This window comes from Canis lupus, chromosome 11, assembly GCF_048164855.1.
Source record: "Canis lupus baileyi chromosome 11, mCanLup2.hap1, whole genome shotgun sequence".
NCBI lineage: Eukaryota > Metazoa > Chordata > Mammalia > Carnivora > Canidae > Canis > Canis lupus.
Genome location: NC_132848.1, coordinates 49,172,512 through 50,272,634, shown reverse-complemented (window position 1 = coordinate 50,272,634; position 1,100,123 = coordinate 49,172,512). Strand labels below are relative to the sequence as shown.

Sequence of the window (1,100,123 nt, the reverse complement as noted above, 5' to 3'; positions counted from 1 at the left end):
GTTTTCTCCCATTAAATGGAGTTGGGTCTAATGCTTGTTAGAAGACATGTTCCAAGCATATTTCTTGCATTAGAAGACACAGCATTTAATCTGGTGCTGAACTGCCAACAGGTTCTGTGGCCATTTCTATGCCATGAAGATTCCAATATATTTTTCATGATTTCCACGAAGGCACATAGAGTGTGTACATTACACATAGCAGTATTATTGAACTGAACTGGCCTGGTACAGCACTTTTGCTGACTCAGCACATGGTTTCTCTTTTCCAGATCACTAAAACAACTTTCCTCTGGGGTAAAGGCTTCACAGAAAGCAAAGGGGGACTAGAAATACAGAGGGGCCTTATTTTCACCCTTAATTATACCAAGTCCAAAGGCAAATGCAAAATCCGACTCAACTTTCCTAGGTTTATAGCATTAAAAAGCTTCCTCCCCTTGCCTCTCTCTCCCTCTCAGCACCATAAGGAATCTCATAAGGTTGGAAGCAAGCTTGCTGTTCGCCCCTGAATCTGCACCAGGCTTCCTCCCCTTGGGGTTGGGCTCAGATGCAAGGCTGCCCTCGCCTTTTCTTAGGCTTCGTGTAAGGTGTTGGAAGCAAGGCAGGTCAATCTCGGTTTTATGGACTTGTATCAGCAAACACTTCTTAAAAGTCGTGCACCAGACATCACAAGGACACTTGTAGGGCCCCGGGTGAACCCGGGGTCACAGCGCGGGTCCACCTTCTCTGCCGGATTTAGCTCTGGGGCCTCCAGGGATTTCGGGTCGTGTGTGTGTGTGTGTGTGTGTGTGTGTGTGTGTGTGCGCGCGCGCGCGCGCCGGCGGACCACAATGTGCGCGCTAAAAGGCAAGGGCAGGTCGCTCTACGTGTCCAACCTTCCTGAAGTTCAGCGCCCGGTCCTGTGAACACTCAGCAGTCCGGTGCGGTGGGAATCGCTGGGCGGCAGGGAAGCTCGTGGAACCGGGTCAGGGGGAATATTGTGAACCTACGGTCCCCCCCAAAGCCCCCCCCCCAGCTCCCGCGCCTTTGGCCTCCCCCAGGACCGGCTCACTAATCAATGCAAATGTCGTAGGAGGCCGGGTCCGCAATTGGCATTCCAGAGATCTCGGACCACCAGCCGAGCTTTAAATAAGTGCAGATGTGACAGGCGGGAGACCCTGGGAGGGCCGCCTCCCCGCCCCGCACCTCCCTCCCCGCGCAGGCCGCGCCACACCGCCCCGGCCCCGGCCCCGGCCCCGCGCGCACGGTGCCTGCGGCGGCCTCCAGGAGCGCGCCCGGGGGAACGCGGGGCGCACGCGGTACCCGCCGGGGCTACGGAGGCCCCGGGCTGCAAGTGGCTGGGGCGGCCCCGGCCTCCGAGGGCCCGACTGCCGGGCCTGCTCGGGAACTTCTGGGCCGGGGAGGGCCCGGGGGGCCGGGAGGCTCCGCTGCACCGCAGGGCCCGAGCGCGCAGGCTGCGCTCCGCGCCGACCCGCCGGCCACGCCGGGGCCCTGGATCTTCTCCCCGGCTGCCCCCCCCGCCCCCGGAAGGCACCCTTCCCGCCCCGACCCCAGCCTGGACGCGGGGCGCCCGGACCCGAGAGCCAAGTCGGAGACGGCCGGGCCTGCGGGCCGCGGAGAACGCGGTCCTGGGAGCGCGGCCGGGGCGGAGGGGGCGGGCGAGGTCAAGCCCGGGTCAGGCCCAAGCCCCGGGGCGGGGGGCGGGGAGCGGCGGGGCAGCGCCCCCCCCCCCCCGCACTCTGCCTGCGGCAGCCGCGACCCGCCGGCTTTGGGGGCTTGGGGGAGAGGGGGAAAGGCGGGAGATACAGAAACTCGGAGCCAAGCGCATTCCGAGCTTGGTCAGCCCCGAGCCCGACTCCCAGTCTAGCCGCAACCACCGCCGCACTCTGCAGCCCCGGGGTGGCTCCCAACCCCGTCGGCCCGGGCTGCGCGGCCACCCCGCCTGGGTTCGTCCTCCGACCGGGCCCTCCGCGTGGGCGCGGACCTCTCGGGCGGCTCCAGCCCGCTCCGCGGGGGCGGCCCCGGGCCTCGGCCGGGTGGCGGGGGCGCCGCTGCGGACCGCTCGGCCGGGACCCCCGCGCCAGCCCCGCGCGCCGCCGCCGCGAGAGCGGATCCCCGGGAAGCCCCCACCCGAGCTGCCCCGCCGCCCCCCGGCGGCCCCGGGCCTTCCCCTCCGCCGCCCACGCCCGGGGTCCCCCGTCCGGGCGCCTCCGCGCAGCGCCTCGGCCCGGGACACGCTCGGCGGGACCGCGCGCCCCCGCGCCAGCCGCCCCGGGCGCCCCCGCCTCGCTCCCCGCCTCGCTCCCCGCCTCGCTCCCCGCCTCGCTCCCCGCCTCGCTCCCCGCGCCCGGCCCGCAGGCGGCGGGGCCCCGGGAGACGCGCCGAGCGCCACGTGCGCCGCCCCCGCCGCCCCCGCCGCCCCCGCCGCCCCCGCCGCCGGCACCTGCGCCCTCGCGCCCGCTTGCCTTTCGGTCCGCGGGGACCAACGCTACGACCTTCGACCGACCGACGTGCTCTCGGAGTCGGGCGCGGAAGCCGCGGGGCCGTGCGGGCCGGTGGGAGCGCGCCTGGCCCAGAGCGAGCGGCCGGGCGCTCCGGGGTGGCGCGCGGGGTCCGGAGCCCCGACAGGCGACAGCCCCGCGGCCGGAGAGCGCGGCTCTTCCCCGGGGACGGCGGTGATAGAGCGCTTCAAATTCTACCGGAAAACTACCCAGACCCTTAATTGTTTCCTGTGGACCTGTCCCGGCTGAAACGCCGACTGTGAGCAAAAGCAAAAACTCGAATCTAGCGATGCGAGTCGTGTCCGAAGAGGCCGACAGGCGTCCGGGACACGCGGCGACTGCACTGCTGGGCGCTGGGACCCCTATATCCTGCTCTGTGGAGGCGTCCTAATGAACGCCTCTATTTTTAAAGTGCAAAATGTAGCCGAACAACTTCCCCTAGAGCTAACAGTCCCAGAGAATGTGGTTGCTTTCCTGATGTAAAATGTCTTGCTGGTGCATCACCTAAAACAGTTATTCGCAAGGTTTCCAGGTGTGTGACATAAACAGCAGAACAAAACCAGGCTAAAGAACCGTTAGGTCCCTTTATGTAAGTGCCCGATGCCATCATTCAAAAATAGTTGTTAGTTTGTATAGCAAATCCTAGTCACAGGGCCAAGCTTAGCTGCCCTCTCATGAATAATATCATTAACTTTCCTCGGATCCCAAAGAAGACAAACTGCGATGTCAGTATTTTGTTCTTCAGAGAGAATAAATTGTCCTTTTCAGCCGCCTGAGGTGCTCAGGAATGAGATGTGCGAGGCATTCATATGAGGATATTTTGGAAGATGGTGCAGGTGTGGGCTGACTTAAATTACTTGCTTTTGTGTTTTTTTTTTTAAAGGTCAAATGTAGGGTCTGGTTTTAGGGAAGGCGGAGAATAAGATTTCCTGCCATGAGTTAAAATGCCCCTGTGCCCAGTCTCAGATGGAGAAGATAACACAAACCTGATAAGGCATTTAGCTGATGCATCCTGAAAAATGATGTGCCTATCAGCATGCATGTCATCAATCAAAAATTATTTAGTATTTGCATTCAATTAGCCAAATGGCCCCACCATTTTGAGAATTTTCACAAATAAGCAATTAGCAAAATGATCAGTAAGCTCTTCCACACGCGTTTAATGGTAAATTATTGAGCAGTACTTTAAGTCGTCGGAATATTTAATAGTTTGGGAACTTGTGGTGTGGTTAAAAATGGGGTACAAGACTTTCACAGTTAAATTTTTTGAACTGGTAGAAAATACTAACAGGATTACTTAGGTTGCTTTCTTTTTTAAAAATCTATTTGGAACAAAGACTAAGTTTGGGAAACAAATCAGAACGGCCCTAACATCTGAATATATAAATGAGTTGAGTATATGGTTTCTTAAGTGATTTTGTATATGAAATAGCTTAGTGGCCTTTGAGAAAAATCTCTTGCTTAATTAAACACACAACACGAGGAATATTAAGGTATGTTTTTGTCTTATGTAACTAGGATTCCTTACATACCAACATAAGAAACTAACAGCTATGTTGGCTACCTTCCTCAAGTATCCGTAATTTAAATTCCCTGAATCTAACTGACCTCAGTAAGTTGAATCATAGAACATAAAAAGCTACTTCATAAGAACTCTTTACATATAATTATGCAAATCATAGTAGTTTTTAAGTCACTATTAACTAGACATATAAATTTTCTGGGTTGAAGGAGAGACAGTAAATCTATCATATAATTTTCTAGCCATCTTTTAATATAAGATAAATTATGGCATATAAACATCCTTGGGATCTATTTTATTATAAGAAAATAATTTTCTTTGCTGTCAGAGATGCCCATGAGGGCACATTTTTAAGATATATTTGAGAGCTGTTACACTTGATGATTAAACACATAGTTTCAAGCCATTTCTCAGCAAAGTTCTCAGACTACTCAGAGTATTTTACTTCTGAGTAATGTATTTAAAATACAAAATGCATGGCATTTATATTGAATTTTCATAACTGAGAATGGACCTAAAACCAGGAAATATGTGCAAATAAAAACTAAAGACCTAGGTCCAGATGGAAAAGGAAATTCAAAATTACACTTCACAGAAAAAAGATCTATTTTACCAACAATTCTTGCAATATTTTCTCTCTCCATGTCTGCCCTTTACAGACAAATGACAAAACTGTTCATGGATCTGCTCACCAACCTCACACAATTGCAGCTGTGTATGTGTGTGCGTGTGCGTGTGTGTGTGTGTGTGTGTTTCGATCTCCATTTGCCTTTGCAGGGCACAGAAATAAAGGAAAGATGAAAACCTTGAGCTGCTCTGACACACATAAGGACTTATAGTTTATTAATCAGAGAATTTAGCTTATCCCCTCTGCTATTCATCTGAAATTAATTAAGTGTGTAGAATTACAAGGTGGGTGTATCCGAGACAGCAGGCCCTGCTCGGACTAATCAAAAGGGCACATGTTGAATGAGTACAATTTAGTTAAGGTTAATCCAGTGAAGATGATACCTCCCTGGTCTTAATTACTCTAGGTGATAGATTGTGGAATGGGAGAGTAGGAAGGAAGGGAAATTCAGTCCTACTGAATACCAGGATTTTCTAATTTAATTTAGCTCCCTGTTTTCACAGAGGCAAACAGTTTCCATTCGGAGAGTAGGACCACACGCTCTGGATTCCTGTTTAAGGCGGGCAAAAGAAAAAGAATAATTGCACGTGCATTTTTAAAGAAAAAATAATGGAAAACAAATATGAAGTTTCCCAAGGTGTTGGTGATAATGTGCCTTTTATTACAGACATGTCAGTTCGGGATTTTATCACAGCTCGGTGGGTTCTTTGTGATTTCTGCTGGGGGCTGGTTACTTTTTTGAACTTCTTCTGAGTGCTGAGACTGGGCAATGTGCTGAATTAAACAAGAGGTTGTTTCTGTACCTACAAGACTTCATTAATGAAACGACTGCGTCTGTATCATTAAAAAACAATACAGTTTAAAATAATTAACAAATACACAACTAACCACGGTGGATGAATTGCACAAACACAACGTAGAGCATTAGAAGCAGATGCCAAGAATACATACTCTCCGATTCCATATTTTTAAAGCTTGAAAACAGACAACACAAAGCTATATGTTACAAGTCAGAATAGTGATTACCCTTGGGCAAGCACAAAACAAGAAGAATTTCTGATAATGTTGTTTCTCAAGCTGGGTGCCGGTTACACAGGTGGGCCCCCTTCATGAAAATTCATTCAGCTTATGAATTTGTGAACGTGTGATTTGTGCACTTTTCTGTCTCTATGTCTCGTTTCAATAAAGCATTTACTTTACTAAATGAAAATGAGTAAGAGAAATGCGAAGAAGGGAATGGGATTATAGAATGATATATTCCTATAAGACAGAGGTGTGAGGGCTGAGTTCTTAATGTGTTCACTTTGCCATCTTTCAATCTGCTCACGCACAAACGTTTAAGATTACGCCTCTGTATCCAGACTTCAGTAAATATTTGAATCTTTCTTGTTTCTGTTGCTTGTGTGAAAGTCGCAGTCTGATTAAGGTGTTTTAGAATCTTATTCTGTGTTGCTATTAAAAGTGCAGCCCCCCCCACACACAAAAAAAGCTTATTTTCTCCTTGTGCACGCATTAAAAAATCATCAGATGATTTCCTTGTTTTCAGTTTTGTGATATATTTTCGGCTCAAGAGGGGGTATCTGTTTCTGATTTATTAGCATTTGATCCCCTAGTTTCCTGCCATTGATCAAGCCTAATACTTAGCTCAGCTGATGAGTTTTATATGAAAACTGATATTTCAGGAAGACGGAAGATTGGACCCATTTTTTAATATTTTTTTTCCCCTTCATCTCTTTCAGAGTTTGATGTACACGGGAGACACCTAGCAAAGCGAGGAACTATATTTCTTTTTCACTATGTCTCCCTGGTATAAAACTTTTTGGAAGCAAAACATGTATTTATTAATAGATGTTTGTCCCGTGTCATCCACATCCTGCCAACCCTATATACATTTACACCCTCTTGCCAAAACAGGCCTTCGCCGCACCGCTAACCGGCTGTCTGCCATTCAATCTCCAGTGAAGTCACGGTGAATAAGGTCAGCTCCTTGGAAACATCTGTATTTGATCAGTTTGCACAAAACGGGGGCCTCCCTAACGCTGGACTTCCCCGAAGTCCCCTATGACAATAGTTGATTCACCACCACTGCCCGAGTCTCCCGCAGGAAACCTTGCCCCCCTCTGAACTATGCATTGGCCAGACTCGATTCTGCTCTGACGACCAAGGGGCATTTCTGGTCCCACGCCTTCCAAGCTGGCAGCACACGGTGGGAGAGTGTCCCTCCTCCAACCGGGAAGGTGTTCTAGTTATTGCTAAAGCCAGAACCACTGGTGATCCTTGACTCATGTCAGTACCGGGGAAGAGGAGCAAATGGAATCTGGTCAGAAAGTTATCGGCATGGTGACGGTACTTGACCATTCTAGACTCCGACGGGGTCAGTTCTGTGCTCCCAGGGGCACATCAGTGGAGGATTAGCGTGAGCTGCTCTGTGTGTGTATATGTGTATCCGTGTTCTCTTTTCTCTTTTCTTTCCTGTCCCTCTCCTTCCCCTCACCCCCGTTTTCTGCATTGCATTGTCAATGTTATTCCAACTAAAAAATCTAAAGGACAACTCTAGAGCCTCTTTTTCTTTAAAGCAAAGAATAAATTTTATGACAGTCTGATAGTCCCAGATGGTATTTTGATAGGCAGGATATACATTTTATTCATGACAGTTTAGCAGAAATGTTGATGAAAACTCTGGTTTAGACTTTTACATTAAACATCAACCTGAAGATAATGTGAAAGAGGTTTTAGAGCATTTGGGGCCTCATTGAATTCATTCTACCTGTAGAGCCTCTAGAAAAATGCCTCATCGAGTGTTTAAGAATTTTGTTTACCACATTTTTAAAATCTACAAGTCTGACTGTCCTTTGTTTACAAAGAGGGTGGGGCAACAGGCTGAAAAAAACTAATCAATGAGTTACGTTTTCACGGAAGGGCCTCTGAGCCTGACAGGTACCAAGCAGGAGGCAAGACTCCCGGGACAGTGTCCTCTGGGGCTGTCAGAGCAGTTGAGAGGACAAGACAAAAATACATAAAAATGTAAATAGCAGGGCACCCGGGTGGCTCAGTGGGTTAAGCGTCTGCCATCAGCTCAGGTCACGATCTCGGGGTCCTGAGATCGAGCCCCACATTGGGCTCTCTGCTCAGAGGGGAGCCTGCTTCTCCCTCTGCCTTTTCCTACCATTCTGCATGCTGTGCTCTCGCTCTTTTTCTTTCTCTCTCCCTCTTGATAAATAAATAAAATCTTTTTAAAAAAATGTAAATAGCAGCAAGAAGTGTCAGGAAGTCAGCAAGTGCAGATCATCCACCTTTCCTCCTGCTAAGGACATGAGCACTGAGCACTGACTCCTGGTCTAAGCCTGAAGCCTGAAGTTCGTGGTCCTATCTGTTGCTCCTCCATCACCCTGAGATCAGCGGTGCAAGGAGTGAGGGGGCAGCAGACAGACCCACATTAGGATACCTGTGCTTCTGGAACCTAGGGCAAGTTCCTGAACTTCTCTGTGCCTTAGCTTCCTCGCCTGTAAATAATAGCACTACCTCGTGCTCGGGCTGGCAGAGCCGAGGGTGCTTGCAAGGTGCTTAAAGCAACCCTGAGCACGGACACCCTGCTTGGCCCCAGCAGCTATGGCTGGTATTCGTCTTTCTGTCCTTCCCCACCCCTCCCACATCAGCCAGCCGTGTTGGCTTTAGTGTCTAATGATTTCATTCAGATAAAAAAGGAGATTGTTTTGAAATACTTTAGAAAGCTGCTTTTTTCATGCGCACCGCTTCCAAGTCTACTGGCTCTCCCAGCACAACCCAATTCATCAGGGATGGAAATTTAGGGTGATTCACATCACTGTCTTTTCCCCTAAGTGCAAAGTTACATACTGTACAAATAAAGGAACAGCTTTTTCCACCACAAAAGGATACATTTAAAGGTCTCGTAATGGGTGTAGAAATCCTTGGCACCTAAGGCCGATGTTCGGTCCCAAATGTCAATATTCTGGAAAACCTGACCTTTCTGCATAGATTTCACTGGCTTTATGCAAGTGACTCAAATGCTTTTCCTCACCTCAGGCTAGTCCCACATGTCGGGCAGTTTTCCTACTCATCTCTGCTTCTGAATCCCCTGATGGTCAAAGGGCCCCATCGCCGCCGCCTTACCCGGGAGATCTCCCTTGTCAGCAGGGCCTCCTCCTGGGGCTCTTCCATCCCCATGTCTTCTGGGTCTGCCTCTGCTTCTTGAAGACATTGTGTGTCTCCAGCACCACCTCTGGCCACTTGGCCCTCGGCAGCTCTCCTCTTCAATGAGCCCTAGCTACTCCTCTTTTCTTCCCTCTTGGCCATCCAACCCTTTCTCCCACATTGGTCTCAACTCTCTGCTGTCTTTGGAATAAACCCTTGGCTGTCACCTTTAATGCTGTAAGCATTAGCCCTCCTGAGAGCTCTTCTTTCAAAACCAGACTTTCCCAAGCTTCTGCCTTTGTTTTGCTCCCCAGAGCAAGCTCACTCTACCCTTGACCTTTGCTCTGTCTCCCTCCTGTGGCTGTCCTTGTGCTGATACTTATCTGTCCTTGAGTGAAGGGGTGGGGCTGCAGGAGGTAAAGAGGAAGAGACTGGAGCCTTGACTCTTGGCCTCCTTTGCCTGGTCATGTCTTCCCCCTTCTACTGACCCATAAAGATGGTGTTGGAGCCAACCATCACCTCCTCCTTCAGAACCACTTTTGGGAATTCTGCTGAACTCCACCTGCCTACCCGCCAGCACCAGCCAAAGGCACAGTACATTCCCAACGAGTGTATTGACTCTGTCCCTTCTCTGGGTCTGGAAACCACTTTGCTTTTGTGTCATGTCCGCAGGGATGCTTCTTAACAAGAGCTGTCCCTAATTCAGTTCTTTATAGAACTGGGAATGTTGCTGTCATTGAATTAAAAGTCCCATTCGATTCTGCTAAATCCAATTAATTTAAAGTGTAAAGACAATTCAGGGCTGCTCTGACTGGTGCAAGAGAAAGAAGAGAGGGTGCCAGCTCTCTACCCCCGTGATGGAAAATGAACACACGTGAAAGAAATGGAGAGCAGGGCAGGATCTGTGTGGTGGCGAGAGGGGCTGGGTGAGTGGCCTGGAGGCAGAAGCTCCCCTGGGAGAAGTCAAGGTTTGTCTGTGCCCAAGGGGCTTTGAGGGATGAAAAGAAGTGTTCCCTTCTTTCAATCACATAAATGATTCATACTTAGTTCAGTATCTAATTTATTAATTTTAAAGCAATTAACATTTTGAAAATACACACTATTGAATAGCTAATAAGTCAAGAATATCAACTTAACTAATTAGATTCCTCCTAACAAGTAAACATTTTTGCACACTTAAGCAATTAAAGTCTTTACAATTCTAATATATCAGATTCCCCTAATTGCTTAGGCACCTTAAAAAATAAATTGGCGATAATCTCATGATACCAAAATCATCAGTTTGCTTTACACTAAAATCTGTTACAAAACAGCTAACACCACACACTCACTTGTAATTCTTCTTTTTGTTTTTATTCCCAATGTTAACCTTTTAGTTCCATCTTCTTTGCCTTGGGTATGATTTTACTCCACCTCCCTAATGAGTCAGAGTTACTTTGTAAGCCAGGTTAGGGCTGCAAATACAGGTGGATGGTCTCAATTCAGGACAGGGAGCGGTGACTTGGGTTTGCTTTCCAAGGTCAGCGTCTGGCCAGCCAGGCACTTTACTATTCAGAGACTTGATTCATGACATCAGAACTGTACATATGATAGGTTCTGACCAAACAGATACATTTTTATTGTTTTCATCTTAATCTTTGCCCCCAAATGATGCTTGTTCTGAGCATCTTCTCTTATCAATAGTGCAGTCTTATAGAATTCAACTCTGTAGCTGCCTGGCCAGAGCATCTTCTCTTCATTTTACAGCAGGCATAAGCCTCTTTTGCAATTGCTGGCTCTAGTTGTGAGGCAGTGAGTCCTGGTCTAGTTCCATTTTAACTCGGATGTTTATTAAATTTGGGTTACCAAAACTATAGAGCCGGACTATTAATGTTCTATGCCCCGTTAACTGTGAGAGCTGGGGCGAGTCACTTTCCTGGACTCCACCTCTGAAGCCCAGTCCGCTGTAACCATCTGCGGTGCTTGGATTCTTTTTATTTTTTTAAGATTTTTTTAAAAAGATTTTATTTATTTATTCATGTGAGACACACGCACACACACACACACACGCACACACACACACACACAGAGGCAGAGACTCAGGCAGAGGGAGAAGCAGGCTCCGTGCAGGAAGCCTGATGTGGAACTCGATCCCGGGGCTCCAGGATCACACCCTGGGCCGAAGGCAGGCATTCAACCGATGAGCCACTCAGGCGTCCCAATGATGCTTGATTCTAAATGGCAAAATGTATGTGATGCGCAGCCCGTGCTGTGGACCTTCACAGGAGGGTGTGACCGGTGCAGGCGGGAGTTGGGGAGGTCCTGCAGCAGAGTGGATGGGCTGAGCGGGATCTTGAAGGATGGGAGGATTTGACTGAAAGAGAAGAGAAAGGGCAGCTAGAGAGGGAGAAAGACAGGGGCAAAGGCCTGGCCACAGGAACGAGGTGGTCCCAACAGAAGTGGAATGCAAGATAAAAATATTCAAGAGAAACCACAGTCGTGGCTCTGCCACCAGGAGAGCTATGAACATTTGTTAGTGGTGAACTTTCCAGCAGCTCTGTTATCTGTTACCTAAATGTTTTTCCTACTTGACAATTGTTTACGGGATATCCTTTGAGGATGTAAGTTCAAAACCAGACACCTTAGCAAAAGTGTATGTGATCTCTCCATCTGCTCTCTGCGCAGAGGCTGGAGGGGAAGCGTGCCATTTACCAGACACGAGCTGTATGTGTGCAGGGGCTCTGAGACCCCTCTCTTGCCCAGCCCCTGTCCTCCTGTTTTACTTTTCTATTATTGTGAAACCAACCCCTGCAAAACACAATGGCTTTAGACAACAAGTTGTTATGTCTCATGACTCTGACTTAGCTGGGTTCAGCCAGACAGCTCCAATCCTTGTGACATTGGCTGGGTCACTCCCAGGGCTGCATCTGGCTGCTAGGTCAAGAAAGGCTTTGTGCATACCTCTGGGGCCTCAGTCCCTCACCCTGTGGCCATTCCTCCTGTTGGGCCTTCTTCCAGCACAGTGGTCTCCCGATGGCCAAACTTCTCCCATGGCTGCTGGCTTCCAAGACGGAGAAGCAGAGCCTCTGCCTTAAGAAAGCCTACATTTGGGATTTCCACCACCACGTCATCTCCCCAACATGCTATTGTTTTGAGCAGGTGCAAGGCCAGCCCGGATGAACTAGACCTCCTGCCATCCAGAGGATGTTCATGCATGTGCAGAAGAGGGCTCGGTGGTGGCTGTGTCCGAGGACAGTCGGCTCTACCTGCCCCCACCGCATGGCATTCCTGCAGCTGCTGGAGGGCTGAGAACAGCAGCAGTGGGCAAACAGACCTGGGGCCAATGCAAGTCCCCAGGCCAGCTGTTAGAATTTTCCATCTGTGAACAACTGCAATAAATGCTGGCGGCTCTGCTCATTTTGACTCTTCATCACATACCTTTGGTTACTGCTGTGTTTCTCAAGCGTGAGTCTTTTTTTCCCCCTAATTAGACCAAAAGCTCCCAGGGGCAGGGATCACCTGTTCTTCTCTCAGATGCCTAACTGTACCTTGAGTCAGGCTAGTAACTTCTGAAGGAATTTGAATTTGTGCAAGATTCCAGGCATTCATATTTCTTGAACACTCACTGGAGGTCTAGAGTTAAAGCAGTGAACAGAGTCCCCGTATTCTGAGCTTCCCTCCTTCCTGAATACCAGTAACGATGGCGACAATCGTACCTACTATGTATTGAGTCCCCATTCTCTTTGTACCTGTTGCTTTATTCCACTGTGTCCTTGATCCCCCCAGCTACTCTATGAAGGGAAGTTGGTATTGTCCCCTTTTTCACCGGAAGAAACAGAGGCTTTAAAGAGATTATGTCATTTTTCCCCAGGCCAGAGTGTCTGAGTGACAGAGCCAGGATCCAAGTAGGAGACTATGTGGTGCACAGGTGAGGCCATCACCTCCCTTCCGTTGCCAGCCAGGCATGCAGAATGCCAATTCTCAATGCAGTTTGCAGTTATCCCCAGAACATCACGACCTGACCAAACTGAGATCCTGAACCAGCATGTGTGAGCACGTGTGTGTGTGTGTGCGCATGCGCATGTACCTGTGTAAGAGAAGACAGTTGACACTGGGAAATGTAGCACATCCAATATCATAAAGCAGTGGTTCTCAGGGGGGCCCTCGAGTCAAAACCACTTTCCAAACCACACTAAGGCATCAATTGCCTTTTTCAATCTTATGCAGTTGCACGTGAACACCAGTGTCTTCCACCCGTGATATGACATGTTCTAGCACAACAGACTGGATGCAGAAGCATAGAAAGAATCCAAACGACTTCTAATAAATCAGACATTAAAAAGGTTTTCAAAAAATGGCAAACAAGGCCAGGCTTCCCACTAGGCTTTTTCTTGTTGTTGTTTCTGAATGTGTAGTTACTTTTCATGGAAGTGTTATTTACATGAATATGTAATGGGTTTATTATTTTTTAAAATGAATTAATAAATGAGTATTTTGAACTTGGCACAGTTTTAATTGCTAATATGGAAATCTGTGATGAGTGTGATTCATATGAAGAGAGGCTGATTGGAGTCCTCAGTAATTTTTGAGAGTGCGGAAGGGAGTCCTGGGAACTGCTGGTGGGTGCTGCAGTGAAGGGGGGTTGGAAGCCTCCAGCTCAGCAGGAGAAGCTAAAGCTACAGGTCCTTTGCATGGATGGTGGTGAGCATTGTCCAAGACCCGATCATGGTGAAATGAGATGCTCTCACAGGCTGAGAGGAGAAAGCCCCTGGGAACCATGAAGAACTTCCTAAAAATGAGAGCCAAGCAGGATTTTCTCTCCCCACCCCTGCAGTCTAGAAGCCCCAGAAGAAGCTCAAAGAGTCCAGCACGATTTCTTCACTGCAGACCACAGCAGTAGGCATTTGCTACAGAGACCAGAATTATCCTTTGTACTGGAGGGCCAATGCTTTAGAAAGCACTGCCCAGGTGGGCGAGTGCATGGCTCTGATGTCCAAGTCCATCGGGTCAGGGCTGGTGTCCAGATACCCAACATCAATACACAAATTTGATTCAGAAAAAGAAAACCAGGCAAAGCAATACCTGCCCATCAGCCTGGTTCTTCAGGAGGGGCTGACACACTCCCCCACATCCTCCGACCTGGCCCAGATCTCCAAATGAGGACTGGGAGCACAGAGGCTTATGAGCTGGGTGCTGTGAAGGAGAAAACGCATCCATCTCTGCCGGACTCCCTGTCTTTGTCTCCAGCATCCTGCAGCCAGGGTAGACAGTCCTACAGAACAACTTGGGTGTGACACCCAATTCACACTTTTCTTGAACTTGGTGATGGTTGTGAAGATGCCAAGTAAAGCCTGAACAAAACATCTACCCAACAGGCCCACCATCTGACCCTGAATTAGACTACAGGATCACATGACCCAAAGCCAGCCCCAGGCTAACCAGTGAGGTTTGCTATGGGGACTGGCAAGTGATGAAGCAGCTCATCCCCTACACTGGGATTCTGGGCCCTGGGACAAGCAACAATAAGGTGAATCTGGGGGAAAGGATTAGAGCCTTAGCTCGGGAGGGCAGAACATTGCTTCCTATAGGAAACCATTGCTTCCTGACCCCACCATGAGCACCTCCTTGACCTGTCTCCTCTCCTATTCTTCACTTGTCTCCCACTCCTGCTTTCCAACACCAGTTCTTCCACATGTACCCTCCCTCTCCTTCTAGTTTCTGAACCTGGGATCCATGGATGTGACTTTGCCCTGCTGAAGATCCCAAAGAGCAGGAGGTGCCTTTGAACCCATGTCTTAATATAGAAGACAGCAGAGGGGGGCATGGGGAGAGGCAGGGGAGGCAGAACCAGAGTCAGCAAAGTGTCTTCAGTTTCAGAAAATAAGAAGCATGTGAATCTCATCTTGTGTAGATTTCCTTTAATTTGATTAGGATAATGGTGCTATCTTTATGCAACTCCAATCATAGAAATGAATGTATCTGAAAATTTAGTGTCATACCAACCACATATTGAGTTGTTGACAATGCTTGTCTAAAAGGCTCTCAAAACTACGAAGTAATGCATCTCTAATGGTGGAATTCCAGGCACAGAGACAGACCAGTGTGAGTGATACTCAGGACAGGAGAGCTATTCCAGCTGCTCTCCAGTTACACCAAATGGGCAACCATCTAGTCCAATTATGTAATAGGCAGCCTGCGTCAATTTTCATTGGAATGCATTTGCTTGTAAACTAAAATGACTTCTAATGAGTTACCCTCTCCAACCAAGAGCTATAGGGGCCTCAAGGTTTACACTGGTAATCCATTTTTTTAAAATTATTCATTGCTGGGGGTATCTGGGTGACTCAGTCAAACATCTGACCCTTGGCTTTGACTTAGGTCATGTTCTCAGGGTTCTGGGATCCAGCCCCACATTGGTCTGCTTAAAGATTCTCTGCCTCTTTCCCTCCCCCCACTCACACACACACACATACTCTCTCTCTCTACATAAAAAATAAATAAATCTTTTTTAAAAATTGTGCATTACTTCAGCAAAAGGTAACCTCTTAAGCCTCTCAGGGTCCATCTATGAGAATGAATTGTCTGGATGAGTGGTTCAATGAGCACACAGGTAGAGTAGCATGCATGCAACAAGTATTTAATAAAAGAGGGAAGGAAAAAAGGCACGGAGCAAAGAGGAAACAGGGCTTTCCGGGGGACTGGGGTAGGGGTGCTATCAGCTTCATAGTGAGGGCTGAGCCTCCTAGCCATATTTGAAAGAGGACTCTCTGCCTCAGGGCAAAGAACCCCCAGAAAAGAGAAGAAGAAAAGGAGGAGGGGAGTCTGTGGACTCCACAGTGTCAGCTTATCACTCAGAATGGACCCCCACAACATCTCTCTTCCTTGGCTTTGCCTTCTAGAATTAGGCAGCAAAGAGCCCTCAGTAGCTCTTTGCATGAGTACAACTCATTTCTCTCTTGAGCAGGTCAAGTGGGAGCTGCCTGTGCTGAGGTCTGCTTGGAAGAGAGTCAGAACGGCTCTCCCAGGCTCTCCCACCAGCCTCTCTCAGAAGCCAGCTTACTCTTCTGATGTGAGTGCCCGACCCTAAAATACAAACCTCGCTGCGGTGTCAGATTAAGTCTTGAGCAGCCATTAACCCCCAGTAGGGCAGGGCTGAGAAAGCAGCCACTGTAAAGGAAAGGGTGTCAGATATTTGGGAGGAGGAGACTTGGATTCAAATCCTACCTTCTTAGTGCGTGATCCCTTAACCTGTTTGAGAAACATAGTTATTTCCTTCATCCCTGGTGAAACAGAGAATCACAGGCTGATGCGACAGTTAAGAGAGCGTTTGCCGAATACGTTTTTTTGGATATAGAACCCAATAATATCCATCTTATTATTCAATTTTATCGATCTTTTTGGAAGTGACAGCTAGCTGGGAGGAAGTATAACAAGAGGCCTCAGAGGAGGGATGGGGAGGGGAGAGAGAGAGCTCCCCCAGAGTACGGTCTAAGGCAGACTGGCCTGGGAGGGGTGCTGGGCACCTGCAAGGTACAAGAAAGTCATAGGGAAATAAGGGAGGGGCCTTGAGGGGAGAAGAGGATGTGGTGAAAAAGCAAGAAAGATGCCCAAACTAGGCAGCCAGTTGGGTGATTTGTCTAAGACTCAGACTCAGCTTCCCTTGCAAAAACACAGACTGTGGAAGATCCCTAAGAAGTTATCTGTAGAGGCCTGAGGCCCGTCTCCAGGGCAAGGGACAGTTTAGCAAGGGGAGAGAGAAGTGAAGAAAAACTCAGGGTTTCCTCACTGCCATTCTCCAGGCCATGATGAGAGTCTCTTCCTGTGCCATGCCATGGGCTGGGGAACAACCCAGGCCCTGCTTTGGGGCCAGTGGGCAGTGGACAAGAGGGGCTCAGCCTAAGATCTTTGGAACAGATGCTTTGCCCACACACTAGAAACCTACAGACCAGAGTGAGGTGGGTCACAGGACCTTCACTTAGCCCCCAACTGATTAAGAAACCACCTCTGATAGAGACAGATCTTCTGATTTGACTATCTTGGACTTCCTAGCCTATTTGGACCCCTGAGGCATTCAAGGTTTTACCCAGGGAAACACATCCCGGTGGCGTGGGGAGGAGGAAGGACTCATGAAAATCACTTTAAATGAACTTTCCAATGCTTCTTGTAGCAGGAGAGCTCTGTGGGCCCCAGCCATGCTAATGCAGCCTTGAGGTTTGAAGGGCAAATCCGCACCCCCCCGCCCCCAACGCCAGCAAGGCTGCAGTAACTTGCTCCTGGGCCGTGAGGCTCTTACCACATTGTAAACTATACATTTGCAAATCTCACAGCTAATCCGCAGTACAGCCTGCGTGCAATCTAATATGAGTGTGAGAGCCCCGGAGGCAGCCTCGTGGCATAGGCAGACCCTGTCTTAAGCCTCACACTGAAAAGCACGACTGGTTAGCCAGACTGCAAAATATGTAACTCGAAGTCCCCTTGCCATGAGAACCAGTCTCTGGAATTTCCTGGCTTCGGGAGGGGTGGCGTTCGATTTCTAACCTTTGCTTTATGTTGGTCGAGCTCTTGCATTTTATTCCTGGGGTCACTGGTGTATTTGGTAAGGGGGTGAGGGGGCAGGGAGAAGAGAATAAAAGAACTTCAAGGGGACAGCGAGGAGCCTGAGGCTGCCAGGAGCGCACCGTGGAGCCCACGCGGGCCTGGCACGGTGGGTGCAGGACAAAGCCACGTGGGCCAAGTGCACCTTCTGCCCCCTTCCCACACACGCACTGCTGCAGGGCTTGCCACGGCCCCATAATCGAGGCGGAGTGAGCTGTCATGTCAAGCCAGGACCCTGGACTTGGGGCCAGAATTGCTCATTTCCAGCCTCGCTTTTGACACTTGCTCACTCAGGGACCTTTGGCAAAACTCCCCACCTCTCCGAGTTTCAGCTTCCTCCCTTGTCAATGGGGCAACGGCACCTCATAGAGAATTGTAAGGATTGAAGTAAAGGTGGGGAGGGGGCGCAGAGGGCACCCAGAAGACTGTCTAGGCAGCTCTTTGGAATATCCGGGTCCAGAAACGTCTCCTCTGCAGCTTAGCACAGGAACAAATAAAATACTCAGGTGAGCAGCTACTGGGTGGCAGCTCCCTTGGCCGGCCATCAAGGCAGGGTGAGGAAGAAACACCACCGTGGACATGCAGTCAAGCACTGGGGATGAGCCCTCAAGGGATGACCAACACGATGGGGCATCTGTGACAAAGAATCAGTAAATGTTGAAAAGAGCTCAGAGGAGAGAAGAATGAGCAGCAAATAATGGACCACAGAGTCTTTTGGACACAGGAGGGGCTTGAGACTAGTTCATCCTGTTCTCTTTGGCATCCTAGGAATATTTCTTGTCCCCAAGAAAGTGAGGCCAAATGTGTCCCAAGTTCAAAGAGTCACAGCATCCTTCATCTAGCTCCGCCTAAGCAATGTGAGTAAACATTTCTAGATTAAATTGGCTTCAGGGAAAGCTGGCATCTTTTGCCTGACCATTTTGTCTCTTAGGCCCCAACCAATTTTAGAGGCCCAGACACCATGTGGAGTGAGGGCAAGGTACCGCCTAAGGATGCAGAAAATGTTGTAGTTCTGGATGTGCTTCTTTAAAAAAAAAAAAAAAAAAAGAAAGAAAAAAATATATATATATACATCTTGGGATGCCTGGGTGGCTCAGCCGTTGAGCATCTGCCTTTGGCTCAGGGCATGATCCCGGGGTCCTGGGATCAAGTCCTGCATCGGGCTCCCTGCAAGGAGCCTGCTTCTCTCTCTACCTATGTCTCTGCCTCTCTCTCTCTCTCTCTCTGTCTCTCATGAATAAATAAATAAAATCTTAAAAAAATTATCATATGTCATCATATGATTCCATTTCTTGGCTCCTGCCTTAAAAAGCCTGAGACCGCCTCCCAGGGAATTTCTTGTTGATAGCTGAGGCCCTCAGACTGGAATCAAGCCACACGCCCGTCTCCCCTGCAGCCCTAGGGTTCAAGCTGCAGCCACCGGGGAGGACTTGAATTACAGCTTAAAGAGCGCAGATGACATTTAAAAAATATCCGAGCATTACTGTCATTGCCTGAAAAACTTCTCTGGGCATTTCCCTGCGTGCATATTACCCGACAAGGAAGGCCCCACCCTGCAGAGTGACTTCCAATCTCAGGCCTTTCAGAAGGTCGCACTAGGTCCGGCCGTTCAGAGGATGCTGCGTGAAAGGTGAGGGAGGTTCGTGTGTCTACAGGCTGTGAGTGGCGTGTCCGTGGAGTCAGGTTATTCCCTAGTAAAGCGAAACCAGGATAAAGATGGAGAGAAATGGACCAACAGAGGCAAAAGCCTGTAAGAAACTACAGCAGCGTATTTGCAGTGGCTGTCTCTGTGAAAATGGCATAATGGATGATGTCTATTTTTTCTTTTCCAGATGTCTCTGTAGTAAAAATGGATAATTAGGGGGGAAATGATAATTAGGAATTGGTCATTAGAAAATTGCCCAATAATTATTAATTTAAAAATAAAACAAAACTATGAATGTTCTTTTTGAATCTAAACCACTTGGGAGCCAGATCTTGGGCAAGTGACTTAACTTTAATTTCAGTGTTATCATCTATAAGTTGAAGACAGCAGTGGGGTCTTTTGTTTCCAAACAGGCAGAGCCAAAGCATGCTGATATGAGAAATATCTTCCCACCACGTGCGAGTACGCTGTAGTGTCTTTGAACATTTCAAGTGTTGCCTTGCTTAAGTGGGTTTCCTTTCTCTAGTAAGAAAAACAGCCATGTCTTCCTAACAGGGGGGTTGAAGGGGAAGTGGAAGATTCGTGGTGACCCTAATAAGAGCAGAGCACAATCCACCCATTTGGGATGTATGTGGCAGAGCCAAAGAAAGCCTCTGTGAGTATCTGGCCAAGTTTTGCAAAGGAATGAGAACTGCCTGCCCTTGCTGGAGGGAGGGAATGCTGTCGAAAGGAGAAGGGAGGCAGCTGACTCAGAAACTGCAAGAAGATTGCAGCAGAGACTGCTTGGTGGGCTGCAGTATCCATCTTTTCTTCTTGCTTTACCACCAGATCTCTGAATTTTAACGGGGCATATGGGTGCCCAGAATAAAGACACAATTCCCAGCTTCCCTAGGGTAGCCATGGGACTAGGGTTTGGCCAACTGGTTGTGTGCAACTTCTGTGTCATGATCCTGGAAGGAAGGAGCATGGCCTCTTCTTCTCCCTTGATTCCCCTTCCCACTGGCTAGGCTGTAGACATGATGGCTAAGAGCTGGAGTGGCTTCTAGATCACCAAAGGAAAGCCGTGTGTTGGGGACAGCAGGGCAACACAACAGGAGTCAGTTTCACACACTGTAAAACCATCATAACAGCCAGGAACTATTCACACTCAGAGAAAAATAAACTCCTACCTTGTTTAAGCTGCTGTTATTTTGGTTTTTATTACAGGAGCCAGAGCTGCATTCTACTTAATGCAGGGAACAAAAAGAATAAAAGCCAAGAAACTGGGTGTGGAAGAGAAAGGTCGGGAGGGCAAGAATGTCTGTGGAAGACCTTCCTTCAAAAGCCTAAGCCTAGAAGGGGCCTTGGTTCAGCATAAGGAGCTGATTGAACCACCGGAGAGTCAACCTCTGTCCCTCCCCTACCTTGTATTACTCCCCCCAAAAGCTTCCCAACCTCAGGGAAGAACACGTATGCCCGGGTGTTTGGTCTGCTGGGATTTTGTAGGACAGGTTGGCCTATGGAAGTAGAAGCCTTTTAAATAAAGTGGTACTCCCCAAAGTTTGGGCCACAAATAGACTGGTTCTTTACCAAAGACAGTTTGAGAAGATGGAAGGAAGACTAAAAATGCATTGAGAAGGTAGTCCAGGTGTAAGAATTTTTAATGACTCCCATAAGTTACTGAGGTATGACAGCTGAAGGAGAAAACGAGAGCCCTGCCACTCTTCCTGCCACCTGCTAGGCTCAGCACTCTACCATCACCAGTGGACAGAATTCATTCTTAAACTCCTGAGCTAGCCTAGTCCACCGAGTCTCTGCTAAACCATAATTTTCTAAGAGGTAAAATCATGATCTTCATATAAATACCAAACGAACACACATCGAGTGTTTTATTTAACTCATTAAATGAGACAGCCAGCATGATGTCAAAACTCATTCAAAGGAGAATTTAAAGAATGGGCACACGTGTATATAGGCAATCTGATATCAGACATGAATTTACTAATTATTTAAAGAAAAACAGTTAATATCTGGCAACACGGGGGTGCCTGAGTGGCTCAGTCGGTTAAGAATCCAACTCTTAGTTATGGCTCAGATCTCAGGGTCATGAGCTCGAGCCCAGCATCGGGCTTCAAGCCAGGCATTTTCTCTCTCTTGGGACACCTGGGTGGCTCAGCGGTTGAACCTCTGCCTTTCACTCAGGACGTGATCCCAGGGTCCTGGGATCGAGTCACTCATTGTGCTCCCCACTAGGAGCCTGTTTCTCCCTCTGCCTATGTCTCTGCCTCTCTCTGTGTCTCTCATGAATAAATAAATAAAATCTTTTTAAAACAGATATTCTTTCTCCCTTTCCCTCTGTCCCCCCACCACCCTACTCTTGCCCACTCTTTAAAAAAAAAAATGTATACACACACACACACATACACATATATATATTTCCTATAATACAACAAAATGCAATGTTTGGGATGTTTTTTCAACAGAGTTGAAATAACTGTATCTCTACTGGACAAAATGTATTTGATCCCTAGAGATGAAAATCATTTGCATCTGTATATTTTCTACCACACAACTTCTACTCCTACAGAGCTGCTAATTAGCCTAGCTAATAGACGATCAAAGATGCATTCACTTTTGGGTGAGCCAACCCCTCAGGAGTCCGCTAGATAACACAAATTGCTCCACTGAAAGTACACCACTAAAGCACCAACAACCCGGGGATCCCTGGGTGGCTCAGGGGTTTAGCGCCTGCCTTCCGCCCAGGGTGTGATCCTGGAGTCCCGGGATCGAGTCCCATGTTGGGCTCCCTGTGAAGAGCCTGCTTCTCCCTCTGCCTGTGTATCTGCCTCTCTCTCTCTCTCTCTCTCTCTCTGTCTCTCATGAATAAATAAATAAAATATTTTAAAAAATAAAGCACCAAAACCCTTCTGCTTTAGGTTGAGCTTTCATTCTGAGTCTGTAGTAGGGTGGGAATGGATGAACCCCCTCTGCCAATTCAACCTGCCTCCCATCTCTTCAATAGATCACTGAGGATCCACCGAAGATCAGCAGGTCCTTTGATCGTGGCTCTTGGGGGTGCTACCTCTTTCATGAGGAAATCAAATGATTACCATGAATTCTCTTCACTTTAACCCTTTGTCCTCTAATTCACGGGTCTTACAGCCTCTCCCCAGCCTCTGATAAATGTTACCTGCCTTTCTTTTATTTTCATCTCCTTCCATTCTGAGTGGGCTGGATTCTTTAGCTCTGAGAGGCGGAACATCTGCAAGACCATCCAAGCACTGTTTTTGCAGGAAGCTCTAATTATCAAACTCCTTGAATTGCTTTACCAAATACCCCTTTCACAATGTGTACCGGGTCTCAATCTGGGGATGCATGGAAACAGTGTACGGAGAATCCACCACGGCACAATATTTGCCTATCACCTAGGAGCATTTAGCACTCTGGGAGCTAAAATTCTATTTATTCTCTCTCCAGGCAAGCAAAGCTGTGTGGGTGGGAGATGCTGAAGCTGATGCAATTCGGCAGGGTAAAAGACAGGGAAGAGCTAGATGCGGCTAGATCTGATGGAGGAAACCAGGCTTCGCCACTTTTGACTTGTGTAGTTTCTTGCAAGTCACTTAAAACTTCTTAGGACCTCAGTTTCCTCAAATCACCCACCTGCAAGGGGTGTTGCAATGATGAGCAAGACTAAGTGTCAATTCTCCAGCACACCCTCCCTGCTCAATACATGGAAACTACTATTATTATAAGAAGAGAGAGTTCACTGAGGACTGGACAGTCCTGGAAGAGATAGGGCTTAAACCAGGCAGAGAGGAGGGATGGAGAAGGAAAATGGGAGGGGGGAGGGCATTCCAGCAGTGGGCACTCCATGAGCAAGGGCAGGGACGTGGAAATGAACATGCCCACTTCAGAGGACTGCTCTAAAGAGAGGAAACTGATGAGTGTGGGAGACAAGTGGGACCAAAGGTAGGGCAGAGGGCCTAGAAAGCTGAGACGAAGAGCTTGCACTTGAGGCAGCACGGAAGGGATCTGTGGAAGGTTCTAGATGTCATCCTGGTTTGTGTTCTATAGTTGTGTTTCTCTACCATAGCACAACAGAAATACCAGCATCCATAAATCCTGCCTTGTTATTCTCACTTTCTCCTCAACAGGATAGGGGTCCTCTCAAGTCCTGAGGCACTCTGGGATAGGGCTGTTCTCCAGCTGCTGGACCCCCCTGCAACTTTTCTGGAATTCAGATCATAGTTTTATTTATGGGATTTCCAGGGAAACATGCAAAGGCCAGCCAACCGGTTTCCAAATGAGGCTTCATTCACCAAACCTTGAAAGGTTGAGTCAGAGCTGCCACCATAATTACTGCCGAGTGACACAGACCTACAAGGACACTCCGTTAGCATCTTCAGAACATGCCTAATGGAAGCGACCTCCAGGAAGACTGAAAGGCACACAATTATTATTTTTGACTATCAAGTTGGCATTTGCACTAACATTGATTAATTGCTTAGCCACAGATAGGACTTAAAAAAAAACCCATAAAACTACCTATGATTTACTCTCTAGATGTCAGATTAACCTGACAGTAATAAATTCTTAAAGAGGCAAATTGCTTGCATATTCCAAATCAATCATAAGCAGCAGAGAATGCGTTCCACAGGCTTTATAGATGAGTTCCTATTTCTGAGAAATATTGTATGTCCCAGAATATCCCAAAACAACCCCAGGGTATGTGGCTTTCAAAGAGAGCAATGCTGACTTCTAAGGAGAGTTGTAAAAAAAAAAAAAAGGAGTCATGTTTTATATTCCATTTTTCTTTGGTTCTCTCCTAATGGTGTGAAAATGTCTTATTGAAAACTGATAATCTAAGCAAATCTTGCAGAAATTTTTGCAATCTGCATTTAGCTTATGTCATAGTACTCTGCACACGAACACAAGATGCTGGGCAGAAATGTGTACTTATAGGTATATTTTATTTCTGTCAACTAGCTTACACTTTCGCCAAAGGAAATAAAGACATTTTCTGTTTCTTTTGGATTTCGCACTAATACCTGATCCAGGATTCCTCATCTATTATATGCGTTGTTAATGAGTAAATGTTATTATTATTTGGGACAGATGCTCTCAGCAGCTCATAACAGAAACTAGATGCAGCTTAAACAACGAGGCATTCACTAGATTGCACAGCAAGAAATTGAGAGGTAGGGCACAAAGCAGGATTGCTCAATGCAGAGACTCAGCCATGACGGGAAGACCCAGGCTTTTTCCATTTTTCTGCTCCATCAACTTCCGCATGTGGATTTTCTTTTTTTTTTATAATAAATTTATTTTTTATTGGTGTTCAATTTACCAACATACAGAATAACACCCAGTGCTCATCCCGTCAAGTGCCCCCCTCAGTGCCCGCCACCCAGTCACCCCCACCCCCCGCCCTCCTCCCCTTCCACCACTCCTAGTTCGTTTCCCAGAGTTATGAGTCTTTATGTTCTGTCTCCCTTTCTGATATTTCCTACCCATTTCTTCTCCCTTCCCTTATATTCCCTTTCACTATTATTTATATTCCCCAAATGAATGAGAACATACAATGTTTGTCCTTCTCCGATTGACTCACTTCACTCAGCATAATACCTTCCAGTTCCATCCACGTCGAAGCAAATGGTGGGTATTTGTCGTTTCTAATGGCTGAGTAATATTCCATTGTATACATAAACCACATCTTCTTTATCCATTCATCTTTCGATGGACACCGAGGCTCCTTCCACAGTTTGGCTATTGTGGACATTGCTGCCGCATGTGGATTTTCTTACTCACCACACTCCACATCTAAATGCAAGAATTGCCATTTCTCCTTTTTCTTCTCTTTAGGAGAAAAAAATCTTTCCCAGAAGCCTCAGGCCAATGTCTCCTCAGGTCCCATTGATCAGGACTGGGTCACTTGACCATGGCCCTCATGGTCATTTTTAATTTCTATGGCGGAGGATGGCTACTGTTAACCAGGAAGCAATGGAAGGTTGACATTTGAGAGGCCTCCATGAATCTGTCACTATATCTGCTTGTAAATGAGGTCTCTATGCTGAAGTAAAACGTTAACAGGGAGGAAAAAGTTTTGGAAGTTGTGTGGTAGGGAGAGGGGTAAGGTGGGAATCATGGATACCATGCCTAGTCTTAAAAAAATTTCCCAATTCTTCCAGGCCTGAAAACTTGTACGTAAAGTCACTACAAAGCAAAGCAGTAGAGCATCATGTTGGCCCTGTAGCAAGTTCTGTTTACTCCTCAGTTCTGTAAATCGGTTGAGACAATTGGAAAAGACCCTCATGGTCGCCCTTGAGATACTGGCTGCTGTACATATGTGCTCCATTACCCGCCCAACTTCATAAAAGCTTGATGTAGCTTGCGGCCAATCTTGCTTGCAAATAAAATGTGTATTAGTAGATTATTTGCAAAGATACGGAGCAAATGATGATTTGTTGATATATGGTGTGGTGTGATTATATCACATTATAAAAGGTAGAACGGCTAGTGGTCTGATGAAGCCACTGACTGAACTAGCCTCTCTCTTCAATGCATGCATGTGATGACATCAAGTATCTAGATCAATGAGGACAGAAGGATCTAGGCATTTGGAAGACTGAAAAAACGAATCCTAAATTAACTTTAAGTAACAGAAACCAACAGAATATACAATATACCTGTATAATATATAATTGCATAGTATAAAATATACAACACTAACTTGTGATGTATAACATGTATAACTTTATAATATATATAACACAAACATACATAGTAAACAGAATATATTTTAATTTATAAAAAGTTACTTTCCTCTTATTTCTCTTTTATAATATATATACCAGCTCACATTACTAAGATAAAAGATAAACCCTTTGCAATCTTTTTAAAAATGTAAGGTTGATAGGTTTGACATATAGAAATCATGCCGGAGGAAATGTATTGCCACCAGTGTAAAGAGAGCAGAAGAAGTATCTGCTTGAAGCAAAAGGATGATACATTTGCTAGGCTCCTGCAGACAGAAGGCTCATCTCCCTGGTATTATCTGGCTTTTCTGGAACGTCACTCTCAAAAGCAGAGTTTTCTTAGGTGTTACACACTCACGACAGGCTAAATCCTTAGGAAAACCTTGGTGCCTCTGTGGGGAACTTCACAAAGCTGTTAAGTGTTCATTGCTCTTAAAGTATTTGCCAAAAGTCAACACTTGAATCACAGTCTGCTCTTCTGCCTTCAAGAGCTGGGGATGAGATGGCTCTCAGGAAACCCCTCCATCCCGCGCCACCCCTAGCGGGACTCATGACGCCCAACACGCTCAGCATGTGAGAAAGCCTGCCCAGCTGCCCTCCCAGCCACCTCCTTCCATTCTGTAAACAGCACTTACATACAGGGAGGCAAGCAGGAAGCGGGCAGAGATGAAAGAGAAGGTATGGCCACTGGTCTCATCCGAAGAGCTCAGAGAAAATGAAAAAATAGGAGCTAAATGGTGGAGGGCAAAGTGAACTGAGTGTGCCTAGCCTCTTCCACTCCTTATCCTTGGCCTTAGTAAAAGGTGGAAGGTCATGAGTCTCCCTGGGTTTTTTCCCACAGGTGACTTGCAACCTGCTCTTGAATACTCTCAGTGGGCAAAAGACGTTGCTCACAAGGGTGGAGTTCTAGGAAAAAAATCACCACCATTCTCTGAATTTAGAGCTCCCCCAGGCAACAGAGAAGTAAATATTGTCAGAGGGAGGCTATGTCCCTCCCCAGCATGGCCAGTGTAGAATTGCAGGCAAGCCTTAGTCATGCTACATGACAACGGGTGAGATAAACACAGAGACTCTGTGTTTAACATTTCCGTCCATAGGGCTGCTGGGGCCTCTTCTGAGGGCACAATGTGCTAGTCTTGCCAGCAGTCTTGTTTCCCCATCCCTGCTCTGAGCCAGGAGTGTCTCGCTCCTTCCTCCCTTACTCCTAAACCCAGAGCCCACTGAGTTTAGAGGTGGTGAGTTAATGTTCCATGCCCAAGCTGGGCAGAGCTCCTGGATTTGCTGCAGGGCCAGCTTTGTGGGCACGAGACCTGAGCAGTACAGGGTCCCACCCTTCGATGGGCCCACACTTGGTTTACTGCTCTGCTGCCATGGTCTTAAAATTCACGAGAATTTTCTAACAAAGAGCCTCACATTTTTATTTTGCACCAGGCCTTGCAAATTGTGCAGCCAGTCCCATCTGCCATATGGTCCTTAAAGGGATTGGGCCCTTCCCTCTCACTGTGTCCAGAGAGTGCAAGGCCCCCACTTACAATGTTGTTTTTTTTTTCATAGAACCCTTAAGTCACCCAAGACACACTCCCAGCAGGCCCCGCGGGAGGCAGTGAACTCTGTCCTGACTGTCAGTTATGGAGATAAAAATGAGATGGATGTGTACAGCCCTCACCTTCCCCACCACACCATTCCCAGCCCAACAGCTTCCATCCTGTGCCCCCGAGAGGTCCGTCATCTCAGTCACTCAACGTGTACTCACTACTCACAGCTACCCAGAGCTCCCTGAGTGGGAGCGGTGAGACTGGAAAGGATGGCACTTTGCCCTCCTGAGATGGAACATCTACCCGGATGGACAACAGGTGGTAGAGTTGTGGTACATGCTGAGTGCCGAAGAGGACTGGTGGCAATAAAGAGATGGGAGAAGGAGAGCTCAGCGGGGGCCTAGGTGGTCAGAAGGTAATGGATGAGGTCATGCTCTTACCTTATCTCCTTCTCTTCCCACAGACCAACCCTTAACCCTAGCCAGCCCTCTCACAAAAACATGCCACTGATAAGAAGAAGGGGGCGAGCAGGGCTGGTAAAGGATCTGAATGCCCCCACCCCTAGAAAATTAAACAATTGCCACTGAGGTCCCTGTGGTGAAGATAGATGAAGGGGAGCTCCTTCTTATTATAAATAATTAACTCAATAGCATCTCATTCAGAGGATACCAATTAGTTCTGTCAAAGGAGGCCGTGACAGCCCATGAGATGATGAGTGGCACTGAAGTTTCTCCTGAACCACAGAGGCCTGCTTACCAGTAATTAGTTTGACGTGCACTTCTTTCTTTATACCAGCAACACAAATTCTCTGTACCACACAACTGAGGATAGAATTAAGTTATTTGGATAATGCTAAAAACTTGATGCTCTGGAACTTTCTGTATAAATGTAAATCTTCTGGTGTTTTTTTTTTTTTCTTTTAACTAATTGTTTTCCAATAAAACAAATATTTATAGGGTAGTAACTAGATGCCAGAGACTATGCAAAGAGCTCAGTACAGATAATCACTTAGTGGACTTCACATCTGTATGAGTAGATCCTGTTTGTTATGGGCTGAATGTTTGTGCCCTTCAAATTCAAATGCTGAAGCCTAACCCACAGTGTGATGCTATTTGGAGGTGGGGTCTTTGGGAGGTGATTGGGTCACAAGGGTGGAGGCCCGTTGATGGGATTAGTGCCCTCGTAAAACAGCTCCCAGAGAGGCCCCTCACTCTTTTCTGCCCTGTGAGGACACAGCAAGAAAACGGCTGTGAGCTGGGAAGTGGGCACCTCTCATCCCTGGATCTGGGACTTCTCAGCTTCCAGAACTGGGAGAAATAAATATTTGTTGTTTAAACCCCTTAGTCTATGGTATTTTTGTTACAGCAGCCTGAACTAAGACACTAGTATTATCTTTAACTTACAAATGAGGAAACTGAGCCATGGAGAAGGTAAGTAACTTGCCCAACTTCCTCAGATCCAAGGTTTGAACCCTGGCAGTCCCACACAGAGCTTGTCTTCTAAATTATCCTCAACCCCTGCCTCTCCACCCCTCATTTCTCCATTTTTCTTGGAGCTGAGCGTAAAATAAGTGCTTTGGAATGATTGGTTCACTGGAGAAACAAGAGACAGCTGGAAATTCCGAACCAGCCTGCACTCTGGGCCTTTTACCCACCGCTACAGACCTCTTCTCTTGACAAATGGGTGAGGGCAAAGTCATACTCAGGATCTTGAGCCCACCCAGATGCTTCAACTCTCCTAATGTCAGTTAGATTCAATGCAGAATTTGAAGATTCCACCAAATACTGAGCATCTTAAAAGTAACTTGGAAGATGCTAGGAAGCTTTTGCCAATCTTTTTTTTTTTTTTAAGATTTTATTTATTTATTCATGAGAGACACAGAGAGACAGAGAAGCAGAGACACAGGCAGAGGGAGAAGCAGGCTCCATGCAGGGAGTCCGATGTGGGACTCGATCCCGGGACTCCAGGATCACGCCCTGGGCTGAAGGCAGGCGCTAAACCGCTGGGCCACCCAGGGATCCTTGCCAATCTTTATTAAGCATGCTGCCTGTGGCTGCAGATCAGTCATTTGCTTATTCCACTTAGAAAGTTCTCTCAGTAAGGCTTGCCAGCTCAGGACCCTTCCACCTCTTAGTTATTATAACTTCTTCTTTTCCCAGAATTTCCTCAACCAGTATTTCTATCTGCAGAGTGAGTAGAAAGGGTGGAAGAGTCAGAGCACCTTGCTCCACCAGACTCCCCAGCCAATATAATACCAAGGGCAGCCACCGTCAATCAGCATTTATCTTTACATGGAGGTTGTCCTCACTTTGCATGATAGTGCCCACTGTCAAGGGGATGATGGAAGCTGAAAACCTGCAAGGTGTTTTGTTTTGTTTTTTAAGATTTCATTTATTTATTTATTTATTTATTTATTTATTTATTTATTTATTTATTTAAATTTTTATTTATTTATGATAGTCACACAGAGAGAGAGAGGCAGAGACATAGGCAGAGGGAGAAGCAGGCTCCATGCACCGGGAGCCCGACGTGGGATTCGATTCCGGGTCTCCAGGATCGCGCCCTGGGCCAAAGGCAGGCGCTAAACCGCTGCGCCACCCAGGGATCCCCATTTATTTATTTTAGAGAGAGAGTGCACACAAGGGTGAGCAGGGAGAGGAAGAGAGGAAGAGGGAGACGGAAGGGAAGGAATCTCCAGCAGACTCCACACTGAGCGCAGAGTCCCATGCGGAGCTTGATCTCACGGCCCTAAGATCATGACTGGAGCCAAAACCAAGAGTCGGACACTTAACATACTGAGCCACCCAGATGCCCCTCGCAGCGATCTTAATAGTCACCAGAGCAATTATCATTGTTCTGTGATCCTTAACATTTTTCACAAAACTTTGAGCACTCTCTTACTGTTGGTTACAAATGTTTATTGAAGTGGAATAAATACTAAAACCAATATTTACTTAGTACATCGTCATTTCAAACATTAGAAACTTCAAGGGCACCTGGGTGACAGTCAGTTGAGCAGCCAACCCTTGGTTTCAGCTCAGGTTGTGATCTCATGGGTCTTGAGATCAAGCCCCCAGTTGGGCTCCATCTCAGTGGGGAGTCTTTTTTTTTTATTATTATTGGTGTTCAATTTGCCAACATATAGAATAATACCTAGTGCTCATCCCATCAAGTGCCCCCACTCAGTGCCCGTACCCAGTCACCCCCACCCCCCGCCCACCTCCCTTTCTACCACCCCTTGTTCGTTTCCCAGAGTTAGGAGTCTCTCATGTTCTGTCTCCCTTTCTGATATTTCCCACTCATTTTTTCTCCTTTCCCCTTTATTTCCTTTCACTATTTTTTATATTCCCCAAATGAATGAGACCATATAATGTTTGTCCTTCTCCGATTGACTTATTTCACTCAGCATAATACCCTCCAGGTCCATCCACGTTGAAGCAAATGGTGGGTATTTGTCGTTTGTAATGGCTGAGGAATATTCCATTGCATACATAGACCACATCTTCTTTATCCATTCATCTTTCGATGGACACCGAGGCTCCTTCCACAGTTTGGCTATTGTGGACATTTCAGCAGGGAGTCTGCTTGAGATGCTCTCTCCCTCTCCCTCTGCTCCTCCCAGCACTGTGCAGGTACTTTCTCTCTCAAATAAATGAATAAATGTTTTTTTAAAAAAACATTATAAACTTGAAGAATTCACATATTTTATTTTATTTAAAAAACCTATTAATTGAGAGAAGTTTGAATAGCATTGGCCTTCTCATCATAAAATGGAAGCTAGAGAGTCAGTGTCTCTGCTAAGCCTCACCGCATTGTCATTCTTTCCAAATTTGGGTCGGCTTCCAATGCTGTTTTTTTATGCTTTCCATGCTGGGAAGTGTCTCTGAGAAGAGCTTTAATGTGAAGTGTTTTGCCGGTGTCACGGCCTCTGGGACATCTTCATCTTTTTTGTTGTCACTGCTCTCCTCACTTAAGTCACTGAGTTTGCCTTCACTAAGATTCTCAGCTGCATACCTTGAGAGTTCAGAAGAGCTGCATTGCCCCAATTCTCATGACCAGCCATTTTGCTGTAACTCCACTTATGCTGGGTTTGAATTTCACTTCCACCATCGTCATTTTTGTTTCTTTGCTGCACTTTCATCTGTGTTGGTCCACTCCCCTTTAGATTATCACATGGGTTTCTCACAGAGGGACAGGAAATGTCACAGGTACATGCTTTGCTGTCTGTGCATGAACCGAGGAACAGGTGTGCAGCGAGCAGTCACGGGCACTCTTTGAAAGAAATGAGACAGTTGGTTACCAAGCATGACGTGTCTCTGCTGTGGACTGAAGAGCTGGCAGAGAAGTTTGTGCTTCCCTCACAGTTAATGTGCATGGTGACTGAGATTCAAACCCCGCTGTTGGGGACTATTGTTATCAAATTCAGGGGTGACAACTGAAATTCATGCATATTTGAACTCTGCAAAGTAAGGATTATCTCCACGTTATGTCATTCAGTTCTCACAGTAGCTTTATGAAGAATGCAGGTAATGTCACTATGGTACCCACTTATAGAGGAAGAGGCGGGGGGAGACCACCTAATTCACACTCATGAGCCCAGGACAAGGTGGTGGAGGAGCAGGGTTTGGGAAGCCTGTGCTCCCCACCACCATGCACAGGGCCTTGATTTGGAAGGAGGGAGGTAGTTGTGCCTTTTCCTGGAGGGCACCTCATCACAGAAAAGGCTTCTGTCCCACCACACTTCTTGCGTTTGGTCTACAGGGGATCTTTGACCCGAGTCTAATTTACACTTCCCCAGTGGTTCCTACACTGTGGACAGATGGCTTGGCTTATCACCCACTGAGGCAGGTAAGAGAAGGATTATCATACCCATAGGAAGAAATGGAGTCCCAGAGAAAGGACAAGCTTAGTCCACACAGCACAGCAGGCTGCCAGGGCACCTTTTGCAGTGCCACACCATCTGGTGGATACAGCTAGAGCCCAAGCAAGGGCTGGCCCTGAAACGGGGGTGACCGGGGCTGAGCAGATGGCTACTACCCTGCCCCACACCCTCCCCACACCGCACTGGCCACACTGCTGGGGATCCCCCACCCTGCCCCAACAGCAGGAAAGCCTGTTCTAACTCACTTGGCCCAGCCCAGATAGGAAGGATGTTTCTCATTAATAGGATCAGAAAAGGCATCTCTCTAAGAATGAAAGAAAACGTGGCTTTATTTGCCAAGGTCGCTCCCCTAGAAAGCCCTCCAGAAAGCATACAAAATTGTTAAATTATCAAAACATTAATTAGATTGTTAAATAAGACCTACGCTAATCCTCAAAGCATGTGGGGCAGGCCCTTTGGTGGATATGGCCTAATGGCTTTCGGATCTGGCTGGCACTTCCGTTCCAGAAAGTCTCAGTCTTAGCAAGAACAGCTAAAAAAAATTTAAAAAAATAGTTGATTGTGTAGAGATACCACCTGCCCCAGCAGAATCAGACTGGCAGGATAGGCTGGGGGTTCCTCTGACCCCGACAGCCACCAAAGAGGCCTCCCTGCCTCCTGCTTCCCTTGTTCCCAGTGTCTCTATCTGCTGTCCTGACATTTGAAATGCTTGATTGTATCTTGTGACTTCACAGATAAAATTCACGGATTCATGGGTTTGAATCTGATCCTTTTAAATATGTTGCAAGCTTCTTGAAGGCAGGAGCCAGCTGTTAACTTAAAATTGAATTAAAAAGAAATATTTTAGGGATGCCTGGGTGGCTCCGTGGTTGAGTATCTGCCTTCTCCTCAGGTCGTGATCGCCTGGATCCTGGGATTGAGTTCCATATCGGGCACCCTACGAGGATCCTGCTTCTCCCTCTATGTCTCTGCCTCTCTCTGTGTCTCTCATGAATAAATAAATAAAATCTTAAAAAAAAAAAAGAAATCTTTTATGTTCACACTATTTTCTCTCCACTCTCGTCCACCGCAGCCGATGGAAAAGAAAGTGTGCCCTGAAATCTATCTCACCTGCCTGTCCCAATCTTGGGATACCATTCCCTGATTGGGCCCCAGAACCAAATACATGACCTGCTGCGAGAGATTTCTATATTGCAGACACAGATGAGGGGCTCTAAGTCAGGCTGTGCAGCAGTGATCCAAGTGACATGGAGGAAATTAATCCTTCTGCTTTCCAGCTCCCCACATTTCTTCTTCTTCTTTTTTTTTTTTTTTTTGGATTAAAATTCCAGATATTGTTTGGACCTGTTTGAATAAGGCTGATGAAAAACAAAACAAAACAAAACAAAACCACAACACCTCAAAGAACAAATTTGAATTAATTAATTTTTAAAAATCGTCCACTGGATGGATGCCTTCTCAGCCATTGTGATGGGTGTCTTAAATCTGAAGAACAATCTCCATTCGGTAAAGGACAAAGCAGGTTCAGAGAGGTTATGTAGCTTCTCATGTTTAACTAGTAAGAGCAAGGAGGACTGTATCCGTTCTATCTGATTCACCCCAAGGTCTGTAGCCCCTTTGCCTGGCACGCGTGTTCAGTGTGTCCAGGCCCTTTTCTCCTCCATGCTGTAATTCAGACTCAGTTCAACCCCTCCACCCCCCCATTCGATCTACCTCCCTCATCTCACTCCCCTCTGGTACCCTCTGCTTACTTCTGTGACCACACATAAACATTGGCTTCTGACCCGGGGGCTTCCCTTGTCTGCCTCCTCTTCTAGTCTATAAACTCCTTGCACTTGAGAACTAGCTCTTATTCATCTCATTCCCTCAGGCCTTGATGTCAGACCTGGCCCTTTAGCAGGGCCAGGTTAGGAAAGATAAGATAGCCTTTTCCTCCCATCTCCCACCCTCCCACCCCCCTATCTCGCTTCTCAACACTTGCCTTAGACCCAGCCATTGCACCGTGAGGAAACTCAGGCCACTGTGGAGAGGTTCTGGCCACAGTCCCAGCTGAGGTCCCAAAGGAGGCTACTAGAATCAATCAGGTGAAGGATAATGGGGCCTTGGGCCTTGGTGGCAGTAGTAGTAGAAATTATTTAAAGTGGCTGGTTTCTAGATCAGTTCTGAAGGGAGAGCTGCCAGGCTTTGCTAGTAATCACGGTGGAGAGAGAGACAGAGGTCTAGGAAGGCTCTAAGACTTTTGGCCCAGGCACTGGAAAGGTGGGGTTGCCATGCACTGAAATGAAGCCTGGAAGGTGTGCATGTTGGAGTGGATGGTGGAACCTGGAACTCTGGCAGGCCCCATATCCAAGCACAGATACTTAACTGTGTTTGCAGCTAGACATGTGAGCCTGGAGTTCAGGGGGCCAAAGATAGAAATTTGAGAGTAGTCAGCAAGTAAATGATAATTAAAGCCACAAGAGAGGATGAGATCACCAAGAGAGTGAGTGTAGAGAAGACACAAGGCCTGTGTGGGGCTGTGTCAGTGCTCAGAGTTTGAGGAATTGAGAAAGAACCAGCTTAAAGCTGGAGGAAACAGAGGAGAAGGTGCTCACAAAGGAGTTTGAAAGGGAGACGCCAATCCACAAAGGGAGACACAACAGAAGCCAAGAAAAGAGTTTTAAGAATAATAGGGTGCTCGTCTATGTCATCAGCTGCCATAGGTCAAGTAGGTGAAAGAATTCACCAATGGATTTAGCAACATGGTGGCCACCGGTAATGTTGACCAGGAGGTTTCAGGGGAATGGTGAGGGCCAAAGCCTGACTGGAGTGCATTCAAGAAGGAAGGAGGAACAGGCAGCAGGTTAACCCCTTCTTGAGAAAAGATATGCTGTGGGCAGCAGACAAATGGTGGAGCAGCTGGAGGACGTTGTAGAGTCAAGAGACAGTTGTGTTTTTTTTTTAATAAAAGGTAAAAGATGGGGCATCTGGGTGGCCCAACTGGTTACGCTTCTGACTCTTGATTTCGGCTCAGGTCATAATCTCAGGGTCCTGGGATTGAGCTCCGTGTCGGGCTCTGTGCTCAGTGGGGAGTCTGCTTAGAATTCTCTCTCCCTCTCCCTCTCCCCCTCCTGCTTGTGCTCTTTCTCTAAAATGAATAAACAAATCTTTAAAAACTAAAAAGTAAATAAAATATAAAAGATGTCACAACATGTTGATATGCTGATATAGGTGATCAGTAGAGGGTGAGAAGAGGTGATGGTGCAGGAGCAAGATACTACAGAAGCCCGTGTCAAGGTGAAAGGGATGGTATCTGAGGTCCCAGTGGAGGGGGTTGGCTTCGGAGAAGAGTAGGGACAGTTGTGCACAGTATGAGAGGGAAAGCAGAGCACGGGAGACACATGCCAACAAATGAGTGAATATGGTGGTGGGAACACGCGGGAGTTCCCTTCTGCTATGTTCTTGCAGAGAAACAAGGAGCAGGGCCTGGTGGGGTATAGACAACAGATTGACACCCTGGGAGATGGGGGAGCACTGGGCACAAAGAGGGGTTCACCTGACGTCAGTGCTCACAAATGTGAATATGAACCGTGTATGTTTTACTCCAGCCATATGGGCTGCATGGTGCGGGCATGAGGGGTTCATTTTGAAAAAGATTGAGATTTTGCTGGGGATACAATGAAAGAGGCCAGGGGCCAGAGAGTTGATAGGAGGGAATATTGTCATAGAGCATAGACTCTGTGGGAGGAAAGGAGGAAAGGGCATGAGGAGCATTGAAAAAGCAGTGAAAGCAATGCATTATGGGTCCTAGTGGGGCTATATCAGAGCTGGCACTAGTCCCTGGAGCATCTTCAGTGAACTAGTTAAACCCTTCCCCTCCAGGTGATACAACAACAATTGTGCAATAAAAAAGTTGCTTCTTCCTTTGGATAAAGAAAGCCATGAGCCAGAATACACAGTGTCATTCCTGGAGTGTGGGCTGGATTTCGGGGCTCACTTGGCCAAGGACTTCTGTGCAATACACAAAATGCACAACTGTAGGTGGCAGCCCTGGGTCAAAAGACTGTGGGGACCGAGTACTAGAAGGGTGGGTACAGGTCAGAAGGTGGTGATCCCAGAGTGGGAGGATGAAATTGAGATTGTGAAAAAGTTGCAGCCATGGGCAGTGGGGAGGTTATAAGGTGTGAGTGTCTATGACAGGGTCGAGGACAAGGTATTAGAGAGGAGGTTGTCAAGGAACTCAGAAGTCTAGACATTGGAAGGATTATCTTCATGGATATTGAAATCACCAAAAATGATACCTGGAGCCTCTGGGAAACCCTGCAGTGAGCCGGGGCTCTGTAGGTGACTGTCCCAGGAGACTATGACAAGCTCTCTAGGCTGATGATAGGCTTTTTATTTATTATTTATTTATTTTAAAAGATTTTATTTATTTATTCATGAGAGATACAGAGAGAGAGGCAGAGACACAGGCAGAGGGAGAAGCAGGCTCCCTGAGGGGGAGGACCCCGGGATCACACCCTGAGCCGAAGGCAGCCGCTCAACCGCTGAGGTACCCAGGTGTCCCTAAAGCAGACTTTTTAGAGAAGAGGCAGGAACAGTGGTGCCCAAGCCGTAGGGAGGATCACGGCGTGACCCAGCGGCATGAGGGATGGAGGAGAGGAAGCCAACTTCACTCGCAGGGTGGGTGGGAAGCCAGCATCTGGTAGGAGCAAGAGGATGAAGAGCACGTTCAGAGGAAGCGGAGGACAGAAGGGATTTTGCTCACGCTGGACCACAAGGCCCAGAGACTTGGGGAACTGGGGAGTGAGAGATAGGCTGAGACTGGGGGCTTCACGGAGCTGTCTGGAGGAAAGAATTAGGGTGAAGCATATGATGTGGGAGTCCCAGCCTTCCCGGGGTGACTGCTACAAACAGGAATCGAGGCATGACAGAATAAGGCCCGAGGGTCTGGGAGGCCAACTGCGGTCATGAGGCTGTGAGTGTTGGGGGGCATGCATCTTAGAAGAACACACTAAGCCCTGGGACCCTTCTTTGGAGGGGTGAGGTGACCAGGGGGAGAGACTGTACCACACTGGGTCTGTATCCAATCACCTGATCAGAAAAATAAAGCCTTCCGATTAGTCCCATGTTGGTGTCCCTTCACCTGCCGGGTGTCTCTTTGGTAATGACCAGTGTAGTTCACTCTCTGGGACGGGACGTAACAGGCCTGTGGTGGCCCAGAGGGCCAGGCCTCCACGGGCCTAGACTGCAGGCATCCGCACCCACGCAGCTGCTCCCAACCCAGAGTCCCAAGTGGAATGTCCAGGCCGCAGGCCCTTCGAGGGCCCTCGTCCTCGCCGCCTCCTAATGCACTGGCCAGAGCTGTTCTGTAAACTGTTGAGGCCATCTTCAGCTCACTCTAAACCGGAAGGACTAGATGTGTATCAGGGGAAACCAAAACACTGTTTGATTAATCGCCACCTTGCTAGCTCGAGAGTGATGGCTGGGCACAAGATGTGGCCGTTATCTAAATGGAGTGCCGGTCTGTCCCTGGGATCCTGAACAAATGGACTGCCCTCTATTTATAAACAACCCTGAGGGATGAGCAGCTCGGTTTACGTTGAGAAGGGGCCATCGTTCATTTTTATCCATCATACTTGCTTTTAGCGATATTACACACACACCCCGCTTGGGCTAGAATCTCAACAACCCAAGAGGTTTATGTGCTTTTAACACCAATTTTGAGGGTTTCTGTGTACATTTCATCATCGGGGGGTAGCGGTGGGCCTGAAGCGCGGAGTGAGAGCGGACTCCTTCCTCGGGGCTTCACGCAGGGTTTATGATGACGATGAAGTCGGGGAGACCAAGACTGGCCCAAAGGCTGTGTTTGTGACTCCAGGTATTACAGAGGTGACAGGCACGAGACAACCAGGATTCTCCTGGCAGCAAACGGGATGGAGCGCGGCCAGGTAAGCAAGATCCTCTGTGACGTCCAGGTGAGCCTTATGCAACCCGGGCCTGAAGCAGGCTTTCCGCATTTAGTATTTGCTAAACGGGTAGGAGAGAAGGAAGGGCTGGAAAGAGATTTCCTCCGCTTGGTGAATACAAATGATCTAATGTCAGAATCACATTTCCATTGTTTCCAGCTTTCCGCAGATAGTAATTCTTATGTTTCAAGTGGCCCTGGGAGGGGAGGACACTGAGCATTATTCTCACTTTATAGATGAGGAATCCTAAGCCCAGAGCAGTGAGGTGGCTTGTTTCCAGTCACCCCCTGGTCACTGGATGGCAGGGCAAAGTCCTAGCTTTCACACTCCCTGTTCCCCTCCATCCTTAGTGCATCCCTGTTGTCTGCTAGGCCCTGCAGAGAATGCCCAAGCCTCTTCCTTCCAGTTCCACCCCATGAAGGAAGAAAGGAAGCTGGTTGCGTGAACCAATCAGAGACCAGGCCGAGATGCTGTCCAGTCGGGGTGTAGACAAAACCGGCTATAGGAGCTGAGAGAGGAGATCGGGGTGTCCCTGAGGGTGTAGGGCTGGCACCCTTACAACAACTCCATTCTGCAATAATATAACATGACCCGCATGTGTCATCTCACATGTTTTAGTAGCCACACTCCCGAAAAGTAAAAAGAAGCAGGTGAAATTAAATTGAGCAATGTAGGTAATACAAAATATCTGAAACCTTCTCGGCATGTGTTCAACTTGTAATCAATATAACAAATTGTTAACACGGTGCTTTTAAATTAGTTTGTTTTGCATTAAAGTTTTGAGATCCCACATGGATTTGATTCTTATTTTTTAACAGCTTCTTTGAGGTATAACTGAGATATGAAAGACCACACGGATCTCAGGTACGCATTTCAGTGAGTCTGGACACATGCGCACACCCACGAAACCCTCACCACCCATGTACACTTCAAAGCCCTACTCAAACCCTAAATTTTCATCGCTAACACTTGATCTGTATCTAGAGTTCAGAAAATACTCCATTGAAAAAGTAGATTCACATACGTTGGCTGTTCCAAAGAGACTTAAAATTTTCTAACAACTTAGGTGTCCGTATTTTTATTATAATCTAAATGAATTAAAATGAAATATGTTTCAAATGCAATTCTTCAGTCATGCTAGCCACACTGTAAGAGCTCAGCAGCCACACATGGCTCATGGCTACTTTATCGGATGGCTCAGCCACAGAGAAATCATGAAAACCACGTTGGCAGAAGCTTGGCTCTTTTGAGTCTCAGAGTCTGGGAAGTGGGCCAGGCTTTTGCTTTTGCCCATCATGTACCTGTCTGGCATCTTCTTTCCATTAGTTATCCTGTTCAGCAGGACTGCTAACAGAGAGGACAAGACTTCAGCTACAGCCCACCCTTTAAGGCATGAACAATTTGAGGAGGTGGTGAGCATGGATGGATTAGGCATTCCACAGCCTGTCCACTCGGACAAGGAATCCAGGGAGGTGCCAGATAGCACAAGCACACCAGTGCCTGCTGAGCCCCAGTGGGGGATGGATTGTGATCCTTCTCCACAGCCATCAACACACACACACACACACACACACACACACACACACACACACAGATCTGTTCTTCCAGGGTCTGTGACATAGAGTGAGGAGCAGGAGTTGTCTATGCTACCTTGATGCCCCTCAGAAATTAATATCTGAATGGAAGGGCTTAAGCACTGAACTAGCAGTTAGGACACCTATGATCTATTCCTGGTTCTGCAGCCACTGACCCATGGGTAACCTTGACCAAGTGCAGTTCTCTCTAAAATGAGAGGTGAGGCCCTTCCCAGCCTGACATTCTAGTCCAAGGGTTGGCAAACTACCTACCGCCCATGGCTCAAATCTGATCACTCGTATTCATTTACGTATTGTCTGTGGCTGCTTTCACCTACCACTGCAGAATTGAAGGCTTGGGCCAGAGACCCACAAGGCTGAAAGTATTAACTCTCCAGGCTTTTATGGAAAACCTTTGCTGACACTGTTCTCATCTGTGGTTCCAGCTCATTTTAATCCTCTCTACTCATTGACTTTGTTCCTTATTCATTCACCTTATTCATTGGCCAGCATTATTGTGCAAAGTATGAAAATCCCAGAAATACAATGGTGGCCAATATAGTTAGAGACTTTGCCCTTGGCAATTTTAACAGTCTTGCTCAGGGTAGAGGTGGCTGATCCCCAGTGTGACAGAGACTGCTATTGTCTCCCAGTGGCCATCTCTGCTTCTTCCATACTATGATGGGTAACTTATGCCTCCAGTTGGCTGGGCTGTGGAGTGCCAGACATTTGATCAAGCACGATTCTGGGTGTTTCTGCGAGGGTGTTTTTAGATCAGATTAACCTTTAAGTCAGCCTACTTTGAGTAGAATGGATTGTCGTCATAATGTGGGTGGGCCTCATCCAATCAGTTGAAGGCCTGAGTAGAAATAAAAGACTGGTGGCTAAGAATTTTCCAGCCTGCCAGCCTTCAAACTGGAACTGCAGCACCAGGTTTCTTGGGTGTCCAGCCTGCCAGCCACCCTGCAGATTTTGGACTTGCCAGCCTCGTTATCACATGAACCAATTCCTTATAACAAATCTCTTTATATACATAAACACATCCTGTTGGTTCCATTTCTCTGGAGAACCCGAACTAATACACCTAACACATGTTTGAATTTTATCTGCTACATGGCCAACTGGAATAGATACTGCAGTTCCCAGCCTCTCCTGCAGCTAGGTGTGGCCATGTGGCCAACAGAACATAAGCAGAAGCTCACGTGGCAGATTCTAAGGACCTTCTTCAAGAGATAGCTGGTGTCTGCCCTTTGCTACATCCTTCCCTCGTCCTCCTACTCACTGCCTATAAGAAAGATGTGGAAGCAGAAATCAGTGGCATTTCTATACACTAACAATGCAACTGAAGAAAGAGAAATTAAGGAGTCAATCCCATTTACAATTGTACCCAGAAGCATAAGATACCTAGGAATAAACCTAACCAAAGAGGTAAAGGATCTATATCCTAAAAACTACAGAACACTACTGAAAGAAATTGAGGAAGAGACAAAGAGATGGAAAAATATTCCATGCTCATGGATTGGAAGAATTATTATTGTGAAAATGTCAATGCTACCCGGGGCAATTTACACATTCTAGCAAAATACCATAGACTTTCTTCAGAGAGTTGAAACAAATAATCTTAAGATTTGTGTGGAATCAGAAAAGACCCCAAATAGGGGATCCCTGGGTGGCTCAGCGGTTTGGCGCCTGCCTTCGGCCCAGGGCATGATCCTGGAGTCCCAGGATCAAGTCCCACATTGGGCTTCCTGCATGAAGCTGCTACTCCCTCTGCCTGTGTCTCTGCCTCTCTCTATATCTGTGTCTCTCATGAATAAATAAATAAAATCTTAAAAAAAAAAACCAGCATACACAAATTTAAAAAAAGAAAAAGAAAAGAAAAGACCCCAAATAGCCAGGGGAATATTGAAAAAGAAAACCAGAGCTGAGGGCATCACAATGCCGGATTTCAGGTTGTATACAAAGCTCTGATCCTCAAGACAGTGTGGTACTGGCACAAAAACAGACACATAGATCAATGGAACAGAATAGAGAACCCTGAAATGGGCCCTCGACTCCATGGTCAACTAATATTCAACAAAGCAGGAAAGACTATCCGCTGGAAAAAGGACAGTCTCTTCAATAAATGGTGCTGGGAACATTGGACAGCCACGTGCAGAAGAATGAAACTAGACCACTGTCTTGCACCATACACAAAGGTAAACCCAAAATGGATGAAAGATCTAAATATGAGAAAAGAATCCATCAAAATCCTAGAGGAGAACACAGACAACATCCTTTTTGAACTTGGCCACAGCAACTTCTTGCAAGATAGATCCATGAAGGCAAGAGAAACAAAAGCAAAAATGAACTATTGGGACTTAATCAAGATAAAAGCTTCTGCACAGCAAAAGAAATAGTCAACAAAACTAAAAGACAACCTACAGAATGGGAGAAGATATTTGCAAATGACATATCAGGTAAAGGGCTAGTATCCAAGATCTATAAAGAACTTATTAAACTCAACAGCAAAGAAACAAACAATCCAATCATGAAATGGGCAAAAGACATGAACAGAAATTCCACCAAAGAAGACACAGACATGGCCAACAAGCACATGAGAAAATGCTCCGCATCACTGGCCATCAGGGAAATACAAATCAAAACCACAATGAGATACCACCTCACCCCAGTGAGAATGGGGAAAATTAACATGACGGGAAACAACAAATGTTGGAGAGGATGCGGAGAAAGGGGAACCCTCTTGCACTGTTGGTGGGAATGTGAACTGGTGCATCCACTCTGGAAAACTGTGTGGAGGTTCCTCAAAGAGTTAAAGATAGAGCTACCCTACGACCCAGCAATTGCACTGCTGAGTTGCACCCAAAGATACAGATGCAGTGAAATGGCAGGACACCTGCACCTCTATGTTTGTAGCAGCAATGTCCACAATAGCCAAACTGTGGAAGAAGCCTCTGTGTCCATCGAAAGATGGATAAAGAAGATGTGGTCTCTGTATACAATGGAATATTCCTCAGCCATTAGAAACAACGAATACCCACCATTTGCTTCAACGTGGATGGAACTGGAGGGTATTATGCTGAGTGAAATAAGTCAATCGGAGAAGGACAAACATGAGACATATGGTCTCATTCATTTGGGGAATATAAAAAATAGTGAAAGGAAATAAAGGGGAAAGGAGAAAAAAATGAGTGGAAAATATCAGAAAGGGAGACAGAACATGAGAGACTCCTAACTCTGGGAAACAAACAAGGGGTAGTGGAAGGGGAGGTGGGTGAGGGATGGGGTCACTGGGTGACAGGCACTGAGGGGGACACTTGACGGGATGAGCACTGGGTGCTATTCTATATGTTGGCAAATTGAACTCCAATAAAAAAAAATACAAAAAAAGAAAGAAAGAAAGAAAGAAAGAAAGAAAGAAAGAAAGAAGAAAGAAAGAAAGAAAGAAAGAAAGAAAGAAAGAAAGAAAGAAAGAAAGAAAGAAAGAAAGAAAAGATGTGGCAGGAGGTGCTCCCTCCTGGCTCTAGGAGGAGGAGAATTGGGGATCTCCAGAACTCGTGAGAACCCAGAAGGAACCTGGGTTCCTAAGGATTTTGCGGAGCAAAACCACTATGCTATTCTGAACTTTTACTTGAAAGAAAAATGAACGTTTTTGTCTGATCCACTGCTATTTTGGATGTCTGTTACCAAGCAAAACTTAGTTCTAAACAACATACTCAACGCTCTGTCTACTGTAACGGAGGGTCTGCCAGAGTCCAGAGTATGCTGAATGTGCTCGTGCAGGTCGTGGCTGCATTTATTCACCCCAAGGGATGCTTGGGACAAAGGAGCGTTGTCTTCCCGTGAAGCTAAGTTTCAAAAGAAATGGGAATTATAACCTAAACATTGCAATTCTTCCTATCTCCCTCAGATAGATGAAATTTTGATTAAAAACCAATTTTCAGAAATTTCATAAAATAGTCAGCTGAGCAGTTTTTCTCTTTCTCTCTTTTGAGAAGGATTTTATTTATTTGTTTGAGAGAGAGAGAGAGAGAGAGCACACATGCGCCTGAGAGAGCAGGAGCAGCGGGGAGGGGCAGAGGGAGAAGCAGACTCCCTGCTGAGCAGGGAACCCGATGCGGGGCTCTATTCCAGCACCCCGAGATCATGACCTGAGCTGAAGGCAGACACTTAACCAACTGAGCCACTGAGGTACCCCCTGAGCGGTTTTTCTTTGTTTCTGATGGGACATGTTTTTTTCTTTCCAACATGACACTAAAGAGTTGAAGTGAGCTATTTCTGTTCTTTAACAGATTACTTGGCTGTTATTGGATACGAATATACCTGTGTGTCTGAGACTGTATCACAGTCCTATGGTATTCCTAGCCAGGCTTTCTTCTTTCTATGAAGATATTTTTTTTACATATAAAACAAATGTTAGCTAGACTGATAAAACTTGGCCTGTAGTCCCTGCCACAGTCTTACCCACCAGGGCTATTCAAAATGATTATTGTATTAGAGATGACAATCATTGCCTGCTTTGTCACCACCCCAACTCATAATGTCTGCTTCTAAGTGGCACATCACCCACCTCTCAGCTGACTGAGTTCTGGGTGGGCATCTAGCACAAGGGCAGCCACGCCACTGAATGCCCAAGGCACTAGGCCCTGCCTCTCAAAAATGATTGAGACCAGTTGGGCCAGTTATATTTCTCTTAAGACACAGAGAAACAGCCAGTTAGCGCTGTGGACAGAAGCCAGAAGTCATATAGAGAAGTGCCACAAATGAAAGGGGCTGGCAGTCACGTTGGGCTGTATGCAAAGTGAGGTAACAGAAACTATGAGTCAGCAGAAGGGAGAATGAGAGACAGGCAGACAGAACAAGAAATGTTGAGAGAAAGGGCTGGTCTCCACAGTTGCCTTGGTTCCTTCCAGAATTCCTGTTCCCGATCCATTTCCAGGTCCCTGCAGCAAACCTATAGTGTGCCTCTTCTCCATGGTCTATCCTTTGCCCCTTTGCACTTTGGAGCTCAGGTCTGGTGGAGCCAGGTAATGCATGACACGGCACAGCAAGACTGGCAAATACCACTCTTTGCTGAGGGATTTTTCACTCAAGTATTCCTAAGAATGTCAAAGAGAAGAAGAAAAAGGGCAACTTTCTGGAAGGGCAGATATAAAACGAAAAGAAATAAAATCTGCCATTTTGCTGCTTGGAGAAGTTTCTTCAGGAGGAATCTGCTATGCTCTGGGCTTCTTCTGAGGTAGGGGGCTATCTCTGATAGGAGCCCCAGAAAGAGTCAAAGATGGAAAGGAAGACTGAGTGCTTTGGTTGACTGAGTCGATTGAGTGTCTGGTATTGATCTCAGCTTACGTCTTGATCTCAAGGTCATGAGTTCCGGCCTCACACTGGAGCCTACTAAGAAAGAGAGAAAGAAAGAAAGAAAGAAAGAAAGAAAGAAAGAAAGAAAGAAAGAAAGAAAGAAAGAAAGAAAGAAAGAAAGGAGGGAAGGAGGGAAGGAGGGAAGGAAGGAAGGAAGGAAGGAAGGAAGGAAGGAAGGAAGGAAGGAAGGAAGGAAGGAAGGTCGAGATGATACTTCCAACACCCCAGCTTCTTTTGTCTTCCTTTGACTGAATAAGACCAAACCTATTGGTTGGTCAGAGCCAAACAAGGCAAACCCCTGCTGCCCCAAGGACTGAAAGACCCATAAATGTAGGTCTGTGTGTGGAAACTAGTTTTGGGTCTCTCCCTGAAACCCAACCCCCAGCCCAGCCACACAGCATGAGCTCATTCCACCCCAACCGGGAGAATGAGAAAATGGTCTGTGAATTTCGCTTCCACTCTGTCAAAATAAGAACAGAAAAAATACACCTCTGCAAAAGTGTTTTCTTTCAGCTTTTATTTGCACACATTCTGTATAATTATGGTCAGCAAGAGGGCATTTTCCATAGCCACACTGGCAGTATTTTCCACACAAAGGTTTATGCTGGCGGGCAGCCTGCCCTTGAGCTATTTACTTGTGTGGTGGATAGAAAACCATCGGACCTATGGCCAGTTAGACCCCAGCAAAATGTTTTCATTTGGACTTCTCCTGTAATAAGGCATATTATTTTAATTTCCCTCTACCCCTCGTCCTCTTCCCTAGGTAAAGCGATTCAGTATGAGACAACCACCTTCTCAGAACCAACTCTATGGCATACCTTTTACCTAACCACCAATGTTCACATTTTAAAACGCTTCTTCCTAGCATCCAGATCTTAGAAGTTTCTCATCCATAGTTATTCTGTGTGATTCCATCTCATGCCCTCTCTATCCGGTTAAGCCTTTTGCTTCACTGGCCCTTTACACGTCAAGCCTATTTCCTTCTTCAGATCATTCTTATGCTATGCCTCACCATCCCATCCCAAATGCCTGTGACCTTCCTTCAGCTTCTCTGAATCCTGTCCACCTTCACTTCTTAGTGAAGTCTTCACTGACACCAATTTCTTGTTCCTTCCATGGATGGGCTGGTCACTAGCTGCCCATTTTGGAATTAACAAGTCACTAGATAAATTGATCAACATGTTGACATTGGTTTGTGCGAAGATCCATAGCATAAAACAAATAATTCAGTTAGCAAGTATTACCTACCTTACGTTCAGCCATACGGGGAATATTCTATGTCAGAAAATGTGTGGGTATTCCTAAGACCTGTTTCTGTTTTTGAGCAATTTGCAGAGACCTTTGAGAAAACTAGCCATACACATGAAGGAACAATCCCAGAACTGTAGGCCAAAGTATGATGGTCCTTCAAGGCAACATGAAGTAGACAAGAAGAGAAGAAGAAGCCGAAATGATCCACTAGAGTGGGGCAGGGATTCAGAGGCAGTTTCAGTTGACTGCGAAGTCAAGTTTCTACTGTTTGTTGGATGGATGGATGGGTGGATGGATGGATGGATGGATGAAAGTATAGATGAACCAGCAGCTGGATAGTCCAGAAGGCATCCAACCAACCATCCATTGATTCAAAAAATATTTTTTGAATATTTACTAGTCATAGGAGGTACTTAGATGGATACAATAGCCTTCAGTGAGATTGTAATCTTCTGGCATAGCCCTGCAGTCATAAGTCAGCCAACAGTCACTGAGACTGAGAGGTAATGATAGTTACCATTTTGTAAGTACCTGTAATACGTTAGGTGCTTTTCAAACGTTATTGCCTTGGTTCCCACTCTGGGGCACTGTGAGTTGTTTTAAATTTTGAGGGAAGTGTAATGATACTCAATGTCTGCTAGACACTGAGCAAACTACAAGCTCAAGGTAGTTCACAGTTTTAACATGAGATCATGCAGCATTCCTTTTGATGATGTCATATCTTGTAGAGCTGGGTCTTTGGTGGCAGCTGCAATATATAAACAGGAACCAAATGAAAGTTGACATGGAACAGGAGATGAAGGCAGTGGGATCCAATCAGATTCCAAGGTTTGAAAAGTGGCACAGTGCCCAAGAGGAGCACACATCACATTAATAAGTATTTGCTGTTACTTAAGAATGGAAAAAAAAAAAAAACTGTTACTTTTTTCTTTCAATGTGTATGTATTACTTTTTCAGGACATAAATACTTGCTAACTCTTTTGGTCCCAACCTCTTAATAAATGGGACTTTTCGATGCTTCTTAAAGCCTAGAGACACTATGAAAAAATTCAATTCAACCTAATTCAATTATCCTTATCAGAATGACTCTGAACTTAACAAAGCAGATAATGAGGTTTGAACTCATTAGTACATGAACCAAGAAAGCTCAAGAACCTCTGTGTTTTCACCAATCTTCCCAGATTATTAATTTGCCAAGGATCACATGGGTGGTAAATTCCAGAGTAGCCATTTGAACTGGACTCTCTTCTAGTGGTCTCTAGAACACATCACTTTTGCTTATCATACCGTTGGGCCCTCCATGGGCTCATGAAGAGATGGAGAGGTAGGCTGGCTTATAGGGGCAGAAGGTGAGGAAGTGGGATGGGACCAAAAGACCATGGAACGGAGCCTTGAGGACTCACTGCACAGCCACTCAGCCCTTTGTCTCCCTCTGTGCTGAGTTTCCACAAGACCTGGTCTGGTGGGAGGAAGGACAAGCCCTGTGATTTTCTCAGTGTGGTCAAAAGAGACGGAGGAAGTAGGGGAGTAGAGACCACAGAGAAGTGTGAGAAACAGGGGGCTGAGTCTGCATATATCTGGGGGGGCAATCAGAGAAAATTTTTTGAAGCCTGCTGATTTTTGAAACCTGGAATGGCTGCTGTCATAGCAATATCCCCAAACGACTGGACTTTGTCATTTTAGGTGGGCCTAGTCCTGCCAAGGATGTGGGGACAGTGGGGGCAAGTTCCCCTGAAAAAGAAACCTTCTGGAGTGGGAAAAATTTAGGTCAGCCTCATGTGAACCTTGACCTCCTGCCCTTTTGTCCTCTGACAGACATTTCCTTGGCCTCCAGAAATTCCTCTCCCTCAAGGGAAGATTCCCCTGCCCCCCAGATGCCTCCGAAGGGGGCTGGGAACAGAGTCAGGGCAGGACCCCAGGGAAGCATGGAGGGCCTTGGGAGGGTGGACAGTGTGGAGAGACGGCTCTGCCAAGATCTTCAAAGGTAAAGCCCAAGGCGCTGTGCACCCCAGGAGAGCACGCACCATGACCAGAGCCTGAAGCCGAGGAGGCCCGGCCAGAGAGACCCCCTACTGTGGCAGCAAGCCTGCTTCTAGGAGCCCTGAGAAGCCTAATTCAATTACCCTTATCAGAATGCCTCTGAACTTAACAAAGCAGATAATCAGTTCCAGAGACAGATACTGTGTGGGGGGCCAAAATTATTTTGCTTCCCAAAATTGTAGGCTGAAATCAGAGATGTTTGGGTAATGGAAAACATAATCCTGTCCCTGAGCCCAAGCTCCCTCTCAGTACCCACACCTGAGACACCCCTACCATTTACTCCGAGGAGGCCAGTATTCAACATCCACACTCATCTTCTTAAGGCACCTGGCTGTGAACTTGACCTCTTTCCCCGCACCCTCTTTGTGCCATATCCAGAAAGAAGCTGAGTGGAAGCTGGAAGCAGGAGGGGAGGGGATTAACATTGATTGAGCCCCCTTAGATGTGTCATACACATTATTTAATTTAAATCACCCAACTCACCTTTTGAAGAAAAATGTTAGTTACCACTGCATTATAGAAGGCAATGGAGATTTGGAAAAGTGAAATCACTGCCTTAGGACCCACTGCCTGACTCACTGTGCCACACAGGCTCTCTGCTCACCATCAGAAAGTAAATAAAACTCACTTATTCAAGGATGCATAGCAACCCTCCAAGATACAGTGGTCTCCTTTATGGGTAAGGAAAGAGACTCAGAGAGACTAAGTAACTTTCCCAATGTCACACAGGTGCTGAGTGTCTCAGTTGGGATTTGAGGCCAATGAGATTGGAGGCAGAGCCAGGGCTCTGAATGCTATCTCACAACTGCAGCCCCAATTATTTTCTAGAATCTTCCATAGAGCCCTAAGCGCAGAGAGCATTCCTTTTCCTCTTCCCTGTTGGACCTAATGCAAGGCACAGCCTGGATAGAATAAGCATAGGCTAACTTTTTCCTAACCTGTGTGCTGGGTTGCCAGGATTAATACTGAGTGTTCAGATGCTTTCCACAGGAGAGCTTGCAGCTACAGCATACAAGGTTAGCACGGAAACTCTCATATTGGTGGATCACACCCTTTATTTATTTGTTTAAACTTGCTTTTTAAAAATTAAGTAACATTTGACATGTACAGAATAATAAATATGTAAATTATAAAACACTGTAGTCATAGCACCCAGGAACCCACCATGCCACCTTACAACCAGGTGGCTCCAATGCTTGCCCCTCCCTTCCTTTTCTCCCACCTCCCCCACAGAAATACCCACTATCCAGAATCTTGTGTTTATCGTTCTCTTGATTATTTTTATAGTTCTTCCAGTTAGTTACATTTTGTGATAGGTTGCATTATTGTTCCAGATTCTCTAGACACCCTTTGATAGATGACTTTATGATTCCTCCCGTTAGCGGTGACATAAATTGCCCTGCCCAATGATGTTAGATTTGCCAGTACAATGTTGCAAGCAGTGATGGATGCCAGTTCTGAGCCTAATCCTTAAGGGGCATCACATTTCCATTTTCCCCTCTTGTATTTCTTCCTCTGCCATGAAAAGAAAGTGCTCCAGGTCACCTGCCAGTCTCAGGAGGATGAGAGAAGATGTGTGAAGCAGAGCCGGACCCCATCTGAACTTGGAGCCATGCCCCACTGGGCCCAGACCAGACCTGCCAGCCCCCAGCCAGTCCGCAGACACCTGAGTAAAGATATGTGAAGGTGTATGAGCCACTGAGTTTGTCAGGCAAGAGTATTGTGGCAGTGGCTGCTAATAGCCAGGACATCTCTCAACAGAGTATTTTATTTTTGCTTATTTTAAAACTTTGAAAAATGATAAAGTGGAAAGTCATTACCTACTACTTACTTTTCTTTTCTACTCAACATTACATTTCTGCGATTGATCCCATGGAAGAGATGCAATGGAAGAACTAGAACAATGGAGAGAGAAACGGTGAAAGGCCCTCAGAGCTCAGGGAGGGCTGAGCTGGTGGGAAGCCTGTGCCTCATTCCCTCAGCAAATATTTACTGAACATAAGCAGAGCACTTTCCTCAGTGCTGGGAACATAGAGGCGAACTGGACGCATCAGATGCTTGCCCTTGAGGGCCCTGTGTTATAGAAAGAAGCACACACATCTGTGCCTCCTATCATGTCACTGAGAGGGTTCCTTATTGCCTCCGCCCTGCCAGCCATTCCCCTCATTCCCAGGGCCAACTGCTGTCCCCAGAGGCGCAGAGGGTAATTAAGGCAGTATGTGAGGCAGGCGGGCAGGAACTACGGAGTGGATGCATCTCCTTGGGAGAACTGCTGGCAGGCGAGTTCCAAGTGAAAGGGCCAAAGTGTGTGAGACACTTGGGCCGAGGACTGATCCCTTTGGGGAAGCAGGTTTGCATTTCTGCAGGTGACACATCTGTAGGGAGCAGACGATTGTCTGGTCAGAGCAAGCCCCGCCATGAGCTCAGCGGCCCCACAGACTGGGCTCCCGGGCGAGCCATCAGCAGAACACATCTGGTAGACAAAGGGCGAGAGCGGGGCCTCCCCGTCGAGGGCCTTGCAGTCACACAAGGGAAGCGGGGTCCACCATAAATGCCAGGCCGCGGAGCCCTCCGACACACATGGGGTCACGCGTGTGACCAGAGCTGAGCGGATACACACGGATCGACGTGGGTGCGGGGATGCCCAGAGCAGCTGAAACGACCGGGACACGCTGTCATTGCGAAGACAGGTGTCTTCTGTTTCTCTGCAACATTTGGGCAGTTCCCCTGGGAGTCGCCCTTTATTCCTGCTTTGGAAAAACACTGTGCGAATCGCTTCACATAAAAACGAGATGGAACACGGCGCATACTCCCTCAGCTATTCAGAAAGCATTCCAGGGTGCTTCGGGGGCCCCGGGGACATCGTTGGGACAATCAGTTTCCGGACAGGAGCAGCAGCAATAGCATCCTAATGATAGGAGGTTTCGCGGCGATCGGGTCCTGATAAAGAAGCCCTCCCCAGTAATGAGGGTTTCAGGGCTGCTGCCAGATGGGGAAGGGGCAAAGCCGGGGAGAGCCCTGGGCTGCTCCCAGCACCAGCGCTCAGCTCGGGGAGCCTGCGGGCTACTCCTCCCTGGGAGCTGCTCCTCCCACCCTGAGCTCCCACCACCTGCCCCGAAGCCCAGGAAGGGACAGCCTGAGAGCTGCAGCTGCCCTGGCCGCCCTGCTCTGCTCATCCTCCCCAGCCCTGGGCCAGAGCTGGCCATCTCTGTCAACTCTCTCCCGAGCCTCAGTTGTCCACTCTCTTCTGGCCAGGGATTGCTCAGAGAGCAGCCACAACTCTGGGGTGATCTCTCCTTGAGCCAAGGAAGGAGAGTCAGGAAGCTCTAAGGCCAGACAGCAGTGGCCCCTGCTTGAGGAGGGGACCACTGGTTTACCTGTCTCTCCATCCAGCCGCCACTTGAAAATTCCCATTTCTCTGGTTTACTGTTTTGGATTTTTTTTTTCCCCTCCCAAATTAATGTTTTCAAAGACAGTGTTTTCTGTCCCTGTGGTTATGGGTGAAGACTCCCCCAGGGAAGGAAAGCAAGGCATGGCCTGCAATGAAGTGGCTGAGGAGCCAGGACCAGATCTTACACGTTATAAATGACTGCCAGCTCAGAAGGCAGCAGAGCGGATTGGAAAGAACTGGAAGGCCTGAGGTCAAGGCCCAGCCCCACCACTTCCAAAACACGTAACCTGCAGCACAAGGCTCCTCGCCTCCTCGGTACCTGGTTGTCCCATCTGTAAACAGGATTTGAGAGGACAGTGGCTTCTAATGACAGATATTTTCCACCTTCAAGAAACTATGGGAAAACCGAATGCTTCCAGAGAGGTTGGCAAAAAGAGGGGAAGAAGATGACCAAATTTATTTGGGCCAAAGTTGACAAAATACTAAGTGACTCTTACCCTCTATTTCACAAAATGTGGCATATTTTCTTTCCATGATGTATTTATTCCTGTTATACATGTGTGTGTTTTTATTTCCCCCAATCAGATTACATGTTTCTTAGGAGCGAGAAAAAGTTTCACGGAACTTGCTCAATTCCAAGACAAATTTTATTATTTTTTAACGATTGTAAAATTAGAAATTATGTTAATCTCTATTTATTATGTTAGAAGAAATACGTCTCAGTTAACTATACGTCCTCATCGGTGATCTCATTTATTTCTCTTATCAACATTCTTAGATGGGTTGTTTCTGCTCCCACTTTACAGATAAGAAAACTGAGGACAAGAGAGGTTAGAGGTTTATGCGGACTTAGTAAATCCACACAAACGGTAAATGGCAAACATTTACTGTTTCAAGTAAACGTAAGTAAACGGGCACTTGAACCAAAGTCCTTCAACTTAAACCCCTAGGCTCTTCAGAAGTCACTTGGAGCTCTTCTTTACCTCATGTGGCACTGCTCACAGTACAGGTCTGTAGCAGGCGATCAATACCTAGTTGTGGGTGCACAGATACCACAGAATTATCAGTTGCCTGGCTTAAAGGCTGGGGTGGATTCACAGGGCCTCGCGTGATTTTTTTCTCGCTCCGGAATACCCTCGGGCCCCTTCGAGGGCCCCATGCTCCAGGAGCCAGGGCTCGGAGGGACCGCCGGACCTGTTGGCACGCACTTCCAGTCATGTGGCTGGCCAGGCGCCTGCGGTTCCCTTTTCTCATATGAGAAGCCGACAGGCCCAGGCCAGGCCTGGAAGCCCCCTTTACAAACACATTCCAGTCCGCACTCACTCCCGGCCAACAGACGGGGCCCTATAAACCGCCCGGCGAAAGCAGCCAGGAAAAAGCCCTCAGTTCTGGCCACAGGAACTTCACCAACGCGTCAGCCCGAGCCTGAGGCGCCAGCTCTGCCCACAGGACACCCGAAGGCAGTAACCCTGGCCGGGCCAGGTCGCATGGACTCACTGAGCTTAATGTGCCCGTCAGGGGACTGAGCAAAACCGAAAAGCAGACACCTGGTGCAGTTGAGTTGGTCATCCTCACCACAGATGAGCCTGGACGTGTGTCCACCAGAGCTGACCTGACAGCTCTGTTCGGAGACCTTTGCATGCTGCTCACTCAGGCCCAGGCGTGGGTTCTTGTGGGGACGTCAGCTCTGGACTGGGTCACCCTGCCAGCTTCGCCTGTGCCACTGACGGTGCACAAGGGCTCCCTTCCTCCCCCCACCTCCCCGTGGGTCATCGTCCTGACAGGAGGCCTTGTCTGGCTCCTCCTCCGCTAGCCTGGATCTCAGCTGCGGTGGGGGTGCCCCTCGGTCCACCCGCATGGTCCTGCCAGGTCCAGCTTCTCAGGTACTGCTTTCAAGCAGCCTCCTCTGTTCACATACCTTCAGAGACTCCCCAGTTCTCACTCTAACAGACTGGGACCTGGAGTCTCCTCTGGCTCCTGTAAAGGCCTCCTCCAGGCCCTACCGGCCACCCCCCCTTTCTCCCCACACATACTCCCTCTGTCTTCCTAGACTGGTCTCCCTGTTGTCCTGACACACCGTATATTCAGTGGGACCTCGTGGCCTTTCTTCACGCAGCTCTCTTTACTGGGAAGGCCCTGACCTATGTCCGGTCTTCTCCTGATCTTCCATCTCTCAGGGTCCGCTTCTGGAGGAAGTCTTCCCCACTGGCAGAGATCTCTCCTCTCTGAGACTCCGCCCCATTTAGCCAGGTCCTTTCTTGAATGGTTACTAGATTGTTTCACAACAATCGCTATATGAACAAATATGCTATACAGTAAGAGGCCTATCAGCTGGGGCCCCTGTGCCTTAGAAGGCCCAGCTTGGGGCCCCTCCAGCCCACTCTTCCCTATGGAGTGATGGTTCTATGGGATCAAGTGAACACACCCATCTTTTTCCACTCCCTACATCACTCTTGCATTGGCCTGCATCCTTTCCACTCCCACTTTTAGACCTTGCTCCTGACAGCCAGGAGTCCAGAATTCTAGGCCCAAACAGCCCTGAATCTATTCCCAATACCCACAAAGACCTCTTCCCCAGATCAGTGGCCAAAAGGTTGCCAAGGGGAGGCTGTTTGCCAGGAGGTGGGTTTGTGGTTGGAGCTTGGACCCGTGGGCTGGGGTGCCCACAATGCATATGCACAGACCCTTTGGTGGGAAAAGAAGGGGGTGGACCTCTGTACACTCGAGTTCCCTGGTTGCCCGTTAGTCCACCTGCTGGAGAATGAGGCCAAGATAGAGGGAAGTGGGGTAAGGTTTGAGTAGAGAAAGATCAAGCACAGACAACATCATGGAACCTCAATCCAGTGTGTGCCTGGAATTTTCAATTAACTAAATTCAACTATTTTCCTTCTTGGCTTAAATTCATTGGATGTGGGCTTCTATTCCTTGCAACTAAGACCAATGAGTATGTTCATGATGAGGATGAGGGTGGTGCTGGTGCTGGCGTGGGTAGAAGTGGCGGCTAACGGTGATTTGTCTACCTGAGTGTTCTAGGCACTCCGATTTACCTATGTTAGCTCATTTATTCCTCCCCTTACCTCTTGAGGGGGCTGCTATTATTATCCTAGTTTTCCAGGTAAGGTAACGGAAATTTAGAAAAGCTGAGTACCTTGCCCATGGTCACACAGAATTCAGACCCAAGTCTCTCTGACCTCTTACCTGCTAAGGTCGTTTCTACTGGTCACCACTACTGCAAGCTGGATCACATACAAGAGTGTGTAGTTAGCCACAGTGGGACAACCAAGGCTCTGAAAGAGGAGGCAAGGGCAAAGGTCAAGGTCAGGATGCACAGGATACAACATGCTCAACCAGACGCCCAGCAATCCTTGTTGATGGAGGAGGAAAAAACAATCCTTCTCCAAAATGCATTCCTCTAAGCCTCTCCGCCTCGTCTCAGGCCTCCCCAGCAAAGCTTTGGGAAGAAGGACAAAACTAAGAGTCTGGTGGCATGCCTTTTAATGTCTCTGCAGGGCTCCACAGGTTATGCCTTTCAGCAAATACACAGAGTAGCTTACATTGCCCTTGGGTTAAATTCTGATAATGAGCAGAGGCACGTTACAGCCCAGATGGTTGAGGGTGGCCAAGTCCAAGTGTTTGTCACCCCACAATACCGAGTACATATAGGATATTCCAGACGTAGCCCGGGCAGGAGCCTAGCAGGCACCCTGTGAGTGGCTGGGATCATGTAACTCTGGCCGCTGCAAGGGGAAGAGGGAAACTGCAAAGTTCAAGAGGGCTCTGGCTCCTTTCAGGACCACATACATGGTTGTGACATCAGTCTCCCATTGTGTCCCTCTTTTAGGGAGAACAGAACGAGACCAAAATTAGCACAAGAAGGTATATGTGGTGTGCAAGATAGCAGGGCCGTCATAAAAGGTTTATTGCCGCAAGCGTCAGGGCGCTGCACGAGGGAGCCTCTGCTCTGCCACATGTGAGAAATGCTCTCATCCATATTGTCACTGCCATAAAATCTTTATAGAAGAGAGTGCAGACCTCCCCACTGCCAAGTACTCACTGTCACTCACCAAACACTCATGAGGCATGAAGGGCCTTCCCATTTGCAGGTGTGGGTTTTCAAAATCTTCCAGAAAGGTCAACAATCAAGGCAGAATAATCTCCGTGGTGCCTCTTGGAAGGTACGCTCGCTCGAGATCAGGCTCCAAGTCTAAATGCTTTTTCTCCCCATCTTTCTGCAGTAGGAAATGTGTATCGTGAGCCAGGGTATTTTCTACCGAGAGCCACTCTTTCCAAAAGTAACACCCACATGTCAGTGAGCCAGAAACCTATCTTACCACGTGGCACTCTTAAAACAGTTCCTTCATTTACTTGTATATTCATCAATATTTTCGAGCAAAGGGAGAGGTGACTAGAACAGACTATCACAGAAATCACATTGGAGGATGGGAAATGGGGACATGAAACAAAGTCCATGCGTTTATGTTTTTTCTTAAGATTTTATTTATTTTATTCGTAAGAGACAGAGAGAGAGGCAGAGACAGAGGCGGAGGGAGAAGCAGGCTCCCTGTGGGGAGCCCGATGAGGGACTGGATCCCAGGACCCGGGGATCACAACCTGACAGGAGGGCAGATGCTCAACCACTCAGTCACCCAGGTGTCCCGATGCCCATGCATTTAATTACATTCCAGTTAATACAATTACACTTATTTTAGCCCCATTTCAACCAACTCAATTATGATAAGTCACATAGGACACTTGTCTGCCTACGAGAGCATATAAAGGGAGAGACAGACTCACTCAGGGCTAATGGTTAGGGATTAGGGAAGTCTCTCCAAGGGAATTCCATTTTGATAGAGACTCAATAGAGGAGTTGAAGGTAAGCAGATAAAGTGGGGAAGGGGCACCTGGGTGGCTCAGTGGGTTGAGTATCCAATTCTTGATTTCAGCTCAGGTCATGAGCTCAGGGTCATAGGATTGAGCCCCACAACAGGCTCAGTGCTCAGTCTGCTTATCCCTCTCCCTCTACTCTCGCTCTCTCTCTCTCTCTCTCAAATAAATAAATAAAATCTTTAAAAAAAAGAAGTCGGAAAGAACATTCCAACAGAAAACAATGTGTGCAAAGGTGTCAAGGAGGATTGGTACAGAACTCCCTCTCTCTGGAACCCTCAATTCTGTTAACCCCACGACACCAGAGTTGCTTAACCCTACACCTGGTGGCTACTCAGTCTTCTCCAGTGGCTTGTTTCCCTTTACACAGCCTTTAAAAGTGTTTGGCCTCAAGCCTTAGCCCTGAATCCTATTCTTTCTCTATGTTCTCCCCACGCAATCTCTTCTGCTCTTGTGGCTCCATTGTGTTTGAGGTACCCATGAACCCCAAAGTTTATATCCCTTACCCAAATCCCTCCTCTGGATTCTGGTCCACCAAAAGTGCCTCCTTGCCTGTTCCTCTTTGCACTTTCCGCAGAGGTAGGGCCCTGCAGTAATTGGTTCTGCTTATGAGTGTTCAGTCTGCGGGCATCTGGGATTCAGTGTTGGGAAATCACCCGACGCTATGCAATTAAACCACATTTTCTAGTATTGACTCTTTTGGCCATAAAGCTGACACTAAAATCTTCATTCATAACGATCCGGCATCATGGAATACCAGCTGGAGCAGAGGAAAAAGACTGGCATCCACCAGTCCTCTTCAATGCCAGCGAGGCATTATGGAAAAGCAAGTGTCATTTCTGTTTCGAGCCCAGGGGGTGTGGGTGGGTGCCCTGTGCTGAATGGGTAACGAGGAAGGAAGACCAGGCTTTGGTGGTGAAGGGAAATGCGAAACTTGAGCCTCCGTCATGGTGAATTAGAGATGCTTTTGAAACTTCCAAGTGGGCAATACAGAGGAATGCACAGGAGGGGTTCATGGCAGAAATAGACACTTGGGGTTGACAGGTTCCTCAACTGTAGTTATAGCCAGAGCTGTTGAATAGAGAAAAGAACAGGATTTAGGACCAAGGCTGGAAGCTCATCAGCTGTTTTTTCTAATACTTAAGAGCTTTAGGGGCACCTGGGTGGCTTAGTCAGTTAAACATCTGACTTGTTAAAAAAAAAAAAAAAAAAAAGCATCCGACTCTTGATTTCAGCTCAGGTCACCATCTCAGGGTTGTGGGATCGAGCCCCGCATCAAGCTGCTTGTCCCTTTCTCTCCTGCTCCTCCCCCTGCTCTCTCTCTCTCTCTCTCTCTCTCCCTCTAATAAATAAAATCTTAAAAAAAAAAGACGCTGGGGAGCCTGGGTGGCTCTGTCAGTGGACCTGCCTTTGGCTCAGGTCATGATCCCAGGGTCCTAGGACTGAGTTTTGCATCAGGCTGTTCAGTAGGGAGCCTGCTTCTCCCTTTCCCTCTGCTGCTCCCCCTGCTTGTACTCCTTGTACTCTCTCTCTCTGTGTCAAATAAATAAATAAATAAAATCTTTTTTTTAAAGAGCTTTTTTGAGACATAATTAACATACCTAAAATTCAACCTTTTAAAACGTGTTTATAGTTCATTATTTTAATATATTCACAGAGTTGTAGCACTATCATTCCTATGTAATTCCAGAACACTTTTGTCACCTCAACAAGAAATCCTGTCCCTATTAGCAGTCACTTTCCATTTTTACCCCGTCCCCGGGAGCAGACAGCCATCAGTTTACTTTGTGTTTTTATGGATATGCCTACTCTGAGCATTTCATTTGTGTCTGGCTTCCCTCATTTAGGATAATGATCTTGAAGTTATTCCGTGCTATAGCATGTATATGTACTTTATTCCTTTTATGGTTGTGTAATATTCCATTGTTTGGATACACCACATTTTGTTTATCCATTCATCAATTAATGGACATGTGGGATGTTTCCATTTTTTGGCTACTATGAGTAAGAATAAGACTGCTATGAGCAAGTTTGTATATGAACATGTTTTCAATTCTCTTATAGTGTATAACACCTAGAAATTGTGTGAAATTACTGGGTCATATGGTAACTCTTCATTTAACTTTTTGAGGAAGTGTCAAAAGGTTTTTATGAAAAAAAAAAAGAAGCAGCTACATCATTTTACATTTCCACCAGCAATGTATGAAAGCTAATTTCTCCACATCCTCAACAACACTAGTGATTTTCTGTCTTTTTTATTGTAACCGTCCTAGAAGTGTGAAGTGACATCTCATTATTGATGTGTGTTTCTCTGATGAGGTTATACATTCTTTCATGTTCTTATTTACTATTGTAGATCTTTGGGGAAATGTCTATTCAAATGTTTTGCCTACTTTTAAATTAGGTTGTCTTTTTTTATTCAGTTATGCAAGTTTTTTGTATAATGGATACAAGTCCCTCATCAGACATATGATGTACAAACACTGTGTGGATTGCCTTTTCAGTTTATCAATGAATTTTTAAAAAATTTTGATGAAGCTCGACTTACCTATGTGTTATTTTATAATTTGTGGTTTGGGTGTCATATCTAAGAAACTGTTGCCGTGTAGATCTCTGATCCATTTTAGTAATCTTTTATATATGTTTTGAAGGTAGAGGTCCAAATTCATTCCTTCATATGGGAATATCCAGTTGTCTCAACACTATATTGAAAAGACTATATTGAAAAGACTATATTGAAAAGTCTATATTGCCTATTGAATTATCTTGATACCCTTGTCAAAAATCAATTGACCCAAAACATAAAGGCTTATTTATAGATTTTCTTTTTTTAAGGTTTTATTTATTTATTCATGAGAGACACAGAGAGAGAGAGAGGCAGAGACATAGGCAGAGGGAGAAGCAGGCTCCCCATGGGGAGCCAGATGTAGGACTCGATCCTAGGACCCAGGATCACACCCTGACCCAAAGGCAGATGCTCAAACACTGAGCCACCAAGGCGTCCTTATAGATTTTCATTTCTATTCCTTCAACCTATGCATCTATCTTTATGCCAATACTACACAGCCATGATTAGTGTAGCTTTGTAGTAAGTTTTGAAATCAGAATGTGCGAGCCCTCCAACTTTGTTCTTTTTCAAGATGGCTTTCCTGGATCCCTTGATTTTTAAAAAATATTTTACTTATTTATTCATGAGAGGCACAGAGAAAGAGAGAGAGAGAGAGAGAGAGAGAGAGAGAGAGGCAGGGACCCCAGGATCACTCCCTGGGCTGAAGACAGGCACAAAACAGCTGAACCACCCAGGGATCCCCTCTCGTGGCTTTTCAGATAAACTCATTAATTTCTGCAAAGAAGCACCTTGGATTTTGGTAGGGATTTCACTGGCTTTGTAGATGAGTTTAAGGAATATCGTCATCTTAACACTATTAATTCCTGCAATCCATGAGAATAGGATGGCTTTCCATTTATGTAAGTCTTCTCAAACTGTTTTTAGCAATGTTTTGTAGTTTTCAGTGAACATTTTGCACTTTTTTTGTTAAATTTGTTTCTAATTATTCTTTGTGATGCTGTTATAAATGGAATTGTGGAAAGCACAACATAGGGAATATAGTCAATGATATTATAATAATTTTGTATGGTGACAGATGGTAACTATACCCACCATGATGAGCACTGGGCAATGTATAGAATTGTGTAATCACTATGTTGTACACCTGAGACTAATAAAACATCATATGTCAACTACATTTCAATAAAAAAATAAATAAATAAATAAATAAATAAATAAATAAATAAAAAATAAATGGAATTTTTTCTTAATTTTATTTTCTGATGGCTCATTGCCAGTGGTACAGAAATATAATAGACTTGTGCATATTGATCTTGCCCTGCAATCATGTTGAACCACTTATTTGTTCTAATAGTTTTTTTCATGGATTCCTTAGGATTTTTCTATATATAAGATCATTTCAGTTGTGAATAAATCTAATTTTACTTTTTCCATTCCAGTCTTGATGCCTTTTATTTCTTTTTCCTGCCTAGTTGTCCCAGCTAGAACCTCCAGTACAATGTTGAGTAGAAGTGGCATGAATAAATATCCTTGCCTTGTTCTTGATATTAAGGAGAAAGCATTCAGTCTTTCATCATTAGGTTGATGTTAGCTGTGGGCCTTTTGTAGTTGGCTGTATTTGTTTTATATGGCTGCTATAACTAATTATGACAAACTTGATGACTTAAAACAACACAAATTCATTATCTGTCAGTTTTGTACTTTAGGAGTCCAATACAGGCTTCACTGGGCTAAAACAAAGGTGACAGAAAGATTTTGGAGATTCTAGAGGAGTTTTTCTTGCCTTTTCCAGCTTCTAAAACCACCCACATTTCTTGGCTCATGGCCCACTTCCTCTATTTTCAAAGCCAGCAACATGGTGTCTCTCACCTTTCTTCCATAGTCATTCTCTTCCCCTGGCTAAACAACAGCAAAGGTTCTCAACTTTGAAGATTCAGGTGATTATACTGGTCCCATCTAAAGGTCCTTAACCTTAGTCACTTTACCACAGAAGGCACCGTATTCACATAGTCCATGGATTAGGATGTGGATATCTTTAGGAGGCCATTATTCTGCCCACCACATTCTATGATCTGGCCTCCAAGTATTCATGTCTGTTCCATGTGCATAATACACTCATCCCATCCTAAGACCCCCTGAATTCTCAGCTCCTAATAGCATCAACAAGTTCAAAACCTCCCCTATATCCCTTCAGTTCAAAAGTTCCAAATGTCATCATCTAAATCATCAGTGTGAGTGCGACTTTGTATAACCTATTCTGGAGCACAGTTCCTCTCCATGTGGACCAGTGAAACCAAAGAAACAAGTTACGTGCTCCCCAAATATAAAGGTAAGGCAGACATAGATGCTCTGATTCGAAAAGAGAGAAAAGGGTAAGGAAAAGAGCCACTGGTCCCCCAAATGTAGAGATCTAGCCAGGCAAACTCCATTGGGTTTCAAGGTCTGGAAATCATCTTCTGGGGTCCTCAGTTCCAATCTCTGGGTCATGGCTCCACTCTCTGGGCCTGAGACTCCATCTTCTGAGCCACCCTTTCTTTCTCATGAAAAGTGACATGTGGGGATGCCTGGGTGGCTCAGCAGTTCAGCATTTGCCTTCGGTTCAGCATGTGATCCTGGAGTTTCAGGATCGAGTCCCACATTGGGCTCCCTGCATGGAGCCTGCTTCTCCCTCTGCCTGTGTCTCTGCCTCTCTCTCTCTATCTGTCTGTCATGAATAAATAAAAATAAAAATATTTTTTTAAAAAGTGGTATATGTTTGCAGCATAATGGTTTGCTTACTCAGACTGTTTCCTGCCCGCAAAATTTGTTTGTGTGTATGTGTGTGTTGGGGGGGGGGGCATCCTACAGTTTTCTTGCATTTTATTTTCTCTCTGTCCCTTTGGTCCAAGCTGGCAGTGTTTGTGCTGGTGTAAAATTATCAAGAATCTATCATTCTCCCATTAAACAAGAGGTCTCACCACAGATTCTTCCTAAATAACCCCATCTCTATTATTGGCTTCTGCTGGGATGGTTGGCGGGTGGGGGGCAGGATCTATGTGTCATACATGTAACCATTAAGAACTTTTTGTATGACTGAATGCTCTATTTCCCAAGATATTCATTTTCCCCCTATAATACACTTCCATGGTGGTGAATCTCTTGATTTTAGAGTCTTTTGCAATCTGGACAAGCAGAGAATTTCCCAAGTCATCAAGTCCTAGATCCTTTCTCAAAAAACCTGTTCTTCCTTCAAATCACCTCTTTTCTCTTGCATTGTATTATAAACAGCAAGAAAAAACTAGGTCACACCTTCAACACTTAGCTTGGACATTTCAGCCAAGTGTTGAATTTCCTCATTCACCAGCTCTGCCCTCTGCATGTCTGCAGGACGCGTCCCGCTGAGCTTTCTGTACTCTCTAGCCAGAATCGCTTGCCTCCCATTTGCAATGACACGTTCCTCATTTCCTTCTGAGCGTTCAACAGTGAATCCTTTAGCATCCGTATATTTGTTCATTATGATTTAGGCATCCTCTGAAGCAATTTGTTGTCTCTGCTGCTTCTCATTTTCTCATTTTCCGAGTCCTCGTTAGCAGCACTATCAACATCTTTATTCCTACTACCTGTCTGTTCTAGGCAATCTAGGCTGCTTCTATCACGCCCCTCAACATCCTCCCAGCCTCTGCCCATCATCCGATTCCAAAGCCACTTCCTCATTTCAGGTGTCTGCCACAGCAGCTCCCCACTTCCAGGTACCAAAATCTGTGTTCCTTTTCTGTTAGTATTTTATCGCAGTAGGGACGTTCCCTTCTATTCCTAGTTTGTTGAGGGTTTTTCACACGAGAGGGAGTTGGATTTTGTCAAATGCTTCCTCTGCGCCCCCTGAGATGTTTACGTGGGTTTGGGTCTGCCAACTGTAAAAGACCACGCAGAGGGAAAGAAACCTGCAAAGGAGACAGAAATAGCCAGCCATTGAAGGGAAACCAAGTGATTGTGGCGTGACTAGAGCCAACAGCAGAGAAGGTTTCGAGAAGGGAGGGGCCAAGACTTTCAGTACTGTTGAGAGCAGTGATCAGAGGGGAACTGAAAAATGCTCAAGGTGATTGGTTTTGCAGAGGTTGTTTCTGAGCTTGGCGACAGCTGTTGCAGTAGGATGAAAAGAGGCACAAGATGGTTCAGAGCAGGATGTCCTTCCCTAGATTTCAGGGACTCTAGGGAAAGCTAGAGGGCAGTGATTACATTCAAGCATTCAGTGAGCATCTGGGGAACTTGCTCAGCTTTTATACTGCTAATTTTGGACACATTTTGGCTGAAGCAGGGAGGGCTTAAAGTGTGTCCACAGTCTCAGTGTCTGAGATTCTGGAACAAGATTCTCAGATTTTTTCAGAGTCAAGAACAGACATTTCCAGACCTCAGCTTGGGAAACATGCTCCTGCCCTTTGCGAAGGCACAGTGAACCAGCACCTGCCTCAACCCCTTGGGGGAAACCAGCTGCGCTGTGAGCAGCTGTCCCATCTTGGGAACACACCCAGGCTTGGCCCTCACAGCGGAAGATGGCATGAAACCCACATTTGGTATCTAGTTTTTTGACGACTCTTTAAAATGGGAAGCTCTTTTTTTGTGGGAAGGGATGGATTCATGGCCTCGGGGAGAGACATTGCCAGTCAGCAGCAGCATATCTTCCACGCGGAGAAGAAGCCATCTCCAGCCGGTCCTCTGGGCTCAGGCTTACCACATTCTTGGATGGGACTCCCACTTGACACAGCCCAGGAGACCCCAACACTCTGCTCCAATGCTCATTTCCCTCTACCTGGCAACCTTGTTTGATTGAACGTTTCCCTGGGATATTTATGTGGAAACCAAAGAAAATACTCCAGGGTCGGTTTTAATAAGTGCCAATCCCTCCTAGCTATCTGCAGCCATAAACATTTACGTCTAATATCCCAAAGAAAATGTTGATGCAGTCTGATGTGGGGGTGACAGCACACAGATTAGTCTAAACAAAAACATGAGGGTGACAGTTAGCTTTTTCCTGCATGAAGCTGCATTCACTCATTTTTGACATAAAAGTGCAATTTGCATATTCTTTCAAGTCTGTTTAGCTGCAAACACATGTGTGTTTGGGGCACAGAAATTTAAAATTTGTAAATTATTCAGAAACTACTGCCAAATTGTAATCAAGTGGTAGGAAAAACATTCTCCATGAATAGTTGTATATTCAGAGGGGAGCCTTTCTCAGGCTCGGGGAACAGTTTTAAATATACTGGTGCTTAATCAACTCAGAAAAAAAAACAGGGGGAGAAATGTTTACTTTGTTAGTAACAATTTAATATAGATGTTGGGGTTTTTTGCTGTTTATTGAACATTGCAGAATGGAATGATTTTCGTATTGTGACATTAAATAAATAAGGTGCCTTCCGAGAGAAAACTAAACATAGTGATTAAGCTCAAGTAGGAATTTCTAATGCCTCTCTAAAAAACATGTTAAGCCCAGAACCATAATCACTAGAAAGCAATCCAAAGTAATTTAATGTACGTACACTGTACCTTGCAGATTATAACATTCAGTATGTATTAGCTGCATCTCCATGTCTACTCCATCCTCCTTTCCTCCTTTGTTTTGTGCTTCTAGCAGATACCGTTCTGAAGGTCCACTTTCTGCAAAACACTTAGGGTCTAAGGAAGTTGTACACAGAGAGGACATGTACATGAGTCAGTGAATAGGTTAATTTGGGGAAAGGTGAAGGGCTGGTAGATGCTGCCAGGAGCCTTGAGTGTGGACCGAAGGGTGGATGCACTTGCCCAAAGATGGATGGAGAAGAGGAGTAGCTTTCACTTCCCTGCCAATGCTGCCAGCTGGTGGGTTGCAGCTCATCAAAGCTGGGCGACACTGAGGACATTTCTTCCATCACCCATAACTATACAGTGTGTACACACAGATTGGTGCAACCAAATTCAGCTTTTAAAAAAAGTCAAATTCAGTCCAACATCCACGTCACCTGTTTTACTGTTAGCGGTGGCAACGTCTCAGAGGTGAGATTGAATTGTGGCAGGGAGAGATTGTCATGACCATCTTTGAAAATAATCGACTGTGGATGGAATATTCCTTCAGCGGACCCAAGTTGTAAGTGGAAAGCCAGATTATTTCAACATCAAACAAAATAGCAACTAAATTCAAAGTGCCACAGGAGGCATTGTCAAAGATCACTGAAGATGGGAGCTGACTTTTCTCATCCATAGTTCCACCCATTCAGTCTTCTTTCTTTTTTTTAAAATTTAAGTTCAAATTAGCCAACATACAGTACATATGTAAGTTGCAGACATAGTGTTCATTAATCACTCTTTTATTTACTCATCCCTTCACTCATTCAAGGAACATCTGTGGAATACCTAAGTGACAAAGTACAGAGTAGGAACAAAAGATAGAAATCCTGCCCTTATCTTGTGTGTCCTTTTGTGGATAAATACAGAGAAAATGGCTTTCCGAAAAATCCCAAAAGATCAACAGGTCAAGTTTGATATAAGCAAAAGTTTATTTTGAGACCTCTGTATTCAAACTCTTGAACATTTTGTGGTGATTTAACAAAAGTGTGCCTGCAGGCAAGATTTTCTTGAATTTTCTATGAATATTTCACCATGTCGCTGCTGATGTGCATATTTATTGTGCATGGGTGTTGTACATTTTTGTGCATGTAAACATTTTATATCAATGGGAAGTCTGTGAGAAATAACATTCACATCATTGTTTCAATTAAATTAGCCAATATTCTTTCTAACTAAGTCTTCCTTGTCCTGACACTTATTATGGCTCATTTTACATATGACTTGAATTAAGACCATCAGTCTATAGAAGTCTTTTTGAAAGGAAAAACAAATAAAAGTCCATAAAAAGTGGAAAGAAAGAAGTAAAACTCTTCATTTGCAGCTGTCATAATTGTCTATGTAGAAATTCCAAAGGAACCTACAACAAACCATAGAAGTAATGAATTAACACAAAGTCAACTTATACAATTGTGTTTTCTGTTTAAAAAAAAAGCCACAAAAAAATTGGAAAATTAAAATGTAAAAACCCTATAGCATTACAATAGCATTAAAATATGAAATATTTAGCAACAAATTTAACAAAATCTGTGCAAGACTTATACACTGAAAACACACAACAGTTTGCTGGAAGAAATTTAAAATGGTCTAAATAAATGACACACACACAGATTGAATGAGTCAAAATTATCAAGGAATTAATTCTCCCTGAAATAATACATAAATTCAATGAAATCTCATTCAAAATCTCCAAAAATTACTAATTGTTGAAACTGACAGTTTGATTCTATATTTTGCAAGGAAATGCAAGAAATCTAGAATAGGTAAGATGACCTTGAAGAACAAAATTGGAGAATTTACACTACAGATTTCAAGTCTTAGAAAAATGGAAAACCATAATATTTAAGACAGAGTAGCACTGGTGACAGGATAGATAAAACAGACAATGTTACAAAATTAAGTGCAGAAATAGACCCTCTTCTAGGCTCACCTGATTCACAAGGAAAGCACCAATGCTTTGCTGGAGGAAAGCATGATCTTCTCAACATGTGTTGGTGAAACTTTGGATAACCATAATAGGGAAAAAAATTAAATCTGACACCCTCACCTCACACATGGCACAGAAATTATTTTAAAATGGAACACGGATTTAAATATGAAAGGTAAAACACTAAAGTTCTAGAAGCAAACACAGGAGAATATATTCATGATCTTGGGGGTAAACAAGTATTTCTTAGAACACAAGGCAGTAGTCCACACAGGTGAAAAATAATTGATAAATTGAACTTCACTGAAATTGAAGATTTCTGTTCATCAAAAAAAATCATTAACAGAATAAGAAGGCAAGCCTCAGACAAATATCTTTGAACAGACAGGACAAAGGACTCATCTCTGGAATATATGAAAAACTACAAATCAATAAGAAAATTCAAACAACCCAAATTAAAAATGTATAAAATTATTGAACTGGTACTTTAAGAAAGAGAATATCCAAATGGACATAAACATATTTAAACATGCCGAACACTTTTCTTTATCAAAGAAATGCAAATTAAAACCATAATGAGATACCACTACACAATCACCAGAATGACTACAATTTAGAAGAGTTACGATACCAAATGTTAGTGCTCATATGAAGCAACTGGACCTCTTAATTATTGGTGATAAGAATGGAAAATGGCATAACCACTTTTGAATAGTGTTTGATAGAGTCTATTGAAGTAAACAAGTATATACCCTATGACTCCGAAAATCCACATCCAGATGAACACCTAACAGAAAGGTGGTACCTATGTTCACAAAATGACAGGTACAAGAATGTTCATGATAGCTTTATGCATAATAGCCAAAAACTAAAAACAACCCAAAGACCCATCAACAGTAGAATAAACAAACTGTGGTATATACATGTGTATACGTAAATACTTGTGCATATGTGTATACACACATATAGATATATACATACACACATATACTGTGGGATACTCCAAAGCAATAAAAAAGTACAGACTGCTGATGAATACAACAAAGTGATAAACCTCAAGATAATTATATTGAGTGAAAGAGCCCAGACACTAAATAAAGTGCCTACTGCATGTTTTCATTTATATTAAGTTTGCAAGCAGGCTAAGCTATTCCTTGTTAATAGAAACATAAACAGTTGTTACTTCAGGGGTTTTGTAGATGGAGAAGGAACATGAGGGAATCTTTTGGGGGCACTGGAAAGATTCTATATTTTGACCTGGGTATATGTGTACACCTATAAAAATTCATCAAGGCTTAAGGTGAGTACACTTACATACTTTACTGAACGCATGTTATAAATACATCAATAAAAAGTTGAAAGAAAAGAAGAAAAGAAAGAAAGGAAGAAAGAAAAAAGGGAAAAAAAGAGAAAAAGAATTTAAATACAGTACCACATGAGTGAGCTTTTTAAAAGAAAAACTTCTAATACTTTATTTCATTAAACACAGCGCAGGACCAAAAAAATGTAAATGTATATAAATATATATGATACAAAGATCTCATCCTACAGCAAAACAAGTTATTAAATGTAAATGGAGGAATATCCTTATGACAAAATGTACAGAATCCATACAGAGAAAATTCTAAAACTTTACCTAGAGATATTAATGTCTTGAATAAATGAGAAAATGTGTCATGTTTCTGGATGGGAAAATCTAAAAGCATTTCAGTAACGGTTCTTCTCTCAAATTGTGCTACATCTTTAACGTTATCCCAAATAAGATCCAAACAAAATATTTAAACTTGACAAAATTATCCTACAGGTCCTATTAACAGAACAGTTAAGGTGTTTTAAAACAAAGGTAACGATAGGGGTGCCCGAGTGGTTTAGTCAGTAAAGTGTCCAACTCTTGATTTCAGCTCAGGGTGATTGAGATAGAGCCGACCTTGGGCTTGAGATTCTCTTTCCCTCTGCCCCTCCCCCTGCTCATGCTCTCTAAATAAATAAGTAAGTAAGTAAGTAAATAAATAAATAAATAAATAAATAAAATCTTTAAAAAAACAAAATAAAATAAAGGTGATGATAGCAGGCTTCACCTACCAGACACCACAACTGAAACAATATAAAGCAGAAATTATTTTGAGACTGTACTACCAGAACGGAAACAGACAACATGGTACCAGAACAGAAATTCAGCGACGTCCCCAAATGTATAAAAATAATTTAAACTGTGATCAAGGTACTTCTCACACCAATGGAGGAAAGCTGGATTATTTAACAAATAAAGGCAATGGATTAATAATAAATTTTAAACTGAAGTTAGAAACCAACCTGATAACTTAAAATAAGTTCAGGCTGGAGTAATTCTTTAAATTTTAAAAAAACAGCGCTGCCCACACGGAGGACTGAACCGCTGCCTGAAGCCCCCAGGTTCCCTACCTTACTTTCAAACACGTGGAATTCCTGAGTTAAATATAATTCATACCTGGCCTATCTCAAAAATAAGAAAAGGAAACCCACAAGCACCAGAAAAGGGACAAAGAAAGTTAAAATCAGAGCAGTAAAAGGGAGTAAGAAACCAAATGGCCCACAGTGTTATTAGAACCAGATACATGCCCAAGGCACTCAGGTTTTAATTGAGGTGCTCAGCCTATTTGCATTTAGGGAGTTATTGATAAATAACTGTCTTAGATTAGATTACCTCGACCACCTTGCTGTTTGTTTCTCTTTGTCCCATTTGCGTTCCCTTTCCCCTCATTTCCTGACTTTTTAAAACGGACGTTTCAGTGTTCCATTTTCTCTCCCTCGGTGGATTTTTAGCTATACCTTTGTTTTATATTTAGTTCTTACTCTAGGGATTGCCATCTGCAACTTGAACTTTTTACAGACTACAATTTATTAATATCATGCTACTTCACGTGTAGTAAAAAACCGTGCAACATACTCCCGTTTAGCTCCCTCTGAGCTTTGTACTATTACAGTCATATATTTTACTTTTACGTACCTTAAAAAGCCCCATGATATATTGTTGTTATTATTGTTGCTATAAACTGCCAATTGAACTCCAAAGAAATTAAAGAAAGAGAAAAGAAACTTTTTTTCATTTACCCACATGCTTGTCATCTCTGGAGCTCTTTATTTCCTCCTGTTCGTTTGTGTTCCTCTCTGGCACTGGTTCCCTTCTGTATAAGCAGCTCTCTTTAGCAGCCTCTTATAATGAGGGGCTGCCAACCATAAATTCAGCTTCTGCTCATCTGGAAATGTCTTTATTTCACCTTAAGTTTTGAAGAATACATCATTTCACTAGCTCTAGGACTTAAGGTTGAAGGGTTTTGTTTTTTCTTTTTCCTTTCAGCACTAAAAAGATGTTCCGCTTTCTTCTGGCTTGCATTATTTCTAATTAAAAAAAAACATAAATCATAGTCCTGTTACCTTGTGTGTAATCCTTTTTTTTTTTTTTTTTTTTGCTCTGCCTTTAAATTTTTTTTTTTCATTTATTTTATTTATTTTTTTGAGAGAGAGAGAGCGTGCACACACGCATGGGAGCAGGGGGAAGGGCAGAGAGAGAATCCCAAGCAGGCTCCATGCTCAGTGCAGAGCCCAGTGCGGGGCTTGATCCCATGACTCTGAGATCATGACCTGAGCAAAAATCAAAGAGTCAGTGGCTTAACTGACTGAGCCACCCAGGCATCCCTTCTTTTAATATCTCTGAGCAATTTGACCACGATGTGCCTAGGTATCAATATTTATCCCATCTGAGGTTTGTTAAGTCTCTTGGGTCTGTGTATTGATATTTTTCATCAAATTTGAGATATTTTGGCCATTGTTTCCTTAAAACTTTTCTGTCATAGACTCTCTTCTATGACTCCAATACATATATGTCAGACTATTATTCCATATGGCACTGATGATCTGTTTTATTTGCTTTTAGAAATTTTTTTTCTCACTCTGCTTTGGTTTGATAATTGATATTGTCCCAACTGCAAGTTGATGGCTCCTTCAGCCTACAATACCCTGATGTCCTATCTGCTTGCAATCCTATCCAATGAAATGGTTTCAGATCATTTATTTTTCAGTTCTAGAATTTTTATTGGATTCTATATTAGAGTTCCCATTTCTTTTCTGAAATACCCCTATATAACTCTTGACTCATCATATCCATCTTTTCCTAAAAAGTCTGTAACATATTTTTAATAGCTATTCCTCATCTGATCCCAGATTACGGGGTATCTTACAGATTGATGTATAGGACTCTTCAAAGGTGTCAAGATCATGAAAAAAAAAATTGAAGAGCTGTGCCAGAATGGAGAAGACTAAGGTGACAGGACAACTAAACACAATATGTGATCTTGAACCCTTTGTAGTATGCCCACAGCCTCAGCCAGGAATATGCTTGCCCAGCCCCACAAGCTCAGGTTAGTGGAGCCAAGGGCCTTCCAGCTTATCTACCACTGATAGAGTCACTTCCACCTACAATGTCACCGAGGGTAGCTTCACCTACTGCCCCAAATCCAGTGAAGTTCCTGATCTACCCTGGCCAGTGATCTCACTTAGATGGAGCTGAAGGAGGGGAGCAGCCCCAGGCTAAAACACCACAGATTTCCCTTGTCCTTACCCTAAATCCAGCAGGTTCTCCAGCATAATAGCTTCTCAGATTGTTACCTTTGCTCACTTTCCAGGGGACCAAAAATGGTTATTTTGGTCAATTTTGTCTGGCTTTGTAGGTTTTTTGGGGGGAGGAGAATTTGCCAATCTCCCGATTAGTCCATAGCCAGAAGTCCTGTCTTAATGTTTTTTATTTTTTATTTTTATTTTTTTTAATTTTTTATTTATTTATTTATGATAGTCACACACAGAGAGAGACACAGAGACACAGGCAGAGGGAGAAGCAGGCTCCATGCACAGGGAGCCTGATGTGGGATTTGATCCCGGGTCTCGAGGATCGCGCCCTGGGCCAAAGGCAGGCGCCAAACCGCTGCGCCACCCAGGGATCCCGTCTTAATGTTTTTTAAAGACTAACTGGAGAGATAGTTTTAAAGATAAATATATTAGCAATATTATCATGGATGCATGGAAGACAGGTCATTTTTTTTTAAAGATTTATTTATTTATTTATGAGAAACACAGAGAGAGAGAGGCAGAGACACAGGCAGAGAGAGAAGCAGGCTCCATGCAGGGAGCCCGATGTGGGACTCGATCCCGGGTCTCCAGGATCACACCGTGGGCTGCAGGCGGTGCTAAACCGCTGCGCCACGGGGCTGCCCAAAGACAGGACATTTTTAAAGATAAATATATTAGCAATATTTTAAATATATTAGCAATATTATCATGGAAGAATGGAAGAGAAGTCATTTGGGATTAATGTATTTTAAGATCCTAATCTTGCTTGGTAGATAAACTTTGTTAAGTTAAATAAGCATATTAAAAGTTCAAGAACATCTCTTAAAAATGGGACATATAACTTCAAACTAACCAAGGAAACCAAAAGAAGAATAAGTAAAATTCAATTGATCCAGTAGAGGAAGGAAAAGAGGGGAAGGGAAAGAAGGAAAGGAAAGCATAGTAAGTAAAAAATGTGAAGTAATATGTCAGGGAGAATGAGTATGATCACTATGTTAGTAATCATAATAAATCAAGTTTTCTTATTATGAGTGGCTCAGCAGTTGAGCGTCTGCCCCCAGCTCAGGGCGTGATCCTGGGATCCAGGATTGAGTCCCACCGCATCAGGGTCCCCACAGGGAGCCTGCTTCTCCCTCTGCCTATGTCTCTCTTTCTCTGTGTTTCTCATGAATAAATAAATAAAATCTTTTTTTAAAAAAACTTTTCGTATTATGGTACAGAGTATACTGGAATGAATTAAAAGCCAAAATCGAGATATACAGTTTACAAGAGGCATACCTAAAATAAAGTCACAGGAAGATTAAAATTAAGGAATTGAAAAAATATATACTATACAAATACTAACCAAAAGAAAACTGGTTCAGCCATATTAATAAGAATTACTTAGTGATAAATCCACTGGGAAAACATAGCTATCGTAACTTTCAGGGATTGTAAATCACTACAAAGTCTCTGGAAAATAATTTGTCAATATGTATCAAAAGCCTTTAAAAGGAATTTTTAAATTGTGAAGTTCCATTTCTTGGACTTTTTTTATCCTAAAGAAATAGTGGTGCGGATGAGCAAAGACACATATGAAAGCGATGTGCATGCAGAGCAGTTGTTGGAACTAGAGGCATGGAATCCAGGTGCAAGCCATGTTTATACCTTGGTTTTCTGGACTGGAATATTGGGATAAAACCTACTTAGTACCTGCTTCACAGGGGTGTCATAAATATTAAATAAGGAAATACACTTGACATGCTTCCAAAAGGTGACACACAAGTGATTAAAGCTAATGCTGGCATGGTATTTAATATGTTCTAAGTGAGCTAGACTTTTTAACTCACTTATTTCTATGGAATCTCTTCTGGGATAGACCTTATGGTTGCCCTCATTTTTTTTTAAATCTACTTACTTTTGTCTTGTTCACTTCAGAGATGAGGAAACTAAGGCCCAGATTGGCCAGGTAACCTGCCAAGACTCTACATTTAGCAAATCCTGGAGCCAGGACTGGAGCCTGGATAATTTAGCTCTTCAGTCGATACTCTTAACTATGGTGCTATTATCACTAAGCGGTAGCACTGGAAACAATCCAACTGGAGGTTTGGGTAAATAATTTATTCTTAAAATGCAATATTGTCCATCTGTTTTAAATGCCAATATGATAGATGATAAAGATAGCTAAATTTTATTAGGTGCTTTACTATGTAAACGATACTACTAGAAGCATTTCATATAGATGATGTCAATTAACCCCCATAAAAATGTAGGAAGGTACTAGTATTATTTCCTTCCTGATGAGGAAATGGAGGCACAGCAAAGAGGAAACCCAGTGACCCTTAGCTGATTTGGCAGAGACAGAACTAGATCCTGGATGCTACCCTTAACCCTACACATAACCCTACACATACACTCCATCCAGCCTGGTTCACTGTCTCTTCTTGCAAGACGACCTCTTGTACCTCACTATTGTTCACAGCCCATAATACTTCCCAGCTGAAAACGTGGGAATCCTCTGAAAATCTTCCTCTTTCTCTTGTCTCCCACATTCGATCCATAATCGTGTCTTATTAAGTCAACCTCTAAACTGTATTTTAAATCTGCGTGCACTTGCCCACCCTCCTCCCACCGCTCACGTCTTCCTGCGGGGACGGACAGATTGCCATCCTGTTTCATTCAGCACCTGTGCTCCAAGCCACTCACACAGCTGCCAGACAGATCCTTCAAAACATAAGGAGATTCTTTAAAAACCACTTTATTCGCCTGCTTAGAATCACCGAGAGCTTTTGCACTGCCAGTTTGCACACACCCCACGGCCCTTACCACATCCAACAAGGTCCTCCACGACTGGCTTCTGCCCTCCTTTGTCACCTCTTGTGCCACCTCCACCCAAGGCTTTCTTCTGTGCTCACTTCCCCGAAAATACTCTTCCACTCCCTCAGCCTGAACGTCTTCTCCCCCTACAGCTCACAGATCCTCAAAGATGAGGAGAAATGTCAGCTCCGAGAAACTGTCCCTGACCCCCAGGCCAGCTCAGTAACTGCCAGCACAAATGCTCTCCCCTCATCATCCCTCCTGTCCTGTTCTCCGTAAGACTTTGTTCTTTCAGTCAACAAGTATTTACTGAGCACCTACTATGTGTCAGGCGCTCGTCTAGGCAATATGAGGGAACAAGGCAAGGCTTGCCACAGCTTGTACAGCTTCCTGTCCCCAGGAAGGAAAATGTGATTCCCCTTCCCCAGTTCTCAAAGCAGTTAAAGCTCTGTGGCCCATGTCTCAGCCCCTCCTCCCAGGTACTGGGATCACATCTCCTAGGTACTGGTGGGTTTCTGAGGAGGGAGGTAGCTCTGGCCTGGTGTTTTGAAAACAAGGCAGAGGGGGTTGCACCAGGAAACTGAGTAAACCCCCAGGGGCGGGATGCAGTAGGGCCAAGGATTTCCTCTGGGGCTGGAAAGCCAGTGCCTCAACTCTGAAGCAACCAGGGCTGGTGGGAACCCATACAAGGGTTGCTGGGAACGGCACTGGGAGCCAACCGAACAGGATACCCACAGGAACTGGGACGGTGGGCCGGGCGTTCGAGAGCCGCCTCCGATTTTCTGGCCACAAAAACCCCAGGATTTTGGTACAATTCATGGGAAAGGAAATGACCCCAACATCTAATGTTGAACTTAGTACAGACCTTGGCATGGGTAGAGCTGAGCGCCAGACTTGATGGGATTTGGGGGGAATCTTTCTTTCACACCCAAGTGTCAGGGAGCAATTCATACCAGTTGCTTGGCCCACATGTGTGCACACCCACCCCCCACCCCGTCTCCACTCTCTAAATGGGTTTTGTTCACTATTGTATATTCAGTGCCTAACAAAACACTCAGCCCCTAGGGGCTCAGTAAATGCTTGTTCAATGAGCGACTCTGGAAAATTATACATAAAAATGTTAGCATGACTAACACTGGAGAAGGGATTATAGGTGATTTTAAACTCAAAGTTTAATCCATCAAAGTTACAAATGCCCATATCTTTCGACCTTAAACTTCTATTTCTAGGAATTTATCCTATGGGTATGTGAGCATATGTGAGAAATTATGCATATACAAGGCACTCTTTTTTGGCCTTTTTGTAATGGCAACAGATTGGAAGCAATGCAACTATCTCTCCATAGGGGACTTACTGAATAAATTGGGATGAAATACTATACAGCTGAAAAAAGAACGAGGAAAATCTTTCTATAATGAAAAGGAATGATCTTCAGGATATATTGCTAAAATGAAAAAACAATAGAGAGAACAGAATGTGAGTATGGTACATTAAAAAAGGAAAAAATGATAGGCGGGGGTGTGTTTGTTTATGAGTAACATAGCTCTGGAAAGGGTAACACACACAAAAAAAAGATGATTAATGCTGGGCTGCCTTTAGGAAGGGGAACAGGGTGTCTGGAATGGGGTGGGAAGGAGGGGTTTTTGCTAATTATCTTTCATTCCTTTAAAATTTTTAATCATATTGATGTGTTTCCTATGTTTCGCGATAGTTAAGTATACCCATAAAATCATCGTTTACCTTTTTGCTTCTTTGTTTTTATTGTCCCATAAATGGAAAGAGACTACTTGCATTATTTTTTTAATTTTTAAAAAGGAAGAAAAAGGTAACAGGGGAGCCTCACTGACAGAAAGTAGGGTCTAATTGAAAAGGAAAAAAATCTACATCGTTTTTCATCTGGAAATGTGTTTTGAGGTGCCCCTTTGTATTAAGGATGTTAAACCAAATGTGGTTGAGCCTTTTCATCAATGGAGCTAGTAATAGGAATCATGTAGGGGGCTATATTTTTTAAAACATGTCCTGTAAATTCCTCTAAGTAGAAGTGATTTAAAAATCCACTTATATTGCAGTCTTCTCTTCAGACTTTATTGTCATCAACATCTGTTTTTTAAAAGAAAACAGCTTTCATCCCGGGAATACCACTGAGCTCTGTCAAAGCTACTTATAGGAACCAAAAGTGTCTGCAATCTGGGGGAGCGAAGTACAGCCCACGTGTACACCAGAGGCCGGGCAGGGCTGGTGCGGGAGCCCGGTGAGGGGCCAGGCCTCAGAGTCCAGAGAAATAAATCCAGAGTGTTGGCAGTGGGGTGGGGGGGGGGGGAAGCAGCTTCAGGAACTCGGTGCTTTTCAGATGTCATCGTTAGAATACCAGCTAAATGGACACCCAGATGGGCTGTAACAGCCCAAACACCCTCAAAATCCTTCTAGTGCTTTTTTTTTTAATTTTTTTTTTTTATTTATTTATGATAGTCACACACAGAGAGAGAAGCAGAGACACAGGCAGAAGGAGGAGCTCCATGCACCGGGAGCCCGACGTGGGACTCGATCCCGCGTCTCCAGGATCACGCCCTGGGCCAAAGGCATGCGCCAAACCGCTGGGCCACCCAGGGATCCCCTTTCTAGTGCTTTTAAAAGCACCTGCCCTACTGAGCTTTCCAGTCTTCAGAGACACTTCCGAATTGTACCCACCATTGTTGGGTTACACAGTGTATTTTATATTGCCCTCATTTGATAGTGGACAGGTGATACCTTCTTGAATTATACCCCTACCCTAGGCAGTTGGAGCTGGAAGGGACCTTAGGGGTCCATCCCCATTTTCTCCATTTTGCAAATAAAGACACAGAGCCCTAGGGAGTTGCAGGTTGCTTATAGGGTGTCTAAGGTCACTGGTCAAGTGAGTTTACAGAGTGCTCTTAATCAGCACCTCCTCCCATTGTTTGTTGTCATTGCTGTTGCATAGACTGCATCTTTAAGAGGCGGAGGAACAAGTGGACTCCTGTGTCATTACTGATTAGCTTGGGACCCCGGACAAGTTCCTGAAGCTCTGAGTCTCAGCGTTCTCATCCAAAAACGAAAATGAAGAAACTCAACATCCCAGTTGGATGAAATGACCTAAAGAATACCCGGAATATAGAATATGTTCAGCAAATGTGAGTCTCTCACCCTGCCCTTGGGCTCTCTCACAGAAGGACCTGGTCTTTATTTGCAAAGTGGAGAAGGTAGAGATGCTCCCTGAGGTCCCTCCCAGCTCAGATATGCTGTGAAAGGCCTTTGCACATAGAAGGTGCTGGAAAATGTTTAGTGCTTTTATTCACGGATTGAATACTTAGTACTATTTACCGGAATCAGTTTCCAGGCTTTCAGTTTCTGTGGCTCTCCTCTGTCTGTTGTCATCATCCCGCCTATGCCTGAGGGGCACAAGGACAGTCCTCGTCATTACTCCCAAGGGTTTCCAGCCCAGGGTAAGCACTGCTACCCTGCTTAGCAAGAGTGGATTCGTGTGAGCCTTTAGGTCCTTCCCCCGGAGAAAGAATGTCACCTGCCTTATAGAATGGTTTCCTATGGTTTAGAAGAGGCTCAACCAATTTAGTCCCCCCGTGGATGTCCTTTCTTGTACCTTTGGGCCTTTGCATATGCTTTTTTCTCTGCCTGGAATGTAATTTTGAGCCCACTTTCTAACTATTCAATAAATACTTGCTAAGCACCTACTGTATATCGGGCACTGTGTGAGATCTGGCATAGAGTGGTGAACAAAACAAATAAATCCTGTTTTCATCAAGTTTACAGCCGTTTTAGGTGAAGTTTCCATTCTAGGACTTTCCTGACCTCTCAAGTGGTGTTGAGGCTCCTCCTCTGCAGGCCCTGAGATCCTGTCCATCCCCACCAGGGCAGCGGACTTTCCTTCTGATAAAATATCTCATGGGTGGATCTACTGGGGAGGCTCTCTCGTACACAGAATGGACTGTTCTCTTCACATAATAGCCCGGCAGGCAGCTCTTCCCAGGCCCCTCCCTGCCCAAGAGATAAATTTATTTCGCAGAATTATTTGGAAGATGAAATGAGGTAATTGTTTGCCAATTGGCCAGAATAGAGCCTGGGACAAGGAAGATGAATGTGTTTGTAATCATTGTAGCGTAGTGATTGCAAGCAAAGATTAGGAAGCCAGACAAGGTTCCAATCTTAATGTATCACAAACTCTGTGACTCGGAGCAAGCTACCTTGGTACTCTGCGATTCAGTTTCCCCACCTATAAAATGGACACTAATGATAATAACAGCTAAAATATCTTCAAAACATAGAAGGTGGGCTTCTAAGCATTTTGCATACACCATCTCTCCTATGCTGGCAAGAATCCTGTGACACAGGTACATCAGTCACCCCCATTTTATAGCTAGTTCATAAACCTGCCAAAAACCACGCAGCTGGCAACAGTGAACCAGGCCGCCCATTACCAAAGCAAGGGTACTTGAGCCCTCCACCACCCCAGGCTTCCCAAGGATGTCAAGCTCACTGGGTTGTTGTAACAATGAAATGTAAGGATATACGTGAAACATTTGGCACAATGTCCGGCACGCGGTAAGTGATCCACAAATGTTAGTGATACTCACCATTATTAGGACATTATCACTCATTTTCTCGATAACGAAATCATTCCATAGGTGAATAAAGACTTGTAAGGCCTTACGTTTTGTCCAATCAGCTCTGCAGAAAGAGCAGGCCAGTATGAGGGAACTCAGCTGAGGCTGCATCCAGGGCGATTAATTCTCCCACAAACATGTCAGTGGAGGCCTGTGTTACGTAAGACCTAAGTGTGGGCACGGCTGACCCTGGGGGGATACATTATCGCCTGGGCAGAATGGGCTCCCAAGCTTTATAACAGAGGCTGAACTCCCGGCCCGATAGCATCAGCCCGTTAGCAGGTATTTCCTGCCCACCTCCTATGTGCCCAGGTGCTGGAGGGAGACTGCGAGGGAAGGGCGAAATGGGAGCTGTGTAGGACTCAGAAGCATGGCAGATGGACGGTCCGGCTCTCGGGGGCACCGTGAGACAAAGCATGACCATGAGATGTAAGGACTGCTCCCTGCCAGGCCGGCAGCCCCAGGCCAACCACCAACCTTGGTTACAGACCGTGACAGCTATGACTGTAGGGAAACGAGATCCCATGGGCTGGAAGGCTGCTTGGAGAAGGAGCACCTCGGCAGGTAGGATCTAGGCAGGTGTTGAGCGATACAGATAGGAAGGTCATTCCAGGAAGGGGAAATGAAATCGGCAAAGATCTGGAGCCAAATACATCATTAAGCTTATGCTGAGGATAGTGAAAAGCTGGATGGAGCGGAAGGTGGGGAGATGGAGAGGGGACAGGTGAGAGCTAGTGGTGCACTGGGCTGGGGTGGGGGTACCAGAGGGTCCCCACACAGCCAGGGGCAGTAGGGAGCTGGAAGTCCCAATCAACCAAGCAGTGCTGGTCACCACCCCCACCCTCGCCAAAATACTGCATCCTGTGCATTAAAGTGTCTCGCCCACAGCAGAAGCTCCTCCGTCATGTTATCAAAATGGAGCTTCAGTTAGATCACTGAGCCAGGCTGAGTGGTTGGGGGTGGGAGACAGTGGGCACAGCCTGGGGAGGGGACATTTCAGTCCCCTGCCCTCCCCCCGCCCCCAGAAGTTAAAAGCAGCTAAGGACACGAAGATGGTAGAGATTTTACCCTCATTCCCTCTACTTAACCCCACCCAGTGACCCCTCCAAATAGGGTGGGGGTGGGTGGTGGGGGTGGGTGGGGAAGGTATTCAGGGTAGTACTAACTCCCATGTCTTCGGGAGAATTGGCCGGTGTTTCTGGACTGTTCTCCATAAAGTCTATCGAAGAAGGAGCTTTGTCTAACTGGGCAGCTAGTCTTTGCCACTCTCCAGCATCCTCCCAGAGGTGGACAGAGCCAATAGGCAGGGCCAGACAGAGACCTGGAGTGTCCTGGGAGGGCCCAGCGTTGGGCACCATTGAGAATGGGTGCCTTTAAACATTCATTAACCACATGGAGGAGACAGCAAGAGCAGTGGGAGAAGAGCAGAGGAAGGCAGCCCAGCCTTGCCCCCCGGTCACAAAGCAAAGGTTCTGCGGGGACCCCCCTTGCTGCCCACTGCTCTCCTCTTCTGTCTCCCACAGGAGCACCTTCTGTGGCTTAGCAAAGTATGACTCAGCTTCCAAATATCGCCTTGGAGCACTTCCTCCATTCCACAAGTATATATTGAGTGTCTCCCAGAGGCTGGAGATACTGCGTGAATCAAATTGTCCGTAGTCCTTTAGAGAAACTGTGTTTATGTGACAAACATATTATATAACAGGAACCATTCTAAGTGCTTTGCCAGACTCACTTATTTTTCCCTATTAACGGCCTTCAAGGTAGGTACTGTTATTATTCCATTTTATAGAGGGATGTGCTGAGAAACAAAATTAACTACTTTTATAATTTAAGTGGCGAAGCAGGATTTAGACCTGGGCCATCTGGCTCCTTAATCTACATGCTTAACTCCCAAAGACAGAGGTGGGTTCCGTGGGTCCAGCCTATCTGTTGCTTCCTGTGGATTGGTACCTCTTAACCCAGAGTGTCCTCAGGGCAGGGCTGAGCTCTTAGTTTTCCTTCAAAGGAGCAGACAAAAGGGATGGAGTCCCCTGCCCCGCCTCCTCGCAGATGGTCGAACAAACACGAAGCAGGGCTTCACTTCAAACCCTGTGGTCTCAGTTCTCTCTGGGGATAACTTTGAACTGGGGACTAGCAAGAGGCAGCCTCTGAAACTCTGGGCACGCACTTGAGATATGTTCCATTCCTACAACTCTAACATGACTAGGTCCCCACTCCACCCTGGCGGACTCCAGCCCTTAGTGGCAGAGGACCCTGAGAGGAAGAGGCTTCCCTCTACCAGGTCTTCCCCTCACCTCAGCCTCTCCTTCTAGGTTACCTTCTAGCTCCTTCTGGTACTTTGGGCCTGAGTGAGCTAGTCGGGCTGGGTATGGAAGCCCTCAGGGTTTGAATCTCTGCTCCATCTCCTGGGACTGCTCGGAGACATCTCCCAGAGACTCACTCCACATGTGTCCATGCTGTGGCTTGACTCTAGCCTTACTCTTGCTGTCACGCTGACCTTGACCCCCCAAAATAGACTGTCCTGGTCTGCTGTAATATCCCTTTACACATGCTAAACACTTCTCATATGTCCTCCTTCCAGAACCCTCTGTTCCTGCACAGAATATGTCTGGCTGGATTCCCCAAACTCCAACTTTGGTTTATTCTATGAAATGTGTCATTCTTTATCCTCCTCCTCCTCTTTTTCTATTTCTTCTTCTTCTTCTTCTTCTTCTTCTTCTTCTTCTTCTTCTTCTTCTTCTTCTTCTATAAAAAAAAAATCCCTCAAGAGCATCCAACAAAATAACAGAGATGGTTTAACTCATTAAGAAAATATTAAACCAATACCACAAGTAACACATTTTCCTACTTCAAAAGAGTCTGACAGAACAGGTACATGTTTATTAATAAAATATTAAAATAATATCTCACTGTGCTGGCATAAGACATTCTTCCACTTTTTGTGGTGTCTTCTTGCATATCTCATTCAACCCTCACAACAGCCCTGTGAGGTGCTGTCACCTCAGCATGCCCTTTTGATAGATAAATAAGCAGAGGCCCAGAGAGGCAGGCTGACTTGGTCACACAAGATATTTGGGATCCAAAAAGCTATGAACCCAGGTCTCCCAACTCCCCACCTTGTTCTGTGTTCACTGAGTCAGCTCACAGCCCTGAGGCCTCTTCTCAAATGAACTCCCAGGCCACAGAGATGGAAGGATGCCTTTCTTGTCTACACTTAGTTAGGAGGAAAGACCAGGCCTAAAGTCAGTGGAGAAACTGGAGCCAAACATCTCCAAAGCAAAGGGACAGTGGTCTTGGAGACCCCATCTGGCCAGTGGGATGTGTGGAGAGTCCAGTTATAGCAACCCCTGGGCAGTTGGAGCATTGAATGATTTGCTTGGGACTGTATACAGAGAAGCTGGGGTCCTTGTGGACACTGTACCCCCTCCACTCATTTATTCCACAAATAAGTTGTCATGCACCATACTGATGAGGCCAGGCTTACCATCTCTGGCTCAGAGGGCAGCACCTGGTAGATGGCGGGTACTGGTTCTCGAAGGAATAAACAGAATTCCCAGGACACCCCGGTCCTCACACCACCCCACTGCCTCCACTTCCATCACCAGGAATGAGCTCAGGATGTTGCAGGGTCTCTGTTCCTGTCCAGTTCCTCATGCCTGAGTTGCGTCCAGCCAGTACCAACTACGTCTACAGTGTTGTAGCCTCCTGAGCACTTGAAATGTGACGTGAAAATTTGAATATTTTACTATTTTATTACAATTTAACAACCGATACTGGATTCAGCCATTGGAAAGTGCATCAAGTTGTTTGGAACAATGCGGGCATGTGGAGCTACTTTTTCAGCTGTCAGCTGATGGAAATCTTAGGATGATCAAGTATTCTAGATGGCAATCTAGTACCTGAACTGAGACACGCTGTGAATGTAAAATACACACTAGATTTGCAAAACTAGTATCCAAAAAGAGGTAAGGTAACTCTTTCCCAATTTTTTTTATTGATCATATGTTGAAAAGATAATGTTTTAGATGAATTGGATTAAATGAAATATGTCAGTAAAATTAATTTAACCTGATTTTTTATGCGTTTGCTTCTCAGTGTGGCTTCCAGAAATTTTTAAATTTCAAATGCATCTCGCATTATATTTTTATTGGAGAGTAGTGGCCTAGACCCTCCTTTCCCTCAAAAAAAAAAATTAAATAAATAAATAAAAATAAAAGGAGGGGGAAGGATTTTGGAGAGCAGCAGAAGGAACTCTAGAAGAAGAATCTCGACTCTGGGCTGCGGAAGGACATAATGTTGACTTTTATTCAATCATAACCAAAGCTAGTACATACATGGGGCGGGCACTGTTGCAGGAACTCACTCATCACAGCAATCCCATGGAGGAAGTACATTTTCTCCACTTCACAGATGAGGAAGCTGAGACACAGAGAGGTTAAGTAACTTGCCCAAGGTCACTCAGCTGGTAAGTGGCAGATTCAGTTTTAAATCCAGTTTGTCTCTAGAGCCAGAGCTCTGAACTCTCATGACAGACTGCTTCTAATTTTAGATTTTGCTATCAATCCAATCCTCCTGTGTATCAGTGTCAGGTTGAATTCCACTCTCCCCCTCGACTAAATATTCATGGCTTCACTTCCCTCTTGCCACGGCTCCTGTGCGTCTCACATTCCTCACCTCAGGGCCGACTGGCTCCCCAGGTTCTGCTGCCAGCCTAGCCACCCCCATCTGCCTGGCTCTGGCTGAGTGCTCACAACATCCGGCGAAGACCCTTCTGAAGAGAGGCACTGGGACTTTTCTGAGTGCTTCAAAATAAAATGTGGCTGAAAAAGAAAGGTCTAGCCGTGGCAAGTAACATTTTGGTTAGACAAGGCAATGGGCAAGGGGAGATAACAGGAAGAGGGAAGAGATGTTCTTTACCCCTTGCAAAGCCTTACAGACTCAGGGATTATGAGCTCTTCCATTTAACACATGAAGCAGAGGCAGGGACAAGTGACAGAGGAACAGGTGACAGAGGAGTGTTTTGTGAGCCCTGTGCTATGGCACAGGGCATTCCAGATGGGAGATTTGGGATGGAGTCTATAATCTAGTGAAATGGAGGCGAGGCTGGGGACATAACTCATTCAGGCTTGTCCCTTGCCAGGAGAGGCAGTCACCTGTCTCTGCTCACCCAAATACCTGTTCCTGGGCATCTGGATGCCTGCCACTCCCTTCTCACCGAGGCCCCATACCCAAGTTTTGCCACCTGTGTCTTCAGAGAACAAAACAGGCACACATGATATCCCCTTCTGCAGGAGAGTCAGATAAGGCCAAGGGCTTGCTCTCCAGCGGGGAGTTTGTGAAAACATCTAATTGGATGGGCGAGAGGCTGGCTGAGGCCCATTCTCACTCAGGTTCTCCTTCCCCTGCCAAGGGCAGAGGGAGGGCACTGCCTGGCAGGTGCACCCCAGCATGGCCGAGTTACCATCAGAAAGGGGCTAGACAGACCTCTAAACAGCCTGGTTGGGACCAGCTTGTGCCTTCAACAGGGAAGATTTTAGTTTGGAGAAACTTCTACAGAAACTTGAGCTCCAGCTTCTTGTCATGAGAGTGGCCTAGAAACAATCTAAGCAGTTACTGGTTGCTTTCCCAGAAGCATTCCTAGGTGTTTGCTGAACCACAAAGCCCTGAATGAAGCCTTTGGTGATCTGGGGACAGCTAGCAGGGACCATCAGGGGGGCAACAGATATGGTGGCCAGATGAATTTCCCAGTTGGTGGTCAGTGGAGCCAGAGATCAAGGAGTAAGTTTGGAAGATGAAGTTCAATCCAATAGGGGATCCCTGGGTGACTCAGCGGTTTAGTGTCTGCCTTGGGCTCAGAGCATGATCCTGGAGCTCAAGGATCGAGTCCCGCATCGGGCTCCCTGTACGGAGTCTGCTTCTCCCTCTGCCTGTGTCTCTGCCTCTCTCTCTCTGTGTGTGTCTCTTGTGAATAAATAAAATCTTAAAAAAAAAAAAAAAGAAATTCAAGTGAACAAACATCGATCGAACACATACTATGCACTAAGCTTTCTGACCAGCAGCAAGATGTCCCAAAATGCAAGGCAGAGCCTGGGACCCACTCTTCTGAAAGGCATAACATGAAGGAGGGAACACCTGTCACCAAGGACCAAGGATGCCCATGTACTGGGATGGCACTTGAACCGGGTCTTGGGATAGTTTCAACAGAGAGGGTGGTTTCAACAGATGGAGTTGAAGGAAGGAACAGCAAAACAATGGCAGAAAATGGGAAAATTAGGGAAAACATTCAGGGAACAAGAGGCATCAAGGATTTACAGGCAGGGGACTGTATAAGCTGGTGTCCAGGGACCATGTAAAGAAAGGTGGGTGGGAAGCAGGGGGAGAAAGAAAGAAAGAAGGGAATGATGTCCCCACCAACCTTCGTACTCGTTCTATCTCACTCAATAGCATTAAGTTCTGGAATTTTTTTTTTTTTTTTTTTTTTTTTTTTTTTAGCTCTGGATTTTTAAATGGCAAATTTCGTTCTTTCGTATTCCCTGGCTGCCCTCTCCCTGGTTCAGGATATCAGGGAGCTGGAGCACTTGGGGGGTTTCGGGGCTCTCATGGGAAAGCTAGGATGGACTCATCTACAAGCAGGACCCAACTATCCTGCCAGGCGGGTGGCAGCAGGTGACCATTAGCACTAACACTCATACCCGCTGCTTCTCCATCTGCAGCATTAAATTCCCCCAAAGTCCCACACTGCCTGCCCCTGCCAGTTCTTTTTTTCTTCTTCTTCTTAAAATTTTATTTATTTTTTCATGAGAGACACGCAGAGAGAGGCAGAGACATAGGCAGAGGGAGAAGCAGGCTCCCCGCAGAGAGCCCAGTGTGGGACTCGATCCTAGGACCCTGGGATCACACTCAACCACAGAGGCCCCCCCAGGAGCCCCTGCCTCTGCCAGTTCTGACAGCAAAGTTTTGCTGTGTGAAGCCAAATATGACCTATATCAAATGAAGAAGGAAGACAGCATGATCAGAGAATAAACAGGTAATGTGGGGTATTCAGCTGGCTTCATAATACTCTAATAATAGGCATAAACATACTTTCTAAAAAAGAAATCAAAAGATGTCATGATCTGGGGGCACCTGGGTTGCTCGGTCGGTTGGGTGATGGATTCTTGATTCCAGCTGCAGTCATGATCTCAGGGTCATGGGATAGAGCCCCGCTTTGGGCTCCATATCCAGCGTAGTCTGCTGGAGATTCTCTCTCTGTCCCCACACCACCACCACCACCCCACAAATGGATAAATAAATCTTTAAAAAAAAAAAAAGATTTCATGGTTTTATTTCAGGTTCTTTATTCATATATTTATTTTAGGAAACCAAAGGTGAGGTAAATGCTGTCTTCACTCATCCACTTCAGGAATACTTGAGAACGCCTAGATTCTTTGGGAGGGGAACATAATTCTGCAGTTCAGCGGAGTTAAAACTCCCCTCAAATGGGCCATTTTCTTCCTCAGTGCAAGCTCCGAGCCCGGTGGCAGGCCCGGGAGGGGACCGTGAAGCATTTGGGCATCTTCTCTTCCCCACGGGCAGTCAGGGTCCCCCGCACCCCCCTTTCGGTTCCGTTCACCGTGAATGGCAGATTCCTCTGTCCGGGTCGGGTTTCCAATCACCATAGAAACAAACTCGAGGCAGTTTCATTAATCATTTAGAGCACGAGAGTCTAGGTCAGTCTGATTGCAGCATATAGAGTATCATCTCCGGGCCACATGGGACTCAGTCGATTTGAATTAAAAAAGATTAAGCTGCCCTGGGCTGCCTGGCCCCATCAGTTTAAGTTCTCATGTAACCGTGGTCTCTGGAGCCATATGGATTAGTGAGTGAAGCTATGCATTTATGTGGCAGGGTTCAGTGAAACATTAGATGCTTGCAGGTGTCTGAGGGGAAGAGGACAGGATCACATACAGGTTTTTTTGTTTTTTTTTTTATACTTGTTGCTGTTCTTTTGAAACTGGAAACAATAACTCAGTTTTATTTCTCCAGTGACAGTTACCACTCTTGCTGACCATGAAATGGTACATTTGTTACTGGGGTTTATGGTTCAGGACGAGATGGTCTGGGAGGACCCGGGAACGGCCGCGTCCCAGGCCTGCTCTGGGGTGGCGGGTGAGAATGCTGACATGTTTTTCTTTTCCTTCCTTTCCTACGGAGTGGTAAGAAATGCATCAAGTAAATAGTGAGGACATTTTCGTTTTGCCCGAATCAAGATTTATGAACCCCAGGAAATTGACTTAGAGGCAGCTACAAATCAATGTGGCTCTGAAAGAGTTGTATAGGGATCCCTCAAAATGAATGCCCCCTTCCAAAGTACCTACCTTATTTATGAGCCTCTCCAGGACTTCAAAGAAGTTCAGTAACTTAGGCCAGACTGTTTTATTGCTTCATGGAGCTAAGATGTTTCAGGGGGAAGATGCAGGTTACAGCATATTAGGAAGCCTCTCCCGGGCAGTGGGCAAGAACTTTCTGCGCGTTGAATCGTTGATCTAAAGCTTATTACACTCTGGCTTCCTACAGCATTGCTCCTAAATCTTCTCAGTCTGCTTGGCATTGTCTGCAGTCCCAGGTGTTACGCCCAAAATAGAAAGAACTTTTGTACTCTCTTTCCCCACCACCCCACCTCGCTTTGGGGGCAGCCGCCTTGGACCAGCGAGGAGGCAGCTAGGCCCTGTGGAAATCAGCTATAGAGTTCCGCCGAGTGTTTCCACGTGCCTGCTGTTTGTTCCCTATCTGATGTTTTGTTTCTTTCTTTGTGGTGACAGAGACAGCCCTGATTGCATTGCTGAGAGTGTCAGAAGGCTGGGTCCAGTCAGAAGTCCGGGAGATGGTGCTGCCCGGCACTGGGTCACATCAAATGCCTCAGAGGAGCCTTTAGAATCAGCCCCCATCCTGCAGGAACATTCCAGACAGGTCCTACTCACATCTGGGGGCAAGAGCTCAGTGAGAAAGAGAAGAGCAAACGAGGTCAGGCCCCAAAGCCTCACTCTGCTTTCAGCACAGCCTGGGTAGACAGCCCAGAGTACACACTGGCATTCTGGATTCTTCCCACAGAGCCCCGTAGTAAATCACCAGAGAAGTCCAGCAGAGAAGGTCAGGTATCTGGGGAGGATGGGGCACGAAAAAACAGAGAATAAGTCAGACGTCAGGCCACTTGCCCACCTGGCCAGATGTGCCGGGGTCACTGAGAAAGACTAAGTGTTCTGGGGGCTTGGACGATGGTTTTTATTGCCACCCATTCTACGGAAAGTTACCAAGAGTGAGGCTGGGCAAACACTGACTCGCCTTCCCCTGCAAATCATCCCTCCTCCTCCTCACCTGTCCCTTACACTCCCTACCCCTGCCCATAGCACCCACATCCACCCAAGGCCATCCCTGACTCCTCCTCTCCCTGAGACCCTGTGCTCCATCGCCTTAAGCCCTCCCCTCAGGAAGAAAAACAATGTTGTTTATGGACCAGGATAAGGGAAGTGTCTTCCCCATAGGTTGAAATGGGGAGGAGTGGGGAGACAAAAGCAGAAAAGGGGGGTGGGGAAGGAGACTCAGCTGGAGGAGGGGCCGGATGCCTAGGGCTCAGCTTGCTTGGGATTCTCAGAGCCAACCCTTACACATCTGAGAGCACTCAAAGACCTCTTTTAAGGCAATAGAGTAAAAGTATATTTCACTAAGTACAGACGTCATCGTCCCAGCAGACAAGCAGCTCGTGTCCCTCTTGCCTCCTGGCTGAGCAGTGTCCAAACTGCTGGCTTTACCCTGAACGGATCCCCCCTGGGTCTGTCTTCCTACCAGAGCAAGGCCATGCCTTCTCTTCATGTCTCACACACGTCCACGTGTGCCCACACATGCCTGCATGGCATGAGGCTGGATACATGATTATCAGGCAATAAAGAGTTGATTGATTGATTAGCAATCACCATGACCCACACCAATGGGCACTCTGAAATAATGGGGCGATGTCAGCTCGAATTTCCCATCCTGGTGTCATTGCCAAAGGTCAGGACACCACCTGGAGAACTAAGTGAACTCTTAAGATCTCAGTCAGGGGATCCCTGGGTGGCGCAGTGGTTTGGCGCCTGCCTTTGGCCCAGGGCGCGATCCTGAAGACCCGGGATCGAATCCCACGTCGGGCTCCCGGTGCAGGGAGCCTGCTTCTCCCTCTGCCTGTGTCTCTGCCTCTCTCTCTCTGTGTGTGACTATCATAAATAAATAAAAAATTTAAAAAAATAAAATAAAAGGAGGAAAGTGCTTGCTTGCATTACACTGCAATGGAATTTAAAAAAAAAAAAAGATCTCAGTCAGGTGACACATCCCCACGCCCAGCCCACACCACACACATCTCAATGTCACAGGCCCAAGTAGGCCAGATTCATACAATAGCTCAGGAGGCCACAGAAAGCAAGAAGAGACAGAGTCTCCCCATGCTGGACAACACTATTACTGAGTTAGCAGTTGCTTTCTCCAGAACGTTCCATTTCACCCCCAAGCTCACCCTGGTACCCCATGTGGGACGTGTTGGAAAACTTGATCTCGGGCTCCAGGGCTTTTAACACATGGAGCACAAGCATGCTTCAGTGACAGAGCGAGGAGGAGAGGCCATGGTCTGTACTCTCTTAGGGAAATCTGCAGGAGTGCCTGGACAGGGGGGACTTCTCCGAGTGGGGGCCTGGGGCAGCTCCAGCTGCTGTGACCAAGTGCCACAGACCAGGTGGTGTAAGCAACAGTAATTTACTTCTCATGGTTCTGGAGGCCTGAGATCCAAGATGATGGTACCGGCGTGGTGGGGTTCTCGGAGAGAGCTCTCTTCTGGAATGCAGGCAGCTGTTTTCTTGTCCCCTCCTAAAGCAGAGCAAGTGAGGGAAGAAGCAAGCTCTCTCATGACCCCTAAAAGGACACCAGTCCCACCATGAGGGCCTCACCCTTAGGGCCCTGGAGAGCCCTAATTCGCTCCCAAAGGCTTCATCCCCTGATGCCACCCCATCTGGTGGGGAGGTTTTCAACATATGAACGTGAAGGGATGCATTGGGTCCATAATCAGGGCAAAAGGGCAGCTCCCAAGCCCCTGGATTCTCTGCTCAGTCACCTGGCCAGGGAAAGCCCTGGACTCCATGCCATGGGCTGTAAGGATCCAAGGTTGTCGGAGGTCACCCCAGTGTGAAGCCCCCTCTCCAGTCCAAGGAAGCTGCTTCCCACCTCGTGCCTGATCACTTCCCAGGACACGGGCTTCCTCCCCGCCAAGCAGCTCTTAGAAAGCCCTTCTTCCTCCCAGGCAGCCACGGTCCACCTCCCTGTCCCCATCTCCCCTCTTCTGGGGACGCCCCCCCCCCCCCCACAGCTTCTCTCCCTAGCGTGGTTGCAGCTATCAGGGAATCACCGTCATTCCTCCGTGTCCAGGGCCTGCCAGGGAGCCAAAGAGATCCTAAGCTCTAACGGCTTCACGGAAAGACAGCTGGGGAAGTTGCCTCACCTCCGTGCCTCCATTTCCACCTGTGAAGTGGGGACAAGATCAGAGCCTCGCTCCTGGGATCGGTTGAAGCCTGCGTGAAGTAGCACAGGCGAGGCCCACAGCCCAGCGCAGGGCACGCTGCTAGGGCCCAGGCCCCGGCCAGCACTCTAACTACGTGTATGTTTTAACATTTTTTAAATGGGGTCATATCGTACATTATCTTTTGTAACTTGCTTGGGTTTTCTTTGCTCATTTAGTATGAACATTTCCCTATGTCATTATGTATTTTTCAAAGCGTTTTTAATGACTGTCGTATCTCATCTCAGGAGTCCTGGTGATTTGCTTAATCACTCTCAGAGGGATTACTTCTATAAACTTTTTTTTTTTTTTTTTAATTCCCGGGATCCCAGATTGGAGCCACTGACGCAGAGGGATGGGGACACCCTCTGAGCTACTGACCCTCCTGCCCCCACCCTCCTGGTGTCCGTGACCCTCCGCCTGTGCCCCCCACCTCCCTCGTTCCTCAGCTGGAATCAATCGCCCTCCCTTCCGGCCCGTCCCTCTCGCCCCATCACATCAATCAACCAGTGAGCCTCCGCTGGGTGCCCAGCGCAGTGCCAGCAAGAAGAGGGGTTGACCCATGTTCTCCATCTGGGGAGGTAAGCAGCATGCAGCAAGAACCAGGGAGGCGGCACACCATATGGGGGGAGTGCTCAGAGAGGCAGAGACGAGGGGTTGGTGGGAACTGGTGCTCCCTGGGAGTACCGAGAAGGAGGACAGGAGTACACTCTAGGGGAGGAGTGCACCCAGCAGGAGCAAGATGCACCCTGACTGGCAGGACACAGGGAGTGTGAGAGGGTGTGTGTGCAGGGAGCTGGTGGCAGGGGATCGTTTGGCAGGAGCACAGCTGTGAGCCCTTGCGAGGTCACAGTCCTGCTGGGGTCTGTGCCGATGGAACCGTCCTCTGCTCCACAGCCTGCCTTGGGCCCGATCGGGGGCCCCGGCTCCAAACTAATGCCCCCAGTGGCTCGGGGCAATCATTTCGAAATGAAGGTAATGATCCAATTAGTGGTTATCCATCAAGTTCAGTTATCTTTCCTTGGGCTGGGGAGCAGAGAAGCTGAGTAAACACGTGCCTTGGACTGTGACATAAAACCAGACCCCCTCGTGCTGGAAAATGAGTTCAAGATGCGGGCTGAGCCGCCTCTCACGGCCTGCAGGTTAGCATCTCTGTGGCCCAAAGAGGCAGGGGGAGCCACCCAGCTTAGAAGGAGCAGGGTGTCTGAGACGGCAGCTCCCAACCTTGGCCCCTTGCCCCACTAGGAGGGTGGGGAGAGACCCCAGAGCCATGGATCTGAAAAAGAGCTTCACACCTGCAGCCAGTACCTGCCCCACATGCCAGTCAGAGGGCTTTGGTTTTGTTCAGTCCTGACCCCAAGCCTCCAGTTCAGAGCTTCCCCAAGCCCACTGACCCGCTGCCTGAGCCCACCCCTCCTCTCCACCTTTGGTGTTCGAGCAGCTCCTTTCCACTCCTTTCCACACTCGGTCTGTGCCTCCTTAATTAGACCCTAATTCTTTGAAGACAAGGGCTTTCAGAGTCTTCTCTTGGAGAATAAGGTTTATAGCTGGAAGGTACAATGGAGAGTCATCTGCTCAAAGAGCCTCGTTAAAAATTAGGAAACTTGGGGCCCCTAGCAGGGCTCAGTCAGTTAAGGGCCTGACTCTTGATCTCCGCTCAGGTCTTGATCTCAGGGTCATGAGTTCAAGCCCCACCTAACGTGCAATCTACTTTAAAAAACAAAAACAAACAAGCAAAAACAAGGAAACTGAGGCCGAAGGATGGGAAGTGATTGAGGGGACACCCTTAATGCGAGAACCCACACTCACCAGGGATTCTCTCTAGTCTTTTCACTGCAATGTAAGCCTGTTTACCCTCAGCTTCCCCAAAGAAGGACACCAGCCATCACTTCAAACAGTCACCCAAAAGTGGCAAGTCTTTCAAGAACCTTCCTTCCTTCCGCCTCCTCATCCAGAGGCCCTGAAATTCTGTTAACATTGGGTTTGGAATTGGCCTTCCATTTCTCACCTCCTTCCTCACGGTACTCCCTAACTGCTCAGACAATTGGAAGGCATTAAGGGGTTGTCCTGCTCAAAGGGTTCCCACTTGGTCTTACACTACCATTCATCCCCCACCACCACTGATGTTCACAGCTGCCTCCAGAAATTCTTTTACAGAACACAATCCATACCACCACTGACTTGATTCAGCCTGGCCTGGTCACCCCAACTCACCCTTGCTCTTCTTGGTAGCTAGACTTCACAGAGACCATTGAATGACACATCCCCATCTCCTTGACACAGAGAGATCAGAGAATGACATTACTAAAACTGAAACACCACCAACCCCTCTGCACTCTATTTTCTATGATGAACCATGAAGCAGAACCATGGACTCTTCTTCCCATGATGAAACCTGCCATCCAGACATTGTCGGTCCTCCAAGCTCTCCTGAGGACACAGCACATGAGCCTAGTGTGGAGGCCTGTCCCGTTCTGTAGCAAGATTGCAAGAATTGAGGCTCAGGGATCCCCAGTCTGCAGAAGTTTTCCTGTGAATTCATTGCTTCTTCTTCTTGGCTAGGTAAGTGCTCAGTGACCTCAGGTGGCCCTCTCTGCTCTGAGATGCATGGGTCTGCTTTCAAACGAGCTAGTTTTCCTTGTGTGCTCATCTTACACTGATCTCATTATGCATGGACCATCTGCATATTAACTGCAATATGTTTTACACAGTTATCTAATTTTCTTTTCCTGGGGCCTCTTTTGTCCCCTTCCCTTTATTTCTACCTATGGAGGTAAGGTCTGTGTCTAGATTCATTTTTTTTTTCCATGTGGATGTTCAGTTGTTCCAACACCATTTGTTTTTTTATATTTGCTCTATTGTATTGCCTTTGCTTTTTTTGTCAGAGATCAGTTGACTATTTTTATGTGGGTCTATTTCTGTTTCATTGATCTGTTTGTCTGTTCTTTCGCCAAGACCCCATTGTCTCAATAACAGTAGCCTTATAGTAAGTGTTGGCATCAGATAGTGTCAGTCTTCAATTTTAATCTTTTTCAATATTGTGTTGGTTATTCTGGGTCATTTGCCTCTCCATATAAACTTAGCTTGTGGTTATCCACAAAATAACTTGGTGGGATTTTGTTTAGGACTGAATTAAATTCTATAGATGAAGTTGGGAAAAACTGACATCTTGACAATATTGTGTTTTATTGTCCATGAACATGGACTATCTCTCCATTTATTTGATGGAGATATCTTTCATCATGGTTTGACACCTTTGATACCTTTATTTGATATCTTTCATCAGAGTTTTGTAGTTTTCTTTATATATATTTTGTACATGCTTTTTCAGATTTATACCTGCATATTTTCATTTGAAGGGATGCTAATAGAAGCCTCCTCTCTGTCTCTTCTATTTCTATATGAAAATCCTACCAACCATGGGTTTCAAAGGTGAATCCCAGCTCTGCCACTTGTATGATGGGTGTTCCTGGGAAGGTGATTTAATTCCTCTGAGTCTCAGTTTCCTCATCTGCGAGATGGTTAAAATAACAAGTATCTTAAAGTAGTGTTGTGATTGATAAGATCAAGGACAGACTCACTGCCTGTCACAGAACAGGCCCTTTGCTAAATGGTAGTGGTTACTAGTGTTTTGTTTTAATATTTAAAGTTCTACCTCTTCCACGGTGGCACTCCTCATGGCTTCATCCAAAAATCATTTTATTCATTGCATTTTCCTTATAGAACTTCTCTCATGACAATGGTCACTGACAGAGCTAAGGGAAGAAGGAAGCTGGGAAAATAAAAATTTTTAAGTAGAAAAAAAGGAAAATTATTCAACAATAGCTTGATGGTTGAATGAGTAAACCTAGGAGGCAAATGTGCTTCATCTTGTGTGGTGACATAATTTGGAAAGGTATGGTTCAGAGCACAGAAGAATAGTGCTGTGATTAATTCATAGTGTCTGCTATGGGTGGTGAACCCTATATTATGTATTTCTGATGATGGACTAAACTATAGATCTATAGGATATTATTACTTACTATTATTAAGTGAGGTCATTACTAGAAACATTTGGTCAGGGCAGCCCGGGTGGCTCAGCAGTTTAGCACCGCCTTCAGCCCAGGGTGTGATCCTTGAGACCCGGGATTGAGTCCCACATTGGGCTCCCCACAGGGAGCCTGCTTCTCCCTCTGCCTGTGTCTCTGCCTCTCTTTCTGTGTGTGTGTGTGTCTCTCATGAATAAATAAATAAATAAAATCTAAAAAAAAAAAAAAAAAAAAAAGCTAGTGTTGTTTAAAAAAAAAAAAGAAATTTTTAGCCAAAACTTCTCATTTTATAGGTAAAGAAACTACAGTAGGGACGCCTGGGTGGCTCAGTGGTTAAATGTCTGCCTTCAGCCCAGGACATGATCCTGGAATCCTGGACGGAGTCCCACATAGGGCTCCCTGCATGGAATCTGCTTCTCTCTCTGCCTATATCTCTGCCTCTCTCTGTGCCTCTCATGAATAAATAAATAAAATCTTTAAAAGAAAGAAAGAAAGAAACCACAGTATATGCTCAGACATACAATTGTATAAAATTTCTTCATTCCTTCTCCATCCATCCATCCATCCATCCATCCATCCCTTAACTATTTCCTTAAATACATATAGCTGTGTCCCATAGGAATTTGAATACCATAAGTTATATAGTTCTAAACTACAGTTCCTTTCTCTGTCTAGCTGAGACCTCAAGTGAGACCTCAGAACATTCTAGAAACTTGGAAAGAAGTTCTTCCCAAAAAGAAGAAATATTTTGCTCCATGACACAATGAGTGCTTACAATACACTCAAGAAGAACAAATCAATATATAAAACCATCAAATAAATAAAGCATATGTATTACTCCTACAGAAGAAGGATGAGAGGACAAGTTAGAAGAAGGAACCCCTGACCCATAAGAATCTAAAGTCTGCCAGCATTGTAGCCTGGAGATGTCTGATCCCTGGGTACTTCACCAAGAGAGAACTCAGTCAGTATCTGTGACAACTGTTGGTCAGAAGGTGGGGGATGCTGGATACCAGTAAGTGCTTTTTGGTCCTGAGATATGATTCCCTTGAAAGTACAAGAGCTTCCAGAGGAGAGATTGTACCATAAGTGAGGTCATTCACACATTGCCTCCCCAGGTTAGAGTTGTCATCTATGTAATACTCATCTACCATCTATGTAAGCACTTTATCTACATTGGCATTTGGTCATCTCAGCAACCTTTTGAGGTAGAAAATGTTATTTCCATTTTATCTATGAGGACTGAGATTTAGTTAAATGATCATCCAGGGCAACACAGACAGTGGCAAAGCCAAGACTTGCATCCAGGGATTCTGACTCCAAATCCTTACACTATTCCACACTGTCTGATGGCCTAGGTACCTCCTTCCATGGTGTGGAGTAGTTTGAACAGAGTCCTGCTTCAACTCCGAGTTGGAACAGTTGTCTTCTTGAGCTCTGACCCTATTTGATTCTGCCGGGGCTTTGTCTCCACAGTGGCTCAGTTCGGGTCTCTGAGAAGAACACCCCTCCTGTGACTGCTCCTGATGATCACACTAGAGAGGTCCCTGCTTCCTGAGAGAGATGCACTCAAGGAAGATGAAAAACTTGAAACCTCATTTTTTGGCAGGCCCTCTGTGGCTGTGGGCTGCTGGCTGTCCATGAGGAGTGAGCGCTGTGGTGCCTGTAGCCAGCCAGCTCTCACTTGTTGAGTTTCTGTTGGTATGTATCCTCTGAGGGATCCAACCATATTAAATTGCTTCAAGCAGCCTATAAAATAAAGACAATTGCAATGCCATAAGGAATAGCATATCCCCAACCATAAATAAATTAGGGCTCTAATTCCATCAAGGCATGTGGGTGACATCACATACCGTGAGAGCTGAGCTTAGAAGGGCTGCTCACAGCACCACAAATCTGAGATGGAATTACCATCTTAATTTATTTACATCTTCTGGTGGCTAGGTTGCTGTGACAGATGATTTCTGAAAAGTCTGGTCTCTCCAGATTATGACCTCATGTTCTGCTCCTCTCCTCCTCCTCTCCCTCATGCCCCTAGGCACACCCCTTTTTGTATTTTATTTTCTCTGTGGTCTTGGTAAGGAATGGAAAGAAGGGAAGCACCTAGCATCGAGAAGAGATGGCAAATTCCAGACACAGAGGAGAGGCCTCCCAGAAGTGGGGGAGGCACAGTAAGAATGAATCTCTCCTGCAACCATGATTTGTTGCATTGCCCCGGGGCCATTTATCCATGACCTCTCCAGGGACATATAGCCTTTCCTTGCTTAAAATTTCAATTTAATTAAATCCACTAGGTGTGTTCTTGGATGTCAACCATGTCCTAGGCAACGTAAAGCAGTCAGAACCATATGGAACCAAGGAATGTTTGAGGCAGACAGGCTTTCAGCAGTCTCTAAGTTAGTTTAACTCCTCGTTTTACAAATGAGGGACCCAAGGCCCAGAGAAATAAAGTGATTTTTTTTTTCCAAGATCATGTGGCTAATTACTGGCAGAGCCAAGTCTAGACTGCAGAAAAAGTGGGAATGTCCGCCAGGGCCTTACAGCCTAGTCGGAGAAGCAAGGCAGACATCTTCAAAAGAGTTAGCTAATAACACGAGAGAGCGCATAACCAGAGCCAAACCAAGGATTATAAAAACTGAATTCAGGAGAGGAAGGAAGCAATACTGGCTGGCAAGCTTGGGACAAATTTCACGGAAGAAGCAGCAGGCGAGTGGGATGCTAAAGGGTAGAAAAGGATCTTGCTTAGCAGAGATCACAAGGGAGGGCATTATAGGCAGAGGAATAGCTGGAGCAAAGGCCTGAGGGCCGGAACAAGCATTGCCTGCACAGAAATTCAGTGGGTCCCGAGTGGGAAAAAGGGGCCAGTATCTGACTATTAATACTTGATGGAGTCAAAGGACTTGGGACTTAACCCTGAGGTCAGCTGAGGGTGCAAGTTCTTGAAGAAGAAGCAGTGCATGAAAGCTACTTTAGAGCCTTGCATGCAGAATGTGGCCTGCGAGCCATCAGCATACACTTTACCCACCTGGGAGCTCTTCTGGAAAAGCCCAATTTTGGTCCCATCCTAGACCTTCTGAATTGGAACTGCATTTTATAGACCCCCAGGAGACTCACACGCGTGTTAACATTCAAGAAAGAAGCCCTGCTTTAAGAAACCTGACACAGGGCTGCCTGGGTGGCTCAGTGGCTGAGCGTCTGCCTTTTGGCTCAGGTTGTGAACCCCTGGGATTGAGTCCCACATCAGGCTCCCCACAGGGAGCCTGCTTCTCCCTCTGCCTATGTCTCTGACTCTCTCTCTCTGTGTCATGAATGAATAAATACAATCTTTAAAAAAAAAAAAAAAAGAAAGAAAGAAAGAAAAGAAATCTTGCATAGTGTGAATGTCACTTCTCTATTGTTCCAGAGCTGTTCCCTGGTGCTGCTAACTTGTTTCCTGACCAAGGATGACTTAGCAAACATTATTGTACTCAGAAATTCTTGAAAAGTGAGGGAAGCTAACTAACAAGCTGTTTTCTTTTTTTTTTTTTTTAAGATTTTATTTATTTATTTGAGAGAGAGAGAGTGAGCACACAAGTGAGGAGAGGGGCAGAAGAAGAGGGAGAAGCAGACACTCCCCCACACACCCAGCTGAGCGGGGAGCCTTAGGCATAGCTCAATCCCAGGATGCAGAGATCACGACCTGAGCCGAAGGCAGACATTCAACCGACAGAATCACCCAGGCGCCCCTAATAAGCTGTTTTCAAATAAAGTGAAGTATTCGTGAATATGAAGTGTAACAATGAATGAAGATGGTAATACTAGATTTTTGTGAACACAAAACATTTTATTTCCATTTTACCATTCTCTTTTTTATATTTTTGAAGCTCATGGACATTCTTCCAAAGATCAGACATTTCTCCAAGCCCTTGAGAAGTTCTTGGGCTTTACTATCAAATGTGCAAGACCAGCTGTGGTAGGTCTTGCAAGAGCAAGGACCCCTACATAACTCAGGGCAGCCTCCTAAGGAGTAAGACCCTAGCATGGAAGGTAGGAAAGTCCAAGACCCTTGCCCTATGCCACCAGCCTTCAAGGTAATACTCGGGCCTGGAGTTTGATTCACCAAGAATTGGAGGCACTTCCCCTACTCCAGGTACCACATAATCCCAGATCCTGATGCTGCCCAGGCCCTTGTTGTAGGTAGAGCCAACAACGACTGAATTTGCTCCCGGCCCACCAAATGGAAGCTTGGAGTTGGAATTAAGTTGACTTAAAGAAAATATATAAAGTGATTTGTGTGTGTGTGTGTGTGTGTGTGTGTGTGTGTGGAGTGCACGCTTTGGTCTCATAGACCAAGACGAATACTTGCTATATTTTCTTTAAAAAAAAAAAAAAAAGAATTCTCCCAAGGCCTCCTCCAAAGGGAGGAGAGACTGTGCATGTGCTTGAGGTAAGCCACAAGTGAAAGTGCAAGAGTCAAGGGAGTCTTTCAACTCTTCAACTTTAGGTTGACATTGATGTAGAGCGCAGTGCCCCCCTCCCACCAAACCACAAAATATGTGCCAAGTCTGGGTCATATAGCTTCCTCGCCCAGTGACCATCTTGAAGCACTTGGGGCATGTTTTTAAAGGCAGAAATTCCACCTGAATCCCCTCTGTGGTGACTGGCATTGCTTTGGTCTTCTGGGGACTGGTGCCCATTGGGGAATAACCCAGAGGGGTCTATGTGCTTCTCTCTCCACAGGCTGGCTGTGCTGCGGGCCTGCCTGTGAGATCTGCTGTTAGGATGGGCTCCAGTCAGGCCCCTCAGTGGGCTGCTTTCTCTGAAACTCCAGGTCCCTATGGATTCCCTTCCACTCAAAGAGACTTCAATAAAAAGGAAATCTTCCATTGCAATGGGAATCTTGCCGGGAGCTTCCTCCCTTCATTCTTTGTTTCTGTTGAGATTTAATTCGCACACCACAAATCCACCCTTTTCAAGTGCACTGTTCAGCAGCTTGTAGTATATTCACAAGATTGTGTAATTATCACGATCTGATTCCAGAACATTTTTATCACCTCAAAAAGAAACCCCATGCCTATTAGCAACCACTCCCCATTTGCCCCTCCCCCTCGGCCCCCAGCAACTGCTAATCTGTTTTCTGTTTCTGTGGATTTGCCTATTCTGGACATTTCATGCTTATGGAATCTTACAACATGCAACTGTTGGTGTCTGGCTTCTCTTCTCTTTTATCTTGCCACGGCAGACTCGTCTCAATAATTTCTTATGAAGGTTTGGAGGTTGCTGGTCTGAGAAAGATGGTAATATTCCTGGAGCAAATTCTGCTGAGAAAAGCCACTGGCCCCTCTCTTCTCGCATGTTCCTTAGGGCAGCTACTCCATGCCACCCATCCCTGTCAGGACTCAGCTTTACTGAAGGGAACAGGTCAGGGCACATGAACACACTTTGTTGGAGTGCTGGATCCACTGCAGAACAAGGACTGGCCACCGCCATGGAAACTGGCTTTGCTCAAATATGGCTCTCCTGGCCATGGCTATTTCATATCAAATATTTGAATGCCCCTCCACAATATAAAAAAACTCCTCTTCCATTGATCAAAACTATGGAAAAAAAGGGTAAAAGACTTGCCCAAGGTGACCCAGGGAGGAAGTGATAAAGGCAGAGTTGAAATTCAGGACCTCCATTCCAGTGCTTTCCCCAACAGCTGCCTCCACATTAATGACTCAGGTTGCATTTGTGGGAGACTACCTCACTGTCCATCTCTTCCCCTCAAACATCCCCCCTATCCTGGGGGAAAGAGGGTTACCTGCAAGCTGACAAACAGACTCTTCCATTTCTTTCCAGCCCACCCTCACTGAGTTTCTCTCTTGCCACATCCTGAGATTGCCCAAGTGATCCATTAACATTGCCGGTCATCTTCTAGCAATGAGGCCAAATGCTTTATTTTCTTTTTTTTTTTTAAAAAGACTTTATTTATTTATTCATGAGAGATACAGAGAGAGAGAGGCAGAGACACACACAGAGGGAAAAGCAGGCTCGTTGCAGGGAGCCCGATGCGGAACTCGATCCCAGGACCCCAGGATCAAGACCTGAGCCGAAGACAGACACTCAACCACTGAGCCACCCAGGCATCCCTGTTTTCTAACTTTCTGACTGTGATCTCTGGAAAGCTATTGACCCACTTGTGCCTCAGTTTCTGCATTTTACAAGTGAGGATATAATTAGTACGTTTTTTAGGCTATTGAGAGGATTAATTGATATGTGTAAAGAGCAGAGGACAGCACCTGATACGTAGTAAGCATTCCATACATGACAGACATTTTTTGTATTGTATATATTTTGTATTTCTCATGCTGTCAAGTAAAAAAAAAAACAAAACTCCATTTGGGTATACTATGTCTTGTATAAGACAGATGTACATAAATATTGGAGGAAGAAAGGAAAGAAGGAAGGAGGTAAGAAAAAGAAAAAAAGGTATAAAAAGGAATTTATTATAGCCTCTAAATATAGAACGAAGATTGATCTACAGCTGAGTTTTCTTTTTTCTTTCAAAACATCTTCATATACACACCAAGAGAAAAATTCCTGCAGTGCGGAAAAAACAAATCCATTGGGAATTTATGAAATTCACTTCAAGTTGCAAACAGAATGACTAGGATGTGTCCCCTTTGTTGGCCAACCCTCTGCTAGTGTTGGAGAATCAATACTCAATCCTTTTGAATTCACTCTCACATCTAAACCTGCAGTTACTCTTGATTACATCAATTGCCATTTTATTAGATTCTCATTTCAGCATCCTGAGGGCCTGGCTTATTTCATCCCCTGAATTGGCTGGATATCAAGTTCTCTGTTGGGTTTATCTTCTTTTTCTCTCCTTGTGATCTTCCTAGTGAAGATCGATGTTCTCACTTGTAATTCGCAGCATTTCCTCACATCAGTGTGAGGACTGCTTTGTCTGCTGATTTTCTTCTAGCTTGTGCACCCTCATGCATCTCAGGCCAGGAAATGCTTTCTGTGTCTGAGGGAGTGTGTTGGGAGAAGGTGCTGTGATAGGGCTGAGGTTCCAGACAACTAGGAGGCTCTTCTCTCTGACCCTTCCTACATTTACCTGGGTTCCTGGTTCCCAATGCAGCTGCTGGAGACAGCACTAGATGGCATCCCTAAACTGGACAGACCCAGTCTCCAAAGTCAGCTAAACCCTCACTGCTGTTCTGGGAGAAGATACCTGCGTTATGGGTAGATGTTAAGCAGTCATATTTGGACCGTAATGACCCATTCTTCTCGTTTTCCAGCACTGGAAGAGCTGATTGGAATCAAGGGCTGGGTGCCTGGACCAACAGCAGCCAATCCAAAAGATGAGCCAGCCCCATCAAACTCTCTAAGGCATCCCAACCAAGAAATGCCAAGTGAGGGGTGTAATTAGAAATAAAGCCAAAACAGAAGGTTTCTGATGTAAGAAGAAACCAGAGAAGCCATGGTCATCTAGCATGAGCCAAAGTTACACCGGAACAGAAATTACAAGTAGCCAGACTCAAAGAGTTATCAGGAGGAGAATGGAAAAGACGCACCCAAATATGCAGAAACACAGTGAGACAGAGCAACTAGGCCGCTTCTGGGAGAGAACCCCCTGCCACCTCCCTCCGTTCTAGACCACATTCTGGTCCAGGCTATGAGGATCCTTAAGATATACCTTCTCTTCTCTTGAGGTAACTTGAGTAAGTCTCTGCTTCTTGCAAGCACCAGAACCTAAGTAGCACCTTCCTGCTCCTCAGGCCTCTCCTGGATTGGAGGTTAAGACTAATGGGGTGCTCCAGACCACCAGCATGAGCAGGGACCATTTTAACTCAAGTCAATGCCTAGAACTTGGAGTCTGGGATCCAACTTAACCCATCAAGTGTATAAATTGAACACCCACCCCCGTGAGGCCCTGTGCAAGATTGGCAGAGGTCAAGGTGAGGAAGAAAGCCCTTGCCTGTAGGAGCTTATGATTTACAGGGGGTGGGGGGTGAGAGGGAGTGAGAAATAAACAGAACTAAATCAATACCAAACACAACAGAGATGTGTATCAGAGAAGGAAAACAATGCTTTGGAGTTTGGGGGGAAGTTATGGTCATGTTAGGATATGGGGTTCAGGAAAGACTGCTCTACTTTGCTGGGGGTGCAAGAAATATGCAAGAGGGGATGTAAGAAATATGCAAGTTGGGCAGCCCTGGTGGTGCAGCGGTTTAGTGCTGCCTACAGCCCGGGGTGTGATCCTGGGGACCCAGGATCGAGTCCCACGTCGGGCTCCCTGAGTGGAGCTTGCTTCTCCCTCTGCCTGTGTCTCTGCCTCTCTCTCTCTCTGTGTGTCTCTCATGAATAAATAAATAAAATCTTAAAAAAAAAAGAAATATGCAAGTTGCTCTTGCAGAAATTGGCATCTGAGGAGATACGAGGGGTAAGGAAGGCAGAGGATGGCACTGGGATTCCAAGTGATGCTGTCAACGTAAGAAGAAAGATGTTGGTGAGGGGTTCAGGACACCTTACCCCAAAACATGACACCTTGGCATATTGAATATCTTAAGTTGAAGGAGTTTGAAAAAAATGGTGGAAGCAGGAAGGTAATTCTGACCTCCCTCCTCATCCTTCTTTCCTAAAACAGATCACAAAATTCCTCTGTAAAATTTCTCTTCCATGCCCCCAGAGGAAGAAAGACATTTTTACCACCAGAGGCAGGGAATTTGAGGCCAAAAAAATCTGTTCAAACAAATTTTGTTAAACCAACCCTTATCTCCCTAGATACTTCACCACCCCCAGCAAACCCCTCTGTCTTGCCAGTTCTTCACAAATGCATCGTTTCTTTGTCTTACAGGTGTAAAAGCTTCCTGCTCTGCCCACTTCTTCATTCTCCTATAAAGACCCCAGTGTACACATTAAAATTTAAGAAAATGCTTTTCCCCTGTTAACTCGTTTCTGTCCATTGACTCTTCAGCAGGGACCCTAGGAGGATTGAGGAAAGTGTTCATCATCTCCCCTGCACTGGGAAGTGGGAAGAAGCTGATGAGCTCCATATTTGGTGCGTGGCATGTGTGATGCTGGCCAGCAGAGGACATCGCAGAGGGGAGACCCACCAGGCAACAAGAAATGTGGGTCTGGGATTTAGGAAAGAGTAGATTTAGGAATCTAGCGAGGGAGTCTTCTGCAGGGAGATGGAACTGAGGAAGAAGATGGGAATGCTATGTGGCTGAAGAGAATTGGCCTGAGAATAGGGAGCGAGGGGAGCCATGGGGCTCCCAGAAGGGAGAGAGTGTGCAAGCAAGGTTAGCAAGTGCAATGAGTACCCTCAGGGAAGGGACGGCACCTCAATGAAAAGGGGTGGACAGAGTGCCAGGGGCTGCCTGGGAAGCCCTGTTGGAGTGGCGAGAAAAGAAGGAAGGGGAAGGGCAGTCGTTTGAGGAAGACATGAGCAGATGGGTTGGAAGGAGCCAGAACAGAGGAAGGAGAGAACATGTGGGGGAGGCATGTGTATAGTGGAGCTCAAGCGACCGAACCCCAGGGGCAGCAAGCATGTACCTACTAACCTCATTCTGCATCCTGAGTTTGGAGCAGGGTGTGGAGCAACAGTGTGATGGGGAAGAGAGGATGAGACCCAGAGACAGCTCCTGGGCAGTGAAAGAGCTTAATGTGTCATAGGTTGGGAGCCACTGTTTCCCACCAAGATGTAACATTCTCTAAACCCATCTCATTGCAGCCCCCATAGGCTTTCATTTTAAAATTATTATTTTCAGGGGACGCCTGAGCAGCTGCCTTTGGCTCAGGTCATGATCCCAGGGTCCTGGGATCAAATCCCACATCAGGCTCCCTGGGAGCCTGCTTCTCCCTCTGTTTCTATCTCTGCCTCTCTGTGTGTGTCTCATGAATAAATAAATAAAATCTTTTAAAAATTATTATTTGAGGATTTTCTAAGGTTATAAATTAAATAGGTTCCTTGCTTTAAATAAAAAAAGGATTTAAGAAAAGGATTCAAAAAAGACAAAATTCTATATAGCAAAAAGTAAAAGTGTGCTATAAATCCTCCTTCCTGAAAGATAAACACTACCTATTTTTTTTTCCAGAACAGTCTATACACACAAAACTACCTCTCTCTCTTTTTCAAGAGGTTTCAAGAGGAAAAACGATCCAAGTATACAGACTGATGGGCAACTTGTTTTGTTTTGTTTTGTTTTGTTTTCAATTGAGCATGTTGAGGAGCTGTTCCCAGATGGGTACATATAGATCCACTTCGTCTTTTCACGCTAGTGTTTCATTATGAGGGTTACTGGATTACCATAGTTTATTTAAATAATTCCCTATTGATGGACAGTTAAGGGGTTTCCAACTTTATGCTACTAGAAATAATGTAATGACTATATCTATTGCTTCCACCATTGTGTGACTATTTCCATAGGATCAATTCCTGTCTGTGGAATTTCTGGTTGAAAGGGTATGGACGTTCTCATTTTTATAGATAATGCCAGATTGCCCTCCTAAAACGTTGTACCAGTTTACTCTTCTGTCCCCAGCATGGAAAATTCTGTTGTCCCCACACCCTTGCCAAACTGGGTAGTAGCAGTCTGTCATCTTTCCTGCTCTGATAGGAAAATGTAAAAACTGCCATGGGTTTAATTTGCCTTATTTATAATTAGAGACACTAAACATCACTAGACTTGAACACTTGTAATTTACCTTCTAGTCTGTGGATTTCTATAAATATCCTTTTCTCATTTTTCTAATGAGTTGATGGATTTTTTCCCCTACTCATAAGAGGACAACATTTTTTTTTTAATTTATTTGAGGGAGAGAGCGAGCACAGGCGGTGGGGGGGGGGAGCAGAAGGAGAGGGAGAGAGAGAGAATCTCAAGCAGACTCCATGCTGAGCACAGAGCCCCCCACTCAGGGCTAGACCCCAGGACCCCAAGGTCATGACCTGTGCCAAAACCAAGAGCTGTACACTTAACTGACTGAGCTACCCCAGCACCCCAAGAAGACGTTTTAGAAGAGGTACACAGAGGTCTGTGCTGGGAAACATTTCTAAATTGTTTCGTGTATCCGGGAAGCCATACCACCTCCAACAGTGAGGGCTTCGTGGAGACCCACGGTGGCAAGGCAGACAGCTCAGGCAGTAGAAGCGCAGGCAATACCCTCTGTGGGCAGCCCGGGTGGCGCAGCGGTTTAGTGCCACCTTCAGCCCAGGGCCTGATCCTGGAGACCCAGGATTGAGTCCCACGTCGGGCTCCCTGCATGGAGCTTGCTTCTCCCTCTGCCTGTGTCTCTGCCTCTCTCTCCCTCTCTGTTTCTCATGAATAAATAAAATCTTAAAAAAAAAATACCGTCTGAAAGACTGAAGTTGAATATCAATGGAATGAAAGTTTTACAACAACATATGACCTTGGATTCAAGGAAAGAGCAGTTCAACATGGACACCAGCTTGTGACACAGAAGCAGATTGGAGGGTGACACAAAACCAGGAAGGATGTTGCCTGGACACACGCTCTCTTGAGAGCTCTACCAATCAGCAGCTTGGAGGAGGTAGTAGTACTCACCACCAGAGTCCGGCCGCTACCGTGTGTGGCCCTGATATGCAATCCACTATTTCTGCTGATGTTTCTGGGTTAGCAGTTTACTAAACTGGGTATCAGTTTATTCTGTTTTGTGAGTTTGGGTCTTCTCAATCCTTTGTTGTCCTCATAAAGTCCCAAGTATCTGTTTATGTTTTATTAAGGACTGATACCTGAACTAGGACAAAAATGTGTGTAGGAATCAGGAGGCTCAGGTGAGGCAGGAATAGTAAGAACCAACAGTTGTCACCGTGCTGATGCCCAGAGTAGACAGAAAAGATTCTTTTTTTTTTAAAAGAGTTTATTTATTTATTCATGAGAGACAGAGAGAGAGAGAGAGAGAGAGAGGCAGAGACAGGCAGAGGGAGAAGCAGGCTCCATGCAGGGAGCCCCATGTGGGACTCGATCCCAGGACTCCAGGATCACACCTCGGGCCAAAGGCAGGCTCTAAACCGTTGAGCCACCCAGGGATCCACCACCCCCCCCTTTTTTTTTAAAGATTTTATTTATTTATTCATGAGAGACACAGAGAGAGAGAGAGAGAGAGAGAGCAGCAGAGACACAGGCAGAGGGAGAACAGAAAAAATTCTTGGATGGTTCCAGAGCAGTGCCTCCTCCCATGTGAGTGCACCACCATTTACACGAATGAGAAGGGTCAGATTCTGACCCCTATGGTGCCCTGGACCCCACACTCAATAAACATTTGTTAATTAAATTGAAATCTTGATGGGGCAAGTACCCCAAAGAATCAAGAAGGCATAAAAGTTTAAAACTAGATCCAACACTTGACTTGCTAAAGCCAAGCACCGACAGGTTCATTTTTATTTTGTTCTTGGGCATCATTTCTCCCCAGCAGACAATGCTTTTCTTCTGTCAATTTTCTTTTTCTTTTTTTAAGTTTTTATTTACTTATTTAAGAGAGAGAGCATCTGCACATGCGAGCAAGCATAAGCAGAGGTGAGGGACGGCAGAGGGAGAAGCAGACGCCCTGCTGAACAGGGAGCCCGACCTGGGGCTCCATCCCAGGATCCCGAGATCATGGCCAAAGGCAGATGCTCAACCAACTGAGCCAAGCGGGCGTCCCTCTTCGATGAATTTGCAATTGCTTCCTCACCCAGTGCACAATTCTCTCCCTTCCAGAGCTGTCGGAGACCAAAGAAAGGCACTCCCTACTGCTGCTCAGTTTTGCTGTGACTGACCCGGTCCATCCTTCTGAAGTGCTGGCGGTTGCAGGGCGCAGTCTGGCAGCTGAGAAGTCCATCAGCCCTGCCTGGCTGGTTCTGCAGCTTTTCCCGATGCAAATGACCGAAAACATGCCTTTCCCAATGAGGAAAATATGTAAGATTCGGTTCCCAAGTTATGTTTCATGTTTACAACGGTCTTCTCATCATCGTTAGTTGGATTAAATTTAGTGATTACAAAGATTTTTGTTTTTATCAATAATACCCTTGATCTTGAAAAACAAGGGCAATTTAAACAGACCCAGATGCTCTAAACTCCACCACATGTTTGTTGTATTTTTTTTAATCGCATTGTATTTGAGGCTGTCATTTAAATCAATTAAATATGAATGTTACTCCTATAGCCACGTTTCCCTGGCTTCTCACACAAAACCTTTCCTGTTTCTAGTTATTCAGTTGCAGAACCTTCGAAGAAAAATGTTTAATGATAATTATGCTGTTGTCCCTCACACTCTCATGAACAGGTATATCCCTCTACCAGGGCCCATGTGGGGGCGGAGAGGCAACCCCAGGGGGGAAGTTACCGTGGCCCTGCAAAGTCATTGAATTCGAAGTCACTGCTCTGTTTATCCCCTTTCAGCCAACGTTTTTTTCCCCTTTAAAATGGATCATTTAGTTTCATTATTATCACTGCGATTATCAACAACTCTTTCTGTCGATGTAACTCAACCAAGACTTATTGAGTGTCCGCTGACTTTCTGTAAACATTTCCTCCATCTGTAAATCAAAGCAGCTCCAGTGACTTTGGTCATGCGACAGTGAGTTCTGGGGGCGGGATGGAGAGAGACCGGGAAGGAAAAGCCTGGAACAATGAGGCAGCAGGCTGTGTGTATAAAGAGAAGGGGGCTTGACAGCAGGCGACGTGGATTGAATCCTGATGGCAGTAGCATCGGTCAGTGACCCGGAGCATGTCATTTAACCTCGCCTGAATTTTAGTTTTCTCACCTATGAAAAAAAAACATGCACCTAGAAGCTTTGGGAGAAAACACTCCTCCAGACGTGTTGATGGGCAACAGTTGTGCAGATGCTCCTGCAACAGTGGGCCAGCCAAGGCCAGAGCTACTTCCTGTTTGTGCAAGATGGCGACTTCTCTGAGGAGCCAAGGTTCTTCCTGGATGCCTCGGGTCTTGGCGATGAAGGGAGAGCCTAAGGAGTTCTGGCGGGGAGCAGCGGGAGCTGAGCATGTAGCAGGGCCCTTCTGGGTGGGGCTGGGGATCTGGTGCTCAAGAAAGCCAGCAAGAGGCCTGCCAAGGTGTCCTCATCCTCGGGATGAGGATAAAGGAGTAAACCTCTCCTTGGGATCCTCCTGGGAATGACACAGGGCGAAGGTCCCTGTCCTCTTGAAGGCAGCCAGGTTTCTTTCATCCTCTGGGTTGATTTTTCTTTTGTCTTCTCTGAAGATTTACAGAATCCTTTTGAGAAATTCCAGCTGTCACCACCGAGCTAAGGGGAGCTCAGAGAAAGCGTTTGTGCCCCACTGGGCTGGGGCATTCAAAGATCAGCCCCTTCCCCTGGGGCCAACAGGGCAGGGACCGTGGGGATCAGGGTGGGAGAGCTTGCTCCCAACTCCTCCCACCTCAAGAGGTGAATCCATCTGGAGTTTTATTTTATTACAAGAGGCAGAAATCTCTCACCCTCTTTCCAAGGCTCACTTCCCACGTACCCCAGTCCCTGACACCCAAGCCAGCAGGGGTCAAACACCCTGAACTGTTTCCAGCGGTGGTGAAGGGTTGCCTGAGGCCATCAGCACCCTCTCCCTGGCTGCTAAAGTAAGGCTGCAGCCTGTGGCCTGGAAACACACTTCTCTGGCTTCTAGGCTCAAAGGTTGACCTCATCATCTCTCAGATGGCTTCGGTCACCATGGCCAACCAGCCCCCTGCCACTCCCCTTTGTGATGTAAAGAGCTGGATAATCGGAAACGAACACCAAGGCTGGGACCAGAAATTAATTTGCTGCCAGGGGTCAAGTGCCTTCCACTGGATGTCAAAAGGCCACTTAAAGATCAGCAAAAACCCCCTTTGTCATCTGTGTTTGTTTTCCACATGCTACACGGAGCATGGTAGGTAGGAATTCCTAGGTCCAGGCAGTCTGCTTCCAACTCTTTAAGCTGGAATTGTAATAGTAACAGCAGCTAACAGGTTTTGTTTTTCCCCAGAACATAATGTATGCCAGGCATAGTCTATCTCATAAAATCCTCATAATAAACCTATGCATTTGGCTTTATTTGTGTCGTTTTGATAGGGAAACCGAGATTCAGAGATGATCTGCCCAAAGTCACACAGCTGGTGAGGGGGGGAGGCAAGACGCAGGGGTGGCTTGGCCTCTTCACCACTCTCCACACTTCAACAGTGGCTGGTATGGGTTAAGTTTCTTCTGGGCACCGGTGCCAGACACCAACAGTAGCCAGCTAAATAAGGAAGTAAATAAATAAATACAAGAGTAAGGAGACAGCTTAGCATTCACTAGAAGATTTCTAGAAGGCTCTCAGAATCCCGTGGACAGCTGCACCCCCAGGCAGGGAGGGAGTGCGGCAGCTGGGGTCCCGAGCAGCAGGATTGGTGGCCCTTCTGTCCAGGGCCCTTGGTGCCAACTCTCATCTTCCGTGGGTTGAAGCTTCAAACCCCTAGAAAAAATGAGTCAGAAATCCCAGCCTGGTCAGGCTTACATCCCAGACCAGTTAGCTTTGGCCAATGGATCAGGTGCCTGAGCAGACACAAGGATGCCAGGGAGGGGTAGGATAAGAAGTTCCTACAGAAGGAGGGTTATTGTGAGCCAAGAAGATCAGTGATGATATGAGAAAAGGTGACCCAGAGGGAACATGAAACCTTCCTACATGTAGGGGTTCAGCAAACACAACAATCTGAGTGCTGGCTGGCATTTGGGCCCTCATGAAGCAGGCTGGTCTGACCCCAGCCAGTCCCACCAGGTAGGACTCTGCCTCCAGTCTTTCTCTCACCTTAACAAGGCTACCTTGTCAATGCCTATGCTCAGTTGGCTCCCCCATGCTTAACATATCCTCCCTCCCTCCCCTCCAGCAACCCAAACCTTCCCCATCCTCCCAGGTAAGTCCCCCATCCTCCAAGAAGCCTGCCTTGGCCTTCTCTCCTTGCTCCCACCATGGTCCCCTCCTATAAACACCCATACCACCTACTCTGTTCTGTACACCTTACTTTTTGGCCCTAGTCTATATTATCTGTGGTTCTCTGTTTCTTGTTCTTCTCTCTGCCCATTAGAATAGACCCTTTGAAAGAAGAGACCTTATTCTCTCTCTGTATGACTTAGTATAGGACTGAACACCATAATAAAAATAACCACAAAAATAATAATAATTCTTTTTTTTTTTTGGTATGTTATTTAATTTTCTCATCCCAACAAGTCTTCAAATTAGGAAATGAAGGTAACATACTCCTGACTTGGCCACGTGGTGTCCAGGGCCTCAGCCAGAGCCTAGAATCATCTAGTGATTGGTGCTGGCTGGCTGCTGAGGCTCACCTGGGGCTGCGGGTCAGAGCACTTACACGTACCCTCCGAATGGCTTGGGCTTCCTCATGCCATGGCAGCCTCAGGGTAGTTGAATTTCTTACATGATGGCCCAGGGCTCCAAGGGGGAGTGTCCCAGAAGAACTAGGTAGTTGTTAGACCACACACACACACACACACACACACACACACTGCACTTCTCAATAGCAGGAATGTCAAAGAATGTGCCCAACATGTTTTAAATTTGCCACAATTCCCCATTGGACAAAAAGAAAAACTAACGGCTAGAGAGGGTAAGTGAACTTGCCCAAGGTCATGCAGCTGATGAGAGAACAGCAGTCAAAGGCACCACCAGCTCCCTAAGCAGTTGTCATCCTCCTTTCTGGCACCTGATAGGCAATATGTTAACAGAGAATCTTGGGATGGTGGCAGCAGGTGGTTGGGGAGGGTCCAGTGGTCTTCTCTGCTTCTGTGGGTCCCTTGGATCTCTCTGACCATTTTGGACTCTAACCACTTAGAGAGGTGCCCACTTTCTCTGTGCTGAGCAATAACTCTCTTTGATAGCTAGGAAATAAATAAGGAGATCACTGCCAAATGTGCATGTTGTACATTGGATCAACAAGAGCAAGTAGATCTGTCTGTGGCCTGTTTCAGGGTGCAGCTATATGATCATGCAGAAGAGGCTGGGGTTGAAGTCTGAGCTGGAGGCTGGAGGCTGTTGGGGCTGACGTTGGAGACTGAGACGGGGGGGCTGGAGGCTGGGGTGCAAGAGTGGAGGTCTCTGACTGCTCCGCTTTCCAGTAGGGTCTGATACTCAACCCACGGTCTGCCTGCCTATTCACACATCTGCTCAGCACTTGCCTGCAATCACTTAAGTTTTATTATTGGACTTGTCACCATATTAATGTAGCTGTACACTTAAATTGATTGTAATTGTAAGTTTCCTGAAAAACCTTGGGTTTTTTGCACGTATTAATTAACTGATTCACTTACATTAAAAACAATTACGTAACCGCAGACCTGCCTTCCTAGCTCTTCGTGTCAAAAATGGGGGGTTTGTATAATGCATAAAATATGTAGATCAAAATTTCACAATTAAGGTCAATTTCCATTTGGAAAGGAAAGATAATTACCTGACTTGCACCTGTAATCTCCTGACATGTTTCAATTAAGGAAACAACTCTTTATGAACTTTGTAATCTAGACAGTCAGAGAACACATTAATACAGCTACTGATAAATAGAATCATTAACAAAATAAATCAGGACCCCTGGCTGCAAATCTGAGGTGGCATCTGTTTTCGTGTTAAGCCATTGACTCTAGAATTTGGGAAAGCTGGTACAAAGGCACAGCTGTGTCCTTAAACAGCAGAGAGAAAAACAACGTGGCATTCCCTGGCCTGCCCCAGGGAGGTGAAGCCCTTCCCACAAAAGCTGAACATGCAAAGGCTTTTTTCATTCTTCTGCTGCTGCTTCCTAGCTGTGTGACTCTGGGCAAGAGACTTGACCTTTCTGAGTCATTGTTTCCTCACTTATTACATGGAAATAAATTGTGTCCATCTCATATTGCTGTTAGAATTGCACATGAACTGATATATGCAATGTGCTCAGCACTATGACTGGCATTAATCAGAACTCAGCAGAAGGGAGACACTTGGTGTCCATTGAAGAATCTACAGTGATGGAAACCTAGACAAGCCCCTTCCCCTCTCTGGCCCTCCAGCCCCCTCTGTGGATGTTCTTCTGGGTGGCCCTCTGTGACCTCTCCCTCAATGTGTTGAGGTGAGATGCCAGGTCCCTCACCCCTCACTCCCTCACACATGCTGGGAGCTTACCCAAGGCCTCACACCCACCAAGGTAAAGGATGAAGGTTCCTGAAAGTCAAGGATCTCATCCACTTACAAGGTCTGTCCAAGATCATGGCAAAAGAGCAAGTAGATCCCTCAGCCGCAGCTATCTTTGTGACACGGCTTTGCTTTCATTTCCCGTCTGAGACATCTTCACCATAAACCCTGGAGATTCCCTGTTTTGCAGACCCTAAGACCCTCATAGGCAGTTGAACTCTCCAAACAATAGATTTAACCCCTTGAGACCCATTTTGAGACTTGTGCAACAACATTAACTTCTAGATGTATGCAGGTGGCAAGACAGGGTGGCAGGGCAGAGGGAACCTGGCCCCAGCTCAGGCCCATCCCTCCCTCAGGACTCCCCCAAGTCTCTAAATGAATTTAGCCCATCCCAGCCTCCCAGCCTTCATTTCCTCATCAGGAAATGGGGCTGATTAGAGAAACTCCAAGGTCCCTTGCGCTCTCCAGTTATATATACTTTTTCCTTTCTTATCTCCTTCAGAATGTATTTGACTATTTTTACAAGTCAAAGACTCAACAGAAGTGTTTGACATTCCTTTTCTAAAAAGAAGTCATTTGGGGTGGCTCAGCGGATGAGTGGCTGCCTTCCCTTCAGGGCATGATCTGATCAAGTCCCACATCACATCGGGCACCCTGCAGGAAGCCTGCTCCTCCCTCTGCCTGAATCTCTGCCTCTCTCTGTGTCTCTTATGAATAAATAAATAAAATCTTTAAAACATAAAACAAAAAATAAAAATAAGACATTTGTCCCATTGGACTGGGACTTGGATAGGTCTCTTGTAACTGGGCAGGCTTCTTTCCCTGATCCAGCGACCCCACATGATTGTGAATCTCTCTCTGATTTCTCATTGAGGTTTCCTACCCAGTAAGTCCCCTTGGGGCAGATGGCACAGTGGGGCTGGGGATCCAGCCAAGGAGGCTCAGGGTGGGGATCAGACCTCCACCTATGAGGTTGTCAGGCCAGCAGACTCACAAGCAGGAGATGGGAAGGTGCCGTTCCCCATGGACCCACCAGCCCTCAGTGGGTGGTGACCAGCAGACAGGAGGGAGACTCTCTGCCACACTGGGTTAACCTAGTTCACACCTCTTTCCAGGACCCCTTTCCCTCTACAGTCTCAGCAGAAGGCAGGACTGTTAGGAGAAAGCAACTGTGGTCGACTGAGTTCTCATCATTGCAAAGAAACCCCTGCCCCTGTGCACAGTAGTCACACCATTTCCCCCCCTCCTCGGAGTCTGTCCACCCCCTTTCCCGCCTGACACTGGCAGCTGCTGACACCCAGCAGGATGGCAGGAGTGGTAGGGATTTAAGGGCAAAACCCTGAAGGCTGCCATCCTAGAGCCCACCCTTGACATGCATTCTCATGCGGTCCCCCAAAGGCAGCTGTTACATAAATTCCTTGGCTCTAAGGGGCTATAGAGCAGCAGAGAGATGACAGGGAAAGCAGGGAGGTCTGCAGGGAGAAGAGCTTCTCACTGAGAGCCCTGAGTCCCGGATTCTTTTGTTCATCCATCCAACAAAAGTTACTGAGAGCCAACTATGTGCCAGGCACTCTCCTAGACACTGGAGCTATAGACGTGAACAAAACAAATACTATGTCTGCCATCATGGAGTTTACATTCTAGTAGGAAGGGAGAGACAATAAAAGAAATCAGAAAATAAAGCATAGAATATGGAGAAAAATAAAACCGGGTAGATCCCCAGGGCTGCGGAGTGTGCAATTTTTAATGGATGATCAGGGACAGTATCATTGAGAAGGTAACATTGGACCAAAGACCTGATGCAGGTGAACTTCAGTCCTGACTCACCATTGGCTCTTGGGGAGCTGAGAAACTTTCCTCCTGGATGTCTCTGGGAAATCATCAAACAGGTGAGCTAACCTAAATTAGTAACTTGCGATCATTTTTCCCCATGCAGCAGACTCCGTTAGCCAAATGAAGAATTACCCAAAGCCCTATAGATTAGATTCCCAGAAAAAAAGACAGGACACTCTGATTAAATTTGAATTTCCAGGAAACAATGCATCATTTTCTTAAACATAGGTATACCCTCAGTGTGGCATGGGACGTATTGACACCAAAGAAGTAGATGTTGTTTATCTGAAATTCAAATCTAACTGGACATCCTGTCTTTGTGGTTTGCTAAATCCTGCAGCGCAGGAGCAGGATGAGCACTTCTCAGGGCTCTGGAGCTCCAGTGACCAGCGGCCTCTCTGAACCCCCATTTCTCCCGCGGGGGGAGGGGGTGGGGGGAGGTATTGCAGAGAGATTGTGATGGATCTCCACGGGAAGAATGAGTGATCACCACATTCCAGAGTTCAGCCTGAGGTAAATACCAGGCCAGGAGCCCTCAGATCGCAGAGAGTTTTCTCTAAAATACTCAACGAGAAGGTGTCCTGTCCAGCGCCTGGTGGCAGTGGGTGCCCAGAAACTGTTTTGTTTGGGTCTAGTTTTCTGGAAAAAGGCCTTACCCTCTCCCCCGCCAGGCTTTCCGAAGGCCAGCTTCTAGCCCATTTATCCCAGATGGCCCCTTGGCTCCACGGGGCCAGGAAAAGGTTGACAGAGCATGTTACTGAGTCTGGGAAAGGACCCAGGAGGGCTCGGTGGTTTTCTCTCTTCCCGGAAGTTTGCTCATTCCTGGGTTGGTCCCAGAATTGGGTTTGGCCCTTTCACCTCATTTGTCTTGGAAGGGCTGGCCTAGGGCTATCCCACCCAGTGAGAGCTTAATTGGGAAAAAGGGTGACATTTTTTAATGAAAAGCAAAAACCACCCTTAAGGCTAGAAAAAGAGCAGAAATGGGAACTGCAAAATATCTGAAGGTTCCTGGCAGGTCCTGGAAATGGAAATGGCACGAAGTAGAAGCAAGGCCAGCAGCCCTCTCCAGAGCCCACAGCTTCAGAACATGCTGTGAGCAGCTGGGACTTCTCAGCTGGCAGCAAGCACTTGTTTTCTCCCCGGGGTAAAATCAGTAGCCAAGGCGGTCTGCTCTCAATTATCTGCCTTGTGGCTTATCTGAGGAGGGATAAGGTCGGCGTGAGGGAGAGGAGGACTGGGGACGGAGGGGAAGGGGTGAACGCGGCCCTGATCAGCAGGAGGGCACAGCTGGAGGAAGCCATGACATGTCTGGGCCCATTCCTGTCATCTATGGCTGGGTGACAAACCACCCCCAAAATGCGGTGGCTTCGAACAACAATGCGTTTTCATTTCTCATGGTTTCTGTGGGTTGACCGGGCTTGGCTGGACAGTGCTCACTTTGGGGCACTCGTGTGGTAGTCCTCAGATGGCAGCAAGAGCTCGCTTGGGGTCCCCCATGTGGTGGTCTTCAGGTGGCAGCGGAAGCCTCGCCCGGCCCGGGCGTCCACCCAAAAGCACCCCTTCATGCGTGTGCCTGGCGCCCCGGCTCAGATGGTAGGAAGAGCTGAGGGAATGGTCTCCACGCAGCCTCACGGTGGTGCTGGCTGGGCTCCCTCCCAGCACGGCCGTCTCGCAGTGGTGGACTTCGCACCCCGGGCGGCTTGCTCCAGATCGGTGTTCCCGGGGCTCAAGACGGAAGCTGCAAGGCTGTCTGTGCACCAGTCTCAGGAGTCACACAGTGCTACTTCCACTCCAGTGATTAAAAGGATCAGCCCAGGGACGCCCTGGTGGCTCAGCGGTTGTGCACCTGCCTTCGGCTCAGGTCGTGATCCTGGGATCCAGGATCCAGTCCCCTGTCAGGCTCCCTGCGAGGAGTCTGCTTCTCCCTCTGCCTGTGCCTGTGCCTCTCTCTCTCTCTCTCTCTCTCAGTCTGTCTCTCATGAATAAATAAGTAAATACATATTTTAAAAAATAAAAATAAATAAAAATTAAAAAATAAAAGAACCAGCCCAGATTCGGTGCCCGAGAGGCTACACAAGGTGTGGGGATTCTGGGGGTGAAGCTCATGGTAGAGCCATTTGAGGAGAACTAGCTTCAAATGTCCTTTCTGTGTGGCCCGGGCAGCCAGGGGTGGAACACCAGCTGGCGGAGGAGGGATTCCCTATCAGCCCAGTTTCCAGGCAGATCAGAGGCCGAAGTGACAAGGACAGCCACTCTGCTCACTGATGTAAATGGTACCCTCTAAACCCGAAGGGTAGGGTTCTGTGGCACAAAGAACCAAGAAACCTGGGTCCTTGTACCGGCTCTGGTTTTCTCTAGCTGTGTGTCTTTGGGCAAATCCCCAGGACTCTCTGGGCACTGGTTTCCTCATCTTAAAATGGAGGCAATTGGTTGAAATCACTTAAAGTTTCCTCTCACCCTCAAATTAAGAACTAGAACGTGTTCCTCCTTCTGCCTGTGTCTCTGCCTCTCTCTGTGTGTCTCATAAATAAATAAATAAATAAATAAATAAATAAATAAATAAAATCTGGATCCCTGGGTGGCTCAGCAGTTTAGTGCCTGCATTCAGCCCAGGGCATGATCCTGGAGTCCTGGGATCAAATCCCACATCGGGCTCCCTGCATGGAGCCTGCTTCTCCCTCTGCCTGTGTCTCTGCCTCTCTCTCTCTCTCTCTCTCTCTCTCTCTGTGTGTGTGTGTGTCTCTCATGAATAAATAAATAAAATCTTTTTAAAAAATTTTTAAATAAATAAATAAAATATTTAAAAAAAAAAAAAAAAAAAGGATGCCTGGGTGCCTCAGTGGTTGAGTGTCTGCGTTTGGCTCAGGCTATGATCCCAAAGTCCCGGAATCAAGTCCCGCATCGGCCTCCCGGCATGGAGCCTGCTTTTCCTCCTTCTGCCTGTGTCTCTGCCTCTCTCTCTGAATAAATAAGTAAATAAAAATCTTAGAGAAAAAAAAGGAAAGAAAATGAACTAGAACATGTTATGTGAGTCCATCAGAGAGCTCAAGCCTCTCTCTTAAAAGGCAAAGAGACAAGAGTCCCAGGGCCATTTTCAGTACAACTAGACAGGTAACAACAAGTTACCTGTCACCAATCCTCCCACTTTCTATAGCCACAAAATCCATGCAGCTAATTGGTATGTCCAATCCAGGGGACCCTACATGTCCCTTCCTGACTGCATGCGAGCATGCCTGTGCATATGTATATGTGTGCGTGTGTGTGTGTGTGTGTGTGTGTGCTTGTATGAGCTTGTGGGGGGTAAACATCAGGCAAGTGTCCCACTACACATTGTTTCTGCTCAAGGAAAGACTGCCAGCTGGGTAGTTTACACTGGAAACAGCCCGGAATATCTCACTATTCCTCTAACTATGTGTTGTGTGGCCTTTTAATTTAGCCCTCATTCCAAATGCGTGACACGTCCTTTTGACACCTTGAAGAAATGTTTCTCAGATGGCAGGCTGGGCACAGCCGCTCCAGGCTGCGAGAGGAAAACACACAGCCATGAAAATTAAAAGTGACGTAGGTCCTCTCAGGAAATGCCTTCCTTCAGGCTACTTGATGTGGTCATTTATTAAGTGACTTAATCAGGAAAGTAACACAATCTCAGAGCAATTAAGTCCCTGTCTGGGCACCCCTGGCTCCTCCCAGTTATGAGGCAGGTAATGCGCTCATAAAGGACCATCAGAAGAGAATCCCTTCCTAGGGCTGAGGAGTGGTTAGCTGCTCAGCTAGGAGAACTCTGTGTTGCAGAGACACACACCTAAACCACCAACTCTGGGGAAACTTCCCTTTGATTGAGTTCAAGCAGTTGTTATCATGGTTTCACTTGCCCTACAGTGGGAGGAGTTAAGGTTAGAGAGTCGCACCCCATCAGAGTGTAAAGAATCTCAAAGCTCTCCTTGTCCACGCTTGCCATCTCTCTGCCAAGGAAACACAGAAAATGACAGTACCCGAAGCCATACACCTTGCCTTTGCAGATCTGGGACCACCCCCAGTCTCCTTTCTTGCATGTCGAGCCACTTGACTAAACTAGAGAGGAAGGGGACTCTGGGAGGCCTCGTTGGAATAGTGAGGGAACATTCCGGACTCTCCAAATAACCAGATGTGGCCCTGGAGCTGAACAGGGACAATGGGCTCCATATTGCAGGAGAAGCATCCAATGCAACTGTCAGTGGCTAAATGAATGCTCTGTGAGAGAATATGTTCAAAAATATTTGTTGAGGGCCTACTATGTGCCCAGAGCTGTGCTAGAAACCCGGAATACAATAGAGAACACAGTCTCAAGCCCAGTGAGGGAACTTACACTGGAGGAGGTGAGGAGGTAGGCAGAGAGAAGGGAACAAGTGAGGGTGAATGGATGGATGGGTAATTCATGGATGGATGGATGGATGGATGGATAACAGGTGTATGGATGGATGGATGGAAGGTTGGTTGCTGCATTTAGAAAGCTAGGAGAGCAATAACACAGGAATAATTTGGTCCTGGAGTCCGACCCCACCCTGCAAGCCTGCAGCCCAGCCAGCATCACCTCTCCTGCTCAGAACAACTTAAGAGTCAGCCAGTTCTCCCTCACCTACACCCTGCCTCCCATAGCCAGCGCTCCATTACTTGCCTTTCACCACAATCCTGGTTGACGTCATCACAGCAGCCCCCACCACCACTAATAAAAATCCCTCCCACCCCTGGGCTGGGGTGGACACCCCCTCCTGGAATGCCCTCCCCACTCTACTCGGCACCTCTGCCCTCTCCAGGCCTCTCCTGGCCTGCCTGTGCCACATGCCTAAACTCTTCCGGGAGGTGTGCTGTTTCTGGAAGCTGGATTTGTCTCCCCCAGCTCCTGCTAAATTGTCAGGTCACCAAGGACCACAGCTGTCTTCCCCTTCATGGTGCCCACAGACCGGAGCATGTGGCTGGCCACACAAGGGACAATCAACAGACTCGAGGACCAACACCCACTCTGGACAAAGTAAATGGAGGAGGACCCCAGAGCAAGTGTCTGGCTTGGGCTCATCCCTAGAAAAGTCTGAAACCTGGGCTTTCCTCCCAGAACATGCTTCATATACCCCTGAAGTGCTTTCCTGAAGGCATCCCCTCAAAATCAGAATTGGGTTGAGCTCAAGCCCGTGGGGCAGGGACAGGGGAGGGGCCTCTTGGGCAGTTTGACAACAAAAACTACTCTTCTGAGCTGCCCAGTGACTCAGCATCTTGGATTCCAGATGAAAAAAGCTGTTTTCATCCTGGCATGCAGGAAGTACAGAGGGCCCAGCTGACTTTGTGAAGCCACCAGCCTCCAGCCGCGTCAAACCCAGGCACCTAACTGTAAAGGACTGCTCTGCCAACCTCTCCCAACCAGTCAGGAATGGGGAAAGAGCACCTCCTACTGATGGGCTTCGCCACCCCATTTTATAGATGGAAAAGTCGAGATCTAAACATATCAGAACCTCTTAGGGTTCCCCAGGTTGCCCCTCTTTCTCCCTGATGTCTGGCCGTGGCTCCTCCGAGCAGGTGAAAGATGGAGAGTTAGCTCTTATTCAAACCAGCTGCAACTCAGCATTGAAGGAAGAAGCCCTAAATACACATCGAGTTCACAGGGGTCCTTAACCAGTTTTTGTGCCTTTGGCATCCGGTGAACCGGTCTATGCACCCCTTCTCAGAATAATATTTTCTAATGCGTAAAATACAGCAGGATTGTAAAGAAAACAAATTTCATTGAAATAAAGTTATAAAAATAATTTTTAAAGTGATATAGTAACATACGTGCTTCTTTATGAACACTTTAAATGGTGAGATCTAGCAGCAGGTGCAGGTCTGACAGGTAGTGATGAGGGACGCCTGGGTGGCTCAGCAGTTGGGCACCTGCCTTCAGCTCAGGTCATGATCCCGGGATCCAAGATCGAGTCCCACATCAGGCTCCCTGTGGGGAGCCTGCTTCTCCCTCTGCCTGTGTCTCTACCTCTCTCTCTCTGTTTGTGTCTCTCATGAATAAATAAATAAGTCTTTTTAAAAAATCAAAGTAGTGATGGGTCTAAGTATTGCAAGATTTCTGCATCAACGCTAATGTGATACGGAAGTATATCCGTGGCTTCTGCCGGTGGGTGAGTCCTTAATATTGCCTAACACTGCTGTGGTGGAAGCCTATATTCTTGAAAAGACCACTAAAGTTCAGTTAGGAATTGGTTAAAATGAAGATGCAATTCTTTTCCCCATCCAAGTTCTCAGCTAACTTGAATGCTGCCCGCTGGATAGCATTGCCGCAAAGTGACTGACCACTTAACAATGGGATCTCGGGCCCAGTAATAGTATCCTGGGCCTCCTACTCCAGACCTAGACCCCAGCTCACCTCCAGACTCTGTAGGAAATGTGCTCTGGACTGAATCAGCTCCCACCGTGAATGAGGCGTGGAGAGCGCATCATGCCTACCACCACCACCACTCCCGGTGTCCAGCTTGTTCCTAAAGCCTTGGGGCTTTTCATAGAGGGGCTTTATTTCCATGTATATATATTTGGAAGCAGAAGGGGGTGTCCTGGGCCTGCTAACAGGAGACCCGTGCAGCGGCAGGAAATGTTCCAGAACAGTTCATCCTTAGGAAAATAACCTCCCTCAGACACCAGCCAGCCAGCTTGGGAGACACAGGAGGAGGAACAGTGGGAAATGAGTCTCCGTTCCAGAATGAGCCAATTATTTCAATGGGGCGGTTTCCCTCCTGTCCCCACCATGGCTGAAAGAAAACCCCAGTGAGGTGTTGTTGCACTGGCTTGTCCTTGCATCCTGGCTCAGGACCGGCCTGGAGAGGGGCAGAGGGCCCCGGCCTGGCAGCAGCGCTCTATCCTACAGGCACCCATCAACCTACCTGGCATCTGGGTGGGCTTCAGGACCCTCCTCCCCTCTGTTCCTGCCCAGTTGTGGCCAGTGTACCCAGCACTAACTGAGCAGTTATACTGCTCAGAGGAGCAATATAGGAGCGTGGTCATAGTTTCAGACTTTGCCAGCAGACCTCAGTTCAACTGTCTCCTCTGCCATTTTGGTAATTTAACCTCTATGCGCCCCCAAATACCCACTTCACCATCTGTAAGATGGGCCCAATAATAGTATCCACTTGAGAGGGTTGTTGGGGAAATCAGTGAAATCCTGATTCCAAAGCAACCTTGCTCAGTGTCAGCACATAGTAAACACGCAATAAAAGATAGCAATTACTTATAAATTAACAAATATCTGTTTTTTAAAATATTTTATTTGAATTCAATTTGCCACTATATAGTATAACACCCAGTGCTCATCCCATCATGAGAACAAAGATTGTTTTTGAGCTCCTGCTGGAACAAGGCATCCTCGGGATGCTGGACTATTTTCACGTTCAAGGATGGGTAAGGGCTGCAAGGGAGAAATAACCCAGTTAATTTTGAACAGCTATAGGAAAGGAAAAATATTTGGTGTTTGAGAAAATTGACCATATTAGCTAAGGGCTAAAAAATGGTATCTGCCTTTGACAAGGAAGACCCCTGGTACTATGGGATTGAGTGGATGAGCACAGACTTTTTCATCCACTTGTGCTTGTCAACCTAGCAGCCATGAAAGGAGATAGAGGCTCTGTCCTTGACCCCCAAGGGGTGCTGGAAACTCCCAGGAAACACCAGGCCTCTAGCGTTTGTGGCCTCTAGCGTTTGTGTGTGCTCTGTGCCCCAGCAGCCCTTCCAGTGGCCCACACCATCGAACTATCAGGGAGCTCAGGGCTGGGGGTGTGGCATCTGTGAGTTCCCTCAATAGAATGCTACCATTTGTGTGCGGGTGCATATGGGCATTTTCTTGGGAAGAGGACTTTTCATCGCATTTCCAACGGGATCTCTGACCCCCAAAGCTAGGAGCCACCACTCTTCAGATTAGCGTCACCATCTTGTATGGTTCTCAGACCACTGCAAATACCAGGCCTTTCTCTGCAATAAGGCTGTATCTGCCATTCCTGGCTGCCACCGAATGGGGCCAAAATGCATGTGCGTCAGTGGATTCTGAATATTCCTACATATTTTGACTTTTCCCAGAAATCTCACTGTCTCACTTTGGGAAGCTGGAGGGAGATAAGCGATAAACACAAACCTTAGGAGGCCTTCCCAGGCATAAGTAACGTAGGTGAGGACGGCTCAGCCAAGACTTTAGTCTGTCTCACCAATGTCTTCCCCACCATCCTAATTCTCTCTGTTGTTCAAACCTCACATCAAGACCACCTTTTCAAGAAGGCTTCCTTGCCCATCCTGACACGCAATACTTCTTCCCTCTCAGCTTCTGTGCCCTGTCATTTTCTGTAGTTTCACACAGCTCAGGTCTGTTGCCCAAATAAGCCTTTAGCTTCTAGAAGACAGAATGGTGTCCTCCTCTCTTCTCCCCCTGACGGAACCTGACACAGAGTCAGACATAGAGTAGAAGCACTTCAAATATTCCTTATACTGATACTTTACGAAAATAAGTATATTTGTTTCATTGACTAGAATGGGATGAGATTGAATTGAATTGAATTGTTGGAGGGCATTGGCAGTATTGATTGATGTGGGTGACATTTGACCTTCCAGAAATACCTCAGGTTAAGTATCTAGTAGAAATGACAGATTCAGGCCGGGTGGCTCAGCGGTTGAGAGTTTGCCTTTGGCTCAGGTCATGATCCTGGGGTCCTGGGATCGAGTCCCACATCAGGCTCCCTGCATGGAGCCTGCTTCTCCCTCTACCTGTGTCTCTGCCTTTGTGTGTGTGTGTGTGTGTGTCTCTCTCATGAATAAATAAATAAAATTTTTAAAAATAAAAAAAGAAATTACAGATTCCTTAAAAATAGCCCTATCCCCAGCCATATCCCATGTAGCCACAAAGTCTTTAGCATATTGAGCATACAAATTTTTCCAATGAAGAACACTTGCTATTCAGAAAGGGAAAATCTCAGTCACTGAATGTATTTATGCTTTCCAACTTCAGCTGCTACCGCTTACTAGCTAAGTCTCCTTCCCCCAAGCTCCCTAGTTATGACTAAACTCTGAGAGAGAACTGGTTTGGAGATAACCCAGAGTATACTCACCAACCCATTGAGGGTGAAATAGTCCCCATGATTTCAGGAATTATATCCTCATGTGAGGATGAATGTGTGTATTCCTCATTTCCTATGAATAACATATGTGTTTGTGTGTATCCACATGTATGTGTGTAGTGACAGGTATTTGAATTTATATATATATATATACACACACACACATACACACATCGATTTGTGTATGTGTGTGTGTGTGCGTGTGGCTCCATATACCCTTTAAACAAGACCCACAATTAAAGTCTTGCTGAGGCTACAAACTGTATCACTTAATAATCTTATAGGCTTAATTTAAGCCCTCCCCATGAGGAAATCTCATTTAATGAAACGCTCATGAATTTCATGGTCTGAATCTGTTCTGTTCTTCATTGGGTTGGTCTCTTCATGGAGCCTTCTCTCGGGTCTGCCCTCCTCCTGGCATGGCTCCAGGCTTCCCCATCTGGTGAGAGCCTTAGTTTAACACAAGGAACCTTTGCCCACTCATACCTCACCTTGCATCTATCTTAGATTATTTTTGTTTACTCTTTACTATTAATTTATTGCTTAAAACTATATATTTTTATTGTATGTCCTACGTAGAAAGTTACAGGGCATGTCCTTTGAGGAGTAATATGTTTTCTGGTCATATAACCTACTGAGAATCAAGAACTCTCTTAGGCCTGTATAGGTATTAATCAGATGCTGAAAACATGGGGGAAGAGGAGGTTTGAGTCTCATAGCCATGGATGGTGACAATAAGTTGGGTTCATAGCCCATCATAGACCCATTCAGAGAAGGACCTGAACTTCTAGACTTCTAGGGTCAATGTTAGAGGACTGTGCCCAGTATGGCTGGGAATATGTACTCAACAGTATGTGCCCTTACAGATCTTCATGGATATGCACATATGTCCTTGGTTGTGTGTGTGTGTGTGTGTGTGTGTGTGTGTGTGTGTGTGATGGGCAACACTCATGACCTCTGAGTTTTCAAACACTCCCTGAGTCTGGACATTGGCTTTGGCCAACATGGATTAAATGTGGAGCAAATTCAGCCTAGACACATGGAGTCTAAAACATGTGTGGTAAGAGGTTCTGAAAAGCACTTTCAAAAACCCAGATCATGCCAGCTTTAATGGGGGAATCCAGCATTTATTTTCACCCATCTGCTGGGATAAGGTGAAGTACACAATAGACGAGACATTTAAAGGGAAAAATTATGGCGGAAGTGGAGGAGACAGTGACTCAGATTTGTTTGTAGCTGTAGCTCTTATGTCTATTTTGCAAGGTCTTCCTAGGCAACATTAATTCTGGCTGAACAAACTTATAACAATATTGAAAGTTTACCAAATGGTTCATGGGTAGAGTTACATTTAGTCTTCACACTAACCTCATGTGCCAGCTGTTAATATGAATCCATCTGCAGAAAAAGAATGTGAAATATTGTCCTAATTGAGGCAGCACCAAGGAAGGCTTGAGCCACAGTTGCATGGACCAGGGAAAAGAATGGAGCTCCCTTAAGGGTGGGGAACTGCCCCCAGCTGGGTCCTGACCCAAGATGGACAGCATGTAGGTGATATCTGGTGTCCAATTGGGGACTGGGGCACTTAGGATGGATTCCCCACTAGCATGTATGCCCAGGAGCTCTACTCTAGGAGGGCAGGAATTGGGGAAAGTACTATCCCAGGCCACATAGAGGGCAGCTCAGAGTTCCAGAGGCCAAGATCTATCAGAGTTACCCCAGCCAGAGGCACAGTGTCCCCCCCGTCCCCACAAGGTGAGAGGGCTAGTATTAAGGGCCAAGGCGGAGAGGCTGGGGTTTGGGAGGAAATGAGATTCAAGAGAAAATCGGATTGCTAAGAGGAAAGCCAAGTGTCCTCAGTATCAGTGCTGTGTAGCAATCACTCCAAAACTCAGTGGCTTAAACAACAGCAATCATTTATTTTACTCAAGAATCTGCAACAGGGACAGGGCTTGGCAGGGACGGCTCATCTCTGCTCTTTGTGTATCAGCTGGGGCAATTTGACTAGAGCTGGAAGGTCCGCTTTCAAGATGGTGCACTGACATGCTGGCAAAGGAGCGCCGGTTGCTGCTTGGAGCTTAGCCAGATCTGGGGCAGGGCAGGGGTGGGGAGAGCTCAGTTCTTTTCCACAAGGGCCTTTCAACAGTGCTTCCTTACAGCTTGGTGACTGGTTCCAAGAGCTAGTGTCCCAAGAGAACTAGGCGAAAGCTGTATTGCCTTTCCCGACCTGCCTCAGAAGTCATACTGTGTCACCTCTGCCAGTATAACAGGCCTGCCCAGATTTAAGGGGAAGAAACATCGACTACCATCTCCTTCACACACACACACACACACACACACACACACACACACACACCTCTACAAGGAGAATATCGAAGACATATTAAAAGAAGAGTATATGGGATGGATCTTCAGAAAATCAAAACTGCCACACACCAAGGGAGACTACTAACTTCATCCCTTGTCAACAAATCCTTTTTAAGAACTTACCATGTGCTAGCTGAACCAGAGGATCCAGTCCCTGCCTTCCAGAAGCTCATAGACTGATGGTGAAGCCGGGTACAAAAATCAAGAGGTTATCGTAACCATAAAACGGTGTAATAGGGGAGATGAGAATAGGAAGGTGACATGGGGACTGGCACAGGGCCACAGACCCAACCTGGGGGAAGAAGAGCGTCAGGACAGTTTTCCAAAGAAAGTAACATCTCATCTGAGTCCTGAAAAAGAAGGGGTTTGGGAATAAGGGAGAGGTTTCCAGGGAGAGGGAATAGCACATCCAGAGATTTGAGGGAGGGAAACATATCCCTTAACTCTGCTGCGGTGACAAACAACCCCCAAACCTCAGCGGTTCACAACCATGCACATTATTTCTCACTCATATTGAATGTAGGCTGCAGGCCACCTGTGACTCTGCCTGAAGTTGGGGCTCCACTCCATCTTCTTTTTCATCCTGTAACACAAGCTGGAGCAGCACCTGTCTGGGAGATGAGGGCAAAAGAAGAAAGAGTCCCGGTGGCAATTTGCAGTGTCTCTAAAAGCTTCTGTTCATCCACTCACATTTCATTAGTCAAGCTTGTCATGTGGCCAAGCCCAGGGTCAATGAGGCAGCGACTTAGGCTTCTCCCATAAAGGAATAAGTGGGTGGTGATGGATATGCACCACAGGAGTGGAAGAGTCCATGGAAACCACTCGGGATGGCTGAAGCCTTGAGTAAGAAGTGGGCAGTGTGGCGAGGTGAGCTGAATACACACACAAAGTCTGATGACAAAGGGCCTCAGAAACCATGCTAAGGAGTCGAAATTTCATCCTGAGGTTAATAGGTGCCATTAGAGGAATTTAAACGGAGTGGCACAATCATATCTGTGCTCTAAATCAGTGGCTCTGGATGATTCTTGATAGAAGGACTGGAAAAAGCAGCACACTGGGGAGTCGAGAAAAAAGGGAAGCAAAGGAACAAATATTTTTTTAACACTTCTTATGTACTGGGCACTAGAATTCTATACTCCATAGCAGTCTAGAACAGCAGCCCACCCTTCACCTCATGTCTGCGAGTCTGGGCTCACGGTCCCTGCAGATTGGGCAGCGGGCCATAGAGTCCTTCCCACCCACCCACCATCACGGATTGCACTCTAAGATTCCCACTCTCTCCCCACTTTTTCCCTCTCTCCCGCCCATCTCTCTCTCCCTCTCCACCACTTCCCTCTCTCCCTCCCCCCTCTCCCTCTTCCTCTCCCTCTCCCTCTTTTCCTTCCCCTCCTTCCCTCCATCTCTCTTTCTCCCTCTTCCTCTCTCTCCCCTCCTCCTCCTTCTCTCTCTCCCCTGAATTCCAAACAGGAGCAGATGTATTGTAGAGTGCCTCCGGAGTGGCTGAAGCAGGGGCTCCATGGAAAACTAGAGAAGTATTAAAGAAGCAGCACCAGGGAAGACTGCTCCTGAGAGAGAAAACAAGGATGCTCAGAGAGGAGCAGAGGAGAGACCGCTCTGCCACCAGGAGGGAGGAAAAGCCTTGATTTCTAACTATTGCCCAGTTTCTGGTTCCACCCCTTGTTAAGGACAATGGTATTCCCTGCCCTTGAATCCATGTGCTACCCCAAATCCTTATAATAAACTTGTTCTTTGGCTTCTCCTGTGAGTCTGAGTGGATTTCTGTGGTTTGTACCTCAAAATACCTTGATTAAGATACTTTATTCTCTGAGTCCCACAAGATCACCCCAGGTATAATGGGACCATGAGTACGTCCAGACTTCACCGGCTTGGGACTGAGGCTGCTGTTGTACAGCTTGCCCTGGTCACAGTGGGCTTCCGCCCAGCAGAAGCTAACAAAGACCAAAGGCCACAGACCCCAGAGCCTGGATTTCAGCCCCCAGGTGAAATTGTGGTGAAAGGCTGCCCCAGTGAAGTGGATCACAGCCAAATGACCCGGATGAAAGAACTCAGGTTTTCCATAGCTGCTGGACTTGTACTTAATTTCTCTGAGCCTCAGTGTGACCACCTGTAAAATGGAGCTATAGAGTTATACCCACTCATGGGCATGCTTTGAGATTATGTGAAATACCACAGTGCCTGGCACATAATATGCATTCAGCAAATGCTTCCTATTATTATTACCCTATTATTTTGCTATCATAGAGGAACTAAGGGCAGTAAGCCCCATGTCTTATAGTATGGGTTTTGGCATCAAGGCCTGCAACTTCATAGGCTCTTTACCAGCTGTATGGCCTTGGTCAAGTTGCTTGGCCTCTGAGCCTGTCTCCTCCTCTGTAAATGCTGATAATCCCCATTTTATAGGATTACGGTACCCACCATAAATTTCTGGTACTGCTTTGTGCATAGAAGATCCTCTATTAGTGGAAGCTATTTTTAATTTTAACCCATAACAGACTCTATCTCAGGGTACAGGGGACTAATGAGGAAGGAGTTGGGGGTGGGGGCTTACTCCAGGTCACAACACACAATCCACACATGCCCATGGAGCTTTCAGCATGAGTTCTGCTTTGTGAGAGCAAACACAACAGAAGAAGCAGCCTTGGTCTCAACCCCCTAGGAACATGCTATGTCACACTTGTATGCAGCTGTCTTTTGATTTCTGAGAATTGTCTTAATGAGACCAAAATCCTGGAAACACCATAAGCTAATGCAAAACATTATGGCAGCTGAAGCTCTCCTATTCATCTCCAAACGGGGACCCAGGCTTTTCACACACATTAGTTCATTTCCTTTTCCCCAAAGCCTGGGAGCAAGGTGTTTGTTACGCCAACTTTTTATTCTCCCTAGACTGGCAAACTGACTCCATAAGATTAAGTGATTTACCGTTGGTCACACTGTCACTAAGCAGCAGAGGCAGGGTTTAGTCAGATAGCCTGACTCCAAACCCCACACTCATCCAAGGCTGCTGTGGACAGTGAGCTAGAGAGACCAAGGTAGTCTCTTGTGTGCAAGTTCGGGCATTACCAACAGCTCCAGAACCTCTAGCCACATATCTGAGCATTTCCCAGAGTGCCTAGCCCAGGTCTGGCCATAAGATAAAGGCCTGATACTATCTGTCACGGAAATTAAATCTGCCTTTTGACACTTAAGTCCGGTGCTTTCTGAAATAACATTAACTGTATGCAATTATGCAAATACACTACCCCGTCACATCCCGATAACAATAGCCTTAATTATTGAGCACCTATTGTGAACCAGATGTTGCATACACTTCATCCCTAGTCCCAAATGCAACTGTAGTCAATTCAACAAGAAATTGTTGAATGCTTATGGTGCACCAAGCACTGGGTCATTATTATCATTTTCCAAATGAGCAAAATAGGCTCCAAGACTGAGTCAGTTACTGAAGTGGTTGGTCTGAACCAAGGACCCAGGCCTGCCTGATGACAAAGTCCATACCCTCTGTTCAACCCACACTAGGGTCTCCAAATTGAGCATTTACTAACAGCGCAACTCTACCAGAACGAAGATGGTAACTGCCAGAGAGCCAACCACACCTGTCATCACAAACCCCATGCCACAGTGCTACCAGAGGACATCTATTTGAGGTTGACATTGACCTGGTACCTCGGCAGCAGCCTCCTGCACAGGTTTTCCTAAGGTATGTGCCCTCCCCAGCAGGGCTGTATCTTGTTTCTACCTGCTTTGTTATAGAGCGTTTTCACAGCACTGTGCATAAATTAATTAGCAGACATTCTTCTATAAGAAACAGCCCCTGGATGTTAGCCTTAATTCACAGAGACAACAAAATAAAGTATTGGATTTCCAAGTTAAGAACAATCTGGCTTTTTCCAGCTTCCCTTGAAAAAATGCAAAATTTGGTGGAAACCCCTTGCATGGCTGCTTTCAAAGGCTGGGTGAGAATGCCCTGTTGCCCAGCTGCTACCCAAATTGGGAGAGCCAAGAACAGTCACCAGCCAGGAGGAGGGGGTATCACTGATGAGTGGGACTGATGCATTGTAATTAATGCTAATAAAAATAGATACTGCAGGAGAGAGAAGTGCCAAGCTAGGAATCCCTACTCCCGGATAGAATTTCTCACAGGTAATGGAAAGAAGAAGAAGAAGAAGAAGAAGAAAAAAAAAAAAAAAGTCACTTCTTATAGGAAACCTGATCTACACGTTGCCTACAGAGGATTTTTTGTAAAGTAACTAAGGAAATGCAACTAAAGACAGCAGCCCCAGAAAAATTAGACTAGCTCTACTTAGAAAACTTTCCTTCCTGCAACCCATGGGAACCCGGGAACGCTACAGGCAGTTAGAAAGAATTTCTAAGCGCAGCGCGTTCAGTCTGCAGTTTCTACAGGGCCCCTCGGAGACTCCAGCGCCCGGTGCTTCTGGTCGGAGGAAGCCGCCCCAACTCTCCGAGACTTCCCCCTGCAAAGAAGAGGAGGGCTGGGAGGGAAGAACGGGAGAAGAGGAGAGGAAGCTTCCTTTGCAGTTGCTCCTGCCAGTCAAATCCCGCTGGCCACTCTGGCATCCCCTCAAACATTTCCTGGGCACCCACTGTGTGCAAGGCAGATCCAGATCCTCGGGGAGGGGGGAGGCGGTGGTGGAGATGCGAGGGTGAAAAGCCGGTGTCTGTTCCCCAAGGATCCTGCGATCCGACCCGGGCCACCCAGCGCGCCTCGGAGGGAAGGCGCCTCGGACGCGCCCCGCTCGAGCGGCCTCTCCGCCAGCCGGGCTGGTGCCGGGGCCGGGGGGTCCCGCGGAACCACCGGGGCCTCGCGGCGCCCTCTCCCCCTCCGCTGGAGGCCTGGGGGCACCGCGCGCCCACCCAACCACCCGCCGCTTGGGGGCTCCCGCGGGCACACCCGGCCGCAGGCGGGCTTAGTTAGGGACGCAAAGGCCCTCTGCGGCCCACGCGGAAGGAAAAAAAGCAAAACGAAAAACAAAAACAAGAGCCTGGTGGCGGACCTGGGCGGCCTCCCGGGCGCAGAGCCGAGAACCAGGCCGCCTGGCCGCGATGCCCCGCCGGCCGCGTCCGAGCCCCAACGCCTCCCCGCGACGGCGCCCGGAGCCCCCTGCGGCTCCGGGGGGGCTGCAGCCCCGCGCCCCGAGCCCCGATCGTGACCGCGGGCGGGGACACACGGCCGGAGCCAGGCCGAGCGTCGTCGGAGGGCGGGCGGCGCCCGGGCCCCGGGTCCCCGCGCCCCCTCGGGCCGCTCGCCGGTTTGCCGGCCTCCAAACGGGCCCGGAGCTCTAGTTCTAGATCTTTTCGTTGGAACGAGAACCCCTGTGAGCCCGCGGCCCCCAAACCGTTGTCTCCGGAGGGCCTTCTAGGCCGCCCCGTGGGTCGGGAGCTAAAGGCCCCGAGAGGGGGGCCCTGCTACCTGCTACTCCCGGCCTTGGGGGCGCGCGACAGGGCCAGGCACGTGCGACCCCGGCGCAGCCCCCCACCCCCCCGCCGGCGCCGCTCCCCCGACCCCCCGCGCCCCGCCTCGGAGGCCGCCGCCCGAGCCCAGGGCCCGCAGCTTGCCCGCGCTTGGGGGGCGGCGGGGACCCTTCGAGAAGCGGAGCTCCAGGCGAGCGGAATGCCTGCGCCTCGACAGCGCCCAAACGCTGGGCAACACAGAAAACTGTGGGGTGCAGGGATCTGCAGAGAGCCCCCTGGTCCGCGGGGCCGGGCGGCAGGAAGCCCTCGAGCCTCGGCGCACGCCCGCCCCGCGCCGCTGGCCCGCTTGCATCGAAACGCGCCGGCCAGGCGGGAGCGGGAGCGGGAGCGGGAGCGGGAGCGGGAGGCCGGGGGCAGCGAGGGGCCTGCGGGAAACACCGCTCGGAGACCGCCGCGCCCGCTGCCCCCACCGCCCGCGCCCCCGACGGCGGCGCCCCAGAACCCAGCCCGCTGCGAGCTGCGAGCTGCGCCGAGGGCCTAGGGGGTCCGCACCGGGGGGACCGCACCAGGGTCCTGGGCGGCCCAGGGCATTTCTGCAGCCTTCAAAGCCTGGAAAAAATAAAGGTTTTGTTGTTGTTGTTGTTGTTGTATTTAAGTTTCTGGTCTTCTGTTTTGGCCCACCGAATCCCCCACCTCCCGCCCCCTCCTCTGCTGAGGGCCTTGGAAACAGCCTGCAAGCAGCCCCTCCTTAGATCACCCCCTTCTTTCTGAAATGTTCTCAACCCAAGGGCAGGGAAGCACTTGAGGGGCTGGGGGGCTGCTTTCTCCCTTCCCCAAAGGTTCTGCTAGTGGGCAATGTGCTCGCCCTAGGGTGGGCAACGAGGGGGCCATCTGTGGAGGCCTTTCTCTGGGGTGCTTCCTGCCCAGCAGCCCCAGACTGTCCCTGACCAAGAGTCTGGGGCAAAAACACTCTGTCAATGTGAGCTCCCTGGAGCACGCTCATCCACCTGTGCTGCTGCCTTCCAGAAAGTCTGATCCCAGAGGACTTCCAGCACACCTTGGAGGTGAGAGGAGACAGTTCAGTGAGTCCCAAATTTCCACCTATCTGCAAAAGTTTTCTCCTTCCCAGTCATGGAGCTTCTCCTATTTGTGCTTGATGAAATGGCAAGCGCAGGCCTCCCCAGCATGTCTTAGGGAAAGAAGGGATATGGGATTGGGTAGATAAGGGTGGGTTAGAACCGTGGCTTCTCCTGCAGCTGCTCTGAGCACTGGAACCTGGGCAGGCACTCAGCTGTCCCTGCTGGCAAGAGGGTCTAGCCCAGACCTGCTAGAGCCAGTTTCCTACAAATATGGGAGGGAGGAGAGAGTTGGTGGCATATGCACACACACCCATACATTGGGTAATGGCATTCCAGGTTTTCTGGGCTTGCTCTGTGATGATTTTTCACATGGCACACACGATATTATCCAGGTCCACGGCTGTTCTCTTGGCAGGAGTGACTCTCGGGCTTGGCAGCCAGGGCCCCAAAAAGGGCAAAGCTGGAAAGAACAGCGAGTCTGAAGTTCCAGAAAATGTGCCTTAGCTGAGCAGGATAAGACACAATTCTGGGGGAAGTTCAATCTTGAAGCTCCAAGAACACAGGGAGGGGTATATTCATGGTGGGAGCTGTGGCTGAGGTTGCAAAAGTTACATGCTTTTTCAAGGTTGGGATTCTCAGACCCACCCCAGCCCAGAATCAACAGGGACACAAAAGATCACATAAGCATCATCTAATAGTGGGAGAAAGTGAGGTGGAGCAGATCATAAACTGGCCCAGTCTTATACCAGGAAGCTACTGCCCAGTCCCACTCACTGACACCAGACCATGGTGCTCCCCCAGAGCCCAGCCTGACCTTGTCAAGATGTAAGATGGCCATGGTGAGAACTGGGACCTGCCTGCGGTCATTAACCATGTGGCTGAAGATGACATCTTGGAAAGAGTAGGTTGCCCATTTTTTTTGGGGGGGGGAGTCAGCAAGGTGGACTCTACACATTAGTGCAGCCAGAGATAAACATTTCCCATATGTCTCCCAGAGTCCTGTAAGACTATGGTGTGAACCCTGGGCAGCAGCACACAGGACTTTGGATAGAGTGGCCAGGATGCCACAGGGCTCCTCCCAGCCAACAGACACAGACTCTGCAGATGCCACCTGGATTTCTACAGGGAGCTGTCCCTGGCACTGGCATGGAACCTATTTGACAGCCCTGGTCTCAATGCACATGGAGGAGGCCTCCAAAAGCAAGTTTTAGAGTGAGTCCCAGGGTTCCACTCTTTCATGCCTGCAACTCCCCCAGAGGACTTCTAGAATGCTAGAGCCGGGGGAGACTTTTGGAAACCTTGCTAGGGAAATAAACACTTAGAGAAATAAACACAAGCTTTTCTCATAGACATCAAGCAAAGCAAAAACTTGAACCCAAGGTTCTGGATGCCCATCCAGTGCTCCTAGCACAACCTCCAGAGAACATTTAAAAGAGTGGGGGAGAAAAATAAACGCGGCCTAGACACAGGTTCCACACTTCTAAGCTGAGGGCAGAGCCCAGGCTCTGTTGCTGGCTTGGGTCCTGGAGCAGGGAGCAGGGTTGACTCCAGCCTCCAACAGCTCAGAGCAAAGAAGGGAAACGGAAGTGGAAAGGACCAGTCCGAGAAGAAGCAAAGCCCCGGGCTTTTCAAAACCTTACAAACAGCAGCAACACGCCCCCTCCGCCCCTGATTCTACCCCCAGATCTTCCACCGACTCCCCATGCCCTCCTCCCAGAGAACCAGCACCACGTGTTTCCACGTTTCCTTCCCTTAGAAGGACACACACAAAAAAAAACGAGGATCCCCTTATTCCGGAGTTCAGTGAGCTGGTTCCCAGGCTGGAGGTGCCCGGAGCCCGGTCCGGGCTCAGGGGCCAAAGGGCGGGATGCGTCCTGCTCCCACTCTGTCCTCCAGGACCACCCACGGGGGAAGCACCACGAGCTTCCTAGACTCCGCTCTCGCCTCCCCGTGGGACACAGGAGTCGAGTTCCGCAGAGGCCCCACGGGAGCGCCTGGTGCTTCCCGGGCCGCGGGACCCGTGGGGTTAAGTGTGAGTCCCCGCCCGGCGAAGAGCGCCCGGCGCGGAGCTGGGGCGGTACCGACCTCGGGGCAGCCGGCCGGGTTAGGAGAGAGGAAAGGCGGGATCCTCCAAGAAGCCGATTCTCAGGCGTCCGCCTGCGGCCACTGCCAAATCTTCTCCACTTCTTTCTCCTACTCCCTCCCCCTTTCCCTCGAAGACCGCCCAGGTCCGGAGTTCCTGGGGTGGGGGCGGGGCACTGCCAGCAGGAAAAGCCAAATCTTTGAGAGGCGCCCAAGCACGTCCAAACTCTCCCATCCTGCTGGCCGTCTCCTGGGCAGAATTTATCCCCAAAACTGCGCGCCCGGCGGGGCGCCGAAGAGCCGGAGTGGGGGTAGGGCACCCACGCGAAAGCTGCTCTAAGTTTCTAACCCCTCGGGGTACCCGCCACCCCTCTCCCTCCTCTTCCTCCCAGCACCCCCTTAAACAGTTCCCCGCCTTCTCCTCTCCCCTCTTCCCTCCCCACTTCGATCCTCCCCTTTTCTTCTCCGCGCGGATCCACTCCGCCCCCCCCACCCCACCCCCCCGGCTCCTTGTCCATCCCCTCCCTTGCTCTTTGGGCGTCCGCCCCGTCAATCACCGCCGCCGCCGGCCCCTGCCCGGTCCTCTCCGCCTCCCGGGTTCTTGGAGCGCCTCCCGCTCCCATCTCGGGCCGCCCTCCGCTGTGCGCGGAGCCCGGCGATCTGTCAGCGGAGCCGGCCGGGGGGAGCCGCCCGACCCGCCGGGGCTCGGGTTACCAGTGACTGACAGCGTCTCCATGGCGAATAATTTGACTCCGACTATTGTCTGGCGCGGGCAGGCCCCGGGTCAGATAACCAGACCAATCAGGGCGCGGGCCGCCGCGCCTCATGCCCGCTTAGAATAATATTATTAAAAAAGCAGCGAGCGAGCTAGACGGGAGGGAGAGCGAGCGAGAAGCGGGCGAGGGAGCGGCGGGCGGGCGCGGAGCATGCGGAGCGGCGCCCCGGGCGGCCCCCGGGCTTGGACGAGGGCGCAGGCCAGGCGCGCAGGCGGCGGGGGCGCGGAGGAGCGCGGGCGGCGCGGCCGGCGCGGGCACAGGCTGCCGTGACTCGGGGCTCGCCGGGAGACAGCGCGGGGCCAGGGGGGCCGCCCCGCCCGCCCCTCGGCCCGGACGACCCGGCGGGGAGGCGCCCATGCCGGACGGCGCAGCGCGGTGAGGGCGCGCGCGGGCGGGCGGGGGCGCAGCCGGCACCATGTCCATGCTGCCCACCTTCGGCTTCACGCAGGAGCAAGTGGCGTGCGTGTGCGAGGTGCTGCAGCAGGGCGGCAACATCGAGCGGCTGGGCCGCTTCCTGTGGTCGCTGCCCGCCTGCGAGCACCTCCACAAGAATGAGAGCGTGCTCAAGGCCAAGGCGGTGGTGGCCTTCCACCGCGGCAACTTCCGCGAGCTCTACAAGATCCTGGAGAGCCACCAGTTCTCGCCGCACAACCACGCCAAGCTGCAGCAGCTGTGGCTCAAGGCGCACTACATCGAGGCGGAGAAGCTGCGCGGCCGGCCCCTGGGCGCCGTGGGCAAGTACCGCGTGCGCCGCAAGTTTCCGCTGCCGCGCTCCATCTGGGACGGCGAGGAGACCAGCTACTGCTTCAAGGAGAAGAGTCGCAGCGTGCTGCGCGAGTGGTACGCGCACAACCCCTACCCCTCCCCGCGCGAGAAGCGCGAGCTGGCCGAGGCCACGGGCCTCACCACCACGCAGGTCAGCAACTGGTTCAAGAACCGGCGGCAGCGCGACCGGGCAGCCGAGGCCAAAGAAAGGTACGAGTAAGTAAAACTGCGGCGCCAGCTCCCCTCCCCGGGGCTCCAGGGAGGGAGGGGTCGCAGGACGTGTGCACGGACCCCGGGGGAGGCCTACGCCGGGTGCCCCGGCCCTGCCCCGGCCCCCAGCTGCAGCCTCGGCTGACCCCGCCGGCGCTCAGGTCTTGTGGGAGACCAGGAGGTCAGAAATTTGTCTAAAGCGGGCAAAGCGGTCGGGGAAGTTGTCAACTAACTCCCCGGTCGCTTGGGAACAAAGTGGAGAAGCCTCGAACTTTGGGGCAAAAGCAAGACAGTGGCTGGATCCTGTGCAAAGGGGGCACAGCAGGCAGGGTGTGACAGTCTTAGGCACGACAGAGGGGTCTCCAGTCAGGACTAGCTGGGGTGCAGATTTCGGGCTGCTTGTGGGAATTCACGGGCACTGCCCGGCACTTCCTGTTCGCCTTAAACAGCCCTCAGCCAAAGTGTGATTGGGGTCAGGATTGAGACTGATAGTTTCCTGGTGTGATCCGGACGTGGAGGGGCCTTGGCAAGAATCTTCCTTGTCTGGATATGGAAGTTGATAGGGAGAGTCTTATATCTTGGAGAGTCTTATATCTTGCATAGAAAGGACCAAGAGGAGCAAGGCCGAGAGGAAGTGTCAGCTGTAGGAGAGCAAAAGAGAAACACATGCCCCTTTTCCTGCCTTCTGGACCAGCAGCCCTTCCCTGGCCTGCCAGGCCCCCTCAACTCTTCTCCCCTAAGGCCCCACTGTCTTTAGGGAGTGGATCGGTAGGTCTGGGATGAGCTGAGAGCAACAGAAGGGCTGGGAGTTGCTTGTCCTCAAGGAAACCAGGACTTCCTGAACTAGCCTAACAGAACCATTAGGCCCTTGTGGCTGCCAGTCTGTGGCCCCCCTGAACCCCAAATATAAAGAGGGAAATGGGAGAAAACCCGATGGTGGGAAAGAAATCCAGCCTAAGTGTAACAGCCAAACAAGACACCTGGGGTTGGTGATATGGGGCATGTGCAGCCCAGAGTAAATGATTAGGGCGAGGGGGTGGGGTGGGATTGCTGAACAGTGGAACCAGATCTCTGGAAGAGGAAGGGGAGCTTCAGGCCGACTCTGGCCTCCCAGACAATGAGGTTGGGGTATCTGCAGTTGTAAGGTCTCAGCTGCCAGCCATGTAGGAAGTTCCCTTCCAGGAAAACAGAAAGGAAAGGTCTTGGGAAGCCAGTGAAGAAACAATCTACCCAAGGTTTCAAATCTCCAAATCTGGTTGGGGCCGACAGGCAAAGGCTGAGCAGGAGGTGGGTTCTCCCTGCTGGGGTCCCCTTCTACCCAGCCTGGCATGCATCCAGACTCCTGAAGAACTTGGTTCTCAGGCCAGGCCCCAGGTGAGGGCTGCCGAATCTCTCAGTTTCTGTATGTTGGAAAACTCTAGGCCGGGATTAGCCATCCCCTCCATTCTTCTCCCAAGGGCTGCCCTCCAAGCCCCTACAGCCTCCAGACTCCCAGCTGCGGTTTGCACCGTGCCACCACGGTAAGGGAGTGCTACCACCTTAGGGCCTTGCCCTTCGGCCCAGCAAGGAGAACCCTCCCAAGACCTGCCAGTTTGGATCTTAGCTCCAGGAACCTGAACCCCAATTAGAAGTTTTCCCTTAAGTGGAAAAAAAGCAACGAGAAGTGCAGACCTGTGAGATCCCTAACTTCACATGAGGCCGGCAGCCTAGGATCTAGGGACCCTCACTGCCCTGGCCCCACTTCTCCCCGCAACCACAACCGTGGCTCCAGGAGCCAAGAATCTGAAAACTCAGGCATCTTCCCTTCCTCTCTGTCTCCCCCTTCCCCAACTCCACTGAGCCTCGCTCCCCAGCCGCTCTCCTCTGGGAAAGAAATGTTAGAAACTCAGCGCAGGGGGTAGTGGGAGGGCAAGCAGAACGTACTCAGAACTGGAAAGCTATTCAAGAGGTTAAGAACAAGAAACGGTACAGAGAAAAGGGCGAGAGAGAGAAATCTTGTACTGAGCGATTAAGAGAACTGGCAGAAAGAAGGAGAGCCCCAGGCCAGGCGGAGAAAATGGTAGAAACCGAAAACAGCCCCGCAAGCAGCGCTGGGCGGCTCTGGCGCCGAGGCGAGCGGCGGGGTCGGCTCCGGGGGACGCGGCGGCGCGGGGCGGCCTCGGTTTCCCCGGCTGACCCGGCCGCTCTGCTCCTGCACTTGCAGGGAGAACAGTGAAAACTCCAACTCCAACAGCCACAACCCGCTGGCTGCGTCGCTGAACGGCAGCGGCAAGTCGGTGCTAGGCAGCTCGGAGGACGAGAAGACGCCGTCGGGGACGCCGGACCACTCGTCGTCCAGCCCCGCGCTGCTGCTCAGCCCGCCGCCGCCGCCCGGGCTGCCGTCCCTGCACAGCCTGGGCCACCCTCCGGGCCCCAGCGCCGTGCCCGTGCCCGTGCCGGGCGCAGGCGGCGCGGACCCGCTGCAGCACCACCACGGCCTGCAGGACTCCATCCTCAACCCCATGTCGGCCAACCTCGTGGACCTGGGCTCCTAGAGCCCCGCGGCCTCGCGCGCTGGCCTTCGCGGCGTGGCGCTGGGGACCCGAGAGGCGGTGTCGGGAGGGCGCCCCACCAGGTACTGAGAGACCCGCGCGCTGCCCAGCAGAACCGCCGGCCCGGGCAGGGTGGACGGCGCCTTGGTCTGGTCTGTGTCCGGGATTGGCTTCCAACAAGTTGCTCCTGGGATCCCTCGGAGGCCTGGGACCGGGCCTTGAACTGGGGAAGGGAATAAATTATACACCGTTCTCACACTCTCTCTCTCCCGACCTTCTCACCCCTTCTTTCCTGTTCCTTCCCTCTCCTTGCCTCCCTTGCTCTTTTTTTCCAGTCCCTTCCCTTCCATCTCTCTTATCCTGCCTCCCTCCTTCTTGCTTTCCCCGGTTTCCCGACCCTTTGTATTTCTGGCTTGTCACCCCTCACCACTTTTCCTTTTCTCTATTTCTGTTTTTCCGTCTCTCCTCTGGCAGCCCCTTGCGCTCCTGGCCCTCGGGTCTGTACCCCCTCAGCCTTCCTCCTCCCCTCTGGACACCGATTTGCGTCCTCCTGCCTCACTTTCAGGGGTGGACGCGGCAGGGGGGAGAGCAGAGGAACCAGGCCTTCCCCAGAGGCCCTCCCCGGGGTTCAGCGGGGCTGCAGGTGTCAGCTGTGCGCCTAGCGACTTAAGCGAAAGAGAAAGGACCACGCACGGCGCACTTGCCTCTCTTTCTCTCTGTGAGGCCATGCTCTCTCCTCTTCCTCCCGGGACTGTGGCGACAGTGCTCCCGGCAGAGTGTGCCTCCCCAGCCGCGGACTTGCCGTCTCCCTGTCATGCCCTCATGTGAATGTTCTTCGGGAAATATTTCTGCTTTTATTTTATAATAAAATTAGAAATCATAAATATATATATGGATATATACTACAAGGCCCGGGATCCGGGAGTGCAGCAGTGTCTGATTTCCCTACAGGGACTCGACACCCCGGGTGGACCGTTGTGAGAGGCGACATCCCGTGAGCCCCAGAAACTGGGAGCTGCCTTCCCCCATCCGAGACTCATATCAGCCCTAAGGTGAAGGGATTGAAAACGCTGAAACCTCCTCCCCCAAAGCCTTCTGTCCCCTTTCTTGTCCGGAAAGCTCCCTGCAAAAGCAGGAAGGGGGTGGTCTGCTGTTCTTGGGGACTCTTCCTTCATCAGCCACGCAGGGCTCTCACTATCCTCTTTCTTCACTTTGGGGATGGAAGTAAGAAAAAGAGAAGCTGTGTGACAAATAATGAAGGGGACGTGCATTTGGAGATGCCAAAGCTGGGGAACAACTCCGGCCATGGAGGTTTCCTTAGTGGTGGCCACAGTCCCCAGAAACCGGTGGCCCCAAGGGCAGCCGCTGAGCCAGCTGCAATGCCCGGGTAGTGGTGGTGCGTGTGGGTGTGGAGCAAAGGTGTCCAAGCTCAGAAATCTGTCGTTTGGGGATGGTGATGAAAGGATTGGGGAACAGTGGAAGTCCAAAGAGACTGGGGAGGCCCTCGGGCATGTGTTCTAATAGGAGCAAGGGGGCACCAGGGCTTGGCTGCGCCTCGGCTCAGTGCACAGTAGGTTCCTCTGTAGCAGTACATTAACCTGCAGCGCCCTCTCCCTTCTGGGGGACCCAGTCCCACCTCTCCCCCACATTATTCGACCCGTCTAAGCCTATCCTGGCAGATCTGAAGCCTGCAGGAGGAAGTTGTGGCTATTGCATCTCAGATCACCACGGCTGTGAGTACCGAATGTGTTCCTCCAACGGGACCAGGACGCTTCGGACCAGACTTGCCATGTCAACCCTAAGGAAAGTGGGAATGAGGACAGTGAGATCCTAGAGTGCTGGGACCTCTTTGGAGACTTTCCTCTCAGATGAAATCAGCATTCGCCAAAGACCCTTTTGCGAGTACTTTCTAAGTACGGAGGATTCCTTTCCTGCCGAGATTTGATTCGAGAATCGGGCCGCCTCGGACCCGCAGAGGCAGACAGCTGGGCGGGCTCACTTGGCGCGAGGCTATGACACCGCCTTTGCTCTGTGCAGGCCTGAAGGTCCAGAGAATCAGAACCGCCAGCAGGCTGAGACTGTACATGGGCCCGAAACAGCACCCTAAGAGGAACTCCAGCCCTGAGGAGGCAGCTCCCTCCACCTCTCCTGCAGGCTCTGCTCTAGGGGACAACGCAGGTCTCCCTGGGCTCTCCCAGGCCCAGATCTACACTTATAGGGCCCCAGCTGCCTGACCTTCACTGACTAGCGGAGTGAAGAGCCAGCTATTGCCTGAGAGTCCCAAGAGGCTCTAGCGACCAGAGAAGCCACCCTGATTCAGCCGAGCTGAGCCACCAGCCCCACCCCAGGGCTTACTTCTGGGAATGGAAGAAACAGGGTAGCCCCTGTAGCCCACATCATCCCTACCTGCCTCCTATTTCCCACACTCCCACTCTCAGGGAAACAGGCTCTGCACAATCTTTCACAAGGACACCAACATACACATTCATATGCGATTCACTAGGATTGAAAGGCTCTTGTGTGCCAGGCACTGTGCATAGGCACCAAAAAAACACACTCTCACCCTCCACACAGGGAAACACTATTACACGTATCTTTGAACACACAGAGAAGCAAACCCACTGACTCTGAACCCATTCTCAGAGACACAAGCTCAAGTCTTCAGGCAAAACCTAAACACTCTCCTGCCCCAATATATATGAGATACGTCCCCAAATGAGTCTCTCCCACATATGTGAACTCACACACACAAACACAAATACACACCATGCTTCTCCCCAGTAGCGTGCAAACCCACACTCACACCAGTGCCAGTCCTGGTCTACGGATCTGCTGAGGCCGGAGCATGGCCTTGCAGCACAAGCTTGCCTTGAAGGTCTCAGTGGCTGTCTCCCAGAGAAAGAGATGGTCCTAGCCCGAGGAAGCAGAGGGCCAGGGATCCCACCTGTGGCACCTTCTTTTGGGGGGCCCAAGTGGGATGGCTCGAGTTTGCCAGGGAGCTCTCACTGGCCAGTAGGGGGCCGGTTGCCTGTCCTGGAGCTTTATTCGGGCACAGCCTAGCTACTTGTTGCAACTTTCCTCTTTCCCTCCCCTTTGGAAGGCTAACCCCGAAAATATTTACTTAAACGGGAAACTATGCAGAAGTTCTGAAAATAAACCCGAGCAGCTACTCACCCACTGCATAAACCTATAACAAGCCAGTCCTCCATTCCACACTCCACTAGACCTAGGGAGAGGCTGTGGCCCCTGCCAGAGCGTGCCAACTGGACGCAGCTTTTGCACAGATGCTGCCAGATGAATACAACCACTCCCAAGAGGCGTCCACCAAACAGGGTTCCTAATGGCTTGTCACTCCTTTCCCGCAGCAGCAGGAAGCCAGGAGTCTTGCTCTGGCAACCATAGAGGACACAGCGCTGGAAACGCGAATCTCCCTTCCTTTCTGTTCTCCTGACCTCATCCGCCTTTCATTTGCTTCCAGCCAGGTTCCATACCCACGCAACCCTCAAAGGTGAACATGAATGAAGATGATAGAATCCAGCCCTCCAGCGCAGCTGGCCAACTCACCTGCTTGAAAGCATAAAAGTCAAGGGCAACTGAGCACAGAAGAGAGCCAGGGGGCTCGCTGTGCCTCCGGGGCAGTCTTCTCCCCCTCACTTCCAACTCAGCAGCCGGCACTGGGATGTGGTCCTAGCACAGATCCTGCTGTTCCCACTCCCAAAATGCATCTCAAGGTAGTGGCAGGTCTACCTGGGGAGCAGGTAGTGATGGCGCACCACACAAGCAAAAGTTGAACAGTGCCAGGGAGATCTGAGGAGGGAACACAGGACCACCTAGTCCTAGATTTTCCCTAGTCTTGTAGGAAACACCATTTCGGTGCCTGGGAAAACAGGGACCAGCCAAGTGGGGGTGCAGGAGTCAGGGAACTTGGCCTCCACATCCCCACTAGTGCCCCACTCTTATGGGGATACTGCTGGGGTTCCTGGAGACATGTGAATGTTTTTAGTTGAGGGGCAGGTGGAGAAGGTTGGAGGAGGGTTTGGGCTTGTGACTGAGGCCCCTCCTTTTTCCGTGTTGCCGATCCCAACAGTCCCGTCCAGCCCGGGGGCATCCGTACCCCCGGGGCACAAAGCTGTCTAGGGCATCTGGAAACGGTAGAGACCCAGTGCATGAGGATGTACTGAGAAACGTGAGAAGGCCTAAGATAGTGTGTAGGCTCAGTGGGGTGAAAAGCTGGTGTTGTAGATGGGGCAGACGAGCCGTGCCCTGGAAGGCTGGCCGATTTTGAGTACACGGGTGGGCGGATGAGCCAGTGCGCCCCAGAGCTCTCCGGTGAGCCAGCGAAGTCAAGCTACACTTGTGCACTCCTGCTGCCAAGGGAGCCCAGAGGAGGACCAGCCTCTCTTATCACTCCGCCAGAACCCAACCCGGCGGAGGGCGCAAGTTGCTGCTGATTCCTGAAGCAATGCGAGGCAGGGTGGGCCAGGAGGGAAGGAGATTCCCTGTGTCACTGCTGCCAGGGGCTGGGCAGTGGAGTTAAGTCTGAGCCCAAGAGATCTGGAGTCCTGGTGTCAGGGTCAAGGCCTCCGCCACCCTTTGCGTGCCTGGCAGGAGTCTCTTCTCTGTGGGTGTCCATGTGACTGGAACTCAGAAATGGCTTTTGGGGTGTGAGGATTAATCAGAGCAGAGACAGATTAGGTGTCCTACTCTGGGGTGCGCTTAACAGTTTTCCCACAATCTCCCCAGCAAGGCTGCTCCCTCGCCAGGTGGATGCCTAAGTAACACCCAGGGATCTGCGCAAAGAAAGCCCCCTCCCGAGACCCGACAGGCGCCCCTAAGTGCCACAGAGCCTCCCTTGCTTGGGGACCCACAAACCCAACAGGCTGGCACAGGGCGGCCACGTAGGGGGAGTCCTTCTTTAGGACGCGAATAGCCTGGCTCTTGCCAAGGCTACGTCCACGACTACCAGCGGCCCAGTCCACCCGGAGTGCCTCGCCGGCTGCCCTCGCCGAGCAGTGTGCACGCGCCGACTCTCGGGGCCACGGGGAGAAACCCCGCAGGCCCACCAGCGCCCTGGGTGCCAGGCCCCCCGCGGCCGGCTTTCGAGGCGCTGCTCGGAGTCCCGGAGCTCTGGGGCCGGGGTCCGCGGGGCTGCGCAGCCCCGTTCCTCCCGGCCTTTGAGCTGGGGTCGGGCGGGGGCAGAGGCCTGGGAGCCCGGGCCTTCGGGACACGCCGCGGGCGACAAGACCAGCCGCCGCTGCGCCACCCCCAGTGGCCATCCGCTGCGGGTTCAGGGCACCCGGGCCCGACAGGCCCACCCCCGGGCTTCGGCGGCCTGGGAGTCCCACCAGGGTCGCCTGAGTCCCCGTCCAGCGAGCGACAGGTGAGGCTGGAAGGCAAGAGCAGCGGCGGGGCGGACCGGCCGAGCGAGGCCCCTCCATCGCTCCGCGCAGCCGGGCGCGCTCCAGGCTGGAAAGCTCCTCGCGGGCGCACTTGCCCCGGGCGGCGGATCCGCAGCTCCGCGGTGACTCGGTGGTCCCCAGCGTACAGGTCCTAACTGCCATTTCTTGGACGCGCTTTGCGCACCTGGTGTCTGTTTGATTCTCGCAGCGGCCACACAAAGCAGCTCGTCCTGCGGGTAGACGAACGGAGCCGGCGTTCGGGAGCTTGCCCAGCGTGGCGCGCCCCAGGGCGGCCGGAGCCGCATCCGAGCCCGCTCTGCGCGCGGCCGCAGCGCGGCCCCCGGGGGTAGCTGGCGGCCGAGGCGGGCGCAGCAGCCTCCCGCGGGGACCCGGGCCTCGCCGGGCCGAGGGCAAGGGAGCCGACGGCGGGGACCGGCCCCAGACCCTGAGCGAGTTCATCTCCTTGAGCAGCGAGGCTCGGGATGATCGCGCCGGTTCCCGCTGGCCCGCTGCTACGTGGGCAGAGCGCACCGCGCCCCACCGAGGGGCTTGGACCCGTGCAGGTTACTCCCCAGGAAACAGGGAACCTTGGGACCCTCGGATGAGCCCGCTGCTACCTCCCTCTGCGCCCTCCTGAGCCTCTGACCCCGGCCCAGCCTTTTGGGGGACCTCGAGGGCTGCGACGTGCGTCTTGGGTGGGACGCCCTCCTCTTTTCCACTGCACCCCCGCTTCGTCCCGCGCTGCCGACAGGGCTCTGCATCTGGGGGGCAGTGTGTGTATTAAGACGTCACTTTATTAACCTGGATTTACGCTGGGACGAGAGGAGCTCAGAAGGGACAGGGGCTCCAGAGGGTTGGAGGATGGGAACCGACCACACTCATCCCGCCCTTCCCCCGACTCAGGCCCCCTTCTCGGTGGGTCCGCAGAGATGGTGGCGGTGCGAGCACTCCCGTTCCACCTGAGCTGCGTGATTCTATCACTTTCAAGACGGGGGATATGAAGTAGCCCGTTGTTGAGAGACAGACCCACTGGCGACCCTGGAAAGCCACCCAGAGGCACCTAAACTGAGGAGGGAGGTCACCGGTCCAAGCCCGAGGTGGGGCGGGTGGGGCAGGCCCAGCAAAGGAGGCCAGCCCGGAAGTGTGCGGCCTGCCTCCCTCTGCCTCCCCTGAGGGAAGAGCCTCAGCCCTCCGCTGGGCCGGCTTGGAGGCTGGCGGTTGGAGGGAATTAGAAAAGGCGAAGCTGAACGGTTTCTGAAAGCAAACTGGGTTTGCAAGTCTAGGTAGCCCTGGCATTATGTGGCAATCTGCAGGGTGGCGCTGGTTTCACAAACTTCCTATCATTTAATATTCTCACCTGTAGAGGATAGCAGAAAAGTGATTCTTATCTCCATTTGTCTTATCTCCATCTGTCTCGTGACAGATGAGGACATGAGACTAAGGAAGGTGTTCTGTGTGGCTCTCCTGAGGCTCCAGGGTTAGTAGAGGCTCCTTCCTCTACGCTCCATTGTTGAAGTGCCTTGTTTAGTTTGGGGGAAATAGCAGGTACCAAACCTGCCCAAAGATTGCTCCCCAGAGGTTAGGGGAAGGACCCCAGGGGTTAGGAGATGGCACAATAGATCATGAAGCCCTAGATGCTGCTACAGAAACTTAAAGCAAGTGTACCTCAAAATCAGAAAAATCTATCCCTGCAATCACTACAAGGAATGCCTCAAACAGGTCTCTCTGGAAAGGCCACTTCCATACCAGAGAAGACCTAGGAAGTGGGCAGAGCTGAGAACTAGAGCTTTGCTTTCTCATTGGGCTTAGGACCTGTCGGTTAAGGCTCCTTGCAAATGAATTGGGAGCCAGGAATTTTCTCAGAATGTAAGAATTTTGGAGGTCATACCCAAAATTGCTGTAGGCTTTTTAACTGGAGAAAATGGGAAGAGACCCAAGATTTCGGTTTACTTGGAAAGACTAACCCCCAGTGTCAATTCAGAGCTGTAAATGAAGAAGTCAAGACTCACTTTATCATTTACTGATTTTTCTTTCAAGGAGTTCTGTTAAGCCGTCACCCAGAAGGCAAATAATATTGCATACGAGAAATGAGAAATTTTGTTAGGGGCCAACTAGAAGTGAAGACAAGACTTCAGAGAAAGGGTGAAAATCCAGAATGGCTGGATCCAAGACACGGTCTCAGGGGTTAGGAAGGGCAGCCAGCAGTGTCTCTTTCCCTAGAGACCAGGAATCAGGAGGGCTGAAGGAGGCACAAACCAGCAGACTTGCACACTCAGAAGCAACTGAGATGAGACACCAAATTTGAGACCAGAAAAGACTGAAAATCCCACCATACCTGGTAACTGTGTCAACAAAAGTCTGCCTCACACTCAAAATCTCCCCAACATAGGTAGCTTCCAACCCAAACTTACCTGAAGCAAAGAGTAGGAAAAGAGACCCTATTGTGTATGGATATAACTCATACATGCCAAAACATGAACTTATTTTTCACCTATGTAACAGTCCAGTAGGGGTGTTTCTGGCCAGCAGGTGGCTTCCATGAGGTGTTTCATAGACCCAGGCTCCCTCATCAGGTGGCTCCGCCCTCACTTGGAACCTTGGAGTCCTTTGCATGCAGCTGCAGGTGGAGTAAGGAGCTTGGAGGGCAGGTGTGGGGAGTACGGGGTGGGGGGCTGTTTTGGGGTGGTGCACATCGCTTCCACTTACACTCTACTGGATCGGACTTAGTCACATGACCAACCCAAATGCAAGAGAAACCAAGGAATGGAGCTACCTGTGTGACCACAAAGAAATCCAAGGAAAATGATTCATTAAGTCTCTATGAGGAGTTAGTCAATCCCCAGTGATTTTAGACCAGAGAAATCTGTGTTCTGTAAATTTTCCTTTTTCTGAGGACCTGTATGTATTACTGTTGCTGTTTTTACTATTATGGGTTGGGATTTTGTTTTTGCTTTTTGTCTTGCTTATCTTGGGTTTTCTCTAATGAGGAATACATGTGGAGATACCACTCCTACATTACAGATCACTTCATTTCACTTCTGTAGGGCTCAATTTCCTCATGTTACATAGTATATTAGTTAAGGTAAGGGCCAGCTGGAAGTGATGAAAAAACAAGAGTGGTTAAACATAATAGAAGATTATTTCTCTCACACATCAACATCTAGGTAGGCAATCAAGGATTGGTGCAAGCCAAGCTCTTCCTACTTTGTTGCTTCACTGTACGTGACCTCAACTTCATGCCCAAGATGGTAGCAGTAGGAAGGAAGGAACGAAGAAGATACATAGGTCCACTGTCTCTTTTTTAAAAAGATTTATTTATTTATGAGAGAGAGCATGCATGCATAAATGGAAGCGGGGAGTGACAGAGGGGAGAGAGAAGCAGACTCCTCACTGAGCAAGGAAATGGCATGAGGCTTGATCCCAGGATCCTGAGATCATGACCTAAACAGAAGGCAGGTGCTTAACCAACTGAGCCACCCACACACCCCTGCCCACTGTCTCTTAAGACAGATTTGAAAAAAAAAGAAGATTTTATTTACTTATTTGACAAAGAGAGAGCACAAGCTGGGGGACTGGCAGGTGGAGGGAGAGGAAGAAGCAGGCTCCCCGCTGAGCAGGGAGCCAGATGTGGGACTTGATCCAAGGACCCCGGGATCATGACATGAGCTGAAGGCAGACACAACCAACTAAGTCACCCAGGTGCCCCTTAAGAAAGATTTTTAAAAGCTGCTATACAACATCTCAATGGCCATACCCTAGTTACATGATCATACTGCACTGCCAGGAAAGATATGAAATGTAGGTTTTGTTCAGAACAGCCATGTGCAACTAAAATTTGGCTGTTCTATTGCTGAGGAAGAATGGGAGATGTTACATCTGAACTCATAGGGAGTTGGACATAGTATTATTCTCCAAGGTCCCTTACAGAGGTTCAGTATTTCTATAAAAGCAATTAGCAAGCAAAAAAAAAAAAAAAAAAAAAGCAACCCAGCAAAGTATAAACAAAAAAGTTATTTTAGAAATCGAAAGCAATTTGTTATCAAAAGCTCGTGGCTAATTCATTTTAAAGTTAAAACTTACACCAGGGCAGCCCCAGTGGCCCAGCGGTTTAGCACCTCCTTCAACCCGGGGTGTGATCCTGGAGACCCGGGATCGAGTCCCACGTTGGGCTCCCTGCATGGAGCCTGCTTCTCCCTCTGCTTGTGTCTCTGCCTCTCTGTGTGTGTGTGTCTGTCATGAATAAATAAATAAAAATCTTTTTTAAAAAAAGAAAACTCACACCAATAGCAGTGATCTTCATCCTCCTTCCCCACAAAAATATAATGTAGTTCTAGAAATCTGTTGACGGAATTTACTTATAACGGGCCATTTAAAATTATTTCCCCAAGCATTAACACCGAGGTGCATTGTGGGAATGTGGAGAAACACTGGGGGCAGGCGGGCATGCAACCTCTTTCACTGCTAATGGAATATTGAGGGCCATGAAAACATCTCTATAATCATGTAGTAAAAGAAACACTTCATTCCTTCTTTCATTTATCTATCCGTTCACTCATTCATCTGTCCCAATTCTGTAAATAGTTCCTGAGCACCACCTTCTCCTGAGTTCTAGATGTGGGGATATAGATATTGTTTTTACCCATCTTCATTAGTAACAAGACTGTAGCCTGGCATATGGCTGACCAACTACATGACCTTTATCAGCTCTTTTTTTTTTTTTAGAGTTTTATTTATTCATGAGAGACACAGAAGGAGAGAGAGGCAGAGACACAGGCAGAGGGAGAAGAGGCTCCATGCAGGGAGCCCAATGTGGGACTCGATCCCGGGTCTCCAGGATCATACCCTGGGCTAAAGGTGGTGCTAAACCACTGAGCCACCAGGGCTCCCTATCAGCTCCTTTTGTTAGGCTTGGCCTTGCAAGCAGGTGCTCCCCAAAGGCACATGAATAGACATGATGTAGGCTACTTCAAGGGCTGGCCTGTAAAATCTCCCACATGTACTTCCCCTTGTTCCCTTTCCACACACTGGAATGGCAATAAGTAGAACCACCTTGGAAGTCATGCACTAAAGATGGCAGTCACCACTAGCCTCGATCCCTAAATAACTATGTGGAGTAGAGCACTGTACACACACATACACACACACCCTTACTTAGAGAAAATGCCCTGGACTAAATAAGAGATAAATAAATGTGCACGTGTGTGTGTGTGTGTGTGTGTGTGTGTGTGTGAGTGTGTGTGTGTGTTTGACCCAACATGGTATCTATTTGTTACAGCAAGTTAGTCTAACTCAGTTCTAGAGCATCATCAACCCTGGTAGGGACCATCCATACAGTATTCTAGGTGCTCCTGGAACACAACAGCCTCATTTACAAACCAGATAAATACAATGTGCGTGCTAGACAAGGCATCTTCGATGTAGACAGATGACTGGATCTGTGTCCTCATTTGTGAAGTAAAAGGTCATCCTCTCCAAGTCCAACATGTTTGATTCTCTGAGACATACCACAGTAGGCAACAGAGAACTCTAAAAGAATGGACTTTTCTGGAAGCAATGCTTTGGGTGAAAATACTTACTCTTTGGTAGCCAGGAGGGGTAGTATTCTATTCAAGAGTGCTAAGAAATCCTTTCTTCATGATGTGTGGGAATGGGGAAGTGGGAAAATGGGGAGAGGAAGGGAGAGTAGGGAGAGATCAACTGAGGCCAACGCTTAATCATAATGTAGAAAACAATATTTTGTTTCAGCCACACAGAGCAACCTGCACACCTGTCTCTAGCTTCATGCCATAGAAATAACACTTGGTGGGGAGACAGGAGATGTGGGGTTTTACTTCGATCCTCACATTCCTGTGCAACCTTGAGCATGTCAGCAAGACTCTCTGAACTTCAGTTCCCCTGACAGCAAAGAGAGAGAGAGCGGACTCTCCATAACCTCTCATTGTATAGATGTGACAGAGGAAATCTAGTCAGTGTGGAGGGAGAGCAGCCTAAAATCTTTGGCAGAAAGACATTGGGAAGGATGGCATGGTGGCATGGATAGGAGCATTGCTCCTTTAGAAGGCAGTTGATCTTCAGCAGCACTCACGCTATTTCACTGAACACTGGGTAGAGGACAATTATTTGAACCTACTGTCTTTGAGCTCCTGTGCTGGGATTTTTAAAGTAAACTTCAAGAGGTAGAAAGTCTCCAAGGAAGATGGCAAATTAAGGAGCTCCAAAAGCCCACCCCCTCCATGAAAGCAATGCCACAAAAAGTTGGCAGAAACTGTCAGCAGCTGAATTTTTTAAATTAATTATTATTTTTAAAAAATATTTATTTATTTATTTGACCGAGAGAGCATGAGAGGGAGGAGCAGAGGGAGGGGGAGAGAGAGAATCTCAAGCTGACTTCCTGCTGAGCCCAGAGCCCTAGTCGGTGCTCAATCTCAAGACCCTGAGATCATCACCGGAACTGGAAGTCCGTCACCCACACTGAATGTGCCACCCAGGCATCCAACGGCAGCAAATTTTTTAGAACTCTGGAAACTAAAAGCTTGAAGCATCCTGAGAGACCTCATTTAAGAATCTGGCTGAATCTTAGTAAGAACCTCAAACGTTGTGGCATTTGAACTTAACCCTGGTCCTATCCCTCTGTTCTCTCAGCTCCTCGGTAGCTTTGAAATTACCCATCTGCATTCTCAGTGCCAGTATGGGAGGGAGCAGAAAGGACCCCACTTACAAACTGATCTTAGTTCATCTGTAGGGTGGCTCTCTGGAAAACCTACTTAACCATTTGTCTTCATCTTGACTGCCTAACTGAAACTCATCTTTTGCTACAGTCACCAATGAAGGATCATTTTTCAGAAACATTTGGATTTTTTTTTAAGATTTTATTTATTTTCTCATGAGAGACAGAGACAGAGAGAGAGAGAGAGGCAGAGACACAGGCAGAGGGAGGAGCAGGCTCTATGCAGGGAGCCTGACGTGGGACTCCAGGATCACGCCCTGGGCTGAAGGCAGCGCTAAACCGCTGAGCCACGGGGCTGCCCACATTTGTAAGTGTTTCTGTTTCTGTTGCCTGAGGAAATGGATAATAGTGGGGCAAAGAATAGGCCACCCCAAAAGCTTGATAAGACAAAGCTGGGGAATGGGGTGCTTTGGGGAATAAGGGCTTTGAGAAGCTCCAAACTATTCCTGGGATTCTAGAAGGGCATATGCATGCTGAGGGCTATGCACACACTCAGGAAAGACCTAAGAAGGCCCTAAGCTTTATGGCTGCCCTGGGGCTCTGCATAAGTAGACTTCCTGGCTGATTTGCAGCCCCAAGCCAACATGCTCACTAAATCTCTCTGTAAAGGGCAGCTCTGGTGGCTCAGCAGTTTGGCGCCGCCTTCAGCCCAGGGCATGATCCTGGAGACCCAGGATCGGGTCCCACGTCGGGCTCCCTGCAAGGAGCCTGCTTCTTCCTCTGCCTGTGTCTCTGCCTCTCTCTCTGTGTCTCTCATGAATAAATAAATAAAATCTTTATAAATAAATAAATAAATAAATAAATAAATAAATAAATAAATAAATAAGTAAAGACTGGGAGAGAGATGTCTGGGTGGCTCAGCGGTTGGGCATCTGCCTTCAGCCCAGGGCATGATCCTGGGGTCCCAGGAGCCAGTCCTGCATTGGGCTCCCTGCATGGAGTCTGCTTCTCCCTCTGCGTGTGTCTGCCTCTCTCTCTCTGTGCCTCTCATGAATAAATAAATAAAATCTTAAAAAAAGAAAAAGACTGGGATTTTTTTTTTTTAAGTAATCTCTACACCCAACCGTGGAGCTCCACCCAACAACTCCGAAGATTAAAAGTAGAATGCTCCACTGACTAAGCCAGCCAAGTGCCCCAAGACTAGATTTTTTTGTTGTTGTTGGTTCCAGTTTTTAAGAAAATCCTTGTCCAATAATTAGCTCACCATGAAGCTAATGGAATATAGACTTCAGTGACTGTACATGACAAAGAATTCAGTTTTTACTAAATTAGTTTAGTATAGTTACTAAGCAAACAACTTTAACAAACAGCAAGAATAGCAACCCTAGGAGAAGGAGTAAAATGTGACGTCCAGAGTTGCCACATTATAATTATTAAAATGTTTACTTTTGAACAATAACAATGAAAAACTATAAGTTTCACACCCATTAGAATGGCTGTCATAAAAAAAAAACAGAAAATAACAGTATTGGTGGGGATGTGGAGAAATTAGAACCCTTGTGCGCTACTGGTGGGTTTGAGTTTAAAATGTAAAATGAAGAAATGAGTGCATTTGAGTCCAATGGTGTAGCAGCTGTGGAAAATAGTTTGGCAGTTCCTCAAAAAATTAAACATAGAATTACCATGTGTTCCAGCAATTCCACTCCTAAGTATATCCCCCCCAAATTTTTAAAAAGATTTATTTATGTATTCATGAGAGACACACAGAGAGAGGCAGAGACACAGGCAGAGAGAGAAGCAGGCTCCCTGCAGGGAGCCAGATGTGGGACTCAATCCCGGATCCTGGGATCACGCCCTGAGCCAAAGGCAGACACTCAGCCGTTAAGCCACCCAGGCATCCCCCCAAAAATAATTTAGAGACTCAAACATACACTTTCATACCAATGTTCACAGCAGCATTACTCATAAAAGTCAAAAGGTGGAAATAAACGGAAGCGTCCATCAGCAGATGAATAGATAAAATGTATATACATACAATGGAGTATTCATTTAAGAAAATCCATAAAAAGGAAATTTTAAAGATTTTATTCATTTATTTTTTAAAAAGATTTTATTTATTTATTCATGGGAGACAGAGAGAGACAGAGAGAGAGGCAGAGAGAGAAGCAGGCTCTATGCAGGGAACCTGACGTGGGACTCGATCCTGGGTCTCCAGGATCCCGCCCTGGGCTAAAGGCGGCGCTAAACCACTGAACCACCAGGGCTGCCCAGATTTTACTTATTTATTTGAGAAACATAGTAAGCAAGAGAGAGAGCACATGAGCAGGTGCAGAGGGAAAGGGACAAGTAGGCTCCCTGCCTAACACAGGGCTTGATCCCAGGGACCTGGGATGGTGACCTGAGCCAAAAGCAGATCCTTAACCGACTAAGCCAAGGCACCCCAGGAATGAAATTCTTATACATGCCATGGCATGGATGAACCTTAAAAACATTATATTAAGTGAAATAAAGCCAGTCACAAAAGGACAAATATTGTGTGATTCCACTTATGTGAAGTTTCTAGAATAGGCACCTTCATAAGAGATAGGGAGTAGAACAGAGGTTAGTAGGCTAGGGAAAGGGGATATGAGGAGTTATTTAATAATAACAAGGGTATAGAGTTTCTGTTTGGAAGGATGAAAAACTTCTGGATGTGGACAGTGATGATGGTTGCACATTGTGAATGTACTTAATTTTAATGTCCCTGAACTGTTCACTTTAAAATTATTAAAATTATAAATTTTATGATATATATATATCTTACAATTTTTAAAATATTAAAAGAAAAAGTTACAAGGCACACAAAGAAGCAAGAAATGGTAGTCTGTACACAGAAAAAAAAGCAATTAATAAAAACTGTCCCTGAAAAAACCTAGACATTGACTTTACTAAACAAAGCCTTTTATCTTTTTAGTATTTTATTTATTTGTTCATGAGAGGCACAGAGACAGGGAGAGAGGCAGAGACATAGGCAGAGGGAGAAGCAGGCTGCCTACAGGGAGCCCAATGCAGAACTTGATCCCAAGATCCCAGGATCACGATCTGAGCCAAAGGCAGATGCTCAACCACTGAGCCACCCAGGCAACCCTAGACACAGACTTTAAATAATCTATTTTAAATATGATCAAGGCTATAAATGAAGCTATATCTAAAGAACTAAAGACAGGCCTCTGGCTGGCTCAGTCAGTAGAGCACACCACTCTTGATCTTGGAGCTGTGGGCTTGAGCCCCACATTGGGTATAGAGATTACTTTTTAAAAATTAATTAAATAAATACATTTATTAAAAAAAGAACTAAAAAAAAGCATGAGAACAATAACCCACCAAATAGAGGTATCAATAAAGAAATTAGAACCATGAAAGAGTAACCAAATAGAAATTCTGGAGTTGCAAATAAGAGTAACCAAAATGTAAAAATCACCAGAGGGACTCAACAATCATTTTGAGCTGGCAAAAGAAAGCAGGAGCCAATTCTAAGGTAGGTTGGTTGAAGTTCTCCAGTTTGAGGAACAGAAAGAAGAAAGAATGAAGGGAATCCCTGAGTGGCTCAGTGGTTTAGCGCCTGCCGTTAGCCCAGGACGTGATCCTGAAGTCCCGGGATCGGCTCCCCACATGGAGCCTGCTTCTCCCTCTGCCTATGTCTCTGTCGCTGTCTCTGTCTCTGTCTCTCTCTCTTTCTCATGAATAAATATTTTTTTTAAAAAGAAGAAGAAAGAATGAAGGAAAATGAACAGAGTCCATGAGCAGAAGATAGTACAATGGCATATTCAAAGCACTGAAAGAAAAAAAAAACCTGTCAGCCAAGATTCTATAGCCAGCAAAACAGCTCTTCAAAATGTTACCCAGAGGAGTTGAAAACGTAGGTCCATACAAAAACCTGCACACAGATGTTTATAGCAGCTTTATTCAGAATTGCCCAGATAAGTTATTCAAAAACCTGGAAGCAACCAAAATATCCTTGAGTGGGTGAACGAGTAAGTAGGGGGATGACTCATGGTAGATACATGTCTATAAATTTGTCTAAACCCATAGAATATACAACATCAAGCATGAACCCTAAAGCAAACCATGGACTTTTGTGATTATGATGTGTCTGTCCATGGAGGTCCATCCATTGTAACAAAAGTACAACCCTGGTGACAAAGAGGGAAGTCTATACCTGTGTGGGAGCAGGGAATGCATGGGAAATCTCTGTACCATCCTCTCAATTTTGCTATAAACCTAAAACTGCTCTAAAATAATTGTCTTCCTAAAAAGAAAGGCAAGGGGCCCCTGAGTGGCTCAGCAGTTGAGTGTCTGCCTTTCGCTCAGGGCATGATTCAGGAGTCCTGAGATCGAGTCCCACATCGGGCTCCCCGCAGGGAGTTTGTTTCTCCTTCTGGCTATGTCTCTGCTTCTCTCTGTGTGTCTCTCATGAATAAATAAAATATTTTTAAAATCAAAAAAAGAAAAAGAAAAAAAAAAGAAAAAGAAAGTCAAAGGAAGAAGAAGGAGAAATTAAGGCATTTCCAGAGATAGTGAGTTTTGCTTTCTGGCAAGATCCTTAGGAGCTACCTTAAGAGCCTCTTCTTTGCCATAAATACTAGGTTACAAAACCATGACCATTGTACCGGGGGGGAAGAGGCTCTGGGCCTTGGCTTCACCCCAGCCCTTAGCTACCAGTTAACATTCAGCATATCTCACTGTGAAAAATCATACAAACTATCTCCCTTTCTTTCCAGTTGAGAAAGTTAAGGGGTGACGAGTTGTGGGATGGACTGCCTTCCTTCATCTTCTCTTCCAGTGTGATGACTGACATCTGAAGCTAGAGGGTTAAGATGAGAAAAAATTAGGGCTTTGAAGGAAAGGAATGGGGTAAAAAGATGAAGGGCCCATTATACTGGGGAGGGAAATGAATAAAATATCAGAGAGGACAGAGAGGTCTTCTGAGGTGAAGGACAAACTATTGCATCTGGCCCCTTCTACAGCCGAAGCGAAGCATGACATCTATTGGGCCTCTGAATTTCAGAGGCATCATGTTCCTCATTAGGTGTGTTACTCTGGCCCGTTTACTGAGTGACCTGAAAAGGTGCTAGTTTCGAGTGGGGCTCAGAACAGGAGAAGGCACTGCAATAGGTCCAAGCTGCCACGTAAGCTGCTCTGACACGTGCCACATGACCCAGGAGATCTGATGGTGCAGGAAGTGTCAATGGCAGACAGGGATGCTGTTTGGGACCTTTGGCACACTCCTATAGGAGAACTGCAGCCCAGGCCTTTAGGAATTTGGAGTGAAGCCCTGCTTCCTCTGCAGGTAACCCCTCTCCTTTTAAGTAGCAGCTTGTGGCCTGTGACTGGGCCTTAGCTGAGATGAAACACTTAACCCTGGGTCACATCAAGTTCCCATGTGACCTGAACTGCTCAGCACAACTACCACACCACAAAGTTGGGCCTACACTTTGGCACACTGTGGCACTCCATCATCAAATGAAGGTCCTGAACACATCTTGAAGGCACAAGTTCCATGAAGACATAACACAAATGCCCATGGTCCTTACCCCTGCCACACTACCTGCTCTCTCCCTGCCTGCACCTAGAGCTTCATGGGGAGTTCCCTCTAATCAGGTGACACAGAAAGAACTCAAACGTAGTTTACAGATGGTTCTGCATGATATGCAGGCACCACCTGAATGCAGACAGCTGCAACACTACAGCCTCTCTGTGGGTCATCCCTGAAGATGGTGGTGAAGGGAAATCCTCCTTATGGGCAGAACTTTGAACAGGGCACCAGGTTGTTCATTTTGCTTCGAATGAAAAATGGCCAGATATGTGATTAAATACCAATTCATGGGCTGTGATCAATGCCTTGGCTAGATAGTCAGTGACTTAGAAGGAACACAATGGAAAATTGGTGACAGGGAAGTCTGGGAAAGAGGTATGTGGATAGACCACTCAGAATGGGTGAAAACATTAAGATCTTTGCATCCCATGTCAAGGCCCACTGAAGAGTGACCACAGCAGAGGAGGATTTGAATAATACATGAATAAGATGACCTGTTCTGTGAATATCAGTCAGCTTCTTAGGCACTTCTTTTCCATGAACCCCCAATGGGCTGGGGTGGCAAGGATGGAGATTATGCATGGCTTCAGCAACATGGATTCCACTCACTAAGGCAGACCTGGCTATGACCTCCACTCAGTGTCCAATGGGCCAGGAGCAGAGACCAATGCTGAGTCCCTGATATGGCACCATTCCCCAGAGAACAGGTGATTACATTGGACCACTTCCATCATGGAAGGGGCAGGGTTCTTACTGGAATAGACACTTACTCGGGATATGAATTTGTCCTCCCTGAATGCGATGCTTTTGTGAAACCACCATCCACAGACTTGTAGAATGCCTTATCTACCATCATGGTGTTGCATATAGCATTGCTTCTGATCAAGAAACTCACCTTATGGCAAAAGAAGTGCAGCAATATGCCCATGCTCCAAGAACTCGCTGGTTTCACTAGGTTCCCCACGATCCTAAAGCAGCTGGCTTGATAGAAAGGTGGGATGGGGGCACCTGGGTGGTTCAGTCCATTAAGCATCTGCCCTCAGCTCAGATCATGATCCTGGGGTCCTAGGATTGAGTCCCACATCAGGCTACCTGCTCAGTGGGGAGTCTGCTTCTCTCTCTACCCCTCCCACCTCCTTGTGATCTCTCTGTCTTTCATACTCTCTCTCTCTCTCAAATAAATAAAAAAAGTTTAAAAAAAAGAAAGGTGGAATGGTCTTTTGAAGGTTTAGGTAAACCAGTGAGGTAGCAATATCTTGGAAGGCTGGGGTGAGATTCCCCAGAAAGCTAGATATGCGTTGAATTCATCTCCAATATAGAGTGCTGTTTCTCCCATAGCCAGAATTCAAAGGTCCAGGAATCAAGAGGTAGAAATGGGAGGGCACCACTCCCTATTATCCCTAGTGACCCACTAGCAAAAATTATGATTCCTGGTCCCATGACAATATGCTCTTAGAGGGTCTCATTCCAGGAGAAATGCTTCCACCAGGAGACACAGCAATGATTCCACTGAATTGGAAGTTGAGACTGCCACCTGCCCACTTTGGGCTTCTCATGCTCTGCATCAACAGGCAAAGAAGGACATTACTGTGCTGGTTGGGTGATCTGCCCCGACTACGAGGGGGAAACTGGATCGTACTCCACAATGGAGGTAAGCGAGAGTATGTCTGGAAATCAGGAGGTCCCTTAGGGCATCTCTTAGTATTACCGCGACCTGTGATCAAGGTCAGCAGAAAATTACAGCAACTCAAACCAGGCAGGACTACTGATGGTCCAGACCCTCCAAGAACCACCCCACCAGGCAAAGAACTATGACCAGCTCAGGTGCTTGCTGTAAGCAAGGAAACACGGAATGGGTGATGAAGGTAATTAGAAATACCAGCTACGATCATGTGATCAGTTACAGAAATGAGGATTGTAATTGTCAAGAGTATTTCCTCCCAGGGGCACCTGGATCCAGGCTCAGTGGTGGAGCATCTGTCTTTGGCTCAGGTCATGATCTCAGGGTCCTGGGATCAAGTCCTGCATTGGGCTCCCCCACAGGAGCCTGCTTCTCCCTCTGCCTGTGTCTCTGCCTCTCTCTCTCTCTCTCTCTCTCTCTCATGAATAAATAAATAGAATCTTTTTAAAACGAGTATTTCCTCCTTCTTTTGTTATGAATACATCTGTGTGTATATATGTATATATATGTTAAGCAAATAACTGGGTTTTTCTTCTCTCTTATTCCCTAATTATGTAACATAAGATGTATTGACTTTATATCATAGCATTTCAGGATTGTTAATCTTACATCATCGTATTTCAGTTACAGGAAATCAAGAAGAGTACACATGACTCAAGGGCATCACCCCTCTTCTGGGGAAGGCGGCAGTGCATTTCCAAGTGTACTCTGGGTAGTTGTATCTCCTTTAGAATTATGACCTTGTTACTGGCTTTGTTTGTGGAGTAAGTATGGCTTGAGGAGATACAAGCTGACAAGGGGTGGACTTGTGATGATTGACATTGTGTATCAGCTCGACCAGACCAGGAGGTAGGCAGATACCTCATTAAACATTATTTCTGGAAAAACAAACAAACAAACAAACAAACAAAAAAACATTATTTCTGGGTGTGTCTGTGATTAGCATTTGAATCAGTAGACCAAATAAAGCATATTTTTCTCTCCAGTGTAAGTGGACGTCATCTAATCTGTTCAGGGCCTGAACAGAACAAAATGACAAATAAAGGGAGAATTCTCTCTCTCTGACTTTTTTTTTTTTAATTCCCTTTATTTATTTATGAGAGACACAGAGAGAGGCAGAGACATAGGCAGGGAGAAGCAGGCTCCCTGTAGGGAACCCGATGTGGGACTCGATCCAGGGATTCTGGGATCACAACCTGAGCCAAAGGCAGAGACGCTCAACCCCTGAGCCACCCATGTGCCCCCCTCTCTCTGACTATTGCATGAGCTGGGATGTCAGTCTTCTATCTTTGGACTAGACTTATGCCATCAGTGTTCCCTATTCTCTCAGGTCTTCGGACTTATTCTGGAACTTACTATCGGTCCCCTGGCTCTAAACCCTTAGACTTGGACCAGAACTTCCACCATTGGTTCTCCTGGTTCTCCAGCCTTCAGACTTGAACTGGAACTATAATAACCACTGAGTCTACAACAACTTGCCTGGGCCTCCACTTACAGATGACAGACTGGGGGATTTCTCGGCCTCCATTCTCATGAGGCAGTTCTTCATAATAAATTTCTTTCTTGATGATAAGGCCTCCCTTGGTTCTGGTGTCTCTGAAGAACCCTGACTAACACCCCTCCTAATGCCTCCCTAAGATGAGCCCAATATAGACTGATGAGGTGACCCAAGGGGAAAAAATGAGGACAGAATTATTTTTCATACTCGTTAGTGGTTTGCAGGCTTAGCATAATTTTCCTTCTGGTAATGGACTCCGCCTCAGCACACAGTCCTCTTGGTCCCCTTTATTCAGTCTCCACTTCTCCTGTAATAATTGAACCTGCAGTTTATAGCTGAGCACATGGCTGCCCAGAATAAAGACTACATTTTCTGGGCTCCTTTGCAGGTAGCTGTACCACATAACTAAGCTCTGACTACTGAATCCAGGTGGAAATGGTGTATGCAAATTTCTGAAGTGTTCTTAAAGGAAGGGGATTCTTTTCTCTACCCTTCCTCCTTCTTGCTGACAGGACTATAGACGTGATGGTGGAGCCTCCACAGCCACCTTGGACCATGAGGCAGCATGCTAAAGTTGGTGGAAAAGCCAGGCAAAAGGAGTCTGAATTTTATATAACTTTGGAGTAGTTATTCCAGCCCTAGACTTCCTATGCCTGACTTCATTAATATAAAAGAAAAATAAACACCTATTTTATTTAAAGCCCTTGGGTTTTCTGGCACATGCAGTTGTATCTAACTAATTTTAACTACCTTTCCAAATTCAGAGTATAATCTTCCTGCTTGGAACCTACACTATGGCCCTCTTATGTATGTAATTTACATTTATTCTCTCAGTATTTCTCTGACCTGTAGCATTTTAAGTCTGACCATTCCTAGTTCACAAAGGTACAGTAAACTCGCATACTTCCATTTACAGTGTTGCCTAAGGCAATGAAGTCAGCTGAGCTGAGACCTACCTTCTAGTTCCCCAAAGTGCATGCCGACCCCACCAGAGGGTACTGTGAAAAGGCACCGGGAACCCGAATACAGAATATCGCTTTGCTTGCTTCAGCAGCACATATGCTAACACTGAAATGATGCAGAGAGAGGTGCTTGGTGACTCAGTCGGTTAAGCGTCGGCCTTTGGCTCAAGTCATGATCCTGGGGTCCTGGGATCCTGGGATCAAGTCCCGTATCTGGTTCCCTGCTCAGCAGAGAGACTGCCCTCGGCCTCTGCTCCTCCCCCTGCTTGTTCTCTCTCTCTCTCTCTCTCTCTCTCATATAAATAAATAAAATCTTTAAAAAGAAATGATGCAGAGAAAGTTCTCAGCCACTCAGATCCCTTAGATAAATTTGTCTGAACTCAGGAAGCTACCAGAGATGTTTCCACTTACAAGTCAGGCTTTTCTCAGGCTGGCCCTCTCAGGAAGAGTCCAGAGACAGAGACAGAGGGGAAAACCTGGAAGTGTGTCGTAGTGGCTCTGCGGGGTAATGAGCCAGTGGAAGCCAGAGAGAATGGACTTTATCTCCTTCCCAGCCTGTAGGCTCAGTACCCAAATTATTTTACCTCATTTGTATAAATGCTCTGGAGGAATCATGGTGAAGTCTCCAGATATGCAGATGACACTCTGCTCTCCTAAGGAGTGAAGGACTAAGAGGATGAGAACAAGTTTAGGAAGGTCTCACAAAGGCACATGCGTGGGCAGAGCAGTGACAGGTAAACTGAGGCAAGCAGCTAGCAGCCTGAGGGTAAATAACCCAAATTCTTGGGCTGGGGAGCTGAAGGTAAAGGCACAGGGTTTATCATCAATTAACCAATGCGCTGGTGTAGTCAAGAAGTTCAAAGCAACTCAGTTGCCCACTGTCAATCAAGAGTCTGTGATGTGCCAGGCATCATACTCAGAGCTAGTTTGCAAATACATGCAAGACGTCCACCCTGCCTCCATGGGGTGGGGGGTCTAGTTCCAAGTGTCACCAGGAAGGGATCTTGAACTATTTTCCTTTCCTGCTTTCTGACACATTGTTCTGCTTGTATTATGTGTTTAGTTTTTCAACTTAAAGATTATTTGCAAAATCCTTTTAAGCACTTCTTAGCCATCTGGCGATGGGTAATATTATTTATTTTTATTTTTTAAGATTCATTTATTTCTTTGAAGGGGGGAAGGGCATGTGAGAGGGGAGGGGCAGAGGGAGCAAATCCTCAAGCAGACTCCCCACTAAGCACAGAGTCCAATGCAGAGCTCAATCTCATGACTCTGAGATCATGAACCAAAACCAAAAGTCAGATGCTTACCTGACCGATCCACCCAAGGGCCCCTGGATAATGTTTTTTAAACCAGATATGATCACCCTGTCACTCAAGCACTTCTGTTACACAAGGAATACAAATGATTGAGATCCTTTTATTCTTTTTGGGAGAACATCCAATATTCTCTTGGAGTTTCTTATATATAGCAGTTAATATATTTCCACCTGGAACTGGACCTGAATATGAGTACCAGCCTCAATCTGTATGTGAAATACCTAGTAAATTTTATTTTTTTTTTAATTTTTTTTCATTTTAAATTTTATAGACAAAACTATCAAAGTTATTTTCTTGTCTTATCCCAAAGGGTCATTTTGTGGATTGAGTCCTAGATCTAAAGTGTATTTAGGGAGGCTGTCTTGAAACTTGAATAGAGTGACAGCTGGGTGGCTCAGTGGTTAAGCATCTGCTTCGACAGCCATCCCAGGTCCTGGGGTGGAGTTCTGCAGCAGGCTCACTGCGGGGAGCCTGCTTCTCCCTCTGCCCGTGTCTCTGCCTCTCTCTCTGTGTCTCTCAAGAATTAATAAATAAAATCTTAAAAAAAAAAAAAGGGACACCTGGGTGGCTCAGCCGTTGAGCATCTGCCTTCAGCCCAGGACGTGGTCCTGGAGACCCTGGATCGAGTCCCACGTCAGGCTCCCTGCATGGAGCCTGCTCCTCCATCTTCCTATGTCTCTGCCTCTCTCTCTCATGAACAAATAAAATCTTAAAAAAAAAAAAACTTGAAAACTTGAATAGAGGTTTTGAATAGAGAAAAACTAGATTTAGTAAGCACAGAGAGAGAGGCAGATACAGAAAACTCATTTCAATTCAGCTAAGTATTGGTTTCAAAACACTGTAGCAAATTTTTTACACTTCTTCCATCCAGAGGCAGAAATCCTTCCCCTAGAGCCCCAGGCAAGCCTCTGACTACTTACTTTGACCAACCAGATACGGTAGAAAGGGCATGATGTGACTCCTGAGGTTAATCATGCAAGGCCATGCAGCTTCCACCTTGCTCACTGAGCATTCACTTCTGGAGCTCTGGGCCTTCACTTAAGAAACTCTGCCACCCTAGGGCCATGTGCTAGAGCACGCAGAGGTGCTCTGGTTGACAGGTGCAGCCCAGCCCAGTCTTCCAGCCATCCCTGCCAAAGAACCAGGAATATAAGAGAAGCTCCTGAGCAGCTCACCAGCCAACTAAATGCTATGGTATGACCTCTGTCAACGCCACACAGAACAGAAGTATCAGCCAGGCAAGTGAATTCCTGACACATAAACTTGTGAGTTACAAGAACACAAAAAAATGGTTGTTTTAAATCACTAGATTTGTTTGTTTTTTAAGATTTTTATTCATTTATTTATTCATGAGAGACACAGAGAGAGGCAGAGACACAGGCAGAGGGAGGAGAAGCAGGTTCCATGCAGGAATCCAATGCAGGACTTGATCCTGGAACTCCAGGACCATGTCCTGAGCCAGAGGCAGACGCTCAACCACTGAGCCACCCAGGCGTCCCTAAATCACTACATTTGGTGATAGTTGCTATGCAGCAGAGGATAACCAGACAATAAGGCAAGTGTTGCTCAAAAATCAGAGCTACCGAACAGTGGGACAGACTGTCTTCGGAGGGAATGCTTGTAGGCAGTATGCAGTAAGGGCTGGACAAATGCTGGCCTAGGGAGGTTGGGAGGTGACTGTGCTGTCCTGAGAGTGCTGACATCAGGTGACTCCAGTAGATCCTGCCCCTAAGCAGCCGTGAGTCCTGTGACAAGTCACTTTACTGTGCACCTCACAGGACCGTAGCAGGCATTGAAATAGATGTGAATACCATCCGCAAACTTCGAAGGCCTCTGCTTCCCTCCGCTGTCACATTACAGGAGGGCCTCCCGCATTGGATGAGCAATTGGATTAGGTGAATGAACTCCAAGGTTCTGTAAGAAAGAAACTCCAGTTCTACCTCATGTAGTAAGGCATATACAGGTGCAAAACTATATGCTCCCATGTATGACTTTGAGGTCAGGATTTCACCTTTCCAAAGACGTCTCAGAGTTAAGTCCAGTGTTCTTGCTCCTTCCCCAGCCTCTGTAATGGGAGTGTCAGACAGGCAAGAGATCTCTTTATCAGGTTGAAAATATAAGTAGATTTTATTTATTTATTTTTAAAGATTTTATTATTTATTCATGAGAGACACAGAAAGAGAGGCAGAGACACAGGCAGAGGGAGGAGAAGCAGGCTCCATGCAAGGATCCTGATGTGGGACTCGATCCCAGGAATCCGGGATGAGGCCCTGAGCCAAAGGCAGATGCTCAATGGCTGAGCAACCCAGGTGTCCCTATATAAGTACGGGTCGACTGGGTGACGGGTACTGAGGGGGGCACTTGATGAGATGAGCACCGGGTGTTATGCTATATGTTGGCAAATTGAACTCCAATAAAACATATTAAAAAAAAGATTTTAGAAGCACTAAATATGGAAGGCAAATCTCTCTAGAAGGAGGCTGAGAGGTGTGGGGGGGAGGTGCATGGGTAGCTCAGTGGCTTAAGCAGCTGTCTTTGGCTCAGATTGTGATCCCAGGGTCCCTAGGATGGAGCCCTGAGTCAGCTCTCTGCTTGGCAAGAAGCCTGCTTCTCCCTCTCCTTCTGCCTGCCATTCTGCCTGCGTGTGTTCATTCTCCAAATAAATAAATAAATTTTCAAAAAAAAAAAAAAAAAAAGGAAGAGGCTGGGGGTGTTTGGGGAGAGCTCCAGAATTTGAGGGTGATAAAGAGCATAATTCTCACTTGCCCAAATTCCTCCAGGGGGCCCAGTCTAGAAGGCCAATCAGTAAGTATTTCTATCAAGTGTGTTTATGATGCTCCTTTTAGAATTAGAACTATTGAGGCTGTTGGGAGGAGAGTAGGATGAAGAAGGTTAGTTGGAGTTAGTTTGCAAAGCCCCAAATACGGAAAAAGGGAGTCCCAAGCGATGACTCACATCCCGGGTTTGCAAACTCAGGGCTGCCCTCCCTGGCGCTCAGGCTCCGAAGGTAAAGTTATGGCGCCACCTGCTGGAGAAACAGAGGCTGGTTCCCCGCCCGCGCCGGTTCTGTTGGTCCCTAACAGCCCTAAAGCTCAAGGCTCCAGAGACCCAGCACCTGCCGAGAGCCCCCCGCCCCCACCCCCGCCCGTCCCAGCCAGATGGGAAACCACTATCCTGCTTATCAATATGCCTTCAGCTTTCCAAAGCCAGTGTTTTTGTGTCGGAGAACAGGAATGTGCTAAACCTAGCAGGCTTTCTTCAAAGCCGACTGGGATAGGATGAACGTGCTCCAGAACTAGGGCCAGAGGAGAGATGAGGTCCCCTGAGATTGCCCGCCTGCAAACCAGCAGCCCTCCCTGCCAGCCCACCATGGTGAGGGGCCTCTTATCAGAGCTTTCTGGAAGGGCCCTGCTCTGGGTCTGAGGGAGGAAGCACGGGCAGGTAGGAGATGGCATAACTTTCTGGCACACGAGTGAACCCACAGAGATCCAAAGCCCATCCCAACACTCCTGAATTTGCCAGGGCCCCGTTCTGTGTGGACTGGCTCTAAAAGGCTCTGTAATAACCCAATAATGGCCAGCGGATGCCTTAAAAGTGGCTCCCTCCTTTAGGGATCATTAGAAAGCTATTAAGGTGTCTAGTTATTTCCTAGTGCTAATAAGGGTGCTAATAAGCCAGGCAAGTTTTCTCACTTTTATGGAGATAATTAGAAGGCAATTATTTTTTATGTACATAAAGGAGTGAGACCCTAGCTGCAATAGCTCTACAGCTGGGTTTTGTTCTGCACTTGTCACGGAAGCCGCTCTGCAGCACTTCATCATGCATTGACAAGAATCTTGGGTTTTTAAACTCCATAGCACCAGTCCACCTCAATAAAGGGCTAGTCTGAAAGAAGCAGAGGGAGAGGATAGAGGCAATCTCTCCTTCTCTAGGACTTTGGGGTAAGGGACCATCTTGGCTGTGCATTCTGCTTCAGAAGTTGAGTCTCATGTAGCTCTCAGACAGTGGTTCTCAGACTGGAGCACCTATCCGAACCATCTGGAGGCTTGCTCGAACACCGATTGCTGGGCCCCACCCTGGAGCTTCTGACTCACCAAATCTGGGGAAGGGGGTGAAAATTTATATTTCTGGTGAAAACACTGCTCTGGAACACACATTTCTAACTTGGAGTCCATAAATACCCTCTCTGACTCCCTCCCTGCCAAGAGGTTAATGGGTAGGATTCAAAGCGCTACTTGGCTTTGGGAGGGAAAAATGATGTCTCTATTTTCACTAACTTCTGCCTGAAACTTAGCTTTTTCTTAAATTGTGAACGGAGGCAATCAACCACAATCATATTCGTGGTGATAACAGATAAGCTCCAATCCTACTACCGCCTTAGCAGGTATCTGCAAATACCATCTGTGTGCATCACTGCTTCAAAACGCCAATGGTTATCCATCCAGTAGATTTTATTATGTAATTATTGGAGAAGCACATATATTACTATATCACTACTTTTAAAAATATTTTGATAACTGTATTTCAAAATGATTGGTTTCCTTTGTGGTCCTCTGTACTTCCTTTTATGCATCTGAAAATGTTACTCAGGCTGTCCAGGGAGGAGCAGGAAGGGAGGCGGGGCCTATAGCACAAAGAGTAAAAGTCTTGTTCTTACGGTGTGAAATTAGTCCTCAAGGAGAATTCAAAGCTTGAGCTTCCTTCAAGGAATAAGTTTGAAAGAAGTGATGTTGGTGTTTGTATGGGCAAGGAGGTGGGTGGTCAGGGAGGTGGCCTACAGGCGACAGCATGGATAAGCAGGTTGTTAGCTGGAAAGGCGAACTTCATGTAGTAAATCTTCCCTAGAATTCGAATTTTTCCAATATGTTTCATAGCCAGAAGTTGTCTAGAGTGTGCTTTGATTTTTTTTCTTCCCCTCTCGTGTGTTCAGACAAATCTCCGAACCTGTGGCTTTGAGTACAGCCTCCATACGTCTGCATCATCCCCCTTCTCAAGCCACCCACTCTTTCTGGCTCCAGAGAAACACACTGAAGCTTTGTCTAAGAACTGGAAGGAACTGGTATCATTAATATCTCAAGGTCCTGCATTCAGACACTTTAATCCTTTTATTTGCTCTGTGTCCTTAGGGAAGTCGCTTATCCTTTCTGGGCCTGGGAGCAACACATCTGGTAGTCAGGAGAGACAGCTGCTCCATTTTCCCAAGTGTTCTAGGAGGGGAGGATGAGGGATTCTTTTAAAGTTTGAGAGCAGATGGCTGTTGCTACACCCAAGATTCACAGAGCTCTTCCACAGCCTCTTTCCCATCCATCCATTCAGCCTTGATGCCTACCTTAAAAAGAAACAGAGGGCAGCCCGCGTGGCTCAGCAGTTTGGCGCCTGCCTTCAGCCCAGGGCGTGATCCTGGAGACTCAGGATCAAGTCCCACATCGGGCTTCATGTATGGAGCCTGCTTCTCCCTCTGTCTGTGTCTCTGCCTCTCTCTCTGTCTCTCATGAATAAATAAATAAGATCTTAAAAAAAAAAGAAAGAAAGAAAGAAAGAAAGAAAGAAAGAAAGAAAGAAAGAAAGAGAAAGAAAGAAAGAAAGAAAGAAAGAAAGAAAGAAAGAAAGAAAGAAAGAGAAAGAAAGAAAGAAAGAAAGAAAGAGAAAGAAAGAAAAGAAAGAAAGAAAGAAAGAAAGAAAGAAAGAAAGAAAGAAAGAAAGAAAGAAAGAAAGAAAGAAAGAAAGAAAGAAAGAAAGAAAGAAAGAAAGAAAGAAAGAAAGAAAGAAGAAAGAAAGAGAAACAGAGAACATGACCCCTAGGCCTTCAGTATGGGAGAAAAAGACTTACACACAAAAATGACAGCACGCTGGGGTAAGTGCTGTCCAGGACGTCTGTAAAACCACCCCAGGTGTGGATGAGCAAGTGACCAATTCTTCCTGGAATGGGAATGGGAATGGGGGTGGGAATGGGAATGGGTTGCACCCTGGCTGCATGTGGTGAATGAAATGAATGGCTGAATGAAAGGAAGATAGGGGGTGGTGGTGACATATTGGTGGATGACGTTCCACTCACCAAACTGGGGCGTTTAGGAAAAGAAGGTTTGCAACAAAGGATGAGAGGGAAAATGACGTAAAATAAAAATTAAATAAACAAAAATGCATTTGCATTTAGGCATGCCGGGTTTTGGAAATCAGAAACCAAAGCTTGAAAGCCACAGCCCACAGGGCCTGCCAAGCCCTCCTGAGGGAAAAATGTGCCAGAAGATGAGAGACAAGACAGCAATCACGACTGTTATTTGTTGAGCGCCTACTGAGTGCTAAGAGCTTGCTCAGTGTTTTGCTCTTTATTTAGCCTTCATCACAAACCCACAAGGTGGGTATCATTGCTCTCCTTTTACAGAGAGGAAACTGAAGCCCCAGGAAACACCGAGCCTCTGATCACCTCCACCACATGCCCAAGCCCTTATGTGGTGTCTGGTGAGAACCTGTGGGACCCCCCTAGAAGATTCTTTTAACTCCAGCTACTGGCCACAGGGCCAGCAACCACCTGGGCTGAATGGCCCCTTTGCTGTCCCCTCCCAAACTGGCTTTGAGCTCTAGTGGCTCCATCAATGAGAAAAAGACCATCCAGTAAGAAAGAGTAAAAGCAGCTATAAGAGAGTCTCAGCCTGGGAACCAAGGTGGACAGCCCGGCAGGCGGCCCCAGGCTCCAGGCCCACACCCACCTCAGCTGCCCAGGCTGGTGGGAGCTGCCGACAAGCAGGGCAGGAAGGAAGGGAGGCGGCCAGAGAGACCCGGAGGAGGTCTCCAAACCCTCCTGGAGCCTTCCTGGCAACTCAGACCTCAACTCAGCTCAACTCAGACCCTCTTCTTACTCAGCTGGGGAATTACATGTCCTTGCTGGGATGGGATTCATCAGTGAGGGGGCTGGGAAGGAGGTGGAGGGAAGGGAGCGGGGAGAAGTCTCAACATCCCCTCTTTCTGCCTTTCGACAACTGACTTGGAGGTTGGGTAGCCAAGCCTGAGACAGAACATCCACCCACCTCCAGGCAGGACCCCTTCAGTGGGTGTGCAAAACTCACCTTTCACTTTGTCTGAGCTCCCCTGGCCCCACACCAGGTCACAGAGACAAGCCCCAGACATGCCCAAGAATGGAGCTGAATGACAGGCATCAACAGGGCAGCTGGCTCAGGGTCCTGGGGGGACCCCAAGGGCCTGGGAGGTGGGCTAGGCCAGGGCTGAGGGCTGCTGACCCGCACACCAGCCACGGCCCCCACGGCCAGCAGCTTCTCTCTGAAGCGCTGCAACTCCTCCTCCCGCACCCCCGTTCAGAAAGCCCTTGGGCAACTCTGAGAGCCTGGGACCACCTTCTGTCTCCTCCTTGCCCCCCACCGCCCTGGGTTTGGGGGGGAATCAAGGAACTGCTGCTGCTCTTATTACCACCGCTATTCAAGAAGTGAGATTGCAGCAGTTCTTGCTCATTCCAGACTTCCATCAGGAGTTCTAACCCCTTAATTTCTCCCAGCCTCAGTTTCCCCATCTGTCAAGAGGGACTAAGGTCAAACCCAGTTAATACCCTTCATACCAGTAAAGAGCCCCGCATAGACGGAGCCTGGCTCAGCCGTAGGTGGCGCTCAGTGGCCACCTCGCACAGCCGCCCCCAGCACTGCACTTGCCCCAGCAAACTGCTGCTGGGCTGGGGGGCGATGGTCAGGTCTGGGTACAGGGACTTCTAGACAAAGAGTTTCAAAAGCCAGGATGTTCACCCTCAGGGTGACTGGATACTGGCCTCCAATATTTAAACAGAGTTGCCTCGTCCTTAGGAGCCCCAAGAGGTAGCTAGTGGACCCCTTAGAGGGTACGATCTGGAGAAGCAGTTGACTTGGTTGGCTTCCATGGTGGTGTGTTGTCAGTCCACCAGGTGTTCACACAGAGGCTGGTGAGGTCAGGAGGGTTTGGGGGTGGAAGAGGGAATGGAATAAATGACCTTATACTTCCCCTAATCTGGAGCTTCTTTTTTTTTTTTTTTTTTTTTTTTTTTAAGATTTTATTTACTCATGAGAGACACACAGAGAGAGGCAGAGACATAGGCAGGGGGAGAAGCAGGCTCCCTGCAGGGAGCCCTACGTGGGACTCAATCCCAGGACCCCGGGATCACGACTTGAGCCAAAGGCAGAGACACTCCACCACTGAGCCACCCGAATGCCCCTAATCTGGAGTTTCTGAGTCTGTTCAAACAGGTGACTGCTAAGGGGCAAGATACAAGAGGAACTTTTCACCCCAAATCTCTCTGCGTCCATTGCTGATGCCTGCAATTCCTGCACTGCAGATTCATCACTTGGAGCTAAGGTACTGTCCCTTACAAAATGCCAGACTCCCTAGTTGGTGTCACAGTGATTCATCAGGGCCCTGGTGAAGGTTCTGATCGTGGAGGTAGGAAGGTGAGGATGGGGCACATTTGTCCTATGTCGACCCTTTTTAAGGAGTAAAAAAGCCCTCCTGTGCTTTTAAATAATGTCAAGCATAAGCCCAGTGTGGGAATGGATATGCACATCCCACGTTTTCTTTCCCATTTTAATCAGTTGTGTTGATTCATGCTTTCAGTTCTTACTCGATTAAAAACAAGGCACATTAGGGACCCCTGGGTGGCTCAGCTGTTGAGCATCTGCCTTCGGCCCAGGGCGTGATCCCCAGGTCCTGGGATCGAGTTCTGCATCAGGCTCCCCGCAGGCATTCTGCTTCTCCCTCTGTCTATGTCTCTGCCTCTCTCATGAATAAATAAATAAAATATTTATAAAAAAAAACAACAAGGCACATCAAATATATCTTCTTATTGCTCTATAAATGTAATAAGGAATGGCAATAAAACACCAAGGCAGTTACAACAATGACAGCCCAGCCTCAAACACAGTGTTTAACAATCTAATCTAGAACAATAACCCAAAACAATACTTGAAAGTGCTTTGTATGAAAACATACGATGTGCATATCCAGTCCCGCACTGGGCTTATACTTGATATTCTCTAAAAACACAATATGGTGTTTTAACTCCCTAGAAAGCGTTGACATAATAAACAACAGTACAAGTTATTGTATCATCGGAGACCCAGGTTCTCACCCTGCCCTGGGGCAATTCTCCATTTGACAGGAGCACAGTGTGTGTTATGGGGTCGGAGGGAGAAGTTCTTGGGGCAACATGTAAATACACACTCTGGACTTGAACAGATGCTGAATACGCCTGCTCATAGCAGCATTGTCCACAAGAGCCAAAAGGTGGAAATGACCCAAGTGTTCATCGATGAATGAGTGGATAAACAAAATGTGGTATATGCATATAATGGAATATAATTCAGCCTTAAAAAGGAATGAAATTCTGATACATGTTACAACGTGAACACATTATGTTCAGTGAAATAAGACAGACTCAAAGAACAAATACGGTGTGATTCCACGTACATGGGATACCTACAGTCCTCAAACTCACAGAGCCACAGAGTAGGATGGTGGTTGCCAGGGGATTGAGGGAGGGAGGAATGGGGAGTTATTGTTGATTGGATTCACAGAGATTCACTTGGGGGGCATGAGGAAGTTCTGGAGATGGATGGTGGTGATGGTTGCCCAACACTGCAAATGTACTTAATGTTACTGAACTGTACTCCTAAAAATGATTAAAATGGCAGGGGGCAGGGGGCACCTGGTGGCTTGGTCAGTTAAGCAGCAGACCCTTGATTTCAGCTCAGATCATGATCCCAGGGTCCTGAGATCGAACCCCAACATGGGGCTTTGCAGGAAGTCTGCTTGAGGATTCTCTTTCCCTCTCCCTCTGCCCTTCCCCCTGCTTGCACACACACACACACACACACTCTCTCTCTCTCTCTCTCAAATAAATAAATACATCTTTAAAAAATGATCAAAATGGTAAATCTTATGTATATTTTACGGCAATATTAAACACACACCCGCACTGGAAGGTTAGGGTTCGGAAAGCCTTAGTGAATGGGCTGTGCATTCTGTTTCCAAAGACACAGCCTACTAACCCTTTGCCATGAACACCTGTCTGTCCACCACACCCCAGTGGCTAGCATGGTGGCTGGGATCCAGGCCTTGTGCTGATGGGAAAAGAGATACTAGTAGGGCTTAGGGGAACCCAGCAAGGGTTTCAGGACAAGCACTTGGTGTGCCAGAGGCTGCGAGGAAATAGCCAGCAGCCCCACTCAGTACTGTGCCCTACGGACCTGGGCCAATATCAACCTGGCTGCAGTGATTGCTCCTGGAACATGTTGTTGACAGGTGCCTGAGGGGCAGTGGAGGCAAGCTGCAGAAGGGACACCAACCCCAAAGTACCCTCCCATTAGGAAAAAGTCTCCAGTGTCCAAAGACATATCTTGTGGACTGGGGGAGGTGCAGATTTCCTATGACGGTGGGGCTTCCGGTTCCTCGGTAGTAGGAGCAGCAGGCTTTGCAACATAACCCAGGGAAGAGCAGGGAGGCTCTTCTTTCTATTTATCTATTTATTTAGAAAAAGAAAAACAGAAATAGAGACAGAGAAAGTGCAAGCGAGTGGAGGGACAGAAGGAGAGGCAGAGAATCTCAAGCCGACTCCTCACCAAGCACAGAGCCCCATATGAGGCTCGATCTCACAACCCCCAGATCATGACCTGCACAGAAACCTAGAGTTGGTTGCGTAACCGACTAAGCCACCCTGAGCCACCCAGGTGCCCCACAGGGAGGCTCTTCTGAATCAGTACAAGGAAGAAGTATCTAGAACCTTGAAAGGTGGTGAGTTCCCCATCACCAGGGGTGTTCCAAGATAAGCTGTCCTCTGCAGAGTCGTAGCCCTCCGTACAGTGACCTTGGTGAAGAAAGGAGGCAGGCGATTCCCAGAAGAGGAGGTTTTGTCTGAAGGAGTGTCTGCGGCTTTGTCCCAGGAAGCCACTAATCCTCGCGGGGAGCCTATCTGGCCCAGGGCACTAGATAATCCCAAACTGCCATTCTGGGGTTTACTTTCATCCTGGTGCCTGGCGCGAGGGGCAGGGCAGCAGGGCCGTTTCAACACTTCCTGGCAACAGTGTGGGCCAGGGGCAGACAGTCTGGCTCCCTGTGCCTTTGGCCTTAATTCCGGAGTGGGGAGGGGAGACGGCAGGAGGATGGCACAGAGGAGGAGGAAATGTCACCCTCGCTCTCTTAAGGCCTGCTTCAGAGCTGCGGGTGGAAGGAGAGGACACGGATCCCCGGATACAGCAGGTACAGGGGCGCAGCCCGTGACACAGACGGACGGTCCTGGGCTGCAGGAGACGACAATGCTGGCTCTTGGCAGCCTCCAACCTTTGGAAAGAGAGATGAACACTCTTAAGATTTTATATTTTTAAAGATTTTATTTATTTATTCATGAAAGACACACAGAGAGAGAGAGAGAGAGGCAGAGACACAGGCAGAGGGAGAAGCAGGCTCCCTGCAGGGAGCCCTACGTGGGACTCGATCCCGGGTCTCCAGGGCCATGCCCTAGGCTGAAGGCAGGGGCTAAACCGCTGAGCCACCCGGGGATCCCCGAGATGAACACTCTTGAGTGCCACATTTTTAGGAATTTTCTGAGAGGACGATGCGTAGCCAAAGACTTGGATGACGCTCCACGGTGAGGTCTGAGGCGGGATTGGCAAGGGAGGCTTTCTGGGCACGGGGCCCTCCTGGCGCTCTTCTCCACCAGCCCTCCGCTGCCTCCTGGGGCCATCTGGCCTGCAGACCAAGCACCAGTCAGCAGTCGTGGGCAGGAAGGTGTGTGTATACCTGAGGGTCCCAAAGGAAACCACACCTCAGAATCGCCTCCAAGGCATGTCAAAAATACTGCGGCCTACCTGCCAAGATGCCTCCGCGGATTGTCTCTGGTAAAAACACAGGGCTCCGTAGCAAACGGGTCACCTCAGGGAGGAGAGGCGAAGGCAAATCGCTGCCCCTGCTGGGCTCCTGCGCTACCAGGTGGAGAATGGCTGGGGGGCGGGGGGCGCGGGGCGGGGGGCAGTGAGAGGCTTCCCAGGCCAGGGTCATGGGCCTCCCACGCAGCCGAGGAGTTGGGGACCGGACAGTCCGCAGCTTCACGGAACAGTCAGCAAACTAAGGATGTATCCAATTATCCGTGTCCCCCAAGTGGCCCCGGGAGCCCCGACCCCCGAGCCCAGTGTGCAACCACCCAGCAGCCCAGCTCCCAGGAGGGCCTCCGTGGGGAGTCAGTGAGTCTGCAGCGACCCTCTCCACCCGCCCCCCCTCCCAGAACCTTAGCCCTGAATTCCTTCTCCAGCCCCTCCGTGTCCACACCGGGCTGCCCGTCCTGTCTGTGGCTGAGTCACTGCCCCAGCTGATGAGTGTTTAGAGAAGCCAGCAGAGGCTGTGTCCTCCCAGGGACAGGCCACCAGGAGCAGGCAGCTTGCGAGATGTCACATCCGAGGATGCGCAGGTCTGTCTTGTTCGCATCTCTGTGGCGGGCTTGCCAGGGCACCCGATCCCAAGGTCAGAGGTGAAGCTCAAAAGGAGTCCAAAGAGTCATTTTGTGGGACGCCTGGGTGACTCAGTGGTTTAGTGCCTGCCTTAGCCCCGGGGCGTAATCCTGGAGCCCCAGGATCGAGTCCCTCATCGGGCTCCCTGCATGGAGCCTGCTTCTCCCTCTGCCTGTGTCTCTCTCTCTCTCTCTCTCATGAATAAATAAATAAAATCTTTTTTAAAAGCCCACGCATGAGCAGGATTGTGTCCTCTTCCCCACGGTGGGGAGCGGCAGGGGGCTGGAGCTCATGAAAGGGACTCGTCCCTAAACCCGGGGCCCTTTGCTCAGAATTGCTTTGACCTGGCAGGGATTTATCAAGGATTCCTCTCCATCAGAGTCTCATGGACTGTAGGTTCTTCTCAATGATGATCCGATTAACCAAGGGCTCATTTCTCTAGCTGGCCTTTCACGTCCTAATCGTCAGTGCTCACCAACTGCTGCTCATACAGTAATCAGTCATCTATCATTTGCTGAGTTCTTACCATGTGCCAACCTCTGCGGAAGCTGCACGCGTGTTACCTGACATTCACCCCGTCAGCCTCCTTCCTGGCTACGCTTCTTTGATTTCCAAGACAGCCCCCTGTTGGTTTTCTTCCTGTCTCCCTGTTCGCTCCTTCTTGGCCCCTTTGGCTGGTTCTTCCTCTTCGCCGACTCATAATAACTGGAGTGCTTAGGGCAGGGCTTCTTGTTCCTTTCCTTTTCTCCATCTATTCTCTCCCTTGGTGAGGTCATCATCCCTCTCCATGGCCTTAAACATTTATATAGAATATGTAACTCCAACCCACCCAGACCAGTCTTGAATGCCTACTTGTATATCCTACTGCCCACTCAACCTCTTTACCTGGAAGGTTCATAGACACTCGGACTCAACACGTCTAAACTGAACTGCTGATCACCCCCATCCCTTCCCCAAACATGCCTCGCCTTTGCCTTTAGCCTTCCCAGTTTCAGTGAATGGCACCTCCCACCTTCCATTTCTCGGAACCTTCCTAAGGATAAGCCCTCACGGACAAGCCAGTTCTCTACAACAGCTGTATGGCCTGGCAGGACCAGTACCACACCCAGCATCACTTCTGTGACCAAGTCTCCAAATGCTCCCCACTCAAATCACACTGGCCTCCTTGCTGTCCCTCAGACACAGCAGACATGCCCCTGGGCCTCAATCTTAGCTCTTCTCTCTTCATAGCACACATTGCTTCCAGATACTTACTTGACTCACCTCCTATGAGTCAGCCCACATCTCACTCTCTCTCTCTCTCTCTTTCTCTCTCTCTCTCTCTCTCTTTCTCTCGACTAAGCTGACAACCCTACTTTTTGCCATGTCTTTGCCCCTACCACATTCTTCCTGGTTCTCTTCCCTTGTTCTACCTTTTATTGTTCCTATAGCCCTGGTACCTTCAAACACACTGTATGTTTATTAATTAATATATTTATTTTAGGGGGTCATCTCCCTTCACATGAGGACACCAATCCTGGACTGATACAGCCCAAGTTCCCAGAACAGTGCCTGCTGCATAGTAGATGCTCAATAAACACTGTAGATTAATTGACATAAGCTGAATCTCCTCCAGGCTGATTTGAAGCTGCATAGCAAACATAATGATAATGCACCCATATTGTTACCAGTCTCACATCATCTCCTGCTTAAAAATATTTTGTCTACAGAATGTTTGCACATTTCATTTATGATTAGTTTGGATGTCTCCATCACTGGGCATACTTGGAAAACCTTGGGAAGTGTGAGATTCCAGTTTAAAGTTCAGTCTCAAATCTTTTATGAATGTTAATGGACTTTGGGGATCGTAATAAAATACGAATTTGTTGTGATTTTGCAGTCTTCCTTTCACATTTGGAGCCAGGGTGTATTTCTGAGATCTGAAATACTGTCACAAGTCCTAGGCCACGTGACACTGTACCTGCAGAGCAAACAGCCTGATGATGTTAGTAATAGAACTGAAGAGTGGGCCAGTCCTACCTGCTAAAGGACGGCCATGTGTCCTTGATTCTCCTGATGCCTTCAATCCTGAGCAACCTTCTGATATCTGAATAGCTCACTCTTCAGTGTCTGTGAGGCTCTCCAGGCAGCTCTCCTCGGGTTCCCAGAGGCCCAGACTCACAGTCAAGACCCTTTTCAGGGACGCCTGGGTGGCTCAGCAGTTGAGTGTCTGCCTTTGGCTCAGGTCATGATCCTGGGATCCAGGATCTAGTCCCGCAACGGGCTCCCTGCATGGAGCCTGCTTCTCCCTCTGCCTGTGTCTCTGCCTCTCTCTGTGTGTCTCTCATGAATAAATAAATAAAATCTTTAAAAAAAAAAAAAGACCCTTTTCAAGTTCATTTCCACATGCATCTGCACTGGGAGTACTGGTTTCTGGTGAGAGCACATGACTCTCTACTCTGAGTCAAAAGAACCCACCAATCCTGTCTCCAAACTCCTGGAGTCCTTTCTGCAGATTGGGTTGCTGGAGGGACCCTGGTATCCCTCATTACCTTCTGACCTGGGATCCCTTCAGGTGTGGGATATGCACACAATGGGCACAACATGCAAAATGTGCTCTGTGCAGAGCCTGTACCAGCACAAGGCTCTGCACAGTCACAGTTTAAAGAATCTTTGTGTGGAGGGCACCTGACTGGCTCAGTCAGTAGAACATGTAACTCTTGATCTCGGGGGTGTGAGTTCAAGCCCCATGTTGCTTGTAGAGATTACTTTTAAAAAAAATAAAATCTTTATTAAAAAAAAAAAAAAGAACCTTCGTGTTTGTTCACTCTCCCGATTCTAAAGAGCTTGGCATCCTAACAGCATTAGCCTGTCTCAGGAAGTGAGGAAGTTGCTTCCTGCAACCCTTACCGTGTGTTCTCATCCCGTCAGTGCTGCCCACACAGACTCAGGCTGAGCCCCAGGCATGCTGGCAGCCCACCAGTCACCCATCTGGGTTCTCTGCGATGGTCTTTTGGTTTGGCCTCTGAGCTTGCAGCTCTAATTTCTGGCTAACCTGTACTCACTCTGCAGCTGTCCTCACCTTCTTTGGAATCCTCCTGGTTTCTTCCCATTTCTTCTGCAATTCCAGGTTCACAGGGCTGTCGACCAGCCACATCTCAGTAACGTTGCAGGCACAATTTTCCTTCACCATGATGCTCCCTTCCTTCTGGCTTCCAGGAAGCCCCGTCCTGCCTTCTATCTTCTCTATCCCTAGCTCTTGACTTTGAAGCTATATGCAACATGTGCTATAAAAGGAACATGAGCTTTGGAAGCATACAAATCCAGGTTCCGATTTTGAATGTGGCTCTTACAATCTCAGGGACCTTGCATGTGTCATCTGGTATGTCACTTAGCCTCTCTAACCTTCATTTTTTTTTTCATTAGTTGGATAAGTTTAATAATATTTATCTTAGGGATGCCTGGGTGGCTCAGTTGGTCAAGGGTCTGCCTTCACCTCAAGTCATGGTCCCAGGTTTCTGGGATCAAGGCCCACACTGGGTTCCCTGCTCAGCGGAGAACCTACTTCTCCCTCTCCTCCCTGCTCAGGCTCATTCTTGCTATCTCTGTCTCTGTCTCTCTATATATATAAAATAAATAAATAAATAAAATCTTTTAAAAATATATTTATCTCAGAGTCTTGGAGAGAAATCATTGATAAAAAGTACCTTGGACAGTGCCGAGTGCAAAGTAAGTGCTCCCTCAAGAGGGGTCTTCCCCTGGCCTTGCCTTTCTGCCCTCTGCCTAATATCTGCAAGTGCTTTTTTTAAAGGATGTGGTTTTGGCTTTAGTCTTGAGTCTCAGGCTCACATTGTCATCCACAGCCAGTGCACTAATTCCTTCTGTCTTCTGTCTTTCATCAGTCCTTCTTCGAGTCTTGCCTAGATCCTCAGTAGGACCATGCATATGAGGATGCTGGAGTGGGCCCCTCCAGGACCAAGGTTCACTATGACTCTGCTTGCTTCACAAATCTTCAAAAATGCCCTCTTTGGGGATGCCTGGGTGGCTCAGTGGTTAAGCATCTGCCTTCAGCTCAGGGTGTGATCCTGGAGTCCCGGGATCGAGTCCCACATTGGGCTCCCTGCATGAGGCCTGTTTCTCCTTCTGCCTGTGTCTCTGCCTCTGTGTGTGTGTGTGTGTGTGTGTGTGTGTGTGTGTCTCATGAATAAATAAAATTTTTTTAAAATTCCCTCTTAAAAAAATAAATAAATAAAAATAAAAATAAAAATTCCCTCTTTTCTCTCCTCCATACTAGCCCCATCTTCTATGGTCAAGGGAGGGAGAGGTAAGAGGCTGTGTCTTTCCCACATTTGACATTAATTCTGAGTCTTACAGATAGTGAAGTTAAAAATCACTCTTCTTTGATAGAAGTAAACGCATTACGTCTTTCTATTTACAAATAGACATAGGGCCCAGTTTTTATATCACTCGGGCAGCCTCCAAGATTCCTGCAAGGCCAGGCACTTTACTCTGCTGTCTCCCCCCAGGCCTCACACAGGCACAAATACCTTCAAAAAACTTTCTTCTCCAAGAGTGTCAGCAATGGCCTTGGCCTGTGATTCACTGGATATCAGATTGCTGAGATGACTTTGTGATGCCATTTAGCACTTGGATATTTGGCTCAGATTAGATACTTTCCCTTCACCGATGGCCCTGGCTGACAGCATGAAGAAGATCTGAAGTTATTCTTTGGTAGGTGCCCTGAGGTTTGAGACCAGCTCACACAACTCACCTCAACAGAGTGAGTCCTGGGGGTGTGGGGTTCTATTCTCACTCCATGCTCTTCCTAACCCCAACCCTTGTTCTCTGTAGACAAATCAAATTAAACAGAACAGTCTCAAATGAAGTTGCAAAAACACAGTGTGAGGGGAAATGGGGAGGAAGTAAACTCTCATCTACTTGGGGCTGGGGACGAAAAGGTCAAAGGTTCCATACTTCCTGAATCCTGTCTATCTCAGACCTCTTGGGGCCCAGCTGGTCGAGATTCCCCACGGGCTCTCATGGGAGCCACTAAATCTGAGACGACCGGTCTCAAGGCCCATGACAACCAGTTCTGCTTTCCACACCCTAGTAACTTATCAGATCCTTTGGGAATCCTTTAGTATTTGATAAAACACTAATAGTTCTCAAGGTTTTCCCCTGCCAATAAATTCTGTTTTATTCCAGGGGCAGTGGGAGCACAATAAAAGTATTTATGCAGCAGTTATACACCTGCATTCCCTTCGTGTCTAACCACCACCCTGAGTCTTGCTGCAGGAGGGACAGTGCAGGTACAGAGCCACATCAGTGCAGGGGATGGAGATGATGTCCTCTGACACCAAAAGAGACAGCTTACATTTGACCTTATGCTCTGTCCATCAATGGGCAAAGCACATTTTAACAAGACGGGTATCCCTCTTGGATCCTTTGAAGTGACGCCACCCTTGCTCTACCAACGATCCCAACACTTAGTCAATACCAAGCTCCTTAGAGTTTGCCCACGAGGTATGAATATTGGGGACCGAATAATAAGAGAGGTAAAAGTGAAACTGAGGCAGGGGCAGAGGCCAGGCCAGTGAGTATCGCTGCTTCTGAGGCAGCTGGGGAGGAGGTATTCCATTTCCTGAGCTGTGCTTGTCCCATTTCAGTTTGAACAGATGGAAATATAGTTCAATGTTTCAACATCATTTGCCTCTCTCGTGCTAAAATATTGATAAGTGCTGCCCAGGCTGATGCCCCGCAGTCACGAGCAGTAACTGGAGCATGATGTGTACTGAAGTGAGACACGGCAAAGCCTTTAACGAGTGTTTAAAATTCCTGGAATAATGCTCAACACTGGCTTAGCTCATTTGGCTCCTGTAAACCCCCCCCCCCCCAGACTCCTAAGCTACACGACAGGAGGAGTGTGAGCCCGGCCCCCACCCCCTGCTGGTGGCATTTTAGTGCGGCAGCTGCTCGTCTTCAGGATGGGAAACAAAGCAGGAGGTGCCCGCAGATGCCACAGAGCCAGGAGGGGGGCAGATGCGCTGGGGAGGCAGACGGGACAGGGGGACCCGGGGTGCTGGCTCTCCTGCCTGCAGGGGCCTGTCACCCGGAGCTCAGGCCCCAGGATGAGGGGCACTGGGCAGGTCTCTCAAGAAAGACAGGTGCAGGGAGACACCTGGATGGCTCAGCGGTTGCACGCCTGCCTTGGGCTCAGGAATCCTGGGATCGAGTTCCTTATAGGGCTCCCTTCGGGGAGCCTGCTTCTCCCTCTTCCTATGTCTTTGCCTCTCTCTCTGGGTCTCTCACGAATAAATAAATAAAATCTAAAAAAAAAAAAAAGGAAAGCAGGGTCTGATAACTATGCTCAACTTCTGCCTTCAATAAAATAAACCTCAACGATGTCCTGTAAATATGACGATCCTGTCTTCTGAGATTAAAAAAAAAATAACTGGAACATGTGACTGGACACACAGGGGGACATTTATGGGAACAAATAACAGATGATAAAACTGAAGGTGTGGGAAAGGAAAATGTAGGCCACACAGTTATCATGAATAGCCGGACTGGGGCCCACCAAGGGGCTCCAGAGACCCACCCCCCTTCCCCCCGCAGTTCTATGGGACAAATCCTAGTAGAGGAGAAACTGTCTGGAGCCAAGAAATGCCGTGGGATCTGGGGTGATCTACAGCAGCCTCGTTCTCCTTCCAGAAGGCAGTCCCACTGATGGGGGAACACCTCGGCTGGTGGCACAACACACACGTGGGCTCACCCTGTGATGCTTCAGTAGCTGGTCCGGTCCAGGCCTCCTGGAGCCCTAAGCACATCTGAAGTCCTGCCCGATTCGCAAACCAGCTTCCATGGGGGTGGTTTCTGGGGCTAGCCCCGTTGCTCTGGGCTTCGGCCTTGGCAGTGGGTCTGTCCCTCTGGGAACAGGGCTCTGTCTGTGATTGTTTTCCCCATCCTGCTGCGGTGTGCGTGTCCAGGAGGTGGTGGGAGCATCCAGTTTCCGTGGCGGCGGGGTGGGGGGGCGTGAGAGTGGCCCAGGTGACGACCCACATGATGCCACCCACCTCCTCCCCTTAGCGCGGTGGGCCTGGGCACTGGGGCAGGGTGGGAGGCCAGCACCTGCCAGAGGGCTGACGGCATGGGGAGTCCTAGAGCGGCCAGAGTGAAAGGAGCAACAGGAGGGCTCGGGCCAGACAACAACTCTAAACCTTGAGGCGCTTCCAACTCAGCATCCTACAGGATCAGCACAACCTCTGGCAGATACTGTCACCACCCCTATACAGAGGAGGAAGGCAAGAGCTTATGGTGCAGACACATGACTAAGATCACAAGGCCCGAATTTTCCACCTGCACAATGTCACCTCCTTGAGTAACTGCAAACCCAGGGATGCCGCCTTGGGTGGAAATCACCTGAGGGTCTCATTAAATGTGTGTTGGGTTTGAATCTAGGACCGCATTCCTCAGAAGTCCCCAGGTGACATCAGTGCTATGCAGACCACACACACACACACACACACACACACACACACGCACTCTGAGCGCCTAGGTCCTGGAGCTGGGTTTTCCCATCTTGCTTGTTTGTAAGAATCACCCGGAATGCCGGGAGATCCTGATGCAGTAAGGACTCAGATTTGTGACTGTTTGACAAGAGCCTCAGGTGCTCCTAATGGTCAGGACAATTTGGGAAAGCTGCCCCAGAGGTGTGGGAAAGATGCAGCCACAGCTGGGAGGCTCTGGTACCAGAGGCAGGGCCTTCTTCCCTGGGCTCCCATGTTTACCGGGCGCCCTTTCCTTAGCAGGGGAATGCCTGTCTTGACCTTGACTTTGCCTTGGGCTTCAGTCTTAGGCAAGCTCCTTCCCATCTCTGCCTCTGCTTTATCATCTGTAATAGGAGAACACGGAGACAGAGCCTGTAGACAGAGCCTGGGGCACGTGGCAGACAAAATGGGGGGAGGCACCAGGGGAAGGGGTGCTGGAGAAGCAGCCAGGGACGAGGCCGTGTCCGTATTGTAAGGAGGAGAGAGATGGTTGGAGAAGAGAAACAGCAGAAAGGGAAAGGAAAAAAAAAAAAAAAAGAAAGGGAAAGGAGAGAAAACCATTGTTGTGCTGGGTATAGAAGAACACACGTGGGCGGAGTACTTGGGTGCAAATCACCTCCAGACCACTCTCCTTCCCTGCTCCCCCTGCCGCAGTCTTGTTTCACTGCTTGTCCAGGGGCGCCCGCCTGGCTCTCTCTTGTCCTGCCTGGTCTGTCAGCACTTCCTCCTGGAAGCTGCCTGGTTGCGGGCCCCACAGAATCCTCCTATTGGTTCCAGGTTATCTTGCCTTGCCTGGGCAATCCTCACCCCCACTCTTTTGGGGGCTATCTCCAGGTTCAGCATGGCCTACCTGGGACACCTATTGGTTTCTCTAGGCAAATTCTGTGGCCCACAGGTAATGCCTGGGTTCTCAGTCCATGACCCTGAGCTGGTGCTTATTACTCACTCATTCACTCACTCACTCACTCATCGGTTCAACAAATGCATGCCAGGCTTTGTGTTAGGTGCCATGGGTAATCCAAAGGGGCATTTGATACACCCCTGCCCCCAGTCTAATTAGGGAACTAAGCCACATACCCAAATCCCTCTAAGGCCAGGGAGAATGTGACGGTGGCTCCTTGGTGGCCAAGGTAGCTCAGTGAGGACATTGTGTTTGTCTAGTACTTTCTGCACCAGGTGTAACTCCACAGACTGAGTGAGTCCCCCCTGCTGCTATTTAAACACCCCCCCACCCCACCCCCCCCACCCCCCCACCCCGCTCCCTTTGGGTCACCTGCTGAGTGCCTGTGACCTCTGCTTCTGGACCCACCAGGATGACGCAGGGCTCAGGTTACCACCCCGCCCTGGCTCTGAGCTGTTCTCCTGTGACTCAGGCACCCAGATGTTCCAGGACAGGGCAGCTCCAGACTCTCATCACCCAAGTTTTAGTATTATATCTTAAGCAAACATCGCAAACAACCCAGCCCGAGTTCTCACGGAGTGCCAGGGCCGAGAGGCAAGTTCGGCCCCAGGCAGAGATGCTGAACACCTACAGGAGGAGATACGGGCTGTTAGAGAGGGAACAGCCTTACCTGGGGACACGGGGATGTGTCATCATTCTATTTGTCTCTTTCCTGGGAAAGGAGCTCCACAGGATTATCCTTCAGCTAGGCCTTCAGGGAGCAACCCCTTTGCCCCTAGAACTCAGGGCCCCCCAGACACTTCCTCACCAGGGATGCCACCCTCACCACCACCATCAGGCTCTGAAGAAGGACAAGAGGGGTGTCTGTGATGGAACTCCTCACCCCCTGCAAAGTGACTTCAGACAGTGGAGAAGACCAGCCAGTGCTCTACAAACAGTTCTCTCAGCCTCTCAACATCTTCAACTGTAAAATGCTGATGGCCAGGATGCTGGGACCCTTAAAGGAAATAAAACAGTGAAAGAACCCAGGACACAGCCTGCTGCCTCATAAACAGTCAACTCAGGTTCCTTTTCTTCCTCTCTTGGCGCCGTGTCTCACGTAAAGAGTTAAAGCTTGAGGCATGTACCTGTGGTTTTATGGTAGAAATGAACTGTGTCCCGGGACACCCAGGGATGAGACTGACCCAGGGGCTGGAGTCCAGTGTTTCCCTGGGTTTGGAGAAAGGGTGATGGCTGGCACTAAGGGCAGAGTCCCACTCTGGGAGGGAATGACAAGTAAAACTGAGAGCTGAGGGGATCCCTGGTTGGCTCAGAGGTTTAGCGCCTGCCTTTGGCCCAGGGCGTGATCCTGGAGTCCCGGGATCGAGTCCTGCGTCGGGCTCCCGGCATGGGGCCTGCTTCTCCCTCCTCCTGTGTCTCTGCCTCTCTCTTTATGTCTATCATGAATAAATAAATTAATTAATTTAAAAAAAAGTTTAAAAAATGAGAGCTGAAAGTCCTCATGGCAAGAAAAAACAATTTGTAACTAGGCATGGGGATGGATGTTCACTAGAGGTACTGTGATCATTTCGCAACATATATAAGTATTGAATCATTATGTTGTACACCTGAAACTAATATAATGTTGTCAGTTATACCTCAATAAAAAATAATGATGAGGGAAAAAATAAAATATAAAAATAATAATGCTGATGATGAGGGATGCCTGATGGCTCAGTCAGGTAAGCATCCAACTCTTGATTTTGGCTCAGGTCATGATCTGAGGGTTGTGGGACAGAGCCCCAGGTCAGGCTCCGTGCTCAGCAGGGAGTCTGCTTGTCCCACTCTCTGCCCCTCCCCCCTCAAATAAATAAATAAATCCTTAAAAAAGATAATGATGAGAGCTGGCCCCAGCCAAGGGGTCATGAGACACCACACTCAGTCTGTGATGGGCCAAACTTGCCTTGGGAGGCAGCCAGCCCAAACAACCATGACATGTCCAGTAGAAACCCACACAGGGCTTGGATGTGCCAGGGGAAAGGAGGGTGTTTGGAGACAGGGGCCTGGGCCCTGGCAGTCCTCCAGCTGGATGGCAGGAAGAGATTTTCCCAGATGCCCCTGTGGCCTCCTCTCACCCCTAATGCCAGGAGCCAAGATTTATCTGCCTTCTCCAGCTCATGTAGAAATCAAGACTCCAGGCCCTTGGGGCCATCCAGGATGTCACCAGCTCTGCTGTGCTGGCCCTGTGATTCTGGTCTGCAGCCTTCCTGTGGACTTGACCCTTTGTGGTTTATCCACCTCCATGATTCACATTCCAATTCTTCCAACTTCCTCTCCCACTATGAACTTATTTATCCTTAGAATATACACAGTCAACCCCATGGACCCCATTCATTTTCCCAAAATGATGTGTTTGGGAATTCAGAATTCTGGAGGTCTCAGGAAGGCACATACAATGGTACCTACTGTACGTGTTATGCAACACCACCCTAGAGGGGACAGAGCAGTACCTGTAATCAAGCACATTAATATTTCCCCAGTGAAACATCTGATATCTGTGCCAAGTGGGATAAGTGACGGCTATAAATAGATTCACATCAGTTTAGCTCAGGTTTCGCTGCCAAATAGTTTTGGCAGCAAATATAACAAACAAACAAGCCGAAACAAAGCTTTCAGAATTCTGGATTTGTAGAGAAGAGACGGGGGATCGGTATTTATGCTGCATAAGGGAGAATAAGGCAAACAAACTATCCTTAAGAGAATAAAAGGAGGGACGCCTGGGTGGCTCAGCAGTTAAGCGTCTGCCTTCAGCTCAGGGCATGATCCTGGAGTCCCGGAATCGAGTCCTGCATCGGGCTCCCTGCGTGGAGCCTGCTTCTCCCTCTGCCTGTGTCTCTGCCTCTCTCTCTCTCTCTCTCTCTCTCTGTGTCTCTCATGAATAAATAAATAAAATCTTTTAAAAAGAGAAAATAGGGGATCCCTGGGTAGCTCAGTGGTTTAGCGCCTGTCTTTGGCCCAGGGCATGGTCCTGGAGTCCCGGGGATCAAGTCCCACATCAGGCTCCCTGCATGGAGCCTGCTTCTAACTCTGCCTGTGTGTCTCTCTCTCTGTGTCTCTCATGAATAAATAAATAAAATCTTAAAAAAATTAAAAAATAAATTAAAAATAAAGAGAGAAAATAAAAGGTAAAAGCTCCTCCTGCCCACTCCCTACCACCCGCCTTTCTGAGATCTCCTGGCATTGGAGCCCCACCTCCTTTAAGCAGTTTGGGACTCTGTAGAGTTATGGGCCACCTAGCTGGCTGTGTGCTTAAGGCCAGAAACTGGGCCATTCTCAGTCTTAGTTTCCTGATCTCTTTAAATGGGAAAGGAAATGATTCCAAAGGTTCCTTTCACATCTGATTTTGCCATCCTACTCAATACATTAGCCCGAGCTGGCCAGACTGCTCAGAGAGAGGCAGTGCCTTCTCATCAGTTTAGCCCAGGTTTCGCTGAGCTGCCAACAGGAAGAGCCCAGGAAAGCGGCTCAGCATCCAGTGCTCCCTCCTACCTGAGTAGAGGGGAGGAGAGGGTGCCAGGTGGGTATGGCTTCCCGCCAGAGAGACAACCGCATTGGAAGCAGAGCCCCACATTTCCCCTGTAAGAGACCCTGAAGCATCTGAAAGAGAAAGCAAGCCTTACCAGGAGACACGGATGGCAAATCCAGGTGGACAGCTCCGGGATCAAATCGTTAAGAGAGAGGTGGGAGCTAGACAGGTAAACCCAAACCCCCACAGGTCAAGGGAGAGAGTCCTTCAGACGCAAGACGCAAACGTTTGGTCCATGGAAGACCCCTTTAAGTGTAGGAAGAGGCTACTCTGGGGTAAGAGGTGCTGGGGAGAACGAAGCGGGCGGGAAAGGACCTCAGGGTGAGCCCCCCCCGCCCCCACCTGCACATCCAGAGCCCGCGGCGCAGAGGACTGGGCCGCTGCGCGCCGCCGCCGCGAGGTGGCAGCAAAAACCCGCCAATGGCCCGCAGCGCGCGGCCTCCCGCCGGGGACCCGGTTTTCCTTTTTTGCCTGGGCACGCACCTGGAGAGCAGAAGGGGTAACCCTTCAGACGGGGCGGGGGGCTGGGCTCCCCGGCCGGGCTCTCCCGCAGGCGCAAGACGAACTTTCCTCCGGTGTCTTGCTCATAAAAGCCTCTAACCTGGTGTCTGGAAACTTCTCGAGGGAACTCTTGGAGGCTAGATTCCCTGACCCACTCCCCTCTTCCGCGTTCCCCCCAGCCTGCCACCCCCACCCCCACCCCCACCCCCACCCCGGGGAGAGGGGAATGGATCCAATTCTCCCTCCTCCATCCCTGCTGGCTCTGCAGACGGGGTCAAGCCCAGGAACAGAGGCTTCACGCTCACAGTTCAGGCGAGGACGTGAGAGTGAGTCTGGAAGCTGAGGCTTCCCGGTCTTGCTCCCCGACACCTGTCACACCCAGCCACGCACCCTCATAGACACGTGTGGGCGCACACACTCAATCGCACACACTCGCCCCAGTCACGAGGAACAGCCGTGAGAGGCTGCAAGGGGCAATGGGAGGCTCTCGAGCCTGGCGCGGAGACCCTGGAGTTGGACTTGGTCTCACTCCGGTTCCTCCGGGTCTCTCCGCGGAGCTCGCGTCCGATACCGAGAGGGCTAAGCTGCCTGGATGCTCCGGAGCCGATGCCTCCTCTGCGCCCAAGCGCCGCCGCAGCCTGGAAAGACTTTCCTTCACGTCCCAAAGGCTCAAACGGAAGCGCCCGGCGCTGGGCTGCCTCCCCTCCCGGGAGCCCGAGCCGAGGAGGACGCGCCGAAGCAGTTTGCAGGAGGCTGCGTGCGTGGAAGTTGCGCAGAGCCCGTTGCGCTAAGACGCAGGCTCTCCAGGCGCGCAGAGAGGCGCGCGGGCCCTGGGTCCCCTGCTTCCTCTCTGACCCTTGGGGACCCCTCGCCCGGGGTCACACTCCCATTCCCCTAGGGTGCTGGTCTCCTCTGTCACTCCTCGAGGACCCTTCAGGCCTGGGACCTGAGACTCCAGCTTTCCCCCTTCCTCTAGCGCCCACTTTGAAACGGTGTTATTGGGCAGCCAGAGAACTACAGCAGAAAGTGGTGGGTATGGGAGGAGACCTGTCCATCCCCATCTCCGTCCTGGGTAGGGGATGGGTTTCCCAACCAGGTGCACTAGTCTGATTGGCTCTTGGGATCCCCCGACAGACCCCTCCAAGGAACACAGGTGAACTTTATGAGAGGCTGAAGGACATGATGCTTCTGGAGGGACTGTGGGTCAGAGGATGAGATCTGGGAGCAAAGCACAGATCCATGAAGAGGGGGCAAACACTGAAATCACATCACGAGGGGGCCCATAGGTCTCCAACTGGTCAGGTCCTTCCCCACTCCTCCTTGGGAATGTCTCTAACTGGCTCTGCAGCCTTAGCTCAATCCTCCCTCACTTCTTGCCTGCTGGTTGGGAATAGCTTCCTTACCCACCTTCCTGTCTGCAGCCTTGCTCCCTCCAGCCAAAGTTTTTTAGCAGAGCTCTGGGTGTAACCACTTTAGCTCTCCATAAAGCCACATCTGGCTTCCCAGTGCCCAGGGGATCAAGGCCACACAACTTGCCTGACCTTGTAGCTGACCCCCACTCACCCATCTCTCAGACTGTTACCAGCCTACCTAGGCACCAGGCACCAGCCACACTGCTCTGTTCTGGAATCCAAACCTTCTCCATGCCTTTGCTCCCTCTGTTCCAGCCTGGAATCTCCTCCAAGCAATCCAATTCATCTTCCTGGCCAAAGCCACCTCTTCTGAGAAGCCCTTCCTGTTCCAACTCCCAAAGCTGTAATTAGTCTTGAAGTTCCCACTCTCTGAGACACCTCTGTCTGCAACTACAGTGGGCTTGTTTGTTTTCCAGTGATGACTTTGACCATCCGCTGGACTATAAGTAACTTGAGGGCAAGGTGTAACTGTGCTTGTCCCTACCCCCTCGGTTCTTCTTTTTGGACAAGGTTGGATGTATTCATACCCACAAGCATACATGGAGTCTGGACACTGTCTCCTCCCCCCTCAGGCACGTGTGCAAGTAGATGTGCCCCCAGGTCATGAAACCAATATTTCTGCTGCATCTCATGGCAATCGGTACAACAGTCTCACTGCACACTCAACAAAGTTCACATAAACACACCATGGAGTCCCATGCACTGGGGAGAGTTGGTGGTGCAAGTGGAGCTCAGTCCAATCTGGGAGAGGAGCCGGCTGAAATCTCTGCTCATCCTCTGAGCTCCGGAGGAATGCCAGCGTGCAGTGTGGCCCCTCGCCCAGGGCGTCTCTCAGGTCCAGTTCCTGTAGGAGGTGAGTTCTGGCTGGGGCTACATACCAGCAAAGCCCAAGTGGAGGAGCGAGCGGGAGTGTGCGCCCAGACAGGCAGGGCCTAAGGCGGCCGCTCCCCACCCTTTCCCACTCCCTTCTCTCGCATTGGCCTCATCTTGCGCGCTCAAAAGCAGGATCCTAGGAAAGGATGTCCTCGTCCTCGGCCACGGGGAGCGCTGCGGCAAGAGAGGTCGGAGGGGGGCACCGGACGCACAGGTTCGGCGGAGCGTGCGAAGGTAGGGGCTGGCTGTGCGGCCGCCGCCGAGCCCGGGCCCTCTCTGGGCCTCGCTCTCCCCCTCGCGCGCCATCAGAGCCGCGTCCGGCCCCGACACGTCGGCGGGGGCCGTGGCCTGGACGCCAAACGCCCACAGGTGCACTTGCATCCGTGGGTCCGTCCTTCTCCCAGCCGGGCCTGGCCCTGCGGCGCCGGCGCGTCCCGGACGAGGTGGGGGCAGGGGGCAGGCGGCGGCGGCGGACCTCGAGGCGGACCCCTTCCTCCCTTCACACGGGTGTGACCAGGCCGCAGAGCCAGGGGCGCGCACGCCCGTAACCAGCAGGGCGATCCGTCGTTCAGAGGCCCTGCTAAGAATTTCTGTTTAATAATGGTCGCAAATTAGTTATAATGGTAAACAGTCATCTCAAAATCCAACAAACGAAAGCCAGCGCCGTCCTGGAAGGGCTCCAGGCCGCCCCCCGGGCACAGGACCCGGGTGGGGCAGGGCGGCGCGGCTGGAGCAGCGGGGAATCGCGCCCGGGGGCGGGGGCGGGGGGAGACTTCGGCCACAGCGCCTCCCAGCGGCCGGAGAGAAGAAAGACGGAGTCCGAGCTAGGCAAGCCGGGACAAAGGCCCCGCGCCCGAGCGCCGCGGAGGCCGGGGGCGGAGCGGGGGCTCGGGGCGCGCACACCCACCGAGCCGCGCGGCCTCGCCCAGACCCCCGCCCCGCGGGCCTACCTCCCACGCCCACCTCCCGGCCTCGCGCCGCCCTTCGGACGTGGTTAGGTTCCCGGAGCGCGCACACCCTCCGGCCTGCACCTCCAGGGGGCCCGGCACTCCGCCCCCGCCCCAGCCTCACCTCTTCCAAGGGGAGGAGAGCCGCGGGGACCTCCTGATCGAGAGCGACCCCAGCCCCACTGCCATTTCCATCCTCCCGCGGAGAGGCTCTCCCCGCCCGAGGACAGACGGACGGGCCGACGTGGCTTTCCCAGTGCCGTCCTTTCTTGCCAGCACAGTCTGTAAAGTCCTCAGTGCCCGAAGGGTTGCACTCCTGCAGCTTAAGGCCCTTTCCTTTTCCAACAAGAGTGTGTGTAGAAATCGGTCGAGAGTCTGGGCTTATTTGTAAAAAGTGGAGAGAACTGGCTAGGAGTGCAGGCTCGCCTCTGTTCTGCGCTCGGATGCGCGCCGGGGTCTACCGTGGGAGGCGGTGTGTGCCCGTGTGGAGGGGGCCGTGTGTCATGTGAGTGGAGTCGCAGGCGAGGGTCTCCGAGAGCGCAGTGCGGGTGGGGGAGGCCGTTGCTGAATGCAGACGGGGTGTGTTCAGGGTTGGCCTCTTCTGGGCACAGGAAGCAGCCTGTGCTCCCGGCCCGCAGGGGAGGGGGCACTGTGCCCTCCTGTCGCACAGCCGCAGCGCTCAGTTCCCTTCCCAGGTCCCACCTGGCATCGGTCACTGTGCTCGCAGGGACACCTCCCTGGAAACCCGATTTGTTCGTGCGCTTACAGCCAGCACCCTCTCCTCACCCAGGCCTGGCCCTCTTGCTGCCTGAGCCCGGGAAGGAGCTGCTCGGCACTTTCCCTGGCCCTTCACGTTCCTATCCTTCTCCACTTTGGGTCTCACCCCTGCTCTCCTTTCTCTCTTTCTTCCCCTTTTGCTTTTCTTCCTCCTCTATAATTTCTCCCCCTCTTCTATTTTCTCCCTTACCTTCTTGCTCAGCAAAACACATGCCCTTGAGCATTTGGGGGTGGATTATAACATGGAGACCCCCCATTTCCTGACTATTCCCAACATCATCCATGTTTCTCTGGAGGTGCTTATCTTATTCTCTGCCTATATTCGTTGCGGTCCCAGCCTCCCCGGGGTGTGGGGTGTGTGTGTGTGTGTGTGTGTGTGTTCTGGGAATGGGTGAGGTTGGGCTAAACAGTGGCCTCCAATATCTAGAGTCAGGCAATGTGGTTTGGGGGTTGAAGTGCCTCTGGGGGACATTTTCCATTATGTCTTTGGGTTGTCTCATGCCTGTCCAGTGTCTGAAGGCTTCCTCTGCATATCCTCTGTGTTTTTGTTTTGGTGGATGGGTACCAGCTGTGTTCCCCGACTATATTTATTACTTATCTGCTCCTTTTCTGGTATGCAAACTTTTGGCAAGCCCCGGCCATAATATATAGCAGGCGGAACACTAAATATTTTTTGGTGCTAATGCCATTTTATGCAGCCGCGTATTTCTTTCACAGAGTGGATAGTTCTGTAGAGGGTGCAGTTGTGAGATGGGGCATGTTTGCACGTGCATCTGTGCAATTTGGAGTGTATGTGCCCTAGAGGGTGTGCCTGCAGGAGAGGGAGGTTGGTGAGTTCTTGTGTTTGTGTCTGAGGATCAATGTAGAATCTGTAAAGAGGAATCAGAGAGGGGCCTTAAATGGTGTAGGGAAGGAGGTCCATGGGTGCTGGGAACCTGCTCTGGGGGCAGGCGGGTATATAAGGGAAAGGCCTATATAGGGTTTACAATGAAATGGACCAAGGGTGAGGTGTGTGCATAAAATGTGAGTTGAGGGGTATATCTGTGTCAATAACTGAGCATGCATGTGCGTGTGTGTCGTAGGCTCTGTCAGCCTGGCTGTTCCTGCCTGCTCCTGGGGAGCCCCGCCCTACACTGCAGAGCTCAATCAGCCGCTGCATGAATACACTCGAATGGAAAGTTGTGCTCAGCTGACCGGAGAAATCGGAGCCGGCTAGCACTGCTCCCCCCTCCCAGGCTCCCTCCTGCCCTTCCTTGGGGCTGCCCACCTGCCTACGCATGGGGACTGAGGAGGCTCAACTCAGCTGGGGTTAGATGGGCCCAGGGTGGTGGGGAGTTGGGTGGGCCTGAGCTCCAGGACCTGGGGGCTCACATCCCAGAGGGCTGGGCTTCTCACCCCCTGTGCTTGGGCACGCAGGGGATTGGTGAGGGCTCCGGGAAAGACCCCAAAGCAGCAGCCCAGTGCTCCAGGTGATAGCCACACAAAGACATCGGTAGGGACCTAGATGGCCACAGAGGCACACAAGGACAAGGAGAGGGAGAAGAGACTGGGTCATCCCCTGCTGGGGGAGGCCAAGTAGACCCAATGTGCCTCAGGTCTGAGCCTAGGCTTCGGGCTCCAGTGACCCTCGCGATGGGCTAGATCCAGAGTGTGCCAGGCTGGTCAGTTCTCTTTTCTAAAGAAGCTGAGAGAGTCACTCTGCGCCACGGGCCACAGTAGGGTTCGCATTCCACCCCAACTTGGCCCACCTAGGCCTGGGCCTTGCCCTCCCATTACCTCACTGGAGCCCTCCCCGCATCCAAAGTCCAGCCATCCCTGGCTGGTGCCACCACCTTCAGCCTGAATCCCAGCCCGAACCAGCCAGGCTCCTACGCCTTCAATTCCACTATTGATCAGCATCCTCACCCCATGCCGTGGCAGCTTCCAGGTCATTTCATTTTAATCAGCTGTATGTCTCACTTGGGATAATTAACTGTGTTGGTGCTGGGCAGTCGATGCTGCAGGATTTGAAGAGGGCAGGAAGAGGGGCTGAATGGGGTCTCAGGGCCAGAGCTCCGGGTGCTGGGGAGGCGGGGAGGTGCAAGGAAGAAAAGGTGAGCAGGCCGGAAGTGGTAGATTGGCCTTTCTCACCTCAGGCAGGGAGCTTCTAGGGGCCAGTGACTTTGGGATAGATTTTTCCAGCTTTGCTTCCCATTCTGTGGCTTCAGGTTTCCCATGCAAATCCAGGATTGCCATTGTTTTTCACTGAGGGAGGCAGGAATGAAGAGAATATCCCCAAATCGGCTGCTAATCTTCAAGCCCCTTATCCCAACAGTAGGCAGCCCAGGGACACTCAGGCCTCCGCACACAGGGAGACTTCAGGCGCTCCTGCTGGGGCACCAGGCAGAAACGTGCTGTGCACAGGGCAGGGGCACACACGGGGTGGCTTGTGCCAGAGCTGAAGTACACCAGAAGGAGGGGAGCTGATCCCTGGGCCTGAACAGAGAAGATGGATGGTCAATGTTGAGGCCTGTTTACCCAGCCTGACAAGGCTTATGAGGACGCACATACCGGTATACACCCTCTCCCCCTCCAGACACGGTCCACAGCATTCCCAGGCTGTGGGGGGCTGTGCACAGTGGCTGAGCTGGCTTTTCTGCCAGCAGGGGCTTCAGTCAAGCCTCACCCTTGAGCTCCGCCCTGGCTGACCCTGGGATGTTGACTGTCTTGGCCATAGCTTTGAGGGACCCAGAAAGAGAATGGGCAGACAGCCCATGAAAAGAGAGATCTGGCTAGAAAGGGGCCTCTTTTCTCTCACTCCCATGTTTGAAGGGGCGGGGGGCCAAATCCAATGTAATATCCGTATTGATCAGGGTAAAAGGCAGACTGGAGAAGCCAAAGAGCCCAACTCCAGTCTGCCCTCTGGTCAAAGAATACAGATTGTGATCCCCTTGCCCCCATTCCTTAAAGGCAGAAAGAGGAAGGTCAGTGATGGCTGGGTAGCCTGGGAGTCATATCGTTGGGTTGAGTAGAACAAGGGAATCCACCCAAATGGACATCCACAAAACATGTGTCCACTGCACAGAAAGGCCCTGTACACACAGCACCCTATAGTACCAGAGCCACCTCTTGACGAACTAGGTAAATATAAACTGCCCAAGCTACATGCAAATAATTGCCTTACAGGCAATATAAAAGAAAACACATACTGGACACACATCGATGCACTATACACACATGTATAACAAACATCACACGCACATGCACACACACACACACACACACACCTTTATATGTAGACCTTGATCACATGTGGAAGCCCAGCATTTGGAATCGCAAACATCTACACCACTCACCACAAGCACTCATACTTCTCCTGCAGGGAATCTGTAGGGAAGGTCAGAAAGTGCAGAGTATAGAGTATTGGTATTTGCACAGACCTGAGTAGAAACATAGGGGATGAGGGAGAGTGATGGATGATAGATAGCAAGACAGACAGGTAGCAGGCTGGTGGCCACCCAACTGAACCTAGGCCCCCCAACGCTGAAGGTTGCTGTGGTGTCTGATAGCCTGTTTTCTGAAGTGGAGCGAGAGGAAAGGGTACTGGATACTACAAACTTGCTTTCTTTCTCTGGTATGTTGAGACAAGGAGGCATTTCAACTTCACAAATTTGTCCTCTGTCCCAGGACAGAAAGGTATCTGCTCCCTAGTTTACCAATCAAAGACCTCCCAACAGTCACTCTCCAGCAGTGCCACCCCTGTCCTTCCACCCATCAATTCTAGTTAGCCGGTTGGGTAGGGTCCATCCAGAATCTTTACACTGTCTGAGGCAGCCCCTCCAGCCCCTTGGGCCCCTTTGGATTGCAGGCCCAAGTTCTGGGGCAAGTATGAACCATACATTTTAAAGTGCAGGTAAGAGGACAGAGCCTGGCATCCAAGGCATTCTATGCACCAGAACATTGGCTCGATCTGGGGAGAAGCCAGCAGCCCCTTCCCAAATTCCTGCCACCTGGGTCAATGTTGCCTGAAACGTGGCATCACCAGGAATGTTTTCCAAGGCAGAGAATGCATGCAGAGATTCTGACGCAGTGTGCCAGGCCTCAGAACTTGGAAGCTCTCAGGTCATCTGAATGCCCTGGATCTAAGTAAGGACGCACACAGAAACCTTCCCCTCCAGGCAAGCTCACCCTGGGTACACCAGGCCCCACTTGAATGCACAGGGCACCTCTGGGCCTGGCAGCATTTCTGCCTGGCCAGGCCCTGTGTAAACCTCACGGCGAGACTGGAGATGGGGACAAAAGGAAATCGGAAGTCAAAATTAGTTTGGAACCAGCGCGAAATTCCATGCACGTTTCTCCCTAATCCTCCTCCCTTTGGAAATTGGACTTTTCAAGTGAAGGCAAGTTTTCTGAAATTACCTCTTTGGCTCCTCCGGCTCAGGCTGGCCTGGCCCAGAGCGGCAGGGGCGCGGTCAGCCACTCCATCAGGGGGAAATGTGGGGGCCCCGCCGGGCAGGGCAGGGAGGCCTGGGGCTAGTGGGAACCTGGTTAGCCAAAGGCTGTGGTGTTTTTTTTGTTTTTTTTTTTTTTTTTTGGTTTTCATTTTAAAGTGTAAATCAGCCCTGAAAATGTCTTAGGAGCTGGAAGAGACTCCAGTTGATCCCCAAAAGACGGGAAGAAATTTCAAGGATTTTTGATCCTCAAGGATCAAGATCCGTAAGGCAAGTAATACAGTCACACAGACCCAAAGCAGGAGTGGTGAGGAGAAAGCCCGCCCCAGCTGTAGGCCCTAAACTCCTTGCACTACCTCTTTCTTCGCTCTCTCTACCCTCCCTACCCTGGCCACTATGGTTGCCCCCAACTCCACTTGGGCAAAAAGAAGACAAAACCTGTCAACTCTGCTCTGGATAGGTGGATTGTTGGTTTGATGACCTTGTGTGTTTACCCTTAAAAACACACACACACAAAATCCAACAACAACAACCAGAAGATGCCAAACACACCCCCCCCAAAGACCCACAGGGCCGCAGCAGGCTAGAATTCATGCGGATCTCGGCCTGGCATCTCCTTCTGAAGAAACCGGCGGGAGCCCCCCTCCCCTCTGCGCCCTCGGAGCCTTTCGTTCCAGATTTGGCTCCGGTTCTCCTCCGGAGGGCCTGTTCCCATCTCTCCCCCGCCACCCACACCCCCACCATCTCCAAGGAAAAGCTCCTACCCAGCCTTAAAATGCTGCCCCAGCTCGAGTGGCGCAGGGAGTCGGAGTGGAAGTGAAGGCCGGGCGCTGCTCGAACAAAAATACCAGTCTCGGGGAGTGATAAGAAAATGGAGAATACTGTATTTGCTTTAGAAAGTTTTTACATATAGATAAACACGCAGTTAAGATAACAGTAAAAGCGCCCTACGGGGAGTGAGAGATATCTCCAAAGCAGCTAAGAAATACTTGAAATAGCTTTTGCATAAGAATACTACGGACTCACTCTCCGCTTCCGCTAGCGACGGGGTCCCTCGTCCTAACCCAGCCCGCCACGCCACGCCTTGACTGCCAAGTCGACGCCAGGAACACCGAGTGGGAGGGGAACCCCAAAAAGGAAAGAGACAGGTGAGCGGGGAGGGAGGCAGGGGGTGGGGGGGAAGAGAATGAAAAAGGAAGAGGAGAAAAAGCAATATCATATACAGGCAATTTCTACACATATATTACAAACTGGGAAAATGACCGATCATTAAGATATACATAATTCATATAAAATTTTGAAATAAAAATAAAAATCTGTTACAGTCATAACTATTCTTTTTCCACATTTATAACCAGTACCCACACAGGCAGTGACAGAGTGGAGAGAAAAAGGTGCTTACGAAGAAAATGATTGTCTGCTGAACAAAAAACAGAAGATTGCATCTTGTTTGACCAATACTTGGACTTAAAAACAGAGAAAGAAAGAGAGCGAGAGAGGAAAAAAGAGAGAGCGAGCAACAAAAGGCGAGAAACATTTGCTATTTCCCTCTCGAGGAGTTCTTTTTTTTTTTTTTAACAAATTCTGAACGGAGATGGCGGTTTTATTTTTTTTTTCTCTTTTTGTCTGTTTTGCTTTTGTCGTCTTGTCGTCGTGGTGGTGGTCGGTTTTTGTATAGTCGACTCTTTTTTAAATCGTTTTAAACTAGAGAGAATATTTTCCCAGATACAAATAAATCGTCATGCAGGTGGGGTGCCGGGTCCGTGGGAACCGAAAGGAGAAGCCGTGCTTGTCCTAGAAAGTATACAATTGTCACCTCTTTTATGTTTTCTGCCCGCAACATCAGCGTTTGTAACTGTCTGTTGGCGTCGCGGTCCTTTGGGGTGGCCGTGGTGGTAGATGGTGGTTGGGGTTGTTGATAGTTTGCGTTTAATTTGTTATTTTTCTTGGTTTTTTATATATTTTTGGCTGGGGTGGAAGTGTGTGTGTGTGTGTGTACTTTGTGTGTGTGTGTGTGTGTGTGTGTGTGTGTATGATTGTGTATCCTGATTTCGGTTTGTTCTGGGTATGGAGGAGGAAGAAGAGGAAGAGGAGGAGGGCGAGGAGGAGGAGGAGGAGGAGGAGGAGGAGGAGGAGGAGGAGGAGGGGAAGGAGGGGGAGGGGGAGGAGGGCGGCCTTGGCTATCATACATCACATTCCGAGTCGCTGGAGGTTACCGAGAGGATGGAGGTGCCGGTGTCCGCGCGCTCCGTCAGGCTGGACACGCTGGTGGTGGGGCTGGCCGCCGTGGACGGCGACTCTGCCGAGCCGTGCGTGGGGCAGCCGGGCTCGGCCAGCGAACGCATGCCGCTCGGTCCGATGGCCTGGTGTTGGAGCCTGCGGGAGACAGAGAGCCGCACCAGCCCTGACACGGCGGCTCCGCCACCGGGCTCGTCAAGCCGCCTCCCCGCGCCCGCGGCCGCCGGGCTCCCCAGCCTCCCAGCCTCCCCAGCCGCGCGCCCTCCGCCACCACCCCGACTCGGCTCCCTGCGCTCATTTCTCGCCCCCTTCCCCTGCCTCCAAGCACCCCACCACTCGTTGAACGCCGCAAAGCCCCCCCCCAGCGCGGGTCTGGGCTCTCTTCTCTCCTTCCCGGGGCTCTTCGGGGCTCCCCAAGGCTTCCCAGTTCGCAGCCGGCCTCCGAGGAGAGGTAGGACCCGAGGCCGGCCTCCTGGGGAGGCCCCGGGAGCACAGCGCAGGACTCGGAGCCCCAAGATGCCCAAGTCCGAGAGGGACAGGGTGCTTCTTGCTCCCCCGCCCCGGGGACTCTTCAGACTGAACCGGGTGGCCCAGCGGCGGGTGGCCACAGTGGCTCCCGCCCCAGCTCCCCCAACACACCCAGAGCTGTGGGTTGCTCACCCGCAGCCTCTCCCCAGTAGGACCCGCTGGCTTTGCTCTCTGGCTCCCTGTGCTGAGCGCAGGAGCAGGGCTAGAGAGAACGGAGAAGCCGGAAGCGGAAAAAGTGGGGAAGAGGTGCAAGAGAGAAAGGAGAGAGAAGGCGGCAGGAGGGGGGTGTGCAGAGCAGTCTCCGTCTTCCCCTTTCCCCGCACCAGGCAGCTGCTGCCGGAGCCTAGTCTCTGAGTTCCCACAAGGAGGCCTTGCCCTGGTCCTGGGCACTCCCCCTCTCAGACGAAAAACTGGCTCGGCGGGCACGGGTGAGAGGGCCTAGGGCTCAGGCCTGGGCCACCTGAACGCAAACACACTCACTCACTCCAGGAACTCAGCCCTGGCCTCCAGCCCCTGGCAGCTGTCAGCAGCTGGGGCCCTGCTCCCTGCCGTACACCAGGCCCAGCGCCTGCGCAGGCTAGGTAGGGGCGCGGGCTTCTCACCAGGGCTTCTACCCCACTTCCTTCCCCCTTCCCTCCCATTCTTCGCCCCTTCCTCCTCCTCTTTCCCTCTTAGTTCTTTTTCTCCTTACCTTCCCCCAGGCCCAAGTGCGCTGACTGGTGAAGCCCAGACAACTTTATGATTTTGTGGCCAACTTGCTGGCAGTGGGTTTGCTCCTGCTCCTCCTGGCTTCCCAAGTTAGTGGACCAAGGGGATGCTCCTTGACTGGGGCAGGAGGGCTAGCACCTGTGTGCTCTTGTACACACACACACACACACACACACACACACACAAGGCCTCTCTACTTCCCCGCCTGGTTTTCCTGCTCCCACTCAGGCAATTGGCAAAACTGAGGGAAAGAGGCCTGCTCCACGGTGGCCAGCGACCTTTCTTTTTTTCCCTTTGTGGCAGAGACCCCACTGTTCAGTTTCCTTTCCGTGACTTCGTGGATTCCTCTCCGGGTTTTTGCAATGCATAATAATAAGAACCGGTTGGCAAGGACGGCTTTCCTCCCTTCCCTGTCTGCAGGCTGCAGGGGAGTGCGGAGCCGGGCACGGGCTGCGGAGGTGGCACGGGTGCAGCGCGGGGCCAAGGCTCCCGGGGCTGGGACCGGGGGGCCTGTGGACGGGCGCTCGGGACCTCACACCCCCACACTCTCCACCCTGCCGAAAGCCCCTCTCCGACAAAGTAGTCCATAAGCCCGCCGCCCGGCCCTCTTCTGCGCGTCTGGGCCAGCGGAAACTTTCTCCAACCGGCCAGGGGGTCGCGGCTGCTCGCGCGCCCGGCGGCCCCCGGCCCCCCGCCCCCTCCGCCCCCTCCGCCCCGGTTTCAGCCCCGCTCCCCCCGCTCCGCGGCCCCCCGAGACGGTAGCCAGGCCGCGGGCCCGCCACTGACCTGTTCTTGGCCGCCGCGGCGCGGTCGCGCTGCCTCCGGTTCTTAAACCAGTTGCCTACTTGTGTGGGGGTGAGGCCGGTGGCCTGCGCCAGTTCGCGTTTCTTGCTGGGGTTGGGGTAGGGGTCCTGCAGGTACCACTCCCGCAGCAGGCTCCGAGTCCGCTCCTTGAAGCAATGCGTCTTCTGCTCGCCGTCCCAGATGGTGCGCGGCAGCGGGAACTTCTTGCGCACGCGGTACTTGTCCACCGGGCCGAGCGGGCGGCCGCGCAGCTTCTCGGCCTCCTGGTAGTGCGCCTCGAGCCACATGGCCTGCAGCTTGCCGTGGGACTCCTTGGTGAACTTGTGGTTCTCCAGAATGTGGTAGAGGTCGCGGAAGTTGCCCGTGTGGAAGGCGACCACGGCGCGCGCGCGCAGGATCGACTCGTGCTTGTTGATGGCCTCGCACGCCCCGGGGGCCACGGGCAGCGACCAGAGGAAGCGGCCCAGCCGCTCGATGTCGCCCGTCTCCTCCAGCGTCTCGCAGACGCTGGCCACCTGCTCCGGCGAGAAGTTGAGGGTGGGCAGCTGGAACATGGACAACTCTTCCGGGGGGGCCCTGGAGCCGCCGCCGCCGCCGCCGCCGCCGCCTGCTCCGCCAGCACCGCCGCCTCCCGCACAGTTCCCGCCGCCGCCGCCGCCGCCGCCGCCGCCCGCGCCGCCGCCGCCGCCGCCGCCCGCACCGTTCCCGCCGCCGCTACTCGCCAGAAGTAGGGAGCGGTGATGAGGATCGGCGAAGTTTGGCAACAAGAAGTGGGAGGAATAGAGGTCTAGGGGGGAGCGGAATACCATGGACTGACCTGAGAGGAGAGGAGAAAATTCAGGGAGAGGAAGAGAGAGGGGAGGAAGAGGAGGAGAGGAGCGATGAGGACCAGGAGGAGGGAGAGGAGAGGGGGGAGGAGGAGAAGGAAAGGAGGGGGGAGCGGGAGGAGGAGGAGGGGGAGGAGGAAGGGCGTAAGGGACACCCACACCCCACACACATCCACACACACACACACCCGCGCAGCCACATAGAGAGGGAGGAAGGAGAGCGGCCCGGTGCGCGCGCGCAGAGAGAGAACCCGAGACAGAGAGAGGGAGAGGGAGAGGGAGAGAAAGAGGAGAGCGAGAGCCAACCACCGCCGAGTCAAGATTCAGCGATTCCACAGCAATCGCCCTAATGACAACAGCCTCATAATATCTCCCCTAAATCCACAGTGAGTGCAGCATTGAAACATTTTGTTTCGCTTTTCTATTGGTCTGCGGCGTGTCGTTGTGGCGTTGCCACGGCAACCGCTGCCAATCACTGTCAGCCCTGCCAATCAATACCGAGAACGTAAGGACGGTTTTACCACTTAGCCAGAGTAGGGGGGAGGGGGAGAGGAGGGAAAGAGGGAGAAGGGGGAGAAAGAGATTTTTTTTTTTAATCTTTGCAACTCTTAATCTCGCCACTTCCCCCTCTTTATCTATCTCTCTCTCTCTCCCTCGCTCGTTCTCTCGCTCTCGCTCTCTCTCTCTCTCTCCCCTCCCCATGTCTCTGAGCTCCCTTCTTCCCTCTTCCCCAAAGAAGTTGATCCAGAAATTCAAAAGGCCATGGACCTAGAGTTGTTGAATGGGATGAGCAATTAAAGGGGGGATTTTGTTGGGATGTAAGAGGCTCCCCACGCCGCATGAAGGCCGAAGGCCAGCCCTCAAGAAGACGCCGAGGGCCGAGGGCCGGCCAAGCAGGCACCGTTTGCACATGGTGTGCACGTCGGGCCGCCTCTTTCTGCCTATGTGAGCACTAATAGTGGCGAGGAAGAAAGAAGAGATGAGATCATGGGGCCCACCACACACTGACCCTGTCTGCTGCTCCCGGGATCCCGAATTTCGAGGGGTAGCTAACGCCTGAGAGCGAGAGGCCAGGACCCAGGGTGTCAGAAGCCGCTCTGGTCTCTCTCGGCCTCAATCGTTGTCCACATTTATCCCACTTTCATCTGCACTGGCTTCTACCCGCTTCTCTTTACTCTGCCCCGGTCAAGAAGTCTTGATTTCTACTATTGCCCTGTATTTTAAAATAACAGTACACTTCTTGTTTTCACCTTGAAAAGCAAGCCACCTCTTTATTTCCCCCCTAGGCTTCAGCTGTGTCCCCTGGGAGCTGACAAGTCTGGAACCCTTTGGAGCCCCCTGACATGTTCGCTACTTCTACTCCTCCAAAGAGCTCTGGATCTGCCTACCAGCCCCAGAAGGACACTCAAACTTATGGAGGCTTCTCCAAAGAAGCAGATAGGCCTGAACATTGCGTGTTTGCTCATATTGTAAAGAAAAAATAATAAAACTAATTTATCTAGGCAAAGTAATGTGACAAGCCTAAAACAGACCGCCAAAGGCCCGTAGAATAGAGAGAGAGTCCTCCCTCCCTCCCTCTGGCCACTGCAACCCTCCCCCCCCCTTACTCTCCCCCCACCCAGGGCCGGTATGGGTATTTATTCTAAGGTATGTTGCTTTTAAGAAGATGTAATCAGCATCTTTAGCGGGGCCTCCCTTTGTGAGGCTTCTGTAACTATGGAAGTGTGATTTACGCAGATTTGTCGGGGTCAGAGACGTCTTTCCCCTGAGCACTGTGTATATTTAGACAGGACTCGGTTTGGTGTTAAAAAGTGTATATTTTGAATGAGTTCACACACAGTAGCCAACAATGCCCACATTGTCGGCCCGTGTACAACGCGTATTGAAACGCAGCGTCCAGACTTCAACTAATCTGCCCTCAATAAAGCTGAAATAATTATCCTAAGCTGCCTTTCCAGAAGAAAAATCATTAAGGAATTCAAAACTCTTTTTTTAAAAAAAAAAAAAAAGATCTTTTCTACATTCCGATGCAGATCTGGGGGCGAGGCACCGAGTCCACACCACTTTGGAGATCTCAATGAGGGAGGAGAGAAAGAGATTGAGAGAATTTAAATGGGAAACCTAACGTGACTGGGGCTGTGAGTGTCCCACCCCTAAACCCCGAGCTCGGGCCCTGCTTAGGCCTTGACTCCCGCAGAGCCAGGCCTCCTGGGCAGAGAAGTGCAAGCTGTGATGGATGCTCCACTCTGGCAGAGAGGCTCTGGGCTGGGCCAGGGGGCCTCATGGGCCCCCCATCCCAGCGTCACCCCTGGAAGCCGAGGGTCCCCGGTCCTAAACCCAGTGACGGAGGCAGGGAAATATTCGCTCAAAGGGAAGACCCGCCAAGGCCCACTTCGGGTGATCTCTCCCCTCCAAGTATCTTGCTCCCAACCGTGAGTCCTTTTCCGTTCAGCTTCGAAGCTCTGGGCGGTCGTGCACAGCCGGCCCAGAAAGAGCCCTAAGGTTGGGACACAAAAACAGACGCTTCATCTTTTCTTCCCGATCCCTTTCTCTCGCAGGGGAAGGATTATAGGCTGAGGGGTGGGAGGGGGAAGGGGCAGGAGGAGGAAGCGGGGGAGGAAGGAATGAAAAAGGGGAGGGAGTGGGTATTGTGCCGCGTATGGGGGTAGAATTCCTACGGGTGGGTTTCCGAATATTGTGTTCAACTTTTTGAAAGCAGCTCGTGACCCCCGAAACTGCATCCCCTGGAGCCGAGGACCCAGGCGCCGGGCGGGCGGGTGAACCCAGCCAGTCCCCTCCCCGTCCCCACAACCCCCGCCTCCGGGTGGGGGCGACCCGGCCTCTCCCCGCCGCTCGCCGCCGGGCCAACCCCGGAGGGAGGCTGGGCAGGTGCCGCGGGCTCCGCCGAAAGTGCTGAAATTGAAAACCGTCGCCGCGCGGGGAGAAGTGAGGCCGGTGGGGCTGAGCCTCCGCTCGGCGACACCCCCGGCCCCAGCCCCGGCCGGGGCGCCTGCCGACGCGCCGCACCCCGCCGCACCCCGCCGGCGACTCGGGCGTGCAAAGCCGGGCGGAGGGCGGCTGCGGGGCGCGCAGCGTTGTGCGCTGGGACGGGGCCGGGAGCGGCGGGGCGGGCGGCCAGCCCCGGGCTGTCAGAGACGCCCCGCGCAACCGAGCCCCGCGCCGCCCACGGAGCCCGCCGCGCTGCCCCGCGGCCGCCGGCGCCTCTCCGCTCCGCTCCGGGCCCGAAGCACGACGCCCGCCGCCGGGAGCGCGTAAGTGGAGCGTCCCGAGAGCCGGGAGGGGGAGGCGGGGCGGCCGGCCTTCGGTGGGTGCGGATGGCCGGACTGGCTCCGGGTGGAGCCGGGAGCGCAGGCTCCGTGGGTCCCGGTCAAGGAGCGCGGGCCGAGTGGGGGAGGGGGCTCCGGAGCCCCAGAGCTTCCTCTCCCCAATTCCCAGGCGCTGGGCGCTGGGGAGGGGCGTCGGAGCAGAAGGACCTCGGGCTCCGGGGCCCAGGCGCCTTGCCCGCCGCTCTGGGGGCCCGAAGCACTGGGTAGCGCGAGGGAAGAGGGCTGAGCTGAGCTGGGGGACGTCTGGAGGGGTGGCGCGCGGGGGGGCGCCAGCACCCTGGATCTCTCAGAGAGTGGAGGAGTTTGGGAGGAACGGGTCAGCCCGCGGGGCCCCCCTGGCCGCTCCGACTTCCGGATCTGGGGTTTGGAGCCCGTACAGTCCGAGGTCACAAAATTGCCACCACCGCGTCTGCTTTAATCCTGGGCCAGGCAACTAACTGGCAAGACTGCGTACAGGTGGTGCGGGGAGAAAGGGCGCTTGAGCTGGAGAGTGTGTTTCTCCTACGAGGACCTACTGGGCGTTGATTTACAAAATCAGCCCCAACCCCAGCAGTCTCAACTCCACCCGGAGAGGTGCCCGAGAGACTCAGTCCTTGCTTGCCGTTACCCGGAAAGCCAAGAGGTCCGCAAGCCTCCCGGTTGGAGCAGCTGCACCCACTCGGCCTTGCTCGGCTCCGTGAGGCCAGTTTGTCCTGGGGGGCCCCCAGGACTTCGGGGGGCGGGGGCTGGCCCGGCAGCCCGCGGTTTGGGCCTCCCCGCAAGCTACAATCCGAGGCGCTTGGCGCGGGCGGCCGAGGAGGGCGCAGGGGAGTGCAGCACGTAGGCGGGGAGGCCGCGAAGCCCTTCAAGGACCCCGATTACTTTCCTTTGAATGAAAAACAACAACAACAACAACAACTGCTCCCTCCCTGCGCCCCCGCCCCCCGCCTTAGCCTCCGGGGACCCGCGCTCCGAGCAATTGTCGCCCCGGACAGTAAACACAGCTCAGTTGCCTCAACTTTCTCCGCACATAAAAGTTCCTGGCGTGCGGGGAAATTTGAATATTTGATCAGCCCCTTTGAGTGACCCTCATTAGCTTGGCGCCCTGCTAAGGCCCCGGCATTGCAAGAAAGCTGCTGGGCAAGGCATTTGTATGCCTTGTTAGCGCCGCTTAATGAAGCTGCCCCGACGGCTCAAAGGCGGCCTCCGGGGCCGGCGCTGCGCACCTCTCGGCACCCCACTCTGCCTAATGAGCCCCACCACCCGCGCAAGGCCCCTCCACCCCCCACATCCTCAAACAAGAGAAGTTGGCTCTGTCTTGGCCCACCATACCTCCCACTGCCAGGCCCAGGAGAGTGGGCACAAACCGTTCCCAGCTGGCTGTGGTGACCCAGCCCCAAGAGTGAGAGGTGGGAGGCTTGGGGGTTGTGAGTGATAGGGGCTGGGGAGGAGGGCTGTGGCCTCAGGTCTAGTCCAGGGAGTGCACTGGCAACCTCTCAAGAGGGCCAATTTCCAATCGTTTACTCCAGGTGCATTCGGACCAATGCTGGGGTGGCAGAGGGCAGATGTCTGGGGGAAGGTCAATTTTCAATCTCCCTCCCTTCCCAAGTTTCTTTGGGCTCCACTGCCTAGGAGACCATCAAATCCTTTGCAGAGATCCCCTTGGGAGAGCCAGAACTGGTATGCTAGGGCTTGAATTTGAGAAGGAGTGGGTACACTCAACTCCTCAGACATTGTTGTCCCTCCAACCCGGATGCCAAACAGTCAAATGCAGTTGGCACTACTAGGAAAGGCAATGGCACAACAGCCTACCTTGTCCCACTTCCCCTGCCCCAGAACACCAAGCCTTCTGTGGTCTCTCTTTAATCCTGCTTCCAGTCCTTGGGAAGCTTATAGAAAGCATTTTAGGCAGGGCCACCCTTTTCAGGACCAACTGGCTGCTAGGGCAAGATGGTACTAAAACAGACCTGAGGGCGAGGGAGAGAGGGAGAACTCTTTAAGGTAGGGGCACCAAAGCCACCATCTACTTCTCCTTTTCTCAGTGGGGCAAGTGACACGGTTGGCCAGCAAATCTAAGGAGCCCTATTAGAAGTTGTGTTTCAGTTCTCTGGAAAAGGAGTAGACTCTCTCTGCTCCATCTCTCCTCCAATGCTCATTTCCCTTGGACAGTTGTCACTCAAGGTCCCTCCTTGCACACCCAGTTTTTGGGTTTTTAAGCATCACTTTGGGGGGGGGGAGAGATTAATGCACTGTGTTTAGGAAACAAGCTTCTCTCAGATCCATGCTCTGGGCCTTCTGGAGGTACCCCCCACAGTCCCTCAGATATACAGCAGGCTGGCCAGGTGCCTAGCCTCAGGACCCCATTCCAGGGTGGCCACCTCTAGGAATGAGTGGCACCCAGCCAGCCCTCACCCTCTGCCAAAAAGCCAGCAAGGCCCTGGGATAGCAGAGCCTTCAAAGTCCCTCTGGTCTGCTCCTCTTCCCTTTCCCCCAGCTCAATCGGCTTGCCCCACCCCATTTCCCATCCCAGGACCCCCTAATTCAAGCCCAAACTGAGGATCTTTAGGGATCATCTCTACCCCGGCAAGACGGTGCCTGGGCCTTGATCCATCCAAAGGGCAAAGGTAGGAGCCGACAAGCGAGGAAGGAACGATGCTGGAGAGAAAAGGGACCTGAAGCGGGGGGTAAAACTCAGCCCTATGGCCCTAAGGCCAGGCCCACCAACTGCTCAGGGGAGGAGGTGAAGGGAGGGGGCTAGGAGTCCGCAGGCATCGGTCGGGGCAGCAGGGACCTAAGGCTAGATCCAGAGCAGAGGGGCGGGGAGGCGGGGGTCGGGGGAGCGCGCAGGACGGAGGGGGGGGGGGGGTGCGGCTCTTTAAGAGCCACACGGCTGGCAGGAGAAGCGCGCGGCCCGGTGCTGGTAGCGCATTGACCCCGAAGCGGATTTAGCGGGAAGGGAGCGGTCGGGCTCCGGTGGCTTTGTCCGGGGGCGACCAGAGAGGCCGAGGCACAAGAATAAGGAGCGACCGCGTCATGAAAGGCCGCGCCAAGGCGGCGGCGCTGCTGCTCTTGACTTCTGAGCAGGGCTTAGAAAGCTTGTCCCGGCTTAAGCCGAACTGCCTTCGCTGGGCCCTGAGCGCCGAGTCCGCGGGCTCAGAGCCCCGGCCTCGGAGCCGTGGGATGAGGGGGAGCTGGGGTGGCGGGAGACCTGGCAAAGCTGCTTTTGGCTCTACAGCCGCCTGGCCGACCGGAGCGTAGAGCTGCTAGCCAGACTGGCCGCGCCAGGGGACTGCCAGAGAAAGAATTTCCTTTTTCCAACTTCGGCTTTTGATTTTGTGTGTCCACTTGGAGCAGCTCTGGAGCCGACTGACCCCAAATGAATTCCCAACAGGTGGCCGGGTAAGTCCATTTAAAAATTCTGGTTATAGCATCAGCTCCTCCCCGGCTTCCTTCCTTTTGCCCTACAAGGTTCCCCCGTGGCCTCCCCGAATTCCCTTGTGCTCCTTACTCAGGTGAAGGTGAGGAAGGTGGTGGTGGTGATGATGGTGGTGGTGGTGGTGGTGAGAGGCGCCCTCCCCCTGGGGGTCCTCAGGCTCCCAGTTCCAGCCCAGGACAGCTGACTGGCGGCCCGTGAAGCTCCACCCAGTACCCCTAGGTCCCAACCACCCTTAGGTCCTTTGTGGGCCGCGATACCCCAAGGTGTGCGTGTGTGTGGCAGGGGGCGGGGGGATGGGAGAGTCTGGGTAGGGGAGGACGCGCCGCAGCATCTCAAGAGCAGAGCCAACAGGAAGGGGGCGGGGGACCCCGTGGCCCGGCGGCCTTTGTGTGTGGGGTTACTGCAGAAACCCAACTATACACCCTCTTTTATGGGAGACCTGGATCCTGCCCGGCCCGGGGGAGCCCGCGCCAGTTGTACAATAGCCCGAAGAAGAGCTTCGGGGCAGCCCCGGGCGGGGGAGTTGGAGGGGGCGAGCAGAGGGAGGAGGGGGAAGCCGAGAAAGGCAAAGGCAAGAAATCCCGGGCGTCCGAGTGAAAAGTCGAAAACGTCCTCGGAGCGCGCGGGAAACAGGCGCGCGCTCTCGCGGGCGCACATCCTCCTGTGTCACCCACTCTTACACACGCACTCACACCCACTCCACACAGGTTGCCCACGCACGCGGTCCTTGCAAGTACGGGGTCGCGAGCCTCAGCTCCCGAGCCGAGCCGCGAGCGGAGCCGCCCTCCTACTCCCCCCGCCCCCCCACTCCCCGGCTGTCAAGAGCCCTTCCGCCCGGCCACCGGTGCCCCGGGAATGACTGGGGGAGCTGGGAGGGCCCCCAGGAATGGGGCTCAGGGAGGATCTTACCTGCGGAAAGGTAAGGGAAGCCGGGAGCAGGAAGCAGCGGCGGATAAATATTCATTAGGAAGTGTAAGTGTCTCCTTTTAAACCGCGCGGCGCGCGCTCTCGCTCCTCTCTCTCTCTCCCTCCCTCCCTCTGTCCTCTTCTGAGGCTCTCTCCCCCTGTCGCTCAGTCTCCCCCCCCCTTTCCTGCGAAATGCCGGGTGGATCCCCGTCTAGCTAACCTGTTGGGAAGCCTGAGCCCTGGGCAGCGCCTCCACAGCTGTTTGCCTTCGCTCTTGGGGCGCGCGTTCCCCATCCTCCCTCCCTCCTTTCGCCCAGCCCCTCACCCCTCCTAAATTACTACATCATTAGCTTTATTTTCCAGGGTTGGGGGGGTGGTAACGGCGCAGACCGACGCACCTCCCCAGAGCAGGGCGAAAAGCCGGCGCTATCTGAGTCTGCCCCAACTCCATCCCCACCCCACATCCCCATCCCACATCCCCACCCAGTCTTTCCGTCTTTTTTCCCCTCCTGCCATCTCCACCTCCATCTGGATCAACCTAACTCCTCCATCCCTCCTTCGCTCGCCACCACCAGTCTGGATCCCCGGCTGGGGACTGGGTCGGCAGTGAGATGCCAGGTCTGCAGGTTCCGCGCGCGGGATTGGAACTTCAACCTGCACTGGGTGTGTGGGGGTAGCTTTCTGAGTCCCCCTTTCCCACGTAGGTTTTATAGCTTCACCCTGAGTAGGCACCTGGGCATTCCTGGGCCTTAGGATCAAAACACGAGGCACACATTCAGGACCTCACCTCGCCAGGCCTCAGAGTCCCCAGGCCTTAGACCTTTGGCCGGGCCTGGGAGGTTCCATGAAAGGTGGGGGAGAGGTGGCCTCACTTTATGCGATTGTGAAGGAGACACAGACCCACCGACTGACGGATTTACCATGGCCTTTTAGGAACAAACTGACCTGAAGTTAGATTCAAGTCCGCATCTTTCTCCCTCACGCTCATGAGAAAACACATCAACGGGATTCCAGGAAGGCGCAAGTCCCCGCAGGATCCCTCTGAGAATCGCTTGCAGCGGCAGGCGAGCACGCACACACCCCCGTCCCCACCCCCGCACACCCCAGGCCCAAGCTTCTCGCGCCCCCAGACTGGAAGGCGAGCCGGCCCTCAAGGCGGCTCCCGACAGAGGTATATGTCTGTGGACTGACGCAGGACGACCTTGGCCACCCTTCTCCCCGCTCCAGGCCTCTAGGGCACTCCAAGGGCTCTAAGAGGTGGCGGGGTCCCAGGGTGCTTGGCGGGGGGGTGGCGGGGCTCCGCGCTGCGGCGGGGCGGCGGGCTGAGCTCCGAGCGCCCAAGTGGGGGCGGGAGGAGGGGCCGAGGGGGCGGGCCCAGGCAAGTTCCCAGTTACAAATACGGCTGCTCTCGGAGGCCTCGGTGGAGAGCTTCGCCCCCAAACATGCGGATCGCTCGCCCCAAGGCGTCGTGACTTCCACTCTTGGGTCCTGCACCTTCCCCAAGATCCCCAAACTCCTTTGGCCGTCGGGTGGCCTGGAGGTGGGGTGTGACCGCTAGCCTCGAGGGGACCTAGCGACCCCGCCTCCGGCCCTCCCCCTCACTGGGCTCGGCCCCGACAAAATCCACCAAGACACGTCCCGGAGGCCGTTTGGATCCTTCCAGAAGGGAGAGAGGCGCAGAATCGTCGGAGGGTCTGCGTCCTCCTGGAATGTTATGAAGTTGGGCAGATGAACGGGTAGGAGAGGCCTAGAGGGCCCCGGGGCTAGGAAGCCGTATTGACTTCGCATCCTACCCAAAACCCGAGTTTGCACTTGCACACCTCCTCCTCCCTAAGCAGATCCGGCAGGTCGCACACTCAGGCTGAAGTTGAGTCACCTGACGGACCCTGGAAAGTACATGCAGTTGTCCCGGAATACACACGGTAGAATTAGGGGCAATTTGAGGAAGAAAGAAGGGTCCACAGACAGGATCATTCCAGCACCCGGCCCAGTTGTCCAGATGCTGACAAAAGCCACAGTGCCGGCGCAGAGTGACCCCGGCCACACGGGGCATGGGGCATATGTACAGGAAGCCACACACCGGGAGAGTGGTCGATTGAGAATGCAGGCTGCGAAGCTGAGGGCTTCCTGCTAGAGGGACGCTGGCTCCCGAGGGAAAAACTTTGTTGAGCCGACTGGGTGAAAGGTTTCAGGTCAAGTCCAGGAGACTACAAAGAGCACGTCCTCCACCCCAAAGCTGACGCTTTTCCCTTCCTCCTAGTCCGGCTGGAGACACACAGAAGAGGGCAATTCAGGAAAGGTTCATTTGGACCGGGATGATTTATTTGTTATTATTGTTATTGGTTTAGGAGATTGCATTCTGAAGGAGGATGGGGTGGACCGCATAGGTGCGCTCACTCAGTGCCCCGAGATTCCTAATACCTAATGGAGACCTTGGGAGCTAATCAGGTTCTCTTAAGTAGCGGGAGGGCCCTGGTTTTGCCCCTAACCCCTTCTAATGCTAAATTTAGTCTTTAAAAAGAATGGTGGCTCAGCTCCACACCGTCCTGCCTTCACTTCCAGCCCAGTCCCCTTTGTATTAAATAAGTATGCAAGAGAACACTCCAAAGAACATCCAACTATTTGGTTTATTAAACTACTTTTCTTTGTGAAATATTGGGAAGTTCTCACCCCCTCCTTCCCGGGTCCCAAGCCGAAGTCCCTGTCGGGGCCCAGTGAGGGTGGGGATTGAAGAAGAGGGAGTGATTCCCAGAGTAGCTCTCTCCTAGAAAGGCCCAAACAAGCGCACATACTTGTTTTTGGTTTCAGCTCCGTTTGCCTGCCTAGTCTGGGCGAACCTTCCAGACAGGAGCCACCATGGTTTCCCTGCAGAAGAGGCAGGCACGCTGGACGCCATGGTGCCCTCCCTTCTACTTCACCTCCCTTCCTGACTCTCTCTCTCTCTCTCTCTCTGAAAGCAGAGGGTAAGTTTGGGAAGATTCTTTTAGACAAAAAAATAGGAGAAAAAGAGGACGTTCTGGGCCAGCAAGTCGGATGACCGCCCTCCAAGGAGCAGAGGAAGGTCTGTCTTCTGAAGAAGAGACGAACCATCTGGAAACCACGGCAGGAGGACACTTTTAAACAAATGTGGTTGCCCTAGAAATGGAGGGGTTTGAGACCATGAGTAGGGAAGAATTTCTTTCCTTTGGAGAAGACTGTGTCCTTTTAATTTCCTCCCGAATATACACTTAATTCCTGGAAATTGTAGTAAGAGTTTGTTCTTTATAGATGTTCTAAACAATAAAGAGTGAAAATCATTTTAGACTCAATCTTCCTTGGAAGGGCAGTTTCTCCCAAGATGTTTTTTTCTTTTTCCAGGTTTGTTTTTCCTTATTCCCCTAGTAAGAGTCCACATCTCGGGAGGAGACTCTGGCCAAAAGAGAGAGAAATGAGTAAGGAGGAGACCGTCATTCCCAAACCCCGAGTGACTGCCATTCCCTATAGCTGAGATTTGTGTCACAAAGAAGCAGACTCCTTTACCTTGGGGGCATTTCTCCCCTCTTTGGGTAATTTCTTTAGAGCCTTTCTAATAATACATAACCAACAGCATTTTAGAGTTAAAGATGTTTGCTCTTGCTTACCAATTAATTGTACAAGATTCTTCAAAGTCTGCTTGTGTGATTTATAAAACCGGGTGTAGGTAGCTAAAGTCCTTGCAACAGTCATCACTCAAGCAGAAAAGCAGCTCGGCTTTCTCATAGCCCTAAATGCCCCCATGTACAGTGGCTGGAGCGAATTCCTTTTTCTCTATGTTTCCTAAATGCCCTGGTCACCTCTGCCGCAGCCACAGGACTCAGGGCCAAACCTCCGAGGTTTGTGACCTCTTGAGAGGAGAGCACTGTGTTTTTAGGGGTGTTTTTTGTTGTAAGCAATTTTTAGTAATGGTGTGAGTTTCTCTCTGTCTCCCCCCTGCCCCCGCCCAGTCCCTGTCTGTCTGTCTGTCTGTCTCTTGCTCTAAAGGAGCCCAGTGGAGTTGCCTGCCTCTTCCTCAGCAGAAACGGCCTGCCTAGATAGAAGCTAACCATTTCCGCTGCCCGGGGCAAAGGGCTGAATGTCGTTGTCCGGTCCCAGGCTGGGGCGGGAAAGGGGGGGGTGGGTGGGCAGTGTCTGCGGGTTGGGGAGGGGGCAACCATCACCTTGGACAATAAAATAATAAAATAACCAGATACCCCCTTAATCCCTTCTATTAACAGTGTCAATGCGCTAGAGAGGCCGTCTCACCTCCAAAGGCGTCTTCACCCCCGGAGGGCCCAGGCTTCCAGGCGAAGCCCAACACTGGGCCCGCGCGCCCGAGAGGAGGTGCTCCGACGGCAAAAATCCCATACATTTTTAACTACAGTGATTACTAAATTAATAGCAGGCACTAAGACAGATGTCAAAACGTCTTGAAAATGTTTATCTGTGAATAATTGAGAAGGTGGTGGGACGCATTATCTGATTGTGTAATGAAATATGTATGAGGAACAGCTGTTTGCGACAGTCCCCTCCCGCCGCCTCCTCAGCCGGGGCCCTTCTCCTGGAAGCAGGGACCTCGGCGAATGTGGTGGCCCACCTGGGAGCGCGCTCAGGCCCTCCGGGGCTGCCTGCGAGCTGCGGCTCCAGCGGCCCCGGAGTCCCCCGCGTCCTGCCCGAGGCCCGAGGCCTGGACTCAGCCCCCAGCCTCGCTCTTTTGGCTTTGGGGCGGGGGTGAGGCTCAACTACCGGCCGGCCGAGCGGTCCTCGGAGCCTTCGGGGGCCCGCGGGCTCGGCGGGCGAGACTCCAGGAGGGCCCGGCGCGGGCGGCGGTGGAGGCCCGGAGGCCCCGAGGCCCGGCGTGCGGCGGCCGAGCGGGCGGCCTGCTCCGAGGCTAGGGCCGGGGGCTCGCGGCTCAGCGGGGCGGGCCGGGGTCACCGCGGGGTGACGGGGCTCCCGCGAGGGCTTTGTTCGGCTCTCCTGCCGCACCGCCACTTCCGTCCAGCCCCCAGCCCGCCGCCCCAGCCTGGGCGCGCGCCCCGCTTGCTCCTGCAGCCCCGCGCCCTCCGCCCGGACGCGCCGGCAGCCTTCGGGGCTGCGTCCGCTGCTGCCCCCGGGTCCGGAGCTCGCCGGGCCGGCCCCCCAGGAAGCAGAGCGAGGGGGCGAAGGAGCTCTGCGGCCTCCTGGAGCCCCGGCGGGGACCGGGCCTCCCCGGGCGCACCACCTCGCTTGGCGGCCGAGGCCCGGTCTTGGGCTCCGCAGCGGCCGGCGCGCCCTGGGCCTCGCCCCGGGTCGGCGGGAGCGCGGCGGCCGAGGGGGGCGAGACGCCGAGCGGGGAGGGGCCCCCGCGGGCCTGGACCTTGAAGGCGGGGTCAGCCACGCGGGTCAGCCCGCCGCAGCCCGGCCGCTGCGCACGGGGCTGGAACCGGGGCCGCGCGCGCCTCTCCCCGCGGCCCCCGCCGGCCCGCAGGCCTGCCCGCGCCTCCGCCTCTGCGGCCTCCGGGCCCCGGGCCTGCCCGAGCCCGGGGGCCCCGTCCCTGGAGCCCGGCGCCCCGGGAGCGTCGCCCGCCCCGCAGCCCCCGGCCGTGCCGGCCCTGCCCGCGCCGCCGCCCGGGACCGCTCCGAGCCGCCCCAGCTCTGCGAGCCCCGGCGCCCGGACACCCAGCGTCCCCGCGGTTCCCACCGCCCGCTCGTCGAGATGCGCTCCGGCGTCCTTCCTGGAGCGTCCCCCCTTTTACCTAATCCCTTATGCTTTTATTCTAATCCTGCACATTACAGTTAATCTGTAATGATACCGCTTCGGAGGAACCTGTTGCATACGAGGCACGGTAATTTGTCACCTTGGAAACAGTTTTAAATAAAGATTATAACAGTGATGTCGACTGTGTTTATCCTCGGCGCGGGGGGTGGGTCGGGGGCCCGGCAGCCCCTCGGCGGAGAGGACGGATTTCGGAGGGAAAGAAGGGAGCGAGGCGCGTGGGGCAGAGCCGAGCGGGCCGGGGTCCCGGAGGCCAGGCGGCCAGAGCCCGCTCCGCTTGCTCGGGTCCTGCGCCTTGCGGGCTTTGGAGTTTTTCCTTTCTGGAAATCCTGTGGTCTTAAACCGCGAGGCTTGGAGACCGAGCCACGGTTTGCAAAATTGAGGAAAACTTGGTGAACTCGAGCCCCTGCTCCTTGTGAATTCGCGTGCGGCCCGGCCCTGCGCCCCTGGGAGGCCGAGGCGCGGCGAGCGGAGGAAGCGAGGCTTGCAGGACCCTCGGCTGCAAGAAGGCAGAGCCGCTGCTGTGCCGATCCCACCGCTCCCGAGCTGCCTCCTCTGTTAAACACGCCCGCCGCAGCAGCGGCAGCAGCAACCGAAAACTGTGCGCACACCTAAAGCAAAATGAAACATAATTGCTTTTATTTATCTGTTGCTTTTATATCATTAAAATATTTTTAGTCACTTTGTTCAAAATAGCATCCACTCTGTGATTATTACCTGCCGTATCTGTTGATCTGCTCCTTGTGTGCTCAGCACAGCAATATTAACAATTAAGGGGAAAAAAGCCCATCTTCTATATTGTATCTGTCAAGATATGTTACAATTTCCATTAACAAAAAAAACATTATTCTTGTTGAAGAAGCTATGAAGCATATCTTTCATGAGAACTTTATTAGTAATCATAGTTGTCAGAAAGAATTAGATATGCATAGATTGTAGATGCAAAGGAAATATTAGATGCACAGAATAAAATATACAGTGGGATTGAGGCATAACTATTTTTCTTTTTAAAATAAATTTTTACTGAGGTGAAAAAAAAAAACCCAAGCTATTAAGCTTACTTAAAAGATGGCTTTGTTGGTTTAATTATACTGTAGTTATTTTATAAATATGTTTCAAAGGAAGCTTGCCATATTGCATGTCAATGAGGACTGTAAAGAAAAGCTCACAAAAGCTAATGCATACCAAATACCAAATTTTAGTCATTAGCATTCCTATTTATTACAAACTAAAGGAACCTATTAACAGACAAGAATTTCTATTTAGCTAGCATTACAATGTTTGGCCATTAAAATAAAAAGGGCAAAGTATATACGTATTTTTTCCCCTTGGAACTATATGTTCTTTTTGCCTAGAAGCTGATGGAGGGATTGGGAGATGTTTCTGATTGGGGACACAAGATTCTACCGTGGGACTTAGGCCAGAGGGCCCAGAACCACTATTTTTAGTTATCCAGCTTAATGCTATTCATTTGGAAGAACAGTGCTGGGCTGGGGCTATGCAGCAGAGCTGCGTAGTAACCACAGTCTGCGAGGGGCCCTTTGTATTTAATTTGTGTCAGGAGCATATGCAAATTATTAATTGTTTTTCCTCTGGGCGTGGGAGTGGATGGCAACCGTAATACTGCTTTTGTTTGGATATTAAAATTTCTTTAAATGCTCCCTAGACGGGGTACATCCCCCAATGCATATTCCCCTGGAAGGAAATCCCACCACGACAGTGAATACAAGCATCTTAATTCTAAAAATACGCACATAGAGATTTGTGTCATTTCAAAACTTTTTCCTTTGAGCAAAAGTCACGGTTCTGCTCTCACATCAGATGGAAGGGACTATGTAAATATATTTTTCTGAATGCTGATTCAAGAGGGAAAGAACTTCTGAAACATTCTTACATTTAGAAACTTTAAAGATCCTTTTCTTCTTAAAATCGAGGCAGATTTCCCGCCCCCCCCCCATCTGAATAGGGAAACAAAGTAAATATTACAGGAACTGAAATGAAACATTTGGCGTGATAAGAAAGGTTATTTCAAATTATGCTAGGTGAGGGTTTTTTTTTGTGTGTTTGTGTGTGTGTGTGTGTGGTTTTTTTTTTTTTTCTTTAGGGCCCAACAGGAAAAAAATAATACCTACACCAGATTGTTAGACTCTGCGCACTTACCAAGGGACTGGCAGCCCAGCTTTTCCTGTCCTGACTTTCGACTCCGACATGATACATTCTGCTCGCTTTGGGGGACTTTTTTTGCATTAACAAGACTGAAAAATTTTAAGAAAGGTGCTTCCCTGAAAGGCCTGGATGAAAACAACAGGTGTTAAAAGGCAGGAAGGGCATCTCTGAATTCCTGATTCAAAAAAGAAAATCTCTCCATCAAGAGTTATTAACATTTGCAACCCTCACACAAAATCTTCGTTTTCAACAGGAAAATTCTCTGTGCTGTGTTGAGGGAAGCAGTGGGTATTCTCTCCCTGGTGATTACTTGAGCGCAGATAAAGGAAGGATAGTGTGAGGACTCCTATGTGGCAAACTTTTCCTTCGGGGAAATAACGAAAATCAATGTACTAAGAAGCTTGGGTGCCCCAATGTTGATAGTTCTAGAAAAGAAAATGTGAACTCTCCTCATTTCTAGCCTGCAATATCTGGATAAGGAGTCAACCCCCAAGTTTCTAAAACATATTTGACACAGAAGTGGGGAAAACTGTTTTAAATACCTAAGTGTGTCAAAAACGATGACACCTGCCAGCAAAGACCAGATTCACACAATTATCATCTTCTTTGACTGTAAATTAACCAGTCTGATTTTTGCCTCCTCCACGGGTGAGAGGGCCCATATTATCTAGATGGGACACCCTCTTGCCTCTCCCTCATCTACATCTTTTCTGTCATTGAATGCTGACTACGACTAATAGCCAAGGAGGAGAAGGCTGTTTCTCATATATTTAAACCAAGGTGGCTTAATCTCAAGTGGGTGAAAGATAAACCTGCTTTCAGTTGCCTTAAATCCCCTTCTCAGGAGCATATTAGGGAAGACCATCTCAGAGATAAGTAACATAGAGGCCCTTCTCTCAGGGAGCTGATACTTATACGGGGGTGTGGAACATACCTAGGTCAATAGCACAGAACAATGCTGTCCTGTGGGTGTCCTGGCTGGGAGCACATTGGAAGGAAGCATGGGAGAAATCTCAGAAGGCTTCCTGGAAGTGGTGGGGCTTGAGCTGAGCCTTGAAAGTTGAGGATGATTCGAGATGGTGAGGAGAATGACACATAAGCAAAACTGGTATGCAGTTAAGATACAGTGACAGGTCTCCCATAACGTAGGCATTTAAAAGTGCTTACTTAAATCAATGAAATTATTTAGAAGCCTGATAATAAATTCTTCTAAACATTTCTTTTTAGAATCGTCTGCCTACTACTTTAACCTGGACCTCTCTTATTTCTCTCCATCATTAATGGTATATCTTTTCTTCAGTTAGGTTGAGGGAGTTCATTCTGAAGCTATGATGGTGTCTAGGGCTGACAAAATGACTCCTGTTGATTCCAGGGAGGGAGGGTGCTTACTCAGAGGACACTTCTCTACAGCAAATGTTCCCTCTACTAAAGTCTCCTTCGTGGTCTTTGCAAGAATGAGGGGATTACTGAAATTCTAAGAGGTTTCCTATTTTTAACAAACCCTTCTCTGATGGTTCCAATCTAATGTTTTGTTCCAAACATCTTGGAAAGCAAAATGGTGAAAGGGGGCTCGTTAGGTTTTTATACACAGAGCGGAGCAGAGTCCACTGAAAATGGCCTATGGATTAGAAACAAGGAAGCCTGGTAGTGTCACTAATTAGTGCGTGGGTAAAGTGGCTCACCCAACCTAGCTTCACTTTTTCTCATCTGAGAGAAGGAGACAATACTGGCTACCCTCATCTATATGACTTTTGGTTTTGTTCTTTGGAAACCCACCTTCCTGTTGTTGTATCTTTATATAGCTCTGACCTCCAGCAGGATTTGGGTGATATTAATCAATTATGAACAGTTTTCCACCCCCTCTTCTGGAAACAGATGCTTACTAGTTGGAGCTTGAAGATACCAATTTTAAACTACCACGACCGGAAAAACAAAGCAAAACAAAACCAATCCTGGCAAGGGAGGAAATCTCCATCCATACTATCTTTTCTTCAGAATGTGTTTTTAAGCTTTATTAGGTCTTTGGGTCTGGAAATGTGATTCACGTTAGGGCATAGCAGAGAGTTTCTTCAGAAAATGCCTTAGCTGAGTAAAGCAGTGTCAGGCTCCCACCCCCAGGGAGCAAGACATACCACATCTCCATTCCCCTCTACTTTCTTCTCACCTCCACTTCTCCAGAAATCTGGCTTTCTTCTGCAGCTTCTTTTCCTTTTTTTCTAAACAAGCCACTGTTTCTTCCTAAATTAAGCATGAAAGTCAACGAGTTGAGGGCAATTCAGTCTTAATAAACAGATGTTTTTTTGAGTTCCCAAGACCTAAGTAAAGGCCATTCCACAGGAGGCACCCAATTCAAAAGGAGGAAGCACTAAGGATTATGGAGCATTCTGCAATGCGTGTGGCTGAAGAGGAGTCAGCCTTCCACCTCTCCTCCATGTGCCATCTCTCCAAACTCATCAGAGGGAAGCTTGCTTTCCCAAGAGCTCATTTTTGTCTGGGTTGTAAAATGTATTCAGCTCCACCATACACAGGCTAAACATATGGCCGAACAGTGTGAAGAGGGAAGTGTGTCCTTTGGCACATTGAGGGGCACAGACTGGCATGCACGTTCAATAAAAGGCTTCTTGTATGGGGCCCTATACCACAGGATCGCTCCAGGAAAAGCTGAACTGACCTCAGTTGGTGTGGCAATGTGCTTGTGCGCGTGTGTTGTGTATTTACAAGGCCAAATTCCAGCTACTCTGTAAGACTCCTGGTAAAAAAAAAAAAAAAAAAAAAAAGGAGGAAAAAAGTATTGGATGACCCTGTGTGTATGTGTTGAGGGGGAGGAACCCCCAGAGATTAAAAACTGAACAGGGGCTGGAATTTTATTTTAATTAGTCTCACATTTCCCTGGAGAGCTTTTCTGAGAATATGATCTTCTTTCCCATTTGCCTCCCTGCAGTCAACTATGGAGACTCACCAAGCTGAGGAGGAGGAGGAAACCATCTCCATCCCAGCTGAATTCTGAAGAACACTTGGCCTTAGCTCCCAGAAATTCTAAATTACACACAGGCAAAGTCTTGGCCCTGTCACCAAGAATGAAACAGAAGCTGAATCTGTTACTCACATTTTCAGACTAACCAGAGAACACACTGAAAAGCCTTTTTCTTGAGTAAGAGATGGAAGATCTGGCTCAAGGGCAGGACGTTGGGTCTTCTCATGACACGGCATGTGCGGGCTGCACCCTCAAGTCCTGGTCCACTGATCACATCTTCAACAACTCCCAGGTCGTAGTCAAGGGAGGGTAGACCAGGAGCAGGGGAGGGATCCATGGAATCGGCAGAAGCAGCGAGAGGAAGGGACAGGAAAAACCCACCCAGTGGGCCTAGGAGACAAGCCAGTGTCTCCACACACCAAAGGAAGGCACCCACCTGGGACAGAAGGGGTTACTGGGTCCTCCCCTGAGGGCCACCGTGCCAATGTCCTTACCAGGTCTCCAACCCTCGGTAGCAATCTCCAGCATGCGTCAGTGTGGGTGGAAAAGCGTCTTCTATCAAGTTTAACAACTTTCTGGTGTAACTTCTGAGAGGGATGATTGCTTATTCATGCGGAAGCAAGACGCCCAGTTCATTTTGCCTGTTTTTGCTACTCTTTGTTGGGTTTGGGAGGCTGTTATGGTAGCTGCAAATGGCTTCTCAAGTGACATTTGCTGACATTCAGTGAAGTACATTTATCAGTATTCGCCAGCTCACCTCTACACATGCAATCCATTTTGTTTTGTTCTTCATAGCAACCTCCTTTCCGACACCCGTGCCCTGAAAATGATAAATGGCAAGGTGGCATATTTCTCAAGCTGCACTCAAATGTCACTGTGAAAAATCTTTAATGGACTAAGTGTAGCTCTTCACGTTACAACTTGTCAGGTACTGAGAAATTCTAGAGTTTCTCCTTAATCCACAAGTCTTTGGAACCACACATCTGCAAGCAGAGACTAATTATAAGCTACCCCAGTCAGACCTGGGCAAGCAGAAACCGAGGAGAAAACATCTGATATCAGCTAATTCTTTTTTATTCTTATTCTTCTTCCATTTTTGCTACTTCCTTTCCTACTCAGAGAATATGCCAGGTTTGAGCAATTTGTTACTCTAATTAAGTGGGGGACAGTCCCCCTAATCCGTCCCCCAACCCCACCCCATGCAGGTTTATAATCCAGTTGTACACTCAGCCTTCTCCATAATAGCTTTTACTCTTCTCCAACACTTAAAATCACTAGGGCTTCTCCCCACCTCCCCAACCAATTCACCCCCAAAATAAAACAAAACCCCTACCTGATTCTGAATCATAAATCCTGGCTTCTAAATATTGGCTACAATGGGGTGGTTCAGAGGTGTCTGAGATATCTGGCTGGAAGAGTCCTTTCTCCTGTCTCCCTAGCCATTCCTCTTCAGAGTGTATGGTCATCCTTCAGATTACCATCTAAAAAGCCTCTCATTGTCCCCTGTGTGCATCCCTGTCCACTACCACCACCATGCCACTCTCAGGGGAGCAGTCTATAGGCAATCACTCATCCTTGAATATGGCTTGCTCACTCGGGTTCCACCTTTTCCTAGTCCCTGGAGCATGCTCCAAGGAGGAATCAGCCCTTGCCCACTGTAGTCAGGGGAGAGTTTGTTGATTTGCCTGTTTGAAATGTGTTCCAATGAGAACATTGTCATCAGTTCACACTGATTTTACAATCCATGTTTGAAGGTCAAAGGAATTGAGAAAGGGGTGACTGAAGCCAAAGAGAAGGAATGCTACCACCCAACACTGTGCCCGCCAAGGTCATCTTTGGCCAGATGCTAAAGACTGGGATGTTTGGGATTTACTCCTATTCTTTAAAGCCCCACCCAAGCTCTAACCTTGATATCTGCTTCTAGATTACCCAAATTGGGCATCTCCAAGGCTCTCCTGGTTTTTTTTTTCCCCCCTAACATCATCCTTGGCTTTTCTTCTCCTTAAACTTGGCCTCCTGTCTCCTGGGTTGAGTAGCTATCATAACTGTCTCCTAGACCTCAGGGACCCTTCCAACAAGTATAGGTCTTGGCCCACATGGAGGCTCAACAATCTAATTACCTAACAATCTAAAATCTGTAAATGTCTCCATTTCTACATTTGTGTGAATTGATATCACTCATTTGTTGCACAAAGAATCACAGAGCACCCCTGCAGTGTCCAGCCTTGTGAGAAACTCAAAGAATGTCCTGGTAGGTAAGAGAAGTAAGAGAGATGCTACTTTGACATTTTAGTGTCAAAGTAGCATCACTAAAATGATGAAGGATTTTCAGTTAAGGACACTCTTTGAGTTTCTCACAAGGCCGGACACTCAGAGGTAAATAGCAGCAGGAGTACTTGTTTCAGAAAGGTCTGGGACCAGAAGTAAAGAAGGCATCAGAAGAGAAGTGGCCACTCTCAGCCTCACTCACTCTTGCCTCTGCTTAGTTCATGCCTCTCTACTGATAGCCATTCTCTGCTTCTTTGTGTGTATGGAGGACCAGGGCCTCTTCCTTTCTAGAACTTATATATTTTCACTTAAGGTAATCAGGAGATCCCCCAACTCAGTTTTCCATTGGCCAACGCCAGACTCCCTAGAGAGAGAGTTTGTGTCGTCTGTTGGGTTGGAAGACCATTGAGAGGACTGAGTCCTTATGTGGGTGGGGACTTGTTCTCAGAAGAGAATGTCGTGGATTAGATTGTCTATAATAAATTAAGATCTAAGAGCTCACACTGGGGTATGGGATCTTTAGCTTAAATCTTCTGTGGGGTGGAGGTGTTAACTCTTATTAGTTGTTATCACCTGTAAGTGAGTGAATTTATCATGTTCTTTCCTGAGGTCTCAGGGAAACTTGGAAATAATTAAGAAGACATCAAGCACTGAAGGGATGGTAGGGAGGACCTTGTGAGTTGTTGAAAAGATTGCACTATCCTTCCAAGGGCTCTGTGAGGCATGTAGACAAGCAGAGGCAAGGGATTTGGGAAGCTGTGTCACGAGAGCCATTTGAACTTGAGGTTAGAAGAACATAAGCTCCTTGAGTGACTAAATCCACATGGCTTGGTACTTTTAGTTGCTTATATAGTTCATAGAAGAATTTAACAGGATTAAGGACACAGGCATCCTCTCTAGAAGCCCACTCCTCATGGCCCTGGGAGATTCCCTTGTTTGTCTGTTTGAAAACTTATGGGCACTATTTGCCTTTCTCTTCTTCTCATTTCCTAGAGGGTCAGCAGGCCAGGCCTGGGGAATCAACAGAGTGGAGTGTACTTTATTCAGGTCTAGGAAACAGACCTGTGGAGACAGGTCCACAATCAGAAGTTTTGAGGACGAGGACTTTTTTTTTTTTGGCTTCACAGGAGCCAGTAATTTAATCTGAAGTACTCCCCTTTGTAACATCCTCTTCTTAGAAATATCCTTTTTCTTTTTCTTTTTAAGATTTTATTTATTTATTCATGAGACAGAGAGAGAGAGAGAGAGAGATTGAGAGAGAGGCAGAGATACAGGCAGAGGGAGAAGCAGGCTCCATGCAGGGAGCCCGACGTGGGACTCGATCCCGGGTCTCCAGGATCACACCCCGGGCCAAAGGTGGCGCTAAACCGCTGAGCCACCAGGGCTGCCCCAGAAATATCCTTTTTCATAAATCCAGTCTCAACTTTATTTTCCCCACTTGCTAGCTGAGCTGAGATTATTGGTCAGAGAATCAAACACTCAGACAGGAGATCTGGTTCTGCCTCAGACAACATTAGGGTCTTTGGAAGGGAGAGAAACAATTCCTCATGGGGTTTTGGCTCTGTTATCTACTGGGCCAGGGACAGGTGAGCCAGGTTGTCCCTGGCTTAGGAGCAAGGTTGCCATCCCTCTAAGGGCCAGGCCACAGGATATAATGTTTCAAGCTCCATTTATTGCCCTTCTCATAAAGGAAGAAGCAGGAAGGAGTTCCTGCCCTGGTTCCCATCCTTCCTCAGAGCAAGAGAAGCACAGGTGGAGTAATAGAATCAAGAGTCTTTGTTTCTTGTTCTAGATCATTTGTTCCATCATTCATTCCATCATTCATTCATTCATTCATTCATTCATTCAGCAAATATTCACTAAGTGCTTATCACACTGGGCTAAACTCAGAGAATGTGCAGTGAGGGAAGCAGACACAGTTCGTTCCATGACCAGAAACATGGGCTCATCCCAGGCCTCAGTTTCAACTGTTCTCAAAGTTCAGCCTACATCCAAATCACCTGGAGGGCTTGTTAAAACACAGTTTGCTTGGCCATACGCCAGAATTCCTAATTCCGCAGGCTTGAGAATTTGTCTTTCTAGCACATTCCCATATGATACCGACACTGCTGGTCCAGGGACACACTTGGAGAACCACTGGATTAGATGAGCTCTCAGTCCCCTTCTAGCTGTGACAGTCTGTGATGTGGATTGGTTGGTGGTCACTGAAATAGCCCAAGCAGAAAGGGATTGTGGAAAGCTAGCCTGGAAATGGCAAAGTCCCATAAGTTTCCTGAGCTTAGGGGTAAATGGATCAGAGATAAACCTTAACAGAGCCACTAAAGCCTTAGCCTCATTATTTTTTTAAAAAATGATTAAAAAGTAATTCCCTTACATGAAAGTTCAATCAGATGCTGAAGAAATTATTTCAACTTTCCATAGGGGAAAAAAAGGCTCCACTAAAAAGCTACAAGGGTATTGATGTCTATTAAATATTTGCTTTTCTCTCTAGCCCACACTAGACTGAGTAATTTGTATTTGGCAGAAACCAGCTGCAATTACATTAGTCAATCCAAAAGCCCAACTTGCTCATACAAAATGCAAACAAATTAGTTAAAATGGCCTAATTAGTAGACTGTAAAAATACAAACTGAGGCTGGCAGCCTGATGTGTGTTAGTCAAGAACACTGTCCTCCCTCCCAGGGAGGCCTGGTGCTAAGCAGACCATTGGACTCGGCTCCCAGCTGATTGAGGGTCTTCTCTTAGGACCCCAATAGACTGTGACCCAGCCGAACCCTGGTGGTTCTGACTTAAGTAACAACATCCTCTCCTGGCCCAATGCATGGCCTCATCTTTGACCAAATCGGTATAATGGAAAGGATGGGGGATTTGAATCTAGATGAACCCGAGCTTGAATCTCTCAACCAGCTATTGCTTTAGACAAGCTGCTTAACTTCTCAGAGTCTCTTGTTTCCTGTTTAAAATGGAAGTAATGCAGGGACGCCTGGGTGGCTCAGCGGTTGAGTATCTGCCTTTGGCTCAGGTCGTGATCCTGGGGTCCTGGAATCGAGTCCCATATCAGGCTCCTAGCAGGGAGCCTGCTTCTCTCTCCACCTATGTCTCTGCCTCTCTCTCTGTGTCTCTCATGAATAAATGAAATCTTAAAAAAAAAAAAAAATCAAATGGAAGTAATGTAGCCTGTTACTGAAAAAGTAGTTGTGAGAATTGGCAATTATGTATGTATGCGCCTGGCCCTTAGTGGTTCTGTTATTAGTAAGTGTAGGTCTGGCTTTCTTCTGGCTTCACATACCAGAATGGCCCTACAAGCCAGCCTTTGGAGTCAGATGTGGGGCACTAGTGGGCAGTTTTGTAGATATTGGATGAGGTAATGACCCTCAGTATGGACCAAGGTCAAGGATTGTATTCAGAGTATTGTGGTGTGACTCAGACAACTTATCTGTGCTGCGTCCCAAAGGGCCACAGCCTGCAGCCTTCTACATGCCGGGATCACAGAATCAGAGAACTGGAAAGGACTGCAGACAAAGTCCAGTATGGGGGTTCAAAACCCTCCCTGTGCCTCAGAATCTTTTGGGGAGTTTATAAAAGTGCTGGAGTCAAAGCCCGACTCACAGAGATTCTAATTCAACCAGCCTGGGATGGACCAAAGCATCCGTGTATTTTAATGCCTCCCCCGGTGATTCTAAATGAAGTCAAGTTTAAGAATCATTCCTCGAGTCCAAATCCTTTATTCGGTGGAGAAAAACAGAGACCATCAGACATGCAATAAAAAAATTTTAAAAACCACACAAATAAAACAGTAACAACTGAGAGGTGTGGATTATCTAAAATCACACAGAATTAAGTTTTCCTAGGTTTACTTCTTATGCAAATTGTTGCATCAGATCATTGGCTCCGATGGGAAGGATTGTTTGCAGGATGCCTATAGACAATTGGGGCTTTCTACCAGACTCCTAAAGGAAGATAGACTTTGGTGACAACCAACATCTTGTATTTTATAACACTTTCTCACCAGAGCACATTTCCTGCTCAGTTTTGGTCACATCATCAGCCAGATTAAGACCGAAGTCCCAGGGAACTTAGACAGCTAATCAGTGACAGACGCAAGACCGAGATGCCTAGGGTTGGGTGTTAGACAAATAGGGTCCCTGCAACTCTGGCCACCAGACTTTGTGAATCATGTCACATGATTTTCATTCATTATTGGATTCCATCCAAAGGCAGACAGCGAAGTTACATACTTATTTAGAGAGGAGCAGAGATATAAGCTTTCTTTCTTTCTTTCTTTCTTTTTTTTTTTTTAAGATTTTATTTATTTACTCATGAGAGACCCAGAGAGAGAAGCAGAGACATGGGCAGAGGGAGAAGCAGGCTCCATGCAGGGAGCCCGATGAGGGACTCCATCCCGGGACCCGGCATCACGACCTGAGCCAAAGGCAGATGCTCAAACACTGAGCCACCCAGGTGCCAAGATATAAGCTCTCTTGAGTGAGTGGAGAGAGAGATGTTTAGTTCCCTCCAAAAGAGAATATAACCCTTCACGGGCTGTGCCTCATTTATTTTTGTCTCCTGTATTTGATAAGTGCTTTTCTGAATCCTGCTTCTGTGCTCCTGGGCCTCTGATGCCTCCAGCAGAGTGGGACACTTGGGCTCAAAGAGGCTGGAACACAAAGGAAATCTAGGAAATCCTTACCCTGAAGGAATGGGCAGGAAGGGATCGTTCTGCTCCTGTCCTATTTTCCAACTCCAGGCTCTGTCCTTGCCACGCCAGTTCCCAAAACGAAAACCTCAGAGACTATGAAAAGATACTATCATGTCTGACTGTGTGGCATTCAATAATTTCATCAAGACTTAGGTTTGGATTTCTCTTAGATACAACTGACTTTCACAATTCAGATTGTGGAAAGGCAGCAGGTTGAGGTTAGATCCCTGGCTCTGCCTACCTTCCTAAGTCAGATGTTCAGCACATTAATTCTTAGTCTTTATTTCCTCATCTCTAACCTCATCATTGAAAGTTAAACATTTCTTTCTAAGAACAACTTTAGCTGATTTTCACATATTTTGAAAGATACTATTTGATCCTACAGTATTTGCTAATTTTCCTAGTAAGGGTCTGTCAGAAGAAAAATTCATTTGTCTGCAAATGCTTTGAAATGTGTTTTTTTTCTAAGTATAGACTTTTAGGTTGCTAAGTATTTTCTTTCAATACAATGAAGATGTATCCCCCCACTATCTTCTTGGCTTCCACTGCTGATATTGGGAAGCCAGTTGCTACTCCAATGATCATTCATTTGAAAATAATGTTTTTTCTCTCTGGCTGCTGCTAAGATTTTCTCTTTGTCTTTTGTGTTCTGTAATTGCAGTATGATATGCATGGGTGTAGTATGATAGGACATGCATGACCACTGAATTGGTCTGCACTGATAAATATCAGTAGTAGGTTGAGATTGAAAAAATTAATCAGACACAGACTGGGATAATTCAGATGATGTCTGCTTATCTAAAAAAAATACAGGTAGAAGTCAGTAAAGTGAGAATACAGAGCAGAGAGAGATAGATTAACTTCTGGACCCCAGTTTTCATAAGATTATCTTATTATAATGGCAATTTCTAAGTGAGTGAGCATTGCATCAGACTCTCTGCAAAAATATTTTCCTTTCCAAGCTCAGTCTCACTTGCAATCTTGGTGTTATATAATATAGAGTATGATCACAAAGTTCAGTACAGTATAATACAGTACACTGGTATATGAATGTAAATCTTACTAATCCCTCCCAGCTTGGTCTTAAACCTGTGACATGAAACTAGAAAAATCAGGGACCTTCTGCAAATCATACTAGATATTGGGCCCTCATTGCCATATAGTTTTATTGTTCATCTTCCCTGGCATTTTGGGGGTTCAGAATCTATGGAAAATTCTTATCTCTTTGATATTATCTCTGCCCTATTCTTCTCCTCCCCTCTATAATTTTCTTTTTTTTTTTTTAAGATTTTATTTATTTATTTATGAAAGACACAGAGAGAGAGAGGCAGAGACATAGCAGACTGAGAAGCAGGCTCACCTCAGGGAGCCTGATGTGGGACTCGATTCCAGGACTCCAGGATCACGCCCTGGGCCAAAGGCAGGCCTGAGCCACCCAGGCGTTCCTACCCTCTATAATTTTCTTGAGCCATGTGTAAAACATATTCATTCAATTCTACATGACTACATTTTCTTTGACATTAGTTTTGTCTTTCTGAGCAGCATTCTGGATCATTTTTTCCAAACCTATATTCTAGTTGTCTCTTTGATCTATATTCTAGTTGTCTAGTAACAAAATGTGTCTAATCTTCTGTTAAAGCCATCAATTGAGTTTTTAATTTCAATAATTTTATTGATTGATGGATGAAAACTCTGTTGGAATTCTTTTCCAATATGTTTGGGTGTTTTTATAACCTCTTATTTCTAGTCATACTGTTAATCCTTTATTTATTTAAATGTATTAAACATAATACTTTATATTTATATTTGATCATTTAAACATCTGATATCTTTGTGGTTTTAATTTTGCTGTTTGCCGACTCTTGCCGATGGCACTCTGTTTCCTTGAGTGCTTTATGATTTTTAACGTGAGTTTGTAGCTTTAAAATTTCATCGAAAAAAAAAAAATTTCATTGATGGGAATTCTTTGAGGTCTGGCTTAAAGTTTCTCCAGAGAGGTATCATCTGATTTTCTAGGTACCTGGGACCACTACTAATTTAGATTCACTTCCTCAAAACTTTTACTTGAGACTTCTTAGACCACCCAGGGAGTATGAATTTGATGCAAACTCATGGAAAGCTGGCTATAGTTATAAATTCTCAGAATAATTCTCCCTCTAGAGTCAAAATTAGATATATGTAATTTTCTTTGTAGTTCCTATGGTAGGAATAAAGTCTAGTTTATTTTTTCATTTAGCAATAATTCAGGGGTCTCAGTTTTATGTACAGCGGATCTTTACTATATCCCCCACCTTAGATAAGCACTAGGCTTTTTCTCCTTTCCCCCTTGCTCTATGAGGCTGTGAAAACTAAAACCAAATTTTACATGATTTGGCAAATGCCCTCAAGGTCAAAGCCAACACCAATGCTTCACTTATTTCTCTGAATTTTCACTTTCATCTAGTTTTTGGACTGAATATTCCTTAGTTTCTTTCCAACTCATTAGTGCATTTTAAAATGTTCTTTTTATTTTATCCAGAATTTATAGTTGTTTTCATTGGGAAGGTTGATCAGAGTGTCTAGTCTCCTGTCTTATAAGAAATGGACATGGCCACCTACTATCTTTATGATTTGAGACAATTGACCTCTCCACACCTCAGTCTCCTCATCTACAAAATCATGTATTTCCTAGGACCATTTAAGGATCAATTGAAATACTGTACAAGAAAGATCTTTTAAACCATAAAGTAAAGCAGTACACCAATATTAGAGCACTTTGTGAATCTGTATCTAATTAGAATTTTTTTTTTCATTAGGATGAGTGAAAAAAGCTAGCACAGGCTATTTATAGACAGGTCAATATTCATGTATTCATTCAATAAGGATTTGCCAAGCACCTTCTATGTGGTACTTTCCTAGCCTGGAGTTTACCTGATTCAATTATTCAATTCAATTATTTTGGGAGGGGTAAACAAACAAACAAACAAACAAACCAAAGCAAAATTGTGGTTTATTTAAGAATTAAAACAGGGGATCCCTGGGTGGCGCAGCGGTTTGGCGCCTGCCTTTGGCCCAGGGCGCGATCCTGGAGACCCGGGATCGAATCCCACGTCGGGCTCCCAGTGCATGGAGCCTGCTTCTCCCTCTGCCTGTGTCTCTGCCTCTCTCTCTCTCTCTCTGTGACTATCATAAATAAAAAAAAAAAAAAAAAAAAGAATTAAAACAAAACCCTGGGGCACCTGGGTGGTTCAGTGGTTGAACATCTGCCTTCGGCTCAGGTTGTGATCCCATAGGGAGCCTGCCTCTCCCTCTGCCTATGTCTGCCTCTCTCTGTATGTCTCTCATGAATAAATAAATAAAATCTTTAAAAAACAAAACCCAGGGCAGCCCAGGTGGTTCAGAGGTTTAGTGCCACCTTTAGCCCAGGGCCTGATCCTGGAGACCAGGGATCCAGTCCCACGTCAGAGTCCCTGCATGGAGCCTGCTTCTCCCTCTGCCTGTGTCTGTTCCTCTCTCTCTCTGTCTCTCATGAATAAATAAATAAAATCTTTAAAAAATAATAAAAATAAATAAATAAAAAGCAAAACCCAGAAAACTTGTGCTGTTTACTTGTATCTTTTTTTTTTTTCCTTCTAAAAAACAGACACAAAACTGACCTGTCTTTTGCGGCACACCCCCATTTCCTTTGCTGGACAAAAAGCATTTGCTTCTTTAAGAGCACTTTAAGAGTCCTGATACCTACTAGGAATTTTTCTCAACTACTGTTTTGATACAGTTATTTGTGTACAACCAGGGGCAGACCTGGTAGGGGCTAAGCTGTGTGAGTCTAGACTGGGAGTGAGAAAACCAGGGTTCTAATTCCCCTGTTCACTATTGGACTGAACCTGGGAAAAATCATGCCCCACAATTCTCAAGACCACAGTCCCATTCCTATAAAAAAGAGAATCTAATCACAACAGCATTGTGAGGACCAAGTGAAGTAATGTATATGAAAATACTCTGGACATTCTAAAACTTTCTATAATTTATGGGAAAGGAATCATTATTGCCCAGCATTAGAAATGATTTATTGTCATACTACCTCCCCTCCTGCCCCACTCCCCAACTAATAATAATATCAGGCCAGAAAGAATTTGCAGGGAACATTCTCTTAGAAGCCAGAATCTGGGGATCCCTGGGTAGCTCAGTGGTTTAGCCCCTGCCTTCGGCCCAGGGCATGATCCTGGAGACCCGGAATCGAATCCCACATCAGGCTCCCTGCATGGAGCCTGCTTCTCCCTCTGTCTGTGTCTCTGCTTCTGTGTGTGTGTGTATGTCTCTTGTGACTAAATAAAAATCTTAAAACAAAACAAAACAAAAAAAGCCAGAATCTGAGAATCCTCAAATCTGTGTGTAAGGGTGGGACACATTCCTGTCTGGCTGCAGGCCCCTAGCTTCAGGGAAGAGTCTCGTTCCCACTGCCCTTGGCTGTGGCTGCACCTGTGTCCTTGCCCCTCCCCAGCTGCCTGCCTTGCTGGGGGCTTGAGCTCCGGGGAGAGGACAGCACCTCCCACGGCAGGCAGCCAGGCCGACCTGCCTCCCCTGTGCTGGGCGCAGAGGGCCGGAACCGGCTGATCTGCAGAGGGCTTTGGTATCAGGGGGTCAGTGTCAGGACGTGCTGACTGCGGAGGACACAGTGACAGGCTGAGCTCGGGCAGTAATTAGACAGTGAGAGCTTCCTCCAGCAAGCCACAATCAATAGGTCCGCTTACCAAGGGAAAAAAAGATTAAAGTAAAGCAGATGGCAGAAGATAATAGCATCTCCCACTGAACTCGAGTTTTCTCTGGTCAAAGCACTTTCACCACCATTTTCTTCTTTGGTCCATGGTGCTTTGGTTCTCGGTTCCTCTGGTGGGTGTAGCCAGAGCAAGAAAGCCAGGGTACAGAGAGAGCAGCTGACCAGCCTTGCTGTGAGAGCTGAGACATTTCCATTCTCCTGTGCCAGCCTTCTCGCCATCAGTGTCGCAGAGAGAATGCAAACTTATGGAATAATTCAACACATTTTTACTGAACACCTGCTTTGTACCAAACAATGTTTTAGGCATGATGGTTATAGTCACTACTGAGACAAAGTCCTATTCTCAGGGAGGTTCCCTTTTAGTAAGAGAAGAAGACAATACACAAATAAATGAACAAGATAGTTGCTACGAAGCCCATAAGTAGGTCCTATGAAGACCATAAGATAGAACAATTTGGTAGAGGGGAAGCAGCAAGGCTGATTGAGCCTGGAAAGAGCTCTCTGGGCAGATGAACTCTGAGTTGGGACCTGTATATCGAGAAGTTGCTTGAATGTCAAGAAGAGGAAGAATAATGAAGAAAGTGGGAAGAACAAATGCAAATTAATAGTGAATTAATAGTGCAATAGGTCTAGTGGTCTCTCCATATTGAAAAAGGAAGCCAAGAAACAGGAAGTCCTATGAAGCCCAGGGATGACGCCTTGGAAAGTTAGAAAACTTCCCTTTGGAGCTGCCAACTTTTCTTTACTCAGGTTACCAACTTTTCTTTACTCCTCACCTCAGATTGCTCATCTGTGAAACGGACACATTGGTGTCAGTCACCAACTCACACCTCCGACAGGAGGCCACGGTGAAGAGTTAGGAAGTGTTAGACATGTGCTATCCGACCATACCAGCAAGGGTTGGCAAATGCTTTAGACACTCAGTGAATATTAAATATTTCCTCTCTGAAATAATGCTACCAAGACAGGTAAAAGGTAAGCCATTCTAGGCGCAGCTGGCTGGCTCAGTCAGTGGAGCATGTGACTCCTGATCTTGGGGTTGTGAGTTTGAACCCCACATTGGGAGTAGAGATTACTTGAAAATCTTTAAAAAGAAAAAGGTGAGCCACTCTATTCTCCTTACTTGGATTAAGTTCAATTTGGTCTAGTTGGACATGTTTTTCTTTCTTTTTTTTTTTTTTTTTTTATTCATGATAGTCACACACACACAGAGAGAGAGGCAGAGACACAGGCAGAGGGAGAAGCAGGCTCCATGCAGGGAGCCCAACGTGGGATTTGATCCCGGGTCTCCAGGATTGCGCCCTGGGCCAAAGGCAGGCGCCAAACCTGCTGTGCCACCCAGGGATCCCATAGTTGGACATGTTGATACCAGTTTCCTAAGGCTTCCTTTCCACTATCTCTTGACTTTATATAGTATACCCCACTGTACAGGGCCCATGGACAGCTCTTAGTAGACATCTGCTAGATTATAAGCCCCTTGAAGGCAAGAACCCTTTCTTAATCATCTTTGTCCACATTGTAAGGGTATAGTAATTGTGAAATTGATATGACAACACTACTTTATCCCCATTACAACCTTTTCTCCATCCCCCACCTTCATGTATCAGGTGAGGAAACTGAAGCATAGGGAGTTAGAGACTTGCAGTCTCTACATAGACTCACGGACTTGATTGGAAACTTTTCTTGGTGACTCTAGCCCCAGCAGCAGCAAGTGCATCGATGAAGTTTTCAGAGACAGACACAAAGGTAGAGATTTCTCTCTGCTTAAAAAGTCTGAGTCAGTAATGTCAAATCTTAGGATCTAAGTGGAATTGCTTAAAGGGAACTGACAGACCCAGAACTCAGAAGTTCTTCATAGGAAGGGACCGATAAGATTATTTAGCCTTGGTCTGCAGATGGATAACCAGACCAGAGTTACCTGAGCTTGTCAAGGTCATCTAGGCGGCTAAATACTTATTTTTAGTGCAGCCTCGCCTCCTTTACAAAAAGTCCCCCATGGTAGGGTGATGGTGTTTCATGTCATTTGCATTTGGATTGCCTCAGATGTCAATTAGTTCTAGCCACCTGCCAAGAAGGTTGCAAGCCTAAGACATTCTTTAAGGAGGGAGAAAGGAAGTGATAAAACCAGTTTAGCTGTTTTAACAAGACTGGAGAAAATGTAGTCAGTAGAGTCAGATAGAAACACAACACATTTGGACATCATTGATTTTACCAAAACACGGACTCTTTTTGAGGCTTCTAAGATAGTTCAAGCTGCTGAACAGACACAGCTGAAGGAAGCCCAATCTCAAGAACTTCCTGAAATCATTTCTCTTTTTTCAAAAAAAAAAAAAAATATATATATATATATATAAAGTGATCGCCATACCCAAAGTGGGGTTTGAACTCACAACCTGGAGATCAAGAGTCACATGCTCCTCCAATTGAGCCAGCCAGGCACCCCTGAAATCACTTCTATGCATTGGTTCTCACTCTTGGTTGCACACTGGAATCATCTGGAAAACTTTAAAAAGCACTACTGTCTACATCCTATTCCCAAAGATTTTGAATCAATTTTTCTGGGATATGGCCTGGACACTGGCCCCAGATTTTAAATCTCTGCAGATGGGATCCCAGAGTGGCTCAGCAGTTTAGCGCCTGCCTTCAGCCCAGGGTGTGATCCTGGAGTCCCGGGATCAAGTCCCACATCGGGCTCCCTGCGTGGAGCCTGCTTCTCCCTCTGCCTGTGTCTCTGCCTCTCTCTCTCTCTCTCTCTCTCTCTGTCTCTCATGAATAAATAAGTAAAATCTTAAAAAAAAAATCTCTGCAGAAGATTCTGTGCTACAGCTAAGATTGAGAGCAATGATCTATAAGGGGGCCATTCCAAGTGAGCAAAGAAAGAGGATGTTAATATAAAGAAGAAGAGAATGTGTCATTTCCTCAATAGCTTGTCCTCTTTGTGCCAGGACAGTTTTTTCCTCTAAGGGGACCAACCATCCACTTTGTTGTCCTAGTTTTAGTACTGAAAGTCTTGTCCCCCAGCCAAACCAAGAAGGCTGTTAACTGTATTACCCCAACCGTAATGCAGGCTGGCTCAGTCCTGCATAATGAAAGTAGGGGAATTTGGGGGGTGACAAGCAGCAAACGGAGTGAAGAAAAGGAAGCTGATGAAGGCTGGGATCTGCGATCCCTCCAACCCACAATTTCACGATCCCCTAATTTCATGAGAGTCCACCAATTCAAAAATACCCAATATGAATAACTTTTTCTCCAAAATTGGAAAGTAGGCTGGGTTTCACTCCAGGGCTGAAATAGTATGGGACACAGACAAGCGTCTGAACTTGAAGTGGCTGGGTAAGTCCCCAAGAATATGCACACTTTTTGTGAGAGGGCTTAGGATTGGGAATTGGTGTGGTTTGATGACTTTCACACTGAGACCTTGGACAAGGTGGCTCCCAGGTAACATTTGAGTCCAACTGGCAACTATCACTAAATCTTTCATGTGCCAGACACTGTGCCTGGGCTCATACCCAAGGTGACTGAAGCTGGTGGGGCACCGTTAAGGGGTTCTTTGGCGTGGGACCAGGTTGGGGGGGTAGCTAGACTGGCACAGCTCGGGCATCCGAAGAAGGAAAACAGCTTAGCTAGCTTCACAGAGAGGGGGACCCTGTTTTATTGATCATATTATAAATAACAAATCATGCCAGCTTGAATAGTGGCCACTGGCCAGGAATCTGACATAATTAAATGTGAAGAAATCACTTACAAAATGACCTCACAGGCCCCAGTCATCCCCTAAATTGACCAGACAAGTGGTTGGAAACAGACAATTTTCTTTCCTTTTTATTTAGCTCTCCACTCCACCTCACCCTTGCCACCCCTGAGGGACTGGATTTGAAAAGTTTCCGACTGGCCCTTGGTGCTCTGATTCTTCAGAGGGAAGGAAAACACCTATTAAAAATGTTCGTTCCGGGCGGATGGTTGCTCCCAGCAGCCTCTGGTGCCAGAGTAATGAATCTAGAATCCTCGGTCCTTGCCCAAATCTCAATGGCTAGTAATTAAATTTCCACTAACAGTTTGTTTTATCACCTCAGTTAGCATGTTGACATATAATAGTGCTGCTGAGAGGTACAGCTAGTTAATGATTTTCTTTTACATATTGATATTAGTACCTGGAGTGGGAACATCTCCTCTTCAGAATATGATTACTATTTTTGAAATCTTAAGCACAGGAGGGAAATCCGTTTCTATAAATTAAACAAGAAGTTCTGAGAACTTCTATCTTCAGTTCCCATCCAGACACTAATGCATCTCATTTACTTTGTGCTGTTCCCCTGAGTTATCTGTGTCATGCAGGCAACTCTTGCATGTCGCATTAACTATCTATTGAAAAAAGCTCGAAGTGTGCTGGTAACAGCGCCCTGAGCCAGGATGCAAGGTAGGGAGCACCACGGGGAAAATTCATCACTGTTCCATTTCAAGTTGCTCGGATATTTTCATTCGCAGAGGAAAGAACCCATGTCGGCTAACGATGGAGCTATGAGGAAACTGATATGAGGTTCTCAACTGCCTTGCAAGCCCACGCCAGTTGTCCTGTTTCTTTTCCCCATCCTCACACTCTGAGACATCATTGACCTCCGCCAACCAGAGGTGGGGGTTCTATGCCAGCCACTTCCTCCTGAAGTGAAGAAATTATTGGGTTCGTTACTGATGTGAACGACTCTTCCGACGGCAAGCCCGGTCCAATTCTCCAGGGGGTGGTTTCTGGAAGGCACATGCCCCGGCCTCTGTCTCTGGCGCCCGGGCCAAGGTTCTTCTGCTGCAGGTGCCGGCCTGGGGAAGGAGTACGGAGTACAGCGCAGAGCCGCCTTCACCTTCACAGTGTGGCTTTACTTGGACTGACAAAAATGTTCCCCGCATACCCCAGAGTGACAGCTACAGGGTAAAGGGGGGACAGATGTCCTGGTCTGAAAATTCCTCTGGTGTGTCGAGGATGCCAGCCACCTGGAGCGGTGATGGGCACTGGTGTGCACAGGATCTGAAATGGAGTTGATGCGATGTCATCTTGGCTCTCTTGTAACCTGGTTATCTCTCGCCAAGACTTCACGTCCGATTAGTGCGCTTGGAGGGGACAGCGGGCTTTATCAGCCTCACTTCCCGACACTCCGTCAACTTCAGAAATTCGGTGAAGGAATTTAAGATGAGGTGTCACCTCTTCCTATCACAGTGTCTCGTGAGCCACCCCCGAGTCCCTGGGAGAGCATTAATCAAGGGGGGGGGAATGAAGTTTCGGCTGGCTTCGACCTGGAGGTGCGTTCTGCACTTCCATCTCCCTGGGTTAGGGTCCCCGGGTTGGCCCCCGGGCTGTCTCCTGGGAGTCCTCTTTGTCAGCCACACTGGTTGCGGGCTGGACGTTGGTGCCCACAGCAAGCACCCCGAGTCTGCAGCTCGCAGGAAGGGTCAGGGCTGCTGGAGACAGGCGAGGCTGCTCCTACTGATATATCCTTGCCTGAGCACAGGGAAATCATCCAGCGGACTGCTGACAGTCAGTGCTCCCTAGCTGCCTCCTCTTTACCTAGTCGGGTAATATTGCCACTGTAGCTCCAGGGTCCCTGGCAAAGCCCAGACCACACAGGGTGTTTTAGGGCCCCAATCCTGCCAAGTTTCCTGGCAAAGGAGGGAGGCTGGCTCCTGTGCCAGTTTCACGCTCTTAAATCCACCCCTCACCCCTCTGGCTGCAGTGGTTGTTCCTACAGTGGATCAGCGACCTTCTCCCACCCTGAAGAGAAATGATGTGTGATAGCAGGGTTGGCCGTTAGAAACATTATAGTGTCCAGGGAATATCATTGGCATTGGTTGATTCTTCCCCTGGCAAGTGCCTTCTCAAACTCATTCCCCACTCTCCACCCTGTGGGCATCGAGGGTTTCTATGATGCCCACATCCCTTTTTTAAAATAAGTAAACTCTATGCCCAATGTGGGGCTTGAACTTACAACCTAGAGGTCAAGAGTTGCATGCTCTGCTGACTGAGCCAGCCAGGCACCCCAATGATGCCACACCCCTTTTACTAGGAACAAGACTATAAACCTATTGATAGTGGCCTGTCAGGAACTCTGGGCATGGCCTCTGATCCCAGCTAATCTGATTTTAAAAGAAGAACCAGTAAGGACCAGTGTTTAATCCAGGAGAAATCAGTCTCTAGTGGTGGAACTGCAGCCCTTGGAAGATCTGACATTTTCAAACTCTGATGAAATATTTATCAGGGTCTATTGGATCATACTCTCTGAACACTGGGAGAATGGGGATTATAACATTAGGCTTGCTTCTAACTCTTGTCAGAGCTACAGGATGTGATGATTGAGGACATGCAGATAGTGCTGCACAAACAGTAAATTGCATAACATAATGACATTATTTTCTATAAGAGGATGTAGTTTCGCTTAGTGAGTAAAGCCTAGACCTACAATGATTTAGTCCAAGAAGGAGAATCTACCTGCTGACCTTGAAGCAGTAATTCCATCCCACTAAATTCCATGTAGGCTTCAAGGAACACTTCTACCCTTTGATGCTCTGTCCTCAGCAGGAACAATGTGTTCACCTTTGTTTCCCGTATCAGACAGAGCTGGGTGGCAGGAGACGTAAGCCACTTTATAGATTTTAAGCACAGGGTTAAATATGAAGTCATTAAGGGCTATAGGAGCCTGTTCCAGCTGGTTCCAGAAATGACTCCTAGAACATCACCACAGAACTGACCCTCCTGGGAACTGCTGCTTCTGCCACTGCCTGAGAGGAGGAATCTGGAGACCAGCACCAGAATCAGGCCAAGAACACACCATCAAGGTGTGAACCAGAAACAGGGAGCACACATCTGCCTCTCACCTCCACGTGGGACACTGGAGGTCTGTGCCGAAAAACCCAGTATTTCTCTGAATGTGCTTGCCAGGAGCAACAGCCAAAGGACAGAAGACACGCCCCCTCCCCGATTCGCCTTCCAAATCTCATGAGAGTGTATATAATCGGTGGAATGTGATGGACACCCAAAACCCCGTGCAAAGAGATCTATAGTTTTTGGCTTTTCAGCCTCTCTAGTTTGTCAAGAAAGAAACAGAAATGAATGCTGAGGGTGATTCACCATATTATAGCTCCATGCTGTACCCCTTAGCTTAGCTGAGACAGGCAGGAGCACTCCAAGACTTCAGTAACTTTGAAAGAGGACAAAAGGGCAACAAACATAAAAAGTGTAAGGAATTTAAACAGCCCACACAGATTTCCTGTTCACCCTCCTGCTGGTGTCTTGAGGAAGATTCACTCTTGCCCCAAAGATTAGCACCTCTTCACAGACATCTTGCCTGGGTTCCCTACACCTGACTTCTTGGACCGTCCCAGGTGACAGGCTCTACTCCTTTCACCTTCTTTTCAGTTCACAGTAAGACAGATAGGCAATCCCCGCCCCTCCCACTAGGGTCTGTCCTTTTTACCCATTTTCCCATATAGTAGCTGTACTTCTTCCTCTAGTATTGGCAACCGGAAATGACTCACTCATCAGATGAAACCCACTTACTAATCAAAGTGGATAGGATAGTATAGATAAGATAGCAGGGGCATATTGGCTGGGATGCTTTGGATTGCAAGTAGAAAAAATAAGCCAATCAAACCAACTGAAAAAAATGACTTGGATTTATCATTTCATATAAAGCCCAGAGAAGGTATACTTTAGATGCAGTTTGATTAGAGAATCAACTCTATTTCTCTGCATTTCTCTTGGCTTTACCTTCCTCTGTGTGTAGGCATAGGCTGACTTCCCTCATGGCCACAAGATGGCTGCAGAAGCACTAAGGACAATATATTCTTTATTCACTCCAAGGAGGAGAGAGGGTATCATCCGAAAATCACCCTTCAATGGTCCTGAGTTTTTCTCTGATTGAATCACCTGCAAACCAGTCATCAGGACCTGGCCTACACCTGCTGTTCTCTGACCTTCTTATGCTGTGGATGGAATCAATTCCACCCAATTGATTTGCTTGCTACCCTCTGGGAAGGGACGGAAGAGAGCTGGGATACAACGCACTTGCAGAGACTGTGGCTGGCTTTCATCGTGCAGGCCTGGGAGCCAAACAGCACACTGATACCATGTTGAACCTAAGATATAAACAACTGGAGACACGTGCATAGGCATCAGGGGCAGGACTGCCCATTTGGTGATTATGGGTGAGGCTGGTGCTGGGGGGTGGGAAGAATCAAAAGTTGAGCTCTTGGGGTTCCTGAATAGCATGTGTCCTGGCCACCATCTCCGCGGCTGAAACACACGTGGCTTCAGAACCCAAGGAAACAGGTTTCTATCCCAACATCAAACTTGAGATCCCTTCCCTTCCCTTCCCTTCCCCTTGGGGTCACACCTGCAGGAAACAGCACAGAAGAGGTCTGCATTTGGTGTGAGGTAGACCAACTTTTAACCTTGGCTGTGCTGCTTAGCAACCACATAATAGGTCAAATAGCTACTTTTCTGAGCCTCAGTTTCCTTATCTACAGATGGGCATCATGATACCTCCTTGTTCATAGGATTATTGTGAGAGCTGAACAAATAATGTCAGCAGATAACCCAGAACAATTGGCATATCGGTCTGGCATATTGGTGTTTCTTAACTATCTTTTCCCCTTCAACTCCCAAGGACTTGAAACAGGCACCAACCTGGTAGATATTGTTCTCTGGCCACCTCTTAGGCACCGGCTACCCTCCTTAGAAGTCCAGGACATCTGCAGTTATTTGGAAGGATGTGGACATTGAGTAACTGGTCAACACTGAAAGCCTGTGACGTCTGATGTCTGTGCCTAGTACTATTTAAGGTGCTGTGGAGTGGACAGAAGAATGGGTAGTTGCTGGTTTTTGCTTTCAAGGAACTCAACTCTGTCAGTTCAATAAGAGTTAGGCCAATGAGGATCCAGGAAATTGTGTCTTTAGGCCTCTTTGGCCTCTTATGATCTTCTGGATCAATGTCAAGGTTGGAATCTTACCGTCCTTGTAACTGCTGAAGATAATCATAGTCATGGGACAGTGTGCCCTCTGAAATGCTTCCTTCACTCTGATCAAAGCTATAAAGGTGGCCAGGTTTGGCCACAGGGCTTATGAGCTCAGCTGTCCTCACCTGACCTCCCAGAGACCTCTCTCATCTCTTTCCCTCCAGCCTTGTTCCCAGGAACATTATTTGAGCAACAAATTTGCAGGCTAAGGTTATTAGAAGTCAAATGCTTAAGGAGTTTTTTTGCCTGTGATATTCAGTTGTTAAAAAGGACTCTTAAAGACTCAAATTCTAGCTGATGACTTATTTCATAACCTCTGAGTTGAGAGAGATGCTCTGGAGCATATGACCCAGATCTGACCAAGGAAACAATGATGATGATGGTGATAAGGCTATTAAAAGTGATAGCTAATGTGTGCTAAATACTGACTATGAACTAGGAAGTGTTCTAAGGAAGTGTTCTAAGACCTTTATATAGGTCTGTTACTTTGACAGTTTTATGGGCATTGAAACAGAGACACAGAACTTTCCTAGGTCCACACAGTTAGTAAGTGGAAGAGTCTATAAGTGAGCTCAGAGCCTGAGACCTTCTATCCACTCCTGTCCCTCTGTGAGATATGGTGGGAAATCTGTGGGAGTTTCAAAGGAAAAATTTTCTTCATGATGATAGAGCAGCACAGGGAAAAAAAACTATTTGCCCCCTTCTCTCTTTCCTTGCATGTTCTTGAGCTAAGAGCAATGGCAGCCATCCTGTAACCATGAGACAACAAGCTTGAGGACAGAAGCCAAGAAGTTCAAGACAGTGGAATAAGAAGATAAACAGCCTGGTGTCCTGATGACAGCACTGAGTTGTTAAACCAACCCTTGGACCACCAATCTCCGGACTTTTTTTTTTTTTTAAATAAACAATTAAAATACTCATTAGTAAACTACAATTAGTCAGATCTTCTGTTACTTGAATCCAAAAGCTTCCTAATTGATATGGAGGTTTTCCATATTGCAGCTTGAAAAATCTCTCCACAAGGGCAGCCATCTATCCTACAGCTTGTCAATTAAAAATTCTAACCCTATTTGGCCATTAGGTTACTGATACCAGTTCAGGTTCCTTATTTCACCAAATCTGGCAACAAGAGTATTATCTTCAGGAGCAAAAGCTGGAAAAATTTCTTGTGGTCACGATCAGCAATACTAATGTAACTTTCCTAAATCAACTTGAACCCAGTTTCTGCAATGGCCCAAAAGGGACATGGAGGTGGTGATGGTGGGGCAGGGTCACAGCAGAATCTAAGAGCCCCACCAGAGCACTCTTCTTGGGGACCACCGTCAGCATTTTCTCTGAGTTTCTGAGTCATTATCCAAGACAGCAAGGCCAGAGAGAGTTCTGAAGAGCCCTTGTAAGCTGGCAATTCTTTTGAATGTCATGATTCTCATTGAAGACCCATTCCCTGCCTTGGGTTGAAATCAGAAATATCTACCTGCTTTACACCTGCACTGAGGGCAATTAGGATTTCAGCACAATTCAGTCAAATCCAACGAAACACACACTATTCAATACAGCATAGTGTATAATACAGCATAATGAATCCAACGACCAGAACTAGAGCAGATGTGTGTGCCTGCACACGTGTTTGTGTGTGTGCACGTGCAGGCAATGACTTTTATCTTAGCTGCATGCTCCTTCCTTCCTGGGTGATTTTTACCACCGGAAGATTGCCGCCTTCCTCACCAACAGCTCTCCCCTTCAGGGTACTGGGAAGAAGTTGCAGTCAACAGGGGAAAAGCACATCCTCTCCCAGTGGGCCCTGCCAGGGTCCTGAGGCCCAGGGCCTTCTCAGCTTGAATGTCACCAGGCTTTTGTCTCCCTTTTATAAGCTGATAACTCATATTTCTATATAGACATTTTAAAAACACTTGACTTTTTACAACACAACACATCATTCAACCCTTCTTTTTCCATTAAGACGTTATTCTGCAACGTCTCTTTGCTATTTTTAGGACCATTGATTTCTTTTTGAATCATTCTGCCTGCGTTGTTCGTGATGTCCTCAGACAATACTTTTGGTCTGACTCTTCTATCGACACCTAGCAGAGGCATCCTGCCGATCAGTTAGCAGACGCGGCAGGAGGGATGGGGCTAGGGAAGGAACCTCAGCTCCCTGGCCCCTCCTCTCCTTCCCCTGCAGAAATAATCATGATAACAATAACGACACCACTGCCCTGCATTTACACGGAACATTGTACTTTTCAAAGAGCGTGCACCTTTCAATGAACAACACATAATATCTTTCAAAGAATGAGAACAGAACAGTATGCCAGAGGAACAATTTTTTGATTGGAGTAGGTAAGGGTGGGTAGCAGTACTTGTACCTGGGCTTTTTGCTTACCAGTTTCGCCTCTCTCTTGAGGAAGGGAAATCTATTCTGTTGATCATCTCATTTATTCCCAGGTCTGGTCCTGTGGTTATACGACTGCTCTGAACAACTTGGCCCAAGGTGGGTATAGTTGCCTGCCAGCCCTCAACACATCCGAGAGCCTAGAATTTTCTAAAAGCCCTATATGCTAAAGCAAGCAATATCCTCAAGGTATTGCAATATCCTCTCTAAGGTAATTTAGATTGCCATCAGATGCAGGGTGTTGAGACAAAACTTGCTCTAAGGACTTAGGGAGAGGGCTTCCACTGGAAGGTAGCTGTGGTACAGTGGAAAGAGTGCGGACTTGGTGGCAGGCAGCCTGATTTCAAATCTGCTGCTTACCAGCTGTGTGACACTGGTAAGGGGAAATGGCAATACCCAGCTCTGCTTATAATGAACGTTAAATGACTTGAATGTACGAAGAAGCACTTGGCCTATTGGTAAGTGGCATATAAACACAAGGTTGCAACAGGAGGTGGAGGAGGGAGCTTGGGATTTGCAGCCAGGCACTCCTGGTTCCGAATCCTGACATTGCAAATTATGAACAGTTCAATCCTGGACAAGTTACTTAGCCTTTCTGACTCCTAGTTTCCACATTTGTAGAATGGGGCTAACAGAATAGATAGAGATAAGCAACATGAGATGCACAGCACAGTGGCCCGGGCTTGGTGAGTGAGAGTGGCTTTGACTACCACTGTTACCCATCTCTCAAAACTTGGTCCAAATTCCATCACGAAGAGAAGAGGAGAAGAGAAGAGAAGAGAAGAGAAGAGAAGAGAAGAGAAGAGAAGAGAAGAGAAGAGAAGAGAAGAGGACAATGACATGTCCATACATACTAATTAAAGCTTTTTCACATCAACTCATGCTGGGTACTACAGACAAGATAACGCAGGTCCATTAAGCTGTCTGTGAGCCCTCTGCTCTTGGGAAACTGTTTCGGGCAGTGACCACAATAAGTTCAAGTAATAATGATAAAACATAAAAGGTAAGGGCAGATTTGCAAGTGGAAATGGGAGCCTTGCTTCAGGGGGATAGAAGTTTTCACTTTTGCTTCCCTGGCTTTCTACCTGCATCAACATGGTAAGGGTTGTTCATATTTGACCTCTTTTCTTCTGCTCCGAGTTTGGTGGGTCCCATTCTAAAGTTAGTTTTAACAGGCTGGTTGAATCTTTTTTTTTTTTTTTTTTTTTTTTAAGATTTTATTTATTTATTCATGAGAAACACACACACGCACACACACACACAGAGGTGGAGACACAGGCAGAAAGAGAAGCAGGCTCCATGCAGGGAGCCCGACATGGGACTCAATCCCGGGTCTCCAGGATCAGGCCCTGGGCTGAAGGCAGGCACTAAACCGCTGAGCCACCCAGGCTGCCCCCAGGCTGGTTGAATCTTGAAGTTAAAAGTGACAATTATTGTGATTTTTAAATCGCTCCGAGCCTAATGCAGCACACAGACTCACAGTTCTGCATATGACTGCACAATGCAGTGTACACTTTCTCTGAGTGTATGCTGGGTGCAGTTGCCTATAAGAAAAGTTGGTGTGGTTTCACGAATAGACTACGAGACAACGTGGAAAGCCTTTGGGCAGAATGGCTGCTTCACTTCTTTTTGTAAACCCAGTGGAATCCGAAGATGTTTACTTTCAATTAGGAATATAGGAATTAGGAATATTGCTTGGATCAAGTGCCCACAAAGACCTATTTCAATTTGGAAAAATTACAATTGAGTAATTTTTGAGAAATTAGCATTTGTGCTACCAAAGGGACATTGAAAAGAGTATCTCTAGCAACTTTCCTCATAGTAGTCCCAAGTTGGAAACAACTTAGATGTCCCTCAACAGTAGAATGGGTAAATAAATTGTGGGTAACAGTAGAATGGGCAAATAAATTTAATGGGTAAATAAACAGTAAAATGGGTAAAAAATATATATATATATATAGTCATACAACAGAATATTGAACAGCAATAAAAAAAAGAACAAAGTACTGATTATTGTTGAGTGAAAGAAGCCAGACATACAAGAGTACATACTATAGATATTATTTAACTTTTATGAAGATCAAGAACAGGCTAAATGAATCTTCGGTGACAGAGGTGGTGACCTTTCCATGGTGGCAGGGAAATGCTGACTGGGAAGGTACACAGGGAAAGCTTGTGTGGTACTGTTTTATTTTTAGTTTTAGTTTTTTAGTTTTTTTTGTGGTGCTGTTTTATAAATATTCTTATTGCCCCTCTGAAAAGTGATTTGGAAGTGGAATAAATTTAAAGGAGCCAAACAGTTTCTCTAAACTTGTGGTTTCACATTTCAAAAGAAGATTTCACTGTGGCCATGTGAACATAAATTCTGAAAGGAGCCCAACGTTTGTATTCATTTCAATTCAGTTATTAGCCTCTAAAATGCTGTAGTATGGAACAATCGTTAATAGCTAGCTGAGTTCTTTTCAACTATTTATGTCAGTTTATATGGAAATGAGCTGTTTGCTGGCGAGCCACCATTTTGTGCTTTGGTTGACCCTGAGTCAACCAAAATATTTAGCAGTGCAGATTCACGAGGTAAGATCCAACCAAAGCCTTCTCCTGGCCCAGGTGTCTGGGAGATCCAGAGACCTGGGGCCGGACCACAGGAGCATTGAAGGCCTTGGTTCTTGGCTCCGGCTGAACTTCATCTGCTCTTTGGACTTGAGGCCTTTGAACTAAAACGTGCCCTTGCAAGAGTTCCTGGCTTCCTTGTTTGGACTGGCGAGGAATGAGAAACACCATTCTTATGGTATTTCAGGATCTTGTCTTCCTGTCCAGTGCCTTAAGGAGGAAGTTCAGAAAGAGGCAAGGGTTCACGCCAGTCCCACCATTTACAGGCCATCCGGCCACCCCTTTGCCTTGAGCACGTCTCCCTTGAGAGTTCATTCCTTCTGCCAACCTGAGCCCCCTTCACATTGTTTTTCTAATACTTGTCAGAGCCTTTTTTTATTTCTTAAAAGAAAAAAGCAAAAAACAACCTCCAGAAGGATTTTTCTATTCTGACTAGAAATTTTATCGTTTGTTTTAGCACAAATAATTATCACAATAATAAAAACCTGGTGACTGTAGCTGATAACACTGTATTGTATAATTAAAATTTGCTAAGAGAGTAGAACTGAAATGTTCTCACCAAAAGAGGGTAAATATGTGAGGTGACGGATGCGTTAATTAACTCAACGGGGGGATCCTTTCTCAATGTATACATATATCAAATCATTACATCACGTGCTTTAAATATCTTACATTTTATTTGTCAATTATACCTCAGTAAAGATTAAAAAAATAAAATAAAAATCTTGGGCATTTGGAGGGACCCTAGTGTTTTCAAAACCCTGCACATTAGGTCATGGTAGGTATTATTTCTCTCACTTTAAAAAAGTGCAAAACAGGGACTCAGAGAGGTTAACAGACCCAGCCAAGGCCCAGCAGCAGGACTATAGAGGAACTGTGGCTGGAATATGGGCGTTCTCACCCTGAGCCCATTTGAAGCTTCTCCTTGGCCACCTCCACCTGTCTGTCCATTCCCAGTCTCTGACTTTCAATGCCCACTTTGTAGGTGGAGACTTGCTTTGGGAGTGAGAAAGCCCCAAGTGACCAGAGAGGTTATACTAAGAATTTGCTTTAGTGCCTGTCAAGGGCCCATTGTGGCCTCTGAGGACCTGCTCTATGTCCCAGGGCCTGGCTCAGAGCTTGAAACACAGGGCTCCTCAGTAAACGGGTACTGACGTGAGTTAGCTGCCGGTGCTACAAGCTTAGTACTCCTGAGCTTCTAGCAAGGGGTGAAACCATAGAGCAGAGAGGACGGATTAGAGGCTCTGGAGTCAGCCTGGCATTCTCTAATAATAACAATTACTATTGTTATTATTCATTGACAGCTTACTGTGTGCCAGCAACTTGAAAAATTTTACATGGGTTATCTCAGTAATACAATGATTTTTGTGAAATGGGTAATTTTTTTTTTATCACCGTTTTACAGGTGTGGAAACCAGGGCTCAGATAAGTGGTTTGCTTGAGGTTACTCAGGCAGGATGTGGGGGTCAGGAGTCAAACTCGGGCAATCCAAGTCCAAAGACCATGCTCTTCGAGTCAGAACTGGTTCCCCCACAGAGAGCCTGTCCCAAGGCCAAGGGGATTTTTAGACAACCCTAGGCTTCTGGTTACCCTATTCCCCAGACTGATACCCAGCTCCCTCAACATATTCATCTCCTTAGCATTTGGAAGTCCCTTCCATTCCCTGCCCCTTCCAGTCCTCACTTGCTTATTTGATTTTTTCATCCTTCCTATTTCTCATGTTTGTTTGTTTTAAGAGTTTGATTTATTTAGAGAAAGAAAGAGAGACAGCATGAGTGGGAGGGGAAGATGGTGAGGGAAAGAGAGAATCTCAAAAAGACTCCATGCTGAGCACAGAGCCTGGCATGGAACTTGATCCCAGGACCCGGAGATCATGACCTGAGCCAAAACCAAGAGTCCGATGCTCAACCATCGGCACCACCCAGGCACCTCTATTTCGCATGTTTTAAAAGGTGGTCTCCTTGTATTTTCCCTCTTCTCCTTCTCTCTGTCTTTAGCCTTTTCTCTCACCTCTCCTCCTTTTCTTCTTGCCTATGCCTACCCCTGTCATCTGTCTCTTTCTCCTGCAGCAATGTTGGCGCTACCGTAAGTTGTGGTCGGAAAACATCTAGAGGTGAGTTGAGATGCCCCAGAACCATCATCAGTCCCTTCTCTCATGCAGGATGAGTCAACCAGCCCAGGAGGTCACCTGCTCCTATTTACTGGACACACAGTGGTGAGAAGAAGCAGACATTAACTCAACACCCACACTGCAAGTGTAAAATACAATTGGATTAGGACAATTGAGTGACACTGGCCCCTGAGCTAGCCTGGAAACAGTCCTAGCTAGCGAAATCCTCAGGAGGACTTACTGCCGCATCTGACACTGACTTACTGCTATAGGTGGCATCATTGTGTCCGTGTATTGCATATTCTCAAGGATCCTCTGAGCTGGCTGCTATTATTGGTCCCATTTTGCACAGGAGGAAACTATAGCATAAAGAAGTTACATGATTTGCTCAAGTTCACAAAGCTAGTAAGGAGCGGGGTCAGATTTCAAATCCTAATGATGGGTCCCAGAGCCTGCACTCTCAAGCCCTAAGGTATGTTGCTGAGAAGTCATGGCGGGCTTTCTTGAGGAGGTGACAATGAGGTGAGAACTAAAGACAAGTAGAGCTGTGTTCGGGCTGCTCTAACAAAGTACCATAGGCCAGGTGGCTCATAAACCATACACGTTTATTTCTCGAAGTCCTGGAGTCTGAGAAGTCCAAGATCAAGATACTGGGAGATTTGGTTTCTGCTGAGAGCCAGCTTTCTGGTTTGTGATGCGTTGTCCTCTCCGTTGGCTGAAGGGACGGGGACCTCACTGGGAGCTCTTTTACAAGAGCACTGATTTCATTCATGAGGGCCCCAACCTCATGACCTGATCACATCACAAAGGCTTCACCACCAGGTTGGCCATTAGGTTTCAACATGAAAAGTTTGGTGAGATATAAACCTTCAATCTATAGCAAGCTGGATTACCAGATAGGCAACATAATGCTCTTCCCTCCTGCCCATGTCAAATGGCAGGCATCACTCACTGATTACAGCACCCCCTTTCTCAGATAGGGACTCAACCTCAGATTCTTCAAGAAGGTAAGAAGGTGCCCCAAGACGCCCCCACCTCCAATCAATTAGAATTGGCCCTAGAATTGAAATGTATTTACCACCCTAAGTCTTGCTAAGCCTAAACCAGAAGACAATCTAAAATCGCTTTGCTGTAGCTTTGAAGTGCCTTCTCTGTGATGATGGGGCAACCACATTGATTAGGCACTTACTGTGTACAGTAGTTTTGTTTTTCCCACATGGGAGTTACTTGAGCTACCTGGATCCAGTCTCCATTTTCTGGGAAGACAGTGACAGGAAAGGGCAGAGGACGTGGAAGGTCTGTGAGCTTTGAGGAGAGTTGTTTGGAGGATGAAAGTCACCTGTGGACCTAGCATCCAGCACAGGACTCCATGTGATTCACAGCCCATAGAATGCTTCGTTATCGAACCAACTCAAGATCCATCTCAGGGCTTCTGAGTCCTCATTGACTCACAGCCAAATCGAAATTATGCCCAGAATGACAGTCGTGGCTGGTCCTAAACATCAGCTTTGGTGCAGAGAATTCAAAACATCTGCTCAAGTGCTGACCTCCACGCGACATCCCCCCCGCGTATTCCCGCCCTGCCCAGCTGTTTGTCGGCAGAGCCCAGCTCCCTGTGAAAAGCCAGAGCAGAGGCCACTGTGCGATGGGGTGGGGGTGAAGGGGGAGGGTTGTTGGGGCGGCCCCTGGAATCCCTTACACCTTAGATGAATTTTACTTCAGTCCATTGTTTCAAGCCAGCACTCACATTACATAGTGTCTTTAAAAAAAAATGTATACTTTTAATGTAGTTATACTTGTGTGAATAGATCAGTATGATATAAGTGATCTTTAGTAACCGATAATTACTGCATGTTAGCCATCTGCTATTCCTGAGGGTTTCTCCAAACCCTTTCATAAAAGCAAAATGATACTCCGCAGCCAAATTATATAACATTAACGGAATATTTTATATGCGAGAGGCTGTATTTCTTTACTTTTCATTCAACTAAAAATGTACACAGTCAGTAACAAGCCATTTCAGCTGCATATTTATCCAAAACATTTCATAGGCAAAAAAAGTCAAGTGAGAAAAATAACAGTTCAGCCACATGAGGGCTAGAAAAACACATTAGAAAAGGGATCCTCATTACAATAATAAACGAGAGCCCAATTAAGGCTGCCACATGCAGGGCGGGTCCATACTTGGCAGGGAAAGCCGGTGCTTAGGAGGTTTTGCCCTTGACTTTGAGAGTGTCCCCAGCACCCTAACCAGCATTCCCAGACTGGAGCTGCCGCAGCTGCCACAAAGCAAACGTCAACAACTCCTGCCACTTTGCAGCCTCGCTTCTTCAATGTAGGCAGATCCTGCTTTCCAGGCACGCCTGGGCCCCCACCCTTATCACCCTGTCATTCTCACTCTTCTCGAGCTTGTCATAGGCGGGTGCACAAGGAGCAGCTGGGCAGAGGGGTGCGGAGCTCTGTGTCCCACAACGTGTTCACGGGAAGACACATCTTGGTGCCCATGAACCTGGGCTCCAACCCCCCTGATGAGAAAGCACGTTGCATTAGTGTTAGTGGCATTTGCCAAGTCTGCGTGGCATGTGGAGCCCTGGGCGGGAGGGAGGGAAGAGCTTGCACCGGGCTCCTACACAGGGACGTGAGCGCAGTGTACTTAGTACTCACACAGTGCTCACCTTGTCTAAGCCTCAATTTCTTCATTTGCAAAATGGGAACATATTTACCTCTGGGGTCGTTTAAATGAGATTATACATGCCAAATGTGAAGCACAGCGTCTGGCCCATAAGAGTCACTTAGTCAACGTTCGCTGTTATTATTTTTGAGCTTTATCTAGTTGAGTAAATAAAATATAACACATGAAGTAGGGAATAGTCATGGAACAACCTGGCAGTGAGCGCAAAATGCTGAAGTACGGCCTCCATGTGAGGTGCTGAAAGGTTGGCAGAGGGACAAGGTGAGCAGAGGGCAGTTGGGGCAGAGTGTGAAGGCGGCCCAGAAGAGGCGGGTTTCACATGAGAACGTCTCTATTTCAGATACTAGAGGATGCCAGTCACTGCAGTCCCTGGCCAGGGTAGGAAGGTCTCCTGGGGGCTGGGGCGGGGTGCAGATTTGTTCCTCAAGCCTCGTGCTTACCACCAGGGCTCCAGCTATTAGGTCAACAGTGAGGCCCATTTATGGTAACTTGGGCTCAATAGAATAGGCTTTCTTCCAGGGTGGATAATTGAGAAGGGCAGGGAATTCATAGACACAGTGTTCTGTGTCAGCTGTTAACTTCTAATTAATCTTCCCAGAATTGCTCTACCCATACTTATAGGAGCTTCAAATGTTTACCTCCTGACCTCTTAGAGGGGCCGGGTGGTTTTTCATGCAAACATTCAAGAATGTCCCAGATAATAGAAATACCTATTTTTTAACTTAATTTTTATTAAACATGGGAACGAATGCCTTCCTTTGCCTGTTTGGGGATCAGATCGCAATGTTGGTGTTAGCGTCACATTCTACCCAACTGAGCTAACTAGCCACCAGTAGAAAATCTATTTTTCACTCCATTACATGGTTATGTCCCTTCTCCCATACAGATGGACATGGGGAGGGAAAGGGGAATCAGATGGGGGATAGAAAGAGGAGCAGACGGGTTGTGAGAGACCCGGATGACCAGTGGCAAGACAAGGAAGGCAGTGGGCAGCATTTTGGCCTGGGGCTTGATTGTGGAGGCAATCCTGTTGCCGCACTGCTGGAGAATTCCAGCTGCAAGGTAGCAGGACTGCACCCCTGCTGTGTGGGGCATGATGCTGCCCCAGCTGCCCCCCACCTCCCACCTTCTTACCTGGAAATCCAGCCCCCCAGAGCTGTTGGATCTGTATGCCCACACCTGTCTGCCCCTTCATTCAGCCGGCCTGTGTTTGGTGATAACTCACCAATTACAGTTCAGATTCAAGGGTAACTCTGCTGGGCTATCGGCTCCTTCAGAGATCCATATTGTTTGTAAGGCAAGTGAAACACAAGAGGGCCTTATTCTCTGCAGTTTGACATGTCCTGAAAACTTTGGTTTGAATTCAGTGTGAAAATCCAATCTTACCATAAATATAGCAGCTATTTAAAGGAGCCCTGTGTTTTAGTTTTTTTTTTTTTTTAAGATTGTATTTATTTATTCATGAGAGACACAGAGAGAGGCAGAGACATAGGCAGAGGGAGATGTAGGTTCTCTGCGGGGATCCCGATGTGGGACTCAATCCCAGGACCCTGGGATCATGACCTGAGCCGAAGGCAGACACTCAACCACTGAGCCACCCAGGTGCTCCAGCCCTGCATTTTAGAAAGAATAATTCATGTTAGTTTATCAGGCTCAGGAAGTCGGCATATTAGGTTTTCTTAAAGTGAGGTACCTGTACATTGTGAATACTGTGAACACAGTCAATTAAAATGAGTGTGAGACAAGAGTTTATAGCACAGGTGTTGTAGCAAATGCTGGAGCAAGGCTAGATCCAAGCAGATGGCTTTGGTATTTTTTGAGCATTTTCTATATACTCACCCAATGGAGGAAGTCTTTGGGAAGATGGAAGAGAACATAGTCCACCTCTACAGGCTGCTGTTTCCTCAACTATAAAATGAAACGTTAGAAGAAATGATGTCTAACATGACTTCTAGCCCTAGATGTTCTATAATTAGTGGTGTGACCTATGCCCTAAAGGGCCTCTGAATCTTGCTGGAAAGATTTCTGATTTCTTCCAGTGAAATAATAATATCTCAGGGACTAGAGGTCAGGGAGGGAGAGGCTATTGGTGTTGGAGAAAACCTAAAAGTCTTTTCTCCTGTCTGTGGGACATGCACCACCTTCTAAGATGGAGACAAATCTCCAGGCGACTAGCGGAGGGTTGAGTCAAGTGGGAAGGGGCAAGCATAGTGATGGTAGAGGGCCAAGAGGGCCCCTGCCTAACAGGGTTGTTGGAAGATTACATGAGATAATATATAAAGATCCAGAATAGTGCTGGTACATAGGAAGCACTAGTTACATGTCCCAATACAACCACTAGTGAGTGACTGACACCCCATCTTCTGTTCAATCTGCGTGGGTGCAACCCGTATGAGGAAGGAGCCCCAGGGGAGCAGCTGGAGAGGGCTGCAGAGGGAGCCAGGGGGGTGGCTGCACTGAAGGACGAGCATCCCTCAGAGACGGAGAAGGGTACAGACCTGGCACCAAGATCCTCTCCATGGAGTTGTTTTTGCACAAAAATGACTTGTCAACCTGCATAAACAGCCCAGATCTTGGAGAGCCCTTTAGACAAAATTTGAGTTAAACTGATCTCTTGGCGTGTTCAGGACAAATTTCATTTTTTAAGGGAAATGAGCTCTGCACATTTTTTTCTTTATTATTTTCAACCAGGGCACAAAGTTGTTTATAGAACTGTGTGTGCTCTCCATGCTGTTCCCAAGAGGTAAGTGGGTCCAGCAAACACTGAGTTTCTAAAGATGTCTCCAAACCAAAATGCCAAGAGGACTCATTAAAGAACTTGCCTGCCTTCTGTGACCAGCTTTCAGGATGTTCTATGACTCTGAGTAGATTCCCAACCAAGGGTATTCACACTGGTATCCCTCTTCTTTGAATTAATTAAGAATAATTCATATTCTTCTTAACTGTCGCTCTCATTTATTGAGGTTTTACTATGACCTAGGTACGTATATGGCTTATTAAATCAGATTATAAACTACATCTTGTGGAGATAGGTAGAAACAGGTCCAAAGAGGCTAAGGCACTTGCCTAAAGTCACACAGCAGGCAACAGCAGAGCTAGGACAAAAATCCAGGTCTGTCTGATTCTGATTCTTAATAACTATACTCTTGCACCTCCTGGATCCTATAACAATGGGGGATCAGGAATACAAAGGGCATGTGAGCATATGGGGGAGAAAAAAATGGAAGGGTTTCAGTGCTGCCTCGGAAAAGATGAAGGAAGATAAGAAGAGCAAAGAGAACTATAGAACAGTACTCCTGGGGCTTGAGGACAGGAGGTACATGGGTCAGAGGAGCCCATGCCTCATGTTCCAACTAGACGTGTGTACCATGGACAGAGCCCACATCCCATAATCTGGAATGCTTAGGAGCCACATGGGATTGAAAATTGCCTAAGCAGGGCACCCTCAGCCTTTGCAATCTCAACCATCTGGATTTATTGAGGTCTTGGGGGAGGGAGGGGAATCCCTGTCCTGGGGAGTTGAGGCCCCAGAGATGCGTGGCAGCTGCCCAAGACCAGGGTGTCACAGAGTAGAAAAGCACTGGATATTTGGAAGGAGGAGAGATATAGGAAATAAAACCCCTCTTAGGAGTGCATTATCAGCAACAAAGCAAAGCAAATTTACAAGCATATTATGGAAACTGCAGGAGAGGGAAATCATAGAAAGTTTCTAGTGAACAAGGAAATTGGAAATGGAAATCGGAATCTCCCAGTACAGCGCCGGTTATTATTAATTTGAACTTTGTAAAATGTTATTGATAGTGTCTGTTAGTATCTCCTTTCTGCTGTACCTTAGTGATTACACACATATTCGAAAGGGCTCATTCTCAGCCTCCTTGCCCCAATCTCGTTTCTCCTAGAACATCTTAAATTTCTTAAATCTCAACCCCACTACGTTGGACATTTTCATGCCTGGAGAGAGCCTAGTGCATATGTGATGTGTTCCTGGTGGGCTGAAACCATGCTTTCCCGTCTCAGGCATCACTACCAGGCTAAGCCTGGAATGGGCAAACAGTACGTGCTCAATAAATACCTGCTGTGTGATGAACACTTCTCAGCTTTGCCTCTCCTGGTCCGGTGACAGTTCTGAGACTCACCCTAGGAGGCAGCAGGAGAAGGCAGCTGGGCTTGGTCTCTGCCAAGACGGGGCGCTGAGCAAAGGCCTGTCCCGCGTGGGTGTGGGAGTGGGAGCGGGCGATCGTCTCCAGGCCAGGGTTTGCCTGACATCTCTGCCTTTGGAGGGGGACGGAGCCAGGGCTGGGGGAAGCCCCCCACGGCCAGGAAGATACGCATCGAGGGCAAGCTTGCGCCTCCTGGACGGAGGGGACCCCGTGTGAGACACAGAGAGGGCTCCAGGCCGGCCTGGAAACAATTCCCTTGGTTTGGACTCCAAACCTGGAAGAAAAATTGAAGAGCGGTCACAATTTCCCACTCACGAAGAAAATGAGAAGGCCGGGTATCTTCTCAATGAGTCAGCTGTAGGCAGGGGGATTTATTTATAATATTATTATTTGGGAGAAAAGAACTTACTATGGCCGAATGTAAAAAGTATTTTTTTTGATAAGTTAAAGAGATTAAGAAAAATCGGGCCGATTTTGACAGAGGATGGTGTGTAAACGAGAGGTGTTATCAGTGAGAATCTGGCACCCGCTCCATTTTGTTATGGTGAAAAATATCAGTATTATTTACTAAGAAGATTAGGGTTGAATTGGAAGAGAGGCTGGTTGTTGTGTGCAGATGGAGATAAGATAAGGATTTTACCTTCCCTGCACAGCCAAATGCGGCGTACACAGCGCTGTTATCTCGGGGCTGGCAAGCAGGGGGATATTAAGATGTACGTTGTAATTACCAGTGGCAGGAGCAAATTTCATAGCGACTATTTTAAACCCTAATAAAACGCCGGCCTTTAATTATACAGCTTTGAAATATTTTTTCTCAGTTAATTGCAACGGGGGAAAATAAAATCAACCTCATATTTGAAACTGATTCTCACAGGGAGAGCCCTCGGCCTGGCGCTCCAGCTGCCTCTGAGCGCCGCGCTGCAGGGCCGGGGGCTGCCTTAGGACTCAGTGTGCAGGTTCCGTGCACCCCCCTCGCCCCGGGGCCGCCCCCCCCAACCTCATATATGGGAAGACAGACTAGGAAAGGGTGAAGGCTTTCCGTGTAGCATTTGTTTCCCCCAACAGCTGAAGCTGCATGCTCGTTCTTTCTGTGGATGAAGCCTGATTTCTGGAAGCTTCTGGAGGCAGGTGAGAAGAAAGGAAGGCTCCTGCAGGCCAGCGGGGGGGGGGGGGGGCTTCTACTCCACAGATGTAGCCCCTGGGGGCTCCAGCCCTTGGAGCTCAACACTGCGTGGCCTCCACACACGGTGCAGTTAGGGTGGGGCCTTCTTTCAGGTTCAGAGATCGGAGTCTGGCGTCTTTAAGTCCTCTGTCCCCTGTAGCCTGCATTCATGATAATAAGTAACAGCAGTAGTGGTTGGTGTTGGAATAGCTCCTGCATGCCAGGCCCAACCCGACGCACCTTTTATCCCTGCTTCCCAGCAGGAGGCAGGCACCTCTACTGCTTACACTTTTGCCTTAGATTTTAAAGTCCTGTTCCCGAGGTCCACAGAGATAAAGTAACTTGCCCCCGATGGCAGCCAGCGGTGCCATCCAGGTCCGTCTGACCCCAGGACCCCGCTCTTCATCATCAAGGATAGACCCACCTCTCCATCTGTCCTCTCCTTTCCCTCGGGCCACCAACTCCCACCTATGATGAGCATCTGTGATCTGGACTCCATGCCCCTGTCACCTTCGGAGCCCTGCACCTGCTCCCTTCATTGCTCAGAACCAGCAAAGACCCCTCATTAGTCTGTTGGATGACAGTCCAACCTTGCACCTGCCCCCAGGCCCCTCCACGGTCTGGTCTCGATTACCTTTCCTCACTCATGAACCCCTTCTTCCCCACAGGGACCTTCCAGTCCTGGAGAGTTCACTGGCTGCCAAAAGGAACATGCACCACTCCCCACCTGGAACCCCTCGAAGCCTCTCCCCACTCAGCTGCTCTTCAAGCTCAGTTCCAACTGCTCTGCTTCCAGACTCGTCCCAGCCACTGTGCAAGCCACTCCTGTGCTCCCTTCATGCTCACGTCTGACCCTCTTTCAGCATGTCTTTGCATCACTTGGAATAGAAGCTCACTTGGGACAGGTTGCAGCTCCACTTTGCTCCGGGTTATACACACCCCAGGCATCTGTGGCTCTAATTCTCTTTGCATCAGTTACCCTTTCGTAGGTGTGCTCTGTTTTACCCGGTGGATTGTAAACCCCCTGATGGTGAGAACAGTGGATGAATTTCTCTTACAATCCCAGCCCAGACTTGCTGATGTGCCTTGTTGGGAAAGGGGCTAGTTTTGTATCTGGTCCCCTGAGGTGGAAACACCTGTGGGCAAGGGGGCAAGAAATGGCACAATCTTAGCTCATTTGTGTCACCTTCCACCATGTGACCCTAATCTCTTCCTCTGTGAAATGGGACCAGTAACACCTACTCGGTGGAGTGTGGGGAATCTGGATCCAATGACTATACAGAGTGAGAAAGACTTGGTCAGGACGTACACAAGCAGGGCATGTCAGTACACACCTTCCTCCGTCTCCCAGGAGCTGCCAGGCCATTTAAAGTCTATTTTGTTGGCTGGGACCCAAAAGAAAATAGCTCACCTTCCACCACTGGCCTCTGGTTTCTGGCCACACACCATGCTGTGGGTAGGTACGGGGGTATTACCTTGTGGATGAGAGGGTGATCTGGCTTTGACATCTGTCACCCCACTGATCGCCAGGGTTGCTTGGCTGCTCTGGCTGGCTGGGCAGGTGTCCCCTCCCTCCCTCACCACTCCACATGGTGCTGAAGCTGCTAGCTGGGTCCAAGAGGAAGACTTTCTTCAGTCAAGGGTATATGAGTAGCTGTAGTCCCCTGCTAGAACCTCCAAACAAGCTTTAAAGATCTGTTTGTAGGAGAACATGGGGTAGTCAATCTTCCAAGATTCTAGACACATCCAGATGAAGTGCCACATGCATGTGACAGTCTGATTCTCTTAAAAAGAAAAAAAAAAAAAGAAAGAAAGAAAGAGAGAGAGAGACACGATGGGTCCTCCCAGAATCTCCCCTGGGGCTGATGTGAGGCAAGGAGAGCGGGGTGCCGAAGCCTTTATCCACAGGAAAAAGACACCCCAGATACTCAGCTGTTTGAATAATTTCCCATTCAGGGCTAGAGGTGGAGGCAGGCCTCTCCACTCAGGCAGGGCTCTAACTTCACGATGGAGGGAGAATCCATCAAAGCCACCTAAGTACCCATTAGTACCCTTTTTGTTGTCAAACTCCTATTTATGGGAGAAAGTTGCCTTCATCCATACAACTGGATGTCCTGTGTTCCTAACAGTCCCTCTCCTGAACTCCTGGACATGCTCCTCAATCTGAGCGTGAAAGGAACTTTATAAAGCAAATGCTTCCTCTCCATGAAGCTATACCCTATCGTCTCAGAGTTAATATGTTTAACTTCTTTTTTTACTTTATTTTATTTATTTATTCATGAGAGACACACACACAGAGAGAGAGAGAGAGAGAGAGGCAGAGACACGGGCAGAGGGAGAAGCAGGCTCCATGCAGGGAGCCCGACGTGGGACTCGATCCCAGGTCTCCAGGATCAGGCCCTGGGCTGAAGGCGGCGCTAAGCCGCTGAGCCACCCGGGCTGCCCAATATGTTTAATTTCTATGGGACCTTTCTGTGCCTTAGAACTCCAACCTTTCTGTCAGATACTTAGTGACCTGAAAATAGACACTTAAATATACCAGGAGCCCCTTTCCTCCTGGCAGGACTCTTTCCAACCGAAAGGAAGAATTCTTTAGTCCACAATGGTTGTCACCATCAATACAAACGTTCATCAAGTACTGATTAAATGGGGATCCCCGGGTGGCTCAGCGGTTTGGAGCCTGCTTTCGGCCCAGGGTGTGATCCTGGAGTCCCGGGATCAAGTCCCACATCAGGCTCCCTGCATGGAGCCTGCTTCTCCCTCTGCCTGTGTCTCTGCCTCTCTGTGTCTCTCATGAATAAATAAATAAAATCTTAAAAAAAAAAAAGTACTGATTAAATGCACCCATTTGTAAATCTCAATTATTATTATTGATATCGGGAGCTAACACCAGTGGATTTTTTGGGTCTTTTTTAATAAGCAAGGCCCTGGGTTAGTGCTCTTTACATGTGGCTTCACCTAATCCTGATAAAACCCTCTGAGGCTGGGTATTGCTATTACTCGTATTTTACTGATGAGAAAACTGGGGTTTAGAGAAATGAAGTAACTGACAGCTGGATGGAGTCTCATTCTAGAGCCGTGCTTTTAACCACTGTGTTGTAAGGCCTCACGCATCCAGGGCCCAGCTTGCTCTCGTTGTGTGTCCATGAGGACTCTTTCATTCATATATTTAGTGCACGGCCGTGGGTGGGCGTGTTTGCAGATCTTGTGTGTCCCACTGTCACCGCTCCCTGCCCTATGGACGACAGTGAGCAGGTCTTTGTGATTCCCCAGCTTTGGGAGGTCAGGGCCATCAGCCACAGTGCCTGGCAGCAGCCCTTTAGCCAAATAGCGGGAGCCAGCCAGAACGTGCTCTCGGTCACAGAACTCGGAGATTGAATCCTGAGCTGGTGTCTATCACGGGCAGCTGCAGCTGGCCCTGGGCTTGCAGCCTTTGTGGGTGCTGGCTGGTGTTGGGGCTCTCACTGTTCCAGAAATGATTAATACTCTGATACTATCTTGATAGCTTTAGGAGACACCCCTCCGTGGACTGGGATGCTACTGGTTGATATAAAATGATGTATTTTTTTCAATCTATTTCATGGTGGCAGTAATTCAGACAAGGAAATGTCTTTGCCTTCTGCTGGAGCTTTATGCTGCTTAGAAAGGGGGAAAAATCTACAGAGAATGATGAAGAGAATTTTTCAGAGAACTTAATACATTAGTAACTAGGAGCTTAGAAAATGAAACACTTTCTAAATTTCTGATACTGAACAAATGGCTTTTCCTCCCTCCTGAACTATAATGGTTATCTCCCCCTCTTCCAAAACCCAGGCAGCCCAAGGGAAGTATGGTGAGATAGAGCACAGCCAGGGGAAGGTCTGGAAATATTACAGTGTTTTTCTTACTTTTTTTTTTTTTTTACTCAGAAGCAGCTCTGTTTATTGGTTTCTCTGAGCAATTCCTCATTCTTTTTGCAGCCTGCTTCAAAGGGATAGAATTAATTTGCAGCCACAAACAAAAATGAATTTTTAGATTGTATTATATCTTTGTTCCTCCTACATTTACAATGTTCTTAAGTTGCTTTGTCCTTGGTTAGAGCATACCACAACCAAAGCAGCCCCTCATGACCTGCTGCCATGCTGGCCCTCCCCCCGTGCCCTGTTTGCTTTCCCTTGGCTACACATGACACGCTGAGGCCATTAATAATAGTATATTTTAAGAAATTCCCAATGCTTCTGATTTTGCAGCAAACATGGAATTCAACAAAGTCTGAGCCACCCATTTGCCAAAGGACCTAGTAGCTGGTAGTCAGAAGGGTGTGAGACTGAAGGGATTTGGTGACAAGGGATTTGGTGACATGGAAACAGAGAACAAAGCTTGAGCACTTACTATAAACCCATGTAAAATATTATTTTTACCAAAGTTATACAGGTACATAGTTTAAAAGAAAAATATGTCAGGCTTCCTCCTGGCTTCCTTCTTACACTCCCCAAAGGGCACAACTTCAAATCGTTGAGCAGCTTCTTTATTTAATTTTCATATATTTAGATAGCATGCTTATACTGTTTGCAGATTTTAGCCACTGTCCACTAACTTCCTACTGAGGAATATGAGGTTTGGGCTGTCTTATACCTCTTTTCCCCCAACCCCAGTCACACATGCTCCTTCTCCACCAGCCCTTTCTCTGTTCTAGGCTCATGACATAGTTATATCCTAATTTTTTATAAGGTCAGTGTTTAGTTTTTACATACTATGATTATAAAAGGAATTATTTGTTGTGGAGCTATATGTATTCTATGGTTATACTTCCTTTCTTGTACTTAATGTTCTTTGTTTTCCATACAGTTAATAATTCCCTCTCTTCCTTGGCTTACTATATATTTATCACTAATTCATCCCTACATATTGTAAATCTTCTCTCAATATGTTTAAAATATTACCAATTTTATTTTTTCCCTAGAAACTTTCCATCTCAAAGCTCTCTATCCTCCTGTTTCAATCTGGATGGGATATTCCAAAAGCTGTGGTGGAGTTAGTGTCTTAGATCTTTCTTATTACTATCATGGTAATTCCCTGAGCTTTTCTCTTATATTAGATTCTCTGATTCTTATACCTGTATTTTCCTTTTTCTTGATTTATTTCTTCAGATGTGAAAAGATATGTAAGATAAGAGGGAGGTAAAAAAAAAAGAGGGAGGTGATGTTTTGAGCATCAAATCATATAAGTGAAAATGTCATTATTCTGCACTTCTCATTTTTTGATAGTTTGGCTAGGTATAGAATTCTAGGGTGCAAATAATTTCTCTCCAGCTTTGTAAAGCATTTCTGTACTTCCTGAGATTTCATACTGACTCTGAAAATATTGAGTCAACTTGACAATATCAGTGATTATCATAGTGGTAATATACCGGTAGATTTTTGGGAACTGGAGAAAAATTGAAGGGCAAGAGATCACCCTTTAGCAGGTTTATATTGATTATGGTAATAAGAATGGTGGCATTGACTTATTTTCTTTGAATTCCCTTCCTTGTTCAATGACTCTCCATGTCTCTCACACTCCTCTATCTATAGGCTCAAGTTCAGTTTTCTCTAACCAGCCTTCCAAGCTCCTATGTACCTCCCACCTTTCTCACCTGCATTCTCTAGTCCAGTCCAGAAAAGCTATTCTTCTCATTATTCCCTGCTCAATTTTTCTTTTCTCCAGCCAGGAATTCTCTCCCCTGAAAATTTCCTTCTTAAAAGAAATCCTATGCATTTTCAAGGGTTATCTCAAAGCTCAACATCTCCATGAGATTTGATTACTCTCATCTGCCATATACTCTGGATTGGCTTACTCAACTTCCGTTTGCAGCTGGGGAGATTAGAAAGATTAAAACTACATTTCTGAAATTTTCTTGCAGCTATGGTTCTGGATCTGAATTAGATTTTGCCTAACTAGATACATCCATGCAAGCTTAGAAACTGAAATGAATTGATTGGTTTGAAATTTGGAATTGAATTATTCACCATAGCATTTGAAGAGGAAAACAATAAATGAGGTCTAAAATAGAAGAACAGAGTTTCCCTCCAAGCTGATCCTCAAGGGATTAGTTTGTCACCTTCAATTTGGCTATTTGGATGAATCAGGATCTGCTTACTTCATTCATTAAGTCACTCAATGCATGTTTGCTGAGTGAAGAAAGGATTAATGATTTCTAGAAAGCTACTAGAAACTTTAAGGACTGAGGTCCTCATTAACCACTACCCTCAAAGAAAAAAAAAAAGAAGGAAAAAAGAAAGAATATTTCAGTAAACAGATATTGTCCTGGAGAGGACCTCACCTACAATGATGGCCAAGGGATTGATGGAAGATGTCAGAGTGGATGGTTAATTAACCCTGCACATTGCATCTAAAGAGTCTCTGCTGGCCTCCAGTTCTGCTGGCTGGAGGCATTTTTTTTTTTTTTAATTCCTTTTGGAAGCAAGTTTCTCTCCCCTCAAGTATCTTTCACTTCATCTAGTTTCCAGTTCATTTCCCACTTGCAAGTGTCATGGGAATATCACTCTATTACAACAACACTTGTGTATTCTCCCAAACTGAGCTCTGTGAAGTCCTTCATTGTTCTCCAGGGAACTGATGCATATCTCCCATTATGTCACTTCTGACACAGGGAAGAAAGAGAGGACTCTGTTGAGAGTGGTTGACAAGGCTAGGACAATACGTTCCCAAATTGGACAAGTCAATCTTACAGCTGTTCACAAGGACCTCTTTGGAAAATGGCATAAATCTAAATACCACCTCAAATTCTATCTTTAGGGAGGCAACAAATATATGATCAAATATATAAATAAATGTTTCAAGTGATCACTTACTAACAGCTAATGAAATGACCACTGACCAACACCGCGCTCACCAAAAACCATGGGGAACCAGAAAGGATGGAAGAAAGCAGGAAAATCAGAGTCAGAAACAATAACTAAGTTAAAACGTTCAAACATGACTGAGCAACAGGGATCCCTGAGTGGCTCAGTGGTTTAGCACCTGCCTTCGGCTCAGGGCATGATCCTGGAGTCCTGGGATCAAGTCCCACATCAGGCTCCCTGCGTGGAGCCTGCTTCTCCCTCTGCCTGTGTCTCTGCCTCTCTCTCTCTCTCTGTGTCTCTCATGAATAAATACATAAAATTAAAAAAAAAACATGACTGAGCATCTATTGTGTGCTGTTTTTAAGCACATTATCTCATTAATCTTTACCTTATGAGTTAGATATTACCAACTCCATTTTGCAAAGGAGGAGACTTAAGAGTCAGTGGAGTTAAATAATTTGTCCAGGGTCACACAGCTGGTATCTGAACTAGAATTTGGACCCAAGCATCTTGATTGCAAATCATGGGCTCATTTTCAGTCTTTGTGCAATTATATCCCAAAATATGAACAGATGGTGAGAATCAGGGAAGGAGTTGGAAGGGACACAATGTCCATTAATGGTTTTAGGATGAGTGCTGAGGGGAAGGTAAATGGATAAGCATTGTTCATCCTAGGAAAGGGAATATCTTATGTTGTTATTATACTCTTTACTACAAGGACACAGATGGAAGTTAGACAAGCAGAAGCCCTCATTAGCCAGAAAGAGTTAGGGGTATTTCTCAGGAGCCCTTTGATCCTGGAATAAATTCTCTTGTCTAAAGCTTTCTGGGAGGCTTCCAGAAACTTGGAAGCAAAGGGGAGGAGCCTCAATTCGTTTACTCCAGCCCACCCAGAACACCTCCAAACCAAAACATTGGTTTTCCCCATATAAATAGTTTGAAAACCAGTATGGCACTGCAGAGCTTCCAGTCAAGTGTCTTATCAAGATATCTGTCATTTACTGGTGAGTCATTCACCTGGTGAGTATTTATTGAGTTCCAGTTAAATACTCAGCTGTTTTTAGCCCTATGACTCATAAAAGAAACTACTTACTATCTCAAGAAGCTTACCATCGTAGAGAAAAGATTAGAAACTTACAAGTCAGTTAAGGAACAATCCAGAGTAGGAATGATCAAGTGCCCCAAATAATGATATGAGTTATAAATACTATATGGTATATATTTTTAGAGTAAATGGAATGGTTAAATGGCAAATTTTATTACATGAATATATGTTTTTTAAACACACACTCATATAGGTGCTGTAAATGGGACTTAAGTCTTTCATGGAAACTGAGATAGAAATTTTGAGCTGGAATCACTGGAAGTTCTAAAACCATCATGAACAATGTCAATCTTAATTTGGAGCCCTGTCCTCTCATCATATCTAACATATTAAAATGTACTCACACCTGCACTAAATACATGTGTGTGTTTTATATATGAAACATTTTGCACAAAATGCTCTTTATAGTTTAAATTTTTTTCTTTTAAAATTATTTGGATAAAAGCAACTCCTTTAAGTCATAATTGACTACTGTATTCTGGCAAGATGATGCTTGCCCAAGAATTTTGGGAAGGAACAAAATATAATTTACAAATAGATTTTTTGAATACTGAAATTAATAATGAAAAATGATAAAATATGGCACATTTTAGATATCTAATCTAGCAAATTTTAATTTTGATATTGCAGTTTTCTTTTAGACTCAAGAGCCAATAAATACATTTTACGTATAACTGCTGAAAAGAAAACATGTAGGACCCTTGGACTGTATTCACATGGCCTGGATTTGGTACAGAGAACAAAAATAAAAGCAAAATATATACTAAAAAGTATATATATATACTATGAAATGGAAGCTTCCTCTACTCATTTTTGCTTAGAGAATCACACAAAACATGAACAGCACGAGTATAAAGGGTTCTGATTTCCATTGTGGTCTTTCACCACATATTCTTGGAATTATTTAAGTGTGGTGATACGTAGAGGCAGAGGAATGGACTTGGTGGCCACTGGGGAGTCCTGCAAAGATTGGGTGCTCATCAGTGAGGACACCAATGAAGACCACCATGCACCATCCTTGGTCACTACCAAACAGCCTATAGTTTCTAGTAAAGTGATTGGGGTCCCCACACTGGTCCCTCAACTCTCCATCAGTTTCAGGACCTGCAAATCACACTAAAATCTCCTAAACACCACATTTCAGATGTCAGTAGTGCGCACCAGCTGAAATATTTTATATTGAAGATATTTCACCTTTCTATCTTGGAGTTATGTCCAGAATGAAGGCCTCTCACTAATCTCCACACACCCTCAGGAAGACAACATGGCTATTGCCCACCAGGACAGCAGGGCAGATTCTCTCAACCCTTTCTATGTACCATAGGCAGGGACACGGAGAGAGGGAGAAAGTGGGCTGATCCCTGAGGTTCAAGGCTACTGGGTTGCCAGGCTGTCCTGGGTTTGTGGGCAGGAAGCAGGATAATGTGGGCTGATTCAGGAAAGAATACCCCGAGGGGGTTGTATTCAGTGGGGGGAGGGGGGGACACCTACAGTGAAAGAACACAACCACCAAGAGGTAGAAGGAAGTCCTTGATCATGTGATAGCCACAGCAATTCAGGGAGGGGAGGGATGGAGTCTCCAAAGAAATTACAGTGATTGAACCAGGCAGCACTTGCCCCCTGTCTGGCATGGCATGCTCGAGGCTGTTTATCTACCCTGTTGAATGGCTCAGCTTTTCCGAGTTTCCATCTCGTTAAAGACGCTTTCCACTCTCCCCCCTCCCAGAAATATTGGCAAGCTTCTTTAGTCATTTGTGTTTCTTTACATTACCAAGGCCAGAGGTATATCTTCTCTGATAGATAATGGCCCTCAGTTAAGGCTAGCAAAAGCTATTTTGCTTGATGTATTAGCGCCCTATTTTAGAATAATCCTATTCCCTTGATTCTTTAGTATTTACAATTTTTGTAAGTACCGATTATATTTTGTAAGTCAAAGTGGGATAAAATTAGTGCATTGTATCCTGTTGTTGCTGCTTTCTGGAGTAGTCAGTCTTACATATTTGAACAATACCACCCCAGTGTAATTTTAAAAGGTAAGAGCTTGATTCTTTAAAAAACACTTAGACGGGCAGTGTGAGCTCTCTCTGAGGATCCTCACATTAGGAGTGTTTTACATATATCACACAAAAGGAAAATGCGTTCTGAGGGGATCGAGGCTCATCTGAGCTGAGAGCTGAACCTGCGGAATTGTGACAAATGGACCCTTTTCTGCCAGCTACACACTGTCAGCCAGGCAACACTTGAGGCCATCTTCTGTTAATGGGCTTGTGGTTTGGGGAGCAACTGGTGGGGGCATATGAAGTCCCTGTCAACTTCATAGTGGCCCTTGTGGGCTTTGAACCCCACTGCCTTGGATTATCTAAAACTCTTGAAATAAAGAATTTAGTGATACACAGTGAGCAGTGGCTTTAGGATTTCCAATAGTTGAGTAGAGGGAGAGATAAGTCTGAGCTGGAATAGTCTGAGAAGGCTTCCTGGAGTAGTAGGACTGTAGCAGTGCCTTAAAAGGTCACTAGGATTTAGGTGGGCAGAGCAGAGGACAGAGACAAAACTTGACCATGTGCTCTGATCCCAAGGATGGCCTTCACTTGGCTATGAGAGACTATCCCCTTGGAAACTTCTTAGCTTCCGGCTCCTTGCCTGTTATACTGGACAGATGACTTTGAGGAGTGTTCATCTATGGTCATAGACTCTGCTCTGCCTTTTTTTTTTGAAACCTTAAAATAAAATAAAACTAAATAAATAAATACATACATAGAGGAAAATAAAACAAATGCCCATGTCATCGCAAACAAGAAAAAAATATTTTATCATATTTATTCAGGTTTTCTTTTTTTTAACTTTTAGTGAGGTCCAAAGCCCAGTTGGTGTCAGGCTGTAAGTTCTAATCAGCCTTCTGTGGATTGTAGTTTCCACTTTTATTTTATTTTGAGAGAGAGAGAGAGGGAGAGAGCGCAGCGGGGGGAGGGGGGGAAAGGGAGAGGAAGGATGAGACTCTTAAGCAGGTTCCACACCCAGCCTGGAGCCTGACACAAGGCCAGTCTCTCAACCCTGAGATCATGACCTGAATCGATATCAAGCGTTGGACTCTTAACCAACTGAACCACCCAGGGGCCTCTATTCAGATCTTTTTATAATGACATGACTTTTACAGGTAACATATTCTCTTATGTCCCTCTCCAGTCCCATTCTCTCCATCAACAACCACTATAATGAATTCAGTTTATATCCAGTTCATGTTTTTATACTTTTTAAGTGGGTGTGTGGTTTTGCTGACCTGATTAAAGATTATTTCCCTTTATTTATTTATTTTTAACCAGGAAGTGGATGCTTCAAGCATCAGACACTAAAATGGGGAATTTGGGGTGCCTGGCTGGCTCACTCCATAGAGCACGAGACTCTTGATCTCAGGGTCATAAGTTCAAGTCCAACGTTGGGTATGGAGTCTACTTAAAAAAAAAAAAAAAAGATTCCATGAAAAAACAATTTTAAATAAAATAAAATGGGGAATTGGATTAGTGGAGATTGGAGGACAGAGGAGGCTGGGAATCTGGGGACCCTCCATTCATAACAAGTGTCCCCCATTGTTCCTTCAGAAGTAGAATACACCTATTGAAGCTGAGGTATTAGGAAGAAATTTGGGATCATGGCGTGTTAACTACTTCTTACTGTTTTTGGTAAAATTCTACAAGACAGAGATGACTAAAGGCATCCTAATGCAGAGTAAAGAGGGAGACTGAGCAAGAGAAGCATCAGTGTTTTGCCATCTCCCAGGTCCTCTCCTGAGATCTTTGCTCTTAGGACAGTTTAGAATTGCTTAAGACAGAGGCCAGTAAAAAAGAAGGCAGGGACTGGAGTTTCTGTTACTTGCATTAAAAAAATCCTAATTAACAGAGTATCCATAAATGTGTGTTTTATTACATACAGATAGCCATAAACAATGTATTGCTTTGTGTTCTCTTAGAATCACTTAAATGAACTCCCACAGTTTATAGTGTTACATAAGTCTTTTTTTCCTCTATGTTGTTTCTAGATCTGTCCATGTTGATACCTCTAAGTACAGACCATCCATTTTAACCCCTTGATAGTAGTTTGTAGAATAAACATTGCATAATTTATTTATTCCTTTTTCACAAACAGACATTTGGATCGTTTCCAATGTTTTGCTCTTCTAGTGCTGGAATGAACATTCTTATAACATCTCCTTGAATACACACGTAAGTGTTTCTCTACAATATTGAACTAAAGACAGATCTCCCCGGGCATAGGAGAGGCACATTGCACATTTTGCCGGATATTGCCAAGTCGATCTCCAAAAAACAGTTATGCCAATTTGCATCCCACCCCCCTCAGCATTGTGAAAGAGTTCTTATTCCCTCGTATCCTTTCAACAATCAGAATTTATTTTCTGCTAATCTGATGTGTGTGAAATGATCTCTCATTGTGATTTTAATTAGCACTCCTTGATTATACTTCGGCTGAACCTTTTAAAATGTGTTTCAGGCTATTCAGGTTTCTTCTTACACGAATCATGCATTTTTCTATTTGGTTGTTTGTAGTTCTTTATTCCAAATAGTAATCTTTTGATTGTAATATATGATGTCAGTTTCTCCTCCCAGTATGCTGCTAGGCCGTTAATTTTGTATAATGGATGAATCCACCACTGTAGTATTGCGCAGAATATTTTCACTGGGGCAGCCCGGGTGGCTCAGTGATTTGGTGCTGCTGCCTTGGGCCTAGGGCCTGATTCTGGAGTCTCGGGATGGAGTCCCACGTCAGGCTTCCTCTGTGGAGCCTGCTTCTCCCTCTGCTTGTGTCTCTGCCTCCCTCTCTCTCTCTCTCTCTCTGTGTGTGTCTCTCATGAATAAATAAATAAAATCTTAAAAAAAAAAAAAGAATATTTTCACTGCCCTAAAAATCCTCTGTTCTGTGTCTCTTCATCCCTCTCTCCTTGATAACTTCTGGCAACCACTCATCTTTCTCACTATTGCCAGTTTTGCCTTTTCCAGAATGTCATATAGTTGGACTCAAACAGTATGCAGCCTTCTCAGGTTGGCTTCTTTCACTTAGTAATTTGCATTTAAGTTTCCTCCATGTTTCTTCCTGGCTTGTTAGCTCATTTCTTTTTAGTGCTAAATGTTTCATTGTCTGCATGTACCAGTTGATTTATCCACTCAACTGAAAGACATCTCAGTTGCTCCCAAGTTTTGGTGAGTAGAAATAAAGCTGCTATAGACATCTCTGTTCAGGATTTTGCATAGACGTAAATCTTCAGTTCATTTGGGGCGAATCTTAAAGAGCACGATTACTGGATCACATGGTTAAAATACATTCATTTTGTAACAAAACGTCAAACTGTCTTCCCAAGTGGCTGTACCATTTTGCATTCCCACCAGTACTGAATGAGAATTTCATTTGCTCCATATTCTTGTCAGCATTTGGTGTTGTCAGTGTTTAGATTTTAGCCATTACTAATAGTTATGTAGTGGTACCTCGTTGTTTTAGTTTGCGATTCCCTAGTGCCATATGACATTGAACATATTTTCGTATGCTTTCTTGCCATCTGTATTTCTTTGGTGAGCTCTTTGTTCAGGTCTTTTGCTCATTTTTAAATTGAATTGTTCATTTTTTTCATTGCTGAGTTTTAGGGATTCTTTGTATATGTTGGTAGCATTCCTTTATTAGATGCATATTTTGCAAATATTTTCTCTCAAGCTGTGGCTTGTCTTCTCATTCTTTTGAGAATGTCTTTCACAGAGCAAAAATTTTTCACTTTCATGAAGTCAAGCTTAATAATTACTTCTTTTATAGATCATGCCTTTTGTGTTATATCTAAAAGATGACTGCCAATCCAAGATCATCTAATTTTTCTCCTGTGTTATCTTCGAGAGGTCTTAGAGTTTTGCATTTTACATTTAGTTCTACCATCCATTTTGAGTTCATTTTTGTGAAGAATGAAAGTTTGTGTCTAGGTTTATTATTTTGCATGTGGATGTCCAGTTGTTCCAGCGACATTTATAAAAGGACTATCTTCATTTTTTTTTCTTCTTTGCCAAAGATTAGTTAACTATAGTTATGAGAGTCTATTTTGGGCCCTTTATTCTGTTCCACTGATCTATTTGTCTATTCTTCTGCTCATGCCACACTCTCTTGATTACTCTAGCTTTATAGTAAGTCTTGAAGTTGGTAATGTCATTCCTTTGACTTTGTTCTTATACTAAAATATTGTGTTGGCTATTCTGAATATTCTGCCTCTCCATATGCATTTTATTTTTTTTTAAAGATTTTATTTATTTTGTTTATGACAGACACACAGAGAGAGAGACAGAGACAGAGACAGAGACAGAGAGGCAGAGACACAGGCAGAGGGAGAAGCAGGCTCCCCCTGGGAAGCCCCGGGACTCCAGGATCATGCCCTGAGCCAATGGTGGACACTCAACCACTAAATCACCCAGGCGTCCCTCCATATAAATTTTATTTTATTTTATTTTTTTTATTTTAATATTTTTAAAGTATTTTACTTATTTATTCATGAGAGAAACACAGAGATAGAGAGAGAAAGGCAGAGACACTGGCAGAGCGAGAAGCAGGCTCCATACAGGGAGCCCCATATGGGACTCGATCCTGGATCTCCAAGATCACACCCTGAGCTGAAGGCAGATGCTCAACCGCTGAGCCACCCAGGGATCCCCCCTTTTTTTTTTCAGCTTGTCAATATCCATACACTAACTTGGAACTTTGGAATTACACAGTGTATAAAGTTCTTGACTAATAGTTTATTATTAGTGTCTAGAAGTGCTAATACTTTTTGTATGTTGGTGTTGAGCCCAGCAGCCTTGCAGAGCACTGATTAGGTCTAAAAGGCTTAGTTTTTGGATTTTATATGTAGATAATCATGTTGTCTATAAATAATTTTTTCCTTGTGTTGTAAATAAAGTTTTCCTTGTGTTGTCCATAAATAACTAAAATTTTCCCAGTGTTACTGCATTCTCTGGGATGTATATATGTATACATATATACGTACAGTATAATTTTATGTAAGAGGAGCAGAAGAGGGCATCTATATCTCCTGACATCAAGGGAACTTCAAACTAAACTTCAAACATTAACTAAGATATTATTGTAGATTTTTAGATGATATTCTGTATCAGATTAAAACAGACCCATTCTATTTTCAGTTAAAAAGTTTCCTTTTTTTAGTTATGAAAGAGTATTTAATTTTGTCACATATATTCTGCATCTGCTAAGATAATGCTTTTCTCTTTTAATCTGATAAGCAGTCACCTATGTTGATATATTCTGTTATTGATTGATGCATTCCTAAAATAAATTCTACTTGATCAGGATATATTATTGTTTTTGAACACTTCTGAAGTTGATTTGATTTAGTACTTTCCACCTGTTCATAAGTTAGATAACCATATGTTTCTTTCCTTCTTTCTTTCCTTCCTTCCTACCTTTCTTCCTTCTTCTTTTGTTATGTGATTTTCTATTATCCTCATATCCTTGTCCAGGTTTACTACCAAGTATTTATTACCTGGTATATTACCATATAGCATAAACTGGCTATATGCAATGAGTTAGTGAGCTTTTTCTAACTTTCCACTCTCTGTAACAGTTGTTTAGATGATGGACGTAAGTACAGATTCAATTTATTCGATAATAATTCAGATCCCATAAAGGTTACAATTTTCCTTGAGTCAGTTTTGATAATTATCCATTTATCTAAGTTCTTAAGTTTAGATAAATGTAGTTTTCAAATGTCAGTAATGTCATCTATAGATTATTTTATAATTTAAAAATTTCTATTGCATCTGTAGTTAGGTTCTCTTTCATCATCCAATGTTATTATTTATATATTCTCCCTATCTTCTACTTAATCTAACAACCTGATAGAGATGTACTAGAATTGCACGCTGTAATTTTGGGTTTAAAATTTGTTTTCCTTGTAATTATGTCAGTTTGTATGTTATATATTTTGGGACCATCTTGTTAGGTACATACAATTCATGATAGTTACACCTTATTTATGAATTTTTTTTGCATTATGAAATATTCCACTTTATGTCTTTTTAAAAAGATTTTATTTATTTATTCATGAGAGACCCAGAGAGTTAGAGAGGCAGAGACACAGGCAGAGGGAGAAGCAGGCCCCTCTCAGGGAGCCCGATGTCAGACTCGATCCCTGGACCCTGGGATCACACCCTGAGCTGAAGGCAGGCGCCAAACTGCTGAGGCACCCAGGGATCCCATTTATGTCTTTTGCCTTAAGTTATAGTTTGTCTGATATGAATAATTATTTTCATTAGCATTTTCCTTGTATGCCTTTGGCTTCAGTAATTTCTATTTTTTTGGTTTGAGGTATACTTGTAGACAGTATATATTTGGACTTAAAAAATCTAATGTGATAAGTTCAGGCTTTTTGTAGTTGAGTTTTGTCCACTTATGTTTATGATGATTACTGGCATATAATATAGAATTATTTTTGGCATCTTCTTTTTATTTTTTTTCCATGCTTTTCCTTGACTTATTTTTCTGCTCCTTTTCTATTGTTGGATTGATGACGTTTTCTCGATCTCCATTTTTTGTTTTTTCTGCTAAATGGAAACCGCATATATCTTTTATTTTGTTTTAAAGATTTTAAAATTTTTGTTTTTTAAGTACTCTTTACACCCAACATGGGGCTTGAGTTCATGACCCTGAGATCAAGAATCACATGCCCTCCTGACTAAGCCAGCAGGATACCCCTATTTTTAAAAATTATTTTAATGGTTGTCCCTACTTTAAAATTTTTTACTATGAAATATTTAAAATCTATGGACAAATAAAATAAAATAAAATAAAATCTATGGACAGTTGTACAAAATAATAATATACTCATCAATGTACTTACTATTTAGTTTCATAGGCCATGTTTGGCTCAGATTTTTTATAAAAAAAATACAACGTGGGGCTCCTGGGTGGGTCAGTTGGTTAAGCAACCAGATCTTGATTTTGGCTCGGGTCATGATCTCGAGGTTGTGAGATTGAGCCCCAGGATGGGCTTCACACTCAGTGCAGAGTCTGCTTAAGATTCTCTCTCTCTCCTGCCATTCCACCCACTTGCACATGCAGGTGCACACTCTGTCTCAAATAAATAAATAAGTCTTTTAAAAAAGAAACAAAACATTACAAAGCAGTTGAAACTCTGTGTACCCTTCTCTAATCCCACTCTTTTCTCTCCAGAGGCAACCACTAATCCGAATTTGGCATTTACCATTTCCATCCATGTGATATATGTTTGTGTCTTTGTTTCCAATATATGGTTTTGCTTTGTGATTTTAAAAAACTTGTGTAAGTGATATTTTTTTGCTACATGCATAATTCTATACTGGTTGTTTTATTGTATAATATATTATTATCTAGTATTTTTTGAGATTTATTTATTTTAGCCCATGTGGCTTTAGTTGATATCTTTAATTATTACTGTATAGTATCTATTAAAAAAAAACTGTCACAGTCCATTCCCCTGTTGATGGATATTTAGGTTGTTTCTAATTTTTCACTGTCACAAATACTGTTGGAATAAACTTTGTTGTACATAATTCCTCAAGTGAATGAGTGAGAGTTTCTTTGGAATATTTACTCTGAAGAAGAGTTTCTTTGTCCTAGGGTAAGTGCAATTTCAACTTTACTAGATAGCACAAAATTGCTCTGCACAGTGGTAGTACAAACTTATATATATTTGGTGCATTTCCCAGATTCCTCTGCACCTAGCATTCCAGATATGGTCTCGTTCTGCCAATCGAATGCACTCCTTAAAAACCCAGAAGGGGGAGTAAGTCCTGCTCTGCAGAATCCAGAAGCAAGCACATTTGTAGAGCCATTTGTTTTCTGTGGTAGCATTAGCAGGGGTCCGAGGGCCTGGTCCCTAGCCTCAAGGGGTGGCGAGCAGAGTGCAGGACACTCACTCTGTTGGTGTAGATCATAGCACCAGCACCATTGGTCATGGTGACTCCAGATCAGCTAAGAGGTGGTCATTATCTTGGTGGCACAATTAGCTAGAAAATTAGTGGCCTTGAGAATTGTTTCTGAAAGCTCAATCTGGAGTCTGTTTCTTTGGTACAATGATTCTGTGAGCTATTTAATATCCCATAAGAAGCTCCTTTCTTTTTCTTATTTTTGAATTTTAGTTATTTATTTATTTTAAAGATTTTATTTATTTATTCATGAGAGACACAGGAGAGAGAGGCAGAGAGAGAAGCAGGCTCCATGTAGGGAGCCTGATGTGGGACTCAATCCTGGGACTCCAGAATCACGCCCTGGGCCAAGGGCAGGCGCTAAACCACTGAGTCACCCAGGGATCCCCCCCCCCTTTTTTTTTTTAAGATTTTATTTGTTTATTTGAGATAGAGACAGAGATAGCAGAGCAATAGAGAGAGCATGAGCTGGAGGAGGGGCAGAGGGAAAGGAAGACGCAGGCTCCCCACTGAGCAGGGAGCCCAACATGGGGCTCCATTTTGAGCCAAAGGCAGATGCTTGACTGACTGAGCCACCCAGACTCCCTGAAACTCCTTTCTATTGAATTTTCTGGAAGCGTGATGTTCCTTCAGCACCCCAGGCAATAGATTTTGTTATGGTTATTTTTTCAAGGGGCATTGTTTTCAATTCCTTTTCAGTAAAAGTCTATTTAAAAATTTTAACCTATCTTTGGTATGATCATCATTTTAAAGCTTAATCAATGCTTTAGACATTTTTTTTAATTTTTTTTAAATTTTTATTTATTTATGATAGTCACAGAGAGAGAAAGAGAGAGAGGCAGAGACATAGGCAGAGGGAGAAGCAGGCTCCATGCACCGGAAGCCCAATGTGGGATTCGATCCCGGGTCTCCAGGATCGCGCCCTGGGCCAAAGGCAGGCGCCAAACCGCTGCGCCACCCAGGGATCCCCTGCTTTAGACATTTTTTAAAAAGGTAATACACACACATGTTGGAACATCCAAAAAAGCACTAGCAGGTCCTCCTCCCATCTCTGTCCTCAAGCAGCTCAATTCCCTAGAGACAAACACTGCTATCAGTTATGTGCCAATCCTTTCAGAGGTTTGATGCATAGGGAAGGACATGTATGTATCTTCTTTTTTAAAAAATAAATAGTATCATACTATGCTCATAGTTCACACTACCTTTTGTGAAAAAGTTGTTGGGGAAGGCGCCTAGGTGGCTCAGTGGTTGAGTGTCTGCCCTTGGTTCAGGTGGTGATCTTAGGCTCCTGGGATCAAGTCTTGCATCGGGCTCCCCACAGGGAGCCTGCTTCTCCCTCTGCCTATGTCTCTGTCTCTCATGAATAAATAAATACAATTTTTAAAAAAATACTTTAAAAAATAAAAACAAAGCTGTTGGGGAAAAGGACATGCACATAGAAAATGCAAAATGCAAAGAACATCTACGTGGATTTAATTATGATAAAGTATACACCTGTGTAACCACCGCTCAGATCAAGACACAGAACAGCAATGACACTCCATAGCCTGGTGTTTGCCTCTCCTTAACCTCCATTCCCTCCCTCCCTGTAGAGGGAACCATTATCTTGACTTGTGTGATATTCACTTCCTTAATTTTCTGTACAGTTTTACCTCCTCTGAATTGTATCTCTGAACAGTCAAGTTTAGCTTTGTCTGTTTTTAAACTTTATATTAGTGGGATTATACTGTACATATTCCTTTGCATGTTTTTTTTTTTGCTTAATATATTTGTAAGATTCATCCATGTTGTTGAATGTAATGCACTTTGCTTTTTCCACTTACAAATACATCTTGGAGATTGTTCCATTGCCTTTCATGTAAGAGCAATAACTTGTTCAACCAGTGTCATAGTGGTATCCCTGGGTGGCTCAGACGTTGAGCGTCTGCCTTCAGCCCAGGGTGTGAACCTGGAGTCTTGGGATCAAGTCCTACATTGGGCTCCCTGCATAGAGCCTGCTTCTCCCTCTGCCTGTGTCTCTGCCCCTCTCTCTGTGTCTCTCATGAATAAATAAATAAAATCTTAAAAAAAAATCCAGTGTCATAGTGATGAGCATTTAGGTTGTTTCTCACTTTTTGCTATTACAAGTATTCTTCAGTAAATATTCTTGTATGTACCCGGGCAAATAAAGGAGTAGAATAAATTCCTAGATGCCAAATCCCTGAGTCAAAGATGATGTTCGTTTGTACTCTTGATTGTTATTGTTTTATAAAGATTATATTGGTATTTACTCCCATCATCAATGTAAATTTCCTTTTTCCCTACACATTCTCACATTTAAATCTTTTTCTTATTTGATAAGTAAAATATAGTACTTTATTGTCATTTTAGTTTTTATTTCTTTTATTATGAGAGAGGTTAGGCCTCTTTTCATTTTTTTAATTGTGTCTTACCAATTTTTTTTAGCTTTTATTTAAATTCCTGTTAGTTAACATACAGTGTAATATTAGTGTTAGGTGTACAATTAGAAATTCCCCACTTCCATACACCATCCAGTGCTCATCGTGTTCCCTTTTCATTTTTAAAAAAGATTTATTTATTTATTTGCGAGTTTGGTGGGGAGCAGAGGGACAAGCTGACTCCATGCTGAGTGCAGAGTCCCCAGTGGGGCTCGATCCTACGACCGTGAGATCATGACCTGAGTGGAAACCGAAAGTAGACGCTTAACCAACTGAGCCACCCAGGAGCCCCCACTTTTCATTTTTGAAAAGCATTTCTATTTCTTTTTCTATTAGTTGGTCTTTTTGTCATTGACTTTTAGAAACTTTTCATGTTAAGATTATTCTTTTTTTAGGTGATAGGAGTTGTGGGTATTATATTAATTGTATATTCAGCCATGTCACTGAATTATAATAGTTTTTCACGCGGTTCTCTTGCTCTTTTCCCTTGGTAAATGATCACAGCATATATGAAGAATAATCACTTGGCTTCTTCTTCCCTGTTTCATTTTGTGGGCTGCTGCTTCCAGAGCAGAGCAGTATTAAATGATAGTGCTCAAAAATGACATTGCCGATTTGTTTTTTACTTTTATGGGACTCCTTCTACTGTTCCACCCAGCTAATTGCAGTTTTGCTCCAAAAAGTTGGAGAAAGCTGGGCTATGAGGAAAAGATGGGGCAAAGTCTAGGATCCTCCCTGAAAGCCAGTGCCTCTTTCCCATTGGCTGGGCTGGGTTGCGGGGATGCTTCTACTCTGCCCAGTTGCCCACCTTACCTCTCCTCCAGGCAGGGTCAAAGAGAAGTCCTGTGAGAGATGGAAACCAGGTCAGGGGCATGGGGGGTGGGGATTTCAGAGAATCCTCTAGATGCCTCTGTACGGCCAAAGCTGACCATGGATAGTTAACAATCCTAGAGGCCTTGGCTCTTACTCCTCCAGTAAACCCCCCTGTGGCTTGTATGCCCCCCCTTCTACTCCATGGGTTGACTGGGAGGCTGCTTGGCTCATGCAGAAAGGAAAGAGAAAGAGGACAGGGAATATTTAGCTTGCCTTTCCTCCGAGCACCATGTAAGTTTGGAATATCTTTGTTTCTTTACTGTTAAGAACATAACAACCTATTTACATTTATCACCACTTCTCCTACATTACAAGACCCCTTCCCTTCCCCCCTGGTCATCGCGGGAACATCAGAGTAATACTCTTTTCTCAGTTAACCTTTCCTTCCAGGATAGTTTATTTTCAAGAGGAAACATTTGATAAAGCTCAGAGTAATTTTAAATACATGATTTGCCACGTTAACACTTGTCACTTATCATATGCACTTCAGTCCGGCCTTCCTGCCATTCTGTTAACCTTCAGAGGCACCGTTAAAGCAAGCCATTTGCAGTTGCCCTGTGAAAACTCTGCATTTAAATTGCTTTTCCTCCCTTCCCCAAATTTTCCATAACTATAAATAAATTTAATTACCATTCCAAGAAGTGTAAGCACATCTTCTATTACATTTTTTTAATCTTTTATCTCCTGCTTGTCCCTCCACCAAATATATGGTTTATCAGGCACCCTCCCTGCCTCCAGTGGCACTCATCCCTCTCCGCTACCTCCCCCCTAATAAAAATCCAAGTCTGTTTCCTTTCTGTCCAAGTGGGTTGCTTGAGAGTTTCCATCTGACCCCGCACCCCGGGGCCTCCCTGCGGACTTGAGCATTTCTGTAAAGGGGACAGTGGGGAGTCAGTGTCTAGGGCCCCTAAAATGCCTTTTTGGGCCACCCTTCACTGGTCTCTAAATGTGGCATGGCCAAGGTTCTGTCCTTATTGCACCAGAAGGCCATATTTCCCTCTGTCACCATGAGGTTGGGCCCAAATGACATCTTAGAAAGGCACACCAGTAACACTGAACCTTGAAGTCTATCTTCTTTTCAAAGTACTTTTTAGTGCATCATTTGATTTATTCTCTTTTTCTCCCAATTATATAATAGAATGTTATGGGGATCCCTGGGTGGCTCAGCGGTTTAGCACCTGCCTTCAGCCCAGGGTATGATCCTGGGGTCCTGGGATCGAGTCCCAGGTCGGGCTCCCTGCATGGAGCCTGCTTCTCCCTCTGCCTGTGTCTCTGCCTCTCTCTTTCTCATGAATAAATAAATAAATAAAATATTTTAAAAATAATGATAATAGAATGTTATCAGCTATATATTTCATTCGTTCCTGGCAAGATCTTCATGATCTCCAGGATTTTTCTTACCCTCTTGATGCAGATGGGGAAATTAAGGCACATCACATACACGTATGCACCCCTGTCCCTAGGTCCAGAATGGCTTCTGTGATGCTCACCTTCCGTCCTTCCAGGTGATCTTACTCTCTCCTCCTTCCCTAATCACATCAAAAGCTCCTTAGAGAGATAGCCATGGGGTTTAGGGCAGGGGCTGCTGGATGCCTCTCTCTGCAACTGCCAGGAGCAAAGTAAAAAAAAAGTAAAGTAAAAGTGTGTTTGACTGTATGTTCTGGTCTCTGGAGCTTTCCATGCCTGCTGGTTTCTCTCTCAGTTTAGCCCCTAGATCCTTGCTATCCTCATCTCCTCAGACTCCCACACAGTGAAACCAGGGTTCAGACTTCCTTTATTTACTCTTTTCCCTCCATGCTATCCAGAGTTACACACTGATGTTCAGATGCCTCCCTCCTTGAGTCCAGCACTCTTGCAGGGGTGACCTGGCTGCCCAACTGCCCACTCTTGGTCTTCTAGCCCACAGCACCAGCTGCCTCTGGGCCTTTAGGTCCTGGGACTCTGGAGTCGGCCCAAAGACCCAAAGCAAAAGAAAGACTGAGAAAGACTGGGGAGGACTCAGAACCTTCATTCCAGACAGAGCAACAAAGGCAGGGAGGGGGACCCATCCCAGATCTGTCTTGTAGTGGCCAGCTGAGAGTAGGATAAACTCATGTGTGCATTCGGGGAAGCTATCGAAACTGCTCATAGCCAAGAATGACAATAATAGTGATGATAAGAATTGCTGTGCGCCAGACACCCTTTAAGTGCTTTATATGTAATAACTCATCTAAGCCTCCAGCAATCCTAAGCAGGAAGTAATATTATTAATACACATTTAACAACTGAGAAAATCGAAGCATAGAGAGGCAAGCAAATTTCCTAAGGTCACACAACTAGTAAATTGTAGAGTGAGGATTTAAAATCAGGGATTTGGATTCTAGAGTCCATGTTCTTAACCATTACACTTGAGAGTCACTGATGGCAAGATAAATTTTAAATCTTGGCTTTTGTGGGTTTTTTTAATTAAAAAAATTTTTTTTAAATTTTGGTTTAATGGGTTTATAACTTGGAACGCCTTGAGCTGCGAATATCAGAAACTCTTTCTCAAAATTACTTACACACTCATCATGGAAGAACTTTGAGGACATTATGCTAAGTGAAATAAACCAGTCACAAAAGGACAAATACTGTTAGAGTGGCTATTATTAAAAAAAAGAAAAGAAAAGGCAAGAAATAGCAAGTGTTGGAGAGAGAAGGGAATCCTTCTACACCGTTGGTGGGAATGTAAATTGGAACAGCCAAGGGGCCAACAAAAAATTAAAAGTAGAATCACTATACCAGCAATTCCACTTCTGGGTATTTATCTGAAGAAAATGAAAACACTTATTTGAAAAGATTTCTGCATCCCCATATTCATTGTAGCATTATTTACAATAGCCAAGATAAGGAAACAACCTACGTGTCTGTCAGTGGGGAAATAGATAAAGAAAACATAGTCCATATACACAGTGGAATATTATTTGGCCATAAAAAGAAGGAAATCTTGCCATTTGTGACAACATAGATGGATCTTGAGAGCATTATGCTAAGTGAAATAAGTCAGACAGAGAAAGACAAATACCATACGATCTCACTTAATACATGGAATCCAAAGCAAACCAACCAATCAACAAAAAAACCCAAGCTCCTAGATAGAGAGTAAGTTCATGGTTGCTAGAGGTAAGGGATGGGCAAAATGGGTGAAGGGCAGTCAAAAGTACAAATTTTCTGTTATAAAATGAGTAAGTCATACAACATGGTGACTATAGTTAATAAGACAGTATTGCATACTTGAAAGTTGCTGGAAGAGTAGATCTTTAAAAATTCTCATCACAAGAAAAAAAAATGTAACTATGTATGGTGATGGATGGTAACCAGACTTAGTGTGGTGATCATTTCACAACATAAATGAATGTCAAGTCACTATGCTGTACACCTGAGATTAGTACAGTACTGTATGTCAACTATACCTCAATTTTTTTTTTTTAAAGAGGACAACTGCTACATGATTCTGCTTGTATGGGAAATAATCAAGTTCATAGACCCAGAGAGTAGAATGATGGTTTCAAGGGGATGGAGAAAGGGAGAGGATGGGGAATTAATGTTTAATGGGTACAGAATTTCATTTTGGAAGGATGAGCAGTCTAGAGATGGACGGTGGTGATGGCTGTACAATAATGCTAAGGCATTTAATGCCACGGAATCATACACCTAAAAATGGCTAAAATGGTAAATTTTATGTTATGTATACTGTGGCACAACTGTTTAAGAAAGACAAAAAGTGACTTACAATAAGTACATTTAAAATGATCGCACAGCACACAAAGTCCAGGGGTAGAGCAACTCCATAGTGCGTGAGGTGTGACGTGGTGACAGTGCGGAGGAATCAGAGCCATTCGAGCTCTCTGCCCTGCCTGCCCTGGGAGTGTATCTGGCTCTTCTGCTCACAAGATGGTTGTTACACTTGGACACATCACACCCAGACAGGAGAAATTAGAGAGACCATTTCTTCCTGGGGAGAAAGGGGTTTTCTTAGGAGAGAGGAAACATATCCCAGAAGGCTCCCAGCGCACCTGGCCCCACTTCCCTGACCAGAGTTACATTGCACCCGACCCTGTGCCTAAGGGGGCTGTCATGGCCATCTCAGACCAACCAGCTGCCCTTTGGAGCTGAGATCAGAGCCAGCTTCCTTTGAAGCCGAAAGCCACATGGAGTAGGGTGGAACATGAGCAAAATAGGTTCTGTAGGATAGTGGGGGTGGTGGAAAGGATGCTGGAAGCCACCAACTGGGTTTGCTACAGCTTTGCCAAATAACACTTAAGAAGGCCGTTTACTAGTCATGCTAACCATGATCTTGTCACCCTCCCTAAAACGTGTGTCATGAATACCTGTTAGATTAAGCTGTTTTAAGTTTTTTTTTTAAGATTTTATTTATTTATTCATGAGAGACACAGAAAGAGAGGCAGAGACACAGGCAGAGGGAGAAGCAGGCTCCATGCAGGGAGTCTGATGCCGGACTTGATCCCTGGACCCTGGGATCACGCCCTGAGCCAAAGGCAGGTGCTCAACCGTTGAGCCACCCAGGCATCCCATGCTGTTCTAAGTGTTTAAAAACGTGTGTATACACACACACACACACACACACACACACACAGCAACAATATCTCTTCTGTAGCTCATTTTCTACAACCACTTTCTCATAACAGCTTAAAAATAGAAAAGTAGCTGGGGTTACCACTGCCATTTTGATAATACATGGTAAGCTTCTTTTTCACTGGACAAGTTTAGGGAGAGGGCAGACGCGGGGAGGTCCATGGAAGCGGTGAACACAGACTAAAGCATCCGGAAGGGGTCCTCTGCTGCCCCCACCCTGCATACACAGTGGGCCACGGGGCCGGGGTGGGGGGGAGTCCTGGCTACAGAACCAGAGTCTGGGTTCAAAACCTGGCTGGTGACAGGCACTAAGGGGGGCATTTGATGGGATGAGCACTGGGTGTTATTCTATATGTTGGCAAATTGAACACCAATAAAAAATAAATTTATTAAAGAAAAAAAAACCTGGCTGGGACAAAACACAAACTGCTTGACTTTGGGCAAGTGACAATCTTTTCAAACCTCAGTGTCTTTATTGTAAAAGAGAGAGGAAAGCAGTGTCAAACTGTAAGGCACGCAAGGGGTTGGGGCGAGGAACTGAGGTAATCCTAGACTCTTCCCTTTCCCTGGCCACCACATCCCTTCAGGATATGCAGCCCTTCCTCTCCTTCACCGCCCTGCACCTGGCCTTGCTCTGAGAGTTCCCAAAGTCACTCAGGTCTCTGATCTTCATCCCCCCCATCCCACCCCTCACCCCAAGCCATTCACTCACCCTGCAACTCTCAGGAAGACCTTCCAGAAACATGGGGCTGATGGTGCTGTGACTCTGTCATTGGCAGGAGGAAGCTGAGCTGCACGGCAGGGGCCACCGGACCCTGGGCCTGGGACTGTCCAGTGTCCTGGTCGCGCCGCCTACCTGCCCCAGCCCCAGCTGCCCCTGCACACCCTGGAGGCGGCCCTGCTTACATTTCTCCCTTCACCTGAAATGAATGCCGTCTTCCTGCCTGACAGGCAAATACATCCTCCTTTTTTGTGGAGTTTGGAGTCCCTTGGGTCTGGATTCTAATCCCGGCTCCACCACTAAGCAGCTGTGAGACCCCGGGCAAGTAGCCTTACCCGTCTGAGCCTCAGATCCGAGATGGGTCCGTGAGAATCAGACAACAGGCAAAGAGAGGGTCCAGGACGAGGCCCTGCTCTGGTGAGTTCCTCCGAAGGACAGCTGTTCTTATGACCAGCTCATGCATCCCAGCACCAAGCATCACTGCCCCAGGAAGATTTCCCGACCTCCTGGGCTAGAAGAGGCCCTTCTTCATTGCTGCCCAGAACGCCTTGTGTAGGCCTACCCCAGCATCCACAGCACGTTTTAAAATAGTTGAGCACCAACTCGCATCCTCGCCCCCGAGGACTATAAGCTCCTGGAGGGCAGAAGCTCATTCCTTCATTCTGGAATCCTTAGCACCCGGCCCGGGGTGCTTCAAGGGGCAGCTGCCTCCCTAAACGTGTGTGCATCCCCGACTATGTAACAACCTGTCAAAGGCTCTCGTGCCCCCCCACTCCCTCCCCCAGGCTGGGCCCCGGTGCCAACTTAGCCCAGGGAGACACCAGAATCAGGGCTACATTGGGAAGTAAAGCCCATGACTTCCACTGTCTGTGTCCCCTGACACACCTGGGTGACCCCCCACCCCGTCCTCCCTGCCCACTAATGCCCAAGACTGGAGGTGAACTTCTTTAAATACCCACATAAATACCCAAATTGCTTTTCCCTCTCTCTTCTTCTCTAGTGAATGGAAAGTAGCATTCCAGGGCCTTTGTGTGACCGAGATATCTCCCGAGTCAATTTATCAGTCTCATTTTCAGATGAGGCAAGTACTTCCACACATGCCCAGACCTACAGAAAGGTCTCTGGGAAGGAGGGGCGTGAGGACCCAGCTGCCGTGAGTTGGGGTCAGATTGTTGGTTGGGTACCTGAAAAGAGTCTTCATGTCCACAACTTTTTTTTTTCCGAGCCTGTGGACAAGGCTAGGCTGAAAGTCTGGTTTACCTCTGCTCCTCCCCCCAAGCCCACTCCATTTTTATATTGCTCCGAGGTTAATAGCCATGTCGTGTGGGGTCATAGAAGACATCTGTGTCTCAGATAATATGCTTACGGTGATTACCACACATAATTGACTGACCTTCCCTCATTCTTTCCCTGCTGCAGGCCGCGGCTGATAGGATGAAGCAAGCCACAAGAGTTTATTTTCCATCACACGCCATTGTGCTGCTGAGCAAATATTTTAGCAAGCTTTGAATGAACCACCTTTTCAAGCTCTAGGTTTTCAGAGTTAAAATAGGAAGCCATGACCAACCTAATAATAGTAGATTTTAAATCAGCTTTGGGCCACCCTACTTAGAGCACTATTGTGGGTCTCCTGGAAAACCAGGTTTGAGGCATGAGCATCACAGGACCCTCTTCCCCTCAACTTTATCCTTCTTCACGTGGCCTCGCAGGGAGTGGGGGATCTTGATACTCCTCACTGCAGCGACTGGGTCTTTAGAGGGGAAAGGAAATTTGCCTTTGGGTGCCCAGCCAACTAGGTCCTAAAGGATAACTTTGAAGTCACCTCATTTCATCATATCACTGGCCACCCGAGACCCAACCACCAGCTTCTGCATCCACCCACCATCACAGGGCCACCTGGATGTCCTTAACAAAGAGCATTGTAAGTTCCCAGCAAATGGATCCCCCCCCCCTTCTGCAAAGAGACAGCTAGGACTCCTGATCCCAGAGAGGATGGAAAACTAGGAGCCTGAAACGAAAAAAATTTCCCAAAGCAGATTTCAAAATGTTACATTAAGATTTTAAAACTTTTTAATAATGTTTTACCTTAGCTTGATTCCATCTATCTAGCAATTAATCCATCAGCCTTCACATAACACACACCTACAGGAAACGCGATTCCGCGTCTCTGGGCTGGATTCCACTGTGAATTACTAATGTGTTAACACTCGGGAACTCCAAGCTCCCTTGATTTTCAGCATCCCCTCTCCCCGTCCCACCCTCCTTGAGTAAGTTCCTATGTGCCACAGAGGGCAAGGTCGGGGCTCAGCGGCTTCAACTAGGGTCTGGTCCCAGCCCCAGAGAACCAACCAGGGTCTAGCTCTCAATGGCACCACCTCACCCAGATGGAAAATCTCAGTGTTTGCCCTCTGAAACCCATATCAAGCCCCCAGACCTCTCAGTGCTGCATCTCAGGAGGATTACCTGGAAAGCAGGTGTCAACAAGAAAGTTTTCGGCCACAGCTTGTCACATGAGTGCTGCTTCAGAGTCATTTTAATTTGTGCAATAACCTAAATCGGGTTCTAGTTGCCACTTAGAGAGATGCACCTGGAATCATCAATTCACCATTTCACGTAAGTCATCCATATCTTCTGTTGGCAGGGGAGGGACCAAGGAGAAAGGCGGGGTGGGGGGGGGGAGGAGATCGCAACTGCTTAACAGAAAAATTATACATATTCTAAACATATGGGTGATCTTTAGAAAAATCTCAGCATCACTTCATAATTATATACTACAAGTTTTAATTAACTAAAGCTCTGCAAATCATAATGCCTTATTAAAATGCAATTAATCCTTTGATTAAAAAACAAAAAGCACAAGTATTTACAACAAAAACACAAGTAGAATAATTACAAATATCATGTACCCATTTCTTTTATTTGGGTGTCACTTATGATGTCGCCTGCTCCCTTCATTAATTCAAACACACACATTATCTCGCATCCACAGCAGCGTGAGTGACAGTGGCCACCAAACACACAGCACTATATCCTATTGATTTCGGCAAATCCTGAACAATGCCATTTGCATGCTTGTTTCTGTAATAATAAAGATATGCCATTCAGAATTAAAGCCCGGCCAGGCTAGTGGCAACTAATTGTGTTGTATGTAATGAGTGCAATTTCAATTTGATATCACCCTCAGCTTTTCTTGCCGCACTCGCTAAGTACTTTCAAGTCTTTGTGGGGAAATAATTGATTTTTTTGTGCCGTGGGCACAAGAAAATTATTATGATCTTTTGAATAATGCCAAAGAAAAGACCATGAATGATTTAAATTGGTATATGAAGAAGGCTTCGCCGTGGACTGCGGCTTGACTGACATCCTGCTAATGCAGTATCCAGATTAGCAGCTTTTAAGGAGGCAGCTAATATGAAACTAGTAAAACAGAAAAGGTTGCTCCCGGGATTGGGTGGCGGTGGGGGTGTCGGTAGTGCGGGTTGTTGTTCCATTTTATTTGTTATCCGGGGAGGACCAACAATTTGGGGATTTGAGGCACGACACGATTACATAATTGCCTGGCCCTCACCACCGAGGGTATGTTTCCACTGATAAATTACACATTCGAAATGGGCAGATAGGAGAGAGAGGGCTGAGCGGGATTGTTAGCACGACCGCAGTTCAGTTGGGTGGACCCACCTGCGGTGGGCAGATCGCTGGGTCTGGAACATGAAAGTTAGTTAGCCTCTTTTTCTGACATTCAACACCAGGAAGAAATTGGGAGTACGGTGGTAAGGGAGCTACTTCATTTATGCCTTAATCCCCATCAGGAGCAAACTGCTCTGTCCCACTGCGAGCATGGCTTGGGTCTAGCAGAGGAGCTAAAGTCCCCTTTTAACCTGGGGTGATAACAGGGAAGGAAATCCAAACCTAAGACAGGCTTCCTTTGTGTTCATGAAACCTTGGATGTGCAAACCCAACCAGGACAACCAGTCCCCCTCCCCTTCCTCCCCAGCCTCCAGCTGAACCCTCCGTCCCCACTGTGGCAGCCTCCTGCTTTAACGGGTGAGGGAATAAGCACCTTAGAAAGATGGATCACCAATTCAAAACACAATTCCACCTTAAAATGCATCCACCTTCCAAATCTCATTCTTCAGAGGAGGGAGTGTTGTTAATTTAGTTGGTCATAACTAAATAGTTTCTAATCTGGAGCAGGAGGCTGCTGGGAATATTGGACAGTTTAAAGGTTAATCACCATCGCCTGGTTACACAAGTGAGGCAGAACTAATTCCTCCAAAGGCAAATGGCTTGCAGTTTTATCAGCAGTGCAGATTAGAAGTGTTAATATACAGAACAGAATGGACGCTTAAGGGCCGGTTTTCCCCTTATCGGCAAACTTTGCAACAGAACTCAGCTTCTGCGCAACCTCTGCACTTCTATAATAAGACCCCTTATTTTGCCTCTCGAGCAGAACTATCAAACAATCCTGTCCAAACCACTGCCACCAAAATCAGGGTATTACAGACCACGGCTAATTGGAAGATCACTATAATGAAGGAAAAGATAAAATACTTTGGCTGTTGGCCTAAAATGTGGATCAACACAACATAGGAAGCTATCTTGCTATGTCACATTCTGAGAGATTTACATAAACAATAAACTCAATCCAACTGCCCCCTCCAAAATACATCTTTGTTTACAGTAAATGCAACCTAAAGCCAGACTGGAGGAGGCGGGAGAGGTACTTTACATAGGCAATATGATTAGGCCAGCAGTTTTGCAACTGTGTAGGGGAGCGGGGACTGTGTGTATTTCCTCTCTTGCAATCAGCAGGGAGAAAATGGTTTTTAATGTTCTCCACGCTTCCTATATCATAGATATTTAAATATTTGGACCACTCAATATGCTAAAACGCTTGTGCCAGCCGCACAAATTGACAACCATTTTTCTGCTAGGGCTGCAGGTGCCCTTCTGGGGGAGGAGAGAGGCAGGGCATAGAAGGGGAGGGTGCTACAGGCTGGTATCCAAGCACTTTGGTGGAGTTTCCTTTGGCTACTGGAGGAGGAAGGTGGATGCAGGTGGGGGAGGAGGGGGTTTTAAGAGAGCAAAATGAGAGACGACCCACCTAATTGAGCAGGGAATGAAATGTTTCTTTGATGGTAAGTCTTCTATCATAACAAGACCAAATATTCCAAAGGCACAAGGAAGAGACTTGCAGGGCTCGTGGGGGCCAGTGGGTGGTGGGGTGGGGGGTTGAAAGCAGATCCATCCAGGTAATACATTCTGAAACCAGGTTTATCTTTTCCCCAGGTATACCAGCAGCCTGGATGGGTCCATCTCCCAGGCATTACTCACTGATTTGTTCACCGTGGCTGCTGGCTCTCTCCTGGACTCCAAATCTTGCCTGAGTCCTGAGGTGGTTGAAAAAGGGGGCGGATTACTATCTACTGGCAAGAGACTTCTGCTATCCTGTTACTCAATATTCCAGTCCCTTATCATACAAGCTCCTTCCAGAAGGAGACATGTCTTTTGTCTGATGGCCCATAGCACTTGGAAGAGTGTTCCCTTGAGGTATATCGTAATTCATACCAACTGACTGGTGAGCTCAATGTAGTTGTTGGATGTTGGGGAGCGTATAGGCTGCCCACGAGGAACCGGCCAGCTTATGGGAGAAAGCCAAGACTGATGCCTGAGAGCTGGTACACTCCAGGAGATAACTGGCCACGTGATAAAAGGAAAAATGTGACATGAAGGTGTGGTGAAGTGTCAACTAGCACTTCGGAAGTTGAGGAGGGTGAGGCCTATGTGGTTAAAGTGATCAGGGACCTTGAACCGGGTCCATAATTCACTCAAATGAGTTTAGTCATTTGTTCACTCAACAAACACCTACTCTTCTCCTTCTATGTGCCTAGCAATGTTCTAGACCACCAACATGCAGAGATGAGTAGAGGAAGGTTCTGCTGTCAAGATGCTCCCGGTGGGAGGTGAGGGAGAGGGATTGGTCCATAACCAAATGATCCCAATATATCAGCGGGCCCTGGACTCTCTGAGATTCAGCACGTGATACTCTGGGTTTGTGTTGGGAATCAGTGCTAAGGTCCATGAAGTGCAACCATGAATGCTGAATGGTGGCAACAGGGAGGCCTGTGTCTGGAAGGTCACACTTGGCTGATGATGGAACTTGACCAACTGGCAGTTTAGCAAGCAGAGTAATGGGGCAGTAGCTGAGGGAATGTGAGGCCTAGGGGGGATTTTTAAAGGGTGGACAAATTCATAGCATGTTTATGCACTGATAAGACCCATCCAGAGGAGCAAGAAAAAAAAAAAAAAAAACGGTGCAGGCGAAAGCACAATTAAGGAATGGTGTCCCCAATTATAGGAGGAGATGGAATCCAGGATACCGTAGGAGGTAGGGTGACCAACTCATCCTGGTCTGTCCAGGACTTGCCTGTTGTTTGCACCGAAAGGCTCACCTCCCAGGAAAACCCTCAGATCCCAGCAAACTGAGATGGTTGGTCCCTCCTGGTGGAGGGGGCCGGGGGTAGGGGAGGGAGAGCAGGTGACACAGGTGTGGGGGGGTTGGTTGATCAGTGACAGGATGAAAAGATTCTTTTTTGATGCTTCTATTTTTTTCTCAATGAAATAAAAAGTATTGTATTAGCTGAGAGAAATGAGCAAGAGGAGGGCATTGAAGGTTTGAGGAGAGAGGAGAAGGAGGGAATAACCACCTGGAAGAGGAGAGTTCAATAGTCTGGGGAAAGCTTAGGACTTTTCGACAGTGCTGAGTGTCCACTTGACATTTGTGGTGTTAAATTCAAAGTGAGACCCGTCAGTGCGGCCATCTGCTTTTCTCCAGACATGTTCAACTGTTGAGGAGCAGGGACCGTATAGGAGGGGGATTGTATTTGTCCAGAGCATACAGTCCTGGGTGGGGAAACTGAGAACCGATTGCATGCTGGAGCAGATTTCATGCAGGAGCTGAGGCGGAGCCTGGAGAACACGGCTCCCAACTTAGTGCTCTCTGTTTGCCAGGAATCAGCACTCAGGTGTCACTGACCGCTTGGCCAGAGGTATTCCCGTGATCTTCAGAAAAACTGCCCCTGCATGCCCTGAGGCCCCAGCCTGGGTGAGCTGACGGGCAGTGGGCAGCAGGAAGGAGGAAGGCCCAAGCGGGCAGTCTGAGTAAGGGAATGTCCAATTGGCAGGCACGGATCACAGGCAGGCACATCTCGGGAATGTGTCCCTATTGATAGGAGCAGTGATCTGCCAAGGGATTTAATCTCATGTGCCTATGGAAGCATCCAAATATATAATTACAGCATTTCATTCTTCAAACCAGAGCCGAGGCGATGAGACAGCAGCCTGCTCCCTCTGCCATAACCCAGCCCTGCCACCGCGTTCCTTGGATTCTTTCTCTGAACTCTCTAGCACAGGTGTGGTCATTTCTTCTATCTCTGTTGAGGGAAAGGGCTCAGAGATCCCAGGGGGTGTCAGAAGAAGAACCTTGGACAAGAGAATTTTACTTCCCCGTAGGGGATCCATCCATGATAGTTGAATAGAAGGGATGTAAAAAGTCTGCCAGTGTTGACTGAGCCCCTCGAGTGTGTGTGTGTGTGTGTGTGTGTGTGGCTCTGCAAATGCAGGCAAGAGCAGAGGTTCACAGCCCACCATGCTGGGGCCTAGGATGGCTGAGAACGCTTGTCTGGGTCTGTCGAGAACAGAGCACAAGAGAGAGGCCGGAAGCCACTTCACCTGGGCTGGGTGAGCTGTGGCTAAAACCCCCGCAGAGGCTCACAAAGTTCACCTGTGCGTGCACTGCTGTCGTGAGCACTGGGGAATCCAGACATCAGTGTCCGTTACCGTCCATTTGAGGTTTCCCAAGAGATCAGTGAAATCCGTAGCAATGGATAGGCTCAAGTTAATTCAGTATTTTTCTTTTAAAAATTTTATTTGTTTATTAATGAGAGACACACAGAGAGAGAGAGGCAGAGACACCGGCAGAGGGAGAAGCAGGCTCCATGCAGGAGGCGTGATGCGGGGCTTGATCCTGGGACACCAGGATCACACCCTGGGCCGAAGGCAGGCGCTAAACCGCTGAGCCACCCAGGGATCCCCTAATTCAGTATTTTAAAAGCCCAAATCATGTATATTTAACCACTATAAGCAGAGCAAATTTCAAGCTTTTTTACTTTTGGCTAGAAGAGAATCACTCCGTGTGGCATCTCTTGGTGGTGAGAAGCTTGAGTGGCAATTCTGTGCCACTAATAACAATGGAAAAGTAGTTACTTAAAATGCCATTTGTTGCAGGGGCAGTCTCTTTTAAAATAGCCTGCTCAGGGGGGTAAACTAATAAAAAGACGGAGACAAAAAGTTAGGCAAGTGATGATCTGTGCATAGGGCTTGTTGTCTAGGCTATTTATCTGACCCAGTTACAACTAGAAGTTTTGGTGCCATGTTAATGAAGCAGATTATTCCTCAGCACTTTCATGTAAGTAAGTGCAATTTGCACACATGCATCTCCTTCCTTTTCCAGTTGGGATACCTCCCTGACTCCTCACCAGCTCAGCTGACCGCCTGAGCCCGGAACGTGGCTTCCCATGTTGTGAGTGGTCATGGACGGTTCTTTGCTGAAAGTCGCTGATTACCTGTGCTCCCTTGTGTGCAATGATGAGTGCTTCCGGGCCCTGCCTAGTGTTTACTCCTCTCTCCTCGGTTGAATCCCTTCCTGCAGGCTCAGCCTCAGAAAGGACCAAGTCCCATCATGGCAGGCAAACTTGCAGACAGTCAGAGAACCATTGCTATTGCTGTTGCTATGAGCCCGGTACAGACTCTTGGAACTGGGCTTCTTCCCTGATTCTATGATTCTTTCATCAGATATTTATTGAGTGATTGTTAGGAGCCAGGCCTTGTGCTAGGCACTCTGGCTATGAAAATTAATAAGTAATCTTTCTCTCTTCCGCTAAAGAGCTGTCATTGTTTCTGGGAGGAACACACGTAATGGCTCCTCCATTTATTGGCACTGCCATTGTGGTAAAGGTTCTAATGCACCTTAAAAGGCTGTGACACGCCTTCTGGAGAAAATAAGTGTGTTAGATAAGCTTTGTTCAGGCATGAGTTGTAGAGCTGTTGGCCTTGAATCCAATGTTAATGAATCACCCACATACATTAAATAAGATATCTTTAAACAGAAACACACATGAAACAAGGTTATGCATTGACCCATTCATGAAAATGTGATCAGAGGCTTGCAGGAAAGTAACCCTGTATTTCCCCTAGACCCAATGGTTCAGTATTTGCTGATTCGGTGAACAGGTGACTTTATAGAACATAACTACCAATAACAAGAATTGACTGTAAATAGGGTAAGGGATTTGTGGAGTTAAAGGGGGGCCCCAGGCACTCTGGAGTTGGAGTCCTCCAGAGCACAGGAAGTGGTCTGGCAATAGCTACCGCTTTCAATGAAGACTCAAATGATATGGGGCTTTTGGAAACACTGACAAAGATGTTCTTTATTGTGTGTGTGTGTGTGTGTGTGTGTGTGTGTGTGTGTGTGTGTTTAAGATGTTCTTTTCCTGTCTTTAAAGGAGAAGCCCAAAATCTTGGCCCATCTTGGTTCTGGTTATAGGATCCATTTGGGTGAATCTCTGTCCAAGATTTTCAGAACTGGAACCCTGCTCTGACTCAGCCACTTCCCTTCTACCGTCTGCCCTATCTTGTCTCTGATCCCAGGGACCCAGTTCTCTGCCCATTTTCTGTTCAGATGCCAATTGCTTGTCTGCCCAGACTTCCCTGGGTAAGCTGCCCCTGATTTCACAGGGTCCCTGCACTGGCTCTGCCCTCAGGTGCTTGTTTCACCCAACGGGGCATGTCCACTGGTAGACTCCAGCTCTCTCAAACCATCCCGTCCTGCCACCACAGCTAGGGTCATAGTTTGAGTCAGAGCTCAAAGGCTTCCAGGAACCTACAGTTTACTTAAGAAAAAAGATGATTCCTAAAAGGAGGTAGAAGTGTCTTCTAGAAATAAAGTAAATTCAGGCCCTGTGGGAACTGAAGCTGGCAATGAGAAGCCATGGGGAGCCAGAAAGATTCTCGGCCTCCTCTGGATTTCTCTGGCTCTCTGCACCTGTCTTTCCTTCTTTCCATTCTCCTTCCCTTCTTTCCCACTTTTTGTCATCCTTGGTTTCTTTTTCCTGCTCGGTCTTATTCTCTTTACAGACCATTTTGCTCCCTCTGACCACTCCTCCCCTCCAAGCATGAAGCTTGGCTTTGCCCTGCCATTAATTCCAACACCCATTCTACATGGCCTTTCTCTCCAATGCCTGCTCCCAAATATGCTTTGTTTGCATAGAGGGGAGAATCTGGAAGGCTTGCTAGCTTATGCACACTCCTCTTAAGTCTAGTGCTCACCCCTGGTCCAGTCAGCTGACGCTGGAGGGCGAGGAGAACATAAGACAAGTCATGGCCATCTACACCTGCTCCTTTTGTGAGGGTAGGAAGTCCCATAGGCAGAACTCAGTTCCCAGAAAAGGGGACAGAGCCCCCAAATATGTTGTCTACAGTCATTTCATCATTCAGGCCATATTCTGAAATATGAGGAAACGCTCCAGTGGCTAATAGGAATCCTTATTCACTCTCCATTGTCTAAAGGAGAGAGTGGGCTAGTCATTTATGACACTTGACCTTGTGGTTTAGGACTGTTCTAGGAACAGAAGTTCAGCCCTCTGGCTCACCCCCTCCTCTCTTGTCAGATCTTCCCACTGTCTTTCATCAACAATTTAGGAGGAGGGACAGAATTGGCAACCAAGGACCACTGTCTCCTTTGGGGAGGCCTCAAGTGGGCGAAACAACACAGAGAGCAGTTTCAGAGTTCCTGCTGCACAGGAGGGTCAACCTAGGGAGATGGAGGGATGAGGCTGTGCTTATTGACAGGTAAGAAGAAGACTTTCCGAAGGTTCTCCAAGTGAAGGCAGATGAATCTCAGAACCACAGAGGTTAGGGATGGTATGGATTCAAGGTGGGGATGAATGAGGTCATGTCTCAAGGCCAACCTTCCGTCCTTCCTTTCTATTGGGCATGGCCTTGCTGGGGAGAGAGGAAACTTCTCTCCATCCCCTCACCCATCGTGCTTCTGCCTCTCTATGTGGAGGAGGACAGAACTTCTCTCAGTCCTCTTTCCCACTCTGGTGGGTATTGGGGGGAACATTCACGCCCCGCTTTATAGGTTCTCTCTCCATAGGAGGAAGGGTGGCTCTCGGAGGTAGTAGTCACTGTACATAAGAGGTTTGTGAACACTTTTCCACTTCTTCTTTTACTTCCTACCTCACATCAACATGGCCCCGGGATGGGGGTAACCCAGCCAGCTTCACTGGTGGACATCGGAAGCACTGACACATTCACTATTTTGTCCCACTCTTTTTTCTCTACAAATATGCTTCAAATTGGTCTTTCAGGGCAGCCCAGGTGGCTCAGTGGCTTAGCGCTGACTTCGGTCCAGGGCCTGATCCTGGAGACCCGGGATTGAGTCCCACGTCGGACTTCCTGTGTGGAGCCTGCTTCTCCTTCTGCCTGTGTCTCTGCCTCTCTCTCTCTCTCTCTCTGTGTGTCTCTCATGAATAAATAAAAATCTTAAAAAACAAAACAAAACAAAACTGGCCTTTCCTAGCACCGTATCCTTAGGTTCTGGGCTTACACTAGGCAGATTTGGGAAAGTGGAACAGTTGCCACTTTGACCTTTAGTTAACATCCATCACTTCCCGTAGTTACAATTGTGTGTGTGTGTATGTGTGTGTGTGATGAGAACTTTTAAGATTTATTCTCTGCATGTAAGTGAGATCATACAGTATTTGTCTTCCTCCAGTGGACTTCTTGGAGATTTCTCATGGAGTGAGTAGCAGCTCAAAGATCAGTAGCCAATTGTGAAACAAAATGCAGCTAACTAAACTTATTGTGGAGATTGTTTTGCAATATAAACATACACCAAATCATTGTGTTGTATACCTAAAACTAAAACAATATTACGTGTCAGTTCTATCTCAATAACATCGGGAGAGGAAAAAAGAATCTTGGAGAAGGAGGAGACCCAGAGTCTAGAAGTACAACGCAGGCCGAAGGTAACTTAATTTGTTTCACCAATGATTTTATCCTTCGTGCTACCTAAATCACCTCAGGTAAAAATGTGGGACACCTTAGAGACTTCCATGTTCGCTAATTCATGATGGAGGAAGGAGGATGTTTAGAGACAGGCACTGAGGTGAAAATATTTTGGTTTTATGTTCAAAAATGGTTTAATTGCTTGTCGGCTTCATCAGAAGGTTTTCTCCACTGTGACCTCAGACAGATTCAGGTTATGCAGTGTATTCTCTTTTACCTGCCTGCTCTTCTCATGTTACCTGGGTGGCATGAGAACCCACGAGGGGCTCCCCTGAAGGCATGGGCCAAGTGATCTCAAATGCCCTGGTGGGCACCTTTCCCTTTCTAGGGGAAAGAGTAGGGGCCTCTGAGATCCTGAATATACATCCCTAGGGCCTTCTAGAATTGGGTCAGACCCTCTGCCCCAGCTGCCTGTGCTTCCTAGGAGATGGTGTCTCCTGGTGATCTTGCGGGTAAATGGAACAAAGAGAAGCAATCCATCGAGAACCTGGCCGGTGTAGACCATCTTTGGCTCACCCGCAGCCCTTCACCCAATGTCCCCCACATTGCCCTTTAAAAAAATGCACAGGGCAGCCCCAGTGGCACAGGGGTTTAGCGCCGCCTGCAGCCCGGGGTTTTATCCTGGGGACCCTGGTGAGTCCCATGTCGGGCTCCCTGCATGGAGCCTGCTTCTCCCTCTGCCTGTGCCTCTGCCTCTCTCTCTCTCTCTCTGTCTCTATGAATAAATAAATAAATAAAATCTTTGAAAAAAAATAAAAATATAAATAAATAAATAAATGCACAAAACGGAGTTATGTTGGGACAGAGCATCCAGAGGCTCACAACCTCTGTGGTCCGTAGGAGCCACTATGAGGAGAGGCCCGGGAAGAATTTGCCATTTTCAGTGGAAAACAAGTGGAGGCTACTACTTATGATGACTTTGTATTTTGGATCTGGATTTTTTTTTTATAGTAAGACACCAACTGCTTAAGAAATAAAGATATTTTAATTGATCCACTAAACAGATGTGAAAAGGAACATTTTAAGAGGTGCACTCTCTGAAAAATGGATCAAACTCTTGAATTCAACATACTCAATATGTTTGTAAATAAACTTATGGCATGAATCTTTAATGCCTCTTCGCTGAAAAAAAAATCTGCACAAGAGCATATACTACTCATTATATAAAATTTAGAAAATGAAAATAAGCAAAAAGAAAACAACCACCTGAAACCCCACCTGCTGGGTGGCCACTGTCAACATTCTTTTTTTCACTGTCAACATTTTGATATGTATCCTCTTAGATCATGTTCAAGCACATGTGTGGAGTTTATCTACAAAAAAAAAAAAAAAAGGAATCCTGCTATGCAATCCTCTTTTGTAACCTGCCATTTAAAATCTAACAACATAAAAAAATAAAAAAATAAATAAAAATAAAATAAAATCTAACAACATATTGTGACGCTTTGTCCTTGGTGCTATCCGTGAGTCCACAGCAACATTTGGAGTGGCTGAATCCTCTTCCGAGGCAAGGCTCTGTACAATCATTTATTAGCCAAGCCCATCACTGGATTGTTGGGTTTCTCCAGTGTTCTGGTGCCGTTATGAACAGCAGTGCCATAGCGTCCTTGTGCATTCCCCTTCCAACACTACTCGGTTATCTCCCGTGAATGCAATCCTGGAAATGCAATTGCCAGGATAAAGCGCTGTACTTGCTTAAGGCTTTTGTTGCATATTGCCAACTTAACCCCCCTCAAAGGTTACCAACTGATGCTTCTACCACAGTATATGGGAGGGCCCGTTTCCCCATAGCCGTGGCAACAGTTGACGTCCTATCTGCCCACGCAGCGGTGGTTGAAGAATCACAAGTGTGTGGGAGAAAGTGCTCAGGGATGGGGGACCCGGCTCCACCCTAGCAAGTCATGGCTCTCTCCTGGATCTAAGCTTCCTTTGTAAAGTATCCCATGGGCCTAATAACCAGCAAGGCCTCCGGCAGCGTGGGCCTGGGACGGTGGGCCTCCTCAGATGGGGTCTGGACCCGCTCCCAGGGGTTTTGCTCCTAACGGTGAGCAGGTCTCAGGCCATTGCTCCTACCACCCGGCCAGGTGGCACCCGTCTCCCTCCTCTGGCCCAAGGCCCCTTGCCCCGGGGGTAAGCCAGGCCTGGCCCCTCTGCAGCAGGCTGGAAGGGGAAAAGGATAAGCACAAGAGTCATAGCTTCCCCCAGAGCTGTGCTTTCACAAACACGTTGTGGGTTGTGGCTCCCTCCTTGGGTCCCTGCTGGCATTCCACGCGGTTTATTGAAAGTTTGCAGCTACTTTATCCGTATATTGAGAAGAAAATCTGTGCCATCAGTCAGCAAGCCCCAGAGCTCATCCCAGACCTCGGGACCTAGAGAAAGCTGAACAAGGGGGAAGAGCGAATGGCCCCCACTGTTCTGATGATGTGTTGCTTCCCCTGTGCTGTGCGTTCCTAGCCAGCTCCGCAGCAGCAGCATCTCCCTGCAGCCTGGGAGGAGGTTGGCTTCCCTCCACCCCCCACCCCCCAATCTGCAAGTTGCGGGTCCATGAGGCCTCGAGTCTCCACGGGGAAGGCAGGTGATTTATGGGGAATGGATCTTCAATCAGCTTCATTCCGGCTTCCCGGGCTCTCCACCCCCTCCCGCTGGATCCTAACTCATCAATCCCGCCCCCCTCCCCGCACTCCCTGGTCCCATGACTCTCACATGATACACCCCTGGGCTCCTTTGCGCAGCGCTGCCTCCTCGGGTGATAGCGCCTGCCCCTGCACCTTGTGCCGGGAGACGTGAAGGGGCCCATGTGGGTCCTTCTCGCCACCCCGGGGACCCCGGATGGAGCAGCAGAAGGAGAAGTGACAACAGCGGGGAGGCTCACGGGGGTAAGGGAACTTCTCGGCTTTCGGTTCTCTGTCCATTATAGAGAAGTTTCAAAACTTCTCCCAACTGCATCTTCAGAAGACATGGAGCATCTGCAGCATCTCTGGGGTCTTCATCCTGCAGGATAATGCAGTGGAAGGTTCGAGAGGGAGCCTGCCTGTCTACACAGCACATGCACTTCACGTAGGGCGGGCTGACCAAGAGCTTGGCCGGAGCGCTGGGCTGGCAGTTAGCACATTGGAAACGAGGCCTGCTCCATCCAGAGCTAGGAAGGACTCCAGGGTGATTCTTGTCAAACGGCCTCATTTCTTTTTCTCATTCCCCCACCCGCCTTCCTTCCTCTCCTCATAGCCATCCAGAGACCCGAGCAGGGCGGTGAAGGAATATTGGCCTTGGACGCAGAACCCAGGCGCTTGAGCTCCACCATGGGAGTGTGCAAACCGGGTCAGAGAAGGTGAGGAGGCCCCAAGAGGCTTCTGGAACCCAGGCGTGAGGGACCCAGTCTCAGGCTGGGCTCCCCAGTCGTGACCGTCTTCACGGCCCAGATCTTAATGGCAAGGCTGCCATTTAGGAGGCCTTGATGAGGCTCTGCAGATTCACGGCAGCCCAGAGTCCTTCCCCTGGAGAAAGTGGCCAGGCCTAAGTGGGGACCCCGGTGATACGAGCCCCGACCTCCGACCCGAATCTCTTGCTCCTTTTTTCCTCACCTGTGCTTTCTGCCCCAGCCCCCTCATCAGTCAGGCCATTCTCCTTTCTCTCTCCAGTTTGTCACCCTCAGCCCTGCCCCTGGGCCTTGTCGCCAAGGCTGCCAGGTGCCTGGAAGGCCGCGTTAGGCGCTTAATCCCACCTGCTCCCTGAAGACTTCTCTGACCACTTCAGACTACACAGCACTTCACGGGCAGCACTGATGGACTCTGTAATTATATTACAGGCGTCTCTCAAGAGTCCACTCTGGGGGGGCCCTTGCCTCTCCTTCACTTGTAGGCAGAGTGCCTCGTCCTCTGAGCCTGGAGCTGAGCGGAGCTTCTCTGGAGCCCATGGCGTTTGTGTCCACCTTCCTCCAGGGCTGTCAGCATCTTTGGGCCAGGCCTCTGCCGTTTTTTTCTTTGTGCCTGGCACTTATTCATCATACAGATACAGGTCAGGGCTGGGGGAAGAGTAAAGAGGGGAGATGCTGCAAAGTTAAAAGAAGCTTCTGGGGGATCCCTGGGTGGGTCAGCGGTTTAGCACCTGCCTTCAGCCCAGGGCGTGATCCTGGAGTCCCGGGATCAAGTCCCACGTCAGGTTCCCTGCATGGAGCCTGCTTCTCCCTCTGCCTGTGTCTCTGCCTCTCTCTGTGTCTCTCATGAATAAATAAAATAAAATCTTTAAAAAAAAAAAAAAAGAAGCTTCTGTCCTCTTACAAGAGTTAGTTCCAGTGTTGGTTACAACAGTCCTCAAAGTGTGGTGTGGAGATCACTGGGGGCCCTCAAGACTCTTTCAGGGGACTCTGCAGTCAAAACTGTTTTCAAAATATATATTAGGATATTATTTGCTTTTTCCCCTCCCATTCTTTCACAATGCAGGCTGGTGTTTTCCAGAAGCTACAGAGTGTATGATATCACAAAAGATTAAAGGCAGAAACAGATACAAGAATCCAGCTGTCCTCTACTAAGCCAGACACTAAAGGGAGGATTTGCAAAAATGCAATACAATGCCACTCTTCTCATTAATTTTTTTCTTTGAAAATATAGCTGTTTTTCATGTTTTTAAAAAAGATTTTATTTATTTATTTGATAGAAAGAGAGAGAGAGAGCACAGCAGGCAGAGAAGCAGGCAGAGGGAGAGGGAGAAGCAGACTCCCCACTGAGCAGAGAGCCCGCTGGGGGGCTTAATCTCAGGACCCTACGATCATGACCTGAGCTGAAGGCAGACACTTAACTGGCTGAACCACCCAGGCTCCTCATAGCTGATTTTCATAAAAACATGCTATTAATGCTAACATGTAATGGGCTCATTATGGTGACTTAAAAAGTAAGTTAATAAATATTTTAAACATTTCTTAGTTTTCATTTCTAATACAGTTAACATCAACAGCCATAACCCACATAAACAAGAGTTCTTTGGGATCCCCAATAATCTTTAAGACTGAAAAGAGGTCCTGAGACCCAAAAGTCTGATTCTTTCTTTGCACTAGAGCCTGAATATGATTTGCAAGTCTGGTAGTCAGCACCCCTTCCTCTCTACACATGCCCAATTTCCAGTTCTCTTTTATTCCTGGAGCCTGTGACTGAATTTTGGGGTTACTCTTAGCTCTGGGTAATCCACAAAGTGTGGCTCTCAGTGGCCCTCCATGGCCGCATGCTGATGAGGACAGACCAGCTGTGTGAGAAAGGGAGTTTAGGGAGGGACTCTGGGCACTCTCCCTCACAGTGGCCAACAGGTCTCTCCCCCCACTCCCCCATTCCTTGTAAAGGCTCACGAGTCTCTCTTATCACCTCAGAAATTACTTATCTCGTTCCACACAACTTGACCAATCCAACAACCGGCCCCTCTCAGCTCACAAACCCTTTTCCCGGAGCAAGACCTGAGAGGGCATTTCTCAAGGCCTATCCTTGAGGATTAGCCGAGCCCCAATTTTCACTCTCCCTTGGAGATGCCAGGGGGAGTGGGGAGAGTGAGGAAGAAGGGCACGTCCTTCCCAGAAAGCAGCTGCAGGGCACTGGCCCCGATAAACCTACACAGAATGAACTGCACACCTCAGAATCCCCAAAACCATCTAAGCAGAGGCCCAGACTGAAGGACGATACGCGTGAGCCACTGTTGCCATGAGAAGGTGGAAGAGCTTGCTGCTCCCTTCCACAAAGGAATGGAGATTTGTCTGGAGGATAAAGGGCAGGGGAAGAATTCAAGGGGAGAAATGCTACCCCCACCTCCATCAACAACAACAATAATAGTAACTAATGCTTATGGTTAGCCGGAGCACACTGATGAATTTCCCAACAACCCAGGGAAGCAGGTGCATCATCACTATCACCTCCACTTTACAGCTGAGGGAGTCGGATCTGAGAAGGTGAAGTAACGTGCACCTGCTAAGTGGTGGGGCTCCATTCTGGCTGCAGAACCCTTGCTCTGACCATGGCCTTTAGGGAGTAGGTGCTCTGGGAGAGGCCCCGAACAGGCAGTAGGTTCTCTTTGCTAATTATCGCCCTAAGGAAAGGAAAGAGAGCCACTCTGCTGCAAGCCACAGTCACTGGTTGGGAAATGTCAGCCTCACACTTCACGGGGCTGCAGCGACGTTCATTTCTCAAGCAGTGCATCCAGGGGACACATCAGGAAGTGTGGGCAGGCTGGGCAAACATTCTTGAATTCTTTCTTGGCAGGATGGTGGGGGGTGGATATCTGGTTACACCTGCCTTAAACATTTTTCAGGCTAGACTGTTGGGCACACTGCCTGGGGCACACTGACTGTTGGGCACACTTGACTGGGGGTGCCTCTGTCACTGGGTATTTGTGTGTGAGAGCTGATTCCAAATGCTTTCTGAGGAGATACTGGGCAGGGCAGTGAGTCCCCCTGGGCCCATCCCCAGAGGAGGTGGGATGGCTGTGTAGAGGGGTGAGTCTGCAGCTTCTATAAGGGAACAGCCAAGCCTGCTCCCAGCTGGCCACCATGACCCCAAGAAGACATGGACGGTTCTCCTAGGCACCTGCCAATGGCACAACCCGCCTCTCAGCTCCCTGTACTGGTCACAGGCTTAGCCACGGCCAAGAATCGTTTGCATGTCTTTGCTTTAAGGACACATGGCCTCTTTACTCTTCTAGGGGCTGAAAACCCACCTCTGGGCCAGGCTCCGTTGGCAGAGAGCAGGACCTGCCTGCAGCAGTGGGGCTCGTGCAGAACTGCTTTGTGAACTGGGCCTTGCTGTGATGCCATTTTTAAAGACTAGTCATCGGGGGTGCCTGATTGGCTCAGTTAGTGGGGCAGCCGACTTTTGATTTCGACTTAGGTCATGATCTCCGGGTGGTGAGATCGAGCCCTGCGTCTGGCTCTGCCCTCAGCGGGGAGTCTGCTTCTCTCCCTCTTTTTCCCTCCACCTCCCCCTGCTCGCTCTAAATACATACATACATACATACATACATACATACGTACATACGTAAAATCTTAAAAAAAAAAAAAAAAGGCTAGTCACTGGCTGGTGGCAAAGCTGTCATAAGGAGGTTGTTCATCATGTCTCACAGCAGCAGGACCAAGGGTGGCCCCCACCTGTCTTATCCTTATAGACAAGTTTAGGTAAAGGTACCCAAACGCAGATTCCTAACAAATAGCTTTCTCCCCCAACCACACACACACACACACACACACACACACGTGCACACACCACATACACAGCCATACATATGCATGCAGGCTCCTGGCTCCCATAGAGACATGCTACAGCCACCAATGCTTCTGGGGTTCTTAGTATCAGTTTCTGGGCTTCTCCAAAGCCAGGTTAGGCTTTCACCTGGGGACACTCATGACACCATGAATTATATAACTGACCTGGCTTTTCTTTATATAGGCTTTTAGAAAGCTTAGAGATAAATTTGTGGTTCCCCAGAGAAGTCAATACAGCATTGAGGTAGTCTTCTAAATCTCTTTCCATTTCTTTCCCTTTTTTTTAGAACTTGAGAAACTTTTAAAATTCTGCAAGGCTCATAAAATAACATCATACCTGATACCTGCCATACAAAATTGACAACTGTTAATATTTTGTTATATTTGCTTCAAGTCAACAAAACATTACAAATAAAGTTGAAATGCCCATTTTCCCCTCCTAGGGTTGTTTCCTATCCCCAACCAGTGCAATAGCCATATCCTAAATTTAGTTCAGACTTTTCTTTTTAAAATTGTAATAAATATGTATACGTGCTCATCAAAATTTATGGGAAGACTTATTTTTTTGTATGAATTTTATAAATGGCTCACACAATATGCATCATTCTACAATGGCTTTTTCCTTTTTTAATAAAAATATTTTATTTATTTATTTATTTGAGAGAGATAGAAAGAACGAGCAGTGGGAGGGGCAGAGGGAGAGGGAGAAGTAGGCTCCCTGGAGAGCAGGGAACCCAACATGGGACTTGATCCCAGGACCCTGAGATAATGACCTGAGCCACAGTCAGATATTTAACCAACTGAACCCCCCAGGTGCCCCTACAATGTACTTTTTTTCATTTAACAGTATGTTTTGATGATTCCTTCCCACTCTTTCTGTGTATTCTGAATTGCATTTTCTGGTTCCTTACCAGCCATCATATATCCTTTCAGAAACAAGGCAGTATTCAAACAAGGACAGGATTAATAAAATAATGATCTTCTGTTATCATAGTTATTATCTTAAGTAAGAGCTGGTCACCTGCTGTCTATCTTCATGGACACTTACAACAAAGGATGACAAGTCACTGTTGCCCAAGGAGATGCTTGAGCTCAATGCCAGGAAGCCTTCCCTACACTCAAATAGGCATTCTTGGGTGAGGGTTTTCTCTGAGATAGTTTTGCTTCTGCTCTACCTGGAGACAAAGACATGGGTGAAATGAAGTGGCCCATTAGATTTTCAATCAACTAACAGATCTTGGGAACAAGCTAGTGAGCCAACTACGAGGCTAAGTGCTAGGAAAGATAAAAGAGGTTTAGAAAGCACCTGTGCCTTCCTGGGCTCTGTAATCTTGGTGAGAAGATAAGTCAGGCCACATACAAGATGGGAATAATAAGGTTGTGCAGGAATTGAATGTACTAATACATGTAAATCTATTTTTATTTGTTAAATAAAAATAAGTGTTTAAGTGGCACAGACCCTGAGCCATAATGGTCCAGAGATGGCTTTGAGCTGGGGGTTACATGACATGGCTTCACAAGGCAGGTAGCTGAGAGAGAGTGTGATCAAAGGCCTGAGCAATTAAGATCTCTTAACCAGAAGACCTTCTTCACCAAAACAAGGTATGTGTGGGCACAATGAGGAGAGAGGTCAGGGGGACCATGGAGACACAGGAAGAGAATGGTGAAATCTATAATGGATGGGGAAAGGGGAAGGGTTTGATGTCAGGACCAAAAGTTTGAGATTTATCCAGTAAGAAATAGGGAGCCCATACAGCAGGGACATGCTGTAAGGACATATATCAATCAGCATACACCTTCATCCCCCACCCCCCAACTTCTCAGTGGGGTAAAACAACAGTTTATTTCATGTTCATGATATATGTCCTCTGCCAGTCAGCTGAGCCTTTGGCCCAGAATGAGCAAACAGGGCTTCACACCCAGACTGAGCAAACAGTCTCTTGTCTAGAAAACATCAGGGTTGTGGCAAAGGGAAAAAAATTAAAAAGCACTCGCACTGACTCTTAAAACTTCCATCGGGAAGTGAACATGTTTCATTGGCTCATGGAGCCAACCCTGCTGTCAGTGGAGCAAGGATAGAGGTGTTCCCAGGAAGGGGCGGCAAATATTTGCGAACAATAATATAGCCCACCCACCACCACCATCTGCAGGAGTTTTAGGGCTCTTCCCAATACTATCAGACGGGTTTGTGCTCTGATATTTCCTCCCTCCCAGTAACAGTGGTATCATGCATTATTGTGAATTTTTCTTTAGACCGGGATGCTTTAGAATCTGCCTTGAAATCGATGTGGACCTTACCCCCACCTCAGGATGCTCCATTAGCTGATTAAAAGGAAACGCTTCCTCTAAAAGCCGCTTTGCCCCCAAGCCTAAGAAATGAATATAATATTTCTGCTTTTGAGTTACTCAGGCATCTTGGTTGAGGTGAGCCTGTGTGTTCTCCAGTTTGCCTGGTCTTATAATTTTGTAGCCTGCTGCGATTTCTGGCCTATTGATTAATGGGTCTCTCTCTCTCCACCACAAGCGACCTTAATCTTTTCTTAATTGCTTTAATGGCTGTTCGGCTTCCCTCTCATGCCTTCCCCCACAATGTTGTTGTTGCAAAGCTTTTGTGTCTTAACTTCATTCCCCAACCGAGGACTTTGCAGGCGCATGAAAGGTGAATTCTCTCTTTGTTTACCCTCTTTTCCATGTTTTTCTCTTTTGCTTTATTTCTTCTTCAGCTGTTTTCACATTACTTAGCCAGCATGAGGCATTGTCTGAGGTACCTGGGCACAAATAGAAAAATAAACAAAAATATGAGGAGGGAGGCTAATGCCAGGGCTCCCCTCCCCCACAGTGACCCCTGCACCCACTCCATCCACATCTAGTCTGGGCTCTGGGTCTCCCTCTTTATCCCCTGCCCCACAAGGCCAGTAGCAGGCAGGCAGATCCTCTCCCATGGCCAGGGACTCTAAGGCTCCCTGAAAGCCAAACTAGGATGGAGGAACAGGGCCAGATTTCATGGGATCTAATTTGGGGCTGTCTTCCTCCTTAGGAACAGAATTCCAGGAGTTTCTTCAAATGTCTTTCCTTCCTTCACGTTTATTAAATGCCTACTGTGTACCTGGCACAGTGCTAGCTATCATGGGAAAGTACAAATAAAGTGTAGACCTTGAGCTCCAGTCACTCACATATCAAACTAACCAAGGTAAAAGGGTAATAACTAACATAGCCACACCTCAGAAACCCATGAGGATGCTGGATGACAAATACTGGGGGAGTTCTGATGTGAGAGGCCACGGCAGGCTGGGGATTTGGGCTTTAAAATGGGTCTTGGGATGCCTGGGTGGCTCAGCAGTTGAGCATCTGCCTTCAGCTTAGAGTGTGATCCCGAGTCCAGGGATCGAGTCCCACGTCCAGCTCCCTGTAAGGAGCCTGCTTCTCCCTCTGCCTGTGTCTCTGCCTCTCTCTCTCTGTGTCTCTCATGAATAAATAAATAAATCTTTAAATAAATAAAAAAAAACAAATAAATAATAAAATGGGTCTTAAGTGATGGATGGTTCAGACAAAGCAGACAGAAGAGAAGGCATTTCCAGAGATGAGAGGAACGTAGAAGTTGGGGAAAGGGAATCATTGGAGTGATTACTGGCTCCCTTACTCCCCAAGCTGCCCTGGCCTAGGAGGTTGGGTGTGGTGGGGGGAATGCCTCACTGTTGCACTAATGCTTGAGGTCTTTTGAACCTGTTGGAGACCCCTTTCCCATTTGGTTCCCCACTGTTGTGAGAGAGGAAGAGTGATAGAAATGGCTAATGGGTGCCATTTTGAGGGAGACAGAAGTAGAAAAATAATATTCTCATTCCACGAGGAATCAGAAAACAAAATTTCTGGACCCTTCTTAGGTGGCCCTATGAAGTCTCAAAGGATTCACATGGAGCCCATGCCCATGTGACCTCAGGCCACCATCTTCATACCAGACCTGTTGGGATGTTAAGGCTACATTTCAGCATCTCATCACGTTCCATCCCAAACTGCTTCCTGATAGACTCTCCAGGTATCAGTGAACCTCTGGGGAGATATCAGAGTCCTTTCCTATGCAGGACCCCGAAGCCTGATATAGGGCAGCCAAGTCAAACTGCATGACACCATTGGTGCCAAGGGACTCACCTCTACTCTTATTTATAAACTCTGAGGAGAGGCAGAAAGAGAAAAGCCATTTCTTGAGCATTTATGTCATTTATGTCAGTAAATTAAGGAAGACATAGAGTGTGTGGTTAAGAGTTTATCTCTGGGATCAGAAGGACCAAATTAAAATCCACCCTCTTCAAATCTGCTTCTTCCCAGCTGGGTGATCTTGAGTAAATTATTTAATCTCTCTTTTTTTCCCAAAATGTTTTAGTTTAATTCTGAAATATCTCAAAGAAATATAAAGCAAGCACTTATATATAACCTTTACATTTATATATAACAGGTACCCACATAATCATCACTAGCATTAAAGACAAACGTTGTATCCTATTTACTCCATATCATCCCTTTTAAATTTTTTCTTTTTCTTTTCTTTTTTTTTTAACTAGGCTCTATGCCCAACGTGAGGCTTGAACTCACAACCCTGAGATTAAGAATTGCATGCTCTACCGACTGAGCCAGCCAGGTGGCTCATTTCATCCCTTTTCTAAAGAAGAAATGAAATGTTAACAATTGGAAGTATCTTCTCATCATTCCCCTTCTTTCCTCTCCAAAGGTAACAAGTGTTCTGAAGTTGTTTATTATTCCAGTGCATTAAAAAAAAAAAAAAACTTTCACTACCTATAAGTAACTGTGAATCCTATATGCTGTAATAATATCTGCGGCTTACAAGTTTGCACGATAGGTACGAGATTTTAGGTATTCATTTGGAAATGCCTTTTGCTGTGTTTGACATTGTATTCTGGGATTGACCCTTGCTGGGGCCCCTGTGACAGCTGTATGGTTTTCAGCTCACTCTGAGAGTGAGGCCTTTTTTATATTTCTCCTCCTGGAGCAGTGGCCAGCAACTTTTCTCCATAAAGGCTCAGACAGCACAGGTTTCAGGCCGTATGGGCTCTTGAGTTCTACCATTGTAGAGCGCCATAGACGGTGTGAATTTGGCTGTGCTCCAATAAAATTTTATTTTGTATAATTTTTTAAAAATAAGACTTAGGGCAGCCCCAGTGGCACAGTGGTTTAGCACCGCCTGCAGCCCAGGGCGTGATCCTGGAGACCGCGGATCGAGTCCCACGTCGGGCTCTTTGCATGGAGCCTGCTTCTCCCTGTGTCTCTGCCCCTCTCTCTCTCTCTCTCTCTCTGTGTGTGTGTGTGTGTGTGTGTGCCTCTATGAATAAATAAAAAAATATTTAAAAAATAAAATAAGACTAAATTTTTTTAGAGCAGTGTAATGTTCACAGCAAAATTGAGAGGAAGGTACAGAGGCTTCCCTTATATTCCCATATATAGTCCCATATATCCCCCTTACATACATAGCCTCCCCCATTGTCAATATTCCCCAACAGACAGGCATTTGAGACAACTGGTAAACCTACATTGACACATCCATCATAATTACCCAGGATCCATAGTTTGTGTTAGGGCTTACTCCTGGTTTTTGTTTTTGTTTTTAAGATTTTATTTATTTATTCATGAAAGATGGAGAGAGAGAGAGAGAGAGGCAGAGACACAGGCAGAGGGAGAAGCAGGCTCCATGCAGGGAGCCCGACGTGGGACTCCATCCTGGGTCTCCAGGATCAGGTCCTGGGCTGAAGGCAGCGCTAAACCACTGAGCCACCCGGACTGCCCCTTACTCCTAGATTTATACATTTTATGGGTTTGGACAAATGTATAATGACATGTATCCACCATATGGTAACACACAGAGTAGTTTCACTGCCCTCCAAGTCCTATGTGCCCTGCCTCTGTGTTCTCCCTACTTCCTACCCTCTCCCCTCCCCCCAGCACCACTGAGCTTTTTACTATCTTTATATAGTTTTGCTTTTTCCAGAATGTCATACAGTTGGAACCCTATGGTATGCAGCTTTTTTAGATTCACTTCTTTCCCTTAGTTATATGCATATGAGCTTTCTCTAGGTCTTTTCATGGCTTGGTAGCGCATTTATTTTAGCGCTGAGTAATATTCCATTATCTGGATGTACTAAAGTTTATTTATCCATCATATCCTACAGGACACCTTGGTTGCTTTCATGTTTTGGCAATTTTGAATAAAGCTGCTAGAAACATCTGTGAGCAAGTTTTTGTGTGGGCATAAGTTTTCGATCATAATTTCACATCACAAAATATTCTTATTTTTATTTTTTCAGCTATTAAAAAGGCTCAGATCATTCTTAGCTTGCACGCTGTGCAAAAGCAGGCGGCAGGCCAGATTTGGCCTAGAGTCATTGAGTAGTTTCCACTTTTGTCCCGTTATGAACAGTGCTCTAGTGTTCCTTCCTGCAAGCATTTCTCCAAGGACAATACAAGCATTTCTCCAAGCTAGACACTGAGATGTGGAATTGTTATGGCATAAGGTGTGTTTTTAGCTTCATGAGATATTGCCTCAATGCCCCAGAGTTATTTTATCCATTTACATTCTTACCGGCACCACCTCCACTTCCCCACATTCTCACTGACACCTTATGTTGTCAGACTTTTTAACTGTTTGGCCAAACTGATGAGTGTGATGACAAATATCTTATTCTTGCTTTAATTTGCAATTCTCTGAAAGCTGGGGAATTTTTCCAAATGTTTATTGTCCAGATTGCTTCCATCCTGAATTGCTCATTAGTATATGTTGCCCCTTTTCCATTGGATTGCATATCATTTCCTTGTTAATTTATAGGGGTTCTTTACAGATGTTGCGTGATTACTTCAACCTTGGGAGCCTCAGTTTCCTTATCTGTGAGTGGGATATTAACAGCACCTACATCATGGAGCTGATGTAAGGAGTAATGTAAATGACTATCATATATACTGTCTGGCTTTCTCACAAACAGTAAGGATGAGCAGAAAATCATCTTGCCCAGAATTCCTCCTGGGGAGACCACTGTCTCTGCATGGAGGAAATATTGTGCTAGACCACATGGAAAGGAGAATAAACCAGGAAAGGAATACAAGGCACCTGGGTGGCTCAGTCAGTTAAGTGTCTGCCTTTGCCTCAGGTCTTGATCCTGGGGTCCTGGGATCGAGCCCTGCTTGTCCCTCTTCCTCTGCTGCTCTCCCTGCTTGTGAGCTCTCTCTCTCTCTGTCAAATGAATAAACAAAATCTAAAAAAAAAAGAAAGAAAGAAAGAAAGAAAGAAAGAAAGAAAGAAAGAAAGAAAGAAAGGAATACTCAAGAGCAATTGCATATGTAGCTAATTGGCTACATATGACAAAGGGCCAGATTTGCATGACCACTGAGAGGGAGGGAAAGAGAGGCTGCCACAGGTCCAGGGATCAACTTGGGTGGGAAAAGGGAACAAAGAAACCTCACAGGGAAACACTGGAAGAGAACAAAATCTCAGAGTTCTTCTTGGTTGGTTGTGAAGTATGCGGTTTAACTTCCCTCCTGTTTCTCCTGCAGAAAGTCTCCAATCCTCACAAATGATGTTTGTTAGAAGACCCTTCCAGCCCCAGAAGAAGTGGCAGGGTGTTCACCTGGCTCAGAATGGGGGTGAGAACAGATAGCACCGGGGCAGCTCAACCACCGAGTCCGAGGGGGACCCTGACAGCTCAGAAGCTGTTTGCCAGTGTGATGAGGTTAGGTGCTGTGCCTGGTCCTTTCCACACATGACCTCATTTAATCCTGGCAGTGGCTTCATGCAGCCTTAATAACATCCCATCTCACACGGCAGACTTGACGCTCACAGAGGTAAAGTTACCTGCCCGGGCTCAGGCCATCAGTAAATTGTTGAACAGGATCTCATCCAAGTGTTTCTGACTCTGAAACTTCTGTTCTTAAAGACAAGATAGAGATGGTCGAGGCAGTGATAAGGTAGGTAGAAAGAGGGAGAGGGAAGAGAGAGGAGGGGCAACAGGAGAGGAGTGAAAGAGGGAGGGAAAGAGAGAAAGAGATAGCAACCATTGCTGATCCTTCTGGAAGCCCCATCTTGAAGGAAGGGAAGGCAGGGCCTGAGAATGCCAGCTGCTCACAGGTGGGATTGCCAAATTCAGCCAATAACAGTAGAGGACACCCAGTTAAATTCGAATTTCAGAGCAATAATGAATAATCCTAATTATACCACATGCAATATATGGGACATACTTATACTAAAAAACTCATTTACTGTTCTTCTAAAATCCAAGTTTACTGGTGTCTGTGTATGGTCTGACAACCCTCCATGCACGGCACTGCCGGGAAGGACAAGCGGCAGCATTTGAAGAAAGGTCCTAGTGCAGCACTTTGCTTTACCCCCGAATGCTGCATGTCCTGTGTAGCAGCTGTCTCCTTCCGAAGCCCCTGCCCCCCAACCTCCGAGCTGTCAAGCCTGCCAGCAGGGCTGGAGCCAGGAGAATTCCAGGCTGCCCTTCAAGCCCTGACAGGTGCCTGGACAAACTGGGAGGGTCGACAAGTTGGCCTTTGGGACATCTCACCTCCGTTTCCTACCTCCCCCCCCGGGGGGGGCATCCTCTCTGTACCCAGGCTCCCCGAGGCCCCGTGCTGCTCAGGTTCTGCCGAAGCGGTTGGTAAAGCAGTGCGCGCCGAGGTGGCCGGACTGAATGTGGCCCTCTCCTAGGGGGACCTCACAGGAGGGTATGCTTAAGCCCAGGGCAGGAACTCCAGTGGTGGGATGGCAGGCCTGGTGACAGTGCTGGAGGGGTACTGGGGACAGAGGGGCCCTTTAGGGACTCCCCAAAATATACCAGCTGGGCAACCACCGAGTCGGCCAACTCTGCCCGAATGAATGGCACGCAGTAGCACGCCCAGATCTCTCTGGGGCTCGTCCTGCTTCACGCAGCTTCCTCCACGCTGGGGAGCAGCACGTCAGGGCCTGGAAGGCTCTCTTTGTGCAGACATCGCCAGCACTGAGCGTCAAAGTCTCTAGCTCCTCTTATTCTCCCTCGTCCTCCAACCTCCCCTTGCGTGGCTCCCACCAGGAAAGCAGGCAGCAGCGCTCAGGGGGCCCCCGGGAGCCCCGGACCAGGCTCTTCCCGTGCACACCTGTCCTTGGTTCACTGTGGCTCCCTCCTGGAAAGAGTACCAGGCCTCCCGCCCTGGCCTTCCCACCTCCAAACAGCTTTCGAGTGCTGTTTCCATGACAACCAGAGGCATTGCTGTAGTTTCACACCTATAACACGAATCCTCCTCCCTCCCAACGTTTTGCCCCTCTGCCCAGGATTCTTGTCGAGACCCTCTCTGGTCGCAGCAAGTCCCCGCGTGCTCTGCCTAACAGACCCCCTTTCTGTCAGCTTCTAAGAATTTTAAACTCAAAGACATCAGTGGAGGGCCTTCCCTCTGAATATGGATTTTTTTAAAAATTTGAGATAAGTTAAAAATGTAACAAACGGGGTGGACAATTGATGGGAATCTTTGGTAGAGCTGAGGCTAGGATAGGAGCTCCAGGGATGTGAGGGGAGAACATGGCCCAAAGGCCTGTGTGTGGAGATGTGATTATTCTTCAAGTTAATGGGGAGGCAGATCTCCAAATATTTCATACACGGATTACAGCCAATTATCGGATTCTACAAGAGGCCAGCACACTGGCTCCCCTCTGGCCATCCCACATCGTCAACACACCAATGACAAGGAAGAAGGGGACCCAGGAGAGAGGCCTGGGCTGAGGGTGATGAGGAGTGGAAATGTAGAGAGGAAGGATCTGTCCTTGCCCCAGCTCTGCTTCTGCCCCTAGTAGCTTGTGGAGGGTCGGCTCCCCATCTCACCCTGTTGGCTCCCCCAACCACAGACTGGTTTGTTTAAGCCACCCCCCAATGCCAGTCCAGCTCTTTCTGCCTCATATGTCACTAGCAAAGCCCCATTCTCAGCAAACCCATCCATCACATCAATATATTATTGATTTTTGAATGAATATAACTTTCCACAAAGGGAAGAGAATGGAGAATGATAAAACCCTATCACTGGATTTTTTAGACCTCTGCAAAATAATCACATGTTGTTGATCATGTCAGAGAGGATCCTGCTGGGAGAGGATGCCTAGATCCAGGAAGGGAACAGTGTGATGTCTTTTAGATTCACGTTCCTGGATGCTTGGGATCTGGTCCATTCTCTGGGGCTTCCTGAGGGTTCAGAAGTCTCTAGATGGTTTTTCTGTGCCCACCAGGAGGCCCTTCTGATAGGGCAAGGGTTTCAGGACTTAACAGTTTCCACAAACCCTGACCTGCCATCTACCCTCTAGATCCACACCTCACCCCCAGCCCCTTCCTTGTAGACTAGGTGGCCAGAGGGCAACTCACATGTCAAATCTTATATATAATCCCATAAGTGGCAATAATCAAACAATGAAATCTCCACAGGCCTCCTCTCCAGTATCTCCTGAAAGCAAAATCCTAAAACACAACCAGGTCTACTGTGCCCCCATATGACTCCTTCCTTCAGAGATGGGATGGGATGGGGCATCAGGTGATGAGATCCCCACTGAGTGTTCTGTGTTAGCCTAAAACCTAGTGTTTGGGAAGTTTGAGGGGTTTTGTGACAAGTCCCACAGGGTAGGCTGACTTCCCTAGGACTGCCTGGCCCATGTCCACCAGTTCCCATGAGGTCCCTGCAAATGACTGACAGTGAGTGTAAAGCTGGGAGTTTAGGTTATGAGGCAAATTCCATTTCTGATTCCAAAGGGGAGCAGAAATTTCAAAGAGTAACTCAACCTGCATGGCGCCACTGTACATTCCCGCCTCCCCACCCCAAAATGTCTCTGCAAGCGTGTTTTCAGCCCTGTTCACTCTGGATCTATTCCACCTTGACTCTGAATGACACCTGTCTTCCTAATACAAAATGCTAGCCTCTCAGCTTTTGTAGTCTGCCCTGCTGGCCAGCTGGTAACAGAGGTTAGCCTCTACACTCTGAGCATGAGGGAAACTGAGGCCCTGGGAGGATGCAGACTTTCAATCTCTTAACCCAAGATCTTCTCAAGTTTAAGATGCCTAGTTTGGATGTGAAGTAACTTGGACATCTCTGGATTGTGTGACCTCTCTGCCTTCCTCCAGCCCTACCATCAAATGGGGGAAACCCCAAACTTTTGATAGTGCCCTTGAGCTGCTCTGCAATGACTACTATTCAAAACTTCCCCGGGTCCGCCACCACCAACCCCTGTCCATGACCCCATTCTTCCTCCAACTCCATGTTTTTCATCAGCCTAGCTGCTTCTTAGTCTGAAAAGCTATTTTTTTTTTTTAAATTCACGAGAGACACACAGAGAGAAGCAGAGACACAGGCAGAGGGAGAAGCAGGCTCCCTGTGGGGAGCCCAATGTGGGACTCGATCCCAGGACCCCAGGATCACACCCTGAGCTGAAGGCAGATGCTCCACCACTGAGCCACCCAAGTGCCCCTGAAAAGCTAATGTCTAAAAATAAATTCCCCAAGTCAGCAGACACATAAGTAACTGCATCCTGGCAAGATTATATTAGGTGAGTTAGAAAAGCAGCAAGGGGTGTTATAACTCAGTACTTAGGAGGATAACCACACAAGTGAACAGCAAATGAAAGATTCTCATTTCTTCTCTTGGCCTTTTCTTATAGCCCCACCTTCACCCCTGTTTGGTCTCAGCCCCCAGGTCCCCAGCCTCAGTGGATACCATCCGGGTCAACGAGGCAGTGGCTGTGCTCCCCACCGCGCTCCACTGCCTCTCCTTCATTCCAGGAAGTGTGAGAGACATCTGGTGAGGAGAACTGATCCCAGAGCTCTCACTCAGATGAACTTGGATGGACCCTCCGGGAGATTAGAGAGTGTTTTGTGCCAGTGCCACAACTAAAAATAGGCTTATGGGAAACTGAGTCAGGTCAAGTTGGCTAGAGTTGATGGTTCTGGATTATAGAACAGTCAAACCCAGAAGAGCCTTCAGAAATATGAGTGTCATAAATTCCACACAAAGGGGCACCTGGGTGGCTCAGTTGGTTAAGTGGCTGACTCTTGATTTTGTCGTGAGATCGAGCCCTGTTTCAGGGTCCACACTAAGCGAGGCATCTGCTTCAGATTCTCTCTCTCCTTCTCCCTCTGCCCTTGCCCCTTCTCTCTCTCTCTTTCTCAAAATAAATGTAAAAATCTTCCAAAAAAAAAAAAAATCAGGATAGTTAGCCTGCCAGTAAGCAAGATGCCTGCCTATATGTCAGCCTTCCGGGAATGTCTCAAATGACCACAGGCACATACATCTCTAGAGTGAATGGCTTGGGTGCCAGGATTAGCCAAAGCCAGAATAGACACTTAAAATATTTTGACATCAGAGCACAGCTATCTGAGAGGATGCAGAAACTACAATTTCAAATGAGAATGAAATTGCTGCGGGTGTAGGATTATTTCCATTCAGGAAAAAAAATGCACCCATTTGCATTTTTGAGACTAAAAGATAGTCTACTCTCCTACTCTCTCCTTAACATTTCTGAAGATTTCAGTGATGTGACAATAAGTAATAAGAAGTAACTAGTGACCAATGTTGTCAATTAGGCAAATGAAAACACAGGGCACCCAGGTAAATGTCAATTTCAGATAGACAATGAATAATTTTTTAGCATAAGCATGTATTGTATTAAAGAAAACTGTTGTTTATCTGAAATTCAAATTTAACTGGGCATCTGGCATTCTGACAACCCTTCCACCTATGCATAAATAAGTAAAGAGGTGCAACTTCCTAAGGCCTTTTCATTGCAAAATTCATTCAGTCTATAACTACATCCCAAGCACCTACTCTGTGCCTGGCACTGTGTTCAATGCTTGATCTCAGGGAGCCTACAGTCTCACTGGAGAGCTAGGGAAGAATTGCCATCAAAGCATCTTGAGCAGGAATGTCCAGGGCCAGGAAAATCAGAGCAAGAAATGACATTTCAGATGAGTGAGGGAGCAGAGGTCACCACCAATGCAGACACCAGCTCTGCTTGCATGTCTGGGGCAAAATACAAAGGTACCATGAGGCCCTCTTGACCATTTCTCTGTTGTGGCACCTCCCTCTTTTCACCTCCCTTTCCATTAAGAACTCATTCATTCATTTATCCAACTGACATTTATTGAGAGCCCATCGGTACCAGACCTGGCACATATTAAAGGACAAAAATAACCATAACATAGCATCCTTGAGGTTGACAGTTTGGGAGTCAAGACACATGTCTTAAGGCTCATTTTAGTTGTGAGGATAAAGCAGTGAGGGAACATTGGGGTGTGTCCCATAGCATCCCAAAGCCTATGGGCACCATCAAGTCATATAATTTTGTTCAGAGGCCGAAGTCCCCGTCAATGTGTTGAGTTACCCTGATCAAGTCATGAACCTCTCCAAACCTCGTTTCCTTCACCTGAATAAAAGTGGTGTTCAGAGTAGTGTCTGTCTCATAGTCTTGCTCAGAGGAGCTAGTAGAACAGCCAGTATTTGGTCAACTATGAAGTGTCACATAAAGATGTCATAAAAATGATTTTTGTTTGGCAGGTTCCTAAAAGGTAAACATAAAATTACCATATGATTCAGCAATTCTGCATGTAGCTATCTACCTCAAGAATTAAAAGCAGGGACTCTGACACTTGTACACCAGTGTTCATTGTGGCATCGTCTACAGTAGCCCAAAGGTGGAAACAACCCAAATGTCCACCATAGACAAATGGACAAACAAAATGTCACATATGCATACAATGGATTATTATTCAGCCTCAAAAAGAAATGAAATCCTGACACAGGCTACAGCATGAACCCTGAAAACATTATGCTCAGTGAAATAAGCCAGATGCAAAAGGACAAATATGTTATGATTCCACTTATTGAGGTATCGAGGGTAGTCAAATTTATAAAGACCCAAAGTGAATTGGAGGCTCCAAAGGACAAGGGAAAAAGAGAGTTCTTGTTGAACAGGTATAGGGTTTCTGTTTGGGATGATGAAAAAGTTCTAAGGATGGATGGTGGTAATGGTTGCACAGTATTGTGAATGTATTTAATGCCACCCAACTGTACACTTAAAAATGGTTTAAATGGTTAATTTTATGTTATATATTTTTACAATAAAAAAAAGTGTATTTGGGTGCCTGGGTGACTCAGTCAGTTGGGCAGCCAATTCTTGATCTTGGCTCTCGTCATGATCTCAGAGTCCTGGGATCGAGCCCCCCACTGGCTCTGTACTCAGCTGGAAGTAAGCTTGGGATTGTCTCTCTCCTGTTGCCCCTCCTCTCCACTTGTGCTCACTCTCTCTCCTTCTCTAATAAATAAAGAAATCTTTTTTAAAAAAAATGCACCCAGGCGGCTTGGGTCATAATCTCAGGGGCAGTGGGATGGAGCCCAGAGTCAGGCTTGCCGCTCAGCCAGGAGTCTGAGATTTCTCCCCTCCACCCTGCCCCGCATCCATGCTTGCTCTCTCTCTCTCTAAAAAATAAATAAATAAATCTTTGAAAAAAAAACGTTATACTCCAGAGAAGGCTAGAAAAGTTAGAGTGGGCATCACAGAGGGCTTCCTTGAGCAGAATTGGACTGAAGGAGATGGAAGAAGAACCTTTAAGCAGGACAGACAGAAACACAGGAAAGACAGGGCTCTCTGTGAGCTCCCCGGGGCCAGGGGCTCCCGGAGGAGTAGTACTGTCCTAAGGCTGAGGCCCTTCAGTGCCACCTGCTATGGAGCTGTCCTGCAGGCCCAGGAAGAAAGCACTGAGGACACACACAGCACGGCCAGGGCGAAGGCTTGTGTGGGAAGTGGCTGGGACGTGTCTGTCCTGGACCCACCACGACAGGAAGTGCTGGGTTATGAAGGAGAAAGCAAACCACTCCAGAAGTTGTATCCAGAGGATGAGGAGCTTCCGAGTCTGAGGAGCACATCACCAACAGCTGGGAGGCGGGGGGCGGGGGGGGGGGGGCAGAAGCTAAGTCAGCACCAGTGGGGAGGGGTTAGTGAAGGCCAAGGTGGCTAGAGTTGAGAGGAAGGAAGCTTTATGAAGGAGACATCCCTCTAGCCCTCTAGAGTCACACAGGAAGGTTGGTTGGGCAGGTAACCTAGGCAGGAAGGGCTGAATCCAATCTAAGATGTCAACCCCACTAAGCGGAGACATTTGTAATTATTCGGAGTCCTTTCCAAGGATCTTGAATACAGACCCTGCGATCTGCCTCAATGGAGACTGGTCCTGCACCCAGTCATCCTCTGGACAAGAAAGCAGAGATAGTATCATTTCCTAAGATCAAAATTTCAGGCCCTCTTCCCGCCCTTGGAAGTTTTCCTCTGATTCGTGGTCAATTTTAGCAAAATTATAAATTCAGTGAAGATAATTTCCTTCCTCCCGTGTTGTACCCTTCAAGCCTTTCACCCTCAGAAAAGGGCTAGATACCAAGCATTTTGCATCTTTTTGTAAATTCAAGCTTTTGTGTTCCTTTTCCCAAAAGTATTTGCATTTTAGCCAGATGCATTGTTAAAAGATTTTAAACATCAGGGAGCAGGGCTGAGAAGATTTAGAGACAGGGTGGTCTTTCCAGCTCCCCAGTAATCACTCCTTCCTCAACTATAAGAGACACTCTCCTGACGAAGGGGTCACCACTCCTCACCCCTGGCCGACTGTCACCTCTTCCTTAAGTTAGCACCAGCCATTGGCTAAACAGCAGGGTTTTCATTTAATAATAAAATATCCTAACAGCAAATAGAAATTTCTCTATAAATAGAGATCATGTAAGATGACAGTGGATTAACATTTTAATTAAACATGGCAATTCCAATCATTTTTATCATTATAGAGATACCCAACATTTTGACACATTTCAGGTGTAAATTGATGGTTCCAGTCCGATGGCAAATTGAAATAATTTTTCAGGTGATATTTGTAAGCTTTCAGTGGCAGCGAGAGATGGTATTCAACAGTCAAAGCTACAGATTCTAGACATTCCCATTCAAAATAGTAATCCTGAAGCCTCCCTCCCTCCTCCATTGAGAGCTTTAAAAATTATCTCCCCACACGTCACACACACCATCATAAATTAATTTGACGCTTTATGATTTGCAAAACCCACGCCGAAAGGTACTTTGTTTTCCCTAGTAGAATGTCAGATTCTGTTCTTTGGATGAAAGGCATGGCAAGCAGGACTGATGTGTGTATTTGTCTCAGCAATTAATGATTTATTGAGCACAGAGGATGTGATTTAGCATCACACTACTGCTGATCCGTTACAGGGGACGGATTATTATTATGATTATTGAAAGAATCGAGGTTCAGGGCAGCCTGGGTGGCTCAGCGGTTTAGCGCGGCCTTCAGCCCAGGGCGTGATCCTGGAGATCCAGGATCGAGTCCCACATGAGACTCCCTGCATGGAGCCTGCTTCTCCCTCTGCCTGTGTCTCTGCTTCTCTTTTTCTCTGTGTCTCTCATGAATAAACAAACAAATAAATCTTTAAAAAAAAAGAAAGAAAGAATCCAGGTTCAGAGCAGACAAGTAACTTGACAAAAGACACACAGCTAGAAAGTGGCAGAAGTAACGTTGGAACCCACACGCATCAAGCTTTAAACACTGGACTCTCTTACCTACTATCTTTCTTCCTCACGAATGAAACTGTGTCCAGCTTTTGCTGAAAGGTGACTCCATAAATAGTTATTGATTTGTCATATTTTTCCTACATTCTCTGCAAAAGAAAACACTCCAAAGCTGTGTAACCTCACCTCAATGAAACATTTTCTTTGTCACATGTCCTCTGTGCCAACTCACACTTCCAAACCATCACCATCACCACCGTCATCATCTTCAATATCAAAATACAGATTTTATTTGAGAGAGAAATATTTTTTCAAGGAAAAGATAAATATGTTAAGGGATCACGCTTTCTTTTTTTTTTAATTAGGCAATTTTAATCCTTAAAACCTGCTTTAGGCTACACACATTCTTGGATTCGTGACTTTTATTATTACCTATAGTGGGCTTACAGTCACCATTTGCCTTCAAGGCGCCCTGAGAAACACGCAGAGCCTTTCTAGCAAGGCTGAGTAATTGATATCTCTGTGGAGACTTCTCCCCAAATTTTTATAGCTTCCTTAGCTAAAATTTGCTGAAAAGCCACATAGAGAATTTCACATGGAAATAATAGAACTATTCAGCGTAAACGCCCATATAAGTGAACATGCTGAACAAAACGTTCCAAGTTTTGAAAACTTGAGAACATGTCAGAGAAAATGACATCACTCTGAGTAAGAGTACAGTAAATAATCTCAACCTCTTGTAGTCTTATGATACTGAGAAATGTCCAGCAACTTGATGTTTTAGGATGCTGAAACTCTGTGGGTTGAATAGTTTCTTAATAAAATCAGTAAGTATTCCCTGACTAAAGTAGCACATGTTTAATGATGTAAAAAAAAAAAAATGTCTCGAGGGCATGACAGTTCCTTTTCATCTTTATAACCCACAACAGAGCTTAGCTTAGCACCACTTTTGGAAAAATTTGCTCCAGAAACGTTTGTTGAGTGAATATCAATATTTAATAACTATTCAACAAAGACTTGTTGGTGTTTCTACAGTTGGGAGAAATTATAACTGAAAACAAACTACAGGGACGCCTGGGTGGCTCAGTGGTTGAGCATCTGTCTTTGGCTCAGGGTGTGATCCCCAGGTTCCAGGATTAAGTCCCACATGGGGCTTCCTGTGAAGAGTCTGCTTCTCCCTCTGCCTGTGTCTCTGCCTCTCTGTCTCTCATTAATAAATAAATAAAAGATTTAAAAAACAAAGAAAACAAACTCCGATACAATATTGTGAATGTACAAAATGCCAATGAATCGTACACTCCAAAATGGTTAATTTTATATTATATGAATTCCACCTTAATAATAATAATGATGGAGACCAAGGAATAGCGACCTAATAGGTTTCATTAAAATTCAACACAGTATATTCTCATATTTTCATAACAAATATAAAGTACTAAAGAGCCCATAAACATTTTTGCAAGTAGGAAGTGTAAAAAAAAAAAATCATTATTAAGTAGATAAAATGTAAGAGTTCCAACACGATTTCCAGAAATTGTGATGCAAATAGCCTGAAATAGTTTCAGCGCTCAGGACTTGTTGGGGAGGATGTAGGACCTTTTCAGACCCTCCCTGGCTGTTCCTGTTTGCGGTCCTGGTGGCCCCCTTCACGCTGCAAAGGGCAGGATGGAGCTCCTGCTTCCAAAGTGAAGAAGCCCTGGGTCTCTTCCCCATTCGAGAAATTTTCCAAGAACATGGAGAAATGTAGCCCCACGCCTGCACTCCCATGCTCTCACCAACTTTAATCACAGTTCCAAATTCAAGGTGATCATTCTAAGAATCTCAACCTTACAAATCATTTCAAATATGAGGCTTCCCTTCTTATAGGACAATGTGATGACAAGCTGCTATTTTTAAGCGGTAAAGAAAAAGCCTCTTAGTATTTAAAGGGGTTTAGTAATCTCGATTCAGCAGGGCTGAAAATATAAATGTAAGTTTCCAGTAGTTTAGGAAGCAGCATTTTCTGATTAGACACCAAACAGTTTTCTTTTCCATCAAAGGGCCGTTTATGGAGCTAAATGTTTAAGTGCTGAAGACACTGCACTAGATTTTCAAGCTATACCTTTTTTTGTAAAAGGCCAGCGATTGCACACTTGTTTTCAAAAAGTTAACACATTTCGAGTAAGCCACAGCTTGGAATCTTGTCTGTATCAAATTTTCCCTTCTGCTTTCTGATAAATCACAATGTGACAGCCTGCGAGCCTTCCTCCCTCCTCTGTTTGGCTTGCTCATTAGGTCTTTAAAAGAAAATGCAAATCCTCATCTCTTCATTAACCCATCTTAGAAAATAACTCAGATGTTCCTAATTTCTCGTCTGATTTATCAGACCGGTCTCTGATAACTTTTGAAAGAAGTCTATTCAACATTCTCAAGGACAAAGGACACTTTATAGAAATAAATAAAAAGAAACCCTGACACAATCACAAGAGGAGAAAAACACCGAGAACTTTGGTACACGTTGCCTGCTCGCTTCAGAATTATTTCTCGTTCTGTCCGAGCCAATAAACACATTACACTGAGAATGTTTTATTCAAAAACTTCTCTGATACAATCTACGAAAAGAACTAAAAGCCTCTCCGTTTCACTCCACGGTACAGACGCCTGGCAGCCTAAGGGAAGTGAACATTCCACCGCAACCTTCCCTTTAAAAGTAAATAAAAGAAAAAAAAGTAAATAAAAGTAAATAACAACAAGTATGACAACATGATGGAATCTGAAGGTTTCAAAACACGCTTATTCTCAACTCCGGAGAAAGCTTTTCACCGAGCCGTGTGCTGTGGGTGTGCGTGCGAGTGTGTATTAAAATATCTCTAAAATTTAGTCTTCTTCTTCTTCTTTTTTTTTTTTTTTTCACACATCAACACTCAACTAAATCCTAGGGTCTTCTCAGAATGTCTCCCCACGATTAGGTGGCTTTAGAAAGAATTCTATTTACCAAAATCATTATGACACTGTTTATTTTCCTCAGAGGGGGGCTGGAGGGAGGGCAGGAGGGGAAAGAAAAGAAAGCTGGTGAGTTTTTGTATAATAAGTGACCCTATCATGCAAATAAACAAGCGCTTCTCTTTCAGGATCTCTGTTATCAAAGACATCTCCAAGGCTGACAGCATTTCTCAGCTCCTCAGCAGAAATGGAACTACTGACCCCACCAAAAGTAAAGAAGACCTTTCTTCTTCTGCCCAAGACATGGGGGGAAATAAGGCAGGGAGGCTTGTGTGGGAATGGTTTTCTTGAACACTTGCACCAGACACTTTTTTTCAGCCATTTGGCCACACTCTGGGCACCTCCCTGTCCGCCTTCCTCCTCTCAAACAAATCGCCAGGGATGGACCCCATGCTCACCAGAAAGTCCAGGACACTGCTTTCCACTTGTTTCTTTTTAAAGTATCTGTGGGTCTCCAAGTTAGGGAAGGGGCAGGGAGGAGCTCTCCCTCACAAAGACAAACACAGTTTGAAATAACAAAGCAGAGAGAGTGTATCTGTGTGAGTAGGATGTGTGTGTGTGTGAGTGTGTGTATTGGGGAGGGAGGGTGTGTTTGGTTTTGTTTGATTCCCCCCCCCCCCCAGAAGAAGGAATTGAAAGACAGGCCGCCCAGATTTCCAAAGTAGTCAGTTCCTGAGGAGGCAAGCGACTGGGGAAGGAGAGCGTTTGACAAACTCCCTGACTGGAAGCTCAATCACCAGATTTCAGAGAGGACAGAGTCCAATGCCTCCCGTACGTGGGGCATCCAACGTGCTCTTCTGCACCAACAGAGACCCGAGACACGCCTCAGGTGGGAGAGCATCGTCCAGCAAGGGCTGGCTCTTCCCCTCAGGTGGGGACCAGGCCAGGAGGGAGCTTAGACGTGGCGGCGAGCGGTGGAGGCGGAGGCGAGCAGGGCCCACAGCACTGGATCTTTCCTTTCCGGAGCCTGCGTTGCCTTCTCTTCCACCTGCTTCCCGGCGGGGCGTCCGGTCTCTCCTTGGGTGGGGGCCTGTTGACTAATGAAACAGCGAAAGCACAGGTCAGCCATCAGGCAAATAATAAACATATTTGTGTTGCACATCTGTTAAGCCTGTTTAATGGGTCGGCCCTCCACGTCAATGGGCTTCCTACCCCAGCCCCCATCGCTCCACCTGTATCAACAACAATGCCTCCACACAATTATCTTACCTTAATGAACTTAATCTTTAATTTCCCAGCTTGGCCCTGGTACTCAGCCTCCTAACAAAGGAAGTCGAACTGTTTGAGTCCCCGTGAGCTGCCTTCCTCCAACAGCCAGGGAAACTTTACCCACGACAAGGATTTTCGCCCCTTGTGGAACTGTCAAAAGCAATAAATATTTTTCTTTTTATTCCATCATTAGACCCTCCTAAGAATGCCTCCCCATTGTCCACTGTAATTCCCAGAGCTCTCTGGGCAGGGGCGTTATTGTGGAAAATGAATCCTGAAGTGTTAACAATCCTGCCAAAGCGGCTACACTTTTTTTTTTTTTTTTTTTTTTTTTCCGAGGGCGTAACCGTTAGGAATGTGTCGCCTCACCATAGCCTGCTCGGCGAAAAGAGCACTTGTGTTTTTTAACACTGGGCTTTGAGAAGGATGCTCAAGTTAAAGCATTGTGGCCACTGTAAATAGATGCACTCAGCAGAATAGAGCTTCTTCATTCCTAATTAGGGAAGTAACTCTAGAAAGACAGAATGTCACTTGCTAGGCTGTGCGTATTGTTGAGTTTGTACTCGCCTCCACAATGTGAGGTAATTGGAGTTGTACCTTTTAGAAAGCTGCTAATTTCACATAGGAAGTGCTAACAAGACCTTTCTGGGCCATGTTTTCCTTCTTCCTTTTTAAGGAAGTTACAGACCTTCAGTAGTGGGAATGGCTGAGCCCTGGCCTGGCGGAGGAAACAGCAGTAATGAACCACTTCAGCCCGCGGTTAGAAAAAGGAGGCCTCATTTTGGAGTCCTGAGAATACTAAGCACAACAAAAGGTTCTGTTTAAGCTTGTTATCCAGGACATTCTTACAGGCTACACAGCTTTCCCTGCAATGACCCTCTCCAAACAAGTGCATCAAGTTTGAGCAAATAGAAACACCCAACTTTCAAGGCTCGGAGTTATAGTTTTCTTTACAAAGCCATTTATATAATGTAAGCTGCAATTAGCATGGGACAGAGCGAGGAGATTTAGGCTGGAAAGTTCTCTTAACAAAAGATAGAAATTAGTGGAATAAGTAACAGTTAAATATCGGCTTCAGATAACTAGTTGAAAAGGCCTTTTAAATCATTTACTAATAAAAAAAAATAAAATAAAATGATTTTGCCTCAGACCTTGCTCCAACCAAAGCGTGGTCTTTTAAATCACTGAACTGATTAATCTACTAATTTTAAATTATCCAGCAAGAATGGATCCGAGCAAAAAAAAAAAAAAAAAAAAAAGTCCACACACCCCCAAATGAAAAGCGCTACAGCTTTTAAGCCTGACAATTTCATCAAAATGTCCATAGGAATTACATAAAAAATTCAAACCGTAATGAAATAAATTGCTACTTACATTATGAAAAGTCTGCAAAAGCTTTTTATAGACTTCAAATGCAGAAGTTATATAAACTGCACAGTAAAAAGAATTAGAAATTGACCTTTACAGATCAAGGGCTAAAATTAACAGTCTTCAGGGGAAAAAAAAAATCCCAGTTCACAGTGGCTTTTAATGCCATTTTTTCCCCCTACACTCATTTATCTAATAACCATGGCAAGGTTAGGATAAACAATGAACAGTATGTTTTCACATTTTCCACCTTTTGTGTCCTCCATATGAATTTCTAAAACACTTAAGAGAATAGATACATAAACCTGTGACCTTCAAATGAGCTTTCTGATACTCTCAACATTTTGAATAAAAAGATCAGAAAATGGAACCACTTTTACACAGTAATGAATTCCATTCTGTTGGGTAAACAAAGCTAAATTTTAAAACAGAGACCTGACATTTGTATAGCTCAAGAAGCTATTCTGTTCTTCTGGGGGTGGGCAGAGGGAGGGAGGGGGGGGGATCTTGTCAGTACTTTACGGTGGGCGAAATAATGACCACATGTACCATTCACATTAAGAAAAAGAGAGAGAGAGACAAATCCATTTGGCCGCGTTCAACAGAGAGCCACTGCTTCCAAGACAAGGACAACAAAAATGCCCAATTTTTATGACAATTTCCCCCCCACCCCGGGAACAATTGATCCATCCCACAGCAAAGGAGGGGGGTGGACGGAGGAGGCCCCTGTCGCCATTATGGAGCTAGCGCTTATTGACGGGAGCTAGGAGGGCCTCCAAAAGTTACTCCAATTTCCGTCGAGCTTTTGTGCATCCCTTGTCCTGCCTGAAAGGCTCAGTTAGGTATTGTTGCAAAAAAAGTCTGCATCCACATTTGTTCCCCTCTAATTCATACCCGGCATTGTGAAGTTTTGCCATTCAGGGGCTGATTGGACAACAGCCCTGACAATGGCCAAGCGATTAGGCCCTCAGCATGGGCTGGGGTTGTGGGTATAAACCTAGGGCCGGGGCTGGAATTCACTGGGGCATTCAGCTTCCTCTCGGGCCCTTCCCGAGAGGCCGAGCCTCCTTTGCTGCAGGTAATGCATTCCTGCAGACCCGGGAAACGGAATCCTTGTAATTAGCGTGTCCAGCACCGGGCAGGCCGCCCCCGCCCAGCAAGTCGGCCCTCGGGGGCCCTGCCGCTTTCTAAGGAGCTCGGCCCCCGAGATGCTCCGGCCTCGTCGAATGGAAAACTTTCTCGGGCGACTCGGTGGGCCTGAAAATCAGCAGGCAGGGGAGGGCGGCCGGGGAGGCGGCGAGCGGCGCCACTTAACCCTTGGCACGCCGAGGCGCGCGGCCCCTGCCCGGCCCCGGGCCCGGGCTCGGAGCGCGCCGCCGAGCGCGCGGGTGTCAGTCTGCTGCTGCACGTGTCAGGAACCGGAATTCATTTACATGTGTTTTCCTATTGTTTTATATCATTTTATGACAATGTGCCGCATAATATAATTTAAATCTTTAATGCACAACTAATTCTCTACCATTAATTTGTCAACACGATCCCTGGATATGCCACCCGGAAAAGCAGGCGGGCTTGAAATTACGTGCAAGGCGTTCCTGGGGTCCTTAGGAAGGTTTGCAGGGTGGTGGGGGGGGCGGGGGGGGCACAGATTCCCGGAGGCTCTTCCCCTGGACTGTCTAGACTCAGGAAGGCGAGCATCGCAGGGTGCTTCCCGCCTAGACCGGGGCATTCCGGCTCCCGGTGGGGAGCAAGACGCGGGCACAGCTCGCTTCTTGGAGACCTGCGTCCGGGCGGCGCGGGGTGCCCGCGGCAGCGCCCCGAAAGGGGCCGCGGCCCAGCCCTGGGGCTGCGCGCGCGCGGGGTGGTCGGGCCGCTGCTGGGGAGCCCGGCCCGCGGAGGCGGGTGGGGGGGGAGGGGAGACCCGCGACGTGGGAGGGAGAGAAAGCGGGCGGCGGGCCCCGGGGGCGATGCGGGCACAGACCGCGTTTTGGGGTGGGGGTGGGGGTACCCAAAGCTGGAGAGGGCGTGCCTGTGGGCAAAGCGTTGCTGGGCTGCCCTGACTTCAGACCCCCGCAACTCCCCCCAAAACTTCCCCCAAACCCCAGGCTCCTCCTTCTTTCGCTAGTTGTCCGAGCCCAGCCTGGAAAAACCGCGGCTCCTTCCCTCCGCGCCCCAGGAGGACGGGCGCCCTGCAGCCACCAGCCAAGTGAGAACACCCAAACGTCTGCACCGTTACAAATTAAAAAAAGAAGGAGCACCCCAAACCTTATTAAACATTCAAATAGGGAAAAAAATTAAGATATTCTGGGCAAAAGAAGTGTTTAGACAAAGGCTGTCTGCTTCAATTTCCCCCGTTAAGCGGGGAGCTGGCTGCTGGGAGAGAGAGAGAGAGTGACGGTGAATTCCATAAATTAGCTGAAAATCCCTCTTCTCCGGAGCCCAAGTTATCTCTCCGTTGCCTGCAGCTCTGATTTAGAACGGGAGCCGGCTTGTTTACCGGTTTAATTAATGCTCCTTTTCAAGCAGGGAGGAGGGGAAGGGAAATGAAGTGACTCGGTGATAAACAGGTGTAGCGCGGCCTGCAGCCGGGCTCTCCGGGCCTGTCGCAGCCTCATCAGGCTTGACTGGGCCTGACCCCGCCAGCGAAAAAGGTAGATGGCCCAGTTGGAAGCGCAGTAGGTGAGCATTATTTTAACCGCGAGCCTGTGATTGGAATGGCTTAAAGGGACAATCAGCACTTGGGGTTTTTCTTCTTCCTCCAGAATGCATTCTGATTCTTTCCCGTCGCTGAGCGCAGAAGAGACAGACCTTGAAGATATAGGTCATAGGCCCTTTCCCTCCTCTTCCTCCTCCTTTTCCTCAGCCTTCACCTCAAAATGGAAAGGAAGAGCCTCTTAAGAAGGAAATCTGGCTCCTGCAGCTCACCGGGGACCGGCTTGCTGCTCTGAAAAAAAGAAATCCCTGGGCATTCTCTCTTTATTTACTTATTTCCGCTTTTTAATTCCAAGAGCCTAATATCTGGGATTGGACTGTCCGTGGCCTACGTGTTTCTGTGACCTTATAGATAACAGGGAAGCTTGGATGGAAAATGAAATTCAAGCGCCAGCTAATTTTAAAAACATAACTCAGAACTCATTCCCAAGGGGGGAAATGGCAGTTTCTGTAAGCACAGGCTGAATGTGTTTTTAAATTAATAACTAGCCCTGGTATTTGCTAAATGATGGCTGTTTCGTCATTAAAATCAGCAGGTGTCCAAGGTGAGAATATATGTTTCATGACTTAAAGTCACCTATCTGCTTTGCCTGCTGCCTTTCTCTGAGCCAGCATCCTGGAGAAACAGAAGTGAAACCAGAAGCTGGGTCTGTCAGCCATGCTGGCCTTTTGGCCTTTTGGGGAAAGAAAGCTTTTTTTTTTTTTTTTTTTTAATTGTCATTTATCGAACGCCTACTCGATGCCTCCAGATGTCATCACAAATTTGGACAGCTTCCCTACAAGGTGGTTATGTTCATCCCCATTATTGAGAAGTTTTTAGAGAATTGTAAGTAATCTTCCCAAGGACAGACACAAAGCTAGTCAAGTGCCACAGTAGGGAAGAGAACTGGGGTCTCTCTGATTCCAGGGCCCTCACTTCTTTCACTCTCTATGAGATAGCGGTGATCCTAGCTACTCACCAGCACGTGGAGACCGGGATTCCATTCTAGACAGAGGCTGCTTATGCCCTTGGTTACAGAACAGAGATTTCTTTTTGCCACTCCAAATTCAGGTTCGGGTCATGGGGGCCCAACACATGTATAAGCACAAAGTATTTTGCAGAATACAGAGGTCTTTCTGGAAAGGGTTCTAACTTGGGATTAGGATCTTTCAGTTTCACTGCTGGTTCTACTACCCATTAATGTGTGACCTTGAGCAAGTCACCTTAGCTGAGTGAAATCCTCATCTCTGATTGGCATTGTCTGCCTCACAGAATGAGTTGGGGCCAAAATGAGCTGACATGAGTTCAGATGTGTTGATCACTATGAGGAACTGTTCAAATGTACAGTTTCATGACGGATTTCCCAGAGTTATTAGGTACTAGTTAAGACTACAGGTGCATGTGCTTTTCAAAGTGAAATGAATTACTATATAAAAGAGACTATTTTTTCTCCTTATTAAAGAGCACTTCCCTCCTAATTTCTGTTTTTTTTTTTTAGAGATTTTATTTATTTATTCATGAGAGACAGAGAGAGAGAGAGAAGCAGAGACATAGGCAGAGGGAGAAGCAGGCTCCCTGAGGGGAGCCTGATGCAGGACTCGATCCCAGGACCCCGGGATCACGACCTGAGCCAAAGGCAGATGTTCAACCACTGAGCTACCCAGGTGCCCCCTTCCTTCCTAATTTCTAAACACAAAAATCCTGGCTATGTATTTTTAAAAGATTTATTTATTTATTTTAGAGAGAGCGAGCACCAGCAGGGACAAGTGGCAGAGGGAAAAGAAGGGCTAAGCACAGAGCCCAATGGGGGCTCTGTCTCTGGATACAGAGATCATGACCTGAGCCAAAACCTAGAGATGGACACTCAACTGATTGAGCCACCCAAGCACCCCAAAAAATCCAAGCTATATCAACAAATAGTTCTAAAAGTTCTAATGTATCCTAAAATAATATAATTTTGATAAAAATGATATTAATGATGACTAATGGTACTATATGCCAGCAGCACACTAAGTACTTGATACGTACCAATTAGTCCTCATCATAACTCTATGAGGTAGGTACTATTACTGTCATACCCATTTCACAGATAAGGAGACTAAGACACAAAACGATTTGGCCATATGATTCCCAAATAGCAGAACTATCATTTGAACCTGTAACCTGGCTCTGGAGTCCACCCACTTAATCACTGTGTTCTACAGCTCTTCATAAGAGAGTGTATTATCCTTACCTCTCCAATCCACATTTTTAAGATGACAAAAGTGAAGCTCAGAGAAGTTAAATGATTTGCCCATTACCATTCACCTGTTTTATGGCAGAGCTAAAATTAGAGCTTGTATGTCCTAATGCCCAGTTGTTCTATTCATAACATAATTGCTACTCACTTCACCCAGCTTTCAGTGCTCTCTGGAGAGATAGGCTGAGTAGTATAAATATTGGCTCTACCACCCCAGCCAAGCTCTGAACTTTTCTGAACCTAAGATAATAAAGCCCACCTCATCGGTAGGCAGACTAAATGAAATAACACACAAAAGTGTTTAGCGCAGTTCCTGGCATACGGTAAATGCTCAATAAACCCTCCTCAAATGTAAAAATGTAAAATGGATCGAGGAAGAGAAGCATGAACAGTGGGGAGGCCCTGACGTGGAGGTAGCTGTTTCTGTCAGTGAGTTGGCCCAAGCTAAGTTGAAGGAAGAGACTAGCAAGGCTGGAAGGAGGAGTAGAGCCCAACAGTGTGGGAGGACTCTGAGGCCAACTCCTCAGACATTGGAGGATCTTCTGAAGTGAGTCCTGAGGACACAGGACATTGAAATCATTGGCCAGCCTGAGGGGCAGAGGGAAGGTATTGACTTAGGAAAACAAGAAGGGGGAAAGGAGCAATCAAATAGTCTGGAGAAAGCAAGTTGGGGAAGGCTGGAATAAGAAAAATCACTGTCTCAGCGCTCAGTCATCATGGATGGGTCCCCTTCACAGGGTGATCTCTGGAGACTTTGGCAATGGTTGTTTCCCTCCATGGAGAGTAGAAAAATGGGGTGCCAGGAGACTGAATGCTGAGGAGGAACTACAAAATGCCTGGCTAACAGAATCCTCTCTCCATGTGAAGGCTGCTACTGCTTCTTCTTCTTCTAAAGATTTTATTTATTTATTCATGAGACACACACACACACACAGAGAGAAAGAGAGAGAGAGAGCAGCAGAGACACAGGCAGAGGGAGAAGCAGGCTCCCTGGGGGGAGCCCAATGTGGGACTCGATCCCAGGACCCCAGGATCACACCCTGAACCCAAGGCAGATGCTCAACCACCGAGCCACCCAGGCGTCCCTCCATGTCAAGGCCTCTGTGGACCTTTGTCTTTTTTCTGTTTCCTCATCAGCAAAATTTCCCAACTGTCCAACTGGGCTATTATAGGGATCAAAGGAGCTATTTGATGTAAATGTAAACCAGACATGTTAAACAAGTCTCAACTATTGTTATCTTGTCTGTAGAGAAAGCAAAGAATATTAAGTGAGGAATTTTTTTATTGAAAATTTTAAGCGTAAACTTAAGTAGAAGAGTATGATGAACTCCCAGGTACCTGTGATCCAGACTCAACCATTATCAATTTATAGTCAATATTGTTTCAACCTTCCCCATCCTCCCCCCAGCCCTACTGGATTATTCTGAAGCAAATCCCACATATCATATCATTTCAGCTGTAAATATTTCAGAATATATTTCTAAAAGGTAGAGGCTCTTTTAAAAACATAACCATAATTATATTATGACATAAAAAAATTGACAGTAGTTCCTTAACATTACCAAATGCTGAGCCACGGTTCAAATCTCCTCATTTGTCTTATAAATGGACTTTTACGGATACTTTTGCAGATCAGGACCCAAACAAGACCAACACCTTGCATCTGGTTGATCCAGGAAGGGACTTTTCCTGAGGGCTTGCTCCGTCCTATCAGCCTGCCAAGGCTAGGAGACTTCCGGCCAGGGTTGCCTAGACCCGATGATAGCAGGGGTTCCTTAGCATCATTTGGCCATTGATTCTTCCCTTCTTGGACATTGAACTATGGACTGAGTAGCCCTTTTGAGGTTTGGGGACCCACAAAAAAGGAAGCATCTTGGAGTGCAAGTGCTGGGGTCAAGACACCTGCTCCTTTGCTAAAGTGTGGTTTAACACAGAGGCTTTATTTTTAATTTTTATTCTTATTTTCTCTTTCTTTAATTAAGGAATAGTTAGCATATTATATTAGTTTCAGGTGTACAACATAACAATTCAACATTTGTATACATTATGTACTCACCTTGATAAGTCTTAATACCATCTGTTATTCCAGTATTATTGATCATAGTCCGTATGCTGTATTTTATAGCCCTGTGACTTATTTTATTACTGAGAGTATATATCTCTGAATTCTCTTCTTCTGTTTTGCTCATTCTCCCACACCCTTCTCCTCTGGTAACCACCAGATTATTCTCTGTATTTGTGAGTTTGTTTTCTGTCTTTGATTGGTTCGGGTTTTTTTGTTTTTTAGATTCAACATATAAGTGAGGTCATATAGTATTTGTCTTTCTCTGCCTGACTCATTTCACGTAACCCTCTAGATTCATCCATGTTGTCACAAATGGCAAGATGTCATTCTTTTTAATGGCTAGTGATATTCCATTGTGTGTGGATATATATATGTATGTGTATATGTGGATGTGTATATATGTATATATATATACATATCTGTACATATCACATCTTTTTTCCATCTATCCATCCATCTATCAGTGGACACTGAAACTGCTTCCATACCTTGGCTATTGTAAATAATGCTGCAATGAACACAGAGATGCATGTATCTTTTAAATTACTGTTTTGGCTTTCTTCAGATAAATACCCAGAAGTGGAATTGCTGAATCATATGGTAGTTCTATTTTTAACATTTTTGAGGAACCACCACGGTGTTTTCCACAGTGGCTCTGCCAATTTACATCCTTACCAACAGTGTGTAAGAATTGCCTTTTCTCCACATCTTCGCCATCACTTGTTAGTTCTTGTTTTTTGATATAAGCCATTCTGATAGGTGTGAGGTGATATCGCATAGTAGTAGAACAGAGATTTTAAAAGCAGACCCTGGAATTCCTGCCTCTTCCTTTTCCAAATCCCACTTCTCCTCCTTTAAGTCCCACCTCCATCATCAATCCTGCCTTGACCTTAGTCTTGTCCCTCAGCTGAGCCCCTGCAGCATTTAGCACCTACCACTTTTTTTTTAATCATTTGGCTTCTAGGAGTGGAAGCCAACTCTCATAGAGGACTTGCTGTTCTGCATACAATATGTATCTTGTCTTTTCCACTAAACTCCAAGCTCCTAGAGCTCAGGGACCCATAGCATCTGGCACATACTTGGTCCAAGTACCCAGGACCTGCAGGTGTCTGATGGGTTTACAATATGAATATCTACACTATTTATAATATGAATATCTCAAGCCAGTATTCCTTAAATACTTGCTTACAATTTATTCAGTGGGGACAAATTTTACAAGGACAATGTTAATTTACTATTAATAAAATCACATGCCTTTTCCTAGATATTTACAGTAAGGGATTGATTTACGACATGCATTGAACACATCTGAAACTTACCAAAATAATATACATATATAGTTGCAGGTCCAGTAGCACCTAACCCTTATGATTAAAAATGCTTCAGCCTCTCCTATCATTAGTCCACTACTCAGAAGCAACCTCTTTGATCTATTTTATTTTTTAGTTCTTCTGATGGATCTAGGGTTGCCAAGTTCAGGGAGGAAAAGTATAGGATGCCTTGTAAAATTTGAATTTCAGACAAACAATGAATATGTCCAAAGTATTCCATAATATTATATTTTGTCTATCTCATTAGATCCCTCATCTAATGTATAGATTTATATACTTATACTTCTAATGTATTATATCTCGATTTCTTCATTTACCAACTTGTTAGTATCTATGGAATTCTGAGTGTGAAAAATTTTAATATTTATATTATATTCCATTTTTCTGTTTGCCTTTATAATTTTAACAAAATGTTAAACCTGTATATGTGGATCCATCAACTTTCAATAGTGTTTCTTGGCTGTCTCCTTCAATTAATATCCTATCCTTTCTTCTATGTATTTCTTTTTTCCATGTCTCACCTTCTGCTACTATACTCATGCTTTTACATTAATAAGGCTGTTAAAAACTTACTTCTGTTATGATACATAACCTGCTTTTCCAAGCTTGGTCTAAAGGTTGACTCTTGGGGTGTCTAGGTGGCTCAGTGGGCTAAGCACCTGCCTTTGGCTCAGGTTGTGATCCCAGGGTCCTGGGACTGAGTCCTATGTCAGACTCCCTGCCCAATGGAGAATCTACTTCTCCCTCCTCCACTGCCTCTCCCCCTGTTCACGCTCTCTCATTCTCTCTCAAATAAATAAAATATTAAAAAAAAAAGTTGACTCATAATGGGAAACTGATCATATGTATTGTTATTATTGTGGAATTTATATTTAACAGTAGTTGCAATGTTAGGATTACATATCCTGCTCTTCAAATCAGTGCCATGATCCCTTAGCCTCTCCAAGGGATGTTTCTGGCACCAGCTCAAATGGATTCTCATTCCTTATACTTTATAACATTAGCTTAAAAATATGTCACTTTTAGCTTGCTTCCTATTCAGGTCTTGACCATTGTTTCTTTTTTAAAGATTTTATTTGTTCATTCATGAGACACACACACACACGCACGCACACACACACACACACACAGAAGCAGAGACACAGGCAGAGGAAGAAGCAGGCTCCATGCAGGGAGCCTGATGTGGGACTCGATCCCAGGTCTCCAGGATTACACCCTGGGCCGAAGGCAAGCGCTAAACTGCTGAGCCACTCAGGGATCCCCAGATCTTGACTGTTTTTAATCAATTTCCCCCCAAGAGTTTCCAGTTGCCTTTTCTCTTGCATTATTTGCTATTCTCATATTCTTATTTTAAATTGATCAGTTAGTCAACAAAACAAAAAGACAACCTACAGAATGGGAGAAGATATTTGCAAATGACGTATCAGATAAAGGGCTAGTTTCCAAGACCTAATAAAGAACTTCTTAAACTCAACACCAAAGAAACAAACAATCCAATCATGAAATGGGCAAAAGACATGAACAGAAATCTCACAGAGGAAGACACAGACACGGCCAACAAGCACATGAGAAAATGCTCTGCATCACTTGCCATCAGGGAAATACAAATCAAAACCACAATGAGATACCACCTCACACCAGTGAGAATGGGGAAAATTAACAAGGCAGGAAACCGCAAATGTTGAAGAGGATGTGGAGAAAGGGGACCCCTCCTGCACTGTTGGTGGGAATGTGAACTGGTGCAGCCACTCTGGAAAACTGTGTGGAGGTTCCTCAAAGAGTTAAAAATAGACCCGCCCTACGACCCAGCAATTGCACTGCTGGGGATTTACCTCAAAGATTCAGATGCAATGAAACGCCGGGACACCTGCACCCCGATGTTTCTAGCAGCAATGTCCACAATAGCCAAACTGTGGAAGGAGCCTCAGTGTCCATCAAAAGATGAATGGATAAAGAAGATGTGGTTTATGTATACAATGGAATATTACTGAGCCATTAGAAATGACAAATACCCGCCATTTGCTTCAACATGGATGGAACTGGAGGGTATTATGCTGAGTGAAGTAAGTCAAGGACAAACATTATATGCTCTCATTCATTTGGGGAATATAAATAATAGTGAAAGGGAATAGAGGGGAAGGGAGAAGAAATGGGTAGGAAATATCAGAAAGGGAGACAGAACATGAGAGACTCCTAACTCTGGGAAATGAACTAGGGGTGGTGGAAGGGGAGGAGGGCGGGGGGTGGGGGTGACTGGGTGGTGAGCACTTAGGGGGGCACTTGACGGGATGAGCACTGGGTGTTATTCTGTATGTTGGCAAATTGAACACCAATAAAAAATAAATTTATTATTAAAAAAATAAATTGATCAGCTATTGAATCTGAGAACTGCCTTCCTCTCTTCCTTGGAGGCCTCTGTTGATCCCACTCTGATGTGGGCTGGTTGCTCTCTGGGTTGCTGGGTAACTGTCATCTGCAGACTTCTCTTTACTGCTCTCCTAGGTTTGAGGTCAGATTTTCTTCTCTCTTCCATCTTAAATCCGAGTTTTACTGAGGTGCAGCCTTACATAATTTCTTTAAAAAAAAAAAAAAAGCATGCTGGAGGTAAATTTTCTGGCTCATTTGTCTGAAAACCCTTGTGTTGTCTTTCATCAGACTGGTAGTGTGTGTTTAGGATTCTAAACTGAAAATAACTTTCCTTCAGAATTTGAAGACATTACACCATTGTCTTCTGGCATCTAGTGTTGTCGAGGAGAAGTCTGACACCATTCTTACTGCTGTTCATTTGTAGGTGATCTGATCTTTGTTTCAGAACCTTTTACAGTCAACTTTCTTTTTTTTTTTTTTAAGATTTTATTTATTTATTCATGAGAGACACAGAGAGACAGAGAGGCAGAGACATAGGTAGAGAGAGAAGCAGGCTCCTTGCAGGGAGCCCGATGTGGGACTCAATCCCAGGACCCCAGATCATGACCTGAGCTAAAGGCAGACACACAACCACTGAGCCACCCAGGTGCCCCTACAATCAACTCTTTATGTTTAGTGTGTTGATATTTGGCCAAGATGCATCTAGTTTTGCGTCTTTTTCAGTTATGCTGACATTAAGTTGTCCTTCCTGTTAGGACTAGTCTTTCTTCAGCCCTGGGAAATTATCAGCTGTACTTTCTTTAATAATTTTCTCTCCTTTCACTTTTTTTTTCTAGGATTCTTATTGGATTGGATTATTCCACTGTATCTTTTTTTTCTCATATTTTTTCTCTTTCTGCTCAACGCTTTGTGGATTTCATCAATGTTTTAGTCCTTCTACTGAACATTTTATCTCATCAGCTGCAGTTTTAACTTCCAAGAACTCATTCTTATTCTCAAAATCCCATTTTTGGAATGTATTTTCTTCCCAACCCCATTTGAAAATTCTAAAAAAGATGAAAGTGATTTTCTGTTTCTCGACTTCTGTTTCCCCAAGGGTTTTTCGGCTTGCTTATATTTTATATATTTCCTTCATCCTAATGGTACTCCTCATTCTGCATGTATGCCCCCTTGGTTATCTTTTGAGGCTGAATACAAAATAATTTGAGATGGTGTGGATTTACTGGGCATTTGTGCATATCCTTGACCTGAATGGACCTCCCTGAACCTTTGTGAACTGGATCCTGTTCCCTTTGCTGTTCCTCATAAAGCATTCTGTGTGGTTTCCTTCAGCTGGCTCCTCTAGTGATGCTTCCTATATACTGGATGTATTCCAGAAATTTGTTTATGTCTCTTATCTGTTGGTGGCCTCCTCCTTCCCTCTTTAATGTTAAAGGTTTATATATTTTTGGAATTCTAAAACTTTATTTCAACAAGACTTTGGGAAGGATGGGAGCCAGATGTGTATCCTGGGTTCACTATCTTGAACTATAGACTCAGAAATTTGGGGGTTTCTTATTTTTACACTTTTAATTGCTTCATCTTCCAGGAGCTTGGTGCTGCTAAGCTGGGAGGTCCACCTGAGGTTCAGCCCCCACTGCACCCCCACCCAGGAAAGTGTTATTCACAGATCCTTAGCATCTTGTGGCCCTCACTCTTACTATGGTACATATAAGCTAGGACCTGGTTTCCCAAAACTTCTTCCTGCACAGGCTTGGGGTCCCCAGGAAATAGAATGAGGGTAGCCCTTCCTTGCTTGCACCATCCTCTTTCTCACCACAGGGCCTGAGAGCCACTAAAACACTGAACATGCTTCCCTTTGTCCTTCATTCCATCTGCTCCCATCCCCAACCTAGCCCTGCTCTTATATGCCCTTCAGACCCCAGATCCAGCACCATTTCTTTAGAAAAGCCTTTCCTGGGATGTCTGGGTGACTCAGCACTTGAGCGTCTGCCTTCCGCTTAGGGCGTGATCCAGGTTTCAAGATAGAGTCCCGCGTTGGGCTCCCTGTGGGGAGCTTGCTTCTTCCTCTGTCTATGTCTCTCTCTCTCTCTCCCTGAGTCTCTCATGAATAAATAAATAAAATCTTATAAAAATAGAAAAAGAAAAGAAAGGCCTTTCCTGTTCCCCCTGACTCAGCCAAGTCCTCTATAGTATGGCCTTTTGTTGTTTTTGCCTTTGGTGTCAGATTAAAAAAAAAAATCATCACCAAGATCTATGTCAAGGAGCTTATGACCTACGTTTTCTTCTAGGAGTTTTATGGTTTCAGGTCTTATTCAAATCTTTAATCCATTTTGAGTTTATTGTTGTGTATGATGTCAGACAGTGGTCCAGTTTCCCCAGCACCATTTATTGAAGAGACTGTCCTTCCCACCCCCTTGCATATTCTTGGCTCCTTTGTTGTAAATTCGTTGAGAATATATTCATAGGTTTATTTCTGGGCTCTCTATTCTGTTCCATTGATCTATATGTCTGTTTTTAAGCTAATATCATACTGTTCTAATTCCTATAACTTTGTAATAGAATGTGAAATGAGGAATCATGATGCCTCTAGCTTTGCTATTCTTTCTCTAGATTGCTTTGCCTATTTGTGGTGGATTTTTTTATTTTTTTGATTCCACACACATTTTAGGATTACTTATTTCCTTGAAAAATGCCATTGGAACTTTTTAAAAAAGATTTTTTTTATTTATCATGAGAGACATAGAGAGAGAGGCAGAGGGAGAAACAGGCCCCTTGCAGAAACGCCTGATGCGGGATTGGGACTCCATCCTGGACCCAGGATCATGCCCCAAGCCAAAGGCAGATACTCAACCACTGAGCCACTCACACATCGCTCATTGGAATTTTGATAGGGATTATGTGGAATCTATAGATCATTTTGGGTGGAATGGACATTTTAACAATACTGATTCTTCCATCCATGAGCTCAGATTATTGTTGCATTTAATTGCGTCTTTAATTCCTTTCATTAAATGTCTTGTAATTTTCAATATGTAGATCTTTCACTTGCTTGGCTAATTTATTCCTAGGTATTTTATTCTTTTTGATGGAGTTGTAAATGGGATTATTTTCTTGATTTCTCTTTCTGATAGTTTGTTATTAGTGTGTAGACATGCAACAGATTTTTGCATATTAATTTTGTATCCTGGAATTTCTGAATTCCTTTATTAGTCTAATGGTTTTTTGATGGAGTCTTTAGGGCTTTTTATGTATAATCTCATGTCATCTGCAAATAGTGACAGTTTAACTTCTTCCTTTCCAATTTGCATGCCTTTTATTTCTTCTTTCTTTTGCCTAATTGCTCTGGCTGGAACTTCCAATACTATGTTGAATAGAAGTGGTGGGAGTGGGCATTCTTGTCTTGTGCCTGATCTTAGAGGAAAGACTCTCAGCTTTTGTTGAGTGTGTTAGCTGTGGGCTTGTCATATATGGTCTTACCAAAAGCAAAAGTGACAAAAGCAAAAATAAATAAGTAGGACTACATCAAACGAGAAAGCTCCTGCACAGCAAAGAAGACCATCAACAGAATGAAAAGGCAACCTGCTGAATAGCAGAAAGTATTTTGCAAATCATGTATCTCATAAGGGGTTAATATCCAAAATATGTGAAGAACTCATATAACTCAATAGCAATAAAACAAGCTGATTTAAAAATGGGCAAAAGGGGCACCTTGCTGGCCCAGTCAGTGAGTGGAGCATATGACCCTTGATCTTGGGCTTGTGAGTTCAAGCCCTATGTTGGGTGTAGATTTTACTTAAATGAATAAATAAAAACTTTAGAAAAATGGACAGAAGATCTGAATAGACATTTTTACCAAAGAAAGCAACAGATGGCCAACAGATACATGAAAAGATGCTCAGCATCATTAATCATCAGGGAAATACAGTGCTCATTTTGGCAAAACTTACATTAAAATTGGAACTATCATCAGGGAAATGTAAACCAAAACCATAGTGAGATAGCACCTGAAACCTGTTAGAATGGCTTTTAAAAAAAATAAGAAATATCAAGTATTGGCAAGAATGTGGAGAAAAGAGAACACTCATTTGCTGTGGGTGGGAATATAAACTAGTGTAGCTACTGTGGAAAACAGTATGGAGATTCCTCAAAAAGTTAAAAATAGAATTACCATATGATCTAGCAATTCTACTTTTGGGTATTTACCCAAAGGAAATGAAAATACTAACTCGAAAAGATATATGCACCCCCATGTTCATTGCAGCATTATTTATGATAGTCAAGATATGGAAGCAACCTAAGTATCCATCAACAGACAAAAGAATATAGAAGATGTGATGTATATATCCAACAGAATATGATTCAGCCATAAAAAGGAATGAAATCTTGCCACAACACGGCCATTTGCAACAACATGGATAGACATTGCGGACATCATGCTTAGTGAAATAAGCCAGACAGAGAAATATAAATACCAGATCTTACATGTGGAATCCAAACAGACTGAAAAATGAACAAAAAAACCCCCAAGCTCCTAGATATAGAGAATGGATTGGTGATTGCCAGAGGCAGAGGATGGGAGAAGTGGATAAAGGGAAAAAGGAGTCAGAGGGGAAAGATAGAAAGAAAAAAAGAAAGGAAGGAAGGAAGGAAGGAAGAAAGAATAATCCCTAAGATAAGACATGTGACAATAAAAGCAAAAAATATATAAAAATTTATTATATAAATTTTATATTTCTATCATAAAATTAAAAAAAATCTGAGACTGGCAACTTATTGGCCATATTCTCCTGGAAAGTAACTTGAAATCATAGTTTCAAGTTTCCTCATTTGTAAAATGGGATAATGATATCAACCTTCCTTGTGAAGGATTAAATGAGTTAATATACATAAAGTGCCCAGAACAGTGCCTGACCCATGGCTAGGTTCTCAACAAATGACTTACTGTGTTTGAGAAGTTTGAGATGATAAAATTAAAAAAAAAAAAAAAAAAAAAGGAAAGGGATCCCTGGGTGGCGCAGCGGTTTAGCACCTGCCTTTGGCCCAGGGCACGATCCTGGAGACCCGGGATCAAATCCCACGTCGGGCTCCTGGTGCATGGAGCCTGCTTGTCCCTCTGCCTATGTCTCTGCCTCTCTCTCTCTCACTGTGTGCCTATCATAAATTAATAAAAATTTTAAAAAATGAGAAGTTTGAGATGGCATCATGTCTTGGGACACAGGTCAAGGAACATGTGAGGTGGGAGAAGTTTTATTTGTTTAAACATAGCTTGAGGGTGCCTAGGTGGCTCAGTCGGTTGGGTATCCGATTCTCGATTTCGGCTCAGGTTATGATCTCATGGTCTTGAGATCAGGCCCCACACTGGGCTCTGGGCTCAATGGGGAATCTGTTTGAGATTCTCTCTGTCTTTGCCCCTCCTCCCAGTCATGTGTACTCTCTCTAAAATAAAATCTTTTAAAAGGAAAAAAAAAATATATATATATATATCTTGGATGCAAGAACTGAGGAGAAGACATGGAAAATACAATCAGAAGAACTGCCAGGGGTCAAGTAAAGATGGTTCTTACAAAAAATTCTGGAAATGTAGACATGGGCACACACATTTACTAAGTACCTAGATGTATGGATCCGTGGGAAAGGGTTACAATAAACTATTTGGATAGGGCATTAAGAAAGAAAAGGCTAATCAAGGAGATGGTACAGTGCCAAATTTCAGGCAAGCTGAAATGGAGCATCCATGTTTTTCTTGGAGTCCTGCATTTGTATAGATTTCCACATTCCCCAAAATGTCCCACTCTAATAGAAAGACACTCTCCCACGCACTTCAATTTAATTTTTATTGTACTTGTGTTTTCAAGCCCCTTCTTGGTCAATTCATCATGTTTCCTGAGCATATGACCAAGCATTGGTGTAGACCACCATAGCAAATAGCTCACTGAAAGACTCTAAGATTTCTGCTAGCCTTTGACCAAACACCAGTGGGATAGGTACTACTTAGGGAATTCCGTTTTAAAAAAACTTACAGTAGCCTTTGTTTGGTCCCCAAGAGATGACAATGAAGATAGTCCTCTGGCCTTTGATAAATGAACCAAATGAATTTATTGGCATTACATGACGTATCTTTTTCTCTTCCTTCATAGAACTTAAGAGGCATTCCTCTAGAAAGAAAAAAAATATATAGTCTGGCCTCATGGAACAAGTTTTCTCTCTTTTATAGTACTTACCTTTGCTTGTATTGTTTGTGGAGTGAGACCATGTCTGTTTTCTCTTCACTTTGATGTCAGAGGCACTTGAGCAGAGACCTGGCACATAGCACGTGCTCCGTAAATAGCTCTCGAGGGAACAAATGATCATGAAGGTGGCCACAAAAGAGACCGTTCTTGAGCTAACCATAGTTTGAGAAATAACTCACGTGTGCCCCAAGTAAATCCCACATACACTCCATCTTAAACATCTGATAACTGACTAGGTGTAGACACAGGCCTTCATTAGCGCCGTGCAAAGCCTGAATTACGGGCTTCCCATGGCCTCTTTTCTGCAGCCTCAGCTCTGCCCACGGTGGGCCCTGTGGTCAAATAGGTGAATTCCAGTGCAGCCTGCAGGCTCGAGGCTTAGATGGCCCTTTCTGACCACCCAAGCATTCTGTAGGGACTTTGTTCAGGACACAGAATTGTGACTCATCTCTGGACAAGGCCCTTGAAGCCTGGAAGGAGGAAAAATAGCCAACTCATCCAAGAGACCAGAAGGAACTTTTTAGCTGAGGCCACAAAACCCCCAGGGGGTGGTCCAGCGGCTGCCCAGCACCAATGGCCATACTCCTTGCTGGGAACAATATAGCCCCACACCTCCGCTACCTTTTTGGCTTTGGCTTCCCAGTGGTGAGGCTCTTATTAAATTTGGGATTACCATGTGTAAAGCACAGTCTGAATTTTGTTTGCTCTGCCATGTAACTTGCCTTTCCAAACACTCAGTCAGGGCTGCAGTTAATCTACTGAGCGCAGGCTTACTCGGCAGGTGGCCGGGAGGCCCCACCAAATTCCTCCTGACCCTTTGTTACCTGGCCTGGAAGGGAGAGACCCCTTGTTTGGGAAGTGTTTCTCCTCCCCCCGAACATTTTCAGTATTAAGAGTCTTTTGTCACCATAAATCTGAAGCAGGGGATTATGACGGGTAGGCTGTCACCCAGATTGTTTCTTGCAGGGGATAATGGGAAAAGTTTGCGGGCTGGCCTAATGAAACCTTTATTCGGGGGACAATACCATTTCCATTAAGCTAAAGCTCAAGCCTTAACAATGCTTCAGAACAAACCCAATTTGAATATTTAATTTGGGATGGAAGGGCCTGAGTAAACACCTCTCTCCCCTCAGCCCCTTTCTGGAGACCCCTTGCAGCAAATCTGAGGAAGATTCCAGAGTCGTTCGTGTCAGGTTAGCAGCTGTTGCTGCCAACATCAAAGGTGGAAGGATCTAAATCTTTAATATTCCATTGACATCAAAGAATGTTGTTTAGTCCTAGCCACCCCCCTCCCAAAGACTGAGAAAGGGAATGCTAATTATATAAGCGACCAACTAGAATATGTCTGTTCTGAGCCTTGCTGGCAAAAATAGACCTTTCGGAGGAGAGCCCACCCCACGTGCCCGCAATCCCGACCAAGCCCCAAGACAAAGAAGCATCTAAATATGCTTGATCATTTTTTAAAATGGCTGTAGTGACGTCACCTGCATGTAAGGGAATGGAATTTTCGGTGTCTTCCTCTACTTGGCAACCAGGCAGCGAGGTGACAGGCACTTGAGAGATGGGGTTGTGTGTGGGCTTCTCTGCGCTGAGAGTGGAATCACCCTAGAATAATCCCTCTGTGGCTTGTCCCTACCCAGGGCATGTCCCTGGATTCTTGGTCTTTTCTTTTCTTTTTTTTTTTTTTTTGCCTCTTGCTTCCTGGGGAGGCGCGTCTTTTGTCCTGCCCTCCCAGCGATGGTAATCCGTCCCAAGGGCTGTGGGGCTGGCTCTGTTTCCTCATCTCTCCTCGTCTTTCCTTCTTTCTCATAGTCTCTACCCAGAGTTCAGATGATGAGGCGCCACTTAATCACCCTGTGCGGGGGTGAATCATCGCGCTGGCGCACTCCATTTCTCTGTCGAAAACTTGGCTTCTGCCTTGCTTTGCCGGCGAAGAAGGCCAGGGAACACCGACAAGCAAGGTCCCCGGCATGGCTGGCTGGGTGGCCCGTGAGCCTAACCTCAGCCCAGGTGAGCAGGCCACAAGTGACCTCACCTGGGAGCAGCTGCTGCGGCCACAGGGCTGGACACCATCTGAGAAATTCTGAGTTCCCTACATCCATTCCAGGGGGTAGCAATCAAGGCCCAAGACAAAGGCAGCGTTTCAGGTGATTTTGGAGACTGGCCACCGGGACCACCTAGCCACTGGCTACCACTTGGAGTCCTGGGAGGCCAGAGTCCAAGGGAAGCACCTTTGCAGGCAGGTTGTGTTTGTGATTGTGCGTGTGTGGTGGGAAAGGAAGGTTTGGCACATGACTTTTGAGGGGTGGCTGACCTCTCATCTGTCTGTAGGTTTTTTTTTAAAGATTTTATTTATTCATGAAAGACACAGAGAGAGAGGCAGAGACACACAGGCAGAGGGAGAAGCAAGCTCCACGCAGGGAGCCTGCCATGGGACTCAATCTGGGGACTCAAGGATCATGCCCTGGGCTGAAGGCAGACACCCAACTGCTGAGCCACCCAGGTGTCCCATCTATCTGCAGTTTGGGCCCCAATCTGGCCAAGTCACATACCTCCCAGCCACAACATGGCCCCCCTCACTCAGACATGGCTCTCCACTGTTGATCTGCTTCCAAGACTCTACAGTCCAACAGCAGAGCACTGGTGCTGCCGCCCTTCTTTTCCTCTGCATTTAAATTAACTGCTAAGTGGGGCACCTCGGTGGCTCAGTCGGTTGCGTCTGCCCTCGGCTCAGGTCACAGGGTCCTGGGATTGAGCTCCCTGCTCAGCAGAGAGTCTGCTTCTGCCTCTCCCTCTGCCCCTCCCCACCCTCATGCACTCTCACACGTGTTCTCTCTCTCTCTCTCATAAATAAATAAAATCTTAAAAAAAAAAAAAACACCCAAATTAACCGATAAGACTTCTTTCCAGGTGGTCCTATCCCCTGGGCAAGGGTCTCACAGGCAGAAGGGCCAGCGTTCATCTGGGCACAGCAGAGCCTCAGCAGGAACGGTGCCAGGCCAGAGATGGTTGGGCAGGGTCATTCCACCTCCCTGAGCCTCAGTCTCCCCATCTGTCACAAAGCAGATAATAGCAACAACAAGGTCAGAGGGCTGATGTGAGGGTCAGGTGTGGGAGCAAGGTGCTCAGCACGACGCCCCGCACACAGTAAGTGCTCAATGAACGTGAGCTGCTGCTACGGTCTCTCGCGGGTCTTTCCAGTCCTCGGTTGAGGTTTTCTTTCCTTGAAATACTCCATGGTTGTATGACATGTGATTGCCGAAGACAACTTTTAGAGGTGTTTGTTGGGAGGCGTGTGACATTTCTGCCAATTCCTGAACGCAGCCTCGAGGGTGGGGATGGGGCCAGAGATGGCCCGGCTGGCTCTGGCACAGCCGTCCGTCAACCACTACGTGCCACGTGCTGGTGCGGCTCCATGAACCAGGCGCTGCTCCCTGCTGGTGGGGGCAGCGCACAGGCCCTGGGCCTCTCAGGGCCCCGGGTAAGGTCCTGCATTCGTCACACACCCCATCAGACCTGGGATTCCGCTCCCGTGTCCGCATCCAGCAGCGCAGGAACGTTTCCACGCCACATCCTTGGAAGAGTCAAACCAGTCATACCAGGACCAGCCTTGCTGGTCCGCCACTGCTCCGGGCGGGAGGCCAGCCCTCCTGGCCAGATGGATGCTCTCTCCTGACTCTCCAGGCCTCGGCTGGCTCGCTGTTTCCTCCCCTCATCTGTCTCCTTCTGCCTGAACCACTGTAACACCCTTATGTTACCTTCTACTTCCTCCTTTACACTTACTTCCCGCGCTGCTCATAGCAGCAACTGAGAAATCAAGATCACGTCACTCCTCTTCTTAAGATTCACCAGTAGCTTCCTACTGAAATAAAATCCAGCTTCACCTCCATGGCCTACAAGATCCTATACACTCTTTGCCTCACACCACGCACTTCATATATTCCATGCTCCACCCACTCTGGCTCTGCAGATTTGCTTCTGCCTCAGGGCCTTTGCACTTGCTGTTGCCTCTGCCCAGAATTCTCTTCCTTTCAATCTCCAAAGCTTTGGTCTTTCTTGTCATGTAGGTTTCAGCTAAAATGATGCCTTCTTCAAGAGAGCTTCCTTGACCTTGTATCTAATGGAGGCCCAGTCACTTTCTAAAATAGCAACTCATTTTCTTGTCCTCACCAGATCTATCCTGATTTGAACCGGGCTTATTTGTGTCCACGTGGGTTGCCTTTCTCCCCCATACTAGAATGCTGCTGCATGAGATCAGGGAATTTGTCTGTCTGGTTTACAACGCTCCCTTGAGTGCCTGGCACCCGTTAGGCTTCGATGAACCTCTATGGGATGAGTGGATCCTTACCTCATTTAACCCCATGTTCCTGCCAAGTCAAACGTCTTCTGATGTCTCCCTCTGGGCCTTAGCTCAGGAGCTGCCTACCCTGGTCGGGCCTTCCCTCCCACTGCCACCACTTCCAGGCCCCCTGCCCATCTGGCCTTCTCTTCCAAAGTGCACTTGCTCTTCCTTTATCTCTAGCAACCCTTGTGCCAGTCCTTCCCTATGGATCTGCATTACCCGAGGATGCGCTCCATTTCCCTAGGAGTTTATAAGTGCCGCGTGGGCCTCGTTCTCTTATCCCTGTGCACAGGGAGGACACGCAGGCAGGCGCATGCACTGTCCGGTCAGGAGAGCCCTTCTGGCCCCAGGTAACATTGTGAAGCTGATGAGTGGCTTTCGACACCGGAGTTCTCCCATTTCTATTCCCTCCCCAGGATTTGGAGCCCATTTACTTGCCCTAGGTTCCCAGTGTCCTCTCCTCACCCCTCCCCCTCCCATCACACTTCTCTACCCCCACTAAGACCTGTTCTCAGGTCATTCACACCAAGGAGCATGAGAGTGTCACCTCAGCTAAGAGGAGCCTCATTTTAATAATACCCCCTGCCTTGAGCTAAGGGGAAGAAGTTCTGTTGGTGGGTTTCAGTATTAATGATGCATTTTGTTCCTATCCAAGAACTTTCCTGTGCTCTTTAAATCTTGCCACATAAGGAATGACTTGCTCTACATTTGTTGAGCTCAGTGGGGCCTTAGGAACAGGACAGAAACCAGTCTCCGACCCCCTTGGGTTTTTCCCCTTAGTCCCCCAGAGTGCTGGATGCCTAGAAAAAACAGTTTGAATGAACTGTTATATCCTGGTGGTTATATCCACAGAAATAGTAGAAATGAGCTTCTGGTTCTCCAGCCTCATCCCATCTGGTCACTGCCACCCCTCTCTCTGAGCGTGTAAGAGGAGGTTAGGCCAGGCCCATCTCGGGGGCCAAGGAGACAAGAGGACATGAAGATCTCTGTGTTCCCAAGTGCCCGTGAACTTGCAGATCATGAAGCTGGGAGTGGTGCATGTGGAGGTCCCATCCTGTCCATGGTTTGTCCTCCCACACCACCACATATCCATCAAGTGGAGCAAAGGGGCGTGCTTTCCTCATGCGGTGGGTTCAGACCTTTAGGCTGACCACATCTTCACCTGAAAGCCTGTTAGTTGTAGGTCAGGCACAGACTCTGAGTCTTCCTCATTGTCACCTGTGTCCCCAGCCCACACTGCTGTTTCTTCCACCAGGACCACCATGTTATAGGAGATTCCCAATTGGAATCTCCACTTCCTCTAAACTATCCTCCATCCAGCATTCAGCATTCAGAGCTTTAAAAAGATCCACATCTGTTTATGTCATTCCCACTACGCCAAACCTTTCAATGGCTGCTCATTAGACTCCAGATAAAATCCGAACTCATTCAGTCCTGCAAGAGTCTGGCCCTCACGCATCCCACATCCCTCCTCCCAAGGGCCCAGCCACACTGGCCTTCTTTTTGCTCCTGAGAGGTAACAGCTCCGGCCTACCTTGGGGCCTGCCTTCCACATTCCTCCCTCTGAGCTCCTCAGCTCCACCATCCCTGCTTTGCAGGACTGCTCCTTCTCAGAACTGAGACCCTCAGAGAGGCTTTCTGCATCCATCCTGTCTGAAGTAAGGCCCCTCTATGATTCTCCACCAATAGGACCCTATCTGTTTTTCATAGAATTTATAATTATCCCACAAATGCACTGGCACATCTATTGTTTAGAATGCAAGCTACATGTGAAGAGCAAATTCTTTCTCACTAGGCCCCAGCATGTAATGGGGTTTTTCACTATTAGATCCCCAGCACCTAACAGGGTGACCAGCACCCAATAAACATTTGTTAGATAAGTGGGTAAAAATGAAGGCTTGAGGGCCCCCACTGTTTCTGAACCCCCCAGATTCAGCCTGCAACAGAGCAAGGCAGGATATTGGGGCCATTCTAGACCCTCCAAAATCTACTTAGAAGTACGCAGTATCCTCTGGGACCAAGCTAAGGTAGGACAACTTTTTCTTAGCAGCATCAGAAAATGCTAATTCCCCGAGGTGATGAAAATCTCTGGCCCTGATAATGGAATGTTTTTATCTTGAATACTTCAGAATTTAGTATGAAATGGAAAATTAAGTTATCTAGTTCAGAGAGAAGGAAAGTGATGCCCAGAGAGTAAGTAACTTGCCTGAAATCACCAGGACCTGGGCTGGAATCTAACTTATTCTGATTCGGACTCCATTGCTTTCTCCTGTAGCTTATTTTCTCTTGTGTCTCCTCTTAGGAGCCAGAGGGGGTTTGTCTGTGACATTGGCTAGTTTTCTGATGGGTCAGTGAGACCTGTACCCTCTTTTTGTATTTTCAAAATGTTAGTCGCTATGTAACTCAAGACATTTTAGGCCAAACATTATCTCGAGTTTTGGCACCTCAAGGTACACTTAAGGAAAATACTTCAGGGAGGAGGGATGTTATCTATTGCTGTGTAACAAGCTGCCTCAAACCGTGGTTGCTTAAAACCACCACTTATTTGCTCTTGATTCTGTGAGTAGGGACTCTGGGCTGGTCTCAGCTGGGCAGTCTTTCTGCTGCCTTACCTGGCGCACTCAATGCAGTTGCAGTCAGCAGCCAGTCCGGGCGGGCGGTGGGGAGGGCTGTCAGGTTCTAGATGCCTTCACACACACAGCTGGAACAATGGGAGATGAACGGGCCCCATGTGTCCAGTGTCTGGCAGGGTAGCCCCACTTTTTCACTTGGTAGCTGGGTTCCAAAAGTATCAAGAGAGCAAACTCCACTGTGCAAGATATTTTTTAAGATTTTATTTATCCACTGTGCAAGATATTTTTTTAAAGATTTTATTTATTAATTTATGAGACACGCACAGAGAGAGAGGCAGAGACACAGACAGAGGGAGAAGCAGGCTCCATGCAGAGCCCGATGTGGGACTCCATCCCAGGACTCTGGGATCATGCCCTGAGCCAAAGACAGACGCCCAACCACTGAGCCACGCAGGCGTCCCTGTGCAAGAGATTTTCAAGCCTCTGTTTATAACTCACGGTTACTAATGTCTCACTGGTCAAAGTAAGCAAAATGAAGATGAGAATCAAGGCTGGAGAAACAGATTTCATTTCCTGATGAGCAGAGAGCTGCACTATAGTGTGCTTCACCTCCGCCCCCCAGTCTACCCTAAGGGCAGGGCCGCAGGAACCTGTTCAGTATCACATTCATATGGAGAATATTGTAACCCTCCTGTGGTTTCCCCCTAGTCTGTTGGAGGAGTGGGGGCAGAAAAGGAGGTTGAGGCGGAGAGAAAGAGCTCTTGGTGGTGAGGTCAGGGAAAAAACAGAGCCTCCGCCCCCCAGCCCAGATGGTCCTACTGAGGTGGGCTGACCCCAATACCTAGGAAGAGAGGGAAACACCCCAGACTTGGGAGCTGTCTCATTCTTGTTGGCTCTTGGCATCATGAGATGCCACTTATATAAGTGGTTTGGCCAAGAGAAAAAGAGAGAGGAGAGTGCATTCCACTCAGAACATAGGCTGCTCGGGGCTGTGCCCTCTGCTCCTAAAAATAAAGGCTATAAAGGAAAATGAAGGCTAATGCACCTGGAGGTGAAACCACAGGTCAGGTGGGCAAAGCTTTTAAATGTAGTGTCTTCTGCGCTGGGAACAGCATGGTGACATTCCCAGAGGCTCAAGGAGAGCTCGGGAGGCAGATTTCCCATCAAGACAGGGGTGGGCTGAGCTCACTTTCTGATCCTGTCTGCCAGAAACCTGCTAAACTTCCAAATACTTCACGCTGGTGGGCAGCAAACCAGCAGTAGCAAGAATTTCATTTAAAAGCGGTGACCTTCGCAAGACAAACCTGCGTTTTCAGAGCCCTCCGCCAAAGCTCGCCCGTGGCCCTGGCCTGGGACGGTCAGGTGACAGCGCCCACCCGGGAGGCGGAGGGGCTTCCAAACGTGGTGAGGGAGGGGGACGCTGCTCTGAGCACTTTTTCTTGTATTTCCAGACAAATTAAAAACCTCCTTACCGGCCATTCATTCGGAGGAGGCCTCTTCCTTCCTCCACAGGGGGGCTGCAGTGTTGGAAGGAGATCGGATTCTGGGAGGCTGGGCCTCCCGGGGCTCTCAAGGAGGGAGAGCCTGCAAGAATGGGAAGAGAGAGGCCCTAACCCCGAGGAGATTGGCAGGCAGGGAGTGGGGGCAAAGTGCAGCCTAGGTCACTGGGAAAGAAAGAAATCTCAAAGTAAGGGAGTGGAGGAAAAGTTCCACTTCCAGCCTGATGCTGCAAAGGAGCCCGGGGGTGGGGGTGGGGGGAGAGGGGCGGGAGAGCCCCAAGGAGCGAGCGCCGAGAGGGATCGTCGGGGGGCAGGGGCTCCGGAGGAAGCGGAGGCAGGGGAGGGTGGCGCCGCCTCGAGCCGGTCCCGCTGAAACAACCGAATTGGAGGGGCCTGCGAGCGCGCTGGCCTGGGGCTCCCCGAGCGGGAGGGCGCTGTGCCCGAGGAGGGTGGGACGAGTGGATTTCCCGAAGAGCCGCACCGTTTCCTCCGAACGCCCTCGGCACAGGCTCCAGGAGGCGCCTTTGTTCCGGGGCCTCCCGCCGCCGCTCCGCCCCCGCCCCCGCCCCCGCACCTGGGCAGCGGCCGCCCCACGCTCCTGTGCTCCTGTGCCCCGCGGCCGCGCTCGCGGCGAGGGATGCGCGGACGCCTTTGTGCGCGGGGCGCCGCGAGCCCTCCAGCCTGGGTTTCTCTCGGGCTCACTCGTTCGCTGACGGCTTCCTGTTCCCTCGGACGGCCACGGAAACCTGCCCCCCCCCGCCCCCGGGAAAGGGAGTTCAGCCTGCAATACTTTTATCTGGGGACACCCCTCGCGACTCAGGGCCGCGGAGCGGAGTCCTGCCATCGCAAGCTCGGGCTCTGCCCTAGGGTCCCAGGTGCTCCCGGCCGAGTCCTAATCCAATCCCTCCGAGGGCTGCTAATTTAATTGTGTGATGGTCCACACCTGAGACATGCCCTTCACTATCTTTAGGACGTTACTTAGCTCGACAGAAAGCCTCCTAAGACTATTAAGAGAGGGACTTAGACGGTGGAAGCTTTTGTCATCCCTAAAACATCTGAGTCAAGCAGAAGAAATCTGGGGGTGGGGGGGATGGGGAGGGAGGAGGCACCCTCCAAGTTGGAAGAAGCGACTAGAAGTAAGTAAAGTCCTTGCTAAGTGAGTCTGAAATAGGTATGCAGCCCCTTGTCAATTAAATACCCTGGATTTTTAAAGAGCGAGTTCCCCAAACATCTATTATGCACATCAGTGGGGCAGACGGTAAACCCCTGTAAGATTTATAGAAACTAAAAGACTTCCTATGCTAAAGGTTAATGAAAGTGTAATTTGAATCATGAAATCTTTATGTGTCGGCTCGGTTTACACCGAGGGCTTATTAAGGATGCGTTCGGGGTGGGGGGGGCGGGTGACGTCACGGCGGGTATTTAAGTGGGCGGGGCCAGGCTGCGCGGCGTGTAATTCTTTAAAAATATAAAAGCCTCCCTCTTTTCCTTCTGTCTCTCCAGCTGTAACAACTTCACTTGACTGTCTCGGTTCCACCCCGAGGATTTCACTGAGAGAACACGTTAGAGGGAATCAGGAAGCAGAGAAAAGGTCACAAATAAGCACCTCGGCAACAATGAAAGCTTTTCTCTATGCAGCAGTGGGAGAGTTGCTAGAAAAACTGGAAAGGTATTAATCAGAAGTGGCTATAAATCCTCTGGAGTTTTGCTCTTATAAAACTCCTCAGAGAAAGTCTTGAAGGAAATGCAGGTCAAAGCCCAAAAAAGCTCTTGATCAGAGATTGCTGGAGGAAAATCTTCCCAGACGCCTTTAATAGGCAGCAATCACCCCAGGAGTGGGGAAGCCAAGTACGCTTGAAACATGGTTGCAATTCCTAATAGGTCTTGTCACACTTAAGGCACTGCAAGCTCCATCCAACGAACAGCTGAAGCTAGCTGGCGATTCATAAAGCCAACAGTTTAAAGTTTATTATGATGAAAGCACTTAATGACAGCCATCGCTAGGGGCCCATCATTTATAAAGCTGTGCTGAGTATTAGACATGTAGCATGACCACCAATTTTATGTCACAATTGCTACCATAAAATGACCTTTGGTGATTTTTGCTGCATGTGGTGGACAGCTCTTCCTTCACATTAGTGCTCTGTGGCTTTCTTTGCAGACTATTATGCTGTCTAAAGCTTATTTGGCACTGTCGTGAGCCTCAACCCTTGTGATTACCCCGAAGGCCTGTCTAAAAAAAACAAAAAAAACAAAAAAAACAAAAAAAATCTCTCATGCTCTATTACGCCACTCCAATAATTTACAGTTCTTACCAGCCTTGGTTAGTGTAATATTTTAATGCAAATATGCTATACCATTGCAATTTATTAAAAAAAAGAGTTCCCATGCTTGTGGCTAAGGCAATATCCATATGATGGGAATTCACTGAAATCAGCCTCTGATTCCCTGGTCAAGTCTCATTGAATGGGCACTCTTTTCCCTGGTGGGTTAGAACACCTCCAAAGGGGGGGTGGGGGGAAGGTTAATTAAACTTCCCTTGAGAAAGAGATTTAAAAAAAAAAAAAAAAGATCCCATGTGTGATAAACCCACCTAAGGCAGAAACACCAATTCTTATTTCCTTACATCCCGTCCCAATGCAAATTTCCATCTGAGTAACATTATTTAATTAGGATTCCATTTTCTAACCTGCTTTGTGTAGTTAAAGTGTTTGAATACACGGCCACTTTACTGCTCTGATGTAAAACCGCTGCTGAAAAAGTGGTCTGTCCATGCTACACCACCTTTAAATTGTGTATATAATTTTATAAATGTTATAAAATCTTCTAGTCCCTGAAAACACACACACACACACACACACACACACACAAGCATGGCACACTGCAATTTTGGAAAGATTTAAAATATGTGATTTCTGCTGGTACCTACTGTATTGGGTTTTATATAAAGCTTTTTTCAATAAGGTAAATTGTTACATGACAAACTCATCTTCCACCATTATCATCTGCTGTTTGTGTTTAACAACAGGAGTGCCGCTCTAACAAAACTGTTGTAATGGCTGTACAAATTACTCAGCTGAAAGCTTTTCACCAAACAAAACAGTATTAATCAGCAGTTCTTATGAAGGTGCTAATTAAAAACAATTTTCTTCCTCAGTTTGCAATACTAAAGCCATCTTCACTTGCACATTTTCCAATATACAGCTACTGTATTTGCTCACACTTCAGGCCCTCTATTAACTATTGAATCTCCTATTAGCCATTTTATTACATTTCTGTTTACAAGCTTGTTGACATTTTAAAAGTCACAGTATGATCTGTTTTATCTATTTAAAAAATGTATTAATTGAAAAGTCAGGACGGACAAAAAAGGCAAAATATAGACTCCAAATGCAGACTTCCAGGGCAGAGAGAGCACAGTGAGCTTTTAGCTACAGCCTAGGCAGTAAGCTTCCTGGGTAAAACAAAGTCATAGAATGAGAAGTGGCATTTCAGGCTTAATGGTTTGTCAAACACCAACAAGCTCCTTCCTAATTTGGAAATAGTCCACTCAGGAAAACATATTTGCCCTGTCTAAATTCAGTTTCTAAGGAGACCCTGACTTCCAAATCAATCTTTCTAATCTATGACATACACTCTGCATAATTATGACATTTCATACAGCTTGAACTCAGGAGATTTTGATCTGGTGTGAGGAGTATACCTGGAATCTGGGAACTGGAGCCCCGACCTCGGGTCTAAACAGCCTCATCTCTTCCTTCTGAGTGTGTGTATGTGTGTGTGTGTCCTTACACTTTGATTCCCTCCCCTTTGCGGGTGTCCCACCCCCTCCCCTACCAGGGTCCAGTGAAAGGTTCCTGCTGGACAATGCCACCCAATTGTTTGGCATAGATAGGAAATAAGTTGAATGCTGACTCAGCACAAAGACTCCATGGAAGCTGGGTTGAGGGAAGGGGACGGTCCATTCCTATTAAATACACAAACAAACAAATAAAAGCCTAATCCTAAGGAGAAGGTATGCTCCATTTTGGTAGAGGGAAGAAGGGGGGGGGGGGGGAAAACAACAGCACAGTAACAACAAACCCACCACCACAACCACCTCCTGCCTATGGTATTAAAACCAGCTTCTTCAACTGTCAAAAGCAGTTAACTAGTTCAGGACAGACACCTGGCTGTTGAAATAGGGCTCCAGAGGGCCACTAATCCTTCCATTCACTCAGTTAACTGCTGGATCCCCCAAATTGATTCAACAGGTATGCCGTGGTAAATTCAGCCCATACTGAAGCCAAAGGGAAAATCAGCAAGGGGTGGGCAGCTCTTCTCTGAAAACACCCGAGGAACCAGCCAGAAAAGCTTTTATGGCCCGACAAGTTTTCTGCTGAATACTGAGCACCTAAATTACCCTTCCCTAATGGAAGTTACATTTTCATGCTCAGTCAAAAAGCCAACAAAATACACAATTTATACAAAATAGCATCAACCTCTTAGGTAGTCTTTCTAGCACTTTTATCCCAATTCATGGCATATGTCTGCTATAAAATAAAATAAATTTCTTATAACCAAGTTGTATGTAGCTGTTCATATCACCGCATTAGAAAGGAGCATGGATGATATGGGAAACATTCTTACATCCAACCCAATCTACTTAGTGGGATAACGGAAAATCATGAGTTTTATCAGGGGATACAGGTGCATGGAGAAGAGGAATATCACAATAATTCTAATGATTTCCTAAGCGGACAGGCTTCCTTTTGAAACAAACACATGCATAATTACCTAGCAGGTAATTATGGAAGGGGGTATTTCAGTTGCAATTATATAATCCAACAGTGACACATAGAAACAATTCTTAATCATAAAGTTCAAAGGAAATGAAGATGGTAACTTTTCTTAAGCAGCTATATATTTTTTTTCCTTCTCAATATTGGCATTTCATTAAAATTTGAGAAAATAGCAACACTTTTAAATGATTTAATAATAGTGTGAGTTTCTCATAAACTTCCAAACAGCCTGGACAAGAGATCTTTCCAGGTGAGGATCCCATTAAGAGCAGATCTACAAAACCTTTAACATTTTACAGGAGACTCTCTGGGTTTGTCACACAATAAGTGTATTTCTTTACTGGGTATCTCTTGGTAAGAACAGCTCAATTCTTACACCCTGACTCAAGCTTAAGAAATTATACATATCATTCTCAGCTTTTTTTTTTTTTAAATAATACATTACTACTAGCTCACTTTTTAAAAATAAAATTTATCCCAAAGAAATAAACACTGGATTTCTACACCCATGGCACATACAAGCGCAAATTAAATTCTTGCAAATTCATGTATTTTCGTGAGAAAAAAACCTGAAAATATTCTCTGCATTTTAAAAGAAAAAGAACAGACCATCCTAGGTGCTACTAGAGGGATGGGTTTTCTTTGTCTGGCAGATTTAGTTGCAGGTTTTACAGAAGAAATAATTTCTGCTGTCTTTTCACCGGTATAAATGGAACTACCTGCGCTGCCTTTTAAAACATTCCAAATTCTAATTTTTAAACAAGAAAATATGAAGCCAGTGTGCAACCTATACAGTCGCCAAAGGAGAGCTGCCACTAGCTGAACTACTCAGCTAAATGGCTGGTTTGCATTGCCCTGGTCTTTATCTAGCACTGAGAATAGACTGCTGTTTTATCCAAAGAGGAATAAATTGCTGTTATTGTGATGTTAGCCCATCACTTGGCATTGCAATTCAAGTTTTTGTGAGAAAGAAATGTATGATCTAACTGCGACTTGACCTATGCCTTCCGAGATCCATCTAGGTGCTCTAATGGAGCAGAAAAAGTGGTGAATACAAGGACATGCAAACTGATGGTGAAAAATTTGTTTGATGATAGAAGTGAGCAGAGAAGACATTTGAGAGTAGCTGTTTCTATGACCGTTAAGTTTGTTTAACATGCAAAAGGATTTGCTCCCTCGTCTCCCAACCTATCACTTTAATTGTAGCCCACTAAATACACGCTCTGCCTCGACTAAAGATAGGAGAATATAGAGCTAACATACTAATGACATTACTGCTAAAGTGGGCACAGATGATTCCTTACAGATAAACATCTGAATTTCCACAAAAGGCATTAGAGCACCTCGTGGATGATGCACCAGGCAAGGATATGCTTGGGTTCCCTGCAGAAAAGTCATTCTGTCTTAATCCTAGGTAGCACCTATTAAATGTTTACTACACACTTGAATCACAGCACACAACAAAATGTACTTCCTTTAAATCAGATCATTGTGTGATTGAGTTTTTAAAAACTTCACCCCTCCCACCCTGGTTGCAATCTAGTTTAGCAGCCATTTATTCAAAATTTCTCTGGCAAGGACCTATTTTGAAAGAGGTCTGGAGAACAGCAGCAGTTAGATGTGAGCCTCGATAAAGGCTCACTTTTCATTCATAGTCAGAGCCTAAATGTGCTCTTCTTGTACCTAAACAGATAATAAGCACTCAGTACACTCCTCCTCCTTGACACAACACATTGAGACTAATCACACATAATTGGAGAGGAGGAGCAGAGGGCTGGCCACGCTATTGTGTCCAGAGGACAAACGGTCAGTTTATGAGGCTTTGGGCTGATGTAGTCATTTCTTATACATCCATAGGGAAAAAAACATCCTGTTTAAAAGGAAAAAAGAGAATCAGTGAGAGAGACAGAAAAAAAACAAGATGGCAGATTTAATACAATTAATTTGAGGGAGATGAGAATGATATGCTTTAATTTTTTTTTTTAACCAGGAAAGAATCAGGATGTTTGCTTTTGTTTACAGATTTAAAAGTGCCACCACCAGAACAGAACAAAGACCGAGATAGTTTTTTTTTAAAAGGGCGGTGGGAATCACCAAAAGAAATTCTGTCACAATTAGGAGGAAAAAAATTAGGTTTCTTGTAAGTCCAATTCAAATCCCAGGTTGTTTGTAGATATTTAAAAACAAACAAAGGTTTGGTACAAGACGAGCAGATGAAAAAAGAGGAGTCCAGGAGGGCTGGGGAATGATGTGAGTGAGGACAGGTGGACCCTATAGCCCACATGTGGGATGTGGCGAATGTTGTGGGGGGGCTCACAGATCTCGGGGAGCCAAAAGCTCGCTGCACATCATACCCATCACAGATTTCTGTTTTGGGGAAAATATTCCCTGTGAACTTGGTGTTTTCTTCATCTTTTGAGCAGCTGAATCTTCTATCCATTTTTGGTTAAAATAAGCAGAAGTGGGTAATGAAGGTTTTCTTCATAGACGCCCTGGTTTTCCTTTTTCAACTGGAAACAATAATAGAACAAAAAAGGTAAGGAGATTCAGATTAGGATTTTTTTTTTTTTTTACCAGTAGCTTCTAGTATTGAGTATAGTGAAGACTTCTTATTTGAATATATTGTCCCGGTAAATAAACACACACAAAAAAGCAACTCAAAGTAGTTCTCAGTGGTGTTGGCATGATAGTACTATGCATCCATCAAGCTGGAATCTTTCCTTGGGTGGGGGTAAGGAGGAGGGCAGGGGGCTTTTTCATAAATAGCCAGACTGCATTTGTGACCTCTGTGAACTGTGAGGCACTTCAGTGAAGGGAGAGCTGGAGGCTCGTTCAGCTGCACCAGACCAGCCATTTGGCATAGAAGTTTCTGTTCTTGGTCTATGCTGTCCCTGGGCCCCTGGAGCAAGGCAGGCAGGCATTTCAGATCATTTGGAGACTGGCAGCGTCTGGGCACAAGGGATGGACTTCCCGCTGCCTCTTAGGGGTTTTAATATTAATGGTAATTTTAAAATTCTTTTCTCTGAGGAGGAAAACATAGTCCAACAATTAGAGCTTCCACACCATTCAAGTGAAGTTCTGAGGGCCTTTCCAGGGTAGATTTTAAAATCCAGTCAGAGTTCTCAAATCTAGAGTACTCTTTTCCTTATTTGGCTAGAAGAATTTTGACGGTCATGTTTGTATTTATTTATCTTAGCAAATAATAATATGCTATTTATAAAGACAAAATTAATGTTTTTGAAGTCGGTACTTTTGAGCCAATTGCTAATTCATTTTTAAACTGGTAAGGATCAGAAAACAAATATTCCTTTAAGTATGCATGGAACCAATTCTTTTATTGTTTTGAATCAGATTACTTCCCCTCCCCCTCAAACGAAATGAATGGTTCCAATGTGACATTTTCCTGGATTAGTATAGGTCTAGGGCATAATAACTTGAATTTTTTTGTGTTTCTTCTAAATCGTATTCCCAAACTGTGACATATCCTCACTGTTAAGGACAAGGAGCAAGGAGCCTGCTTTTCCTTTCTCCCTGGGGAACAGAAAGCCAACTCCATCTTTACTTTCTAATCCATGTTCATAAGAAATGATGGTGGTACAATCACTGCAGTAACTGCATTCTGTTTCCTTTGATGGAGTGTGCTTTGTTTATAGTTGATTAGTTTGTCCACCTTAGAGAGGTCCTCTGGATTTCTTTTACCACCAAAGTCGTGACAGTGTTAATCCTAAACACACGGTCCCTTAACATCACTCTTTAAAAAAAAAAAAAAAAAAAGCCAAGAAGATGGCTTCACAAACTTCCCAATCCAAACCCACTAACCAGGACCTACCAACTGTAAATACCTTTGTTGCCAGTTGCCCTAGTGATAGAAGGAGCTCACTGAAATATTTTACAGAGGGAAGAGGGGGCCAAGCTAGCTCAATTCTTCCTCAGGGATTGGGGATCAGGGAAAGTTGATTACTCAGCGTGAGTCAGCTGACCTACTCACTCACAATGCACTAATATACAGAGACTCAAATGAGCTCTTTATAAAGTCCCTGAGGTAATATGTGGGATAAATAATTCTTCTGCAAATATGGGTTAGAAATCACTTTTAACTTGGATTCTGTGCTGACCTCTGGAGGCCAAAGCAGAGGCTTCCTTGCTAGAAGGGGCCAGGGGCCAGCCCCGTGTTGACTGTGAGCCCTTCCCGTGATGAGGAAGGGCTGACAACCCTCAAAGGCAATATTTTACCCCAGCAGCAGATTATTTCTGCACCAGGTCTGTTATATGAGGGCACTCGAACGCACCCAAACGAGGCTGTTGGGAAATACTTGCTTTCGATGAGGGAATGTGATGCGGTTTAAGAATAATTCCCTTTATGCAGGCAGTACTTCTTCGCTCAATGAATAATTATAATTTTAAGAAACAGAAAAAGCACCTTGGGAAAAAAAAATGAACAAAAAGCACGTTGTGAATAAAACAATTTTTCAATTTCATAGGTTAAAACAGGGTCTTTGAGGACTGAACTAAATTATATAGTAGCTATTAGTAGCATTATGCTTTACTTCCTAATTGGATGTAACACGCTCAGCCTCGCCACGGCGCTGCGTGAGCAACAGCAGCAGGAATGGAGTTCAGACTGTTTACCCTTTACAGTATCCACAATTATCAACAGCACACCACACAGATTATAAGCACCAGCCACTTGTAATGTGGCATTTTGAATAGATAAGCAGAAGTGCAATATGGGCCATGCTTTTAACACAATGTACCGACTTCACCAACGAGCCCAAGCCTGCTCTCATGGCTAAGCATAAAAAAAAATACAGAACAGAAGCACACCGGTGGCCTAGTGAAAGTTCAAAAACAAAACAGAACTGGGGCACGTAAAATCATATTTCAGAGAATGCTGGCACGGCCGGGAGTGTTTTCATCAACTAATCTCAAGCCGGCTGCAATCGCCAAGTTAGGTCTCCACCTTGAGAGACAGTGTGCTTCTTGTCACATTCTAAAGGTCCGGAGCCACAGCACTGGGCCCCGGCACTGGAGTCCCAGCCTGGAGGAGGCCAAGAGGTTGGGTGGGAGAGGGACGTGCTTTTATTTTCTTTCCCCCGTTGCCTGGAAGGACAGGAAGGCAGGCTTTCTCAAGCGCACTCCACCTTGGGCTGCCTGGATCCCGAGCACGCTGGCTGCATGGTGTGGGCACAACCGAACAAAAGCACTGGCAGAAAAGTGCAGAATGGCACCGTTTTGATTACAGGCTTGCTTTTTAACGGAAATAAAATTTCACAGTTAACAATGAGGGGTGAAAAGTTTAAGAGGCAAAGCTGTGCCTCCTGATCACTGACTGTTAATCAGCTTCATGGGTGGTTGCCTAAATCTGTAGATTTTTTTTTTTTTTTTTTTTACCTTGCACTACTGCCAAGATTGTAACTAATTTTTTTCTTCCCTCCCCTGTTGTAAGAGGAGGGGTGGAAAACTCGGCATAGAAGCCAGCTGTGTATGAGTGACGTGAGGCGCTAATGCAGAGGGCAAAATTAAAATTCATGAATCTCTTCACAACCATTTGTGTAACAAGATTAAGACGGGACAGCGGAAAAGAGCGGCATTATCAGGCGTCTTACAGTCCTCCAGCTGGTTACGCTCTATTCCAACACAGTAGGGCTAAGAGGATAACACGCAGCCCGAAGGAGAACGCGGCTCCTCCGCTCGCGAGCAGCCTCGGCCCGGGACCGTGGGGCTTTGGCCAGAGATGGGGAGGAAGAAAGCTGATTGCCGCGCAAGATGGAAAACTTTTAAGCCCTGGCTGTTAGCACGCGGCAAACAAAAGCGGCCCGGGTGGAGGTTCCCGGCGCGCCCCCGGAGCCCCGGGCGGGCGGGGGGCGGGGCGCGGGGTCCCCAGGGGGCGCCCCGGGGCAGGAGCGCGGGGGGCTCCCCCCGCCCCGGGCATCCTGCGGCTGCAAAGGGCACCTCCACGTGCGAGCGCGAGGTGGGGCGCGCCAGCCTGTCACCGGCCCGGTGGGCACGGTGGGCACGGGGTCACCCGCGCTGCTGGAGCAGGTGGGCCGGGCATCCTAGGGCATCCTAGGCTTCGGGTACCCGGGGGACAAGAGGCACTCTCTTGCTAGAAGCAGGAGGACACCGACCGGCTGCAACTGCTGCTGCCTCCCCACCCCCCACCCCCAGGTTAAAAATACACATCGTGGGTCCCTGTTTCTACGGTTCATCAGGGCGCCCCAACCCTGCAGAATATTCCCCTGGCGGTTCCACTTCCCTGAGAGACAAATGCAACTCTCCGTCCTCACAACCTAAACAGGAGGGAGGCTGTTTCTTAGTCCAGGCCCGCAAAGTGGAGAATTTAACTTTTAAGCAATTACTAATAAGATAGAGAAACCAAGGCCACCTGGTTAATTGCGGCAATTTACTTTTGTGGGACCAGCCGGTCCACGGTTACTCATGGAGTACTAACTGTGGGTTGGTTGCACAATACATAAACTTAAGAGGCGTCTTGAGCGATTTATGGACTGGGCTATGCTTAGCAGGGTAGTGTACTGCATTGGAGATAAAAAGAGGAAGTTGCTGTCTGTTAGGCACTGACAATCTTTTTTTTTTTTTGGCACTGACAATCTTAAGTTCTAGACAAAGGGGAGGTGGCTACTAAGGACTCGCATGTCCCGAGAACACCTCCAATGGTGCAGGGTGGAGATGGGGGGTATCACTGCTGAACATCTCCGCTGGTGGAGAAACTCTTGCCTGTCTCTTCTGATCTGTGACTGAAAAACTGAAAGCATTTGTTCTTCTAGGGGGAAGGTGGAAGACATGGGATTGAAGCAGCCATCACCTGATCCCTGAAGCTCTAGCCTGACCCAGGAGAGAAGGCTGTTTTTGTCCCTTTGGGGTAGAGGAGCCCAAAGGGCCAGGAGAGACCCTCTGCCAGAGAAAGCCCTCAGAGCCTTTCCTTTGAATATGGGGAGGGGTTGCAAAAGGGAAAGCCTCGTTCTAGAGTGGCAGGCAAGATTTGAGTAACAAGCCATTCTCTTTTTTATTTTCTGATAGTAAGCAAAGGGCAATCCTACTGTCCAGAGGAGGTGATTTTACCCTTTCAGTTCACAAAGCATCACTGCGACCCCCGTCCACCCCTGCACGGGGGAGTGGCTAAATGAAACCTTAGAGACCCCAAAAGAGCGAACCCATCTCCACAAAGTGAGGATTTTCTTTCTCTTGCCCAAAGATCAGATCCACTTTGCATATAATTTTTTTAAAAGTCAAAATACTTCTCTGTTATATCATAGTCCTGGGTAATAAAGAATGCTATTCCCATTTTCCCAGGAGAAAATTAAGGTCGGGCCTTTACTTTTCTGCATTCGTGACTTGTAAAATCATGACAAGTTCAAAGTCTTTTGCCAAGGTCAGACTAGCTCAGAGAAGGGAGATTTCTGTAAGGCACAAAATTACAGAAGTAATATATGTTATATTAGTAAGTGTGATATGTATTAGCAAAGGTGAGATTCCTAAAAAAGTTTTCAGTGGAACGCTTGCCTCTCAGTGTCCTATATTGCTCTATACCTATAAATAATAAAAAGGCTGATAACATTGCTTTATGTAAGCAAGCTTAGAAATCACTCTCAGATAAGTGCTTTTGACCTAAATCTTGTAGCTCCTCGATCTGACATATAACCCCACAACTGTGAAATTCTGTATGAGATTTAACAGTCTCAAACTGCCAACTGACCCAGCCATAAAGCAAGCAGAGATAAAGATTTACAGTCCAACATGATACAATTAGACATTCACCTTCTATTTATTTCAGTACAGCTGAGCAGTTAACCTACTTAAAAGCCGAAGGTTTTTCATTAAAATATAAATGCTTGTTTATCATTCATTCTATGCCACCTCCCCTGCATCCTACAAATTAGTCTATTATGAATGAAAAGATTAGTTTGTTTCAGAGAAAGGAGTAAACAGGAATGGTTTCTGTAAAATCCTTCTAGACATGCAAAGATAAAAGATGGCTTTACCACACAAAATAATCAGATACAAATAGCTGTTCAGAAGCAGCACACCTAAGGAGTACTTTAATCAAATATTTAGGTTACCTGCCAAAAAGACCATGATCTCTTCAAAATGCAATGCGGATTAAAGTGTTATCTAACACAAGCAGAAAACTAACCTTGGAGTGGAAGTTTGAAATGTGTTCATCATAATTTTCATGTCTTTGGATGGAGAAATCAGCTTTTTCAGCTAGATTGCAAAACTGGTTTAAAGTATTCCCTCGGCGTGGGGCGAATACCATTGCTTTCCCCTAGAACATTCAAAAGGAAATTCACACATTTTAAAACTGGAAGGCAACCAAACATAACAAACACTGGGTAGAGCATTTAATGCACTGCTCTCAGGTAGGAAACACAATTGTTCTTGAGATGTCCACACAGGATGGACATTCGCAGTGAGAATAATTTCAAGGGTAGACAGACATCAAGCAAGAAAAAATATGTACATTTCATATTCAAATGTTGCTATGTTTTATCCTTTTCAAATAATGCATGTAATAAACAAAATGTGGCTCGAAGTTGGTATTCTGTACAACACACACCTCTCTTGGGTCCAGTGGTTCAAACCATCAACTAGCTTTTAGAGTAACTGGTCCCTGGCAGTGCCACCCACCTTGAGATGCCTTAGCTGTTGCCAACATGTCCACAACACAGCTCCAGGGCGTGTGGCAACGGATGCTTATACATGTTAGCTTATCGTACCCTGGAAATTCAATACCAAGTAATCCTCCGTAGAGGCAAGTGACTGCAATCTCTATTAGGGAATTTTCATGTTTCAGTACCGCCAACAGGCTTTTCTGTGACCACGCTGTCAGAGACAAGGCTACAGGGTCTTCATTTCCAACTTCATTGAATCCTTCATAATAGTCATCATTAGAGCAAAGCAGCTCCTCACGGTACTCAAATGACTGCTTTTCAAAGAAAGTGGTATAATGAGGGTAAACACGCTTTTCTAAATAAACTTGCACAACCTCATGAGATTGTTGCAGTGGGGAGAATGGATGGACTTGAATACGATATATACCGGATTTCAGAAGACTGACCTCCTTGATGTCCATTTGCTGACTCCCGGGGGCATGTGGACCTTTCCTCGCCCTCCGAGACATGCACAGGACAGCTGAACTTCAGAATCTTCTTTTGTTTTTGTTTAAAAGATGACTGTATGCTTCTGTTAACTTCAAGGTTATACTTCACTTCTATGAAATGCCACGTCGGGCTTTGTGGGACTCATGAAAATATATTCCAGTTTCCTACGAAAGGTGGTTTCTCATTTATCACTGCCAACTATTTATTGAGCATCCAGTGCATGTCAGGTGTCGGGATAGGGGCTCTATTTGTCTCACTGACTCTTCACACCACCCAACAATATAGGTATCATCAGCTCCATTTTATGGGATGCTCTGAATGGTTGAATAGTTGACCAAGAGGATACAACCAGCAAATGATTGGACACTTAGCTGCCTCCAATGCTGACGCTCTTTCCACCACACGACATTGCCTCCTTATTAGTAATAGTGATGGCAATAATAATAATAACAGCTACCACTGTGTGAGGTGCTTCACACGCCTTCCCTTTCATTCCATCAACCATTTTCTCAACGACCTTGTGCGGTAGACATTACATTTTACAGATGATTAAACGTGCAGCAAAGGCTTTAAAGAATATGAGGAGGAATATGTGGCAGGAAGGGTTCTGGGCTTAAAAAGAATCTCCACCATTACACAGCTGTCACCTCAGGAAAATTAGAAGTGGGGGAAAAGAAAAGCTACAGAACTGTTGAGCTAGAAGGGACCTTGGGGATGACATAATCCAATCTCCTTAGTCACCCCAGCTGACCCATGGAGGTTTCTCACTCACCAAATGGGAAGAACAAAGCCTGCCTCCCCCAACCCCGGCAAGTCGTGAAGATCAAATGAGGTGATAAATATGAAAATAATTTGAAAAGCAAGGTTACGTAGATATAGACTAGAAACATCTCCACCACTTAACAGTGTCAGAAAGATTTTATCAGTTCTCTCTCCCTCTCCTTCCCTCCTTTACCTGCAAGAAAATACAGTGATACAGTGTCCTGGACATCAAGTGTGTTTTCATACTGTGTTTACATAGACATGTACACACTCAGGCACATAATTATAGCAGCACCAATCATGCCACCACACTTAAGTTTCTGTCAGCTTTTCCAATATTAATTGCTATCTTCAGGCGTTTTTCAAACTTAACAGCAAAAATTCATTTTGATGTGAAACCAGATATAATACATGGTCTCGGCAGGGGAGCAAAAGTCTTCATCAAAAAAGGGGGGGGGGCGGAAATACTAGTAGGTCATTTTAGTCATCTCTACTAAGAGCTGGTTGCCATTCTGGATTTTTAAATAATGGAAGTTGTTTTATTTTAAAGTCACCTGCAAAAGCGGTCTTACAGTTACAACAGAAGAGTTGATTTTTAATAGGTATTATCTAAGCTATATATCATAATGTTTACGTGGCTGCAGGGCTCTTGGCTGGGCTGCTGTTTACATTTATGAGTACACGCTCCCCATACCTCACCCCCTTGTTGGTCGGGGTGAGCTGTAGGGGGACCAACTAAGCATATGGCAGCCCTCTCCACCCAGACGTCTCTCCTTCTCTAGGTCTTCTTCTAGCTTACCTGTCCTTCCCTAACAACCCTCTAGAACAGCAGCTGCCTCCTCATCACTCTCTACCCTCTTCCCCCTTTTACTTTTGTTCTTAGCGTTCATCACCACTAACACACATTATATCCTTGTTTGTGATTGCCAGTCTCCTCTGGCTGGAATGTACATTTTGTGATGACGGGATCTTCTAATGTTTTATTCACTGCATTTTTCTCAGTGTCTAGCAAACAGTTGACTCTCAATCAGTATTTATTGAGAGAATAAACTAAATCCAGATGTTGAATAATCTGAGAAATGTGAATCTCTGGAATTGCTTATTCTTTAGAAGAGATTTTCTCCAAGAAGCTTTTATAGAGTGAGTAGCTCTGCTGGGATTTCAGAGGGCAGCATTCTGTGCACAATACTGTACCCACAACAAAGACAAAGAGTAAGCAGTAGTTTTAATCTCTAATTACTCAGTTATGGGTTTTAAAATGTTTTCTTTTTCATTTCATTGAATACAGACTCTTTTGAGATGTGAATCAATATTTAGGAGGGACAAATAGTTCATCATCTGTTCATTCAATAAACAGCCACTGAGCGCCAGCATCCACCCCATAAGGAATGGTTTTAGATTTCCCCGTGTCCTCAGTGGAGCAGGACACACTGGTGCAATCAGAGGAATATGCCTTACAATTTAGGCTGCAAAAAATCAAAACAAGAAAAAAATATATGGATTTCAAATTAGCTCATCACTTTAGAAAAATTATTTTCAATTTACCAAAGCCCAACTTTCTAGGCATTGGAAGTCAGAGAATTATCTTAAACTCAGAATGAACACTCAATTGAATGTAAAATTTTGACTGATGGGCAGAAATTTGAGAGAATTCATTTATCCCTGGAGAGGAGAGACGAGTAGTTCCACTAAACAGCAATGATATTGTTTACATCGTGAGCTCACTTGTTGTTATTTTGCTAGACTAATCTATACTCATATATTAAAGGGTGTGTACTTCTGGAAAAAATAAGTATGCTTCAGATTTCTTTTAAAAGGAATATGCTATGCCAGTGAAATGCCTTTATTCCTGTTTCATTTCCAGGCAACCAACTATTAAATACCAATTACATGTTTAAGCTTATGTTTATTTTTTCTTTACCTGGTTTCTGAGATGCCGCCTTCTTCCCTTACATCTCTCTCAACCCCCTTCCCTGGCTTCTCCACCTGCCTCTTGATTGTCAGCGGTCCCCACGGCTCTGCCTACTTTTTCTCCCTGTTCTGTAAAATTCTAGGAAATTGTACCAAAGTCCATGACTTCAGTTCTTACTAATACATCAGCACTCCTGAGTATATATCTGGAGCATTTACCATAGTCCAGGGCCCATCCATGTTTTTAAGGAGCCTGCTAGGTCTAGGAGGATGTTCTGAAAGTACTGTTAACCTATGCCGTCTACAGGGAAACTCAGGACCTTTGGCCCCAAACTCCTTCCCCATCCCACACTGAGTACCTACTACGTACCAAGCCTACGTACCATACCCTTCACCTTCAAACCAAAGCTGGAAACCAGGGAATCATGGCGTTGCCTGTAAAACCCTCCAATGCCACATTCCCCCCCCACCTGCATCATTGTCATCTGCCATACATGATTTTCAGACAATGTTCCAGTTGCTTCCAGGGTGACCAGGGAGACCTAGAGAGGAAGTGTTAATCTTACAACCAGTTTAACTACAGCTGCTTCACTTTTAACTGTTTTATAACTGGGGTGATGGCTAAAACTGTTTTGACCAAAAGTTTCTGCCATTTAAAAAGGGATCGACAACCACTGGGTAGCTCTGGGAAGGCAGGTGAAGCCCAGCATGACCTGACACATGCCTATATCTGCAGTTCTGGTTCTGGCCATTCCCTCCCGCACTTTGAGCTCCAGGCAGGCCAAAGTCATTGCAGTCCCCCAATTTGTTCCTTTACGGACCCCACTTGCAAACATTCCCTTGGGTGAAATGCTTCTCTTAGCCCTGCTTCTTTGTCTGCCTGGTCATCCCTCCTCATTCTTCAGCATCCAGATTAGACACCCTGTCCCCAGGATGCCTTTGCTGACCACCCCTGGCCTCTACGCTGTGCCTCCCCGCTGTCAGCCACTTCTGCTTTCCACTTCCATGGCTCACCCTTACCTCTGCTATCGCCTTAACCCACGACACGGTCAGGTAACTGCTCGCTTGCTTGTTTCTCACGTTAGACTGTGAGCTCCTTTAGGACAGTATTTTGTATCTTACTCTATCCTCAGGTCCTAGTACAGCATCTGGCATCTGAGAGGCACACAGGAAATGTCTGATGAATGAACTCCTCAGTGAATATCTCCATCTTCAGATCTTCACTATCTCCTAATTGGACAATCCCGAGCACAAGCTGGTCCACGATGGTGCCCTGAGGAGCTTTGCTGCTTTCAAGCTCTCTCTTACTCCATTGCAGCCTCTGTGCTGGCCAGTCGGATCTTTCTAGAACCCACATCTGACTCTACCACTGCTCAAATATTGTCAGTGGCTCTCTATTACCCATATAATAAAGCCCAGTCTCTTCTCAGAGTATCCTCAGCCTTTCATAAAATGGACCCCAAACTAACCTTTTAACTTCTTCTCTTGCCCCTCCCAACCCTAACCCCCAAACCACCCAGATTCTCACACTCCAGCCAGAACAAACTTCTTGTTGACCCTAAAACACAAGATGCTCTATATCTGTGAGCGCTGTACCCTCCTCACCAGGGATGCTACCTTTTAGTCTCCTTCCCTGAGGCTGAGGGTGCCCTTCTCACTATTCAAGACCAAAGTCAAATGCCACTGTCCCTAGAGAAACCTTTCTCAGGCAGTCAGTGACTCATCAATTGCGTTGTGATTCCTGGTAGCTCAAGCACTAATCCGCCTTACTAAACTGAGATTCTCCTAGTGCTCATGATTCATATGCAGACCCACACCTCACATTCCCAGCACAGTGCCAGATAGTAGTTGCTCAACAAATGCTTGTTGCATCACGACAGAGTCCAAACCCCTGAGTATCTCACATTCTATTGAAGATATAAATTAGGAAGATTGCCAAAATGAGTAAGAGCAGCACCATGCTATGACCAAGGGCTGGGCTGTTATAAGCCATTTTGCACTGTCCACTGTGGTTCTACCTGTGTGTGTCTGTTACATTTCCACAACCAGATTATAAATACTTTGGGGGCAGAGGCTCAGCACTATGCACCTGGGCAGACCTTAAGAAAGTACTTTTAGAGCTAGGCCCCTGCTCTGAGGGTCTTAAAACCACCTGGGGACTCTCTATTCCTACAGCTGGGAGAGGCAGGTATGACTGAACACAGAGTCTCACCAAGAACAAGGGAGGATTTTTTGGGGCCTCTGACCCAGAGAGCAGACAGGAACAGAGGGGGCCTCCAGCACCACCTCAGTTCCCCGCCCTGAGCCCACACTCACAAGGCATTTCCCTGAGATAAGCAAAAACAGAGGTTTGTACAGATGTGTGCCGAGATGTTGGATTTTTTTAAAAGGGAAGAAATCTGTCTGGTCTTCCATAATCAGAGTCCATGATTTACATTTATAGCACTCCTTGCATACAGGTGGGGCTCCAGGAATTTGGCATTTAGTTAGGGACAGTTTCTAAAGGTTAAATGAATTCCAAGGTGATATTTTTTGAATTCTTGGCAATTGGTGAGCAGCAACCAGCTGGAGGGCTGTCAACACTGCATCTCCGTCCATCTATTTGTGGTTCTGAGTAAATTCACACTGTCGAGCTGGCTCGGTGTCCTTTCCTGCACCGAAAACCATTTCAGAGGAATATTAGTGGATACCATTTGTTGGTTGTCATTTCCAGGCTAAAGTTCAACTTGCAGGTTGCTGTGGCTGTATTTTAAATTACATTCTGGCCCTCTGATATCAGGCATTGCTGATGTACTTTAAAGAACACAACAGCAGGGGGTCACCTATCAATCATCAGCAACAAGAAGCCACTCACGGGAGGGAAAAAAGGGGAGGGGTTGTGGGGGGAACATTGCTCCTTGGAATAAGTAAATTTTGCTGACCTCATTCCGTTTTTTAGTATCTATTCTTTTCTTCTTACCTTTGGAGTTTGCTAGAGGGTTCCCTGCAGTATTCCGGCAGGAGTCAAGTGTTTTGCAGCTACTCTCAACCAACAAGTTGAGGGAAGTTTCTATTTGGGCCGGTGGTAAACACTAACTGGTGAAATTCGGGGCTCCCTCTTGTGACTTTGCAGCCACAGGTGCCCATGTGGCTGAGGATGTAAGCGCAGCCCTGGGATCTGACAGTGGCACTGGGCCAAGCCAGGAGCCCACTGTGGTGGCTAGGTTCTCTCTGTGGTCTGTCACCCTCCCTGATGAGCCCATTACAGAAATCTGAAAGCAGCAAAATTCCTCCTCTCCACCTACCTATTTTGCTACTGGGTTGTAGCACTCCAGACCACTGATTTGCCTTAGCTAGAAATCAAGGAACTGCACACCCTGAAATGGTGAAGTTCATTTCCTCCCACAGCTCGCCACCTGCAACCTCTTGTTCTTGCACACTAGCAGTCATCTCTCTCATCTTGCTCCGTCTGCAGTAGAAAGTATCATCTTCATCCAGGTAGACAGTCCTCTTGGGGCCACTGAGGGACCTGATGCAGGCATGCGGGACGTGGGTGCAGGGGACATGCAGCAGCAGGTGTGTACAGGAGTCACCAACGTTCATGTCAAGAGAATGGTGTGCTTCCCCCCTCCCACCAGCATTTCTGCAAGGAGAATGCCCCCTGTAATTCTGCACTCACCACAGTCAGAAAGTTTCTCTGGTTCTTCTAGGTCACAAGAGCTAACATATATTCAGAGCCAGTCACACTCTAAAGCTTTCCGATGCATTGGCTTGTTCCCTCCCCATTTTACAGATGGGAAACTCAGGCTTCATGAGATGAACCCAGTAGGTGGCAGATCCCAGATCTGAGCCTTAAGCTTTCGGGCTCCAGTGTCCAAGCACAGTTTCCCTCCATAAGGAGGACTTAGAAGAAAATAGGGTGAGAAGGTAGTTCCAGAGCCCGCTAGTATTAATCAGGGACCAGAATTTGGTCCTCCTGTCAGCCAAGTCAAGGTCCTTTTGGACAAGTGTCTCATGTGTATTAACCCTGACAGGGTAACACAGCAATAAGGAAGAACCAGTTTTCATTCTGGCGTGCATCCTGTGTGCCAGGTGCTGTGCTAGGCATTTCCCTAGGTAACTCTTTTACATCAGCCCAGATGAAGGACTTACACCTCCCTCACCCTGAGGTAATGAATCTCAGGCTCAGAGAGCCTTGACAGGAAGAGCAGATTTGCCTTGTGTGTGCAGATATTTCTGACTCTTTCCACCCTCCACAGAAACCAGGGCCCTCCTGTGAATCTGAAGCATTTGGCTAGGGTGCAGATTTTCCGGAGCACTCTGAAAACTTGCTGCATTGCCCACTGAATTTGCTGAGCCCTGAATGTCCAGGAACTCAAGATCCACCAATGTTGCCTCTCAACTTGTGGCCTCTTGTGGCCCCTACAGCACCAGGGCCATAGCACCATGGAGGAGTTGTCTTGGGCTCAAGAGAACGCTGAAAGCAGCTCTAATTGTAAGGCAGTAAACCTTGAATGTTATCTTGGTCTTAGACTGTGATTTCTCCAACATCTCTAACAAGTAGGGGGAGAGCTTCTAGAAGCAGAACAGCCAGTCCTGAGAGCTTGGAAGAGGAAGGGTTCCGTTTTTGCTCTGGTTACCCCCAGCTCTGGGAACTCTTCCAGTCCGCAGGCACAGGATATGGAGCTGCTGGTGGCCACTGCCAAGTGTGTGTGACCCTTCTATGGCCCACCTGGTGGAGGCCCCAGGAGTGCAAGTGCCCTGCCTCCCCCGAGCTCTCAATGGGGATGAGATTCCTGAGCAGTGATTTCAGTATATCCACGTGCCACTCACAGCTTGGAGTTCCTCTCATATGGTGGGTCTTGTACACCATAGGCTAGAACACCCGGCAGCCTTGTGCATCAGCCATCCTACTCCGGGGCCCTGGCTCTTCTTTCTCCGAGCTAACAGTGTCAGCTGTCACTAGGAGGGCTGCTGTGTGAAGCCACACTCCGGGCAAGGTTTAGGGTTTAATAAAGGGTACAGGAGAGCTGCTAGAGATTCCAGTCCAGTCTGCATTTAGGACTATTCACAGCCTGGACAGTCTTCTATTGTAAATCATTCGAATGACTTACAATAGATCCTAGGTAAATCATGCAAGTCTCTGCAAAATGGAGTATTTGCCACAAATAGGCTTTGAAGGGTGTTGGTGAAGTACAGTTTGTGCCGTGTGAGATCCAGAGTCCTTGAAAGCATTGTACTTTTGTATGATACATTTTCACAGAGGCCTTTACATCCAAGAATCTCCATGCCCTCTCTGAAAATCCTGACCTTGCAAATGCTCACAAGAATCACCCAAGGCTAACAGGAGGGATGAAGAGGCCCCCAATTCCTTCTTCTACCCTCAACTTGGGCTGCTCACTCAACCATGGCTGCAGCCATCAATAGACTGGAGCATGCCCCTTCCTTGCCTCAAGACCTACTACCCGCCTCACAGGGGGAATTGAGAAGGCCAATTTAATTTAATTGATTACCACTTACCAAGCTGTGGTTACTCCTCTGAGAGGCCTATTTAAAGTTTCTGAGCTATATAGAGATAACAAAATAAAAAGCAACAGTGTAAGGCAAAGGACGATTATCAAATTGCTCTGGGGACTTTCAATGTGAAAAAGATATAAAAGAAAGATTGAAAGGTATTAGTCTGGAAGTCTCACCGAGGTCAGAAGACTAGAGCAAACCTTCTTAAAAAGACTTTCGAAACAAAACTTCAGAAAATACTCTCCACACACATGCACACTGCAGCCCTTTCTCCGATAAATATGAGTTCCTGTCTTAGACTGCATTAACATTGTTAACCTATTTTAAATTCCTATGGCACAGCAAGAGTCTTCCATACTTATAAGATTTTTTTTTAAATGCATGAGCTTTAAACTCGTTTTCTTACTTTAAATAGATGTATATTAACTCTCCGGTTAGGCTGCAGGACCTCCTAGCTTAGTGTAACAGCCCAACAAAATAAGAGTGGCTACAAACTCTGTAATTTACTCACAGGCATAAATGGATATATAAATGTAAAAATGTGCACAATATTTTATGCCATGCTTGGCTTCATTGTGACCTAATGTTTATAATATGTAAATAATGGCTTCCTTTTAAAGCGAAGAACTTTTAATATACAGATTCATCTGAAGTCCTTTTTCTTTGATATAAACAGAAAGAAAAAGAAAAAAAATATTTTTTTGCAATAAATAAATACCCAATGACAAAGGTTACCATTGAAGGGATTTAAAATGACAGAAGTCAACAGAAAACTTTCAATATCATACTTCTACTTTAATATGAAGATATTGTTATCAAAGGAAAAGACTCAAGAAATTCTTTGATAAAAATAATCTCACACTATCTTTGAAGCGGTTTCATTTATTTTACTACCCACTGTGTTCCTTATCAGAAGGCCAAGGGTAAGAAGTTTCCTAGTTATGATTAGGAAAGAATCTGATAGATCAGAAGACCCAATTGAAGTTGGACATAATAAGTATTAAAGTATTACATGACATTAATCCTGCCATTCCATTACTCTCTCCATCTTTGTGCACAGACTAATTATTCTGAAGCCAGTGTTCAGGAGAAAATAGAAACATACTTACTCTGGGCTGGAGTAATCTCTTTATTGCATCAACAAGGCTTGCTCTGTATTGGTCCAGAAACAGGCTGACATTGAGAAGAGAGCAGAATCCAGATTAAATTGGGTTTCCAAGTTTAATGATACTAATGGAGGTAAGTACAAGGGTAATTACACATGTTTACTCAACACCAAAAAGGGAGAAATTGTTTCCCTCCATTCAAGTGTCTCACTGGAAGAAAAAAAGATTGTGGTCAGTGTTATCCGACCAAAGCCAAGTCATCAACGTGCAATTGGCCAGGATTCACACATGACTGGGCCATGTGTTAGTGTTAAAGGGATAAAGTCTAAGCTGGTGTTTGGGGGAATCATCTGGTTGAGATGAAACACTTCCCATCATTAGAGCCTAGTCTCTGTAGACCTGGGCCATTGGCCCACTGAGGGTACTGTGAGGCCACCCTCCAGAAACAAACACCTGTGATGCCCAAATCACAGAACAGATCTCAGGTGATGATGGTCTTTAGTGACTAAGAACAGTGCTGAGGTCAGACTCAACCAACGACTCAGGAGTAAACAGTTTCAAAAACAAAGACCAGATTTGGGCTAGGTGTCACAGAGACCACAGCAACTCTGGGTTTTTCTCCTTTGACTTTCACATTGATTTTTTTTTCCCCCCACTTCTCTGTGATTTTTCATTTTCCTCCTTTGGTCTTTTGAGAATTTCTATTATTGCTCTGTCACTCCTTTGGTTGGGTCAGTCTGCTTGGGGCCGATTTCCCTTCTCTGGGACTTGTGGGCTAGAGCACTGAGCAGCCTTGTGCATCAGTCATCCCATGAGGGGCCTCCATGGAGCCCCCTATCCCCCACCCCTTCTAATGCTGCAGTTTGCTGTAGGACCCTACTCCTCATATAGCATGAGTAAGTACCACCTATTCTAGGGCCCTGCCTCACCTTATCTGAGCTAAGGGTGACTATCTGCTGTTAGTAGGAGGGCTGCCATATGGAGTCACACTACAGGCAAGTGGGGAGTACAGTGTAGGGTTTAACAGCACTCCGACTCTGACCTTTCTGCTATATGTGAGGTCTCCACAAAAGGCCTCAGTTTTCCTGGTCAGTAAAGGCCCACCTATTTAGAAAAAAAAAAAAAAAAAAAAAAAGGCCCACCTATGTGGCTGATATGGCCATCACATCGATAATATATATTAGCTGACAAATATTTGTTGAATACCTACTATATACTATGAGCTGTTTCAGGCCCTGGAGACAAGCTAGGAATAAAATAAAGAGCTTCTGGTCTCTATTCATTTATGCGCTGCAAGTGCTAGCACAACATATACACCTAGAAGGAACTCTGTAAGTACCTGCTCACTGGCTGACTAGCAGATCAACATGGTCCTTGAAATCAAGCAGCCTATGTAGAGTGTTGGTTTCAGTGACCCTAAAACAGGGTGTACACACTCCTTTACTGGTATTAAGGAAGAATAAACGCTTAGGTAGGAATGTCTCACCAATCCAGTTCTTTCCCAACTCTCTCTCTTTTTTAAAAAAATATTTTATTTATTTATCCATGAGACAGAGAGAGAGACACACACACACACAGAGACATAGGCAGAGGGAGAAGCAGGATCCTGGGACCCTGGGATCACACTCTGAGCTGAAGGCAGATGCTCAGTCACTGAGCCACCCAGGCGTCCATTTTCCAATTCTCTCATTTGAGAAAGAGGAGTGGGGATAACAGTTTATGAGAATTTGCCAAGAAGTCAGTGCTTGGGTTCAACTACGGTGTGTTCGCTAAAAGATTCTTCTATAAAAGGATGTTTTGAGCAATGGAAAAAGAATCCTTTCAAGATGAGTTAGAAATCATGTCTAGAATGGGAACCTTATCCCACTCCATCCATCAACCAGGATAACCTGACAATGCGCGAGGGGAAAATTTTCGTATCATTCCATTAAAAAATACTTAAATCTTAGAGTGTAGAATGTATCTGATTCAAATGCCTGTAAGTCATACTAATTGGTGATTAATAATCATTAAGGGTTGATGAGAAAGGACTCAAAATCTGTGTGGTTTTTAAAGTTTTCAGGACTATATACCTTACTCTTTAGTGCAGTGATACTATCTTAAATTTTAATAATTAAGCATCCTGTTGTATGTGTGTGTATTTTTTAAGATTTTATTTTTAAGTAATCTCTACACCCAACATGGGGCTTGAACTCACAACCCTGAAAGCAAGAGTTGCACACTCCACCAACTGAGCCAGCCAGGTGGCCCTCTGTTTTTTTTTTTTAAGAAGACTAATTGCTGTAGGAAAATCTGTCAGTTTCTCAGGCCTGCTGGAGAGCTGGCTGGTTGGGATATACAACATTAAGCAAAAGAGCAGTCTTCAGTTTATACCTGTGCATCCTATAGGATGCACAGCAATTTCTGTCACCAATAAATAATCAGCCCCTTAAAAACCGAGCTTAAAACGTAATCTTATAAAGAACAACAGTCAACATTGGTGACGTGACAAAGATATTAACATTGCAGCTCACTGGAGAATGTGACTTAAACACTCAAGCACCCATTCCAAACACAGTTGTTTGAATGGTGATGTTGTCTACTCCATCCTTCCAAATTAAATTTCCTCAAAGCAATTTCTATCATTCTTGAATAAGCCTTTATTCCCAGCAAGCTCACCTTTCTACTTACCTCTGATGCAGAATTTATAATGCTTTGTAGGATATGTCATATGAGCAATTTCAATGTGCTTTAGTGGGAATGATACATAATCTGAAAATTCACCCCTTAAATAAGTCCTAATGGGCTCAGAGAACAACAGTAGCTTAAGTGGATCTACTTAAAAAAGGCTGAGTGGGTCACTGATTAGAATGGAGATAGCATTTCAACTCTCCCTTCCGTTACTGATCAAAATACATGGACAGTCAGTCTAGTTTGGCCATTAAAACACACACACACACACACACACACACACACACACACACACACGACCCTCTATGTAATGGACTTGTGGAATCAACTTGCTTTGTTCCATTGATCTGAATCACAGATTTCTCGACAAAGGGAAGGTACCGGGCCACCACTTTCCCTGCCTCCCATAGGGTCAGTCAGAGTTTTACGCAGAGCGCAGGCATCTACTTCTCTACTCAGAGGGAAATAAATTAGTGTAGCCGACAAAGAGGCATTTCTCTGGGAGCATCCACAGAAAGGAGACCTCTGTGTAATCTTTAAGGTGATATGTGAAGTTAAATTCCTTGTTGTAGATTTAACTTGCAGCAGAAGAATGGCCTCTAACAGTTTTTATCCACTGATGGTTGGGGAGCCGGGGACTGATGGAGGTTCTGATCTCCCTTGGGGCTCTCACCCAGGGGGCCCCGATCTCTGGCAGTCTGTTTATCTTCTCTGGGACTGAATTTTAGGTATGAGGTGAAAGGACTGGCTGCATTCGTGTTAAAGGGTTTTTCAGGTGTAAAGGTGGTGATTTAGAACTATCCATGATCACAGCATCTGGAAGAAAATGAAGATATTCCAGAGGCTGTTTTGAGAAAAAAAAAAATTCTTCCATAAAAATACCTTAAACACCAAACTTTTTTCATAATTTAGAAAGACAAAAAAAAAAAAAAAAAAAGAAACAATCCACTATATGTAGTGTAAAAATGCTAAGGGAGCCAGTGAGGTGGTGTAACCTTCCCCTGCCACTATGTCTCTCCGCCTTAAAGTCTCAGACTGTGTGTGCAGACATGGTGTGGACTGTCCTGCAGACCTAGCTCAATCATTGTGTCAGGCTATGGATGGCATTTCAGACCTGCTTTCCAAGCTTTTAGATAATTCCTACGTATGGAATCATTTTTTTATTTTTGCAGAGCTACAATAAACTGGAAGGCCATCAAACATACACTGAAAGCATTCATTGGATTAAAAAAAAAAAAAAAACACAACATCTTACTTCCAGACTCTTAGATAATTGTGATTGAACAGGAGTGTAGAAAGGCAGGCTGAAAATTAACAATCACTTGCTATTCTCAACTCAGCAAGGACCGGGCTGGACTGCATTCCAGCAGAAAGGAACGCTTCTATGGAATTCGATGTTAAATAAGTCAACCAAGGAACTTAATAGGCAGGTTTTTTCCTATACCTGTGGTTGAATATTCTAATATTTTGATGTTTGTCAACAGCATCCTTTGCAGGTGTGGCTGTACCTCGATTTTTCCTTCTGTTTATTTCAAAGTTGACATTTTACAAGTTATTTAGGAACTGTTGAACCATGAAACTATATTTCATTGTCAAGTATGCTGAAAGGTGAAATAATGACTAGCTTTCACAGTTTGCCTCTTTATTTTATAATCTAGTTGAGCTCCTAAATGTAGATGTGAACTAAGAAGACTGTCTTTTCTGGGAAATAAGTTATTTCCCCCATAGCCCACGGGTTTATGAATGTTTGAATGTAAATATATGAATATATGAATGATTTAAAAACATAAACATATCACCCGCTCGTTGTAATCATGTGCATTTTACTTGAACCACAATGTGGGTTTGGAATAGGTTTGTGAATAGAGCTTGTTTTCATGTAAATGGGATCAAGCAGTACCAGTGGTTAGCTATTCAGAGAATCAGACAATGCCACCCTTGCTGGAAATGCTTCAATAAGGAATTTAATCCATGTACCTAATATTTGAACTCCAACTCTTGCTTCATATTCCTATGGCCTAATCCAGATCTCATTGACTGACAATAACCAAAGGGTGGTGTGAGACAGTGTGATCTATTTATGTGTGGCACCTATTTCTGCCACCGAGTATTTCAGGTTTCATCTTGGAGGTAGTGTCTAAAGAGAGGGTTTTTTGTTGTTGTTTTTATTCCCCTCCTCTGTGACACTGTAAAAAAAAAAAAAATGCAGCATAGTCTGCCTGCCTGTCCCTAGAAACAGCACCCACAGAATAACTGACAGAGAGACACCAAATTGACAGGACATAAAGAGCGCCCAGAGTCTGTGCTTCACTGCTTTGTGCACAACATGCATATTATAAATATCACCGTGCTTTCTAAGTTTCTAAGCAGCTTACCCATCCCTGTGAATATGAAGAGAGACCATTACCAAAGCATTTCTTTTGGAAATAATATCAGCATTGCAGTGAGAGTAGCTTAATGTTTCACATTTACAAATGGGAAATTATAAACAGCCTGACATTCTGGCACTTACAACACCAGGGGGAAAAAAACCCAACTTAACACCTCACGCATAGAAAAGCCATTTATAAAATAAAACTTGGGTGTACTTAATTCATTTGAATCCGTAAATTCTCACATAGCTACTAAATGTGTGTGTGTGTGTGTGTGTGTGTGTACATCTAACATTGTACTGCGTTATGTATTTGTAATGAAAGTCTTCACTGAATATGCATTATGTATATCAGTTGTACGTGACCCTGTTGTTCGCTAGGGAAAAAAGACTATTTCTCAAACATGTTGTGTGGCTATTTTTAACCTCACCGAGAACATTAATCAGAAAAGAGCTTAAATCTTACTTCCTCTGCTTGTCTTTCTGGTACAAATAGGATGACATGGTGTGAGTGTCCATAACACAAGGTCTGACAAAGCCAGGCTGTTCTGATATTTTTGTGAAGGACACATTTAAACTCGAATCTCCTAGCCAGAGCTGACTTTCTCCACATGTCGGAGCCCACGGGTGCAACCCTCATCTAAACCTCCAAGAAGATGCTGCCCTCCTTCCTTCTTTCTGCTGCTCTCTGATCTGACTTTCATGCTTAATCTGATCTGATCCTGCCAGCATTATCTTCATCTGTGCAATGAAACCTGGAGGATCCTTTCTCATATTTGGTGAGGAGAGGCATTTACTAAATTACTTGTTCAAATCATATGGTGAGGTCTTAGCTCCTTATTTTTGGATTAGGTGAGGGATATAGCATTAGGCACAATATCAATGATTAGTCCAAAAGCTGTTTTTCCCTCTTTGGGTGCAAGGTTTTTCCGAAATTGGGTGCAAAGACACTAAAAGGGCCATGGAAAGCTAGAAAATCTCAGCTAGAAATAGAATAGGGCACTTATTTTCCATGGGGAAGTATTTTTCAGAAGAAAAAAAAAAAAGAAAGTAGATCTGATTCCAGTGACTTACATAGAGGAGTTACCTATTGAAAGTCTTAATTTTAAAATAAGAATAGTAATGACTGCTTGAAAATCTCATTTAACTCCCCTTGAGGGAAGTCATCTATCTCCAGGTTCTGGATCTTATAATTGGGTTGATCAATACAACAGAACTTCTTCAGAATCTGAACTTGTTGTGTTTTCAAGTCTCAAGTGTTGTAAAAACATAATGAAACTACAAATAAGATCTTACTCTTCCCGGGGAAAATATTTTTGAACTGTCAATGTTTCCATATGCTGAAATAGTTATTATTCAACACGCATGAAGGAAATACCTAAGATTATTTGAGATAATTATTAAGGTTTGATACATATTTATCCTGTAACTTAGGATCAGACTTCATTGACAGTAAGTAGACTGAGCCAAACAAGAAGACAAAATATCTAATGTAAATTATTTTTAAAAAGCAGGCACCTGACAGAGATTTTAATGTTATTTGCATAACAATAAAATGTAATGTTATAATTCCTGTTTTGCGTATAATTAAATATCTTAATTGAAGACACTGAAAATTTAGGTAGCAAACATACATTTTAAGAAAAGATATTTCCCCAAAGATATTGCACAAATGGATTGGTTTGTCGGAGCATATATGTGTGTGTACACACATGTACCTATATTCCCTTATATCAATAGTCAGATCTCTCCTAAGAAGTAAGCTAATTGAGCTGTTTGTGTTGATAAACTCCTTTTTCTCCAGACTATTCCTCTCCGAGCCATAATTATTTGCAATTTGCCTAAGTCGTCCATTTACTGATACGTCAAGCATGAAACAGAGGCAATTCCAGAAAATGGAAATGCTTCTCAAAATCAATCTTTGGGAAATAATGTGGTAGAAGTTACTGTGTGATAGAAGACTACCTTATAACTGTCACATGGAGATGAATATTAATTTGTTGAGGTTAAGGTGGCTTTGTGCTTCATTTGTTGACTTTGCTTAGCCGTCAGCAAAGCAGCACAGCCCAATTACTCCAGCAAAGCTATTTTTCCTAACAGGACTTTTATGATTTTTATGTACTTACCAGTCAGCACACATAACAATGCCAAAATGTCCTTCCAGTTGAGAGACATCTGTCTCATTATCCCATCGTAAAACGCTTGAGGAGAAAAAGATTTTTAAAAATCATACTTAGGTTTTTTTTTTAACTTTTGATTTTGAGCTATTAACATTATTTTTTGTGGCACTTGAAATTATTTAAAAGGTATATACAAATTATTTCAAAAGGTATAATAAAAAAAAAACTAGGGATGGAACTGTCTGCTCTGTATTTTATTTAACCTTCAAATCCAGAAGAGGAGAATTCTCTATTTATATATAATAGTTAAGCTTGTGCTAGTTTTTATGTTTTTTTTTGGTAGATGAACCCAGGAAAAATATCTTATTTTTACTGTAGCCATTACAGTGAGTCTAGACTCTTAACATCAATGAGGTACATATTGAGATCAAAGTATTCCCCATCTGACTGGAATACAAATTCATAAAAAATAAATGATGTGAAACTTGGTGTATATCTATTTTGCCTGGCATGTCAGTTGCATTTCTTAGTGATGAAATGAGCGATCTGGCAAGATAGATGAAAAGAAAAGCCAAATTTCATTTGGTAGTTCTCAGGTTTTAGGCATATTTTAAAATTCACCCATCCTGACACTCAGTCTCCCAGAAGAAGATCAGGTTTTCAACCTCATATTAACAACAATAATTAATAACCATATTTAAAAATTCTAGTTGTGCTTATAAAGCTAATGAAAGATTTTAAGTTACTTTTATTTTTTTTAAAGATTTTATTTATTTATTCATGAGAGTCACAGGGAGAGAGAGAGGCAGAGACACAGGCAGAGGGAGAAGCAGGCTCCATGCAGGGAGCCCAATACGGGACTCAATCCCGGGACTCCAGGATCACGCCCTGGGCGGAAGGCAGGTGCTTAACTGCTGAGCCACCCAGGCGTCCCTTAAGTTACTTTTAATAATAATTGTGATGATTAGCATTTTACCATATTAAAATATTTTAACGATTCCTTCCTCCACACCAAAACTGATTTGCAGTGCTATTTTTCAAAGTAAAATTGTGCTCCTATTTTTTATTTTGATTATTATTTTAAACCAAACTGAATAAGCACATCTCATCCTGTCCAGTTATATTTGCTTATCTGGGTTCTTTATTTCTTCCACATCTTCCTGAGGTGAAAAGCCAAATGTTTAAAAAAAAAAAAAAGTCTTATTTTGGTAAGTCCAAAAGTTCTTCCCAGGTACACTAATATACATTAACAGTAGTGAATTTCTTAAGGTAGAAAAGATTAAACACATCACCATGAAAATATTTATGCACACTGAGCATCAGTTACCCATTAACTTATTCAAATTATTGTTACTGAGCACCTACTATGTGGCAGGCCCTGTGCTGGGCCATAGGCTATGCCTTCTTGATGGTAGCCTAGAAGGACATGTGGACGCATAAGCCCATAATTCTGATACTGTGTCCTATGTGTTGTGTAAGCATTATAGACTCAGAGCTCCAGGAGGACTTTCCAGAAGAATCTGTCATCCTGTGACACTTGGACAAGCTTTATAAATTAATTCTACTGTTGTACTTGCTTCGGCCCACTGGAGAGCCAAGGATTGGAGGAAACCAGGAAAACTCTAAGAGATTAATGCTTTCTTTGTTTTTAGATTAATTCCTCAGAAACTCCATGCACCTAGGGAGAATGGGACAGAACCAATACCAACTTATATGGAAACACTGAGGCCTCCCATGTGGCTGGGACTCCAGCTCAGTGGGAAACCAGGCCTATTCAGCTCCTGTCAAAGACCTAAGAGTCTTAAAGAGTTTCTACATGAACAAGCTGGTTTAGAATATAGCTCTATAACTGACTTTTTCAAATCATCAGAGTAATGGACCCATCACACAAATTTTGGGAAAAAGAGAAAAGTGTTAAAATTCCTCATAATCTTATCATTCTGTAAACTATTATTCAGAAAATGTTTCTAATACATAAGTAATTACTAAAGCACACGAAACAAAGTGTCGGAAATCCTGTGGTGGATACTGGATATTGGATTCCTGAGGTGCTTCAGCCTCTTGATTCAACAAAGACAAACTGGAGAGATGAGGGTCTAGGCAGCAACTGGCTATGGATTACTACAGCAGATTGAACAAGAGTGATTCTAAGGAAACTGAAATGCTTGGCTTCGCCATGTGGATCACAACACATTCCCAAAAAGCATTTTTTTCTAGTTCTAATGAGGCTTATGACTATGCTGTCACCATAACCATAAGCACATGACAAAGAGTGGTGTATAGAACAGAGTCTAGCTTTGGTGTGACAGACACACCACACCTAAGTTCAAACTTCGGTTCCTTCCTTGGCTGGTTGTGTGAACTTGGGAGTCTGCCTTCCCATCTGTAAAATGGAGATAACAATGGCCACCTTCTTGAACACTCAGAGAGCACCATTCACATTGTATTCTGGATTTGTGGTGTACACGTAGTATACAGTGAGAAGGCTGCCCCCTGGAGCTGTGCAATCCCAAGGGCTTCTATCTCAGAAGGCAATGGGTGATGGTGACTTCAAAATTCAAGGAGTTGGTCCTTTCACCTCTTCTTTTCCAATGACCTTACCCTCCACCCTTCTCAGATAACTTACATGATGATCATCTAGAGCAATACTTTAGTTGTGGAGAAGGATCAGATTTCTGTTGTTGTTTTATCCAATCTGTTACAGACTGACAGTTTTATAAGATACAACAAATATTAATAGCAAATGAGATTTTAAAATTCAAGACATTCTAAACACAAGTCCACTGATCAGATGATTGGATATCACAGTAGTGCTCCTAAACATTTACTTTCAATTTCTGAACTCACCTCATTGATCAGTAACAAGCAGTTCATAGATTAGTTGCAGTGTATGGCCTATTTGTTAAGTAGCACTGTTCTAGACTTTGTCTTTATGAATACCCGAAACCCTGACCTACCCTTTCACAGCTCATCCCTTCCAGAAGGTACTCTAATCCCAACCATTCTTCAGTCCCACTGGCCAACAATCTGCTAGTCCCATCACCATGTCCCTATCTCTCTTCCATAATGTTTATCTTCCCTCTTTACACAGCTCACATCCCACAGCCAATCATCTTAATTACTCCTTTGCATACACTCTCTACTCCTTTTTCCCTTTCTTACTTCCTCCTATCTATAAAATCTAACCCTCTGCCTGTTCTGAGGCTGCACCTGTGCACCTGAGTGTGGGTAGAGAAAGCTCAAATGCATCATGATTGGATTTGCTTTAAATTCATGACAATGAACCTCAAGTGGACCCTTGATGAGGTCTGGCAGTTAGACTTAGACTTTTTTGTCCACTTACTTATCCGCCCCATCCCCCATCTCCCAGGTTGCTATTTTGTACTACTTTCTCTGTTTCCAAGTTCTAACACTTCCTTTCTCATCCTGACTTTCGGCTGACGATCTTGTTTCATATTTTACTGTCAAAATTGTAGGTATCAGATGAGAACTTCTACAAACTCCCACCACTACAGTTTCGCTCCTAATAGCATCTTATCTATATACTCTGCCCTCCTGCCTGTTATCATAGATGAATTAAAGATACCATACCCCTATCTAAAGGTAGTACCTCCTCTTATACACTAGAGCCTTTTCATCTACTCTAGGATATGGCTCTAGAAATTCTCCCTTCTCTATCCTATAGTATCACTTTTTTTCTCTGTACTGCATTGTTTCCATCATTATTCAAACATGCAGTTATTTTCTCACTCTTATAATATCCTCTCTTGACTCTATTTACCTCTCCAGTTATTACTCCCTTTCCCAACTCCCCTTCTGCAGGAAAAAAATCTGTAAAGAAGTCATATAAATTCTTTATTTTCAATTCAACTTCACAATTCATAGGGTACTGGTTAGATGGGTCTTGTTTCAGTAGGGGAGAATAATTAGTGCTAGACTAAATGCTGCCCTGGTCCTGTCTAACAAATCTTAAAAGCAAGACCCAAAAGGATCAAATAATTTCAAAATAACTTAACTGTGACCCTGAACAAAATTCAGAAACATTTATAGGAATACAAAAACATTCAGAATCCAACAAAGTAAAATATAAAATAATTGGGAGCACCTGGGTGACTCAGTCAGGTATGTTCAATTCTTGATTTTAGCTCAGGTCATGATCTCAGGGTTGAGAGACTGAGCTTGTGTTGGGCTCTGTGCTGGGTGTAGAGCCTGCTTGGGATTCTCTCTCTCCTCCCTATGCTCCTCCCCATATCCTCTCTAAAAAACTATCTAGCATATAATCAAAGATTACCAAGCATGCAAAAATTGAAATAATACAATCTATAATGAGACAAATCAAACAACTAAAACTGGACTAAACCTAACACAGATGTTAGAATTAAGACAAGAGTGTTAAAATAGTTACCATAATGATATTCACTGTATTTAAAGAAATGAATAGAGACAAGAAAGATACTTTTAAAGTCCCAAATTAAAATTCTGAAGATGAAAACAACAATGTCTGAGAGCAAAAATACACTAAATGGAATTAATAGCAGATTAGACATTTCAGAAGAAAAGATAAATGAACTGGAAAACAAAGCAATAGAAACCATACAAAGTGAAATATAGATAGGGACAAAGAATAGAAATAAATTAAAAGAGGATCAGTAAGTGAGCTGTGGGGCAAATTTAAGTGATCAATATATGTGTAATTGGAGTCCCCAAAAAACAGAAGAGGGAGAGATCCAGAAAAACTATTTCCAAAAATAATGGCTGAAATGTTTTCAAATTTAATGAAAACTATTAACCCACAGATCAAGAGATTTCAAAAAACTTCAAGCATAAGAAACATGAAGAAAACTACATGGTACAAATAATTTAATCAAATTGTCCAAAAGCAATCATGAAGAGAAAACCTGTAAAGCACCCAGAGGAAAAGAGAAACACATTACATATAAATAAAGATAAGGACAATAGCATATTTCTTGTGAGTAATGGAGGCAAGTCAGAGACAGTGGATTGATATCTTTAAAGTCTGAATGGAAAATAAAAATCCTGTCAACCTAGAATTTTATAGCCAGTTTAAAATGTTTTTTCCCCTCAAAAGATGAAATCGATGTTTTTAGACATATAAAAGCTGAAAGAATTAATCACCAGCAGATCTACATTATAAGAAATGTAAAGAAAGTCCTTTAGGTGGAAGAATTATCATACCAGACAAAAATATGGATCAACAGAAAGAAATGGTGAGAACCAAAAATTGTAACTACATGGGCAAATATATAAGATTTTTTTCTTATTATTTAACTCTTTGAAATATAATTGACTGGTTAAACAAATAACAAGTACTGTGGGGTTTATAACATATATATAAGTAAAATATAGGGCAATAGCATTAAGACTGGGAGGGGAGTAGTAGAAGTATATTATGATAAGGTTTTTATAGTGTAGATGAAGTAGTACATTATTTGAGGATAGACTGTGATAAGTTAAAGATGTATACTATAAAACCTAAAGCAACTACTAAACACAATTACAGCTAATATGTCAACAAAACAGATAAAGTAGAATAATAAAATATACTCATTTAATCAAGTGAGGCAGAGAAAGATGAAAAGAAGATGAATAGATGGAACAGAAAACAAAAAAACAAAATGATTTAAATTTAACCATATCAGTACTTGCACTAAGTAAAAATGGTCTAAATGCCCCAATTAAAAGGCAAGAGTGTCAGATTAGATTAAAATGCTAGATGGAAGTATGGAGCTTACAGCAAATGTATTTTAAATGTGAAGCACAAATAGGTTAAAACCAGCAACACTAGTCAAAAGAATGCCAGAGTGGCCATATGAATGTCATACAGTAGATTTCAGAGCAAAGAATGTTCCTCGTTGTAAAAAGGATCACATTATAATGTTAAAAGACCAATTCAAGAAGCAGACATAACACTTCTAAATGTTTATGAACTGAATAACAGAGTTTCTAAAGTGAAGCCGAAATGGGTATTTCTGCAAGAAAGCAGACAAAATCACAATTATAATGAAAGATTTCATTACTCCTCTTTCTTTCATTTTTAAAGATTTTATTTATTTATTTCATGAGAGGCACAGAGAGACAGAGACACAGGCAGAGGGAGAAGCAGGCTTCTCATGGGAGTCCGAAGTGGAACTCGATTCCAGGACTCCAGGATCATGCCCTGAGCTGAAGGCAGACGCTCAACTACTGAGCCACCCAGGCATCCCTCAATACTCCTCTTTCAATAACTAATTGAAACAGACAGAAAATAACCAGTTATAGATGACCTTAGCAATGCTATAACCAACATGACAATTGATATTTATAGAATATATATATATATATATATATATATATATATATATATATATATTTATAGCAGAATATACCTTTTTTTTCCCCAACTAGATATGGAGCATTTATCAAAATATACTATTTCTGGGTTATATTTTAACTTTCAACAAATTTAAAAGAATTCCAGTCATATAAAAATATGTTCCCTGGGGTGCCTGGGTGGCTCAGTTGGTTAAGTGTCTTGACTCTTGGTTTTGGCTCAGGTCATGAACTCAGAGTTGTGGGATCAAGTCTCGTGTCAGGCTCCATATTCAACGTGGAGTCTGCTTGTCCCTCTCCCTCTGCTTCTCCTCCTTGCTCTCTCTTTCTCTTTCTAAAGTAAATGAATAAAATCTTTAAAAAAAAGTTCCCTGGACACTATGGAATCAAATTAGAAATCAATATACTCTGTAAAATCTCTAAGTATTTGGAAAATAAATAATACACTTATAAATAACCTAGCATTCAAAAAAGAAATAAAAAAGAAACTGAAAAATATTTTTAATTGAATTAAAATGAAAATACAACATATAAAATTTGTGGGATGCCACTAAAGCAGTGCATAGAAGGAAATTAATAGCACTAAATGCCTATATCAGAAAAGAAAGGTCTAAAAAAAAAAAAAGAAAGAAAGAAAAGAAAGGTCTTAAAGCAATAGACTCAGCTCCCAGCTAAATAAACAAATAAACAAAAAAGAGAAGTTAAAATCAACATAGCCAGAAGGAAGGAAAGAAAAGGAATAAAAATCAGTGTAACTGGAAGAAAGGATTAGAACAGAAATAAATGAGCTACAAAGCAGAAACATAACAGAAAAATCACTGAAACTAAACACTGGTTCTTTGAGAGGAGCAATAAAATTGATAAACCTCTAGCCAGACTGACTAGGAAAACAGGGAGAAGACATAAATCACCAATATCATGAATGAGTGAAATGGCATCACTACAGATTCTACAGATAATAAGAGGATAATAAGGAATATAAAAGTTCTTTATAAAATATATTAATAAAAAATATATTATATAATATCTATAGGTATAAAAATATGTATCAATATATAGATATGGATCTCATGATCAAGTGAGGTTGTCCTAGAAATACAAGAAAGTTGGTGTGATGTTTGAAAATTTATCAATATAATTCACCATATTAATGAAAAGAAAAGATAAACCATATGATCATCTCAGTAAATACAGAAAATGCATTGACAAAGTCTGACTTCTATTCCTGACGAAAACTCTCAACAGCCTAAGAACAGAAGGGAACTACCTTGACCTGAAAAAAGTCATCTATGAAAACCTACAGCCAGTATCATACTCCAGTGGTGAAAGACTAGATGTTTTTTCCCTAAACATCAGAATAAGAAAAAGATGTTTCCTCTTACTATTAAACACTACACTGGAGATTCTAGCCAGTTCTGTAAAGCAAGAAACAAGTAAGTTATCAAGACTGGGAAGGAAGAAGTAAAACTGTCTTTATGAGCAGGCAATCTGATCATCTATGTAGAATATCCACTAGAATACACCAAAAAAAGCAAGCAGAACTAATAAGTGAGTTTAGCAAGGTTGTAGGATACAAAACCAATATACAAAAATCAGTTATATATATAAAAAATCAGTTATATTTTCTTATAAAATTTACAGAAATCAGTTATATCTTCTTATAAAATTCTTATAAAAATTACAATTTCTAATTCCATATACTCACAATAATATTAAAAAACTCAAACTATTAGTAGCATAAAATATGAGATACTTAGAGAATTCTGACAAAAGATGAGAGAAATTAAGTAAGACCTAAATAAATGGAGGCAATTCAATGGATAAAGGAGAGTATTTTCAAACATAGTGTCCTAGCATTTGGATATCCACATTTAAAAAAAAAAAAAGATCTCTAACACATATCTTGTGCCATATTATAAAATTGACTCCAAGGGGATCATAAAATTAAGCGTTAAACCTAACTATAAAACTTGTAGATGAAAGCACAGAAGAAAGTCTTTGTGACCTGGGGTTGAACAAAGACTTCTTAGATACGAAACAGGATGCACGATCCATAAAAGAACAAATTGGCAAATTAGACCTAATTAAAATTAAAAATTTCTGCAGTTTGAAAGATGCTATGAAGTGAATAGAAAGAGAAGCCACAGGCTGGGTAGGGCAGCAGTTGGGGGAGGCAGAAATATTTGCATATCATATATCTGATAAAATCTTCTGTCGTATAAGCGTACATATAAACATAACAAACTCTCACAGTATGTTAATAAGAAAACAAGCAACCCAATTTAAAAAAAAGTGGATAGAGCATTTGAACAGACACTTTACCAAAGATACATAAGTGGCGAATAAGCACATGAAAAGGTATCCAACATCGTTAGTAATTAGGGAAATTCAAATTAAAACCCTAATGAGATACTACTATACACTTATTAGAAAGGTTATAATTTAAAAGATTGACCATATAGAGTGTTGGCGAGGATGTGGACAAAATGGAACTCTCTGACACCACTGATGCAAGTATAAAATAGTACAACCACCTTGGAAAACAGTTCCATCAGTCTCCTTAAAAAGTTACATATGTGCCTCTATATGACCTAACTGTTCCACTCCTAGGTATTTACCCCAGAGAAGTGAAAGCATATATCCATACAAAACATATATCTACATTTATATCTATATATATATGCACACAAATATTCCTTAGCAATTCATTTGTAACAGCACAAAACTGACAAGAACCGAAAAGTTCATCAATGGGTGAAAGCCGAAACAAACTGTAGTGTATCCATACAATGGGACACTACTCAGGAATAAAAAAAATTATTGATATTTGCAACAACAGATGAATCTCAAATACTTTTACTAACTGAAAGAATACTGACTTAAAAAAATAGCACATACTGAATGATTCCATTTACTTAAAACCTTAGAAAATATAAACTCATGTAAGTTAAGGAAAAACAAATCAGTGGAGAGGAAGGAACCTTCAAGAAGCAGAAAGGAGGGACTGCCAAAGGGCAAGAGGAAAATTTGGGAGGTGAAAGATAGGTTCAGTATTTGGACTGTAGTGATGGTTTCGAGGGCATATGCAAATTCCAAAACTTGTAAAATTATGTATAGTTTATTGGATGCCAATTTGACCTCAACAAACTGTTAAAAAAGAGCTAAAAAGGAAATGTTTTCTGAAAGAAAGCAGGATGTATACATATATACTACTAGGCTCCTTGGCCAATATGAACTTCACAATATAAGGCATAACATTCAGATGCAAGTAAAGGAGGTTCCTCTAAACCCCTAAATCATGCCCATGTGTCACCTATAATTAAATTGACATTGAAGTAAAATTTCTATCATCTCCATTGTATTTCACCACAATGTCAAAATCTTATTTGTTTGAAATTCATTACAAGCTCGGGACACCAGGATGGCTTAGTGGGTTAAGCCTCTGCCTTCGGCTCAGGTCATGACCCCAGGGTCCTGGGATCAATCCCCATGTCAGACTCCCTGCTCAGTGGGGAGTCTGCTTCTCCCTCTAGCTCTACCCACCACTCTCCTTGCTTGTGTTCACTCTCTTTCACTATCAAATAAATAAATAAAATCTTTAAAAATTTTTCATTACAAATTAAGATTTGACAGAAAGAAATATAAAACCAGTCAGCATTCCTCATGCTTTAGGAAAATCTTAATAGTTATAGGCATGTCAAACCTAGTAAGTTTAACAGGTATTGCACAGCAGAAAGAATCCTGGGCTTCTAGCTAGCTAGAAAGCTCTGAGTTCAAATACCAGCTCCACCACCTACAGGCCAGTGGGGCTAGGAGATGCTGAATATCATGGCCCTCATCTATAACAGACAGTAGTTGCTTTGCACAACGATAAAGGAATCGAATGAGATAGAATACATGAAAGTCCATTATCAGTGCTCAGTAAATACTAGTTTCCTTTCCTTTACTTTTGCACTAACTTAGATTTTTTTCATTCTGGCTTTGACTCTGGAGTGTCAACGCAAAATGCAAAGACAAGTCAATTTCTGATAGGACTCATACCTTGTAAAACTCACACTAAAGCACTAAGGGAAAAAAGATTCTCAAACAGAAAGTCTCTGTTTTAAGTTTGTAATAAAACCTAATGTCAAACATGTTTAATCTAATTTGTATTTCATTGTGGTGCTCAAAGATAACTCTCCCCTTACAGATTTAAGGCATTCCTTTTCTCACGTTCCCACAGTTAATATTTGTTTACCATTATATTCACAGACTCCGTTGGGGAGGGAGTCACAATTTTTAACTCTCCTGTTAAAAAAAGGTCATCCCTTGCTTGTGTTTTTGCAAAAGTAGTGTACTGATACAATTCTTGATCATGCTTGCCAAATGTAATGAGCTTAGAGTTATTTAAAAAAAAAAAAAAAAGCTGTCTTAGCAGCAGTGGGGAAGACAGTTTTCTTCACATGGATATTACAGGCATTCTTCCTTGCAACAGACTCCAGGAGCCCTTCCCACAGTTTCTTACATCTTACTTCTCAACGTCTGTCTGGGCTTAGCTCACTTTTACAAAGGGTCCATTCAAGTCATTTATAGTGTTTACATAAACTGAGGAATCATTTCTCTTCTTCTAAATACTTCCCTATTTGCCATTTGTCCCTCCATTTTTCTTGATCTTTTACAGAGTTTCAAAAATGCCATATGCTAGAAGACTCTATAAATAGTGTTTTAGGCACTTGGGCCAAGGAATCTAAATCCAGAACAGAAAACCAAGAATTCAAGGAGACACTATCTGTTGATTTCCTAACTTGTGAGCCAGTCCATCCACAGGGTGATTCAGCCCTTCTCTGGAGGCTGAGAAGGATAGTACAAAGAGGACCTGTTTCTAAGTAACAAAATTAAAATAGTCTAAGGAAACAAATAGTCTTATTTCAAAATGAAACAAAATAATTACAGATGGTCATGTTGGGGGAGGTATACTGAAGAAGGTGGAAGGTGGAATATGGTCTTAAAGGCAGGATTGGGACAGGCAAGAGGAAGAGGAATTACATCTTGAACAAAGTGTACAGGAGGCAAGGGTTTGGAGGCTGGATGCACACATCCCTGGTTTTTAGCTCCCCAGTATTCCAGGTCTTTGTTCTTTAAGATGACCTCACCACAAGCCTGGGGATCTGATACCACTTCCCTCATCTTTTCTCTTTGCCTCTTGTCTAAAAGGAAGTAGGGTTACTCATCCTTTCAATCACCTCCCAGCTACGTGCAAGATTAAACCACTCCCCTTTTCCTCTAGTGGTTTTCATACTCAACCATGCATCAGAATGTTCAAAAAGTTTGTTAAAACACAGATTTCAGGCTTCAATCCCAGAGTTTCTTTTTCTTTTTTTTTTTTTAATCCCAGAGTTTCTGATTCAGTACAGTAGAGCTGGCGTGGAGGCTACAAATCTGCATTTCTAACAAATTTTCAGGTGGTGCTGATGCTGCTGGTCTGGGGACCATACTCATGTCTTATGTCTTATGTCTTATGTCTTAGAAGCACCACTCTAGGCTATGCTCCATGAGATCTGCTCACTTTCACCCCCCTCACATCATATATTACTTATTTCTTCTTCCATGATGTGTTGGCATGCCTGCCAACATGAGCCACTCTTCCCTCAACTTTGCTTCTTCTTGACACTCCATCAACACTTGGTTCTTTCCCTTCACCATCAACACTTTGGCAGGAGGAGTCTACTCTCATTGATTCACCTGCGCTCCCAATATGACCTTTCTGGCAAAAGACACTGACACTGTTCTGCAATTTGCTAGACCTTTAGTGATCTGCAGCAGCTAACACTTGAAATTCTGTCTGGGACTTGCTTCTGTTGGGATTGGTTTTATACCACACCATCTGGATTCAGCCTTCTTGTCTCCAGCTCCTTCTCTGTATCCCTGACTGGCCCCTATTAATCTGCCCCTAAAACAGATATTTTCCAAGATTTCTCCTTGGCCATCTTCTTTTACATTCCAGTTTCCATACTTCTGCTCTAATCTTTTCATGTTGATCTACAAATCTTCTTCCTTTTCTTTTTGTTTTTTTAAGATTTTATTTATTTATTCGTGAGAGACACAGAGAGAGAGGCAGAGACACAGGCAGAGGGAGAAGCAGGCTCCTCACAGGGAGCCCAATGTGGGACTCGACCCCAGAATCCCGGGATCACGCCCTGAGCCAAAGGCAGATGCTCAACCGCTGTGCCCCCAGGAGTCCTGATCTCCAAATCTTCTAGCACAACATTTCCTGAGATGTGAACTTTCCTTAACGGCTTGCTAGTTACCATCACACAGAACACACATTTATGTTCTACAACCATGTGAGTGCAATGTGTCCCAAACTACTCTCCACCTCCTCCTCCAATTGACATAATTAATTCTCCAGGATGGCCTTCATATTTGCTCACCAGTTTCCGCTCTCATTCAGGCTTGGATACCTCTTTTCTTTTCTCTGGAACCACTGAGATGGCTTTCAAAACAAGCAAAAACCCCAACATTTTTATTTTAATTTATTTTTAAGATTTTACTTATTTATTTGAGAGAGAGAGAGAGAGATAGCATGAGAGAGAGCACAAGAAGAAAGGGGGCAGAGGGAGAGGGAGAAACAGGCTCCCCACTGAGCAGGGAGCCCAACTCCCAGAACTCTGGGATCCTGACTGGAGCTAAAGGCAGATGCTTAACTGACTGAACCACCCAGACACCCCAACCCAACCCTTTTAATTGTAGAATAAGACACTGAAACATAAAACTACATGAAGCAAATATATGCCTTAATTATGAGACAAATACCGTTATAACCACAGCCCAGATCAAGAAATAGAACTTTCCCTGTTACCTCACAAGTCCCTTTATGTGCTCTGTCCCATTCACCTCCTTCTTCCACCTCAATGCAATGACATCCTAACTGGTCTGTTGGCCTCTGACCTGTTCCCATTCATCACACCAGAGAACTAAGTTTGTCTGGACATATCTTTTCTTTCTTTCTTTCTCTCTTTCTATCTTTCTTTCTTTCTTTCTTTCTTTCTTTCTTTCTTTCTTCTTTCTTTCTTTCTTTCTTTTTTTTTAAAGTTGTTATTTATTTATTTGAGAGGGAGAGAGAAAAAAAACACGAGTTGGGGGGGTAGGGCGGGAGGGAGAGGGAGAAGCAGACTCCCCGATGAGGAGGGAGCTCCACATAACGCTTGCTCCCAGGATGACCTGAGCCAAAGGCAGATGCTTAACTGACTGAGCCATCCAGGTCCCCCTGCACATGTCTTTTCTACCTTCATGCCTTTAATGATTTCCTCTCGACTTTTCATACCTAGAATGCACCTCTTTAACTGCTTTTCTACTCTTGCCTTTCATGTGCTAAATCACATCTCAGGGGCCACCTCCTTCACCACCCTTTCTCAGATTCTCTGCCTTGGATTGGCTGATCTTCTCTTCATACTAACACAGTATGATTAACCCAACTAGAGCAGACTCTGTCTTATGTCTTGGTAGTTGAGCAAGTATCTATCTCTCATTTGGATATCTTGAGCTTCCTAAGGCAGAAACCTCACCTTACTTATATTTGTAACCTCTAAAGAGCTCACCATAGTGCTTTTACATGTAGCAGAATCTAAATTACATTTTATTACCTTGGACTGAAGGTACAAGTTGGAGTAGAATAGCAGCTAATTTAGTGAAATATTTGAGGTAAAAATGTTATTTATTAGCAAACTTAATTAAAGAAGAGTGTGTGCAGTGCCTGGGTGGCTGAGTTGGTTAAGAATCTGACTTGATCTCAGTTCAGGTCTTGATCTCAGGGTCATGAGTTCAAGTCCCATGTGTTGGGCTCCATGTTGGGAGGAGGAGAAGGAGAAGGAGGGGAAGGAGGGGAAGAGGAAAGAGGAGGGGGGTAGGAAGGGGAGGATAAAGAAGAAGTGTGTATATAAGACAGATCTAGCAAAAAAAAAAAAAAAATCCCCCAAACAAACAATGATACAAAAGAAATCCAAGTGTTATTTCTGGATGTCCATTTTTCTCAACTAGTGTGGAATTAGTTTCTTGACTGGGATAGTACTGGCATTTGGGACAAGACAATTCTAAATTGTAGTGGACTATCCCTGGCACTATAGGATGTTTACCATCTGCTCCCTCTAGTACTAGTAATAACCCTTAGTCATTGTGACAACTAAACAGAAATGTCCGACATAATTACAAAGAGGTGCAGAGGTGGGCACACAGTCTGATTGAGAATCACCGGTGGATTATGCCTGGTGTATAATGTACGACACAGTGCTATAAAGCACTGATGTATGCCCCTTGTTGAGTCCCCACAACTAAAAGCTGTGATGCAGACAAGAAACTAATCAGAATTTCTCCCTTCTCTGTATAACTTTCCCACTGCTATTCACATCTTCATTAAGATGACATCATAGAAATTCAGAGTCCAGGGGCACCTACGTGACTCAGTTAAGTGTCTGACTCTTGATCTTAGCACAGGTCTTGATCTCAGGGTTGTGAGTTCAAACCCTGCATTGGGCTCCAGGCAGGATATAGAGCCTACTGATAGAGAGAAAGAGAGAGAGAGAGAAATGAATTAATTCAGAGTCCAAAGTGAGGAATAAAGCCCTCACATGAAAGGTAAAACAAACAAACAAACAAACCTCTCCTAAGGACAAATAACAGGATATCCCTAGATTCACCTTTTTGGTTTAAGCTGGCATGCTAAACTGAACAGCAATCTAGGAATAAAATGAGTTTATCAAAGTGTGATCTGTGATCTAAATATATTAGAATTACCTTGGGAAATTAAAATGTGAAATTCATGAACCTGAACCCAGGGAGTCCAATTCAGTCCACAGATAATTCCTATGAATATGGGTCATGGACCACTTTGAGAGGCAAGTTCCAGAATATCTTTACCAGTATGGATCTGGATTTAGAACCTCTTTTGCCATAGATCTAGACTTTTAGTTTCATGTGTCAAATGTTTTTATTTTCAAAAGAGTTATTTTAAAGAGGATGCCACTTCAGAGAAGTAACAGTGGCCCTAAAGACAGAATTAAGAGCACTCCCCACCATATAAAGAACTTATAAAACTAACACATCATCATCATTATCATCATCATCCCACTGAAAAATGGTCAGAGGACCTGTCCAAAGAAGACATCAAGATGGCCAACAGCAACTAAAAAAAAAAAAAAAAAAAAAAAAAAAAGATGGCCAACAGCCATATGAAAAGATGCTCAACATCACTCATCATCAGGGAAATGAATATCAAAACCATAGTAAGATATTACCTTATACCTGTCACAATGCTAAAAAAGAAAAAGACAAGATATAACAAGTGTTGGCAAGGATGTAGAGAAAAATTAACCCACATGTGCTACTGATGGGAGAGTAAGTTGATGCAACCACTTTGAAAACACAGTATCAAGGTTACTCAAAAAATTAAAAATAGAAATACCCTGTGATCCAATAATTCACTATTGGGTATTGACTCAAAGAAAACAAACACATTTATTTGAAAAGATAGATGCACTCCTATGTTTATTGTAGCATTATTTATAATAGCCAAGATGTGGAAGCAGCCCAAGGGTCTATCAGTAGATAAATGGGGGTGCCTGGGTGGCTCAATGGTTGACCATCTGCCTTTGGCTCAGGTCGTGATTCTGGGGTCCTGGGAGCGAGTTTTGCATTGGGCTCCCCGCAGGCAGTATGCTTCTCCCTCTGCCTATGTCTCTCATGAATAAATAAACAATAAAAAAATAGATGAATGGATAAAGAAGATGGATAAATATGTGTGCTATGGAATACTATTCTGCCATAAAAAAGAACGGCATCAGGCAGCCCGGGTGGCTCAGCAGTTTAGCGCTGCCTTCAGCCCAGGGCCTGCCTGAGATCGAGTCCCACATCAGGCTCCCTCCATGGAGCCTGCTTCTCCCTCTGCCTTTGTCTCTGCCTCTGTCTCTCTCTCTCTCTGTCTCTCATGAATAAATAAATAAAATCTAAATAAATAAATAAATAAGCAAACAAACAATAAACAGCCTTATTAAAAAAAAAAAGAACAGCATCTTGCCATTTGGAACAACATGGCTGGATCCAGAGGGTATTATGCTAAATGAAACATGTCAGACAAAGACAAATACCATGTGATTTCACTTATACATAGAATCTAAAAGACAAAATAAGTGAATAAACAGACAAAAAGCAGAAACAGATCCATAAATATAGAGAACAAACATGGCTGTCAGAGTGGAGGAAGGTGAGGGGTGGGCAAATTGGATGAAGGGGCATAGAAAGTACAGGCTTAACAGCTAGAGAGAACAAGTCATGAGGATAAAAGGTACAGCATAGGGAATAGAGTCAATGGTACTATATATAAAATGTGGTAACAGATGGTAGCTACACTTGTGAGCATAGCATAACGTACAGATTTGTGGAATCACTATGCCATACACATGAAACTAATATAACATTGTGTGTCAACTATACCTCAAATAAAAAGAAAACAAAAACAAACAAAACCACTTTCCACTGGATCACTTAGGGAAGGAAGCAATATCACAGATGAACCAAAATAGGATTTCATTTATATACATAAATTCCTTGAAACAAATGACCTGGCCAACCTTATTGGTTTTTATCCTGAAGTGAAACTAATTTACATTTCCAGTCTAGAAATAAGGTTTGGAGAAAGATGAGGGGGGAGGTAATGTTAGGTCTCAATGAAATTTTTACCTTAGAGGATCTACAAGATTAACTACAGACAATTGAGAGTTGACGGTAAGTCAGGTCCTATCCTTTCTTTGTAAATATATGACATCTAGAAAATAAGCAACAGAATATGGTGGATGGAACTGGCTTTAATGAATGAAAATTGGAGACACTTTTGAGGCAAAGAAACATTGCAGAATTTAATGAGAAACACTCAGGGAGAACTCTAGTTCAGTGGTTCTCAAGCAAGGTCTCCAGACCAGAGGCAGCAGAGTCACCTGCCTTGATGGGACTCAGCAAAGGCATTTCCACAACTGGGTGTAGAGCCTTTGGGCCCCTTACCCCAGTACTCTGGGAACCTGGGCCAGGTTACAGTGTTCATCAGTCACTGGGGACAGCTCCTCTCCCCCTGCCTGAGGTTCCTGTTTTGCCTCCTCAAGCAGGTACCCAGGCTTTAGAGAAGTTTAGGAGTGTCCATTACCAGGCCTCTTCTCCACTGGGCTTACCATGCTGCTCCCAGGCCTCAGTCCCTTTCATACCTTTATTCCTTTCTTTTTTTTTTTTTTTAACCAAAAAAGGTTTTCTTATAAAATAAACTTTGGGCAAACATCAAAAAAAAACAAAAACAAAAACAAAAACAAAAAAAACAAACAAAAAACCAAACACATAAATTTTTGGGCCTCTTCCTCAGTCTCTCAGGAGATAAGGGCCAGCAGCTGTGTCATAACAAGCTCTAGAGATGATTACTAAAGTTTGAGAACTATGGCTCCAGCTTATTATATATTCTTGGATTGACTTTAAAACTGATACCACTCTCTGGATCTGTGTTTTTGTCTCTAATATAGCTGAAACAAAATTATTTCAGAGTCTAAAAGGATTTGCCTAACATTTGAGGATCCCCTTAGCTGGTGACCAGTATATTCCACACTGGTTAAGGAGGACTGGTAAAGGGTTTTGAGATCTTGGAATGAAAGGTACTCATTATATTTCCCTTTTCAAATATCTTTGATTCTATAATTATGACAGCTTATTAACTTACATGGGAATAAAACAAAGTGATGATAAAAAATTAGAATTAGTTCTAATTTCACATCAAATTTCAACTATGTGTCATTAGATGTGAAATCACAAAATTAATTATTGTTTTTATTTCTTTTTTTGTTTTGTTTATTTTTCAAACTAATGAACTTTCAAGCACAGTGCATTTTAATATAAGAATTTCACTATATGTTGCCAACTTCAAATTATAGCTTCTAAAATAATGGGGTAAAAATTGCTCTGATCTAGCATTATGGTAGCAGCTTAGGGTGACCCAGATTAGATGGTTCAAAAGATAAGAAAAGCTTTCAAATTCTTTTAAGAAGCCAGCATACCAGTAATATTAAAATATAATAAGGATTGTGCAATAAAACTGTGGACCAATTTTACTGATGAATATCAATGCAAAAAGCCCAGATAACATCAAACACTGTTGATGAGAATGTAAGATGGTTTAGCCAACTTGGAAAACAGTCTGGCAATATCTCAAAAAGTTAAACACAGTTTAACTTTGAAACTTGTCACAAGAACTTGTATACAAATGTTCACAGCAGCACTATTCATAATAACTAAAAAGTGGAAACCACCCAAATGTCTATGATAAATGGATGAATAAAATGTGATTTATCCATCCACTAAAAAACTACGAGAACTGATGAATGAATTCAGCAAGTTTGCAGGATACAAATTCAGTGTACAGAAATTTGTAGCATTCTATACACTAAAAATGAAGGAGCAGAAAGAGAAATTAAGAAAACAATCCTATTTACAATTGCACCAAAAATAACACCTAGGAATAAACTTAACCAAGGCGGTGACAAACCTGTCCTCTGAAAAGTATAAAACACTAATGAAAGAGGTTGAACGCAAACAAATGGAAAAACATTCCATGCTCGTGGATTGGAAGAACAAATATTGTTAAAATGTCTATATTACCCAAAGCAATCTACAGATTTAATGCAATCTCTATCAAAATACCAACATTTTTTATGGAACAGGAGCAAACAATTCTAAGATTTGTATGGGACCACAGAAAACCCCGAATTAGCCAAAGCAAACTTGAAAAGGAAAAACAAAACTGGAGGTATCACAATTCCAGGGTTCAAGTCATATCATAAAGCTGTAGTAGTCAAAATAGTATGGTACCACACAAAAATAGATACATAGGTCAACAGAACAGAGTGGAAAGAAATAAACCCATAATTATATGGCAAATTAATCTTTGACAAAGGAGGCAAAAATATGTGATAGGAAAAAGTTTCCTCAACAGATGGTGTAGGAAAAAATGGACAGCTACATGCAAAAGAAAGAAGCTGGACGACTTTTTTACACCACACACAAAAGTAAACTCAAAGTGGATTAAGGACCTAAATTGAGACCCGAAACCATAAAAATACTGAGAGCACAGGCAGTAATTTCTCTGACATCTAGTGTAACAAAATTTTTCTATATATATGTTTTCTGAGGCAAGGGAAACTAAAGCAAAAATAACCTATAGGGATTACATCAAAATTTCAAAAGTTTCTGAACAGCAAAGGAAACAACCAATAAAACTCAAGGACTAAATGGAAGAAGATATTTGCAAATGATATCTGATAAAGGAATATAAAAAATTTATACAATTCAACACCCCCCCCCAAAAAAAAACAAATTAAAAAATGGGCAGAAGACAAAAATAGACATTTCTTCAAAAAGACCTATAGATGGCCAACAGACACATGAAAAGATGCTCAACATCACTCATTATCAGGGAAATGTAAATCAAACCCACAATGATTTATTACCTCACACCTCTTAGAATGACCAAAATCAAAAGCTCAAGAAACAAGTGTTAGCAAGGGTGTGGAGAAAAAGGAACCCTTATGCACTGTTGGTAAGAACGCAAACTGGTGCAGCCATTGTGGAAAACAGTATGGAGGTTCATCAAAAAGTTAAAAACAGAACTATCCTATGATCCAGTAATTGCACTGGTAGGTATTTATCTAAAGAATGTGAAAATACTAATTTGAAGGGATATATGCACCTGTATATTTATTGTAGCATTATTTATAATAGCCATATTATGGAAGCAGCCTAAGTGTCCATCAATAGATAGATAAATGGATAAAAAAGATGTGTGTGTTTATATATGAAATGAAATATCACCATGAAATACTATTCAGCCAGAAAGAGAACAATGAAATACTATTCAGCCAGAAAAAGAATGAAATCTTGCCATTTGCAACAACATCATGGATGGATACACAGTATAATACCAAATGAAGTAAATCAGTCAGAGAAAGACAAATATCATATGATCTCACTCATATGTGAATTTGAGAAACAAATGAACAAAGGAAAAAAAGAAAGACAAACCAAAAAACAGACTCAACTGTAGAGAACAGAAGGTTACCAGAGGGGAGGTAGGTTGGGGGATGGGTGAAATAGGGGAAGGGGATTAAGAGTACACTTATCTTGGGGAGCATTAAGGCATGTATGAAGTGTTAAATCACTACATCATACACCTGAAACTAATACAACACTGTATGTTAACTATGCTGGAATCAAAATAAAATAAAATAAATGTGTTCTAGTCATACAGTAGAATATTATTCAGCCATAAAAAAGAATGACATCCTGATACATGCTAAAACATGAATGAACCCCAAACGTTATGTTAAGTTAAATAAACCAGATATGAAGGACCATATATGATATGATTCCATTTATGTGAAATGTCCAGAATAAGCAAATCCATAGAGCCAGAAAGTATATCAGTGGCTCCCTAGTGCTAGGAAGGAGAAAAGCGGGGGGGTGTAGGGGCAACGGGCAGTGGCTAATGGGTCACTCTTTTCGGGGATGATGAAAATGTTCTAAATTGATCATGAGGGTTGCACAACTCTGTGAATATCCTAAAACCCACTGAATTGTATACTTCTACTGGTGAATTATATGGTATGTGAATTATATCTCAAAAAACTTGTTATAAAAATAATTTCATATAACATGCTAGAATACACAACAGCATGTTAAGAGATGAATTGAGACACCATAACGAAGTGACTAGAAACACAGAGACGCTTTAATATTAGGAATCCTGTTAAATATGAGTTGTCATAGTGACAGGTGAAGTAAGAAAAACAATTTGGTCAGCTCCATTCACGCTCAAAAAGCATCTGCTGAAGTTCCATATTTATTTGTAATAAAATCTCTTAAAAACAAGGAAATTAAAAACTCCCTTAACAAGATTAAAAAAAATCATATATATTTCCACTCAAATGCTAATGATGCATAATCTAATGGTGAAACATTAGAGGCATGCAACAAAGTCGGGCTCAAAATGCCTATTATTTAATATCACCTTGAAAATTCTTATCTTTTCAATAAAATTATACAAGAAATACAAAAGAAAAGGTATAAGAACTAGAAAAAAGTCAAAATCATCACCATTTGCAGATGATGGGATTTTTGACTTGGAAAACTCAAGAGAATAAACTGACAAACTAGCAGAAATAATAACTCATTGAGGTGACTGAACATTTACTATACAAAACCCTATAGCTTTCTTTATTTATGTACATATAACAACCAGTTAGAAAGTATAATGAAAGAGAAGATCTCATTGACAAGAGAAACAAAACTAGTTTCCAAAAATAAATTTAACAAGAGAAATGAAGAAAGATTTCAGTTGCTAGTGGAACATCTAAAAAAACTTAAATGAAAAGGAAATGCCCTGTTCTGGATTAGGAAGAATCAGTCATAAAGATGTCAAGGCTTGGGCAGCCCCGGTGGCCCAGCGGTTTAGCACCGCCTTCTGCCCAGGGCCTGATCTTGGAGACATGGGATCGAGTCCCAGGTCGGGCTCCCTGCATGGAGCCTGCTTCTCCCTCTGCCTGTGTCTCTGCCTCTCTCTGAGCCTCTCATGAATAAATAAATAAATAAAATCTTAAAAAAAAAAAAAAGATGTCAAGGCTTATTAGTAAGTTGTATTTCTTTCAATCACAATGGAAATGCCAGTATAATAAAAATATCAACATAATTTTAGAAAATTCTAAAACAAAGAATAATGATAAGGGACTAATCGTAACAGATAGGAAAATATATTACAAAATTGTAATTTACACTATGGTAGAGTCATATAAACAAAGTTCACTTCTGAAAATGTGTTCTGCAGATATACTTACAAACGTACATCCAGGTACAGATATGTTCACTGCAGCATTGTTTATAATGGCAAAATAACTGAAAACAGACTATTATCAAAGTAAAATGTTATTTTTAGCAATGGAAAATGATATGGTCATTCTCTTAAAAATTGAAGATTGTCCCTTGTTCTTTTTATTTTTTATTATTTTAAAAAATATTTTATTTATTTATGCATGAGAGACACAGAAAGAGAGGCAGAGACATAGGCAGAGGGAGAAGCAGGCTCCCTGCGAGGAGCCTGATGTGAGACTTGATCCCAGGACCTTGGGATCACGCCCTGAGCTGAAGGCAGATGCTCAACCACTGAGCCACCCAGGAGTCCTGCCCCTCGTTCATTCTAAAGTGAAGAAATCTTTTGGAAATGAAGATGTTTTTACCTGATATGTAACTTTAGGGATACACATTTCTATGAAGGAGTGATTCTTCTCTTAAAACTGGAAGGCATTTCCACAGAGGATCTAGTAGTCTGATAGGCATATCTTGCTATCAATATAGAACTTGGCCAAATTTGGGTGGTGAGAATTTGATCTCAGTGAAGAGTAGGGAACTCCATGTCCAAAGAGTTGATACAATGTTATTCTAGAATAAAAGGCCTTAATTTTTAATTTGCTGCAGTTTAAGAGGATGTCTAAAAAAAAAACCAAAAACGCAGTGCCCCCAAATGTTAAAATCTGGCTCATTTTAATACAAGAAGGAGAACTGTATCAAAATACCAGAAACTGGATATCATGCTTGTTGGGAGCTGGTTTCTTCAGCACAAAACACTAAATAATAGGGCATACAGACCCTTCTTAAAATTTGTCAGGCAAATAAAAAATGTTTGCAATAGAAAGTACACAGAGTAATTTCATTTCCCCATGTCCAAGACCACGATGGAAGGAAAGGGGACTGTGGCACCTCTAGAATTCTCAGCAGTGTTTAAGACTCTGTTACCGTAATTGTAGCAAGACCCACTAACACGTATAGTTTATCAGAAAATTTCTCAAAGAGAGCCCTCAGCCTCCTTATCTTGGTTACCTTCTTCTAACCTTTCTCTTCAACGTGACAAAGGACAGATAAACACCTACTTACAATGTCAGTTTGTCTACAGGCACGGCATGTGCAGGCCTGAGAAGAAGCCTATCCTGAAATGAAAGGCAGCTATCTGATGTATAAACTCATGTCTGAGTCTCTAGAGCTTGACTCTCTCCTACTAAAAATTATTTGGTTCCATAAGCCTTATGGATTCATGTCTTTCAAAATGTGCTCCAACTACAAATCTTACAATCTCTCCTGTAAGAAGGATATAGTTAGTGTACTAATTGCTTCAGGGAACACAAAAATATATTAAGCAGAATCCTTGCCTTCAAGAAAATTCTCTGTCTTCCCTATTAAGAGTGTGGACTCCAAGAAAGCAGGGACTTTCTCAGTTGTTCAATCACTGCATCTCCAGCACGTAGAACAGTACTTGGTGCACAGAAAGTGATTGAAATATTTGTCAAGAAATGATGAACTGGGCACCTGAGTGGCTGAGGCAGATAAGCATCTGCCTTCAGCTCAGGTCGTGATCCTGGAGTCCTGGGATGGAGTTCCGCATTGGGCTCCCTGCTCTGTGGGGAGCCTGCTTCTCCTTCCTCTGTCTGCCACTCCCCTGTATTCTCTCTCTCTCTCTCTCTTTCTCTCTCTCCCCCTCTCCCTCTCTCTCTCTGTCAAATAAATAAATAAAATCTTAAAAAAATGAATAATGTCATTCATTTGGGGAATATAAAAAATAGTGAAAGGGAATAAAGGGGAAAGGAGAAAAAATAAGTGAGAAATATCAGAAAGGGAGACAGAACATAAAAGACTCCTAACTCTGGGAAACGAACTAGGAGTGGTGGAAGGGGAGGTGGGCGGGGGGTGGGGGTGACTGGGTGGTGGGCACTGAGGTGGGCACTTGACGGGATGAGCACTGGGTGTTATTCTGTATATTGACAAATTGAACACCAATAAAAAATAAATTTATTAAAAAAAATGAATAATGGCCACAAAAATAAGACAACATGCTTTGAGCAATAAGAGAATATGGCATATTTAATTGGGACCAATCTAAGGGCTATAGAAACTAAAAGGATGACAAGATTAGGGCTGGAGAAAGGCAGGAGAAATGGTAAGTAAGCCATCCTACAAGGAAGGATTTAGAAGTATAAGGAGGAGGGGAACAGGAATGGCTAAGGCCAGAGTTGGGAAAGACCAGATGTGTCCAGAGAGTACAGAGGCTTGGGTGGCCGTGGGAGAGGGTCACGGAGGAGGTATATGCTGGGGAAGCAGAGACAGCTAGACTGAGTGAGGGGAGTGAAGGAAGTGACGGTAGGCTGCAGAAGGCCTAGAAAAAACAGCAAGTGGATCCCACTTGGTTTGAGATTTACATTTTTAAAATCATTTTTCATACTCCGATTTAACCTTTAAAAGAAAATGAGCCTCAGGAAAGATACAAATCTTAAAAAGTAGGAGGGTAATGGGGCCAATAGCCAGTCCTGGAGGCCCACAGAAAGGTGAAATTTGGGTTATAAAGAAGTCTTAAATGTTATAATAAGTTCCATAGTTTACTAAAATTAATGGTTTATCCATGAATAATAAAAGTCACAGGCCTAAATTCACTACCAATTTTCACACAGAGATAAACTCTTTTCTTAGGCAGAAACTTACTTTTAGTATCACAGCAGGGTATATTTGATAGATTTTTTAAAATGTTGTAACTGTTAACTAATATTAACCAGAGAATGACGCCATTCACTAATTCTGGAACACCCAGAAACATGCAGACGTCAAAAGCTCCGAATGCTTCTTTATTAGAAAGTCAGAGTTTTGAAGACAGCTTCTGATAAACCTAACAATTGAGAAGCTGTAAATATCCTTGCTCTTTCAACCACTCTCTAGCTATATTTAGCAGCACGATTTCCTTTGTTCACCAGTTACTCTCCACAACTCCATATTTATGTTCTCCAAGGCAGAATAGCTTGGACCTATTAGTTAAATGAATGGATGGCTGCATGGATGGACACACAAATGAACCATCAAATGATTGCATTAAGATCTGTGAGACGAAATGGATATAATGCTTCATCTACGTGCATCCTAGATCTTTCTCGGCCAGGGCTAAAGCTTCCAGGCCTCCACAAACATGTCTGTCACACCCAGCAACAATTAGACGGGATTAAAGTGGAACAGAGGGAATAAGAAAGTTTGTTATTAGAGGATGAGCGTTTTGCTAGACAAGGGTGGTGGTGATCAGGAGACCAGGGGTGGATTCAAGGCAGACCTACTGAAGCTTAAGTGTTCAGGGCCCTCACTTGCACAGGCTCCTCGCAAGGCCCAAAAGGAGCCCTAGACACGTGTTCACGTGGTCAAATGCTTCCGTGATATTTGCCAAAGTCAGGTATCAAGCCCATTCTCCTGAAGAGGGCCCTGAGAATAAGTTTCAGGCCCCACCCAGGCAGAGTCCACCCTGGCTGAGAGACAGGAGGGGTGTTGGGAGTCACTGAGCACACACAGAGCACAAGGAGCAGGAGCCTGGGGTGCTGTGCATATCCTGGGAGGTTTCTCATTTCTTTCTTAAAAACCACCGTTTCTGGGGCACCTGGGTGGCTCAGTGGTTGAGTGTCTGCCTTTGGCCCAGGGTGTGATCCCTGCGTCCTGGGATTGAGTCCCGCATCAGGCTCCGGGGAGCCTGCTTCTCGCTCTGCCTGTGTCTCTGCCTCTCTCACTGTGTCTCTCATGAATAAATAAATAAAATATTTCAAGCAAAACAAAACAAAACCACCATTTCCTAAGCCCACAGTTCCCATACCAGGGTATTCCTTTCTGTTGCTACAGCTTCTTTGCACATGAAGTCACGGGAGACATTCAGCTGTTCCAAACTTCATGTCAAGCTTTGAAGTGCTTTTTAATAGCAGAAGTATTTGGCTCACAGGTGGGCTTTGTAGCCATGGTAAATACTTCTCAGTTATCTGTTGCTACTGTTATTCCACACCTCCAATTTGGAGGAGAAATTCTGCATATGCATTGAGGCACTAATAAAGAAGAGTGAACTATATCTTAGCTCTTTTGTGAACAGTTTCCTTTTATTTCTTCTTGCATGGAACTAATGTGCTCATCATATTGTACTGGTTATGGGTAGGAAAGCAGTGGAAGGAAGGAAACTGCTGATTATTACATCACTGGTTGGCAGTTCCTCTTAGCTTCTGGAAGGTTAAGTGGTCAAGTCACTTCTTCATATGAGATCACGGTATTTCAAGGACTGACTCATCCCTCAGTTTTCTGGCAAAGTGCTTTAGTAGACTTCGGACAAAATGCTTGCAGTGGTTAAAAGAAAAAACTGACCACAATTAATAAAGACAAAAAAAAAAACACCCAAAAAACCAAAACCCAAACCCCTCATCTTGAAGGTCCCTGAATGACTACTGCCATGTAGACTATATGTGCAGGTACATCTTAGAACAATATTATTTAGAGAGAGTATTTTTGAGAACAGATAAATAGAGACAAAGGCCATTTTGGATACATCCTGTGTTGAATAATGACATTTTGCTTCTTTAGGTAACTTAATTATTTTATGAAGAGATGACAGAAAATACTGTTGCACTCCATAAGTTAAACACTTGACATCTTTTATTCCTCAAAATGGAACATTTTCAAAATCTAGATATGTTTATTAATTAGTGATTATTAACACCCAGTAAACAACATTATGTCTTGTAAAAACACAATCTCTCTTCACAGCATGATGCTGAATCTATTATTCCCTGATTCCATATGCTGAAATACACTCAAATGGTCACAAATGACCTTAAGCATTAAATAAATGTAAATGAGGACAACACAGAAAATGTGCTTTTGATTGATAACTAAAAGACCAGGTTGAAAATCACATCCCCAAATGAAGTCCTCCCCAGAAGGGTATGACAGTCTACACTGTGGAGTAAAGGCTGCCCTAAGAATGAAGAAGACACAGGTAACAGATGGCTCTTTCTCCTGACCTGCCTAAGGCTTTCTGGGAAGCGGAACTGGCTTGTTATTTATATGAGAAACACATAGTACACCACCCTCTGTGCCACTTACACTGACATTCTACTGCAGGATTTAAAAACACGTATATGGACACTTCCTTACCTTCACCAGCTGACCTAAGACAAAAACTAATTATTGCTATTCCATGGCCTCATCTCAATAGGTTGACCACTGGAGATTTCTTAAGCATTGTTATGGTTCATTCATCTTCTCCCCACCCCCCAAACTGAGTAGTTGGGGTGGGAAAGCATCTTCAACACAGAGAAAACTCAAAATATCAAAGAATGACAGACTAACAGTAAGAAGTAAATTAAATAACCAGTTAAAAATTAGATTGTTCTCCTAATGTCCGGGGTTCAATGTATAAATGAAACATGCACAAATACAGATATTTCATGTGAAAAGTACTAAATGATTACTCACTCTTCTAGGTCCTATCATCAGGGCAAAAGAAAACATAGCATCACAGAAAACACCATTGTTTTGATTGAGGGTAAGCATTTCTCCAAGTTTGAATAAGAATGAACAGAGTCTAAATGGGAATGGATACCTAGATTATTTTAAAATCATGACTGGCGCAGTGTTTCTCAATCTTGGCACTATGGACACTTAGGGCCAGGTAGGTCTTTGTTATGAGCACTGTCTTGTGCATTGTAGGATGGTTAGCAGCATCCCTGGTCTCTATCAACTAGCAATCCTCTTACCTGGGTCAGGACAATGAAAGCGGCCCTGGGGGTAAGATTGCCCTTAGGTTGAGGACCAAAGGAGTAGAGCCTTCATCAGGAGGTCCCAGGAAGACTTCTCCCAGCCTCAGACTATACACTCTTAATCCTTAAACCATTCCCAATCCAGGGTTCAATACCATTTCAAGTTTCCACATTAACTGAAGATAGTGAAAATGCCTGCCTGCCTTGTTACAGGTTCTTCTGAACATTACATAAGATATTTTAAAACTACCTAGAATAGCGCCTGGCTCATAGTAAGTGCTCAGTAAATGTTAGCTATTATTATTTTTAATTCTAATCCATACAGAAAACCAGAATGTTTTAATGCAGAAAGGTATCTTACCAGCTTGATATTTTCCGAGTTTTAAATGCTCCAGCCTTCTGATTCCTTGTGATGATGTCTCTCACGTCTAAAGGACAGAGTTAAGAAAGCTTCTGCAGTGACTGTCAACTGACTCCCTGGCCCCAAAAAGGCCCACAAGCATGGTGATCCTCTTACTGCATATGGGATCAGCACAGTGTGAAGGGAAGAGTTGTAGGGTGGGAGGAAGGAGAAGAAGGGTCTAGCCCTGGCTCTACCACCAAATGTGGACTTACTTGTCACAGGCAAGTTCTTTAATTCACTGGGCTTCCGGGAGCACGCAGGCAAGGCCCAGGGTATGGGCGTTGGTGGGTATACATGACTATTGCATAGGTGCCTTGCCCCACTTACTTAAAAGAGCTACAAGCCCAAAGGCAAGCCTCTTTCAGTCAGTAGGGAAAGGGCTTGTACCAAGAAAAGCCATATTTCTTGAAAAGATGTCTTGAAGAGCTAGTCCATTACATCACACAGCGCCATCTTGATGCAGGTCTGTGGGAAAAATCATGTCAGGTTCCAACACCGGGCAAAGCTGAGATCTTTTACTTTAACTTCTAGACACTAAATCCTACAACTGTTCTTGTTTCTCTTCTTGCTCCAGTCCCTGTGCAACCCAGAACCACACGGATGACCTAACTCTATCAACCACAAGAGCTCATGGCATATACTTTCAGTACTGATCTGTCATCCTGGCTTCATCCTATTTTCCTGGCTTTCTGATTTCAATTGCCCTCATTTTCTCATTTGTTTTATATGGTATATCCTATGTGTCACTGTAAAAAGCCTCAAAGTCCCTCCTTCGGAATAAAGCAGGTTCAAATAAACAAGAAATAAAATAATTCCAGTGACGGCTCCAAGCTGAACTAAATTGGGCCCATGGGGAGGACACCAAGCAGACAAGCGATGTTCCCCTATTGCTAAGAAAAACAGATTTCCTGAATGCTCGGAACAAGCAGTGGCCAAGATCCCCCTGCAAGAACAGAGCCACAGGACTTTTTAACCCAAATCTCTGCTTGAAACATCAGGCACACCCATTTCTTCTCTGAGTGAATAAGCAGGTACTGTGATAGCTTTCTCCCCCCAGGAGTGGGTAGGAAAAATCAATTAGGTCTCCTAATGAAGGGCTTTGTGGAGGTTTACAAAAGTGCTATAATGCAGACTTTTTTTTTTTTTTCCTGGGTGAACTTTCCTGTATGCAAATTAAATACCGTTAAATTACATTCATTAAAAAAATAAAAGAGACTAATTTGCCTACTTGTTTTGATTAACTAAAATGACACATCGGCCTACAGTTCTGTCTATTTCAGGAAGAAAGTATTTCAGGAAAGTCTTCTAAATGAAATGTCTTGTAGAAAAGGACAGCTGACATCTTTATTCTGAGAAGAACAAAATTAGGAAAGAGTCAATTGACAACTGTTTTTGCTTGAGCGCCCCCACTCTCCGGCCACACCCTACGCCACGTTCCCACGTAATCCAACCACATGCCACAATGTGCCTGGTACACCTGTAGCGTCGTATGAGTACATGACTAATCTATCAAGCAAAACATATTATTTTGTTAGTGGAGGTAATACTTTTTATAAAATAGTCACAGGGAAGTTAAATTATATAACTCTGAAAACCTATTAATAATTTTTAGTAAACATCTTAACGCTATATGCTTTTATACAATTTATAAACCTATGACTCCAGGTGGTCAGGTTGAAGCAAGTGTATGTATTTATATTCTAGAGGTGCTTTCTTTTTTTTTCATGAAAAAAATTCACAGCAGTATTTAGGCTGCTTTATTTTTAAAGCTGGGAAGGAAATATATTTTATGAGTTAGGGGGTGTTTTACATTAAAACAAGTACAAAGGGAAAAACAAATGGTAATAGTGTATTAAAATATCTTAAGAGATATATTCTCATACTCTGCCCTCCCACCCTTCACTTTAGATCAGATTTTGAGGCTGTTCTTTTGGATGGCACTGTGTCTAATAATAAATTTTGTCATTTTTCTGTGTCACCTCAGAGTGATAAAGGAAATCCAATCAAATCAAGTCAATATATCCAGGATACTGTTCAACAGGATGGACCAAATAATGTTCCTTGCACTGTACCCATCTTCTGGAAGTCTTCAGTGGGAAGTACTGAGTTCCAAGAAAGCTTTAACATGATTTCTGATTAATTGGATACAGGACAATCACCTCCAGTGTCCTTGTCTGGGCTTCCAGAGCTACAAGATCTATGCTTGTTGCTAAAATAAACCAGGTTTCTACATCTAAGTTTTCTTCCCCAAAAAGCACAGTTCAAGAGTGGGGCTCTGTTTTAACTTTGGTTCAGTTGAGTATTATTCTTAAAATATATATTTTTGTAAAGTAACAGTTTACTTAACAAGTAACCTTAACTTTATATATATATATAAATATAATTAATTACATATAAAATATTAGCCTCCTCCTGCAATTAGTGATTGCTATGTTTATCAGTAGTTGCATCTACATTTTGGGACTTGGAATTGTTTTTTAAGCAAGAAAGTTATTTTTAATAATAACATTGTGATTCACAGAGCATTACTTTCTCAGTTTGTGTTACCTTTATTTTCATTGGACCATCCAAGGTGAGGGTAGGATACCATGAAATCATAATGTAAGTCCTATTCATTTTAATCTCTAAAGTTTTTTTTTAAACGCTAGATGTGGCAATATTTGCCAACTTAAAGGCTGCAAAATATTCTTAAATGTGCTTGTTATCAAAGAAATTGAGAGGATGACAGGGAGGTGCTTTGAACCCTATTAGCAATGTCAACTGTTATATTTTTGGGTGAGAGGCCTTTTCTTCCTGAGGGTGTTGAGGAAAATGTAAGATGACACTCAGCCAACCATCCTAGGTCTTGGTGAAATGGAATAGTTTAATGGGGGGTTGAATAAAAAAGCTTTGAAGTCAAATGAAACAGGCTGGCTTCTAGGCTGATTTTGATACTTAGTGGCTGTGTGAACTTGGGTAAATTAGCCTCTCTGAGCTCCATCTCAAAAATAGGAATAATGATACCTATTTTATAAGCTTAATGGAGCACCACATAGGATGAACCTGACACATATAGGTGCCTAATTCATGTCAATTCATTATCTTTTTCAATAATTCAGGCAAAAGCTCTGGAGGGATAAAGAGGCTGGGGAATAACTAAAATGAGGTTTGGCAGTCAAGATTTATTTTCTCTCCCTGATGCTCAGATGAATTATGTGGACACTTCAATTGCAGAATTTAAATAACTGGAAGGAATCAAAGAACTTTTGCCCTGTAGATTTTCAGTGTCTTTCACATGTATCCATGTGCTCCAGTCAAGGCATAGTCTGTGTCCAACTAGAACAGGGACTTGGTTCGTCTTGTCCACTACTATGTTTTTAGAACCTGAGATGGTGTGCAATTAATGGTGGTTGAATTAATTTTAATTAATTAGATTAATTTATTACTTAATTTAAATTGAATTTTCAAAGCTATTTATTGAGCTCCTCCCCAAAATGAGGCACACAGAGTCCATTAATGACTCAGCAAGCAACCAGGAGTACAGCTGGCACAGATATTAGAAGGATAATGGCCTAGTATTCCTAAGGTCTCCACCATCCACAGCACAGGCTACACAGTCTACAGGAAGCTTAATTTATTAGTTACTCAAGTCAGAGATTCTGTTGATAAATAAAATAATGTTAAGTCAGGGATATCTCCTTTAAAATGCACAGGAGATTTATGAATTTGGGGTGAACCCTAAGCTCAAGGTCATGATCCAGACTGTGCATGCTGTGGGACTAAGATGCTTGGATTGGGAGCATGAGCAATGGGTCACCAAGCACTGTCACAGTCTGCAGATAACACGCCTGATGCTTCCTAAGGATGAGTCGAGGCAGGGTGCTTGTGTTGGGAGAAATAGTGAGTGTACCTCTAGGTATTGTACTTTTATTCATTACAATTTGGAAGAGGCTTAGCATAGATAATAACTCAGTATACCATTTCTTCCCCCTCTTCTTTTGTCACTGTCATTACCAGCTACAAACTTTAGTAACTATTATATATAGGCACCTGGAGATTTCCTCCTTTATTACACCAAAAGGGCTGTGCCAAAGAAAAGGGAACACATTTCAAACTATCTTAGGCGAAGTTGAGAACTGCATGAACCAAATGATGCCATTTCCAATGTATCCTTTGTTCTCTTTGGGTACAGATAAAATGGCATCTGTAAGGAGGGGCAGCTTTCAGGTAGGGGGGCTCTGGATGAGACCCACCAATGCAGTTTAAGGACCAAGGAGAACCTCAGGGACATGTCCCTACAAGTTTGGGAAAATATTTGGGATTTACAACACTCACCTATACCTCAAGTCTTAATCTCTTTTCAGATATCTCTCTTTAATAGATCTCAAATCAACATCTAGCTTTCTAGGGTCAAGGGAGAAAGCTCTGGAAGACATAGCCAATCCATCCGATACATCTTAGGGAAGATTACAAATAACCTCACAGCTGGTTGATATGCTTCTATGATATAAAGATTCAGAACTCATCCATTCATTACCTTACATATTTAAAAAAATAGAAATAATAGAAGATAAAAAGGAAATATCAAAAATGCTATTTTTTTTAAAAAAGGGTAAAAATCAGAACCTTAGAAGCCTAAGAGACTAGGGAATTAAGGTTCAGTTAGGTTCATTAAATTCGGATGCCAAGAACAACAAAAATAATTTTTAAAATGATGAGAATAATATACAGGCCAATACTCAGATGTGATGTGCGATTGCCAGGTCGATTTTCAATTACATTTCACTGATGTATTCATTTGTTTCTTAATGTGCTCATCTTGCCCATTAAGAATAATTAGCAGCTTTGCTTAGAGATTTTCTGGCTTCTGGCAATGTTTCTCCCCTTTTTTGTTGACATCCACTTTTACTTTTTAGAAAGTAATTTTTGGATAATATCCGACAACTGCCATATAATTTAGGCTTCCTAAAATTTTAAAGGAAAGATGTAAACAGTAATTTTTAAATGAATTTGTTTCAATCTATATGCATCAACAGTATGTGAGTCAGTGAATTAGTTATTCTTTCAGAAAGTGGGCACACAGATAGAAAAGAAAATTTCATTCATATTAACCTCACTCAGTACAACAGCTTACAACGGATGCCAATTGTAAGCTCTGTTAGCAAATCAAGAATAACATTAGTAGTAAAAGCAGGAAAAAATACATTGCCAATTTTTAAGGCTTTAGGCACGCTTTTTCCTCTTAATTAAAAAAAATTAGATCTAGTTACAAAAGAAAAAGGCACACAAACATAGAACCACTGCATGATAAAAACTGAACTCCATCAGGAGAGTCCTAGGAGATGAAATGAAACACACCACCGGTTTTGGTCTGCATCCTGAAAGGACCTACTTTATCTACATTGTAAAGTTCTTCCCCTCCTGCCCTTTGGCACCCCGCTATATTAAACCCATTGTAAAACCCAGCACAATAAAGCACTCTCAGGGCTGAGCTTCTGAGGACCAAATGTTAAAAATCCATTTTCTTGGGAGGGGGCTGTACCAATCATTTCTTTGAAAGGCCAGCAGAGTGAATACAGAATCTGAGATTTCCTCTCTGATTCCAAGAGCTGGCATGGCATCTTTGCTGTTTAAAGCAAAGGTGTGTTAATTAATGACATTAGCATTGCTTCCCTTCTTTGGAAGCTCTGTACTTTAGCTCGATAATAATTTCAGTACAATTAAATTTACATACTGACTACAGATGTTCCTATAGTTTGCTAAAAGTTCTAATTTGTTTCTGATGCTATTAAATGAGACACCTGCTGACTTGAGAAAAACCTCAGGTTGCCAGCCAATCTGAAAGTTTCTGTGGCTAAAATGACCCTGTCTTGTCCAATAATCCTCCTTCCCCACCCCCGCTCCCCCCAAAAAAAACATCATCCACTGGGGCTGAGCCAGCATACCTGACTTCCTCTCTGTGTTCCCTGACATGTGGAGGAGGAGCACAGTGAAATGATATAGTGCAAGGCATAACTCAGAATAAAGCAGAGTGAATGAAACAACATCGGCTCATCTTCGGGAATATTTTGAGAAACTTGCGACAGTCTGAAGATCATGATTAAAATCCTGCATCTTAAAAAAGGAAGCACCTTTTGTGATCTCTTTCCCTTGTGTGAAAGGCCAGGGTTGTGATTGGCTGTTTTTCCTTCCTGAATTTTTTTTTTTAAGTCTGTCAGGCAATTAGCTGGGTGGGGCTCTGTAGAGCACACAAGTGCTGCTGAACAATATTAGCTACTGTGCTTCTTGTACCTCCTTTCTCCTCTCTGAACAGCCTGATAGAGCTGCTGCAAATTTTATTTTTAAAAAATGATATAGCAAAGGCAGGAAAAGAAAATCGAAACATAGGCTTTTATGCAAGAAGCCGCAAAAATCTAAACCGTTTTGGCATTTTAGAGGTCTAACATTCAAATAAGTAGATTGCCTCCTTCATAATGTAAATGTAAGGCATACCAAAAATCCAAAGCAAATATATCTTCCACTTCTCCTCTCAATTTCTAACGGCTGTTAACTGCTCCTGAACAAATCAGCTCGATTGCTAAAGTAGCCACAAATTATGCTTGCTTTCTTAGTTAAAGTACAGTTCAATTTTCATGAACTCTGTGTACATATTAGTAAAGCATAATCTAATATAATGGGGTTTGAGCTGTAATAGCATAGCAGAAAAAAAAGAGATAGCTTTTATAATCCTAAATAAAAGGAAATAATGAAAAGCTGATAGCTGTTTCCAACGGGGAGCTTCTTGGTAACCCCTCGGCAATTAGAGTAGGTCCAATGCTACCTAACACATACAGACAAGATCAAACCCTAGAAAGGTAATAATGAATGTGAAGCTGGAAGTTAGTCTTTGCAAGCAACATCGGATATCATAAGTATTCAATCATTAATTTTATACTGGGAAATTTCAGTGAAAATGAAAGGACATTAAGAACGCCTGAAAACTATGATGAAACAAATGTTCTGATTGCCTTGAGTCGTCCACAGATCATGGCCTCCTTTAGCAAGAAGTGACTGTAAAAATCTATCAACATAAAAGAAAAAAACCCGTCGTAGCCAATGAATTCCATATATTTCTACTTTTTCTTAATTACTTATCATGTGTGTGGGGGGGATTCTTTTTTAATACCCCATGCTGTCTTTCTTTATATCAATTGTTACTCGGCCGAGAAAAAGGAGTGAACACAACAAACCCGTTTTCTATCTGAATAAGGATACTTCTGATGGCCTTTTCATTCCCATCAGTTAACAGAACTTCTTTGACATCTGCAGAAATAGCAACCTGAAAAAAAAAAAAAAAAAAGGAGCACAGCAAACAATGAGCAAATATGCTTGTCTGTGTGGAAGTGAAGACAGGAGTGACAAGCCTTCAGTATCATGCTTCCTCACCTATTTCTCTGTAACAATCTTCAATCTTTTTTCATTTTATGTCTGCATTATTTTAATCATTCAATCAAATCAGTCAATACTTTTATCATTCCATTTGCGGGAGCCTCTATCTTGCTATCATTCTGTTCGGTAATTGCATTGTGACAGCGGATGATGGTATTCTGAGAGGCTTTCATTTGTGGGCTTCTGTTTATCTAGTAGAGCCATCATACAAGGCTGTCACTCTGCCTTTCAGCTTGCTTCTGTCTGACTGCCTGATGCCCTTCATATAACTTTGCATTGCAGGCAGATGGCTTTGTGAGGGTAATTTTTTTGTGAGCTTTGACATGCTCGCACATTGGGCTGTAACCTCGACACATTGTGTAAGAGCGACAGGTTTGTCAAATGCCAATCAGTGTAACAATATGCTTTTATTTGTAGAGACATAAAAACTTGTCTAATGCACTGTGCTGCTACATAATATCTCCTGAATACATGACTCAGAACCCAGAGAATGGGGAACGACGTTCCTGAATGGCCAATCTAATTCAAAAGAATCTAATTACTGAGCGCTCTGGATCATGTTTGTTGGTGTAATAATGCAGGCAAAACATTAGCAGCTATATCATGGTGCTCCAACTGTGATTCGCTGGGCTATTCCTGTATCTTAGCAAATGGGACTATAATCTGAAAAAAAAAAAAAAATGCTTTCGCTATGGCAAAGAAAGACCGTGCGAGGCCTGGAATGTCACAACAAGCGATATTGACTACACTGAGGTAAAATGTTTCTGCTCATCGAGGCAACCATAAAATCAATATGATCCGAAAGTAAGTCAATCTAGAAGGTCTCTCAAGACTCGGCAGCTTGACCGCAGCTGATGCTGTTGACGGTTCTCTGACCCAGCCGTTGGAGGCCCTGGAACATTTTTCCTTTTGTTCCTCCCTCTGAATGGGATTGGAATTGAGAAAAGACCTACCATGAGCCCAGCCAAGCATGTCATGCCACCCCCTAGCTCACACACAGCAAGGTCCCTGAAAGAGAGAAAAGAAATGGTAGAACCCATACAAATTAGATGAAAATGGTCAGAGAGAGATATATGTTACAAGAACAAATTGCCATCTGCAGTAAGAACGGCGCTACCAGGAAGTTGTGGAGACATGACTAGGCTACCTCATGTTGCTTTGCGTTTTAAAAATAATTATGAAATAGAAAAGTCACAAAGCAGGCAAATCAGTGGGGGTTCCCTCATTAGTGTTCACTGCAACATTACCACCGCTGAGCTGAAAAATCTGAGAAGGTTCCCTTTTTTTCCCTTGTCAATGGCGCTGTCTTTTAGAACTAAACTAGCTAGAGTAGCGAAAGATAATTGTTAGGAAAGGGTAACACTGTTAATCCACATTCATTCCTTCAAAAACAGACAAGTAAATGAAGAACATATATGAGTGTGTATATACCTATATTATAGCCACATACACACAACACATGCACACACACATACACACACGCAAATAAATGCAATCTTGGATTTTTTGGAAAAAAAAATTCGAAACCACGCTGAAACATTTTGGGAAGCCGACTGCCCCCATAAAGAACAATTACACAAAGAGCATTTAGCAATTAACACTTAAATCACAATTGACCCCAACACAACACAGTGAATAAACAATGCAGGGACATAATATGGTTAAGCCAGCAAACCCAGGCCTAAGTAATGACGGGGCTCTGACTTCACCGCTCCAAAGTAAAGCGGCTCAGAGTAAAAGCTGACAGTCTAGTGTGGCACTCTGCACTCACCTTTCCCTTTGTGCCCAAATATCAGCCCTCAACGTGTGACATTCTTACCCTGGCCCCATTGCTCCATGATTGGAGCTCCAGTCAAGCTTAAGCACAGCGAGAAGAGCAAATGCCAGACTCCCAGAGCAGCTCTGTAGCCCAAATTCAAAACTGCCCTGTTCTTATTTCATATGCTTAAACCCCTAAGATTGTTCCTTCTTTCCAGGCTGGGAAGTTTATTACCTCGACAGGAGAAAAGAAACAGAAAGAGGGAATTGAAAAGGAGGGAGAGGTGCAAAGAGAGGGAAGAGGAAGAGAAGCCAAGCAAGGATATTCATATTCCGGAATACACTTAATGAGTATTTAGTTGTTCAAAGCCATTATAGACTGGTTGGTAAATATGGACCCACAGAGCTTTAAAAAATACATATTATTGACCCAATCTTGTAAATATATATTGTTAAAACACACACCATGATCACTAATGACTTGTCTGGAATCATAATGCGCTATTCAGGAAGTAGATATTGGATGACTTTTATAAAATGAGAATTAAAAATGAAAAATCCTTATTTTCTGGATCCACCAAACAGCTTTAGAATTTTCAAATAAAAGGAGGTTTATTTTCCTTTTCCTAAATCACATCCATGGGTGTGATCTATAATGCACATTGACAACTGAAAACATCTATTTCCATAGCATGGATCTGTAATAGTAATTTATATTTTACAAATACATATTGTTAGATATATAAAATACCTTTAAAACCAGGGTGGAATGGCATCTTTAAATAATAGCTGTGGGGTACTTAATTATCAAATATTCTGTAGTGATTTCCCTAGCAGAAGTTTAAAGAATGTCTTTATTGTGGTTCAGTTGTGTGTGGTTTTTTGTTGTTGTTGTTGTTGTTTTTTTTTTTTTTTTTTTGACCTTCACAATCAGGGAGGATTGATTGGAGCTTCACTTTTGTTTCCCCAAAATCAAAGTGAAATAAAATGCCTTGAGTGAAAATCAAAAGCCTTTGACATATAGCAAAAAGCTTGCTGTGCAATATTAGTACCCAAAGGCAATTCAGATTTCTTTTCAGAAGCAACATGTTTTCACCATGAACTTTTTCCTTTCCTTTCTCTTTTCTCTCTTTCTTTCTTATATTTCTTTAACAACTTAATTTGAAGAATGTAATCACAGCAATCTTTAATATGCATATATAATACCCATAATGGGCTAAAAAAATATCTTTTTAAGTGCAGCTTTGTACCTGAATATATTACTGTGCTTGAGGCAGTAGTAAGCCAAAACCTCTTCAGATGGCCAGATGCCTGGAAAACACAAGAGGATACACTTTTTGATTACAGGAGTCTGTTCTATAATCATTCTCTATAGTTGTTCTCTTAAGAAATGGCTTTTAAAAATAATGTTCAATACAAGCTATTTCAACTTGAATCAAACTTAACATAATTATTACTTGTAATATGTCATATCAAATGAGTTTCTTTTGTTGTTGATTATAGCTCTTTTCCCAGAAAAACAGCAAAATATCCTAAATAATTTTTACCAAATTTCAATCACAAGACAGCAAAAACAATAACCACAAACTACAAATACTAAAAGTCCAATTTTAATGGTATTTCAGGTAGCGATCTTGTACATGTGAACCTTCTTTTCAGCTAATTCATAAGCGTCAGTTGAAGACCTACTGTATGTGCAGCCCACGTGAGGCAAAAATAAATGGAAAAAACCCTTGCAAAGGAAACATCTGAGGTCCTTTTTCTTTGATTCCATCCTAATGTTTTCAAATACGCATAATTATTTCGTTTCTTCAATTAGAAATATCAAACTAGAGATTAGAATTAAGAAATTTAAATTTCACTAACTTTGGCACCTTTTTAAATTTGATAATAATCCTCCGCACTAAACTCCATGGATGGGCATTTTCTTTAAATCATCACTTGTAAATCATTTCTTTTGAAGACTTAGGTAGTCTTCATGAATGAATATGAATTCCTTAAAAAAAAAGATAAACATTCTTGGAAATGATAGTCCCGTGGTTATCACAGAGTAGTCTGGTTGCAAGTGCTTTTAATTTTTTTCTTTACACTTTTCATATTTTCCAAAGATTTTTACAATGAATGTGTATCACTCCTATGATCAGAATAAATCACGTCATAAAAATTATGTTTTCGCCAAGGGTTCAGATTCAAAGGTCAGGCAGGGCACTAGCATCCTGCTCTGCCTGAGGTTGAGAAGGCCCTGCCGCCCTGGGAAAGAGCAATGAATGTTCACTGCCTTTGCACTAACTCTTTTCTAATGGGTCTGGATGCAAAGTTGGAACACCTAATGAGACCTACTTTTTTTTTCTTCTAGATGCATCTCCAGCTTCAAAGAGTGAGAAATCCAAGCACTCCAGAGAAGAGGATGTCAAAGAAATGGTAAGTAAAATCCTAAGGGAATCAGTGGGTAAATATATGAACAGCAAAGATATTGACCCCATAAAAGCATCTGCTGCAGGAAAGTCTGGTCAAGTGTAAACTGGCTCAGCCTCCATGGTATTTCTGGTAAAAATGAGTTTGGGAGAGAACAAAGTAAATCAGCAAGCAGTGTTGGGAGTCATATTTAGGAGAAAAGTCAGAAAGGCAGTGGAGTATAGCAATTAAGATCACATGTGCTTTGGAACCAGACTTTTTGGGCTCCAGTCCTAGCTTGTTGGGCTGCATTCCCTCACTAGTGACCTTGGGTAGTTTACTTAACCTCTCTGTTCCTCAGATTCCTCATGTAAAATAATGTAATTGTAGTATCGACTTCATAGAATTATGAGGATTAAAAAAGTAAAATACATGAACTGTATTCAGAGCAGTTCCTAACTCGTAATGAGCTCAAAGAAAAATTTGTTGTTAATGTTATTCTTCTGCTCTGGGGGATAAAAGAGTAGAAGAGAAAATCTGTGGACCTCGACAGCTATCCCAATGACCAGAATAGATGGAGAACCATTTTGTCCTTCTACCCGTGAACCTTGCTACAGCCCCCGAATCCTAATATCTGGCATACCTCCACATTAAAAGAACTCTGTAAAGAATAAAGTATGTAATAAAATTCTCTGAAGGAAGAGCCCAAGACAGTGTTCTACACCAAGTATATATAATCATTAGAATAATGAATTTCTTTATGCCTTTAGTAGATGGTTTTGAGGTTTAAAAAAATAATGATAGGGGAAGGGTATTTAACTAAAATGCAAGCTTTGATTAAGTACAAAAATGTGACTTCTAAAATACATAGTCTTTTAAGAGAGTTTTATAATTTTCTCAAAAAATTATAGAGGTTGATTTTTAACTAAATTAAATACAAAAATATGCAGAACAAAGTTAATAAAATCACCTAAAATTTCACCACTAGTCTATTACACCTCGTAACACTTTGGACATCATTTCAAAAACAGCTTTCTAAGCACAAAGATATTTTACACAAATGGGATCTTATCAGGCAGGTATTTGACAATCTGATTTTGCCCTACTCAATATGTGATGGATAACTTCCCATGACAATAAAAATATACTTGCATCATTACATATATGTATATTTTTAAGTAGACTCCACACCCAGCATGGACCCCAACACAGGGCCTAAATTCACGACTGTGAGATCGAGATCAAGAGTCAGATGCTTAACTGACTGAGCCACCCAGGCGCCCCCTTGGATCATTATTTTTAATGACTGATTTTATGTCTGCATCAAAATTTGTTTAACCAATTTCTTCCTGAAAGGCATTTAAGTTATTTTGAGTTTTTGATATATGAGATTATAAACACTGTTATAATGAAGACACATTTTCCCCCCAAAATATGATTTTTCTCCATAGGTCCAATAACTAGAAATGGGAAATCTGGCCAAGGGTTAAATGCCTATCACATATATCAAACCATCTTCCAAAACATTTGCACCAAACTATACCTCCAAATAAGAGTGTTTATTTCATCAAGGTCTTGCCAAGGTGAGGTTTTGGCAACCTATTTTATTTTTGCTCATCTATTCAGGTTTCGAAAGTTATCTCAGGGCAAATCGACAGCACAATGACATACCACTTCACTCCTTCTTCTAGGATGGCTATAACCAAAAAAATCAGACAACAGCAAATGTTGGCAAGGATGAGGGGAAATTATATAAAATGTTGCAGCTGCTTTGGAAAACAGTCTAGCAGTTCACCGAAAATTTAAATGTAGAATTAACATATGGCCCAGTAATTCCACTCGTACGAATGTACCCGAGAGAAAATATGTCCACACAAAAACTTGTACACGAATGTTTATAGCAGCATTATTCATAAGAGCCAAAAAGCAGAAACAACCCAAATGTCCATCAACTAATGAGCAGATATATAAAATGTGGTATGGCTATGTAGTACACTATTATTTGGCAATAAAAGAAATAAAGTACTGATTCATGCTACAACATAGATGGAGCATGAAAACATTATGCTGAGTGAAAGAAGCCCAACACAAAGAACCACATGTTGCATTTTCCATTTGTATGAAATGTCCAGAATAGACAAATTCATAGAGACAGATTATACAGTGGTGGTTGTCTAGGGCTGGGTGGTTGAGAGTAAATGTCAAGTGACCTTTTAGAGGTGATGAAATATTTTAAAATTGTAGTGATGGTTGCACAACTCTGTGAATACACTAAAAATCACTGAGTGAATTGTGTAGTATGTGAATTATAGCTCAATAATGCTGTTATTTTAAACAGTTTTGTCATTTCTATTTGTGGAAATATAATGGTCTTTTTTTAAAAGGATTTTGTTTGTTAATAACTTATTCAGAGTTTAAAGAGACACTGAGTTCTGTGAGAATGATTAAGACAACAATTAAAACAAATGAATATGATTAAGATTAGTACCCAGTCCCTCTGACACAGTCTTTCTCCTTTCTCAGAAACTACTACTTCCAATTCTTTTAGTTGATTCTTCTGGTAATTAATTCCATATTTCTACATATGTTTGTATTGCTACTTCTTGATTTTTCAGTTTTAGACAAAATCTATTGACCCCCCAGTATGGAAGATAAACTTTTTTCACTTTCATCTGTACTCCTCTCCCCGTGTCACACATACCATGCTCCTTACCCATCCACCATCACTATTGTCCTATTATAGATATATTATAATTTGGTAATATACTGTCATTGTCAATTTCATTATGACAATGAAATAATACTGACCCATGTAGTAAACTATGATTGCTTTTTCGCTCATGTATAATTCCCCCCTCCATGCAGTTTATAATTGCCTATTTTTTTTCATTTGCTAACGTTTTTATTCAGTCTCAAAATCCAGTTGTCAATTTCCCCTCTCAGTGCATTCATTCCCATCAGGTGTTCTATCAATCTCAGGAGAAAATCTCTCCTGGTGCCTTCTGACTTGTCTGTCTGGACTGAATGTCCTCTATGCTTGGTATACAGCTGATACCCTAGAATCAATCTTCATTTCATTCCAGACTCCCTTTTGCCCTTCTCCTGTATCCCATCTCTTGTTTCTTCTATCTTTTGTCTTTTCTTGGTTTACGTTCTCATTTTAGTGCAAGACATCCCCCAATAGCTTCTTGAAAACAATGTGTGTAAGAGGTAAATATTTGGGAATTTCTATTATTCGGTGGGTAATTTCAATTTGGAAATTCCATATTCTTCAGATCTTGGAACGTTTCTTGGGAAGTTCCATTCATTATTTTATGACCTCCATTTTTACCTGTCCTCCTTATCTAGAATTCTTATTATTTAGATGTTGAATCTCCTGAACTCTAATATTCTTATCTTTTCTTTCCTACTTTCTATCTCTTACTGTTTTCTTTTTTTTTCTGTTTTCTACTTTCTTGGAAATTTCCTCAAATTTATCCTCCAACCTTTTTATTGTACTTCTCATTTATGCTACTTTTAAAAAAAGATTTATTTATTTATTTATTTATTTATTTATTTATTTATGTGAGAGAGAGAGAGTGCAAATGAGTCAGGGGAGGGTCAGAAGGAGAGGGAGGGAGAGAATCCACAAGCAGATTCTTCTCTGAGTATGGAGCCCAATTCGGGGCTTGATCCTGGGACCCTAAGATCATGACCTGAGCCAAAAAAGGTGGACACTTAACTGAGTCATCCAGGTGCCCCACATTTATGCTAGTTTTAATGGTAGTTCTCTGAATATTTCTTTTTTAGAGCATCTTATTCCTGTTTCATGGATCATCTTTTAAAAATTATTTGAAAATATTAATTACAGTTTTTCTTATCCTTACATAGCCTATTTTCTTCATGTTGCTTTTTTTCCTATTAATTGATTTTGGTTCCTGTCACATTAAAAGCTTTCTTCAGATATCTGGTAATTCTTTGTTGTTTGCTTTAAACATAATCATAGAAAGAAAAAAAAAACTAGTTGGAAGAGAAGAGGGCTGAGTGTATGTGGATGGAGTGGAGTGTAGGTGGTTCTGTGTATGGTCACCCAATCTCTTCAGCCTGGTTTTGCTCTCTCTATTTTCAACTGTGCCTGATGTCCCTCAACCTAGAACTGTTCAGTTTAACCCTCTCCAGAGAACAAATCTCTTCCATTGGGAGTACAGAGGAGAAGTTACTCAATAGCCTGGAATAGGTATATAACTGCTTTAAAAACAGCTTTCAATCAATCTTCCTTATTTTAGCCTCCTTCAACTCCTACTTTTACAAATGCTCCAATTTCTGAGACTTTCAAAGTTTCAGAAGTCTGAATTGGTTTGGTTTTCAGCTTACTCAACTGCTGGCTTTTTCATATCTGCCAACTCAATGACTTCTCATTCATTTGTTTCCCATCTTTCCAAAATTATACTGTTGCATGTCCCCTCCTTCTATCATCTTTGTGGGTTTAGGCTTTAAAAACATCTCTTTACAGCGGTTCAGTGAGTTTTCTGGAAGGAAATGATTTGGATGCATTGTTCAACCTCCAAGTTTACCTGAAATCCAGAAATGTATGGTCTTTTGGATGTAACTGTGGGATAATTCTGGAACCCAAGAAATATCATTACTTATTCTTATTCTTACAATTCTTATTTCTCACAGAGTGCATTTTTTTTTTTAGCATAAGTACTTTTCTGAGTGGTGGGGTTTCAGTACACATCCTAGAACAGTGACTTCTGGACTCTGTGCAACAGAAAGAAACTCACTGGAAAAGTGATGAGAATAAATTTTAGGAGGACATACAAGCCAATGACACTATTGAGGAGGTTTTTCTTATGCTCAAGATTTTTATACTCCATTAATAATATCACAGGGCTCTATCAACCAATTATAGGCATTTCTGCTATGTTCTTGACATCACCCAATGAGACAGAGAAGAATGCCCAAAGTGGCATTTAAAGTAGCTAAAGTACTGACCCCCCTCAAAAGCATCATAAAGTGTCTAAATTAATGATGTACTCTAGATAATTTGTTTCTTAAATACATGTCATGAATTAGGATACTTCCTTAGAAGTTTTCTGAGGCCTATAGTTCTCTATGCCTTAGTGCTTTCTGTATAAATTGAATTAGTTTAACTTATAGCAGAAAAGTCTTCCTTCACCCATTGGGCCTCCATAAAAGCATTAGCTAAATAAGAGCTCTGTTTGAAAGAAGAAAAATAATAGTATATTAGACTTGGGTTTCCATGGTCATTTGATTTCATTCCATTTTCTTTCAAATAAAGGATTGCTTCCTTGCAGATGCTTCTGTCAGAATGGGTCTACTGGATCTAACAAACTTCAAAAAGCGTAGCCAGCCAACAGTAAAATAAGAAAAACTAGTTATCTCTGTAGGAATAATGAGGGAGAAAGTTGCCAATGTGATATATTTTATGTATGCAATCACTTTTTTGTTATTTGTTAGCTAGCTATTTAGAAGTATTTTAAATGCCAAGCTTTACAGTTAATCTGGAAACAAACAATACATCCATTATTAAACTGAGGGCTGAACAATCCTAAAATTAACTATGTAGATATTAAGAGACATGAATTTCTAACTGAGCAAGGTCTTCCAAGATCACTCGGATTTAAAAGCTTTTGCTTCCCTAGAGTTCATGTTAGAGGAAAGTCCTAAGACTTTTCAGATGTCAGAAGACCAACAGACTGCTGACTCCCACTTTCCACTCTACCAGCTTGTACTTAGCCCATGGGGACAACACACCCAGCTCTCTATGCTGTGAGATGGCTTTCCTCTGATCAACTGATACCCACCCACGCAGCAGTTTTATTTATCCTCCTCAAACAAAAGGATCCTGTCCATTGTGCAGGAGTGAGAAGTAAGGCTCTCAAATCTGAGACGCAGATGGTGAGGCCAGCCCACCCTTAGCTAAGCTCTTGAGTCTTCTAGGAGAAGAAATGCGTCAGCAGGTATTACTAAAATGAAAAGCAGCTCATGTGGACTGGGTAGGTAAACTTCCTGGACTGTTTTCTGTGTTTACACTCTCCTTAAACATTTGTGCTTTGTCATTTATGTTTCAAACCAGAGTGGAAATACAAAAGAAGGCTACAGAATACTCCATAAATATTTTGGGGGCACCTACTATGATTCAGGCCCTGTGGATCAGCAGAGAATGAGACAGCATTTAAGAAGCTCACTGGAGCTTCTGCCTAGAGAGGGAGATATTAAATAAACAATTACACAAATAATGTGCCTAGTTGTAATTGTAATAAAGGCCATGTAGGAAAACTAGAGGATACTCCTGAGAACATACTGTAGAGGACCTGACTTGGCTGGAAGGGAGGTTGGAGGAGTCTGTTAGGGAACACTCCCCTTAGAAATGGCACGTAAGCTGAGATCCAGAGGATGAAGAGCCAAGGAGAGGAGGAAGGTGGCGATGGGTGGAGGGAATGGTCCATCCTAGGGGAGCTCCGTGAGATAAAGCTTTGAAGAAGAGAACAGTTCGATAGGCTAGGAATAGAAATAGGGTCAGTGGAGCTTCAGAATACAGGAGAAATAAAGACAGCAGTGCCAGGGGTGGCTGGGAGCCAGATTCCACAGGCTCAAAGCCATGTTAAGGTTTTCAAATTGCACCTTAATATAAGTGATACATTTTAAGCAGAAGAGTGGTGTGATCAGACTCAAATTTTAGAAGGTAACTCTGACTACTCTAAAGAAAATAGGTTTGAAGAGGGGCAAGAGAGGCAGGGAGAAAACTAGGTCAGTGGCTACTATCATGACCTAGGTGAGTGCTGATGGTGACTTGGGTGATGGTTAGCTTAGATGAAGAAAAGTGAAAAGGTATGAGCTATACTTAGAAAGCACACTGACAAGACTTACTGGTTAATTAGATGAAGGGGTTGGTAAGAGAGAGAGGAAGGTGTCAAATATGACTTAGGTTTGTGTCATAAATAAGTAGGTGGATGACGTATACAGCAAGTGCATATAGGGTTCCCCTTCAATTTTATATGAACTGAGGAGGCTGGATTCATGGTACAAAAACACCAGCTAGTGGTTTGGAATCTGATTCTGGCTCTGCCACTAATAATCTAGGTGACATTGGAAGTAATTTGGCCTGAGGATACTGAGCTTCAGGATCCTCATCTGCGAGACATGAGGTTTGGGCTAGATTATGTCCAGGGGGTCTTCAAGCTATACACAGTTATAATAAAAAAAAAACATATCTCATGCTCTGGACTTAGAGTCCAGCTTGAACACTGGCTCTAATGATTGTGTGACCTTGGGCAAGCTACTTAAACTTTCTAAGCCTCATTCATTGCTTCATTCACTTAGAATTATTGGCAGTCAGGCCTATTCTAGGAGCTGGGACAGAAGCAGGGATGAAAACAGAGCCCTTGCCCAAACAACTGCAATAGGGGCAACAAACAATAAAGAAGTTCCAGACAATGAAGAAAATAAAACATTAGGGGAGCCTGGGTGGCATGGTCGGTTGAGCATTTGACTCTTGGTTTTGGCTCAAGTCATGATCTTAGGGTCATGAAATTGAGTCCTGAGTAGGATTCCAGAGTCTACTTAAGATTCTTTCCCCTCCCTGCTTCTCCCCTCACTTGTGCTCTCTCTCTCTCTCTAAAATAAATAAACAAAATCTAAAAAACAAAAAAACCAAACAAACAAACAAACAAAAACAAAAGCAAAGAAAATGATAATGAAATAGACAATAACTATAGGGTGGGGGGTTGCTTCTTCAGCCAGCACTATTGTGCAATGCCTTCGTTTTCTCTCATTTGTTAAGTGCAAGCAGTAAAAGTACCCACTGCCAGTGTGGCTGTGAGGACTAAATGAGGTAATGCACATTAGGTGCTTAGAACAGTGCCTGGCATGTAGTAAATTTTTAAAATGTTTTTATAATGTTAGCTAAGGTTGCTGCTATTTGTCACTGTTATCATTTTGACATGTTTCTGTCCAGGAAATTGTATCAACCTTGATTCGATTTTTATAATACTTTCAGGGAGACTATGATTCCTAATTGATCACATGCAAAATCAAACCCAAACTGAACTTTGGGAAAGTTTACCACAGCAATGGCAATTGTGAAAACCGACTGTAATAAAAAAATTCCATACAGATGGACAACGCTTGCTCTATACTTGTGCCCCTGCTCTGACCCATTAACAGACTTGTTCTGAACAGTAAGTTATTAGGTGCAAGCCTCCGTATGTTTGTGCAGCCAAATCACTGAGAACATGGGCACATCTGGGTGAAAGACAATGTCCGCGACGCCCTGCACAGCCAGCAGGTGGAAGCCTGCCCCCTGATGTACTCACGTTTACTGAATGCTGACTGCTGGCCAGGTGCTATGACCTAGAAGAGGAAATCCAGTCGTGGGGAGATTAAGAAACCTTCCCCCATATCAGACAGATATTTTGTCATGGAGTTGGAATTTGACTCCAATCTGAACTTGTATCTTACACTGCCATCCCCTAGGTTGCAAAAACAAGGTCCAAATCAATTACCTCACCATTTTGTTTCTTCTTCTGTTCCTGGAGAAGCCAACTGAACCAAAAGGAGGACATAGTGAGCATGTGGAAGGAAGAGAAGCAAAGAGGACACAGAAAATTAGCCAAGCATCTCACCGACAAATTCTTCTAAAACTACAAGATGGGACCGTTGCTGGGTGTGACTTCACTTTTAAAAAGGCATTAAAATTAAAAACTTAAATTTTACTCCAGATACCTACTTGAGGGAAGGTAAAGCTGAAAGCAGTCCATCTGGACTCTGTGATGGGGATGAGGAGATAGTCTTTGGAGAGCCTGCCCCAGCCTTCTGTCTGATGGTTGCTTTTAGAGCAGATGCTAGGAAAGCAACTAGGGGACAGATGAGAAATGAAGACAGGACAAGAGAGATGATGCAGCACTGCCTAAAGAAAGACATACACAGAACGCACCGTAACCACAGCCCCAGCCAGCTCGCATGCCTCCTATAGCAAAGACAACTTGGAAGACAGCTCTGGGACTTCTGAGCTCTAGGAGTTGAGCAAATCACTTAAGCTCCCCTTACATCATGCCCTTCTCTGGAAGAAAGTGTACTATCTATCTTGTAAGTATAGACAGGAGGATCGAATGAATTAGAAGAGTACCAAGTAAGTGCTCAGTGTTAGTAACACTAATAGTGTTACTATTAGTAACAATGCTAGTTGGACACTCACTGCTCAGCAAACACTGGGCTGTTTGCTTTACACAGACGATCTCTTTTAAGCCCGAAAACAGCCCTGTAAGGGATGGACTATCATTTTGGCCAGTGAAGGGGCACAAGGAGGCTTACCAAAGCACACAGAGCACAGCCCAGGATTCGAGCCCAATTGCTCAACCACTAGGGCCCAGTTTCGTTTCTTTCTTTCTTTCTTTCTTTCTTTCTTTCTTTCTTTCTTTCTTTCTTTCTTTCTTTCTTTCGATTTTATTTATCTATTTGAGAGAATGAGAGCAAGAGCATGAGCAGGGGGGAAGGGCAGAGGGAAAGGGAGCCCGATGTGGGGCTCGATCCCAGGTCCCTGGGGATTGCAACCCAAGGTGAAGGTAGATGCTTAACCAACCAGGCCACCCAGGCACCCTGCCAGTGCCCAGTTTCTTAATCATTATCCTATATTGCTCCAACTCTGGTAGCTGGTACTGAAATCCAGAGAACTAGTTTCTAGGTCTCATGGCCGTCAATAACTAATTTTAGGACTTTGGACAAATCACATTTGGGCTCTGGCTTCAAGAATAAAATGGAAGGAAAAAAAAAGAATAAAATGGAAGGGTCAAATTGATTTCTGAGGTTTCTTCCAACTCTTAAATCCAATGGCTATAGATCATTATATCTGTGCATTTCCAAATTCTATAAAGCTATAGAACTGTCAGTGAGTGGGCTCTCTAGCCTGCAACATTTTAAAGAAATTAGATTATCTTAAATATTTTATTTGTACTATAATATCAAATCTAAATAATATAACAATATCAAATCTAAACCCTTACCAGGAAATATTTTAGATAGGATTCAGAATGGTTTCAGAAGTCAAGCTTTCCTAACATGCCTATTTTAAGTGAATTAGCACTGCCTTTGTTAATTCAATCTCACAGCTTCAGAGAAGAGACTGGTCTACATCTGTGTATTCTAGTGGCAATAGAATTTTTATTTAGTTAATTCAGCATATTAATAACAACCTCCTCAAGTACAGTTTTTCTCTCTGATATTGAACATGGTTCTCAGATATATGCTGCATTTTTTCCACTCATATTTCCTCCTTGTCAAGGTAACAAACTACGTTTTGGGTAGCAGAAATTTTCCTGAAGTCTGAAAGCACAGATAGAATACCATCTCTCAGTGTGACCCCTCTGGGCCTAAGCCAGAAAATGCTCCATCCTCCTTGGTCAGAGAGGATGTCAGAAAGTAAGAGCAGACATTTCTAGCAAAGGTGGACCCAGAGAGCTGCTACCAAAAGAAGAAACATGGCCTGGGTTCCACCAGAAACACACCACATTTTCCTCAGAGTTAAAAAGAAAAAAGAAGGGCAGCCCGGGTGGCTCAGCGGTTTAGCACCGCCTTCAGCCCGGGGCGTGATCCTGGAGACCCAGGATCGAGTCCCGCATCAGGCTCCCTGCGTGGAGCCTGCTTCTCCCTCTGCCTCTCTCTCTCTCTCTCTCTCCTCTCTGTGTATTCTCATGAAGAAATAAATAAAATTTTTAAAAGAAGAAGAAAGAAAAAAGAAAGAAGAGGTAGATTTTCATTGCCAATTTTACTCCAAGTAACAGTCTCCTCTGAGACCTTGCTGTGCTCAGTGTCTTCAAAGTGGGGTGATCAGGCTATCATTTTGAGGAGATCACCCTTTTTCCTTTTAAAATAGGACCGTGTTGTGTTTTGAAATCACATGAATGCAGCAATGCGTTAAATAAAGTGGGACAAAGAAGAAAATATTAGAAATAATTATTACTATTCCTTATCTGAGGCAAGGAGTCACTTCACTATCACACACACACTTGCTACATGGCCCACCGAAGAAAAGTAAGGAGAGTGAGATTTCCCCTTCATCACTTATGATATGTGAACTTGAGTTCTTTTCTTTTTTTCAAGATTTTATTTTTAAGTAAGCTCTATACCCAACACGGGGCTTGAACTCACAACCGCAAGATCAAGAGTCACATGTTCTACTGACTGAGCTAGCCAGGTGCCCCGTGAACTTGATTTCTAAACCAGCTTCCTTCCTGCCTTGGAGTCTAGCTTTATCTCACTTCTAGGTAAATTCTAGCACTGAATTCCAAACAAATGGAAAGCCTTGTGTTCCATGTGGAATGCATGCTCTGCACTTACGAGAGCCTCCCTGGAGAGAAAACGATATTCAGGAGGTACATGTTACAAGTGCCAAAGCAGAGAACATTTATTAAATGGCCATGGTATTAATCTTCTTAGGTAGAACTTATTTATTTAGCGGTGTTTTTTGGAAGGTATGCGCCCCAGTGTTTCAAAACTGCCTTCACTCCAAGTTCCTCCTCTTAGGCCTGTGATGGGATGGGAGAAGAAGGCCCGCCTCCCTCTTCTTACAGCAGGAATCACCATTAGTAGGTTCCAAAAGGAAAAACACCATTTGGCAAATTGACTCAGTAAGTATGGCAACATCTCAGTGTGCTGAGGTTTTTGAGGTTTGGTCTCATCCCACTTTAAACAAACCCCTCTCTGCCATTCTATCTGAAAGTAAATGTGTGATACTCAGATGTCTTTAAAAAAAAAAAAGATGTGCGTTGGCAGAGAATCTCAGGTGTGCAAAATGGCCTGGGTCTGTCCTTCCGGGCTCCCTGCTCATCCTTATTCATTAATACAAAGGAAACATGACGGTCTGCTCTCCAGAAATTTCTGCTGCTGTCCAAACTTGGGCAGCTCACTACAACTAATGTGGAAATAGAGTGCGAAGCACGTCCTGGCTGTAAACACAGCAGTATTGCTCTGTCAGGGCCATCTACAAATGGCTCCAACCAACTTGTATGATTGTCTTTAACACCTTTTTGCATTTTTTAAAGAAATGAATTTGATTTCATTTTCCTTCCCCAGTTTTCAAATAGTCATTAAAAATTAAACAACACTGGGAAAGGCTTTTGTGATTATAGCCTTCATTCTCCTGCAACAAACTGGATCTATAAATTTACGTACCATTGTAGATGTAAATTACAAAATTTATATTCAACTATATTAAAACATCTATTCCAAAAATGATTACCAGTTGTGAAAAGCAGACAGGCTTATCACTTGCTGTCAGTTGTTCATGTCTAGTTAAGCAATAATGTGCTAAAACTGCTCTTTTGTTTTGTGTAAGAATTTTGGCAATAGAAGAAATGAACGCTCAGTTAATAAAAACTCAGGCTGCTTTTTGCTTTGATGGAGGAAGCAGCTGCCTGTTTTCATTTGCTGCAGAGCAGCAAAACCCATCAATATAATAAGCAGCTTAGATGCATCCATCCACAGCATCTGTAAGGATATAGGGCTATTCGCTCAAAACCAATCCCTGGTTTAATTTTAACAAAGATGTGTCTGACATATTTGAAAATGCATTATAATAGGTTTTGAAACATGAACAATTTCTTTTTCTTTTAAATACTTTTTATGGATTTGAAAGGTTAGTATACATAGTGGAATGATAGCAATGATAAAAACCAGTCCAAACTGTGAGGCCATCTTAAAACAAGGGCAGGAAAGAGAGCAAATCAAGAGGCGGTTATTTGGTCGCCTTCAAAATAGGAATAATTCATTTGATTTCATTCATTTATTCGTTCAAACAAATATTTACTGAATCCTTACTGTGTACTGGATTGGGTGAGATACTGAGGCCACCTTTCTTACTCTCAAGGAGTTCACTCTTCAGGGGAAAAGATGGGTACAAAAAAAAAATAAGTGAAATAATGCAGTAAGCACAGTGATACAGAGATTGCACTTCTCTGTTACCTCTTTGTTTTAAAAAAAAATTCCAATGGGCAGAGAACACAGAGAAACTAACATAAAAATTAAAAATCAAATACCATCTCCTCTATTACACAGTCACACACTTCATTAGACATACCTTTAAGAAAATTGAATTATGTTTAAACACATGTCAAACTGTTTACTGGTGTAGCCAAGAATTACTACACTTTGGAGAAAAGTTTTACAATATTAAGTTTTGTTTGGACAGCCTCTAGTAATACAGTAACCACTAGACACTTTTACATGATCACGAACATACCACAAGGCAAGCCTAATAGAAAACACAAACTTGGGGATCCCTGGGTGGCGCAGCGGTTTGGCGCCTGCCTTTGGCCCAGGGCGCGATCCTGGAGACCTGGGATTGAATCCCACATTGGGCTCCCGGTGCATCGAGCCTGCTTCTCCCTCTGCCTGTCTCTCTCTCTCTCCCTCTCTCTGTGACTATCATAAATAAATAAATTTAAAAAAAAAAAAAAAGAGAAAACACAAACTTGCAAATAACTTATAATGAGATGCAGTATGCTTTGGCTAGTGAACATGCTAAGAGATTTTTCATTTCATTTCATTTTACTTTAGTGCTGGGGGCATTCCAAAAAGTCAGATAATTCTAAATCCTCCTCTTCCTCTGATTCAATATCAGATAAAAGAACATTTCAGCATGATCGGCTAGGGTATACATAAATGTAGGGTTAGCCATCAGCTTCTCAGCATATCAAATTTAAATGAGAACTCATTTGTAGAAACACTGAGGAAATCTCCCATACATGAGGGCGAAGAGCTTTCTTATTCAAACATGTTCACTGTAAAACACACATACTTAGGTTTTAAAAATAAATGTTTAATTTTGGAATAATGTTTGATTTATAGAAAAGCAAAAAGTTGTCACCATCTAACATTTATCAAAACTAAGAAACTGGCACTGGTATGTTCCCATTAAACCACGCTCACGGGTTCATTTTTAATGAGAGGGTTCCTATTCAAGAGGAGAGTGGATGCAGGTGTCTGTAAGAAAGTAAAAAATTAAACCTCAATGACAATACTAGCATCTATCATATATCTTTTCCTTCCCTTAATTTTCTTCCTTCTTAAGTTGTTCTAAAGAAATTCATATCAGATTTAAGAATTAAAAGAGGACAGAAAATGCATGTAACTTGTGGTTTAAAAAAAAAAAATCTGACCCCAGTGAGGGAACTGTGTAGCCCAGGAAAGCCTTGGTTCCCCATTCCATTATTGAATGAGCAGAATATTATTACTAAGTCATTATTCACATAGAAATTCTGATTGCCCCTATTCAATTAATACTTTCATATCACAGTGTGACATGGACCTTATAACCAATCTTGTGGCAGCATGAGTTAAGAACCACAAAGAAGTCAGAGGTCATTATTTTTCACCCATTCAGAGTGTTTGTAAAGCATTCACTATGCACCCTCTCGTCCCTGTGCATGCTTTCTTCCCTCGTCTGCTCCACTGCTTAATGGCTGGGCACAATGCTTCTAGAAACCTGCAAAGATTCATGGGCTACATACTGGTTAATGGTCGTCTCTCCAAGAGTAAGTTGGAAAGAGACGCCTTTGGGGAGATACTCTCCAGCTCCAATGGGTGGTTGCCATAGGCTGCGAGAAAACAAACGTCTGTTGTTAAAGCCAGCCAGTCTATGGCATTTTGTTGTGGTGGCGTACACTGACAAAGCCAGTGGTCAGTGCTTGGTGCCCTCTCTAGCCCCAGTGCATTCTAAGCTGAAAGAATTGCCTCCCTAAAATGTACACAGGACCCGTAGAAAGGACAGAGCACAGCCATGGCCCCAGTGAAGCCCTCTACTTTACCTTGTCCTTCTTCCCTCCCCTGATTCCTTTAATGTCCTTTCCATCCATCTTGTCTCTCCTAATTTTTACTTCAAACTTTACTAAAGTTTTTAGCTTTTGTTTTCCATTTAAAAGAACTCGTGATAGAAGACCCAGCATTAATCACACTCTGATAAAGAAATTCTGCTGATATCGCCTTCAAGGTTTTATAAAATCACTTTGCTTTGTTATCTTTGAACATACACTCCTTGAGGGCAGGGAGCTCACTGGTTGTCTTACTTCTCTGGCATGTTTGCACGATGTAGGTGAAGGCATGCTGAATTCATGCATGACCATAGCCAAATGCTCTAAACCTGAAAATCACAACAACAAAAAAAGTGAATTCCTCTTCTTTTGCAAAATCTAATGCCGAGCTTTATATGATGTGTCTACTCAGGACATGATTCTAGCTGTAAATGCAATCACAGGTCAGTTCTTGTGAGGATAAGTTTCTAATTGCACTCAATCCACTTTCACTAGCTTTCTTATCTATATCCACAATCTGCAGAGCTGGCAGGACAATTATCACCAGAAGACAGGATAGATGCTCTAGGGAGTACGGCTGTCGTGGGCCTGAAAGGTACATGCTTACGAGGTTCCAGGCCGGCAACAAAGAATCCACATTCAATAGGCCATCTCTCTCTAAATCAATCCCTTTGCCTCATTCAGCAGAGCACGTGTCATGAGTGCTCATATCTGGGGTTTATCTGTGGATATCTACAAACAGGCAGGTCTCTAATCATAGTAGCCTGGAATGAGTCCCAGAATGGGCCCTTTAAGTGACTTGAGATAGAGAAAATGGTTCTCTTTTCTTTTCCTTCTTTTCCTTTTTTTTTTTTTTTTTAAATTTTGGACCCCCTTTTTTTTTTTGGCTTTGATAAAATTTGTAACCTTAACCTATATAGCAAAGTGTATTCTCTAAGAATTACAACTCTTTGAGAAGGGCCTTCAAAATACACTATTTAAACCGAACTACTGCTCTGATCTTGACAACACAATTATCTTTCTGTTGAGAAAAATACAAAATTCTAGAGTTGTTATAGTGTTGCTGGCCCTTTCACACCAGGACACATGAGTGTTTTTAAGTCGAGACCAAAAAGCACGGGCTGAGTTGCTGGGAGTGGAAAAGTCATCTATGGACTCATGCTGGACTTCTCAGGTTAGAAAGCAGATTTCTTTCTCTCTCCAGCAGCCAAGAGTTCATGTTATCGTGAACTCCATCATTCCTTCTTGTTGGCCCCATCTACAACAAATGATTGAAAAAAGGACGTCAAACCCAGACCATTGTATTTAGGCTGACGTATACTTTTCATTTGTTTATGTTGTTCCATAGCAACATAAACAAGAAAGGCCCAGAGAATGAAGGGGCTTGCTTAGCCTTAGCTAGTTAGTGGCTGAGCTTCAGTTAGGACCTCAGTTCCCTAATATCTTGCCTCAGTTCTCTTTTCAGAGTAAGAGACTTGAGCAATAGCGTAGGAAATACATCATCAGTCAAATTTGCATTTTGTGGAAGGGCTTTACCTTCCAGGTGGAAATCAGTGTGTGAAGAAATGAATCAACTCATTCCAATTTCAACATACTTACAGACTCTTAAGAAGCAAATCTAAGTCTTTTTGGTTTCTATTTCTCAATGAACAGCTTTCTAGAAATACTCACTGTCCACAAACCAGGGCCCAACATCACAGGCTAGAGGAAGGGGCTAGAGATACATTTAGCTGCAGCCCCCCTAATATTGGAAACTCTGAATTGAGGCCAGGAAGCAATGAACAATCTTTAGATATGGTGACCCCTTTCTCCAGAATTAAAATGATTATGTACCTTGTTTTATAAAATTGGGCTTCTGTTTGTTTTCAGGAAATTTATTATCTCCACGGTCATTATTCTCGCTTACTCAAATGTCTCCATGTAATTTGTCTTGCAATTAAGAGTTTGCAGCAGATTCCAGCTATTCTTTTGATTACCAGCATTCCAATCATAATAAAAGAGTAATTTTATTTTATTTTGTTGTGTCTCGGGAGGCGAAATCATGTAATATATACAATTTTCACACACAGCACTGTGTTGAGAAATGTAATTTTCTGTGTATTCTCTTCTAAGAATATTTTTAACGTTTCTGGATTGTCTCTGCACTCAGGAACGGGATTGAAATCTCCACTTTGGTATTTATCTGAGGCTGTGATAGCTCAGTCGTCTGCCGCCAAATGCCAAGATAGGGGGAATCTCATCATCCAGAGACCAGCTGCATGATGGGCAGTTAATAGATATATCAAACCTTAGGATATATGCTAAGCTGAAGAGATGATTGGTTGGTTGATACACTGATTGATTAGCATAGGGAGAATGGGTTTCTTCTTGACAACCTAAGATTATGCTTCAACTAAGCTCAAATTGCTTACACCTCTTCTATTGGGTTTAAAATTACAGTCCTGTCATCTGAAATCTCTCTTCAATGAAATTTTTACCATATATAAAAATTAAAGGGGAAAAGAAAGTAGGAGCACTGGATAAGAGTAAATGGAGTAGATACATTTCATGCTACTGTTGTTGATTCCACTCAGAAAAGTTGATATGTAAATCCCCTCGAAAAAATGTTACACATTTCATAAACGATTATTTGAATATTATACAATAATTCAGGGGGAAAAGTTCAGTATGCTCACATTAGCAAATGCTGTGTCTTCAAATACATTAAAGTTAGATCTCCTCTCTGTAAATATGCGAATTAAAACAAAGCCTCCTACTGATCAGGTTTACTTTCAAGGGCATGTAGACTCTACGCTCAGACTTTTAATATTTTTAACTGCTGGCATGCCTTCCAGGGGGCAGGGGGAGAAAGGGCAGACTTACCAGCCTGCGGATCAGCTTTGTTTCTGAGGCAGCTTAACACAAGTAGTAACTTCTTTAATTAGCACTAATGATCCTAAAGATAGTCACATGAACATCTTGAGAGATTTGAATATAGTGCCCATTTCCCACGCATGTGGCATCAGGTATGCTTTGAAACGAAACAAAACCACTTGAAGGAAGGAAACATGACCTTGTTCTACCAAACTCTAAAATGATGTGTAAGCAGGGTTGAATGAAAATCATCAAGATGTTTTGCACAAAAGGCCTGCATTTGGAGCACGATAAACGTCTGATAGTCTTAGTTAACAATAAACTCATTAAACATAAGCTCGGTTTATGATGTCCTGAGTAAAGATTCAATCTCATTGTACTCCGAATTATCAGAGACCCGCTGACGCAAGGGCCTGGCTCTCTCCCTTTCCTCCCCTTCCCTTCCCCCTCCAAAAAAAAAAAAAAAAAAAAAAAAACAAGCTGGTAAGCTTTAATTCAGCACTTTGAAGAATACCCCCTCCTCTGCCTGAGCAAATAAGGATTTGGTTGCCGAATCGCACTGGATAAGTGGTTCATTGAGAATGTTAAAATCTGCATTAATAAATAGGACCGGGCTTCTCGGATTTTCCCCCTTCCTATCAGCTATGAGCGGTAGGGGATCAGCTGCGATTGAAATCCCCAGCTGAACAACCCACATACAACTCAGTGAGCAGACTTAAAACAAGGCCATTTATTGGTGACTGTTATGCAAACAAAGCGTCCAAGTCTTAGAAACAGATGTCAACTGAAGCATATGCTTACTGTAAACTGGAGTTTGATTCTCTTTATAAAAATAGACATAAATGGGCCTTCAGAAAGTAGACTGCCTCTTGTTGTCTACCACTGCCTAACTTGATTCAGCCTAAAGCTTTTAAAGAGATGAATAGACTGATATGTGAGGGCAAAAGAATAAAACTTAAAAAAAAATTAAATTGGAAATAAATGATAACATGCTGGAGCAGTTCCCAGAAGCAATTTTACAGATTTTTCTCTAAAAACACAAGACAGGAAGTTAAAAGCCTAGTGCAGGTCACTCATGGCAGGTGGAGTTATCATTTCCTACCACTTAGGGTGGAAGAGAAACTGCACGTTTGGGTGGCAAGTTTAGTTAGCGCGGACTTTTTACCCTCCTCTCCCTTTCTTTTTCTCTCCCTTACCTCTTCTCACATCTTGATGTCTTTTAAATGTCACTTATTTTACATGAGGCAGTTGGTGGAGACATGAGTCAACAGCAATCAGAACCATTATCCCCTGCAGCGAGTCCTGTTCTTAATGCATTGTGACACCTTTGCTGGCCAGCCACCGATTTACCTTTCTGCTTCTTAGGGAATTAAGTGGCATCATGCGAAAATGGTTGTGATATGAACAGCATGGGCATAACTGGTATTAAATTTACCTCTCAGCCTAAGTGAATTTTCCTCACATGTGACTAATCAAAATGAAAGCTTATGGACCTAGGCTGAGCTGGCCGGCACTTCCCCACCCCTGGGACCGGGGCTATTTTGTTTTATCTCTTTGTACAAGCTGGCAGAAGTTTAAAGTGAAGGGGATAATCCAGTGCTGGTGTCTTTATGAAATAACATCCTTACATGAAGAGGCTTTTAACTGTCTGTCGCCGTCCTCTCAAAAAAAGAGTGTGACAATCTCATTTTGCTGAGCACCCTCCCATGAAAAGGGAAAATAATAGCCGTGGCCGCCATGGCTAGTACTGACCTTACATGATCCATTATCCACTAAACACTTTAAAAGTCAGTTTTACATACACTGCGGGGGGAAATGAGAGAACTACCACAATCATTTTCACTTTAGTGAATTTGCCATCCATCTGAAGTCAGTCATTTGATATCCCAACATATCCAGCCAGTGTCACAGTAGAACGCAGAAGAAAGCGCAGTTGATTAACGGATGCCAGGCACAGACGCAGTGGCACCCGACTATTCAAGACACGCTAGGAGGAATGGCAGCGGTGGAATGGCTTTGCATGAACTTTCCTCAAACTTAAACATAAGAAAAAGAACAATCAAAAACTAAGTCCTTCAAATTTTCAGAAGTGCTTGACATTCCTACAAAAATGTTTTACTAACCACTTAGCAGAGATCAGTAGGTGCCAAAGGAAGTGCAGGCAGAGCAATTATCTTCCTGCACAGTCAGCCTGATGCTTATTCACAGACAAGAGTGGCTTGCATTCCGCCATGAACCAACTGTGCATGTTGCTGATAATAGAGCAGAGGTATTGCTAAATTGGTACTGAAATAGCACACCTCGTTTACTTCCAGCAACTTATTTGTGGAAGGCAATGAAGGCTGGAATATTTTCTCATCACCACAAGAATACTCACCTCATTGTTAACATTAAAATTAGTTTTCTGACATGGCACATGCTATGCATTTACTTTTCCTTAAATAGGAACTTCCCCGCCTAGAGTAAAACACTAATGGCATTTCTTGCCCCTTGTGGATAATGCATTGCTTCATTAATAAACCATCTGGAAGCCTGACTGGTAATCAGAGTCTTGGCCACTTTACAGTTCTTCACTCTGAAGTTCATAGACTGTTTCCCTTCATTTTGGTGATGCATTTATTCTTGAGCCCTCTGCTCTGAGGCAGGCACACAGAGTGGAAAGAAAAGTGTGTGTGTGTGTGGGGGGGGGCGGGAATGGCTGAAAGTGTGGCAGCTGTCCATTATCAAATACAGTAATTGCCAAATCTTCAGCCACATTTATAAAATTTTATTTTACTATGTTAGGGTGCTGGGACAGGGACAAAAGAAAATAGCCAGATAAATTTTTTTTTTTTTTTTTTTTTTAAGAAAGGAAGGGCGTGGGGCAGATGGAGAGGGAGAGAACCTTAAGCAGGCTTGGCGCTGGGCTCACATGGCTCAATTTCACAACCCTAAGATCTTGACCTGAGGCAAAATCGGAAGTCTGAATGTGTAACCAACTGAGCCACCTAGGTGCCCCAAAAACTTGAGTTTGAATTTTCTGAGTTTATACTTTCATTCTGAACTCTATGACCCAACTCTAATAACCAGCCTAGGGAAATCACAATGGCTTATTCAAAAGAGTTTGAGGAGTCTGATCCATACAGGAATGGAAGGAAGATTCAGTTAAGGTTCTGTTGGAACCAAACCAACTTAAAACCCAGTCTGCCACTGATTTCCTGGAGATTTTCAACTTGGTGTGGAGACCAGAGAACCAAAATTCTCAAGCAGAATGAGAGAAAAACAGGATTCATGGCAAGATAGTCATGGGAAAATAGAAGTGAGTAGTGGAGCCTGCCATTTTCATAAAATTTAAACATAGATTTCTAGAGACTGCCATCCTTAGGGTTCATAAGAGAAAGGCTGAGAAAAGATGGGAAGGGAGGCTACCAGAAGAAAAAGAAAAGACAATATGTGAGCATTCACACTTAGTCCTACTCATGAGAAAAAAATTAAACACGGAACATCAGAAGGTAGCTTGTGAGCTGCTATTATTCACTGAATACTATGTCTGCTTTGGTTGAGTAAAACCTGCTGTGTGAAAGAAAAATAAAGACACCCAAGCAATTGGTTTTTAGAATTTGATTATATACTTCAGGAATGAGGCAGGAGTAATGAATCTAACCCAAGTGTTTGGATAGATTGACCATCTTGGACATGTCTGAACTATTAGCTGGAAACTAGAGTGTTGTACCAAGGGTGGTCATGCTGTTCACTGATGAGCTACCAACTTTGTAGGCTCTGCAGCAATCTCAGACACACTGAGTTAGGTTTAGAGAACTAAATAGATGACTATACCTGGATGTCTAATACAAGGTCTAATACATTCTCACTACCTACTTGCTTACCATTCCAAAACAGTAAAGGAAAGGATCAATCTGAAGTCTAATTTTCCAATGCCTAGTTATTAAAATCTTTCTCCAAACCACTCAAGGATTGCTTGGAGGTTCTGTGGTTGTTGTTAACCTGTTTTCGGAGATCCAACAATCCAGCTAGGTAAAGAACACAGTTCAGGATCCATACATGGAATTCCTATTTTCAGTGCAGCTGGATGTGGCCCGGCTACTCTGGACAGCTCCCTGGAGAGCGGATTGCTGATGTGGAAGTTGGGATTTAATTTGCCTCTGTACCCTTATTCCACAAGCTGAAGATAATCTCCTACCCAGGTGTTCCTTATGCTGAAAATGCGGAAGTTTGTCTGTTTTCTTGCCAAACTGTGTTTTGGTGTGTGTGTGTGTGTGTGTGTATGTGTGTGTGTGTGTAGGGTTGGGGGTTGATATTTGCTGACTCCACTTATCCTAGTTAAAAGGCCTGGCACACACAAAATAAAATTATGAATAAGCTCATGCTGCCCCTCCATCATTCTCTCCAACTGAGGCATTAGATTCCCTCCAATCATAGAAATCTCACTTCACTGACTTCGTAGCAATCTTTTAAAAAATGAGGCTAGGCTCGATAAATCTTGCAGGTTGCAATTGTTTTGGAGAAGACAGTTTTGATGAGGCAGTCTACGAGATGGAAATCCCCTCCAAGACTGTTTTAGGAATTCTAAATGTCAAATTAAATCCCAAACACAAATATGAAGGATCAACCCTGAACACAATCACTGTCCTCTGATTGGCAACTAGAATCAAGGGCATTGTAAAATGAAAACATAATACTAAAATGCAGGGGTTTGTTTCCTGCAAGTGATTAAATATTGGGAGAGAAAAATCCTTATAAGGGAAGAAGGCTAATAAACCAGAAGTAGAAACACAGAATTAAAAGAAGAATTACCATTTCCTTAGCATTTGCTAAACACTGGGTACTGTGCTGGGCTATTTATAAACATTAGCATATTTAATAATCAAAATATCTTGCACATTTTGCTGTCCTGTACAGATGAGGAAATTGAAGCTCATTGAGGTCAGGTGATCAGACCAACACCCTCTCTTCTTTCCAAGTCAGGGAGTGGCCACACTGGGGCTTGAATCCAACCCCAGCGCTTACATCCACCTGAATAAGGATCTCTTCTACAGGGACAGAGAGGCTGGAATGGGTATGAAAAGGATTAGGAGGCACAAACTGACAGGAATTTACGGAGGTGAACTGGGGGATACAGGAGAAAGAGGCTTAAGGATGACTCAGAGGTTTAGGGTCCAGGTGACTGGGAATTTGTGGCATCATTACAACATAGTGGTGTCAGAATGACAAGCCTATTTTGCGGATCAAATGATGATTGGCTTGTTTTTGTGCATCACGACTCAAAGGCATCAGAGGGATAATCTGGTGGAATCTATTGGATATATGGAACTAGATTCATCACCAAGGTTATACTCAGGATATACATTTGAGAAGCATCCATATGGAGATTATAATTTAAAATGTGAGATAAGACAGCAAAGACAGGAAGGAGAGAGAAAGAGAGAGCAGAGAGAAAGGGAGACAGAAAAAATAAAACGAAGTATAGAACTTAGAAGAATGCTTTCCCCATGGGAAATGGGGTTATTTCACTCATCTGAGCCACATTTTCACTATTATAAAATAGGGGATAATCAATGGAAGGATGAATAAACATTCTTAAAAATTCATAAAAATTTGACATATACATAAATTGGAATATTATTTAGCCTTTAAAATGCAGTAAATTCTGGGGAGCCTGGGTGGCTCAGCAGGTTAAGCATCTGCCTTTGGCTCAGGTCATGATCCCAGAGTCCTGGGATTGAGACCCACAGTGGGCTTCCCACTCAGTGGGAGCCTGCTTCTCCCTCTCCCTCACTGCTCCCCTGCTGTGCGCGCTCTCTCCCCCTCTGTCAAATAAATAAATAAAATCTTAAAAAAAAATAAAATGCAGTAAATTCTGGACATGCTACAATATAGATGAACCTCAAAGACATTGTGCTAAGTGAAATCTGTGTGAGTCTACTTATATAAGTTACCTAGAGTGGTAAAATTTATAGAAACAGAAAGAGGAAGGGTGGTTGTCAGAGGCTGAGAGAAATAGGCAATTGGGAAGTTAATATTTAATGGATGCAGTTTCAGTTTTGCAAGATGAAAGTTCTGGAAGTGGATGGTGGAGATGGTTGCACAACAATATAAACTACTTAATGCCACTGAACTGTGCACTTAAAAATGGTTACTATGGTCAATTTTATATTATGTGTACTTTACCGCAATCACAAATAAATAAAATTTTAAATGGGAATAATATATAAATCCTAGGATTGATGTGAGGATAAAAGCAGATAATATTCGGAAATTTGGCACAATTCCTGGCATATAATTTGTTTCAAATGTCAACAAATAGTAGCTTATTTTTTTCCTCCTCTTTTTACCAGAAAGGAAGAAAAGGAGGGGGGAAGGAGAGAGGAAGAGAAGGGAATAAGGGGAGAGAGAAGAAAACCACAAAGGGAACATGTCATAGAAGTCACATAAGGACACATTTCAGAAAAGGGGCAGGTCAACAATGTGAAATGCTGCAGACATCAAGGAAAATGAAGATTGTGGAATCTCACAATTCAGAATATATCGATAACTTCTGAAAGAGCTTCATCAGAGTGCTGTAACCAGTAGAAGAGTTTAAGGGAATAAGGAGCAATCAGCAATCAAGCTGAGGATGCAAGGAATGCAGGTTCCCCTTTGAAAGCTTGGGGGATGTAGAGGAGAAAGATGGTAGAGGCTTCAGAGGATGCAGCTAAAGGGCAGATTCTGCACTCTCATTTTTTGGCTTGCTTTGATTTTATTTTTTTATTTAAAAAATTTTTTTAAAAAAGTAGTCTCCATGCCCAGCATGGAGCCCAGTGCGGGGCTTGAACTCACAGCCCTGAGATCAAGACCTGAGTTGAGACCAAGAGTGGAACACTTAACTGAATGAGCCACCCAGGCATCCCTGCTGGCTTGCTCTAAAAAATATATTTTTGGGCGCACCTGGGTAGCTCAGGTCATGATCTCAGGGTCCTGGGATCCCACCTGTGTAGGGCTTCCTGCTCGGCTTCTCCTTTCCCTTTGCCCCTTCCCCTGCTCATGTGTGCGCGTGTGCTCTCTCTCTCAAATAATAAAGGAAACCTTGAAAAAAAATTTTTTTAAAGGACGGTAACCCCTGAACATGTTTGTAATAAGAAAAGAAATCAGTAGAGAGGGAGAGGTAAAAGATACAGAGCTGGAAGAGAGAGGAGAAAAGGATTGAGGCCACAGGTGGAGGACTGAGCTTAGGGAAGGGAGGAGTTATATCTTACTCTGGATGGGAGAGAAGAAGTAGAGAAGATTGATGGTTGGGTTGTTTTTTTTTCCCCCTTGTGGGGGAGAAATCATTACATGCCAAGAATGAGAGGCTATTAGCAGGGTAGAGAAACAACAAAGCTGTATAATCAACTCTTAATTATCAGCATTTTCGTTTATCAGCTTCAAATCTTGCTTTCAAGCAAGTTAGCACTTACTCAGCTTAATTACTTGCTTTGTTAGCATTTCAAACTCAGTGTAATATAACTTTGTATGCGGCCTGCAGCCCAGCGGGGTAGCATTTTGACACCTGAACACTTAACCACTTCCGTTGTTCTGGGGAAAGATTTACAGTAGGGCACTTGGGTTGAGGTTGGGGGCTTCGCAGCAGTCTGAGAGGCAAGCAGTTAAGCTTTCCAGGTGTTACTGACTGTGTTTTCACTGTGTGGAGGCATTACTTTGTTCGCAGTGATTTCTCAGATCAGATATATCTATTTCTTCAATTATTTACTCAACGAACCTTACACCCCAGCTATCTGCCTGAAACTGTGCTCTGAGTTTTGGATACTAAGATGGTCCCTGCAGTCAAGACACTGATAGACTGCTAGAAAAGACAAATGCAAACAGATCATTATAATACAAAGGGATAAATTTACAATATCAAAATACAAATGTAAATAACCAACTATAAATCCCATGGATTGCATTACCATCTTGGATTGTCAACCTTTTCTCTCATCCCAAATAGTTCATACAATAATGAAGTGACTAGCTGACTCTAGCTGACTCTTATATATACTGTATAGCACAGTAGAGAAATGAGGTGTCCTGATAAATTTGATTGAAACGTCAAGTTTAGTGAGCTCTGTCAGAGAATGCGTGATTCTACATAGACTTCCTTTATAGGAAAAATTCAGTTAACTTCTTTTTTCTTTAGGTAACATGTAAGGTCTCAATGCATGAAAAATTGCAGATGCAATGCACAGTTTCTTTCAGGAAGGGGACTCACTGTGAAGATCAGTTTCTGTGCTGGAATGGTATGAAATGGAGAGCTCTAAGGTGCCTGGCACCTAAATGCATTGAGTGTCTTGCTCTGCGAGCCTGATGCCACCAGTGGGAGGTGTCCTGAAAGGCTGTTCAGTTACACTGGGCTGTTGGCCCCTAGCTTTGTCAATTTCTGTAACCAATGCTCTCCATTTTCTCACATTGGTGTATAAATCTTCTCTTTCCAGGGACCTCTGTTGTCTATCAGTACCTCTTCATAGACTTTCCTCTTCCCTCTTTACTTTGTCATGTGCCTGCCTCCTTTGTCTGGCATTCTCCTGTGTTTCTAGGTTTTGCGGCCAATGCCTTGGTTTGTACGGCTACCACCACCAAATCAAAACCCTTCCTTTCTTTTTGATTAGCAAACCAACCAATCACACTGGGCAGGTGTAATCTTTAGGTCTTTGGCTATTTATTTTAACCACTGACTGCCTGTAGTGCCAACTTTAAAAAAAAATCAAACATATATCATATATATGATAAGATCATATATATGGAGGTGCCTTGTCAACTACCATGAGACACAAGATTATTATTCCCGGTTTCAGCACTGTTCTGGTGTCTAGGATTGCTTTAAAAGAAAATTACAGATAACCAAGGCATGGATTTATTTTGAAATACCTATTTACGAGAACTGGTACTTTTCAAATAAATAGCTACAAAAAGAACTCGCCTAGCCCTCAAATTATACAAAACATTATTATTGTTTAGTTTTGTGTGTGTGTATGTGTGATGACTCATAACGTACTTGTAGATCTTATAATGCTTCGGAGTTGTTACTATTTCAATTAGCACAAAACTATCAATATATGAAAGTGTCCACTAACCCAGAGCTTGGTTGATAGTCTGGCAAGTAAAGCAACTCTGAGCTTCTGAAATTGGGAAACATAGACACAATGCCCTCTACATTCCCAAGGCATATTCTCCAGCTGTGTCACGGTGTTCCCTTTGAATGAATAGATGCTCTGCTCACATCCAAAGAGACTAAATTGGAGAAGATCCCTAAACTCAACTAAAAAGGAGCAGTGGCCCTAATGGTACAAATGGTTGTGTTGTTTTGCAAAAGTAAATTCAAGATGGCTCAGCAACATCAAACTATGAGCAGCTGGGAAAAAAAAAATCCCCCCAAATTATTTACCATTTTAGCTACAGAAACTAGAAAAGTGGCGTTTCAAATTGAAATGATAAAAAGCTCCATGCACTCCACTTGTGAGCTGCATTCAGTCTAGGCAGGTTGTGCTGAGAGTGGAATGCACTCTTTCCAAGTATGTATTGCTGCCATTCACCAGACCTCCTTGCTAGCCTGCAAGCAACTATCTCCCCATTATACATCCAAAGAGTAATCAGGGTGAAAAGGACAGTCAGTATAAGAGGAAATAATTACAGCTTAAACTACTCTTACTCATTAAGAAACAAGACTATTTGGGGACTGTGGGGGTTGGGGTGGGGTAGGGGAGAATGGTATTGAGTTTTCATCATCCTGTCGGGGCAGGTCAAGCTTTAGCTCCAGTAATTTCGGCATGATTTTTCTATAATCGCATTACAGTTAAAAGTATATTAATCACAGTAGCTATCACCATCCTACAGTGAGATTAATACTTGCAGGAAGGATGGGAAAAGAATCTGAAGTCCGTCCTGGGGTCTGTCTCTGTGTTTGGATGGAGCTGTCTTTTGTCATGGAGAAATGTGGTGGAGAATCAGTAAAGAACAATGATGAAAATATAACCCTCTCCTTTCTCTGTAGACAAAAGGGAAATACATAATAGGAAAGAAAAGGCAGAGGTTCAAGAGGTTTGGGTTGAAATGTTAAGGCTCAAACCAGCTGATAGTATTTCACAAGAAAAGTCCAGTCAGAACTAGAATTAAGTATGAGTTGTCTCTAAATCAGCAGTTCACAACCAAAGGATATTGTGCCCTCCGGGGACATGTGGCAATACCTGCAGAAATTTTTGGATGTCACACAGAGTGGGAGTGGGCTGCCACTGGCAACTTGAATAGAGGCCGCTGATGCTGCCCAACATCCTCAATGCATGGGGTGCCCCACACAAGGAATTACCCAGCCCCAAAAGTCAATAACCTTGCTCTAAATAAACTAGAAGGAAGACTTAAATGTTTGTTTTTAATTTTTACTCTGTATTCTATTACCTATTTGAGGTTTTATTATTAAAATATTTGAGACTGTTATGCATTCCTAGAAAAACACATGGGTGTTAGAAATAGGGCTGGAGATGTGGGATACTAACCCATGATGGAAAAGAGTAGAGAGAGTAAGTGAAATTTGGAATGAAAAAAGGGAGGGCTTTTTGGGAAGGAGACTTGGTACTGGAACATGACAAGACAGAGTCTGATTCATGATTTTTTTTTTTAAAGATTTTATTTATTTGACAGAGAGAGCACAAGCAGGAGGAGGAGCTGGCAGAAGGAGGGGGACAAGCAGACTCCCTGCTGAGCAGGGAGCCCAATGTGGGACTTGATTCTAGGACCCCACGATCATGACCTGAGCCAAAGGCAGACACTTAACTGACTGAGCCACCCAGGTGCCTCTTTGATTCATGATTTAATGTTGCATTGAAATAACTTCATCAGTGCACTCCTAAAGGAGACAGCAAAGTCATTTAATCAACAGTACTGAGACATTTTAAAAGCTACATGTTCACTTTGAACAAAATGGCATTTATTAACATGGCAAGCACTGCCTAGGCAGCTATCTGCACCCAGGACTGGGGAGACCTGCTAAAGTCAACTAAGGCAACATGGGGCCTAGAAAAGATTGATAGATCAGAGCTTCCTTGACAAAAAGGATGCTGTGTTGAGCTGGGTAGGTGGGCTGTTTTAGGCACAGCGTATAATCGCTAAGGAACCATGGAGGGAGGATTGGCTAAAGGTGACGTTGAGAAGACAGAATAGGCTGAAGCAGACTTTCTCATTGGCGTGCTTCCTGGATCAGCAGCATCACTTGGGAACTTACTAGAAAGGCAAATTCTCACTTACCACTGAGAGAGGTACTGAATCAGAAACTCTGCAAATGGGGCCCGGCACTGGGTTCTAATAAGCTCCTCAGAAACCATGTGGGATTGTTTGTGTAGTTCAAAAATCATCATATATCAGCAATTCCTCACAGTATTTAACCTAATCCATAACACAAAATTTGCTCATTAGTTCATCATAACAACAGCAGAAAGGCAAGCTGACAAGTGGGAGATGGTAACACGTACCTGATGAAGAATTAGTATCCAGAATACATAAAGAATTCTTACAAATCAAGAAAAAGATAATCCCATAAAAAAAATAGTGTTGGCGGGAGAGGCCAAAAACATGAATAGGCATTTCAAAGAAGAGGAAACATGAAAGTCTATAATCATTGAAAAGGAACTGACTCGTAAATAGGGAACTACAGATTAAAACCACAATGAGATGACATTAACTACCAGACTAGCCAAATTTTTAAAAGTTAGATGGTACCAAGTTTTGGCAAAGACACAGACAAACAGGAACTTTCATTTGGCATGCATCGTAGTATAAATTGATAGAAAACACTTTAGAAAATAATTTGGAACTATCTAGTAAAATTGACCCAGTAATTCTACCCCTCAGGATACACTACAGAAATTCTTGTACCTACACACAGCAGGAGCCAAGTACAAGAATGTCCATAGCAGCATTGCTAATAACAGCAAAAAGTTCACAAATGACCCAAGTGCCCGTCAACAGTAAAATAGAAAACTAAATTAGGGGATCCCTGGGTGGTGCGGCAGTTTAGCGCCTGCCTTTGGCCCAGGGCGCGATCCTGGAGACCCGGGATCGAGTCCCACATCGGGCTCCCGGTGCATGGAGCCTGCTTCTCCCTCTGCCTGTGTCTCTGCCTCTCTCTCTCTCTCTGTGTGACTATCATAAATAAATAAACAATTAAAAAAAAAAGAAAAGAAAAATAAATTATAATATGATCATAGAGTTGAATACTACACTGCAGTGGAAAATAAATGAACTACCCACAGTATGGAGAGAACTTTTCAAAAGCTGAGAGGTGAGTGAAAACAAGTGATGAAGAATTATATATATAATTCCATCTATGTAAAGTTCAAAAACAGGCAAAACAAAAATGTATTATTTAGAGATACATATACATATAGTAAAATTGCAAAGAAAAACAAGAGAATAGAGGCACTTGGGTGGCTCAGTGGTTGAGCATATGCCTTTGGCTCAGGTCATGATCCTGGGGTCCTGGGATCGAGTCTCACATTGGGATCCCCATGGGGAGCCTGCTTCTCCCTCTGCCTATGTCTCTCTCTCTCTCTCTGTCTCTCATGCATAAATAAAATCTTTTAAAAAAAGACCAAGAGAATGATGGCAAAAATTCACGACAGTGGTTACCTCAGTAATTGGGAAAGGGGGACACACTAAGGGAAAGACATACAGGAGGAGTTAAAAATATCAGTAATATTCTATTTCAGGTGGTAGAGACACAGGTATTACTTTTATCGCCCTTTAGACTAAACCTACACATTATACATGTTCTCTTGTATGTGTATTTCAAAAGAAAAATAAAGAAAAATAAGAATGAATTGAAGGCGATATAGTGGATGAGTAAAGACAACTCTTGTAAGGGATTTTGCTGTGAAGGGTAGCAGAGAAAGAAGATAGGTAGAGGTGCTAGAGTCAACAGAGGCCTTTTCTTTCTTTCCCTTGAGGTGAGTGCTCTTGCCATATGCTTTTATGGTGATGGGAATTAATCAGCAGTGAGGGAAATTTGCTAATGAGAGAAGGAGGGAATAATCATTGACCGAAATATTAAGCTAGTGAAGAGAGCTGGGTAGGCCCCAGAACAAAACTGGGGCAGCTGGCCTCAGAAAGGAATAGGGTAGTTCGTCACCACACAATACACAGGTGGACAGGGAGATGTGTGATGACAAGAAGCAACAGTTCTAGTGTAATAGCTTCTATTCTCTCAGCCCAACATCAGCCAGGTCATCAGCTAAGAGGGACAGGAGAGGAGATGCTGGAGATGCATGTTGGGCAAATTTACTAGGAGAATGTAGCAGGATTTCTCAAACACTTATCTGAGCTCTGTGGTCATGGATTCAGAGTGGGGCCAGTCAGTTTGTCATGGTCAGGTGCCCAGGTCAGGCCCAAGTTTAACTGGGGCTGGGTGAGTTCACTGAAGTGAGAGAGAAGAAGGAATACAGAGGATGTATATCAAGGGTGACTTATACAGTGATGAGCATGGAACATAAATAGGTAAGAAGAGAAATGAAGGGGTGCCTGGGTGGTTCAGATGGTTGGGCATCTGCCTGGGCTAGGATCATGACCTCTAGGTCCTGGGATCGAGCCCCATGGCAGGCTCCCTGCTCAGCAGGGAGTCTGCTTCTTCCTCTCTCTCTGCCCCTCTCTCTCACTTATGCTCTATCTCTCTCTCAAATGAATAAATAAAATATAAAAAAAGAAAAAGAAAAAGAAGAGCAAGGAGAGCCTGACTGGAGGGGGTACAGTAAGGAGGAGTGACAGGCAGTGAAAAATATACAGGATCAATGGAGTGGAGGTTCAAAAAAGTTATACACTTTTGGAATGGAGTTATCCCAGTAATTGGGCTGCAGAAACAGAAAGTGAGAATCAGTGGAGGTTTCAGAGGTGGTACAGTTACTGGTCATGACCAAGTCTAGGGTATGACTATGAGAGGTGATAGCTAAGACTGTGGAGGAAAATTAGGGTAAGGAGATGGGGGTGAGGAATGAAGAAATCAGGGATAGGTCTTCTATCCTCATTATTGAGAATAATGACAAAGACGACAGTTAGGCAGGCTCTAGAATCTTTACAGGGTGGGGAGTGTCTTAGAAAACAGCAACACATACTTCAAAGGAGCCACTGATTTGGAGAGTGAAGGAAGGAGAAATGTGGAAGTGGCAATGTGGAACAGTGGTAGGAGGACAAAAGAGAAACAACAACCTCCAGCTTCTGAGAGGGCTGTAGGGAAACATCTCTCCTCACTCCTATTTCTTGCCTATTTTTTCCCTTAGACTTATCGTTATCTAACTTACTGTAAATTTATCTTATTTATTGATTGCCTTGCCTCACTATAAGCTTCATAAGGCAAGGATATTTGCCTGTTTTGCTCATTGCTGTATCCCCGTCAACTAAGAGCACTGCCTGTCACACAGAAGATGATCAATATATGTTTGTTATATAAATGAATGGAAAGATTTGCAAACAAGATGTTACCTTGAGAAGTCAATAGAGCTTGTATGGCTCCAGAGGGTGAACGATGAGACATTATAGATGAGCAAAACCCCATGAGTACAGGCATGGGGGAAGACTGATGTAGTATGCCTCGGGGCAAGAAGAAAGTCCATGCTAATGGTCATGCTTTGTCTGCAGGAGAAGAAAACCTCACTAAAAGACTTACAAAAATGGTCTTGAGTGCAGAGAGGTTGAGAACCTTTAGAATGTTGTTACCCTCCAATGCCTACATTGAAATGTCCACAGTCAAAATGCTACACAAGGTTACATGGAAAGGAAAGCTCAAAAATGAGCAGCTTTATTAATATATTTTATTTTTTAGTTGAGGATGGTAGTTGAGTGTTTGTTGAATCCATGATATTGAAACTGTGGACAAAGGCCTAGGGAGGCTTCATAGCTACTATTCAACTTCTGAAGCATAAAAAACATCACTTTAAGTTGGGGAAACCAGCAGACACTTGAGTGAAATGCATGATACTGAATTGGATCCTGGAACCCCTCTATCCCTCCCAAAAAACAATAAAGGACTATATTTGGATAATTGGTGATATTTGAGTATGGACCATGGATTAGATAATAGCATTAAATTAATGTTAAATTTCCTGATTTTATAACTATATTGTGGCTGTTCAAGAAAATGTCCTTATTTGGAGTAAATGTAAATTGAAATATTTAAAGAGGCATATCTGCCACTTATTCGCAAATTGCTCAGAAAAAGAATTAATATATAACTATTTATATGTCTGTGTAATTCACATCAATCTATCTAGAAACTGATAAAGAAAAAGGGGTAAAATGTTAACAATTGGTGAATCTAGGTAAATGATACATGGTAATCCTTTGAGATAGTCTTGAAATCTTTTTTGTAGATTTAGAATCACATTAAAATTAAGTTATCTCCCCTGTGAAGTACTAAAAACAAGAAAGAATGCCTTCCCTTTAATGGATTGAGTTTTGAATGTGCACATTCTATTTATAAACGCAGGAGAAAATACAACTTAATAGTGTTGATGTGGCTCAGATATACTTTTCATTGATAGTAAGTACAATATAAGTCCATGTGATACAACTGCTGAAGAAACTAGAAGATCTTTGGCTCCATTAGCAAGTAATGGTAATAAGGAAGCAAAAAGGCACCACTCAACTCTATAATGGTCACTCAACATCAAGAGTACTGAGTGTCATTCTGGGTATCGTGTTTTTAAGATGGATGCTGAAAACGACAGCCGACCAACCAGAGAGATAAGAAGGGTAAGAAAGGGGCTGACAAAATTTTCAGGTAAAGAACAGAGTTGACTGGGTTTGGAGAAGAGAAGGCTCACAAAGATAAAGAGTGAAACATGGGAGTTGTCTTCAAACATTTGAAGTGATAGAGTGTAAAAACGGGTGTTTGTCCCAGGTCAAGTTGGGAAAAAGCTTTCCTAATAATTAGAGCTGTCTAAAATCACAAGGGTTTGCTTTAGGAATCACCAGTTTTCTTTAATTGGAAGTATAGAAAAAAATTCGTAGTATAGAAGCAAAACTGGAACAATTATTCATCTCAGACACTGGAAAAGCTTCAACAAAGGTCAAGGGGGGGGGTGGAATGGATCATTTTTAAAACTCCTTCCTAACTTTGAAAGTCTATCTGATTTAATTGACAGTTCTGAAAAATCCTTGCGCAAATATATGATAACATATATAGTGACAGATATATATATATATACATACAAGCAAGCTATTTTTTAGGTGAAGGCATAATCTGATCTTCTATGAAAAGTACAATGATGAGATATGAAGGTGATTCATATCCAGTCACTGGAGACAGTAGCTGACATTCCTTGACCATGTTTATTTTATTACCCATCTGAAACCTGAAGTGATTTGGCATGTATCTCATAAGCAGAAAGCTCTGTTTAATCACCTCTGCCACGTCCAAATATCCAAACCAGACTCTGTGGCCACTTTTGGCCAAGGTAAACATTGGCAGTGTCTATTCTGTCCTGTGGGAATATTTGAAAGTTCAAGACTGTTCTTTGGAAAGAGAAACAGAAAACCCAAGGAATTACTGGAACTAGCTCCACCAACTATACTGTAATGCAGATTCCATCATGTTAGAAGCAGAGCTGGTATCCTTAGAGTAGTTTTATAGCAATTCAAAAGCTTCAAGTCTTGCTCATGATCATTATTGCTATTACCTAAATCACAAAAGAGAAATAAAATACAGTAAAATAAAATGTGTTGTTCTTCTGTACTAACTTCTTCTGAACCTAATGCTACTCTGTAAATTAGGCAAGCCATCTACCTTTCATCATGAACCACCTCACAGCAGGAATAAAAGAAATCAATTTGCTCTATCTAGATATAGGATGGTATAAAGATGATATAATAAGCAACACATACAAATAAAAATAATAGTTTAATAAAACTAGTTTTACTATTATAGATTGGAAGGATAAAAAAAGCTAAGTTTTCCTACATACCACAACAAAATGGATGATCTCTGTTCAATAGGTACATTAAAAAAAAGATCTTGCCAAAAACATAACATTGATTTCATATATCGCCAGTAGCTTTCAAAAACACATTGTATAGATCTTGAAGGAGAAATCTAAACATTCCTGGCAATAATAGTTTGACCTTAATGTTTCTATGAACTTTGGGAGGAGGGTAAGAGGCATATTTTTAAAAACATGGTAGCTCACTGAAACCACTTAAAAACTAAAATGTGGGCAAACATTAATTTAGATTTCATCTATTGCTATTTTCATTGACTATGTTCTATAGTCTTCAAAGTGTGGTCCTGGGCCCTGAGCATCCCTAAGACCTTTTTGGAGGTCCTTAAAATCCAAGCTATTTTAATAATAATAGTAATAGTAGTGGTAGTAATAATAATACTACTACATATTTGCCTTTTTCACTCTCATCTACTCATTAGGCTATAAGATGTGTGATATTGCAACAGACTGAATATAGACATAGATCTGAGACTCTAGTTGTCTTCCATGAAGACAAATGTTAAGATGTTAACTATACTTGGTGTGATCATTCTGCTGTTTACACAAACATTGAATCACTATGTTGTACACTTGAAACTAATATAATGTTGTATGTTGGTTATACCTCAATTTTAAAAATAACAAATAGGGGCGCCTAGGTGGCTCAGTTGATTGAACATCTGCCTTTGGCTCAGGTCATGATTCCAGCAGGGTCCTGGGATTGAGCCCTGCATCAGGCTTCCTGCTAAACTGGGAGCCTGCTTCTCCCTCTCCTCCCTGCTCATGCTCTCTCTCGCTATCTCTGTCTTCCTCTCTCAAATAGATAAATAAAATCTTTTAAAAAGAATAGAACAGGGATCCCTGGGTGGCGCAGCGGTTTGGCGCCTGCCTTTGGCCCAGGGTACGATCCTGGAGACCCGGGATCGAATCCCACGTCGGGCTCCCGGTGCATGGAGCCTGCTTCTCCCTCTGCCTATGTCTCTGCTTCTCTCTCTTTCTCTTTCTGTGACTATCATAAATAAATAAAAATAAAAAAAAAATAGAACAAACATTAAGTAGATTTACAAAAGCAACACCATTCTTTTCTCTAAAATGTTCTGTCATTGTTGTTTTGGAAATTACTTAATTACACCAGAATTTATATGAATGTATAATGGGTTTAATTTTTTTAATTTTTAAGACGAATTCATAAATAAATATCTTTTAAATTTGTTTTAATTTCATAATTTTTAAAAGATATTTATTTATCCATTAGAGACACAGAGAGAGAGAGGTAGAGACACAGGCAGAGGGAGAAGCAGGCTCTCTCCCGACGTGGGACTCAATCTCCGGTCCCAGGATCAGGCCCTGAGCCAAAGGCAGATGCTCAACCGCTGAGCCACCCAGGCGTCCCTAATTTCATAATTTTGATATAAGTATTGAGAGATAATAGCTCATATAAACAAAAGCTCTTTAAAGTTTTTAATAATTTTTAAAAGTAGAAAGGGATCCTGACCAAAAAAACTTGAGAACCACTGTTCTAAAGTAACATGATGAGATACAGCAATGTGTGTTATTCTTCTGATTTTTGCTAGGAAAATAGGATCAAATAACTTATATTGAACTAACTCGATAGATGGCTGTTTTGGGTAAAGTGTCAGTTTAGGATTGTCATATTTTTTCCCAAATAAGTGATATAATAAAGATCTCTCTAATACTATTAGTAACAAACAGTATAAATTAAGGGGAGAATAGAAACTTTGCCACTTGTAAAAATAAACACTACGAAGTACCATAAAGAAAATGCGGCCTTATTAGTTCCTTCTTATTTTATTTATTTATATTTCACCTACTTTCAAAAGGATTGGAGACCACTTCCAATAAAAGCACAGGAACAATAAGACCAACAACTAACAACACAGGATGTAAAGGCCAACATTTAGTAGGGAGGGGGAAAAGGAGGAGGAAATGGGATAAAAGCAAACAATATTAAGCCCTATTTGCAGAAAGCCACAGCAATTAAGCAGGAGTACTAGCCTTATGTTTGCTAGCAGCCAAAGTAAAGAGTAAAATAGCATGAATGAAATGACTCCCACTGTCTGGAAGGAAATAGGCTAGCTCTTTAGGAGACATAATCTTCCTTGGGGACCTAAACTCTGGAGACATTTAATCTGTCACACAACTCTTTTCACTAAGAATAGGGAGGAGAGTAAAAATAATAGTACCCTTGTTGAAGGAATTTCACACATTCTATTATTTTACACTTGAGGAAATGGAGTCTACCAGAGGGTAAACAGATTGCACAGGGCATATAGCTCTAAGCATCAAATCAAGCCAAGATGTAAATTAAAGTCTGTCTAACTTTGAAGTATGTCTTAACCACTTTGCTCATTTGTCAAGGTCTTCACATTAAATCACGTTTTACTTTAAAAAAAAAAAAAAAACTCTTCTTACAGCGTCCTTTGGTCCCCATCCCTGGCCAGTAGTTTCTCCCAATATTGTGCTAGTAAAAAAAATAACCCCACAAATTTTTAAATTGTACTTTCTGAGAACCGCTGGTTGAGAACCTTGTAATAGGCCTCCCATGGTCGTGAATTAGACCACCATACTCTTACAATACTCTCTCCAGCTCTAACATGATAAAGGGAACACATAATCAATTTTAAAAATAAAAATTGGGTTACTCTGGAAAAATGGAACTTGCTTCATGGGAGACTTTCTTCTGGGAGCCTCACCAATTCTTGAGCCACGTTTGATGAGCCGTGTGTATGATAACTCAACAGGGATAAAGCCTGCATGATCAGAGAAGACAAAAAGTAGAGGGGGGTTCCTGCATGTCATATTGGCATACACACACTCCAGACGGGTACATAGTGGAGTGCCATGGTTATACAGCATCACAGAATCAGAGTACAGGGCAATCAAAGTTAATCAAAGATTGGGGGGAGAAACACTATTATTTTATATTACCACACAGTATGAAGAAGAATTTAACATTTATATGAATTTTAAAACTAAAACCTAAGACCTTAAAGAAATGTTGAGTTTGCTATGCTATTTTGAACTCTGACTCTAAGGAGTACAAAGTTCATCTTCTTTCTTTGGTTAGTGGAAGTGCTTGAGAATCCACCTTTGTCAGTTATTCTTATATGTTACTAAGATTTTTTTTTGTCCCAAGAATCAACAAAATAGTAAGCATATAGCTAGAGAAGATAGATTTTGAAGAACAGAATTGTCTTACATTCCTGTTTAAAGTAGTAGTGACCTGCCTTCAGCAGTGGCCTCAGAAATACCTGTAGTTTGAGGTATGACATTCAAAAAAAGTTCCACGTTCATCTATTCATGTGCTTAAGGACTCAGTTTAATTCCATACTTATCCACCATAAAGCATGGAAAGCATGACCTTGGCCAGAAAAATCTCAATGACACATGTAACCAAATTTCTGACCGGCTAGATCCTTCCATGGGGAGGATGAAGAGGTAGTTCTGGTCTGGCCTTCAAATTCATGATATTCATGAGGAGCCACAAGGTTAAGGCTTAAAGCTCTCTCCAAATGACTTGGGTGAGACACATAGTCAATTGTATTTTGGGTGTGCATGTTTACATCATAGATCTGTTATATGTAAACATGCAAGATAAGTCAATAATTTTTGCAACACTAATTTGGCATCTGTTCAGTTCTCTAATGTACTGGTGCCTCAAAATGTGAAAGGGGTCTGGATCCTCCTCTAAACTATACTCTGGGAGATCCTGACTTCTACAATAGGATGACCTCATATGACTCTCATACAAGTTGGATTTTGGGTTTTAGTTTTTTAGTTTAATTGTGTTGTATCATTTGAAATAGGAACTTTTATGTCAGAAAAAAAATTTCTGCCCACTCTGATTTTTGTCATAACTTCTTCTTATTTTGGGGGGTAATAGTGAGGGGGTGAGAGGAGGAGTGCTGGTTGCCAAAAGAATGGTGGGGGCCACCTGAGTAAAGTCGGTTAAGCATCCGACTCTTGATGTTAGCTCAGGTCATAATCTCAGGCATGGAGTCTGCCTGAAGTTCTTTCTCTTTCCTTCTCCCTCTGCCTCTTCCCCTGTTTGCATGTGCATGCATTCTCTCTCTCTGTCTCTAAAAAAAAAGCCCGTTGGGGGGCCTTCTTTAGATTAGAATTAGAGGGCATAATGAGTTTCAGGGACTCAGTGACACTCAGAGTGAGGGTCACGGTGGAATGGAGACAGAAATGCTTACCTGGGTTTCAAGAGCTCTTTGTGTTTCTGTAATTCATTTCACTGCAGTATGGAGCCATGGGCAACAATGCTCCAGAATTTACATTTATTATCCACTCTTACTCTTAAATACAGCACAGGCTTTCTAGAGACACCTAAAGAGGAACTATTGCTTTTTTTTTCTTTTAAGTAGGCTCTACACCAAGTGCAGAGCCTGATGCCAGGCTCAAACTCAGAATCTGAGATCAAGACCTGAGCTGAAATCCAAAGTTGGACACTTAACCAACTGAGCCACCCAGGCACCCCAGAACTATTGCTTTTATTTAGCTTTTTTTTTTCCAAAAAAAATATTTTTGAGAAAAATTGTAATATCTCAGAGTGTAATTCATTATTCACTCTTATTGACTAGCCAGGGCCTTCCAAACATACTCTTAGATGTACCATTATTTTGACTCAGGTTTTTGTTTTTTGTTTGTTTGTTTGTTTTGTTTTAAGAAAAAAAACTAATAATTCCTTTTGAGAGAAATTTCTCATAGGACATAAATTTATCATCTTATGAATGAACAAATGTTTTAGCAAAGCACACATTCCACCTCTTCTATCACAGCCTCACAGAAAGATAAATGAAAATATTTCAAATAAATAATATTTCTTTACTTTAAGCAAAAATCATTGGTAGGCAACTTGAAGTAGTTTTTATAATCATACTTCTCTAATGCTTTGGAAAGAACTCATTTCATAAAACATAATCTTCAGCGTTCTCATAGCCCTCTAATCTCTGTTTGCTTGTTATAGATTATTTTCTCCATAATATCACTTAAAAGAAACTAATGTTTTGCCTGTCCTTCCCCTTCTCACATCCACTTAAATCAACAAAACTGAAATGAAAAGCCTCCTGGCCTATTTTTAATTCCATGACTCTTTTAGTTAGCATACAAAAAAATTGTACCAGAAGAGGCTGATATTTGTCACATGATAAATGAGGCCTGCTGGCATCTCCAGATTCCAAGGCCATTAAATTAAATATAAAAAGATAAAGTTTATTGCAGACTTTATCGTGAAAATCCTAATGTCATCAAGTTGAACAAGCTCAGTAAGCATAGCCTCTCTCCCCTTTTGTCTCATTTCGCCCTAATTGGCTAGCGCTGCTCTTACATTCCATTGCACCCAAAACTCGAGAAGACTCTAGTCTTTTGCTCCTTTAAATATCCCTCTAAAGTGGCCTTGCCTGAACATTTATGTCCTCATTTGGGTATAGATGGCGCAAGACCTATTTAGGAGAGAAGTTCAGATTGCTAAATAGCACCTGTAATGTGTCACTTTCACTTAATTAAAAAGCCAACACCTTATTGTTTCTATAATCAGCCTGGCAATGGGTAAAATCAGAGGGGAAAAAGATTAGCACATGGTTCAATGACATTTTGCCTCCAGCGAGAAACTGCCTCATGTCAACCAGCTAAACAAAGTATCCAGGCTTTGAAAATAATGAGGGGGAACCAATCAGCATAATTTATTACTATTACAAAGAGAACACCACCATGTAAAGCACTGAAATATTTAAAAACCATCTAAAACTATGTGTATGGGAGATCATCATTTGTCAAATACCATTGTATCAATGCACAATAAAAAAATGTGTTTTTTATGAAGAACCAAAGTACCAAGTCCTAAAAACATCTTAAATCTCAGATAATTTCAAAGTCTATATGAAGGTATTCTCTTTGACCTCTAAAAATTCATTTTTCCACTCCAACCGCTGAGTATTTTTTAAATTCGGCAATTGTACTCCTTAGAATCTATTCTAAGAATATAATTGAACATGTGAGTCAAGATGTACAAATAAGGAAGTTCACCAAGGCATTGTCTATAATAGCGAACAATGGGAAATAATCTAAATATCCCAAACCTACGGATTAAACAAATTATAGTACTTGTATATACTGGAATACTATGCAACCACTAAGAATGATTTCTAGAAATATTCACAAGATATGAAAGAAGCCCAGTTTTAAAACAGTGTGCAGTATATGACCCTGTGAATATGCATAGAGTAAAGGTCTACAAGTGTAGACAACTAATAGTTAACAGTTAATCTTTGGGTCCTGGGGCTAATAGTGGTTTTACGCTTCCTTATGATTACCTACATTTTCTAATTTTTCTAAAATGAACCTGTATTATTTGGGTAATGTATAAAACTTTTAAAGAAAACCATATAAATTATTTTTGCCTTCATGTAAAGGTTCATGGATTATAGAATTTTAAATCTAAATATATTCATCAAAACTATGTAAAGTTTTCCCCCCTAAACTTGGAATTGGAAATGTAATTTGATGTTAGAGATTCACCTTAGAAACTTATATTAGTCAAATACAAGATGCTCAGGCCAAGATTGTAAAATGTTCAATGGGCATTTCATTTGTAAGTGATAGGCCACTAGTTTTCTCTGGTAATTTATGATATCCACACACAAGGTACTTCAGTTCATTGTTATTTGTGGCTGAACTATTTGTCCAGTCAATTAACATACACAGCAAAACTAAGATTCAAAAAAAGACTAATATTTCTCATAAACAGACTTGATAATTCTAAGAACTAAAGAATACTCCTAGTCCCTAGAAAATGAGAAAGTTTGGGTCTCATTCTTTCACTTGACAAATTTTTACTGACTCCCAATCTATGTCAGGTTTGTTGTAGGCACTTAGATGAGACCTTTTCAATTCTTATTTTAGATCAGTCTTTAAAACAAAAATTACTCCAAAAATTATTATTTTCCTATGATATTTATAATTCCAAAAGATTCATGTATACAAAAGAAGGATAACATTTTTTTCTTTAATTTGGTTACCTATCAATAATACATTCTCTTCCACCCAGTATAATTTAAGCCACTCCTGGGTGTTTAGGTAGCTCAGTCGGTCTGGTATCCAATTCTTGATTTCAGCTTAGGTCATGATCTCAGGGTCGTGAGATAGAGCCCAACACTGGGCTCCTTGTTGAGCACAGAGCTTAAGATTCTCTCTCTCTCCCTATGCCTCCGCCCCTTCCCCTACTCTCTCTCTCTCTCAAAATAAATAAATTTTAAAAAGTAATAATCTAAGCTACTTCTTTTCTGTATACCTTCTGCATAACTCTATTTTTATATAATTTTTAGAAATCTGCAGCATGGGCAGCTCAGCGGGTTAGGGCCACCTTCAGCCCAGGGCCTGATCCTGGAGACCCGGGATCGAGTCCCATGTCAGGCTCCCGGGATGGAGCCTGTTTCTCCCCCTGCCTGTGCCTCTGCCTCTCTCTCTGTCTCTCATGAATAAATAAATAAAATCTTAAAAAAAAAAAAAAAAAAAGAAAGAAATCTGCAGCATAACAGAAATGGCTCTAGAGATCTGAGTTCTAATCCTAACTCTGCTACAAATGTTCTGGGCAATCAAAGACAAGTTACTTGGCTCAGTCGGTTGTGTTTGCCTTTGGCTCAGGTCATGATCCCAGGGTCCTGAGTCCCACGTAGGGCTCCCTGCTTCTTCCTCTCTGTCCCTCCCCCTGCTTGTGCTCTCACTGTCAAATAAATAAATAAAATCTTTAAAAAAAAAAAAAAGACAAGTTACTACTCCTCTGAGCTCAAATTTCCCTATCAACAAGATAAAACTATCTCTAGTGCTTCTTGCAGTTCTGAAAGTCTAGGGTTTTCTGTCAGTTAATTTTTTTTATAGAAAATGGCATGTCTGCCCACTGCTCCTTACTGTGGTGACTTTCTCATGACTTGTCTGGTTGAAATGATGATGACTAGTACTTAGCCAACAACATTTGTCCCACATCCACCTTGTGAAAAGGAGTTATGCGGGCCTCTCGAAGAAGATAATGAAAAGCAGAGGAGATACTCCTTATCTTGAAGGCTCTCCCTAGCTAGCTGAAAAGATAAATAAAGCATCCACGAGATGATGGCTGAAGGACTGGTCTGAGACAAGGATCAACAACCACAGGATTGTGCATTAGAAACTAACCCATGTGTCCTGTGAGGAATCAAAATACGCACTGAATCAGATGAAAGACAGGGTTTGATACAAATAATGGAAATGGGTGGGCAGAAATGGACTGAGGTATTTTGAGTATTTTCCCTGTTAATAAGAAGGGAAGCAGGCAACCAGCCAGATGGCAAAGGAGGAGAAAGCATATGGCTTGGATAATCCATACTTTGGATGATCGGCCCCTGAATAACTGAGGGCAGGCTGCGTTTCACTAGGGAGCCGGTAGTTGTCCATTGTCCAGCACTGCTTTGCATGGATCCCCCATTGTCTAGTCTTTACTTTGGAGACAGGGATTATCTCCTTTCCATCATCACTCCCACACCCACCCGCCAGACTCCTTCTTTCCTCATAAAGGATATAAATTGGTTATTTGGCACTAAGCCTATATGCACAAGCATGAGTATGGGTGCATGCATACCTGTGTGTGCATGCGTCTATTATCTTGAGAGGCAATGCAATGCACTACCACTAACTTTAATCTTCAGGTAGTGAATTCAAAGCCTATTCAACCATAGAGACATAATCTAATCAAGCCAGGGCAGTGGACGGCCCAAAGGGGTTGTCATCCCTAGTTACTTCTCACACCCCCAAAGAGAGTTGACCACTTGTGCTCCCTCGGGGACAGTCCAGTAAGCCTGGGGAATCTGCTAGGTATCTCACCAGGAACAAGGAGCGGGGCAAATGATCATGTTTTTACAGTTCTTATAAACGCTGCCTCTGAGAAGGGAGGAGCAAATCCTCTTCATAAGAATGCAAATAAAGAGATTGCTAAAATAGTGTTAATGGCACTGACCACCTGGCATTAAGTCCACTCTTAAGTCCTAACTACTAAGTCAGAGGAGATCATTTGTTGTGGTGAAAGTAAAACGATTTTTCTCCGGCCTGGGTAAGTTATTTTCTTTGCAAGTATGGCTTTCAAGTCTCAGCCACAAAATCAAAACTAAAGTGAATGACAAGACAGGATTAAAATAATTACTTCATCAGTCAAAATCATCACCATTAATCATACAATGCACATATACTATATTAAAACGCTTTCTTCAAATGTCTCTTTTTCATATTAGAATAATCCTACCACTTAGTACAAGACTTACTTACGAAAGAAAAACATCTGGTGTGATTTACAATACTACTGTGAGCAAAAATATTTTTTCAGAAAGCTCATTAAATTCTCCTTAGCTCCTAATGGTTTCATTAACATGCAAGAAGCACAGGAGGGTTTTAAATCAAATAGTAAGTTGACTATGCTTAAACATTTTTTAAATTATAAGAAAGTTTGGAAAATGATGGAAAAATGACTCATAATCATATCACCTTAAAACAACTCCATGCTCCTGAACACCTTCTGCGCACTCCACGATCTCATTGTTGCTGACTACCCATATGTATGCTTTTCAATTTTATATTATTGCAATTATATATACCACTTTAAAAACACATGTGACCTTAAAACATAAGTATTTCTTCAGGTTGCCGCAAGTCTTCATTGTTACATCTTTTAATGGCTGCATTTCCAACAAAAGGATGCACCTTAATTCACTCACCCATTCCTCTACTGTCAGACAAGTAGACTGCTCCCAAGGTTTCATGATTACAAATGATTCTACAATTCATAACTTTAGAACACAGTTTTTTTTTTTTTCTTATTTAGGACTATTTAGTTAGGCTAATTTTCCAGAAATATTAATTGTGTGAATGTTTTTATAACTCTGTTTATTTGTGCCACATGCTTTTCAAAGGGATTATAGCAATTGATATCACCATCAGCAATGTAATCGTTTATCAATTACACTGCAGCTGAAATTGACTTTAAAAAAAAAGGTTTATTTATTTATTTGAGAGAGTGTGTGTGTGTGTATGTGTGTAAGCGGAGGAGGGGGAGGGAGAGAGGGTGGAGAAGCAGATTCCATGCCTAGTGTGGAGCCTGACATGGGGCCCAATCTCATGACCCTGAGATCTTGACCTGAGCCAAAACCAAGAGTCAGATGCCCAAATGACTGAGCCACCCAGGCACTCCTAAATTGCACTTTTTAATGATCACTACATATTTTCCCATATGTTTGGATATAGACATATGTGTTTTTATACATTGTCTGGCCACATCCTTTGGCCATCTATCTATTTGGGTCTTAATAGTTACAGGTAATATACTGTTTATGTTTATTGTCTGATTTGGTGTAAGATTTCCTGATGGATCATTTCCCCATTGAGTTTTTTTCCTGCACAAAGAGCTTTACATTTTTATACAGTTGGCACTCATGGATCTTTTCTTTTATTATTTCTACTGCTTCTCACAATCTTTTTTTTTTTTATTAACATTTTATTTATTTATTCATGAGAAACACAGAGAAGAGAGAGAGAGAGAGAGGCAGAGACACAGGCAGAGGGAGAAGCAGGCTCCATGCAGGGAGCCTGACCTATGACTCAATCCCAGGTCTCCAGGATCACGCCCTGGGCTGAAGGCGGCGCTAAACCGCTGAGTGCCCCCCGCCCCCAGGCCAGCTGTCCTGTTTCTCACAATCTTAAAAATCTTACAATCTGTTTCTTACAATTCTTACAATCATGCAAGTATTCAAAAGACTAGATTCTTTGTTTTTCTACTATTTTATGAAATATTTAACTTCTCAACACATTTGTATATTTTAGAAGGGGCCTATGGTACTAGGTGTGGATTTTAAAACTCTTTTTCCTAAATGTGTAACCAGTTATTTGAATACTGTTATCTCTCGTATTGACACAGTTTTGTAGTTCACATAAGTAGAATTATTTTAGGAATTCTTAGGAATTATTCTTATAATTATTATATTTCCTAAATTATTTTAGGAAAATTAGGAATTATTTTAACTAAAAAACTGGAGAAAAAGTAGGAATGAAATAAATAAATAAAACTGGAATTTAAGTAGGAATAAAAATAAGGCTTTTAAGAGTTTGTTACCAAACCTAGGTATGAAGAAACATAATTGGAAATAGAGCATCTCAGAGAAAGCATTTGACAAAATACAGCATCCATTCCTGATCAAAACTCTTCAGAGTGTAGGGATAGAGGGAACATTCCTAGACATCTTAAAAGCCATCTACAAAAAGCCCACAGCTAATATCATTCTCAGTGGGGAAGCACTGGGAGCCTTTCCCCTAAGATCAGGAACAAGACAGGGATGTCCACTCTCACCACTGCTATTCAACATAGTACTGGAAGTCCTAGCCTCAGCAATCAGACAACAAAAAGACATTAAAGGCATTCAAATTGGCAAAGAAGAAGTCAAACTCTCCCTCTTCGCCGATGACATGATACTCTACATAGAAAACCCAAAAGCCTCCACCCCAAGATTGCTAGAACTCATACACCAATTTGGTAGCGTGGCAGGATACAAAATCAATGCCCAGAAATCAGTGGCATTTCTATACACTAACAATGAGACTGAAGAAAGAGAAATTAAGGAGTCAATCCCATTTACAATTGCACCCAAAAGCATAAGATACCTAGGAATAAACCTAACCAAGGAGGTAAAGGATCTATACCCTAAAAACTATAGAACACTTCTGAAAGAAATTGAGTAAGACACAAAGAGATGGAAAAATATTCCATGCTCATGGATTGGCAGAATTAATATTGTGAAAATGTCAATGTTACCCAGGGCAATTTACACATTTAATGTAATCCCTATCAAAATACCATAGACTTTCTTCAGAGAGTTAGAACAAATTATTTTAAGATTTGTGTGGAATCAGAAAAGACCCCGAATAGCCAGGGGAATTTTAAAAAAGAAAACCATATCTGGGGGCATCACAATGCCAGATTTCAGGTTGTACTACAAAGCTGTGGTCATCAAGACAGTGTGGTACTGGCACAAAAACAGACACATAGACCAATGGAACAGAATAGAGAACCCAGAAGTGGACCCTCAACTTTATGGTCAACTAATATTCGATAAAGGAGGAAAGACTATCCATTGGAAGAAAGACAGTCTCTTCAATAAATGGTCCTGGGAAAATTGGACATCCACATGCAGAAGAATGAAACTAGACCACTCTCTTTCACCATACACAAAGATAAACTCAAAATGGATGAAAGATCTAAGTGTGAGACAAGATTCCATCAAAATCCTAGAGAAGAACACAGGCAACACCCTTTTTGAACTCGGCCACAGTAACTTCTTGCAAGATACATCCACGAAGGCAAAAGAAACAAAAGCAAAAATGAACTATTGGGACTTCATCAAGATAAGAAGCTTTTGCACAGCAAAGGATACAGTCAACAAAACTAAAAGACAACCTACAGAATGGGAGAAGATATTTGCAAATGACGTATCAGATAAAGGGCTAGTTTCCAAGACCTAATAAAGAACTTCTTAAACTCAACACCAAAGAAACAAACAATCCAATCATGAAATGGGCAAAAGACATGAAGAAAAATCCCACAGAGGAAGACATAGACATGGCCAACATGCATATGAGAAAATGCTCTGCATCACTTGCCATCAGGGAAATACAAATCAAAACCACAATGAGATACCACCTCACACCAGTGAGAGTGGGGCAAATTAACAAGGCAGGAGACAACAAATGTTGGAGAGGATGTGGAGAAAAGGGAACCCTCTTACACTGTTGGTGGGAATGTGAACTGGTGCAGCCACTCTGGAAAACTGTGTGGAGGTTCCTCAAAGAGTTAAAAATAGACCTGCCCTACGACCCAGCAATTGCACTGTTGGGGATTTACCCCAAAGATTCAGATGCAATGAAACACCGGGACACCTGCACCCCGATGTTTCTAGAAGCAATGTCCACAATAGCCAAACTGTGGAAGGAGCCTTGGTGTGCATCGAAAGATGAATGGATAAAGAAGATGTGGTCTATGTATACAATGGAATATTACTCAGCCATTAGAAATGACAAATACCCACCATTTGCTTCAACGTGGATGGACCTGGAGGGTATTATGCTGAGTGAAGTAAGTCAGTCGGAGAAGGATAAACAGTGTATGTTCTCATTCATTTGGGGAATATAAATAATAGTGAAAGGGAATATAAGGGAAGGGAGAAGAAATGTGTGGGAAGTATCAGAAAGGGAGACAGAACATAAAGACTCCTAACTCTGGGAAACGAACTAGGGGTGGTGGAAGGGGAGGAGGGCGGGGGGTGGGGGTGAATGGGTGACGGGCACTGAGGGGAGCACTTGACAGGATGAGCACTGGGTGTTATTCTGTATGTTGGTAAACTGAACACCAATAAAAAAATTAATTTATTAAAAAAAAAGGAAATAGAGCATCTCCTATTTATATACCGAGGGCAAAATAATGGTGGTATGCTTTGAATAATATCCATCCCTCCTCACCTCAAAAAGATGATGTTTATCTCTTAGGACCTCAGAATGTAACCTTATTAGGAAATAGGGTCATTGCAAACATAATTAGTGAGGCGAGAATGAGGTCGTACTAGAGTGGGGCAGGCCCCTATTCCAGTATGACTGGCCATGTGAAGACAGAGACCCAGGAGAGCATCATGTGAAGACAGAGCAGAGACTGGAGTTACTCAGCTAAGCATAACCAAGGAACACCGATTGCCAGCGAACCAGCAGAAGCTAGGAATATGCAGTAAAGTGTTCCCCTACAGGTTTCAAAGGAGCAGGGCTCATGCTGACATCTAGTTTTTTTACTTTGAGCCTCCAGAACTGTGAGATGATACATTTATTGGCCTAAAACCACCCAGGTTGTGGTATATGTTACAGTAGCACCAGGAAAGTAATACAAATGGCAACAACTATAAAAATAAGACCAAACCATGACTATTGATGGGAAAGTTTCATTTCTAGCTCTGGCAGCATAATGGATGGCCATCTTGGTGGCCTATGGATAGGCCAACGACATTCACAGTCTCCTTTCTCCTTAACCTTCTTCCTCCAGAAAAATTGGTCAGCCTCCCTCACAGTTGACAGAGGCCATGTGGGCCCTTTCTGTCTAATGAAATGAAACTGGAAGATTTGGGGAAAGGACTTTCCTTCCTGAGGGAATTACAAAGCCTCACCACTGAGGTAGTACAGTTGCTCTTTCACCCCTAGAATAAGAGCCACATAGTACGGATAGTGGTACAGGAAGACAGTGGAAGCTTGTGCCAGTAGAGACTACATCTCTAACATTTAAATAGTCCTCATTGGGTTTTCTGTCACAACAGCCAAATGCTGGGAAAAAGAGGAATCAAACTTATCATCATTTCAGTTTTATAAAGGGTCATGGAAAATTTCACAGCAAACATCAAGCAGAATTTCCATCCATCCTATGGACAGAGCGTTTTTATCTAGTAGACTCCTGTCCTCTCTTCAGGCTCCAGCTGGAGTGTGTCCTCTTTCATGAAACTTTCTTTGATTCCTCAGGATACTTTTCTGCTTTCTCCATTAATATCATTTACACACCTTTTTTTTTTTTTTTTTTTTTAACCCTGATCACAAAACATTGCAATGATCTGAACTTCTTTATCCCTCTGACCAGGAGCACGGAGCCCCACTTTTTTCATCTCAGTACTACCAGGACCTAGGATTGAACCTGGAACTCGGCAGGTACTCGATAAATGATTGTTGAATGAACAAAGGGATAAGAAAAGTCATTGAATGTCAAGGATAAGAAAACTGAAAGGAAATGAGGTCCAAGAGCATCAAGAGCATGCCAGGTTTTTAATCATCAAATCATTTTTTTCCATTCAATGAAAGGAAAACCTGACAGATGTATCCCCAGAATCTTTAAAACGTCACCTCACTTACAATAACATTATGATTTAGTGGGCTACATGAGTAGGTATAATTTTTACTTCACTGAATAGTTTACTCTGTGCAAGGCATTATGCTAAATGTCTTAATTATCTCATTGAATTCCCTCAACAACCTTCTCAGGCAGTGGTGGTGCTAAATGACTTTTACCAAGAAAGGGTTTATAGGGGCAATTTGGTTGGGAGTAGATGATTAAAGCACTTGTCTGTAAGCTATATTAACCTTGCCAGTCCCCAGGTTTTCACTTGGACTGTATATTTATTTATTTGGGGTGGTCGAGGGAAGCAAGCAGACTGTGGAGGGAGGAGGCAGGAAGCAACCCTAACTCCAGAAGATATGACTGTGCTCAAAGACCGTATTAGTTTGATTACTGCATTTCACAGATCTGAAAATTAAGACCTAGAAAGGTTCAGGAACATACATCCCCAAGCTTATTAAATGATGGTGCAAGAGTGGACCAAGAGCCCTGCCTGGAACTCCTACACATACTGTCTGACATAGGTTCACTCTGAATTCTCGCAGGTTAAGCCTGAAAGATCTACTCCCAACAAAAGAGCCCAGGATAACCAGAACAGTGCCACAGTACAGTTATGAACAGCTTCCTGAAACCTGGTGACATCAAAAATGATTCCAGACCTGCTATGTCTGGTCTTCATAAGTATATTTTTTAATTTTTTAGAGTTTCAGAAATGTATCTGTTGGGGCACCTGGGTGACTCAGTTAAGCATCCAACTTCTGATTTCGGTGCAAGTGATGATCTCAGCATTGTGAGATCAAGCCCCACCTCAGGCTCTGCACGGAGCCTGGAGCCTGTTTCAGATTCTCGCTATCCCTCTCCCTCTGCCCCTCCCTCTACTCATACAATCTCTCTCTCCCTCTCTCTCTCTCTCTCTCTCTCTCTCTCTCAAAAAAAAAAAATCTCTTTATTGCACCCATCAGCCCTATTTCTGCAGGTCAGTATATCTTTCAGAACAAATCTGATCTCTTCCAATGGCTACCCTTCAAATATTTCAAGGATGCCATGATGTTTTCCTTGAGATAGACTCTGTATAAGCCAAATATCTTAAATTATTCTTCACGTGAGATTTAAAAATTTTGTACATCTTGTGAAAATTAGAGAATCATGCATTTGTTGACAAAAAAAATTAAAATGATATATAAGTGCAAGAGCACCATATGAAAGTCTTCCCATCACCAAACTCCAATCTCTGATTTTTATTCTTTAAGAATAACAGTTGCTGACAATTTGGTGGACTCTCCAGGGCTTTTTTCCTTTAACAATTTTTTTTCTTTTTAAGCAGGCTCCACGCCCAAGTGGAGCTTCAACTCATGACCCTGAGATCAAGAGGCAGATGCTCTACCAACTGAGACACCCAGGTGCAATTCCAGTGCTTTTTCTGTCAAATCTAACTAGAAATAGAAATAGAAATAGAAATAGAAATAGAAATAGAAATAGAAATAGAAGTAGAAATAGAAATAGAAATAGAAATAGAAATAAATAGAAATAGAAATATAACTATTATGTGTATATGTATATATATGTGGACACATTGTATGTACACCTTTATTTTTTAGATACATGGGATTATACTATTTAGTGTTCTAAAGCTAGCTTATTTCACTCAATAATATATCATGGACACCCTTCTGCATTACTACATACCAGATTTATCTCATTCTTTTTGACAGTTGCATAGTATGAATGTGCTAACTTTTACCTAAAGAGCTAGTCTAACTAGCTCTTCTTTCACGTTGATTATCTCTAATTTTTCCCATTACAAACAATTGTGTGTCAAACATTCTTGAGCAAGCAGTCCTTGCTTTTTTCTAACAAAGATAATTCACTGTGAAGATCATGAAGCTCAAGTTCCAACACTCTCCACATGCATGGACCTCTTCTAAAGACCCTGGAAGGGGGTGTGAAGATAAGCTTGCAAGAACTATCAAAAATTGAGAAGGCATTTGCCCATTTTCCATGTTAGGGCACCTCTTCCATCCTTCATGATTTATTATAGATTTTTTTGTAAGATTTTGTTTACTTATTTGACAGAGAGAGAGAGCATGCACAAGCAGGAGGAGCAGAAGAAGTAGGCTCCCTGCCAAGCAGGAAGACTGATGTGGGGCTCGATCCCAGGACTTGAGCCGAAGGCAGCTGCTTAACCAACAAGCCACCCAGGTGCCCAAAGATTTTTTTAAAAAGATGATTCACATAGGCTCAGCCAACACATTGCTTTCTGCACTTCCCAATTCACTCAAAGAAATGCTTTCTACCTTCATCTCTGTATGAAATGCCTCTTCCTGAGGTCACCAATGGCTTCCCAATTGCCAAATACAATGACTTCTTTTCAGTCTTCTTAATTCTTGAATTACTTGCAGCACTTGACATTGCTCTCAATTCCTCCTCACTTAAATTCTCTCCCACCTTTGCTTCTGGAATAATTCTGATTCTCCTCTTACCTTAAGTGTTACCATATCAGTCTCCTTCCCTTTCTCTGCTGGCTCCCTTGGTGGGCTCCCCAGGACCCCATCTTTCACTCTACATCCTTTTCTCTGAGTAAGGACATCCTTTCACAAAGATATGACTATGATTCACATTATCAGTGAGGGCTAAATTTGTCTCTAGCCCCAGACCAAGAGCTTCCAACTGTTTACAATCTGGTCCACCAGTGTATCCTCAACTACTCAAATCCACCTGGTCCAAAACTGAGCTCCTCTTCCCTTCCCAGCCTCCTCTATTCTTTATAAAAAATGGCATCACTATCCACCAAATTGCTATCATCTATGATGCCCACATCCTTCTCATTCAACCATAGCCGAGTAGTCACCAAGCCCCATAGACTGCCTCTGAGACAGTCACCCATCCATTCCCTCCTTTCTAGTCCCATGGCTCCTGCTTTGGTTAAGGCTTCAGCCTCCCTTCTGGGATAGGGTAAGTGCCTCCTTACCAGCATCCCTCACCATCTACCTGTCCTTCATATGGGTAATGAAAGGAGATTTCCAAGTAAAGATTTGACTGTGTCACTTCATTGAAAATCCATGGCATCCAGGATCCAAATATTACTTCTCAGACTCATTTTAGCAACTACTCTGCCCAAACTGTATGTTTCACCCCCAACTGAACTGATCTTTACTAAGTCTGAACCTTTGTCTGGAATGCCTCTCTTCCTTTGTCCATCTATTTCCTCCTTAAAACCCAGCCTGTACATCATCTCAAGTAATCTACCCTAATTTCCCAGGCAAAAGAGATAGCACCCTCCTTTATGTTTATTTGGCTCTTTGTATGCTACCAGGTTGCAGCAGTTTTCACACTGTATTGTGAATTCCTAAGGGGCTGGATTATGTATTTTTTCCCATGTCTGAGTCTGGTAAGTGTTTGGCACTGAGTAGTTTGCTCAATAAAGCCTGTGGAATGAATGAAAAGAGAGAAAGAAAGCTACTGTCTACTGAGTCAGATACTGTTAGATATATACATATGTCATTTTGTTTAAAACTCTAATATTTTGAGGGGTGCCTGGGTAGCTCAGTCGACTGAGGCTCTGACTCCTGATTTTGGCTAGGGTTGTGATCTTAAGGTCATGGGATTCAGCCCCGTGGTGGGCTCTATACTCAGTGAGGAGTCTGCTTGAGATTCTCCCCCTTTGCCCCTCCCCGCACTCATGCTCTCTCTCTCTCTCTCTCTCTCTCTAAAATAAATAAATAAAATAAACCTTTAAAAAAATCTTTTAACATTTTCAGTTTGTATTTTCTCCTTTGGATAGATGAGGAATGTAAGGCTCTGAGAGATTAAGTGTCTGTTCAAGGTCAGATTTGCTTGTAAAATGCAGCTCTAAGACTCAAACTCAGGTCTGTCTGACCCTAAAGCTCAGGCTCTTGATGGAAAGTAAAAGCTGTGATAATCCTCCTGACCTAAAATCCAATGGCAAATATCATTTACTTTTACAGTAACAGGCACAAAGTGGTAATCTGGTATGTGTGGATGAACTTTTCATTGCAATTAAGTATAACAGAACTCAAGGAATATTTTAAATACACCACTTATAAGAAAAGTAACCAGGAAAGATATTTTCCCTAATAGTCTAAATGTGACTCCCACTTCCCACTGGAAAGCAGCACAGACACATTGGTCCTCACCCCTCTTTCATCTAAATTGTTAACCAGCCCACATAGGTTGCCAGTGAGAGACAATACACTCTTTTTAATACTCTTTAAAAAACACAGTTGTGGGATGCCTGGGTGGCTTAATCAGATAAGCATCTGACTCTTGATTTTGGCTCAGGTGGTGATCTCAGGGTTATAAGATCGAGTCCCACATCAGGCTCCATGCTGAGCCAGGAGCCTGTTTGAGATTCTCTCTCTCTCTCTCCCTCTGACTCTCCTCCTTCTCTCTCTCTCTCTCTTTCTCTCTCTCTCTTTTAAGATTTTATTTATTTATCCATGAGAGACACACAGAGAGAGAGAGGCAGAGACATAGGCAGAGAGATAAGCAGGCTTCCTATGGGGAATCCGATGTGGGACTCGATCCTGGGACTCCAGGATCACGCCCTGGGCCGAAGGCAGATGCTAAACTGCTGAGCCACCCAGGCATTCCTCTCCTCCTTCTCTCTCTAAATTAATTAAAATGAAATTAAATTAAAACCACAACTGTACCTACTTTGACCATCTAGTATCTCTAAAGTCTTTGGCTTCTAATAAGGAAGCTTGGTGCTTGGGTGGTGATTTGCTTTAAAACAATTTCAACAAAGTATCTCCAAATTGTAATAAATGTAAAGTTAACAAAATTCTATGGCCTTAGAAAAAAAGTGGCAAGTTTCTCAAGGGAGTCTGTTCTAGGCTAGCTTACAGAGCAGACAAGAAAAACATTCATCTCAGCATAGACTTGAGGGAGGCAGTGCGGCACTGAATATTTCAAGTTACCTACTGGGCTTCACTGTAGTCCGTCCCGTGTCAGCCTCCAAATCACTAGCTGAATTATAACAAATTTGTGTTTAGTGATATTTCTCTTTCCTTGAACCCTTATTTTTCTGTAAGGTTGTGAGACAGGTGAAGTAGTCATTCTATCGATGTAACCTTTAGAATATCATAAATTTCATATTGTTTAAAAAGGAAACAGAAAATTTCTAGTGATGCCTAATTCTGTAAAGTTACAGGCACACAGAAAAGCAAAGCTGAAATCCATGATATTGCCATTCATCTCTGATCTGAGCCTTTGGTAGACATCATCCACATTCTCACACGAACTGCAAAAGCTAAACTGTTAATAGCTTCCCCACAATCTGCTTTTTGCTCTGATGTCACCAATGATTTCATCATAGTTTAGGCACAGTATATTACAATTGATGTTCCTGGGCATGAAGCCCCTCTAACTGTTCTATAATCAGTTTTCTTCTCAGTCTGGTTCTCTATTTCTTTTTAAAGCATAAAATTCTTAAGCATGCAATGGGAACACACATAGAGTTTTAATAGCCTTAAGTGTTGCTATAATATTTACAATGCCATATAACCGAAGAATCCAACACCGAGCAAAGATCATTTCATAACCTAGCCCTTTGGTAAGACATTCTCCATCACAGTAAGTCTTCCTACCCTTTAGAAGAGAGGATTAGTAAGGAGTACAGAATTTTTTAATCTTTTCTATGCATTCTCCACTTTAACTCTTTTTAGTTTACACTTGTTTAGCTAACGGACTTTCGCTATTCCTCTTTGGTTTTTGTTAACACTTATTTTCCCAGAGTCCAGAACTATGCTACTTCCCCCCATTCTCCTTGTACTCACCTTTCCAGTAACCCTTGCCCCATGCTGCCCTGCTCTGGCTGATATGTGGCCTGACTCTGCCACTGGGTGGCATTTTGAGAAAAAGCCCAGTTAGAGAAGATGAGCCATCGCAAAGCTTCTCTCCCTGCTATGCAGCTCCATACAGGACCAGGGATAGAAGTTCATGTTTGGCTAATGTTTACATTGTTCTTGTTTCCCTCAGTTTTTTCCCTGGCCTCCTAAGGACCACTATACCTCCCAGGCCCCCTCCCAATATTTCAGTTTCTACCAAATCAAATGTGGACCAAGCTTGGGTTGCTTGCTTGGACTCCTACTAGAACAGTGTGATGCTGGGATTGCATGAAATGCAAAAAGAGCATTAACATTCAGACATAAGCTACTTTTATTGATAGGGAAGGAATGTTAGAAGAAAGCAAGCTTTTCTATAATCTTTCAATACAAGCCTGTTTGAGAGAACGACAGAATTCTTGCTTCTCCAACTCAAGGCTGAGCTGGTAATTACATATTTCAGAAGAATACCACATACAATTAAAAAAATCATAAAAAACCTACCAGCATAAAAATGTGACATGACATGAAGCTCAATATAAAGCTGTTCAATGCACATACAGTAATTGCACCAATTACATTTAAAATATTTATTTGCTTACCAAAAACCCCAAGATGTAAAAGGCTAATTATAAAAAATGACACCAGTGAATGGTTTTACCCAAGCTAACCAAAAACAGAATAATATTAATAATGCGAAGAAATGAAAAGAAACTTCAGTTTACATTCTGAATTAAAATGTCAACTAAATAAAACAGCAAATTCATCAGCCTTGTTGTTCACATACATGGCTTCAACATTTGAAGAAAATACAAAAAGCCTTTTCAGCTTTGATAATCACTTTGACTCTTTGGAATTGATGGAGAAAAGAAACTACATCAAAACTTTCATGTGTTAAGATAGGTTAAATTAAATGCATAATTTGAAAACATGTGGTAATTTTTTTAAAGAACACATGAGCCTAGTTAAACGGGTTCCATTCTGAATGCCTTTTTAGAATCAACTTACAGGCTTAAGTGTTGTAGGGTCCTCATTTTTAATTCCAAACACTACATAAAGTGTATCACGCAGGACGGTTCTTTTTGGTACATTTTATGCAGCATTTCTTTCTAAGATTTTCCAGGCCTAAAATTAAAGAATTATATGTGATGATAGTCAAGGGACAATTTCCTGAAATGACAGACATACTCCACTGACAGCTCGAGATTAGATTTAGATTCCTTTGAGCTAGTACAGCTTGATCTCTATGAACAATTAAGTAAGGGCACAGAGATGATCACAGTCATGTTAGTTGAAAACAACTCTGCCCACATTTATGCCAACTTTAAATGAAGAAATACAAAGATGCTGTCTTTTGTCACAAAGAGGTAATCGCTATGCGAGAGGATTGCTGCCCTCTCCTGAAATGGGCAGAGGTAATGCTTCATTGATACCACCATCATAATGCTTTGTCACTATCTCCAGTTAGCCTACTTTACCACAGTGTATTAATATCAATCACATCTACATAAATATAGAAATGTTAACTGATCTCAGGTACGATACTAGTGTCTTATCCTTATAAGTTCTTAGGGAAAAGGTGCAACTACAGAGTCACAGTGATGTTCAAACACAGAAATATTTTTGAATCGTACTAGAAAGGTTAATGGTTACTTTTTTTTTTTTTTTTGCTGTTTTATGAGTTTTTTTTTTTTTATTGGAGTTCAATTTGCCAACATATAGCATACCACCCAGTGCTCATCCTGTCAAGTGCCCCGCTCAGTGCCTGTCACCCAGTCACCCCCACCCCCCGCCTACCTCCCTTTCCACCACCCCTTGTTCATTTCCCAGAGTTAGGGGTCTCTCATTGGTTACTTTTAAATAGAACAATAGTTCATTTTTTTTCTGAGAAAAATGTAGAAAATTTCTACAATTTTTAAAGTTCCTAAATTCCTTTAGAAATATTTTAGTCCTTATCAGGTAACAAACAGGAATGAGTGTGACTTTCTAAACGTTTTAAAAACAGTTTTGCAAGTTAGTTATTATTTCCTTTAGCGGGAAAGCACTCTCATCTCATCCTCCCATCCAGCCCCTGCCCATCTTTTAAGAACTAACTCAAACTCTTTTTCCTCCACCAATCCCTCCCTCACTTATTCAGCCCGTAACAATATTCCTCTCCTTTGAATAGCTCCAAAAGAGTCTATTCTTTATATTAATATAACATTCTATATCTTTTCTTGTAATATTTGTTAACTCTTTTATAATGTGCCTTTGACTTTCCAGTAAATTAAGTAATTTGAGTCCCCTCACCTACCCTCCCCATGCCTTTATGCAGTGCCCCAAGATCTACCTGACTGACGGAAACATCTTATTTTTCTAGTGTTTCCTAAGGAATATTAAATAGCCTAAATCTTGCAAACTAAATAGAAGAGCCACCTTCAAAGTTCTCATGGGAGATCATTTAACTGGAAGTTCTTTGAAAACTAAACAAAAATAGGGTAAGCTAGACATGTTGTTGACCAACACATTAATAGTCCTTTATATCCATAGGGTTCTATGTGTGTTTTCAGCCAATCTATCTCCCCTGCCCTTTAACTGGCAGTCCTTGCAGAAAAAGAATTAGGTGTTCTTATCATATGACCCATTAGGCTTTCAACCATGCCCTGAACACAGCAGACACTCAACATGAGCCTTTGCTTGAGAGTCATCCATGGGTAATTGTATGTTCTATGTTTATTCAGACAAAGAATTAACTGTTCATATCCTGGATGAAATCCTCCACCAAACCTCTGGGCCTCAGTGCAGCTGGGTCCCAGAGTGTCATTTCATTTTATGTTCTAAGAAGACTAGACCCAAGGGCACTCCACTCCACTGCCCTCCCCCTACACAATCTTCCTCCAGAGTAGTTTAGACAATTCATCAGGCTTGCCAACACCCGATCAGGGCACACCTTATTTCACCAACAAGAGAATTTGTGTAAAGAGAAGGTCAGAGACTTCTCACAGAGCCACATACATAATCACAGACCCACAATGCAGGGAAGCAGAAGGAATGCTTCCTGACGACTGGTCTTCTTTTCAAATACCTAGATCGTACTCATTCCCTAAATTATAATAAATGTGGATGAAAGATCTGTACCCTTTTCAGCTCCAAGACACGGTGGAAATCAGGAAGACACTCAGCTTAGACTCAACACAGCTGCCTTATGCCACCAGTGCCACTAGGGAAGCACTTCAGACAATTCAAAGGGCACTTGATTCCTTTCTACCAGATGAGCCTCTCTTTCCTTTACAGCCTTATTTTCTCTCTGTCCATTCTTTGCTGATCCTTTGAGTTCTTTCTCATCTGTTCCTGAGGCCTACACCGCCTACAGCATTCTTGAGGCTGGCACCTGAGATGATTTTTAGCAAACAAAGATATAAAATTATCTTCCCTTATATTTCTCATTAATTATTTTTGTATAGAAGGCAGGAAAAAAGAAAAAATACAAATAGTGTATCATTACCCTTATACTATGTCTTTATGATTAAACACAAACTGTTAAAGCAAGAGGTCTGGGAACAACAGAAGCCATTCAGAATAGTAGGCATGAAAAAGTCTTTTGCCCAAATTTCAGGATACTAGATGGTAAGGTAGATGAGGATAGCTTGTAAATGCATCACTAATATTGGTAACAAGGATGAGATTTCTCTTCTAAAGCCCTGATTCATGTCTGGAATCAGACGAAATATAAGATTACAAAAATCCAGAACGATGGAACTTGGTCCTATAACATACAATTGTCAGATGTATGTGTGTGAGTCTCATGGTTCATGTCTAGGGTTGTTTTTGCAAGACCAGGGCTAAGCTATCATCTCAACTGGGAAATTTATTTGTTCTGACACATGGGAAGTCATTTTTGCCCCAGTAAAGGACCAGACTGAATGGGCTCATGAGGCCATCTTCCTTGTAATTCTTTGAGAGAAGCCTAAAAAGATCAATGTTAGATAAAGAAGATAGGCATTAATTACCCATGTTAGGAGCTAGAAAAATTCGAAATGATGATAGAGAAATAATTACTGTCTTAGTTTTGAATGTGATCTTCCTGAGGGAAAAGCCAGCCTTAAAAGATATTTATATTTTCATACCATTACTTGAAAGATTCTTTAGATTGAGAAAACAATGTATGAGAAGAAGGGGCAACTGAGATTTACAAAAGTCATTATCAGTATGTCTGAAGAAGATCAAAAGGGATACATCCACCCAACCTGTAACATAAAAAGAAGGAGGGAGGCACCACTCCATGAAGCAAGGAGACTTGGTCACACTATGTCAAGTTAATACAGCACAGATAGGCTTATAGAACTTATTACTCTAGGAAATGGCATTACCTGGACATGTTCAGAAGTTCAAGAAGGCTTTGGGAAAATGCATGGCTGATGGATTAACACTGGGATATTAAAGGAAGCTTGTAAATACAGTTGACCTTGGACTAACATGGTTTTGAACTATAAGGGTCCACTTGTACATGGATATTTTTGATAAAGACAGTACTAAGTGTTTCTCGTCCTTATGATTTTCTTAATAATGTTTTCTCTAGCTTACTTTATTGTAAGAATACAGTATAGAATACATATGGCATATAAAATATACACTACTTGACAGTTTACATTATCATTAAGGCTTCTGGTCAACAGTAGCTACTGGTAGTTAAGTTCTTTGGGTAGTCAAAAGTGATATGGGGAATCTCAACTGCAGAGAGGTTGATGCCCCTAACCCTCGCACTGTTCAAGAGTCAACTATATCTCTAATCTTTTCAATATTAATATCACAGGAGCAAACTATGCTTTCCACACAGTACTTGGTGGTTCCTTTAAGGAGAAAAAAACCCTGAGTTGAAGAATGGCATTATTATTAGCAGTAATAGTAGCAGCAGTAGCAACTAGCTTTTACTAAGATTTCAGCACTGTATGGTGTGCTTTATTTATATTGTTAAGTCATTTAATTCTCCATCACTTCTATGCGGATGGTGTCTCTACTGTACATAAGAGGAAACTGAAATCTACAGAGGTTAAGAAATTTGCCCAAGTCAGAGCTAGTGGATGGCAAAGCCAGAATGTTAAGCCAGGCAACATAACTCCAAAGCTCACACTCTTAAATTATATGCCATCCAGTGTGTATTTACATTTTTCAGAGGAATTCAGGCTCTAAAACACTCAAAACAAAATTCTACATAAAAGGGGAATGAAATCATAGAAGATATTTCTTTGTATTATGTTGTTACAAAAGGTGTTTTAAAACTATTAAGAACCACTGATCATTTCACTTATGATGGTTCTATTTAAAGTACTATTTCTATTCCATTTTACCAAAAGTCATATTATTGATAGTCATATAGTCATATTGTCTGTTTGATGACACATCAATAGTAAAATGACTTTTAAATTGTCTGTTGCTTAATGTGAATATTCAATACTTAGGTATTTAGTGGAGGGATATGTGTTTTACAAGAGAAGCTCAGTTCTCAAAGGGGAGGGAAATGGGTGCTCGCTGGATACTTGGTAGATGCCTCCCCCAGGGCAAAAAGCCAAGACTGCAATTAAATCATATATAATCTCTGAGTCAACCATGTTAGGATTATATAGCTTGTTTGCTTGTATAGCTTTACCCCCTTCCAAAACATGAATCAATCCTACATATTTACAAACGCAGTATAAGCTTTTAAATTACCCTAGTGTATGGGCAGCCCGGGGGGCTCAGTGGCTTAGCGCTGCCTTCAGCCCAGGGCCTGATCCTGGGGTCCCGGGATCGAGTCCCACGTTAGGCTCCCTGCATGGAGCTTGCTTCTCCCTCTGCCTGTGTCTCTGCCTCTCTCTCTCTCTCTGTGTCTCTCATGAATAAATAAAATCTTTAAAAAGATGTTACCCTAGTGTCCTTAGATAATTCATAAAATTAACTTCTATTTCCAGAGAACCCAATCAGCATCTATTAAATGAGGTGCCCTAAGAAATAGGTTGAACAGAGCAAAACAGCCCAGAATTGAAACACCTCCATGGATAGTCCTCAAAATGAGTAATTGTCATTTGGATTCTTGAGGGAGGATTGACTACAAATGAAAAAATTAAATTTAACATTCAGGTGACCAGCATTCCCCATAGGATTAATCTAACAGGGTGGAGTTGAACATGGGGCTTTAGGAAATCATCAGTATACAAATATCCAACCACAGAAGGTAGGAGTTAGTATCAAAAGCTACCATAATGATATGTATGTCATCCATAAACCATACCATTCCTTTAACTACACTTGTATAGAGCTTTCTATGTACCAGGCATTATTCCAAGTGCTTTTATATTTATCAAGTCATTTACTATAACCCATTAACAACATTATGAAGTAGAAACCATTATTAGTGCCATTATATGGAAAATGAAATTGAAACTCGGACATTAAGGAATTTCCCCATTTACCTAGCTAGGAAGTGGCAGAGTTGTAAATTAAACCCACACAGTCTAGGTCCAGCATCTGTGCTCTTAACCACTAAGTGTCCACAAGAACTGAAACAAATCCCCTTGGCAAGTCTGAAAGATGGTATTGCTATTTGTGCAACAGACAAACCATAATCTAGTTATATCTACTACTTTGATAAAAACATGCTGAAAAAAAACCATGCTGAAAGCGCAAACAAATACAATAAACTAAGAGCTCACACACCTAACTAGGTATTTCAGTCAAATATCCTGTCCTGCTCTGCTAATATACGCAGTCTATCAAGTTTTTATTGGAATGCTTCTTAAATATCAAAGAACCAGGGGGCACCTGGGTGGCTCAGTTCATTGGGCAACCAACTCTTGGTTTCGGCTCAGGTCAAGATCTCAGGGTCCTGGTATCAAGGCCTGCATCAGGCTCTGCACTCAGTGGGGAGTCTGTTTTTCCCTCTACCTCTGCCCTGTACCCCTCTCATGCTCGTGCTCTATTTCTCAAATATATAAATAAGATCTTAAAAAAATATACCAAAGAACCAGTCTTGGTTTATTTTCTTGTGTCTTGTTTTCTCCATGTCAAGAAGCCAAAGGAAATAAAAATAACTCAGGATATAATGAAAAGATCAAACCTGCTGTGGAACAAATCATTTGAGAAGCTAACTTGGCCGTTCAGATAATCCAGAGATAATCTCCACCACTGGAGGGCTAGGTCTTGCCAATGACTACAAATGTGTTCTTTCTATCATTCTGCAGCTAAGAAGGCAAAACTGGCCATTCAAGGCGACTGCCACTGATCATGGCAGTCGGAGCAGCCAAAGGTCGGAACTGGCAGAGGCAATTAATCACATGGTAATGGAAAGAGTGGAACATGTCTCCTGTTTGTGTACTTTTCCTGTGGATGAAGTAACATTCTTCATGGGAGGACCTTCACTATTTATAAACAGGGAATCCAGGTGATAAGATGCCATGAGATTTTTTTTTTTTTTTAATAAAAAAACACAGAATGCCAGAGGTTACTTTTGGCATCTTAAAAAAAAAATCACAATATAATTGCATCCTATACTTTTATTTTAGCTGAGTATTTCCTTTCTCTTGAGAGGCCTTGGCTGCAAAGATAACAGACAGTCTATGTATGAGGAATTAGAAGAAACACACAGTGTTTTGCTTTGGATTTTCATTAGGAAAGCTTTCATATGAAGCCGATGGCAGGATTTTAGACTTCTCAGTAATTTCTCATGACATTCTGCAGCAACTTTACTTTCTTTCTTCCTGTGTTCAACCTCTAACACCAACTGCAGTAGGAAGAAAGGCCGTCTTTTAGATTTCACGAGGGAGAAGAGTTCTGTGTATTCTCCTCAGATCTTGGGAAGACATACCTTATTTCAAATAGAAATCAAACAATATTGACTGAGAGCCTAACTTTAACAACACTGCCCTGAATGCTGAAAGTAACAGGAGAGAAATAGCTGTCAAAGATGCAGTTTCTCTCTTTCAGGAAATGAAACCATAGCTGAAAAAAAAGGATGTACACATACACATACAAATGTATGGATGTATGTATTCACATACAAATGCACAAATATATATGTAAATTGAAGAACATGTTAAGATGGTGGCTTCTCACATACAAAGGAAACTGTAAATAAATGGTATACTTCCTATTATTTTAAGTAACCTCTGGCATTCTGTGTTCAGGATTACTAATAGGCTCCTTAACACTGCAGTCAAACCCAAAGGAGGAAGAGGAGCCCCTTTTCCAATACATCACCTTATAGTAAAGAGGTCAATGGGTAGCTCAGAAAAAGCTTTAAAACAGCTTGTATATATTTTTAAAATGTGAAAGGGCGATTTGCTATTTTAGGCTGAAGTTAACACAGTGTAGGGGTGGAGTAGAGAAAAGACTAATTTCCTAATAAAAAATGGAGATCTCAATGGTTTCTTTAAAACTAAACTAACATTTAAAAAATCCTGATTTTAAAAAAATGGATAATAAAAAAACCAAAAAACATCCAGTGGAAAAAAATTCTTCTGACAGACTAATAAGGACTTTAATATGATAATCTGGTGTTTATCTGCGCTTTGCTTGTGCAATTGCAGTTTTCTCAGCTATTATGCAAGCGCTGTAAAATGAAGAATACCTAATTGCCTCCTGGAGAAAAGTATTACTACCGAAATGACTTAAGCAAACATATTCTGAACTAACAAAGTATTTTAAAATAATTTGAGCTGAAAAATGAATGACAACTAAATGACTGCCATTAACCGTGCTACAGGTACCCCTGGCTATGGCCCATTTTTGAGCAAACACCTACCAGCCTCAGGACAGCTTCATCAGCGCTGTGTCAAATACTTCGGTAACTTGGTTTTCCCCTCTTACCTGCCACAATGCCTGTCAGCTCGGAGTCCTACTCTACCTACTGCCATGTGAATTCATGACAGGGAATGCTCTTGGCTTCCGTTTCTAGAGAGATGTGATGTTAGTGCAGTTGTTGGAGCAAAGTAGAGAAGTTAGGTAAGATGGAGCAAGAGCTAGGTACATTGGCCCCAACAGTGATTTAGGCCAAGAAACAAAAGCAAAGCTGGAGGAAGTCGGGAAAGGCATGGAACTCTCTCCTATCTAACAGTAAGTTTTCCAGATGTGGTTTTCCAATTTGTAAAAGAAGTTGACACATCTTTGCTCTTAAACTGCATATGAAGTATATACGGAAGGATATGGCCCATACATCTTTCTATAACTTAGGAAGCACCCCTTCTTTTGTTCTTTGAGATAATATCTTTTGAAACTATAAATAGAATTGTTGCAAATTCAGAAATAAGTAATAGAAGTGTTTCAACCAATGGATAAATTTGGGGGCACACCCACTACTCCCAAACCATCTTTCTTCCAGCCTCCGTGGCCTGCGCAGGGCAGGTTCTCTGCTCCACCCAGGCAGCCTGCCTCAGTAGTAGCCCAGAGATGGCTGAGCTAAAGCCACCTCTTCAGTCATTCAGGTTTCCCGGGGGCTGCTTCTCTGCATTCAGTCTCCAAGCTCCTGCAGACCTGCTGGGTCCTACCTCTGGTAATTCTGTCTTCTTAGTTGGGAGGCACCTAGTCCTAATTCTGATAACTCTGTCTTGTTACTTCCCTCTTAAATACCTGGCTTCTTGCTATGCCTGATGTCTTCAGCTGCCCCAACTCTGGCTTGCCTCCTAGCCTGTACCACTGATTTCTGGGATCTTCAATACTACCCAGTTTTGCTTCCATGGTCCAACTTCTTGTTTAGTATGACCAATCTTTTTTTTTTTAAGATTTTATTTATTTATTCATGAGACACACACACACACACACACACACACACACACACACAGATTGAGAGAGAGAGAGAGAGAGAGAGAGAGAGGCAGGGACATAAGCAGAGAGAGAAGCAGGCTCCATGCAGGGAGCCTGACGTAGGACTCGATCCTGGGTCTCCAGAATCATACCCTGGGCCAAAGGCAGGCGCTCAACTGCTGAGCCACCCAGGTGTCCCGTTTTTTTTTTTTTTTAAAGACTTTATTTATTTATTCATGAGAGACACACAGAGAGAGGCAGAAACATAGGCGAGGAGCCTGATGCAGGACTTGATCCCTGGACCCCGGGATCATGACCTGAGCCAACGGCAGACACTCAACTGCTGAGCCATCCAGGCATCCCTGACCAGTCTTTATTTTTCCATTTATGGACATAATAAAGGTGAATCAAAAAGTAATTTGCCGAAGTTTAAAATGTAGTGTAAAGAGAAGGCTTGCACGTATAGCAAAGCCAGTTTCATTGCAGGGAATGCCAGCTCTGCATTAGATACTCCATTGTTTTAAGTCACTTGACCAGTCTACTGTATTACATCTTGATAATGCAAGAAATAACCACTCTAGTTTAGATTTCTAACCTCTTCTTAGGAGCAGCCCCAGCTACATAATCCTGGGACTGGAAGGAATCATATTAGTCCAGCCTCTCTTCTGCTTTAGAAAACATTATTCAGCATGACTAGAATAAAAGTCATATTCAGAATCTTTATAAAACAGAATTCTGATAAATTTCATTTCCTGTGTAAGAATCTTCAAAGATTCCCATTGCCTACTGGTTTGCAAAGTGAGGGTTATGACCCTAGGATGTGTAAGACGAAGCATGGAATGCAGGAAAATAAATATTAGAATGTCTATTTGCATTTATAATATCCCACTTAGATTTCCTTTTTTGTATATTTTATAGTGTATATGTCAATATAGTTAGTACACATGTATAGTTTATTAATAAATGTACATACATATGTTGGAGGTAAATACGCAGAAATCTTTTACAGATAAGAAGTACAATAAAAAGTGTTTGGAGGACAATGGCCTTCAGGTCAGTGACTAACTCCTTAGAGCAGCAATTAAAGTAGCTCACAATCTGCCTTCAACTTGCCATTCCTGCCACCTCACCCACAAATATTACCCCCACCTGGGCACCGTATACTCCATTCTCACTGAATTGCTAGGCTGTAAGCTCTGTGAAGGCAGGAATTACAAACATCTAACTCACCCTTTGGATGCCCAACCCTTAGCACAGTGTATAATATCTAATAGATACTAAAGATATATTTATTAAATGAATGATTACTTAATTAAACTAGCTTTATATGAACATTGTGCTATTTCATCTCTCTGAACCTTTCCATTTATTGCTCTCTGTTCAGCATATACTTTCTGCCAGCCCTCAATCTGGGCAACATCAATGAAACTAGGACTAATTTCTTCATCAATACCTCTGCCCCTACCATGCAGCTACTTATGTACTCTTTTAGGCTCCCCTATAACTTTATAATTGTTTATAACATATGATTGTCTTCTCTGATATTCCTTTGTAGCCTCAAATCCTGGCATGGTACCTAGCTAATTGCAGGTGCTCAATAAATCACGGTAAGAGGGTGTATAAGTGAATTTCTAAGCAATTAATTATTAATCCTTAAAAAGCATTAGAATCTTCTGCTTCTAGTGAGGGCTGAAACCAAGTGACAGATTTGGCCCCCAACTATAAACAACTGGACTAAATTGCTTTCAGCTACTGGACTACAGGCAGCATAGGATTGTGATCTCTAGGGGAAGAGAAACAAATGAGGTGAACCTTAAGATCATTCCAGGCAGAAGATGGATGATGTGCTGTATTGAGGAAATCAGAGATATAATTAGGGGAGATTGAGGTAACTGGAATTTATAGGGCCGAACAACAGAAAGGAGGGAGCTATGTACAAGTAGAGCTTCAGAAATTTGCATAAGTTCTTCCTTGAATCTTTGCCAGAGCATTAAGCTGTGCTTCGTAGAGTGTCCCCATGAAGCTGAGCAAAGAATGTCAGGCTGGAAGATGTTCCTATTTCATCAAGCCATACTTGAAGGATGTCATTATATAAAGGAGGCATTCAGTAAAGATTCCAAAAGGATCTCCAAGGTCCCCTGGGTAGTAGGGCTAAACTAGCCAGAAAGGAACATGACATGCTCCAACAGAAAGGACATGCTCCAACAAAGCTTAAAAACAAGACAAAAACTAGACTTCAAAGAATCAAGCTGATCCATAAGCAGTTTGACTGCCAAGAGAAAACAAAATTCAGAACTTTAACAATGTAATGTTCCCATCTTGCATCCTGAAAAACTTACTAGGCTTGCAAAGAAGAAAAAATGTGATCAAATACAAGAAAATTTGCCAATAGAAACAGCCCCAGAAATGACAAAATGATGGATGTAGAACAAGGAGTCTATAAAAAGGCATTACAAACATATTTGAGGATTAAAGGAAAACATAAACATAATGAACAGAGAAATGGTAACTGTATAGAAAAAGGGAACTGGGTGCACTTTTACAGCCCAAAATATACAACACCTGAGATTAAAAATTCAACAGATAGGGCTTAATATCAGATAAACCTATGGATGAAAAGATTGGTGATAGTGAAAGAAGTCGACCAAATTGAAGGAAAGACAGAAAAAAATAATGAAAAATTAACAGAGTTTCAGTGACATTGGAAAAATATCAGTCTAATATACACATAACTAAAACTCTAAAAGGACTGGGGAGAAAAATATATTCAAAGAAATAAGCTCAAAACTTGATGGAAGTTATAAACGCAAACATCCATGAGGCCAGCAAATTCCAGACAGGTTAATTACAAAGAAAGTCCTATTAAAGACATACCACAATCAAATTACTGAAAACCAGTAACAAAGAGAAAATCTTAAACAAGCCCCTCCCCTCCAAAAAAGACACAGTATATTCAGAAAAATAAAGATAAGAATTATCACTGACTTCTCATCAGAAACAGTAGAAGCCAGAGAACAATGAAATGCATCTGTAAAGTGTTAAAGAAAAAAATACCATAAACCTAAAATTCTATGTCCAGTGGAAAGAAACGTTAGTAATGTAGGAAAAATAAAACCTTTTCCTGACAAATGAAAGATGACAGAAGGCATTACTAGCCAACCTGAGTATAAGACATGATTAACAAAGATCTTCAAGTGAAAGGAAATGATATTACATCGAAACTCAGATCTCCATGACAAATGAAGAACACTGGAAATGGCAAATATTAAGTATGATTTTTTTTCTTGTTTTTAAGTTGTTTTAAAAGATAACTGGGCAAAAATAAAAACAACATATTGTGAGGTTTATGACATATGTAGAAGTAAAATGTATGATGCCAATAGCATAAAGGGGAGAATAGAAAGACTGGAAGTACATTCTTTTTTTTTTTTTGGAAGTACAATCTTGATGATTCTAACATTATACATGAAGTAGTTTATAGTAGTACTTCCTTTTCCATGTAAGATAGATTCTAAGACCCCCAGTGATCCTGACACTGGGGGATTGTACCAAATCCTATATATACTACGTTTTTTTTATACATACATACATACCTATGATAGAGCTTAATTTACAAATCAGGCACAGTAAAAGATTAACAACAATAATAAAATAAAACAATTGTAACAATATACTGTAATAAAAATAATATGAATGTGGTCTCTCTCTCTCAAAATATCTTATTATACTATACATACCCTTCTTCTTCTTGTTATGATATGAAATGATAAAATGCCTATGTGATGAGATGAAGTGAGGCGAATGATGAATGATACAGGTGTTGTGACATTGTATTAGGCTACTATTGGCCGCCTATGTCAGAAGGAGAATTGTCTACTTCCAGACCGTGGTTGACCGTAGGTAACTAAAACTAAAACCATGGAAAGGGAAACCACAAATAAAGGGGGACTACCGTAATACTATTTGAAGGTAGGTAAGTTAATTATAAAGTTTGAACTGTGGAGTGGGGCACCTGGGTGGCTCAGTGGTTGAGCATCTGCCTGTAAATCTTGGGGTCCTGGGATCCAATTCCATATCAGGCTCCCCAGAGGGAGTCTACTTCTCCCTCTGCCTGTGTCTCTGCTTATCTCTGTGTCTCTCATGAATAAATAAATAAAATCTTAAAACAAAAACAAAATCCATGGAGCAACCACTAACTTTAAACAGAAGTATAGTAACTAAGCCAAGTAGAGAAAAATGGAATGCTAAAAAGTAATTAATACGGAAGAAGAAAAAAAGAACAAAGAACAAATGGGACAAATAGAAAACAAACAGCAATATATTAAATCGAAGCACAACTATATTAACAATGAAATTCAAGCTTGCAGTTAAAAGCAAAGTTTGTCAGTGGGCTCAAAATCCAAGACTCAACTATAAGGTTGTCCACAAGAAATGTACACAAAATATGAAGAGACAGATAGGTTAAACAAATGGATCAAAAAAGATATATCATGCAAACACTAATCATAAGAAAGCTAGAATAGCTATATATATATATATATATATATATATATATATATATATATTTTTTTTTTTTTTTATGATAGTCACAGAGAGAGAGAGAGAGAGAGGCAGAGACATAGGCAGAGGGAGAAGCAGGCTCCATGCACTGGGAGCCCGACGTGGGACTCGATCCCGGGTCTCCAGGATCGCACCCTGGGCCAAAGGCAGGCGCTAAACCGCTGCGCCACCCAGGGATCCCCTAGAATAGCTATATTAATATCAGACAAAACAGACTTCATACAAAGAATATTATCAAGGATAAAGAGGGACATATCATAAATAGAAAGGGATCAATTAATCAAAAAGACATAGCAATAGTTAACATGCCTGCAATAAATACAAAAGCTTCAAAAAACACGATGTACAAACAGAAAAGGAAAGAAAATTAGACAATACATAATTATAAGAGAAGATTTTATCACTCCTCTCCCAGTAATCGATAGAACAAGTCAGAATATTAGTAAGGACAAAGAAGATAAGAGTAATACTATCAAACTTGATTTAACTGACATATATAGAATATATCAAACAATAGCAGAGTACAGATTTTCTTCAAGTGTACATGGAACATTCACCAAGTGAAAACATATAAAGAGCCATAAAACAAATCTCCATGAATTTAAAATTGAAATTATCTAGAATTTATTCTCTGGCCAAACTAAAATTAAGTTATAAATCAGGGATGCCTGGGTGCCTCAGTGGTTGAGCATCCGCCTTTGGCTCAGGGCGGGATCCTAGATTCCTGGCATCGAGTCCCACATCAGACTCCTTGCATGGAGCCTGCTTCTCCTTCTGCCTATATTTCTGCCTCTCTCTCTGTATCTCTCATGAATAAATAAATAAAATCTTTTTTAAAAAAAGTTATAAATCAATAACATAAAGATGTCTTAAAAATCTCATACTTGGAAATTAACACACTGCCAAATAATCCATAGATCAAAGAATAAATCACAAGAAAATTTTTAAATATTTTGAACTAGTATTATTTTGAATAATAATTAAAATATATCAAAACTTGTTGGATGTATAGTGCTTAGGAGGGAAATTTGCAGCTTTGAATGCTTACATTAGGAAAAAAGAAAGGTTTGAAATCAATGACTTCAGCTTTAACAATTGGAAGCTAGAGAAAGAAGAGCACATTAAAACCAAAATAATTAGAAATAAAGAAATAAAAAAGATAAAGCAGTGAAATAGAAAAGGGACAAACAATAGAGAAAATCAATGAACTCAAAAGCCAGTTCTTTGAAAAGATCAATAAAGTTGATAAGCCTCTAAGCAGACAGTTCAAGAAAATGAAAGATATGAAACACAAATGTTGGGAATGAAATAGGAGGCATTGCTACAGATCCTATGACCAAAGAATAGTAAGGGGATATTATAAATAAATTTATGATAATAAATATGAAAAATTACATGAAATATACAATTCCTCAAAAGACACATATTGTCAAAACTGACACAAGAAGTAATAAAAGATTGGAAGCATCCTATTTAATTGAATATATAAATAAAAACTTCCACAAAGAATACTCTAGGCCAGATTACTTCACTGATTAACTCTATCAAGTATTTAGGTAAGAATTACTATAAATATTATATAAATTCTTTCAGAAAAGAGGAAAGAACACTTGCCAATTTATTTTATGAGCTCAGCAATAACCTGATACCAAAACTGAACAAGGAAATACAACCAAGCTTCAAGAAAAATGCAAACCATTATGGCTAGTATGGACACAGATGATACAATCCTTAACAAAATAATAGCAAATCAAATCCAGTAATATCTAAAAAGGATAGTATCTTATGACAAAATGGTGTTTATTTTTCTAATGGTATAGGTACTTTATTATATTTTTTATTTTTTATTTAATTTTTTAAAAGATTTTATTTATTTATTTGAGAGAGAACATGAGAGAGAGCATGAGCAAGAAGGAGGGGTAAAAGGAGAGGGAAGGGAGAGGCAGACTCCCTGCTGAGCAGGAAGCACAATGTGGGACTCAATCCCAGGAACCTCGAATCATGACATGAGCCAAAGGCAGACTCTTAACCCACTGAGCCACCCAGGCATCCCAAAATGATGTTTATACCAGGAATAAAAGGTTGGATTAACATAGAAAATCAAATAATACACATGATAATCAAATTATATTTATAATAAATAAAAATAAATAAAAATTATACAATCATTTCAAAAAATGCAGGAAGATAATTTGACAAAATGTAATACACATTCATGACAAGATTTTTCAACAAACTAGAAAAAGAAAGACACATCCTCATTTAAATAAAGGGCAACTACAAAAAACCCTACACCTAGCATCATAAATGGTAAAAGACTAAATGTTTTCTCCTAAGATCAGAAACAAGAGAAATAATACCCTCTCTCAACATTTCAATTCAGGGTTGGAACAGAAGACCTGTTTCCAGGTTATATAAGAATTCTTGCAATTTAATAAAAAGAAGGCATATAATTCAATTAAAAACTGCATATAAAAAAACTAAATGGAATCTTCACACTTCACAAAAAGAGACATACAAACGGCTAAAAAAAACACAAGAGAAGATATTCAACAAATCATCAAGGAAATGCAAATTAAAATCCTAATAAGGTAACATGCATGATCCTGGGGTCCTGGATGGAGTCCCGCATCGGGCTCCTTGCGGGGAGTCTGCTTCTCCTCCTCTGCCTGTGTCTCTGCCTCTCTCTCTGTCTCTCATGAATAAATAAATAAAATCTTAAAAAAAAAAAAGACTGACCATACCAAGTGCTGGTGAGTTCATATACTGCCCATGGGAATGTAAAATGATAAAACCACCTTGGGAAAGTTTGGCAGTCCTGAAAAAGTTCAACATACACCATTCATACCTATGACTCAGGCATCCAACTACCAGGTATTTATTCAAGAATAGTGAAAACATATGCTCATCAAAGATCCTGCTGTCAATGTGTCTAATTAGCTTCATTCACAATAGCCTGGAACTGGAAAAATTCCAACTGTTTATCAACAGGGGAATGGATGAACAAATTGGGGTAGCATACTCATACAATGGAATACTACTCCAAAATAAAGAAGACTGAATTACTGATATACAGCAATGTGGATGAATCATGAAAAAACAATGATTTGAGGGGAAAGGATATGCATAAAAGATTACATACTATATAATTCCATTTATATAGAATTCTAGAACAGGCTAAACTAATCCATAGTGACAACATACAGACCTATAGGGGATGGGGCTGGGAACTGATCAAAAGAAAGACATGAGAGAACTTTTTCAAGTGATAGAAACATTTTATAACTTGACGGAGTAGTGGTTACACAGGTGTATACATTTATTAAAACTCATGGAAATGTATATTTAAAATGGATACATTCGTTGTATGTAAATTGTACCTTTAAAGTTGATTTTAAAGTTAAAAAAGGTGACGCCTGGGAGGCTCAGCAGTTAAGCATCTGCCTTGGGCTCAGGGAGCGATCCTGGAGTTCTGGGATCGAGTCCCACATCAGGCTCCCTGCATGGAGCCTGCTTCTTCCTCTGCCTGTGTCTCTGCTTCTCTCTTTCTGTGTCTCTCATGAATAAATAAATAAAATCTTTTTAAAAATTTAATAAAGTTTAAAAAGGCTCTATACATAATTAAGTGGAAGTTTTTCTTGTCATCTACTGTACTATGAGGAATGAGAAACCAAGGCCATTTTGAAACCAAAATGAGTAACTTTATAATTTACCTTGGATTATTCCTCACCTTTACTTACCTTTACCTTTGCCTGGAGATTGTGGACTACGCTAGAGAATGATTTATATAAATAACCCCACCATCCACCCTATTGTTCAAGCCTATCACCTAGCAGTCCTAACTTGATGCTTATCTTTCCTTCACCATCCCCCACAACCAACCCAACTCCATGTCTTGATTTCTATTTCTTTTTTTTTTTTTCTGATTTTGATTTCCAAATCACATCTTGAATTCATGTATTTCACACCATTACGACTGCCATGACCAAAATCCAAATGACTATTCTTTCTCAATTAGAATCATACAGTAGGGGATCCCTGGGTGGCTCAGCAGTTTGGCGCCTGCCTTTGGCCCGGCCCAGGGCATGATCCTGGAGACCCGGGATCGAGTCCCGTGTCGAGCTCCCTGCGTGGAGCCTGCTTCTCCCTCTGCCTGTGTCTTTGCCTCTCTCTCTCTGTCTGTCATGAATAAATAAATAAAATCTTTAAAAAAAAAAGAATCATACAATAATCTTTTATCAACCTTTCCTTATTGCATTCCTACCCTTTTAATAATCTCTTCTCCATTAAGCAAAAAGGGCAATCTTCACAAGATGCAAATTTGATCGTGCTCTTCCTCTGGTTAGAACTCTCCAACAGACTCCCATTGCACTTAGAATAAAACCCATGCCTTTACAGCGGCCGACTAGGCCCTTCTATGATCCTGGCCATCTCGCCAAGTTCATCTTAAGCCATTCTCACCCTTCCTTTCACACTTCAGCCCTAACTACTGTCCTTTCATTCTTCAAACAGACCAAACAATTGCCTTCTTTCAGGGCCTTTGCACCGGTGTCCTCTGCCTAGAATCTGTTTTCTCAGCTTTTCACTTGACTGACTATTCTCATGCTTTACATCTCAGCTCACATGTTACCTCTTCAGAGACACCTTCCCAGACTACCCTAGGTAAAGAAGCTTCCCCCTACTCATTTCCTTATGCTACTTATAACAATCAGGAACACAGGAGAGCTTTGGAAAGGTCACAGTAACAATAACTACTATATATATTGTGATCTCTTATGTGCCAGGCTCTGTTCTTAGAACTTTATATATATATATTAAATCACTTAATCCTCTTTGCAACCCTAAAGGCAAGAAGTATTATAATTCTCACTTTACAGGTGAAGAAACAGATGAAGCTCAAAGGAACTGAATAGCTCAAGGACACATAGCCAAGAAAGGGTGGAGCCTGAATTCCCAACTAGGCAGTCTAGCTTCAGAGTCCATAATCTTAAACACTGACCTGGTAGGAAGAAGGAACCTTCTTCTTTTGAGACAGGGGGTAGGAAGTAAGGATGAATAAAGATCCATTTAAATGAGAAGAAATACAGAGAATTTGAATGACTACTGTCCTTTCTTAAAGAACTAAAAACCCAAGTCATCTATTATGCCTGATGATACTGGCTAGAGGCAACGCTGGGGAATTGAGAAAAGAAGTGTGGATTTGAAATAGCTCCTGTGGGGAATGGGTAAAATGACCACCAGGTGGTACCAAGGGGCCACTTGAGGCTGAAAATACATGCATAATGGTGCCATCAACAGTTCTGCATTTTTCCTCAGCAGCATTTAGCAGTACAGGAGCAGAGAAAAACAACCATTGGCATTATATGTCATTGGTGATTGAATGAGTAAGCATAAAAGAGGGCCAAAGGGTTTTATTTTGTATTTTTAAAAACATTTTTGGTATTTTTTTATTGGAATTCGATTTGCCAACATATAGTATAACACCCAGTGCTCATCCTGCCAAGTGCCCCCCCCTCGGCGCCCATCACTCAGGCACCCCATCCCCTGCCCATCTCCCCTTCCACTACCCCTTGTTCGTTTCCCAGAGTTAGGAGTCTCTCATGTTCTGTTATCCTCACTGATATTTCCCACTCATTTTCTCTCCTTTCCCCTATAATCCCTGTCACTATTCTTTATATTTCCTGTATGAGTGAAACCATATAATGTTTGTCCTTCACCGACTGACTTGCTTCACTCAGCATAATACCCTCCAGTTCCATCCACGTTGAAGCAAATGGGGGGGTATTCCTCGTTTCTAATGGCTGAGTAATATTCCATTGTTTATATAGACCACATCTTTATCCATCTTTCAATGGACACTGAGGCTCCTTCCACAGTTTGGCTATTGTGGACATTGCTGCTATAAACATTGGGGTGCAGGTGTCCTGCCATTTCACTGCATCTGTATCTTTGGGGTAAATCCCTAGCGGTGCAATTGCTGGGTCGTAGGGTAGCTCTATCTTTAACTCCTTGAGAAACCTCCACACAGTTTTCCAGAGTGGCTGCACCAGTTCACATTCCCACCAACAGTGCAAAAGTGTTCCCCTTTCTCCACATCCTCTCCAATAGTTGTTTCTACAGTTGTTGTTTCTTACCTTGTTACTTTTCACCATTCTTACTGGTGTGAGGTGGTATCTCTTTGTGGTTTTGATTTCTATTTCCCTGATGGCAAGTGATGCGGAGCATTTTCTCATGTGCAGGCCAAAGCATTTTTTTTTTTAAGATTTTTATTTATTTGTTCATGAGAAACACACACACACACACACAGAGGCAGAGACGCAGGCAGAGGGAGAAGCAGGCTCTATGCAGAGAGCCAGACTCGATCCTGGGTCTCCAGGATCATGCCCCGGGCCAAAGGCGGCACTAAACCGCTGAGCCACCCGAGCTGCCCAAGCCAAAGGGTTTTAAAGGTACAGATAACAGCACTATTGAAATACTCAACTTGGCTGGGAAGGAGAAGCAATCAAAAAAAAGCAGCAAAAGACAGTGTGGCTGGCTCAGCTGGAAGAGCATATGACTCTTGATCTTGAGGTTGTGGGTTTGAGCCTCACATTACGTACAGAGATTACTTAAAAATAAAATCTTAAAAAAAAAAGACAATACAAAAATAGCTTTGAGGAAGAACATGTGTGTTTAGAAAAAAGAAAATAAATGTATCAAAATTTCAACCATTGGTAATTCTGGGTAACAACAACAAACAATATCTGACTCTATCTTTGATAATATTAAGGAATTACTGTTAAATATTTTTGGTATGTTAATGGTATTGCACTAATGTTATCTTTTAGTTCGATACTGAAATATTTACAGATGAAATGATATGATTATCTTGGATTTGCTTTGCAATAATACCAGAGAAGGTGTGAATGGGGGTTTTGATGGGGAAAACTGGCCAGGGATTGTTGCCTGGTGGGACCAGGTGATGATTATGAGGGGCTCTGACCAAACATGGCCATCTTAAAAAGTAGCTAGGAGAATCCATTTGAAAACATGATCTGATTTTGAAAGATTTATTTCCCACACATTATAACTGCTTTCCAGAGCAACATATACAGATGAAACCATAGGGTCAAATTTCCAAATCCAGCATTAAGCATATACACCAAAGATGCCCTGTTTGTAAATTAAGGTCTTCAAAAAGGACTTAACCACTATAGGTTGCCCAGGTGGTAGCTACAAAATTTTAATTCTATCTCAGCAAAAGAATACTCTCTAGTAGCCTAGAAAATTTTACACATGTAAAATACTTTCATTTTCACCCCCTTTGCAGGATCAGTAATTACCAAGCAATAGCACCAGAATGTACCTGTTGAAATAATAGAACTTCACTCTGAAATATGAATTATAAAAAAATAAATAAATATGCACAAAAATACACATATGCACAAAAATACACATATGTTGGCATATGTATATAACCACACAAATATAATCAGCCAACATCATTCTCGCTTCTAAAAATACACAAGTTAGGGACAACAAACTGCAAATTATGTAAATGAGTTATATGCCTGGTAACTGCCAAGTATAAAAAAACTTGAAATTAGAAATCTCAATGATCTATATTATGTAGAAGTATGCCTCGTAACAGTTTATTAATGTCAGTAGATATTTAGATTGTTCACCAATCTTTAAGTACAAATGCAGACTTGAGTAATAGTATTTTTAACACCTCAAACAAGTATCCTGTATAACTTTTTCAAGGTCAAAACTAAAGCTTCTCAAAGATATCCTGTTTCCATCATGCAAGACAAGATTAATTGCATTAGTATTACATTCATGTTTCCATGCTTGTGTTCATATCCCTTCCACTCCAAGCTGCCTCAGTCTCTTTGGATAAAAGGATAGGGAGTGAAAACAATGGTGTCCTTCCTAGTCCTCATGGTTCCCAAACTGTCATGAGAAGTATGTAGATCTGAATTTACAGTAGTCTAGGAGAAAAGGAAGATGTCAAAAGGCTCTTTAACTTTATCATAAATGAAGTGATCAATAACTACATGAAACATTGTCATCAATTATATATGAAACAGAATAAAAGGTAGTTGTACAAAATAACTGCTTAGAGAAGCAAAAATAAGATGAAATTAAAAAGTAGGTAGAAGCACTGAGAGCCTTACTGCTGAACTCTGCAGAAGGCGCCTTCAAATAAATATTTCAAGCCTTCATATGAATATTTTAAGCATGACAACTACACATAAACACACAGCCAAAGTGCTCAAATCCACTCAAGAAAGACTATTAAGTCATCAACTTGCTCCTGACAGGATCCACTGAATATGGCAACAGTGAGAAGTCAGGAGACAGTTGGAATCATTTCAAGACTGCTAATTTAACTTGTCTTAAAACCAACCAATGCTCAACGTGTCATCATCAATGTCATCTCATCGCAGTCTGAAAAGCCTTCGACCTAAAGCAAAAAGGTCCCCAAGTGCCACCCTTCTTGTCTACTGGTTGAAAATCTAATTGGTTCTGCTGACAGGCTTGGGAATTGGTAGGAAGGCTGTTCAGTTAATCTCCAAGGGCCAGCAAAGAGCTCAGTATCCATCTCTGAGCTTTGCTCCCTGGCTGTCGTAAAATGACTCTGATGGCAGTGCAAGCTCTTATGCTTCAGCTGTCTTCTGACTTCTGTTAAGTCAAATTCAATAAAGTTTGTCACTCAATAATCTGAGAGCTACCCAACAAAACCTCTTTGATCAATAACAGCTTGCCTGCTTGCACTTGGGAAGGTGACCTATTAAAGATTAAAAACACACCTGCTGCTTGAAGTAGAGAACATCTTTTTACTTTTAAATGAAAATTCAGCCATTAAGAGCAGTTTAACTATTAAAAGTGTATTCAAAGCATTGCACGAGAGACACAAGGAGGGGGGGAAGAACAGCTCAGATATGATACTTTCTTCTGAATAAAGAAAAGTTTGCTATTTGCATGCTTCTGCTATATCTGGTTCTTATATAAGCCACCTTTACCCCAGTTTTGCATTTCAGAATCACACATATTTATTTGTTGCCCGGGTACAGATGAAAATTGGTACTGTAACATTAATTCAATCCTCAATCAAAACAAAGTAATCCGTTGTCCCATGTCCTCTACCTTTCTGAGAAAAATCAGGAATGCTCATTCAGGGAAAGTGCATTGTATTCTTTAAAGTCACAATGTTCTTTTTACTTAAGTGGTTTTCCTCATCCACCCACATACCTTAGGCAAAGCTTTGATGAGGAAGAACTCCAGGTGACTTCAAAATTAAGAGAGATAGTTCAGTGAGCCCAGGGAGCAATGGAAATCATTGGGAAAAGTAGAGAAATGTGTATACTTACATCCCACATTCAAGCCTCCCATCTTGATGATTAAAACTATTTGGGAATGAATAAAAACAATTTCATAAAAATCTTTATAAAGAATGCCAAAAGAATTCAAAATTTAATCAAGGGTGTTTTAGTTCTAAGAAAGAAAAATTTGTAGAATTCTTTTTTACTTTTTTCCAAGAGCAGAGAACTGCCTAGCTTGGGCCTTTTTTCTCACCTAAGGAGTATATGTTTAAGAAGCATTCTGTTTGCAATCCAACAATAATAATTGAGGTGCCTTACCATAGTACAAAGAACATTATATAAATAGAATAAGATAAAAAAAACTTCGGGATCCCTGGGTGGTGCAGCGGTTTGGCGCCTGCCTTTAGCCCAGGGCGCGATCCTGGAGACCCGGGATTGAATCCCACATCGGGCTCCCGGTGCATGGAGCTTGCTTCTCCCTCTGCCTGTGTCTCTGCCTCTCTCTCTCTCTCTCTCTGTGACTATCATAAATAAATAAAAATTAAAAAAAAAAGATAAAAAAACTTCTGCAGAGACACAATTATGGTTCAATATTAATAAAAGTTTCTGCAAGAATGTGACTCTGAACTTCCTGATGGGCAGGGGCTCTCACAGTGTAATGGATGAATTTTCCTGTAAGACGAATGTGTCCATCTCTGAATGTATGTGTATCAGTCTCTTGTGTGGGTGTTTTTCATAAAGTTTAAACATGTTTATTCTGTGAGGCATTAATTTTCTCCCATGACATTCACGGTACTATCACATAAGACATATGTGACAGGGAGATATGGATTACATCTCCAACAGCCCCTAATAATTTCCTCATAGTCTCTTTGAACTCTGCAGCTTTCTCCTGATCTGAATTAATCACTTCTCCCCTTCGTTGGCTATTATCTCCTTAGTTTTGTGCTTCTGCTTTCCAGTTTCTATTTGAAATGTCTTCATCAAAGCAGCTGCATACAGAAACATGAGTTCATTTCTGCTTTCATTTGTTTTCTCCTGATTTGTGTGATATGCATAGATCAAGGTTTTTAACTCCTGTATGTAGCAACACATAAAGTCCAGAAAGGCCAACCTAATCTAATTAAGGTTTTCTAACTAAAATAAGATAATTCTTCATGTCAGTTGAACCCTGGGATGAGGTGACTCATTTCTGAGGATATCTTAGTTTGCTCAAATGTATAGTTATAATGAGGTTGAGCTGAGGACAAGAAATATTACTGCTTGTGATCAAGAAATGATCACCTTTTCTGGCGAATCAAAAAAATATATTGTTGAACATTGTTCTATTAGTATACATATGTCTTGTGATAGAAAAAGCTTTTAACTCATCAAATGACAATAGTAAAAAAAAAAAAAAAGTGAGTTACAGAATATGAGAATTAGAGACAACAAAGGAACAAGAAGTCACCAGAGCTCCTCTTCTATGGAGACCGATTGCTTGGCAGATAAATGCTAATTTTTTTACAGTCTGAAGTCAGCCAGTATGTGACTAGGCATCTCAGGGTAGGTTTGTAAAAATACATCACAGCACTTAAAATACCAACAAGAACTGAAGTGGACAGCATTATCCTCTTGAATCTGTATATGATGCCCTGTCCAGACCATACCTGATGCCTCTCAAATATATGCCCCAAATCATTTTCACCATCCCACCTAAATGCCTCCCAAAACTTCCTCTTTCTCAGTGGATGGCCTCATCAGTCACCCAGCTACCCAATACAGAAACCGGGGAATTACCTGGAGTCTTCAATCCCCTTTGGTTTCTACATCTAAGCAATCACAGAGTTCTAGCAATTCTTTTCCTTTTAAATCTCTCTCCATCTGTCTACTCTTCTACATTCCCTTGACTGGCCATAGTCCTAGTTCAGGTGCTCATCATCTCTTACTTTGATTTCTGGTCCTTAATTACTGATCAAACGGTGCCTCTGACTTTGGGCTTACATCTCTCTAATTCATTCTCCACATTGCAGCCAGATCTGTCACTAACCATGCCTCAGGTTCAGCCGTTTCCTACAGTAACCAAGATGAAATCAAACTCCTTACAATGATTTGCAAGGCCCTTTATGATCTGGTCTCTGCATCCTCTATGGGATCATGTCTCAGTATGACTCCAAGCACATCAACAATTTCCCTTCTCTCTTTGACATCGTCCACCTGCTACGACTGTCCTCTTACTCGCTCCAATCCGTCACTTTGTCTCCTTGCTGTTCTATGAACATGCCAGTGACTTTCACCTCAGGGACTTTTTATTCGTCATTCTTCCTGCCTGGAAAGTTCTTTCATTCTAGAGAGTCATGAGGCTTGCTCCCTTCGTGGCCTTCAACATTATATTCAACTATCTCCTCACTGAAGCTGTTCCCAACTTCCCTATTTAAAATTGCAGGCAATGTCTCCCAGTTCCAGCAGACCTCATCACTTCTCTGCTTTGTTTTTTTTCCACCACACCTTTCACCATTGGTTATACTCTATATTTTAAGTATTTTCTGTTTATCTTGCTCATAAAAATATAGGCTATATGAAGACAGAGAGTTTGATCTGTTTTACTCTCTGATATATCTCCAATGTCTTGAATGCACCCGGAAGGTCAGCACAAATGAGAACTCTGCAAGCATCTTCCTGTACTTTTCTTTCTTTTTTTTTTTTTTAAACATTTTTTTTAAATTTTTTTTTTTATTTATTTATGATAGGCACACAGTGAGAGAGAGAGAGAGGCAGAGACACAGGCAGAGGGAGAAGCAGGCTCCATGCACCGGGAGCCTGACGTGGGATTCGATCCCGGGTCTCCAGGATCGTGCCCTGGGCCAAAGGCAGGCGCTAAACCGCTGCGCCACCCAGGGATCCCTGTACTTTTCTTTCTGACATCAGATTGCCTACTATGTATTACAGCCTCACCTGTTTGCACGGCTATGGAAACATGACTTCATCCCTCTATGCCTCAGTTTTTGCATCTATGTAAGAGGGAAAATAACTCCCTTAAGGATATGAGATGATATATGAAACATGCTTAGAACAGTGCTTAGGCTTCTAGTAAGTGCTCCATAACTATCAGGCATTGTTATAATTATTGCTGCTGATACATCTGAGTTTCTTGAGACTAGGAGATGTGACTTGTTCATCTTTTTATTGCCTGGTGAGCTAAGCCTTGCATATAACAGTGCTTTGCATATAGCCAAAGGTGATTTAAATATTGGATATTTTAATAACTGTTGCAACACAGAATCCTGGCCAGTCAGAATTATGCTGGCCTTGACACTAGATTAGGGTCCTGAAGATCCTCTGCTGTGCCTTTCATTTTCCTTTTATTTACTGGATCATAGGGCCATTGGGAGGTTTCTGGAAGAGAGTGTGGGATTTATGGAGATGGAAGGTGGAGTATGGCACTGAAGGCAGTGCTCTCTCTAGGTTCTGTTTTATTCTTATATGTCAGGATTCTCAAAAATGGAACTGATGGATCAGTTTCTAAAGGATCTAAGGATCCCGAAAATATGTGCAAAATTCTGTTTGTAATGCACATAATTTTCATGAGAAAGGGTTTTATAGCTTTCATCATTTCTCCATAGAATCCTTAACACAAAAAGGTTAAGAACTGTTTTTTTCCACCCTCACTCAAATAACAGAATACAATTGAGGCTTACTACTCATACCTTATTTTTACTTTGAGATGTTTCATTTATTTTTAGCAAATAGGTTGCAAGTGTAGCTTGTCAGTTTAATTGAAAGGGTTACATTATTTTGGTTGTACTGACAGTTTTTGTTCACTGGAACTGTGGATTTTGGTAATTTGGGTAATTTTCTTATGTGAATCACAAATATGGAGGAAACTTAAGAGCTTTTAGAGAACTGTCTTCAACTTTACTTCACATGATAAAATTAGCACCTCCCAAAGAAGCCCCAAATTTCCTAAGAGGCCCAAACTTCTTCAGAAATCCTGTGGCCCTTATTCTTGGTTTCATACTGCTTTCTAGATTTTTTTTAATCCCAAATCTTAATGTGTCATCAAATATTATCTTTCATTTTTATTTAACACATTCATGTCTGTGTGCCTTCTCTCTCTCTCTCTCTCTCTTTTATTCGAGTATAGTTGACACACAATGTTACATTACATTAGTCTCAGGTATACAACATAGTGATTGTAATAGCAACACATGGGGACACATGATGCTGTGCTCGCCATAAGCATACCTCCCATCTGTCCCCATGTGTTGCTATTACAATTTCACTGACCATGTTCATTCATGGGCCTTTTCTCTTTAAGTAAACTAAAATTCTCAAGGGAAAGGGGTACTCTACATTTTTATTTCCTTTCTCCCTCAGAGATTTGCACAACGCAACAGCAAAGAAACACTCAGTAAATTCCCACTAAGTGAATAAACTTATTTCTCGAGTCAGAAATGTATCCTCTGGGTGACTGGGTGGCTCAGTTGGTTCAGTGTCTGCCTTTGGCTCAGGGCATGATCCCAGGGTTCTGTGATTGAGCCCTGAATCGAGCTCCCTGCTCAGGGGAGAGCCTGCTTCTCCCTCTCCTTCTGCTGCTCCCTTTGCTTGTGTTCTCTTTTTCTGTGTGTCAAATAAATAAATAAAATCTTAAAAAAAAAAAAAAAGAAATATATCCTCATCCCTAATCTATTCCATGTATATAAATTAATCCTTCTTCCTTAGGGTAGAAAGAGCAGTCACTATTTTCCCTGACTTTTTAGTTTTGTTGAAAGTCAACATCTTAGGCTAAGATGCCTCAGAAAGTCAACTGGGTGCATTGCAACTTTATATAGTAACTGTCTCATGAGGGTCTTACATAGATAGACTGTTGACAGTGGTTTTGAACCTATCTTCCACCCCCAGCACATCTGACAGATGTTTGATGATTCCATCAGTAGTAGTGGTTCACTACACAGTGGTGCTCAACTCAGTAAGGGCAGGGGGGCGGGTAGTTGGTGATGGGAAGGGAAGACCAGGGGGCATTCAAAGCCTTATGGATAATTCAGATCTGTCCTTCTGGAAATAAGCCCTTTCTCATTCCTCCCCAGCAAGCAGAGAAACACTAAATTAGAACATTTAGAAAAAGAAGAGAACTAGTCCATTGGAACAAATTTTGTAATTTCAGAAACTGAATTCTATGAAATTACAATGGTCAACAGGCACTTGGTAATGAAAAATTTATAGCCATATTACAAAGACTCTTACCTAAAGGGATTAAAATGGCCTTTGTGCACCTCAGTGGAACTCTCTGCCACCCACAAGTAAGAATAAGCTAAATTTTTAAGTTGATTAATCTCTTTTCTTGAGGTCTAGGAACAAGTGGGAAAGCATTCTTTTTATATGTAATTTTCTTTTTAAAAATACCTGCAAATGTGATTGACTGGTATGGTAAGAACAAGTTAGATTTGGGGACTGGACTTTCCTTGAATGAATAAAATAAGGTAATTTACTTGAATGAAGTAGAGAAATGAAGACATGTTGAGATTTAAAAAGTCCAAGCAAAAGATGGAAGATGATCTTAAAATAAAATATTGAAACTAACAATTTAGGGGCACCTGTTGGCAACATCCCCAAGAAGGTAGAAACAGAATTAATTCAGAATATGGGGAATTCTACAAGACAAATGACCCAGTTTTTTTTCTTTTTTTAAGATTTTATTTATTTATTCATGAGAGACACAGAGAGAGAGAGGCAGAGACACAGGCAGAGGGAGAAGCAGGCTCCATTCCATGCAGGGAGCCTGATGTGGGACTCAATCCTGGGGCCCCAGGATCATGCCCTGAGCCAAAGGAAGGCACTAAACAGCTGAGCCACGCAGGGGTCCCCCCAGTTCCTTTCATAAATGATTGGCAGGAGAATTTTTTAAAAGGAGGAGGAGGAAACCCCAGTTTAAGAACTTCAGAAAAAAAAATTAGCCAAATATAAGGTGTGGACTCTAGTTTGAACCAGAATCAAACACACTGTAAAAGAAAAATATGAGATAATCAAGAGGGAAGGAAACTTAACTTTGGATATTTGATGGTATTAAAACATTTTAGATGTATTCTTGGTATAAAATTTACGGATGAAAGTATTTCAAGATGAAATGTTGTCTGGTATTTTATTTGATATAATCTCATGGGGAGAGAGTGGTGCATGGAGATACAAAGGAAACATGATCTGTGAGCTGTGATTACTGAAATACTGATGGGTATACTGGGCTCATTTATATTATTGCCTTGAATCTTGTAAATGTTCTATATTTTCCATTTAAAAAAATTTTAAGAATAAAACCATCAACAGTACTAAAATTGGGAGAATAGAGGATAAAAAATCAGAAATTTTGAAATTTTAATGACTTCCATATGCACAAATACAGACTTCATTTAAAATGCCAATTAGGCATCTAATTACATCAATTATAGATTTCTGCTCTTAAATCACTATAGCCAAGGGTTTACTTATTTTGGTTCTCATTATGGCACATAAAACACCACATCTCACTAGAAAATGTACCAAGAATTCATAGTGTTTCCTGTTCTTTCAATACATTATAGGTAGAATTGACAAGCAGAAAATATCTTTTTTGTATAACTCACTGCAGCTTTTATGTTCACTGCTAGGACCCACAAAATATGCAAATGTGACACATGCAAGAGCAACCTGGTGTTCAGTTAAGAAATAAACATAGGTACTGCTAATTTTAAAAATATTTTTAAAGCTTCGTATATCAACCTCCCTTCCCAAAATTAGCTTCCCAAAGAGAAAAACAGAGATTTCTCTACCATTTCCGCTATGAGTTAAGCCTTTTATGTTATTGGAAATGATGGAAAACATGAGGAAAATGTTCTTCAGAGTCAGAATGATCTCATCAGCATTACTGGGGCATTCTGAATGTAATCAAAGAGGTAAATGGGAATAAAAAATATTCTTTGACAGATGAGCCTGCCATGTCATGGGAATTTGCAGCCTGTCTGCACAGAATGAATTTCCTATTGAGGCAAAATGTTCCCTCTGATGATAAAGGAACTGCTACCAAAATAACTTTAAAACCACAGAACTGTTATAAGAACAGTAAGAGGTGCTGCGTGACACATCACAATTACGAGCTACTAATACTGACAAACAATTCAGAATCTATATAAGCAGGCTGAGCTTCAACGAAAGCTTCAGGATGGTCACAACAATGGAGGGGGAGAAAATTATTGCCTAGGAATTGCAGTAAAAAAACTACTGAATGTAAACTATAGAAGACTAATCTTGCAGAATGATCTTAGGGGACATGGGGTGTGTGTGTATATGAGGTCATATTATGAATCTTCTAAGTAATTTATTCAACTTTGGTTAAATAATTGAAATTCTATACCAGGTACTTTATATATATATTTTAAGATTTTATTTATTTATTTGAGAGAGCGAGAGAGAGTGTGCACAAGGGGAGGCAGGGAGGAGGGGACAGAATCTAAAGCAGATTTTGCACTGACCTCAGAGCCCAAGGCAGGACTCAATCCCCCAACCTCAAGATCATGACATGAGCCGAAACCAAGAGTCGGTGGCTTAAATAACTGAGCCACCCGGGCACCCCTATTTATCTTCTGAAGGGATAGATAATTGAACTGGATGACCTCTAAGGCAACAGTGCCCAGATTTTTGTAATTTCTTGAATGGTACAATAATTTTTTTAAAGTTTGGGGCTCCCGACTTTGCTAAGTAAGATCATTATGAAAACAAATAATAACTGTAAGAACTAAAAACAAATAACAGTAAGGATCTACTATTACTGCCATTTCAAAAATGCCATTTCAATAATAAAAGGCTGGGTATATTTAGCTTTATGACAAGCTCACAGCATCAGCTTCCTCCTCCTCACTTCACTACCAAGGCTAAAGTGCCATCCTAGACTGCTTGTTTCAGTCTGTAGACTGGTTTTGGGTGCCATTACTCTACAGTCTCTTCCAATCCTGAGTGAGAATCATGGAGTCTAAGATCTTTTGAGTTCCTAGATGGTAGAGAAGCTGATCTTTCAGGTTATTTAAATGGAAAAGGTTACTTGTCGTTTTGAGAGGCAATTTTTTCAGCCAATTTGTTTCTCTGAGCCATCAAGTATTATCTCATTTCTTCACCTGTTTTCCATTCCAAATCACTTTACAAACAGGTATTTTAGACACATAGTTTATTTATTATAGCATTAGGGGTCCCTTTTGGCTAATACTTTAAGGGCTAGTTTAGAAGTCTTAATTTTAGAAAGTAGTAGATGACTGAATTTCTAATATGCTTGAAAAGGTAGATCCAAACACTCATAAAACACATAAACATTTAACTGATGTTCCTCAAGTAGTTCATTTTGAACAATACTCATGTGAACTATTTAGTTGAGCTGACCTAATGATCAAATTCTTCAAATGATCATGAACAATATAGAAATCTTACTTCCTTTCATATTTTTCCAATTAAAAAGGAAATCTGCCTATGAATTATTATTCTATCAATAGAGGTTGGAGCTATTAAAATATTTTAAAGAAGTTAATATATATATGTCATATATATATTATAGAAGTGGTTGTTTTCCATCATTAACATCAAAATTTCTTAAGAACCTCTACATACAAGACTACTCCATCAGAACTCACTCTCATGTTAGGGAATTAGGACAAGCAAGGTGTAGGTTCATAAAGGAAGTTCGAGTTCTGAATCACTGACAATGGGACTATGGATGTCATTTCATCTTCCTGCATCTTTGTTTCCTCAGGGTATTAAAATAAATGCCCACTCGCCTCTTCCAGTTCTGATCCTTTGCTTCTTAAAATTCTAAATTGTTGTGCCTACCCAAACAGCAACAACCACCTGAAGAAACTACTTTTTCAATGATAGACCACATCTTTATTAGTCTCATTACTTTATATAAGTGTGATTGTGTAACTGTATGTGTATGTAAAGGTGTTGTGTATAAAGACATATTACCCAGTGTGATTCCATCCAGTTAAATCGCCAATATTGATTATAAATAACCTGTACCTGTTTTCAAAACAAAATTTACCCCTCAAGAAAGATGTGCCACCACCAAGTACTCAAGAGAACATGCTCCAGTTTGGAAAGACCATAACAAAAATGCTTCAAGGATTAGCAGCAGAGATAGACTAAGATAACAAGTGTGAAAAAAGCAACACTAGTATGTATGATAAGTGTGGGTATGTGCTATAAAATAATAATCATTACTTTGAGTTCCCCTTAGGTGAATCACTTTCAACTATGGCTTTTTCATCCTCAAGAGTTTTAGACTTCCTATCCCACAAATAATTAAGAAGAAAAAAAAAAGCAATTGAGTGATAGAAAAATAAGGGCAAATAAAGTAGAGGAGAACAGAATTATTAGCATGAATGTCTTGGAGAGGGTGAAAGACAGGAAGCTGAGGGAAAGCAAAGCTTATCAGGGGCTGAAGGCACTTAGTCTGGAACTAAGGCAATGTAACACACACTGAAAGGGTAGGGGCGAGGTATGCTCGTTTAGGCTTTTGTTTTTTTGGTTTTTGTTTTTTTTGTTTGTTTGTTTTTTAAGACTTTATTTATTTATTCGTGAGAGACACACACACACAGAGAGAGAGAGGCAGAGACATAGGCAGAGAGAGAAGCAGGCTCCATGCAGGCAGCCCAATGTGGGACTCGATCCCCGGTCCCCGTTCCCCAGGATCACACCCTGGGCTGCAGGCTGCGCTAAACCACTGCGCCACTGGGGCTGCCCATCGTTTAGGCTTTTGAATAAAAAGAGTCAAATAGATTACATGGCCAGTTTTCTCTGTCTCTGGGACCATGGTAGGAATTAGATAGTGGAAGTCAACTCTGTATTATAAAATTTGCTGGACGATCAACAATGACATTCAGGGGAAAAAACCCCACAAAACTTTTAGTATAAGCCTGTTCTGCAACAATGAATTTGAAAGCACAGAGTTGAAATTAAGGATGATGGAGAGCCTGAAAAGCTTATGGCTTTAATTCTTCAGAATCTCATTATAACTATTTTAATATGTGTATTTAATGTGCTGAAATTAATATTTTATTTTAGTGAATGTAAAAAAGTTTAGAGGAGCTTTCAGAGCTTCTGCCCACAAAATCCCCCAAATATATTCTCATGAATTCTACTGTATGTTACTTACACTGGAATTAAAATTTTAAAACTTAATAAAAAAAGAAGAAACTACAGGTTGGGCACATAAATATTGAACTCTGGTTAATGATGCACAAGTACTTGGAGGGGGAGGAATATATAAAATTTACTCCGAAATACGTAAAAATACAAGATGGCCTGATGTGCAGAGAGAGGGCTATTTTGGTTCATATGTGATAAAGCAAATATAAGAAAATGTTAGTTATGGAATCTAAGTGGTGGATATATATGTGTTCACTGTAAAAATTATTTCAACATTTCTGTAGTTTGTTTTCTTAATAAAATAGTTGGGAAAGCTGCTTGGATCATGTAGTGCATTTAAACTATGTAATACTGGGTACTTATTAAAAATAACAGGGTGGAAGAATGTTTATCATCAAAACTGACCAATAAATCTTTGAAAATCAAAGTACAAAATAGTATGTGCAGTAAATCACTTTTGTAAAACACAGTTCAAAAAGTAGGGATATAGAAATAAAGAACCAAAGAACACACATTAAGTTATGACCTCTGGACATGGGATTAGGGATTTTGGTTTGTTTGTTTTTTTTTCCTTTTAGCTTTGTGTGTTTTCCAAACTGTCCTACTTAATTAGGAAACATTAAAAAGTAACTAAGAGGATGGAGAAACTGCTTAATAATAAGTATAAATCTTCTGGTTTCAAAAAGAAATTTTGTAAAACTAAAGTGTTCTGTATTTTAAAATAGGAGAACATGAAATACGGGGAATGGAGTTTAGAGAACGTAAGAAAGAGTTTGTTTAGATATATTGAAATGTTTGATACTAGAGGTAACTACACACTAGAACAGAAACTAGAGATTTCCTCTTTCTGGAAACATGGTTTCTAAGAAAGGAAATTATGTAAGTGACCTCTTGAGATTTCTTCCCGTCTTTTTAAATTTTTTTAGTATGGCTGATATTTATATTCAGTCTAAGGGCATCAAAATATAGTCAGATGTTATAATTAATTTGGAAATGTATATTATTCCCTCCTTAAAATTAGGCTATGACAGAAACCCAGTAATTAGAAGAAGAAAAAAGACAGTATCAACAAAGGGGTTTGAGGGACTCTAACCTCCAGAGTTTGCTAAATTGTCAGCCAAAGCACAGATAAATGCAGGTATCTAAACACTGGACAGTTTTAATCCCTATCTGACAAAAAAGAAACAAGGATTTCCCAGAAGTCACCATAACACCCTCCCAGGAAATTTTAAAAAAATTAATTTTGACACCAAAATACCTTGGGAATAACAAATCAATTCCATCCTACAACCCAGGGAGAGTCTGCCAACTTGCACCAGCGTGTAAGTATGCATGTGTTAACTGAACAACGGGGAAAATAACTTGCCCAAGCTAAAATACCTAAATATGAAAGTGCAAAACACTAGGGGAGAGGTTTCTGTCAAAAACTTGGTCTCATGGTGATGAAGATGTGTATGGAATGGTGAAGCTGGGAAACGGGTATTGTGAACACAGTTCTAAATTCTGAATATGAAAAAAAAAAGGCTTTTTTCATTTCAATTCAATGATAAATGTACATTTCAGAATATGGAAATATGTGACAGTCTTTCTAACAAAACTCTTTATCCAACATGGGTTTTTTATGAAGTAAACCCTTGGTGAAATGAGAACACTGGACACTTTTCATGGTGCTTACTCATAAATCACAAAATAAGGTATTTAAAAACTGGTCAAAGTCCATAGACCAATAAATTGTTTGGAAGGAAAATTCATAAAATTCCCATACTGGAATGAATCTCTTCCTAGCTTCTTTAAAGCAAACAGTATGAGAAACATACAAATTGTTTTATTGACCTTGCTAAGGTATCAATGCCACTATTTGTATAACATAAACTCTTTCTTAGGAATACTATCAGCCCAACCCAAGCTAAGTTATTAGACTAGACATTTTAGAACAAAATTGAAAAATATAAGACCTAATAAAATAAAAAAAAAGAAAGAAAGAAAAATAAGATCTAAAACGTATTTGGAATCTAAGCTCTAGATTCCCATTTTCGAGATTTTTAATGAGTGTGTTTGAGATTCTTAGAAAGAAAGAAAGAAAGAAAGAAAGAAAGAAAGAAAGAAAGAAAGATCTATGGTTTCTTTTATTTAAAAAAATTTACATAGATTGATCTTTAAATTTTTAGAAATGATTCTGACAAATTACTTTTCATTTCCACAGAAGATAATGGCCCTATTAAACGAAATAATAATAGGGCATGGATTAAATGGGCTCTAAAAGGATATGATATTGATGTACCTACATTTTCCAGCTCATTCATTGAAAGGATTAGCTGTAACTAGTGCAGCAGCTATAAAGGTTGAGAGAGATGGGTTCCTAAGAACTGCCAGATGGTCAAAAGAAAATATTTTACAATAGAGTTATTGGAGCCCTTCACACAAGTACAGATATAATCTAGCTTTGAAAGCTGCCAGGTATTATGCAGTGTTACTGTCCATTTGTAAATAAACTATGAGTTATTGTCACAATGTTGGAGAAATGGAGAAAAACAGAAATATCCAACAAGCCCCAAAGCTTCCTATAGCTAGGCAATTCTCACCAATTTTAAGTGTTTTACCATTTCATATTCTATTTTATTTTACTTTTTAAAGATTTTATTTATTTATTCATGAGAGACACAGAGAGAGAGAAAGAGCAGAGACACAGGCAGAGGGAGAAGCAGGCTCCATGCAAGGAGCCCGACGTAGGACTCGATCCCGGGTCTCCAGGATCACACCCTGGGCTGAAGGTAGAGCTAAACCACTGAGCCACCTGGGCTGCCCCTCCATTTCATGTTTTAAAAGCTAATTGTTTAGTAAACAAGGATCAGGAATCCACATGTGTCAGGATCCACAGGAAATACAGAATTCTCTACATTGCTAGCAGATTTTTAGTTGATCAAAATTTAAAAATCACGCTGAGTGTACCAGACAAAATGCATACATATTTCTTAGGTAATTATGGCTTTTTACCTACATGCACAATTAATCCAAGCACGCAATGTCAGTTAGCAACTTGCTAACGAGGTTTGGCGTATGTACTAAACACCTGTAATAGGAGGCAATTCTTCTGAATCCCATATTTTGGAAACATGACTTTATATGTTCCTTCTTTTTGCTTTCTTATATCCTCTTTAACCACCACCTCACCACCCAAAGCCTTCAACAAGTGAGTTTCTAAAACCAAGGGCCCCAAGCTTGCCACCATTAAGTTCTTCTGGGCTGAGATTTCATTATGGTATATAATTCTCTCCTTTATATCATTATATTTCTATTTTGTGCTAACATTCTAAATAGGCTTCACAGATTAAAAGTGCTGTATGATTAAGCCATACTTGTCAGGCTGCTCATTAGTGGTTCATTGAAAAGGACAATGCTAATTCCAGCAGGAAGTAATGGAACGTAAAAAAATGTATATCAAAATGTTGAAGAAATCCTTTCAACCAATTCCACGATACCGGACCTTCATTTTTTTCTCCCATATTCCTTCATAATTTATTTTTTTGCATAACTTGGAATTTATGATTCAAACTAAGTTTTCATTAAAAATGAACAGAAAGTAAGCAGGGGTTCTTAAGATTCATGGAGGGAATTCAGGGGGTCCATGAACTTGGAAGGAAAAAATATCCATTTTGTTTACCAACTAACTGAAATTTAGCATCTCCTTCAATTACAAATGTAGGCTACGAACAATGATATTTTCATACGACATTATAGTTGTTGCAGTTATTTCAAAATGCCATTTCATAGCTCATTCTTAATGAAAAATTACAATAGTTATTAGAGCTGCAACTAGATCTTATTATTTTATTGCATTATCGGAAGCACCTATATTACTATATCAAAGTTGTGTTTTAAACATATTTTGATAACTGTTTTTCAACAGAATTGGTTTCTTTTGTACTATAATTTTATAAATACATTTGCAACATTATTTTGGGAAAGGATCCATAAGCATTATCTGTTATCAAAGGGGCCCATGGAATAAAAAGGGTTAAAAACTATTGAGGGATATATTCTTAAACACCATCTACCAAATAATATCATGTTTCCACTTCTTACTGGAATATAAATTAGGATTTAAAAAGAACCCAGATACCCAAAGAATATAAATATGCTTATTCAAAGGCATACATGCATCCTGATGTTTACAGAAGCATTATCTAAAATAGCCAAATTATGGAAACAGCCCAGTTGTCTATCGACTAATGAATGGATAAAGATGTGGTATATACACACACACACACACACACACACACACACACACACACAAGGGGATATTACTCAGTCATCAAAAAGAATGGGATCCTGACATTTGCAATAACATGGATGGAGCTAAAGAGTATTATGCTAAGTGAAATAAGTCAGTCAGAGAAAGAAATGCCATATGATTTTACTTATATGTAGAATTTAAGAAACAAAACAAATGAGCAAAGGGGGGTGAGAGAGGGGAGGGGGCAAACCAAGAAACAGACTCTTAACTATAGAGAACAAACCACTAGCTGGTGAATATTACTGATTATAGATTCACTGCAAAGGATTATAGCCACCTTATTTTTTTGAGAATTCCATTTTGGTCAAACAGAATGTTTGTATGTAAGTATGTTGTCAATGGAAACCTATTATTCACAAATTGGTACTAACTTCCTAGGATGAGAACTTAGTTACAGGGATACTTAAGTAGTCTGTGTGAAAGTTGAACCTTTGTGAAAACAGTCACACCTCAGTTCATCAAATATGGTACAGAAAAATCAACAAGTCAATTAATAGGCACTTAGCAATTGCAATAATGACACCTCTGGACAGAGAGCTACTCTCCAGAAGAGAACACCACTAAGTTGAATTTACTATGTTATAAACAACCTCTAACTTTTATTAGGAGAAATTTCACAATTATTGAAAAGGATTTTAATCATTCCAAACTTTAATGGAACAAAGATCTGATCAGTAACTGGGACAACTTACTTTCTCTAAAAAGTTTTATTTCCCATGGCAGATTGAAGCAAATGTTCAATTTTCTACTGGCTATGAAATAGAAAAGAATCCAGGAATGATCCTAATTACCAAGTAAATTTTTAGACTAGTTACAATTCTTACAATTCTTTTAGAATGACCTCCTGACAGAATTTTTTGCATGAAATTTTCTGGGGGAGAAAGGTCCAGAGTTCAGTGGTACAGGTCTGTGATGACACAAACACAGTTCAAAGCTGAAACTCACAGGTTGATTATGACCCTGTTGCCTCTTGAGAACTGCCACTTCCCTGGCTGCTTGATGATTGGATTGGACTTTAAGAAATCACATTTTATCCAATCAGTGAATGTACCACAGAATCAGATGGGGAGCTTGTTACAAACAAATTTCTAAGCTCACCCACAGACTGAGATTCAGTAGGTCCAGCTGGCTTCACTGGTGAATTCTACCAAACAGTGAAGGAGAAAATAATACCAATTCTTCTCAAATTCTTTCAGAAAATTGAAAAGGAAGAATACTGTCCAACTCACTTTATGAGGACATTACCCTGATACAAAAACCAGACAAAGACATTATAAGAAAACTCATAAGTCCAATATCTCTCACAAATATATATATCCCCTATTATGACTTCTGTTTAACAGTATAGCAGAGGTTCTAACCAATGCAGAATGGCAAGAAAAAGAAAAGATATCCAGATAGGAAAAAGTAAACAAAACTGTCATTATTAGCACATAGCATGATTATCTATGTAGAACATTCTATGGAATCTACAAAAAAAGCTAATAGAATCAATAAGGACAGGATATAATGTCAATGCACAAAGTCATCTATATTTCCACATACTAGCAACAAACTATTAGAAATATAAATTTTTAAAATAAATTTTATAATAACATTTAAAAATACAAAATTCTTAGAGATAAATCTGACAAAAGATGCACAAAACTAGTACATTGAAAATCACAAAACACAGCTGACAGAAACTTAAAATTTAAATTAATAGAGAGATATACTATGTTCATGGGTTAGAAGATTTAATGTTGGGGATCCCTGGGTGGCTCAGTGGTTAAGCATGTGCCTTCGGCCCAGGGTGTGATCCAGGAGACCCAGGATGGAGTCCCACATCCGGCTCCCTGCATGGAGCCTGCATGGAGCCTCCTTCTCCCTCTGCCTCTATCTCTGTCTCTCATGAATAAATAAATAAAATCTTTAAAAAAAAAAAAAAGAAGAAGAAGAAGACTTAATGTTGTTGTCTATTCTCCCCAAACTGGCCTATTGATTCAATGCAATCTCAATGAAAATCCTGCCAGTCAAATAAAAATTGACAAGCTGATTCTAAAATTTATATGGACATGCAAAAGATCTAGAATAACCAAAACATCTTTGAAAAAGAAGATCTAAGTTGGAAGACTACGATTACCTGAGTTTAAGACTTACTATAATGATAAAACAATCAAAAGAGCATGGTTTCAGGATAAAAATGGACAAGTGTGATATTGTGATTTGTAATAAGAAATACATATTTGACCTTCACCCCAGTTTCTAGCACAGAGCTTCTAAAACCCTTGGAATCTCCTAGGTGGTGAGAAGGAGCAAGGTTTCTTATGTTAGGTTAATGAGGCGATTTTGGAATGCCCCTAAATCATCAAAGGATGGGGGCTGGTTGCCAGGGGAACCAACCAAGTGATTTGGAGGGTTGGACCTTTCAATCCCACTCCTCTACCTCTGGGAAAGGAAAAGAAGCTGGAGGTTGAATCATTCACCAATGGCCAATGATTGAAACAATTAATGCCTCTGTAATGAAGCCTCCATAAAAACCTAAAAGGATGGGTTCAGAGAGGTTCTAGGTTGGTGAAGGTATAGAGATTTGAGGAGAGTGACACATTTAGAGAGCATGGAGGCTCCAAGCCCTTTCTTTGTGCATCTCTTCCATCTGGAGGTTTATCTTTATCCTTCATCATATCCTTTTATAAAAAACCAGTAATCCAAAAAGTAACAGGATCTCCTGAGTTTTTTGTTTTTTTTTAATCTCCTGAGTTCTATAAGCCATTCTAGCAAATTAATTGAGCCCAAGGAAGGGGTTGTGGAGACCTTTGAATTTCTAGCCAGTCAGTCAGAAGGTAACAACCTTGGCCTGTAACACACATCTGAAGTGGAGGAAAACCCTTAGGAACTGAGCCCTCAGCCTATGGAATCTAGGTAAATAGTATCAGAACTGAGGTGAGTTATAGTACACTCAGCTGGCCTCCAGAACATTGCTTGGTGGTGTGGGGAGGAGGGACTCCCCCAACATACACTCATTGGGAAACTGGGTCTCAGACAAGTAAACCAATGGAGCCAAATTGGAAATCCACAATAGATCCGATTTAATGACAACTCAGTGGGGAAAGTATAGTCTTTTCAACAAATAACTCAAGAACAACTAGATAGCCATATATAAAATAAAAACATTGATTCATACCTTGCACCATACGCCAAAATATTACTCCAAATGGAATCATAGACCTAACTATAAAACTTAGACTATAAAACTTCTTTAAGAAAACACAAGAGAAAACATTTGTGACTTTGACTTAGGCAAAGAGTTTTTAGACATGAACAAAAAGCATTCTCGTTAAACACACACACAAAACACAAAAGGATGAATTGGACTTCATCAAAAAATTTTCTTTCTTTGAAAGACATTGTTAGGAGAATGAGAAGGGAAACTACAGATTGGGAGAAGATATTTGCAGATCACATATCTGCTAAAGGACCAGTATTCAGAATATATAAGGAACCCTCAAAACTCAATAATAAAACAAAAGCCCAAATTAAAAGTGGGCAAAAAACCTGAACAGACACTTCTCCAAAGAGGATACATAAATGGCAAATCAGTACATGAAAGGATGCTCAACATCTTTGGTCATTGGGGAAGTTTATTTTAAACTGTAATGAGATACCATTATATACCTATTAGAATGTCTGAAATTAAAGAGATTCATCATATCAAGTGTTGGCAGAACTCTACCACAAGTGCTGATGGGAGTGTAAAATGGAACCACCACTATGGAAAAATAATTTGACAGTTTTCCCAAAAGTTAAACATATACCTACCATAATGATCCAACCATTCTTTTTTTTTTTTTTAAAGATTTTATTTATTTATTCATGAGAGACACACACAGAGAGAGAGAGAGGCAGAGACACAGGCAGAGGGAGAAGCAGGCTCCATGCAGGGAGCCCGACATGGGACTTGCTCTCGGGTCTCCAAGATCACACCCAGGTCTGAAGGCGGTGCTAAACCACTGAGCCACCCGGGCTGCCCCTGTTTTAGTGTTTAATGGCCTCAACAGGAAGAGTTCTTCCTTTACCTAACCAAACTCTTGCTACATTTTAAGCTCATTTGTTTTATATTCTTCCCTGTGAAAATTAAAACAACTGTTCCATATATTGACATGACAAATTCTGATAATCTGATATCTATCTGCTACTTAACAAATGACTGTGAGATGAAATGATATGTCTATACAATTTGAAGACTGGTCACTCTTCTCTAGTCTGAACTTTAAAGGATTATCCATTCATCATCTTACATATTTAGAAGGTTTTCCCCTGCAGTATAAGATTAGAGTAGTCTGAGAGTTGTGATTAAAATGGACTATTGCAGAGTAATGACTTCTGGGCTTCTCCTACTAGTAAACCATATTCTTTTCTACACACTCTAAACTTATGTGTTACTTATAAATAATAACACAGAACTGCTCAGCAATACGTGGATCAGGCTCCACCACTGACTACCAAATCTTTCTTTGCCATATTTGTGGCCAAGCCACTCCCACCTTGTATCTATCTTTGGTATTGCTCATGATCACAACAGCATGTTGCTACAAACTTGGTCCTACTGCCCTTCATAGAGTATATAATGGTTCATTTTTATGGTTTGAGATCATTTCATTTACACTAATATTCTCCCCAAGTCCTTGTATTGGGGCTTTCATCAGCCAACACATGAGTTTATTTTTAATTATTTGTCCATGACACAATTGGACACTCAGAATAACTTCAGTATTAGGATATGCATTTATAGAACAAGATTCAGTTTTGCAGGTGCCTGGGTAGCTCAGTTGGTTAAGCATCTGACTCATGATTTAGGCCCAGGTCACAAGCACCTCAGGCTCTGCGCTCAGCTCAGGGTCTGCTGAGATTCTCTCTCTCCTTTTCCCCCTGCTCCTCCCTCTGGTTGCTCTCTCTCTCTCTCTCTCTCAAATAAATAAATAAATAAAACCTTAGGGGGAAAAAAGAATAAGATCCATTGTTGACAACTAGCCCTCAGTCACCATTTTCAGTTGTGACCTGAGAGAGAAGTGGGCCCCTTCCTACAGGAATATGGTCTGGACTGGACCACATCCTTTGAGTCAGTGCTAAAATGTCATGTGTGACTGCCTCAAAATCCTTTCTAAAGTTCAGATAAATTACATGCCCTGCTTCCTAAATGTCTGTATAAACTGTCAATCTCTTGAAGAAAGAAATTAGATCGATTTGGTACAATTTGCTCTTTGCAAAGCCAAGATAGTGACTACTCAGTGCTTCGTGCTCTCCTATGTGGTGACTAATTGTTCAATGATTTCATCTAGCACAGAATCTTTAAAAGTATCAAAATTAACCTGACTGGCTTATAAGAGATATAACTTGCTCCCTTTTAGAAAGAACCTTGGGCCTTAAAACTACTTTGGGTGAATCAACAAGCCTTTTGACCATTTTTTTTTATCATTTCCCGCAGATACTAAATTTCCTACTTTAGACCACTAGGGAAGGAACTCTATCTTGCTTATCTTCAATTGCCTTATAGAACTGAATACTATGTTCTATGTATAGCAGACACAAATATTTATTGACTTTATAATTCAGAATTTTAATTCTAAAAATTATTGTTGAGTTTTGTAAGTACCCCACAATGACCAATATTGGGTTAATTTTAATTAAGTGCCTCACACTTCAGCATTCTACCCAACAATTTAGAGAGCATTTAATATTATCTATAAGTTATCAGTGAAACTGTTTCTATAGGTAGGACTTGTCTTTATACAGACTTCCATTTAGGAATAAAAATGATTTCAATGTGGGCCAACATTACTTGTATATGGTGAATACATGGTAATATCCCAGGTCCTCTGATACATTCCCACAGTTCACAACTAAAACTATGTCATTACTTTCATCTTATCTTAGGGGCAATAAGGTAAGGAGCTATCCATAATCTCAGTGGATGAGGTTCTATTTTATAAAATATTCAAGTAAAAATTAAATATCACTGAGGATACTTTAAGCAATTAACTGAGATCAGCTTAACAAACCATTTTATAAACTACCAATAAAAATAATAGTAGCTCTTTTTATTGAGAATTTATGTGCCAAGCATATTCCTAAATTCTTTATCATCATTAGCTCTTTTAATCCTCATAACAACTCTATGACGTAAGGCAGTATAATTTTCTCCATTTTACACATAAGGAAATTGAGGCTTAATGTAATTAAATAACAGGTAACACAAAACAGATGAACATAGGGGAAGGGAAGGAAAAATAAAATAAGATGAAAATAGAGAAGGAGGTGAACCATAAGAGACACTGAACTCTATGGAAACAAACTGAGGGTTGCTGGAGGGGAGTTGAGTAGGGGAAGGGGTAATTGGGTGATGGGCATTAAGGAGGGCACTTGATATAATGAGCACTGTGTATTATATATAACAGATGAATCACTAAATTTTACCCCTGAAACTATATGTTACATACACTATATGTTAACTAAACTGAATTTAAATAGATCATTATAATTAAATAACAGGAAACAAAGCTAGCTAATTAGCAGACCAATGATTGATTGATTGATTGATTGATTGATTTTAATTTAAATTTTAGGTAGTTAACATATAGTGCAATATTGGTTTCTGGAGTAGAAGTCAGTGATTCATCACTCACATACAACACCCAGTGTTCATCACAAGTGCCCTCATCAATACCCATCACGCATCTGGCCCATCCTTCCCAACTCCCTCCATCAACTCGCAGTTGGTTCTCTGTTGTTAAGAGTTTCTTATGCCTTGTTTCCCTCTCTCTTTTTTTTCTTTTCCCCCTTCCCATATGTTTATCTGTTTTGTTTCTTAACTTCCACATATGCATTAGATCATATGGTATTTGTCTTTCTCTGATTCACTTATTTCACTTAGCATAATACACTTAATACACTTTAGCTCCATCCACCTTGTTATAAATGCCAAGACTTTGGGTTTTTGATGGCTGAGTAATACTCCATTATATATATATGTGTGTATGTATAATATATACAATGTAATGTAATATATAGTATGATGTGAGCACTGGGAGGATATACATATATATATCTCACATTTTCTTTATCCATTCATCAGTTGATGGAGATTTGGGCTCTCTCCATAGTTTGGTCACTATAGATAGTGCTGCTTTAAACATCAGGGTGTATGTATCCCTTTGAATCTGTATTTTTGTATCCTTTGGCTAAGTATATAGGAGTATAATTTCTGGATCATAGGGTAGTTCTATTTTTAAATTTTTGAGGACGCTCCATACTGGTCTCCAGAGTGGCTGCACCAGTTTGTATTACCACTAACAACACAAGAGGATTCCCCTTTCTCTGCATCCTCCACTAACACCTGTTGTTTCTTGTACTGTTAATTTTAGCCATTCTGACAGGTGTGAGGTGGTACAGAGCTTGGACTTAAATCCTTGTCTGCCTTATTCACCATCCTGTTCAGTCATTCTGTAGGCCATTGCATGGCTCTAGGTACTGAGAAAGAAAGATAAATTAGACATAGTCCCAGCCCACAAGGATCTTACATTTGTGAGAAGAGGAAGATGGTTCATTGTAAGGATTTTTGCTGTCATTGTACCTCTCTCTATAAAGTGGCTCTTTTGTCCAGCATCCATAATGAGTGCTCTAGAGATTCCTCCCCAACTCGGGAGCTATCTAAAAATTTCCCCATGCAAATATAACTCCTCAGAGATGCTCAATCTCACTTTATCTTCTCCAGCCTTCACCTCTCACTTAACCCAAATGTCCTCCTTTTTTATACGCATATCTGAATTTCTATTTAAACAATGCTATCTGTGTAATCCCAAGAATTGTTGCTCAGAAATCTGAAATTCTTAATTTAAAACATACAGGGGGTGACAGAACATGAGAGACTCCGACTCCTAACTCTGGGAACAAACAAGGGGTAGTGGAAGGGGAGGTGGGCAGGGGGTTGGGGTGACTGGGTAACAGGCACTGAGGGAGGCACTTGATGGGATGAGCACTAGGTGTTATACTATATGCTGGCAAATCGAACCCCAATAAAAAAATATACAAAAAAAAATTTTTAAACATACAGGAACCTCCAGGACTTCTGGCAATGAGTTTACCTAAAGATAAAAACAAGGTATTAGGAAAGTATTAATAAGGTATTACAGACTTTCTTTTCTCCACAAACTTTCCTTTTTCTGCTGCTCTCTGGGACCCAATGTTGATTAGGAAACAGGAAAATAAGTTTATTTTTCCCCTTCTCTGTTTCTCTTTGGAACATTCCACTCCCACTGACACTTTATAGTATATCTAATTCCTGCCATACTCAGGCCAATAGTACTTACACACATAGCTCACTCAGGAAGACAGAACTTGATGGACAGAAATTTGAACAAGGACAATGATCTCTGTTTTTCTTAATTTTTGCTGTTTTCTAAATCTTAATCCTGTGACTAATACTTTCTTTTTTTTTTTTTAAGATTTTATTTATTCATTCATGAAAGACACACAGAGAGAGAGGCAGAGACACAGGCAGAGGGAGAAGGAGGCTCCATGCAGGGAGCCCAATATGGGACTCGATGCTGGGTCTCCAGGATCAGGCCCTGGGTAGAAGGCGGTGCTAAGCCGCTGAGCCACCTGGGCTGCCCAATACTTTCTTTTCTTACTAATTTCCTAAACTGAAAACCTAGCTACATTCTGTTTTTCAGAAATGTGTCGAAAAAAAAGAAAGAAAGAAAGAAAGAAAGAAAGAAAGAAAGAAACAAACAAACAAACAAACAAAGAAACAAAGAAAGAAAGAAAAGAAAGAAAAGAAATGTGTCTCAGGCACCTGGGTGGCTCAGTGGTTGAGTGTCTGCCTTTGGCTCAGGTTGTGATTCTGGGGTCCTGAGATCAAGTCCCACATCAGACTCCGCATGGGGACCCTGATTCTCCCTCTGCCTATGTCTCTGTTTCTCTCTGTGTGTCTCTCATGAATAAATAAATAAAATCTTAAAAAGAAAGAAGAAAAAAAGAAAAGAAAGAAAGAAAGAAAGAAAGAGAAAGAAAGAAAGAAAGAAAGAAAGAAAGAAAGAAAGAAAGAAAGAAAGAAAGAAAGAAAGAAAGAAAGAAAGAAAGAAAGAAAGAAAGAAAGAAAGAAAAACGAAATGTGTCTCTTGGGATGCTTGGGTGGCTCAGTCGGTTGAGTGATGGCTTTAGCTCAGATCATGACCTCAGGGGATCGAGCCCTGAGCCCCATGGTGGGCTCCCCACTTAGCAGGGAGTATGCTTCTCCCTCTGCCTCTCCCGCCCCCGCTTGGACTCTCTTTTTCTCTCTTCCAAATAAATAAATAAATAAATAAAATCTTTTAAAAGTTTTTAAAAGAAGAAGCAATGTGTCTCTTTATGTTCTATATCTACTCTTCTCAAACTTATCCCCTAATATAAAGGTTGGTGAGGATTTACAGTTGTTTGGGCCAACTTCAGTTTGGGACAGCATGGGAATCAGAGATGGCCGATGTTGTCTAAATGTTGTCTGGGCAAAAATGAGATGATTCCAGGGGAGAAATGTTATTTGAAAAACATTTCTCAGGTTATGTGAAAAGACACAGGGGCAAAAGAGCATGCAGAGCTTCAGTCTTTGTGATAGCAGACCCAACGACAAGTGACAGAACTTATTTTAGGACACTGGAAAATATAAGAGTTTAGCTTGAGGGGTAGGATGAAGGTAGGTGGTATGATCTGAGGGAAGGGAGAAGATTTTGTAGGGCTTTGAAGACCAGAAATGTTGGGACTTAAAGTTGCTGAGCAAAGGGACCCACTGTAGGTTTTTGCAGAGGAGAGCAGAAGGAAGGTTATGGGCTGCAGAATCAGAATGAGGCACAAATTCCAGTTTTATTACTGTTGGGAGCTTAGTTTTTGTTGACTACAAAATGAGGTTAATGAGGCTTACTTCACAGAATTAAATGAAATAATGTGTGAAAGTGACCACTGGAGTGTCCTCAGCAAGGGCTAGATTCTTTTCCTTTCAAAAGAGTGACAGGGAGCAAATGTGATGTCCAATTTATCTGGCAGGAGTGGAAAGAATTCAGTGGAGTGATGGGTGAAGAAGAAAAACCAAACTAGGAGATCAGTACAGAAATGCCAGTCACAGTGATAAAAATGGAGACGTGAGATGCGAAAGAACCAAATCCAGGAGACATTCTTAAAACAACAACAAACAAACACCAAACTTCATGAAAAGTAAAAGGTAAGAAAGAAAAGTCAAGACAATTCCAAGATTTCTAGCTTAGGCACTGGAAGGAAACAGACTTGACTGAGGGTAAACAGAAATGGGTGACTTTGGGTGTTTTCCTTTTTGGTATCTTGGGTTTGAGGTAAAGTGAGAGCATCCAAGAGATTATGCCAGGAGGTGGTCAGGAATATATACAGGAAGTAAGACAGGAAGCCTGGAGCTTTCTTAGTCATTAACTCAAAGATGACGGATGCAGTCAATAGGCTACTGGAACTGCTAAGGGATAGAGAGGAGACAAAAAGCTATGGACTTAGAGCCATGAAGATTACCACTCCTCCCCCCCCCCCCACTGTATTCATACAAACAACCATATGTTCATCGTGATTATCTTCCTAAAACATAAATCTAAAACATAAGCCTGATGTTGACACAGTCTCTTCTTATTAAAAATTGCCTCATTTACCTTTGAAGTTCAACAATATAACAGCAATATCCAAATCTTCACAATATAACTCTGGCCTACTTTCATACCACTCTCTTCCTATCTGCTCTGTCTCTCTGTCTCTCCTTTTACTTCCTTTCCCTCTACCAACTGCTTATCAAAACTCCTTACCCTACTCAGAAAAAGACATAGCTTCTGAATCTATATATGGTATTCCCTGAGTAAGCAGAGGAATGAAAATAGAATGTTAAGAAGATTATTTTCACAAGGAAAAGAGGGTGAGATTGAGGTCCACTTGTCCCCACGTCCACTTCTGGCCACAATAAGATGCTACTACACTTTCCCATACCAAGTGCTGGAAAAGACATGGAGCAGCTGTAACCCTCGAGCACTGCTGTGGCAATGAAAAAAGAAAAAATCATTTTGGAAAACAATCTGACAGTTTTTTGGAAAAGTTAAATATTCGCTTCCCATATTATCCACCCAGTGATTCCCTTTCATATATCCTCACGAAAACTCAAAGCCATGTCCATGTAAAGACTTCTGTATTAACGTTTAGAGTACCCACACTCAGGATCATTCTAAAATGGAAAAGAAAACCTCAAATGTCAAACAGGTAAATGAATAAACAAATCCTAATATACCTATCTCTCTCTATAGATACACTACATAAAATAGAACACTAATCAGCAATAATAAGGGAAACACTGATACACAAAAACATGTGTGACTCTCAGGAACATCCGGCTGAGCAAAAAAGCCAGATAAGAGTATAAGAGTATATGTTGTATGGTATCATTTATCTAAAACTCTAGGAAAGACAAATCTGAAGTCCTGGGGAAAGTTGTGGGTTGTACTGGGAAAGAGCAGCACAAAGGTATCTTTTTTGGGTGATACAAATATTCTAAATATTTTATTTTATTTTATTTTATTTTATTTTATTTTATTTTATTTATTTTAAAGATTTTATTTATTTATTCATGAGAAACACAGAGAGGAGAGAGAGAGAGAGAGAGGCAAAGACACAGACAGAGGGAGAAGCAGGCTCTATGCAGGGAGCCTGACATGGGACTCGATCCCGGGTCTCCAGGATTACGCCCTGGGCTGAAGGCAGCGCTAAACCACTGAGCCACCTGGGCTGCCCCAAATATCCTAAATCTTGATGAGGTGATGATTATATGGGTGTGTGTGGGTATGTATACCCGTGTATATACATACATGTATATATGTAAACCCTTACATATAATATATGCATATGCTTAATATAGACACACATAAGTATTTAGATGCACATATATCTAGATAAATACTTACATATGGGCATGTTTATACACTTGTCCAAACTCATCAAAATATACACTCAAATGTGTATATTTTAAAAAAGTAAAATTGAAATTTAAAGGTTGATTTTTAAAGGTCCTTGTCCTGGAGGACCATAAAATTGATCTGATTTCTTATTAGAAAAACCTCTAGTGTCTTTAAGTTTGTTTAGGCATACAGTATTAAGATGAAAAATTGCATTAAACAATTAATTATGTAATTAGTTGTCTAATGTCTGCCTTCTTATCTGAGCTTTGAAGTATGGAGACTGCGTGTGTCTTGTTCATTGACTACTACATCTGATACCTCCCCTAACTTAAGTAAGACATAAAGGAGTACACAAACAGCTATTTTCTTTGGTCCTCACAGAGGTATAAAGTGCTAAGTATCCCAACTCCAAGCTACTTCTGTGTGTAACTTTGATATTCTTCACCTGTTGTCTTCCAAAATATTTTACGCAAGAGATCAGTCATTTGGTCTTTTAAAACCAGGAATATAAAATAGTCTTCAGGATGGAAAAAAATCATTGCTCAATCATGATTCAACAGCTGCAAGATTTAAGATCAAATGGGAATGTGGTACTGCTGGCCTTGCTTATGGGACTACTTGCTGTGAGTATGCCTTTAAAATACAATGAGTAGGTAACCACTGACCTTTAGAATACAATGTTCAAGTAGTTGGCAGCAAGAAAGAATGAAACAGCTAGTTACTAGGCAGGACCAAGCTCATTTAAAGATGTAGAACTATGTGTAAATATCTCTTCGTCTACATTACTAATTGGAGAATCCAATTATCAGTTCTAAAACGTTAATATTTTTGTAGCATTGCACTGTTAGGAAAGTACACCCTTTTCTTTTCAGAGAGAAATATGAAGATGCCATTGTGAACACTATGCCATTGTGAACACTGTCAGGTTTTTAAAAAACGTGTAGGGTGACTTGAATATCAAAATAGGCTTCCATATAGTGTCAGAAAGGTCCAGTCCAGGCATTAAGGTGTGATACCACACTGCAGATACCTGTGAAGGATAGAATGATTCCAGAATGCAAGAGAAGGGATGCCTGGGTGCCTCAGGGGTTGAGTATCTGTCTTCATACTCAGGGTGTGATCTCAGGTTCCTGGGATCCAGTCCCACATCGGACTCCCTGCAGGAAGCCTGCTTCTCCCTCTGTCTGTGTCTCTGCCTCTCTCTGTGTGTCGCTCATGAATAAATAAATAAAATCTTCAAATAAAAATTGTATCATATTTAAAAAAATGCCAGAGAAGCCAGAATAAGGAAGGTAAGAAATGGCAAAATAACCTTGAAGAATTTTCCCACATAAGCAAAACATTCTACTAGAAACATCTAGATTTTAAGCAGCCACCAGCTATAAAATTCACATTACTTTTTATATGAGATGACTCTATCTTTTAAAATATAAATCTCCTGTTAGACTCTGGCCTTTGGAATGCTATAAATATTTAATGGCCCAGATAGTCTCAAAAGTTACCCAATGCAATAATTTATTTAAATAACAACAAGGTCTTTTTTTTTTTTAAACGAAGGTGAATGAAACATTAGATCTTTCAGTAAACACAGTTTAATGCTCAGGTTGGATAACTTAATAAGACAGAACAAGAGGACCTAACAAACTCGACTTATATTCAGAGGAATCGATTTAATTCTTAGCCCTCCGGCTCAACTGATCATGTGATTTTAGCCCATGTGCTTAGCTTAATCTAGGCCTTGGTGTTCTTATTTATAAAACAAGAAAATGAACTTACATATCACAATCTTTAGTACACGATAAAATACAATATATATGTAAGGTCTCGTTATTATCATAAGCTAGATACACATAGGCTTTTTATCATTACAGATGGTCCCTGACTTACTATGCTGCAACTTAGTGATTTTTCAGCTTTACAATGGTGTGAAAGTGATCTGCATTCAGTAGAAACTATCATTCAAATTTTGGATTTTGATCCTTCCGGAGGCTAGTGATACATGGTGCTCTCTTGTGATGCTGGGCAGTAGCTGTGGTCACAGCCGCCACTCAGCCTCATGATCACAAGGGTCAACAATCGATACACTGACAACCATTCTGTTTCTCACTGCTTGTACAGTATTCAAAAAATTACATGACATATTAGACACTTTATTTTAAAATAGGCTTTGTGAGCAGCCCCGGTGGCACAGCGGTTTAGCGCTGCCTGCAGCCTGGGGTGTGATCCTGGGGACCCTGGATCAAGTCCCACATCAGGCTCCCTGCATGGAGCCTGCTCCTCCCTCTGCCTCTGCCCCACTCTCTCTCTCTCTCTCTGTGTCTCTATGAATAAATAAAATCTTTAAAAAAATAAAATAAAATAAATAAAATAGGCTTTGTGTTAGATGATTTTGCCGAACTGTAGGCTAATGTAAATGTTGGTAATGTGTTTAAGGAAGGCTAGGCTAAACAACGATGTTTGCTAGGTCACGGGGATTAAACGCATTGCCAACTTAGGATATTTTCAACTTAAAATGGGTTTATCGGGACATGACCCCATTGAAAGCCCAGGAAGATCTGTATATTCATATAGAGAGACAAATACAGAAAAGGTAAAGTCTTTGAACATTTCTCTTTCTAATCTCATCTAGAACATGCTTAGTCTGCCTACTTTTCAGACTATCTATATCCTGACATTTGTGTAGTCAACCACAACCACAGCAAGCAGGATGGCATTTATCTTTTATAATAATACAGAGTGCTCTGTCGTAAAGTAGGGTCACTGAAATGAGTAATAATCCCACCAGCATCTAAGGTACAACCAGCAGGGTCCAGGTCAACAGGCAAGCAGCCGATAATTTGCCCCACAACACTGAATTTCATCTGCCCACAGCCTCTATCTACTGATTATACAATCAATACACCTCAGATGAGAAGAGCTAACAACTGACCGGGGCAGATCAATGCTAGCAAATAAGCGCTTCATGACAAAAAGTTTGATAATTACCATTCTGAAGCCGTGTAAATGTTGTTTCTATTGTAACAACATTCATGATGATACTGCTATGATTGCACTGTTATTATAGGTTTAATGTTAGGCAATCAAGCTACAGTGGTCTAGATATCAACAAACAGCATCAAAAGAAAACATCAAATTGTCCCTATTCTTTTGACACTGTAGCTGAGAAATTTTTCTATGTTTGTGACCCTAAATGAACAATAATAAGTGACAATTTAGTGGAAAACACTATTTTCACATCTTACGAAACTCATGCAATATAGATTGATACAAGTATGATTATTTCTAGGGCCACTTGAACCAGGGGATTAAAATAAATTCAGTCCTGTGACCATGGTTTTCTTTCTTTCCTTTTTTCTCACATACATCATTTAAAGAGGATTTATGTAAATTTTCTCTGTACTCATAATTTTTCAAGCATTAGTGCAGTCATAAGTATAGGGCACCTTGGCTTGATTTAATTATTACTGCTTCTAATATAGCACACTTTATTTTATTTTATTTTATTTTTGAGCCCTGATTGCTAGTTCATTCTCAATCATTAACATTTAGAAGAACTAGTCATTACTGGTTTTCAATAGCTGCTTGGGTTCCTAGAAGCACTAAGAGTCTTAAAACACAGAAATGGAAAACAGACATTTCAAAGGTAGAACAAACCATGACTCCTAGAGGTAGTGTTCAAGAAGCCCTGGGTGTGTGAGTACTGAAGCACACAAATTCTTAACTTTTCCATTTGCTTTTTAAAAACCACAAGGAATCGAGTCTAAAAAAAAAAAAAACTAGGACACCTCATTTCTGTTAAGATGCTTGCTCATATAGAAAAGTGGGAACCAACTCCAAAATGAAAGCCTTTTTTGAAAGAATGGCAGCCACTTTGGGCCACAATAATAATTTCTACAAGGGTATGTCTGATTTTCGATTTGTGAGACACACATTTTTAATTGTCCCTTCCATAAATACATCCCCCAGCTGTACCCACACAGCAACAAAGTTACCTGTCTAAAACTTGGTCTCCACACGAGTGGCCAAATCTCTCACCCTGTCTGGAGTCAATCAGCCGCTTTCCATGTAGATAAGAGATATGAGGGGACGTAGGGAGCACTGCTAAAGAGTTTGTCAATAGCTCAGGAGAGAAAGGGCACACCAAAAACCTTTTGTGGGCAGCAGTGCGAGCAAGATTTTCAGCATGCTCAGGGGTTGCTACTAAATGTCTTTTTCAGCTGCATTCTCTTTCTTTCCATGCAGCCTCTACCTCGCAATAGAGTCAAAGAATGTGATGTATATTAAAATGCTTTGCCTCTCAGATGGGGTTCATTTTTATTCAGGGACAATTTTGCTGACTGACAGGTAAGCGTTTGGTGCTGAAATTGGACCTGTACAAGAGCTTTGCATTTCATTTGCTCCATTACACCAGTGCATGAATTACTGGGCTTCCACGTTGGCATCTTTCCATTACTTTCAAATACCTGACATGAGCAAAATGACTCATCTGACATTTCATGTAACAAATTTGTTCCAAAAAGAATAGAACATTATTATACTATTTTATATACGTGGGTACCACAACCTTCCACCCTAATCTGACCAGAAATTCTAAGTGTATAAATAGTAGTTGATATCAGTTTAAGAAAACACACCACCGGTGACAGCCGTAAAATATCATGGCAAGAAATATGTCTGGTATCTCCTATTACCCACTGTCACTTCAACCTACTTCCTGATGTTAGCAAACTTTACTCAAAGACGTAGCTTTGTATTTTGGTTTCATTGCCACCACTGAGTAAATTTGGAGGCATTATTTATTCCAGGGCACCAACGTGTCAACTCTTTCACTTCTAATCAGTTGCTTTAACATGTGTTCATTTTCCTTCGGGAAACATACTCCCTGAAACACTACAGGTAACTAGTAGAGTTGAGGAGTTACAAGGCCTCTACCAAACAGTCATTCCTTGTTATAACACTGCTGTTTGCTGACCAGCACAGATTTATCTGGTCTTCAAATTCTTTTAGCTCTCGCTTTCCCTTTGAATGCTTTTTTTAGAGCAACAATTATACAGACCATGATTCTCAGTCCTTTGGATATCTTTCTCATCTCAAACCTAACAACACATCCAATTACCCAGTTTGCCATATAGAATTAAGGTGTTTTAATTCTTTCCTAAAGGCCAGTGTTATCCTAGAGAGTCTTGCTCCAGGTAGAAGATTAGAAGAGAAAGAATCCTCAGCCTTATGACTCAGCCAAGAGTTTTTCCCACCTCTTCACTTAAAAATACCTCAGTGACACATTACAATCTGCCATCTAAAGCTGAAGATCACAGATCTACACTCAAAGAAGGGTTTTTCTAGGTGACAGTATAACATTTCATAAAGTAGGAGCATAATTATGTGACAGCAAAATTTAAAATATCATGTTCACTGTTAGTATGAATACATCAAATTAATACAGTATTATTTCCATATGAAATTATTAGCCTCATTATTATATAATGGTATTTTCTTTAATAAATGGTCTCTTTATATTGTAAATGTTAAAGTACTCTATATTATGGTATATCCTTCTTACCAATGTTAATTTACCTTCAGGCATTATTCATATGCTGAATTTATATAAAGCTATGATAAAAAAAAAGAGACATTCAAAAAGTCTCATTACTTTTGTCATTATAACTCATCTGTATTTAAAAAGCATCTGGGAATTCATGGCATTTCCCTGGTACAACCAGCATCAAAGTGATTTGCCTACTCTGGGGAATCATATAACCAGAATGCTCATAGAAAGTATTGCATATTTGAATAAGATATACCTTTAAAAATGATATTAATAAATGGCCCAAGAAAGTAAATCTTTTAGAAATAAACTCCTTGAAAACAGGTCCAGCACTGAACACCGCATTCTTTCCACAGAAACAGGAAAAACGAATATCCTATGCAATATTTTTATCTTGGTTATGAGGATGGGTCTATTTAAGTGCCCAGGATTATCTTCTGGGTTGCGTCTTTAAACTGTGTAAGTGAGGCTATTTCTGAGCAAATCATAAGTACTCTCTAGTTTCAACGGGGCTGTCACCATTATTTTTGACTGCCCTCTTTCATTAATCCTAATGTGCTACCCTTCAGAACTGGTAATCTCACCAACCATTCTCCCCCACCTGCCCCTATGCTTGCTGACCGCTATCAGTGTTAAGGTACAAGATCACATTCACTTTGATCAGTGATCACACTCATGTTGGGCCCTGGGTAATCCAACAAGCTCTCTATTTTTCTCACAATAAATATCCTCCTCCATTCAAACTTGCCCCTGACCTTTCATTTTCAGATGACTGCTTTTTTCCCCAAGTACTGAATATATTAAAGCCACTGAGCCCCACATCCCATAACTTCCATTCTCTTCGCTTCAGTTCTCTATCTCATTTTGCTTCTGCCTCTCCCCTCTCCTATCTGTGTTCTTGATCTCATCTGTTCTCAATTTCTCTGAAACCGACTCCACCATCTGTGCCCTCCCTATATGCAACATCTCCAAGGAGAGCTCAGATCTCCCAAATCTGGATATAACAGGTCTCCAGGACGGGGGATGCCTAGTGGGTACCTTAGAGTCTGATGCATACTTTACAAGGAGCCAACAAATATTTGCTAGGAGGACAAATGAATGATTTGGGGAGCAAAATATCCCAAAATATTCCACTTGGGCTTATGGATTATGTTGAGCTGAAGGCAATCAAGACCCAGCAGTCTTAAAAACTTTTACCTCTCCCTCAACTATCAAAAAGAATTTGTATAGGGGATCTGGCCCAGAAAGAGCTATTACCAGAGATAAGTTTTTACCTGAAAGACCCCTCTATGGCAGAGCAAACATCTAATTACCAAACATTTGCTCTTCCTATTGTCCTGTGAATTACCCTCCTCCTCTTTAAAGCCCTAGGCCCCTTTCTCATTTCTTAGCTCCAAATTGTACATAAGTCTCAATCACTCAACTGGTCTTGTCTGTGGGTCTCTAATTTTCTATGGGGCTCCCATACATATGTAATTAAATTTATTTTTTTCTTATGAATCTGTCTTCTTTCAGCTTAGTCAATAGACTAGCCAAAAGAACTTAGAAAGGTAGAGGAACTATTTTTCCTCCCCTACAATCAAATATTGAATAACCTATAAGGTTTAATGGTATATGAAGCCACATGCAAAAAGGAACAGCAACACAAATTATAAGGGTATTTAATTTTTTTTTTAGATTTTATTTATTTATTAGAGACAGAGAGAGAGAGAGAGAGAGAGAGGAGAGACAGGCAGAGGGAGAAGTAGGTTCCATGCAGAGAGCCCTATGTGGGACTGGATCCCACATCTCCAGGATCAGGCCCTGGGCTGAAGGCAGCACTAAACCACTAAGCCATCAGGGCTGCCCTATAAGGATATTTATAAGATTAACCTAACAAAAGTGGGCAAGACTTATTGTGAAGAAAAATATATAATGCTACCAAAAATGTAAATAAATAGACCATGTTCCTAAATGGAAGCATTCAATATTGCAATGATGTCATTTCATTATCAAATTACTCTATAAGTCAATGCAACCTCAATCGAAATCACAACTTGTATTGACAATCTCTTCTTTTTATTTTTGTGTTCTTGACGCTCTGGCATCTGAGACATGATCCTGAGGGTATCCTTCCACTGGGGACAGCTAATTCCTAAAGAGAGCAAACAACTTCCTAGCAAGAGTGCCTCTAATATACAAACCAACCAATCTAGAGCCCACATCCCCAGCCACCTCCTTTATCAAATTCTTACTCACCAAATCAATATTCCCCTTGCTCTCAGTCATCCCAAGGCCAGGTACCAGATGACTAGGGGCCACTCCTACAGCCCAGAGACCATCAAAATTATTCAGACTATCCAAAACTAAGTTTACTAAGCATACCTACCCTGCCTCATCTATTCTTTCCATAAAAACCCCAATAAAGTCTCTGGGCCATGCTCCTCCATCTCCTCTTCCATTTCCTGTCTATCTTGGTGCTTTTCCATGTGGCCTTGCATGACATGCTCTGCCTCTTGTTTCTAGAGATCTGTGCATATAAGTTTCTTCATTAGTGACAATCATGTCCATATCTGCATCCTACCAACCACGATTAAAACAAATCTTGGGTACATTTTAATACACAATTTGCATTTTTTAATTCAATTAAGAGAGTCAAATATTCACCTGGAAGAATTGATAAGAATAGTCTGAAAAGTTTTTAAATAAAAGAATAAGCAAGGGACCTTCCTGATCAGAAATCAAAATATAACTATAAAGATATAGTAATTAAAATAGAAACTGACAAGTAAAAAATCAGTGAAACTGAACAGAGCCTTTTATGGCAAATCATATATCTAATCAAAGATTAATATTCAGAATACATAAAGAACTTCTACAGCTCAACAATAGCAAAAAAGAATAATAATAATAACAACCTGATTTAAAAACGAGCAAAGGATTTGAATAGACATTTCTGAAAAGAAGATATACAGATGGCCAAAAAGCACATGAAAATATGCTTAACATCACACTCACCATTAGAGAAATACAAATTGAAACCACAACGAGATACCACTTCACACCTACTGGAATGTCTATTATTTTTTTTTTAAAGATGACAAAGAAAACAAAAAAATCAGAAAATAACAAGTATTGGTGAGGACATAAAGAAACTGGAACCTATGTGCAGTGCTGATGAAAATGTAAAATGGTGCAAATAGTATGACAGCTCCTCAAAAAATTAAACATAGACTTATTATATGATCCAGCAAGTCCATCTTTAGGTATATACCCAAAAGAAACAAAAGCAGAAACTCAAATAGATAGCTGTGCACCCATATTCACAGCAGCATTATTCACAATAGCCAAAAGGAAGAAACAAACCAAATATCCATCAACAGATGAACAGATTAACAAAACACAGTATGTACATACACTGGAATAATATCCTGCAAAACAAAATGCAATTCTGATATATTACAAAATGAAATGAACCTTAAAGATATTATGCTAAGTGAAATCAAGCCAGTTACAAATGGGCAAATATCATATGGTTCCACTTATATGAGGTACCTACAGTGATCAAATTAACAGAATGTGAGAGTAGAATACTGGTTGCCAAGGACTTAAGGAAGGGGTGAATGGGGAGTTGTTATTTAATGGGTCTGGAGTTTCAGTTTGGAAAATAAAAAAGTTCTAGAGAGAGTCGGTGGTAATAGTCATACAGCAATGTGAATATACTTAATGCCACTAAGCCATATGCTTAAGAATTATTAAAAAGGTAAATCTTATATATATTTGATTATAATTTAAAAAGAAAAAATGTTTTAAGGTAGCAGAGTTATTGTCAATAATTCATGAAAATAGTTCTTAAGTGAGTGACCTGTCACATGTGATATTCTAATGAATTATTTCCTATGTTAATGCCATCTCAATATAAGTTTTGCAAAGCGATACCTTCTATTTATTTTTGTTTATCTATACTGATGGTTATATGTAAAGAATGCATACTACTGATCATGAATAATTGTGCAAATAAACAAAACCCATTATATTATATGGATTTGGTAAAGTACTTATTTGTTAAGTCATAGAAACAAGAGAATACATCGGTTTTGCTACATACAGATATTACGTTGATAAAAAAAATTATGAGGCCTAGCTACTAACTGTGAAAAGAGCAGACTAGATTTAAACAGGGATAATGTTTTAGTTTCATTTGCATAGACCAAGTCTACATGTGTTTATTTGAATGCATATTAAAATATTAATAAAACCTGATGTCAAATATCATCCCAATGGGACAAATTCTTTCTTCCCTCAAATTTTAAGGAAACCCCTCCTCTTCAACCTCACCTCTATAGATTCTTCATTTTTCTACCTGGAAAATAAAAAACAAAAACAAAACACAAACCTCTAATTAAAGTCCACATCTTTCAATATCATTATATAAATGTACCTTTTTAGTCAGCTCTTATCTCTTAAGTCCCCTTACATTGGTAAAGAGGACTGGATTTAAAGTATCAGCTCTATTCCCCCAAAACAAAAGAAAGATTGCATTAACCACTGTTTTGTTTATTGATCCTGAAGACTCTTTTAACCTTGCCACAATGCTCTAAATCTAAGCACTCAAACTTCAGATTACCTAACTCAAGATATTTTTTATTTTTATTTTTTGTAACAAAAAGTGCCCATCTAAAAGTGCAATAAGACTAAAACATGGCAGGCTATCTCTTGAAGTTAAAATATGCAACCCCACTCTAATGATCTGCAAACATGCCCCCACCCCTAAATTGTGCTTTCCTAAGCAAAATGGAACTATGTTATACATCAGTACAGATTGTTTTAAAATAGCCTGTGGCCTATTTTTACTGGTTTTAAAGTCCTTTAAAAAGTAGAATTATTAACACCAAACTATCTAAGAATTAGGTAACTTTGATCACATTTGAAGGAACAGGAGCAGATAAAAAAAGCTGTCAGCATTGGTAGTTTCCATCTACTGGAGACTGCTCTGGTTCTGGTGGTTCGTATCACTAACAATAAACATTTATTTAGTTCTGACTGCAGATAAGGAACTGTCTTCCCCCATGTAAATGAACAAATATCTCCATTATGAGGAGACTCAGATAACAGTATTTTGTTAAATTCCTGGAATGCGGTTGTTTGAAAGAAGATGATAAATCTATTCCTCTAACAGATTTAGCATTGCCACAGGGACTTCATCATAGTTCAGTCATAAATTAATTGCACAGTAGATTTATTCATCTATCATTCTCCCATAACAAGTCTGATCATGAGTGCTTTGTATGTCTCCATTTGGCACACTGGAGTTTTATTCATTTAACAGGATTATTTATTAATCAGGCATTTATTGAATAAGGTTTAAAGGAATTCAGTGGGTCTCATACAGAGTGCATTAGATCTATCATTAGGATTATTTTTATTTCAGGTATTCCTTTAAATGGGCCTCATTGTATTTGGGGGAAATATTACTCATAAGATGAGTATTTTCTCCTAAATACATTTATCCTGGCTTTATGAAAGACCTGATATGGGGCTAATCCAGTTAAAAAGAAAAAAATTAACTATGTAGCATCTCTATGAATTTAGTATTTAGAAAAAAAAAAAACCACTTCTAAATTAATATCCGATAAAGGAATAATCCTAGTTAAGAAATAAATTCCTCCTTGATCCAAATGGCAACTTAAAAAAAAAAAAAGGATCACCAACAACTATAAAAACTCTCCACACAAATAAAACCTGCCAATTGCTATCAAATTCACATTATCAGGCTGATATGCCATTTTGCCTTGTACCAGAGAAAAATTGTCATTGCAACAAAGAGCATTTTATTTGAGAACTAAATGAGTAATGACTGCACTTGAAGCTAATGCACAGAAGAAATTGAGGAAAGAGGATTGGCAATGACTAGGGCCCAAGCTTCCCTTGGTAACAACACTCCTTGAATATTCTAACCCACATCTCTCAAGCCAGCCACCACCTTGGGGGGGGAGGAGGGACTGAGCAAAGGGATGGGATGAAAGATAAGAAGTAAGGCAGGAAAATCATGGAATTTGAGAGTTGGAAGAGATTTTAGAGAACTATCAAGGCACAGTAATAATCAAGATTGGGAATGGGAAGTTATTAAACAAAACTCATTTTTTAAATTGGGGGAAAAATACCAATGACTCAGAATCATTTCAATGAATATATTCCATTGGATTACATATGCAAATGTAGTGAAATAACTCCAAGAAAATCGCCATTCCTATAATAAGCTGTAAGAAGTCCATGATATTTGCATCTTGATTTATAGACCTTTACCACGTACACAGAAATATTGCAAGTAACTGAACTTAGAACTTTTGAAAATGAAAAACATTTATTTTGAAGCAGTGAGATGATATTATCACCAGTTATTAATGGTTTTCCTATTGAGTTGTCTCTAGGTACAATTGTTCCATGAATAAAATATCACAGGAGTGTGATTTTTATTCATGAGGCACAGTCTCAGAACACATACTTAGTTTGGGGCTCTAACCATCTAGCACTAACCTAAACAATCCAGAAACTGAGGTTAGATGGCCAGGGCACTCAGGTGAGATTCTAAGACTGGCATTTCAACAATCATCATCATATAGAAGCCAAGGCCTGACCTCTCCACCTTATGAACCTACCATGAATGCTTCCTCTTCTCTCCCTTCTGTCTCTTCCACAGCTGTCTCCCTTGTTCCAGTTTTCTGATCTGTGCTTTTGCTGTAGTGTCCCCAGGGACTCTCAGAACCCACACTTCATTCCAGGCCCGGTCTTTTGTGCACTCTGTAACCAGAGAGTTCTTTAAAAGTATCAGCTTGTACATATCATTCCTGGGCTTTGTGCCTTCAATACCTTCCCATTTGCTTTTAGAGGAAGCGAAAACCCCCCTCCATGGCCTATGATGTGGCTCTATGATGTCTGGCTCTTTCTCCTTCCTCTTCTGTTTTGCTCACCTGCTCCACCTAGGCTGGCCTTTTTCTTTTAGTTCCTTCAGTACTGAGCTCTTTGTTATCTCAGGAACTTTGCATATGCTCTTCCAGCTGTCTGACTTGCCCCACCCCTTTGTCTCTATCTCCAGTGCATCCTTTAGACTAGTGTTTAACTGACCCTTTCAGGATGTACTCCTTCACCACCCTGGCCCCACCCTGGCCAATCCTTACTTTAAACTCTAATGGCAACATTTACCACAATGATAAGTCAACAATTAATCTCTCCAGGACTCACTTGCAAACTCTATGAGGGCAAGAATAAAATTTGGTCTCATTCAGCAATTTCCCCAATATGAAATAAGCACTAAAAAAAAAAAAAAAAAAAAAAGCAACTGACTGGCTCAGTTATTGAGTCTCAGGCTTTTAGCTTGGGTCATGATCCCAGGATCCTGGGATCAAGTTCCACATCGGGCTCCCCACAGGGAGCCTGCTTCTCCCTCTGCCTATGTCTCAGCCTCTTGTTCTATGTCTCTCATGAATAAATAAAATCTTCAAAACAAAAACAAAAAACAAAAAAACCTGCTGAATGAATAATTCTAGATCCACAGTGGCAGTGACTGTCAACTTTAAAAGTGGCTTCAATGGCTGTGCTGTCAAAATTAATCCTAGTTTTTGGCCCAGTTTTGGATTCAACCTCAAGTTAGGCTAGCAGGTTGTGCCAGGACAGCAGACATAACTACAGAAGAAATTTGACACAGGAAACCCTTATTACCTTCTTTCAATTTTCATTCCTCCAATGTCTGTATCTTTTTCTTTTTTTTAATGTTTATTTATTCAATTTTATTTTTTTAGAGAGAGGGAGCATGAACCAGGAGGGGCAGGGAGAGAGAGAGAGAGAGAGAATCCTATACAGGCTTCCCACCCAGTGTGGATCCTCAACCCTCAGATCATGACCTGAGCTAAAATCAAGAGTCGGACACTTAACCAATTGAGTCATCAAGACGCCCCTGTCTATGTTTTTTCTTTTTTTAAAGATTTCATTTATTTATTTGACAGAGAGAGAGAGAGAGAGAGAGAGCAACAGCAGGTGGAGTGGCAGGCAGAGGGAGAGGGAGAAGCAGACTGCCACAGAGCAGGGAGCTTGATGCAGGACTAAATTCCAGGACTCTGGGATCATGACCTGAGCCAAAGGCAGGTGCTTACCATGCTGAGCACCCAGGCACCACCCCTCATGTCGTAATAGCAATCTTTTCCTTCTAGAAAACAATCTGAGCCCTAAACTGAGCTTCCTTGAAATGGGACCCCATTTCTACCACTGCACGTGCTTAGACACTGTTACTCAAAACTGTGTTTGTGTTTATCCCTTCCCTGACTTTCTAACAAAGGATTTGCATAAGAGAGAAGTGAGATGTTTCCAGATTCTAATGAATGAACATAATTTTTCCAGTTCATAGCCGTTGCTCTGTGCAGTGCTTAGGGCAGAAATATGAGTGTTCCTGCTCCACAGACATCATGTCCATGTAGAGGTTACCCACAGCTCCATGGCTCTGTGGGGAGCATTTTAATATGCTGCTGACTGATGGCTGGACTGCCTATGTCACATAAGCCTGACAGTAGGGCTGAATTAATGTTAATGAGGACAGAGTTCTCTGGATAACCCAAGACTGAGTCAGTACTACTAAAAGAGCTACAGGAAAATTTTTGTCCCTCTATTATATCATCCAATAATTCTATACTGAGACCACTGGATCTGATGCTCTTTACAAATCCACGCAGGAATTTTTTGGTCAACTGGTAACACATAAGCAGAATTTACTTTTGGAATACTGGTTTCTACGGTACCTGTCCTTCTCCCTTGAGCATCTGACTTTGGCTATTTAATGACACTCCAATGCTGCTTTCCACTACCACTAGGTTTTGAATACTACAGTCTTGTCTCCCTAAGAAATATTTACAGATCAGTGTCCAACTCTTAAATATACAACTACGTAAATCCCTGTTATAAGCATAAAAGACAGTGCCAACTGAGATGTTTTTAACATGTATGTTTTCCATTTATCTTACGTTTTAATTAAAAGTATCCTTTAACTGATTATTCTTATACAATTCCTCAACCCGCATCCACTCATAAATGTCAAGTGGAGTTCTCAGACTGCCAGCTGAAAGGCCTAGATTTGTTTTGATCTGCCACAGCTTCTTAACCTCCTTTCCTATGGTTGATTTAAAAAAAAAAAATGATGTTAAACGTCATATTTCACTACTGTGATGAAGAGGGCTGCTTGATTCTTCCACCATCAAGTAGAAGCCCCGACAGTGGCCTTGTGGTTCACAGGCCTTTAAGACTGCCCCTGTGTGAGTCAAACAATAGCTCACATACGATCCAGCAGCCAGACTGAAAAGAAATTCCAAATTCTGCCCCAAAGGACTAATTGAACTTAGCAATTTGTTCTTTTTCATAAAAAAATACTTGTAGTACCTTTTTGTAATACAACAATATGCTACCATGTGGATTTCTGCAGAATTCTGGAACAAAGCCAGAGCAACAATAGCTCTTTTTCCTTAGGAATAAGACCCATATGTCAAAATTTATCTAGAAACTCAATTTGGCTTGCTGCTTCATCATGCTAGGAGAATAACTGCAAAATTATATTACTGTTCATTATGTCCAGGGGGACCCCAATTTATTGTGATTTGTGCCAGAGTAAGTACAGTAGCCTCAGCAATGGCTATTGCTGTATGGAGATGTGCCAGTCTCATAATGGTTATGAGTGGATCATAATACTATACTTGGTTTTTGCAAATGTTTAATTGACATGAAATATTCAACAGCCGGTAGAGATAATTTGTAATCCTCAATTCCTTTTTAGCCCCATCTAATTTACCCAACAGATTTACTGGCTATATACACCCACGCGTGCACTCACACACAAATACATGTTGTTGTATGACAAAACAATATTGTGTGGCAAACTAGCTCTCTGTGAATATAGCATCATGAACTTTCAAATTCAACCTTCCTATTTATTTTTAGAGCCAAAATAGTAGCACCTGTGGCATGACCAAGACTCGATTACTTACTATTAAGACAATTGGAAACCTTTTAAAAGTGGTTTTGGCTGAACATAGAATCACCTGGGGAATTTGGGGATTTTTTTTTTTTTTTGTATTGTTTTTAATTCTAGACCCAGGCCACATCTCTATCTCACTTAAATCGAGTGCTCTGGGGTAAGATCCAGACATCGTGTTAGCCTCCAAAGCTCCCCAGGTGATTTCTATGTGCAGCCAAATTTTAGAAAACTGCTTGAGAATCTATTTATTTCCAAGATCTTTGTTTCTCTTTCTGTAAAGTAAGTACAAGCTAAAGCAATATTAAATTACAGAATCATCATATGTCTGTTCTGCAAATAATCTAAAAAAAAAAATTATCTCACGTGATGTCTTCATTTTCAAGTAGGGGAGATGGAGACCCAGAAGGGTCAAATGACTTCCCCAAGTTCTCTCAGCAAATTAGTGGCAAATTTTACAGCCACATCTTCCTGCTCCAATCCACAGCTCTCTCCAAGATACCACATTGCCTGAGTACTCTATTTTTTTTTTTTAATTTTTACTTCTTTTTCTGAGCATTCTTGACCCAATTTATGGGTTTAAAAAGTGTTTGGATCCATTACCACAAAGCCATCTCCACCATATTAAGTAAATATAAAAGTTAAACCATTGGAGGGGTCCTCTTGAATTACACTCTGCTAGGAACTGCAACACACAAAGACAAGAAAGACAAAGCCTTTTCCAAAGAACCCTATAGTTTAGGAGAAAAAATTAAGACAAGAACACACATGACTGGCATCACACAGACCAAGTGAGGAAGCAATGAATAGCCCTAGGACAGCTCTTTGGACTATGATTCCATCTTGCACAACCATAATAGCAATGATACTGCAAGGTCCAGTAAAAAATTAAAGTATTATAATACTTGATAAATAAGAGAAATGTAGGCATTTATTCATCCTGAATTAAGTTCCAGTCAACTGATATGCTTTGAACCTCAACTTTATTTTTTTTTTCCAAGCTGTGAAATTTCAGTATATAGATTTTCTTCTTTAGTTTTCTCTATATTTTTTTTTATTGGTGTTCAATTTGAACCTCAACTTTATTAATAATATGAAACTACTGATTCTACATTCTTCTTTCAAATTATTACCTTTATTATTTTTCCCCTATGAGGCAGTATTAGAGCACAAAGGGTAATATTCACATAATGAAAAATAATACAACTATTAAGATAAAACTGTAGAAGAATATTTAAACACATTGAAATGTTCAAAATATATTTTTAAGTTTAAAAAAGCCAGATTTGGAAAGAATATCCAATAGGAAAAAGATAGTCTCCTCAACAAATGGTGCTGGGAAAACGGGACAGCTACATGTAAGAGAATGAAACTGGACAACTTCCTGACACCACACACAAAAATAAACTCAAATTGGATTAAAGACCTAAATGTGAGACCTGACACCATAAAAAATCCTAGAAGGGAGCACAGGCAGTAATGCCTCTGACATCAACTGTAGCAACATTTTCTAGATATGTCCCCGGAGGCAAGGGAGATTAAAGCAAAAATAAACTATTGGGACTACATCAAAATAAAAAGCTTCTGCATAGTGATGAAAACAAGACTAAAAGGCAACCTACTGAATGGGGGATATTCACAAATGACATATCTGATAAAGGGTTAATATCCAAAATCTATAAAGAAAACAAGACTAAAAGGCAACCTACTGAATGGGGGATATTCTCAAATGACATATCTGATAAAGGGTTAATATCCAAAATCTATAAAGAACTTTTCCAACTCAACACCCAAAAACAAATAATGCAGTTTAAAAATGGGCAGAAAACATGAGTATGAATAGACATTTCTCCAAAAAAGACATCCAGATGGCCAACAGACACATGAAAAGATGTTCAGTATCATTCATTATCAAGGAAATGCAAATCAAAACCATGATAAGCTATCACCTCACACCTGCCAGAATGGCTAAAATCAAAACCACAATAAACAACAGGTGTTTGTGAGGCTACGGAGAAAAAGGAGCCCTCATGCACTGCTGGTGGGAATGCAAACTGTTGCAGCCACTGTGGAAAACAGTATGGAGGTTCCTCAAAAAGTGAAAAATAGAACTACCATACAATTCAGTAATGGCACTCCTGAGTATTTACCCCCAAAATACAAAAACACTAATTCAAAGGGATACATATACCCCCATGTTTATTGCAGCATTATTTACAATAGCCAAATTATGGAAGCAGCCCAAGTGTCCACCAGTGGACAATGGATAAAGAATAAACTCAGCCATAATAAAGAATGAAATCTTCCATTTGCAATGACATGGACAGAGCTAGAAAGTATAATGCTAAGCAAAATAAGTCAGAGAAAGACAAATATGATATGATTTCACTCATATATGGAATTTAAGAAACCAAACTGAACAAAGTAAAAGAAAGAGGGGAGGGAAGAAAAAGAGAGAGATTGAGAGAGATTGAAAGAAGCCAAGAAACAGACTCTTAACTATGGAGAACAAACTGATGGTTACCAGAGGGAAGGCGGGTGGGGGATGGGTGAAATAGGTGGTGGGATTAAGAAGGGCACGTATTGGGCAGCCCGGGTGGCACAGCAGTTTAGCGCCGCCTGCAGCCCAGGGTGTGATCCTGGTGACCAGAGACCCGGGATTGCGTCGGGCTCCCTACATGGAGCCTGCTTCTCCCTCTGCCTGTGTCTCTGCCTCTCTCTCTCTCTCTCTCTCTCTCTCTCTCTCTCTCTCTCTCGGTGTCTCTCATGAATAGATATATTAAATCTTAAAAAAAAAAAAAAAAAGAAGGGCACTTGTCATAATGACTACTGAATAATGTACAGAATTGTTGAATCACTATATTGTATACCTGAAACTAATATAATACTGTATGTAAACTATACTGGAATTAAAATAAAATGAAATAAAATAATTAAAAAGTTAGGTTATAAAACAGTACATGTGGTATAATCCTGTTTTTATAAAAAGAAAGACTAATTTTTCCACACACTTGTGAGAAATAGATCCCAAATAAAAGTAAATGTCTCTAAGTAGTGGAATTTTAGAATTATTTTTATAAGAAAAATATTTTTAAAATTCAATAAAGGCAACACCTTGGTGAGATTTTTTTTTTCTTGGTGAGATTTAATTTCAGTACAACTGTAATTTTCTTTTCTGTAAAATGGGAATGATAATAGTTACAGCACAGGATTGTTGTTTAGATCAAATGGTATAATGTCTGCTTAAAAAAATTTTTAGGGATGCCTGGGTGGCTCAGCCGTAGAGCGTCTGCCTTTGGCCCAGGGCATGATCCTGAAGTTCCAGGATCGAGTCCCACATCGGGCTCCTTGCATGGAGCCTGCTTCTCTCTCTGCCTATGTCTCTGCCTCTGTGTGTATGTGTCTCTCGTGAATAAATAAAATCTTAAAACAACTTTTTAATCTTTGTCTATTATGAAATATATACTTCTATCTGTATCCCACCACCTCTGCCTCCACTATCAGTACTGATGGATGTAAGTGCTCTTACCAGGCTGGGCACGTAGGGATATGATATGTTAAGGCCTTGCCTTTGGAGATGGATAGAAATCCTGACTTACTAGCTATGTGACATTGGACCAGCTACCTCACTTCTCTAGGCCTCAGCTTCTTCATCTGTGAAATGGAAATAATAATAACATCATTAGGCTCATAAAGTGTAAGCTTTTACTGTTATTAATGGTTGCACTACAGGGGGTGCCTGGGTGGCTCAGAAACCAGTGTCCGACTTTTGATTTCAGCTCAGTCATGATCTCAGGGTCCTAAGATCAAGCCCTATGGGGGGGCTTCACTCAGCACAGAATCTGGTAGAGTACCCCACCGTCTACCTCATCCTCTGCTTCTTTCCCTCTTGCACACACTCTCTTGAAAATACATAAATAAATAAAATCTTTTTTTTTTAATCCACACACATAAAAAACAGACACCTGACAGTGTCAAAAAAAAACCCAGGACTAGTTTGTTGTGAAACTACTCAGGGTCTGAAGTTCAAATGTACAGTCCAGGGTGGGCATGGGAGACAGTGGGGGGCTACTAGCCCCTCTCACCAGCTCAATGTCAGAGGAATCCTGACTCAAAGTCTGCAGCTAGGTGGAATGTCACAAAGCTCTCAGCAGAATACCCCAGTAAATTTTCTACCGTCATGATTTTGAATTTTCATTCTGTATAAGCTCCTTACCTATAAAAGCAACTCCACCACCACTGCTCCCCACCACTACCACCGTCACAACCACTACCACTCTGAATGGAGGCTCAGTTTTTTCTACTTCTACTCTTTCACCCTGACCAGGGCTCACTTCCTGACTTGGCCACTACCTGGTGACTTCCTAACCGATCCTTGCCCTGAGGCTTTGCACGGAATAATTCCACTCCCCAGTACATTTAGCAGCACCAGATTGACTTCACCTTCTCTGTCACAAGTGACTGAGGGGCCCGGAGTATGACCAGATCTTCAGAAGCCTCATTAGTCGCCATTTGTCCTAGACCCCGTATGTTGCTTCCTGTCTATCTACAGCTTAACTTAGCAGATTGAAGAACACCTTATGAGGAATCCCATTTACCCCTTAAAAAGGAGGCAGAACATGTTTGACAAAAAACTGGCTGAACTGGGCAGCCCAGGTGGCTCAGCGGTTTAGCGCCACCTTCAGCGCAGGGCGTGATCCTGGAGACCCGGGATCCAGTCCCACATGGGGCTCCCTGCATGGAACCTGCTTCTCCTTCTGCCTTTGTCTGTGCCTCTCTTCCTCTCTCTCTCTCTGTCTGTAATAAATAAATAGAATCTTAAAAAAAAAAAAAAAAAAAACTGACTGAACTGATTGAGAGAAAATGGAAATATTAACTAAAAGGCCATAGGTATGACTAAGAATTATATACAGGGAAAGGTCACCAGGTCATCTCAGGAGAAAATGACAGAGAAAACAAAGTCAAATGCCCATTTTCCCACTTATGATGGTTAATTTCATGTGTCAACTTTACTAAGCCATGGATCCCCAGATTAAACATCATTTCTTGGTATATCTGTGAGGTACAAGTTTCTGTATGAGATTAGCATTTGGATGGGAAGACTCAGTAAACCCCTCCTCAATGTGGGTGGGCATCATCCAATCCTGTAACAGGCCGAAAGAACAAAAAGAGGGAGAAAGGAGGCCTCCTGTTCTTTTTGCCTGCCCACTGCATTGCTATCAGTCTTCTCCTGCCCCTGGACTGGGATTTATATCATTGGCCGCCCAACTTCTCAGGCCTTCAGATTTGGACTGGAATCACACCACATACTTTCCTGTGTCTTCAGCTTGTAGTTAGCAAATCTTGGGAATTCTCATCCTCCATAATCATGTAAGCCAGTTCCTCATAAAATCTCCTTATATAGAGAAACAAATATCTCCTATTGCTTCTGTTTTTCTTGAGAACCCTGACTAATATGCCTATATACCAATTCATAGAGATGAGCAAGAATTAAATTGTATGTAAAAAAATGTATTTATCTACATAAAAATCTAATACAAAGAATAAAGCAGAGATTAAGAAAGGAAACCAGTAATGGCAGTCCTATGAGAATACACATACTATAAAGCACTAGTAAGATGACGAATTAAGATGATCTATGTCTAAATCTAGATAGAAAATTGACATCTTCCTAAGATATTGTAGTGATGAGGAACTTTACCTTGCAAGACTTATGCTGTAAAGTTGATAGGAAGTTATAAAACATGGTGTCAGAAAGGCTAAATTCTAAAATTCTGATGTTTGCAAGAAGAAAGAAAAAAATGATAAAGATTAGAAAAGGTTGGTTGGAACAAGAAGATAATTAAGAATGTTATAGACCAAGTGTCCAGGGTATGCAATGTAAAATGAAGGATGACAGGAAGAATGCAGTATTTATCAATTCCTTTTAATAAATCAATTCCTGGTTTAAATTTCTCTCTGGGAAGGGTAGAACAAGTGGAAAAGAAGGACTCAAAGCCCCACCTAAGATATAGAATAGTAAATAAGAAAAATAGAATGAAGTCACTTCAAGTGAATCCGAGTGTACAAGATCAGACCATCTACATCTCAGGGTACTGAAAGAATTTAAGGGTGAGTGTGCAGAATCAATATTAGGAGCTTTGAGACATCCCAAAGAAACAGAGGAGGGGCCAAAAGAATGGAGATAAGTATAGGCTCTGTTCATACTCTTTTAAAAGGTAAAAGATTAGGTAAAACTATAGCCCAAAGACTGTAACTGTAACACCTCCCCTCCTTAAACTGTAGATATTAATAAAGGAAAGTATGCTAAACTCATCTCATAGTCTTTTTTTCTTTTTTGACAGAACAATCAGGCTGTCATTAGAAGAATGCCACAGATATCTCTTCATTTCAAGAAGGCATTTAACTAAGCCTCAGGAAGATCCTTATGGACAAATTCAAGAAAAACCAGCCAAGTTAGTTGATGGATGTCAACCTGTCTTAGGAGAAACTCTGAGAATGGTGTGTTTAGATCTAGCCCATTCAAAAATTTTATTAACAACTTGGAGAGAGATGTCAAAGACAAACTTTTTGGCTCCTTTTCCAATAGCCAAAGCGGGAAGGTTAGATAATAATCTGGACGGTGAATAAAAAATTTCAATTGATTTTGATTGGCATAAAAATGTGTTTAAAACCAATGTAATTCAAATTCAAATGAAATTTGGCAGGTAGGAATATAAAGAATCTTATTTATCCTAAAACAAACAAAAGTAAAATGTACAAATTAGAGAAGACCGAGCTTATTAAGAGTTCCAGTGAAAAAGATGGTTTCAATAGCCATAACATGCTTCATCATGAACCAATTATATAATTCTAATTCAACTGTTTCAGGCACTGTATGACACTCTTATCTACTTCTTAATTAGGCTTCAGTAAGTAGTGGGCCCAGATGTAAACATGTAGTAGTCTGCTATACTGGATCCTGTGTGAGACACATTTTCCAAAGGGATGACAGATTCAGTAGAGCAGAGGGTGAAAAGTCTGAAGACTATGTTAAAAATAAATAAATAAATGGTTGTACAAAAGAGAAATTCAGTCTGAAGAAATACTTTCCAAAGCAATGAGCATTGTTCTTAAATATTTGAAGGAGTTTCATGAAAATAGGGTAGTGCTCCAGAAAGAGGACAAAGAGCATATATTATCACAGAGAGGTACATCAGGCTCATTATAGGGTATGCTATTGTTAACCATGCACCACCTCAAAAGAAGCACAGTTCCTCAGAGTAAAAATGCTCACAAATCTGCAAGATACTTATTGGAGGGGTTCCCACACTGGGGGGAATAGATGCAAAAGAAGACTGTGCATCCCTTTTCAATGCTATCATTCCATGATCTATGAATAATGTGCCCTATTTAGAACAATGCCATCACTGAGTCGTGCTTCTAATTCAACAGCTCTCAAGTTGGATGGCTCTAGTGGTTCTTAGCCTTTGAAGAATCATTTGTTATAGACACTGAGAATTAATTGAGTCTCTCCAAAACTTGTGTGTTGAAGATGGACTTTTGCCTTGGAAAAAATCCTTTGAGGCTACAACAGGAGGTACAAGCATTCCTTATATCTTTCAATATATGTAAACTGGCCCATCCCAAGGTCTAAATTTAGCAATTTAGCAAGCACCAAGGAAGCTGTGACAGTGAGAAAGAACTTTTTAAAAAACTGACAATGCTACTGCAGTTGATAATCTCAAGGCAAGACTCATCACATACATTTTCCTTTAATGCAAGGCAGGGTCCTGCTAACAGTATTTTCAATCGACTGATATGGGGGTGCCTGGGTGGCTCAGTCCAGTTAAGTGTCGACTCTTGATTTCAGCTCAGGTCTTGATCTCAGGGTCATGAGTTCAAGCCCTGCATCAGGCTCCATGCTGTGTACGGAGCCTACTTAAAAAAAAAAAAAAAAGTAAACTGATTGACATGTGAGAGGAGGGAGGGGCAACCTAAATTGAATAGAAGGCAGAGAACAATGACTAATCTAATTCTTAACCTTCCTCCTATCCCTTAATATATTATTGTTCTCCCTCAATATATTATTATATATTAAATTCAAGGGATATTTGTCTATCCCTTATATTTTAAAAATACCAACATGGAATGGAAACATCCAGGAAATAATGAAAAGTGTCTTTAAAAAAAAAAATCACCTCTCCACAGAGGTCACCTGCTGGTACAAACAAATGGACAGTGACTCAGAAACATGGTACCAACCGTCCTTTTAACTATTTAGAAATGTTTTTCCTCAAGCCTTTCATAAAGATATTGTTACTACTGTTTCTGTTTCTATTTTACACATGGAAGAGGGAAGGAAAGACTAAGGCAAGTTGTTCAAGGCATTCCAGCAGATGAACTCCAGATCAGGAGCAGCTCATCAGACCACCCCACTAGTATTCCCTCTCTTCAAAAATGGATTGCCAAACAAACAAAAGGATTGCCCTCGGAGTACTACAGAATTAAGTGCCTTATTAAACACAGTTCAGTATTGCTTCCTATTTCTTTCCTGTGTGAGTCTTATTTCTTCAAATGAGAGAATGCACTAGCATTTAAACACAATTCCCCTCCCTCCAAAACAGAAACAAACCAGAAAACATTCCAAATGCTTCCTTCAGTGCTGCGCTCTGGCAGAGCTGTGAATACGATTGAAGCAATGCCAAATAAAGAACACAACAGCAGTTACTACCATTATCATTGCTACTGGACATTTCTGTGACAAATAATGCTTGCAAAACACATTACCATAAATTATGAATGAATCTTATATCTAGGTAAATTAATAAAGAAGGCAAAAAGAGACAAAGCAAACCACGGAAGGGAGAGTAAAAAAAGATAAACTTTCTGCATACAGTTGCATTCGTGGGGGGCGAGGGTGGATATTTCCTGTACATTTTCTCCCCAAAATACAATTACATCCTTCTAACTTGTTTCTATTTTTTAATAACCTTTCACTCTGCAATGAAGATGCCACTTACACAGGCAGGTATGACCCTACAGTCTCCTTTCTGCTGCTCTCCAGGTCTTGGTTTCCTTTCCAGACAAGCCAGACTTCCTCTCCTCCCATTCACTCCTCGACCCACTGCAATCTGGCTGCCACTCCTTATTACCCCCTGGAAGCCTCTCTGGCCAAAATCAATAATGACTTCTTTGTTGCTAAATTCAATGGACACTTTTCTGTCCTCATCTTACCACCATCTCTGCAGGATTTGACATGGTTGACCACTTTCTCCTTCTTGAAAGTTTCTCTTCGCTTGGTTTCTATGACAACAATTTCTCCTGGGTTTCCTCCTCTCTGGGCATTACTTTGCAGTCTATTTCCCATGGTTTTGTTTGCTACTATCCACCCTTCAAATTCGTGATCACCAGGAATCTATCCTAAGTTCTCTTCTCTTCTTTCTTTATTCCTTTCTTCGTGTTCTGCCACACCCACTATCACGATTTCAGCTCCCATGCACTTATAGAAGACTCCTGGATTTGTTTCTGCAGCTGAGACCTCTTTGCTGACCTTTAGACCTCTGAGCAGTGGAAGGCCGATTGGGACAACTCTTCTAACTGCCACGGACTCCACACACTCAAAATACTAAAATGAAATTCACCCCTCCTGCCCCACTCCTTATTCTAATTTGTTTCTCTTCCTCTGATCCCTGTTTCAGCATTACCCATCACACAAGCCAGAGACCTGGGAGTCACACCTGATTCCCCCTCATCTCTTACCCCACACATTCAAATAGTCACCAAATCCTAGTATCTGTACTTTGTTACTAGATCTCTAAACGGTCCCCTTGCTCTCCCATCCCCATTATCAATATCCTTAGTGTAGGGCCTCAGTGATTTTTTTTTTTTATCCGAACTATGTCAACAAAGCCTTTGACTGGTCTCCCTGTCTCCAGACTCACCCTCCTTCCAATCTATCTTCCATGAAAATATTGCAAAAATATGCATCTAAAAAGGCAAATCACGGCCATGCTTTTACAAGACTGTCTAATATGGCTGCTGCTTCTCTCTCCAGTTTCTTCTCTCATTGCTACCCCCTTTCCCTCTTTTTGGCAGTTCTAAGACCATCCCTGTCAAGTCCTTATATACATGCAGCTTCCTCTCCTAGAACTTCCCTCTCTCCCCCTACTCCCACTCCAACCCAAACTACCTTTATCTGGTTCATTTCTACTCACTTGTTTGATCTTACTCATCTTATTTAACAGACTGTAATGCTGCATTTACTACGTATCAGTCAGTGTTCTAAGGGCCCATCATTTTATAGATGAAAAAATGAAGTACAAATAGGTCAAGTAACTTGTCCAAGAGCACACAGCCGGCAGTGTCAGTCAGGATTCAATCCCAATCTGGGTCCAGCTTCCATTTACTTGGTTACTAAGAAGACTTTCGTGTTCCTACACCACTGAATGCGTCCCTCTGTCATAATGCTTAACTAATCATTTTTCCTACTCTCTTGTCCATCCCTTCTACACAACAGTTTCTTAAAGGCAGAAACTATATCTTTTTCATCTTTGAAAGTCCAGTGGTCATCCCAGTAATTGTTATGCAGTATACAGACACTAGATACTTGTTCAATGAATGAATAAGGTAGCAAAAAAGTCACGATGGATAAGCAAACTTAGTATTTCTAAAACCTAAGCAAGTATCCATGTCTTAAGATTCTCCACACATTTTTATTTGCAAGTCACTTAATGCCTAGATCCTCTTTTTTAAAGTTTGTGTTTTACAGAAACAGAGTACCCAATCAAACAATAAAGGTAACCAATCAAATGAAAGATACTTTGTAAGAGGGGTGTCTTTAAATTTTAAATCCATTAAAATGTCTTCATTTGGTAAACTATTATTTTTATTTCAGTGTAAAATTATAATTAAAAACTCCACCTGAGCTTTGAGAGTAATTGTACCATTCATTAGAATAGAGTGAAAAAGGATACAACTATGGAATATCTTACCATCCAACTCTGGTAGACCATAGAGGGGAAATACCATGCTTTCAGCACATTTGTAATATTAAAATAAAAAGTGTTTCATTCCTAGACAAAACGACGTCATGACTTCTTCTTCTTCTTTTTTATTTTTTAAGAGAGAGAGAGAGAGAGCACGTGCAAGCAGCAGTTGGCAAGGGGAGGGACAGAGGGGGACAGAGGGAATACGGAGAGAGAGAATCTTAAGCATGCCCAGCACAGAGTCCCACCTGGGGCTCTATCTCACGACCCTGAGATCATGACTTGAGCTGAAATTAAGAGTCTCAGATGCTTAACTACCTGAGCCACCCAGCTGTCCCAGGAGGCCATGTCCTTTTAATGCATAAAACAATACAGGTTAAAAATCAACTTGCCTCTACTTAGGAGTACTTATATATAGTTACCCCAGAATCACAGCCCTTGTATAAGAGTATAAAATGAGGAAGACTCACATGTTATCTACATGTGACCTTCTGGCTCAATGGTCAACAGAGTGCCAGTAGTATAATACCATGTTGGTCAATTACAGATATTTGAATACCATTGGCTACTTGCTGAAGATGTTACCGATTTTAAACAAGACTGATGTGCCATGAAACTTTCAATCATAGCACATGTCTGGTACTTCATTTCTGTGACAAAGGAACGTTTTGACTTGAACTCTTTGGCTAAGCATCATTTTACCTGTACAAACTTCATGCCAAAGGGAATCCAGCATGAGAACATTGTTCCACAAATGTTTACCATGAAGATTTATAAATTTTAATGAGTCCAAAAGAGAATTTTATATTTTAGTCTAAAGATCTGAAAACCTTTGTCCTGTCACTAGAATAAGAAACATGAACCTATTCTCCTGACCCCAGGATGACAGTAACAGCTGCTGTGCCTGGAACAGTCCTAGTTTATGGTATTGCTGTAGCACAATTATTAATAGTACCCCCTTTCACTCTCAAAAGTGCCCCTGTTGGAATGATAAATTATATGGTCATCCTAAATATACCTTGTCTGTTAGATGTACAGAGATGGATGTAAGACACTAGGCTGACCATACTCAGTACTATCCAGAGGACTAATAAAGAAAGGAAAATCATTCTCAACCATATACATGCCAATAAACCTGAATATTTATGGCAGATATGACAATAATTTCAGTTCAGTATTAATATTAATGTCAGTAGCATGGACGACAGATTAATATTACTTGTACTAGGTGAGAAAGACGTAGGCTAAAACAAGAGCTCCCCTCATACTTTCTTTCCAACTCTCCTATTTCCTTTCTCCAAATTGTTCTTTCTTCTAAAATCACTGCAGACTAGTCTAACAACTATCAAGGGAAATGTCCTACCTAAACTACATCAACTTATTCTATCCCTGAGGCGGAATAATGGGAGGCAGTCACCCAATGGATAAGAGGCAGGCTTTGTGGTCAAACAGACTAATTTTCACAATCTGAGCTCTCTCACCATGCACCATGTAACTCTGGACAAATCACTTCACTTCTGTGTGTCTCAGTTTCCTCATTTGTGGAATGGGAATAATACTAGCAGGATAGTTGTGAGGACTAAATAAGATGATGTCTGTAAATGGCTTAGCATGGTTCCTGAAACATAGTAAGTGCTCAATAAATGGAAACTATGAAGGTGAGTGGTTGTCTCAGTCCTCAAACCAGAGTCTGAGCATGGCTACAGTATTGGTGTGCAAGGACACCAACCATATACAATTCTAGAATCTTAGAGTTGTTATGGAGTGTACAATCACCAAGTAAGATCCTCCATGTCTAGGAAAAAATATCAAGCCCTAGATAGGTAAGTAACTTGGCTCAGTTTGCACAATTTGCTAACAAGAAATCCAGAATGAAAATGGAGTTTTAAAATTTTCTCTTCTGAAATTTTTTATTTATTTATTCATTTATTCATTTATTTATTTGAGGCAGACAGTACAAGGTGTGGGGATGGGGGCAGAGGGAGAGGGAGAAGCAGACTCCCCACTGAGCAGGAGCCTGACATGGGGCTCAATCCCAGCACCCTGAGATCATGACCTGAGCTGAAGGCAGATGTTCAACCAACTGAGCCAGCTGGGTACCCCTCTCTTCTGAATTCTATCAAAAAGATTCAGAAGTAGTAATGACTATAGACAAAATATTAGTATGTATCACTGTGAACATTTATCCACACGATATGTTAGAAACCCATGTTCCACTTTGCCTGGAGTAAGTTAAACTGGTTCTGATATAAATGCCAACATGCCGTTACAGAAAGTTCTTCATAGTTGTAGAGAGGTAGATCACGAATAGGCCTCAGTTTTCTCTTTTGTAAAGTGGGAGTAATATCATGTGATTCCTAGGGCTGTTTGGAAGATCAAACAAAATAACATGCAAAAGCACTTAGTGCAGCACCTTCCTGTGATGTCCCAAAGTTTACTGTGCTGACAATGATCTCTATTCATCCACACAAATTCATCTATAGTGACATAAAATTTCAACAAATTCTTTCCATTGCTGCCATCTAAAAAGCATTCTTTGGTTTAAAGCCCAGCCAGGGTGTATTAAGAAAGCATGTCCTCAATGCTAATGGACAGGCTGTGTCCCAGCATCTTTTTATTGGGAACTCTCTCCAGCAACTGAATGTTAAATACAGATCACAGGTGACCCTGATAAAACTACTCAAGTAAGCAAATTTGACACCTTTCTTTCTTACGCATAAAACTCCAGGGAGCTTCAAGGCCCATCAGTAATGGCCAGAGGAATACAAAGGGCAATAGGCACAATTCCCCCCAGAACTTGCAACCCTTCCAACATTACACAGAAGCCATCTGCTTAGAGTCACTTGGACAATGGGAATTTGAGATCTCTGTGCTCAGGTTTCTAAAGTAAATTTACGAATTCAATTACTGTGGCATTGAAGGCATGCCCAACTACTGCCTGACACTGTGTGAGGCTCTGCAACAGTTCTTTGGGCAATCTAAGAGAGAGAATAAAGATCTTGCAGATGTAGGTTTCTGCCCCCAAGTTAAACAGTACTACAAAATCTTGTGATTAGACTGGTGTGGTGTACTCTACCTGGAACTTTGGAACAACACCTAGAATTTTGTGGCTAGGGGGGAATAGACAATTTTTTACCAAACAAAACGGTAAAGAGGGCACTTGGGTGGCTCAGTAGGTTAAGCGTCTGCCTTCAGCTCAGTTCATGATCTCAGGGTCCTGGGATAGAGCCCTGCATTGGGCTCCCTGCTCAACAGGGAGTCTGCTTCTCCCTTTGTTCCCTTCCCTTCACCTCCCGCTCATGCTCTCTCGCTCTCTCTCTCTCTCAAAAATAAATAAATAAATAAAATCTTTTAAAAAAGCAAAACACTGAAGAAATTACTTTAAAATTAATTGACATTTATTTTAGGTCTTGCAAGATGTCCCACATTATGTACAGGAATTTAGGTAGATGGGCCTTCACTGAAAAGGTAGTTTAAAATGTTAGTCCCAAGCCCCATTCTTGACAGTCCCTATGAAGATATCCAAAGAATATATAAAATATCCACAGTTTTCTTCATATCTTGCAATGTATGAGGCAATACAGCATTGGCTTAATTCCAAATTACAAAACATGTGGAAAAGAGGGAACCACAGCATATGACTCATCCATACACTGCAAGCTCCTAGAGGACTCTTTTGGTTTAGAAGACAGTGAATAAATGCTCAACAGATATCATTCGGTTACTGACTTCTTCCCATATTCACCACATGGAAATAGAAAAAATATATGAGGGACGCCTGGGTGGCCCAGTGGTTGAGCATCTGCCTTTGGCCCAGGACGTGGTCCTGGAGTCCCAGGATCGAGTCCCACATCGGGCTCCCTGCATGGAGCCTGCTTCTCCCTCTGCCTGTGTCTCTGCCTCTCTCTGTGTCTCTCATGAATAAATAAATAAAATCTTAAAAAAAAAAAAAGATATGAGGAGCCTAAACTCCCTGTGTTCAGTGTCACCCCAAGAGCCTTGCTTAATGTTAACCTTATAGTAGACATTTCATAATCGATTTAAATCATATTCCATATGTCCCACATATGGAATTTTCATATACACATTTTATATGTAAATACACACTTACATGGTTGTCAGTTTATTTTTTTAAAGATTTTATTTATTTATTCATGAGAGACAGAGAGAGAGAGAGAGGCAAAGATATAGGCAGAGGGAGAAGCAGGCTCCCTGCGGGGAGCCCCATGCAGAACTCTATCCCAGGACCCTGGGATCACAACCTGAGCCAAAGGCAGATGCTCATCCACAGAGCCACCCAGGTGTCCCTGGTTGTCAGTTTAATATATATGCTAAAAATAAAATATATATAGGCTAGTGTTCCTTGTGTTAACACTGTCTCTTGCTTGACACAAGCAGGGGGAGTGGCAGAGAGGGTAAAGCAGACTCCCCACTGAACAGAAGCCTGACATGGGTCTCGATCCCAGGACCCTGGGATCAAGACCTGAGTGAAGGCAGATGCTAAACCAACTGAACCACCCGGGCACCTCTCTGCCCACCTTTTAATGTTACTTCCAATTCTGACAGATCAAAGTGAATCATATTTTTAAAATCCTAGAACCTAAAGCTAATAAGAACTACACACTAAGCAAGGGAAGGATGGAGCAAAGATGCTTTCCACTTAACTTTGAACATGACAGAGCTGGATCAGGAACAAAAATGTGTGGCATGTGGCAAACATGCAAGAAGTTCAAGAAGACCCATTCTGTCCTTCGAAGATGAAAGCCGGGCAGAGGGTGGGGTTGGAGGACATCATATAGGACATAGGCTAACTGGAGTTTGAGGCTTTCCGGGTCCTTAAGATAAGCCAATAAACAAAAGGATAATGATCCTCTGTCAAGAAATGTTTTTAAAATACATGAGTAGTTCAAGAGGTTGTGGCAGGTGGCTTGACAGGAAAAAAATGGAGTCTTCCTGCTGTGAGAAAAGATTCTTCTCTTCCCTTGGGGTGAATTATGTTTGCCACTCAATGTACATTTTCCGTGTTTTGGGGATTATAGAACTATAATCATAGTACTCTGGCGAGGAATTCCCCCAGGGGGTGCCTGAGTGATTAATCACCAAAGAGAGCCCAAAGGAGTGGACAGAGCTGGTAAACTAAAGAAAGCCTTAGTCATTCACTAGCTTCAGAAGATCACAGCCATCTCTTTCTACTGTAAATGAACTGGGACCATTTTCCTCCAACAGGAAGAAGACCTTAACAGATGCGAAAATAGAAAAAGGAGATCACATTTTCCTCCGGCTTTGGAGGAAACTCATATGGAACAGGCAAGGCTCAGAGAGAGAAGACACTCCAGTGTTTTGTTACTGCACGACAAATTTCCATAGATTTAGCAGCTTAGAACAGCATGCATTGATTAGCTCATCATCTGGTAGGTCAGAAGTCTTGCACAGCATGGATGGGTTCTCTGCTCAGGGTATCACAGGCTGAAATCAAAGCGTCAACCATACTTTCTCATTTGGAGGCTCTGGTGAAAAATCCACTACCAAGCTTATTCATATTGGCAGAATTCAGCTCTTGCGTTTGCAGAACAGAGGTCCCCTGTTCCTTGCTGGTTGACACCCACTGGCCACTCTCAGCTCTAGAGGCCACCCACATTCCTTACCATGTGGTTCCTCCAATCTTCAAGTCAGCAAGTCCTTCTCATGCTTCCAAAATCTAACTTCCTGTTTCTGACCTCTAGCCTCAAATCTAAAGGGCTCATGTGATTAGGTCAAGACTACCCAGATAATCCCCATGCCTTAAGATCAACTGATTTGGGACCTGAACTATAACTGCAAAAATCCTTCCACAGCAATACCTAGATTAGTACTTGACTGAATACCTGGAAGAAGGTGTGTGCACACCAAGAGCCAAGAATCATGAGAGCCATTTAAGAATTCTGCCTATTGGGATCCCTGGGTGGCGCAGCGGTTTGGTGCCTGCCTTTGGCCCAGGGCGCGATCCTGGAGACCCGGGATCGAATCCCACGTCGGGCTCCCGGTGCATGGAGCCTGCTTCTTCTTCTGCCTATGTCTCTGCCTCTCTCTCAATCTCTCTCTGTGTGACTATCATAAATAAATAAAAATTAAAAAAAAAAAAAAAAAGAATTCTGCCTATTGCAGGACATTCTTGTCATTAGGATTTGTGGTTTTGTGTGATATTATGACTTCCTGGTTTAGAACCAGTGAAAACCAAAGCACGGAGAGGGAAATGGGTCTTGGACAATGGCAGAGCTTCCAAGGCCCCAGATTCACAGAAAACTCTAGACTGGGACTAGAAGTGGCATGTGTAAAAAAAAAAAAAAAAAAAAAAAAAAAAAAAAGTGGCACGTATTTGTCTAACATTCATTCTGTGATATCCAACAGAGCCAAGAAGAGAAAGGAGGCCACCCGGAACTGGCTGTCCCCATAAACTATGCTATAGGAAGCACATAGTAGGGTGCTAAGTAAATATTTGTTGAATAAAAGAACTAAGTCTTTGGGGGGCAAACACTAATGTTAGAATCACACATTTATTTATTTATTTATTTATTTATTTATTTATTTATTTATTTATTTATTGTTAGAATCACACATTTAAACCTAGCATATATCTATGTTTTTGTCTTTCTTCCATTTTCCTAAATTGGGAAAATGTCCTAAGCTAAGGCTTTTCCCTGCTCCTCCATCAGGATAGTTACAGTGACCAGTATACCTCTGATGGGCAAGTATGCCAGTGGCAGGACAATGCTAGAGGAGAGACAGAGACAGACAGCTGTGGGGACGACCTCTTTCTACCTGAGTTTCAACTCAATCCTGTCCTCCCTACTGCATTATAATTAACTAAATTTAGGCCTTTATGAAGAAGGAAAGAGAGAAGGGGAAGTAATATGATTTGAGCATCTCCTGTGTGCCAGACACTTTATAGACTTCTTTAATAATTTAATGTTTAATTATTCTTATTTAATTCTCATACCCTATGAAATGGATATTATTTCTAATAAACAAATTAAGGTACAGAGATGGGATCTGAAACCAGGGTCTTTCTGATACTAACCTCCAAGTGCTTTGCCAATCTTATTCCATGCATTGCTAACTGTCAACCTGTAATGATTTCATTCACTGTCCTCTAAGTTTTAGGTTAATCATTCACCTACCATTTCTGACCCAGTCTTCTCACTGGAGCCCTGAATTTCAACTTGATCAATCCTGCTGAGGCACTGTCTTCTCAAACCATCAGCCTAGAAGAGATTTTATTCTTACTTCGGCCGAGCGAATTCAAGGGGCTGCCTAAAGGGTGAATAAGACTACCAGTACTAGAGTGGAGGTTTCTGTACCTGGATCATGTTCTCTGGATTCTAAGGCACTCAGCATTTTCTTTGGGGATCAGAGAGACACATACGTGCCTGAGCTCCTTCTGTCCAATCAGGTTCTATTCTCCACCCACAGACCCCCCACCCCCCAACAACCGATACATTCCTGCAGAGCCAGGCAAGCCAACCCAAGAGATTTATCCTTACTTACCCTTAGGGATTTACAGTCCATATTTTAAAGTGGAAAATCCCACGAAAAAGGCACATTTACAGGGGGAGAAATGAAAGCAACACCAAGTCGCGTGTCATTTCGTTGTATGGTCAGTCTCAGTGCACAGTGCACTGTATCAGCATTAGGGAAAATTAAGTGAGAAAAACATTACAACAGCCCAGGGACACTTCTACCTAAATTTTGTGATTACATTTTAAGTGCTCTCTGTCACAGATATCATAAACTGATTAAATCATTTCATGCCTGACCCCTACTGACTATGCTAAGTGAAAGGAGAGGGCTATTAATAACTACCCATTTCTGACAGCTGCCCAGGGGCAATGCTGCCTTTTGCAGCAGTGAAATGACTCCCCAGCTCACTTACTGAATGCTGAATATTGATTCATATTATGAGTGTTGTCAAACACAGAGTGCAGTGCTGCAGATCCGTAGTGGCAGGTCATCAGGAATAGCATTAGCAAATGTCAGGTCAGGAATCAAAGGCCTGCTGGACTCTTTAGGGATGAGATTTATCGATTCCATAAAACGTGAAACAGATCAAGTACTTGTGATGATGGAAATGGTCGTGGCAGAATGAGGCTGAGCCTGCTCTGATGTAGACCTCAGGACAGATGCAACACACAAGTGACCATGGAAGAAAATGCTAAAAGTTGGAATGCCGGGGACAAGGACAACAGCAGCTTTGGGCGAAGGAGATTTGGGGGCTAAATGTCAGATCTCAGATGTGAAATTGGTCAAAGGTGTACGTGTGCATGCATGTGTGTGTGTGTGTGTGTGTGTGTGTGTGTGTCCTACCAGGCTCAGGTATTTCCAAGAGCAAGATCCAAAAGAATGTGATCAGGTGCCGGCACAAATATTACAAAATAAAGATAACAGTCTATGTTAAAGGTGCAATTTGTTATTTTATTGACATCTCCTTCTGAAAACACTTAAAATATATCTGGCTTCTGGATTTCCATCACTGGAACTAATTTTTTTAATCATATCCTCCCCTATTATTATTCCATTCCCTTGTTATTCTATGAGATGTCCATTAACACTGTAATTTCTGTAATTCTCTTAGTGCTTTCACCTTGATATAGTGAAAGAAAGAAAGATAGAGAGGGAAGAAAGAAAGATAGAGAGGAAAGAAAGAAAGATAGAGAGGGAAGGAGGGAGGGAGAAAGGTTGGGGTGGGCCCTAGACTTTAAATCAGAACACTAGATTCTTTTAATTCTTGTTCTGCTATTTATCTTGTGACCTTAGGCGAGACACAACCACCTATATCTCAATATCCTCACCTGCAAAACAATAAAACCCAAAAAGTTTATGTGCACTTAGCTCTGCAAAAAGGTTTTTGGTAGAGGATCAATAATAGATCACAAGTTCCATAATGGAGAGCAGGTACATATTATTATTCATCTTTATGTTCTCAATACCTAGTAAAGTGATTGGCTCAGAATAATAATTTATTTTTTACTTTAAAGGAAAGATGGATATGCTCTGAGACTGTAAAGGTTTACTGTTACTCTTATTGCCTTTATTATTATATATTTGGTTGCTAAGTATGTAATACTTGGTCTAACATCACTGGAAATGTTTTGAAATTTGCATTGCTTAATGGAAGTTTGCTGAAATCATACTTTGCTTTCACGTCTCCTAAAAGCAGACCACAATGCCTTCTTTAATTTTGCCCCATACTGTGACTGGAGTCTTGAGCTCTCCATAAGGGAAAGCTAGCAGCTGTGAAGTTCTAATTGTTTATTATATTTGAATAGGTAAATGTAAATTTGTTTATTTACAGCTTGTAAGAGTTTCTGCTTTCTAGAGGAAATTTGCTCCTTTGACTACCATAGTATGTCCTCATTGATTCGCTTTTATCTACAAAATGCATTTTGGTAAATTATACAAAACTATCCTTTTCAAAAATTATTTATAAAAACCTTATCATCATTGGATTACATCAGCATATCCTCTCTTTTAAATAATTCTTAAGATAAATATACATGTGGATTTATTGTTTCTTTTCTTCATTATCACTTAAGTTCTAAATCTTCCTCTGATAAGAAAAGAAAAATGAAGAAAAGGTGTTAGGATCTTATAGACTGTCCATCAAAGGATCACTCCAGTCTTGTTTTAAATGGGCTGATGAGAGAAAATGAACAGGTGCTACAGGTTACTCAGCTGTTCTAAAATTAAAGATTGATATTTTTCCTCTTGTTCTATTAGCAGACCTTTAGTGACATGTTAGCACTGGATAATGGTTGCAGCAGTTTAAGCCTCACGCTGTGATTTTTAACAGAAAGCCCAGCTACAGCAGCAAACAATGACATCTCCCCATAGCCAGTAACCTAATAAGGAAGCAGTTGCAGCCCTAGGCAGTTTGACTAAGCAGCAAGAGAAATCTGACTTCCAATGTACTAACTCCACTTTAAAGACAATGGCCTGGCTTAATTAACACTGTATTCATTTGTAACTCAATCAATTTCGAATTTTTGTCCTTTAACCATTGACTCTGCCAGCTTAAAAAGAAAAAGAAGGCTCAAGCTGCTGAAAATCCCTCTTGATTTGTAGAAACAGATATTTCTGAACCAGCACTAGAATAAATAACGCTTAACTTTAATTGTTGAGTTTCCCAAATGGCTAGGTAATCATAAAACCATCTTTTAATAAAAGAATTCCATTAACTATTTTAGGAATCGGCTTGGAATGTATTTAATGTAATACCAAAATTGAAATTATTTTCTCATACTCCTATTTTGGGGGGCACTAAATTTAAAAGACCAGATCTTGCCCAAAACGTATCTATTTTGAATTATTATCACCAACAGTAGCCTAGCAGATTTTGTCTAGCATGCTTATGGGATCTCATAAACTTCATTTGGCCTACCTGGGCCCCTTGGCTTTGGTTTGGCCAATATATACTACCCTCTGAAAATAAATTAAAATAAATGCTAACTCCATCAGACTGTTCATCATCATTGACTTTCATTAAAATATATCAGCCAACAAATAAGGTTAATTAGGTAAGATTCTAGACTAAACTAATATTCTGAATTCTTATAAGGAAGGGTACAAATTTAAGAGAAATAAATTATCTTATTACTGCATGAGATCAACTAGGTCATGTAAATATTTGCAAATTTGCCTTTTAAAATCAACCACATAGGGGAACCCTGGGTGGCTCAGCGGTTTAGTGCCTGTCTTTGGCCCAGGGCGAGATCCTGGAGTCCAGGGGTCGGGATCATCGAGTCCCATGTCGGGGCTCCCAGCGTGGAGCCTGCTTCTCCCTCCTCCTGTGTCTCTGCCTCTGTGTGTGTGTGTGTGTGTGTGTGTGTGTGTGTGTGTATATCATGAATAAATAAATAAATAAATCTTAAAAAAATAAATAAAAAAAATAAAACCAACCACACAATCTTTCCTGAAAATCTTTGCATTCTGCAAAATGATGTGCTAAAAAAATAATAGGGCTTATGAGGGTTGGGTCAGACCACCCAAAAACGTGTTAACTAGGGTGCAAATGAAGATAACAACATTATTTAAAATTAAAAATACTATTAAAAATACTAGCACACACACAAAAAAAATACTAGCACAGTTCATCTCCACTGATATTTACACTTAGCTCCACTGTCTATTCTTTGCAGCCTTAAATCTTGAGGCTCATGCTTCCTCCTAGATACAGGGATTTTATTTTAAAGAGACCATTTTCGTGAAAATTAAAAGTATGAATAATCCAGAACATAGCATTCTTCATTAATTCATGTTCTTAACACAAGGGGAAATGTCCGTGCAGACTTCATTTGCCGTTGTCCTCACAGATGGCTTACCAAGGTGGAAGGGATGGAGGTTCCTAATGCCACTACATGAGCCATTATTTGCACTAAAAGAAGGCACTTCTGTAGATTGGCAACTTCTTTCTTGAGGTCATCATAAAAGTACTAAAGTTTTCTCTTTGAAAGAAAGCTTGCCCCAATGGCTACAAAACATAAATCAAAAAATAAGAAAATCTCAAATAAACCAACACAATCTCCAGATCATTTCCAACTTCATTCTCCTGTTTACCAACTAATAAGAGATAATGTGCATGAAACAAACTCTTTGATACATAAGCCATGTTCTCTATTATAACAAGAAAGGAAAGTATGGCTTTTAAAAGCTAATGAGGGCAAAGAATGGAGGCTGAAGAGAAAGAAGATCCCAGCCCTCTAATCTGGTATCCAGGGCCTCCCACCATCTGACCAGTAGTCCAGAGTTCCAGTTTTATCTCCCACACACAGCTCATTAGATGAAGCCGTGTTGGAATGATCTTTTATTTGGTCCTTACCTTATGCATTCCATAACTGCTATTCTGAACACCACACCTGCTTCGGTCCTGGCACTAACCCTACCTCTTCCATGAGCCTTCCCCTGCCTACCCTCCTTCTCTGACCTACTCATTTTGTTCCATGTAATGCCTCCTTAACCTGCCAGCCAAGTTTATACACAGATATACACATATGTCTGTGCATGTGTATGTCTATGTATAGGTATCTGTATAAAAAAGAGAGAGTGAGTCTTATCTCCTTGGATATTACACAAGTTGAGTAGAGGTCTTAGTTGTCATCTTCCTCTTGTTTTTTTAGTAACCCCCAAATGCCTAGCAGGTGTTTCTGCATGGCAACAGCTCTGTAAAGTATTTACTATTGGATTTTGGGGGGGGCTGAGGGCCTTATATGGAATTGTATAACTACTCTACATTTCATAAATATGCTCCAAAGAGTTGAAAGAAGTTATGAACCAAACAGTATCTGAAAATATTTATACACACAAACTTAGATTTGAGCTCATTATATTCACAGAGGCAAAGATATGGCTACTTCTAGGAATTCACTGTAAAGACACAACCTGAACATTGCAAAAATACATATACACAAGGTTATCCCTTGCAGCATTTTTAGTTAAATTTAAAATATTTTGTAACAATCTAAAGGTCCAAGAACAATTAGGTGGCTAAATAAACCATGATACATCAACACAGTGGAATAATTCATAACTATAAAAAAGAGTGAGAAAGATCTCTATGAATCAATACAGTGATTTACAGGATGTATTAAACTGAAAAAAAAAAACAAAGTGCAGTAGTATCTATGGAAAGGTATCTTTTGTGTAAAAAAGAAGATAATATAAGAAAATATGCTGCTTTTTGGGGGCAAAAGAAATAGAGAAAAGATAAATCAGAGTCTAAGGAGATAGATTTCTTAGAGGCAGGTGAGAATGGGTGGACAGTGGTGGGATGGGGAGGGAGGAGAAAGATGGCTTTTGAGTTATATATTTTTGAACCATCGTAATACTTTATATATTAAAAAAGATAAAATAGCATAAAACCAGCAAGGATGAGAGGAAAGCCCTAAAATGCAACATGAATAAAAACAAGTGAATGTAACTTTATTTCAGTTAAATAACACAACTACACTGAAGGCAGCAGAGGTTGAAAGGGGTAGGTGGGGATTAATTTTATACCTCAGTCTACAGACAGAAAAAACTATAAACAAATATTGAACTCTAGTAAATAGGTTTGGTTTTTGTAGTATTTACGGGTTAGTAATTCTGAAACTATTTTCTGTATATTCTAGGACTCAGCAAATAAATAAATATTGAAGATAATGAAAGCCAGGTTTTTCACTGATAAAGGAGAGAGTTACAAGTATGAAATATGATGTTGGAATAGTATTGAAGATATCAATTTGAGTTTATACATATAAATATGAATTTTTTGTAGCTTTGTTTCTGGCGAGGGCTTAAAAGCAATAACAGCCCAGTAATAAGGAGCACACCTAGTCCCCACTTCTGGGTTGCTAAATAATATCTTCCACTAAAAAGAGCCAGTGTTCCTTGGAGAATTGGTTGGTGCCATGTCTGCACCAGGTATGTATAAAATGATCCTATGATACCTTGTTGTATCAGAAAATAAAAAAGAATATGGAAAAGAAGAGGGCCATGTCAAAAAGACAAAGGAGTCAGCTTGAAGGGGACAATTTGAGCACCAGAATAAATAGTGAAAACAAAATATTTTAATCCACTGAATAAAACAAGAATTCAGGTGTCTATACTAAAAATGCATCAATCAAAAAAAAAAAAAAATGCATCCATGCATACATACATAAGAAAGAGGAAATGGGAAGTTCTTTACAACAGAATGTCAAAATAAATGTGTAAGTAATTATTTATGCAATAATTGACTCAAGGACAATTTACCAATGAATGCTTAAATTGGTAACTGAACACTTGATGGGGAATAATATATTTAAATAGTCTCAAAGCTTCTTTTCACAATTACTTACTGATTACAAAAGAAAAAATGGCAACTCTGTAATGGAAAACCCAGAAGTCATCACAAAGTGGTCGGGTCAATATCACCAATAATGGAACAAACCAGTATGATATTACTCCATGACTGGATGCACTGGATAAAGACACCATCACTCTGTGGTGGTTATGCTTGCCAAAAAGCATAATCTGGATTTGATCATAAGGAAAGAAAATAAACCTAGGTTGACGGACACTCAACAAAATAACTGGCCTTTACTTGTCCAAAATGTCAAGATCAAATGAGACAGAGATTAAGAACCATTCTGGATTAAAGGGGACTAAATAGGACAAGTATATTAAAGACTTGATCCCAAATTGGACACTGGTGTGGGACAAATAGCTATAAAGAATATCAAGATAATTGTTGAAATCTGCATATGGACTGCAGGTTAGATAATAGATTTCCATAAATGTTAAATTTCTTGATTTTGAGAACTATACTGTGGTTATATTATAAGAGTATTCTCATTCTTAGACAACTCACAGAGAAGTACTTAAGGGTCAAGGGATATTATGTCTGCAACTTACAAGATAGCTAGGTAGATACTAGATAGAGATATAAAACGATAGATAAAAGAGCTATTTTTATATATAAAGATTATAGAGATCCGTGGATAGAGAGAAAATGTTAATGTAAATGAGGCAAAATGTAAATAATTAGTGTACTCAAGTACAAAGTATAGGAATTCAAGATCTGTGAGTTTGAAGCTAAAAAGTTTTTCAAGTGTGTGTACATAAATATATAAATATGTAAGTTGTGTGTCTGCGTATAAAAACATGGCCCACATAGTACTTCCCTGGGAGGGTTCATTTTCCACTGAGAAACTCCAGGTCAGTTAGAAGGTAACTTTGAAGGAGAAAGCACGCATCCAATCCCATGATTGTAAAAATGAGATTTTTGGATTTGATCCTCAGCATAAATGTGGAGGTAACTACCATCTTTACTCTGCCACTTCAAAACTGTATTTCTAACACAAAAATGTGATCCATCACTATGGTTAAAAAAAATCTTCAATGGCATGCATTTAGGATAAATGTACAATTCTTTAATAGGACCTTACAAAGTCCTCATAAATTTTTTCAGCTTTGATACTTGAATTTTCTGCCTAACCAAACTTCTGGATTCCTTATTATTTTAGTAACTATCTTCTTTTTGTATATCAACTGGTCATCAGATCTACTTCCTCTTGAATTCACATGCCAACATAATCTATATGTAATAATATTAATAATTGTGATTTCTTAGACATTTGTACGTTCTGACTTCGATCAACAAAGCATCTTATTGTTCCAACATATTGACACTTCAAATGCAAGTAGCTAACCAGCCTCCCTCAATGCTGTAGGTACCATCTTTTAACGGTTATTTGATTAAAATATTGATAAAAAATGACACTGAATCAGCAAAGAGTCAGATTCAGAAAATGCATGTATACTATATATGTATTCATACTATACACTGAACTGTAGGAAAGTACCATAAGGAATAGAATCAAGAGTCTTAATTCCCAGTTACTATGACATACATTTGTTTTAAGTTAGGTAAATAATCTCTAAAAATACCCTTTCCTGCTTTTTATTTTCTAATGCTTAAACTCCTGTACAAGATGCCTGAGAATGATGGCATCACACTGTAACATTGCGATAAGACCGAGAAAAGAAAAGGCAGAAATGATGCTCTTTTAAAACATTTGGCTTCCTTTTCGTAAAGGGAACCTGTGTGTAACTTAAAAAATACAAGTATAATATCATGAGATTCAAAGGTTTATCAAAATTGCTATGTCAGACAAACCTCAAGTAAAATAGATGCTGATATGGACCAAAGAGATTTGTAGTGTTACTATTTGTTTTACATAAAATAGATATGCATGATGCGAATAAACTGTAATCATAAAATAGGAAGTCCAATGGAAAAAGGATATATGACTGGAACCAAAGCACTAACTCCTGTGACTAATAATGCTCTGGCTTTTGATGAAACTATGAATATAATGTCAGTTGTCTTTCTTATTCAAATGAAATTTCTTGTATCCACATCAGCACAGCAGTTGTGGGCTGTCAGCCAGGACATTTAAAGAACCTTAAAACAGCTGGATTTTACAAAGAAATCCTTCCTAATGGGGCTGTACATTCTCAAATTATACCATGGTATATTAAATAGGGCAATTTTTACAAGGAAAATCATATAAAACATTGTGTAAGGAGAAGTATATATTTCTAGAATTTGAACTCCATGCAACCGTATATTGGATCCATTATTTAAAAGGAGATCTGTTAAGAATTGGACTTAATTCTTCAACTTAAAAACAGAGTGGAACAAAACTATTAAAATTCCTTAGAATAATCTTTAATAGGTTTGTTGGGGCACCTGGGTGGCTGTCGGTTAAGCGTCCAACTCTTGATTTCAGCTCACGTGGTGATCTCAGGGTTGTGAGATCAAGCCCTATATTGGGCTCCCCACCAAGCGTGGAGCCTACTTAAGATTCTTTTTCTCACTCTGCCCCTCTCTCCACTCACATTTTTTTCTCTCTCTTTCTTCCTCTCTCAATAAATAAATGAATGAACGAATAAATAAGTAAATAAATAATAGTTTTGTTAACTACCTAACAGTATAATCTAGAGAGGGAAGGATCTTTCCTCAGTTTATCTTGCAACTAGAAAATGAGATTTTTATAAGTCACATATTTTTAAGTCAGTCTCTGTTCTTTATACTAATATATCAGGCTCCTAGCAAGTTCACATGCACAACGGGGAATGTCTTTGTCATTATCTCTTGTTCCCTCTGAGGCCACTACACTATAAAACTATTAATAATATTTTTTACAAAGAACACATAACAGGCAGCCCCGGTGGCGCAGCAGTTTAGCGCCGCTTGCAGCCCGGGATGTGATCCTGGAGACCTGGGATCGAGTCCCACGTTGAGCTCCCTGCATGGAGCCTGCTTCTCCCTCTGCCTGTGTCTCTGCCTCTCTCTCTCTCTCTCTCTCTCTCTCTGTCTCTCATGAATGAATAAATAAAATCTTAAAAAAACAAACATATACCTGCAAGTATTGTGATATTGTCAAAGGTTGATAAATAGTGAATATTTTCAATACTTTCTATACATTAATATTTCAGAATGACTTTTTAAAATTAGAATTTAAATAATTTCTTAAAAAACATCATATACCCTCCCCTTTCCTTTTCTCTAATATATGAGACAGGAGCACTGGGGAGGCACATCACCTATGACCATCAAAAATTTGAAGTCATTCATCAAGTGAAATGTGTCTTGTTTCAGGAATAGTGATATTGCATGTGCTTTGGCCCTTTAAGAACCTTAAAAGTATTCAGTTGGGGAAAATACACTGACTGAACATTGACAAAGTATAGTGCTGTTAGAATCATTCATGCCAAACACATCATCAGTGATTTTCTAGAGAAAATGCCAACAGTGTGGCTAATCTTTCTGGTTAAACAATGCTTTCAGAAGTGCCTTAAGAACTAAAATGAATATCTAAAAATTCTTTCAAATGCTATAAAGGCCATTAGTAGACGAACATACTTGTCAACAATTTAATTAAATATTTTTAAGTCATCTCAAAGTCACATAGTGGTAGTTTTTTTGTTTTCAAAGCATCACACTTGTTATTGATATGCTATATAACAAATAATACATTCTGAATTTTTCTTTGTTTATTAACAAGCCCTTGTAATTAACTTGCTTTTAAATCATAAGTATGATACTATTTTAATTTCCCTCACATTCTCTACCCTATCATTTGAAATCACATTAAGCTGACTCTTAGAAGGCCACCTGGTGTAATACTATGACATTGAAGTGAGCTGTTCTGGTATGCAGGAAACACTGACAGTCTTCTCTGCTAAAATCCATTTCTCTAACTGATGACAGAACTAGGGGAAATTAATTTTTGCTATTCATAAATACCTGACAGGTTTAATGTAAATGTTTTGAAAAAGACCTCAGCATATGCTGCACATACATTATATATGCAGCACTGCACTGGAATATTGTATTTGAAACCCATTCAATTTCTAGATCACTACTGCTGGAACTGTTGAAATTTCTCAAATTACTCACAGATTGCAATTTTCTCCATATACATGTAAATAACAACAGAAATCCCCATGAAACCTTTCAGTCACTGGAAAAATCAGCAATTTGACACTTAGGACAAATTTCTTTGATAGGAATACTATGAAAATGCAGGTAAACCTGACAAATCACTGAGCATTAGCCTAGCTCCCCTCCTGTGGTCAGAGCCAAAGAACTTATTTGAAGGAGGCCATGCTCATTTTTAAGGCCTGGAAGGGCTGTTGCAGAATGCCTGCCACCTCAGAAACAATCCTGGCCCAGAGCAGAGGGGTTGAGATATTTCTGATAAAGGTGAACATAGAGTCATTCCTTAGGATGCCATACCCAGTCCCAGAGACACACAGGAACTCTTTCGTTTAGTATATGTGCATAACAAAGGCCCTTGCAGGTTCAACCCACTTTATGTGTGAAATATATTCTAGAAAAGTCAACTGTAACTACACAGGGAAGCTTTTAAAAAAAATTCTATGAAGGAAAACCATTTTTAATGCAATCACCCTTCAATGATCTAGTTTTCAAATTTTATTTGAAATTTATTCACTCATTTTCAAGTGTGAGTATCAAAAGAATGGTAGTGGACTGAAACACATCAAATAGGTTAAAAATGGGGATCCCTGGGTGGCGAAGCGGTTTGGCGCCTGCCTTTGGCCCAGGGCGCGATCCTGGAGACCTGGGATCGAATCCCACGTTGGGCTCCCGGTGCATGGAGCCTGCTTCTCCCTCTGCCTGTGTCTCTGCCTCTCTCTCTCTCTCTCTCTGTGTGACTATCATAAATAAATAAAAATTTAAAAAAAATAGGTTAAAAATCTGTGAGGTCATAATGATATTAGAAAAACAAGCCAAATGCAACCTGGTTGGTCTCCTCTGGAGTATGCTAGAGAAGAAATTCTGAAAACTGGTAGATAAAGGGAAAGAAATCAAGCATTTAATCTGCCTTTCCTATAAGAACTGTATCTCAGGTTATTGATATGAGAAATTTTCTCTTTATAGAAGAATCCCAGCTAATAAATGAGGAGAAAGAAATGTACTAGAATATCACATCACCACTCTGCAAACCCCTGATGAAATAATGGCCACTAACATCACAACACAATCAGATACTTGGTTGAAACAAAAATACAGAGTACGACCAATGAAGTAGTCTTGTCTCCCCACCCCCAAAGAGCTTCTTAAGCTAACTACCAGTTCACAGGAGAAAAATGTACTAAACACCACCACAGAGATGCAATGAGCAAATCCTGAATGTGAGAAAGAACAAGAAGAATGACCCAGTCTCTTTAACAAATAAAGATGGAAGGGAGGAGGGAAAATGAGGACAGGTAACTATAAATTAAAAACATAGGTTAAGGGGCAGCCCGGGTGGCTCAGTGGTTTGGTGCCTGCCTTCGGCCCAGGGCGTGATCCTGGAGACAGGGGATCGAGTCCCATGTTGGGCTCCCGGCATGGAGCCTGCTTCTCCCTCTGCCTGTGTCTCTGCCCTTTCTCTCTCTCTCTCTCTGTGTGTCTCATGAATAAATAAATAAAATCTTAAAAAAAAAAAAAAAAGAAAGAAAGAAAGAAAGAAACAAAGAAAACAGGTTAAGGGACACCTGGGTGGCTCAGTGGTTGAGCATCTGCCTTCAGCTCAGGGCGTGACCCCGGGATCCTGGGATGGAGTCTTGAATCAGGCTCCCTGCAGGGAGCCTGCCTCTCCCTCTGCCTATGTCTCTCTGCCTCTCTGTGTGTCTCTTATGAATAAATAAATAAAATCTTTTAAAAAAAGCATAGGTTAATATGCAATAGGGGATGTTGTTTTGCTCTCAATTTAAACTCACAGTTAAAAAAAAGCTTCAAGAAATTGAAATTTGGGGAATTTTGAGCAATGATTAGATGTTTGATGATTTTTAAGAGATTGTTGGTTATTTTTAAGGTATGATAATAGTACTGTGTTAGTTTTTTTCTTCAAGTCTGTATCTTTTAAAACACATACTAAAATATGTACAGATGAAGTTAGTGATATCTGTTAATGAGAAATGATGTAGTTAGTAGGAGGTGGCACTGGGCAAAGGAAAAGATGGGAAAGACTGGTAATGTGTTGATAACTAGGGAATGGGTAGTTATATGGAAGTTCAATATATGTATATATTTAGGGACATCAAAATATGTGGCTAGCGGTTGAACATCTGCCTTCGGCTCAGGGTGTGATTCCAGGGTCCGCCTTGTGGGGAGCCTGCTTCTGTCTATGTCTCTGCCTCTCTCTCTGTGTCTCTCATGAATAAATAAAAAAATCTTAAAATATATATGTGTGTATATATATATTTGAACTCTCTGCTATTTTAGTTTTAAATTTTTCTACTATAAACATTTTTATTGCATATAAAATAAAACTAAGGAAATACTATTTTTTTAAGATTTTATTTATTCATGAGAGACACACAGAGAGAGAGAAAGAGAGAGAGAGAGCAGAGACACAGGCAGAGGGAAAAGCAGGCTCCATGCAGGGAGCCTGATGTGGGACTTGATCCCGGGACTCCAGGATCACACCCTGGGCTGAAGGCAGGCGCTAAACCGGGGATCCCCGGAAATACTATTTCTTGTTCAATCCTAAACATTTATTGCCTGACTAATTTAAATTGGGGATTTGGGAGGGGGAGAAACTACAAAAAAAAAAAGAAGAAGAAAATGCTTCTACCTGTAACAATCAACAAGGAAGGAAAGAACAAATTCAGCCGAAGAGACAAAATTCTTACTAGATCCTTCCCAACTGGTTGGTTGAACTAAGTAATCTCTAAATCCCTTTCCACTATGAATTTCTGTAATTCTACAGCTTTAAAAAGAACTATCATGGATTAATACACAGAGCACAGAGGATTTTTAGGGTAGTGAAACTACTCAGTATGATACTTTAATGGTGAATTACATACGTCATTATGCATCTGTCAAAACCCATAGGATGTGTAACACCCAAGAGCGAGCCCCATTGTAAATCTTGATGGATTTTTGGATGAGAATATCATGTTGTGTAGGTGCATCAATTGTAACAAACAAATACCATTCTGATGCAGGATGTTGATAGAGGGGGAAGCTGTATATTTATGTGATGGCAGATTACCATGCTGCACAAGCTCAGCACACTGCTGCTCTTAGAAACTTTTTTTTTAAGATTTATTTATTTATGATAGACACACACATAGAGAGAGAGAGAGAGAAAAGCAGAGACACAGGAGGAGGTAGAAGCAGGCTCCATGCCGGGAGCCCGACATGGACTCGATCCCAAGACTCCAGGATTGCGCCCTGGGCCAAAGGCAGGCGCCAAATCACTGAGCCACCCAGGGATCCCCCAGAAACGTTTTTTTCAAAGATTGCATTTATTTATTCATGAGAGACACACAGAGAGAGGCAGAGACATAGGCAGAGGGAGAAGCGGGCTCCCGAGGTGAGACTTGATCCCAGGACCCCAGGATCACGACCTGAGCTAATCAAGCACTGAGCCACCCAGGCGTCCCACACTGCTGCTCTTAAAGGTATAGATTGTCTCTAAGTATAAATAATCTTAAAATAGTTTAGGACATTAAAAAAGATTTGGGGTACCTGCCTAGAAATGGGGGATTGGGAGGAAGTGAGAAGTGACTGCCAATGGGTAGAGGGTTTCTATTGGGGTGATGACAGTGTTCTCAAATTGGTTGTGGGTATGGTTATAAAATCTCGTGGATCTATTAAAAACTATTAAATAATACAATTTAAAGCTAATTGTATATAATATGTGAATTATAACTTAACAAAGCCCCTATTTTTTTAAAAATTGAGGGGTTTTTATATCTGCATATAGAAAAAAATGAAAATTATCTGTAAATGTCCTCAGCACTGTGTATTTTCCAAGGCAGTAGCTATTAATTTTATAAGATTATTAATATTTACATTCAATTTACTGGGATGAAATTTCAGTTTGAAATATTGGGGAAGAGGCATATTGCTTAAGACAACAGGTTTGAAATCTGCCAGACCCAGGTGTGAACCTAACCCTGCTTCTCATTAGCTTGTGACGTCGGACAAGTGAATTCTCCTTGCTCAGCCTCAGTTTCTCATCAATAAATGAGTATGGTGATTTTCACCTAATAAGATTATGATAAGGACTATATGACATAGGAGGCTGTAAAGCAGCTAATGCTCAAAAAAGGAAGTAATCATAATTTTTCTGTGAAAATGTACAATGAAACTTTTGAAAGGAGGTAATACCTTTCTAGTATTTATTGGTATAATTTTTCTAACGGTTGTAATTGGATTGTGGTCACCAACAAGCTAAACATGGGCAGTTTTAAGAATCATCATCTAATTTAATATATATTGTATCATCTAGCCTGAGATGTTTGTATAAATATCTAAAATACTTCCAGGGATCCCTGGGTGGCGCAGCGGTTTGGCGCCTGCCTTTGGCCCAGGGCGCGATCCTGGAGACCCAGGATCGAGTCCCACATCGGGCTCCCAGTGCATGGAGCCTGCTTCTCCCTCTGCCTGTGTCTCTGCCTCTCTCTCTCTCTCTCTCTCTCTGTGACTATCATAAATAAATAAAAAAAATTAAAAAAAATACTTCCAGTACTGTTACTACTATTTTAACTATGAATATACACTGAACATCTTAATTCCACTTATTCTCATATAAAAGGTTTTAAATGAATACTTGATGAAAATAATACAAAGTGTTGCTTAAGCTAAACTGATTTATTTTTTAAACTTCACTTATTTATTTGAGAGAGAGAGAGAGAGAGTGAGCGTGGGGAGGAGTTAAGGGGAAGGGAAAGAGAGAATCTCAAGCAGGCTCCACACCAAGTGTAGAGCCCCATGCAGATCAGATCATGACTTGAGCCAAAACCAACAATGAGATGCTTAACCAACTGAGCCACCCAAGCGCCCCTAAACTGGTTTTTTCATTATGATACTTTGCACTCATGTTGAAGCTCCTAAACTGCTTCAAGTAAAAAGAAAAGGTCTTAGGAGGTATAATGGCTATTGTTTATTAATTTTTTTAAAAGATTTTTAAAAATTTATTCATGAAGGGGGTGGGGCGCAGAGACACAGGCAGAGGGAGAAGCAGGCTCCATGCAGGAAGCCTGATGCAGGACCTGATCCCAGGACTCCAGGATCACACCCTGGGCCAAAGGCAGGTGCCAAACCGCTGAGCCACCCAAGTGTCCCATGGCTATTGTTTAGAAGAAAAGCAGAAAAAGAAAATCATTCATTTAACCATTCCACAAACATTTTCGAAATTCCACACATCATGCCAGGCCTGATAGATTAATGATGAATTTTGATTGTCAACTATTGTCACACACATGTAAGTAAGCAAACAATTTCAATAGAATGGAATAAATGCTAACAAGAGGAATATACAAAGTATTCCTTCAGCATAAAGTAGGGCATGGCTGATTGCAAAAATAAGGAATCCTTCAGCACCACGGAGTGCGATGATTAAATATAAGGCAGATTGCTCAAGCCCTGGTGTTGAGTTCATTTATTCACCAAATATATACCGGTGTTGAGGATACAGAAGTAAACAAGGTAGACCTAATGCTCCCCAAAGAGCTTCCAGTCTAACAGGGAAAGTAGACAATGGAAATAATTATATTAATGTCTTCAAAGTGCTAGAGTGGGGCACATAATGGATGTTAACACAAGTACCTGGCAGAAGAATGTCAAGGCAATAAGTTTGCACTGACATTTTAAATTATTGTGGACTTTTGTGAGACAAGCTATTTGAGTCACTAAAATATACTATTTTAAGACTCCTGTTTAATTTTACATGAGCCATTTTGACTCACCTCATTCACTTTCAAATTTTTAAATTTCTTCTACTTTTCACAAAGACATTGTCCACTTGGTGGATTACGGACTTAAAGTTTAAACAGTTTACTGACTACTTACCTGCCCTCTAGATGAGTCCCAGTTTACTCCTTACCATATAAATTGGTACAAACTCAAATAACATGAAGCAAGCAAAATATGACCATAACATAATGATATTTGAGTTTCAATATCATTATACTCTTCTTTTTTTTTCATTATACTCTTCTATTAGCATACATGATTCACAAGACTTTATTAGGAGCTCAGAAAATGCATACTCTAAATGTATTTTTCTATACTCATGAAATAGTCACAGATTCTTCTAGCTAATTCACCTCCCCTCAATTCCATTCCCATTTTCAGTGACTTGCACTGACCATGCAAGGAGATCTGTGCAAGGTTAGAAGTTCTCTTCTCTCATTTGTATCAGAAATACTGTGTGCTGCCTACCCTTGGGGAACTGGGGAGAGAAGAGCCATCCTTGCGGTATCCTTCCCAAATTCCTGACCCATCAAATTTACGAGCATAATAAAATGGTTATGGTTTCACATGACTACCATTAAAGTTGGTTTGATTTTTTAAGGTAACAAATACAACCAGGACAAATTTGGTTGCTGGAAGTATGATGCTGCTGTAACAAAATCTAAAACACAGACTCTAGAGGCTAAAAGTGAGGGCTTAAAGGAAGAAGATAACAAAGATGTTACTGGAAACTGGAGGAAATTAGGCCCTTGCTATGTAGTGGCTTAAGACATGGCAATACTGTGGGCTACAGAGGTCTGGGAAATAGGAAACATAATTCATTTGATGGAAGTGCTACCTGTCTTCTTGCAGCCTATGATAAAATAGGAGAAGAGAGAGATGAACTGTTCAGTTTTCAGTCAAAATTTAGAGGAACCATAAAGCACCCAGGACTTGGCTGTGTTAACAAACTAAATCCATTTCTTATCCCCAGTCTCTCCAGACAGCAAACACTTCACAGATTAAGAAATGCCTTCAGGATAAAGATCAAATCTAGGGTGCTGTGAAGAAAGCACCCGAATGTGACTGACTATAAATCCCATTGTTAAGACCTTTGTTAAGGGATATCAGGCTGGCTCAGGGAGCATGCAACTCTTGATCTCAGGGTCCTGAGTTCGAGCCCCGTGTTGGGTGTAAAGATCACTTTAAAAAATAGCAAAAGAAAAGGACTTTTGTTAAGGTAATACATCATAAACCCTTTCAGACAAAGAACTTCTAAATCTCCTAAGATCATTCCTAAGGTGAAGATGATAAAAATAGAGCTTCTATGGATCTTAAAGCTGTTGTTCTACAGCAGTCTCATAGTGAGTCCAAGGAAGAGAAGGACTCCGTAGTAAGTATGACGTTTGTCTAATGTAATGGGTTATAAATTTACATATGGTAAATTGACAAAGGTTTTTTTTTTAAGATTTTATTTATTTATTTATAGAGAGAGAGAGGCAGAGACACAGGCAGAGGGAGAAGCAGGCTCCATGCAGAGAGCCCGATGTGGGACTCGATCCAGGGTCTCCAGGATCACGCCCTGGGCTGCAGGTGGCGCTAAACCGCTGCGCCACCGGGGCTGCCCTAAATTGACAAAGTTTTTAAAGAAAATGTATTAGTTTAAATTGAAAGTGCAAATAGAGTACAAAATGAAAACTGACCTTTGTTTTTACAAGAAGGAAGCAAGTTTTTACAAGAAGGAAGTTTTTAACAAGAAGGAAGCAAGAGAATAAGACTACTTAGTTGCAAATAGGCCATTTCTTACAGGAAAGAAAGGGTAACTCAGAGTGGGACCTAGAACCTACAGGGCAAAGCCAAGTCACAAAGAACATAGAACATGCAACATGTGCAGGATGTATATCTATGGATCAGTGATAGTCATGTGTGTCCCAGTCCTCCCCTTTCTAGTAGGAATATCCTTTGCAATTACCCACTGCCTATCCCACCACTATATGTTGGTAAGTGTGGAGAGCAGATAGTATCTCTCTGGTTCATATGACTATAGAAAGAAAGAAACCACGCTCAAGAAACCACACAGCTGAGGACCTTATCTGCACTTGAACTTGATTTGGATGACAAGTTCTTAGACATCAAATTGTCACGATGGGATGGCATTATGAGTCTATGTTAACTTAAAGGGAACTGTAAATAATTTCTGCCTCCAGCTCACCTGAGGCTAGAATACCTCTTCAATGGTGTTATTCTAAGGCCTGAGATTCAAGATCTCCTCCAGAATAATGAAGAAGGCCCATGGAATTTCTAACTTCTAAAGTTCCCCCAAACCCACGAAGGATCATTGACCTTGACCAGCTGAGAAGACACATACTCCAGGATTCACTGACTTTGGCTTTTCTCCCTTCCATTTCTTTCCTGGACACCTTCTTCCTCCCTCAAAAGAAGCAGTCTCACATTACTTCAGCCGCTCATTTGAATAATGAGAGCTATTTTAAACAACTTATCTTTATAGAAGGCTAAATAAAAAGTGGTTGAGAGCATGAGCTCTGGAGACAGATCACTAAATTCAAATTAAGTGGCTCTGCCACTTGGTAGCTTTGTAATTCCAGGGAAGTTGCCTAACCATTCTATGCTTTAGGATCATCATCTATTAAATTGGGATAAAAACTGTATGTAAGATTGTTATACAGAATAAGAGATAAAGTGTAAAATGCTTTCAACCGTCCCTACCATGTGGGGTGAGCAGTCCATAAATGTAATACAGTTTGCCACAAAGCAAATTCACCAACATTATCTCATTTTCAATTTGGTCCTTCAAACAACCCTGTGGAGATAGGTTGCACTGATACCATTATCCCCACCGTACATACTGAGGAAACAAGTTAAGAGAGATTAGGTGAATAATCCAGGGTCATACAGCTAATAACTCCCAGAGTCAGTCTCTGGATCCATATTTTATGACTCTAAATCCATTGCTTTTTCCACTGTACTATGTTGCTTTTGAAAGAAGAGGAGCAGGTACCATGACCATCACTTAATAGGTAAAGAAATTGCTTCTCCCCAAATAATTCACCCATGATGATATGAGTTGATGAGTGGAAGTATTGCACAGTGATTAAAAATGCTTTGGTTTTCTCACGTACAAAATGAAGACACTAAATACCTCACTGGATTATTGGAACCAAACGAGGTAATGTGTTTTTTTGAGTTCAAAGCACAGTGCCTAGCACATAGCAAAAGTATTTAGTAAATGCAGATCTCCTACACCATGTCACACATTCTCTTTAACCAAACCATGCTGACTCAAGTCTCACTTCTTAAATCTTCGTGGTAGAAGAAAGTCACTTGAGGCTTATGCTTAATTATCTTTCATAGATTATTCTTGACACTTTGCATATCCTGAGGTGGAGAGGGAAAAGTACTTAATAAAGTGAATATAGGGGATCCCTGGATGGCTTAGCAGTTGAGCGTCTGCCTTCGGCCTAGGGCGTTGTCCTGGAGTCCCAGGATCAAGTTCCACATCGGGCTCCCTACATGGGGCCTGCTTCTCTCTCTGCCTGTGTCTCTGCCTCTCTCTTCTGTGTCTCTCATGAATAAATAAATAAATAAAATCTTTAAAAAAAATAAAGTGAATATAAAATATTCTTATTTATTAGAGAGTCTTTCAGTTCAGAAGAGGAGAAAATCATGATGAAAACCATACAGGTTCAGGGCAGCCCCGGTGGCTCAGCAGTTTAGCGCCGCCTTTGGCCTGGGGTATGATCCTGGAGACCTGGGATCGAGTCCCACGTCAGGTTTCCTGCATGAAGCCTGCTTCGCCCTCTGCCTGTGTCTCTGCCTCTGTGTGTGTGTGTGTGTGTGTGTGTGTTTGTGTGCCTGTCATGAATAAATAAATAAAGTCTTTTAAAAAAAAAGAAAAAAAGAGAGGGATCCCTGAGTGGCTCAGCAGTTTAGCGTTTGCCTTTGGCCCAGGGTGTGATCCTGGAGACCCAGAATCGAGTCCCACGTCGGGCTCCCGGCATGGAGCCTGCTTCTCCCTCCTCCTGTGTCTCTGCCTCTCTTTCTGTGTGTGTCTATCATAAATAAATAAATAAATCTTTAAAAATAATTTTAAAAAATTAAAAAAAATTATACATGTTCAAAGTTACAAACTGGAAACTAGCTGTTTTAAAAAAAGAAACAGTTAATAATATACATAATACTCTCTATGAACATACATGTCTGCTTCAAAATATGTTCCAAAGGAAGAGTTTATGGCCCAGCTTATTTATAAACACATGGACAGGGGGAAAAAAGTTCAATTTCCATCAGTGGAAGGAAGCAATCTATTTCACCATGGGTCTGGAACAGTGTTAACAGGTCCGAGATACACAATAGCAGCAATTTCAACTTTTCCTAGCACTCTATGATGCCAAGGCATCTCATGGTGTTTTCTGATAGTATTAAAAGTTTATCCAACCCAGAGGATTAATAGTTAAAAATCAGTTCCATAGCCCTTTCATCATATCTGGTCCTAAAACAGCTCAGAAAAGTGGTGGCAGCTTTTCAGGCGCCATTATAAAATAAGTATAGATAACAAGGAAAGAAGTATCACGTGGGAGGTGTGTCCTGGACTATTTTCCCCCCCTGAAGCTGGAGCCTATTCTTTCCCTTTCAGTATTCAACTGGCAACACTTCAGCGTTGTCTCTTCAGGATGACATGTTCTAAGACATTCTTCCCACTCATATTTGTCACGAACATGCACTCACTCACTTGATTTCATCTGGGCACGTCTACCTAGCTAAGCTCCATCTGTCAGAAATATACATCGTAATCAGACAGTTAAGGACACTTGTACTCTGGAGAATATCCATGTATCATTTACTTGATGTCCTACAGGTTTGAGTGGGAGAGGAGGAGCCTTCCCATACATCTTTGGTTTTTTCAAAAACTCTTTGCAAAAGGAAGGAGATTGAGGTAGGGGATTTGAGGGTTGTATAGGGGTAATCAGAATAAATAATGTAAGTGGGTTGACTAATTTCTCAAAAGTTTCTATTTACAAGAACACAGAGTAGGTTCATGCTTTCTAATGTCACATTGAATTATTCCTCCTGCTTTTACAGCAGCTGTGTTAGAAGTGACCTTTAGCAAACATTATATGTTTTATTTTCAAAAATAGCACTACAGATATATTTATATACAACATATCTTGAATGTGTGCAGAAACCAGTAAAGTCAGTAACATCTAAGGAACAGTGCAGACGTGCCACATGACAGTGGGACTACACATAATGGTCTATCCCTTGGTGATCCTCCATGACTCCAGTGACCAGAGACAACATTCATGTTTCTGTATCACAACAACACATAAGCACTACATTGTCTCCAAAAGAAAAAGAAAGAGGAAAGGTGTTTTCTTTTTCCTTTTTCATACCCCTGCAATGTCTCCCCTCTAAAACTGAATAGCAGTGGGAATCCCTGGGTGGCTCAGTGGTTTGGCGCCTGCCTTTGGCCCAGGGTGCAATCATGCAGTCCCGGGATTGAGTCCTGCGTCAGGCTCCCGGAATGGAGCCTGCTTCTCCCTCTGCCTGTGTCTCTGCCTCTCTCTCTATCATAAATAAATAAATAAATCTTAAAAAAAAATAAAACTGAATAGCAGAGGAAGATGTACAATACGTCCCCAATTTCCCCAACCCTAGCCCCACCTGCTAAGCCCAACCAAACACTAGCTAGCACCAGACCCAAGATGGGTAGGTGGTTTATTAAGTGAAAAGGAAAACTAAGTGGTTTCCCAAGAAAAGCAGAAGAAAAAAATTCAAGTGTATGGAGATGGCGTATTGAAAAATCACAGTGTAAAACATCATTCACTTTAGGAAACAAATTAATTAAACTGTTAAATGTCAAACAAGACCCCTTATTATTCATGTCAGTGAAATTTCAACTCAGTAATAGGTGTGATAGAGATGTCACCTAATTGTTGATGATCTTTCTAGCTAAATTGTTCTCACACAGTAGCATTGGGGCCTTGAGAGATGAAATATTTATGGCTGTCAAAATCTTTCTCTTGGAGTTACCCACTTGGCCTACAACCTGGGATACTGCCATTTCCCACTTTGTTTCCCATAGCACCTTTCAATACTTCCTGACTACCTGGAGATTGCAAAAAGGCTGGATTGTGTTCACGATAGGCTGTACATTAAAATGAAAAGCACCACTTTCCCTGTTGAGACAGTGTGCAGAGGTATTACAGAGCTCTGTGCAAAAAGAAAACTATCTTTTGGGGTTTTTCTCTCCTCCAGAATAAAATCTCATCCTTCAAAAAGTACACCACTGGAAAACTGCAAGAGTATGTTGAACTGTTCAGCAGTGGAAAACTATTGCTGTTAATTCTTAAGTTACTCAGAAAGTAATTCTCAATTAATCAAAACTGAAGATACCTCTCCAGATACAGATTGTTTCCAGGTATAATGGATCTTCTGTGATGCATTTTTGTATTGTCTTTATTCCAAAAAAATTTTTTAAATTTATTTTGGTCTCTTTAGCAATTGCTTTTAGTTATCCAAAGAATGCAGGTATAGTTGTTTTTAAAAGGAATTTTATTAACCAGAAACTTGATTAAAAAACACTTATGTACATTTATGCTATAATAATTTTTCCAGTTATATTTTGAAATAATTGATATATCATCAATGCATAAATTTGAGGTATGGCTTATATACACTATGAAATTATTATCTCAATCGGTTCAGCTAACATGTCTTTTTATACAGATACAATAGAAAGGGAAAGAAAGAAAAACAGGAAAAAAATTTCTCCTTAGAACCCTTAGGATTTACTGTCTTAATAACTTTTCTGTATACCATACAGCAGAGTTTATAGTCACCATGCTAAACATTATATCCCCAGCACTTATTTATCTTATAACTGGAGGTTTGTTACCTTTGATAAAGAAGCTGTGGTCTATATATACAATGGAATATTCTTCAGCCATTAGAAATGACAAATACTCACCATTTGCTTCAATACGGATAGAACTGGAGGGTATTATGCTGAATGAAGGAAGTCAATCAGAGAAGGACAAACATTATATGGTCTCATTCATTTGGGGAATATAAAAAATAGTGAAAGGGAATAAAGGGGAAAGGAGAGAAAATGAGTGGGAAATATCAGAGTGGGTGACGGAACATGAGAGACTACTAACTCTGGGAAACGAACAAGGGATGGTGGAAGGGGAGGTGGGCGGGGGATGGGGTGACTGGGTGATGGGCATTGAGGGGGGACACTTGGCGGGATGAGCACTGGGTGTTATGCTATATGTTGGCAAATCAAACTCCAATAAAAAAATATACAAAAAAAAAAAAGTTTGTTACCTTTGACTGCCAATCTCCCATCCCCCCACCCTCTACCCCTGGTAACCACAAGTCTGAGCTTTTTTTCTATGAATTTGGTTTTGTTTTATTTTAGATTCCACATATAACTGAAATCATATAGTACTTGTCTTTCTCTGTCTGACTTAATTCACTTAGCATAAAGCCTTCAAGATCCACCCATGTTGTCACAAATAGTAGGCTATAAATAGACTACAACTTCTTTATCCATTTTTCCATTGATGGACACTTAGGTTGTTTCCATGTCTGGGCCATTGTAAATCATGCTGCAGTGAACATAGCAGAGCACCTATCTTTTTGAGTTAGTATTTTTGTTTCTTTTGAATATATTCCCCAAAGTAGAATTGCTGGATCATATGATCAATTTTTTGAGGATCCTCCATGCTATAATTTTACCAATTTACAATCTAACAGTGCACAAGGGTTACCCTTTCTCTGTATCTACACCAATATTTATTATCTCTCGTCTGTTTGTAATAGCCATTCTAACAGGTATGAGGTGATATCTCCATGTGGTTTTAATTTGCATTCCCCTGATGACTAGTGATATTGAGCATCTTTTCATGTACCTGTTGGCCTTTTGTCAATATAATAACAATTTAATTATTATAATGATGATTCAAAACCCTTCCGGATCCCCAAAAGCTTTCTTAATTATAAAGACTGAGCTGTATTTAAAATAGTTTAATTGTTAACTATGTTTATTTTTTAAAATAGTACATAATAATACTTTTCTTAAAATGCTATATAGTTAAAAATACACATTTAAAATGTTTTCAAACATTCAAGGGCAAGGAGTTAATAGTATGTCTCTTTAGCTGTCTTCCAAATACAGCCATTTCAATACGGCATTCTTATCAAATTAAATTTTTTAACCTTTGAGACGGATGCTTCCCTTGGTTACGTGTACTAGACACTAAATTCAAAACTCTCCCTCACTCTGATCTCTGAACCACACTATCTGGCCAAGGACTTAAGCCCAGATCAAAAGAAACCAACCAATATTAAACTAGAAACACATGCTAAAAATAATTCAATAGCAAGGCTCCCCTCTGACCAAACACTGTGGCATTTACTTCATTAAGTGTTTCTAAAAAACTCCCAGTGGGAAAGGTACTTAATTTATTTACCGCATGAGTCTAACGAGAACTAGGAAAGAAATTTTAAGTAAACTGGCATGGTTCAGAGCAGGATTACTGGAACATTTGGTTTCCTATATGAGGCTTTCTTTTTCACCCATCAGCCACCCTGGTGCATTTTACCATAAGCAATGAGACATTTTTGTTTGACTAGAAGCATATATTTTCTGATAGAACCCTGATAATAATTTCTTGAGAAAAAAAATGGCAAAGAAAAAAAGAACATCTCTTATCTGCGACTCTTATTCTTTAGATTCTCTCATTCTAATAAATATAAGTCACTGCTTTGTGTTCTCAACATGTCATTTGTCACAGCCATGTCCTCATGCTCTTAGACTACACATAGGCAAAGGGCCTAACGCCCATCGCAGCAACAGGCTAACTACAGTGTCTGTGGTTCATTGCTTTCCCAGGGAGGTTGAACAAATAGCAAATGATCCTTAACTTTATTCTTATCTAAGCTTTTACTCTCTACTATAAATTTCAACATGCTGTGCTGTCATTTCCCACTCAGAATTTCTAAAACCCAAATGGTGACCCTTCCTCCCAACCCAGTTCCTGCTGAATCCCCTGACCCATTAGCTGGTCCCATCATTTTCCCAATTCTTCAAGTCACATCTCTGATTCACATAACAGAGTAGATCCTTCAATTTCAGATTTTCCTTAAAAGTAAGACCTCTGTGACTGACAGGTGAATAAGTTGCCTGTTCCATTGGTCATTTGCCTCCCCTAAAAGCCCCTGTGTTTTAGGATATTCTGTAGATATTGCAGAGATCCCTCACCAAAGCCTGAAGGGTTATTCTTGTCAAACTCTGAGCATTTTGACCCAGTGTCATAAGTCTCTTCGTACTGAAATCCAAATTTCCTTCAAACCCCTCCCAGGCCCCCCAAAGAGCCTCTGTTAGTAACCAGAATTTTTCCAAAAAGCTTTTTGGATGATCTAGCAGTAGATCAAAATTCCTCTTAAACAGAAATTCGAACCACAAGGGAGGCCCCATTCACTTCTAGGTATAATCTTTATAGATGATATTATAATATTAATCCTAGGACCCTCTGCCTTTCCCTGGCCACTCCCTTTTTCCATCCCTTAAGTTATATAGAGATTAAGACATAAAAGTCTATCAGGTCAGCTCTATTTGCCACTTGACCTGGGATAGATAAGCAAGTGGTCTACACAGACTACTCAACTTCCCAGAGGCTGTGTGTGCCTTGTATCCAATAGTATCCTCCCTTGTGAACATAGTAAACCATCTCTTGCCCTATCCCATAAATCAAAGCAACTATATCCTATGATTACCTAACATATTCCTTCAATATTAACTTAATTATCTTAATATATTCAGGAAGGATATGAGGAGAAATCTAGGCATGAATATCATTGATATAGCAATAACCCTTACATAAAATTGACCTTGCACTTAATCTGTCAGAAGTTTCTTCTGTTAATACAGTCATTCAAAACTATTTACTGAGCATCTGCCATGTGTCAGGCCCTCATCTAAGAGCTGAAAACAGAGCAATGAATAAGACAGACAAGGTCCCTGCTCTCATGGCATTTATAATCTCATTAGCTCTTCCTCTGCCTTTCTTACCATCTCAGTATCCCTTGCTTTGGAACTAGACACCCTGGGATAATCTGCACAGTACTCCTTCTTTTGACTTTCTACCTAGCACAGACTAGCAACTCACAGAAACCAGCTCACCTGCTCTCAGAGCAAGCTAGCTCTAGGCTTACTTAGTTCTTAGAGAGGAGAGACATTGGATCTATTTGGACATTTGGGGACATCTCAGGTATGCTACCGTAAAAAAACCTTCATCTCAGCAAGCTTGCCCCTCTACCAACCTATCTATATAGCCAGTCACCAAGGTCTGGCCAAAGGTATTTTAGTACATTGCCTGGCACATTTACTGGTCAGAGTAAATCGAGGTCCACAGTCATCAGAATATGTCCTTTCCAGTACTCCTACCCAAGGAGGGAAGGAGGAGTGAACACTACAGACTGCATGAAAGGAACTGGCCCATCACCCCAGGAGAAACTCCCAATGCACGCGCCCCACGCACTTGAAACCAGGTTTTCTTTGGTCTCCAAGTCTAAATATGGGAGATTGCTTGTAACAGTAATGCATCCTGCTTTATATTATAAAGCAGGATAACAAAAACTTTTAAACAATTAGGAATAGAAATACGATGTATCAGACACCTTGCCCAGTCACTATAACTGAATAATAAATAAATTTGGCCTGGATATTTCTAGCAGTCACATTAAACATGGAAATAGTGTGTTTATCTGTTTGTTCATTAATTCAATAACAATTACTGGGTCACTACTATGTACTAGCCATACTTCTACGTTCCGGAGCCCTCTCCCCTAGCCCCCATCTAATTCTGTGTGAAAACCGGAGAGCATTGAGTGCAGGCAGGAGCCTGGTAGTCAGCCCAGTTGGCTGTCTGCAGTGGACCACAGAGAAGAGCTGCCTCAGGGCATTTTAGCCTCTGCAGGGCTTGGAAATTATGATCAACAGCTAGCACCAATCATGAAAATAAATACATATAAGAAGTTATTAATACTCTTATCAGAATTTCTTTTCATTCCATGAAAATGCATGGCTTCTTGTGAATAATATTAACACCAATATAACTAAACAGCATTTTTTTTTAAATTCGTGAACTGGCTCCACACACAGAGAGAGAGGAGAGCAGGTATCATATCATTGCCAAGTCCCTCTAGAGATCCTAGGAATAATGATATTATATTTACTTGCTCTGAGAAAGGAAGTTTGTTTACCTTTATCTTATTTTAAGAAAAAACAAAAATATAAATCAAAGTCCAACTTTAAGTAAGTATAATAAAACTATTTTAAGTTAGATTCATATTACACCTCTCAAAATTTTATACAGATATGTATTTAGGTTTTTTGTATGTTTTATGTTATCTTTAACCAGTTGGCCTTCTAATATAGAAAAACCAAGAGTTTATTTTATTGTATTTCATATACATCATATCCCAGGAACTGAGACAGTGCAAAAAAGGTAGAGGATCCTTGAAAAGCTAACAATAATGAAAAATGTTCTTTAACTTTAGGTATATGTAGGTCAGAAGAAGAGGTACACTGTCAAAATGAGATAAATGAAAGTATAATTTTGTTCCATGTTTAAAATGCATCCATAACAGCTAGGTAATAACAGTAATGGCTGCCACCCATCGAATGCTGACAACAGGCCTGGTGCCATGCTAAGTGCTTTATGTGTGTTTTCTGATTGCATCCCTAAAACAAACCTATGATTTATTAGCCTCAGTTTATTTTTTTTAAATGAACACAGAAAAGTGAAATTATTTGTCCAAAGTGACAATGTTGGATAAAGGGAGATGCTAATAATTTTATGTCCTATTTTTAGCCACTACACTACTGCCTCTTCAAAGAGAAAATACACACACACATAAAAAGAGGGAGAAATTTTGTTTATGACATGGCTTTCTTTTTTTTTAAGGGCTTTTTTTTTTAAATCTCTACACCCAACATGGGGCTTGAACTCACAACCCTGAGATTAAGAGTCCCATGCTCTTCTGACTGAGTCAGCCAGGCTTCTTGATAGCATAATTTCTTGATGAAAGGAGGGAGTTGACTAATTCTGGTATAAAATCCTAATTTCATTGCAGACTGGTACATTGAGTACAACTGTTCTACCTTTCATCAATAAAAGGCAGGTAATGAAAATACCTATCTCAAAGGGATATTAAACATGAAGCTTAGGATGCCTGGGTGGCTCAGCAGTTGAGTGTCTGCCTTTCAGCTCAGATCCTGATCCCGGAGTCCTGGGATCAAGTCCCAAATTGGGCTCCCCACAGGGAGCCTGCTTCTCCCTCTGCCTACATCTCTCCCTCTCTCTCTGTATTTGTCTCTCATGAATAAATACAATCTTTAAACATGAAGCTTAATGTAACCTATGTAAAGTGTTTATAAAATGTATTAAATATAAATTTTTATTATGATTATTACTATTATCAGAATAGAAGAGGAAATCAGGGCAAAGTGCACAAGAAAAAAAATGAGATGAATAAAGGGTGGGTACATAAAAGATATCCCACATGGTATGGTATACTAATTAAAGGTAGCCTATAAATTTGGTTCAGTGGGTTTTTGTAGTCAATACAAAGAAGAAAATGTTATGTTACATGATTCATAATGTCCATCAGGTTTTTTTTTAAGGTGCTCCAAAGTACAACCAGTCCTTGTTCTGAATGAAGGTCACTAAAGATTTAAGGTCTGAATTTCAAAATTGAAATGAAAACTACTTTGCCTTTTGCCTTCAATTTGTAACGACAAAAAGAATTTACTGAAGCAAGCTGGAAGTTTTAACAGACTTGCTATAGAAGAAAATTTAGCCATTAATCTGTCATTTCAGTCAAAGCTAAGCTCATTAATAACTTCTATTCAGCTTCAAACTGCCTTCAATTTTTCTATTCCTTTCTGATGATAAGGACCCACATATTCAAATTTCCCCCAAAAAAAGTGAACAAATTTTATGAATTCCAAAATGAACAGGTAAATAATATTGAAGATAACACTTTTCTTGTAGGCACTACCTTTCTAAATGCCTTGTAGGCTTTTAAAATTAAAACATTTTAAAGAGTATGTTTGCCATTCTGTCACATAGTCATTTTTATAAACATTTCAAATTTGAAGATTTTTTGATCAGCATAAATTTGCAAGATAAAAATGATACCTTGATTATTTAAAGTAATATTAGCTAACACATTTTGAAATATGACAAAAAGCAAGAATGGTTTAAACAGAGTTAATTTTGGAGGAAAATTAGTCAGTAAAGTAGACTTATTACAGAAATCCAATTTGGTATAAAGAGATGGATTTCTTGAACTATATTTATATTATAAGAAATACTTCATGCTATTAGTCTTTTACTGGCACTAAAATTCTGAGACTGTGGGTATCCGTATTTATAGAGTCCCTCTGCAATAAGAAATAAAGTTTAATTCTGACTGGATTATAATCAGGATTTTAACATCATTTTGACTCCAACAAATAAAGAATGAATTACATAAATACTGACCAAAACCAACCACTATTATCCCTGAGTGTCAAAAATCAAGTATAATCAGGAACAAGAAAAATAATTCACTGTATTTAAATAAAAACCTCTGAAAACTGTCTCATATGTGAGGAAGAAAATCATCCCTTTATATTATAAAATCCTTACAGAATAAAAAAATTCTTAAAATGAAATAAATACACTCTACAGAAGGGATGAGCTTTTTCTCCTTGAATTTCAACTTTCCTTATTCAGTTATCTCGCTTTGATACCCCTACCACTCAGTGACCAGTCATTTTCTTTTTTTTTTTTTTTAAGATTTTATTTATTTATTCATAGACACAGAGAGAGAGAGGCAGAGACACAGGCTGAGGGAGAAGCAGGCTCCACGCAGGGAGCCCGACATGGGACTCCATCCCAGGTCGCCAGGATCACACGCCAGGCTGCAGGTGGTGCCAAACTGCTGCGCCACTGGGGCTGCCCGACCAGTCATTTTCTACTCTCTCTTTGCCACACATTAAAACTCTTTGTTTCTCTTTAACCAAGACAAACTTGGCATTTTTAAATGCAACAGTATTTAAAAACTTAAAGGAAAAAAAAAACTTAAAAGAGCAACTGGGGCAACCATTCGAAAGGAAGAAAGAAGAAAGAAAGAAGAAAGGAAGAAAGAAGAAAGAAAGAAGAAAGAAAGAAAGAAAGAAAGAAAGAAAGAAAGAAAGAAAGAAAGAAAGAAAGAAAGAAGAATCCCAAGTAAAACTTCACACTATATATGAAAAATCAACTCAAAATGGGATATGGACTTGATGTAAAACATCAAACTACAAAATTTAGACAAAACCAGGGAAGAAAAATCTTCAGGATCTAGGACTAGAAGAGTTATTAGACTTGATGCCAAAGCACAATCCACATAGAAAAATAGATAAATTGGAATTCATCAAAACTAAACACCTTTGCTCTGCAAAAGACCCTATTAAGAGGATGAAAACATTAGCTGCAGACGAAAGGCAAATAATTGCAAAATAATTACCTACCCAACAAAGGACTAGTCTGTAGAATATATAAAGAAGTCTCAAAACTCAATTATGAGAAAAACAAATAATCCAATTAGAAACTGAGCAAAAGACAGGAACAGATATTTCATCAAAAAAGATATATGGGGATCCCTGGGTGGCGCAGCGGTTTGGCGCCTGCCTTTGGCCCAGGGCGCGATTCTGGAGACCCAGGATCGAATCCCACATCGGGCTCCCAGTGCATGGAGCCTGCTTCTCCCTCTGCCTGTGCCTCTGCCTCTCTCTCTCTCTCTGTGACTATCATAAATAAAAAATAAAAAATAAAAAATAAAAATAAAAAAAAGATATATGGATGACAAATAAGCATGTGAAATACCTTCAACATCATTAGCCACTAAGGAAATGCAAATTAAAACCATAATGAGATATCACCATACATCTATCAAAATGACCAAAATCAAAAATAATGACACCACCAAATACTGACAAGGATGTGGGAAAACTGGATCACTCATACATTGGGAATGAACTATGGTATAGTCACCCTGGAAAAAGTATAACTAAAAATGCAGTGCAATTGCCATACTATCCAGCAATTGTACCAGTTAGCATTTATCCCAGAGAAATAAAAGTTGACATTCAGGGAAAAACAAAACAAAACAAAACTGTACTTGACTGCTTATAGTAGCATTACTAATAAAAATGCAAAACTAGAAACAACCTTATAGAAATGTACAACAGGTGAATAGTTAAAGCTAATATGGTACATTCATAGCATAGTACACTAAACAGCAATAAAAAGGAACAAACTATTGATACAAGCAACAATGTGGATGAAACTTAAGGGAATTGTGCTGAGTGAAAAAAGCCAGCCCCCAAAGGTTATAACACTTGTGATTTCATTTATAAGACATTCATGAAATAACAAAAATACAGACAGAGAATAGATTCGTGGTGGCCAGAGGATGAGAAGAGGTAGACATGTTAATAAAAGGCCAACATGAGGGATCCTTGTAGTGATGGAACTGTTTTGTATCTTGCCTGTGGTGGTGGATGCACATACCTACATGTGATCAAATTGCATAGAACTAAATACACACACAGTTGAATACACATAAAACTGGAAAATTTGAATAAGGTTAGTGAACTGTATCAATGTCAACTTCCTGGTTGTAATATTATACTATTATTTCACAAGTGTTACTATTAAGATAAACTAGGTAAGGGTACACTGGATATCTGTATTATTTCTTACTGCTGCGTATGAATCTATAATTATTTTTAAAGTTTAAATAAGTGAAAAGAAAAAGGTTATGTTAAAAAATGTTCAAAATAGTTGAACTAACAATATAATTATTTCTGATTTAATATTCCAATAAAAGTAGCAAAAAATAAAACAAAACCCAAAACCTTAGTAGGTTATTTAGGACAGGGCTACCCTTCTAAAACAATCACCATAAATTGGCCAATGTAGCACATGACAAATAGCCTCCAATTCTTTGATAACAGTCCCACTGAGAAGTAAGGTCTATTTCTTTTCCCTTTGAATCTGGGTAGGCTCTGTGACTCCTCTGACCAATAGAATACAATGGAAATGACACTCATACCCATTTCTGAGCCCAGCCCCTAATATACTGGCAACTTCTACTTCCTGTCTCTTGAAACACTCACAGAACACTTCTTAGCCTACAATTGGGCATGTAGGAAATGTGACTACCCAGGAACTACCTTGCTGTAAGAAAAAAAGATCAAGCCATATGGGGACACCCTGGAGGATGACAACACATGTGGACAGAGACTGGACAAAGAGCATCGGGGCATTTGATAGGTGAGCAAAGAGCCATCATCACTGAGGCTTTCTCACTGAGCAGCTGAGCCTTTCCCAAATCCTAAACCCACAAAATCATGAGCAAAATAAAAATGTTGCTGTAATCCACTAAGTTTTGGAGCAATTTGTTTTCTAAGCAATAGATAACCACAATAGCTGACAGAGCCCACAGGCACTTCGCCTAGATGTCTTCCCTAAAGTAGGCTGGCCTCTGGATAAGTGAGAACATCTTTCCTGATATATAATTTCTATCAAAATACTCTGCTCTCTTCAAGGACATCTCATTCTCTTCTGTTTCTGACAGTCCATTATCACTCCCCTCCAGGTTCCAGGCTGAAAGATGCATGTAGTCAAAAGCTGTGTTACCTACACCCTTGAATCCCAGCTAGATATCTAGGCTGGTGTTTTTCAACCTTTTTGTCCATTATCCATAGGAAAAAAAAAAAGTATTTTATATAAGAACAGATACATAAACACACACACAGTGCTGTAATTAAAGAAAAGAGAATTATAAAACAGGGCGAATCAGCAGTCATCACCACGAAGATTAAATAATTATATGACTGGGTGCCTGGTTGGCTCAGTCAGTTGAGTGCCTGACTCTTGATTTCTCCTGAGGTCTTGATCTCAGGGTTATGAGATTGAGCCCTCATTGAGCTCCTCACCCAGCACAGAGCCTGCTGGGATTCTCTCTCCCTCTCCTTTTCTCTGCCCCTCCACCCTCCCACACTCACGCACACGCACACACTTTCTCTCTCTCAAAATAATAATAATAGATGACTAAAAAGGGAAATGTTTTCTATCTTCCAAAATTATGTGTCCAATTAATATAAAATATTTTCATTTAAATATTCTCATTTAATTTGCTAAGAGTATGCAACTAGGGGGGCATTTTATTATGGATAGTAATTATTGAATAAAGTTTTGTCTTCTCTCCTGAAATCAGTTTTCCTTAAGGAATAGACACAATCTTTTATTTATTTATTTATTTATTTATTTATTTATTTATTTATTTATTTATTTTTAATATTTTATTTATTTATTCATGATAGACCTAGAGAGAGAGAGAGAGAGAGGCAGAGACACAGGCAGAGGGAGAAGCAGGCTCCATGGTGGAAGCCCAATGCAGGACTCGATCCCGGGAATCCAGGATCATGCCCTGGGCCAAAGGCAGGCGCTAAACCGCTGAGCCACCCAGGGATCCCCTCATATTTAAATTAATAAATCTTGAAAGTGGATATGCATTGATAGGCTATCATTATTCTTTTTCCTTTAAAATGAATGCGTAAGTAAACCAGCTTGGAATAGTACCTAAATCTTCAAAGTCCAGCCATCAAGGGGGTGTACTTTGAAGGGTCCTTCACCGAAAACTAAGTTACAATTCTCATTAACATGGCAAACTAGAAAAAGCTAACATGTCATTAACCATTACCAATTTGACGGTGATTAGTACACTGAACTAATTCCTAGGACAATGCAGCGCGGAGAGGCTGAAATGCAGGCCTGGCAAAGTCTAAAGGAATGGACAGGGTGCAAGGACACAGGAGATGAGAAGCCCTGGAGGGCAGAAAAAGAACAGGAGAAGACGAAAAGCCCGAAAAGCCCGTGGGAGTGATGAGAAAAAGATCCTTATCAATCACAATGTGCATAAGAGCACTGGCGAGCATTTATGAGAGGAAAAAGACAATTCAACTGATGAGGTAGAGTTAGTAAGTCTGGAAACATCAAAGATAAATGTGTATCTATTTGATGATTTTGCCAGAGGCAAGTCTTCTATAACCTTTTTATTTTCTAATGTATGATCTAATTCATACATTTGAACTGTGCCTTGAAAGTGTTCACTGAGTAGAACCAGTGTTTGAATTTGTCCAAGTCTTGGTTGAGCTAAAGCTTATGTAGAAATTACTCCACCAACCAACAGAAAACTTAAACTTTACACGTCTTTCCTTATTCCTGCTCCAAGCTATAGTTCTAGATTCTACAGAAATATGTAGCATTTTCAATAGACCCTTCAAAAGTGTGATGGAACATTTCTCCTTTGTTTTTGCATATTCTCTGGTGCATACATGCATAGCACACTGTTTCTGTGGTTCTACCTCACCCAAAGAAAATGTCTAGTAGTAATAAAGTGTCAATGCTTTCTCAAAAGAAAGATACCAGGTTCATGGTTATAAACAAAGAGAAACAAACTACTAACTAACAAATTAACTAGGCTTAGACTAGGAGAAAAAAAATGGCTATCTTTGCAGAAAGAAAAAAAAAGTTATACATATGTATATAAAGACTAAGATTTCGGGATCCCTGGGTGGCACAGCGGTTTGGCGCCTGCCTTTGGCCCAGGGCGCGATCCTGGAGACCCAGGATCGAATCCCACGTCAGGCTCCCGGTGCATGGAACCTGCTTCTCCCTCTGCCTGTGTCTCTGCCTCTCTCTCTCTCTCACTGTGTGCCTATCATAAAAAAAAAAAAAAAAAAAGACTAAGATTTCTCATAAATATCTATATATTAATATCAAATATATTAATGTATATTATGCAAATTGAAAATTAGTACTAAGTATAATCCCCAGAAAACAAAAACAAAACAAAAAAAAACCTAAAAAAATGTTAACAACTCTCTACATCTTTGATCTTCAATGAATTTGAGAAAATGGTAAAACGCTGTATTTTTGTTGGAAAATGGAATCAAATGTTATGTGACAAAACAAACTAATAGACTGACATGCCTAGAGCATAACATTGGGTCAAGCTTTTATGATCTAATCAACACAAAAAAATCAATTGTTTTTACAATCTTAGGAAAATTTATTTTTCCATATAATAATCCAGAAAAGTAATCTCTTTTTTTTTTTCAGAAAAGTAATCTCTTAAGATAAATGACTAAAATAATACCTTTGAAATTTTTATGAACATTATGGATTTGAAAAATAAGGCAAATAATGCCTTCTTTAAAGATTTTATTTATTTAGTTGAGACAAAAAGAGAACAAACACACAAGGGGAAGAGGGAAGGAAGGGCAGAGGGAGAGGGAGAAGCAGACTCCCCATTGAGCAAGGAGCCAGATGCTGGGCTCAATCCCAGGACCCTGAGATCATGAGCTGAGCCAAAGGCAGATGCTTAACCAACTGAACCACTCAGGTACCCCAGATATAAGAATAATGTCTGATAGTTCATACTTCAATGTAATTTCAATAAGACATAAGCTAAAACGTTTTTTAAAAGGAGGCCAATTCAAAATGTATCATGGATTAATTGTATAGTTATACAGCCTTAGATGTTTGTAGCCTTAGATAGAAGAACTTCAGTAGATACTGCAAAACCCACAGATGACAACCAGATTAATGATGTTGAAGGCACACGTGGACAGTGAGCACTTTGCACCCATAATCTGTGGCTTTGTGTTTATGTTTTAGTCAATGGTGTTGCAGGCTATTGTCCCTGTTCATGTATTTTAATATTTTCATCAAGTGAATCTTATTTGTATTTACTTCTTCAAGAGTAAACTGAAGAATGAAATTCTGAAAGTCTAGAATAGATAATAAATATGTACATAAAATCCAACTCAAGTATGGTTCCAATACATAGTGCAAGCTTTTCATATTCAATTCAACCCAAGGTGTAAAACCAATGTCATCCCTATGAATGAAACATGGAAAGACTAATCTTAAGAACTATAACCATCCAAAAGAATCACAAAACAGATTGACTCAGTGCCATTATGCCAAAAGCCTTTCATGTGAGAGTCCTGAAAACCCACATGTTCCATGGCACAAAAATCACAATCACATTTCAGAACCTCACATTCACTCAGCTAGAAGACCTGGTACACCCTGAGTAATCTTAGAAGAATCTCATCAGTGCCCACCAGGCTTGTAGAGGACAAGTATAAGGAATTCCTATTTTGTCGTAAAGACACGAGATATATGATCTTTATTATCCACAATAAGTATTTAAAAGACATACAATAAAATTATAAAGACAAATTCACATTTTGTAGGAATTGTAATGGTTTCTCAGTATGTCCTTCACACTGGAGGAGAACAATCATGAAGTAAGTATGATATGAACACAATAGAATTTAGCCTGACTATTCAAAGCTTCAATTAATTTGAAATGATCAAACAACTTAACTGCCAAGAGACAAGAAACCGTAGGTCTTTTACATGATCCTACAAAGTAATAGGCAGAAAGAGGTCAGTCTCCAAGGTCAACATATGCACCGCTAGATACACGTTCAAGAATAGAACTAAACATAAATGGTTGTGGATAGTTCCAAAGACAGTCTTTGTTAACATAATTACTCAAATAGTACTTACAAGTTTCTCCTCAGATCTGCCCATTCTTGAGGATAAATAACCGATTAAGATGTATTTTCTTAGACATGAAAGAATTCAATTTAAAAAAGAATGAACATAGGTCATTAACCTCATATCTATAACCAGTCTTAAGTAACAAGATCTCTTACAATGCAAAAAAATTTTTTAAAGATTTTGCAAATTTTTGAAAGATTTTTTAAAGATTTAAATGACATGGTTACCTATATTTTTACTACCACCACCACCCCGAACATACTACCTTCACTATGCCAACCCATGTGGGAGAGTTCTGATTATAAACTTGAGAAAAATCCTTTCCCCATCCCCCATCATCCAACACCAAATTCAAGACTTGAAAGTGCTCAGGATAATATGGTTATTTCCAACAATCAAAAGAGACCAATCTCATATGGGAATATTGGCCAATAATTAGGGAGATATCAGTTGCCTTAGCAACAGATTCCTTCCCAAATAAGCACTGTTTTCATTCAGCAGCCTTTAGCCAAAAGGGGAATTAAATCACTGAAATCAACAATTCCTTTGTTTAGCAAACAGAACAGCTTTCCAGGTCTCAAGAAAACAGACCCCTCACAGTTGGTCCAGCATTGCCCAAGGTAGCAGTTTAGTTGAATAAGCCAACCTCTTGAATTGCAGGATTTTATCATCAAAACCATTGCTAACAGAACTGCTAGCTTTTGCCAAAGAAACATGACAAAAGAGAGCATCTCCTAAGTGATACTAATGAATGTATTTAGCTTTATAGATTTTAACCTTAGAGAATATGTATGTATATGTTTCTACATCTATATATATATTGATGTAATTCCGGATGTCTAGCTTAGCTAATGACTAATTGACCCACACTATTAACTAATAAATAGCTTCTTATACTTTAATTTCTAGGTGTTAAGAGTCCAACCTCATGTAAGACAATTTTAAAAATATTTTACATGGGTCATTACCAAAACTGAAAAAATGAATAGCTCCATTTCTGAATGTTAATATAACCTGGTCAATTAGGCAAACTGAAGTCACATCATTGCATCGAGGTTGTCTAGAGAGGGTAAGTATCATTTGTATTCTGATAAATAAAAATAAAAATAATAATAATAAAATGAGTAAAGGCTCACTAATGACTGATGTCTCTCAATAGGGACACATACTTAAACTCCCAAGGGCTACCCAGGTAAACACTTTTGCCACAAAATGCTTATATCCTAGCTACACTCCAGGATCACTGTCATTATCTCCATAATCAATCCCCTTACCTTCCCAATCTTTCTCTATTACCACATTCCACTACAGCCCTACTCCCTCTCCATACAGGCCCCCTCTTCGCCACTACTGGCTGCGCTTCAGATTTCTCTCTGGCAAGAAGATATCATCAGCCAGCAAGTGTCTACATTGATCTGGTTAGGATCCAGTTTTAAGGACCAGAGTCTTCACTGTTCTTGCCATTCTCTGGCTTCCTGGAGCCCTTTGCATTTTCTGTCTCTGTCTCAGTCTCTCTCTCTCTTTTTGCTTGCCTCTTAATTTTTCTAAATTACAGGAATCATACACACTCCTCAAAACAAATTGCAGCAATAAGGAGGCATGTAAAATTTTAAAAAAAGAAGAAAAGGCCCTCTGGCTAGAGGCATGTTCCCCAGAGGCAATCATTAGTAATAACTGTGGTGTGCAACTTTCAGGTATATGTTTTCTACACCTACAGAAAACTTCTTTTTTTTTTTTCCCCCACAAAAATGGGTCTTCATTAGTCTCTCCCTTATCTTTTGTCATGCCTACATGGAGAAATTTCAATTAAAAAAATCAAATATGAACTAGTGAATTATCTGACTCCTTACCATCCCATCCATACACTGAGCTGTACAGACCCACTTTGTATTTCTTTTTTTTAGAGATTTTATTTATTTATTTATGAGAGAGAGAGAGAGAGAGAGTCAGGCAGAGACACAGGCAGAGGGAGAAGCAGGCTCCATGCAGGGAGCCTGACATGGGACTCAATCCCAGGTCTCCAGGATCACGCCCTGGGCCGAAGGCAGGCGCTTAACCACTGAGCCACCTAGGGATCCCCCCACTCTGTATTTCTTACCCCAAGTACTTTGTTCTACCCTTGTCCAATACTATACAATTTCCTTTTCTATTTATGAAAAATGAAGTATCTAATCTATGATATTTATTTTTGTGATAATGAAAAACAAGGTATCCCCAGTGAAATTGAAATGTGTAATTATGGGAAGCCCTGGGTGGCTCAGTGGTTGAGTGTCTGCCTTCAGCTCAGGGCATGATCCTGGAGTCCTGGGATCGTCTCATGTCAGGCTCCCTGCATGGAGCCTGCTTCTCCCTCTTGCCTGTGTCTTTGCCTCTCTCTCTGTGTCTCTCAAGAATAAATAAATAAAATCTTAAAAAAAAAAAAGAACATGTAATTATTTGTCAACAACTCCAGTATAAACTAAGATTCAATCAACTATAAAATTTAAAGTCATAATTTTGCATATGAAGATATATAAAACCAGCATTCTAATTTACTTTGGAGCCTTTAAAACTGTACTTGGTTTTAATTCCTATTTTGTCTCATCTTTAACAAAGGAATCATAACAAATGTACTGCGTCTATGAATAATAAATGAGGATATTCTCCCTTTTCCAATTAAAACACCCCATACCTGAAAATGGCTAAGGTTCTTTGGCAAGCAAGTAATTCCAGCCAAAGACTGACACTTAACTTCTAAATCCACGGTCACACTAATAATGCAACATATGATGCCAACACATATTGCTGCCAGAAGCACCAAAGGTTCTCACAAGCAAATGAGTATATCAGAGTCCCCAGATGCCTACACTTTAGATTTAAGTGGCCAGTAGAACCAAGTGCATTTACATTACACTATGGGTTACCATTACTCATTTAAATGTTATTTCCCAAGACCCAAACTGGGACAACTACTTTTGTGACCTTACAAATTTATCTATGACAAAGAGAGATAATTCAAAGTCATATTCTCTTGGAATGTAGAAGACCACCAGATAGTAATTAACTCTAACCTAGAAAGGCTTGGTTATCTCATGTGCAGTACTAAAAAGCTGGTATATTCATCTCTCCTCATCATCTAGTATTTAATGAGTGCTGCAGGGTATATGGCAATGTACAAGTCACTGACAAGGGTGGGCTCTACAGGCTGTATTAGTCAACAGTGGAAAATGCTGTTGTTACTCTATGAAATATACATGAAATCTGACCATATTTTCTACTGAGCTCTACTTATGCATACATAATAAAGGGTGCCTGCATTTCTTTGAATCTGTGGGGAATGTTCACCTTTCAGCCCTCACTCACTAGACAACAGCCGTTCTTCCCTTCAAATATTGACAATACTGTGCAGTAGTGTCTGAAAAATCTGACTACTGAATACTCTTTATTGTTATGGGACAGTAAGGGATCAATTTATTTAAAGAGCTGTGGTTTATTCTAGGGGAAAAGTGTAATAATGCTTGTTACATTAATAGTCAAATCTTTAGATCAGTCAATATAAAGGATAGTGTAAAACTTTACTGAGGACTTTTAGCACAGAAACCTGGGAAACTTCAAATGCTTTGACATTTTGAAAATTATAAACTTGGTTATGGCCCCATGCAACACTGGCCTTGTTCTGAATACAATAGGGGAGAAAACTTTGCTGAATTTAATTTAATGTATTGCTCTTTACTTTGAGATTCTAGAGTTCATAAGTAAAAAATGATTACATATGGAAGAAATCTAATTTAATGGTTAATAAAAATGAAACTGGATCTACTCAACAGCAGCCCAACAGAACAATAAAACTTTTTGCTGGTGGATGTCCACTGGTAGCTTTCCTTGTGGCCTCATACTGATGGCAAATGAGAAATGTGCACAGCCTGCTTGAACTATACCGTGACCACTAATAAAGAATGGGGCCTCACTAGATATTTCAGCTCGCGTCCAAAGCTGTCTTGCTCACATCATTGGCCAACAACTAGTAATGAGTAAGAACTGCTTCTGACTGACATCCTTGGCCACCAGTAAAGGACAGGATTGAAATTAACACTACAAAGGCTTTTAAAGACCCCTAAGCAGTGAAGTTACCAAAATCAAGTGACAACATTCTTGACAATATACTTTTATGAAATTTTTACATATTACAAAACTGTAAAAAAAATTGATGCAAAAATTTTACACATATGTAATTTTACATATATAACAAATATCAAAAATATTTGTCCTCAAAAATAATAAATATCACTTCTTCTGGAAGATTGCAGAGGCATTTGTTTCTGAATGAAAAGGTAGTGGGAATATTTTCAAATCTAAACATGCTACTCTACTCATTTTGATGTAAGGATGTGGACATAATTAGGGTCTGTCCATCATCTCTCTACATCTGACATTCATTTAACAGGTATTTCCTGAGCAACTACTGTGTGACATGGGTGAGAATACGAAGTCAAATAAGATACAATCCCTGCTTTACAGAGCACTCCAACTAGTGATAATGTGCTAGTCATGATGTGCGTCTCACACAGTGAAAAAGAGACAAAGAGTATTGCTTACAAGAGCTCCACAGAGGGGCACCCAACCCAACAGGTGCAGGAGATGAGATAGGTCAGAGAAAGCTTCCAGGGGATGTTTTTTCATTTACTAGTTACAAATTTTATCTGAACCTTACCTGCCGTAAAGGAGTCTCGCTTTCCTATATTAATTGATATGTTTTAGGTAACTCTAATCCATATTCTCTTTAAAAGAAACCACATTCTCTTGATACAATTTAAAGTGGTAAAGAAAAGGGACTAAAAATATTTCCATTTTTTTTTTCTTTTGCAGGAAGGGATTCCTTTCTAACCTCCCAGTGCACTATTGTCTTAGAACCACAATGAAAGCTCCAGGAGAGCCGTTTTCTATTATTCTTCTACATCTTACCCTGTGATACTCTTTAATCACTTTAAATATAGAAGACAGACAAATAGGCAGTATGGGGAGTAAACTGGCAAACTGAATGCTTAGGTTACAACACAAACACCTCACACCCTTTCCAGACAAATCTCTTGCCATACAATCTGCTGCAGAACACTGGAGAAAATTTAAATCCCTCTTTAACACACTGTTAAAATTGTAGGAAAATACAAAAACTGATGTAAAACAAATATAGTGGGTACACCCCTCCATATAACAGCTGTGCTGTTTTTTCTTTGAGAAGAGTATTAACCCATCTTTTGTTGATGGCTACTAAACTTAATTTGTTGAAGTTTATAAGGGACATAAAGGGGAGGGGATGAGCTTTCATAGAATCAATTAATTTTTTTAAAGATTTTATTTATTTATTCATGAAAGACACAGAGAGAGAGGCAGAGACATAGGCAGAGGGAGAAGCAGGCTTCCCACAGGGAGCCTGACATGGGACTCAATCCCAGGACTCCCAAGATCACGCCCTGAGCTGAAGGCAGAGGCTCAACCACTGAACCACCCATGCATCCCAGAATCAATTATTTTTAATAGCCTCCCTTTCCCCGATATTTTTATGTTCCCCAAAGAGACTAAATCTGAGGCAGTATTTCTTATGCACTTCATCCCTCCTGGCACCCTGAGATCACCACACCATTCTGTAATGCATCAGAACTTAAACTTTGACAGATAGAGCCTAAGCCCCTGTGGATCAGAAAATAAAATGACTCATCCAAGGTCACACAGCTAATGAGAGCCACAACATTCCTATCTATGCCTGCTAATTCCTTGATTCCTCAGAATTCTCTATCAAAAAACTGCCTCTAAGAACAAGAACACAATAAAATCTATTTGCTCTGAATTTCTCGAATACCTGTTTCACTTCATTTAATTAAAACAAGCTTACACTTTGAACTGCATCTTAACATTGAAAAAGTTTCCATTTTTATGTCCTAGTCTTTTATGTTAACATTTCACATTCTATATGCATTATCCATTGGCAACACACGTTTTTAAAATTTGAACCAAATCCTAGAGATGAGAGTCTCTCAATTTTTTACATCAACAGAGGGAAGAGAAAAAAAGTGACAAGGCATCTCTCCCTTGCCCACCTAAACACAAAAGAAATATATTAAAATACCACTCATAGAATTTCAAGAGGACACAATTCAAAGGATAATAATAAATGCAAGTCACCAAGAGTTGACATTTCCATGACCTAAGCTTGTTGTATACTGTACCTCCCGCTCATGTCTGCTGACATCAGGAGTAAACCCTAAGGGAGTTGTTTTGAGTGAGGGTTTCTGTATGTCTCTTTGAATAGGAATACAAAGTGACAGAAAAATAACTCAAAATTGCTATAAAATGAATGGTATTTCCAAATGCGCAAGCAAACAACATGCACTTTAATGTAACACATTTCTTCTTATTTGGCAGTAAGTTAAAACATATGTTGTTTGAAGTTTATATAAAATGGATGAAAAGGTGTTATTTGTGTTAAAAATGAAACCAAATTACTAAGTGGTTTAAAATCCATGGCTTTTATTATCCAAATGTAGCCAGTTAAAAGTAATGTCACTTGAAGAGTAAAAATAAATTAGGGTTAACAGTTACTGGTCTGCTTGGGGTTTTTTTTTTTTTTTTTTTTTTTTTCTTGTTTCGTTTCATTTTTGTTTCTTGATGAAGGAAATAAACAAGGTAAAAATCTTCAAAAATATGCACTTAGTCATTACAGTTTCACAATTTTAACACAGTTCCAAAAAAACAAACAACAAAGAAATTTAGTTACCCCTTAAAATCAAGTACAAATATTTTTTCCTGAAGGCTTTATTCTTCTATGAATTACCAAAGAAAGAGCTGTCAAAAGCTTAGTCTTGCTTCAGAAAGGAAAAGTCAATGGCAGCAGGTTAAAATCAGGTGGTCAAAATGCCCTCATTAACTGGCCCTGGGAAAAATCTCATGAAGAACATCAACAAAAAGCAAAAGTCACTTCTATTTAATATTTTTTTTTACCACCAAGAGTTTGATTAGCGCTTTGCAAAGCAAATAAAAACAAGAGTAAGCACTCTTGAGTTGTTTAGAGACAGAGAAAGAACAGGTTTTGAAGTGGGATTGGAAGATTAGAAGTTCAGACCTAAAACTTGAAGTTTTGTTGTTTGGTTTTTAAATCACCTAAAGGTATTTGATTCTCAAACAAACCAAAAAACAAACAAACAAAAAAAAAAAACAAAGATATTTGCTTCTTAGGCCTAAGGTCTCTGGCATAGGTGACTTTCTTCTAATGTTCTTTTCTATAACTATTTAGGATTCAAAATAATTTTCTCTTCTATTGACCACTGCTTAACATAGCCAAAATAAGACCTAGTGTATCCACAAAAGATCACATAATTTAGCTCTAAAACATACAATCAAGGAAGCATTTTTTGTTACAACAAATCCTTAAAGTAGGTACAAGTGCCTTAAGAGAAAGCTTTAATTTTCATGTGTTCTATGAAGAATTGTAGCCCATTTTGAACACTGATAAATGTCACATAAAAAAATATTTTGTCATGAATTGCATCATCATCACCAATTGGCACTGAAGATGGACCAAGTGGGGAAGAAGAGCCAACCCACAAACCAACATCATCAGTGACACTGGGTCCAAGGAAGATGTGTCAAGAGATGTGATCATTATACTCAATCACTGCTTTTGCACAGTGGCCAAGAACATCCAGATACAAAACATACTACATCATATTATATGGCATTGCTTATCAATTTTTTTAAATTTCTAAAACATGTGTTACACTTGTATTCTTAATCTAAAAATAAAAGGAGTTAAGAAACTTAGAGCACCTTAGAAACTCCGCAGATTAACATTGTCCACGTTGGAGAGAAGTACTGACTAACCATCAAAAAAATACAAAATATAAGACAAAAAAACCAGTTTAAGTTTACACAAGCTGATAACCATTTTAGATAGAAATAAACTCTTGACCATAGACTAAGCTTCATTTGCAAATATGATCTGCTTCTGTTAACATTTCAAATAAATGTTGGAAGATATTGGTGAATAGCCTCCTTCATTCTTACATGCCAGCATTCTGTAGACAAATGAAAACCCAAATGCTTTATAAGAGACACAATTTCATTAATCTTCATATAATCTCTGTGAGGTTTACATTTAATCCAAGCCTGTTTTCTTCTGTCCCTCAAAATCAAATGAGCAATAAAATCATAACAAAGATCTAGATAACAGCCCCACACCTGTAGTACTCAGACTACTAACTAGTGCATCACATTTCAAAAGGTTGATTAGCTAGGAGCTAGGGTCTGGATTTCATATAAATCAATTATATGTCAGTTACACCTCAGTAAAGCTGGAAAAAAAAAAAAGATGAACCAATAATGTTAGTAGAACTAACTCTGGATATTTAATTTATTTAGAAAAGAAAGGAGTCTGGTTGTGGGGTAGGGGGTGGTTGAGTTGCCATGGCAATGTGGTAGGAAGGTGCCTGGCTCCTGCACTAGAGGCGAAGGTGGGGCTTTAAATAAATAAATAAATAAATAAATAAATAAATAAATAAATAAAATAATAAACAAGGAAGACAGAACGAAAGAAAGAAAGAAAACATTTTCTGAATTTCATGCTCTCCAAGATTTTGCTATAAATTTGTTGGTGTCCCAAATCATGTTTATTCTCAAGGTACCCTAAGCAATTAGTTACCAATTAAATAAGGCCTATTCTAGTTGGGGGGTGTGATGGGTAAAAGAGGAGTAGTAAGAAAAGTATATAATCCAGACCTCACATTGACAAAGAACATTAAAAAAAGATCATACAATATAAAAATTAGTGAAAGGGAATAAAGGGAAAGGAGAGAAAATGAATGAAAATGTTAGTGAGGGTGACAAAACATGAGAGACAACTAACTCTGGGAAACGAACAAGGGGTAGTAGAAAGGGAGGTGGGCGGGGGGTTGGGGTGACTGGGTGATGGGCACTGAGGGGGGCACTTGGCGGGATGAGCACTGGGTCTTATGCTAAATGTTGGCAAACTGAACTCCAATTAAAAAAATTTTTTTAAAAAAAGGTCATACATACAGTCATAAAAGTTACACTAACAGAAATGAAAGATAAGCCATCCATCATTGGACATTGTGAATTAATATTTGTATAAATTATGCAATTACCTTATGAATAGTTCAATTTAATTGATTTCTGTATTAAAATAATTAATTTATTAAATTAAGATATTAAAAATTATCCACAATTTTTATAACGCTGTTTTGCTATTTTCTTCATTTTTTTAAAAAATATACTGGAAACTGGGGATCCCTGGGTGGCGCAGCAGTTTGGCGCCTGCCTTTGGCCCAGGGCGTGATCCTGGAGACCTGGGATCGAATCCCACATCAGGCTCCCTGTGCATGGAGCCTGCTTCTCCCTCTGCCTGTGTCTCTGCCTCTCTCTCTCTCTCTCTCTCTCTCTCTGTGACTATCATAAATAAATAAATAAATAAAAATTAAAAATATATATATACTGGAAACCATTGATGTGCCACCGAATAGAGTGTGATAGGAGTGGTCCACCCTATTAGGGAGAAATATTTTATCATTGGCATTTTTAAAAATTGCTGACAAAAGGTGGTAATTAAAAGCAGATCAACTTTAATTTTATTATTTAAAAAAATTCTTTAACACCCCTTTTTTCCTTAGGCTGGACCTCCCCCACTACTCCCTTCTTTTTTCTCCTCTTGTTCATTCGATGTCAAGTATTTTACAAAGGAGATGGCAAAGCTGAATTTAGATCTTATGGAATTATTAGTTTGGAATGTGGAGAAGTAAAACTAAAACACTGCTCATCTAGTAAAATACTGCTCTCAGACATAAGTTGTGAGGCACCTGGGTGGCTCAGTTGGTTAAGTGTCTGACTTTGGCTCAGGTCATGATCTCAGGGTCCTGGGATTCAGCCCCGTATCAAGCTTCCTGCTCAGCGAGTAATCTGCTTCTCCCTCTCCCTCTGCTCTTGCTCTCTCTCTCTCTCTCTCAAATAAATAAAAAATTTTTTAAAAAGAGAACGTAAGTTGTAATACTCATGTACTCAAAATCCAAAACATTTCAAAATGAAGATACTTAGAGCTTTTAGTTGCAAGAAGAATAGGAAATGGCTGTTGAAAATTAAATAATAAAGCACTTTTGAACAGTCTGATTCAAGAGCACCTATCTGTTGCAAAATAAATCCATATGTTTTTCCTTTTCGTACAACATATATGTGTAAAAGGGATTTTCACATTTCTCTGGCAGAGAAAATACAGTATCTAAAAAAACAAAATATAATAACTGGATGTTATATCTACTATGCAAATCCAACCATGAAGCATTGTCCTTTTATTAAACAGGTATATGATAAGACATAAAAACACTGTTCTCATTGAAAGGCTTTATAAAAACCTGATTTTAAATTGAATTTTTCTTGTTCTTTATATAATAATCCAATTATTCTATTATGTTACCATTATTTCTTCCATTCTGTTACAAAGTTTTTAAAGCATAAGAATCATAATTGGTACTTCTCACAACAATTAGTTTATAAAGTTTTTGTTTATTTTTTCATAATTCTAACCCAAGTATTAGCAATCTACTAGTATAGCTCATGAATGCATTTTGAAGTTCTGCCACAATGTCATACTATAAAAAGTATTCCACAGATGAATAGATCTGGAAAGCAGTAAGATAAAAAAGAGTGATAAACTTACAAAATTAAATAGTATAGCAAAATAAGAAACCACTGTCTAGTGAAATCAACTCAAATTATGAAAAATAAGTCAAATTAGAAATATTAATATATATTTTAAACATATCTAATAAAACAAAGGCTTTTTCTAATGCTTAACAGTATCTCTGAGCTTAAAAAATGTCCTGATTCCATATTTTATAGCAACACAACTGAACATTGTTTTATAAGCAAATTATTAAAATAACAGGTATTACTGAATTATATACAGGCAAGTTTACACATTTCATAGCCCTAAAAGATAGACAACTGATACATTTTTTTAAATACATGGTTTTCAGATACCTGATGCCATTAATGTGGTATGAATCCCATATTTCACGCCATTCCCTCATACATCTAAAATATTTCTCATACGGTTATATGTGAGAAACTTCAATTTTAGAGCTCTCTTACATAATACAGAGAGTTTTACAAAGCTACCATGAATATGAGGCAGAAACCACCCAAAGCCAAGTGTGCCACAATATAAATAAAATACCAAAGAGCATTTGGAATCTAGCCAGTAGGTTATAAATATGAAAATCTACCTGCTGGAGCAGAATTACTTCATTGAAGAAGATGTGATGTCAAAGCCCTTAGAAAAGGTGACAGCTGGAACCACTGGAGGGCCCTGTATTGAGAACTGTGGGAATTTCTAAATTAATGGGCCTCGTGGTCTTCTGTCTATCCATTTGAATGCACAAAATGATGGAATTCAAGGACTTGCATCCATTTCACATACCACATCCCAGGACACAGATTGTGTCTGTGATTGCCTTCACACAACGACCAACAAATACAAAAGGAAGAATTTCATTTGTCTTCACTCTAGTTATGCTTTTCGTGTGGTCATTAAATCACACAGCTTATATTTGTGGTATGACACAGACATCTGTTCTTATGACTTCAGTGTAAAAATTTCACTTATTAAAAACACAGTTAATTTGAGAGAAAGCATAATATCAATGGTAAAAATATGAAATTCAATCCTGGCTTCATTCCTTGATTATAATTATGACGAGAGTTCGTATCTCAACTCTGTACAATAAACGCTCCCCCCGCCCAAACTCAACATTTGAGAAACTATCACCTACAATAACTTCACTCTAAAGTTCTTTATTGTTCTGGCAATTTTAAAATATCACGAAACTCTATGCTATCAGGAAAAAGAAATTATTTCACATCTTTACAAAGTGAGCAGACTTTTAAGAAGGGCACACTGTCATTCTGAGAAAAATGCTGTTTTAGGACAGAGAATAGCAGACCCCGTCAAGATTCTACTTTATCGTAAAACTTCACTACAACAACAAAAAGAGATAAGGCCTTAAAGAGTCCCAAACTCTCCATCCTGATTTTGAGTGCTGACAAGAATTGTGTATTTCAACCTGAGCATATCTATCAATGAAATAGTTAACCACAGGCACCTCTAACATTATGAACCTTGACTTACAGTCATTCATATAATTACTGAGTAGTGAATAGTGGCTACTCTGCACGGCACTGGGATTTTTTTTTTTTTAAGATTTTTTATTTATTCATGATATACATAGAGAGAGAGGCAGAGACACAGGCAGAGGGAGAAGCAGACTCCATGCAGGAAGCCTGATGCGGGACTCGATCCCAGGTCTCCAGGATCACACCCTGGGCCAAAGGCAGGTGCTAAACCGCTGAGCCACCCAGGGATCCCCAGCACTGGGATTTGAATGGTAAACAAGACAAAGTTACTCCCTCAAGAAGCTTACAGTGTCTGGAGGGGAGGAACGCAGGGTACAGCAAGGACCGGTATTGTGGGAGCATAAAGAGTACCTGGCCTAAATTGACGGGTCAGGAAAGGTTGTGGGGTTTTTTGTCAAGAAAGGTTTTAGGGCAGCCCGGGTGGCGCAGCGGTTTAGCGCCTCCTGCAGCCTGGGGTGTGATCCTGGGGACCCTGGATCGAGTCCCACGTCGGGCTCCCTGCATGGAGCCTGCTACTCCCTCTGCCTGTGCCTCTGCCCACCTCTCTCTCTCTCTGTCTCTATGAATAAATAAAATCTTTAAAAAAAGAAGAAAAAGAAAGAAAGAAAGAAAGAAAGAAAGAAAGAAAGAAAGAAAGAAAGAAAGAAAGAAAGAGAAGAAAGGTTTTAAAGGGGAAAAGGTAAGACTCCTGGGTGGCTTAGTGGTTGAGAGCCTGCCTTTGGCTCTAGTCCTGATCCCGGGGTCTTGGGACCAAGTTCCCTGTCAGGCTTCCCGCAAGGGGCCTGCTTCTCCTGCCTGTGTCTCTGTCCCTCTCTCTGTGTCTCTAATGAATAAATACATAAATAATCTTTAAAAAAAAATAATGGTGGAAAAGGTGTCTCTGCTGAGCAATATGTGCTCAAAGATCAATAACTTTAAGTTCTATGACCAAGAAAGACCCCTAGCCTCCGACAGCATTCAAGTACTTTATAAACACCAACCCATGGAGGGTAAGCCCCATAGCACACAGAATGCTGCAGCATCGTGGCACTCTACAAACAGCACTAACTGAATTTTTGGCTCAGTGAATGATGTTGATCTATCTCACCTATGAAACACTTCTCCCAAATCAGAAAAAGAGCTTCCAGAGCTCCTTCTCTACTTCTTGGCCTCTGCTCTCTACTTTCAAAGCCTGCAAAAAACCAAACCAAAACAAAACTCTAGTCACCTCACTTTCTTGTTAAACATGTTTTTTGAAATTACAACCTACATCTGGAAAAATGAAAAAAAAATAAAAAATAAAATCATAGCTGGAAGAATTATCAAGGTGAACACACCCACATTATCATCACCCAGTCTAAGGAATAGAATACGCCCTGTACCTGTGAAGCTTCCTTTCTTTCCTCCCCAGATATAACCATCACCCTGATCTCAAGACCACAATTTTGCCATCTTTGGAACTTTATATAAATGGAATCCCATTGTAGGCATTATTTTGAGTCTGGCATCTTTCACTCAGCATTATGTTTGTGACATTCATTCAGGATGTTGTGTTTAGAAGTAGCGGATTCATTTTTCTTTATAATAAAGTATTCCATTGTATGAAAGAACCAGAATATCTATTCAATATTGATGGGCATTTGTGTTATTTCCAGGGTTTAGCTATATTAATGATGTTATGAACATTCTTGTATGTTTTTTGGTGCACATACATACATATTTCTGTACGATTTACTGTACTTAGGAGTGAAATTGCCAGGTAACAAGATGTGTATCTGCTCAGCTTTAGTAAATATTGTCAAACAGCTTCCAGATGGCTTGCCATTTCTGTGGGTAGTATGAGTTTCATTTGCTTTGTATCCTTACCAACACTTGGTTTTGTAAGTTTTTGTTTTTGTTTTTGTTTTTATCTTAGCCATTATCTTGGGGGTGGGTGCATTGCTATCTTATTGTGGTATTAATTTGCATTTCCCTGTGACCATTTAGGTTTATGTTTATTGGCCATTGGATGTCTTGTTTGTGATGCCTGTTCACGTCTTCTGCATTTGTGAAATTGGGTTTTCTTTTTTCATTGATTTGGAAACAAGTCCTTAGTTCATTAACACATTGCCAATATCTTCTACTCTGTAACTTGCCTTTTCTCTTTCTCAACAGTGTCCTTCAGTAAGAGAAGTAAGTGTCCTTCAGTAAGAGAAGTTCAGTAAGAGAATTTCCTAATTATAATATAGACCAATTTATTGATCTTTTTCCATATGGTTGTTTTTCTTCCTGTTTATAAATCCTTTTGTAAAGGGTCATGAAAAAACTCTTACATATTTTTGCTATAAGCATTATTGTTTTATGCTTCCCACTTAGATTCTTACTCCACTTGGAATTGATATTTGTAGATAATGTGAGATAAGGGGTCATGATTTTAGTTCAAGTCATGATCTCAGAGTCATGAGATTGAGACCCACATCTGGCTCCATGCTGGTCATGGAGCTTGCTTGAGATTCTCCCTCTGTTCCTCCTCCCAACTCACACATAAGCAACAGCAACAGAGCGCTCTCTCTTAAAAAAAAAAAAAAAAAAAAAAGAAGGCAAAGGGTTTTCTGGGATTACTCTTCTAATTAAATCCAGTTTTACTTGAATATCAGTTTTTTTTTTTTCTTTTTAGGCAGAGGGAGAGAGAATTTTAAGCAGGCCCCACGCCCAGTGCAGAGCTGGTCATGGAGCTCAATCTTACAACCCTGAGATCATGACCTGAGGTGAAATGGAGTCTGACGCTTAACTAACTGAGCTACCCAGGTGTCCCAAATATCAGTTTTTTAAATGAATAATTTTTCACATAATCATTTTTGTTTTATATTATTATGAGAATTGCAACAGTATTATTTTCCTTTAGAATTTCTACTAAATAATGACTTTTATATGTTCTTACAGCTTTGTTTTTTGTTGTTGTTTTATTCTAAGTTTATTTATTTTTTTTCGTAATCTCTACACCCACCATGGGGCTTGAACTCATGACTCTGAGATCAAGAGTCACATGTTCTGCCAACTGAGCCAGCCAGGCACCCTTGTCTGCATAGCTTTGAATTCTCAATGCCCAACTTATAGGCAAACTTTAGAAGTACAACAGTCCAAAACTAGAAGTCAAGAATTTAGGATTCCAGTTTGAACTGTGCCATCAAGTATTTGTAACTACTCATATTCAGATTTTCTATATATAAGAGAAGAATTGTATTGCCTATGTTTTGTCTATTATATTAACGGAGTGATGATTTTAAGGTTAGTCCAGTCCATTAGACTATAAAGGACTTTGGGACAGGGAATGTTGGATCCCTACACAGTAAAAATAGTATAATGCAATACTTGTGGTTGAATTCATGAGTAATTAATTTTTATCTCATCATTGTTCTTCTGCAAAGGCATAAGAGAGACTAAGAAAAATACTTAAATTGAATGGGAAGTTGACTTTAAATGTTAAGTAGGGAAACTAAAATTCACATTGGGCTTCATTCTCCCCATACTGGTTGAGGGTGGTATATCCACTTAAGTGACAGAGTAGATGTGTCTGGTCAGTCAGACCTGAAGGGAAGAATTCAATTGCAGGAGCCTTCACTGTGTTTTCATACAGTGTAAGCATACAGTGTAGGCAAGTGTCTTGCACACAGCATGTGTGCTACATATACTTGTTGATTTGATTTGAAAGCATTCAAAACTAGAGCACTAATATCATAATTCTCTATGATAGAAGTGGTACCTTTTAAAATGTTAATCTTAAGCAGAACCTGATTTTATATGGCCGTGGTTTGGAAGGTCCCTTTTGTGGGTCATGGAATTGGCTACACAAGGAGACAATGTGCCATCCATGAAGAGACAGAAGAATTCCCTCATATTCTAGAATACCTGACATGTTTATGACACTAATCGAGCTTTCTAACAATCATTCTACCCTATAGAAAAAAAAAAAGCAACGTTCATTAATAATACCTAATGCGGATTCTATAGAGTATCAGACCTGTGAAAGAACAGGGCTCTCCTAGGGTAAATAAGAAGACCGTTTTGAGAGTCCAGGAATTTATAGAAAGCCATGCAAAGTTTCTTGAGGTCCTGTTATTTTAAATTATATGACTCAGAAAATGACTATGCTTATATAACGTTTTAGCTAAATGTTTATAATAAATATCCTTAAATTTATAAAATATTAACAAACTCTCACTTATCTGTAACCCAAGCAACCATAAAGTTCAATCACTATCAAACTCTCTCCCCATAAAACAGGACTCTAAAATAGCAATAGATGCTCATTGATAATAATCAATGAGACTAAAGATCACAATGGGCCTCCTGAATTATTTTTTTAGAAGTAATTATTTTTAGTATATGTTTAAAGTTGTTTATCTTATTATATTCCAATGATTATAAAACTGGTCACATGTACAGTGTATACACATGGAAATTGGTTAAATAGAAAAATTCAATTAATGAGAAATTCCATTCACCAACCATTCAAGGGCTTATTGTATCTGCTGCTTTCTCAAGTCAGACATACCAGTCACTGTACTTCCTCTCTTAAAAATCTTTCCCTATCAGTGTATTACACTATTCTGTAAGCTCTAACATTCCCCTTAAAATATGTGAGTTAATCTTATCCTGTCTTCTCAAACATTAAGTAGTTTCTATGAACATCTTTTTAGGTGATATTTTACTAATACTAAAGTTTACTACTATTGAATATGGGGAAATACGATACAAAATCATTTTTAAATAAAAGAGCAAGAATTTTAATTTTAAAGAATTAAAAGGAAATGCTAAAATATGGGTTTAAAGTGACTCTAAACCATTCAAGCTTAACTAAAGGGCTCATTTTCTTTTTCCACATTTATGATGCCTAAAATATTTTTTAATATATTTTTAAGCCTACATACATCTCAACTGTTGAAACAATTCCAAGAATGCACAGTATCTGACTCATCAAAAGTTTTTTCATTCGTCAAAATAACTTTACTTACAAAAAGCAAAGATCAACATTAATAGTAGGGAATATCTTGTTAAATAGCAATATAAACTCATTGAAGGACAAAATTTATTTCATTAAATACTTCATAAAATTTATGAACTAGAGTAAAGTGATCACCTTTACATGTTTATAATTTATATGAGAAACTAACAAACTGGTATTGATTTTAACATAAGTTTCTAAAAAAAAGAATTGCAAAAAAAATTGAATTTATCTTGTAGTATCTTGGTATATATCTACCTGAAATATTTTTAGGGAGGCCACAATCCTCCCAGATAACCAAGAGAGCCTTGTCTTAAATGATGGATCATTACTATGCAGGTAGCTATTTTAAATATGCTAAAAAGAAAGACAAAAGAAATATATTTGTATATAATTAAATTATTTTGCCATCAAAAATAGGTTTGATATGAGCATATAATATTAAAAGTATCAAAAAATAAATTGGTTTGTATTTTTGCTTCTAGGAGCTGCTTTAAAAACAACAAAGGTTTGTGGCAGATGATACACACACACAATATAACTATTCAGATCATTGAAGGTTCCAAGCAAACTTTTTTTGCATTTATAATTCTGTTTTCTTTCATACTCATCAAATGGGATGTGTAGGTGTATGTAATACTCATCATTCTTCTTGGAAAACACCATTCTGAACATAAAGATAAAATGTTTTGATATACAGATGAACAATATAGGCAAATATCTCTGATGTGATCCAGATATGCCTAGCTCATAAAGCTACATTTCCTTTATCTATACAAATGTACAGGGATCCCTGGGTGGCGCAGCAGTTTGGCGCCTGCCTTTGGCCCAGGGCGCGATCCTGGAGACCCGGGATCGAATCCCACATCGGGCTCCTGGTGCATGGAGCCTGCTTCTCCCTCTGCCTGTGTCTCTGCCTCTCTTTCTCTCTGTGTGACTATCATAAATAAATAAAAATTAAAAAAAAATGTACATATGCATGTCTGTGTATATGCACAATCCATATAAATCTGTATGTTTTGAGAGTTGAATATATTTACTTAACAGAAGCAGATTAATTCTAAAAGCTAAGATGCAATAGAGCTAAAAGGTATCTAATTAATAAAAATAGATCAACTCCAAGAGAATAAGTTTAACCTATTCCTTTCAAAATATATTAGGATAGTTATACAGTGCAGTTAATTTACTATTCTGTTATCTCAAATGATAAATGCAGAAAATTGAGTCTTTCCTAAATTAAAAAAAGATAGGATTTCCAGACTTTGATGTTAATTTGAATAAATTATCATTTTTAAGTTCTGGATAACTAATTTGAACAATAAGTTTAAATTAGTTGTTGAATTTCTCAATAAATATTTCAGAGGCAGGCTTACCTCTATTTTAACTTGAACCAAAACTAGTTTCACTTAGAATATTGCAACTCTGAACTAAACAAAATAAGAAGCAGGGAAAATTGTCTTTAAGTAATCACTTTGACCATTAAAAGTAAATGAATAGCAATCTTTAATGTGTGGTTTATTTTGGACAAGTGTAGGCGTGTGTGTGTGTGTGTGTGTGTGTGTGTGAGAGAGAGAGAAAGAGAGAGAGAGAGAGAGAGACCAGGCACACTGATAATGACTGCTTCTTCTCAAAGCAGTAGGTGATTGAATCACTCTAAGAGTACTTACTTGTTGAGTTCTGAGTTGACTAATAGGAAACCACAGTATTATTCAAAACTCCTTTTTATTAAAGGCAGTTACAAAATCACTGTCTTATAGGTGCTACAATTTGGTTCAAAGCCTCCTAGAAGTTGAATGGCAACATTAAATCATTAACCACTCAGCTCCTGAATATGAGGAAAAATTATGCTTGTATAGCAAGTAGGATTTCCTTCCCAAGATTGCAATAGCAGTAAAAATTAACAATGAATTATTTTTGTAATGGGGGGCAGGACTGGTGGGAGGGGAAGGAAAAGGGAAAAAAAAGTTCCTATCATGTCTCTCTGTCAGATTACTTAAAGATCTATTACTTTATAATGTAACATAATGTAAAATTAAGGCTGGGAACACTTGTTTGGGGACACGATTTAAAACCCAAAATGGAACTTAAAAGAAAGATAAGTTACTTAAATCTTAAAAGAGAAACTAAAAACTAATAGTAATTTTCTCATGTATCACATTCCAAAGAAGAGCCCTTACAGTATGAGGATCCCATGAGTTCATGACAGCTTTATTCTTAGACACACAAATCAAGCCATTGTTATGCCCTGAAACCGCGGAAACTGCTGCCACCTACAGGCTCTGAACAATAATGGCAGTGTTTTACTCAGCGATACCCTCTATTGGGGACCGAAATGTGCTGAATTAGTGTAAGCACTTTTCTTAACAGCAGGTGGCCTCACTTTTGCTACAGATTTACCTCAAAGACGTTGGTTTAAAAGCTTTTTCGTGTTTTGTAAAATAAACTCCCAACTTCTGCCTGAATCTAAAGTTGCTAGGTGATTTGAGAAGGAAAAAAACACAGCCTTGAACTCTGCAAATTCAGTTCCATAAACAGTTTTGCAAAGTTGTTCTCCAGTTGCTAATCTGATGTCACTTAGTGCAACGCTGTACCAACAAGGCCACAAAAGAGAGAGGCTTTCTGCTGAGAGTCACTGCAAGGGGACAAGATGAAGGAAAGTGTTTACAGAGTGTGGAATGCCATTTACCATACTTAGTCCCATCTTCCTAGAACTTATTACACAAGCACTCTATAATGAAATCAACTATAAAGCTGACTGCTTCTTATGACATTCTTAGGTTATACATTTTAAAAATTGTTTACTGTGGAGGGTTCAAAAACTCAAACCTTTATGGGTAGGAATGTGTACCAAAGATGCCAGCATAATTTTCCTTAGAAAAGCAAATTAAGTTTTCTGTGTTCTATGGTAACCATCCAATGACAAAACAAAGAGTTTCCCTTTGTTTGTATTTTGTCTGTATTAATTAAAATAGCCAATGCCTGTATTATTGTTAAAGATTTGGGGGCAGCCCTGGTGGCTCAGTGGTTAAGCACCACCTTTAGCCTAAGGTGTGATCCTGGAGACCCAGGATCAAGTCCCATGTCAGTCTCCCTGCATGGAGCCTGCTTCTCCCTCTGCCTGTGTCTCTGCCTTTCTCTGTATCTCTCATGAATAAATAATTTAAAAAAAAAAAAAAAAAGATTTGGGAGCTTTTTTAAATGTTCAAAAATGAAAGGTGTCATAACCAAGGGCAAAAGCAAAGGATGTCAGCATATTCAGAAGCCAAGGTAAAACAGTCTTACAAATGAAAATCTTGTAACAGAAAACCAGTCAGAGTCAAGTGGCACTTGTGCTATGAAAATACTGCTTGCCCCATATATTGCATTAGACATGCTATTAACTGATAATCTGAATTCAATACCAAGGTATCACAACTCCTAAACTTTAAACCCCTAAATGTGATTCTCGAAAATGGCAAGAAGAAAAGTAGACTGAGAGGACAAAACAAGGCAACAAACGATACAGAATCTGGAGCTATGATAAAGAAAATAAAACTATTATTGAAATATTGACTAATTCCTTAAATACTAGACAGATGAATATTGACAAATTTAGCCAACTCTCCAGATATTTATCATATTTCTGTAGAAAAACCACTTGGGATCTGTTGTTTCGTATCATTCAGATCTTTGGTTATAAAATCACAGATTCCTAAAATATATTTAATATATACTGCTCCTAATTTTACACATTAAATCTATAGTACGTATATTCTTTAAGGCCACTGAAATAAATTGTCACTGCAGCCTTACATGCACTCCATTTGCCATGTAAACCTGTAGGAAGAAGTATTATCCCTCCTTGTGTGTGAAGTAGCTTGTTAACCTCATGAGTTCACGCATTACCATCCTTTACCTATAATGAGGCTTAGCCCACACCTCTACCATCGTGAATATGCTGATAGTCCTGAATTGAAGCCTATCACCTTCATTTCTTCTTTATGTGTCTAGCCTGCCACCATCTTCTTCAAATGACTTTTGTGCTACTGAAAAAAGCTCTGATGGACTTTCAATCCCCTCCATAGTTGAGAAATAGCAGCTAGGCAGAGTGGAGGAATAGAAAAAGGTCTAAGTGCTCAATCAAAAATGTACTAGCACCTAAGAATTCTAGATAACTGGGTTTTACATTTATACTTTTGAGTTTTTATATTTTTCTTTCCCCAGCTACCTACATGAGCCATTTTTACATTGCTTATTTAATCATTACAGTTTCAACTTTAATTTTTTTTCCAATTTCCAAACAATGGTGGGTAAATATGGTTTGAAAAGTTTTCATTCCATAGGGTTAAGCAAATTTGACACATACTTGTATGTAAACAAAATCATTGTAGCGAACCAAATACAGCAGTTCTATAAATATCCCCTGTTCTCAGGAGGGATACATGTGCATATACAAATACTGGGCTTCTTAGAAATTTATGATGGCTTGAAGTGCTTTATTAGATCAAACTTCCAAGTTCCTTTTAAATCAATAATGAAGAGTATTAAACTTGACTTTTATTGTGTATTCTTTAAAAGACAGTAATTTGATATATGGACAGATATAATTGTACATAATATATTTTCACAGTTTTCTTCAAATTTTATTTACATATTCTTTTTATTTTCCTAAGTTCTCTATCCTCACTATAATGCTTTCTCAGATTCTATGTCCCAGAACTATCTTTGATATAATCACATGAAAACTTTCTTTTATTGCTTCAGTAATAAGCCACCTGGATAATAATAATAGCTCTGATATAGTTCACATCCACCATTTGTCATTTGATAGGAGCTTTTTATTCATAAACATTTGTGTCTTCAACCAGCACTATGAGATATTATCTACATTTCACAGATGAGAAAACTAAAGAACAGGAAAATCTCATGACTTGCCCAAGGCCATGAGGCCTATGGATAACAAATTACGTGTTCTTTTCATTAAGCAACTATGGTTATAATTTAAATTCAATTCAAAGAAAATTATTGAGCAGTTGCTACATGGAACACGTGATGCAAACACATTTTTTTCAAGACAATTTATTTTACAAAATTGAGTCACTCAAAATTCTTAAAAATGCATAAAGTACTGCAAAAACTTGAATATGACAAGATTTAAAATCTCACTGTATTCTTGATATATATTACCACACAATAAAATGAACACATTTCACAGCCAAAAAAGGATTCAGCAGCTGGAAACTAAATAGTTGATGCTACAAAGTCATTATCTATCTCATTTTAAGAACACATTACAATATGCAAACCTATAAAGGGACTTCATATTGATAATGAGTGGGATCATTTGAATTTACAATATACTTGATCTTTAAGGAATTAATAATCTCCCACCTCATTTTTTTTTTTCAACAAAACACTTTTGCCACTTTTGTGGTATCTTCATTTTGAAAGCTCTTAGAATAAACAGTTTAAAAACTGTAATTTTCTTTGTAGGTGCAGTGTTAAATGCATTATCGACTCAAGCACCAAAGAACAACAGTGCTAGCCTGAGGACAAAAGGCATTTTAGATGTCATAAATATATTTAGAAAGAAGCCTTTTCTTTAAATCATCAAGTAAAATTATCTCGTTTAAAAAAAATTTAAAAAACAGTGGTTGAATCTTGTTTTATACCAAAAAATCAAATGCAGTGAAATTTCAGTCATTACACAGGATATAGCAAGAAACAAAGGAAAAGGTTTTGAAGGATATCCTAAAGCTTCAATTCTAAGGAATGTAGGTAAGTGACCAGATGGTTCTCAGACAGTGCAGTCACAGACTATTTCCCCCTCAGAAATTCTTAAACGATGATGCATTTTGATTTGAAGGGTACTGTTGATATGCCCACCATATGCCTCCAGTAAATCAAAATGAAAATGAGATCATGCATGAGGCTCTTTGAATGAAATTTTCCTTTAAAATAGTGGGTTATTCCACTCTTTTAACAGTCCTCCTCCCCATGGGGGCCATACTTGCAATACACACCGGATATTGCTAGCTCTGCTTTAGGCACACTAGTTGATTCTTTCCAAAATTTCTACCTATTCTTAACTATGTTTACAAACTCTTACTTTTCAGACAAGACCTAGTCTTATATTCCTACATTTAAGATAACAAGCTCCTATCATTTCCTAAGACTTTGTTTTTGTGTTAAGCTTTCATTTATCTACCTGAAACTTTAAAATAAGATATTAACAAAATGTATTAAATGCTCAAGGGGAGGGGCACCTGGCTGGCTCAGTTGGAAAAGTATGGGACTCTTGATCTCAGGGTCATGAGTTCAAGCTCCACGTTGGGTGTAGAGTTTACTGAAAAATTAGAAAATAAACAAACTTTTTAAAAAATGCTCAAGAGATACAAAAGAAATATAGGACATGACAAATACTAAACTAATGCCACATGCATTAGGAAGATTCCATTTGGGGTCTTTCAACTATATACTTGGGGGGAGTAAATATTAGAATCAAGTTTGTTCAAATAGTAATAGACCTGAATCATGTCTATCATTATGTCTCAGGTCTTATCATTCTTCTGCTTGGCCAGTATTTCACACCAAGTGTCTATATTGTTATTTTTAAGTATTCAGTTTACTCAGCCTTCAGTTTACTTAGAGCCTTCTATGTACCAGGTCCTGAATAAGGCAAAGTTACTAGTTTGAAAAGCTTGGATTTCAGCAATACAGCAGAGCAAACACAAAAAAAGAACAGTTTAACTGGGAGTATTTCAATGCATCTATATTAGTGGGGGGGGGGGGGTTTAAGATTTTATTTATTTATTCATGAGTGGCACAGAGAGAGAGGCAGAGGCACAGACAGAGGGAGAGGCAGGCTCCTTGCAGGGAGCCTGATGCGGGACTCAATCCCCAGACCCAGGATCATGCCCTGAGCTGAAGATAGATGCTAAAACCACGGAGTGACCCAGGCGTCCCCACATTGGTGTTGATATAATTGATAGAAATAGCATACAATGCTGTTTGGAACACACAGGAGGAACACTTGGCCTAGTGAAGTGAAAGAGACCAGGAAAGACACCCAGCTCAGTTGTCTGCTGAATTTGAATCTGAGGTAGTCACTGTCCTAGAGATTTGAGATCTTGTTGGGTTGGCAGTCATATAGGAATTAAACAGTAACAGAACATGTTGACCTGGTTATATTTTTTCAAAAAAACAAAAACAAAAACAAAAATCAAGTACCCTAGCACATGACTAGATCCTTCTCTTTCTCTAAACGCTTATTTTCTTTTTATACCCCAAATTTCTATTAAGTTCAAGAGATATTTCATAGTTCTGGAGAACCATGATGTTTATTAAGGTGCTCATCTACCATGTATCATGTGATGAAATTAATGGAGTTCTAATATATCATTCTTTTTTTCACCCTGTGCTGCAAGAATACAGATAACCTGTGCTAGAATTCATGTAATTGCTGCTTGATAGTATTCAATTTGGATGGTGCCTCACAGATAATCTCTAAAGAGAACGGTTGATTCCAGTTTGCTGCATGAAAGGCAGTTGTAAAAGAAAGGCACAAATGAATGATGGGCTCCCCATTAACCAAAATTCAGCCACAGAGGCGTATGATCCTAGCAAGTCTACCATGTCCCTGGATAGTTGAATTTTCTCTTCATAAATTGTTTTTAGCTTTTGTCATTTGGGTTTCTACCATATAGTTTATTTATTCTACTTTAAACTGTAAATTCTCCAAGGACAGAGTATTCTGTATATTTTGTAACCTCAGAGTACCTACTAAAAAATTCTACACAGAGAAAAATCATGGGATGTAAATACTTCATTGTCTGGAAGGTGGATCTTCCATATGAAATGCAATTTATTTTATGCAACTTAAATCTTCTCTAGATAATTTCTCTCTCACACATTTTTATTGATTTGTTAAAGATTGTACTTATTTATTCATGACAGACACAGAGAGGCAGAGACATAGGCAGAGGGAGAAGCAGGCTCTCGCAGAGAGTTGATCCCAAGGCCCCAGGATCATGACCTGAGCCAAAGACAGACACTCAACCACTGAGCCACCCAGGCATCCCTCTCACATATTTTTAATTTATTTTTTTAAATTTTATTTATTTATTCATGAGTGAGAGAGAGACAGAGAGACAGAGAGACAGAGGGAGAAACCGGCTCCATGCAGGGAGCCTGACATGAGACTTGATCCCAGGTCTTCAGGATCTTGCCCTGGGCTGAAGGCAGCGCTAAACCGCTGAGCCACCCGGGCTGCCCATATTTTTAAATGTAAACTGTATTATTAAATTATTTTTTAAATGTGCTCTTTTTTGGGATGTCTGGATGGCTCAGCGATGAAGCGTCTGCCTTCGGCTCAGGGCGTGATCCTGGGGTCCCGGGATCAAGTCCCCCATCAGGCTCCCTGCATGAAGCCTGCTTCTCCCGTTGCCTATGTCTCTGCCTCTGTCTCCTCTGTGTGTGTGTGTGTGTGTGTGTCTCTCATGAATAAATAAAATCTTTAAAAATAAATAAATAAAATAAAATGCTCTTTTAAAAAAGAAAGATCTGAGATATCAATGATAATCCAACACTGTTGGTCCTTCTCCAACAATGAAATTATTTGTTTAGTTCTAATTTGCTAGTGGTTCAATGTTTAATTTTTCAAACATAGATTACTAGCATTTTGGTAAGTAAAATGTAAAAATCTACTAATGAGGTTTCAAGTATATAAACTATTTGGTTTCTTACTATGAGGCATATAATTTTCATAAAGCAAAACAGAAAGGAAATGCCCACAACTGGGGATCCCTGGGTAGCCCAGTGGTATGGCGTCTGCCTTCAGCCCAGGGTGTGATCCTGGAGTCCCAGGATCGAGTGCCACGTCGGGCTCCTTGCATGGAGCCTGCTTCTCCCTCTGCCTGTGTCTCTGCCTTTCTCTCTCTCTCTCTATCATGAATAAATAAAATCTTAAAAAAAAAAAAAAAAAGGAAATGCCCACAATGGTACATACTTTGGCTAATAATAATCTATGTCTCTGGTTTTCTTTTTAGTAAATAATTGATAGTAGGATGTGCCACACAGCAGGCAGTACCACTATTTCACCAATGGAAACATTCCTTCTGCCCCCACTCACAAATTCAGGAGGAACTAGGAAAAAACATTATGGTATGGGCAGAACTGGCCATATAGACATACTGTATTGGAAAAGCAAATGTCCAATTGGCTGCCCCCTGTCATTCCTCTCATCTGGTCTATTCCTCATGATGATAACTAAAATGGGCTGATTGCATATCAATCTCAGGAGAATTAGGAAAGAAATGTGCATAGATTTCAAAGTAGCTGGGAAAAATACAACTTGATGATTACATAAGGTATTGAAAGTATTATATGTAAATTATTTTATAAATTGACTCCAACATTTAATCTCATCAACATGTAACTTTTATCTGGAGAATCAAAGTCTATTAAAAACCAGGTTCCAAAATGCTGTTTTCTGGCTTGTCTAATTTTAAGAAAGCAATCTCTTCTTTCTAACAACTGTCTGCCTTCTCTATCAACTGCGGCTCCTACATGATTATCAACCATGCCTTACTTTTCTGTATCCTCAGGGCCTAGTTTACATTGTATCATCTATAAATATTTGTTCAAATGAAAGAGGAGATATGGAATATCTGTGTTATGAATGTTTTTAAACAGAATATTTTAGTATAAAGAGGGTTTTGAAGGCTGATACACAAGTTCAAACCTTAGACAAGTTATTAGATTACAACAGCAGTAGTAATAGCTACCATTTATTGACTACTATGGTATTTAATCTTCACAACAAGAAATAATAACCACTCAAATGAACTTCAAGACCAAGTTTCATGCAATGGTTAAAACAGGATTTTTATTCTTTTTTGGAAAAATAATTAATAATTCCTTTGAAAATCTTCGCCACAACCTCATGAATTAAAGTGCCATTTTTATCTCCTTTTTACATAGAAGAAAGTCAAGACTCAGACAGGTGCAATTTGACCAAAGTCACACAGCTAGTCAGCGGTTACTGACAAAGTCCATGTTCTTTCTTTACGTTCCCAAACACCTACTAAATGGGCATAATAATATCTACCACACAGGGTTGTTGTAAAGTTTACTTTTAAAAAAAATATGGAGGGGAGCACCTGGGTGGCTCAGATAGTTAAGCATCTGCCTTCTGCTCAGGTCATTATCCCAGGGTCCTGGGATCAAGCCCCACATCAGGCTCCCAGTTCTGCAGGGAGTCTGCTTCTCTCTCTCCCTCTGTCTCTCCACCGCCCCCCCCCCCAAATGAATAAAGAAAAAGAAATCTTACAAAAATATAGGGGCACCTGGGTGGTGCAGTCAGTTATGCATCCAACTCTTGGTTTTGGCTCAGGTCAGGATTTCAGGGTTGGGAGACTGAATTCTGTGTGGGGTTCTCACAAAGTGTGGAATCTGTTTGAGATTCTCTCTTTTGTGCCTCCCCGACCCTCCTCCCCACTCACTCCCATGCTCTCTCTCTCATAAATAAATAAATGAGTGAAAATATGATGGCTGCCCAAAGTAAACATTCAATATATATTAGCTTTCTTTCTTCATCACTGATCCCCTTGTTTTGTGGATCTAAACAAATACCTAATCTAAAATACCTAATAAATACCCAAATACATTTTACATATTTTAGATATTATATGTTATATATTTTTATGTAAATAAAGTAAATACAGTATATGCACATATATACATATTTCCCTTATTTATATAAGTCTATATTCTTCTTATCTGCTATTTATTAGCTCAGACAGACACATACACATAAATGTATATGTATGCATGGGTATATATATGTGTGTCTATATATATATATGTGGTATATATGTAAATATGTGTTTGTATCAGTTAAATTAAATCCTATTTACCAACCTCTCCTATATATTCTATATCTCAAGCACTCTGCATGTGTTCCATCGCTAACACTTCAGTTCCTTGAGTTAACTTTTTAATTATTTCCTTAGTTTAGGATATTTAATTGTTCCTGGTTATATTGCTCATTATCTTTAAATTTACATATGACTATCTTTCCTTGAGTCTCTTAATAATTTTCTAAGTTTCATGGTTCAAGATTTTCCAAAACCAATATTTTAGCAAATCTTTGAACTTCACTGATTTTTTTTAAAGATGTTATTTATTTATTCATGAGAGACACACAGAGAGAGGCAGAGACACAGGCAGAGGGAGAAGCAGGCTCCTTGCAGGGAGCCCAATGTGGGACTCCATCTGGGGACCCCAGGATCATGACCTGAGCCAAAGGCAGATGCTCAACCACTGAGCCACCTAGGCAACCCGAACTTCACTGATTTAAAGCATTCCATATGTAATTTAAGTAACTTAATAATCTATAATACTGCCTTTTCGTAGGATAAGAAATGATCATAGAAAACACTGATACATTTAAATACATAAAGTTTTAAAACAATTTTTTAAAGTCTGAAAGGAAAACAGCTGGGGAAAAAAACATTAACAAAACATGAAAAACAAAGAGGTGATATACCTCTAATATTCAAAGAGATCTTAGAAGTCAGTAAGAAAAAGATAAATATAGCAATGGGAAAATAGACGAAAGAAAAAATTCACAATAGAAGAAATGCATAGACTATAAACACATAAAAAGTGGTTAACTCCACAGGTAATCAATAAAATGTAAATAAAAATTCAGTAAAGTCTTATTTTTGGCCAACTGACAATTTCAAAAAAGAGCTAATCCTAAGATAGTTGAGAGAAGGGGGAAACAGATACATGTATATACTACATAAGAAAATTTTTTTCTGGATATTATTTTACCAATATATAGCAAAATTCAGGTTTCTTAAATCAGGACAGTAACATACCTCTTAAATAGAAAAACCAAAAACCCATAGTCACAACAATAACAAAGTTAGTTGACAAGGTATCTCCATGAATGACAAACCAAAACAGGTGGGAACAAACCATGCCCACATCCAATTACTAGTAAGTACTCCCTGGAAAGCAGAGAGAGCCAATCTGAGAACTACAGCTGAAAATGAAAGAGACCATTGCCCACTCCAATTTCCAGATGAGAGTGCAAACAGTCTTGTGAAGGACAAATGGCCAGAAGTCAGATGCAAATTGGATAGAATGGTGTAATAGGGCCAAAGGAAAGAGATGAACCAGATAAAAATGGGGGAGGAAAAGAAACAGGAAATCTCATAAAGTATGAGATCATATTTTCAAAAAGACATGAATTAAGAGTTCTAGAGCTATAAAGCTAGAAAAGTTATTCTGACCCAACCCAACCTAAGTGTTCAGGATAATTACTAGTGAGCCACAGAAAAGATTGGAGTTGAATCCCATGGATAGCTACTATTATAAAGAGAAAAAAAAGAAAAAATTATACCTGCAATTAATAAAAGCATAACAAAGACATGTCCACAAAACAGATGGAAACTCTTAAAACTTAATATTTCAAAACAATCCAATAGAAATTAAGAAAATGAAAGAAGATATTAAAGGACATAAATCAGAACACTCAAAAATAAAGTGATAAAAAGCAAAAGTGTGGGATCCCTGGATGGCGCAGCGGTTTGGCGCCTGCCTTTGGCCCAGGGCGCGATCCTGGAGACCCGGGATCGAATCCCACATCGGGCTCCCGGTGCATGGAGCCTGCTTCTCCCTCTGCCTGTGTCTCTGCCTCTCTCTCTCTCTCTGTAACTATCATAAATAAATAAAAATTAAAAAAAAAAAAAAGCAAAAGTGTTTAGAAATAAAAGGAAAAAGTTTCAAAAATGAGAACAAACCAGAAGGAACATGAAAGCAAATTAAACAAAGCTGATAATGCCTTAAGAGATATAGAAAGTGAAAAGGGGTAAAAACCTTAAAGCCAAAAAGAAATGAAGAAAGAGATCATAAAATATGAGATAAAGTAGCATATTTAGAAGACACAAAACAGATTAAACATACATATAATAGAGGCTCCCAAAGAAGAAAGCAAAAGCAATGGAATAGGGGATCCCTGGGTGGTTCAGTGGTTTGGCGCCTGCCTTCAGCCCAGGACGTGATCCTCCCCGGGATAGAGTCCCACGTCGGGCTCCTTGCATGGAGCCTGCTTCTCCCTCTGACTGTGTCTCTGCCTCTCTCTCTCTGTGTGTGTGTGTCTCTCATGAATAAATGAATAAAATCTTTAAAGAAAAAAAAAAGCAATGGAACAAGACAAATGTTGAAACTAATTCAAGAAAATGTTTCTGAAATTTAACACAAACATACATGGGTGCATGCACACACACACAAAGCTACACATTAAAAGGGAACACCATAACACCTAAGCTTTGGATATCAGACAAATAGTCATCAGATTTCAAAAACATGGTTTTATGCCATCATGCAACGGATAATGCATTTTAAGACAGTTTAAGACCGTTAATAGAAAAAAAATGAGCTAATAATTCTCTAGCTAAAATAACTTTCAAATACAAAGAATTCAGACTACTGCAGACATAAAAGAAGTCAGGAATATGTTTCCATGAATTCTTCTTGAGAAAAACTAGTAGAAAATAAGCATAGGCCAATTGAGTTTTAGTGCAAAAGGATCTTCCACTCTACATGCTCTTTGACAATGTAATCTTGACCCTCCTCCACTGAGGTGGAAACGGAGTCCCCCTGAATCTGGGGTGGCCTTCTGACTCATCATAATCAACAGAAAGAAGCAGAAGTGATATTGTTAGAAAAGACTATGCAGTTTCTACCTGGTTTTGTTAGATGTTTGCTCTAGGGGATGGCACCTACTGTATACAATGTATGACTAACCTGAGAGCTATCACATGTTAAAAAACAACAACACATGTAGGCACTGAGGAGAAACAGTCCCAGATGAATTCAACCTTCTAGCCAACCACAAACAAGCACAAAATATTGGAACAAAGACATGGGAGTTTTCGCTCCTCCAAATCACCCCACTCACCAGCTGAATAACCTCAGTTAACACCAGAAGAGCCCCTGAGCCATGCCTGATTACTTGATCCACAGAATTGATGAAATATATACAAATAGTCACTGTGATAAGTCTTTTTTTTTAATTTAATATTTTGATCATTTTTTGTCTTAACCATTTTTAAGTATATAGAGTAGTGTTAACTTTACACGTTATTGTACAAAAGATCTCTATAACATTTTCATCTTGTAGAAGTAAAAGTCTCTATTCACTGAACAACTCCCCCATTTCCTTTACCTCAGTGCCTGGAAAACACCATTCTACTTTCTGTTTCTCGGAGTTTAACTACTTTAGATACCACATATAAGTGGAATCACACAGTATTGGTTGTGTTGTGACTGGCTTATTTTATTTAATGTCCTCAAGATTCATCCATATCATAGCAAATGACAAGATTCCTTTTTTATTAAGGGTGAGTAACATACCATTGTATGAATAATCTATCTTTACCCATTCATCTATTGGTGGACATTTAGGTTACTTCCACCTCTTGGATATTGTGACTAATGTGGCAATGGACATGAGTATGCAAATATATCTTCGAAATTCTGCTCTCAGTTATTCTATATATATATATATACTCAGAACTGGGGCGGGGGGGGGGGGGATCCCTGGGTGGCTCAGCGGTCTGGCGCCTGCCTTTGGCCCAGGATGCGATCCTGGAGTCCCGGGATAGAGTCCCACGTCGGGCTCCCAGCATGGAGCCTGCTTCTCCCTCCTCCTGTGTCTCTGCCTCTCTCTCTATTTCTATCATAAATAAATAAATAAATAAATAAATAAATAAATAAATAAATAAATAAATAATCTTAAAAAAAAACCTATACTAAGAACTGGGATTGGTGGATCATATAGTAATTCTATTTTTAGTTTTTTAAGGACCCTCTATAAATGGTTTTCCATGGTGGTGGCACCATTTTACATTACCACCAATAGCACATAGGGTTCCAATTTCTCCACATTCTTATCAACATTTAATATTTTCTTATCAACAAAAATATTTTCTATTTTTTTGATAGTGGCCATCCTAATGGGTATGAGGTGATACCTCATTGTGGTTTTGATTTGCATTGCTCTAATGATTAGTGATGCCTAGCATCTTTTTACATGCTTATTGGCCACTTGTATATCTTCACTGAAGAAATGTCTATTCAAGTTCTTTGCCCATTTTTAAGTTGAATTGTTGGTATTTTTGTTGAGTTATAGAAGTTCTTTTTATATTTTGGATACTAATCTCTTATCAGATATAGTTTAAAAATCCCATTCCATAGATTGCTTTTACATTCTGTTGACTGTTTCCCTTGCTGCACACAACTTTTTCAGTTTGATATAGTCCCATTTGTCTATTTTTGCCTTTGCTACCTAAGTTTTTGGTGTTATAGACAAGATATCATTCCTAAAGCCAATAAAATGAAGACTTCCCCCTAAGTATTCTTCTAAGAGTTTTAAAGTTCTAGGTCTCACATTTAAGTCTTTAAACCATTTTGAGTGAATGAGTGAATTTTTGTACGTGGTATAAGGTAAGGGTCCAACTTCATTCTTTTGTATGTGGATATCCAGCTTCCCCACTACTATTTGTTGAAGGGACTATCCTTTCCTCATTGTATAGCCTTGGAAACCTTGTCAATTATTATTTTGACTATTTATGTGAGGGTTTGTTTCTGGATTCTCTATTCTGTTCCATTCATTTATATGTCTGTCTTTATGCTAGGGTCATACAGTTTTGATTACTGTAACTTTGTGATATGTTTCAAAATCAGAAAGTGTGAGGCCTCTAGTTTTATGTCCTTTCTTAACGCTGTTTTGGCTACTTGGGGTCCTTTGAAATTCCATATGAATTTAGGGTTTTTTTTTTCCTATTTCTTAAAAAAATGCCATTGGAATTCTGATAGAGATTGCACTGGATTTGTAGATCACCTTGGATAGTATGAACATTTTAAATATTTACTTATTTATTTGAGAGATAGAGAAAGAGAGTGTATGTGCACGAGGGAGGAGGGACAGAAAGAATATACAAAAAGACTCCCTGCTAAGAGTGCAGCCCGTCCATAGGGCTTGATCTCACAACCCATGAGATCATGACCTGAGCTGAAACCAAGAGTTAGACACTTAACCAACTGAGGCACCCAGGCACCCTGATATTTTATGCCTATATGGACATTTTAACAATATTAATTCTTCCAATCCATAAACACAGGATATCTTTCCATTTATTTGTGTCTTTTAAAATTTATTTCAACAATATTTTGTAGTTTTCAGTGTATAGGTCTTTCACCCTGTTAACTTGTTTATTCCTAATTACATTAGCATTTTTATTATTTATTTTATTTTTTAAAGTTATTTATTTATTTATTTATTTATTTATTTATTTATTTATTTATTTATTTATGATAGACATAGAGAGAGAGAGAGAGGCAGAGACACAGGCAGAGGGAGCCCGACGCTGGACTTGATCCTGGGACTCCAGGATCGAGCCCTGGGCCAAAAGCAGGTGCTAAACTGCTGAGCCACCCAGGGATCCCCTACATTAGCATTTTTAATGCCTATTGTAAATGGGATTATTTTCTTCATTTTTTTTCAAATTGTTCATTGTTAGTTACAAAATGATTTTTGTGTGTTGATTTTGTGTCTTGTAAGTTTACTAAATTCTTTTATTAGTTCTAATATATGTTTTGTGGAATCCTTAGGGTTTTCTACATCTTTAGGGTTTTCTACAGGATCATGCCATCTGTGAACAGAGATTATTTTACTTCTTCCTTTATGATTTGTATATCTTTTATTTCTTTTCCTTGCCTGACTGCTCAGACTCTAGGAGTATGATGAGTAAAAGTATCAAGAGTTGGCATCTTTTCCTTCCTGATCTTCAGGGAAAGGTTTCAGTTTTTCACTATTGAGTATGATGTTAGATGTGGGCTTTTTATATGTGGCTTTATTATGTAGAGGTACTTTTCTTATATTTCTAAGTTTGTTGAGTGTTTTTGTCAAGAAAGACTGTTGAATTTTGTCTAATGTCTTTTCTGTTTCAATTAAGATGATCATGTCATTTTTGACATTCTGTTAATGTAGTATGTTGCACTGATTTTTTTTCATGTTAAGCCATCCTTGAACTCTAGGAATCAATCCTACTTGGCCATGATGTATAATCTTTTTAATATGCTGTTGAATTCAATTTGCTAGTATTTTGTTGAGAATTTTTTGCATCAATATTCATCAGGATATTAGCCTATAGTTCTCTTGTCTTAAGGTATCTTTTATCTGATTTAGGTATCAAGGTAATGCTGGTCTCATAGAATGAGGTCAGAAGTATTCCCTCCTCTTCAGTTTTTGGAAAACTTTAGGAAGAATTGGTGATAATTCTTTAAATATTTGGTAGAATTCTCCAGTGAATCTATCTGGTCACAGGTGTTTCTTTGTTGGGAAGTTTTCAATTAGTGATTCAATCTCTTTACCAACTATAGATCTGTGACTTTTATTTCTTCATGATTCAGTCTTAGTAAATTATGTTTCTAGAAATTTATCCATTACTTCTAGATTAGAAATTTGTTGGTGTATTATTGTACATAGTAGTCTCTTATGATCCTATTTCTGCAAAATCAGTTATGTCTCATTTCATTTCTGAGTTTGAGATTTCTCTCTTTTTTCTTAGTCTAGGTAAAGGTTTGTCAGTTTTGTTTCTTTTCAAAAACCCAACTCTCAGTTTCATTGATGTTTTATTATTTTTCTATTCTCCATTTCATTTATTTCTGCTCTAAACTCCTCTTATTTCCTTCCTTTTGCTAACTTTAGGTTTAGTTTGTCTTTCTTTTTCTAGTTCCTTGAGGCATAAAGTTAGGTTGATTTGAGATCTTTCTTTTTTTTTAAGATTTTATTTATTTATTCATGGGAGACACACACAGAGAGAGAGAGAGAGAGGCAGAGACACAAGCAGAAGGAAAAGCAGGCTCCATGCAGGGAGCCTGATGTGGGACTCGATCCTGGGACTCCAGAACCACACCTGGGGCCAAAAGCAGGCGCTAAACCGCTGAGCTACCCAGGCAGGGATCCCCGAGATCTTTCTTCCTTTTTAATGTATGTATTATTGCTAAAAGTCTCTTTGTTAGCATTGCTTTTGCTGCATCCCATACATTATTTTATTTTATTTTATTTATTTTATTTTATTTTATTTATTTTATTTTATTTTATTTTATTTAAGATTTATTTATTTATTCACTCAGAGAGAGCGAAGAGAGAGGCAGAGACACAGGCAGAGGGAGAAGCAGGCTCCATGCAGGGAGCCCGATGTGGGACTCCATCCCGGGTCTCCAGGATCACACCCCGGGCTGCAGGCGGCGCTAAACCGCTGCGCCACCGGGGCTGCCCTACATTTTAGTATGTTATGTTTTAATTTTCATTTGTCTCAAGATATTTTCTAATTTCTCTTGTGATTTCTTCCTCAACACATTGGTTGTTCAAGAGTGTGCTGTTTAATCGCCACATATTTGTGTATGTCCCAGTTTTCTTTTTGCTACTAATTTCTAGTTTCATTTACACTGTGGTTAGAAAAGATACTTGGTATGATTTCAGTTCCTTACATTTGTTTAGACTTGTTTTGTGGCCTAACATGTGATCTGTCCTGGAGAACATTTTTTGTGTGTTTCAGAAGAATGTGTATTCTGTTGTTGGATGACAATATTACATATATGTCTGTTATGTCCAGTTTGTCTATAATTTTGTTCAAGTCTCTGTTTCCCTATTGATCTTCTGTCTTGATGATCTATGCTTAAATGAAAGTAAAGTATTGAAATCTATTATTATTATGTTCCTGTCTGTCTCTCCATTTAGTTCTGTCAATATCTGCTTCATATATTTGGGTGCTCTGCTGTTAGGTGCATATCTATTTATAATTATTATATCTTTCTGGTGAATTGAACCTTTTATCATCATATAATGTTTTGCTGTGTCTCTTATGACAGTTTTAGACTTAAAATCTATTTTGTCTAATATAAGTATAGTCAGTTATCCTCTCTTTTGGTTACTATTTACATAGGCTAACTTTTTCCATCCTTTCACTTTCAGTCTAAAGTGAGACTTTGATATTTAATTCTATATTACAGATATTTCATATCTAAAGTGAGACTCCTATAGACAGCATATACTTGGATTCTAATCCATGCAGCCACAGTAGATCTTTTAATTGGGGAGTTTAATCCACTTACATTTAAAGTAGTTAATGACAAGAAAGAACTTACTATTGCCATTTTATTCATTTTTTTCCATGTACCTTGTGCTTATCTTGTCTTTCTTTTCCTCTTTTGGTGCCTTCTTTTATGTTTCATTGATTTTTTGTGTGTGATGACATGCTTTAATTTCTAATTTTCTTTTGTGCATCTTCTGTAGGTATTTCCTTTGTGATTACCACGGGGATTACATAAAACATCTTATAGTTATAACAATCTATTTTAAACTGATAACTTCAATCACATATAAAAACACTATTCCTCTTTTATATTCCCCACACTTTGTTATTGATGTCACAAATTACATCTTTTTATATTTTATATCCAGTAACAAAGTTTTATATTTTAATGTTTTTATTTTCAAATTCTGTACTTGAATTAAAAGTGACCTACATACCCCATTACAGTATTACAGGATTCTGGATCTATCTATATATTTACCTTTATCAGAGAGCTTTATGTCTTCATATGCTTTGGTGTTGCTGTCTAAAATTTTTGTTTCAACTTAAAGGACTCCCTTTAGCAATTCTTGCAAGGTAGGTCTAGTGGTGATGAACAACCTCAGCTTTTGGTTATCTCCATTATTTTGGAAGCATGGGTTTTGCCAGATATATTATTCTTGGTTGACAATTTGTTTCTTTCAGGACTTTGAATATATTATCCTACTCCTTTCTGGTGAGATATCTGTTGATAATCTTATGGGAGCTCCCTTGTACATAACAAGTTACTTTTCTCTTGCTGCTTTCAGTATTTTCTCTATCTTGTCTTTTAACGGTTTGATTATAATGTGTCTTGGTGTTGGCCACTTTGAATTCATCTAAGTTGGAGTCTTTTCAGCTCCTTCAATTTAGGTGTCCATTGTCTTCCTCAGATTTGGGAAGTTTTCAGAATATTCCTTCAAATAAATTCTCTGACCCAGTCTCTCTCTCTCTCTTCTCCTTCTAGGACTCTCCCAATACAGATATTGGTCTACTTAATGCTGTCCCATAAGTCCCATAGGTTTTCTTCACTTTTCTTCATTTCTCTCTTTTTTTTTCTCCCTCTGACTTGATCATTTTAAATAACCTGTCTTCAAGTTCACTGATTCTTTGTTCAAATCTTATCTTAATCACCCTCTAGTGAAACTGTCAGTTCAATTATTGTATTCTTGAGCTCCAGAATTTGTTTGGTTCTTTTTATAGTTCAAGTAATTTTATTAGTATTATCATTTTGTTCATGCATTATTTTCCTGATTCCATTTAGGTCTCTGTGTTCTCCTATAGCATACTGAACTTAAAATGACTATTTTAAATTCTTTGTCAGGTAATTTGTAGATCTGCATTTCTTTAGAGTTCACTTCTGAAGATTTATATTTTTCCTTTGATCCTAGGCATATGGACCATGTTTCCATTTCTTCCTGTATTTTGTTTTTCATGTTGTAATATATGCATTTGAAAACACAGCCACCTCTTCCAGAAAGGAAGGAGAAAAAGAAAAAGAAAAGAAGAGAAAAGAAAAGAAAAGAAAAGAAAAGAAAAGAAAGAAAAGAAAAAAAAGAAAAGAAAAGAAAAGAAAAGAAAAGAAAAGAAAAGAAAAGAAAAGAAAAGAAAAGAAAAGAAAAGAGGGAGAGAGGGCGGGAAGGAGGGTGGGAAGAAAGAAGTGAGCTTAAAATAGCTCAAGCTTCTAGATCTACCAATTAAGAGAGAATATAGAAAACAGAAGCTCATGCTAAATGACAATCTGGACATGTAACAGGCAAAATTGAGGTTCTATAAGAAAATCTACAGGACAAAAAAATCAGTGTCTATGACAAAATGCAAAGGGAAAAAATAAGAGGATATAAAGAGACTTATAGAGTAAGAAGGATTTTTTTAAAATACCTGATATTAAGTTATATTTCTATTCTCTCATATAATGTTCTTGTATGCAAATATTCCCTAGGTAATAAATACAAGGACTTTATATAATGACACACAAAATAAAATCTTTCATTCAGCAACAATTCATGCATGCATGTGTGTGTGTGTGTCTGTGTGTGTTTATATATGTGTATTAACTGCAACTTTCTTGGAAAATTAAAAATAAAAGAAAGGAATTTGGTCTCTTCTTAGGAAGTCAATTTTAGAATGATAAATTCAAACAGCATGTTAAGAAGTTATTTAAAGTAATAATGAGGGGTGCCTGGGTGGCTCAGTCAGGTAGGTGTCCAACTCTTTTTTTTTTTTTAATTTTTATTTATTTATGATAGTCACACACAGAGAGAGAGAGAGGCAGAGACACAGGCAGAGGGAGAAGCAGGCTCCATGCAGGGAGCCCGACATGGGATTCGATCCCTGGTCTCCAGGATCGCGCCCTGGGCCAAAGGCAGGCACTAAACTGCTGCGCCACCCAGGGATCCCAGTGTCCAACTCTTGATTTTGGCTCAGGTCATGATCTTTTAGGGTCATGAGATCAAGCTTGGCCTTGGGCTCCATGCTGGGTGCGGAGCCTGCTTGGGATTCTCTCTTTTCCACTCCCTCTGCCCTCACCTCACTCACATACTCTCTCTCAAAAAAGAAAAAAAGTAATAATGATGTTAATATGATGTTTGTTGCCATGAAAAAAATTCAGAACTAGTAAGTGAAAAAAAAATGGTTACCCAATGACATGCAAAATATAAATTCATTTCTTTAAAATAATACAGAAGTACCTAAATATACATAGCTCTCAGAAAGATAATGATCAAAATGTTAACTGAGAATTAATAGCTTTAAGTGATGGGAATATGAATTATTTTGAGTCACAAGAATATGATTTATTTTCATTTTATTATTTATTATTTTCTGTATTGGTCAAAATTTAACATGAGTGTGTATTATATTTTTAGAAAGTTTTATGTTTTAATATCTATTTGATACTTTAAAAATATTCTTCTCCAAAGACACAGAGAGAAAGGAAATAAATTCAAAGTGAAGGTATGCAAGTCTCTCCTATTCTACTTTACTCAAAACATTTGGAAGCCAGATTACATTCTACCTATTAGTAAATGTGCTTTCCAGAAGAAAACTGCTCATATTTTAGAAATGAATTAACCCTTTCAGAACACAAGTGTAGAAAAAAAAAAAAAAAAAGAACACAAGTATAGGAAGTTTTATGCAAGGATAGAGGATGAGAGGATGAGCTCATTCCAATGTGATCAATAGAGAAATCCCACCCACCTAGGGCAGATAGGGTATGAAACCAAACAAGGTCAAGAACTTCTGGCTCTACCCTAACCTCATCATTAATAAGTGGTCATGCTTCATTCTAACTAGTGCTGGATTATACACCCAAGGCATATATATACTTAAAGCATCAGCAAAGCAGAAGTAGCAAAATTAATGTTTAAAAGAGTTTGATTTAAAAAAAGAGTTTGACAGAGAATATTATTACTTTGGATATAAAACTCAATACTCATTTACATTTATTCATTCATAAAATATTAACTGGGCACCTTCAATTAGCCCAGGTTGAATGTTAAATGCAAGAAAGCAATGAACAAGACAGTGACACTCCCTGCCCTCCCAGAACTTGGATTTTAATAAAGCAACACATTTTCAGCTAAATAAATTTCTTCTGGTTGCCAGAGAATAATAGTAACTAAGAATACTGACTCTGGAGCCAAGCTGTTAGGCTGTAATCCCACTTCACCCACTTACTAGCTATCTAACTTTGGGCAAATTACTTAACACTCTTTGCCTCAGTTTCCTCAGCTGGGAATAATAATAATCCCTCTTCTCAGAGTTTTTAAGTAAGTTAGTAAAGGAGTAAAGTGCTTAGAAGAGAACTGATGCACACTCTACATACTAAGGAAAAAATTCATACGTATATAATTTTATTAGGTGTTTCATAGAGATATCAGCCTAGATTACAAAAAGGAAAACAAAAACACTTAATTTTTCTTTAACAAAAATATGCTTATTTTCTTTGTATTCAAAAATTCCTGAGATGGTCTGGAAACGGGATTGAAAAAATAGTATCACTTTTGATATGTGTGTGGGTCCATTAGGCAGAAACATAATCCTAGGTGGAAAAGGCTCTCCTTAAGAATTTATCATTCTCTGAAATTATATCTTTGTTTGCTTACTGCATTTTCCATTTTTTTAAAGATTTTATTTATGTCTCTATTCATGAGAGACACAGAGAGAGAGTCAGAGACTAGGCAGAGGGAGAAGCAGGCTCCCCATGGGGAGCCTGATACAGAACTTGATCCCAGGACCCTGGGATCATGACCTGAGGCAAAGGCAGACGCTCAACCCCTGAGCCACCCAGGTGCTCCTGTATTTCCCTTTAAAAAAAAAGAAAAGGGTAGTCCAAGAGGACTCTACTGCCAGTGTCCAAGACAATGCTTGAAATAAATGGATGATCAATGTTTTTTTTTTTAAGATTTTTACTTATTTATTCATGAGAGACACAGAGAGAGAGAGAGAGAGAGAGAGAGAGGGAGAGAGAAAGAGAGAGAGGCAGAGACACAGGCAGAGGGAGAAGCAGGCTCCATGCAGGGAGCCCAATGTGGGACTCGATCCCAGGACTTCAGGATCACACCCTGGGCGGAAGGCAGGCGCCAAACCGCGAGCCACAGAGTGATCCCAATCAATGTCTTTTAAATGAATGAATAAAGAGAGTTCCCATATCACAAAAATATGAACTCAACAAAATTTGAAGTAAACGTTTTTGAGAAGTTTGTAAAGCCAAAATCCTCATAAAACCTACAGAATTTTAAATATTATATATTAAAATAATCATTAGTTAAAAAGAGGATTGTGCACCATAGTTGTAGTATATTTTGACACAAAAAGTAAGGGGTAAAAGGAATAAAGAGTGGTATATGAGAATAGAAGATGCTTTTCTTTATAATACTAGAGTCCTCTAAGCATTTGTGTTACATAAAAATAGATAGTATTTCTGGATTCTTTATTGTGGTTTTGTCCATTTTAATTTTTGCTATGAAACAGATTAGTTCATTTTCTCTTGAGAGAAAAAAAAATGATCAAGTTCCCTGTCATTTTGGTTACCATGTTCATTTACACCTATCTCAAGCTCATGTATTAAAAGAAATCTGACTTATCACCAGCAGCAAAGTTTTAGTGTTTGAATCAAATCACTAGGGACAATTTTTTGAAGACTTTCAAAAAGCCCCAAGAGCCTCATTACCTAACCTGCATAACTGTGCCTCCAGTTTAATTCCAAAGAAATAACACGTAAATTCTTTCAATTATACCCTTTTCTTTTGAAATAAGTTATTTACATTTTTATGGAAATTATTTGCTGTGATTGAAGATTAACAACATAATGGAAGTAGTCACAGCTGTTTTTTCCCCTGTTATGTTATCTATAGGTGGAAAAATGAGAAGCTTTGATTATGCAAATTAAAACAGAATCTATTATCTTCTTCCTCATCTATGTCCTGATCATGGAGGGTCTTTAAGCAATGTTAGTTTCGCACATTAGGAATCACAGTCAGTTAACTACTGCTGCTAACCGATGGGCTATATTTGCAGACTCTATCAGTTTGACCCAGCTTCCAGAGCTTAATGGTCCTCCAGGCTAAAAGAGAAAGCTGATCCATCAGGCTTGCATTAGCATAGAATCACACTCGAAGCTTATTGATGTGTGTTCAGCATAACTACCACCCCCAGAACCCAGCTCAGTCCATTATTTTCATTTTATCTCAAGTCATTTGTATGGTTGTCTGCCCCAGTTAAAGCTTCAGCAAGACTGGTACTTAAATGAATTTGTGAGAAAGGAGACAAATGCCCCCTGAACTTTCAGCACTTTGCTATCAAGGCTTGCTAACATAAAATATACTAGTACTCTTAGGTCCACTTAGTGAGCATATCAAGAATAGCCTATTGCAGGGGGAGAAAAGTCACTTAGTACCCTATTAGCCAACAAGGAGTGTAATGATTAAATGATTTTTTTTAACTGTAATTTTAAAGCACTGCTCTGATTTCTGCTGAAAGCTATTTATAAAAAATAAATTTCATAACAGCTATGTCTTTGCTGCTTAAATACCTTTCTTTTCTAAAATACAGAACACACACTAAAATAAATGTTCCCAGTAATAATACATTTCATCACCTAGGGAAATGTTACATTTAACGGTAACAAGAAAAACAACAATCTATAACAACTAGGCATTTAATGTGCACAAAACCCCATAATAAGAAGGGGATTTAATGTGTGCATAAACCCTGTAATGGGTTTGTATATAATCAGGCATTTGAGGTATACATAAAATCACTTTAATTGTAAATCTTTAAAATGAAAATAAAGTACTTCTGTAGCTGTTTTGAATATACAATAACTATTGAAATTCTAAAGCTGGTCTTCAAAACTATTTTTTATGAATTTACATAGTGCTTACAGCTATAATTCTGAAGGAATCTGAAAAGGCTACTACTCTCAAACCTTTTTTTTTTAGAAGGAATCTAAGAACTACAAAGGTTAAGTGACTGCCCCAGATCCCAGAGTGAGTTAGTGTAACTAAAACTCAAAAAGTTGATGGGGAATTTTCAGTTTGTTTATCTGTCACTTAAAATTCAGTGATATTTTGGCCACATTGTTTGTTGGTGAGTGTACTCTTTTTGTTCTGCATGCCCACTTCCTGGACTGGATTCTTCATCTCGGGGCCCCACGGTGGGCCCTGTGGAGCTGGGGGGAGATGCAGGGTTGAAGACCACGAAGTGCTTGTTATGAGAGACCTACACAAGTCTTGAGATCTGTGGGGTGGAATAAGAGCTGGAAAGTCTAGAGAAGTTTTCTGAGTGGACGTGGAATTTGAGCAGAGTCTCAACTGTTGTAGAAACACTTTTCATCAATTAATAAATGTTTACTAGAGAAAAAAAAAGAAGTCAAGCCTAATCTGAGAGTCTTTCTATCACAGCTAGTTTTTCTCTTTATGTCCATCACTACAAGCTTTGGAAACCTCCTACTACTGCAACTGGAGCAAAGGGAAGAAAACACACATTTTAAATAATTTAATCTATCAAGTATTGCTGTAGATGGTTCCATCTATAATCTTCTTTCATCCACTCCTCTCATCAACCTCAAGAGAGATTAGACAGAGAATAGAAAGTTAACTTTTGCAAACTTAAAGCACAACATAAGCTCTAGTTGTTAGATTTTTAAAAGTGCTGGCACTCTCAAGATGAATAATCACCTAAAAACTTCTTTCTAAATACCATTTTCAATTCTGAGAAACGCCATCAGACTGAACACCACAATCCGCTGAAAGTAGGATTAAATATAATGGTGGACTGATAAAGAAAACAACATTTACTGAGTACCTACTTTGTGTCAGGTGTTATTTCAGAGACACCAAGTTATTCTTCACAGAGGAGTGAACTATCTTAACTTTGTAAAATCTGAAATTTTTGTCTTGAGAAGAGAATTCTTTTTTTTTTTTTTTTAAGAGAAGAGAATTCTAAGAGGAAAAAATTACTTTCTAATTTTCCTTTGGTTTCTCTCCTTATTTATCTCTATTATCAAAGACTCTCACACAGTAGGCACTTTTAAGAAACAGGACTTAAGGCAAGTTGATACACTCAGAAAGAACTCTTGGCCTTCTTTGGCTTTCATCTCTTGGCTAGAAAGTGATCAATTTACAAATGGAAGGTCATTTTCATTTTTAAGTACACAAAAATGCATCTAACCATAAATGTTTTTGTTTGTATGTAGAAAATGACTCTAGAAGGATATGAAAGAAACTGGTCATTGTGGTGCTTCCAGGGAGGCAAACTGAGCTGATGGAAGGGCCAAGGATGGGAAGGAGACTTTTCATAGTATATGTTCTTTTGAACTTTGAATCACGGAAGTGTACTACCTACTCAAAACATACATCCCTACATACAAACATAAGTAAATCACATTTAACTGTCTTTATGACGAATGTTGATCAATATCACTGCAGCTGTATGCTAAAGCAGTAATTGTCTTATGAATCCTGTACTTTACTAAGTATTTTAAACAGAATTTATTCTAACAATACAGCACAAGAGGCAGTTTGAATGATTTAGAGATAGTATCCCAGACACTGGCTTTTATAAAACATTCTTGAGCTTGAGAAAGAGGAGTCTTAGAATAAGAAAATAGGATTAAAAAAATAGGATAACTGATTACTAATATTCCAGAGAAGAAAGACATTTAGCATGAGGATTTCTGCTCCAATTATAGTCAAGATCATGGAGGCAAGGATAGGTAGGGTGCCTCAGCCAAAATATTTTTTCACATGAGCCCTTTCCTCCTAACCATATTTACCAATAAAGCAAAAAAAGAGGAGAGTTATTGGTGGTGATTTCTTTAATTTTCCCTTCGTTTCTTTCCTCCAAGAGAGAGAGAAAAGATATGCAGAAAAGCAAAGTTGGCAATATTTAAACCTTTTCATTCTAAGTTGTTTTTGCTTCTTTCATAAGAATGTACAAATTTTTTATTAAATTTGAAAATTAGAGGGTAAGAGATCTAAAAAGAGATCAAGAAAGACTTAAATATTCTTCTATAGCAAATAGTTAAACACCCACTAATAACCTTATTCTTTTTGACTACATTGATTTTGTTATTTCCCTTGATAAAGGATAAGAATGTTTCCCAACCCTGCAGTCAGGATGCATCCAATTATATCTAACCTAATTCTGTTAAGTTCTCCATCACTAGTGAAAATAGTGAACACTTATTTTCTCACACACACACACCACAGGGACATAAGAAATATCTTTCCATTCAAGTTGCATTTTTCAAGAGTCTAATATCTACTAGCAATATATTAGAATTCATGTTGATTTGACTTTCATTGGACATATATTTGAATTATACAAAACACAATTTAGGTTACAAAGATAGGCAGCATGTCCCCTACTGCCACAGAGTTTACTAAAAGGGTGGAAGCCATGATTTCAACATTTTATAAATCCCACCCCATGTTACTAAATACTTATGATCGACAAATGTCAATCAAATTAAACTGAATTCTCACTTTGACTTTCTTTTTTCCAAGTTAGGATAACCAATAATTTTAACCTTTCAATTAAAGAACGAGGTCTTTAACAAAGAGCATTCCAGCTATAATTTTCTTTAATTATAAAAATGTAAGTAGAAATAGAAAATGAATTTCAAAACAACAAACATAAGAGATTATTCATATCAAGCTCTTTCTAAATGCCTAGCATTGTTCTAAGAACTTCCAATGTTTCACTCATTTGATCCTTACAGTACACCTGGAAGGTAGGTGTGGTCTTTGTTATTTTACAGATAAGGGAACTGTGGCACAAAGAAGTTACATTAACTTGATCTAAGTTCTGTAGCTAGGAAGTGATGAGGCTGAAACCCAGACAGTCAGGCTATGGTTAGAATATTTCACTACCACACAATATTGACAATCAAGACACTAGAGTATACTTTAAGAACTTTACAACGGGTATGTGTTTCATTGGACCATATCCCATTAAATTCTTCCAGTTGCAATGGATGATAATTGGGTTGGAAATCTTCTCAGTATCTTGCAAACCACTGCCATATCATATTTTCCTCAAGCCCTCCATAGTGTATCATGGCAACACAATTTCTTCACCTTTTCCTGCACTGCTCAGACTTGAAAGTACAGTTTAAAGGGAATGTAGACAGAAAGGATTAAGTCAGATAATACAGAAAGCATTTACTAGAATTACTGCTGACTTCCTTCATCCTGCTCATCTTTAGAGATAAGCCTCCTTCTAAAAGATATATCTCTAGGCTTGGTTTTGGCATCACCAGCCCTGCTTCATTTTGCCACTGGTTTCCTCCCCAAGAATAATATCACCATATCACCAAACGTGACAAACTATTTTATTAATTCAGGACCTGGGTGCCATGGGTGCGTTCTCAAATTATTAATCAAGAAGTAAAAAAGAAAGGAAAAAAAAAAAAAAAGAAGTAAAAAAGAAAAATAAAAGAAAAAAAAACATTCAGGTACTACTGGGTTAGCACCCCAGGTTGCCATAGAGAGGCAGGGCAAATGTGATAATGCCCTTCTGCCTCATACAAGATCTGCTATCCACAAGTAAACCAAGATTTCAAAAGGGACACATCACAACAAAATCAAGAGCTCAAAGTTCAGGCTACAAACTGATGGCACCATTGCTAGAAATAAGCCAGATCCTGTTAGATGAACAGTATCCTCTCTAGGTTTAAATAAAATGTTTATTGAGGTTCACCAATTCTTTGATGTCAGGAAATTCCTTTGATTCACTGATACAATTCTAAATGAGAGTATACAGTAGTGACCAAACATGAAAGCCTCTCCAAAAGTGTTTGACTTGTACACAGATTCGTTGTTACATTACGCTTGAGGACATTATATCTTTCAAGAGGTAAGTAAGATAGAGAAATCGATCAGGAATGAAAAAGTCTATTAGCTATTAAAGATGATTTGCTTTATTTTCCTAATTTAAGGCTGAGTCCCTAAGCAAGGCTAGTACTCAGTCATTAACCCTTTGGGGATCCAAAGGAGGTACCCTGGAAGCATGGAAGGGCAATGAAGATCCATGAATGGAGGTTTCTGGTAATGTATTTGGAAGGGAATGACTCTGGCATTTGTAAATTCCCAACACTGCTATAGACTTACAAGTTCTTTTATTGGTTGGAGCATGATTAGATACTAGATGAAGTACTCAATTTACTTAACTCACTCAATTTCATCAAGTAATGTATTGCTACTTTATTCTGGCTACATTTAACACAAATCCTTAATGTTGAACCTAAGGTTTTTATTGTAAAAGCTCTAATAACTGCACTTAGAAAAAATAGCAATTAAATTTCTCAATTTTTGCTGTAAACAAAAACAAATGAAATTATTTACTGTGATTTACCCAAGTATATTTATGAGTTTTTAAATATACCTATTTTGTTTAAGATTTGCAGAACAAACTTCTCCAACTTTTCTCAGAGTTGTCAAAGTCAGACATTACCATCCCCTTAAAGAATTTCTCCAAAATATGCAGTCACACAGATTATTTTCCTTTTTTCCTTCCATGCTATTCTAATTCTTACATCCATTAAGACAACACTGCCTCAAGCTTCATCCACATTTCCAAAGACTCTCCTATTTCTAAAAAGCTACTTCTTTTAAACTCTAAAAGACTAAAAAGCAGCATTGAAAAACACATTTTATGATCACTCTTAACGTCATTTTACTAGGGGCAGCCCGGATGGCTCAGCGGTTTGGCGCTGCCTTCAGCCCAGGGTCTGATCCTGGAGACCAAGGATCGAGTCCCACGTCGGGCTCCCTGCATGGGTCCTGCTTCTCCCTCTGCCTGTGTCTCTGCCTCTCTCTCTGTCTCTCATGAATAAAAAAAAAAAAAAAGTCATTTTACTAGACTGAATACATCACCCATGGCAGAAGGAAAAAAAGAGGAAATTTGATTTTAAACCCAGGTCCTAGAGATGATGTCTAAGTAATTCATTAAAATATGCATTAAAAGCTAATTCCATACTCTAACAGTGACATCTGTCCCCAAAAATGGACAACAAATTTACTTTTAATAAAAATGTATGCTCTATAAACTACATGATACAAATTTTCTTAAACTAAACGGAATCCATTCTCTATACTAAAGATGACAAAAATTATCCCACTAGCTGAATTTCATTGCCAAGCTGTCAACTTGAATTTCTTCTGTTTAAAAATAGCTGTTCATTACATTCAGTAATGGGCTGTCAAAGCACTACAGCACTGAACCTGTATCATACACAGAAGCAATTGGGCAATGTGCATTATTATGTTTAGATTACTTGCATTCTTTACGAGACCCCTGGGCTAATTTTAAATGAGATGGTTCACTTGAACTAACTCAAAATCTATTTTATTTTACCTTAAAGCTAATACATATTTTCCATTGACTCACCAGTATAAGCATTAATAGGAGGTAAGACAAAAAAACTCATCGAATATATGAGTGTAAGAAAACATGCACATTCTTGTGTTTATGGGTTTGTATGTGGTTTTGCTCCCTGTAGTCATATCTATTTTTAATAATAGATGATTGAATTACAACACTGGGCACACCAAATTAGATAATATTGCCAACATGTGAGCAAGCATTGTCGTCTCCATGAATACATGATAGGTTGTTAACTGGAAGCATCACTCCTAAAGCATATAGTGTTTGATATTTCAGCATAGTGAATCAATTAGACATCTTTTTAACTAGTTAATGTATAATAATTCACCATATAATTGAGTATGGGATATTGTGAACAACTCTAAAAAAGCACATAAAATCCACAGCTGGATCGTTCTTCCACAGCATGATAGCATAACCCCAAAGGCATGCAACAACAGCTACAGGATATCAAATAGATAGCAACTAAACTGGTCACAAATGACTTGTAAATACATGTAATGAATGCAAGGACCAGGTTAATTTTTTTTTTATTTTCAAAAGTCTTTATTTTCATTAATACACAGAAGCTATTGGTAGAGGCATGTGAGAAGAGATCGTAATAGTCATGACACTGAAAAATAAATCTTACTCTTAAAAACTCAACTCCAGATTCCTACCTCAGAATATCAAAGCTACAATAATATGCAAACTCACAGACCCCATGATTGGTGAAAAAGTAAAATAAACTTCAGTATTTCAACAATATTAAAACTCTGTACGCCAAATCTGCCAAAATAAATATTTCAGGGCAGAAACAATGTCTTTGTTTGTTTGTTTCAAGTATGTCTAAGAAAAAGAGGTAGACATACACATATTATATTTCAATGTTGCTTCTATGAGTCACCAATATATCAGGTCCATGTGTGGTTAACAGTTGAATAAAGACAATACAAAAAACACCCAAAGGATGCAGCTATTGTATTTATTTACTTTGAGGACAAAATATTCTGTCTAAATCTGAGATAATCAGAATTACATGTACCTGGAAGCCTAATAAGCATAATTTATTGATGCTCTTCACATCCCAACATACGCTGGAAATAAGGAAATTTATTCTATTTTAAATTAACTCAGGTCCTCAGACACATCCACATTTTATGCCTAAAACTCTCCAAACACTTCATTTCATCACAGCCCCTTTAACAACATAGAAGATGATTCTGGCTAAAAATTCATTTTTTATGTTTCCTATTTCAGTTAAAAATGACTAAATCAGCTTTTCAACCACAAACCAAATATAAACATGGTATAGTGAACAGATTTACAATTAGAATAAGTTTTGTGTTTTGCTAACTGATTAAATATGTGCTAATGCCAATACATAAATTATATTGTATCTGCATCGCTTTGCTAAAATAGGAGAAAATTAAAATATACACTTTAAAAAAAATGAAACACATTATTTTGGCCATTTGGATATGACATTCAGTCAAAATAGAAAATCTCTTTCCAAAATTTTATCATGAAAAATTTTGAATATATAGCAAATATGAAAGAATTTTACGGAAAAGACCCATATATCCACCACCTAAAAGCCATCATTAACATTTTACTATGTTTGCATTGTTACAGACCAACCTATCTGACAGAGAAATTTTTAATAAAAGATAAACATGTTTCATAAGAATATATAAACAGTAGTAAAAATAGTGTAATGCTTTACTGAATAATAAACCTATGAAGTTAATAGTTACTGCTTTTGATTGCAGCCAGATTGTCATAAATGGTCGTCTCCATTTTTAACAACTATGATATCACTTTGTCTTAATAAAAGGCAAACAAATCCAAATTAATTCTGCATTAGATTCTGATTATTACATCTTTTTTTTTTTTTTTGATTATTACATCTTAATTTGGAGGGCAAAATATGACACTAATGGTGGAACACATTTCATCACTTGGAAAGAATATGGCCCAAGAAACAAAAAATCATTTTAGTTTGTTTTGGAATTACAAACCAAGAATTAAGATAATGATTTTTTTTAAACATGAGTTTGTCAGAAACTAAAACTATTCCAATTTAATATTATGTATATATGTTAAATATGAGTGTTATGAAAAACAACTATTCTACTTCAAATCTACGTCAGCAAAAGAATACCACCCATGGTACTCTCTCTAGGAACCAAACATGTTTCTTCTACTACAACAGAATTATTTTTTTATTAACATAAAAATTCCAGTAGATTTTTAATATTCCTCTGCTTCTTGCTTATTTTATTTATGTGGGAAAGAAGTTTTAAAATTTGAGCCACAAACAAGAATTCCAGCTTAGCTTCTCACTTTCATTTTCTCAGAGGAACATTTGCAAAGAATGTTCAGTACTGTTCCCTCCAATCCTTTGATTGGGCACTTCCTGCAAAACTTCACCAGGTCAGAGAGCACAGGGATTGAAAAACAATAGGTAAAGCACATTTTTAATGCTCAAATAATCTTTTATATATTAAGGACTTAAGTGGGAGAAATTTTTTAAATCTCAAAGGCCATTATTATTTAAATAATTTTAACAAGTATTACTAGAATTAGAACACTGATTTGTTTTATTGAAATATTTTTCATACCCCAAATTATTCTAGGCTCCTCACACAGAAAGAGTGAATTAATTACACTATTTACTTCCCCTTTTTTCAAATGATAAAAAAAAAAAGTGTACGCTAACTAAAAGTGAATAAGCTTTCAATATTTTTCTCCAATGTTGAAAATTATTTTAAATTTGAATATTTGGTTCTGAAACTCTACATGAACATGCATGGGTAAGAGTGTAGCTAAAAATATATTAGTGTATACAAGATATTCTTCATCACCATAAACTATGTTTAAGCAAGTTTGGAATGCTTCATACGGCCTTTTAACATTTTTATTTGTTGATGAACCAACAATGTTTGGCATAATTAACGCTAAGATCTTCAAAACTCAATGACTGAAAATAATTGCTTCTCTTTTCTTTCCTGAGTACTCTGAAGCCCAACCTAAAGATTTAGAGCTGACTGGACAAATATAAAGGATGTCAAACACAGTGACCGCTGACATGCCATTCAAGGCACATGGAAGAGAGTTCAGGCTTGAATGCTTCTAAACTGCTCATTGGTAAGATCAGCTATCAGTGAGACACAGTATAAGTCAGCATTACTCACTGAGCCTGCTATGACCTTAAAATCATTGCTCCTGGGGCATGTTCATCCACCAATTAGTTTATATGCTCACTAGAAATCCACTGCTCAGTAAATGCACTGGTCTCTCATTCCACAGTGTTGATGAAGTGTGTGTGATGGCTTTCTCTTCACAACTTGACCCCAAAAGCTGACCTATCTCAGGCTGAAGCATTCAAGTCACTTGAGCACCCCTTGGTTATCATGGATTTTGATACTTTACTTAAAAACTACCACAGTTTAGCTGATTTGAAAAAAGCAAATGTTACAGTGACTATGAAATGCCATATGCAAACCAAAATAAAAGTCAGAACTGAATTTTCCAGTTTTATTCACAAAAGGGTTAGTAAAGTCAAACATTTGCTAATACTTTAGAAAGAAGAAACTTCCTTGCTGTTTTTAAACAATTATAACTAGCACAAATCTGCCAATCCTACCTTTTTCTAAAATTTTGAAAATATTCTCCTTTTGGGCAGGGTAAAGTCCAATGAATATAAGGAGATATATTTGAAAAATAACTTTAAGATGACATGATAAGACATGATAAAAGGTTGGATCTAAAAATGAAAAAAAGTAAAAAAAAAAACTCCACATTTTTCAAATATCAATATATAAAAACTGAGGGTACAGGGACACCTGGGTGGCTCAGTGGTTGAGCATCTGCTTTCCATCCAGGGCGTGATCCTGGAGTCTCGGGATTGAGTCCCACATCGGGCTCCCTGCATGGAGCCTGCTTCTCCCTCTGCCTATGTCTCTGCCTCTCTCTCTGTGTGTGTCTCTCATGGACAAATAAATAAAATCTTTAAAAAATAAATAAAAACTGAGGGTACAGCCAAAATGAGATATTTAAGAAGGGAACTAGTGGTGGGTAACACAAGCAAAAATGTCCTGAACCTAACTGTAAACTGGGTTTATTTTCAAAAGCCTTGGGGACAAACTGTCCTGATTCTTCCCCTTCAGGTTCCCATAGGAGGAGAAAACGTTCCCCCATTCTTTCCAAAGGAAGAAGGAAACTAAGTAGTCAGCCTTGAACTCACTTCTGACCTGTTTCTTGGAAAATGATCCAATTGAGATGTTTGGTCTTTTTTATTTTTAGCAGTTTAAATATAATTTACATACCACAAAAGTTCACCCATTTAAAGTGTACAATTCAAAAAAAAAATTCAAAAAAAATAAAAATAAAAATAAAGTGTACAATTCAATGGTTTATCATGTATTTACAGAATTGTGCAACAGTTGCCACAATCAATTTTAGAACACTTTTTGTGACTCTGGAAAGAAATCCTGTATTGTTTAGCACTCACTCCCTGGTCCCTGCTAGATGCAATTACTGATCCACTTTCTGTCTCTATAGGTTTATCTGTTCTGGATAGTTCACATAAATGGCATCATGTAATGTGCAGATTTTGTGACTGGCTTCTTATACTCAGCAAAACATTTTCAAGGTTCGTCCCTAATTAGACCACGTATCAATAATTCACTCTTTTTTGTTGTTGAAAAGTATTTCATTGAATATTTATACCACATTTTGTTTATCCATTTATAATTGGGTCTTACAGCAATACAAACTAATGCCTGAGAACAACAGTTTATAACATGTGCTTATAGATAATAATTAGCAAAAAATCACCCTACAGATGTGAATTACATATCATATTAGTCATTTGTGCATTCTCAGCTGGATGAACTTGAGTGACTTACAGAATTAGTAATATTGATTTATAAGATAGATACACACCAAAAAATCGCTAAACTTCAGTAACACCAAGAGTTAATTGTTCTGAAAAGCTAATGAAAATATTTAAAGAGCAATATTTAAGTACTTAAATTAACATATGCATGCTCCATGACCCAGCAATCCTACTCCTGGGTACATAGCTCAAAGAGATTCTCATACAGCATCACTGATTATGGTAGAGAATTGCAGGCAATCTAGGGGAGTGGAGAGGCAAAGTGGTGGATGCTTATCATGAAATACATGTGTTTACCAGATGCAATAAACTGGATGAACAGGGAGCAATGTCGACGAATCTTGAAATATACCATTGAATGAAAATAATTAAGAAACAGAATACAACTTCTAGCATAATACCCATTATATAAATTCAAAATACACAACCCATTCAACAGTATGCATTAAAACCAACAAATTTAAAAATAAAAGAGTGGCCATGGGGGACCCGTGGAGGGCCCCCATAAGTTACTCAACACACTGTATCTAGGGTCACAGCAAATTATTTTTTTTTTGGTATTATTTTTCAAAAACATTTGCTGTCCCTACCTGTATACTTTTCTACCCTATCAACAATAAGCATGGCCATATAAATTGCTATGGCCAATAAGATGTTAAAACCAAGTATGAGGCTTAGCATATCATTTGCTGTGTTTCTTTTTCCATCTTGTACAATTGTTCCAGAATTTGTTTCATCATCCTGCATCCCTGACTGAAGACAAAATGGACCAGAGCCACAATAAATCCAAGATAAACATGAAACACACACACACACACACACACACACACACACACACACACTTTGGTCTTATAAGCCATTGAAGTTAGGCGGCAGGCTGTTTGTTATTGCAGCACGACCTATCCCATTATGACTGATATATTCACATACATCTACATAATTAAATCTCCTCCAAGTCTACTTATCCAAAACCACTGCTTGGTGCTAACGTTATGGATATGGGTTGGAAGGAGATAGAAAATACAGTCCTTGGGATGCCTGGGTGGCTCAGTGGTTTAGTGTGTCTGCCTTTGGCTCACCGCTTGGTCCCGGAATCCCGGGATCGAGTCCCACATTGAGCTCCCTGCATGGAGCCTACTTCTCCCCCTTCTGCCTATGTCTCTGCTTCTCTCTCTCTCTCTCTCTGTGTTTGTGTGTCTCTCATGAATAAATTTTTAAAATCTTAAAAAAAAAAAAAGAAAAGAAAATACAGCCCTTAACTCTAGAGGTTTTTATAAAAGAGATACATAAAAGGAGAATAAGAGGAGTCAATTACTCTATTGAAAACCACACTCAATGACAAGTTATAAAATGTGGGTTTTAATCCTACTCTTCCTACATATTATTCAAATATCTTAAGCCAAATCTCTTAACCACTCTGAATTTCCATTTCCTTATCTGAAAATTAAGGAAGAAGAGTATACTCTAAGCTCCAAGGTTTTTCCAATCCTGAGGTTCCATGTTTCTGTAACAAAGTAATATTTAGATGGGTCATATATCCACTAAATAAAAATAGAAGTTTAAATGGAGATAAATTAAAATTATTTACTCTTCTCTTCAATGGTTCACTATACTGAAATTTTGTTCACTTGTCAGGAATATGAGTTACGTTACAGATAGGACACTTGGGCAACCAAGTATAGACTGCCTTCACAAATGCTAAAGTATAGGAATAAGCAAAGGCCCAGATGCGGGAATTACCAATACACAAGACAATGACAATGAAAGACACAGGTGAGGCCATAATTCCTTGAGTTACAATGAGGAATGTCAGAAGGTAAGCTTTAGGGCAAAAACTGATTGATGAAAAACTTGATCTGGACCAAAAGCATACAGGTACACAAGGGTAGAAAACAGCAGTAGAGGGAGGCCACTGAGTCTGAACTTAGGTTGTTGAAATAAATGAGAATATAAGAGAACTCTGAGAATGAATAATCATCACTGAACCTGACGTAATTGACTCTCAATAAGTATTTGTTGACAGGATACAGATCCTGCAACTTTTCAACTAAGATATTATACTTTCCCCAAATATTACCAACCCAAACGCAAAAATCCATTTATTGATGAATCATATTACCAAGCCCTCTCTCTTCCAGTGAGATTAAGACTCCAAATAAACCATCTCCAGCTTTTTCTACCCCCTTTGTGTTTGTTGAAGCAAAGAATAGGATGTGCTGAGAAACAAGCTACTTGATGCTTCACGTGCCTCCTCATGCCCCCTTGCTGATGTCCCACACCAACCCCAACCTTACTCATAACTATCATGCTAGGTACATACCATGCTTATCAGCCTCCTGTTACACTTACATGTCTAGCTACTTGTGTATAAGGGAGAAATTTTGCTTAAAGTAAAAGAAACCTATACATATTAAGCTCTTACTCAAAAGTTCAGCAAATGGATTCCTGCCTCAAAGTTATGTATAATAATGGACTGTCTATATAATTCTTTATTTAGTCTCTTTATCCTCATTCAGTTATCTCTTGCTTTAGGGTTAGTCATATTTCAATTAGTCTACTCTTCACACAATGATGTGTCCTTCCCTGCCTCTAGCCATTACTGATTTCTCTCAACTCCAACATATGTAACCTTTGTTTGGATGATTTTACATTTGATGATCATCAGTTTAGCATTTAATTGTGTACTACCCTGTACTATTTTTGTTTGTTTTAGGTCAGAAAGTGAGTATGCAATGACTGGTCAGATGGAGGGCAAGGATGTCTTTCTCAAATAGATTACAAAAATTCTACAAAGAACAAAAGTCCTAGGAGTGAGAAAGGATTCAAAGTATCCTAACACTTCAAAAAGTAGAGAAATCAGTGAATGGGGCCATTAACATAGACTTAATTCTAATCAGCATCTTTAAGTTCATAGTAACATCTAACCTATAATAGTGCTCTACATATTTTAGCTTTACCTTCCTGGGGCAGATGTTATTATTGTTGTTATTGCTACTGTTGTTGTTATTATTATTATTAGGCAAGAAAACATAGTGGCTAAAAGATCCTTTAAGTCAAATCAGAGAAAATTACAGGCCCACTTGACATCTTGACTTCAATCTCATGACATTGCCAAAATCACATAGTTTAGCTCTCTTGAGATATTGACCCTCAAAATTTGTGAGATAATAAATGTTTATCATTGTTGTAAGCCACTAAGTTTTGGGGTAATTCGTTATGCAGCATCTGCTAACTAATATATACAACTTCCCCTTACCTCTCATTGGCCAGAATGTGTCACAAGGCCACCCCCCCCCCCAAGGGAGCCCAGGTAGTATTTTCATTGGGCACATTTTTGCCCTAAAAAAAAAAAAATCTGAGTTCTGGTTCTGCTTTAAAGGAAGAAAGGAGCTGAAATGGACATCAGGTATGCAGCTGCTTACATTCTCCTTCAATTCAGTCTTCTCCAGGAAGAAAACTAGTCTTCAGAAAGGAAAAGAAAGATAAAGAAAACACAGCCCACAATAAATAAGGAAACAAGAGAAGATATAGTACTTGTTTTAAGAGGGTTTTTTTTGAATCTTTAGCAAAAGCAGTCTATATTTCACCATAACTAACTAAATTTAAAACTTGTATCTGAAAAAAAAATAAATTAAATAAAATAAAACTTGTATCTGTAGTCTGCTGTCAGTAATTACACTGAGGAATCATGACGAATGAATGAAAGAAGGAAGCAGGAATATGGAAGTGTTGTTTTTTGGTTTTCTGGAAAAGATAAATAGGTATACATAAAAACTTGAACAATAGCTAAATGTCCATGATTAAATTCTGTAACTGATTATTAAAATGTATAAGTGGCTTATTCATGTATGGAAAATGATGCAGTGATCAAGAGCAGACCAAAAACATGCTAAGAACAAGTAAAGGAAATGTCAGGATGCTCTTTCTTGCCCCTAACCCTGCCCATGACTTTTCAATATTTTTAGCAGTGACTTAAAACATAAAAGGGATGTCTATCAAATGCTCATGTGACACATCTGGGAATGATACATATAATAACAGAATCAAAATTTTAAATGATCTTGACAGCTTACAATACTGTCATTCATATATTCAACAACTCTAAGAAGTTATTTCGTGGAGTTAATTTTCATTTCCCCAAAAAAGATACTAAATTCATCAGAGTAGGACTGAATCACATTTTTTTTTTTTTCAAAACTTCCTATGTACCCATCATAGTGCTGGGAATGTAGAAGGTATTTCACTAATGTTTAGAGACTTGAGTTGAACTCTACAAGTACAAATGCAGAAAAGCTTAGAATAAATCTGTCATCTGGGCCACATAATATCCTCTTATTTTTTTTTCCCTTACACCGTATTATTTATCTCCTTCAAAGACCTCTTCAAAATTGAATTTTTCCAGCACACCCTTCCTGAGCTGTCTTTAGTCCTTTAAAGAAGACTGCACTGGATAAAACTTAGAAGGATACATAAAAGCCTTTTCACTTTTTTCTTTATTTTTGTTTCAGTATTACGGCCAGTCTGTGCCATCAGACTTTTAGGCTCACGAGGCTGCTTCGGTAGTGTTTTAAAGCCTTTTTCCCATACATATGAAATGAGAATACATGCACACCCCCTTTGCAGAGCTGCACAACATAACATTTTCTTGTTACAATTCAATATCATTGCAGCAAGATAAGCATACCCCATAGTCTCATTTAACAGACATGAAGAAGTCAAGCTCTATTGTTCAATGTCACAGCCAGCCAGCCCTGCATGATCAACCTTTATTCTTTTCTGGCTTCATTATGAGGATGATGCCTTTCAACTGTGGTGACTAAACCTGTTAAACTACAAAGCAAGAAATTTATAGAACCTTTATACGAGTAATACTGAACAGCTTAAATGTAAAACCTACAATTAAATTCCAAAACTAAGCACTTCACCCCCAAGAAAATGCTAAGTAGTTCTTCAGCAACATTCCTGATTTACATACCCCAAAGATGACAGGAGTTATATACATACATGCTACTGCGATATTAATAGTAATTTTTTCAAGTAATGTTCAATATAAAACATGGTAATATTAACCCATGCGTTACAAAACTAATAAATTGCCCCTTGGCATACCAGGGACAGGAACTATGCTTTTTCATTTTCGAAAAGCTTCCTTTTGTCAGATGAAAACCCCAAGAGTAAAATATTTCAGTATAGTTCTGTGATAACAATGGATATGCCATTAGATTACCATACAAGTGAATAAAGCACCAAATGATAGCGAACATTTTTTCACACTTTAGATTTTGATGTGAAATGAGTCTAATTATTTATTCATAGACTTTTCCTCTAAGGAATTCAAGGCACTATATTTTAAATCTTCAAACACATATTTCCTAAGCTCTAAAATCTACCAGGTAGGACAGAAGAACACGTGGCAGGGAAGAAGATAAAGAAAAGCAGCACAAAAGAAGAGGCAGTTGGAAGAACTCAAGCATGTCTCAAACCTGAAGTAGTATTTATTCATTCGTCTTTTCAGTCAGTTAAACAGTCAGTTAAACATTTACTGAGCATCTATTATAAGTCTAGGTCTGTGCTAGATATTAAGGATATAAAAACACTCCCTGCTCTAGAAGCTCTCCAGACAGAGAGCACACATACAAGGTGATAACTACAGTATGTCCCAAGTACTGTAATAGAAGGATAAAGTAAGTGCTTGAGGAAGCACCATGGAAGGAGCCACTGGCCTGAAGGAATCTGGAAAGGCTTTAACCAGTAGACAGCACTTCAACTATATGCAGAAAGAGTAATAAAAGTCTGTCAGAAAACTGAGAAGAGAATCTTCAAGGCAGAGGTAATATCATATTAAAACACAAGTTGTTGTCAAGAAGTTTGACCTGTTCAGGGAGTATTGAGAAATACAACATGACTTATAGGCAGGAGATGACACTTAGTACCTAGAAATTATAGGTTTCAAGTTTGTACTAGGAATAGATTCCAACAGCACCATAATCGTGAAAAGTGTGGCATTATAGCTATATATTATATTAAAATACTTAATTTTAGTATGTATACTTATATATGTTTTATATATTGGTTATATATGTATTTGTCACATATAGTTTTATTTTATATATATATATATATATATCTGCCTTATAGAGAGAGAATCAAGGAAGTTTTATGTATGTATAAAATATATACATGTAACAAATACATACATTTATATATACACATATAATTCCCACAGAGCTGGGAATTATAACCAATCTTCTCGGGCTTCTGTTGCAGAGAGCCCTAGCCCTCTGCTAGGGCCACTAATGCTTTTGCTAAGTAACTGTTGCCTTTGCTGGGTGATTGGAACAGTCAGGTCACCTTTTCACCCAGTCACCTCATCTACACAATTCCTTCTCTTAAACTAAAGTCTCTCAAGTGAAGATGAATATCCAGGCCAGACTCTGCTGATGTTCTTTATCCCTGAGTTGTGACCAGCACATTCCTCCATCAACAAGGGCACTACCTGCCTCCCAAGGGCCACCTTGAAGGCCACCCCAACATCTTTTTTCCCAAGTGCTAGTGGGCAGCTTCTTTTGCTCCTCCATCAATCCTATATATGGTTTCCCACAGCAGATATGAAAGAAAGGAAAACAAAACAAAACACAGCCTGTCTTAGAAGTCCAGATGAAGAGAATATTTACCTTTCCTTTACATCATTTCAAATATAAAAACTCCCATGTCAAAATACACAAAAAACAGTGGCTCAATACAGATATAAGAAGGCAAGAATGATGTGTAGCTGTAAGGCCTCTGGTCACCTTCTACAGTAAAACTAGTTGATATAAGGAAATATATACCTACAGAGTTAGAAGGCAGAGGACCTAGCACTAAATCTGAATTATGTCTATATCAACTCACCAAAAATTAAAAGGTATACAAAAGGGCAGCCCGGGTGGCTCAGCAGTTTAGCGCCGCCTCCATCCCAGGGCGTGATCCTGGAGATCTGGGATCGAGTCCCACATCGGGCTCCCTGCACGGAGCCTGCTTCTCCCTCTGCCTGTGCCTCTGCCTCTCTCTCTGTCTCTCATGAATAAATAAATAAAATATTTTTTTAAAAAAGGTATACAAAGATATTATATTGCGTACTCTGTCTTGGGTTAAAGAAAAAAAAAAGATCAGAAAAGAAGGGGGAAAGAAGGGGGGGAAAGAAGTACAAGAAATGGTTAACCACACATCTTGCCTTTTTTATGCAGTTAATCACCTATATTTACAGAATACACAAAATGAAATCTATGGGGGGGTAGCAAAGACAGAGTCTTACAAGGTTCTCAAGATTTTTCTATTTGCAAGCTCAATGGCACAGGCTGAAGGTGAGACCTCAGTGTCATCATTCTGATTTAGCCTGGATCTTAATCACCCAACAACACTGATTTAGGCAAATTACCAGTCATAAATTAAAAGTCAAAGAACTTTTAATCCTGAAAACTCAATACAGAAAAGAGTAATCCCTTATTTTTCAGGAAGTCAAATCAAAAGGCATGAACCTCAAGTATCCAGAAACTTCAGACTGAAAAAGAGACTTAAATATAAACATGTAAAGAGACACATACAAGAAAAGTGTTCTGGGGATCCCTGGGTGGCGCAGCGGTTTGGCGCCTGCCTTTGGCCCAGGGCGCGATCCTGGAGACCCGGGATCGAATCCCACATCAGGCTCCCGGTGCATGGAGCCTGCTTCTCCCTCTGCCTATGTCTCTGCCTCTCTCTCTCTCTCTCTGTGACTATCATAAATAAATAAAAATTTTAAAAAAAAGTGTTCTGCTATTTACCAGATAACAAAATAAGCAGGGAAAAAATGCTAACAAAGGAGAACCAAAGAAATATATCAAAGGGGAGAGCATGATCTGGTAGATGAATTCCTGAGGTAGCCAGGTAACACAAAGTATTATGCTAACATTCATTCATCTCATGATGTGGAATTCAAATCAGTGGAAGTGACAAGACTAACGTAAATTAGGCCATTCTGAGAACACAGCAAGTATAAGCTAAAAACTGAATGGAAAACTCTGACTACTCCAAGTAAAAGACAAATTCTGTGAAAAACAATGCCAAGATATTCAAAATGGATAATGAGAAAAAAAAAATAAGAGAACAAATGTTCTACAATTAGAATCAACACCCATAGCATAGAATTGGAAAAATGTGAGATTCTTCTGTAGAAAATGAATGTCTTAGAAGCAGTACTGTCTCAACAAATCTTTCTCATAGAAATGTATCATCCGAGATCCCTGGGTGGCTCAGCAGTTTAGCACCTACATTCCACCCCGGGGTATGGTCCTGGAGTCCCGGATCGAGTCCAACATTGGGCTCCCTACATAGAGCCTGCTTCTCCCTCTGCCTGTGTCTCTGCCTCTCTCTGTGTCTCTCATGAATAAATAAATAAAATCTTAAAAAAAAAACTATTAAAAAAAAAAAAGAAATGTATCATCCCTGCCCAATACAGTAGTCATAAGCCACACGTGGCTATTGAGCAAATGAAATGTGGTTCATGAACTGGGAAAATGAATTTTTAATTTAAGTTTTATTCTAATTAATTTATTTTTAAAAAGATTTTATTTATTTATTCATGAAAGACACAGAGAGAGGCAGAGACATAGGCAGACATAGGCTCCTTGCAGGGAGCCTGATGGAGGACTCGATCCCAGAACCCGGGATCATGCCCTGAGCAGAAGACAGATGCTCAATCACTGAGGTACCTAAGTGCCTTATTTAATTTAAACTTTGTTTTAAAAAGCTATGAGGTTAGTGGCTACCATACCAGAAAATGCAGCTTAAGACTTCATGAGTTTGTGGGGACACCTGGCTGGCTACTCAGTGGCTACTCAGCACATGACTCTTAATCTTGGGGTTGTGAGTTCAAGCTACACATTGGACAAAGAGATTACTTAAGAAAAAGGAGGGCGCCTGAGTGGCACAGTCAGCTGAGTGCCAGCTCTTGGTTTCAGCTCAGGTCATGATCTCAAGTCTGGAGATTGAGCCATGGTGGGCTCCATACTTAGCACAGAGTCTTCTTAGGATTCCCTCTCTCTCTTTCTCCCTCTTGCCCCTCCCACTCATGTTCTCTCTCTCTCTCTCAAATAAATAAATCTTTAAAAAAAAGTTTGCCCACTGTTTATAAATGTAACAGTGGAATAAATATATGCTTTGAAATCAGACTGGGTTTCAAACCCTTGCATTGACATTTACTAGCATTTACTAGCATGGTATCATGAGGCAATGTGAATGTCAGGTTCTTCATTTAAAAAATGGGAATAATACTGTATTTTTCTTTTTTTAAGATTTATTTATTTATTTGAGAGCAAGAGAGAGAGGAGGGGGAGGGGCAAAAGGAGAGGGAGAAAAAGAATCTCAAGCAGACTCCCTGCTGAGCACAGACCCTGACATGGGGCTCTACTTCACAACCCTGAGGTCACAACCTGAGTCAAAACCAAGAGTTGGAAACTATTGAGCCACCCAGATGTCCCAATACTATATTATCATATTACTGCTACCAATACCCTCCCTTTCTATGGCTCCCCTGAGATCCTTACTTAACTAAAAAATAATAGCAGAGTCCTTTTCAGAATTTTAAGATTTCCTCAAGGAAATCAGAAGCTGAACTAGAGTCATGGGACCAGGGGATATTCCATCTCAAGTCCTAGCTGAAATGCATACATTTTGATAAGACTTATATAAGTCAAAAATCCCTTCCCTCTCCGTCCATATCAGCCCCTTCACTTCCAACCACCCCCCATTCTCACTCTGACCTATAAGAAACCCTATCCCATGACATGAAGGCATTATCAGAAAAAAATGGGAAGCTTGAACCTCCCAGTGTGAACTCTGCCTCAAATTTAAAAACGTTTATTTCAGGGGTTTTATTCAGGAACTTTGTTGTAGACTTACATTTCGTGATCTACAGCATTTAAGAAGCTTATAAAAGTTTTCAGATATATCTAGACATTCCCAATATATTGACATCTCTTGAATCCAGCACTGGGAGAGAGGGAAAGCAACTAGAACCCATTCTACCAAGAAGTTTTTCTGCAAAGAAAACCAAAAAGTAAATGGGTGGGCAGGAGACTAGAACGGTAGCTAGGATGGAAATCGGGTAAAGAGGAACTATTTTTAACAGGAGAGCTATTATGGCAGGTTTGTTTGCTGATGAGGATGATTTTATAGAGGATAAATAAGGATGTGTCAGAGAGGATTACTTACAAGATAAAGTCATTGGCATGGTAAGAGGAGAAAGATCTAGGCATGCAAGAAATAATGTACTATGGTAAACTATGCTTCAAAATAAGAGTTTTTGATGCTTTAATGACAACTGATGGTGGTTTCAATTTTGGGCTTCATAAGGCAGCTGGGGGAAAAAAGGATGGTGGCTTCAGGAAAATGAAGCCAACTGGACCAACAAAGTACACCTTTAACTATAGCTGTTCATTCAGCACCTATCTCTTTCCTCAACAGTTATTAGTTCAATGGAAAATAACTACAACAATTTTAAAACAATTTGGTGGCATAAAATGATAGAAAGGTGTACACAACACTGTGAGGTTATAAAAAGAAGGGGCACCAACCAAGTTTGGAGAGGCACTGAGGGAATGCTGTCCAGTCTTTCTAGAAGAGGTAGCAACTGATCTGAGTTAGACAGGAGGTTTAGGAGTGGAAAATAAGAACTAATACTACATAAGGGCAACACGAGTCACAAAAAATCACATCTGGGTAGGGTTTAGTGCCCTAGAAACATAAAGGGAAAAGCTGGAAATGGGAAGACATAAAAAAGGAAGACATAGTAAGGAGCATATCTAAGGATCTCTATACCATATTAGACTGACATGATGTCATGTTGTTTCTTAAACATATTATTTTTTTAAAAGAAAAATTTTTAAAAGAAAAGATTTGAAGACTGCTCTAATTGTCCACTAAATTATTTTTGTAAATTTAATTGTATACGTACAGACAGAAGTATAACTTCCTTAGAGCTATTTAAAAGAGTCCATTATTTATTTGTTTTAGAGGGAGGGAGTGCACAAGTGGGGGTCGGAGCAGAGGGGGAGGGAGAGGGAAAGAATCTTAAGCTGACTCCACACTCATCAGGGCTCCATCCCAGAATCCTGAGATCAGGACCTGAGTCAAAACCAAGAGTCCACCCTTAACTGACTGAGCCACCCAGGCACTCCCTAGTTATAGTTTTATACAACCAAAACAAGTTTACAAATTAAAGACAAACAAAATTTCCAGGCCAATTAAATTCAAACTGAAGTCATCAATTTATTGTGATGGATAATGTTTTACTAAAACTGGATTTCATAGTAGAAAGATGTAAATCTCATGTTATCTTTAATTTGAAATGGTGTATAGATGAATGGTTATGAGGACAAACTTTGGGGCCAGGTTACCTAAATGCAAATTCCAACGACTCATTTATTAGATGAGTGGCCTTGGACAAATTATTAAGCCTATCTATGCCTCAGTTTCCTCACAGGGCTAAAAGTACCTGCCTCACAGAGTTACTCCCTACTAATTAAGATATATAAAATACTTCGAACAATGTAACAGTAAGCACATAAAGTTTAGCTATCTATATTTTTAACCTCAATAAAATCAGGAGTGGGATGCCTGGGGGCTCATTCAGCTAAGCATCTGCCATCAGTTCAGGTCATGATCCCAGAGTCCCAGAATCTAGCCCCACATTGGGCTCCCTGCTCACTGGGGAGTCTGCTTCTCTTTCTGTGCCTCACCCCACTTGTGCTCTCTCTCTCGTTTCTCTCAAATAGGTACAATCTTTTAAAAACAAAAACTAAATAAATAAATAAATAAATAAATAAATAAATAAATAAATAAACTAATAGGGGTGGCAGAAAAAGAGGATATACATTGGTGGATATCTGGAGCAGATGACCTGAAAAAGAAGCCCACAAAACCAGAAATCTAGAGAAGGCAGTAGTTCTCTAAATTCTATTTGGCCACACCTCCTAACTGTATTGACTGACAATGATAAAGTAGATGAACCTGAAATACAATTTAAAGTAGATCAGTCTTGGGCTTCCTGGGTGGCTTAGCGGTTTAGCGCCACCTTCAGCCCAGGGTGTGATCCTGGAGACTTGGGATGGAGTCCCACATCAGGCTCCCTGCATGGAGCCTGCTTCTCCCTCTGCCTGAGTCTCTGCCTCTCTGTGTGTCTCTCATGAATAAATAAATAAAATATTAAAAAATGAATAAAGTAGATCAGTCTTGGGGCACCTGGCTGGCTCAGTCAATAGAGCATGTGTCTCTTGATCTTGGGGTTGAGAGCATGTGTCTCTTGATCTTGATCCATGTTGGATGTAGATTACTTAAATAAATCATCTTTAAAAAATAAATAAATAAAATAAATCAGTCTTTTAAAGTTTGATATGATGTACGGGGTTATACACTGCCATGAGTTGCACATTTGTGACCACCATGTGGTCAAACCCCAAAGAAACAAAATACAAAGAAAGAGAAGTGAGCTTTAAAAATTCTAGAGGTTTGTTATAGTAAACACTACAAAATATTGCTGTCATATTCAACTTGCAGTTTGGAATTTTGAATTGTTTTTAAAGATTTTATTTATTTAATTCATGAGAAACACAAAGAAGCAGAGATATAGGCAGAGGGAGAAGCAAGATCCTTGAAGGGAACCCAATGCGGGACTCGATCCCAGGATCACGACTTGAGCCAAAGGTAGATACTCAACACTGCGCTACTCAGGCGTCCCCAGATTTTTTTAACAGAAAAATATATTTATGTGTGTACACACACACACACACACACACATACACTCATCTACATATTTGGTTGGGGATATTAAAGAGAAAGTAAAACTTTAATCTCAAGTAACACTATTATCAAGCATCAGTAATTTGAAACCTCATCACATAAAAATATTTTAAAACATACTGGTATTTGAAATTCTAAGCCAACAAAGTCTGTGCCTTGAATTTTAAAAACACTGGCTCATAAAAACTTTCTTTAAAAAAAAAAATTATTTATTTATTCATGAGACACACTGAGAGAGGCAGAGACACAGGCAGAGGGATAAGCAGGCTCCGTGCAGGGAGCCGGAGCAGGACTCGATCCTGGATCCTGGGATCACGCCCTTAGCGGAAGGCAGATGCTCAACCACTGAGCCACCCAGGCATCCCTCATAAAAGCTTTCTATCTAAAAATGCCCGTAATAAATTAAAATATTGCTTTCCTAGAATCTATAAAGACTGACTGGGTGAATGGATAGCTCAACACCGGAAACAAATGACAGCTAACATTTGGGTAGAAAAGCAGAGGTTTAGAGACAATCCCATTACACTACATAAAGACCTTTTGCTGACATTCCATCTTTAAACTCCTACTAAGCTCTATACATTTTTTTCCATTCTCCCTTTTCAGTTCTATCTCTGTGTCCCATTGTCCCTTTCCAACAAGTTGCCAAGATGTCATCTGTAACTTCTCCCTCTTCCCTTTCTCCCCACATTTGGTTTACTCCTTCACCAAATTCTGTCAACTGTACTTTCTTAATCTCTGGAATTCACCCACTCGTCTCTCCCTATTTCCACATCACCAACCTCCTAATTATTTTCCCTGCTTGTTCTCCTCTCTTTCATTCTTCACACTGCAGCAAGAGTGAAAATGTTTCTACAGCACAGACTTGATCACATCTCTCTATGAGCTCCCTACTGCTTTCAGGATCAAGTTCACTCTCTTTAGCATTGGGTATATATATCCTTCACAATCTGGATTTTCTGCTCCTCCAGCCTCACCTTGTTTCCTCCCCTGAAAGATTCTCATTCAAACACCACTCAATAGTGCGTGGTAACAACTAACTAAGCCGTTCTTCTTCACTTCTGGGCCTTGTTTGTGCTGTTGTCTCTAACTGGGGGACACCTTCCCCCATTCCCCCAGGTACCAGCATAGATGTCCCTGCCTTTTTTTTTGTCCCTGCCTTTAAAAAGCGTTCTCTGACTTCCCCAGTTGATGCTTACTGGATACTCCCATCATACTAAAATCGACTCTCTCTACCTGTCTATCTCTTTCTTCAGACCATAAGTTACTCATAGGCAGGGCTGTGTCTTGTTTGATACACATAGCTTAATCTTACTAAAATTTCTTAAAATATTAGTTTTCACATGAACAAACAAAAAGCATTGCCTATGAACTAAAGGCAGTCACGTCATAACACATAAATTCTAATCAGTTGAGGAGCTACTTTAAACTCAGAAACTTTTATTTTATTTTATTTTTTGTTTTGTTTGTTCCTAAGATTGGTCATAGAATTACCTGGACATAGTCACAGGTTTTTACAGCCTCCCTTTGTAACTATAATGTCTGTCTTTCAGTTCTATTCTGTTCAAATGAGGACTGTTACAGGGAAGGATAAAACATTTTTTTAAAGCATTTTTTTTTCCATTTAAGAGCATGGGTTTGGTGTCATATTGCCCATGTTCAAATCCTGCCTGCAACATACTAGTAATGTTACTATGAACAAGTTATTCAACTTCTCTAAACCTCAGTTTTCTCCCAAAGTGGCTAAATGAGATCAGGAATGTAAAGCAGTTTGAAAAGAACCTGGTACATAATAAGTGTTTGGTAAACATCATTTGAAACTGTCTATATGTCAGACTTTAGCAGTTTGATTTAGAGATTGAACTACTCAAATCCTTCAATATCCTCACTATTGCAAGATTGTGTGTTTGGATATAATTTTTTTAGAAAGGAAGGGCAATTTACACTGGCCAAATTATGGAAGCAGCCCAAGTGTCCATCAATAGATGAATGGGCAGGCAACCCAGATGGCTCAGCAGTTTAGCGCCGCCTTCAGCCCAGGGCCTGATCCTGGGGACCCGGGGTTGAGTCCCACGTTGGGCTCCCTGCATGGAGCCTGCCTCTCCCTCTGCCTGTGTCTCTGCCTCTCTATGTCTCTTGTGAATAAATAAATATTTTTAAAAATAGATGAATGGGCAAAGAAGATGTATATATATATATGCAATAAAGTATTATTCAGCCATTAAAAAAAGAATGAAATCTTGCCATTTACAAAATATGAATGGATCTAGAGAGTATAATGCTAAGCGAAATAACTCAGAGAAAGACAAACACCATTTGATTTCACTCATATGTGGAATTTAAGAAGCAAAACAAAGGGAAAAGAAAGAGAGCACAACCAAGAAACAGACTCTTGACTATAGAGAACAAACAGATGGCTGGGGGGTGCGGGGAATAGGTGATGGGAATTAAGAGTACACTTATCATGATGAGCACTGAGTAATGTACAGAATTACTAATCACTATACTATACACCTGAAACTAATATAACAATTGAGTTAACCATACTGGAGTTAAAATAAAAAACAATTAAATTTTACAAAATAAAGAGGAAGGGTAAATAGTAATAAAAACCCACCCTCACCACCTACATAATGACTTAATTCTTGGCTCTATAATTTGATATTATATAATATTTATCTTTTTTTAATCTTTTGTGAAATTGTTTATGAGGATCTATGGGACTGGTTTTGTCCTTGCAACCCTCTGAGGGCTAGAGGAAAAGTTTTAAGAAGGCTACCCTCCCAGAAGGAAGAACTAGAAGCCTACTGGCTTAGCACTACTCTTGCCTCTTGCCTCCAAGGCACCTATGATCTAGTCTGGTAAAAGATACAAACATCTCTTTACTTTCTTCATTTCTTCACCAAAATAACACTGAATTTTTCAAAAGCAACACTACTAATGGCTTGAAGAAAAACAAAGAAATTAGAAAAACACGGGTGCCGGGGAGCGGAATAAAACAAGTTTCCCACAATCAGTGTGACAGCCCCAAGTCTCCCACCACTCCCCGTGTCCCACCAGGAGGACAAATGCCCTGCAAAGACCCTGCTTGGAGCTTCTTTAGGAAAGGGACTGGAATCTGTGTACCCTAAGCCAGTTGAAACTAGAACATAAATTAAAAAGTTGAGGAGAGAAACATTCACATCTCCGTAAGCATTAACCTATCAAAAAAAAATCTTAGATGCCCAGTACCTACAGTTACACGATGATTTTCCTTAAGAGTAAAGGGGTACCTGGGTAGCTGAGTCAGAAGAGCATGCAACTCTTAATCTGGAGGTTGTGAGTCTGAGTACCATAAATAAAACTTAAAAAACAAAAGAGTAAAAAACCCATTTTCTTAGCTATTCTTTAGTACTCCTCAAAAAAATGTATACTGTGAAAAAAAAGGGAACCAGTTGCCTACAATTTCAAAAGTATAGGGACAGAAGAGTAAGAACTCAAATATCAAGGAGATAAGATTTTTTTTAAAATAAAATTGAACAGGGGCGCCTGGGTGGCTCAGCTGGTTAAGTGTCTGCCTTTAGCTTGGGTCATGATCCCAGGGTCCTGGGATGGAACCCTGAATGGGGCTCCCTGCTGAGCTTCTCCATCTGGCCCTCCTCCTGCTTGTGCTTTCTCTCTCTCTCTCTCTCTCAAAGAAATAAAATAAAATCTTTTTAAAAATTAAACACTCAAGGATGAAATTAAAATGGTATGTTATAAATTCTGTAACTGTCAAAATCTCCTTGTAATATAACCTTTCATTTTTCTATTCTAAAATGAATAGCTTCAAAAGTTTAATCTTCCAGAAATCTAAAAATATCACTATAAATACTAAAACTTTATTTTGATTTCTTTGATGAAAATCTGAGGAGGCTCCAGCATGAGAACTGTGTTTGAGTCCTGGATGAATCACACACTATCTATATGCCTTTGGGTCCTCACTTACTCTTCTGAGCCTTTATTCAATCATCTGCAAAATGGGGGGGAAAAAAACTAGCAATTTCATAACAATTTCTAGGGAATGAATGAAGTACTATAAGGTAGACATTTAATAAGTGAAAGCCATTCTAATCGTGCTGCATTATACAAAGACTATTTCCAAATGGAGGATACACAACTTTGTAAACAAAACCAAGAAGGCAGAATTCAATAAACTTTGTTTTAAATTTTCTTAAAAGGTCCTTCTTCTAGATAAATTAAAACATCATGAACTTTCTTTAACCTTAATATTAAACATTCTCAGTTCTTAAGGAGTAAATTTGACTAAAAGCTAAAGACACACAAAATAATAGCCATGACAGTCAAGCAACTTCTGAATTCAGAAACATAGTGATTAAGTCACTACTGGAAAGCCAGAATCTATTTGTGATTCACTTGGATCACCTTTATTTCATTATACATTTTATAACATCAAAGCAAAACATGGCATAATTTCAGGCACTGAATCATCATCAAACTGAGCTGCAATTAAGGATAAGAACATCATTAAGTTTTAGGTAATGCTTGCAATTGTAAGTAAGCAGTGCCTTTCTATTCTTCTGGAAAATGTCATTTAGGAGGTTTCAACAATTCTCCTAAACCTAGGCTGTAAGTGCCATGCTTGAATTTTTTTTGGATGCATGCCCAACAATAAATGATCCACAATGATCTGAGGACAGCACTCCCATCCAAGAACTTAATCAGATTAATGATGTATTTGTTTTATAAAAATGAAGTACATTAAGCCTGAGAATACCTAATTTACATACTAAATGGTTGCTAGGGACCAAAAATACTAGTGGTTTTTATAAAACTGAGGTTACAAAATTGTCTATTGTCTTGAAATCTGTTAGTAAATAGCAGTGAAATGCAAAATAATAAACAAATGTTAATTAGTACTATTTATATATGTAAATTCGTGAGATGGTGTACAGTTGTTCAAAAGAACCTAACGATGTTCATATTCCAAAACATACATGCCCCAGAGACAACATAATGCCATTTATGTGAAGTTGGAAATAACAAACTTATTTATGATGTTTTCTAATTGATTTGACCTCAAATTGTGATTAACATTCTACTCTAATTTTTTCATTTGGGGTCCTAGATTAATATATGCAAACATAAACAGTAAATTAGCAGTCTAGGTTTCTGCCATTTTTGTTGGAAGCCTATTAGCAACCTTTATCTAAAAAGGGGAGGAGAGCTTTCACAAAACAGCTGAATTTCATCAGATCCTTAAAGGTGTATTAACAGCATCTCTGGATGTCCTGTGATGGATTCTCTCTCCTCTCTTTCTCTCCCTCTCTCAATCTCTCTCTCCTCTCCTCTCTCTCTCATACACATACACACACACACACACACACACACACACACAAAACTACTTCATTCACTCAACACACTCGTGTTTATTGAGCTTGGGAAGCAAAATGAGTAAGACAAAGTCACTGCCCTGTCTGCTGAGCAGATGGCAGGTAAGCAGATAATTACAAGATAACAGGACAAGTGCTACAATTAATGTATAAACAGAGCTCTGGGCACAAAGAGAAGCCAGCCACCAACTCTGCTAGGGGACAAGTGATAAGCCACACAGATAAATAACAGTTCCCAGTTCCTGTCACCTGAGATGGAATGACATGTGCAGGGAACAGTGAGGGTAGAAAATGAGGGGAGAGATGGTGAAGTCCGCAGGTCTATAATATTTTCCTCTAGTTTTTTTTAAAAACCTCAAATTTCATTTAACTCATGCAAGACTTAACAAAACTTGAGGTTACTTTGAATTAGGCTATTTTTCATACAGATAGATGCTTATTGCTAATAGCTTGTACTTGTATTTGGTAATTACTAGATCAGGAAAGATGAGCATGAAAAACAAAAACTGAACTTAAAAAACACCTGAATGAAAACTTTATTAAATATGGAATATTACATTTAAAAAATAAGTTGAATTCAGATTCAAAAATTAGTTTTTATAGGACTTAGAAATATACATGCTAGAAAAGTAAGAAATGTGAGATATCTCTAGGCAAACCTGGAATGAATATAGATACATCACATAGAAGAATTAAACTGTGAAATTTCTTTTCTTTTTTTTAAGATTTTATTTATTTATTCATGAGAGAGAGAAAGAGAGAGAGGCAGAGACATAGGCAGAGGGAAAAGAAGGCTCCATGCAGGGAACCCGATGTAGGACTCGATCCCGGCACTCCAGGATCACACCCTGGGCAGAAGACAGGCGCTAAACCACTGAGCCACCCAGGTGACCCTAAACTGTGAAATTTCTGCTTTAAAAATTTAGAAGACGTTAAGAGTGATAGAAGAGACAAAACCTTAGGGAATTAGAGTATACATTAAAAAGTTTATATAAGGGATCCCTGGGTGGCGCAGTGGTTTAGCGCCTGCCTTTGGCCCAGGGCGCGATCCTGGAGACCCGGGATCGAATCCCACGTCGGGCTCCCGGTGCATGGAGCCTGCTTCTCCCTCTGCCTATGTCTCTGCCTCTCTCTCTCTCTCTCTGTGTGACTCTCATAAATAAATAAAAATTTAAAAAAAAATAAAGAGCTTTAAAAAAAAAAAAAAAAAAAAAAAAAGTTTATATAAGAAGCTTATAGAAGCAAGAACTAGATAAATAGGGATTAAAATTATCATATATAATTACATCACCATCAAAATAGCAGACAGCATTTACTGAACACTTATCTAGGTACGTGGAATGCTGTGGAAAACGCTTGCATTTGGTTCAATGTTTGAAATGTTGGCTGGCCAGCTTGTAACCATTATACTTAGCTGACAGTCTGCTGCCCAGCTGCCATGGCCAAAACTTCTGTTCACAGAAAAGGGATGTTCCCAGTGGAAACTTTACTAGCTGGATTTTGGACAAGCATCCATTTCCATGAAAGACTGTTCTGGTCCCAACCCAGTTGAACTTATTATAACTTGCTCCTAAGTATCCATACATATACCACCTTCTTGCTACCTTAGATAGTTCACTCACTCAATGTAGTGAATTCATGGATGTATGTTGTTCCATTCATCTTTATCTCATATATATGATTATTTTGTATCTATTAATCATCTTAACTGAAAACAATATAGTTTCTTCTTTCACGAGAAAGAAAAAAGTTCAAGGAAACACAAGAGCCATAGAAAATTTAAAGGAAACACTGTAAGCTGAGTTATACACACAATAATATAGAGTTGCTGTTCTGCCATAATCTTATTTAGAAGTAATCTGTGTCAATTTGCTGTAACTGTAATCACAAAAATAGAAAGTAAATATTTATAACCCTAGGGCCTGGCAAGGTCCTAGGCACTTAATGCTTCCTAATAATAATTCCGGTAGAGAATAAAAAATATCAAACATCCAAAGGTGGAAGTTGAGTAGAGCAAGAAATCTGATGATTCAGAGCAACAAGGCAAGGTTTAGTCAGTTGATGAGAGATATATAGATCATACTGCCAAAAAGAGCCTTATTTTAGAAGGAAAACAAACCTCAAATGTCCTAATATGTTTTAATATTGAATTTAGAAGACAAAATTCCTGCAGAAGGGAAAACCTATTGCTGAGCCATCTGTTATTTGCAATACATATAACAAATTCAACAGAAGGGTACACCCTCAGTGCTTCCTATAAAGAGATGGTTTTTATAAAGTCTAAAATATCCTATCAATGGAGACCACAACAAACACCCACACCCCTCCCAAAAAACAAATCCCTCGCAACCATCCCACAGTCGAATACTTGGTTTCTTTTAATTCAGTATACACGTCATAAGATGGCGTTACAAACCCTAGACTGCCATCCTTCTGTTACCATGAGAGCAACATCTTCTCTTTGTGACACACATGTGGAGACAAAGGAAGATTACTCAGTTGAACTGATTAAACATTTTTTTGTACCTCAAATGTTGATGATATACCCAGTTGGCAGTCAGAAGCAGTGTGGCCAAAAGACAGCTCACCTACTTCATTTGTTTACAAAACACATCACCTATAGCACAGACACCACCACACAAAGGAATGTAGTCAATGTGTAAAAAGACATAGCAAGGCCCTATTATAACAAGATACCTAATTCTAAGCTATTTCTCTTAAATTTATGAGAAAATAATACTTTTGAATGAAATATTGATACCTGAAAATATTTTAAAAATCTACTCAAAAGCACTTACTTTCATGATAGTATTCAAATATGTTTTCAGAAGTATATCAAATATTAGCCTTTATGTCATAATCAAGTCATTCATCCGATATTCATATGCATTGTAGTTTTGTTTTTGTTTCTTTAAGATTTTAAGTAATTTAGTGCATGTGGGTGGTTCAGTGGTTGAGCATCTTCGTTGGGCTCAGGTCATGATCCCTGGGTCCTGGGATCAGGTTCCCCATCAGGCTTGGGGAGCCTGCTTCTCAACCTCTGCCTATGTACCTCTCTCTCTCTGTGTCTCTCATGAAAAATTAAATAAATAAATAAAATCTTTTAAAAAAAGATTTTTATATATTTATTCATGAGAGACACAGAGAGAGACAGAGACATCGGCAGAGGTTGAGAAGCAGGCTCCACACAGGGAGCCCAATGCGAACTCGATCCTGGGACTCCAGGACCATGCTCCGGGCTGAAGGCAGGCACCAAACCACTGAGCCACCCAGAGATTCCCCCAAATAAAATCTTAAAAAAAAAAGTTTTATATATTTATTCATAAGAGACACAGAGACATAGGCAGAGAGAGAAGTAGGCTCCATGCAGGGAGCCCGATGTAGACTTGATCCTGGGACTCCAGGACCACGCCCTGGGCAGGTGCCCAGGCAGGTGCCAAACCACTGAGCCACCCAGGGATCCCCCAAATAAAATCTTAAAAAAAAAAGATTTTAAGTAATCTCTACACATAATGTGAATCTTGAACTCACAACCCCAAGATAAAGAGTCATATGCTCTTCCAACTGAGCCAGCTCGGTGCCTTGTACAGTAGTTATTTTTTGGTGAATAGTTTGGGGTCAGCAAATAGATATTACTTATACAGAACAAAGGCAAAAATGAAACTTAAGACAGTTTTTTTTCCTATCTAGGCTGAATGTAGAGTATTGTATCAGACACTTCCATTTTTCTCATTAAAAAAACATTCTGCCTATGAAACATCTTTTAGTATACAAGCTTATAAAAGTCTAAAAAGATCACTAAACATTTCTCCTATCGCTGACAACTTTGATTTGAAAAAGATGTTTACAATTTACAAACAGTAAAATAATAAAAGCTCTATTCTATTTTTTACTTATTATTTCAATTAATGCCTTAATTTCTTTACCTGTGAAGAATGTCCAGATCTTGGCCAACCTGAATCAATTACTTGCTTGGAATTAATCAATTACAGACATATATGTGAGGTATGCTCTGGAAGAGGGCATGAAATAAAAATATATTTCAAGTCCATTGTATTTAAATAATCCCACCTGTTTTATATTGAATTAAAATTAATAACAAGATATAAAACCACAGACCAGTCCTAACATAACTACAGAAGAAAATAAGCAGGGTGTCAGAATCTTCCCTAATTCAACCAAAACATTAGTAAGCATACAAGAAAATACCTTTTTGAAGTTTACAATACCTTTCTGAAATCATTTTTAAGATTTTATTTATTAATTCATGAGAGACACAGAGAGAGAGGCAGACACAGGTAGAGGGAAAAGCAGGCTCCCCGTGGGAGCCCAATGTGGGACTCCATCCCGGGACCCCGGGATCACACCCTGAACGGAAGGCAGGCACTAAACCACTGAGCCACCCAGGCATCCCTCTGCAGTCACATTTCAATATAGCTGCTATCAACCATGTGCCAGGTATTAACTACTTTTACTTCTCATGATTTAGCTCATTTAAGTCTCACCATAACCTCAGAAATCCACAGTATTATCTTAACACAAATGTAAAGCACTACTTTGAAAGCACATGAAATCTACATGGAAAAGGCAGCCCAAACATAGTGTCTCTTAGCCATCAGAAGTTTAGGAAATCATCTATCACAAAAGGAGAGTCAACATGTTAAAATTTAAGGCAGATTTGCTCTACTAGTCTAAACGAAAACTTAGTCTGACCTCTATCTAAAGTATCAAAGTTTCAGAGAGCCATAAAATAATACACATCAATTCATCATCATCATCTGCTGAGTCAAACATTGGAAAATAATGTCAAGAAGTTACCCTGTAATTACTTTGTGGCTCCTTGAAAATCCATTTGACATAATCACTCTCTGACAGCTGCAAGAGGGAAAATGTTCTATTTCTTCTCCCACCAGTACCCTCTCCTGAGAGCCAGGGGCATCGCTTTTCAGCACTTCCTGATCTGCCAAATGTTTACGAGGGAAGTGTGTGGGGTGCCTCCCGTAATCAGTGCTCCTGAGGCCAGTCAGGGGTTGAGAGTTTCCAATCAAAGCTGTGGATTCAGGAGAGTCACAGTCAGGGGACGGGCAATGGGCTTATTATTACCAGCACCCAGCGAGGAAAATTACTCAAGTACAAGAGTATCTGGTTTTATCTCAAAGACCATTGGAATATTCCCCTTTTTTCTGTCGATAACATTACATTTCCATTTACAAAAAAAAACCACTAAGTACCCACCACATTATGTTAAACATCCTTATTTGCCATTTGTGGATCACTAGTTATTTTGTTTTATTTTTAAAGATTTTATTTATTTATTAGTGAGAGACACAGAGAGGCAGAGACATAGGCAGGGAGAGAAGCAGGTTCCTTGTAGGGAGCCCGATACAGGACTAGATTCCAGAACCCCGGGATCATGACCTGAGCCAAAAGCAGAACTCAACCACTGAGCCACCCAGGCGCCCCTCACTAGTTATTTTAAACGGTGACTCCTTCATGTAAAACTAGGTGAGAGGTTAAATCATCCTGAACCCAGCTGACAAAGGTTGTGCTTCCCCCGGAAGGTTTTTGGACCTAGGGTCCCAACTGGGTTCTCTGCCTACAGCTAAGCTGATGGAGACTAATTCAAACTCCTTCTGAAAGTGAAGTGCAGCTTTTTCGACGGCTTATTTCCGACATGTGGATATGGTGCTCCATCTTTGCTCTGAACACCTACCCCTGAGCCGACATCTGAGGCCATGTCTCCACCTCCCAGGGGAGAGTGTTTTTTTTATAGTTTTCTATTATAATTACCACTTGGTTTTCATCAGGGTCACCCTCCAGAAGAAAGACCTAACTTTCTGACAGCACAATGCGATAAACCTTAAACCCTAGCACCTCAGTAACTGGATATGAGAGGAGCCTAGAAAAAAAATCCTGCAAAACAATCCTATTGTGAGGAAGTGAAGCTTGAAAACTACTGTGCTGAGAATACCTGTGTTCTTATCATAGATTTTCCATATTTTCCATCAGAAGAAATACGAGTTAGGCTTATGACACAGCAAGATTTAGAAGGCCTACGGCATTAATGAAAACGTCATCGGTACAATATCTTATACGTCCACAGTAAAAAATGGGAAAAATAAAGGCCAGGAAAAGAAGAAAGAAATAAAGGAACTAACCAGGAAACGCTAAAAATATATATATATATATTAATTTCGGTTTTCGGGTGGGGCCTTTTATCCAGCTCACAAGGACAAAAGGAGGAAAAGTCATTTATACTGTTTGGTACTTAAAAGTGGATTGGGAAGTGCTAATGCTAGTTTTCTAATTTCCCTAAGTTTCTGAGATGCTCCTCAGAAGTTAATATATTATAGATTAATATATCATGATAATTTATCCCACCTCTCAAATTAAAATGAAAACGTGAAAGGGGGAAAAATATCACTTTACAAAAAAATGTTATTTACAATATCTTCAGCTTAAAAACAAAATTTACACAATAAGAAAAAAAATCCTTCATTAAAGAGGAATAGGTTAATTGTGCCAACCTCATTTAAGTCAATATCGTTCTCGCTTTTGTCCCCAACAATGCTACTTGCATATTTATGAGTAAGAGAATTCTGGATGGCTAAAAGTGAATTTACAGACTATTTCAGAGCTGGCATTTTAAAGAAACTTTTTAAAATCTTTATTATGTGCTACAACAATGATAATCTTACTTATTAAAGCCTTATTTATTTAGTGTTGATACCTCTTATAGTAGTCTTGCAAATCTTTACTAATTTAACATTACAACTTCATATCTTTTCCTAATCTCATGTAATTTACTCTACTTAATTCCTTGCTTCTGGATATGCTACATTTGCCACCCAATGCGTTTATTTCACTGGTCATTTACTTTTAACAGTAAAGCCAAACTATTTGAAGGGAATAATCTCCCTGCAAATCCAACATAGGAAAAAAAGAGTCTTATTTATCCAGCATTTTGTGCCATGAATTGAAGCTTTATTGCAAAGAGTAAGCAATAAACAAAAACACCTCAGGGGCCTGGGAGGAGCAATGTAACCAATTACATTTAATTAAATCAAAGGATGGGAGCCCCAGGGTTGAATGAGCTGAAGAACAAATTTGCATTAACACCTAGCAGCCAAACAAGTAGCTCTGGGTCTAGTCTGCAAGTACAATTGTTGCCATCTATTCTCTGCACTGAAGGGGGGCCATTAGCTAAATTCTTAGGCATTGTTTGTCCACTGATGAGAGGCTGCCTTCTCAACATTTCACTTCATCACACATGAAAATTGCCTACTAAAATAAACAGCTTCCTCTGAAAGCTTAGAAACAAACATTATTACCTGACTCCAGTTTGCAATTTGGTGAAAACTCTTCGGGGCTGCTAAAGGAGAAAAGAAAGAAAATGAAAGGTGTATTTCCAGGCCCTAACTTTACATCTGATAGAGATCACATGTTTGAGCAGATGCTTCTGTAACACAGGAGACTACAAAGCAGGTTATTCCTCAGGTTCCACAAAAAGTATCTTTGTTCTAAATGCAATACTTTGACTTGATCCTACAGCAGGGGAATCTCAAGCATTCCGAGCTGAAAGCCCACTCTGCTATTCAAGTCACAATGCCCAAAACAATGCTCTCACTTTATGGACAGAAATCTCCCTTGGTAACTCACTGTTTTGATTATTTAGGGAATTTTGTCTTAATATAGTTATATACACAAACATCATACATCTATATATATCTATCACAAACTCTATTAACCCTATTTAATGAAAGCCTGTCTAATCATGGTAAGTTAATTTAACTCTGGTAGGTTTTATTTTGTTTGACACATTCTTCTTTCAGTCTCATTAAAAATTACACTCTCAAAAACAGAAAACATAACCCAAACCTTGGAAGAAGACTCAGTAAGTCTTAGTATTAGTAGTCCCACTATGGTAGATGAGGAAGTAAGTTATGATAAAATAGAGACTGAGAAAGAGGCAAAGATACTGTCTGGCTAAGGTTATTTCAGACTGAACAATCTTCTAAAGCTATAGTTGGAATGTGACATGTATCTAGAAATGTTAGTTTGTATTAACAATAGATAATTCTCTATCCATAAAATATTGAAAATTTCTTTTAATATAGTAAAGCTATCAAGATACCAAGCTAGGGACACCTGGGTGGCTCAGCGGTTGAGCATCTGCTTTCGGCTCAGGGCATGATCCCGGGGTCCTGGGATTGAGTTCCGCATAGGGCTCCCTGTGAGGAGCCTGCTTCTCCCTCACCAAGCTAATACATTCCACAATGATTCAAAGTCAGCTGCATAGCTTGGAGGGTGGTATTGCCAACTTGAGTCCCAGAGGGAGTCAAACATTTCTGGGCTCATAAGGTGAACCTGTGAAATTTAATAAAGGGAAACCTTGCTAAAATGGAGCTAGAAGGCCAGAAGGGGGAGCTCCAACTCCCTACCAGGCCTAGTAAATTGCACACCCCAATAGTAAGAGCAATACCTTGCAAGTGGATAATACTTTTCAACCTCAGGGGGAGGGAGAAAGATTTTCTTCTGCCTTAGAAACAGTCCAGCCAATGGGAGACTCACAATGAAAAGCCACTATACTTCTAACTCCCAGTTTACTGAAATGGACTTTTTATTTATTTATAAAAGTCCCTTCGACTCCCTCTTTTCTCCGTAAGAGTGGGTCTCTCCTCTGTTCTCCACAGACTTGCTTGTGGTTTTGCTATAACCTTCAAGTCCCAAATTGTAATTCTCTGCTATTCTCGAATAAAACCATTTTTGCTGGTAAAATAACTCGACAGCTGTATTTTTAAGGTTAACAAGCCCATCTAACAAGACCTGTTTCGGTAAAGGGCTCAAAGGGCCCTGTAAGAAGACCTAGGTTCTTTGACTTGATCTTAAGTTCAAGATGGCTGCAACAAAGATTCTCATGACCTATATTTCAAATCCCTTCCTTTGACTCAAAGCATTCTCAAAACCCCCAATAGGTGGAGAAAAGACAAGCAGAAGCAAAATAACCTCCTGCTCCTCCAGTACCCGGGTTGAGACTGTCACTCCAGCAGGCAGAACACATTGCACAGGTATAAATGACTGCTGCCCTTGCTTTGAGATTCTCGAAAGTCTGTAATAGTTTTACAAACTCATGGAGTCATGATAAACTTGCATTTGGAGATGTATCTCCCAAATCTATGGCTTCTTTACACAAGCTAAAGCCATTTAAATCCTTTTAAGGAGTGGGGGGGTGGGGGGCAGGAAACAGCCTAACACAAATAATAAGGTTGTCAGGCTGGGACTGAGTGGTAGCTGGGAGCCTCAAGGGAAACAATGCAAGCTCAGCCAGCTGTTGATATGTCTAGTACCTTAGTGAGTTGACACCAACAAAGTGTAGGGAACAGGGCGGAGAGATGGAGGTGGGTCACTGACAAAACATCTAAGAAATCTGTCCTAAAAGTAAATAAATAAACAGAAAGTGGTGGAAAGCAGAAACTAAGCACACTGATGGGACCCTGAAGGGCTATCGGACAGAAATAATGACTTTTGGTTCTTGAACATCCTCCATAGCACTCATGAAAAAAAAAAAAAGAAAAAAAAAACAGGAAAACTGTCTCTTTACAAGATTCTGTACGATAGAGCAATAAGTAGCACTATTTTTAGAATAACGGAGAAAAATATGAATGGGAGAAATTCTTTATCACTAATCACTCCACATTCTATATCATCATGGTATCCTCCTCAGTGTACTGCCCAGGAGGCATAGGGCAAAGCACCACAGTAATAGAACAGTACTAGATACATAATTCCTAACAGGCATAGTAATACCAGGTGAAAGAGGCCTCGTGTGTGAGGACTTGTGATACTCCTGGGGACTCGCAAGAATATTTCAGGGGCACATTAGCTGAGGTCCTGCAATAGCAGTAGTTATAAAAGTCAGTGGAATCTGAGTTATAATGTGACTCTATAATTCTAAACTGGTGTGAAGGGACGCCTGGGTAGCTCAGCAGTTGAGCACCTGCCTCTGGCTCAGGGCATGATCCCATGGTCTTGGGATCAAGTCCCACGTCGGGCTCCCTGCCTGGAGTCTGCTTCTCCCTCTGCCTACGTCTCTGCCTTTCTCTCTCTGTGTCTTTCATGAATAAATAAATAAAATCTTTAATTAATTAATTAATTAATTAAAAAATGGTGTGAGAAGCCTGAGAAAATTGGATACACACACAAACAAAAACAAGAACTCTGGGAAAATCTTGTACTGTGTTTACTAAAAGAAGTTGCTACATCCACAAACACTTCCACATTTTTATCAAAAAGGAAAATATATGGTGTGATTTAAGTCACATATTCATTATAATATGAATCTAGTATGTGTTGTGGTGGCTATTGGCATCTTGGGCTCCATGTTAAATTACATTTGAAGCCTAATGGTTAATGTTTGGTAGTCAAACATTTTTATGCCAAAGTGTTATGAACTATTTCATTTTGGTATGTGTGGTGGTAGTCTGACTACCATGAACCAAAAGAACTCTTTGAATCTCACCAAACTACTGGTTTTAGGAATTTGATTATAAACTGGACTAATATAAATTCTTAGCATTTTTCTCCATCCTGAATATTTTCCCAGATATTCTTAATACTATGTATTTAGATTTTCTTAATTGCCAGGAGATCATTCACAATGGTACAACCACAAATTTCAATTTGTACAGAAATTCAAATATTTATTTTTCTTCAGGCCAAGCAACCCCTCTACTAAATACATTTTCCTTTTAACAATTATGTTGAGTTGCTTTTGCCTTAGTTCTATTTTATACAAACACTAAAATTATTTTTCAAAAAATTTTACACTATGCTTTAGAATTGGCATAATTCAAATTATTCTTGCAAAGCAAATTATTTGGTAAAATGATTTTCATGTGTGTGCGTATGTGTTTTTTAAGTCATGGACAAAGCTATTAAGTTTTTTGCTTAATGGATTTAATCCTAGATAGACCCAGAGAGAAAATTAAATCAGTCTCCCTGAAACAGTCTCCATTTTACACTTACAGCTTTTGATTTAACAGTTCTTTTGCCCCTTGAAAATGTAACCTCATTTAATCATTGTATGTTACCAAAAAATAATAATAATAATAATTGAAGGGTCAATCTTATAAATCTGAAAATTTTCTTGTAGATATATGAATGTAAAAATGAGTCATAGCCTTTTCTGCAATCAAAACAGTTCATATCAAATGTCATTGTTTTCTGATTGCTCTATTAACTGTCAGAGTCTATAATGACCTCATCTTTATATCTCTATGATAATTTGCAATTGCTGTTCTCTTCTTTTAGTCATGATATTCTTCTTTTCACAATGTGAATAAATCTTCTCCATCAAAATGGGTGTTATAACAATGGTTAACAGATACTAGATAGGCAGATCATTAGTCTCAGCTAGATTTGAAATATTGCTCTTTTGGTAAGATGAATTGTATTCATTTAAAAACCTGGCCACAATCTATTTAAGTAGCTTGTCTTTCTTTTTAATTATTCTTTATCTTTATAACTCATATGAATGAAGTCATTATAAAAATAGAAGTATCATTTTCTTTATCAACTTTAGGTTGAATCCCATTTTACGAGATTAAGTACAGAGACTTATATAACCCTGGTGACATATCCTAGCATTATTATTATGACTATCACTTTATTAAGGGGATTGAAGAAGAGAGAGTCAATGAATACAGTTAGGAAGTAAAATCAAAGGAAAAAAATTGTAATAAAAGAAAAGAATGACTTTAAAATCTATGTGATGAGGGGCACCCAAGTGTAGAATCGGTTGAACGTCCCATTCTTGGTTTGGCTAAGTGTCCCATTCTTGAGGCTGTGATCTCAGGGCTGTGAGACCGAGCCCCACATCAGGCTCCAAGCTCAGCACAGTCTGCTTGGGTTTCTTTCTCCTTCTCCCTATGCCCCATACCCCTGTGCTGGTTCTCTTTTGCTGTCTCTCAAATAAAATCTTTTAAAAAATAAAATAGAATCTAAAGGATGAAAGATTCTTCAAATTACTTTTTGATGTTCATTTTGAAAAGAAGTCCTTGGGAATCCCTAGGTGTCTCAGTGGTTTAGCGCCTGCCTTCAACCCAGGGCGTGATCCTGGAGTCCTGGGATCAAGTCCCACATCGGGCTCCCTGCATGGAGCCTGCTTCTCCCTCTGCCTGTGTCTCTGCCTCTCTGTGTCTCTCATGAATAAATAAAAATATTTAAAAAAATAAAAATAATAAAAGGATTCCTGCTCTAGAAGTTAGCCAAATTTAAAAATAAAAATGTTATTTAAGTTATGATAGACAAAGGTCCAAAATAAGTGGATCAGAACATAATACAGGTTTTTCTCTAAGTATTATATAGCACAGAAGCAAATTTAATAGGCGATAAAAGGACAACAGTTTCCTTGAATTCATTAAGAACTTGAACTATAAGTATCCATACCTTTATAATGCTACATCATTTCCTTAGAAATATTGTTCAAAATCTCCCTTGAAGTGTGTGAATTTTTCTCATTAGATCCAATTAAACATTTACTTCAAGTCAAGGGTTACGATGTGCCATGCAATCTTGAAATTAACACTTCTCTAAGGACAGGATGGAATGGTGGTAAGGAGTAGATCCTAAATAAATGTCTCCAGCAGCTCCCAGCCGTTTGGCACCACTTTCGGCCCAGGGGTATGATCCTGGAGACCTAGGATCAAGTGTCCCACCCCCCACTCCCCTGAATGGGGCCTGCTTCTCCCTCTGCCTGTGTCTCTGCCTCTCTCTCTCTGTCATGAATAACTTTTTAAAAATCTTTATAAATAAATAAATGTCTCTGAAAGCATCTGTGCAGTTTGAAAACAAAGCAATATTTTGTCCCTTAAGTCTGAGTCATGATATTAAATTTGTTTTAACTTTTAATAATATTAAAAAAAGGTGTGAGGTTTTACTATTTTACCAAAAGGGGTAGGATTAAAGGACTTTTTAGTGTTCTAGATCACAGATTTTAAAAAACAAGTCCATAAAAGTTGAGTGTTGAGCCCATCTTGCTCTCAGTTTTCTAAGTGAGCTGGCTGACTCAAAGTTTCAAAGCTCACAGAGAAACAGCCATCAAGAATAGAACTCTGAACACTGAAAAGCATGCATTTATCTCCTCTTCTTCTAGAGGCTCCACTAAAATGACAATAGAGTTTAAAAAGTACAAACCCACAACAGCAAAGGGAAAGAAAGAAGTTACACAAAAGGAATAAAGATTGGCCCCTTTATGTTTCTGTGGAAGATGGAAAGCAAATGGAAGAGTGGCAGTTAGCAAAGCAAGGCCAATGAACCCAAAAATGGAGAAAGGAGACAATGTACTATCAGAATCCCAGAGAGTTTCCAGGCTTGGAAGCACCAAATGTAAGGGGAAGAGATTTAAGAGCAGAGCTAAAAGCAGAGGGAATGAGAGTCTGTATACAGGGTAGTTGATCCCCTAGCAGCCATGTGTCTACACAATTGAAAATGAAATTGAACAGCCTACAGAGATCAATGGGTGTTCTCCACTTGGGTCATTCCAAGGCAAATCCCTACCCATACACGTACAGAGCTCGCCGCTGGTTTCTGTCGCCTCATTCTCACACAGGACTGAACAACTGAGTCTCAACAGTTGAGAAAAAGCTAAAATGTAAAAGAAGACCACAGCAAGTAGATAAAAAAATGCTCTGGAGGAGATAGAAGGAATTTGGGAAACATATTGGAAAAAAATATTCTGAAAGCCTCAGACAAATTAAAGAAGATAGTGCATATATAAAATACGAACTAGACACATAAGGAAAACAATTACAAAAGTTCCTAGAAATTATAATGCTAGACAGGATAGATGATAAAAAGAAATTATCACAAAAAGTTTTTAAAAAGGCAGAGAAATTACTGCATATGTGTATTAGGTAATTTTAGGCAGTATTGATGTGAGAAACAAAGGCAAAAGAATAAATTAAATTTCTTTACTACTTACAGCCCATTGACAAGTCCTTAAAATAGTGACCTTCCTCTAGGAATTCAGCTGTCTCGATGTTAACACTCTGCTAAGGGCAAAAGGCAATCTTAGCTTAACATTATCCAGACTCCTAGGATCTTGTGAGTCTTCTTTAGCATATAAAAATTTCTTTGGAAACTTCCTTTATCTCTATCCTCCCAAGACATATGTTAGCAATCATCCTCCAAGCATATGGCTCATGGTACACATCTGAGTGGTCTCATGACTAAGGGTTTACTAGACAGTAATAAATGACCTTTTCCTAACAACAGCTAGTCCTCTAAAAGTCCTGGAAACCTTGCTTCCAAAATCTCTTAGTGACTTATGCTATCATTGACCCCTCCCAACATGAAAGTATATAATCAGCACCCTACACAACCCCAGGGCAGCTCTTTCTGCCCACAGGTCCTGTCCTAGTGCTTTTAATAAAACTCCTCAAGAATTCTTTCTTGAATGTTTGCTCTGAATCCCAAGATTTCCACATCAGTATCACCATCAGGCCAAAGAGTTATAATGGCTCAAATATGGGAATTCATTTCTACTACTGATAGGCTGCTTTCTTTCAAGCAATAATCTATGGGTCCAGGATCCTTCTGTCTGTGGTTCTACCATTCCCCTAGAGACCTTATTATTTTCTGCATGTTCCCAGTAGGTAGGGTAAAGAGAAGACCTAGCGTTAGGTCCTTCAAAGTCTTAGTCCAGAAATGGCATGCATCACTTCTCATATTCTATTGGCTAGAATTTAGTCACATGGTTGCATCTAACTGCTAGGACAGTTGGAAATGTATAGTTCAGCTGTGGTCCCAGGAAGAAGAAAACAACTATTTTGGTGTATAATCTTCTGCCACAATATGCATAGAATACTTCTAGAAAGACCAGGGAGGGTGGGAACTGATATAGGGTTACCTCAGGGAACGAGGGCATATGGCATCAGGAGTGCAAATCTACTACTCACTGTGAACTCTTTTATATTATTTTAATTTTTTAAATAATAATTATATAAAGACAGAGAAAAACAAAGGATTAATCTAGTTCATCCAACATTAATAGGAGTTCCAAAATAGTAAGGAGAGGAAAATAAGGACATGACCAAGGAAATCATACAAAAGAATCTCTCAAACTGAAGGGTATGGGTCTTCAGATTCAAAGGACCTATCCACCAGCAGAAGATTTATTTTAAAAACAACAATAACAACAACACATATCTAGGTTTTTTGATGAAAAATTTCTGAAGACCAAGGACAAAAAGAAATCCTAAAAGCTTCTCACAAAACAAATGACACTTTTAATTCGCTACACTGGATGCTAGAAGGCAACACCCAAAATCTTTACATTCTTTTTTTTTAAAGATTTTTTATTTTATTTATTCATGAGAGATACAGAGAGAGAGAGGCAGAGACATATCCAGAGGGAGAAGCAGGCTCCCTGCAGGGAGAGTCTGATGTGGGACTTGATCCCAGGACCCCAGGATCACACCCTGAGCTGAAGGCAGACACTCAACCAACTGAGCCACCCAGGTGCCCCAAGATAAGCATATTTCTAAAGAAATACGAAAGTAACTGACAGAAAAACTACTTAGAAAAGTTAAAAGTGTTGGCCTTGAGAGGAGGGACATGAGGACAGGGAAGGAAAAGAGACTGTTGATTTTCACTATAAGCTCTTCAAAACAGTAATCAAATATATCAAATATAGCATCAAAGTAAATATAAAAGATTTGATTCTACCTATATGTGTATGTCACCTCGACTTTTAAAACTGGAGCCTTTACGGGACACCTGGGTGGCTCAGGGGTTGAGCATCTGCCTTTGGCTCAGGTCATGATCCCAGGTCCTGGGACTGAGTCCCACATCGGGCTCCCTGCACGGAGTCTGCTTCTGCCTCTGCCTGTGTCTCTGCCTCTCTCTCTCTCTGTGTCTCTCATGAATAAATAAATAAAATCTTAAAAAAACAAAAAACAAAAAACTGAGCCTTTACTATATCCCAAATGTGGCATTACGTGCAGAAAATAAATTTGAAATAAATTTAAATAAATAAGTAAAATTTAAATATATTCAAGTCTGTTTCTTGTTCTCCAAGATTTCATAGTCCATGAGGAAGACTAGATATATTTTTTTAAGTTACAGTTCAGAGTGGTAAGTGTGCTCATAGAATATTTACAAGATGGTATCTTGGCGGCACAGTAACACAGAGGAAGGGAAGAAATGGGGAACTGATATGGGAAATGCTATTTGAGCTAAGAGCCTTAAAGGATTATTGAGTCTGAACCTGAGCATATGATTACTTGTCCTCACATCTAAGTTCACTTCTGAGGTAAGTCCATTAAAACCAGAACAACCAGTATTCCTCTTGAGGAATCCATTAAAAATTATTTAATGAGGATCCCTGGGTGGCGCAGCGGTTTGGCGCCTGCCTTTGGCCCAGGGCACGATCCTGGAGACCCGAGATTGAATCCCACATCGGGCTCCCGGTGCATGGAGCCTGCTTCTCCCTCTGCCTGTGTCTCTGCCTTCTCTTTCTCTCTCTCCGTGTGACTATCATAAATTTAAAAAAAAAGAAAAGAAAAAAGAAAAAAGACACAAAATTTAAAAAAATAAAATAAAATAAAAATTATTTAATGATCCTTTTTTTTTTTTTTTTTTAAGAGAGAGACAGAGAGAGCAAGAGCAAGCAAGTGAGCAGGGAGGGGAAGAGGGCAAGGGAGAAAAACAATCTTAAACAGGCTACACTCCCAGCCCTGAGATCATGACCCAAGTCAAAACCAAGAGTTTGATGCTTACCTGACTAAGCTACCCAGATGTCCCTATGATTCTTTCATTACTAAACAGAAAAGGAGGGGGAAAGAAATGCTGAGACCCAAGGTGTACTGGATGTGTGGCATGTCACACCACAGTGATTCTGAAAACAGGAGCCTACTTCACAATGAAAACAGTAAAGCTGGAGGCTGCCAACACAGGCAATTCACTGTTCATCCATCATCACTGTATCCCTTCATCAAAAAGCAGCTCACCTCTTAGAAAACTCAAGACTTACCCTCCAGGTTGGTCTGGGCAGAGGGGACTGGACCCAGCCTGCCTTATTTCCTATTCATTCCCCAAACCCTACTTTCCAGCCTTCACCACAGATTCTGGAAACAGCCCAACACCAATAAATTTTATTTCTACTCAAGCTAGTTGGCATCAGTTTCTATTATTTTGCAACTAGAAACTAGATACAGAACAAAAAACAATGAATCGTCAGAGAGATGAAAGGATTCCTAAGCCTAAGACATTCTTACCCATTGTTGTTCTAAAAACTATAACTGAATCATGTGCTTTAAGTTTTCTCTGTTTTTGATTTAGGAAGAAAAAGAGAATGCTTTCAAAACAAAGGAAATATTTCACCTGAGTAATTAAGAAGTCTATACGCCTGTTATGAATATTAAACTAGCAAACTTTAATTATAAAAAGCAAGATAATTTTTCATTTATCTCTAACATCCTGCATCTGTGTTACAATTGCTTTCATTTCATATTGTGAGTAGAAATGTCACCTTTTAATTTTTTTTCCATGACACATTACTAAAAAAAATTGAGGATGTGTTTATTTATTAAAGGATAATTGCATTTATATATTTCTAGAAAGGCATTCTTAGCTGTGAGAGAATATTCATTTTATAACTTTAACTTTCACAGTTTTTTAAAAATATTGTATTTATTTATTCATGAGCAACAGAGAGAGAGAGAGAGAGAGAAAGAGAAAGAGAGAGGCAGAGACATAAGCAGAGAGAGAAGCAGGCTCCATGCAGGGAGCCTGACGTGGGACTCGATTCCGGGTCTCCAGGATCACACCCTGGGCCGAAGGCAGCGCTAAATCTCTGAGCCACCCAAGCTGCCCTCAGAGGTTTTTTTAATCTTTGAAAGAAAAGTCCATGGATGTTTTTATCAAACATGTAAATATATTCATATGAAAAAGGATAAAACTAGGTTCCTATTTATACTATCCACAAAATTTAACTTGAAATAGATTAAACACTTAAACATAAGAACTGAAACCATAAAACTCCTAGGAAAAAACATAGAGTAAAAGCTTCTTGACATAGGCCCTGGCAAAAATTTTTTTGGAGATGATACCTAAAGCACAACCAACAAAGTAAAAAATAAACGACTGGGACTATCATACTAAAAAACTTCTACACATCAAAGGAAATGATCAACAAAATAAAAAGGCAACCTATGGAATGGGAGAAAATATTTGCAAACCACACATCTATAAGGGATTAATATACAAAATATATAAGGAACTCATATATCATTCAATAGGAAAAATATGAATAATTCCATTAAAAATAGCAAAGGATCTAAATAGACATTTTTCCAAAGAAAATATTCAAATGGACAGCAGGTACATGAAAAAGTACTCAATATTATTCATCATTAGGGAAATGCAAATCAAAACCTCAGTGAGAGGGACGCCTGAGTGGCTCAGCAGTTTAGCACTTGCCTTCGGCCCAGGGCATGATCCTGGGGTTCCCAGATCAAGTCCCACATCAAGTTCCATGAATGGAGCCTGCTTTTCCCTCTGCCTGTGTCTCTGCCTCTCTCTGTGTGTGGCTGTCATGAATAAATAAGTAAAATCTAAACAAAACAAAACAAAAACCTCAGTAAGATATCACTTCACACCTGTTAAGATGTTCATCATCAAAAAGACATGATAACAAATGCTGGTAAGAATGTGGAGAAAAGGGAACCGTTGTGAACTACTGATGGGAATGTAAATTGGTACAGCCACTACAGAAAAGAGTAAGAAGTTTCCTTAATAAATTAAAAATAGAAATACCATATAATCTAGCAATTCCACTTTTGGGTATATAACTATAGGAAAGGCAATCACTATTCCAAAAATATATCTGTACCCTCCACGTTTATTGGAGAATTATTTACAATATCCAAACAACCTAAGTATCCATGGACAGATAAATGAGTAAAGAAAATGTGGTATAAATATAAAATGGAATACTATTCAGCCATAAAAAATAAGGAAATGTTGCCTTTTGCGACAAAATGGATTGACCTTGAGGGCATTATGTAAGTGAAATAAGTCAGATAAAGACAAATACAGTATGACCTTACTTATATGCGGATTCTAAAGAAATCAAACTCAGAGATCAGATTTGCAGTTACCAGAGGTGATGGACAAGGGATTTGAAGGATGGGGTTTCTGAGGAGAGGAATTAGGTAAAAGTATATAAACTTCCAGGTATAGGATAAATAAGTTCCAGGGATATAATGTACCAAATGTATAATGTACAACAACAAAAAGAACTTTCCAGAAAACTGCTTAAAAGAACTATATACAGAGAAGAATATTCTAAATCCTTCTGAGCAATCATTAATTGTAGATTTGAATGGTTTGTGTTCTATTTTCTATGGTCTTATTTTTTGGATATTCAATACTGCTCAGATATCAAATCTTCTCCCACAAATACAATATTAAGAATCAAATCTCAAGAAATTATCTTACAAATATTCAAAGGAAATATATAGTAGATATAGGCAGCAGCCAACATCAACTTCCTTTGTGAATAAAGATTGAGCACTTTCTTTGTGAATCTCTTTTCTTTGTGAATCTCTTGACCACTGTGATGGATAATGCAAAAAGCTCTGGAAGCGATTCACAAAGATAATGAGGGTGACAGCTAATCCCTTAGACAATTCTCCAAAAAACTTCACCCACAGGGGGAAAAATGGTGGCTTCCACCAGCAGAATGCAGGCTACTAAACAGACGGAACAGTCTGTCCTGGGAATAACTCCAACAAACTAATATTTTTTAAGATGTAATTAAATGATTTTAGCTCCAAATTCCCTACACAACCTTCAAGTGCCTAGTAATAATCCAGGAAATGTCTTGGATGCACCTCACTGCACCAGGTTTTTTGTGTTTTTATTCTCTGCATATATATCCCCTCTCTCACAACCAGGAGGAAAGTACTGTAGGTCCTAAAACTAAAGAAAGAAAAGAAATCACAGAAGCAGCAGCTGGTATTAATTAGAAAACAGGGATCCCTGGGTGGCGCAGCGGTTTAGCGCCTGCCTTTGGCCCAGGGCACAATCCTGGAGACCCGGGATCGAATCCCACATCGGGCTCCCGGTGCATGGAGCCTGCTTCTCCCTCTGCCTATGTCTCTGCCTCTCTCTCTCTCTGTGTGACTATCATAAATAAATAAAAATTAAAAAAAAAAAAAAAAAAAAAGAAAACAGCCAGAGACTTGACTAACTTATGCAGGAATATGCAAACTATACATGATGAACAGGTCACCTTTTAATTCATATACTTGGATGTGATCCCTGGAAATTTTTAAAATACAAACCACAGATTTAAGCTATATCCCATCATTACTAAAGTCATGCTGGACTCATACAATTAGTAAATCTTTATATAAAATTACCTACAATAACTGTGTAATTTCCTCTGAGTATTCACCTACACTTGGATGATCAGTGACATTGTATGAGTATCTCTCAGATAGCAAAAAGCTCCAAATACTAAAATAGAGAATAATGGCATTACATCATCTATTGTATCTGATGATTGTGACACTCCTTGAACTTTAAAAAAATGATTATTATGAACCATGAAAAAAAAAAAGAAAGCCACAGAAAAATAAGTTCTAAGGGAATTGCCACATTAGACTGATAGGGCAGATCAAGGGAATGATTTGCTCATTTTGAATAGATTCTTGCTTTAAGCAAGGGATTCCATGGTAAACAAAGATTATTTATCACTTGCTACCTGCTTAGAAATAGCTACGTTGGCCTGGTTTGACTTTGCGATGCACTTATTGTCTTACATATGTACATATCCTTCCTATGGCATATTATTTGTTAATTTTATTAATTCTCATAAAACAGAATTATGGGGCACGTGGGTGGCGCAGTTGGTCAAGCGTCTGCCTTCAGCTCAGGTCATGATCCCAGGGTCCTGGAATCAAGCCCTGAGTCCAGTGGAGAGCCTGCTTCTCCCTCTTCTAGTGCTCTCTCTCTCTCTCAAAGACACAAATGAAATCTTTAAATAAAGTAAACAGAGTGACATGACAAAAGGCATTAGCAGTATGTTCTTTTTATTATGCTGTATGCATTCAGGTACCTAAAAGTTTGATTCTTGTCTCCTCCTTTCTCCTTGGGAATCTCATCACTTATTATCACTGTTGCTACAACACTGTCTTGGTTGGGGGGAGGCTACCAATGTTACTCTTTGGTCCAAGTTTGAACCCTGGATTCCACACAAAGCATTAAGGTGTTTTGATGCATTAGGCAATACAGTTGAACTGCTTAGAACCTATGTGCTTTCCAAAAACTTATGAAAATATGTAAAATCTAAAAAAAATATTATGCCAACATACAAAACAGAAACTCTAACAAAGGTTCACACAAATGTCTACAAAACATAACAAGCACTAAACTTCAATTTAACATGTGGTTGCAATGAAATTGTATTTAATGTGGGCTGTGGGTACACTGTAATGAGCATGATAGAGTTTGCCTCCAAAAATAAGAATTCCTAAGGCCTACATATGTCCTTAAACACCTGGATCACCCAGCTGAGACAGGCTGAACTATTTAAATCAAATCTGTAAAAAAGTTAAGCGTTAACAAAGAGGAGGTTAGATATAATGGAAACCAGATGATTCAGTTTATAAAATATACTTAAATGTCTTCAACTTACTGCTCACTTCAGTGGACATCTTCATGCCTGTGAAATACTCTGCATCTCCTGAGCATCCATTAAGGTCTAGAAAATTTCCCACATTGTGAATTATTATTTTTTTTAAGATTTTATTTATTTGTTCATGAGAGACACACAGAGAGAGTCAGAGACATAGGCAGAGGGAGAAGCAGGCTCTCTGTGGGGAGCCCAACATGGGACTGGATCCCCAGACCTGGGATCATGCCCTGAGCTAAAAGCAGATACTCAACCACTGAGCCACCCAGGCAGGCATCCCCCCACATTGTGAATTCTTCCCCTCCAAAGTGAAAGCCAGAACTCATTTTATCTTGGTAATAGAAGAGACTCAGCCTAACACACTTGCACAGTACTTCATTTACTAGTGAGCAAACTGAAGAAGCAAATGGCCAATAGGATTCAACATGGACTATGGGTTTAGTGCCAAGTGGTTTCCCATTGTGTTCTGGGTATTGTACCTGATGCATTCCAACCCCCACCCCGCCCCTAGTCTGAGTTTCTGGCTCTTCTAGGATTCCATGAGTTTCTTAATACTTTAATAAATTCCTTTTATGGTTAAACCAACTAGTGTGGATTCTGTTGTTGCAGCTAAGAACCAGACTCATATAAGAGGACTCTCTTTCCTAGCTCCTGGTCAATCTACATTTCAAATCTTGTGTAAGTGCATCTAAGTGGTGCAGCCTATTTCACATGAAGAATCTTAGGTGCAATGGAATATGGGAAGATAGTCTTCCTGCTTCTGCAGTATTAGAAGTCAGGCTAGAAGAAAGTTGGAATGTATGCTGAATATTTCTATTTTACCATATCTTGCACAGGAGATGCACTGAAATGTTGGTACAATGTGAGTAAAATGTAGACACAAGACAATGCTTTGGCTAGCTATTGCTATTATAAAGCAGGTGATAGACATATTGGGTTTTTTTCTGCAAACCATTCCAGTGTACAGCCATTAGATTCATGAGTGAAAGAGAAAGGTATGATGGCAGCTTTCTAATCCCTAGACCTCAGGTATGTATTCTTGAACTCGGCAGTTTGGGTGGTAACCTCCTGATTCCCCATCCTAAAGGTACAGGAAGGGATTCATGAATTAAGGAATGTGAGCAGACTCCAGAAGCTGGTAATGGCAAGGAAATGGAATTGCCTCTAGACCTCATTAAGGATGGAAGTATGCATACATCTTGACTTTAGCCCAGTGCAACCTGAGTCAGACTTCTGACCTATAGAGCTGTAAGATAATAATAACAAATTCATGATTCAGGACACTAGGTTTATGATAATTTGTTAGGGCAGCAACAGAAAATTAACAAAGTATATCATTTGCATCACTATCATAAATAAATAAAAATTTTAAAAAAAAGATTTTATTTATTTATTCATGAGAGAAACAGAGAGAGAGGCAGAGACATAGGCAGAGGGAGAAGCAGCATTCCGACAAGGAGCCCAATGCGGGACTTGGTCCCAGGACCCTGGGATCAGGATCCGAGCCAAAGGCAGCCGCTTAACCACTGAGCCACCCAAACACCCATCTTTATGGAATTTAATTATAAATCATTGGATATGCCATTTCTAAATCTTACCCAGATGTGGTAATATCTTACCTCTGATAGAAGTGATTCAATGTTCTCTCTAAATACATTGGACAAAACAAACTATGTTAATATAATGCAGTTTTCGTTCAAGTTATTTCTTTTTTTTTTCTTTTTTTTTATTATTTATGATAGTCACACAGAGAGAGACAGAGACAGAGACATAGGCAGAGGGAGAAGCAGGCTCCATGCACCGGGAGTCCGACGTGGGATTCGATCCTGGGTTTCCAGGATCGCGCCCTGGGCCAAAGGCAGGTGCTAAGGCAGGTGCTGCGCCACCCAGGGATCCCAAGTTATTTCTTTATAAAGCAAAAAAATGCAGTACTAATGTCTCAGTAAGTTAGAGGGTTATAGCAATAAAATACTCAATTAAAATTAAAAAAATAAGCAATCAGTTAAAATTAAACAGTAAAATAAAATAAAATAAAATAAAATAAAATAAAATAAAATAAAATAAAATAGGCATGCTGGGTGGCTCAGTCAGTTAAGTGTCTGACTCTTGGTATCAGCTCAGGTCATAATCTTAAGGTTGTGAGGTCAAGCCCTGCATTGGGCTCTGCCCTGGGTGAGGAGCCTGCTTAGATTCTCTCTCTCCCTCTCTCCTTCTGCCTCTCTTCTGCTGTTCACTCACTCTCACTCTCTCAAAAAAATTAATTAATTACCTAATCAGTTAAAATTGAACATTTAAAGACACCTGGTTTACTTTTCAGAGCACCTGCTAAATTCAAAATGAGTCCAGGCAGTGCCATATTTGGTCAAATATTTTAGTCATGGGCTCTCAAGGCCAATTAGCATAAGATGAAAGTTTAAATATTGAAGGAACAAACCTCAAATCTTTATATTCACTCAGTTTTTAGAAACAGACCTCAAAGTTAATTAGCAAAGAATCTAAAGTGCTAGGGCTATTATATGAAACCATTCTCTTATTTATTAAAAAAAATTTTTTTTAAGACTTTAATGTATTTATTCATGAGAAACACAAAGAGAGAGGGAGGCAGAGGCACAGGCAGAGGGAGAAGCAGGCAGAGAGAGAAGCAGGCTCCATGCAGGGAGCCCGATGTGGGACTTGATCCCGGGACTCCGGGATCCTTTCCAGGATCATGCCCTGGGCCGAAGCCAGGCACTCAGCTGCTAAGCCACCCAGGCATCCCTAGTAGATTCCTTAGTAGAAGCTGATAACCTGGTTCTAAAATTTATATGGAAATATAAGAACCCAAATAGCCAACAGAATTTTGGAAAACAAAAACAAAGTTGGAGGACCAATTACCAGAATCACTGGAAGCCACAATAATTAATGTAGTATTGACATAAAAGATAGATAAATGAAACAGAATAAAGAGTCTAGAAATAGACATATATATGTATATGTATATATATTCAATTGATTTTCAAAAAGGATGCAACAGTAAATTAATGAAGAAAGAATTTTTTTTCAACACATAGTGTGGGAACAACTGCATATTTATATGCAACAACAACAAAAAGGAATTTTGACCACTACCTCATGCCATATGTAAATATTAACTCAAAGTGGGCCATAGACCAAAATAAGAGCCAAACTATAGAACTTATAAAGGAAAACATAGAAATTTTTCATGACCTTAGTGTAGATAAAGATTTCTTAGGGTGCAAAAAAGTATGAATCACAGAAATATAACTTAATAAACTGAGCTTTATCAAAATTAAAAACTTCTGCTCTTTGAAAAATCCATTAAGAAAATGCAAATGCAGGGCACCTGGGTGGCTCAGTTAAGTTTCTGCCTTCAGCTCAGGCCATGGTCCAAAAATCCTGGGCTCAAGCCCTGTGTAGGGGCTCTGTGCTCAATGGGGAGTCTGCCTCTCCCTCTATCCCTCCCCCTGCTTGTTGTGCATTCAAGCTCTCCTCTTTCTCAAACAGATAAAATCTTAAAAAAAGAAAAAATGCAAAAGCCAACACCACCAGTTGGGAGAAAGTGCTCTCAATGCATACCTGACAGAGGACCTGTATTCAGAATATATAATGAACTCCTAAAACTCATCAGTAAGAAGACAAACAACCCAATTTTAAATGGGCAAAAGATTTAGCATATACTTCACAAATGAAAATATACAAATGGCCAATAAACACATAAATGACATTCAACAGCACAGTCATCAGGTACACGTCTAAAAATCACAATGAGATACACAACATACCCAGTAGAAAGGCTACAAAGACACTACCAAACACTGACAAGAGTAAGAAGCAATTGGAACTCTTACAATTGGTACTAAATACATCAACTTTGGAAAACAGTTTGGTACTATTGTCCAAAATTAAACATACACTTATATACCCAGAAATTCCACTCCTAGGTATTCACCCCCAGAGAAATGAAAGCATATGTCCACACAAAAACACTTGCACATGAATGTTCACAGCAGTGTTATTAAAAATATCCCCAAAACCAGGAAAAAAAATATCAACAGATGAATGGATAAACAAATTGTAGGTCTATTCATACAATACTGTTCAGCAGTAAAAAAGAAATGAACAAAAGACACAACAATAAAGATGAACCTCAAAAACATTATGCTAAGTGAAAAAAGCTAGAGAAAAAAATAAAGCGCATGTAAGATTGCATTTATCTTTTAAATATTTTTAAAGATTTTATTTTTTTAATAATAAATTTATTTTTTATTGGTGTTCAATTTGCCAACATACAGAATAACACCCAGTGCTCATCTCGTCAAGTGCCCCCCTCAGTGCCCACCACCCAGTCACCCCCCAACCCCCGCCCTCCTCCCCTTCCACCACCCCTAGTTCATTTCCCAGAGTTAGGAGTCTCTCATGTTCTGTCTCCCTTTCTGATATTTCCTACCCATTTCTTCTCCCTTCCCCTCTATTCCCTTTCACTATTATTTATATTCCCCAAATGAATGAGACCATATAATGTTTGTCCTTCTCCGATTGACTTATTTCACTCAGCATAATACCCTCCAGGTCCATCCACGTTGAACCAAATGGTGGGCATCTGTCATTTCTAATGGCTGAGTAATATTCCATTATATACATATACCACATCTTCTTTATCCATTCATCTTTCAATGGACACCGAGGCTCCTTCCACAGTTTGGCTTTATTCATGTGAGACAGAGAGAGAGGCAGAGACATTGGCAGAGGGAAAAGCAGGCTCCCACAAGGGAGCTTGACAGGGACCCTGGGATCACAACCTGAGCCGAAGGCAGACACTCAACCATTGAACCATCCAGTCGCCCCTAAGATTGTACATATATGAAACTCTGGAAGAGTCTAGTTTACTCTACAGTGACAGATGTACCAGTGGTTGTCCAGGAGAACTGGAAACATTGGAAAAAGACACATGACAACTTTCAGGGCTGATATAAACATTCTATATTGGATTTTGATAGTGATTAAGTGAGTATATAAAATTTGCAAAATTCACCAAAATGTACATCAAAATTGGTACACTTTATTTGTGTAAATGATATCTAAATAATGTTGCTCTTTCAAAAATTTAAATGAAAAAAGAGCAAAAACTAAGTCATACATCACTTTTGAAAATTTTCAATAATCTATAATTGTTCTGTTAAGATACTAAATTGCCTTTCTCTGAACAGAGGGCCACTTAAAAAGATATGCATTAATAACAACAAGAAAAGATATCCATTAACATTTAATTATGTAGCTATGCACCTATTACTTTTTTCTTTAATAAATGCACTAAACTCAACTATACTTCATAAATGATGTTATTTGGTGAAGCATTTAGTTAACTGAAACAATTATTCAATGTCTTGAAAGGATTTTGAGTAATATTAGTTCACATTTAGATTGACATGAGAAGAATCAAACCTACAACCATTTACTAAACTATTATGTGCAGCTTAGCCAACATTAGTAGCAATTTCCCTTTAAAAACAATATTTGAATTTAAAACATAACACAGTATTATGAATCACAGCATGATTCAGTGTGTAGGGGTTAGAAATGAACTACTGAATATACGTATAAGGGGATGCAAAATACTTTGAAAAGGAATACTATGATTTCTAGCACACTTCCCACCCAGGGATTTCAATTTCCATTCTATGGCAGCCACTTGAATAAATGTGGAATCATTGTTTTCACAAAATTGAAGACTTTAAACGTATAATTCCTTCTCTAAACTGTGATTTCATTATAGATTTCACACACATGCATATGTATATATATGTATATATATACATACATATATATACATATGCACACATGCAATTTGCTGTTTTCATTAGAAATTCCTACCAGTTTAAAGGCCAAAGAAAAAGACTCAAAAGATAGTATAACCATTAATTTATCTGTGATTCTTTAATTTGTATCACTATCACCATAGTCTGGAGAGAGTGGAAAGAACAAATTAATATAGGACTGTAAAATTGATTTATAACTATATAGTTATAAAAAATTCAATGTCTGTTCCAGTTAAATCAGGATGGTGGCTACATGGATGTTTCTCATATTCTTAATAGTTTTCTGTGTATTGGAAATAGTTCATTACTGATAAGTGTTGGAAATAACAAACAGGTATATTCATATAAAAGAAGCTAAAAATGAGGGATATTAGAATGGAAAAGAAAAAACAGCAACAAGTCTTTTGTATGTAAATTCCCTCTTCTTCAAGATATCCATACTTTTGTTCATATAATATATAACTTTAATACTCTGATGGCCCAAAAACAATTTGTGGTAAAAAAAAACACCTCTCCATTATTTTGATTATTTATTCATTCATTCATTCATTCATTCAACACATATTTGTTCCTCCACTGTAGGACTACAGCAGGTGCTGCAGGGGATACACAAAATAAATGGATAGCCTGAGTTACCTTTAGCTGTTGCATTCAATTGCTCACGGTTGGACATAATGCTCATGACAATCAGTTCTATCTTTCTGTGGTTACTTTTATATGCTGTCTTCTCTCGACTACCTGCCTTTACCATCAAGGAGTCCTGGCTGAAGAATTATGGAGGATTCAATGCAAATCTATACATTCTGCTGAAGAAAACAATTTTAAAAGAATTTTCATGTAAATCTTGATTGGCTATATTATCCAAAACCAAGGTTTCTTTAACAATGTTAATGATGAAAAAAAAAAAAAAAAACAATGTTAATGATGCCTTGGGGCAGCAAATCAACAATGAAAGTGAGGTTAAAAGAGTCAATTGAAATCTAAGCGGTTAGGATGCCAAAGGAAAAAAAATTATTTAAAAGACTACAGTGACTGATAATAATTAAAAAAAAAAAAAAAAAAAAAAAAAAAAACACAATGGGGCAGCCCTGGTAGCTCAGCAGTTTAGCGCCGCCTTCAGCCCAGGGCGTGATCTTGGAGTCCCACGTTGGGCTCCCAGCATGGAGCCTGCTTCTCCCTCTGCCTGTGTCTCTGCCTCTATCTCTCTCTGTGTGTCTCTCGTGAATAAAGAAATAAAATCCTTAAAAAAAATGGCAACTGGCAAAAACCATATAAATGTAGTTTAATAGGGAGGAAGGAGAAAAATATAGAGGGAGTTTAATAAGTGGAATTTTTTAAAAAGAACACGGAAAAAGAAAAAAAAAGGAAAAAAAAAAAAAAAACAGAACACGGGAAGAAACTTGGAAAGACTGCTCCAGTGGTAGATACAATATATAATAGAAAGGTAACCATATTACATTGTCAAAGGCTATATTTATTTGCATACTATTATTATATTATATTATTATTATATTCAATATGCTAATTAAGAAGATACAAAAAATTTACTACCCAGGATTTACTTTTTTTTTTTTTCAAGCTAGCCTTTATTCAAAATCATGAGGCACTAACAATTAGGGATCTTAAAAATCTCATTAGTGAATTTACAGATTACATAATTCAAATGCATGGTTTTATAGATGAAGAACTTAAAATCTAGAAAGATGAAATTATATGCTCAAAGTCAAAATATCTAAAAAATGCAATTATTTCTAATATAATGAGTATAAAATGTATAATTCCTTGGATTTTAATATTCAGAAACTTTGAAAAATCAAATGTAGTTTTTCTGTAGGACAGTGTCTTTTTTTTTTTTTTTTTCTGCTTTTGTATCCCCAGTGCCTAGGTAGTATTTGGTACATATGTAACAAATAAATGAATGAATGAAGTCTGATAGGACGTTAATCATGAATGTATCTACCATAACCAAGCTGGATGTCCAAGAGTATTATATACAAAGCACTGTCTACAAAGATTACAAATTATATTTGCTCAGGACCACCTGGTGGCTCAGTGGGTTAAGCATCTGCCTTCAGTTTAGGTCATAATCCCAGGGTCCTAGGATTGAGCCTGTGTCCAGCTCTGTACTTAGTGGGGAGCCTGCTTCTCCCTCTCCCTCTGTCCTTCCCCCACACTTATGCTGTCTCAAATAAATAAATAAAATATTTTTTTAAATTTATATTTGCTTAAACAAAAGACGTGTTTATAAAATAAAACAATCCAATTTCCTATGTTTAGAAGCTCTGACAAGCAGGAATTAAAGAGTATGCCAGTAAAGACCGTTTCTGAGGGATCCCTGGGTGGCGCAGCGGTTTGGCGCCTGCCTTTGGCCCAGGGCGCGATCCTGGAGATCCGGGATCGAATCCCACATCAGGCTCCCGGTGCATGGAGCCTGCTTCTCTCTCTCTCTCTCTCTCTGTGACTATCATAAATGAATAAAAAAAATTATAAAAAAAAAAAAAAAAAAAAAAGACCGTTTCTGAGAACTCAGTAGTCAAGGTTGATATTCAAAAGATTAGATTTCCTTTGTTAAGGTGTATAACTCCAATAGGAAAATCTTAGCCAAAAAGTTCCTTAATACTTTAGAACTATCAATTTCTTTTTAAAATTAATATTACACATAATGATACATTTCACCAAAAAAGTAATTGCTTCATTTTCTGGAGGTGAGCTGAAATTCACTAATCCTTAAACACAGCTGTTGTTTCTAACCTCTTAAAATTCTCCTTTAATCTCTGGGTATACTGCTACCAGTTAGTTATCAGGCAATTGCTCTTTGCCTCAGTAATCCTCCACTTGTTAATGAAGTTGTTTCTCCAAATTACTACACTAGTCTTTTGGCATATTAAAGAACAGGCAACTGAAATTTGGCTTCAAATAAATTAGAGTATGTTTCACTTAGATGAAATGAGTCATGAAAGCCTACCTTGGGCTGTGAATAGCCTTGGAACTTCGACTTCAGGTTGATGAACTCTCAATTTTTAAGAGGATCCTCCCCATTTTACACTGGCTTGAAAATATCCTTATACATCAAGTAAAGAGGCTTGTGAAATATACTAATGTCTAACAAATATCCATTGTTTATGGAATTGAAAATATTTCCACCTAGAGATTATGTGAAGTTTCTCAGGATTTTCTTATATTGTGCTTCTGTGATAGCACATGATGTGAAACTGCTGAAACATGTTCTCTAACAGATTTAGACTTCTGTAAAAATTGGTGTTAAGAAGCCAAAAGTACATAAAGAAAATGCACTAAAAAAGGACACAATTGGTGTTCTATATGCTTCCACAACAGCTCTCATACCTCTATTAGAATATTCTAACATTGTAATTATGAAATTGTTTGTCTACCCCATTAAACTCTCCACTATTAGAGAACAGGGGCCAGATATTATTTCACCTTGTATCCCAAGACCTAATAAAGTATCTAGCACAGTCAATATTTGTCAATCAGGTGACTAAATGAACAAACAAACCCAGCCCTTAAACATATCTCCATCATATTGCTTCTATACATTTTGAAGATAAAAAAAGTCCAAGTGATTTTATACATGGCTTATTTTATTAAAAATCTCTAGGGACATGTGGGTGGCTCAGCAGTTGGGCTTGTGCCTTTGGCTCAGGGCATGATCCCGGAGTCTCGGGATCGGGTCCCACATCAGACTTCCTGCATGGAGCCTGCTTCTCCCTCTGCCTGTCTGTCTGTCTCTCTCTCTCTGTCATAGATAGATAGATAGATAGATAGATAGATAGATAGATAGATAGATAGATAATTTTTTAAAAATCTCTATAGCCAGGATGCCTGGAGGGCTCAGTCAGTTAAGCATCTGACTCTTGATTTCAGCTTGTCCTCATTTTAGTTAGGGTCCTGAGATTGAGCCCTGCATCAGTCTCCACACTCAGTGCAGTCTGCTTGTCCCTATCCCTCCTGTTCATTCTCTCTTCTCTCTCTCTAAAATAAATAAAAAATAAATTAAAAATAAATCTCTATAGCCTATGATATACAGAATTAAATATAAAATATATTATAATCTTAATTATAATGAATAATCTTATACTTTTATAACAACATGAACAAGTCTTCATTGATTTCAAATATTTAGCCATCCAAATCTGCCACTGCAATAGTTGCTAATCTTATTAAATGGTTTTAAGATGTGCTTGGGTAGGAAAAAAAAAGTAAAATTCCAAGTTGCACATTAAATGTCTACTTTTATTGTTTTTTTAAGATTTTATTTATTTATTCATGAGAGACACAGAAGGAGAGAGAGGCAGAGACACAGGCAGAGGGAGAAGCAGGCTTCACGCAGGGAGCCCGACGTGGGACTAGATCCCGGGTCTCCAGGATCACACCCCGGGCCGAAAGTGGCGCCAAACCGCTGGGCCACCGGGGCTGCCCAAATGTCTACTTTTAAAATCAAGCCAAGATTCAAGTGAAATTTCAAGAGGAGAAAAAAAAAAAGCAGAACAATACATAATTTGTAAATTACCTAACATAGTGTAATATGAAAGTTTACATGTTCCTGAGCCACAAGAACTTAAATGTCACATTGGGCATAACAAACAGGTCATGGTTGTTTCTGAAGGATCACATGGAAACTACTGAGAGACTATATACCTAAAAGAATGCTGGAGACCTAATTAACTCTGAATAGGCATTTCTTTGAATTTTGGCTGTTTTGGTTTGTTTTGTTTTTAGACAGAAAGCATTAGGGGACTGGGGGCGGGGGTAGAGGGAAAGAGAGACAATCTTAACCAGGCTCCATGCCCAGAGCAGAACATGATGCAGGGCTAGATCTCACAACCCTGAGATCATGACCTGGAACTGAAATTAAGAGTCAGGTGCTTAACCAACTGAACTAGCTAACACTTGGCTAGCTGTTTTTATCTAGCAATATAAGGTTATCACCTAAAATAAACATCTAAAAACAAAAAATATAGGAGCTTTCTGATTGCAGGTTTCTGAATACTGCCTTGCCTTACTAGCTAGATCTCTGATTCTTGGGAGGCAGAGTGATATGATGAAAAGAGCTCAGACTTTAAAGTCAAGCTGACCTTGGTCAAAGCCATTCTAGCTTAAACTCATGGAGCAGCCTTAGGCAACTCAATTAACCCTCCTGAGACTCTATTTCTTCACCTGTATAAATAAATACATACATACATACATACTAATCCATATATTGCAAGGTTCTAGTAAAGACTAGAAAGAATGTGATGGAAGTATCTAGTCAATGTCCAACCACAACAAAACCAAACCTCTATAAAGCAGAGCTATTATTTCTACAAAGGTCTCTTACAAAGAGGCAACGAGACCCTCTGCTGTTGTCTTCTGCCTCCAAGCTAACCCAGAACTCAATTAAATTTCCCTGATCATTCCCAATGTATCAGGAAATGCATTAGGTACCATCTGCTAATACAGTTAAGCCACATGCCTCTGAAACCCCAACTCTGGTAAAGTACAGCAAGAGACAATGAATGAATGAATGAATGAATGAATGAATGATGGCATTTTGAGGTACAGAAGACTGATTTAAGAAAAAGTACTTTCTAATCATTTCACAATATATGTAAGTCAACTCATTATGCTGTATACCTTAAGCTGACACATTGCTATATGTCAATTATATCTCCATAAATCTGGTAAATAAGTAAATAAAAAGTACTTCCAAGTCACAAAATGTGACTGGCTATCACTGTCTTTACTCAACCTACCTATGTATGTTCTCTTCCCTCCACTCTGCCCATGTTAAGTCCTCTCAATCCTTCCAAGTAACGGCTCAATGTATACCTTCTGCATTAAATATTACCAGATTAACAAATGTTTGTATAAAACCAAATCGTTTACAGTACATAAGATGTTTCACTACCACATCTTGTGAGGTAGACAGCAATATCATTTCCATTTTACTAACAAGGTTCATTATGGTCAATTTAGCCAATTACCCCACCTGCACAGACACTAGGCAAAAGCTACTTACTACCTGCTCTCAGGAAAGGGGAGAAAATCCACTCTTGACTAGGATCCCATACTGATAAAAAGCAAAAAATTGCTGCCACCTGGAAAAGGGCAGGGGACACCGGAAAAGCCAACTCCTAAAGCTCAGGTACTCAAGGCCTGCCTAAGACCGAGTCCTGCAGTCCCACCACAAGCCTTGGATGAACTAACAAACTAGGACAGTCCACTGCTACCACAGTTCAACAGCACAGAGAGAAACCCTTTCTCTCATAAAAGCATACGAATCCTTCTGAAAGCCGTACATAGAGCAGAAATTCTGAGAAAGACTCTCCAGGATTACAAGCTTCAAACTAAGCACAAGATAAATGGCAGTCCATTGGAACAACTTATCTGTAGTACATTCAAGGTAACTCTAGCAACAATACAAGCCAAACCCAGCTCAACTATTGACCAGATTGACTGAACCCATATGCCAGCAGCCTAACAGAACAACAGGTAAGCCCACCTCTGGGCATGAATATAATTACCTCAGCCCCTGCTGTCTTGTTACACACCACGTTTGGTATTGAATTATAAAGTACAAGAGACTAGGGTGAGTGGGTGGCTCAGTCAGTTGAGCGTCTGCCTTTGGCTCAGGTCATGATCCCAGGATCCTGGCATTGAGCTCCACATCAGGTTCCCCACAGGGAGCCTGCTTCTCCTTCTGCCTACCACCTCTGCCTGTCTCTCTGTGTCTCTCATGAAAAAATAAAATCTTTTAAAAAAAACACACACACACACAAACAAGTGAACTCCTTAATCCCCATCACCTGTTTCCTCCACCCTCCATTTCACTCATTCCCCTTACCCACTACCTCCTTTCTAGTAACCATCAGTTTGTTCTCTAATTAATAGTCTGCTTCTTGGCTTGTCTCTCCCTCCCTCCCCTTTTTCCTTTGCCCATTTGTTTTGTTTCTTAAATTTCACATATGGGTGAAATCATATGGTATTTGTCTTTCTCTGATTTATTTTGCTTAGCATTATACTCCCGAGCTCCATCCATGTCATTGCAAATGGCAATATTTCATTCTTTTTTACGACTGAATAATATTATGTTGTACTTTTATTCCACGTCTTTAGCTATTCATCTATTGATGGACACAGGCTGCTTCCATAATTTGGCTATTGTAAATAAAGCCGCTATAATATAATTTAAGGATGCGTGTATCCCTTTCAATTTCTGTTTTTGGATTTTTTTGAGTAAACAGTAGTGCATTACTAGATAATAGAGTAGTTCTTTTTTTTTTTTTTTCAAGATTTTATTTGTTTATTCATGAGGGACACAGAGAGAGAGGAAGAAACAGAGGCAGAGAAGCAGGCTCCCCGCTGAGCAGGGAGTCCAATGCAAGACTCAATTCCAAGACCCCAGGATCCCCACCTGAGCCAGAGGCAGATACTCAATCATTGAGTCACCCAGGTGCCCCAAGTAGTTCTATTTTTAACTTTCTCAGGAACCTCCATACTGTTTTCCAGGGTGGCTGCAGTAGTTTGCGTTCCCACCAACAGTGTAAGAGGGTTCCTTCTTCTCCACAGCCTCACCAACACTTCTTGCTCCTGTGTTTTTAATATAGCTATTCTGACAAATGTAAGGTAGTACCTCATTGCAGTTTGTTGTTTTGTTTTTGAGAGACAGCATGCATGTGCATGGCGGGGGGAGGGAAAGGAGCAGAAGAAGAAAGAAAGAATCTTAAGCAAGTTCCATGCCCAGTGTGGAGCCCAATGATTCAGGGCTCCATCCCACAACCCTGAGATCATGTCCTGAGCCAAAATCAAGAGACAGACACCTAACCAACTGAGCCACCCAGGCACCCCTCTCATTGTAGTTTTGATTTGCATTTCTCTGATGATGAGAGTTATTGAGCATCTTTTCCTATATCTGTTGGTTATCTGGATGTTTTTCTTGGAGAAATGTCTGTTCATTTCTCCTATTTTTTAATTGGATTGTTTTTTGGATTTTAGTTTGTATAAGTTCTTTATAAATTTTGCATACTAACCCTTTGTCAGATATGTCATTTGTAAATATCTCCTCACATTCAGTAAGTTGCCTTTTATTTTTTAAATATTATTTTTATTTATTTTAGAGAGAGAGAGAGGCAGGCAGAGGAGCAGAGGGAGAGGGACAGGAGACTCCACTCTAAACATGGACCACCATGCGGGGCTTATCACACAATCCCAAGATTATGACCTGAACCAAAACCAAGAGTCAAGACACTTAACCAACTGAGCTACCAGGCGCCCCAGTAGTAGGTTGCCTTTTAGTTTTGTTGATTGTATCCTTCATTGTGCAGAAGATTTTGATTTTGATGTTGTTCTAAAAATTTGTTTTTGCCTTTACTTCCTTTACCTCGGGAGACATACCTAGAAAAATATTGCTATAGCCGATGTCAGAGGCATTACTGCCTGTGTTCTCTTCTAGGATTTTTATGGTATCAGGTCTCATATTTAACTAAAACAATGTTTTTATACAGGCATCACATTCAATGCTGTTTCTTTCATTTGAATGTCTGAAATCTCTTTTAGTGTACAACTTCTCAAGTTATAAACATAGATAAAACTAATGAGGGTTCAGGAGAAGGTACATTAAAATGTTAATAAGATGAAAAACGTATTTTTCAACTGATCAAAAACTCAAGGTTTTGAGTTTAACTTTTTCACTGTAACAGATAGTATTCCCTTGACCTCGCTCATACAGCTCCACCTTAAAGATACAATTTGCTATGTAAAAGGCAACAAAATTGCATGGTGTTCATCAGTTAAATGGTAATAATTTTGCAGCTTATCTGCCACTTGGGGGTGGTCTCAATTCACAGTGGTCTAGGGTCACTACAATGTCAAAAATAATTTGGGGTGATTATTTACAAATTAATTCACAGGGAAAAAATACATACGTGTTCCTTAAGACCAAAAGACATGGGAACTTGAGATCAGAATTATTCAACATTATCTATTTCCATCTTTTAGTTCTGTGTTGAACAATGTTTAGCCTCTCTCTATCTTAAAAGGATTTTATTATTTACAGCCTTCCAAGCGAACCTAGCTGGCACAGAGACCAGAAGGAGCTAGGTCCCAGCAACTCACTGGGTTTTAATTCAATGGTTAGGCAAAATATGCCCTAGAGAAACTATATTCAGTCCAAGTCTTTCAGCACATTCAAGCAATCCCCAGGAGCTATTTTATTATTTTAAACTTTGTTTTACAAACAATTGTATTTTTCTGTTTACCCTTCCCCTTTTCTCTCACCGTGTACCCCCACACCCCGTGTACAAATGATACTATTTTATCATTTTCTTAGTAGATATTAACATCTACATTTGGAAAGTACCCATGAACATACCCGGATTCGTTATATGACCAAGTGGCTACCACAGAAGGGCAGATTTCACAGGTACAGTTTTGGGGTCAACACATGGTTATTGTAATAAATCCACTAAGGTATCAAGCACTGTTTCAGACTGAGGATGCAACACAGAGAAAGCTTCTGCTCTCATGAGCTTACTTTCAGCAGAGGGACTCAGGTATTAAACAAAGAAACAAGGTAGTAACAGGTAACAATGAAGGCTAAGAATGAAATAAGCAAGGGGATCCCTGGGTGGCGCAGCGGTTTGGCGCCTGCCTTTGGCCCAGGGCGCGATCCTGGAGACCCGGGATCGAATCCCACGTCAGGCTCCCGGTGCATGGAGCCTGCTTCTCCCTCTGCCTGTGTCTCTGCCTCTCTCTCTCTCTCTCACTGTGTGCCTATCATAAAAAAAAAAAAAAAAAAAAAAAAAAAAAAAAAAAAGAATGAAATAAGCAACATAAAGTGACAGAGATTTAGGAAAGATGGGTACAATGGATAGGGCAATTAGGGATGGCGTCTCTGACAAGGTGAAAACTGGAGTCCTAAATGATGAAATGGTGCCACGCACAAGAAAAACTAAGGAAAGACCCAATGAACAGAAACAGAAACATTCTCAAGGAAGGAAGTGTAGTGGGTTTGAGGACTGAAAAACACTCATCTGACCGCATTTAAATCGTCAAAATCAGGAAATAAACAGATACAATACTACCATCTAATCTGCAAACCCCATTCAAATTTCTGTGATCATCCCTAACACATTCCCTATAGGTCCAGGATCCACTTTATAATCACATACTATATTTAGTTATAACACCTCTTTTTTCTCCTTCAAACTGAAAGAGTTCTTTCTCTGTCTTCCATGATCTTAACATTTTGGAAAAGTACAGTCCAGTTAAGTTTGTAAAATGTCCCCCAATTTGATTTTCCCCATGATTTGTGATTTGGGGCAGAGATACCGCAGAAGCAATGCTGTGCTCTGTCAGGGCATCATATTAGGAGGCACATGATGTTAATTTTTATTATTTGGTAAAGGTGGTATCTGGTCAGTTTTCCCACTGTAAAGCTAATTATAAGCATATTGTATTTATCATAAGTTACTAAGCAGTGTTTTGTGAAGATGTTTTGAGATTAAGGTAATATCTTATTCCTCATCATTTGATAACAAGTATCCATTGATAATTCATGCCTTAATTGCCTATCACTCTGACAGTTACCAAATGATAATTTTCCAATTCCATCATTATTTCCAGATCAGTGATTATCAAATAAGGATCAGGGATGTGATTTTGCCTCCTCATTGCAATTTGGCAATGCCTGAAGACATTTTTGCTTTTCACAACTAGAAGTTGGGAATCGCAGGGATGCTACTATCTAGTAGGTAGAAGTCAAGGATAAAGCTAAACATCCTACAATGCACGGGACAGTGCCTCTCCCACCCAAAAGAAGTCTCTTGTCCAAAATGTCATTAGTGTCAAGGTTCTAGATTTACTTAATGACATTCAGAATTTTCTGTTCTCTCTCATTTATATATTTATTAATAGCAGTATGGATTCATGGAGTCCTATTTTACAAAAGGGTTACATTTATTTTGACACTCAAATTGTCTCAAAATTGGTCAACAGTAACCCTTCAAACTTGTTGGTTGTATCCTTTAGGCAATGTCAATTACTTGAAGACTTCCTTACTTTATAATGTAAAATGTCCAGTGCTAGGGTCAGCCATTTCTTCAAAGATCCCTGGTTCTTTTTAGTGGAGAATATTTAGAAACCAAGGTCTGAGGGCTAGTGTGCTCACTACTATCATACCCAGACACATGCACACATTCTCATACACACCCCTACCTACCTACCTGCAAAGCAATGAGATCATACTGATACCTCTAATTCTAATTCAACACAAAATTTGTTTTAGCCTTCCCCCCTTCATATTTATAATTTCCTTTGTTAACACTGACACTTACCTCCCATTATCACTGTATTTGTTTACATCCATCCCTTGATTGTAATCAATTTCTCAGCTATGAAGCAGAAAACCTAATCCCAGATGTACCCACCCACCATCCTCCCACCTCCCAGTCTCGCCCATATTTGAACCTAAATCTTGACTCCAACAAAAGGAAAGGGAGAAATGGGTAGGAAGAAAGGCTAGTTGGGAAATCTGGCGCAAACATGCCACTTATACTCCCACTCCTACTGCTAGTTGAAACTTGACCCCAAAGAAAGATGAGAAAAACGAGCTAAATCTGAAACAAGTGCAATGCACCTGATGTTAAGTACAAGTGCTGCCTGTATCTAGTGCACAGGGAGAATCTTAAGCTTCTCAAAATGGAAAACATTAAGCTGGCCTTTATACAACTTATATATGACATATAATTTATATGTAAAAGCTTATATATAATATAAATGATTTATAGTTTATAATAAAAATAGTGTTAAACTTTTTAGTTGTGGAAGAAAGCCAGATAACTAACTTGAAAAATATGGTCAAAATTAGTGTGCTATTTCTATTTTTTCTTAAGATTTAATTTGGGGATCCCTGGGTGGCTCAGCGGTTTAGCACCTTCCTTCGACCCAGGGCGGAATTCTAGAGTCCCGGGATTGAGCATCGGGCTCCCTGTGGGGAGCCTGCTTCTCCCTCTGCCTGTGTCTCTGCCTCTGTCTCTCTCTCTCTCTCTCTCTCATGAATAAGTAAATAAAATATTTCTTTAAAAAAGATTTATTTCTTAGAGCAAGATAGTGAGCAAGCACATACAGGGAGAGGGAGAAGCAGACTCCCCGCTGTGCAGGGAGCCAGAAGTGGGGCTCAATCCCAAGACCCTGGGATCATGACCTGAGCCAAACGCAGACACTTAACTGACTGAGCCACCCAGGCACCCCTTAGCGTGCTATCACTAAAAGGTATGTGAGAAACTTCTGGAAGAATTTGTTCCTCAGATCACAATGTAAAATCAGTATGTTCCAGTCAAGTAGATACAAATGATAAATAATAGCACAGGAATAAAATCATGATTTAACAGGAAAAAGCATTTATAAGAATCTCTCTGCGAAATTTACAATAAAAAAAAGAAACATAAAGGATACAAAAAAACTGTGCTAAAAGCACACTCACATACTCACATACACACATAGATGTGACATTAAAGAGAAACTCAATGGTGACAATTCTAAAATAACATATGTAGGTTGAGACTATCAGTAAGTATTTAAATGGTTATCCCTCTTATAATAAATGAAACTAATTATAATCCCAAACTCACCACTTACTAGAGAACAATTTAAACAATGGATTCTCTATAAGTTTCTTTTAAATAATGACAAATTTTTTAAAAGACTTAACTAAATTTAATCCTTAAAAGGCAAGATGACAAAAAAGTGTTTGGCTAGGAACTTCCATTGCAATGCTTTAATTAAAAGCAGGAAATATAATTAGAGGCATACTAAATCATAAAGCAAAATGCCCAATTATCAAAAAAAAAATGCCCAATTATCAAAAGAAACTTAAATTCTATTACTGCTTAGTATCCTTCCAATACATTTTTTTTTACCTAAATTAGCCAGACTCAGGGTTTTGTTTTTTCTTTTTTTCTTTTTTTCTTTTTTTTTTTTTTTGCTTGCAATCAAAGAAGCCTAACGGATGTAACTAGTAGCCTAGTTCTAAGTTAAATGTGACCTCTTGAAAAATGGGCATCTTTATTTATGATACAGATTAGTTCAAAACCATAACAAAAAAAAAGCTTTAATTTTAGTCACAAACGGGTAGGGAGTGAGGGGTTACTGAATTTTTTTTTTCTTATTTATTCATAGAGACACAGAGAGAGAGGCAGAGACATAGGCAGAGGGAGAAGCAGGCTCCATGCAGGGAGCCCGACGTGAGACTCAATCCCGGGTCTCCAGGCTCAGGCCCTGGGCCGAAGGTGGCGTTAAAACCGCTGCGCCACCAGGGCTGCCCCGGGGTTACTGAATTAATATAGACAAGGCCAAAGTCTTCTAATTGTCACCAGCTAATTTCTGTTGGAAGTTTGGTAAAAGTGTCAGCATTTGGTATATTGCATATACAGGAGTATCAACTCATTTATTTTTCTTTCTGAAGGCAAACTGTGATCTAATGTATCATTTTGTTTCTTACGCACATCACTTTCCACTTTTAAAACTTAAAAAATGAGTTTTTATTATCATGAATGAACTGACACTCAGTTTGAAAATATTTTATTTTTATATTTATTTTAAAAATCTATACTAGATTTCCTCCAAAAGTTGCACACGCTTGAAACAAATCAAACAATACAAAGAATAACAGAGAAAAGGTTAATGTTTCCTCTACCTCATCCCCTCAGATCCCACTTTCCTAAAATAATAAATTCTGGTAATTGTTATATATGCTTTTAAAGCTTTTGAAATATTACCAGTTTCTTTTTATAAAAATGACATGGTATCATACACATTATTCAATGCACTTAACAATACATCTTGAACATCCTCCAGAGCATACAGTATATAACTCAGTTCATCTTTTTTAATTATTGCATGATAATCTATTGTATAGACGCACCACAATTTATTCAATAATTCCATTAGTGATGGTAACAGACTGATTAGACAGTTTCCAATCCAAATGATGCTGTTATCAATATCCATGTAATGTGTCCTAATGTACTAGACAAAAGACAACAAAGAATGGGATTGCTAGGTCAAAAGGAATTTAAAAATGATACTTCAACTTTTTAAAAATATTGTGTATATGAAAAGTTTTATAATACACAAAAATAAAGAGAATAGGAAATAATGAACTTCCATTTACCGATCATTCAACTTAAACAGTTGCCAAATTTTAACATTGTTTTTCCCTTTATCTGTGAAATTTAAACAAGTCCCATTTTTAAAGTTTTGTCTTCATGAATGGCTCTGAAGGTTTATTAAAACCCTTTTTTGGAACACTAGTTACATAGTAACCACCAGCATTTGTATCTTCTTTAATATTGTACATAACAACTGAAAAAAAAAGTCACCCATAATATTCACTTCCTCCCTCTACTAAGCTCTTTGCAATGGAGAAACAGCAGAATCAAAGCATCTAAGACAGTAGAAAAAGGGACTAGGAAAGATCATCCTAAAAGCATAAAAAGACCTTGAAAAGAAAAATATCAGGCAGGCATAGAGGTATATTAAGTGACAGAGGCAACAAAGAGAAAGAAAGGAGTAACATTAAGTCGATTTTTAAAAGCTAGCATTAGCTGGTAGGGAAAGTACTTAAGAGATTGCTGGTGGTCCGAGTGGGAAATTTAAGCAAAGAAAGAGCAATTCATGAGGAATAGGACATGCTATTTGAATGTATTTTAGAGCTAGCTGCTTAAAATATATTGCACTGATCGTCAGAAAGCTAGGAGAATAGCCACTTAGCGCTCAGCCAGCAAAAGATATCTGGAGGGAAAAAACATCACCAATGTATAACAAAATAACATTTATTTCTCTTCAAATATAAGTAACATCTCCACTAAAGATGAACAATATAGAATGTGTGTATATGTACACATACATGCAGAAGGCATACTACACTTAAATGTGTTCCTCGAAAAATAGCACATAAACAATTTTTTTTTAAAGATTTTATTTACTTATTCATGAAAGACACAGAAAGAGAGAGGCAGAGACATAGGCAGAGGGAGAAGTAGGCTCCATGCAGGAAGCCCAATGTGGGACTTGATCCCGGAACTCCAGGATCATGCCCCAAGTCAAAGACAGACACTCAACCGCTGAGCCACCCAGGCATCCCAGGAAATTTTATTATTTATTTATTTATTTATTTTTTTAATCCCAGGAAATTTTAAATGCACTAGAGACATGGGCTATTTTAAGGAATCCAACAGTAAATTATTTTGCACAATGAACATTTTATAAAATAATCATATTCTGATTTATTTAAAGTATGGTTCCCCTCTTTAAAATATTAAATTCCCTAATCCACAAAGCATTTATTGATTTTTCACTACATGCCAGGCACTGTACATACAGAACAAAAACATCACTCTTGCTCTCTAGGAGCTTACAATCTAGTGAGTGATTTATTTTATTTTTTTTAAATATTTTATTTATTCATGAGAAACACACAGAGGGGGGGGGAAGGGGCAGAGACACAGGCAGAGGGAGAAGCAGGCTCCATGCAGGGAGCCTGACGTGGGACTCGATCCAGGGTGTCCAGGATCACACCCTGGGCCAAAGGTGGCGCTAAACCGCTGAGCCACCGGGCTGCCCTAGTGAGTGATTTAAATACAACTAGACTACAATGCAATATGTCTTAATGGTATGTCTTTTCATTCAAGTCTGCAGATAAACATGAGAAAAACCACTAAACTATCACTTAGGAGAGTCAGGAAAAGATCTATAGAGGAAGTGGCACAGGAGTTGAATCTTGAAGGCTGAAGAGCAATTCAGAAATAAGAGAGAAAAGAATTCCTACAACTTGAGCAAAGGTTGGTGATTCATCTCAGTACTATTAGGCTGCAAATATTTTTCTAGTGTAGAATTGACAAGAACCGTATGTGTTCTAAGGACATTAAGTTTTAAGAATTTTATTGTTTTAAGCTATTATAGCATTTATGTGACATTGATGATTTATGCATGTGTGTATATGTATGTGTTAAAGATGTTAATGAGAATCTACATATTAGCTTCTATGACCTTCCTGATACCCTACCTACAACAAGTAGATTTCAAAATAAAACAAGGGTTCATAAAGGCACGAGAGGATGATAACAAAACACTGAATCCTTAATCAGCACTGAGAAAAGCCATTTCTATCTCTGTGAATTAACGTAAGAATGGGCTAAATACAGAATCTGTTGGAAATATATTTACAACGTAGTTAGACCTTGAAATCTTATCCTTGGGCAGCCCCAGTGATTCAGCGGTTTAGCACTGCCTTCAGCCTGAGGTGTGATGCTGGAGACCCGGGATTGAGTCCTACATCAGGCTCCCTGCATGGAGCCTGCTTCTCCCTCTGCCTGTGTCTCTGCCCCTCTCTCTCTCTCTCTCTCTCTCTCTCTCTCTCTCTCTGTCATGAATAAATAAATAAAATCTTTAAAAAAAATTTTTTTTTAATTAAAAAAAAAGAATCTTATCCTCTACTCCAGACAGCTGGACAACTAACTCTAACTCTCCTCCATCCTATCAGGTAATTTCTAGTCTAGTCTCCGAAGAGTATAAAATACAAGGGTCTCTGGACTGGACAGCATTAGCACAGTAGAGGGAGGGGAGTGGGGGGAAATGTAAAAATTTTTTAAAAGGGAGATTAAGTAACTAAATATTGAGACTCTTCTTCTTACCCAATTCCTAACATGTTAGCTGCTAAGGTATACACACTCACCAAGGCAGCAGACTCAAAAATGTTCTCTGGGAAACAGACTAGCTCAAAAGAAACACCTAAACATAGGGACATCTAGGGTTCCCTAAGAAACAGCCAGATCATCCCATAGTGAAATCCATATTAATAAGCTAGGATATCATAGTAGTACTCAATTAGTTGCATAGTATACAACTCTTAAAAGATCACCAGATATTTGATGAAGGCCTCTATTATAAAAGACAGAGGCCAAAGAAAACAAATGGAAAAAGTAACTTGTAGGAAATGGAGACCGTGGGAGGTGGGGGGGGACAACCTTCCAGTAATATATTTAAAAAACTAAGAAAATCAATTTAGAAATATGAAAAAGAAAATGCAATGGTGGGTAGGCAGAGACTAAGGAGAAAGGTCACTAAAGTACAAAAATTATGGGGTGCCTGGGTGGCTTGGCTCAAGTGGTTAAGCATCTGCCTTCAGCTCAGGTCTTGATCCCAGGATTCTGGGATCAAGCCCCCCATGGGGCTCCCTACTCAGTGGGGAGCCTGCTTCTCCCTCTGCCCCTCCCCCTGCTCATGTACTCTCTCTCTCAAATAAATAAAATCTTCTTTAAAAAGTGACTTTGAGAGTAAAGAAAAAAAAGATAAAAATATGGAAATACAAGATGAAAAGATAATTTTGAGAACCTATCCAGGAAATGGAAAATCCAGAAAGACGTCAGTGAAAACAGAAGGAAATCATTAAAGAAATAATTCAAGAAAATTTCCCAGAAGTGAAAAAATATGACACAATATGTGTTCGACACAACATTTAAAAACATAGCCACACCAAGGTATATCTTAAAATTTTAAAACACTGAAATAGAAGATTCTGTCAAATTCCAGAGAGAACAGTCATAAAAAGATAAAGAACCAGAAAACCATTAAACTTCTCAAATGCAACACTTGAAGCTATAACACACTCCTGTAAGACTGTGAAAAAGAAACTATTTTAAATTCTATCATTTTATATACAACCAAAGTATCACAAGGTCTCAAAAAATTCCCTTACTTTCTCAGAAAGTAAGGAGTTTATAATCCTCAAAATGATAAACAATAAAGGAAGTCATGGGAGTTGAGAAACGAGATCCAACAAAAAAGGGAGGTGAAGAGATCCCCAGGATGATAGTTAAGGAAGATTTCAGGATGGAAGGTTTATAGCAGGCCTAGAGTGGAGACCAGGTCAGGGGGCATCAAAAAAGACTCTTAAACATGAAATTGATAGTCTACATTTGGATAATTTTTTTAAAGATTTTATTTATTCATGATAGACAGAGAGAGAGAGAGAGACAGGCAGAGGGAGAAGCAGGTTCCGTGCAGGGAGCCCGTCATGGGACTCGATCCCGGGTCTCCATGATCACAACCCTGGGCTGAAGGCCACACTAAACCGCTGGGCCACCAGGGCTGCCCCTACATTTGAATAATTTTAACTGAAAATACATTAAGCTTTAAAAATATACAAATATTTTGTCCTCAGACAATATGTTCAGATAATTAGATTTACATTTATTTTTTTTAATTTTTAATTATTTATGATAGTCACACACAGAGAGAGAGAGAGAGGGGGGCAGAGACACAGGTAGAGGGAGAAGCAGGCTCCATGCACCAGGAGCCCGACGTGGGATCCAATCCCGGGTCTCCAGGATCGTGCCCTGGGCCAAAGGCAGGCGCTAAACTGCTGCACCACCCAGGGATCCCTAGATTTACATTTAACATAAAGTCAAGCCATTCTAAAAATGTTACCAGACTCAATTCTTCACTGATGAAGCAATATAGTTCTTTTAAATTATTTTAAGAAGATGTCTGCTGGTGAGATTTAAGACATAATTCACAGATCATCCAAGTACCTGGATGCATCAAGACACTGAGATATTTATCCATATTTTAACACACAGTAGTTTCTTCAACATGTGGAGAAGAATGTTTTATTCCTTTGTAGTTCAAAGTTGAGAAATCATTTGTGAATTGAAAATGCAGGACAGCACATAATAGGCACTTAATATAAACACTTGTTCAGACTGCTCTTTCTTTTCCAATCTATAAACAAGAAGAGGTAAGTGAAAATAAAGTTAACTATGTATCTTACATATACACAGAAATACACACACATGTACACACATACACAACATACATTCACAAATATTTAAAATTCTCCTATGGCTCTACATTAGTGTTCAATTTCATTTTTTACTGTATTTCACAATTTTAATTCAAATGGTTAAGTTTAAAAAATGTTTTCTTAAAGATACTGGCTTCTGACAAATATTTTTTTTTTCTGACAAATCTTGTAAATAGTATCTGCTTATTTCTCATTAGCTAGAACAACAAAAATATTTTTATAATAGCTGTTGCCATTCTTACAAAGTATGGGCAAGAAACATTTCCCCAAAATGAATAACCTGTTAAATTAAAAAAGGCTCATTTCCATCATAGGAATAAAAGGCACAGCAAAAGTAATATAATCAATAATACTGTAATAATGTTGCATGGTGACAGATGGTAGCTACACTTGTAGTGAGTATAGCGTGATGTACAGACTTGTGGGATCCCTATGTTGTATACCTGAAACTAATATAACATTGTGTGTCAACTACACTAAAATAATTTTTTAAAAGGTATATTCAAAAGGAATTTGCAAGTATTTAATTAGTTTGATAAATAATATTATTAATCAGAATTAACTCTTAAGTAGACAACTAAACAACCTGAAAAATATACAAACATGCCTAAAAGTTCTCAAAATATATAACACATAAGAGAAGTTGCAAATTCACATGTCCATGAGTGGAATGTAAAAGGGTGCAAAATGGAAAATGTGCTCAGGCCCAGATGATAATAATAATAACCATGTGAGCTGAGATTCAGACTGCTAGATCTAAGAGAAAATTCTAAGTGAATATTCCTATTTTCAACTCTTGGCACTAATTCATTTTTTTCATTTAGCTAATTTTTTTCATTAGCTAATCTAAATATGTGTTCTGAATTCAATTTCTATAGTTTAGGGGTCTTGTAGTATATGTCCTCCAACATTGAGACCCAGATTTACCCTTTTAGCAGAATAACATATCAAATACAAATACACTTGTGTGGAACCAATGGATTCATATGAATATGACTAAGGATTCAAATGATTCAATGCATACTTATTGAACACCACTTGAGCCAGACGTTTTACAAGTTACTATGGTGGAATAAAGAGATATGACTAGATATAAGTAATTAATTTAAGCTTCTAATCTTTCTCTGTCTTCTAAAATGGGGCCTACAATTTATCATCCAAACCAGGACACTCTGGGAGTGAAAAGAGCCATGTTAAAAATTAAGCTAAGAACAACAGACGTAAACTGGGACCATGCCAGACAAACCAGGCTGTACAGTCACCCTACTACCTAAGAGAAACGGGTCTGCTTCAGTCTCCTCCCCTCTGCCTACTCCAGGCTCACATGGTCCAAGGAGGATCCTGCCTTGTCAGGCTAGCTCTTCAGTACTGTGACAGAGAATTAGAAGGAAAGAGGGAAGAGACTAGAGTTGTCTTTTGAGAGAAAGCATTAGAATTGTTTTCTAAGATTTTTTTTGTTTTGTACTTAACAGGTGCAGAACTGGCGGCAACATGGAATGGTAGCAGATGGGTGAGGGAGAAAAAGAAAAAAATTGTTAAGGGATACGTGTTGCCTTCATGTCATTTAATCAAGAGAAGTAAAACGCTAGAGTTATTTGAAAATTCCTTTGTTGCATGGACTTAAGCCTAACACCATCTAAGACTGAACCAGAGAATTTATTAATATCGCAGAAGTATAAGACAAGGGCCCTGTAATCTGGGGGGTTAAATTCTATTTTGGGAGAAAAAAATAACAAAGAACTAATACAATATAGTACAAAATTGAGTGCTAAAGTATAGGATATGAACTACACACCTGTAGGACTTAAGAGACAGAGAGACCAAACAGCAATATGAATCGATCTCTCCTTTCTTGTTCTCATTTCTCTTTGAAAGGATCCAGAGGACAAGCACAAACAGAGGAGTTGTGTTTTATATGATTATATGCTACTGCTCACTTGTACATAATGAAAGTCCAACCAACCCCCACTAAATTCTGATTGGGTTGTCAAATACCAAAATAAAACCAAAGCCCAGGATTAATCAAAATACTATTTTTCTTTCTTTGATTATCATATAATCAAAAATGATACTTTATTTAAGTTGAAATTCTGGATTCCACATCTTACAGTCAGAAACCAAGAGACCCCTGGTAAATGGCAACAACACAGAAGTCTGGCCTCCAACAACATGGATAGGTAAAAGCTTCAAACACACAATGAATTTACCACCAGGAGCAAAGACTACTGATACAGCATACTAGAACGAGCAGATTAGGAGCATGGGAAGCATCTACGACACACAGAATACATCCACATTTTCCAGCTCATACACACAGAATCTGAAACTTTTCCTTTTTCTTTCCATGAACTGTCCCCACCACAGAACTGTCCCCACCTATCTAAACACAAATAGATTCAGGGATAGGAGTGGAGGGTGAAGGGTGAGAGGCAAGAACATAAGAAAGATGAGAGATATACACACTAACACTAAATTCATTAGCTCATCAAATATTTTGTCCACATCAAGCATTTAGAGAGTAGCACAATACATACAGGCCATACAACTATCCAAATATCCATAATTCCCTGTGGAAAGGCTGGCCACAAGCCAAACAATTTTGCTAAAGACAAGAATATCCTGTCAAGCTTTTTGCGTCTTACGTTTGTTTATGTTAAGCAACGCTTAAATATCACTATAGCCATAAGCTTAAGAAAGCATTGAGTATCTCATAGAAAAGGCTATGTAAAAACACAAATCACTGGTACTATTGTATTATTGTGCAAAAAAGCAGCCCTCCGCCCCCCTCAAAAAAAAAAAAAAAAAAAAACCCTGATATAAAACAAAACCCACATTAGGTTTCAGACTATGAAAAGAAAATGAATTCTTTTGCCCCATCCTCACTCCCCAAATCCCCACTCCATTAGATTGTCAACTACCACTCAGGAACCCTACAGAGCCCATTTCCAGTGACCTTTAATCAGTCTCCTCTGAGACACAATCCACTGGACAGAATTCTTTTCCATTTGCCAAAGTTATTTTCTAGCACTCCAAGTTACCACTTTTAGTTCCAATTCCCACCGTGAACTTTTAAAATTCATTTCTTGCCACTTTGGGGAAATGTTACTTTCAAGAAATACAGAATAGTTATAAATTTTTGTGTAAAGACCTACTAAATATTAATTTTTAAGCAAGTTATCTTTATCTGAGTACCAGTTTCCTTATCCTTTGCAAAGTTAAAAGACTACGTGGGAACAATATTCACAAAGTTCCTGATAAATCCTGTAGTGGGGGGGGGGTGCAAAAAAATGATAGCTATTTAAAAGAGGGTGAAGAAAAAAAAAATACTCAGTACTTGCTCAGAGAGGGGAAGAAAAAAAGACTTGTTTTGCATTTATCTCTTCTGCTAAAACTTGGAGGGACCGAAATTAGGAACATTCCTTCAACTACTTAAAGGAGGGAAAAACTAGCAGATTTAGTGCTAAGTTATGATCCATGTTCCAGTGTTATTGCAGTGATGAAGCATAACACATGTGATGAATCTAGAAAGGATTACAGGGTATATTTCACTTTTTTCTTAGGATAGCAGCACCTCCTATTATCAAAGAGAATCATTCAAGCTCTATAATTTTATATTTCAGACAAAGAAGTTTTTAAATAGTTGATACAAAATGTTGTATTAGTTTCAGGTGTACAATAGTGGTTCAACATATGTTATGCTATGCTAACTACAAATGTAGTTACCATCTGCCACCATACACATTATTACAATATCATTGACTATATTCCCTATGCTGTAACTAGAAGCCTGAATCTCCCACCTCCCTTTACCCAATTTGCCCAGCTCCTCCCCACCCATCCCTCTGACAACCACAAATTTGTTCTATGTATTTCTATGTCTGATTCTGCTTTTTGTTTGTTTATTCATTTGTTTTGGTTTTTAGATTCTGTGTGAGTGAAATCATATGTCATTTGTCTTTCTTGATCTGACTAATTTCACTTAGTATAATATGCTCTAGGCCCATTCATGCTGTCACATGTGGCAAAATCTCATCTTTTCTTATGGCTGCATAATATTTCATTGTGTACATATATCACATTTTCCTTATCCATTCATCTAACAATAGACACTTGGGTTGCTTCCATATCTTACCTATTGTAAATAATGCTGTAATAAACACAGGGGTGCCAATAGCTTTTCTAATTAGTGTTTTCATTTTCTTTGGGTAAATATCGAGTAGTGTAATTATTAGATCATATGGCATTTCTATTTTTAATTTTTTGAGGAACCTCTATACTGTTTTCCACAGTGGCTATACCAGTTTACGTTCCCACCAACAGTGCACGAGGGTCCCTTTATCTCCACATTCTTTTTTTTTCTTAAGATTTATTTATTTATTCATGAGAGACATAGAGAGAGAGAGAGGCAGAGACATAGGCAGAAGGAGAAGCAGGCTCCCTGTGGGGAGCCTGATATGGGACTTAATCCCAGGACCCTAGGATCATGACCTGAGCTGAAGGCACACAACCACTGAGCCACTGAGACATCCCTATCTCCACATTCTTGTCAACACTTGTTATTTTCTTGTCTTTTTGATTGTAGCCATTTTGACAGGCATAAGATATTATCTTGTTGTGGTTTTGATTTGATTTCCCTGATGATTAGTGACATTGAGCATCTGTTCATGTGTCTTTGGCCATCTGTGTATCTTCTTTGGAAAAACGTCTATTCAGGGATGCCTGGGTGGCTCAGCGGTTGAGTGTCTGCCTTTGGCTCAGGGCATGATCCTGGGGTCCCGGAATCTAGTCTCATATCGAACTCCCTGCATGGAGCCTGCTTCTCCCTCTGCCTGTGTCTCTCATGAAGAAATAAAATCTTTTAAAAAAAAAAAAAAAAGGAAAAATGTCTCTTCAGATCCTCTGCCCATTTTTCAATCAAATAAAAATTTTAAAAGTGAATTAAAATGAAGGGAGTTCTAAATGACCCTCCCTGGTAAATAATAGTAAAAAATGAGTAGGACTCTGTTTATGACTTAGGGACATGCTTACCCAATACTGTGTCAAAAAGAAAAAGTGCCCTGACAACTATGGAACTAGGAATTCAGATACGTGGAGGTACATGGCTAGGAAAACTAACACCTGGAAACTTAGCTAGGCTTTAGAAATCTTTTCTTATCTATGCTCCAGAAGTTTTTTTCACAAAGACCACATACTACGTGTACATTGTGATTCTCAAGAAGTGCAAAGAGCCAAATCCAGTGCCAGTGATCAAACCACTAGCTCCCCACTGATACTGAAGCCTATGATAGTCTCAGAGCCACTGACCATCCCCACATAATAAATGTATGATGCACTAAAACATAAATTTATTTTTTAACAAGACTTATAAATTATCTATGCCCAAGCTCAATATTCTACCACTGACTGAGCTCTTAAGCCTCTTTATACTCCCCCAACCTAATATGGGACTAGATTGATTTGATCTCTGATCTCTTATCTCATAAGAGTATTGGAAGATTAATACATTAACATCTAACATGTTGTGAGCTCCTTGGAGAAAAATGCTATTTTAAAACAAAATATTTTATATTTTTTCACTGGTAAAATGAATTACTCCTTTTTTTCCACAGTGCTGTCCTTAGCGATTTGAGATTTTATCACAGCTTTCACTCAAAAAAATTAATAATCTGGAAGTTAAAGAGTATCTCTTTTTTTTTTCAAAAACAAGAGGAACATTGCTTATTCCAGTTATAAAACTAATAATGTGCCATAAAGAAATCAAATGATGCTGGAAAGTATAAAGGAGAAATCATCCATAACCCCAACACCCCTACAAAACATGATGAACATTAAGACACAGTTCTATGCATGTATGTATGTACATGCATAATACATAATAGATATCTATGTATTTTATAGAAATAAGATCATATTTCCTAAAGTAATTGTTTAACTTGATATGATTTAGAGATCTTGAACAGCTAAGGAATACTCCATGTACATGGTTATCCATAGTCAGTCACCTAAAATTAAAGATTCATGTTTTTTCCAGTTGTTCTTTGTGCTACAATGAATTTTTTTACATTCCAGCTTTGTATAGTGGTTTCATTAGTTTTCAGAAAAGAATTATTAGTCAAAATGATATAGATACTTCAAATTATGAAAAGTATTGCCAGATCACCTCTGAAAGTAGAATCATTTACCCTCCAATCAACAGTAGTTGAAAAGATCCATTTCCTATAATTCAGTGATTACCTATCCTCACTCATCTTTGACTTTTTGATGAACAAAAATTATTACCTCACTGTTTTTTTTTAAGATTTTATTTTAAAAAAATAAAAATAAAAAAAATAAAGATTTTATTTATCTGCGATCCCTGGGTGGCTCAGTGGTTTAGCACCTGCCTTTGGCCTAGGGCATGATCCTGGAGTCCTGGGATCGCGTCCCGCATCGGGCTCCCTGCATGGAGCCTGCTTCCCCCCTCTGCCTGTGTCTCTGCCATTCTCTCTCTCTCTCTCTCTCTCATGAATAGATAAATAAGATCCTTTTTTGTTCTTTTAAGATTTTATTTATTTATTCATGAGAGACACAGAGTGAGAGAGAGGCAGACACAGGCAGAGGGAGAAGCAGGCTCCATCCAGGGAGCCCAATGCGGGACCCGATCCCGGGTCTCCAGAATCAGGCCCTGGGCTGAAGGCAGCACCAAACCGCTGAGCCACCCGGGCTGCCCCACCTCACTGTTTTAATTGCACTTCATTACTTCATTCCTAGTAAAATAATCATTTGATGTGTTTGTAGAGCATTGATTTTCTTTTGTGAAATAACTTGTCCTAATTTTTTGGCCATGTTTTGTCTTTCTCCTATAGAATTGTAGCTTTTTAAGAACATACATCTTGGGATCCCTGGGTGGCGCAGCGGTTTGGCGCCTGCCTTTGGCCCAGGGCGCGATCCTGGAGGCCCGGGATCGAATCCCACGTCGGGCTCCCGGTGCATGGAGCCTGCTTCTCCCTCTGCCTATGTCTCTGCCTCTCTCTCTCTCTCTGTGACTATCATAATTTAAATAAATTAATTTATTAATAAATTAATAAATTTATTTTTTTTAATTTTTATTTATTTATGAGAGAGAGAGAGAGAGAGAGAGGGGCAGAGACATAGGCAGAGGGAGAAGCAGGCTCCATGCACCGGGAGCCCGACGTGGGATTCGCTCCCGGGCCTCCAGGATCGCGCCCTGGGCCAAAGGCAGGCGCCAAACCGCTGCGCCACCCAGGGATCCCGAAATTAATAATAAATTTAAAAAAAAAAAGAACATACATCTTGAGACACGTGGGTGGCTCAGTGGTTGAGCATCTATTTTTGGCTCAGGGCATGATCCTGGGATCTGGGATCTGGGATCAGGTCCCACACTGGACTCCTTGAAATATGCATACCTATTCCAAATGCATATATTGTGCGAAATAAATTGTATAAAGTATTATCTCATTTGTCTCCCTCCCTCTGCCTGTGTCTCTGCCTCGATCTGTCTCTCTCATGAATAAATAAAATCTTTTTTTTTTAAGATTTTATTTATTCATGAGAGATACAGAGAGAGAGAGAGAGAGAGAGAGAGAGAGGCAGAGACACACAGGCAGAGGGAGAAACAGGCTCCATGCGGGGAGCCAGATGTGGGATTCAATCCTGGGTCTCCAGGATCACACCCTGGGCTGAAGGCGATGCCAAACCACTGAGCCACCAGGGCTGCCCTGAATAAATAAAATCTTTAAAAAAAGAAAAGAAAATACATCTTTATCTGTATATATGTCACTAATAATAAGCAGTTTGCCATTTGTCTTCCAACTTATTTGATGCTTTTAAATTTTTTATTTAATCAGTATATTCACCTTTAAATTCATGGGATTTGGGTCACACTTAAAAGAACTTTCCTTAATTTTTTATTTTAATTTTTTTAAAAGATTTTATTTATTTATGAGAGGCACAGAGAGAGAGGCAGACACATAGGCAGAGGGAGAAGCAGGCTCCATGCAGAGAGCCCAATGTGGGACTTGATCCCTGGACCCCAGGATCATGTCCTGAACCAAAGGCAGATGCCCAACTGCTGAGCCACCCAGGCATCCTGACTTTCTTTATTATAAAATTATTCATCTAAAATATCTAGGAGGATTTTTATTAAATATTTAACACAACTTAAATTTATATTGGTACATAACAAAAAGGAGAGATTGTTTTGTTTTTTCCAAATTTCTAATCAATGGTTCCAGATACCATTTGTTGAAGAATCCACTTTTTCCTCTCCTACTGAAATTTCATCTTCATCATATGATAAATCACATATATTTATGTCTTTCTGAACCCTATATTCTAAAATATTGCTTTATATGTACATTTCTGCACTGACACTGTTTTAATTATGTAGCTTTGCACCATGTTTTCACACAACAAAATAATGTAAAAATATTAAAACACGAGAGCACACACCAAAAATGCTTCCTATCTTTTGTTATTTTCCAATATCAAATATATTGAAAAGGTTCAAGAATGAGATAGATGATATTAATACTAATATACACATAACTTACACAGTGCTCTCATGTTATCTAACATTATGTTTACCACACTAGAAGTTATTGTTTCTTATTCAATCATAAGGAGTTAAGATTTATTCAATGACTCACCTAAATAGCTAGTAAATGGCAGAACTAAAACCTGAACCTCATATTCCATGATCTTTACATGAACCCACTAAGTTAAAAATAGAGCAATTACCTATAGAAGCCCAAATTTCTCATTTTTTAATCAAAGTACCTTACCAAGTATATATTCCATATATCCACATGGATATCTACATACACATGGATATGTATATACATATTATACACCTATACACATACATAAACACATATGCATAGATATGATTCTATTTGAATGATGAAAAAAACCCTAAAATCTAAGCTGATGTTCCTGAAGCTTTGATAATTCTACCAATATTACAGGTCTAACTATGTAACGCAGTAACAATGAAACAAAAACTAAAAATTTGGACTATATTTTTTGAGAAATGGTTGCCTCCTCTTGGTTTCCCAAATGTAGGTAAAAATACAAAATATTTTCATTTTCTAATAAGAATATTTCCTTAGGGGGCACACCTGGGTGGCTCAGATGGTTAAGCATCTGCCTTCGCCTCAGGTCATGATCCCAGGGTCCTGGGATAGAGTCCCACACGAAGCTCCCTACTCAGCAGGGAGTCTGCTTCTCCCTTTCCCTCTGCCCCTCCCTCTGTTCATGTTCTCTCTCTCGGTACCTCTCTGTCTCAAATGAATAAATAAAATCTTAAAAAAAAAAAAGTATTTCCTTAGGTAGTAACTATTACTAAACCGAAAGAGATCCATTTTGGATACATCATAAAACAAGTCCTACTATCAGACACTAGGAAGGATCTAGAAGCAGGAGACTGTAGCTGTGTGCCTTAAAAGTCCAGTTCAGGATTCATGGAGGGGAAAAGAATTAACACTGTCATATGTAAGAATATATAAAAGGCAGAGAGTCCACAAATTTCTCCAAGAGACTATGAGAATAACAACCACCATGTCATGTAGCTCAGCCAGGAGAAAAAAAATTTTTTTTTCAAAGAATGCAGAAGGAGTCTTTCTAATACATTCCTCAAATGTAAGCTGCAGTGTTAGCCAGGGATCCTGATTCATACTAGGTTACTGCAGTGAGATAGTATTGTTGACTTCCTATCCTTTAAAGGCTTATACATATATATTGCATATATTGTGCAAAATAAATTATATAAAGTATTATCTCATCTGCTCAAGCTGTCAAATGAAGGATGATGTGCGAAAAAAGTCCAAATGAAGCTATTATAACCCCAAGTACTGATGAGGTTTTGCAAATACCAAATAGTTACATTATGTACTATGACAACCATATTTGAATCAACTAAGCTTTGGAGAAAATCACATTTTTAAAAAATTCATTTCGGTAAAGGAGATGGCTTTAGAGAAAGAGAAAGCAGATTTGAAAGAGACACAGCATAGTGAGGCTTCTTTGATTAGAGGTTAGGAACTTGCTAGAAAGGAGACTCTGTCCACAGGGAAAACAGAAGCAAGTGATCTGCTCCAGCGCTTGCAGAGTACTCTTATTACCCAACATATTAAAGTGACATGTTACATGAAAAAAGTGGCCAGCACTTCGTTTGAGGTAAAGGATGCCATCCTACACTTTTCCCTAGGTAGTGTGATGGCTTCTCTTTCAGGCATGATGAACCAATAGCAGACATAACCTCTCCATAGAGCAGCTTTGATATTTGAAAAGGAAATAGATTCTCAAGTAGTAGAACCCAAAGAATGAAATATGCATACCTATTCCTAAATAGAGGTAAGCAAAAACGGGAGTGTGGCTTTCCAAATGTGTTTTCCACAATAGCAAATATACAGAGCAGTGAATCATGGTGCCAAAATGATTGCATAAGATTCATTTTTAATTTCTTCCTACAACATTTGAAGGAATTCAAACTCTGAAAACAAAACTCAAAAATCTAAAACACTTTACAGGTCATAACGTTAAAAAAAAAAAACAAAAAAATAAAAATGTTTTTTTTTTTTTTTAAGATTTTATTTATTTATTGATGAGAGACAGAGAGAGAGGCAGAGACACAGGCAGAGGGGGAAGCAGGCTCCATGCAGGTAGCCCAACATGGGACTCGATCCCAGGCCTCCAGGATCGCACCCTGGACTGAGGGCGGCGCTAAACCACTGAGCTACCAGGGCTGCTCCCAAAAAATGCTTCTAAATAATAACAGTAAATATACAAAATATTTTCCTTTCTAATATACCAAGAAATAAGAAACTATTTAAAGGTTTCATTTACTACCTCAAATTAAAGATTTTCTATATCTTTTTGGTTACAGAACAAATTCAGGAACTAAGACTGATCCTCTCATCTTTGAAAATTTACAATGAATAAAATCATTACTTTGTTTTAAAAATTAAATTGAGATTAATGGTTCTATTAAACTGCGAATATATTTTATATATATGCACATTAATATGTGTTTTGTACATATATACATATCAGGCTTTTGTAACTATACAATATTTTAGTTATTTCTTCTATTTTCATGAAGTTATATTAACCTGGAAACTATTCTTGAAACAAATGAATAATTCTATCGGTTTTCTCAGAGTATCAAACTTTTTCCTCATTTAAATATCTTTCAGTGTGTCATTAGTGCACTACCACTGTGGTGATTTAGGAATAGATATTCTTATAAAGAATTCTTGCTCTCTCTCAAGACTAACAAGACCAAAGTATTCTTTTATTTAAAGCTAGAAGTACAAAAATTAAACTGATACTTGAACAATTAACTCAAAAACAACTCAGGAAAATCCATGTTTTGAACTGCTGAATATATTAAACATACAAAAAGTAATCAAATGGAAACTTTTAAGCACACATCTTCATATGTTTACATGATGAAAAGTTATGGTTATTATTCAATATTTATTCCAATTATATTGGACTGTAAGACAGAATTATGATTGTGGCGCCCTCTGCTGGGTTTCTAGTCACAAACTCAACCTAATATTAGCATAAAATCAAACATTTGAGGCAGCAGGCAATAAATCACTTTTGCGGTCACTGATCACTTTAAGCCTTGGCAAAGATTATATAAAAGTTATAATCAATATTTACTCTATTGTAACATGATTCTACCAATTTATCAGTAATTAAAGTATTAGTATAGATTTTTCTCTTAAAATAAGAGGATAGTATAATAGTTACACCAAACATGTTTTAATAGGTCTCATTTTTGCCACCATATTCAGGTTTTTTTGTTTTGTTTTTTGCTTTTCAAGATTTTATTTATTCATGAGAGACACAGAGAGAGAGAGAGGGGCAGAGACACAGGCAGAGAGAGAAGCAGGCTCCATGCAGGAAACCTGATGTGGGACTCCCCAGGACCCCAGGATCATGCTCTGGGCTGAAGGCAGATGCTCAACCACTAAGCCACCCAGGCATCCCACCATATTCAGGTTTTTAACACAACATCTGTGACAAGACATTTTAATAAATTACTATTTTGGTAATTTGATCTATTTTTTTTCCTGCCTTATTAGTTCAATCAAAATAGCTTATTTTAAAACATGAGAACAACCCTTAATAATATTATCTTCATTATTAGAAAAAGAAGGAAAGACATTTTAAAGGTACTCATCACCAGTAATAATTAATAAATAGCTTCCATTTACTGAGTGTCAACTATGAGGAATACAGTATATGTTAATACATTTTCTATATATTCTATCCAGTTCTAAGACATAACATAAACTGATATAAACTGACATAATATAAATTGCTCAAGATGAATTTCAGAGCCAAGAATCAAATGTAGATAAGTCTCATTCCAAAGACTCAAACCTTTTCACCAAACAATACATCAGTGAAAAAATACCCTTTCCATGCAATTCCTCCGTTTGTCAATGCAACCACTAGGGGTAGATGAAGGTGGTGTGGAACAAGTTGAGAAAAAATGTCAGGGAAGGATAAGATAGTTATTCATGTATAAAATAGTAGCACAGACCTTTAGGAAAGTATTTTTATTTTACATAATGCTGCCAGCTAGTGGCCCTATTTCATACTGAGCCACTGGGAACAACGCTTGATTTTTACATTACCAAATCAGAAATTCCACATTTACATTCTAGGATCATGTTCCTAAAACATATATGCATAAGCCTGACTTAATGTTATTTTACCTTACCCCAGAACTAAAGGATAATGTTTCCTCAACCACCACTAGCACCCTTTGCCCTAATCCCCAATAAAAATGAGATAAGCCTAGGTGGGAAAGAATTCAGCAAGTGCCAACATGTAGAAACTAAAAGGTACACTTGTCACTATCTATGAAAAAGAAACTCACATTATTTAAATATTTTTGGATGATTTTGGGACACTTATAGATTTCTGTGACAAAATATATAAATATTTTTATATATTATCAAAAGCTTGCTATATGTGGGCATAAAAACAAAATTGTTGCCTGAGTATTGCTGAACATCGCTTTATGCAGATCTAAAATCAGAGGGCATCTGATAAAGTAGTACTGTTAGCAAAGTGTTATTTATTTTAGTTCAGAGAACAGTTGCAGCTATGAAATTTTCTTTGAGAAAAAAAGCATTTGAGTACAATTTTTACATTTAAAAATGTCATATTAAAAATTAAAGTAAAAAGGCCATATTACATTGATAATTCACTATCTTAAAAGAAATATCTTATGCAATACACATGAAGAAATACACAGCTCTGATCGTCATATATTGTTTAACACAGTGATATAAAGATATTCTTGGCTGATTTCTTTCATCATATGACATGATAATTATTAAAATGGTTCTCTGAATGGAGAAATCTATCATGACAATCAAAGCTTAGATGAAAAGACAATGTGTTCTATAATATAATACCGCATAAAACAAAAACCTCTGGCACTGTATTAACAGCAAGGAAATCAAATGTTCTGGTTTTATTCCATTGTGAAAAAGAGAAGCAGAAGGAAGTGGAAAAGAAAGTACCCAAAACAGCAGACACAGCCCATCTATTAAACTAACTGAGAAGGCCAAAATGGAAATAAACAAAAGGGGTAGTGCTGGAGAGTCCCATGCTCCCTCTGACCTACATTCTGTCACACACACACATGCACACACACACTCATATACACAAATGCAAAATGTAAAAACAGCTTTATCCCACTTCGTAAGTGCATCTTATATGAAGCTTATCTTACAGCTAAAAACAGTAAGAGTTTATATTACACACATACATATGCACATTGTCATAATAAATATTAGTGAAAAAAGCACTAATCATAAATTCACTTTTAAAAACACCAAAAATATTTCCACAAAAGGAATATATGACTTACAAACATTTCCTGTATTGTCAAAGCTTGTAAGAACATCTTCAACATTCAAAGATCCATTATTATGCCTATAAAGGAATAAAGCATTTTCTTTAATGATTCTGAAATATTAACATTTACTAATTTTTTATTTTTATTTATTTTTTTAAAGATTTTTTTGAAATTTATTTATTCATGAGAAACACATAGAGAAAGACAGGCAGAGACACAGGCAGAGGGAAAAGCAGGTTCCATGCAGGGAGCCCAACGTGGGACTCAATCTCGGGTCTCCAGGATCACGTCCTGGGCTGAAGGCCGTGCTAAACCGGTGGGCCACCGGGGCTGCCCATTTATTAATTTTTTAAAAAGCTGAGACTGTATACTGTGATATACCCACCCAGTACTAGTAATATTTTCAAAATATTTTCTGCCCACTAGAGGGAGAAGGAAAAAGAAATAACAGAATACATTTCTCAGAATATTTAGTGATATTCTTGATAGTTAATCTGCATTTTAAAGTATTAGTAAATACTTTTTATTGTTATTGTTTTAGCTATCTAAAGGTAAGGTAGATTATTAAAGACAACAAAACAAAATCTTACCTTGAAGAATCTCAAAAGAAAAATAAATCATCAACCTCCAGAGCCACACTCAACAATAAATAGATTTCCTCTATATCAGCCCAATAAATTCAGAACTTCAGTCACAAAGAGCTAACACCTTCAGGTCTGCACAATCCACAATTAGAGGGTTCAAAATGTCAGGGGACAAATTGTTTTGTATCTTTTTCCCATTAACCTTAATTCCACTCCCTTTAATTCTAATCTCTATTCACTTGACAGCTCCTGATATATCGAATTTGATTACTGATATTTATTAATACTTATAAAGGATGCTATTCTTCATATTCAAATGGGCCAAATGTCAATAGGTCATAGGGTTTGCAATACTTTTCCAGTGGTGATTAAAAAAAAAAAAAAATTGAAAAAAAAAATTGTTGGGGCACCTTGGTGGCTCAGTCAGTTAAGTGTCAACTTTCAATGCCAGCTCGGGTCATGACATCAGGATTGTGAGATTGAGCCCTGAGTCAGGCTCTGCGCTGAGTGTGGAGCCTACTTGAGATTCTCTCCCTCTGTTATGCTAAGCGAAATAAGTCAATTAGAGAAAAACAATCTTATGATTTCACTCATATGTGGAATTTAAGACACAAAAGGATCAAAGGGGAAGGGAGGGAAAAATAAAATAAGCCAAACCATAAGAGACTCTTCTTAACTATAGGAAGCAAACTGAGGGTTGCTGGATGGGAGTTAGGGAGAGGGATGAGGTAACTGGATGATGGGCATTAAGGAGGGCACATAATGTAATGGGCACTGGGTATTAACGAATCACTGAACTCTACCCATGAAACTAATAATACACTATATGATAATTTTTTTTAAGATTTTATTTATTTATTCATGAGAGACGCACACACACAGAGAGAGAGAGAGAGGCAGAGACACAGGCAGAGGGAGAAGCAGGCTCCATGCAGGGAGCCCGACATGGGACTCAATCCCGGGTCTCCAGGATTAGGCCCTGGGCCGTAGGTGGTGCTAAACTGCTGAGCCAGCAAGGCTGCCCTATATATTAACTTTTAAAAAAGGTTCTCTCCCTCCCTCTAGGGTCCCCCAAGCCCCCACTACGCACTCTCTAACAACAACAAAAATTGTTAACACATCTGTAATCCCCTCTGTTCTCCCCGACAAGGGGAGAGTTCATTTACAGCTGTAAATCTTGAGGATGTTATAATAGTTTACAATAACTGTTAATAATTCACAATACAATTTACTTCAACACCACTTTGTCATTAAATTTATCATAAATGACATATATGGTTGTGAACTGAATTGTACCTCTCCCAAATTCATATGCTTGAGCCCTAACCCCTGGCACCTCAGAATATGAATGTATTTAGAGAAATGGTCTTATTTAAATAGGGGATTAAGACAAAATGAGGTCATCAGGGTAGGCTTAATCCAATATGACTGGTGTCCTTATAAGAAAAGGAGGTTGGGACAGTAGGGCATTTGCACAGAGAACAACTATGTGAAGAGAGCAGCCACTTGCAAGTCAAGGAGAGAGGCCTCAGAGGAAACCAAACCTGTAACACCTTGATCTCAGACTTCTAGACCTAAAACTAAAAAAAATAAATAAATAACCCTTTGCAGAAGAACTTTTTATTTCTATCATACAGACCCAGTTCCTTGATAGAGTCACTAAGTGAGATTGCAATAAGTTATGTGCCATCATCATTGGCCAAATAAGCACTGGGCTCATCAGTACCATAATCTAAGAAACCAATGTTATCAATAAGTTACCAATAATACAAGATTCTATACAGAGATGAGGTTATCTACCTTAACATGGAAAACTACAGTACACATGTAAGAGAACAAGAGTGAAAAAAGGATAAAGTATTTAATATCTAAAATGCAAGATAAAGTGGGCCACCTGGGTGGCTCTGTCTGTTAAGCGTCTGCCTTCCACTCTGGTCATGATCCTAGGGTCCTGGGATTGAGGCCCGCATTGGGCTCCCTGCTCAGCGGGAAGCCTGCTTCTCCCTCTCTCTGCTTGTGCTTTCTCTCTCTCTCAAATAAATAATAAATAAATAAATAAATAAATCTTTAAAAAAATAAAATGCAAGATGAAGCTATTAAAATGATCAGCAATGTGGCACAGAACTCAAAAATCTTTTTTGTAAATATAAAAGAAATATATGGTTCCTTCAAGAATAAAAAAATACTCCTAATACTATCATGCAGAGACAAAAGCTACTGATATTTATCAATATTCAAATTAATGTCATGCTTATACCTTGATTAAATAACTTAGAGAACATTGTCCACATATTTGCAATTTGTGTTTTAAGATATTATAAACAGTTTCCCACATCACCAAGTATTTTGCAATATGAATTTAATGGCTGCCAAGCAGTTCAATGAATGACTACACCGTAATTTACTGAATCAATGTTTTATGTTGGATTTTTAGTTTGTGTCCAGTTTTGTACTATGTACAGTGAACATCCTCGCAGAAACATCATTGAACCATTTCTCATTACTGCCTTAGGATAAATTCCTAAAAGTTTCTCAATTTAGGGTGAAATAAAAATTTGAAATTAAATATATATTTTGAAAAATGTTAAATATTTCTAAAAAACAGAAACTGGGATAATTGAAGTAAAATGCTTGCTTAAAAGTTAAAAAGCATCATTCAAAATAAAAAGTATGATTTCTCAGAGTTATCACTGAAGCAGAACTTGTCTATTCTTGAAAACATGATTTGTTAAAGCTAAAAAACAGAGTGTAGCCTATGACATTTCTAAATGGGATAGAAAGTAGGGAAAGTGTAAAACTAACTCTACACCTCTAAATAACTTAAAAAATATGAAAATAGTTTATAAAGTCTAGAAATCCTAAAAGAAGGCATCTCATGAAAGAATAATATCAGCAATCATTGACTTCAATAGCATAAGAATTAATGCTAATTATAGGAAAACTCTCATGCACACAATGTGGCAAAGATTCAGTCTGATTATTTCACATTTCCTTTAATTTGTCCCAAACTTAATGTTTTTTTGTTCACTGAGTAATCTACTTTATTAATGTGTCAAATCTATAAGATCTTGTCTATCCTTAATTTTTCAACAGTTTACATAGGTCCTACCTGGACAGTGTGGTTAGACAGAAAGGTACTTACAAGGAAGGGATCCTGAAACTTCAATCTGAGCATTATACTGCCAATTAATGTTATATAACAATTTTTTGCCAACATATCAAGGTATAAAAAGTTCACTTCATCTTTCCCTAAATCCCCAGGCTTTAACCTATTTCCCTAAGTCCTTAATAACAACAGCCATCATAAATGTTCTCACCACAAAAAGAAATGGTAACATGATAGTAGTATTAGCTAATGCTATGGTGATCATCATTTGGTAGCATAGAAGTATTTTTTTCACAAGCACTTTAAGCTATCCTAGAACTGAAGACTTTTGAGTTTTTCCCAAGAATGGCCTATGGAGTAAGGAGGACTAGGGAGCAAGACACTGAGGCAGAGCTTGAAGTTTGAAGTCTCGGGATGCCTGGGTGGCTCAGCAGTTGAACATCTGCCTTCAGCCCAGGGTGTGATCCTGGAGTCCCGGAATCAAGTCCCACATCAGGCTTCCTGCATGGAGCCTGCTTCTCCTTCTCCCTATGTCTCTGCTTCTCACTCCTTCTGTCTCTTATGAATAAATAAATAAAATCTTTTTAAAAATAAAAAGTTGGGGCAGCCCGGGTGGCGCAGCGGTTTAGCGCCGCCTGCAGCCCAGGGCGTGATCCTGGAGACCCTGGATCGGGTCCCACGTCAGGCTCCCTGCATGGGGCCTGCTTCTCCCTCTACCTCTGTCTCTGCCTCTCTCTCTCTCTCTCTCTCTCTCTATCATGAATAAATAAAATATTTTTTAAAAAATAAAAAAATAAAAAGTTTGAAGTCTAAGGATATCAAGAGGCTGAAACTAGAGATTAAAAATAAGCCAGAGCTAACTACAGTACCAAAAGCACAAAAAAAAGAGAAGAAAAACTAGATAAGCTGAACATCATGAAAATGAAAAACTTTTGTCTATCAAAGAACACTATCATTAAAGTGAAAAAACAACCCACAGAATGGGAGAAAACACTTGCAAATAACTGGGTCTAGTATCCAGCATATATAAAGAGCTCTCATGATTCAACAACAAAAAGAAAACCCAGTTAAAAATGGGCAAAACACTTGAATAGACATTTCTCCAAAGATGATATACAAATGGCCAATAAGCACATGAAAAAATGGAAATCATTAGTCATCAGAGGACTGCAAATCAAAACCACAGTGAGATATCACTTCATACTCACTAGAATGACTAAAACAAAAAATAATAATAAAGGAAAAATGACAAGTGCTGGCAAGCATGGAGAAAAACTGGAACCCTCACATATTCTTGATAGGAATGTAAAATGGTGCAGCCATTGTACAAAACAATTTGACCATTCTTCAAAATGCTAAACAAAGATTTACCATGGGACCCAGCAATTTCACCCTTAGGTTCATTCCTAAGAGAATTAAAAACTTACACAGTCACACAAAAACTTGCATATGAATGTTCATATGAATGTTCATAGTAACATTACTCACAATAGTCAGGAAGTGGAAACAACCCAAAGGTCCACAATTGATAAACGGATAAACAAAACGTGGTGTTATCCATACGATGGAATATTATTCAGCCATAAAAAGGAATGAGATAATGATACAACCCAGAAGAATCAAAAACATTAAGTTGAAGAAGCCAGACATAAAAGTCCACATATTGCATGATTATATTTATATGGAATGTCCAGAATAGGTAAATTCATACAGAGTGTAAGCAGATTAGTGGTTGCCAGGGTTTGGTGGGGAGGAAGAGGATGGGGAATCACCATGAACGGGTATGGGGTTTCTTCCTGGGGTGAAAAAGATCTCTAGAATTAGGCAGTGGTGACGACTGCACAACATGAATATACAAAAACCATTGAATTTCAGTCTAAAAAAGAAGAAAAAAAGAAAGAGTGGGCCAGAGTGTAAAATGAGCCCTAAAAGGCTACAGAAGAAAAAAGAGAGGTTTATAGAAGGAAAAGATTTGAAAACGGTTCTAGATACAACACATTTTGGAACTCTTTCAAAAATAAATGGCTAAAGAGTGAGACAGAAGATATGTCAGAGAGAAGACAAATGCTGTATAATTTCACATATAAGTGAAAGCACATGAAAGGATGGACATCTTTAGTCATCGGGGGACTGCAAATCAAAAATGAAAAAACAAAACAAAACCAGATTCACAGATATAGGACACAAACTATTGTTTATGGGGGGGAGAGGACTTGGAGAGGTGTGAAACAAGTGAAGGGTACTAAGAGGTAAACACTTCCAGTTATTGGGGTGCCTGGGATGCCAGCCTTGCCAAACTTTAAATGAATACTTATTATCTATCACATACGTAATGATAATCTGCCATACATTGAATTTCACAAGCATACCATTCCCATCGCTAGTTCTTATTTCATCGGCTCTCACAGAGTACATACTAAATTCAGTGGATGAAGATTTTGTTTTCCTTTCCCTACAGAAGGAATATATGACCTCACTGCAGTGCATATGTTGTATTAGAAAGATGCACCACAGTCCAAGACAAGTCATTCCTGATGTCTTCTTGCCCATTCTAAGCTCCCAGGACAAGCTAAAAGTTAAAAGCACTAGACTTCAAATTCAGCAATTACTATGGCAACAGTAGTTTTATTCAAAGAAAGGAGGAGAGTTCAGGCCTTTCAGCTTTGTCTACACCTATGACATATACACATTTATAAATGAATAACTCAGGCACTTCTATAGTTCCAAATATAATGTAAGTATTTGAAGCTTCCAGAATATGCAAATTCCTATGACGCTGAAATTGGGTTGAAATATGGAGAGTGGGAAACAATTTCTAGTATCAATATAGTAAACTCTGTTTACAACAAAAGATTATAACAAACTGTAGATTACAAAACAGCGAGATGGGGGGGGGGCAGATTTTAATATAAACATCTCCTGGATGTTCTCTATACAAACATCTACTTAATTGCAAGAACCTCTTCTATAAAGTTCTAAGAAATAAAAATAAAGTATCAAAAAGACAAAAAGACTTTCCCAAGGAATAAAGTAGGAGTCATACCCTGGATTTTAATTTCCTAACTTATAATGGTTCGCTTAGGAACAAACTGTCAACTATCTTTAGATACACAGAAAAGACAACACATCTTGGGGATTTTGTCTAACTTTTACCTTGTCCGGACTTTTACCGCTGATGAAAAGTCACCACGGGAAATTGTGTGTTCCCTCATTTTTTTTTTTTTTTATTCCCACTTGCCTACTTCTCCCTGCTATTCCTTCATTTTAAGTATCATCATACAAGGCTGACAAAAAATAATAGTCCAAGTTTTAATTTAGGCCACCACTTATACGCCTTTTAATAGTACAAACAAGATACAACTATGTACTTTGAATTCACAAGCATCTAGTTATTTTTTTTTTAGCATCTAGTTATTTAACTCATTTCAAGCCTAATAAGACTTTAACAAGACAGAAATTAATATGTAGGGAAATTTTAAGAAGGACAATACTAGCAAGTACTGATAACAATTATTAATCATGATAGGCACCACCCCTGTTGAATTGGAGCAGGTGATGTCAGACGATAAGAACTGAGAAAGTGAAATAAATAAATAAATAAATAAATAAATATATATATATATATATATATATATATAAATAAATAAATAAAATCCGTAACGATCAAAACATCCCAAAGGCTCAGCCTTTCATGAGAACCCAGAAGCAGAGCCATCATATAACACATATTGACTACCATTCCCCTAGAGATCGTGATGGTTCTTGAGAACCACTTATGATTCTGCCTTGTATGTTTTCCCCTTGGATATTTTCTCGTGCCTTTGCTCCCATCTGAAATGACTTCTCCCTTTCCCTCAGAAGTTCCAACTACTTCTAGATCCAATTTAAATCGCTGCCTGTCAAGGCCTCACAAGTATCACTCGTATCTCTAAATGCCTAATTTGTATGAAGTCTTTCACTCCTTTGGAAATTAGTTATGCACTGCCTAATGAGAGTTCTGAGAATGGATGCTCACTTTTCCTTCTTAATTATCTTTATTATTCAACTTTTCACATATTTAAAGCCTTGAGGAGGGGATCTCTGGGTGGCTCAGCAGTTTAGCACCCTTTGGCCCAGGGCGTGATCCTGGGGTCCTGGGATTGAGTCCTGCATTGGGCTCCCTGCGTGGATCCTGCTTCTCCCTCTGCCTGTGTCTCTGCCTCTCTGTGTGTCTCTCATGAGTGGATAAATAAAATCTTAAAAAAAAAAAAAAAAAAAAAAAAAGCCTTGAGGATAATATATCTTACGTTTCTTTCTGTTAACCTATATAGAAGGTGCCATTAAATATTTATTGATTTAAATTTATTTAAAACTATTCATCATTTTTTTTCAATCATTCCATAGTGTTGACTCAACAAACTTTAAAAAATGTAGATGAAAATAATGGTACGCCATTCCAAACTACCTTCTAAACCACTACTTTTAGCTACTGCAAGTAATTTTTTTTAAACTTTAGAATGCTCACAATTCAAACACTGAAGAAGATGATAGAAGTAGCTACATAAATGTCTTGAAAGCAGGTTGAGAAAAGAGTTGGTAATGAGATATTGAGGAAACAAGAATGCAGAGCCATGTTGGGCATATAACAGAAAACAAGAGAAAGTGGTAAAAAAAAAAAATCAGGGTGAACAAAATTGGCAATGGAATGGAATGAACTATTGTTGGCGGAAATCTTCCCCAACCTAAGCAATTGTAGTAATTTCAGCAATTTCCTATATGGTAACAGAATTATGGAGTAAGAAACACATTGCTCAGAATAATCAATGAGGAAATTTAGTTTATCTGGGCCTCAATCCCTTCATCTGTAAAATGAATAAGTGCATACACGATTGCCTCAGGAGAGCCAGTATATGTAGAAGTTAAAAGTACAGACAGTGAGTATCATTATATAAAATTTTACCAACGGAAATAGCTAGGTGAAGGGTATGCAAACTCCTTGTACTATTTCTGCAACTTCCTGAATGTCTGTAATCATTCCAAAATAAAAGTTTTTAAAAGTACAGGCTGTGGAACCAGACAACTGGGGTTTGACTAGAGGTGTAAACTTGGCTGTGTGACCTCAATCAAGTCATTTAACCTCTCTGGGTTTCATTTTGCTCATCTGTGAAATGAGGATAATAACAGTATTTACCACATAAGGTGTTGTATGGATTAAATAAGCTAATACCTGTAAACCACTCACAATAGGGCTTGTCACATCGTAGTCACTCAGTGGTCAGCCTTTACCAATGTGGTCCTGATCTTTTCAAAATTATTCTAAGGTAGCGTCCAGCTCTAGAATACATGTAAGCTACTGTGATTTTTGCATTACTAACGTGGAGAAAAATAAACTAGTTTGAAAAAAGAGATTACATCTTGGTAGCCATTGCAGCCAATGTTCTAGCTTAGTCACTTGTCTTCTCTCTGTAAATTAGAATTCAATGTCATATTTATATAGACAGATTTGTGTTTATTTTTTTGAAAAATGGATATGTCACAAAGAACCATGCCATTAGAAAGGAGTTTCGGTTTACATTGGCACCTGGGTTCCTGCTACAGTAAGGTCACTTGCAACAGAACCATGAATAGATGATGTCACATTCTCTCTAGCTAACCCTTACCAGGACCTTGAAGATGTCAGGATATGATTCTTGGCACATCTTACACTTACTGCATCTTGTCACCAGTGAATTTGGAGGGTAAGTTTTAGAACTTTATACCTGAAGACTGTTATTGGATCACTCTGTTCTGACTTCTTTTTAATTTCCTTAGAGATCCTATCTCCCAATTGTTTAATTATCTTCATTACTATTTTGTAGAGTACTGTAAGGATTACATGAGTTAGCATATATCAAAGAACCTCACTCTGTACGAGGCACATAGTCAGCAAGTAATGCATTTTTCTTCCCTTCCTAACCAAGAACAAAACTATTTATCTCCATCAGAATGTGAGATTCTAATTAGAATCTCATAATGAATATCAGGCAAGCTCACACAAATCCCTAGGTTTTTATCTTCTTTTTGGAGTTTCCAACAAAGCAGTATTATGAAACCAGATCCTAATTGTTCTTCCCTGCCCACCCTTGTCAATTTTTATCCAGATCCCAAATTTTAAGCTATTATGATGTCTTCTAAAGCTTAGATATTTTAAACTGAAATAGTTCAAGAAACATATACTATAAATAGACATCCTTTGTGAAAACTTTTTTTCTTAAAATTATTCCTTGCCTCACCTAAACCTTATTCAGTCTCATTCCACTTAAAATGTTTTTTGCTCTTCTTACAGTTACTGTAAATGTGCTCCTCCCTCCCTTTCAAAATGTGAAATCTTGTCAAAAAAGGCAGATGTTATAAAATCAAACACCTACGGTAATAGTGCAACATGCTAGGCTATAACTGTGAGAGAAAATTAATTCAGTAAAGATGGTATCTTGTTACTTCAGTTTGCAACTCTCCTGTCTTTTTTCTTTTTTTTTAATGATTTTTAAAGCCAGAACACTCTGTATGCTTCTCACAAAATCAGTGTTTTCAGCTGAATTTTTTCCTCCTATTCTTAAGATTCCATTCTGAAAGTGACAAAACATGAATGGGAAAAAATCCTAAAGCTTGACTTTTCAGATAACTACTACTTCAAGAGTAGTTTGGAAAATTCTGTTTTCACTTTCAGCCTTCCTTGTCTCAAAAAGAACTTGGTTTCTTGTCAAATGCTATGAGAGAATGGTTAAAAGAACCTTTTGATTTGCAAGGCACTTTGTCCTCAAATACCACTACATTCCTGAGAATTTTTTTCTTTAGTTCTGAGAATACAACAAAACCCAGTTAAAGCAGCAGGATTTCCTAACACAATGCTACAAAACCCAAGTTCTGATCAAGATTACCTGCAAATTCAATAGAATGAATAATGAGAGTCTTATTAGACGGCTTTTCTTCTACAAGAGAAAAATACTTTTAAAAAAATCGTCACCGGAGTGATGTTTACCTTAGAGAAATGCTGTACTCAGGATAGAAGACACTTGTATATTGGAACCATGCACCAACTTCCTCTTCAGTTGCCCTTGTTTTGGCTTCTGTTACTGAAAACAGATTAAATGATTCAAATCTTCTTACAGATACATGTCGCAGACAATCATCCAGGTGCTTTTGCTTCAGAACCTTTGAAATAAAACCAAATATTGTGTTTACATTATATAAACACAGCATTCAAAGTTGGACTTACAATACCAATAATAGAAGACTAGATAATGCAGACCAACCTCTTACTAGAGAACTAGAGAAGATGGACAGAATATTTTTTAATATATTTTGAAAATTATTTATTCGAGGAGGAGAGTAGAGAGAGATAGAGAGAGAACAGGGGGAGGAACAAAGGAAGAGGGATAAGCTGAGCCCAAAGCCTGACACAGGGCTCGATCCCAGAACCCTGACATCATGACCCAAGCCGAAACCAAGAGTCGATGCTTAACCAACTGAGCCACCCAGACACCCCTGGACAGAGTACCTTAAAACATTATTTGTAGGTAGCAGAGAACAAAGTAGAGAGCTAGTGAAGATTTACCAGTCTAAAAACTTTTAAAAAGGAAATAAATCTAGAGAGGTGAGCCTGGCTTTTGTAATCACTTTTCTTGTGAGGACAATGATCTGATTCCACAAAAAAAAGAGCTAAAAAGATAAGCAACACCTTTTATAGCCTGTGGACTTAGAATGTCAAAGCTTGCTACCTAGGCAAGGGGAGGTATATTATTCTGTGTATGTATGTGCGTCTGTTTTAAGATAAATGAGTAGTTTTGTTGGGGGGGTCATTGAAAACTGGGTTTTTAAGTATTGGAGAAACAAATATAGCTGTAATATTAATGATATTAAGCAAAAACTCTACAGCTCTGAATCTGAATAAAGAAAATAATGGCTATTTTACTTATTAAAACATTTTTAAAAATATATGTTTCCTGCATCTGACCACTTAAAAGTTCTAGAAACAATGACCAAACCAGTAGCAATGAACATACTTAATGACCACATTGCTGCCTCTAAATAGCATTTTCTATTAAAACAAAGTAAGGTCCCTTGGAGAAATGGCATAAATTGGACAAATGAACCTAGGACATGCTGCATACAAGAAAATAAGAAAGCCATAAAAAATTAAAGGCTATATTAAAAGGACTCCAGGGATGCCTGGGTGGCTCAGTGGTTGAACGTCTGCCTTTGGCTCAGGGAGTGATCCTAGTTTAGGGATCAAGTCCCACATCAGGATCCCTGTGAGGAGCCTGCTTCTCCCCCTGCCTATGTCTCTGCCTCTCTCTGTGTCTCTCATGAATAAATAAATAAAATCTTTTAAAAATGAATAAATAAAATAAATTTAAAAAAATAAAAGGACTCCAAAGCCAATTTAAATAGGGCCATTGGCCAAAGATGGGACAGTGTGACCACTAACAAAGGAAATAAATGTAATGGAATCAAAACACAAGTTCATCAGGGTTTTGTTTTTTTTTTAAATGCCCCATTGCTCAGGTCATGATCCCGATGTCCTAGGATCGAGTCTAGCATTGGGCTCCTTAGTCAGCAGGGAGCCTGCTTCTCCCTCTCCCTCTGCCTGCCATGCCCCCTGCTTATGCTCACTGTCTCACACTCTCTTTATGTCAAATAAAAATAAATAAGACCTAAAAAAAAATAAAATAATAAAATGCCCCATTGATGATCTTTAAAGGATGCTAGAGAACCAATTTATTATTCGGAAAATTAGTAAACAAAGAGGAGAATCAAGTATTTTTCTGTCTTTTATGAACTATAACTAAGAATATACAAATAGATGATAAGGGGAAGTTTGTATTTATGCTAATATAACAATAAATAAATGAAGAAACAACACAATTAGAATATCACCATTTTCAACCTCCTCATGAATTCATGAACCTAGACAAATATCACCAAGAAGAGAAATATCCAGGGGCGCCTGGGTGTCTCAGTTGGTTGATCCAGGTCCTGGGATCCAGCCTCACATCTGGCTTGCTGCTCAGGGGTGAGTCGGTTTCTCCCTCTCCGTCTCCCTCTATGAATGATCTCTCTTGGTCTCACTCTCTCTTAAACAAATAAAATCTTGAAAAAAAAAAAAGAAGAAGAAGAAGAAGAAGAAGAAGAGCAATAACCAGACACAACTTTGACTACTAATGAAAGCATACTCACCATCATCTTGACCAACCAAACCAGACCAAACCAAAAACATTAAACCTGAATCTGATCAAGCCTCTCTATCTAGGAAATAGGAACTTTAAAGGAAATAGAAAATAAGACATGAAGGAACACATTAAACATCAAGGACAATTAGCAAAATTCAAATTACGGGAAACTCTAATAGAGGTAAAAGAGACAGAGAGAGAACATTTAGATTAAAAAGACTTATGAAACAGGGCACTTGGTCAGCTCAGAAGAGCAAGCAATTCTTGATCTTGGGGTCATGGGGTCATGGGTTATGCCCCACATTAGGTGCAGAGATCACTTAAATTAATAAAAACTGTACTTAAAAAAAGACTTAAGTAACTTATCAACTAATAACAATGTTTACATCTGAGTTGCATATTTCAAAATAATCAAATTGTAAAGAAAAATTTTGAGACAAATGGGGAAAATTTGGAAACTGATCAGCTACCTCATGGCATCAAGAAATTACTTTGGGGGATCCCTGGGTGGCCCAGCGGTTTAGCACCTGCCTTTGGCCCAGGGCATGATCCTGGAGTCCTGGGATCAAGTCCCACGTCAGGCTCCCTAAATGGAGCCTGCTTCTCCCTCTGCCTGTGCCTGTGCCTCTCTCTCTCTCTCTCTGTCTCTAATGAATAAATAAAATCTAAAAAAAAGAAAGAAAGAAAGAAAGAAAGAAAGAAAGAAAGAAAGAAAGAAAGAAAGAAAGAAAGAAAGAAAGAAATTACTTTGGGTGTGGTATGGTATTTTAGTTTTTTTTTTAAGATTTATTTATTTATTCATGAGAGATGCAGAGAGAGGCAGAGACATAGGCAGAAGGAGAGGCAGGCTCCTCGCAGGGAGCCCGATGTGGGACTCAATCCTGGATCCCAGGATCACGCCCTGAGCTGGAGGCAGACACTTAACTGCTGAGCCACCCAGGCATCTCTATTTTAGTTATTTTTTAAATGTCATCTTATATAGATATGTACTGAAATAACTATAGAAAAAATATATCTAAGATTTATTTCAAAATAATCTGAGGTGGGAGTTGTAATAAGAGAATGGAGATAAAGTTGGTCACAGGAGCTAAAAATTTTTGAAGTTTATGGATATCTGAGTGATTATTAACTATTATCTCTAGTTTTGTACATGTTAGACATTTTCCATAATGGAAAGTTTTTTTAAAGATATAGAATATCCTAATAGTTATAATCAAATGAAAAATAACTAAAAACATACCTAAAACACCAAATATCTGTGGAAATACAGCAATATACTTCTAAATAACTTATAAACAAACAAAAAAGGAAACAATGGAAATTTGAAAGTATTTTGAACTGAATAATAAAAATACATTTCAGGGGGCACCTGGGTGGCACAGTGGTTGAGCATCTGCCTTTGGCTCAGGTCATGATTCTGGGTTCCAGGATCTAGTCCACATCAGGCTCCCTATGGAGCCTGTTTCTCCCTCTGCCTTGTCTCTCTCTGTCTCTCATGAATAAATAAATAAAATCTTTAAAAAATAAATTTAAAAAATATATATTTCAAGACATATGAAATGCAGATAAATTCATGCTTAGAGGGAAATCTGTGGAAAGGCTAAATCAGTAAGCTAAGCATCCATTGCAAAAACTACAGGGAGAAGCAAATTAAGTTCCCTAAAAAGTAGAAATTAATAATGTAGAAAACAAAAATATAAATTAATAATGTAGAAAACAAAAATATAGCTAGAAGGATTAAAATACCAAAAGCTGGTTCTTAGAAAAGATAGGGATGCCTGGGTGGTTCAATGGTTGAGCGTCTGCCTTCAGCTCAGGGTGTGACCCTGCAGTCCTGGGATCGAGTCCCACATCAGGCTCCCTGCATGGAGCCTGCTTCTCCCTCTGCCTGTGTCTCTGCCTTTCTCTCTCTGTGTGTATCTTTCATGAATAAATAAATAAAATCTTTAAAAAAAAAGATTAATAAACTGACAAATCCTTGACACTAATAAGAAAAAAAAAGAGAAAATATAAATATCAATGTGATGTAAAGAGATCACTATAGATCCAGCAGGCATTAAAAAAATAGCAAAGGAATATTATAAAATTATGAAAATCTAGATGAAATGGATAAGTTCCTAGAAGAATACAACTACCAAAACTGACGCAAGAAGAAACAAGTCTGAATGGCAAACTATTTTAAAAATACAATACATAGGGAGGCCTGGGTGGCTCAGCGGTTGGGCATCTGCCTTCAGCTCAGGGCGTGATCCCAGGATCCGGGATCAAGTCCTACATCGGGCTCCCTATGAGGAGCCTGCTTCTCCCTCTGCCTAGGTCTCTGCCTCTCTCTCTCTGTCTCTCACGAATAAATAAATAAATCTTAAAAAAAAAATGCATAGGTGGGTGGGGGGAAAGGGATAATTGGGTGATGGGCATTAAGGAAGGCACCTGATGTAATGAGCACTGGCTGTTACATGCAACTGATGAATCACTAAATTCTACCTTTAAAACTAATTTTAAAAAATAAATAAAAATAAAAATACAATGCATAAAAAAATCTTACCAAAGACAACTCCAGGCCTAGATTGCGCATCAGCAAATTATACTAAATGTCTAAGTAAGAATAACGCATGTCTTATCATACTCTTTACTAAATCTTCAAATAACCCTCTGTGCTATATACTCATTACGTCTGAAGGGAAATAAGGGAATGTTAATTTGCTCAATACCAGAGATAAGAAAAGGCACAAAAATCATGCTCTTTCAACACTGATAGTCTCAAACATATGGCATTGTTTTTAATTTAAATCATACTATGAAATATTCCATTAATCAGATTCTTCAGCCAAGATTTAAACCTCTCAGTAATATTACTTTTTAAAGGTTTTATTTATTTAACAGAGAGAACACAAGCAGGGGCAGCACCAAAGGGAGAGGGAGAAGCAGACTCCCCACTGAGCAGAGAGCCTGATGCAGGGCTCAATCCCAGGATGTCCCAGGATTATGACCTGAGCCCAAGGCAGATGCTTGACTGAGCCACCCAGGAGCCCCAACATTATTTCATTCTGTAGGTGTTTGTGAATGTGTGTCATGGTCATTGCTGCTTTTTCATCTGCCCTATGTGCCTTCCTTGTTACTCATTAACAGTTAACTAATACAATACACTGAGGACCTGATACTATGGGCCATTTAAAGCCTGTTCCTCAAAAATAAAAAATAAAAATAAAAATAAAAATAAAAATAAAAATAAAAATAAAAATAAAAAAAACCTGTTCCTCCTCTCAGGCTTTCCATGATGCTTAAAGACATGTGCTAAAAACCAACTAGACAGGCACTGTCCAAGGTGCAGAGGATGCAGATCAATAAAATATCATCTTTTCAAACCAGGGAGAATTCCAATTCTTTTTTCTTTTTTTAAGATTTTATTTATTTATGCATGAGAGAGACAGAGAGAGAGGCAGAAACATAGGCAGAAGAAGCAGGCTCCTCGCAGGGAGCCAGATGTGGGACTCGATCCCAGAACTCCAGGATCACACCTTGAGCCAAAGGCAGACGCCCAACCACTGAGCTACGCTGGTGTCCCAAGAACTCCCATTCTTGTAAGTTAGACGGACTCTGATCAAACGATCATAAAGTGATATGATATGGGGTTCACTGGTAAAGTGAGCTGAGGGTCTAACTCAGCCAAATGGAGTCAGGAGACTTCATTAAAACATAGATCTGAAAAATGAAGTCATTCAACAGGTAGGAAAGAAGACTCTAAGCAGAGTACACATGTGTACCAAAACATCTAATGTCAAAGCATATGAGTTCAAATGGCAGCCATAGCCAAAGCTTGTCCTGGTTCGTTCTGCATTCTCAGAGTGAACCTATGTGCTGGTCACCTGGAGTTCTCACTACACTAAGATTCACTGACATCATCACACTAAGATTTGATTGATTAATTTAAGGCCCTAATTGGCTATGTTCATAATTCAACTTTAAATGATGTTTATTTCACTGTAGAAAATCCCTGTGATAGTGATCTATGTGAAGACATGCATTCATTATCCTGTAATTTTGCAACATTAGCAACAAAACCAGATCATGAATGCTTTGGATAGACCGTCAAAGCACCAGAAAAGAAATGATCACCGAGTTATGTCATGACACCATAATGAAAAGGGGACTGGAGACAACTGTAAACGAAGTAACTCCTCAACACACAATCTCAAAAAAATAATGTGGCCATTGCTGGAAAATTCTTGTCAAAATACAACAGTCAGAAATGGAAGCGCCTGGGTGCCTCAGGGGTTGAGCATCTGCCTTTGGCTCAGGTCGTGATCCCGGGGGTCCTAGGATCCAGTCCGGCTCAGGTCATCAGGTCATGATCCCCGGGGTCCTAGGATCCAGTCCCTCAGCAGGCTCCCTCCGGGGAGCCTCCTCCTGCCTCTCTCTCTGTCTCTCATGAATAAATAAATAAAATCTTTAAAAAAAAAATTTAAAGAATTAATTAAAAATCAAGTCAGAAATGGAAAGTATCCTCCTGATTCAAGTTTTTAGGAGGAAACCCCAGGCAGAGGCATAACCCTGGTGTGCAAAACAACAAACAGATTTTAGTTCAAGAAGTTTGGAGGGGGGGGGGAGGCGGGGAAGAAGTTTGGAGAGAGGGTCGGGGATGTCAAATCAGAAATGTGTCCAACCTGCATACAGCTGAGGTCATCAGCAACGGTCACAGCTCTGAAGTCCTCAAGTCCGACACACCCGGACTAGCCCACCTTGGACGCTAAGAATCTCGCGGGTCACTCCGGGCAAGATCAACGCGAGGCTCCCACAGCCCAGGGAAGGCCAGAGGGAACCCAGCCCCGTCCCGGGCCCGACAGCACGTGCAACGTCACAGTCCCGACCCGGTCAGCCGCGCGGATCTCCCAGAAAGAGGCCAAACTTGAACCGCACTCAGTCTGGCTAAGAAGCCGGGAGAGGAAGCCCCGGGAAAGAAGTAAGTAAAGCAGAAGCGGGAGTGAGGAGCAACGCAGGGCGCGGAGCGGCGGTCCCACCACCCGGGCTGGCGCGCCAAAGGGAAAGTCCCCAGATGCAGACAAATACCCAACGGAAGACCTACTTCCACCCGAATTTTCCAGGAACTCAGCCTTGGCTGCCCCCTCCCCGCCCCACCCGATCCAATTCCTCCCCTTTGGTGGGACCCTTAGCAGAAGCAAGGGGGCGCTTCTCAGGGGGCTCCCGGCAAAACTACGAGGGAACTGCCGGAGCTGCCGGAGAGTCGCGGCCGGTCGCCCGCCGCACAGCTGCGAGCAGAGACCGACTGCACAGGTGAGGCTCTTCCTTACCTGACGCAGGAGCTTCCACCGGGCGGCTCCCAAGGGCTCCGAGACTTGAAGCCCCCGAGAAGCGCCGCTGCTTGCTGGGCCTCCGCCCGCAGCTCGCTCAGCCTCCCTGGCCTCGGCGTCCGAGACTCGCGACTCCATCCTGTTAAAGCCGCCTCTTCCCCGAGCTGTCGCGGCGACAGCTCTCCCCTGCCAGGACCTGCCGACTTCTTCTCAGTCAGGACCTGCGAGCCGGACCTCCCTCCGACCGCCCTGGAGCGCGCGCCCTCCCCGAATTCCGCATTTCCGGTATTCGCGTCTCCTTGGCAACCAGGCCCGCGCGGCTCGCGTCATTGCACCATTTTTGTTGGCGGCCATCTTTAGTGAGGGCGGACCAAACCGTAAGGGCGTTGCGGCAGAACTAGTGGGACACTGGCTTCTCTGCTCCCCCCGTCCTCTGCCTCATCGCGAGCTCAAAAGACTAGCAAAGAACGAAAAATCTTAGAACTTTCAGGGTTTAAAAAAAAACCTCCGGCGGAGGAGAAACTACTCATGACCATAATAAAGATGGCGAAATCTGCTTAGGGCTCGTGCTTGACTGGGGTTACGTAGGCCAGCGTGCTGCAAACCAGCTCTGGGCGGCTCTGGATAGGCTGTCGTCCTGCGGGCTGCAGAACGCAGACTTCGGCTGGACGGGACTGAGGCAGCACCGGCGCTCCTCCCTGAAAGCTTTAATTCTCGGACTTGCCCTCCCGTTTCGGTGTGCAGAGCGCGTCCGACTGTCCTCCAACTTGCGTACGTATGGCGGGGCATACCGTGTCCTGGAGGGGTTCTCCCCATCGTCCCCTCACGCAGCCATCCCTCAGTCCCCTTGCTCCTCGCTCTTTGCCCGGCGTCGCTTCTCCGCGTGGCGCAAACGGTGGCCGCCACCCCACCCCCACCCGCAGCCCCCAGCCGGTTTGCTCTCACTTCGCCTCCTCCCCAGGGTGGAGAGTCGCGCCGGGAACACCCATTTGTCTCCCCCACCCCATTCCTAGCCTTGCAATACTGTCCTCTCCCTGCCGATGAAGGACGGACGGACGGACGGACGGATGGATGGAGGCTGCGGGCATGGGCGTAAGGACTGAGGTCCTGACAGGGCCGGGGGGCGGGGCGGGGGTTAGTGTTGGCTGCTGATCTCTTGTGCCCACTCGCCCGTTATTTTGCTGCGACACAGAGATGATGGAGGCGGAGGCGTCGTAGCAGATCCGATGGATCTCTAGTAAATCTGACGCAGCATTATGCCTTTGACACCGAGGGGCCTTTTGCGGAAGACTTCCACGATGACATTCAACCGTGTGCAAGATACTTGCCGCTTTTCTTAAAATCACAGTAGCCGGTATCTATTGAGTGCCCGCTACGAGCCAGGCGCCGTATTAAGATCTTAACAAAAATTGTCTAGTTTAATTCTTGACTCCATAAGGTAAATGGTGTCATTATCTCAGTTTTGCAGATGAAGAAACTGAGGCACAGGTGGGGAGTGCCGGAGTGACGACCTGAACCCAGGTGTCTCTTCTTACTAGCCTTACTTTGATGGGTTAATAAAGAACCATCTTTTCAGCAGAAATCAGAGGTGGCCTCACATTCTCCCCCCCCCCCCCCCCATTCTGAAGTGATGTGTTTTGTTTTAAATAAAGAGCTAAAGACCTCTTTAACGTTAAGTCCGGTGGGGAGTCTAAGATGTGGAGCCAAACCAGATTGGACTTTTTGTCCTATTACTTTCTGTCCAGGTGACCCAGGGCACTTGTGGAAACTTCCCAGAGCCACAGCTTGCTCACCTGTAAAATGAACGTTATAATGGCAACTCTATCAGGTCCTTATGAAGTTTAAATTAGACAAAGTGTATAAAAGTGTCTGGCACGTAGCAAACACTCAACACTCTTCTACCTTTACTAAGTAGGCTTTTCTGGCTTATCCTTCATATGTGTACCAAAGATAAGTTCTGAATTTCGCAATTGCCTCTTAACACCCTCAAGAGTTCCAGAATGCCTTCATTTAAGTGTGTGTAAATTTGCAAATTTTTATTTTTTTGTTTTTTATTTTGTTATTGTTTTTTAGTTTGCCCCATGTGTACCAGAATCAGTGCTGCCTAGTTTGAGCCTGATAGGACTGACTGTACAAATGAGACATTTAAGTCCCGTCTGCCAAGAAGTGTGATTTGAATGAAACTTAAACTTACACAAGTTCTCAGGTATTTTTAACCTGAGTTATCAGCTGTCTGCAGTTATTCATAACCTGAGGGGTGGATGGCCCTGAAGGGGAGGGATAAGAACTACGGATCTTAGATACTCTGAGAACCCACTACTGTGTAATCCTACCTATGAAATCATATGCTCCAAAGGGAGCATAAACCAGGTACTCTGATATCATGCAGCAGAAGAGCAAATTATTTCTCCAGGCTTTGAAGTATAGTATTCCTCACCTTGGGAAATGCATGCAGAAACAGCACTTGAATCACTGTAACTTCGCTGATCATTATTACAATAGAATAAAATTGAAAAAATATCACCTAACCAAGTGTCTGCAGAGTAAACCCACGATATCAGAGTTAGCAAGAAACATCCCAACTCGGAGCTTCTCAAGTAAGGTATGGACTTTTAAGTTAACCTGTTTATAGGTCATTAAGATTAATTTTAGTTTTAAATTTTAGTTTAAAATAATTTAATTTAAAGATAAAGAATGGATAGGATCTCAGTTACTAATTTTCTCAGTAGTTCTAGTTTAATTTTTTAAATGTTAAGGTTTAATTGTCTATAGTTCGATATAAGTATAAAAGCATATACATGTATAAATTTTTAGCACTGTAATGTAATATATAAAGATGTGTATTTATAGAAAATGATTCACGTTAGGAAATCTATACACCTAAAAAAAAAAAAAAAAAGGAAATCTTTACACCTGCCAGTGCATATCTTTTTTCCTTTTTCTTTTTTTTTTTTTCTTATTCTGTGGGCAGCAAAGCAAGGTTTATCGAGTGATAGTAAACTTTATTGAATGATAGAGTACAAAGCTCCCAAGGAGGGAGGAGACCTGAGAAGGTTGCCAATCTGTGCGTTTCAAAGTATAATTCAGCTTCCTGAATTCCCAGAATATCGTAATAGCTTTTAACAAAATCTAATAAGATGTTAATTGTTTATGAATCCCAAATTAGTAAACTTGAATAACTCCATGTAATTGTGTTAATCCTTTGTTTAAAAAAAAAAAGAAAAAAAAAAGGCTTGCATTTTTGACCACTTGGGTCTTTCAGGAAGATGGTTTCAGACTGTTGTACTTTGGCAAGACCCCAAGCTGTGGGCTTGACCTCAACCTTGAGGACCTGATTACCTTTATGTGTAGAGTCACCACACATTCCTATTTGCCTAGGACAGTCCCAATCTACACCTGTTGTCCCTGTGTAATTATTAATAGGGTCCCCTTTCCTCTCAGAAATGTCCTGGTTAGGATGGTAAATTACATGGTCATCCTACTTATCTGATATTAAGCTATCTATTTATGCTGCTGCCACTTTGACATACCTCCCTACCATAAACTTGTTATGTTCCTTAGGCTCTTTAAATTTCATTTGGGAGTGATACTTTTGCAATAATTTACCATATTATTTTAATATTTTAATCTCTGGTTTAAAATGTTTTGTTGTGTACTGGTTTTTTTCTTTTTAGTCTGTTTTTACTACCTCATTTTTTTATTGTGGTAAAATGTGTATAAACCTAAAATTAGCCAGTGGCAATTACATTCAGAATGTTGTAGTCATCACCGCTATTTCTAAAATCCTGTCATCACCCAAAAGAAATGTATGCATGAAACAGTAATTCCTCACTGCTTCCTTTTCCAAGCCCCTGGTAACCTTATATCTACTGTCTCTATGAATTTGCCTGTTGAGTTAATTCATGTCGTACGGTATTCTTCTATGTTTGGCTTATTTCATTTAAAATGTTTTCAAGGTGGGATCCCTGGGTAGCGCAGCGGTTTGGCGCCTGCCTTTGGCCCAGGGTGCGATCCTGGAGACCTGGGATCGAATCCCACATCGGGCTCCCGGTGCATGGAGCCTGCTTCTCCCTCTGCCTGTGTCTCTGCCTCTCTCTCATCTCTCTCTGTGTGACTATCATAAATAAATAAAATTTTAAAAAAATAAATAAATAAATAAATAAAATGTTTTCAAGGTCCATCCATGTTGTAGCATACATCAGAACTTCATCCTCTTTATGGCTGAATAATATTCCATTGTATATACATATATACCATATTTCTATTTGTCGATGGATACTTGAGTGGCTTCTCTTTTTAAAAATTTTTTTTCATCTTATTTTACTAGATTCTTTTTTTATTTAATGTATGCTCTTAGCTCAAGCTTGTGAGTTCTTGTGTGGGTTTTGTTTTTTGTCTGTTTCTTGTTGGTTTTTGCTTTTGATTTTTTATCTCTGGTTCCTAGACATTTTTACTCTTTACGTCTTTTTTTTTTTACGTCTTAGTCTTTCAAATTATTTTTCTTTTTATGGTATCTTGGCTTAGTTTAGCAATTTGATTCCTTTTATTTCATTATTACCTTGTGTATGTGTATGCAGCTTTATTCTACTTAAGAAACAGAAACTTTAAATTTTACTATTCAAAAAATTTTGGATCTTTAGATCATTTTATTTTGCATTTGTTTGGAACATTTTGTCATCGAGTACGTTTATCTTGAGTCTTAGTTTATAAATAGTAGGCAGGAATTACCAGCAGACTGACAGCTGAGATTGGCTCACACCCTGAACAGGAGGTTGACTATTTTTTCCCTCCATTTGTCCCTGAAGCAACTTTCTAATTCTCTTCTCACAGATGCCTGTCACCTAGAAACTGTAATGTGACTAAATGACTGCAAGAAAAAGTAGCTCTTTTAGTAACAAACTGGTCCTGCTTTCACATATGGTATATCAACCATTTCTTCCAAGAGAAACAATATGATCTGAAAGCTGTGCTTTTATGATCATTGGGACCTGGGAAAGCTATGAAGAGACCTTGGAACAACATCCATTTTCTTTCAGCAAGCATGCACTCAGATCTAACTTTCTCACTCCTATAGATACATTTAAAAAAAAACCAAAGTGTTAGTGCCTGTAGGCAAATTAAAATATATCTGCTTAAGTTAACTAAAAAACAATAAGGGGGGGATCCCTGGGTGGCTCAGCGGTTTAGCGCCTGCCTTTGGCCCAGGGCGTGATCCTGGAGTCCCTGGATCGAGTCCCGCATCGGGCTCCCGGCATGGAGCCTGCTTCTCCCTCTGCCTGTGTCTCTGCCTCTCTCTCTGTCTATCATAAATAAATAAATAAATAAATCTTTAAAAAAAAAAAGGGGCATCATATGTAATAGAAATGCCAGAAGGCAGGACGCCTGGGTAGCTTGGTGGTTGAGCATCTGCCTTTAGCTCAGGGCGTGATCCCAGGTTCCTGGGATCGAGTCCCACATCAGACTCTCCACAGGGAGCCTGCTTCTCCCTCTGCCAAGGTCTCTGCCTCTCTATGTCTTTCATGAATAAATAAAATATCTTTTTAAAAAATGCCAGAAGGCAAGAGGTCTGGCCATGCATGACTGGTGTTTGTGAACTAGTCAGAATTCTAATCCTTTTGACTGGAAAAAGAAAGGGAGTTTCAATATGGTGCTCTTTAAAAGTCCTCCAGGTGCTAAAGTTTCATGATTCCATCACCTCTACCTTATTAATCTTAGCAATAAATTATCACCTATACATTTGGGATTCTTTAGTACCATCTTCTGCACTATGGCTGTATATCAGGAGTCCCTGGGAGCTTTTTAGAAGTCCAGATTCCTGGATCTCCCTCCATATCTGCTGGATCAGAATCTCTGTGACTGAGGTCTTTTTCTCCTCCTTTTTTAAAGTTCGTTAGGTAATTCTGAAATTCCCAGCCTCCCACTGACCATGGACTTGCATGTAGGAGCTAGAGACACTTGGTTGCCAAACATTGCTGACCTAAACCTAAGAATTCATTGAGTTCTAAAGTTCTTACTGGCAAGTACCTTAGCTTTCCATTTTACAGTACCAGAGGACAAAATGAACTTGTCATTATACTCTACACCAACTAGTAATATTCAAAGACTAGCATCAAACCAGATACCATATTTCTTCTACATCCTTCTGTACCTACAAAAGCAATTCGTAAAATCTTTGATTGTTAAACAAGATACAAAAAGAAAACCAAATAGAGAAAATACGAAATCCTTTGGTTAAAGATGTTGGCTATTTCTACAATACAGATTAGCAGTTCCTGCAGTAGTTCTAAGAGAGATAGGTTAGCAGATGGATATCCCATCACTAGTGCTCGTGATCTGTGATTTGTAGGAACTACTAGTTCTAACTAATGAGTTTGAAACATCATCAGGTAAGAAGTAGTAAAGGGATATTTTGAAAGTAAAATTCAGGAAAGCCAGTAAAGAAAGTGAACATTGTACTCTCATAATTTTTTTTGGAATAAATCAAAGTGAGATTGCCTTATAGATAAAGCTTCATTCTTATTTTCTCCAGTCCATTTTTTCATTTTTCTCCATTTTTTTCATTTGTTCTTTAACCTGCTAGACTATGGCTTCTATTCCTCCATTAAAACCCCTGTTAGTGTTGGGGCACCTGGGTGGCTCAGTCTGCTGAGTGTCTGACTCTTAATTTCAGTTAGGTCATGATCTTGGGGTTGTGAGACCAAGCACCATGTGAGGCTCCACACTACGTCTAAGATTCTTTCTCTTCCCTCTCCCCACCCTTTCTAAAAATAATAAAAAAGTTAAGAAAAAAAAAGACAACTCTGTTAATGTCACCAGAGATGTAGCATATTTCCACCCAGTAGACCTTCTCTTTCAAGCTCCTTTTACAGGCTCTCAGCATATTTGATACACTTGACCATCCATCCCTCCTTGAAACACTCTTCTGTTTGCCTCTTGACTCCACATTTTCATGGTTTTCTTCCTACCTTGTAAACCTATCTTCAGTCTCCTTTTCTAACATTTATTTCATATGACCTCTAAATTTGGAGTTTCTCAGGACTTGGTCCTGGCCCTTTATTGTCTCTTTAATTTCTTTTTAAGTAATCTTATCCATTCCTATGGAATTTTTTTTTCATTCCAGTGGATTTAACTACCATAGCAGTTATTCATCCCAGATTCCCCTCTGCCGCACAGTATTTTATGGCCTCTTAACACTCTCCTGTTGGACATCTTTTGACAAACTTTCCATAGTTGAACTTCTGCAATTCAGTTCTTCTTTTCATTGCTGTATACTCAGTTGTTCAAACTCTAGAGCACAGGAAAACATTCTTTATTCCTCCTGTTCCTTTGCCCTACTATCACATCACTTAGCACTGTATCCCAAGCTAGCTTTGTGATTTTTTTTTTTAACTATATCTCAGTAGCACTATGACTATTTACTTAATTATTTTAGCTAATTCTAAGGAATAAATTTAGTAAATGACCAATGTGATGTGCTAGTTATATTCTTTTTAATAAAATGCTCACATACCCCAAATCTTGTATGCCATCATGTGTGACATACTTTCAGAAACACTGAATCAAGTCCCACATCAGGATCCCTGTGAGGAGCCTGCTTCTCCCTCTGCCTATGTCTCTGCCTCTCTCTCTCAGTGTGTGTGTCTTAAAAATAAATAAATCTTTAAAAAATATATATGTGTGTGTGTGTGTGTGTGTGTGTATATATATATATATATATATAAATTAAGTGATGTTACTCCTTACCTTAAAACTCTAATAGAATTTATTACATAAAGATAAAATCCAGTTTCCTAATTTTGTGCCCCCAAGGCCTTGCTGCATCTGTCTTTGTCTTGGTTTATGCCACTTTGCTCCCCATTCACCTTGGTAAAGCCACTGTGATCATCTCCCAGATCAAAGAACAGAACTCTTTCACATCCATCTTAGGGCCCATACATGCTGTTCCCTTATGCCATTTATCTCTACCTTAGTTCCTTCTCCTATTTTAGGTCTTAGTTAAATGTTACTTCTAAGAAAGTACATTTCTGACTGGTAACCAAAGTAACTCTTCCTCACTTAATTATTTTCTACTATAGCCTTGATTTTTTTCCTGCCACTTTATTATTATTTCATTGGTCATTTTCCCTTTTTGTTTTTGTCTTCCTAACTAAAATGTAAAATTCATAAGGGTAGGGGTATGCCTGTCTTGTTCAGCATTGTTTCCTTTTGTCTGAAACAGTGCATGATATAGTAATATTGTTGAATGAATGCTTGTCCCTGTAATTAGAGGCCTACATCAGTTTATAGAATGCCATGTCTATGGATTGCAATATAATTCTGGAACTAATCCCAAAATAAAGGATTGAGCTGGATGAAGAAATGACTCATGTAGTTAAGGCCCTGCCAAGCAGAGGTAGCAGCATGTATAAACGCTTCAGATCTACAGAGGAAACCAGTATGAGTAGTGTAGCCAGAATGATCAAAGATTAACCAAAAGAAGTAAGCAGGAGTCCACCTTCATTCATTTGCTTGTAGATACATATCCAGTTATCCCCATACTATTTGTTGAAAAGACTATTCTTCCATTGCATTTTATTCACACCAGTGTCAAAAATCAATCGACCATAAATGTTCAGTTTATCTCTTAATTCCCAGTTCTAACTTGTTGATCTGTATGTGTATCATTATGCCAGTACCACACTATCTTGATTCTATAGCTTTATAGTAGGTTTTGAAATCAGGAAGTGTGTGAGCTCTTTCTTTACAAAATGAAAAAAACAGAGCCACAAAGCCCAAGGTTAAGTAAAAAATTAGCAGTCAGAACTAGACATCAGGTAACCTGATTCCCAATCTTTCTTTTTTAGTATCTTTTATTACAAATTAGTACAAATGCTTATGAAATCCAAATACCATAATGAGCACTCATTACTCAATGTGACTTTTCTTAACTGGAAAAAAATAAACATTTGAAGACTCCTGTGTGCTTCCTCAATCACATTCCCAAATTTCCCCAGGGGTGGTCATTGTCTTTAATGTATCTATCCGTGTGTGTTTTTATGTAAGTTGCACATGTATTTGTATGTACAGATGACATATACGAGTGTTTTGCAAGTTTTGAGATTTTATATACTATATGTAAAATTGTTTAGCTTTTTTGTTCAACTTAAAATTTTGAGATCCCACATTAATATGTATGTTGCTAGTTCATTTAATACAACTACTATGTAGTGTTTCATTATATAATATACACAATCCATTTTCTTTGGACAAGTAAGCCGATTTTCTCCAGTTTCCAGACTTACCAAACAAAAGCTGCAAAGCACAATCTTACATATATATATCTCTTTATCTATATGTGCTAGACTGTCTTTAAAATTGGAATTCCTGATTGTATTCGCATGCTAATGTTGCCTTATGAAATAACTAGATTGGTAAAACCATTTTAAATGCAAATAAGGAATATATAAGAGTTCTGCATCTCACTTTATCAGACCTTTTTCCTTTTCTCCCAACAGATAAATGTGTCAAGTATGTCATCATCTAATATTCACTACCCTGATTAATAATGAAGTTGAGCATCTTTTCTGTGTTTATTAACCCCTTTGGTTTTATCTTGAATTACTTATTCATATACGTTGACCGTTTTTCCTACTGGGTTTTCTTTTTCTTACTGATTCATAAGAGTTCTTTACATGTCCTTTGTCTTTTATGTACTGTAGATTTCTTTTCTGTAATTTGTGCTACGTCTTTTCACTTTGTCTTTGTTTTGATAGGTTTTTAAATTTTTATGTTTTATGCTTTGTTTCATTCTACTCAGCAATTATTTGTTGAACACTTCCTATACACCATTCTAACAAGTATACAGCAGTGAGCAAAGGAACAAAAATCCCTGCCTTCATGAAGCTTACCATTCTAGTTGAGAGAAGAGAGAACAAAGAAACAAATGAATAAAACAAAGTATGTCAGAAGCAGTAGGTACAGTGAAACTTAAGACAGGGAAAGAATGAAGAGGCCATATTGAAATAAGGATTGTTATTTTAATAGGATGGTCAAAGAAGGCTTGTGAAGGTGACATTTGAGCAATAGCTTGAAGGAGGTGTTTGGGCATAGGGCATAGCAAGTTCTAAGAAAATGAGATAGGAGCAAGCCAATCACATTCAAGCAATATCAAAGAGGCCAATGTGGCTCAGATTAAATGGGTGTGGGAGGAGTATAGTAGTAGATGGGGTCATCAAGGTCATGGAACAAGGATCTTGCAGGCCATTGTAAGGATTTTCGCTTTTCCTCTTCCCCTCGGAGAACTTCGAAGAAGTGATATAATCTGACTTTAGGCTGACTCTAGCTCTTTTGTTGAAAACAGACTATGGAAGACAGCAGAAACAGTATTTGGGCTTTCTTCTTATCCAAAGGAGAAAAGATAACAGTATGAACAGAGTATTACCAGTATAAGAGTAATAAGTGGTCAGATTCTAGGTAGATTTTGAAAGTCAACTTGAAAACATTTGCAGATAACTTGGTTGTATAAAGAGAGAAGACTATGATTTTAAACCTGAGCATCTAGAAGGACAGAATTGTCATTTATCAGGATTAAAGTGATTGAAGAACCAGTTTTGGGGGTGAGAGGGTACGTGGGGAGATTGGAAGTTCTGTTTGGGGCATTTTTTGACATCCTTGTTAGTCCTTCAAGAAGAAATGTTGAGTAGTCAATTTGACAAACAGATTCAACTTGTGCAGTGGAAAGGTTCAGGGTAAAGCTATAAATTTGGGAGTCCTCAGCCTATAAAGAGCATTTAAGGTCATGAGGCTGGATGAGATCACCAAGGGAATTCAGGCAGATTGTAGATGAAGAAGTGGTCCAGGCCATGCAGATGTTAAGCCAGAGCATTTATATATTTTTTAAAGATTTGATTTACTTATTCATGAGAGACGGAGAGAGAGACACACACAGACACAGGCAGAGGAATAAGCAGGCTCCGTGCAGGGAGTCTGACATGGGAATCCCCATCTCCAGGACCACACCCTGGTCTGAATGCGGTTCTAAACCTCTGAGCCACCCGGACTGCCCAAGACGCCAGGGAATTTATTTATTTTTTTTTATTTTTATTTATTTATGATAGTCACACAGAGAGAGAGAGAGGCAGAGGGAGAAGCAGGCTCCATGCACTGGGAGCCCGACGTGGGATTCGATCCCGGGACTCCAGGATTGCGCCCTGGGCCAAAGGCAGGCGCTAAACCACTGCGCCACCCAGGGATCCCGACGCCAGGGAATTTAATAGGAACCAGTTAAAGAGACTAAGTAGGGCTAGTGAGCTAGGAAAACAATAAGCATGAGGTGTCCTGGAAGTCAAGTGGAGAAAAGTGTTCTCAGGAGGAAGTGATCAACTGTGTCATGATGTTTATAGGTCAAGTAATATCAATACTTGGAATAACATTTGTATTTTGTAGTGCTGTGGCCGTCAGTGACCTTGACAAGAGCAGTCAATGGAATGAGAAGGGCAGAAATCTTAGGCTCAAGAAAAGGGAGGAAAGGAATTTGAAGCAGGGGGCATAGGAAGCAATTACTTACCTTCATTTAACAATCACTTTTGAATAATGAAACAGCAAATATAGCTAGATTTTTTAATTAATTAATTTATTTATTTATGAAAGACACACACACAGAAAGAAAGAGAGAGGCAGAGACACAGGCAGAGGGAGAAGCAGGCTCCCTGCAAGGAGCCTGATGTGGGACTGGATCCCAGATTCTGGGATCATGCCCTGAGCCCAGGGCAGACGCTCAACTGCTGAGCCACTCAGGCGTCCCTGTAACTAGATATTTTAAGTGATTATAATTAAGGTTACTGAGAAGAATTTCACAGATGCTAAATAAGATGTGTACTAATATGAATGCACTTCAGGTGTATTAATTACAGATTTAGTACATTCCTGTGTAAAAACAAACCTTTTATCAAGTCAACGTAGTTCCCAATTTCTCTAAATTCTCTATTCCTAATTTAAGGTTTTATCCTTTTTTAAAGTTGATTATTTTCTGCTTTTTCCTGCATTTATGGAAATGGCCTGAAGACTTACCTCCTTTATTTGTGTTAGATGACATTAGATTTTTCTAATGATGAATCCTCCTTTTATTAAGATATATCCTATTTGGTCACATAAGGTTTTATTATTGTTGTTACTATTTTTTGTTTTGTGTGTTTTAAAAATACATTGATTCATTGTATTTTATTTTGGTGGGTTTTTTTAGTCCGTATTTTACAGTAAGACATTTTTTTTCTTTGCATATGAGAAGATTATCTGTTCCTTGAAGATTTAAGAAAGCTACCTTGGAAAGCATCTGGGTTTGGTTCCTCTTCTAAAAAGAGAACACTTGGGGATCCCTGAGTGTCTCAGTGGTTCGGCACCTGCCTTTGGCCCAGGGCACGATCCTGGAGTCCCGGGAATGAGTCCCACATTGGGCCCCTGGCATGGAGCCTGCTTCTCCTTCCTCCTGTGTCTCTGCCTCTCTATGTCTATCATAAATCAATCAATCAATCTTTTAATAAATAAATAAATAAAAAGAGAACACTTAATTACCAGCTTAAGTTCTTTGATAGTTATTGGTGTATAAAGCTGTTCTGTTTTTGGTTTTTGTTTTTTTGTTTTGGTTTTTGTTTTGTTTTTTTTTTAGATTTTATTTATTTATTCATGAGAGACACAGAGAGAGAGAGACAGGCAGAGGGAGAAGCAGGCTCCATGTAGGGACCCTGACGTGGGACTTGATCCCCAGCCTCCAGGATCAGGCCCTGGGCTGAAGGTGGCACTAAACCCTTGAGCCACCCGGGCTGCCCTGCTGTTCTGTTTTTTTATCTGTTTTGGTAATTCATTTATTTTCTAGAAAACATTCATTTTATCTGTGTTTTCAAATGTATAGGATAAAGATTTTTATTGTGGTTTTTTTTAATCTGTTATATCTGTAGTTATGCCATCTTATTCATTTCTAATATTCTTTTCCTAATTGCTTTCGCTCTACATGTCTTTTTTTAGTACGTTTTTCAGAGGACAACTTTTTTTAAATATAAAATAAAGCAACCAGCTTTTTATTGATCTTCTCTAGTTTATCAATTTCATTGAAACAACTTTATTCTGTTTCTCTATTCCCCTTTAGGTTTACTCTCTCTTAAGTTGAAATGCTTCGTGTTGCATTTCACGAGACTTTTATTTTTTTATTTTATTTTTTTTAAGATTTTATTTATTTATTCATGAGAGACACACAGAGAGAGAGAGAGAGAGAGAGAGAGGGGCAGAGACACAGGCAGAGGGAGAAGCAGGCTCCATGCAGGGAGCCCGATGTGGGACTCGATCCTGGGTCTCCAGGATCGCGCCCTGGGCTGAAGGTGGTGCTAAACCACTGAGCCACCCGGGCTGCCCTAATAAGACTTTTAATGTCAGTTTGTCCCATTATTAATGATGTTAAGGTTGATAATTTTGGTTAAGGTGATAATTGCTAGTTCTCTCCATAATTAAGGGGGCCTTATTCTCTTTGAAGTTACTAAGTAATCCATAGGGTAGTACTTGGTGCTGAATGAGCATTGGGTTACCCAACATCATTTCACCTAATAAGCTTAACAACCATTAATGATCTTTACCCTAATCAGTTGTTACACTGGTGTTGCTAATGATTTTCTAATTATTTCTACATTTATTAGCTGATACTATTTTGTAAAGAGAGTTTTCTTTTTTCTAATTTGGTGTATTTGGGAGTTTTTTGTTGTTTGTTTTGACTTGTTTTCAAATTACGATTTTTCCTATTTTTCAGGGTAATAACAGTCAAAATCATTATTCTTTTTGATGCTCAAATTTTCCCCAAATGTAGGAACCTTTACAAACTGGACGTTTTAACACATCTCCATTAAGCTTTGGGTATTTCTTTGCTTTCTCACATGCTTATTTTTAACTCTCCTGCCCTGGTCATGGAATTAGCCATTTATTAATGGTACTGTCTTGACCAAAAACTGTCCAGTGTGTTTCTCCAGTGTGCAATTTTTCTGCCTTTAGAATTCATTGTTCCCAGGGACACCTGGGTGGCTCAGTGGTTGAGCATCTGCCTTCGGCTCGGGTTGTGATCCCATGGTCCTGGGATCGAGTTCTGCATCAGGCTCCCTACAAGGAGCCTGCTTCTCTTTCTGCCTCTTGTCTGTGTCTCTCATTAATAAATAAAATCTTAAAAGAAAATTTGTGGTTGCCATAATGAAAGGTACATATTTCATCCTCCTGTTTCATAAGTTTCATTATTAAAATGGTTTTATGGTATGTCACCTCAAAAGTGGGAAAGAGTACCTTTTTCCACTAATGGAGTGATACTTTTCATATAACCTTAAAATTTTAAGTTAGAGTGATCCTCACCTCAGCTTCATTAGGAGTAGTATATGCCCTTCAAACCAGTAGACTATTAATATATTAAGATACTTGGCTAACATGGATAGGTTTAGCTGTATACTCTAAAGATGATGCTAACTGGCATTGTAAAACACCCAATGGGAGTTGTTGGGACAGGATTAAAACCAAAAACAACTTGGATGTTGAATATTTTAGATTTATGAATATTATATAAAATTGGAATTTATTTAAATAACTTGGATTTATGAATATTATATAATATCTCAGTTTTCCTGGGAGTAATTCCTTTTGAGGAAATATTTCAGATGATAATAGCTCTGAATTCTACTTTCATTTTATTAAGGCAGTTCTACTTCCATTTAATTGCTTACAGGGTTGTTTTGGTTTTGTGTTTTTTTTTTTTCTTTTTTTTTTTTTTTTTGAAGATTTTATGTATTCATGAGATCCACAGAGAGGCAGAGACACAGGCAGAGGGGAAGCAGGCTCCATGCAGGGATCCCGAAGTGGGATTTGATCCTGGGTCTCCAGGATCGCATCCTGGGCTGAAGGCAGCGCTAAACCGCTGAGCCACCCAGGCTGCCCATGGTTTTGGTTTAGATAAGCTCAGTTTATTGAAAATTTTGACCCAGAAAAAGGTTAAGGAAGTAAAATTAATTTTACTAAGTGGACAGGTATTCTCAGTTCTGTTGCCTTTAGCCCTACTTTAGCCATGGTTCGATAAGAATGAGGATTTTTTAAAAAGAAGAAGAATGGTTATTAAAAGTATCAGGAAAAAAATAAAAATAAAAATATCAGGGCCCAGCTCCCTGACACAGAATGTGTTAGAAACTGCAAGGTAGAAAGAGGTACTCTTGTTAGCTATTCTGACTTTACTTCAAAAGTTATAGTAGAATTACAGAAAAAATAACGTTATCTCAAAATGAAATAGCAATTCCTATTGCTAATTTAAAGGTTCAGGATAGATTTCTAGTGACCTTCTAATTTATGTTTCAGATGATAATAGGAAATTATTGATATAGATACTTCACCGCACTATGCTAGAGATCAACTCTAGATTTTGTGAAAATGCTAAAAAATAAATGAAAATCATATGAGCCTCTTCTATTTGGATTTCAAGTAGTTACTCAAGCGTATTAAGTATATGACTGAAGTATACACTGAATGACTTAGTCTCCCATAACAGCAATTGTTCTTAAGTGGAATCTAATCCAAATCATAAAGCATCTCCAAAAAAGTCCAAAGGAAAAATACTGAAAATTATTGTTTTTCCATTTAATTTGTTTTGGTGATACTTGTTTTATTCTTGTGTTTAATTTTAGATTGTAAGCTCTTTGTGATGTAAACTATATTTATAGCTTACATTCTCTAGTGTTTAAAGTCATGGATACACTTGTGCAATAAATATTTACCAGCTGTTAGAGGTCCTTACTAAGGCTTAGTGCCCCTCTGGCACAAATCACTGTACAGTTGTTGTCTTTGGCAGAAAGCTGATGTTGAAAATCTTGGCTAGAATGCTTTTGCTTAACCAAGACAAACCTCTGAAGTGTTGAATTAGTGAATATTTTTTTATTTGATAACAGGTTTTTGCGATATCCAAATTTTAATAATTCATGTGGAATTTACATGCTCACCACAGGTCACCTAAAGCTCTTAGCTTATTACATATTTCCAATAAGACATTGAATGCTTCTTTAGCTTTAATCTGTATCTCTGTTCATGTTCATTAATTGTCCATTATTTTTTCTTCTTTTTATAAGCAAACATGTTTTTTTCTTAAACTTAAGAAGAAGCTCTGTTTTACACAGCATTAATTAACCTTTTGATCTGATAAACAGTTCTATATGTGGGATTCCTTCTCCCCACATGAGAAGAAAATTATGGCTAATGAAGATCTTTAAAAAGACACATTTCTAAAAATATTAACTAATTAATTAATTAATTAAAAGACACATTTCTTGTAATTCTTACTGTGAATAAAATGTTGAACATTTATTAATAAAGATAATGTCTTCCTCTCTTTTTGAAATTTCCTTCCTTTTTAAGATATTGTAATACTTTGTATAACTCGGTAAACACTTTTTTCCTACCTCTTACCCCTGACTATTAAATATGTAAACATCCTTTCCTTTACTGCTTAATTTTGTATACACTTCTCTTATAGTATTTCTAAACATTCTCCAGTGCTTCTTAGTGCTTCAGCATGGTAACGACTTACCCATTTAAATTAGTATAGCCATCAGGTGTCCACCTTATTTCGTCTACATTTTTAAATGAAAAAGAGATTATTTATTGAGCTTAAGAAACAGCATTTAAGATCCTTGAACTGAATACTACTTCATAGGTATAGACCAACATGGTAGTACTTGCAAGAAAAGGAAATAAGGATGATCTCTAAAAAGCAAAGGTTTTTCTCTCTAGTTTGAGATGTTATGATCATACCACTAAAACTCTTTCCAGGATTTTCTGCCTATTAAACAAGAAAACGAAAAACCACTTTCAGAAAACATGGATGCCTTTGAAAAAGTGAGAACAAAATTAGAAACACAGCCACAAGAAGAATATGAAATCATCAATGCAGAGGTAGGATATCTTAATGTCTTTTTTTTTTTTTAAATCTGGTTTTACCAATCAAGATGCAAATGTGATTCTAGACATAATCCCAAATCAAAATTAAACTGCTTTAGTCTTTATACTGAAAAATTTAAACAACAAGGAATAAACAGTGCAATTTTTAAAACTGAAGATCAAAATTAATTTCTGTGTTAATTCTGGTTTTGGGGAACAGCCAATTCTGTATTTTTTTTTATTTTTTATTTTTATTTTTTTTCAATTTTTTTTCAATTCTGTTTTTAAATGTTTTAAATAATTCCAAGGAGATGTTCATATGAAACCATCATTCTTTTTTATTATTTGAAAAGATTTGATTGCTCTGTCTACACTTTTTTTTTTTTAATAAAAGGAAATTCACTTCAAGTAGTGTAATATCTTGAGAGCCAAATATTTGACCACTTACTGGTGTTACCACAGTCATAAATATCGAGTTGAAACAGACTGAACATTCATGTTGCAAATTTTTCAGTAAGACTGGAAAATAGAATCACAGCTTATAAATGAAAATCACATTCATAGTATAATGGAAATAACAGTAGGTTAAGAATTAGGAATTCCAGATTGAAAATAAGCCATTAGCTAGCAGGTAATAAGTGTGTCTTAGGCTACATGAAGTCCTATCAATCAATCAATTGTATTTAACATGTAGGTATTAGACAAGAGCACTATTAATATATTGGGTAATATTCTCTCAACCTCAAGTTGTCTATATCTGTAACCCAATTTATGTCAACCCATTAGATGCATTGTATAAAATCAAATTGATGGGCTCCTGGGTGGTGTGGTTGCCTGGGTGTTGGACTCTTGGTTTTGGCTCAGGTCATAATCTCAGCTGTGGCATAGAGCCCCTTGTCATTGAAGAGTCTGCTTGAAACTCTCCCTCTGCCCCCTCCTTCTGCTTACTTACTTGCTCTCTCTTATTCTTGAATAATCTTTTAAAAAAATCAAATTGAAACCATTTACAGTTGGTGGTGAGTGCATATTTTAGAAGAAAGAATCTCAGCAAGTTATTGGCTGGGTTTTCAGACTAACCTGAACCACTGTTTTCTTCATCTGCCTCATTTTGTATTACCTTAAAGATGCCGTTGAATCTTTTGTTAACTGAGCCCCACCAAAGGGATGTCACATACTCCCAAAATACAGCTAAAGCGGTTTGTACCATCATAAGAACCGAAACAGATTTTGTTATGCCTTCTCTTTGTTGCCTCTTATATTTATATATTAGAAACTCCTTCACTAATTGTGAATGTATGAAAACCAGATCTTAATTACTGTGTTGTAAAAAGTGATCCATTTTCTATTTTTTTATGTGTTCATTTGTAGACTTCATTAGGTCTGCTTTTTATGAAAGATCTCATTTCTTCTTCATCCTAAATGGTCAGACCACTAAACAATTAATTAAATTGTGTTTAAATTATTATTAAACCATTTATTTGTTTTTTGTCAGGTTAAACATGGTGGTTTCGTTTATTATCAAGAAGGTTGCTGCTTGGTTCGTTCCAAAGATGAAGAAGGTACACCATAGTTTTTCCTTTTTTCCTAAAGTGTTCTGATTTTTCATATTTCACATTTTTCGTAGGAAATTTGATAGTGATTTCTCAAAGGCATAGGAAATATATTTTAGATTATTTCTACTTTAAAAAAATGATTAGTTAATATCAGGGTTTGTTCAAGGTACAGTTAACAGCTATACCTAAAAGCTTTGGAGGGGAGAATGGAGGTTGTTTTGTTTTGTTTTGTTTTGTTTTTTTACCATCTCTAATATCCTATATTATACTATACTGGACATTTTACATGGATTATTCAATGTTATTACATTCTGTTAACTTTCTAGTTCAATGTTATTATATTCTGTTAACTTTCTAGTTTCTCCATAGTCTATAGGTACTAGACTATATCTGTCAAATAATAACACATAGGCTGATGCATAGATTAATATTGAATAACATAGGCTAATATTAAATAAGAAATATCAGATTCTTGATTTCAAGCTGGTATCAGAGCTGAAGGAAGCCAGAATGTAGCCTCTTATAGAAGGGGAATGCAAATTCAAATTTAAAGATTTTTTTAAGTACATCTTGTGGAGTTATCACTTTCATATTTTTCTCTATGCAGCAGATAATGATAATTATGAAGTCTTATTCAATTTGGAGGAACTTAAATTAGATCAGCCCTTCATTGATTGTATCAGAGTTGCTCCTGATGAAAAATATGTAGCTGCTAAGATAAGAACTGAAGATTCTGAAGCATCTACCTGTATAGTTGTGAAGCTCAGTGATCAGCCTGTAATGGAAGCTTCTTTCCCAAATGTGTCCAGTTTTGGTAAGCCATCAAACAAAACAGTCTTCTGTGTTAGGCAACTATAAGAGACTTGTCTATACCTTTGAAACATTTTTATTTGTCCATATGAATGAGAAGGTGAATGCCTAATCCTTTTATTCCTATGGACTCCATAGCTTCCTATCTATCTCTTATTCGGGAGACTTTCCCTTTAATTATACATCCAAATTCATGTTCATGTTTTTTAAAATATTACAGCCAGAATCCAAGCTGTACAGCTTTGATGTATCAATAATTCTTTGCAAATTTACCATTCAGACACCTTTTTGCATACAAATTGTATTTTGTGTGTTACTCAACTTTAAATTTAGGTTTTTTTTTTTTGTTTTTTTTTTTTTTAATTTCACGTCATCTTCTCAAGCCATTAGAGCAGATTGCCCAGAGTTACTACCAACAAACTTTGGAACATGTTGAACTTATTCATCAGTAGAAGTTGTGATATTTTGACTAAGAGAATCAACTTTAAATTTTCTTTTATCGGGACGCCTGTGTGGCTCAGCATTTGAGCATCTGCCTTCGGTTCAGGGTGTGATCCCGGAGCCCCTGGATCGAGTCCCGCATCGGGGCTCTCCTCAAGGAGCCTGCTTCTCCCTCTGCCTATGTCTCTGGCTCTCCCTCTTTGTGTCTCTCATGAATAAATAAATAAAATCTTATAAAAAATAAATAAATTTTCTTTTATCACTGAGTGATACATATGTTCATAGTTTGTTTCCGTTTTCATTTTCTGCCTAATTTTCTCCATTGTTTAATAATTAAGCACTTTTGCAGTGAATTGAAATTATAGTCTAATTGATTCTGAAACCTACTTTTGGTGGAGAGGGGGGAGGACATGGAGAGGGAGGTACGGAGGGAGAGGGATAGAGTATCTTAAGCAAGCTTCACGCCCCGTACCAAGCCCCACTTGTGGCTCAATCTCATGACCCCAAAATCATGACCTGAGCCAAAATCAAGAGTTGGATGCGTAACAGACTGAGCCATCCAGGTGCCCCCTGAAACATAAATTTTGTACATTTTAATCTCTCTCAAATCACGATGCACATTATACAGTGCTGTCTTATACAGTCACTGTCAGCCAGGTGGCAGTCATGATGTAATCGTGTGAAAACTTCTATTGACAGTTTCTGGTAAGATCAAGAAAACTCCAGCATTAAAATGTATTGGTAGTTTGAGATATCCTGTGGATTGAGGGAAGACAGAAAAGATTTAGGCATGAGAGAAAGTGATCCAGTGTTTCTTCAGACTTAAAGATTGTAGATGTAAACATAGTTCATTTCCTGTAAGCATGACTCTGACTGAACATTCCAATTCTTAATTAGAAACCTGAGAATGAGAACTGCTTGAAACCTTGGACTTGATGTAGCAACATTTTATTCTCCAAAAAAGCTGACTTCTACATAACATTGGTTAGATCTGATCAAACCAGTGTTTGATTTACATTTCCAGGGATGAGCTTACACATCTCTTCTTTGGTGGCACTCAAGTTTGAATGTGTTGTGCCCTATTTTTCAACTGCAAGTAATATATAATCTATAATTCTTTAATTATTTTCTTTCAGAATGGGTAAAGGATGAAGAAGAGGAAGATGTTTTATTCTACACCTTCCAGAGGAACCTTCGCTGTCATGATGTATATCGGGCAACTTTTGGTGATAACAAACGTAATGAACGTTTTTACACAGAAAAGGACCCAAGGTACTAGGATAATGCAATTAAATCTTTTTCTCCAGAGTTTTTCTCCAGTTATCTAAAGTGCTATTCTTAGTTGACATAAAATATTGATTTCAGCTAGAACCAGGTGTAATAGGTTAAGATGAGCATAATCATTCATTTATTAGTTGTTTGGATTCAAAATTGGAATCTCGTTATATTCATTCTCCACAGTGAACACAAATACACTATTAGACTGCAAAGACTAAGTTGCTAACATTCTCTGTAGACTGACATATGAAAAGAGTTGTTAATTAAATCTTTAATAGGGTTGCCATACTACATTTCTGAATCTTTTATAGGCCATAGGTAGAATAACATGGTGTCAGTTACAAAGAATTCACTACTCATTTCATATAGATTATCTACCTTTTAAATTGTTGTACTTTGAGCTGTGGTATCCACTGCTCTTTAAATTTCACTCTCCCCAGTATTTTGGTAATTCCTCTTTACTTCCTTATTATCTAGGACTCGTGTCCCATATTACCGTTTAGCAGGCTTGGGAGGAAATGACAGTAAGTTTATCTGGCAAAATCCCTTGACTCTTACCCAGATAAACTTTTCCAAATGATTTATGAGAAATTTTTCCTTAACACCAGGGTCCTGTCACCATATATGTTATTTAACAGTAAAGCTTGGACAATGAGCAGATTTTATATTTTTCTTTTTTTTTTTTTTTTTTTTAAGATTTTATTTATTCATGAGAGGCACACAGAGAGAGAGAGACAGAGGCAGAGGGAGAAGCAGGCTCCATGCAGGGAGCCCAACATGGGACTCGATCTCGGGACTCCAGGATCACACCCTGGGCCAAAGGCAGGCGCTAAACCACTGAGCCACCCAGGCGTCACTGAGCAGATTTTATAAGGAAAAAAATGACATCTATGTCAGTAGAGTTAATAGTCAGAATTAACTCATTTCATGAAATTTCTCATCATTTCATGAAATTTCAGAACTGATAAGGATCTTAATGAAAATCTTATATAGCCCCTAGCCCCCTAGTTTTTATTAAGAATTTGAGGTCTAGAGAAATTCTATTATTCCAGACCGTAGAACTAACATTCTTGGACTAGTAATGCTGTCATTGCTTTTTTAATTTTTTTCCTTCTCTGATAATGATTGTTTTTGAGAAATTATCAGAACAATTCATATGATTCCACTATTTTATGTATCGTCTTTCAAGGATATCTTTTGGAGACGTGACAGTTTAAGCTAGTAATGTATTCTGTTATATCAATAACTTAGGACTACAGACCATTTGCCATCTTGTGAATGAAGCTCAGAATGAACACAGCAAGCTATATCCTTGAATAAGATACTTGTTTTCCATATATTGTTACCCATCTAATTTCTAAGAGAAAAGTGGAAAAAAAAGTGGAAACTACTTGGTTTGTACATGCTTTTCTGCCCCTTAAGGAGCTAACCAGTTATGGGTAAGCCTCATTTGACATTCAGAACCCTGATCTACAACACAAACGAGTCTATAGATTCTTAACACTTTATAATCCCCAAATCCAGAGGGGAGGACCAAAAGGGAAAAGCAGAATACCCAAAGCGAAAATATAAAGGTCTTCAAAGAACTTGTAAAACACAGAGTTGCTACTTTACTGTGTTTGCTTTGATCCTTTTCTGTTCTCATAAGTAAAGTTTACCAAAGTATGTAATTTCCATTTACCTGCCCTTGGTGGTCCAGTTTTGGGTACCTGATTTTTTAAAAGGTATTGTCATGAATTTGCCAAAAAAGAACTCTTAAGCAACCACATTTATCTGCTTTGTTTCCAAGTGTTTGAGTAAATTTGGAAATATTTCCAGAGCCATTTAATTCACACATTCTAGGGAGAGCAGAACTATATAGATTCTAAAGGGAAAGATCGGAACAAAATTAGAAAACCTTTTTCAGTCACTGAAAAACACCTCCCTCACCACCACCAAAAACTATTACTGGTACAAATGCTGTTCACTATAGATTTACAGTTTCGTTCATCACTAGAAGCCAGAACAGAGCTAAGTTGAAAAAGCCCTGGGAGGTTACTGAAACTGCCCTGGTCATTTTTTTCTTTTTTTTTTAAAGATGGGTCTTTTTTTTTTCTTTTTTTTTTTTTTAAGATTTTATTTATTTATTTATTCATAGACACAGAGAGAGAGGCAGAGACACAGGCAGAAGGAGAGGGAGAAGCAGGCTCCATGCAGGGAGCCCGATGTGGGACTCGATCCCAGGTCTCTAGGATCACACCCCAGGCTGCAGGCGGCGCCAAACCATTGTGCCACCGGGGCTGCCCCTGCCCTGGTCATTGAATGAAGACTGGGGGTCCAAACCCCAAAGATCCCAATGAGGACAAGTCAGGGCAGTGCTAAACAGTTATGTCTTAGAAATTTCAAGTAAAAGGGATTTTAGAGGTAGACCTTTAATTTTTTTTTTTTTTTAAGATTTTATTTATTTTTACCAAAGAGAGTATGCACACAAGCATGGCGGGGGGGGGGGGGGGTGCTGACAGCAGATGGAGAAGCAGACTCCTCGCCAGGCAAGGAGCTTGATATGGGACTCAATCCCAGGACCCTGGAATCATGACCAGAACTGAAGGCAGATGCTTAGCCAATTGAGCCACCCAAGCACCCTGAGAAATAGACCTTTAACTACTTTTAGAAAGTAGTTTTTTGAAATCTAGAGACAGTTAAAGATTTACATGAAATTATACAGTTGATTAGGTAAAAAACCAGACTCCTGCATCTTCTAGTACTTGATACTGCCCTTCCTTTGCAGTAGAACCTAAATTCTTGAGTGAAAAATGAAATTAGCCTGGAATGTCCCCTTTTCCTCTACGTGGTAGATGGTTCTAGCCTTATTTCTTACACAGATTGTTTGATCTTGGACAAGCCATTTCTTGCTCAGTTTCTGTACCCTTGGTAATTACTTTACCTAGGTCATGCTTGGGATTTGGATAATGACACTCACATATTGATTCCAAAAGTCTTTCTGGTTTATTTTGTGCTTCTGTGTTTCTTCCATACCTATACCTATCTTTAAATTATTTATGCAAATTAAAAAACTTTGCAAATCATTTCAGACTCATCACTTAACATAGCCAATAATACTGCAGAATGGGAAATTAGAGTTTGCTACCCATGCAGGCATAACGGTCACAACCAGTGTAATTAATAAAAAGACATGTTTGCTTATTAAAATTGAAATTGATTTTGTGTACTACAGCATGGTCCCTATATGTAATTTCATAAAAACAACCTAGAACTGCTAGATTATGAACAGAGACTTAGTCACTTTTACCTTTGTGTCTTTATTGATAACTAGAATTCTAGGCCTGTATTATTGCCATTCATTGAGCCCATTGAGTAAATGGTGCACTTAGGTCAGTTTCTCTTTTTCAAGCTAAAATCTGAGTTCAGTGATGACTGTGAGTACCTTTTAACCATTGGATTCTTAGCAGTATAAAGCAGAATTTAAAGTGTATGTGACCTTGTGGTAAACATAGAATAACATAAACTTATCAAATCACTGTTGTACACCTGAAACTAATGTAACATTGTACATCACCTATACTCAAAAAAAAAAGTATGTGTTGCTACTAAATCATAAATTAAAATTAATTCAAAAATACCGTACTAGGTGAGAAAAATGAATAGTATGATATCAACTTATTTTTAACACTAGGCAGAATTATTTTCATGATCAGGCAAAATATATTTCAAGTTTAAAAATAAGTATCAGAAAAAAAATAATAAGTATCAGGGCAACCCAGGTGGCTCAGCGATTTAGCGCTGACTTCAGCCCAGGGCATGATCCTGGAGACCCAGGATCGAGTCCTGCATCGGGCTCCCTGCATTGAGCCTGTTTCTCCCTCTGCCTGTGTCTCTGCCTCTCTCTTTCTCTCTGTGTCTCTCATGAATAGATAAATAAAATCTTTTATATGTATATATATAGATTTTATTTTTATATATAAATATAAAAATATATATTTCTATATATATATATATAGAAATAGAAATAAATAGGAGAATGAATTGGCCTTAGTTCTTTACATTCCTTGTCTTTTCCTTGAATTAAAAGTTCTTTTATATCATTCTATAACTTGTTTTGTTATGCACACATTTTTTTTAAAGTTTTACTTTTTTCAGCTTTATTGAAATGTAATTAACATATAAGACAATTTGAAGGTATATGTGGTGATTTGATACATATACCTATTACAAAATGATTAACACAGAGAGGTAGTTAATATCTCAATCATCTCACAGATTACCACTTTTTTGTGTATGGTGGGAACATTTAAAATCTACTGTCTTGGCTACTTTTGAGTATATAATACTGTACTGCTAGCTATAGTCATCATGCTGGACATTCAATCCCTACATCTTATTCATCTTATATAATTGAAGATATGGGGGCATCTGTCAGGCATTCGACTGTTGATTTCAGCTGAGGTCATGATTTCAGGGTTGTGAGAACAAGCTCCACGTTAGGCTCTCCAGTGGGCCCTGGGCCACCCGCCTCCCCCCCCCAAATGAATGAATGAATGAACAAACGAACCCTTTATTGGTTATCTTCCCCCATTTCGCCCAGCTCTCAGCCCCTGGCCACCATTCTACTATCTTTCTGTGAGTTTCGCTTTTGTAGATTCCACGTATAAGTGACATTATGCAGTATTTGTCTTTTTCTGTTTGACCTATTAGCATAATGCCCTCAAGGTCAATCCATGTTGTGGCAAATGGCAGGATTTCCCTTTGTTATGGCTGAATAATACACATGGCTGAATAATACTCCACAGTGTGTGTGTGTTTGTGTGTGTATTCCTTATTCATCCATCAGTGGACACTTCGGTGGTTTCCACACCTTGGCTATTGTTAATACTAGTGAACTTGGAAGGACAGATACCTCATTGTGATCCAGACTCCATTTCCTTTAGATAGTACCCAGAAGTGGGATGATTGAATCATATGGATTCAATCATATGAATCCTTTTTTGATTTAAGATTTTATTTGAGAGAGAGTGCACTTGCAAGCCGGATGAGGGGCAGAGAGAAAATGGGAGAGGGAGAAAATCTCAAACAGATTCCCTAGTGAGCACAGAATCCAACACGGGGCTTGATCCCATGACTCTGGGATCATGACCTAAACTGAAACCAAGAGTCAGATGCCTAACTCACTAAACCATCCAGGTGCCTCTCCTTTTTAAATTTTTTTTGGAGAACCCCCTTTTTTTTTTTTTTTGCCCTAATAGCTGTATCAGTTTACATTCTCACCAGCAGTACACAAGGGTTTCCTTTTCTCCACATACTCACTAACATCAGTTACCACTTACTATGTGTCTTTTTTGATAATTCTAACATGTTAGAAGTGATATTGTGATTTTGATTTGCATTTCCCTCATGATTAGTGATGTAGAACATCTTTTCATGTATCTGTTGGCCATTTGTATCTCTTTGGGAAAATGTCTCTTCAAGTCTTCTGCCCATTTTTAAATAAGATTTTTTTTTTTGAGGTATAGGGGTTTCTTATATATTTTGAATGTTAACCCTTTATCAGATATATGGTTTGCAAATACTTTATCTCATTCCACAGGTTGCCTTTTCAATTTGTTGTTTCTTTTGCTATGTAGAAGCTTCTTGGTTGAATGTGGTCCCACTTACTTATCTATCTGTTTGTACTTATGGTATCATTAAAAAAAACATTGCCAAGACATTTATGTCAAGGAGCTTTTTCCCTATATTTTCTTCTAGGAGTTTCACAATGTCAGGTCTTATGGTTAAATCTATTTCAAGTTAATTTTTGTGAGTCGTGTATGATAGGGTCCAATTTTATTAGGATGGTAATTTCAATAGCTTAGGATTATCCAGTTTTCCCAATAGTTTCTTGAAGAGATTTTCCATTCCCTTCTGAGTATTCTTGGCTCCCTTATCAAATAAATATATACATGTAAATATATATATTTATATGTATAAGCATTTACACAAATATTTATGTATTATATATATTTATATATTACATATAAATATATTTATATTGGTATATACATTCTATGTAAACAAATATACATATGTATTGACCATATATTCAAGAGTTTGTTTCTGTGTTCTTAGTTCTATTCCAGTGATCCAAGTGTCTATTTTTTTAAGATTTATTTATTTATTAGAGACTGTGCACATAAGCAGTGAGGGGGGCAGAGAAAAAGAGAGAGAAAGTCTCAAGCAGAATCCCCACCAAGCATGGAGCTCAGTCTCATGACCCTGAGATCATGACCTGAGCTGAAACCAAAAGTCAGATGTTCAATTGACTGAGTGCCACCCAGGAACTCCCCACCCCCACACCAAGTATCTATTTTTATGTCAGTACAATGCTGTTCTGATTAGTATAGCTTTGTAATAGAGTTTGGGATCAGAAAGTATGATGCCTTTTACTACTTTCTCACAATTGCTTTGGCTATTTGAGATCTTTTGTGGTTCTCTACAAATTTGGGGATTATTTTTTCTACTTCTGTAAAAAATGCCATTGGAAATTAGGGATTGAATTCAGAGTATAGATGGCTTTGGAAAGTGTGGACCTTTTAATGATACTCATTCTTCTAAATCATGAGTATGGCCTATCTTTCCATTTATTTGTGTCTTTATTTTCTTTCATCAAAATCTTAAGTTTTCAATGTACAGATCATTTCCCTCTGTGATTATATTTATTCCTAAATGTTTGTTTTATGATGCTATTTTAAATGCGGTTGTTTTGTTTCTTTTTCAGACATTTTACTGTTAGTATATCAAAACACAACTGATTCTAGATGTTGATTTCACATCTGCAACTACTGAATTCATTTATTAGTTTTACAGTGAAACCTTTGAGGTTTTCTATATACAAAATCATACCACCTGCAAATCCTTTCTAATTTGGATGCTTTTTATTTCTTTTTCTTGCTTGATTGTCCTGGCTAACACTTCTAGTACTGTGTTGATTAGAAATAGTGAGAGTGATTGTGTGTAGTTACTGATCTCAAGAGGAAGAAAAAACTGTTCAGCTTTTCACCATTGAATATGGTGTTAACTATGGACTTGTCCATATATATGGACCTTTGTAATATATGGCCTTTGTAATGTTGAGTAACATTTGTTCCATATCCAGTTGTGAATGGATTTTGAATTTTGTCACATGCTTTTTCTGTATTTATTGAGATCATCATGTGATTTTTATCTTTTATTCTATTACTGTATCACATTCATTGATTTGCATATGTTTGAACTATTTTTGTATCTCAGGGATTAATTTTGAGCATGATGAATAATCTTTTCAGTGCGCTGTTGAATTAGTTTGCTTGCATTTTGTTGAGTATTTTTTATCTATATTCACCAGGGATATTGGATAGTTTTCTTATAGTGTCTTTATTTGGCTTTTGTAATGGGTAATACTGGCCTGGTAAAATGAGTTGAAAGTGTTTCCTTCTCTTTAATTTTTTTGGAATAGTTTAAAAAGGATTGATGCTAATTCTTTAAAAGTTTAGTAGAGGGATCCCTCGGTGGCTCAGCAATTTAGTGCCTGCCTTTAGCCCAGGGCGTGATCCTGGAGTCCCAGGATCAAGTCCCACATTGGGCTCCCTGTGTGGAGCCTGCTTCTCCCTCTGCCTGTGTCTCTGCTCCCCCCCCCACCGCCCCCCATGAATGAATAAATAAAATCTTTTAAAAAAAATGTTTAGTAGATTTCACCAGTGAGTCCATCTAGTCCCATAGTCCCAGGCTTTTCTTTGCTGAGAAATTTTTGATTACTAATTCATTCTCCTTATTCTTTTAAATATTTTATTTATTCATGAGAGACACAGAGAGAGACACCAAGACATAGGCAGAGAGAGAAGCAGGCTCCCTGTGTGGAGCCCAATGTGGGACTTGATTCCAGGACCCAGGGATCATGACCTGAGCCAAGGGCAGATGCCCAACCACTGAGCCACCTAGGCATCCCTCTCCTTACTCTTTATTGGGCTGTTCAAAATTTCTATTTCTTCATGATTTAATCTTGATAGGTTGTTTCTAGGAATTTATCATTTTTTCTAAGTTATTTAATTTGTTGGCATGTAATTATCCATGATAATCTTATGCTCCTTTTGATTCCATGCTATTAGCTGTAATATGTCCTCTTCCTTTCTGATTTTGAGTCTTCTTTTTTCCTTGGGTAGCTAAAAGTTTGTCGGTTTTATCTTTTCAAAAAGTGGCTCTTAGTTTTGTTCATCTTTTCTCTTGTTTTTCTGGTCTCCTTAATTTACTTCTGCTCTGATCTTTGTTCCTTTCTTCTGCTAACATTGGACTTATTTTTTGTTTTTCTAATTTTGGGGGGCATAATGTTAGATCGTTTATCTGAGATATTTCCCTTTTTTTTTTTTCCTTTTTTTTTTTTTTAAGTAGGCTCCACACCCAAGGTAGGCTTGAACTTACTACCCTGAGATCAAGAGTTGCATACTCTACCAACTAAGCCAGCCAGATGCCCCTATTTGAATCTTTTTAAGATCTATTTATTTGAGGGGCACCTGGGTGGCTCAGTCGGTTAAATGTCTGCCTTAGGCTCAGGTCATGATCCCAGGGTACTGGGATCGGGCCTTGAATCAGTCTCCCTGCTCCATAAGAAGCCTGCTCCTCCCTCTTCTTCTGCCCCTCCCCCCTGCTCATGCATTCCACCCCTGCAACTCCCCCAAATAAATGGATAAAATCTTTTTTTTAAAAAAGTAAGCCTTAAAAAAAAGAAGGTTTATTTATTTGAGAGAAAGAGTGGTGGGAAGGGGCAGAGAGAGTGAAACTTAAGCAGACTCCATGCTGAGCACAGAGCCCAGTGTGGGCCTTGAGTTCCCAATCTTGAGATTACAACCTGAGATGAAAACCAAGAGTAGTCAGAGACTTAACACTGTATCACCCAGGCACCCCAAGATATTTCTTAATGTAGGCATTTATCACTATAAACTTCCCTCTTAGAAGTACTTTTGCTGTATCCCTAAGTTTTGGTATGTTATATTGCTATCTTCATTTGTCCAAAATTGTTTTTTACTTCCATTTTTCTTTGACTCATTGCTTAATCAATGGTGTATTACTTAATTTCCATGTATTTGTGAATTTTCCAGATTTTCTCTTATGAATTACTATTGCGGTTAGAAAAGATACTTGGTATGAGTTCAGTCTTCTTTAATTTGATAATAATTGTTTTGTGACCTAACATATGATCTGTCACGGAGACTATTCCTTTTATTCTATTAATGTATAACTTAAGAAGAATGTATTCAGCTGCTGTTGAATGGAATGGTCTGTATATGTCTGTTACATCCACTTTGTCTTAAGTGTACATAGTTCAAATCCAAGTCCAACATTTTCATACTGATTTTCTGCCTGGGTGATCTCTGCATTGTTAAAATGGGGTATTATAGTCCCCTGCTATTATTGTATTGTCTATTTTTCCCTTCAGATCTGTTGGTATTTGCTTAATCCATTTAGGCGCTCTGATATTGAGTGCATATAGGCATACCTTGTTTATTGCACTTCACAAGTGCTTTTTGTTGCAGTCCTGTGTGGAGCAAGCCTATTGGCACCATTTTTTCAACAGCACTTGCTCACTTCATGTCTCTGTCACTTTATGGTAGTTATTATGATATTTCAAACTTTTTCATTATTTGCTTATGGAGAATCTGTGATCAATGATTACCACTCCCTGAAAGTTAAGATAATGATTAGCATATTTGCAACTGTTATATCTTCTTGATGAACTGACCTTTTTATAATTATATGATGACCTTCTTTTTTTTTTAATATAATGGCCTTCTTTATTTTCTGTTAACAGCTTTTGAGTTAAAGTGTATTTTTTTTAATCTGATATTAATATGGCTACTCCTGCTCTCTTTTGGTTTCTACTTGCATGAAATTCCTTTTTACATGCTCTCATCTTGAGCCTGTATGTGTCCTTGATGCCGAAGTGAATCTCGTATAGGCATTATATAGTTGGGTCTTTTTATCTGTCCATTCAACCAGTCTGTGCCATTTGATTGGAGAACTTAATCCATTAACATTTAGAGTAATCATTGATAGGTAAGAAGTTACTAATGCCATCTTATTAGTGTTTTCTAACTATTTGGTAGTTCCCATACTCCTTTCTTCCACTTTTGCTATCTTCCTTTGTGAATTTACAATTTTCTGTAATGCTATGGTTTGATTCCCTTCTTTTTATCTTTTGTATGTTTTCTGTAGGTTTTTGCTTTGTGATTACCATGACTTGTCTTCTCTTTCTAAGGAAATTTTACCTGTAAAGCCAGTTGTATTTTGACACTCATATGACCACATATCTGCCAAGTAATTGACCAAGTAATTTATCTTTTGATTACCTGTGTCATCATCAAACAAAAATAAATAGATAAAAAGTATTGAAAATAGCAAAGATAGTGTTGAAAATAAAGATCAAGCCAAGAGTAAGAGACTTGTCCTACAATCATGTATTAAAACACGTGAACCGGGATCCCTGGGTGGCGCAGCGGTTTGGCGCCTGCCTTTGGCTCAGGGCGTGATCCTGGAGACCCGGGATCGAATCCCACATCGGGCTCCTGGTGCATGGAGCCTGCTTCTCCCTCTGCCTGTGTCTCTGCCTCTCTTTCTCTCTCTGTGACTATCATAAATAAAAAAAAAAAAAATTTTAAAACACGTGAACCTACAATAGTTAATACAAATTGACAGACGTATAATAGAAACCGGAATAGATAACTCTAAAATTTATATGTATAAAAACTTATATGAAAGGGACGCCTGAGTGGCTCAGCAGTTGAGCATCTGCCTTCAGCTCAGGGCGTGATCCTGAGGTCCTGAGATCAAGTCCTGCATTGGGCTCCCTGCATGGAGCCTGCTTCTCCCTCTGCCTGTGTCTCTGCCTCTTTCTCTCTCTGTGTCTCTCATGAATAAATAAATAAAATCTTTTTAATAAATAAATAATAAAAACAACTTACAGGATAAAGAGACATCAAGACTAATGAAAAATGAATGGGTATTATTAAAGATTTATTTATTTGAGAGAGAGAATGCACTTGATGCACAAGTGGGGAAAAGGGAAAAAAGCAGACTCCCTGCTGACTGCAAAGCCCAACACAGGGCTCTATCCTAGGAACCTGAGGTCATGACCTCAGGAGAAATGAAGAATCAAGGACACCTGGGTGGCTCAGTGGTTAAGCAGCTGCCTTTGGCTCAGGTCATGATCCTGGGGTCCTGGGATCATGTCCTACATCAGACTCCCCAGAGGGACCCTGCTTCTCCCTCTGCCCATGTCCCTGCCTCTCTCTCTCTCATGAATAAATAAATAAAATATTTTTTAAAAAAAAAGAAAGAAATGAAGAGTTGGACACTTAACTGACTGAGCCACCCAGGTGCCCCTGAATGGGTATTATTTTTTAATGGTACAGGAAATAATATGTGGACAAAAATAATTTTCATCAGGATACTTGGGTGGCTCAGTCAGTTGAGCATCCCACTCTTCAATTTGGCTCAGGTCATGATATCAGGGTTGTTAGATCAAGCCCCATGTCAAGTTCCATGATGGGCATGGAGCCTGCTTAAGATTCTCTGTACCTTCCCACCCCTGCTTAAATTTTTCATCACTTTGTGTATCAGCATACATTCCTAAAAGATGTAAAGAATCAATTGATAAAACTATCCAAAACCTAGATGACATTATAAGTACCTCACTTAACTTGGATAAAATATTTCCAAAGCATAAAATCAATAGAAGAAATTACAAAGGGCACCTGGGTGGCTCAGGGGTTGAGCGGCTGCCTTTGACTCAGGTCGTGGTCCCAGGATCCTGGGATCGAGTCCCGCATCAGACTCCCTGCAGGGAGCCTGCTTCTCCCTCTGCCTGTGTCTCTGCCTCTCTGTGTGTGTCTCTCATAAATAAGTAAAAATCTTAAAAAAAAAAAAAAAAAAAAAAAGAAATTACAAAAGGTGTGACAGTATTCTTGGTTACCTAAAATATTAAACTTTTACGTCAGAAGCCATTATAAACAAAATCCAGATGGCAAAATGGGGGAAAGTATTTTCAGCAAAAGGGCAAGTTAATATCCTTAATTTATGAAGTGATGTTTATAGACTAATAATTTAAACTACATCCCAAGTTTAAAATGGACAAGGACACATCCCAGAAGAAATAACAATTGACAAACATGTTAACGACCAATACAGAAGGAATATTAGCCATGCTTGGGGTGCCTGGGTGGCTTACTCGGTTAAGCATCTGTCTTCAGCTCAGGTCATGATGGGATCGAATCCCACATCGGTCTCCTTGCTCTGCAGAGAGCCTGCTTTTCCCTCTCCTTCTACCTGTGGCTCCCCTTACTTGTGCTACCTCTACCTCTCTGTGTCAAAAATATAAATAAAATTGGGATGCCTGGGTGGCTCAGTGGTTGAGTGTCTGCCTTCAGCTCAGGGTGTAATCCTGGAGTTCTGGGATCAAGTCAGTCCCACATCAGGCTCCCTGCATGGAGCCTGCTTCTCTCTCTGCCTATGTCTCTGCCTCTTTCTGTGTCTCTCATGAATAAATAAATAAAATATTTTAAGAACATAAATAAATAAATAAATAAATAAAATCTTTTTAAAAAATTAGCCATGCTTATCTCTGTGTTGTAAGATCCAGGATTATCATTCTTCTCTGTATTTTTCAGTATTTTCAGTATGGATTAATAATAAAAATAGAGGGCACCCCAGGTGGCTCAGCAGTTTAGTGCCGCCTTCAGCCCAGGGTGTGATCCTGGAGACCTGGGATCGAGTCCCACATCGGGCTCCTTGCGTGGAGCCTGCTTCTCTTCTCCCTCTGCCTGTGTCTCTGCCTCTCTCCCTCTCTCTGTGTCTCTCATGAATAAATAAAATCTTTAAAAAATAATAATATATAAATATAGCATTTAAAGACATCCAGTCAATATGTCAGTCTGAATTAATATAATGTTCTTGGGATATCATTTGATTTATGTGTCAAGAGTCATTAAAAAGGGCAGCCCGGGTGGCTCAGCGGTTTGTGGTCCTGGAGACCAGGGATCAAGTCCCACTTCAGGCTCCCTGTATGGAATGGAGCCTGCTTCTCCCTCTGCCTGTCTGTGCCTCTCTTTCTTGTGTCTCTCATGAATAAATAAATAAATAAAATCTTTAAAAAATAAAGGTCATTAAAAATATTGTTTAATTAAATTAGCATTTCCATTATTAAGAATTTATCTCAGGGAAATAACTGTAAAGGCCAGGGAGGAGGAACTGTCTTCGTGAAGTTCTCTGTTATGTTCTCTATTATAATGAATTTATAATAATATTATAAACATTAAAATACAAAGTTTTAAAATTCTGATAATGCAGCATGATAGAATAGTAGGTAGCCATTAAAAAAATGAGCATGAAAACTAAGGTAGGGGGGTGCTGATATTATGTGAAGTCACAAATGCAGAATATGAAACTGCATCTATATTCTACTTATATCAGTTTAAAGATATGCATGAATAAAATAAGTCATGGAGATAAAAAGTACAGCATAGGGAATATACTCAATAATATTGTAATAATGTTGTATGGTAACAAATGGTAACCCCACATATATTGTGATGAACATTGAGTAATGTATATAGTTGTCTAATCACTATATTGTATGCCTGAACTAATAGGCAATTATGTATCATCTGTACTTGAATATTAATAAAAAATTAATTTAAAAGTTGGAGCAGGCAAAAAAATAAAATTTAAAAAATAAAAATAAAGTGGAGCAGGCATGCATGAAATGCAAATAAACTTGGGAAGGAAAAATAGAAAAAAATTAAAATCGTTATATTAGTTTTTTTAATGTGTTGAGATTGCAAGGGTTTTTCTTCCTATTTCTGTTTTTGTTATTTCTACTCTGTTATAAAAACTGGGAGGGAGAAAAAAGCCAACATGCACGCAGAGGAGGAACAAAGTAAACTCTGTCTCTCTTCTTCCCTACTCCTCTAAGAAGTTTATTTCCTCTTCCCAGCAAAAGCCCTGTAATTATTGTGATTAAGTGAGAGTTAGATGATGTCTACAGTTGACCGTAAGATGCAGTCAGAAAAAGTTGGATTGATGGATACACAGATAATGTGATAAAGGAAATATAGCAAAATATTGGTAATAATTGAATCTTGGTGGGTATATAGGTATTTACCTGACATTTTCAACTTTTCTATAGGTTTGAAAAATGTTCATAAGAAAATGTTAGAGAAAAAATGGTTTTGAATACCTTTGTGAAGGAATTGAGAAAAATAATAGCCAGTTTTTTTCATGTATAAGCAATATTCACTAAAAACAAGGAGTTTTTCATTTTTGTCTGCATTATAAATCAACATATGTACAACAAGCAGTGAGATGTTGTCTTTAAGGTAGCATGCCTTTGAAACTTACTGGATTTTCTTCTCTTTCTCTGTATGCGTGTGCAGCTACTTTGTTTTCCTTTATCTTACAAAAGACAGTCGTTTCCTTACCATAAATATTATGAATAAGACTACTTCTGAAGTGTGGCTAATAGATGGCCTAAGCCCTTGGGATCCACCAGTACTTATCCAGAAACGAATACATGGAGTCCTTTACTACGTTGAACATAGAGATGATGAATTATACATTCTCACTAATGTTGGCGAGCCTACAGAATTCAAGGTAATCCGGGATTCTCCGTGTACTTATTTGAGCTTTGAAAAGTGTCATACTTCCATCAACATTTCTTGCTCTAATAATTAACTGTTTTGGCATTTGGTTAAAAAATAAAGGTTTTTGGTAAAGCGTAGAAATTGATGCTACCTTCCTACCCATAACCAGTCCGATTTCTCTTCCCTTAGATATAATGCTTCTATATAATTATGCCTAAAAAGGTTAGTAAATGGAACGTACTGATCTTTACCAGTTATCAAAGCCAAACTTAATGATTCGAAAGAACAAACTTTTATAAACTCACAATTTTTATAATTTAGCAATTTGGATTGATCTCAGCTAGGCAGTTCTGATCCCAGCTAGGCTCTTGAATGCATCCCCAGTGAGCTGTTTGTCAAATGCCTTCATTCAGACACATCGGTTTGCTGTAAGGTGAGCACTAGGCCCTGCTGCCTCATCACATGAGCATTCACGTGATAACAGACACACTGCAGCTCTGGGGCGGAGTTCAGTTCTTTGGCTCTTCGTAAAACAGTGCAGATTAATACGGACTAGTTTTCTGGATGCTGTAGTTATCACATTTTGCTACCTAGATCTCTTCTGACTTTGTTTCACACAGCTCATGAGAACAGCAGCTGATACCCCTGCTATTATGAACTGGGATTTATTTTTCACAATGAAGAGAAATACGAAAGTAGTAGACCTGGATATGTTTAAGGATCACTGTGTTCTGTTCCTGAAGCACAGCAATCTGCTTTATGTTAATGTGATTGGTCTGGCTGATGATTCAGTTCGGTCTCTGAAGGTATGCTTAATTTCCAAAAGATTACTATTAATCAAAATCCATATAGCTTAGCTTAACAGAACATCAAATTTTGAATAATAGCAGTGTACTTTTTCCTGAAAAGAAGTGTAATTTAAATGACATGTAGCAGACAAGGTTTTTTCATGTTTAGGAGGTTTATTTTAGAATTATTTAGAGGACCTTGCTTTTAATAAAGTTTTACTTAAAATACTGTCTTACAGCATGAACTTTAGAAGTGTCCTATTTTTCTCTTTCCTTATCTCTGTATATCATACATCTCTACAATTTTAGGTATGCTGATAGCTCAGGCCAGCTTGACAGCTAACCAGATTCTGCTTGCTGCTCCCATCCTATAACCCCAGTAGGGATAGTAGCTGTGCCCACTATATTTCTGCCTTTATGTCTGCACCATCTTCTTTTGCCAATTTTCTTACCTGCCAAGGTTTTAAGGGAGAGGTGGCAGTGCTCCCTGCTGCAGCAGAGGTGTGATAGTGGCACATCTGCCTTCTAGGCTAACTTGGTGGTATTGCCTGTGGCTGCCAGCCAAGAAAATCTGCCTATACAAGTGAACTTGTTAAAATTGGTGAATATACCAACCTTATTGCGCCATGGTAAAGTAGCATTCACATGTAGGTCAGGTACTAGGTGCTGAAGGAAAGGGGAAAGGCTTCCATTTTCCTTGAATACATATTTTTCTATTCTTTGGGTAAAATCCAGTAGTGTGATTGCTGGATAGTAGATTACTTCTGTTTTTAACTTTTTGAGGAACCTCCATATTGTCTTCCACTGTGTCTGTACCAATTTGCATTCCTATCAACAGTGCAAAGAGGTAGGGTGCCTTTTTCTCCACATGTTGCCCAAACCAGTTGTTTCTTCTGTTTATTTTAGCCATTCTGACAGGTGTGAGGTGGCATCTCATTGTAGTTTTGATTTGTATTTTACTGATGAGTGAAAATGAACATCTTTTCATATGTCTGCTGGCCATATCTTCTTTAAGAAATGCCTGCTCATATTTTCTGCCCATTTTTAATTGGGTTATTTATTTTGGGGGGGTTGAGTTTTTTAAGTTAAATATTTTAGATATTAGCCCTTTATGGGATATGTCATTTACAAATCTCTTCTTCCATCCTGTAGGTCGCCTTTTAGCTTAGTTTCCTTTGCTGTGCAGAAGCTTATTTTGATGTAGTCCCAATTTGTTTATTTTTGCTTTTGTTTCCCTTGCCTCAGGGGACATATCTAGAATCAGGTTGTATGGCTGATATTGCCTGTACTCTCTTCTGGAATTTTTATGGTTTCAGGTCTCACAATTAGGTCTTTAATTCATTTTGAGTTTTTGTGTGTGTGTGGTGTAAGAAAGTGGTCCAATTTCATTCTTTTGTATGTAAACTGGCTGTCCAGTTTTCCCAGCACCATTTGTGGGAGTTTACGAAATTATCTTTATTCCCATTGGATATTCTTTATCTTTTTCTCAAAGATTAATTGACCATAGAGTTGGGGGTTTATTTCTGGATTTTCTATTACATTCTGTTGATTCATATGTCTGTTTTTGTGCCAATTCCATACTGTTTTGGTCACTATGGCTTTGTGATATACCTTGAAGTCCGAAATTGTGATGCCTCCAGCTTTGGTTTTCTTTTTCAAGATTGCTTTGGCTCTTTGGGGTCATTTGTGGTTGCACATAAACTTTAGGATTGTTTGTTCTGGTTCTGTAAAAAATACTGTTGGTATTTTGATAGGGATTGCACTAAATGTGTAAATTACTTTGGGTAGTACAAACATTTCAGCAATGTTTTTTCTTTCAACCCATGAGCATGAAAGGTCTTTCCATTTGTTTGTGTCCTCTCCAGTTCCTTTCATTGGTGTTTTATAGTTTTCAGAGTACAGATCTTTTACCCCTTTGGTTAGATTTATTCCTATTATTTTTGGTATAATTATAAATGGGATTGTTTCTTAATTTCTATTCTGTTCATTATTGTGTATAGAAATACAACAGGTAGCTATACATTGATTTTTGTATCCTGCAACTTTACTGAATTCATTTATCAGTTCTAGCAGGTTTTTGGTGGTATCTTTCAGATTTCCTAGTATCATATCATCTACAAATAGTGAAAATTTTCCTTCTTACCAATTTGGATGCCTTTTCTTTCTTTTCGTTGTCTGATTGCTGAGCTAGAACTTGCAGAACTCTGTTGAATAAAATGAGAGCATACTTCTTTCTGACCTTAGGGGAAAGGCTCTGTTTTCCCCATTTAAGATGACTTTAACTGTGGGTTTTTCATAAATGGCTTTTATTATGTTCCCTCTAAACCTACTCTGTTGATGGTTTTTTTTATCGTGAGTGGATGTTGTACTTTGTCAAATGCTTTTTCTGCATCTACTGAAATGATCATATGATTCTCATCCTTTCTCTTTCTAATGTACTATTATCACATTGATTGATATGTAAATATTGAACCACCCTTGCAACCCAATCCCACTTGGTTGTGGTAAATGATGTTTTTAATGTATTGTTGGATTTAGTTTGCTAGTATTGTGTTGAAGGTTTTTGCATCTATGTTCTTCAGAGATACTGACCTGTAGTTCCTTTTTTTTTGTTGGGGTCTTTAGTTTTGGTATCAAGGTAGTCCTGGCCTCATAGAATGAATTTGAAAGTTTTCCTTCGTTTCCAAGTTTTTGGAATAGTTTGAAAAGAATAGGTATTAATTCTTGCTTAAATGTTCGGTAGAATTCACCTGTGAAGCCATTTGGTCTTGGATTTTGTGTGGGGGTGGGCGGGGGGTTGTGGGGATTTTTTGTTTTTGTTTTTGTTTTTGATTACAGATTCGATTTCATTGCTGGTTACCAGTCTTTTCAAATTTTTTATTTTTCTTGTTTTGGTAGGTTATATATTTGTGGGAATTTGCCCATTTCTTGTAGGTTGTCCAATTTATTGGACAATTATTGGCATATAATTTTTCGTAATATTTTCTTATGATTTTTTTTGTATTTCTGTGGTGTTTGTTGCTATTTCTTCTCTCTCATTTGTAATTTTATTTATTTTGGGTCCTTTCTCTTTTTCTTGGTAAGTCTGGCTAGAAGTTTATCACCTGTATTGATTTCTATTTATTTTTTTTTCCACAGAGCCAGCACCTCATTTCACTGATCTATTGAGGGTGTTTTGAGGAGGTTTTGGGGTTTTATTTTTTAGTTTTTATATCACATTTCTCTTCTAATCTTTTAGTATTTCCTTCTTTCTGCTGGGCTTGTTTTTATTTTTTTAAGCTTTATTTAGGAGAGAGGGGGTGAGAGAGGGTCTCAAGCAGACTCCTCACTGAGCGCAGAGCCTGAAAGAGGGCTTGATCTCACCACCCTGATAAGATCACTACCCAACCCAAAACCAAGAGTTGGATGCTCAATCGACTCTGCCACCCAGGTGCCTAAACTTCTGCTAGTTTTAGATTTTGTTTGTTCTTTTTCTAGCTCCTTTAGGTGTAAAATTGGGTTGAGATTTTTTTATTGCTTGAGGTAAGCCTGTATTGCTATAACGTTCCCTTAGAACTGTTTTTGCTGCATCCCAAAGGTTTTGAACTCAACATTGTGTTTTCATTTGTTTCTACATAATTTTTTATTTGTTTTCTGGGTGACCCATTAATTGTTTAGGAGCATGTTATTTAACCTCCATGTAATTGTGATCTTCCCAGACTTTTTCTTGTGGTTTACTTCTAGTTCCATAACATTGAGGTCAGAAAAGAATGCATGATGTGACTTACATCTCTTTAAATTTGTTGAGGGTTGTTTTGTGGCCTAATACGTCATCTGTTTTGGTCCATGTGCATTTGAAAATATTGTGTATTTTATTTTAGGATGGAATGTCCTGAGTATATCTGTTAAATTCATCTAGTCCAGGGTGTCATTCAAAACCATGGTTTCCTTGTTGATTTTTCTCTTTAGATGATCTGTCCCTTGATGTAAGTGGGATGTGAAAGTTTCCTGTTATTATTATTATATTACCAATTAGTTCCTTTATGTTTCTTATTAACTGTTTTATGTATTTGGGTGCTCCGATGTTGGGTGCATAAATATTTATAATTATTACATCTTTTTGTTGTTTCCCCCTTATTATTATATAGTGTTCTTCGTCTCTTGTTACAGTTTTTGTTTCAAAATCTATTTTTTCCTGTGTAAGTATTGCTACTCCAGGTTTATTTTGACATCTATTTGCATGAAATGTTTCTGCATCCTCTCACTTTCAATCTGTAACTGTTTTTAGGTCTAAAATGAGCTTCCTGTGACAGCATGTAGATGGGTCTTGTTTTTTATCTATTCTGTCACCCTGTATGTTTTGATTAGAGCATTTAGTCCATCTACATTCAAAGTAATTATTGATAGGTATGTACTTATCGCCATTTTATTACTTGTGGTGGTTTATGTAGTTTTTCTCTGATCCTTTCTTCTCTTTCTCTTTCTTACTGATATATTTGGATTTCTCTTTATTCCTTGCATATTTATAAGTGGTTTTTGATATGTTTTAATACAACACTCTTCTGCATATAGCAGAAGTTTATATTTAGTTGATAGTTGTTTAAGTTTCTTTACTCCTCCCCCAAGTTTTAGGTATATGGTGTCATATTTTACATCCTTTTGAGTTCCTTGACTGATTTTTTTACAGGAATATTCATTTTTACTGTTTTTGTGTTTCCTACTGTCATACTCTTTTTTGATCTTTCTTTTCCACTCAAAGACTCCTCCTCAAGATTTCTTGCAGAGCTGGTTTAGTGGTCATGAACTCCTTGTTTTGTTTTTTTTGTTTGTTTGCCTAGAAAACTCTTTCTCTCTCCTCCTATTCTAAATGGTAGCTTTGCTAGATAGAGTATTCTTGGCTGCAAGTTTTTCCCATTCAGCACTTTTTTTTTTAAGATGTTATTTGAGAGCGACAGCACATGCATGTGTGCGCACAGGCAGAGGGAGAGGGAGGAGCAGGCTCCCCATGGAGCAGGGTGCCGGATGCAGGACTCCATCCCAGGACCCTGATGCTTAACCTGAGCCACCCACACACACACACAGTTCACACTTTAAATACATCATGTCACTCCTTCCTGACTTGGAAAATTTCTTCTGAAAAACCCACAATAACCTTATGGGATTTCCTTTGTATGCAACTGTCTTCTTTTGTCTTGCTGTTTTTAATATTTTTTCCTTATCACTATATTTTGTCATTTTAATTACAGTATATCTTGGTGTAGATCTGCTTTTGTGGATTTTTTTTTTTTTTAGATTTTATTTATTTATTCATAGAGACAGAGGGGCAGAGACACAGGCAGAGGGAGAAGCACCTCCATGCAGGGAGTCTGACATGGGACTCGATCCGGAGTCTCCAGGACCATGCCCTGGACTGAAGGTGGCGCTAAACCACTGAGCCACCTGGGCTGCCCTTTTGTGGATTTCATTGGAGGGTTATCTATGCCTCCTGGATCTGGATATCGGTTTCCTTCCCCAGATTAGGGAAGTTTTCAGCTATTATTTCTTGAAATAAATTCTCTGCCCTTTTTTCTCTTTTTTTCTGGAACTCCTTTAATTTTTTTTGGAACTCCTATAATATTAATATTAATTCTGTTTTGATGGCATCACTAAGTTCCCTAAGTCTGTTCTTGTTTTGCATAATTCTTTTTTCTCTCTTTTGCTCATCTTGATTACAGTTACTCTGTATTCCAGGTCATTAATTCTTTCCTCTGCTTCTTTCAGCCTGCTGTTCATTCATTTCATCAGGTGTGTTTCTCATTTCGTTTATTGAGCCCTTTGTCTCTTCTATGTTATTCCTTATTTCTGTTAATGGTTTCACTTATGTCTTCCATTCTTTTCTCATGTCCAGTGAGTATCCTTATGATCATTGCTTTAAACTCCATCAGGCATGTTACTTATATCTGTTTCGTTTAAGATCTCTGGCTATGACCTTGTCTTTTTATTTGGGAAAAATTCCTGTCTTCTCATTTTGTCTTAAGTCTCTGCACCTTTTTCTGTGTGTTAGGAAAGTCACCTGTGTCTCTTGTTCTTGAGAGTGGTGACTTTATGAAGAAGAGGTCCTGTAGTGCCCTGCAATGTAATTTTCCGTGTTCACCAAAGCCTGGTGCTTCCAGGAGTGTCTCCAATGGAACATCATTGTGTCTTTAATTTATTCTGTATTTCCCAATATGTTAGGCCTTGTTATAATGTTATAATGTTCTGAGTTATCAACACATGGAATCAAGTACTACATTATATACTAGGTTATACTTAAAGAAAATTTTATAGATCCGAGCCTTTCATGAACTGGGTAATACTGATTAATATGCATAGACAGTGTCAATCACAAAGAACAAAATCTTTAAGCCAAACTAAGAGTGGATTATAAAGTATTTCTGTATGTAACATCTCTGCCCAGTAGGCACTTGACTAAAAGGCTTTTTAAAACTCAATCTGAAAACAGAAATGTAAAAATCCTTAATATATTTGTCTCCTCTCCTTGGTCATCATATCATCAGTTTTTCCTGATTTTTTTTTTCACAAAAATAAGTTATGTTTTAATTGGTTATAATATTTAATTTAAGCAAATTGTGAAAAGTTTCTTGCTTTGTATTAATGTCAGTTTACAGGAGGTGTTTACATGCTTGGGCCAATTTTCTTTCAGCATGTATGTCTTAATCTTTCAGTGAAATAAATGATTTGCTGGTAGAATGCTAAAACTGAAACTGTTTCTGTCAAGTATCTAAGAAATATCTGCATATCAAAGCCAACCTAAAATTATTCTGGTGCTGTCCATTAATATACCCAGATGTTACTACAGGATTATCTCAGTAGGAAATGTGGCTTAAGGTGTCTTTGAGATGGTTAATGCTTATTTCCACATGAGCTAGATAAATTTTAAGAAGTCCATAGCCGGGATCCCTGGGTGGCGCAGCGGTGTGGTGCCTGCCTTTGGCCCGGGGCGCGATCCTGGAGACCCGGGATTGAGTCCCACATCAGGCTCCCGGTGCATGGAGCCTGCTTCTCCCTCTGTCTGTGTCTCTGCCTCTCTCTCTCTCTCTCTCTCTCTGTGACTATCATAAATAAATAAAAATTAAAAAAAAAAAAAAAGAAGTCCATAGCCTTGGAACGGTTTTGTTATGGTAAAACTTTAACCTTGGTCCCACTACTTTAAAAAATAACACCCAAGAGAGTTTTTTATTTATTGGAACCACCTGGTCTGAAAGTATGACTGCTTACAGCATGGGGCACGTGGAACTTTTTTTTTATTATTAATTTCACCAAAGAACAAAAAAAAAAAACAAACGTTTGCCTCTGTGGACTGAGGCACCATGTGCCCTCTTTCTGAAACCTGGTTACAAGGCCAGTAGCAGTGGTACTTTTTCCCGCTAAGGTCTCTGTTTACTCCATTTATGCTGCCAAACTTCGCAACTTTCACATGTCACACTCTTCTTTCCAGTTTTGTGGCTTTGCACTTAAGTAAACATTATCCTTGAACATAATCCTCAATCTGAGGACAGTCAATAAGGAAGTCTCTTTAAGAGACATTATGAATATACAACCTTATTGTGTTTTAGGAAGATAGATTCTTTGAATTAATTGCAAGACGTTTTCTGTGAACATAAGCTCTTTGGGTTTAGTTTCTACAGGTTAGATGGTGTACTCTTTATCCACATGGCCCCCCCCAACCCTTTCTGAATAGTGCCCACCAGTGACATTGCTGTGCCAAGACCTCTGATTTTCTAAGGAATTTGTTCTTTCTACAATTACTCAGGAAAAGAAAGGCAATTTTCTTTTAATGTTCTGACTCTTGGTACCATTTCTTATACTCTGTCATCTGCTTACCAGAGTTCTTTGAAAGGTGTAAGAGGGATGTTAGTGGCAGGCTTGAAACTGGACCCTGCTGCTCTGAGAGAATGAATTTTGATTCCTTTCCCTTTTTTTTCTTAAAGTTAAGAATCATAATCATAATAGCTGTGAGTCTCTCAGAGTGGAGATGCCAGGAAAGGTTTTGTTCTGCACAATGGTTAGCCTAGGAGCTAAAGTTAGAAACAAATTGTAAATGCTTTAGGGCTGCTGAGCCAGTTTGTAGCCCTGGAATAATAACTGTCATCCCTATGGCTGTCTAGGCAGCAGGGGAAGAGCTGATGGGTAAATTATTAAAAACACATGAGAGAGATTTCATGTTCTATGAGAACAGAGACCTATAGATGTTGTTGGGTTCTGGAATTAGTACTTGATTTGCTCTTTTTCTTAACCATTTTACTATCCACTGCTCAAGTTTATACCCAAAATAAACAACTTTATTAATAGAGATTTCATGTAAATCCAGATTCATAATGAACCATTTTTCTATAATTTTTCCTTAGTTTATTAGTCTTTACGTAGAGTTGTTCATTTGTTACTCAAAATATATTTGTGCTGAAATAATACTTAAAGGAGGTATTATGTATAACAGATAAAAATTAACTTGATATCCTCATCGTATTGTTTGTAGCAGACTCAGAAATTTAATTAATGATACTTAGTCTAGATAAAGAGTAAAAATAACTTTTCTTTCTTTAGCTCCCTCCTTGGGCCTGTGGATTCATAATGGATACAAATTCAGACCCAAAGAACTGTCCCTTTCAGCTTTGCTCTCCAATACGTCCCCCAAAATACTACACATACAAGTTTGCAGAAGGCAAACTGTTTGAAGAAACTGGACATGAAGACCCAATCACAAAGACTAGTCGTGTTTTACGTCTAGAAGCCAAAAGCAAGGTAAGAAGACTTTGTAATCTCACCTCTGAGCCCTCATCTATTACAGGCATGCTGTCAGGTGCTGTGCAGTTGTTGCTGGTACTGTAGTAGCATGGTTTTGTAAAGTAGATCTCACACACTCCAGCAAGGCCCAAATGATTTTTAGGGGATACATAGATTTTTTTTGTAACTTTAATATTCATATGTTTATTTTAACATGGATTAGAAAATGTATAACCAGCACATCAAGCTCTTGAGTTCACGTGTTGTTTCTATTTGAATTTTTAAAGTTGACTTAAAGAAGTAGTCAAAGTCGGTTTCTAGTTATGGCAAAAATTGTGAAGGTGGTGAGCAGTTGACCTAGAGTGAGCTAGATTTATAAAAGTCCTGCCTTTAAAAAAAATAAAAAATAATAAAAGATAAAAAATAAATCAAAGTCCTGCTTTAATTAATTAATTAATTTTTTTAAAAAAGTCCTGCCTTTGTGGAGCTTAAATCTAGTGGGGAAGGTGACCAATGAAGGAGTAATTGGCTAATGTACTGATTGCTGCAAAGGAAACTACACTGAGTACAATGGAAACAGGACACAAGGATCTTTCTCAGGCCGGAAAGATCAGTGAAGGCTTTTCTGAGGAAGTGAGGTCTCAAGTAGGATTAAGAATTAAGCTAGAACGGGGGCAGGAGGAATCCATTTTGTGTAAAGGCCCTGAATTGAGGGAGAAGTGGTATATTCAAGAAGTATAAAGGAGGGCAGCCTGGGTGGCTCAGCGGTTTAGCGCCCACCTTCAGCCCAAGGTGTGATCCTGGAGACTCGGGATCGAGTCCCTCGTCGGGCTCCCTGCACAGAGCCTGCTTCTCCCTTTGCCTGTGTTTCTGCCTCTCTTTCTCTCTCTGTGTCTCTCATGAGTAAATAAATAAAATCTTTAAAAAAAAAAAAAAAAAGAAGAAGAAGAAGAAGTATAAAGGAGGGGGCACCTCTCTGGCTCAGTCAGAAGAGCATGCAATTTTCGATATTGGGGTCATGAGTTTGAGCCCCACATTGGGTGTAGAGCTTACTTAAATGTTGTAAAATGTTTTAAAAGGTATAAAAAAGGACAATACAGCCAAAGGTTAGAGTAAAAAGAGGCAAGACCGAGGGGGGGGAGTGTAAAGTAGAAAAGAGGGGCGCCTAGGTGGCTCAGTGGGTTAAATGTCTGCCTTCAGCTCAGGTCATGATCCCAGGGTCACTGGATTAAGCCCCATGTTGGGCTCCCTGCTCAGTGGGGATCTGCTTCTCCCTCTCTGTCTGCCCTTGACTTATGCTTGCTCTCTCTCTATCTCAAATAATGAATAAAATATTTTTTTAAAAAAAGAAAGTTTGTGCAAATGAGGAATAAATTAATCAACTGTGGCCTTGGATTTAAAGAATTTTCAGACCTTAGCATATTAAAACATCAGATAATTGCACGTGCTGGCAGTGAATTATGATGACACAGCCTTTTGTCTTTGTGAATTTTTTCTTTAAACTATTAGTTTCTTTAAACTATTAGTTTTATTTAAATATATATTTTTCAGTAATAGAAAAGCAATACACACTTTTTTTTTCTTTTATTAAATTCAGTTAATTAACATATAATGTATTATTAGTTTCAGAGGTAGAGGTCCCTGATTCATCAGTCTTATATAACACCCAGTGCTCATTATATCACATGCCCTCCTAAATGCCCATCACCCAGTTACCCCACCCCCCACCCACCTTCCCTCCATTGACCCTCTGTTTGTTTCTCAGCATTAAGAATATCTCATAATTGGGACACCTGGGTGGCTCAGCGGTTGAGCGTCTGTCTGTGGCTCAGGGTGTGATCCTGCGGTCCCAGGATTGAGTCCCGTGTTGGGCTCCCTGTATGGAGCCTGCTTCTCCCTCTGCCTCTCTCTGTCTCATGAATAAGTAAATAAAATCTTTAAAAAAAAAGTCTTTCATAATTTATATCCCTCTCTTATTTTATCTTGTTTTTTCTTCTTTTCCCCTATGGCAGTAGTACACTTAGAAGAAATGCAAAAATGCCAAGTATATAAAGTTTAGACGACTGCTTTTTGGTCCCATTTGCTGTACCTCTTAGATGTAATTACTGTTTACCATTTAGTGTGTCACCATAGATTTTTGTGTTTTGTTTTTTGTCAATAGAATAGGCTTTGTTCTGCTTTAGAAATGTGGGATTATACCAGTCTATTAAAATGTTGTTGTAGTTATTATACCCCAAATGGAAAGAACAGTGAAGCCAAGTTCTTGGGGAGCCCAGGGATTCTTTATATGAATTAGAGAAGGGAGACAAGTGCTCAGTGGAATCTACTATAACTGCTTGCTTGCTTGCTTTCTTTCTTTCTTTCTTTCTTTCTTTCTTTCTTTCTTTCAAAGGTTTATTTATTAGCGCGCTAAATGTGCGTGGGTACAGGGGAAGGGCAGAGGGAGAGAGAATCTCAAGCATACTCCTGCTGAGCAGGGAGCCCACTTTGGGGCTCAATCTTAGGACCCTGAGGTTACGACCTGAGCCAAAATCAAGAGTCAGACACTTAACTGACTAAGCCACCAAGGTGCCCCACTGCTACAACTTTCCACATGCATTTTTGCACTGCTGATTAACTCAGATCCAGCTCATCACAGGACTTGCCACCAACCTCACCTCTTCCTTTTCATAAGTTTTCTTTTAAAGATTTTATTTATTCATGAGAGGCACAGAGAGAGAGAGGCAGAGACATAGGCAAAGGGAGAAGCAGCCTACCCACGGGAAGCCCGATGTGGGACTCAATCCCAAGACCCCGGGATCACGCCCTGAGCCCAAGGTAAGGTAGACAGTCAACCGCTGAGCCACCCGGGCATCCCTTTTCTTAAGTTTTCAACCAACTAGTTTTTCTCTGATTGTTGGGGAGGAGGCAGGGAGATGAAAAGACAAAGATAATTGTAGAAATTAATCTACATCGTTTTGTAAGAATAAATCTGAGAAGTGAAACTCCAGTTACACTGTCGTAGCAAGTTGAGCATCATAAGGAAGGATGAAAGATTGCCTCCTTATCTGATAATTACTCTAGTGCCTCAAAGTTAAGTTTTCACAGTAAGCATAAAAATAGGGAGAGTGGCTTGGTTATTGTTTTCCTTTTATTATTTCCTCTTATTTTATGTAGACTAGCACTATTTCACTAGTTTCTGTAAGCAGGGTGAGAACCAATTTCTCTGCCCTTTTTCTACAAAGGGAATATCAGAAATACTTCAGATTATGTTAATTTTGTCCAGGGAATGCCTAGTTTCAATCGGTTTGCAATTAATGAACGTGAACTCAACTGGGGAATAGTTAACCTGTCCTAAAGTAATTAAGATTACTTACTTAAGCCACTTTTAAACATTTTAAAAAATAAAGGTAGACCTTTGAAGAGTATAAGGATGTATGTCAGTTGGGGTAAGAAATTCTGATGCTAATGGTTGAGGACTCTGCTTACAGAGGTCAGAAAACTTGGCTGTTAAAACTTCTTCAGTCAGCATGTTTATAAATACTCAAAGATGAGAAATGTCACTATCTGGCTCTAGGTATAGGAAAAATGCTGTGCTGGTATATCTAACCTTGATAGGTATATTTTGACTTTGACTTGACGGAAGAAAATTACAGTAATGGTAGTAGTGAAGAACCCCTTAAAATCACTTTACTGTCATGAAAAGCTACATTTAATAAACTCTTTTCAAGCCAGAGTCTTATTGTTCTTTTCTGAATAATATTATAGGTCAGTAGTACAGCTGAAAATGGGGATGAACCATGATGTATTTTTAAAGACCATAACTCTTGTCTTTATTATGGTTGTTTATTTTTATTTATTTTTGTTGTGGTTGTTATTTTTAAGTAATTTCTATACCCAAAGTCCTACACCCATAGGACTCAACTCACAACCCCGAGATCAGGAGTCACATGTTCCACCAACTGAGCCAACCAGGCACCCCTCTGTTACCTTAATTAAATGAAGTTTGTGCTCAACATCAATAAGGCATAAAGTTAGGGATAAACTGTTTTAAAAGACTCTTACTTACATGCATAGTAACTCTTAATTTTCAGGATGGAAAATCAGTGCCAATGACCATTTTCCACAAGACAGATTCTGAGGACTTGCAGAAGAAACCTCTCCTGGTACATGTGTATGGAGCTTATGGAATGGATTTAAAAATGAATTTCAGACCTGAAAGACGGGTATTGGTGGACGATGGGTGGATATTAGCATATTGCCATGTTCGGTGAGTCAGCAACATTTTACCTGGCGTATGAGTGCCAGAGCATTGTGACAGATGTCCAGCATAAAGTCTATCAGGGAGCAAAGTTTATTTTCTCATTTGTGTTATTAAATTTATGTATTCCTAAGCATGTGCTAGTGGAAGTGAATTTAACAGACTAGTTGATATCTAAAAAGCAAAAGGGTAGATTTTTAAGATCTTGTACCAGATTTGTAGAGTTGACATACCAGTCTGTGTATTATCTTAGTAATGTTATTATTTCCTTTTTTTTTCTAGAGTTTAGTTTTTTCTAAAATAGTCTCTCAAACTAGATCCTTTTTTCCACTCTAACTTCATTTTATTTTCACTATTTTCAAGACACAAATACTATTTTATGTTTCTGCTTAAAATCCTTCTCTACCTTTCCACCTTTGAAATAAAATCCAAACTCTTCAGTGTAGTATTTTAACATCCTTATAACCTGGTTTATCTCTGTAGTAATAGCTGTGAATACTGCCCAAATGCGTCCTGCACTGTAGCCTTATTACATCCTTTCACCTGATAAACTCTTTCCCTTTTGTGCCTTTGCACCTGCCATGTCTTGATGTTTCCCCCTTCTTTGCACTCTGGGAACTCATATTCTTCCTCTAAGACGTGGCTTACATTTCATCTCCTCCTCAAGCATTTGTTTTAGGAAGTATATACCTCTCACCTAACAGGTGGATGTTCTTCCTGCTGCTTCTTTGATAACTTTAAATACCCTGTGTAAAAGCAGCAACCACATTGCTTGGCAGCTCTTTTCTTTACCCCCAAACTTATAATCTTCAGGGCAGATTTTTGCTTTTGTATATTTATAAGGCCGGCATTTAGCACAATGCCTGGTATACAGTAGGAGGTACCCAAAACGTATTTGTTTAGGGGTGTGTGACTGGCTCAGTTGGAGCAGCATAAGTTCAAGCCCTACATTGTGCTTGAGGCCATAAATTCAAGCCCTACATTGCATGTAGAACCTACTTTTTAAATGAATGAATAAAAAAATGACAGTGACTTATTTTTAAGACATTTATGAAATCCATTTTTGACTGTCTATATCAGAGATTGGCAAACCTTTTCTCTAAAAAAACTGAATAGTAAATATTTCAGGCTTTATAGGCCACATATGGTCTCTATTGTATATTCTTGGTGGTGGTTGTTGTTTTCTCCCAACCTTTAAAGATCATTCTTAGCTCTAAGGCCATTTAAGGGGGGGAAAAACAGACCTCTGAGTAAATATTTGCCCACCAGCTACAGTTTGCTGACCCTGACTTATTAATATGTTTGCCCCACTAAAAAAATTTTTTGCCCTTTAATTTCAGAGGTGGTGGTGAGTTAGGCCTCCAGTGGCACGCTGATGGCCGTCTAACTAAAAAACTCAATGGCCTTGCTGACTTAGAGGCTTGCATTAAGACGCTTCATGGCCAAGGCTTTTCTCAGCCAAGTCTAACAACCCTGACTGCTTTCAGTGCTGGAGGGGTGCTTGTGGGAGCATTGTGTAATTCTAATCCAGAGCTGCTGAGAGCTGTGACTTTGGAGGTGAGTATACTCTGTTCTCTACTATGTACAGAGTGGGAAGGCATGAAGCCATAAGCTACTCTGAAAAATATTTCTGTTCCAGTTTTACCATAACACAGGAGTGTAGCAAAGCCTTTAAATTTTAAACACAGAATTGGAGCTCTATTCTAAACTTCTTTTACTCTAATTACTTCTCCTTTATTTATCCTTTCTTCCATTGAAAGATATTAATGGCTGTTCTCATTAGTTATTTCTTATTTCTAAAAACATTTAGAATTGCTAGAAAAGAGAGCATATGTGATTCACTAGTTCCAGGGAATCAGGCAGAGGACACTGCAACTCCGGAGTCCACGAAATCCTTTGACTATATTATATTGCCCATGAGCATTTCAGTACTAGATGTAGAGGCTCTCTATTTTTAGATACTCCATTCATAAAGGTCTTTAAGTGGGTGGTTTTTCTATATTGTAATTTAAATATTTTGTTTTGACCTTAAAAGTCTCCACGGTTGACCCTTGAACAACATGGGGGTTAGAGACACCAAACACCTCCCCTGCCGCCCCCAGTCCAAAATCCATGTATAACTTTGGACTCTGCAAAAACTTAACAGCCTGCCATTGACCAGAAACCTTACCAATAATATAAACAGTTGATTAACACATATTTTATATGGTCTATAAATTATATACTGTGTTCTTAAAAATAAGCTAGAGAAAAGATGTTAAGATGATCATAAGAAAAATACATTTGGGGCAGCCTTGTTGGCGCAGTGGTTTAGCGCCACCTGCAGCCCAGGGTATGATCCTGGAGACCCGGGATCAAGTCCCATGTCGGGCTCCCTGCATAGAGCCTGCATCTCCCTTTGCCTGTGTCTCTGCCTCTCTCTCTCTCTGTGTCTCTCATGAATAAATAAATAAAATCTTAAAAAAGAAAAAAAGAAAAATACATTTGTTTATATAGTACCATATGTATACTTAAAAAAAAAAATCCAGGTGTGGGACGCCTGGTTGGCCCGTGGTTGAGCATCTGCTTTTGGCTCAGGTCCTGATTCTGGGATCCTGGGATCACATCCCACATCAGGCTCCCTGCAGGGAGCCTGCTTCTCCCTCTGTCTGTGTCTCTGCCTGTCTCTCTGTGTCTTTCATGAATAAATAAAATAAAATCTTTAAAAAAAAAAAAAAGTGTAAGGGGTCTTCCATAGTTTAAACCTATGTCTTTCAAGGGTCAACTGTATAATCTTTTCCTGGTGTCCGAAATTTAGAAGTATTATAGCCACTTGTTTCACTTTCATCATTTTGCTCCTGGTCAGACTCTAGAAAAGAAGAGCTGGGATGGAGAGAGTAAATTATTTTAGGTTTCTTTTATGGGGTATACACTCTAGGCTTCTCTTATTAAGTGTTAAATAATCCTGATCTACAAATCTACTTTTTTAGGTAGAAATAAATGCTAAGTACAGAGGGAAGAAAACCTATATACAAAGATAGTAAGTTTCTTACAATATAAAAAAAAAAAATACAGCTGATCTTTGATTTTAGAAATTAGAAAGGAAATCATCAGAAATGTGTGTATAAGAGTATTTACCCCATGTTGCTTGTAATAGTGAAGTAGAATCAACCTAAATATCCAACAATAGAGGATCCATAGTTTTAATTAGAAGCACCGAATACTAGCTCTGATTAATTTAAGCAGAAAAGAGATTTATTAAAAGGTATTGGGAAAGGGCAGGCATAGAACTAATCTTATAGAGGCTACACGGCCAGAAACATATCCATATATACCATAAAACTGGCCCAGTGAAGCTATCACTGCCGCTATTGCTGGGCACAAGTCACCGTATACTCCCAGTGCTGCATCTGAAAACTCAACATAAATGTGTCGCTTTTGCCAGAAGAAATTCTCGTGGTCCCTACTTTAAGCCACAAACTTCCCAAAGTCTGGAGCACATTATTATGTCTGATTTGGTAAACCCAAGTCATGTAGCTACTCCATGCTGTGGGGAAAACGGAGAAGGGAACTACCTGGCATTTAACAGCTCCATACTGAGAGGCAGGCTCTGCCTCATAAGGTTAGGAATAGTTTAAATGCAAAAAAGTGGAGTCCAGATGCTAAGCAGCCAGAAGGAATTACTTTTGCCCACTAGGTTAATGTTAATACAAGAGAAAGCTGAAAAGCATGTTAACAGAAGACTACAAGTGAAAAAAAAGCAGCTGCCATTTTATTAAATGTTTTAACACTGGTTATAAGCCAGTGAATGTTTTTTCCTCCTTTGAGGTTGTATATTTTCTAGATTTTCTTCAATTAACATTTATTGCCTTTTTTTTTTTTTTATGTAAAATGTCCCAACTGGTAAGGAATTATTCATGTTGGGTTTTTTAAATTTTTGTGAGAAAATAAATTTAACATCTTAACCATTTTCAAGTATACAGTTCATGTGTGTTAAGTATGTTCACATTGTTGTGCAACCAATCTCCAGAACTCTTCATCTTGCAAAATCAAAACTCTGCACTTATTAAATAGCAACTCCCCAATTCTCCCTTCCCCTTAGAACCACCACTCTGCTCTGTCTCTATAGATTAGAGTCTACCTCCTACAAATGTAATCATACATATTTATCTTTTTGTAACTGGTTTATTTCACTTAGATAAGGTTCAGGGTCTATCTATTATCATAGTATATGTCAGAATTTCCTTCCTTTTTAAGGCTGAATAATATTTGTGTCATTGTGTATATTTTGCTTATCCATTCATCCACCAGTGGACAGACACTTGAGTTGCTAACATCTTTTGGCTGTTGTTTATAATGCTGCTACAGATATGGTTATATTCTGCAAGAACCTGCTTTTAATCTTTGGGATATATACCTAGAAATAGAATTGCTGGATTATATGGTAATTCTGAGTTTAGTTTTTTGAGAAACTAGCATACCATCTGCACCATTTTACATTCCTACCAACAGTGCATAAGGGTTCCAATTTCTCCACATCCTTGTTAACACTGTTATTTGTTTGTTTGTTTTTTTTAAGTTTTTTAATAGTACCCATTCTAATGAATGTAAAGTAGTAGCATTTCTTACTTTTATATAAAATATGTGTGGGGGATCCCTGGGTTGCGCAGCGGTTTGGCACCTGCCTTTGGCTCAGGGCGCGATCCTGGAGACCCGGGATTGAATCCCACGTCGGGCTCCCGGTGCATGGAGCCTGCTTCTCCCTCTGCCTGTGTCTCTGCCTCTCTCTCTGTCTCTCTCTGTGTGACTGTCATAAATAAATAAAAATTTAAAAAAAAAACTTCAGTGTAAATGCCCCCTTTAAAAAAAAAAATATGTATAAATAAAGGCATCAAACTAAAAAATTGTGAAATTAGAAAACATTTTTTGTTTTGTTATACATATGTGTGTGTGTGTGTGTATACACATATATAAACATGACGTATAACATCATCATTTTCAGAGTCTGAAAACCATAAAGGCCAGTTATAAAATCACAGGACCTAGTTAAGGACTGAGTAGTTAGTCCACCTCCTGGGAATCCACATGGCTTCTTGACTTTTGTTCTCTCATGTCCATATGTATATTCATAAAATAAAATGTCTTTCTGAAACTCATTTTGACAACTTATTAGTCAAAATTTAAATTTCTTTGGCTTTTTTTTTTTTTTTTTTTTAAGGCACCTTTCCTGGATGTTCTCAACACCATGATGGACACTACACTTCCTCTGACATTAGAAGAATTAGAAGAATGGGGAAATCCTTCATCTGATGAAAAACACAAGAACTACATAAAACGTTACTGTCCCTATCAAAATATCAAGCCACAGGTAGTGCAAGTTGTGATACACTATCCTAAAGTGATAGAAAAGATCATCAAAGGGATACTTACCATGCTGAGGCAGGAATTTTTACTGGGGTTTTAAGTTATTTCTGCTCAAAATACCCAAACACCTCTCAGCAACATCTCTGTTAATACTCAATTTAATAGTTCAATAGAATAGATTAGATATGATCATGGTCTTGCTAGCCAAGGAAAGGCTATTCCAGGTAGCAAGTGGTCTAGTACTATAATGCTGTATATCTCTCAAAAGCAAATGAGAGGGACGCCTGGGTGGCTCAGAGGTTGAGTGTCTGCCTTCGGCTTAGGGCATGATCCTGGAGTCCCGGGATCAAGCCCCACATCAGGCTCCCTATGGGGAGCCTGCTTCTCCCTCTGCCTGTGTCTCTGCCTCTCTCTCTCTCTCTCTCTCTCTCTCATGAATAAATAAAATCTTTAAAAAATATAGATAGATAGATGTATGTATGTATGTATGTATGTATGTATGTATATAAAATCCAATACATAAATAACTCTTCAAAAAAACAAATGAGAAGAAAATATATCTGGCACCTAGATAAAAAAATTGGAGGTAGTTCTTTTTCATAATCTATAGGGTAGAAAAGGACCATAAGGAATAATGTAAACTTTGCATCTATTTTCTTTCAGCATTATCCTTCTATTCATATCACGGCTTATGAAAACGATGAGCGTGTACCTCTGAAAGGAATTGTAAACTATACTGAGAAACTCAAGGAAGCCATTACAGAGCATGCTAAGGACACTGGTGAAGGTAGGAGACTACCTGTATGCAGGGAATGTAGCTAAATGGACTATTCCCTTCCACATACTGCTCGGTAATACACTTTACACTGTAGACTAAGTCATCTGCCTGTGATTTTGGACAAAAATTGGTTTTCCTATGTTGACTACTCAGTTGAGTCATATTAAATGACTATACTTGTCTCTTTTTGAAAGGAAATATTAAAATAAGGTAGGCAAGGCACAAAGAAAAATAAGTTTAAACATCAAATACAACTTAGAGATGTACTGTCATAAAACATTCATTTAATAATATTAATTGAGCCATTATTCTTGGAAACCTCTAAAAAAGAGATTCTGAAGCTTTTGCTCTGGAGCTTCAGTGCCCAAGCTAGCTGCTGTAATTTTCTCTAGATCTTTCCATTTCACTGGACAAGAACTATTACCTTTCTTCCTTAACAAGACCTTCTGGGCTTAGGGTGGGAGGGACCCATATACAAGTTTTCAGTCACCTTGTTTTCACTCCATGCTTCACACTCACCTACTACAATAGAAGCTATTTCCAGGTCGCAAAGACTCTGATTCCATAGGGCCAGTTGGCTTCCTCTTGTGACACAACCTTCTCCATGTGGCTCTCCAAATGTCTTCCATCTAGTGTCTTCAGCCACTGGTTCTCCTCCTCCTGCTTTCTCTGTTTCAGAAGTCTGCCTTCTACTGCTTGCCCCCTCCCATCTCTTTCTTGGTGGTGATAGTTTATGCCTTTTTCCTTCATTTATTATTTTAATAGCACATGTGGGAGGAAAGAGGGTGAAAAATGAGTCTCAAAAAACCTAATTGTTTCATGTTAATTCTTTCAGGTTATCAGGCCCCCAATGTTGTTTTAGATATTCAGCCTGGAGGCAATCATGTAATTGAGGATTCCCACAAAAAGGTATGTTATCAAGCCTCTCTCAGTTTCCAGATGCACAAGTAGAAATGTGTTGCAGTTAACATTTCAGTGATTGCATCAGGGTTTATGATAGCTGCTTCATTAACTGTCGGGGGAGTGGGGGGGCGGAGAGGAAGAACAGTGAAGTCAGTCGAGAAAAAGGGTTCCCTCTTAACACTTGTAAATGAGATCTATTAAAGAAAGTAATGGAATCTTAATTTTTGGGAGCACCTTCTGCCTCTGTCCCAAATAATAAAAGTACCTTTGCCATAAGTTGCTGACTTAAGGCTTAGGTGAAGATGGATAGATCAAGAGCTTTAGCACTGGAGTTTTACAACAGAGGCCTTCTAATTTTTTAATGTGTTTCTTTTAGATTACAGCCCAAATTAAATTCTTGTACGAGGAACTTGGACTTGACAGCACCAGTATATTCGAGAATCTTAAGAAATACCTAAAATTCTGAAATGCTGCATTCCATGAGAATTGGAAACACTGAAATATTTCATAGTCTTATTTCCAATTGGGTAAGCAAAAGTGAGATTTTTTTTTTAAGTTAGTAATTTTCTAAAATTTGCTTCTCCATCCAAACTTTGTCTAATGTACATCTCACTTGCTTATGTCATTCTCTTCACTGGTGCATATGCCCCTCAGCCTGGGAAAGTAGTTTTCAAACCATGCTCCTCAGAAGGACATGGAGTTGGGGGTGAAGGAAGGATTGGTGACAGCACAACTCTCCCCACACCCCCATCAGAACAGCTTTGTTTTTTGTCTGTTCTAACATTTTCTTTGAAAAGTTTACAAATCAAGGTCCTGCCTCTTTGCTAGTGAATGTTTTTAAGACACTTCAGCAGTAAGTCATCCTCCAATTTTCTATGCCTGTATTTTACGAAAAAGATAACATTCTTCACATTAGAATTCAGCAGATCTTTCTAATATCTGGAGTCCTGAGGTTCCGATCATCTCTTGTATTAATACTATCTCAACAAAGTTACAAGTTCTGCAAGTGATAATTTTATTATTTTTAAAAAACATTTGGGAACCTTTGCATTCAAGCTGTTTTTACCCAGCAGCATGCTATACATGAAGTTACTGCAAATGCTTGTAATAAAACAGAATGCCAGTGTCTTCATCTCTTTCATAGAGGTGCCTAACACAAGCTGTGCAGTATGTTTAATACACTGGAATAGCATGCCCGATTGGAAACAAAACATCTGTCTTTGAAAGCTGTTTGGTGATGAAGGAGATCGTTCGTGTTGTATTCAAGGATGAGGCCTTCTCCTTTATCCAGTAAAATGGCATTCGTATCAACTGTATTGCGATCGTCAGCAGAATTAGTACTTAACCTTATTCTCATTCTTGCGGGAATGTTGGAAATCATTTCCTGGAGATTTACCAGTGATAATTCTCCAAAATTCAGAACCACAAGAAAGACTCTATCGATGCCATCCAGCTCTCTTGCATATACAACAGAGTGGCTGTCATTCCTCAAATAGCAAAACCAGCCCCTGCTGAGGAGCAGGTCATTGGCATGAAGCAAACTTAATTCTTGATATAACTTCAATGCTGATCTGGACTGAGTCTTTTGGACCTATTTAAAAAAAAAAAATCAACATAAAGGTTTGATTCTAAGAGTTGTTTGGGGTTTTTTTAATATATTTTTGGTATCAAATAGAAACTTCCTTCCCCAAAAAATTTGCCTCAGTTTGTGCTTCTTAAAATGACTACCAAGTTATATGTATTGATAGGTAGATAAGAATAGTTTAACTATTGAGAGGTATTGCAAATTCAGGGAGTCATCGTATGCACAGTGCTCTGCTACATCTTGGCCAGAGATGATGAGGGACCAAATTTGACTCCACTTAGGAATCCCTAACCAAATGTCCATGTCTAAGTTATCTGGTGTTTAACTTGCCTAAATACAGTCCCTTTATGCTACATTGTAACTGATAGAAAAGCAGCCACTGTGGCTGTGGACTCTGAGGGCCTCTCTGTTCTGTTTTGTAGAATAATATGTGGGTTGTTTTAACTTCAGCAGATATGTATTCTTACAATAGCTAATGGTGAACAGGAGGTTGCAAAAAGGGATAAAAAGCAAAATGCTTTCCCTAAAGGGAAAGTTAAAAATTGTACTACTTTAATGTGTGTCCATTAAGGAAGATCAGGCTTTATTTCACAGCTATATAAAAAATATACAATTTAATGTTGTGTTTTCCTTTAACATTTCAGGCATCTTCTCCTGTTATTATGTTAAAATGTCATTTTAATAATGACAAGATAATATTCTATTGGATGGATATACCATACTTAATCATCTCTCTCATTTCAACATTCAACTTTCTAATATTTTCTGTGCATCCCTCATATTTGAGTTATTTAGTACAGAAAGACAATTGCTATGTCAAAGAGTATGGACACTTGATTCATAATGCCAAATTAGTCTTCATCAGAGCTATTGCCAAATCAGTGGTAATGTTCATTTCCTTGGACTCTTGCCAGCCATGTTGACTGCAGTGGTGGTGTTGGCTGTTGTTGCTGTTACTGTTATTTGGGGGCAAGTGCCTAATGTGTGGTCTTCAGTGAACATCTACTGAATGTCTGAAAAAATGTTTATTCTCTATTAACAGGTACAAAGGTATTTATGGTATATGTATATGGTGTATGTATATGACTTGTCAAATTACTATTAACATTTCCTATAGCCTTAGATAATGCATGGAAAAGTATAGTTCAGTGCCACTCACAAAGAAGTGCCCAGTAAGTGTTAACTATTATTTGTGTCTCCTTCCTAAAAGTATGTTGACCTGTCTCTCTGTAATTGTGGATTTGTCACTTTCTCTTGACATTTCTCATAGTACTTGTTTTATAAATTTTGGAGCTATTGTTAGATGCATAGATTCATGACTTGTAGTGGAATGTTCTTTTATCAATTTTTGAGAATTGCATTTGCCTCATAACGCTTTTCATATTGAATTCTATTTTGTCTGCTATTAAATATTTCCACACCTGCTTTTTGTAACTTTATTCTTCTAGTAGGAAATGCATGCACACAGTATAAAATTTATGAGAACAATATATAAAATAAGGTTTTTCCTAATACCACCCCTAGCTTTTCACTTCCTCTCTCAGAAATAGACACTATTATGATTATGTGTGATACATGTTGTGCCTGTGCAAACATGTACGTCTACTTTTTCACTATGGCATGATACCATTATAGATGCTATTTCTTATTTAGTACATGTTAGAGATAGTTTCATAATATCAGTGCATTCTTTTTTAAAGCTGCATACTAGTCCATTTTATAAATTAACCATAACCAAGTCAACTTTCTATTGATAAAATATTTAAATCATTTTCAAGTCATCTTCTTTTTTAAAAAATGATGTGATAGAGATCCTTGAATATTTATCATTTTCCACATAAGCAGGTATTCACAGAATGAAGTTACTGCGTTCAAAAGGTTAGATGCATTTTTGGTTTGATAGCTATAGTCAGGAGGCAAGCTTTATTTTTAAATTTTTATTTTAGCAGGTCTTATGTCAGATTTTGTCTTGGTATCTTAATCTGAGAGTTTTTATCTTCTAGTAGGTGAATTTCACCATTTATATTTGTGATTATCATATGTTCAGATATAATCCTACAGCCCTTTATTTATAATTGTGCTATTTTCATCCTTTTTAACATCGAATTGATTTGATGTAATAATTTTCCTTCTAATGTTCTTTGAAAATTATACACTTAAAATTGCAGTGCCCATTTAAAAATATTTTTTTCTTGACATTTGGAGCAATGCTGTCTAAATGTACTACCTGCGGTGCTGGAAGTGTTCTGTATCTGTGCTGTCCAATGTGGTAGCCACTAGCTACAGTACACTTGAAATGGTGCCAGTGTGTCACAGAAAGTGAATTTTTCAGTCCATTTAATGGCCACTAGGCAGCTCAAATCCAGAGTGAATTACTCTGTTTCCATGCCCTGAAAAGACCATGCTGCCTGCTCTCCTGCCACTTTCCATATTTAGAAGTCAATCACTAAGATTTTTGTTTCAGAATATCTTCTTTACCTTTTTTTTACATTGTATATCAAAAAATATCCTTAAGTTCTGTTGATCCTTTCCTGACAGTGTTTTATATATCATGTCTTTTTTTTTTTTAAAGCCATCTCTACACACAATTTGGGACTCAAAACCCTGAAATTGAGAGTCACATGCTCTAAGCCAGCCAGCACCCTACATCACTGTCTTTTTAGATTCATTTTCTGAGTTCCTGATTATTCCTTCAGAAACTATATATGCAAAAATTGGGGTCCTTTTCCAGATCTATATTCTTGAATACTAATTTGAATGGATACAGGATTATAGGTATAGAATCAGATTTCCATCACACTTTTATTAAAGATTAAAGTTCTAACGTGTTCTAGGATCCTCTTGAGAAGCCAATCCAACTCTCAGTCCTTTCCTCGGGCAAGTTTGGTTTTGGTTTCTACATATTTTTAGGGTATTTTCTTTATTCTTGCCATTCTAGAAAAGAAAATTTCTCTGAGTTTAGTTTCTCTTCTCTTCTAGAAACACCAAAATTTTTCTTGTTTTATTTTGCTTTTTTACAGTGCATTCTGGGAGGAGCCTCTGGATCAGTTTTCCAACACCCTAATTAGAATTTCTATTTCAGTGTTTCACAATGTTCTACATTTCTAAGATATCTAATGTTTGCTATATCCCCTCTACTTTCTACTGTTCTGGTAAGAGTGGAGTGTCTCATCTTAAGTTTTCTCAAATATGGTGTGATTCTTGGTGATCCATTTACTTTTGCATTTTGATACCCCTTGTCTTTAGTTACCTACCTCTAATAATTATGGGAAGCTTAATTTTACTTTCCTTTAGAAGTTACTTAAATTTTTACCTATCTCTAGGGCTTTTGTAGATTTTATTAAATAGCATTGCTTGAGACATTTTGTTACTCATGATCATTTGAAAGGCTTGACTAGTGTTATAGAAAAAATTTTAATTTGCACTTGCACTTTTTCATCTTTCTGATATACATTTTTATGTAGGATTTCTTTTTTTCTTTTCCTTATTCATGAAAGACAGAGAGAGAGGCAGGGGGAGAAGCAGGCTCCCTTCTGTGAGCCTGATGCAGGACTTGATCCCGGGATCACAACCTGACCCAAAGGTAGATGCTCAACCATTAAACCATCTAGGAGTCCCTATTGGATTTCTTATGTATAGGACATAACAAAAATCAAGAGATTTAATCCAAAACACAAATGTTAAAATACATATTTTTGTTTTCAAAGACCTATGAATATATAAAACAAAACTAATACTATATCCCTGAAGCCTCTGGAGTTTGGATCAGGGAGCTGTAGGAACAGGACGGTTTGCATAAAGCCCAAAACAATAACATGGGAAGATTGCACTTACTGTGGTGTGAGCATTGTCAAATCACTACATGTACACCTGAAACTAATATAACATTGTATGTCATCTATATTTTGGGGTAAGGGGAAATTTTTTAAGTCTCGTGGAATGCTAGTAATTTCTCTGGCACATGATTCCACTTGGAGCCATTTCATACTGCTCTGGTCTAAGGAAATATACTTAGCACTTTGCCAAATTGAGCAAACCAGTTTTCTGCAAACCAGCTGGATTTGGCAAACTTGATCACCCAAGAACAATAAATAGTATGGGCAAAAGCCAAAGGATGTACTTTTCCAGAACAGCTACTTTTATGAATTCACTGACTTTTATGAATGTCTTGGTTTCTCCAGGTAAATAGCCTTGATGGGTCTCCTTTCCTTCCTTTTGTGGGCAGGAAAGGAAAACAAATAGCTAGTCTTGCCAGTGAATAATATATTCTATACTATATTTCACATGGTGTACTTATGTACCAGTTTGTAATGATTTAAAAACTGTAAGAGAAGTCTATGTGATTGATTTAGGGAGAGCATCAGTTAAAATTTTAGTTACCCTCAGGCACAGAAACTCATTTCCTGTTTCTGGAATCAGATTAACATTTTGATACTTACATCAACATTCACAGTATGGTAATCTGAACTGGTGGGTAACCAGGTGTGATTGGCTTCAGAAAAACCAGCATTTGAGCTATTGTCCCACTGCATTGGTGACTTTGAGAGAAGAGTATTCTGTGTCAAAAGACCATAAAGAGAAAACATTGGTCTAGTTAGTAAAAGAAAAATCATTTGTCCATAATTTACTTCATAATTAATTCCTTAACTTAAGCCAGCTTCACACTTTTTTTGGAAAATAGTGACATCTTGAGTTTCAATAAACTATAGTAACTAGACTTTGATACATGCTTGGAGTCTGCTTTTTTTCCCTAAAAATGAGTAATGTATGATTTCAAAATGTACTGTTACCAATTCATTCTGTGGTACAGTGATGCAGCCATGTATAAGTAAGAGGACAATTCTGTCCTCTTTTATCCAGCCTAGTTATTGCTCATGAGTGCACATACACAAATTTAGGAAATACACACCAAATAAATATTAGGGAAATTGGATCTCCTAACATAGAAAACTAACCATACAAATTATTTCAGGTTCACCCAACAACACAATTTTGAGATTCATAAAACAAAAACAAAATAAAAACCACTGAAGTCTGAGGCTGTGCATTTACAATTTGTTAACGTGAAAGGACGAATTTTTTTTTAAAGGATGAAATTCTGTGTTCAAAGAAATCTAGCAGTACAGACAAGCAGTATAATTAATGATCCTAACTCCATATTTCAGGTGGAGGGCAATAAGTAATATTCCAAACTCAAAACATGGGATCTCAAAGTCTAATGTGCCTACGAATCAGATGGAAAACAACATAGATTCCTGGGCTCTAACAATTCAGTTGTATGTCTTAGGAAACAGCATTTTTAAGCCCCCAACCAAGACAGTTGACTAATAATAAGAAAGGAAAGCAGAGAGTAATCATTTTCAGCCATAGAATAGGAATAGTAAATTCTTATGTTAACTTACAACATCATAGCTTTCATTGAAATTTGTGACTAAAATATTTCTCATTCCTATTTCTTCCCCATAGTAAGTTATGGGAGTTCCAGGGAGTGTGAAAACAAGCATGTTCATGATGTTGACATATTCTTCCCCAAAACGAGAAGTTAGCCGGGCATTGTCTGGTCCACCGATCTGAAAGGCAGATATTTTAAGAACACAGCTCAATATACAGTTTTCTGGAAGATTTACCCTATTCCACAAAAAGTTCATCTGTGGGTACCTTGGTATCAGCAAGCCTGGATTTAGTCCCAACCCTGCTACTTACTGTGTAATTGATCAATTTACTGTCTTGGCATTAGGATTAACAAAATGGTGGTAACAAGTTTCTTCATTGAGATTGCAAATACAAAATGTATGATGGTGTATATTAATATTTTCTCACATTTGGATAAAAGAATATGGACAAGAAAGAAAACAAAAATGTTTCTCCTGTAGCACAACAAGTAGGGAACAGGTGGAAGGAACAGAGGCAGCAGAGATTTCTAAGTGGGTGGGGGGGTGACTTCTGAACTATTTAAAAATTTACACCAAATTTTATAGGGAAATGTACATAGCCCAAGAGTAAATTTTCTAAAGTGTTTTCTATTTTTAAATTTGGCTATTTCTAGTTAAATGCTCTAATTACATAATATTACATGTTATCTAGTCCTTACAACATCATAGCTTTTGTTAAACTATACCATATATACCACAACTCAATTTCATATGCATATGTTGAGCATGGCATTTTACTATTTATAAAGTACTTATAGGGCACCTGGCCGGCTCGTCAGAAGAGCTTGCAACTCTTAGTCTTGGTGTCATGAGTTTGAGCTGCACATGGATGTAGAGATTACTTAAATAAACTTTATAAAAAAAAAATAATTTCACACCTACATTACATCTTATTGTACTGCTCCATTGTCAGGTATTGTCTCCATTTTACTAAAGATGAAACAAGCTCTCTGAGAAACCACATCACTTATTCAAGGCAGGGTATGGTGTAAAACCAGCCTTTGAGAATAAGAACTTAGTTGGATCATTATAAACTATTATTCTATTTTTATGGCCAGAAAAGTCAAATTTTGCCTCTGTTTATTTTCATTATCTTGAGAGCCTTTGATAAGAAACTATGGCTTCTCAAGCTTTGTGGACTTAGAGCACTTTCTTTCTCAGAACTGAAATTAATATTTCCACAGATAGTTCACAGCAATGGACAGAAATCCCAGTCACCTATGATATTGGAGACTCAATATATGAAAAAACAAGTGCTAAAACTCCATTATTAAATTTTGTAATATAGGGGGCACTTGTGGAATGGTAGGGGAAGGACCTCTAAAATCTCTACCATAAAAGCAAGGAGAATGCTGGCAAAAACTAAAAATCCACTGTTTCAGAACTCTGGAAACTAGCTAAAGGCTTTCAACCATCCAAGAAGCATTTACTCAAGAAAAATGACAGGCTTTATGTCCTTTTAACTGGCCTTGAACTCCTGCCCCTGAGACCCATGATAGCCTTCCAAACAATCTTGGAACTACCATAGCTGGAGGGGCAGAATAAGTTTAGAGTTCACCAAAACTCAATTTAGAGAACTGTCACTATTTGGCCTAAGCATTCACTTTTAGTTGGCTTTTTTTTTTTTTTTTTTTAATCTGAGAAATGCCCTGTCCCCAAAGGTATTTGCCAGAAACAATCAACAACAATTGTTTAACATCCCACCTGCCTGCGGTGGTGTTACCCGTTGGAGGTTCTATGGAGACTGACCAGACTTTAAAAGCTGGCGGAAGAGGTAACCATACTGGCTTTTGAAAGTCTAACAGATTCTTGGAATCCAGAACACATGCAGATGCCTTGAGAAGGCTCTCATCTCTCACCTCTGGCTAACCTTGAAACTCCGTGCAAGCAGAAAGTGAAGACTAAAATCTACAAACTGTCTTCCAGAGTGGTGAAAGCATGCCCCAACACACACACACACACACAGCCCCTTCAGCAAAGGCTGGGAGACTGACTGGTTCAAGGCAGTTCAGGAAGCTCTTCCAATTGTTAGCTGGCAATGATCTCCCCGAGCAGCCACACCCAACAGAACACATTTTACAAAATTAATTCAAGAACATCACTGAAGAAACAGCAACAATAAACACTGAGGAGGAAGAGAGAAGGGGATTTCCTACATTAATACATTAATTTTGGGTTTTGTGGCTGCAGCATAATATTGATGGCTATTATTAACTGTAGGTCTAGTAAGCTTTACATTTAAATACATTATTTAAAATATCCAATTCTCAACACAAAAAGGAATACAAGATATGCAAAGGAACAGGAAAATATAGCCCATACATAGAAAAAGCAGTCAGTAGAAAATGCAGCTGAGGAAATTCAAACATTGGACTAGTGGACATTAAAATCAACTACTATACATATGTTCAAAAAACTAAAACAGAATTTAAAGTGTGAAGACAATAAAAAGAATACAAACAATAACCAGAAAGAAATTTTCAGAGTTAAAAAGTATGATCACTGAAAGAAAAATTTCACTAGATGGACTGGACAGACCTGAACTGGCAGAGAAATCAGCAAATTTGAAGACTGAGGAGTCAAAATTACCTAGTCTAAGAACCAGAAGGAAAAGAATGAAGAAAAAATATGAAAAACCTGGAACAGACAGGCCTGGCTCACTAAATAATCACTGATGAAGGGAAAGGTTAAGGTCACTTAACAAGATATACCCCTCGTTTTAGGGGTAACTATTTAACCAGCATACCAGCAGCAGATATGCTGCCCCAGGCAATGAGGACTTACCATCCAGTTAGGCCATTTTCCTTCTGGCATGTTTTCCATCCAGGATGTGATAACCTCAAACACACTGTTCCCAGAAGGAGTATTTAGCTTACTGAGATAATCGTTGAAGGGAAAGTCTGCTTCTTGAATAAAAGGCAATCCATAGTACATCATGGTCCTGTCAATGCTCTCTCCATAGGCTTCAGTCCCCATGAACCTGGAAGAATTGGCAGGGTGCAGTGTCCTCAGGGCCGGTCAGAAGACTGGGAAGCATTCTGCAGCTCCTTCAATCTGCCTATTAACCATATTTGGCTGGGCTCACTAGGAAGCATAATTGAGCCAGATGGCCAAGTCATAGCATGCTGGGTGACCTGGACAGTTTCTCATTTCTCATGGACAATAAACCCAAGAACTAGCCTAATACTAGGCTGTGTCTAAGAGTTAAACACATTTGGGGATCCCTGGGTGGCACAGCGGTTTAGCGCCTGCCTTTGGCCCAGGGCGCGATCCTGGAGACCCGGGATCGAATCCCACGTCGGGCTCCCAGTGCATGGAGCCTGCTTCTCCCTCTGCCTGTGTCTCTGCCTCTCTCTCTCTCTCTCTCTCTCTCTCTCTGTGTGACTATCATAAATAAAAAAAAAAAAAAAAAGTTAAACACATTTGATTTCAGTCAATATTGTTCTCTTCCTCCTAAATCTGATTAAAACTCAGTAACTTCCATGAAGCCTATCAATTCTGATCACTGGTTAGAATCTACAGTGTATGTCTGCATATCACGAAAGGGGGTTTTCCCCAGAAACCTCTTGTATAGGAATCCTTGTAAAGTCTCACAATAATAATTGGGTGCACTCTTGGTTCTTAAAAACCAAAACTCTGGGGGCACCTGGCTGGCTCAGTTGGTAGAGCACGCGACTCTTTATCTCATGTTGGGAGTAGAGCTTCCTTAGAAGCAGACACTATTTAGGGAATGACACATTAGCCTGAAAAGACCCATGTCAATGCTAGCTTTACCTGTTTGAGGTAAGTGCACAGGTATTTCACTCCCATCCCTGCCATTACTCCCTGCATGACCATTGCCTTTATGCTCAAATTCTGTTTTCTCAACTATAGAATGGGGATGGCAATCAGAGAGGACCTACTTTAAGGAGGAGAAATTTAATTCTTTCTGTTGATACTATTGGGTGATCTGTATACACATAGAGGCTTAGTGAATGTTTATTACATGTCAGTCCCTGTTGTAAGTGCTTCATGATCTCATGCAGTCTCATAAAACCCTGACAGGTATTACTATCTATCACCTTTTAATTAGAAAATGGGACGTGAGTCAGTGAACCAACCCAAGGTCTCAGCTGTTATACACAACTCTTATCTTAGGTCCATCTGATCACAAAGCATTGTGCTCTACTAGCAGTTTAGCTGAAACATTTGGATTCATACTGTATACTGGACACCAGCAGACCAAATTGTAATGATAACAATAGAATACTTAAAGGCTAACATTTAGATTATATTTTATCTTTTAAGTGATTTTCACAAAAATTCCTATGAAGCAAATACTGATGCACATTATTTTACAAATAAGGAAACAAAATCAGCAAAGTTAAGCAACATGAAGGAATATACTACGCCTTGGCATAACCGAATTATAATACATTGTAGTCATGGAGGTTTGTTAAATAGTTTGAATCTCTTGAGAATAACTGGCTGTGAAGGATAAACTACAGGTCACACCCTTCGCCTGTGAAGAACAGAATTGTGTCCTGTAGTTACCTGTATCTCCCAGGCTCCCTGCTGTACTGGTCCATTGTCTGGCGGAAACTCCGGACAATGTCATGCATTCCAACTTGCGTGGTGGTGAAGTCATGGTATAGCTCCCAGTAGTGTGTGACCGTGTCCTTTGGAAACAGAAAAGCACGATTGCCATCATTTCACATGACAAATCCCCATAGCTGCCCTTACACAAATACAGACGTTCTCTTCAAAGGGCTCAAGCCAACGCATACATGCTGAAAGATGATAGTAGGACTTTCAATGCTCACGGGGTTTTGTGGCTGCAGCATAATATTGATGGCTATTATTAACTGTAGGTCTAGTAAGCTTTACTGAATAACAATTACAAGTGTATTTAACAGAATCCTCCTCCCAAACATTTAATTTCTCCCAAATGCTGAACTTAAAGGCAAAGAAAACATACAGTTCATTATTACACCTATACTTGGTCAGCTCACAAAACCGCAATCCAAAGTATAATGGTAAGAAAAAGGCTAGAAGTGGTATTTAAAAAAAAAAAAAAAAAACCTTTGCCAGGGTTTCAGTAATTTTTCCTGTTATTCATTCTTTGCCTTCCTCGGGTTACAATAATCTAGAATCCAAAGTAAAAGATTGTATCTAACACAAGCCAAGGTGGTTGGGACATGGACAGACTACACAGTATAAACCTGCATTGCCATCCATTCAATGGACCCCTTTTTGAAAATAAGTGAACTTACTTGTTAGATCAAGTGAAGTTTTTTGGAATCATGGGTCCCTTCTTTTTTTTTTTTTTTTTTTTTTAGTTTTTATTTATTTATTTATGATAGTCACAGAGAGAGAGAGAGAGAGAGGCAGAGACACAGGCAGAGGGAAAAGCAGGCTCCATGCACCAGGAGCCTGACGTGGGATTCGATCCTGGGTCTCCAGGATCGCGCCCTGGGCCAAAGGCAGGCGCAAAACCACTGCGCCACCCAGGGATCCCCATGGGTCCCTTCTGAAGTAACTTTTTAAGTTTTTCTTGGCAAACACACAAAACCTATTCTGATCATTTGTCATAACTGGAAACATACGCCTGTTTTACAGTATCTCATAATTATCAAGATTACTTTGAGATTTCTTCTCCAAGGATAAGTGCTCTCTGGGATTGAATAATGCATCACACACACCTTCATTTTTCCTATTGGAAATCATCTGCTTTCCCTACCCCACCAAAAACTGGCCTTTGGTTCATGACATGCTCTCATAATTAGTCCATGCATTGCCAACTTTAATTTATTTGGTTTAATGAGATCAGTAAGTAACCATAAATCTGTTACTCAGGACAAAAGCTAGACACTTGATAATTAACTATCAATTTCATTTTTCTTTATTAAAAGGGCATCATGCTATATATGTTTTAGGGTTTTTTCACTAAACATTACACTGCTAAGATTCACCCATATTGTGTGTCACTGTAATTCGTCTATTTTGACTGATGTATATAATATTTCCATTGAATAAATCTACAAATCCATTATTTTGAAACCCATTTTAGGACTCCTGTCTATTTAGCCATTGAACGTACAGTGTCTGTAGAGTGGTGGTCAACCAGAAGAGCAGAGTGGTGTCCTGATTACTGTTTCTCATGTGTGACATGGGGGGAAAGGTGAGAACCGCTGGTGTAGCTACCAGACTCTGTAGCAAGGGAGGCTTGGTTTATAATTCTGTTTATCACCTCTGTCACCCCTGAAAAGTTGACTTCTCTAAGATTTGCTAAATGGGGATCATGAAATGTCTCATGAGCTGTTACAAAAGTTAAATGGACTATCCTAAGTAAACACATAACATAGAGGAGACACTCAGCAAGTGTTTGTTCCCTTTGGTGTGTCCTTTAATGACAACAAAAGCACCTGGGGAATTTACAGGCCTCCTCCTCACTTGAACTTGAGTGAGATGACAAAATCACAGTGAGTGGTTACAGCTCTTGGTGGAGTCCAGTGTCCATGCCCTCAGAACCCTTGTCACCAAAATACTTCTTAAGGATGCTCTACACCAAAGGGAACCAATGGAAACATCTAAGAATATGGATTTGAAACTCCTTCTTCCTGAAGAAAATGATTCAAAGCACTTCCTGTAGGGGTACCTACAGGGCTGGGCTCAGTGGAGCATGTGACTCTTGGGATTATGAATCTGAGCCCCATATGTTGGGTGTGGAGTTTACTTTAAAAAAAAAAAAAAAAGGGGGGACGCCTGGGTGTCTCAGTGGTTGAGCGTCTGCCTTTGGCTCATGGTGTGATCCCGGGATCCGGGATCGAGTCCCACATGGGGGTCCCTGCATGGAGCCTGTTTCTCCCTCTGCCTGGGTCTCTGCCTCCGTGTGTGTGTGTGTGTGTGTGTGTGTGTGTGTGTGTTGTGTGTGTCATGAATAAATAAAGTCTTAAAAAAAAAACTATGCCTTAAATTCAAATGCATATATTAATAAATTTAACTACATTCTCATCTCTGGTCATTGGTGTCTCGTGCTAAAAAAGAAAACATGGATGGCATTTTCAGAAAGGGGGAAAAATAATGTTTAAAAACTTTACCGGTATTTGAGCCTTGTTCACTTGAGCTTCATCTCTCAGATGTTCTGCTTCTAGAAGAAATTTAACAGCATCGAAACTAAAACCATCAACACCCTTTGTGAGCCAGAACTGTATAATTTCCTAAACATGAAGAAGCAAAATGCTTTGGTTACATTAACATTATAATCACTTCCCATTATGAAACAGCCATTTCCACATACAAAACCAGCACAGCACTCATATGGTGTATTTTTATCTGGTAGGCGTAGCAGTGTTTTAATATAATGAACTCTCAGCTGCATCTATGGACTCCCACACTTCCCTCAGATTTGAATTCAGAATGTTCCATTTGTAATGGTTATGAGTGCATTTGCAAAGCTTAAAGAATCACTCAAAAGGAATGAAACCACGCTGAAAGGACTCGGGAGAAACTGGGAACATATCTTCTCCCATGCCCTGTTCCTTAAAAGTCACTCCAAACAGAGAAATAATCAGCCAAGCATCAGGTCATGAGGGGTTCTTCCACCAGACTGGGAAATTCCAGAAGGAAAAACTGCAGCTTTCGTTTGTTTCCCTTGCCTCTGACACAGCACCAGGTCCTTAGTGAAGAACACAGTATCAAGCCCAAAGAAGTCCAACATGCTGGGATACTGTTGGGACACTACAAGTACATGTCCCCTGGCATCCGGGCATCTATAGTTGGGGGCCCATGAGACAGGAGAGAGTTACCTCCTGTGCAAGGTGGGTGTAGCTCAACAACATGAAAGGAGATTCCCTTTCAGGATGTTGGAGCTCCCAGAAGAATGGATTTAATAGATTTAATGTGGACACACGTGGAGAAAGGAGAGATACCAGTTCTACTTTGACCAGTGACAGTTTATCAGGGAGTGAGATTACAAAGAACATTCTGGACTATTTGTAGGACAAGATGGCCAAGCACACAGGCAGAGACTGACTTGGTCTCTGTTGGGGCAGGTGGGAGGACCAAATGCCCTTGGAGAGCAGAGGGCCTAGATCTCAGCTCCCCACCCCTCCTAGCTGGCCCTATGCTAGCACCAATCACAGGCTACCCTTCTGCAAAGGGACAGTGACTCTCCCCACTTCCCTCAGCTCATCCTTTGCCAAATAGGTTTTATAGGAAAGTACTTACCAGATTAGAACAAACTGTCCATAATTCAAAGTACTAGAGTTAAGTAACTAATTGATGGAGGGGAACAGAGTCACAGCTCCCAAATGAAGACTATCCCCCAAAATCACACATTTCCTTTGACGTGTTTCTTGTATCTACATGCGTATGTGGGGTCTCTGGAGTGCTGCAATTCAAGGATTTCCACAGTTTCTACGTACCACAGGCAAGGGTTAACACTGCTGAGGTCAAATCCCTTTAAGGTGACATTTTTGAATAACAAAGCTTGAAAAGCATTTTCAAATCTAAGAGCAGGCTCCTTACCAGTCTTAGCGTGGATGCAATTGAACCAAATGATGTTAAGCAGGCCCTACCCCACAAAACCCACAAATGTGTTCTTACTAGCATCTTACTCTTACCAAATACACTCATTCAATAAGTATTTGGGCCAGGCCCTTAGCTAAGCCCTATCATCATGAGCAAACTACAACAGATGTGGCCCTCAGTCTCCTGAATTTACTTAGAATCCCCAACTAGACATCACATAGTAATGCAAAATTTAAATCACAGCCAGATAGAGCTTTAAAGGAGAGGAACTTGGTAGTACAAAAAGGTGAAATAGCAGGATCTGCCCTAGATGGCAGGAAGTAAGGACAACTGGTTAGCTGTTGAAAGCAAAGTCAACAGAGATATTAAGGCACCCCATTTGCAGAATAGTCTCAGGGGCTCGAGGGGTCAATTCAGCATGAAGCTAATAAAGCTTTAAGCTTCAGAACCCCTCACTTAGGCAGGCCCCTTCCTACCTCCCTTCTTCCCCTGTTCTAAATAAACACTCTACCTAATTTTATGCTATTTTAAGAAGGCCTCAAATTTTCACCAGCTTCAGACCCCACTCTACCCGGGTCCACCCCCAGGTGGCGCTGAACTTGAGGGAACACAGGAGGTAGAGGCGGGAGGTGGCAGGTGCAGGAAGGACGGACAAATAGCTGTAATCCATCCAAGCCACTTCTGACAAAAATGTGGGAAAACGTTAAATGCCATGCCGTTGTAACCATTAAGCTTTGGAGCACTGATTTCCTAGGGGAAAAAAAATCTGTTTCTTCATGGGTCCTTCTTCCCTCTGGGGAATAGGTAGCCTTGCCAACTGTTGACCCAGCCATACAAAATGAGAAATGTGTACCCCAGCAAAAGCGTTCTGGTCCTGGCAGGGGTTCTCACTTTAGTCCAAGAAGAGATACTACCATTGTTTAAAGAGACAAAACAGTAAAACCTGGGTATTTTGGGGAGTCATTGTAAATGACATAATCCAAAATTTGCTCTTGAAAAATATTTGCTTTGTGCTATTTATTCTCCCAACTAGGTGAGAAGAGGGAGCTCCAGATCTTAATCGTTAACTCTCTCCTTACTCCAGTTAAGCCCTCCCAGGGTGCCGGGTACAGAAATGGGCACAGAGCCTAGTTCTGCTGGGTCTGGGTGACCCACCAAGGCGCCATGGGACTCTTGGGACAGTACACTGTGTCCCCGATTCCTGTACAACTCCCATGACATCACAGAGTCCTGGTTTTTCTACCAGGCACCTTTTCATCCTTTTTTCCTTAAACAGCTCACTGCTCTGAGTAAAAAAGTAATCAATTCAACATTACTAATGTCCAAATTCACAAAACCTTGAGGCAGACCTCCTCTTCTGCAATGACTGAAATTATTGGGCCCATTTATCTAAAAAACTTAGTTTGGGAAATAGAAAAGCTCTGCTCTTACGTGTGGTGATCTGTAAGACATCGTCTTGAAAGTGACATAAACCCCAGGTCGGCTATCTGAAGAAGAAATGAGAAAGTATAGGATATTTGAAAAGTACAGAGAGAAAACTATATACTCTGTTTATAAACAAAGGAAAGACCCTACTGCTGTCCAGGAATCCTGGTAAAATTGTTGGCTAACTCCTCCAGGAGCAGGGCGTGGAGGAAGGATCGTGAGCTCCGGATTCTAACCCACCCAGGAACCTTCCCATCTCCCCACTGTCCAACCAGCTGTGTGCATTGGGGCATCTGCATGACCTCACTAACCCACCTTGCAGTCTCTGTGAGGACTAACTAAGGTATTGCTTCTAGAGTCAGTTCACACTTGGGTCTTTATATGATCTGATCTCTCTGCAATGTTTGACACTGCTGACTGAAATCTTCCAGAAAAATTCATATACCTTAGCTCCAAGATACCTGCTCCTCGTTTGCCACTTTTCTCTGTCTACTCTGCAGTCTTTTTTTTTTTTTTTAAGATTTATTTATTTATTTGAGAGAGAGCACGAGTGAGATGGGCAGAGGGAGAGGGAGAGAGAGTCTCAAGCAGAGCATGGAGACTGACATGGGGCTCGATCCTAGGACCCTGAGGTCATGACCTGAGCTGAAACCAAGAGCTGGCCACTCAACCAACTGGGCCACCCAGGTGCCGCTAGTCTGCAGTCCTTTAAATATTAGCACTCTTTGGGGTTCTTACCTACTGTTCATTTCATTTCACAGCAGTATTTACTCATTTATCTACCCCTTTATTATTTAACAAGTATTCAAAAAACAAGAAACACCCTGACCTAAATGCCTTACAGAGACACCTGGGTGGCTCAGTCAGTTCAGCTCAGGTCATGATGTCAGGGTCCTGGGACGGAACCCCACGTTGGGCTCCCCGCTCAGCAAGGAGTCTGCTTCTCCCTCTCCCTCTGTCCTTCCCCCTACTCTCTCTCTCTCAACTAAATAAATAAAATCTCAATTAAAAAAAAAAAAAAACTTTTCCCCATCAACCCTACAACATATGGGCCATTACCCTCCCTATTTTACCAATGAGGGATCCCAGGCACAGGGGGATAAAGTACGTTGATCAAGGTCATAGAGTTAGTAAGTAGAGGCAGCAGAACTGGTACCCTCTGGCACCCTTACTCATTTGCTCTGCTTTCTCCTCCAGGTCTGTCCCACTCAACCCCCTTCTCCAAAGTTACTGACTTCCAAAATGCAACCAGAAATGCAGCTGGAAGATCTTCTAACTCTGGGCCCTTTAATTTCCACGTAGCAACAATCGGCTGGAGCTCAGCTGCAATTGACCCCCTTCCTCATCCTGGCCGGCCCAGGGCTCTCACTGCAATTACCTGCCTGACCTGTGTAGGCCTTGTCCACATATCAGCAAATCCCAGAGAATTTTATCTCTAGGCCAGACACGTCCCTGAACTCCTTGTCCTCATATCCAACTCTCAATTGAACAATTGATGTCTCACAGAGAGCTCAAACTCTTCAAAACTAAGACATCCCCCCTCCTCTCCTTTCTCTCTCATCACAGGAAATGACACCAGTGCCAGTCAAATCTGAAACCTGAGAGTCACACTAGATTCCTCGCTAAGTAACCTGATGATTTCCCTGCAACCCTGAACCACCTTATTGCACTGAACCCTGATATTTTTTTCCTGATGGCTGAACCACCCTCTGCCCTGGCCCCTCTGCCTCTGAAAATACCCCACTCAAATCCCCTCTCCAAAGTTATTGATTTCCAAAATGCAAAGAGCAAATGATTTCCCTAGGATCTTGTAAAGCCAAATCTTCAGCACAGCCCTGCTTCATCCCCCCCTAGTCTCATCTAGCAAGCTCCCTCTCCATATACCATGTCCCAGCCATATTGGATGACTCCAAGCACCTCCAATGTGCCATGATCCATGCCTTCCCAATGCTTGACCCAGGCCTCTCCACTTGGCTCAGTCCTTCTCATCCGTTAGATATCACTACATCCTCTGAAAGCTTTCTCCGGTCTGTTTCACTCATGTCCAGATTAGGTGCCTGCCCTGTGTACTCCTACCTCCTGCCATCACAACCACTCAATACACTTACGTAACGGTCTGTTTCATGGTCTACCTCCCACTTAGGGATATAGCCCCAAGATGGCTACAGCATGTGTCTAGCTTACCAACCATCATACCCCTGGCATGTGGTCAATACATAATACACACTGCCAAATGAGTCAAGGATTTATACTAAAGTGCCTGGCATGTATGAGGTACAATAAATGGCACAGTTATTATCAAGCACAGAGTCGGGTTATTAAGCAGGTTGTGAGGACATTTTATTTTGAATTGAGCTGCCAACACCATGCTGCTCAGTAGGAACAGAGCTGACATTTAGAGTCTAGATTTCATCTTAAGCCAGGGGGATGGAGGTGGGACATCTGGGTTCCCCGTCCCCAGGTGCCATGAACAGCGCAGGATCCCACAGTCCAGGGCTCAACATTTTCCCATGGTGAGGTCAGTGTCACACCAACACAGTTCAGGCAGAGGGCTGGGCTGTCTGCAGTCCTTTCCCTGCTCTGCCGCTAACCTGATGGTTCACTTCACCTCTCTGGACTTCAGTTCCCTCATTTGTCAAATAAAGAATTTGAGGGCAAGTGAAAACCAAAGTGATTACAAAATACATACAGTAAGTCTCCATGTCCTCCAAGGCGGCTTCTAGACTTCTCTAGGTAAACACACTCAAGACCTGAGAGGTTCAGGGGAGAGCCAAGTCCCCTGAAGGCCAGTCCAAGGGGGAGTACAGAGAGGAGAGAAGAAGGTGCTCTGTGCTGTGTGTCCCCTACATGCCAGCCTCCCACTGTGCAGATAATCTGGAATCTGATGGGAGCCAAGAGCGAGAAGTCTCCATGAGTGCAAGCTGGTATGCAAGCAGGGGTCATTCCAAATGCCTCCCCACCACAAACTCTCTAGGTTGCAAATTATTAACCTGCTTAGCTCTACTGCAGAGATAAGAGCTACTGGGGGGTAGAAGGGTGTTTGGAAAGTCTCCTTCATGCAAAAAGCCTTTCGGGAGCAAAGAGCCTTCTCTTACAGCTTCTTAGCCTTTCTTATTTACTTCTAATAGCAAATCTATACCAGCCTTGCAAAAATGTCCAACCTTCGACTAAAGGCAGTAATGATTCATCCCAAAAGGAATCTCATCCTATTGAGACTAGTAAGTAACACACACTCCACTACCTGGATGCCTGCAAGGGAACAGCTGGATTAGTCAAAAAATAATTAATGTATTGGCTGGCAGATATTGGGACAATTTATTACACTTCTTGAACATCTCCAGATAATCCATCACTGTCGCCACAAGGAGCCTGGTGAAGTCCACGGCTGATAAACCAACTGGATTATGCTCACATTTATGAATTTCCAACTGAATACCCTTGAAAAGACTGTGTAGGCAAAGTGAAGCACAGAGACAGCACCAGCTTTGCCTCAAGTCAGAAGTGGAGTTGTGGGTAAGAGAGTGGACTCTGGGTTTGAATCCTGCTTTGTCACTCCCCAGGTGGGTGACTTCACCTCCTTAAGCCTCAGCTTCCTTCTCTGTAAAATGGTCCTGCAATCTCCTAAATTAGACTTGGTGTGAGCATTAAATGAGATGACCCGGGTAAAGCACTCGGCACAAAGTAAATCAAGAAGTGTGTGAGGGCAGGTCAGGGGGAAGGTGCAGGTAGAGGTGTGTAAATGATCTTTGGTGATGGAGAAAAGAGCCCACCTCCACCAAAGAAGTTTAAAACTAACCCCTAGTTAGTAGCTGTGTCTATCACCCTTCAATACCCCCATCTTCCCAACCCCAATGAGATAAGGCTGCCCTGATTCTAGAACAGATCCCAAAGCAATTCATTTAAATTCTGGGAAACATCAAACATGTATAGTAAAAACAGCCTTAAAACTAAGGAGGCTACAGAAATATATTTAACAAAAGGAATGCAAGACTTGTACACTGAAAATTACAAAACAACGTTGAAAGAAATAAAAGACCTAAACAAGTGGAAAGACACCCTGTGTTCCTGGAGCAGAAGACTTATTATCATTAAAGTGGCAATACTCCTCTCCAAACTGATGCCCAGATTCAATGCAATCTCTACTCAAATCTCAGGGGATCCCTAGGTGGCTCAGTGGTTTAGCTCTGCCTTTGGCCCAGGGCGTGATCCTGGAGTCCTGGGATCAAGTCCCACATCAGGCTCCCTGCATGGAGCCTGCTTCTCCCTCTGCCTGTGTCTCTGCCTCTCTCTGTGTGTCTCTCATGAATAAATAAAATCTTTAAAAAAAAAAAAATCTCAGCAGCAGGCTTCTTTGCAGAACTTGACAAGCTGGTCCTAAATTCTTATGGAATGTGTACTATCCAGTAACTCCACTACTGGATATTACCCAAAGAAAACAAAAGCACTATCAAAAAGACACATGCACTCCTATGTTTACTGTAACATTATCTACAATAGCCAAGATAAGAAAGCAGCCCAAGTGCCCATCGAGAGATAAATTGATAAAGATGTGGTGTACACACAATGGACTATAACTCAACCATAAAAAAATTATGTGATCTTCTTTAAAAAAAAAAAAAAAAAAAAGGAAGGTGCCTGAGTGGCTCAGTCAGTTAAGTGTCATCCTTCAGCTCTGGTCACAATCCCAGAGTCCTAGCTAGGATGGAACCTCCCATCAGGCTCTCTCCTCAGCAGGGAATCTGTTTATCCCTCTCCCTTTGCCCCTCACCTGTGCTCCTGCCTCTCTCTCTCTCTCTCTCTCTCTCTCTCTCTCTGTCTCAAATAAATAAATAAATAAAATCTTTAAAAATTTTTAAAAATGTGATTTGCCAATTGTATGCTTATAGATGGACCTAGAGGGTATCATGTTAAGTGAAATAGGTCAGACAGTGAAAGATAAACACCATTTGACTTCATTTATAATGTGGAATCTAAAAAGCAAAACAAACAAACAAAACAGACTTTTAAATATAGGAAACAAACTGGTGGTTACCAGAGAAGTAGATGGGGAGATGAGCAAAATAAATCAAGGAGATGAAGGGTTACAAATTTTCAGTTACAAAACAAGTCATGGAGATGAAAAGTGCAGCACCAGGGATACAGTCAGTAATAGTCTAATAAAACCTGAAGGGTGACAGATGGTGACTGCATTTATCATGGTGAGTACGGAGTTATTGTATAGTAATGTCAAATCACTATGTTGTACACTTGAAGCAAATATAACACTGTATGTCAAATATACTCCAATGAATAATAATAGCAGATCACCAAAAGAAAGAAAGAAAGAAATACAAGTACCCAAAATAGCCAAACAATCTTAAAGGAGAAGAATAAACTCATAGGACTCACACTTCCCAATTTCAAAACTTCCTATAAAGCTACACTAATCCAGACACTGTGATATTAGCACAATAACAGACCTATAGAGCAATAGAGCAAAACTGAGTCTAGAAACAAATCCTGACATTTATGGCCAATTGATTTTTAAAAGGGTTCCAAGACAGTTCAATGGGGAAAGAATCTTTTTATTTTTTTAAAAAGGATTCATTCATTCATTCATTCATTCATTCATTCATTCATTCATTTAGAGGTAGATAGAGAGGGAGGGGGGGATGGAGAGGGAGGAGGAGCAGGGGGAGAGGGATAAGCAGAATCCCTGCTGAGCTCAGAGCTTGACCTCAATCCCATGACCCTGAGATCATGACCTGAGCCAAAACCAAGAGTTAATTCTCAACAGACTGCACCACCTAGGCAGCCCAAGAATAATCTTTTTAACACACACATTGCTAAGATAACTGGATAGCCACGAATTAAGTTAGACCCCCCTCACACCATATATAAAAAGTAAGGGGAAAAAATGGGTCAGAAACCTAAAATATTAGAGTTACCACTATAAAACTCAGAGAAGAAAACATAGGAGTAAATCTTCATCATCTTGGGTTAGGCAATGGTTTTCAAATGACATGAGAAGCACAAACAACAAAGGAAAAAATAGATGAATTGGACAATTTAAAACTTGTGCTTCGAGGGATGCCATCAAGAAAGTAAAAAGACTGGAGCACCTGTGTGGCTCAGTTGGTTAAGCATCTACTTTCAGCTCAGGTCATGATCCCGGGGTCCTGGCTCAGCAGAGCATTTGCTTCTTCTTCTGTGCCTCCCCCAACCCCTGCTCTCTCTCTCTCAAATAAATAAATAAAATCTTTCATTAAAAAAACAAAAAATAAAACGCCAACCCACAGAATGGGAGAAAATTGCAAATCATGTACCCAGAACATACAAAAAACTCACAACTGAAAATAAAAAAATAGATAACAAAATTTTAAAATGGGCAAAGGATTCAGACATTTCTGCTGTAAAGATATAATAATAATCTATATAAGCACATGCAAAGATTCTCAACATCGCTGGCCATCAGGCAACTGCAAAACCACAGTGAGATCCCACCCACACCGACTAGGGTGATAGTACTCAAAAATATAGACCATAGCAAGTGTTACTGAGAATATGGAGACATTGGAGCCCTCACACACTGCCAGTGGGAATAGAAAATGGTGCAATTGATTCGGAAAACAATTGGGCAGTTTCTCAAATTGTTAAATATAGATGATAAATATAGATATGTATCATAGACATATAGGTAGATATTGTATGATTTTGTTTCTAGGGAATGTCCGGAACAGATATAGCCGTGGAGACAGAAAGTAGATGAGCAGATGTCCGCGCGGGTGGGGAGTAGAGGGTGCGGGGGTGTGGAGGGTCATGGAGAGTGTCTGCTACTGGATATGGGGCTTTGTTTTGGGGCGAAGAAAATGCGAAATCAGGGTGTTCATTGCACAATCCTATGAAGATACTAAAACCACTGAATTATACACCTGAAAGGGGTGAATTTTAGGGTTATGTGAATTATACCTCAATAGAGATATTTTATTTTATTTTTTAATATTTTATTTATTTATTCATGAGAGACACAGAGAGAGAGGCAGAGAGACAAAGGCAGAGGGAGAAGCAGGCTCCCTACGGGGAGCCCGATGCAGGACTCGATCCCAGGACTCAGGATCATGCCCTGGGCTGAAGGCAGGCACTAAACCACTGAGCCACCCGGGGATCCCCTGTTTATCTGAAATTAAAATTTAATTGGTGTCTTGTATTTTTATTTGCCTTCGCTGGCAACTGTACACGCCCGCCTCCAGGCCATTCCTGAAACACATGACGCATGGCTCACCTCCAGATCTTTGCATTGGCTCTTCCTTCTGCCTGAAATTCTCTTCCCCCAAATATCCACAGGGCTCCCTTTCAAACTTCAGGTCTTTGTTCAAACAGGACCTCAACATAGGGATGTCTCCAAACCAACTTCTGCCTGGCACTCTGATGTCCCTTACCCTTAGGGACCACCTGACATGTATTTAGTTGTTAACTGTCTGCCTTCCCCTCAGTATACAGGAGACGCCTCGAGAGCAGGGCTTCTTTTATTCACTGCTCCATTCCCAGTGCTTAGAAGAGGACCTGGCGCAGAGCAGACAGTGAGTTAATATTTACTGAGCGACACAGAAGTGCTGTGCATGGGTTACGTCCTCTAACCTTCCAAACAGCCCGTGAGACAAATAGTGCCATCGAGCATGTTTCATAGATGAGGGACCTACAGAAAAGCTAAATACTTCACCCAGGAGCCTACTGTTGGCAGCAGTGGGGCTGGGTCCAGACGCAGGTTCAGACCCTGGAGCCCAGGCTCTGGCCCCCCGCTACATCAGCTCATTGTCACAGGCGGAGGGGCACCACAGAGAGAAGGTACCAGATATCTCTGCCTCCTTCCCCTGTCGCTCATTCTGGGTGAGAGGGAGGAGGGACCCACCAATATGTCTGAGGGCCTCTATCTGTATCAGACTCCATAACCCCAGAGTTTAATTACATTACTTTGGTTTTGCTTGAACAGCTATCGTTCAACATCGAGTATATCAAGTAACCACTTAAACACCTATGCAATTGGAGAAGTCTGTGTGGGTATCCATACTCACTTTTATTTCTTTTTGAACATCAAGATTGTAGAAATTTAAGTCAGGCTGTTCTCTCAAAAACTGGTGAAAATAACACTGGTTTCGTACTTCGTCAAAGTGCCAGCTGGAGTTTCCGTACACACTTAACTAGCAAACAGAAAACAGCAAGTCAGCAAATCGCTTACTTAGCATTCATATAATGGCACTGCCCACAAAGAAATGGTGATTGCCATCCCTGGCCTTGTGCAGGCTGAGTGCACAGATCCTCAGAATTTTCCTTCTAGGGAGAGCACTAGATAAGTTAATTCCTTAAAATGCTATCTGCTGGCCTAATGTCACACAAATGTGGCCGGGATATATTTGCAGAGTAGAAGCTGTTCGTGACAACCACAACAGCAAACCAAGGCTCTCAAGGCCACGTTAAAGAGCGTACACTTCTAATATATTTTCTGGAACCTTCTATCCAGGCTCTGAACTCCTGCTTGTGAAGTAATGCAAATGACGGTCATTTGGGGGGAGAAAGACACCTCCCGTTGGTCTTGGAGTTTGAATCCACACAGAGTGAATATTTAAACTGTTATCCTCAGAAAAGTATTAGAATCATTCACTTAAACACCCTTCTAGCCCTCAGGAATAATAATAATAATAATAAAAATCTAACAACTTCAAGTGCTGGGATCAAGCAGCATTTGACGCAGGTACGGATTTCCTCGTTCTAGGAATGCTCACATCTGTGACTGCAGAGCATCACCTTCCTGGTGGACTCTCCCACACCTCTCTCTCCTTCTCAGTCAACTTGTTTTCTTCAATGTAACAGTTTTTCAGGGTTCTTGTTAATTTCATGCTAAAGAGAACATTTAGAAACTAAGGGATTTTGCATACATCCTTTTCTTTTTAATTGGAAGACCCCCCATCCTGTGGGGTTCACATCACCAGGGCAACAATTGGCGGAAGCTAAGGGGTGGCTGCTGCCTTTCAAGGAAACACACCCTTACCAGCACACCTCATGGTCCAACCTGACATGAACTGGGATATTCACAGTATATATGACGGAGAAAAGATGGGTATCCAGAATACAAAAAGAACTCCACCAATCAATTTCAAAGGCACAAGCAATCGAAAAGAAAACTGAACATAAACAGATGTTTCACAGAAATGGAAGCTCAAATGAATAAATGCATGGAGAAATGTCCAACATCATTAGTAATTAGATCAATCTTCACGAATAACTAGAGAAATGTAAATTTGAGACCTCAATGTGATACCAGTTTATGTTCACTTGGTAAAAATTACAAAGTGTGGCAGTACCAATAAATTAAGGAAAATATGTATTTTTTTACACTGCTGAAGGGGCTATAAATCAGTACAATTACTTTGGTATTATCTTGCAGAGTGGAACATGCAGTATCATGCATCCAGCAATTTCACTCCTAGTTATTTACCTTCAAGAAGCTCTAATAGCTGAACCCCAAGAGAACTAGGTTAATGAGAATGTTTACCATGGCATCATTGGTAATAAAATAAAATAAAATAAAATAAAATAAAATAAAATAAAATAAAATAAAATAAAATAAATAAAATAAAATAAACCACTGGAAACAGCCCATCAGTGGAAGAGTGGATAGGTAAATCATGGCATATGCACACAGCGGAATATAACAAAGAAAATGTATAAACCACATCTACCAGAAACTACATGAATATTAAAAACAGTGAAAAAGCTCTTTATAGGAGATTTACATGTAGCAGGATACATCATAGAGTCCAAAACAAGAGAAACTAAATGATAAATCTTTAGAAAATATGTAGCATATGTAGGAAAAACAAAAGCAAAAAAAACACAAAAGCAAGGACTTGGAAAACCCCCAAATTCAAGGTGGTGATTACCCCTAAGAGGAGGCATAGGGAGAAGCAGGGAGAAGCCCACAGGTGGTTTCAGCAGTGTTGGTAATGTTCACGTTCTTAATTTGGGGATGGGTTCATTGATGTTCACTGTTTTATTACCTCCCCTAACTTAGATATATATTACACATATTTCTAACAGTTTTATTCAGGTGAAGTTGAATACAATACACTGCACATGTTTCAAGTGTACAATTTGATAAGTTTTGACATTCCTTTATGTTTGTGAAACTCTCATCATGATCAAATAGTGAACATATCCATCCTTTGTGGCCCCTGACTCTACTCTCCCACTCCTCCCCATCTTTAAACAGCTATTCAGCTTCCTGTCACTACAGATGAATTTGCATTTTCTTTCTTTTTTTTAAGATTTTATTTATTTAATCATGAGAGGCACAGAGAGAGAGAGAGAGAGAGAGAGAGAGAGAGGCAGAGACACAGGCAGAGGGAGAAGCAGGCTCCATGCAGGAAGCCCGACATGGGACTCGATCCTGGGTGTCCAGGATCATGCCCTGGGCTGAAGGCGGCGCTAAACCACTGAGCCACCCAGGCTGCTCGAATGTGCATTTTCTGTAATTTCATGTAAGTGGAATAGTATGTGCTCTTCTGTCTGACTTCTTTCACTCTGCATAGTTACTTTGAGATTCATCCAAGGCATTGCCCATTATCAATAATTCATTCCTTTTATGGCTGAGTAGTATTCCATTGTATGGTTATACACAAGGTGTTTATACATCAATCATGTATTACATATATTTTTGGATGTATCAGCTATTACACTGAAAAAGAAAAAAACCTACAATGTTGGCTACAGTGGAGAATAGATGGAAAGATGGAAAAACTGGATGCCAGAGCACGTGGGTAGCTCAGTGGTTGAGCATCCACCTTTGGCTCAGGGCGTGATCCCGGGGTCCTAGGATCAAGTCCCTCATTAGGCTCCTTTCAGGGAGCCTGCTTCTCCCTCTGCCTGTGTCTCTGCCTTTCTCTCTGTCTCTCAAGAATAAATAAATAAAATCTTAAAAAAAAAAAAAACTGGATGCCAAAAGAGGAGGCTGTTACAGTCTGATAGGCAAGAGATGATATGGTTTCAGGTATGGCTGGCAATTTTTTTTAAAAGATTTTATTTATTTATTTATTTACTTATTTAAGAGAGAGAGAGAGAGAAAGAGAGAGAATGAGCCCAAGGAGGAGTAGAGGGAGAGAAACAAGTAGGCTCCTTGAGTGTGGAGCCCAACACAGAAATCGATCCCACGACCCTGAGATCCCCACCAGAGCTGAAATCAAGAGTGTGATGCTCAACCAACTGAACCACCAGTGTTTTTTTTTTTTTTTTAAATAAGATCATTGGACTTTTTTTTTTTAAGATTTATTTATTTATTCATTCATTCAGAGAGAGAGAGAGAGAGAGGCAGAGACACAGGCAGAGGGAGAAGCAGGCTCCACGCAGGGAGCCCAACGTGGGACTTGATTCCGGGTGTCCAGGATCACAACCCAGGCTGCAGGCGGCGCTAAACCACTGCGCCACCGGGGATGTACCCACCGGTGGTTTTTAAAAGCAGACTGTGCAGTTGGATTGTGTGGTGGGTCATTAGCCCTTTCATTTATGGGCTGTGTGACTGAGGGCACAGTGCTTAACCTTGCCCGCCCCCAAAACAAGAACTGAAACCTAACTCCTAGGATTGCTGGGTGGATTAAATGAATGAACAAATATAACACACTTAGCATGAACCTGGCACATAGTAAGCATTTGTAGTAAACATTTGCTAGTATCATTATCATTTTAACAAGCGTGTGGACTGGGGCAAAGAAAAATTAAGGAGTTCAAACCACCAGGATTGCTGATGACCTGTTCACCAGGCTGCATACTAGTATATTCAATCAGCCTGGGGTTTAAGAGGTTGGTTGGGAGAAGATCACACAGCATTAACATGTGTCGATTTTGAGTGCCCTTGGTTCATCTAAAAGTTGATGCCCAGGAGCCTGCCTCTTAAGTGTTTATGGAGAAGGTCAGGAAAGGAAGTGGAGGGCCTGGATGGTGGAGATCCAGAGGATCCAGGGTGAAAAAGGCTCTGCAGAAAGCAGGAGAGATAGGGACCACAGCAGGCAGAGGAACTGGCCTGCGTGGGGGGCAGAGTGGCCAGAGAAAAACAAGACATACAATTAAATCTGAATTTCAGGTTAACAATGCATAGATTTTTAGTATAATTATGTCCCATGCAATACTTTATACTAAAAAATTATGCATTGTTTATCTAAAATTCAGATTTCTTTGAGCTTCCTGGATTTTTATTTGTAAGTCTGGAAACCCCAGTCAAGACCGACCTGGCCTTTGCTGTAAGAGAAGTGAGTAGGAGGAGGGTGGGCACAGGAGAGGCAGGTTTGGGACACCTGGCTGGTGCAGTGGGTTGAGCATCTGACTCTTGGTTTCAGCTCAAGTCGTGACCTCGGGGTTGTGAGATAGAGCCTGGCATTAGGCTCTGCACTCGTTGCAGAGTCTGAGATTCCCTCTCCCTTTGGCCCTCTCCACTGTTTTTTCTCTCCCATTCTCTCTAAAATAAATCTTAAAAAGGAGAAAAAATAGAGGCAGGTTTGATGACTTCTGCTCTCCCTTTGAAGTAGAGTTTGCTGCTGAGCATGATAAGATGGGGAGATGGCAGGTAGAGTGTTTGAGAATGAGGGAGGGCCCTGGATAGTAAAATCCTCAAGAAGACTGGAGGGCTCCGTTCAGGTGGGGACTGTCTCCAAAGGCACGGATACCAAAGTTCAGGCAAAGAGAACGTGGATGGGCAGGTTTATTTACAGCTAGGGTTCTGTTTGAGGGGAGTCACAAAATCAGAAAGGCAAAGGAATCTGGAGAATAGCAAAACAGTTACTAACCTAAGGGGACATGGAGTCCGTGTGGACAGAGTGGAAAGTTGAGGGAAGGAGAGGCTAATAGAAATGATAGGTTTTGGGGCACCTGGGTGGCTTGGTCAGTTAAACATCTGCCTTCGGCTCAGGTCATGATCTTGGGGTCCTAGGATCAAGCCCAATGTTGGGCTCCCTCCCTGCTCAGTGGGGAGTCTGCTTCTCCCTTTCCTTCTTCCCCTCCCCCAGCTCATGCTTTCTCTCTCTCTCTCAAATAAATTTTTTTAAGCAAATATACGATTTAATTTGCTAAAATAAGGACACCTGGGTGGCTCAGTGGTTGAATGTCTGCCTTTGGCTCAAGTCGTGATCCAGGGGTCCAGGGATCGAGTCCCACATTGGACTCTGCCCCTCTGTGTCTCCCATGAATAAATAAATAAAATCTTAAAAATAATAATAATAATTTGCTAAAATATATCAGTTTGAGAATGATATAAAAAGTCCACATCCAAATGGTTAGGAGGGGTGGGTAGCTTATTTCCATTTCTTTGGGAAACTTTCCTCCTCCTCAAAACTATATCCATTAATTTTTTCCTTAAAGGACTTTATAAATAATCAGTTTAATCACTGAAGATCTGCCCATTTTCCCTTTGTAAATCAGACAAGTTGGTACTTACCCAGTTGTTGGGTGGTATGGTTGTGCCATTTTCATGGGTGCAGTCATGCCAGATATAATAATCAGTATATTTCCCTGTCCGATTCCGACTCAGTTGAAACCAAGCATGTTTATCACTGGTGTGGTTTGGTATGAAATCGATTATTAATTTTAAACCTAATTGAGTGAAAGTATTTCAAATGTTAGGAAGAAATTACATTAGAATAATACGTGTCAGTTAAGGAAAAAATGCTTTAAGTAAGCATTTGGAGAATGCTTTTCTCAACCCCACCATCCCTCCCATCCCTCCGTCACTCAGTTTACCTTTATCGTGTATGGCTGCAAGCAGATTCTCAAAATCTTTCATTGTTCCAAAAATAGGATCAATGTCTCGGAAGTCTTCGATACCATATCGGAAATCTTTAAGGGATGATTTGTAAAATGAAGTAATCCAAATGGTTTTTATATTTAAAGTTGTGATGTAGTCCAGTTTCTCTTGAATACCTAAAGAAAAAAGTCAAGGCCATGAAAAACAAAGGTTTTTTTTTTTTTTTTTTTTTTTTAGTTGAAGGATTAAAAATAAAACCAATATGCCTAAAATTGAAATAGTTCTATTGAAACAGAAATATTTGGAATTTGGTTGAATTTGAGTGAAATTCAAATAGAAAGGTCTAGTTCTACTATAGCATCAAATGGTCATCTAGAAATAACCTCTAACCTTTACCGTAAATGTATAACATTAAAAAAAGTCTATAGGGATGCCTGGGTGGCTCAGTGGTTGAGCATCTGCCTTTGGCTCACGGTGTGATCCCAGGATCCAGGATCAAGGCCTACATCAGGCTCCCTGCGGAGAGTCTGCTTCTCCCTCTGCCTATGTCTCTGCCTCTCTCTGTGTCTCTCATGAATAAATAAATAAAATCTTTTTTTAAAAATCTGTGCATTTTTTATATTTTATATTTAAAACTAAGGCTGTAGGGGCACCTGGGTGGCTCAGTAGGTTAAGCATCAGACTCTTGGCCTCAGCTCAGGTCTTGATCTTGGAGTCGTGAGTTCAAGCCCACCGCTAGGCTCCACACCCAGAGAGCCTACTTTAAAAAATAATAATAATAATAAAATAAAACCAAGGCCACAATATTAATTTATTCTACACATGGTTTTTGAGCACCTAATCTAGGCCAGGTGCTGGGCTAAGTGCCAAAGGACAAAGTAACACATGGTCAAAGCTGTACTATCCAGGACGACAGCCGCTTACATCTATGGCTGTTATTGGGCACTCGCAATGTGACCAGTGTGAATTGAGATGTGCTATAAACACAAAACACTCACTGGATTCTGAAAAGTATAATGTAAAATATGCCATTCATATTTTTATGTTGATTATATGTTGAAATGATATGTTGGCTTAAACAAAATACTTAAAATGAATATGACTAAAAGAGATTTTAAATTAAAAATTAAGGGCAGCCCGGGTGGCTCAGTGGTTTAGCGCCACCTTCGGTCAAGGTCATGATCCTAGAGACCTGGGATCAAGTCCCAAGTTGGGCTTTCTGCGTGAAGCCTGCTTCTCCTTCTGCCTGTGTCTCTGCCTCTCTCTCTCTCTCTCTCTCTCTCTCTGTGTGTGAATGAATGAATAAATAAAATCTTAAAAATTAATTAATTAAAAATTTTAAAAAAATTTAAGATTTTATTTATTTATTCATGAGAGACAGAGTGAGAGGCAGAGAGAGAGGCAGAGACATAGGCAGAGGGAGAAGCAGGCTCCATGCAGGGAGCCTGATGTGGGATTTGATCCCAGGACTCCAGGGAGAGTCCCCTGAACCAAAGGCAGGCACTTAACTGCTGAGCCACCCAGTCATCCCAAAATTAAAAATTTTTTAAAGATTTTGCTTTTAAGCAATCTCTAAACCCAACAATGGGCTTGAACTGGCAACCCCAAGATCAAGAATCGCATGCTCTACTGACTGAGCCAGCCAGACATGCTTAAAATTAAATGATTATTAAAATGAACTTCTCACCCTTTTTTTTACTTGTTTTTTTAAAATTTATTTATTTATTCATTCATTCTTCATTCATTCATTCATGAGAGACACAGAGAGGGAGGCAGAGACACAGGCGGAAGGAGAAGCAGACTCCATGCAGGGAGCCCAATGCGGGACTCGATCCCAGGACTCAGGGTCACTCCCCGAGCTGAAGGCAGACGCTCAACTGCTGAGCCACCCAGGTGTCCCCTTTTTTTTTTTATTTGTCTTAATGTGGCTCCTAGAGAATGTATAATTACCTATGTGGTTCACATTCTCTTTCCTTTGGACAATGCTGAAGCCAAGAATTTATACAGAAGAGAATTCTGGATTTGGCTGCTGTAGACACAGGAATGAAACTCTTTGTACTTGGAAACTTGTAGGATAATTTAGCAGATAGTGTGTTTTTTTGTGTGGTCTTGGTTCACAGTCCTAAATGCAGATCAGAGACTTGAGTCTAGTATTCAATCCCCAGTAACTTTCTGGGGGACCCCCCTAAGTGGCTTCCTACAATCAGAGCCTGTCACAGGTCACACAGCAAGCTGGAGCCCACTGAGACCAAAGCACAAAGCCTCCTGACTCCCAAGACTGGGGCTCTTCCTCTGTGATAGGCCGCTTATTTTTGTCCTCGGTACCTCAGTTCCCCCATAGAGATGTGGATGGGACCTCCAGGAGTGTTCATGGCCAACAAGAGGATTTTGATTTAAATCAGAACAACAATACATCTTAAGAATAAGCTCAAAGGAACAGGATGTTAAAAACAAAGGGTCTGGACAGACACAAAGCAAACAAAGGATCCCAGGCCTCCACTCCAGGGGACAGAAAGCAATCACCCAAAACAAACTGAAACCAATGCAATGGTTCCTTCGAATAATAACAAGCAGATCCCCTCAACCTCAAGGACAAATATCTATTGATGACAGGAAACAGCTAGTCCCTCAAGGCAGTTACTGGAAATGGCACACAATGTAGGAGCTGATGAGATACTGCTTTGTGCATGGGAATCTGTGAATGAGAATTTGGGGTATATTGGGAAGGAGATTAGGAAGGGAGGGCTAGGAAGTGGGGAGTTTATCTTTGGGTTTAAGGGATTTAGCTCTATTCTATCAAAAACATCACTTTTGCTAAGCATTTACTACAACGAGGCAGCAGGTGCTGGGGCCATGCCGGGATGGCGGGTGTGCAAGGGAAAGTCACCCAGAGAGTTTACAAGGTTATCAGAGGGTGCCGTCAACAGTCCAAAGCCCAGCGGGAGCTCTGGGGATGGCAGAGCATGCTCTGATTGGGAGGCTGAGTAAAGATTAATGCAGAAAATGGGTTTCAATGGCACCCTGAAGGTCAGATGATCTATCAATTGGTGAAGATGCAGGAAGATACAAAAAAGGAGAAACTGATAAGATCGTGAAAAGGAGAAGCCCCCCCCCCTTTTTTTTTTAAAGATTTTATTTATTTTAGAGAGAGAAAGAGAGCGCACAAGCTGGGGAAGAGGAAGAGAGAGAGGGAGAGAGAGAATCTTAAGCAGGCTCCATGCCACATTGGGCTCGATCTCATAACCCTGGGATCACAACCTGAACCAAAATCAAGAGTCAGACACTTAACCAATTGAGCCACCCAGATGCCCTGAGAAGCCTTTTATGGATTATTAAGGATGGTAGGAGATTTCAAATTCTATCTGTAACATTTTAAAGTTAGATTAAGCTCATCCCCAGGTCCCAAACCCTATTAAATCATTCTGTTTTATTTTTTTCAAACTAAGTATTATTATCAAAAATTACCTTGTTATTTTATTTATTTTTTTCTTTCATTTTATTTATTTATTAATGAAAGACACAGAGAGGCAGAGACATAGGCAGAGGGAGAAGCAGGATCCATGCAGTGAGCCCAAAGTGGGACTCGATCCTGGGACCCTGGGATCATGCCCTGAGCCAAAGGCAGACGTTCAACCACTGAGCCACCCAGGTGTCCCTGTTATTTTGTTTCTTATCATTACCCTGAACTATGGTGACCATATCAACCAAGCTGTCCAGGACAGTTTCAGTTTATGCTTACTGTCGTAAAATTTTACTTTTAAAAGTGTTCGGGGGCTGGAGAGGTACCTGGGTCACTCAGTTGGTTAGGTGACTGACCCCTGATTTCAGCTCAGGTCGTGATCTCAGGATTGTGATCAAGGTCGTGTGGTGCGGAGACTGCTTAAGATCCTCTCACCCCTTTACCTCTGCCCCTCCCTGCCCTCTTTCTGTCTCACTCTAAAAATAACCGGGTTGTGGGGCTGCCTGGCTGGCTCATCAGAGGAACATGCTACTCTTGATCTCAAGGTTCAAGTCCTACATTGGGTGTGGTGATTACTTAGTAAAGCCTTAAAAAAAAAATTTTTTTTCAAAGCGTCCTAGTTTGAGCAATAAAGTCTAAGGATATTCTACCCAGAACTCCTTTGGAAATTATTGGCATGACTTTTAAAAAGTTAATTTTTTTACTTTGTGTTTCATTTTATTTTTACTAATGGGGGTATTATGTTAAATCATCCTCAATTCAAGTAATGTCCAATGCACCCTGCTAATGCTTTTTTTCCTTTCCTTCATCTCTCTCTTTAAACTTTAAAGGCTCAGCCTCTACCTTTTAAAGATATGATTTAATATTTTTATAAAACATTATTTTTTTAAAGATTTTATTATTCATGAGAGACACACAGAGAGAGAGAGAGGCAGAGACACAGGCAGAGGGAGAAGCAGGCTCCATGCAGGGAGCCCGATGTGGGACTCGATCCTGGGTCTCCAGGATCAGGCCCTGAGCCCAAGACAGACACTTGACCCCTGAGCCACCTAGGCGTCCCTATATTCCCAATCTTTATAATCTTAAGCTTTAAGAGATTACATATAATCTCTGCAACAGCCTTTAAGTACCATAAAGGAGAGATAACTGATAGTTTAAAAAATATTCATAGTATTGTGGGCATGTATTTCTGAACTAATTTGGATTCAATTTATATTATTATTATTTTTTAAAGATTTTATTTATTCATGAGACCCACAGAGAGAGAGAGGCAGAGAGAGACACAGGCAGAGGGAGAAGCAGGCTCCATGCAGGGAGCCTGACGCGGGACTCGATCCCGGGGCTCCAGGGTCACGCCCTGGGCTGAAGGCGGGCGCTGAACCGCTGAGCCCCCCGGGGGTCCCTAAAACATTATTTATGCTTCTTTACTAATAAGCAGCTCCCGGCCAGGGGCGCCGGGGGGCTCAGCGGCGGAACCTGAGCGCGCGCCGTGGGCTGGGTCGGGAGCCCCCCCCCCCCCCCCCGCCCGCACCCACCTTTCAGGTCTCCGTTCCCATCCGCGTCGCTGTCCCTGAAAGACCTCGGGTAGATCCGGTACACGGGCCCCGCCTGCCACCAGTCCAGGCACCTGGGCGACACGGCGATGATGGCGATGGTGGCGCCCGTGAGCGCGAGCACCGAAGCCACGGTGAGCCAGAAGAGGGCCTCCCGGGGCGCCCGGTAGCGGGCCCGGCGCGAGAACTGGAACAGCACCTCCTTGGGCATGCCTGCGTACGGCCCCGCGGCCCCCAGCCCCAGCCCCAGCCCCAGCCCCAGCCCCGCGGCCCCGCCCGGGCAGGGAGGCGAGCTGGCCGGGCCCCGCGCCCGCTCGGGCTCGGGCTCGGGCTCGGGCTCGGGCTCGGGCTCGGGCTCGGGCTCGCTGGCCGGGAGGCCCTCGTTCCGCACAAAGCCGTTGTTGGTCCGGCACGCCTGCATCCTCAGCGCCCCGGAGCCTCTCCGGTCCGTCCCCTTGGCCATGTCGCGCAGCCTTGTCCCTTCGCTGTCCCTTCCTGCAATAACAACGGTGGACAGGCGGGCTGAAACGCTGGGCTTCTTAAGGAGCTTTGGTGGTTTATAAATAAACCTGGCTGGCCAAAGTCCAGGCGAGCGAGAAAGGGCAAAGGTAAAAGGGGTTTAAAAAAAAAAAAAAAAAAAAAACTTCTTGGGACACCTGCCGGCTCAGAGGTTGAGCATCTGCCTTTGGCCCAGGGCGTGATCATGGGGTCCTGGGATCCAATCCCGCGTCGGGCTCCCCGCATGGAGCCTGCTTCTCCCTCCTCCTGTGTCTCTGCCTCTCTCTCTCTCTCTCTCTATCATAAATAAATAAATCTTTTTAAAAAAATTCTCTTTACATCAGCCCTTGAGGCTGTTATGGCTCAAGTCCCAACACGGAGGGATTCAGACCTGGATGGGGACAGGGACACAGAGGGGAAGAAAGGGAAACGGGAGGCGGGGTTCCACTGCGATTTCAGATGTGACTGGACGGAGGACACCGGTGTTCACAGCAGCACTATTCACAATAGTCAAAAGGTGTTAACAAGCCAAGCACCCCTCGACAGGTGAATGGACGAAATGTGATACATGCCAGGAATAGAATGTTACTCAGCGGTGGAAAGGAAATCCTGTTGCAGGCCCTAACATGGATGAACCTGGAGGGCATTATGTTAAGTGAACGAAGCCGGCCACAAAAAGTGCACAATTCCACTTCTAGGGGACCCCTAAACTAGTTTATGCAGAGAGTAGAAGGGTGGTTAGCAGGGGTTAAGAGGAGGCGAGTAACGAGGAATCAATGTTTACTGAGTACAGAGTTTCCAAATGGGAGGATGAAAAAGTTGCACAACAATGTAAAAGTGCTTAATGCCATTGAATTGTATACTTGAATAAAGTAGTAAATTTTATATCATGTATATTTTGCCACATTAAAAAAAAAAAAAGCTTAAAAATGTTCATTTTGGGGGCACCTGAGTGGCCCAGCTGTTAAGCGTCGGCCTTCAGCACAGATCCTGATCCCAGGGTCCTGGGATGGAGCCCTGAGTCAGGCTCCCTGCTTCTTGCTCTCCTTCTGCCTGCTGCTTCCCCTGCTTGTGCTCTTCCTCTGTCAAATAAATAAATATGTAATCTTTTTTAAGTGTTCATTTTAGCTAGGTATGAGAAAAAGAAACTAAATTTTGCAAGCGGCAACAGGCTCTCCTTTATGTTTTGGCGTGAAGGTCTCTTCCTACAAATCCAAGAGGAAGAATGGGGACAAGGAACAACACGTTGTTATGGAAGCTAATTTCATCTCAGTTCAGGTCAACCATATAAATAACCATTTGTATACTCTGTTGGACGCCAGATGCCTTCAGTCTTCTTTCCTGTTTTTTACCTTCCATTCTTGGAAGCACTTTCTGAAGATGGAGAAGGAGAGGATAAAGAGAAAGGATTCCATGACTTGCATGTTCAAGTGCTTAACTATAGGTAAATATAAATGCACCTAATACCTGCACTTAAGAGTTATTTCATCAGCAGCCAACTCTTGATTTTGGCTCAGAACGTGATCTCAGGGTCGCAGGGTCCCCGAGTCAAGCTCCATGCAGTCTGCTTGAGAGTCTCTCTCTGCCCCTCCATTTGTGCTTGCTCACTCTCTGTAAATAAAATCTTTTTTCTTTAAAGATTTTATTTATTCATGAGACACAGAGAGAGAGAGAGAGAGGCAGAGACACAGGCAGAGGGAGAAGCAGGCTCCACACAGGGAGCTCGACATGGGACTCGATCCTGGGTCCCTAGGATCATGCCCTGGGCTGAAGGCAGCACTAAACCGCTGGGCCACCCAGGCTGCCCCAAATAAATAAAATCTTAAAAAAAAAATAAAAGAGTTATTTAATCATTGACATGTGTAAACTACAACATTTGTGACCTTGAGGAAACTGCATTAAAGTTAGGTATGCTTTCCTAAAGATTCTGCAAGCCTTCCAAGAATATAAGATGACTCACGGTTCCCATTTAATCAGTGGCATTTTAACAACCCTATGACTCATTTGATCAGATAACAAGAATTTTTTTTCTTTAAAAAAGCCATATGAGGGACTCGTGGGTAACTCAGTGGTTGAGCCTCTGCCTTTGACTCAGGGAGTGATCCTGGTGTTCTGGGATCATGCCCTGATCCAGGACACCAGGATCTCATTGATTCCTGCATTGGACTCCCTGCGGGGAGCCTGCTTCTCCCTCTGCCTATGTCTCTGGCTCTCTCTCCGTGACCCTTAGGAATAAATAAATAAAACCTTAAAAAAAAAAAAAAAAGCTGTATGAATTCTTATGGGTGCTGAGTTTTTGTTCTTTTGTAGAATGATTTAGAAGCAGTGTATGGTACAGAGGAATAAACCATTTGATTTTGTCCAGGTTACTTTTTTAAATGAGTAAATCCCAATACCTAGTTCATCGAATGCATCCAATAACTAGCATCTCTCATTATTAATTACGCACCTTGTGAATTTTTTAAAAATCAAAAGAATTTAAACATTGTGTCTTAAAATTGCTTTATCTCAAAAACATAATGGTAATTTTCACACAGGATCTAATTCTTGAAATTCAGTTACTGTTTGGGAAAAAAACAATGTGCAAAAATACTCAGTTTTAAAATTATTCTAAATCATAAAAATAACTATAAATCCTCAAATCCTAAATGTGCAATCATATAAATGTAGAGAAAACTCTACGCCACAGCAATATGCCTTCGTGACAAAAATGTTCCATTTTGGGACGCCTGGGTGGCTCAGCGGTTTAGTGTCTGCCTTCGGCTCAGAGCGTGATCCTGGAGCTCAAGGATCGAGTCCCGCATCGGGCTCCCCACACGGAGTCTGCTTCTCCCTCTGCCTGTGTCTCTGTCTCTCTGTCTCTCTGTCTCTCATGAATAAATAAAATCATAAATAAAGAAATAAATAATAATAAATAACAAATAATAAATAAATAATAAATACATAAATAAATAAATAAATAAATAAATAAATAAATAAATAAATAAATAAATAAATTTTTAAAAAATGTTTCATTTCAACTTTTCTACACCGACATGGGGCTCACTCTAATAACCCCAAGATCAAGAGTCACATGCTCTCTATGGACTTGAGCCAGTCAGGTGCCCCATATTACTTCTCTATATTTTATTTCAGATAATAACTTCCTGGGGCCCCTGGGTGGCTCAGTCGGCTGAATGTCTGCCTTCAGCTCGGGTCCTGATCATGCAGTCCTGGGATCAAGTCCTACATTGGGCTCCCTGCTCAGTGAGGATCTGCTTCTCCCTCTGCCTCTGCCTGCTGCTCCCCCCTACTTCTGCTGTGTCAAATAAGTAAAATCTTTAAAAATAAATAAAATAATAACTTCCCTACATTTAAAATAGCAATACTTTGAGTTTCCAGGATATGCAAACTAGAAGCTTTTAAAAACAAAGGGTGCTTGGCTGGCTCAGTTGGAAGTGCATGCAACTCTTGTTCTCAGGGTCATGAGTTTGAGCCCCACAATTATGTGTAGAGACTAATTAAAAAAATTTTTTTTAATCTTTTTAAAAAATAAAGAATAAAAACAATTGAATGATTCTCTGGTCTTTAGTGAGAGGATTTTTTTTAAAACAACAAAAGCAATCAGAAAAGAAGATTGCTGGATTAGATTGAACAAAATTTTTGGATATATAATATAACAAAGTATACTGATTAAAGAGTATATATGAAGTTGAGAAATATGTTGGTAATAAATATGCCAAAGCACTTTTGTCTTTAATATCAAAGGTACATATATATTGTTAGGCTTTAATACGAATATATAAAATTTCATGATATCAATTAAAAAGTATAAATGCCAGTAGAAAACTTGGGAAAAATATAAAGACATTTCACACAAATCAACTCATTAATATCAGAGAAACAAATGAGCACTTTCAATCACACTGGCAAAGAATTTCTAAAAGATAATAGTGCTGACAAGTGTCTGTTGTAAATTAACACAATAATTCTAGAAAGTAATTTGGCAATGTGTATCATGAGTTTTAACATTTTCAGAGTAATAAATGAAGCCAGTTCCATTAAATTTAAAAATAAAAACTCCAGTAAAATAAGGAGTTGGTACGAAAGAAGGGATAGGTCAAATGATCAATTGAACAGATGGGAGTCATCAAAAATAGACACTTATTCAGAAGAGAATTTAGAACATGAAAAGGCAACATTTCCAATCAGGAAAAGAGATTATTTAGTAAATAATGTTGGACACTAGCTAGCTATTTGAAAGAGAAAACAAAATTATATAGCTTTCCTTATTCCTTACATCAAAATAAGTTCTAGGGGCACCTGGTGGCTTAGTTGAGTGTCTGCCTTTGGCTCTGGTCATGATCTCAGAGTCCCAGGATCAAGCCCCACACTGGACTTCCTGCTTGGTGGGGAATCTGCTTCGCCCTTTCCTTCTGTCCCTTCCCCTATTCTCACTCTCTCTCTTTCTCTCTCTCTCTCTCAAATAAATAAACCTTGAAAAAAAAGTAAAAATAAAATAAAAAAGAACAATCCACAAAGATAAAAGCTAAATGGCAAAGCCATATGACAAGCTGATTTCCATAATATAGAAATTGATTGTACAAATTAACACCACAATATAGGAAAATGGACAAAGGATATAAGCAGTTGGCAGGAAAAAAAATTACAAGTGTTTAATAAACAAAAAAAATGTAAATTTCACCCAAAATTAAAGATACAGAAACAAAAATTCAAAAGATATACACTATTTTTATAAATTTTTTTAACTTTTTTTATTTATTTATGATAGTCACAGAGAGAGAGAGAGAGAGGCAGAGACACAGGCAGAGGGAGAAGCAGGCTCCATGCACCGGGAGCCCGACGTGGGACTCGATCCCGGGTCTCCAGGATCGTGCCCCGGGCCAAAGGCAGGCGCCAAACCGCTGCGCCACCCAGGGATCCCTGATATACATTATTTTTAAACTATCATTTTGGCAAAAATGAAATACTTCAATAATCCAGCATTCGAAAATATATGGGAACTGGCACTCATACATTCATGCATAAAGTAGAGCAAACTTTATGTAGAACAATTTGGGAATATATGTCAAAATTAGAAATTGCATAAACTTTGGGCACCTGGGTAGCCCAGTTGGTTAAGTGTCTGTCTTCGGCTCAGGTCATGATCTCGGGGTCCTAGGATTGAGCCCTGTGTCAGGCTCCCTGCTTAAGAGCCTGCTTGTCCCTCTCCCTTTGCTGCTCCCAGGCTTGTGCCTTTCTCTCCCTCTCCTTCTCCATTTCTCCCTCTCTCTGTCAAATAAATAAAATCTTAAAAAAAAAAAAAAAAAAAAAAGAAAAGAAAAAAGAAAAGAAAAGAAATCATGTAACATTTGACTTGGAAATTATACAGCTAAAACCTTATATTGGAGCATCTGCCTTTGGCTCAGGGTGTGATCTCAGGGTCCTGGGATCAAATCCCATATCAGGCTCCCCACAGGGAACCTCTTTCTCCCTCTGCCAATGTCTCTCTGCCTCTCTCTGTCTCACTAATAAATAAGTAAAAATCTTAAAAAAGAAAACAACTTATATTGAAGATGGAACCAACAAGATATGTGTACAAGGATGTACACAACAAAATTGGAGACAATCTAAATATACATCACTAGAGAATAAATAAACTATGGCATATTCAGACAATGGTATAGCACATAGCTCCTACAAAGACAAGTTTATGTATCTGGGCTGATAAAAAATATTCAAAATATAGTGTAAAGTGGAAAAAATGTTTTAGAACAGTACAGATAATATAATCAGAGTTGTGTGAGGGAAATGGCAGATGAATGTGTGCATTCATTATTAAATTTTCAGCTAGTAGGGGTGCCTGGGTGGCTCAGTTGGTTAAGCATCTGCCCTTGGCTCAAGTCATGATCTCAGGGTCTTGGGATTGAGCCCCGAGTCAGGCTCCCTGCCCAGAGGGAAGTCCCTCTCCTCCTGCCCCCCACCTCCCAGCTCTCTCTCCTCTCAAATAAATAAATAAAATCTTAAAAAAAAGAACAAGAATTTGCATATAATGAGGCTTATAAATTACAGTGCTATTTATAATAGAAAACACTGGAAATAACCTAAATGTTCAATGACGCAAGACCAGCTAAAAAATTATTATTGTATATCCATGTGATAGAATATTAGTCATTCAGCATATTTGCCAAATAGGGTGACTTCCCCTAGCAACAGCCATCCAAAATTCATAAACACCATACCCATATCTAAGGGAAAGAGAAAAAAAAGCAAACTTTAAGAAAGAAGACAGAAAAGAATTTCAATGAACCAATACTGAAACACCAGACAGAAGAGGCAGCTGGCAGTCATCTAGACAAGATAACCATAAAGCTAAGAATTCCAAGCACAAAGGATCAGTAAAACTTATTTTCAAGGATATTTTTAAAAGCATGTATTGATTGCAGAAAGCCAAACACACTGCTGCTAAAACTTTTAAATGTGAATAAGGAACAAAATGACTAAGGAAGCTTTAAGAGGCACCAGGGATAATCAGGACAAAGAATCAGAGATAATGAAGATAAGTCTGCTCTGTAAATTCAAACCCCAAGTGACTTACACAATCATGCTAATAAAGCAAAGAAGAGAAAAATATCTAGGAAACAGGAGATAGAATATTAGGGAATACCACAAGATCCAGAAACACTCTGTGAGTAAACAAACATACAGAAGTAGTCATCAGTGGGGGAGGGAGGGAATATATGTATATAAGGCATTTTAAAGTCATCATATCATAAAGACGTCCACTCAGCAGCAAACCCACCAAAGTGATATGCAACATATAACCTGTCAGGTTTGTGAACATTTGAAAGAGAAGAATGATTTCCCATGTTGCATTCACCTGTTTAGCTGAGGGCAGGACCTACTGCAAAGTTATCTCTAAGTTCCCAGCCTCCTGCTCTGTGCTTGGTACATTATTAAATGAATAAAAGAATAGTCACGTAAAGGGGCACCTGGGTGCTTAGTCCGTTGAAAGTCTGCCTTTGGGTCATGTCATGATCTCAGCGTGCTGGAATCCAGCCCCGCATCAGGCTCCCTGCTCAGCCCCTTTCTCCCTCTCTCTCTTTGCTCCCCCCCCACCTGCTTGTGCTGGTTCTCTCTGTCAAATGGATGAATAAAATCTTTTTAAAAAAAAAAAGAATTATCACTTAAAGACTGATAGACCAAACTCTATGAAGAAGGAAGAGGAGGAGGAAGACGAGGAAGAAGAGGAAAAGTAGAAAGTACATTCTGCACAAAAATGTAGATTTTTATCACCTAGCTAAATGTTCCTGCCTTGGTACAGTTTAATGAAGGAGATTTGAAGTCAGAGGAAGTGAGATGCCAGTGTGCCTCTACCATGTGCTCTCTGATCTTGGATACCCGGCCAGTTTCCCTTTTTTTCCTTTTAAAAAATATTTATTTACTTGGGGGAGAGAGAACATGAGTGGGGGACGGGCAGAGAGAGAAGCAGACTCCCTGCTGAGCAGGGAGCCCGATGCAGGGCTCAATCCCAGGACCCTGGGATCATGACCTGAGCCAAAGACAGATGTTCAACCAATTGAGCCACCCAGGGGCCCCACCTCAACCATAACATTTAACTTGGTTCTGGACTGACTGTTATAAATACGGTCCAGAGTAAAACGTTTTTTAAAAACCAGTTCTAGGGCAGCCCCAGTGGCTCAGCGGTTTAGTGCCGCCTTCAGCCCAGGGTGTGATCCTGGAGTCCCGGGATCGAGTCCCACATCAGGCTCCCTGCATGGAGCCTGCTTCTCCCTCTGCCTGTATCTCTGCCTCGATCTCTCTCTCTCTGTGTTTCTCTCATGAATAAATAAATAAAATCTTAAAAAAAAAAAGTTCTAATAAGAAGGAAACAAAAAATAGATTTATGCCTGTTAGAGAGGGAAGTTAAACTTACATCACCATTCAAATCTGAGGAGAATATTTAAACATGTTTCTGCTGGAAGTTAGACTACTTTAAAACATTTTTATGATCTAATATAACCCAAAAAATGGCAAAAGAAACGTGAACGGAATGAGTGTGACAAATGTCACAACAAAACTTTTCAAAAAAAAAAAAAACCTTACTACGTTTCATACACAAAGAATTAATGCAAAGAAATCAGTAGCTGAATTTTGTTCAGTAAGAGATTAAAAGCAATTGCAAATTATATATAAGAAATTAACATATATAAAAGTCATTGCATAAAAGTACTTTCTTGATGGAATTAAAGAAATAAACATAAATTAAAACATTGTTAAAGTACATGATGTATTAATTGCACTTATTGCATCCCTGTATGCATGCCTTTTGCCCCTTTTGTCTTAGACCCTTAACACTCTGAGCCTGGGCTTGGACGTGTGGCTTGCTTTGGCCAATGGGACACCACCACAAAAAGCAGTTCTAAATATTGTGCATTCTTGCTCCTCTTTCACTTCTCCCATCACCAGGAGATCATGCCCAGGCTGGCCTGCAGAAAGATGAAGGAGGGATGTGGGAGATGTGGGAAGGAGCGTGGAATCTGCCCATGTAGGGTCTTCTTGACCAGCTGTTCCCCAGGCAGCTGCTCAATGGACCGCAGACGCTTGAGCAAGCCCAGCTGGCATCAGTGGAGGCCACCTACTCCAGGTCAACCAAACTGCCCATCAACTGTTGTGTCATGAAAATCAACAGTTGGGTTACTGTTTGATTCTGGCCTTTGAAAAATGGCTTTACCAAAAGAAAACTGACATATGATAAACCATACTTATTTAAAGTGTATAATTTGAGGGACACCTGGGTGGCTCAGTGGTTGAGCGTCTGCCTTTTGCTCAGGTTATGATCCCAGGGTCCTGGGATCAAGTTCTGCACTGGGCTCCCTACAGGGAGCCTGTATCTCCCTCTGTATCTCTCATTAATAAATAAATAAAATTTTTTAAAAAGTATATAATTTGGTAAGTTTTAACATGTGTATACACCCATGAAACTATCACCACAATCAAAATAATGAACATGTCCATTACCTGCATGACCGCCACACTGTCTTCCAAAGTGGCCATACCATTTTACATTCCCACCAGCAATGAATAAGAGTGTGTAAGTCTTACTCACTTCTTTACTAACATTTAGTCTTGTTACTGTTTCGGATGTCAGCCATTCTTTTTTTTTTTTTTTTTTTAAGATTTTATCTATTCATGAGGATCAGGACCTGAGCCAAAGGCAGATGCTCAATCACTGAGCCACCCAGGTGCCCAGATGTCAGCCATTCTGATAGGAGGGTAGTGGTATCTCATAGTTGCTAAGTACATTCCTTCTTACTTCTGAGTAGAATTCCATTGTATGAACATACCATTGTTGGGGGGGGGGGGTTCCAGTTTTTTACTATGATAAATAAATCTGCTATGAACAATCATGTCTCTGTAAGAATATGACTTTCTTTTCTTTCAGGTACATACCTAGGAGTGGAAGGCTGGATCATATAGGAGGCATGTGTTTTGCCTTTTAAGGAACTACCAAACTGTCTTGGAAAGTGGCTGCACCATTTGGTATTACCTTTAGCAGCATATGAGCGTCCCAGTACTTGCACATCCTTGCCACACTTGCTATGTTCACTAGGTTTAAGTTTAGTGATTTTAGTAGGTACAGAGTGGTATTTTGTTGTGATTTTGATTTGTACATCCCTAATTACTAATGACATTGAGTATCTCTTCAGGGCTTACTTACCATACATCTATCTTTTTGGTGAGGGTGATATTGGCCATCAGCCAGGGGGTCCCAGTTCTCTCCACATGGACCTCTTTAGGTAGTCTTTCCATAGGGGCTTACTTCGGGTTTCCTCATAGCATTTTGGCTTGGTCCCCCTATGTGAGTGTCCCAACCGCAGAAAGAAAACAAAGCACAATTATTTCCTTTTTGTGACCAGCCTCAAAAGGCCCCTAGCCCCGTTTGGATTGTACTGTATGGACCAAGCCCAGAGTCCATGTGTGAAGTTCTGGGGCAAAGGACCTGGATACAGGGAAGCCATTACCTGGGATATTGATGCAATTAATCTATCACGTGCTTAACATTTTTTTCAATGGTGATGAAAAAACACATAAGATATACTGTCTTAACATTTTTTTAAAGATTTTATTTATTTATTCATGAGAGACACAGAGAGACAGAGAGGCAGAGACACAGGCAGAGGGAGAAGCAGGCTCCATGCAGGGAGCCCGATGTGGGACTCGATCCCAGGACTCCAGGATTATGCCCTGGGCCGAAGGCAGCACTAAACCGCTGAGCCACCCAGGGATCCCTGTCTTAACATTTTTAAGTGTACGGTTCAGTAGTGTTAAGTATATTCACATTGTTACATTGTTGTGAAACCGATCTCTAGAAATTATTTCATCTTGCAAATCTGAAACTTTACACACTCATTAAACAACTATCCCCCCTCCCTTCAACCCTTAGTAACCAGCATCCTACTTTCAGTCTCCAGGCATTTAACATCTTTAGCTACCTTCTATAAGTGGAATCATACAGTATTTGTCTTTCCATGACTGGCCTATTCTACTTGGGATATTGTCCTTGAGGTCCGTTCATGTAGCTGGTGTCAGCATCTCCTTCCCTTTTTAAAACTGAATAATATTCCATTGCATATGTAACACCACATTTTGTTTGTCTTCCAAGAGCCTACTTTTAGAGGTAGCTGGGTGGCTCAGTCGGTTGGGCATCTGCCTTCAGCTCATGATCCTGAGGCCCTGGGATTGATTCCCACATCAGGCTTCCTGCTCAATGGGGAGCTTGCTTCTCCCTCTTCCCCTCATCTCTCTCTCTCTCTCATAAATGAATGAATGAATGAATGAATGAATGAATGAATCCTTTAAAAAAAAAAGCCTACTTTTAATTTCTGTGGATATGTATCCAGATCTGGGATTGTTAAATCATATGGGAATTCAGTTTTAACTTTTTTTTTTAAGATTTTATTTATTCATTCATGAGAGACACACAGAGAGAGAGGCAGAGACACAGGCGGAGGGAGAAGCAGGCTCCATGCAGGGAGCCCAACATGGGACTTGATCCCAGGTCCCCAGGATCACACCCCTGGGCTGAAGGCGGCGCCAAACTGCTGAGCCAACCCGGGCTGCCCACAGTTTTAGCTTTATGAGGAAACTCCATAATGCTTTCCATAGTGGTTGTGCTGTTAAACAATCTCACCGACACAGCACAAGGGTTCTGGTTCCTCCATATCCTTGCTGGCACTCCCGATTTTCTGTTTTGGTTTGTTTTTATAGTAGCCATCCTGATGGATGTGGATGTGATGTTTTATTGTGGTTTTGATTTGTATTTTTCTGATGATTACTGCTAATCTTTCCCATTCTTGCCAGCATTTGCATATCATCTTTGGAGAAATGTCTGTCCAAGTCCTTTGCCCCTTATCTAATTAGGTTATTCAATTTTTTGTTGTTGAGCTGCATCAATGTTTAATTTGTATTCCCAACAGCCACTTATGTACCAGGTGCAGCCTGGAGCTAATACTTCGGCCTGATGAATGACACACATCTCTATGTAACTCAGGCCCAGATTTGTGACAATCATAGTTGAGGGATTTCCGTGGCCATTGTCAATCCAGAGCAACTGCTATTAATAGTAACACTTCACCACTGTGCCTTCCTGGTGGCCTATCCTCCAGACATTAAAAAACAAAACAACATACACAGAAACAAAAAAAGCATAATCATGTCCTTATGTGACATCATTGGCCAACCATGTAATTGGATCCACAGTGTAATGGGCTGATTTATAAAGTGTTTGAACCTGAGGGTGTCTCAATTCTTTACTGCTTAAAGACTGCTCTCAAAAAAAAAAAAAGTCCAGAATCACAAAAGAAATAATGACACATAATATCTGGTCTTTAACAAAGTTCTGTTGAAAAAGGTCACCCAACAGTCAAACACCAAAGTTACCCACCCTGTGACAAATACTTCAAATTCAGACACACGGAGCTGCTCCAGAAAACTTGTAATTATCAGCACCGGTAGACACTGTACTGCCACAAATGGTCTTGCTCCAAAATCAAAGAGCACGAATCAACAGCTACAGTCATCTGAGAACACTGTGCATTAGAACTTCACTAGGACACAAACGCCATTCTCTGCAATTTAAAGCTGGGGAAATGTGGTTGTTGGATATTGAGTGATACCCTCAACTCCCAGGCCAAACCCAGTATTCTGGGGATGGGTGGAGCTCTATGGGTCCCTGACCTTTAATGGACAGTCTTAGCAAGGTCTGACTTAAAGCCAGGAAACATTCAGCTGGATCAGGGTCTCTGGGAACATATATCAGGGGACAGAGTGCCAGTATAGGTAGAAAAGACACAAAATATGTCATACTTTAAGGAAATGGCTTTACCCAAAGGTAGCCATATAGATAAACCCATTGGGAATATGTCCCTATAAAGTAAAGCCCACTGACCCTAACAATCTGCCAGGCCACTGATCTTCTCAATAACACTTATATTGAGCCTCTGTAGCCTTCAGTGGCTTCTCACGATAAAGAAGACAAAGTCCACATATCTTGGCTTAGAAGTCTAAGCTTCAGTCCATGCCCACACTATGTTCTAATCTTATTTCTCTCTGAATATCTCCAAATCAGGCTCTCTGCTCAAGTCAACCAGTGATGTTTACTGTTTCACCACTTTAGTCTATGAACACCTTGTTCTGGACACTTGTTCCCACCTCTCCTGAGGCCCTGGCTCCATCTGCCATCCCCCACCAATATAACTCCAGTGGACACTCATCTAGCCCTCCCAGAACTCCTTACTCATTTGTATATTCATCCTCATAATTACAGCTATTTTAATATGTGATTTTATTTGGCCTTTCCACTCTGATGGCTGAGCGCTGTACCTGTCACCACAGTGAGCAGGCCAGGGCTTTGCCAATGATCAACGTTCAGAATCTTGCTGGGATCATCTTGGGTAAGGCTCGGCAGACTTTAATCTGCATACAAATCTTCTGTAGATCTTGTTAAAATGCAGTTCTGATTTAGTGCTGCATTTCTAAGCACCTCCTAGTTGAGGCCAGTGCAGTGGTACCTGGACTACACTGCAGAAGGTTTCAAAGGCCAAAGCCTGCCAGACTGAAATGACACACATGGATGACTGGGTAACAGCAAGGTGGTGGCAGATGAGAAGGCTCCTCCCCGGACTATAGGGGCAGTGGACACTCAGCTACAGCAACAATGAAGAACTGAGATTGACAGATCTAACTTCCAGAGAAGCTGAAAATCTGCATTAATATGTAGAATCTCCCAAATTTTATATGAGGGTAATTAATTCAAATCCAGGTTTGAGAGGATCTGCACAACATATCCGTAATCTCTTTAAAGGGCCTTGTGTATGACCGAATGAATACTCCTCTAGTCTTTGCTCTGTCTGAAGTATTAGCTTTCTTTCTATAACAGGCTTTATATATAACAGACTTTTCTTTTTTAAAATATTTTATTTATTTATTCATGAGAGATACATAGAGAGAGGCAGAGACATAGACAGAGGGAGAAGCAGGCTCCCTGCAGGGAGCCCGATGGTGGGACTTGATCCCAAGACACCGAGATCACGACCTGAGCCAAAGGCAGAAGCTCAACCACTGAACCACCCAGGTGCCCCTAGACCAGAATTTTCAAACTGAAAAAAAAAGTTTTAATGAAAAAAAAATCTGTAGCCCTAATAAAATCCTAACAACAAATATTCACCCTGCTAGTTTGTATATAATTAGAACAATGATTTCCAAACTTTGGGATTTTATGGGCAAAAAAAAATCCCAAAATGGGGAGAACCAAAAATACAACACCAACATTTCACTTTGTTCAATAAGGATATTAAAAAATAGTCTACTCCCAGTATCTTATTATATGAAGGACACTGTAATGCCAAAACATGTAAAAACACAAATCTTAGATGACAGGAAAATTCTTTAAGTAGGTAAATTGTAGCTTCAAGGGAGAACTATACTGTCCTTGTTTTTCTAATTTTGTGACGGACAAGTAGAAACTTGGATTCAAGTTCTGGTTTGGGGGAACCATTGATTATCAATCTCTTCTGTTTATAGGAGATGAAACAAAGATGCCCAACAACCGTATGACTTGCTCACCACCACCTGCTTTAGTGGCACAGCCCAGTGCCCTTCACTGTTCTTGCTGGTGGGGTTACAATTTCATGTAATTCACCTCGATTTGGCATGGTGACATGGCAAAATCTTGGGACCAGTTTAAATTCCAGATCAGCAACTTACAAACTTCCATCCATGGTCCTGGGTCAATTATTCAACCTCCTTGGCTGGACCTCAGCTCTTTCACCTGTTACACTTACTTCAGAGTTGTCATGAAGATTAAGCAAAATACATTTAAATTTTAAAATTTATTTTAGATAAATTTAAATAAAACTCAATTAAACATTTAATTAAATAGCATATACAAGCTACCTACCAATGTTAAGAGGCTCCTCTTGTAAGGATTGGTCAGCTCCCTCCTCAACAAAGAGCAGAACATGGTGAGGCCTATGTCACTGATACAAGTTACTGTTAACATTATAACAATTGCTAGTAAGCATGAAGTACCAGAACAATAGAGTCTACTCACTACATTTATAGAACTAAAGGGAATGGTTCAAATTATTCTTCACAAAACAAGAATGATCTGCTTGGGGATAATTTTATATCTTCAATTATTCCAAGTAAGAAATATTAATTTTTCTGTTTTTTTTCTTAAATGTAAAAAACTCATAATCCCAAGATCAAGAATTGGGAGGGGGAGGGGGACAAGCAGACTCCCCAGGGAACAGGGAGCCCAACGTGGGGCTCTATCCTAGGACTCTGAGATCATGACCTGAGCTAAAGGCAGATGCTTGACTAACTGAGCCACCCCAGGTTCCCCTCATGAGAGGGTCCTACTTTACTTTTGTAGAATCTCTACACCCAACATGGGGCTTAACTTAGCATCCCAAGATCAAGAGCTCCATGCCCAACCAACTGAGCCAGGTGGGCATCTTGTCACAGAGCGGTTTTAGGAGCTGCTTCAGAGGAGGGTCAGAAAGTCCTTCCTGAACATGCTATTTCTCAAATTCTTCCAGCTTGGAATATGCAATATGCCCAGCTGCCATATTTTGGAGTAGCATTTCCTAAACCTCTCTGTTATCATATCAATATTAGTTTTCTTTATAGAAGTACCCAGGTTACCTGACTCTATAAACTCTTTGTCACAGCAGGTAGCAGATTTGTTTTGGGGTGTGTTTATCATCTACAGCCAGGGTCAGCGAACTTTGTCCCAGATCAAATCCAGCCCAATACATGTCTGTAAATAAAATTTTATAATGAATGAAATGCTTTCATTTGTGTGTTATCTGTGGCGGCTTGCCATAGCAGAGGAGCTGAGAGACAGAGACGATGTGGCTCTCAAAGCCTAAAATACTTACTCGCTGGCCCTTTACAAAATTTGTCAACCCTAGACCTATCGAATAAAGACAAACAACTAAATATGTTAAGAGGTCATTACAAAAAGTTATCACTCCAAAAGCTTCAATGAATGCTAACACCTTTGTATCTGTAAGGCAATGGTCTTTGCTTAAAAGGTAGATTTCCACTCTCCTAAGCATGAAGAGACATCAAAAATGAAAGTCATAATTACAGTGGAGGCACTCTACTTTTTATAAGTAGTAAATGAAAGGGGTTTTGGTTTTGGCAATGAAGGGACTGCTTTAAAATGTTACAAAGCCATGGCTCTTGAAGAGAGAAAATCAACCATGGGCATCTTCTATAGCTGGATTTCAATACAATTTTAATTACTTTTATAATATTTTATTTTATGTTATTATTTTTTAATGCAAACCCTATGCCCAACATGGAGCTTGAACTCATGACCCAGAGATCAAGACCAAAATGTCCCACTGACTGAGCCAGCCAGGTGCCTCTACAATATTTTAAAGCTATGTTCTACAAATAAGTTTTCCTGGTTGCTGGGGGAGGCAGCAGATAGGATTATGTAATAAAATGGCCTTGATCAATTCCTATTTTTTGATATCACATAATTCAGCCCATATGAATGGATTACTTAGCAAAGCTTCCTCCTCACTCCAACCTTACTCTCATCCCCATAGCTGCTTAAGAGAACCATTAAGTAATAATCAGATAGTAAGTACATTCTTATATACATATAGCTACTATATAAATAAATAAATAGTAAGTTCCTGTTGCTACTTACCCGAAGCAGGTCACAAAGAGGGGCCCCTGTGAAAAAGAACTCAGGCCATAAAATTTGGAGTATTCTTCTCTGGTGATTTTTATCTCAAGTTCATATCTTTTGAAATATGTTAAAATGGAAATTATGAAACATAAATCAGATTTGAAAAAATTTTACAGTGAATACCCACAAACCCAAATCTACATTAACACATTTTTCTTGTAGTCAGATTAACGGGGTATTGAATACACACTTACCACTTTCAGATGTATAATTTGATGAAATCTGACAAATGTATAGCTATGTGATGACCACCACACTCATGAGAGTGAAGCATTCCATCATTCCAGAAAGCTCTCTACACCCCTCTGCTGTCAATCCCCAGCCCTGGCAACAACTGATATGTTGTCACTATAATTCTGCCTTTCTTGAACATCAGATGGATGGGATCGTATCAGATATATCTTTTGTGTCTTCTTTCATTCCGCATAAGGCCATATTGTTGCGTGAATTAGTAGTTTATCCCTTTTTACTGTGAAACAGCATTCATTAGTATGGATATAGTTTATCCTTTACACCAGTTGAAGGAATTTGGGGGTGTTTCTAATTTTGGACTATTATAAATGAAGCTCCTACAAACATTTCTGTACAGATTTTCATGTGGACATATGTTTTCACTTTTCTTGGGTAAATATTGAGGAATCGCTGGTCATAAGGTTAGTATAGTATTAAAGCTTATAAGGGAGGTGGGTTTGTTGGAATGTTTGAACCAGTCAGAGCAACTCTGATAAAGGAGGATTATACTGGAAGATTCCTACTACCTGATTGCGAGAATTACTATGAAGCTATACTAACTAAAATAATGTGCCAGGGGTGCCTGGGTGATTGAGTAGGTTACATGTCTGCCTTTGGCTCAGGTCATGATCCCGGGGGTCCTGGGATAGAGCCCCGCATTGGGCTCCCTGCTCAAAGGGGAGCTTGCTTCTCCTTCTCCCTCTGCTGCTCCCCCTGCTTGTGCTCTCTAAAAAAAAAAAAAAAAAAATCTTAAAAAAAAAAAAAAATCTTAAAAAAAAAAAAAAAGATAACGTGCCGAATTGTATTCTAAAGTGGTTGGACCTTTTTCCCTTCCCATGGGCAATGTGTGAGCATTCTCTCGGCTCCACATTATTGAGGACAATTGGTGATGCTGGTCTTTGTAACTTTATCCTAGTGAGTTGTACTGGTTATTACAATTTTCATTTCCTTAGTGACTAATAACTTCATGCATTCGTGCTTACTAGTCAGTCATTTGTTCTATCTTCCTTGGTATAATGCTCAGGTTTTCAATATCCTCCCCATTTAAAAATTTTGTCTATTATAAACATGAGTCTTTTATCAGTTATGTTTTGCCCCAGGCTTGCCTTTTATTTTCTTAACAGCGTCTCTTGAAGAGTTTGTTTTTAAGTAAGCTCTATGCCCAATGTGGGGCTTGAACTCACAAATCCAAGATGAAGAGCCCCATGCTCCATCAACTGAGTCAGTCAGGCGCCTCTCATTGTTTTTTGATGCTATTGTAAAATTTTTCATTTCAATTTTTTTGTTTTAATTTTTTTTCATTTCAATTTTTAATTGCTTGTTCCAGTATATAAAAATAGAGATATTCTAGTACATTGACCCTGTATCCTGTGACCTTGCTAAGCTTATTAGTTGTTTTATAGATTCCTTATCATTTTCTACTTACACAATCATCCCATATTCAAATGGATAGTTTTATGTGTCTTTCTTTACAATTTCTTTTTTCAATTTCCCAATCTGTATGCTTTTAATTTCCTTTCTGCCTTGTTGTACTGGCTTAAACCTCCAGTCACCTGGAACACCAGAGGTGACACCAGACATTCTTGCCTTGTTCAGCATATCAGAGGGAAAGTATCAGTCTTTTACTATTAAAGATTTTAGGTTTAGGTGTTACTTAGTTACCGTTTGTCAGATTGAGCAAGTTCCCTTCTATTTGTGCTTTGCTGAGAATTCCAACCATAAATAGGTTCTGTATTTTGTCAAACGCTCTTTCTGAATGTAATAAGATAATGGTTTTTTTTTTCATACTCCCTCCCACTGTTGAATTACACTGGTTTTCAAATGTTTCCTAAGTTGTTGATTTCATAGGAATAATTTTTTTTCCAATATTCCTTTTTATAAAAGTCTATAGGATCTGTGGTAAGGTGTTCTCCTGTTCATTTCTCATACTGACAATTTGTTTTCTGATTAGAAGTTATCACTTTTATGGATATTTTCAAGAGTAGCTTTTAATTTGATTTTGCTATTTTTTGATTTCTATTTCATGGCTTTCTGTTCTTACCCTACCTTTCCTTCCTTCCTCACACTTGTACTCACTGCTTAGGTTGAAAATTTAATTAGAGACCTTACATTCTTTCTCATATAAGTGATTAAAGCTATGCATTTCCCACTAAATATTGTCTTAGCTGCAGCCCCCAAACTTTGGTATGCTGTGATTTTCATTTTCGATCTGCTCAAGATATTTTCTAGTTTTTCTTATAACTTCTTCTTTGGCACATGGATTATTTAGAAGTGTGCTGCTCTTCTGTTACTGACTTCTAGGTTGATTCCACTGTGGTCAGAGAATATGTCTTCTATGATTTCAATTCCTCAAATGTAGTGAGACTTTTAAGAAGTAAGGGAACCTTTTCCTTGCTCACTTTCCCCTTCTCATTGGATACAGATGACAACAAGGCCCTGGGGGATGATGTAGCCACAAGATGGCAACAGTCTCAGACTTCAATCACCACGTGGGAGAAAGCAGCATACTTATCTGGAACACCCACTCTGGTAAACACAAGTAAGAAATGAACTTCTAGTATTTGAACCATTACAGGTTTGCTTCTGTTTTTTTGCAGCAGTTTTGCTTACCCTGATTAAAACACCGCTTATCTTTTTAAGGCTCCCCTTTCTCCCCACTGCCCTGAAAGTGAGTTTTTCATTAAATGTACTTTAGTTCATACTATCCAAAGCATTATCTGACCCATCTACTCAACTATTTTTGTGTTCCATTAAAAGACAAAAACTTCCTATGAATACAAATATATATAAAGTTTATTGTATCAGCCAAGGTTCCCTTTTTTTAAAAACAAATATTTTTATTGAAGTATAGTATACATACATAAATGCACACAAATACACTATCAACAGTATATATGGTAAGTATAGCTGCAGAGATTTACAAAGCTGTCTACATGTGGGTCATTCTCCTCCTTCCCATCAGTTTATTTTTGCAGCCCTGGTCATGGAGGAAGTCAAGAAAAGAGATAAAAGGCACCTGCTACAGAGTGTGCCCCAGAAGGGATCTTCCAGGAGGGCTGAACTAAAGCCTAGCGAGTCACAGCTAGTCCTTTACAATCACCTGCATGGAGCTGAGTTCCTCTGTTATACTCCAGCTGTTTTTTTTTTTTTTTTTTTTTTGTTGTTGTTGTTGTTGTTGTTGTTGTTTTTTGGGGGAAAGAGGATATAATACAGGTAGGGAAGAATGTAAAGAAGAAAGCTATGCTGTTCTCCTTTCCCAAAGCGAATGTAACATTCCAGCCAGGGCTGCTGCTGGACAGTCACTTTACTTCCACCTGTCAGATATTGGTTGCAATTTAACTGTACTACTTTTATATACTGAGAACACTTTCCTGCATCTTGTCCCCATGGCCTGAAATGTGAATTGCATCCCTTTGGACACTGCACTGTTTTGCTCCATCCCATCTTCCAGCTACATGCCGCACCTGACCTCACTCAGGCTCTCAGCCTCGTTAAGAGTTTTGTTTTTTTGTTTTTCTAAAAACATATCGGCGTTATTTTTGAAAATACTTTTTAAGAATCACACACATACAGGATGAAAAAGGGAGATGTACCTAAAAACAGTAATATTACCAAATAAACAAAAACAGGAAACCAGCAGTTTTCACAGGAAGAAATGTAACAAGTCCAAATTCCAAAAATGTTTAAGTGATACAAGAAACACCTTTAGCAAAACCACCACCAGAAATCTGCAGGTATGTATAGGAATGGGGTCAAGGTAAAGATGTAAATTAGCCAAGTTATACACAAGGGATAAGGCCAATATGAACTTCATTTCCTATTCTACGCTGACAGAAAATAAGAAAATGATACTGAAAATCTAAGAATATTTCTGAGCAGCCCACTGTTTACATTTGAGACAAGTGTGGACTAGGGAGGGACCAGCCACAACATCAAAAAGAGAAAAGGTCATTCCAATTTTGAGGACAGGCCCAAAATGATGGCAACTTGAAACTGATCTCAGGGAAGATCCTTCTAGCGTTTTCTAATTCTTTAGGAGAGACCATCACTCACTCTGAATCAACAGGTGTGACTCCAAACTTTTAGGGGCAGTTACTTGACTAACATTTGGGAAATGCAGGACTTCTGCAAGGAATGTAAACTCCAACAATATCCTCTGTAACCTTGGAGAGATATGGACTGCAGCAAATCACTACATCCTTACTAACGGGTGTTGATTGATCCCTTGGCCAACCTGTATCTGACTGCAAAGTTTTGGAGGCCTACGATAGATCACTATCCTCAGACTTGTTTCATTCAATATACAAGGTTTAACATATGAAATTTTGGAGTGATCAGAAAAAGATAGCAAATTGATCTTACATGGATCCAAAAACATCTAAAAAGGTTAATGAATCAAACAAAAGAAAACTTAATAAATGTAGGTCCTGCAAAGTAGGTTAATAAACAAAACACCAACTACACAGTGTGGGATGAGGGGAAATTGTTTAACAGCAGTAAAAATCGTTAACCTTTGAAGACTCACACAATATCATGTGAGTGTCAGAAAAGCTAGTCCATCATTTGGGTGCTAAATAGATGAAGAGTATTAACTACACAAAGGAATGACAGCTCTGCTACTTATGTTAGCTCTGGGTTGAGCACTTTCAGAAAGACACAGAAAACTAGAGCATTTGCACAAAAGGGTCTTGAATGGTAAAGACAACAGAAGCCAGGACATATGATGAGTGAACTGGTGATAGAAAAGAGTAAAGGCTAGGAGTCGTCACAGTAGCTGCTGTTAAATGTTTGGTCTTGAGCTAATACGACAAATGAAGGAGGAAACCACCAACTGGGGACCAGGAGAGCTGCCCAAAATGAAAGATTTTGGTTCCTGGAGGGTCAGATGAGAGGCTGCTAAATGTCTTTTTCCAACTTTGAAATTCCATAAATATATAAAGATCTGACCAGCTACAAAATTTATTACTCTGTTTTTGAAGAGCACACAAATGACAATTCTTCAGAGCTACTATGTTAAAACTTTTGAGGACATAAACTACAAATCATTCAGAATTTGCTTTTTTTGGCCACTTTTATCTCTCAAATGGACAAACATTCGTGTGTGTTCCTCTAGTTTTACTGAGATACAACTGAAATGTGTGTGCTGTTTTTTGATGTGAAATCAGTCTAGAAAATGTAATCTATTTTGCCTCCCTCCCATTCACCCCTAGAGTTAAAGCAATTAGCATCATATAAATTTTTCATGGTCTACTTCTTTAGTCTAGTCTACTACAGTATAATGCTGTAATGGGGAATATTCCATCTTACCTGTTATATTCATGCATGTTCCACCCTGAAAATGCAAAAAGCCCTAAAAAAATCATACATACAATACAAACGTGGATTATTAGAAGGGAATTCCTTCCTTTTCAAAGACAATTTTACATGGCCAATCTTCCAGGTACATTTAACTTACAGTTTTATTGATATAATTTAGGTTACCCCTAACGACCTGGAAATGTGTGGTATGCTATAAACCTAATTCTAACCAATTCCAATTTTGTCTTAAAGGTAGGTCTTAGTACATTACATGCAAGCTCTAGAAATACCTACTACGTAGCTGAGATTGCCATAAGCCTTATTTCAATATTCACTCTCAGATATTATGCAAAACATGAATAAATCCATGGAATACACTCAAGATATCTGTGACTCCACATACTACATCACAGAATTATCCAGAGACCAAAACATCAAACTTTTCCATGGTCTCCCTAAAAGAAATAATCTGCTGTCTTTCAAAATTTTGCTTTATTACTTCCTAGAATATTTATAGCAGTTCTTTGGAAAAGCAAGAATTAAATTTGGCAGCCTTTGTGCTCAAGGACCAAACATGGGTTATTTATCATTCTTTTTTGCAGCTTTCGGTCTGGGAGTGGACAATCTCTCAGAGAGGGAATGTATATAGTTACTGTATAGTTCTAGTCATTTACTACTGTTATATAAAAGTTAACAAATGGAATTATAATAAAAGGCACAAGAGGGGAGTTTGCTTAGGTGATATGTCATTCAAAAGTACAGTTTTTTGGCCACTGCGAAAGTATTTTCCAGAAAATATCTGAGCTGGTGTCTTGTGTGACCAAGATATCCACTACCTTCTATATTCTTAAACAGAAGTCTTTGACGTGATCTAAACTAGTTTAAAAAGTGTCTAATCTAAGGGAGTTATTAAAATTTGTATTCATGTAGAACAAGCTGGTTACAAACTTACTTTCCTTTCTGTTGACTCTAAACACTGAGCCTCATTTCGGAAGAGATCTGGACATCACAAATACCAGAATCAAAGAAAGATGTTCTTACATGAACATTTAGGAACCTAGTAACTTCTCATTTAAATGGTGCTTTTAGGAGAAGGGAAACAAGCATGACAGATTAAAGTCTGCCTCTAACCATGAGAATCCCTGGAATAAAATCAAAATATTTCCCCAAAGACACAGGTGTTTATCACAGGGACAGAGAATATGCAATTTTGAAAGGTGCAGTGAAAGTTTTTCTCTGCCTCTGTTAACGGACTTTAAGATTACAGGTTAATAGCAGTATAAATAACACAATTAGATAATGTGGGGTTCATTTTTCTTTCAGATTAAAAAAAAAACAAAACCAAAAACCTTCATGTCCTTGTACTTTTAGGGGCTTGGAAGGTCTGCAGCCACTGCCCTTCTTGTCACCAGAGCCCTCGGCGGCTTTACAAATGGACATGCCCGAGACTGCCATCTGGTGGAAATGATAGAAATTGAAATGATTTTGTTGTAAGTGATTAAGTCCTTTCCTACAAAGAATGTATGAATTAAAAATATATTGGGGGAGAATGGTTTATTCATAACAGCAATAAGAACTCTAAAATAATAAGGAATTAACTGAAGAAATGCATCATGCATATAGAGAAACTATAAAACTTTACTGGGGGGCATAAAAACACTCATATAAATAGTAAGATACAGCATTTTCCTGGCTTGGAGCTCTTATCTGTTCAAGATATCAATGACCCCTCCCTCCAATTAATCTAAGCATATAACAATTCAACACTAACAAGATTTTTATTTGGCAGGGAAATCTTGGCCAAAATATTCAAAAGTTCATTTGGAGGAATAAGCATTCGATTTTTCTAAGAGTAATAAGGGAGCACTTTCCCTACCAGATAATAAAACATATAATAAAACTACGATACTTAAGATGACATAGTGATACATAATACAAAGCAATGAAATAGAATGCCCATAAAAACACAAGTGAATACTAGAACATATAGTAAAAGGGCATTTTCAAATAAATAAGAAAAGACTGGCTTATGTATTAGCTGGTATACGGGGATAATGGAAAATATACTAGATTTTCACCATGGTGTAATACCCCAAAGTAAGTTTGACTAGTATTACGTATTTATAATAAAACCAAAGTCATAAATAAAAATATATGTAAATATTTACTTACTCAGAATGTGAAAAGATTGTCTAAGTATACAACTGAAGGTTCAAACTGTTAAAGAAAATAATAAAATTCTAAAACTTTTGAAGTTTACTTATTTATTTTAATCTCTACAGCCAACATGGGGCCCAAACTCGCAGCCCTGAGATCAAGAGCCACATGCTCTTCTGACTGAGCCAGCCAGGTGTCCCAAATTCTAATGCTATTGAATATAAATAACCAAGCCAACACTTCTCAAAACTCATCAAATTAAACATCTAAGGTCTTTGCAGTTTACTGTATGTAAATTTTACTTCTTCAAAAAAGTAAAATAAAAAATAAATCCCACTATATATTTCAAATGGCGTATGGAGGATAAAAGAATTATTTAGTATTTTTGACCAAAGAGAGCTATCTAATACTCTTCAGAGCATTTTAGCTCTCACCTGTGCCTCTCCAATCATAGCAGAAAGACTTTATTCTTACTGTAAAAAACTGGCACCAAAACAATATTACTGTGTAAGAAAAAACACAAAGTATCATGGCATACGATTTTTTTTGGGGGAAAAATAAACCCATGTTATTGAGTTTGTAGTTTTTCAGGAATTGGGTCATTTCCATATTGTTAGATGTGCTTTGTTCTTAGTCCTATCCCCAATATCCTTATTTAAAAAGACAAATAATAAAATAATAAGTCATGGCATATTTGAAAGAATAGTTGATTTCCTGAATATATAAAGAGCTCTCACAAATCAATAAATGATAACTGTATTAGCAGATAATAAGCAACATATCAAACAGGCTTTAATAAAAGATGATTAAAAAACTAGCCAAAATAGGAGAAAAACTGTTCAATGTCATTAGGAATCAAATAATTTGAGAATTAAATAAAAAAATCATAAATTACAATAAACCTACCAGATTGGTAATGTACAACACTTGAGAGAAAGCAAAAGATACAGACATTTTGTATGTTAGGATTATAAATTGGTATCCCTTCCCAATGTATTTTTTAATTCAAAACTTTATAAAAAATTAAAACATATAGAAAATTACAGAAAAGAATATAAGATACCCTTACCTATCACCCAGATTTAACCCATGTTAACATTTTTGGTTTTTGAGGGTTGGGGGGTGGAAATAAATATCTCACACTTTGCAGTGTTTCTGAATAAACTGCCCTAAATTAATGTTATCATTCCCATGCATGTTTTATAATTATTTACCTATAAATTATATAACATGTTCCCTCATCCCTCAACTCTTAAGATTCCATTATTTTTGGTACCACTTTTAATGTATACTTAAGAAAAAAATGAAACTATAAAATGATGCTTTAATATCACTTATGATTATTTTATACTTATTACAATACGATTGGTTTTGTTTTTGAAGTAGGCTCTACCCCAATGTGGGGTTAAACTCAGGACCTTAAGGTCAAGAGTCATATGCTCCACTGACTGAGCCAGCCAGGTGCCCTGTAACAGGTTTTTAAGACAGACTTTTTACAAGTCCTGTCATTTCTGTTTTGCTTACACTATAACTTTGCTTCTATGTTAAATCGTATGTAATCATTTTAAAGACATTTTAAACGGCATTAGACTTAACACATGTAGCCCCAACCATATGCAAAGCTCAATCATGGAACTGAAATATGAATCACTATTACCAAGCAGGAGCAGCTGTGCCTAGCCAATGAAATTGTAGATGCCACTGACCTAAGATGCTTCTCAATTGCAAAGAAATTAAAATATGAAAAAGTACATTTTGGAATATATTTTGGAGATCAAAGCTGTTAAATGACATCCTTGCAGAACTTGCTGATTCTCTCAACATTATGTTTTTAGAGTATTAAGAGGGCTGACTGCCTAAGGAAGAAAAGCCAATAGCACCTAGCTGCTGCTGGAGCAGAGGATCCTCAGCCCAGCTTCTCCAGCGTTTTCAGTAACCACCCAAGGAAAAACTGTTTTGTGCTAATGGGTACTAACTAGTAGGCTAAGTTATTCCTCCTTGCCAACATCTGCCTCAAATCAGGAACGTGGTCTCAAGACAGTCACTTCAAAGGCCCAGAAATTCAGTCATCAGGGGAGCATAAGGTGCATGAATGATACAATTGCCTTAGGGCCAAAAAATTCAGTAACCTAGAAAAATATACAATGCAAGATTTAAAAGAAACTAATGGGAAAACCATGAGGAACCATATCAGATTTTAAATAAAGATAGAATCACTATCACAGACTTTTTCATTTGCCTTGGAATCCAACATTAGCAGGCAGGGCTCTGTTACCGGTTCAGCCAGACTTACAGGGGAAGGCAGGGGGTTTAGAGCAATCAAGGCACCGCACACTAGCTTCACATGTAAATGTGCAACAGAAACAAAGTAATTTTCATAGGTAGGGTGAAGAATTTTCAATACAAGCTGCCAAAATGAATGCAGGCTGCTAAGAAGCAGAGAGTGGGGCTTATTAATTGCATTTTTATTAAAAGGAACAAAGGTTATGAAAGATGAAGGTATTAGATGATTACCTGTCAGGTATTAGCATTTACAAGGCCACAGTTAATTAAAATGGTGGGATATTTTACAGGATTAGACAAAAGGCAATAGAAGAGGATGGAGAAATGAGAAATGGATCACATGTAAGAAATTGGTATGTGACAGGGCTGGCATTGCGCTGGCACAATTAGCTAGCGGAATGCAAAAAATTGGATCTCTGCCTCTATACCGTAAAAACCAGTAAACTCAAGATGGATTAAAATCCTAAATATATGTGCTTGGGAGGAAGGATGAATACTTTTTTTTTTTTAATATTTATTTATGAGAGAGAGAGAGAGAGAGAGAGAGAGAGAGAGAATGAAAGATAGAGAGACAGGCAGAGGGAGAAGCAGGATCCATGCTGGGAGCCCGACGTGGGACTCAATCCCAGGTCTCCAGGATCACGCCCTGGGCCGAAGGCAGCGCCAAACCGCTGAGCCACTGGGCTGCCCAGGATGAATACTTTAAGAGAGAGAATATATGAACTTGAGATGGCAAGGATTCCTTGAACAAGAAAGACAATAGTACAAACTGTAGAAGACTGATTTATGAATAACAAAAGACCCCATATACAAAGCATAAAAAAAGGCTAGGTTTTGCAACACATATAAACAAAGGATTAGCATCAAGACTATTTAGAAAAAAACTACAGATAAATGAAAAAGTGGCAAACCAAAAAGAAAAATGAGCAAAGGATATAAGCAATCATTTCAGAGGAAATTCAAATAGTCATACAGAGAGAAAATGAGGTTTGCCTCATAGGTAACCAAATATGCAAATTAAGACATACTATTTCATGTTCACCTAACCAACAAGTGTAAAATCCAACAGTATCAGCATTAAATTATGGAAAATGGACAGAGAAATAGGAATTTTTGTACATTTCTCATGGAAGTGTAGACTAATAAACCTTTAGTATAATGCATTTGCAACATTATCTTGAAGGTATGCATACCTAATAACGTAGTAATTTTATTTCTAGGCAAAGCACTGGTACATGTACTCAAAGGACGCATGCCAGGGTGCCCACCGCCATCAGTTTTTTTAAGTTGCATATCATCTAAATATCCCTCAGTGGGGAAAGGGATACATTGTGGTGCAGTCATAAGAAGGATTATACCAGTTTATTTTTTGTTTAACCATTAGCTTGTTTTATAGAAGAGGGGATGTAGAGGTAATAACATGAGCAGATAAATTCAAACCTGAGGCCTGAGAATAACACCCTTTCCTTCCCATAATACCACCCCCCAACCCCCCACCAAAATCAAAACTGACCAAACATGGTGGGTGGACATGTGGGGGAAGGGGTAATGAGGTGGCTGACTCCTGGTGGTGGGTGATCCTGATCCTTGGTGCAACTCCATTCCCCTTTCCCACCTTCTAAATAGGTGAATCTTAATACTTGGGGGTAACAAGCCAAAACCTGTAAACATCATTCATAGTGCAACCAACACTCTTCTGAGTTTCCTGCCTTGTAAAGGTATGTGCTGTTTAGTTTCATTCACCAAGTCGTATATATACTCTGAAGCTAGTGGTCTTTAAAAAAAATTTTTTAATAAATTTTTAATTATTTATGATAGTCAGAGAGAGAGAGAGAGAGAGAGAGAGAGAGGCAGAGACACAGGCAGAGGGAGAAGCAGGCTCCATGCACCGGGAGCCCGATGTGGGCCGACGTGGGATTCAATCCTCGGTCTTCAGGATCGCGCCCTGGGCCAAAGGCAGGCGCCAAACCGCTGCGCCACCCAGGGATCCCAGTCTTTAAACTTTTCAAAATCATTAAGCCTTAAATCAAATCTTAGATGGAATCTCAAGTAACACAGAAAAAAGCAGAACTGCTCTGGAGGTTGAAAAAATGGTACCCTTGTAATTATAACACTTTAGTGAATTTGGACTACATGAAAATTCTTAAGACTATTAGTTTATTTTGGGGTCATATATAATTTTAAAATGCGAACTCTTCATAAAATGTTTTTCAGTTCCTAAAGAACCTGCAATTCCAGAATAAAATCCAGTTACTCTCAATGTGGGAGTGCACTCCAACAGCATCAAAGTTCTGTAATGATCGCCAGTCCTACCTAAGACTAATTTCAATACCAATTATTAAATGAGTATTTAAAAAAAAAACAATAAAAAATAAAAATAAATATATATGAGTATTTAAAATAAACTTTATACTATATCCATTGACTTAGAAGATGCTTACGCTTAGGCAAAATCTATGAAAATAAACTCCACAATCCTCTTGAATCATGTCACTGTGGAGTTTTGAAAAAATAAATTGCACCTCGTTTTCAAGATTTAAGGAAACAGAAACTCCTTCTCATAGTAGCACAAATGAAAATAAAATGACCCAGAAGAGTGCAAGAAGGTTATCAGACCCTTTTATTAGAATAATTCTTGGATTGTACTGGTCCTCTTCACTTCAAATACATGCCCAAGTATTTTCATTAGAGGTAGATATGAGATAGTATGTAAAATATTAGATGAGAAAGAAAATGAGAAATGTAAAAATGCGTTTGTTGTACAGATTTAATTACTCAAGAAATCATTCTTGCCATTATAGGCTAGGTTTATTAGTCAAGGGGGAAGAAAAATCCCAACACTTTGATTCCACCCATATTTGAAAGGTATGGGGTTTTGCTCCACCAGAGTTGTGAATATGAGGTGGAGAACCTCATAATACCGAGATCGTGTACCCCTCATTCCTCAACTAGAAGAGCACAGCTACCACTTAAGTTTGAACAGGAAATGATGTATTTAAGTTAACAGAAGTGTGTGTCAGGTAGAATTAAACTAAAACAAGACAAGGGGTGGAGGAGAAGAGAACACAGCCAGGAAAACCAGCAAGAAGAGAGAACCAGAAGTAATGCAGTCGCAGCCTGAAAAGAAACTGTAGCAGTAGCTACACTGGTTTACTTCTAGACCACAAGGTTAACATATATAAACCAAAACAATGGGCAAAAAATAAACACTTGCTTAGCACTTTCATTAAAGCTTACAGAAAAACTCCCAAAATTGAATAGAAAAATCTTAAAGCAATGGAACATAGAAAACAACGCAAATCAAATCATTATAATGCCCACTAAGAATCAATTTACAAGAGCAATTAACTCTGCAAATTTCTCTGAAATAACTTAAATTCTCGTCGTAATGATAATTACATTAGTATTTGGCTATTTTACAACTATAATGGATTGTCTGCATTGTGCATTGTGTTAACGTGAAAAAAATCACAGTATACGATTCTTTACTAGTCAGCCACCCAAAACAAAATGTATTCTAAAATCTTTTATCAAATGCTTCCCTTTATTAGTTAAATCAGATTATCTTCAGAACACAAATCAAGGCAAATTTAAAGAGAAATTGTGAATTTGAGAAGTCACTGAAAAATGGGATCTAAATTCAAGACAAGAAAGTATGATTTGGCTAGCAAAAGAAAATTCAATAGACAAGTTCCGGTTAATTTCTGTGACTGAAGCTGAATAAAAACCCAGTTTAACTCCAGCAACTCTGGTTTGATTGCCTACTTTCCCACATCCAGAAAGCATACACATTTGTTTTCTGATGACCAATTTGTTGTCTGAAAACAAAAATGCTGTTCATAACATCAAAATACTTATTTACGCATGGTCTCATTCCATCAAGTATTTCAGGTAGTTTAGTTTGGAATATAAACCAAATTTCTAATTTCTGGCTCAAAATGTTGGGCTAACAATATAGAACCACCTCTCCCCAGCTGATACCATTTCACTGGTCATTAAGATATTTTGAAGCCTGACGAGGTGGGGGATGGGGAGGAGACCTCAGAGAGCATGGTGGTACCATCTCTTTTCACATAGAAGATTGATCCATTATACGCAAACCTCATCTTAGTTTTAAATTTTGCTAGTTTCAAAATAAATAAATAAATAAATTTTGCTAGTTTCTTATGAAGACCAAGTGTCTAGTAGGTGACCGGAGAGCCTGCCAAGCACTATGTAAAGATATCAAAACCCAAATGGATCCCCCACATCTGAAAACAAAATTGACGTAAGGACTTAAGGAGAATTCAGAGCTGCAGTTGCTTTTAACACATTTAAAACAAAAAGCTCAAGTAGTAAGTGTTTTAATTACCAAGCCTTCTAATTGGGCAAGAAACATGGGACAGAAATCATGAGTTTATTTTTTTAAAAACACCTCCATGGCAACGTTACTCAAATCTCGGATGTTCAGCAAATTGAAAAATCTAACAGAGAAACCTCAGCATAAAAGCCTGATATGTTTGCTGCCATGGTCATTAAAAAAAGAAAGTCCTATCTTTATCTGGCCAACGCAATGTGACATCTCAATTGTGGCAAAACGATTTTATTGGAAATGACACAAATCTAGAGTCATTGAAGACATTCTGAAAGCCTAAAGTGATCTGAATACATGCAATAGGAGAACCAAACTCTCCTCTTAAGTATGACCTCAAAATAGGAATTTCCCAAGTTGAAACCTATCAGAGGAGTTTCCTGCCAAAATACCAAATTAAAGATTCCACCTTTTCTTGTTAAGTAGCACAGTGGCCACAGTCACCATCTCCTCGGAGCCCCCCCAAAGTAATTTTTATGTGAGATTAACACGTCGTTAAGGTTCACTTACTGTGAACACTGTGATGTTTGGAATAAATGAACACATGATGCCACCGCCCCAGTGGACAGGGCAACAATTGTGAAAGTCGCAGCATGCCAGGGAGCCTTGCAAGGAGGTCTATTAAGTCAGAACTATTAACTATTTCCTAATAATTATTCTTTTCGACATACTGACACTTACACGTGCAAAAGAAGTAAGTGGTAAAACTGCAGGTACCTGGTTGTGAATCAAGACAAACTAATTAGCTGCTCCTGTAACTTCATGCCACGCTCAGAGAAAAGGGGAGAAAAGCCAGTTTCAGTGAACAGTGTCCCTGATTAAGCAGTAAAAGTTTTTATTACACCTGTCCTTGAATACACGTTTTTAATATCCTAGATGACGACACGGGCAGTACTGTTTCTACGGCATGCAGAAGTGGGATGGCTGTCGCTTGTGCTAGCAAGCTGTGTGCTCAACTAGCCACTTTCATGGAGACCACTTCTACTCAAAAGAATGATTGACAGACTACAGTTATTCAGCAGACATTTTCTTGGAAATAAATGAAGTAAGCCTGTCACTCAAAGAAAACAACTGACAATATTTGTTGCCAGTGACAAAATCTCACCTTTCAAATGAAAATTAGAATTTCGAAAAATCTGTATCCATTGCCGTGAGCTTGACAGCGTCCCAATACTCAAAAAGATTTTTTTCTGATGAGATCGGATATATTAACAAAAAATTTTAAACACTGCATAATAATGTGTCAATATTCTAAAGAACCGCATAATTCAATGAACCAGTATTTTTCCAAAGATACAATGCATGATGTTACCAAATCATACCAAAATAGGGCATCCATTCAAAACTCCAAGATAGATCAAATGCGTTTTAATGTAAGAGAGTACAAGTTGACTGATAAAGTTTTGAATTTCACATTGCACCTAACCTTCCAGAAACTACCAGATCGAAAGTTTTAATCATGTATCAAATAGAATATCCACAATAACCCGAAGCTATTAAAATCCCCATTACCAAATAATGTATTTCTGTGAGGCCAGAATTCTTTATATACTTCCAACAAAAGGCCACATTGCAACAAAATGAATGCAAGGGTATAAAAATTCAGTCCAACATGAGGGTTTACAAAAACAAAAATGAGTGCTACCTGTCACACTAAATTTAAATTCGGAAAATAATTATTTTTCATAAAACAATGCTATTTATGTTAATAGACAATGGTTTCATTTTTTAATGAATTAAAATAGTATGTAAAATTTCTTGGCTTTCATTTCTAATGCGATATAAAATAACAAAACCCATAAAAGCAAGGTTCTTGGCGATCTTTAATCTTTAGAAATATAAATGGAAAGAACATAAGTAGGTCTTAAGACTAAAATTTTTTGAAAAGAGCTGGGCTATAAAATTCAGATTAGTCAAGACTAGTTCAGGTTTTTCTTTTGCTAATTCACACATTATTTGTATTTCAAGGGCCACTAACCACCACCTGAAAAAGATTTTTCGGAAATGGCATAAAGAGTAGTTTCAGAGCAAAGAAGCGGTTAAATTAGCAACGTCCTACACAGTTTGGTTAATTCCTCTACATGTTCTGTATGAAAAGTTTCACATAAAATATTCCAATGATGTAAAATGTTTAAAAGTAACATTCAAAACTGGACTTTTAAAAATCATACCAAATAGTAATATGTCACACTGTTTTTATCAATTCTTTATTTAGGTAACAAGTTGGTTATGTTCACTGCATTGTATGAAACATCACAATACCATACTGGAAAGGTACTATCAGTACAGGGTTGGATCAGAGTGGACAGTTTGAACAATAAACCATTTTGCATTCTTCATTCCCTATCTTTTTACAACCCCCCAAACCCAGTAAAGGGACAGATAGCTTTTAAACATCATCATGTAAAGCACTTTAACTTACAAGGCTAAAATCTAAAGAATAAATAAAATATATTGTGGCAATAATTCCTTTTAGACCAAAAAATCAGGTGCACAATAAATCAAATGATCAGGAAAGCTGTCTGTATTCAAACGTGTGGCTCTCCAGAAACAGCTTCAGGAAAATGTTACAGAAAATATCATGAATTCCATTTCACACAGGACCAGGTGATGACTCATTTTAACTACACACAAGGGCAATTACATCCTGCTGAAACACAATTTAAACATATAGGAAAATGTTTACAAAGCATCCACAACATGTAAACCATGTACAAATGGATACATTCATTGCTTCCCCTACCCCAATAGCTTCTTTTCGATAAATATTTTACTCTTCATGTTCGGCATTAATTGGATTTACTACATGCAAAACTCAAGAGAATTCAAGGTTATTGTAAAAATAGAATTAAAATAATAATCTTCAAGTACCTTATGTGACAGCCACTCTGTACCGTGCCCAATGTTATAAAATGAAAGGTTACTGAACCCATGAAAATATCTCTGTAATATTTCCTTAGATCTAAAATAGATAATTTTAAATGTATTTATAGTCATTTCAATGTGATATTCTGAGCTTTTAAAAGAACGTAAACAATTAAAAATTATACCAAATTACACACAAAACTTTATCTTAAAAGCTGAAAAATTAAAACTATAGAAACCCACATGTAAAACAAAAAATCACAATTTACATTATAAAGGCAAATCTCATCATTTAAAAAAATTTGCAGCAGTGAGATGTCAAAGCAAATTATAAATAGCCATAAATTAATCCATTTGGTTTCAAAAGATTTTCTAGTGAGAGTTGAAGGATGTAGTAGATACATGCATAAAATTTGTAAGGGTTTATAATATTATTGCCAAATACACTTTATCTTGAAAAGCAGGCAACGTTACAATTTGGACATTATTGGAAAACCCAGTTCGGTAATACAGGTAAAATTAGAAAAAAATTAAATAACAATTAATAATAAATATATATCCTATAGTAAATTGCTCAAAGGAAATTTCAAGCCACAGAGCTGCAAAAGGCTTCCAACTTGGTGAACTGAGAAAGGAACATCCCATACAATTCTTTACTCTTACATGCTTATATGTTGTGTGTCTTGTCTAAAAAACAGAAAAAAACAAAAACAAAAACAAAACAAAACAAAAACGTAATGTATCTTCAGAGTACAGCTAACTATATTCCCATGCACCTCAGGCAGAGTTTGTTATTTGTGGTGAAATAACTCCGTTGGTTCCTACGGCCCAAAGTTCAATACAGATGTAACCAGTATGCCTGAGGTTGGCAAAAAATACTGTAGTACAGGCAATGCTACAAGTGGCAATTATCAGAAAACACAAATATGAACAAATGATGGGAAATGCTAATGATTTTCTGCTCATATCATAAAACGTTGGGAATCCACAAGAATATTTTTCCCTTGTATTGAAGAAAACTGTGATTAAAAGTTTTTTCCCCCAATTTTCAGAATCAAAAGCATTTTAGAAGGTTTATAAGGCTACCATGGGTCTTCTAGATCTCCAGCACCCTACAGGAAGAGAAAAGGAAGAATATTATTATTATTTACCTACACCACTTCCAGGTTGGATTGAATTTCAAAAGAAAACAAAATTAGATGAACAAATTACCTTCCTTTCTTTGTTTGAAAAGGCACTTTTACAGAGAGGTGTGTGTGGTGTATACTGTGTGTATACACATGGATCTATCTAATACAGATAGATAACTGGTTGGGTTTTTTTCTCCCCTCTCCACCAAATGCCTTCCTCTTTCTCAAACCACTTAAAAATATTCTGGCATTGGAAAAATAGATCAAAACATCAGCTACATCCGAAGATCCAAAGTTTCAACTTAGGGCACCGTAAGTAACTTTAGATATGTGATAAATATAAACATGAAGAAGAAAAGTTAATGTTCTACATTCACAAAATATTTGTTGTAAGAAATATTTTCCCATGTGACTACTAGCTACTTGTATCTTAAAAACCTATTTTAATGAAAACAAAATTCACTATTTAGAATATCCTGTAATTCTTGCATTTCTTAATATCTGATGAATAGTTATAGCAAAGATGACGGGTCTTGCAATCTTTAATGTGCTCATCATGGAAAGTCTCTGACATGACTATGTGTGTCTATACTGGCCACAGATGAATATTTTGTATTACAAAAAGGGGATAAGAAACAATGGATTTGAGAAAGCAAGACTTCTCAAAATGTTTTCTTTTGTTAATGACAAAAGCCAAGTCAAAAGTTTTCTACATTTTCTATCAATATAAATGAATTTCTAATGGGTATTCTTCCAATATACCAAACCTGGTTGTTTAAATTTTTTTTAATTTCAAAATAAGTACAACATGCATAGATTATTCCACATCACATGCTTTATTTGGACTTGAACACTTATAATTTCATTCTAAACACGTGGTTGACATACATTTTGATGTATGTAGTTAGGCTATACAGAATGTACAAACCAAAGCTGTATCAATAATACATAGGTTTTTCAAAAATTAGGTTTCAATAAAGAATACAGAGAAAGGAAAATAACCACACATCCAACAACTCAGAACTTCTAAAAATAAAACTACAGAGATGTAAAGTATAAACAAGTCAAAGAACACACAAATTATCATCCTTGGAAAGAAAAAAAAAATTACAGGCCAGCATCTGCCATTCGTTGAAGAACTAAAGTTACTAAAGAAAACACAAATTTATTACAAAGCTGACTATGAGTGTACTAATATGTAAAATAATATGAAGCAGAATTCTACATTTACAAGTTTTTCCACAATATAATGTCATCTTGCTTATCAGTAATCTCTAATCTTATCTAATATGAAGTTAACTACTGATTCGAATAACTAGTAGCCTCATTTCTGGCATACAATATGAAATGACATAGAATTTTATTAAATTCAAAGTACTATAAATAGTCAATTTTAAACTATCTGATAAAGGTGTATGCAAAGGCCTTCTTAAAAAAACAAGGCTATCTGAAGGTAATAAAACTAGTTTACCAAGATTCAAATAACAAAAACGGTTATATAAATGCATACATTATACTTCCTGAGTAAAAACCATCAAATCAAAGATCACAAAAATATTACCACAAAGTCAAGTCATATTTGTTTACCACTCATCTTTGTCCCTGCATCTTCATTATAGCTGTCTAATTCAGCAAGATCACTTTTTGATTCAGTATGGCTTTCCTGCATTGTCACTGGGTTTCCAGCATCACTGTTCGAAGAAGTAGCTGTGGCAGCTGGTTCAGCAGGGCTTTCTTCTCCCTCTACTTTAGCTAGCCTGTAACTAGTCAGCATCTCCTCCAGAAGTTGTCGGTAGTTTCCCCTATGATTAATTCTCATTTGCCTGAGAGCTTCCACCAATTTTCCCTGTGATCCACTTTCCTCTGCTTCCTCGGAGGCCTTTTTTTGAGATTCAAGACCCCAGTGTCAGTAGACAAACTAGGATATCACATGTATTTCATAACATAGCACAGCAAAACACTCATTTCTCTATCACGAGTAATATAGTCTAAGCATGAGAACATTTCATTAAATAAGTATCAAGTCTTACTTGTGTCAATAAAAGTTTCCACTTGAAATATCAAGTTAATTTTAGCAAATTACCATTAACTAGTTTACATCTTATTTCACACTGGCATTTGAAGCTTCCTCTGAAATTTACTCCACTATTAGAATTCAACAGCAACACAAGCATTTCCTAAAACTGACTTGCTTAACAGAAAAAACAAAAAACAAAAAACAGTAATTGTCTAGAATGATTTAGCACAAAAGGAAATTAGTGTTTAAAGCAATAGGAAAGGACAGAAAAGCAGGCCATTAGAACATTAGTTTCTTCATCCCTGCCACTAAATGATAGGTAAGGAAAAGAGATACAAAATGTAGAATTATATAAATTTAAACTGGATTTTTGGGAAATTTTAATGCTTTTGTGGGTAAAAATTTTATTTACTTTTTGTTCTTACATATCTTAATAAAAACATTTTTAGATCAAATTATTTAAAACATGATAATAAGACATGAACAGGAAACTACCTAATCTTTTTATATTTTGTTAAATTTTGGAAAACTTAGAGGTTTCTACAACAGCAGCTACTTAATCTTGTTAGCAGAACAAGCTCTAACATCGAAGCTGATCACAGTTAAGCTGACAGTCTAAAAGCAAGACAACCTTACATTGTGTGCCTCCTGATGTGATTCATTAGGGAGTGCAGAACCATGTCCTATGTTCTTGCCAAAAATGTTTAATTTAAATCTAATAAAGCAAATTCCCAATTTATAGGAAAATAGGGAGCAGAGGATGGTATTAAAGGACACAAAACAAATCCTACGATCCAGGATGTAGGACATCATATGCAAAGCTGGCTCAGACTCTTCTTTTTCAATGGCAAGGGGAAGAAAAAATGACCTGATTACAAACTTCATTAATATGCTAGATAACAGGCTGACCAGACCATCGTTCAAAATAACTACTATCACAGTCATTCTAGAGACAACTGGGAAAATCTGTACTTGGTACTAGATGATACTCTTAATTTTCACTGGCATGATAACAGTATTATATTATGGTTATGTAGAAAGATGTTCTCTTTTTTTTTTTTCCCAAGGAAGCTCTACGCCCAATGTGGGACTTAAACTCATGACCCCAAGATCAGGAGTTGCATGCTTTACCAACCAAGCCAGCCTGACGCCTCGAAATGTCCACATTTTTAAGAGTGGCATGCCAAAATATGCCAAAATGTCTGCAGTTTGCTATCAAAAGGTTCAGTGAAAAAAAAAAAAAAAAAAGAGTAGCATATATATTCACACACACATAAAGAGAGATAAAGCAAGTATGGTACGGTATAATGTTAACAATTGTTGAATCTAGGCAGAAGGTGTATAGGTGCTCCTTACAATCGTTTCAACTTTTCTAGATATTTGGAAGTCTTAATCATAAAATGTTGGGAAAATAACTCAAAAAGGTTACTGATATAGATGATCTGACACAAACTCTTAACCATTTCTGTAGACTGCTATCCTACAACTCAGCAACAAAGAAACAAAAGGAACACAAATATAACCACATTTATTCATGAGACAGACAGAGAGAGAAGCAGGCTCCCTATGGGGAGCCTGATGCTGGACTCAATCCCAGACCCCGGGATCACGGATCACGACCTGAGCCAAAGGCAGACGCTCAACCACTGAGTCACCCAGGCGCCCCTGCCTTATTTTCTTTGAGTTCTCCAATTTTCTACCTAATGTAGATTAACTGTAACTTTTAATTTTTAAATTAAAAAAAAGTTTAATTTATTTGAGTACTCTCTACACCCAACGTGAGGCTCAAACTCTCGACCCTGAGATCAAGAGTCTATGCTATTTGGACTGAGCCAGCCAAGTGTCCCAAATAACTTTTTTTTTTTTTAATTTGCAAAATTTATCATGTGGAGAGAACAATAAAATGTGCTCTTCTGTTAAGATTTTTCTGACTTTTTCTCCCTTACCTTTCCTTCTGTGCTAAATAAATAAACCCACATCCCCAAATCAAGTTTCTCATTTGACTCTATTCAGGAAAGGTTAATAAGATGGAGCAATGAGGTAAAAGCTTGCTCATCATAAACCTTACTGGTCTTTAATCAGGTTTTCCACAAGGAAAATTTCTACTTTACGGTATATCACAAAGAACTTTTAATAGATGGCATAAACACTCTTCCACCTCACTTCCTGCCCTCTCCAACTCAAACCAACAACTCCCCTTTTTATCAAAAAAACAAAAACAAAAACCTTCAATGACAATGAAATAAATTCTGAAGTGTTTATCAATCCTGGTTTCATACCAGGATTGCTTGCGGAGCTTTTAAGATTAAATAGAAATACGTGGGGGCACCTGGGTGGCTCAGTCTGTGTGAGCGTCTGAATCTTGATTTCAGCTCAGGTCAGATCTCTGGGTGCTAAGCGGGGAATCTGCTTGTCCCTCTCTCTGTTCCTCCTCCTGCTTGCACTCTCTCTAAAATAAATAAATGAATAAAATCTTTAAAAATAATTATATAGATACTAAAGTTCTATCAAATGATACTCAGATTCATTGCATTGGGATAAGTTTTTAAAGCCTATCACTTGATTCTGATAGAACCTCCAATATAGACTCGACTTACTTGAACTTACTGATTAAAGGTTGTTATATTGGTTGTATTTCAATTTTGGTGGGTTCAAAAGATAAAGCACCTCTCACTTTTCATCTGACACCTATTATTACAGTAAGTATCTATGTTTCTGTGAATTCTGTAGTAGTGGTAGTTGGGGAGGAATAGCTGCTTTTTACAAAAAACACATTAAAATCAGGCCTATAAATCAAGTTGGGATGAACTTACTATGGCTGGCATCACAGAGTTACTGAACTGAAAAGAACTTGACCTAATAACCACATTTAAAAGTCATTTTATCTCAAAGCAAATTACATTTTCCTACTGTGCTGATAAAAGATGGCTCGGTGAGTCTTCTTCCAGCCATTTCATCTGACTCTTAAAAATACTGTTAAGCTATACTTTTTTTTAACCTGAACCCGTATATACACATCATGTTTACACTTCTTTTATAGCAATTAATTCTACCTTGCAACTGATCATAAGCCTTTTAAATTAGACTGTAAACTCTTTCAGGTAAACAGAATTTCACATTCCTTTCTGTTTCCTCCCTACCACCTAAGAAAGGAAAATTAATGTTTGTGCTTAGAACTTTATGCACATGACCTTGTTAATCCTTATAGGTAGCCTACATAATAGGTACCACAACCCTAATTTTTATAAGTAAAGAAATTTATAGACTGAGACTTAAGTTGGCAGGGTGACAACGCTAGTAGTAAGTGGCATAGCTCAGGTTTCTATACAGGTGTAATTAACATCAGTGTCCCTCCGATGTTCTTTTGAATATGTTATGGTAAGTAACATAGTAAGTTAAGTACCCCATAGTAATAGATACTAAAGAAATAGTGCTTAAAACTACTGAAGTCGACCACAATTTATTTCATATTCAAATCTACAATATATTTCCTTGATATAGGAAGACTAATGAAATTATAGGACAAAAAATCCTATTAGATGGGATGGTTAAAATTATTCTGGAAAATAAACTGAAGGCAATTATGGAGATGAGAATATAGAACTTTTCCCTCTGTTTCAATTTTCAAGGTTTCACTGTTATCTACACAAACACAGTTTAAAAGAAATCTCTCATGAAAATACGGCCTTATTCCAAATAAGATATAGGAATATAGATAAATCAGACAGCAAACAGAAGGGGAAATAAATTAAGCACATTTTAAAAGATAAATTTTAACTAGCTAGTGTTTATTTGCAGCATTTTTTTTAAAGATTTTATTTATTTATTCATGAGAGACACAGTGAGGGGCAGAGACATAGGCAGAGGGAGAAGCAGACTCCATGCAGGGAGCCCGACATGGTACTCGATCCTGAGACCTCAGGATCACGCCCTGGGCCAAAGGCAGGCACCAAACTGCTGAGCCACCCAGGCGCCCAAATTTGCAGCATTTTTTAATGCAGTTGCCATAAGCAAAATGCTTCAAATGATTAGCTAAAACAATCAATTATGGAGAAAATAGTGAAGAATGCTAATATAAATATTAACAGTGTTTTTGGTGGAGTTCTATCCTCTGCTTGTCAGCTAAGAATAATTTATAGAGCTGAAAAATCCTCAAATATGAGTTCATGAGATAAAATTAAAGTGACTACGGAAGAATCTATCTGTTATTTGCTAGGATCATATAAAATTTAATGAATCTGAAATAATTTTGAAGAGTTGTTTAAGTGGTTACGACCACATAGCTAAGATAAGCGGTATGTCCTACCATCCTTAAAAATAGTCTAAAGTCTAGTGCTATTTTCAAACAGTATAGATCTTCTCCATAAAAATGCTTTGACAAGTGAAAAAGAAACAATTTACAAAAAGTCATATTCACATAGTCCTGAAATTGTGATTATAAAAATGTAAAAGCAGCTGTGTTTATAACTGATCTATCTGAAATTATCAAAATAAAAAGACTGTATATAAAACTTAATGTGAAAACAGATTATGGAGATAGGCTATTGTCCTGTCTTTCCTCCCTTACTTACTTACTTATTTTCCTCCCTTCTTAAAAATCTGAATGCATTAAAAAGATTTTAGATTCAGATAAATAAAACTGTATATATTTTAATGAAAAACAACTGAAAATAAATTGGACTTGACTTAGTTTCAAAAACTGTATGAAATATTCCTCATCAAAACCAGAATATCTTAAGACTATAAAAGAGATTTGCAAAAGAATAGTAAACTATTTTTTGTAGGTAGGAAAGAGAGGTGGAGTATGGATATATATGTAATTTAAGTAACTCAGGCAACACAGAAAGGTATAGAGAATAGTTTTCGAAGTTACCCTGACAAGATTCAAATATTTTTTTTTTTAATTTTTATTTATTTATGATAGTTACAGAGAGAGAGAGAGGCAGAGACACAGGCAGAGGGAGAAGCAGGCTCCATGCACCGGGAGCCTGACGTGGGATTCGATCCCGGGTCTCCAGGATCGCGCCCTGGGCCAAAGGCAGGCACCAAACCGCTGCGCCACCCAGGGATCCCCCCTGACAAGATTCAAATTCTGGCTGTATGACTTGTTTTAGCTCTGCCAACTAGAGAGCTACTTCCTCTCACTGACTCTTAGTCTTATCTGTAAAAAGAAGGGTGTTGAGGACAACACCTATGATTTTATATATATATAATATTTGTGTGTACACACACACACACACACACACAATAGCTAGATGACTACAAGTCCTTACCCTTGCAAAATCATCAACATATATGGCTACTTGATTAGTGGTATATTTTAAAGATCAGAATCTAAATCAATGAAATAGCTTTTATTTTTTTTTTTTACACTTTTTTTTTTTTTTAATTTTTATTTATTTACTTATGATAGTCACGGAGAGAGAGAGAGGCAGAGACACAGGCAGAGGGAGAAGCAGGCTCCATGCACTGGGAGCCTGATATGGGATTCGATCCTGGGTCTCCAGGATCGTGCCCTGGGCCAAAGGCAGGCGCCAAACCGCTGCGCCACCCAGGGATCCCAGCTTTTATTTTCTTTTTGTAATCTCTACATCCAACATGAGGCTTGAATTCTGAACATATTCCAAAAGGTTGAACTAAAAAACAAATTTAGTTAACAACTTTAGAAGATTCCCCTAAATAGTGAGTTTTCTGAATATATCTTAAATGTTTTACTTTTGACTTATAGGGGTGCCTAGTGGCTCAGCTGGTTAAGCATCTTGATTTCAGCTCCAGTCATGATCTCAGGGTCATGGGATTCAGTCCTGTGTCGGGTCCTATGTGTGGAACCTGCTTGGGATTCTCTCTTTCCCTCTCCCTTTGCCCCTCTCCACCCTGCATGTGCTCTCGCTCACTTACTCTCAATCTAAAATTAAAAAAACAAACAAAAAGGAATATTATAAAAAATAAAATTTGGCATATATTCCACTTGGCTTTTTGAAATGTTATCCAAAAGATTTTTTTAATGTAAGAAAACTAAATGAATCCCTATTTCTAAAGGTATTACCTATAGGCATTCACAGCAGGGTAAGTCTATCTCTGATATAAAGCAGACATCTTAGGAATCTAAATACATCTCAGATTAACTCTGACTAGCATTCTCTTTTTTTAATATCTGTACAAAAATTTTTATTTTAAAAAACCCAACTATTGGCTCCTGCCACTGTACTTCCTGGCCACAGATGTAAGCTGAGAAGCATTTATGGAACACATCTGTGTCTAACTCACTGCTATGGTAGCTTAAGAGCTAAGAATTTAATTAAATACCTATAATTACTTCATTTTTTTCCTGCTTTTTTTTTTTCCTTTTAAGAGGATATTTCTGCTAATGTACATTTAGTATATTTCTGCTTCTGCTATGGTTCAACATTTTTCAAAGATCATGATTATTCTGAAAGGGTTAAGTATTATTTCCCAAAACAGGATTCTGGGTTGCAAAAGTTAGTTTTCATAGTAAATAGGGAAGTTTCTCCAATCTATGTATCTGTCGAGTAATGAGTTTACACGTTATCATCTGATCTCTGCAATTACTTCACTACTTGACTGCCAACATCTCTTTAATCTAACACTGCACATGTTTCTAACAGATTAAAATACCACCAATATTCCTATGAGTCTACCATTCTGCTGCTCCAAACATATGGTGGCTCCTCACTGTAAAGTTCAAAAGGCCTCTTCAGTCTCTCCAAAAATACTTCTGGCATCCTAAATTCTTATTTTTCACCAGCAGTTCTCTGCTCTAGTCAAAATGAGGTCCTTTCAAGACAGCTCAAAATTTGCTATTGCCTCTCCCATCCACTTGAACTATCATCCTCCTCATTTCATTTCTGTCATTCTAATCATTCTTATCTCCTCTTTTCTCTGCAAAAATCTGACTTTTCCGCAATCAGGTGTACAACTCACAGGGAAATTAATCACATTCTATATTTCATCATTTCTTTCTATCCTTTACTACATGATATAAACCATTTTACTCCTTAACTCATGTATCTACATGGCTCACAGCACTGACGGCGGGGATGAGACCATGCCTGATGTTTTGTGGAGTCTCCTCCCTCCATCAATTCCCCACATGGTGGTCTGTCCATGTTTGATCTGCTGAAGTTACTAGAAAGCTTATATATAAGGTAGAGGTAGAGAGGTAATTAAGTATGCATCTCCTTAATTTACATAGTCATGTAATAATTGTATTCGAGGCCAGTTTTTTTACCTTGAGCCTGTCTTCAGTTTCATGGCTCTGCTGTTTATTCACTGTTTATAGAGCTACTGTGTGTAAGAAGTATTTTCTGTTTTTTAAAAAAGTTTAAAACATTAACTTAATGTTAATTGGGGGGGGGGTTTGAAATGTTTCTTAAAATTGTATCTGGAGTAAAAGCTAATATTCTCAAGGGACCTTAAAGAAATTCAGCAAGGTATAATGAGATAATTTTTTAAGATTATATAACAGGAGTACATTTTCAAGCACATGAAGAAACAGGAGCACTTACTTATATGGTTAGTAATGAATCAATAACTACTTTTTGAGGGCTTATTTCCTCTAATGATGCTGGATGCTGTGTGGAACCTGTGATCTAAGGGATTAGCCTCTCTCCACTCCACCACCCAGTTACCATGGGCTTTTTTCAGTTGTGTCAACATTCTGCCCTTGTTTGTCTGACCTGGGTTCTTTCTAAATCTATCACATGACATATCTTTATTTTTAAATGAATTTTCACAACTTTAGATATAATTCTTAATACTCTGAGGTACTGGATACAAAAGAAAGACTCAGAACCACTGCTCTAGACCAAGATATATATATATATATCCCATTATTAGCAATATACAGACCACTTTCATCCAACTCACTAAAATGTATTAATTTTAACTTTTTTCTTTTTGTAAGGATACTTCTATTGTTAAGAAAAAAAGAAGTGATAGGATATTGCTGTGTAATAGTGAATCCTACAAAAACGGTACAACTGAGAGGACAAATAATTTCTACCAGTGGCTGATGTCTCTCTCAAGACCTGACACAAAGAACTGGAGACTCAGAGGGTGTCTATTTCTTCTCAACAAGTTAACCTTAGCTCCCCCAAATCTTTCAAGTGTGTATGTTAAAAATTAAGTTACTCGTTTACAGATGTCAGAAAACTTCAAAAACTTTACGAGAAAATACTTATTCAAATTAATGACTTTGAAATGTAGGGGGATTAAAAAAAAAAAGAAGGAGTAGGCATTGTTTTGTCTCCTACTACTAGTACTAAGATTAAAACACTACAGAGGTACAGCTGACAGCTCATCGCTATTTCTCAGGAAGGTAAAGGAAGAGTTTTGCTCTGATAAAGCACAGCAGGATACAACAGAATGGTTATCTCAGTTCAACACAAAATATCTACAGTGGTAACGTTAAAGGTTAAGAAAGAAATTATCCTTAGGTATTCAACTGGGCAGACGGGCACGGAAAGTCAGGTCTTTAAAACAATAGCTCATTTCTCTATCACTAAGTCTAGTGAGGATAGCAGCCTGCTGAAGGAGAAACAGATATTTAAAAGCATGTTCTTCACCTCAAAATTAAGATTTAAGGGAGAAGGAGAAGGAAAGGCAGACATACAGGGAAGAAATAAGTACAGTCCAACAAAAAGGTACTCAATGCCCATCAAGTGACAACAAACTTATCTATAAAACAGAACTGTATCTCTACCTCTATTTCTAGACATTTCCTTAAACTGACTCCTTAACATGAAAGGTACTAATAAATTATAGATTTCATAATGTGAATGTATTATCTCTAGTATTTACATTATAAAATTATTTTAAATGCTTAAGAAATAAAAGGAAACTTACCCCATCATTTTCTCTATGTGGATTCAGCCTACTATAAACAGCTTCAATAACATTGCGCCTAAAAAAAATTATGCTTTAGTTTTATTAAGTTACACACAATTACTAAGCTTCTGAATATTTAAAATAATAATTCATCCTGACTATCCTCAAAAATGAACTGTCACACTAAATGCTTGGCAAGAACACAGTTTCTACATTTCACTTAGAATTTGATTCAGCATAAGCCATTGATTCTCATTTACAAAGGAAAGGACGACTTTCACCTTCAAAGCTTGTGATAAATAATTCCCTTTAAAAAAACCCTTTGGATGAAATTTTTCTTCTCTAATATAAGAACCATCATGCCATCTTATCTTTAGATAATTGATATACTTCTTCCTCAAAATTACTTAATTACTAATTATAAATGAACTCAAAATTAGTTCTTTTTGTTCTACTTACTTGCCAGCAAGGCCTCCCCCAGGAGGTAAATTTGGGATATTTTCTGCAGACAAGATGCGCATGACATGGGCAAGATCAGGCATTCCTTCCTCACCAGACTTCTCCATAATTTCTGCAAGTTTTTAAAAAGAATTCCTAAATTAATGTGTTAACTCAGAGTTCACAGAGTGAAACAAGGGGAAGTATTTGGTAGTATAAATTTTATTTATTTTCTTTTTTAAAAATTTAAATTCAAGTTAGTTAAGATATAGTGTATTAGTTTTTGTAGTATCAATTTTAAAATGTAAAAAAAAAGCAAACATTATCTTACTATCACACAGGAATAAAAGAAATATAAAAAGTTATTTGCATACATAAAAGTAAAAACTGGAAGAAGTGAAATGTTCAAAAATACAGGGACAGTTAAGAAAATTTTGGTATAGCCAATGAGTGAAATGGTGTATATCACTAAAAATGATCCCTCTGAACATAGTACAGCTATATGGAAAAACACTCTGATCTAATTTTATGTAAGAATAATAAATACATGATGAGCTAATGTTGGCAAAGTGAATTTTAAAAATGTTTTAAAAAATTAAAAAAATAAGACAAAAGTTATTAACACTATAATTACAAAAAAAGTGGTAGATGAATAAGGATTGTAAAGAGAAGGAGAAAAATTAGGAATTGTTTTATAAGGTTATTTTAAATTGAAGACAACTAACATACTAGTTTCAGACGTACAACACCGTGATTCAACAATTTTAAATATTACAAAATACTGGCTGTAGTAAGTGTAGTCACCATACAATGTTAATACAATATAATATCACTGACTGTATTCCCTATGCTGGAATAGAGGTCAGCCCTGTGACCTCTATGGTAACTGGAAGTTTGTACCTCTTACTCCCCAATTCACCCAGTCCCCTATCCTTCCTCTGACCACACCTATGAGTCTGTTTCTGCTTTTTTAGGTTCCACATAAAGTGAAAACATTGTCTTACTTTACTTAGCATAATACCTTCTAGGTCCATCCATGCTGTTTTATAAGACTTTTGATCCTAAAGTAGTTATGTTCCACAACAATTTAAAATAAAAAAAGGAAAATAAATCCTAGAACTTGCTAAAGCTTAGAACAAAATAAAACATTTACACATTCCATTTATATTTACAATTTATGGAAAATACATCTTTAGAGCATGATTATTTGGCCAGTATTAAGACATAAAGTCCTCAAATATCAGATGAGGCCAATTTACTTTAAGACAACAAATAGCAGTGTCCTTAGCAGCTGCTGTGCCTCATGAGCCCCTTGCCATGACCTTAACTTTCACCACTCCCATTCAACTCTGCCCCTGACTCCCCTATCTCCAAAGGTAGAGAAGCCTTCTCCTACTTCTAGATCTTCATATATACTTTCCCTTTGATTTGAAACACTTTTTATGCCATTCCAACCAATCCATTTTGTATAGGTCAGTCATGTTCATTCTTCAGGTTTCAACTTCATATGTCACTTTTTCAAATTCTTCTCCAACCCAAGCCAGAAGTAGGTGCACTGCTACATGCTTCCATGTATATGATGTTTACTGTATCACAGACTGTAAGCTTCTTAAAGGCAGGACAGTAACTTTTGTGCCTTATACTTGTATAAAGATTTCTCCTTATACTAGTACAGGATTTCTCAGCCTTGGCATTATTGACCTTTTGGACCAGACAAATTTTTATCATACAGGCGACCTTGTGTACTGCAAAATATTAAGCCATATCCCTGGCCTCTAGTCACTACAGGTTTGTGACACCCTCTTAGTTATGACACCAAATATTTCTCCAGAGATTGCCACAATGAAAAAGAGAGACAGAGACAGACATGGGGAGAGGGAGGGGGAGGAAAGAATGAGCATGTTATAGAAAGTAGAGAAGTCAATTATAATGTAAACAAATGAGGAATCTAGGTAAAAGGTACTACACATTGTCCATGGGAGCTCTATTTTTTCAACTTTTCTGTAAGTTTAAAATTATTGCAAAAAAAAAAAAAAACTATCGCAAAATAAAAAGTTAAAAGAAGTACAGTTAATACTTGAACGACTTAGGTTTCAACTGTGTCAGTCCACTTATATGTGGGTATTTTTCGATACAGTAAGGTACTGTAAATGTATTTTCTCTTTATGACTTTTTTTAAAGATTTTATTTATATATGCATGAGAGACATAGAGAGAGAGAGAGAGAGGGGGGCAGAGACACAGGCAGAGGGAGAAGCAGGCTCCATACAGGGAGCCTGACATGGGACTCGATCCCGGGTCTTCAGGATCCCACTCTGGGCTGAAGGCAGCGCTAAACCACTGAGCCACCGGGGCTGCCCTCTTTATGATTTTCTTACCATTTTCTTCTCTCTAGCTTACTTTTGGAAAAATAGAGCATATAACACATAGAACATACAAAATATGTGTTAACCAACTATTTATCAGTAAGGCTTCCAGTCAACAATAGACTATTGCTTTGGGGGAGTCAAAACTTATATGCACATTTTTTTTTTTAATGTTTTAGTTATTTATTTGAGAGCAAGCAAGCACAAGCAGAGGGAGAGGCAGAGAAAGAGGGTGAAACAGCCTCCACACTGAGCAGGGAGCTGGATAAGGGGCTCTATCCCAGGAAGATGCTGGGATCATGACCAGAGCCAAAGGCAGACGCTCAAGACTAAGCCACTCAGGCACCCCTTATATGCACATTTTCAACTGAGGGGGAGAGTGGAAGGGGAAAGTGGGGATGGGTGGGTGTGTCTGCACCCCCAAATCCCACGGTGGTCAAGGGTCAACTGTAAATCAATAATCTTTCACAACATCAATGCTGACTCTTATCAGTAAGATAAAAACATACCGTATCATGAATTTCTAGATTAATTTGGGAGGAGAGAATTACTGTTGGTGGAATGACAGCATTTGATATTCATGATAAGCCCCGAGGCAAATTTCACTGGACTCTTTACTAAGTATAATCAGGGAAAGGGGAAATAAAATAGCAAGCTTTTACAGACTATTTTCAAATGTTTCTCTTTAGTGGTATAATAGACATATTTGTCTTCTCCCTGCCAATAAATTCCCACACACTGGTCCAAGATGTGATAGTAAATCTCAGTAGACAGATGCATGTTTATTTTAAGGCCTTGTTTTGAAATACTTAATTGTTATTTTTCCTAATTCTAAAAGAACTATTTGATAAACAAGAGAGAATACCTTTCCTTTCCTTCTAAATGAAAAAAAAAAAAAAAAAAAAAAAAAAAAGCACCTTTCTTACCTTCAACCCGTGATTCCAAGTGCTTATCCAGCTCTGAATCTTTTCTCACTGCTTCATCTGAGACCTTGGGAGCATTTGAAAAGCAAACTAGAACAATACTCATGTTATCTCGACTTCCCTGTATATTAAAGAAAGAAAAAGAAAGAATTCTATTTCCACAGTCCAGCAACTTTCTATTATTTAACTCAAAAGTTAATTACATTAAGCAATTATAGTTTATTTAAATCACCAGAATGTACACATTCAACAACATTCATTTCCATTCCAAAGAACTATTTGAAGCATTCCCTGAAGAAACAAGATCTCTAGATATGAGTAGATCTGTAATTATTTTATGACTTTTAATTCTGTGTACCTATTCTTACCCACCAGCACTCTACAACCTAAGAAATGAAGATATCTTCATATATATTACATCTTCTAAACTGTTTGCCACTCATGATTGCATATTCCCAAAGTGGCTTACACCCAAACACACATTCCCAAACAAGTGTGCAATTTTCACCTAGCTAATTAACCTGCATCAGAGCAATGTTAGCAAAACTCTATTGCATTTAACATAGCTGAAAATTACTCATCATTAGGATGCCCAAGACACTATACTGAACAATTACAAGCAGAGTAGAAAACAGATTGTAAACTCTTCTGAGAATCAAGCAGCAAACAATGGAATGTAACTGGATGGCTGAGATACTATATAGTCAGATATAACAACTTTTGAAGGAGAGACCTCAGATTGTTATATAGAATCACAAATAGTATCAGAGTCTGCAGAGGGAAGCTAAAACTGCTAACTTAGGGACAAATTTTACTGCTGCCTTGGTAATTGCACTTCCACAGACAAATGATCTACATTTTAAAAAGTAGCACCATTACCATGAGCTTATGAGAAATAAATTTAAAATTTTCTCATAACTTTTCCTATAGGTATATTACTTTAACTGAGTCTCTTACACCAGTGACTTGGAATAGTGACTTTTTCAACCCACCCCCTCCTTATTTTTTTTTTTTACCACTCTAAAAAAACCAAAGTCAATGTAGGTGGCAGGCACTCTGTCTGACGGTGCAGTTTGCCAACCCAAGTGAAAAAAAGCCAAGGCCATACCCATTCTTGTCTTGTCAGTCATTATGGCCAGGATTAGGCAGAGATTGTTTGGTTCAGACTTGCCACCTTTTTGAAACCTATATAACACAGCCAAAAAATACACAAAGGACTTGAAAAACTTTTGCCACCACCTCCTAAACTCAATGTAGTAAAGCTTGAAGACGATGGAGTTTAGTTAGGCCTTAAGGCAGCTTCAAAAAAGAACAACTCTTTCCACAGACTCCCATGCTTTAGTAGGAAAAAAATATCCTGAGTATAAAACCAGATTCTCCATATCTGAAAAAAAAAAAATCAGGATTTCCAAAAAATCAGGACAGGCCCAAATTAATTTCATTCTCTAATAAAATCCACCAAGACCTTCATATAAGAAATAATGTATTGGCTGTATGTGTATATACATATCTGCACAAACACACTATGGTTCCAAATAGCACCCTTCCTCCCTCCACCCCTAAAAGAGCAATACATTCATTCTATAGGAATCAGGGTTGACCACATAAATTCAAGTCAGGCAAAAGCTTTATACCATATATATTAAAGACACACACACACATACACAATTTCCACAAGTTTTTTATGTTATAAAATTATATCTTATCAATTAAGAAATTAACTGAAATACAGTTTCAGGAAGTTTAAATATCAAAAACTAAAGGAAATAATTTTTTTAAAAGGAAATAATTTACATTTACACCTCAGCTATGTGTGATTTCAATGATGCCTCTTCTATTTCTACATAAAGATGACTTTCAGGGGTGCCTGGGTGGCCAGTCAGTTGAGCAATGACTGGGTTTCAGCTCAGGTTGTAATTTTGAGGTCATGGGATTGAATCACCCCCAACCCCCAGGCTCCGCATTCACCTTAGAGCCTGCTTAAGGTTCTCTCTTCCTCTCCCTCTCTGGCTCTAAAACAAATAAATAAATCTTAAAAAAAAAAAAAAAAAAAAAGACACAGGGTACTATGATATACTGAGATATTAAAAATGAGGGGAAAGAGAGTGATACTTCACATCTGTGGACACCCTTCAAACTACCGTGAAGCAGTTCAGTTCAACAACTGGTAACACTATATTCCTCTCAATGATGTGCTATCTTTTCAAAGCCAGGGTTCTGAGAGTAGCTAAGATTAAAAAGCAAGTCCCAAAGAAAATCAATGTGATGGGGATCCCTGGGTGGCTCAGCGGTTTGGCGCCTGCCTTTGGCCCAGGGCATGATCCTGGAGTCTTGGGATCAAGTCCCGCATTGGGCTCCCTGCATGGAGCCTGCTTCTCCCTCAGCCTGTGTCTCTGCCTCTCTCTCTCTCTCTCTCTGTCTCTCATGAATAAATAAGTAATTAGAAAGAAAGGAAAGAAAGAAAGGAAAGAAAGAAAGAGGGATCCCTGGGTGGCTCAGGGGTTTAGCGCCTGCCTTCGGCCCAAGGCGTGATCCTGGAGTCCTGGGATCGAGTCCCGCATCGGGCTCCCAACATGGAGCCTGCTTCTCCCTCCTCTTGTGTGTCTCTGCCTCTCTCTCTCTCAATCTCTATGTCTATCATAAATAAATAAATCTTAAAAAAAAAATTTATAAAGAAAAGAAAATCAGCGTGATACATGAAATGAGGGTAGCTTTGGGCCATGATTCCAAGATTTGAGAAACTATGCAGTGACCAACAGGTACACATATCTCATTAGTATGTAACTGTTGGCTCTAACTATATAATACTTGTATCTGCTACTGGCTAAGTAGCATTGCAAAAAAACTCTGAGATACTCAAGCACCATGTGACCAAGAAAATTTGCAAATTGCTACACTATAGACTATATTTTTATACTCATTCTCTTCTTACTCCAAAATACCCAACCACACCCCAAATACTATCTATGTTTACTTCTGCAGTATTTAGAATTTTATTTTCTGAAACCTGTAACAGAAAAACTCCTGAGTTTAGAGCTAAACAGTTTTGGGGGAGTGTACAAGTACATTTCCCATGTTGTATTACTAATCTGGAATGGTGCTGCCTTTGGAAAATAAGTTATTTTCCCTCAATTTTATCCAACTATCAGGTACAATTTCATGTTTTAAAATAAATAAGCTTCTGATAAGTGGTATATAAAGTGAATTTAGGAAAATCAAATATATATATATTTATTTATTTATTTATTTATTTAAGATTTTATTTATTCATGAGAGACACAGAGAAAAAGAGGCAGACACACAGGCAGAGGGAGAAGCAGGCTCCATGCAGGAAGCCCGATGTGGGACTCGATCCCGGGACTCCAGGATCATGCCAAGCTGAAGGCAGATGCTTCACCGCTGAGCCACACAGGCATCCCTCAAATAGTATTTTAAAAGAAAAAAAATTAAAGAACAATTTAAAGGGACACTGACTTTTACAATTTAGGAAAAACAAAGCAGGCGGCAAAGTAACATGCATAATATAATCCATTTCTGTAAAAAACAAACAAAAAAACGAGGGAAAGAAAACCCTATCTTTATACTTCTGTATGTTTGTATAAATAAACACAGAATTATTTGTTAGTATATATGTGGCTACTTAAGGGAGATGAGATATTTAAAAAGGACATAAATACAATCATCTGTGGATATGTTCATAAAGTTCTGAGGGCACCTGGGCAGCTCAGTGGTTGGGCATCTGCCTTCAGCTCAGGTCGTGATCCCAGGGTCCCATGATCGAGTCCCGCATCAGGCTCCCCATGGGGAGCCTGCTTCTCCTTCTGCCTGTGTCTCTGCCTCTCTCTGTGTCTCATGAATAAATCAATAAAAATCTTTTTAAAAAATGTTCTTATTAATCTTCTTAATTAGTGAAAAAAGAAAAAGAAACTCTTACTATTTCCCTTTGGGAAAAATTTTTCATCAAACCCTCTGTGAAACATCGGCAATGGACACACAAACTTGAATCAAGAAATGTGCATTCTAGTCTTGGCTTCAACACTCATCAAAATATGACCTTACAGCTATCTTTTAATGTCAAACCTCTATTTCCTTATTGCAAATTGGAAACAGATTTTTATTTCGTTCACCTCAGAGGGTTACTAGGAGGATAAATGGTTGTTATTTATAAGTTATGAAAGGCTATGCAAACAGAAGTTACATAGTCTATGCAACCTGAAATTAGCTACTAGCATTGGCAATAAAATGGGAAAGCTCCTTTGTTAGGGATTATTCTCTCCTACAGTTAAATATCTTAGAGAGTAATGCCCGACTGGAGTCATCCAACACTTTCAGCTTCATATTGCTAGGTGGAAATCCTGAAAAAAGATTATCATTAGCAATAATGCTAACTACCTTTTATAGTCGTTGTGAAAATTAAATGCATTAAAATATGTGTAAAGTGCTTAGAATAACATTTGGCTCACAGAAAGCAATAATTTACTGAGCTATTGTGATTATGACAATGATCACAATCTCCCAGGATTTCATGAGTTAATATATTAAAAAAAGTGCTTGTAAACAATTAGGGCATGATAAGTGTTAGAAATGTTAGAAAATATTAACACATCATTTAAATCTATTGTCAGGAAAACTTCCACTTAAAAACTGGATCTGCTGTCCCTCCTTCCCTCCCTCTCTCTCTCTCCTCTTGAAGAAGCTAGCACCTACTGAGCAATCACTAAGTGCCAAACACTGAGCTAAGTGCTTTCCATGGATTTTAAAATTTTGTATTCAATCTTTCAGACTAAGTTCAAAGCAATCATATTCTATTTTAATCATACGGTTTTATAATATTGTTAACCCTTGGTTTTACACTACAAACAAGTGGAATGAGAAAATTATGGAGTTAAAAAAACAGAATGGATAAGAGGTTTAATATTTAAATCCATTAAATAACAGGTAAAGGTTCAAAATATTCTTAGGTCTGTATGTTTCAACACCAAAGTTAACCAAGCTTCTCAAAACGGAATTCAATTTGGGGCACCTAGGTGGCTCAGTCAGTTAAGCATCTGACTCCTGATTTCAGCTTAGATCATGATCTTAGGTTGTGAGATAGAGCCCTGTCTCAGCCCTGCGTTCAGTGGGGAGTATGTTTGAGATTCTCTCTCTCCCCTCCCTCTGCCCCTTCACCTTCCAGGGCACGGGCACTCTAATTAAAAAAGACAAACAAGGGGGATCCCTGGGTGGCGCAGAGGTTTGGCGCCTGCCTTTGGCCCAGGGCGCGATCCTGGAGACGCGGGATCGAATCCCGCATCAGGCTCCCGGTGCATGGAGCCTGCTTCTCCCTCTGCCTATGTCTCTGCCTCTCTCTCTCTCTCTGTGACTATCATAAATTAAAAAAAAAAAAAAAAAAAAAAAGACAAACAAGGGCAGCCCCGGTGGCACAGCAGTTTAGCGCCACCTGCAGCCCGGGGTGTGATCCTGGAGACCCAGGATCAAGTCCCACATCGGGCTTCCTGCATGGAGCCTGCTTCTCCCTCTGCCTGTGTCTCTGCCTCTCTCTTCACTCTCTCTGAATGAATGAATGAATAAATAAATCTTTAAAAAAAAAAAAAAAGACAAAAAATCTGATTTCAATTTGAATGCAGCTTCATTCAAAGGAACCACAGTGGTCAACTTCCACTAAAATTGAATGAATCATTATGTTCCAACCTCTTGTCCCTATTACTATCATTTATCATTTCTGAGATTCTAGAAATCTGGGATATTTAATACCATCAACAGGAATATTTAATCACTGAAAAAAGCTGTCAAGCAAAGATACACCACCAGAATCATTTCAACCCCATTCAGAAGGGTGGGGTCAAAATTCCTGAAAAGTAACATCCTTTCACTGGAAAGAACAGTGCAGTTTATCCACAATACAAACTTCTTTTTTACTCCAAAATTACAGACCTAATAGATTTTGGCTATTCCTTCAAAACAACATGCCATTTTTCCAACAAAATACTATGCAACCATGACAAATGATTTAGACTGATACCTATAGATATGGAGATCTCTCTACAACATACTGTTGAACAAAAAAGTATACTGTCGAGTAACAAGTATAATTTTTACATAAATACACATACTCACAGGCAGGCAAAAAAGACTGGAAAGATATATGCCACACAGCGAATGCAGCCAACTTAGGTTAGTGGCAAAGTTTATGAATGTTTTTTTTATATGTTCTGGATTACCTGGAATTTTTTTCAGTAACAAGTATATACTTGTTTTAGAATCAGGGAAAATGCTGTTTTGTCTGCTAGTCAAGCAAAAAACATCTTGCTTTTGTCTCAAAAAGTTGCAGGTCAAAATCTCTCCATTTAGAGTTCAAGGAGAAAACATTTTTAGAGCCTATTCAATCACCACAACTATTGATACTCTCATACTTAACCTATCCAGATAAGTAAAAAAAAAAAGTATACAGTATGCTTAAGGAAAAAAAAAAATCGAAAAGCTAATAAAGGAGCCATCATTTAATATTCTTTCAGAAAAAAGCTGCCAACTGGAAACACCAGCCCTTAAATTTTCTCTATTTGAAGTTGTCTCCTCCCATTCTATGGAAAAGAAGTTGACTCTGCCAAAACCTGGGTATTTCCACAGACTCAGACATCCTTGTTCAGAAACTTTCTGGCTATGTCTGTACCTTCCAAGGCAACTTATGTGGTTGGGAGACAGAACAGTTCTAATCTAGACAGAATAAATAAGTCAAAACCTTTATTTCATATAACCAAAGGTTAGATTTGCCTTGATATCTTTTCAATCAGTCTTGTATGCTCACATATTCTAGGCACTGGCCAGATAATTCAAATTTTAACTGAGCATTACATAGGCACTGTCAAAAACCCACTTGAAACTAATACTTTAAACACATTCAAGGGAATTGCCAAATATGTCTTAGTTTGGATTTGCTTTCCCTATTATTGTATCCAGTTAAGATTCACAGAACATTACAAAACTAAATTAAATGTTCCTGATCCACAGGAATCCTTCACAGCATTATATTTTATTTTAGTCTTTGGTTTTTAATCATTAGTGATGAAAAAAACATCCATATGAAAAGAATCCTAGTATCTTCTACAGAAGATATTTTCTACCAGAAGATATTTTCTATTTTCTAAGATATTTTCTACCAGTTACATAGAGCCATATGTAAATGTCTTTTTGATTCTGTTGCTAAGAAACAGTTTCTTTTACTAAATGATAAGAAATATACAAGTCATACTTTTACTTCGGTTTTCATTTTAAGCTGCTAGGAGGCTCAGATCTAAATTACAAAACTTGACTTAGCCTAGGTCTCTGGTGTACCTCCCCATATGACACATGGCTTTTGATCTTTTGTATATCTAGTACAGAAATATACCATATACATAGTTCATCAAATTGCTTCAAAATTAGGCATAAGACTGCTATTGCCAATACTGAGAATTTAAATTGAAAGGCACACTTCTATACAGATGCCTTTGCCACAACAAAAGCCATAAAGTTCTAAATGACAACAAATGCCACAAATTTATTCAACTTAATTTTTGAATTAGAAGGGTGGGGCAAACAAAGATGGGAAAAAAAATTATTTCTGGTGAAAAAAATAATTTAAAGACATACAGTTTTTCCCTAATGAAAAGTTTTTAAAATTTAAGTTTGGTTACTTTTACTTACCATGCCTTTTCAAAATTAATGGTATTTTAATTATAACAAAAAGACTTACATACCTTATGTAAACAAGTGTCCACTACCCAATTGCACACATTTTCCAGGTCATCAGATACCTCAAGCCTAGATTTAACAAATTCACAGAGCTCCTCATTACTCATAACATCCCAGATCCCATCACAAGCCAAGATGATAAATTCATCCTCTTCTGCTCTTAAAATTTCATAAACCTCAGGCTCTGGAGAAACAAGTTGTTCTGTTGGGCCCTTGCCGTCAACACACTTGTAATCATAGTCCCCCAAAGCACGAGACACTGCTAATGAACCATTAACACGTTGTATCATTACACTGCCTCCTGCATTTTGGATTCGCTCCTTCTCCCTTGGATTGCAAGGTTTGTGATCCTGGGTAGAAAAGCAGACTTGTCCATTCCTATACAGAACAGCACGTGAATCACCACAGTTGATAAAGTAGACATGCTTAGGTGAAATCAGGACCCCCACTGCAGTCGAACCACTTCTGTCCATTCCATTTCTGAGGTCTGAAAAGTTACGCATGTATTCATCAATTTTCAAAAAGCCAGTTCTGATGCCATTCTTGACATTTTCCACGGAGGGCTCAAGAGCAGATCCTGATTTTCCAGCTGCCCTAAAGTCTTCATTATTAGTGATGTGTTCTAATAAATGTGTTGAGCAGTAATTTGCTACTCGAGATCCAGCATGACCATCATAAACTGCAAAAAATGACCAGTCTTCCAAGCCATGAGGAATACCTACAACAGCCGTGTGTGCATCTTCCATTTCTACTCTCCATCCTTGCATGCTGCTCAGGCCATAACGTAAACCATTCCCAGCACCATGAGCATTATGTTTCTCAGTTTTGGGTTTATCCAAAAATGCACCCATGTTTAATAATGTATCTGAAAGAAAACAAAAATGGTCATGGATTATATGTTTAAATCTGTCAGATTTAATCTACAATATTCCATCTGTTCTCTGGTAACTCCTATCTGAAGTATATTTTCCAGTATTATCTGAATTTACTGGAATAACAAAAAAGAAACTAAGAAAATTTCCCCATACATCCTTATTCTAGAACAGTGGTTTCTCAGTCCTAGCACATTAGAATCATCAGACCAATTAAATCAGAATCTCTAGGGTTGGGACCCAGATATCTTTTTTTTTTTTTTTTTTTTTTTTTTCTAAGCCTCTCTGGTGACTTAGATGTGCAGTAAGTTGAGAACCACAGTTCCAGGAAAGGAAAACTAACAGACACTACCAGTTAAGTTTTCTTAAATATTCAATTTATAAGATAACTCTGGGGTTCAATACAGAAGACTGTCTCATGAGAATATTCAGAATGGTGTGGCTTTTCTAATATATTAAGGTACTTTGGTATAGTTCAGAAATACTTCCAAATGCATGTATTGTAAGATACTGTAAGATAGTGATTAAGACAACAACTGTAAAATTCAATTAAAACAAAACTCAGGACACCTGCGTGGCTCAGTAGTTGGGCACCTGCCTTTGGCTCAGGTCGTGATCCTGGGATCCAGGACTGAGTCCTGCATCAGGCTCCCTGTAAGGAGCCTGCTTCTCCCTCTGCCTGTGTCTCTGCCTCTCTTAGTCTGTGTCTCTCATGATTAAATAAATAAATCTTTAAAACAAAACAAAACAAAATCTCAGGGCTCCTGAGTGGCTCAGTCAGCTAAGCATCTGCCTTCGGCTCAGGTCATGGTCCCAGATTGAGCCCCACATAAGGGCTCAGTGGACAGCCTGCTTCTCCCTCTCCCTCTCCCTCTGCCTGCCACTCCCCCCTGCTTGTTCTGTATCAAATAAACAAAATATTTTAAAAAAAAAAAACAAAACATAAGATCTTCATTCTATAAACATTTGATTTTATCAAAGTTTTAGTGTTTATCAAATTACAAACTTTACTTGGATTGACTGAAATCTATTACTTGGATTCTGTTAAAAACAATTCAACTTTAATGATGTGCTTACAGAACATAGTTAAGATTGCTGAGTTTTATAATCCATGAAGAAATATCAGGACGATTTTTACTCGGTACTGACAGAGACTTACAAACTACAGACAGGACTATAAAGTACCACTATGCATCCCTCTTTCTCCGGACTTTACTGTTAGTTTAGAATAAAGCTTTTGCAATTTCAGATGACTTGGACTGAAGCAGTTGTTCTCCGAATAAGCACGCAGATGCCCTAGTAGTCTCCCACCTACAATCCTGGCCCTAATACTCACTAGCTGTGTGACCTTGACTAAGTTTCTTAGTCACTTGTACCTCAAATTCCTCCTGTGAATTAGTCATTTGTACCTTCTCTTCCCCTCTGTCAAATGGGAGTAACAATAGTACCTACACTTCACAGGGTTGCAGTGAAGAACAAGTTGATGTAGTATACTCAGAACAGTACTTGAAACAGTAAAACTATAAAGATTCCACAGCACATCCACCACACACCCAAAGATTTGCTTTTCAGTATTCTAACATAGAGACCTTGAGAAGAACATGCTGACAACTGAAGAATCACATTTTGAGAGGCACTAGTCTAAATTAACTGACTTTCATTTGGATCTAGGTATCTTTTTAAGGTACTTTTTCCAGCTATGACCATTAACCTAACTTTACAATAAAATTTATGTGTCTCGGGCAGCCCTAGTGGCGCAGCGGTTTAGCACCGCCTGCAGTCTGGGGTGTGATCCTGGAGATCTGGGATCGAGTCCCACGTCAGGCTTCCTGTATGGAGCCTGCTTCTCCCTCTGCCTGTGTCTCTGCCCCACCGCACCCCTCTGTATCTCTATGAATAAATAAACAAAATCTTTAAAAATAAATGAATGAATGAATGAATAAATATTTATGTATCTCTATTTGTAAAATCCTGACGAACCATCATGTATATATTTATAAATTATAGCAATTCTATAATTTTTCATGAGTTATAGAATACTATACTAATTACATATACAAATATTTACAAAAGAATTCTGAAAGATTTAAAATGTACATAAAATTACTTTTCACCTAAGTATAATACAAAATTATATTCTGTATTGATAGCAATATAAGAACACATTTATTTTTTAAGTTTTATTTATTTATTTTTAAAAAGATTTTATTTATTTATTCATGAGCGACAGAGAGAGAGGGGCAGAGACACAAGCTGAGGGAGAAGCAGGCTCCATGTAGGGAGCCCAACGTGGGACTCGATCCAGGGTCTCCAGGATCACAACCTGGGCTGCAGGCGGCGCTAAACCGCTGCGCCACCAGGGCTGCCCTTTTTTTAACAGTTTTAATACTGTGATACAATTTGAAAGCCTAGTTCTAAGTACATTTTAGTTTAGATTCCTGTTTTTAATTGCTATTTCAGCTAAGAAAGACAACTTAGATCATGCCTAAATGCAAATGAACTGAATTATCAAACCACTTTTTTTTTAGATTTTAATATTTTTAAAGTTTTTAAATATATTTATATTTTTTGTAATCTCTACACCTAATGGAGGGCTTGAATTCACTACCTACAAGATGAAGAACTGCACTCTTCCAACAAAGCCAGCCAGGTCACTTTTCAATCCCATCTATCAGTTATGAAAAAAAAATGTGTCATCTCTGTTTTTCATTTTGACAAGAGGTTCAAAATTCACAAGAACTCCTCCTTTCAAAGATTAAAACAATAGTTTAGAAATTTCTATTTCCAAATTTGTTTTTAAGTTAGGAATAAAGAAAGGAGAAAAGGAAGAAGGGGTCTTCAATAGAAAGAAGAAAAAAGGAGCCTAGAAAGCCAGCTTAGAAAACCATCAAATGAGTACCCCACACTCCAGAAAAAACAAAGGAGCCAAACACTGTGAAAGTTACACCAAGAATGGCCTTGCTTGCCCACAGCTGCTCTCACTGCTATGATTCCTACCGGTTTCCCTCTGAAAGTCACATGCTCAGGGTTCAGTCCAAGAAACGAGTATCTGACTGAGCATAGGTCACCTATTGGCTTTATCAGGGACTGCATTCCTTCACAAATTTAAGATTTTATTTTATTTATTTATTTATTTAAGTAGGCTCCACAACCAATGTGAAGCCCAAAGTGGGGTTTGAACTCATGACCCTGAGATCAAGACCTGAGCTGAAGAGTTGGATGCTTAATTGACTGAGCCACCCAGGCATCTCTACTTATTTTTAAAGTAGTCTCTTACACCCAGTTTGGGGCTCAAGCTCACAACCCCAACATTAAAATGAACACCTATGTGCCCACCATACAATTTAAGAAAGAACATTATCAAGACCACAGAAGCTTCCTATTATCCTGAATTTTATCATTAGTAACCACTGAGGTTTAACCATTTGAGGTATAATTGTTTAGTTTCAAATGTTTGACAATATACATTGATGTGAAGTACAGTATGTTATTCTAGTATATTTGGCTCACCACTATATTTCTGAGATTGATGTACAATGATGCAGAGCCATAACTCAAGATATGCCACTTGTGTACAATTTTTATCCATTGTCCTATCGATGAATATTTGAGTTGCTTCTCATTTTTAAAAATTATAAAACAGTGCTATTGTGAACCATCCCCAGTGGTAGGGTTTTCTGTCTTTTACTGCTTAACAAGAAACCTCAAAGGGCCTTATAAACATTTATAACCTCACAAACCTCACAAAGGTTTTTTATACTCAGAACGCCTAATTTTTAAATGTCTTACTAACTTGTTATGGTTTCATGCTATCATTTAGCTACATATAAGCAACAGTGGAAACTCAGGCAAGTACAGTTTCAATAATACAGATCCATATTTTAAACAATCTTCTTCGACAATTGCAGATATTTTTGCATTTGATATTTCGGATCTGATTATATCATAGTTTTTACCCCAGAATGAGATGAGAGCTTATACTGGAATTAGGAGTTCTAACATTTTTTATATGTATGCCTCTGTGCTTTATTATAATTACAATCAATCTAATTTTTTGATAAATCTAATTTATCACTTGCTCACTGAAGACAGCCTCATTAAAACCTGATAATATGGAAATCAACATGATCACATGTAAACGTAAATGCAATACCACAACAAATACAAGTGAGAAAGTGAAAATGCTTTAGATCTCTCATCAGCACATCTGACCTACTAACAGTGTGGGAAGCCAGTGTTGATCACTGTGCTAAATGCAATTTGCCTTTTCCAAGATGAAAGACAATAAATGGAAGTTCTAATTTTTAAAAACTTAATACTAATGGCTTGTTCCTCATACCAATATTTAGAGATCAGTGATGTATACAACTCTATGGGCCACAGACTTTTGACAAGACTAAGAATGTAGGCATAGGAAGCATTATCTAAAGACTGAATACATTTGTCTTTTTCCGTTGCCTTCTTTGAAGAAAACACATTAGTGAAACTACAGCAGCATGATATTACTTACTTTTTCAATCAATATATAATAATTGTACCATAAAGTTAAGGATCTGACAAATATTTTAAAAGAGGTTCTCATACATGGAAGATTGAGGACTCCTCATCTTTTTATTTACTCTAAGTAATTTGCTTAAATCACTTTAAGCAATCACATTTTAATTTTTTTTTATTTTTACTATGTTTTTTTAGGTAAACTCCAAGCAACGTGAGGCTCAAACTCACAAACTGGATATCAAGAGTCACATGCTCTACCGACTAAGTCAGCCAGGTGCCCCAGGTAGTCACATTTTTAAAATCACTTAAAAGGTTTCACATGTTTACATATTATATGACATTCAATTCTGGGATAACCCTACAATTTCTCATTTATAATTAGTACATAAAATACAGCAATATATTATACATACTCTTAACGTATATGTCAAACAAATACGTTAGCTTTGTTCAATTGATTTTAAAATTACAAATGACAATACAATATTTCCTCATTCAAATATTTTCTTTCTCCTCCCCGTTTATTTTTTAAGTAAACTACCACCAACGTGAGGTTTAAAATAATGACCCCAAGATCAAGAATCAATGCCCTATCAAATGAACCAGTCAGGCATGCCTGAATCAAATATTTCCTGAGTACCTACTGCATGCCGGGCACTGTATTAAGTACATTGTCCCCTTCACTAAAGAACTTCTAGTCTGGTGGAAGATAAAGCCCAGTGCACAGATAACGAAGGCAGACTGTGAGATATGGTACAATGGGATAAATACAGGTATGCCAACAGGAGGTATCAAAGATAGCCTTGTTTATTCAAAAATTTTTCCAGGGACCCCTAGCTGGTTCAGTTGGTGGAGCACGTAACTCTTGATCTCAGGTCTGCAAATTTGAGCCCTGTGTTGGGTGTACTGATTACTAAAAAGTAAAATCCTTAAAACAAGACAGCCTTTTCTTCTAAAGGAAGAAGCCTAAGCTGAGACTTACATGATGGAGAAGGAATAAGCCAGCATATGCAAAGACCAAAAGAAGAGTAAAAGCACAATTAATTTGGTATAGCTAGTGTGTATGTGTGTGTTTGTGTGTGAGTATATACATAAGCATTTCAAAGGGCAAAACACAAGCACTAAAATCCTAAGAATAGCATTACTTCCCACTGAAATGTCCACTATCTACTTATCTTAGAATCATGGATTTAATAACTCAAAACTGTGTCATCCCCTTCTTGCCTGACAAGGTAGTAAACCTATCTGAGAACAAATCTGGGAAAAAGTTTTTTCAGTGAGAAGAACAAATCTGGGAAAAAGTTCTAGAGGTCCTAAAATTCAGATGAATATCTATAGTTTACATTCTTCTGTAGAATAAGCCTCTACATAAAAAATTCTGAGGTCTTTCAGTTAGCTTACAAACTAGCTCTGAAAGGGAGTAAAAGTGGGAGGTGGGCAACTTTTACATATAACAAGTCAAACTTCAGTGAAGAGAGACTTGAAAAGCTGTTTAAATTACTCACATTGAAATATTACCACAATGTTCAAAATAAGGTCAAATACATGCAAATACACATAGTCAAAAGGTACACTACTCATCACCAGATAATTAAAACAGTCAATAACTGATTTTCAGGTTCCCTTTTTTTCCTAAAATCCTCTTCAGCTCATTCATAATCGTCTCTACTCATTAGGTCCAGCGAATCCACAGGACAGAAGCTTTTTTCTCCCTTTCTCCCTACACGTGTTTATGGACTGTGTTTATGGACTAGAACGTCGTCTAAAGAACTGGATTTGTAGCAGCTGCTGGAGAAGAAAGGCTAGTCTCCCCAAACGCCCAAGAGTCAATGGATTAAATGTACTACTATTTCTGAAACTATTAAATATGGTGCACTCAGTTAACAGTTATTGTGATAATAAACTCTCTGACAAACAAGAAAAATTATCTGAAGCCTTGTTCTTTAAAAATTCCTTTGAATTGGGCAGCCCAGGTGGCTCAGCGGTTTAGCGCTGCCTTCAGCCCAGGGCGTGATCCTGGAGACCCGGGAGTCCCACGCTGGGCTCCCTGCATGGAGCCTGCTTCTCCCTCTGCCTGTGTTGTGTCTCTGCCTCCCTCCTCTCTCTCTCTCTCTCATATAAACAAACAAACAAACAAACAAACAAATAAATAAATAAATAAATAAAAATTTTTAAAAATTCCTTTGAATTTAAAGTTCTAGGTCCTTTGCCTTTGCTGACAGACTGGCTGATTTGTTCCCATCAATCTTATTCCAAGGGGGACACACTTCAAAGCTGCCTTCAGTTTACAATCAAGCTCAAATACATTTCATATTTATAATCAAAACTGACAGCACAAAAAAAAATGACAGCACAGTAGGAAACACAATGGGTCATCAAAAAATATAGCTTCATTTTTTCAAATAACAACTTATAAAAGTGAAGGAAAAAACATGTATTGCACCAAACATTTGTAATAACAGATTCTAATACACCCCCAATTCAAAAGCAGGACTATTTTGTCTACCAAAACTCGGCCACTAAATTATTTTAAAATTGCGCTTTCCCCCCCTCTCCTTAACTATCCTCATTCATATAAAGTTACATCCTTCCAGAAATGTCAGATTTGGGTCTTATCTTTTCCAGAAATCCTTTCTCCATGGTACTCCATTAAACTTCATTAATAGCTACTTCTTTCCCATTGAGTACATGCTACTTTGCATAATTAATGGTCCCTCTGTGTATACCTCCTACTTCCCAAAATAGTATGTTTATTTCCCTGCCAAAACAAGTACTGACTAAATGTTAGAGGATTATTTTTACAAATTAGCTGGAGAGAAGTGGTTTAACAAAGCAACACTTCCATTCCCAATAAGTGATAAATAATACCTTTACCATAAGGCCATACCCTCCCTACAACTAAGGTAGATTCCATGAAAGATATAGGTATGCACTATATGACATTGAAAAGAGAAAGGCCTCAGGCAAAAAAAAACCCAACAAACCCTAAACTCATCACTCCAATGTCAAAGAGCCTTGTTCTGTCAGAGAAAGACTTCCACGGAGGCCAGCATCCAGGTATGGGATCTGGGGTAGTGAATGGATGCTAAAATGGTGTCCACCACATTAAGGCAATCCAGGGTTTATACAATATGAGTGACACTGTGCATTCCAGAAGATTAGTCATCAACTAAATTATGTATTTGGTTATCGTACTATAGGTTTTTTATTTCCCTTTGGATTTCCTCTATCTTTAATATACCTTACAAGTTCTTATCTCGATTACTTTATGTCACATTAAGGGGGGAAAGTCTTAGTCCCATGTTCTAGAGAAGGCTTTGAAAGTTACACTGATGCTCTCTGACCCCCTTAAGTCAGTAATAATAAGAAGCAGTAGTAATAAGGGATAGTCTCCCAAAGGGGAGAAATACTTTAGTTTAAGCAAAAGAGCTGAGAATGAAAGTTCTGGCCACGGAACCAGATCTATAAGGTTTGGCCATGGAAATTTTCTCACATGAATTATAAAAGCATCTATTAGAGCTGATTATTATGACTAAGTGCCATATTTTATTCAAATAATCTGGGAAAGCTTCATCCAGCAGAAAATCCAGAAAACTAAATACGTGTTTGAGTATATACATATCTAAACCTCAAAAGACTAAATGAAATGGTCCCAAAAGAATCAAGATTATCTGCAGTGGGCTACAAGAATTAGTATTTTCTGATAATAAATAAAAGCATATTAAATTTGCACTCAAAATACAAACACACGTAATAAACATAAAATCTTAAGACAATGAACTGAAGGAAACAAGAACAGAATAGAATGCCTAAATACTAGGTTTGATTCTTGGCTCTACCAAATATCTGCTTTCCTAGGGAGAAAAAAAAGAAAAGCTGTACAAAACAATACTGAGCATCTCTTCCTGTCCTGAAATTCTATGTGGTCAGAGTCTGACTAGTAAGTAAACTACCAACTACTGCCAACAAATATAAAATTATATGACATCGTAAGATCAAAATACAGCTCACAACAGATAGTTTAGTACCATTGGGCAAGTTTGTGTTTCATTTGCAATATCGGATAAATATAAGTAAAATAAAGTAAATGAATTAAGGATTTTAACCAGATTTTTCACTTTCTGAATCTTATGTACTGACACTGGAGAACTTTCGTAGGCTTATTGCCCAAGGCTCCCCAAAATGATCACAATCATATCCTCTTCCCCAATTTGGGGGAAAAAACCAAAACCTCAATCAAATCAAGCATGTTCTCTCCAATGAAATCTTATAAACTACTCCAACCAAAAGTTATTTATCACCTTTCTGAATTTCTGGAAGGAGTGTCACACACAAGGCAATCAACTCTATACTGCAAGCCTGATATCAAATGGTAACACTGACATCATCCCAAGTGTATTTGCCTATGTCATACAGTACCAAGTTTCCATTTCAACCTTTTACTCAAACCAAAGCAGTCTTAACTGAAATTTACCATTAAGCAGAACTAAGCTTGCTTGTTATTATATCTTCATTATTGACCCAATTTGTGAAGTTTACTTTTTTTTTTTTTTTTTAAGGAAGGAGTCACTAATTTGGCACAGTTGTCTTTTTGAGAAGTTTAGTTTTACACTCTGGGTAAAGAAAGTCTATGCTTCTCCATGTTTCTGGGTACTGTCTGCCTTGAAGAACGACTGTTGATTTAAGAAGGGAGTTAATGTTTCGGTAGAGAACACCTCTCTGAAATCTCATAAGACTATGAGGAGGGACTTTTAAATCCAAGAAGATACAGTTAGTGAGAGCGGAGACAACAATGAACATGCTGTGAAGCCTGGGAAGTGGTGGAACCAAGACTCTGACTTAGTTAAACACGAAGCTAATTTTGAGGAAACGAACAGCATGCTACCTTAAAGTACTGCTGGAGGTGTATTGCTGAGTGGAGGCAAAACTGGGGCCAATGACAAGAGGACTGAATGTAAGTCTTTTTTTTTTTTTAATGTGTTTTTTTTTAATTTTTATTTATTTATGATAGTCACAGAGAGAGAGAGAGAGGCAGAGACACAGGCAGAGGGAGAAGCAGGCTCCATGCATCAGGAGCCTGACATGGGATTCGATCCCAGGTCTCCAGGATCACGCCCTGGGCCAAAGGCAGGCGCCAAACCGCTGAGCCACCCAGGGATCCCTTAATGTAAGTCTTAATAAGCAGGTGGACTTCCCAGAATTCCCACTCTCTAGGTCAGCGGAGCTGAATGAAGGAAGGAACCTCCAGAAGGAGATGAAAGTTTATTTCTGAAAAAGGTAAAAACAGAGAACTGAAGAATACCAGGCAGAGATTAGGGCTGGAAACTAGCCTTAAAACATAAAATTCAGTAAAAGTTTACATACTTATTGTTTGATATACTAGCCCTTTTCAGACATTCAGCACCCTGAATGCTGGCAATCAAATATATACCCTCTAAATAAAAGATGAGAAGAGGCTTACTTATATTCTTTAGAATCTCATTAATTCTACAGGAAAGATCTTATGTACTGACACTGGAAATTATTTAAAAAAAAAAAAAAAAAAAGTCAAATCACCCCACAGTGAATTCCACAGCCAACAAACCCCATAGACAGGCACAAGGCTTCCAATCAGCTACTCAATGTCCACTTAAAATATAAGCAGACAGTCCATGGCCAAACATAGAAGAATTTCCCTAATATGAGAGAGAGGGGCCAAAACAAGCACAAAAGGGTAGCTTGGAAAAGAAAAACCTAGAAAGATTGGGCAAAAAAAAAGTTATTCACAAGAAGAGGAGGAAGCACGCAAGCAAACTCCTTTCAAAAAGGTAAGAGAGTTTTTGAATCCATGAAATAACAGGATGTTATTAATAGGAAAAATAAAACATTCAGAGGACGACAAGATTTCCTGTAAAGTAAAAGCACAATTGTAGAAGAGAAAGCTGAGAAGATGAAAGTTGAGGAAAATGCTCAGAAATTACAGCACAAGATGGCGAGATCAGCCCAGGAGGTTCAAGAGCCAATAAATGGGAGTAAGAGAATACAGAAAAATGAAGAGAAGAAATGCAGGCACAACTTGGAGATATTAAAGGTTTGGTCCAGACCACTGCAATAAAGCAAGTGTCGTAATAAGGGGAGTCAAATTAATTTTCTGGTTTCCCAGTGCATATAAAAATCATGTTTCTAAAAAAAAAAAAAAAAAAAAAATCATGTTTCTACTACACTGAAGTCTATTAAGTATGCTATTACAATGTCTTAAAAAAAACAATGTGTATATCTTAATTTAAAAATACTTTATTGCTGGGGCACCTGGGTGGCTCAGTGGGTTAAGCACCTGCCTTCAGCTCAGGTCATGATGCCAGAGTCCTGGGACAGAGCCCAGCATCCAGCTCCCTACTTAGCAGGGAATCTGCTTGTCTCCCTCTCCCTCTGCTCCTCCTTCGCCCTCCCCACTCATGCTCACTCTTTTTTTTTTTTTTTTTTTTTGAAAATTTTTATTTATTTATGATAGTCACACACACACACACAGAGAGAGAGAGAGGCAGAGACACAGGCAGAGGGAGAAGCAGGCTCCATGCACCGGGAGCCCGACGTGGGATTCGATCCCGGGTCTCCAGGATCGCGCCCTGGGCCAAAGGCAGGCGCCAAACCACTACGCCACCCAGGGATCCCTCATGCTCACTCTTAAATAAGTAAAAATACTTTATTGCTAAAAAATGCTAACCATTATCTGAGATCTCAAGGAGTCACAATCACTGATCACAGATCACTGTTAACAATTATAATAGTGAGAAAGTTAAAAAAAAAAAAATTAGTGGGAAAGTTTGAGATACCCCAAGAATTACCAAATATGACAGAGACACAAAGTGAACAAATGCTGTCAAAAAATAAAAAATTAAAAAAATTAAAAATTAAAAAATGGTGCTGAGAGTCCAGCTTAATGTAGGGTTACCACAAACCCTCACTTTGTAAAGATCACAATATCTGTGAAGCTCAATAAAATGAAGTGTCTCTATAGTTTATATAAGAAAAATTTCAAACTGAAGGGTGGGCATGGATTTCAAAATTGAAAGAGGCCATCCTATAATAAGCACAATGGATGGAAACAGGCATTTACAAAAGTACATTGTCAAAAATTTCAAAAACCGAAGATAGGTATAAAAGCCTATAAGCTATCAGAGATAAAAAGGTTTAATTCAAAAAATGAAGAATCAAAATGCCATTTGTCTCAACTAGAGGTTGAGTTAGTGATCAGACCATCAAACACTGAACAAAACGTATTAATCCCAAGAAAACAAGAAACTGCAGGAAGTAAAAAATGATCCCTTTTTGAAAAAATGTTGAAGTATGGGGGAGTATGTCTATGTGTACAGTTGGGATAATCAAATCAAAGAGCTAGATGTCATCTTCAGTAAAGGGATAGAGGATTCCTAGAATTGGTTAAAAAAAAAAAAAAAAACAATCAGAGGTGCCTGGGTGGCTCAATTGGTTAAGTGTCTGACTCTTGGTTTTAACTCAGGTCATGAGCTCATGGATCGTGAGATCAAACCCTACATCAGGCTCTGTGCTGGGCATGGAGCCTACTTAGGATTCTCTCTCTGCCTCTGCCCCTAACCCCCTGCACTTTCTCTCTCTCTCAAATAAATAAATAAATAAATAAATCTTTTTTAAAAATCAAAAAGCAGACATTAGAGATTAAAAAGATAAACTCCAAAAAAAATTAAAATAAAATAAAATAAAATAAAGTTCCAAAGGAATCAGCTATAAGAGTTTGAAATGGTTGGTTCTGGGGAATCTTATACAAAAACAAGAGCACACAAAACTGTCTGGTTCTTTAAACTATGTAAATATTTAAGAAAACTAAATTAAAGAAGCAAAAAATAAAACAATAGCATACTATGAAACAAGAAATTGCATTTCATATCATGAGCCAATTTTCCTAATATATAAAAATGTCTCTTTAGGGATTAATATCAAAATATATAGAGAACCTCTACAACTCAACACCAAAAAAATTTCAATTAAAAAATGGACTGAAGGGGTATCCCTTGGTGGCTCAGTGGCTTAGCACCTGCCTTTAGCCCAGGGTGTGATCCTGGAGTCCCGGGATTGAGTCCCGTGATCAGGCTTCCTGCATGGAGCCTGCTTCTCCCTCTGCCTGTGTCTCTGCCTCTCTCTCTCTGTCTCTCATGAATAAATAAAATCTTAAAAAAAAAAAAAAAAAAGGACTGAAGACCTGAACAGACATTTTCCCAAAGACATACAGCCAAAGATGGCCAGCAGACACTGAAAAGATGCTCCAAACCACTCATCAGGGAAATGCAAATCAAAAATCACAGTATCACCTCACACCACTTAAAATGACTAGTATCAAAAAGGTAAGAAAGGCACCTGGCTGACTCAGTTGGAAAAACATGTGACTCTTGATCATGAGTTTGAGTCCCATGTTGGGGATAAAGAATTCCTCATTTTTTATTTTTTTAAGGATTTATTTACTTATTCATGAGAGACACACAGAGAGAGAGGCAGAGACAAAGGCAGAGGGAGAAGCAGGCTCCCCACAGGGAGCCCAATGCAGGACTCGATCCTGGATCCCAGGATCACACCCTGAGCCAAAGGCAGAGGCTCAACCGTTGAGCCACCCGTGTCCCAAGAATTCCTTAAAATAATTAATAAATACACTATGATACTGCAGGTTTTCTTTAAAAAGAAAAAAAGACAAGTGTTGGTGAGGATGTGGAAAAAAGGAAAACCTTGTGCACTGTTTGTGGGAATATAAATTAGTACAGTCACTGGGGGAAACAGTATGAATATTGCTCAAAAAAAATCAGAAATAGAAATATGATATGATCCAGTAATTCTATTACTGGGTACATACCCAAAGAAAATGAATCACTAATTTGAAAAGGTATGTGCACTCCTGTATTTATTGCAGCTTTATTCACAAAAGCCAAGATACAGAAGCAGCCCAGTGTCCATCAATAAATGAATGGATAAAGAAGATGGGTATGTTTATATATGTCCACACCGCTCCCCCACACATACACAGGAATATTACTTAGCCTTAAAAAAGAATGTGATCTGGGACACCCAGGTGGCTCAGTGGTTGAGCATCTGCCTTTGGCTCAGAGTATGATCCCAGAGTCCTGGGATTGAGTCTCACAGCAGGCTCCCTCTGGGGAGCCTCTGTCTATGTCTCTTTGTTTCTGTATCTCTCATGAATAAATAAATAAAATCTTAAAAAAAAAAAAAAAAGAATGAGATCTTATCATTTGCAAAGACATGGATAGACCTAGAGGCACTAAATGAAATAAATCTGAGAAAGACAAACACCACGTTATTTCATTTATACAAAACAGCAGACTTAAATACAGAGAACAAAATGGTGGTTGCCAGAGGGGTGGTGGGTGGAAGGATGGGCAAAACCCATAAAGAGGATTATAGGTACAAACTTCCAGTTATAAAATAAATAAGGCATGGACTTTAAAGTACAGCATACGGAATACAGTAATATTGTAATATTATGTTGTATGGTCACAGATAGTGACTATACTTATTGTGGTGAGCATTGAGTAATAGAACTGTTGAATTAATCAACTGTTGAATTCAGGTGTTAGGCACCTGAAACTAGTAACACTGTATGTCAATTTAATTTTTTAAAGTCCCATAAATCAGTAAGAAAATGACCAACACTGATTGAAAAATGGAACAAAACCACTCCACAAATGGATCTTAAACTAAGCGCAACCTCACATTCATAAGAGAAACTAAAATAAGACTATACTGAGATGTTTTTCATGTATCAGATTGTCAAAGACCAAAGATTTGATCATCATCATTCTCTTGACAAGATCGTGCAGAAACATATTTACATTGCTGATACCGATAAATTGCTACAACCTCAGTGGATGGCAATTTTAAAAAATTGATCAGAAATTACAGTTGCACATACTCTTCAACCAAATTCTAAAAATTTACCTACAAGTTTATTCCTACATGTACAAAACTGACTATTCACCGTAGCACTGGAAGCAAAAATAAAATACATGAAACAATCTTAGTATCATTCATTTGGATATCGATCATAGGATGAATCATGATACACACTGAATGATAAAGTATGTTGAAAAAAATGTCCTACAATTCTTTTAAAAGAAATATACACACATGCACATGTGTGTATTCATTCATTTCCTGAAAGTGTACACAGAACTGGAAACCATGCAGAAGAAAAGAGAAATCAAGCAGTCGGAAGACAGGAGTGAAAGAGACACTGTTATATACTATGTTGTACCCTTTCCATTTTAAAATATATAAATGTAATAAAATTAAATGACATGAATTTAATGCCATTAAATAGATGTTATTTCAACAAGGAAAATTTCTTTACAGCAAATCTTTTTTAGCAATCAAAAGCTCTAATTCATAATAATCTAAACCATTAGAAATATCAATATACTGATACCCAAAGGTTTTTTTTCTCTGCAAACAAATCGGAAACAATCACCTACCTACACTGACAGAGTGAGCCATTAAGACCCAGCAGATATATCCTGTTCATTACATCATTTCCTTGGAGAAGTAAACTCATTGGTGAGTCCTACTATTAAAAAGAACATAAATAAAAAAGCATAAATTCTACACTCAATGCATGATGAAAACTGAGGTGTAACAGTGTCTAGAAGATAACATCAAGCTATGGTAAAGTATATCATAAATTCATAGAGAAATGCATATACCATGGTAACTAAGGGAAAAATCCTTTTCTTGAAAGACTTTAGAACAAGAGTAAATATTTAGTGCTGCTACTTGTAAGTACAAGTATCAAACTCTACCTAAACGAACTGCGCTTCTGTAAGAGACCAGATGAAAACAAAATTCTCATAGAACATTTTATAATTTTATAGATATAAAATTAACATATACTTCATCAGACACCATGAATATAAAAGCTATACTGGGGATCCCTGGGTGGCTCAGCGGTTTAGTGCCTGCCTTTGGCCCAGGGCATGATCCTGGAGTCCCGGGATCAAGTCCCACATCAGGCTCCCTGCATGGAGCCTGCTTCTCCCTCTGCCTGTATTTCTGCCTCGCCCCCATCTCTCATGAATAAATAAATAAAATCTTAAAAAAAAAAAAAAGCTATACTATAAGGCATCTTAGCAAAAATCCAGTATTTCTGGTAACTCTTTGAAGACATTTCTTTGGTCTAAGACTGCAGTATAAGCATATCCTAAAAGTATTTGAAACAAATGCATTACTAATGCAGATTTTAGCTTGCAACATAGGGCTACAGGAAAACACAAAATAATTTTTCCAGGGCAGCCCAGGTGGCACAGCGGTTTAGCACTGCCTTAGGCCCAGGGTGTGTGTGATCCTGGAGACCTGGGATCAAGTCGCACGTCAGGTTCTCAGCATGGAGCCTGCTTCTCCCTCTGCCTGTGTCTCTGCCTCTCTCTCTCTCTGCCTCTCATGAATAAATAAATCTTAAAAAAAAATTTAAAAAAATAATAATTTTTCCAAATTTTCATAATGGCAGAAAGCAAGAAATTTACAGATCATACCCTTGAGGGAAAACAAAAAATACAAAGATACAATTAAAGAGTAGAATTGGATCCTTTATAGGGATTAGTGTATACACTTAGCATATGGCTAACGTTATGTACTCTTAAAAATACCCTTGCAAAACCGCTAAAATAATAAAAGCTCACTTTTATATAGGCTCTATAACATGACCAGGTACTGACCTTTATATTAACTTCATCTATATCATTCAATTCATTTATTCTCTGCAACAACCTTATGAGGTAGACATTACAGTCCTTATTTTATGGAGGAGGGCACTGAGTCACAGAATGGCTGAGTAATATGTCCAAGGTAAGGAACCTAGGTTGTCCAAATTACATCCCAGGCTGTCTGTCCAGAGTCCATGCTCTTAATCACCACCAAAATACAACACAGGCGGCAATATTAAAAGTACACCAGGTTTGTCCTGAGTTGCAACAAATCTGTTTCTTCACAGGAACAAAAATATCTATAGATCAGAGCCTTGATTCTGCTTTCTCTCGCACAATTTTGAATCATTAACAAATCCTATCAATTCTATCTCCAAATATAGCCCAAATTAGCCCATATCTCCCCATCTGTAGTTGTACCAGCCAAGCTAAAGTCATCATCATCCTTTGCCTGGACTACTACAATAACCTCTTAATTAGTGGTTCCACTTTTGCCCCCCTATAATTCACTCTCTAGGGTGATCTTTCTTAAATGTAATGAAATCATGTCACTCCTGACTCCCACGAACTTAGAAGAAAATCCAACCTCAGTACAGCACTCTACGATCTGACCCCTGTTTAGATCTTTGGCCTTATTTCCTGTAACTCTTCCATCATCACTTACTGCTCACTAGCCACAGTGGCCTTTTCTATACCCTCACTACGTCACACTTGTTCCCCATCTCTGGACTTTTGTTTTTACTGTTTTCTCTTCTTGGAATCACCCTTAACTCTACACCCCCAGCAGCATGGCTAACTCCTTTTTGACATTTAGATCTAAGCCCATATGTCCACTCAGAGAGACCTTCCCCGACCACAAAATCTAAAGTATTCTCCAAACACCATCATGGCTCATTTTACGGTTTTACTTTACTCATAGTTGCTGAAATTGTTTTTTATTAAATTCTTTATCTTTTTATCCCAACAAGAATGTAAGTTCCAGAAGTGGAGAAACGGTCTTATTCACTGTCAAAATGACTAAAAGCACCCCATCAAATATTTGTGGAATGAATGAATGGGCAAGTGAGCACCAAATGAAGCAGTGCCGGAGGATGCTCAGTTATGGGAGGTGTCCTGCAACTGAAAATGGCTAAGCCACAGTTCACAACTCAAGCTCATTAAACCTAGGAAATATGAACACAACAGTGTAGATTAACATAAGGTTCAATACTGACTTGCCAAATACATAAAGCACTGCATTCACTAAGAGCCATGTTTTACGAGGGACCCTGACAAAATACAAGTATGTCCTAAGGAGAAAAATGAGAATAGCTCAAAAGACAGTTGAAGAACATATGAAGAACATTTGAAGTAGCTGATATTGCTTAGACTAGAGAGTAGGTACTAAGTACTAACAGGGCTGGTGGTGAATCCTTGCAAAAGAGGAAAAGACTTGACACTTGGTTCCAGAGGGCAGATCTAGAATCAATGGATGGAAGAAAAGTGTGTAGTTAACATTAAGACATTTTTTAAAAGATTGTGTTAATTATTAGAGATACTAAAAGAAAGGATGTCATCAAGTTAAAAAAAACTGGAAACTTCAGTTTAAATGCACTCCCACCCACCCCTACACACACAAGGGATTTTTTTAAAAAGGCACCTCTATATTTGAAGGTTTCAACTATTTATAAATATATGGAAACCAAGATGAATCATCATCTTGGTGTAAACTGCAACATAAAAATGTCAGTGCCCTTTCCAAGCTAAAATCAGAATAGACTATGGAAAGAGCAAATACAGAAGGTGAAAGAATTGAGGAATATAAAATAGAAATTATGATTCCCCACTAAGATAATTATCATTGAGACTACTTACAAAAAAATAAACAGGAAAGTAAAAGTATTTGTTCTCTTGTTTAATAATGTAAAATCTGTACATATAAAATAAACAAAACTTAAAATGGTTGCTACTAGGGCACCTGGGTGGCTCTATCAGTTAAGTGTCTGACTCTTGATTTTGTCTCCCGTCTTGAACTCTGGGTTGTGAGATTGGGTCCCACATCAGGTTCCATCCTCAGCACTCAATCTGCTTGAGGATTCTCCCTCTCCCTCTGCCCCTCCCACTCCTGCTCTCTTCTCCCTCTCTAAGTAAATCTTAAAAAAAAAAGGTTGCTATTAGATTGGATAATATTATGAGGGATCACCACAACTTTTTTTTTAAGATTTTATTTATTTATTCATGAGACACAGAGACACATTCAGAGGGAGAAGCAGGCTCCTTGCAGGGAGCCCGATGCCGAACTTGATCCTAGAACTGGGGTCAGGACATGAGCCTAAGGCAGACACTCAACCGCTGAGCCACCCAGATGTCCCAAGTGATCACCACAATTTAAAAATACTCTCCTGGGTGTGCATGGTGGCTCTGTCAGTTAAGTGTCTGCCTTTGGCTTGGGTCATGATCCCAGGGTCCTGGGATCGAGTTCTGCATCAGGCTCCCTGCTCAGCAGGGAGTCTGCTTCTCCTTCTACCCTTCCCCCTTGTTTGTGCTTTCTCTCTCTCACACAATCTCTTAAATAAATAAATTCTTCAAAAAAAAACAAAAACAAAAACAAAAACTCTCAGGGAATCCCTGGGTGGCTCAGCAGTTTAGCGCCTGCCTTTGGCCCAGGGCGCAATCCTGGAATCCAGTCCCACGTCGGGCTCCCGGCATGGAGCCTACTTCTCCCTCCTCCCGTGTCTCTGCCTCTCTCTCTCTCTGTATCTACCATAAATAAATAAATAAATAAATAAATAAATAAATAAATAAATAAAGCTCTTAATGTCAATACTATTCAAGTAGAGAGGTACATGAGGGCTCAATATATATTATTTCTATCTTTATGTATGTCTGAAATTTTCCATAACCAAATTTTTAAAAGCTAATTTAATGTCATCTAAGTTCTCCCAAAATTAAGATCACTTCACTTCTTCCTCAATAGCCATACTCAGATACCAGTGATTGTATCAAAATTTAAATTGCAGGGCATGTAGAGAAAACCCTGCCAAAACAATTTCATTCTTCCTTTATTCCCTCATAATTACAAATGCCAGAAACTATTCACACTTCTATCAGCCCTAGGCCAAAGGTAGGGAGCTTTAGCTGTCTCAACAGCCCGAGGGGGCAGACTGCAAAGAGGTTTGGTCAGAAACCAGGCCCCTTCAGGGACAACCAGGTGACTAATCTGAGCGGGTTAATGGTCCTCTCACCTCTTACTATTTCAATTAATTTTTGCTCCAGAGACTCATTACAACAAGTAATCATAAAATGCTTTTATCGGATTTTAGGCACTAAGGAATAAGCAAATACTTACACAGTGCTCATTCTGTTGCAGGCCCTGTTTTAAATGCTTCATAAACATTCTACCCTTTAGAAAAACAAGTATCTGAAAAGCAACAATTCTCAAAGAGACTTCAACCAAAAATCTTTAGACACAGTTGAAATTATAAAATTTCAACCACAGATATTCAGACACTGCAAAATTCCCCCCCTCCTTCCTACAGCTGGCACACTATTTCGTAGAAAGGGTACATGGACATTGGCAAACCTTCCATAGGAGCAGCACAATCTGTCAATCCCATCTGCTTCCTATCAAAAGGATAAAGTGGTGTCAGGGATGCCTCAGGCCCATGGACACAATTTTTCCCAAGGATTTCTGAAGACTAGCATGTTGGTTCTTTTGACTAAAAGTAATGTAAACAGCAATAATAACAAACTTACTATTTTTTGTGAGGTCTATATCCCAGACTTTATATGAAGAGATGGATATGCACTGTGTCATTTAATCAAACAATTTAGTAAAGATGATGTTATTAATGTTCTTATTTTACAATTGAAAAAACTGAGATGGGATGCCTGTGTGGCCCAGTGGTTGAACATCTGCCTTTGGCTCAGGGCGTGATCCCAGGGTTCTGGGATCAAGTCCCACAATGGTCTCCTTGCATGGAGCCTGCTTCTCCCTCTGCCTATGTCTCTTTCATGAATAAAAAAATAAAATCGAAGGAAGGAAGGAAGGAAGGAAGGAAGGAAGGAAGGAAGGAAGGAAGGAAGGAAGGAAGGAAAAAGAGAAAGAGAAAGAAAGAGAAAGAAAGAAAAGAAAAGAAAGAGCTGAGATGCCTCAGGTAACCAGACAATGAAACTTAAAGGGCAAGGCTGAATTCACACCACAGCAGAATGGCTTAGAGTTTGCATCCTTAAACTCAAGGCTCCAGTGGTTAATGCATGTAAACTTGTCTTCTTTTTAAAAAATAAAAAATAAACATACATAAATGTTTGAGGACTCAAAAGGCAATGGTATTTAATATAATGTGGTACTCAAAAGGGTTCCTGGCACAGAAAAAGAGAATTGCTAGAAAAACTGGCGAAACTCAAAGTCTGGAATATAGTGAACAGAACAGTACCAACATTTTGTTTCCTAATTTAGACAAATACACCATAGAGAAAAAATTAACATTAAAGAAAAGTGATCAAGGGGTATGCAGGAATTCTCCGTACTATCTTTGTTATTTTTCTGTAAATCTAAAATTATTTCAAAATTAAAAGTTTATTTAAAAAATTAATAGGAAAAAAAATAATAAATAAAAAAAATTAATAGGTAAGCCTCAGTTAAGTAGAACACCTCACACCAACCAAAGTGCTGGATAAAACAAGGATTATAAACTGGCTCTGGAAAATCTCTCCACCTGTGACTTTGCCAATCATGATAGAGTGGCTTAGAAATGTATCCTAAAAATATCAAGATTATGTAGTAACTGAAAAATCTGACAGTAATTCCATTTCTGAGAAGTTATCTTTAAAAAACAACACAAATTGTACATAAATATATTACTATTTTAAAAGATTAAAAATATTAATAGAATCTATTGGCGTATCAAAAATACGTCCCCTATAACAAAACAGGAATAGAAAAATGGTTACGAGGTGTCTGGCTGACTCAGTGTACAGCATGTGATTTGATCTCAGGGTTGGGAGTTTGAACCCCACGTTGTATGTAGAGCTTACTTAAAAATAAAATCTTTAAAAAAAAAATTGTTCTAGGGATCCCTGGGTGGCTCAGTGGTTGGGCACCTGACTTCGGCCCAGGGCGTGATCCTGGAGACCCGGGATCGAGTCCCGCGTCAGGCTCCCTGCATGGAGCCTGCTTCTCCCTCTGCCTCTCTCTCTCTCTGTCTCTCATGAATAAATAAATAAAATCTTTGAAAAAAATTGTTCTATATTTGAAAATCACTAATTCACCATAACAACATCAAAAGAGAAAATCTTTGTGCATAATGATGTTCGTTACAGTGTTATTTAAAAATAAGAATAACCTACATTTCTTAACAATAGAGGAATGGGCCAAATCTATAAGCAGTTGTTCTCAACCAAGGAAGATTTTGGCTCCCAGAACATTTGGTAAATATAGAGACATTTTTGATTGTCACAAGTGGCATGGGGGGGGGGGGCGGATACTGGCATCTTGTTAGTAGAGGCCAAGCAGCTGTAAAACATCCTACAATGCACACAACACCCTGGAAGCAAAGAATTAATGGTTCAAATGTCAACAGTACTGAGGCTAATAAACCCTCATCTACAGGACGAAATACTATATATACTAAGGACTTGGGGCAACATATTTACAGTTTAGCTTGGGGTTTAACACAGTATGTTCAAGCCATTCAATTTTAAAGGCAATAGAGAATCCCATGGGAATTCAATCCTTCAGTCCCCTACTCACTCTTAAATAAAGCCACTTAAAGCAGGAGAGTAGACAAAAAATCAGGGTGTTCGCAGTCTTCAAAGCACAATGCAGAAGGAACTGAAACAATGGTAAAGACTTCAAGGAAGCAAAGCACGATGCAAGCGTTTTATCTCTGACTACACTTATTCTTTCAAACATGTAAAGGGATGTAAATTATATCACAGTAGCATAAAAATTATTTTTGCACTGAAGACATTTGAAAATCAACAGATGCTTTGAAAGGCTTTATCTCAAATCCACACCCCTTCTCTGCCTAAAAAGCAGAGTCCTCCAAAAGCACTGATCAGGACCAAAAATCCCCCTTCAAAGGAGGCTTCCAATAATGAGAGATTTACTCCTATCACCTGCAAAAGGGAGTTGGCACTGGAATGAGAAATCAAACATTGTCATACCTCTCATCTATTCTCCTAAAGACCTAATTTGTCTTTCCTAAATGTCCTGTTTTTTCCATGAGAGCCCTTTCTCTCCTTCCCCTTCTCGTTCTCAGAACTCTAAATTCTGAACTCTAAATTCTAACCATTTGTTTAAACCTCCCAAGTATATAAACTTTGTCTTTTCTCTTGTTACTCTATATAGTATCATTTAATTCACAAACTCCCAACCCATGAATATAAAGGGCAGAGGAAAAGTTTCCCTCAATTTCATTCTCCCAAGGCCCTTTCTTGTAAAAAAAATATTGAAAGCTAAATGAGAAATGACTACAGGATAATTAGTGACATACATTAATCATAATGAAGTATAAATAATAACAGACTGGAAGGTACTGGAAAAAAGTGAAGGTAAAAGGTAGTGCATATGTGTGAATTTCTTCTTTCACGGGAAAGATGGTCACATTTGTTTAGAGCTATTAAATGACAGATATATACACTAAAGAGAAGTAAAGAATCAAAATCAACTGTCAAGAGGATAAAGTACTAAATATTAGGAGTAAACTAATTTCCACATCTTAGAGATATCATTAAGATAGAATTGCATATTATACAATTATACACAAACCATCAGAGAAAGAGATTATAAAATATCTAAGTCATAGAAAGAAAAAACATGCCCAAAAGAAACACAGTAAAATACTTTTAAATTTTCAAACATTTACTTTTAATTCTTTTTAAATATTTTATTTATTTGAGAGAGACAGAGATAATTAGAGATAGCTAGAGAGAGCACAGCAGAGAGGAGACATAAAAGCAGACTCCTCACTGAGCAGGGAGCCCGATGTAGGGCTTGACCCCAGGATCGTGACCTGAGACAAAAGCAGACGCTTAACCAACTGAGCCACCCAGGCCCCCAAATTTCCAACCGTTTAAAAGAAGAAAGCAAATAAGACAATTCAGAACAAAGACATGTCATATTAATAAATGTAAACTCACCTATTTAAAAAATAATTCTCAAACTGGAACACAAAACAAACTCCTTCTCTAGCTATATACACTTTAAAAAATCCACTCACAACAAAGAGCCATACATGGTTGAAGATAAAAGATCAAACAAGGGCAACAAATGCAAAAACGTGTTAATTAATAGTAACCTAAGTCAAATTCAAGGGGAAAAAAATCCAGTTTAAAAGACAACTAATATGGCAAATTGAACTCCAATAATAAAAAAAAATTTTTTTAAATAAAAAAATAAAAGACAACAAATAGGGACACCTGGGTGGCTCAGTGGTTGAGCATCTGTCTTCAGCTCAGGGAATGATCCAGGGGTCCTGGGATCAAGTCCTACATCAGGCTCCCCAAAGGGAGCCTGCTTCTCCCTCTGCCTCTCTCTGTCTCTCTCATGAATAAATAAAATCTTAAAAAATAAAAATATACGAAAAAATAAAAATAAAAATAAAAATAAAAGACAAGACAATAGGGCACCTGGGTGGCTCAGCTGGTTAAGCCTCTGCCTTCAGCTTAGGTTGTGATCCTGGGATTAAGCCCCTATGTCTCACTCCCTGCTCTGTGAAGAGCCTGCTTATCCCTACGTTCCTCACCCTGCTGCTCCTGCTCTCTCGCTTGCTCTCCCTCTCAAATAATTAAAATCTTAAAAAAAAAAAAAAAAAAAAGACAACAAATGTAATCCACAAAGAAAATTTAACTGTAGTGATAAACCAAATAATGCAAACCAAAATATTTAAATAAAAACTACAGGTAAAACAAGGGAAACGAAGCAGAAACAATAGAATTAATTTGCCACTCTTGGGCTATGGTAGATCAAACAATTACTTTTTTTAATAGGCAAAGCTGGAATAATCAGAGCAACAAAATAAAGTAGTACTGGATTATAACCCAAAGTATAAAATAAAAACTTCATGAGTCCATATTGATAAAAATGAAAGACAGAAATATTGGGAGAGAACAAACAAATCATCAGTGCGGAAGAATTCCAAATAATTTATGCAGATACCTCACACTCAAATAGATGAATCACCACTTTCCACCCCTTTCAGTGTGGTCTGGGCATAATGACTTCCTTTTCAAAGAGCACAAAATGAAAAGGGGGCAAAAAGTAACTTTACAGCAGAGAGATGTGACACATGCTATCTCTGGCAGGTCATCAAGGTCAAATAATCATAACCATGTTCCCAATATGTTCTCTTTATACGACATGATGAAAATAGCATTTATCTCTGTGGTCTCTACCCAAACCCCATAACCCAGTCTAATCATTAGAAAAGTATTAAACAAATCCGAATAGAGATATTGTGCAAAACATCTGACCAGTACTCAAGAGTGACAAGGTGACTTAAAAAAAAAAAAAAAAAAGAGGAAATTCTGAGCAGCTCCCACAGCCAAGAGCAGCCTCAAGAGACATAATCATAAAGCAATACCTAAAGCAATATCCTAAAGGTATCCTGGGACAGAAAAAAGACATTAGGTAAACACTATGGAAACCTTCAAAATATAAAAGAGATGAAAAGTACCAGCATAGGGAATTGATAATATTGTAATAACGCTGTATGGTGAAAGTAACTACACTTATCGTGGTGTTTTGTAATGTATATAAATGTTGAATCACTATGCTATACACCTGAAACTAATAATATGTCAACTATACCTCATTTTTTTAAAAATCTGAGGAAGGCACCTGGGTGTCTCAGTCGGTTAAGCATCTGCCTTCGGCTCAAGTCACAATCCAAGGTCTTGGGATCAAGTCCAGAGACAGGCTCCCTGCTCAGCTGGTAGCCTGCCACTCCCCTCACTGTGCGTTCTCCTTCTCTCTCTCTCAAATAAGTAAGTAAATAAATAAATAATCAATCAACCAATCTGAGGAAGCCAGAGTAAATAAGTATGGGTTTTGATTAGTAAGAATGTATCAGTATTGGCTCGTTAATCACAAGGGCTTAAATGAGAAGTTCCTACATGGGATTTTTCACATCACTGCAGAGATATTGGCTAGGGAGATGGTCACCTAAAATGAAAATTCTTTTTTTTTTTTTTTGAAAATTCATTTAATGGTTGACAGTTGATGGTTGCTGCTGGTAAGAATTCAGCTGGAACTGCCCCAGGAGCACCTGTATGTGGTCTATCCAGTTTGACTATCTCTGGGCAGTCAGACTTCTTACATGGGACCTGGCCTTCCCCAGAGGGAATGTCCCACGGGAAACGAGGAGAAGCTCTATGTCCTTTCATGAGTGTCACAAGGGCTGCATTCTGATGGTTACAAGCAAACCACTAAGGCCCGTTCAGACTCAAAGGGAGGGGATACAGACCCCGCCTCTTAGAGCAGAGACTCCATCTTTCAAAAAGGGAGATTAAAAAAGAATTTACAGGGGTGTCTGGATGGCTTAGCTGGTGAAGCATCTGCCTTCGGCTCAGATCATAATCTCACAGTCCTGGAATCAAGCCCTGTGTCGGGCTCCCTGCTCAATGGGGAATCTGCTTCTACTCTCTCTCTCTCTCTCTCTCTCATAAATAAAATCTAAAAAAAAAAAAAAAAAAAAAAAGACTTTACAGACATATATTAAAACTACTACACTGGAGGTTTACTTTGAAAAAAATGAACTACGAAGCCTCTGAATTTAGAGACAGTATATTCAGCTGAGAACCAGGGCAAGAAACCTTACTGAAACCAGAGATTTAAGTTATGAATCCTGAAGCCCTCAGCCTTCTTTCCAAATTTAATTTCCAGAAACATGTTTACATCTCAGGCAGGTAACAGTTCTACTGCTCTCTGAAGAAATTCAATAGTCCCAGAGAAAGTACTTACAGATTACTTATACACAGGAATACTCAACAAATGGTCAGGTCATCCTATGGGCAGGCCTGCCAAATGATAGTCCCTGACCAATTCACACAAGGTTTCCAAAGCTAAACATGAATAGAAACCTGGAGATTACCAGACATGAAAAACAGAATAAATCACAAGGACAAACCAAAAAGTAATCAGAAAGAACAATAAAGCTGGAAAAATAAAATCAATGGAACACCTGGGTAACTCACTCAATTAAGTGTCTGCGTTTGGCTCATGTTATGATTCCAGGGTCCTGGGAAAGAGCCCCTGGTCTGCTTCTCCCTCTGTCGCTCACCTCCCCCCACCACTTGTGCATGCCCCCCTTTCAAATAAACAAAATCTTTTTTTTTTTTTAAGATTTTATTTATTTATTCATGAGAGACACAGAGAGAAAGGCAGAGACACAGGCAGAGAGAGGAGAAGCAGGCTCCATGCAGGGAGCCCGATGTGGGACTTGATCCCAGGTCTCCAGGATCATGCCCTGAGCCAAAGGCAGATGCTCAACCACTGAGCCACCCAGGTGTCCCAACAAAATCTTTTTTTAAAGAAAAAAATCGTCAAGAGAAATAAGAGTATTATACTAATGAAACAAGAACGAGATGCTATTTCTTTTTTTAAATCTAGATGGCTCACAGAAGCATACAACTTTTGATTTCAAGGTTGTGAGTTCGAGTCCCACAGAGTAGAGAGCTTACTTAAATAAATACTTTTTAAAGATAAATATATAAATAAAGCCACTAGCATATATGTAAAAAATAAAAAACACACACACACACAAAACAACAAAACAAAAATCAGGGGGAAAAGTGCTCTTAGAACCTAAAATGAGGACAGCAATTTTTAATAAAAGATTACAAAAATTAAGTTAGAAAAACGACCCTGAAATATGATTCTCTGTGCCTCTTTCATCCCAAAATACAAACACACACACACACACACACACACACACACACTCTCAAAACAGGAGAGAATAAAACTAAGAAAGTTTTAGGAGCAGTACTGGGTATAGCATCCAACTAATAGATATTCCAGAAAGAACAAGGAATGCAAAGAAAAGAAATTTATCAAAAAAAGTTTAGAAAAGTTCCCCAGCACTAAACAAAAGTATCAAGACTGAAAGTGCCTGGCCAAACTGATGAAAACAGAACCACAACAACAACAACAAAAAAGGGTAACTGAAATTTCAAAACACTGAGAAGACAAAAACCCTGAAAATTCCCAAAGGGAAAAAAAACAGGTCACACATAGAGAATCAGGAACCACAATGGCATCAGAAATCTCAGAATAATATCTGGCAAAGTAAAGATGCTCATAACTTCCTGTGGAATTGTCGGGTTAGAAGAGTCTCCACCCTAGAGAAATTCTATACACAAGAAAAGCACATGAGGACACTGATGCAATGTAATACCCTACAGAGTTAAAAATATGGGTTACATCTACATGTATCGCCATGAATAAATCTCAAAAACAACGCTATCTGGGAAAAGAAACGGTGTGATGCTATTTATGTAAAGTTATACAAAACAATAATAGATTAGTTTAGATGAGTGAATGTCCAGAAAAGTATTAAAAACATGCCTCACTAGTATAAAAACTGAAACTACTGAACTACTAAAACCAAATGGATAATAGTTACTTCCAGGGGGAAGGAGTCAGAAGAGATGGAATGATAATATTTAGATAAATTTGGTAATATTTTCTTTCTTTCTGCGAGCACTTTGAAGCAAACACAGCAAGACATTAATGTCCATTAAATCCTGAGATAGGCACATGGATCCTCTTGTCAAGAATCAAATTCTTAGGCAAAAATACATTCATGTTGCTCAAGAAGCTGCATACACCGACATGAAAATTCATGTCTCAGTACAATTTCATTTCAACACAATAATTCCACATCAATTTCTTTTACTATTAAATGGTCATTAATACCCATTTCCTTGACAAATATTACAGTAAAATTTAGTCAACCCAAAAATATGAGTACTTGTTCTGTTCAATTTATGGAGTGTGAAAATGCTATGTAAACACATATGTAGAACAGAAACTGTTTAGCCAAAATAAATGTCACTTCTGTTTTAACAGACGCCTGGTCTAACACTTATAAATAAAAGATCAACTCATTTAAATTTATCTGCCTACTAAATTTTGAGAGTTCTTTAAAATTACTTTCACAAGAAAAGAAAGCTTTAAAATATGGAACAAGAGGAGAAAAGTTTCAAAGTGCTGAAAAATAAGACATAAGACTTACAGAGTCAATATATTCCCCAAATCCAATATACTTAAATTTCTCTAGACTATTAACAAGAAACTATCTGTACACAAACAAAAGCCCTAGGGTAGAATAATCTTCAGTGAAATTTTTTTGTGTTTAAAAATAAACTCTGCCCAACATAGGGTCAAACTCACAACCCCGAGATCAAGTGCTGTATGCTCTATCAACTGAGCCAGCCAGGTGCTAGTGAAATGTTTTTATAATGAAAAACCATCATTCATATTGATATATTAACCCATGTGATAAAGGATCTTCTCATTCCAGACAGAAGGAACGTAGCCCGTTTATCTCTAACCCATCCCAAAACACCATCAAAATGTTAGTAAAGATATTTAACTATGAAACAAACAATGAAAACCTAGGAGGGAGAAGAGGGACATAAGAGGCATGCCATCAATGGGTAGAGATATCAAAAATCTTTGGAAGGTGTAAAGCAGATGGTAGCATGGTGATTGAATAATGAAACAGAATGGAAGAATCAGCAGTTCAGAATATGCAAGTAGCAAATTAGAAGTGGGAAGAAGACAGCTAGCCAGGTTCAGAACTCAAACATAGCATGGTGCTTGGACCCAGCAAAATGGGAGAGAACACGAAAATGAAAATGGGGGGAGCTACTGAAAGTTACAGAGAACCATTAATCCCACCTCCCCTTCTAGTCCACATCCAGAAAAGTTTCTGCCAGACTTTTTACCCCAAACAAAAAAAAGTGTTCTTTTCTCAAGAAATTTTAAATGTATGTAAAATTTTAAATGCATATTTACAAAGCAGCACGAACAGATAGGTCAAGGACAATCAACCATGTAAGGAAACCCAGCAGCATGAAAGGCAAAGAGCTGCGATGATACCACTGTTATGGGAATTACAACAATGAGGAGAATTTTTTTAAATGAGAAATCAGAATCAGAGATTCAAAAAGACACTGTAGAGGCGCCTGGATGGCGCAGTTGGTTGAGCATCTGAGTGTCTGACTCTTGATTTGGTTCAAGTCGTGATCTCAGCATTGTGAGATCACACTGGGCATGGAGCTTGCTTAAGATTCTCTCTCTCCCTCTCCTTCTGCCTCTCTGTCCTTCCCCCGCTCATTTTCTCTCTCTCTCTCTACCCCCCCCAAAAAAATACTGCATCTTGCTTCCACAAAATAGGAACAGGGTGCTATGAAAATGGAACAAGGGGGCAGCCTGGGGTGGGGGGCGTGGCTCAGCGGTTTAGATCCACCTTCAGCCCAGGGCCTGATCCTGGAGTCCTGGGATCGAGTCCCAGGATCGGGTCCCACATCGGGATCCCTGCATGGAGCCTGCTTCTCCCTCTCTCTCTCTCTGTCTCTCATGAATAAATAAATAAAATCTAAAAAAAAAAGAGAAAGAAAGAAAGAAAGAAAGAAAGAAAGAAAGAAAGAAAGAAAGAAAGAAAGAAAGAAAGAAAGAAAGAAAGAAAGAAAGAAAATGGAATAAGGATGAAAAATTGCCCTTTGGATTTAAATAAATATATGACTGTCCCCACCACTCCCCTGTCAATAAAAACAAAAAACAAAAACACACACCTCGCTCAATGGTTTTTCCGCTCAATGGTTTATATGTGTAACAAATACAAAAGAAGAAAAAAAGGTGAACAACACACAGGTTCAGTCCAGGCAGTGCCACAACAGACCAAATACCTATTTCAGAACAGAGAACAAGAGAATAAATTATCAAACTAATAAAGAAGAAAAACAATTTCTCACAGCTGAGGGAAGATAGAAGTAATCAGATTCAAAGTCCACTGCCTGGGGGAGAAGTGGGGTAAGGGGAGGGACACATGTTCAGACAGATCACTGTGAACTTTCATAGGACCAAAAATTAAAATCTCTTAAAAGCTTTCTGTGACAATGTGGTAGTTCCCCAGAAAGTAAAAATAAAACCAAATGATCTACAATCCCACTTCTGGGCACATATTCAAAAGAATTAAAGCAAAGTCTCAGAGATATTTGCACACCCAAGTTCACAGTAACATTTCGCAACAGCTCAGAGGATGAAGCAACCCAAATGCCCAATGAACAGATGAACAGATACACAAAATGTGGCATATACACATATAACTTATTATTATTCAGCCTTAAAAAGGAAATCTTTTGAGTCACTATATTGTACACCTGAAACTAACATAACACTATATTAACTATAGTAAGTAGAATTAAAATAGAAAAAAAGGGAGTGGGTAGGGAGGGAGGAAATTCTGACACAGGCTACAACATGGATGAACCCTGAGGACATCATGGTAAGTGAAATAAGCCAGTCACAAGAAAGACAAATACTGTATGATTCCACTTATACGAGGTATGTAAAATTAGTCAAATTCATAGAAACAAAAAAGTAGAATTGTGGTTACCAAGGACTGAGAGGATAAAGAGGAGTTGTTGTTTAGTGGGTATAGAATTTGTTTTGCAGGACTCCTGGGTGGCTCAGCGGTTGAGCGTCTACCTTTGGCTCAGGGCATAATCCTGGAGTTCCAGGATCCAGTTCCACATCAGGCTCCCTGTATGGAGCCTGCTTCTCTCTCTCTCTGTCTCTCTCATGAATAAATAAATAAAATCTTTCAGGAAAAAACTTAAGAGGGTAAATTTTATGTGTTTTTTAAGCATAATTTTAATTAACTGTTCAAGCTTTTAGAGATAAGAATGAAGCTAGAAGGTCATCTGAATCCAGGGGCGCCTGGGTGGCTCAGTGGGTTAAGCATTGGCCTTCAGTTCAGGTCATGATCCCAGGATCCTGGAATCAACCCACATCAGGCTCCCAGTTCAGCAGAGTCTGCTGCTTCTGCTTCTCCCTTTCCCTCTCCCCCTGCTCATGCTCTGTCTCAAATAAATTAAAAAAAAAAAAAAATCTTAAAAAAAAAAAAAAAAAGAATCCAAATGACATGGGACTTCTCATCAGCAAAACTAGATGACAGAAAATTCCTTTGTACTTCCAAATCAGAAAATTAAATGATAATGTCTAACTTAAAACAAAGAAACCACTGGGGCACCTGGCTGGCTCAGTCAGTAGAGCTTGCACCTCTTATCTCAGGGTCATGTTCAAGCCCCATGTTGGATGTAGAGCTTGCCTAAAATAATAATAAATAAAAATTTTATTTACTTTTTAAAAAATATTTTATTTATTTATTTATTTGAGAGTACAAAGCGGGGGAGAGAGGAGAGAGTGGGCTCTCATATAAGCAGGGGGGCAGGCAGGCAGGCAGAGAGAAAGAGAGAAGCCAACTCCCCACTGAGCAAGAAGCCTGACACAGGGCTTGATCCCAGGACCCCAGGATCATGACCCCAGCTGAAGGCAGATACTCAACTGACAGAGCTACCCAGGCACCCCATAAATAAAAATTTTTTTAAAAATTAATTAAATAGTTGTATAAACATTTTAGTTAAAGATAATGGAAGTAATTACCGGAAAAGCCCATAGATATTATCAAAAACTTTCTGGAGATACTTATTTTCCTCACTATAAGCCTTCTATACAAAATTTTTTTAACTTTAAACAGAGCACATATTAACCTTTTTTTCATTGCTATATATATAAAAGTATTTTTACTGACTGCTCACTTAATAGATCACTGAAAGTTAACCTTATTTTCATACTGCATTCCATTATAAAATATGAAGCATATTTTTCTGAATTAAAAAAAAAAGTCAACTATTGGGGTGCCAGGGTGGCTCAGTCAATTAAGCATCCTACTCTAGATCTCAGTTCAGGTCTTGATCTCAGAGTTGTGAGTTCAAGCCCCCAGTTAGAATCCATAATGTGCAGTCTACTAAAAAAAAGAAAGAAAAAAAAAAAAGTCAATTGCACAAAATGAGCATGGAGCCTACTTTAAAAAAAAATTTTTTTTTTTTTTTTTTTTTTTTTTTTTAAGAAAAAAGGGGGCATCTGGCTGGCTCAGTTGGTAGAACCTGCAACTCTTGATCCTTGGGGTCATGAGTTCAAGCCCTATGTCAGGCATGGAGCCTACTTTAAAAAACTTTTAAAAAACTCAATTGTAAAGGTAATAAAATGACATTTAGAAATGAAGACATCTAAGGCAAAACAAATTTACAGGAAATATTCTTGCTGATAACAAGTAATAATTATAGCATTCATAACAGCAGTACTTGTATGTTACATTCAAACTAGCCAGAATTAAAAAAAAAAAAAAAAAAAAAAAAAAAAACTAGCCGGAATTACTAAAACTCTGTAATTCAATAGCAGGAAAAATAAAAAAGAGCAGAAACAGCCCACAAGCTGATTAATTTTATGTTGTGGATTGTAGGTCTTGACCCCTGGCTAAGTACCTTAGACTTTTAAAGGCTTTGAGGTTAATTAAGTATCGCTTACCTTTCTGAGTCAGATGATCCAGGTTTCACAAGTCTGTAAAATTCTCAGCTATTATCTCTTAATATAATGTGTTTCCTCAGTGCACTCTATTCTATGTATTTGCAGTTAAAAGCAAGGAATCTAGAGCCAAATTGCCTTGACTTGCATTTATCTCAACATGCTAGGTGACCTTGGTCAAGTTAGCTAACCTTTCCTGTGCCTCAGTTTCTATCAAACATGGGGAATAAAACGTACCCTCAGAGAGTTGTGAGAAAATTTAAAAATCTAATACAGATGAAATGCTTAGTTAGAATGGTGCCTCTTTCTATTTTCACATTTTAACTGAGGCCACATATTCTCCTAAGGGTTATCAAGAAATGTTTCTACAATGCAGCCAAGTACTCTTCACTACCAGCCTGTTGCTAGACACAATGGCAAGATTAACAACTTTTACTTGTATATTATGCTGCCCAAAGTAATGATAGCATGGGCCACATGGCTGGATCAGGCTACAGAGCACACAACTCTTGACCTCAGCATTCTAAGTTCAAGCCCCACACTGGGTATAGAGATTAAAAATAAAATATTAAAAAAATAAATAAACAGGAATGCCTGGATGGCTTGGATGGGCGACTGATTCTTAATTTCAGTTGAGGTAATGGGATCCAGCCCAGTGTAGGGCTCTGCACTCCCTGGGAGTCCACTTAAGGTTCTCTCCCTCTCCCTTTGCCCCTCCCCCTGCTTGTGGGCACATACCCTCATTCTCTAAAATAAGTCAATCTTTTTCTATTTTTTAAAGATTTTATTTATTTATTCATAGAGACACAGAGAGAGAATGAGAGGCAGAGACACAGGCAGAGGGAGAAGCAGGCTCCATGCAGAGAGCCTGACGTGGGACTTGATCCAGAGTCTCCAGGATCACGCCCCCGGCTGCAGGCGGCACTAAACCGCTGCGCCACCCAGGCTGCCCTAAAATAAGTCAATCTTAAAAATAAATGATAGCAGTAATAAAATCCATAATTAGAGCCCATGCTCTAAATAATGCTTGAAAAGTCACATGGCACAATACCAATCCAGAGCCTAAAAGAGCAGATTTTTTTTTTCCAGAAATACCTGCTTCAAATCCTAAATACTAGTATCCACTTGAATAAGAAGCAAAGAATACTTTTTACTTCACTAAACTCACAGAAACAGAACATCTGGCTCTCATCCTCCCTTTCAATTCTTAAGTTCTCTCTTCTTCCAAATCAATTCTGTTGAACTGTAGTATTAGTGGCATTTGCTTAAGATTTCTGAAATAATAACAGATATGGAAAGTTCACAAGGGTTTACATAATTGTTAAATTGATACTTTTAATATATTTTATTATAATAGTTGGCTAACTAGGCACTGACCACACCCAGTTCCAGTAATAAAGAAATGTAACTGGGAATGGGAATGGGAATGGGAATACCAATTAATCCAGCTGCAAAGCTAGCGTTTGATTTGGATCGTTCATGCATGGTGCCCCCACGTCTTTCCAACTAATTCTAATATCTGCTTCCCTTCCAAAACAAAACAAACAAAAACACGAAGAATCTCCCAAAGGCTGGAAACTATAGCTCTAGATTATGAAAACAAATCAAGTCAGTCACAGATTTTGTAATTTTTAATTTTAAGTAAGATCTACCAGGTCTGACAAGAATTCACATCTTATTCTAATTCAAAAGCACAGCTAAAAATTTCAAGTTTGGGGCAAGGGTACCAATTTTTAATCCCTCCCCTAGCCTTTCAATAAGGAAAAGATAAGTCATGAAGTGGAAATAATTTTTTGTTGTAGCTATTTTAATGAGAAAAAAATTATCACTCTCTGGATATGTATAGCATGGACTAAAAATTATACTACATCCATATTTAAACTATGAATAATATGCATTCAGGTTATATTACATTGTCAACTTTGACAGCGATGTTCTAAGTTGAAAACAATGATATTTAAGATATGCAAGAAAACATCTGCCACAGATTTTACATCCAACAAAATTTGATTTCAAGTATAAAAGAGTGTAAACAAACTCATATGAACCTGTAAGAACTCAGGAAACATTGTTCCAATGAATGCTTCCAAATGAACCTGACTTAGAGATAATGATAGAAAGATATTGGGGTTAAGGAGGAAGACAAGAAATAAGAGGAAGGTTTCCCAAAGGCCAAGAGCCATACTGTTGGAATGAATGACCTTGGGAATGGCAGAAACCTCATTCCCAATGGCCATCATCACCATTAGCTCAGATCCATGAGGCACTGCCTGCCATTGTGGGCTGTCAAAAGCTAGGAATGCCAGACTCTTTGGAACCCAGAATCTATTATGGGTCATGGAATCTGCAGAAAGCCAAGTCATGCCCTCTTCTTTTAAATCACCATTCTTCCATTCAAGACTTCTTTCTTAACATTAAAAAAAAAAAAAAAAAGTATGAGCTTTAGCACAAAATAGCCTTGAATCAAATGCCAGCTCAACCACTTACTATGTGATGACCCTGACCTAATTATTTAATTTCTAAAGCTGTGATATACCCATCTAAAAGACAAGAGTAATAAAAGCACCTACATTACAGAGTTGTCGTAGTAAATGAATGAGAGTACAGGTTAACTCTGTAGGTCAGTGCTGGACATAAAGTAAGTGCTTTAAAAGTACTAGCTATCATTACCATTATAATCCATAAATCAAACCTTAGTCTATCATAACCAACTCAATGCATAAGTAAAATCAGATGTAGTCAAATAACAAAGTTATAATTTACATCCTAGATCAACTATCCACATATAAATTGACAGAGGAGAAAATATCTGACATTTAGAGGATGATTATCCTACGGATAACATTTTGATCTCTCAAATTTTTCCAACTAGGCTCAACTATAGGTCAGTATTTCTTAAAGGCTTTTTCATTACTGAAATCCTTTCAGTGACTTCCAAAACCAGCAAACCAGAAAAAAATTATTTAACTGGATATTACCAGAATGTTTTCGTTGATTACATATATTTACTTATATGTCAAATGCAGTAAAATCGCATATTAATCTCAGTTACATTCTCTTACATATAAACTCCCTGTCAGACACATCAAGGGGTACCACCAATGTTAAAGGTCTTTACTGTCAAAAAAAGGTCAATTCACTCGAAGAACCTCAGATTGTAGTCCAATCCATAAAATTCCATTCTGCCATCCAACTTGTTCCAGTTGAAGACCTCTAGCTATTGTTTTTACATATAACAAAATGCACCCATTCTACGTGCATAGTTTGATGAGTTAAGTGTAGATACTTGTGTAACCACAATTGCAATATAGATACAGAACATTTCTGTCACTTCAAAAAGTTCCCTTCATGTATCTTTGAAACCAATCTCCCCTGAACACGACTTAGACAACCATTCATGCATAGTTTTGCCTTTTCTAGAATGTCACATAAATGTATATAGTATGTACCCCTTTCTGTCTGATTTCTTTCTGCAAAATCTATCTCCATGCTGTGTTTATCATTAGTTTGTTCCTCTTAACTACTTCCATGGCTTTTAAAAATTTGGAGGTCTTAATAGATTTGAAAGACGATGGAGACACAAAGGCTAAGGAAAGTAGTTTAGGCCTATATAAAGACTTATCACCAGCTACCTGCATGTCTCTGTTAAAAGCTTAATTTTTTAAAAAAAATTTTATTTATTTATTCATGAGAGACACAGAGAGAGAGAGGCAGAGAGACAGGCAGAGGGAGAAGCAGGCTTCATGCAGGGAGCCTGACATGGGACTCGATCCCGGGTCTCCAGGATCAGGCCCTGGGCTGAAGGTGGCGCTAAACCGCTGAGCCACCCGGGCTGCCCAAAAGCTTAATATTTTAAGGTAAAAGAATTATTTCCCCTTGACCATAATATTAAATTAATATTAAATTATTATTATAATATTAAATTTTTTAGCTACTGTTGCTGAAATCAGAGGGAATTCATGTCCTATCTTTATTTGACTATGTGGATGATGAAATAAGAGCTAAATGTACCTTGAACTTTGTCATGATCTTCTGCTTGATTGTTTTACTACAAGATTGATTTCAAACATATTGACAGCACCTTTTTAACTTCAGCAAAGCAGCCAAGAACTCAAATAAGCACTCTTCCTAATCCCAACAGTTTTTCAATTGGCAATGACAATAAAACTGCAGAGCTACAGGATTTACTTCTAGTTGTTCTCTGTCCTCACCTCCCTCCCTAATAAATGGTTCCAGATTACAAAAAGCAACTTAAGAAAAAAAAGAATCAGACAGCATAAAGTTTCAGGAGGCTTTCAGAGTCAATTTTATTGATAGGTTTGAATATCTTTAGTGCCATGTTTATAAGTAGTTAGTGAAGTGATACAGAACATAGCTCTAATGCATCATTGTAGTCCTAACACCCACAAAAGTGAATTTACTTTTCCCGGAAGCAACTTCATAATATGGTATGACCAACATATCTAGAATATTTCATATAGGGAATGTTTTTTATAATATAATACATAACCATTTCATAACAAAAATCACCAGAACAACTCAAAACACTGATGTCTTTTTGGTAGAATCAGCTCCTCATTCTTTAGTCTGGCTCTAAAAAGGAGGCCTGTCAAGATAAGGTACTTTGTTACACTTCACACTACAGATTAAGGTTCCTGAAACTCTTTCCACTTCTGCTGACTTTCCAAACACAAAACTAACAATCATTCATGCCCATTCCTTTTCCTTTGGCCTCCAAAATTCAGGAGGGAAGATGGTTCCCCAAAACAGTAATTAGCCTTCAACCCAAAACAGTATCTGCCCTTTGATCCAATCTCATTACTTCAGATATCACTTTTAAAAAATATTTAAGTAATCTCTACACTCAACATGGGGCTCGAACTTACATCCCCAAGATCAGGAGTCACATGTCCTACCAACTAAGCCAGTCATGACAGTGCCTCCCTCTTATAGCTGTCACTTCTATACTGACTTCTCAGATTTTTAATCATTAAGCTTGGCTGTTCTATGTATCTCTTCAAGCGAAACATACCCAAAATCTTCACCTCTGCACCCAAACCACCTTCATATTCCAATCTATTTGTAGTCACTATCTATTAATCTTTCTATCCCTAATCCTTCTTCTAGTAACTAAGGCTAGAAACCATAAATCATTTATATAAATCCAATCATTACAAACCAAATCACTATGTTCCACCAAATCTTCCTTTTAAGCATCTCTTTTATCCTCCATGCTAATCCTGAGCATCACTATCTGTTGTCTGGATTATCTAACTGCCTCCTAGTTGGTCTTGCTGACTTCAATCTACCCTGCAGATTTACTACCAGTTTCATTTCCCTAAAACATACCTTAAGCATCCTAAAAAGATGTAGTAGCCATCCATTCCCCCAAGTGACACTGAGTACAAAACATCTAGTCTGGAACCCTCCTCTATAACCTGCCCTGCCTAGCCTTACATAGGCCAAGTACATTATTCACACCTTAATCAACTTGTCCTACCTTCTTTTAGTGAACTGAAAATCATTCAAGGCACCCAAATCATTCAGGGCGTCTAAGAAATAATACCTCTTTGTCGCCATCAGCCTCTCAGCATCCCTATATATAGACCCATCCATATTCCTTGACATTTTTGCCTTCCTTATCCTTCCTATCCTAACTAGTGACTCTGACACCTAGCACCTACTAAGTAAAATACACATTAAAAGATACTTCTTTAGGAAAGGATAGCCTAGTCAACCATTACAAAGTTCACAAAAATATTAAATTGCAGAGACTCAATGTTCTATTGGAACACTGATTAACCTGTCATCTACTGTAACGTATTAAGTACAAGCAGTTCTTATTTCCAACAATTTTTTAAGTGTTTAAAGTAATTTTATTAATTATTTTTGTGATTCCTAGCTTTTATTGCTTTTACTTTCCAAATCAACCAACATTTCTAAGCATGGCCAATTCCACCATTGGTGACGTAAGTTTCTCCTCAAGGACTTTGCTCATATATGGGAGGTTAGGTTTGTACTTTGCATGTTACTTCTACTGATATACTTGGCCACACCATTAGGAAATCTCTTATCACTGCCACCACAACACACCAGAACCTCCACACACTCATGTACTGCTTCCTCAGGAATCTGTCCATCTTAGACATGAGCTGTATTTCTGTCACTATCTCCAATGCCTGTGTAAACTCTCTGTCTGACAACGGGGCTATTTCAGTGGTGATTTTCTATCAATTCTACTTTTGGTATTTCACATTTTTTTTAAAGATTTTATTTATTTATTCATGAGAGACACACAGAGAGAGAAGCAGAGATATAGGCAGATGGAGAAGCAGGCTCCCTGTGGGGAACCCGATGCGGACTCAATCCCAGGACCTCAGGATCATGACCTGAGCCAAAGGCAGACACAAAGCCACTGAGCCACCCAGGTGCCCTGGTGTTTCACATTTAAAGCACAGAGTCAATCACACCCATTTACTGCAGACAGAAGGCACACTAACGAATTTATCACTTGGTCTGTTTCCAAATGTTCTACATTAAGCACCACTAATTCCCACCTCAGTCTACCCCTGTAAGCCCGTTTGAGGACATCTTTGGTTCTAGACCAGAATCTATTCAGCTTAGCTCTTCCTAGGAGGTCTTTGGGCTTAAGAGTTAAGAAAAAAAAAAAAAAAAAAGAATTAAGGAAAGGAACAAGACTAAACTGAGCAAAAGTAGGAATGTATAGAGGAAAAGAAATAAACACAAAGGATTGTTTACCTTAAGTATAGAGCAATCACCTTTTCCTCCATCCCCCATATTACCATTCAAGTACTTCCAAGCATTTACTTCAATACAAATTATTATTGGAGTTATTTTAAAACTACCTTTAGAAAAAAAAACAAACAAACTACGTGTAGATTAAAAATGAGGTGGGCTTGGGCCGCCTGGGCAGCTCAGTTGAGTCTGCCTTCGGCTCAGGGCATGATGATCCCAGCGTTCTGGAATCGAGTCCCGTATTGGGCTTCTTGCAGGAAGCATGCTTCTCCCTCTGCCTGTGTCTCTGCCTCTCTCTCTGTGTCTCTCATGAATACATAAATAAAATCTTAAAAATTTTGGGCTTTTTGTTTTTTTAAAGATTTTATTTTTAAGTTATCTCCATACCTGACATGGGGCTCCAAGTCACAACCCTGAGATCAAGAAGAGTCACATGCTCCACCAACTGAGTCCATCAGGTGCCCTTAAAATGTCTGAGTCAGGGGCAGCTCAGGTGGCTCAGCGGTTTAGCGCCACCTTCAGCCCAGGGCCTGATCCTGGAGACCCAGGATCGAGTCCCACATCGGGCTCCCGGCATGGAGCCTGCTTCTCCCTCTACCTGTGTCTCTGCCTCTCTCTCTCTGTCTCTCTCTCTATGTATGTCTCTCATGAATAAATAAATAAAATCTTAAAAAAAAAAAAGTCTGAGTCATTTTATAGACACACCATCTAATTAATCCCTAAAAACTCTTAAAAACAAAACAGAAACACCAGCATTCTAATGGCTAAGATAATCTGCATTTATGCAAAATCTGCATTCTAATGGCTAAGATTTTGTTATTAAGGAAAACAAATAAATAAAAATGAGGCACCTGGCTGGGTCAGTCAGTGGAGCTTGCAATTCAATCTGGGGCTTGTAAACTCCAGTCTCACAGAGGGTAGAGATTACTTAAAAATAAAATCTTAAAACAACAACAACAACAACAACAAAAAAAAAAAAAAAAAAACAAGAAAACAGTAAGACCAAATTATAACAGCAAATACACACAAAGAGAAATTCAAATGACCAGTAAAACATATGATAATGTTCACCCTCATTAGTAATAGGAAAATGCAAATTTCCTAATAGGGAAAATGCAAAATTAAAGTCACAAACAGTGCTTCTCTCATTAGAGTGAAGAAAAAAAAATTCTCAATACCGAATGTAGACAAGGACATAGAGCTGTGCTGTCTGATACAATAGCTAGTAGCCATATGTGACTAGTAAGAATCTGAAACGTGGCCAATCCAAACCAATCCAGACACGCTGTTAAATATAAAATACATACCCTATTTCAAAGATTTAATAAGAAAAAATGCAAAAAACTCATTAATTTTTATCGTCTACATACTGAAATGGTATCTTTAATAAACTAGATAAAATATTTTATTAAAATTACCTTCAACTACTCCTTTTTGTTAAAGCGGCTACTAGAAAATTTTAAGTTACATGTATGGCCAACATTATATTTATATAGGACAGTACTGATATGGATAAAGAGCAACATAAACTTTTGTATACCACTGGTGGGAGCATAAATTGCTATACCCACTTTGGAGAGCATTTTGGAAACACCTTGGTAGGTTGTACTATGAGAAAAGCCTCCAATTCAGCAATTATACCCCTAAGTATGTGCTCTAGAAAAAGTCTTTCACAACTGAAAGACAGGTCAATTGCATTTTAGCGCCATTGTTTACAATAAAAAAATAATCCAAATACTCAGAGAGACTAGATTAAATGCATTATAATCATACAATGGAATACAATACATATGCAATACTATTAGAAAGAGGGGAATAGAGCAACAAGGAAGAACTTCGCAAAAATGTTAAGTGAAAAAAGCGAATTGGATGAACAAGTATTCCACATAAAAACTATAAAATCTCTTAAAAGAGTAGTATATGCTATTTAGACACATACACAGAGATCATCTATGTGAGGGCAGGCACAAGATTCGGGACGGTGGGAAAGAAAGGATGTAATCTGTGAAGGTAACAGGATTGCAAGTATGCTGGAAATGTCCTCTATCCTAAACTAAACTGGATAGTGGGTACTTTGGTGTTCCTTATTCTCTATAACCTTTTTTTTTACATCTGAAGGATATCTGTTTTTTTAACATATGATTTTATGGACCATGTACAGAACCATACTTTATTGTTTTGGAGATATAAAGAAAAGCTTCACAATTTTCACCACATTAAAAGCAGTCAGACCTTGAACATCAGGTTGCAGAAGCTACATATAAATACCAATTATGTGAACACCAAATATATAAACACCAATTTTATACCTCTACTACCACTACAATGAGAAAAATGGGACTATATATATATAAAAATCAGGGCTCGGCAAAACTTTTCTTTAAGGAACTGTAAATGTTTGGGGCTCTGCAGGGCCATATGGGTTCTGTTACAACTACTCAACTTGCCATAGCAGTGGGAAAGCAGCCATAGACAATATGAAAACAAATGAGCATAGCTGTTCCAATAAAGATTTATTTACAAGAACAGGCAGGAGACAAAATTTGGCCAATGAGCCATAGCTGGGTGACCCCTGTCTATATCCATCTTCAAAAAAAGAAATCATGAGGTGCCCAGATAGCTCAGTTGGTAGAGCATCTTACTTTTGATCCTAGGGCTGTGGGTTCAAGCCCCACACTGGGTGGAGAAATTACTTAAAAAATTAAATCTTAGAGACTCCTGGGTGGTTCAGTGGTTGAGTGTCTGCCTTCGGTCACAAGAGTGATGTCCTATGTCTCTGCCTCTCTCTCTGTTTCTGCCTGTATCTCTGTCTCTCCTGTCTCTCATGAATAAATAAATAAAATCTTAAAAAAAAATCAAATCTTAAAACAAATAAAGAAAAAACAAACCACTAAATCTATTAAGTAAAATTCTGAAGGAGAAATAGATTTGCATGGTAACAAAATATGCCACAATTTACCTGACGATCACAAAGGAGAAAATATTCCTTGTCCATGGGGACACCTAACAATCACCAACTTCACCGGTGACCAAATTTAGACCCACTAAATCTTGTGACAATCAGGCATTTTGTGCATCCTGGTGTGATGTAATATGAAATAGCATCAACTACAAAGCACCTGGCCAAAATACTTAACCTGAACTTAACTCAGTCTTTAATCCTAATTTAACAACCTACAGAGAAGAAGTAAGTTTTTTAAAAACACCTCAAAAAAAAAAAAAAAAAATCAGACAAATTTTGAATACAGGACATTTTACAAGATAATACACCTCTTCAAAAAGAGGGTCACTTTTTAAGTAGCTGTTTCAATTTAAAAGAGAACTGAGACACAACAGCAAATGCAGTACAACAGTGCATGATCTTCAGTGGAACTTAGTGTGGAAGGGAAAAGCTATGTTAAGTCATTTTTTACCCAAATGGGTAAATCTGCATATGGATTGGGGATTAGAGGACTCCAGGCATTAGATAATAGTGTATGTATGATGACAGTATTGTAGGTAGGAAGAAAATATCATTTTAGGGGGAGATTCATATTTAATAATTTAGAAGTGAAGTAACACATGTCTATAATTTATTTTTAAATGGTTCAGCAAAGGGTAGCCCCGGTGGCTCAGCGGTTTAGCGCCACCTTCAGCCAAGGTGTGATCCTGGAGACCCAGGATCGAGTCCTGCTTCCTGCATGGAGCCTGCTTCTCCCTCTGCCTGTGTCTCTGCCTCTCTCGGTTTCTCAAATAAATAAATAAAATCTTAAAAAAAAAAAAAAAAAAAAAGGTTCAGCAAAGATTATATAAAGCAAATATGGTAAAAATACACTGTTGAATTTCAGTAGTGGGTATGTAGGTACTCCATAAACTGTTACAATGTTCTGTAGGATTAAAATTTTTCACACACTAAAAATTTTTTCATAAATATAGCATTATGTCAACATGCTTCTACAAAAGAATTTTTCATAAAAAGGCAAAATGCATTACAAGATTATTTGTTAGCTTATTAAATTTTATTCATCACTCTCCTCAAAATACTAGTTTTAAGTCTCCCCCAAAGTTCTCAAGGTATATCAAATTTGACCCAAAATAAATTCTTCTCAAGTTCAGTGATCTGGATTTTTTTTTTAAAGATATTATTTATTTGACAGAGATAGAGAGCACAAGCAGGGGGAGTAGGAGAGAGAGAAGCTGGCTTCCCACTGACCAGGGAGCCCCATGAAGGACTCCAGGATCATGAACTGAGCCAAAGGCAGACACTCAACCGCTGAGCCACCAGGTGCCCCAAGCGTCTAGTTCAAGAGAAGAAATGTAAACCTCTCTCCCCTCCTCCTTCTCCCTAGTCTCCTCCCATTAAAAATACTGTTTCTGGGCGCTGGACTGGCTCAGTCAGTAAAACAAGTGACTCTAGATCTTGGGGGCATGAACAGAAGCCCCAGGTGGGGTGTACAGATAACTTAAAAATCTTTTTTAAAAAATTAAAAAATAAGTAAGTTTTTAAAAATTTACATATTATCATTCACTTTACAAATGAGAAAACTGAGATTTAGAGACATTAGATAACTTGCTTTAAGTTACCCATCTGTGGAATGATGGAACAATTAATTCAAATCCAAGTAGTCTAACTTTAGTGTCAACACTCCCAATCATCCTCCTCCTTTTGAAGCTTTTTCCAGAAACATAACCCACTCCAAGTATACAGCCTTCTTACATTTAATATATACTTAACAAACATACACAAGTAAGTGGTGCTAAGCATCCTACACTATTACCTAAATGCATAAAGTAGCAAAAATTCAGAAATACATATCTAAGTGTTGACAAGAAGCCTCCCTCATGCATGTTTGTGAATAAGTAATTCTATAGGCATAGAATGGTTTTCATTCACATGTGACTAAGATCCTTCTTAGTCTTTATTATTATCAAAGCATTACTCTGAAATAATAAAGTCCTAAAACCATATTCTCCTAATGTCATGTCCATTTGGCCAATTCTTCTGACCATTTTTCAGTTGGTATACCCCTGAAACTACTGCTGTATACCATCTCCCAAACTTTGCTAGCAAAAATATCTATCAATTAAATATCATACTTACCTTTGTTAGATGGTTTTCAGTCCTTCTAAAAACATAGTTATTCCAGCTAGCTCTCTAAAATTAATGATGCATCTCCTCTCCTTTCTATTCAAAATATACTTTATATTTGACTCCATAATTTACCCACACAATCTACGCCTGAACAAAAACGAAAGACCCACCTACATGAACTCTAGTCTGCAAGGTGATCAGAAAGTTCAAAAACAGAGGTATTATTTTAACATTCTGTACTGGAACATCAATAAACCACTTACTGTATGCATCTGCGCTTCTAAACGTGGTGGCCACCCTGTACTTAAATAAAAATCAAGAAATCAGACAGAGGCGGAAAAAGCAAGATAAACCAAAAGCACAAGAGTAAATAACCTGATCTAAAAAATAAACCTATCACTGAGAAAGAGACTCATGAATTAGACTAAAAGCAACAATGCTATCTAAAATATCACTAATCCTTCCAAACTTCTACTTCCCTTACAAACTAGAGTTAGACTGCATAAAACAAAAACAAAGGAAAAGTATAACTGAAAACTAATGATATACTAAGGTAAAACTTATCATTTCAGTTTTACATTTTGCTTCAAAACACTCCAGAACAGAGGGATACAAGATATTAAACTCCGTTCCCTTACATTTAGGACTTCAACCACAAAAGCTTTAATAAAATTCTGTACTATATAAATGAAACCAGTTATAAGAAATAATTTAAGATATTAGGAAAGGCTTTATTTTTTAATCTAAAATGTTGAACAGCTTAGTGAACCTGGTCTGAATTACAGCACTTAATTTAATATATTAAAAAAGTTCAAATTTTGGGGCACCTGGGTGGCTCAGTCAGTGGAGCATGACTCCTGGTTTTGGCTCAGGTCATGATCTTAGGGTCGTGGGGTCGAGCCCCATGATGTACTCAGGTTCTGCAAGGAGTCTGCTTGAGATTCTCTCCCTCCTCCTCTCCCTCTACCCTTCCGCCACTCACACTCTGTAAAATAAAATCTTTTTTAAAAAGTTCAAATTCTTCCGCACATCAGCACTTTGATACAAGTGATAAATACAGTCACAAAAATATATTAAAAGTGAAACTAGTAATTTGAAGGCTGAATTTGGGTGCTATAAATGAAGTCTCTCAGGTCATGAATGGAACCAGTGTTCATTTTTATATTGAGGCACTGAAATAAACACAAGTTGATTTGCTTTAAAATAAAAAAAATCTCAATTCACTGCAGCAAGCAAGATCACGAGAGTCTTACTCAATGCCTCACAAATGAAAGCAAAAGACTATTATGTATTAAGATAAAAACAAAGATCAAAGATCTCTCATGCTTATCTGAAGTGTGCAATGTTTGTGCAAACTCAGGAAGAGACATTTTTACCAAACTGGATCATCACTAGAAAAGGTACATGACAGAAAGTAGAAAAATAAGCACCTGCTTCATATCATGCAGTAAGACATCCTCATGCAGAAATTTATAATGCAGGAAAAACAAAGGCACAACTTCAAGTTCTACACCACAGCTCTAGAAGGGAAGCAGTAACAAATATATAGACCAATTTTAGCACAGTAAACTAAGAGACAGATTGGCTCCATCAGCTCTCTTCAACAGAACTGTCAAATAACCAGAAAACACAAGTAGCAGTCACAAATCAGCAACAGTATTTCCAGACACTAATGGCCAATCACCAACCTTTAGCTGTACTCACAAAAGAGCACAAACAGCAACAGAGTTTTTTCTAAACACTAACGACAACATATATTTTATAGGTGCATCCCAAGTTACTTAAACCAGTCCTGTTAAAAAGTCCTGTTTACCCTACTCCCATTATCCTACCTTCTTCCATTTTCCTCTATAGGAACTCAATTTATCCAAGTTTGGGCAGTAAATGATAACACCTGAAGGCCTCAGCTTCCCTCGTCTAATTTCTATATTTGGCTCACCTTTTAATCTTAGGTACAACAATATTTCCCCCTTCCTACTTCCTCTTTCCATGTATCAGTTTTTGTCTAGTTACAGAAAAACTCTTTTTTCCTTCCCTATTATTTTGTTAAAAATGGTAAAGCTCTGTGCACCTGGGTGATTCAGTAGTTAAGTGTCTGACTCTTGAAGTCAGGGTCCTGAGAGCCCTGCACTGGGTGTGGAGAGCCTAATTACAAACAAATAAATAAATAAAGCTCTAGGGGCTCCTGACTGACTCAGTCAGTGGAGCACATAACTGCTTATCTCAGGGTGGTGAATTCAAGCCCCACCTTGCTTGTAGAGCTTACTTTAAAAAAAAAAAAAAAAAAAAAAAACCACCACGAAAGCTCTATTCACAACTTCTGAGGGTAATATGGAAAACACCATACACATCCCAAATTTTCCACTCCTAATTTCAGTCATCCACAAAGGGCGTACAGTTGTAATATAAATTAAGGAAGTGTGTTTGCTATCAGAATGTAAAATCTTTGAGGGCAGGGATTTTTGTCTGTTTTATTCAGTCTCCAGCCAGAGGATGGTGCCTTGCATATTATAAGGCACTCAGAGAATGCCAGAATAATGGCTGGGAATGGGGTGGCTACAGACTGAATATTATTAACTACATAAAATGCTTTACTTCTCAGTGGGATGGTAACCTGCAGTAAGTAAAGTAAAAGGAAGCCGCTTATATCTGAACTTGATCTCCCATACATTCTATCATTTAGAGTTGCTTTGAGTTCATTATTTCCTTTCTGCAAAGGACTCAGAAGGAGGGCCACCTGTATTTAATAGGTAACACCAGTTCATTAACTCAGAGTTGAATGCTTTAATGAGAAGAGGGGAAAAGAAACATTCTTTCCCAGGATAGGTTAAGTACCCATGAGCAATATGGACACTCCTAGATTCTCCTACTTGTAAGAACATCTATTAACTGTCCTTTTTCAGTGTTAAGAGTGCGCTTTTACATACCTACAACAAGAAAATAAAATGCTATTAGACTTAAGAACCAGTGATATTACTCTCAACCTTTAAAGTGTTTTGAAATCCTTCAGAACGTCAAAAATCACTCTATATATCCTTTATCAAGCCTGCTTCTTGGGTCTGTATTATCTATCCAACAGAATCTATTCAACTTAATTTTTTCATATATTACACATTTGACCATACCTAGTAATAACCACATTTAAAAAATAGTTTCCCACGAAGGAAAAGATTTTTCAAGTTTCTATCATAAAAATGCACTTATCATACACAACATATTTTGAAGTGGGGGGGCGGGGGGGCATTCTATGTAGACAAAAAGCCCAGCAATACTAGACACAGATCTTATCCTGTCTACACCACCACCAATAACTGGTCCCATCTCTCCAGTGAGACAAGTTCCTTAATATTCAATAGAAGTCTTCCAATAGGAAGTCTTCCAATGTTCATCTCTCTCTCTCAATATCAAACCATCTACTTAATAGTCTTCTAAAGTAAATGAAAAAAAGCTTTAAATTGGTGAGCTGTGCTTTAACTGTCATAAACCATGGTAAATTTGTTCTAATATATGAACAAGTTAAAATACCACAATTGATTGTTAAACTATTGAGTTCTTGAACTTAAATAAGTTATTAGAAAGGGTATCATTATAAAAGGTATATGTCATGCCAAGAAACAATAAAGATATTGTAGATATGGTCACAAGTTAGCTGTAGTTAAAAAAGAAAAATATTTACTTGAGAACTCCTGTGTGTCATGACTTACCATAATTCAGAGCAAAATGTTTACATCTGTTATTAACATTAAATTGAAAGGGAGAAATAACACACCGTGAAATTTGAATGAAAATTAAAAAAAATAATGAGTTACCTTAGGGTATTTGTTTCCTAGGTTACTAGATGATGCTATAAAAAAATCTCATGATCTTTATGAAATCTGAGATATTAAACTACAATATATAGACTGCGTTTTTGAAAACTTCATTCTATCAAGAATTTAGTAAAGACTTATTTTTGTCAATTAATATTGATTCACCTACCTGATCAAATCACTCAAGTTAGTCTAAATGGTGGGGTTTTTTGTGGGGCCGGAGAGGATATAGCTTAAACATTGAGAAGTGTAACTCAAGTCCAGTCTATGCAAAGGTTAAACCACATTAGAAATGTTTCATTTTAAAAAAGATTCCAAAACGGCAAATCAGATATATTAGCATACTTAAATCACTCTAGAAGATCAACTGATTTTAAATCAATGTTTTAGTATAACAAGTATTATCAACAAAAACAAGAATAAAACAAAGATTATGAAGAACCTTTTCACCTCTACATGTTAAATCAGATGCTAGAAGATGATGATAGGCCCCATCCTTTCATGAATTTTATGACAGTCAAGCAAAAACTACAAAAACCAATATTCCCCAAATCTACCCCATTTCCCTTCACTGTTTAGTTTGAGCATGGATAGTGGGATGGAAAGACAGATTACATTTCCAGAGTGTACCTAGTATCTGAGAATTTTACCTCATATCCCCAATTGATCAATCTCCTAAATCCACAATTCTACTGATGTGATATATAAAATATATTCTACAGTAAAACTTTAAAACTCCTAACACATTATTTGGTTCCAACTCAGATTCTGAAATTAGTTCACTAAGAAAACAATTAAAAGAATCAAGTACAATATGGGGGAAAAAACAAAATAATGGCTATCCAGAAATAACCATATTCCCCCAAATTCGCTTACTGCTAACCATAATTTCATATTTTATGCTAAGTATTACTTGAATAAATTTTACTATTCAAATTCTGGAATTTTTTTTTTTAACTATTCTAACACTGACACTGTCAGTTGTTTCCCAACTAATTTTTGCTTAAAATCAATGAACTGTGAAAGGTATATTTCACAGAAAAAGTAAAATACCACGTTGTATTTTAATAAGTTAATTTTATTCACTTTACCTTATGAAAGACCACTACAGAATGAGCATTTTATGATAGACCACTACGGAGTTAGAATTATACTATTTCACTTCTTTCTAGCCTAGGCAATGTCATAATAATACTTTAAAATAGTTACAAGTAGGGATCCCTGGGTGGCTCAGCGGTTGAGAGCCTGCCTTCGGCCCAGGGCGTGATCCTGGAGACCCGGGATCGAGCCCCACATTGGGCTCCCCGCATGGAGCCTCCTTCTCCCTCTGCCCGTATCTCTGCCTCTCTCTCTCTCTCTTTCTGTCTCTCATGAATAAATAAATAAAATCTTTAAAAAAAATTTTTTTTAAGTTACAAGCAACATGCAATTTTTCATACAATGTGGTTAATATGTGTAACTAACAATAAAAGGAGGGGGTCATTCACTGTCAGTATCATGTGCAATAAAAGAAATGTTTACCAACCCATTGACAAGGGCATGTTTAAAAACTGAGGCAATGATAAAACCATTGTAATGAATCTCCACAAACACTGAGCTACATTATGGCAAATTCTACTCTTCCAAGAGTCTATCAGCACCAAATTTTAATTCAAAAGTCTTCATATAGTCTTTCACTATAGGAAAATAAATTTTCAACAAGAACCACTTTTTCTGACCTTTACAATTTGTAAATGAGATATTCTTAGAAGCACAGCTATTTAGACATACCATTCCTTCAGATGATGTAATCTTAAGGGATTTGGTAATTATAATATGTTAATTACTAACATAAAATATTATTTATTGCCATGACTATCAGACAAACTTTAAAGCTTTCACCTATTGCTGGAGTCTTTACAGAAAGCAGAAACCTGGTATGAGAAAACAGGTATTGAAAGCTCTCCTGGTCACTTCTAAGAGAACTAGGCCATGAACAAATTCAAAGGATGATGTACAAAAACTGAGAAAAACTTAGTAAATGGGTATGAAAGATTACATAAAAATACTACTCCACGCTGATAAAGCAATATAAAAAGCCACTGCAGAAACTGTGATAAGACTTTTATGAGAGCAAAACTAAATGAAAGGGGAAAAAACAAGCACCATTAAAAGAAAAAAATAAGACATTGAGAGAAAAAAAAAAAAAACAACAATTAAAACAGGATTATCCCTGGAAAAAAAAAAAAACCCGTTGACTTAAAAAAACAAAAACAAAAACCTGTTCTAAATACTAAATTTTAAAAGTTCAACTGAAACAACACAGTGCTCTTTCAGGAGGCCTACAAAAATATTTCTTCAAAAAATTACCATTTTAATAGTATAACTTCAACCATACTTTTTAAAAGCCTGTACACTTGGAAAAGACTATTATAATAATTACAATAACTTGTCCCTCTTTAGAAATGCTCTATTTAAAAGTAGGCCAACAATAGGAACTTTGCTATTACACAACAGAGAAAGTAAATGAAATAATGTCCATTAACATTCAGCGTGGATGGCATGTTTCTGCACCTCCTAGAACATATGGACTTACGCTATCTGCCCTGAACAATCTACCACTTCTACATCCGTGCAGTAGCTCAAATAAAATGAGTTCCTGTGTTAATCCCACAGTAAACCTCAGTAATTCTCACATCACAATTGTAAACGTTTGTTAACAGAAAAAGAATGTTTTTCCCAAAATAGCTACATATCACTAAGACTACTCAAATTCCTAAATAATCCTTTTACAAGACTCCTGCCAACTTTATTTTGATACATTAAACATGTGGAGCCTATTTTAAAAGGTCTTTAACTATGACTTCTCGAAAACCGCTTCCTAGTTAGTCGTTCATATAATGTCTTCTTTTTAAAGTTTTCACGTCCTTTTTAAGCCGACTTGAATACTGATGAATCTGGGCCGACTCTTCCAAACGCTTAAGAAGCAGTTTTGCCAAGTAAGACGGGCAAAGGTTCTGGATCTGCTAAACTCCACATTAGAGGTCAGGCAACTTAAAAAAAAAAAAAAATGAAATAACTATTCTCAACGTTCACCGAATCTTTCGTTTTTAAAATTACCTCGTGTTACTTTCACATTTAACGTTTAAGAATACAACCTTTAGTTGTTGTTGTTGTTGTTTTAAAGGATATTAGGCCCAGTTAAATTAAAAATAAAATAAAATAAATAAAAAACTGAACTGTCACTATAAAGCTGATTAGTCTACTCTTAAAGGGTCTCTGGAAGATCTGGGGTACCGGCTGTAGAAGTTTCATTTAAAGACTTCTCTGTTAAAAAGAATGACATGCGAAAAGGATCGCTTGGGAAGGGAAGGGAAGGGAAGGGAAGGGAAGGGAAGGGAAGGGAAGGGAAGGGAAGGGAAGGGAAGGGAAGGGAGGCGAAGGGAAGGGAAGGGAAGGGAAGGGAAGGGAAGGGAAGGGAAGGGAAGGGAAGGGAAGGGAAGGGAAGGGAAGGGAGGCGAAGGGAAGGGAAGGGAAGGGAGGGGAAGGGAAGGGAAGGGAAGGGAAGGGAAGGGAAGGGAAGGGAAGGGAAGGGAAGGGAAGGGAAGGGAAGGGAAGGGAAAGGGAAGCGAAGGGAAGGGAAGGGAAGCGAAGGGAAGGGAAGGGAAGCGAAGGGAAGGGAAGGGAAGGGAGGCCCGGAGTCGGCTGAGAAGAAAAGGGGCGATTTAAAGCCACTTTTCAGAAGGAAGGAGGTGGTGAGACGCACGGCCAGAGGAGCGAGAAAGAAGATTTAACAAGGAAGTGAAGTGGAGCGCAGAGTGGGGCAGAAGCTCGGAGGCAAGAGCCGGGAAAGGTAGGGTCTCGTCTCCCAACAGGCGCGATCCAGGAAGGGAGGGGTTAAGGCCTGGGGTGGCCCCAGCGTGGCGGCGTGAAGATGCTCGCCGACTCGGAGGCCGGGCACCGCAGCTCACTCGCAGGCGCTGGAGCAAAGTAAAATTCCCTGCCCCGAGCCTCTCCCGGCCTCGGCCGAGCGCGGAGGCGGCGGCTGGGGAAGGGGCCTAGCCCGGAGCCAGGCCCGGCGTCCTGCTCGCCCAGGCTCCCCGGCGCCCGAGCCAGGAGGCCAGGACCAGGCAGGCAGGGCCCACGCCCGCAGCCGGCGGCGCCCCGAAAACGGTCCGGGACCTCGGCGCTGCCCGCGAGCCGTTTCCCCTGCGGCGGGGCGCTGGGCGGCCTTACCTGGGGCGAGGGAGGGAAGCGAGGTCGAGGGCGTCCGCAGAGACCCCCTGCTGCACTCCGCCCGGGCCTCCGACCGAGGCGCGACCCTGCCGCAGCCGCCGCTGCCCCGTCGGGCTCTCGGCCGCCGCCTCCGCCGCCTCCGGGGCTGTTTACACCGTCGGGCCCCGCACGCCGCCGCCGCCGCCGCTGCCGCCTTCTCTCCACCCTAGCGCCGTTGCCGATTCGGCCGCCGCCACCTCCTCCGCCGCAGCCTCGTCTCTCTGGAGCATCTTCCAGCCACCGAACCCTGAGAAACAGAGACTCCAGCCGCGCCGGCAGGAAACTCCCCCGCAACTGCTAGGGGGACCAGGCGGTCAGAGCACCGGCGGCTTTTCCGCCATTGAGCAGCAGCCGCTCCGCTCCTTCTGCAACCCCCTCCCCGCACCCTGTCCTCCCCGCCCCCCGGCGGGCCCCGCCCCCAGCCCCCCCCCATCGGGACGGTGCAGCCCTCGTGTCGCACCTGGTTGGCCACGCGGCCCGTCAATCACCACCCTCCCTCCCACTTCGGCGGCTCTCTACCGCCGTACTTAGCTTTCCCCGCCCACAATGCCCCGCCTCCCGGCTCCTGATTTCCTATTGGGCCCCAGTGACCACCTTCAATTGGCAAGGTCAACTATCCATCAAACACCGCCCACTGAGCGAGACCCAACCCTTCATTACCATTTACTTTACCCAGCCCCGCCCCTGGGCGTCAGGGACTGACCCACGCTGCCAGCCATAAGTAGACATGGCCATCAATCAAATAACGCCCACCTGCACTCCGCCTCGCAAAGACCGAGCCCTAGCGATTCCCTTTTCTTATTGGCCCAAAGGGCGACTTGAACCCTCAACCATTGGCTTCCAGTGCGTGTCCGTCACGGAACCAATTTCCAAGTCCGTCACACTGGCTTTTTTTAAATGAACGCGCAAAAGGCGGGGAAGTATCCGAAAAGCGATTGGCCAGTCCTCGAAAACGGTCAAATCCAGAAAGTGTGTGCGGATCCTTCCCGTCCTACGAGAACCATGCCCCTCTCTTTTTTGATCCCTAAGCCTTGCGTAAGACAAGCGCCATCGAGGAGCCAACGCGCTGTGCAGTTATAGGTGTGGAAGCTAGTCCCACCCGCAATCGCAGGGGGCTGGCTGCTGATTGGCTAGCAAAGTCCTGTTAGGCGCTCATTGGAGGATACAAACGCCTCTCTGGGGCTCGGAGACGGGAAGGGAAGGCGCAGGCGAGGCTGAGAAGCGGTCCGGGGAGAGGCAGTTGTTTTGCTCCAGCCAACGGGTGGGGCGGACGCGGGAGAGGGAAGCTCGCCGCGCAGGGCTGGGGGGGGCGGGGAGGGTGCGCGGAGGCGAAAAGCCCGGATGTTTCCTAACAATGAAATCATCGCCGACCAATCAGAGCTGCTGAGCTGGGATACCTGCCTGACCTGTCCTGAGTGGGAAGGGAATGAGTTAGTGAGCGGGAAATTGGGCTGTCGGAAGAATGTTGCAAAGCCAAGTGGAAAAAGGGAACAGGTGATGCCTTCAAGAGGACTCTGCTGTGATGGGGTTATTTTTATTCTTTCTAGGCCTGCAACGCCTGGCGCTCAGCCCTTGACATTTCCGTGTTTTGTTTCTCAGTCCACATTGATTTTTACAACTCTCGGGCCTAGTCTTTGACATCCATTCGTTTGTTCCGCAGTTATTAAGCGCCTGCTATTTGGCAGGCACTGTTCCTAGAACTGGAGATACAGAACTAAATTAGGCAGTCCCAGGACAAGATGATAGGTGCTACCGTTGGCACGTGCAAGGGATAGTGGTGAATAAGGGATGGTCCCTGTGGATAGGTTTATGGAAGAAGGCTTCACGAAGAACAGGGTGAGTCTAGAAGGAATGATTCTATAGGCAGAAGAGGGACGTGGACAGGAATCGTTCAGCAATGGAATTAGACTAACAGGTATTGTTAGGTTAATTCCCCGCAAAGAAACTAAAGTGTAATGGAAGCAACTTTTTTTTTTTTAAGATTTTGTTTATTTATTCATGAGAGATACAGAGAGAGAGGAAGACATAGGCAGAGGGAGAAGCAGGCTCACTGCGGGGAGCCCAATGGGGAACTCAACCCCAGAACCCCAGTATCACGACCTGAGCCAAAGGCAGATGCTCAACCACTGAACCACCGAGGTGCCCCTAATGAAAGCATTCTAACACCTTAGGATACTTTTTTTTTTTTTTTTTTTTAAGTATCTTGCTTAAAGATTTAAACCTTCATCAGTTTTGCATACACTGGTTTGGACAGACAAGCCAAGATCCAGCAGAGTGCTATTCAGCTTAGGGGCTGTGGATGTTTTAGGAATAAGGGCAAATTTAGGAATAGGACCATTGCTCAGGCTATGGTGAAGATGGTAGAAATAAAGACTTGATTATAGTTCAGATTTTTTCATCTATGCCCCAAGTTTGTGGAACAATAGCATTTTATATAGTATGGTGGCTGGACCACCTGCATCATAATCACCTGGGGTGCAGATATCTGGGTCCACTCACACCTGTAGTATCGGGGACTCCAGAAACAAGATTTAGAAAGGTGAAGTTTAGGGACGCCTAGGTGGCTCAGCGGTTGGGTGCCTGCCTTCGACTCAGGTCATGGATCTGGCATCAAGTCCCACATCGGGCTCCCTGCGAGGAGCCTGCTTCTCCCTCTGCCTATGTCTCTGCCTCTCTCTTCTTTCTCTGTGTGTCTCTCATTAATAAATAAATAAAATCTTAAAAAGAAAGAAAGGTGAAGTTTCAAATTCCCCAGGTGGGTTTTATGAACACCCATGACTGAAATCCTCTAATATAGGTAAGGGAGATACCATAGACTAAAATTTCATTCCCCGCTTCTTCATGTTGGGAGGAAAAATAGTGAAGAAAAACAAGTAGGCCCATTTAGACTTTGCCTTTTCTTGTCCCATTTATTATCAGTATCAGATCTTAGGAAATATTTCTTAATTTATAGAATACATTCCCTTAACCACACTCCTTTACCTGACACACTTTATATAGGGGGAAAGGAGTCTAGGATCCCAGCTTCCAAAATAGAAATCTAAAGATCATAAAAGTGGATACATCTTAGGATCCTGGTCTTTAAAATCCAGGCAATCTCACAAGGGCATCAGAGAAGTTTCTTGATCTGCTTGATTTCCTTCTTACTTTCCCTTAGTTGACCCTAAAACTAATACAAAAGCACAATCATTTAGGTGGGCTGATGATTGCACATCATAAACAAGATTCACAAATTTAAAGGTAAATTGGTGCGTACTATCATGAACATATCATAAACATTGAGTACCATGATAGTGGGCTCTGTTATTAACTCTGTGAATGCAGCTAATCTGGCTCTCTGAGTCTTGTTTTGTGTTGTATATATAGGAATCACAAAATCTTATGAAGCCAAATGAAGAGCTTTAGATGCTATTAGTAATGCAACGCACTCTCCAAAAGATAGTGGAAACATACTAAATGTAATGTAGAAAATGTTCTGATTTTTCCAATGTTGGCTTTAGTACTCCGGCGTTCCTTTTAAATTTCTTTTTAGATCTTATTTATTTATTTAATTATTTATTAGAGAGAGAAAGAAAGAGAGAGCACTATCACGAGTGGGAGAAGGGGCAGAGAGAAAGAGAATCACAGAGCCTGAAATTAATTAACTGTAATATTGTGATATAATAGAAATATATATTTAATCTTCATCCTGGTTCCTGACATAGAGCTCCTAAAACCCTTATCATTTTTTGAGTGATAGGGGTAAGGAGAGCATTTTTGTTATTCATAAGAAGCCTTTTTTTTTTTTTCTTTTAAATAAGCTCTAGGCCCAACCTGGGGATTGAACTCAAGACCTTGAGATCAAGAGTCACATGCTCTACCACTGAGCCAGCCAGGTGCCCCTTTTTGAACACATGGATTTATGCTAATGAGGTAACTTCATGGAGGATAGCTGGTTGCCAGAGGAAGCAAGTATATAATGAAAATGTCAGAACTTTCAGCCCAACTCCCTACCTCTAGAGAAGGCAAAGGAGCTGGAAATGGACTTAATCACCAATGGCCAATGATTTAATCAATCATGCTTATGTAATGAAGCCCCCATAATAAAACCTAAATGACCGGGTTTGGAGAACTCCTGAGTTGGCATATACATTGAGGCACTAAGAAGGTTTGCGATCCAGGTAAAGCCATGGAAGCTCTTTCCTGAGTTCTGTGAACAGTTCTAGAAATTTATCAAACCTGAAGAATGCATTGTGGAAATCCCCCATTTATAGCTGGGCGGTCAGGACAGATCACAACCTGGGACTTGGGATGGGCCTCTAAAAGTGGGGACAGTCTTATGGGACTGAGTCTTTAACCTGTGGGAACTGCCCTAACTCCAGATAGTTAGTGTCAAAATTGCTTTAGGTAAGGAAAACACCCACACACGTGGGTCAGAAGTGTAAGAGTGGGAAACAACTTTTCCTTTTTACTGACCACTACTATTTTCTTAGAAAGCCTCAACCCTGATTTTAATGAAACCACAACATAGTTTCTCTTAAAAATGTGTCTCAAACAGCTCCAGAGAGCTCCTTAGAATGAAGGCTCTTTTATCCCAAAGTATCTAGGATTCAGCAAGAATTAAGCCACACATGCTAAAAATTATCTTAAAAGTCCGTAAAAGAGGCACCTGGGTGGCTCAGTGATTGAGTGTCTGGCTTTGGCCCAGGGCGTGATCCCGGGGTCCTGGGATTGAGTCCCACATCAGGCTCCCCGTAGGAAGCCCTGTTTCTCCCTCTGCCTATGTGTCTGCCTCTCTCTGTGTGACTCTCATGAATGAATAAATATTTTTTAAAAATCCATAAGAATGTTGCCCCCTGTTCCATATTTAATACTTATTTCAACACTAAAATATTTAAAGTTTTTATCATCATGAAGGGACAAGATTTGTTATAAACCATGTCAGAAAGTCAGAAATATGTTTGTTTAACAGAAAATCTAAGCAGTGGCTTAAATTCTGGGAGGATGTGGGTGGCTTTTTTCCCCCACATAACAAGAATTCTGGAGGTGAGCAGTGATGTCAAGGTCAGTGCTTCTACAATTATCTTGTTGCCCCAAGATTGCAGGGTGGTTACTGCAGCTTCAGATAAGATGCCCAAGTGGAAGGCAGTAGGGTGTGAAAGAATCACATGACCATCCCTAGCTGTAAGGGAAGCCTGCAATTTAGGGAACTGGAATGTCATGAGTTTCTGAGGGTAAAGTTTCTCAAACTTTACCAAGCATCAGGATCCTCTAGAAGGCTTCTGAAAACAAAGATTGTTAGGACCTACCCTCAAAGTTTCTGATTCAGTAGGACTCAGGTGAGACTTGAGAATTTGCATTTTTTAAAAGACATTTTATTTATTTATTTGAGAGAGAAAGCATGATTGGGGGTGAAGGTCCAGAGGGAGAGGGACAAGCAGACTTCCCACTGAGCTGGGAGCCTGCCTAGGACCCCAAGATAATGGCCTGAGCCTAAGGCAAATGCTTAACAGACTGAGCCACCCAGGCACCATTTGTTAGAATTGCATTTCTAACAAGTTCCTTGGTAACGCTGCTGGCAGTCTAGCGACCACACTTTGAGAACCACCAACTTAAGCTAATCATGATCCATCGCCTGGCATTGGTACAGTGTGGTCCAGACACATGGCCACGTTAGCATTTATAAATATTTTTGCAGCTATATTTCCGTTTTACCTCTGCACAGATGAAAATTAAATCAAGTAGGGGCGCCTGGTTGGTCAGTTGGTACTGTATGTGAGTCTCCATCTCGGAATTGTGGGTTCAATCCCCATGCTGGGTGGAGGGTTTACTTTAAAAATAAATAGGGAAGCTTGGGTGGCTCAGCGGTTGAGTGCCTGCCTTCGGCTCAGGGTGTGATCCTGGAGTCCTGGGATCGAGTCTCACATTAGGTTCCCTGAGTGGAGCCTGCTTCTCTCTCTGCCTGTGTCTCTGCCTCTCTCTCTGTGTGTACCTCATGAATAAATAAATAAATAAATAAATAAATAAATAAATAAATAAATAAATAAAATCTTTAAATAAAATCAAGAAAGAGAGAGAAAAGAAAGAAAAGGAGGAAGGATGCAAAGAAAGAAAGGAAATAAGATCAAGCAGAGGCAAAATAAAAAGTCTTTGCTCACACAAGTCGGTCTTCAATGCACCCAACTCTCTCTTTCCCACGCCATTAAAGATCTTAGGCTCTGAGACACCAGAACATTACAGCCTCCTAACTTCCATTAAAATCAAGTGGATACAATGGCATGGGCAATACTTTAACTGAAGTTAGCCTTCAGGTCCTCTCAGCTTGCATTAGTCAGAGTTCGGCAAGAAATGGATGATACACACAAGTTAGGAATTTTGAGGAGGGTGTAATAAAGGGACTGTTTCCAAAAGTGCAGGCAGGATAGAGATAAATCATACAGTCCAATCACCTTGGGCTAGTAATGGGGAGGCACATTATGACACCTATGCCTGAAGGGATGTGGGTAGGAAGGGCTCACAGGAAGAGTATGTAGGGTTGTGTGCAGAGTCCTGTGTCAAGAACTCTGCCCCCACCCCCCATGAAGGACAGAGTGAACCCTTTTCAACCTGGGAATAAATACCCCAACATTACTCTCCTCTCTCCCTTTGATCCCCTGCCAGTGCTACCCCTTGATCAAATCCAACTGGAGTCTATTGATATTGTCCATTTAGGTCACAGAACAGAATGAGAAAGGTGGAGGGACACCTGGACATCGGGAAGGAGAACAAGCACTATCCAAGACAGACATATTTGAATTTTATACCATTTATTTCAAATTATAGAATCAGTCTTTTCCTATAGTTAAGGAAAATGCAAATTATAAAACAGAAGAAATTAGAAGAAATCCCTAAATCAAGAGTTCTTGGAGTATGATCTGAGGACCCCTCCACAAGGTCAAAACTATTTTTGCAATAATAGTAAGACATTATTTGCCTAGTTCACTCTCATTCTTTGAGAAGAAGACAGAGCTTTCCAGAGGCTATAAAACATGGACTATTGCAACATACTACAATAGTAGATACAGAGGCCAACTGTCTTCCATTAAGTCAGAGATGAAAGAGATTCAAAAACACAGAAGACAATGTCTCCTTCCTTACTAATATTTTTGTTTTAGAAAATACAATTGTTTCATACACATACAAAAATTCTACTTATGTGAACACATAATGGGCTAACTTTTTTATGAATTAAAAAACATTTTTAAATTTCTCAATTTTAATTTCTAGCACAATAAGTGTTTATAGACATAGCTCACACAAACAAAAGCTCTTTGAGTACTTAACAATTTGTAAGAGTGCAAAGGAATCCTGAGAACAAACTCAACACTGCTCTAACTCATACTCCACAAAAGGCTAGCTCCAAAGGTAGTCCAGCCTTAGCCAGTTTAATGAGCTGGGAATGAGGAGGAAGGGAAGAAAAGCATGACTCAGAAGATAAAATGCTTCTCTCTCTTATCTCTACTCTCTTTTCTTCCTCTTTACCTCTTTCTGAGGGTACCTGGTCCAGGGACCACACTTTGAAACCACTGACTTAGGCTAACGATGATCTATTGCCTGGCATTGGCACACTGCTGCCCAGAAACATGGCCACATTAACATTTTTAAATACTCTTACGGCTATATTTCTGTTTTATCTCTGCACAATGAAAATAAGCAGAGGCAAAATCGAGAAGTCTTGGCATACACCAGTGGGTCTTCAATACGCCCAGCCCTCTCTTTCCCACACCATTACCTTTGTTGATTTCCTGTCCCTGCTGAATCCCTATAGGGCTTTGTGGTTCCTATCTTAGAACACTTACCCTTTTCTACCTCATACTATGATTATTTAGGTAATTTATTGTTCCAACATGCTACCCTCTCTGAAGCACATGTGTGCACACACAAGCACACACATGCACAGGATGAGAAAAAAATTTTTAAAAGATTTTATTTATTTATTCATGAGAGACACAGAGAGAGAGGCAGAAACAGGCAGAGGAAGAAGCAGGCTCCCTATGGGGAGCCCAAAGCGGGACTCTATCCCAAGACCCCAGGATCACAACCTGAGCCAAAGACAGATGCTCAATCACTGAGCCACCCAGGTGCCCCAAGATGAGAAATTCTTGACCTGCAGTCTACAAAGGCTAAGGGGATTGAATTCACAAGTTTATGAACTTGGACAGCAAGAAAATTAAACATTTATTTTTACTAACCTCTAACTGAAGTTAGCATTGCTTTCTTATAAATGTAGGCAGCAACACAGCAGCACTAGCAGTACTTGTGATTTTATCACCAACAGAAATTATTGATATTTTTACATTGCATTAAAGTTGTTGCGGGTCTCTCACAGTACATTTACACTCAACACTATTTGAAATCACAGGAATTATTAGACTCACCACTAATAACTCACTGCTTGTTATTTAAAGCATTCATAAAGAAGCAGATGTATTAGGGGCTGGCTAGCTCAGTAGTAGACCGTGCACCTCTTGATCTCTGGGTTGTGAGTTCAAACGCCAGGTTGGGTGTAGAGCTTTTTTGGGGGGGAAAAAAAAGGAAGCTTACGCTTTATTGTATCACAGATTTGCTAGTTTGATGACTGTTTCAATACAATTGGTTTCCTTTGAAACTTTGTGAATTTTATGTACGTATTTTTAAAGGTTTTATTTACTTATTCATGAGAAACTCAGAGGCAGAGACACAGGCAGAGGGAGAAGCACTCTCCCTGCAAGGAGCCCAGGTGGGACTCCATCCCGGACTATGAGATCACACCCTGAGCCGAAGGGAGATGCTCAACAGTTGAGCCATCCAGGCATCCTGAACTTTATGTATTTAAAACCACTATTGGAAAAAAAAACAAAAAACAAAAAACAAAACAAAACAAAACAAAAACACTATTGGGACATTTATTGGGACATTTTTACTTTGGGGGGAAAAAAAGGAGTAATAACCCCTGAGGAGGTAGTAATCTTCAGGGAGGACATTATTCCTTTTGTTGTGTACTGTACACAGTAAATGCCCAATGAGTATTTACTGAATTGTTTTTGGGGAATTTCAAGTAGTTCTGGATGTTTTCCCTTTCCTGAATGTCACCCCGCCAAGGCTGGGCCGTCCCCCACCCCACTTCCTCCAGAGAGAGGAAGTTGATCAAGCTATCGCCATCCTGCATGCAATCCCCTCAGCCTTGGAAGCCAAAGCCAGCTGCCTCAGAGTCAGATGCTCCTTTGTGTTTTAAAGTGAGTGTCATGCACAGGAGATGATAGAGATTAGGGTTACAACACAGTGGGTGGTATCAGAAACACTTTTCACTTGGAGCCCAACCATATTGATGCTGCAAAATGACAAAATGTTTAAATGTGCTTGGCTGTAGAAAGCTCTATGATCAGCCATTTATGTAAGCACTTTAGCATTTATGCCCAAATTCATTTACATTATTCGTTCGCTTTGTTATGTTTTGTTTTCTTTTTACAATAAACTATACATTTCTGCCAACTCTTCATCTTTTGCTTCTTAGCAGTATTGCCATTTGCTTATGCAATATGGTGGTTTGTGCATGCTTCAAAAACCCAAAGGAAACCTTGTGCTACTTTTTCCTTATTTTTCTTCCACATCTGCAACAACTCCTTTCCTGTTTATTTGTCTGAAAGTTCTTCTTTCTCCTGCTGTTAAAGCTGGGCATGAGTGCTGATCTTAAGAATCTACGCAACCTTTCTGATGAAGCAGATATCAAGGAGAAGAACACAAGAGTAAAGCCACAGGTTGATGATTCTGTACACAAGTGTGGAGAGAGATAGAAAACTCTCAATGAAAAGGTCATGGTGGGCATCTGAGTTGCTCCGTAGTTCAGTGGCTCCCTTTGGCTCAGGTGTGATCCCAGGGTCCTGGGATTGTGTTCTGCTTCGGGTTCCCTGCAGGGAGCCTGCTTCTCCCTCTGCCTAGGTCTCTGCCTCTCTGTGTGTGTCTCTCATGAATAAATAAGTAAAATCATTAAGAGAAAAAAAAAAGTCATGGTGAAAGGAACACACAGGATCTGAGTGCTATTAGTTTAAAAGGCTTCATATTAAGAACTACATGAAATGTCCTTTAGATAAAGGCCTTATGTTTCTGGCAAATAGCAGAGACCCTGGCAGTCAGATACCTGGTCTAGAGGCAGGTGTCTTATCAAGACCTGGTCACAGGGACGCCTGGGTGGCTCAGCAGTTGGGTTGCTGCCTTCGGCTCAGATCGTGATCCCAGGATCCAGGATTGAGTCCCACATCAGGCTCCTGCGAAGAGCCTACTTCTCCTTCTGCCTGTGTCTCTGCCTCTGTGTGTGTGTGTGTGTGTGTGTGTGTCTTATGAATAAATAAATAAGTCTTTAAAAAAAAGCAAAAAACCAAAAACCTGGCCACAGAAAGAGTGAAGATCAGGGTTGAGTAATTCAGGCTTTAACGGCAAGTAGAAATGGTGATAGGAGAGGAAGCCAGAGAATCCCAGCAGAACAGCCAGAGCCACAGCAGCAGCAGAAATGGCTGGATGTGAAACCTGTAAGAGGCCGAATGAAGCTGTTTATATTATCTTCCTGCCGGTGACTAGAATTTATCCCAAAGTATGGGATTTGCGAACAAAAGCAGCCTGATTGATACATATACTCCAAATCAGATTTCCTTTTTTTTTAAGATTTTATTTTTGGGCACCTGGGTGACTCAGTCAATAAAGCAATAAAGTATCTGCCTTTGCTCAGGTCATGATCTCAGAGTCCTGGGATCAAGCCCTGCATTGGGCTCCTTGCTGAGCGGGGAGCTGTTTCTCCCTCTCTGTCTGCTACTCCTCCTGCTTGTGCTCCCTCGCTCTCTTTCAAATAAATAAATAAAATCTTAAAAAAATATATCTTATTTCTAAATCATCTCTACACCCAATATGAGGATAAACTCACAACCCCAAGATCAAGAGTCACACACTCTACCAACTGAGCCAGCCAGGCACCCCCACCAACTCAAGATTTCTTTTTTCCTAACCTTGCTCAAGTTCATTGCCTCTGTCAAGGCATCAACATTTCTCCATTCAGTGTTCTTTATAATTCCCCATATCTAGCCAATTTTGTCATTGTTTCCTGCCAGCTTTTTCTTTCTCTCCATTAGCAAAGTTACTATTAGTGGCAAAACAAAACATAGTGCAACTAATGCCCTGAACTAGCCCTCATGAAAAGTGAGGGGCTCATAGAAAGTGATAATATTGGTCATAGCCAACTTTGTCTTGTTCAAAGCATGTAACATGTAGTAGTCATTCAGTATATATTTGTTGAATGAATGGATGGAGGGATAGATAGATGAGGCATTTTCCAAGAGAAGAATTTCCAGAGAATATTTTTTCAGAGCAAGAAATCTTCCTCAGAGACACCTGGCTGGCTCAGTCAGTACAGCATGTGACTCTTGATCTCAGGGTCATGAGTTCAAGGCCTATGTTCAGTGTAGAGTTTATTTAAAAAAAGAAAGAAAGAAAGAAACTTCCTCTGCCAAATAAGTTTGTTTATTTGATTAACCATTAAACAGAATTGCTTTAGGACTTCTCAGAGCCTTCAATATGCTTCTATGCATTAAGAGAGGGACTCTACTATTCAGTGCCACCCCAGCTTAATTGGCCAGAGAGGCAATTATTCTTGAGTCACCATTTTTTTAAAGATTTTATTTATTTATTTATGACACACACACACACACACACAGAGAGAGAGAGAGAGAGAGAGGCAGAGACACAGGTAGAGGGGAAGCAGTCTCCATCCAGGGAGCCTGATGTGGGACTCGATCCCAGGTCTCTAGGATCACACCCTGGACTGAAGGCAGCACTAAACTGCTGAGCCACGGGGGCTGCCGGAGTCACCATTTTCTAGAGTTCCACAGAACGTAGCTAGAGTAGTTGGTCTCAAGCTATTTTTGCCAATTATGGCTTCAGGGAAGAGAGAAAACTCTAGAACTACCTATATCCTATATTGCCTTCCTACCTACTCATTCTCATTTTCCACTGGAAAAATAGGTGGGCATAATACGGAAGTGTCATTCTGTGGGAAAATTGGGGGATATTATGTATGCATCTATTTTTGCAATTCTAGTATGGCTTATTGATTGTTGAAACAATGTTTACATATCCTAAAGTCTAAATATCGTAAAATTCCACACTAAAACAACTACTGACACAAATATATACTATACTTTATATAGTAAATTAAAACCCCAGAGCAAACTGATAATGATAAGGCTTCACTGGGCATGAAATGTAAGAACAGCAACTCTTTAAAGCCATAGCTAAACTAAAACCATTCAGGTGAAGTACTGATAATAAAAGCGTTTGTCCTAGAAATTATGGGAATTTCTACCAGCCATACAGGCCACTATAGCAGCTATACATGTATGCAGTCTCCCCAGAACACTGAATTAGGCCTCATTAAACTCTAACAAATCATAATTTTAGTTTATGAATACCAGAACTCCATAACCCTCAATAACTCAGTAGGTTTCAAGTAAGTCTTAGTTTTATGTGAAAAGGAATGTTATTGGAATTGGCTGAGATAATACTTAAAAGAACCAGAGACCATACTTCTGGGAACGACTACAGTGGGGCCTGCCTAGATTAGTACAATGTGCAAAGAGCTCATCCATTTATCTCCCTTGAATGTTAGAGGCCCTGATAGAGAGCCCAGATTAGCCTTCACATCAGCCTATTTTATTAGCTGCCACTAGTTACTGCTACCAGATTAATCAGAGTCATCACCTTTTCACACTTAAAAGATCTAATACCTACCAGCAATTAAAGTTACCAACTCCTAAATTAGTACCTAGCAGTTTAAGGGCTCTCTGACTCTAATTGTGCTCAAAAGTTACCTAGGGAAGGGCACCTGGTTGGCTCAGTCTGGGGAGCACGTGGCGCTTGGTCTTGGGGTCATGAGTTCGAGCCCCACATTGGGTATGAAGGTTACTAAAAAAATAGATAAGTCTTGAAAAAGAAAATGTTATCAAATGAATCTGAGAACGGTTTTCAATATTTAAAAAAAAACTAAAGAAAATCATGCATTTGTCATATAGGTACACTGGCCACATTTTGTGCTTCTGAGTCTAGAATTATACCAACTCAGTGAAGATATACCAATTATCTCCTAGTGATTTGAAGTTCAGAATGACAATTTTATATCTTTGGTTTATAAAACATGCTAAAGGGGACGCCCGGGGGGCTCAGCGGATTAGCGCTGCCTTCAGCCCAGGGTGTGATCCTGGAGACCCGGGATCAAGTCCCACATCGGTCTCCCGGCATGGAGCCTGCTTCTCCCTCTGCCTGTGTCTCTGACTCTCTCTCAGTCTCTCTCTGTGTCTCATGAATAAATGAATAAAAAAATCTTTAAAAATAAATAAATAAATAAATAAAACATGCTAAAGGATGCCTGGGTGGCTCAGTCGGTTAAGCGTCTGCCTTCAGCTCAGGTCATGATCCTAGAGTCCCGGGATAGAGCACCATCGGGCTCCCTGCCAGCGGGGAGTTTGCTTCTCCTTCTCCCTCTGCCTCTCCTCCATGCTTGTGCTCTCTCTCTACTCTCTCTTTCTCTCAGATAAATAAAATCTTTGAAAAAAAAAAAAGATCAAAATACTATTGTAAAAAAAAACTTGCTGGGCAGCCCGGGTGGCTCAGCGGTTTAGCGCCACCTTCGGTCCAGGGCGTGATCCTGGAGACCTGGGATCGAGTCCCGCATCGGGCTCCCTGCATGGAGCCTGCTTCTCCCTCTGCCTGTGTCTCTGCCAATCTCTCTCTCTCTCTCTCTCTCTCTATGTCTCTATGAATAAACTAAAAAAAAAAAAAAATCTAAAGTCATCCTTATTTCATGTCTTTGCTAATCAAATTCTCCCCATTTCTAAAGGTTGGCACAAGATCCCATAGGTCCCTAGAGATCTCCCATTACTCTTAAATTCTCCAGCACTGGTTGATAATTTTACCATCCTAATTTCTTTTTTTCTTTTTTTTTTTTAAGATTTTATTTATTTATGAGAAACACAGAAAGAGAGAGAGAGGCAGAGTCACAGGCAGAGGGAGAAGCAGGCTCCATGCACCGGGAGCCCGACGTGGGACTCGATCCCTGGTCTCCAGGATCGCGCCCTGGGCCAAAGGCAGGCGCTAAACCGCTGCGCCACCCAGGAAATCCCCCCTAATTTCTTAACAGGTGCTAATTCTACTCCTAAACACTAGATCCTTAACTTTTTTTAAGTTTTTATTTTTATGATTAAGTTTTATTTTTATGATTATGATTTTATATTTATCTTAGAGCACAAGCACAGCAGTAGGGAAGGGGCAAAGGAAGAATCAGACTCCCCACTGAGCATGGAGCTAAAGCAGGGCTGGATCCCAGTACCCTGGGATCATGACCTCAGCCAAAGGCAGATGCCCAACTTACTGAGCCACCCAGGGGCTCCTAGATCCTTGTCTTTGACATCATTTCTGAATCAGCATTGCACACATAGAATGGACTCGACTAGGTAGATCCTCAGCAAATGAAAGAAACACACTTTTCTTTCCTTTTCTTCTCTTTTCTTTAGAGAGAGAGACTGTGTAAGCAAGGGGAAATGAGGGGCACAGGGAGAAGGAAGGAAAGAATCGTAACCAGGGTCACCTGGGTGGCTCAGCAGTTGAGCATCTGCCTTTGGCTCAGGTTGTGATCCTGGGGTCCTGGGATTGAGTCTTGCATCAGGCTCCCTGCAGGAAGCCTGCTTGTCCTTCTGTCTGTGTCTCGGCCTCTCTCTGTGTCTCTCACGAGTAAATGAATAAAACTCTTAAAAGAAAAAAGAATCTTAACCCAGCTGAGCCAGAAGCCCAATTCAGGGCTAGATCTCATAACCCTTGTGATCATGACCTGAGCTGAAATTAATAATCAGAAACTCAACCAACTAAGCTACCCAGGTGCCCCAAAGAAACTCACTTTTTGAATGAAACTTATTTTAATTTGTAGGATAGTTGATAAAAACTCACTTATTTAATTTATATAATTTGTAGTGTACTTTAAAATTTTGAGGTTAAAATAAATACATAAATAAATAAATACATAAATACATAAATAAAAGTAAAAATAAAAATTTGAGGTTAAGCAGAAGCTTGGAGACTAGGTTTTGATCTCTCAAAATTTTTATTACTAATATATTCATACGTGGAGAGAAATTGAAAGAAAATTACAGTGAACATCTGTATACTCTCCACCTAGATCCAACAATTGTTATCTTTTGCCATATTTATTTCATCACTCTCCAATTATCTGCCAATACATATTTTATATTATTGCTGAATCATTTAAAAATAAGTTATAGATGTCATAACACTCCTTAAATACTTAAGTATGCAGGAATGTCTAGTATTCAATGAAGTTTTATATGTTGTGTTTGGTTGTTACATTTTATAGAGGGAGGAAAAAGCTTTCCATATTTTGGGGTAGCGTGTCCTGGACATCACCAATCTCTCTCTTTTTTTATTTTTTATTTAATTTTTTCTCTCTTTTTTTTTTTAATAGTTATTTATTTATTTATGATAGTCACAGAGAGAGAGAGAGGCAGAGACACAGGCAGAGGGAGAAGCAGGCTCCATGTACCAGGAGCCCGACGTGGGATTCGATCCCGGGTCCCCAGGATCGCGCCCTGGGCCAAAGGCAGGCGCCAAACCGCTGCGCCACCCAGGGATCCCTCTCTCTCTCTTTTTTTAAAAGGTTTATTTATTTATTTGACAGAGAGAGAGCACACACAGGGGAAGCAGCAGAGAGGCAGGCTCTCCAAGGAGCAGGGAGCCTAATGCGGGGCTCAATCCCAGGACCCCTGGATCCTGACCAGACCTGAAGACAGATATTCAACCAACTAAGCCACCCAGGCACCCCCTCATCAATCTCTTTACGTGCTTTTAATCTATGAGTCCCCCTTCATTCAAAAATTTTAACTTATTTTTTAAAAGATTTTATTTATTTGAGAAAGAATGAGAGAGGGAGAGAGAGAAAATGAACAAGGGGAAGAGGGAGAAGCAGGGTCCCCACTGAGCAGGAAGGCCCAACATGAGGCTCGATTCCAGAACCCCAGGATCATGACCTGAGCCGAAGGCACATGCTTTAATCAATTGAGCCACCCAGGTGCCTCTCATTTTTTAACCACATCAATTTTTAAAAGACATAGGCAGTTGTAGAAACAGTTTTACTAGTCTTAAATAGCTATAGGAAAGACATTTTTCCATTTCCCTTGTTTACAAAGAAAGAAGTTCCTATTCTGAGAGTTTAAAATTTAACCTAATCATCAGCTAATATGGTTCCAGATAAAACAGCCACTGAAGAAAAAAGAGAAAACTGAATTTCCACAATAAACTGGTTCCAGCAATCACTAGCTAGAATTCCTAGAGCATGTTATTTAGATGCCACGAGGTTCATTTTCTGCTACATAAGAGGGAGATCATACCTACTTTGCAAAGTAAGGATTACCATGAGATAATTATGTGAATGCCTAGCATAGCAGAGAAGCTTAATAAATGCTGGTTTCATTCTCCTAAGTCCCTATTCGTTATCTAAGAATGGAGTATTTCCAAATAGGTAAACTTCCCAATTATGAATCTTCCTTTGAATATTTTGTTGCCAACTAGATTGCAAAACATAAAGTCCATACTTAAGGTTTTTAAATGTTTCTTAATTGAATTAATTAACATATAATATATTATTGATTTCAGGGGTAGAGGTTAGTGATTTGCAGTCTTCTATAATACCCAGTGCTCCTTACATAATGTGCCCTCCTTAATGTCCATCACCCTGTTACCCCATCTTCCAGCCCCCTCCCCTCCAGCAACCCTCAAGTTGTTAAGTTTTACATCACATTTTACCTTGTTTTGCTTTGGGTTGTCCTTTGAAAGTAGTATCTGTGAACTTTTTTTTAGTTTTAATAAACTAAATGATTAGCAAACAATTTCTTTTTTTTTTAAGATTTTATTTATCTATTCATAAGACAGAGAGAGAGGCAGAGACACAGGCAGAGAGAGAAGCAGGCTCCATGCAGGGAGTCCAATGTGGGACTTGATCTGGGACCCCAGGGTCACGCCCTGAGCCAAAGGCAGATGCTCAACCGCTGAGCCACCCAGGAGTCCCAAAGCAAACAATTTCTGAAAAGCACTTCTAAAAATAAGACAAAATCATTACTATTTTAAATTAATATTTTATTCTAAATATGTTCTTGGTTTTCTTTGTATTTCTGCCAGCATTATATCTTTAAAATATGACATTTAAGGGGCTTCTGGCTGGCTCAGTCAGTAGAGTATGCAACTCTTGATCTTGGGGTTATAGGTTCAAGCCTCATGCTGGGTATAGAGACTACTTAAAATCTTTTTAAAAATATGACATTTAGAAAACAATAGAATACAATTTCAAATTACTTACAAGAAGGTATGGACACAGTTCTAATGAACTACCTTTAAAAACTAGAGAGATACAGGCATGCTGGGTGGCTCAGTTGGTTAAGTGTCTGCCTTTGGCTCAGGTCATGATCTCAGGGTCCTGGGATTGAGCTCTGAGTTGTCATGCTCCCTGCTTAGCAGGGAGTCAGCTTCTCCCTCTCCCTCTGCCCTCCCCTACTTGTTCTCTCTCTCTCAAAAAAAATAAATAAAATCTTAAAAAAAAATAGATACATAGATACATTTTGGACAAGCTTTACCATGTTGGTGGTATTGTGCTTATTAATAAATCAATAAATCTTTGTGCTTATTCTTAAAAAAGATACATATTATATAAAATTCTAATTTTCTTTTTTAAATTTTATTTATTTATTTTAAAAGATTTATTTATTGGGACACCTGGGTGGCTCAGTGGTTGAACATCTGCCTTTAGCTCAGAGCGTGAGCCTGTGGTCTGGGAACAGAGTCCCACATTGAGCTCCCTGCGTGGAGCCTGCTTCTCCCTCTGACTCTATCTCTGCCTCTCTCTCTCTCTGTGAGTCTCTCATCTTTTTAAAAAATTTATTTATTTATTTTAGAAAGAGAGAGAGAGAGACAGCATGAGCAGGAGGGGCAGAGGGAGAGGGAGAGAGAATCCCAAGCAAACTCTATGCTGAGTGCAGAGCCTGAAGTGGGGCTCAATCCAAGGACCCTGAGATTGTGACTTGAGCTGAAACCAAGTGTCACTCAACCAACTGCGCCATCTAGGTGCCCTTCTATTTTTTAAAGCTTTTATTTTTAATTAATTTCTATACTAATGTGGGGCTCAAACCCACAACCCTGAGATCAAAAGTTGCATACTCCACTAACAGGAGCCAGCCAGGTGCCCCTAAAATTATGGGTTTTTTTTTTTAAGATTTTATTTGTTTATTCATGAGAGACACAGAGAGAGGCAGAGACATAAGCAGAGGGAGAAGCAGGCTCCCTGAGGGATTCCGATGTGGGACTCGATCCCAGGACCCCGGAATCATGACCTGACTCAAAGACACTCAACCACTGAGGCACCCACGTACCCCAAAATTATATTTTTCTAAAAACTAATTTTATAAAAGCTAATTAATTATCTTTGCAGTAGAGAGTTTAAATGTCACTACAGATTACAAAAAAGAAAATTAAAAGAAAATTATCCTTCTCAGAGTACCATTTTTAAAAAGATACAGAATGGATAGAATTGTCAAAATTGGGATCCCTGGGTGGCGCAGTGGTTTAGCGCCTGCCTTTGGCCCAGGGCGTGATCCTGGAGACCGGGTATCGAATCCCACGTCGGGCTCCCGGTGCATGGAGCCTGCTTCTCCCTCTGCCTGTGTCTCTGCCTCTCTCTCTCTCTCTCTCTGTGACTATCATAAATTAAAAAAAAACAAAAAAAAAAAAACAAAAAACAAAAAAAGAATTGTCAAAATTCTCTACTTAGGGTCTCTTACAGTCACTACTATACTTTAAGGTTAAATTTGACACAGTAAGTAGCTATAGAGGGGGGAAACAGAGGCATCTTTTATTTTTTTTTTAAAAAGGTTTTATTTATTTATTCATGAGAGACACTGAGAGAGGCAGAGACATAGTCAGAGAGAGAAGCAGGCTCCCCAGGGGAGCCTGATGCAGAACTCGATCCTGGGACCCTGGGATCACGACCTAAGCCAAAGGCAGACGCTTAACCACTGAGCCACCCAGGTGTCCCAGAGCCATCTTTTAAAATATAGTTTTCTTGGGATCCCTGGGTGGCACATCGGTTTGGCGCCTGCCTTTGGCCCAGGGCGTGATCCTGGAGACCCAGGATCGAATCCCATGTCGGGCTCCTGGTACATGGAGCCTGCTTCTCCCTCTGCCTCTCTCTCTTTCTGTGTGTGACTGTCATAAATAAATTAAATTTTTTAAAAAAATAAAATAAAATAAAATATAGTTTTCTTGCATTATTTTGGAATGCAATTGGTCATTAATACTAAATAAATACAATTTTCAAACTATATCATTGTAGTCATCCACCCACATGGGACAACTATTTTGGTGGTTTTGTTAACACCAAGTTCATGTAATCAGTGTCATTGTTAATAAATTACGTAGGTCAATTCTAGAATTATAATAATAACTTAAAATAAGAAGTCATAGAAGAATGTATGTATACTTTTGTTTCTTACTTCTGGCTGTACTTTCTGTGTGTGTGTTTTAGAAGATTATATACAACTGCTATAGCAATTTTGTTTTACTGTAACTTCCTAGCATTACTTATATTTGCTTAATATAGAGTGATTATATCATAAAATAAAGCACTTTGTGAATTTCAATTGCTACATGAATGCGCACAGGTTTGTTCATATTTAGATGACTGTATTATGGTTTGTTATTAATCACCATCACGCAGGACAACATACAATAGCCAACTTGAGGGTTTAGACATGATTGTTAATGTTGGTTGCAAAATACTTCCTCAAGTAGGACAAATAGCTGATTGACCCCAGGAAATCCAATCTTCTCATATCAAGCTGAAGTAAGTGAAAGTAGACTGTGCATTGAAAATGCTAAAAGATTATAGAGAAGAACAGCATCAATTAAAGCAATGTGCTTTTATAATTTCCCAACATTACAAGAGAACTCACCACCAACTAGAAGCTAGTAATCAGAAATAAGAGAACTATTTTTAAGCAAATTTCCTACCAATTAGCGACATGAATTCTCTTCTCCGTTCCTGCTGTTTGCTCACTATGGAATCTCCTCCCCTCCCCTCTCATCTCTGCCCATTACAGCCTCAAGGATCTTGCTCTTTCCTGAGCTAAGGCAGTGATGTTTCTGTGCCATGCAATTTAATACCTAATTATATACTGTTCTGTGCTAGTCTTTAATTGTTTTAGGTGTGTTGTGTATTCACTTGTCAACTAGATTGTAGTCCCTGGGGCTAGGACCATATGCCATATTTCTTTGTTAATGCCTTTTAGGCTAAACATGGTAGGCACTAAGTAATGTCTTGTAGGAAAATCTAAAAATAGCCATTGGTGTTATACAACTATGGCTAGAACTCAAACCAAAAAACTTCACGTCTCTGTGGGGTAAAGGACATTCACCAGGCACTGATGTTTTCAAATTCACTCAGATGTTCTGGTTATAGCAAACATAAGTCTACTCCAGTTGGCTTAGCTAAGTACATCCCTATAATAAGCAGACAGGATGATTTCATGGAACCCAACTGCAAATTGGTGATTAAGATGAACTTACGAATTAAAAGGTTAGAAACCAGGCAGTGTCTTTTTCTAAAAGGGAGAGTGGTTTCTCTTTTTTCCATTTCTCCATTCAGCTGCTTCTATTTCACTGTGTAAGTACAGGCCAGTTTCTCTTGCCTGCCTGTATCTTAGCATGGCTTCTCCAGCGTCAACCTACCATGGTCTTAACAAGTCCAGGACCCTTGGGTAACTGACCCAGCTTTCACATTCTATTTTCAAGTTTCTGACAGAAAAATATGATTGGCCTGTGATGGGTTAGATAGTAATCCCTGGCCCAATCAGCTGCCATCCAAGTAGCAAGGATCATGTGGTTTGACATTTTTTCTCAGCCCAGGTGTAGGAACAACTTTCAAAGAAGAGGCAATTTGCTGCAACAACTTCAGTTCAAAACTACAGAATATTGCAACAAAAGTTCTCTAGGTGTCTTCCCAGCTCATAACTCCCTTCCTCTGAAAATTACCTGATCCAGTGGGATAGGCCCCAACAGATACATTCATACTAAATGATACTGGACCTCTGGCCAGCTGACCAAACCAGGGTGATCACACTCTACCCAAGCCAGGTCAAACTGGTGTTCTCCTGGGAAGTTTGATTTGAGGCCAAGCCCCTCAGTCTAGGCTGGCCTTTTGAGAAGAAAGGCTTTGGACTCAGAGTTGTTTCAGGAGCATCTTTCCCCTTTCCGTGCACAGGAAAGAGAAAAGAATGAAGCATACATCCTTAGGAAGCAGAGCTGAGACAGGGGAGAAAGCCCTGCCTGATTCTTTAAGGCCTGAATAATTTCCGATTCCAGAAGCCCAACTACTTTACTGCCCCTCAGTTCTGTGAGACATCTCCACACTATTTTCTTGCTTACATTGGCTTGAGTTGGTTTCTGATATTTACAACCAAAACAGTTGTAACTGACACATCTAGATTAAAAGTAAGAATCTTTCCTATACTTGTCCATTGAGACAAGTCAGCCGTTTTAAGATGCCAATATTTTGTTGCCATGAAAAGTTTCTAAATTTATCTTGTAGACTCACATATCTGTGTGGCTATACAGTGCATCTGTCGGTGACTCATGAGGATTAAATAATATGGGAGGCTAATTCTAAGTTGGGTGTTATATGATTTCTTGAAAGAGAATGGTTTATGAAGGAAAATCGGCCTTGCAATTTTTTACCATTTACTGGATGTCTGGGGTTTGTTTTCATTTTTTTCAAGTTATTATTTAAATTCTGATTAGTTAACCTATATGATAAAATTGGCTTCAGGTATATCTGTTACTATAACTGATGCTTGTTAACAATTTTCAAAACACATTTACACACATTCTCTTATTTGATATTCACAATGATCCTCAGAGAAAATATCCCAATTTCATAAATGAAGAAAGAGATCAAGTGGGATGCCTGGGTGGCTCAGCGGTTGTCTGCCTTGGGCTCAGGGCGTGATCCCAGAGCTCTGGGATCAAGTCCCACATCAGGCTCCCTGCATGGAGCCTGCTTCTCCCTCTGCCTGTGTCTCTGCCCCTCTCTCTGTGTCTCTCGTGAATAAGTAAATAAAATATTTAAAAAACAAACAAAGAGATCAAGTGATTTGTTCAGTATCATTAATCTAGGAAGGATACAACACAAACTGAAACCCTTTATGTACTTGTGACCTGCATTTGGTCTGTCTTCTTATAGCCAGGGTACATATGTATGTACAAATATATGTGTGCATGTATGTATTTCTAAATACTCTCTTTTCTATTGAAGTGTTAAATAGGTACAGAAAAGTACACAAATCATTAAGTGTACAGCTCAGTGAATTACTGCAAAGTGAACACACCATGTGATCACCAATGGGGTCTGAAAGGGGTAGGACTAACACCTACTTTCTGCCCTGTCACAGTCATTATTCCCTCCCTCTCTTCCCAAGAGGAAATCACTCTCTTGACTTTTAACACCATAAATTTGCCTGATTTCAAATTTTATATAAATGGAAGTGGGCTGCGTGGATACTTGTGTTCAACATTTTTATTCATATGAGATTCATCTACTGTGTTGTACGTAACGGTAGTTCATACATTTCTATTCTCACACCATTTATGTATCTATCCTATTATCTTCTTTATTTTTTATTTATTCATGAGAGACACACAGAGAGAGGCAGAGACACAGGCAGAGGGAGAAGCAGGCTCCATGCAGGGAGCCTGACGTGGGACTCGATCCCTGGTCTCCAGGATCATGCCCTGGGCTGAAGGTGGTGCTAAACCACTGAGCCACCTGGGCTGCCCCTCTATCCTATTATCTATCAATATTTAGATTGTTTTTATTTTTATTTATTTTTTTTTTTTAGATTGTTTTTAGTTTGGGCCTATAATGGATGCTCTATGAGCATTCATGAGCATATCTTTTTGTGTACCACATTCACGCCCTATTGAGTAAATACCTAGGAATGAAACTGCTAGGTCAAAAGTTCAAATTTAATGGCTACTGCAAGGCAATTTTCCAATGTGGGCATATCAACTTACACTTCCATCCCACTGGTGGAGGAAAACTTTGTTCCATATTCTCATCAACACTTGTTATTTTCTACTTTTAACTTAAGCATTCCGGTGAGGCGCCTGGCTGGCTCAGTTGGTGGAGTGTAAGACTCTTGATTTCGGGGTTGTGAGTTCAAACCCCAAGTTGGGTGTAAAGATTACTTAAAAATAAAATCTTAAAAAAACATTTGGAGTGCCTGGGTGGTACAGTTGGTTGAGCATCCAACTCTTGGTTTCAGCTCAGGTCATGCATGATCTCAGGGTTGTGGGATAGAACCCCTAGTCAGGCTCTGCACTGGGTGGGGAGTCTACTTAAAGATTCTCTCCCCCTCTCCCTCAGCCCTTCCCCTGACTTGTGCCCCCCATACTCTGTCTCAAATAAATAATCTTTTTTTTTTTTAAGTGTTCTTGGGCACCTGGGTGGCTTAGTGGTTGAGCATCTGCCTTTGACTCAGGTTGTGATCCCAGGTTCTGGGGTCAAGTCCTGCATCAGGCTTCCTGTGGGAAGAAGCCTGCTTCTTCCTCTGTCTATATCTCTGCCTCTCTCTGTATGTCTCTCATGAAAATAAAAAATCTTAAAAAAAAAAAAAGTGTTCTGGAGCACCTAGTTGGCTCAGTCAATAGAGCATGTGACTCTTGATCTTGGGGTTGTAGGTTCGAGCCCCACCAAAAAAAAAAAAAAAAAAAAAAGCATTCCGGTAAGTATGTATAGTATACATCATTGTGGTTTTAATTCCCCCCCCCCCCGTAACTAATGAGCTTAAGTAGATTTTTATGTTTATTGGCCATTTGGATATCTTCTTTTGTGAAGGGTTAACTCAAATTTTTGCCCACTTTTCTATTGATTTGTAAGAATTCTTTATGTATTCTGAGGAACATGCATTAGCCCCTGTCATATGCACTACAAATATCTTCTCCCCCTCTGTGGTTTACATTTTCAACCTTGAATTTCTGACATCAAAGAAATCATAGCATCTTATTTGTACTTCTCTGCTTCATTAAAAAAGGTAATGATTTCAATTATTTGGGATAAAATCCAACCAAACAAGATGCTCAAATGGCACTTCTCTCTCCATTTTGGCTAGGCTCCCAAGCTGAAACCAACACAATGGTTGATCAGTACTCTCTAGTCACTCTGGACCTGCTAAGAGTAAGTAAATAGTCTGGCTTTTATGAACCCACCACTGACCTTGAAAGTATAAGGAGGTTGACATAAAAAAAATGGAAGGGTGCAGATTTCTTTGGAAAGTCCTTTCTGCCCCTTCCACCTTCACATGGGGTCAGGGAGGGGCGTGCACTCATTTCACTCATTTCATCTCAAACCAAATGAGAGGTGCCCCCAAATCTCCCAGAATTTGTCCCTTGGAGTATCAGGAAGAAAGACTTAGGTCTGATCCTTGACAAATGTGAAGGTTGCAGAGCATGGCTGAAGCCTCACCTGCTTGCACAACTACATTGGGTAGAAACTGGATTTTCACTTACAGGAAGCAAAGAGGAGTAGGTTCCAACAAAGTGGAATCCATTAAAAGCACTGGCCTGGGATCATCTGAAAAGGAAATCTTGCCTCCTTGCTCCACAGTGGATGAAGGAAGCATCAGAAGCCCAGGTCTGAGGGAATGATTATAAAAATAACAGCCAGGGATGTGTTGTCTGCATTAGGGAGTGATCGTCAGTCTGTGCAGGGAGAGAGCAAACTTCTGAGAAAAAGTCTGGAGAGAAAGAGCCAGCCTTGGAGCGTGTCCATACCCAGAGGGCACTCATGCCAGATGTCACAGCACCAAGCATAGAAGACTGTTTCCCTTTCCTCCTAATCCTCTTTCCCCCTGGCACAGGGTGGAGAGGTCAGCCCTAAGCGGGGGGGTGGGGAGGGGGGAGCAGCGTGGGAGGGAAGGAGCAGCTGACAAGGCACCTCCCCCATGCAGGTTCTGAGGCCTAAGGCAGGCCTGAGCTGGGGAAGCAGAGGAGGGTTAGTTCTGAACATGTTTGGAATTTTGAAATTGCCCTTGATGAGACTGGGTTGTATGATTATAAGCCTGCACTGGAATCTTTTCCAAATTCTCTCCTCCCCTGTTTCTATTCTGATGTTTCATTCTCTACTGAGTTTTCAACTTCCATTCTTAACGATTTTCATCTCCAGAATTTCTGTTTGGCTCTTTATCCTATCTGCTTTAATCATTTTCTGTAGGCTTTTGTTCCTCACTCATATTTTCAAGCCACTTTTTAAAATTCTTTAAATATGTTAAACGTAGTGCTTTTATGTGGGGTCTGACAATTGCAATCTCTGAAATCTTTGCAGATCTGCTTTTTCTGTTTTGCTTCTGCTCCCTCTTGCTTTGAGTGCCTGATTTCCTCGTTGTTAGACTTTTCTTGCTGTGAGCTGAATTGCTGGCTTTGGCGTTTTATCTGTGGAATTTCTTTGAGGTCCAGGTTGAAACTGTAGTCCTCCTGCCTGTTGCCTGGGGCGAACTACCAACCCTGAGAGGACTTCAAGTTCAATGGTCATCTGAGGTTTCAAACCTCGCAGGGAACATGCTTTTGGATTGAAAATCCACTTGGAGGCCAGTTTGTGCTATAATTGCTCAGCAGAGAGTTTTCTATGGCATTGTTCTCAACGAGAAACAAGTTCAAGACAGGCAAGCATCCTGCTGTCTACTTCTGAGTGATAAGTTTGTTTCTCTTCAAGAATCTCTGTGGTCCCAGCTTTATTCAGATCTTCTAGTAGATGCTCTTCTTGAGTAGGCTCTAAGCCTAGGGTCACCAAAGTTCCCCAAAAGCCTTAAGGCTAAGCCAGCCTTGGTACTTACTTCACCTCCTAGAATTCACTTTCACTTCATTTTTGGCCTTGGTAATTTTCCTTGTAACATACCAATCAGGATCACATTTGGAATATTGTTTTTCAATAATTTATTCCAGGTTAAACCTCACATGGGGGTTTAATAAACCCCTCATAGCCTTCTGTTTGCTCACCAAATCTATGTTACTTTCCTCCTGGGCTCACATACTTCTGGAAATCTGAACAAGACCCTTCTACGTTTCAAAGAGACCAAAGGGGGCACCTGGGTGGCTCAGTTGACGGAGCATGCAACTCTTGATCTTGGGGTCATGAGTCTGAGCCTCACATTGGGCATAAAGATTACTTTAAAAAATGGTAGGGACGTCTGGATGATTCAGTTGGTTAAGTATCTGCCTTTGACTCAGGTCATGATCTCAGGGTCCTGGGATTCAGCCTGGCAATGGGAATCCCTGCTCAGCAGGGAGTCTGCTCTTCTCTGCCTGCTGCTCCCCCAGCTTGTGCTTGCTCGTGCTTTCTCTCCCCTTCTGTGTCAAATAAACAAATAAAATCTTAAAAAAAAAAAAAAGTGGTTGTAGGGCTTCTAAACTACTGAAATAATTGTGCAGGGGAGTGAGTTTAGGCCTCAGTGAAATGGTATAATCATTGACATATATTTAACACAAGTGAAAGCTGGCCACTCTCGTGCAAACGGGCTCAAAACAACAGCTATCATCAATCAAACTGGCGATGTTTAGTGACTGCAACTTCTCTACAGTCTCTCTCAGCTTTTTAGGCAACTCTGAGGGGATGGTTTACCAAACTTCTTACAGCCTCTGGGGGAGAGAATGATTGGCTGCTCACTAAACCTGTGTCACTTTGTTCCTAGACCACACTTCCTAGCCTCTCTTGCAAATAGCTGTGATCTGAGTTTAGCCCAGTGGAATGTGGGCAGAAGGGACACTGCAGCACTTTCAGCCTAGCCCATAAAACTTTCCTGCATAGTTATTGGTGAGCTATAGCTGTTGGCTAGAGATACTTGCCCTTGCTTTTCTCTAGCAGAGGTAGTCTGTGTTGAGTCTTAACATCTGCTGAGCCTCTTTTGCTCAACTAGACCATCAGCTGGGAAGGTTGGTGTGGCAAAGATGCAGGATTTAGGAACACTGAACAACAGAGGATTTAAGTGGCCCATTCACTGTGCTGATACCTTATCTTCACTCTGGTTATCTACCTCATTCTCCTTCCTCTTGCTGTAGTGTTTAAAGTTGATTCAATAAACCATGTAATTTGAAGACCAAAACCTGCATGAAGTTTCTCTTTTGTCACTCAAAGCAAAGGACTCTAAGGTTCCAGAAGATGGCAGACCATGAGATGGAAGAAACTCAAGAATCTGAATTATCAAATGGAAGGCCATTCATTAAATGCTAATTGGAATTTGAGACATAAATTAAATGGTATTAGGATATTGAGATTTTAGAGTTTCTCCATTACTACAGCTATCACATTAGCAGATATATCCCTGGTCACTCAGAAATTTCAGTAAGAACCTAATGTGGTTGTAGAACCTGCATTGACAACCCAGGTCATCTGGATCTAGAACTAGGACTCGGACAGAATGCTTTACTCTGCCACTGGCTCCATCTTGCTACATTGTCCACAGTGTTGAGATAACGACTGAGCATCACAAACACATAATTTCATAGCAACCAGGTAACAATGATAAAAGTCCATGGGTGTGTGGATCATTTATCTACGAGGTCAAGAAGGGATGGAGCTAAGCAAGCCAGGCCAGGACCTACCAGTTACACATACCAATAAAAATTGTCTTTCTACATGTAACCTGAATAACTCTGGAGGTCGCCTATGGAAGGGTGTTTGTGTGGTATTCAAAAACAACATTCAAAACATTCACATTCCATTCAAAAACAACACTGTGGGTGCCTGGATGGCTCAGTGGTTGAGCATCTGCCTTTGGCTCAGGGCATGATCCCGGGGTCCCAGGATTGGGCTCTTTGCAGGGAGCCTGCATCTCCCTCTGCCTCTGTCTCTGCCTCTCTGTGTTTCTCATGAATAAATAAAGTCTTTAAAAACAACAACAACAACACTCTGACTCTAGAAACCCTGAAGATCACTTTGATCTTTATCTCAGTGAAGTAGGAATTTTACACAATATTTTCACATATTAAATGGGTCAGGGTACTTGATAGAAAATAACAGAAGCCAATTCTTTCCAACTCAAGCAAAAACAGAAACCAAAATGTGAACCCCTAAATTATAAAGGAGATCTTACATACTCAAGAAGAAAAAGAAGGAGAAGGAGAAGGAGAAGGAGAAAGAGAAGAAGAAGAAGAAGAAGAAGAAGAAGAAGAAGAAGAAGAAGAAGAAGAAGAAGAAGAAGAAGTCATCGTCTGGTGAACCATACTGAATAAATTGTCAAGAACTATAGAAATTTAGGTTAAATAAGAACTCCAAAACCACAACATAGGCTAGTTACATGTCTTAAAAGTATCACTCCAGGGGCTCCTGGGTGGCTCAGTCAGTTAAGTGTCTGATTCTTGGTTTCAGCTCAGGTCATGGTCTCAGGGTCCTGGGATCGAGCCCCACATGAGGCTCTGCATTCAGCACAGAGACTGCTTATTCTTCTCCCTCTACTCCCCCTGCCCACTCATGTGTTCTCTCTCTTAAGTAAATAACTTTTCTTTCTTTCTTTCTTTCTTTCTTTCTTTCTTTCTTTCTTTCTTTCTTTCTTTCTTTCTTTCTTTTTCTTTCTTTCTTTCTTTCTTTCTTTCTTTTTTCTTTCTTTCTTCTTTCTTTCTTTCTTTCTTCTTTCTTTCTTTCTTCTTCTTCTTCTTCTTTTTCTTTCTTTCTTTCTTTCTTTCTTTCTTTCTTTCTTTCTTTCTTTCCTTTCTTTCTTTCTTTCTTTCTTTCTTTCCTTTCTTTCTTTCTTTCTTTCTTTCCTTCCTTCCTTCCTTCCTTCCTTCCTTCCTTCCTTCCTTCCTTCCTTCCTTCCTTCTTTCTTTCTTCTTTCTTTCTTTCTTTCTTTCTTTCTTTCTTTCTTTCTTTCTTCTCTTTCGAGAGACAGAGAGCACAAAGGAGGGAGGGGCAGAGGGAGAGAGAGAAGCAAGCTGTCCGCTGAGCAGGGAGCCCAATGTGGAGCTCGATCTCAGGACCCTGAGATCATGACCCAAGCCAAAGGCAGACACTTAACCAATGAGCCACCTAGGCACCCCATAAATAAAATCTTTAAGAAAAAAAGCATATATTTTTTAAAAAAATTATCACTCCCTAGATTGCTGCTTTTTTCCCCCAATTTTAAATCCAGTATAGTTAATATGCAGTGTTATATTTAGGTTAATAATTGTTAATATAGGGATCCCTGGGTGGCTCAGCAGTTCAGCGCCTGCCTTCAGCCCAGGGCGTGATCCTGGAGACCCGGGATCGAGTCCCACGTCGGGCTCCCTGCATGGAGCCTGCTTCTCCCTCTGCCTGTGTCTCTACCTCTCTCTTTCTCTCTGTGCTCTCATGAATAAATAAATAAAATATTTTTAAAAATTGTTAATATAAAGTTATAGAAACTCTAAAATCTCAATGTCCTAATACAGTAGAAATTTAATTTCTCAGGATGCCTGGGTGGCTCAGTGGTTGAGCGTCTGCCTTTGGCCCAGGATGTGATCCTGGAGTCCCGGGATCGAGTCCCACATCGGGCTCCCTGCATGGAGCCTGCTTCTCCCTCTGCCTGTGTCTCTGCCTCTCTCTGTGTGTGTCTCTCATAAATAAATAGACAAGATCCTTATAAAAAATAAAATAAAAGAAATTTAATTTCTCATTCAGTCAAATTCCAATTAGGATTTAACAAATGGCCTTCTATTTGGTAACTCAGATTCTTGAGTTTCTTCCATTTCATGGTCTGCCATCTTCTGGAGCCTTAGAGTCCTTTGCTTCCAGTGGCAAAAGAGGAAGATCATGCAGGTTTAGGTTTTGGTTTTGGTTTTGGTTTTGGTTTTCAAATTACATGGTTTATTTAAAAAAAAAAATTATATGGTTTATTGAATCAATTTTAAACACTAGAGGAAAAAGAAAGAGAATGAGGTAGACAACCAGAGTAAAGATATCAGCAGAGTGTATGCTGAATGTACAATACAGTGATTCAACAATTTTTTAAATCTTTTTTTTTAATTTTTTATTTATTTATGATAGTTACACATAGAGAGAGAGAGAGGAAGCGACACAGGCAGAGGGAGAAGCAGGCTCCATGCACCGGGAGCCCGACGTGGGATTCGATCCCGGGTCTCCAGGATCGCGCCTGGTTTGGGCCAAAGGCAGGCGCCAAACCGCTGCGCCACCCAGGGATCCCTGATTCAACAATTCTATATATTACTCAGTGCTAATCAAAATGAGTGTACTCTTAATCCTCTTCACCTATTGCACACGTTGCATATTAGTTAAGAAGGAGAAAAGCTACTTTTAAAAAATGAGGGATCTAGCAGGCACCACTTTAACTAAGGGATCTATCTTAAATATTACTAATAATGGGTCAAACTGATATTACCTGTCTTCTGAAGGGATAAAATGGAAGGATACAGCATCATCTGTGTAGTACAAATTTGTGAAAATATCTAGCCTGAAACTAATTGGGGAAAACAATCAGTGAATTCGAGATTATGGGACATTCTATAAGGTAACTTGCTGCTAATATTCAAAATTATTATTATTATTATTATTATTTATTTTAAGATTTTGTTTATTTATTCATGAGAGACACAGAGAGAGAGGCAGAGACACAGGCAGAGGGAGAAGCAGGCTCCATGCAGGGAGCCCAATGCAGGACTGGATCCTGGGACTCCAGGATCACGCGCAGGGCCAAAGGCAGGTGCCAAACCACTGTGCCACCCAGGGATCCTCTATTATTATTTTTAAGTAAGCTCTATACGTAGTGTGGGGCTTGAATTCACAATCCCAAGGTCAAGGGTTGCCTGCTCCTCCAACTGAGCCAGCAAGGATCCCTGGTGAACAATTAAAAAAATCTGAATACAGGACGCCTGGGTGGCTCAGTGTTTGAGCATCTGCCTTTGGCTCAGGGCATGATCCTGGGATCCGGGATCCAGTCCCACATCAGGTTCCTTGCAGGGAACTTGCTTCTCCCTCTGCCTGTGTCTCTGTTTCTCTCTCTGTGTCTCTCATGAATAAATAAATAAAATCTTTTTTAAAAAAGTTTTTAAAAAATCTGAATACATATTAGATTATACATTGTACGAACGTTAAATTTCTGGCATGAGATAATAATAATATTGTAGTTATATAGCAGAATGTCCTCATTCTTAGGAAATATATACTAAGTATTTATAGGTATATTTCATGGCATCTATAGCTTATTTTCAAACAATTTAGCAAAAATTAAATGTAGGTAGCTAGGTAGACAGACACAGACAGAACAAGCAAATGTCTCCAAAATCAAAGATAGGTGAATCTAGGTGAAGGGTACATGTGTGTTCATTGTACTGTTTTTTCAACTTTTTATAGGCTTTTTTTTAAAGATTTTATTTATTTATTCATAGACACAGAGAGAGAGGCAGAGACACAGGCAGAGGGAGAGGGAAAAGCAGGCTCCATGCAGGGAGCCTGATGTGGGACTCCATCCCAGGTCTCCAGGAGCACACCCCAGGCTGCAGGCAGCACCAAACCGCTGTGCCACCAGGGCTGCCCGACTTTTTATAGGCTTAACATTTTCAAAATAAAAACTTTGCAAAGTTTAAACAAATTTGTAATGTTTCTGAATTGTGCCTAGGAATTTAAACCAAAGGTATAGGCAGTGAATTATACTGGGATGGGTCTGTGGGCAAGCACCATGCTGAATGCTCATGTTAGTCTCTGACAAAATTCATGTAGCTTCTCATAGGTATGGTATAACTCAATAAAAAGTTTTAAAAATGAGAGAGGGAAAGAAAATTACCAAAGGTTACCTAGCCTACCAGGGGCAGAACTGGGATATAAACTCACATTCACATTTTTTTCCTCTCTGGACAGCAAAAAGTCCAGAGACTTGCTATACCCCCAAATCAAATAATCTACTTCTCAATTTTGCAGAAGGCCAATCTTATAAATAATTTTTAAAACATTCCTAAGTGCTAAAGATAGTTGCAGAATAAAAGGAAAAGAATGCCTTCAAAATACTGTATTATTAAGCCACGCTTGAGAGTACGTTTGGGATTTATAAGAGGATTTGAAGAATTTAATAAAACAGTTATTTAAAAACAAGAGAACAAGAGGCTCTTTGATATGGACTTAACAAGAGTTTAGGAACAGTTCGGAAAGACTCCCTTCCAGATAGTCTTAATTAATATGTTGGATTTATTGGGGAGAAATTAATTGCTAAAGTGGAGAAATAGTCTGAAAAATTATGTCTTTAGAGAAGTTACTGAGTCTTATATAGACCTTTGCATTTTTTCCCAGTCTTTCAAACTTCTGTTCTCAGACCTGTTTTTTTTTTTTTTTCTTTTTTTCCCCTCTCTGCTCTTTGTCAGCACCTTCAGCTGCTACCTTTCTTTTAACCAAGAACTCAATGCAAAATTGGGTCTCCTAAAGTCTGGAACTCTGGTCTTAGCCTCTTGGCAGTCTCCCCACAAGTACATTTTCAATTGCTTCTGGAATGGTGCAAAGGTACCCAGTTGGCATCTCAAACTCAAAACAAATTCATTATTTTCCCTTAAAATGTGGCCTTCCTTCTGATTTCTTTGTTCTTGACATCCCATCTTCTCAGTTACCTGCTTTACACTTTGGATTTTTTAAATTTTAAATCCCGCTTCCCCTTTGCCCTCATATTTAGTCCTGTTCAAAATTCCATGTACTCCACTTCCACAGAACCACTTGTAGCTGCCCCAGTCTTTCCCTTCTTGTTATCTATTCTAATCACCTGTAACCCAGAGTCACTCAAGCAGAATACTACTGACATTCTGGACAGGATAATTCTTTGTTGTAAAGAATTGTACATTTGTACAATTTGTACATTTGTACAATTGGGCATTGTAGGATGTTTAATAGCATCTCTGGTCTTTACTGACTAGGTGCCAATAACATCCCCTCAGTTATGAAAATCAGGTATATCTCTAGACATTATCAAATGTCCTCTGGAGGGGCTAAATCACCCCTTGTTAGAACCATTGCTATAGGGACACCTGGGTGTCTCAGCAGTTGAGTGTCCGCCCTCATGATCCCGGGGTCCTGGGATGAGTCCCACATCGGGCTCCCTGCAGGAAGCCTGCTTCTCTTTCTGCCTGTGTCTCTTCCTCTGTGTGTGTGTGTCTCTCATGAGTAAATAAATAAAATATTTTTTAAAAAAGGAACCATTGCTATAACCTAAATGATTGCCATGGCCATTTTTAAAAGATTATTATTATTACTATTTTCTTTTTTGAGAGAGAAAGAGCAAGCATGAGCCAGAGAGGAACAAAGAGAGAGAGACAAACTCTTCACTGAGCGTGGAGGCTCGACCCCACCACCCATGAGATCATGACCTGACCCAAAACCAAGAGCCAGACGCTTAACTGACTGAGCCACCCAGGGGCTCCTGCCATAGCCTTCTCTGAGAAACATCTTCTCATCTACAAGGAGTCCCATCCCCAATTTATTCTGGACATAAATTTATTTACTCTTCTTACAATTCAGCTCTGATCATACTATTTCCCTGCCCACAAACACTTAGTAGTTCTTTACTGCCTACAGAGTAATGCACAAATTCCTCAGCTTAGTCTTTAAGCCTCCCTACCATTTGGCCCTAACCTAGATCTCAAATATATTTCCCACTGTTACTCTCTGTGTTCCTTCTTTCAGTTTTATGACCTCTGAAACTTTGCTTATGAGATTTTTTTCGTTCGTTATTTATTCAATCAACAAACCTTTATTATTATTATTGAGCAACTATTAAATTTAAGTGATAAGTTGGGCACTGAAGCTGTAAAGTGAGACACAGCCCCATACCTCATGGAGTTTAGCAGAGAGCAGAGATTAACAGTGGTCTGGACACCAATTGTTCTGGCCTGCCTAGTATTCTCTTCTACCTCTTCCATCAACAGAGCCTCCCTTTGCTGTGGAGACCTGTTTCAAGTCCCCAAGATTCAAGTGGGGCTGATTCATCATTCACTATTTTGGAGATGAGGAAACTGAGGCTTAGAAAATTTGATAAGGAACTTCAGACTTGGGAGAAGTTCAATGTAATTTCCAAGTGACTGGCACAAGGGCACACTGCTGGTGCATGACACAGTCAGAACTTGAAGGCAAGCATTTCAACTCCAGAGTCCATATTCTTGACCATTACACTGCACTGATTCTCTATTAAAGAAATTCAAAGATTTTTTTTAAAGATTTTATTTATTTAGAAAGAGATCATGAGTGGGGAGAGAGGCAGAGGAGAGAGAATCAAACTGACTCCATGCTTAGCATGAGGCTCCATCCCACAACCCTGATATCATGACCTGAGCCGAAATCAAGAGTGAGACTCTTAACCAACTGAACCACCCAGGCATCCCAAGAAATTAAAGGATTAATGTCATGATTGAAAACTACCAGGCAAAAAAAAAAGAAGAAGAAGAAGAGGAAGAAGAAGAAGAAGAAGAAGAAGAAGAAGAAGAAGAAGAAGAAGAAAGAAGAAGAAGAAGAAGAAAGAAGAAGAAGAAGAAGAAGAAGAAGAAGGAAGAAGAAGAAGAAAGAAGAAGAAGAAGAAAGAAGAAGAAGAAGAAAGAAGAAGAAGAAAGAAGAAGAAGAAGAAGAAGAAGAAGAAGAAGAAGAAGAAGAAGAAGAAGAAGAAGAAGAAGAAGAAGAAGAAGAAGAAGAAGAAGAAGAAGAAGAAGAAGAAGAAGAAAGAAGAAGAAGAAGAAGAAGAAGAAGAAGAAGAAGAAGAAGAAGAAGAAGAAGAAGAAGAAGAAGAAAACTACCAGGCATCAATATCTCAGCTGCCAGAAAGCTCAGCATATGCTTCTGTTGGGGAAATATAATTAAAAACAAAATTTCCTCTTAATTGACAAAAGCTCTCCACACAAATGGAAAAAGGAGAAACTTTAAATTTGAATAAGCAATAAATCAGAATATGATGCGCAACACAGGTAACTCACTACAGGGATTCCAAAGACAGGAAGGAGTCTTCCTCTTTTGTATAGCTAAGTGGATATAATCCATTCAATACTATTAGGTAGATTTTGCAATTTGGAGTCTGCTGACAAGTTAGATCTAGTTCCTTCCAGGAAACTGGGAGGTTGGGTTTTATCTTCCTTGAGGATAAGGAAACATTTCTGAGGTGAGAGATTGGCCACAGCCCTGTTTAGCCATTAAAAGGATTTACTTGCTTTTGAAAAGGACAAAGAAAGGAATTGAGAAAGAAAAAGGAGAAGGGGTAAGTCTCCTCACTCAGTTTTCAGCAGAAAGAAAATTTGTATTTGCTCTCATACTTGTTTCAGCATTTAAGATAAGTTAATATCTCAGACTGACTTTTTGCACCATATTTTCATTCTGTTTATTTATATTTAATTTTATGTTGCTTTGTAAATTAAACAAAATATTTTATGCATATATTCATGAGAGACAGAGAGACAGAGAGAGAGAGAGAGAGACAGAGAGAGAGAGGCAGAGACACAGGTAGAGGGAGAAGCAGGCTCCATGCAGGGAGCCCGATGTGGAACTCCATCCTGGGACCCCAGGATCATGCCCTGGGCCGAAGGCAGGCGTCAAACTGCTGAGCCACCCAGGTGTCCCTGTAAATTTTTTTAAAGGAATACGTGCACCCTGATGTTTATAGCAGCATATTTATTTATTTATTTATTTATTTATTTATTTATTTATTTGACACAGAGAGAGTGAGCACAACCAGGGGGAGCAGCAGGCAGAGGGAGAGGGAGAAGTAGGCTCTCCCCTGATGATCCCAGTGCCCTGGGATCATGGACTGGGCCAAAGATCAACACTTAATGGATTGCACCACCCAAACACCCTACTTTGTAGATATTTTGAAGTCATTTTCTTAGACCGATACAAACTTTATTTCTATAAACTCACAATTTTTTTTTGCCAAGACGAGGAATGCAATAAATCTTGCAAAATGATTGACAGCTTTTGGCTCCAAGGATTTGGAAGCGACTGTGAAGCCACTGAAGTTGAATCCATCCACCACCAGATGAGCAGCAGGCTGGAGCCAGCCATTGGGGCCCAAAGATAATAGATGAGTCTGACCTCTTGGAGGTTGGGAACAAACATGTACCAAAGGAATACGGAGTAGAGGATGTATTCAAGTCTATCTTAATCCTGGCTCTCAAGCTTTATAAGTAAACCTTGAAATAGTGCTTAGAAAAATGATCAATCAAAAAAAAAAAAAAAGAAAAATGATCAATCTAATCTACTTCTTTCTTTTTATTATCTGTTGTTTATTTATTTATTTATTTATTTATTTATTTATTTATTTATAAAATAATCTCTAACCCCAACATGGGACTTGAATTTACAATCCCAAGCTCAAGAACTGCACGCTCAATACTCAACTGGCTGAACCATCCAGGAGCCCCAGTCAGCTCTACTCTTAAGGGAAGTATAAATGTATCTTCAAATCCTCTTATTGGGATTAAGTACTGGCAAAAAGAAAGCAGGATTCATTCTGAACACATGAATGAGAGAGAAGTCATTTCCAATGGTAATTAAAACACAAGGAAACTAGAAGCAAACAAGGAAACAAAGAATCAGGAAAATATAAGGCCTAGGAGGGAGACTTGGGATATAGAGTAAGATTTAACCTTTGTCAAAAGATAAGCTGAGGCATATAAAAATTTTTTTGTTTTTATTTTACTTCGGTTAAAAACAGGCAGCACCAAACTGGAAGTGGTTAGGTATGCTCTACCCAGTGGGACTCCAGGACAGACTTTCAGAAAGAAAAGAGAGAAGTGAGTAAGGAAATTATTGATTGGCTATGGGTTAGAATCTAGATGGCTGTTTGTGACTGGTTGTTCTTAGGTTTCCATTTCTTAGCTTCGAGGCATTTACAGATTTACATTTTGCTTTGCTTACATAATGCCACTAAGGCATTAGAACCACCTCAGTCCAATGGCCTCCTTGCTCAATTAATGTAACACCTTTTAAGGTAACCTTGAGGCTGGCATTTAGACTGGAGTTTAGTGGTCTGATCTGAAAACTCTTCAACAGTCCCAGACTTCTGTGTTAAAAGGCAAACATTTCTACCAGGGATCTCACCTTGAACCTTTACCAGCAAAGTCTCCCTTAACTTTTGGCTATCAATTAATAGCTTTATTTAATTAATTACTTGGGTTTTTTTTAAAGGTTTTATCTATTTATTTGTTTGTTTGTTTGTTTGTTTGTTTGTTTGTTTGTTTATTTGAACAGAGAGAGAGTTCACACAAGCAGGCAGAGGGAGAGGGAGACGCAGGCTCCCCGCTGAGCAAGGAGCCTAATGCAGGGCTGGATCCCAGGACCCTGGGACCCTGACTGAGCCACCCAGGTGTCCCCCAATTAATAGCTTTAAAAAAGATGGAAGGTCCTTGCATGACTTGAGAGTGTGGGAGGTTGTGGTAAACTAGGGATTCTGAAGGAATCTATTGAATCTACCGGAAAGGAAAACAGCCTGCCTCCTGCCAAGGACAAATTGCAGTTACCTGTTCTGTTGAGTGTCTGACTGAAGAGAGAAATGGGCTGAACCAGGCAATGTGTCCAAGGTCAGCGCTAGGCCAAATTTTTATGAGAATGGAACTTGCTTTCTGCATTTCTCAGAGCCTCTACATTGATTTTCCCTCTCTTCAAAGCCCCAGGGCCCTCACACAGCTTCTCCACTGCCAGCTACCCTACTGAGCCACACAGAACCTAATTCTTCCACCTTCTCACCTGCCTACTTTGCATTTTCCTCACATCGTAACTGAACTCTATCTACTCAGGGATCTGATAAATCAGGAGCCTGACAGATCCTTTACAGGGTCAAGATCTAGTTTTATTCATTTATGTTTCCCTAGCACCTAACTCATGGAGGCTGTACAAGGATAATGCTGGATGTGTTGATATATATTGATAGAAGATACTAGCTTAAAGCGTTTCCCTACTGAAACCCAGTATTTGGAAGAAGATGTTTTGCAAGAAGGTAGGCTTTCCTTTCTGCATGTCTCCTTTTCAGAACTACCAACCCCATCCCGGATTGTCCTGGGACTGGAAGTGTCTTGGTCACGGCCTGGATGTGAGTAATAAAGAAGGCAAAGACAATAAGCCCCTGCCCCCCACCCCGGTTCCCCATATGGCAGGGGGAGGAGAAGTCAGGCAGGAAGGCTCATGGGATAATGAAACTGGCATTGCCCTAGACATCACAGCACAGTCAGGTACCCTCTGTAACCCGATTCCAGCATTCACTTTTAATTTAGCCAAAGTTACCGTAAATGTATTAAAAGGAACTGAAATCTTCACATTTGTGCTTGCTTACACTTAATCAGAATCTGACCCATGAACCTCTCAGTAAAAGGAATTTAAACAGTTATGTTGAATATGTGCTTACATCTACTTAACCAGAATTTGACCCATAATACTCTTGGTGCTGTTGCATCTCACAGAATGTCCTAGATCTACTGTGATCTTATTTCTAAGAGCTGAATAAACTAATCCCCACAAAGCCACATGAGTACTTCACTGTGATGTAGTACAAGAATTAGGATGTTCTCAGTAGGCAACTGCAATGAAACTACCTGCTGACTCACTGAGCTGATCTATTTTTAATCCAATGAGCAAAACTTCTATTTGGTATGACCTTATCTGAATGCTATCTTCTGTAGAGCTTGTAAAAACTACACCACTAAAAAAAAAAAAAAAAAAAAAAAAATTGAGGAAATGTTCATTTTCATTACTGCCTGACAAAATAATTATGCTGCTTATTCAGTTGGACATAAATCTTTTAACTAGAAATCAAGTAAGTGTTGCCTTAATAAAGACAGACTGGCAGCCAGGTTGTAAAAACAAAACAAAATGAAAAAAGCTCAGTAAAACTATTTTTCTTTGAGAATTAATCTCTATAATAATAATTACTGGAAATGCATTAGTCATGGTGAAAATTATATTCTTATTTTACGTATACTTCTCTTACTGGTACAGAAAAACGAAACTGACTAAGGTCACCACGTGATACACCCTTTTATCGTCCCAAATTAGATGAACAACTGGTTTTGTTATTGACGGAAAATGTTCCATCGAAAGTTTGAAACTCCAGCTGAAAAAGGAACCCAGAGTGTTTGTAAAACCACTGCTAAATAGAATACCACAGAGGAAAAAAAAATCTTGTAATTGGGTTCCATTTGTTAGTGATTTCCTTTTCAATTTCCACAAGAAAAGAAATAATTTGATGCTAATTGCTTGGAGAGATTGAGAGAGGGGTCAATGTCCGGTGTTAATTTTCTCTTGGTAAGAAAATCAGGCACAGAATACTTTTAGATGGAGGAGAAACCTTTGTTGTAAAATTGTGTTGGATGTGAGAACATTAGTTTTAGCAGATCTGAGAGTTTGGGGCCCATGGAAATAGGATTCACTATCGAATCACTATTTTAGATTAATTTCTTTTAAGAGACTTTGTTAAATTTCACAGAATCATTATGTATCTCATGGCTGAGAAACTTTCCAGGCCATAGCCTTTGGGTCTGGTTCTAGGAACCCTATTTCCATTTTTGAGTCGTACCTACCAGCAGGATCTTTAGCTTTTCCCACTGATTTTCTAGAGTTAAGGGTATTAAAACTATGGGCAAAAATTTCTTAGGAAGGTAGAAGATGGTTAAGGGTGGTTAAGACTAATGGTGGGGGTGGGGTCGGGGAAGACTAACAATGGAAAGTCTTGTGAATTTCTTTCACTTTCCAAATTCACAGTGCATTTTTGTGTGGTCAAATACAATTCGCAATCAACATTGGAAGTTACTTTTACCTTTCACTGTAGATATTGCAAGTTGCCTATCCCGTCAATTCTTCTCTTCCTCCCTCCTAATGGAAATCCAATTTGTTCACACTGGCTGAGCACCCAATTAAAAATATTCACATCTCTGTTCATCTTTGCAGGTAGGGGTGGCCAGGCAACCCAGTTGTGGCAGAGAAAATGTAAGTGATTTCTATTAGATGGAGTTTCCAGAGAAGTCACGCTTTTCCTAAGTCCAAGGGACATTTGTTGAGAAGCCACTGTTTTCCGATTCAAAGAGTCAGGCTCAGTTGGCTTAGGACTACTGACTTCTCCCTGTCTCCTTCCCCCATTCTTCCTACATAGAACATGAATTTGATGCCTGGGAATATCCACCGTGCAACCACTGAGAACAAAATCCTATCCTCCCCTGCAAGAAGGAGCTTGCAGACATCCTTGAGCATTAGCCTGGTCAGTCAGCTTCCATGATGGCCAAATCAAACACCACTTACCCAGTTAAATTCGTGCATGAAACATATTATACTAAAAACCAATTCATTGTTTATCTGAAATCCAAATTTAACTAGATGTCCTGTATTTTTGTTTGTTTGCCAACCCATGCTGATTCTAGACTTCTTGCCATTTGAAAACATTGAAGTCTTATTTGGCTAAACTACTACTACAGTCAAGTTTCTACTACATACAGCTTAAGTCACCCCCTTATAATACACTCTTAAAAAATAGTTATATGAAGGAGTGCCTGGGTGGCTCAGTTGGTTAGTCTGCTTTCAGGTCAGGTCATGATCTCAGGTCCTGGGATAGACCTGGTGTTGGGCTCCCTCCTCTGCTTCTTCCTCAGCCTGTACCCCTTTCCCCAGCTCATACACTCTCTCTCTTAAGTAAATAAATAAAATCTTTTTTAAAAAGTTACATGAAAAAAAAGGAGGGGGGGAACGTTATTTGTTTTACATTAATTTAGGTTTCTTCTTAAAGTCCTAAATTTATATTTTATCTATTTGGAATTATGAGCTATATAATATCTTCTTCAAAAATGGAATAAAAAAGGAAAGAAAATGTGATACAGATACAGTGATTGTTAAATTAACCAAACAAGGAGGTCATTACTCTGAAGTGGTTCTAGTGCTTTAGTGGCATTATGTAAACAAAGAAAAACCCAAGCCAATAAACGCCTCAAGGTTAAGAAATCAAAAGCTAAGGACAACCAGTTACAACACAACCAACAAATCTTTTCCAAATAAGGCAGCTGCTTAAGTTATAGCTGATTAAATAATTTTGTTGTCTTGCTTCCATTCCTTCTCCATACAATTTTTTCCTTAGCTCCTGTCAGTGGAGTACTTTCTGGTTTGACACTCTTGATTGATTTTAGCTCAGATAAACTCTTAGAAATTTTTACTCTGCCTCAATTTATCTTTCAACAGTTTAAATGATTTGGGTATTTGTTCTACCAGAAATTGGCTCTTGAAACTTAATAACATTAGTAAACAGAATTCAAATTTGTTTGTCTGTATGAACTACCAAATACAGGGACAAAGGTTTAAAGCAATGAGATCCCAATTTCCAAAAACTGCACATGTGAAATATAAGTTAGTAATTTCAAAGGGAATTATTCACGGAATAGTTGATATATTTCTAGATTTGCTTATAGACCTTACTGCACTTATAATACCAAGTGACTCCAATTGTTGAAGTCAAACTGACTAATTCAATTGAATTAGTAGCCATTGTACTTATTGCCATGCATTAGAAAGCTTGGATCATAAAGAAATGGAAAATAATATGGTTTCTATCCTCAAAGAGTCATAACCTTTTGAAGGAGATAAAACTTAATAGGAGTCAAATACTTATGAAAAATGAAAGAATAATGTAAAAAGATAAATTATAGTTAAATGGAATATTAAAAAAATATTTTAAAAATACCAAAATATACAATGATTATAATGGACTGTTAGGACAGAAGTTACTTCATGGAGAAGGTGGAGTTTGTGATGAGTCTTGAGATTGGTGCTCGCAGGCTTGTCCAAGCAGCCAGACGGGGTCCCCTTGGACTACCCAAGAGAGTCCTTGACTTTTTGAAAAATGGGAATTAGATGTGAACCAGCAAGAGATGAAAGCAGGGATACTCAATCTCTCTTATTCTCTCTCTATATATATCTGTATCTATATAGAGTTACTGATCTTAGAGAACATTTATGACCCTTCACTCCTTAGATGTTATCTTGCATCCTGGAAGACTACAAAGATAGCATTATCTCTTTGTCCATTACAAGGATATATGCTATTTGCATTAAAAGGCAGGTGTAGGGCAGCCCCGGTGGCTCAGCGGTTTAGCGCTCCCTTCAGCCTGGGGTGTGGTCCTGGTAGACCTGGGATCGAGTCCCATGTCAGGCTCCCTGTGTGGAGCCTGCTTCTCCCTCTGCCTGTATCTGTGCCTCTCTCTCTCTCTCTCTCTCTCTGGGATGCTCATGAATAAATAAATTAAATTAAAAAAAAAAAAAAGGCAGGTGTAGGGTGGGCTGGGGATGCAGGCCCCAGCAATATAAGCCAGAAGAGGAGCAAAAGAAAAATATGGCTTTTTAATGGTCTATTCATGGTCTAAATATGGTCTATTATGGTCTATTAATGGTCTATTAATGGTCTATTCATGTCTGCTATGTTTTAAAAAAAATTAAGTAATCTCTACACCCAACATGGGGCTTGAACTCATGACCTCAAGATCAAGAGTTGCATAGTCTATCAATGGAGCCAGCCAGTGGCCTCCCTGTGTATGATATCTACATAACATCTCTTACTTAGGGCCAAGAATCTGCTTTGCTAATTCCAGGGGATACCCATCACTTATATCTTATGCTATGGGGATGGTGTCTCCTCCTTGTGAATAATGTCTCCTGGAATTGTACAAGGAAGCAACACTGTCAACCATTCTGTAGCATACCAGGGTTTGCAGATCCAGGATCTGATCTGTCCCAAAGCAGTTTTAAAAAAATTATATATAAGAAGAAGCAGCTTATACAAGTGTAATACATATAAAGCAGTAATAAATCTGTCATTTCCATGAGTATCCCAGTTGCACACTCTGTTCCCTGTTCTCCAGTCTTTCTTTTTTTTTAGGCCTTATTTTTATGTAATCTCAACACCCAACATGGAGCTCCAACCCATAACCCCAAGATCAAGAGTCACATGCCCCACTGACTGAGCCAGCCAAGCACCCCTGTTCTCCAAATTTCATGTACCAGCTACAGGTTTAAGTTCTCTCTTGCAGCTATTTATATCACACTGTAAAATAAAACTCTCATTCATAAAATGAAGATGATAATAAACCTTGTCCTACTTCTCTAAAAATAATTTCCTATCTGCGAAATGGGGCTAGTAATACCTACCCTATTGATTTCACAGCGCTGTTCTGAGCATCAGATGGAATACTAGATAAAAGCAGATTGAAACTCTAAGTATTATGCAAATCCCTATAGTTCTGCCTAGGACTGCCTAGCATTGGAACCAAATCATTTGTAAGAAAAGCGTCAAGCTGTCTAGTACAATATTTTTGGCCAGGAAAGGGTGTGATATTTACTACCCTGTGGACCCACCAAAATGTTTGTGCTACATTTTGTGTTTACTATTCTTAGGAATAGCTATTTTTAAAGAAGTTGGCAGAAGCCTACACAACTGGTATGACTACTTAAAAGCCCGCGCAAGCAAGAAGGTGAATTCTAGTTCTCCTCTCTTATTCTGCTCGGTTTCCCATTTCTTTCCACAAAGGGGGACATTGTTCAAAGCAGAACTGTAGATAGAGCACTTTTCTTGTAGATACTTTTTTTTTTTTTCTTGTAGATACTTTCTTTTCACCTCTTAGGCTGACTCCAGTTTGAATGCTTTTGGTATGATCATTAGAATTTTCTTCTCAGAAGTGAAAGGGGTATTGTAATACTATTCTGGGGGATGAAATGCATTCCACCACAGGCACCATAAACCTGGGTTCCTGTCCCAGGTTTTGTGCAACTTTATTTTTTTTTATATATTTTTAATTTTTATTTATTTATGATAGTCACAGAGAGAGAAAGAGAGGCAGAGACACAGGCAGAGGGAGAAGCAGGCTCCATGCACCGGGAGCCCGACGTGGGAATCGATCCTGGGTCTCCAGGATCGCGCCCTAGGCCAAAGGCAGGCGCCAAACCGCTGCGCCACCCAGGGATCCCTTTTGTGCAACTTTAGATCAATTGCCTCTCCTTCTGGGGCTTCAGTCTCCTTCTCTACAAAATTATTGCTCTAAAATTTTTCCTATAATTTTTTTCTATAATGTAATTAATTTAGGGGTGAATAATTTTATTGCGATATCATTAATATACCATACAATTCACCCATTTAGAGTGTATGATTCAATGGTTTTTAGTATATTCACAGAAAAAAACGTAACCATCACCACAATTTTATTTTTTTATTTTATTTATTTTAATTTTTTTATTTATTTATGATAGTCACAGAGAGAGAGAGAGAGAGGCAGAGACACAGGCAGAGGGAGAAGCAGGCTCCATGCACCAGGGAGCCCGACGTGGGATTCGATCCCAGGTCTCCAGGATCGCGCCCTGGGCCAAAGGCAGGCGCCAAACCGCTGCACCACCCAGGGATCCCCATCACCACAATTTTAGAACATTGTCATCATCTCAAGAAGAAACCCCTTATCCCTTAGCTATCAATCCTCTACTCCTTCACACTCCTCATTGCCCCTCCGTCCATCAAGTCACTGCCAGTTAACATTCTGTCTTTATTGATTTTCACTCTGGAGTTTTACATAAATGGAATCATATGACATGTGGTCTTTGTGATTGGCTTCTTTCAGTTAGCTAATGTAGTCAAGGTTCATTCACATTATGGAATGAGCTGGTATATTCCATAATGTACATACCAGCTCTTCATTTCTTTTTTTAAGGCCAAATAATATTCTACTGCATGGCTATACTACATTTTGCTCATTCCTGTGTTTGTTGATGAACATTTGAATTATTTTCACATTTTTGCTATTGTGAATAATGCTGCTATGAACACTCACATACAAGGTTCTGTGTAGACATAGATTTTCAATTTTCTTGGGTATATACATAGATTATATAAAATTCTACATTAATTCTGTTTAATTGTTTGAGGAACTGCTAAACAGTTTTCCAAAGCAGTTGGACAATTTTATATTCTTGCCAGTTGTATATGAGAGTTCTGATTTCTCCTCATCCTCACCTACACTTGTTATTATCTGATTTTTTTATTTCTAGCCATCTAGTGGGTATAAAGTGATATATCATTGTGGGTTTGATTTGTATATCCCTGATGACTAATGATGCTGAGCATCTTTTCATATACTTTTTAGCCATTTGTCTTGTTTTTTACTTATTAGCCATTTTTTAACTTAACCATTTGTATATCTTCTTTGGAGAGAGGTCTAATCAGATTTTCTCCCATTAATATAATTAGTTTTTAGAGAATAAATAATGAGAGAAAAAAACTACCTTACTAGTAGACTTCTAATACTTGAAAATAAAAATACAAATAATTAAACTAACTATACAATCTCTAACCTTTTGACCCTAAGTTTGTTTTTAAGCACATTTATTGGAGGGATGCCTGGGTGGCTCAGCAGTTAGGCATCTGCCTTTGGCTGAGGGCGTGATCCTGGGGTCCTGGGATTGAGTCCCGCATCAGGCTCCCTACAGGGAGCCTGCTTCTCCTTCTGCCTATGTCTCTGCCTCTCTCTCTGCCTCTTTCTCTCTGTGTCTCTCATGAATAAATACTCCAATAAATATTGGAAAAGCTAAATTAGTACTAAATCCTTCTACTAAATCACTCGGTGATTTTTATAGTAGCTACCCTATTAAAAGGCATATATGATAATCAGTGATCTACATCAGCATTCTGTTTCAGATATCAAAGATTCTTTGTAAAAAAAATATTCTTTGTGTGGAAATATGGTTATTTTCTGTGATGGTAGTTCTCAAAGTATGGTCTGACTCCCCTGTCACCAAAACCCTTTCAAGAGATCCATGAGGTCAAACTATTTTCTGATATTATTAAGACATTATTTGCTTTTCTCATTATGTTGACATTTGCATTGATGGTACAGAAGCAATGGTGGACAAAACCGCTGATGTCTTAGCACAAATGAAAGCAGTTGTATCGTACTGTAACAATACTCATTATATTACTCACTGCCAAGCACTAGCAGTAAATAAGTAAATAAATTCCATTTAAGATGCCAGTTTCACTTAAGAATGTCCTTGGTGAGGGGCACCTGGGTGGCTCAGTCAGTTGAGATCAGACTCTTGAAATCGGCTCAGGTTGTGATCTTGGGGTTCTGAAATCAAGCCCCAAGATGGGCTCTTCGCTCAGTGCATAGTCTGCTGGAGATTCTCTACCTCTCCCTCTGCCCCTCCCCCTTCAAATAAATAAATAAATAAAATCTTAAAAAGAAAAAATGAATGTCCTTGGTGAAATAGTAAAAATTCTTAATTTTATTAGATCTTGACTCTTGAGTACATGTATTTTTGAGTACACATATGTATTTTTTCTTTTCTTTTTTTAAAAGATTTTATTTATTTATTCATGAGAGACAGAGAGAGAGAGAGAGAGAGGCAGAGACACAGGCAGAGGGAGAAGCAGGCTCCATGCAAGGAGCCCGACGTGGGACTTGATCCTGGGACTCCAGGATCACACCCTGGGCCGAAGGCAAGCGCCAAACCGCTGAGGCACCCAGGGATCCCTGACATATGGATTTTTGTAAAGATTTATTTATTGCAGAGGGGGAGTGGGAAGCAGAAGGAGCGAAAGAATCTGAAGCAGACTCCCTGTTGATCAGGGAGGCGAATGCAGGGCTCTATCTGAGGACCCTGAGATTATGACCTGAGCCAAAACCAAAAGCCAGAGGCTCAACCAACTGAGCCACCCCGGCACCCCTGAGTACATGTATTTTTAATACGATGTGTGTTGAAATGGGAAGTACACATTAAGCCATTGTGCTGCAAACCTATATAGGAGGATAGCTTGAGGAAAAGCACTTGTTCTTTGAATTGTAAGGAACCACCTGCTTTTTTCATGGAGCTCTATTTTTACTGAAAAGAGTGACTGTAGACAAATTATAGTATTCAAACTTGGGTATTTGGCAGATATTTTCTTAAAAATGAACAAAGTGGGCCTGTCACTTCAAGGAAAACAATTGACAGTACTTGTTGCCAGTGATAAAATTTGAGCTTTCACGTGAATATTAGAATTTTAGGAACCTTGTATCTGCCACTGTGAACTTGACAACTTCCCGGTATTTAAAGACCTTTCCAGTAACATCAGTGGTGATATTAATGAATGTGATGGGGGCCGGGGGCGGGGGGGAGTTATATAATGTTATGTATCAACATTTGGAAGATCTGAATAATTCAATGAATCAATATTTTCTGAATGAAAATGCATGATGTTACAGAATCATGCAGTAGTACGATATCCATTCAAAGGATGAGATAGGTACACCTGGGTGGGTCAGCGGTTGAGTGTCTGCCTTTGACTCAGGGCATGATCCCAGTTCGGGGATTGAGTTCCACATTGGGCTCCCTTTGAGGAGCCTGCTTCTCCCTCTGCCCTCTGTGTCTCTCATGAATAAATAAATAAAATCTTTAAAAAACAAAACAAACAACAGCAGCAAAAAAAAAAAAAAAAAAACACACAAAAAAAACAAAGGATGAGTTAGATGAATTGATCTTGAGTCACAGAGTACGAAAAGGTCAGATCTCAGATTGCAACTAACCTTTGGGAAACTACTTGTCAAGTTTTGGTGTAATATCAAAGAAGAATATAATCATCTGGAAAGACTAGACTATTAAAATCCTCCTCTTAAAAAAAATAAAAAATAAAATCCTCGTCTTTTTCCAATTGCCTGTGTGAGATCAGAGTTTTAAGTTTTTTTATTTATTTATGAATGTATTCATTCACTCATTCATTCATTTATCGAATGAAGCAATTTATTAACCCAGAATTTGTTCTAATGCTTCTTGTTGGCAGCTGCCACCTGTCTGGCGATTCTGTCCAGATCCCGCTGTCCCTGAGGTGTCAGTTTGCAGCCCCCATCTTGGTCCTTTTCCACCACTTTCAGCCCCTCTAGGGCTTGGGGGACCCTGCGGGCCAGGCTCTTGGAGCCTCTGCTGAAGTGGCAGGGCATGACCCGGTTTCTCTGACTTCCCCCTAGATCTTAGGGAGCCGCCCCGGAGGTAGGGGTGCTTCCACCTCCCCGCTGGTGGAAGCACCTGTGTCCGAACCAGCTCTCCTCTCGGGAGCCAGCTCTTCGTGCTCGGCCAGCCGGAGTGTCCACCCCCTGGGGACTTTCAGCTTCCCAGACTTTTTGAGGAAGGAGGCCAGAGCTCTGACAAACTCCTGCTGCTTCACACCCTTTACAGTAACTCCAGGCATCTTGTGGCCTCCGAGGGCCCCGCCAGGGAAAAGGGGTGTTTATTGTTTTTTAAAGTAAGCTCTAGACCTAACATCCCAGCCCTGGGATCAAGAGTCACAAGCGCTACTGACTGAGCCGGCCAGGCACCCTTCTAACATGGTTCTTTTAGTACACCTGCATTTCTTCCTTTCGTAATTACCCCTAAAAAGCGGGGGCGGGGGGGTGCACCCAGGTGGCTCCGCAGTTTAGTACCTGGCTTTGGCCCAGGGCGCGATCCTGGAGACCTGGGATCGAGTCCCACATTGGGTTCCCTGCTTGGGGCCTGCTTCTCCCTCTGCCTGTGTCTCTGCCTCTCTCTCTCCTCTCTGTGTCTCTCATGAATAAATAAATAAAATCTTAAAAAAAAAAAAAAAAAAAAAACAACTTCACCCCAAATATAGGGCTTGAACTCCCAACCTCAAGATCAAGAGTCACATGCTCTATGGACTGAGCCAGCCAGGCCTCCCTGTGTGAGGCCAGATTTTCTCCATGTTTTTTAATCCAAATGTTCACAGAAGACTGAATGCAGAAGCTGTCTTCTAGGGATGCCTGGGTGGCTCAGTGAACATCTGCCTTTGGCTCAGGGTGTAGTCCTGGGGTCCTGGGATCAAGTCCCACATAGGGCTCCCCACAGAAAGCCTGCTTCTCCCTCTGCCTGTGTCTTTGCCTGTCTCTCCGTGTCTCTCATGAATAAATAAATAAAATCTTTAAAAAAAAATTTTTTTAAGGAAGCTGTCTTCTATTTTTTTTTTTTTTATATTTTATTTACTCATTCATGAGAGACAGAGAGACAGAGACACAGGCAGAGGAAGAAGAAGGCTCCCCACAGGAAGCCTGAGTGGGACTCCATCCTGGGACTCTGGGATCATGTCCTGAGCCAAAGGCAGATGCTCAACCGCTGAGCCACCCAAGCCTCCTGAAGCTGTCTTCTATTAAGCATGACATTAGGTAGATGAACAAAACAACAGCAACCACAATAAAAAACCGATGCTATTCTCTCTCAAAATTGTTTTTGCTTTGGAAATAATTATCTTTAAAAAAAAAAGGAGATAATTATCTTTCATAAAAACGTATTATTTTTGTTAACACATAATAGGTTTATTATTTTATTTATTTTAAATTTTATTTTTATTTTTATTTTTAAAAATATTTTATTTATTCATGAGAGACACAGAGAGAGAGAGGCAGAGACACAGGCAGAGGGAGAAGCAGGCTCCATGCAGGGATCCTGATGTGGGACTTGATCCTGGGACTCTGGGATCATGCCCTTAGCCAAAGGCAGAGGCTCAACCACTGAGCCACCCAGGCATCCCAGTTTATTATTATTATTATTATTTTTAAGATTTATTTATTTATTCATGATAGAGAGAGAGAGAGAGATAGGCAGAGACACAGGCAGAGGGAGAAGCAGGCTCCATGCCGGGAGCCTGACGTGGGACTCAATCCCGGGACTCCAGGATCGCGCCCTGGGCCAAAGGCAGGCGCGAAACCACTGAGCCACCCAGGGATCCCCCAGTTTATTATTATTTTAAATGAATGATTACATATTCTAAATTTTTTGGTTTTAATTTCTAAGTTTCTCCTTATTAGCTTGTGTTGATGTAAACCATCATGGTTTTTTTTTTTAAGATTTTATTTATTTATTCATGAGAGACATAGAGAGAGAGAGAGGCAGAAACATAAGCAGAGAGACAGGCAGGCCCCATGTAGGGAGTCTGATGTGGGACTCGATCCTGGGACTCCAGGATCATGCCCTGGGCCGAAGGCAGATGCTCAACTGCTGAGCCACCCAGGCATCCCTAAACCATCATAGTTGTTAAGCTTTTTTCTTCACTAACATACCATAAACCCCTAAGTCATGGTGGTAGGACCTATGAGGCAAGGAACTGTCATCTCAGACTGTACTGTATTCCTGGCACTCAACACAGAGCCTAACTACTTACTTGAGAAATACATTGTTGAATTGAATTAATTGGAATTACAGCATTGATCCTCAGTTCACACTGTGTTTTCTCATGTTTTGGGGTACATCATTTTTCAGAGCAAGGATTTTAATTTCTTTCTAAACCAACACAATCACCCTTGAAAGGCATCAAAGAAAAAACTTGACTCAACCACTGCATGGTAGACAAGTGGAAAAAAGCAAATCAAAAATCCCACCATGAAATTCATAGATTAAATTTTTTTTTGCTTAAAAATGGCAATGACTGTAAGTGCTACTTCAGAAAGACTAGAAATCAGGCTGCCTAAGTTCAAATTTTGTCTCCATTATTTACCATCTGTGTAATCTTGGGAATGCCTTTAACTCAGCTATGCCTTAGTCTTCTCATCTGCAAAATAGGATAGTAACAGTACACTTTTTGTAGAATTATTTTGAGAATATAATGAGTTGATACATGTATACTCATTTAGAGTTATATGTATTAGAACAATGAACTTATTTATTTATTTATTTATTTATTTATTTTTAAAAGATTTTATTTATTTATTCATGAGAGACACAGAGAGAGAGAGAGGCAGAGACACAGGCAGAGGGAGATGCAGGCTCCACGCATGGAGCCCGATGCGGACTCGATCCTGGGTCTCCAGGATCAGGCCCTGGGGGGGGCCAAACCGCTGAGCCACCTGGGCTGCCCAGAACAATGAATTTAGAACCATGCTTGGCACTTACTTTCTTAATAATTTTTCCCTATATTCCATAAAAAGGAGGACATTTATAAAACATATATATATATGCTGAAATGATATATAATTATTCACAGTAAATAAAAGTACTTTTTAATCTTTTTTTAAAAAAAGATTTACTTATTTACTTGAGAGAGAGAGCATGGGGGAGGGGTAGAGGGTTAGGGAGAGAATCTCAAACAGACTCTGCTGAAAGCAGAGTCCAGGGTGAGGTTCCATATCATGACTCTGAGATCATGACCTGAGCCAAAATTAAGACCTAGATACTTAATGACTGAGCCACCCAGGTGCCCCAAAAGTACTTTTAAATCTTTTTTAAAAACCACTGCAGGGGCAGCCCTGGTGGCTCAGCGGTTTAATTTTTTTTAATTTTTTTAATTTTATTTATTTATGATAGTCACAGAGAGAGAGAGAGAGAGAGAGAGAGAGGCAGAGACATAGGCAGAGGGAGAAGCAGGCTCCATGCACCGGGAGCCCGACGTGGGATTCGATTCCGGGTCTCCAGGATCTCGCCCTGGGCCAAAGGCAGGTGCCAAACCGCTGCGCCACCCAGGGATCCCGGCTCAGCGGTTTAGTACCACCCTCAGCCCAGGGTGTGATCCTGGAGACCTGGGATCGAGTCCCACGTCAGGCTCCCTGCATGGGGCCTGCTTCTCCCTCTGCCTGTGTCTCTGCCTCTCTCTCTCTCTCTCTCTCATGAATAAATAAATAAAATCTTAAAAAAAAAAACACTGCACACATAGAAGAATATATTTGTATGGTACACTGGGTAAGCAGAGGAGTCTGCTCATGACCTGAGTTGAACAGTCTAGAGGCTCCCAGCCCCCAGCACCTACCCAGCTATCCCAAGGATAAGGGGAACAATATCTTGGTATCTTGTAAGTCATTCAGAGACTGTGATGCTTTGCACATCACATCCACACACATCCACACATACATACATACATACATATATATCAACATATATAAACATAAATTCATATGTTCAGAACAAACACATCTTCATTTCTGTTCCCAGAAAAACTGTATTGGTCAGGATAAGCTATGCTGTGCTATTCTAACAAAATAAATCCTGAATTCTCAGTGATTGTTAAGGCTGAATTGTGTCTTGCAAAATTCATATGTTGAAGTTCCAAAGTCCATATTGCATGTACCATATTTAGAGATCTGTAAAGAGGTGATTAAGTTAAAACTAGGCCATTAGGGTGGGGCTCTACTCCACTATGACTTGTGTCCTCATAAGAAGATGGAAGAGATACTAGATACCAGGAAGATATATCATATACCCACATGGAGAAAAGGCTATGAGGCAACACAGCAAGAAAGTGGCAATCTGCAAGCTAAGGAAAGAGGCCTCAGGAGATGTCAAACCTGCCAGATACCTTAATTTAAACTTCTAGCCTCCAGAACCATGAAAAAATACATTTCCACTGGCTAAGCTACCAGGTATGTGGCATTTTGTTATGGCAGCCCTTGCAAACTAATACATTGGCTTAACACAACAAAAAGTTATTTATTTATTTTAAAAGATTTATTTATTTATTTATCTATTTATTTATTTATTTGAGAGAGAGAGAGAGAGTGCGGGGGGGTAGGGAGGGGCAGAGGGAGAGAGAGAATCCCCAAGCAGACTCACCGTTGAGCATGGAGCCCAACGCAGGGTTTGATCCCAGGACCCCGGGATCATGACCTGAGCCGAAATCCAGAGTTGGCTGCTTAACTGGCTGAGCCACTTAAGCACTCCTATTTCTTTTTTCTTTCTTTCTTTCTTTCTTTCTTTCTTTCTTTCTTTCTTTCTTTCTTTCTTTCTTTTTTCTTTCTTTCTTTCTTTCTTTCTTTCTTTCTTTCTTTCTTTCTTTCTTTCTTTCTTTCTTTCTTTTTTTGATTTTATTTTTAAGTATTTTCTACACCTAACATGGGACCTGAACCCACAACCCCAAGATCAAGAGTTATACACTCCACTGACTAAACCAGCCAGGTGCCTTCCAAAAGTTTTTTCTTACTTAAAGTTCAAAGACGGTGGTGAAGGTCTCCTCTATTTGGTGACTTAGGAATCTAGGGCCCATATCTTGTGACACCACCATTTCAATATGTTGTTCCATCCTCACCACTCCAATTTCAGCCCAGAAGGGGCAAACAATATATCTCTTCTGCTCCATCTCCTGCAAAGAACTAGTCACATGGCCCCAACATGACAACAACAGAGGAGGCTGGGAAATGTGGGGAAGCATATGGAATATTGGGTGAATTCTTCCTCTGACACAAAAATAACTTTTCTTTCTTTTTTTTTTTTTTTAAGATTTTGTTTATTTATTCATGAGAGATACAGAGAGAGAGAGAGGCAGAGACACAGGCAGAGGGAGAAGCAGGCTCCATGCAGGGAGCCCGATGTGTAACTCCATCCTGGGACTCCAGGATCAGGCCCTGGGCTGAAGTTGGTGCTAAACTGCTGAGCCACCCAGGCCGCCCTCATCTTAGCTTTTATGCATGATCCTCCTGCCTCAGAGAGGTTCCCCTCTTGGATAATTCAAATCTCTCTTATCTATCAATGAAAAATTGAAGACTACATAAATTTCTGGTAGTAAGGCCATACATAGCCAAGTAAGCTATAAAATACTAATATTGTATAGCTAATGAAAATGCCAGCAAGGGGACTTTATCAGCACAAACAAATAGATATACTGACAATATTATATAGAGTTTATTGACTGCTTACTCTATGAATGGTGCTAAGTGATTTTATACCCATTATCTTATTTAATTCAGGCCATAGTCCTATGAATTAGGTAAAAGTATGATGCCCAGTTTACGGATGAAGAAACTGAGGTTCAGAAAAGCAACTTGCTGGGACGCCTAGGTGGCTCAGTAGTTGAGCACCTGCCTTCAGCCCAGGGCATGATCCCGGAGTCCAGGGATCGAGTCCCACATCGGGCTGAGTGGAGCCTGCTTTTCCCTCTGCCTATGTCTCTGCCTCTCTCTCTCTCTCTCTCTCTGTGTGTGTGTGGGTGTGTGTCTCTCATAAATAAATAAAATCTTAAAAAAAAAGAAAAGAAAAGTAACTTGCCTAAGTTTGAACAGCCAGAAAATGATACTGAGCAGAGGACTGACAGACTTGACCACAATGCCATTCTCTCCTAGAAGTATAAGAAGAAATGTAAAGTTTAAAAGACTAGTTGAGGGCAGCCTGGGTGGCTCAGCGGTTTAGCACTGCCTTCAGCCCAGGGCGTGATCCTGGAGACCCGGGATTGAGTCCCACATCAGGCTCCCTGCATGGAGCCTGCTTCTCCCTCTGCCTGTGTCTGTGCCTCTGTGTGTGTGTGTGTGTGTGTGTGTGTGTGTGTCTCATGAATAAATAAATAAAACCTTTAAAAAAATAAAATAAAAGACTAGTTGATAAAAAAAACACTAAATGTGTTCAGGTTGCTACCAATTAAACTCAAATGTATAGCTGCTCAAAAAGATTGAAAATACAGGGCAGCCCAGGTGGCTCAGCGGTTTAGCGCTGCATTCAGCCTAGGGTGTGATCATGGAGACCAGGGATCGAGTCCCATGTTGGGCTCCCTGCATGGAGCCTGCTTCTCCCTCTGCCTGTGTCTCTGCCTCTTTCTCTGTGTGTCTCTCATGAATAAATAAATAAAATCTTTAAAAAAAAAAAAGATTGAAAATACAAATTTTTAAGTTAAAAAAAAATTGGGGAAGTACAGAAAAATTATGAAACAGGAATAAAACCTACCCAGTATGGTACCATCTTAAACCAAAAAGTTAAGAATTTGGCACATTTCCTTCCTATTTCTATCTTCCATATATTTTTGTAAACACAGTTTGGCCTGCGTTGTTCTCATTTATCATTATAACATAAGCCTTTCTCTCTCTTTTTTTTTTTTTAAGATTTTATTTATTTATTCATGAGACACACAGAGAGAAAGGCAGAGATACAGGCAGAGGGAGAAGCAGGCTCCCTGCAGGGAGCCCAATGTGGGACTTGATCCCCGGGACTCCAGGATCATGCCCTGAGCCAAAGGCAGTCCTCCACCACTGTGCCACCCAGGAGTCCCTAAGCCTTTCTCCATTAAAAACTTAAAGGCAGCTTGAAGTTTTGTGAGTCAGTATTAGTTTGTATGGGTTAGGATTAACTTCAGCTGTGAATGAAGGCAAGCCAAACAACAGTGGATTAAAGTTTATTTGTGTCTCAAATAAACAGGCGATTTGGAGCTGGTATGATAGCATCACAGGATCATCAGGGACCAGGCTCCTGGATTTTTGCTGCTTCTCCCTCCTCGATACCCAGCTTCTACACTATGGCCCAAGATGACTTCTCTAGCTCCAACCATCAAGGGCCCTGACCCTTGGCAGGAGATAGTGGAGAGAGACAGCAGACTCCCTCTCTTTAAGGATGTTTTCTGGAATCTTCTCATGCTATATTCATATCCCATTAGCCAGAATTTGGGCACATGATCACATTTCGTTGTGAAGGAGACTGGAAAATGTCATATTTTTTCCATGTGGCAATGTACTTGGCTTACACTGAGGGGTTCTAACATTGTGAAATAAGGAGAGATGAATTCTGGAAGACCACTAGCAATCTCCTTGTAGCTGAGTTCTTGGTTTTTCCATAAAAATTAATAAAGTTGACTTATAAATTTTTTATAATCCTTATTACATCATAGGCTCCTTTGAGACACTATCTCTTGAATAAGAATATATCATTCTATGTATGTTTTTTGCATTCCTCTTCCATGCCCAACATCTAATAAAATACTTGACATACAGTAGAGACTCAGTTACGATCTAAGCTCCTTTAAATAAATGAAAAAGAATATGCATTTTTTCACCACCTGCTATGTCTTATACATTTTATTTCACACATCCCATTTTCCCTCTATGAGTAGATATATTATTTTCTCTGCATATGTAAAAGACTTTTCTGATTCACGTAATGAGAAATTAAGCAACTTGCTTGAAGTCTCACAGCTGGTACTTGGCAGGGCTGAGGTTTGAGCCCGGGACTGTCTAACACCCAGATGAATCCATCTCTCCCGTGGCACAGTGCATCAGAGCTCAGGACACCACCCGGAAGAAATTCAAACTCCAGAGAAGCAGGTATTTTCATCTATAAAATGACAATTTACCATATTCTGCATTAGAGAAAAGCACAAATTCCCTTTGTTTAAGAACTCTCTTTAATTTTTTTTTAAAGATTTTATTTGTTTATCTGAGAGAGAGAGAGAGAGAGAAAGAGAACACAGGAAGAGGGGAGAGGGAGAAGCAGGTTCTCTGCTGAGCAGGGAGCTCAATGTGGGGCTCAAACCCAGGACCCCGGGATCATGATCTGAGTTGAAGGCAGATGCTTACCAAGTGAGCCACCCAGGTGCCCCATGAACTCCTTTTAATTTTTAACTCTTATATCAGGGACTCCTGGGTGGCTCAGTGGTTGAGTGTCTGCCTTTGGCTCAGGGTGTGATCCCGGGTCCTGGGATCGAGTCCCGCATTGGGCTCCTTGCAGGGAGCCTGCTTCTCCCTCTGCCTGTGTCTCTGCCTCTCTCTGTGTATCTCTCATGAAAAAAATAAATAAAACTCTTTAAAAAAACCACACACAACTCATCAGATTATGGTTTTCCTAATAAGATCTGAAAATTGTGCATTTGTTTGTTTATTCATACACTCACAGATACTTAACAGGGACCACTACATTCCCAGCACTCTGCCAGGCTCTGGGGACAGAGATGCAAGAAATAGCCCCTGTCTGTAAACAGCTTACCTGGTGGGGGGACAGACAGGTAACTGGCAGCAATTACAAACTGCAATTCTTTGCCTTAAGGGCAATGCAGCCTAGGGGAGTCAGGCCAGGCTTCCTAAAGGTGACTATTAAAGAGCTTTTAGAACAATTCCAGGGACACCTGGATGGCTCAGTGGTTGAGCATCTGCCTTCAGCTCAGGGTGTGATCCTGGGGTCCCAAGACCGGAGTCCCAGGATCAAGTCCCACATCAGGCTCCCTGCAAGGAGCCTGCTTCTCCCTCTATCTGTGTTTCTGCCTCTCTCATGAATAAATAAATAAAACCTTAAAAAAAAAAAAGGAACAATTCTAGAAGCACAGTCCAAATTCAGCTAGGCAAAGAAGTGTGTGTCTGTGCAGGGCACAGGGCACAAAAGCAGGAAGAGAGAATGTGGCACCGTGAAGAAGTAGTCTGGAAAGGCTACCAGCAGCTGTCAAACTGTGTGCTGCCTGAGAATCACTGCTGGATTTAGCGCAGTTCTGGCCCCACATCCCATAGTTTTTGATTGTGTAGACCTCAGACAGGACCCAGGAATTGTAATTTTAGTATGCGGTGATTTTCTTAGGGCTGGTCTTGGGACTACATTTTGAGAAACATTGAAGAAATAAAGAAAGAGGATGAAGGCAGGAGACAAGGCTGGTGAACCAAAGGCATGATCAGTCTTGGCTGCGGCGTGTGAAGTGTCCTCTGTCAGCAGTGGGACAGGGGATTTTAAGTGAAACAGAACTGGACTAATGTTTTAGAAAATCACTCTGGGGACATCTGGGTGGCTTAGTGATTGAGTGGGTTCCCCACATGGAGCCTGCTTCTCCCTATGCCTGTGTTTCTGCCTCTCTCTGTGTGTCTCTCATGAATAAATAAATAAAGCCTAAAAAAAAAAATCATTCTGGCTTTGGTGTACAGGAGAGGATGGCTGGAATACTGGGGACCCTAACCAAGGCAATGAGAAGGATGGAGAAATGAGGAAGGCATTTATTATGTGTGCATGTATCAAGTAATCTCTACACTCAATGTGGGGCTCGAACTCATGGCCCCAAGATCAAGAGTCAGAAGCTCTACTGAGAGCCAGGTGCCCTGAGAATGGTTTTGAAAGATATTTTGAAGATACAATATCCCGAATTTGGACACGAATGTGGTTTGAAGGGGGGTGGGTGGCGTTGTTACTGAGCAGGAGGACTTCAGGATATTTTCTGAATTACTACAAAACTGGAAAAGGGGAAGATCGCTCCATCTAAAAATAAAAGGGCATTGCAGCACACGAGGCCAGCAAAGATATTGCTAGTACATTTTAAAATCTTCTTTATCTGAAAAATCTTTTCCAAACTTGCATTTGATTTAGTTTCTGAACCTTAACAAATAAAACCACCATTGAGTGTCCTGAGAGTCTCTGAAAACTGGGCATTCCAATTTCAGGTTAAACAATAGTCCCAAGCAAACCTTCTATTTCAGGGACTGTCCGCCTGCCACCCTAGGGCCACTCCTTCTGGCACCATAGGTCGCCTCAAAAGGGGATCGTTCTTCCTTTGCCACCACAGGGGAATGAAAGAGAAATTAATTCCTAGCTCAGGAGCAGGCCCTCTGATGCCTCTTTCAGAACTATGTGAGCACACTGCTACCTTGCTACAGAATCAGTCTATGGGTATATAAGATGAGCTTTGAGAACTTAAGTTATTTGCATTAGTGAATCATGAATAAAGGTAAGAAGATTTTATCCACCCATTTTAGAAATACACATGCATTAAGGAGTTTCTCAGAAATAAAGGATATTGCATCTAGAGGCGAGCGAGACTGTTTTCACATGATTACTTAAGAAAAGAACGTTGTAATTTGTAAGCTAGGCCTCGTCACCCTGCCACGGTCATAGCCTCAGCAGCAAACAGGGGCAGGATGAAGCCATGGTGGTGGGGTAATAACTGGCACTAAGAATAAAACAGACTCATAACTGGAAGGGTCTCAATTATACCTTTCTGAGTCAGACCAGTCATTCTGGTTTGCCCATTATGTAGCGATAGCACCCTGGCACTCACAGGAGATCTGTAACCTTGATCTTAGCAACTGAATGTTGTCTCAGTCTTATTTACTGAGAGAAAACGATAGCCATTTGCTCCTTCTCAAGATCATTTCATTTGCTTTTGTTGATAGAAGATTCTCAAAAAACCTGGCTTGCCCACCACCTCCTCTGACATTCCCAGACTGTAGAAGAAGGAGAGACTGTAAAGAACCGATTCTTTCTCCCATGGAGCTTACCATTTAGGGGCAATAAGGAAGGTCAGGTACACAGACTGCCAGGCAATACGTGATATCTAACTTCAGAACAGTAAAAATGAGATCCTATAGGATTAGACAGGAGAAAAAGATCACTCTGGGGATGATCAGCAGACTTCACAGAGGATCAGAACCGAGTCTTGAAGTATACAACCCCTGCTTAAATTGAATTCAGGTATCCATTTATATGAGTTTTCTATTGCTATGTAACAAATCACCATGAACTTAGCAGTTCAAAACAACATTCATTTATTAGCTCACGGTTCGGTGGGTCAGAATTCTGGGCAGCCCACCTGGGCTCTCTGCTTAGAGTCTCACAAGGTCAAAATCCAAAGTGTTGACCAGACTGGGCTCTTTTCTGGAGACTCTCAAAAAGAATCTGTTTACAACTCCATTTGAGCTATTGGTAGCATTTGGTATCTTATGACTGAGGTCCCCATTTTCTTGCTGGTTGTCATCTAGGGGCCACTGTCTGCTCAGAGAAGCTACCCACACTCCTTCTCACATGTTCTCCTTCAACTTCAAGTCAACAGTGACCCAGGGAATCCTTCCCTTCCAATCTCTCTGACTTCCTCTTCTGCTACCAGCCAGAGAAAAAGCTCAGCTTGATAGCTCAACTCTCCATATCTTCAGGTCAACTAACTTGGAACTGTAATTACATTTTCAAAATTTCTTCACAGCATTACTAAATTAGTTCTGATTGAAAAACCAGTGGACAGGAATCTGGGGCTTATCTTTAGACTTTTGCCTACCCTGAGGCACCTGGGTAGCCCAGTCAGTTAAGTGTCTGACTCTTGATTTCAGTTCAAGTTATGATCTCAGGGTTGTGAGATTGCAACCTATGTCAGGCTCCATGCTCAGAGCAGAGTCTGCTTGGGGTTCTCTCTCTCCCTCTCCCTCTCCCTCTCCCTCTGACTCTCCCTCCTGTTTACTCACGTGCTCTCTTTCTCAATAAAATAATTAACTAATTAAAAACAATTTTTAGGGATGCCTGGGTGGCTCAGTGGTTGAGCATCTGTCTTTGGCTCAGGGTGTGATCCCGGGGTCCTGGGATCAAGTCCCACATCGGGCTCCCCAAAGGGAACCTGCTTCTCCCTCTGCCTGTGTCTCTGTCTTTCTGCCTCTGTATCTCTCATGAATAAATAAATAAATAAATAAATAAATAAATAAATAAATTCCTTAAAAAATTTTTAGAATTCTGCATGCCCTGTGGTTATTCTCTGAACCTATCTTAAGGTGTTTATCAAGCAATTTATCAATTCAATCATCTATTGGCTTATTAAGTGAATTGTACCAGTCACCATCATGCTAAGTAGAATCTTATTTTTAGCCTGAAGTATTTTTCAAGTGCTTCAAAACTTGAAGTCATCTCCAGGCTTGTAAAAAGGAAGTCAAAAAAATTTTTTAAAGATTTTATTTCTTTGACCAAGAGAGAGAACCAGAGAGTAAAAGTGGGGGGAACTGCAAGGGGAGCAGGAGAAGCAGGCTCCCCACTTGAGTAGGGAGCCCGATGTGCAGTTCTATCCCAGGACACTGGAATCGTGACCTGAGCCAAAGGCAGACATTTAATGACTGAGCCACCCAGGTGCTCCTCAAATATTTTCAATAAGTAAATTCTATCTATCCATCTATCTACCTATCTATCTATCTACCTATCTATCTATCTACCTATCTATCTCCACGCCTAATGCAGGACTTGAATCACCATCCTGAGGTGAAGAGTCACATTCTTTACCAACTGAGCCAGGCTGGTGCCCCCAAATATAACCTATTTAAATGGTATTTCAAAATGTTTCAATAAAGAGGTGTATTAGCCTAACCTAGCTTTTTAAGCTACACACTACTTTCTACCTCATTCTTCATTTCCTCCTAGGAAGCAGAAGTTCAACTCCTTATTTCTCTCATCTTGCCTTGCTCATGGACAGTCACCACCATAATGAATCACTGTTATCCATTTTTCTTCATTCATGATGATCGCCCCTCTGTCCCTCACATGTGTTTCATTCTCTTTTGATTCAGGAACTTTCATGCATATAATGCCTTCCCAACCATTATGCCTATCAACACTTTGCCCACACTTTAAGACTTGGCTCAAATCCTGCTTTCTCTATGCCTTCTGACCATACCTACCCTTTTTTTCTGTGTAATCCATCTGGCAATCAACAGTATCGTTGCCTTGCATCACTTCTACTTAAATCTTAATTGTATATATACATACATACAATTTTAAATAACAGCATCTTTTTGTTTTTAAAGATTTGTTTACTTATTTAGGAGAGAGAGAGTATGGGGGAAGGGTAAAAGAAGGAGAGAGAATCTTCAAGCAGACTCCCCACTAAGCATGGAGCCTGACATAAGGCTTGATTCCAGGACCCAGAGATTGTGACCTGAGCTAAAAGCAAGAGTTGGACGCCCAATCGACAGAGCTGTCCAGGAGGCCTGATAGTATCTTCTTTGTTTAGGTTACCCCAAAGTATTTAGCACAGAAAGACATTGAAAAAAATTTGCTGGGTGAAAAAACTGCTCTGATTGAAAAATTCTGACAGCTTCCCATGATTTCCTGCTGTTAACATTATTTATCTAGTTGTCATATTTCTTAAATAATTCTAAAAAATTAATCAAGATTTTGACAAGCAACATACAATCACCTCATTGTAGTCCCACATTTTCCATTTATTAACAGGTTTAAGGGTGTGGTCAGGTATTGACATTACAATTGACTTTACAAGCAAGTATTTATAAAATGTTCTGGAGCTGGAGGCACTTTTTTTCTTAAAAGACTTGATTTATTTATTTGAGAGAGAGTACAAAAGCAAGAGAGATCACAGAGTGAGTTGGAGAAGCAGACTCCCCACTGAGCAGAGAGCCAATTCAGGGCTCCATCCCAGGATCCTGGGATCATGACCTGAGCCAAAGGCAGATGCTTAATCAACTGAGCCACCCAGGCACCCCGGAGGCACTCTTACTAGTAACATTATATATTTTTTTAAGATTTTATTTATTTATGCATGAGAGAGAGAGAGAGAGAGAGGCAGAGACACAGGCAGAGGAAGAAGCAGGCTCCATGCAGGGAGCCCAACATGGGACTCCATCCCAGGTCTCCAGGACCAGGCCCTGGGCTGAAGGCAGCACTAAACCGCTGAGCCACCCAGGCTGCCCTACTAGTAACATTCTAACTTAGATTTTTTGTGATGGTCCATTTTCTTTCTTTCCATCTACATGATGAAGACAGTAGCTACCTACCCTAATCTTCCTCATCTGTATCAACAGAGTTGTGGCAGCTGCTCAGCCTGGAACTACGTTTCCTACCAACCCCAGAAGCCATATGTGACCACGTGACAAATCTTTGCCAATAAAACATGAAGGGAACCCATATGTGCCAGTCCTGGGTGTAGCTCCTTTCTCTCTCTCTCTCTCTCTTTTTAAAGATATTTATTTATTTATCTGACAGAGAGTGAGAGAGCACAAGTGGGGGAGCAGCAGGCAGAGGGAGAGGGAGAAACAGACTTTCCAATGGATAGGAAGCCTGATGCGGGGCTTGATCCCAGGACTCCAGGATCATGACCTGAGTCAAAGGCAGATGCTTAGCCAGCTGAGCCACCCACGTGCCCCCTGGGTGTAGCTCTTTAAAAAAAGTATTCACACTTACTTTCCCCTTCCTCTAGTTGGATAGAGAGAGACAGAGGCCCTAAGATTGATTGATTTTATTTATTTATTTATTTATTTATTTATTTATTTATTTATTTATTTTAGAGAGAGAGAAAGAGATAACATGAGCAGGGGGAGGGGCAGAGGAAGAGGGAGAGTGAGAGACAAGCAGACTCCGTGCTGAGTGTGGAGCCCGGTATGAGGGGCTCATTCGCAGAACCCTGAGATCAAGTCCCGAAGTGAAATCAAGAGTTGGATGTTCAACAGACTGAGCCACCCACCCGGGCACCCCAAGACAGAGGCCCTAGGAGGTGGAATCTAGAGAAGGGAGTGTGGAGCATGATTCCTCAAGTAGAAGAAAGCTGTTGATATCTTGGTCTATTTGTCCTGTTCCATGAGTGATGAATTGTGCTGGATTTCAGCCATTGTATCTTGTGGTCCATTTCCTTTAGCAATTTAGCCTCCTATAATTAGTACAGTTCATTTTTGTATTTTTTGTCAAGCATCTAGTAGCTATGTAGCATGGCTCCCATAGCGTACACTTATTTGGAAATCACTCACAGGAGGTGAGATCTAAGTAATTACGAGGAACATGCCACCTGGCTCTCATTCTGAGGAATCGCTGTTTTCATCTCTATGAGAAGAAATCATCTTTTAAAAACTATTTATAGTAATTGAAAGCAGAACTTGTAGTTAGCAACACCCCTGAGGCAGTGTGGTTTGGGTTTGATCGGTTTGTGGCTTATGGTCAAGGAGCCTAACGGGATGGCCTATCTCTGCTTCATCTGAAAAGTTTCTACTTTTCAATTCAATTCTACCTAAGGCGAGAACAGTGTCCTTTTAGGTCAGTCTCCTCGAATTTGAATTCTCCTCAGATGTTTTATTTTCCAGGAAGGTTACTTAACCACCACCCTCTTGCTACCAGGGGCAGGATAAAATGTCCATTCTCAAAGTAGTCCCAGGACCCTGTAAATCTCTGTCACTGCTCTCACCATGCTAATGCCTCTGGATCTCATCCCCTACTCCAGTAAATCAACCTCTTGGGTACAGGGACACTGTCTTTCATCTTTGTGGTCCCTCTGCCTAGTACAGTGCCTGGTATAGAGTAGACGTTTTATAAATGATGGCTGAATGAATGAATCCTTGAATTTAAGGGCCTCATGTGATGTGATGGTATTTCTCTGCTTACTCCCATAGGAGACAACTTCATCATAGTCATCACTGACATCATTTCTAAGTCCTTCTCCTAAATCTTTTAAAATTATTTGTTACCATGCCTCGTTACTTTTTACTGGTTACCATGCCTTTGCTTTAGATCAGCCAGACCTATGTGCCTTCTCAAGATATTTCTCTGCAGAAGTCTCTCCTGACTGTTAATTTTTATATTCCCAAATCTTTACTATATTGGACACATTGTACCAAGCGATAGGACTGAGGAGTAAAGAGAGACCTGGACCAGAAGTCGGGAAACCATGAGTCTCTCTCTCTCTTTCTCTCCCTTTTTAAAGATTTTATTTATTTGAGAAAGAGAAAGGGCACCAAGAGGGGTGGGGAGGAAGGGCAGAGGAGGGAGATGCAGGCTCCCCACTGAGTAGGGAGCCTGACTTGGGCTCTATCCCAGGATCCTGAGATCATGACCTGAGCCAAAGGCAGATGCTTAACCAACTGAGCCACCCAGGGGCCCTGTGTCTCTCTCTTATGGCTTTAGTAAAATGCTCCCCTAAAAGACCACTGTAAAATGATAGTGAATTAGAAAAGGGTAAGCCCTAGATTTATTCTTCAGACAAAATGCTGCCTAGAAATAACAATGAATTTTATTTTTTATTATTTTGTTACTTTATTTTTTAATATTTTTAATTTTTTTATTTAAATACAATTTACCATGTAATATATCACCCAGTGCTCATCTCATTGTCTGCCTTCCTTAATGCCTGTCACCCAGTTACCCTGTCCCCCCACCCTAATAATACATTTGAAAAGAGATAAAAGCAGAACTTACTCTGGGAAGCAGAGTTTGCAAACCATAAGCCTGGATCATCTCAAAAACCCCTTTCACCTGTAAAAACCTGTGTTCTATGTAAGTCAATTGCTCTGCATTTTTTTATATGTAAATGCTATGATCTTTGGTACCTTCCAATCTAAGAACGAACGGTACTGTGTGCTAGCTGTATCTAATAAAATGATCTCCTGCTGACACAGCATTCTACAGGGGCGGTTATAGAGGCAGTGGGGCACCGTGGTTACCAGCATGGACCTTAGAGTAAGACTATTCAAACCATATTCAAATCTGGACACTTCCATAAACTAGCAGTGACTTGAGCAAATTACTTAATCTCTCTAAGCCTCGGTTTCCCCACCTGTAAATGGCCAGGAGAACGCCTGCATTACTGGCTGTTGGAAGGATGAGGTGGGATATGGTACAGCCCACATTCATCGCAGTGCCTGGCATGTGCGACATTCTCTATGCAAATCTGCCGTAGGTAATTTCACATTCATCATTCGCTTAATCCTCACAAGACAAGACAAGTGTTACTATTATCCTGATTAGCAGAAAAAGCTGAGACTCAAAAGAAATGAAATGACTGGCCAAAATTCACCCTTTAGGGGCAGAACCAGGTGTTCTTTCTACCGCCCTGCTTGGAGTCTGACAGAAGAAACTAGAACAGATCAGCTCGGGGAGGGGAAATGAAAGGGAACAGTTGAGGCTGGGAGCCCCAGGAGCAAAATCTGCTGACCACACAACGATGACCCCGGACAAGGTAAGCATGGGGAGGAGGATTCTAGAGACAAATTTAACTAACTTATAATAGTGTGTGAGACTGAGACACTGTCTGGCACAAGCCAGGATGTCAGTGTGACCTCTCCACCCCTGCAACTCCCAAGTCCATGGCACAAGTGGAGTTTCTCCTTGGCCCAGCTCAGGCTTTTGCCCATAGCGGGTGTCCACGGGACATCTGCCAAATGGCCTGGGTAATAAGGCTTCTCGTTTTATTCTCCCTTCCCTTAATTTAGAAGACCTTCCTAGTCCTTGAAATCACAAGGAATAGAGGACTTTGCTTCTTCCTTCCAAAGAGGGAAGAATCCTCCCTGACAATTCAATTTTGTATAAAGTAATTGATCGATCCTGACAATTATTCCATTTACTGTACTCTAAACAGCAGCTCCAGCCTCCTCGCCTCCCTCGTCCTCCTTCTCCCTACACTGAAGTTATGGGGCCTGATTTAGTTCACCATCCTAATTTCTGCCCTCAGCAAGCTGATATCATCACAAGCAAGCATAGCCCCAGACGACTCAAAGACAAAGAGGCACAGACCTGAGAAAGAAAATCAAGGAGCCTGTTCACTGCCTGCCTCCCATTCCCCCTTCTGTCTCTTCCTATTGTCCTACTGCATCCTGGAGGCTGCTCCTTTACACGAATATCTGTGGTTCGGAGTACATTGTAGACACACAGACTCAAATTTCCTTACTGCTACAGTACATTTCAATATATATATTGAATGTATGTAGTTGGATATATTTATTTAATGTACAAGAGGACCTGCAAGAATTGGTTTTGTTCCCTCTAATACATTCACATATTCAGGCTGTTTTCATTTTAGAGAAAATCACAAAAACAAAGGACCAGAAGGGTTAAATAATCACAGAACAGCCTGTCCTCATTACTTGTGTGAAATCCCCACTGCATCACAGGGACAGCATGTTAAATCAATAGAGACTTGAGCTGCTAATTTCCAAAAAGGAAGAGATGATTGAACTAAAATAGTCTGTATTGAGTCTCTGCCCACAGGGGACAGGAGACCCTTTATTCTCAGGTCTCTCTACAATTAGATACCTTCCAGGACCGTGAACCACTTTACAAAATTTCCTGCTTTGGGGGCGTGGGCAGGGAATACTTTGTGGCCACAAAAGCTTTAGTTTTGTACAGCATTGAGTTTACAGTAACATGGGAAGAGGAGTAGGTGTGTATATAGGAGTATGAAGGTGCTGGAGGGGAGCAGGGCTGGGGAGGTGGGGACACATCAAAGTTAGTAACAAGTTATCCTCTTACCCTTTGCTTTTTTTGTTTGTTCTGTTTTTGTTTTTGTTTTTGTTTTTTACTTCATCTGCTTTCCTCCCTTGGGCTATGCCCCTGCATTGAAAGTCCAGGGGAAGAGATTTTGCTTTTACTTCTTGCTGATCCAGTGGCCCTCTCTTTTTATTTTTCCCAGGCAGAGGCTGAGAAGGAGGCTGTTTGCAATGCATGCAAACAATGATCAATGACTTTTGCATGCAACTCATTGCATGCAACCCTTGATCAATGACTTTTGATCAGGTTGGCATGATTAAATATTTGTAGGGTCTAGGGAGGACCAGGCTGATAAAATAAAGGACAGCTTTTACTAGAAGTCTCTTCATGATGCCACTTCTTGGTGGGGCTATCTCTTGTGAACTATAATAGGTATCAGCATCCTGATTACGTTTTAGGTATAAGTTGTGGAAATCCATAGAGTAGATAACTAGGCATTTTTCAAATAAGTGTCAGCTGATTCTAATTTTTTAATGAGTTCCTCCCCTACTTTTTGATCATTCTTGGTTATGACATCTTCAAACTAAGAGTCTGCTGCAGCTGGCTGGGAATTCACTTCTTATCCAAAAAAATTCTTTACATTCTTAGAATGGCCTTGAGCCCTACGCTGCCATCTCTGAGCTTCTCCCCAGAAGTGAAAAGTAGCTCCTCACTGGCTTCCTGCTCTGCTGTTGGAGGGGATATGAAGGCAAGCAAGGTGTTCCATTCCATCACCTCCCAAAAGACCGCCTTTCTCCTAAAGAGCAATTGGTTTATATCAGGGGAGGGGCTGCAGAAGCAGGATGGAGTTTTGAGATCAGGATGAGTGTATTCATTAGCTTTATTTTTCCTGCCATTGTCTTTTCCTGTTCCCTGCCACTTGGTCTGTGGATGGGCCAGCTCTAATTTAGCTTAGTCCCAACCAGGGCAGGTGAGAAAGTAGCAGCCAGCCCCTGCCATGTATTCCTTCCAGAGGGGACACTCTGGGAGCCTAGGGGCAAACTTAGTTCCTACTGGTCTGGGAGGTGTGGTACTCCCGCACCTCTCAGACTAGGCTGCCTTCACCTTAGAGTAGTGATTCTCAGCCCTACCTACATCTGGACTGACTGACTTCCTTCCTTCCTTCCTTTTGTTCATTCGTTCTAAGATTTTATTTTTAAGTAATCTCTACCCCCCGTGTGGGGCTCCAGCTCACAACTCTGAGATCAAGAGTCACACACTCCACCAGCTGAGCCAGCCAGGTGCCCCTACATCTGAATTTTCTGAAGACCTTTTAAAGATGCCCAGTCCCAGGTCTACCTTACAGTACTTGAAACCAAACCCCTGGAGATGGGGACCAGCTAAGTGTGTTTTCAAAGCCCCAGAGTGAGGGTGAAAATGTGCCTCCCACTGTTCAGTGCCAGCTTACGGCACTTGGCAAGTGTGACCCTTGGAGCCAGGCCTTCAGCAATGGCCCTGTCATAGTCAAATGCTGCATGCAATCTTGAGGAGACCTCCTGCATTCACTGTTGGTCTGCCTTGTCTTGCTCTCCATTAGCCTGGATGTTGCCTCACTCCTGCTCAGTTAGCTTTTCCTCTCTAGTCAGAGTATGGCCTTATTTCTACCCCATCCCGCCATCTCTCTGCATAAATGGCCAAGGTCACAGTGACCCACATAGGCATCTCTCACAACTGACCATAAGCCCTTACACCTATTTGGAGCTTCTGTTCCTACATTCCCTTCACCCAACATTTACTGAGCATCTACAATGTGTTGGGCTCAATGCCAAGTACTTCATAAATTTACCATGCTTAATCCTCATAACAGCTTGGAGGATTACAGCTAATGACACAGAGATACTGAGATGATAAGAATCTTGTCCAGGGTGTCTTAATTCAGATTTGGTTTTCAAACACAGGTCTGGCTGACTCCAAAGCCCACAGTCTCTCCCCATTGCCATACTGCTCCTCAGTGAAAAAATCCAGTTTCTGCCTGGAGGTTGGTAGGAAGATACAACCAGGAGGACAGAAGGAGTCTGGAGCTGTGGGAGCACATGGAGAAGTGCCTACCCAAAGAAGAAATCCTTGAGATGATACTTTGAATTGAATCCCAAAAGATAAGCAAAAATTTTTCAGAGGAAGAAAGTGAGAACTTTGTGTACATAGCTGTAGAGTCCAGAGCAATTAGGGCTTCCTCAGGGATCTGCAAGGAGTTCAGTACAGTTGAGGGATGATGTGGCGGCAGGGGCAGGAGGTGATGATAGGCAGCAAGAGGGGCAGGTCATGAGGCTCTATGTCACACTAACAGGTTTTACACTTTTTCCTGGGGACAATGGGCACCAAGTGAAGGATTTTAAGCAAGAGAGATACAATCAAGGTTGCATTTAGGGAAGGATTGGCAAAGGACATGCATGTCTAGAAGCAGGCAGAATAGATAAGAGGCTGTGGTGCAAATTCTAGTGAGAGGTGTTAGTGACCTGAACTAAGGCTTCAGCAGTGAAGATGAAGGGAGAAAATCAGGAGCTATTCAGTAGGCAGATGCAACTGGATTTGATAAAAGACTAAATATGGTGGGTGAGAAGGAGGAGTCAAGAATAAGTGCTCTCAAAACAAAAAACAAAAACAAACAAACAAAAAGAATAAGTGCTCTCCTTGGGACAAAGAACATAGGATGAGTAGCATGTTGGGGAAAGCTGGTGAGTTTCTTTGGACATGAAAGTGGGAGGGCTCCAGTGGGCAGCTGGATATGAAGGTCTGGAGTCCAGGAAAGGGGGATAGACTGGAGATCTAAAATAGGAAGTCATCAAAATGGTCACTGACTCCAAAGATGCAATCAGGTGTCCAGAGAGAGGGGGCATGATGAGAAGAGCTGCATCAGCCACGGCCACTAGAAGTGATCCCATCTTTCCTCTAGAACTTGACAATTATTCTGACCCCCAGCTTGCTTATGCAGGATCCTGATACCTGGCCTTCTTGCAGATTTCTTTCCCCAGAAGAAAGCATACTCTTCTCTGTGCCCTCATCTACTTGCTGATACCTTTACAAATGCTCAGCTCTTCTAGGACCACATCTCTACTGGATCCAATCCCTGCATTTCTGCTATTGCCTGCACTCTATCCTTGTCATACAACACCATCCAAGGAGGACCCTGTAGTACCACTCCTTGCCCAGCCTTTCTTTTCCCTTTGGGCCCTGTGTCGAAAAGAGACCAAACTCCCTCATGGGACAAGCCTCCAAAATAAGGTTAGTTCCCATACCCTAAGTGGGCAGGGCCCTCCCTATTTAGTCTTCTCCTCCTTTGGCCCAGGGCTGTGGCCTGATCTAGTGCGCTCCACTTCACAGCCCACAGAACAGGCATGTGGGCGCCCAGAGGGGCTGAGGCTGAGGCTGATGGAGCCTGGAACCGGGGTGGTGGTTCCTCTGTTGACCCAGGCACATGGAGCAGGGAAAGAGGAAGTACAGAATGGAAAAGTGGAACACCAGAATTTGCTCCTAAGGGAGACTGGCTGTAGAATACCTTAAATTAGAAGTCTTAAAAAATGTGTTAGGGATCCCTGTTGCCCTGGTTGGCTTTGGGTGTGGTTCTTTACAACGGAGGATGATTGGTACAGTTTGTCCAGCCCTATAATTCTACTTGCGCTGAGGTGGAATTAAAGCTGAAATGTGAGTTCATAAATTGCCCAGTTGGTGAATAATAGAGTTTAAATCTCCTCAGAAAAAGTTAAATATGAAATCATATTAAAATTCATAGCCATCTGCCTACAATGATCTAATTTAAAAATTGAGCACAATTAATTTTTAATCCTAGGTCAGCTTCCCCACTCCCACCTGTCTCTCTCCTTACCACCTCCCCCATCAGACAGTGCCTGTGAGCCCAGGGAACTCGAGACCATTTTAAATATCAAGTGGAGCCACACATATCCAGGAAGATGAATCCACACGCACATCTTCTCCTCTTCCATCTATTATTACTAGTTATAGTTGCTCACATCTTTCTAAATGTAGTTCTGGTTAAAAATAAATTCTGTAAACTAGGAATGTGGGGTGTGTCTGCCGCCATAAAAATCCCTTTGTTCTCTGTGTAGAATTGAGCAGAGATGTAGCAGTAGAAAGAAACCAGAGCTGCATTTCAAGAAAAGATCCTGTGCTAGTGCTCCAGCATCCATCTTTCTGTTAGCAGTAGGGGTCACTGAGTCTGGGGAGAGATTAGGACACTTCAAGGTTTTACAGCAGAGACTGCCTGACTTCCTTCCCTGACTGCTCAGTTTGGATGAGAAGAAATTCCATGAGAGAAGGGACAGGAATAGACACGAGCATGGCAGGCGAAAGCCAGGAAGCTGACATGATCAAGCATCCTCCGGGAGCAGGCAGGCCAGGGCCAGATCAGCTAAGTCTGGAACTGCTACAGGCATCCTGAGAGGCCAGCACAGTTCAGGAGATGAGCTCTTCTCATGGAGATCCTCTGCTGAATTGGGCCCTTCCTCTGCAGGAATTGAACCATGCAAATTTTTGAATGAGGTTTGCTCTCCTCAACACTGGAGTCCTCCTCCTCTATGACAGACCCACAGGAGGCAGGAACATGAGGCTTCCATGGACTGGTAACAGCATCGATGCTTGTAGAGAGGATGAGGAACAAAGCAATAAATCCTGGGGGTATGGTAGACCATGCTCAGAGAAAGTGGAAACCAGAGAGGGTTGCTTCTGGTTTGACACCCTTCTAAACAAACCCCTGGATTGTTCACAGTCCAAGATTATTAGTTAGGCAACCTAAAGTCTGTGGATCCAAAGGGCAGCTAGCAACAGTATCAAGCCAAAAAGGAGAAAAGGTTTTAGAGGCTGCAATCTGTGAAAGCTGAAATGTGTTTTTAGGTTTTAGGGGTTTTTAAAATTTTTTATTTTAAATGTTACTTATTTTTTCAAAGATCTTATTTATTTATTAATGAGAGACACAGAGAGAGAGAGGCAGAGACACAGGCAGAGGGAGAAGCAGCCTCCCTGCGGGGAGCCTGATGTGGGACTCAATCCCAGGACCCTAGGATCATGACCTGAGCCAAAAGCAGATGCTCAACCACTGAGCCATCCAGGCGCCCCTGATTTTAGTTTTTAGAAGCTACTGAATTTGTGATCACCTGTACTGGAGCCACCATCAGCCCTTAAGACTTTCTGAAGAAACCACTGTTGGTTGTTTAATAACTGAATCCCAGATGTGTGACTGGGGGTACAGTTGTGTCGAGGGTTCATGTATTTGCTCTAATGTGGCCCCTAGCAAGAAGCCACAGAAAGTGCTGGAGCTGGGTTCCCTCTCTTTCTTTTAAGTAAACTCTACGCCCAACAAGGGGCTCGACTTTACAACTCCAAGAAGAAGAGTCGCATGCTCTGTAGACTGAGCCAGTCACGCACCCCAGGAGCTAGGTTCTTAAATGGAGATGAAAAGCTGTGACTGAAGAATGACAGCCAATGATGGGAAATGGGCTGCATCTTAGGTCAGAGTCTCCTTTCTAGTGAGACCTGAGGTAGAGGGCATTTGGGGGCTGAAAACTCAGAATGTCAGCTAAATTTGGCCTCGCAAAGAGAAATTAGGTCACAAGTGCAATACTTTGGAAAGAAATTTAAAGTAGTTGCCAGTGAACAAGCAAGGCAATTGTTAATATCAGGAAAAATAAAAAGTAACAAAGAAAAATAATAGTACACTATGATGCCCTGCTTTCCTTGCATGTATATAATAATGTAAACGCCAAACATTAATTTAATCAAAAATTATAATATGAGAATGTAGGGAGGAATAGGGAAGGGATGACTGAAAAAGAGCACTAAATCCTTATTTATCAATACAGGAACCAAAAAAGAATAGCGCATGCGGATTATTTAAAATACGGCAATATGTAAATACGAGAAAAAAAACCCGGGAAGACTTGGGGGTGTGAGAGGAAATGAGGAAGGAAACTGCCAAAGTTCACTGGACTTTTAGTATATTATTTGACTTTCTATAAAAAGATTTATTTATTTTGGGGGGGGGGAGAGGCAGAGGGAGAGAGAGAAACAGACTCTTCACTGAGCAGGGAGTCCGATGTGGGGCTCGATCCTAGGACCCCAAGACTGTGATATGAGCTGCAGGCAGATGTGTAACCGACTGAGCCACTCAGGCACCCCTATATTTTTTAATTACGTGCATGTGTTCATTAAAACAATTTTTAAGTGGTGTTTCTTCAAAAGAACAAGACAGAACAGAACATATTTACAGTTAAAAGTGTGTTGAAAAGACAAATTAACTTCAAGCTCCAAATACCCTGGGTCAGGAGGACCAGGAAGCTAGACGAAGGCCTAAAGCTCCCTTCGTTGATCTGCATACATTTTGATAACAGTTAATTTTAATAAAAAGAGTCTTTAGTTCATACCTAGATCTTGCACAATTTTAAAACTTGTTATTGCTTCTGTAGTATTTACAAGAGAATTAATTAAAACTTCCTTTAAAAAGAGGTAGTTTGGGGACGTACTGAGTGGATCATATTCTATATATCTACTGCTTTAATTGTCCACACAGAAGTGCCTCGTCAGGGGCCCATGCATCCATAAACATTATCGTTATTCATCAAGTGCTAGCTATCTGAAAAGCAAGCACACTGGCCAGGAGGAATTAATCATCTTCCATAAGACCCGAGACTAGATTGCCATGGATTTCACCCATTTCTTTATTCCTAGATCTCTTTCACAAATGTACAATGTAAAGGAACCTGCCAAAGCATATCTTTTGGTGGCAGGTAACACCATTTAAGCAAACTTGCTGTGACCTTGAATGGATGACCAGTGTTGAGTGGACCTTCACCCTTTAACATAGAGTTCCTCAACCTCAGCACTACTAACATTCTGGGTCAGATCATTGTCATGGGAGTCTAAACTGCATATTGGAGGATGTTTAGCAGTGTCCCTGGCCTCACACACTAGACGCCAGTGGTATCCATCCTCCCTGGTTGTGACAACCAAAACTGTAGTCAGTAGCTCATCAAAGATTTAGGCTTAGTCTATATTACTAACTCTGCAGCAAAGAACATCTAAACAGTGATTAAAATTTATTATACCATTCTGCATCTGATAACTGAGACATGTTAAGTGAGAAATTTCTCTCTAAAGTATAATTAGGCTATGTAAATTACCTAAGTATTTTTAAATCTGGAATAAAGTTGAAAACGAAGAGAATCTCATCATGACATTCTGACACACTGGTTAGATCTTTCTCCAGGGAGGAGAATCTTGCTCCCAACATCTTTATGATTTCCCCCTCAACTGAGCTTGCTTCAGCTTTCAAGAAACCTGGAACAGAACCCATAAAGGGTTTGAGTGGGCAAAAGGCACTCCAGCAGGGATTCCCTGGCCAGAATGGGGAGGACTGGGTCTAGGACATAAATAGCTGCTTCATCATCAAAGCCTCCTCCTGCCCAAGAGAAGGCTTTCATGAGAACTCAGGCTCATTGTGTGAAAATTCAGATGACTGAACTATAATTAGCTCGATTAGTCAACATTTTAATTCATAGGATTCTGGCTTTGATGTGCTCCTTTCTCACAGAATCAAAGCTAATAATTCTGGAATCATAATTGGGAGCTGAGTGCCAGCTTGAAGCTTGGGGAGCTCCCTCACCTTCTTGGCAAGCCCTGCTTCCAAGATACTGCTTCCTGGCCATGAATGAACCTGGCACCTCCACCTTGCCCTTTGGCTCCTTGCTTCAGAGGACATTTCCTGAGCATCTCCTCTCTGTGAGTCAAGATCTCTACATTTACATTCTAAATTTTCAGTGGTTGACATAAAACTATGATGTCAGTACCTCCAGAGCCCAAGCAGTTAATATGTGCTCCATAAACCTTTTTTTTTTTTTTTTAATATTGCTAAACAAATAGTGGAGGAGATCATTGGTTGGTTGTCTATCCAATAACCATCCTTCCTGCTTCAGGATAAAAGCTGATTGGAACAACCAACCGTACCAATTGTCTTTTTGTTCAAACATAAGCACATGAGAAAGTTCTGGTTCATGAGATATGATAAGTATGCCAGGTAGATTCTCAGAAAGATTTCCTTGCTTAAAAAGGCAGACACAGGAAGAGACAGTCCTCTCCCACTATTGGAAGTGGTTGTGTTTCCAAGTGACATCTAGAATTGTGCCCATCATTTGAAAGCATGATCGGGTCCTGATGAGGGACTCGATCCCAGGACTCCAGGATCTCTAGGAGACGAAGCACCCAGGCCGAGGATGCAGATCAGAGACACAGAAGAATGTGTGGCCCCTATGATATTGTTAAGCTGTGGATCAGACATCCCTGAAGCTACCTCTGGATTTCTTAAGTAGATGATATATTTCCCCTACTCTTAAGTTCAGTTGGATATTCTGTGCTTATAGCTGAAAGCATCCTTGTTGATATAAGTGATTCACCAGATCTTTTTATATAGGAAGGGATTTAGGTAAAAGGCAAGCCTAGTGGGAGCTTTATTATATCAGCCACTGCTTACTGAGCACCAGCCATGCACATGTGTGAAAACCAAATGAATATTGACTCTGATCCTCACAATAACTCCACAAGGTGATTCTTATTATTTGCATTTCAAAGATGGGGAAACTGAGGCTCTGAGAGCGTAGGTGAGCTCAAACAAACCATCTGGTTACTATGCAGTGCAGCTCACATTTTTTATTTAAGAAAACGATTTATTTATTTATCTAGTTGAAAGAGAGGGAGAGAGATGAGCATGAGTTGGGGGACAGGCAGCGAGAAAAAATCTTGAGCAGTCTCCTCACTGAAGGCGCAGTCAGACATGAGACTCGATCTCACAACCCTGTGATCATGACCTGAGCCAAAACCCAGAGTCGGACACTCAACCAACTTAGTCACCCGGGTGCCCCTACATTCTACTTCTCATTAGCTTTCAGAGACATGATGCAAGAGATGAAGATAAGTGTGCAGAAGAAGGCTATTGGTTCAAGGGTATGGGACAGAAGGAAGCAAGGACCAGAAACCCCATCTCCTAAAATTGCCTCAATGGGGAACGAAACCACCATCCTCACCTAAAACATCCCTTACCAGAGACCCTGGATGCTGCTTCCAAGCAGCAAAGAGGAATAGGAAACCCTCAGACATTTTGCCACCAGAGCTCCATATTGGTTCTGAAAACCTGGCCATGACATTTATAATATGTAAAGTCTAAAGACCACCACTGGCTTCTCTAGAGCTTTTCTCACTGAGGGAGATCCTGCCTCTCATCCTCATGGCACAGTCTCTGCAGACAAGACTAAAAAGAGCTGTTTCCTGTGTTTGTCTCACCCCCTTTCTTATTCCCTCTTTGCCCCGACACTTTCCCGCAGTACACAAAAACAAGGTACCCAGGACAGACAAAGAATAGTGATGCTAAGCTCTTGGGACTAAGCTCTGGTCCCAAATCTGCTCTGGGTTTGCTCAAGAGAGGAATCTGACAAAGGCTTGGTAGGTGCTGTAGACTGCATTTTGTGTTCTAGAGACCCTACTGGGCATGAGTGGGGAAGGATGAAGGCTTCTTTTGCACAGGGCCCTATTGGGGCATGGCCTCTCCTGACCCTGACTAAGAAAATTAATGAATTCCTTACCCTCCCTGCTTCCATTTTTTATTCCCTTGTAAAAAAGGAATAATAAGGCCCAGTTGTCCATAAAGATGCAGAGATCAATGTTAACATCTGACTGCTGTGAGCTGTCAGGGCTGTGAGGTGGGACGGACCAGAGCTCATCCCTGCACTATCTCCAGAGTTTCTCCTTGGCCACCTTTCCCTCTCCAGCTCCCATCAGCCTCATGTGTCCAGTGATCAGCAAAGATGGAAGTTTCCCCCCATTTCCTGAGGCGCCGTGAAGAACTGCTAAATGAGCTCATCTCTCCACACTACATACCCCAAGAGCTCCCAGGGAGCAGGCTTGCTGGCCCAGCACATGCTGACAAACCTGGAGAGGCAGGGGGGGATCCAGGCCTCCTGGATCCGGCACATCCACGGAAGCTGAGGCAGGAAAATGCATCAACGCAATGGGCCAAATGTGGCTGAGAGGCTGAAAAAGATAAAAAGGAAGCAACGTGAAGTGTATTGGTGATGAGAAGAGTGAGCGGTCTGGGAGAGCAATTTGGGACTGAAATGCCAATGGATCAATTGAGGAGAGAATAGGAGGGAAGAAGTGTTTACAGACAATTCTGAAGAAATTTTGCTATGGGACCAGAGAAATGGAAGAGGACATGAAATCACAGAAGAGTTTAAGATAAGAGATATTAGAGGATCCTTGTGTGCTGATGACACTTATTCCTTTCTGGAGGGACAAACTGACAAGGCGGGAGAGCGAAGTGACAACTCACAGAAGGAGAGTCTCTAGGGAAGGGAATTTTCTTCACCCCGTGTGAGATCTTTCTGGCAACTTCACTTGCTCTGGTCTTCTGATGGACATCTGCTCTATGTGTCCTCAAATGGCAGCCTAATCAGGACAGGGCTGAGAGGGACTGGAAGGATTCCATGCCCCCCTTAGCTTTCCACGCTGCTCCCGGGATCCAAGCTGCGGCAATCTGCTGCTCGGTTTGCTTTCTGACTTCCCAGTGCGTCGTCCCCAAGCACTGGGGCAGGTGAATCTGCCCTGCATTTTTTCTCTTTCTTTCTTTCTTTCTTTCTTTCTTTCTTTCTTTCTTTCTTTCTTTCTTTCCTTTCTTTTCTTTCTTTCTTGATTTTATTTATTTACTCATAAGAGACACAGAGAAAGAAGCAGAAACACAGGCAGAAGGAGAAGCAGGCTCCCTGCAGGGGGCCCGAAGCAGGACTCGATCCCAGAACTCCAGGATCATGTCCTGAGCCAAAGGCAGGTGCTCAATCACTCAGCCACCCAGGCGTCCCTGCCTCATATTTTTCAAAGGTCAAAAATTTTCAAAGGTCTGATCTCCCTCAGTACTATAACCCTTAATGTGGGCCAGACATTTGCATTCATTGACTCATTTACTCTTATCCAACCTTACAGATGGGGAAAGTCAGGCATGGAAATGTTAAATGAACTGCCAGAGGTCATACATCTGTTAAGTGGAGGAGCTGGGATTTGAACCCAGGCCCTCTGGCTCTGGGAGCCCGCCTCTTCCACTAACCCCCACATCCCACCCTCCCCCTGTCCCGCCCAGTTCTGTTTCTTCCCTTTAGCCTTTCTCCCAGAAGGCCTCGGATCTTTTCAACCACCAAAACCCTTGTGGCTTGTCATGTGTGACTCAGAAGGCCCTAAGCCTGGGGGGTCAACCTCACTCTGCAGTGCCAACCCCCTCCCCATATATAGAGAACATCCTGAAGCCCTTCAAATGAGAGGTCATTCTGATTCACCTGTGACTGGTCCTGTGCCCATGAGGAATGCTGCCCACGCAGGGAGGGAGGACTCAGAGCTAACTGCTTTCCTGCCTTCCTATTTATATCAGGCCAGACCTGGGCAGGAAACAGATGGCACACTCAAATTGGGTAATTTGAAGAAAGTTGAATAAAGGGGCTATTTACAAAGGTGTGGGCAGGATGTAGGGAAACCACAGAGGCAGTGCAATAAGTAACAGCTACTTGACCACCCCTAGGTCTGAAGGGGCAAGAGGAGATGCAGTCACCGAAACCTCTAGCATGTGTCTTGTGCGCTTAGAACCACCTGACAAGAGCTGTGACCATGAGAAAAGGGAGGTAGCTAGCCCCAGGAGTGCCCCCATGCAGGCCTCCCTCCCGCTTCTCTCTCCTTTCGGTCTCCTGTCCAGGACACCCACTGGCTGAACCCAACCCAAAGCCAAAGGGCAAGTGAGGGAACCCACTGATAAGGTTTGTAGCACAGACCAGAGTAGGGAGGGTTGGAGAGTGGATCTAGAAAGGCAAACAGAAGTATCTAGCATATAACCAACTTCTTATCTAGGGTGGTGGTGAAGAATGGGGCTCTGGGGCCAGGCTGCCTGACTTCAAGTGCTGAGCGCCTCTTGTATGCCACGGGACTCTGGGCAAGTTACTTAACCTCTCCATGCATCATGAGTTTTCTCATCTGTAAAGTGGGCATTATAACCCCAACCTCACAAAGCTATAGTGTGCATTAATGCTTAATTGATCTCAGAGATAACATAAGTAAAGCACTTAGCATAGAGTAGGTACTCAGTAAATGCTGATCCCTTTCCTCTCTCATTTCCTTCAGGTAAAATGTGTGGGAATGAGGCCCTATATTTTGTATGTGGCAGCATTATTCCCTCTCCATAAATATTGCTTGGTTGATGGTTGAAGGGCCATCTGTTTCTTGGAGGCTTCAGAACATCCTTCAAGTGACCTGTCTGCTCTGTCCTTGGAGCCTGCAGCAGTTACTGTGGCTTAGAAAGTTCTTGCTGAAAAAAAAAAAAAAAGAAAGTTCTTGCTGGGATTGCTGGCCTGGTTCTATCTCCTTTCATGGGTGGTTGCAAGGTCACTAAACTATTTGCCTTATAATTTATTAACTCGTATGATTATTTTATGCTGTTGTCTCTATTTGTTTTATATCTAACAATTAAAAAGTTCTTTAAAGTCTTTTTTCAATTAAAAAGTTCTTTAGGGATCCCTGGGTGGCGCAGTGGTTTGGCGCCTGCCTTTGGCCCAGGGCACGATCCTGGAGACCCGGGATCGAATCCCACATCGGGCTCCCGGTGCATGGAGCCTGCTTCTCCCTCTGCCTGTGTCTCTGCCTCTCTCTCTCTCTCTGTGTGACTATCATAAATAAATAAAGAAAAAAATATTTAAAAAAAGAATTTAAAAAGTTATTTAAAGTCTTTTTTTAAAAAAATAGTCTTTTTTAAATTTCATATAAGCATAAAAAATTTTAAAATTTCAATGTTTGCTTTCTCTCCATTTGCTCTACCCTGTGATTAGGTTGGATCTGAATTATCACCAGGTTCGTGACAAAAGGCATTCAAAAAGGCGAGTTTACTGGTGATAAGTGGACTTGGGGCCATTTCTTTCTTTCTATTCATATATTATTTCCTATTCACAGATGCAGGAAACTGAAGCTGGTCTAAAAGCAAGCAGCTCTAGGGAATGCTCCCTACTGGAGGCAGCTATTAGGTTATGCTCCCTACTCCTGAACTTTCTTTGGAGAATTCAGTGGCTCAAATCCTTGTCTTTGAATGAACCATTTGACTCTGAGCAACTGTCTCCCTCTTGCTTCTTTCCGCGTCCCTCCGGCTCCTTAGAGCTCCTGGGTGCCTGGGGTGCCACACTCCTATCATCCACCAAGCAGCTCTGCCATTGTTGCTAGGCCCTGTTCCTAACCCACTTTTTTTTTTTCTTTTCTTTTTCTTTCTTTTTTTTTTTTTTTTAAGATTTTATTTATTTGAGAGTGAGCAAGAGAGAGAGAACACAAGCTGGGGCAGGTAGTGGTGGGGAAGCAGAGAAAGAGGTTCAAGCAGACTTTCAGCTGAGCAGGGAGCCCAACACCGTCCTGGAACTCCAGGATCATGACCTGAGCCTAAGGCTGACGCTTAACCCACTAAGCCAACCAGGGGCTCCCCACCCCACAGCCCACTCTTAAGTAGACACCCAAGTGGAGGTAGGCTTTTCCAAACTATTTACTCGACATTCTCCTTTTCTACTGTAATCTCTTTCAACTCTTCTCTCCAACATGTGCTTTCCGAAAAGCACAAAAATTGCCTCTGACAATAAATACCACTAAGACTCAAAGTTGTGCAGTGGCAGGGACTGTGACTTTCCGTGTTTTTATGACTTTATATTGCCTTTCTGACAAAAGTAGCTGACACAGATCAGGAGCTCAAGAAACGGTCGTTGAACCCAACTGGATACAATTTTCCTTCCCTTCCTGCCTACGTGAAAACCATCTACCTCTCCAGGCCAGTGCGATCACTCCAGGGGACTGCACATGACCCGAGGGAGAGGGACTTTGTCCTCTCTGGGAGGTGGTTTATATGTGACAGCAGCAGCAGCAGGAGTGCTAAAAGGATGAGATGGGAGGTGGACAGAGAGGAACAGGCACTTTAAAAAACTTTGAGGCTCATCTATTTTTAACATTATAGATTTTCTCTCCCTTCTCTTTAGCATAGGATGTGTCTACCCTCTTCTTGTAAAGCATTGCGTAAATGAGGAATTCTATTTGTTTATTTTGCCTCATGCACAGTCCTAGGCAAACTCTGGCGCCTTCCAGCCCCTACCCCCCAAAGCCGGTGCAGAAACACCAGAAACTCCAGCGCTCTTGATGCTTTTACTTGTGCTCCAACTAACTACCCGAGGCCTGGAGCTGAGAGAGTGAGTGAGGCCAGTTAGCTCCTCTGGGCCTCACCTGTCCTCATCAGTAGGGTGAGCAGCTGGGTATGAGAGCAAGAAATCAGGAGTAATAAATAAATAAGTGGTGCTTGCTGTTGTTGGCATGAAAAGTTCCAGCCTGTGAAATGTGTGATCTATGAGACGTTGGTATCCAATTCCTGGGTGAGGGCATCTGAGGCAGGCGCCTCCGGGAGCCCCCGAGCTTCAAGGGGTCTCCCTACAATGAATCAGGACACAGATTGGCCAAATCAGCTGTTTTCCTTATTCCTCCAAGTTCCAAAGTCCAAATGCTTTCCCGCTGAGTAATGATTTGATAAAGGGGGAAGTTTAAAAAAAAAAAAAAAAAAAAAGGCAGCCGGCTCCCGCGGGCTCGCGGCTGGCTCTGCGCCGGGCCTGCGCGGGGTCCCTAGCTCCGGCCCCCCGTGCGCGCTCCCCAAGCGCAGCGCCGGGAGCCAGCCCCGGGCACGTACCGAGCCGCGGCTTTCCCATCTCCTAAAGACGAAGTTCCGAGCGCCGGCGACTACATGCTCCCCGCAGCAAAATTTCATTGTCAAGAAGGACATCGTGCCTGTCCGGACGCCCACAACGAGGGCCTTTTGCCAAAACGAATGGGAAATCATTGGCCCAATTAACATCCTGTGATCTTAAGATCTAAAAATGACCCGGAGCCGGGTAAACAGGGTGACGTAAGCGGCCGGGCGGGCAGCGGCTCTCTACTGCCACCTGGAGGGCGGCGCCCGCGTGGCGCCCGGGCTGGGGCGGCGGGGACCCGGGCTGCGCGCGCGAGGGGGCGCCCCGGGGCGGGGGGGGGAGCACCGCGCGGTCTGCGGGGTCCGGCTCCCCGGACGTTGCGGCGGCGACCCTCGCTGGCTGGCTGCCTTCTTGGGAACGTGCCTTTGAGCAAAGGACTCGGGGCAGCGTGAACCCTCGCGGGCAAAAGGCATGGCTGGAACTAGTGGGACAGGCCCCCCAGCGCCGACCCCTGAGAAGAACGACTGGCAGCCGCACGCCGGGGGCTCAGGCTGAGCACCTGCCTTCGGCCCAGGGCGTGACCTGGGGTCCCGGATCGAGGCCCGCGCCGGGCTCCCTGCAGGGAGCCTGCTTCTCCCTCTGCCTGCGTCTCTGCCTCTCTCTGTGTCTCTCATGAATAAATAAATAAAACATCTAGAAAGAAAGAACAACTGGCAGTTTCTGAAAGGAGAAGCGGTGGCATGGCTGGGCTCAGTGAAGCCCAGGGCCCCGGGCCTTCCGGTTCTACTTTGGGCTTGGCAGTGACTTGGTGGGGGAGGGAGCGCAGGAGTCCAACAGCCCTAATTTACTTTCTCGTCAGGCTAATGTGAGAATGAGGCTGCCGAGCTTTCCGCCTTACGCAACCGGCATGCTGGGAGATGCCCCAGAAATACGCTGGGGGCTAGGAGAAGGTCAGCCGAGCCTTATTACTTTTCCCCCCGCAGATGATCCACATCCACAAAAGGAAAAAGCAGGAGTTGGTTTTGAGCTTGATCAAAACGAAAACAAATGGAAACCCACTTTACTTTTGGGTTAGTCAGTTTTTGCTTCCCTGCAAACCGCCTCAAAAGTCTCAGTGGCTGAGGACAACAAATAGTTGTTTTTCTTGCTAATGGGTCTGCAGGTCAGCCTTGGTGTGATCCCAGCTGGGCTCACCTGGCCTGGCTGAGCCAGGCTGGACTCCAGGCTTAGGGGTCAGGCACAGGGTCCATGTGGTTCCATTTCTGGACCCAGGATGAAAGGACAAAGGCTACCTGAGGCATGCCCTTCTGGCAGAGGGTGTTACCTGTTCAAGAGGCCAAGTCAAAACAGGCAAACACACTTGAAGTCTCTGTGCCTCACGTCAGCTAATATTCCATTGGCTAGGGCAAGCCTAACATCAGCGGGGGTGGGGGCAGAGGTAGGGGAGTGGGATATGTTCTGCTGAGTCTTGTAGGCTGATCTCGACTGGAATTTAACCCATGGGTCACTGTCTGCTCACTACAGACCATCTGCTTCTTGTGGAAGACTTGCAAAGGGCGGATGGCCTAGATAATCCTTATGTAGTCTGGTGGTCCTCAGCATGAATTCAGTTTTGCCCAATAGACTTTTTCTTTTTAAGTTTGCTATTATTATTATTTTTTAGTAATCTCTACACCCAACAGTGGGGCTCAAATGCACAACCCCGAAATCAAGAGTCCCATGCTCTACTGACTAAGCCAACCAGGCGCCCTGGCTAATACACACTTTTAGTTTCTTTTTTATTCACATCTATCACTTATGACATTGTGTGCTCATAATGGCTAAGGGACACAATAGCCTTGTCTTATGTCTGGTCTACTTTGTGGCACTCTGTCTCACAACAGGGTATACTCAAAACGCCCTGTGCCAGAGTTTAGCTATGCGGCTCTCACCTATGGAGTGAAAAGAACAGGGAGACATTCTTTGAGGAGGCAGCGTGGTATGCTGAGAAGAGCCGCCCTAGACTTGAGAGTCAAGAGACCTGGGTTTCTAGTCCTGATTCTGTCAGGGAATTTGGAAGGGTCAGCAGGAACCAGCAACCAGGTGCTTCTCAAATCTTGCTGAGAAGCTTGGACTTTATCCTGTGCACTGGGGCGCAGCAGGGTCAGATCAGAGTGGGTTTTTTTTTTTTTTTTTTTTGGTTTTTGTTTTTGTTTTTAAGCCTTTTTTGGCAACAGTGTGGGGGGTGGATTGAAGGAGAAAAATTGGATTGGAGGCAAGGAGATGAGATAGGATATCATCCAGGTGAAAGGTAATGAGGGCATAGACCAGGCCGGAAGCCCTGCGGATGGAAAAAAATGGATGAATAAAGAGCCTTTAGAAGCAGAACTGACAGGAAGAACTTAAAGACCATCGATTATGGGGAGAAGGAGAAAGACAAGGGCAAAGTGGGAGTCAAAGATGAATCGGGGGGTCCAGAGTCATCACCTAAATAGTGGGAAACGAACGTTCTTTCTCAAAGAATGTCTTTCTTACAGCTGCATACGTGTATGTGTGCATGTATGTAAAATGTACTTTCCAGAACTGAGTGCAAAAAAATGACACAAACTTCAGCCATTTGCAAACCTTATTCAGAATCTTTGCTGTGTTCAAAATACCTGCACTATTAATATTCAGTATCTTTCTTTCTGTTTTTCTTCTTTCTTTCTTCTTCTTAAAGATTTAATTTTTAAGTAATCTCTACACAGGCTTTGAACTCATAACCCCGAGATCAAGAGTCCCATGCTCCACCTACTGAGCCAGCCAGGCGCCCCTAGCATTGTTCTTTGAGTGAAGTCATTTATTTAACCTAAACACTTATTGCAGGCATATCCTTAAAAACCAGATGTGTGAGATCATGACTTTGTTGTGCCAGTTATGTGTTGATACATAATGAAACAAATATAAGGCCATTAAAATTTCAAATGGGTCTGTATACTACCTGAAAGTATTATTTCCCATGGTCATAGCTGTGTGCAGGCCAGACATAGGGTACTCCTGCCCCAGGTGATAGCTAAAGCAACTAGAATTATACAGATTTTGCTTTCTCTGCCCTCTTAGTTTCCACTCAGATTGTATCAGTGTCCAGTCCTGGATGTCAGGTCTGGTCTTTGCGTCCATCGTCGGCAAGTCCTTGCCCTGCAGGCAGTGACCTTTAGCAGAGCTTGGCTGGAGGTTGTCATCCAAACAAATGGGGGCTGACCTGGAATGTCTTTTTAACTCAGTGTCTCACATCCTGAACCTCTGAAAGCCACTACAAGAGCAGCCAAGCCAAATGAGCTGAATCCCTCGTACTCTGCAGATAAGGGTGCAAACAGGGCCTTAAGATCTCCCTTTGCTTCTCAAGTATTCTCCCTAATGGTCTTCTGGAAGCCCCATGCAGAGGTCTAAATGCGGAGGGCAGCGACTTCATCGTCTTCTGTTCACTTTTAATGCACAAAGCTCTCTAGAGACTGTTTTCAAGGTAAAGTTGAATTAATTCTGTACTGCACTGCACTTCTGCACTGTCACTGAACTCTGAGACTCAGTTTCCCTCTGTAAAGTGGAGGCCAGGCTGGTGGTCTTGAGAGTGCCTCCTTTTCACACTTAACTGTGCTCAACAGTTTAGGGACAGTTATGCTTCTTATTCTTTGAACTCCTTATTCCAGTCTTTGACATTTTTTATAGTATTGTTTGTTCTTCTATATAAAATTATGGTCATTGTGTTTTATGCATATTTTATCATATCCCTTTGTTACTAATATTGCACATTTTTCCCCGGTATTATTTCTACCTTGTTCCTGTGAAAAAAGGAGATATTTTAATTTGCTGTGGAGACATTTTAACTTAAAAAGAAAATAAAAACCCAACTGACAATCTTTTCTTTGAGAATTTCTGCTTGAAAAGAGCTTCCTTACTCTACGATTATAAAAATACACACTCAGCTTGTTTTCTGGAATTTTAATGGATACTTTTTTTATATTTAAATTTTTAGACCTTTTAAATGGATTTTATATAAAGAGTGAGCTAGAGATTTTATTTTTATTTTCTTTTTCAAATAGGTACCCCATTTATTGAATAATCTATCTTTTACATACAGATTTGAAAATATGACTTTATGAAATTAAAAAAATCCTACATTATATACTTATAGTAGTAAAAGCTATTGTCAATTATACTATGGCATATTTTAACTGTTGTACTAATGGAATTATTATTTTTATTTAGATCTTAAAACCATAGCAACAATATTTATTTCCAACCTTACTACATTCACTTTAATGCATTTAAACACTTAACCATAAATGGTCACTATAATGACTGTCAATCTGTAAAAGCTCTCAGAAGGAGCATTCTTCTCTTTTCCGTCATGGTCATTAGTAACAGTAATCATAGCAATTAGTAGAAGCAAAATATGAATTGTAATTGTAAAGAACTCAGTTGCTGTGATTTGGGGGAAAGTAGGACTTGGGCCTAGGCAGATTATTCTAGAGACCAGGGATCTGTGCAAACTAGGAAGTTAGAGATGTTTTCTCCCCAGGCTGCCTCCCCCTTGCTGCAAGTACCCACTGTTTTCTCCTGCTCTCTACCTCACTCCCTCTCAGAATCTACTCTCAGATCTTCATTCACACTGAGTGTTGATGACTGGTCACTGTCCAACACAGCTATTCTCATTAGAGTGTGAGGTATGTGGAAATTAACTTGTTACTAATAATAGAATGCTGAAGTTTGAAATACTTTTTAATCAATCTGAGTTGACTCAGTGTTTCCCCTGAAATGAATTCCCCTGATCTTATTTGCATATTTCTTTTGTGAGAGAGAAAAAAGGTGTGCTCTAATTGTCTGTAACCTCTTTCTCATAGACCATTGGGATATAACAATGTTCCATTCATAGAAGAGGCCACTTCAAACTGCCACTTAGTTGAGCATCTATGGTTGCTTTCATTTTCCTTTTAATGTTGTCCCCGGATAAATTTGTGATAACATCACCAAATCTGTATTGCAAGGGAAGAAGAATGATGCCAGAAACATACTTGTTAGTAAAATTACAAAAATTTTAATTACTTAAAGATAAAGTGAGGATGCAAATGTGCTCTACTGCTATTCATACTAGATACTCAGTAAATATTAAATAAATGAATGAATATTTAAAACTCATTAAAATCTGTGTTTCTGTAGTTAATAAATGAAACAGAGTTGTTTATGCTTTTCTGAAATATTCACTCACTTTTTCCCTTACTTTAAATATAATCTGTGATATAAAAACAATACTTTCAAAAATGTTTTTCAACATGAAGTTTAATAATCTTTTAAAAATCACTTTTAAATATTTTTCCTCGTAATGTCATCTATTTTAGAATAGAAGTCTGAGTGATGACAGAGAGGACAAGAGAATGGTAATGTTTGAGGGTATAAACATGTGTCAACTGGCCTCTAAATTTTGTCTAGAATCTTTGGCCTCAGGAATATTTTGCTTTACCCTGTAAAACACTTTGATGAATACCTCATGTACTTCAGAAATATTTTCAGTAGTGTTTGTTTTATTTATTTGCCCACTGCCTGGAAGTTATAAAACAAAACTGGGATCTCTGAAAGGAGTAAGTCTGCCATTCAAAGTGAGGAAAAAATCTGAGAAACAAAATTTTGAGAATTGGGAGTCTAAGCTAATCGTCACACACACACACAGCACTACAGAGCCTTAAAGGAGGGGAAAGAGGCCCCAAGAGTAAACCAGAGGCACTAGCCAACACTGTGAACCTCTGACACCCTGCCTTGTGGGCGGCTCCCACCCCTTGTCCGTTTGTAGAGTCAGCTGCGCTGGTGTGTTTTTGCATTCCAGGTGCCATTTCTGATTGCAAGAAGGAAAGTGGAGCTGGGACCATTACTGGGAGCCACCGACCAGAAGTGCTGCTTCTGCCAGTTGGGTAGAATGTAGACAAGCCTTCCTTCCCCAGCCTGCTCACCCTGCTCCTCCCCCTGCCATCAAAGAGGAGGATAATTGAGGTCTTGCTGGCTTGCAGGAGGTGTCAAGCATTCACCTCAGGGTCCCTTCCAGGGGATTCAGTGACTTGGGATTTCAGTTCCTATTCCCCAAGCAGTTTTCTCAACACAAAAGGTTTTCAGTTCTTTTAAATTCATCTAAGGACACAAACTATGCAGAGCAGTCAGGATATAAGCCATGTGAGCAACAAATAACAAAGCACTAATTGCATCTAGTGGGCATAGAGTTTCAGTGACTTCATGTTGGCTAAATATAGGCGAACACTTGGTGTGTTGTGCATGCCAGGGGGAACCATGATGCAAGTCTCCCCTCCCTTTGATGGAGGGGGAGGGCCAGGGTCAGAAGGCAAGAATGAGATTGCCTAATAAACGGTCACTTGTGATGGTCTCCAACTCCACTTGCGTCCAAGGTTTGTACACACATACACTGAAACAAAGCAAACGTTGCTATACAGTTTTAAAACAACATAAATACTCAACTCTGGCCATGGTTTAAAATAATTATTTAAAAATTTAATTGTTTCAATTTTCTTTTTAATCTTTATTATATAAGAAATTCACACCCATCTTAGAAAATTTAGAAATAAGAATAACAACTAATTCTTATTAAGCACTTAACAGGTGCCAGGCACTCCTTGCCATAGAGACTTTCCATCAAAAAATTTAATTGTTGGAGTCAGCCTGGGTGGCTCAGCGGTTTAGCATTCAGCCCAGGGCATGATCCTGGAGACCCAGGATAGAGTCCCACGTCAGGTTCCCTGCAGGGAGCCTACTTCTCCCTCTGCCTCTGTCTCTGCCTCTTCCTCTCTCTGTGTCTCTCATGAATAAATAAATAAAATCTTTTTAAAAAAATTTAATTGTTTCAATTTTCTTTTTAATCTTTATTATATAAGAAATTCACACCCATCTTAGAAAATTTAGAAATAAGAATAACACCTAATTCTTATCAAGCACTTAACAGGTGCCAGGCACTCCTTGCCATAGAGATTTTCCATCATCTCATTTAATCCTAACACTAACTCTCTGAGCTAGGGACAATCATCATTCCTGTTTAATAACTGAAAAAAAAAACAAAAAAAACAAGAGATGAATTCTGTAACTTGTTCAATGTCACCTACTTAGAAAAGTGAAAACTGAGAGTTGAACTCAAGTGCACCGATAGCAGATTTCATGCTCTTGAACTCCAGACCAGTGCTGTTTAATACTTACATACTGTGAGCCACTTATATAATTTAGTATTTTCTAGTAGCAACATTAAGAGAAGTAAAAACAGAAACAAATGAGATTACTTTTGATGATGTTTCATTTAGCCCAATATATCCAAAATATAATCATTTCAACATTTAATCAATATAAAAAGTAACCTGAGATATTTCACATTCTTCTTTCCCTACCAAGCCTTAAAAACTCAGTATGTATTTCACACTTACTTCTCAATTACGACTAGACAAATTGCAAGTGCTCAATAGACATGTATTTAGTGGCTACTGTATTGAACAGTACAGATATATACATTTCCATCCATCATTGGACAGCGCTGCTTTGGATCATATTGACAATCAAAAGAGAAAAAAGTCACCTATAAACTCCTCATCTATTTCAACGTATCATATCCTTCCTGTGCTCTTCCTATGTATTTACATGTATAAACATGTTTTCCAACAGATGAAAGTATACTATAAATATAGTTTTAATCAATTTTTTTTATTTCTTTAATGATAGTGTGCAACCTTCCAGTGGTTTTGTCTCCCTGTATATATGAGAGGCAGTGCTGATGTGCTGAAAATAGCATGGGACTTGGGAGGCAGAGGACTCCATCATTTCACATCTGTGTGAGATTGGACAAGCTATTCTTCGACCCTCAGTTATCTCATGTGAAGACTGAACAGAATAATGTATGTGAAAAGGGCTTTAAAAATGAAAGCTCTTTGGGTTTTTTAAAATTATTTTTTAAAATTCAATTTTAAGTAAAGCTCTACACCCACTGTAGGGCTTGAACTCATGATCCCAAGATCAAGAGTCACATGCTCTAATGACTGACCCAGGTGCCCCAATGAAGTCAGTTTTAGAGGCAGAGCTAGCCTCTTCATATAATGTATACTGTGTGTGTCTGTGTGTGTGTGTGAGTGCGCACACACGAGTGCATGCTAGATCAGACTACATAAATTTCGATGATCAAGCCAAAGGATCTAGTTTTGCACTCCCAACCCAGGCAGAGCTTTTATTGATCAGTGGCATTTTTCCAAAGTAAGTGGACTTTCTCTTGCTCTTTCTCTCCCTTTTTGCAGATGAATTTTGAGATGTTCTTTTCTCCTAGGCCTGAAAGAAGCTTCTGCATGAGGAAGAAGACTGATTTCAGGAGGAATCTATTTCTCCTCCACCATGGTTTGAGATGTCTTGCTAACCTAAAGGAAGAAAACTCTACACTCCCCCAAGGGAAGCATAGTGTAGGCCCAGCATGAGAACTGTATTTAGGGGCAACATGAAGCTATCATGGCTCCTTGCTCTCCCTAAGCTGGGAGTAGGTTTTAACTACACGGGAAGAAAACAGTCATGATTCTCCATCTCTACAGATGGATGGACAGCAGCACACACTCTCCAATCAATAACAAATCTATAAAAATCTGAATTTTCATTTGGTCTGGTGAAATGAATTTGGTAGGGCTCAAGATATGCTATCCCCAAATATGGTCCCTTGGTACTCTGAATATTTTAAGCGGAAGGAAAAGAATGAAAATAAATAAAAAGAGCATCAGTAAGCTTTGGGGCAACCTTTGACCAACCTAATATTTATATAATTGCAGGCTCTGAAAGGGGGTGGAGAAGGACAAAAATCTATTTGAAGAAATAATGACCAAAAACTTTCCTATTTGATGAGAACTATAAACCCCCAGATCCAAAAAACTCAATAAACCCCAAATACAAGAAACATGAAGAAAACTACATCTAGAATGTTTCAAGTTGAGTAAATATGTATTAGTTACCCTATATGGGTAAGGCTGGACATAAATTTAAAATTAAGAGAAAAAAATCCATCCTCTGCTAGCAAAGAAATCCTTAAAGCACCCTTGACTGTTGTCATGGGTATCATGGAAGACTCAAGAAAATGCAAAACAGTTTCTGTCTTCAAGTAGGTTTTAAGCTATTTGGGCACACTAACGTAAGAAACACCATCCCTTAACTTCACAATATCCATTCTCTCTTCTTCCGTTGATGGCAACCCCACCCCCACCCCCACCCCCACCCTGGTTGTGTCCAAATATCTGCCTCTTTCCCCCATGACTCCAGAAGGAAAGATTCATGTGTAGACCCAGGAATAAATAAGGGTCTGATTCCCCTCCATAGTAATTGACATGAGGGTGGCTATCTGACTCGTTTCTGGCAGAGATGTTGGGGGAAATGTGCTGGAGGATTTCTGAGAAGGATTCTTTGCTTCCAAGGAAGAGAAGAGGAAGAGACAATCTCTTCATCCTTTGGACACTGAAGTGCCCAACGCCTGGAACTTCTGTACCAATTTGTGACTAAGCAGGGCCAGTCTGAGGTCAGGATCAACATCCTGAGGATGACAGAGCAATGGAAAGAATCTGGATCTTTGAGGATGTCATTGAGCCGCTGAATTAAGCAAACCTAAAGCTCCTGTACCAGTGAACTTTTTCTTGTATGACATAATACATTTCCATATTGTTTAATTCTAATTAAGTTTTATGTTCCTTGTAGCTCCAAATATTCTATTAGCACTAACTAAATATTTGCATAACTAATTCTATCACTTTATCTGCATAATTCTAGGGCTCACGTTTCTCCCATGGAAAGGGAAGGACATGGACAAAACAAATTCTATCATCACTTTTAGCCATAACCAATATACCTTAAATGTAACTGATTAGTCTAGGCAATCGATTATAACCATCATGTGTGTGATTCAGAAAATAGATGCTCCATGACTCAGCACTCTACTTCCAGGGATATACCCAAGAGAAACTAGTGCATATATCCACCAAAATACAAGAATATACACAGAAGCTTTGTTCATTGTAGCCCAAATCCGGAAATCCTATATCAGAATTCCCCAAGGAAGCAGAATGACTAGGATTTATATATACATACATTAAGAAATTTAAGAAATTGGCTCATGCACTTGTGGAGGCTAGCATCTAGGAAATCTCTATGGCGGTTCAGCAGGCTGGAAACTCAGACAGGAGTTAATGCTACAGTCTTGAAGCAAAGTTTCCTCTCTGGAAACCTCGGGTTTTGTTCTTAAGGCCTTCAACTGATCGGAAGGCCCCACCTACATTATCAAAAGTAATCTTTACTTCAATTCAACCGGTTGTAGATGCTATCACATCTACAAAATATCTTCACAGCAACACCTAGGTTAATGATTGGTTAGCTGGGTACTATAGCCTAGCCAAGTTGATACAAAAAGCTAACCATCACAGACCCAATGTTCACCTGCAGAAGAATGGATCAATTCTTGTATATTCGTACAAAGGAATACTAAATAGCAATAAAAAAATTAAAATACTGGATAAACAACAGTGTGATGAACATCATAGGTGAATATCACAGGATGAGGAAGCCAGGTACAGATACTATGTGACCTGTTCATAAACATTTTAAGTACAGGCAAAATTTGTGGATGGTAATAGAAGGCTATTGGAGTGTATGGACTGGGTGAGAGCACAAAGGAATCTTCTGAGTGCTAGGAATGTTTGATATCTTGATCTGATGGCTCTAAAAGTAATACATATAAAAAATTCTTTGAACTATACACTAAAATTTTTAACACTTTTAGCAGTTAAAAACAATAGTTTATCAAAAATATTTTTTTAAGTGCTACAGGAATCTAGAGGTGAGAGAGACCATTCTGATCTAAAAGGACAAGGGAAGTCTTCATGGAGACTGGGCTTGAACTGGGCTTTGAAGGATAAATAATATGTGAGAGATGAAGAGAAGAAGTAAAGTTATGGCAGAGGAAATGCGGAACACATGGCCAAGGGATGATGATAAGAAGCGCAGTGAAGTAGATACAGTGTATCAGAAGCCATGTAGAGTAGTAGTTATAAGAATAGGCTTTGGGGTCAGATATTTGTAGGTTTGAATCCTGGCTCTGATGCTTTCTGGTTTGAATGTGTGCTCTGGACCTGCTTTCTCATCTCTGAAACAGAACTGATGCATACTTCATAGGGTTATGGAGTGAATGAAATATATGTGTGATACGCTTAGCACAGTGCTGTGCACACAGAGTAAACCCTCCATAAATGGGAGCCATTGCTATGACCACTACTTCTAAAATCACCAGTCTGGGTCATCGGGTCACCTTCACATGGAGGGTGGTAGTGCCTAAGGGAAGAGGAATGGCTTAATGATCATTTGGGGTCCTTTCAAACTCTCAAATTTATAATCCCTAATACAACCCCATGACTAAATCAAAGCAAATGAATAACTGAGGGTTTAACCTTCCAAGCTATCTTGGTAACATCCCCTCCCACCCCATGGTCTTGTCCTCGGTCATTCCTAACTATACCCCTTGATCAGACCAGCATGCGTTTCTGTCCCGGATAGGACAGCTCTTATTCCAAGTGATCTCACATGTTAGTTATCACACACCAAATTCACACAGACTCCTAAAGCATGTACAAAAGCGCTTTATTTTGGGTATATATCCTACATTCCACCTCTTGAGAGATCACAAGGAGTGCTAGAGACATGGGAGTGTTCATATATTTTTGTGAGTAGTACCAGCTCCCCTTCCACTGCTACCAGTTGGGTTCTCTTTCAACTATGGTAAAATTACATGCCATAAAATTAACCAGTTTCAAAGTGTACAATTCAGTGGCACCTGGTATATTCACAGTGTCATACAATCACTACCTCTGTCTAGTTCCAAACATTTCCTTGCCCCAAAGGGAAACTCTGGATTCATTAGGCAGTCATTCCCCATTCCCTCATATCTCCATTAATCAGCTTTTTAAGTCTATGAGTTTCCCCATTCTGGATATTTCATATAAATAAAGTTATATACTATATGACTGGCCACTTTTTTTTTTCATCAGTGCTCTTGGCCTCATTTAAATGTCCGCTCCCCTCACAGTTAGAAGAGAAACTTCTTTACCCTTAAATTGTCTATGTCTTCTTCCTCTTCAACAACCCCTTCACCATTTTGCTCTCATCTCAGGGGCCTTACTTCTTGTTAGGTTATCTCTTCTTCACTCTAGAGCTGTGCTCTCCAATACTAGCCACTAGCCATATGTAGCTACTTAAATTATTAATTACAATTAAGTAACATTTAAAATCCAATTCCTCAGTGGCACTGGCAACATTTCAAGTGTCCAACTGGCACATGTGGTTAATGACCTCTGCATGGACTGACACAGATAAAGAACATCACCATTATCACACAAAGTTCTATTGAATAACACTGCTCTAGAGGGCACTAGATCCTGGCAAGTAGAGAATGGGACCAGGGAAGAAGAACTTAACAGTGGGCTGCCTTCAGGGCATGAGATCTCTGAAATTATTTCACCTTTCGCACCACTCAGGACTCTTCCAGTAGGGCCACTCACTGTCTATATGAATGGCTCCCCTTCAAATTCTATAGTGCACAGCCTGTAAGTCTGTACCCAGTCACGCTAGAAGAGTCGGCCTTCCTCTGTCATCCCACCCCAGGAGGCGCCTGACTCCAAGAAAAAGAGAGAAAGAGAGAACAGAAACAAAACCCTTTTCCACCACATCTGCTTGAAATCCTACTTTTTACTTCTCTAATTAGGTTATGAACCTATTGAAGGCAGTTCCCACGTCTTCTTTACCTACCATGCTCCCTACACGAAAACATCTAGCACACAGGTGTGCCCACAGCAGGCATGCAGCTGTGGTTTCTGGATTATTGATGGAAACATTTAACCCAGGCTATGTTGCTGAGCATGGGGGTACCAAGTACCCCCAGACCCATCTGGAGGGGCTACTCTCTCCATGTTGACCCTTGCTGTGCCCAGTGATGGATGCAAGGCGAAGAGAGGCAGGGGTGTCAGCACTGCACTTTAGAATGTTCATTCTGGTTTCCCCTCTAAGCAACAATGGCACCGTGCTCATTCTGCCCCTAAAACAATGATTACTTGGAGTCTATGTTATCTGTACATGTCTGCCTTCCCCAGCAGTGTGTGAAAACTGAATGTAACATGAGCTCATTAGAAGGCACTCAACAATTTAGAGTGAAAAAGAACAAACCTAAACAAGTATGTCCTAAAAGATCCTTCTTAGGTAGGAGGTAGAAATGGCAGTGAGGGACATTAAGGCCACCAGAATAGGGACACTTCAGAGCAGGCTGGAGCCTGGGCCCTGGTTGTCAGGTGTTCCATTTCCTGTGTGACAGGCTCCCTCCAACCTAGTCAGACCTGATGTAACCCCTCCTTCCCTACCCCAGTGGTGGTGGGGCGGGGGTGGAAATAAATTTCTCCTTTCAAATTATATATATGCTCTCTCTCTCTCTCTCTCTCTCTATATATATATATATATATATATATATATATATATGCTCTATATAATATCTATTATATTATATATATATGCTCTATATAATCTTTGCCTCAAGGGGCAAAAGCCTACACACCAATGAGCTGTCTTGTGATGGAAAACATCAAACAATTCTTTTGCACTTTGGATTTTGATCCACAGCAAAACTTTACACTAGCAGCCAATATTGACTCCTTACCACCATCCAGGTTAATAAAGCTTAATGAATCTTGATGTGACCTGTTCTTTCTTGACTCCTTTTACTCAACACTGCCTGCCACACCCATGCATATGCATTCCCATTCAGCCCCCTTCCAGCTGATTAATTAGAGTATTTTCCTTCTGTCCTTTGAAACACAGGTGGTAGCACTCAGATGTCAATCTGGGGGCTTTGTTGTTCTGGCCGTCATGGGAAACGTCTGCCTTTGGCAGGCTCTAGGGGCACTTGGCAGCAGCTCCCACGTTGCTCCAGTTCCAGGTAGATCGTGTGGTTTTGCTTAAGGCGGCCTCTGACCACTGGTCACCGGGAGGGAAGGAAAGAAGTCTCTAGGCTTACATCCTCCAGTATGGAGAGTGATTGGTGAAGTTGCCCCACACTGATTTCACATTCCTCTCCTTCTGCAGATGTATTCCTCTCACCTTGTTATCTAGTAATGAGCACCCAATTGTGCTGGAGGTGCCAAGCACTGTGTCCTTTACCTGTGTTATCTCACTTGTTCTTCTGGACAGATCTTTGACATGGTGCTACCACAAAAATCTCCATTACTGACCCTAGAGAGACTAATTTACCCAAATCCATACCAGCAATCGCTTGCCAGGTGTGACACGAAACCAATCCTGTCCGACCCCTAAACCTTTGCTCTTAACCTTGGTGGTGAATGGTTTATGCCAGTTGCTCCTCATGTTAGCTGGGTTCTTACTCATCTGAGTTTAAAGATGAGGAAAACTGAGACTCAGAGTAGGTAAGTAGCTTATCCAGATTCACCCAGCTTATAAGAGGTGACTGCAGGGTTCCAGCCCCCGTCCAGCTGACTGTAGTATTTAGCCATTGTTGGTAGGTTTGCATTTTCTGTGCATGACTTTGTGGACTCTAGGCCCATCTCACCTCCATTTCCCCCCTACTCCTCCCAACTCTTGGCAAAACATGTCTCTCCCTCCCATCCCTGGTTCCTGTCTTCTCTTCCTAGTTAGATACTCTCCTTCTGGCCCTATTCAAGTCCTGTCTTCTCCAGCAAACACTCCAGAAGAGAGCTCCTGAAGCTCTGGTGGTCTCAGCCATCCATTTGTTAGGCTTTAATATCACCATGTGCCACCATGGGCATTTGCAGCCATGAGCATCAACAGTGGAGATGCCTGAACTCCTGAGCTGGACCACATGCTCCTTGATCCTCTACTTCTTTGCACCACCCACTGCATATTATGTCAGGCACTCAGGAGCATCTGAGGATGGTTTGTTGAAAGGGCATCAGGAAGTCCAGCAAATATTTATTTATTAATTCAAGCAAATATTTCTTTTTTTATGATTTTATTTATTTATTCATGAGAAACACAGAGAGGGAGGCAGAGACACAGGCAAAGGGAGAAGCAAGCTCCCTGCAGAGAGCCTGATGTGGGACTCAACCCTGGGACTCCAGGATCACACCCTGAGCCAAAGGCAGATGCTCAACCACTGAGCCACCCAGAGGTCCCTATTCAAGCAAATATTTCTTAAAAAAAAAAATAGGGATACCTGGGTGGCTCAGCAGTTTAATGTCTGCTTTTGGCTCAGGGCGTGATCCTGGGTCTGGGGACCGAGTCCCACATTGGGATCCCGGTGAGGAGTCTGCTTCTTCATCTGCCTATGTCTCTGCTTCTCTCTGTGTCTCTCATGAATAAATAAATAAAATATTTTAAAAAATAAAAAAATATTTTATTTATTTGAGAGAGATAGTGAGAGCATGAGCAGACAAGGCTTGATCCTAGGACCCTGAGATCATGACCTGAGTAGAAGGCAGATGCCTAACTGACTGAGCCACCCAGGAGCCCACAAATATTTCTTTAATGTCCACATTCAGCTAGGCTCTTTCACACATGTCACCTCACTTAAGTCTGTATTAACTGCTCCTACACACTCCTACATACTCACTGGCTTCTCCCTTGACACAGTGCACAAAATTATGGAGCAAAAATTGATCTACTTGATTCTTATGAAAAATGAAAGAACACATTCCCTGAGTTTCAGAAGCAGGCAGCTACTACGCATTGATACTTAAAGAGGAGTTAGGCAGGATTCTTCACTTCCAAAATGTCCATCCCACTGACGGCCATGATAGCTTCATTCTCTTAGACATAATTTTTATTTCTCCTCTGAGGTCCCTTCTAAAATGATATACACCCTGTCCTCGCCTCCCCCATGAGTATTAAGCCTCATCAGCAGACCTAACAACAGGGAATCGGGAGAAATTGGACATAAGACAAGTGCTAGAGGATAGGGAATACAGTGCAACTCCTTACCTTGGCTTAAGATACCCATTGGGATTTGGTCCCTGCCTGCCTCCCCAGTTTCTTCTCTCATCACTCTTGCCTTTGTAATGCTACTATGTGGCAACACCCAACATCCTTCACTCCCTTCATCATTCCCTGCTCTCTTCTGCTTTCTGGCCTTTTGATATACAGTACATACTCCTTTGGCTGCCTAACTGCTATTCATCCTCCAAATGCTAGTTCAGACATCTCTTCCTCCAGGAGGCCTTTCTACTCATCTCAGTCTGGGCTTGGTTCCCCTGCCATGTATCCCCATGGCTCCCTGTGCCTTCCTTATCATAGCATGAATGCACTGATATTATACAATCATTTATTGTCCATATATCTGGTTGACTGTGAACTCCATGGCTCAGGTTTCATGTTGGACTTTTTACTATCCCAGCACCAGAAATACCTGTCACCTTGTAGTTACTCAAGGAACATTGGATGAATCAATAAGTGGGGCCTGAATGGGCAGATGGGAGTACCAGGGACAGATTTCTCTTCCTTCACATATTGTCAAGGACCTGACTTGCTGGAGCTCCATGCAGTTTTTCTAACTCCAGAGAAGTCCCTGCTAAAAAGCATGCTATAGATCACAAAGGACTCTGAGAATGTGAATAATTCTGTACAGACTCCCAAACCTAGATGTACAACTCAGAATACATGTCATTTTCTCTTGATGGGAGACAATACGCTAGTGTTCCTGGAAGTCTATGTGCCCACCTCAGAAGCTCTAGATATCACTGTAGGCCACTAACACTGTATTAGCACGAATAGGGGTTCCAGGGTCCTATTTTCCAGGAAAATTATAAAGGTGATCTTAGAGCCAATGGTCAGATTCCTAATTGTGCAAAGATGGGAAAACAAAGACTGCCTTTTAATCCCTGAGAAAAGGGGTACCTGGGTGGTTCAGCTGGTTAAGCATCTGCCTTTGGCTCAGGTCACGATCCCAGGGTCTTGGGATTGAACCCTGCACCAGGCTCCCTGCTCAGTGGGGAGTCTGCTTCTCCCTTTATCCCTCCCCCTTGCTTGCAATCTCTCTCTCTCAAATGAATAAAATCTTTTTTAAAAATTAAAAAAAAAAAAACCCTGAGACAAGTGCTTAAGAGAAGCCAAGAACTCTGATGCAGGAGAGTAATGAAGGCTAGGCACTCTGCCTTGAGTAATGTAGGCAGCACAGGTCATGCTATGCTTAATAGCTTCCAGGGAGGCATGCTCCAGGTCTCTGGGGAGAGGAAGAGAGGAACTCAAAAGAGCAGAGCTCTTTTGAAGAGTTAAAAGAGATATAATTACAAGAAGCCAAGGCTGATTGAAAGGCTCACTTCTTTCCATTTGAGGTAATAATCATGGTAATAGTCACAGCTGGCCATTTTTGAGAGCTTACAAAGTGCTCACTCCTGGTTTTGGTGCTATACAAATATGAACCAACAAATCCTCACCATGTCCTGTGATGAGATAGGTCCTATTCTTACTCCCACTTCACAAGTGAGGACACTGAGGCACAGAGGTGTTAGGTGAGCAAGCCAGGTTTGCACTAGTAAATGGAGGAGAAGGGATTTGAACCCACACATTCTGGTTTCAGAGCCCACAGCCTTGGCTGAGGTCCTTAGCAGGAGTGGAGGGTGTTGGCCATCAGTGCAGATGATGGGAATGATGATCCAAAGGGACTGGTGGTGGTTCCCACGTTGTGTTCTCCAATGCAGGACTCATTAGCATCTTCTGTGCTGTGTGTCTGACATGGGATCTGGTATTGGGCACATGGGGGTAAGTAAGTAGGATCCAGTCCCTGGTCTTGAGAGATTCTCAGTCCTTAAAATGGCTGGGATGTGGGAGTCAAGATGGGGAGCCCCCCCTGCCTGGGGGGACTGATGGAGAGAGGAGGCATTCACCTGGCTCTGGAAGAGAGAGAGCTATGATTCCGGCTTCATATCTCTTTGCCTCCCGGTTCTGTCCAGGAAATACCTAAAAACAAAAATGGTGTTTTACTTATCCTCAGGTTCTCAAGTGCCAGCACAATGAATGGCACATAGTCGTTCAGTAAATGTATATGGAATAAATGAATGAGTACACTGATTTACCAGAATTGATTGCAAAGAACTCTAATTTGGGAGAAGCAGGCAAAGCAAACTTTTAGAAGATCCCTAGAGGTAAAACCAGAGTGAGTGGGGCACCTGGGTGGCTCAGTGGTTAAGTGTCAGATTTGACATAATCTTTGGCTCAGATTATGATCCTGGGGTCCTGGAATCGAGTATCACATCAGGGAGCCTGCTTCTCCCTCTGCCTATGTTTCTGCTTCTCTGTGTCTTTTATGAATAAATAGATAAAATCTTAAAAAAAAAAAAAAAAAGCCAGAGTGGGTAATGCAGAATAGGGGAGGAAAAAAACCCTCTACATCCAACTCTTTGCTAAGCAAGTTTGCTGAAATTCTCTGCTCTATTCTGTCCCTCTATGTTGTCTGGAAGGGTTGAGGGCAGAGAGTGGTTGTTCACTGTAGGGGGTTTGATGGTGCTGCTTTCTTTTTTTTCTGCAATTTCTCTGCTTTACTTACAGATCACAGACTGCATGCGTGAATTGCATGAAGTTACAAACATGCTTTGTTTCAGTCACAATATTTTCTTTTTTTTTGCATATTTTTTATTGGAATTCGATTTGCCAACATATAGTATAACACCCAGTGCTCATCCCGTCAAGTGCCCCCCTCAGTGCCCGTCACCCAGTCACTCCATTCCCCTGCCACCTCCCCTTCCACTACCCCTTGTTCATAATACATATATTTTTACTTTTCATATCTTTATTTTTTTTACTGGAGCTCAATTTGCCAACATATAGCATAACACCCAGTGCTCATCCCATCAAGCGCCCCCCTCAGTGCCCATCACCCAGTCACCCCCACCCCCTGCCCACCTCCCAATGGTGCTACTTTTTTGTCTGGTCCTGAGCAGGAAAGCTGCTTCCCAGAGAAAACTAGCAGAGCCTATAATCAAGCAACATGCATCACTCCAGAAAGCCCTCCAAACACCACAGATTTCCTGGTGACTGGCAGCCCCTTCATCGCCAGGTGCCAGCCAGCAGAGTGGGAGCTGCATGATTTTATTACCCTTCCCCTGTCACCTTTGAGCCTCCTCAGCTTATTCTCAAGGTGGGGAGGGAGGAGTGAAACCCCAGGGTCAAACTCACTGCCTTTTTTTTTTTTTTAAAGATTTATTTATTTATTCATGAGACACACAGAGAGAGAGAGAGAGACAGAGAGACAGAGAGACAGGGACGCAGGCAGAGGGAGAAGCGGGCTCCATGCAGGGAGCCCAACGTGGAACTCGATTCCAGGTCTCCAGGATCAAGCCCCGGCCGAAGGCAGGTGCTAAACCGCTGAGCCACCCAGGGATCCCCAACTCTCTGCTTTTATTTTATTTTTTTATTTTTATTTTTTAAAGATTTATTTTTATTTATTTATGATAGACATAGAGAGAGAGAGAGAGAGGCAGAGACACAGGCAGAGGGAGAAGCAGGCTCCATGCTGGGAGCCTGACGGGGGACTCGATCCCGGGACTCCAGGATCGTGCCCTGGGCCAAAGGCAGGCACGAAACCGCTGAGCCACCCAGGGATCCCCCTCTCTGCTTTTAATGTCACCTTTCCTATCAGCACCACATAAGAGACTATGAAAGACCTTTTGTTTTTAAACTTATTATCATTAACTCAAATTTTTAATCTGAACTAAAAAGAAAGAGAAAAAAGAAAAACCTAAATATGCAACGAATGAAGATTGGTCAAGTAAATTATGATGTCCATGCAATGAGATATTTGGAGCAATTTAGAAGGGTATAGATTTTACTGTTGGTGGGAATGCAAACTGGTGCAGCCACTCTGGGAAATAGTATGGTGGTTACCTCAGAAAGTTAAAAATAGAACTACCCTATGATCCAGCAGTTGCACTACCAAGTATTTACCCAAAGAATACAAAAAAAAACTAATTCAAAGGGGCACACGCACACCAATGTTTACAGCAGCAGGATTATCAACACCGGCCTAATTATGGAAACAGCCCAAGTGTCCATCAACTGATGAACGGATAAAGAAGAGATGGTATATATGTACAATGGAATATTACTCAGCCATACAAAGAATGAAATCTTGCCATTTGCAGTGACATGGATGGGGCTAGAGAGTATAATGCTAAGGGAAATAAGTCAGAAAAGACAGATACCATATGATCTCACTCATATGTGAAATTTAAGAAACAAAACAAATTAATATGAGGGGGGAGGAGGCAAACCAGGAAACACATTCTTAACTATAGAGAACAAACAGGTTTATCAGAGGCAAGGTGGGGGTAGGGATGGGTGAAATAGGGGTTGGGGATTAAGGAGGGCACTTGTGATGAGCACCTGGTATTTTTTTTTTTTAAGTTTTATTTATTTATTCATGACAGACACACAGAGAGGGGGAGAGAGAGGCAGAGGGAGAAGCAGGCTCCATGCAGGGATCCCAACGTGGGACTCGATCCCTGGTCTCCAGGATCCGGCCCTGGGCTGAAGGCGAAGCTAAACCACTGAGCCACCAGGGCTGCCCAGCACCTGGTATTGTATGGAAGTGTTGAATCACTAAATTTTACTCCTGAAACTAATATTGCACTGTTTGTTAACTAACTGGAATTTAAATACAAACTTGGAAAAAAATAAAATGGTACAAATTTTTGTTGACATGAAAAGATATCTAAGACATATTAATGAGGGAGAAAATAAGTTATAAAACGTCATATATGAAAAAAGCCTGGGCAGATTTCCATCCGAACGAATGTTAACTGTTGGTTACTACAGTTTGTATCCTCATGGATAATTTTTATTTTGTTTTCAATCTCTATTCTTAGTTTACGTACAATGAGCAGTCAATGAGTAATCATAAAAGGTCTGAGCGAGTCTCTTGGATGATTTTAAAAGCAGATAGCCTCGCCCTGGGGTTTCATAACCCCTCCCTACCTTGCAAATAATGTGAAAGGCCCAAAGAGGCTCTGGAATGGGTGGCAAGGTCGTGCCGGGTCACACGCTGCTGATAGGAAGCTGGAGCGGCAGGAAGCTGCCAACTGCAGTAAAATCTGCCGTGCTTGGGAGGTTTTTTAGACAATAACAAGTAGTTCTGATGGCAGGTGTTGCTAATTCTCTCCTTTCTGCCATCGTTTCCCGAGTCCATGGCGGCAGGATCCGGTGAACTGTACCTGGGAGGTAAGCGCCCTTGCAGACGGCACAGATGGTCCAGGTCAGCTCTGCTAACCCTCCCACACCTGCCAGTTTTATTTCCTCTCCCCCAGTCTCTTCTCAGCTCAATCAGGGGTGAGCCTGGCCTGGGAGCAGATCACTTTACTCACCATTATTTCATTGTCTGCATCTACCTCCCGCCCAAGAGGCCAGCTCACTTTTCCACTGTAAATTATTTATATACAAAAGCTCAGAAAAGATCCTTGATCTTCTCCCAATTCCTCCGAGTCTTACCTCCAGCATTTTAACTGTCTCCCGGTGTGTCTTCCTGGACATTATCCCTAGCTCTGGGGTCTGTCTTTCTACTACATTTAGGGCTGGAGATTGGGGGACTTGGAGAACTGAGTCAAGGGTACAAGTTCCTGAAGAACCAAACCCTTTGACAATTTAGTAACCTCAAGGCTCTGCTCTCTGGCCAGGATTAGAATGGCCTCTACAGTCATTAGAAGGAGAGGGGAGCTCTTCCCCACTCAGCCCTTTTTCATACGTGCCCACAAGTACCGCCACACACGTATACCTAGAGGAATATACCATATCCAGAAATGACACTCACACAGCCGTGCATATATGCACATTCCACATACACATCCTCAGACACACACAGACGGGTACCAACGTGTGTCCTTCTGGGCATCCACAACCTATTCATCTACACACACAGAAAACACACAGGCATTCATGCAGGCATTGGAACGCACACAACAACATGCAGACACGCGCAGACACAATTGTGCATTCTCGACACGTGCCGACGTTGATACCTGCACACATATTTCATCACAGACACGAGCACACATAAATCTACTACAGGCAAAGAAGAGACAGATCACCCTAGACAGAGACTGTTACCATTCACACTGACACTAGGATTGCTTTGTTTTGTAGGAAGCTTTTGTAGATAGTTGGCTATGCCTTTGACCGTGAGTTCAGCCCTCTTGTGCCCCCTGCTCGCCTGCCAGCTTTCTCCTCCCTGTCCCCTTGCAGCCCCATTTTTCATCCATTGCTGTGCCTGGCCAAGGGGAAGGCTAATTGCCATGACAGGAACTGTTTCCACCTGTTTACATCCTACTTGCCTCCCCTTAATGCCATTTTGACTCTGCCAAGCAGTGGAGGTGGCCTGCTGTGCAGGCCCTGGTGAGGTGGGGGTAAGGAATGAGCGAGAGGATAGTTGGAGTGTGAAAGGGACCCGTCGCTAAGTGACTCCCCATTCCAACAGCCACACACAAGATGCACATAATTGCTTTTAGCACAGTGGGATGGATAGAGATACAAAAGGTCAAATCAAGGATTTGTCCCATAATATCTTTGCTAAGCAGCAGCGTCAGACGTCGGAAAAGCATATTCATGAATTGAGTTGCCAGAGTGTGGGGCAGGCTTTTCAGAGGCGGCTGTGTGTTCCCTCTTTGAGGTGTACCTGCCGTGGTGATTGGATTCACACGGAGCAAGTGACTTCTCAATGCTCAACAAAGCTCTGCCTGTGAATTGGACTAAATAGACTACTTGGCAGGCAGCTGAGATAACTATGCTAAGTGAATTTCATAGTTGCTCCCACTCCCCATATGCCCAAGCCTCCTGGAAAATGCAGGATAAAGGCCAAACTCCTGAGAGTGACATTCAAGGCCTTCCACCTATCTTTCCAGGCACTCCCTAGCATGACTGTTGGCTGTCCACCCCACTGGGCCCTTCTCTGATCTCTGAATACATGTAAGCCTTGCTGTGTTGGGGACTCCACCTTTGACATTCCCCAGAGTGCACTGTCCCCCACTAAACTCATTTGAATGCTATTTGTTATTCAAGCTTGACTCAAATCCTAACTTCACCAATCCTTTTCTTGTTCCCGACCTAGATGTGACCATGACCTTCTTGGAAGGAAGAGGGCAGCAGGATAGTAGAGAAAGAATGCAAGTCTGGATCTGACTTAAATGTGAACAAACTCACTAGCTCCCTGGGGCTGGTGTGTTAAGGATAGTCTGTGAGGCCCAGAGGAAGCAGAAGCAGAATGGAGTTTGGAGGTTATTGGGATCATGGGGGAGGGAGTGTGGACAATTGGAACCAGGGAAATAGCAGTGGAGATGGTGAGCAAAGGTTAGATTCTGGGGCACGTGGGTGGTTTGAGCTCAACATGGATGAGCGTCTGCCTTCTGCTCAGGTCATGATCTCAGGGTCCTGGGATTGAGTCCCACATTGGGCTCCCTCTGGGGAGCCTGCTTCTCCCTCTGCTTATGTCTCTGTCTCTCTCTCTCATGAATAAATAAATAAAATCTTTTTTTTTTTTAAGAGGTTAGATTCTGTTATATTTTGAAGGCAGATTTGAAGGCCTTGCCTGAGGACTGGTTGTGGGGTACTTAAAAAAAAAGTTCAAGCTGATCACAAGATTTTTGGCCTAAGTATTAACTGGTAAGTGGCAAGAACAAACTTGGATGATAGATATTAAAAGTCTAGTTTTGGACATACTTAAGGACAGGTAATATAATAGAAGAAAACTAGGGGAGGGTGGGATCCCAGAAGAAAGTATTTTAGGGAGGAAATCGTGATCAGTCATGTCCAATAGAGCTAAGAGGCCCTAGTGAGATGAGCACAAAAACTGACCATTACATTTGCTTTTAGGGCCTTTTATGACCCTGGCGAACATGGCTGTGTGAATGAACAGACACAAAAGCCCAACCCTGAGAGGTTTCAACAGGGAATAGTGAATTTTTGAGAGGTTTTGCAATAAAGGGAAGTAAGTCAGTGAGCTGGAGTAGTGGGATCAAAAATGAATTTTTCTATGGGAAAAAATACTGTTGGGACGCCTGGGTGGCTCAGTGGTTGGGCGTCTTCCTTTGGCTCAGGGCATGATCCCAGGGTCCTAGGATCAAGTCCCGCATCGGGCTCCCTACATGGAACCTGCTTCTCCCTCTGCCTGTGTCTCTGCCTCTCTCTCTCTCTCTGTCTCTCATGAATAAATAAATAAATCTTAAAAAAAAAAAAAAAAAAGGAAAAAATACTGTCTTCAAGACACCTCTGCCCACACTTTCTACTTCCTTCTATTCTTACCCAGAGAGGCCAGAATAAAGTACACTGTTGAGCTCTCAGTGACTGAAGGAATCCCCACCCCAAGTTTCTCTGAAAACCAGGGAATTCTTTCTTATTTAAAGCCCAGTTCTGGGGCACCTGGATGGCTCAGTGGTTGAGCATCTGCCTTTGGCTCATGGCGTGATCCTGGGGTCCTGGGATCAAGTTCCACATCAGTCTCCCCGTGGGAAGCCTGCTTCTCCCTCTCTCTCTCTGCCTCTCGCTCTGTGTCTCTCATGAATAAATAAATTAAATCTTTAAATAAATACAAAATAAATAAAGCCCAGTCCTATGACTCTGGCCACATCCACCTTTCTCCTTCCCAACATCCTGGCCAATTTGTTATTCCCTTCCAAATTTCTGAATTTCACCCATGAAGGCAGGGGGTCCCTTCTCAAGAGAGTCCTAGGTTTTCCACTAAGGAGTGGCAAATCACAGTTTTTCCTAGCAACTTAAAAAGACATATAAATAATTTAAAATTTTAATGTTCTTCTCCATAGGAAAAAAAATATACCTGGCATATCAACTGCAGAGATGTTAAGTGCATTTTCAGTTCTCAGAAAACACGCCATGTGTCAGGTACATAATTTCATTTAGCCTATTGTGCAAAGCGAGCTGTTGTGAGGGGTCTGTCATGTTTCCATTATTCCCAACCCCCATTGGGGTTTAATCATATTCAGGGCTATTTGCAACTATGGTTTCCCATTTCAAATGACATTAGACTAAAATTAAGCCTATAACTTATACTTTGGGATTTAATATGCAACATTTTCCATCAGTGTATTATACTGGTTAAGTTGCTTTTGAGCAATGTAAAGGAAAAACATAATAAAAATATCTGACTTAGTATGAGAATTTAAGAACCACTCATTTTGTGATTTTGCTAAAGGTCATCTCCAGTAGGGAAATGACTGGGAGGGCCACTCATCTTTCATTGGCTGTGTGGCTAGAATCCTGTCAATCTCATACTAATGTTTGTGAAAAGGTCAACTGTCCCCTCAAGGCAATGAGTGGTTCCGTGTGTGTGTGTGTGTGTGTGTGTGTGTGTGTGTGTGTTTTAAGATTTTACTTTATTTAAAAAAAAAGAAAAAAAAAGATTTTACTTTATTTTAAACTGTATTATTATTATTATGTTATTGTTAAGGAATCCACTTCTTATGACTGTCATGAAGCCCAGGCTGGGTTAACAGTAATGAGATCCAGAGGTTAACTACACCCTACTCTGGACTTTCTGGTTAGAAGCACTGGCTTCTCTCTCTACCTCAGCTGAAAACCCAAACTCATGAGGCCTCAATCCTTCATTCCCTACTCCCAGAAGATGCCAGAGCCAACATTGTAGGAGGCTTTTTCAGAGAAAACCTTGTCTTCCCAGAAGACAACCCCTCTACTTTGCTTTTTGAGGCAGACAGTAACCCCAAATCATGGATAGGTTGGGACCTGTGGAGGCGTCAATGGTTAAAGATCTTACCTTTAAGTGATCTCTACACCCAAGTGGGGCTCAAACACACCACCAAGATCAAGAGTCGCATATTCCAACAACTGACTCAGCCAGGTCAGTTGACTGACCCAAAGGCAATTAGTCTTTTTGAAATAATGGTTTGGGTTGGCCCCTCGGTTCTCTGTGGTTTCTGACTTCACACAAAGCTGACAGAATTGCACAGGTTGGGAATGGTGGCTCCTGGAGTTGTGCAGTGGACAACCTACACAACTATGGTCCTGCTTCAGGGAACTTACATGTGTAGAAGAGACTGTAGAACAAAATACCTGGGAGTTTCTTCAACAGTGGTCCTGCCTTTATGGAAGCTGAGTCCTTCTCTGCTGCATTCCAACGGAGAGGGCTGAGGGCACTAAATGTGCCACTGCAACCATACTGTTCAAAAAAATCCCACATGTCCTATTGACTGCTGGGTCTGCAACCATGATATGTGTGCACACATACAAAAACAAAAAACCCATGATACAACTGTAAGTTTGCTTTACTTCTATGGGCTTAGAAAAATGGCTCCTAGGTCTCTACACAGGAAGCACCAGAATCTCATGGTAGCCAGAGAACCCATGTACTGCATACCCTCAGCTAAGGCTGAACCACTAGCTCCCACTGCTTGAGAAACACCACAACACCCAGGCATTCAGGAGTCCCTTTTCTCACTTCCATGGGCTTCTCCTCCATGGGCTCCTTCAGTTTTTTCTATATTTCAGCCCTCCTGAGAATGCTGGCTTCACTGTAGAGAACACTCAGTCCCTTGATGTCTCTGAGGAGATTCTGGCTTTGTCAGAGGTAATGGCCATTCTCTTGTTAATCAGTTGTATCTTACCAAAGACCCTTATTATGAATTGAATATGTGTGTCTTTCCCAAATTCAAAGGTTGAAACCCTGATCACCAGTGTGATGGTATTTAGAGATGAGGCCTTTGGGAGGTAGTTATGGTTAGATTAGGTCATGAGGGTAGGATTTCTTGATGGAATTAATGTCCTTATAGGAAGAGTAAGAGACTTGAGATCCATCTCTCTCTTCCTGCCATGTGAAGATATAGGAAGAAGGTGGCCATCTATAAGCCAGGAAGCAGGCCCTTACCAAGAACCCAACCATGCTGGCACCCTGACCTTGGACATTCTGTGTCTGTGGAACTGTGAGTAATGCATGTTGGTTAAGCCATTCAATCTATGGTATTTTGTTACAGAAGCCAAAGCTAAGACAGTCATTTCCAAAGATGACTGAAGAGGAAGGAAAATCCCATTCTAACCTGAAAGTTCTTTCTTCCTTTGATCTGAATCTGATCTGTAGCAGGCGTAGGTCCTAGTTCTGCCCAGAGGAACAATACGTATGTGACTCACACCTCTCCTACCTTCAGCCTTCACCTTCTGAAGCTCATTGTCATGGTTCTCTTCAGTATTTTCTTCTGCAAGCTGAATTTCCCTAGTTCCTCCTCTGTATGGCCTGGTTGGCAGAAGTTTCCTGCCATAGTTAGCTTGTCGCTTACTGACCATGTTGATGTGCTTTACAAAATCTAGAGCCTAGAAGTGACCATCTACCTAGACACAGTTACATGGGAGCAGTCTCTATTTATCTTCATGGGCATGTTAGAATTTTATTTGACATAAAGTAGTTAGGGGGATATTTAAAGTGCTTTAAGAATTGGCTTTTAGGGATGCCTGGATGGCTCAGTGATTGAGTCTGCCTTCGGCCCAGGGTGTGATCCTAGAATCCTGGGATCAAGTCCCACATCAGGCTCCCTGCATGGAGCCTGCTTCTCTCTCTGCCTATGTCTTTGTCTCTCTCTCTGTGTCTCTCATGAAGAAATAAAGGGGAGGAGGGCGGGGGGTGGGGGTGAGTGGGTGACAGGCACTGAGGGGGACACTTGACGGGATGAGCACTGGGTGTTATTCTGTATGTTGGTAAATTGAACACCAATAAAAAATTAATTTATTAAAAAAATCTTTTTTTTTTAAATAATTGGCTTTAAAAAAAATAGACTAGATTGGCACATAGGCAAAAAAAAAAAAAAAAAAAAGCCTGCATTTGCATTTGAGCTATTACTCTATGGTACATGGTTTTTTGTTGTTGTTTTTGTTTTTTTATGGTACGTGTTTTTAAGTGACCCACATATGGCTAGATTGGGTAATGACTCCTAGAAGATCTGATCAGTCCTGTGTGACCTTTGAGAGGTCCTTTCTCCCATTTTGGGTCTTGATCATCTCCTCAGGGAAATGGGGTGTTAAGTGATGATATCTAAGCATTTCGTGATTTGCTCTTCTTTCTTAAGGCCACAACTGTCACCCAATATTGAAGTGTAACCACCTAGCTCTACTGCTCACAGACACATGGTTGGAGCTGCAGGACTAGATTCTCCTCCATCTCTACTTGCAGTGAGAATGTAGGTAAGACAGGAGGGTAAAGGAGGGTAGAAGGAGGCTAATGCTCTAAGTCCAGGACCAAGAGACCAAGGTCTATCCTTAGCTCCCTCATCTGAGCCAGACTAAGTCAGAAATTAGGGCAGAGGAAAAAAGCTCTTTCCCCACTTCCCTTCTTGTATGTCTGTGGCAAGGTGGGAGATACTCTTTATGGATTATGGTCTCCCTGCTATGTGTGCTTCTACTGGGAAGGCTCCCTCTTCCCAGTGGTGTCTACTTACACTGATACCTAGGGGAGGAGAGAGGTCTCTGGCACTGCAAGGAAGGGGTCGCCTCCCGGAGCCAAAGTCACTTGTGGCCATATACCCAGGAGACCTAAGTCTCAGTTTTAGCTTCTTCCATCCATCCCAGCCCTTCCACCTGTAACCTGAGCCAGAATTTCCACTTTACATGGTGAATCACCTGTAGTCAGTCCTCACAAGACCGAATCCTACCAGGTCAATGTGACACTAGAAGGAGAGAAGCACTACTTTGTTTTTCACAGCTCTCCCTTCAATGGTCTCTGACCCCAAGGTGTTCTGTGTCTGCTGAGCTGATTTTTCCCTCAGTGTTTCAGCTTCTCATTGACATTTCCACAGCCAGCCTCCTGCCCTGCCTCCTTTCCTCTCATGTCCTCAATCCCCAGGCTGGGAGCCTTTACTAAATCTTCTCCAGTCTAATCTAATTTCCAGCAAGGAGCCTCTCCTGCTGCTTTCTCTCTCTGACAAACTTGATTTGTCTTGATACAGCAAACTTCGGACTGTTGGGGACATGCTGATCTCTTTGGGGAGCTCAGCTTTTGTGGTGCCCAGGAACCGACTCTCCTGAGGGCAGTATCACCCTGTTCTTCATCACAGTGGAGGATGGGTTTTTCTAAAAAGGACCTGGGAGGGGGTGCCTGGGTGGCACAGTCAGTTAAGTGTCAGACTTTTGGTTTCAGCTCAGGTTGTGATCTCTGGGTCGTGAGATAGAGCCCTGTGTCAGGCTCTGCATTCAGCGGAGAATCTGCTTGAGATTCTCTCCCTCTCCCTGTGCCCTTTCCTCTACTCTAAAATAAATAAATAGATAAATAAATAAATAAATAAATAAATAAATAAGACCAGGGAGGGCAGCCCACACCACTAAAACTGTCAAATCTCTCCTTAGGAGACCTTTCTTTCTTTCTTTCTCCCTCCTGCCTACCCAGCAAGGGCCAGGAACCAGAAGTAGGGTGGAAACTTCAGCTGCCATCACATCAATTAGACAATAGTTCTTTAGACACTGGACATGCTGACAAAAAGGGTAAAACATTATGTGTCATATCATGTTTATTGCATTTTAATCCTATCACATCCCACCATATCATATTTGTATTCATTTACTAGGGCTGCCATAACAAAATACCACTGAGTGGTTGGCTTAAATAACAGAAATGTATCTGCTCATGTTTCCAGAGACAGGAAATCCAGGATCAAAGTGCCAGCAGAGTTGGTTTCCTCTGAGACCTCTCTCCTTGGCTTACAAGTGGCCACCACTTGTCTGCCTCTTCACATGTTCATCCCTCTGTGCACACATCCCTGGTATCTCCCTGTGTGCTCAAATCTCCTCTTCCAATAAGGACACCAGTCAGACTGGATTAGGGATCACCCCAACAACCTTGATTACCTCTTTAAAGGTCCTATCCCCACACATAGCCACCTTCTGAGGTGGCAGGGGGTAGGCCTTTAATGTATGGTTTTGGGGGACACAACTCATCCCATAACAATATTTTCTTCCAATCCCATCAACTGCTTGTGCTGAAGTAATAGCAAAAAGGAATGTCTCAAATTGCAGATGTAATAAAGGTTCAGGCATAACCCAAATTGGGATCCTGGTGTGGAATCTCACCTGGGGTGATGAAGAAGGAGTAAAGGGGAAGGAAGACATCCCAGAAAATATACATTCCTAATCATGTGGGACCCTTTCTAGAATTAGGAGGTTAAATGAAATGATTTTTCAGTCTCAATATTAATTCATTCAACCAAACATTTCATTTAGCAAACATCCACTGAGCCCTCACCATGTGCCAGACACCAGGAATCCAGAAGTAAACCTGTGAAGGCTCTTGTCCTACCACAGGGGACTTATGCATATTGATATTTAAACCCTGAATGGGATGGAAGGAGGGCAGGAGCACACAAAAGAAGTGTCAAGAATACTATGAGGCTTGAATAGTAATGAGGCCACAGACCTCAGCCTAGGGTTAGCACAGGCTTAAGTAATTCCTGGCTGGCACTCAGCAGTTCCCACACTCAGAGCAGGACCCCCTATTTGATAGAAGCTTGCAAAAAACATCACCTCCCTGGGTTTGGGAGATCTGAAGGACCTTGCAATTTGAGCCAGCCCAAGGGAAGCTGGAGATAGTTCTAAGCCCCACACCTAGGGTAGGTAGGTAGGAGGGGGACATGGCTGGCACTGCAGTAGAGTCAACCATAGCCATAAGCCATGAGGTTTGAGATCCAGTGAGCCCTGACCCTGATCCCACTATAGCTGCAGGTAGGCAGGCAGGCAGGCATTCCCAAACCAGACACCTCTTCCCCTTGCTTCTCACCAAAGCTTAGTCACACCCTCCCTGGGGAGACTACCAGATGTCTCTGGGATATGCTTGAGAGTGTGTGGCCGCTGGAAGCAGAGGATGGGCTGCCAGTGCCAGACACTTCAATCTACAAGGTACCGGGCACCTCGATCTGGAAGGTAAGCCTGCCATCTAGTGTCCAAGTCTGAGAGGCGAAGGGGCAAAACCAGCTCTCCTTACCCTGTTGACATTCAGACTGTGGCATATTCTTTGGCCCCCTCCATGAAGGGAAACCATTTTGCTTTCAGGGTGGATTTGATTTTTTTTTTTTTTTTTTTAAGAAACAACTAAATGTCATTCTAAGCCAAATGGTTACTGATGGGAGTATAAAGAACACAGATTTTCCTTTGTGGTTTATAACCATCTAAGGGCAAGTGATTATTTTGAAGAATGTATATATTTTCAATTCGTGTCTTGAGATGAAAAAGGTCTCATTATTTTAAAGCCAATACTGTGTACCAAGGAATTCTACTAAAGTACATTTTTATAGAGAATTTAAAATCCATCTCTCCCAAGACACGAGTGCCGGTGTGGCTTTTTCCACGCAGGCCCATCTTTTGTAAGAAAGGAAGAATGGTTTCTTTGATTTATTCAGCTGCTGAGAAGGGAGTCATCCATACAGCCTGACAGAGGCCAGTCTTCCTTCAAGTGCTGGTCCCTCAGAACTGAGTATTGAACCCAGAAACCGGGTCTTGTTTGTCATGGGCGCTTTCTTCAGAAGGCTTCAAATCCAGGAAAGGGCTACTAGAGGGACACTAGGCAGGATTTCAGCTCTGTTCTTGTTTCTCGAAGGAAGTATGGAGCTCAGTGCCCAAGTCACCAGTGGCAAAGGACCTGGAGTCATCTGAGGAAACAGAGGAGTGCGCCAGAATGCTAAAGCATCAGACTCAGATATTTGGTCCTTGGGGTCATTGGTTGAATGGTTCCTGTTTCCCTGAAAGGCAGGAGAGTCAAAGTCCCAGATTGAGCCTGAGTGAAGTGGGAGAGGCTAAAGAAGAGGCCCTCTCCAAACCATCAAACCTCCTGAGGAGCTCTGAGCTCCTTGTGTCTTAGGAAAAGAGCCCTCTTTTCCTGAAGCAAAAGGTAGACCCCTCTCCTAAGACCCTTGCTAACTTCAACACTATCTGAGTACAAAGGGACACTTCAGTTGGACCAAGCCTGGAGTTTAAGCCTGACTATTAGGTGGTGAGGAAGGTGGGCTAATCTTTTTTAATACGGAACAAAGTCAGGAAAACAGGGCCCTCACTTGGCCCCGAGTGCCTGGTAATTCCATTATTCCCTTGATTAGCCATATTCTGGAGCCTGAAGAGTCCCAGCTCGTAATTACAGAAGGAATAAAAAAGTTTTCAAAAAATTACTAGTATTCCAAATGAAATAATGGACCTAGGTAGCAATCATCAATGAATGCTCAAATCATCAGGTGAAAGGTTAATGGGGAACTCTGTGGGCTGACATTACCTAAACCTACTCATCGATGTTGGCTGCATTAAGAGAGAAACATCCACATATTATATGCCTCACAGTAACAGCACCACTGTACGAAGTATTGGTGCCTAAAAATACTGATTTTGAATCTAATCAAGCCCCTAGATATAGCTTCCAGTTTATAGAGGAACATGTTATCTGTAAGAAAACAATCAGACAAATATAGCACACAGATGTTACATAGAACAAATGTGGCTCCTCCACAAATCAATGGCCAGGGTGGACTGCCTCAGAATAAAAGAGATCAAGAGACACACCTATACACAATATGTGGATTTTGAAAAAGTCAGCTGTAAAAAAGATGTCTGAGATAATTAAGAAATTTGAATGTGGATTGGGTTTAAATGATTTTGGGGGAATTATTGTTAATTTTGTTAGGTAAATAATGACATTGAGGGATGTAAAAAAGTCTTATCAATTAGAGATATAAATTGAAATGTTTCAGGTGAAATCACAAGCTATCTAATACTTGCTTAAAATATGCTGGCAGGAGAAAAAGGGAAAGACAGATGAAATAAGGTTGGCAAAACGTTGAAGCTGGATGATGGATACATGGAGATCTTTATTCTAATTTTGAGTATGTTTAGAAATTACCCTAACACACACACACACACACACACACACACACACACACTGTGGTACCCCTGACTCCCACGAAGATCTCAGTTTATATCATATTATGTAAAATTCAGCCTCAGTCTGGGGTCTGGGAAAAACAGGTAGACTCAGATGGAAGAGGCAAGGAATGCCCCTAGGCAAGTTTGGGAGATTGTTCCTTTAAGCATTTTGGATTTGAAAAGATAACTGAAAATGATAGTGCTATATGCCTATTGGAATGGCCAAAATCTAGAACACTGACAAGACCAAATGCAAAATGGTACAGCTCTCTGTATGACCCTATAATGATGGATACATGTCATGCATTTGCCCAAACCCAAAGGATGTATAAAACCAAGAATGAACCCTAACGTAACTATGGACTTTGAGTGATAATGTTGTATCAGTGTAGATTCATCAATTGTAACAAATATACCCCTCTGGTGGAGGAAGCTGAGCCTGGGGAAGGCTATGCACCTGTGAAGACAGGAGGTATATGGGAAATCTCTGTATCTTCCTACTCATTTTGTTGCAAAAGTGAAGATTGGTCTAAAAAAATGAAGTCCATTAAAAAAAAAAAAAGATAATTGAAATGATCTTTAAAAGCTACTCTACAGGGCAGCCCAGGTGGCTCAGCAGTTTAACGCCACCTTTAGCCCAGGGCATGATCCTGGAGACCCGGGATCAGTCCCACGTCAGGCTCCCTGCATGGAGCCTGCTTCTGCCTCTGCCTGTGTCTCTGCTTCTCTCTCTCTCTCTCATAAAAAAAAAAAAAAAAAAAAAAAAAAAAAAAAAAAAAAAAAAAAAGCTACTCTACAGTCTCCAAAATGGACTTCTATGTGAGGAGAATCTAAAAGACTACTTCTTGGGACACCTGGCTGGCTCAGCGGTTGAGCATCTGCCTTCCGCTCAGGGTGTGATCTCGGAGTTCCAGGATCGAGTCCCACATTGGGCTCCCTGCATGGAGCCTGCTTCTCCTTCTGTGTCTCTGTCTCTGTCTCTGTCTTGTCTCTCATGAATAAATAAATAAAATATTTTTTTTAAAAAAAGGCTACTTCTTGTACTGGGAACTGGTTACTAACTAAACCGAAATAACCAGCATCTGTCACAGACACACACTCAAAGATATCCTCAGGGCACGCATCAACAAATCAGGACACAGAGGAGCGGATGCAGAGGAGCTGACACACCCAGAAAGACACACACAGATGATACACATGTAAGCTGGCCCCAGCACAGACCCTAGCACAGCCAGCCATGTGCGCAAATGCCCGAACACCCACAGGGCAGGAGAACACACCTGCTTCCCAGACATTGCTACAATAGAAATCCAAAGACAAACAAATGAATTTGGTAGCACTGAACATTAACACGTGGCTATATGAGCAAGAAGGCTTGGCAAATGAAAACCAAATGTTCCATCACCCATCCTAGCACTACTGGAACATTTTGATTAACCTGAGGGTAAGTTTAAAGTTGTATCTCAAAAACTAAAAACCAAAAAAACAAAGAAAAAGGAAGGATTGGGCATCAACTCTCCTGCTTCTTTTCTCCTTTCCACTGGCCAAAAGATAACCAGCACTGAAGGAGCCAACTCGGGCTCAGAGATGAAAATGCTGAAGATGGCAGTGCCGTGTCATTTGCCCTGGGCCATCTACCTCTGAATTGTTTCAGGACAGAGAAATAAGCTTAGCCCGTCCCTTAACTATAATATAACATCAATATAACAATGTTCAATAAGCAATGAAACATACAGGTCTGCAGCTGAGGAAAGAGGCAGGAGCTACAGACCGAGATTTAGGAGTGGTTAGCATACAGGCACTGAAGGACTATGTGGTGTGGAAAGAATTAAACACAACAAAATCAAGTGCTGTCTTTTTTCTATGGATGCTCTTTTTTGTTTGTCTTTTCATATTTATTTATTTTAGAGAGAGAGTGTGTGTGTATGTATGTGCCAAGGGAGGGGAGAGAGGAAGAGAGAGGGAGAGAAGCAGACTCCCTGCTGAGGGCTGAGCCTAAAGCAGGACTCCATCTCACAGCCCTGAGATCATGACCTGAGCCAAAACTGAGTCAGATACATAACTGACTGAGCCACCCAGGCGCCCCTATGCCCAGTCCTTCTAAGAGCAAGATACACATCACTTCTTCTCACATCCCATAGTCTGGAGTCTGGTCACAGGGCTATGTTCTGCAAGGGAAGCTGGGAAGTAAAATCTTTAACTGGCCATGTGCCGCTACCACTATCCTCGGAAGGGCAGAAAGGTATTGGAGGATAATGGGAACCCAGTTCTATCCCTTGGATACCTCAAACTCAAGACATCTAAGTGCAAACTCACCATGCTCTTTGCCTCCATTTCCGACTGTGCCTCCTTCAATTCTCAGCTTGACAAATGCCCTATCACTTAGCCCCCTCAAGTCGGTTTGCTGGATATTGAATTAATGTTAAATATATTGGATATATTGGATTTGGATTTCAGATAAAAAAGGAATCATTTTTTAGTATCAATATGTCCCAAATACTGCATATATGTTTGTTTATCTGCTAAATCTAGCAACCCTACATCCAAGCCAGAAGCCTTGGAGCCACTCTGAATTCCTCCCATTCGCACACTTTCAATTGCCTTCTAAGTCTTTCCTATAATATTCTTTCCTATAATATTTCTCGTTTTGTCCCCTCTTCTCCATCTCCACTGTCACTTCCTTGGTTTAGACCATCATCCTCTCTCTCAAAGACTCCTGTAATTGCCTCACACTTGGCCTTCCTGTTTCTAGACTTGCCCCTTCTAATTCATACTATGCACAACAGATTAACTGGTCTTCTTAAAACACAAACCCGACCACATCACATCACTCCTCTGCTTAAAATCCTTCCATTGTTCCCCATGGCTTTCAGGATAAACTTCAGACTGATTAGCCAGGCTATTTAGCCAGCCTGTCTCTCTTGGGCTCTAACCCATCACTCATGCCCTGGCCACATCCAGCTTCTGGGAGCCCTAGAATGGGGCTCATTCCTACCACCACTCCCACACCTACCTCACTCTTTTTCCTTTGCTTGGCTAAATCCTAGTCATTACAAGGAACCCAGTTTATTTTTTTTTAAGATTTTATTTATTTATTCATGACAGACACACACAGAGAGAGAGGCAGAGAGAGGCAGAGGGAGGAGCAGGCTCCATGCGGGGAGCCTGACGTGGGACTGGATCCCGGGTCTCCAGGATCACACCCTGGGCTGAAGGTGGCGCTAAACCGCTGGGCCACCGGGGCTGCCCAAAAGAACCCAGTTTATTTTATTTTATTTATTTTAAGATTTATTTATTTATTCATGAGAGAGAGAGAGAGAGAGAGAGGCAGAGACACAGGCAGAGGGAGAAGCAGGCTCCATGCCAGGAGCCGGACGTGGGACTCGATCCTGGGACTCCAGGATCGCGCCCTGGGCCAAAGGCAGGCGCTAAACCGCTGAGCCACCCAGGGATCCCCAAGAACCCAGTATAAATGCCACTTTCTCCAGGAAGATTTCCTATTATTTTAGGCACATACTTTTGCTTCCATAGCCCTTGACATATGTATGCCAATAGCTGACTTGTCTGTGTGTTTCTCCAAGCACATTTCACATTCTCCTTCAGAGCAAGGACTATGTCTTATTCATCTTTATACACTGAGCAACTGATACAGTAACCAGCACTAGTAAATAATCAGTGTTTCTTGGATGAATTATGGTTCTCTGGCTTGCAATGTTCCAATTCCCATCCCTGGCTGGTTCAGTCTTAGTTGGATACTTCCCTCCCTTCCAGATGTGGACCTTTCTGCACCAGCCTCAAGCCCGTTGTATCTTTATTCTCACTGAAACTCTGAGCTCTGATTTCCATGGCTCAACCATGATGAAAAAGCTTCTTGTCCACTCCATTACGCTCCTACCTAATGGATGTTAGGATGAAGAAATGACACCTAACCGAATGAGGCCCTAGCCAGTTCCCCTCCTGAGCTGAGTTTCAGATCATGATTCCAGCTGACATTGGGCAGCTGTTAGATGAGAGTTTCTTGCCTGCCCTCCCAACCCCCACAATGTGCTCCCAGCCCTTCCTCATCCCCTGGGGAGTAACTTCTCTCTCTCTCTCTCTCTCTCTCTCTCTTTTTTTTTTTTTTTTTTTTTTTTGGGCCACAGCAGTGTTTAGCGGGAACAGGCAGCCATGCCTTGTTTGCGCTGTGATCTAACACCAGCTGACAGGTGGGTTTCGGGGTGTCTCTGGGGCCGTGGCCTGTTTAGTGGATTTACCACTCTAAACTCAATTACAGGAGACTTTCACGCTCCATGGGCAATTCCAGTCCCTTTTTTGATAAAAACTCTGGTGAGTAAATAAGTCATGATGGTGATAGGGGCCTGCCATTTAATATTCATTGAAGTACACATGTTTGGAAATTGGAAGCAGAGTTTAATCCATTTTCATATTTATATCAACATGCAGCTTTAAAAAAGGATCCCTCCTTTTCTCCACCAATCTTGTCAATTCCTCCTCTGGAAAGATAAAGGTAAACTGAATATAAACTTTATTTTTTTTAAAAAATTAGAAATATGTGAAGTTGTAATAATTAAAGTTGTGGGCTTCAGATCTGTTCATTTTCAACTCACAACTAATTCTTGCATTTCATTTGAACTCCTAAGAGAAGTAGGTAACAGATAAGCCAAAGTCATTGCTGCTGCTGGTGGCTAGATTCTTGGATTTGACTTTCCTATGGGAACTCAGTAAAAAGCAGAGGTTGGGAATATGGTGACCTCAGGCCCAAGGTTGTAAAATTTAGGGGAAGGTTTCATAGCCATTCCAAGTAATTAAAATAAAGGCAGAGGAAATCTTTTAAAAAAAAAAAAAAGTAAAATAAAAACAAGGGTTCACAAAATAAGAAGTGTGTGTGTTACAGGACTGTTCATTGAGGGAGACCCGAAACCCAGGGATAAAGAGTTAACAGAGGGAAGGGGGTGGGGCATTTAGTGGTCCCCTCACTCTACCTTTTTTTTTTTTTTTTTTAATGTGGATGAATGTTTAAGTATGGCGCTATGGTCAAAGGCATCTCTTTTAATAATGCAACACACAGCTTCCTGAGGGGACAGCAGTTGATTTGGAAACTGAATATGGTGCACTCTAAATTCTCCTCCCCAAGGAAGGCTGGCTAACTGATAAGTGCCACGAGCTAGCATGGGGACTCATTCTGTCAAATCAACTTGCTGGAAAGGCCCCATGCGGAATCTTCTTCAGTCTCCAGGAGCTAATGTGAGCAGACACTTGTGACATTAGACAGTGCAGCAGGCCTGGCATGAAGGAAAAGTTCACCATCCGCCAACAAGGTGGTCTTTAGATGACAAGGATAAAGAAATCAGTGCAAATTTGTTAATGTAACAACTTGGAAAAGTATGCTTTCAAAAAAAAAAGGTACTCTATGGGGAGAGAGGATCAAAAGGAAGAAAGGCAACAACAGTACTTGGAAGCTTTCTTTGCACTTTCTATACCTTTTGATGAACATGGCCTTCTCTCCTGGTCCTTTTTCTATCCTGGGGATACTCTGGTTAAGTGAGTGAGTCCCACTGCACAAATCATTGCTCCATCTAAAACCAACAACCGAATAAAATAAAAGTAAGGAAAGGAAAAGCAATGAAAAGAAAAGAACAGGAAATGCTTGTGACTTTGCCTTACTGGGGTAAATAACATGTCTCCTCTTTCAGATGGGTGATTACCTGTCTTCAAGTGAGAATTCTCATCTGTCTGATCTTGGTGCATTGTCCTGGAGGAAAACTGAAGTGATTGGTATCTGGGAAGAGACACGGAGATAAGATGTTACCTCTTGTCTGACACAAAATGTAAGTAGGTGTTTATAACTCGATCAGGTATTTTAAGAATAAATAGTACTACAGGGGAAAAAACGTAGTTATTAATATCAGACAAATTTGTTGAGCGGCTGATTCAAAGAGGTGGTACTACCATGTTTTTTTCCCCTTGGTGGGGTCAATTTAATAAAAAAGGCAATTTACTATAGCATCCTTACTCCATATTTAAATTGGAAAAAAAAAGACATAGCTTTGAATATGGTGAGCTGAATCAGCCCTTTGATGGTAGCTGGGAGAGCGTGGGCTCTAGAGAGACATACCCTGAGTTCAGGTCCTAAAGCAGTAATATAAAACATGGTAATTGGTTACCATACAGACCTTAAAGTCTCAAAACACTCCCTTTTATTTATTATAGTCACAGAGAGAGAGGCGCAGAGACACAGACAGAGGGAGAAGCAGGCTCCATGCACCGGGAGCCCGACGTGGGATTCGATCCCAGGTTTCCAGGATCGCGCCCTGGGCCAAAGGCAGGCGCCAAACCGCTGCACCACCCAAAATAGTATTTTGTTAGGTGGGATTGCAGGAGGCCTAATAGTGTATGGTTAAAACCTGGACATGGGGGATGACTGACGAGGATCAGTGGTTAAGCATCTGCCTTCAGCTCTGGTCCTGATCCTGGGGTCCTGAGGTCGAGTCCAGCGTCAAGCTCCCCATTAGGAGCCTCCCTCTGCCTATGTCTCTGTCTTTCTCTGTGTGTCTCTCATGAATGAATAAGTAAAATCTTTAAAAAAGAACAAACGAAAACAAAAACCACACACAAGCTGGGCAGATCCAAGTTTAAATCTGTCAGGCAAGTTATTTCCTATCTCTAAGTGGTCAGTGTCCACAGCTGTGACATGGGGTTGGCGGGGATATTTACCTCCTAGGCTTGCTATATCAATTAATTGAGGTAATGCCTGGCTCTGTCAGCTATTGTTGATGTATATATCCTAACAGCAGGGCTAATAATTTGCCAACAGATAAGGAATTGGTCATTTTGTGCTCAACTGCTCTACTCATTCAGAGGCCTTGGGGCTTCTAGGTTGCAATAGAAAAAGTGCTGGAATAGGAATTGACATCCGTGGGTTTTAGAGCACCCTTTCTGCTTAATTGAGGAGTTAGCTGATGAGCATATAGGACACTATTTACCAAGATTAGCATACCTCTGTGCCCAGTTTTCCCATCTGTGAAAAATCAAAGCAGCAGTATACCTTTCTTGTTTGTTTCAGGGTTACTGTAAGACCCAGAGATGCTCAAGTATATATGATTTTCTTTTCTTTTTTTTTTACATATGATTTTTTAAAAGACTTTATTTATTCACGAGAGACACACAGAGAGAGGCAGAGACACGGGCAGAGGGAGAAGCAGACTCCCTATAAGGAGCCTGATGTGGGACTCGATCCTAGGACCCCAGGATCAAGACCTGAACCGAAGGCAGACACTCAACCACTGAGCCACTCAGGAGTCCCTACATATGATTTTCTTAAACTGGAAAGACCTATCACTGCTTCAGACATAATTCATTGAAAGCTTACTAGGTCTTACATCTAAGGCCTCATTTTAATCTTCTCTACGAGGTGGGTTTTATTATACCGATTTTAGGTATGAGGAAATGGAGGCTCAGGGAGGCTAGATACTGTTGATTCCTCCCAAGTTCTCACAGCTAATAAACTGTTGAGTCCAGAATCAATTCCAGATTTACCTAACTCCTAAGGTCCTAGAACCACTATATTTTAAAATACCATTAAAATACATTGTAAGTTCAAAGTTAGCATTGGCCACATACACTTTCTCTGTTGGTTTCTACAGACATCTTTTTGATATTGTAAAAATTCCTAACTTGGACAGCAGCCACTAGTTAAATGAATGAAGACGAAGCATTGGGTAGAAAACAGAAATAATCAATGCAGGATCCAGCCTCTTAACTGGATAATGATTTACAGATACTGGCTGGATGGTTAACTTTCCCTGGGACCTATGTATGTTTGCTGTGATTATTATCATGACTAGCATATGTTTGAGGGCACCCTCTCAGAGAAAGTCATAAGCTGTGTTAACTGATCTCCACCTCCTGAGAGCTCCTGGATGGCAAACTGATGTGCACGGCAAGTGGCTTCACAGACTGAAGTAGAGCAAGGTCTGTCAGAGAGGGAAAATCCATATTAATGATATGCTATAAAACACTTTTTGTTAGTTATATATATTCCTTTACTTTCATTTCCCAAGAATAGCTCAGCTGTCAAAGCATTTCCAAGATTTCCATAGATTCGGCAAATACTGTACGATCGAATTATTGCTCTGAGAGAAGTTGCAATTAAAACACATTAATCATTGTAACAAAGGATCCTTATTGAGGCTGACAAAGATGGTGAAATCTGATGAATAATTAGTCTGGTTAATCTTTTAAAAGTGAATTAAACTGCTAACAAGTTAAATCACTGTGATTTTCAAAATAAGCCTCCAGGGTGAGCAGAGAATGGGAATATTATCTTCATTTTTAAAAGATATTTTCTTCCTCCTTCTTTATCTCTCAGCCTGTACTAAAGGCCCTGGATTACAACAGTGTGGGCCTGAGAAGCAGCTGAGGAGAATAAAGCTGGTCAAGGCTGGAGGGCATGTTCCTCACTTCACCACTCCCCCACCCCCAGTGATTTCCTGATACATCTAAAATGAACAGTAGATAGAAGAACCATGGATGACCTTTAAATCTGATCCAGAACTAATATGGCACCTGCTCACCAGCCATTCTCAATGACCTGAAGTGGATCCATCACACGGTTCTGACTTCATCCCCACTGTAAGCCAACCAACCATGACAATGGAGTTGTTCTATAATTTTCTCTTTTGCCCTTCTCTCCAGTCAGCTGGCATATTCTTCCAGACAACACCTCTTCTCTTTGCATTTCAATTACTCTGGAAGGTTTGCCATGCTTTGAAATAAACCAAGATGAGCAGATAGAGACCAATAAGTCAATGGACAGAATGGGACAATAATCATTTGGGCTAAAGTCTTATTTTATTTTATTTTATTTATTTATTCATGTGAGACACACGGGTGGGGGGTGGGGAGAGGCAGAGAGAGAGGCAGAGGGAGAAGCAGGCTCCATGCAGGGAGCCTGATGTGGGACTTGATCCAGTGACTCAAGGATCACACCCTGGGCCGAAGGCAGGCACTCAACCATTGAGCCACCCAGGTGTCCCTGGGCTAAAGTCTTGACTTTGGCTGAACCTCCACAATTCTGGGGAGTTTTAGTGGGTGCTATGATGTGTTATCCAGATCCCGTTCAGGAAGGAAGGACTTGCTCTGCCAGCAGCTGGGAAAGCTGCTAAATTTCGCCTTCAGCTGTTAGCCTTGAAAACTGCCCCTCCTCAACAAAGTCACACTTCCTTCCAGGGGTAGCTGGCATGCAATTACTGATCAATGCCAGAGTACAAAGACCAGTCCAATCTGGGACACGTGGGGGGGGGGGGCATCCTGGTGCCAGAGTTCCCTGTGTGGTTGGCAAATACCTTTATTGGGATAGTATCACCACCCAATTTCTCTCTTACCCACTCCTCATTTCTTCTCCTCTCATAGGTTATCACACCCAAGAGCACTCTCTAATAAATCAATTGGCTGCTAAACCCCACCTTGGAATCTGCTTCCTGGTGGCCCCAACCTATGACACCTGTGAGGTAGAGGTCTCTGATGCCTAGTGATCCCATAAAAGCAGGAGGGGAAATGGATCAGTGAAGCTCCCAACTTAGCTGGAGGAACTGCTGCTGCTTCCTGGCTTCCTATCGCTCCTATGGCAAGTGTTTTCCTGCCAACAGATGCCACACGAGATACCAAGGATCTCCTAAGGAAAAGAGGGATGACTGCTTTCGCAGATGAAAGGTTCATAGCTTTAGAAACTAGCTGGATCTTACGCAAATTCTTTATTTTAGCCTAGCTGCTTTTCTGTGATTGTTTCCTATTTGCAAAATGGGAAGATGCAACTGGGCTCATAAGCTTATTGGTTAAGTGAGATGATAAATGTCAGTTGTCCTCCCTGAAGTCCCCTCCAAGGATTTCATCCTCTTCTATATCCTCCATCTACCTCAGCCTGTTTTCCAGATTCCAGGAAAATCACTGCTTTTCTCTTTTTCTGCCTGATTTCATCTACCTGGGGTGCAGGTGCCTGGGGATTCCATTTTAGGCTAAGGGTGTTTTGGAGGGTGCTCCACCAGCCATCTTCTGCCCATCTAGCTTCTCTCTAGATGGCTGTCTCATCAGTTACATGTCTATCTATACATGTTAGTTCCAGTGGGGGGCCAGGGACACCACACAGTAACTCCCTGGCAACTGATGACCTTTCCTACTTGGAAGATACAGGGGACAAGTCAACAATGCTGAAGTGTGATTATTTTCAGTTTAAATCTGGGCTCTGTTCTTGGTTTCATGTGGGGGGCCGTTTCTCCCCCAACTAAACTGTAAGTTCTCTGAAGGCAGGCCGCATATCATCTCTTGTAACCCAGAGGATTTAGCTTGGAGGGAGTGTTCTTTTGGCAAATTACTTGGGGTCTTGACAAACAAACTGCTAAGAGAAAAAGCAATACCCATATAAAAACTTGTATGTCCTGGGATATCCCCAGTTCTGGCAATTTCCAAGCCACTTTAATTACTCTTTCATCTCCTGGTGATGCCCTTGTCTCAGGTCAGTCTGAGAGAAAGCCAAATTTAAATGCTCCCGCCATGAATCAGACCCATCTCTATCTTAGACTTGAACCTAGGAAATCTCAACAAAATTGTAAAGTATCAATGAAAAGTTTGGGAAGCAAGACCTCAAGTTTGGACCTCAGAGAAAGGCGAAGGGGAACGGTGGTCACTTGGCCCAGGGGAAGAGAAGTTCTGTTCACTCTCTTGCAGTGCAAAAAGTCTAGGATGAGGAAAGTGTTCAAATATTCTTTGACTTTCCAAAGGAACAAACAAGATTGAAACAGGAAGGACTTTACTAGGATTGAACACTGAAATCTTTACAGAGATTAAATCAAACTAGTATGTGTGTGTCTGTTTCCTACTTTATTTTCAAGATTGCTTTTTAAATATTATTTTGTTTTATAGCTGCATAACATACTTAGAAGGTTGCAAAGTCAAATCTACAGAATAATGTATATTCAGAGAATTCTAACTATCCCTGGTCCTCCCACTCTATCTTCTTCCTCTCCCACAGGAGATATTTTTATGTTTTTACTTTGTTTTGGCCTTTTAAAAAAATATTTTTCTTCCTTTTTACTCTTTCTCTCTGGTCATGTGTTTGTCTATTGTGCTTCTTCTCTTTTGAGTTTTCCTAATTTAGTCTTCATTTCTGAAATAAATCTTTCCCTTTATTTCAAGTTCTTTCCTGGGTCTATCATCTCATTTCCAAATTTTCCTCTTTCGAAGTTGCCATTCTTTTATCCTGTCTATATTTCCCTCGATTTAAATATTAGGATGTACTTTTCATCTGTTTCGTAAGCATGTTTTATTTACTAAGTGGTTTTATTTTATTTTTTAAGATTTTGTTTATTTATTTATGAGAGACACAGAGAGAGAGGCAGAGGGAGAAGCAGGTTCCCCGTCGGGGAGCCGATGCGGGACTCGATCCCAGGAGCCTGGGATCACAACCTGAGCCAAAGGCAGACGCTCAACCATTGAGCCACACAGGTGCCCCTACTGTGGTTTTAATTTGGGAGCACAAATGTTTCCCTGATACCCCAGCTGCAGTGACCTGCATCCTCCCTCCTCTCTATAAGCCTCTCCACCCATTGCCAGGCTTAGGAACGGATTCCCTGGATTTCACCCTTTCCTACTCCGCCAGGATCTTCCTCCACCAATTGCCGTCTTTTCTCTTTTTCTGTACTTTTAACCTCTCTCACCCTACTGGAGCTTTCCCTTCAGCATGCAAACATATTTGTATCTACCTATCTTTATTTTTAGGAAGATTTTATTTATTTATTTATTTATTTATTTATTTATTTATTTATTTATTTATTTATTTATTTATTTATTTGAGAGAGAGAGCATGCAAGCGGGGGTGAGGGGCGCCCCTTTATTTACCTATCTTTAAAAAATATGATAAACTGCCCTGTTCCCATCTTAGAATTTAGCCACCTTCTTCTCTAATTCTTTTCTTAGCCAACGTTTTGCGAGGTCTATTGGTATTACTTCATTTCCCACTCCCTTCTCAACCCATGCTGTCAACCCATACCATGTAGCCAATCTCTACACACCTCTGCAGAAATTCTTATGGGAGTGAATGGGTGACGGGCACTGGGGGTTATTCTGTATGTTAGTAAATTGAACACCAATAAAAAATTAAAAAAAATAAAAATAAAAAATAAAAAAATAAAAAAAAAAGAAATTCTTATGGAGGTCCTCACTGACTTCCTTGTTGCTAAATCCAATGATCATTTTTCAGTTTTTTTTTTTTTTTTTTTTTTTTTTTTTTTAATTTTATTTATTTATGATAGTCACATAGAGAGAGAGAGAGAGAGGCAGAGACACAGGCAGAGGGAGAAGCAGGCTCCATGCACCGGGAGCCCGATGTGGGATTCGATCCCGGGTCTCCAGGATCGTGCCCTGGGCCAAAGGCAGGCGCCAAACCGCTGCGCCACCCAGGGATCCCCATTTTTCAGTTTTTATCTTATGTGATCTCTTTCTACTCTTAGACACCATTGACCACTTCCTCTTTCTTGAAGTGCTCTCTTTGGCTGGTTCTCTTTCTCTGGTTTCTCCTTCCTTAGCCAAACACAGAGATTTGCTATTCTGAGGGGTTTTGTCCTTGGCCTTTGTCTCTTCCCATTTGCCCACTCTCCTGGGTGATCTCACTCACTGCTTCAACTTCCACTACTGTTCAAATGCTAATAATTGCCTATTTACTTATTTATTCACACTCCACTTTATCTGAAAATGAACTTAAGATATCTCACTAAAATATACATTGAAAAATTAACAGAAAATCTAGGCAAAGGGTATGGAGCAAGGGAAGTAAACAAAATAGAATATAAAATTTGGCTCTGAGATTTCCTGCAGTTAGTGCAAAAAGAAAAACAGAATAATGCTTATGTTTCACTGTGTTCCTGAAATAAAAGTAAACAATTTGTTCTATAGAAGCACAAAATTTATGGTTCTGAGACATAAGCATTCCCAGTGGTCTTCATAAAGGGGACACTGCACTTTGTTATGGTGAAGCATCCTCACAATTTATCAGTAAATATAACAATGTTGTTCTACAGGTAAGACTTCTGTATTTTATTTGAGAAAGGGGGGGGCGCTCAAGCACAGGGAGGGGCAGAGGAAGAGAATCTTCAAGCAGACTCCCCTCTGAGTGCAGAGCCTGACCCCGGGTTTGATCCCACGACCCATGAGATCATGACCCAAGCTGAAGCCAAGAGTCAGCCATCCAACCGATTGAGCGACCCAGAGGCCCCTTTCTGCAGGTTGTTTAAAATATATAGTCTCTCAATATTGATGAATTAGATTTTTTAAAAAGTAAACATATGGAGGGCCAAAATGATGTATTCCAGGCACTCTGGATTATGACAACCAAGCCTCGAAAACCAAAGCTTTCAAACTTTCTTTAACAGCAGCCTTTGTTAAAAAATGAAGTCTCATGTGGAGTCCCAACTCTTACAATCAATCTAGCTGGAACAGTTCTGGTTGAAAGGGAAAGCAAAGCCATGTTTCTTCCACCTCCTGTCCATCCCACCCATCCTGGCTGCCTCTGAGGTTCAGCAGAACACTTTTGGAAGCCACCATCCTAACTCAGATTCATGGGTAAATTCAGAACATCGAGTCTTGAATTAAGTGCTGCAGACAACTCCCATAATTATTTACCTAAGCTGAATTTTGGATCAGCACTGACTAAGGACATAGGGAAACAGTTATTCATCAATGCAAATTAGTGCACCTGTTTTGGAAGACAATCTGGCAATATCTATAGAAAGTAGTAATAAGTAATAGTGAATTCAAGGTTATATTCCCAAACACAAGTATTTTAAGTTGCCATTTAAGTGCAGACCCATATGATGACATGATTGGCCAAGTTTAAGATAGCACCAGGATTCTCCTAGGCAGTGGTTTTCAAACTTAAGGTGGTATTAGGGTCACCTGGAGGCTTGTTAAAACATAGACTGATATAATTCAACCCCAGAATTTCTGATTTAGTGGCCCTGGGAAGAAGCCTGAGAAGCTGTATGTCTCACAAATTCCCAAGTAATCCTGTTGCTGCTAGTCTGGGGACCACACTTTGAGAATCACTGCCTGTTTAGAAATTTAAGGAAACCTAAAGTGGTCACCCCACCGATCCAGACAGAGCATCTGTTTGCAGGTATATAATACTCCTCAAAATATAATTTTGAATATAATGTGACCCAGATGTATGGAACAATCAAGGCATTCAAGTGATGTGATTTAAAATAGCAACAACAGGGGTACCTGTGTGGCTCAGTTGGTTAAGCAGCTGCCTTCGGCTCAGGTCATTATTCCAGAGTACTAGGGTCAAGCCCTGCATTAGTCTCCCTGCTCAGTGGAGAGTCTGCTTCTCCCTCTCCTTCTGCCTGCTGTGTGCATGCTCTCTTTCTCTCTCTCTCTCCCTCTTTTTCTGTCAAATAAATAAATAAATTTTTTAAAAAAATAAATAAAATGGCAACAGCAAATGTTAAAGTGAGAAAACTGAAAACCTTGCTTTCGGGGATCCCTGGGTGGCTCAGCAGTTTAGCGCCTGCCTTTGGCCCAGGGTGCGGTCCTGGAGTCCCAGGATCAAGTCCTGCGTCGGGCTCCCGGCATGGAGCCTGCTTCTCTCTCCTCCTGTGTCTCTGCCCCCCGCCCTCTGTCTATCATAAATAAATAAATAAACCTTGCTTTCTTCTTGGTCTTAGAAATGTACATTAGTAAAGAAGTCTAAAGGACAGGAACACCTGGGTGGCTCAGTGGTTGAGTGTCTTAGGCTTTGGCTTAGGGCATGATCCTGGGATCCAGGATTGAGTTCCACATCTGGCTCCTTGCAGGAAGCCTGCTTCTCTCTCTGCCTGTGTCTCTCATGAATGAATAAACAAAATTAAAAAAAAAAGAAAGAAAGAAAGAAAGAGAAAGAAAGAAAGAAAAGAAAGAAAGAAAGAAGCCTAAAGGACTAATTGAGTGAGATAGCCTCCTGGTAGACAAAAAAACAAAAGAAACAAATAAAACAAAAAACCTAATATCTCATTGGTTTGATATACTTTTCTTTAATTCTGAGATTTCACATTTGTATTTCTTTTTCTGTAAACTATCTTTTGATACATATCCTTTCCCCATTTTAATAAGACTGTTTTGTCTTTTTCTTAACAATTTAGCACAACTTTCTGTCTGCCATTGGGTTGCAAATATTTTTCAAATTTGTTTTAACCTTATGGTCATATTTTTATTTACATGTTTTGAAATTTGTTACCTCCAAGTATAAATATCAATCTTTTCCTTCCTATCTAATGGTTTTATATTATGAAATTTAGAAAGTTCAAAATCTTCTCTATTGCAGATTACATTTTAAAAATTTCACCTATTTTCCTCTACTACTTTTTGTGGATCCATGTTTCTATGGTTAAATCTTTGACTCATCAGAATTTTATCTTGATAGAGTGATCTAGCTTTATTCTTTTCCCCAACCACTAGCCAGGTACCCTTAAGCCACTTATTAAAATATCTAATATAAGCCTGCCCTTTCTAAAGAAAAGGAAGAGATCAGTATTTTCCAGACATCTTGATGACAAGAACCCCCTAAGGTACATATTAAAAACAAAAGTACATAGGCCCCTCCCTAAGAAATGCTAACTAATTAGGGGGCAGGAGTTTATATATTTTCAAGTACCCTCACATGACTCTTACTGTCTGGGGAGTTTGGCAAACACCAGAGTAGACTCTGATCTGGATCTAAATAGATAGGACCACGCCATCAGAGACCGGATTTTGGACATCTCTTAAGAGGTCTGAGAATGTGCATTTCTCATAGATTCCTAGAGCAGAGGAATTAAATCTAAACCTGCCTTTAAAAAAAATAAAAAATAAAAATAATAAACCTGCCTTTTTGACCTTGTCTTCTACTAATTCTCCAAATCCCCTGTCTCTGCTTAATTTTTTCTCCCTAGAATCTATCACCATCTGACTTAGTAGTCAGTAAAAATAGGAATTTCATTTTACTCACTTCTATATTATTGTACTCTATACTATAGTATACTATCATTGAGGCTATGGGTGGTATATAGGAGATGCAAAAACAATAGTTGTTTAATGAATTAATTAAATGTTTCTCCAGTTCAGAGTTCTCTTCTGAGATCCTGACTTTGTTACCCACTGCTCAATACAGACTTTCTCTTGAACATCCCATGGGAACTTTAATGTATTTGAAATTGAGCTAATCATTTCTCCCACCTCAACCCAAACCCTGACTACTAGAGCACCCTGGCTTGGAGAATAGGTTTACTAACAACCCTCCTACTTAAGAAGTCATCCTTGAGACCCTCTCATCTATATTGTACCAACCACTAAGGCGTGCTGATCCTACTTTTCATCCTCTCTCAAATCTGTACTCACGTCTCCAGTACCTTAGTTCAACACATCGTCTCTTGTCTGAATTATTGCAAAAGGTTCTTCTAGTTTCAGCATCCTCCCCAATAAGCACAAATTTCTACAAATTGGTAATCCTCAGTTAAAATCTTTCAATAGTTCTGCATTGAGATGTAGTTTAATTGCCTTAAATTGATTAAGCCCTTCGCGACCAACCTCTGTCATCTACTTCCTCATGCCCTTCAACCCTTGATCCAACAGAATGAACCATTCCTACTCAACAGACATGCAGTGGTGAAGCAAGAGTGGAATAATAAGAACAGGTTATACTGGGTGGAGGCAGCAATGGGCTGTCTGATGCATTGCCTATAGGGAATATTTCTTCTTAAATTAGTGTTGCTTAAAAACCAATTTTTTTTGCAGGAAAAAAAATTGAAAAATAAAATAATTATTGAGGAAAAATTCCCTTCTACTCTTTTTGGTTCTGTGGCTGGGCCCAAGAGTTAAATTGGCATAAGATAGATTCATAGGAAAAAAGCACACACATCTTATTTAGTTTTTTTATGTGCACACAGGATATTATATATGGAAAATGAAGACCCAAAGCAGCAGTAAAAACTGAGAGCTTATATACTTTTTAAACAAAGAAATTACAAATTTGTGGAGAGGTAACAAGACAAAAGGGTTTGGGCTAGGGGCAGTAAATTGTGGGAGAGTGACTAAGAAACACATGAAGGAAACTAATGGAAAATTAGGGTTACTTTAGGTTTGTTTGTATAGATTCATTTTGGCATTGATTCCCAGTCTCCTGTGATAAAAATGTTCTTCTCTTCTTGATACAAGGAGAGGAAATTTTATGACCTGATTAAGGTAGAAAGGGGGAGGTCAGAGAGCCCTTCCTGAACCTGCTGCTCCTGAAGTGACTTCAGCACAAAATAATATGTCAAAGCAGTAAGGTATGGGGTGGCATGTTCTGAACCAGCCATTCTAAATGATGGCAGTGAGGGAAAAAAAAGGCAGCACCCAATCTCCAGAAACAGATTGAATGCAGTAGGTTCAATGTATTACAAACTGATGTGATACAACTAAGCTACATTGTTCTCTTGTTGGGCATAAACATCTTGCAGAACATCCACTTCAGACATGGTCCCTGCACAACACCAAATACCATATATCTCACTCTATTGGCTGATACGCTTGACTGCTTTAGCTTTGATTTAGCCCCTTCATAGATAAGATTTATTGCGATGCCCAATCATAGAACTGCCCCATTTTCTAGTAGCACCCAATCCAGAGTAAGCCCTTATTTCCTTAGATCCTCCCCTAAATTACCCAACTAAAGCTCAAATCCAAACCAAGTAGGTTCTTTCTAATACCCTCTTACTGAGACATCCCATGGTTTCCCATGGTGTGTTTTTTCCCTCCCTGCGACAATAAACACAACTTATTCAACTGTATGTGTGTCCCTGCTTGTGTTTGGGTGAAGGGCATTGATAAAATGCAAAATCTCTTTAAGAGATCTAACTTCTAAACAACTGCTATGTCATTGTTGACCTTTAACAAAACACATGTAGCCTTCCAATTAGACCATTTCTATTACATAGGACTTCTGCCTGGATTGTATATTCTCTTTCTCTTGCCAGGTAACCTCTTATCACTTTCAGGCCTTAGCTAAAATGATAATTCTTCTGGAAAACCAACTTTAAAGTTTCCCCATTCAGAGCCCCTCTGGACTTATACTTCTTTTTTTTTTAAGCTTTTATTTTTTAAAAATGAAGATTTTATTTATTTATTCATGAAAGACACACAGAGAGAGGCAGAGACTTAGGCAGAGGGAGAAGCAGGCTCCATGGAGGAGGCCCAATGTGGGACTCAATCCCAGGACTCTAGGATCCACGCCCTGAGCTGAAGGCAGCCACTTAAGCACTGAACCACCCAGGTGTTCCATGGACTTATGTTTCCTTGTTGATAGTGCCAGTGCTTGTTTAACTGTTTATTACCATGGCCAGCTTGTGAGCAACAAATGGATATGGCTTGTATTCCTCTTGCTGGCTCAGTAAGTGTTTGTTAAGCACATTAAACAATGAATCCCCTCACACGTCACAAAGAAAGAGGGCAAATAAGTAATTGGCCTGAGCTACAGAGTAAGTCTTTTGGTAGAATTCCCCAAGCAGGAAGTTTCTTTTTTTTTTTTTTTTTAAATATTTTTTTTAAGTTTTATTTATTTATGATAGTCACAGAGAGAGAAAGAGAGGCAGAGACATAGGCAGAGGGAGAAGCAGGCTCCATGCACCAGGAGCCCGACGTGGGATTCGATCCCGGGTCTCCAGGATCGCGCCCTGGGCCAAAGGCAGGCGCCAAACCGCTGCGCCACCCAGGGATCCCAGGAAGTTTCTAAATAGAAAGTTTTCTGGGAGGAATTCCCACAGCAAATTTTGAGAATCAAAAGAAACAGCTTCAGTTTTACCTTCTCTCCATTCTTCCAGTCCCTGCCTCTCTCTACCCTTTAATATCACAAAAGTATCCCAGGAAAATTCAACATAAAGATAAGAAAAGTAAAAATCCACCAGAGATGTCTAAAAAAACTCAGAATATCAAGAAGAATAGAGATTGGTTGTGGGTGGGGGTGGGCCAGATGTGGGAAATGTCCTCCACCCTAAAGTAGACTTGTGAGGAGCAAGTACTTCCCTCTTTAACCTTCAACGCTGCCAGGTACAAAGTTTTCAGAATTAGGAGTGTAGTGGCAATAAATTTGGGTCTCCAAAGGCTGAGGCAAACCTGGAAGAAAGAAAATAAGACTGACCTCTGGGATGGGGGATAAAGAGTCTCCAGTTCTCTTGAGGTTCCACTGCTAGTGCAGGTCAGTAGGTAAAAGGAAGTCAAACATCCTGGCTGGGAAATGTTTTGAGTTTCCCTTGTCATTAGCATTTTAACATGAGAATTCAAAGTGATAAACACACACTCATGTTCTTGAGAGTCCTTGTAAAATGCAAAATGTGTCATGTGTTTAGGGATGACACCCAATCCACAGGATGGCTCACAGGGGACCCTGCGCAGTACAGTAGCCTTGACCATCGGAGTTGCCCCCGGCAGGTAAAATGATAGGAATATCCAGTGTAATATGAATGTCCTGTATGGACACTTCAGCCTGCTTCTCTGGCCGAGAAACACAGTATTCCACATACAGAATTGCTATACTGATTAAAATGTATGTTTTGAGGCAGAAAAAGATTCCCTACATTATAGTGGGACTGAGAACTTACATGTCAGGCTGAAGCCTGATACAAATTAAATAAATGAGCAACAAACCTTACCAGAGAGGAGCTTATAATGGAAACACTGACGGGATATAATTATGATCTGGATTTTGATCACTACACTCTATTGAAGATACCTCCAATATACAGTAGTTATGTAAAATACCTGTACACTGTTGTCAAGTGGCATTTGAGAAAAGCATTAAGGTAAAGTTAATTTTTATGAGCCTCAAAAACCACAATGATGATTAAATGAAGAATCCAACACTGCATTCTCTTTGCTACAAAGGAATTCAAGGGAGGAGGGAGAATGGGGTGACGAGTGGCAATCCACTCAGGTCCTATCTGTTTTATCTTCACTTCTAAGCGATATTCAACCTTCATAGTTTATGTCAAAGGTCTAATTGGAGGACTGGTACACAAATGCAGCCTGACAGAATTTTCCCAAATAATTAAACTCAACAATGATTATGGGCTGCCCTGTGGTACATACACCATAAGTCACAATTATTACTCTGAAAAAATTTACAATCCAGTGGAAGAGAGATAATCCAAATGCACAAAGTACCAATATGCAAAGCTATATACTGTAGGTGCTTTTGAGTGTTAAGGCTCCTTATTTAGTCAGGGGATTAGAAAAAGCCTAGGAAAACTAAGGGCTTAAAAGATGGGTAAAATCTACAGGAAGAGACAAAAGTGAGAAATGTTTGGGGCATGCCTGGCACAAGGAAACAGTCAGAACTATGGTTTGGAGGCCCATACAATCTGAATGGGCAAAGCACTAGACAAAAAGTAGAACCTTCCAATGGATGATAATCATTAATAACGGTCTGCTGGGAGAAGAGCCTGTGAATGCTATGCCAAAGACATAGAACAATAAGTCTGCATTATCCACTGACAGTTTGTTATCAGGAAGAAGTAATTACAGCAGAATTGTGTTAATGTCTCTACCAAGAGAAAAAAATTGGTAATGTCCTTCAGTGACAGAATTGTCTCCTCTTTTAAAAAAGATGTGCTGTAGATGCTTTTTATAGATTTTAAATCCCTTTACAATTCTTTTTCCATCTTTTTCCCCCTCTCTTAGGCAAAGATTACCATTCTACACTGACTCCAGACCTGAGATGTCATCTAGGCTCAACCTCCAGCTAAGCCTCATCGAGAAGTTCACAGATGAGAATTAAGAACATGGAAAGAAAAAATCAAAATACACTCTTAGAATTAGTCCGTCCAGCCTCTGCAGTTTTTTTCTCCTTTTCTTTCTTGGGCCTCAGCAAGAGGCAAGCTGGAGACCTCAGACTAGAGATAACAGACTGGTCATAGGGTGCTCAATATAATGGGCAACTGAGTTCTATGTCAGGGAAAGTTAAGTTGAGAATGGAAAAAGTGACATTTTATTTATTTTTCTTAAAGATTTTATTTATTTATTCATGAGAGATACAGAGAGAGAGAGGCAGAGACACAGGGAGAAGCAGACTCCATGCAGGGAGCCCAACATGGGACTTGATCCCAGGACTCCAGGATCACACCCTGGGCTGAAGGCGGTACTAAACTGCTGAGCCACCCGGGCTGCCCCGAAAAGTGACATTTTAAAATCTCCCTATTTTCTTCTTCTAGGGTCCTCAATCTTCATAAAATGAGTTCGTTTCAATTTTCTGAAAACTGGGTTTTTGTGTGTGTATGCATGCACATATGCACACATCTGCACACCAAGTCTCTAAGATTATGGGGCTCATCTCTCCCTGATGGGAATACAAAGAAAGGGAAACTTGGTAGAAAGATTAGTTTTTTGAAATTCACTAAAAGATTCCATTCCAGTGGTTTGCTGTGACAGATCTACTACATCAAGTCTAAACGCCTTTGCCTGGGGATGCAGCATGTGGCCATGGCACCGCTGTCCATGGTGCTGACACATCACTGTGTGCTAGGTAAACATGGCTGTTTCTCTTAACTCTGAAATAACAATAGTCAATTAAAGTCCTTGAGAGCACTTATGCCACAATGGCCATAGTTGTTTGTATTCTTTTCCTATCTGAAGAATAACTTTAATTTTTACTATGCTTTCCTGCAGAACAAAATTATCATTTACATATTCCAATGTATGCAGAAAATTTACCTACACTGAGTTCTATTATGTATTAGTCAATTACAAAATTTCCCCCTCTGAAAGCACATAATCTATCCCTTCTTCCCCATATCTCTCTGCTTACAACTCTACCTGGCTCTGATCATAATACCAGCACACCTCTCTGTCCTACTTTCAGCAACAGCAAGAGCAATTGCCTCTTCACCCATCACATGCCATTGCCACTCCCCTCTATATCTTAGCTCATTATGGATGGTTCCCAGACTGTAATTCCCCTCACCTGTTATAATTTTCTTTTCTGTTCATAAAAACCATACCTAGATTTCAAGACCCAGCTCCTACCCTGCCTCCTCCATGAAACCTTCCTGATAAACCAAGTACTTTTAGTTCTTCCTCTCCAAATTCATTCAGAATTTATTATTTGGCAAATGTGGCATTTCATCTTGAACCATAGAATATCTGGAAGGGAATCTCAACTTTAATTCTGTGCTGATGTAGTACAACGGACAGGGCATGTGTTTTAGTATCAGACCATTCTCGATTTCAATTTTAGCTCCTCCATTCCCTAGCTTGAGTGAAGTACTTAGCCTTTTAGAGCCTCACTTCTCTAACTATGAGGAATCATCTTTACCCTACATAAAATTATACATGCAGTAAATTATTTGGTACCCAATAGGATCTTAATAAATAAGTTTTTGCTCTCTTCCTCTTTCCCACTGTAGCCTTCATACCACCTACCCCATGTTAAACACATGGTAAATGTATCTATACTGAAATGCATACGAAGTTTGGCTTATCTACCTAACTGTGCTATATGATCCACCTGCAAAAACTGGCCATCTCTCATCAAGCACATTTTGGGCAGAGAGGTGTCCACAAAGCCTGAGAGTGTAACTTATAAGAGAGATCATTTGAAGAAGATGTTGAAATACTTGTCTCTTGAAATGGTTATTTTGATGGCTAATTTTATGTGTCAACTTGAGTGGGCTAAGGGGTGCTAAGATAGTTGGTAAAACACTTCTGGGTGTATCTGTGTGGGTGTTTCTCAAAGAGGTTAGCATTTCAATCAGTAGACTGAGTAAAGAAGATAGACTTCACCAATGTGGGCATCATTCAATCCACTGAGTGCTTGAATAGAACAAAAAGATAGAAGGGTGCATTTGCTCTCTACTTTAACTGGGATATCCACCTTCTCGTGCCCTTGGACATCAGAGTTCCTGGTTTTTAAGCCTTTGGACTTGAACCAGGACTTACACCATCAGCCCCCTGATTTTTGGGTCTTTGGACTGAGATTAGGATTGGCTTCCATGGTTCTCATGCTTTCAGATTTAGACTGAATTATACTATTAGTTTTCTGGGTTCTCCATCTTGCTTGACAATAGCTTGTAGGACTATCAGACCTCCATTATCCCATAAGCCAATTCCTATATTAAATCTCCACTTACATATATCTGTATACATATCTCATTGGCTCTGTTTCTCTGAAGAACCCTGACTAATACGGTCATGTTCTCAAAGTTTGATGAATGAGTACAAATACAGTGAACCCATTCACAGACATGACAACTAGCAAAGAATATCAAGTGGATGTGGAACTCTAACTCCTGAACAACCTGTGCCCCAAACTCTTTAAAATTCAAAGTATAGTGTTGGAGAAATTTCCACTCTCTACAGCATGCCAAATTTTGACATTTTCCCCACTAACATTTTTTTATTTTCTATTATCAGAAAGGGCAGAATTTCTTCTGAAAAAGAGAAGAAAAAGAAGATACGCGGAATATCGGTTTTAAGTGTTATTTTTGTTCTTGAAAAGGCTTCTCATAGACTTTAAAAGAAAGCTTTTTCCCTTCAGAGATTTATTTTGATAGAATTATCTGAGCCTTGTCAGGGAGAAGAAAATTTTGTGAGCCTACCATACCAGTAAAATGCCAAATTATATGCTGTAAGTTTTTTGTTTTATTATCTCTGGGTCCAGTCAAAGAGAGAAAAGATTTTGAATCCAGAACTATTAGCATTTGGAAACAAAAGAGTCTTCACTGCAGCCGCTCCCCCAGGGCTTGTTTCCCCATCCCTGCGGGCTCCATCACTCAGGTGGGAAGATCCTGTACCTCCTTCTACTCCACCATGCATGTCTTTCCTCCAGAGCCAAGGAGTTTACAAACAGGATCATTTTCCTCAGCAACCTCTTTCCAAAGCTTAAAGCCAGCTCCAGGACATCAGCACACATACACTCACACACATCCTAAAAAATAACATTTTACTGAGGGCATGAAGTCCTCACTGGTCCATCCCAGCCACAAAGAAGTGCCATTATGCAATGCAAAGAGCTTAAAATTTAAAGTGAGTTCACATTCACACCTGAATGTGAATCCATTCTATTACTGTCCAGCTCTGCTACTTTGGGCAAATACTTAACCTCGCTGAACCTCAGTTTCTTCTTTTGTAAAGAGACAATAATATCTATGTTGAGGGGTCATGGTTAAAAAATTAAATATGTAAAATACCAAACACACTGGCTTGCGTGTAGTAGGAGCTCAATCAATAATATACTGTTATTATAGACTGAAACCTGGAAATACAACATCAGAGAGACAAATTTTAAGTGTTGTAGACACCACAGGAAGGCTACTGGGATGGAAAGAAGGACCAAGAGGGAGCAAGATGGTAGGGCTGGAAAACAGCAGGGGCCACATCATATAGGATCTCATGTAATCACAGTAAGGACTGTGGATTTTGTTCTAAGGGTGATGGAAAAGCCATAAAGGGTTTTGACTAGGGAATAAAATGATTATATATATATATATTTTTTTTTTTTTTAAGATTTTATTCATTTATTCATGAGAGACACACAGAGAGAGGCAGAGACACAAGCAGAGGGAGAAGCAGGCTCCACGCAGGAAGCCTGATGTGGGACTCGATCCTGGGACTCCAGGATCACGCCCTGAGCTGAAGGCAGACGCTCAACTGCTAAGCCACCCTAAAATGATTATATTTGTTTTTAAATATGACTTTGGCTGTTGTGCAGAAAACAGGCTGCAGGAGACTATTCTAATAGTTCAGGTGAGAGCTGATGGTGGAGGGAGGTGATGATGCAGGTGGTAAAAAGTGGTCTCAAGTGTAGTATGCCTTGATGGTGGAGTTGACAGGGCTCACTGATGGATTGCATACATGGAGAGAGGAGGGGGGAAAATGTGACTTTTAGGTTTTTCCTCGAAGGAATTAGAGAATGGAACAGCCATGAATGAGATAGAGAAGACTGTGGTAGAAAAAGTTGGGATCAGAGATTTCTATTAAATTTCTTTTTTTTTAAAGTAGGCTCCAAATCTGCATTGGGCTTAAACTCATAACCCTGAGATCAAGAAGAGAACTGAGATCAAGAGTCAGATACTTAACCAACTGAGCCGCTCAAGCACCCCTTCTATTAGATTCTATCCAAGTGGGAATTAGAGACTGGACCTTGGAGGAGACAGGAATTTGGATGTCATCATCACAAAAAAGGTATATAAAGCCATGAGACTAGAGGAGATTGCTAAGGCAAAGAGAGAAGGAATCTAAGGACTAAGGCCATGTTACTACAATGTTTAGAGGTTGGAAAAAATCAGGTAAGACAGACTTAGGAGGACTATTCACCTCTGGATTTGGCAACACAAAATATTGATAAAATGTGATTTTGTGTTACCACAAAAGCCTGATTCAAGAGTGAATGGAAACCAGGGTGCCTGGCTGTCTCAATCAATACAGCATCCAACTCTTGATTTTTGGGGTCATAAGTTCTGGCCCCATGTTGGGTATAGAGATCACTTAAATAAATGAAACTTAAAAAAAAAAAAAAAAAAAAGAGTGAATAGAAACTGATGAGGTTGAGAAAAGACCAGTAGAGACAACTCTATCAGGAATTTTATTATAAAGATGGAAAAAAACAGGGAGTTGCTGGAAGGAGAAGTAGATCCTGGAGGGTTTTTTAAAAGATGGTAAATATATTAGAATGCATGCTGATGGGAATCATTTAGCAGACATGGGAACTTAATGGTGCAGGAGAAAGAAGGAAGAATTTCAGGAGTGAAGTCCTTGAGAAGGCAAGAGGAGATGAGATCTGAATATAAGTGGGAGGATTGACCTTAGACACAACAGATCATAAGAGGTAAGAAGGCCAAGTTTGTGGGCACAGATGCAAGAATCTGGTAGAATAATTGTCTTGCATATTCCAGAACAGAGCCTGGGCCAGGGAACATTACTGGATCCTGTAATGGAAAGGATGGCATTCTATTATACCAAGAGATTTCACAGCACAATACAGGGAAAGTTAATTTTTTTTTCTCCTGGTTCCCTCCCATCGACCCCTCCTGCCATCTCTGAGGCTTTTCTAACCAGACTCCAGCATGGACACTGCATGTTAATGAGACAATACTTGGTCCAATCCCAGGCACTTGTTTCTGAATAATTAATCTGGCACTTTACCAGCATCTATGAGCTTTGGTTTTTCTGATGATTAAATAAAGGGCCAAGGCTCTTAACAACCATCAACTAGCTCTTTGGTATGGTTTGGCTCCATGTCATATTAACACACTGGGAAGTCTAGACCGATCTGATGAAAGGAGAGCACCCTCCCCCTTTTGGCTCTCCACCAAACCATAGCTCAGGCAGCAGGGGTTCAGCTTAGTCACTCCAGGGAGATGAAGAAGGATAGGATGTCCTGAGAATTCTGACCCCTCACACCCATTTCAAGCATCACCTGGGAGCCTCTGGCTTTTCCTGAGTCCCTTCCAACCATTCAAGTGCCTTGTTTTGTTTGCTTTCTGGCAATTCTCACGTCTTCCTTCTCTCCATCCTATAGTCTTATGTTTCTCTTGAATGTAAATGTGAACAACATCAGCTTAAGTTCCCCAGACTGCATGACCTGAGCCCTAAATTCAAAAGAAAGTCTCCTCCCTATTGAGAGGTACATAAACAAACACAAAAACAAAACAATAACAGGTTTCTCTTGGCTCACGTTTGAAAATGCCAAGCAGAAGCCCTACCTTTCAGACAAGCTTTGAGACTTAAAGATGACTGAAAGGAAGAAGAGAATAAGGATTGGTTGGCAATGGGTTTTTGTGAAGTCCTGCTGGCGCTGCAGAGCTTTCTGAATTCACAAGGGGCATCAGAGGCACTGAGATGGCAGAGATTGTTGTGGCAGAAGCAACTGGAAAATGTCCTGAGACTGAAACACAGACAGATTAACATCACCCCGGTGGACACTAATGACTTGCACTTTGAAACGCCAGAGGCTCATACTGCCAGTTAAGACAAGGGAAAAAACACATTTCTAGTCTCCAAAGACCTTAGATCTTTCCAAACTCTGCAGGCAAATGCAGCCATCACGAATTTCTGCAGCTGGGCAGCCCCTTCACGCCGCTAGGGGAATCATTGCCAGAGTTGCTATGGGCAGTGTAGTCAGTAAAGCTGAATAAAACAATCACTGAAAACCTCCCAGAGGTTAAGTTAGTAATGATTCAATTTATAATTCAATGTATTCAAGCCTACAGCATTTCCAAATACCAAGCTTATTTCAGTGGTACTAGGTAAACCACTCTTTCCCTTTGAACATTCACAAGCTCAACAAATGGGTTTCTAAATGATGATTTATCATCAACAGATAATTAGAATGTCTTTTCAATCACTGGCATCTGGATAAAGTAATTTTGTCCCAGCATGGGCATTTCTAGGAAGCGAACAAAAGTCAAAGAGGAAAGAGCTTGCTGGAAGCATGCTCAAAAGGAAAAATTTTCAAGAACTGCTGTCAGCTGCAGGAAGGGAGTGTTCCCATATCAATTTGATTAGCAAAAGAAATGTGGGCTTTGAGTGGTGAAGATCAACAAAAGGATATCTGATGTGACCGAAGGAAGAGAGTGTCTGGTAAACATCTAAAACTGCAAAAGGGCAGGAACTGGTAAAATGTAATATCATCAAGAATTCAGTGCTAAATGCATCTAAAATTCACAAGTAAGTAGGTTTCTAAAGTCAGTTTACCACTTCTGAATCTGGTCAGCAAAAAATGGTGCATCATACCAGGTGCTACAGACAAGGGGAGAGATAAAACTGGACCTGAGTTCTTAGTCAATTCTTTTTTTTTTTTAAGTAGGTTCCATGATCAACATGGAGCTTGAACTCACAACCCTATAATCAAGAGTTGCATGCTTTACCAACTGAGCCAGCCAAGTGCCCCACTTAGACAACTTCTGATATGGTTGAGAAGGCTACTGTAACAGGATGGAAGAGGGGATAGAATTTGATGCCAAATTGTGTTACACTGATTTTAAGTTGAGTATAAGAAGTTCAGAAATGAGAGAAACTAGTGTTGGATGGGGTGTAATCCAAACATTTCTCCCCCTAGACTGCCTGCAATTGTCAACATTACTGCTCTGTCATTATTGCCATAAAGGACATTATTTTATTTTATTTTATTTTATTTATTTTTTTTTAAAGATTTTATTTATTTATTCATGATAGTTACACAGAGAGAGACAGAGAGGCAGAGACACAGGTAGAGGGAGAAGCAGGCTCCATGCAGGGAGCCCGACGTGGGATTCGATCCTGGGTCTCCAGGATCGTGCCCCGGGCCAAAGGCAGGCGCCAAACCGCTGCGCCACCCAGGGATCCCAAGGACATTATTTTAAAGCAGTATAGGGTAGTAGTTAAATAACTGGCTTTGGAACCAGCCTGCCTGTGTTCCAAACCTGGTTCAACTACTGACTAGGCTGTGGGATCTTAGACAATTTAGCCTTTCTGTGCCTCTGTTTTCTCATTTTATTTTATTTTATTTATTTTATTTTATTAAAGGTTTTATTTATTTATTCATGAGAATACACAGAGAAGAGAGAGAGAGAGAGGCAGAGACACAGGCAGAGGGAGAAGCAGGCTCCATGCAGGGTGCCTGATGTGGGACTCCATCCCAGGTCTCCAGGATCATGCCCTGGGCTGAAGGCGGCGCTAAACCGCTGAGCCACCCGGGCTGCCCTGTTTCCTCATTTTAAAAATGTAGTTGATAACAGAATGCACATGATAGAACCATTATGAATGTTCAACGAGTTAACTGATGTAATTCATTCAATATATTTATAGTTTGCGGCGCATCAGAATTACCTGAGAAGTTTATATAAAATATGTATGTCATGGGATCTGTAGAAGTTGAAGAGACTATGCCTCCTAGAACACCCAATTATATTTGGGGAGATAGTGGCAGCATGTAGTTTAGAATTTAATTGAAGCTTTCTTTGAAAGTCTTCTTTCCAAGCCACTTGGTCAGTAGGCTATTCCACTTCTGCTCTGGGGTATTTCTCCTCAACCTCTTGCACTATTTGGCTATGGAATATTTTTGGTGTGTTAGTTTCAACTTGGAGTTTATCTGATTAAAAAAAAATTCAGTCATCCTTGATTTGCTCCACTTTTATTGAAACTTTGGAGGATAGCTGGGTCATATTTTACTCTTTTGGCATTTTCAGTGCATTGGTTTTTAAAAAATATATAATGAATTTATAATCAACAAAATGATAAAAGAAATGATAAGAACACAAAGAATGAATTAAAACTTTTAAATAATAATAAAAAAGAATAAACATTAATGTTTAGAGGAAGCATGCTACTAAAGAATTGTGATTCTGGGAATCCCTGGGTGGCTCAGCGGTTTAGCGCCTGCCTTTGGCCCAGGGTGTGATCCTGGAGTCCCGGGATCGAGTCCCACATCGGGCTCCCGGCACGGAGCCTGCTTCTCCCTCTGTCTCTGCCTCCTCTCTCTCTCTCTCTGTCTATCATGAATGAATAAATAAATAAAATCTTTAAAAAAAAAAAAAGAATTGTGATTCTATCCAAACTCAATATTAAGGAGGACCTTTTATTAGTACAACAGCAAAAACCCCTCAAATTAGCTTTGTACAACTTATTTGTTGGCTCAAATAACTGGGAAGTCAGGAGTAAATTTGTCTTAAAGCACAACTGGATATAGAAACATCAATGAGGGGCACCTGGGTGGCTCAGTTGGTTAAGCATCTGCCTTCAGCTCAGGTCATGATCCTGGGGACCTGGGATCGAGCCCCACATCAGGTTCCTTGCTCAGTGGGGAATCTGCTTCTCCCTCTGCCTCTTCTCCAGCTTGTGCATGCTCTCACTCTGTGTCAAATAAATAAATTAAAAAAAAAAAAAGAAACATCAATGACTTCATCAGCCTCTCTCCAGTCATTGGCTCTGCTTCTCTACACATTCTCATTCTTTACCAGGGAGAGTGGATCCCAGCAATTACTGATTCACATTTTCATGGCTGGTGACTCTGGGATTACATAACTCTCCTACTAGCTATAGTTGGTAGAATTCAACAAATTATGCCAATTGCCTTAGTTTGGGTCCCCAAAATAATCAATCACTCCAGCCAAAAGGATGGGATTTTCTCAGAAGCTAGTCCTGGGTCAGGTGCTGATCCCAGTGACCTGAAGTAGGGGCTGGTATCAGAAATCAAAAGTATGTATGTTTGGGAAACACTGTAGAAAAACCCAAAACAAAATGTTGACTAAAAAAAATCCTTCTAACATACAGTGATAAACACCTTTCTTCCCATATATAATTCATTTTTTAAAAATATTTATTTATTTATTTTAGAGAGAGCATGCAGGCAGAGGGAGAGAGCCTTAAGCAGACTCTGCATTCAGTGGATCCTGACACGGGGCTCTATCTTACCACCCTGAGATCACAACCTGGGCAGAAACCAAGAATCAGATGCCTAACCAACTGTACCATCCAGGCACCTCCCCCTATATAATTCAAAAAATGTGCTTTAATATAACATAATTCAACTGTCCCACCCTTGACTGAAAATATACTGCTCATTCTTCAGTGGGAGACAATGTAAAGACACATATCGTTTCTATATCCTGCCTTGTGTACCATATTTCCAGGCTATTTGCATTCCTCCCAAACAGGCCTGGAAAGCAAGATGGGCAGCCAAGAACAAGAGAGGTATTGGTGTCTTTGTTACTTAATGCAATGGAAAATACATATATTCTTTACTGAGCTTAAGTAAATGCTATTAATTTCCCTCTCCAAATTAAACTGAAATTATTGGAAAGCAAGTGGCATAACAGTGTTCAACTTTTAAAAACACTTTTATTTAAGTAATCTTTTCACCCAACATGGAGCTTGAACTCAGGACCCCACCAAGATCAAGAGTTGCCCCACCTTCTGAGTGAGCCAGCCAGGCACCCCAAAGGTGTCCAGCTTTTATTTATTTATTTATTTTTAATATTTTAAGATTTTATTTATTTACTCGTGAGAGACACAGAGAGAGAGAGGCAGAGACACAGGTAGAGGGAGAAGCAGGCTCCATGCAGGGAGCCTGACATGGGACTTGATCCCAGGAACCCAGGATCATACCCCGGGCCAAAGGTGGCGTTAAACGGCTAAGCCACCAGGGCTGCCCGGTGTCCAGCTTTTAAAATGTAAATTCTTTTCTTTTTTTTTTTTTTTTCCCATTCCCCCCACCCACCCTCTCCTTATTTTCAATCCTTAGACACAAGCCAAAACAAAAATTCCACATTATCTATTGCTCTAAGAAAATTAAATACATTTTCTAGTTCCTTAAAAACAATACAAACAAAAAACTCCAATGAACCAGGAAATTTAAAAGACGCATGCCACGTTTTAGCAAGTAGCAATGACTGTTAATAAAGACTTCCTAAAATTTATGCTTGGCTGTTGCAAGGATTATAACTGGTTTCTGTCTTGAAGGGACTCAGTTTATAGTACACTGAAATGCCAATTATGTTTGACTACTTTTCTGTATTGATTTATCCAGACACTATCTGCCCTGTGGGAAACACATAAACTTTCAGCCTTCACACATGGCAACACTGAGAAAATACCAGCAACAACCCCTAGTTGCCACTGCTAGTTACTTTCTTATAGTGAGTGACCCTGCATCTGTCTTCCTGGTTTGTGTGCTTATGAAAAAATTATTGTTTGACAGAAGTGTTGCTGAAGGGTGTAACAATGACAAATTGGACCTCCACTTATAATGAGAATCTGGGGGCTGTGTGCAAATAAAGGTCTGAGCAGAATATATTTTGAATAATTGAGAATTACACACATGAATAAATTTGGATATGAAAAACAGTCACAAAAAAAAAAAAAGAAAAAGAAAAAACAGTCACAGATGGAAGAAGTCCTAGATTCATCAGACAAGGGCCTTAAGAAAAAAACACAAACATAGCTAAACATTAAATCTACTGCTTAAAATATGTGAAAGCTTTTAAGCAAAATAGGCTTTTAAACTCAAGGCAATCACTTGAGTTCTTTGTTCCCACTATTTTGAATGTATTTTTTTTTAATGTATTTGTGTGAAAACTGGAGAAGACTCCAAAAAGGTCAACAAACAATTATGAATGATCAGTACTATTTTCTGATTCTTTGTGATCCATCATAAGTTGTTATGAGGCCAAGAAAGAAAAAAAAAACAGTTAATTAATCAAAGTAAAATGAGATTAATGTCCACTGCCTTGTAAATTTTCCATTTAGGTTGTTGAGTACCATACTTTCAGCTCAAATTTTGAAGATAAATATTTCCTTAAAAAATAAACAAACATGGGATCCCTGGGTGGCGCAGCGGTTTGGCGCCTGCCTTTGGCCCAGGGCGCGATCCCGGAGACCCGGGATCGAATCCCACATCGGGCTCCCGGTGCATGGAGCCTGCTTCTCCCTCTGCCTGTGTCTCTGCCTCTCTCTCTCTCTCTATCTCTGTGACTATCATAAGCAAATAAAAATTTATTTATTTATTTTTTAAAGATTTATTTATTTATTCATTCAGAGAGAGCGAAGAGAGAGGCAGAGACAGGCAGAGGGAGAAGCAGGCTTCATGCAGGAAGCCTGATGTGGGACTCGATCCCGGGTCTCCAGGATCACACCCTGGGCTGCATGCAGCGCTAAACCGCTGCGCCACCGGGGCTGCCCTAAATAAAAATTAAAAAAAAAAAAATAAACAAACAAAAAACACCACCACAGCCACTCTGGAAAATAGTATGTAGGTTAAAAATAGAGCTACTATACTACTCAACAATTGCACTACTAGCTATTTATCCAAAGGATACAAACAGTGATCTGAAAGGGCACATGCACCCCAATGTTTATAGCAGCAATATCCACAATAGCCAAAATATGGAAAGAACCCAGATGTCCACCAAAAGATGAATGGATAAAGAAGATGTGACATATAAACAATGGACTATTACTCAGTCACCAAAAAGAATGAAATCTTGCCATTTTGCAGTGATGTGGATGGAACTAGAGGGTATTATGCTAAGCAAAGTAAGCCAGTCAGGGATCCCTGGGTGGCGCAGTGGTTTAGCGCCTGCCTTTGGCCCAGGGCGCGATCCTGGAGACCCGGGATCGAATCCCACGTCGGGCTCCCGGTGCATGGAGCCTGCTTCTCCCTCTGCCTGTGTCTCTGCCTCTCTCTCTCTCTTTCTCTCTCTCTGTGACTATCATAAAATAAATAAAAATTTAAAAAAAAAAAACAAAAACAAAAAAACAAAGTAAGCCAGTCAGAGAAAGACGAATACTGTATGATTTCACTCATATGTGGAATTTAAGAAACAAAACAGATGAACATAGGGGAAGAGAAGGAAAAATAAAATAAGATGAAAATTGAAAGGGAGGCAAACCATAAGAGTCACTAAACTCTAGGAAACAAACTGAGGGTTGCTGGAGGGGAGATGGGTGGGGAATGGCATAACTGGGGGGTGGGCATTAAGGAAGGCACGTGATGTAATGAGCACTGGGTGTTATATACAACTGATGAATCACTAAATTCTACCTTTGAAACTAATTTAAAAAATAAGCTTTAAAAAACACCTCATCACTTTGGTCTTTTTTTTTATTTTTTTATTTTTTTATTTTTTTTATTTTTTTTATTTTTTTTAATTTTTATTTATTTATGATAGTCACACAGAGAGAGAGAGAGGCAGAGACATAGGCAGAGGGAGAAGCAGGCTCCATGCACCGGGAGCCTGATGTGGGATTCGATCCCGGGTCTCCAGGATCGCGCCCTGGGCCAAAGGCAGGCGCCAAACCGCTGCGCCACCCAGGGATCCCTTTTTTTTTTTTTTTAACTACCACTTTGGTCTTAAATGAAAATCTTTGTCTTAGATTGTAATGGTTACAATCTCCAATATTTCAAGATTATATGTAAGATTATTTAAAAAATGATTTTGCAACAACATCAAGTTTTGATGCTTGAACAACTATTTGCTGAAGAAGTCAATCAACTGTGTTGCTTCTAGCTGCTCTAGCTCTCACAGGTACATTTCCTGCTGGGTGTTGTTTACTTTGCATTTACAATGATGTGATTGAGTACAGTGTTTTTCAAACATCTAGTCATGCTATACTAATGAGTATAGTGAAATCAAACTACAATCAGCATTTAAGATTTTTCTTTATGAACATTCACATACCTACAAAAGTAGAGAGAATAGTAAAATTACCCACATTCAATGATTATCAAGATACTGTCACGTATTTTCTTACATAACCACACAACCCATTGTCACACCTCAAAAAGTTAGCAATAATTCCTGGTATTGTGCAATACGGCGCAGGTGTCTAAAAAATGTTTTCTTGTAACTAGTTTTTTTGAATTAGAATCAATAATTCTAAAATTAGAATTTTATTTATTTTTTAAAGATTCTTTTTTTAAAAATTAATTTTATTTATTTGTCAGCGAGAGAGGGAGCATGCACAAGTAGGAAGAGCAGCAGGCAGAGGGAGAAGCAGGCTTCCCGTTGAGCAAAGAGCCTGATGCTCCAGGGCCTTGGGATTATGACCTGAGCCGAAGGCCGACACTTAACTGTCTGAACCACCCAGGTATCCCTATTTTTTAAAGATTCTACCTATTTATCTGAGAAAGAGAGAGATAGAGAGCACATACAAGAAAGAGCATGAGCAGGGGGAGGAGTATAGGGAGGAGAAGCAGGTTCCCTGCTGCGCAGGGAGCCCCACACATGGATTAATCCCAGGACCAGGGGGGAATCATGACCTGAGCTGAAGGCAGACGTTCAACCAACCGAGTCACCCAGGAGCCCCAGGTTCAATCAGCATTTAAAGAAAAAAGTGAAATAGAATAGATTAGTTAATATCCAAGGCCAGCACATGTAGTAAGGCTCATTATTGTTTTATAACATTTCTTTTTATGTGTGTATTTGTGTCATTTATAAAATGTATTTTTTTTTAATAAAATGTATTTTCTTGCTAGTCATAGTCACAAAAGTGTGAAAGCCACTGGTTTAGTGATCTTCCCTACTCCATAGGCTCTGGGAAGATTTCAGTGTCTAAAAACACATTCTGCAGTTTAAGGAAGGATATATATACAGGAAGGAGAGCTCTGTATCTTTGCTTCTGCCGTTCCCTCTGCTTAGAACTCCCCTCACTAACCTACTATTTCATGTTTTCCCCAGCTTCCAAGGGCTGAAGTGTCATGGAATCTTTTTCTCTTCTCCTGCCTAGCTGTCACTTGGTTTGCCTCTTCTTTGTGCACTCATCACACTGCCTTTGGTAATGCTTATATGGATACAATATATGTTTTACACTATTGTATAAATTAAGTTCATTAAGTATATCACGTATAACTTCTTTGCCCTGAGATGTAACTTGCTGCGTGCTTTAATTATGTTAAGCACTTAACTGAATAAACTGACTTAGGAGTTTGAGACACTAACTATAGGTTATTAGGTGGGGTCAAAAAATCAGACTCTAAGGAGAGACCGAAGAACCAAAATTCATGAAGTTTAGACTAGATCATAAAAAACAGCAACAATAATTTTTCAGAACTTCCTATGCTCCTGGTACTGTAGGAACTTCACTTATTTTACCTACTACTTCCAAAAAATCCTGGAAAGAAGGTTATCACTAGCATTACACATAAGGAAACCAAGCAGTTAAGTACTTTTGCAAAGCCTAGCATCTAAGCTCTCTTTCCTTATAAGATTCTGTTCAGAGGCTATTTCATTCACTGAGATAGGGACTCCCAATTTTTAAATGAACATTTGAATTCACTTCATAGTTCAGAATAAACTAAGGGAGAACCAAGGATAATCAACCTGGCCTTCTCTTCCACTTTGTCACAGCCCCTGCAGTCTACTTCTGCAGTCTAAGGAAATTGGCGAAGGATTTGGAAAGTCTGAACTGAAAAACAAGCAAACACCACTCTTTCCCTCTTATACACATGCACAAAATGCACAGACACACATATGTGTGCATGTACCTTGCATGTGTTAACTATTCATCCTTCAGACCACAGCCTAATAATCCTTTCCCTGGGAATCTTTCTGACCCCGGGGTAGATATACTCTCTCATGGAAACATGTCCCTTTCCCTCAGAACCCGTTTCAGGGCAGCCCCTGTGGCACAGCGGTTTAGCGTCGCCTGCAGCCCGGGGTGGGATCCTGGAGACCTGGGATCGAGTCCCATGGAGCTCCTTGCATGGAACCTGCTTCTCCCTCTGCCTGTGTTTCTGCCTCTCTCTCTCTCTTTCTCTGAATAAATAAATCTTAAAAAAAAAAAAAAAAAAAAACCTGTTTCACTGTGTAACTTAGTGTGATTATTTGTTTAATATTTGCCTTGTCCTCTGGGGTACAAGCTCTGTAACTATAAGGACCTGTTTTTGCTCATCACTGTTTTTCAAGCACTTAATTTGCCACTTGGAAGATTTTAGGTGTTCCATAGTGAATGCGTTCATGAGTGAATAAATGAATAAGTGCCTGGACAAATTTCATCAGTAGTTGTTTCATACTTTAAGAGGAAGCCTGATACAGCAACACTGAGAATGTTGTTTAGGGATGAAGGGTTTCAGGACTAGAAACAATTAGGAGAACATCCATTCATTCTCACCTACCTCTACCAGCCTTGTTGCAGCTGTAATCATATACCTTGTTTTTCCTTCTGTGACAATGGCTGGATGGTCTAGATTCTTACCTAAAGTCAACCGATTCACTTTGTACTGGATCCTATTTCCTCTTGCTCCTCAATGTACTCATTCTCTCTCATGCTATCAAATTTTTACTCCCTACTACAACCCTATTCAACAGAGTTTTCTACGATGGAAATATTCTCTGTCCATGCTGTTCAATACAGTAGCTACTAGCCACTTGTAGCTACTAAGTACTTGAAATTGGTTAATCATGGAGGGACTACATTTTTAAAAGTTTATTTTAAACTAGTTACCTACAGATGACTTCCATCAGATTCAACATGCAATTATTTCTTCCTTCTCAAAAAATAACCTCCCTTGACTTCAGACTTCTAGATACCATCCCTTTCTCTGCTTCTCCTTCACAGTATATTCTATAAAATGTTTGTCTACACTCCCTGTACACACTTTTCCTTCCTTCATGTACTCCTAAACTTACTTCAGTCTATCTTTTGACTCAACATATCACCATAATGTTGCTCAGCATCACCAGGGACCTCTGTGTTGCCAAAACCTATGGTCAGTGTTGAGTGCTCATTTTACCAGAATGAACAGCAGCATTTTACAGTTCATAACTCCCTTCTTGAAAGATTTGCTTCTCTGTTATTTGGGATCTCACCTTTCTCTCTCTCTCTCTCTTTTTAAGATTTTACTTATTTATTCATGACAAACACAGAGAGAGAGGCAGAGGGAGAAGCAGGCCCCATGCAGGGAGCCTGATGTAGGACTCAATCCCAGGACTCCAGGACCATGCCCTGGGCGGAAGGCAGGCGCTAAACTGCTGAGCCATCCAGGGACACCCCCCCACCCCCCTCAATTCTCCTCTTATCTCTCTGGCTATTCTTTCTCAGCTTCCAGTGCTGGATTTTCACCTTTGCATCCTCTAAATACTGAAATGTCACAAGCCTTAGTTCTTAAACCTCATCTTTTGTCTTTATTTTCTTCCTTGGTGCTTTCATCCATTTCCAAGGCTTCAAATATCAGGTATAGGCTGCAGACGCCCACGTGTATTTCTTGCTCTGAACTCCAAACTTGCATGTTCTAGAACAAATCCCCCACTGAAACCTGACATTTGTATGTGTAGCATGGACTCAAGCTTCAGATTCTATAAGATCATTTCTGATTCACCTTTAAATCTGTTCTTCCCTCAATATTCCCCATTTTATTTTTAAGATATTATTTATTTATTTGAGAGAGAGAGCGAGAGAGCATGCATGAGTTGTGGAGGCCGAGAAAAAATTAAGGCCATCCCACCTAAAGTTTAGCATTAGCACAAGTACAGCCATCTTAGGCCCCTGTGAATAAGAGCTGAACTTTATGGGAAAAACTGCAGAATGTCCTCAAAGTCCTCGGCAGGTAATCCCATATCAGAAAGACAACAGAGCCCACGCCCATGGTAGAAAGTCTCCTATTAGAATGAGAACAGAGCTCAATGCCCTTGAAAGCCCCACATCAGAATGTAAACAGGACTTGGAGAAATTCTTCCATCCCTTCTGAAAATCCCCTAGACCAGCCTATAAAAAACCCAGCTGTAACCCACTTCGAGGTCCAAGTCCCTGCTCCACTGTGTCGGGTATACTTGGACCCAAGCTCGAGCTTGCTAATAAACCCTCGT

At 41.4% G+C, this 1,100,123-nt stretch overlaps 6 protein-coding genes, 6 long non-coding RNA genes and 1 pseudogene across 43 annotated transcripts; 6 read left to right on the top strand and 7 right to left on the bottom strand.

Annotated features, from left to right (window-relative positions):
- Positions 1-125,262: 125,262 nt before the first annotated feature.
- LOC140600157 (uncharacterized) lies at positions 125,263-134,755 on the bottom strand. The gene is made up of 2 exons (XR_012003343.1): positions 134,351-134,755; positions 125,263-126,786 (listed from the first exon to the last, which is right to left on the bottom strand). It is a non-coding gene; the product is annotated as an uncharacterized lncRNA (long non-coding RNA).
- A 722-nt stretch (positions 134,756-135,477) lies between these two features.
- On the top strand, positions 135,478-139,517 carry SIX2 (SIX homeobox 2). Of its 2 annotated transcripts, none has more exons than XM_072842700.1 (2): positions 135,478-136,098; positions 138,302-139,517. In XM_072842700.1, exons 1-2 carry the CDS (start codon positions 135,539-135,541, stop codon positions 138,630-138,632), a joined length of 891 nt encoding a protein of 296 aa, XP_072698801.1. In that variant the 5' UTR covers positions 135,478-135,538; the 3' UTR covers positions 138,633-139,517. The 2 variants fall into 2 exon arrangements, with proteins under 2 accessions (XP_072698801.1, XP_072698800.1); XM_072842699.1 differs by having other exon boundaries at positions 135,478-136,104.
- A 57,776-nt stretch (positions 139,518-197,293) lies between these two features.
- Positions 197,294-208,157, bottom strand: SIX3 (SIX homeobox 3). The gene is made up of 3 exons (XM_072768224.1): positions 207,909-208,157; positions 199,393-200,227; positions 197,294-197,508 (listed from the first exon to the last, which is right to left on the bottom strand). Exons 1-3 carry the CDS (start codon positions 207,961-207,963, stop codon positions 197,316-197,318), a joined length of 1,083 nt encoding a protein of 360 aa, XP_072624325.1. The 5' UTR covers positions 207,964-208,157; the 3' UTR covers positions 197,294-197,315.
- On the top strand, positions 200,358-201,748 carry LOC140600156 (uncharacterized). The gene is made up of 2 exons (XR_012003342.1): positions 200,358-200,623; positions 201,524-201,748. It is a non-coding gene; the product is annotated as an uncharacterized lncRNA (long non-coding RNA).
- LOC140600155 (uncharacterized) lies at positions 203,436-211,201 on the top strand. 5 transcript variants are annotated; one of them, XR_012003340.1, is made up of 6 exons: positions 203,436-203,509; positions 206,799-206,962; positions 207,707-207,971; positions 208,481-208,568; positions 208,839-209,076; positions 210,714-211,201. It is a non-coding gene; the product is annotated as an uncharacterized lncRNA (long non-coding RNA). The 5 variants fall into 5 exon arrangements; XR_012003338.1 differs by lacking the exon at positions 203,436-203,509 and adding an exon at positions 203,530-206,187; XR_012003337.1 differs by lacking the exon at positions 203,436-203,509 and having other exon boundaries at positions 206,419-206,962.
- Positions 211,202-294,095: 82,894 nt separating this feature from the next.
- On the top strand, positions 294,096-294,437 carry LOC140642289 (cytochrome c oxidase subunit 7C, mitochondrial pseudogene; annotated as a pseudogene).
- Positions 294,438-319,407: 24,970 nt separating this feature from the next.
- Positions 319,408-326,349, bottom strand: LOC140642288 (uncharacterized). The gene is made up of 5 exons (XR_012038776.1): positions 326,320-326,349; positions 325,457-325,512; positions 321,969-322,078; positions 321,281-321,430; positions 319,408-321,108 (listed from the first exon to the last, which is right to left on the bottom strand). It is a non-coding gene; the product is annotated as an uncharacterized lncRNA (long non-coding RNA).
- Positions 326,350-354,713: 28,364 nt separating this feature from the next.
- On the bottom strand, positions 354,714-744,651 carry CAMKMT (calmodulin-lysine N-methyltransferase). Of its 6 annotated transcripts, none has more exons than XR_012003334.1 (12): positions 744,369-744,651; positions 736,869-737,041; positions 726,194-726,258; positions 417,118-417,178; positions 415,063-415,117; positions 413,936-413,999; positions 406,661-406,727; positions 378,332-378,406; positions 371,168-371,231; positions 360,923-361,054; positions 357,060-357,190; positions 354,714-355,280 (listed from the first exon to the last, which is right to left on the bottom strand). XR_012003334.1 is itself a non-coding variant. In XM_072768220.1 (12 exons), the coding sequence occupies exons 2-12, from the start codon at positions 738,782-738,784 to the stop codon at positions 355,203-355,205; spliced, it is 852 nt and encodes a 283-aa protein (XP_072624321.1). In that variant the 5' UTR covers positions 738,785-738,979; positions 744,369-744,504; the 3' UTR covers positions 354,714-355,202. The 6 variants fall into 6 exon arrangements, 5 of the variants coding, with proteins under 5 accessions (XP_072624321.1, XP_072624322.1, XP_072624320.1 ...); XM_072768220.1 differs by lacking the exon at positions 357,060-357,190 and adding an exon at positions 738,767-738,979 and having other exon boundaries at positions 744,369-744,504; XM_072768221.1 differs by lacking the exons at positions 357,060-357,190; positions 744,369-744,651 and adding exons at positions 738,767-738,979; positions 743,724-744,160.
- A 329-nt stretch (positions 744,652-744,980) lies between these two features.
- On the top strand, positions 744,981-814,817 carry PREPL (prolyl endopeptidase like). Of its 11 annotated transcripts, XR_012003333.1 has the most exons (16): positions 744,984-745,139; positions 746,871-746,970; positions 761,178-761,300; positions 762,778-762,844; positions 763,446-763,652; positions 765,226-765,361; positions 779,797-780,013; positions 780,624-780,809; positions 789,354-789,551; positions 793,607-793,782; positions 795,114-795,330; positions 798,971-799,120; positions 799,780-799,903; positions 800,730-800,803; positions 801,174-801,324; positions 810,777-814,817. XR_012003333.1 is itself a non-coding variant. In XM_072768202.1 (15 exons), the coding sequence occupies exons 2-15, from the start codon at positions 746,818-746,820 to the stop codon at positions 801,261-801,263; spliced, it is 2,115 nt and encodes a 704-aa protein (XP_072624303.1). In that variant the 5' UTR covers positions 744,981-745,139; positions 746,782-746,817; the 3' UTR covers positions 801,264-803,807. The 11 variants fall into 11 exon arrangements, 6 of the variants coding, with proteins under 6 accessions (XP_072624303.1, XP_072624302.1, XP_072624307.1 ...); XM_072768202.1 differs by lacking the exon at positions 810,777-814,817 and having other exon boundaries at positions 744,981-745,139; positions 746,782-746,970; positions 763,449-763,652; positions 801,174-803,807; XM_072768201.1 differs by lacking the exon at positions 810,777-814,817 and having other exon boundaries at positions 744,981-745,139; positions 746,782-746,970; positions 801,174-803,807.
- Positions 797,828-846,264, bottom strand: SLC3A1 (solute carrier family 3 member 1). 3 transcript variants are annotated; one of them, XM_072768209.1, is made up of 11 exons: positions 836,508-837,020; positions 831,509-831,688; positions 831,207-831,361; positions 825,802-825,927; positions 814,894-815,013; positions 812,348-812,472; positions 810,599-810,794; positions 807,785-807,952; positions 806,822-806,938; positions 800,414-800,638; positions 797,828-798,559 (listed from the first exon to the last, which is right to left on the bottom strand). In XM_072768209.1, the coding sequence occupies exons 1-10, from the start codon at positions 836,986-836,988 to the stop codon at positions 800,429-800,431; spliced, it is 1,878 nt and encodes a 625-aa protein (XP_072624310.1). In that variant the 5' UTR covers positions 836,989-837,020; the 3' UTR covers positions 797,828-798,559; positions 800,414-800,428. The 3 variants fall into 3 exon arrangements, with proteins under 3 accessions (XP_072624310.1, XP_072624309.1, XP_072624308.1); XM_072768207.1 differs by lacking the exons at positions 797,828-798,559; positions 800,414-800,638 and adding exons at positions 801,789-802,388; positions 846,112-846,264; XM_072768208.1 differs by lacking the exon at positions 797,828-798,559 and having other exon boundaries at positions 800,159-800,638.
- On the top strand, positions 836,879-861,107 carry LOC140600153 (uncharacterized). Of its 2 annotated transcripts, XR_012003335.1 has the most exons (4): positions 836,879-837,133; positions 838,221-838,467; positions 855,929-856,045; positions 860,176-861,107. It is a non-coding gene; the product is annotated as an uncharacterized lncRNA (long non-coding RNA). The 2 variants fall into 2 exon arrangements; XR_012003336.1 differs by lacking the exon at positions 838,221-838,467.
- Positions 846,729-948,754, bottom strand: PPM1B (protein phosphatase, Mg2+/Mn2+ dependent 1B). Of its 8 annotated transcripts, none has more exons than XM_072768212.1 (7): positions 948,211-948,754; positions 947,419-947,751; positions 893,917-894,776; positions 886,184-886,301; positions 882,914-883,025; positions 882,473-882,530; positions 872,404-873,469 (listed from the first exon to the last, which is right to left on the bottom strand). In XM_072768212.1, exons 3-7 carry the CDS (start codon positions 894,760-894,762, stop codon positions 873,164-873,166), a joined length of 1,440 nt encoding a protein of 479 aa, XP_072624313.1. In that variant the 5' UTR covers positions 894,763-894,776; positions 947,419-947,751; positions 948,211-948,754; the 3' UTR covers positions 872,404-873,163. The 8 variants fall into 8 exon arrangements, with proteins under 8 accessions (XP_072624317.1, XP_072624318.1, XP_072624313.1 ...); XM_072768213.1 differs by having other exon boundaries at positions 947,419-947,704; XM_072768216.1 differs by lacking the exons at positions 872,404-873,469; positions 947,419-947,751; positions 948,211-948,754 and adding exons at positions 846,729-860,259; positions 860,977-861,021.
- A 54,517-nt stretch (positions 948,755-1,003,271) lies between these two features.
- On the bottom strand, positions 1,003,272-1,029,082 carry LOC140642287 (uncharacterized). Of its 2 annotated transcripts, none has more exons than XR_012038774.1 (3): positions 1,028,910-1,029,082; positions 1,024,109-1,024,210; positions 1,003,272-1,003,558 (listed from the first exon to the last, which is right to left on the bottom strand). It is a non-coding gene; the product is annotated as an uncharacterized lncRNA (long non-coding RNA). The 2 variants fall into 2 exon arrangements; XR_012038775.1 differs by lacking the exon at positions 1,028,910-1,029,082 and adding an exon at positions 1,024,509-1,024,586.
- Between the last annotated feature and the right edge of the window lie 71,041 nt (positions 1,029,083-1,100,123).

What these genes read in the sequence shown, in the direction of transcription:
- SLC3A1 (XM_072768207.1), bottom strand. Translation starts at nt 836,988, where the DNA reads ATGGCCAAGGGGACGGACCGGAGAGGCTCCGGGGCGCTGAGGATGCAG. An exon ending in TCAATGAAAGCTATGATGTT is followed by an intron (nt 806,939 to 807,784) that starts GTAAGTTAACAT and finishes CTTTTGACACAG; the next exon opens with AATACTCTTCTCTCAAAGTC. An exon ending in ACCATACTGTGAATGTTGAT is followed by an intron (nt 802,389 to 806,821) that starts GTAAGTATCAAA and finishes TTTTTTAAATAG; the next exon opens with GTCCAAAAGACTCAGTCCAG.
- PPM1B (XM_072768210.1), bottom strand. An exon ending in CTTGGAATCACGGGTTGAAG is followed by an intron (nt 883,026 to 886,183) that starts GTAAGAAAGGTG and finishes AAAAACTTGCAG; the next exon opens with AAATTATGGAGAAGTCTGGT. An exon ending in GGGGGAGGCCTTGCTGGCAA is followed by an intron (nt 882,531 to 882,913) that starts GTAAGTAGAACA and finishes AATTTTTTTTAG; the next exon opens with GCGCAATGTTATTGAAGCTG.
- CAMKMT (XM_072768219.1), bottom strand. Translation starts at nt 744,506, where the DNA reads ATGGAGTCGCGAGTCTCGGACGCCGAGGCCAGGGAGGCTGAGCGAGCT. An exon ending in TGACAATACAGGAAATGTTT is followed by an intron (nt 417,179 to 726,193) that starts GTAAGTCATATA and finishes TGTGTTTTCCAG; the next exon opens with GCATCTGGCCATCTGAAGAG. An exon ending in ATTGTTATGTGTGCTGACTG is followed by an intron (nt 371,232 to 378,331) that starts GTAAGTACATAA and finishes TCTCAATGTCAG; the next exon opens with CCTGTTTCTGGACCAATACA.
- SIX3 (XM_072768224.1), bottom strand. Translation starts at nt 207,963, where the DNA reads ATGAATATTTATCCGCCGCTGCTTCCTGCTCCCGGCTTCCCTTACCTT. An exon ending in CTTCCCTTACCTTTCCGCAG is followed by an intron (nt 200,228 to 207,908) that starts GTAAGATCCTCC and finishes CTCTCCTCTCAG; the next exon opens with GTCAGTCCATGGTATTCCGC. An exon ending in GCCGCGGCGGCCAAGAACAG is followed by an intron (nt 197,509 to 199,392) that starts GTCAGTGGCGGG and finishes TGTCTCCCGCAG; the next exon opens with GCTCCAACACCAGGCCATCG.
- SIX2 (XM_072842699.1), top strand. Translation starts at nt 135,539, where the DNA reads ATGTCCATGCTGCCCACCTTCGGCTTCACGCAGGAGCAAGTGGCGTGC. An exon ending in GAGGCCAAAGAAAGGTACGA is followed by an intron (nt 136,105 to 138,301) that starts GTAAGTAAAACT and finishes CTGCACTTGCAG; the next exon opens with GGAGAACAGTGAAAACTCCA.
- PREPL (XM_072768200.1), top strand. Translation starts at nt 746,752, where the DNA reads ATGCAGCAGAAGAGCAAATTATTTCTCCAGGCTTTGAAGTATAGTATT. An exon ending in TGAGAGCTGTGACTTTGGAG is followed by an intron (nt 795,331 to 798,970) that starts GTGAGTATACTC and finishes TTTTTTTTTAAG; the next exon opens with GCACCTTTCCTGGATGTTCT. An exon ending in TTGAGGATTCCCACAAAAAG is followed by an intron (nt 800,804 to 801,173) that starts GTATGTTATCAA and finishes TGTTTCTTTTAG; the next exon opens with ATTACAGCCCAAATTAAATT.